This window comes from Gopherus evgoodei, chromosome 8, assembly GCF_007399415.2.
Source record: "Gopherus evgoodei ecotype Sinaloan lineage chromosome 8, rGopEvg1_v1.p, whole genome shotgun sequence".
Lineage (NCBI taxonomy): Eukaryota > Metazoa > Chordata > Testudines > Testudinidae > Gopherus > Gopherus evgoodei.
The window spans coordinates 85,462,273-86,615,705 of NC_044329.1; the positions used below are offsets into that span (position 1 = coordinate 85,462,273).

At 39.8% G+C, this 1,153,433-nt stretch overlaps 1 protein-coding gene and 1 pseudogene across 27 annotated transcripts; both read right to left on the bottom strand.

The window, feature by feature from the left end:
• Nucleotides 1-36,913: 36,913 nt before the first annotated feature.
• ADGRL2 (adhesion G protein-coupled receptor L2) lies at nucleotides 36,914-524,482 on the bottom strand. Of its 27 annotated transcripts, XM_030572961.1 has the most exons (29): nucleotides 524,164-524,481; nucleotides 517,126-517,197; nucleotides 425,764-425,835; nucleotides 247,155-247,196; nucleotides 189,431-189,603; nucleotides 122,509-122,722; nucleotides 97,513-97,622; nucleotides 92,409-92,423; nucleotides 90,741-91,541; nucleotides 80,777-81,073; nucleotides 80,146-80,249; nucleotides 79,116-79,301; nucleotides 78,161-78,199; nucleotides 74,870-75,053; nucleotides 72,091-72,213; nucleotides 71,577-71,782; nucleotides 70,313-70,486; nucleotides 68,832-69,041; nucleotides 67,629-67,849; nucleotides 66,270-66,336; nucleotides 51,900-51,991; nucleotides 50,982-51,026; nucleotides 50,662-50,688; nucleotides 49,838-50,006; nucleotides 45,947-46,075; nucleotides 45,447-45,543; nucleotides 42,270-42,398; nucleotides 41,421-41,438; nucleotides 36,914-39,003 (listed from the first exon to the last, which is right to left on the bottom strand). In XM_030572961.1, exons 5-29 carry the CDS (start codon nucleotides 189,501-189,503, stop codon nucleotides 38,249-38,251), a joined length of 4,485 nt encoding a protein of 1,494 aa, XP_030428821.1. In that variant the 5' UTR covers nucleotides 189,504-189,603; nucleotides 247,155-247,196; nucleotides 425,764-425,835; nucleotides 517,126-517,197; nucleotides 524,164-524,481; the 3' UTR covers nucleotides 36,914-38,248. The 27 variants fall into 27 exon arrangements, with proteins under 27 accessions (XP_030428821.1, XP_030428826.1, XP_030428820.1 ...); XM_030572966.1 differs by lacking the exon at nucleotides 517,126-517,197 and having other exon boundaries at nucleotides 45,480-45,543; XM_030572960.1 differs by lacking the exon at nucleotides 517,126-517,197.
• Nucleotides 524,483-676,672: 152,190 nt separating this feature from the next.
• On the bottom strand, nucleotides 676,673-678,620 carry LOC115655703 (annotated as a pseudogene).
• Between the last annotated feature and the right edge of the window lie 474,813 nt (nucleotides 678,621-1,153,433).

A 1,153,433-nucleotide genomic window follows, 5' to 3' on the forward strand; every position in this document is an offset into this window, starting at 1 on the left:
CAAATTCACAAAAAGCCTGTGCTTACATCATCCAAAAGTCATATTGCTTGTTAATGCAACCCCTCATTGCAATTTAATCTAAATTAATGAAAAAGAATTGCAGACGTGGCAAGACATAAGTGCATCGTGGACTTTGGTCTGAACCTAAAGACTGAAAAAATGTCTGATTATTCAGAATATATGTTCATCGGTTCCAGGTTTAAGATCTTTACTGAGGACCAAACTGAGAACCCTCTGGTTCCTTTAGTTAGCAGTTAGTCATGGAGAAATCCCTGAGATTTTAGTGCTCAACTATGGAGGGGAAAGGGATTCAGAATCTGGATTTTAATCCAGTAACAAGAATTATTCTTAAACACAAACTGTTATAGGGCTTTTTAGAGATTAAATATTTGAAAATTTATTTCCCATTATTAGCAGGCCATTGCTGATTAAAGCATTTGTGTGTAAATTGGTCCAGGATAACAGATTCAGTGCTGTGGAGAGTTTATATAGAAAATATGCTGAGATATTTGCCTTCTCTATGGGATTTAATGGAATAAATTATAAACAGAATGATGTGTAAACATAGAATCATAGACTTTAAGGTCAGAAGGGACCATTATGATCATCTAGTCTGACCTACACAATGCAGGCCACAGAATCTCACCCACCCATTCCTGTATCAAACCTGTGTCTGAGCCACCAAAGTCCTCAAATCATGATTTAAAGACTTCAAGGTGCAGAGAATCTTCCAGCAAGTGACCCATGCCCCACGCTGCAGAGGAAGATGAAAAACCTCCAGGGCCTCTGCCAATCTGCCCTGGAGGAAAATTCCTTCCTGACCCCAAATATGGCGATCAGCTAAACCCTGAGCATGTGGGCAAGACTCACACCTCCTTATCGCTAATCCAATACCATATCATAATTTAGCCAGAAGCAGTGGCTAAAAATTGGTTAAAACGTGTCGTCTTCTGGGAATAGATATTGTCAGTTGCAACATGCACAACAAAGATTGAACCTGTCTACACTTGTGGCAAGTATAAGGTTACTGCGGACCCCTGGCTGCAGGAAGACCTATATACAGTCTTGGAGAAACTAAAACTAATTTGCACAATTGTGATTGGAGAGGTGAGGGAGGGGAAAGAATGTTCAAAATACTGTGTAATTTGTTACATGGTTCATTTCTATTTAATTTATTCATATCCAGGTTTCTGAACAGTCAGTAGAGACTTAGAATTCAGTAAAGGGCTAATTTTAGTTAGGAGAGAAATGAGTTAATCAAACCTAAGACATTTATTTTGGAGTCTATTTTAACTGCATTCAGCAAATATAGATTGGCAACAGAAGTGTCAGCCATGCGTGCACATGGGCTAAATTCAGTGGCTATTAGCTACAATTCATTGCGACAGAGGGGGACAGCTGCGTCCAAAATCTACAGCCAAACTGCTTCTCTGCAATGAAGAGAGTTGTAAATTATAACTTCCTACACCAGTGAGGTCATTTACACCTTCAGGGAAGTATAGTGAAATGTACAAACCCTACAGTGTAGAGCAGTGGTTCTCAACCAGGGTATGTCTACTCCTGGGAGTACGCAGAGGTCTTCCAGGGGGTGTAGCAATTTATCTAGCTCTTTGCCTAGTTTTACAACAGGCTACATATAAAGCACTAGTCAAGTCAGTACAAACTAAAATTTCATGCAGACAATGAACTGTTTATTCTGCACTATAAGGTATACATTGAAATGTAAGTACAATATTTATATTCCAATTGAATTATTTTATAATCATATGGTAAAAATGAGAAAGTAATCAATTTTTCAGTAACAGTGTGCTGTGACATTTTTTTTCTAATTTTATGTCTGATTTTGTAAGCAAGTAGCTTTTAAATTAGGTAAAAGTTGGGGGTACACAAGGCAAATCAGACTCCTGAAAGAGGCACAAGAGTCTGGAAAGGTGGAGAACCTCTGGTGTAGCAGAAAGGGTTAAGGAACTGCTCTGGTCCAGGCAGCTCCACCCTATCGCACCTGTAATGCATACACAGGCTAGAGGAAGAGCAGCTCAGTTACAGGCAGCCAACAGAGGTGCACAGATTGGTTTTTCTGAAGCTCTGTAAAAGGAGCACTGTGGGAAGCCCGGCTGCTGGGCCCCCTACCTATTGATGGTTTACCTGTCCTGCTGAGGGGAAAGGACTATGGACAATTTAAAGGTTGGAGACCCCTTTGATTTATTGTTTATACATCTTTGCTGTTTCCACTGTTGTGGTGGGCCAATAGGAAGTGATCCTGCAGGACACAGCTGTGTATTTTTGGACCCTGGATTGGCACCTGGTTGAGAGAGTGAGCCTGGCTTCCCCTTCCCACCTCAATGGCTCTGGAGGCAAAAAGCATGTCTCTGAGACTAGAAACCCTGGAATAGGAAGACCCTAGATCCCAGGGTCTTGACTGTGGGACTTTGTGAGAAGCCTGAAACCCCTTTATGGACAGTGGAACTAGCATTTATTGGACTCTTTACATGACACAGAAGGGGAGAGACCTCTGCAGGGTTGGAGCAGCTATCGACAAAGTACCTGTCACCCTTGCCTGGGGGGCACTGTGGGGTGCAGCTCCCTTCACAGAGAGTTACTCAAGAGAGACATAGTGCCTTCCTTTGGGTTTTCAGTGAAGTGAGAGTACAGCTTTAATTCCCCTGGGAGCTCCACACGATCTGTTGTGGAAATAAAGTGCTGAATCAGCATGCCCACATTTCTCGGTAATGCTCCTATCAATGGGCTCTGCTGTCCTCCCACACTTACAGGATCTTGTGTATTAGGGATATTGTGGTCACTTTGGGGAGGTCTCTGCCAGAATCTCACCTGTTGCTGACATAATAATAAGCAATTGATTCATGTGTGATTTCTAGCACTGGCTCTCCAGATTGAGGGTGTGTTTCTAACAATTGTGGCCACTGTTTTGTAGCACATGGGCAAAAAGGAGATCTTATCCTTTCTGTTGTTTCTCCCAGCCCCTGCTTCTGGCTGCTGTGCCTCTGTCTTTAACCCACCCCAAATTAAAGTGCTTCAAAAGAACACAAACTTAGCTGTTTGCTCAGAGAACCATTACTCTTGTATAGCCTTAGCTGTGCGCTTCTAGGCATTGGGCAAGCAATTGTCTCTTGTTTTCTTTAGTGTTGTCCCACCTGGGGTTGTCTTGTTAGCAAAAAGGAAGCCATTTTACTTCTGAGCAGAACTACTGCCTTTGAGAATGTCGGTAACACAAGGTGATAATGCCTGTTAAATCCAACTCAGGAAGAGAAAGGAGAAGGCTTAAATATGACCTATTTCAACAAATTTATTTTCCTATCTTTCCCACTTTGTTACAAAAGTAATAGATTTTCTGACACTAGTGACTAGCATAGCTAATCATCAGTCCATTGTTTCCACTGTGGAAATAACTGTTTGTGTTTTACAAGCTCTCACAGTGAATTATCAAAGTTTATCATTAAGGGCTATTTAATTCCTATTAGTAGTTTCAAACATTTGTTAGGCTCAGCAGAAACTCTTTACTGAATAACTGCAAAATATTTCTTATCACTTTTCATTGATTCACTTCTTACCTGTTTTTACTCTTATCTCTTTTCCCCGTGTTGAAGGGCAAAGCTAACAGGAGAGCCAAGGTTGCAGCTTTGCATTGTCTGGCTAGATGATTTCAGAGGCTGTAGAAGTGTAATTTTAAGGGAAATGGCATGAGCTGAGCTTTTGCAAAGACATGGGGAAATGGTGGGTCACAGGCTCCTCTTCTTGGGTAGAATGGGCTATGATGCATGGACTTTTCTAATTGTTTTCTTGGGAGTGGGTTTGGGATGGTGGCAGTTCCTTTGTCCCCTCATGAAACAGGTATATGTGTTAGCCTCCAAACTTGTAGTGGTTTCAAGTGCTGTGTGGATTTCAGGACACCTGTAGAGGGAAGGACCCTCTACGCTGCTTCCTTTTGCTCACCCTCAGGATGTTAGGAAAAACTGAAACATACAGAGCAAACTAAAGTAACACAAAAATCCAAAGCCTTTCCTAATTATACAGAAGTAAAAGGAATAATCAATACCTTAAACCCTTAAAATGCTACAGAGGTAGGCGAGGGGGATGGGTTATCAGTGAAGTCATGGAACATAGCAAAGTAGTGGGAAAGTAGCCAGTGCTGACTGACTGGATTTAGAGAGAACTACACACTAAACTATATGGTTGACCCAGGAGAATGGAATTTCTAGAGCTATTGAACCTGAGTCTCATGGATGTCTGGTATGTCACCACAATTTAAAAGTGACAGCTAACCAGATAATTAAAGGCCACCAACCCATAGAGTTAATATTTTTGGGACCAAAATCTTGCCAATGATCACAAATGGATCCTATGACTAACAGGATTTCCAAGAAGTTTGGAAATCTGTGTGAAGAGAAAATAGGAACTCTGCTAGGTGAGGGAAAGGTGAAAGAATAACACAGATGTATACCATGTAAGAACCTACCTGCGATGAACAAATAGAACCTTAAGTACTAGGAAATAAACAAGAAATATTAAGAGATACCTGTTTACAATATTTACCTCTATAACTTCACATATTCTCTTCACCTTCTTGTAGCTATCCTATTGAGTCACAAATGACAGGGGGCACAGGAGGGAAAAGAAATGCAGATTACACTTGAAAGCAGATTTTTGCAGGAACCATGTCGGCAAATAGTTATATACTTCTGACCACAGTTCGTTGACGTGATTTTATTGGGATTCTTAAACTCACTGATAATTTGCATGATGGGGTTCTGCACAAGTTGTAAACTACCAAACCATCCACAAAGAACTAATGAGTCAGGGCCAGATTTTCAACTGCATTTAGACACATGCATTTCGAAGGGAGTACAGTGCCTAGGCAAATAATGATATTTCGAAAGCATCTGTCTGAGACCGAGGTGTCTGAAAATCTGGCCCTTAGTGGATAAAAAGTGTTTCCTATATTTTGTCTAATCTATTCTGTGTACTTATTGACTAACACAATAGTGTTATAACACCTTGGCTCTGTGACATTAAATGCCACTTAACCTCTCTGTGCCTGTGTTTACCATTCTACTAAATGGCTGATAACTATTGTGCAGAAGTGTGTTGTGAGGGTTAATTCATTAGTGTTTGCAAAGGGCTTCGAGATCCTCTGATGAAAGGTACTAAAGTGCAAAGTGTTTATTATTATTTTTATTATCAAATTCAATAGAACATGAAATATAAACCTTTTTTTAAAATGAACTAATCAAGAATCCCTTATTCATGCTGACAATGACCCAATAGTCAGGTTTGTGGAAGCAAAAAATACTTGGGTTGTTGAAGCAGCAATTAGCAGGCATTGTGGGGAGAAGAGGCGCCAGTCCAGAAATAAGCCATGATGAGCCTAATTGCCTTTAATTACCCAAAACATTTTCTTCTCTTATGGAGGCATAAGAAACCCTGTCACTCCAAAACAAAATAAGTCTTACTTTTGTTTTCCTCGTTCAAAGAAGGACATAATAGCCACTATAGAAACATGTTCTTAATCAACCGCATTAAATTCCTGGCTGCTCTTTCTCTCTTGAAATTGCCTAGCTTTATTATTATTGGGGGACGACAATGGGGTTTGATCGCTGTTTAGTTCCTTTCTCAGTAAATTGAAATATTAATTGCAATACATATTATTTTATCTTTGCTCAAGCTATCCGTATTGGTGAAAGAGCTTGCTTTGTGCTGAAGTAATTTCATTAACAAACCAGGCACACTTTTTTGGTTTGTAAAAATCATGTCAGGACAAGGAATGCTGCTTTTTGAGAGCCATCTTAAAATACATACATATATATAGCAAAAGTTGGTTTTTGTTTTTTTGTTTTTGGTGGTGGTTTGTTTTTTTCTCAAAGATAAGTGTCCAAAAGGGTACTTTATCCATAAGCTGACACGTGATGAAGGCAACATGGCCAAATGCTAAGATCCTAGTGGGCAAGTGAATGCCAGACATTTTCAGAGGGAAGAACGACTGTTTCTTTCTCTGACTCAGGACAAAGCAGTGATCGAGCTGATTATTTTTCTATTCAAATGTTGAATAACTGAAAAAGAGGAGGCTTTGGTATAATTGCCATTTTGACTTAAAATCCACATTTTCTACCAAATCACAATTGATACAACCTCTTAGTGTAAGGAAAAGCACAGAGGAGTAACATGTTTCAAGCTGGATAAATATTGCCGCACATTTTCTGTGACTATGGAGTGTGCTCATGCCCTCTTTTGGTTGCTTTCTATGAATATCCTCCCATTGACATCTACAGGGAGCAATGTTTGCTAAACAAGCAGTTTTAAGCAAATATACCATTGCATCATGTTGTAGGCCAGAATCCTTTTTTAAACATTTTAAATGCAGATTTTTTTTAAAAAGTAAAATATAGGCCCAGATCCTCAACCTATGTAACCTGACTTAGCTCCATTATCAATGGAGCTACCCTGACTTAGATCAGACCCTCAGCTGGTAGTATGTTGAAGTATCTTAGTTACACAGAGGCCAGTATGAACACTGAAACACCATCACACAGCAATGTGTCCAACAGGTGTAGCTCAATGCATTTTATCTGCCTTGGAGGAGGACAAGAGGAAAGTAGAATGGAGTATTCGGTTATCATTGAACTAGGTCCATTTTATCTTGTTTCCTTTTTTTTCACACTAAGGTTAAGACCATGGAAAAACAGGCCAGGTGCTGTCCATCTTGCCTGATTTGTACCTGTTAACCTGTCCATTATAGGTGAAATTTTGCTCTGTTATTCCTGCAAGCCCCTGAGTATAGCTGAGAGCAGAATTTGATCCTGCATGTAGAGTGTTCTATTAGGGACTTAGATATACATCTGTATTAGAAATAGTCCTGGTATACTTTAAGTTTAAGGGATACTTACATCAGATTACCTCAACTCATTTTTGCTGATAGTGGTTCTGGGGGCATAGCACAAAAGGTGCTGAGGGAAGAGCTGAGAGATGGTCCCTGTATTTTCCAGAAAAGATTGTTTTTGCTGTAATTTAATAGCCACCATATTGCTGGAGCTGCTAGATTTGTAATACTTGTTTGCTCTGCAAACCTTACACAGTGTGTCCCAGGGAAGAGGAGGAGTAACGAGAACTATGCTATTGTTTGACACCATAGTTTATCTCTATGTCCGCATTCAGCACTGACACTGCACTCTTCTCTAATAGTTCTTTCACTTAGCAGTTCTCTGTTGACCTTGACTGAACTCAGAACTAACAGCCGGTAGAGCAGGTTGTATATAACTTGGGTGGGTTGGTTGATAAGACAGGGCTGAGTCCAGCAAGGTTCAGCACACTCTCGACCCTGTCCATCTAAGCACACACTTAATTTAAGGGCATGTATAGTTTCAGTCAAGTCAATGGGAGTACTCATGCACATAATGTTAAGCATGTGTTTTTGCTGCTTTGAGGGACTAGGGTTCAGCGCTTGGAAGGACTGAGCCCATAGCAAGGCCAGACAGTAGGACTTGCAGTTCCCTCCTTTTTCTCCCTTACTTCTGGCCACAATCCTTCCCTTCTAGAGGTGTGAGAAACAACTAAATCTGAGATTTTTTTTTAATGAGTCCACTTGTTGTTAAATAATCTGACAGTGTGATTGGCACAGTTCAAGACAGAATACAGATGGTCTCTGTATTCTCCAGAAAGGAATTTGGCCATTTGGTTCTGCCCATGAACAGGTCTCTGTCCATATGCAAAGAGGATCCTGGAGGGCGATAGCAGACCCTAAGCCCTCCCAGGGGAGCCGCTGGTAGTTTTATTCCTCAAGTGATTTTGACCCAAACAGATTCTGTTTTATCCATTCCATCACTTCTAATTTCTTTACTGTCTACTTCATCATTAGCATACAAAACTACTCTACCACCTTTACCTTTGTTTGCCCTTCCTAAATAGCACATACCATTCAATACCTGTACTCCAGGCATGATTACTGTTCCCCCATGCTTCTCTTATTGCTATAATATCTGGTTTCACTTCCTTTACCAGTAGTTCTAGTTCCTGCATTTTGTTACCCAGGTTCCTTGTAGTGATGTACTGACATCTAGTTGTTTCTGCTTGGCTTTGCTGAGATTCCTCACCTGATCAGGTACAGTCATTCTACTACCAGTAGAATATTTCTTTAAATACATTTATTAAAAACACATTCTATATAGGTTTACCATTTATGGCTGGAATCTTCAAAGGCGCACAACTCCCATTTACTTAAAATGGGAGTTGGCACCTAACTAACTTAGGCTGGGACTCCTAAAGGGACATACGTTCAATGCATAGTTAGTGCATGTATGTTTATATGAAAATGTTTATATATAAAAATATGCTTTTAATCTGATGTGATGTTTTAAATGTAGAAAAACTAGCATATTCATTTGAAAATAAATATGCAGTTAATACAATTCTTGGGACCTGTAATTTAAAGGATCACTAGTTGCAAATTTAGAATTAAATACAAACATAAAGGGAACTATCTGATTATCTCTGTCAACTAAGCAGACAAATAACGCCATATTCAGTTTTTGGGCAATACAATTTCATAAGATAGCCAAGTTTGTAATGTAATGACATTATTTCTGCCACAGTGCTTATTAGAATGGTTGCTATAAAATCAAAAATGTTGAAAGATAGGAAAGTCTAAATTAATGTTAAATTTATGAAAAAAAACTCATGGTGCTCTGAAAACTCAGAGTCGTGGTTCTAAAGCAATATTAATGCTATCCCTGTGCCCAGCTATAGCACTGCCTAAGGTTTAATCCAACACACACAAGTCCTTAACTTTAAAAGCTTCTGATAGTCCCATTAAAAAAGTCCATGGGACTGCACACCTACTTAAGATTAAGCACTTGCATAAGTCTTACCAGGATTGAGGCCTTAGTTGGCAGATGTAATAGAAAGTCTATAGCATTCTTACAACAGGAATGTGGCAAAGGAAAGGGGCATATGATTATATATTTGACAGTAGGGTCCTGCAGCCCCAGTCAGGATTGGGGCTCCATTGTGTTTGGAACAGGACTTCTATAACTGAAGAGTTCCTAACAATCCAAAGCAGTGCAGACTGATGAATGTTCATTTTCATCATGTGAGTCAGATGCCACCAGCAGAAGGTTGATTTTCCTTTTTGGTGGTTCAGTTTCTGTAGTTTCCACATCGGAGCATTGCTATTTTTAAGACTTCTGAAAGCATACTCCACACCCTGTCCCTCTCAGATTTTGGAAGGCACTTCAATTCTTAAATCTTGGGTTGAGTGCTGTAGCTATCTTTAGAAATCTCATATTGGTACCTTCTTTGCATTTTGTCAAATCTTCAGTGAAGGTGTTCTAAAATGAATAACATGCTGGGTCATCATCCGAGGCTGCTATAATATGAAAAGTATGACAGAATGCAGGTAAAACACAGAGCCAGAAACATAAACTTCTCCCCCAAGGAGTTCACAAATTTAATTAAAACATTTTTTAAAGCGCCTCATCAGCATGGGAGCATGTCCTCTGGAATGGTAGCCAAAGTAAGAAGGCACATATGAATGTTTAGCATATCTGGCACATAAATACCTGGAAGTACCAGCTACAAAAGTCCCATGCGAACTCCTGTTCTCACTTTCAGGTGATATTGTAAATAAGAAGTGGACAGCATTATCTCCTGTGAAAGTAAACAAACTTATTTGTCTTAGTGATTTGGCTGAACAAGAAATAGGACTGAGTGGACTTGTAGACTCTAAAGTTTTACACTGTTCTGTTTTTGAGTGCAGTTAAGTAACAAAAAAATCTACATTTGGAAATTGCACTTTCACGAAAAAGTGATTGCACTGTGGTACTTGTATGGGGTGATTTGAAAAATACTATTCATTTTATCATCTTTACAGTGCAAATATTTGTAATAAAATAATATAAAGTGAGCACTGTACACTTCGTATTTTGTGCTGTAATTGAAATTGATATATTTGAAAATGTAGAAAAACATCTAAAATATTTAATACATTTCAATTGGTATTTTATTGTTTAACAGTGCGATTAAAATTGCGAGTAATTGCAATTAATTTTTTTTTAATTAATTGCATGAGTTAACTGCAATTAATCGACAGCCCTACTGGGAATTGTATGTTAGATGGCTGGAGAGGGATACTGAGCTCAACCCAGGAACTAAAATCAGGGAGTAGTTACCGCAGACCCTGGGACAGGTAAACAACTCCAGAAATATCACCCCCTGAGAAGAATTTCATATGCTGGTTCAGATCAGCTTCAAGAAATCCAGGAGACAGGCTTTGTGTACAAAGGCTGAGTTTGAACTTGGAGTGGTAGAGGAAGTGAGGGGCTCCTCTCGATCTAACAGACTAATATAAACCTTTAGCCAGCAGAGAGACTCTGCTGAAGATCTTGAAGTACTGGTACCTGTCAGGGTCTCCAGAGGACAGATGGGTGGTAGAAGGGGGGCTTCGCTAAGCATAAGTATTTTATAATGTTTTCTCAGTAATGCTTTAGTCCTACAATAAACATACTATGCTGTGTATAGTCATTGGTACACCACTGTCACTGTCTTGGAAGAAAAATAATGAAACTGCAGGTGGTGAGCTAGGTCAGACCTGCTGTGATGATCACAATGACTTGCAAGAGGGACTGCAGCTGAAATCCTGTGCTCTATATTGAGAGGGACGTGGGGCCCTGCCCACAGACAGATGATGGCTAGAGGCCTGAACAGAGAGGATATACCTTGGACAGACCATAGGGTGGATCAGAGGTACAGTTACCCTGAACCTGTGACAGTAGGTATGAGGCAATATATTGTGCAATTGGCTGTGTGGAGGGAGGGTGAGGGACCACGCATAGCTCCTGTCATTGAGGGTACATGGGTAGCTGCTTCTGCCCTAGCATCTGGCTTTAGTGTTTAGCCAGAAGCCTTTGTGAGCTATCAAAGGGATACCACTATCAAAGGGATACCGCTATCAAAGGGAGTGCTTGATTTTAGAGTCTGATCCAAACAGACCCAGCAGAGAACACAACAATAGCGCTGCCTCTGCCATCCCAGCAACGAGCCCATAAAGAAGAGAGGGAACAGGAGATAGACCGGTGAATCACACCATCACCAGGAAAAGGCAGGTCTAAGTGATTGGGGACTCCTTACTGAGAAGAATAGACAGGCCTGTAACTAGAGCTGATTCGGAGAACAGAAAGTTGTGCTGTCTGCTGGGTGCTAAGATACGGGATGTGGACCTGAATCTGAAAAGGATCCTAACAGGAGCAGGAAAGAATCCGCTGATTGTCTTTCATGTGGGAACAAACGATAGGGCTAGCTTCTCGCTGGAATGTATCAAGGGAGACTATGCCAGGCTGGGGAAGACACTTAAGGAAATCGAGGATCAGGTGATCTTCACTGGGATTCTGCCTGTTCCTAGAAGGTAACAGATTTTTTTAGACAAAGGAAACGCAGTGGATCTAATTTACCTCAATTTCAGTAAGGCATTTGATACAGTTCCACATGAGGAATTATTGTCTACATTGGAAAAGATGGGTATCAATATGAAAATTGAAAGGTGGATAAGGAACTGGTTAAAGGGGAGACTAAAACGGGTCATACTGAAAGGTGAACTGTCAGGCTGGAAGGAGGTTACTAGTGGAGTTCCTCAGGGATTGGTTTTGGGACCAGTCTTATTTAATCTTTTTATTACTGACCATGGCACAAAAAGTGGGAATGTGCTAATAAAGTTTGCAGATGACACGAAGCTGGGAGATATTGCTAATACAGAAAAGGTCTGGGATATCATACAGGAAGATCTGGATGACCTTGTAAACTGGAGTAATAGTAATAGGATAAAAGTTAATAGTGAAAAGTGCAAGGTCATGCATTTGGAGATTAATAACAAGAATTTTGGTTATAAATTGGGGACACATCAGTTGGAAGTAACAGAGGAGGAGAAAGACCTAGAGTATTGGTTGATCACAGGATGACTATTAGCCACCAATGTGATATGGCCATTAAAAAGCTTGATAAGTTTATGGAGGGTATGGTATAATAGGATAGCCTAATTTTGGCAGTTAATTCGTCTTTGACTACTAGCGGTAAATATGCCTAAGGCTTGTGATGGGATGTAAGATGGGGTGGGACCTGAGTTACTACAGAGTATTCTTTCCTGGGTGTCTGGCTGGTGAGTCATGCCCACATGCTCAGAGTTTAGCTGATTGCCATATATGGGGTTGGGAAGGAATTTTCCTCCAGGGCAGATTGGCAGAAGCCCTGGGGGGTTTTCGCCGTCCTCTGCAGCGTGGGGCATGGGTCACTTGCTGGAAGATTCTCTGCACCTTGAAGTCTTTAAACCATGATTTGAGGACTTCAATGGCTCAGACACAGGTTTGATACAGGGGTGGGTGGGTGAGATTCTGTGCCCTGTCTTATGCAGGAGGTCAGACTAGATTATCCTAATGGTCCCTTCTGACCTTAAAGTCTATGATTCTATGAGTGGGGGATCCCAGCAGCGGCATTGCCTGGTACCGGCATGGACATAATGGTCCGGGCCGCTTGCAGGGCCTCTGGCATGGAGGGCATCCAGACATCCAGAAAGCCTGCTCCGAATGGGCCAGGCTACTTCGCTTGACCTAAGTTGGAGGTCTAGAGGCCGATGGGGACCGAGGACTGCCCAACTTGAGTCTAGCCTCTACCCCAGTCTTGCTCAGGTGCTGCGGTGGAGAAGTCCTCTTCTTAGCCTTCTGGGCATGCCCCATGGACGGGGGGTGGCACTGACTGGTAGAAGGCACCAGGGGATCGCCGTGCACTGACACCACGGTACCCAGTGCTGACTTGGAGCGGCGTGCTGGAGTCAGGGTCAACGCTGACTCCATCAGGATGGCCGGGAGCCTAATGTCTCTCTGTCAGTCCGAGGCTTGAATGATTTGCAAATCTTGCAGCAATCACTGAGATGAGTTTCACGCAAACAGCGTAAACAGTCTGTGTGCAGATCACTCACTGGCATAAGTCGCCTACAAGTGTCGCACTACTTAAAACCTGGGGCATGGTGCATGCCCTGACCCAGGCGCACTAACTAAACTAGACTAAAACTAATCAATCTACTAACTACAGGAACTATACACTGAATTAACAAGCTGGAGCAGAGAAGTTCTGAAGAACCTTCACTGGCGGCAAGAAGGAACTGAGGGTGGGGGGGAGCGCGCAGTGCCCCTTATACCGTGCCACGGAGAAGCCACTCCAGGAGTCGCTAGGGCACTCCCCTACTGGTACTGCTACAGGAAAAACTTCTGACACTGGTGCACATGGCGAGCACACACCTATTGTGGAATACACATGAGCAATCACTCGAAGAACAGGGTGATCTTTAACCCAGATGTCTGTCTAATTCCTTCTGAATTGTATCATATGAGTGTAAATTGAATTACATTCTATCCACCATGGGCCAGCGTAGTGGGAGGATCTAATCATGCGTTTAAACTGCAACATCAATTTGGACAAGTCTAAAAAGAGCACAATCATTTCTCCCAGCTCTGTGAAAACAGATAAATGAACAGAGTTCAAATGAAGGTTTAGAAATGAAAGAACGGGGGAATAGAATTTACCTTGGTTGCAGCTTATCTGTTTGGTTTTTACTTAAAACAAAAATATTGCAGCTTGCACAATATTTTTCTTTGCAAAGAAAACACTACAACAATTACAATGGCCTAACTAAAGAGATTTTGCTTTTAAATAAATCATCTGCCCAATTTATGTGTATAGATTTAAATAGTAAAGACCTCTCTACTCAGGGCACCTAGATCCTTAACACACAACCAGTGGCACAACAAAATCCCAGCAGGATTAAAGGAATCATTCAGATAAGAATCCACTAGCCAGCCACCTATAGAAACTCCTTTCCACCCCCATCATCATTATAGGAAACATGCTCTCAGGCCTCTCCAGAAGCCCAGTTAAACAGATGTCTTTTGCAGCTTGCCTGGAAGGTCACTAGAGTCAAGCTATTTTGGACCAACAACTAATTAAGCTTGTGTTTATGACTGATCTTATACTGTAAGGCTTTTTTAAAAAGTTTTCAATGAGATATTTTATCATGTTTAAACAATTAAAGCTGACAGGAATGCAGTTCCTAGCAAACATTGCCCACTCTACCGCAGTATATTATTACATTTATTTGAAGCGCTCATTCTCAAGTATAACTTTAAATTCTTTATAAGCGTCCAGAATTTCATGCAGCTGTTTTGAAAGGTCCATTCATAACAACATGGTTATCACAAATAAGTATTCCTAAGCAATCCCATTTCCAGTTTTGAACTTGAATCAGGATTTATAAAAGCTAATAAGAATTCTTGTTTTCTTAGCTTTGATAGAGAGATCACTTCTATGAAATATGGGACTGGGGTCATTTTCTCAAATAATTTCCCAAAGATTTTCACCTGCTCTTTGTTTCCTTAGCATTGGTAGATGTGGATTTATTTTAATCCTTCCTTCCTCCAGTGGCATTGCACTTAATCTCTCACTGAAATAATATTTGTGCTTGTAGTTTTAGGAAACATTAAAATTCTGACCCTATTTAACCAAAAACAATCTAATGCATTTTTTGTCTGGTACTTCCAGTATATCTATTGTCATCCTACCCTCTCTTTCATTTAATCTTTATTTTCCGGTGGCAGGCTTTTTTTTTGTTGTTTTATTGATTTTTCTGTTTATAGGTTCAGTCTGCTAATTTGTCTTTCCTTACATAAGGTTCCAAGTTCCAGCCACAGAGAATAACCTTAGCCAGAGGGTAGGCTTCAAGATTACTATCCTCTCCTCAGTTTAATTTGAAGCTACTGTACGAAGACAGTCATGTCAGTTTTTTTCCATAGAGCAGATGACCCATTATAAGGGAAAGCACTGAACCATCCTTCTCCCCTATGTTTCAAAATTCAGTCTATGAAAATGAATAAACTGAAACTGTCCTTCATTGTGACTTGTACTATCCTGCTCTTTATTGAATTACATGTTTTAATAAAGGGCTTATGTAGCATCTAAGAAGAAGTTAGGTGCCATTTATCAATTAATTACCCATGAAAACCTGAGACAAGTTACATGGTAGTAGTTATTGTACCCAGGATGTTAGGCATATGCTACATAAAAATGCAGTCACCTTGAAATTATATGGACAAAGCTGCTTGTATCCTGCAGAATACTAAATAATAGCCTTTATGTACAAGAGGCCTTGAAATTTGTCTAAATATTGTCTATAGACAGAATGCATTTTTAATAAACTAGGGATAGATGGCATGATGGATTAATGCATGAATCTTTACACTCTGAAGAATGTGGTCCAATTTTTTTCTTAGGTCACAAGTGATGAAGTTGGTTGATCTCTACTTAGTTTTGAAAGTAGGCAATTATCCCTATTACAACCCCCCACACTCATTGTATTGTTTGATATTCGCTTCTTAGGAAGGTTCCAGACTGAAGTAAAAAAGGGGGTTACCAGACTAGATGGAGCTACACTGGTAGAAAGTGCTACATAACTGTACAACTATTAATCCCTGAGGTGAGTGGAGTGAATCTCATCAAATGATTATATTCCCATGATTATTCTCTTTTACGGCCACACTAACATTCTTACATGGATTAGCTCCTTACATCCGCCATGGCAAACTCATAGCACCTTTTGCAGAAAAGCAATTAACTTTCTAACTAAACTGCCTCAGAACGTATTCTAGTTAACAGTTGAAATTGAATACAAATATATTTTTGTGTTGCACTGGCAACCAGTCAGTGTAACCAGACTCTGAGGCTCCATTGTGCAAGCTGTTGTACAAACACATAGGAAGAAAATCCTTGTCTCAAAGAGCTTACAGTCTAAGACAAGATCTAACAAATAAAGGCAAAAGAGTGGGAGTGGAAGAAGGTGAGAGTGTGTATATATATATATGATGTGTGTATGTGTATGTATGTGTGTGTATATATATATATATGAAAGATCATATTATCACATGATTCAAAAGCCATTTAAATCAATTGAATTACATATTTTAATATAGGGTTTAGTAGCTTCTAAGAAGTTAGCTTTTCATTGGCAATTAATTGACACATAGCACCGAAGACAACTTGCTGCATGATGGTGGTTGTACCCAGGGCATAAGGCATATGCTATATGAACAATCCAGTAACCTTGAAATTATGTGGATCATCTAAGCATATCTCACCTAATCAATTCCCTGCCAGTGTGGAGGCCTGGGCACTCTCATTCTCTGCCTGTGGCGCAGAGTTTAGCTTCCTGAGGACTGAAATGATTGTGGTATAACTAAAATTTTTAATCTTAATAGAGGGGTATCTGGATGAAGTGTAATGCCAGCCTGTCTTATACAGAAGATCATACTGGATGATCTTATAGTCCCCTCTGGCCTTAATTATTTCATAATTCTATATAGAATTAACTTCAATGGGCTTTGAATTGGAATCTATATGTACAATTTGAAAGCTCCATCATCCTTATCAATCCCCATTGATTTTCTACCTATTCTTTCAATAAAGCTTAATTTAAATGAACAAAAAAAAAAAAAAAAAAAAAGAAAGAAACCAAACTCTAGTTTATTGACAGTTTTCTAGGAATGCTTAAGTCTGTATAAGAGTCAGTACCTAATGTGCATCACATAATGTAACAATATGGGAACACCTTGGTGGGACCGGTAGAGGTTCAGAGGGGTGCAAGACTTTTAAGTCAACAAAATTAGTAAGTAGGGCATCAGAAGAAGACTGGGAAATGGCATTTAATGTGGAGGTGTGAGTCATTAAGCATTTTGGCAGGGATTTTCAGAAGTGCTCAGCCTTGGCCCAACTCTGCGCCTGTTGAATGAAGCTCATGTTGAAGTCAATGGGAGGAGAATCACAGCATTTCTGAAAATTCCCAACCTTACTTGCATTACAAAACTAAATATCTAACAGGTTAACTTTACCTTTTTTCTGCGAGGGAAAGGGGTTGCACTAAAAGTTATGCAACTTCAGAATGAGGACCAACCAAAAATTTCACCACAGGAGAACAGCTACTGAAAGGAAATGTGTTTAGGGCCAAATGCTCTTGAAGGTGTAGAAGCATCTTACCCAGTTAGATGGTGCAACTGAGATCCCATATGGTGTAAATGGGGAAGCTCTGAAGCAGCAAAGAGTCCATGTTTATTTTCATTCTTTCATTTGTTTACTTGTTTTGCCTTTTAGTCATCAATTTGTAGATTTTGCACCAAGGAATGGTACAAACCGACACAATGAGATTGGAGTGGGAAATGACAACATGCTGAAGAATCCCTAGTAAATCATTCTCTGGCTCCAATAAAGATGCATAATATTGCAACTAATTTTTTTAACTTCTTAAGTGGAAAAATTAGACTGTCTATTCATCACACAGTATTTGAGTATTAGGAAAAATGTGCATAGAGTTTTCATTATCAGGCCTGCCACTGAAAATATCCTGTTATGACTGGAATAATCTGATGAACAACACTATATTTGTGATTTAAAATGTTTCCATTTCCCCTCCAAAAAAACCTTTAATATTGTATATGGCTTAATGGATGATAAATTTAACATGCCCTCAATTACAATTGTTTTATATTTTTATTTTATTTTGTGATTTTTATATATAGGAATTCATTGAGCTGCAGAGCCATTTATTGGTGATTTTTGCAAGCAGCTATAAATGCATCCGTTGATAACTAAACAATGCACTTATTCTTCTGGTCTTATTGTCATAGCATTTTACACTTCAAGCATATTATACACTTCCTATCATACATTGTGCACCATGCACTCTTCATAATTACCGCAATCTGAATAGCTGCTAGAGCTGAAAAGGGTAACTACCACTAGAAATCTGGAAAAGTGAATTAATTAATTTATGTAAGAGAACTGTCAAAGTTCCCATTTTATGTCAAGTTCAAAGGCAAGCTATAGTGCTGTCTTTTTTTAATTTTTTTATTGTTAATAATCGAGCTATAGTTGCAAAGAGAATCATTCTAGTTTTCATATGTTCCATGTCAAAATCCATGCTACTAATGATGCTATCTTTCCATAAAAGGGGAGCAAAGTAGAGGTTGGTGACATCTGAAAGCAGGTAGGCACATCTGATAAATAAAAGTGCAGAGTAGGGGCAAAGATCATGATTTATGGGATTCAAAGAGGGTTGAGCAAAGCCTATCTGATAGAGCTTCAATTAGCGGAATAGCATAGCAATTCTACCTCTTCTGCTTACATGAGAGAGAAGCTACATAAAAGTCCTGTGGTTTGATCCCCTTACCACTGAAGTCAAAGAGAATCTTCCCACTGACTACAGTGGAAGCAGAACTGGGACTCTAAACCCTTTTACTTAAGCATCTTCTATATCTGGCTATGTATGGCTGTAATCCATGTAAATGATGGGATCGGGCTCGGTGACCAATCGCACATTAATGTGACTAGCTGAGAACAGCTCCCTACTGATCTCAACAGGGAGAGGTACAACGTCAGAACTTCCCTCAGATTGGCCATTACTCCGGCATTAGGTTAGAGCTGGCCATGACCTACCAATCCTAACACTTTCAGGCCCTGGTTCAAGAAAGCATCTGTGTAGTGGAAAGCCGTCAAGTTCAAACCTATTCAGTGACGTATTTTAGCATGTGCTTAACAGCTTTCCTAAATCTTGCTCTCAGTAAGTAAATTTCTTATTCCATTCTCATTGCTAGGATCATTAACAATGCAGTTCATTCACTCAAGGTCTTTCTTTTTCTTGTATATTTCCCATACATTCTGGAGCAAACTCAACTCTAACTGGGCGGGCTTAGTGTTTTCCACTGGTATCTTCTCCTCAGCTAAGAGACTCAAGAGGCAACCTCAGTGGATAGCAGTAGAGGTTCTTTTTCAGTCAGAGCTCCTTATGTACTCCTTCTGTCAAACAGATGTGTAGGTGAGGGAACTGAGAGAGATTGAAAATGGAAGTGTAGCACATGGGTCTGGCCCTAGAGTTTGACCTCTTTAGTCCATTCCAGGTTGTTCCAATAGAAACTAGTAAAGAATGAACTGCAAAGCGTTCTATGTTTTTCAAGTTGGTCTTTGTATCTTTCATCAACCTTCTGCAGTATTTATTCTAGAAAATGACATATGCTCTTAAAGTCCAAAGGTGAGAAATATAGTTGGTTCTCCCAGTGTGATGATAGATCATGTTTAGACTCTTAAGTTTGTAAAGTAGACAGGTCCTATGTCAATGAAAGTACTTCAGCATAAATTGGTACAGCACTTGTGCATGTGCAAATGTGGCTTCTTGTATTGGCATTGCTCATACTCACCAGGAGTATCTCTCTTAATTTCTATTCATTGATCAGTAACTTTTGGATATTTGACAATGTATATAACAATGTTTTTGGCATCCTTTACATTCTGTGTGGTTTTTAAAGTAGCGTGTGGGGTTACAGGACATCTGGATACCATTACAAGGTTGGTCATTGTTTGACTTTGGATAAGTCACTTATACTCTCCTTAGGTTTACTTCTATATAAAACAGGTAGAATAATGTTTGCGTGTTTCACAGAGGCGTTGTGAGGCTTAGTTATACAGTTGTAAAGCACCAAATATTGCTTTCTTTTCTATCCCAACTTCATTAGTTATTTCAGATTATAGACAGCCTATGAATAGAGATCAAATGCATTCATAGAAAGATAGTGCAGTAAATTTTGACACATTCCCATATGGACTGGATTGTCATAAATTTTACCTGTACTTGCACTTTGCATCTATTCCTGTGGACCAAGTTTCTCTCGCCCCATAAGTCTTGCTTGTCCACTTTTTGATCACCACCTTATCTCTTTTGAGCTGCTGTTGAACAAGAATTGAAGACAAAATGCATGTTTGTAGGTAGTGTTTGAAAACTGAGCTGCAATTTTTGTGTTTAGAAGGACGCTCTGATTAGATAAGTAGGAGGAAAATGTGCTGTTTGCGCTATAATAAATAGCAGTGCAAAAAAAAATCCTATTTGAGACAAGTGATAGGAAGTAAAAGAGGAAGAACCTGCAGTAACAAGCAAATAATGTAAGACAGAACAGAAGTACAGGGGTGACAGAGCCCTTCTGGTGAGTAAATACTCTTAGACAGGTATTGATCTAGCAGAAGGGGAAAAAAAACATGTACACTGGCCATCATGCAACAGTGCTTACTGAGGTGTGAGAAATGCAGGAACAAGGTTACAAGTGGTGAAGAGAAACAAAGCATGTGTTTATGATCAAAGTATTGTGGGGAATGGAAATCTTTAGTTATCAGTCTTATTCTTTCATATTTATGCCAAAAACAATGAGTGGAAGCTGCAGTGGAAAGATACTTCTGCCATTGACTTCACTAGGGCCAGGTGTTTTAATCTGGTCAACAGCAGAATGGGTCTGATTACAGGACAAGGAATAAAAACAAAGGATTTTGTGTACCATGCTCCCCCTTTCTTGGATTCTTTCTGATGCCAGTGGTGCTGGATTCACCGCTGTTGTGTCTCATTCTGCACTTCTGGCTAAGGCCATGTCTACACCACACATTTATATTGATGTAAGCTACATCAGCATAAAACTGCCCCAGTTAGTAAATCACTTGTACATGTGCTTACTTGGCTTCTTATGTCAATGGTGTGCATATTCACCAGGAGTGCTTTTATTGATGCACAGTGTGGTGCACCAGGAGAAGTTTTGGCAAAGCATGATGGGGCTGTGATGAGTCATGCCCGGTGACTGGGAGCAGGGGTCAGCTGTCTCCATCCCATAATGTCACATGTACCTCATAATCTTCATGTCTCTTTTCAAAATTCCACAAACCCACACTTCCCTCTTCGCTGTCAACCATCTCTGCACTGTTATCATGAGTGTTAAAGCACTGGGTGCACAATTCTTTAGTATTTGCAAAGCCGCAAGAAGAACCAAATCAGTGGGGAACATGACTATTTCTTAGAGGACAAATAGTTGTGGGACAAAGCAAGAACCAAGTTAATGTTGTTGGTGGCATTCACAGAGCAGCTGCAGTTGGTGGAGCACTGCTTCTCAGCCTGAAAAAAGAGCACTGACAGGTGGGATCACATCATAATGCAGGTGTGGGATGACGAACAGTGGCTTTTGGATCTGCAAGGCCACATTCCTAGACCTGTGTGCAGAGCTCTCCCCAGCCCTACAACACAGGGAAATCAAAATGCGAGCTGCAGTGACAGTGGAGAAAGGCATGACAATCTCACTGTGGAAACTCGCAATTCTAGATTGCTACTAATCACTTGGGAATCAGTTTGGAATTGGGAAATCCATTGTGTGGGGCTGTTGACATACAAGAGTGCAGGGCCGTTAATTGATTCCTGCTAGGCAGGACTGTGACTCTTGGCAATGTGCAGGACATAGTGGATGGATTTGCAGCTATGGGATTCCTAAACTGCAGTGGATGACAGAGGGCATGCATAAAGATTTGTAGGACTGGGAGGAATGTCAATAGGTCATGTAGTCCCAGTCCCCTGCACCCAAAGCAGGGCTAATAACTAGACAATCCCTGACAAGTGTTTCTTACTTGTTCTTAAAAACCTCCAATGACAGAGATTCCACAGCCTCCCTAGGCAATTTGTTCCAGGGCTTAACTACCCTGGCAGTTTTTCCTAATGTCCAACCTGAGCTGCCCTTGCTGCAATTTAAGACCATAGCTTCTTGTCCTATCCTCAGATGTTAAGGAGAACAATTTTTCACCCTCCTCCTTGTAACAACCTTTTATGTAACTGAAAACCGTTATGTCCCCCTTTAGTGTTCTCTTCTCCAGACTAAAACAAACCCAATTTTTTTCAATCTTTCTTCACAGGTCATATTTTCTAGACCTTTAATCATTTTTATTGCTTTCCTCTGGACTTTCTTCAGTTTGTCCTCATCTTTCTTGAAATGTGGTACACAGAACTGGCCAAGTTCTGCTTTGTCACTGCAGATTAGAATGGAAGAATTACTTCTCTTGTCTTGCTTACAACACTTTTGCTGATACATCCCAGTATTTTTTTTACAACAATGTTACATTATTGACTCATATTTAGCTTTTGATTCACTGTAACCCCCCAGATCCCTTTCTGCAGTATTCTTTCCTAGGCAGTCATTTCCCATTTTGCATGGGTGCAACTGATTGCTCTTTCCTAAGTGGAGTACTTTTGCATTTGTCCTTATTGAATTTCACCCTATTTACTTCAAGCTGTTTCTCCAGATCATTCTGATTTTTTTCCTATCCTCCAGAGCGCTTTCAGCCTCTCCCAGCTTGCTGTCACCCACAAACTTTATTGGTGTGTTTTCTATGAACCATACCCAGGACTGATCCCTGCAGGACCCCCGCTTGATATACTCTTCCAGCTTGATTGTGAACCACTGCTAACTACACTGTGGGAACCATTCCCAGTGATGCACTCAGCTTTATAGTAGCTCCATCTAGGCTGTAATTCTCTAGTTTGTTTATGAGATGATCATGCAAGACCATATCAAAAGCCTTACTAAAGTCAAGATATACCACATCTATTGCTTTCCCCCTATCATAAGACATGTTACCCTGTCCGAAAAAAGCCATTAGGTTGGTTTGACATGATTCAACATGGTTTTGTCAAGAATGACTGTTCATTGTCACCTTATTTTCTTCTAGGTTGTTGCAAATTATTTGCTGAATTACCTTCATGGGTGGCATGTATAAGAAGCCAGGGGAGGTTAGGCATCCCCAAAAAAAGTTGGACATGCAGGGGGGAAAATGCCATGGATGCAGCATGGGTCACCCTCTAGAGTGCTGGAAGCAAAGCTCCTTAGAAATGCGTGGGGCCACCGGTGCCCAGACTGTGGCCCCACTCCTGCTTTGCCCCATCCCCACTCCACCTCTTCCTGCCCTGCCCCCACTCAGCTTCATCCCCCAAGGTCTCCCCTGCCCGCTGCTCACTCCTCTCCATCCCCTTCCCTGAGGTCCCCCACCACCACTCACCTAAGACAGGAAAAAAGTGATGGGGCCATAGCCCCATGGTGACCCCCTGTTCTGGGAACAGGGCAGAGAGGAGTGAGCACCAGGGGGGTGTGAGGGAAGAGCTTCTGGTGCTCCCATGTGAGCCTTTCCAAATGGAAGACTCATGTGCCACCTATGATTATCTTTCTGGGTACTGAAGTTAAACTGACTGGTATGTAATTCCCTGGGTTGTTCTTAATCTCCTTTTTATAGATTATCACTGTATTTGCCCTCTTCCAGTTCTCTGGAATCTCTCCCATCGTCCATGAGTTTTTGAAGATAATCACTAATGTCTCAGATAGCTCCTCAGTCAGTCCCCTGAGTATTCTAGGATGTATTTCATCAGGCCTTGCCAACTTGACCTCTAACTTGTCTAAAGTAATTTTTAACTTTTTTCTTTTCCTGTTTTAGCCTCAGATCCTACCTCATTTTCATTTGTGTTAACTATGTTTAGCTGTCCAATCGCTACTAGCATTTTTGGTGAAGACTAAAACAAAAAAAGCATTTAGCACATCTGCCATTTCCACATTTTCTGTTATTGTTTTTTCCTCCTCATCGTCAATAAATCTTCCTCCTGTTTCTATTATCCCTATCATTTGCATCATATCACCTTGCCAGAGAGTTCACCAGCAGAAACAGCTACTATTTTATGGTTATGCTGAAATTGGTGGATCTTTGGTGACACTTCACTAACATCAGTGTTTTTTGGCTAAGAAAGGTTCATGATGCTCACACCCGTAAGAACACGGGCCTGCAAGTAGGGCCTTTCTTCCCCAACTTCTGGATTACCATTGCCCTTCCCCCCCATGCCTAACTTCAGGGGAGTGACCAGAAGATAGCAACTCTGCCTCAGTTGGGTCTATCAGAACCCCACCTAGCATGAGTAATTTAATGAAAAGTCAAAAGATATCCTGCTAGTTTGCAGATATCATTCGTGTCATGAAAAATGTATCTGCATGCTTATCTGACGTTCGTTCTCCTGCATCAGGCTCACCCATGGTTGACTGTTGGAACCAGCTGAACTGAGGTGGAGCTGGATCCCTGGTCACCAGTCCCCCATCCTCCTCCTCTTCACTATTCATGTCAGATTTCTATGGTGCTATGGGGGAAAAGTGGATGATGGGGTTTCTACTGAGTATGGTATGTCACTTGTCGTAAAAGCAGCAGGTCTGAAGCTTGGCACTGAATTGATTTTTGGCCTCGTGGGCCAATCGCCTGAGCAATTTGCTCATAGAAGTTGACGTTTCTATGGCTGCTTCAGAGCTGTGCCTACACAGCCCCTTCTCCCCACAGGCCCAGGAGATCCACTGTTTCCTGTCTACACTAGGCAGGAGTGTCTGGAGCATGTAGCCAGAATGTTCAGCTGGTCAGTTGCACTCAAGGATGGAGAGCGGCTAGATGTGCTGGCCAATCTGTAAAAGGTATTTAAAAAATTTGTGGGGCTACCAGTTTCTGTGACCCATGGGCAGTGGAGTTCACAACACTCACCAGAGTTGTCAGTGTGGGGCATTGTGGGATGGCAGTTGGAGGACAGTTAGGTTCGACATAAGTAACGCAGGGGCCTGGCTGCACCATGTGACTGAGCAATGCAGGTCACCCCTGGGTATGTGAGTGGGATTGTTTTAAGCCCAGAAGAGAGAGGCAGGGGGGATTTCAGGAAAAATTTCTTTGAGGTTCCCATTGAGCGTGTGTTGCAACCTGTTTAGGTTCCATTGTGGGATGGTAGGTGATAACTAGGGGTGTGCAATTGTAGGGGTGTTTATAAGGCCCTCTTCTGACTTCTCAGTCCTAATCCTCAAAGGAAACCTTCACAATACCTTCAAAAAATGAGCCTAGGAACTTAAATTAATAACTTTGCTAGATACTAAAAATCATGGACTGAATAGAGACACTAAATTTATGGCTTATTGCAACAATCTAGAAGCCATCCCTCCCCCACTCCTTTCTCCCTATGACAGGAAAGGCAATAACAGGCACTTAACTTTGACTACACCCTGAGAATGCATGTTAACTACTTATGCTAAAACAATCTATTCTATCTTCTACTTAGCTGTGACACTTCCCACAGCTAAAGAGCTCTGTGTAAGCTCAAAAGCTCTCTCACACAGAAGTTGATCCAATACAAGTTATTACCTCACCCACCTTGGCTCTAATATCATGGGACTAACGCGGCTACAACACTGCATATTCAGACTGCAGACATTTGTTTATGACCTAAGAAGCTTGGAAAGCATTACCCAATCCTATCATCAGGAAAACACTAGTTGTTCTAAATTCATAACTCACTTGTTGGAAGGTTTTTCTCAACCAATGCTTTGGTAGCTTCAAACCGTTTCCATTTTGCTCATGTTCTCTTTTTGCAATTGTAGCATAATATTGATAAATAGCATGCTTTATCAACACACAAAATAGATGGTCTCTTAAAGATTTAATAATAGAGGTTGCAACAAATTTCCAGAATACTAAAATCTCATTTCTTTTGCTTAAATATTCTAGCTTACTACAAACCATTATGAATAGACAGAAGTGAACAAAGTACATTTTGTGATGAATTATCTTTGTTAATTTATTGTTAACTTAAAAGCTAATTCACGATATTCGTCATTTACAATGGTCTTCCAATCATTGGTTCACATTAGCAAGGGTCTGAGATCTTGCCAATTTTAATAGTGTTAGCCTTCCTTTTGTGAAAAATGTTAAGCTTTTGTTCAGTGTGTGATGTGTGCAAAGAGAAAATACATGTACATTAAATAACTATGGAGTTACTCCAGATTTATATCAATAGAAGTGAGAGTAGAACGAGGCCCACTGCATGGTAATGGTTATTTCTTGCCACTTATCACTGTTGCTCTTTCCTCTGTTTCATTAGCTTAGCACAGAGAAAATGCTTTTCTACATCGCTGCACTCCTCCTTGTTGCTCCACTAGTAAATCTACTGCTTAATCACTTGTCTCTCAACAGGTAAGGAATAACAAAACAGTTAGCCAAAAAATATGACCTTTCATTGCATTATTTTCTCTTAAACTCATTGACTCAAACTTTTTTTATGTGCATTGAGCAGAGCAGCAACCTTAGAGTGATGATACTGGGCTTCTCCATTCTTAATCAGCAGATATTAGCAGGTAGGCTTCCACCCAAGTCCAGCACTGAGGCCTGGTCGCCAGATCAAACTTAGGTCAACACAAAGCATCTTATGCCACTTTAGTTGTGCATGTGTCTACACTTAAGTTTGTCCACTACCAATGTAAGTGCCCTGTTACGCCAATATAGTAACAACCTCCCCGAGCAGCATAGAGCCACGGTTGATGTAGTGTGAGTATAGACATCCATGCAGAGCAGCTGAGTCAGTGAGCTGCTTCAAGTACAGAGAGGCAGAGCTGCAGGAGGGGGGCTGTCGCTTCAATTCTGCTAGGAGAGGCAGAGGAACAGTGGGAGCTGCACAGAGGCTGTGGGGGGGAAATGGCGGAGCTGCTCTGTGGTTGTGCCCCCCATTCCCACCTCCCCCCATCAGCAGGCACGGTCATCTATGCGCAAACCCTCTCTAAGCTCATCACCAGAAACAGTCTCTCCACAGTCCAGGACATGCCAACTCAAAGTGGCACCAGACCCTTCCAGAACAACAAATGCAAAACCTGTAGATTTATCTCCACTTCTGTGAGGATCAACACCTTTCAAGATCGATGGGTCCTACACAGGCCAATCACAACATGTTGTGTACCTTATCCAGTGCACTAAAATCTCCAACAGCCAGAAAATGGCTATGCTCTAGAAAGAATGTGCAAAGGAAAATAAGGCAAAAAACACCTTCTCACCTATAGATGAACGCAAAGTCTGTATCTGAACCTGGTCCTTTCTCCTCAGAGGAAACCTGCACAACATATCAGAAAGATGGGCGTGGGAGCTTAAATTCGTAACTTTGCTCATGGGTCCCGGATGACCGGGCTGCCTGGGGAGGGTAACCCTTGGCTCCTCCCCTTGTGCCTGAGGCCTCTCTCCTCCCCTTTTGCCCCCTGTTCTTCCCTGCAGGAGTCCAAAACACCCCCACCACAGACCCCCCAGCCCCAGGACTGGATGGCCTGGGCCGGGGGTGGGGGAGGAGGAACGAGGCCCCAGCCCTGGGGGTCAACAGCTGGGAGGTGCAGTTGCCATGCCCCTAGCCCCAGGGCTCCAGGCTGCACCCCCAGTCCGGGTGCTCAGGTGGCCAGGCAGCGTGGTCGCTGCACCCCCACCTCCACCCCTAGTCCCAGAACTCCAGGCTGCCAGCCCCAGAGTGCTGGGCAGGCAACACGGCTGAGCACCAGCTGCCCCAATGGTGCCAAGTCCCTGCAGGAGGCATGCTGCCCTTGGGGCAGAGCCATGGTAGGCAGTTTGGAGAGGCACAGCCTCCCCTTGCCTACGATATCCACCACCCATGACTTTGCTAGACACTAAAAATCATGGGCTGAATAGAGACACTGGATTTATGGTTTAGGTCAAACACCCCTCCCATCTCAGTTCTTTTTCTTCCTTTCCCCCTATAAGTGGAGAGGTGTTAACGTGCCACTTCACCTTGAATGATCCCTTGAATGTGTGTTAACTGCTTGGGTTAGGGTAAGCAGTTTAACAGGAATCAGCATATTACTGTTCAGGAGCTGAAGCTCAGGATAGCGGTGAAATAAGGCATTAACTGTTCAGTCTTCTGAGCCGTGCAGTAGGGCGGGTTGTTAAAGTCAAAGTGCCAGTCAAAGCTGAATCTGTGCAGCTGTGATGTAGTGACAACCATTACTGTTACCAATGTAAACTGGTAGCAGGTGCTAATTAAAATTACAAGCTAGAGGGAACAGGCATTAAAGAATAATTCTGTGATTAAATCACACTTGAATCACTAAGCTACAAAAAGTCCACAATTTATCTGAAATATCCTTAAATACAATAGCTATCAATGCACCGAACAATACTCAGAAGGTATGTAATTAAATACTGCTTATGGTTATAACAGTATGCGCCCATCTTGAGGCAGGGGAGCCCAAGCAGGCCCTGGGGAACATGCTAATCTCAAGCAGTAATGCCTGAATTTTACTGACAGGTGGGGGTGGGCAGAGATAAGGAGGTAAGGACAAACCAGCACCTACATTCTGATGGTAGATGACAGAAAATTCAGAGTTAAGTTTGTTGTATCCTCTCCTTCCTGTACAGCCCTGAGCACAGGTTCTTTGGACGTGGCCCCCACACCCCATAAGTTGATTTCTCCAAGGTGTTAAGAAAACAAGAATTGAAGATGCCCAGCGCTTTGCAGGCTCAGATTTGTGATTATGAGTCCTAAGATTTTTGTCATGGCTATTTTTTAGTAAAAGTCATGGACAGGTCACAGGCAAAAAAGGAAAATGTCACGGAAGCCGTGACCTGGCCTGGACTTTTACTAAAAATAGCCATGAAAAAAAGGGGATCGATAGGTCCCCACACCCCCTGAAGCGGGGCAGCCATGCAGGGTCTAGGAACTGCCTGCAGCTGCTCAGGGCAATAGGGGACCCCTGCTGCCTGCAGCTCTGGGGGGGCCCCCCGCTCCCCAGGAGCCCAGAGGTTCCTGCACCACTGCCCATGTCAGCAGGGAACTGCGGTGTACCCTGCCACCCACAGTGGCTTGGAGCTCCAGGGGCCGCTACAGACACTGGGTGTACACCACAGCTCCCGGCCACTGGGCTGATGTCACGGAGGTCGCTGGACATCATGAATGCTATGACACCTGCAACGGTCATTGTAGTAAGAGGAGGCCCTGAGATATAAACCTTGGTATCAGGGGCCCGATATGAGGCCTAAGGCCTGAACTAAAGTAATGGTCAAGACTTTGCTAACATAAAGCAAAGTTAAGCTATGAACCAAAGGCAGGCCCTGCTCACAGAAGCTGGCAAGGAAAGGGCGGATGCTGCAAGACGAGACATACCTAAAAGGTACCAGGCACTAGATATCAGCCCATTCACATACTTGTACATTCCACACTTAACAAGGAACAAGCTGACCCATCCCAATGACAGGGCCAAAAGGGTAATAAGATGGATAGAGTTGTTTTGTTTGAACCATGTACAAGGTGAGAGGCGGCACCTTGCTATGTAGAGGGGTTGCACTGCAATACATCAGGATGTGTAACTTGTTTGTACCTGTGTATAAGACTGCAACCCTGAGTGGATCTCTTTGTCCAGCCTAGGGGCCTGCCGCTGAGTCCATTGTCAGGGAGCACGTATGTACTAGCTAGCAGCACTTTAGCAGTACCTTTGACTTCTGTGCCAGGGAGCTGGAGACTGTGTTTCTCTTTGCCAAAAAATCTGGCCCAGGTGCCTTCGTACCTTACTAGCGTTTGTGGTCACTGGGTTTCTTTTGGGGTCTGCTGGGTCAGCTCTGCGTATAACTGGGGCAGCGCGCACGCGCACACACACGGCGTGCATGCGCAGCCGGTTGATATCAACATTGACTAGAACAAAGCACCACACTAGGAGCATCTGACAACTGTCATGACTAAATCGTATCCTTAATTATGATTTAGGCTTATTTTGTGGTGTTATGTCAGACTTGCAGGCTTCTGCCCACAGAAGATGCTCAACCTCTTTTTTTCTGGGCAACAAGCCTGTGTTTGTTTTTTTAACAACACTGTGCGATGGGGCATTTTTTAAAAGCTGATGTAGGGACTTTAGCTACACCACTCCCTATGGGCCGGACTGTGCTACCCTTACATCTAGCTAATGCACAGCTAAGGCCAGCACTAGGGTGATAGCTGACCACATCACAGTCATTCAGTGCATTTAGCCTCACACACACCCCCAACTCACTCATCCCCATTTCACAGAGGGAGCCAGCTGGCACGGAAGCTGTGCTTGACTTGGTCTGTAGCAGGGCAAATAATTGAATCTAAGTAGCCCAAGGCCCAGCCTCGTGCCCTAACCCATACATGGTCTTGCTTCTTATAAGGCCCATTTATTTATTGTTATTCAGTGTGAGGGGGGTGGGGGCATTTAAAATGACTGGGAGCTGTGTGACTAGTCAGCTTTGAAAATCTTAACATGTGTAGCTTGGCAGATAAATTTTCCCTGATGGTTTTACAAGCGGGCATGCGATAATCCATAGGTGCCAATTCCAGGGCTGGAGCATGCTTGGGAAAAATTAGGGGGCTGTTCTGCATTCACCTGCAGCCTCATGTATCAGCTCCTGCCCTTCTGCACAATGGCCGTGCACATCAGCGCCTCTCACTCCCTGCCTCCCACCCACCGCAATCAACTGTTCAGCAGCATTCAGCAGGCACTGGGAGAGGGGGCAGGGGTAGGAAGAGGCAGGGTGGGGACTTGGAGGAGGGGTAGAATGGGGGCTGGGGCAGAGTATGGGGGGGTTCAAGCACCCCCCAGAAACTGGGGATGTCATTGCCACGCTCACATAGGAGCAGGACACTGTGATAGTACTATCAGACAAGCTTCAGCTTAGCAATATGGGTTAATCAGGTGGAAGGAACAGCAATGCCTCGCACACCACCTCAGATTTGCAGTTTGCATGTAGAATTTTACATTGGTGAGGGTTTTCAATGTTTATGTGCAAAGAGGGTGACTTGAGTAGGGAAAGAAGGAGAAAATGCAGTCTCCTCTCCCTTGCCTCATGCTCTGCTCTTACAAACAGAGCAAACTTTTGGGGCCACCGCCCCTACCCCCACCCTTGAAGAAAACCCTCCTTTTAGTGCTGTGTCTTAAGTCACATTCTCTTTCATCAGCCTCACTCGGCACTCATCTTAAGTTAGGCTATGGGGGAAGGTCCACTTCCTCCTGCTGCTGGATGTGAACTTCAGCATGTTTGTATAGGCACACAGTTTGAAATGATGAGCTGCCCTCTCCACCCCCTCTGCCCATGTAGACACATAGGCAGACTGCCATGGATGAGCATAGGGTGACCTGATGTCCCAATTTTATAGGGACAGTCCTGATTTTTGAGTCTTTTTCTTATATGGGCTCCTATTACTCCCACTCCATCCTGATTTTTCATACTTGTAGGCTGATCACAATAGGTGAGCACTGTATGGGAAGGAGAGTAGGCTGCCTACAGTAGCTGTTGTCATCTCCTCCTCAAATACCTTTTACAGACTCACTAGGCAGCATTCACACAGAAAGGTTTTTGCAGGTCCTGCTGGCTTCCTCCTGGTGGAGTGTTGATTCCTTTTCTTCCCCCTTCTGTTGCCCTTTGCCCCTGAGAGGAGACCCCCACTAACAGCCCAGAGTGATTTTCATGAAAAATAAAATTTAACTTGATGTGGAGTAAAAATAAAAATGTGCACCTGTTTTTCTTGTTTTCAGAAATGATTGGGGGTGGGAGGGCTTCAAGGGAATGAGCTTTTAAAATGGGACTTATATGCCTGAGCCTCTTCGGTGAGCTTGAAAATTTTACTCAGGCGTAAGCTTGAAATGACTGCCCAATGCTAGTTTAAAGACACTCGTGCTTCTCTTATACTCAAGTTCTTTAGGTGTGTCGGTTAAGGGACTTTCAAAACACCTTGTTTAAAGTTCCTCATTAAAGCAGTTAAGGAAAATAAGTAGCCATGGGCTGAGCGGTAACATGCATTGGACGCTGCGTAAGAGGCAGAAACCAAAGCAGAAGTAAATATTCAGTTTTTGTTCTAGCAAAAGGTTGACAGGGTGGTGCCCCAATATGCTGCCCTCAGGCCTGTGGTGTTCAACACAGTTACATACTAGAGGCAAAGCAGTGACATAGCAACAGTCGCTGTTAGAGAATTATTTCAATTCAGCAAGAGGAGAGAAGATTATGACTGACAGTTGTAATGCTGCAGGTGAATGGACAGCAAGATGGCAATACTGACAAATCCAAGCTAAGGAAAAGACATGCTATCACAATGGTGAGCCTCGTGCAACCTGCTGTGCAGGTGTAGTCAGAACAGGAAAACAAAGCGTGTATAGAGAAATGGCTAGAAAATAGAGGCCAAGATCACTGTAGCATCCAATGAAGTATTACAGCTTGGTGATGGCTGAGCCCATCTGGTAGGTCTTCAAAGCTACATAAGGTAGATATAAAAAGTTTCTCCATGAACTGCAAATGCCCCATCCCCTAACTTGTGAGGGCCTCACAACGATTCTGTGAAGTGGGGAAATTTACTCCCACTTACAGATTGGGAACTGATTTTTTTTTTTTAAAGATGACTCTTGGGCATGTGAAGATTCAAATATGGTTTTCAAAAGTACCTAAGAACCTATAGCATTTTTAAAAATCTAGCCCAAAGCATGAGATTCTCACCCTCTGCTTTAGTCCACATACAGGGCCTGGGATGCAGTGTGGGGAGGGAGACAACTTTCTTCAGCATGGGAACTAAGGCTGACTGCTGGTCTCTGAAGATCACTTGGCTATCCTTTGCACAGAATCTGTGCCAGTCGTGGGACTGCAGCACAAAGAATTGCAGCGATTCAGGATAGTGCTGGTACCCATAGGTGAGCCAAGGGAGGCTGTCAAAACTCAACCCCTGAAGCAGCTGAAGATTGGCAGGACATGGGGGCAGCTTTAAGCCTTGCTCCCACTGGCTGCTGTGCTGGCAATCACCTGCCAAGTCACACAGGAAGTCTGTCACAGCTCTAGCTTACACCCTTAACCATAAGAACCTTCCAAAGGGTAGAAAATGAACCTGAAATGCTTCCAAAGGTTCTAGATAATCCTTGTAATTTTGTAATGTTTAGATGTTAATGACTGACTCACAAACGCAATAGTATAGACTGGATGAAGTCACCCATTCAAAATTATGGCCAAGCTGCATCAAGCATGTGACAGACACCTGCCATCAAAATGTGCCAAACAAGCAAGCTACCAAAATATTTCCTATCGCCATAGTGCCAACAAGACTTGGTCTGTGGTAAAGCAGTGTGACTGACTGCTGCATTTTACGTGCTAGTGCTTTAAATCTTCTTACTTCCTACTTTCTGGCTGTGTACATTTTTGCAATTACTATTTATAAATACTTAGACTGTATCGTGGAGTGAGGCCTTGGTGATCTCTTTCACATGCCAGTAACTCTGGATGGGGAAAGATTGAGATTAATGAATGGTGACATAATATAATGAGATGTTAATAGTTTTAGGCATGAATTAATGAAACACCACTGGTCATTTATTTTGTGCCTATAAAGGGAATTGGAAGTTGTATTTCTAAAACCTCTAAAACAGTATATGGGGGTGGGGGGGAAGCCCTCAGCAAGAACCTTGAGCAAAATCCTGGCTCTGATAGATCTGCAGTTCCGCCTAGTCCTGGACTCCACAATTGCCAAGGTGCTCATAAATACCAGGGGCATAAAACTCCCACTCCCCCAGGCATGGTGGCATATAGCATCTGCTTCCACCCAGCCGAGCAGGGAACTGGACTCCAACCCTTTAGCCATTAGTTGACCAATTTAAAGAGTGCAATACCAGTTTAAAATCCAGACACAGAGTTTTCAGCCAGGAGAGAAATCTTCTCTTGCACTAGGGTGGGTTTGTGAGAGAGGAACATGGCCTGCCACAACCCATCCCACCTCCCTGTTAAAATCAGGACCCTAGCTTCTAGTGACAGACTTGCAACAATTACTTGAGTAGCCGGAGTCTGCAGCAAGAGGTGGTGGGATAAAACACTGATTTTCCTGACCTCCATGCCCCACATGGTTTTGTGGGGTCAGACCACAGACTGGACTCAAGAATCCCATTACCTCCTTGCACCGTCCATACGGCAGGATCAGTGGGTTGCCATACAACTGGCATACAAGATACAAGTGGCTAGTAACCACCTGAGAGCCTATAACAGGACAATAAATTTGGCCTTTGCTGAGAACCGTAGTTATATCATTTTTAAAATATCTGACCTTACAATAAAACTTCATGCAGAGTTGAGCTTTGGCATAAAAAAGTCTCATTCCAGAAGATAATTTTAATAAAAGCCAAAGGAAAATAAGTAAGTTTTGAATCAAAATAGGACAAAAACACCATGTCTGGTTCTGTTGCCCTGCACCTTCTGAAGTCACACTAAACAAAATGAGTACAAAAATGGGTAGAAGACCATTTGGATTTGCTTCACGCTTACTTTCCATTGGTGTCAATCCTAATGTGTGAGGTAATGGTGATTTGTGCCCATGTACTGTAAGGTCATTTTGAGTGCTTCTTGCTGCTTTTTAAAAAACATTAAAAAAAAAACCCTCAAGATGAAACTATTGCTTTTTGCTAAGCTTTTTTTAAAGTGAGATATCTCTCTGCAGGAAGTAATTTTCCTGACATGCTTAAAGCCCTAAAACAGTATCAGATACATATTTTGAGGATGACTTAATATTTAAAACACGTTTAGTAGCTTGTTTTCAATATAGTCTATTAATAACTTTATTCGTAGAGGGTCTTTTACCCCAAGGAAATGAAAAGCGCATTATTAAATTTCACAAACTATAGATCAAGTTTACCCCATATTTACACTGCAGCTGGGAGGTGTAATTCCCAGTGAGGTAGACAAGACGTGCTAGCTCAGCTTGAGCTAGTGCGCTAAAAGTAGCAGTGTGGGCAGCAGTACAGGGTGTCTGACATGCTCAGACTTGGGCGACTAGCCCAAGCTACTGTCTATAGAGTAAAATCCATACAACTGCATTTAGAATAACAGCTCAAGCTGAGCTAGTGTGATTGTGTCTACCCGTGCCAGGAATTGCACCTGCTATCCTCAGTGCGGGCATAGACAGTGGGATCAGTTGACTTGCACCTGCTTACCTCAGGGTTGAATTTGACCTGATGTGTATAGAGTTAGGATTACTTCACCTACCACTGAAATGTATCAGCTGTTTAACAGTGCACAGCAACATTACACAGCGACATACAGGAGATGAACAATACTGAATATCATTGAAACTGCTGAGGGAATTCATGCAGCCAGACTGAAATTGCCTATGAAGGAATTTGGTCCAGACACTGCGCTTAACACCACAAAGGCCAGGGTCTCTCTAATGATCACAATTGCATCCGACGAAGTGGGTATTCACCCACGAAAGCTCATGCGCCAATATGTCTGTTAGTCTATAAGGTGCCACGGGACTCTTTGCTGCTTTTACAGATCCAGACTAACACGGCTACCCCTCTGATAATGATCACAAGCAGACTTACAGCTCATCTGAAAGATGGCAACTTCAACAACAGTGTGTTCGTGGCATTACTGTGGGAATTGGTTAAGTACCAACTCCAAGAAAAGACTGCTGCTTCTTGAATCTCCAACACCTGTTCCAGCAGAACTTGATTATCTTTGGAATTCTTAGATCCAATCCTTTCACTCAACTCTGCTTCGTTTGTCAGATAAGGGTTCACAATTCAAGATGGTATGGCTGTAGGCCATGAGATGTAAAGCAAGACCTCCTCAAAAAAAGTCAGCTATGTAAATTACATGGGACCATTCTTCATTGATTTCAGTAGAACTACTCCAGAAAAAATAGCTGCTTGATATTCACTAGAAAAATCATATATTAAAAAAAACAGTAAGACTGTGCAAAGATTTTAATAAAACCAATAATTCTCTACAATATCTGGCCATAACAGGGTATACTCTTAAAGCACTTCCTTAATGTGTTTCATTATCCATAGGCATTGACAGGTTTCAATTAAATGTCCTTGGTTTTATACACACACGTCACTTGAATGTTCTTTTAATATATATATTTTTAAGGCCATGATCCTGCAGACCTTGCTCAACTAGGTAGTTCAATTGAAGACAATGAGGGTTCTCATAAGACTAGGGATTAGTCATATGAATAAGTATTACAAGAATCTAAAATTAGTGAATGTATAATGTATACATACAGCATTTTCAAATCCATGATTTTGTAGGTAGAAATCAACAAATACGTTTCCAAGCTTGCAGGATGACCCTGGGGAATCATTTTGATCCCAAAGAATATGGTGTAAATCCTGGCTCAGGCCAAATCCTTATTTCTCAGAGTTCAATTTCTGTGACATACATGGAAAATAGAAGTAAGCCTGTGATGAAAAAGACCACTTACCTCCAGGGAACACACTATAAAAACTACAGCCTTGAGCATTAACAAACCTGTTGGCAGGATTACCAGTTGGATGTTATGTAAATATGGCTTTTATCTTCATTATCAATTGTTTCTATGTCACAGAAAATGCTAGTTAGAATACAGGTAAACTCTGATTATCTGAATCCCAGTTCGCTGGTATTCAGATTAGTCAAAATTCAGAAATGTGCTCCAAAAGTGTAATTTAATTTTTCTGAAATTCTATTTTTCCAAAATCCAGGTAAGTCCTCTGAGCTATTTAGGTAGTTAGGGTTTATCAAAATATTGTTTGGATACACAGAAATCACAATATGCTTTGCATTTTTAGTATCTCATAAAACCACAGGCAACTCAGAAACAGCATGGACTAGAGAAATGAAGAGGTTTGGGAAGCAGAAAATTCAGATTTCTAAATCCCAGCTCTATCACTGATTTACTGTATTGCCCCGTCAAGACATCAGATGTCTGCCTCAATTTCCCCATCTGGTAAAATGTGGATAATATTTATTTATTCATCTCAAAAGAATGTGTTGATTGTTTGATTTCACACTGCTACATAAATGCTGCTTATTAAACACATTTTCCATTGCAAGATATTATCTTCATCTGTAATTATAAACACATAACCAGTTGCTCACAATGTGATTATACTGAAATTAAAAATAACGTAAAATAGACAGAGTCCTATTTAAAAAAAATCTAATGTAAATGTATGAGATTACAGTACAGTTTCCTAATGGAGCTCATGTCTCTGACTTTGATCATATGTGACTGTGACTAGAATGCCAAGTAGCAATGATGACCTCTATTCAGTAGAAACATACCTAGCTCCTATTGTATTCTTTTATATTTAAATAGTGAAATGTAAGGGAGCAGTTCGAAGTAGAATACAGCTGGGTCAAAGGAAAATTCACACCAATTACAATTCATACATAATTCACATTTTACCTATTTTGGAAAAAAAATTCACATTTATTTACTGTCAAACAGGTGTTAAACTTTACATTGGTTATTAGTGATGGGCTCATTAACAGTTTTACACAAAGGGATGAAAAAAAGCAGAATTTTGCTGAAACAATTTACATTTCATTAGATCTTAATCATAAAATAAATTACTAAATATAGGCAGAAGGAATATGGAGGAGTAATATTTGTTCAATTTTATTTTTAAAAGGACAGGCACCTTTTGTTCACCAGAAAGTTTGAGAGAAGTGTCCAGTGTCCCCATTAGCCCTCCCCATCCCGCCCTGGGTAAAGAATGAACAGGGAACTGATTTACAATCTTGGCTAGATTTTACCAAATTTGTGCAACGCATGGCATAACTGGCTTCTAACAGAAATTTCTCCTTGGAATTTTTTTTTTTTGGCAATAAAAAAAAGTCAAACATAAGAATAAAAATTAACTTCTCAAAGCAGAACACTGTTTACAGTGAAAAATAAGTGAAAACAGGTAGAACTTGGATTTTAAACATACGACAGTACTATGAACAAAGTGTAAGAAAAACAGCTTATAACATATGTGCAACCAAGAGCTCTTCACAATATTTTCTTCAAACTTTTTAAAATTATTTTTAATAATTATATTTCAGTTGGACACAAATGTATTTTTTACCCTAGCAATAGAACAAAATATAATTTCTTTAGCCATCTTTCACGAGAATAGTTCATTGTACAGTTGAGGAAATATATGAAATAAGGCCTGTGGCTTGATTGCTAGTGGTTAGACATGTTTTCAATCTTTGCCTTAATGGAAAAGATTTGCAGTGAACTGCAAACTGATGCAGAATCTCTCTCTCCTGCTTTTGAAAGTCTTGTCAGGAATAATAAGGTACAGTAAATTTGTCCCACAGGATTTTAGAGCCTACGTCTTGTATATAATACAATGCAGGCCTGCCCAAAACAAGGGGGGGGAGGGGGTGCAGCCATATTTACAAATATAGTTCTCAAACTGCTGCAGTAAAATGGCTGGAAAGTTTTCATCTGTTTGTTTGTTTCACAATTTTGTTAAACTCAGCAGCAGAAGATATCTTAAAATACCTTGTTGGTATCTCTTCTCTTTGTAACCAATAATTCATTTTCGTATACTCTGTGTATATACAAAGTTTTTGTTTTATAAAAATTCACAGAACTGCAAGGTCCAGTCATCCCCTTTGCACTGGAGAACCACAGGGTGAACAGAATAGTCTCTTTGAGCAGATATGAGGGAGCCTATGTTGGGCCAATAAAGTCTTTTTAATACTTGTATGTGGCCTTTAGCATTTCTTTGCTACACTATTAAAGGCTTGTTACTAGTTGCATTTGTCCTTCCCTAACATCTCCTTCTGGGATACATCCTTCTTTGTTAATGGGAATTATATAGCCATCACTATTGCCCCTGCTGATTTGATAGTACATCTGAAGCTGATGGCCAGCTCCAAGATTTGGCATGCTTTTGTAGTAAATATCTTCATTCTCACTCCTCCTGGAGGGAGAGAGATCTTCTTCAACATCAGGGCTGCTCTCTGGATAAGGAGAGTCTCTAAGATTGGGCATGCTTGTGTAAAGAGAGTCTCTGTTGGGGGATTGTAGGTGGTCTTCAGCCTCAGCTGTCAGCTGTGAGACGTAGCTGTCAGTTCCTTCAGTCTTCACTTTCTTCTGTGGCTGATACAGAAGCGAGTGAGTCCGTTGGGGAATGAGTGGTGCTTCAAGCTCCTTATGGTGAAGCTCAAGTCCTGGGTTGTCACTGTGCATCAAAGATGAAGCATCCGCCACAATTGCATCATCTTCGCTACTGCTCCCGCCAATCACAGCTTTGGCTGAGAGTGTGCGCTCCAGGTTGTGGTTCTTGCTGCTGCCCCGCAGGTTGTTGTGCACTAATTCTGAAATGATCATTTTTTCAAAAGCAGTATCATTCAGGCTTAGTCCACAGTCTACAACTTGCACACTGTCATTATAATCTCCATTGCGCAATGAGTAGCTGTTGTTGAAATTACCATTTAGCGGTAGAGTATCCATGGCACTTGTATCCCTGGCATTGTTCAGTGAATGTCCTGAAACAGAAAGGGGACAGTTTGGGTTACTCGCTGGCACTCTTTTTACTTTTCTTCTTTTTGTATAAAACTCTTTAATGTAGTTCAGGACAAAGTTGTACTTGGAAGTAAGACTTGAGAAAAGTTAGGTTATTGAACATTCCCAACTGTAAACAGTTGCACACCTTATAGGAAAGATGTATTTAAAAAATAATAAATAATTTCCCATGGGGTGGAATTGGATTTTAATTTAGAAATTTAGGGGGAATTCTGGGATTCTGATTTCATAATTTAGTACCAGTTTTATTACTCTTCCACAAGGAACTGTTCACTCCATGCCCTTGCATATGTAATGCAAAGCAATTCATTTGTAAACATTTACATTTTAAAGTACAACACCATGATTAGAAAAATAAAATTAACAGAATTTGTCCTAAACGACACTAAATCAAAAAGGAATTAGGCCACATACAAAACTGAAGGTAAATGTATAACATAAACCCACATAACTGGCAAGCAACTACTTTAACAACAGTTCTAACCGTTCCTTTTTTTTTCTGGAGATGAAGTAAAGAAAAGAATGAAAAAATGGACAAATACAAAGTATTTATGTGAAACAAGGACAGCCAACTTTCACACTAAAGGGACCAGGGCCCACAAGCACCATCCAACAACACGATAGACAGCAGGTGGAATGACTCACTTTGACAACTCACATCATGTCTGTCTGCTCAGGCTATCTGGCCTAAGAGTAGCTGATATATAAAAGAAAGTAAAATGATTTATTGTAACATGATGAAGAATTACTAAGCTTCTCAGCAACTTAGTCAGAGCAAGGGTTCAGCAAATTAGATTACTAGCAATAATAGTTTTTTTCTCACTTAATGTAATTTTTGCACTAATATTCTGTCTGCCAGCAATGGCCTCGGGCTTCTAAAGGTCAAAGTTCGCCTGCAGTCTGCATCAGTCACAGTGACAGCACTGAATGAACCAGTATAGTCAATGAAGACTTAGGCCCACAGACACCATGGGCATGCAGTTCAAATGCAGAAATGTTAGGAATTTCTGTACGCATGGGTCACAGAAATTAAACCAAAGAATAAATATTAACTGTGGAATGGGAGGAGGAAATCAGCCATGGCTGACATCTTTTAACTGTTGGAGGAATGACAGATTGGGTAAGTCTGCTGGAAATATGAAAAGAAGTTTAAGGAAAAAAATTGGAATCTTATGATGGCAATTTTTTTGCATTAAAGAAATGTGTTTTCTATAGACACAAAGACATGTAAACTACAAAATCACAATGCTTCCCAGGCAAAGAAAAACAAGAGTTTTGAAAGAAACTGAAAAGCCTGTACCATTGAAAGTTAGATTGTTTGTTAGTGAATTCCTAGAAAGTCACTTTAACTACAAATATGACTGGAAATAAAGAAAGAATGAAGTGATGTTATTGGAATGAAACTGATCACTGTGAGGCTGCTGCATTATATGCAAGGCTTGGAGGAGTATAGGAAAAAAAACTTTTGTTTGGAAAAGATTAAAGATTTTTGTGTTTTGCCTTTGTTCCACACTTAAAGCTGTAGCGTACTCTAGAAAATGCAAGTTTCTTCTGAATTTTTTTTTAAAATGAAAGTGATATGTTTTTGTCATGAGACTGTTTTGGTAGCAGAAAACTAATTTTGAGCTAAATTCTCCTTTTGAAAAACTTGCAAGTAATTTTGTATTGTGCTATTCCAGCCTGCCATGTGTACCGAATTAGACAAAGTGATGATGGTTGTTTGAAAGGCCTCTTTAAGCTTTGATTAAACAATTTCATAGCTTTGTAACTTCATATATGTTTCAAGATCTTAGCTGCACAGAACATATGGTATTCATAAGAGTGAGGCAACACATGGACCGCATGCTGGCATTCATTTCCCTAATGAAAGTGATTTATTTTTATAATTTTGTTCTCTGTGCTCTGCTAAGCAGATACCAAAACATATTTGATAACCCAAAGTGAGAGTTCTGTGATATACTGCAGAGTTAAGCACTCTAGAATATATTTTGACTGATTTGAGGAGGCAAGTTTTGTTGCCCATGATCAGGTAATTCACTTGAAATCTTTCCATAGCCTGTAGCAAGATTACTGTGGGAATGTAGAAATGTAAGTAAAGGATTAAGCATTTTTGCTTGACATAGCTTTGGTTTTAAACAGCAAATTATTTCAGCATTGCATATCCTCGTTTACCAATAGGGTTTGCTACAGACTTTGTGTTATTTTCCAAAAAGCACTACAGCAGTACTATTTGAATGTGGAAATATTTCAGTTGCAAATTGTGAACCACTTGCCTGCTGAGTCTACTTCATGACCACTAGTTATGTTTTAATTGTGCCCATTAAAAACCATGCTGAAAAAATTTACATTTGATAGGCAAAGTTAAGTTTTACTCCCATACTTGTCTCTCTGTAGGTTGCTAGAGGAAAGCATAAGGAAAGTAAGAAAACAAGAGAATGAAAATAGAAACCGCAGTACAGTCAAAAAAGAAATTTGAAATAAAAAACAGAAACAAGGTTTTATGTTCTCCATATTATCAAAGTTTTAACACTGAGTTTTAATTAGACTAGAGATAATTATTTCACTCATCAAAACTGTAACTACTATATATATATTAATTTATTAATTGCTCTGCAATTAAAAAAAGTATTTGAATAATATCATAACAAAAGTTAGGTTAGTGATGACACCCTTAGTCCCAGAGAACTAAACTGTTCTAATTATAACCGAAAGATTCTCCTAAAGAAATCAACTAACATAAAGCTGCACTATACTATAGTTTGGCTTATATTTGATGCTGGATGCAATTTTCTACACCAGGGTATCCAAAAGTGTGTCAAGATGCCTCGCGCTGTTTTATTATCTAAATCAACTCCATACGCAGGTTTTTCTCAGCAATATTTTGAGTCAACTGAAGCTTATATTGCATAGACATGATACCTCTAAGTGATATATATCTTGAAGATGGGCTCTCGGACCATGTGGTGTCAGTCCTGTAATAGTATATTAAGATTTATGCCACCTGTGTTAAAAACATGGATAATTATTGGTAAATACTATTATGGCAAAGGCATTACTATAATATAGTGCAGTTTTACAAGCCTGGCATTGGCAACACTGTAAGTATTCCTTAAACTGACAGAAATTCAGAATGCAGGACTAGGATATTGCAATTTGAGTTTCTAGCTAGCAAAAAGAAAGGATTCAGACTAAAGAAAAGCGATTTTTTCCCCAGTAAGTATAAGCACACCTGGTGAGTTAAATACGGGAGCTGAAGGGGCATTACATACAACCGTTTCAGCGAGCAATGTGTTATAGGGATTGTTAGTGCCGTGTGGTCGAAGAAGAGGGTTTGTTAGTAGGTAATTGCCAGTCATTCCTAAAGCAAAGAAACAGAAAAAGAGACATCAGTTCTTTAATTTTATTCTGACAGTTTCTATAACATTTTTTTTTTATTCATCGTGAATCATGTAGAACTTGTCAAATGTAATTCAGCTGAAAATTTCTGAATGTATTTGAACTACTAATTTGAAGGAGGAGAGCGAAAACTTAGTTAAATTTCAGTAATTCACAGGTGCTGTCCAAATCCCCAAAGTAAACACCTGCTGAGAATGACATTTACTGATTTCTGTAAAAATAACATTAAAGAAGAATAGCAGTTAAATACATAGGGATCCATATTCTATTTAAAGAGCTACAGCTTAATCAAGAACCTTGAACACTGTGGTCCAGAACTGAAAAATCCAAATTTTATTAATTTAGAGATGTTGGACAATTCCTTATGAAAATATCTGGGTTATTACTAAGCTTCAAAAAGCAGAGGGGAGGGGGGGAAGGAAATAACTTTCTTCAAAGAAATACAAGGAATGACAAACTGCAACAAGCCTATCTTAGTATATGCAAAAGCACACATGCTGAGGAGGAAGCAAAATGTTTTGCTTTAAGAAATTAAACCATTCATATGTTCTTTTGGGACAGATTCATGCTGTGACAATATCTGCCAGGTTTTAAAAATAAATTTTAAAATGTCTAAATTTCTCTAACAATTGGCTTAGCAAGATAAAATAAAACATGACATGATAATATGAACAGATATTTTTCTAATTTTCAACTTTAATGCATCACCATTTACACAAGATTTCAAGTTATGTATTAGACAAAGTTTCAGCATAATTTGTTAAAAACTAAATGTTTAAAAACCAGTTAATTTGTCTATGTGACTTCTAGTTTTTAAATTAGTAGGAAAACTAGTCAGAATAATGAAGAAAAATTATGCTAAAACCTTTGATTGAAAACATAATTTTAAACATTTCATTAAGGTAAAATTCAACTTATGTTGTATTGAGTTGCAAACTGCATCAGGACTAATGTTATCTGAATACATTACATGTCCGAAGAGAACTAAAAAGCCATCCACATTTTCATACTATATTTAAATTTATTAGATTCTTATTCAGGCAATAGCTAAAGATATTATATTTTAAATATTAATGCCGTTATCCTACTAGAGATATTTTATTCTAGGTAGCAGAAATTCCTGGAGTTCAGAGAATTCTTTTATTGACAGATTATGCTAATTTTATTTGACAGTGGTTTAATTTAGTTAACAATTAGATTGCTTTTTACCCTAACTTGTAAAAGTTGCTATTTGGGCACAATGAGAAATATTAATTCCAGTGCCATTTCCATATTACAATATATTACATCTTCTCCCATATGTTTTACTTTTAGCTTGAATCACTAGCTTACAGTTTACCAACAGTAGTTCTTCGAGTAGTGTTAGAAGTGGAGCATCCACAGGGGGTTTATCTTGAAGAACACCAGTTACTGTGTAAGTAAGTAACCTTTCCATATTTTCTGTTAATTTTAGCCTAAAGGTTCATTTAACATCCCCTCCCCTCTTCAAGCCCATGTTAATTAGTAAATTAGCTTGTTTAGATTTGTATCATTCTAATGGTGATATTGTAACTAAAACCCCTTTTTCAAGGTTGGCAGGCTAGCACAAGGAAAAGGGGTTCATTTGGTCATAGTATCTTCCCTTGAAAAGACCTTGTGCCTTTTGCCTAGTGGTATGGCTGTTAGGCCTCAACTCCACATTGCCCCTGGCCTTTAAATTAGCTGAAGGCCGTGGCATAGGCAGAGCAAGTCTGGGGACTGAGGTCCCAGGCGGGCTTCTGCTGGCCTATGCAGGGCATACCTCTTCCCAGCAGCAGCAAACTCCTCTTCTACTGCCCAGCAATTGGTTAATTTTAGTTCATCAGATTCTAGAGTAGATGTAAAGATTCAGGTGGATGGCAGTTCACTGAGTTTAGCCTACTGTTCTATTTGGGGTCAGGAAATAATTTTACCCTAAGCAGCATCCTACTGCATTCGTGGTGGTTTGTTTTTTGCCTTCCTCATTTTCAAGGTTCAGCATTTAGGACTAATGTTTAGTTTGTCGGCTGAAGGTAAAGGGGCTTACTGGTTATGGTTCCTCAGGATTTTCTCTGGAACTGAGCAGCATCTATAGGGATTGCTAAATTTGGTAGAACTAATAGTAGTTTTGCTACTGTCTTTTTAAATTTTGCCAATTTAGCAGGAGTCTGTTGCAGCGAGGTCAGGTTCATATACCTTTTTCTCACAATGTGGGTGCAGAGTTGAGAAAAGTTAAAGCTAGGGCATACATGGGGAAAGGGGCATAGTGACAGGCTGTTGCATTCAGCTTTAATAAAGAACAGCCCTACCTCCATTAGTGGCTCCTTGGCATAAAGTTTGGTGAGGGGAGAAAATAGTGGTGGTGATTGTGGCTAGAACGCTCCTCGTTTTTGGATGGCCATGGCCATGGGCCTTCACAAATGTTACATACAGCTGTATGGACTAGATATGCTGGATAACCTTCAATTCAAGTTAAAACAATTAATACATTTGTGGCCGTCAGAAGCCTGCAATTCTAGATTATGTGGCTGTGTACTTTTGGAGCCATTACACATGGCAGATACTATGTGGTCACAGAAAGGATAAAAACTTTACTGAAAAAAATCTTTTCATGTCTTTTGCATAGAAATGGTGTCAATTTGATTTCACTGGGAACATTTCTGAGTCTAAAAATCATAGTCTCAAATATGCATTAAAAATGTTACTGACTTGTATTTCTGTTTCAGATTTAACCTATAAAGGTTAGTAAAGTTTTAAAATTATGTTCTTGCTTTTAAGCTAAATTATTGATGAAACTTATTAAAAAACATTTCCCATGAATAGAGAAAGTCAACTTCTATAGTGAATGGGCAAGTTGAGTGAACAAGATTTTAAAATGTGCTCATGAAAGACTATAATTTTAGAGAACATGTGTTCAAGAGTTTTTTTTCCAACACAAATTTGTTTCAACTCTTATCTGTCAAATACTATTAAATCTAAGTCATCTAAAATTGAAATGTTCCCAGTGACTGACCTTGATTAAGTGTTGAAGTGCTGTTGATGTCACCTGAGATAAAGGAAGATTCAGATTGTTTTCTCACAGTGTCGTTCCACATCCTTCTTATACGACTCTGTTAACGTAAAGCAGTGAGACATAAACATTGTATTTTAGGGCACAGACTTTCCCCCTTTCATCTGTCATCATGTGAAACATCTACATTGCTTCTTGCTCTAAACTAAATAATTTCTAAACTAAATGGCTCCTTTGTTATGAAAAGTCTAGTCTACTAAATTCCAATTAGATAAAACATGATGGTATCCTTGCCAGTTCCATAAAAAAATAAAAAGAGGATGTTTGCATAAGAACAATCTGAAAGGAAATGTTTAAAAAGAAATCAATTCTACAATACAAAACCATGTATTGCCACCTAGATCATTATAATGAGAAGACAGTTAGTGCATATGAATGGAACATGTCTCAGTAGGCTTTTGTAAATAAAGTTAATTAGATGATGCTGTCAAAGTCTTTGTTACCTGAGTGCCAGAGGAATAGCGAGCGCTAGTTCTTGTTGTCGATGCCTTCACTGAATTGTGGGGGCTCTCAGTTGGTAATCCACCACAGCAATAGGAATGTCGGAAGCACTTGCCGTATTCCTTACGTACCTGTAGATGAACAATGGGGATATTAAAAAAAAAAAAAAAAGATGCACAATAAATATGTCTCTTGAGATAAGCATGTGACCAACCATCATCTATTAATGAATTTTAAACAAATTTCTTTATGGCAGACAAACAAATTCAAAATTTTCCTCATTTTGATGCAGCTGACCAGTTTGTAATTCAAGTTATGTATAGTTATTTAAAAAGGCCTCCTATCATAGATCAATATATGTATACCAGGTTACTGCACATCTGCATTTTTGTAATTTCTTTTTAATGGAATAACCGTTTTGTGCAGGAATAAATAAACATTCTTTGATAAACTGATTAGGGTAGTATTTTTTCCTCTTCAGACTTTCCAGTCTTTAATTCCTAATGCAAAAATATTGAGTCCAGTTTTTTAAAACTGCCCTAATCTGTGCAGAATGCAAACCACATCAGTGAAGACTGCCATAATGTCTCAGTGCCAAGGTTTGTATTGTAGAATCCCGGCCACGAGGTAACTCAATAGAACTACTGTCAAGACACAAGAATTACAACCTTTGTTGCTATGTATGTTTGCTGACTCCAGGAAGTTTGAACTCTGAAACTTCATTGAGGTTTTTGTCTGAATAAAGATTAAGAAAAGCTAAGTAATAATATCAAAATTTGGCCTACGATTAGTTACCTTCTGTTTCTAAATGAACATCTTGATAACTAGATGTATTGATGTTTATTAATATTAAAGTCATCAGAATTATTTTACAGAGTAGTTCTTTCTCTCAAATGTGTTCTAAGTAATTCTTATATTAGCATGCACATATCCTGGCAGCATTGTGTGGATCGGTAAAAGACATGCTTCTGAAAATTTTATCCACCAGGACTTTTCCAAAGTCATCTGGCTACTAAGGCTCTTAATTTTCCAAGTTTCTTTTCAAAATGGAACTTGGGCTCCACAGTCACTAGACACTTCTGAAAAGTTTATCTGTCCTGTGAACGTATATGAAAATGAGAGAGATTGTGTGAGAAAAGGTAACATTTTCATATGTAGTACTGAAAACCCCTTACAAATTAATGAGGTTTTTTTCAAATAACTCAGGCTTTGCTTTCAAAACCCCAAGCCTTTTATTCAAAGAGTACACAGTTTTACCATGATGTTTTTATAAAAGCATGAGCACGATGCAAATTTGACTACTCAACTTAAAAATCAGTTTTTTTTAGTCAAAGCTTGAATTTTATACAGATACCAACATACATATTTTGTAAAGGAAAGGTACACTGTATGTATTTTAGATGAACCCATCTATACCATACAAAAATATAATCACAGATACATAATTAGAGTGGGTAAGTTCATGAAAATGTAAAGTTCTGTATCATTAAATGACGTAATACCTAAGGAAAATGTATTTCTGAACGTTAACGGATATTAAATGCTCTGAAACACTATAACAGGGACAATAGCAATCAAAGCTGTATTTTACCCAAATACCACCCTCCAGGGCCGGTTTTGCCTAATGCCTATATTGCTGTGAATGTACATTATCTGTCAGTACTGCACATTCCATTGTCATTATTTCTAAATTATAGCCTGTTTGAAACTGATGGAGGTAACAGCACTATCATCTTGTCAGGACTGGAAACGTAATAGTTTTCTCTTCCACAATTCTGTATCTCTGTTCAATTTAGTGACCAACTAGTAATAACAGAATAAAAAGACTACATTTGCTATACAGACAGGAACAGGATAATGATATCCAGTGAAAGGCACTGAAACTTTTAAACCTTAAATGGTAGCCTGAGCATTCTTTCAGGTATAAATCTTCTTGATCTAGATTAAGTTTTTTCATACTTGACCGGTACTTTAGCATTGCTTGACTCCACTTAATACAGAAAGAATGCATGATAGTAGAAAATAAAACAGCAATGTGTCTTTGGTTTTCAAATCCTATATAAGTGGTTAAAAAGGCAAAATTTTAAGATATCCTAGTCTAGAAATTATTTGCATCTTTACTATGTTTATAGTTTTCCCTCTTTTCTATATTCAATCCCATCTCTATGGTTTTCCCTTTCTGAATGTGTAAGGAGTGCGGTAGCCAATTTGATAAACATTTCTCTCTTTTTATTCTGGCTTTCTTCCAAAACATGTTATAACAGTTTGCATGGAAGAAGCTGTATACCTCATATTAAGAAACACACAAAGTTAAATGGTGAGCACGCACAATTTAAATCACAAGAATGATACTTTGCACTTAGCATCCTTTTCATCTCAGAGTCTCAAATCACTTTACAAGCATTGAGTTAATTAAGTCCCGTGAGGTACATGTAACAGGAGCTAATGATTACAAGTTCCAAAATGTAAATTGGTTAAAATATCTAGTGGCTAAATGTCTATTGTTAATTTTCTAAAATTATTTCAAAATGGTTACATTTAAGAGAAGATAATGACTATAATTTTTCACTTTACATCTCCCACCCCCCATCTCTGTATTACCATGTCCTTTTTACCCTCATTTGGTATACGACTCCAACACAGTCTGTAAGCTCTTTGGTACGGTTGCCATTTTTTGCTAGAGTAATACATATACAATAACCACAAAAACATGGGGCAGCTCAGGATATTGTTAAAAGGATATTCAGCTTTAAACCTGTAGGCTGAAACATGGACTCTTGCCCCAGGGTCAGTAGTTTACATGAATTTACAAATAAGCCCACTCCACAGTCTTTGGACTAGTCAAGATTTTTTAAAATACAAAAATTGTCAACTTTGGAAAACTCCCTTCCACCTCACATACTACCTACCACTAATGACCACACATTTCTACCATCTGTTTGTGTTCAGCATTAACTCTGGGATCTCAGTTGATTCTGAAATGAAGTTATTCACACTGCAACCCTCACCCATCACCACTGGTACTACTTGGCACCTCTCAAGAGAGAAGGCAAGGACCTTTCACTGATACAGAGAATACACTACTCCCTCAACCCCAGAAGTGATTTCCTGCAGGTTGAGACACATCTAAGCTGAAAACGAGGCTCTGATTGCAGCATGAGTAGGCATACCCAACTAGCTTTAATTCAGTTGCCATGGCTAACATTGATAGGGAGGAAGTAGTGGCACAGCATTCAGCAAGGATTAGCTTCCCCAGTCCAGGCCTGCTGGGAACTCTGGGTACGTACTCAGGTTATTGGCCCACACCAGAGTCTGTGCCACTGTGTCTTCCCTGCCACTGTTACCCACAATAGCTTGATTAAGCTAGTATAGATATGCCTACCTGCACTGCAACCACACTTTCATTTGCAGTGTAGCCAAATCCACTGACATTGTAAGTGACTGGAAGGTTGAACAGCCATTGTTTAATGCTTTAACTCAGTGGTGCGCAACCTGCAGGGTAATCCGCTGGCGGGCTACCAGTTTGTTTACATATGCACACCCGCAGCTCCCAGTGGCCGTGGTTCGCCGTTTCCGGCCAATGGGAGCTGTGGGAAGTTACCTATAGTAACTTTCATGCAAGATTCTCAGACCACTTTAAGAAACATTAACTAAGCCCTGCAACACCTCTGTACTATTAATACCCAGTGCACACTTGCATGAGTCAGTTAAATGACTTGCCTAAGAGCACACAGCAAGGTACTTGCTGCAAACAGCACCAATGGTTTCTGACTCCCAGTTCCCTGCTATTGATCTAACCACTAGAAATTACACTCTATCTCCAATTTTTCTTCATTGCTATTTCTCTTCTAAAAATATCAGGCTACTGGAGAGGTATACATTCAGTAACTTACTTTCTTTTGAAGGGCACAATGAAAGATGAAAATAAACATTCCCTGGAAAGCGTTAAATACTGTGAAGAGATATGTCATCACAACCGTCTCCTCATTGATAAACAGCAGGCCAAATGACCATGTTAGGCCAAGAAGACACAGGAGAGCAAATGCACCCAAGACCCAGGACCTGTAAAAGAAAATTAATTTTAGTAACACTGCTGATAAAAATGCATACCGCCACCTCCAATATTAACATTTCAGTTGCTGCAGTTGACTTTTACTAGGTTCACATTCAAATGCAAAAAATCCTTGGCTTTAACCTTTCATCTATTAAAGAAAGAACAATTCCATTTGGTACTTTCAGTCTCCAGTGGAAACAGCAACAGTAGATATGACCTTTTTCTTATTCAAGAACTGCACAAGATGTCAAAACTATTTTAAAATGCAGAGGTGTAGCACAAGGCCCGGCTACCCCACTTCTTTATCTGTATTTTTATAAAGGAGATTGGTAAGTCTAGCTTAACCACTAACTGAGCCCTGTATTTTGAACAGTGGTGCTTCCATGTCACCAAATAATGTAACAAATACACAAAAGTTAAACAGCAGAGTGAAAACCTAGAACCTAAGGTTTCTGGTAACTAAACTAAGGCTAAGTGATCTAACTTCCACATGAAGGAGCCTTGCTGAAATGTGACAGAAATATGGATACATCCACAAAATAAAGTCTTTGAGAGAGATTCCAACATGACTAGTTTAAGGAAAAAAGAATTGTAGAGAACAGCACAGAATGAAAGGGAAAGGAATTTTAGTCAGTGCATTCCACATCTAACTAATGATCTTACTTGATAAATGGTTTATTATCTTCATAGCTAGAAAGCGTTATAAGCAGAAAAGAGAAACAAAATTATTAGACAGAATTGTAACAGAAATTAATATGAAAGCATTTTTGTATTTTATATAAAAATTAGTCAAAATTAGGAAATTCGAAGTGCAGAGGCAAGCAATTTAAAATCATAAAGGCATATAATAGTTAAAAATACTTTAGCAAATTAGATAATTCCAAACTAGTTAATTAAAATTAAGGGTGATCCACAATACTGACAGAGTTTGTAAAATTAAAAATATCATGCTAGGAATTTGTTAATGTAGGGTTCTATCTTACCCAGGTAAGTCCGTATTATAGTAGCCATCACAAACACGGTAATTACTGGTGTGGATGAGAAGACAGAAAGAGGAAAAGGAAGAAAACAGAGAGATGCTAAAGATTAGCGCTCTCTCTCCTCATGCAACATGCAATGAAGCTGATACTGACCTATCTATAGCATCTAGTTTGCAATGTTAGCCTTAATGTAAACCTGTCTGTCATTTTCAGTATTGCAAACAAATCTGCAGGACCTTTTCACAGCCAACCCTTAATGTTCTAAGTTACACCATCCCTTCAAAGAGTTTATAGCAACAGCCTTCAATTTGGGGGCGGGGGGAGAACACTAAACAGAATACACTAAAAGACTATCAAAAGACTATCACAGCTGTAAGAGTCTTATTAACTACATAACACTTACATTACTCTCCAAAAGGGATGTTGAAATACAGCACCAATATAAAGTAAACATTTGTTCAATTAGCATGAAAACAACAGATAGTCTTCAAGTTAACAATAGTAATGGAGTCATTTCTCTTGGGAGAACTGGATTACAAACGAAAACTACTCAGAATCCCTAAAATAAAAACCCCATTTAACAAAACAAACTTAACATAATCATATCAGACATGCAAACAGGAACATCATTTTAACCACATTTTAAATGCAAATGAAATTACTGCTTTGCTATGGAATTTCCATGAAGATACTGAAATAATTTCTTGGCACGAATTCCAGGGTGAAATGATCTAATTTTGACCAATGCCTGTGACATTATGGTAACAATGTAAGGAAAGCAGGATTGGTACTGTTTCTTTCTAACTGACATTTGTAGTTGCTGGGAGACAAAGTCATGTGTTCCTAATGGAGAGTAGCTTTCAATCAGTTCAGTAATCAGAAAATAATCATAGTTCTCATACTTGAACACAAAGCACTTACTTAATGTTTTCCAACCTGCTAGAGTCTGGTTTCAGTGTGTTTGAGTGCTTCACCATTTTGCACAATGTGATCACCAGGAAGATAAGATTCAGCTGTCAAAACAGATAAGAAAGAAATTGAACTACTTTAAGTAACAGGTTGAGTAATGAGGATATTATTGACTTAAAAAAACAACCCCTCTTGGTTTATTTTCAAGTATATTTAGGTGATTGGTAGTGGTATTTGGAGTATTTCACCCCTAAGATGCTGGTTCAAATATGGACAAGGGGTAATATTTTCAAAGTCCCAATTTTTAAAAATTGTTCCTCTGTAACAAATGAAAAACCTAGAAAACACAACAAGGGCACCTAATTTAAACCATTGTGTAGCACAGTCTTTCTCCATCCATTTTATTGTCTGGATATTGACACCACAAGGAGAATTGCTTCCATGTGACAGCATCAGACTTTCATGGAGAGGGTTTCCAGCTAATGAGATTGATGGATTGGACTTCCTCAGAGCAGGGTCTCTCTAAATCCATCCCCATCCAAAATCTGGGCTGTCAGATGGAGGGATGATTGGGATGGCTGGTCCTGACTCCATTCTGTGACAATAGGTTTGGAGATGGCAGTAGGTAAATGTACTGGCGGGATGCCATCTGCAGTGCCATGGTACACCAGGATTGTCATGGCCATCATGGTATTATTAAAGTCAGTATCACCTTGTCCAACTTGAGGTTTCAGAATATGTGAGGTAGGAGGGGGATGACAGGGAAGGCATATACCAGTATGTCCTACCACTGCACTAGGAAGGCATCCCCTCCAGAGTTGTGCCCCTGTGTGTTTCGAGGCTGGGCACTTCTTGTTTTCCTGGGTGGCAAAGAGATCCCATGATGGGAATACTCACTGACAAACTATCTGCTGTACCATCGATGTGGAGTTCCAACTTGTGATCCTTGTGAAAATACCTGCTGAGGCTGTCTGTTCAAAATTTCATCATTCCTGGTATGTGCACGGCAGTGAGGATGATTTGATGGTGGATGCACTAATTTCAGAGCTGGACAGCCTCCCTCCAGAGTGGTACGGTCCTCATTCCCCTTTACTCATTTATACATAGATGTTATCCACCCTGACCTAGACATGAGTGGATCGGAATTGCTTGCACACCTTGTGGCCTACCTGCAGTTCAAGAAGGTTGATGAGGAATGTGCTGACCAGGCCATGGGTGGTCAAGCCTAGTGGTAAAGGTAAGAGTTTGGTGTATCATTTTGAAGTGGGTGCCAGGGTGGGCAGAATCCAGGAAACAAGCTGAGAGTCAGTACCAGTGAGAGAGAAGCTGAATGCCAGAACTGGAGGGTCACCCAGACTTGTAAACCAGAGGCAGAGCTGGGGGAAGTCTGAAGCCAGTGGGGAGCAACGGCTGGAGGAAAGCAGAAGCAGGGACGGGAAGCAGGCTGGAACAAGGGCATGTACAGCTGTGGATGTGGTATGCGTGGGGGCCAAGCTTATAAGCAGGACTGCTAAACTGGAAGTCAATCAGGGGCTCTGCCCACTCAGAATTCTAAGATTGCCTAGCAGCCCAGTCAGTTAGGGAGCAAGACAGCAATTATGTCTATGTGGGCTGGTACCTGACAGTCCAGAACCTTGAGCTGCGTAGTTGTCCAGGTGCACTCCCCAGCCTTGTAGAGACATGTCTATAATGAGTGCCCTTGTGAGAAGGGAGGGAGCAAAGGGAACCATCACACAAACAATGTCCTTCTCCTCCCAGGTGAGAGGTCTCCAGATGCTACAAGGAACTGAGACTCTCTTGTCCAAGGAATCCTGGCCTGAAAGGTAGACCTTTCTCAGCCAAGGCTGGATACTGCACAAGTGTAGCCTGGATAAAGGGGGTCACATAGGTGCATGCAACCATGTGGTCGTGGTGGACCAAGCAGGACCAGACTGTTGTCTGAAGACTGAGATGAATGCTGAGGTCTCTCATTATGAGGAATCTGTCTAGATAGGGAAATATACTTCAGAGTTGCTGGCACAAGTGCATAGCTCCTATCACCATGACCTTTGTAAAAACCCTTGGGGCCACTCCACAACCAAAGGGGAACATCTTGTACTGGGTTTAGTCTCTATAGCCACCCAAAAATCCAGGAATTGCCTGTGCTGGGGGAATGTCTTTATGAAAATAAACATCTTAAATCGAGAGTTGCAGATCAGTCTCCTTTGTTTAGGGAGGGGATTAGAGCAACTAGGGTAATCATCCTGAATTTTATGTGGTAGATAAAGACATTCAGATGCCTGAGGTCCAAGACGAGTCTGCAGCTCCCTTTCTTTTTAGGGATCAGGAATTATTTGAAGAAAAAGCCCTTTCCCAATTATGTCCTCTCCAGCCCCTAACTGAATTAGGCAGTTGGGTCTGAACAAGGGACGATAGTGGAGTGGTGTGTCGGCCGCACTGTACTCTATGGTGCTTTCTTGGCGGCTCAGAGGGCCTCTGGTAGAATGGCCATGGGGCTGGTTGGAATGTACGCTGCAGCACTTTAGAATATTTTCTGCAATATGGTGGGGTGCATATTCCCAAGGAATGGAGAGTGGCATGAGAGTTTTGGAGTGAGTGAAGTGACTCACAGGTTTTCTTGCTGAAGGCTTATTAACCCCAAGAGGGAGATATTCTACTATCACCTGAACCTTTCTGGGGAACTCCACTGGCTGAAGCTAAGAAATCTGTCTCAATTACTGACATCACAGGAAGCTGTGTCTGCTATGTCCAATGACAGCTGAAGGGATGACCTGGCCATTAGATTTCCAGAATAGCCTGGAATTGGGGCCTAAGGTAATTTATTGGTCAACTCTTGTTGTAGTTCATGACATTGTATTTTGACATAAGCATCCAGTAATTCTTGATATGGAAAAGTAGACTAGCTAAAGAAAAGTTCTTTCTGGCATCCTTATCTGAAGAAAGGACAGTTGACTGGTTAGTCATTCTGCTCTGTGACAGATTAGACAACCAGAGAGTTCTGGTTTGGGTAAGAGAACAAACATTCTGCCTCCTTAGGGGGAACAACGTACTTTGTTTTAATTGTCTTTGGGGTAGGTCCCCATGTGGCTGAGGTGTCTTTAGCTGACTCCAAAACAGTCTCAGTCATAGGAAATGCCACTTTGGAGGGTGCCACTGACAAGAGAATGTCCATGACCATGTGGGGAGAAGGGAGGATCCTCAACCTCTTCCAGTGAGATCTGGGGGAGGGAGGGAGGTTTCAGTATTCCTCCAGAGAAGTTCCTATTACCGCTTGTAATCATCTTAAGGAGTGGGAGACTGCTATCACCACCTTGTCCACAGATGAAAAAGAAGGCCTTGGCAGATCCAGGGGTACTGTCTGCTCGTGTTTTTTGCCTACCCTAGAGAGGGCTCAGGCTCTAGCACTGGAGGTGATTTCTGATTAAATCTGTGCCCTCGGTGTTCAAAGTCTGGGACTCAATAGTAACGGTCTCAAATGCTCCAGTGTGGCCAGTAGGTTGGTTCGCAGGGACGGGGGCAGGCCCCATCGGGACTGCCATTAATCCCTGATTGCTCTATGTGAGTCCTGGGATGAGGCTTTGGCAGCTCTATACAGGTTGACTTCGTGTATGAAGACCATTGGTGGAACTGGCACTACCAACTTCTATACTTCCACAGAGTAAGAGTCATACAACTCGAACGGGGAGCCATCAGTACCAATTGTCTTCTGGCAGTGCATCTAGAGGTATTCCCAGGAAAGCAGGGTCCTGATGATCCTTGAGAAGGGCATACCGAGGTGTGATCAGAGGAGAATTGGAAGAAGTCATTGGTATTTTATCTGTCAGTGCAAGCCAGGGCAGATGGTGAGCACTTTATTACTTCCTTACGCCCCTTTGAGGACAATTTTGGAGCATTGGAAGCTAGCAGCACTGTCAGAGCTGGCTTGTGCACCCAGTGAACTCCAAGAGCACTCCCCTCTGTGGCATGGAGTCTCATGCAGTCCTGAGGGAAAATGCAGCTCCCTTCTTTGAGGACTTATGAGCCAACCTGGCTGCCTTCTTATGAGTGTATTTCTCCTTGTCTTCTTCATGCTTCTTCAGGCAAAAGATCTTGGAGTCATCGTGGATAGTTCTCTGAAGATGTCCACGCAGCGTGCAGAGATAGTCAAAAAAGCAAACAGGATGTTAGGAATCATTAAAAAGGGGAGAGAATAAGACTGAGAATATATTACTGCCCTTATATAAATCCATGGTATGCTCACATCTTGAATACTGTGTACAGATGTGGTCTCCTCACCTCAAAAAAGATATTCTAGCACAGCGCAAGTCAACCTGTGATACTCCTTGCACGAGGAGGTTGTGAAGGCTAGGACTATAACAGTGTTTAAAACAGAACTGGATAAATTCATGGTGGTTAAGTCCATAAATAGCTATTAGTCAGGAAGGGTAAAGAATGCTGTCCCTAGCCTCTGTTCATCAGAGGATGGAGATGGATGGCAGGAGAGAGATCATTTGATTATTGCCTGTTAGGTTCACTCCCTCTGGGGCACCTGGCATTGGCTACTGTTGGTAGACAGATACTGGGCTAGATGGACCTTTGGTCTGACCCGGTACGGCCGTTCTTATGCTTCCACTCTGCAGAGTCCCTGAGCCCGCTAGGCTCCAGTCAATGAGGCAGACAGCAGGAGGTCAATCTGATCAAAGTCTTTCACAGAATGCTTCGTCTGACTCCTGCAGAGTCTGAACTCCTGAGACTACCTAGTTCGAGGGGAAAAGGAGATATCTCACTTTGATGGGATGTGTAATTCCTCAGTGCAGTAGAGGCAGTTCTTATGCAGGTCACTTACTGGTAAAGTCCCATGGGTAGACAAGGTAAGACTTGAAGCGTGCAACCTTAGGCATAAGTGTCCTGAGTGTTTGGAAAATTAGCTAATAGGGGCCAGGGGTTCCCCCCCCCGGTTTCCCCCTCCCCCCGTAACTGTGACTAAGACTACTCACTGACTAAATACTCTTAATAATAAGCTATTTACAGTTTTACTAATTAGAGATTCGAGCACGCTAGCAGGCTACAAACATAGGAGAATTCGGACCCAGGCTGTGAGTAGCTGAGGCAGTAGGTCCGTGTCACCCCTTATCACTTTGTTGAGAGCATGAGGAGGTGAACGGCCAATGAACAGACCAATGGACACTACTATGGAAGAGTTTCCAGTCCTAGGCACATGGAGTGCACGCACTCCCACAGTGAATACCCACCCATAGGGACCAACACTCGAGGAAAACTAGCAGGATTTCACCCTATGATTCTTTGAACAGGAGCAGTCTAAGCGCCAGTTAGGCATCCAAAATTGGAAAAATAAAAGTCTATATTTATAGAGTAAGGATCCCGTCCTGCAATGATATCCAAGCAGTCACATCCCTACCCCTAAGCCCACACAATGTTCTAATAGGGCAAAGGGGTTTCATGCAGGCTTTGCCTGTACGGATATCATTTCAGAATCAGAGGGTAATGTTACCAAACATCTTCTCAATATTTATTAAAATTTAGAAAACAGAACTGAAAAGTAGTCCAGTATTTTACTAAAGATGATATAGTTGTATCATGGTAGATGAAAAAGAACCTTAAAAATAAAAAGCATTAAAGTATTGTACTTAAAGACAAAGTAACTATGACAACAGACCATATGATACTTGTTCTCCACATCTCTGTGAAAAATGATATAATTTGAAACATCAGCAACAAAAGAACACTAGTTCACCATCTGAAAAAGGATTAAAAAACATTGGCTCTGTATATGCTCTCTGTAACTATAAGAATATTATTCTATCCCTGCAAAAACTGTAAGAGGCATAGAGCTAACCTTGGGGAAAGACACATCCCCTTTTATCTCACTCACCTCCTGTCAAGAAAAAAGGGATTCGGTTCTTTTAAATAATTTGCTGTTCTGGGTGTATTCATTTTATTACATAATACATCAAGCAGAAAGGACAGGGCAACATGATGGAAAATAAATACACCTCTCCCTCGATATAACGCTGTCCTTGGGAGCCAAAAAATCTTACTGTGTTATAGGTGAAACCGCTTTATATAGAACTTGCTTTGATCTGCCAGAGTGTGCAGCACCACCCTCCCCAGTGCACTGCTTTACTGCGCTATATACGAATTCATGTTATTTCGGGTTGTGTTATATCGGGGAGAGGTGTACTTTTAGAATAAATGGCTTTAACTCCTTTTCCTATTGAGGGAGGTGTGGGTGCATGCACGAGAGACAATGAACCAGATATTTTGCTGCTTTTCCACTAATCTGTATCAGCTGTTATCCAGATGACTCAAGCATTTGAAGCTGTTGTTTTAAAAAGAGTCAGTCATCCTAAATACTGAATTTCTTAATATAAACAGAAATTAAAAAAAAAATCACATTCCAATGCATAAAATCCACAGAGGCCTATCAAATTACAGGGTGAGTTTTGTGTTTACAATTCTGAAAAAAAATGGGCCTCTCTCTAGCCTATAACAATTCAACCAATAGACATGATGTTTTTTCCTTTCCCAGCTGCAGCATTATATTACACCGAATTTTCCACCTGCCTCAAGAAAATCAAACATTGACCCAAGTCTATCTATTTATTCTTTTATCATTATAAATCGATTTAACCTTCAACTGATCTATATCTATTCTCCTCTTCCTCCATAGAAAATATGGGACACCCAAATTCTTGAGTTAGTAGTTTCATCTTTTAGAGTTTGACATTCTCCAGTAAATACATATCTGCTGTCTAATAGATTATTTTTTTTTTAATTATCCTTTAATGAGCTCCAAGTCCAGTTGGTAGATGTGGTGCTGCAAGCCAAATTAAGGAGAGGCCTTCAACTTGGGTGGATTTCAAAGAACTCAAGTGCACAGGCAATATGTGATGATAGGTTCAAAGAGTCTTGCTGAACAACAGTACAGGCCCTTGGGATCTAGCACAGCTCCACATTAAGTGAAAGTTCATTTGATGTCACCAAAATTTTGCAGCTTCTTGTGATTAGTGGAGCTGCTGAATTCACAAGGCTTCCACCATTTTAGGCAAAGTCTTATGGGATTTTGGATTCCTAAAATCAGCATCCAAACCTTAATATTGATTTGGTCTCAAACATCATTTCTAAATCAAAGTCTACATCTAAATACCACCTCCTCAGTTCATCTCTAGCTCTGTTACCTATACATACATAGGATGATTTTCAAAAACAGTCAGCACTGAGCTAACTCGGGGAGCTGGGGTGGGCCAGCACCTCTGAAAATCAGACCGGTTCTTTTTAAGTGTCTAAATATGAATTTAGGAGTCTAACTAGCCAACAAGGTTTGAAAATTCTGCTTTACATGAATAATGAGAAAGTCCACAGATAAATTTGAGAGAATTATAATGTAAAATCACTACATAGCACAGATAGGTGTTAGGAAGAAATGTTGATAGGTTAATTTGGTATCTGCCCACTACAACATTTCTTTCACTTTCTTCTGAAGCATCTGATACTGGCCACTGTGAGACATGGGATACATAGCCCACTGGTCTGATCTACAATTGAAATTCCTGTGTTCCTACAAACATTTTATGTAGCTGTAAAATAATGTATATGAACTATTTTTTAGAACAAAATTTCTCCACCTGTAAAGACAGGCTATCTTAACATCATAAATCCAAATATAGAATCACAGAACTGGAAGAGACCTCGAGAGGTCATCCAGTCCAGTCCCCTGCACTAGTGGCAGGACTAATTATCGAGAACATTCCTGACAGGTGTCTGTTTAACCTGTTCTTAAAAATCTCCAACGACAGAGATTCCACAACCTCCCCAGGCAATTTATTCCAGTGCTTAACCACCCTGGCAGTTAGGAAGCTTTTCCTAATATCCAGCCTAAACCTCCCTTGCTGCAATTTAAGCCCATTGCTTCTTGTCCTATCCTCAGAGGTTAAGAAAAATATTCTTTTCTTCTTCCTCCTTGTAACAACCTTTTACATACTTGAAAACTGTTATCATGTCCCCTCTCAGTCTTCTCTTTTCCAAACTAAACAAACCCATTTTTTTCCATCTTCCCTCATAGGTCATGTTTTATAGACCTTTAATCTTTTTTTTCTGCTTCTCTGGACTCTCTTCAATTTGCTCACATCTTTCCTGAAATGTGGTTCCCCAGAACTGGACACAATACTCCAGTTAAGGACTGAATAGGGTTTTGGAGAGGGTCCCATATGAGGAAAGATTAAAGAGGCTAGGACTCTTCAGCTTGGAAAAGAGGAGACTAAGGGGGGATATGATAGAGGTATATAAAATCATGAGTAATGTGGAGAAAGTGGATAAGGAAAAGTTATTTACTTATTCCCATAATACAAGAACTAGGGGTCACCAAATGAAATTAATAGGCAGCAGGTTTAAAACAAATAAAAGGAAGTTCTTCTTCACAGAAAGTACAGTGGTTTGTGCATTGGCCTGCTAAACCCAGGGTTGTGAGTTCAATCCTTGAGAGGGCCACTTAGGGATCTGGGGCAAAATCAGTACTTAGTCCTACTAGTGAAGGCAGGGGGCTGGACTTGATGACCTTTCAGGGTCCCTTCCAGCTCTGTGAGATAGGTGTATCTCCATATATAATAAGTAGAGCAGAAGAATTTTCTTGCGTACACTACTCCTGCTAATGCATCGCAGAATGTTAGCTTTTTTGCAATAGTGTTACATAGTTGACTCATACATAGTTTGTGGTCCACTATGACCCTCTCTTTCCTAGGCAGTCATTTCCCATTCTGTATGTGTGCAACTGTTTGTTCCTTCCTAAGTGGAGTGCTTTGCATTTGTTCCTACTGAATTTCATCCTATTTACTTCAGACTATTTCTCCAGTTTGTCCAGATCATTTTGAATTTTAATCCTATCCTCCAGAGCACTTGCAACCCGCCCTCCCCCTTGTATCTAATGTATTTGTAGAATGTTTTCTTATTACCCTTTATGTCTCTAGCTAAACTGATCTTGTTTTGTGCCTCAGCTTTTCTGATTTTGTCCCTACATACTTGTGTTCTTTACTTATATTCATCCTTTGTAATTTAATCTAGTTTCCACTTTTTGTAGGACCCTTTTTTGATTTTTAGATCACTGAAGATCTCCTGGTTAAGCCAGGGTGGTCTCTTGACATACCTCCTATCTTTCCTACGCAGTGGGATAGTTTGCTCTTGTGCCCTTAATAATGTCTCTTTGAAAAACTGACAACTGTCTTCTATTGTTTTTCCCCTTAGACTTGCTTCCCATGGACTTTTACCTACCAAAACGCCCTGAGTTTGCTAATGTCTGCCTTCTTGAAATCCATTGTCTTTATTTTGCTGTTCTCCCTCCTACCAATCCTTAGATTCATGAACTCTGTCACTTCATGATCACTTTCATCCAAGCTGCCTTCCACTTTCAAATGCTCAACCTGTACCTCCCTATTTGTCAAAATCAAATCTAGAACAGCCTCTCCCCTGGTAGCTGTCTCCACCTTCTGAAATAAAAAATTGTCTCCAATACATTCCAAGAATTTATTGGATAATCTGTGCCCTGATGTGTTATTTTCCGAACAGATGTCTGGTTAGTTGAAGTTCCCCATCATCACCAAGTCCTGCGCTTTGGAAGATTCTGTTAGCTGTTTTTAAAAAAAAACAAAAAAACAAAAGAAAACCCCCAAAAAAACCTCATCCACCTCCTTTTTCCTGTTTAGGTGGTCTGTAGTAGACCCCTACCATGACATCACCCTTGTTTTTACCCCTTTTATCCTTACCCAGAGACTTTCAACAAGTCTGTCTCCTATTTCCAACTCAATCTCAGTCCAAGTGTATACATTTTTAATATATTAGGCAACACCTCCTCCCTTTTTTCCCTGCCGGTCCTTCCTGAGCAAGCTGTACCCATCTACACCAACATTCCAATCATGTGTATTATCCCACCAAGTTTCAGTGATGCCAACAATTTCATAGTTGTGTTTATTTACTAGCATTTCAAGTTCTTCCTGCTTATTTCCCATACTTCTTGCATTCATATACCAACATCTAAGATACTGATTTGATTTACAAGATTGAGGAAAAAGAAAATTATCAGAAACATTTAAAAAAAAATCTCTATCTATAAAAAATGTCACCATTCTAAAATCTAATACCTGAAGACTTCACAGAGCAAGCAGCAAGTTCAATATCCTATGGAAAGCTAGGTATTCTCTCTTTATCAGTACACAGAAGTCTTGTTTCTAACCCTGAAAAATCAGAAGACACTGGCCCTTAAAATGATGCTGGACCGAATACTGTCTGTCCCGCACATCAGCCCAGTGTAATTTTGAGGGAAATTTTTGTCTCAAGTTGATTTTAAAAAAAATGGTTTTAAGATGCAGAGAGATCTGAAAGACTAGAAGGAGTCCTAAAAAAGATAGATAAGTGGCAGAATGAAAGTCAGGAACGTGACAAATTCAATTTATCATGTCTTTCACTGCCACATTTATCATGTGTGTACATATTAAAATACACATCCACAATATATATTTATAAACATATAATGTATATTTATATGTGTATATATACATATATATATATATATATATATATATATATATATATATATATACACAGACATACTAGTGAAACATCATATTTCAGTAAGAGTAAAACGATTACACATTTTTCCTGTATTGATTAAATAGAACATCTACAGAACCTTCGATTAAATAACCTTTACCAGGCAAATTTATTAGTTCCATCTGTGAGGATCATACCCCAGTAGTCCTGGCTGAGCAAGAGTCTAACCAACTTCATCCATCTTAATGGCATGAATGAACATGGAGCTATATCGAAGTCAAAATATTCAGGCTTTTCTGACCACAGATTATGGGAGCACACTGTTTATTTTATAGCCATCAACCCACTCAGTTGAATCCCACCTGCCTGAGCTTAGCAGCTTAAAATTCATTCCACACAGCCCGCAGTGCTGACATGGATATGATAAGACAGAAGAACAGACACACCACTTCGAAGTAACCTAACCGAACTGCACATGTTCTGACCCTTTTTGTCCTCCCTGGAGCTTTTGTTACCTGGCAAATGCAGTTCTAAAACTGTTTGTGTATCTCCAGATCTTTGCTCTTAGCCATGCAGAAACCTATTTCTCTCTGGGACTGGCAGCCAAAGAGGTGTTCTCTGAAGAAGGCTTCTAAATGAGTGTGCAAGTTGAACTCTTACTGAACTGAATTAATTATTAAAGATGCAGATGGAACTGTCCAAATGATGAGAACAGCTCCTGATGTGTCATGATCCAAGCTTTCATTAAATCATTTCAGGCATACTAATGATTTCCCACTGCTTATTACTTACATGCTCTTTTCTCATAGATATAATGACCCTGGTGCCCAAAGGCATGACAGTCTATGGAAATACTGAAGTTGAAAGTTATATGTCTTCCTCAGAAGGCAGTTTTCCCTCACAGACCCCTATGTTGTCGTGTATAGATTTTAATGCAATTGGAAGGATGGATTTAACCACAGAGAAAACCTTGTAAATTAAAGCAGCAAACAATATTGTCTAAGAATATGCATATTATTTCGTTAATAAACATCATAACAGAATTTAAACCAGTAACAGATGTTGAAAAGATTACTAATATTAAACTCTTTCATACCATTGATAATGAATACCCTACTCTTCAAACATGGCTCTTCTCTGGTTACGTTGCACATGAGATTATTTTTCAGACATTACTCATCTGCCTCTCTTTTTCTCTCTCTCTCAGTTGGACGATTAGAGGCCAAAGCAATTGCAAGAGAAGAATTACTCCCAGGAACTATGTTGTGATTGCTACCTGCTGTTTCATATTTGTGAAGTTGGGAATACTGTTCGCAAAGGCCTTTAGCCACTCAGTCTAAATGATTTGCTGGAGGATAATAATATCAAAGCCAATAAATAACAGTGGACTCTGACTGTACATGGTCAATATAATTTAAATGTCCTTCACCTCTGTTCTTTCTCTGGCCTGGTTATGAGGAAACATAAATGCCCTCAGCAAAGCCCCCTTCTAGCCCCCTCAAGTGAAATGTTATATCAAATAGAGAGAAGTGACCCAGAAAGTGCTTACACAGTAATAAGTTAAACAAAAACAAACAAAAAACATTTATAACCAGACCCTAAAGCAGTGACAAGCTGAACTGTATGACATCAGACTTAGAACACTTTTCTTTAAATGAACACAGCAATCAGGTATACAACTTCTCTTACTGGAAGAGTACGACCTACTGTATTAAAAATTCCATTTAAATATAGTTGAAGACTTAGTACTGAATCAAATTCCAAAGTGGGAGGGAGTTCCTTTTCTTTGAACTTGTTTAAATAGACTAAACTTTGTACTACATTCTAGTTGCTTGACCACATTCCTCATACCTCAAGGAGACTATTATCTTTCTGTCTCTCTCTTTCTCTCCATACATACATACACTTTAACATTTGAGAAAAGAAAAGAAAATTTTACACAACAGATCCTTACAGCATTGTGACTGTATCTTTAAAATGAAGCATCTATTTGCACATTGTGCACTTGTCCTTTCTAAAGTGTCCACGCTCAATGGGTTGAAAAAACTCCATTGTTCAACCGAGGTGGCCTTCTGATAAACAAAGAGTACATCTGGAGATACATACAGCTGGAAATACTTCAGCATGATATCTTAAGACAGGAAAAATCATCTATAAATAGGCTTGGCAGAATTCAGTTTTTAAAAAATATAATTTTGACACCAATATCGATGTTTATTTTAAGCATTTTTTTCTTTTTTACAGGTGTGGTAAATTATGAAGTGGGTCAGACAATAATTACTTAATGACAGTAAGCATTGAAATTCAAGAAGTTAAAGCTTTATAAATGTTAAAACACAGATTGCCAACATGTGTCAAAATATACAAAGTGAATATCCGTAAATCAAATTCAGTTCTCAAGTAGGTTTTTATTACTTTGACTAGCTATAAATTTTGATAATCATCAATGGAAATATATTTGGGTTGGTCTGTGCGTACAGTGAAATTGACTTTTACCAACCTTTGATAAAAATCAAATCCTTCCAAGCCTACCTATCTTGGATGGTCTTGCACATCTTTTCACTGTAACTTGTAGATTCAAAATGAACCAATTTTCTTTCACATTTTGGGGCAGTATAAATTATAAGATACTAAAAATGTGCTTACATAATTCACTGTATAAATCAATAAAAGGCAGAAATTTAAAAAGTAAGGCTGACAAACTATCCTTGAGGTTGATAAAAACATTACAAGAATACAAAACTCAAATTAGTGAAGGGAGTGTCAGAAACTTTAATTTCTTGGCTTTTGTCAGTTTTTGACACAACCATGGCATTATATAAATGCACAGGATATGGTATTTAATTGCCGTAGGTTTCAAAAAACAACACTAATAAAACCCACTTCACTGTTCCAAAATATCGACATTATGAACTCTCTCTTATGTACCTACAGAATATCAGTGCACACTCAAGCACAGCTAGACCTTTCAGAGCTCTGACACCACAACCATAAAGTTGAGTTGTAAATTCATTTTGAATATCCTTTTCTTCCAAATTCTTACACCTCTATTTCAATCAGTTTGAATTAATTGCATCAGATCTTCCCCTGGCTGAATATATAACCATGTTCTATTTATTGTAAAGACTGGAATGGTTCTAGGAATGGATAATGAATGAGTTAACCACTCAATTTTTAATTTAAAAAAAAATTATATATATAATAAAAATATTTCCACAACTGACTGGAATGACTCACATGGGTTTTCTATTGGGTTCACAATACACTGATTATTATTTATATAAAAAACATGTGTGTTTTATACATAGTACACATAACATAGATACATATACGGGGAAAAAAAACACTTACAAATATATACACACACACAAGCATATGTGTGCAGAATTATTAGATTGAATTATTTACCCAGAGGATTGGAACTTCTGTTGAGTCATTCCAGTCTGTTGGACAAATACTTAGTTACAATTTTTGAACATGTACAAAACCGACTCAATAGATGGTAGTAATAATAATGGTCCTTTTGTAATCTGTATTTAGTACTATATGGATCTGTCACATGACTGCCATATCAATATGACCTTCAGTATTAAAATAATAAGGACAAAAAGAAGAAGTGAAGAAGCACCAAATGAGTTCTGAACATTAATAATTTGGTCAGAACTATATTTTAAACATTCTTTTCAGTCCATTGTTCTCATTATAAATTTGCCTTAATTATTTTCATACAAAACTCTGAGAGTAGGGTTTGTAATGACTGATGTTACTCAACCTTCATAACGCTGTTGCTCTTGTAAAATGAGCAAAAAGGGAAAGGGGGGCGGGGGAGGAAAACACTCTTACCAGAATAATGAAGGTAACAGGCCCAATGAAACTCCAGATAAAATAGTTGTCTACATGGAGCCAGCAACTGCAATGAAAAAGGCAATGAAAGTTAAATGATTACATTGGCTCCTGAGCTGCAAAAATGGAAAGTACAAAACCCATCTTAAATAATTCTTGAACAGGTGTTTCATTGTGAATACACAATGAGCCAACAACAGTGAACAGCATCATCTTAATCATGGCCATTTCCCCCCCTTAGCTAGGCCTGTTTTCTTGGGTTTTCTTTAACAAGATTGTTGATCATCTGCTCTGCTTTTCTCCTTACATACTAAAACTAATTTTAAAAAAATATAAAAAACCCTCTCTCTCGCTCTCTTTTTAGGTTCAGTCAAAGTTTTTGCTATGAACTGATGAAACCCAACATCAGTAAATGCTTTATTTTCATAGGTTTTCTATGTAATCTTCAAAATTTGCCTTTAACTTTATATCATAAGCAAAGTGCTGATCCCTGAAGAAAGCAAGATAAAAAACGTTCAGATGTCATGTTTTGCTGCAAAACAGTATGATATAAATAAAATACCCCATCTGGGAGTTGAATAGTAAGAAAAAACTCATGTGATATTAAAGTAAATGATGCATAAACTTATCGGGTGGCTTCACTTAGTGGTTCATTTTTCTTATAGCCCAGCACCCTGCTGAATCTCTTTTATTTGTCTTTCATCGGTAGCAAAATCAAGCAGCATTCTAGAAGTCAACAATATCTTCCCATACTGTAACGAATTTCATCAAAGGACAAAGTAAAACACCATTGGAAGGCAAATTCATGCCTCCAGCAACTCAAATCCTCAGAAACAGTCTATGTCTACCTTCTGTCACTTTCTATAAATAAAAGGCAATGGGTAATTTTAATCCTGCTTTACCCTTCTGATAAAATATTATCAAAGTGAAATATATAGGTTGGAATATTGTACTGTCATGATTCAGAATGAGACTTAGCTAGAGGGCCAGCTGAACAAAGCGATCTAATGAAGCATTAGCTTAAAACTGGGTGGTTAAGCCTGTCAAACACGAAGTTCGGAAGAATTTTTACTTAATACCATTTGAGGCCAAAAAGTTATTTACTTTTTCAATTTGTTTTAGGTCAATCTTTTGTGTTAAAAGAAAGACTATAATTTAGAATCTGCCTCTCCAGAGTACAAATCCTCTGAACCTAGAAAATTACAAAAGACTTGATTGTAATTTGTGCGCGGCATTGCCATTCTCTTATCAATAAAGCTTTCAAATGCTATTTTAGTCTGTCAGGGACCCTCTGACAGCTAACAGGCTTTAAAAAAATTATTCACTTGAAAAACACTCAGGTCACTTGCAATTACTTACGCTTTCTCTGTTCCATAGCTCTTATAGTCAATAGCTGCTGAGACACCAACTACTGTGGCAGGGAAGAGGTAGCCGGCGACATAGTAGTACTTCTTCCTAGAATATTCACTTTCAAATACTTCTACTAACATGAGATAGAGCTGCACTCCTTCTAGGCACATCCAGGCAAATGCTGCCAGGAAGAAAAAGTGTAAGAGGCCTGCAAATATCGGACATGCAATCTGCAAAGAAAGAGAAACATGAAAAAACAAACTGCCAAAAGCTTCCTAGCTAATTCAATACACTGCAAAATGAAACAGTATACTAATTTTGTTATGAAGGTAGTAACTGAATATATTTCAACCAAAGACTCTTCACAAGTCCAGAGTAGTTTTCACTAGCCAAAAACATATGCTAGATATTCAGAAATGTTAGTAATGTATTATGTCCACAGTAGCTGCAGAAAGTATACTCAGTTGCACTACATACGTTAAGTATGGAAACAACTTATTAATATTCCTAACTGTAGTGAAAGCATTAAAAACAATTCCATAATTTTGAGACCAGGATGTTAACACTGCTGCAAGACTTATATTGTAGAGGATTTGGTACATGAAGATAAATAAAGAACAGTTGGTTCTACATGTATTTATATATTCTGTTTAAAATTATTATGCAGCCATCCAAAATTTCTATCTGCTTTAATATAAAATAACTTTGCTTTTACTACTTTAGGAAGTTCTGCTGGTGTATCAGGAGCCAATTTAGATTCACTCCTGTCTAGCTGAATACTGGATGAAATTCTAAGACACACTCTGAGCTCTGAAGGATGGGATAAATTTCACCTAAGCTTTAAAAAGTTGCATCAGGCACTCAGAGGTCTTTGGTGTAAAAAGTTCATGTTTCTGGTACATAAACATTTAAATTCAGCACCACTTTGACAAGTACCCTTTAAATCACCTATCTTTATTAACATATGCTTCTTAATGGAAAAACACTATTTCCCTTTAAGAGAGAAATAGAAACTATAATGGTATTTTTGATGCCTGCAAATATTATTTGTGAACATGTCCATCTTAATCTTTTATAACGCCTTTTATCCCAGCCTTGCTCTATCAGTTACATACAGAAACTTGAAAGCTTGGCAGTAGTGTCATATTTAAATTCACATTCATTTCAAACAGTCATTTTCAGAGAACAAGATCAATATGCACACAGACTTACTTTGTATTCTGTTTTATCGATGCCTATTAGGAAAATGAACTCTGCAATGAATAGGTTGATACATAGATTCTTGTGAATAGTATTACGATCACTTTGTAGGCCACGGAAGAAACAGAATGTGAAGATGCAGATGGCCAGGCATACAAGGGAGATGACAATTCCCACCCAGGTGATGACAGTAAGGAGTAGCTCATGCACTCCATCTTTGTACTGAAAATAATCAAGAATGGAGAAAATTAATATGGCCACTTATCAGTACAAATAGAAGATCATTTAAACAGGTAGCAGCTAGAAAATTCCTGATGAATTTTATAGATGACAGAAGAAACGTGCTGAGTATTTTATCGATCTGATATCAGGTTTATCTGCTGTTCAAGATTAGTGTGCGTGCAAGAAAGGCAGCTCTGAGTGCACAGAGACAGAAATTTGAAATAGACGAGATAATATTTTTACTTTTTTTATCTGCAAGCTTGAAGAAAATTCTGTGGAAGAGACTTGTACCGTGAATGTATTGCTGTACACACATGAAGATACAAAAAAAATGTCATAATAGTCTATAAGAAAAAACCTTGCTTCTTTCCTACAAACCTACAACTCTATATCCAAAAAGCTTGAGTGGGAGAAATATGTGAACATTTATCATGAAGAAATCAATTAGAACAAAAAAAAGCAGAGTAACTCATCTGACCCTTCAACTTACAACACAAACTCAAACCTCATGTTCAGGTAAAGAATGGTTCAGAAGATTGTCTCACTTTCATTGAGCACAGGGTCAATCCTGTCATTCTCCTTGGTTTTGTTTTTTATATTGGTTGCATGGTTCAGCAACTCTCTGGCAGCTTCTTTGCTGGGCTATGCTGCTGCCATGTTTATATTTGCAGGCACTCTTGGGCTTCCCTATTTAGCCACTCTCCAAAGTGCACAATGTCCAGGCAAAGTCCTAGAGCCATTCACGTCACATGCTCTGGGACTTTAGAGATCTCATAGGCAGCGTGGTAAGCAGCTAGATGGTAAAGCTCTGTAGTGCAGGGAAGTTTGAAGAACCCAATAAAGAGGCTGCTGGACCTCATCATTAGTATAGCAGTTCGTGTTTATGGGAAACTTCCCCACGATTCATATCCAGCTGTATCTGGGAGTTTGTTAAAGGCATGGGGCTAGAAGTTGAATGGAGGGACCAGAAACCTGTCCAGTTGTGGGAAAGCACATCTGGTCAGAAAATTTCAACAAAAACAAGATTGTGACAAAAAACAGAAACAATTTTAAAAAGAATAATGTTCCCCTCACCTTGTGATCAGCTCTATGGAAGAGAGAGAAAGGTCATATGGAGAGGAAGCTGCTCTTGGAAGTGATGTGTGAAAGTTGGAAATGCTCAGAGATATGTTTAAGATTTGGATAAGCATCTGAACTTTTGCTTTCTTCTACATATTAAAGCCAAACCTTCAAAGGTTTGCTCTACACTGACTAGAAGCAACATTACTTACCACAATTTCCCTATGGGCCATAAGGATTGCAAAGTTGGTTAGGTGGCTGCAAGCACAAGATGTATGAGTTTTATTTGTGTCAATCAGCTTGCACCCCTGAGTGGACCAATATCCCATCATAGTCCTCTCTGAGTAGTTCCAGAAGGAGCAATTTGCATTGAAATAATTGTCAGGCTGGGGGATAAAAGGATAAAATAAAATTAGGATTTTATACTATAATATGGCAATAACAGTTCAATATATGTAAAAGGTAATTTAGATTAAACTTTGCATGTTTTGGACTATAAAGTTTTTCATCAGCAAAGTTGTGGACTATGTTGTACAAGGCAGACATCTAGTTTAAAAGGGACTTTATAGTCCGAACACTCTAATGTGTAATCTCAATTACTGTAAACCCAATTTTAAACAATTACAAATATCCATCTTACGATTTTATGCACTAATGGCTCATTGTAGTCTTTTTTTCTTTCTGCAAAATTAAAACTGAACTTATTCTGTAGGATTTCACCTGTAACTGACCATTTAAAAATATTGTCCCTTTTCTATTCTCATTTTTGAGCAAACCAAAGTTGCACATAAGAGGCGCCGAGAAAGGGTTAGCTCCTCAAGGCCTACTTCAAGGAGAACCTGCGGAAGTACATAAAAGAGAGGAAAACCCACATGTTTTTCTGAGCCAGTCCTGATAGTTTACTATACCCACACTCTTGTCATGGGAACAGAAAGAACCCAATTCAAACAGCAGAGTGAAAGAGTGTAGTAAAAAGAAACATATGGATTTAGCAGTCACAAGGAAGATGGACAGCAAACTTTGAGGCACTGGAGACTGTAGAAGCTACACTCTGTTCTCTGTTGAATAAATCTACTTGAACAATTTGCAAAGGTTTCCCAAAGATAGCCCGGAATTAAACTAAGTACTCCAAGTGTCATTTAATTTTGCTACATTAAACAAGCAGAGTCATAGCAGTTGATATTTTTCTATCCTGCTGCTAAGGTAAGAGTTAATTTTCACTTAGAAACAAATTAGAGTCATTTACATTTTCATGTTGATTACTGAATTAGCTTTCATTAAGAATACACTTAAGTTCTAATAATCACTGAACCAGGCTCATTTAATTTTATGTTTATAGACTTAAATAAACTTGTGTCTCTGACCTAGTCCAACATTTAAAATTCAAATGGAAGGAAGGTGTTTTTTTTTTTCCTGCTTTGCTCTTCTCTCTTGCTGATTTTATGTTCTTCCCATTAATTCATTAGCATAACTCACATCAATGTGTTCCAGGGTAAAAAGCACAGGATCAGTCAGGTACACACGGCTGGACTCCTTGTTGATGGAGGCTGCAATGACGTGGGAGTTCACTGCAATGGTACTGTTCCGACCAACGAAGTCACTATCCAGCTTTATGGTCGCGTTTTCGGTACTGAGGAACCGTCCCAAACTTTTGTAAATGATGAAAACCAATTTTGCTAATCCTATTAAAGGAAAACTCCCATTATAATGTCATGGAATTGTAGGTGAAGAGTACAATGTGTGCTGAATAATCTACTGTCTAAATGAAAAATAAAACATCAGCAGAGACTAATGCATTTTGAAGGATTTGGATTCCAACCAAAGAGACTTGCACACACTCCATACAATAAAGAGCCACTGAACAGCTATTTTTACTTCTGAAAGTCAATGTATTAACATATTCAGAAATGCAAGATTTAAATTACTATTGCTTTAAATGTGTATTTTACACAGATTAAAGGAGTCAAATTGTTTATGTGCCCAAACTTACCATTCCTGCTGTTCTGTTTCACAGTGTTTGCAGAGAGTTGGATCAAATTGCCTCCTTCACTGCCCTGAGGAAATTTCAAGTCCTGCACCTGGCCTTCTGTACTGAGCACTGCAACTTCCAGAACTAGTCAGACCAAACACATACCAACAAGGGAAGAGAGGAAAAAAAAAGTAGAAAACATATTTTGTGGTCAGAATACAATGTGGCAGGCGATAACTTTCTGAAAACTCCTTATTCTGTTGTCCTTGTTTGCCTCTAAAAGACAGATGCATGCTGGATGTTTCAACTATGAGGACTTAGTTTCTTTAATCTTTAATAAACTTAGTTCATACTACCAAAGTAACAGCATTTCAGTGGTGAAAACATAACAAACCTTGTTTTATTGTGTGCTTACGAGACATTATTTTAAAAGCATTGTAAAATCTTAGGTTGAAGAAATGCTTAATTTTTGAAGCCCAGAGTGTCTCTACTGCATAAATTGTTAGTGTCTGTCTACAGTATTTAACAGCAATTATGCAATACTAAGGCTATCCTAAAATACTGTAAATAGCTAGGTGCATTAAAATCGTATAGTTACGTGAATCTGTATTTTTGTCTAGGAAAGTCCAAAATATAGGTTTTCTGCATGTATGTCAAAGAGTTGTTGGAAGACATTTTATGTTCCGCCAAACAAGTATTTTAAAAAGATTTAAATGTTACTATCAGATCTTTATATTTAACTCAGGTTTGTATAGTGCACAGCTGAGGTTTTATAGAATGACCTTGCAAGGTTGGATGCTCTTTGATAGGTAAAATTACTCAGTTCAGGAGAGCCCACTTATCAGGAAATATCTTTGCCTCAGTGTTAAAACCTGGCATTTACGCCCACCTGTACATCACATTTGACAATGGTTTAAATTTTTCCCCTTACATATTCTGAAGGACAAATACAAATGCTTCCAATAACCAACAAAACAGTTAATGTACACGAACATGACGGATCTACAGCGGTTTTTGCATGGAGACTACTTATTTGACTAATGAGTTCAGTATAAGAATACATTGTGACATCACGGGTTACTGAAGTCCATGACACTTTTACCACTGAGTTCAATGGGGGTGGGAGGACAGTATTTCACTCAGAATGTCTTTAAAGGGGACAGAGGGAGAACTGTGGGGAATGGAGGGGATGGGCAGTCCACTGCAAGCCTTTCTGAAGTTAAGATTTTAGGTTGCTCTGTTTCTGAATGCTATTTAGTTTTTTGGGAGTTGTGCTTGTACAGCTGGTCTGTTAGGCCTTGGCTGACATCAGTAGCCTTGACATGAGCAATATATTATTTTAATTTGAAGGCAGCTTCTCCTGAGCACTGACATACAAGTAGTCCCATCGAACTCAATAGAACTACTTGTACATCCGTGTTTGAAAGATAAGGGGCCTGGATACACAGTCTACTTTAAAGGAAGCTGTTGCCTTACAAGAGGCATGTAGGCTAATTTACAAAAGATGTTTCCTTACAGTTTTTCAAGGGGAAAAAAGTAAAGGTAAAAATATGAAGGAAAAATGTCTTCAATTAAATCAGACGAGAATACATTTTAAAAAAATTTTAACAGTTAAATCCAATGCAAACTCTCAAAAGCTTTTCATAAAGAGATTCCATCCAAACTCCTATTACGGGAGTGAAACTTTTATAATGACAATTGGTGTAACTATTTATGGTGATAAACATTTCCTGTGAAAGTTCTATAACTAGGCAGGCAGAGCTACCACTATAGAAAGTAAGGGCGATCCAGAATTTAAATTTACAAGTGCACAGTTCACACCAATATTACTTTGCTTACAATGTGATGCTTAGGATGCAGTTTTAAGAGGGAAAATAGAGGTTTAAGATATTATTTGTTTGGAGGCCTTTCACCTGCGAGACCCTAAGTACCCAGCAGTTCCACATTGTTCTCACATCCCCACCCGAAAAATTATTTATTCAATACTCTTCCTATTACCAAATCTCTCAGTCCAATCCCCAAGCCTCTGACTCAGCACCTTGGCATCATATGCTTCCCTTTTCCCTTGTACTTGAGGCGTGACTCATCAGTACACTAAAGACATTTTAATTTTATGTACCAGCAGTGGGTTTAACTAACTCAAGACTATATCTGTATTTGTAGATCCCTAATGCTGAGCCCTTCATCAGAGCCACCATTTAAATTCTAAATTATGTTCCAAGTATCTGCAACTATTTTGCAATCTATGGAGCACGGCTATTCTGTATTATGGGAGATGTAGTTCACTGCATGCATTTTCACTTGAAGGCACTTATGTTTAATACAAACATTTGGTCCATGTTCTACGTGCCTAAAACATTTAACTGGCAAAGCACATTCCAGAAAGTAATTTAAATTCATTAGGAGTAGATTATATATAATGTGAAAACATTTCCACAGCTCCACAGCAAGCATTTCAGTTACTTCAGAAAATCCATTCTCTGGCATTTAAGCACTATTCATATCCATACATTTTGCTAATGATTTTCCAATTGATGATGAACTTTGCAACATAAACTGCTTTACTTTTTTACATAGAATTAATTATGCCACAGAAGAATATATTTTTTTAACTAATTAAGAAAATGCCCCAATTTACGAACACTTTCCCCCTCCCCCCAGATGGGAAACTGCAGCTCACCACCAAGTACTGCAGACCCAGGTTTCTTAGTGTACTGTGATTATTAACCTTGGTTGTTGCTTTCTTGTCATACCAGGATATGCAGTACTTGAAACTACACTTGAAGATAAATTAACTTACCAATGTTTTCAGTGGGCATTGAGACTCTAGTTGGTTCTAAGAGATTGTCAGCCAAGACAAAAGCCCCTTCTTCTAGCGTATCAAGTAACATTGTTGCAGCATGTGCTTGTTCTGAAGAATTCATATCTTTCCAGGATTCTAGAGCTTCAGGCCTGAGTAGGTTGTTCACTGTGTCAACGATTGCCTGTATTCATTAGAAGACTATCATTAGGTGTGATTGCCCTAGGCAGTGGGAGAAAGTTTCCAATGTTATCTGGTGACAATTATAATATTTAACTATCAAGATGATTTACTGTGATTTAATGGCTCCAGAAAACTATTTTCAACCTACAAATATTTCCAACCCTTTGTTGAACTAACACAAATAGAGGTACACTAGCCACCAACAGTGTTATCTGTCACTGGTAAACATGCTGATATGACTTGTTTTGTATCAGATATGAAGACTCCATTATCAATGTGCTGAGAAATGTAAGAACCAATGCAAATGGTCTTGCCTCAAGCTTAATACTGAAGTTAATGTCAACAAAATATAATTCATATTTAGAAAACACCAAAAATACCAAAGCCAGCAGTCCAATATTTAGGCTAAAAAGGCAGTACTACTATCCTGCAAACTTAACACAACACATGCAGCTACAGTACCACAAGCTGTTGTCTAAGACAAACTCTTTCTTTTATTATAAGAGGCATGAAATGAAGTTGCGTCAGTAGTTATAAAATAGTCTGCACCTGTCTCTCTCCCCTTTCTTGTACCTGTTGACAAATACTTGGAAGCTTACTAACTTCCATTCCTGCACAATGGTCATTCAACAAAAGAAAGCAGTAGAGCAAACAAGATGCCCACTGACTGACTCTGTTATCTGTGAAAGCATAATTACAAAACTGAACAAAGTTCCCATTTTTTAAAGTCTGCACTGTGACAACTATATTATTGTGTATTAGGGCTGCATATAAAAGCTGCATATAAAACAACATAAGTAAGGAAAGAAGGGAATTTGAAGAGACATCATTACATTATTACAAAATAATCCAATCAATCACAGTAATCAGTTAATCAATTGAAGGCAGGCTCTTACACATTAATGCATAATGTAGCTGTGCACTGAATATGCCATGCATTGCTGAATCATTGTCCCATTTACCTAGTCATAATGTGTCATTAAGCACATATATAATTTGATCAATTTAAAAGTACTGGGAATGGAAACAGAACACAAAAATATTGGTTTGGAATACTACACTGTGCACATGAATGAATAGAAAAAGTTGGTTGAGGCTATTGTCAGAGCAAGATTAATTAGCCTAATCCATCTTTATATCCTCTTTCTGCCAGCATTGTGAGCCACACAACCTTCCTGGCAGGTTGAAGATACTTTGAAGTGGCATTAAAAGGCTTTTTTTCTCTAATGGGAGATAGAATAGTCAAAATGCTCACACTGATACTGCTACAGCCATTAACTAGAGTGGAACAGAAATTGGTCTGCAGAGGCCAGATTCATTAGTCACCAAGAAATACAGATTGGAGCCTCTAATCTGAGGTACAATTGAATCCTCTGTCACAAAGTGGGAACTTGCTTCATTTGCATAGTGTAAGTCAGTTTTTGATTTGTAATTTCAAGAGGTTTGTTATTCTTATCTGAACAGAGAAGCTCATCTGAGACTCACTGAAAACGATACCGGTCAGAAATTAAGGTCGCGCTACTTTTCTTGTGTATCTATATACCGTGCTGATTATATGCATTCATTAACTTGAAGCATGCCTTATTTACTATGGTACTATGGTATGATTATCAATATAATAATATTTCTGAGGTGCGCTTTCCTCCCTGCTAAAGAGAGGGGAAAAAAATAAAAGGACTATTTTTGTCCCAATGACACACGTGTCCTGGGTAGTACACCAATTACTACATTTCCCATTAACCTATATCTTAAGAGGTGAACTGCAAATGAATTATGAAAATTCAGTCCATTCCAACAATATCTGCTGTGCTCCCCATTAACCAGGCTAAAAGGGACAATTAAAATATTATTTGAAATCTGATTCTACCACTCCTACTTCTTTTTTTCCTTTTGGATCTCACAGTAACTATTCTTGCTGTGACCAACCAGCCCCCATTTCTATGCAAGGCTCCAGCCTGTGAATGCTGGTGACTGGAGCATTCCTATATAAAGGGGGGAATGTCAGATAAGAGGCTTTTCTTTTTATTATGTTGTGCGGTGTTTCAAAGTTTTTATTACTCTTGTATTAGATCCCATAGGGTATAAGCAAAAATTAATAATATTAAAAAAGAAACTTTGAAAAACCGTGCAATATAATTTAAAAAAGCCACTTACGTAATCCATTCTAGGCCAGTTTCTTCCACTAGCAGTACTGAGTGGTGGCAGTGACATAACTGGCACAGCATCACAATGGCCACGTCCAGACTAGGTATTAAAATCGATTTTAGATACGCAACTTCAGCTACGGGAATAACGTAGCTGAAGTCGAATTTCTAAAATCGAGGTACTCACCCATCTGGACGGCACTGCATCGATATCCGCGGCTCTCCGTGTCGATTCCGGAACTCCATTCGGGTTGATGGAGTACCGGAATCGATGTAAGCGCGCTCAGGGATTGATACATCGCGTCCAGACTAGACGCGATATATCGATCCCCGAGCAATCGATTTTAACCTGCCGATGCCGCAGGTTAGTCTGGACGTGGGCAATGTGGGAACTGGGCACTGCAGGGATGGAGGCTGGAGAATCTGTAAGAAACTGAAAGTCAGGTAACAATATACTCCATGCCCCTTGTAGCTTAGCTAATGGGACACTTGGCACATACTGTACTGTAAAGTTACAGGAATGATTTTATTTTTATTTGCAGTCCACCCCCTTAAATTACTGAATCTGATCTTTGAAAAGACTCTTAACAAAAATCTCTGGAATTTAAGATTGCACCTCGGAAAAAGCGAGAAACTAGCAATATGACACCATTACTGTTTTATTGACATTTTTTCTCCACAAACATAACGCAGGGAAACAGAGATGATATCTCCAAATCACAATGCTCATTACTATTCTTGTACTTTTTGATTGGCAGCAGGAGGAAGGAGAAGAGTTGTAAGTGCTGATCATTTGCTTATTCTGAGAGTATTATACCTGTGCAAAGCCAACATTTGTACAGTTGATATGGGGCACAAACACATTTATCAAAGACTGAAATACATAGGATCATGCAGCAAGATGATAAAGCGTGGCAGGTTGCTGAAGCAGGGTGAAAGCAGGGTGACAGCACAGGAGAGATACCTTAAGGTAAGCCCTGCATGTCTTCTCTCGTTTTTGGAGCTTTTTAGTAAGAAAAAAGAAAATCAGAGGTTAGACACATTCTGGAAGCTACAGAAATATCCAAAAATCTTCAGCAGGCAGAGTCCAGATGTCTGTCTAGTTTTAGCCCAATGTACTTCCATGGGGCCATGCAACATTCTTGAGGAACACTACTCCCCAACCATATACCTGGTTATAACCTTCCTTTCCTCCATCAATGGGAGTTCTGTTCAAACTATGGGTAGACTATGGGCATATGCTTGGTCTCTGGAGGAACTCTGCTCAGCAATATAGCTAGGGATTTTAAATAAAACTATCATCAACCACTCTTGCAAGACCTAAAATGCCAAGACTGTAGCTGCCAGAGTAGGAGATGTGAGAGGATGGGATGGTGTTTCCAAAACAGACTGGATGAAAAATCTTTAATTTATATTGTGCTGACTGAATCACAGTGGGCCAGAAGTTTAGCAGCCACAACAGGAAAACTGGAATGATAATGTTATTATGATTCACATTCAAGAACATGAAGAGATATTTTTATCTGTGATAATATTTGCCAGTAGTAATAACATGTTTAATATACCAAATTATCATTAGTGATTAATGCTCGGGTCTTAAATGGACTAAAAAAGGCTCTGAGCCTGCAATGGGTTTCCATGAAGATATGCTACTCCCCAGAGTTCAATAGTGTCCCTTCTTCTCAAAGCAGAGGTGATATATTCAATATTTGAATAAGTATACACACATTTTATATTTGAACCCAGTCATCTACTGAGTTTCATGTCAGCCAAGTAATAAAATTTACACTTTATTGTGGATTTGTTTTTTTCTTAAATCTTTATTTGTGCAGTAGGAGTAAAGCATAGATTTGGCAGTAATGTTTCTGAAAGGGAAAAAAGGATTATCCTAGCAGATGGAGGTGTGGGAAGCTGTGTACCTTGTTATAACTCCGCCCAGCTGAGTCTTTTTCACTAGGCCTCAGTACTTGCAGTTGAGCATCAAGAATGTCCACCAACTGTTCCATTAGCCTCACTGATGAACTCACATCACCAGCAAAAACTGGTCCTTTGGTGTGTTTAGCCAGTTCATTGGCAAGATTAGCTGCATTTTCTCCACTTCTGATCTGAAAAGACAACTTATATTATCTCAGCAGGCTCCCTTGTTCTGCCTGTGGCTTCCAGTTCTGATTCTCTGTATATCTTTGTTGTGGTGAAATAATTATTTGCATGTACGTTGAAATCCACAATTAATTGAACCAATAACTTTATCTCAGAAGATTAAAAGTTTTTAGATCCATAACACACAAAAGAAGCTCTTAACAGCCATCAAAACCAGAAATCAGATTGGTAATTTTGGGCCAGATCTTCTATTTCATCTGCACTTTCACTTTACCATTGTTATCAGACACTAATAAATCTTTTTGTTCATACCAGTGTCTGAGGCATTTGAAAGTCAAGCAGTTGGTAGTGATGGCAAATTATTTAGTTTCATAAACCTCACTAACGCTCACTAGGGAGGGGAAGAACAAAAAGTGATGCTGCACTCTAATCATTTTCTGTTTTTAATGCACTTTTTTAGAATTCTAGTTTCTTCCATCATTTTCAGTTAGCTAAAAATCTGCTTATACCATACATATTTTGGTATGCATTTTATAATTCTTGATTTATTAGGTGAATGTACTTTTTTTCCTACTGAACATCAAAAAGCACATTTGAATTTAATAGGAATGAAATTAAGCAAGCATGGACTCATTAAAAGAGTTTAATTTAGAAAACAGCTTACCAAAGAACACATGTGAACCTAACTTTCAGTAAATGCTTTGCAGACAAAGTATGCATAATTCTTTCTACTTTTAAATTGAACAAAGAGTAATAAAGATGGTTTCAACATACAAAGCTGAATAATTTATGTTCAGAGTTAAAACCCTTAATCACCAGTGTGTATCATATTAAAGGGTTCCAACCAACCTTCTGAGCCAGCTGATTTACCCAGTGTGAGGTACAGTTGCTAAGATCAGGGCCCTTAGGGTTCCATGTTCCAGTGGAAACCATGCAGAGATACGAGGCAGTTCCTACAACAGATGTAGAAACAACAGTGAAATTGAAACCATTTTTCTGCATGCATTCAGGAAATCAGCTACAATGAACTCCAAACTCTATATTAAATTTTGAATAACACTAGTGGAAACAACTGACAATAACTGACAAAATGTAAGAAAATAATGTAAATTACAAACGGCAATATACAAGTCAGGGTAAAGTATCAGACTTTTACAGCAAAGAAACAAAAATCTCTTGATTTTCCCTAGAAATCATCCAGAGAGCAGCTCATAATGGGAAAGGCAGCTGTAAGAAAACTTCTCTACAGTTCTCAAGCAAAGACCTAAAATTTTACCCTGGATTCTTGAAAAGTGTGTGTGAGGTCATTCTGTACCTATTATCAAATGCCTTTTATAGATCAAGGCCTAAACAAACACGACATACTCCGAGTAACAAAAATCATGACACTTTGAGATTACCTAAAACAAAAAATGCCATGAAAGTCGTCCATTCCTTTTGAAACATTTACTTGAGATCAAGATTTTATTTAAGGCAATACCTCGAGTTCCTTTGGGACAAGGGCGTTCAACCATCATTCCTCTTTGCGTCTGAGGCCAGCTAATCCCCCTGGCCTCATCAGGTTCACAGAATCTCTCTGGCAAAGGGAAAAAACTTGTCACAGGAGGAATTTTCGTTGTGGAAACTGCTGGTGGTGGCCTGGGCCCTCTGCTTCCTTCCTTTGTGCCTCCAGCTAACGTTGTGCTTATGGGGCCTTTCTGTGAAGTCGTGCTTATGGTTGACACAGTGGTTTTGTATAGCTCTGCTGAAGAAGTTATTGTCACTGCGGTAGTAGGCACTGTAGGGAGAAAATAAGAGTAATAAAAATAACTGTTCTTCAGAATAGTGAAGAAAGGTAAAAAAAAGGTTATGTGATTTTACATGATTCTCTTGTGTCTTTTTTTCTTTATTTCCGTATCAATCTTTTGCGCTCTGTACAGTCACCGTTAAGCATAATTCTGAATGAGTTTCTACTCTTTTTTTAATTCTCTCAGTCTCAAATTAACATGATGGTTCAGTATATTTTGTTTACACCTTCTCTCTGATACAAATTGATAGTTACATTGCTAAAGGCCGAGGGGCACTGGTAATGAATGATCAGTACATGACAAATAGACATAAAACAATTAAACACGTTCTAATCACCTTAAAAAAGAGCAGTATGATAGAATAATTTAAATCAACGTGCTGTAAACAATCAAGCTCAGTGTAATAACAAAAAATTGTGCACTGTAAATAACTAGGCTTTTTAAAATCTAAAAAACATCAAGTCACCCACTCTACACCTTGCAAGAAATTAATTACTGTAACATCTTCCTACTCAGCATCATTCTTGCTTGATTAGATCTCAACAGAAGAAAAGCCTAGCATGTATGTGTTGTCTTAGTTTTTGATCATCTCAGGTTTTAACTTTTTTTTTTTTTTTTTTTTTAATATAAAGAGGGTATGAAGAAACAAGTAATTCAAGCCCGTGGCAAATACATGGCTTAATCTTCTGTGTCAAGACAACATTGGGTTAGGCCAAATAATTTGTGATTTGAGACCCACAACCGACTGATTCTGCTAACCTATATATGGACTGTACTAACAAATAATCCTTGTACTGATGAAGTACAGAACAGATCTGTTTGGAGTCCTATTAGGCTACAGAAGTATAATATTGGTATCGATGAATATTATGCGCACTACTATAATTTGTTCATCTGATAGCAATAAGGGCCAGTGGAAGAATGCAGCTGCATCATTTGTTATTTCTGCATCTCCACAGGTATGCATGATGCTTTACAGACAAAGCAAAGACAAGCTCCTGCCCTGAAGTATTTAAAATGAAGGACAGGTATTTACTTCAACTTTGTCAGACATACTGGAAACAAACAGATCTGACATTTTTCAGTTTTGGGGGTTGTTGGGTTTGGGTTTTTTTTTCCCCTCTTACTTCTAATAGGCTTACCCTAATCATACAAAGGGAATTTTCACCTCAAGTCCTTGGGCTATGATTTATCAAAAATATACATACTTGAAATTAAATTAAACTGCAAGTATAAACAAGAAAAGTACCCAGGCTGTCTTTCAGATTTTTTTGAATTTTTCAAAATATGTTTTAAGAGTCTCAAATGTTATTTATACATTTCACGTAACACAATTATTTTTTATTAAAACCCTTCTTCACATTATTCACTTATAACAATTCTTCATGGATAAATGTTTTATAGACACTATCAACTGACCATGCTAAAGTATAAATTTACATGGCAATTTTTTATTTGTTTTCAGTTTCAAGTTCTTAAAGAGCAAACTAAATTTCTTATAAAAACAATATATGCAAAGATATTCTCTCTGACATTATTCTCCATCTCAATCAGAAACTTCTTAAGTTTGCATTCTATTTCCAGTCTAATTTATTTACGTTTAAGTACTGCCTGCTGAGTACCGTTTGAGTACTGTGTAATCCTGCTGAACTTCTTGCCTACTCAGCTGCAGTAAAAACCTATTCAAATCTGTCTATTTTTTTTGGTAAGTATTTGCATGACATCTTGTGAAACCTCTGTAATTTTCTTTTGATTACAATGCAGCCAGGCTTTCAGTGCTTTCTCAATTAACATTTGTCAAAAGCATCACAATCACTTGAAGAACTGTCAAGTAACTGCTGCTGAATCAGGTACTGAGGGGTAGAGAGAGGAGAATGGAGCAGGCGAGAACAGATTATAACTATTATCCTATACATCCCATGACACACAGTGCTAATTAATACATATTTAATCAATGAAATCTGTATTAACAATATTGCAGTTAGAACTGTTATTAGACCTTTACTTTTGGTTTTGGGACAAGAATAGTCTAAATATTATAGGAACTAGCTAATATCAGTAAAAGGACTCATGACAAATATTTGAAATTCAATAGTGAGGTGACTATTTTGAGAACACAATTTCATATTGCAACTCTGAGTGTAGCTGATTTGCTACAGACTATTTTCAATGCTACCCATTAAAATAAAATATACAGCACATCTACTTTGCTTTTAAGGGGATGATCTGCAAATACTGGTAATAAAAAAGACATTTTAAAAATTATTTATAATCCCTAATTAGTAATAACATAAAATAACAAAAATAAAAATTATTTTAAAAAATTATCTACAAAATACTTTTCTCAAGACCTGAGTGGAATTGCATATCTGAGAGAGCACACTACAATAATCCAAATGGAGTTGGAAGTGCAGGAAAGGAGAAGCACCTTCAGGAGAAAATGTTAAAAGAACACCACAATTCACTAAATCACTTTTGAAAAACATCTAGCATTTAAAAGGCTGGTCATTTTGTATTTAAGGAACTATGAGAGGATTTAATCTACAATGTAATCTAAGATTTCTATTTAGCTGCAAAACTGGAGTTTATTCTTTTTCATTGCAACTTAATTTGAATCATCATTATTAGGTAATGTTTTTACAGCACTAGGAAGGAGAGAACATGTAAGCCTGATATGCCATCAACCAGAACTTTCACAATGAGGAGGTGATAGCTGTAAAGTAACTGCTTACACCCCAGGACTGCACCTCAGAGTCAGGTAGAAAATCACCTTCTTGTGACCAGGAGTGGGGATAGGACTGTAGGGAGTTAATTTGCCTCCCACATCAAAACTAAAGCAGTTACGAAATCTCATTTTGTTTGGTCTTAACTTTCAGACTGTGCTACAATACTTGTGGCAGTGGGAGGAGGAAAACTTCCTTTTAAAAAAAAATAATTTGTGAGAATGTGTTCAACTGAAACTGGACTGCACAAACAAGTAATACAAACAAAAAGAGGTAAATGTAATTATTGTGTAAATGGTAATTAGCTTACACTTATATCCTATACATATAGACCAAATTTAAATTAATACTCAAACTATTGAAATAGGGTTGCCAACTTTCTAACTGCACAAACCTGAACACTCTTGCCCTGCCCCTGCCCATGAGGCCCCGTCCCTTGTCTGAGGCTCTGCCCCTGCTAACTCCATCTCCCCTCCCTCCGTCACTCACTCTCCCCCACCCTCAGTCACTTTCACCAGACTAGGACAGAGGTTGGGGTGCAGAGGGCTGAGGGTTCAGGGTGTGGGTATGGGATCCAGGGTGGGGCCAGAAATGAGGAATTCATAGTGGGGGGGTGGCTTCAGACTGAGGCAGGGAGTTGGGGTGCGGGAGGGGATGAGGGCTCTGGGGTAAGAGGATTGGGGTGCAGGAGTGAGCTCTGGGTGAGGGCTGAAGGGTTCGGAGTGCAGGAGGAGGCTCTGGTCGGGGGCCAAGAGAGCTCAAGGCTGGGGTATAGGAGGCGGTTGGGGGTGCAGGCTTTGGGAGGGAGTTTAGGTACAGGAGGGGGCTCAGGGATGCAGGCTCCTGCCGGGCAGTGCTTACCTCAGTCAGCTCCTGGAAGCGACTGGCATGTCCCTCCAGCTTCTAGACTCAGGGCCACGATTCCCGGCCAATAGGAGCTGTGGAGTTGGTGCTTGGGGTGGACGCAGCGCATGGAGACACCTCTCCCCTCCGCCCCCCGCCCCGGCCAACCTGTGCCTAGGAGATGGACATCCCGGCCGCTTCTGGGAGCCGTGCGGAGCCAGGGGGCAGGTAGGGAACCTGCTTTAGCCTTGCTGCGCCGCTAACCAGATTTTTAGCAGCCTATTAAAATCTCCCAGATTGCTTTCAATAGTCACTGGGAGATCGAGGCTGATTCTGGTAGAATCCCGGGATCGGACCCCTCTACTCAAATGGATTACTCCTTCCACCACTGAAAATGTAGGAACCACTGGGGTGAAATACAGCATAACAGTGTGCCATGTAACAGAATAGCCTAACAATTTAAGGCAGGGAGTAAATAATAATTTTTCCCTCAATGGAAAGCATAATTTAGACAGTAAAGGCCAGATTACTACAGGTATTTTGGCACCTAAATATGCTCATAACTTCTTTTCAAAATTCCACTAGGCATCTAAGTGCCTAACTCACTGAAATGCCTGACTCTCATTGACTTCAATGGAAGTTGGGGCCCAGGCACATTTAAAAATTCTACAAGGTTCCTATCTGCATCTGTAGGTGCCTAAATACCTTTGAAAATCTGGCTTTAAATCCCAATGACTTTCAATGAGATGTAGCTGCCTTCGTGCCTAAATCAATTCTGAAAATAAGACTTAGGGCTTGTTACAACTTAAAACGCTGCTCCACTGCAGCTGCACCACAGTAACACTTCAGTGAAGCTACTACCTACGCCGACAGAACAGCTTACCCCATTGGCATATCTACTGTACCTCCCCAAGAGGCGATAGCAAGGTCTACAGACGAATTCTCCTGTTGACATAGCGCTGTCTATACCATGGATTAGGCTGGCTTAACTGCATCGCTCAGAGGTCTGGATTTTTCATACCCTTGAGCAACATAGTTATACCGATTTTATTTCCCGAGCTTAGACCAGGCCTGAGGCTTCTGTCACTTAAGCACTTCTGAAAATTTTATCTTAACAAAATAACAACAGACACATTGCCATTTGGCTAGGTCACTGAGTTAACACTTCCTATTCTCACAAACAGTGCCGTGGGATTTGAAATACTCCACAAGTAGCAAGGACATTTGTTTTACGTTTTTTCTGAAAGATGGCCCCCTAGCACAGACCTGGGGTATTGTTTCATTACTGACTGCGGGAAATCACCAACACTTCCTGCACCACCTAGGTATTAAGAAGTTGTGCAGTCAGCTATTAACCCAGCCAATCCTGCTTAGTTGAGAGCATAAAGTTAGCATAACCATGTTCTTAACTGATATCTGCACATGATAATAAAGGTTTCAATAAACTGGCAAAATTGCTACAGTTGAAAACTGGGTTAATTGCCTACCATTATCTCATCTCTTTCATCATGACCACTCCCCAGTCAATCATCAGCATGAGATAATGGCAGAGATCTGATTTTCTTTAGCTGTTTGCTGCATGACTCCTTGGAAGATTCTTGGGGTGATAAAGATTTATTTGCAACAACTTCCCATTATTTTAAGGCCTGGGTAATGGCACTATAAGGGTTTGTGCCCTACACACACCCACAGCTGCTATATTTTCCTGCAGTGATCTGATAAAATGTAATGATAGTTAACATGCTGCAAATAAGGAGAATGAACTCCAGTTTGAACTGTTTTGCACGGTTAGTGCAAATTGGAATGAACATAGATTAAATCTTCCCCTAATTTACTAAGAAAAGAATCTGCCTTCTCTTTGATGCCAAAGAAGCATTACAGTGTAACAACATATCCATTTTTGAAAATACCCCTGCTCCTCCTAATTCTTTCAACTTAGAAAGTATTTTATTCCTGAATTTCTTCTGCCTTGCATTCTTTGGGTGTCTGTGATATGTGTAGTAGAAAAACTGCAGTATTCTCACCCACAGGACTTGCTAGGCAGTAAAGAAGAATCTGCTACGGTTCACACACTTGTTTTGAGTTGCATCTGTTTGTTATTTTAAGTCAAAATATATTTTATTACTAAGTTAGGAATACAACTTTTTAAAAACTTATCTTTTCTCTTAAGCCAAGAAACCATATTCCTGCACAGTTGTTATGTGGAGTCCATCATAAGTAGTATTAAAGTGCTGTGGTACCACAGAGAATACTTTACAGAACTATGTACAGTAATTCCCATAAGTGCAGAGAGGGGGGAAATAGCATACAAAGGATGAAGTCAACGGAAGGGAGTGTGAAGGAGAGAAAAGGCTGATGTGATATGGGTCTGTTTCTTGGTGCAAGAGAGTACTTTGGTCACAACAGTCTGAATTCCCTGAAGAATTGAGGAAAATTGTAAAATAGACATTGCAACAGGTGGGATTGTGATTAAAGCATAGATATGGGTTTCAGCAAAGGAAGGGTCAAAGTAAGGTCAAATACTGGCAATATTCTAGAGATTGCAACAGGCAGAATTATACATAAGGAAGACATCCGAAGAAGGAAAACACAGGTCTGAGGTCAAGAACGAGTCCAAGATTTTTGGCCTTTGGAGTAATGTGAATGTCTGACTTCAGGAGTGTGAGTCAGATATGACAAAGAAGTCTTTCTACCCAGGAGGACTTCAGTCTTTGAAACACTCAGCATTTGGAAGTTATGTTGTAGCCAAGCACTGACAGAGTCAAGACAGCAGATAGACAAGTGACAGAGGGATTAGAGAGAGTCATTACTGCTCCCATTCCAAAGAGAAGTGACACAGATTGCTAAATTTTCCATAATGGCCCCAAATTAACCATTCCAACAGAAGAAGTCAAAGCCAGGACGTCTGCTTTTGCAGCACTAACTCTATGACATCATTAAATGCCGGATACTAGGGTATTTTAGGACAAGGCAGCAAAGCACCAAGGTGCTATGGTTAAAAGATGTAGAAACACCCAACTTTATGAATAGACAGTTAAGAACATAAGAATGGCCATGCTGAGTCAGACAAATAGTCCATCTAGCCCAGTATCCTGTCTTCTGACAGTAGCCAGTGCCAGATCCTTCAGAGGGAATGAACAGAACAGGGCAATTATCACGTGATCCATCCCAACATCCAGTCCCAGCTTCTGGCAGACAGAGGTTTAGGGGCACTCAGAGCGTGGAGCGTGGACTATCTTGGCTAATAACCATTGGTAGACCTATCCTCCCTGAACTTACCTACTTCTTTTTTTTAACCCATTTATATTTGACCATCACAACACCCTCTGGAAATGAGTTCCACATATAAAGTGTGCATTGACAGTTGTTATAAATGATCTTGTGCAACTACAAAAAAACCCAACCAACCCTAGAGTCAACCCAATGATCTCAAAATTTGATCTCCAGTCTCCAGCCTACCAATAAGTGTCTTACACATGCAGACACCAAAATCACATTGTACTGTAATAAGAAAACTGATGGTCAATTTACACAGATTAAATTAATATTATGCCGACACTAAAGTCATCTGAGTATTTTATACAAACAAAATATTGGTTTTAAGGGTTGTCTTCCTAATCCCTCTATCACTTTATTTTTGTGTATTTAAAGAGCATTCATACTAGGCAGCTTCTGTCCCTCTTCAATGTGCTGTTTCTTTAACTATGAGGAGCTGGCTTAGGGTATCTTTACACTGAAACTCAGAGCATGCTTCCCAGCACGGATAGACAGACTCGTGCTAGCTCTTCTGGAGCTAGCTAAAAATACGCATTGTTGTCAGGGTAGTCTGACCAGCAGCTCGGGCGAGCTGAGTACAAAACTGCTCTGACTCCCTGGATACACACTAAGGTGGGTAGACTGAGTTGGTGTGCAGGCTACATTGCTATTTTTAGCATGCTCACTAGCACAAATCCATCTACCTAATTTGGGAAGAATGATCTCAGCTGCAGTGTAGATATACCTTTAGATTGAAGGAGACTTGAGGTAAAATTTATTTTTAGTTCTTATGTGTATATATGTATGTGTTATATATTAGATTATATATATTAGGGCTGTCGATTAATCACAGTTAACTCATGCGATTAACTCAAAAAAATAATCACAGTTTTAATCACACTGTTAAACAACAGAACGCCAATTAAAATTTCTTAAATATTTTTGATGTTTTTCTACATTTTCAAATATATCAATTTCAGTTACAACACAGAATACAAAGTGTACATTGATTACTTTGTATTATTTTTATTACAACTATTTCACTGTAAAAATGATAAACAAAAGAAATAGTATTTTTCAATTCACCTCATACAAGTAGTGTATTACAATCTCTTTATCATGCAAGTGTAACTTACAAATATAGATTTTTTTTGTTACATAACTGCACTAAAACACATAACAATGTGAAATTTTAGAGCCTACAAGTCTTCTCAGTCCTACTTCTTGTTTAGCCAATCGCTAAGAGAAACAAGTACACAGATTTGTGTGTCTGTAGTAAAATAAAATTAAAAATCAATATACACTCACTGTCTTCCATTGAGCTTAGAACTGCAACAGGATAATTACATAGAGACTCTCAAACCACCACCAAAATTTTCTAAAGATACCTTCATGGACGAACAGTGAAAACTCTGTAGCTAACACTGTGTTCTATATAAGGAAGGGAAGAGTAGTATTAGCAAGGAGCTCAAAAAGCTTTTTACTCCCTTTCAAGCTCTTGCTTCACTCACCTTCTGTTTGACTAGGTCTCCTACAGTGAAACGAACACTAGGGCAGTTGCCCCAGTTCCATAAAATACTTAGAACCAGGATCTGTTTTCCAATTGACCCCATCATCGTTAAACATTCTGTAGCATCCAGTTACAACATATTACAACATTCCCAAAACAATCTAAGGTTTAGTCTACAATTCTACATGCAGTTTTTGTACCGATCAGTTAGGGGGTGGGATTTTTTTTTAATTGAAATAGCTATACCCGTACAACCGTTAGTGTGGACGCAGTAATAGCAGTACGAAGGTACCTTATACCAGCATAGCTTGTTCTCCTTCCCGTACTAAGAACAGCTATACTGGTAAAAAGCACCTTTATACCAATATAACTGTGTTTGCACTAGTGGGGATGGTACCACTTTGACTATACTGGTATAACTGAAGTGGTAAAACTTTTGTGCATAGTAGACAAGACCTTACTGTAACACTTTCTGAAGCGGAAAAAAAAGTTACTAAATGTACACATTAATGACATGAGAAGTGAAACATTTGCCTTCAGTGACAAAAAAGCATGTCAAAATTCTTCCCTCTCCCTGTATACCCCTTGCCAAAATGTTCCACACAGAGTAGTTCTTCATGAATTTACTCTACCTCTAGGTATTAACTTGTGGTTCATACTTGTTGGAAGTCATTTCTTATGAGATCTGTGTCCCAAAAGGCCTCTTTTTGGGGAGAGGAGGGGAGGGTGAGTGCTGATGCAGATAGTTGTGTTCATTTCAGATTGACTGCAATTGTTACAGATTTACCTGGAAGACTAATGTGTAATTCTACAATGTCATAATCTGCTAGAAAGGTGTAGAATAATCTTATTTAAACAGATACTGGAGACAGTGCAAGCAGGATGGAAAAACTTTAGAACATTTATACCTGGAATTGCACATCAGTCCCCCCAGGACTTCCTAGCACACATCTCTTTCAACTGCTGGTTCAAGAAGTTAAAAGGTCTGCAGGTATACTGTAATCATTTTAAAAGTTGGGAAGCAAAGCACAAATGCTAACAGGTTTCTTGCTCAAAATGAATGAAATAATCTTATTTCAACAGATCTCTTCTAGTAAAGGTGACACAAATACAAGCATTTATTCCTAATAAAATAACTCTCCTGTGATTTAGAGCTACAAAGTAGGCACTTCAATGTGTGTCATACCAACATAAACTAACACTGCCATGCACCTAAGAAAGCCTTGCCCTTCTGCTTAAAATCAAGATCTATACACAAAAATGTCTGAATATGCATTATAGTAACGATGATACAAGTGGATTGCAGAAGTAAAAGCAAATGCTTACCTTGGGCTGGGTCAGGTGGGCCAAACTCTAGAGAGTATCGGAGAATGAAGTTGTTGTTCCACACATACAGGTGGTTATCTCTTGGGTTGTAATCCACTGCTGCAATGTACTGGTACTGGTTGGGGAAGGGAACTTCTACATATTCTCCTCTGCTTAACCTGGTGTTGTAAATATAATCAATTGCATTCTTGCCACTTTCACTTTCGTTGTCTTGATACACTGATCGGACTACATAGAGGACTCCACATATCATAAAAGCATTGGATGCTGCCCGTTTGTCATATGTGGTTTCCCATGTTGCTTCAAAGCGAAGAGTATATGGATTTAATTGACTAATAACTATCATTCCGTTATTTTGTTCCGTCGCATAAATTACCCATAAACCATTTTCGTCAACTGCTAAATCAATATCAGTCTTTCCTCCCCATCTGTATGGAGAAGTGTCATGGTAGTTAGCATAGTTGATAATTGCCTCTCCACTTTTAATTCTAGTCCTCAAGTCAAACTTTACAATGTTCCTGGTTCTTTCTTTGTTAAAAAATACAGCACCATCGTACACCACAAATCCAGTGCCATCCACTCGATTTGGAAGTTTGTAAGTTGTCTGTTGGCGTCCATTTTGGAAGTCCTCTAAAGAAGCATATTCTATCAAAGTATCAGTGCGATATGGAGTCCATGGCATGAAGTATATTTTATCTGCAGCCTGGAGAGGATCTTTGCACCAAGCACCTGCCTTTTGTTCAGCTTCATATAAAGACGGTGAATCCACAATTGCGTTCAACGTCCCCGGGCAAACAAAAACTAACAGTCACAGAGAGAAGTAAGACAAGAATTATGTCAAATTAAAACATTCATGCAACCAAACAGACTAGATAGGTCATAATGATTGTGTCCAGAAGAAAAGATTAATTTAATTGTATAATAATTGCAATTATCACTCTTTATCATCCACTTTTCTTAAAGTTACCATGTTCTTATTGTACCAGTATGTAAAGTGGATGGGAACTGTTTTCACTAGTACAGACCAAGGCTCAATAGCACACATGTACATCTAAAAATGTAGAGCTACACTTGCATTTTCACCTTAGACTTTAGTGAATACAGCATTTAGGCTCCAGAGCTTTTAACTGGTGTGTAGTAGTGCGGTAGGTCATTTCAGAAAAAAAAAAATCACATCAAATTGTTTAGAACTTTAAGAAGTGGTGAGGCTGAAAAAGGAGGTGCCTCGATTAAAAATAAAGAAACAAAACAAATCATCAGATATATAGAGAAAGCAATTAGGAGCAGAGAAAACAAAACACAACCAGAGCAATGAATGAAACAGACCAGGAAACCCTGTAACCAAGGCATGCTATGGAGAGGGTTCTGGAAGCCAGGCAAGATGACTTTTTATTAACACGAAAGTACCCAAGGATGAGAAAGAGAGGGAAAGAGAGAAAGTAAGGGAATCTCCCCTCCAGCCCCAAGTTTTTCAGACACTATATCCCACCACCTACTTTAAGCAACCAAGTCTCTTTACTGCAAACAGTCGACTTCTTTATGAGGTGTATTTATGAGATCCTGCTGATTATCATAATATCAGAGTGTTGTGGGTAGGGGAAGGGAGGAGGTTAACATCCATAAGGCACATAACAAGGAGCTGGGGTTTGGACTGTATATGTTATTTACCTTTTTGCTCCACTTCTATTTTAAGCATCGGAAGAAAAATAAAAAAGTGCAAGGAAAAGAGAAAGAAGATTAACATAAATTGACTATTAATCTAAGATTAAATTAGTAACAGACGCTAAATATAGGGAGAATAAGAACTGCACTATATTGGATAAAGAGAAACAGACAACAGGAAAACCTAGCAGGAGAAAGATTCTAAAGTTACATAAGTGAACATGGATCAATCATTTTAGTAGATTAAGGAGGCAACACCGATATGTTGGCATGTAGTTTCACTTAGTGAACCTGAATAAATAATGAATGATTTCACTAATGCATGACATACATACCCTTCCCAAATGCAATGTATATTCCTACCAAGTTGTTTTTTTTTAATGAAATATTAATATATATTATACACAAGTAGGGAGTGTGGGTGTGTGTGCGCGCACATGTGTGGGCGCGTGCTTATAATCCCCAGGTCAGTGTTCTGTTTTTCTTTCTGGTAAGTGAAGCGGCTCATTGCCTTTAGTTTTCCTTGGGGTTCCCCCCCCAGAATGTTAATCTTGAGAATACTGTAACTTCTCAATCTAGAACTGCAAAATCAGAGTAAAAGGAACAAGTGAAAATATCTAGAAGGAAGAAGCAAAAGCACAGTAAGCAAGAAGAAAAGAGAAGAAAAAAAATTAACATTTAGCTCATTCAGGCATTCTCCAGCATCATCGACTAAGCCCGAAACAGAAAGCTAGTATGTAAAGACAATCATACCAAGCATTGAAAACAAATACCATCTCCACCACCACACAAACCATTAAAGGAAAGTGCTTCATGAAACAAACCTGATTAGCAGAGTTGTTACATTACTGAAGCAATTCTTTCCCAAAGAAGTTTAAAGGAATAGATTATGTAATTACATGAAGGGTGTTACAACCAAAGTCCAGCCAGTAAATAGCCTCCTAATAATTACTAGCCATAAAAACCAGTTCACACTGTCAGTGGGACTTTTGAAGTATGTTTTTTCAGTTTCAATAAACGACCTGGACAATGCCAGTTTTACCACTCCTTTGTAACAGTATCTGTTGTTACCAAAGAAGCATATGAAAACTACCTGTACAGCTATTACACCTTCAGTATTACAGTATTATCTAGGAAACATATTTTTTCTTCCACAAAAGGTTGTGGATTTTTGGTTTCATTTAACAACATTACTTGTGGTATTATATGAGAACAGCACTGACTGAACCCATTAATATTTCTTCAGGGGACAATTTAGAAACTTTTTTTTTGGTTAATGTTTTTGAAATGAATGGTATTTTTCCTAGCCTTGTTCATTTATACATCTTCAGATAACACACATATTTTCCTGCTATTTGTAGTTATGGACTTATCAAAGTAAATAGAACAGAATTTCTAGGTTGCCACAATTCTGATAGTGACTTTCAGATGATTCCATTTGTGAACCATGATGCATGAGCTTATTCCTCAGCAAAGAGCAATATTGTACCTGCGTAGAATCAGTAATAGTAGGGCAGTTGTGAAAAGACATGGATAACAAAAATCAGTAACGGCATGTCTGCTCTGAGTACATTTGTGTACAACTGTACGCTTTTCAGGGACAGATGGGCTTACTGAAGTAAACAAATGCTTCAAAGTCCAATCAAAAGAGAGAGAGAATAAAACACTTTTTAAATGTTTTTCCATTGAATTCCTGAGTCCAAATAAGGCTTAAAATAAAATGTCATGCATAGATGTAGAAAGTAGTGCCTTCTGATGTGCTTATTAATCCTACAAGGGCTGACTTCTGTTATTCAATCAAAATATCAACATATATTGTGCAGCATAATTGAGAGAAATGTCAAGTAGGGCACTCTCAATTTCTCTGTAATTCAATCAATAACACTCTAATTTTAGGACAAAGCAATGCATATCAAATTTCTTTAGAACTCCATTTTTAATGGAGATTCACCTGGGCATCCCAAAAGATCGTTTTTATTGAAGAGAATCAGAAAAATATCAGCAATAGATATGAATTTTGAGAGGCAAACGAAAGAAGTTTCTCATAAAGGATTTTGTTACAAGGACCATGAACACAGAACCCAGGGAGCTCTAGCAATATGCATGGTCAGCAAGGTAGCTATGTATTTATGAAGGCCAGCAAGACATGAAAAAGCTAGTATGCTATACACTATACAAGGGTGAGACATCAAATTCATGTGTGAGAGAGAGCTATAACTTTTATCACAAAATCTCACACTATCAACCATGGTTACTCTCTCATGGACAGAATGGAAGTAACCATGAGATTTCATAGCTTTTTTAAAAAACAAAAATCTTGTGACAATTAAAGATTTGGAGTGTGAAGGGATAGGGAAAAGAGACCAGTTCAGAACAAGAACAATTAAAAAAAAGAACAGGAACAAGAACTTTTTTTGGTTTTACGTTTGAAATGTAGGGATCAGTAACCTCTTCCCACACCAGGGGTGGCTCCAGGCACCAGTGCAGCAAGCACGTGCCTGGGGCGGCGCGCTTGTGGGAGGTCCGCCTGTCTCGCAGCTTTGGCGGCAATTCGGCGGCAGGGATGCCGATGGCGCAGCACGGGCGGACCTCCTGCAGGGACGCTGCTGAATCCATGTGACCACCGGACGACCCGCTGGCGCGCCGCCAAATCCGTGTGACTAGCGGACCTCCTGCAGGCATGCCGCCTGCCTGCCATGCTTGGGACAGCAAAAAACAGAGCCACCCCTGTCCCTCACCTAAACCTCCAAAAGGCTTAGACGACCTTTCTGAAATCCTTCCTAGGGGCTCTAACATAAGTCGAACTCTTATGTTGGGCCAACTGCAATTTGCAAACCTTGGGATTTCAAGCATTTTACATGCCAGCACTGTGTTTTTAAGTGCCACAAAGGGCCCAGAGCACTAAAGATTCATATAGAGCAGTCACACACAGCCCATTAGGGAAAGAACACTAGAACTGATAAATGCATTTTTGTTGGGCATCAGAGAGAAGTAGTTTTGGAAATATGGGGATAGATGTTGGGAAGTAGTAAGAGGAAAGATAAAAAAATGGGAAGGGATAATGAGACATCACAAGATTAGGATAAGCACTTGAATGGTAAAGCTCATCTGGACTGATTCATCAAACCTTCTGGGGGTTACCAATAGGATAATTCCTGTGACACCGTTGTAACTACTCCTGGTGTTACCACTGTGCAAGCTGAAGTTACAACTTCCTAATATTCACTTTGAAAAAAATATATATATCTACATCCGAGTCCAGAGTTACATTAACACAGAATAATTCACGGGGGGCGTCAATGGAATTAAACAAAGCAAACATTTTAAGGAACAGAAAGGCTACAAGTTAGAGATCAGCGTAGGCTGCATTGTGGCACTATACTTCTGATAACTGAAAAAGAAGAAGTCCCTGTAGATAGGAATATCCAATCAGTAGAATATATCCACACGTGTCTCCCTAAAACAGCATAGAAAATTGTTTTAAAGTTTGATAATATTTGCATAATACTTTTCTCTATAGATTGGCCTACTGGAACTGGCTCCACGGAAAAAATAACCTCTTGGCTTTTGATTGACCTCATGTTTTGGAATAAGGTGCACTGCCCTTTTTCTAGGAATTTGGGAACAGAAATTGTGCTAAAGTAAAAGTGACTTTAATGTAAATAAAATAATATTGGTTAGATCGGGACAAAACATAACTCCTCAAAAGCGGGACAAGAAGAAAGGTTACAACAGGTCACCAATATTACACAAGGGAGAAACAGTGCCAAGGAGTAGTGTACAAAGTAGGCATCCAACCTACAAAGGATATAGAAAAAAATCATAAAGCATCCATTTCACAATGACACAGAAATACACAGCAGGGATGAAAACAAAAGGTGATTTGTGTTTGGCCTTTAATGGATGCTGAATAAAGTTAATGCAGTGAAGCAATATAGAGCACTGTTTTGATTTAAGAAGTTTGCATTTCAAAATAATGTGCAAAAACCAATATGGACAGTTTTGATATGGCTTTACTTGTGCCAGAACTCATTCCCTTGTGTTTTCGATGTGTATCTTCTGTTACTTGAGAGTTTTTTGCATCTGAGACAAGCTTTGTTTCCTGTCCAAATGAAAGTTTGGTTTGAGATCAAGAACATTAACCTTAACAACTGGAACAATTTATGGATCAATCACTGTATTGCTAAACTTCACACTGTAAGCATGGCCATCTCTCTGCTGGATTAAAGGAAGAAGAAGTCACTCCAAAGAGTGACCTTAAGTGGAAATGAAAACAGTTGAAAGTGTTGAATTAGCAGAACTTTTAAAAACTCAAATACTCTTCAGTTTAAAAAAACAATTTTAATTATAATTTTAAATACTATTGAATTCTGGCTTTAGAAAGAACATTGTGCAAAACTGCTGTAGTGCCACTGACTACTGACTTTTCATTCTGAGTATTAAATTTTAAAATATTCTTTTTGAAAGATTATTTCCAGTCATAAAACAAATTGTTTTATTTATGTTAAAGATGAATGTCTATTCCTTTTTCCTATGTGATACTAAGATATATTTTATCAATTTAATGATAAATTATTAATTTTGAATTCATGTGCACTTGTGAAAGTGCTCCTGAACCTGAAAACACAAAGCTTTCTTTCAAAATTTAATAATAACCGGGACACTTGCCTCCGATACCTCTGTAGTGGGTTCTGTCACGCACCCAAAGTAACCACACAGCAGGTAGCCTTTCAAATTGATAATGATTAAAATTGAAGTCAATTCCTTCTTTAGAAAACTGTGAGCCAAACCAATTTGTCAGCAACTGGTACTGGGCAAAAGAACAAATTTCTATCTAGCCTACTGAATAGCTAATTCAAGTTTGTTTCTTGAAAAACAGTAGCCTTAAAAGCCAAACACTTAAGAACACAGACAGACACTTGGCCAGCATCACACTATGGCTTCCTTCCACACTTTGGGAAGCTAATTGAAGGCCCTAGTCTGTAAGTGCTCTGCATGCATAATGATTCTGTAGGCCATATATATATGCTTCTTTTGCATGTAGTAGTGCTCCAGCATTAAGCGTGAAGGCTGGAGGAAGTGAACAAGAACACAAAAAGTTTATACTTACTGTAAGGAACACATTCATACTGAACTTCAAGATATTTGTACGTTCCAGGACAAGGATCAGGAAATACATCTGACCCAGTAACTACTATACACTGTGTTCGGTTGTTGCACCTGTAAGTGAAATAAGAAGTAAGCTAATTAATTTAAAATGAGATTTTAGTTTGCAATTTTATACCAAAATAGTGTAATAGAGAGCAGACTCCTTTCATACTTGGGCAATCAAATCAATAAGGAAACAGAAATAATTAATATTAGATCAGTTAACATCCATAAATAAAGTGTCAAGAGAATATTTCAGTTCAAGCTTCATACCCTTAGATCTGGGAGTCAATGTTACTCCAAATATTTACTCCTCCCCTTTGATTGAGGTAACTATCCCATTGGCTCCATACTGATACTCAATAAAGCATGTAATAAATCAATATAGAGCATTGTTTTGATGTGAGATGTTTGCATATTAAAATAACAGGAAGTAATCAATATGAATAGTTTTCATGTGGCTTTGATTATGCCAGAACCAATTCCCTTGCTCTTTAGACATGTACACGCTGCTGAATGTTTGTTTTCTGTACCAAAAGAGAGCTCTGATTTTGGTTTGAGGGATTACTACAGATCAAGAACATGAACTTTCACACTCACGAAAGTTAAGGAACAATCAGTGTATTACTCAACTTCCCATTGCAAACATGGCTATTTCTCTATTGGATTATAGGAAGTAGGAGAAGTCACTGCAAAGAATGACCTCATGAAGATATTTTAAAATAACAGTTAAAACTGCTGAACTATCAGAGAGTTGTTTAAACTGAAATACCTGCCAAGGAAAATAAAGCAAACTCTTTATTAAAACAGTTAAGGGATCACTTTAGAAACCTACTGAATTGTGCCATTAGATAGAACTTTGCACAAAAGCTTCCGTGGTAGACAGGAACAACTGCTTTTTATTTTCTTTTGTAGAAAAAAATAGTAATGGTTAAAACTGGCAACTGTTTTAGTCTGTTGTTCAATTTTAAAAATATAGAAGAGATATTGGGTTGGCATCTGAAAGGCAATATCATCAGATAGCTTTACAAGAGCTATGCAAAACTTAAGATGTTTTTCTTTATTTTCTTAAGTGTCCTATGAAAAGAAACAGGGAAGTAAAAGGTCAGACAGTTTGGTGACTAAAAAGAAAAGAGCTTGGCTCATCTTCTCATGGGTGAGTTTTGTTTGTCAGCAAACTGAATAAAGAACATAAGAAAGGCCATACTGGCTCAGACCAAAGGTCCATCAAGCCCAGTATCCTGTCTGCTGACAATGGCCAATGCCAGGTGCCCCAGAGGGAGTGAACCTAACAAGTAATGATCAAGTGATCTCTTTCCTGCCATCTATTTCCACCCTCTGACAAACAGAGGCTAGGGACACCATTCCTTACCCATCCTGGCTAATAGCCATTAACAGACTTAACCTCCATGAATTTATTCAGTTCTCTCTTAAACTCTGTTATAGTCCTAGCCTTCACAACCTCCTCAGGCAAGGAGTATCACAGATTGACTGTGCGCTGTGTGAAGAACTTCCTTTTATTTGTTTTAAATCTGCTGTCCACTAATTTCATTTGGTGACCCCTAGTTCTTGTCTTATGGGAACAAGTAAATAACTTCTCCTTATTCACTTTCTCCACACCACTCATAATTTTATATACCTCTATCATATCCCCCCTTAGTCTCCTCTTTTCCTAGCTGAAAAGTCCTAGCCTCTTTAATCTCTCCTCATATGGGACCTGTTCCAAACCCCTAATCATTTTAGTTGCCTTTCTCTGAATATTTTCTAATGTCAGTATATCTTTTTTGAGATGAGGAGATCACATCTGTATGCAGTATTCAAGATGTGGGCATACCATGGATTTATATAAAGACAATAAGATATTTTCCGTCTTATTCTCTATCCCTTTTTTAATGATTCCTAACATCCTGTTCGTTTTGACCGCCGCTGCACACTGCATGGACATCTTCTGAGAACTATCCACGAGGACTCCAAGATCTCTTTCCTGATAAGTTATAGCTACATTAGCCCCCATCATATGTATAGCTGGGGTTATTTTTTCCAATGTGCATTACTTTATATTTATCCACATTAAATTCCATTTGCCATTTTGTTGCCAGAAATCCAGAACTTAAAACAATACTCCAGCCTTTGACTCCAGCTGTGCACCAACTTCTCTATTACTATGAGTTCTCACACTCCTGAATACCAGGTCTCAAGTTAAGGTAATCCATCTTGTGTCAATGCTTTTCCACAGCTATCTACTACAAACAAGTGTGAGATCATTCTGTTCTTTAATTCATAATATCTCTAAATTGGTAAAGCAGGTATAACTTAAGAAATCTTGGGAACTTACTTTTCTTATTTGAGGACTATGCCATCAAACAGTAGTGCAGAATTGTGTGTGTCACAGTGAGCAATATTTTTTCCTTGCCAATTAAACCCACAAGCCAGGACTCTACTGACTTCACTAGTGTGGCTTTTGAAGTAGTAGACAAGTACATTTTCTTCTGAATACCAGGAAGCTGGTGGCTGTGCACAGGATTAGGGGATGGCCAGGATTTCCTGCATGTTCCTTTGAACCATGAGAACACCTCACGGAGCTATGTGGAGACCCCCTGTTGCTTTTGTGCTGCCCTCCCTTTCCTCCCCACCACACCTGCCATGCTATTGAAAGCTGCCTGCCCACCCAGCATGTACCTACAGCTGCTCAAAAGGGCAATGCAATGCACTACCTTTCACAAACTACAACGTAGATTGCGTGGAGAACATGTTACGAAGTGTGGCTTATCCCAACTCATACCCAATCCCTGTTGGTCACTGAGCCACACAGAGCTGAGGCTCTGTATAGAGAGCTACCGAGAAGAAATATACTGTTATGAATCAATGCTGGAGAAAATACAGCGTAGGTGCCTTCGGCCCTCCATGCACTCTCAAATTAGGGCCTTCCTGTTCTCTAATGCATTGTGTGAGGGACTGGGGAAGTAGAAAAAGGAATATCAAAATGTACATAGTCACCACTCTAATTACTACTTCATCATTTTGAGATGCAATGAGAATCAAGTGTGTGATACACAGCCAAATTCTATTACACTATTGGAAGCTGTGCAACAAAGTCTCTCTGTCTTGCTCTCTTCTCCGTCACCTGCCATCCTGTTGAGACAGAGAAACCCTATTCTGAAAGCTGCCAGCTCATGGGGATTTCCAACCTCAAATAAATATGGAAATAAAGGTACTACCAATTGGTAAAAATGTATCAGACACCATTAGAGAACGAGTGTCATTAATAATTAACTTGAAATACATTCGTTGTAAATGATGTCGTCTTTTCTAACCAGCATATTGTTAGCTTGGTCCATCTATCCAAATCTATTTTAAAATTGTTCTAGCTATAGGCAAGTTATTAAATGTGTATAATTTCCTGGAATGTAGGAGTACTTGAGTGTTCTGGGTCCACTTACATTTATAGTTCCCTTACATATTTTTCAGACGCTCATTTGTGAATTCTCTGATTTTTTACATATCCCAAAATCTTAATTTTTAAAAACAGATTAGGACTTTACACTGGAAGGTCCCTTAAAAATTAACAGGCCTAGACTGTCTGAGTCTTGGTCTACACTACCAACTTACATGAATTTTCCAACCCTCTGAGTGACAGTTATACAGACCCAACCTCCAGTGCTATGTTGACAGGAGGGATTCTCCCTTCAACATAGCTACCACCTCTTGAGGAGGTGAAGTACCTACACCGATGGGAGAAGTGCTCCCATTAGCTCAGGTAGCACCATCACTCCGTGCTGCCACTGCAGCACTGTAAGTGTAGCCAAGCCCTCAGTGTAGCATCATCTGAGCACAGAGACTAATTTCTGCTAAACACCACTTTTATACGCAGTTCCTGCTTTTTCATCTTTGTTAAATACACCACAATGAGAACAAAGAGGGGAGATACTATGCATCCTTAAGACTCTTAAGAGTCTGATTCCTAGGCTGCATGACTCACCTGCACCTTCCACTGACTTCCTAGGGATCTGGAGTTCACTATTATTTTATTATTTCATTTTATTAACTTGTACAAGAATAAGTAAGATGTTATATCAGGAATTAAGGATGGCGCTCTTTAATTATTTTTTAGTTTGCTGAGAAAACCATTTAAAAGAAAAACACTTTTAAAAGGCCCTGAATCTCACTCCTTCCTGAAAATTTCAGGTTTTTTCCAGTGAACAGGAATAACACCCTGTAAAACTTTCAACATAAAAATGCACATAAAATATTAATTACTACCAAGGAAAAGTAATTTTAGCCTCCAGAGACTGTCACGCTAAGTAATTAAGGATTAACAGTAACATTTAAGGCACCCATAATATTTACAAAGACTTATAATACAATGAATTTGTCACTTAAAAGCAAATAAACCTGATTTGTGCAAAACTTTGTATCAATGCAGTGATAACTGATTTGTAAAGACTAATATATGAATTAAATAGAATAGCTAGTTAAGCAGAGATTAACTGCAGTGCTGAAGGAATGACTACCTAGCCTGTTATGTTAACAAAGGAAAGAATTTTCCTGGGGAAATGTAAGTAGTACGCTAGCCTGCTGGAATATAATGTTAAGGTGTAATTGTGTACTCTACCACTGCCTTTTCTCTATCATTTTAGTATGAATGAAAAGGTTAAATTTTCATAATGCAGAGATGTCACGTACGGTATCTGAAATCAAACACAGAGTTAAATTAACAGTTACAGAACAATGTTGAGCTCTATTCACCTCAGGAGGATGATTGTACAAATGTAGGAATGGCCCCTTCACACATCAAATGAAAGTGAGAGAAAATGGTAAATGAAACAAATAGTAGTATGGCTGCAGCAAGTATTTGTACCCACCACAAATCTCTTCGTGTACTATAGGTTACCTTCATGTGTTCAGCTTTAAAGACAGTCGTACTTTCCATGCTAATTTGTTTGCATTTAAACTCTAATCTTGACTTGCACAATTCCCAACAAATTGCTTCTGCTCTTCTTTTGATTATCTTATGCTCATTATTATACTTTACCAAGTGCAAAGTATGGAGATGAGATTCCTCGTGTAATGTATTGTGTGAGGTGTTTTAATCAATAGTCTTACTCTGCTGATTAAGCAGGGGCTTCTGTTTTGGCAAGATAACATTAGTTTCTTTTGTCATGCTCCAAAAGCCATTGGGAATCTTCAGCAGATCATTAGATATGCCACAATAAAGCTTTCGTACATTCTCTTTTCTTCCTTAAATTACTTCTTCACTGTCCTATCATTCCCTGTCACTGTTGGCATTGCATTATTATTACAGTTCCCCTGAAACATGCACTGGAGCTATGTCTCCAGGCCATAGAATGGCATTTTCAATTGAGGTTTCTGCTTGAAAATATAAATTAAGAAAATTTCATTATCTCCTGCCAGGGGCCATTATTCACCACTGTTCTAAGGAAGATTAAAAATGCAAAATCTGAGGACTTGAACAAATATTCCAGCATTAAAATGAAAAGCTCAGTATATCATGGCAGAACTGGAAAACTGAAGTAGTACTGAAATTTGGAAAGTCATACACTGGCATGACTTTAATATTAGATGGCTCACATAGCTTGAATAAGGGGGAGGTTGTATTTAAATATAATCTACAAGGTTCCTTTTAGTGGTTTCTTGCATAAATATAGGAAATAATTCCCATTTATCAACTTCTCTTTCCAAAGCTTTGTGTATTGAGCATATAATCTAACAAGTATAATAATGTACCTTTAAAAAATCAGTGTCATGTCAAAGAGGACAAAAGTTCTGGTCAAAACTCTTGAGGTTATCAGAATATTTTTGTCCACGTATTCTTAATTCTAGATATTTTTGTGAACACAATTTTTCATGAAGTAAATATGTAATACTGAGCAATCATTATCAGTATACAGAAGACACAAGCATACAAAACCGTTAATTGACAAATAGATAAAGGAATAAAACTATTTTAAAAATGTTTTTTAAACTGAAAATCAGATTTCTTTGTGCCTCACTCTGATGACAAATTGATTAAATACTTTAAAGGACTTTATCTTTTATGGTAATATGCTCCTGCATACTGCCTACAGCAGCCTGTTTGCGTCCATTTGAGGGATGAAAGCAGGCTGAGTTGTAGCACTAGCTGCTTCACATGTTGCTCCTGCTCATTTCCCCACCCCTTGTGCCTCAGGTAAGGGAGACTGGATAGGGTTGATGGATGTGTTATGGCCAAAACAGAGATATTTCCCACATGTTGCAGTGCAACAACATCCTTTTAATTAGAAAAATTAGTGCAGACTCAGAGCCTACCTTTAGAAGTACTCCTGATGGGCCTGCAATTGAGATACACCTCTACCCTGATAGAACGCGACCTGATATAACACGAATTCGGATATAACGCAGTAAAGTAGCGGGGGGGGCCAGGCCCTTTAACGTGCCACCCGAGCCCCGCTGCCAGAGCTCTGGGGGTGATTTAAAGGCTCCAGGGCTCCCCATAGCAGCTGGAGCACCAGGCCCTTTAAATCACCACCGGGGAAGCTGGTCCAGTCTGGCACATCGTACCAGCTTTTGCCAGTACGCCGTACCGGACCAAATCCGATATAACACAGTCTTACCTATAAGGCGGTGAGATTTTTTGGCTCTCAAGGACTGTGTTATATAGGGGTAGAGCACGCTATATCAGGCACTTGCATTTTCACATGCACAATGGTTGTGCTAACTTTCCCAATATTAATATGTAAATTACATGTATGTACACGTTTTTGAAAAAATTCAAATTCAAAAACAAGCATTAGCATTACTTTACATGGGAAGAGGCACTGACTAATACTTTGAGAATCTGACTCAAGTCAGCAACTCCCAAATTCTAATTCCAGCTCTGACAACTACTGCTTTTGTGTCTTCAACAGGCCACTTATCCACACTGCTTTAGTATCCTCAGCTGTAAAATGGGGATATCAATTTAAATGAGTTGTCAGGGATGTGGGGATAACAGAAATTAAAGCCCCGATCCTGCAAAAACTTATGCACTTGATTAACTTTACACACTAGAAGTAGTCCTATTGCAGTCAAGGCTCTATATGCAGTCACTGGGACGACTCTCAGTGAGTAAAGTTAGGGAGGAAGATAAGTATTTGCAGGACTGCCAAACATCTCTGAAGATGTCAAGCACAATTTAAGTGCTAGGTTTTTTTTCTAATTTAGCCTTAGAAAGTTACATAGACAACACATACATAAAGTAGCAAGAACATTTTATTCCTGGAATCCAGCTCTTTAAAAATACATATACTTTACTACATGCTAGATATGATACCTAAACAGTTAGTACACTGATCTTATCCTAATCCCAAAAGAGTAATTGTCAAGAAAGCAAGCCCTAAAGAACCAATATTAGTTTTAGCCGTTGAGCTCAGGTTTGAAGAGGTGTGCGGCAGTCATTGTTGCAACATCAATGTTGCTATAGAAATAGTAACAATACAACAGTCAACACATGCAGAGAGGGTGAACATTTTCCCCTGCCTGCAAAGCACAACCCTCTGGCAGACTGATATGCGACTGCATACCTGGCTTTTTAAAAGTAAAGTATGCCTCACTGGCAATTTTCTTACTACTGTGTATAGGACTCCTTCGTTTGAAAGATAGTAACCCTAATATTATTCCTTTAAAGGAAAATAGCACCCACTTTACTCACCTCAAAGGAAAACCAGATATCGACCTGCTTTGATGTTGGTTTTAACAAATCAGAAGAAAAATGGGAGATGGATGTGCGTATATGAGAACAGAATTTGGCCCTTAGCAGTTTGCTTAAATGTTAAGAGATCTTTCTGACTCTTAAACCATTATTAAGGTAGTCCAGAAACTGGTTTGCAGACTCACATTGCTGATCTCACAATTTACATCATTCCTTGGCCGGTCTGAGTGAAAAAACATTTGAAAGAATACATTTTTTCAGGGTTGTTTTTTTTTTGAGACAGTTTATTACTATCCACAATTCTGACACTACTGGGTTGTGAAAAATATAATACTGATGATTTGTTGAGTCTTACTAATTACTAAGTCAACATAACATTAGGAAGCTAAATGCTGTGTAATTAATATGGCAAAAGGAGATGTTCCATAGTAACGTTCCCATTTGTCACATAAATATGAAGTCATAATTCATAAGTAATATGTTGCCTATTGCATTGTAATCTTATAGGATTCTCAGGATTAAAACTGTTAAGATTTAACAATTGCTTTGAAGGGTAAACATTCAAATTTGTTAAATTACAAGAAAAAGTGCATCTCCCACATTCTCCTTCACAGGATTATCCCCTCTGATTCAATATCAATAGATGCATACTATTTTTGTATGATAAAATAAGCCTAGTTTTTCTTGATTTCAACCTCACACTTTTAACAATTTTTAATGTGTTGATCTAGCTGCTTTTTAGTATTCATGTTTTCAAAGTTCAAAGCAGCCAAATGTTTGAAAGGGGAAACTTCAAACTATTCTTAATTACTCACAGATAATTTATCAGATAGATTACTCTTACCACAATTCATTCCTATTTCAATGCTTTGTTTATTGACGTGAATGCCAGTACTATGGGAACACCATAAACTTGATATCAAGTCAATTAAAACATGAGTTAAAAGATTTTCAGGTATTTCATCTGTCTCTAGTTTCTCTGCTGATTATGTGGTTTTACAAACACATTTTCCTATTTTTAAAAAATGTTTCTCCCTCCCTTATTGCTGTGGAAAAGACCTATTAAAACAGGGGACACTGATGATCTAATTGGCTATGCTCTATACAGGAGATACAGTGAAACTAATTATACACAAAGTGTAGTCAGGTATAGAAAGAACACAAAATAAAATAATTCCTTTTTCTTTAATATCTTTCACGTATAGGAATTTTAGGTGTTACTTATAAATCTAACATAAAAGAAAATCGTCTCTAGTCTTCAGACGAAGAATTATCTTAAATAGACCACCTCTCTTATTTTACTGAGCTTAATTCTTGCAATGAATTCTAGCTGTGCATGCAAACAAAAAAAGGGAAGTGTGACAGCATGAAGAAGAAATCAGCTCCGTACTAAATAGGATTTCTGCTGCATTTCTGGCTGGGGTAGGGGAGCTGGAATAAAAACACAGACATGTTGATTTTACTTTATTTGTTGCAAGTCAGGGCACAGCATAGGGAGAACGGCAGTGTAAATTTGGTAAAAGGCACTCAAGCAAACCATTTCACCACTGAAAAGGAGGAAATAACACACAGGGGTACTTATCTAGCTATGTAAGCTAAGTATTATCAAAGTATTTGAGTAAGTGACACAGATTATTCTCATTTGTCCTTCCCCACAGGTACTGGATGATTTTTCTCCCAGTCTTTTTTTCCAACTCTTTTCCTCTGGGTAATGGTGCAAGTAAGTTAGTTTTTTAGAGTAATACCTCTACTTGGCATGTATATGCAAATATTCAGGCTAATGCTTACCAGGAGTCTCACAAAAAACAGCACCGTTTTATGTGCAGGCATTGTCTTTTGGAAGCTATGCAGGTTTCAGAAGAGGATTTGGTGCTAATGTAGTCAAATTACATTTTAATATTAATTTCTAACATACAACACTATAGTACAAAATACAAAAAATGTAGGGAAGGGGGAAAAAATAAACTAACACCAATTTCTCCCTCTCATGCATAGTACTGTAATGAACACACAGAGATAAAAAGGCACTGGATGATAGTAAAAATTATTTTATGCTCATTTCTGCAACCCTGTAATTCTTCTTTATCCATAGGCTGGCATTTACCATTTTCATAATGTAGTTAAAAAGGTTTTACAACTTAAGACTGCTCCCTACTCGTTTTAATGTGATTCTCTGAGTAATATATATTGTACCATAAATTATGAAACTTTGCATAAATTTATTCTACAAGTTAATTTATACAGATCTTAAAATTGCCCCCCAAATCCCCCTTAATTACTAATATAAGCAATTTTAAAGTTACAATGGTTATTTGTTAATACAACTTCTGATACTTCAGGCACTTTGATAATTCCTTGCAATTTGACTGGACCTTTGCATCAGTTTAATGCAAATTAGGTTTGACTCACTCAGTGTCTTATTAATCTAGCACAACTCTCATTTGTAGAATTGCACACTCAACATAAATGTAGGTTAGTTTTAGTAAGACAGTAAGCCTTATTTATGTACAGAGCAGGCCACTGAGACCAGGTTGAATTCACTGGGTCACCAGATCTCACTATACAGTGGAGAGAAAAGCCTAATTCCAAAATTGAAAAAAAAACTAATTGGTCTTTAAACATCAATATTGTGTTTGTAATTTCAAAACTTCCTCTTGAATAATTAAAAAAAATATTTGACCTGTATCAATTAGGAGCAATTAGTATAAAAATGTTCACCTACTGCAGTTTGCACATAGACAAATGATCACATTTTTAACAAGGGAAATGGGAAATCACTATGGGATGCCCTAGTTAGATTAAATTAACAAGAAACTTGTTACCAGAACATATAAAAGATACAGCATAATAAGATATGACCTTGGAGCCAATCTGTGATATTCTTCCCCCTACAACCCTTGCTAATTATCTGCAAAGTTAGCGACCCTTTTGTGGCAGGCTATTTTTCTTCAAATAGTGCGAGTATTTTGGCTTTTAAATATTTAATTAGTCTTATGATATAAGAATTGTTGCACATGCCAAGTGCTTCAATTTCCAGACTGTGTTCCTCCTAATTATGCTCAGATTTAGGTTGGTCATCCCAAACCTCTCGCTCTTGTAATTATTTACTCCTTAAAGATCATTCAGTGGAGAAATATTTTTCACCCTTATGGCTCTTCCTTTCCACAAATGGCTTTTCTGGTCCGTTAATTACCCACTCAGAGGATTAGAGTTTGTAATAATGCAAAAGAACCTGCATGTAAGATGAGTTTTACAGGGTGAAAAAGAATAAATTGTTTTTAGTAAACCTGCCCTGGGGAACACCCCTTTTTGGTTATGATTTTCATCAACAAAGGCACTGTGCCATCACTAGGTATCTGCTGATTCCACAGGGTTATGGCAGTTATTCATGTGCTCAGCTGAACAGATTTCCAGAGGCAAAATGCATAGCAAGAGTTGAAATCTCAGGCCCAAAGATAACTAATTTCATCACTTCCTTTTATTTTTTGAAAGGTACTCATTAGACTGCAATCTGACAGCAACATGGCACAGTCCTTCTTTAAACCGTTTCTTCACATTTCAGACTGAGTTTTATGGCTTTATAGATATATATGTTGAACTGATGGCTAAAAACAAAATTAGAGCCTTTTGATTTCATCTGCTGATTTCTTTTCCCAATATGGTTTAAAACTTGAGACAGAAGTGCTGTCTCTTGTAGGGTCTTCGATCAACTCAGTAACAGTAGTGTCATTTTCATTAAAATGTATCTCAAAGTTCTTACTACAAGCACTTTCTTTTATTCAGAGAGGAAAGCTTGTCACACAAGCACAGTTATTCATTATCCACAGTGATGTCTGGATCTAATTATCATTTGGAAAGCTCACAAGCCTTCCAGGTACAGGACTTCCTCAGCAAAGGTATCTTCCCGCTCTTCCAGCTCAAAAAGTACAGTGCTACTTTCCCCCCCTCTTTTTTGACTTGCAGTTTAGATTAAATTACTTGTTTAAACTGTTTTTTCCTGAATCCTAGTGTGCCCAGTCTTAACCCAATGAAGTAGGGTGGATTTTTGTTTGCTTGCTTTTACATTTGCAGAAATGAGTGTCTTGTGCTTCTTACATACAAAAATCAAGCAGGCTTACCTGCGTAAAAAACGTATGAAAAAATTCTCTAGCTCATCTCTATCAACTTGGAGCTAATCTTTAATTGTGACAGAAATATTTATAATCTAATCCTTTTATCAAACTACCGACCACTGCAGGAGCCTCATGTGCTTGCACAATTAAAACCCCCATGTTAGCTATATATAATACTGCATTACATTTAATGCAAATCCTTTTCTATTGAAATTAGCATTGGGCTGACAGCAGGAAGTGGCTGATAAGAAAGCAACAAGGCATTGCTGATGGCATTCATGATAACTGAACACTAACTCATATGTATTCTGTCTACAGCACATTACCCAAAGTGCGCTTTTTTAAATACAACTCCAGGAGGTGTCCTTTTGCTATACCTGTCACAAAGGCACTGAAATTATCTAAGAAAGCTAAATATACAAAGTAAATGATGGTTTTCATGCCCATCTGTGATGCTGGCACTAGAATAATATACTGAAGGCAATATCTGTGCTGCCACATTCTAGATAAGAAAACACCTACAGCTTTGGAAGCATAATAGTACAGCTGAATTCACTGTGTATAAGAAAAGAAGTTAACACCAGAAAAATGATGGATAGAGAACTGGTTATTGTTACTCTTAAATGAGAAAATAATTGAGTCCAAAATGGCTTGTTGTTAAACAGAAACAAGGTCTCATACAAATTCCGGGTTAGGGAGCGCAGTTTGATTTATGCTGAAACAATAGTTTCACAGTGCTGATAAAATGCTTAGATTAAATATATTTTCAAAATCACTGTCCCTTCAGCTAAAAGGGAGAAAGAGAACGTTATACGGGAAGTAATGAATGGTAAGGTTAAAGGATCTTAATTGCAGACTGCCATTAATAATTTAATATGGAAGCTTTTGCACAAGGAAAAAGTACATATCTTGCCAGAGGAGATATTACATGTTTTTAATAAATATTAAGGTCTTTCACTGCAAGATGTTTAAGCTAAAAAAGTTTGGGCAGGGGCACCAGGTTCTTGTTGCATGTAGCAAAGGTCTGAGATTATAATATCCCCTATATTTGTTCAAATAAATGCTTTTTTTTAATCCCCACTTCATCTTTTAAGGTTTTTAGAGACTATGTATGTATTAAGAAATCAAAATTGTAGGTATAACTGCCATACTTTAGTGACAAACTTGAAAAAATGTATGACTCTAGATAGTAAATTTGAAGTGTAGGATTCTGTACCGTAGTTGTGTTATGAAACAGATTTGACACGGAAAATTTATGAGATAAGAATTCCCCCCCATTGATATTTCCCAAGCAAACTACAAATATTATAGGAGTACTGAGTAAAGTATTCAGTCTATGCTACACTCTAAGACTGCATTAAATTCAGAGCAGTAACTTGTTTTATAGGCTCAGTTCATCGTGACCTATAAAATGTTAGGTTGAAGTGCTTTAAATATCTGCTAACACCATGTGCAAGTCTGGGAGTACAAGGCAGTGTGCTGTGATGCGGTAAAGACAGTAGTCTTCTGAGAAACTAGCACACACTCTTATGTCACTGATCTAAACGGCAAGCATATTAAATAATGTATGACACAGGCAGCAAATCTTTATATGAAACTGAAGTTCTAGTTAGGATTTGTAGTTTTGTTTTAGCATTGAGATATTTTTAACCTTTTTTAAGACTACAAACACCCTACAAAGTTAGATTTTATTGTAAATGTAATATATATTTAAATATACACATTTAGTATATTCAACGTTATTACATTTCATAAAAGAACACTTTGTGGCTCCCCTTTAATTTGTGGGTTCAGATTTTTTGGGGGGTGGGGTGGAGTGGGGGGAGGAAGGCGTATTATTGGTCTCTGCTACATAAAAAAAGGATAAAGACTGGAATTAGTATGTCTTTCAGTAATCATGGTCAATTTATTAAGTAATTAGTTGCAACTTTATTATTTTTTTTTAAAGAAATTCTGTAACATCATACTGTTGCTCATATCTTTGGCCCTTAAACTTTTTCACTTCAGTAACCTTGTTAATGTCAAAATGCCATCGGAATGTCTGCCCAATTTAAGAGTATAGCTTGGGCAAATGCAAGATCTATGGGTTCAATAAAAGATGTTTTCTTATTGCCTTCAACTGAAAAGCTTAATTGAGTTACAAAGATCAGTGCACCCTTTAAATTCTAGAAGAAGTAAAATTCCAGAACGTAAATGTGTACATTTCTACATTACACTGTGGCCACTTCTTAACTTCTAAATCCTTGTTTTTCTTTCTTTTCTTCTTCTCCCTAGCTAAATTCTCTTACTGTAATAATTCTTCTAAATTCTATAGCAATAATTAATTCCATTATTAACACTGACAGCTTTTTAGATGATGTCACTGCCAGCACTAATTTCATAACTCTAAAAAGTTCTCATAATTCTACTTAAACATATTTTTCAATTCACACTAATCTCTGTTAATTTAAGAGCTACACTAGCCCTATCAATACTCATCTTCATGTACTTTTTTTTAAACATGTCAATCCTGTTTACTAAGTGATATTCAACAGATTTCCTATATAGCAATGAATCTTAACAGGCCTCCTAATTGCTTCACATAGGAAACCACATTACTATTAATTCCTCAGCAACAGTATAAAATAAAACTATTGCTTTTCAAGCTCTAGAGCAATTAGACCTCTCGGCTATTTGGCTAACTCTGCTTCTTGATACCCAGTGCAGTTAATTATATTTTTTGATGTTAATAGTCTCTGTCAGTTTCGAGCATAACTCCTCTTTGATGAATATTTAAATTATATTTGAATTAAAAAAACCTTGGTTACATTTCATATTCAGCAGTCATCATAGTTTAATAAAGGTCGCCTCAGCAAATGTTGAGATATATGTCTATATAAACACATGTATAAAAGTCCTAAATCAACTTATCAGATAATTTAGCTGTTTTGACTAGTACTATAGTGAATCTAACCAAACTGTTTATGGAAATATAAAAATAAATGGTCTTATACTCTTATAGTGATATTTTATGATCCTAAAATTGTCTTAGCTATTTATAAACATGTTCTTTTTATATATTAAATATATCAGAATATAAATTATCAGTGAGACTATCTCAGGACCAGAAAGTCACCAAGTGAACAGAAAGTATACAAATTATCTAAAATAATGAACAGAAAGCTAAAAATTCAATGCACTGAGGGTAAAATAAATGTTGTCTTAGCCAAGTTCTCACTGTTATTAATCCACCAAATAAAGTGGCTAAATAACTTAATCATAACAATATGTACAGTAAGTGATACAATCTGCATAAGAGATTTTACATACATTAGTGAACTCACTAAAGGAATGCTGGATGGGGCCCTAAATCTGTAATAAAGTGACAGAATCTGAAACATACTTCTCACATAATGTGTGCATACAATACTGCAAATGAATATACTGCACAGAGTGATCAGAAAATATGCCCCAAAACACATATACACCAATCTATCATATAAAAACATACAGTGATACAAGAAAAGAATGTGATCACAATTTTTGTTAAGTGACAAAGGAAATAAAAATAGCTTAAAGATCCCAAATTACAAAATAAAATACACCTCTACCCCGTTATAAGGCCACGCGATATAACATGAATTCGGATATAATGCGGTAAAGCAGCACTCCGGGTGGGCAGGGCTGAGCACTCCCGTGGATCAAATCAAGTTTGATATAACGTGATTTCGCCTATAATGGGGTAAGATTTTTTGGCTCCCGAGGACAGCGTTATATCAAGGTAGAGGTGTATCTACAAGCAATTTAATAATGTATCCCAATTTAATTTTAAGTCAAATTCATTCTTATTGAAGTATTCCAAATAGATAGCCTATTTTAATAAGTTTAGGAAAAGTTGTTTCTTTTGCAGACTGTCCATTTCTTAAGACAATTACAATGCCAGAGATCAATCTACAAATCATATACTGCAGAAAACAACCACAGAATACATCACAAAAAGTGAATAAACTTACACTGATAGTTGTCTCACTTCATCCCACTGTTTTTCAGACTTAATAAACTGAGGCTTTTTGTATTCAGACTGGTAAAAGACACTGTGAGAGAATGGTCTGAACCATTACATCTATATAAATATTGTTCTTTTTTAAATGAATAAACCAAGCTTACCAATTTTTAATTTAAAATTAATGGTAGCAAAAATGAACACTGTCAAGTATTTTTTCATCCCATGGACATGACTGCTTTTGCCTCTAATAATGCAGCATATGCAGTGGACTAAAGATTTTGGTGTGACTTATAAATATTCAGTGCTATACCACTCTGTGACAGGGTTTCTCAAACAGGGGTCGCCGCTTGCGTAGGGAAAGCCCCTGGTGGACTGGGCCAGTGTGTTTACCTGCCCCGTCCTCAAGTCTGGCCGATCGCAGCTCCCACTGGCCGCGGATCACTGCTCCCACTGGCCGCGGATCCTGCTCCCACTGGCCGCGATCGGGCCAGACCTGTGCAGGGGGCAGGCAAACACACCGGCCCGGCCCGCCAGGGGCTTTCCCTACACAAGCAGTGACCCCCGTTTGAGAAACCCTGCTCTATGATGAACAGCTTCATTCGTAAAAAAGAGATTGTGCACGTGGGTCACCGTATGGTTTCTGTTTTTTCCTTATACTTGAGTCTTAATTCAGTATCAAGCCTCATACACAGAAGAAAAGCAAAATCTACAGAGCCACACAGCATTGGCTTTGGTCAGAAACCCAATTTAAGCATGAGGGGCCCTTTAAGATCCACTTGAATAAATATACTCACGTGGGTGACTGTCTGCAGCATCAGGACTTATGACTGTATGTCCTCTTTTATGTGAGGAGTTTTTTAATAGCAGTCTAAAAGGGATTGGATAGCTTTGATAAACATGTATGGTAAAGAAGAAGTTGTGAAGAACATATCTATTGGTACTGGACATCAATGACATGCCAAAGCAAAATAAGGACCTTATATTTTACATTCGGTCATTTACTATGGCAGCGTTGATGCACGTACATTCAGGGCAGTAGTCATCCAAATTGATATGTGATGTCAGTATTACTACTTTTTGGACATAAAAAGGAGAGCAAATATCCAAACTACCCAGGGAACAGAAACAGAAAAATGCAGGTTACATCATAATATGAGACATGTTTCATTACTGAATATCTTTAACAAAGGCAGCCCTCATCCATAAAGGGAATAGCTACTATATTCATATAAAAGCACAAACAGCAGCAGGAGTCTGATGAGCCCTTGTCTATGCCTGACAGACCCCCAAAAGAGAGGTGCTTCATACTCAACAATACACCTTCTAGAGATGAGGAGTTGACTATGAAGTGTTGCCCATTATAATAGTTTTAAACTACATTAAGGAACATAGTTCTGAAGCCAGGCTACACCGGTCACAGAATCAAGTCTGAGACCTGTCAGAGTGAGTTATGTTGAGATGCTCTAAAATGGTTTGTTCTGGCAGAGCATGCAATATGCCAACCCAGTTCTGAAACCAGTTTTGCATTCCACTGGTGCAGACAGGGCTTAAAAAGTTAAAGTGTTTCATTCTGATGAGATTAATCAGCAGGGATTGGCGATTGACACTCCCTCCATCCAAGACTGGAGTTCAGGGAAAGATTTACTTCATTTTGATTAGAAAGAACCTGGCTTGTTTTCACATGAAAGGAGATAATCTGATATGCCACTGTTTCTTTTCTAGGCCTGATAAGCAAGGGACATATTTGCACTTGCAGGATATGTATTCTGAGTGGAAGGGTATTTAATTTTTCCTTTCAATGATATATCACACACATTGATATGTGGAATGTAAAAAATCATTGCATTGCTAGGAAAAGATTGATTATCTCCTCTCTTTCCCCTGCAAATGACTGTCCATTTTCCATCATATTTGCAGGGCTTAGGGGAAAAAGGAAGAGAGACAACTTTCAAATCAAGGATCTAGGAAGTTTTAGTGACCTTTCTCCTATCCCACAAACAGAAAGGTCAAGGTAACAAATCAAGTAAATGGCTCTTTTGTAGAACTTTGGCTGGAGTGCAGCAGAGTCTTATGGAGGGTGAATGATGGACACAAGAAGTTAGAGTATTACAGCATGGAAGGAATGCAAGGTGCCAGGACTGTGAACGGGAACCTCACTCTGTTGTCATGGTGGACATGGTGATTGAAGCTGTGTGCTATCCTGCAGCGGAAGGATAACATGAATGAAGGAAGAATTGTATTAAATAATTTCTCTCTTTAGTTCAGCTTTTGTGTCCCCTATTCTCATACTTTTCTGTAGTAACATTTTATAAAGAAGGATTTTTGAAGGAGGGGAAGGTCCCTAATTTGACCTGTACTTTACGTGCATCTACTCTTATCTGCCTTCTGGAAAACAAACCCATGGGAATCTTTGTGCATTTTTCTAAAACAAATTTCAGTGCTGTTAAACAAACAAAATACAATCACAGCAATCTAGCACTCTTGAGGAGAAAAATTGTGTAAGGGGCACAAAGCTCAGGAAGTTTCAACTCAAAGTTTCCTAAAATTTGTCCTTATTTAAGGATTTCCCCACAGATATCAGTATATCCCTTGAGGACCAGGGCATCTGCATGGAGGCATAGAATCTGCACTACTCCCTGGCTCCTCAGCATCAGTGGCTTTTCATCTGGCTTTCTCTCACTCCATCCAGACCCTCTTCACCACAACAGTACAGCCACTTACCTGTAGGCAGGACTTCCAAAGGTTGTATGACAGGGAGAGAGATGGCTCTTGGGCTCATTCCCCCTTCCTCTTATAAAAACTACATCTTTTAAGTGATATTTCCACAATTTCCCCACCTTCTGTGGAACCTTTCTGAGGATACAATCAATATTTTAAGAGTAAGGAAACTAGCTCTCTCTTGTGACAATTATTTAGTTAAATGCTAGAATCTACTCTTTTTAAAAGAACACTCTCTGGCTATGTCTACGCAGCCTCTAAGTTCAGACTACTGGGGTGTGAATCACAGCATGCACTAACATGCTGCATAGTAACTCTCCTGTGGGGAAGGGCCGGCGCTTCCATTTAGGCGACGCCAGGATTTGGGAGGGCTTGCCGCCCTCGGCGGCAATTCGGCGGCGGGGGGGTCCTTCCGCGCTCTGGGTTGTCGTCGGCAACTCTGCGGCAGGTCCTTCACTCGCTCCAGGACCCGCCGCCGAAGTGCCCCGAAGACCAGGAGCACGGAAGGACCCCCCCCCCCGCCGCAGAATTGCCGCCAAAACCCTGGCGCCGCTCCTGCTGTGGGGTTGCTACTGGCGTGAACTAAAGGGTACCCAGTTCAAATTAACATAGTCGTCTTCGAAAGATGATTTACATAACATGAACTTTACCAGATACCTTTTAGTTTGCACCAGCAGCATCCACGAGGAATGAGTTACTTTGCAGCATGCCAGTCAGCACTTCAACTCACAGCCTTGCTGTGTGAACTGGGGGGCTGTGTAGGCATGCCCTTAATTAATTTTGTGTTAGTTTCCCAAAACACATTTGCAAGCGAGTCACAAATGTATGCATTTATTAGTAGACTCACTAAAACATTATTTTAAGGAAAATAATTTTACCTGAACTTCTTTCATTTACAAAAGTATTCTAAAATGGGCTAATTCTTCTATACGTGTATGTGTTCGCATGTGCTTTTAAGAGTGAAAAGATCACTTTTAGCTAAGAATGATACCTGCCTTTTTTTTTTTTTTTGGATTATAATGATTCTGAAAATTTTGCAAGGATAAGAATCTGTGCCAATTTGGTTTATTAATGCTAATGTTCATTTACACCACTCTGGCAGTATAAAGGAACCATAGGTGGGTTAAAATGGAATTGACTTTAAGGTCCATTTACATTGCCAGAGTGATATATGGGGGTCTTAGTGTAAATGAGCGTCTGGCCAAGCAAATCCATTATTAACAAAGGAAACAGTCACTTTTTTGTTGCAGTTCAAAAATAATCTGGATATCTTTTCTATAAACACTTTTTTTAAAATGGACAGGCTATTATGACTGTGTGATAAATATCCTTTCATTTGATGCATTCACAAGTTGCAAAGTATGTACAGTTTTCTGATCATTTCTAATTTTTCCTTCTTTCAAAGACCTATTTGAAACTGTTCTTCGTGGCAGGATACAGACCAGATCTCTTCTTCAAAGATCCAGGCAGCTGTTTGTAGAATAAAGATGTTATGGCCTTTATTGTTAAGGACACCGCATTTGATTTAGAAAGCTACTTTTGTTGTCCATTAACCATTTTCAGGCACTCAAATTTTGTTGTTTTTCCTTTCTAAACAAACTATCAGTTCTGTATGATCCAGAGTCATATGACAAATTTTCTTTTAAGCCCACTAGTTTCATTTCATATTAGTTCTACCAGGTCACAAAATGGTTAAATGACTTAGATCAAGTCAGATGTCGAGATGGCCGTGGAACCCAGAGATCCTGACTGGCAGCTTTCTTCTAACTACTCACCAATGCAGAAATTTTACCTCCTTGATGAGCCAAAATTTTAAAGAAAGCCATGTGGTTCTTGGAATACGCATGCCAAAATAAAGTGAACCACTTGTATTATACTGGCACCACACAAATCTCTGTTATTAATATTCATCAGGGTTTTGTTTAGTGCTTGTATGTATCATCTTCTAAGAATTCTGTTTTGAAATATAAGTTGGATAATTCACTTTGACTGTCTAATATCATCCAGAAAGAATTACCAAACATAAAAGGCGTATTTTGTTGTATTCTACCCATACTTGGAAAGAAAGTGCCCCCAGCATCCAGAAAAATGTGGCTCTCTTAACAACCACACACATTTGAATGTTATTTGGCTTATTATAGAATGTCTAATTTTAAAACATTATATATATATATCTATATCCATAGATAGATATAGATATATACACACACAAATATTTTTAAATGTTATTATTTAAATTTATAAAAACTGAAGACAAAGCAAGCAGGAGAAGCCCTAAAATCTTCAGTGCCTGCCTCAACAGAAATTGATAGTGATCATCTGCAGTTTCTCAGTGTCTGTAAAGCGAGGCTTTGAAGTTGACACTGCAGGCAGAAAGTCTTCATATGTGAACAGGCAGTTTGAAAATAACTCAGGCAAACCTTCTTAATTCTTCTAAAACTGGCTTCTAAGTGGAATTTTTTTAAAAAGTTAATTTTCAAGCCACCAATTTGTCTACAAAGAACAATATTAGCTTGTCATGTTAACTTCAAAGTCTCACAAGAGTTACTGGCTACAGCTGCACACAGGACACTCTACAAGCGAGGAAGTTCTTCTCCTCAGGCTCCTTATGTGTCTAACCTTTTTATTTCATTTTTTTTTTAAAGTAAAGAAAAAAGTATGGGAAAAATAGTAACTTTATCCCTAGGGGAGGCTAGTGTAGTTAATAAGTATCAACTCATCCAGATTGTTTTTATACATAAAAATCCCACATGGCTTGGAACTACAGCTAGGAAATTATAGTGCTCATTCACTAACACATATTTTAGAAATAATGTTACATTACTACTACTACTACTACTACTAAAAGGAATAACGAACATAAAAGGAACAGCTAAAACATAACTATATGAAATTGACCAAATCTAGAGTTATGGGAAATACAGTTCCTACCACACCTCCACACCCCACCCCACAACCCCATAAGGTTTTGTGGGTATAGGGCTGAGAGCATGGGCGGGGGGATGCTAAGTGCTGCCAGGTTTTCCCTCCCTTTTTCAAGCTAATATTTTGAACTTCTGTTTACATGAACATACTGGACTGACTGGTCAACCACAAACCACATTTGGAACTGTAAGTACGCACTTAGGCAGCAGAGACAACCACCCCCCACCCCCAAAAGGAAAATATTGCGTTAAGCATAAACTATTTAAAAAAAGAGGGTTTTTTTAAAAAATGACAAGTAAGGAGACTGTTTCTGTGCTTGTTTCATCTAAATTAAGATGGCTAAAAGCAGCATTCTTCTTTTGTGAAATAAAGTTTCAAAGCTTTATGAAATCAATGTTCAGTTGTAAACTTTTGAATGAATAAGCATAACATTTTGTTCAGGGTTATGAACATTTCAGAATCATGAACAACCTCCGTTCCCAAGGTTTTTGTAACTCTGATGTTCTACCACAACATATAGGTGAAAGATTTTATACTAGAGTCACTAGGATCTAATTTCAATCAGTGAATAAAAAACACTTGAAGTTAAAAACAAAGTGTTGAAGAACATCAATGTTCTAAGATAGGCCTATTAGGAAAAAAAAAAAGAAAATTAAGAACTATCAAAAAATACAGAGAAGAAAAGAAACAAGTAAGTGGAAAGAGATGACCATGTCCAGGGGGTAGTATCAACTAACAGTGGATGCTGAAGGAGATGGTAGATCTGTCAATGTTAAGAGAGATTTGGTTTGCCAGAATCTACAAGCTTCTAGAAAGTGGGCATGGCTTCTGATATCACAATTCCATACTAAATTGGTTAGCTCATCTTATTTTTCAATCTTAAATTTTCACCAGGTTGTTTCTTAGATTTGTAGTAAATGCTAAAGCTGCTGAGTAATACTGCAAACACATGGCTGGCATTTAGTAATTACCAAACATCATGCTATGAATTTATATGACTTAGCTTGCCAAAAAATTGAAGGCAGCAGTAAGTAACTGAATGGACTGAAGTAATAATGGAAACAGATCATTCTTCTGAAGTAAAAAGAAAACATTGTCAGGAGCTGTTAAGTAGTGAGATGGAAAGGTTTCTTCACGAGCAAATGTACAAATGAATTAAGCTTTTTTCTACCGAGGTAAGACATTACACTGGAGAGTTTGATGATCCTCTATACCATTGTTGTCATTAAAATACAGCTGCGATACAAACAAGTGCCTGTTTCAAGACATACAACACCTCTTCAAAATACATTTTATTCAGGGCCAGCATCAATTCACCCCCCAAAATAAGTAAGATCAATCACTGGATATGCTATTATAAACAAATTAAAGATAAAGATCTGAAATACTTGATAAGAAAGTTGCTCAATTTGTGCTATATAAAAAGAAGGTTGCAATGTTAAGAAAATCTTGGAAGATGGAGGGAAAGTGCATTACTACTAAATGTCACTGATTCTGTGTCTGTAAAAGAAAACCAAAAAACATTAAAGTCAAAAGTTCTAGAAATTTCAGCCAAGAAAGTAAAAAAAAAGTGTGATACGTGATCTTGGCCATTTACTTAGATAACAAAGAGAATTTTTAAAAATTGAAAAAGATTAAAACTTCTCAGATGCAAACAACCTAAACATCTGAGATATACAGCACACAACTGAGATATAAAGTAACACGTAGTTTTGCAGATCATGAAAATTCAAAAATACTTCTGCAACCACCATAAGCTTCATGCGCACTGACGGAAAAACTGATGTCCTAGCTTCCCAATGACACTCTGGTGGAACTCTCAGGAAGACTGCGTGTTTATATTTGCATCCAACTGCCACAATCTTGAAACACGTGATGAGCATAAAGAAGACTTTGATCAAAACACACATGTATTTTACACAACAAGGAATTCTACAGAGAAGCACTACACTTACAAAGCAACTGAAAGTGGTTTCGAAGGGACTTGACAGATGACGCTCAGGCTGATGACACTGCTGCTGCAGTCTCAGTGGAAATCTGTCTTGATCTATTGAACAACAACGAACTAGAACCACAAAAAGACAATTCAAACTGATTCAGAGAAGTTCTGGAACCTTTCCATTAATTTGGCCTGGATTAGCTTCCACTACTGACTACAGATACAAAAGCCATCAATTGAAACATAATCTCAAATTCCGTAATACCTTTCTAGCATTTAAAATCGAAGATCCAGATTTCTACCCTAATTTTATGTCTATGAAGGCTGTTGTTACAGTTAGTAACATCAAAATGGTTGAAAAGCATGGAAATAAAACTGTGGAAAAACTTCCTAATAGGCTAGGTACTGAAATACAAAATAAATTGGTGAATGTGTACTGGTACAGAAGGGAAGATAAAGAGTAATAAGACAAACAGTAGACTGGAGACGATTATTGTTTTTAGGCTTTACTTACAGAAAACATGGCTTTTTATAGTATAAGAAAATATAATTAAAGAAATAAAGCATAAAAGAAATACTATGCACTTGACTTCATAAATCTTTATGGTTCTCTCCACCTTTTTCTAGCTTCCCCCCTCTCACCTCTCGAGAATAATGAGGGGTGGGTTTTTTTGAAGAGGGGAAAATCATATCAGTCTTGACCAATTCCCACTCATTTGTCTGTTAAGATGAGACTATTTGAAGAGACATGATTTTTGGCATTTTATAACAAAAACGGACAAAGCTAATCATATGTCAATATCATCTGAGCACTTACAAAGGAGTTTCTTCAGATGGTCTCTATCCAACCTCTGATGATAGGATGGTAAAAATGCCCATGACCAATCTACATTAGAGCTTCCACAACTGTTAGCACTGGCTGATCTACACAAGTATTAGGCGATGGCAGGAGAATTTCTGTAAATCTTCAGTGCAGACGTAGTCTCTGTGATGCTTTTGTACAGTAAGTCCCTTTTATTGGTGCTACGTCTCATACCCTGAAACTAAAAGGGTGACTTGCTGAATGCTGGAGTGATAATAATAACTGCTGAGCAAGACAGTCAGAAAGCAGTTTTGTCCTCTAAGAGGACAATATCTACCGCCTTTCCAAAGAACTGACCTCACTGTACAGTTTTTTTAGTTTGATATGTTTTGTAGGTGAGCAGAGGTTCAGTTATTGATCATATTGATAGCAATCATTTAACTTAGCATGGGCATTTAGAAACTGCTTAAATGTGCAGAAGCCATTTGAATACTTTTTGAGTGCAGTTTGACCTCCTGAAAGATGAGGATACAATGACACTTCAAAGAAGTGAAATGTATCATTCTCCTTTCAATCACCTGCCTGCTTTCTCACTTTTGTCAAAGAGACTATAAAAGGAACTCAGAAAGATTTGCTGATAGCTAGGTTCAATTTCTTTGTAATATTACTAGATAAAAATGATAAGGATATTTTAATAATTTTTCCCTGAGACAAAATGCAAATCAGTACATATATAATGCATAAATTAATTGTGTGGTACACTTTTGAAAAATAGTAAATGTATTTTTACCTTTGTGTCATAATTTTGTAGGCATCTGGGAGGAAGCATTCTGTGTTTTCCATTTGGAAAGGGTCGGCATCACAAATCTTGTCATCTGTCCGTCCATAATTAGCACTCTCTATCATAATGACATCACTTCCTGGACACCGAAGGTCAATGGAGTAGCCCTCGCAAGACAGTTCCCTCCTAACTAAACCAAATGGTAGTGCTGCTCGGCTGAAACCTTTAAAAAAAAAATTAGGAATCAAATTAAAACAATGAGAAAAAAATGACAAAAGGAAAACATTGTCTGGCATATGCATGGATGTTACATTTTCTATCCCATGCTCAAGGAGAAAAAAGTAACAAGCCTTTACAGATGTTTTTTATCACGTTCACAGAACATAGCTTTTGGAATTGTAATCATATTAGCCTAATTGCAAATTATCTTTAAAAATACCTGAATGTCTTCCAAAGATCTAAATTCACAATGAATTGGACCATGGTCTGCCTTTTACAAGCAGCAACAAATACAGTAATGAGGTATGCCAGACATAAGAGAAAATCACAGAGTGAAGAAACATTTTCAGAACTTCAGAATCACCTGGTGGTTTCTTCTGGATTCTATATATTCTGAGCTTTAATTTAAAAAAATGTTACAACATTAAGTTTTCAGCCCTTTGCACTGAAAAGCTACTGTTTTTTACAGTGTAAATCAATGTGCTGCTGCGTTTTTTATTGCATATTTGCAGAAAACTCAGCTAAACACAGGAGAGAATTCTTCTCACAACTAATTCACATAGCTGCCGAGTTTTCAGAGGCAGGACTTTAACCTCTCCTTTCTCCACCCCAGGAGAACCTCTGTCTTTAAGGATAAGGAGGGGCAGTTGGAGGAGTCAGCTGGAGCACTTGGATAGATGAAGAAGTTGATTCGGTGGGAGTTCTAGTAGCGGGAAGTGCTTGGTGCAGCTGAGTGTGGAGTGGGCAGTGGCGAAGGAAGCTGGTTGGGTGGAAGTGCCAGTGTCAGGGGGTCAACTGCAGCAAGGTCAGTCTCCTACCAATGCACTGGGGCATAGCTGAGGCTAGCAGGGGGGTTGCCTGATTGACTGCACATCCTGATTGGTGAACGGACGGAGCTAAACTACTACTTGACCCAGCAGCAGCCAGCACAATACATCCCACACTGCAACTGTGCTTGATCCTGCTTTCTGCTCCCATGCCTACTCCTGCCCAGCCTGCTCCTGCTTGCTTCCAGCCCATGCCTGCTCCTGCCCTTATCCATCCTGGACACCCTTAGCTCTGACCCCTGGCTCTGGGATTCCCGACCATGCCTCTGGCTCACCCTGGGTTCCAGCATTCGGTTTCTGAGCTCTGACCCAAGATGTGTGTGTGGGGGGGAAGGGGTGCACATGGGGCAGCTGGCTGAGTGGTGGCGGTGGGGGTGCCTCACTGGGGCGGTGGGTGTCCACCTGGTGGTAGGAGGGAGGTGTGGTCTTAGGTGCAGGTTCCCTGGTGATAACAGTGTTTGGGATGGCAAGAGGGCCTTATGATGAGCAACTTGCCAAGCAGCTACTTTGCCCTCTATCTAACTACTCAGATCCCAGCCTGAGAAGCAGTCTGCAAGAGTGGGGAGCAGGCAGAGATGATAAGAGTCACAGCTAAACAATGTGAGGAAAAAGCATTGCCTGTCTCGGTTCTCTCGTCTTTGTGCCTCTCCTTGCTCTTTGAAATGCAGCTTTTCCTTTCCTGGATGTTCTGTGTCCCAAAGGTGGCCTCCATGACAGTTTGCTGCCTGACACAGACACCGTACATAACAGCCTGTAAGAGCTGCTCAGCAGACCTACGTTTTAGCATTCATACCTGTGCCATTCTGCATAAACTAATAGCACATTACTTGAGTAAGGGAACTATGAGTGAATAATTTCTGCAATGGACGGCAGAAGTGTGCTGAAAAGTTCCTACGTCCAATCAGGAAAATTCATTCCCTTTACAATTTTTTTTTTGCCCTGAAATCTTCTTCTGTCTGAGAGAATTCCTTAAAGCAAACCATTCCATTGAGAGTTTTGAAGTAACATGCAATTATCTGGGCACCCAAACCTAGGACTAACTAATTCAAAAGGAAACCTTTTGTCCTTTATCATCAGTTCTTTATGCAGTCAGTGTAGAGTGCTAGCATAAAGTAGCTATATGCTATATTCTGCTATACCAGGGGTTCTCAAACTGGGGGTAAGGACATCTCAACTTATTACATGGGAGCTGCAAGCTGTCAGCCTCCACCCCAAACCCAGTTTTGCCTCCAGCATTTATAATGGTGTTAAATATATTTAAAAGAGTTTTTAATTTATAAGGGAGGGGGGTCGCACTCAGAGTCATGCTATGTAAAAGGGGTCACCAGCATAAAAATTTGAGAACCACTGGGCTATACATACAAGATTTAACATCGATCAGATTGCTCTGTCTCCCTGACCCAAAATTTGAACCCATCATGACATTAAATTGTGGGATAAGTTAGATGATTTGATAGTACTAAATAACTTCTTTAAAAACAGTAGATACTTTTCAACAGCACCATAGGTTGTTTTTTTAAAGCATTCTAGTAAAACTAGTAACACACTCTAGCACTGTTATAGTTAAGATTCCATAAAGGTTTCTGGTTAAGTATTTCAAGAATTACCTATCTTTGGTACTCTATACGTTTAAAAACAAACATTTATCTCCCTCCCATAAGCAAAACATTTGGAATAATATACAACTATTACACGCATACAGTCATTATGTGATCAGAAAGATTTTTGGTTCAGACATTTATTACACACATGCAACACAGAATGTGAATCATTTGATATAGTCTGTTTTAAATATGGTGTATTGCAGGGGTGGCCAAACTTACTGACCCTCCGAGCCACATATGATAATCTTCAGAAGTTCGAGAGCCAGGTGTGCTTGCCAGGACTTCGGGCTTCAGTCTCGTGGCGGGGTGGTGGCTCAGGTCTTCTGCTCTATAGAGAGGGGGTTCTGGGGGCTTCAACCCCACAGGAGGCACCTGCTGAAGCCCCCAGCCCCAGCAGGAGTGCCCCGTGGGGATGAAGCCCTGAGCCTTAACAGGCGCCCCCACAGGGCTGAAGCTGCTAGACTCCCCTCCCCCCTGGGCAAAAGTCCCTTGGCCCTCCACTAGGCAGAAGCCCTCAGCTCCCCCCGCCCCCAAGTCTGGTAGCTGGGAGAATGGGGGGGACAGGTGTAAGAGGCTCTCAGAGCTGCACTTCAACTGTAAAAGAGCAGCAGTTTGGACACCACAGGTATATTGTATTAATACAATTGGCATAATTATTATTTATTTACAGTAGCTCTCACGCTGTACTATGTGTTTTCCAACCAAACACAAAGAATGCCTAGTTTCTGCAGCAAAGTGTTTCTAATAATAAATGCATTGTAATAATAATACATCTCTAAAATTCAAACAAAGACAGATAGACAAAGAGCAGGTGCTGTAGCATGTGCCATTTTGGGGCATTTTGATGGGGGTATGAAAGAGAATATTCTCAAGTCACATACACACTGGTTTCTTATAGTCATGGTATCAGAAGTATGTCTTAAGAAGGAATCAGAAGCGGAGGAGATAGCGGCTTTGTGGATCAGCACTGGAAGAGTGTTCTGCGCAAAATGGAAGAAAGCACAGAAATAACTAGGGGAGAATTTGAGGATAGTGGAGTAACTGGAGAAGCAGAAGAGACAAAAGGTGACAAAAAGGACAAGGCCAAATAAGTACAGAAGGGCAGAATTACATACAGCTTTGAAGAAAAGAACAATAATCTTGAATTTGATGAGGTGGAGAAGGAGAAGCCAGTGGAAAGATTTAAAGAAAGAAATGATATGGTCAAAACGACGGGCGAGAAAGTGATCTTGGCAGTAGTATTTTATATGGACTAGAGAGGCACTCTTCCTATTGTGTTAGTAATCTGTGGATTAAAACTCCCATTGGATTGAGATGATGAGTTGTAAGATCTCCAAAAGACTTGTTTCTTTTAATCATGTCAATCTGTAAGTGAAATCAGTTTACACTCACACATTTTAATATTTATTACAAACAGACGAAAGAACGGTACACTTTAAAACAAAGAAATTTCAGATTAAACTTTCACATCATCCAAAACTCATACCCCTAGGTTTGACAGAACATATGATGCATGGCATCAAATACTAATATTAGATCAGGGTTCGGCAACCTTTCAGAAGTGGTGTGCTGAGTCTTCATTTATTCACTCTAATTTAAGGTTTCGCGTGCCAGTAATACATTTTAACCTTTTTAGAAGGTCTCTTTCTATAGATCTATAGTATATAAATTATTGTTGTATGTAAAGTAAATAAGGTTTTTAAAATGTTTAAGAAGCTTTATTTAAAATTAAATTAAAATGCAGAGCCCCTTGGACCGGTGGCCAGGACCCGGGCAGTGTGAGTGCCACTGAAAATCAGCTCGTGTGCCACCTTTGGCACACGTGCCATAGGTTGCCTACCCCGTATTAGATCTTTGCTAAATCTAGTCACAGTGGGCCAAGACAAAGTCAGAAGGTCATGCTCTCATCTCTGATACATGAGTGTGATTCAATTACAATCAACATATTTTTGATCCAAAGTATATACACTTTAGCTTGTGACTATGGCCTGTATATATTCTTCCTTTGCAACAAATTACTGCAGAGAAGCTACAGAATCTGACCATTACCCCATTCTGTGTTCCACAAGGGTGCAAAATGGGCAGAGGAATGAGATCCTCACAGATGCATATAGCAGCTCCTCCAAACTAAGCACCACGGCCCCAGCCATGCCAGGACTAAAAATAATGCTGCCGATGGTTGCCATTCCTGCATTCTGTGATTCTGAAGAATGAAGTCATCCAGCACAAAGTAGGGAATTAGTTAATTCTGCCTATGCTGCCGAATTTTTCCTGTGGCTTCCTGGCAGTTTGTAGAGGAACGTTAGATGGGTGCAGAGCATCTTGCTTCTAAGGGAGGTTAAAGTAGCTGACACAGTGGGGCTGACTCAGCACAGTAAGTCACTCCGTGTTTGCAGAATCTAGTCAGACACTTCTATCGTTACAGGGATGGTACTGAAAACCATGCTACATTATCTATGATGAATACAAATTGTTACCCTCATTTATATTTGCAACAGGAAATACACTGAATCCTAAGAATACTGCACTGGTGTTAGCTAACTGCAAATCTTATACCTAAGGGAAGTGGAAACTGATTTAAGTATCACCAATTGTACATTGACCTAGATTTCCCCTCCCCCTTCCCTACATGCATTGCTATATATTTGGGCTGACATTTCAAAATATTAGACAAGCTAACGTCAGGTCACTCATTGGGTAACAGAAGACACTCAAATTATATTGTAGGATGCTACTTTGGAGAGAGAAAATGTAATAAAGCAGAGCGTTAGAGAGAAGGCAATAAAGAAGAGTCCTCTATGCAATTTTTACAACACAATTGCCATGAAGAAAGCAGTAAGCAAAAAAAATTAAAAGTCCTGTAACAAAGCTGATGTGATCTTTATTCTAAGCTTCATTTATAATTTTTCTATCAACAAAGAAAAAAATAAGCATTTCAACAAGCAAAGTGTAATTCAATCCATCTTACAATCCTGACAATCGAAGAATGAACTAGTGGGAGGCCTTGTGAGTGAAAAATCAATATTGCAGCTTTGTGCCGTGCAAATGTGAACACTGCCAAATAGCAGTGCTTAGGGTAAAATGAACTGTTTTGCTCCATTTTCTTCTCTCTGAACAAATGATTTTGAAAAGACAGCATTTTTTCCAGTGCTATAAAATGTCAAGCAATAACGCTCTTTGCTTTTGGTGAATGATTGGAATAAATACCTCTTGGCAACAGGTGCAGTGACTTAGGACTGAAATACATTCACATTCAGGAGATAACTCCTGATAAACTGCTACAGGATGGAAATTTGAAAGACCAGGGTTTTGTATCATTTCAAAGCTTTTCACATGTAAGTATGCTACTCTGTCAGTAATTACTATTGTCACTAGCAGCTTTATATCTCAGGTGCACTTCCAGCCATTAATGTTTTGAACATTCTGCTTTACTAATGAATCTCCATTCAGTCTGCTGCCTGGATAAAAAAGCTTTACAGTGTCACGCACAAACTATTTTGTTAGACTGCAAATCAAACCAAAACAAAAATCAACTTTCCTTGTTGTTTTTGCTAATTGCTTCAAGGCTAACCATGTCCTGGATGACACTGCTCATGCTGTCTAAGGTCTAAGTAAGCACAGTGCTAGCTGATTGTCAAGGACCTTTACAGTACTGGGGCTGTGAATGGAAGCACAAGCTAAACAGGTTTCAGAGTAGCAGCCGTGTTAGTCTGTATCCGCAAAAAGAACAAGACTACTTGTGACACCTTAGAGACTAACAAATTTATTTCAGCATGAGCTTTCGTGAACTACAGCTCACTTCTTCGTGAGCTGTAGCTCACGAAAGCTCACGCTGAAATAAATCTGTTAGTCTCTAAGGTGCCACAAGTACTCCTGTTCTTTTTACAAGCGGAACATTAATTCAAATAACGGCCTATTGCCAACTGAAGCATATGCTACCTCAGATTCATTTGCGCTTATATATGTTAATCAGATTTCTTTCCTAAAATGGAAAGGAGAAAAATATTTAATGAGAAAAAGAACAAGGTTGCTGTCATGCTGAACACTCAACTTATAAACAATTTTCACGGCAAACGTATGCCTGTGCACATTTTACTTGCTCAAAGTTCAGTTAAGTGTATTGATTATATCTGAAATAATAAAATTAATCTGCTCTTCTAAGATCATGTTTCAGTTTCAGTTTCAAGTAAATTAATGGGGATTTTTATTGGTAGCATGTGTTTCTTTGCGCCATATCTCAATGTTTATTGAGTCCAAAGAATAAAGTTTGTAAAGAAACTTTCCCCGCTACTTATTCCTATTTAATTGCAAACTGAAGTACATATTGCAGAAAACTAATCTGCATGCTCTGCTTTACTAAGTAGACATAGCGCAATCCACACTATGCTAAAAACTACTTTACAGAAGTTTGCAAAATGTCATGTTCGGCCGCATTTACCATCCTGTTGTCAAGCTACTTAATCCAATTAAGTAAGTATTTTGTCTTTAACAAATTATCTAAATTAATAAGAGCACAAAGAGAAGTTAATAATACAGTTTTGTGCCCACTAGCATACAATCCTTTTGAGTTGCCAATATTAACAGAATGCAACAAGCTTAACATACAATGATTAAAAAAAAGTTTCCTTGGAATTTTTCCCCATGTAAAGAAAAAACAAAAAGAGTAGTATTACTGGCTACTATGAGTACTACTTGCTGTTAGAACCTTGGTTAAACTTAAACCACCCATAAATCATCCTGGAAACACAAAATTATTCCAGTCGAAAGAATGCAGTCGTTGAAGGTACTATAAACATGAAACAAAATTAACCAGGGATATATATATGTCAACAATGAAATGTCAGTTTTTGTGTAATTTGTCTCTTACAGAAAAGTCTTTCCGAAAGAGAACATCTTTTCTAGAAGAATGTTTACAGTTGTCTCTCTCACAATCTTTTATTTTATCAAATCATGAAATACAATTCAAGTTCCAAACAGTGATTGTTGAGCAGAATTTCATGTTGAGCAGAATTTCAATAATAATTGTTAAACAAATGCAGAGTTTGATGAAAAAGGTTCTTTTATTATCCAATCAGAACAGGATAGACTGGATGAGAATATTTTGTAATTCTGCATTCTATAAAAAAGATGATATGTATGAACAACTGTGCATTTAGAATGCTTCTCCCTACTTCTGAGAGAATGCATTATGTGTGTAGGTATGAGAGAGAGAGAGACAGAGAGAGAAGAGGGACAGAGGGGCAGTTTACAAAAATTATGGGAATTCATAGCATTTGCTCAACAAAGCATCTGTAAAGTCACGCATAAAACTCTCAGAATCCAGAAATTCCTTACAGGAGCAATCTAACACCACCACGAAGGGCAGTCTCTCTGTCCCCCTCGCACATACCTTTTTCTGAGGGGAGGGCACACATGGCACTATATATTTTATACAAACAAGCATGTTATTTTGTTAAACAGGTCCTAATTATCCAATACTGGTCAACAGATCATGCTTTGCAGCAGTGAATACCACAAAGATATAGGCAATTAAATGACAAGTGTGCTATCTAATTCTAGCTTCAAAGGAAAAAATCGTTCTGGCAAGCATGTCTATTAAAAGATTACATAGGCACAATAAGAGCTTCTGATACTACTCAGAGGTCTGGAGTTCACAGTACTCAGCTCTCATTTCAGCGAAATCCACTAGATAAAATGTAAACAGTATGAATCAACGCCACAGTAGACAACAGCCAGCTGTTCCAACCAGGATAAAAAAATATGCAGAAAATGACACCTTTTTAAAATTGGTTGCCCTGCCATCATCTTCATACAGAGAGTAACGTTTTCACATCAGCGATGGAACAAAAGAATGTATCTAAAAGAGCATCTAGAGAGAATGGATATTCACCAATGAAAATCCATTTTTAATAGTCCAACTAAATGTAAAACATCCTATTTCAATCTTTAATCTTTTTTATTGATTGTTAAAAATGATCTACTGTGTAATTTTGAGGAAATTACATGACAGCAAAGGCATATTTATTATTTGAACTTTAACGTAAAGGTTAAAAATCCCAATACGCCACCTGATCCTTCAAACCCATACTCATATGAGTTGTCTTTACTCTGTCATTCAAGCAATAGTTCTACTTCAATGAATTACTTTAATAAGTAAGGGATACTGGCATGAGTACAAGAGTGCTGCATCGGACAATTAGTAATGACTGAACAAGTCATCTGACCCCTTATTTTATTTTACAATCCCACTATACCAAATCTGGAAGTCTTGCCCTTTGAAAATACTAATGTGCACTTACTAGCAATTTTTGTATTCAAAGCACTTTACAAACATTAAGTAATTAATGACAGCTTTTTTCAACAAACTCAGATTAAAAATGGAATTATTTTAATATGAAGTCTAAAAGTCATTTAAAATTTGGAAAATATTTGTCAAATTTCAGCATATTTCAAGGTTTGCTGTAAGCAACATAATTACAACAATTGGCAATTTTGCATAATCATATAGCTATTTTGTATATATATAAACATATAGCACGGAAGCCTCTTTGAGGCACAGCCTCCAAGAGAATACTGAATTCTGGCTTCCACTTCACTGAAGTATATTAGAATCTTCCTTTTATAATCTCTTTTCGCCTCTCGTTCTCAAAAACAATCCTATGAAGCTCTACTACACAAACTATGATTTTATAGGACTACCTGATTTCTGCACCAGGAACTGGTTGGGCAGTGGAACCCATTTCTTCACTGTAACTGTGTCAGTTCCTTCTGCATATGGTTAATTAGGGTGGATACCTTATTTAAATTCTCCTAGGCAGCTCTCTCCTTATTTAAGAGGGCCAAAAAGCTGACTTTCCATTGCAGCAGACTTAAATTTTTCATTCTTTAAAACAGCAAGAGAAGAGTGCCAGATTGACAGCTCCACAAACTGAAGTCCTCTAATCATCCAGAACAGTGGTCCCCAAATTTGTTCTGCCACTTGTGCAGGGAAAGCCCCTGGCGGTCCGGGCCAGTTTGTGTACCTGCCACATCCACAGGTTTGGCCAATCACGGCTCCCACTGGCCGCAGTTCGCTGCTCCAGGCCAATGGGAGCTGTTGGAAGTGGCGCGGGCCGAGGAACATACTGGCCGCCGCTTCCAGCAGCTCCCATTGGCCTGGAGCAGCGAACTGTGGCCAGTGGGAGTCGTGATCAGCCGAACCTATGGACACAGCAAGTAAACAAACTGGCCCGGACCACCAGGGGCTTTCCCTGAACAAGCGGCGGAACAAGTTTGGGAACCACTGATCCAGAACAAGTACAGCACAGACAGTGGCAGTGCAAGCTTTCCTACCCTACTCCGGCACGCCTCAACCTTATTCTGAAGGGAATCACTACTATGGGTAAACAGACAGACTGGTCTTTATGCCCATTTAATCCTTCACCTGCCTGCTGCAATTGCCACAAGGGTGCTAATTAACACCATACTGTGGTGGTGTTTTTTGCACTTGAATGCCACTACACTGGAATTTGAATGAAACCACCAATTAATTAAATAAAAGCCACCAAACTAGGCACTTGACACTGGCAATTTCTGATCACTGCCAACTTGTGGTATATAGGAATCATGGGACCTAAAGGTGAAACACTCAGAATCACACCGTAAATAGGCATATGAGGTATTCAGTCCTCACACAGGGCCAAATTTTATGCTCAGATGCATGCACATCCCCCATTTATTTCAATGGGACTTTCAAGCATCTGACAGCAGAACTTTGTCCTCCAGGTTTAGAATTATCCCAGCCTGAAGCTATTCATCTATCCATGACACTCCCTTCCTTTTTCCAGTTTGGTGCCTGTTCCCAAGTGACAAGTGTCTCCTTTCTTTTTCTGTATGTTGTTGGCACTCAATCTTTTGCCTGCTGAAGAGGGCACCCTACTTTTCTACTTTAGCACTTAAACACATAGTATCTTTAAAGCTTCTCAAAGCAAATCAGCCAGAGGGTGTCTGTCAATTAGTCTCTCAGACCTTATCCCCCACGGTTAGCCAACAGTACACTTTACTGAACATGCTACCTGTCAGGAAGGATAAGCTTCTGAATTTGGAACAACCTCAGTGAGGGCTGACACAGAGAGGCAAGACACACAAATGGTTTCTGTGTCATAAATTCTGTGCCAACAGGATTTCCTGCTGAATTGCTTCCTCCCCACAGGATGTTGGTAGCAAAACTCAAATACATTGTAATTTTTGTATTTGCTTTAAAATATCATTTCTTGGTAAACATTTATATTTCAAATTCTCTTACCCAGTCCTACTTGCCTGGGAATTTCTGCTGTCCATATGGTTGGTAAAGAGAAAAAACAAAACATGTCCATAAGCATTGTTCAAAAGCCTCTGCTGAGTTGACAGTTGGACAAAGGCAAAATACTTTTGTTCCCAAGCTTAAAAATACCCCAAACCTTGAATAAATAAGTTACACACAGTGATGCATGAATGTGCAATCACATTCAAAAAAGGGTAAAGATTCCTTATGAATATGCACATAAGTGAACGTCAAACCACCCTACAGAAGATCAAAATATTGCTCAGGATGAAGTTGCCAGTAATGACTCGTTGCCTTTTGTGTGCATTGGCTTGTGAAAGGGTTATACCCTGCCTTGCTCAGCTTAGCAAAGCCTCTACCTTCAGTAACATTTAAGGAACACATTCTGATGCTCCACAGTTATCCCATTAACTCAGTACTACTGAGTACAGGTGACAAAATATCTGTACTTGGTAAATACTGTACTTTTTCATCATGTTCAGTTCTCATTCAGGAATTATATTATAATTAATAGAATGACAAGTATTTTCTGTATTGACTTTTACGAACAAGGAAATGTGCCCCTTAGGCTATATTTTCAAAATGCAGCATGCTACATCCATGTGTGAAAATTGAACTGAAAATACAAGTCCATGCACAGGATACAATATTTGAGTTTACCTCTATAATTTACTATAATATTCACCAAAAATATTGTAATATCAGCACTGTAAACAGTACCATCTTTGTACAATGGTTATTGTATAATAAGAGATTTTGTACAAGAGATTATTGTACAAGGGTGGGTTTTGTCTTGTTTCTTTTAGAAGTGTAGACTTGTGAAACATTTTTAAACTGGCTTAAGTAACAATGGATGTGTGTACATGTCCTCTGTTTTTTTGGTGTGTTCTTCTAAATGTATAGAGACAGTGTGGAGACTACTACCACGTGTAATTTACAATGAAAAATGTGTTTGGCTTCTATGAAAGCACATCACTTCAGACAAAGTTAGAGTGTGTACACATTTATTATTAGCATAGCAATACCTCTGTCCATTCACTCTACCCTCCAAAATATTTCTAGTGGACTAGAGTAGGAGGAGAAGGAAGAATCCTTGAAAATATCAAGAAGCAAGATCCTACTGACCAAATATAACAGATATACATTTTTAGAACAAGCAGAAGAACAATTTGAAAAATGTACTTTATGGCAAATGCAGTCACTTCAGATATTATCAAAAACAGAATGAGTAGTGAGTAATCTTGAAAAATGCCTAGTGTCAGACTGAAAGACCAAGTAATCTTTTCTGACCATCCTTTGTATGAAACAATTACTCTGTATCTCTGAGAAAATACTGGAGTAAGGGGAAATCAGACACCTACAATGTTGCATTAACCAACTATAGGGGAATTGTAGGCATGTGTCCATAGCCTTCCTCACAGATAGTGAACAAGGTTCCTGGGAGAATTTAAGTCATACAGGTGGAATTTAATTTAAGTCATACAGGTGGAAACTGAACCTAAAACCTCAGAATTCAAGTTCTGTGTCTTAGCCACAAAATTACCCTTCTTCTGGGTACTCAAATGCTATGGTAATAAGTGCACTAGAAAGTACAGGAACTGCTCTCAGCTCTTAGCCAGACAGTGTTGGCACAGAGAACGTACATGTGCTCAAGTGAGAGAGGACGGAAATGGAGAGGGCCCAGAAATATCCACTGCAAGACACAATCAAAAATCATTTTTCTTATGAATGCATGGGACAGACGTTCCATAGCTAATATTATTTACATTAGAGAGTAACAACAAGCACACACTTCAAGGGACTAGAGACAGAAAATGTTTACATATGCTAATATGGGCCTTTTAAGAAACATGCATCTAATAGCTGATAAATTGCACTTCCAAAACAGTGCATCTATTTATGAAAGACACTGGAAAGCTGTATGTGAGATATGTAGAAATGTAGGCAGCATGTGAGTCCCACAAATTCACTGCCCCATTATTACAGACTTGGAAAATAAGGCAGTTTCTTCACAGATTAATACACGTTACCTATACTGCCAGACTTGCCTGCAATTTTGTTTTTGAAAATTCTTGCTCTAAATGTCTGAAGCAAGTATTTCAAAAAGGCAGCCATCAAATATAACAGATCTGACTGCTCTACTTTTCTTCCATCCCACCTAAAACTACACTTTCCTACTGAAACGATCAAAAAGCGTGTTCCCAAGATGCACTATTTAGGTGTACAAACAGTAGGATGGGTTTGCAAAAAGGAGGGGATAGCTTGAGATCTAATCATCAGGTATTGAATACCTCAACTTCATGGAAGTACAAATTGCACCTCTAATTGTCCTCAGGCAGATTGATTTGAGCACCATTGTTTACTCTGCCGATCTTTCAGTTGAGATGTTAAAAAGGGGTCTGCTCTGCTTAGACAGGAAAGAAACCATGAAGCTTTTTGTACAAGCAGGGATTGTCTGAGGCATCCACAGTTACAGGAAAATGCTTCTATTTTTTGCAATATGCATGGTTCTATAAATCAATTGTGATGTATTTTTCACTTCTCCTCTATTTTGACTATGAAGGCCAGAGCTTTAGCTGCTGTAACCCAGCACTGCTCCACTGAATCTGGCCCACATTATCTTGTTCTATACAGTATAATAAATTTGCTGGGTGAGATAATATTTACTGGAGGGAAAGGAAATACTACTACTTTCCTCAGTGATGATTTACATTTATCCAACAACACAGAGGAATGCAAGTGCTCTTTGTAAACCATATGCAATATTTAGGAATCACTTTAACTACCAAAGAAATGCATCCACCTCTGAGGTAAGGGACAACATTACACAACTCTTTCGAGCTGCTGCACTCAAAAATAATGGGGAAATTTAGGGCAAAGCAGAATCTGATTACCCCAATTAGGCCCTGATCCTGCACCATTAAAGTCAATGAGAGATTTCCATTGACTTAATAAATGCAGGAGCCAGCTGTTAGTCAGATCACCCAGGCTCAACACCATTGTGCTCAGGAAAAATACAATGGGATCATTAATGAGCCTCATTGTTCTGTTTCATTTAAAAAGTGTCTTTAGCTGCCAGTGCCCCTTATTATCAGCATGGGACATTGGTTTAGTATTGATTTAGGACTTGACACAAGGGCCACTGAAGTCAACAGAAGTCTTTCCACCTATTCAGGATATGTCTACACTTAAAATGCTGCAGTTGTGCTGCTGTAGCATTTCCATGTGGACACTCACTGCTTCTCCTGTCAGTGTAGTTAATCCACCATCCTGAGAAGTGGTAGCAAGGTCAACAGAAGAATTATTCCTTCAATCTAGCACTGTCTACACCAGGGGGTAGGACAGCAAAGCCATGTCTCTCAGGCGTGAGGATTTTTCACGCACGTAGCTATTGCAATACCAGCCCTCAGTGGGCTTTGGATCTGCCCTATGAAGGGGAAAGTGCCACATCCTGTATCACTTTCAACATACCCTGCATTCCTGTCCAAGCTCTGACAAACATAAGACCTTGCTTAATTTATTATATTGAATGCAGCGAAGCTTCATGCCAAATATGTAATAAAAAACCACGCAACCTAGCAAAGTAGTTTTCTTACAAATTTATTTAGGGGGCCCCAATTTCAGCCTCAACATACAGTGATAGAGGCTTTCCAGTGATACAGTAACTCCTCCTTACTTAATGTTGTAGTTATGTTCCTGAAAAATACACATCTTATATAAATGATCATGCCTGAATAGATAATGAAGTTGTTTTTTAAGTTTACAAGAGATAAAATGCACCGTTGATCACAATTTGGTCTAATTTTACAATTCAGGAAATATATATCTGAAAAACTCTTGAAGTAATTAGAAATCCATATTTATCTGTGTTGATAACGTCTGACTGATTATACAAGTAACTGAGTCTTTGCTCCAGAACACACAGCGTTCCTGTTCAGAGGACAAAGTGTCCACCTTAATGAAAAAGTAACGTTAGAAAACAAATATCTATTTATACCTATATTTACATATTCTTAAGGGTGGCTGAAAAATATTACTATACTCAGCAAACAGAAAATAATTTGAAACAGCAAACTGCAAAACAAGGGAAAGAAGCTGGGTTACAGCAGAAACTATTTTGTTTTCCTACATATCTGAAGAAGACTGAGTAGTGTCACTTGTTGCAAGCCGACGCATCTGAAAGAAACTGGGGTGGAGAGGGGGGAGAGTGAGCACAGATGTCTATTATTCTTGTTAGTAAGTGTAGATTAACAAGTCATCACCCAGTATAATATCTTTTGAGTTTCAGTTAACTGTTGTCTAAGCGATCTGCCTAAAATTCCACAAAGCTAAATGCTGAGCCTAATTTGTAGCTGTTTCAGAGCAACATCAATTTGGGATAGTTGCAGTGCAGTCATAACAATAGTGCTGGGGTATTCAAATTTGGAAGGGACGGGACTTATGGAAATCCCTCTCCCTAATTAAATCACAGAATGAGGGTTTGAAGTGGTAAATAATAAATCACAAAGAATCCTCAATCTGGTTGTCAAGGAAACCAGTATGCCTCTGCCATAATTGCTGTGAGCCCCATCCTGCCCTTTTTGACACCAAGCCTTATCATGCATTCTGGTCAGAGACTGAGAAAGTAGCTTTTTTATTCCTCTCAGGCAATCACATAACATGCATTGAGCTTCACTGAACAGGGCCATGCTACCACACAAACGTTGCATTCAGCACCATCCTTTTTTTAATCTGTAGACAGTAATTAACTAGTATAAGCTCTAGTATATTCCTATCAACCCTCATATTAGAAATGGGACTGAACTACTTGACAGTGCTTTGGACAGTCTCAGCAGCTGTATTTACTAGAAAGGCCTCCTTAAGTTATTGTTGGGAAATCTTGAGCCTTGTTATCTTGGTCTGTGACAAGTTCTGGGAATCTCCAGTTTCTCATTGTTTTAACCCCAGGCTGAAAAATGTCCACTAGAAGAGGTGACCGACCAAGCTCTGATTTTAGAGCAGTTATGTTGGATGGTCATGAAAAAGATGACCAGGAAAAATGAAGCATACTCTACAGCAAGTGAAACCACAGTGCTTAAAAACCAGAACCAAATATTAAATCTAATCTGATGCCTTGCTATTTGGGAGGCTTAAAGTATGGCTTCTTTCTATTCTCCCCCCCGCGACAATCACTTTTCGTAAATGTAAGTCTCAGTGTGAGTAAGTAGCTAAACTTTATCTTTTCTTCTTTTTGAGAGGGGGAGGGGGCAGAATCCTGTAGCATCAAGGTTAGCGCCAACTGGGGCTGTAGCAGATAGAGCTACTCCAAAAAACAGTAGCCACAAGAGATGAGAAGAGGGGAGAAAACTCTATTTGTTCCCCCACCCCATCCCCCAGGAAATTCTGCGCCAGTTTTCAGAGGAGACAGACCCAAGTTTCAAAAGAGAGGAGAACTGCAGAGGGGCTAGGTAGGCACACGCATGATACCACTTGCCTCTCAGGAACCTAGAGCAGACAGAAAGGGTGTGGGCAATATTGGGTGGGAGCGGGGAAAAGCCTCTTACTAGGAATCAGAGAAAAGAGACTGGAAAGAGATCTGGAAAGGAACATTTGGTGATTCTTCTCCATTTGCTGGTTATTGGTTTCCCCTTAATCCTGCCCCTCTCCTACAGTTCAGCAATCGTTCAGCTGCCCTGCCTCACTATCCCTATTATTGTGCTTTCTTTCATCTTCCCTCCCTTCATTTAAAAAACTCCTCTCTTGCTCAATCACTCCCTCCTCCCAAGTCCAGCACCAGTCACTGACCACCAAAAAAAACCACACTCCTAAAACTAAATTCTGTAATATAAACAAAACATGTCAAGATAAACAAGATGAACCCTGACCACTTGACCTGTTCACTGTATAAAACTTTCCCTCACTCTTCATCTCTTTCTGTTATTTTAGAATGCTAGCTCTTTGGCGCAGGAGGCAGAGTCTTTCCTTCGTGTTTTCACAGTGCCTAGGACAGCCAGGCCTCAATCTTGGTGAGGGCATTTGGTCACCACCACAATATACTAGTAACAACTTTAAAATTAAACGAAAATATGGAACAGAGTGATTTAATAATAGTTTTTGATTTATTTATCCATTGTTTTGCTCGTTTCCTTTTTTAGATATTGCAACAAGTACACAAAGAACATAATTAAATGTGTTCAATCTTCAGAGAGAAGTAAATATAACCACATATTGACAGCTACTTCCTTCTGTCTATTCATCCACTTGTTTATTTAGCTTTAGTGGCTCTACCAACTGTAATTGTTTTGTCTGTGGATAAGCCAAGCATCTCAAGATAAGACACAGTACAGAGCACAGGTTTTCTACTGCTGTAATGTTCAAGTACCCCAGCAATTCACTCCGCATAATTACTGATATGGGAAACAATAGGTAAAATCTTTGTTCTAAATCTTAGCAATGATGAGTACTTCTGTGATTAAAAGATCTGTCAAAAATGAGATATGCAAGCCATAAGATGCAGTACATTCTGGTTCTATAGTAAGCTTCTCAGAAAGTTTACCCATATTTGTGGTTAAAAGAAAAATCTGCTCCCAGGAAATGAGATGCATATCAGTCATAGGTTCTCCTACTCAGGTACATTAATTCACTCATGCTTGTCAACCATCCTGATTTCCCAGATCTTTGAACTTCATCCCAGAGCAGCTGGAACTGAAAACAATGTTTGCCTACAGTTCTTCACTTCTGCAACTGAACGGTGCCACTGTTGGTGCACTTGCTGCTCTCCCCAGCTGTCTTCACAGGTCATGTGTTTGTTTCCTCAGTTCCTGCTCTAAGGCCTGGTCTACACACAAGTTTTTGTACAGCTTTAGCTATTTCAGTTTAGAAGCTAAAACTATTTCTACACCAGCACTTACGTTGGTAAAACTTCTGTGGTTCAGGAGTGTGAAAAACACCTCCCCCTCTGGATGACAAAAGTTTTAACTAAAAGTGCTGGTGTGGACAGCGTTCCGTCAGCAGGAGTGGTGCAACCGGTGATGAAGCTACCGCCCCTCGCCTCTTTCCGGGTAATAAAGAGCAGCTACACCGCACACCTTACAATGGCATAGCTGCAGCAGCACAGCCACGCCACTGTAAGGAGTAAAGTGTAGACATAACCTAATATGATTAAATCTGCACAACCCCTTAACACGCACTGAGTTATATCAGTAGAAAGGTGCTTGAATATGCATAGCTTAGTTTAATAAATTTATGGAAATACTCTCTCATGGAAAGCTGAGTAGTCATTTCATCCCAAATAATCCATTATCTTCCCTTTTCTTACCCCCTCAAACACACTGTACTCCAACCTGTCTTCAACTATAACCGCTGTTGTTGGTAACGGAAGAGCAATTCCCTATACATATAAAAATTAAAGTTCACACTGTCTGACTAAAACATGTGCACGACTATGCTTAACCAAAGTTTGCATAATAAAAGGCCGGTCCCAAGCATGTATTGTACCATTTGGGTACAAACATGTTCCTTTGGAATACACATTTGTAGCATCTATGGGAGAAAATACAAAGACCTTTGTCTGATTTTTACAGCTAACTTAAAATGGCATAATTTAGCTAGATTATTATTCTTATTAGAACAATTAATGACTTCTTATTTTAAACACCATGACAGCAACACTTCCTTGTGTCTTTTTTGCTTTCTTTTAGAATCCTGAAGGCTACTCAGCTTTCCACACCAATTTATTTTTCCTCCTTCCAAGAGTTCCACATTCCAGAAGTACCATACCAGGTGTCATATGGCTGGCTTTCCCAGAGATACAATTTGCTATATACAAGGAGATCAAAATGATCCATACACCTTCATAATCCACTATGAAAAAAATACCCTGGCCTTTCCTGTTGGCAGGAAGTCTTATCAGCCTGATATTTCTTAATCTGCACTGTTTTCCAGGTGGTCAATTTGATTTGTCAGTGCTTTACAAACTTTAGCATTCCCTGTTAGAACAGCACTGTATCCATCACTGTATCCAGGCCTCCCATGATCCTGAGCTGAAGCTTTCAAAATTCTTACCCACTGTAGCAGCGTAGCTTGAATTGCTAAACATTTATTAATATCCTCTTTGTTTTTAATAAGCCATTGTTATATTGTTTGATTAAAAAAGCCTCTTTGGCATGACACCAAAAGAAGGCAGGCTTGTATCCTAATTGGTGGACATCCAAGAGTGAAGTATACAGGACTCTCTGCCTTTTCCTATCTTATATGCCACACACAAAGTCTCTCTGTCTGTCTCTCTCTCTCTCTCTCTCAAAAGTAATTAAAAAAAACCACTTGCAAATAATAATATATAAGAGAGATCATTCTGGGGGAAATTATATCTGCTAGCTTGATTTGCCTACAGGAGTACTTACTCCCACAGTTCCCACTATAGTTTTTCCTCCTAAGAAATTAAGTTAAGTGTAAAATATACTTTTTTTGTTACGAATTACCAAAACATTTCTAGAAAAAGACTGCTGAAAACAGAACAGAGATAAAAACTGGAAATACTTTGAGAAAGATTGGCTAGGATGCTAATTGACTCATAACTCTTTTACAGGGCCCCTGACTGGAAGAAGATAATCATGTGTTGCAATCAATCCCCCAAACAACATACATGGTATTCTTCTTCATGAAAATTGCATGTACTCTGTATTGAGGGGAAAACTCTGGAGGCAGAAGAATTTTAGATTGACATTTTTCTTTTTTGAACTCCACTACCAGAGCCTCTGGTGACATTAGAAACATTTTCTTAATCCCCCATTCAAAGCAAAAACAAACAAATAAAATTGTTTAGTATCAGACACAGGATTAAAAATGGTAACAGCTGTGCATTACTTGCATAATTGTAAAGGTTACCATTGCTAATGATTTAGAACGACAAAAGGGCTCTCCTTTCTCATGCTAGTTTTATACACATAAACCAAACTGTAGGCACGTCTACATTATTTTTTGTACTTTATTTTTCAGACTCTTACTCTTGGTGAGCACAACATTCCTGCTTGGGACTGTCATCTCCAGCTACATAGATATACACAATCTTAGGTCGAACAGCTACAGAATTTTCTAGTACACATCAAGGGAGGAGTTGGAGCTACCTCACAAGTGGCTACTAGCATCCCCATTTGAAGCTTTTCCAACATCTCATTCTCTGTGTGGGTAATAAAGCAGCCATCCTCTTAGACAAGCTGCATTCACAACCATTGCCAAATCTATGAGTCTTATCCAGCGGGGGTTACCAGAGCTATCATACAGTGCATCTGCTTTTACCCATGCCACCAAAGGACAAATTTATCACTGATATGAAATAATATTGTGCCTGCTGGATCGGAGCTCAGAGACTCAAATGGTACTTAAGTCAGGATCTCTGAACTGCTCCAGAGCAATCAAAGGCAACTATCCAACCACAAGTAGAATAATTCAATGAATTGTGAGGGATAATTTCAGCTTTCTCCAAAACATTTAAAATTCTCACTCTCAAGTGGTTTCTATGAGTTTCAACAAGTGACCTTTGCAAAGTGCAATTTAGAGAACAAAAACAAAAATTACCTTGTAAATTAAACTGCTTCAACTAGAATCTGTTGTGACCACAGTGCATATTAACATGGCAAGCTCTCACAAAAATGTCTTTTCAAGTAAAGAAATATATCACTTGTGTGTTCAAGTATAGAGCTATAAACCATATGAGACCCTATTTATTTCAAATTTCCCATGATGCCATTTACTCCAGCTTTTAACCTTTTATGTGACATTGAGCTATTTTATAATCATAAAGTAGTAGAAAAAACGACCTGTTAATTTGAAATGGACACATTACAACGTCTCTCCCTGGTGTTATAATATTTTAATTTCTTTTTTTAAGACAAACCAGTTGGAAAGTGACCATCTGCTAGGGTGTTAGTACTATTCAAGCAAAGTAATGAACAAAATGTCCTCCTTTCCAAGCAAGAAAAGGAACATTAACTGAAAGGAATTCAGGAAACAAACATATGAGGTTAACAGACTGCTTCATCACAAAGTAAAGTCTCCATTTCTTTAATTATTGTTAAATCTAATGACTACAAAGAGGATGATACAGAAAGTAACATTGCTGGATATTATGCACCACATACAACAGTACAAGAAATTTTGAACCGTTAGAGGAACAAAAGTTAGATGATTGTAACTGAACTTCCCATTTTTTGACTGCTAAGCCATGTGCTAAGCCATGTTGTATACAAATAAGAAAGTTCTATTATATACTTCAAAATGAACAACGCAATTTGAACTCTGGGTACATTTTCAATATTGGGCAGAAACTGTCTCTCCCGAGTTTGTTTTAGTCTTATCGGTTTTCAGTATTTCAAATCAGTTGATAATAGGTGAGGGAAAGGAGAAAGACTTTACTGGCCAAATTTTTAAGGGAACCTTAATAAATCCTTCATATTTATATGTGCAAAACCACCTGCATTAACAGTCAACATAGAGCTCCTAGCACAACTGGACTCCAATGTATGTGATATTATAATACAAATAATTAATAATTCTGTGTACATAAATTTCACCTATTGTACACGCATATGTCAGTGCTCAGAAAGCATGCACAGCTCTTTTCAAGTGTAACTTTGAATATACATAAGTGGATAAAGTTTGACCCCAAAAGGCACACAGAACTATTTCTATGCTATTTCTCAAGGTTACAAAATAAATTGTTCTATTTTAGTTTTCAGTCAAGATGTTATTCATCTCTGCACCTTCTCAGCATATTTACAAAAAATGGCATTGAGGACTTAAAAGAAAACAATTAATCTTGACCACATCTTGATGGTTAAAACATAAGTCAAATATGACGTTTTAAAATGTACTATATGTTGCTTTTTATTTTGCAGTATAGTTTATTTTAAATGTTCTCCCTCTCCCCCAGAAAAGCATCAAGTAACCTAAATCTTATATAGGCGCATACCTCAGCAAAGCAGGACTTGGTAATACCCCACAATAATTTGTCAAATAAATGTAAAGGTCTCATTGCTTCCTTATTTTTAAATTCATAACAATAGGGCACTTTATGCAGAGTATTTCTCAGGGAAATGGTAGAATAGGTGTTATATGAGAAAGTAGAAGTGGCCAGACAAAATGTTCCTGACAGTCAAAATATCTACAATTTGTGACATAGCCAGTAATGGTACTGCACTTCTGGGACTGTTCAACTCACTCTCCTTTCAGTCTTATAACACTAGACAAGATACAATAAACATACAAATACGCTGCCTATTGGGTGCCTTCTTACATAGTTTCATACCATGCATTTTTTCTGCCCTTTCTACTTTAATTTCTTTTCTTCCTAAACCTCCTTGTCAGACATGCTCACAGTGACACCAATGATTAGAATGATTTCAATGAGAAATAAACAAAGGTTGGGCGTTCAATGATACAGGCTGAAGTTATTCAGCTGTTTCATTCACATAGCTAAATTTGCATAATTTTTGCTGAATTAAGTCATTTTTAAGAAGTACCCATTACTGGCTATGTTACAAATGGTAGATATTTTGACTGTCATACTACCAACGCTGAAATTCCCATTCAAATACGTGGTGTGATGCCCCACAAATCATGTTGTCATAGTTCTCCATACACAACTTGCACAGAATTCAGTGGAAGTTTTTTTGTAGAAATTGAAGGGAAGAAGGAAATCATTCAAAATATATCTTTACTACTGGGCAGATATCTACCTAAGAGTCCTCTCTGCCACCATGCAAGACACAGAACTGATTTAAGGGGAAAGTTTCAGCCCAAGACAAAAACCACACGATTACAGAAACTAAGCAGAAGAAAGTGGACTCCTGCAAAGATTCTTAGATACCATGCAGAATTTAAGAATCATAAAAATGGATCCACTTCAGTTTAGACTGTGTGAAACTCAACCAGTCAGAAAGAAAGCGCATGTCAGATTATAATAGAAGCGCGTCGTACTGCAAAGACATATTATAATGATTAGTTCTCTACTTTGTTCATATGATTTTATATATGGAAAATCATCAATATTCTTTTTTGTCATTCTATATATTTAATTGAATTCCATCAATACTTGGTCAACTAAACATTTTAATTTTGAAAGGATTTAAAAAAAAAACATACATCTGACTTGACCCCATGTCCATATCTCCTTAAGGCAAACCAATTTTATAACCAGGATAACACTAGAGGATGAGCATTGTTGGGGAGTTGCTCACTGTGCTTGTCATACCCCGTTAATGCAACTTTGATTTGCCTTTGTTCTGACAGTAGCAAACAGCTGCTTGTAAATGAGCCACAGTCCCTGGGCTGCCTCCCATTATTCCACACTTTTGTCTGACAAGGTCACTTGCTGTGGGGATTTTGGGGAGAAAGAGTGTGCAGCCTGTAGAATTAGAGTTAAACAACATGCAACCCAGCTTGAATGCTCTTTATTTTTTCATTGCACTAGCAAAGCAAGAATAACAAAGAGAAAATCTTTTAGTTCTGTGATCAAACTTTTTTCTATTGTGTTGATTTCATAATCCTCAAACTATTTTATAAAAAGCAAGTCATGTTTCCATAAATTCCTTTTCATTCAAAGCTGTATGGAAGTTATATAAAGAGATAGATTTAATTACAAAACAGGATTAACAAATGCAGATTAATATTATATTGTTCATCCCCAGAAGCAATATGACAAAGTGATTCCAGCTAACTGCAACCATAGCAAAAACTGCAAGGAAAAGACTAAAATACAATCCGAAAGGTTTAGCCAGTTTCTGTGGGAATGTTTATTTTTGCTTTGAGCCAAGTTTGGGGTAGAAAAACTAGACCTCCAGTAAAAGGAGTCTCATAAGCAAAATATTATGTTTGCTGCTCTTCTAATGAATAGCAGACATTAATCTGGCTTGCAAGTTTTATAGTTTTGAATCTTGCTATTAAAATGCAAAATCCGTATCTAGCCAAAGTTACTGATGTTATGAAATCATTCTCATCTTTGATTTTTCAGTCTGACCAGTGATATTAAGGAGAGTGAAATCTGTCATTAGGGTGTTCCCTCCCTTTGTGCCAATTGTTAATTTTGAAGCCATGCAGGAACAGGGAATGCATGGCAGATACTCAAAGCAATGGCTGATATGATGGGAGGAGACAGCCTGTGGCAGTTTTCAACCATGAATGAATCATAGTGGAGTCCTTTAAAAATGTATGGGTACAGAAAGGGGAGGTGCTAGCTTAAAATAAATCTGTCAACTTCTTCAAGAAGGATCATATAAAACAAAGAATGGAAATCAGTGTAAAGGCCCTTCTATAGCTGTCACCTGTCCTATCCAAAGAGACGTTCCTGATGATTTTATTCTTTATCTCATCAATCCAAAGAGTAATTGAGCTCTTCCTGCTCACTGCCATTTCTATACTAAACAAGTTTATGTCAGGCCATTAGAAAAATGCTAGACACTCATATACTTAACAAAAAGGATGCTGCATTTGCATTAAAAGTAGAAAGCCACACAAGTTACCTTTCAACATACTGACATCTCTGTAGTCTCTGACAAATTTTGGTAAAAGAACAGATACATAAAATTTGCAAGCTTCATGGTGAAGTAAAGAAACTGGCAGGGAATTCTTGACAACCTCTCCATAGGTCTGTTCTGAATGCATTCTCAACATTCTGAAAGGGGAAGATTATGTTTGCAACCACTAAAAAAAAAAAATCAGCTTTTTAGGCTCTTTCCTGTTTCGACTAATCCATTCTTGGCCAAATTTCTTCACCAGTAATGTAAGTTCTGATAAAATGGTATTTCCAAGTTTCAGTCAGAACTACTTCCTTACTGACAAAAAGTATTTACACTATACTTATTTAGTGACATAGATTAAATAGCATGTATTCCAACTGAATCACATTCAAATTATCCAGTGCCAACAAGAATTCATGTAACAAAGAAGAATCTAATGGTAATCGATTATGACAGCCCTCACTTCCTAACAAAGCACACTGAATATACTTTAGTAGTTCACTATTAGAGTACAGGACAGGAGATTGTAAGCCTCATTTGTATTTAAAGGAAGGCAAATCACAAACTCATTTACATCTCTCCATCTTCCTTACTGCATGTCAAAAGCAGGTGGTCTATCAATAGTACCTTTGAAATAGGTAGGTGTCTTAAAATGCCTTCATATTTCAGTAATGACCCTGAATTACAAAACAGACCCTGAGCCTTAACTTTTATATTTTCTTTGTGTAAACTACACAAGCTTACTTTGTTCTCATTTTAATCTACCTTGCAAAAACTGGTTTCATGTTGTACATTTAGTCAACTTAATCTGGCATGCTAGAAAAGAAAGCTGTAGATTAAACCCATCACAGGTATGATCATGTGGCACAGCTGGCAGGATATGCCGCTTAAATGACTGATGAATAGGTGCCAATTTCCTCCTTCCTTCTTTGCATGCACACAGGATAAATGTCTCAGCAATCTTGGTTAAGATGATGAGTTACTGAAACAAAAAGATGTCTGCTATTATTCACTGTGGCACTGAAGCATTAACAACAGTCAGGCTAAAAACACAAATGTCTGTTGTCAATCAGGACCAATTTCTGATAAAGTGTGAACAAACATTCCACAAGATAGGAACCAAGGGCATCTTCATGCCCAAAAGCATACATAGCTAACAGTAAGCAATATTAAATGTGTTTATACAAAAACAAGATAGATTAAATAAACTAAACCCTGTGTTCAAATGCTTTTGCTCCCTAATGTTTGCTTACACACTGACAGCTCTCTTAGACTCTCTAAGATATTCAATGTATTCATGAACCATGACTGGGGAAATAATAAATTAATGCTCTGATGTCTGGCTTCAACCTTTTTAAGAGTCTTTTGAAAGTGAGCACAGATGTCAGTAATAACTCCCCACACCATACATCCATCACATGAATGCAGCCTTTTCTCCCTTCCCATTCCCACTCCCAGTTTGCAAGGATAAGGGAGAGATTTGGCTGGACCAGCAGGTGACTGATGCCTCTTGAGAGTCCTTACTTGAGCAGGAAAGAAAGGGAGCTCCTGCCTCCTCCCTTCTTTGATAGCCTCATGCTACTGCAGGGCATTAGTTCCCACCACGACACCTGACTCATGTGGGACCTCATTAGTGTCATAGCTCCCTTGGGTGGGCTGTCATCTGTGCCTGTTTCCTTTCGTAGAAGCCCAGGGAAGAAATGCTGGTAGACGGTGCAGGAGCTGGGTCGCACGCCAGCCCAAGAAATGGCAGCATCAGCTGAGGAATAATGGAGCCATAAGACTTCCTGGCCAGCCCCTACCCCATTAGGCAATGTAAGGCCTCAATGCAGGTTGTGAGGGAGGTGGGGGCTAGGCAGGGCACTCAGCCTTGTAGATCCAGAAAGAGACTATGGCATTGCTGGCTCCAGCCTATAATCCTCCCTCGCTTTGATATTTTCTCCTTCCATGGCGAGGGTTAATAAATTCTGCACTGACCTCTGCCACCTTACTGCAGAACAGAGATGACCGAACTCTGTTCTTTCTTCCTCCACCCGTATTTGGGGTAGGGGTTAATCATAAACTCTGTACATGTTCCCCACCCCACACATTATGGGGGCTTAATAATAAACTGCATTTCCCCACTTCAACAGGGTGGAAGTAAGTACGCTCTGCATTTCTTCCCCCAGTGGGGAGCCAACCTGATGTTCTAGCACTAGTATTTGGTCGAATAGTCTGATAACATGTATAGCTTGACCAATCTGAATAGAGATTCTGAGGACTGTTGATGCTATTTTCATATTCTGTTTATTCTCATTTCTGCAAGATGAAGCAGGGTTTTTTTCTGGTCTAATAATAGATGTTCTGTTGGGGAGAAGGGTTGGGAGGGAGCTACTCGGCTAGTCAAGGTCAATCAGGCTTTTTTAAAAATATGTCCCATATTGGTGGCCAAATTCCTTAGGAAATCAGTGATCAGTCACGGAAGGATATCTCATCCTTCTGCCAGACTTTTCAAGGAAGAAAGGATGCACCTGTTTTTACCAATGATTTGAAGTGTTTTGTGCAATTTAGGGCATATTTATGTCAGTTTTGTCCATTAGCAGGAGGGGGAAGGAGTTCTGTTTAGGTGTTGGCAGTTTTCCTGTGCAGGTTAAACAAGAAAGTGGAAGCCAGAGTAGCTGGCTGCAGGCTCAGGCACTATCCAGGTGGCAAATGGCTGGACCTACGATGCATGACACAGGGAGGGGTACTTATCCCTCCCACAAGGAAAGGGAAAAAGGACATCTTGGTCCTGGACCTCACATGGATTTCACAGCAGAGGAGAGAAGAGGTAGACTCCTCTTATGGATTTAACTGCCTGTACCACCATTCATGAGCTGCACTAGATTTGGCCTATCAGGTTTGTGTGGGAATTGGCAGTTCCTCCGCTAGTTCTGTTACATCACAAGTAATAAAAAAGTTGTGCACTTTGATTTAACTAATTCTGCATGGGGAGTCTTAGTCATCACAACTTCCAGACTAATGCAGCAAATATTTAAAACTACTCCTGTCTTTAGTTTCACCTGTTATTTACTGATTAGAACTGATATTTTGAAAGGAAGTGAAGATTACCAGCAGGCGTTTGTTTAAGCACAAAATACACCCCCACACCCTCCAAGAAACCTCTCACCACTGCACACAGTTTTTCTTTAGATGGTCAGCTTTGTGCCCCTCAATTGTGCTTTTATCCAGGTGTCATATGGCTTCAGAGTAGGAATCTGACTAAACCTGGTGTGAGGCCAGATATCAGTACAAAAGCTTTAAAAAAAAACCTACAAACACATAAGCAGGCTCCCCTCCCTAAAATTATTCTTGTTTTGGCTGAAATACTTCCTGATTTATAACAGACTTTTTTTTTTAAATGGAGCCTTACATCTTACCCTTGCTAACTTTTTTTTCTTAAACCTCATAGCAACAGCAGCTGATTTTTACACCGTGAAGCACAAAAGCAAGGGTGATCTCACCAGTCATGGGAAAAAGAAAGTCTATGTCATGATATCTTCACCCCAACTAGCGCACCTCACCAGCTGGCATGACACAGAGAACAATATGGAATACCCTAAAAGGGAACAGTAAACTAAGTAAAGTATAGGGAAAATGAATTAATGTGGCACTAGGGTTGCCAGGCATCCAGTTTTTGAGTCCCAAACAACAGCTAAAATGATGTATTTTTGCCATATGAGGTGCACCAGTAACAAAAAATCTCTCGACACAACCTACACTGCTCTGCGTTTCCCTGGTGGCTCTGTATTGGCAATTGTTGGGGGGGGGGCGGGAGGAGTGACCACTGGATGGACCCTCTGACCAAGAACTCAGCGTTTCCCCATATCCCCCTACTAGTGGCTCTGGCTTGGCTACAGGCTAACTACAGCAAATTGGCACTGAGGCTTCTGCCCTGCCTGCCTCTGAGTGTATTTTTCAAGCACACAACCCACGTACTATATCTTGGGTTTGGCCCACACTGAGGTAGCTCACAATATGCTCTCTTATTACCAATTAGCCTTAAGTATTGTTTGCAAAAAATAAGTTCTATTTAAATGTGTAGTTGTACAGGTCAAATATTTTCTGTAATACACTAAAAATATTTCCTTATGCCATTTGCTTCTTTAAAGATTTTCCAATATTAATTACAATATTTTCCCACTAAATACATGAGTATACTTCTCATATTTTACATGTGATTGTGTATTTTACAGTTGTTTGTTACATCTTAAGGGTTTATGTATATACATATAAAAGTGTACATGAACTGAACTTAGACTTCTGTATGACATTTGACTTAAAATGAGACATTCCATTTTAAATTTAACATAACAGATGGATTAAAAACTGGTTAACAGATCTAAAAAAAAGTGTAAATGGGGGACACCCACTTGGGATGTTTCCAGTAAGGTTCCACAGGATTCTTACCTCAATACTTTTTGATATCTTTATCAATGATGTGAAAGAAAAAATAGAAAAATTGCTCGTAAAGTTTGCTGATGACACAAATATTGGTGGAGTGCAAATAAAAAAAAGTTTTACAGGGTGATCTGGAACACTTGGGAAGGTGGGGTTACTTGAAAAACACATATTTTAATACCGTCAACTGCAAGGCCATATATCGAAGAACAAACAACACAAGTCACACTTACAGGAACGGGGAATGTATTTTGGAAAGCAGTGACTCAAAGAGATTTGAGCATCCTGGTGGATAAGCAATTGAACATGAGCTTGCGGTGCAAAGTGGTGGCTAACAGAGCAAATGTGATAGTCAGATGCGTAAATAGGGCAGTTGAGAGTAGCACTGGAGAGTGACAAAGGCCATGTCTACATCTAAAATTTTGCAGCGCTGGTTGTTACAGCTGTATTAGTACAGCTGTATAGGGCCAGCGCTGCAGAGTGGCCACACTTACAGCAACCAGCGCTGCAAGTGGTGTTAGATGTGGCCACACTGCAGCGCTGTTGGGCGGCTTCAAGGGGGGTTCCGGGAACGCGAGAGCAAACCGGGAAAGGAGACCAGCTTCGCCGTGGTTTGCTCTCGCGTTCCCGGAGCCACCCAGCAAACCGCAGGGAAGGAGACCTGCTTGCTCGGGGTTCCGGGAACGAGAGAGCAAACCAGGAAAGGAGACCAGCTTCGCCGCGGTTTGCTCTCGCGTTCCCGGAGCCACCCAGCAAACCGCAGGGAAGGAGACCTGCTTGCTCGGGGTTCCGGGAACGAGAGAGCAAACCGGGAAAGGAGACCAGCTTCGCCGCGGTTTGCTCTCGCGTTCCCGGAGCCACCCAGCAAACCGCAGGGAAGGAGACCTGCTTGCTCGGGGTTCCGGCAACGAGAGAGCAAACCGGGAAAGGAGACCAGCTTCGCCGCGGTTTGCTCTCGCGTTCCCGGAGCCACCCAGCAAACCGCAGGGAAGGAGACCTGCTTGCTCGGGGTTCCGGGAACGAGAGAGCAAACCAGGAAAGGAGACCAGCTTCGCCGCGGTTTGCTCTCGCGTTCCCGGAGCCACCCAGCAAACCGCAGGGAAGGAGACCTGCTTGCTCGGGGTTCCGGCAACGAGAGAGCAAACCGGGAAAGGAGACCAGCTTCGCCGCGGTTTGCTCTCGCGTTCTCCGAACCACCCTGCAAACCGCAGGGAAGGAGACCTGCTTGCTCGGGGTTCCGGGAACGAGAGAGCAAACCGGGAAAGGAGACCAGCTTGATTACCAGAGGCTTCTTCCTTCCACGGAGGTCAAGAAAAGCGCTGGTAAGTGTCTACATTGGATTACCAGCGCTGGATCACCAGCGCTGGATCCTCTACACCCGAGACAAAACGGGAGTACGGCCAGCGCTGCAAACAGGGAGTTGCAGCGCTGGTGGTGCCCTGCGGATGTGTACACCTTCAAAGTTGCAGCGCTGTAACTCCCTCACCAGCGCTGCAACTTTCTGATGTAGACAAGCCCAAAGTCAGACAAAGGTATAAAAAGACACAAGTGATGAGATAGACTAAATTACATTAAAAATTTGCCCCTTATTGCTAAACAGTAAAGGAAATTAGCTATTGGAAAAACACACTTGGGGACATGGTAGATTCTAATCACTCGAGGTTTTTAAATCAAGACTAGATATCTTTCTAAGAGAGATGCTTTAGCTCAACCAAAAGTTACAGGCTTAATATAGGAATCATTTGGTTAAATTCCATGAGCTACGTCAAAAAAAAATGATCATAATGGTCCCTTCTGGAATTAAAATCTATGAAACTCTTAATCTATTTGGGCAGAATGCTGTCATGCGTCCATGTACTTTGAATCCTTCAACTTCTGTGCCAAACACAAAGCCCAGTTACCCAGATTATGCAGAATTTGAGCATTTCATTCTCCTTGAGGAATGAGTTTTAAAGGCCTTCAAACCCTCTCAATATAATCAATGGGAGTGAACTCAACTGGAGTTTTTTGTGCACAGAAGTTGTGAATCAGGTCTTCTCTTTGAGATTTGCAACATAAAGATATTTCAACCCTTAAAATTTGAAATAATAAATCCCTCTCTGGAAGTGAAACTGTCAAACTTTTTAGATCCAGTCAGAGGTGAAAGTAAGCTGGTGCGGTCCAATACACACTGGACTAGACCGGCTTCCCCAGCAGTGATTTAAAGGGCATGGGGCTCTGGTCGCTGCGGGGAGCCCTGGGCCCTTTAAAGTGCCACCAGAGCCCCGAGCTCCGGAGGCACTTTAAAGGGCCCTGGGCTCCCCGCAGCGGCCAGTGCTCTGGGCCCTTTAAATCCCCACCTAAGCCCTACCGCTGCTACCCCAGCGGCAGCAGGACTCCGGCAGCGCTTTAAAGGGCCCGGGCCTTCCCACAGTGGCAGGAGCACTGGGCCTTTTAAAACTCCACCTGAGCCCAACTGCCGGAGCCTCAGCAGTGGCAGGGCTCTGGCAGCACTTTAAGGGGTCCGGGGCTCCCCGCAGTGTCAGGAGCACTGGGCCCTTTAAATCCTCACCCAGCTGCCGGAGACCCAACCACAGCAGGGCTCCAGCGGCACTTTAAAGGGCCTGGGGCTCCCATCAGCAGTGGAGTCCTAGGCCCTTTAAATCACCACCGGAGCCCTGCTGCCCTGGAGAGGCAAAGGCAGGGCTTCCGCAGTGATTTAAAGGGCCCAGAGCTCCGTGGCAAAAGGCCCTGGGGCTTCCAGCCACAGCCAGAACCCCAGGGCCTTTTAATATTGAAAGGCCCTGACTCTTCCAGTTGAGGCCACGCCCCCACTCAGAACTCAGGCGTACCGATAAGTCCTTTAAGTTACTTTCACCCCTGGATCCAGTGTTCATGAAGTGTCAGTGCCAAGACACTAGCGAGACAAAGTGGACCAACGTCTGTGGGTCAGAGACACAACAGCTCTATGTGGCCCAAAAACTGATCTGTGTCTCACAGACTGACTTTGGTCCAATAAAAGATATTACTTCACCCACCTTCCTTCTCTCAACTTTGTACACTCAGAAACTAGGCACACTCTCTCTTATAAATGTTTTTAAAAATATTTAATAAGCTCATAGCGAAGTGCCTCTAGATTACAAATCTCTCTTTTGGGAGCAGAAAGTGCAGTGTGGATAAAATCTGATTTTTTTATTTAAATTAAATATAGGGTTTTTTTTTTAAATGAATCTTTTTAAAATTAAATTTGAAATTGACAACCGATGTTAAGGCCTAAACTTATTATAATCTACTAAAACCATTTAAACTAAATACAAAAAATAATACTAAGTAGTACACACTTTCTGCCAAGTTTTAAAGAAAGTCAAAACACTGCATAGGTGGAAGTCACTGGCTAAGCACCTAGAACCACAGCCTGGTGAATTGCAAAACCAGCCTTTCATAGCAGTAGCCGCTTCTGCAGCAATAGAGAGAATATATTCTTCATTTCGCTGTACTCAACTAGTTCAGTTCAACAACTAGCTCATTCAAAATTAAGAAACTTTGGGAATTGCAAAAGCAGGAAACCTTGCCTTCCTCTACAAATTCATGAATAAAATCTCAGTGTGAGAGGATAAGATTTACTATTTCTAAAATCTTGAAAGACATAGTGACCAGAAATAATCAGTTCAATTCACTAACTACAGATAACACTTCATTTGTCCAATAAATCAGTCTTACATGCAAAACATTATGATAAAATTTTTGCTACTTTTCTTATGTTTTAGCACATTTAAGATAGCTTTATTTAATTAAAAATAGATAAAATACTGTTTTCATGCATTAACTGAATTTGAATGTCAATCCAAATAGAGCCTGATGCAAATCACAAGTAAAAAACTAACCGTTATCTACTAAAGAAGAAATCCATCATTCACCATTTGATAAAATAATAAAAAATGTAAACAATAATAATCTGAATAAATGTAAACTAAGCTATACAATTGCTTAAATAAACATGTATGGAATCATCTATTCTCCTGGTTAGGAGAAAGAAGCAACAAGTCTAGTGAAAAGGCTATATTTAGCTGCAAATCAAGATGATTTAATGGTTACCAACTAATGAGAACCAACCTTTCTTTAGGAAAATAACTAAAAAGTACACATGCAAAACACCATTAAAATCAATTACCTTAAACTAAAGTTTTCTGCTTGTTGATTGAAATCATGATTAAAATCAACAAGTAAAATCATATTGATTTTAATTAATCTGGTGGGGGCGGAGATGGTGATAACCACCATTGCTACTGCCAGAGTTAAAGATATGTCAAAGGATATTTCTATTTTGCCCTTGAAAAAATAAAAACCCCAGACACCTTTGTACATATTCTGCAGCTGCAGTTAAGTAATAAACACTATTCCCAGAGAGGTGCCAATAGCAATCAGTGATTCACAAACAAAGACATTTTGGCATGACCAGGCATTAGTTGTTACTATTGTTACACAAAAGCAACCATGTTAATTTCAATTACAATTAAAACACAGAGAGGGGACAAAAACAATGAGATAAATTTTGCCCTCAGTTACACTCATACAACTGATAAATGAATTCAGTAATCAAAGGCGGAAGTTAGAGCAAAGTTTGTCAAATGTAAGACACAGAAAATTGGTGGAAAACTAAAAATATAAAACTTAAATTGAACTTTTAAAGTATATTTCCTCAATTGTTAGAAACACTGTTCTATGTAATCCAGATCTCTAGCATAAATTCTTAAGTAACTTTAAGACATCAATCTATTTTCTTTAACTTTAACTATTTATTTTCTAGCAATTAAAGCATTTACATTCAATTTATAATGATGTATTACCATACCCTGTTTACCATTTATAGACAGGAGATCTAAGTCTACAGTAAACCAGTGGCTCTTTGGAGCATCTATTTAGGCCTCATGATGACATCACACACATTCCAAAACATCACTGCTAGATTATCCTCTTGCATGATGTACCTTACAGTTAATAGACCAATTAATCATGAAGATATGCTTGCAAGAGACGTTGAAATCTTGTTTGGATAATGAAGCAGAGATTACAGAATGTCTAAGCAGAAATAGTGCTGTACAAGCACAAATTGAACATATTCATTATGGTGGTACAATCACCTTTTCATTAGAACTTTTTAAAAAGCCATTATGTGACAAAAACTTAATTATCAGTTTACAAATTGACAACTATGGATAAAAACAAATTGAATTATTTGAAGAAGACTGAATAATCTGATAAAATCTTTAGGGTCACATTGTGTAGTACTGAGGATCCATTCATAAATAAATGGTGTGGGTGGCTGGCAGACAGATGGCAAAAATGGCACCCTTCCTTTTAATCCTAGATTGTGTCTGCTGAGCTGGCAGTTAAAAAAAAATCTAACTGAAAACTGGGCAAATTTAAAATAGAAGCTATTGAAATACATGAGTAGAATCCACAATTCCATTTTACAAATCACTCCTCAGAATTGAATTGTACTTTAAGAACACTTCAGCCCAAACCTGTGAAGTATTGGGACTTCCCTGTAATTGAAGAAAGGAATTTCCTGCAGATGCACGCTGGTTTTTTTTCCTCTGTACTAACTGCCCCCGATGGGTAAGGAACAGATGCCTTTCATAATGACAGAGAAAATATAATATGGCATTATTCTGCAATTTTATATTTACTTCCAGTCTAGTGATGTTTCCTATAAGACACACAGATTTAATTTTATTGTTCACTCTTTTTCTGTAAAATTCCTAACAAACTACTAATTGTGCTTAAACTAAACTGCTCTGGGTATCCAATTTATCTGGGGATGCTCAGAGGAAATGAAGTTGTCCGCTCTCTCAGTGGAAATATTAAGGAATAGGTAAAAGTGAAGGATGTGGACCAGGCTGTATTCTTCCACTTGAGCAGTGCCGCAGGTCAGTGGTGAGAGGACCAAATGACTTAAGAGTGGGGTTTTGTTTTTAGGATTAAACTTTCTCTTAAAAATTCCTACATACACAACCTGTTTTACACCTCTAAATCAGATTTTAAAAATCAGCATTAAACCTAATTAACAATAACTTTCTCAAGTGACCAGACTCAATCCTACCTTGATCCTTTGGAGACAACACTATACCACTGTGGGCTTGTCTACACTGACACTATGGTGGCAAAGGTATGGCACTTCAACTATGCCATTGTAGCACTACAGTGTAGACGGTTCCTACAGTGATAGAAGGAGTTTTCTATCACTGGAGTTAATCCACTTCTCTGAGAGGGTAAGAATTCTTCTATTGACCTATCCATGTCTGCACTGGAGGTTAGATCTACCTAACTACAGTGCTCAGGGATGTACATTTTTTACACCTCTGAACAACATAGAAAGGTCTATCTAATTCTTCAATGCAAACCAGGCCTGAGTAATCAGAAACCCAGTAGCTCAACATTTTCAATGTTGCCTGTTAGCCAGCTTGCAAATAAAGAGCTTTATCAACGGTCACAAAGCATCTTGAGCTCCTCTTGCCATCATGTATATGAATAGTGTTTTAAAATTAGAAATGAAATTAAAAATAAATATATTTTTAATAAAATAAAACAGAACATTTTAGGCTGTACATTGAAAATGATTGTCAACTCAGAGGTATTTTTTTCCTGATCCCTAAATAAACTTTTAGATAGAATCATAAAAACAAAATTTAAAGAGGGGGGCCAGATCCTTGACTGCTGTCATTGGTATAGCTCCACTGAAGTAATCTAGCCTAAAGATATCTCACCACCAGGTTTATTTCACCTGGTTTTTCATTCCAAATGTATTTACTGTATATACTCATACATAAGCCGAAAGAAAAGAAAAGATGCATCAAAGAGCAGGGGTTGGCTGGGAACGGCGAACCGCAACCACAGGGAGCTGAGGGGCTCCGTGCCTGCAGACGCTCCAGGTAAACAAAATGTCCTGTCCCGCCAGTGGCTTACTCTAACAAGCTGGGAGCCAAAATTGCCAACTCCGGAAATACAGGGTTGGCTTATGAAAGGGTCATACAGTTTTTGCTATTTTTATTTAACCATCTTGGGCGGGGGGGTGGGGGGGGTGTCGGCTTATTAATGAACGGGTTAATGAACGAGTATGTATGGTAAGTAACTCAAAATCAGATAGCCAATCTACCTAAAAATGAGGTATAGTTACACATTTACCACCCCACCCCACCAAAAAATCCTGGAAACACTTAACCACGTGCTTAACTTTTTGCATGAGTAGTCTCATAGAAGCCATCTGGGTCTACTCCCATGTGATTCTGTGACGTCAGGATCCAAAGTCCACTGAAAGTGCATTGACTTCACTGACCAGGAAAATTCAGTCATAATACTTTTTCCTTCTAAACTGTAGGATTCCATTCCACCCGCCTACCCCATACACACCCCTGAATTAGAATTATGGCCGTTCTAATTTCCATATATAAGACTCAAGAACAATGTTTTAAGGGAGCAAGGACAATTATCAGTACTTCAACTATTCCTGGCTATTATTCATCCAAAGGAATAATTATCCCTTGGTTCAGCTTTCCAAGAAGTCACCTATTTAATTTTGCTCTTGTGTTTTAACAAAGACTTCTCAATAAAAAATTGCCTTTTCATTTTAGTTGTTCATAAAAGAATCTCTAATAGTAACAGAAAATGACCTTTATCACAGAGGGGAGAAAAAGCTCATCATTCATACTACAGGCCACCAAAGAAAAAAACGATAAAGCTTATGAGCTCTCATTTGAAGTCATGCACAATGTTTCCTGCTAAACCTTAATTATATTTTCAGTACATATACTATAGTGTTCTGAAACAAGTCAAACTACAGTGATCCAGGAATAACCAAATTCAGTATTTACCAAAATATGTCCCTTTATAGGTATAATTAAAACATAAGGGAAAAGGCATTTCTTTACATTTAGATTAAACAACAGAACATCACTGAAATTCTCAGAAAAAGCCATTCAAATTACTTAAGTAAAAAAAAGCAGGTTGGGCAATCATATCATGTCAGTGAGCCAAAAAGTGTGACACCGTTGGTTTGCCTTGCAGCATCAATTACATACACACTTCAGTTTTGAAAACTCAGAATTTTAACTTTGTATCTGCATCAACATAAAAGAAGAATGCTCTGAAAAACTGAAACTACAGCAATTCCTACTATGAAATTACTACTCTGTTGCATGCATAAATACTCACAGCTATTTATAAAGGTATTTTAAAAAAAGAATCCAGGAAAAAGTATCAAAGGCATCAAACCATTTTCTACATTGCTAAGAGAACATAACAGTCAATGTTTTCAAAGACTTATAAATCTGATAGTTACTGTACTTTTCTGTATGTTCCCTATGCATGGTATTTAGCCAATATAATAAATAGATCTAAAGATTTAACACAGAGGAATCTGAATCCAAAGATTTCCTTTTACCTTTAATAAACCATTGTCCAACTCATTCAATAATGGAATATTCTACATGGGTCAATGATGGCAGTTCAGGCAAACAAAAGAAGTCTTTATGCTCCATCTCGACATTGCAAGGTGCTTATTCAATTTCTTCTGCATCAGGAGCAGTGTTCCTTACCTAATATGTATACATCTGCTGAGTATTATTCAGCCTTTGTTGCTTCTGACCCTCACTTGGCATTTAATTCCCAGTCCACTAGGGTATTCATGCTTGATAGCACTGATGCACATACTGAATGCTTTATTTATGTAATGGTACAGGGAATGAAGCTATAAACTGTATTACACAATATCCAGTTTACAGATGCCAATGGCTAGGGTCACAGCATTACTGATCCATATCTACAGCAGTAAATATGTCATTGGAATGTAGAGAATGAAATATAACAATTGCAGATAAACATTAAAATAAAAGAAAAATGAAAGTCTCAGATACATTTTCGATTCCAGGTTTGCATTTTAAAATTTTCAGAAATATTCATAGCACTGAAACTGCCTCACTAATTTTTTTCTACGCTCTACCTTTCAAAAACCAGGCATTTGCTATCACTATTTAAGTTCAAGGATAACTCTGATGGTCCTCCCCCCATCGTCCTCAAAATGGTCACTAACTATTCAAAACAATTGAAATTACAACTGAAGCTAAGGCTTATTCATGTATCCCCAAGTGCAGCTACCAAGAGTTGTTTTAATCAGTGATGTCCAGTGACTAAAACAGTCAAGAGCTGATTTAAAACATGTGACATACAACTTGACAGTTTGCAGAAGAGAAGTACTGACCCGGAGCTTTTGAGACAGCTTCATTATTTATACCACTGTATGTAAATCAGCTAAAGAGGCAAGGTCTTTTTCTTGTTTAAGATAAGTTATTTCATAGCAGTAAGTATCATGATTTTTATTCAAATATTCTCTCAAAAGAATCTTTTTATCTAAAATTAATTAAATAATATTTCACCAAAAGACTATGAAGATTGACCAACATAGTCATGACCTATTGACATTTCCCCATCTACTAAAGTGCATACACTGACTAAAGAGAAATATTACACACATGCTAATAGATGACAACAGTAAGACAGATTTCAGAAGGACTTAAATGATTCTGAAAGCTCGGAACTTAACATTTGTAACAGTCTATATCTTCTTCCCTTTTTTTTTTTTTAAATTATGTCTTTTAAAACGGCCCCCTTCTGTGTTTTTGAAATACTAAATGGCCTCCACAGTTATGTGACATAATTCATTCTAATTCATGATTATTTTCAAACTATTCCCTGTTTCCCAGAAGCTACTTGAAAGGAAAAAAAAATCCTTTCCCCTATTTAAATTGTATATTTTCAGGTATAAATTTTGCAGAACAGTATCTGAGGTACAGTCACAGCACATGCTGTTGCTGCATTTCCATTAAAAAACATAATGAAAAAAAATCAGACACATGCTGGTTTTTAAAACTTGCTCTTCTAGGTACAGACTGGGAGTGTTAAAATTCCATCTCCCCTGTGGAGTGAATTCTATTGAACAACATTTGGCTTCTGTTAAATAATAATAAAAAAAAACCTCCCTTCATGTAGGGCAGGTGGAATTTTAAGACTCCAGAACTATGCCTTAAAAAGCACAGATTTCTGCTGAGTATGGTAGGTACTGCGTTGTACTTACAGTACTTTCAAGGAGCTGACACCTGCATTTACCTACCAACTGTACTTACTAACTTTTATTTCTATCATTGTAACATACTTTTGAAATCCTAAAAAGCTACAGAAAAGATGAGGTCATCTTGTATAATCAAACCAGCCCAGGACTGATCCCAATGTCATATTGTAGCACTGCTTAATGACTTCTCTTTTTCACCCTCTCCCCAGTTCCAAAACAAGATATTAATGAGATTAAAAAAAGATTCTAACTTGAGATCATGTCATCTGCATGCTAGAATTACCCCTTCTTTTACTGAGGGAAGCAGAGCACCAACATGACAGAGAAGGGAAAGGGAATAGTAGCTTGCCCAGGGTCATAGCAAACAAGCATTAAACAAAAGCAGCATATATTCATGAATTTGCAGCTAGTCAAAATGCGCCAAGCACTGTATATCCTGTTCCAAGCGCCGTTTGTGGCACATCTAAGAAAAAGGCAGGCTAACCCAGAAAGAAAGCAGTATCTGATTTTCTGGACAGTGTTTCTGATATGATGTAGCTTGGGTTCTGTTTATCTGGAATAATGCTTGACAGCTGCATCCCCCAAGCACATGCTCCGATACACTGTCCCAAGATGGGTAAAGCATGTAGAACAAAATGAAATTTAAAGCAAGACAAACAAATCAGACTGTTTCACAGAGTATTTTCTTGACTGATAGACATAAGGACAGTCTCTTGGAAACCAGAAGAGAAATCAGTAGCTCTGGTGGGGAGTTCAATGTCATTTTTAGACTCCCCCTCCCTTTTTTTTTTTTAACATTGAGTTTTAATGGCATATTAAAAAGCAAGCTGACAGAATCAATAGAATTTAAGATGCTCTCGTAATCTGGGTTTAACACTGTAGTAACACCTTTAATCAAAGATATAGAACTCTCTGTGGCATTTTGACATCTACATCTATCATTTAGATACTGCTTTTATCAAACTGAATTAACAACTTTAGTCAATTAAAACCTGGCAGGCCAAAATGTCAGGGTAAAACTACTCTGACACTTTATCACTCTTATAAAAGCATCATTTTAATCTACATGTTCTGCCAGCTGTTTTGTGGGGTTATAATAAAAGTAATCAAAATGGGATAAAATGAGACTGGAAACCATAGAACAGTGGAAGAAACTTGGTATCGGTTTTTCTCCATAGGAATTAACTGTACCTATAAAAATTGGTAATCACCCCAAATTTATAAGCAGCGGTCTTACTATAAACTCTAAGCCAACCTAGGTTCTAGCCTATTCTTTTCTTAAACAGAGTCATAAAAATCTTTCATTTTCCAGGGAAAAAAGGGGGAGACAAAATCCTGGACTAAAAATACCTGTTTACCTCTGCGTCAATTTATGACCTTGATAAAGTCACATAATCTCTTTGCCTCAGTTTCCCTATCTGTAAATGCGGATAGAAGTGGCTAGTTTCTTATATCACAAGGTGTTTGGAGGCTCTATTAATAGTGCGTGAAGAGCTTTGATATCCTGAGATGAAAGGTGTTGTACAATATTATAAATTATGATTATTAAAATGCAAATTTCAGGTGAAGCACCAACTATGGATATTTCTCACATAAAAATATCACAGAAAATCACTCATGTTTTTTCACATTACTATTGGGGACGGTGTACTAGACTATCTTCAAGAGGCATGACTTTTTGAAAATGCAGATGTGAGTGTGGGATGGGGAAGTGGTAATCTTATGTGAAAGACTCTGCTTATATGTCTAATTCATACTGCTGAAGTCAGAATAATTTGAGAGCTTGGTTTTCCACAGCCTGTATAAATGGTGTGATTTGTTTCACAGACTGCCTCCTTCACTGAAATGTTGTCATTTGTCAAATAAAAATGGCAATATTAAAAAAAACCTTGATTCTGTGATTTAAAAATATGCTACATTTCAGTAACTGTGTTTTATACTGTTGCTGTGCTTTTGGTTATTTCTGACTTTTATTGATATGAATCTTTGTTACATCCAGTCTCTTTTCTTACTAATTGCTCAAACAGTCTGAATGAGAGAGGTAATTACGCTAGAGGAGAGAAGAACAATTACCCTCATAAACTCTTATGTAGAAAAACTCTTTGATTGTGTTGTATATCTTACAGTCTAAAATATAGGAGAACAGGCACTGCAGAATGTCCTGCCACAGTATAGACCTTACCATAAAATACTGCTAAGGGGCCAAATTCTGTGCTCAGATTTATACAGTTGGTTCCTTATTAATGTAATTTAAGCAGGAGCCCCACACTAGGATTTGAAGGCAGAACTTCTATTACTTGTATTTATTCAGTGCTGACAGTGTTCAGCATTGGACAACATGTAGAGGAAGGAAGACAGAGAGAGTAAGAGTCAGGGGCAGGGATTAAGTATAAACAGTGATGAAATATGCCAAATCCTAAATATTTGCACTCATAACAGAAGGTGGTGCTGACATGTTCTTCAACTCTGCTAAGTGAAAATAGTCATAAGACAATTTTTTTTCATATTGTATCAATATGCTTGCAGAACGCAGGTTAAGTTTCTTGCCCAGAAATTTTATTCATATGATTCAGATCCATAAAATCCAGCTGGCGTGTAGGTTGCTAGATCTGAGACAACACAAAAAGCAAGTTTCTTGGTTAAAAATGCAACCCTCCCATCCTTCACCCACTTCAGATACACTAATGTGAACCTGTGTAGCTAAATTTCATAAAGAAAAAATGAAAGGCTGTTTCAGTGAGAAAGGAATGGCACTATCCAATTGGTCAAAGTAAAGAAGGGCTATGAGAATGTCTGTACTTCTATTAAAGAATGCTTCCTTATCTTGGCTGGCCACTTCAATGCCATTAACTTGAATGCCTTGATACTTGAGGAAGTTTGGAAATTACCCAGAGAAGAAAACACTGCTAAAAAAAAAAAAAGAGAGAGAGATTAACTATGAATAACATCTCCCAATATTTTTAGGGTGGACAAGCCAGAAGTATGAAGCAGCACCTAAAGGGGAAAAAAACTATAAGAGCATGAGAAGACATGTCCACCAAGTCTCTCCCAAGACTGTTGATTCAAGGATCCAACATTTACTGAGAGAGTCACAAGGCTGGATTTAAAGATGTACATGTTATCACTTTTAGCCTTTTACATATTAGCTATTCTGATCAAATGCAATATACAAAGTAGATAAATTATAACCAAATACATCACTAGCATGTGCACAGTGCTAATTAGGCTGTTTCTATCATACATTTAAAAAGTGTTCTGTGTTTACAATTTTAAAAGCAAATAAATGTTTGGCATTTACAAATTAAAACAAACATAAACATCATTCAGGAGAAAACAAAAAGCTACTGCTAAAGCAAACAGCCTTGTTCACAATACAGCCATAAGCCAAAAATCCTTAAGTCTATCTTACAAAAATAAACTGGGATACTTACTATCTGTTTTCTAGTATTTTAATATTGGATTTAAACAGTTATTACCTATAATAACTGCCTCCCTCAGACACAGCTGTTGGGACTGAAGGGGGCAATTTCATTTTTTCTGAGGTCAGGCTTACACTATAAACTTACATCAGTATAACTACATAGCTTGGGTGTGTGAAAAATCCGCTGAGCAATGCAGCTATACTGACCTAATCCTCTGCGTAGACAGTGCTCTGTCGACAGAGGGCTTCTCCCATTGACATAGCTACTGCCTCTCACGGAGGTGGATTAACTATGCCGATAGGAGAACTTCTCCCATTGGCACAGCAGCATCTTTGCTGAAGTGCTACAGTGGTGCAGCTGTACCACTGAAGCCTTTTAAGAGTACATCTGCCCTGAGCTGCAGCAGAAGCACCAAGTAAGTAGGAATGTTTATCAATCTATATGGACCAATAGGATCTGTACAGTGGTTCTTTAGAATAAAAATAGCTGAGATCGTAGACAATTTTTCTCAGAATTTAAAAAGTTTAAAGACATATCTGGCTTTAAGACTAAGCTTGATAAGTTTATGGAAGGGATGGTATGATGGGATTTTCCTCCAGGGCAGATTGGCAGAGGTCCTGGAGGTTTTTCGCCTTCCTCTGCAGCATGGGGCATGGGTCACTTGCTGGTGGATTCTTTGCAGCTTGAGGTCTTCAAACCACAATTTGACGACTTCAATAACTCGGACATAGGTTAGGGGTTTGTTATAGAAGTGGACGAGTAGGGTTCTGTGGCCTGCTTTGTGCAGGAGGTCAGACTAGATGATCACATTGGTCCCTTCTGACCCTAAAGTCTATGAGTCTATAAGGTAAAACTTTGTTAGGCTGATAGTTTGAGGAAGAAATGCAGACTGTAGCTTTGCATATCTCTTTCAAAAATGACTTCCTATGTTTAATATTATTTGTTACAAAAATGCCTAAGGACCCTGGAAGAGATTATATCTCAACAAAAGACAGCCATTAACCAAAAGAGCTTACAATTTAAACAGACAAGGAAGAAAAAGTATAAGAAAGGAAGTATCCCCATTTTACAGATAGGAAACTGACGCAAAGAGACACTGAGTTGCCCAAGGTCAAATGGAAGTCTGTAGCAGAGTCCGAAACTGAACCAACATTTCATGAGTTTGAAAAGTCCCAAACAGGTATCTAAATTAATCACAAGACCACCCTTCTTCTGCCAATCCGGCAAGAGATCACATATTGAGCGGAGCAGCAAATCTTCACAGGGTACAGGACCACTTTTGCTGGGTATATTTCAGAAAACAACTGTTAACTCCTTTAGAAAATTTGGTTCCTGGTTTCCTCCCAGAAGAGGAGTAGTTAATCACAGAAGCTAAGTTTTTAGACATTTTGGGAATGAATTTCCAGTCTTACATGACTTCCATGAGGTACAAGAGATAGCTTTAGTCACTGTTAAGCAAAAGGAAGAAACTAGGCAACACAATCTCCTTGTACTAGGTGAGACCTGGGAAAAAACTGAAATGAGAAAGTAAGGGACAGTCCCTAGAGTCTCTCTTATTGGAGATTTTAAGAACAGGTTAGAACATCTGTCAAGGATGGTCTAGGCATACTTGGCCCTTCTTTAGTACAGGGGGCTGAACCAGATGTCCTCTTGAGGTCCCCTGCCACCCTGCATTTCTATGAATCAGTGATTTAGAGAAAGTAGTCAACATGTGCTAAGTTGCTATTTCCCTCCTGAACTTAGTATTGGAAAAACTACAGTATCTCATGTACAACTGGGGTAACAGTTAGCAAATATTGAAGCCTCTGAGCTCCACTCCTTGTCCTTTAAAATCCTTCTTCCAGTTGCCATTATGTTAGTCTAAATGGCTAGTGTTCTGCAACCCTACTTTCTGACCCCATTTGGCCAGGATTAAGGTGGTTCAACAATCTCTTTGAGAAGCCACCTATCCCGGTGCTTAAATAGTCTTATAGTTAGGAAGTTTTTTCTATTATCTAATCTCAATCTTCCTGGTTGCAGATTAAGCCAATTACTCTTTGGCCTACCTTCCATGGACATAGAGAACAAACGATCAGACCTTTTTGTGTGTGTTTGTTTTGTTCTGTGCTTATACAGAGTCTAGCACAATAGCATCCTGGTCCGTGACTGGAGCGCCTAGGCACTGCTGTAATACAGATAAATAAATAATCTCTTTATTCTATCTGGCTTGGTTTATGTATTTTTGCTAAAATAGTCTGGTGTTCTTCTTACTAAAAATTGTTTTTTCTCCCCTAAGGTTTCAATGTACTGCTAGTAAAACAGGCATAAAAGTTGGCAAAGGAATAGTTAAACTCGCTGTTTTAATCGTCTTCACTCACAGGTTTGTTCCTGCATGATCAATCCCAGTTGAGTTTGTACTGCAGTTGTAACCACCCGTCTCTCAATAAGACTTATGAAATAGCAACTACAAAAAATCAGAATGGACAGAATTGGTTGATCTGACTTCTTTCTCTGGATACTGGGGAATGAAAAGACCAGCTCTCCACTATCTATTTCTGCCTGATCTGGGGCACCTTTGTTGGACTTATTATAGGGAAAGGCAGAGCAAAAAGCTCTCAGGCTTTACCTGGCCTGCAAGCATTTGTACCCTTCTTCTCTGAAAATCCTGTGAAGCCTGGTCTAAGAATTGCCTGAGGAACTGACCTCTGCTACCACGTCAGTGGGTGCGTTAGAGGCCTGTAGAAAATTCATTGATATGATACACTTCTTGGCCTTTAATAATAAATTATACCTACCTCTTATATAGTGTATTTTTATAAGTAGATCTCAAAGAGCTTTACAAAGAAGGGCATCATCATTATCCCCATTCTACAGATGGGGAAACTGAGGCAAAAGCCAAGGAAGTGACTTGCCCAAGGTCACCCATCTAGTTAGCAGCAGAGCCAGGAATAGAAAAAAAGGTCTTCTGAGTCCCAGACCAGTGCTTTATTATCTAGGTCACATTTAACCATTTCCATTGGTTTGATAGACTTCAGGTAGAAAGAGGAACTGAAAAATCCTACTCTGACTGTCTCTCAGGACCAGATTTTTAAAGGTTTTTAGGTGCCTAAAGATGCAGATAGTGTCTACTGGGATTTTCTAAATTGCCTAAATTCCTAACTCTCACCAATGGGAGTTGGCATCTAGGCATGGTTGAAAATTCCACTACGTGCCTATCTGCATTTTTAGACATCTAAATACCCTTTAAAAATCTGGCTCTCAGTGAATAGTAAATACTCAAACAAGAGACAAGGAGAGAAACGAAGTCTTGTAGTACCAAAATCCTTGAAGCAAAATGATTGGTGGCGTTGTCTGCCACTCAACTGATATAAGCCGCAACTGTCAATATTTAGCTAGACTGATGTATCTAAGAGTGCAAATTCAGATTTGAACTTAAGTTATCAATAGCTAATTTAAACTAAAATATTTTCCTTTAAACAGTTAATTGTTCTCAGAACTATATCTTACATTCTCTGAGACTGAAAATCAATATGGCTTAAGATTATAAACTGACTATCGGGAGATAGTTCCAATTATCACAAATATGGCATTTTATTTTAGAGTGGTATAAATTCACAGAAATATGTATTGCAAATAATTTAGACAAACATACACAGACAGAAGAGGGCTAAATAGAAAGCGATCCAAATCTAAATCCTTAGATCAAAACCAGAATGTTAATTCTTTGAAGCCAACCAGCCACTAACAGCACAGGCTGTTACATTACACTTTAAATCGGGGCCAAGCAGGTTAAAACTTCTGTCTCAACATTTCTGCTACTCTTAAGGCTTAGCAGTATTTGGTATACTACTTTTGCCTGCTAAGACTGTTTCTCTAGCCTCTTTTGCATGAGTTTCTAAAGAGAACTATGCCTTAATATATGAAGAGCTGGAAATAATTTTCACAATTAAAAAAGAAGGGCAACATATGACCATACATCCAGTGCCTAAACCCTACACATGCAATAGCTTAACCTTATGAAGACCAATGTGTAGAAACTTGATGAGCAAACTGGCGCCCAGCAAGTTTCGCGCTAAAAAAACATCCAAAAATATCCAGGAAAGCAAGCAAATTAAGTATCTCAAAAGCCTGAAAAACGTATGCAAGACCAACGACTTACTAATACTATAATAAATAGCACTTCCATCTCCAGAACAATTTACAAACATTAATTAACCCTCACGATATCTTGGACAGTTAGGCGAATATTTTCTGCTTTTTTACAGGTGGGAAACACATGGAAAGAATGGTCAAGTTATTTGCCCAAAATTATAGGAGGAGTCCATAGAAGAGCCAGGTTTAAGACTAAGGGGTTCCTTATACCTCAAACCATTACTCTCACTGGAAGGGATCCTGGTATGTTTCATGCTGCAACAAACCTCAAATGCCAAAGGAAACCATCTAAAAAAAGGGAATTGACTTAAGTCATTTCTTCTGACATCTGCTTCATAAAATGTATGTTTGTAAACCAGGTAAGCATAGATTAGGCTAAAAATGCAGCAGCTACCAACAGGATAGCACACAAAAAAATCCTCTCTCTAGTGGAGCTATGGGAAAGCTATCCTGAAGCTACACTCTTTTAGAGGAGACAAGTCTGAACAACACCCAAACCGAAAGCTACCCGATACAAATTAGTCTGCCTGGAAAAATATGAAGACTTCCAGATTCTTTCACACAAAACTCAGAGGCTTTGTCTTGACAAGGAAAAGTGATCAAGCTTAGATCAGGCTTAATTTGCATATGCTAATTAGCCTGACCTAAATACTATCTTTTTCCTGGTGTAGATGCAGAGAAACACCCTGTAGCTCAATTTAGTTAGCTGAGCTCTAACCTAGGCTTCTGCCTATGGTAGAAAACTGATTACCTAGAAGTTTTATCTGTCTCTACATTAGGAAAAAAGACACTGTTTAGGTTAGGCTAAATAGCATGCGTTGGCTAAGTCTCACCTAAATTTTACTATTTTGCTTAAGTCAAGACGAAGTGAGAGACATCAACCAGCTTGCAATGGAGAACTTCTTACCCAAGAGGGTACTGTTATTGTCTCAGGATATGTCTACCCGTCGAATCGGTGGGCAGCGATCAATCCAGCGGGGATCGATTTATTGCATCTAGATTAGATGCAATAAATCGACTCGAGTGCTCTCCCATCAACTCCTGTACTCCAGCGCCACAAGAGGCGCAGGAAGAGTCGACTGGGGAATGACAGCAGTCGAATCACTGCAGATAATGCGCCATGGTAAGTCAATCTAAATACGACAAATTCAGCTACGTTATTCATAACTTAGATCATTCTCCTCCCCTTCCCCTCCGTGTAGACCAGGGCTAAGTGCTAGCCCTGCAAATTTGGATTATACTCTTTATCCTAGACATCTACTATTTTTATGTCAGTAGAGAATATTGTGATATCCAGTTCTTCCTGCAACCTGCTGCCTTGCTATCCTTTGCTATTAATTCTCCCTCCTCTCACTTATGATCTAAAACATATATGAAGCTACAAACAGGAACTAAGCTGTCTGTTTCAGTCTGTAGGGTGTTTTCAAAAAATCACACAGAGAATTAACTCTTGAAATAACCTAATGAGATCCTTTGAAAACATACCTATCTAATTGGAACAGACATTTTTAAGTCACATTTTAATATATATTAGTGGTATATTTATAAACAAATTTATAAAGCATTAATAAATGTTTAATAGATGTTATAAGCATGTTACAGACATGAGTAGTATGTGCTAGTGGCAGTTAAGCTCTGGAATAGGTTTCCAAGGGAGGCTGTGGAATCCCCATCACTGGAGGTTTTTAAGAATAGGTTGGACAAACACCTGCCATGGATGGTCTAGGTTTACTTGGTCTTACCACAGCACAGGAGGCTGGATTTCTCAACTTCTCATGGTCCCTCTCCAGCTCTACATTTCTATGATTCTATAAGCACATGGGAAGAAGGTATTACAGATGATTATTAGCCATAATTATAAACAACCTGCAGATCTACTGAATTCTATAACAATCTATATTATATTAATCATGTATTAACCCTTTATAAACTATTTATAAAAGTGTACCCTTCATATAACATGCAACTCATTTTCTCCACTATGACTCCAAACTCATTTCTTGAACTTATCAATGACTTTATATGTAACTTCATGGTCCAAACGAAAGGAGCAGATATCTTTACTCCTTAGTTAGCTGTGTTCTTATGAAGACTCCTGAATGCTAATGTCATGAAGCCGTAACTGGCAGCGTAGTTGAAAGAAATGTAGCTGGTGGAAGAGTGGTACAATAATTCTCAAGTTCTCATTGTCTGCATACAGACTGACAAGCTCAGAGAGGACTTTATAAATTTTGAACAACCTACTTTGACAGAGCTTCCTTGTGGATCTTGAGAGAGTGATTAAAAGTGTAACCTTTATGAGAAATGTTGAAGAAAGCAAAAACTATGAAAGAACAGATGTTGCAGCTACCCACAATAAAGCCAATATGTATACTGTAAATGTAAGAGAAATCTGGGTGGTGGTTAAACAAGTGGCATGAAAATTCTTCTAGTTTCTTTGACTGCACTGATTAATTAATAGGCCCAGGAGAGGATAACTCAGAGCTCTGCATTAGTGGATTATAAACAAAAAGGCATTTTAATGTTCTGTGCTTAAAGCACACAGTTTTTCAGTCATATTTTGCAAAGATTGTAATATGAATTCTTAAAGAACTGTAAAAGTATTAATTCCATTATATTCTGTTTGTGACTCGCTCTAGCCCACAAAGAGCTTGTGAGCAAACACTTCTGTTTAAATGACAGATCAAAGACGCATTACTAAAATGATGTAATCCCTTTAAACAGGAATCTGGAAAACAGAATGAGGAAAGGAAACCGTGATTCCTCCACTTCCTGAAACTATCAAATTGTATTTATTTTAACATGAAATTCTTTGTAAAGCTCTTATTGATATGTAAGTATTTTCCTTTCTCAAGAAGCACAAGCTGTAATAATCAGGTTGCTAAAAAATATATATTTTCCCTTAAGCATTATTTTGAATAGCAGTTTTCTTTACTTTTTCACATTCACAAGTTACACAGGAAATGAAGAGTGCCGACAGGATTGTCCTTAGAACATTAGGGACTTAAAAACCTTGAATTTAATAAGAATTACACAGATGGATGCAGATACCTTTGGTGTTCTGTTTATTGTCCTTACTGCCACATGAGCACCTGCAGTCTTGCAGTGTCCTATTAGGCATTCCTGAAAACACCTGGACAAGCTGCCCAAGCACTAAATACTGGAGATGATAAAAGATAATTAGCAAGTGAAACTATTCCTGGTACTACTTCGACATTATTGCAGAACTCCAGCAGCAAACTGGCACCTGGTAAAGGGAAATGCTAGATCTGATCATTCCAATTTACACATTCAGCACAACATTCTATCCACCTGTCAATGTGAAACAGTTTTTCATTCAGTGATAACATAGATACCCTAAAAGAATGTCGTGTTGAAACACTGACATGAAACTTTTATGTATATAACAGACCCTTTCTGGACCAGCTGCAATTGTCTTCTTTTCTTGCAGGGCACGTGTTGGCCATGCATTTTTTAATTTAAAACAAAATCTGACTTTCAAAAAATCCCTGAATAGGAGAGTATATTACATACAAGTACCAAGCCTACAATGCACAGTTTGCACAGCAGAGAGAGCTATTTAATACACATGGAAGAGTTTGCTACAATTATGTGTAGTAAAATTTTTAGTAGAATACGTCGGTTACCAAATTATAGAAAAGTATTTGCAGCAGTTAGAAATAGCCATTCATAATAGCTGTTTAAAGTAAAATATTATTGTACTCTCACTCATGTAACAAGAAGACATACCACAATGTTCTGTGCACACCTCAAATGTGTAGATGTTTTTCCAAAACATTTTCCAATGATCTCATAACATGAAATTATTTAGGTATAACAAAAATAGGAAGCCTGTGAAAAAATTGATGGGTCTGCTTGACATCAGGGAGCTAAGGGAGCAGTTAAGGAGAGTGAAGACAATGCAGAGAAAATGAATGATTTCCTCATCACAGATAGTGTTGGGTAGATAAGGATAAGAGGACAGGGCGGAGAAAGATACAAGATTCCACAGAACTCTTTGTCGCATATTTGGATTGGTAGTGTTCCATATATTTCTTCATGATCTGGAAATGGTGGTGACAATGACATGACAGAGTCTACTGATAATATAAACTTATTTAGGTTAGTCAAGACTGCAGAAGACTAAGAAACTTCACAGAGAGAAAAGTTAATGGGTATCATGACGGTAAACAAAATTAAATGTTGTCAAATGCAAGATAATTCACATTAGAAGGAATAATTTTAAACTATTTAGAAGCATTGTTGTGCTCTAAACTAACTTTAATTACTCAGGAAAAGGACTCTACATGATTCAATGAAAACCTCTACTCCAGATACAATGGCAATAAAACAAACAAAATATTAAGATAAAGAATGGGATAGAAAACATTTTGAAAATGTAAATACTATAAATATTATTATATAAACTCCAAGCTTGGAAAACTGTGTTCCATCCTGGTCACCCTATCTAAAAGTTTATAGCAGAAACCTAAGGAGTCCAGAGATGGACAATGAAAAGCATTAGCCTTCATGAAATGCCCATGTGAAATGAGAACGAAAAGATTGGAACTGTTTGGTTTAGAGAGAAGAGAGTAAGAGGACAGAAGAGAGGTACATAACATGATTGTAGAGAGATGGTAAATAGCGTACTCCTACTTCCTTTCTCTTATTACACAAGAACAAGGAGACACTGAATGAAATTGAAAGGCAACATTTAAAATTGATTACAGTAAATACATTTTTACACACTGCACAAACTGTGGAACTCAGTGCCATAATATCGAGCCCAAGAACTTAGCAGGAAATAAAATAGGATTAGCCATTTAGTTGAATAAGATGACCACTCAGTTACAGTCGTACCATATGGAATATCACTGTATATAGTGTTATATTTTAAAGCAGAACTATAAACCCTCATGTTTAATCATGTAAACCAATTACTAACTGATAAGATCAGGAAGGAACTTCCACTATTGGCAGGTCACCTTTTTTACACTTTAGCATCTAACTCTGGCCACTGCTGAAAACAAAATTCTGGATTAGACGGACTACTGATACAATCCAGTACGATAATTTTTCGTTCCTATTGGAATTACATTGTGAAGCCCTGGAAGGTTTGTCTGTAAACTCAGGGCCAAAGACCTGTTTAAAGGACCAGCTTGTTAATTTGGGTAAATTGAGAAGACCTGATTCTCTTCTGATGCTAGTAAATTAGAAGCAACTCCACTGAAATCTATGGAATTGCATTGTTGTGAACCTGAGGTGAGTGAGACGTGAACATGGAGAGTGCTTGTTCCAAACGATTTTTTGAGCAGAGGACTGGAAATGCTACAAGTTTCTTCATTATCGTTTCATAGTGAGGCAGGGCAGGTAGGCAGAGTTCCCCCCACCCACATGGAATGGGCAGAAAGTTTGGAGTGGGTGGGGGGGGGAAAAGGAGGGGTGGCCATACATCTCTCTCCATACAACACTAGAAGCCATTTAGATGGCTATGGCTATCTCCCTCCCTGGCATCCTGTGGCTCTGCTGCTAGGGGCTTCCCCACTGGCCACTTCCCTGGGATTCCTTTCAAGAAGATTTTCGAGCACAAATTAATGGGACCTCAATTCATGACAACAATCATTTGGGTTGCAGTCCTGAAGGGTGACTGGGTAGTGATGCTATGGAGAGGTACTCAGAAGCCTATTCCATTTGTACCAGAAAAATCAAGATTCCTGCGGAACTCCTAGGAGATACTTCTGCAGAGTCAGAAAAATAATATGGATGACATCACAGAGGAAATACTTACCTATTTCCATCTCTCCCTTCCTCTCCCCTCCCCCAGGAATATCCCTAAAGATTGTCCCCTCCTCCCACAAAGGAGGATCAAATTGGCCTCTAAAATATCTTCTTCCCGTTTAGAAATGATGGGATCAATAAAGATATGATAAAATAACTACAATAAAATAGAACTAGGTGTTTAAATAGTCACATTAAACAATATAATTAAACTTAGTTCTCCACACTAAAGTTCTCGTGTATGGATTCCAGAACCCTAGAAGAGGGCCAAATTGGGAGTGGGATGCTACAAATTTTAATAAAGGTACCAGTTTGACAAGATTTGAACTTATTAACAATGCAATACACAGGCAAATACTTTATCCCATAGAATGCATGCACTCTTTGCCTACAACCTTATACAAATGCTGAAGGTGAACTGTAAATGATTTTTTGAAGCTGGGCTTGTTTCCTTGTTTTGTGGGCTTTTTCCCCTCTCTGCTTCTGATGTATGAAAATTTTATTTTTATTCTTCCTATTTACTTTAGAAAGATCAACTCTGTTCTTCTCTAGTGTTGGAAGAGTGTTAGACGACCCCTATTTTACCACCTCTCACACATTGTTGAAAGGATGGAAGTAATGAATCTTTCACAAAGACATCCTTTCTAAAATGTCTGAGAAGTTCTCAGTATTAACAAACGGCATATAAAACCCCAAAGTTTTATGAAGTCGAGTAAAAATCCCTTCTCTCTCAATTACTCTGCTTCTACTCTTGACTCTTATGAGCATAAGAACATAAGTTATGAAGTTATCTTTTCTCTAGTTCACCAACCCATCAGTCTTGCAGTCTAGATAAGCTCTGAATACCTTTGCTGAAGAACCAAACTAATGTTCAGGATTTCTTTATACATCATTAATGAAAACAGGGCAAAAAACTACTTCCTCTTCAACCACTCCTCTTTTGCAGGTCACCTTTAAATTGCTATAGGCAAGATTGGATACGATTCCCTATATGTGTTATAATCTGAGTATTTCATGGAAAATTTACTTAGGTCTGCATCATGGAGTTTTCACTAGCTCTGGATGAGTGATGGCGCTTAGTTTCCCCAAGAGCAGAAAAGGGACTGGATTATAACACAGTCACAAATTTGACCCCTAGTTTTCCTCGTTTGCAAATAAGCTGAGCCAGCCTTTTACTTAGTAAAGATTATTCCTCCTGTATGTGCCAGTGGAGTTAAGGCTCTCTCACATACCCCTCCACTCACTTGCACAAGCGCGGGAGCAGCAGTCCAGCAGAGACTGATCAACCTACCATGATATGTCAGTGATTAGGGTAGCCCATGCCCCCATCTTTCCTGTCCAGGCATAAAGGGGAAAGCCACAGTCTTTAATAGAAGGAATATACCAGCTACATAGTTCCAAAAAGATGTGTTCCCCAACATCCACAGGTATGAGCAAATGTTCATAAAAAATAAACTTTGTAATATTTCATTAAGATTCACTTATTTTAGGGTGGCCCTGTACAAAGACTTCCATTCTCTCTATGGCTTCCCAATGGTAGAAACCATTATTCTATCCTATACAGGTTTTAGAAAATGAAAAAATGGCATGAGGAAGGCATTGCACATCTCTACGAGTTCCAGAGAGCTCTCCTAGTTCGCTAACAGGGGCACCATACACCACCAATGCTATACTATCAGCTGAAAGCTAACAACAGCTGAGAAATATGTCAGACATATGGGCAAAAACAACCATTTTTGTCAGCCACTTCTGGAAACCACTGTGTTTCTCAGTGGCATTTAAACTTATTTATTAATTTCCTCACTTAAAGGTAATTAGGTTTTACCTGGTTTAAGAACTTCATTTAAAAATGTGTTTTGATAGTTTTTTTTTTTATAAAGCACATTGAAAAAGCACATTGATGCACTATGAAATCAGAGCTTCACTCTGACCGAAGCAGAATTAAACTATTTTTGTGCTTAATGCCTAAGACAACATTCACACATAATAACAATGTGGTTTCTATGAAGCCAGTATACATATTGTGACAAAGTTCCTCCTTTACCTTGGTGGGTCCTGCGCTTATTGGAGGATTTGCGCACCTCAGTGATCTTCCCCTCTGGTGGAACCCGCAGTCTGGGTCAACTCCTCCTGTGTCTGATCAGGAGTTGGGAGGTTTGGGGGGAACCTGGGCCCGCCCTCTACTCCAGGTTCCAGCCCAGGGCCCTGTGGATCACAGCTGTGTATATTGCCTCCTGTAAGAGCTGCATGACAGTTACAACTCCCTGGGCTACTTGCCCATGGCCTCCTCCAAACACCTTCCACAGGACATTCTAATGCTTGATTGTCTGATAATTCCTCAATCCTCCAGTAGCACACCCTCTCAGTTTCAGCTCCTTGCGCCTCTTGCTCCCAGCTCCTCACATGCACTTCCTCTCCTCTGGCTCCTCCCCGCCTGACTGGAATGAGCTCCTTTTTAAACCCAGGTGCCCTAATTAGCCTGCCTTGATTGGCTGCAGGTGTTCTAATCAATGTAGCTATCTCTACTGCCTTCTAGAAAGATCTTCATTGGCCCCAGGTGCCTTGTTTAACCTGGAGCAACTGCCATTTGGTTACCATGGTCCTAGGGATTTGTTTAGCCTCGGGCTAACATACGGTTCCTCAGTACTTTACTGTAGCCATCTGGCCTTGCCCCAACACAATATGCTCTAAGTGTGTACTCCAGGGGCCTGGTCAAAGCTGGCAGACCTGAATCAGACCTATATTTTGGTTTGCAGATATACATGTTGTGCTGTTGCTCCTCTCTGCTTTTCTGAGTCAGCAGGGTAAAAACCCTTGTGACTTTCACTACCCTGGCTGTTCAGAATTACTGAGCCGGAAGGCAGAGGAGGGCCGACAACAAGATAGTTATGCCGGGGGGAATAAAACACAGACAGAAAGTTGATGTTGGATTACTCACTTTAGAAGCAAAACTTAAACCATAATGCAGACTTCACTTTGGAGGCATGTGCGACAGAATGTATCCCTGTGCTGTACACCCTATTGCAGGGATCGGCAACCTTTGGCGCACGGCCCGCCAGCTTAAGCACCCTGGCAGGCTGGGCCGGTTTGTTTACCTGCCGTGTCCACAAGTTCGGCTGGCTGCGGTTCAGAGCTCCAGACCAATGGGGGCTGCGGGAAGCGGTGTGGGCTGAGGGATGTGCTGGTCACAACTTCCCACAGCCGCCATTGGCCTGGAGCAGTGAACCGCGGCCAGTGGGAGTCGCAATCGGATGAACCTGCGGACGCGGCAGGTAAACAAAGCAGGTGCTTACCCTGGTGGGCCGCGGGCCAAAGGTTGCCGATCCCTGCCTTATTGTAATAATCTTTGTATTAAGTATGCGTTGTGGAGTATCATTTGAAAATTTGTAATTTGCTGGTCATTACTATCCTGGTAAAATGTGTGTGGCAACACTTCATGTGAAGTTTGAGAGATTTCCCAGTATGATGTTATTAAAACGTGTTCCAAACCATAGCCCTACCCAAGCAGAAGTTGGCAAACAGATTGTCCTAAACAAAAGAATGTGGGCTCGGTTTAATTTGCATTTAAGCAGGAAAGAGTCATCAACAGGGAAAGGAAACAAAGGAAGCTCAAACAGGTGAGGAAAAAGCAGCAGGGAACATCATTCCACATAGACTTTTTGTACTCAGCTGGAAATGTTTTTCAAGAGGGGGACTGAAACTACAGAAAGGAGGGACAAATACCCCAAGGAACCCTCTCTCCTTGCCACCCGCCCCCCACAGACATCTCATTGATGACACCTGAAGTAACAAAGGAAGCATTCATCAGATACTGGGAGAAGGGGTTCTGACCTAAGAAGGAGGAGGGAGAAAACTTGTTCACCTTAGCCTCCAATGATAGAACAAGAAGCAATGGGCTTAAACTGCAGCAAGGGAGATTTAGGTTGGACATTAGGAAAAAGTTCCTAACTGTCAGGGTAGTTAAACACTGGAATAAATTGCCTAGGGAAGTTGTGGAATCTCCATCTCTGGAGATATTTAAGAGTAGGTTAGATAAATGTCTATTAGGGATGGTCTAGACAGTATTTGGTCCTGCCATGAGGGCAGGGGACTGGACTCGATGACCTCTTGAGGTCCCTTCCAGTCCTAGAGTCTATGAGTTTGGTCAGTAAGACTGCTGAAAGCATGTAGTGAGAAAACTTTGCTTTGAATTTAACATAGCTTGTTAAATTAGGCACCAATTACATTTTATCTTTATTTTTCTTGCAACCATTTCTGACTTTTATGCCTCATCACTTGTACTCACTTAAAATCTCTCTATAATTAAAAACCTTGTTCTATTGCTTTATTAATCCAGTGTGTTTAAATTGAAGCATCAGGGGACTGTCTGTCCATTTGAGGTGACAAGTTGTGTGCGTATTATTTCTACTAAAGTAACTGACTTGATATAAACTTGTATTGTCCAGGAGAGGGCTGGGCAGTACGGGACATACGTTTCAGGGGGAGAGAATATAAGACAGAGTGTGTTCGGGGTCACCATGCAGTATAATTAGGGCTGGTAAAAGCCGCGGAATGGCTGGCTGGCTGCAACACACGTCTACCTATGAGTAACTTAATGCTTGAGGCTGTTTGTGAGCACTCCAGGCTGGAGGCTACAGCAGTAAAGCATTGTAATGCGCACTCTAGGTTAGAGGGCAGGGGTGACACAGCTACTCATTAGTCTGGATTGTATCCTGGTATGTCACAGCATGTTAATTTTTTTCAAGTATTTGGAGGACACTTAGCAATACTGACTTTATAAGATGTTTAAGCTTTGAGGCATGCCATCTTTACAGTGTCTCTATTAGAAGTACATCTATTCTAGGTACTTATTACTACAGTATGTACTAAAATTCTTTGTTGAGGAAGTAGTTATTCCACATGTGCAGCAGTGTCAACGTCTTACAATTTAAAAGCTCAGATAAGTAATGTTATAAAATACTCAAAATAAGCTTCTGGGGGGGAAAAATGCCCTTACAAAGACCTAATCTAAGGGTTCATGGAAATATGCCTTAATTATAGTCACACTCTTTTTAGTAAGTGCTATAATCAGTTGGTTGCAATCAGGTTTACTCTGGCACCAAGCCTGCAATCTTTTGAAATAAAAATACTTTATCAGGTTATAAACATATTATACATCTTCTCTACTGATGCAAATCTTGTGATAGGGTGGAGAGGGAATGAACTGTATTAGCACAATTTTTTTATGGTGGAACTGGAAACAATCCATTGGGCCTTATCAGACAAGGTTTCAATTTTCTGTCGTTCCATTTTAACCTGCCTAATCATTTGAACAAAAGTACTTTATGTGAAATGATTCCTTCAGTTGCCTTAGCTACAAATCCCTGCAGTATACTATAATTGAAATCTACTCACGTAAGTTAAGAATAATTAGGACCCCAAATTAAGCTAAACACAAAGTTAATTCAAATAGTCAGCTGCTGTCATTTACATGGTTACAGAGTTTTACTGTTCCTTAACATCTCTGAATGCTCTTAAATGCATTTTGTTGTTTCTTCATCATTTAATATTTTACTCCAAGTGGAAATGGGATTAAGAGCCTAAATTTGGCCAGAACCTGCCACTTCAGTATAACTTGATCAAGTCTCTTCTCACTAAATGTTTTCCCCACTACTGTCACTGTACCTTGCTATTAGCTATCAGCCAATTAACAATAATGCTGAGGAATGGAATGATAGCTCTCAGATACACTTTCATGGTAAATAAGGTTACTATAATTGATTCTGCTATGAATGTCATCAATGCAACAATAGAAAGTTTTTGAAAGCTAATATTCAGAGCACTTCTCTTCAACTAAACTTTAAAAACAAAGGATTAAACAAGTTTCTTGTCTTAAATAAACGGCAATATGAAAATGTTGTTCAAAAACATATCATGCAAAAGCTAGATAATAATGCATGTTACAGATTAAATATGTCCCAGACTGTAAGTGCAACTGTTGCCAGAATGTTACAACTCCATTGATTTAATCAAGCCAAACTCAAAGCTAATTAATATATGAATGTAATTAGTCAACAACTACATTTGGCAACTCAATCTATTTCTTGAATAATCTTCCTCTATGGGCACTCTGCTTTTAGTAAAACATTATTTCTATTAAATCTTTTAAGGCAGTTTATTATATGTAGGTATTCAAGGTTTTCATACCCTATATTTACACTGCACATACTTCAGGTGGTTTGAGTGCTGGAACATTTACAGTCCCGTGTAAAAAGTTTTTTCTTCTTTTTTTAAACAGTACATTGCAAAACAATCTATAAACATATAGAGAAAATTCAAAGTTGATGGTTATTGAGTAGCACTTGAAACAACACTGTATAATATGTTGTATTAATAACATTTTCTTTTAGCTGGTAATCTATAAAATGATATATTGTGATTCCATCCATACTAATGGGTAATAATCCATATCATAAACCACTGGTTTGCCTTCTAATACTTTCCAGGCTTCATTCTTCATGCACACCAACTTCATCTGTTGCAAATTAAACAATATAAAAGTGTAAGCGCCAAACTGTTCTTTTTTGTTTACTAAGAGCAAATTTATCTTGAAACCACTGAAATACCTAATCAATTCTAAATGGCCACAAAACCACATTTTTCCAAACAGAATTGTAATGCTAAAGATACATTTTATAATCTGTACTACATTATTAAAATTCATTTTACAAGCAACACCCTTTCACAACAGAAACTTGTTTGAAGAAGTAGACAAAACTATCAGAAGCAACCTATCACCCTTGAGCTAGAGAAAAGAACTGGGACAGCTCAATGGGGAGAATATGGCAGATAATAATGTGAAACAATAGGGAAGGAAGGTCAGGTTGCATGCCAAGTAGTCAGACAGGATTCAGTGGATAAAAGGTCAATTAGACTGAGATGTTTACAATCAAGAGGTGATATGAAACAGGACAAAAATCTTCCAGCTACAATTTAAAGAGAAAATATTTCTCACTTCTTTTCCCACCTAAAAATACAACGTATTTGCAGAATCTGCCGAGAATGACAGCTTTAAGTGAATTTACTGAATTCAAGTTTAATCGGAAAAAACTCTCAAAACAGTGTCATGGACTACTTATAGTCTCTCTCTGCTAGTACAGATCATCAATTACACTGCTCTAACTCTTCATTTATGTGACTAGGGGGAAAAGTTAGCTCTTGTTAGCCTAGCACTATAAGCAGGAATTGAAGTTATGTGAACTCTCTGGGTTTCTCCCATGTATGAGTTGCTTAGGCAACCACTACAAAAGTTTAGTTTGCTTTCCAACCCCTCTCCCACTCACACATCTCTGGGGAGGAGGAAAGATTTTTATTTTTATTTTGCAAACATTACTAATGCACAGCACTGACATACCAGTGAATTACCTTATTAGTATAAGGTAAGAAAAGAAAAAGGATGAAATATTCCAAACCACCTGAAGTGATTTAGTATCACTGGAAATGAGCACATTTTCCCTCACTCCCCTTAAAAGGACTGTCTTAATGTCACTTGGACATGGATGAATTGTCTCCATTTATTGAAAGAGGCATCCACCAACTGAGCAAACATTTATACAGCTCTATTTCTTTACACTTCAAAAGAAAGCTAGAGGATAGAGATAACGGAAACACAAAAAGCACAATTGGGTTTTGAAAGTTAGTGAACTAGTTAGTTCAAATTTATTTTTGGTACACAGAAAATTTGAGACATCTTGAATCATGGGATTTTGTTTAGTTCCTATATGTCATCAAGGATTGCTCTGTTTCAGTTTGTCATAATATTTCCATGGATTTAAGATGACACAAAATTTACTGGTGTGCTAAATGTGGTGAAATTTTACATTGTTAAGAACAAGGATGGCAATTCAGGAGAAAATCCAATATTTTTAGGTATAACATTCAAAACATCAATCCAGTCATACCTGTAACATTACAATAAATCTGTCAAGCTTGATAAGATTTATCAGTGGATAAACTAATGCTACAGAAGATAGCATATAAAACTGAAAATGGCTCTAGCTTTAATGATGTGAATTTTTATTAATTTTAGAGTGAGTTAGAAACAAAACTTTGCAAGACGATTTTACAAAAATAAATGCATTGCTATATAGTAGAATTTAGAGCAAAATATATTGCTTTTTAAGAATCTTTGCCTTTATATAATTACCCTATAGAAAGAACTGAAGATATCATATTTATGTTAAAAAGAAAATATTGTGTTACTAGATCACACTTTAAAAACACCAAAGTCAACTTTTAAGTGCCTCTGTTGCCTGGGAAACTTGTCATATCGGCATAAGCAATTGTATACCAGAATACAGAAAGGTCATATAGACCATCAAGCACACTTACAAAGAGAACATGCAAAGTCACACATCCTGGAACTAAATCACAAATACAGAAGTGGACATGAAAACTAGTGTTTTATGTGAATCTTACATTAAACTATACATTTGTATCACTACTGTATAAGTATGTTTATTGGTACAAAGTCAGTAAGATAGGTTTTAACCAAACTACTAATATAAATATTCCGTTCACTATATGGATGTGATCCTGCAAAGATTGGTGCATGCAACTTTACTCTCACGAGTACTCCATAGACTTCAACTGAACTATTTGTCGGTGTAAAATTAAATACATGATTGCAGGATTAGGGTTTTGCACGCTAAATTTAGATTTATTATACTTTATGAGGACCTTCATTATTTTCTGATTCTGACGTGGACAAATAAGACAGTAGTAAGAAGAGAACTTTCAGTACATTGTCTTCAGTTATACACTAATTTAGATGTTTTATGCTTCCTCACTCCCAATCCTATGGGTTACGAACCTCTCCATTTTGTACCATGTTCCACAAGTATAATACAAACACAACTAAGGAGGACTGAAGTGTGTATAGATAAAGCTAAATAAAATGCCCTGTTTCTCAGATACAAAAGCATACTTCCATTTTAGTACAAAACAGGAATGCAATCATTAAAATAAATGTATACAGTGATTTGGTTTTAAAACTATTAAAGGCAGTAAAAATTAAAATGATATATTACATTCTTTGTGCTCCATAACACAGCACTGAGAGTTCCAATAAATTTTATATAGGAGAGGCGTGGCCAATCCACATGTACCTTGTAGAAAAGGCACCCTATAGTCTTTAACTAATCTAAAATATATCCAAAGATGGGAGCGGGGCGGAAGACTCAGAGTCAACTGTGTCAGTCAGCTACGCCAAGGTAGCTGAGTCAAATCAATCTCATCCTAATGGTTGGTCATGTAGCTATTCCCACTGAGACTGAACAAGGTTATCACAATGAAAATTGGTAAATTGAAGCAATAGTTTAGAAGACTCTGGAAAGGTAACATCTGCCCATAGCAGGAGTAAATTGTGTTTGCACATTTTTTGACTATTTTTCAAAGTCCTCTCCTTGTGAGGAGAGCTTTTGAAGCCACAATACGGTTTCCCCTTTCACAAGAGGAATTCAATTTTTTAGCAAATGACAGCAGGAACACAGCTCTTTAAAAGAGTAGCTAATACCTAGCATACAGTAATTTAGATTTAAAATTTTTTTGTTAAAATTACAACAAATTTGAGAGAGTGTATGAATTAAAATAAATTTAGTGGCTAAAATTAAGATTTCTTAGTAAGTCCTCTAAACAAGTATTAGTGCAATATTTAAAATGGCAATTCACAAAATGAGACTGTCAAGGCTATCAGACTTCTCTAGTCCCATGTCATTTCTCCTACATTTTTGAAATAGCTATTTTCTTTCACAAAACTTGAGCCTCAAGTCCCACCATTGAGGGGATGAACAAAATGACATGCACTGCCCACATGCTAAATAATCTGATGCCTTTTTTTTTGTTTGGTTGGTTTTTTTTGCCAGCTAGTCTGATAGCCTCCTTAATCTAAAACTGCACTTGAAAAGTTTACCTGGCATTTTTCTTTAAAAAGAAATTTGATTTCACTATTTAGATCAATTTACTTTTTAAAAGCTGTGTTGGCCCTATGTCTGTTTCAGGAAACAAAATAGAGACATCACTAAATAAACACCATGAAAGTATTTCTTCATTTGTTCACAACAAATACTGAAAGCGGAACTCAATACATCTGTTTTGTTTTTTATAGGTACCCTACCATTCCTTTTTACATAAATCTTTGCCTTTAAATAATCTGCATTCATTATTTAACAAAAACATTTTTACTAATGGAATTATAAAATACAATATGTTGGATGACTTATCCTGAAATCTATCCCCATTTTTCCATGAGCTGCTGTTATTTATAATTAATCAGTAGTGCCAAATAGTGCTAACATTCAAACATCTGACTTTTACTTACTAAGACTCCATTAGAATTGAGCACTCAAGGGACTGGCAAAAATTGGTGCTTAACAGAAGTGGTGCAAAATTGTACTGGTTATGTTTGTGGATACTTCGTTAAACCAAGAAGTTGCCTACTAAATGTAGTGTTTCACACAGATTTACTGTGATTAAATTCTCCAAGCTAGAGAAATTCAATTTACATTCCTACTTACTGAAACATGATGCTACAGTAAGCAGTACCCTGGAAGAAATGGACAAAACAAAAATTAAATCAGTTAACAAAAAGTTGATTTCTCTATTAGTGAAGCTTTAACTACTACAGGCCCAATCCCGCTAACCCTTACACATGTACACGTGAATAAATTCACATATGTATAACTGTTTGCAGAATTAGGCTCTGGGGGGTCTCAATTGTACAAGGATGTTGAGCATCTTTTGAAATGTGCTCAGAGCCTTCAACTTCCATTGCCTTCAGAGGAGGCTCAGCAGAATGCTACATGCATTCTCCATGTTTCAGGAACTTGTATTTAAATTATATTATCAATTAAATTAAATTAAATTATATTACTTGTATTTAAATGTATCTTTTAAAATAAATGCAATAATTCTAGGTGCACATTTAGAAGCACTTTCAATTTTTATAAATAAAATTTTGTAAAACAAAATATATTGTCTACTCCACTGGAGTATATAATGTCTAAAGATCTGGGTTTTATGCTTTTCATTTTAATGTAAACAAAAATGTCTATTTACAGACAAAGAGAGGCTGAAACTAATTAATAATAGCTATTACTTTAGGAAACAGAGTAATTTAAAAATAAAATACACAAGGATGAAAAAAACACTTTTAAAATGCTCCTATACATGAGACATCAAACCCACTCACACTTTTTTGGAATTTCTTCCCTAATTACTTTGACATAAAATGAATCCAAAAGTTAAATTAAAGTCTTGATCATAACGTTAAAATAAAATGTAAAGTAAGTATTTAGGCTAATTAACTTGAGCTCTTCTTCCCTCATGTTTCCTTCTTTTGCTTGGTTCTCTTTATTTGGTACCACAATATTATCTACTTACTGCTGTTAACAGGCATGATGCCCTGTCAGACTTCTCTAAAACAAACTGAGATGACACAGATCAATGTACCAGAAGTATGTATTAACTCTCTGCAGTCTTCCTTCTAGCTGCCAATATATGTCCTTTCCAGGCTCTCTCTACCTGTAGGAAGGAACTGCTTCAAAAGCAAACCCCTTGGCCGCTTGCCTCAAAAAGAAAAAGAAAAGAAAAGAAACTTCTCTTAACTGCAGATATGATTCTTGACTTGACAGATACTGCAAATAATACTGCAGTCTCTCGTAACAGTCTCTGTCTGCTAACAACCTATTGGGTTAAGCCATTGTGACAGTAACGAGGGGTTTGTCTTGATTGGAAAATTTTTCATTAAGTGGACTAATGAACCATTGGTCCACACCTGGAATCTTTTTTCACTGTTCAGAAACATTCACTCTTCACAGCATGAAATTTATTAGTTTTTTTCTACCCGCTGCAACAACCTGCTTATGTATATAAGATTTCCAAGTCAGAGAATTAAAGACATTCTTATTTTCAAGAGTTCTCGAACTGGGGGTAGGGACCCCTCAGGGCATCGTAAGGTTATTACTTGGGGGGTCATGAGCTGCCAGCCTCCACCCCAAACCCCCCTTTGCCTCAAGCATTTATAATGTGTTAAATACATTAAAAAAGTGTTTATAATTTATAAGGAGAGGGCAAACTCAGAGACTTGCTATGTGAAAGGGGTCCCCAGTACAAAAGTTTGAGAACCACTGTCTTAGATACTGTTATTTTAGCATTTGTTTGTGGTTATACTTCCAGGGATGAAGTGTCATTATTAGAGCATGTTACGCTTCGCATAGTTTATGACTGAAACAAAAGGCAAAACAGTCTCGTCAGAAAGTTTAGCAATGCTGTATTCACTTTGCTTCTGGTGGCTTAAATCAACTTAATATTAATATTCACTTTCAAAATAACAGTGCCACAATATTTCATTTATTCTTAGAATTTATGATTAATTGCGTGTGATTCTGTTAGCGGCTTCCAATTTCCTTCCATTTATTTTAGCAGAGAAAGTAAGTCTGGTGTAGACTTTAAAGGAACTGAATTCAGCACTGAAGCATCAAAAGATTGCTACTGCCTCCTAGAAGCCAGAATAGGGATAGAACAACATGGATCTGAAATGTAACAGATGAAAATGAAAATTACCTTTCTGCAAATTGTAACAATTTGGCATGCAGAAGCTTTCAGTTTATTTTTCCTACCCAAACACAGTAGATCAGGTACCCGTTGCTGCAAACTGCTTGTTATATATGTCTAAGTTAATTGGAAAAAATTATAACTATGTGTTCTATACCATTTTCCCCTTTCTGCTTCCAGATTTTCTTCAACTGCTACACATTGCTCAACTCCTGTACAGAGATATTTTGATAAATAATTTTAAAATTCTGAGTTGAGAGATTTTTAAATAAACTACACACACAAACTTAAGATTTTATAACTGTAATTGAACACCTTTAATTGGAAAAGCCATGAAGTGAAAACACCATTTCCCAGTACTATCTTTTAAATACAATTTTAGACTAGTTCATTCATTCTTGCAAGATGAATGCATTTTTACATTAAACGCAGTAATTACCAAAGCCAACTAGCTGTAAAATTTAGATATCTAAGTTCCTAGTGGCTTCCCATCTGCAAAAAACTTGTCTTTCATATGACAATAAGGTTTCATCCAAGACTAAAAACACGAAGGACACCAAGAACACACAAATGCATAGTCTCCAACAAATCATAAGTTACCATCCAAAGAATCTTACAATCCAAAAGATGAGTGTGTTGGTCTTCAGCACTATACTCACAACTCAGGGGGGAGAAGATGGGAGAAGAGAGAAATCTTGAAAGCTGTTTAGGCAAAACTAGACCTTTCAAAGGCAATAACCCTTCAGGAAGGTAACCCTTAAAGTGTACTCAATCTACATAGAAGTTATTACTATATTTCAACAAAATAGGTTTATCAGTTCAAGCCCAAGAACTCAGTAAGTTGAGAGAGTCTTAGACTAGAACAAATGTTTAAATAAACATATATTGAATGTGAGAGCTTTTCTAAGATATTTAAGCCTTTACACTTTGCTGGGTTTTGTTTGACAACAGTGCTTGTTTGGTTTCACTGCACTCTATTTTCTGAATTACTCAGAGGGGTTTAACCATGAATCTAAAGAATTCATACACAGTGAGATACATCCCTGCCTTTTTTTTGTAGGTGGTATCAGACGTAACTGAGGAACTGCAAATTAAACCATTACACTCTTAAAAGTTGTCTATTATCTATCAGTCGTGTGGTGATATAACTATGGGGATGAACACGACTAAAGGGAAACGGCCAACTTGAAACCTAGTTAATTTTTAAAGAGTTACAAATATTTTTAGATATTATACTTGGCCCTAAATTCCTCTGCCAATATTTGTGGTTAAAAAAATTAAAATAATATTTTCCTATTCTTTTAAAATGTTTCTCTCTCCACTGCAATTGTCTAAAAGAGCCACAAAAACACCAAGGAGACTGACTATATTATCGAAACATTGAACTGATTTTACACAAAGAAAAAAAAATGTGTTTCCTCGCTAATCTCTTCTATTTTAAGAGCAATCTTAGGTGCTATATGCACAAGGTGAATAATTTACAGAGAGCAGTTAGGTTTTTAAACTGGCAGTGATCTTGTATGCACTTTCAGTTTCATTTGCCCAATTCTCTGACATATAGCACTGATTTTAAAGAAATATTTTCAGTTTTATTTCCAGCAAGCCAATCAATGCAAGTAAAATAGGTGCTCTGACTGCTGCTTTTGGTTCCATCAGAACATATTTTAAACAACTATGCATTGTTTATATAACTCGCAATTTACTTGTGCTCAAGGACAGTGTAGTGAGAGGACTGAATAGAAGGAACCTAAAAATAAACCACCTACTAGTTCTATCATCACTCCAGTTGTCTGAATACTGTTATTTAGTGTCATTGTATCAAACAATGTATGTTTATTTTTAATGTTTGTTTTGTTTTAATATCAATCATTTCGACTAACAGCTAAGCTCTAGAACAGGACAAGCAGTAATTAGTTGTTTTTAGCTAGGCAAATGCATCCTAAAACTCCTGAGCAATCTAAAAGCAAAATAATATTTTAAAATTATACAAGAGCATGTGGTCTCTCATCTGGAGTATAACTAAAAGATATCATATAATCTTACCTTCTGTATTCTGTAGGAAGCTGATTATGAGAAGTAACCAAAAAATGTGCATTCTGCAACCAGAAGACACCATTATTGATCCCTTTAAGTATTTTCTTTGTATTCCTTAATGAACCCAGTTATAAATGTCCAGCATCATTAAAGCCGGTGGTCTATATCATTGATCTTCATATCTGGGGATGGAAAACAAACAAAAAAGATTCTATTGTTAGTCATATACTAACAAATTTTTTAAAAAATTATTCACATATCAGATATCAAATTTTAGCTGACGTGAAGACAGAAAGTCAAAAATATAACATGAGGTACAGCTGTACTGTGGCTGGGGAGCAGGCAGGTGTGCTGGATTTATGATCAAGGTCAGTGATCAACCAGGATGAAGAAGTTTAAAATGTGATTGTAGTTAATGTGCTCCTACTAAGAGATACAGTGAAGATAAGAAAATGGATTTGCAGATGGGTGGGGTTCAACAACAAAAAAACTCAAGAGACACATTATTCTACACAACACTGATACAAAACAGATCCAAGTACAGAAAGAGATACAGCCCAACAATAAAACCTCAAAAGAGAAGCTTAGCAGGACCCCTCCACATTACCCTCCACAGGAGATAGCAAAGCCAGTTTTTCCTATTACACATTGTTCTGCCTCCTCAGACAATAAGCTAAAACAGCAACATTGTCATCAAAATAACCATTTTGTTGAGGAAGCTCATGCTTCTTTGACCAGTGAGTTTCAGAGAACTTCTAACCACAATGAAAAATCTTTCAAACAAGGGGGGGAGGGGGAAAATGTGTTGCAAGCACATTGTTAATATTGCCACTTCAAATCACATGTGCATTAGCCCAGGTCAAAGATGGTATTGCACATGATCACACTGGGTTTAGCAAGTGACTGAACTCCTTAGTTCTACTTGAGAAATCAACCTCACCTGAACTTCTCCTGCATATCATGTAACACGAAAGACTTTAAAAAGGTACGTTTTACATTTGATTTTTTTTTTTATGATAGTAGAAAACAGTTATTGAACTGGAAGGTCTGACCAACCATGTGCACTCTTCAGTCACTGCCTTCATTCTTGCAACAACCATTGGAATAACATGTTACTTTCCTCTTTCATAGGTAGGTCTATGAGCTGGATCAATCTACAGTAAAGATATCAGTGTGAATGCATAGTTGAATTTCCAGTATGAGTGTGGGCTCTATGAGCTAGAGGAGTGTGCAACTCAGAACATGGTAATAACGAACCTCTGAAAAATGCTGCACAGACATAGATCAAAGGAGACAAGTTCTGTACCACATTACCCCAGGCCCTATAGACAGACAGACCAAAAATTTCAAATTTGGATGCCTGAGGTTATACTTAAAATAAGTAACCTGACTTTCCAAAGTTCCACAGATGATGTATCCTATTTTATCTTTCTTGCTTGGGCATAGCAAACTGAGGCTGGAAGCAGTAAAATCACTTAAGCCAATGAAAGGCAATTACCCGCATACCCCAGGACTCTGGATAGCTCTTGGTAGTCCATTTCAACCCATTCACATTTTTTTTTAACGACTCAGAGCTGTGAATGAATGACGTTTTATAAAGTTGTTATAGAACAGCCTTGAGATCCTTTGGGATCAAAGCTGCTATACAAAATGCATCAACGATCATGATAGCGCCCTAATGGAGACACACTGTGGAAGTTTCCGTTCAATGGCCATATGGGAGTCTATAAACTGGTGTACACTTAGGACTTGAAAAATCTATTCACCTAGTCACCAATGACAAGTAGGAAAGCTCTCCTTGGCAAGGATGCCCAAATCATTCATTTCTGGAGAATTTACACTTCCCTTTAAAAAAAGTTTCTAACCCTTCTGGTCACAAACACATTGAGTCTGTAGACAGACAGCTGCAATGCCTTTGATGTTGCTCATTGCTTTGACAAGCAGCAGCAGGGTGAAATTAACAATCACTTCATTTGTTTCAGAGCTGCTATACACAGTCCTGTGGGCAGCAATGAATCCATCAGTGGAATACTGCTGCTGCTTGTCCACAAGACTTGCACACTTACATTGGCTGTGAGTGCAGGAAGACATAATACCAATGCAGTCAGACAAGAGTTTAATAATTTAGAGTAGCCAAGTACGCTGCTTCACAGTGGACGTGACTTTAATGGCAATGCCACTTCACTGTTGGATTTTTTCCCACATACCTCTTACAGAATGCAAAGCTCTTACAGTCTCATATACAGGGAAATGAAAGAGAACTGGCATTCTAAGCTTTCAACAAAAGAGGCTCTTTTCCTGCAATTTGCAAATACAGCCAACAAGTGCTTTTCAAGCAAAGGGGCAGAGTGATGCATACCACACATGTATTTCCACAAAGAGCAGAACAAACACAGAGTATCTCTTCCTGGCCCAAGCCCAAGTGCCTAGAGGTGAAAGATCCATCACCAATTAATTTGAGATAGTCATATTTTATCTCTTAAGTCTTTCAACCTGGGCTGAGAGAGCTTTGCATACTGAAAAATCTAAAAACCGCATATGACACTGCATGCAGCTGAAAGTAAGATTGCTAAGGAGTTCCTGCTCAGGAGAAAAGCAGGTATTGATACTAAGTTATCAAAAACTGGGGATTCTGCCACAGAAAAAGCCTAAGGAGACTTTAGATTAATTCTTCACCCATCACACCCAAAGGGCTAAATCACTGAACTATTTCACAGACACTGCAGACTGCTCAGTATGATTTGAGCAAGCAATGAGAATAATTTGAGTGTGGATGAGGCTACACATGGCTACACGTGAAATTAAGTCAGCCTTTTGATTGCTCCCAGTCCATCCAGAGGATCTTGATTTCCTGAAATTTAGTTTTAAATGGGCTTTTTTATTTCCATAACTTAATGCTGTATGGGCTGCTTAGCTGTATGCATAAATTTTGAAAAGTTTTTTTCCACCTCAAAGTGGATAGTGACAAGGCTGTGCTTTGTCATTCTTCACCTCAGAGCCTTCTTGTTTGTGAGAAGAAAGGAAGTAAATAATCAGAGCACTGTTAGAGACTGATGACCACTTTCTAGGAAATAGCTGCCCAGATAGGAAAACCAATGGCAGAGGGAAGGAGTAAAGGCCTCAAACCTTAGGTGTTCTAACACCCAGCAATAAGTTACAGAATGGTCTTGGGAATTCCTGGGACACTACAAAAACAGCAGCTACCACCCAGGTGAAGGAACAATGTAAACTGAAATGTTTGTGACAAACAGAAATAGTGAGTGTACAACATTTATACTGTTCTAGTCTACTGGGAAATAAAACTTGACTCACTTTGTTGCACTGAAGGCACAATAGGTCTAAAGAAACTAATTAGCCTTCATCAGACTGTATCACTAAGATATGCTTTCAAAAGGCCAGAAAAAAATTCAAATGCAGTTTTCAAACTGACTTCAAGAGATTTTTGTAGTTTATTTTTTTAACCAAATTAACAACAACCCTCCATTAAGCAAATTGTTATGAAACCCTAAATAATAACTAATTCAATTAAAATAAAAGGACATTACAATACTGAATCAACTGTTCAGCAGCACAATAAAGCTAATCCTGGACACAGTTACCCCAAAGACAAGCTGGAGCCAAATGACACTTGTAAGGATAAACGTTGCTGTCAGTCTTGTCTTTCTGATCACTTAAATACCAAAGATGTAGAGACAATGGAATCTCACAACAACAACAAAATCCAAAAAAAACCAAACAGGACGAGGAAAAGCCATATTAAGTTACCTCTTTGCAAACAGAAAAATAGATCATAGCAAGTGGTTATCCTGTGCAAATAACTTGCTTCCTCTCAGATCTTAACAGGCCTAAGCTATCTGTGATCCAGAGAGAATGTTTGAGAGTGGGAAAGAGACATGCCCCCCAGAGCAAAGACTGCTTAAGAGTGCAACAAAAGCTGTCCAAAAAACTTCAGCTGTAATTTAAATCTCTACCTCTGGGCCATATTGTAGTCTCTCACAGGAAAACCTGTGCCGGAACCGAGAGGTTTACTTTGTATATTTCCTGTTGAAGGAGGGAAAAATCAGGAGAAGTCAGCATTCAGACTTGGGCAGTGTTATGGGATGCACAGAGATCAGCTCCCGGCCCAACATATCCTAAAACAGAGGTAGCCAATTATTTTTTGTCAAGGTCCAAATTTCTTGGTCAAGGTTTAGATTGGGGAGAAAATAATAAAAAAAACCCAATGATGATGATAATATATAAATAAAAAGATTTTGCGGTCCATTCAAAAGTGTATGGTGGTCCAGATTTGGCCCATGGTCTGCCTACTGACTGCTTCTGTCCTAAAATCTCTGCCCTGCTCCCCGACTCCTCTGCACTGCTGAAACCTTTAAGCCTAGCTGCACATCTCCTACAGAACATGTTCCACCATTAGCTTTCTTCTCTCCTCTCCCCCTCTATACTGCTCAGGAGCACCCCAGAAACAGAAAACGCTGCTCCAGGTAACAGCTCCTCTTGAAATAGGTACTGTCTGGAGATAAGCAGCTCTCTGAAAGGAGCTTCTCCCTCTTAGACATACCCCCAAATTCTGTGGAACCCAAGTCCCAAGGGTTCTGAGAGGTCCAAAACAACATGCAAAGAGCTGTCTCTCTCCCCCTCTAAGTAACACTTTGTCCTATTCTACCGGGTCCTACCATTAATGAAAATGGAGAGGAGCTCTGAAGTTGTGTTTATGTAAGTTTGGTTGTTTCTTTTGCTAAAGAGCACTCAAGATCCTATAATCCATCAATATTACTATTTTGAATTTATATATAGCCCTGTCATTTTAGGACCTCAAAATGCTTCTGCAAACTTCAAGTAAAGCCTCAACATCCCAAAGGTAGATAAGCATACCCACTTTATCAATGTGTAAGCTGAGGCTCAGAGAAACAAGGTGAATTACACAAGGTCACACACTGAGCCAGTGGCAGAGCAACAAGCAGGAATCTAGAGCAGTGGCTCTCAATCTTTCCAGACTACTGTACTCTTTTCAAGAGTCAGATTTGTCTTGCGTACCCCAAGTTTCACCTCACTTAAAAACTCAGGCTTAGGCTTCAGCCCCACATGGTGGGTCTCGGGCTTCGCCTTCCTGCCCTAGGTCCCAGCAAGTCTAATGCTGGCCCTGGCAACCCCATTAAAATGGGCTCACCCACAGTTTAAGAACCATTGATATAGCATATAGAACAGTAACAAGTCATTGTCTGTATGAAATTTTAGTTTGTACTGACTTCACTAGAGCTTTTTAGTTGTAAAACTAGGCAAGCCTCTAGATGAGCTGTTGTACCCTCAAAAGTACATGTATCCTCGGTTGAGAACCACTGCCCTAGAGGCTCTTGTTATAAGCAGTAGGTGAACTAGCCTGCCCCCCATTTCATCATCACACCTTTCGTAGTCTTAGCTATTAAATTTTAAATAAGTAAATTTTAAAAATCCAAAGATTTCATAGAGTTCAGGGCCAGAAGGGACCAAAAGATTGTCTAGTCTGATTTCTTGTATATCACAAGCTGTTAAATGTCACTATGAAACTCCTACATGGAGTCCAATTAGTTTAGTTAGACCAGGGGTAGGCAACCTATGGCATGGGTGCTGAAAGTGGCATGGGAGCTGATTTTCAGTGGCACTCACAGTGCCTGGGTCCTGGCCACCAGTCCGGGGGGCTCTGCATTTTATTTAATTTTAAATGAAGCTTCTTAAACATTTTAAAAACCTTATTTACTTTACGTACAACAATAGTTTAGTTATATATTATAGACTACAGATTATAGAAAGAGACCTTCTAAGAATGTTAAAATGTATGACTGGCACGCAAAACCTTAAATTAGAGTGAATGAATGAAGACTCGGCACACCGCTTCTGAAAAGTTGCCAACCCGAGTTAGACTAAAGCATTTCAGGCCTCAGGAGACTAAAATACATCTAAGAAAGGAGAGAGCCACAATGACGGGGAAGGGATAGCTCAGTGGCTTGAGCATTGGTCTGCTAAACCCATGGTTGTGAGTTCAGTCCTTGAGGCCATTTAGGGATCTGGGGTAAAAAAATAGTTAGGGATTGGTCCTGCTTTGAGCAGGTAGTTGGACTAGATAACCTCCTGAGGTCCCTCCCAACCCTGATATTCTATGATGTGTAGAGACACATATACAGACTACTTTGTCTCCACAGAAAGCCTGCATCCATGAGGTTTCCCAGTTTTAGAAAAATGAATATTAATAACCCTATACTGCCATGTAAAAAGTCAAATAATGCACCACTACTACTAAAAGCTTCTTCCAAGCTCCACTCGTGAAATACTGGAATGTGCCATAGCATTGTTTATTGTACAACAGCCCCTCTGTTTTATACTTTGCTTGCAACATGAAACAGTTGCAGTCTTTCAGCAAGTAACATATTTACATTTATTAGATGCACTAAATATTCAAGACATGCATAACCCATCAGCCAGGTTATTTAAAGGGGGGAGGGACTCAACTTGCTTTAATAGCTTTACATTAATGCTACACAACTGGGAAGTCATATCACATCTCTTAAATTGCAAGACTTAGTAAAAAAAACTAGAGACTCAAGCAATACACAAAACTCTGTTTAGTTAGCATAATTTTAACTACTATGGTAAGTGGTCAGTCTGCAATCCACTTCCAATTAAACAGGTTGCTTATTGCAGAAGAAATGGAAAGGTTAAACTATCTCTATCTAAAATTGGTCATCAAAGACTGATATTCCATTAAAAATATTGCAACCCTAAAGACCTAACCCTGGAGTCTTATCTTTGATTCTGTACGCAACAATCCCCATTAATTAACACCTTGAACATTGGGTTTCTAACACAAAACGTTTCTGTCTGAGCAGTACAGAAGGAATGCAGTATCAGGGAAGGGAATAGCACAGTAAGAACAAGACGTGACCAAGGTCACCCAGCCTTACAATAAAAAAGTCATTTCTATGCACTCAGCTGCCTTGTACTCTGAAGTGATACATCAATGCTTTAGCAAAGCCTGAAACAGTATGGGATAAATATACATGCACCCTGAATCTAAACTGAAGCCGAGATCACAAAAATCAGTCCCTCTATTAATCAGAGCGGTGGAAGTTTACTCACAAAGGAGGATCTACCTGTATGAGAAACAACACTAAACAAATTATTTAATAATTTGACAAGAATTTATCCCATCAAAATGCAGCAACTCAATGGTCTGCCTCAATAATTCACAAGGAAAATAAATGGGATTCAATGAAAAAGGGCAAAAATGTTCATTTCTCTTTATAACTCCGATCTGGCTCAGTTCCATTCTTGTGTTTTCACCAGGTATTGTGTATATATATTCTACATGGAGTGCCTCTCCTGACAGGCTCGTTCAGCCCCTTCTTGTTAACACAGGATACAGCATGGATGCTCTGGGGAGTTTTCATTCAATAAGCCAGGAAAGTAAATCCTTGCTAGTGCTAATCAGAAAGGCTTTTTTTGGCTCCAGGCACTCTATTTTTGCCAAGCTTTAATCTTTCTCTTTTGCCTCCACTAGATCCTCAGAATCATGAGGGTCGCCCATTACTCATTACATTATTCCTCCATTTCATTTCAATTGACACTGCATCACTGACTGAGACTACTTGAACTCAAACAGTTAAACTGAAGTCGTTTCATATTTTTGGCCTCAGTGCATCACTGATTCTTGCTGGTGCCCTAATGATAAATCTCCAGTACATGAAAACTGGGGGAGGGGAAGAGATTCTGTAAGTCAATTGCAACTGTTATCGACTGTAATATCTTAGTGTCATGCTGAGCATGTTAAATATGCTGATCGCTTTGGACACCAGAGGCACAGTCTGAGGCTGTTTGCCGTTCTCTTCATAAATAGTCCTAGGCTGTTGAAAATGCAAAACAAATAGCTCTCATTTTCTTATAGGATAGATTTTTATGAACATCAAAAATAAACAAGGGAATAATGAATAGCTATAAAAATACTCACAGAGCCATATGACAAACCGAAAGAAACAATCTTACAGCTAAAGAAAATTCAAAGGCTTTTCAAATTTCTCACAGATGAGAAATCCACAAAATAATCCCTTATTTTTAAAAAAGATGTATCTTTCCTTTTAGATGAGACGCCACAGGTCTAATATCATACACGCACTGTAGTATTGTAAGACAGTAAAATGTTCATTGACAGTCTTGACAGGGCTTTGCAAAGACCCATTTTCCTGAAAGATGTTATGTCACTTGACTTAATTCCTTTTTTCAACTAGCATTTTTCACAGCAGAGAATTTGTTTGAAGTGGAGGCAGACAAACAAAATGGAACTGTGATCAGATATGCCTATACCTCTGGAATGGATGTCACATGACGCTTTGTGTAGCTGACTGCAAGGATTTTAACATACTTGATACGCTTTATGACCTTTCCTCACTTGGCGTAAGAGCAGAGAAAAGTTAGTATGTCAAAAGGAAGAGAAGTTCAGACAAGCCTTTTACAGCTGACACATTGAAATAAATAATGTCATCAGTGCAGGACACATCTACCTGGGAAAACACAAGCAAGTCCAGGAACCTAGTTACAACCCAACAGAAGCTTAAAGAATAGACAAGAACTCGTCACCTTTTAAACACATTCCATAACTGGGCTAAATAAAGCCTTGAGGTCCTGACACTACAAATTGCAACTGTGTTGTAATCGGGTAAGGGGACAACCATTCTGCAATCTGATCCTACACCGTAAGCATGAACAGACCTTTACAGATCTAGGTTTGGTAACACTGCTCATGATGGAAACACACTGTTTTTACACACTCTTTTTTAGGTTATTTGCACATGGAAAATAACCTTCTAAATATATGGGAGTATTGAGATAGAATCCATTTCAGCAGCTTTCTGAAGGATACAGTTACATCTTAATTTGGCACTTTTCCATACATTATGCTGAAAATTAATGTCTATACAATGTATATATGATACTGTTCACAGTTCTGAGGACAGGTCTTTGGGGATGAAAAAAAAACACCTTTGATATTTTCTTAAATCAGACCAAATCAGGTACAAAAATAAGTGGAAGAAATTAGTGAGTTAAAAAAAAAAACTAGCAGAAATATATTATAAAAATACACATACTGCACTGGATGTAATTAGTGGCATAGCTTGACGGTTACAAAAAGAATATGGTTCGAACATTAACATCTGTGCGATCATGGTCTAATCACTGTGCAGTGAAATATGAAACAAAATCAATGGTGGCACATAAGATGTAATGCCGATTATGTTTGGCTCACTGCACTGAATCCTGGATTCATAAATCATTGTTACTAGCCATTCCGTGAATCGATATTCAGATTCCCTCTTGGTCTATCCATATGACCACTAAATGAAATAATAATGTCCCAAGATCTGTCATACATTAGGTCACCAATATTACCAACAGGGATTTCTTGGGAACAGTGAGGTAATCTAGGATAAAAATATATCTGATGAGCTTACAAATAAATATGAAAATGCTGTAACTATCTGTAAAGAGAAAGACTTATGTGAGGGAGAGATCCCTATTTTTAAATATCTGATCTTTCACCATAACTTCATGGAACATAGCACTGTAATAATCCTCTTTATTAAAGACTATTTTTATAAACAAACTTCATCATATACTTTTTTCTTATTTCAAATATACTCCCTCCCATTTTGTTTTGTTTTAAAAGAATCATTAATATCACTTTGATCAGAAATCCTGTTTTCCTTACCATGGTTCCGATAGCCAAATGCTTCAAAGGACCACAGAATAGTCCCATTAGAAACCAACAACAACAAAATAAAATAAACTTCTAGAGTGCTTTCCCCAAACACTTTACAAACTATTTAATTACATAACAGTAATGCAACACCCTACTGCAGACAAATATGAAAGCTACTGTGCACTATCCAGCATCCCACATACAATCCAGAGTCATTATGCTATTAAAATCGCTAATGGTAATAATATCTAAGATAGCAAGAGATAAAAAAGTAAACAGTCAGGACAAAATGCTTAGCCCTTTAAAAAAAATTTTTTTAAAATACATAGCATACAACCTTTAAACCACGATCAAAACAAGTATAATATTCCACAGTGGAGACCTGGCTTGTATGAATGGGACTGCACTGAACCTAGATAACTCTTCAGAAGACCTCACTATGAATACTAGCAACAGAAAAAGCAGTTCCTCCTGCCAATCACTGACAGAAAGTGAATCCTCCAGACATACTAATTTACACAGTAGGGGAGCTGCACAGTAGAAGACTTAAAACCTACAAATAATTAAAGTTAAAAAAAAAAAAAACAACTCTTATCTCTCCTTCCTCCTTCACAGTCAATTTCCTCCCTTGCCTTCCTAGTTTACGAAGAGAATCTTCGATACTGACTCAATGCTAATGCTCCAAATCCAAGAAATGACACAGTTAAAACTGGACATGCAGCCTTAACTCTGTCCATTGTATGTATGAATTACTATACAGTCCTTAATTATATAACATATTATTTCTTATGCAATTGTCATGTATATCTCTTGTGATGTATGCAGCAAGTTTTGCAGGACTCTGTGCAATACATAACCTAACTTAGGGCCTGATTCTGCAATGAGATGTATGTAGGTGGACCCCTGAGCCCATTTAGAGACCCAATTCACTTCAGTGGGGCTCCGTGTAGATGCATGGGTTATCCATGCACATCTCATTACAGGATCAGGGCTACAAAATTTCTGTACAATTGAAGTATCTATGCATATCGTGACCTCTCTTAGTTGTGCACTGAAATGAGACTTACTTCAGTGCTGCATGCATCTTGTACTGGCTCTCTGAATGAGGTAACTTTCACCCTTTATGAGCTTAGTGTGATTTTCAATGGGTCAAAACTCTGTCAAATCAATAAGCTACTGTGCCCTCCCCAGCATCCCACATGTTCTATTCTGGGAACACTCAAAAGGCATTTCTCCTCAGTGGGGCTATTTTCATGTCTAATTTAAACCTTCTGCTCCCAGACATTTCAAGGGAGAGCTGAGAACAACTTAAAGAGCTACTTAGAGATGGCAGAACTATTTTATTTTATTAACATTACCTTTGGGAAGAGATCAAGGCTGGAAAATATAATGTACAAATTCTGAAAAGTAATATGCAACCAAACACAGGGTTTTGAATAGAAACCTTAACTAAAGCAGTTAGTTGCAAATGCAAGATGTAGCTTAATTTCAATTTACACTTTCTTTTCTCTTATACCTTACGTGTTATCTTCTCTCTCTCTTTCCTGTGGCAGTGGATACTAATACCAAAGGAAGGGCAGAATGGAAAATAATCTTACAGACTGGAATCACTGAAAGCACTACATGCCTTGACTCATTTTCTAAAATGCTTTTTAAAAAATCTACACTAAAGCAGATTTGAACTCTTACAATATTAATTTCCATCTTTCCACTCCAGACAAAACTCAGGATATACCCCAGCTTCAGTTTAATTTTTTCTCTAAAAATTTGACACATCTCTTAGGAAAGTAACTCTTTATGTTCTCTAGTTTTCTCAACTTATACCTTACTCAAAGCAAGGGTCTGTGTCATTTATATAATTCATATTTAAATTATTTTTATTTCTGACAATCATGCCAGGACATGACTTACTATGACGTGGGAAAAAATTTATTCCTTCTACTCAAGTACAGTTCAGACTTCCCAAGTAGGCAGAGTTTAAACCTCAAGGCCTGGAGTTGCGCGACACGTAACATGTTGCCATTTTAAATTACATGCTGTCTACCTTTTAATATCTTATTTGTGAATACTTAATGGTCACTACTTCATTTGCCACTGACAGAAATTACTTTTTTAAACAATTAATTACACACCTAATTTGTCAGCTGCAGTTCTCATGTGTGCAACACATGAGAACAATGAAGTCTGCATTTGTCTATCCACCTTATTTATTAAGTGAAAAGTGTGGAGGAGGTTACAAAATTTTAATAAGAGCATTCTATTACGGCAGCAATAATCTAGGTGTTTTACTGGAAGTGAAGTGGATTATTGTAAATGAAATTTTAAAATGTACTTTCCATTTTACAGATAACACAAAATGACTCTTTTCATGTCTCCAGCGATAAGGATACACTTGCCACACATTTAAATAGTGCCTTCACCCTATCCACCCCTGCTCATGAATTAATAATTCAGTGACATTAATACAAGAAGATAAATGATAAAGAGGTTACAGCACAAGAGCCAACAGTACATACATACTTCCTTTAGAACAGCTAATACCTCTCTGCCAATTACAGTTAGAACTTTTTAACAGTTTTCAATGGCATTTTTAGAATCTAAGTAGCAGCCTATGCACACACTGTTTCATATAACTGAAGCTTAATAAATCTCCTGCTGGTACCAAACAATCATTCTAGGGGATTAAAGTGCAACATCTGCTAACGTTAATAAGCATTTGATATAGCAAAATATATAAACACAGTCTCTACTGAATTGTCAATCTTCTGAAAAAGCATCTAGATATATAAACTGGTTTGGCATAAATTATACCTTTATTGTTCAATCGGTAACTTTAGTTTATGACAACAATGAGGTGTATTACTACATAGTGGCTACAAAGGAATAAAATTATTTACTGTCTGGAATTATTTTACTGTAGGGAAGTTTTCAAAGCTTCAAAAAGAAACATGCCATATTGTGTGTGTGTGTGTGTGTGTGTGTGTGTGTGTGTGTGTGTGTGTGTGTGTGTGTGTGTGTGTGCGCGCGCGTGCGCAAAAAATATTTCAGATTAGAACCTTGTAAGAGCCAATGCTCTAAGTAGTTTTTCAATAGTGAAGTAAATTACTAATCAATTTCCAAATGCCAGTTTCTCTACCAAAATTTGTTATGGTTCTGGTTGACTTATTTTCTTAATTTTTATAAAATAATTTATTTTCACAGTATTCTCTTCTTTGGGTAGATGTGTATGCATATGTTTAAAACAATTACAATTCTGAAGGTTACATTTTTAATTAAGAATTTTAAAATATATTTTAAGGAAGAATTTGGTAAATTTTAAAGCTTCTGAAGTGAGAGACACCTACCATTGGTTTGAGCCAAAAACACAATAGGCCAACACTACACACACTTCTCTGCACAGTACTGGCAAGGCAACTTAACCCTGAAATTTCAGTTTTGGACAACTAAATAATAAATTGTCAATCATGCCAAACTGTACCACGGTTTTGTGGTGTGGACAAAACGGGATGAGATCAACAAACTTGATTTGTGTCTTTTAACCGAAATCAAATTTGCACCTAGGTCTCCAGACATGAGAGCCCAGTGCCATGGCCCAACATGCCAGTCAGGCACCTATAAAAAGGAAACATTTGACGTACTTTTTTTTTTCTTTAAATTGGCAATGAAATCCCTTCATGGTTTCATGTTATTTTTCATTGATTGATCTGGTTGGCTTAATTTTAGCATTTCTGTCCAAGCTATGCATTGTTTTGAAAACGAGTACGATAGTATTTTCCTTGAGAGGTGGAATTTTACATGGTTCATTTTAAAGAGATGAAAAAACTACAGGTAACAAGGTCAAAAAAGGTTCCAATATGTGACAACTGACGCACAGGTCAGAACCTGTTACTTGCACCAGGCTTTGAAGTACCCATGACTGGGGCTGAAGCCTCTTTTAGCCAATAGAAACTAGCTGTTTGAAAGAATAAGCTTTAAGCCACAATGTAGGTAGATTTAGCATATATTTTTTCAAACTGACGTTTCTTTTGGCTGAAAATGACTCCCACAGCTTCCACATATACTTCAAAGGCAGGAGTCACCATTGTCTGAGATGGGATAGAGAGATTAGGATCCTGACTGTCCTAAGGTCTCCAAAGATAGGTTTTTGAAAATCAGTTTGACTTTTACATGAATAATCATTTTAAATAAAAGTTATGAATAATTAAGTCACTACTCACATACACCCCCAAAATATGTGATAATGTAAAAATGTACATACTCTATTTTTTTTTCCAAGTGGACTAAAACTTGACAAACTACACTGAGAGATATTGGCACACCTCAGATTCTGGAGTCACTTGACTTTTGCCTTATGCCTCAAACTATCAATGTGTTGGTCTCCTTCATAGCATGCATTCCTCCTGTTTTGTGCACGGCTTGCTTATTATTAAAGATTTACTGTAATTGCAGTAACCCCATTGTTATTTTCAAAACCAGACCATAACCTTCCACAGTTGCTCAGATTAGCATTTGCAATTTAAATCAACTCTAATACAGGAATCAAACAATGCTGACAATAAATCTAAGCAGCTCTTTTGCACAAACATCTGAATATTAAATATGAAATGTAACAGGTTTTAATAATTAAGATTTGTAAACGGTGTGATATAAATGTCTTCCCTAATTTGGTAAGATGGAATTCTCACATAACATTCATCAAACTAAGCACAAAAATATGTTATGGCGTTTCACTAAATTAAAATCCCAAATCCCCACAGCAAGAATGTACAATTTTAGGTATTATTAATACTTTAAATCAAACTGTATTATTCAGTTTCATATAGTGCAATTTATGGTAGTCTTCTGCTGTGGTAGCAAAGAACACAATGACAACTTAATCAGATTTTAACATTTGTTGTAAGGTGAAGGCACTTTCAACAGAAAACAATATAGGTCAGGCCAGAAAGTTAAGATTGCTTTACCAAAAGACTCTGTTCTTTGAAATACAGCAAATATTTTTAGCAAATACAGTTTTAAGCATTTACTCACCTCATATTCAGGATGAAAGAGCAGCTGATAGAACAATCTAAAACTAGATTTAGGGAATGTTGTTTCTGCCCCGCTAGAAAATGTAAATGAGGTTGACCAAGAGAATAATTTGTCATTTAGCAATTTTTAAACTTCACATCTAATCTAGACCACTGGATTTTCACAATTTCCCCAAAAGTCTCTCTCTGTATAGAATCCTTTGCCCCATCTCAACTACCACCACATGATCTTCCATGAGTTTGTTTATTCTTTTTATATATAACAATAAAGGTGATCACAGTGTTCTGGGCACCTTTGTGATAGATTAAAAATCTGAAAACACAGTAAGCATCAATAAGTAGACTCTCCCCCAACTCTAATAAGTACTCTCCAGAAATCAATTAGAAGCATATTGTACAGGAGGGGGAAAAAAGCAATTGGAGCATGGAGAGCTGAAACAAGGCATGCTCCATCTGCTCCCTTGAAGTGGTCTGATAGTGGGAAACCCTTGGGTAACCTGTAAAAGGAAAGGAAGCAGATAGAACTGGAAAGACCCCGAGAAGAGAGGCAGCAGAAGGAGCAGGACTCTATCAAGAGGTCTGTGCAAATGGAATGAAGGCAACAGAAGGAGTGAAGAAGCTGCCCAAGAGTCTGTGCAAAATAAAGAAGCAACAGAGGGAGCCGGAGAAGACTGACAACTGAAGAATGAAATACAACAGGGAACAAAGAAAATGCTGAAGAGTACAGGGAAAGGCAGGGTGCAGATGGCAGAAAAGCTTACTGGTCTAAATTACCTCAAATGTAATTTGTTTTGCTTAGAGTGGACAGTCAGCATTTACCAACAGTTGACACACTATTACACTGTGGAACCCAAGGTATAAGCTTTACTTCATATCCTAACCACAGAGAAACGGTATGGTGAGTGTAAATGCTGACTTTTAAAAGGTAATCAAGCTAAATCAGAAGTTGTACATTCATTTGGTTAAGAATGGTCCAAAATAGCAAGAGATGTGTGAGAAAAGAAATAATTCTGGCAACAAATTACGTTTGAGTGACCATTCTAGTGTTAAAACATGCTGTGAGACATGGGTTTTGTGTATGTGTACACTCGTGAAATACATTATTTGGAAGCAATTACTAACAGTTTTATATTCTGCAAGTTATCATGTTCTATACATTCCTGATAATTTTACAATGATAAAAAAAACATATAAAAGTTCACCATAGGGTATCAACATGCCTGCTACAGATTCTGGGCAATTTTTGTTTCAGGATCAAATCCAGAAGTACAAGAGGTCATGACTGCAGTAAATGCCCAGTTTATTTGGTAGTGCATTATTGGGGACAACCAAGGAGGGGAGGTTTTTTTTCCCCAGTGTTTTGTTTTTTAATAGGGTGAAGGAAAGAGCTTTTAAAGTCTATTCTTCCATTAAACAAAAAGACTAATGACTCACTGATAATGAACCTAGCTTTCTTATATGTCAGCTTTTACTACACCACTTTGCATGATATTGCCATGTGTCAACATGCTCTCTCAAAGAGCCTTTGTTCTATTTTAATGATACATTCAGTCAAGAGGTGAATTGATGCATTTTGACCTAAAACATTCAATATTTTCTAAAAATTAAAATATTCTACATAAAATTAATACTGATACATGCAAGTACAGATTACAGCAAACATAGCATAAATTTTCTACAGTCAGTAGACCACAATGACCTCTGTGGTACAGTAAGAGACCAAAAATAACACGGTGAAAGTGCAATCCTGAACAATACATTTCAGCTTTCTCACACTATGATCACTTACTAACTAAAGGAAGCATGTCTATGGGTCTCATCCACTGGGGCTGAGAGCCAGGAAACCTGGGTTTTATCCCTGTTCCTGACTCTAGCATTGAGTTGCTGGGTGATCCTGGACAAGTCCCTTACCCTCTGTATGCCGCAGTTTTGTCACTGTGATAATCTGTGATAATACTATTTACCCATCTTTGCAAATGCTTTCAGATTTTCAAATTAAAAAGTGAATACATATGTTTGTGTATTTATACACACAGAGAGATATAAATATATAAAAGCCAATCATTCAAGAGTAAGAACTCACGTAATATCATTCAAGTTGCCTGTGTTTTCATTTTGTTTGCTTTGCTTTGAAAATATTTATCTCTACTATAATATCAAAGCAAGGAATAAACACACATTCCTAAAAAAGTCAGCTAAACTGATCCTTTCAGCTACATAAATACACTAGTAAACGTTTCATTCAATTCTAAGAATTTGTCTTGCGATGATCATAGTTTTGGCAAAAGAGTATTCCCTTCAACATGTAACTAACATGTACCTTAATTACTTTAATGTTCAGACAACATCAATTTCCTAAGGCCTGGGCTTTGCATAAAGTTTATTTGCCACATTATTTGCATCTTGAGCTCTATTAAGTAAGCCACAATTATGAAAATGTTATCATTTTTTTTCTAGCTGCACTGGGATGTAACTCATTAAAATGGGGTAATACGTATTGCTGTAGGAGAAGAAAAGTAACAGTGTCCTTCTACTAAGGACCAAGGCATCAATAATTCAAAAGTTGATTGGGAAACACTATTCGACAAGATTATTAATTTTTAAGAATGAAGTATAAGTAGCAAAGATTGCAAAACAATTGAAATTTGACAAGAACCTTCAAAGTTTACAAATATGAAGATTTTAAACAACAAAACTGTATTTGGTTGTTAGTTCCCTCACTAAAAATCTAACCTCCAAAAACTACTCCATATTGGCCCAATTCTGTACTAGTATAATCAGGGCTACTAGGCTAGCCTGCGGATCAGCCAGTTGTCCCAGAGCAGGTTACTCACTAGAATAATGACTGTTAATCACACTTCCCTGGGTGGCCTAGAGCTTGCTTACTGATGATTAAGAAAGGTGGTTGAATGAGAGGCTGCTAGGGCTAAATCCCATTTACTCCACCCAAGCAAGTTGCCTTGTGTCCCCAAAATTCTTCTCCCCCTACTCAGAACAAAGGTGCTCTTTTGCTGTGACTTCTGATATGAAGTCAGGGAGTTTTATGTACTTGTAAGTAAGTGTACATGCAGGAACACTGCAGCTGCAGGCCTGGCAGCCTGTCCTACCTGGCCCTATGGTATGGGATTTTGTTTAAATTTTACATGTTTTTGGTTTTATGGTTTTAACTCTTATAATCTGCACGTTTCCTTTTCAGCACTTGGTGATTATTTTAACTAAATGCTAAGGAGTATTTGAAACCTCATCAGTTACAACAATAAACACAACAAAAAAAGGGTAGAAGTTACACAAAATCTTTTCACTAACAGCCCTCTGTCTGGGGTTGGTGATTAGTGTAAATGCACCATTATCAAGGGAAGGTGCACATCTTCCTGTACTTAGAGAGGCCATCTTTCACAGCTTTCCTGAGTCAGCATCTAGCCCATCTGCAGTCCTACACAAGGAGTTTGGTCAAGGATTATTGCAGTCTGGAGATGACAAACCACAATTTTTCAGTAAGTGCAGGATAAAGCCCAATATCTTCATGTTTATATGTCCCAATATGATTTTCATAAAGAATTCAGTTTATATGCAGACACTAGAACATTTCCTACTTAATATGGCATTTCTATCATCGTAATCTACATTGTGCCAAATTATTTTTCCTTGTTTCCACAAACTATATTTTAGGGTAAAAAACTGAAGACCACCAAGTCATTTACAATCTATATCTGAATTTTAACACTTTACTGCCCCTGCGCAAATTGAAATCAACTATAAAGGCTAACATACTCTTTAATTTATACCCTAAGGGTTCTATGCTTAAAAGGAAAGAACATGCAGAGAACTACAGTGTCTTTCTCAACTTGTCTGTTCTTCAAAATGTCTTCATTAAAATGGAGATTTTGACTTTTTGACTGTGAACAACAGAAAAAGGACAAACTTTGGTTCCAAATGTCTTTAGCTGGAAATAGTTCACTCTCAAAGTCTAGTGTTCCTTCTCATAATGATCTTATCTTTCACCAAGTAACTATCCACTTTATTAAACTTTTTGGGAGGACAGGAAGGATGGATTACCTTCATTTCTTGATCATTAACTAAATTAGTACTTATTACACCTTTGTTTTATTATAAAGCAACTGAAGGACTCTAGATGTCAATTTAAATTTGCATAACTCTTAGTCCTCCAGACCTATGAATGTCACATAGTATTTATATACTATTTAATATATTAATTCATATTTAAATAGCAGAAAAAGTGTGTTTTGCTATAAGGGAAACACTTCTATGTGTCAGCACGTAGAATGAAATGTCACAACCTATTTTACAAGTCTCCCTCAACAAAATAACTCAGTTCAAGGGTCTAACAAACTTAACTCAAGGAGCGTATGTTTTTGGGGTAAGCAGGAAAAGACCTCTTTTCACCATTTATGAGTCACAATTAAACTCCAAAGTCACAGGACATATCAACTGAACGATTCCAGTGTTTTTGAAGGCAGCAAATAATATCATCCACATGGACAGCACTTGAAAGGTTTGCTCCAAGTAACCACCCTACAACCACAGTTTCATTGATTACTTTACATTAATATTTCTCAAACATGAAAAAGTTGTGGAAACTAGATTATATGAACTAATTAGGGCTGGAGGTGTGGCATTTAGAAATATGATTTTTTTTTCTGATCAAGTAAAGCATTAGCAAAAAACCAGGAACTGTGATTTTTCAAAACAAAATAAACAAAAAGAAATTTAATTATAAATGGGTAAATACCTACAAATCATTGGAAAGGTTTTAAGAAGGTGTTATAAAAATCAAATTGGTACAACACTGAAGTTAATTCATTAATGCCACTTTCTTTAATTTCTCCAAATCAAATGTTAATTCATTTCTACATGAATTTAATCAAATGTGTACTCAAAACATCTTCTGGTAAATTTCATGTAAAATTTTAATTTATTTCTGACTTGACTTTTCCTGACTTTTATTTACTTTACTAGCATGTTAAACTTTTTCTCCAATCAACAGTTATTTGCAAAATGGAAATTATATCAAACAAAAATACATGCAGTACTTTCAGATGCAGGTACTTTTTTTTATTTTGCATAGCTTGTCCAGTGAGGTGAATGCTATGAGAACAAGAATTATACAGCATCTTGACAACCAAGCAGAAGCAAAATTAATCAAAGCCAGACAGTAAACATTAGGAAACTATATTAAAAAAGAAAGACCCACACACAGAGTTACAGCTGACTATTAATCAAATAACATATAATAAATAGGATATTCTTCCTGTAAGTCACAGCATTATATACAAATTATAAGCCACCATATAATTTAAAAACATCTTATACTACTTTGCTTATATGGTCGTGAATATCAGTATATCAGAAACAGTATAATGTTGGCAAAGATGTTGCTAACAAACTAGTATCTTAATGTGTAGAGGAAATGTTTGAATTCTCTGTAGATAACCATTAATAATGAAGAATTTCATTCACAGGTGTATTTCAAAGATGTATTTCAAAAGCTCACTGCTTTTCTTTATTCTATGGTGTGGATTTTTCACTCATAAGCCAGTAGCTGCTGGTCACATTCTATTTGCTAAATACAAGTTTTATTCATCACAACAGATCTGCTCTTCAAAAGAGTCAGCAAAAAACACCACAATAAACTAAAACTAAATCCCCTTTCTACATATGAATGTTTTCCATAGGCAGTTAACTATTACCTTCTAGAGTAGCTTCATTTTTAATACACAGTGCTAGTAAACTGATAACAGCACAGACTTGTGTTTTGATTTACTATTTTGTGAAACAGGAGAATCCTCATTTTAAACAGACGTTCACTTCAGAATTTGTGCAAAAAAGGCAAACAAAATAAAATAAAAACCCAAATCTGTGCTGGAAAGGTAACCTTTTTTATTCCACATTTCTTTAAAAGCATTTTGAAAATGTATAAGGAAAAATGTAAGGATTCAGCATTTAATTGAATGCTACTGCATATATATATAATTTTTCTTCTTAAGGCATCTAAAAATTTTATTTACTGAAACATATATGTAGACAATGAATAGACTAATACGCTGATAACTTATTGCTTCTTAATCCTTCGATTATAATACGACAAAAATGTATAAACTCAATTTTTAAAGTGAGGTTTTCCATGCTGGCCAACATCGGGGCTTTTAATTCACTCTATGACTTTTAATGATGGATTTTAGGTTTCTTTCCACTATTTTTACTTTTCATTTAATTCTGAGAGTTGGCTTTATTTTTAGTTAATGCATATAGACCGAGTGTAGTCCTCAGGTATGTAAGCATGGCTCATTCAGTTAAATTGATGGGAGCCCTTCACACACCAGGGGTAGAATTGCTTCCTTTGATTTTTTACTTTTTAGACAAAAGTTGCAATCCCGTTCCAGAGTCCAACATGGACAAAATGTCATAACAGTCCACGTACCTACTGATGTTTTTCTAAAACAAAATGTGTTATTCTTTGCTCATAATTCTTGTTCTACCTAAAAGATCCAAAATGACAAAGCTCTTTAATGCTCCACTATAATTATGCATATAGAAGATGAATTGTAGTCAGTAATTCATTTATCGGTGACCAAGAAAGCAACTTAAAAATCAAATTTTGAATAATTTATATTATTTATTTTTAAATCCTAATGAAATGGAAGTTATTCACTAAAACATCAGTATGTTAGCTACACTAGCAATATTGCTTTGTATTACTATATATTTTTTTTTAAACTGTGTCAATATTTGGGTATGTTTTTCTACTAGTTACCAGTAATCACTTAACAGTTATTTAAATTATGTGGCTACAAATATGGCAGTATTCATTTTTTTCTCTATTGATACATTCATGATATTGCATTCACATACACTTTCAACTAATAATATATTTGTGTTCATGCAAAATATATATATACTTGTTGGAAGGCTTTTCAGTAATGAAAACAGTCATGTGTATATTTCCTTAATTTGAAAGACCTAATTAAGACTTCATCTTGTCACAATGTACCCCAGGAAAGCAAGAGAGATTTTTTAATGTTTGTTATTTTTTAAAATTTGTATGTAAGATACACATCTTCCCCTTATTAAATAATTTACATTTGAAACTAGCATAAAATCTACAGTAATTGTATTTATAATTTGTATTATTGTAGTTCGGGTATGGGTAATCCTAATTTATAACAGGACCTTATTTTGATCTATCATTCCATTTAAGTGCCTTCCATTGATAACGTAAATAGTTTGATTAAATGTAACTAACCACTGTACATTGCTTTCCTCAATGTGTCCTTTGGGGGGGAGAGGGAGGGAGTGAAGTGGGGAGATGGAAAATGTTAAGAAGTAGGAAAGCTTTATCCAAAGGGAAACAATACAAATACTACATGACTTTCATTGCTTTTCATTCTCAAAAGGATTCCTACACCAGGTTTCAATAAAATAAATCAATGGGTAATGGTTGCTACATTTCAAAATATAATCCAAACTTGTAACTAGTTAGAAAGTGTGGTAGCGGCTGTTATTTAGTTACTTAATTGTCTTGTCTTCATAAAGATGTACTCTAACAAGTACATCTAGCAGTAAATAAAACCAAAATTTGTTTCACACTAAAAGCTAAAACTGAGCAAGATTATTTCATGCAAGCAAAATCTACACAAATGGACTTTCAACATAGCATTTTAAAAACATTGTTGTCCTACCTTCAAATTTGTGAAGCTGCAAAAGTAGAACTTAATTCTAGCAGTATTATCCCCGCACCAGAATTGAAGTTATACACACTCCCTGATACTTACTGTATTTTGTAGAACAATCTTCTCTGGGCTGAATTTCTGAGCAATCCTTACCTTACAGAGAAAAAACACACTGTGCGGAAACAGATTATGTTCATTGCATCCCCATTATTCCTTAGTAAGATTAATTTAAGAAACCACTCTCTCTTCATCATAAACTAATACATTTTCACACGCAAATCAGGATGCAACTTTTCAACCACCAATACCTATCAAAATTTCTATAAAAGACAACATTTATATATTTTCTATAAATCTTACCACCATAATCCTATTGGAGTGTAATTGCTGTGGCTAATATTCTTACCCTGTTATAAAAATGCTCCACATAAACGTGGCACTGAGTTGTTAAGATAATACATGATCATGCTGTGAGAGGGTAATACCTATACAATAGCCCTTTCCAATACCATAAATCTCTTTATTAGACAACAACCTATTACAGCAGATCTACTTAACTGTTTCCCTACTTAGAGGGCCATTTGGTGTTACAATAACAAGCTGACTTTTCACATTAACAAGGATTAGCCAGTATAAATAATAAATTGGTACTGAGATAGTGCCCTGTTAGACATAGTAAACCTTTTCTAGGTGTTTAAAATGATAATCCAAAATGCAACAAGACGACTGCATTCCGCTACACATATATGTTTTAAGTTTTACAGCTCTGTAATAAACTGATGGAAAATCAACTCTCAAACCAATTTTCTTGGAGGATTTATTACAAGGGAGCAAGTTACTGAGTGCTGTTTCTGTTTTATGGAATGTGCAACTATGCATAATGCTTTATTTCATAACAGTATAATAGCAAATAGCTTGCAAACTTACTGAAATATTTTAAATGAAAAATGACTGCCACCATTTTTCAGAGCTAAATAGTGCAGAATTTATTCAAATGCTTCTTGCTCAGCAAGCAAAACTATCTTTAAAATGAATTGTTTTCTTCACTAAAAAAGGTCTTAACTTTTTTAAAGGATCATCATTTCAATGCCCAGAAATTTACAATGAAAATTATCAAACCTGTACCAACTGATCTTTTCATTCATTGTTTCAAATGAAAGCATTTCTGCTTCTTAAAAGTAGTGTTTTTTATTTACAAATAATCTTATAATTCAGTATTCTTCTGCGTGCATTATTTTTTAAGACAGCAGTTTTCTAAAAAATCTTAATGCTGGATTGATTCTTAACCACTAATTGTCCTGTTTAAATACTAATGCACTAATTTGTCAACTATATAATTATGAAATTGACTAGCATTACAGGTTATTTCATAAAAGCATGAAAATTAAAAGAAACTTGCATCCCTAAATAGGTCAATTGTAATTTATATTTAAATGGAAAAGACCTAATGCTTTCTGCTAAGAGTCTATGCAGGCACTTTCACATGTCCTCAAAGTACTATGTTGTCTATCTGATTTCTGCAGGACATTTGTTAAAAGAGGAGACAGTTTATGCAACCAATGAATTTGCTGTATTTTGCTTCCCAGGGCTTTTTTTTGTAACCATCATAAATGGAATAAAAATACCAATTTGACGTGCAAGAAAATTATTTCCTTCAATTCTTTTTTCATTTCCAGTAACGAAATAAAGGGACTTCTCTTAAGTCTGAAACAATTATACTGTAAATGTTGCCTTCTTGACTTTTTATATCTTTGCCCATTGTCATCTCTGTTAGTGATGGAAAATCCTTTAAACAAGCTTTCTTTCTGCACTGCATGATTATGACAGAGTATTCAATGAAATGAAATTGTATTTACTGGAAACATTTCAGCTCTCAATGCCTTGATTATGTTGATTATCTCATATACAAGCTCCCTCTGCAGGTAATAAGAAGGGGTAGCAAAAATATATGAAAAACATGGGCAGTAGCCAGAAAAGAACCCTGATAATTGGTCACCAATTCCCCCAAGATATCCTTTTCCTATCAGTTATCTGATACAAACAGCTACTGGAGAAGCCACCCTTAAAATATTTTTGCTGGCTCTATAGGACTGTTATTGCCCTTCAGAATTAGTTATGCGTACAGCTTTAGTCCTTAATATTCAAGATACACAGACTTCTTTTTCAAAGTCTTTTTCAAATGTTTTCAGAGGAAGGAAAAACACTGTTCTGTTTACACAAAACTAACCTGAAATGACAGACCACCCAAAACAAGTCAACACATCCGCCCTGTCTGGTGTATCTCCCTTACTTACAAACAAACAAACAGCAGCATTATGGCTGTATTTACTGCTGCAGATAAGACCCTATGCCACTTTCAGATATATATCTCCACAAAGTTTAGAATCAATTAGGTTGAACACAGATATGTTAAGCTCTACTCAACCATTTAAAAATTAAGTCTATAGTAATCTGTATAATATTTATGGAAGCAATCATCTTGTTTTTATAACCAGTTTTCATTCAACTGAAGGAAGATTGCTTTTTATTAGCCTTCCAATCAGCATTTTCCCTGCTTGAAATGTCTTTATTTATTCTTAACATATGTAACATGAACTTTAATAAAAAAAATTTCAACATAAATGGGAAAAAATCCTCAATAACTGGAACTATAAATACTAAGCAGATTAAAATTAAGCAACTGTCCTAACCATACTCAGTCTCAAACAACTAGAAAGATCTGTGTGACGGCAACGTTAATGCCTTTTCTAACATGGAAAGAAAGAACTGAAGAGTGAGTAAGGCTATCTTTCTTTTCAGGACCAAATCCTCTAAGTAGTGACATTTCAGGAGGACTACTCGTCCTGTAAGATGAGGGATTTGGCCCTACATGGACTGTTCTCGTTGAAAAAATGAACATAATACCTAGCTCTTACAAATCACTCCTTAATAGTAGATCTTGAAGCACTTCACAACCTTTAATGCAGTGCTTCTCAAAGTCAGACCGCCGCCTTCTCAGGGAACGCCCCTGGTGGTCCGGGTCAGTTTGTTTACCTGCTGTGTCCGCAGGTTCAGCCGATCACGGCTCCCACTGGCCGTGGTTCTCCACTCCAGACCAATGGGGGCTGCAGGAAACAACGCAGGGTGAGGGATGTGCTGGCCGCCCTTCCCGCAGCCCCCATTGGTGTGGAGCAGCGAACTGCAGCCAATGGGAGCCGCGATCAGCCGAACCTGCAGACGCGGCAGGTAAGCAAACCAGCTCGGACCATCAGGGGCTTTCCCTGAACGAGCGGTGGACCGGCTTTCAGAAGCACTGCTTTAATGTATTTATCCTCACTTCTCGCCTGTGAGATAGGGCAGTGCTATTACCTTCATTTTTACATGTGGGAGACTGGGGCACAGAGGGCGCTAAGTGACTTGCCCATTTGTCCATGGTCACACAGAAAATCTACAGTGGAGCAAGGAAGTAGAACCAGGCCCCTCTGTAAGTCACAGGCTAGTGCACTAACCAGTGGACCATCTTCCACTCTAGAAACTAAACCGGGGAGGCAATGTATGGCCAGCGTGCCAAAGGCGGCATGTGAACTGATTTTCAGTGGCACTCTCAGTGCCCAGGGGTTATGCATTTTAATTTAATTTAAAATGACACTTCTTAAACATTTTTAAAACCTTATTTACTTTACATACAACAATAGTTTAGTTGCATATTATAGACTTATAGAAAGAGACCTTCTAAAAACGTTAAAAGGTGTGACTGGCACGCGAAACCTTAAACTACAGTGAATAAATGAAGACTCGGCACACCATTTTTGAAACCCCTGAACTAAACTAAAACTATAGCTTGCATTGCTTTCAACATCAATTTACATTAAAAACCAGATGAAATAATCTGAGAGAATCTATATTTGATGACATTCTAGTAAGGGTATAATGGTTAACCAGAACAAAAAACAGGGCAAATTTTGGACACACACGTCTGGACAATGGCTGGCACATGCTGAGCTCTCTCCTGCTGCAGGGACGTTTTTAGCGGGTGAATCCATAACCTGTCATTATCAGGTATTAGTATGTAACTCCTAAAATGGAGAAAGTAGAGCAAAAGGAGGGGGGGGGGGCAGCATCTTAGCGAGATGAGGATCTATGGCAAGTATTTTACAAGATTATGGTTTGTAAAGGGGGGAAAGATATTTTGTTTTTCTCTCTCAAAGTTCTCTCTTTCAAACTCCTGTGAGTAGAGGGAAATTTTTTGTCCTGCCCCCCGAATCCCTTCCTGCATCATCTATAATATACTGTTTATTTTATCCCCTCCCTTTTCTCAACTTGGACGCCCTGGCCATTAATACACCAGGACATTAATACTCATCTCACTTACACTAGTTTTACATTAGTATAGCTCCAATGATTTCAGTATAAATGCACTTACCCAAGATATTTGCCAGTATAAATGAGAGGACAATCCGGCCGTGCCAATCCACCTATAAGGAATACTTCAGCTACACTGAAATCAGTCACATCAATATACCTAAACTTCAATCTTCTGATGTCTAAATGTAAAACCTACCAAACAAAATACTGAGAACAGATCTTTTAGGAGCCGTATTATTTCTTCAGACCAAAGAGCTGTGTCATCTCTTGTGTTCTAAACACAAACCTTTCTATTCAATGAGTTCAAACAGAAAAAGTTGCCAAAGTTACAACACAGTACAAATGGATAAAACAATGGCTGAGTCAGTTTAACATGATCATGTTCTGTCATGTAACCTGGAGTCATGAGCTTGCCAAAGAAATTTGACCTATCATCTTCTGAAATTCAAAAATCAACAATTGAAATAGTTACTACATTTTTTAAAATGCATTTTATTCAGAATTGACATTGCCCACTGACCTCTCCTCCGTGGTTAGTTATGCCATACTACAATACATATTTATGGCAGCTGAAGAAAGAAAAAGGACTGTGGGAAAGGTATCATATTGCAATCAGTGCTTGGATGGTAAGACCGTCCGTGCACACCAAATCCCATCAACTACAAAGCAAGTATTAGAGTCTCAAACAAGGTCAATCATCCCCTCCCCCAGCTGCCAGGAACAATTTTTGACAGTAACGGGTGTTAGATTATTCCGATGTCTGGATTCAAAACAATAACCAGTTTGAGGTGTTGACTGATATGAAAATACCAACAGAGGACACAAAGAAAGGAAGAAACCCATCTAAATTAGAGTGAATATTCTATCACATCTAGAAGCAACCAAATAAATATATAAGTAACTTAGTTTAAAAGCACAGCTCACACACAGTGAGTTACTTTACTCTGTACTGCAATACAAGAAAAAGAGTTAAAAATATATCCATAAATAAATATCTAATTTTTATCAAAAATCTGTGCAGCTTTTGAAGATGAATAACATTAAAATAACCTTTTCTTCAAAAACCACCACCAGATAAAAGAACACCTTTCCTTATTTCTCTTCATTATGAAGAATGATGTAATACAATCCCTTACTAAATTCAGTATCAAAATATTAAACATCTTTTACTTTGTACGGCATTAGAAGTTAGCATCTAAAATCTAGTCCTTGTAACAGAAAAATTCCTAAGACAACTACTGTTTTGGCTTGTACTTTGGCTAAGCATTTGTAGCTAATCAGGACAAGTAACAACTAAAATGCAAAATTTAAAAAAAAAAATACAGGAAACAGTGTAAAGTCCTCTCTTCCCTCCCACACCTCCACCCCTGCAACTCTGCCTCCATTCTCTTCCAACAAGACAACTTGGGCACAACAAAGATCTGTTGGCAATTATGCCATACTACATTATATATTTTTGGCAGTTGAAAAAAGAAAAAAAGATGGTAGGAAAGATCTGTTTTAAAACTGCTTTTAATATAAAAGGATATTCTTTTCAGAGGGGTTTAATCCGCCAAGGAACCTAGCAGAGACAGACTTAGACTCTGTCATGTTTATGCAATAAAATGGAAGCAAGCATTCGTATGAAAAACTGCAGCATCGCATTACTTTGAAAGGAACACAAAATATTTTAAACTTCACACCACTAAAGAGGCCCCTGGAAAAGGTCTATTGGTTTTAAATAGAGTTCTTTGAAGGTAACTGCTTTCAGCATTGAAATACGGAGTTGAGTTCCCTTTGTGTGAATTTTAATATTTATAACGTATTCCTCACAGATTAGAAAATCTATGACAAGACCAAGAGATACCCCATTTTCCTCAATACACATTCCCTCGTCACACCGTAATTAATACTGTTCTCTGCAGAGGGAGACATTACATCCTGGTTAAAACAGACCTAAATTTTACCCTAAGGCAGAAAGTCTGATTAAAACATCTTTATTCATAGTGACATTTGTTCTCTCTTTTTAACCACTTTCCTCAGACATTCCAGTAAACTGACTTTATTACGTACAAATGGTCCACTGGTTCTAACTTGTCATGTTGCCCGTCCTTGTGGCAGTCAGTTTTAGTGACTGAATGAAGCAAGAGCAGAGTCCAGCAGGTGCCTGGTTAAATACTAGGACGTCTAGACCGCAACAGATTTGCAGATACAAAAATTCCAATTCATGGTTTACATATAAGGACTAAAGATAAAATGCTAATGTCAATATTAAATACTCCACAAAAAATGGTTTATATAAAGAAGTAACAATGGCTTTTTTATTCTGAAGGTGATGAGCAAAGACTTCTTACATACAGACAAGAATATGGACACTGTTGGGGCCACTTTGAAATTAAAATTTTATCTCTTGCCTTTCAGTCTGAAATGTCTGCTAAGGTATAATAACTAGTTGTGATCACTTATCTAAAATAGTACTATTTTTTTTAGAGGAGAGTATTAGTCCCTCTATTTTGTAAAGTTATTTAGACTTTCAACTTATGTGCAAATGCTATTGTAGGAATAAAAATAGAAATGCTTACACGTTACAAAAAAAAACAAAAACAGCCAAATAACAAATATGATGTGTACATGAAATATGGTAACATTTTATAATATTAAGCAATTTAGACACTGCTGGCAAATTCCTACTAACCAAGTTAATCTCATTTCTGGTGCTTTTCAGTGTAAATTGATTTCCCCACCCCACCCCATCCCCCTTAGCTGCTCTAGTAATTGAACAAATTCATACTACTGTGATGGGATTTTACTTACTAGCAAATAACATGTAAAATCTTCGAAAAAGATGAAGTATATTACTTCATAAAACTGCAATTTTGTTGTAATTAAATAAATTGTATTTAAGCTTCCTTTGTGCCACAAAAGCAATCAATAGCATTTTGCAGTAGGCTGCACTTTACCTGCAGGTGTTAAGCATTGTGTTTGCTTCAGTCAGTCTGCAATGCTCTTGATTATTATGCCTTTCTAAATAATTTTTGGTAAATAACAGGCTTGTGTAAGTTGAATCGTAGCAATAATGACTGATGAAAATCAAACAAGAAAGAAATCATGACACATGCAAATTATATATTTCTTCAAAGTCCCATAAAATACTCAATTTAAGATAATGACCCATAACCTGGACTATGCTATAATTCAGAATCTGATCAAGGGCCCTTTTCTTAAAAACTGGTTTTAAATTATCACTTTGTATCGTAAGAGGGTTGAATTGATTGTACTACTCGTTAAGCAATGCATTTTTACAACTTAAATCACTAGCGAGTAAGCAGCACACAAAACCCCAAAATGTTGGAACCTGTATTTCGCACACTGACAGGTGAAAAAGTTGAGCTTCAAGAAAATATGGTTATTGAGCAGGGCTTTAAGACTGACAACTTTGAATTAATCTTTATACTAGACACAGCTCAGATTGAAATAAGTGTGTTCATTAAGTAAAGATTTAATACACTTCCTCCTATAGATGTATTCAAATAATACCACAAACGTACCTATCCCTACAGAATCACCTACTACTCTTATTTTAAGGACTGCTGAAAAGCAAATGGACATATCTTTGAGATCTATTTAAATATTAAACAGCATTGTTAAAAATACTGAGAATGGCCTTTACATAGCTTTTTGCTTTTCCAGTTATCTTGACATCCACTTGCAATAGAGTGATTGTTTAAATCTTTTAGTTTTTTAAAACTCTAAGATTTGAAAAGCAAAAATAAAACACAGAATTAAGTTTAAAACTGCACCTAAATACTTTAGTAGACTATTTTGCTGTTTCAAGCTGTCTTTTCACATCACAAATGTATCAATCCTATAAAATGCAAAAAAAAATTCTGTTGAACATGACATATCTAGGTAACATGATTGATTATAATTTCACTAAAGTTTGCTATAAAGTATGCTGCTTTATAACTGACTGCCTGTCTACCTGTGCATGAATATGATTTCAATTATCCGCCAGACATAGTTTAACTTCTTCTCTTGCACTTCACCTGGTAAGATCATTAATAGCTACTTCAAGTTCCTGTTTTATCTGTCATCCTCATGTACTTCCCAATGGAAAATATGATGGCTCAGGAAAATGTATTGCAATTATTTAAAATTTAAAAGAATTGTCTAGAGATTAGTGTAGTTCCTGGTAAAGATAATTTTACCAGTAAGTTCAGCAAGAGCTGTTTAGAAGAAATCTACAAAAATTTTCAGCATAAAAGTCAACACACTACATGGAAGTGGTGTGAGCAAAGCTACCAAGTACCGGTGCATCAGATAAACTTTTTAGGCCAAATTTTCAAAAAAAAATTGATCATCTTTATGCTTCAATCTCTGATTTTTCCTTACTATGTAATTTTCCCTATACTGGATGCACACAGTTAATAGCAAGACTTACTTAAATAAAAATGTTTTTCCAACTTGAATTTAGACAAAATTTGCTGCAAATAGGTCCCTGTTTTTCTAAAAGTGAAATTACAACCTGCTAGATTACAATGTATTTACCAAACAGTACAGTACATTAATTTGATTACTCTACTAAAAAGATATAGCCTTATTCAAACAGAGATACACTTTGAACTATCACATTTTTCAGAAACAAAATCCCATGTTTAGTATGTATCATTAAAAAATAAATATAGCACAAACTTTTATACTATTGCCATCTTGATTATTTTAATTTAAATAAAGTATTTTCTTACCCAAGCTAAGAAATATCCTCTGAATAAGCCAATTCCTGATTTAATGCATTAAAAGCTATAAAAAAGATAAATAAAACATGGAGAAAGCTTCTGAAGTGATCAAACAAGGATTGAACTACTAAACAAACTTTGTTTTTTAAAGCTCTCCTCTTGCTCAATGTAAGGAAGGAAACACCCAGAAGCCTGGTGTTAATGTCTCTGCTGATTGTGAAAATTGCTGCAATAAAAACTCCAACTGCTTGTCTTAAATTAAGACTTGCAAGACTACATGTAAGATCTGTATCTTTACATTAGTTTTTATAACATTTGGAAGTTTGGTTGCTCGCTTTGATGTTGGTCTATTAATGAGCAGGGGGAGCCAGAAGCCCCACCAAAAAAATGTTTATTGGCCATTCTCAAGTCAAAATCTGAAGTAATTGGTCTGTTCTACCCCACATGATTCAATATCCTGATTTCCCCAACCACCAGCTCCCAGAACTATATGAATGTCTATGTTCCTTTTCTGTTGCCAACACACAGAAACCCACAGTGATTGAAAATGGCAGCTGAAGTGCTGCTGTTGCACATTAATTTTTCTCTAAGTGGTCCAATTTTGTCATCTGAATGTTGAATATCTTTCTTCCACTGCATTTTATATCTTTAGAGATTTGTCAAATTTGGGATCACCATCACATAAACTGAAGTGCAACATTTTCAAGACAATTTTTAGATTATCCCTAATAGCGCTAAGGATAATGCACTTTCTTTATAGCGCTTTGCATTCAAAACAGACTAGTTAACAGCAACTTAAGTGCAATAATGGCAATCACATTAATATGTTCCTTTTATACCACCAAAAGGTACACTTTAGACAGCTGAAGGCATTAGGCAAATAAACTACTGAAAATTACCTCAAAGTAATGACACAATTTTAGGACCACTAAAACACATCTATCTACAAAATATCGAAGTGTTGTCCATTTAAGGGTAATACAAATCTAAATAAACTATGTAATTAACTACAGTTTTCTTCAAGACTCGTATACCATGCAACTCAGTTTCTTTATTAAATGAAAGTAAAAAGAACTCTTCTGAACATTAGTAAAGATACTTCTTACAATAAAGGCATGTCCTATTCATATTCCTTACACTTCTATGTGTAAAGAACCCATGAAGCTACAAAACATTCAAAACCACTTTTTAAAAAAACCCCAAACATAAAAAACAGATTATATTTTATTCAGTTTAAGAGGTCTAGGAGATGCAAAGTTATTTTTTGCCAAAGACAAGAGAGAGACCAGAATGCAGTCCCCAAGACCCATCGACTCTCTGGAAAAGGGCCCACCTTACTGAAGGATAACTGCATTTTGCTTGGCTCTCGGTTTGCCAGATTATGAATATTGATTTTTTAAGACAATGAAAGAGTAGACTGAGACATTGCTCTTTGCAAACACAGGAAAACAACAGTACCTAATGAATTAAAAATTGTGTAAATTGAGGTATGTAAACCAATTTAAAACATAATGATAAATATTCTATTATGAGACTGACACAGGCCTTGTCACATCTCCTTAAGAGTATTTACTACACCATTAACCGCAAAAAATAATACTTTGCTCTTAGTATTCCATATCTAACCCATTAAATCAGATTACAAAAAGTTATTATTTTTCACATTAGAAATGTACTTATAATAAAAATGAAATTGAAGTATGTGGTAACACTTTCTTTAAACTACATCTGAAAGCTTGTCTATTACCCTAGCCTACATATTAAAAAGAAAAGTATGTTTACTTCAAAGGTTTGGAATTGAGTAGCCTTTTATTTCAAGATTTCATTTTTCTCTGAAGTAATTAGAAGTTCTTTCCTATTCAGACCCCCTAATGCCATAATGTGTAGGCCATACCCAAAGCATGAGTCCAGTAGAAAAGGCTTTTTAAATCCCACTAACAGACAGAAGACACCAGAAGCAATGTCACTGTGGCTGTCATAAAAGGTCACTCTTTTTCTTGAACAAACCATTAACCAATAGAAAATAATTGTCTGACCATTTACAAGGGCTCTGCAGCAGACAGACAATGTTTTTCACTCACATAATTACAAAACAGCAAAAGTTCAGAAACATAACCCAAATCCACCTCCCCATTTTATCCCTTTACAATTCCCACTGCCCTTTGGGCCTCTGCTTGGAAGCAAATGGAAGACAAGCTGAAATTTTCTCAATTGAGCTGGAACTAAGAAACCTTTGATATGCTAATAGCCCCCTTCAAACGGTAAGAATTCACACTTGCATTAATTCAAACAATTTGTGCAGAATGATGTGAAATGGCACCTCTTTTAGTGACAAGCAACAAAAGGAGGGAATCAGAGTGTCTGAAAAAACCAAACAACGGAACATTTGTTCTGCAGAATTCTTCATCGTGTGCGCAAGAACATTTCTATGCAAAGAAAAACATACACCTGAATACGACATCTTTACTTTCTGACAAATCAACTATGTCCAAACCGCACCAGCACTAATTTAGATTTATAACCTGATACTATTTTTGCTAAACCCAGTTACAGTAAAAGGTGCCCGTGACACACGTACTTTGTTTTCTGTCTCCAGATGGCCCCAGCTTTCCACATCTGAAACCAAAAAAAACCTCCGTCTTCCACAACTGGGAAGGATTATCATTGCTAGCTGGAAGCCTCTTTCCCTATGTACTCGCGGCTGGGCGGACTGGCTCTTCATGAAGCTATTTAAAATAAATCTGCAACAGGTAATTATTTACTAAACGGATGCAACTTTCTTCATTGCGCAACTTGAGTTCGCCAGAGAACAGACTCAATGGGGCCTGCTCTATACACACACACAGACAAATGAATGAACCCACGTCAAGATATTACTCCTCTGAACCCAAGGAGGGAGGGGAGAGAAGGAGACTTGCTGGCTCAATATACAGGAAAGAATGTTGGATCAGACCAAAGAGGGGAACAAGGGCTGCCTTGCTCCGGTAACGGGAACCATATGGCTCCTGCTGTTAGTTAGAGCCTCGCAGGCTCCTTTGGAAGAGCCGCTCAGCCTGGTCCCTTTTCAGGGGTGCCTGGCAGGAGACAGCCTTCTCCAGCTCGGACACCAGAGCCTCGCTGGGGGGAAGGTGCTGTGGGAGGAGGTCGAGGATCCCGGGGGGTGACTTGTTTCATTGCAAGGGGGAGCTGCAGCCTCCTCCGGCTCTGCCTTCGCAGAGGCCAAGGCTCTGCTTGGACCCCGGGCTACCAAGTCAGACAGGCCGATGCACCGCCCCCACCTCGCCAGTAAGAGTCGGAGGGCGAGAGGCTGGCAGCTCGCAGTCTGCCCACAGCCCTGCTCTCCCACCGCGGCCCGGAGCCTCCTTTGGGCAGGAGAGCGCAGCCCGCCCCCAGGTCCCGCTCCACCAGTCCCGCTGCCCAGGAGCCTACAGTACCGGGACTCCTCTCCCCAGGGGCCCAGAGGCTGTGGCCGCCCCGGGACCCCATGCCACTGGGGCTCCTCCACACCCCCACCCTGCCAGCCCTGCCCCAGGGCGCCCACCCCCTGCAAGAAGCCGGCCCGCCGCTCCTGGAGCCTGCCTCTAATTGCTGCCATGATCGGCCACCCTAGTTCACATCTGGCTCCATTTTCATGTCACCGGCTCCTTTCCGGGGCTGGCTGGGAAGCCCCTGGCGGGGGATTAACCACCCCCCTGGGGCTCTGCCTGCCCAAGAGGCAGCAAGCCATGCTCCTGCCGCCGGCCCTCGCGCCCTCCCTGCCTCCCCACCCCCTCGGCTCGCCCGGTCTCCTCCCCCCCTCCCCCAGCACTTTGATTTAACCGGCTCGGACTATTAGTAAATGGTGATGGCGTGAAAAAAACCGGGCTGCATGGGTGTGAGGGGCCTATTCCTCTCTTCGCCGCCGCCACCAATTTACTGTGGTTCACTGGGAACGGGGGACACCCCAAGGGAGAAGGGGGGCGGCCTTGGGTTCAGCAAACAAGCCAACCCCCCTCCTCAGTCTTTTTTTTTTTTTTTTTTTTTTGCAAACGGCTCAAGAGGGAAGCGACGCAAGTAGCAAACAGGTCCTGGGAACAGCAGCAGCAAGATTGTTACTCTGAGCTCGTCTTACCTTGCGCCGCGGAACCGGAGCCGGGCCAGGTTCTCTCTCTCCAACTCGCATGCCCCAGAGAAGTGCGCCGGGTGAGCCCCCTCTGAACGCCAGGGGCAGTGGGGTGAGTTCAGGAGCCACCACAGCAACAACAGGCGCAACGGGGACCGGGCAGGAGAAAAGGTGGGCTGGGTAGGGAGAGAGGGAGGCAGCGGGCTCTGCAGCTCGCTGCTGAGCTGGGACAACAGGCGCAAGGCGGCTTCTCCTCCTCCAAACGGCCGGCCGGTCGGTGGGCTGCCTTCGCTAGGGCTAAGTCAACATTTTCCGGCAGTTTCCAACACCCCGTTCGGCAGGAAAGGTCTAAAATAGCCAGACTGCTAAATAAATAAATAAATAACAGCAATAAATCAAAGGGGTGGCCCACGGTGCAAAGCCCAGTGTCTGTGACCAGCCTTGGGAGTCTTTTCTCAGCAGCGATCACGAGAAGGGGAATAAAGGCGATGCCAGCAGCAGGTCAGGAGCAGCGGGGCAACCCATTCAAATTTGGCAGAGCAAAGCCCCCTCCCTTCTCCGTGTCTCTCTCGTTCGCATCGACCTTATTTACATCTCCCTGGATGACATTCTGGCCTCTGGCATGATACGGCTCCAGCTCCTCCTCGGATTTCTCGTCTTCCTCTCGCCGCTGCTGCCCCGTGAACGGCTGGAGCCCAGGAACCAAGCGCGGAGCTAGTAACACACACACACACAGCAAGGGGGGGGGGCAACGCAACACGCGCACACAATGCCAGTGAATTGTATTGCAAGCTCCTTTTCGCTCATGCACCTCTGTATGTGTGACTGGGGACTGCTAAATCCTGACACAGACTCTCCACTGGCTCTGAACTGGAGTCACCTCCAGCCTCCTCCAATCTCCACCCCCCTCTCTTTACTCCCCACCCCTGGGCTCAGCTAATCATATAAACATTATCGCGTATAGTACCGGCAGCAAAGGACAGAATCTCGCCCGCCTGCCTCTCCCCTCCCCCTCCCCAGCTGGGGGCTCAGGCAAAGGAAAGCAGCTTAGAGGCAGCTAAATACAAAACGTGAAGCAGATAATCTATGGCGCTATATGCCACCACTGGCCATTTTCCACTCCATTTGACTGGCTGGCCGCTGCTCCTGCAGCCGCCGCTGCCCTGCTTGGAGGGGGGCTGAAGAAAGAGGGCGCTTGGCTTGAGCTGTTTTGGCAGCAGCCGCAGCAGCGCTAGCCGCTCTCAGCCAATGGAGCTGCCGCAAGGTTTGTCCCGGGCAGGCTGCAAAGGGCCCGCGCCGCCGACAGCGAAGCGAACGATGCTGGATGTCCCTGGCTGGCTCGCTCTGTCTGCCCGGCTCCCCTTCGGCTTCTCCTCCGACGCCCTTCCCTCCCCAGGGACTTCTCTCGAGCCGAGCGTGACGCTGTGGGCAGGCAGGCGTCCCCTCGGCACTTTCTCTCCTCGACTCCAGCATGTAGGGCTGGACGTTTCCCAGGGCACGTTTGCAAAGGGGCAGGAGCCGGCGTCAGGCCCCTGAAACTTTAGCGCGAGTCCTTCCTCATTTGTGTGCGAGCTGCCTGCAGTGGCTCTGGCGCACGCCGAGCGCGGTGGCAAGCCAAGAAGGGCACCTGAAGGGGAGGGCTGCCTTTGAAGGCGTGAGACTTCAGGGGCCACTCAGCACGTTCTTCTCGCACTGAGAAGTTAAAGTGCAAGCCCCTGAGAGTGCACAGTGTACCTGAGTAAAAACGGCCCTGACTGTTCGTGTACATGCCCATAAGTCACCAGACCGTGAGTCTATGGAGCACGCTACCATCTCAGCAAAAATAAGCAAAGGAAGGAAAATGAGTCTAAGGGTCCCAAATGCATTCAGGATTTTCTAGGTCTGTTTCCTTCATTTCCTTGCATTGAAATTACTTTGCTCTTGTCCAGTGAACACATTTCCTTACGCCTCTTATTCATTACCCCTGTCAGCAATCAGAGACAGCAACCCAAAGGAAGGAGCTACATTGAAGAATGCATGTCAGGCCAGGATAAATAATACTTGAACACAATTTGAAGAAATATATTAAGTTGAACCAATCATATGCATACATGTACAAATACAGTCCAGTAATCCTGTTGCTTTCTTTCAATAATATCCTCTCAAGGCTCCAGAAATGTTTTCTTAAGTTGCAACTACTGAAGAAATGTTCTATTGTTGCTAAAATGTGGACATTTAAAATATTCGAAAGCCCCAGTTCAGTAAGAAGCAACTTGGCACTGGAAGTGTTTGTTTATATAAAGGCATGGAAGGACAGTAGACAAAACCCTGGGAAATGATAACACAAATCAAGAACATTGTGCAATGTAACTTAAAGCTCACTTTTGTGCTGTCTCAGAACAGCTAAAGAACTGATCTGAATTAATACCAGGGATCAATTTAGCACAAGTGGATACAGACTAACATGGCTAGCCCTCTGATACTTTGCACAAGTGTGACCCAATCACTTTCCTTTCTACTGGTGGCCTTGCCTGCTTTTTTCTTGAAGCAAAGTGGTGTAAAAGCTCTCTTGGCTCTATGCTACTGCAGGATTTTTACCTTGGTGCTCTAGGGATCCTCCCAGTGCCAATCATGATGACTTTAGATCCAAAATATGCTGGCAGTTCAAGTCAAAACAACATCACACCAGAAAATCTGGGTCATCTCTCTATTCAGAAACACTTTATATATCAACTTGTTAGCATGTTACTTTGTATTCAACTATGTAAGCTTCTGTTGTGATAACAGTCTTTGATATCGCTACATAAAAATGCAATAGCATTTTTTAAAATAATTCTTAATATGAATTAAGAGAAGCAGATGTGCTTAAGGGTCACCTCAATTTAAAAAAACAGAGGCCAGATTCCAGTCCATGTTTTTCCTACAATTTTATTTCAGTTTCAATATGAGCATTTTACAGCCCTTTGTGTATAGTCAGTTTAACTCTTTTCCATATAATAGGGAAAAGTTTCTTTCTTGCTGAAAAAAATTAAACCTTTATAAATAATTTCAGGGAACCAGCAAAGCCCTTAGATATGTTTAACAGAATAAAACATACACAATGGTATATATAATTTAAAAATGCATTTATCTGAAACTGGTTTCTATTTAGAGGTTAAGTGTACCTGCTATGAAGACATCTTTATAACGGAAACCATAACTAAAAAAATGCCCATGTATATTTGTTACTGATATTCTAGTTTTTCTAAACTAAGTTCAGCTGTAGATGAAAAAAATTATGAGAGCGATTCACTAACAGAGGACCTACAATCAGTGAGTGGGAGCAGGGTTGGGCTATAAACAATACAACATATATAGAGATTTATGTTTGTTTTTCTTTTGGGAGAGAGGAATCATGCTGTCCATTCTTAGCCAAACTGTTGACTAGCTTCAGTGAAAGTTTTGCCCGAGTAAAGAAGGAGGAAGACTGCAGAACTTGGCCTTTTGCGGATAGTCACTGAAGACAATGAAGATTCACCTATGTGAATTCCACTGCTCGACTGTGGACTAACTTTTTTTCTTTCCTTAGGAATCTTTGGGAATTAAATTTCTTTGTACATAAAGAGTTACGTACCTTTGCCACAAATTGTAACAACGGATAAAACTGAAGATACATTTCTTCAGAATATATCCACACAGCATATTTTGGACTCAGTTCTGCACTTCTTACTCTCACTGATTTCAATAAGATTTTTCCAAGAGTATGGGCCAGATCCTGCAGTCCTTAAAATAAAGTTTTCAGCCCTGTAATAGTTTGTTCTTTTTCTTTAAATTACTTCTTTTTATTAGCTATGGAACGTGCCAAAAATACACTTAAAATTATGGTTGATTCAGTTATGCAAACAAACTTTTCAGTAAGAAGATAGAATACAATGTGGAAATACACTGTTATATGTATAAGTTACAAGATTAAAAACAACTGAAAGGAAAACTGTCAGGTTAAAAATCATATCTAAAAATCAATTTCCCACTAACAACATTTTAGGTCATTAAAACTGAAACAGTTATGAATAAATAATTTTGTTTCCACCATTTCACTTTTTGCATTTCACACCACTTAAACTCCATAAAGTAAATATAGACTAGTCATGTTCTCTTTTGTTTATAATCGTAATGCACAATACTACAAAATATTTGGATTCCAAACACTGTAGGGAATATTTAAATCCAGACAAAATTGTTTACATCAACATTATTTTAACAAATATTTTCACTAACACAATTCTATTATGTTAGGTTTTGTTAACATTATCTTTTAACCTACATGTTCTCCATGCATAAAACTTCTTTCAAATCAGTGGGACTTACTCATGTCCCAGATCAGGCCCTTGAAGACTAATAGCAAACTGTTATAGATTATTGACATGATTCACAAGGAATTGTAAACGGCTTACTGAATATGAGTGTTCTAATGAAAGGGTGCATGGCAACACTTGGAATAGATTTCACTGTCATCTGTGTTCTTGGGAGGGTATACTTCAAAAAGATGATTGAACATATCCTATAAAACGGGTAAAGTGTGCTTTCATATACAATCATGCATCCGTGTTGACACTGCTGGAGAGTTTTCTACCATAAAATTGTGGTGTATGTCTGGGTACTCATGAAAGAAGAAATAAAAATATTAAAATATCTTGATACATAATTTAGTATTGTCCCAGCTATTTTTTTTCTTCATGAAAGAAAGGGCTGAATATTTACAGAGATTTTCTGCATCCACTTTTCTTTTGTTTGACTGTACAAAAATGATTACATTTTAAATATTAGTAAAAGAGATTTCCCCCATCCATCCACACATTCCTGTGAAAAACACATCAGTGAACATATAATTAGCCCTCATATGAGCAAAGACCGATGGAAGGGCTGTATATCCATAGTGTAATAATCAGACTAAAATTTACATTAACTCTTCTATAGTGTTAAGACATATTTAATTTGACACACAGACGTCAACATTTCAAACACAATAGTGAATGATAAAAAGGGCTAAATCCTGCTTGTTTCATTCATTCAAAGCTTAGGAGAGTTTTGTAAAGTGAGCAGGGTTTAGTCCACAATAGGAAATATATATTATCTTAAGACTTTGGAACTACATCTTGACATTTGCCAGTTCTTTTAAACTAAATAACTGTTCTTAATGTCACTGGAAAAAAAATCAGAATCCATCAATAAAATAAGAAAATTCTGCAGCTGTTCCTAACAAGTAAAGTGCAGTTTGAATACATTTTACTACACTAATCAATTTTAACGACTCACAATCTATATTATTATTTAAGAAATAACAAAATCATTGACTTACTCAGAATACTTGCTAATTGTTTTTAAAAATAAATTCTACACATGACTAAGGAAACACCCATTTCCATTTGTTTTATGTTAAATCAACATCTAACCACTCATGGTGATTTCATTCAAAGAAAACAGAAGGAACACATTAGCTGTGTGGTTAAAGAGATTGATGGGCTTCAAACATTTTAACCATGGATGCTTTTTTTCCCAACTGTAGAAACTCATGTTTCTAATTTAAATAGCTTCATGAAAATGAAGATAATTGTATTCAACAAGGCTGTTGTTTCTTGTTTCTTAGGCAGAAATTATTTTTTTAATTTAGTAATATTAGAAGCAACTTTGTTCAGCAAGAAAAGGATTATTCCTTATGAGAAGACAATACAGTTGTCTCCTCATTCCCTGAGCAGTAAATTTGTGAATACAAATGATGGAAATATATGTTATTGTAGAACCATGCTCTTAAAATATGAACAATAGTTTAAGACCACCTGACCCCATAGGATTGAGGGTCAGAGCTGCAGCCTAAGCCACTACATCCACCATGCTATTTTTAACAAGCTAGCTTGAGTCCAGCTTCCTCTTAGCGTGTGCGCAACGGGCCTCAGGTGGCATGTGACCAAGAGTCATCACTGAATTAGGTCCACTGATTGGATCATTAGCTTGCCCGGCCTGGGCCAGGTACAGACAGGGAGTTCGACATGAGTCTCTCAGCCCGGGCTGGTATAGACGGAGTGTGATGTGAGTCTGTCAACCAGGACTAAGAGGCGTACTCTTAGCTGTAATGTAGACATACCCTATGGGTCAACTGCTCACACATACTCTCTTTTTTTCTCTCTCTCTCACCACCTCTCCTCTGTAGAACTGCTTGTCACCTAATTCAGACATTCCCTCTGTCCATCACCAACCATCAGTGGGAAAGAAAAGCCCTCAAACAGTGGAACAGCTCTGGTTCCACAGTACAGAACATCACAAGGCCCATAAAGAGGATATTAACAAGCCATGGATAGTGCAGTGGGGAAACTAGTAGATCCATGACTATGTGGATCAAGAAGCCTATTCCTTTCCCCATCTCAAGTAACAGAGTATAAGCATTCCAGCTACTCCGAAAGCCCATATAGTACTTGTAGTAGCACCAAGTGCAGCAATACCTAAATACCTTTAAGAAGCTGGGCCAGAGTGACCACTGTGCTCAGATACGACAGTGATGGGCACAATATAAGAACATGACGAGAAAAGAACAGAACCACTACTGAAGCTGAGCGGATTCTTTTTCTCTAATCCTTGTACAACCTTATTTATCCTAGACTTCCCAGCCAGTGGTAGTTCAAGTCTAGACAAAGCATCGGTAGTGTTTTAACCACTCTCTCACCTGGACCTGCTCTGAGTTGGTCCTGTGCCACCCAGTGCATCCTCCCCCCACCAGAGAAATCTACAGTTGGCTCATTATGCCTGCTTTGATTCTGCTTTGTGCCAATTATCTAGTTCCTTATATATATATTTCTTCCTCTTGGTGCTTATTGCCATCGCAGCACTGACAGTTATGTGGTTGGTTCTCTCTGGAGCAGATACCAGAGATGCATCATAGATCACTGGTCAGAGAGCCTGGAAACAGCAGTGAAGTCAATCCCTCCCCCTCACAAACTGTGCACATCACTACTGCTTTGCAATCAATCTCAACCAGCATGGACTGGGCATAAGACCCAGATTTCCTTCCGAATTTAGGTCTTCCAGTTCACATTTTATCATGCTTCTGTCAAACCACCAAGTGTGATTCTAACAGCTGTAAGAAAAGTCATTTTGTTTAAAAAAAAACCTGCTTGTAAAGGCATCTGTTTCAGTAATGATTTGTTTTACATTACAAATACCTGCAGCACAAGGGTATTAATATCACTAAAGTATAGGGATCAATGATACTCCACCTCTTTTTTTTTTTTCAAATGAGCATTTACTTCTGACAAACTTCAATGTTTTTGACAAATACTGCTCCTGTCTGATTGAAGGTATGGTTATGCTTTCTAAAAATACCGCAGTTGAAAGAGTGATATTAACACAGCACTACTGTTGTGAGGAACATCGATTGACTACCTAGTACTACTACTAATTATAAATATTAAAAAACATTAAATAATTAATTAAGATGCTACTCCTCAGCCCGTTCTAAGCACTAGCTGCTGTCTGTTGAAAATCAGCACCAAAATAGACCTTTTTAAATTGCACATAGTGAATCAGAGTACTATGCTATAATATATCAGTAAGACAACACTCTTAAGCAATATTTTATTGTCTGGCTGAAAAGGTCTCCTGAAAACTACATGGGGACTTTGTGTATTAGAAAGTTTTTCATAGGCATAACTACACAGGAGTTGTGGGGTTTTCCTGTCTTGGTATTCATAGAGTCTTACTGAAGTTCACAAGCACAAAGTTTTACTGCTCTAGTTTTTTGTTACTGTCCCCTATGCCTGAACACAAGGATTCAATCCACTCTTTCCTCAGCGTGGGAGTCAGTACTGGCAAAAGGTGCATAGATCAATTCCCCCCCAAACTGTATTACTGTATGTGTATATATATAAAAGAAGTTCATAGAATCTAGCACTGATAAGAGAGATGAGATACATATCCATACAGTTATATATATGAATGTCAGTCAAGTCCCTGCATCCCAAGCCTAATGGAAAGTATTTAGTAGTTTAGACAATTTTACCATAAACGAGCAAGCATTGAAGTTAGATCTGTGACCTCCCAGGGCTTGGATCTTTTCTGATAGATTCTTTAGAGAGCAATTCTTCCATCATGAAATAATTTGTGCCATTATAATTTTCATGAATGGGTGTTTAATTTAATCTTCTACATGCTTGAACTTTGCCACTTACTGCAATTGTGTTCTGGGTTCACAATAGAATTAATCATTCAAAATCTGTCACCTTAATAATGGCTTTATCTTATCACAGTAAACCTTGGCATTTAAGTCTTTTATTACTGCACAAAGCTAGAGCCCAAACTCTACTCTCACTTGCAACCTCAACTGAAATTTTTTTGAAAAGGATAAAGTATATACACAGCTGATCAGTTGTTTGGCTAATCATTTACATATTTATTTGAAAAAAAAATGAGACTTTAATAAACAATAGTTAAAAACAATGGCCCAAATTCTGCAATGAGATCCACACCAACTGGGACCCTTCTGTCCACACAGAGCCATGGCGCACTATCAGGACCTATACTGGCACAATGCCACAAACTGTAGAGTGCATCTGATATTGTACCTATGTTTACACCATTACGTTAAATAAAGACAATAATATGAAAACTTCTGGGATGAAGTAGACATTCTAGAAAATAAAATGTATAAAAACAAATGTACATAAGCAATCAATCTTTTTTGCAATAGAAAATTTTCATCAGTACTGCTCACAAAAGTATCTTTTGAAAGCAGTGGGGAAAATGAATATTAATTTAAGGATGCTGGAATTATTAGACTATTAATTATGTAAAAATAAATGCATATATTTTTACCACATTATACCATTATCTATCTAATTTTAAGGAGAATTTAGGCATCTTCTACCTCTTACTGTGAAACCATTTGGTACTAAAATTATAGATTAAAATGTACCATGTGCAGGTGCAGACTTTAGTTAGCAGTACTGCTCTGTTTGTTTAGGCAACATTTTTCTAGGAGAAAGAAAGAGGCAGCACAAGGTCAGGCAATAGACAATGACACAAATATCTTTGAAAACTATATACTATATAGGCTTGCAGTTTATCTATGTAGTGTGCTTGGTTCAATGCAACAACACCTTGTGACTTATAGCAGTTGCTATTTTTCTCAATTTTCCAGTTAATGAAAGTAGTGTTTAAATACTCTGTAGTTAGATTATTAACTTCTACAAAATAGAAACAGATGTGTGTCTTAGTATGCCATTAAATTTATGATTTACATAGTACCCTTGAATACAGCTGAGCAGAGGCCAATGATTCTAATTTGCTCTAGATTTACAATAACCTGATCTGGTTTTTGTAAGTACTGAAACACTTTAAACAAAATTAGAAAGCCGTTGTGCTTTGTGTGATTAAAGATGCAATTCCCTTTGGGGTAATGAGAAGAGTTAGAACATGTTTCTTCCTTTATGGATGTTTCTGTTATAAACATGAGTGCTATATATTATGTATTTTTGTTACTGTTTCCTTGTTTTTAATTATAAAATAAACTGATTGAGTTGCACTAGAGTCATACTGAAACTATGCCAAAACCTAGCCGAAGAATGCATACTGAGCTTCATAAAAATCCTTAAAATTCTTCCCAGGGTCTTAAGGTCTTGTTAGACAAATACTAGTTCTCATAATTTTCCAAGACCAAAACATCTTTCTGATTTAAAACTACCCTATTTAAAGATTTATTTAAAAAGCTAATGCATTTCTCAGCTTATTAAACTACATTAATATGAAAAGTTTTACAGGACAAAGAGTCAGTGAATTCATAGTCATTTAGATCTGAAGATAGGGATTTGCTGTGTCTCATTGCAGAAAGGACAACTAGAATGAGTATTGCAGTAAACCAGCTTCCACAGTATTTTAGTGAGTGGATCCTGGCAATACTAGTTATAAATATGAAGTGGAGCAAAGCTTATTTCCTCTCTTAAATATAGAAAATAAAATATGTAAAACATTTATGAATATAGAGATCTTCTCCCAAGACCAAATGAGAGTGAACTTTTCAGGAATATGTCAGTGATGTGAAAGCATCACTAGAGAATATGTAAGTGTTTAGGGCCTGATCCAAATCCTGTTGAGGTCAATGGAAGTTTTTCCTATAGGCTTAAGCCAAAGCCCACTGAAGCCCACAGTGATGTCTGGTTTGCATGCAAGACTAGGAGCCAGGCAGTCCTGTGTTCTAATTCTCACACTGATTCCTTTTGTGGCCTAAAGCAAGTAATTTAACAATTCTGAACCTCTTTTCATATCTGTATAATAATAATAATAATAATAATAATAATAATAATAATAATAATAATAAAACTTAACTGCCTCACAAAGACAGTGAGGATTATTGTTTAGGGTTCAATCTGACATTCCTTGCATATCTAGAGCTCTCATGGAAACCGATAGGAGGAGAGCAGTGGGGGCAAAACACCTAACTAGCATCAAGACTGAGATTGATAAATTTATGGAGAAGATGGTGTGATGGGACTACAATGGAATGTGGCCTATCCGTGACTGCCAATGGCTGGAGATGGGACACTAGATGAGGAGGGCTCTGAGTTACTACAGACAATTCTTTACCAGGTATCTGCCTGGTGCATCCTGCTCACACGCTTAGGGCCTAACTGATCATCATATGTGGGGTCGGGAAGGAATTTTCTCCTGGGTCAGATTGGCAGAGACCCTGGAGGTTTTTCACCTTCCTCTGCAGCATGGGGCATGGGTCACTTGCAGCCTTAAACTAGTGTAAATGATGAATTCTCTGTGACTTGAAGTTTTTAAACCATGATTTGAGGACTTCAGCCAGAGGTTAGGGGTCTATTTCAGGAGTGAGTGAGGTCCTGTGGGCTGTAATGTGCAGGATGTTAGACTATATGATCACAATGGTCCCTTCTGCCCTTAAAGTCTATGAGCCTATGGCTGTGCAGGAAGTGCAGAACTGGGTCTTTAAATTTTCAAAATGCCTTGAAGATAAGTGCTAAATTTTATATATGGGTTTATAATCATGTTACTTTAAGTTTATTTCTATGCAGCTTACCTTCTGGTGAAATGTTTAATTTTCTTAGTCTTCCAGTTCTAATGATATATAATTAATAGGGCTGTCAATTAATCACAATTAACTCATGTGATTAAAAAATATTAATCACAATTAAAAAAATTAATCTCGATTAATCACAGTTTTAATGGCATTGTTAAACAAGAGACTACCAATTGAAATTAATTAAATATTTTGGATGTTTTTCTACATTTTCATATATATCTTGTATTTTGTGTTGAAATTGTATATTTTGATTACAAATATTTGCACTATAAAAATGATAAATAGAAGAAACTATATTTTTCAATTCACCTCATACAAGTACTGTAGTACAATCTTTTTGTCCTGAAAGTGCAACTTACAAAAGTAGATTTTTTTTATTAGATAACTGTACTCAAAAACAAAATAATGTAAAACTTGAGAGGCTACAAGTCCACTCATTCCTACTTCTTGTTCAGCCAATTGCTAAGACAAACAAGTTTGTTTACCTTTACAGAAGATAATGCTGCCCTCTTCTTATTTACAATATCGCCAGAAAGTGGGAACAGGCATTTGTTTGGCACGTTTAAGCCAACATTGCAAGGTATTTACGTGTCAGATATGCTAAATATTTGTATGCCCCTTCATGCTTCAGCCACCATTCCAGAGGATGTGCTTCCATGCTGATGATGTTCATTAAAAAAAATAATGCATTAATTAGATTTGTGACTGAACTCCTTGGGGGAGAATTGTACGCCCCCTTGCTCTGTTTTATCCACATTCTGCCATATATTTCATGTTATGGCAGTCTTGGCTGATGACCCAGGACATATTGTTGTTCGTTTTAAGAACACTTTCATTGCAGATTTGACAACGCAAAGAAGGTACCAATGTGAGATTTCTAAAGACAGCTACAGCACTCAACCCAAGATTTAAGAATCTGAAGTGCCTTCCAAAATCTGAGAGGGACAAGGTGTGAAAGATGCTTTCAGAAGTCTTAAAAGAGCAGCATCCTAATGCAGAAACTACAGAACCCAAAAAAAGAAAATCATTCTTCTGCTGATGACATCTGACTCAGATAATGAAAATGAATATGCGTCAGTCCACACTGCTTTGGATGGTTTTCAAGAAGAACCCATCATAAAAATGAACGAATGTCCTCTGGAATGCTGATTGAAGCATGAAGAGACATATAATTCTTTAGCACATCTGGCACTAAATATCTTGCGATGCCAGCTACAACAGTGCCATGAGAACGCTTGTTCTCACTTTCAGGTGACATTGTAAACAAGAAGTGGGCAGCATTATCTCCTGCAAAAGTAAACAAACTTGTCTGTCTGAGCGATTGGCTGAACAAGAAATAGGACTGAGTGGACTTGCAAGCTCTAAAATTTTACATTGTTTTATTTTTGAATGAAGTATTTTTGTACATAATTCTATATTTGTAAGTTCAACTTTCATAATAAGACATTGCACTATAGTACTTGTATTAGATGAATTGAAAAATACTATTTCTTTTGTCCTTTTACAGTGCAAACACTTATAATCAAAAACAAATATAAAGTGAGCACTGTACACTTTGTATTCTGTGTTGCAATTGAAATTAATATATTTGAAAATGTAAAAAACATCCCAAAATATTTAAATAAATAGTATTCTATTATTGTTTAACAGTGCAATTACTTGCAATTATTTTTTTTAATTGCTTGACAGCCCTAATAATTAAATATAATTAAAACTTTAGAATCATAATTTTAATATACATTTACTATACCGCATATACAAGAATTATATTTACCTCTTTGTGCTCTGTCAAAATGTTACAAATGGAAATCTATGTGGATGAAATGTCCTAAACTGCATATAATCTATTTGTTCACCCTCTGTTTCAAAGCACCCGATAGCCCAGGGATCATGCTGGCTCCGGCTTCTTACAGCCCCCATTGACCTGGAGCGACGAACCGTGGCCAGAGGGAGCCGTGATCGGCTGAACCTGTGGATACGGCAGGTAAACAAACCAGCCTGGCCTGCCAGGGTGCTTACCCTGACAGGCTGCATGCCAAAGGTTGCCGATCCCTGAGATAGCCATTTTTGCTTTGACATGAGACTAATCTAAAGATAGAGGGTTTGATTTTTCACTCCTAACTCACTCCTTGACTTAAAATAAGAGTTTGACCTGAATAAGGTGTACAGGCATGAGCCATAAGCATAACACTGAGCGTATGTATTGCACCAATTTATATTCTTAGTTACACCAGTTCATTAGCTTCATAGGCAGAGAGGAATTTGGCCTATTACATTATATTTTTGCAAATGGTAATGGATTTGATGTAGAGTAACATGATTGGGTTCTGGACCCAGTAAAGGGAGTTGTGAGTATGTTTTGCATCTCAGAGAAGAAAGTTAGAGTCAGCTTGTGCCTTCATTTGGAAATATGAAAGAGCAGCAGTTCGGAGGCTCCAAAGAGCAATTGTAGAAAAAAATCTTCATGATTGATTAAAAGCAATTTAGCCTCATTCCGACTATTTTGGGGGCTGCAAAGGAACTTTCAGACAACTGTTTCTATTAAAGACATACTAATTACCCATATAAGGGACTCCAGGCTGACAGTAACAGACTGGTAAAGACAATAACTTATTTGGGTGAGGTTTCAGTTATGCCTAGTGAGTGAATAATACAAAATAATTGTTTTTTTCCTCTTAAATGAAATAATGACTATGGATTTGGAATACACTGTTGCTAAGAATAGAAGGCATCAGGAATTTGGAAACTTTTTTTTTTTTAACTGGTGTTATTCTTTTAATTTGAATTAACACAAGTTTAGGCCCCAGTTTGTAAACACACATGCTTATCTTTAAACATGTTAACGTGTTCCATTAAAATGAATGAAACTACTCTCATTTGTAAAGTTAAATGTGTACATTTTTGCCAAGTTTGGACTTAGCTCTAATTCTGAAATCAATTAAACATGTGAGTAACTTTATGCCCATTAACGGAGATTAACGTGCCTCAATGTTTGCAGTACTGGGGACATTTTAGGTGTTTCGTATTTCTGTATTTTTTGAGAAAATGAGTAAATGTTCCTTTTTGTAAGTACATATTAACTTATTGATTTCTGGAGTCTGTAACTGGGTCTGCTAGAAATTGATGTTCCAGAGCCTATGTGATTAATCTGGAGAGGTAGAAGTAAAAAAGCATAAATAGACATGGAAATTCAAAAAGTCTGATGCAGAGCTGTTGTAGGCGTGAGAGTGGAAATTATAAATGGTCTTGGAGATTTTCAGAAATTATCTTATTCATTAAAAAAATGCAACCGGCACTTAAAAGAAAAACTCGAGCAAATTCTTATGACATCTCAAGAATTCCAGGGCTTATATTACAGGAATATATTCTATTGATAAGAAGAGGCAGTGGGCACAAAGATTTTGTAGCATTTTTTTCTAGTAAGAGATTTTAAATAAAAATATGTTACTGAAAGACTATTTTGCTTCACTATGAAAACTTGTGAAAGATACATTGTGAAAGTTCAGGTTTTAAAAAAATATTAATTGTGACCATGGATGCATTTAACAATTTATTTTCCAGTAAGTCTTATGGGCTCAATCCTACCACTACAGAAGTTAACTATCCATTGGCTTCACTGCGTGTTTGATCTGGCCACATATTAGTCAACCTTTGCCAAAAAGGAAGCTCTGTATAAGATGTTTCTTATTAATTGTCAATTTTCTTCAAATAATGATTGTAAGGAAACTTTTTAATAAAGGAAAAACCAATATGCTCTGTGATTCTTCATATTAAGGGCCATTCTTAAGACACTCTCTGTAATATGATTGTTCAGCAACTCAGAATCTGTGGGAAGAGTAAGACTACTTACACTTGGTCATTAATCTTTTAAAAATTCAGTTTAAAATAATTTCATTAAAATCTAAACTTAAATCCCAAGGCAGGGTGAGCATGTATTTTAAATTTTTACCATGTTTGGAAAAAGCTTAAATAAGGTTAAGGTCAGGATTTGGTAAAACTTCATGCATTAGAAAAATATTTGCTAAAGAAGTGAAGAGGGTCATTTTTTTCTCCTCTGGACTTTCCAAAGATACTGCACATGGAAATTGGTGTGGATGAGATGCTTCAACTAACTTCAGGAACATAATAGAATTAATTTCTGCCCAGTCATGCGAGCCTATTGGCGAGTAATGAAGAAATCAGGTGACATGGGACAGGTAAAAGTCAGGCCAGAATTTGTCTCGATGTTTCTTCAGTACACTGTTGACTGCAGATCCAGGATTCCTCAAAGTATGGGTTTGTGACCATCTCTAATTTGCAATTTTCAGATCAACAACAAACACTCTTATGCAGAATCTAATTAAAAAAATGTAACAGAACTTCCCATCATCTGACAAGCCCTTGTACTTATGCTGAAATGGTCTCTGTTGCAGAGCTGCTGTCTTCATTATTTAATTTCTCTTTGGAGCTTGCAGTCAATGTGAGCCTGTTGAGTTCTTTATTTAATATGTTTCAGAGCATGAACACCTGCCGACTTCTTTAATAACGAGTTGTCCTCAGTCAGTTTATATGTGAAAACTGTGCAGCCGAGGTGAGTTATGAATAACCTTAAACACTGAAACTGGATTTCTTTAAAAAAATAAAACTAAAACTATGGCCAGCCTCCACACCAGAACTCCCCAAAATAATTTGTGAGGCTTTCCACAGTATGGAATCCAGGGAGATTTTTTTAAATTGAATTCCATTCTAAGTAAGTGGGGCTCAACTGAATTTAATTTCCATTTTGGCTCCTAGGAAAGAAATATACACTGCGTATTTTTATTGCTAATGTTTTAAATTTAGCTTTTGAAATATTATTTATATTTGACTGCGCATAAGAGCAATGGACTTTGCTGCTTTCTCTAGAGAAGGGCAATCTTTCAAAATGGATTGACTAAAGGATAGACGTTTAAAAGAGAGTAAATTACTAGACTTTGTACTGAATTAATAAGGCTTAGACTCTGTACTTGGATGTGCAAGCCCACCTCACCATGACTTTGGTGGAACATCTCTATACTCTCTCCTTAACCTCTTTCCTTATCCCAGTCGTTCCTTCCTTACTTCCTGGGCAGCCTCTTTCCACTCCCTTACCTTCCTGCTTATGGGATAAAATGAAATAATTTTGGGTGAACTCTTCTTGACTTTAGGAGGCCAGGATTTCACCCATGGTCTCAATCCTACAGTGGTTAAGTTAAAAAAAAATTAACTTGAAGTCAATGAGTCCTACATCTGCTCAGAATGGATATTGGCTAAGACACACTAATAAGACTTTGTCCAATTAGTTCATCTTAATTGGCTTTACTCTGCACTAAAATGCTCACATCATGTCTTCCATAATTGCTTCACCTCTGCTGAAGCACATTATTTTGCTCTAACACATAAAACTGACTTTTCTGATATATAATAAGTACCTTACAAAACTAAAACTATACTTACTTGGCCATACTCAACTCTTGATTCAGATTAAGTTATTTTATTTAGTCAGAGCTTGGGAAATAGCATTTGAAAAATCCTCTTTGCCCTACAACTACAAGATCATTTAACTGTTTTACACCCTCTTTAAAAAGTTAATTATTTATTTGGGAAAAATAGAGACTATGCCAAAAGTCCGACCTTTCCTTGTTAATTAACCCCATTTTTCTGGGCAGTAAAATAAGCAGTCTTTAGCCATCATCAGTAGTACGTTTGGCATGTTCACTTGACAAAGAACCATATGTTCCCTCCCAACTTTCTTCCTGCTCAAAAATATGGACCTGATCTCTGTGTAACTAAGAAAGGCAAAATCAATCAATCAATCAATAAAGTATGTAATTTAGATCTGCCGAGAGCAGTTGTTATAGTATACCGCTGGTCATATGAGATTTCATTAATTTTTCCTCTTATACTACTTATGTATGATTAAAATGAAACATATATTTTATTTATATTAGAACACATACTTTACATTTGACCATTCTTAACACTATATTGCCTGTTTTTATATTTCTAGCATTTTTCACTAATCTTCTAATTGTGAGGTAGTAGGGTTATTTCAGTTTAAGTGATCATCTCTGCCTTTTATGGCTAATTAGATAATATAACTATGGTCTCTCTGTATTCTTTTATGTCTCTTTCCTTAGCAAATGTCCTGTGCAGTGAGCCATTTTCCATTTCAGTGTTTGTTTTTCATATGGGAACAAATTCACTCCTGCAATAACTGCACGCAACACCCAATGAAATCCATGGAACCTGCTTCTGTTGGGGTTGAATGCGGCCCTTGATCCTTTGTTAATATGTGAAAGTTATTTTCATGGTTGCTGTCTACTTAGATGAACTTTCCCTCAAATGCTTCTTCAGTATCTTATCCGCTATAAACTAATTCTTATAAATTTTCAGTGCTACCCAGAAAAAAGCTAAAACAGTTTAAAAAGACATGATGAGTTATGAAGTAGATACCATACATTTCTGCATTTTCAAAAAGTACCAGATAATATGTATTTAACAAGAAAAATGTCCTTGTCTTCTGAGTCTTGGTATTATATACACTGCCCAAGTCTCATTAGCATCATTTATGTTATGTTATCAAGATTTTCTGAATGAAAAATGTTCCTCGTAAACTCGAATCTATCTATTATATTTCTATGATAAACAGGCAACATCCACAACTCAAATAAAAACATCTGTTTTTTACCACACACATACATAGGATGAGAAGAGAATAATGCTGCTGCAGTTCAGTGTACTAGGAGAAGAAATTATATGATTTAAGTGCAAACAGTAACACTATATATTTAATACCTAAAAATGCATGTTTTAATTATAATTAATTATGATCAATAGAAGAGTGATAAATTGTAGATAAATTGTTTACAGTGATAGTTTTAGAGTCAAATCTCCATTTGGTTAAGCCATGGAAATTGTATTTATTAGTATTAATTTTTACTTGTATCTAAACAGATTCAGATATTCTGTAGATTTCTGTTTTGCTATATTTCTCTGTCAGTTCTTGAAATAAGTTTTCTGGTACTTTTATTTGAAGAATTTGGACAACAGTCAACAAGCTCTACTTGAGGACAAGACTACTAATGTGTCCTATTTTTATTTATCGTAGTGCCTAGAGATCCCAGTCAGTGCTGGTCACTCTGCAAACACATAGTAAGTGGCAGGCCCTACCCCAAAGAGCTACTTTTACTTCCCTTCACAGTTGCACAATGCTTACATTTTCATTTAGAATGCTGTTCAAATGTCATGAGGGATGGATGTGGTATGGCTGACTAGAACAGAATGCACTCAGGGCATAGAAGCTGTAGAGTGCATATGAGAACTGCCACTATTTCGCTGCACTGTTTATAAGTAGATGCTTACATGCAGTAGAGCTGGGATCCACTGTAGGGATGGTAGTGGCTGGGGTTGGGTCAGGGCAATAATTCTGGACTATGTGATTGTGCCTGCTAAATGAATGTAGATCCACATAAACTCCTGGAGAGGGTCTTTGCTGGGACCATGGCTCCTACTGTAGCCTAAAAACTGAAATAGCAGCCACTGAGGGTGCCGTTGTGGTGCTGTCCTGCCTATAGGCTGAGGACAGATTTGGGCCTGGCATTCATGTATAGTTTCCTATAATGGTGGAACTGCACTCCTTAAAGACTGTATATTAGTACAATACAGGGAATCTAAGCGTTTCATAGGCATCTCTCTCTCTCTTACTTCAGCCCAAATCTCTCTTTTTGCTGTACTCCATATGATTATTTTTCTAGCATAGGAGAGAAAAGATGTTTATGTTCTATCTGACTCAGTCTAAATAAAATGTTAAAAGGTGATGATCTCTTCAATCATTACTGATCATTACTGACAAAACTATATTTTAAAACGGAGAAAACAAATGTGTTGACCTTATGAGCTATGTAATACGTTTAAAAAACAAATCTGCTATGTCTTTTTGTTTAATAGTTACGATTTGCATAGTTGAACCTTGAATGCATGGTCATAAATAGTTAGACTCTAAGTTGGCATAATGCCCAGCAATGTTAGGGTTCCAGACAAAAAAAGGGTCACCTACTCATCAAGAAAGCCACCCTGTCCCAACAAGATGATGTCTAACAAAAAAGCTACAAACCTTAGGATAGATAACATATCCAGCTTACTGTTTAAAAAGACAAGAAGTTTTCATTTATCAAGATAATCTAGTGATGATACTCTGATTAAAAAAAAAAGAGAGAAAGGCCCATCAGTTGTTTTTGCTAATTAAGATTAATATTATTCCTGTGAAATGAACCAAAAAGTTGTATGAAACCAGAATCCCAAAAGAGATCTGGAATCTACACAAATAATTGCATGGACTTTTAATTGAGAGAAAAGTGAGAACCAATTTTTTTGTCTTAACCAAGAAATCATAGCAGCAGTAGCCTTCTTTTGTTAGCAGTTCTTTCATATTCTCACTTAATGTAAAAAAAATGCAATTTTTCATAGATTAAAAACATTTATGGAATTTTAAAAACCCTATTTAAAGATAAAATGGTTATATATTTAATGAAATGCTACAATTATATATATATTTAGCATTAATTTAAGGTAACAATTTATTAACAGGAAAAAAAGACTGGTAATCCATACTAGTATGATAATCTACACTATCATTCTGGTAATCCATAACTAGCATAATAATTCTGTACCTGGGAGCCAAAGGCAATATGTCATATTTGGGGATGGGTATATGGTTATAACTACAATATCTATTCCTCCCAAAAGTGTTATATTGGTATTCTGCACCAGTGTCTGATTACCCAGTGCACTGCATGTATCATTTTGTTTGTTTGTATAAGACATATGACCCTTGAGGGCAGAACTCTTGTCCCGTCTTTGTTCTACATAGTGCAAAGCGCACTGCTGGCACACAACCAATAATAATAATTTTACTTAACCTGCAAACTTACAGCTATATTGACCCCAATCACAATGCCAACTGAATAGATTTGTTTGCAGCCTAAATTAAATGCTGTTTCTTTTCCACCACTTTCCTAGCAGTCTCCTTCATTTATTCAGCCTCAAGCTAAAACTGTTTTAAGTGGACAAAATCTGTTGGTAAACACATGGACAAAATCTGTTGGTAAACACTTACCTTTAACAATATTATTGCTTAACACTGTAGAAAAGCATATATGTAGTGCAAAGATCTATGGCTACAGCTTACATATGATCCTTGTGCCAAGTATCTACTGCTAATAGGCAAATATACACAAAAGAGACAGGTTCTTTGATGGTTTAATCCCAAACATACTTAACTGTCACATAGTTAATCTTTTTGATTAAATATGACTCTTCAGTTCTTTTGAGCATTTTTTGTTTGTTTGTGGATTTGGGAAGTTAAATGTGGTTCTCATGTCTGCTTGCAGCTGCTCTTTTTTATTTGCTAGTTCTACATGATTATTTTCCCCCTTTAATCACAGTCCTCCAAACATATCCTTGATACTGATACTGTTGAGACACCCACTATTGTATGCAGGTAAAAATATCAACAAAGCAGAGAACTTCATTGTTATTATCTAGTGGTTTGATATACTGGTTAAAAACAAGTTTGTTCAAAACAGCTTCACCTGCAGGCTTTACTTTCCTTTAGGAGAAAAAAGTTCCAAAGAACAAGTCCTCTATCATCATTTTTTAAAAGTTAATTTTAAACTTGTGTGTTGCTGTGGGTTTTCTTGAATTCTGGAACCCTTCTGCCTTGTTTCAAAGACAACAGAAAACCAGGCTGGCACTCATTTTAATCCTTCATTTTTTCATGCTCTTATGTATTAACTTTTTTGAATAATCTCTTAAAAGTAGATTTTGAGTTCCTTCTGGGATTAGATCTGATGTCTTTCAGCTATAACACTAAGAAGCAGTCACATTTGAAGTTTGAATTTGTGCTCGGAGGGGATATTTTTTCCAGTAATATTTCTTCCCATTTTAACAGTAGTTCTATTTCTTGATGGTTTTATGTTGATTTCAAACTATATTTTTATGGAGTGGAAAGAAATTCCTTTATAAAGGGAGGGTGCAAGAACTGTTGGAAATGCCTCTCCTAGCACCATACTCATAGGATTCAGTATAGTTTGCTCAGAAGTGTTATTTTAGGATGACCTTTACATGTACAATATGATGAATTTTTCTTTTTATTTGATTGTAAAGACATTATGATCAAGGGGTAAAATAAATATTGCCTTTTTCAGTCATAAAAAATGGAGAATGACAACTGAAACCATCTTTTTTGAACAACATGATAGCAGGCAGCTCTCAGAAGAAGTGATGTCTGCTTTTGGAAAACATACAATTTTAAATTCACAGATGCAGCAAAGCCCTAGTGAAACATAAATAAGGATCAACTTTTATACAATTCAGGACAGTGAAATATTGTATAGAACTCACTCTTTCACAGTGTAAAGGAGAGATACACTTGCTCTCTCTCCTGATAGGATGTAAACTATATTTATGTGTGTGGCTATGTATATATTACAATAAATTATGCAGAAAACCTCACTGGTGAACACTCCAGGTTCAGAAGCATTTCCAAAAGATTTGGGGTACATCTACACTACCCGATAGATTGGTGAGTAGTGATCGATCTACCAGGGATCGATTTATTGCATGTAGTTTAGACTCGATAAATCGATCCCCAATCACTTTCTTGTCGACTGCTGAACTCCAGCTCGGCGAGAGGCGGAAGCAAAGTCGACGGGAGAGTGGCAGCCATTGATCCCGTGCCGCAAGGATGCAAAGTAAGTGATTCTAAGTCGATCTAAGATACCTCGACTTCAGCTACACTATTCTCGTAGCTGAAGTTGCGTATCATAGATCGATTCCGCCCCCTCCCCCCAGTGTAGACAAACCATGGTAAATTCTTATGTCTCTTTAGAAATAAATGTAATACTATGTGGGACTTTTCTAGCTAGGGAACAGGATTTGAATATTCAAAGATTTACATTTCAATATACCGTATAATTATCAGATTGTCAGTTTGCTTAAAAATAAATGTACAATCTTTTATTATAACAATTTACTTTCTCTTCTTTGTACTCAGTATTATCAGAGGTAGAAATAGCTTTCTGCTTACCATTCTGGGAAAGAAGAAATTCATCATTGTACCATAAATACTCTGGAAAGCAAAAAAAAAATGTTATTAGTTATTATGCCTTCATCCATAGGGATTCTAACTGCCAAACACAATGCATCAGCAGCAAAACAAAAATGAAACAAATCTATCGTAGAAAGCACAGATCAATATTTTAATGCTGATCTGAACATATATTACATGTACTTGGGCAGTAAGGGCCAGTTTTGAAAAAGGAACGGAAAACCTAACCTATGAGAGAAGACTCAAAGAGCTTGGCTTGTTTAGACTTACCGAAAGAAGGCTGAGGGAGTCATGTGTTCTGTAAATACATCAGAGGGATAAATACCAGGGACGAAGAGGAGTTATTTAAGTTAAGTACCAATATGGACCCAAGAACAAATCAATATAAACTGGTGATTAAGTTTAGGCTCAAAATCAGGCAAAGGTTACTAACCATCAGAGGAGTGAAGTTCTGGAACAGCCTTCCCAGGGGAGCAGTGGGGGCATGGGCGGCCCTAGCCCAGGCTGTGGCCCTGCCCACGCTCTGCTGGGAGGTCCCACTCTCACTTCCCCTCTTCCCTGAAGACGGCAAGGGCTCAGCTCCTGCTGGTGGCCAAGGGCTGGAGTGGCTCAGGCTGGCCCAGGGGACAGGCCAGTGGCCCGGAACGGCATTGGAGATGGCAGCCTGGGGTGTGGGCCGGTGCTGGGGCTGGCCAGCAGCTCCTCCAGTGGCAAGGAGGGGTGGGGGAGTGGGACTTGGGCAGAAGGGCTGGGGCCAGCAGGCTAGCCTCTCCAAAGGCGGGTTTCGGCCGCTGCCCATGAGTAGAGGCAAAAATCTTAACTGGCTTTAAGACTGAGCTTGATAAGTTTATGGAGGAGATGGTATGATAGGACTGCTTATGATGGCATGTAGCCCATTGGTGACTGGCAACAGCTAAAATCCCCAGTGCTGACAGGACACTAGATGGGGAGGGCTCTGAGTAACTACACAGAATTCTTTCACATCTGGATGGTGGGTATTGCCCAGATGCCCAGGGTCTAACTGATCGCCATATTTGGGGTCGGGAAGGAGTTTTCCCCTGGGTCAGTTTGGCAGAGACACGGGGGGGGGGGGGGGGCACGCCTTCCTCTGCAGCATGTCACACAAATCACTGGCAGGCTTAAACTAGTGTAAATGGTGAATTCTCTGTAACTTGAAGTCTTCAAATCATGATGTCAGGACTTCAGTAACTTAGAGATTATGGGTCTATTACAGGAGTGGATGGGTGGGTGAGGTTCTGTGCAGGAGATGAGACTATTTCATAATCCCTTCAGGATTTGGGATTGCACTTCCATTAGCATTTGTCTGTGCACTGTTTGGAAAATTTGGTTCTAGTGTTACATTTTCAATGCGAAGATAGTCATTTAATTTCCCTTTGTGCCTTTGAAAAATCAACCCCTATTTTCAGTGGTGCATTAATGTTGTTTTGCAATGGTGTAAAAGTGAGATCAATGGAATTATATTGTGATAAAACTAGAGTGACACAAATGGCATATGAGACCCAATATTTCCCTTTTCAAAGGACTGAAACATGTTGCACTGGACTGAAAACGTTATGTAAAGATTAAAATAATAATATTCCTTAGATGGCTATTAAAAGATATTAAACATCCTTTATAATCTGCTGAAATAAAAAAAGTGTTGCTTATGAATGATACTCTGTGACAATCCTGAGAACGGAAGAAATTCAATACAGACACCACCCCACACACTCTCACCAACATTCAATCCTGTGAGATGTAGCACAGAATCTCTCCCTCTGTTTAGCCACTGAAAGAAAGGACGACAGGGTTGCCCTCAGCAAAAGGAAAGGAAAGCAAAAGATACTTCAGCATGTCTCAATTCAGCCAAATTTCAAAGAGGAAAAGGAAACCGCTCTCCACAACAGTTCTCTTCACAGCCCCAGTGCTCTTCTTAGAGATCCTTGCTCCTCGAATCTGACTGCTGGACTTTGGCCTTGTTTTCCCTCAGTTTATCCCTCTGGTATGTTGCGGTGAATTCATTGATTCCCCACAGCTGGTCCAGCACTGTTAAATCCCTGCACTCAGACCAGGCAATGGTTATCCTTCCTGTGGCTGAATCCACAGGACTATACTCATTTTTAGAAACCATTCCCTCCAACCCCAAACACACACACACACACACACTTCATTTGATTTCAAAGGGAATTACATACACATATGAGTAGTTTAGCTTGATAACTAATGTGAGAATCCCTTTTAAGCCATGCAACATCTTTAATTTCTAGTCAGTTGGTATTATACAGAATAATTTATTTAAAAAAAATCTCAACTCCGGGATGTCCTTAGTTTTTTGTTTCAACTGACCAAATACATTCTTTAAGTGGATATGAATGTGACAGCCCCAGGCTTTAATTTTGTTCTTCCAGTGCCAGTAAGATAAGACTTTTTTTTTACATCAGTTTTCCATTCATTCTGCAACTAGTCTCTGTCTTTGGGTTGTGTATTACAAAGTTCAAGAAACTCACCAGATGCTCTAGTTCATGTTTGCTCATTACATTTTCTGAATCAATAAACAAAATCAAGTATTTTTAATCGCCAGTTCCTGAAGAGGGCAGCACGTTCTAGATATTATTGAATTGTAAGCTAAAACATGACAGTCCTGGCTTTACCATACTGTAAGCAGAGATGTGGAGGAGGGGAGGGACATTTAGATATTTTTTGTAGCCAGTTCCCATGATACAATAAGCCAGGAAAGTTCTAAGCAGTTACAGACCAAGGTCAAAACTGTATATGATTATTAAAAAGAACATTCAGATTAGGTTACCTGAAGCAATGTGTTTAGAAAGGGAACAACAAAATATCAGCAAGGACTACTTCCATGAGGAATGTATTTTATCTTTAACACTGTAGATAACTTTTCCTGTTGGCAGTGCATTGACTGTCAAAACTACTAAAGGGGTTAGATTTAATTATCTCACTTCTTGCACATTTCATCTCAATTGCTATGGCAACATTCAGTTGCCTCAGTAGCAATGCACACTTTAATCAGATATTTCCTCACTCATTTCTCTGTGCACCACAGCAATGTAGTCAAATTTACAGCCAAATCCTGATGCCTCTGATAACACCTCTTTGGAATTAATGGTTAGGTTTCTCCACATACCCACCCAACCACCCAAATACTTGCAGAGAGTTTAGCACCCTGACAACCAAGGCTGTAAGAGATGAATAGTGTGTATACTTTAACTCCTTTCTACATTGATTTTATGCTGTTTCTCCCGCCACTCCCTCTTTACAAAGCTTCCATTTATTTAATAACCCAACCCAGCAAGCTATGGGCATGTATTCTGGTTTCTGCAAGAACTCTATTTAAGGGTTGAGAACAGGAAACACAATAATTAGCCAGACAGTATGGTTCATTCCATTTCCACCCCTCCCCAAAAAGCTTTTTGTTTGATTACTCATCTCTTGATTAGATACTTCTTGGTGTATGTCAAAGTTCTTTAAACTCTCAGACTGAGAAGTCAGGGACAAAGGCTAAAATAAAAATAATTAGCGGCAATGAACCAATACCAGGAACTACATCTTGGAATACTGACAGTATCAAGAGACAAGAAAAGAAAAATGCGCATAGGGCTTAGTAAATTTTGATTATAGAAATGTTTAGCATTTTATAAGTAGAAAAAACATCTGGGTTGAAAATATGCAAACATCCAGGTAAACTGGGAATAGCACCTAATAATGCCTAGCTTCTATGGTGAAGGGCTAATTGGAAATATATTACATGGATTCAATTAGATTATAGTAGAGACCGACAGATATGAGAGGTATGGTGGGCTCAGGGCACTGAAACATGACATATTTCCACATATTATGCATTAAAATATCCACTTGTTTTGCTCTTCTAAATAAAAGCCAGTGCAGTAAGTACTATAATCTCCACATTGTCCTTGAGCTGTGGTTTTCCTCACAGTTGTAAACCTGCTAAAAGGACAATAGTGTCACAGAATATTTTCAGTGTCTACCAGACATTGTCTAGTACTCCATTAATGAAAGCAATTTAGATTGCTATGTCGCCAGGGTGGTTTTCCAAAACAGAACCCACAAACTAAAGTCCCAGTCCTACAAACCCTTACTTACAGGAATATTCAATGGGATTTTTCATACAAATAAGGACACTATTCATGTTCAAAAGGGCTTGCAGGAATGGGCCCCAAGAGTCTATTTCCCTGTCACATTTATTACAGTACATATACATGAGTTTTCAGTGAGTATCCAAACAGCATTTAAGCTTTAGGGAAAGGAAAGATCATTTAAAGTTCAGGTTTTGCAATCTTGTACTAAAACTGAAGTGCAAAAGTACTTATGCCTAAAAAAATCTAATACCTACGTACTCGATGATAATCACAATGTTTGCAATATAACTTGCTTCACTTATAGAATTCATATGAAAAGTGATTCCTGTGACTTCTGTGGAGTATGCTGATTTCCAGCCGGTGAGGATCTACCCTATAATCTTTATATTATTATTAATTATTATTATTATTTTATAGTACTATAAGTATCCATGGCCCTGTAGAATTAGGGAACTTGTGCCAAACGAATAACTATTCCCTGCTTTCCTTAGTTTATAAACTATAGCAGCAGTTCCCAAACTTCATTGCACAGTGACTGCCTGCTGACCACAAAAATTACTACCTGACTCCAGGAGGGGAGATCAAAGCCTGAACCCACCTGAGCCGCACTGCCCCAGGCAGCTGGGCGAAAGCTGAAGCCCAAGGGCTTCAGCCCTGGAGGGCTGTAACCTGAGCTAAACCCAGGGTTGTGAGTTCAGTCCTTGAGGGGGCCATTTAGGGAACTTTGGCAAAAATCTGTCAGGGGATTGGTCCTGCTTTGAGCAGGGGGTTGGACTAGATGACCTCCTGAGGTCCCTTCCAAGCCTGATATTCTATGATTCTATGAAGCCCTCGGGTTTGGGCTTCAGTCCTGTGCCTCAGCAAGTCTAACGTCAACCCTGGCAACCCATTAAAATGGGATTGTGACCCACTTTGGGGTCCCAACCTACAGTTTGAGAACCGCTGAACTAGAGGCATAAGTAGGTAAAACACATTACAGAGCAAACACATAGTACTGCTTGATCATGAGGGAGTGCTTCATAGAACAGGTGAGAGTTTAGAAGTTGGTTGAAGAAGGAAAGCAGGAACTTGGCTTTCATTCATAGCGGACTCAAAAAAGGCATTAAATGCAAATGGTGAAGGAAACAAAGGAATGATCGGGAACAAAAGTTGGACAGAATGAATGCAGGGAAATCAGAAAGGAGATGTGGAAAGGGACAGAGTTAAGATCTGTTTGTCATCTCAACATGTAATTGGCAACGTTCCTATAGTCTCACTTCATTACTATAATCAGTATTGTTCTCTTTTGGATTATTGAATACTTCTGAAAATGTTTCTCTGAACATCACTGTAAAAAACAACAAAAATTAATATGAAAAAAGTGACTGGGAAATGTCTGACTATAATATGGAAAAAGAGAGTGATTAATGTTATCATTTGCCTTCTATTGTTTTCATCTTCAAGTGCCTCGTATCTGTTTGCTAGCACAATTCCTAAATTCCTGTGTCGTCATCTGTTCTAGATTAGTGATGTTATAATATGGGCAGCTCTGTTGTTTGGGTCTCTTTTTTATTCTTATTTTTATTCTCAATTTAGTTCCCACTATTCTGTTCCCGCCTCTGCCCTGTTCCTGCTATGTATATCCGCGAAAGTTGTCCATTTGTGCCAAATTGTAACCTGATCAGTTTGGTTCTCTGTTCTGTGATCTGACAACTTCTAAGTTATTTTGTGAATTGCACAGTGCAGGAAAATAGTTCCTCAAATGACCAGGTCATTCCTTCCACAAAAGTCAACAAACGTCACCATTTTTGTTCATTTCACTGCGGCCTTGTTTCCATAAACTTATTTCCCTGCCAGTGTTATTGCTCCCCATTTTAGCATGCATGTCTCCAATTACTTTCTGGGACCTTTTCTACTATGCTCTGTAGCTGTTTATAGAAGTTTTCTTTTTCCTCTTGGCTAGTTTAATTTGTTAGACCATAACATTGCATAAGGAACATGGCAAACTCTGACATGTTTAATTCTACTGATGTGAGTAATCTCATTGAACTCAATGCTGAACTAACTGGGACTACTCATGTGAGTAAAGTTAAACACATACATAAGTGTTTCCTTTTTTATTATTGTTAGCATTTTCTCTGTGTGACCATGTGAAAGACCTACACAAACGTTAGGAGAAATTTGCTAATTATACAGGGGAGTCACAGAAATTGATACACACAGGGTGCTGTCAACTGCACAAAATTATTTTCTCTGCACATTCATTTATAATAATCCTAGGTTGTACTTGTAATAATTGTAAGTAATTAATAGTTAGTAAGTAATAGAAGTGTAATTTTAAAGTTCAGAGTGTCCTTTTAATAGAGAATGATAGCCTTTTAATAGAATTTTTAAACCAAAGCATGGAATTCAATAGCAGCATATAATTCTCCATTAAATTCTATATGTTGGTTGGAGTGATTTCTGTAGGCTTCCACAGAATCCCATTAGTTTTACTGAAATTCATTTTTATAGGTTAGCCTTTATGGAAAGATCCAACAGATTTTCTGTTTTCACTGTTTTACACATATGGTGACCACAAACTATTTCTCCCCCAAACCTTAAAAGAGTCAGGGGATAAAGCCTAACCATTTAATGGTGAGGAGGCAGTTGTTAGGAGCGTCTACTTGGTTTTATATTTATAAAATTTATACATGCTTTTATTATAGCACTACCACTCCCTAAAGGGATTATTAAATTGTTAGACAAATTAAAATTAAACAAGAGGTAAAGGTGCACTTGAACTAAAAACTGTTGAAAAATGCCTACAGGCAAGAACAAAAGCAGCAGGAATTTTTCGAACCGCATGTCTCCATGAAGTCCTTGGAGCCCACTGCCTCTGCTCCCACTATGCAGCAGATGTGATCTGAGCAATGTTCACACAGGTGTTGTGAACGCCAAGCAAAATGACATGTGCAACTCTGTCTCCCTTCAAGACAAAAGCTGAAGGGAATCCCTGTTAAACAAGCTAAGCTGGAGATTGAATGAGAGAAAAGAAAAAAAAAAGAGCACAGAAAATGTATGAACAGTGGAGAACTTTCCCATGAACAGAAACCTAGCAAAAGGCAGACTAATCACATAGCAACATCCAGAATATCTGAGAATCAGATGTGAGTCCAAATAGGATATTACTGATCTCAGGTGATAAAGAAAAATCAGATAAGAAGTCTAATACTGATAGAACTATCCTAAAACTAACTGTAAAAGATCCCTTTACATTGAAAGACTTTGGCCTGGGCTACACTACTGGGGGATTGGGGTGGGGGTTTCGAACTAAGATACGCAACTTCAGCTACGCTATTCGTGTTCGACTTACCTGGCTATCCTCATGGCGGCAAGTCAACTGCCGTGACACCCCCATTGACTGCGCTTACTCCAGTACGGGCGTTTATTAGTGGATAGATTTATTGCGTCCAGATGAGGCGCAATAAATCAATCCCTGATATATCGAACACTACTCCCAATCCAGTGGGTAGTATAGACGTAAGCTTTGACAGATTCCAGTAAAGCAGTGGTCCCCAAACTTTTCATATCACATCGCCCTGACCCCTGTCTGTGCCCGCCCTGGGAGCTGGGGCTGGGAGTTGGGCCATGGTGGCAGACGAGTCGAGGCTGGGGCCGCAGCTGGAGGCAGGACTGGAGCCAGGAGTGGATCTGCAGCTGGGGGCTGAGGCTAGGCCTGGAGTGGAGCTATGGCTGGGAGCCAAGACTGTGGGCAGGGCTGGGGTTGCAGCTGGGGGCAGATTGGGGCTGGGTGGAGACCCCTCCCCACCCCACTGGGAGGCTGGCCCGGGCCCTACCGCAGCCCCCACCCCCCATGTGTTTCTCCACACCCCACAGTTTGAGGATGACTGCAGTAAAAGGACCTAACAGGAGTATGCAGTTGCTGATCAAAGGAAATTCAAGAGAATATTACATGCATTGTGCAAAATCAGGGATACTGAGATGAAATATTCAACCAGCAATTCATCCAGTAAAATGGGTGTTCACTAATATGCATTTACATGTGTAAATTTGGGTTTTTGCAAATGAAGTGTTATACTAATGCAAGAGATTGCAGCCACACATTTTGTGGGTGAGCTTGCTGATAATAAGATGATAGATAATTTGGCCTTGAATGTAAAAGTTCTAAATTACTACTTCCCCTGGTCCAAACCTAGTCACCAGAGCTAAGCTGAAAGATTGCTGTGTAAATAAAAATATTTTTGGGGGGGGGGTTTGCGAGAGAGAAAGGTACAGAGGATGGGAAAAGAGGAGGCCTGATAGCTCGGGGCATTTGAAATGGAATACAGGGTCTTTCATCTCTTTTATTTTGACCCCCGCAAAAAAACATTTTAGCTGAAAAATTTTGCCCAGCTCTAGTATTGAGATTTCACTTCAGTGAAAAACATTTGTATTTCCGTCAGCCACAGCTCTGATAGAGTAAGTTGCATTCTCTTCCAGTTTGTGCATCATCCACTATAGCAATGAAGCCATTTATACATCCTTGTTTGTGTTCAAATTCTGCCCTTGGTTACAACTGTTCAACCCCACTGAAAGCACTAGAGTTGTACACGTGTGACTGAGGACAGCATTTGGCCCGCAGACTCTTTATTAATTAAGGGGATATATAAGACAGAAAGAGTCCAGCTTGGCCTTTTAGAACCCAGGTTGAGTTTACAGCACTAGCAGTCTGAAGCAGTAAAGCAGTTTTTTAGTAGTAAACTGAGTAAATTTGATATGGAAATCATTGAGATACAATGCACGTAGAACCCTGCGCCGTCATTCTCACTAGGGGTATGTCTACATCTACAATTTTGCAGCGCTGGTTGTTACAGCTGTATTAGTACAGCTGTATAGGGCCAGTGCTGCAGAGTGGCCACACTTACAGCAACCAGCGCTGCAAGTGGTGTTAGATGTGGCCACACTGCAGCGCTGTTGGGCAGCTTCAAGGGGGGTTCGGGGAACGCGAGAGCAAACCGCAGGGAAGGAGATCTGCTTGCACGGGGGTTCGGGGAACGCGAGAGCAAACCGGGGAAGGAGACCTGCTTCCCCGCGGTTTGCTCTCGCGTTCCCCGAACCCCCCTGCAAACCGCAGGGAAGGAGACCTGCTTGCACGGGGGTTCGGGGAACGCGAGAGCAAACCGGGGAAGGAGACCTGCTTCCCCGCGGTTTGCTCTCGCGTTCCCCGAACTCCCCTGCAAACCGCAGGGAAGGAGACCTGCTTGCACGGGGGTTCGGGGAACGCGAGAGCAAACCGGGGAAGGAGACCTGCTTGCACGGGGGTTCGGGGAACACGAGAGCAAACCGGGGAAGGAGACCTGCTTCCCCGCGGTTTGCTCTCGCGTTCCCCGAACCCCCCTGCAAACCGCAGGGAAGGAGACCCACTTGCACGGGGGTTCGGGGAACGCAAGAGCAAACCGGGGAAGGAGACCTGCTTCCCTTTGGTTTGCTTTCGCGTTCCCTGAACCCCCCTGCAAACCGCAGGGAAGGAGACCCGCTTGCACGGGGGTTCGGGGAACGCGAGAGCAAACCGGGGAAGGAGACCTGCTTCCCCGTGGTTTGCTCTCGCGTTCCCCGAACCCCCCTGCAAACCGCAGGGAAGGAGACCTGCTTGCACGGGGGTTCGGGGAACGCGAGATCAAACCGGGGAAGGAGACCTGCTTGCACGGGGGTTTGGGGAACGCGAGAGCAAACCGGGGAAGGAGACCTGCTTCCCCGCGGTTTGCTCTCGCGTTCCCCGAACCCCCCTGCAAATGGCAGGGAAGGAGACCTGCTTGCATGGGGGTTCGGGGAACGCGAGAGCAAACCGGGGAAGGAGACCTGCTTCCCCGTGGTTTGCTCTCGCGTTCCCCGAACTCCCCTGCAAACCGCAGGGAAGGAGACCTGCTTGCACGGGGGTTCGGGGAACGCGAGAGCAAACCGGGGAAGGAGACCTGCTTGCACGGGGGTTCGGGGAACGCGAGAGCAAACCGGGGAAGGAGACCTGCTTCCCCGCGGTTTGCTCTCGCGTTCCCCGAACCCCCCTGCAAACCGCAGGGAAGGAGACCCGCTTGCACGGGGGTTCGGGGAACGCGAGAGCAAACCGGGGAAGGAGACCTGCTTCCCCGCGGTTTGCTTTCGCGTTCCCTGAACCCCCCTGCAAACCGCAGGGAAGGAGACCCGCTTGCACGGGGGTTCGGGGAACGCGAGAGCAAACCGGGGAAGGAGACCTGCTTGATTACCAGAGAGGCTTCCTCAGGTATGCTGCGGTCAAGAAAAGCGCTGGTAAGTGTCTACACTTGATTACCAGCACTGGATCACCAGCGCTGGATCCTCTACACCCGAGACAAAATGGGAGTATGGCCGGCGCTGCAAACAGGGAGTTGCAGCGCTGGTGATGCCCTGCAGATGTGTACACCTCCTAAGTTGCAGCGCTGTAACCCCCTCACCAGCGCTGCAACTTTGTGATGTAGACAAGCAGAAAGTCACCTTTTCAGAGCAGACCTGCACTAAAAAGATTCATTTTTTGAAACAATTCAATTGTTTGATTATTTTTGTCTTATTGCCTGTGAGTGGAACATAAGAAAAAGCATCAGAGGGGTAGCCGTGTTAGTCTGTATCCACAAAAACTGCGAGGAATTCTGTGGAACCTTAAAGACTAACAGATTTATTTGGGCATAGGCTTTTGTGGGTAAAAAAACCACTTCTTCAGCTGCATAGAGTGAAAATTACAGATACACCTGGTGGCTGAGCTTTGTGACTTTGTCCTTACTCACAAACATTTCAGATTTGGGGCAACTTACACCTTCAAGTCAGTGGCACTGCTATGGGTACCCACATGGCCCCACAGTATACCAACATTGTTATGGCTGACTTAGAACAACAATTCTTCAGCTCTCGTCCCCTAGTGCCCCTCCTCTACTTGCGCTACACTGATGACATCTTCATCATTTGGACCCACGGGAAGGAGGCCCTTGAAGAATTCCACCTCGATTTCAACAATTTCTACTCTATCATCAACCTCAGCCTGGACCAGTCCACACAAGAGATCCACTTCCTGGACACTACAGTGCAAATAAGTGATGGTCACATAAACACCATCCTATACCAGAAATCTACTGACCGCTATACATGCCTCCAGCTTCCATCTAGGACACATCAGATGATCCATTGTCTACAGCCAAGGCCTAATATACAACCGCATTTGCTCCAGTCTCTCGGACAAAGACAAACACCTACAAGATCTTTATCAAACATCCTTAAAACTACTATACCCACCTGGGGAAGTGAGGAAACAGACCGACAGAGCGAAATGGGTACTCAGAAGTCACCTACTACAGGACAGGCCCAACAAGGAAAATAAAAGAACACCACTGGCCATCATCTACAGCCCCTAGTTAAAACCACTCCAGCACACCATCAATGATCTACAACCTATCTTGGAAAATGATCCTTCACTGTCACAGACCTTGGGAGGCAGGCTAGTCCTTGCTTACAGATAGCCCCCTAACCTGAAGCAAATACTCACCAGCAACTATACACCACACCACAGAAACACTAACCCAGGAACCAATCCCTGTAACAAACCCCGTTGCCTACTCTGTCCCCACATCTACTCTAGCAACACCATCAGAGGACCCAACTACATCAGCCACACCATCAGTGGCTCATTCACCTGCACATCTACTAATGTGATATATACCATCACGTGCCAGCAATGCCCTCTGCCATGTACATTGGCCAAACTGGACAGTCTCTACGTAAAAGAATAAACAGACACCAATCAGATATCAGGAATAGTAACATACAAAAGCCAGTAGGAGAATACTTCAGTCTCCCTGGACATTCAATAATAGATTTAAAAGTAGCCATCCTTCAAACAAAAAAACTTTAAAAAACAGACTTCAGAGAGAAACTTCAGAGTTATAATTCATTCCAAACTTAACACCATTAATTCAGGCTTGAATAGGGACTGGGAGTGGCTGGCTCACTACAAAAGCAATTTTCTCTCTCTTGGTATTGACACCTCCTCATCAGTTATTGGGAGTGGACCACATCCACCCTGACTGAATTGGCCCTGACAACATCGGTTCTCCACTTGTAAGGTAACTCCCTTCTTTTCATGTGCCACTATATCGATGCCTGTATCTGTAATTTTCACTCCATGCATCTGAAGAAGTGGGTTTTTTACCCATGAAAGCTTATGCCCAAATAAATCTGTTAGTCTTCAAGGTGCCACCAGAATCCTCATTGTTATATATATATATATTTTGCACATCCACATAATATACTCTAGTTATATTCCATTTCTATTGTTTTCTTTTGCTACATTTGATGTGTGCTGTGGGTGATGTCTTGCTTTTATATGCAACTAAAAATACATACATTAGCTGAAAGGGTGCTGGGATTTTGAAAGGAACCTAAGGAAGTTAGGTGACCAGTTCTCATTGAAATTCCATGGGAGACAAGCATCTAATTTCCTTAGGCTCTTTTGGAATCCCAGCCTACGTATATAACCAAATTTCTCAGCATTTATTTATCCATGAATCTTAATGAAAAATCCGTCTGATCAAGCACCCCATACAAAGTAATGGGCTTTGTATTTTCCTGCATAGTTTTTAGGTGTAGTATTTGTGACTCTTCTCCTTCCTTTCCTGTGTGTGCCCTGTTCTGTATCACCTATCCCCCCCTTCCTTTAAGCTTTCATTACAACCTAATGGACTTAGCAGCAACAGGGGTCATGGTGATCAATGACTTTGGTGGTTGTTGAGCATTCAGTCATTGATCACCCTGAACAGATTCATCTTTGGCATACCATTGTGAGCAGCTGCCTCTACTCAGCCTGCCAGCTTTCTGTCACCTCAAGGATTCAGTGAAGTTCAGAGACAGCGTGAGACGGTTATATAATTCTGTCAAGAGATCACTTCTTTGACTTTTTCCAATTTCAAAGTCCCATACCATTCTTTTGCCTACTGGTAGGGTGGTATCCACACCTGAGAACTTCCAGTATATAACATAACATAACACAGCAGTATAAAGAGTATGTGTATACAAATATAACTCCCTTGCCTTGAACAGAGTGTCAGGAGTATGCTCTCATTTCTTTTATGAAAAGCAGTACATAGTACAGAGGGGACACCACCGCTGGGTTTGTGTGTGTATAAATGTCTGGTATTATTACATGTACTGTCTGTCTTCTCACATCTTTAAATATTATGTGCCCAATTTGTAAGACTAAAAAAGTAACTTTAAAATCTTGGATAAAAATATTCACAATTTACCAACTTTACTCAGAAACTCGAGTACATTACACCAACTCAGTAAAAGGACACTGGGATCTTGAAAATGGTTCTTTCCTCCAAACATTTTTAGATTTCTATAACTGAAAGAGATTAGAGAATTCTTCTTTTCTTTTCCTCTATTTTTGCTTCCTTACTTAGTGCATTCCAGGACTTTGTGAACAGTAAGTCTCACAGGTTTGCATCTCCAACTCATCTCTGCAAGACAGTGTTGACTGGAACCAGTATCAGTAAAGCTGAAACGGAACATAAAGAGGCAGTAGACAGGAGTGTGCACCACAGATGAAAATCACCCCTATTCACAGGGCAAGCACTAAACCAGTGCACTACTTAAGCCCTATTTTGAGTGCTTAAATAGGATTTAAACGGCACACAGATTTCAGGCTGGCTTTTTCAGCAGTGAATTTCATTGAGTGAAAGGGGAAAAGTGTGTCTATGAACGTTGTGTATGGTTTTCAGGTCTTCTACTGTTGATATTTAGAAGATTCTTTTCAGAACAGAAATATCCTAAACCTTCTAAATATTTAGAAAATCAATATAGTATTCAAAGGATTGGGGCTGGGTTGGGGGTGTGAATAAGTCGATTTAAAAAAAAAATCAGATGGACAGCATCCCTTTTAACAACTTCAAAGATCTATGAAATCTTGTCAAATGACATGAGGTTATTTCTTTAATACCTATCCACTGAAGTGTGTGCAACTCCAAAATGGATAGAATTGCTAGGAAATCGAGTCATGCATGCCATCTTCCATTTTACAACAAGGAGCTCCAGTGCTTGGAAGCACCTGCAGAATTCAGCAATAATCAAAGTGCATAAATGAAGTGGGTTTGCAAGATTGCTCACCATCTGAAAGTACAACAACAATGAAACAGAAATAAAGGGCCTGATTCTCCATTACACTGCTTCTTGTGTGATCAGTTACATGAATGCAAAGTGAGTGTAAAATTGTACCTGATCAGAATAGCAGGTTTTACAGCACCTTTTAACACATTTTGCACGTGAACAAAGACAGTGAAGAACCAGCCATATTTTTGTTAATTCCCTACCTGTGTTACTTATAGCCCTGAAATACTTAAAATTGAAAGAATTTTTAAACTTTAACATATGCTGCTTACATATTTTTTTCTTTGAAGTCAGCTTGGACCAGAGAACAGATGAGTCAGTTTTGTTTTCTGGGTGCTTAAATTCATTCATGGTAAAATATGACTCATACAGTCATATGTATTTGCATTCATAAAACTGCAAAGGAAAGTTTAAATTAAGAAAATAATTTTAACTGAAATTAAAATTCACGAAAACATTTCTGGCTGTGTTAGTTTTGATAAAGCCCTTTTACAACACAATCTGTCATTTGCAGTAAAACTAATTTGACATCTCCACTGTAAATCAGAGCTCTATATCTGAGCTCTTGTACTGCTTGTGTGATAGTCTATGACATATTAAACAAACATCCACTAAGGGCATGTCAGCAGAGACTACACCAGCGCATAACTGTGTCACTCTGACTATGGTGGCATAACCCTGGATGTTAGGTTGGCATAGCTACATCAGTCAGTAGTCTGGATTTTTCAGCCACCTGACCTACGTAGCTAGGTCAATCTAACTTTTAAGTGTACACCAGCCATACTCTAAGGGTATGTCTACATCTACAATTTTGCAGCGCTGGTTGTTACAGCTGTATTAGTACAGCTGTATAGGGCCAGCGCTGCAGAGTGGCCACACTTACAGCAACCAGCGCTGCAAGTGGTGTTAGATGTGGCCACACTGCAGCGCTGTTGGGCGGCTTCAAGGGGGGTTCCGGGAACGCGAGAGCAAACCGGGGAAGGAGACCAGCTTCGCCGCGGTTTGCTCTCGCGTTCCCGGAGCCACCCTGCAAACCGCAGGGAAGGAGACCTGCTTGCTCGGGGTTCCGGGAACGCGAGAGCAAACCGGGGAAGGAGACCAGCTTCGCCACGGTTTGCTCTCGCGTTCCCCGAACCCCCCTGCAAACCGCAGGGAAGGAGACCTGCTTGCACGGGGGTTCGGGGAACGCGAGAGCAAACCGGGGAAGGAGACCAGCTTTGCCGCGGTTTGCTCTCGCGTTCCCCAAACCCCCCTGCAAACCGCAGGGAAGGAGACCTGCTTGCACGGGGGTTCGGGGAACGCGAGAGCGAACCGGGGAAGGAGACCAGCTTCGCCGCGGTTTGCTCTCGCGTTCCCCGAACCCCCCTGCAAACCGCAGGGAAGGAGACCTGCTTGCTCGGGGATTCGGGGAACGCGAGAGCAAACCGCAGGGAAGGAGACCTGCTTGGTCGGGAATTCGAGGAACGCGAGAGCAAACCGCAGGGAAGGAGACCTGCTTGCACTGGGGTTCGGGGAACGCGAAAGCAAATCGGGGAAGGAGACCAGCTTCGCCGCGGTTTGCTCTCGCGTTCCCCGAACCCCCCCGCAAACCGCAGGGAAGGAGACGTGCTTGCACGGGGGTTCGGGGAACGCGAGAGCAAACCGGGGAAGGAGACCAGCTTCGCTGCAGTTTGCTCTCGCGTTCCCCAAACCCCCCTGCAAACCGCAGGGAAGGAGACCTGCTTGCACGGGGGTTCGGGGAACGCGAGAGCAAACCGGGGAAGGAGACCTGCTTGATTACCAGAGGCTTCCTTAGGTATGCTGGGATACTTGCTTATTCCACGGAGGTCAAGAAAAGCGCTGGTAAGTGTCTACACTTGATTACCAGCGCTGGATCACCAGCGCTGGATCCTCTACACCCGAGACAAAACGGGAGTACGGCCAGCGCTGCAAACAGGGAGTTGCAGCGCTGGTGATGCCCTGCAGATGTGTACACCTCCTAAATTGCAGCGCTGTAACCCCCTCACCAGCGCTGCAACTTTGTGATGTAGACAAGCCCTCAGACTTGTATTCAAATGAGTTTTGCTGAGTCCAAAATGGCCAAGAAACTTTTACATTATAATTAAAAATAGGAGAATTTGGGTGCACTCAGCATTGTGTTAACCCTTTGTGTTATGTCCATATCTGATTGCCACCAGCATCTTTGTGCTTGTCTAAACTTTATTTGGAGGATTCAACAAAGCAAGGTAATCCAGAATGTTTGCAGATAACGCTGAGCTCCAGCAAATCCCAGAGGTTTGCTTGGCTTTTAGAATTAAAAAAGAAGAAGTTTGTTTATATACTTTTCAATAAAATGTTTTGCTCATAGATATGAAACCACTGGCAACACTGGGAGTGCTGTGACATCTGATTAACCAAGACCCATTGATACTTTAAAAATTGATACTTTGGCTTTTTCTGTTTATTTATGCTTAGCACAGCTGTTGCTAACCTTACACTGCTTTTCTAAAGTACCCTGGTTGTTTTTAGTGAGCGAATAACACTATGAACATTTGCATTAAGTTTTATTGTATTGCATATTTTCAGCATCATTTCAGTCATCATGAATCCACAATGTTATTAGGATAGATCCTTTTTTTGTTTGATAAGTGACACAATATATGTTATGTCCACAGTGGAAACCCTTGGTGTAATTTTTTATCCCTATTTTCCCTTTAATAATCATAGCGCATCATTACATATCAATACATCAGCAATTTTTTAGTTCATGAACTTTCAACATTGCCTGGTCATCTCTCCCAGGAAGACACCAAACTGGTTATCCATACTTTGCCTACAGAGAACTCACAGTGAAACTCTTTTTTTGAATAGCTTTCTAACAAGTAAACGTACGGCTTCCATTGACTAAAAATGCCTGCACCAGGACACAAAGGCAGACTAAACCTTTTCATATTTCATCTGTAATCAGGTCACTGCATTGACTCCTTGTATAACACTGAATAGATTTTAAGATTCTGTTATTAACATATAAGGTACTGCCAGTCCATGATCTTCCTATCTTATGGAATTGATTACATATTCTCTTTGTCTTTTATTCTGCTACTCTTTGTTTGTTATCTGTTCTGAGGGGCTTACCATAAGCAGAGTGCTAGTGCCTTTAGCCAGCAAATAGCACTGTATCTGTGGAATTCTTTTCTTTTGCTCAGTAGAAAAGCTGAAATGACTTACTTTTAAAAACCAAACCAAATTGTTGTATTTTTAAAGTGGATTATGATTAGCCCAGCTGTTATTTTAATTTATTGTTTTATTGCTTTTGCAAAGTGCTCTGGGATTTTTAAGAAGATGCTAGGTTTGCATTGGACTGTATTATTTAATCTGTGCAGTTATCATTATCTTGGTCATTAAACTAAAAACCATCTGTAGTCTTTCTCAAATAATGTTCATCAAAATTTAAAGGTAAATATTATTAATAATTATGGTAACCTGGAAAGCGTAATTTAACCACAAATAAAATAAGGAAAACATAATATGAAATCCCATATCGATTCACTCAAATAAAATCTAGCAAACTGCATTTACAACTAAGATATCTTTGGCCAGATCCTGCATTTTTTCCACACTCCAAACTCCTCAGGAATGCAAGATCCAGACACTAGAGTACCTCTCTAGAGAGTAAAACCAGAGATTTAGGGCAATATGTCAGCTAGTGCTTTTGATATGGATCTCACATTAAGTTGACCTTTACTGGTGAAAAGAAGCATTACCTGTAACCAGCTGCTAAGCCTGCTTTGACCTGTCGCAAGTCCCAAGGCTATGCAGGTGCAATATACTGTTTTCATCCTTGTCTGCGGCAGTTCTCACAATCAATGTAATCTACTTGCATATTTCCAGCAGTGAGGGAGGCCATGTTATTAAGAGGTAAGAGTGAAGACCTGAGAGGCAGGAGCATCCTGGTTCTAATCCTGATTGAGCCACTGAAGGAATGTGTGACCTTGGGTAAGTTACTTGCCCTCCTTATAATGTCAGCCAGCTCAGCTGAGTGCTGGATAAAATGCCCCCTTTGAAAACTAGGGATGCACCATCTGAACTGAGGTTTACTGAGTAACTAGATTAAGGGGGGACAAAAAAATCTTTTTAAAGGGTATTTGAAAAATGATGTTAATGAGGCAAATCAGGGGTCTGGCTGTTAATGTATAAACTTAACACGTTTCAGAGGAAGAGTGGTACAAATATGCTGAAACTGCTAAAAAGGATCATCACAGAGTCAGATGCACTTACTTGGTACTTCAGTGGTATCATACCCCCCATTAATATGGAAAAGTCTTACAAAATGCTTAAAATGTGGCACAGAAATAGGTGCTTTTGTTTATTTTTGAGGTTTATAAAGTCAAGCTATTTTTGGAAACAGCATTGCAAAAAAGTATTAATATTGTTGGATGCAGTGGCACCGTTAATTAACAAATAATAATTGCCATTGGAGTCTGGATGGTGATTGACTGCCAATATTTTCAGATAGGAGTCCCACAAAAAATGTGCCTTTTTAGCTGGGCTCAACCCAGAAGTGCTAAGAATATGGGTGAGGGACTGGAGAATCTATTTATATCTCATTTACAGTGAAATCCACCCCAGTGCAAAGAGCCAGGGAAAAAAATGCCTACAGTCTTACAGTTCCTTTGTATTCCCTAAATCCCATGTAAACTCTGAAAATAGGGTTTACAGACGACTCAAGCAATGCATAGTCCTTGTGCTAGCTCTTTGCACTGTAAAAAAAACGGTCTCACTTCCGTACTACAAAAGGGGAAGGCAACATCACTCAGACAAACAAACCTATTAAGCGCACTTGCTGAAAATATACTTTTCTCTTGAACAATGTGCTGAGCGTACTGGCAGTACAGCACAGGGCTCACCTCTTGTCATTTGAAAGGGGGTTTAAAACTCTTGTAAAGGGTCCCATCATAACATCCCCAGAAAATAATTTTTGAAAGTATCTCACCCTTGAAAAAACTTTGTCCATTTCAAAGGCCAAAAATTTCCCCTTCCTCATTAGTGTTTTATGAGCCATAGAGGTAAGTTATCACTGACAGGGAAGATATAGCAGTATGCAGGGAAAGTGTGCCTCCATCTGAGGCAGGGAAATCATCCCAAACCACATTTAAGTTTGTCTATAAAATTTTAACCAGGGCTTCCTCTGAGATCTGCAAGCCCCTTCTGAGATATCAGAGTTCTAGCCATGCTGGACCAAGACTAGGCACAAAATCCTACAGTGAAATCAACATAGGTATATCAATTTATACCAGATTAGGATTTGGTCCAAGGAGCCATCCATCTAGGTTGTGATATAAATAATTTGTTACATTCGATTAGTAATAACTAGGGGTGGGGGACCTAAGGGTTGTTTTAGTACAGAACAGAAATGAATTTTGAAAGATGTGAAATCACTAGATCTCTTTATCAACATTTGGAGAGGGGCCTTTTCTGACCTATACCCTAGAAAACAGCTTTTAAAACACGTAACACAAAGGTTCTCAAACTTCTTCCCAGTGCGCAGACCACATCTTATTAAACAAGTGCTTTGTTGATCATCTCCTCCTCCCATCCGTGACAACGTGACATCCCTGTGGGAACTAAATCAAATGTTCACATGATGTGATATTTGGCAAGTATATAGGAAATGTAAAAGAGTTAGTACAGTAAGTAGACGTGTGTATAGATGAAGCTGGAACTGAGAACAGCGAGCACAATGTGATGTGCCTTTTCTCCATGGACCAGCAGTGTTCCATGGGAACAAAGATAGGGGTTAGCTGATCTAAAGGTAATAGCAGTTTACTGTGAACAGAGCATCTAACTTCACACAAGTAAGGAAAGAATAAACAGTACTGAAAAATGACCATGTTAAAGAAAATAGTGCTTAATAGCTAAGATGCTAATACTTATCTATTAAACCACAATAGATGGTACAGTGTGTAATTTTTCAGCTTACAATTTTTGAATTACTGTTATATGAACTGTGTTGCACGAAACAGAAAATAACGTATCTTTTTTTTCCAACTGCCCCTCATTCATGAATGAGAAACTGCCCTTCATTCATCAACAGGGTGTCAAGACTTACCAGCTACATTCAGAAGCACATATGTTAAGTTCTGCCATGTATATTCTATAGCACTTAAGTGAGTAATACTAATTGTAAATAGGAGGATCCTACTGTACAGTTATAAATTGTAGGATCCTTCTGCAGTAACTTCTTTGACCCAGCAAAGGACAATTAATGTTTGCTTTCCCTAGAAACGAGTGCTGCAAAAACAAAGAACCAGAGCCTCAGCTGGCCCAAATCAGCACAGCTGCATTGACTTCAGTAGAATTGCATCCATTTACACTATATCAAAGGTACCACATTAACTACTTTTCAGTGTCGGGACCAATCCTACACACTTCTATCACCTTTGAAAGCAGCTTTGCCCAAGTGATCATGGCTGCAGATTTGGATTTGACTTTTCTGGTAGCACTCTCTTGAATGCTTCAAAATATTTGATTCTTCTCATGATTGTGCTTTTCCACAGTTAGCCATTATGTGACTTTGTAGATTTTCTAGTGCTGCAGCAAAAAATATGGCAGCCCTTTTGGTTCCTTCTCAATTTACTAGCACTGTGTCCTCATCAGCAATATTTGGAGGGACCCAGCCACATGCTAACTGCTCCATTAATTCTTTCTTCCAGAAGTTAACTGCTATTCTAGGGCTCTATGAGACAAAAGCCAAGCATGCATTTTACTTTAGCTAGAAGCTGCACTGCAAATTTTTTTTTTTTAAATCTGAGAGAAGGAGTAATGGACCTTCTCACATCTACTTACAACTATATGAAGATCAAAATTTGATCCTATACAGTAAATATATGACAACATTAAAAAACAGCATAAAGAAGATAACATATTTGCCAGCCATTACCACACAGTTACCAGAGATACCTCCCCTTCTTAGTACGAAAGGAAACTGAGGTGATCTCAGAAAGCCCTGCCTGGTAATTGCTAGCAAATGTTTATTTCTTTAATGGTAAAAGAATGCTAGTAACAGCGTACTGTCCATAGTACTGTGGGGGCAATCTGTGCTCTCAGAGACACCACTATAAGTTAATTGAAGCGAACAGTAAAAAAAATGACAATTCAGTGAAAAAGTCTAAGTGCAGAATTTGGCATATTTACTTTGGAAGTATTGACTAAAAGGCCTGATTCTGCAGTCAGACAAAAAACTGCCATTGAAGCTGCTATTGAAAATTCCAGATGAAAAATGTCCAGATGGTTTCTAATAGTACCAGTTGGTGGCTAAAATTCTAGAACACAGCAAAGGGTATATTGATCTACTGGTTCTTAAGGTTACTGGTCCTGCAGCAAAAATCAAAAGAGGCTGGCAGCAGACACCAAGGGACACCAGACGAGGAGCTCTAATGGTGACGGCATGGCTCATGAGCTTGCATAGCTTCTAACTGCATGTTAACCCTTGCTTCTCTGTTTTTATTGTTTGAAAAGAACGTGAATATCCCTGTTTGAAGGATTGTGACTAAAGGCAGGTTTTGAAGAGGATTCAGTGAAGAATGGTGGTACTGAATATAGCGTCAGAGAGAAAGGAACAAAGAGCCTGAACATGAAAATGATGGGAGACCAGTGATAAGATGCAGACAATGAGGGACTGGAGCCTTGAAAACAAAGGATGAAGAGTCCCATAATTATGTGTTCAGAAGAGGAAAGTAGCATAGGCCATCATCCTCTACAGTTAATTTTCAAGGAGTACTTTCCCTAAGGCAGAGTAGCTAGTTGTTTTGTTAATAAAATTGCAGCCAATCTAAGCAAATCTTCCTAAATCAGTATGTAATGTCTGCCTTCTGCACCAACCAGAGAAATTCACTAGTAAATAAAAAGGTTCAGTGACCAACTATGTGAGCCTAAACTGTGAACTGCCTTCAATCTCTCATATATAGGTGGGGATTGTTTTCCAGATTTTATCTAGGGGAGAGGAGAAATAAACAAACAGGATGCACTACTCCAGCCCTAAGACTTTTTTTAGAAGCTGATATTTAACCTGATTCTAAGGGAACATCTGTGTTCTGTCTGCCACCAATTTAAGTAAATGAGATTTTTGCTTAAGTAAAGAGTGAAGGAGCAGACTGAAATTCCCATGTAGTTACCAACCTGCATGACAAATCTAACACAAGATTAAAACTATTTTGAGATAACTACTACAATGAGTCCAATGAAATGACACAGAAGGAAATAAAGGAACCTTGTTTTATTTCCTACTTGTAGTATCCTCAAAGTGCAATGCAAAACTGATTAAAATTATTAAATCTTTTTTTGACTGGGTTAATAATAAAACTCAAATGGTGGTGCAGTGTTTCACAGATACTCAGTAATGAAAATTCAAGTGCTCATTTCTCTAAGCCTTTTGTGCTGTGCCCCTTTCCCTGGCTAAACCCAGATAATTGGTTTTTTGGCTAATTTCTGAGGCTGTTTAATAATACCTCCTGCTAGACATCTCATGTAAACTCAGCAAGAGGAAGCATCCTGAGTAATAGAAAAGACTTCTGCTCATTTTAAAGCTCAAATTCATACTTTTCTGAACAAAAGAGATCCCCGCTGTTTGAGTTTGGCAACTGCCAGGCCAACTGCATTGGGGAAGATTGGATTAGGAGGGGCAGCTTACTGTGCAGTAAAGTCTCCACTCTCCAGCAGGATTTTTATGTAAATTCCATTACAGTTCATGTGTTTGGAGATAATGAAATGGATACAAAACACACCAAGGTTTCCAAGTCAGCAAAATAATGAACAGGCGCAGGCAGAAAGCTGATTTAATAATTTTTGTTAACATTTGGTCCCTTGTATGAATAGGATTGGTATTTGTACAGTGTATCTCCCTCACATGGAGTTTGCTTTAATACCTCTGTCTAAAAGCTCCTGGCTCAAGAGGATGTGAGTGACGTGTGAACATCAGCTATCAAGAGTTTTTCACAGTTTAAACTCCAGTAAGCTGTATCATTTGCCACATGCTATATTGAAGAAATGATATCAAACACTCGCCAAAGATATCACCAGATCTTCATGGAAAAAATAATACATTAATTCAACAGCTTAATGTTAGTGTCTGGTAAATATAGCGCTGTAATTAACCAGCTTCATATGAGAAGGGTATAGATTTGTAAGTTTTAAGGCCAGAAGGTACCATTAAGATCATTCTAGTCCATTGGATTCCTAAACTTGGTTCGCGGCTTGTTCAGGGTAAGCCTGAACAGCGTAAATCTCTTTTGTTCAGAAAAGTATGAATTTGAGCTTTAAAATGAGCAGAAGTCTTTTCTATTACTCAGGATGCTTCCTCTTGCTGAGTTTACATGACATGTCTAGCAGGAGGTATTATTAAACAGCCTCAGAAATTAGCCAAAAAACCCATTATCTGGGTTTAGCCAGGGAAAGGGGCACAGCACAAAAGGCTTAGAGAAATGAGCACTTAAATTTTCATTATTGAGTATCTGTGAAACACTGCACCACCATTTGAGTTTTATTATTAACCCAGTCAATAAAAAGATCTAATAATTTTAATCAGTTTTGCATTGCACTTTGAGGATACTACAAGTAGGAAATAAAACAAAGTTCCTTTATTTCCTTCTGTGTCATTTCATTGGACTCATCGTAGTAGTTATCTCAAAATAGTTTTAATCTTGTGTTAGATTTATCATGCAGGTTGGTAATTGGTGGGCCGCAAGATGCTTTGTTTACCTGAGCGTCTACAGGTATGGCCACTCACAGCTCCCAGTGGCTGCAGTTCACCGTTCCCGGCCAATTGGAGGTGCAGGAAGTGTGGCCTGACAGGGGCTTACCCTGAAAGAGGCAGGAACCAAGTTTGGGAACCCCTGTTCTAGTCTGACCTTCTGTATAACACAGGGCATAGAATCTCACCCACTAATAATTGAATGAGCCCAGTAATTTGTGGCTGAATTTGAGAATGGATGAATCTCCTGATATTTTTACATACTTCTGGGTGTTCCCCATTGATTGCTAAGTTTTTCTGATTTATAAAGGATTATTTTTAAAGAGAAATACTCTCATGATATCTGATCCTACTTCCCTTCCATTTAAGTTGACGGCAGAACTCCACAGGTGAAATCCTGGATCCATGAAAGTCAAAGGCAAATTTCCCCATTTAGTTCAGTAGAGCTAGGATTTCACCCCTTGAGTTCAGTGGAAGCAGGACCAGCCATCAGCCCTAGTCCCTTCTTTCTTAGAGATGACATTCACCCTTTGCGGAGGGTCAGCACAAAGCCTGCATACAGCTTAAGTCCTGATTAAACCTTTGTGTTAGCTGTCTTCTCAGGGGTGAATCTGACCCATAATGAACCATAGCCTTAGTTTCACTTCTAAGCCAATTGAAGTCAATGGGAGTGTTGTATGGCAAAGAAATTCAAGACAATTTGTACTGTTAAAATCCATGGTGCCCTCAGTCTGTAAGTGCAACTTCCAATAATATCAACTATAGTTCACTGTTTAGATAGAGGACACTATCTGGTCTTAAGGGCTAGCAATAGTGTGATATACCAATTATCTAAGCTACAGAAATAGAAAGATTAACAAAAAGTTCAGAAGTGAGATGAATTACAGAACACAAGAATATGTATGTCTAAAATATTCAGAAACTCCAGTGACCCATTATGTTAGGTGAGTTTCACCCCCATCCCCTGCAAACAGGGCTTTATTTATTTCTCTAAGGCTAACCTCTATGGAATATTCACTGTTGAGCTCCCTTTAAATACATAAAATGAAAATATGAAATCAGCTAATATTCTGCCTGGCTGCCAAACATCAAAAGAATCTGAGCAACAAAAGAGTTTGTAACAGGTGCCCATGTGGCTTCTAAGGTTCGTTATGATGGTGTATAAGGTTGCAAGGTGAATTTATGAATGATAGTTTACAAGTTCTGTTGTTTAGTGAGGAAAAACATTAAAAAGCTCAGCTGGTAAAATCTGGGCCACAGCTATATCTATTGTTTAGACCTCAGGCTTGCTTAAAATAGTTTGTTCAAAGCCAGTTCCATTTTCCATCAATTAAAAATAAATGTAATATGCTTCTTTAAAGCAAGCGAACAAAAAAGAAACATTTGTGAACAAATAGGATTTGTATTTTTCTAAATTGTGGGGGACCTGTTAATCAGGCACATTTTTATTCTGCAAAGAATTTGACTAAATTTCTTAATCCAGAAAAAAAAACTAGATATAAGAAGGAACAACAAGGAACAGTACAGAAAAAAAACAAGATAGGATCCAGTTCTGCTGCTCTTATTTACATTAAGTTGTACCTTACTCTGCAAGTACTCCCATTAAAGTTACTTCTTTGGTATGCATACATATATTGAGTAGTATGTTACTCCATGAGTAGTCCCATTGGGCCAGACTGTGACTCTCATACAATGGTGAACTGTTAATCACATGAGTAGTCCCACTGATTCCCATGAGACTACTTGAGAGGTATGGAACTGCTCAGCATGAGTGAGGCTAGAATCAGTATCAGGGCTTGGCTACACTGGAGAGTTGCAGCGCTGGTGGTGGCTTTACAGTGCTGCAACTTACTCACCGTCCACACTTGCAAGGCACATACAGCGCTGTATCTCACTGGCTACAGTGCTGCATGTACTCCACCTCTGCCTGGGGAATAACGATTGCAGCGCTGGTGATGCAGCACTGCTCTGCCAGTGTGGCCACCAAAAGTGCTGTTATTGGCCTCCAAAGGAATTCGGAGGTATCCCAGAATGTCTGCTCAGCCACTCTGCTCATCAGTTCGAACTCTACTGCCCTGGCCTCAGGTGACCTGCCCTTTAAATGCCCTGGGAATTTTAAAAATCCCCTTCCTGTTTGCTCAGCCAGGTGTGGAGTGCAATCAATCAGTGAATCTTTCCAGGTGACCATGCCTCCACACGCCAAACGAGCCCCAGCATGGAGCAATGGCGAGTTGCTGGATCTCATCAGTGTTTGGGGGAGGAAGCTGTGCAGTCCCAGCTGCGCTCCAGCCGTAGGAATTATGATACCTATGGGCAGCTATCAAGGGCCATGCTGGAAAGGGGCCATGACCGGGACGCGGTGCGGTGCAGTGCACGTTTAAAGTGAAGGAGCTGTGGAGTGCCTATTGCAAAGCCTGCGAGGGAAACTGTCGCCCTGGCACTGCCCCGATGACCTGCCGTTTTTACAAGGAGCTGGACGCGATACTCGGGGGTGACCCCACTGCCAATCCGAGGACCATGATGGACACTTCAGAGCGGGGGAGGAGGAGGAGGAGGAAACCGAGAGTGAGGGTACTGGGGTGGGGGGAGACACCCCGGAGTCCCAGGAGGCATGCAGCCAGGAGCTCTTCTCAAGCCAGGGGGAAGGTAGCCAGTCGCAGCAGCCGGTACTTGGTGAAGGACAAGCAGAGGAGTGGGTTCCCAGTAAGCGGCTTTTATTTTCAGGATGGAAATGTTTCAGGAGAGGAAGGAGGGTTAGGGCTGCATGCATGCATGCCTACATGTGGAATGCCCCATTGATGTGGTCTATCACGTCATGGTATTCGGCCTCGGTAAGGTCTTCAAAAGTTTCAGCCAGAGCGTGGGCAATGCGCGTGCGCAAGTTTATAGGGAGAGCCACTGTGGTCCTTGTCCCAGTCAGGCTAACGTGTCCGCGCCACTGTGCTGCGAGAGGTAGGGGGACCATTGCTGCACACAGGCAAGCTGCATAGGGGCCAGGGCGGAATCCTAATTGCTATAGAAGACCCTCCTGCTCTTCCCAGGTGACCTGCAGCAGCAAGATATCTTCCAGGATTAACTCCTGTGGAAAATGTTGGGAGAGTGTTCAGTGTAGGTGCCCCCTGCAGCTGTTTGCTTTCCCCAACGCACAGAAACACCAGCACAGCCCTGAAGCAATCAGTCCCCCTTCCCAGGTGACCCGCAGCAGCGAGATATCTTCCAGGATTAACTCCTGTGGAAAATGTTGGGAGAGTGTTCAGTGTAGGTGCCCCCTGCAGCTGTTTGCTTTCCCCAACACACAGAAACCCCAGCACAGACCTGAAGCAATCAGTCCCCTTTACTCACCATTTTGGGCCTCCTGTGGGTTATGTGCGCTCTCTTTGGTATGGGAAAATTATGCTAAAGTGAAGACTGTAAACTCCTTCACTGTGTGGGAATAACTATCTGAGATATAAACAATGCTGCCTCTGTTAACTGTTGCCTTTTTTGACTTTCCACAAGCTTGACTTCTCAGCTGCCCGTGTTATCAACAGCTCAAAGACTCCAAAACCTGCGGAAGAAGCCAAGAAAAAGCAAAGATGACCTGCTGCAAACAGTTATGGATCACTCCGCCAGAGAGAATAAAAAACTGCAGGACTGGAGGGAAAGGGAAAGCAGGATCCGCCAGAGAAACGCAGCGGCCAGGAAGAAAAGCACAAAGCAGCTGATAAGCATCCTGGAGCACCAAGCGGACTCTATCCAGGTGCTTGTAGCCATGCAGGCAAAGCAGTACCGTGCCACCCCACCCCGTCCCAAAGCTCTTTCCCTTGTGCCCCAATGTCAGCTCAAAACCCCCTTCCCCAGCATCCAGGTTCTTACCACCACCAGCTGCCTCCAACACCTGTACGTTTACCAACCAGCCCTGAGAACTATGACCCTTACCCTCTGCACTCAACCCCCATCACCATGCAGTATAGGCATCCTGAAGTGCAGCAGTCATTGAACAGCAATCCAGACAGGACATATTCAAACCTGTGACTGTACAGTTCCCCCCCACACCCACCTGCCCTTTTAGGTTCCCAAAATGTTATGTGCCTGTCAATAAAGTTATTTTCTTTTCAATAAATGAATTCTTGGCTTTGAAAACAGTCTTTATTATTGCAGAAAGTCAAAGATACCATAGCCCAGGAAAGAAACAGGCACTGCAAATCAGCTTAGGAAAAACAGATTCCTACTAACATTGTAACCACTGCACTTCACTCCCGTGCAAGACACCAAACATGACTGTTGGTTTTCAGCCTCAAATTCCTCCCTCAAGGCATCCCTAATCCTTGAAGCTCTGTGCTCGGCCTCTCTAGTAGCCGTGCTCTCTGGCTGTGCAAATTCAGCCTCCAGATGTTGAACTTCGGAGGCCCATTCCTGACTGAATGTTTCACCCTTCCCTTCACAAATATTATGGAGGGTACAGCACGCGGATATAACCACAGGGATGCTGCTTTCCCCCAAGTCTAGCTTCCCATACAGAGATTGCCAGCGCCCTTTTAAACAGCCAAAAGCACACTCCACAGTCATTCGGCAGTGGCTCAGCCTGGAGTTGAACCGGTCCTTGCTCCTGTTAAGCTTCCTTGTATACGGTTTCATGAGCCAAGGCATTAATGGGTAAGCGGGGTCTCCAAGGATCACAATGGGCATTTCAACATCCCCTACTGCGATCTTCCGGTCTGGGGAAAAAGTCCCGGCCTGAAGCTTCCTGAACAGGCCAGTGTTCCGAAAGATGCGTGCATCATGCACCTTTCCAGGCCAGCCTGTGTTAATGTCAATGAAACGCTCTTGGTGATCCACAAGCGCCTGGAGAATCATAGAGAAATACCCCTTCCGATTAATGTACTCGGATGCTAGGTGAGGTGGTGCCAGAATAGGAATATGTGTCCCGTCTATCGCCCCTCCACAGTTAGGGAAACTCATTTGTGCAAAGCCATCCACAATGTCCTGCAAGTTCCCTAGAGTCACAGTTCTTCTTAGCAGGATGCGATTAATGGCCCTGCAAACTTGCATCAAAACAATCCCAACGGTCGACTTTCGCACTCCAAACTGGTTACCAACCGATCAGTAGCTGTCTGGAGTTACCAGCTTCCAGATTGCAATAGCCACCCACTTCTCCACCGACAGGGCAGTTCTCAATCTCGTGTCCTTGCGCTGCAAGGTGGGGGCGAGCTCAGCACACAGTCCCATGAAAGTGGCTTTTCTCATCCGAAAGTTCTGCAGCCACTGCTCATCATCTAAGACTTCCATGACAATGTGATCCCACCACTTAGTGCTTGTTTCCTGAGCCCAAAAGCGGCGTTCCATGGTGCTGAGCTTTTCTGTGAATGCGACAAGCAATGTCATGTTGTACATGTCAGGCGACTCGCTATCATCGTCGGACTCCTCATCCTCATTCCTTTGGAGCTTAAGGAATAGATCAACTGCCAAACGTGATGTGCTGGTGAGATTCGTTAGCATATTCCTCAGCAGTTCGGGCTCCATTTCCCACAGAAATCGCGCTGCACAGAAACCATTGGGAGAGTCACAGTGGCACCAAACATGGATGGAAAAACAGGGACTACTGGGATGCGAAGCGATGCATCACGGAGTGTTGGGACAGGAAGCAGAATGACCTGCCCCCTTTCGTTCCCTTCCCACAACCCACGGCGCCAAAATGGGATGAGGTGCTCTGTGGGATAGCTGCCCATAATGCACCACTCCCAACAGCGCTGCAAATGCTGCAAATGAGGCCACACTGCAGCGCTGGTAGCTGTCAGTGTGACCACACTCCAGCGCTTTCCCTACACAGCTGTATGAAGACAGCTGAAACTCCCAGCGCTGCACACCTGCAAGTGTAGCCAAGCCCTCAGTCTCAATAGGAGTAAGGGTGGTTGAATCAAGTCCTTAGAAAGTAGCAGGTCACTTAACTTTATACTCAGATGCAATGAACAGCATTCACAAATGAATAAATGTACAATAAGCTAAAAACTGGGATGGGAATAAAAGCATTTATTAACCAAACATGGAAGAGAGTGAGAAAAGTAATGATAAGAGATTATAATTTTATTAGAAAAATAAGATCATTCCCAGGATTTACTGGAATATAAAGGTTAAAATTAAAAAATGCATCTGAATCTGCATTTAGGAAATGATCAGAGTGGGGTAGCTCTTTGTCATAAAGGTATAAAACTATCTAAAGCTGGTCATTGTTTCAGGGTTACTTCAGAACCACACAACCCTCCTGCAATATACTTCTCAAATATTCTGTTGTTTTCCCTCAGTGAGTGATTTATAACATTTCACAACAAGGCAAGTGTCACATCCATTAAATGTTAATACTGGGTTATAGTTTTCAGAATCTTCCTTATCTCCTTTAGTGTTGATGCTGATTTGTATTTGGAATAAGGAAAGCAAATTTTTGCTCTATCATCAATTATTTACTCAGCTCTAATCTCTTTGGAGCTCAGCTGGGACACTCTGCAAAATTCTGTGGAATTTCTCCCATTCCCATTACATTTTGCAAATATTTTGGTGAAACTGGCTGGAAAATAACTGGAGTTCTTTTGTTTGTTTTAAAGCAAGTTCACAGAAAACACATACTAATATGAACAAAGTACAGAAATAATTCCAGTGAAGTCAGTGGAACTATTTAATGCTTTAAAATTAAGCATTAAATTATTTTGCTGGATTGGGCTAGAATTCTCAGTACCTTGCCGAATCAAGTCTACAAACCCCTCTCCATGCTAATCTGTAACCATATGTGGGTGCTTGGCAGGTGGATATATATACAGTCACAGATCCATTGGCAATGTCCCTGTCTGCAAAACACACCAGCATGCTACTGTACCTTGAGCCCATATGAAGCACAGATTTGTAGCATGCAGAAGATGTGGACTTTCTGTGTGCACGGAGTCCTGCGCAATAGAACCTCACTCATCCTGCTGTCTTTAGGGTAATACATGCCTATGCTGTTATGGGCAGGATTAAGGCCTAAATGTTTTCAGGACAGTTATCCCTCAATTCATAAAACTAAGCAATAATTCTGTAGAACATCAGTAACTTGTATCATTAACACACTACAATCTAAGTTGTATACTCAATGCCCCCTGTAAGTAATGCATATACAGTCTACATATAGTCAGCTCTGTAACCTGATATAGCCATTATATTTCAAATATGAAAAGAAGCCTCCTCTAAACAAACAATATGAGAGAGAAGACACAGAAAGCACCGTCCCTACATGTGCGTTAGATAATAAAAAGCATTCCTCTATGTGTACATGAGGAAATTAACAACATTCTCACATATTCATTCAATGCAGTGAACATGCTGTGCTGGATGCACATATGCATTAGGGAAATAAAATTGCTTTAAATAATCAAAATACACAAAGGAACATTTTTCTGTGTGACTGAAAATAACCCTAACAAATGTGAACATTTCGCAAATGAAAAATATACTTTAAAAAACCAAAACCAAACCCAACTAACCAACTCCAAAAGCCCAGCAAATAAACACACATATAGCGGAAGTTCATATATAGGCCTCTCTTATTGTGCATGGATGTATATAAAAATAACTGTTGTGAATAAGTGTATCCAATCTTTTTTTCTGAATTCTGACTATATTTCAAAGAGATCAAGAGAGGAACATCAACATTAGTAAAGGTATTCCATACAAGAAGATGCTAAAAACTCTGGACTATTTAGCCTGGAAAGGAGAAGGATAACGGCAAATGTGTCTGCTATGTATAAATTAATGAAAGATAAAGAGAGGGCCTCTTGGGTTCTCCTTTTACACATTTTATGAGTAAAAGAACTCTCAATGAAATTAAGTAGCAACAACTTTAACGCTTAATACTATTTTATTACCAGCTTATAAATCAGTGAACCCCTCTGCTTCAGGAAACTGTTGAGGCAAATTTCTTAAAAACATGATTAGATACATATGAAGAAGAACAATATCTATGGATACACAAAAGCTAGGATAAAATTACTATGGCTATCTCAGGCCATAATCTGACAACCAGTTGAGGTCAGAAAGAAATAACCCTTGAAGTATAGAATTACACAGCTTATGGTTAGGCAGGGAACAGAGTTATATACATTTTAAAGCATCTAACATAGCCCATCTAGTCTGGTGTGACAATGGACAATGTTTCGTTATGGCAATTCCTATGTTCAGGCACGTCCTTTATTATCAAATTAAATTTGTTTCCAGGCTGTTTTTTCTAATTGAAAAGAGTGACAACATGTGATAACAACTGGCACATAAAAGAGTGAACTCTAAAATACAAGATTAAGTTGCTATTGTCGTAAATAAATATGTAAAGGTAAAGACCTGCTGAAATGCTTTTGACACCCCAACATTCATCATTTTGTTTTAATTGGTTGCTAAGAGGGAGCAACAAGGTATGTCACCAAAGAGTCTGAAAGATTTATATTTTGTGCTTATTATTTTAGAAAGCAGAACCATTTGAGTTCTGTTTGCTAACTATGGTATAATATAAATTAGCTTGCAGGCAGTGTATGTGCTATATTCTGCTTAGTCCCAATGTATTAATGAGTAAATGCAAGTATTTGAACAATCAGCATTTCAGCATTTGCATGCAAACTCTCATGCTGTGTAATTATACACAGAGCTGGCACTCAAATTAATTAAAGCTGATTTCTCTGTGACTGCAAACTGGTCATATCCCCAGACTTGCCATAGTATGAAGTCATCACCCTATATTCAACATGACATTTTATGTCCCTAGCATTCTTAGCAATGCTAATATGCAACAACTGTAAATTAGGCAATATTTTAGAGCGCAGCTGACAATGGTTGGTTGGTTGAGGTCCCCCCTCCCCTCCTGCTTTCCACATAAAAGTAAGAAACCAGTTATTTCCATTGTGCTTGCTTTGTAATTATCTCAACTAACAATGTAAACAAATTACATACATTGTTTCAAGGGATACTCATCCATGTTTGATTAGTGGTTACAGAAAACTTGTAAAACACAAAAAAGCACTACACTACCACCAACAAAAAGTGTTTGATGCTAACATACAATTAGTATTTGCAATTTCAATGTTAATTAAAAAAACCTCTCTCCTTCCCTCCTTTTCTCTTTCTCATTGAAATAGCTTTATTTTATTTTTAAAGGAAGTGCAACTGCAGAATAGGGAATTGGGGAGGCAGAGCAGAAGAGATTGCTGTTGGATCTGATTAAGATTTCAGGAATCCTCATCAAATAGAGTGGAATAGGAGTAGAGGCTGTTCTTTACAGTACAGATCCATAAAGGCTGACATCTGGGGCAGCAGCAAGTCCCCAGCTCTTTCACAATAAATTCATCTGCTCTCGTTTCACAATTCCATTGAAAGAACTCCTTTCGCATACAGTGCTTTTGTAAAGATGTCCTCTGAGAAATTAAGATATTATTATGATCTTTTATCTCACAAATATGTCTCCAATCTGAATTTATAAAACCACTGGAAACAGAAGAATAATATAATCAAGTCCCTTAGTATTCTGTGGTTGAAAAATTTCCCATGGAATTTTTCATCTGCTGTAGAGCTAAAGTATTGCTAGAGAATTTATTATTTTATATCTCCCTGAGTTCCTCCTGTTCATGTCAATGGATTTACTGTTGTTTAAAGCAACAGATTTAGGGCTTGATCCAGTTTCCTCACTGACATCAGTGATAACACTCCCAAACAGGATCAGGACTATAGTCTGGTATCCTGCCCCTGGCAGCAGCCAATATCAAATGCTGCAGAGCAAGGCACAAAAGAATTTCAGCCAACCTAGAGAATTATGCAATGTGGTCTAGTAGCAGGAAATGGCTTCCTGACCCCTGCAGTGATCACTTTATCCCTCAGGGCATCAGATCTCATTGATAATCTGGTGGCAGAAATCTCATTGCTAAGGCAAAGGTAGAGGGAGTATATGGTCTTTAATGCTTGGCTCTAATGCGGGCTTGTCTACATCAGAAAGTTGCAGCGCTGGTGAGGGAGTTACAGCGCTGCAACTTTGAAGGTGTACACATCTGCAGGGCACCACCAGCGCTGCAACTCCCTGTTTGCAGCGCTGGCCGTACTCCCGTTTTGTCTCGGGTGTAGAGGATCCAGCGCTGGTGATCCAGCGCTGGTAATCCAATGTAGACAGTTACCAGCGCTTTTCTTGACCTCCGTGGAAGGAGGAAGCCTCTGGTAATCAAGCTGGTTTCCTTTCCCGGTTTGCTCTCTCGGTCCCGGAGCCACCCAGCAAACCGCAGGGAAGGAGACCTGCTTGCTCGGGGTTCCGGGACCGAGAGAGCAAACCGGGAACGCCGCGGTTTGCTCTCTCGGTCCCGGAGCCAGCCAGCAAACCGCAGGGAAGGAGACCTGCTTGCTCGGGGTTCCGGGACCTAGAGAGCAAACCGGGAACGCCGCGGTTTGCTCTCTCGGTCCCGGAGCCAGCCAGCAAACCGCAGGGAAGGAGACCTGCTTGCTCGGGGTTCCGGGACCTAGAGAGCAAACCGGGAACGCCGCGGTTTGCTCTCTCGGTCCCGGAGCCACCCAGCAAACCGCAGGGAAGGAGACCTGCTTGCTCGGGGTTCCGGGACCGAGAGAGCAAACCGGGAAAGGAAACCAGCTTCGCCGCGGTTTGCTCTCTCGGTCCCGGAACCCCGAGCAAGCAGGTCTCCTTCCCTGCGGTTTGCTGGCTGGCTCCGGGACCGAGAGAGCAAACCGCGGCGTTCCCGGTTTGCTCTCTCGGTCCCGGAACCCCGAGCAAGCAGGTCTCCTTCCCTGCGGTTTGCTGGCTGGCTCCGGGACCGAGAGAGCAAACCGCGGCGTTCCCGGTTTGCTCTCTCGGTCCCGGAACCCCGAGCAAGCAGGTCTCCTTCCCTGCGGTTTGCTGGCTGGCTCCGGGACCGAGAGAGCAAACCGCGGCGTTCCCGGTTTGCTCTCTCGGTCCCGGAACCCCGAGCAAGCAGGTCTCCTTCCCTGCGGTTTGCTGGCTGGCTCCGGGACCGAGAGAGCAAACCGCGGCGAAGCTGGTTTCCTTTCCCGGTTTGCTCTCTCGTCCCGGAACCCCCCTTGAAGCCGCCCAACAGCGCTGCAGTGTGGCCACATCTAACACCACTTGCAGTGCTGGTTGCTGTAAGTGTGGCCACTCTGCAGCGCTGGCCCTATACAGCTGTACTAATACAGCTGTAACAACCAGCGCTGCAAAATTTTAGATGTAGACATGGCCTGAGAAGTAATGTTAAAGAGTCCAGTTATAAAACTCTTATTTTTGTCTTGCATTAGTTCTGGCCTCTACAGCCAATAGATGGGGTGCTTATTTACTTTTATTTGACAAATATATCGTTTAAGATATAGCAGAAATGACTGTAGTTTCTAGTTCCATTGCCTTCTGTGGAGTTACTCCTGATTTACACTGGTGTATATGAAATCAGAATTCAGGCCTTATGTATATTAGTGGCAAGAATAACTATTTTTATCATTGTAGCAGATCTGACTCCAATTTACACAGCAGGTGCTGAAATATTACAGATATCCAATGACAAAACTTTCCCTGACTTCAGTGGGAGCAGGATTTGGACTGTAACACTTATTGCTACTAGCAATCAGTCCTGGGTTCAGTCCTATGAGGTGAAGAGGGCTCTGAACCTCCATTTCAGGATTAGGCCTTATCACAGTTCTGATTCAGGAATGTAAGCTATGAAATGAGTTGGGTAGTTCTGGCACCATTTTTTAAATTTAATTATTTTTTTAAAATCAGAGCCAGAAGTTTCTCTCAGGAGTAAGAAAGAAATGCTATAAAATATCAGAAATGTGGGAGAACCCAGGTAGATTTATTAGGGGTTAACAGAAGTGAAATCACCAGAAATGTTGGAGGATGGAAGCAGGCTTAGGAAACGTTTGCAGAATCAAACTTAATAGAAAATATTTTTTTTATAAAAAAATTTTTAAATGTCTATGTCAATGTATTCTTCGCTTTAAAACATACTAGAGGCCCTCATTCTGCATTTCCTGAGAACCAAGACACCTAGTAACTTCAAGGAATTCAAGATTGGGGATAGGAATAAAATCATCTTTGTTTCATTTTCACATGCTTCTAAAAGTTAGCTTTTCTTTCAGCTGTATCACATATTCACTTAGGCTTTGTCTACATCAGGGATTGGCAACCTTTGGCATGCAGCCCATCAGGGAAATACTCTGGCAGGCTGGGACAGTTTGTTTACCTGCAGTGTCTGCAGGTTTGGCCAATTGCAGCTCCCACTGGCCATGGTTTGCCATTCCAGGCCAATGGGGGTTGCAGAAAGCAGCAGCCAGCACATCCCTCGGCCTCTGCCACTTCCCTCAGCTCCTATTGGCCTGGAACGGTGAACAGTGATCGACCGAACCTGCAGACACTGCAGGTAAATAAACTGTCCTGGTCCGCCAGTGGATTTCCCTGATGGGCTGCGTGTCAAAGGTTGTCGATCCCTGGGCTACACTGTTGTAATTCAGGGGTGTGAAGAAAACATCTCCCCAAATGACAAAAGTTTTGCCAACAAAAAGCAACGGTGTGAATAGCTGCCACAAGCTATCGCCACTTGCCACCACTCATTGGGGCTGGAAGGTAGTGATGGTGTATGTGCTAACATGGACAGAGCTGAGTCATTTATAACATGGCAGTAATGCTACACTAGCAGCTTAGAATTAGTGCAGGCTGTTGATGAAATGTGGGTACTAATATAGCTAATACAGATGCACACTAGTGGCATCAATGGGAGAGAACAGACTTTTTCATACATGTAGCTGCAGTTTGTCCTTGGAGCAAGAGCAAGTGAGGTTTAACAAATGATAGAATAACAGTAATTCATGCGTAACCTGTTGGTTCAGTGTTGCGACATCATTCTTGGTGGTTCTAAAAGCTCAATATTATGGTATTGGCTATGGATAATTTCAGAGCTATCTGTGCTATAGAATTCAGTAGATGATATTAATTTTCTGGCTCCTGAGTCTGTGGCCAGTGCATTTTCACTATGCAAGGTGAGGACAGGGTTTGGGGTGTGCATCCTCACTGAGGTATGGAGTATTGCTCTGCAAATTCTTGTTGCCTCTTTTGGTTGTTTCCTTTATGCCACCAACATCACCTCTTTGTATGAGGCTCAGCCAATTTGCTCTCATCCATGCTCCATTCTCAAACAGACACCAGAAAGGTGCTCAGCTGTGACACTTCAACTGGACGAGAGAGAGAAAAATAATGTTGGGCGTCTTCTGTGTACAGAAGACACTATAACCCACACTTCCTCACTAACCGTTCTCACAGTCCCCTACAACAAGGAAAGGAACAAGGAAAGGACATCAAGGAATCCTGTGACTTCCACAAGACTGCTCTCTTAGGGTATATGAACTGTTGCCCACCACTGCCCTATAGGAGACCTCTGAGAGATAAGAGTTAAGCTACCTGAGAGCAGACCTGTTCATCTCACCTGAGCTCCACAGGCCTCTCAGCATCAAGTGATGGATTCCAATACTTCTTAAACAGAAGCCAGCATTCCACCCCAGACATTACTGTATTTCTGAAGTAGGTGGACAGTTTGTAAAATTCATAAAGCACTTTGGAATCTTTGAATGAAAGGTCCTATGTCATTATAACTGTTATTAAGAGATAATTGATGATAACCTAGTTGATTAAGTAAATTCTTTCCTTCTTCAGCAGACATTTAGACATGCCACATCTGGTTAAAGGAAGGGGATAGAAAGGAGCACAGCATATAGACCTTTAATTAACCACCTAATTCTCAATGCAGGAACAGTTTAGATTTCTTTAGAAATTATTTAAGAATACTTCTTGTTGATGGAGACAAATTGAGACATCTCCTTTAACGGCCCATTAAGAGAGGTGTTTGGAATGCAGTGTCTATATACTTATGGGTAATGAACAAAATTGTAACTATGAACTCCCAGAAGGATTCCAGAAGATGGTAACAAATGAAACAATAGTTCTTTGCAGAGGTCAGAGTCATTCATTCAGTTCATTTTAAAAGCTATGCCTGGCAGAAATAAATAAACTCACTGTCTATGCAGGTAATACAATTTCCACCAGGATGGTACATTATCCATAGGAGTGTAGTTGTTCTTCCAAATGGACACTGGCCCTGATCCTTCAGAGACTTAGGTAGCTGCTTAATTTATGCACTCTGAGTAATTCCACTGAATTAACAGGACTATTCAGTGCAGATAGTTAAGCAGCCACATAAGTATTTGCAGGACTGGGGACACAGATTTGCTAATTCTCAAACTGTGGGCTATGGACAACTTGATTGTCTGAGGAGCACTTGCTGGAGCTGGCTTGCCTTGCATTTTAGCAGCCAAATAGCATTAATAGAGAACTAAAACATCATTAAATACACCTTTTCCACATTAGAAATTGCTGCAGCTGCCACAGTTAGAAAACCGTCCTTTTTAGGGTAATGATACAGAGTTTACCTATTGGCTCCAATGGTACTGGTGCGAGTAAGAGTTTTTACTCTCAGGGCCATACTGGGTACAAATTGAGATGCTTCATAAACAAATTACAAAAAAATTACAAGTTGCTCACCACTTAATGATTAAGGCTTTTTGGTAGGCCTAAAAACTAAACTTATCACTAGTACACCATTAAGATTTATAATCTTCATCTTATTTTGCCAACTGAACTAGTTAGCAATAGTAAGTAGTCTTCACAGGATTCAGCCTTTATCTCCTGGTACAGTTCTGTTTTCAGTGACACAAGCAGTAGTCAACTTCATGAGCTAACTTCATAATCCTAAATGAGAGGCTGCTGAGACTGATTCTGCACTCTTTTGTGGCTGAGCAGATGTATTTCTCAATATTTTTTCCCATCATTCCCTAGCTCCCTCTCCATTATATTTAGGATTCAATGTTCATTTCTGAACATTTTCCATTTCATTGCTTTTGTTCCACATTTGAGTCACAGTAGGTCAAATGTGCTCCAGACTATTTTGTTAGACTCGTTAAAATCAAATCGAAACTGTATGATTAACGATTTGAATCATTTCTTTTTTTTTTAAACAGGAAAGTAAACAAGTACTAGTCTAAAGGCTCCACCTGCTTTGCTGCTGTGCATATCAGAGGGAAAACAATTCCCCCTTCTCAAGGCTGAACTAAAATTAGGCTCCACCTGCAAGATGTTAGTGAAATCTTACACAGCTGCATTCCAGAGACAAGTTCCACAGATTGCTTTTGGAAAGAGCTGTACATTTCTAGCAAAATCAGAATGAAACTTGTTAGCTTTTTCAGCCTAACTTTCCAAAAATGCATTATTAATGATAAATGTAATTATTATCACACTAATCATGCTGATAAGTAATCTCAAAAATAGAACCATTTAAAATGTAATTTTACACCCACATCCCACTGTATTTAACCACTTCTTCCCAAATGCAGGCAGTAATCATAATAATACTTAGCACTTAGATGGCATTTTATTCATTTAAAAGCATTTCTATGGCACTCATCACCAAAGTCACTTTATTTTCTTTATTATATCTACAAAGTGCTGCACTGACATTAACAAATTAATCCTGACAACACTCCAGTGAAAAGGGGCTGAGCCTAATCATGCACTACTTATCAAGGAAAACTCCCAGATTCTACAATCTTGACTCACAAGGAGTAGTAGCCTACCCTCTGAGTTAATTCCATTAAAATGAATACTACTCAAAGTGAGCAGCAAGACTGTTGGAATCTAGACCACAAAGATTACAGAACTGTGCTGTATGGGCCTGATTCTTCAATGGGTTTTCAAGCTCCTCTCATTCTAAAAATGATGGGCATTATGGTCTCCACGTTTAAGACTGAACTGAAATTTGTGATTATTTACTTTTATTTGCATGTGTATACTTCTAATGTTTACAAAAAAGCAATTGTTTATATAATGATTTTTGTAGCTGCTTAAACATAAAATGTAGATTCAGTTGACATAAGTCAGTTAAGTTAGTTGACACAAGATGAAAGTACTGAACATAAAAAGTATTTTGGTTAGGTTTTGAGCAGCTGATTTGCAGTTGAAATTAAATGAATGATAAAATACATCCTCAAAATAAGCCTCTGCGATTTGCAGTATCATTAATTATCAGCCTGGACCAGTTGTAAAGCAATATAATTGGTACAATTTATTTTTTTTAAGTAACTCTAGATTGACCCACAATGGGCCGGTAATTCCATAATTTATTTTCCATTTTAGGATATTATAGCAGGTCAGTAATTGAATCAAAGGAGGCTAACCAACTGGCACTGCCTGAGTAAACATTTTGTTTAGTATGCTGCCCAATTGTTACTGGCAAAGAAATCTAAAGAGAGGTTTAGCTTTCTGTTCCTAGATAGTGAGCACCTCTCTCTTTCCACACTGCAGGCCATTAAAGACTGGACTGCCCTCTGAGACTGAGTAATTCTAAGGCACAATATAACAAAGGATTCAGTACACTAGCAGTGTGGGAGTGGACTGGGGGCACTTAGATAAGTTTCATTCACTGTAGTAGCCCTAGGGAACAGTGCATCAAGCCAGCTGCACTGGCTCAGTTCATAGTGTAACTTTACACTATTTTCCCTCTAAATCGCTACTAATCCCTTGGGTTTACATGTTTTTTTGGGCTGCATCAGAGAAAAGCAGTGTGAAATTGCCTGAAAGCCTCCTTATAAATAAGACTTATGATACAGACCAGTTCTGTTGATGAAAAGACTGAAAGAAAGCCCTTGAGGATCACAAGAACCATTTTACAAGTCTTCCCCTGTGATTTTTTTGTCTCTATTTAATGACTGATAAATAAAAAACCCCAAACAAAACAAACAAACAAAACACACACAAACACACACACACCTCGCCGCAATCTCTCCTAACTAGGTTAAAGTCTCTCTGGCCCACTTTTGTTCAATTGAAAGCAATATGTCCACAACAAAACGGCCTTAGCTGTAATGTAAATCCATCTTTTTACTAACAAAATGCTTCTTGTTTAAAGCTCTCTTTTCTTATTCAAGGATTTTTTAAAATAGTGGGACAAATTCAAAGGGGTTATGAATGGGTGCAGTTCCACTGAAGTCAATATGAGCGGTGCTCACTAATACCTGATCTGGATTTAGCCTGGTATCTTCATATTAAATGAGCCATGCACAGCAATGTAAACCACATGGCACTAGACTTGTGTCGCTAACATTATCTGCATCAGACTGGAACTCAGCAAGGGTGAAAATCAGAGCATTTCTTGTGCACTACTTAAGCCTCAGTTAAGACCTTAACATGGGAGTCTTAAACAGGGCTTAAGCTGTGCATGGGGCCTTGGGCATGTCCTCTCTCAGAAGTCAATTTCACCCAGGGGGAATTCTGAAGACTGAAAAAGAAGAGCATTTCTGATGTGAATATCTGTTTTACCATGCAATCAAAGTTAAGACTAGTAGAAGTTGGAAAAGATAGATACTGGCACTTTCAGAATTTATGTGAGTTATGGGGACAGGCAAACCAGTCTCAAGAAAATAAGAACCATCTATGCCTTTGCTTAGAACTTTACAGAGGAAATGTACAGGACTATGGATTTTCAGGTTCTAGCCTACATCAGAAGTATTTGAAATTACACAAGAAAACCTGATCTTCTGGGTTCCTGGCTGACTGCTTAGCCAATCCCAGCTTCTGAAATGAACTGAGTTCAGTAGTCTAGTATCTTGTCATCTTGTTGAGCATTTTGAACAGCAATGGTGCCAGCATGTTGAGGGTGCCAGTCCTAATGGTACAGACCTAGAATGCCTGATAAGTAAGGCTACAATTTTGCCATGGATATTTTTAGTAAAAGTCATGGACAGGTCCTGGGCAATAAACAAAAATTCATGGAAGCTGTGACCCATTCCAGACTTTTACTAAAAACATCCCTGACAAAATGGAGAGGGAGGAGGGTCCAGTACTTGCAGGAACCCCGTTTCCAAGCGGGTGGGAGTTGTAGGGGGTCCCCTGCTGCCCACAGTGCTGGATGGATAGCAGGATTATCCTCCATGGCAGCTGGGCAGCTGCAGGGTCCCCTTGCTGCCAGCTGGCTGGGCTGCTGCAGGAGTTCCCCAAAGTCACGGAGGTCTGTGGAAGTCATGGATTTCATGACTTCTGTGACCTCCGTGACATAATAAGCATTCCAGCCACTGTTGGCTTACCTTTGTGGTATTATGTCTAGAAGTTTTGTTTTCCAAAAGTTGCACTTTCTGGGAAAGATCATCATCACGGCAGCTCAGAGCAATGTAGTTTTCAAACTAAAGCTACGTTTGGTATCAATATTTCAGTTTCTTCTTACCTCTCTTGCTTGCAAAAGAACCAAGGATAGTGGCCTTCTTTCTGAACTAGCAATTTCTGTTTCCATAAATTAAAAAAAAAAAAAAAGTGCAGTGCAGAGGCAATTGCGATTTATGCCAATCTACTTCAGGCGCAATGTTTTTCTGTTAACGATAATGAAAATCTCCCTGTTAACATTAATTATGGCATTTAAACCAGGTAAAACATTTGTAAATTGGCTGAATATCTGTTATGATAAGTTTAAACCACTCATCCTCGAATGAACCTTTTTTTTTTTTTGATAATGACATTTATCAGCTCCAGTTAAACTTCCTGACAATTCTGTTTGCCACTGAACTATAACAAATGAGCTATTTGACTTAAGATCATTTCACTTGTTTAGCAAGAAGAGATAGACAATACATCAGATACCACAGAGCTTAAGTGGGACTAAAGCGATGTTTCACACCCCTGAGTGAGAAAGTTGCGGTGCTGTAAAGTGCCAGTGTAGACAAGCCCTTAGACCGAAATAGTTTGAGTTCATTGGAGAGTTCTGAGCCACAGTGAGCTGATGAGAAAAATCATGTGCTTTTTTTCCTTTAGCAGTCAAAAACTGTGATGGTGCATTAGTGAATGGTACTGCTGGTGCTGCTCTTGGTTCCAGTCATTAAAATGTGCCTGTTACTGTTTATCTCAATTGTCCCTTTCGTACACTGCCGTTTCTGGGAAAAGAAGCATGAAATAGAATGCCTATGTACCTGTACTGAAAGCGGGAGGAAAACATGACATGGCCTCAAGCACTTTGTTTATCAGAGCATTTTTCCAGCAATGCATGTCTCTATACAGTGGATGTTGGTTTTGACATGCAGATCAAGCCGGATTGTCAATACATAGTCTTCCCTTTCTGAACATTCCATTCATTCCACAGTGGGACTCCTTTGATTTCAGTGTGGCTTACCCTTGGCTTCCTTTTGTAACTCGGTATCTTGCCATTGTCCTTTTGGCATAAATTCCTCCTCAGCAGAGGTACTTCCCGAATTTGATCTCTCAAACACAGTTTCTCCTTCTTTCTTTCCTGTCTCATCAAAAAGATTCAGTGGCTTTACTTCACCCCCTACCCCCCACCACCCGACCCCAGAGAATCAGTTGCTATCAGATTCTCAACTAATCTCTCCAATTTGGTAAGAGATTTTTTTTGGCTAAGAGTAAATAAGAAAAAGATAGTGAGTCTGGTTTGCACTGTCTTAATGTGTGTGGTGTTTCCCCAGCGGAGAAGACTAAGGAAGTAAACTGGGACATTGGTCCTATTCAATAGTTTGATGGTTATTTGATTTCCCAGTTCACAGCTAACACTGAGAGTTATTTAGAGACATTAGCAGAGGAGGTAGCACATCCATTAAACTAATTTATTTGATAAACCAGTCGAACCCTCACAGCATGAAAGAGTGGAATCTCCACAAGGCAGTAGGGACAGCTTTCTCTCACATTTCCCCACCCTCTGTAGAGGCCAGCCACAACCTGAGTACAAGAACTGCCTGTGGACTGGTAACATCTGGAGTGCAAGGACCCTTGACTCTATGGTCTACTCTAGGCTAGCAGCTGATTCACTCCCAAACAAAGGGAGAGCTGGCCTGTAATGGTCCTTAAAATGTGATGCAGAATCCATGTACATTCCCCCCAGCTGTGCCTTGGATTTTTGGGAGCTTTCATTCAGCTGCCGCACTTCTGCACTACCCCCAAAGCATGGATTTCATTCTACAACATTTTGTAGCTTCCAATAACTATTTCCCAAGTTGTGCCCCTATTAATCACTGCGAATGCACGAGCAAAGAGGGTTTTCTAGCATGATAAGGTGTTTGGGACATAGTAGTTGGTAAATAAAATAACTTTATTATTTTAATTCTAACCAAGAGGCAGAAAAAACAAATTAATGCTTTTTAAAGGGAAAAGAATAAAAGCATTTAGGAGTTATAAAATAATTTCAAGGTTTAAGAGGTATTCCTAAAGAGCTAGTCTCCCTTATAAAAAAAATTGACAACACAGAACCTAAGATAAATAATATCTTAAAGGTTTTCCCAAGTATTTAAAGAAATTTGTTATATTTTGTGTTTAGGAATTTTCAGGAAGTTATTTTCCCAGCCAGCGTCACGTACTGGCTCTTATTTGTCTCATAGTAACAGAGAAACTGGAATGGCTGCTGTTAATGCTGGGAAGGGGAAAAAACAAACACACACACACACACACAAAACCACCAACCACAAACCACTCATCACATGACATGAGTGATTTATGCATGCAACAGGAAGGTTTTATAAAGGTTCCCCTAGGCAACTGCTCTGGGATTGGTTTGAACAAGTCTGAACTACCAATCTCACTGGTGGCCTGTACAGTGTTGTGTCTGTAATAAAATATATGACTAACTTTGGAGAGTCAGGTATCGTACATCCAATGATGTCCCCAAATTGTCCAGATCAGATTGGTTTGTCTCTTATTAATAAGCCTGCTTACATTTCAGGCATGACTCCTGTAAGTTCATTAATGTGGGCTAGCAATGCTCCTAAGCCTGAGTAAGGTTCTTAATGGTATTTAAAAGCAGCAGAACAAGAATAAACAAAATTGTGTTGTATGTAGAATATGTGCCATTAAGGGCCACAGTGGACCTGGCTCTGTAGGTGCATGCACAAGGAGGGGAAGATACAAAGGGTTCCCTAATACATCAGCACAAGGGTTCAGACCCAATCTCAGTCCTGAGTTTGGGATATAGTCTTCCTAAATTGCCCTGTTATCTTCCTCTGCATTAGGCAACAGAGCTGGTCCTGACTGGGCATGCAACACTTTGACGATATGTACATTGCACAACACTTACAGCAGCATATAGGGTATGTGTAGCTACACACACATTGGACTTTGTAGTTACACATGGCAGTGAAAGACTCTGTCAGGGGGAGGCATCAGGGAAGGGCTTGGCCATAGGGTGCTGGTGGAGACTTTCCCTGCTGCCTCTCCCCTGCTAATTTTTTTTCCTGATGTGGGGAAAGGCTCTTGCATTGGGGCGGTAGAGGGATGCTACACAGCAGTGTAGATTGAGGAGACACTGCTTAGGTGAGTAGAGAGCCATGCAGGGTACATACGCACACACATAGCCACAGAGTTCAGATATCTCTTTACTCTGCTTGCCTAAGTAGTATCTCACCATCTACACTGCTGTTATCAGGACCAGCGCTAGGGTTCTGAGCCCCCTAGGCAATTTCGCCGCCCCCGGCAGTCCAGGGTGTCTGGAGGGGGCGGCAGGCAGCTCCCGTGGGACGGCAGGCAGCTCCGGCGGAGCTGCCGCAGTGGTGCCTGCAGAGGGTCCGCTGCTCCGTGGCTTCGGTGGAGCTGCCGCAGTGGTGTCTGCGGGAGGTCCACTGGAGCCGCGCGAGCTGCCGACCGTCTGCAGGCACGACTGCGGCAGCTCCATGGGAGCTGCCTGCCATCCCCTCCGGACACCCTGGACTGCCGGCTGCCACAGCGGCGCCCTGACCCAGGGTCAGTGCGCTTCCGCAGCAGCCGGCAGCTCGGGGTTTCCCTGGGCCAGGGGACCCCCGCCCCTGGGCTGCCGGCTGCCGGGGCGGCGCCCTGACCCAGAGGACACCCTGGACTGCTGGCTGCCACGAAGGCGCCCTGAGCCAGGGGACACCCTGGACTGCTGGCTGCCATGAAGGCGCCCTGAGCCAGGGGACACCCTGGACTACCGGCTGCCGCCTGACCCAGGGAACACCCTGGGCTGCCGGCTGCTGCGGCGGCGCTCTGACCTGGGGGACACCCTGGGCTGCCGGCTGCCTCCGGCAGCTCAGACTCCCTCTCTGTCCCAGCAGCAGCGGCTGCTCAACCATTTAAAAAAAAATTGGGGGCGCTTTTTGGCGCCCTCAAATCTTGGCGCCCTAGGCAACCGCCTAGTCCGCCTAAATGGTTGCACCAGCCCTGGCTGTTATACCCATGCTAAGGAGGCATGGAGTATTTGTACTATTTGCTGTCAAAAGGGTGTGCAGTGTGGCTGTATCTTTTGTACAGTCTTGACTGTTCTGACCAACATACCTCAGGAGCCTCTGCAGGAATTATACTTTGCTCAGCCACAATGCCTGTGGGAGCTCTCAAGAAGTAGTATGAGTCTGCATCTGCCACTGTAGACTGTACCTTAAAGGCAGAATTCTGTGCTAAATTAATACCATCTAATTTATATTTCATACATTTTGTACCTGTATTCTTTTCTGTAAGTTTGATTGGATTCTCTTCAATTACCACAGCACTAATCTACTTGATATGTAATGAAAGATGTTCATTAAGCAGTTCTTTTTAAATATGTCAGTTTCCCACAACAATACATAGTTAACATTAATAGTTAGACGTGTAGCACCCTCATCATCCAGGCTGCGTAAAAGCTTGTTCAAAGTCAAAAATGATTTGGTGAAGGAAATTTCAGAGATGACAGCTGTTCAAATCTCATAAAAAAACGCACTACTCTTCCATTCCATTAAATTTTCACTTCTTGATTCTAATATGTATTCTGAAATCCGCTTGCCTCAGAATACCACTGAAGCAGCCTGTGAGAAGCCATACCAAGATAAGACATTGCTACATCACTGATAATATATTCATATGTAGAAGGATCCAGAAGGCAATTGTCAAATAATACGGACCACAAGTGATCAGGATGATTTCTTCCTGGGTGACTAATGATAAGCATGAAGCCATGCTTTTTGTTTTCCTTCATTTGAAGTTAGCATTCTCCCTCCACCAAATATAAAATATAAAGATGATATTTTTCATTCTTACAATAATAATGGTAAGAAAGTTCTCAAACTAGGTGGCAAGTAGGAGGCCACTGAATAACCAGCCATACTCATGGAAGTTTCCTTCAAATCCACTTGCAACTATCATAAACTAATTCCATGAAATGGGATGTTTCATTTTTAATTGACTCCACAGTGTTGCTTAAACTGAACCAAACAAATGTAAGGCTGAATATGGGGAACAGGCATTATTTCTTCTTCCTCTCCCATTTTCTTCTTTCCATTCTGCTGCTGCTTCTTTCCATTCTCCATTTTCTGCAATACTTTATGCCAAAACCTATTCTCTTGACTCATAAAAGTAGTCTTCATTGGTTGAAGGCCCTAAGATTTCTTAGCTCTGAGCCAGAGGCCACTGAGAATAGAGAGAGTCCACATAAGTGTGTGCAGAACTCACAAAGACATCAATAGGGATCCACATGTGGATAAGGGGCCGTGTTATTGCCAGAGTTTGTGGTCAGGAAAGAGTAGTATCTCTTTGAGATCAAACACAGCTCACTAGTAATGAATCAGCATTAGTATGATAACATACATATAAGGGGGTAAATATTCAAAGTTTGAGGCCTTGCTTCACCTTTCTGCCATCACAATTTATACCTACAAATATGAATTACAGGCACAGATCTGAATGCGTATCCCCCCATCATTTGCTCCTCACCAGTCAAGTAGTTAGAGGTATTTAGTAGTCAGAGGTACAGTTTGATGCCTGTCATTGAACTGTGCGTGCAAAATGCAGGCACAAATTTTGCAGGTGCAAATGGTGGGGCTCATTCAGAGACTGACAATGGCAGATTCTTACTGCTATAGTCTGTGCTTTTACAACCAAATCATTGTAAAGCACATAAAAATATCCTGAAGGGGAAAATGGATAAGAACAATGAACAACTTTCTTCCAGCAAAACAAATGTGAGACAGCCAAGCACAGCATTGGGGGAGGCACTATTATTGCCTTTCTCTTGACATATGAGTCAGAGACAAGATTTTGGCTGAAGCTAGGAAACAGAGGGACTTAACTTATGAAGTTGACAAAATAGTGATTTTCCCCGAGTTGAAAGAGACCACACAGGCTTTCCGAAACACAACAAAACAAAACATTGGCAGGTGTCAAGTAACACTTTCTGGATGTGAATGCAGAAGCTTCTATTTGATTCCCCTCCAGACTCTGAGTTATAGTTTAAGAAGGTCTATATTTTCTGGAATTGATTCTCAACAGCTTGCTGGAGAAGACCAAAAAGGAGGAAGGAATATAAACCCATTGGTGAAATCCTAGGAAGTTAAAACTAGATACACCTCAGTGCTATGCAGTTAAAGACTGTCAGGAAAGATCCTCAGTTGGTGTACATTGTAATAGCTCCATTGAAGTCCATTTACATTAGCTGAGGATCTGTCAGATCCCAATCCCATCAAAATCAATGACAAACCTACCATTGATTTCAATGGCAACAGAATTTTACTTCCTGTAGGGACAATCCCATAAGCCCTATTCATTACTGAAGTACATTTCCTATTGATTTCAAAACTCCCAGCGAAGACAATCAGACTTGTACTTGGGTAAAGAATTAATAATGGCTACAGGAATAGGCCCTGTAAGATGTCAGGAAATATAATGTTTGCAGTGTTGTTATAGTCATGTTGGTCCCAGGATATAAGAGAGACAAGGTGAGTGAGGTAATATCTTTTATTGGGCCAACTTCTATTGGTGAAAGAGACAAGATTTTGAGCTCTCTGTGGCCCAATAAAATATATTACCCACCTTGTCTCTTTCAGGAAATATAATGACTAATGGTTGCAACAAAAAGATGAGGCACTATCCCTGATCCAAATGAAAGAGAGAGTAAAACAAAAATTATAGGGGAATCCAGTCATCTACATTTATAGTTATCTTGAGAAAATAAAAATAGGAAGCACCAGAGGGCCATGTTATAAGTGTTGCATATGCTACTGTGTGTTCATAAAAACCAAAATTAAAACAAGAGGACTTACATCTAAGACATCATTTTGATAATTTTAGTATCAGAAATATCCTGTGCATTAAATTAAACCTCAAGAATCTGCAAGAAGATCCAAACTATAGTTTGCTATGCCTTATTCCTTAAATTAGACGTATCTTTGACATTCAATTATAGTGTTAAACAAATTGCTCAAAATAAGTCTGTACTTTGTACTGAGCAGTTTGGCTTTTATGAAGACATTGTTAGCATAGAGAAACAAATGCATCTGATAAAAAGTAACAAGAAAATAGGGTGGCTACAGTGTAGAAAGTGTTGTGCACAGTATGATGTTTGTTCCTGTAAGCAGAACTGTTGATGGATAAGAGACAGTCCCTGGAAGGTTGTCTGGCCTATAGCAGTTATAGTATAAATCATTCTTTATATTAAATGTGTATTTTATTGTTTCTTGTACAGATGATCAAAAATTAAATATATGCAGGACCATAATTACAGGATTAATGGCCAAAGCTTATACATAAAGAGAGAGATTTCAAGAAAACGTGTTGTAAGCATTTTTTGTTTTTTTAATGACTAGGCTTTAAAAACAAACTTGAAATATAAAAACAATAGTTCTCTTGTTATACTGGAAAGGTCACATTCAGCAATTCCCCACTGGTTTTATCCACCCTTAACACCAACTGAACCAGGAACAGGTTTTGCCTCTTGGATTTGCCAAGACCCTGATTACCAACCTTTTGGTTCCAGCCATGAATCAGAGATACTTGGTATCTGTAATCAAGGGGAAAAGTTCACTTGACTAAAGTAGTTCACAAATGTAACACATCTGAGTAAGTCATTTTACTAGTTAAATGACAGTACATTCATCCACATTATTCCAAAGTATGAAAACAGCCTTTTCAATTTGCATTTAATAAAGGGCCAAGAAAATCAACACTTCCCCCCACCCCCATCCCCAAGGAAAACTATATCACTTTAGAGAAAAGCCCTTACTTCTTATGACAGATAGCTGAGTAATTCAAAACACAATCCCCTGCATAAATTCTTTTCTAATAAGCCATTATAAAGTAGTTGTCAACGGGGAAAAACAGTTAACCACACTTCTTATAGGTTAGCCTGAGAAGAGCATAAAGTACTAGGCCTGCGGGATTAAAAATGCCTAGGTTTTTGGGGAGCTTCCAAACGTTCCCTTTGGTAACAGATAGAAAGCTCTTCAATTCAAACTGCATTGTCATATGTTTTATTCATAGGCCATCATAAGGGCCACCAAAGAGATCATCATGTTTACATCAGGCCTCCTCAGAGAAATAAACTCTTTAATAGTTGAACTGGCAGGGTCAGTCAGTACAGAGATGCCTGCCAGGCAACCAAATAATAAATAAATAAATGAATGAAATGAAATGAAATCAAACACTGAGAGTTTAATGATGTCATTCAGCAATCACCAATCAATATGTTTTCTCTCTCACGGAAAACGTCACATTAAGGTTTCATCATTTTAGTGGTAGCATCCTTTTCTTCGTGGCACGAGTAATTGTGGAGGTCCATGAAAAAAGCAGTCTACAAGAAACATAACTTCATTGGCGCTGACAAATGTTTACAAATACTTATTTGTGATGTTGCATCTCTTTTGCGATTTGGGTTTTCAGTGCCAAGTGGCATTTCCCATTGTTTGCCACTGGAAATAAATGTTTTAACAGATACAGTGACATACAGGAGCACTGCATGTGCTAGAGGCTCTCATTTCAGAGCTGACTAAACAATAGAAGAGCCTCATATAAAAATTTTGGCAGAACTAAGGGCTTCTCATCACAGATAAACATGTAATTCAATGTTTTCTGCAAATGTATACATCTGTAGTTTTTCTGTTTATATATATGGGGCGCATTAGATGAAAGCTCATGTAAAAACAGAAGGAGGAATATATGCCCCTTTTAATTCTCTCAGTAATTAGGTTAGGTGAAATTTGTAGAAGGAGGAAATTGATCTGATTTTTCCCTAGAAATCATCCCCTTCTCCATTCCTGTTGAAAAGTGCACTGTTGACCACATCACTGAGGCTTGGGGTCATATTCAGCTCCTCTTTTTTTTCTTTTCCCCCTCATATCCAGGTTGTCAATAGATACTGTTGTTGTTTTTTTTAAAACAGATCTCCAAAATTTATCCATTCTTCTCCATCCACTAATAAAACAGATGTCCATGTCTTGGTCATCTCTTGCCTTGACGAGTAAAACCTCCTTTTCTTGGCATCCTCATTTTACAGTTTGCTCCCCATCAATTCATCCATAGTCCTGCTGCTTGGACCACGTATCTTCTGTGGATCCTTTCTCTGACTTCCCATTGCTTCCACATGAAAGTCAAACTTCTCCATGACTCCTTGCAATTTTGCTTCTGATCTTGGCTCTCTTTTCATACTACTGCTCACTCTGCTGTTTACGATCCGCTTATGCCGTTCCACTGTAGCCATCTCCCACACTCACTTGAGAGTTTAGCATCAGGGGTAGCCATGTTAGTCTATATCCACAAAAACAACAACAGAAGCAGCTTTGCCTCTCCTGGAATTGACACCTCCTCATCTATTATTGGGAGTGGACTGCATCCACCCTGATTGAATTGGCCCTGTCAACACTGGTTCTCCACTTGTGAGGTAACTCCCTTCCCTTCATGTTTCATTATACAATGCCTGCATCTGTAACTTTCACTCCATGCATCTGAAGAAGTGGGTTTTTTACTCATGAAAGCTTATGGCCAAATAATTCTGTTAGTCTTTAAAGTGCCATTGAATTCCTTGTTGTTTTTGAGAGTTTAGTGACTCTGTATCTATGTTTGCTATAGTCATCCTCCCCTGATTATTAGACAGCCACCCTGTCTTCATTCACATCCCTTCTCAAGGTGCAATATTTCCACAAAACCTTTTAAGATGATCAAATAATGAGATAAATGCCTCTTTTAAAAAAAAGGTATCTGAACCACTGCATAACAAAAAGGAAGGCTTGTATAGTGGTTAGAGTGCTAGACTAGGCTTGAGAAGACTTGGCTTCAATTCCTTGCTCTGTTGCAAACTTCCTGTGTGACTTTGGGCAAGTCACGTAATCAATCTGTGCCCCTGTGAAATGGGGATAATAGCACTGCACCACTCTCAAGGCTGTTGTGAGGATAAATACATGAAAGAGTTTGAGGTGCTGAAACACCATGGTGTTGAGCACCGTAAGTACATTGGATAGACAAAAGACTCAGCCTTAAGATTATTGTATATCAAATATATTAGATGTCTGATTTGTACTGTCTGTCCAAAGTAGACTCCAGGTTCTTTGTGGCAGAAATCGTATCTCTGTCTAGGTGCCCAACAAATAAATAGTAATTAATAAAAGCAAGGTCACTTGGGAGAGGGATAGAATTAACAAGGACAAAAATGGCAGCCCATAGAAGAACAGTTGGAGACTAACGCCATAGCTATCAATTGCTGGAATCACTGCCATAGGCTATGTCTACACTTGCCATTTAAAGTGTAAAATGTCTCTTTTTGCACTAAAACCATGGGAGCGTCTACACTTGTTAATGACTTTTTGCATCAGCAGTTTCACCTCGAAAAGAAAACCACCTTCACGAGAGGCACACAGCTCTTACTAGTGTTCTTTTTGCGCTGTTGTGAAAATGAAGACACATTCTATCAGTGTAAACAGCTTTTGGCCTCTGAAGGATATCCCACAGTTCCCAAAGTGACCACTCTGGCCAGCATCTCCACTGCTCTGATGCCAGTTAAATGGACATCCTCTCCTCCCCCTGTAAGCCCTGGGAAGTTTGAAATTCTCTTTCCCTTTGCTTGTAGATGTGGCGAGGAAAGCAGCCAGACAGCAGGGTTTAAAAAAAAAATGCCAGGAAAGAAACAAGGAAGTAATGAGGCTGCTGGGACATGAAGCAGTGCAGCATGGGGCACTGAGTAGGACCCAGAATGTCTTCTGCTCACCCTCTCTTCACACAAGACCTATCGAGAGAGCTGCACTGTGGGATAGCTGCCCTACAGCGCTGCTCTCATCAATGACGGAAGTGCTGCTACTGTAAACACTCTCTGATGCCTGAGGAACTGAGTACACAAACCAGAACTTTTCTTTCACTGGTTCCCTATCACTGGTGAAACTCAAAGCGCAAAAACTCTGCAAGTGCAGACATACCCTAATTAGATAAAGGAGACCTTTGGCACATGTCTTTGGTCACTGGCAGGGAAAGACGCAGACAATGGTTTAAAACCCGGAGGAGGCTGAGAACATGAAGCATTTGCATGCTAATAGCTCTAACAAATGTTTGAACTGAAATTGTGTTTTACTTGGAAGAAATCTGCTTACTAGTTCACAAACAGCAGAAACATTTCACTGCTTGTACAGCTTCTGTTTCCCCATTTCACAGATTCATGGCTCACTACCTAACATCCTGGCAGATAAAGAAAAACATTTGGAAAAAAATATTTTTGATACATTCTGTTGTGTTAAATTCAGTTACATGCCATCCCATTAGGCTGCTGGAAGCCCGGGTTATGAATAGCAGCAAACACGATAAGACATAACATGATATAACAAATTTGGCCAAAAGTGTAAGCAACGATCACCAGAAAGTACACTAAAAAGACAGATCGAGATAAAGATATGCGTCCTTCAACTGAGGAGCACACAGCACAGGCCAGGCAGCAATACAAAGATAGAATAAAGCCTGTTTTTCACTGCTCCAATCATGAGCTCATTCTGTGCTGATAACCTGGAATAGGTTAAATAATCTTTAAGGCTGCTCTAAATCATGCTGGCTGCCAATGGCTGGGCATTGGTGAGGCTCAGAGAGACTCCAGCCACCTCCCCATACTAACTGTAAGGAGAAGAGGTGCTGTAGAATCCATTTCGCTGCCTCTGCAAAACCAACAATCACTTCTTCATTGGGTTGATCCTCTGAGGGACAGTTATGCTGGCATTATGGTCATATTCTGCCAGCACTGCATGCTAAAACATCTGCATGGCACCTGAGGCTCTGGCCTCATACTATATAGATAAAAAGCTATCCTAATGCTTGCTTATATATATATATATAAAAAATGATGTGATAGCTGAAACTCAAACTTGGGGAGAAAACTTAATCAAAGGAATGAAAATTACTGTAATATTTTGGGATGCTGTGCACATGGCCTGATGGGGAGAACATATGGATCCTACACTAACATATTGTTTAAAGAAAGTGGCTCCAGGAGTGGTGGAATGGGCTCAAAGGGTCTAGATGCTCATTTATATTTGCCAATGAGGGGAAAAACAAAACAAAACCCTGTTGACCTCACCCTTTTCTGACTCTGCAAGCAGAGAAGCAAGGGCAAGCATAGGCTATTTTATAGGCAGGAAAAGGCAAGAATGTTGATTTTTTTCCAGAATTTGTGCAAATGTGATCTTCAATATTTTACCTGTCATTTCAGGCACTTTTCATTAACTTCTGCAACTGTCCCTCAAACTATTAAGCAAAATTTTATTATTATTCAGGTATCAGAGGGGTAGCCATTAGTCTGTATCCACAAAAACAACGAGGAGTCTAGTGGCACCTTAAAGACTAACAGATTTATTTGGGCATAAGCTTTCGTGAGTAAAAAAAAAACAAACCACACTTCTTCAGATGCATGAAGTGAAATTTATTTTCTTAAATAAATCTGTTAGTCTTTAAGGTGCCACTGGACTCCTTATTGTTATTCTTCAGGGGAGAGTTGTAAAAGTAAGCTGAGGTCTTGTGGATCTTTGTTTTATCTTTTTGGCCCACCATCTACCTAAGGGAATGCAAAACTGTTTGCTAGAGAAATGGAACACCAAACACTTGGGGCGTTGGGGAAACGGAGTTGGTGGGGGAAGAGAACCTTACACTGTTTGCATCTTTCCTTCCCTCAAGCATTTTCAACGCTTTTTAGTAAATACAGGACATCTGCTTTATTGAGCTACAAAAAACCTATCATATGTAATGACAGCATTTTGGACTCTATTCTGATCTCACTTACACTCCATGCAGCTTGTTTTTTTTTCTGTAATTTTAATGAAAATGTGGCACAGCATATCCCTTTCATTTAAATTATGCGCTGTCTGTATTTTTCCTCTTTGCAATTGAATCACATCTCAGGAAACATGCCAATAAGAGGGGGCTGCAGAAAGCTGAGAGAAAGTGTTGGAGGTAGACCCTTGACCAAATCTACATGCACATTTCTGGAGCCTGTAAATTTCCACTGATTCTACACAGGGCAAAAACTCCCTAAAGGGTAAACTCCACTGAATAACACTGACTTTCTGTTAAAAGAATGGTCCGTCCATGCCCTCATGACAGGTTAAATGTTACGTTATATTGTTACTCTTTCTTGACCCAATTGGCTGGTCAAAGTTTCAGGCCCTGGGGATTTCCAGTTGGGAGCAGAAATTACTGATGGAGTCTGGTATTTTCTTTGATGCAATCTTGTTTGTTTACAAGGAATGTACAAACTAAGTCCTGCTTCTGTAAACACAGAAGAAACCAACAGCAAAAGGAGCAGTTACTTAGCTTACAGGCCCAAGTTTCTTTCAGCCAACACTCTCAAACCAGGTTTCAGAGTAACCTTTCTCGACTCTAGGCTTCTTCCAGGGTCACATGCACACCTGGCTTACAGGCTTCTGCTTCTCTCTCTTTCTCTGCTTAGTCTCTCTTTTTTTTCTTATCTATACCCCCAGCTTTTCTCTCTCTCTCTCTCTCTCTCTCTCATCCCTCCCTCCACATGCCATACCCCTGCACCTGGCCAGAACAGTACCAAGTCAAATCCTTCACCCACATGATGCTAGTTTCTGGGAAGACACCAGTAGGCTTTGTTTTCAGTGTGGCGCCGTGCCTTAGCTGTTTCTTACCACAATCTTAAGTGAAGAGCATGTTTACTCATCAGTTTCAATGAGGTTATAATGCAACCCATAACAAGGTTTAGTGCAGCTCATAATAATATTATTCTGCTTTCAAAAAATCTTCCAAAAATGGAATGTGTGATAAACAGAAGCACTCTTGGAACAGTTTTAGCTAGCATGAATGGCATTCATGCAGCAGTTCTACAATACAAGTCTAGAATAGGCAATTTTTAACTATTCAGCTATATCAGTGTCTGAAATTAACAAGGGTGCCTTTCATTTAATCTGATGTAAACCCAAATTTTGGTTATACATGGGCACAGAAGCCTAGTCTTACACATTTTTTAGTGAGAGTGATCTCTGCTTTCTTACCTCTTCTGGTATCTCCTACCTTCTGCGTTAGTTCAGTCCATCATCCCCTGGCATTCCACTAGGTACCACTAAGCCCTCCTCACATGAGGTCCAGCATTTACCCTATATTCTCTGTGACACAACAACTTGGGCCATTGTGAGAACACAATTATGAGCACACAAGTATGAGCAGTGCAGATGTTCTAGGGGAGACATTAAAGGAGGCCCCCATTTTCCCTGATACCTTCTGTCTGTCAGACACTAGCTCTTACTATGTATTTTGTGCTCAATACACTGGGGCCTCTAGATACTAACACAAGAGTTATATGAAGAAATATTAATATAGTCTAGTATAGTCTATATTAGTATTAGAATGTAATTAGACTATTTTAAAATACATATTTGTATATTTTATTAATTAACTATACAGAGATATACCTATCTCATAGAACTGGAAGGTCATCAGGTCCAACCCCCTGCCTTCACTAGCAGGACCAAGTACTGATTTTGCCCCAGATCTCTAAGCAGCCCCCTCAAGGATTGAACTTACAACTCTGGGTTTAGCAGGCTAATACTCAAACCACTGAGCCACTTTTGCTCAATTCAAGCATGTATTTTAATTAACAAGTATTTGGTAAGCTTTCTGGTTCAGGGACTGTCTTTCTTTTCTGTGTTGGTACATCATCTAGCACAATAGGACCCAGGTTCACAACTAGGGCTCCTAGATAGTATGGTAATACAAATAATAAATAACAATTATAGAATAATAGCTGGAATTCAATATCTGGTATATCAGGTTGTTTATTACCTTATCGGTTTGTATAAGTCAGGCTTTAATTTTGTTACTGTACCTTTGCAAAATATGTTTTTTCATCTTCTTCAATCAGAAGTTAAACTAAGCTTTTGCGCTACGGCTAACCTGTCAAGGTCTCTAAGAAAAAATATGCTTTAAAGGAGTAGGAGTTAACCATCACTTCTGCACCATAAATTCTATTGGCAGATATACTAGTAGCTTGTAGAGGTAAAGATGACTTTCTCCTTGGAAGCTCTAATGAGACCAGAGAATAATATACAATCTGTGATTTAGATACATTGCACTGCAAATTCAAGAGCTTTTAAACAACTGCTAATGCTTAATAATAATGGAATACATCCTATCTGATTCTTTCTTAAACTTGGGGAGATAAACACAAGTTATATTTGTGAAACTCAACTACCTTTGATTTCTGTTGCTGTCAAAATATTTAATGATTATTTTAAACATGTAAAAGTAAATGCTCTCAAGGATTGTCTTTAACTCAACCACAGTGAATAAAAGGGAAAAGCACTGAATTCTTCTGGAAACTTCTTCATTAACATTTGTTTAAACAAAGAGCTTTTAAACATAGGCATTGAAAATCCTTTGCAGTTCATTCATGCTGTTATTTTTAAGCATCACAGGTCTCCCTAGATAATTACAGGAATGGAGTTATCTTGGGTTAGCCTTACCTGGTATGTTTTTAGAGTGTGTAGGTAACAGCACCTAGAGGAATTAAACTTTCATAGAAAGAAAGAAAGAATGAAAATTTTAATTCCCCATTGAACCACACTGGGAATGTCTTTTTTGAAGGAGTGAGACAGCTTAAGACTGGACTTTCTCTAAAGAACAAAATGAGTCTCACTTCTAAAGACTCAGACTTGGCAGGTTTGCAGTTTTCTTCTGTACGGTAAAATGCAACTGATAGAAAACTGACAACTTGGCAGAAATGATAGTCTCCGAAATAACAGGTTTGTGCATGAACCCTAAAACAGGAAAACTCTATTTAGCCAAAAGCCTACTTTTGTGTCCATTACCCAACCTGCTAATTATTCCCTTCACTCTGTGGATCAAGAGTTGCATACACAGATCTAATCTTGGAAAAAGAGGCAATACAATTTTTAGAAAAGTCTCATATCAATCAGGTAACTCCTGAACTTCACAGTATCTTTAGTGAGCAATGCCTGGGACACATATGTACTTACACACCCCTCTTTGTGAATCTCACGCTTCAGTTTTTCTGGTATGTTTGCATTCTATGTGTGGGCTACTCCTTTTTTGAATTTGCTATCAATCACTATGAGATGCAAATGAACTTTCAACTAATAGGTCCTTGTGACAAAAAGAAAATAGAAAAAGAAAAAAAAAGTTATACTTTTATATACCTGTTGTCTTGTTAAGGTACTTCTGCCAATAAACTACCTTGTGATCACAGCTGGTCAAACTGGTCAGAAAACAGATCTGAATTCCCTAGGTAAATTCTGATATTTTGGTCCTGACTGAGGATGAAAAGTCAAAATATTGAAAATTTTCATGGAAAGAAAAGTTCTAACAAAAATTATAAATTTGGAAATGTCAATATAAAAATGTTTGAGATTTAAAATAAAAATAATAACCCCAATCCAAACAGAAATGTTTTGTTCTGAAACAGCAATTCAAATTTTTAACTAATATTTCAAAGTAAAATGACATTCAAATTACATTAAGTTAAAATGCCAATTAGAAACTAATTGGTTCAGTTTGAACCAATGTTTCATTGTGTTTTGAAAGGTCTCTTCAGAAACTCAAAAAAATGTCAACAAAACCATATTTTCTAATGAAAAAACTTTTCAATCAGCTCCACTTATGATATTATCCATACAGATCTCCTAAGCTAATCAAAGATGCTGCTGCCCAATATCAGCAATGCCTGTGTTCAGGGTAGGCATTTTACCAATGCCCCTAGAAAACGTGCTAGCATATATTGCCTTAAAATGCCTGCACTCACTGCAAGTAACCCTGGCAACTACTCTCTAGTAATCACCCTCTCGTTTCTGGACAAACTTCCTGAAAAGGTAGCAATGAGTTAATGCCAGACACACCTGTCATTTGCCAATGTTATACATCCTTTCCAGTCAGAGCATGGAGAAAAGGCTGGTTGCACTGATGGATGAACTCCTCATAGCTATTGACTTTCATGTTAATATTACTTGACATTTCAATGACTTTTGGCACAGTGAACCCTAAAATGCTACTGTAAGACATTGCAGAGATGGATGAAATTGCCTAAAGCTCACTTTGCTTATTCCTCTCTGACGATGTCCACCTGTAGGGATCTCACTTGTTGTATTCCGCAGAACTCAGTTCTGTCATTTCCTTTAGAAATAATTGGCTACGATACCAATAATATAATAATGATACCTACTTCTAAATCCCTTCTGTATTCAGTACAACTATCCCAGGGCTTGAAGGAAATCTGAATGTAGGAGAGGGATAGCTGGTTCAAGTTTAACTCAGGGAAAATGGAGATGATGAGAATAGAAAGTGGAAAAATTCTTTGAGGAAGTGGCAAAAAACTAAGGATGTACCACCTATAAAGGCCATCTGTCCTGAAGTAGCCAATAAGTAAGCAGAATCAAAGTCCTTCTGGACTCAGAGCTAGTCCTGCACCTTAAACACAATAATGAAAAAAGAACAGGAGTACTTGTAGCACCTTAGAGACTAACAAATTTATTTGAGCATGCTCAGGAGTCACATAACTAGTTTGTTAGTCTCTAAGGTGCCACAAGTACGCCTGTTCTTTTTGTGGATACAGAGTAACACGGCGGCTACTCTGAAACAATAATGAAAGAATATCATTGTACCAACTTTAGCTAGCTAGGAGACTGCACCTATTCTTTTCATATCAGGCGTTAGCCACCTTAAGCCATGTTTACCTTCAAGATGAACTACTTAATGCATTCTACCTCAGACAGAAGATGAAGGCCAAACAAAAGTTATTCATCGGACAACAGGTCCCCTCCTAAGTGGGATACATCAAAAGGGAGTCCATTACACAAGATTGCTGTAGACAAGCATGGCAGTTCTGATTGACTTTCAGGGGTGATGCTACTTATTAAATTCCTGAATGGGCTGGCAAAGATCTATCTCAGAGATCACCTCTGAGCCACCACAACATCTGTGATCAGACACATTGAGACTGATAGTCTTAGTGGTGAAACTATCAGAGACTTGGAGCTGAGCATTTTTTGGTCGGGGATAGAGCATCTTTAGACTTTTTTGTGGAGAAGCTGTAGTGTGAGGCACACGTACAATGTGTTAAGATATTTATTCCCTCATAGTGGTCTCACAAACCTATGGATTCATTGTTGCTTTTTTCAGCATCACATAGGTGATTGGTAAAGTCTCTACTTGAAAAAGGAAGTTCATTCTTTGCTGTCCAGTGGTGGCTGGGACTATCAATGGGTACAGCTCATTAATGTTTCTCAGATAAAAGCTTTTGCATTGAAAAATGTCTTCTTTCCAAAAATGGCTTTTTAAAACAATATTGTGAACACTGAAAATTGCAGTGAAGAATGTTGTGCTGTTACATTTTTAAAACATTTTTATATTGAAAACATAAAAACACTATTGAAATGCTTTTCATCTTTTGGTTTTCAGTAAAATGACAATTTTCAATTTCAATTATTTCAGAATTGTGAATTTTTTTGAAAAAGCAAAAACTTTTAAATACTTCATGAAAATCAACTTAGTCAAAAAATTAAAACTGGTCAGTATTGTAATACTTTGCTATATTCACATATTCTTTTTATATTGCTGCTCACTAAGCAACAAAGCAAAACACTGCAAGTATGCAGCAGCCATATCTTTTGCTGGAGTTGAAGGCAAATGTCTGAGGATAACAATCTGGGTCATCCACATAAATACTGGTGAAATTTCTTAACCTTCCATTCCTCAAAACCAAATTGAGGACATCTTTATCTATTTGTGCATGATTCTTATTGAATGGAGTTAACATACAAGATGCAAATACTACTGACCTTTCACACCTGTTTTTTTGAGGGGCTCTAAGTAGGGTTGCCAATTTTTGTTCAACTTATTCCTGGAGAGCTAATAATGACATAATCTTTAATTAAAAATTAATTTTTAATTCCTGTAGACTCTGGGACAATCCTGGAGGGTTGGCAACCTTAACTCTAAGGGAAGCCACTGCTGCTGTATGAGAACTCTGGGGGCTGTATTAAATTTGTTGATGTTTAGGTAATGTGGCCTTGCCTCATTCCTTCAGATACCTCTGAAATTACAGTATATTTTATTTAATTTGCATTGGTCATATGATAGCGGTCAGTAATATTACCATGGCCTTTATGTGGTAATTTGCCTTTTTTATTAGTATTCTTCAGAAACCTTAGGCACATCAAGAAATGTTTATACTTAACAATTCATGTTTCTCAACATGCTCTTTGTTTTGGCTGCAAAACAGCATTTTAAAAATCCATGCGTTATTCAAGTAAAATAATAAGTGTCTGTTTGTGTGGAGGTGTCACCAAAAAATAGAAGCAATGAAATGAATTATTCCACATCTGGAATCTGCCTTTGTCTTAGAGATAGATATAGTGTAGTTATAGTTGTGAAGAAGAGCTCTGTGTCTCTCAAAAGCTTGTCTCTCTCACCAGCAGAAGTTGGTCCAATAAAAGATAGATATTATCTCACTCTCTTTGTCCTAGAGATGTCATTTGAAAATATAAGCAACATTTAAAGTTATATCTTCATGCTAACAAATCTACGTCCTGCCTATTGTCACAATAAACACAGCATGCCAGTAAATACAGTTTATATTTAGTCATTCATTAAATGAAAATGGAACAGTTATGAGTTATCATGACAGGAAGTTACCTTTGTAGGCATAGTAAAGACAAAAATATTCTCTTTGTGAAAATGTAACTGTATCAAATAATCACAGCATACTTTATTCATGCCATGTTTATGTCTGAATACGTCCAAGTTATTTGCTAGGTCACACTTGATGGATTCAGGATGGAATTTCTTGGTACAATGAACAAAAAGAGACATTGTGTTCTTGTGCCCCCACCTCAGACCAAAAAACCCACTATAATAAAAACATGGTCACCTTCCTGTCTTCATAACATCTGTGGAAGGAGTCTCAAAACATGAAAAAAAATTGATGACTTTACCTGGGAAAAATCTTTGCTGTTCCTATTGCAATAGTCAAGCTGGTTTACAAAGTAGCCTAGGAGTAACCTGAGTCTGAAAACAGACTGATGTGGATTGGAACAGCAATAAATGTTTGCTGGAGATTCAGCTAGAACTAGCGAATACTGAACGAATAATCATTGTATGCTAACCATTTACTTCAGACATTTTGCCATTTTAACCCTAGAATCTTAGTATAAAGTTGCTAATAATTAAATATACCTTCTCCATAGACGTATTTACCATAAGCTAGACACTTGATGCAACAAACATTGTTGCTGAACTCTCAAAGTTTTAAAATTAAAGCAGAGTAAAAATGATAACACACCTCATTGAGGTCGTGCCCCCCTATGTTGATCCTACTGTATTTAAAGGGTAAGGTTGGGTCACTAGCTGAAATAAGAGCAGTGCAGATGGGTTTTTTTTGGTTCACTATGGTCCCGATGACCCTAGCAGAGGGCTCACTTATTGCAGTGTGTTTATGTGCAAAGGCATCTCCAGAGAGAATGTGTTAGATTATGCTCTTAGAATTGTGTCTGAAATTGGAAAAGCACTGCTTAAAGAAATATCACGGTGGTATTAGAGCCTGCTGCTAGCCTTGAGTAGTGCTAATGCAGTGATTAAAAAGAAGTTAGAGCTCTTCCCTGAGAAGGACTAAGGGCTTGTCTACATCAGAAAGTTGCAGCGCTGGTGAGGGAGTTACAGCGCTGCAACTTTGAAGGTGTACACATCTGCAGGGCATCACCAGCGCTGCAACTCCCTGTTTGCAGCGCTGGCCGTACTCCCGTTTTGTCTCGGGTGTAGAGGATCCAGCGCTGGTGATCCAGCGCTGGTAATCCAATGTAGACACTTACCAGCGCTTTTCTTGACCTCCGTGGAAGGAGGAAGCCTCTGGTAATCAAGCTGGTCTCCTTCCCCGGCTTGCTCTCGCGTTCCCGGAACCCCGAGCAAGCAGGTCTCCTTCCCTGCGGTTTGCAGGGTGGTTCGGGGAACGCGAGAGCAAACCGCGGCGAAGCTGGTCTCCTTTCCCGGTTTGCTCTCTCGTTCCCCGAACCCCCGAGCAAGCAGGTCTCGTTCCCTGCGGTTTGCAGGGGGGTTCGGGGAACGCGAGAGCAAACCGCGGCGAAGCTGGTCTCCTTTCCCGGTTTGCTCTCTCGTTCCCTGAACCCCCGAGCAAGCAGGTCTCGTTCCCTGCGGTTTGCAGGGGGGTTCGGGGAACGCGAGAGCAAACCGCGGCGAAGCTGGTCTCCTTTCCCGGTTTGCTCTCGCGTTCCCCGAACCCCCCTTGAAGCCGCCCAACAGCGCTGCAGTGTGGCCACATCTAACACCACTTGCAGCGCTGGTTGCTGTAAGTGTGGCCACTCTGCAGCGCTGGCCCTATACAGCTGTACTAATACAGCTGTAACAACCAGCGCTGCAAAATTTTAGATGTAGACATGGCCTAAGATGCTGTCTTTTCTGCTGTGCTTCCCAGTATAACAGAGACAACATTACTCTATACAGTACTCGTGAAAATGTATGATGGCTAAATAGGCAGTGACTTGGTGAGGGGAATAGAAATCTTTTCAAAGTAGATTGTCTGTGTATGCAGTTAACAGACGTAGGTTTCAATATAGCAGGAGACCTCAGGAAGGTAAGTTGAGGTATTATGCCAAGAACATATTGATATATCAAGGTAAGTGGATGTGTCCAGTGGGGTATCATACAGATTGATGTTAGGTCTAATTTTAGCATCGTTATTAATGATCTGGAAGAAAGGGGAAAATGCACCTTAATTACATATTGCTTAATTGGAAGAGTTGCGGACAGCAGTGAGAAAATATAAAGACATCTAGAGAGGTTAGATATACAAGCAGAAAATTAAAAAAATAAAAACAAAATAAGATTTGGTATAGAAAACAACAGAGTAATGTATTTTAAGGGAAATAAACTGAAACATAAATATACAATGGGAGGAAGACAGTGCTTGGAAGGCATTAATGCTGAAAAAGATTTAGGATTAGTGGTGAACTGCAAATTAAATAAAGTCTGCAATATGATATGGAAGTAGAAAAACAAACATATGATTTTGGACTACATATACAGAAAGATCACTTTCAAAGTGAAGTGGTGGAAGTCACATCACATGAGAAATTTAGAGCACTCAAGAACCTGTTGTAGGAAATAATCTGGAATTAAGAAAAAGGATGGACAAAGTGGCATCATAAGTCATAATTCAGACCTGGTGTAAACACGTGCAACTGCATTGACTTTAATGTAGTTGTTTCTGCTTTTTCCAGAACTGTATTTGACTTATTCAAATTCAGAAGGCCTTTCTTACTTCTAATTAGAATGATCCTATGATATCACCACACCTTTACTTTAGAAAACCATTTGGCATTCATCCTAAAGCTTTAAAGGAGACTAAGTCAGACATCTGTGGGTCAATGACCAGTTTTCCACTTTCTATAATTCTTGGCTTATTTCCCAGCTTTGGAGTTGGGTTCTTTAGACACCCTGGGGAAAGTGAAAATGTTTCAGGGCCCTACCTGCTTCATTTAAGCTCATATTAAAGAGTGTGTGAGAGCTGCTCCCCAGACTTGGACAATTTTACAGGCAAACATGGAGAGTTCATGAATCTTGACTGAGTTACAGACTACTGCTGGGGTACATAGTTTGCATTTTTCTCTTGCATGCCATTAAAAAGGTAGACATTCTACCTAAATAGTTGCCTTGATTTTTTTCTGCTTTGTTTTGAGAAGATTACAGTCATATGATATTATTTATTTGGAATTTCAAAAAGCTTCTTATGCCATTTTCACATGACAAACTCCTGCTTAAGCCTGTAGTTACAGAGATTCAAAGAATCACACTGGAATGGTTTAAGAATTCTTTCAGTGTAGCCTGATGGTGAGATGGTACAAAGACAATGCCACACAGTGTTTTGTCTGAGACTATAGGTTTGTCAACCTTTAATCTCTGTGGGTTGAAAGACTGTCGACATTACACTGGTCTACAATTTTTGAGAAGTCGTCTGCTTCAGAGATAAAATGTGATATTTATTATGTATTTTGATGTGCTGAATTCAAATATGACAATTAAAACAACTGATTGGCTACTGTTTCTAAGATATTTAAGTTTTTACATTTTATGTCTATGTATATTGTGTAGATAGTAGAGTTTTAATCATAAATTGAAACCTAGGTCTTTTCATGTGTTTATGGTTGCTTTACATGATAATATTTCACCTGTCCTGTTTATGTAACACTTTAAAAATCAGCAAAAGGGTTATAGAAATAAAATTTATTATGAAACAAAAGGCCAAAAACTATTATGTACATAGTTTAGTCCTATTCAGTGTCTACTCGGCGCTTCTTGGCTTGTCTCTTGTATTCATTAAATGGAGCATCTCTTGTCACTGTCCAGCAATAGTCTGCAAGCATTGATGGGCTCCATTTGCCCTGATAGCCTGCCAGGAGATTCCACTGCTGTAGTCTGGAGCCCAACAGCTCGGCCTTACTCTTGGGTAGTTCCAAATCCCTGACAAGGTCATTCAGTTCACCTTGTGTTATGAGGTGTAGTTCAGAGGAGGAGGATGGGAGAAAATGTGGGTCCTGTGACATTGATGGTTCAGGACCAGAAGTTTCATCCTCTTCCTCTTCCTCATCTGACCCAAGTGAGAATGATTCTGGTGCATCAGGAACCGGCAGTCCTTCTCCATAGGGTACTGGGCGTATAGCTGATGGAATGTTTGGATAATGCACAGTCCACTTTTTCTTCTTTGACACACCTTTCCCAACTGGAGTCACCATGCAGAAGTAACAATTGCTGGTATGATCTGTTGGCTCTCTCCAAATCATTGGCACTGCAAAAGACATAGATTTTCTTTTCCTGTTCAACCACTGGCAAAGATTTGTTGCACAAATGTTGCCGCATATGTGTGGAGCCCACCTCTTGTCCTGATCTCCAATTTTGCAGCCAAAATAAAGGAGATAGGCTTTCTTAACCATAGTGGTTATACTGCGCTGTTGTGATGCAAAAGTCACTTCACCACAAACATAGCAGAAGTTATCTGTACTGTTCACACAAGTCCGAGGCATCTCTGCTCACTTTGGCTAAACAGAAATGTGTCCCTTTGCAAAATCGAACACTGACAAATAAGAGAGCACAACACTGTATGATTTCTAGAGCTGATATAGGGCAATTTGTTCAGCAGAGTGATGTAAGCTTCGTTATGATTGCATCATCCATGACTTCTAGGAATAACATGATGCAATTCATATCATGTATGACGCAATACCAGCTTCAGATTGCATCATTCATTGTTTTGCCTAAAAAGCAAGTACTGTCCAAACCCAGTCATAGATTTATTCATAGATCCAGTCAAAGATGTATTTTAGTCATTTCTGGTTTAAATTGAGATCCTTTCCCTTTATAACTCACTTATCCTCCGCCATTCCCAAGTCAAGGGTCATATATACTGACCCAATAGCACATCTTGAAAACTAGAGCCAATCAACAATTTTAAGTATCATTTTCATTCTCAGTGACCCAGAATTAGTAAAGTTGGACTACATTTACTTCAGAAGCATTTTGGCTGTAGAGCAGTGTTATAGCTTTATTAGATTCTTTGCTGCTTTGCACTGTGTATGGTCATTTACATCTGGGCACAGTAAGCGCAAAGTGAGTTCAAAATGCTACCTCTGGGGTGAGTGGGGAATTATGAGGGGGCAACATTATACATGCACATTGTATATGACTTCACAAGATGCAAGGCATTGTAGAAACAGGCCAAATGTTTGTAATCTAGGGATATTATAACTATGGTCTTGTTTACACTTAAAATGCTGCAGCAGTCTAGCTGCACCACTGAATTGCTTCAGTGTAGACACTATCTACGCCAACAGGACGGCTTCTCCCATCAGCGTAGGTAATCCACCTCCCATCTACCTAGAGAGCAGGTCTACACCGGGGATTAGGTTTGTATAGCTGTGTCTCTCAGGGCTGTGGATTTTTCACACCTCAGACAGATGTAGCTATACTGAAGTAAATTCCTAGTGTAGCTCAAGCCTATATATTGCTGTAGGCATAATGTTTGCTTCAGGACTCCATGATCAGTCTATAGAAAAATAATAACACTGGCTTCAAAGGCCCGAAATCTCACTACTTTGGCTGGAGATTAGGACTGTGTTGACTACTAACAGTAGAATAATGACAGAAGAAAAACAGACACGTTTTTGGCATCTAATTTAGCTGTAAAAAAAAGGGTGAGCAAGCCCATGGTCAAATTCTTAGGTCTCTTATGCAAACAAACAACAAAAACAAACACAGAACAGATGTTTGATTGAGAGAAGCTTTAACTGAAGCCAGTGGGGGTCACTTCTTGGATGGCTGATGCTTTTAATGTGCTATATATGAATCATATCCTTTGTCGGTAACCTATAACAAAATCTATATAATCCAGACTGAGGAATATATATATATATATATTCATATATATTTCAAAGTAGCAAACAAACAGTGTATATACAGGATAATTACAACTGAATTACACCGGGAGTATTTTGAAAGAGATCATAAAATAGTGGGCTCCATTCATGAAATATCAAGAAAATGTGGGGAACCAATTAAAAGGGGGAGAAAAAGCCAACAGAAGGGTTGAGTATATAGTGACAAGAGTAGAATGCATGTTTTACAATGCACTTAGAAGTAAATGTCTTCACTTTTATTCTTAAAAAAACTCAAAGCTAAAACCACCAACAACCTGTTTTAGCATTTGGGAATGCACAAAGAAGGAACAGAAAGATAGAGGAGATGATGACAAGCTATAAATCTCAATGGTTAAATTAAGTGGTGGGGCTAGAAATACAGTACAGTGTACCACTTGTTAGAAATGTGACAAATGGTGTTCCATTTGCTAAAGTCATTTACAACTGGCCATTAATAAAGGGTCTGGGATAGGAGATACCATTTCCTAAAGTTTTAAAATCTAAGTGATAAAAAGTATCTGGAAATCTGAATAAAGTTATATTTACTTATTACTTAAGAGCTCTGGTCAAGAAGGAATTCAATTCAGCTATACATGGCCTTAACCAGAAAACATTTTATTGATGATCTGCATTGCTCTCTTTAGGATTGTAAGATCGAATCACAACAGACAACAGTCCAGATGTGTTAAAGTGAAATTAAAGGAGAAAACCTAATGCAAAGCTGTTACCAAGGAGCTTTATCCCCTTTATTATAGAAGAGAAATTCATTAAATATCCTCCTACATAACTTCCTGAGACGGTCAGTGATCATTCATGAAAAACTGATGACATCTCAGGGGAAATCCAAATACTCTTCTCAATACAAGAGCTTTGATGTGTAGCTTGTTTACCCAGCTTTTCTCCTCATATGCTTTTCCTTTATCATGTGGAAATTGGAACTAAAGGGGAATATTTTCATCTAGATGATTGAGAATATCAGCCACTAGTTTCTTCCTTCCCTTCAATCCAGTGTATCTAGTTTCTTTACCACTTTTAATCTATGTGCTGGTGGTGTTTGGAGGTTCATAGTTATTTCTTATAATAGATAGGCCAGGGATGGCCAAACTGTGGCTTGCAAGTCATGTGCATCTTTTACCATTAAAGTGAGGCTTGCAAGCCCCCTTGGCCCTCCTATTCTCTGGTCTTGGGGCTTCAGCAGAAGTCGGACTGACAGCTCCTGGAAGTTGTGCTCAGGCTCTTGAACTTCTGAATTTTGTTGAATGCGGCTCAGAGGGACAGGAAGTCCCTGATATAGGCCCCTTAAAAGTACTGGCAATTGTGTAAGGGAAATCACAGTAGCACTTTCTGACATTTTGAATCTAACTCTCATTTACACTAAGTATCATAGGGGTAGCTGTGTTAGTCTGGATCTGTAAAAGCAGAGAAGAATCCTGTGGCACCTTATAGACTAACAGACGTTTTGGAGCATGAGCTTTCGTGGGTGAATACCACTAAGGTTACATCTACTCTGGCAGAATAAGGGGACCTGGAGGTGAATATAAAATGCAGGGCTGTCCTTAGCCATAGGCAGAACAGGCAGCCGCCTAGGGCACCACTGGAGGCACCACTCTGCCGGGACCCCGGACAGACGGGAAGCAGTGGAGAATGTAAGAGCAGGGCTGCTAAGTCCTAGAGAGAGCCAAATGCAGCATAGTCTGAGGGAGGGGATTGGCTTCTGGGGTCTCTGGGAAGGGGTGGGAGAAGGAACTCACTGTGACTGTGACTCTTTCCCCCGGCCTGAGGTGAGGCAGGCTTGGTGGCTCTGGCAGTATTCTTTGTTGCCCCCATAACGTCCATTCTTCTCCCTGCTGCCCCAGGGAGCATCCCCCCTTATTCCTTCCCCCCACAGAGCACCCCTTTCTCCCCCTCTCTCCTCAGTCAGAGCTGGGTTGGGTGAAGTGTTGCAGGAGGAGGGGAGACTGGATGCCTGCTGAGGAATGAAAGTGAAAGTAACTCACTTCCTTCATAGGCAACAGGGGCAGTTCTAGGGATTTTGCCACCCCAAGCACGGCAGGCAGGTTGCCTTCGGCGATGTACGTGCGGAGGGTCCGCTGGTCCTGCGGCTTCAGCTGACCTCCCGCAGGCATGCCTGCGGGAGGTCCGATGCCACGGGACCAGTGGTCCCTCCGCAGGCAGACCTGCGGGAGCTCCACCGAAGCTGTGGGACCAGAGGACCCTCCAAAGGCAAGCTGCCAAAGGCAACCTCCCTGCCGCCCTTGTGGCGACTGGCAGAGCGCCCCCTGCGGCTTGCCGCCCCAAGCATGCGCTTGGCGTGCTGGGGCCTGGAGCCGCTCCTGATAGGCAACCAGGATTGGAATGGTCACACAAGTCTGGGCTGGGGATAACTAGATAGCATGTGCGAAAAATTAGGACAGGGGTTTGGGGTAGGGTGAGCAGATGTCCAGCTTTTATAGGGCCAGTCCCAATGTTTGGGTCTTTTTCTTATATAGGCTCCTATTCCCCCCTCACCCCTAGTCCTGATTTTTCACACTTGCTGTCTGGTCACCCTAGGTGGGGGTAATTGGTGCCTATATAAGACAAAGCCCCAAATATCGGGACTGGCCCTATAAAATTAGGACATCTGGATCTGGTCACCCTAGCTGGGGAGCACGTCTCTCCCCTGGATGGAGTTGAACTGGGCAGGATGAGCTGCTGTGGCTCCATGGGTGCCCTGTTCCTGAGATCAGATGCTGTGCTAACTTCACCATGGTCCGCTGGGCTGGTGGTAGTGCCCATTGGCGTGTGATTGGACCTGAGGGTCTGCTGCTGCTGTTGCCACTCTGCACCCCAAGAGGTGGATTTTGGGGCCCTGCAGCTTTCCACCTATCTCCTTCTCTACTGCAGCTGTTGGACCAACAGGCTGGGGGGCGAGCCAAGCATGAAAGCAGTACTGTGTTGCCATTTAGATTGTCATTTAATAAATTTGTTTGCCAAAAATGCTTGCTAACAATCCTGAATTAAATTTCAATATTTTTTTTTAAAAAAATCAATATCTTAGCCAAAAACAGAAAATTAAGTTGTTGACAATTATTTGTGACAAGTTTGGTATGGGGAAGGGAGTGGGCCAGTTTTTATCAGAGAAACAAAAAATGTTGACTGACTTTCTTATAGCCCTGTTACTGCTAAATAGAGCCCTCCAACAACTGTAATATGCTCATCTTCTTACTAGTGTATAGAGCAGGGGTCGGCAACCTACGGCACATGTGCCAAAGGTGGCACACGAGCTAATTTTTGATGGTACACAGCGGCGGGATGAGCGGCTCACCTAGCCGCTACTCTGGGGTTCCAGCTGCTGCCCCATTGCCACCCAGGGTCCCGGCTGCCGGCCCCACTCAGCACCCACTACTGGCTTGTGGATCCCCAAGGAATCCCAGGCTGGCAGTGGGCTGAGCAGGCCGGCAGCTGATACCCTGGCTGAGCCACTCAACCTGCTATCAGCCTGGGGTTCCATTCACTCAGCTGGTAGCGGGCTGAGTGGGACTAAATTCAACGAAATAGGAAAACAAGAGCAACTAATGACAAAGTACAAGAACCTAGAGCAGTGATCCCCAACCCTTTTCATCTGGTGGGTCAGTACGCAGGTGCACTGAAAGGCCCCGGTGGGCGCCATGGCACCCATAGGCACTGCGTTGGGGACCCCTGACCTAGAGAGCCTCCCGAAGCACAGCGATTGTTTTGATTTAAATGGACTTGAACTGTACGAAGAATTGAGTACACTGTCATCAATGTTGCCACATGCAAAATCGATGATGGACATTGTACAGTTTACTCATACCAGCAAACTTGTTGACATACCTCCTAATGTGTACGTTTCCACTCGTATTCTACTGACAATTCCTGTAACAGTAGCATCAGAAGAACGGAGTTTCTCAAAACTAAAGCTCTTTAAAAACTATCTTCGCTCTACAAGGAGTTAGGAACACTTTCCTGTCTTGCTATTCTTGCAATCAAACAAGACATCACTTTGTCTTTGTGGGTCAGTACGCAGGTGCACTGAAAGGCCCCGGTGGGCGCCATGGCACCCATAGGCACCGCGTTGGGGACCCCTGACCTAGAGAGCCTCCCGAAGCACAGCGATTGTTTTGATTTAAATGGACTTGAACTGTACGAAGAATTGAGTACACTGACATCAATGTTGCCACATGCAAAATCGATGATGGACATTGTACAGTTTACTCATACCAGCAAACTTGTTGACATACCTCCTAATGTGTACGTTTCCACTCGTATTCTACTGACAATTCCTGTAACAGTAGCATCAGAAGAACGGAGTTTCTCAAAACTAAAGCTCTTTAAAAACTATCTTCACTCTACAAGGAGTCAGGAACACTTTTCTGTCTTGCTATTCTTGCAATCAAACAAGACATCACTTTGTCTTTGTCATACGATGACATTCTTACTGGTCAAAAAAGTCAGAAAGATTGCTTTTAATTAAAAACTAATCCTTGTTTCAATACCTCTTCATAGAAATTTCCAATACTATGTTGACAAATTAAAAAAATTATATTATTTGCATCATTCTGTCAAATCAGAATTTTTTCTATAGTGCTACTTCTTTAGTGCTAGTCCATCAGCATTACAGTGTGCTTAACTACGTTAAACTGGTTTTAATAACATGCATGTGGCAAGTTTTCCAACAGTGTCACCTTTTGTTTGTGTTGCTAAGAGCAAGACAGGCACAGGGGCACCAGTTTAATAATCCTGCCTAGGGCACCATAAATCCTAAAGACGGCCCTGATAAAATGTAACATATAGCCTCTTTAAGGGATCTTTACACTGCCAGAGTGGTGTCAAGTGGCCTTAATATAAGTGAGTAGCAAGCCTATTGTTTTTGGAGTCCAATCTTGCAGACCATACATAGGCAAAAAACTCTTACTAGTTTCAGTGGGAGTTTTTTCTGTGGAAGGACTGGGCCTCTACAATGCTTTTTTATATGTAAAAGAAATGTAGTATTATTGCCAGTATAAGCAAACTAAAACTCACATTAAAGTTATTATTCTCACATTATAACAGGGCTGTCCATAAATGATTAAAACCAATACAATTTATTATCATGTCTTTAGCTATAAAATAACTATAAAAAGGGGAACAAATAATATCACAAGCCATTCTACTTAATTAATGATTTTTTTCCAAGCTAGGATGTGTTGTGGTTTATAAATTACTGTGCTAAACCTTGCACGGTTTGAAGAAGAAATATTTACTCTCTTTGCCCCCTTCCAGGTTATGATCACCTATGGAGGACATGCATTAGCATTCACATTACTCCAGAATGAATCACTTTTGCAGCCATCCCTCTGTTCCACATTTGTGCTGGTAACCTTTCTATTATTATGGAAATTATTAGCAACCGCCTTTAAACAAATGGTAAAAGCAACATTACCAGACCTTGCCTTAATTTGTTTCCTTTACCTTCATGCACATCTGTATGCTGTTTGGTCAGGATGGCATTTGATTTGATTTTATCAGTCTCAAAGTGAACAGCAAAAGCTAATGCTTTGCCCAAATGCAGACAAAACAGGCATGTAATTACAAGTTGTTTCAATGCATTTATTCTCAACAAGGTAATTTGATACTCCTACTTTTCAAGAATTAAGATGTTACAGATAAATAATGCATTGCTCAGGCTTTCAATTTGCTATTCAAAAAGACATAAATCCTCCCCAAGCTTTTATTTGTATCTCAGATTTAAATATAAGTTTGAACTTTTAAAGAAAAGTTATTGTAGACAAAACTGTTGGATTGAAAAACTGCAGAGAGGACCCAGCCTGAGACTTCAGGCGCGAGAAGCAGCTTTTGAAGTAGCCAAGGCAGGGACTTGCTGTACTTGGAGGGAAGGGGACAAAATGGGGTACAGCTTGGCCCACCCTTCCCCACAGTACCTCTCCTGACCCAGAACCATACAGGAGAGACCCCACCTTTGCACTTTAGGGCATTCAAGGACCTAGGCAGTGTGCCTCTTCTCCCTGGCCATGTGACCTTGGGGGAAAACTGAAGAGAGGAATCAGGCAGTGACTCTTGCCAGTAAAAGCAGCTGCAAAAGCAGCCAAAACAGGGACCTCTGGGTATACAGAGAACTGTCTACAGTTCTGACTGGATTTTCTCTGCCCTGTGCTGATTGGCTATTTGCTCCAACCCTTCCTCCCCCCTCCAGGCTCTTCTCTTGAGTTTCACTCAACACCTTACCCTCTTTTCCCCTGCCTGGTCCCCCTTCCCTTCAATGGCTCCTCTCCCTTTACTTTTCTTTCCATTTAGCAAAGCCCTTTTTAAATCAATACCCCCACCAAAACAACAACAACAAGCTTAACACGAACATTATATTTTCTGCTCTCTCTGCCTGTGTGTTACACCTCACCCTCGGTCCTGTCTAGCTGGACTGTAAACTCTCCAGGGCAGAGGCAGTCAGCTACTCCGTGCTTGTACAGTGCCTAGCACAATGGGGCCCCATTCATGGTGGGCCTTAGGCACAACTGTGATAAACATAATAGAAAATAAAGTTGGAGATGATAGAGCAGGCATATGAACTGGATGTAAACAGCCAAATTAGAGCAGGCACAGTAATCTAGAGGGCTCTTATGAATACACAGTGGATTGCCAGATTATCAGACAAAGCACCAGAGAATATACTGTCTACAGAATGGATAAGGAGATCTATTAGGTCTTTTCCATTCCTTAGATCGGTGGTGGTCAACCTGCAGCACGTAAGTGCAGTCCACTGGTGGTGGCCATGAGAGAGTTTGTTTATGTTGACTGTCTGTAAGCCTGTCTGCCTGCAGCTCCCAGTGGCCGCGGTTCACCATTCCTGGACAATGAGCTCTGCGAGAAGTGGCGCGGGCCACAGGGATGTGCTGGCTGCTGCTTCCCGCAGCTCCCATTGGCCAGGAACAGCGGACCGTGGCCACTGGAGCTGCGGGCAGCCGGGCTTGCAGACAGTCAACATAAACAAACTGTCTTGCAGCATGCTAGCACATTACCCTGACGGACCATGTGCGGCCTGTGGGCCGCAGGTTGCCCACTATTGCCTTAGATTTTAAGTTCCCTAAAATTGGAACTATCTGTTTTTCAGTCTCTAGAAAGTGCTGAGAACATAGTAAATGCTATGGTAAATGAACAATAATTATTATTCCTATGATTCTTTGATTTCCTATATCTCAAGCATCAGTTTAAAACCACTGACTGCAAACTAATTTTCAGTACATATTCTGAATGAATACACTTTTAAAAACTGATAGGGCTTTCCTAAAATTTTTCTTTTAAAAATCATTTTATTCAATTCTACAACAACACGATGCAAAGTAATGGGCAAAATTCATTGCTGGTGTGACGTCATTAGTTTAGCCCACTGTATATATAACTGTATAAAACCACCATAATATATTTTAAAGAGTTATTCATAAGCTACAGAGAAAAGAAAGTTTTCAAGGCAAGCATTAAAGAGAGGCAGAGTGATGAAAGGGCCAGATGAAAGGGTTTCTGGATGAAAGGGCCAGAGTGGCATGAAAGGACCGTAAAAGTCCTATTTCCAGTTGGGGAACAACTCCCTCCCTGGTGCAGACACTGTAGAAAACAGCTGTAAGGCGGCATTCTGAGCACTCTCTTACAAGCCCTGGTGTAACGGTGGATCTCGGGACAAGGAGGCATGGCTGCTGCAGAGTGATGGCAGCACAGATTCAGGGCGGTGCTACATCTCTTAGCTTGGGGAGGCTGCTATAACTTAGTCAGACCCCCATAGTATAGGTGGCTCACAACCACTTTAGGCCCTCTCTCCCTGGACATAAGGTGACCAGATGTCTGGTTTTCGACTGGAAAACCCGATCAAAAAGGGATTCTGGAGGCTCCAATAAGCACAGCTAACCGGGCCATTGACTGTCTGGTTGGTGGTGCTACGCAGCAGGGCTGGCAGGTTCCCTGCGAGGTGTTTGGTTTTGTGTGAGTACAATGTTGGCAACCCTACCTGGGCATCACATTCTAAATCTCACCCAAGGAAGGAGCATAGTTAAGTCAGAGAAACAGAAAAGGGTTTAAACCAAAAGTCCAAAAAAATCTTTCCCTCCCAGACCATTCTCCGTCACTTTTTAAAACGATGACATCCTCTTTGTCACTCAGGCCTATGGAAACTTTTTGACTCTTCCATTCTCTTACTCCACATAGCCAAGATAGGTCTAAATTCTGCTGCTTTCTCCAGAGAAGATGTGTCCTTTCTATACTTAAAACTCTTACTCAAGATCTTTTCCTGATTACTGCAACCTCCTCTTCTGCAGCCTCCCTCTAACCCATGTTAATTTCTCTCATTCATGAAAAAGGCAGCTAATAAATCCATTCTTCTCATGTTTCTTCCCCGTCATTCTGACCATGTGATCTCCCAGATCCATCTCTCTTTGCACCTCTGCATTGTCTTTCCTCTATTGTATCAAGTTCCAACTTCTTGTTCTTGCTTTCAAGGTTCTGCATGACTCTGACTCTCCCTACTTATGTACCCTTTTCAATTCAGTCTCCTCCATTTCTTTCCAGCCTGCTTCTCCAACAAATGTCTTCACACCCTCTTCCAAGCTGTCCCCTAATTAAGCTAATTCAAGGCCACTGGCTTCTTCTCATTCAAATCTCTCTTGAATAGCCACCTCTACTATGATACTTCCATGTACCTATAATGGCACAACAATAATTGTGTTATTAAAAAACTCTCTATGATCAGCCAATGTTATTTGTTTGTTGATCCCTGTTACCTTTTACCTGGCTCTATTTATTTTGTCTTTTGCGGGCAAGGCCCTTTTATGTTGAGAAAACAGAATATGGTGAGCACTGTCAGACACAAATAATAATCATCATCATAACTCATAATAAAAGGAGGGTATACATTAATGCCTAAATTAATCCCTGCTGCTAACTTCCCTCTGTTGGCTTCAATCAACCAGGGATACATTTGGTCTTTAGTGCTGGCGGTATATAGTAAAAGGAGATTATGCTACAACCATGAGCTGAAATATGGATGGGAAATAGATCAGAAAATCAATTGAGGAAGATGTAGAACTGGATGTCACCTGTCTAGATTTAAATTAGCAATAAGGCATCCAAAAAAACCCAGCCAACCAACCCACTTACTCACCCAAGGGCAAATGAAAAAGAGAAAGGGGCCTAGGGCAGAATCTCAGTGCATTTAACTAAAGAAGGGAGGGGAGAATGCTTAGTCTCTACCTAAAGTTATAAAAGAAACTGTTAAAAATGTAGGATTAAAACTAGGGTAAGAATATCCTCAAGTTACACCTTCCTGTTGGAAAGATTCATTTATTAGTTTTATTAAAACACATTAATATTAACTTAGTACCATGTGCATTAAAATGGCATGTGTAGAAGTTTTAAAAAATATTTTAATGTTACATAATGTAAGTAGATACAATTTTATATGGCATTATGACATAAAACCCCAGAATTTAAAATGGAGGATATGATTATTTTCAAGAATCTCAAAGAAGTCTCTATCTTTAATTTTATCTTATTTTAAAGGGCATAGGTTTCCCCTCTTCTATAAATGCATGCTTTATAAAGGAAGAGATAATTCAACATTTCCATTTTGTAGATGTTAGAAATTCTGGTGATTTCTAATAGAAAGAGTATCAGAATTTGTGTATATTTGAGAACTTTAGGATTTTGTATAAGACACTAGTTTGTAGAGTGGAACAGTATTAAAGGCAATCTGGGTAGTGCAAACTTGCTTAAACACGATTTGATCAATCAATCTGATTCACAATTTTATAGTGAATTAAAAAGAAAATTTATATTATCTGCTATTGAAAGACAATGAGATCATGATTCTGTTCAGGACATTTTTCTTGTGTTATAATTACATTCTTTGTACAAGTTTTCCTGGCTGTTAAGTCCCATTTCCAAGTGTGACGAGTACTGAGTTATTGATGAGAGACAAGAGGGCTGAAAGATGATGGTGATAATTTTCATAACACGAAAAGAAGGACATAGAACAACAAGCTTCTAAATAGCATGGTTCTAAATAGAATCATGTTCGGTTAGAACACAGGTATGCTTGTTACATATTAAAATAGAGTGCCTGTAAATATATACAAGGAAATATTTGGTTTCCAGTTTTGTGAAACAATCCATTTATGTTCAGTAGTATTCATGAGCTTATAAAGAAACAAGTGGTAAGGGTGGAAATGAAAACAAAATATTTTAGCTTTTTAAGTGAAATATCTATTTCATCATAAAGATATATCTAGAGATTTTTTTTTTTTAGAAAGGAAAACCAAGTCCAAATCAGTTACTAATAACAGAGATATTAGATCAAATAGGAAGAAAATAAACTAACATTGTTTCAGAAGAGACATCTAAAAAATTCAACTTGCAATAAAGTAGAATAAGCAGAGTAAGGGTCAAGGCTGATATAAAACTATGGTTTAAATCCTCAGGATGGCTGACATTGATGTATAAAATGTTTTAGCCCCATCGGGAGCTGTAAACTTATTGAACACTGATCTAACCTAATATTTGGTCTCTTATAGAAGTCATGAAGGGAGGGTCTTTCTCTGTTCCCCTCCCACAAACATCCTGACATATATCCCTGACCCTTCTTTGCCATCTGCAGCATGTGGAAGTTGAAGCAACCTCAGGGCTCGTCCTTGATTTTTACTTACATTTTCTAAACTACAACCAATTGAGTGATTGGCTGAACATTCTACCCACTCTGTTCAGAAAAGGAGGTAGCCCTCTATAGCTGTCTGTCACCTTGTGGGAACTGCAGAGGACACAAACACTTTGGAAAGTTCATCTTCCTTTTTTGATCTGTTCGGTCTCTACCTACACTGCTCTTCCACAAATATTTCAGATTAAGACAATTTGTCATGTGCATATTTGTGTGACATGGAATTAACATACATTATTATTATACATGGAATTATACATAAATTATTAGCAAACACAAATTTTTAACAATAAGGAGGCAGACCCTCAGCCAATGAAATCTGGGTAGATTATTTACACCCAGCAAGGGTCTGGCCTACTATTTGTTCTTCATTGTTGATATTTTATTTCTGGTTATTTTACTGAATGTTACAGTAGAAAACTGCTTTGGCTGTAAACATGCACAGCAACGCCTGAGAAAAGGCACTCACACACTGCAACAGAAGCAGTGGTGAACTATAGATAGATTTAGTAGATGCAAACCCATGTCTCTATTTTTTGTGGGGAAGGAAGTATTGCATGAAGTGTTATCTACTGAATGGAACTGCACTGATTCATAACCTGCTCTCTGCACTGCTGTGACCTGTCACTGGTTGATCATAGCTTCAGCATATTCCCTCGGGATTCACAGGAGTTTGTACATTAGCTTCTGATCCCAGTGAAGAGTGCACAGAAACTTCTAAAACTCAATTCTCCAATTTTTTCTATGCAATGAAGGATTTGCTTAGTTAACTGAACCAAACTCTTTCAACAGAACAGCTCTGGGTACAGTCTCAGTCAGGAAAAGCCCACAGACATCAACAGGTGCTTTGAAAAAAAGCAATGTACACCCCACTCAGCAGTGTGGCACCACAGAGTATATAGGGCTGTGGTCCTGGCCTTGCTCCCTAACTAGGAGACCAAGCGGAGGCCCCTCTCGGGATGTCCTTGAGTAGTACAGCTTGGAATTCTGCTTTACTGTGTCAGGGTGCCCTGGAATGGAAGAATGTAAAAGGTTCCCTCTTCTGCTATCTTATGGCTTGTCTACATCACAAAGTTGCAGCGCTGGTGAGGGGGTTACAGCGCTGCAACTTAGGAGGTTTACACATCTGCAGGGCATCACCAGCGCTGCAACTCCCTGTTTGCAGCGCTGGCCGTACTCCCGTTTTGTCTCGGGTGTAGAGGATCCAGCGCTGGTGATCCAGCGCTGGTAATCAAGTGTAGACACTTACCAGCGCTTTTCTTGACCTCCGTGGAATAAGCAGGTATCCCAGCATACCTGAGGAAGCCTCTGGTAATCAAGCAGGTCTCCTTCCCCGGTTTGCTCTCGCGTTCCCCGAACCCCTGAGCAAGCAGGTCTCCTTCCCTGCGGTTTGCAGGGGGGTTCGGGGAACGCGAGAGCAAACCGCGGCGAAGCTGGTCTCCTTCCCCGGTTTGCTCTCACGTTCCCCGAACCCCCGTGCAAGCAGGTCTCCTTCCCTGCGGTTTGCAGGGGGGATTGGGGAACGCGAGAGCAAACCGCGGCAAAGCTGGTCTCCTTCCCCGGTTTGCTCTCGCGTTCCCCGAACCCCCGTGCAAGCAGGTCTCCTTCCCTGCGGTTTGCTCTCGCGTTCCCCGAATCCCCGAGCAAGCAGGTCTCCTTCCCTGCGGTTTGCAGGAGGGTTCGGGGAACGTGAGAGCAAACCGCGGCGAAGCTGGTCTCCTTCCCTGGTTTGCTCTCGCGTTCCCCGAACCCCCGTGCAAGCAGGTCTCCTTCCCTGCGGTTTGCTCTCACGTTCCCCGAATCCCCGAGCAAGCAGGTCTCCTTCCCTGCGGTTTGCTCTCGTGTTCCCCGAATCCCCGAGCAAGCAGGTCTCCTTCCCTGCGGTTTGCAGGGGGGTTCGGGGAATGCGAGAGCAAACCGTGGCAAAGCTGGTCTCCTTCCCCGGTTTGCTCTCGCGTTCCCCGAACCCCCCTTGAAGCCGCCCAACAGCGCTGCAGTGTGGCCACATCTAACACCACTTGCAGCGCTGGTTGCTGTAAGTGTGGCCACTCTGCAGCGCTGGCCCTATACAGCTGTACTAATACAGCTGTAACAACCAGCGCTGCAAAATTGTAGATGTAGACATACCCTTAATCTCTCCCCCACAGAAAGGAATTTGGCATTGCCATTACATGTTGTTTTTCTGCTTTGTTTGTAAATTGAACAGTCATTTACAATGTCCTCCACCCTGCCATTTATGTAGTCCTGAGCTTTGTGTGACACTGAAATTACATCAGGGATACTGATGATGCTCATCAGTGCTGTAGTAGGATTATATTCACTCATATGGGCTCTGGTTAATAGAGAGAGCTAAATTATTCAAGTGATTTCTTTTAGTATATTTACTGCACCAAGATTGTTTCCCCTTTCTGACACGATTGGTGCCATAAACAGGATTTTCTAGTCTCCTAGGCTTTTAGCTCAAAAGTTGTTTCTTTAAATATTATACTATAAATGTAGAGAATGGAAAAGTCAGTGACCAAGCATAAAATATAAATTAAGATGACAAAGTACAGTTAGTACCAAGTGTTACACAAAGTAAAACCAAACCAGGATCCTAGCCAAAACACTTGTGTTGTGGCAGCCCAACTAGGTAACAAGGAGCAAACACACACAGGATGTTCCTTGTTTATTTTTACAAGTTCTTCCCCCTTAAGGTTTTATCTGTGGAATCCCCCATAGGGCAGCAAGCCATAATTCCTGCATTCTGTAATGTTTACTTTTGCCCCACCCTTCTAACATTTGTGTATCACATTCATACATCTGTAATTATTTGAACAAAATTATACTTTGTGTTTTGACTTCTGAGCAGTAATTGGAAATAACAGAATTTTAAGTAGTACCCCAGCTGTCTCCTAAGTATTATTAAGCTTCAAGAATTATTGGGGATGCACCAAACTACAAGGGAATTGTAAAGAAATGATTTCATCTGTATATGATTTTAATCAAGCTTGGCTTGCTGTTAAAAGGCTTGTTTAATGAAGGCTGTTTTTCCCTTATGAGAGTCTAGACTACGTAGTTCAATATCAGCCAACCAAGGCTTATTGCTGTAACAATAGCTGGAGGGTTTACCACAAAAATACGCTTTCATTTGAGCCTGTTTCTGATCACATGTTTGGAAAATGACAGCCAAATAACTTGAATAAAATAAAATAAGTGACAATTAGTGTGAAGAAAAGTCTGTTGGCAAAGAATATAAATTAAATGAAGTCAAATAATATTTTTGGATTTGATTTATATGATGTTTTAATCTATAGTTTTTAATTAAAATAATTACTTCATCTAGGATTTCTTTTCCAGTGTTACACCAAAAACAGGAACATTTCCACAGCAGAAATAGCAAACGGCAAAGACAAACCCATTGCTGGTCAGCTGTAAATTGAATAGATGTATGATGGCTTCAGTACTTATCATACAGATACAGGGAAGAATGCAACATTACCAAACACTCTGGAAACAAGAAATGCTGTGCATTTACCAGTCCATTCTCAACTGAATCCGACTTTTGCAACTTCAGTTTCCAGCAAATATTTACACACATGCATAACTTGATTCACAGTCACGACTCACATGAGTAAAGTTACATGCGTGCAAGTATTTGAAGGATTGGTGCCTTAGGGTCAAATTCTGCAAATTCTCTCACACATGTTGTTTCTTTGTAGTTAATGGCACTATTTGTAGGAGTAGGAACTACTCACTTGAGTAAAAGTTTGCAGGTTGGGGCCTTTATCCGTTCTACTGCTGACTGCACTTGACTGAAGTTTATAGGACAGTCCATTTCAACACATTTTGTTTAGTTAAACTGAAGTAGTTCATTTTTAAAGAAAAAATTCTATTGCTAAAAACTATAAACAAGACTAACTTGGACTAATATAAATATTTGAAAACCAGAACTTTTTGTTACATATTATAGAAACAATCCTGATATAGCTGATGGGGAGACGTGCTTTTATGGAATAGATGAATCAAATGAAAGATAGCAGAAGAGCATGAATGTTAAATAAACATGAGAAAGTTTGCCTTATAACAGAGCAGCATGTTTGGATCAATTGTAGATATTCTCTGCTTTTAACAGCTCGAATGGAAATTCTTTACATTTCCACTTCCGCAGCACATTATTTAAACGTTAAGCCTCTCTAATTAAAAGGAATCATTAAATTTATTCCTATTGCCTCCTTTAAGGTTTATTTGCTAATAAGCAATTGGACAAGGGATGTGTGAAATGAATAGTCGAAGAAAAACTGACAGCAAAAGAGAGGTCTGGAGGGTGAAGTTGGTTTATTAGGCACCGTTTGTCATGAATGGGTCTACTGCATGTAAAAAGCAAATCCCACTACCTTAGAAGATTAATTCTGAAGGAGGCACTCTTGGGTCAAAGTATACATAAGCGTGTGCCTAATCTCAGAGAAATCAGGCTATTTTCTCACAGCAATTAAGCAGAGGTCTAGGGTTTCACCCACAGTGTATTTAAACACAGGATACAATTAAACCCAAAAGTATTAATATCTTTACTGTGCAAAATTGCCCAGGAAATAGATTTTGCCCTCCTTCAAATGAAAAGCAAGACAAATTAAGGAGGATGACTTTATCTGAGACAAAATTCTCTTGAAACAAGTGTATATGTAAGTTTCTAACTATTAATTCCTTATGTACGCAGGAGTTTTTCATTTTTTCACCAGTATATCTTACAATGAAAAAGCATAATGTTCAATTTACACAAGTTATTGATAACTTATTTTTTCAGTTAAATTAAATTTGTAAACAGTTCTACAAAATAAATAAATTCAACAAAAGCACTATTAACACATACTCTGTTGTGTAGCCTTGTTATCTATTAGACCAGAGAAATGAATAACTGTAATATTTTATTAAGTAATGAATAGTTCAGAAAGATTTCTTTCCTCCATGTTGTGTAAAGATTTTAGTTACATAAGCAAAAAGAAAGCTTGGTCTTGAAGAACATTAATGCCTATTTGAAACAGCACTCAGAGAGGAGGGGATATAAAAATTAATTTCACAACATGTTGTTTGTTACATATTGACCCCACTGGGCAAGAATCTTAATAATCCAAGTATTTTATTAGATAAATTATTACTTTTTCAAACCTCTAAAAACCCTTTGTGAGCTGCTGCAATTTCAAGTTTATCGCCTCTCTTTTGGCTATGTAGCAGATCTATAATACACTTCGCCATTAACCCACTAAAATAAATCAATTATTTTTTTCATTTAAAGAGAGAGAAAATGCCAATCAGGTCAGCTCTTTGTACACAAAACAATATCCCTAAACAGTAAGAAACCAGGCAAACCTGTATGTTTGTTTTTTAAAAATGCTACAGCTCTACCATCAAGTCAAAATATAGAACAGATATTAAATATCTTTCATGAGAAAGCATGAGTGCTTTAATAAATCACTGAAAAACTCTTGTTAATAGCTTGAGCTTTCAGTCTGATGAAATCCTGCATATGATAGTAGATATTTTGAATTTTGTAAGTAAGGTGCAGAAGCGGTTGTGTTTTGTTTTTTTAAATCACCAGTGATTTACTTCTCACTGATGCTGTTGGCTAGTTAGACTCTGTTTTAATCTTTAAAAATGCAGCATTTCCCAAAACAAGTTACTTATTAAATAAATGCTCTTTTTTGAGTGAAAGTGACCTTTTAAATGATTATTTCTCAGCACTTGCTACAAAGAGAATTTCACCTATCACCTTTAGGTTTTTGATGTGCCACAGTGAGTGAATCCCTAACCTTTTCACAACATGTAATATGCTGCAGAACACAAAATTACTTGCTAACTTTAATTAAATCCCTTCAGAAAAGTCTTGCTGACCTCCCTGGAAAAAAAAATCTTACAAAATGGAGAGAATCTCCCTCACCTCAAAACCAGCATATTGCTCATCTGCATTTGATAGCTGTAAATCAATCTGCAACTGTTTCACAAAATTATGTTCTAATGTACCGGATAACCACTGCTGTTGCTTCTTCACAGTAATGTTTTTATATAAATTCCAACCCCCTCAAAAAAAAAAACCAAATATTTTTAATTAAAAACCACAAATCTCTTTTTTTCTGGCACTCAGTAAGGGCCTGATCCAAAACCCTTTGAAGTCAACTGGACTTTTTGGAATGGGCTTTAAAATAGCAGTCACATGAAGTCTTCTAAGTCAGTGGTTCTCAACCTTTCCAGACTGGTGTATTCCTTTCAGGAGTCTGATTTGTCTTGCGTAACCCCAAGTATCACCTCACTTAATAACTACTTATTTACAAAATCAGACATAAAAATACAAAAAAGTGTCACAGCACATTATTATTGAAAAATTGCTTACTTTCTTATTTTTACTATATAATTATAAAATAAATCAATTGGAATATAAATATTGTATTTACATTTCAGTGTTCATACTGCTCTTTATATTATAAAAGTCATTGTATAAAATTTTAGTTTGTACTGACTTCAGTAGTGCTTTTAAGGTAATTGTAAAACTAGGCAATTATCTAGTTTAGTTCATGTACCTCCTGGAAGACCTCTGAGTACCCCCCAGGGATACATGTACCCCTGCCTGAGAACCACTGATTCTAAGTTTGAGAAAACACAAACTTCTAGACAAAATCTCCCTATTTCTATACCATAGGGAAAAAAAATTGTTCTACAAGGTAAGATAATTTCACAGCACAAGTGAATGGAAAGAAAAGGAAGTCACCTCAGAACCAAACACAAAGACTATCAAGGAACAACAGGACAAAATACCACTGGAGGATGCAGCTCCCTTCTCAGACACTAATGGAGCGGTGACCTCTTTTCCCATTAAGTGGCAATGGTAATTTTAAACTCGATAATTTATGCTACGAATCAAGTCAAACATAACATTTTCATACTTTCCTTAGAGTTCTTTACTAAATTAAAGGCATCCAAGTTTTTGCCAATACTATTTCCCTGATCCTGAGCTATTATAACTTACAACCAACATATATAACCACACACACGAAGCACAGGATACATTATATATACTGGCTTGTTACAGTTCACATGCATGCTAAATCCATCAGCATTACTCAACTTTGATGTCTTCCTCTGAAATATTCAGGCACTTCAGCATACTTCTAACACTAAAATGTTCATCGTGTATTATATTTTTATAACATTAAGTTAAGACAAGACATAAGTCTTAATGTCTAGGTAATGCTTTTAATATCTAGGTAAGGAAAATTGGGTTCTAAATGACTTAGACAACACGATCATTTAAATATTAAAGTTTTTTCCCAGGGCCAATCAGAGGATTCAGGGAGCCTGGGGCAAAGCAGGGGAGCGGACATAAAAAAAGGGTGCCAGCTGCTGCGGTGCTTGTACTCACCAGGCAGCGCTTCAAGTCTGTGGCGGTGGGTCCTCCACTTGCTCCATGTCTTCGGCAGCGCTGAAGGACCCACCGCTGAAGTGCCGCCAAAGTCCCGGACTGCCGACAGGTGAATAAAAATTAAAAAGGCGCCTCTAGCCAGGGAAGGGATTCTTGGCCATGGCTCGTGGGGCCCCTGCGGAGCCTGGGTCTGGGGCAAATTGCCACACTTGCCCCCCCCCCGTGGCCCTTTTTTCCTCCTGACTTGAGTAGTAATACTGTTTTTCAATGTATATTACAGAGAGAATTGGAATGAGGCTTATTTACTTGAAATGAAAGGTAATGTAGCCTGGGAACCATGCCATATAATTAAAAAGAATTTGTTAATGAAAAGAAATTTACAGGCATTGGGATTTTTTTTAGGTTGAGTTAATGAGATGGTGTTGAAATTTTGCAAAAGATGCAATCCTTCAGATGTAAAAACAAAATTGTGTCCTGTTATAAGCTGGAGTCCTAGAATAAGCAAAGCAGCAACAGAAAGATGTAAGGAATATGGACCTTCTTCTGGTTTGTTCAAGATAAAGGAGATCAGTTATCTGATTGGTGTGTAATCACAGAGTTAAATAAACAGCAATAAGGATAAACTGATTTACTGTCAAGTCCACATGCCCCCTTTGTCAGTTCATTATGTGTATTGGTGACAAATAGTACAGAAGAGACAACAGTATTGAATCAAATAACTTGCAACAATTTATACTCATATACAACTATTTACATTTCAGCAAATGAATATTTATGAACAAGTGGTTTTCCCTTCACAAACACTACTTAAGCAGCTCCCATTCATTATTACATATATCTAGAAAGTACAAACACTAATTCTGAGTCAGTCTTGCAACCTGCCTTAAACAAGGCCTGCTAGATAATGTTTTCACCACTCCAAGCCAAAATACTAATGTAAAATCTTAGGCAAAAGCTGCTTTTGCTTCCAAATATCCTATCATTTTATATCCCCAACTCACAGGAGTACAGATTCAATGTTATATCTGTCCTTGAACCTGGCATGCCCCAATGAAACAGTTGGCATAGTTTATTTTGCACTTTATCAATACAGTGTAAACGAGCATTTGCTTTCCACTATGGGGTTACTGAACCCAGCTTGTCTGGGTGCACAGACCGCACTTTGGCTACAGATGTGACTGGTTAACTGTACAAGCAAGGAGGATAAATCCACACAACAATACTTCATTCACCAAGGAAATCTGCAGTGGATTACAGCTTCTCTATGGTTACGTCTGTTCTTAATTTACTGCTTTTATTCAGTTTTCAACCATAAATGAGCCCCTTATGAGGCATTCACTATGCAGAATTGACAACTCTTTATATCTACTCGAAAAATATTTTTGGATAATAATTTATGGTTACGAAATATTTTAAGCAGTTTGAATAGTTACATTATATTCCTTCCGTACTTAATGATGCAGTATCCCCTGTAAAAATGGATTTCTGGGCAATCTGGGGATTTCACATGTTTATAACAAACAGCAGCTTGGCCATACAGAAATGTAAATTTTAAAACTGCTTATTTCATGGGAATGACATTGTGATTTTTTAAAAAAGCTCTTATACTGCATTTCAGGAGAAAATTCTAGGCCAGAATTGTGACTAAGGGCCCTGTGGATACGAGAAAAAGAAAAAAATATTTTGGCAGGCATATTTTGTTTATGGGCTTTTTTGTTTGTTTGTTTGTTTGTTTAAGTTAATGAGAGATGTAGCCGCTAAACACCATTCAACAAGGGAAATCTGAAGATTTCTGAGAGCACATAAAGGCATGGGGGAGGGTTACCACATTATTTATGTTTTATGTATGAAACTGAAATGTAAGCGTGGGTATTTTAATCTTTTTCACCATCAAAGGTTCTCTCTCGATTTGTATGCCGAATTAACGTGCTATCTGCTTCGAAAGAGCCATCTAACAGGACTGATTAGCATTGGACATGAAGTGGCATTCACGGAAGAAGATGCCAGTAAACAGAGCTGCCCTGGAAACCAGTGACGTTCCATAAAGCTTCACATACAAAAATATGTTTTGCCCCATGCCGATATGTCTACTCCCCCCAACCAGCTCAGACATATGTCCTCAGAGGGATGTCATCCATCGATGCTGTAATTGGCAATAGAGAGGGAACCCATGTCAATGATATGGAACGCTCTTATTAATTGAGACAATAGCAACGAGGCTGTAAAAAACCTTCCAAGATGACAAAGTCCCCTTTGCATTATTTTAGATTAATTTAAAGTGTTGGCACACAAAGCTTTACAACTTTATTCTTGGCAGAATATGAGCACTTTCAGATTCATTGATACTCAGGGATTCTTCACTATTACAGAGTAAACTCCCTGTAGATGAACAAAAGAAAACATTTGAATGAGGTACTTGCAGTGTTTTCCTCATTAGCGGCTACAGTGTCTTGATCAGGGAATGAGTGCTTTGGGAAAAGCATTCTTGGCATTAAGAAGAAAGGACATTGCTTTTACAGGCAGGAACACTTTATGATTTTCTGAAACATCCTATCACAGCACCATATGTAATTCAAATAAAAAAATACAACTGAAAACAAAATTAAGTATCAGGGTACTTTAAAAATATGGGCATATGGATTTAAATACAGCAGAAAAATATTGAACTGATTTTAGCTTGGTTACTTTAAACATTCCCTGTTTTATGGATTCCAGTTCTTCCTTTGTTTGCAATTTAATTGTGACTGGTTTTGATTTCTTTATAAATATAGAAATTGCATTGTTGTTATTCTGTGTATCTTCATTCTTGTTTAGTGGATGCAGTTTGCATGCTAGGAACATTTCCTGCATTTGTCTAAGATTCTGTTGGAGTTACTGGATAAAATACTGTAACTAAGTTCTACAATAACAGGGACTATTCCAGTAAGACCCTAAGGCCTTGTGAGTGCATAATTCCCTGCTGTATGCACTGACTTCAGTGGCAGTTGTGTGTGTGCGTAAGGACGTCACACAGGGTGTACTGCCCTAATCTCCCTCGATCTGTATGCATAAGTCCCGCTAACATAAATAGGAGTTATGGCTCAGGACTGAAAGATTAACTTCAAAACAGAAAAGTCACACAAACAACACCACCCCATGACAATAATAATTGAAACTCAGCCCTGCCCCAAAATACTAAGCCTTAATAAACAGGCTTGGCACAGGAAGGTTTTGTGGGTGGCAGAATCCCCACATGTTTATTCCCGGCAGTTTCTGAAGCCTCAGGCCTGCAGAAGCTTTTATTGCCTATCCAACACTGCCCTATACATGGAAAGTCAAGTGAAGTGGTCTATGGATCCAGATAGTCATCGATCAATCTGCCTCACCCCTGCTCAAGCCTGCTGCTCCATAGTGATGTGAAAGGAGCTCCAGTGGAGAGTGGATACCTACTGCAGAGGCTTTAAGAATCTGTATCAGTTCCACTGCACAGTAAGCCCTCCTGAGCCCCAGGGAGCAGTACCATGATGTCTTGGGGCTCTGCAGCCACAGATGTCTAAGTAATTCAGCAGAGAAATAATCAGAGGCAGCCACATTTTCCCAGCACCATGCAGTTAGTCAACAGCTCCCTTTCACCAACATCTGAGTCAGTGATGTTGTCCAGTTGTGCTACATTGCAGTCAGGGGTGGGGAGGGATGATCTCGGGAGAGGAAGTGTCTACTCAACATTCCAGTGGGGCGCTCCTCCTCAGCTGACTGACAGTCTGCAAGAGTGATAGGCCTGGACTGCCAAAGACAGGCTTGTGGCTGATAACTCCAAAATGATGGCCATTAGAGAAGTGGAGTTCAGGCCCCATCTGGCCAAAGACCACCCCTTTGTCAGGGGAGCCAAGGCTCAGTAAAGCTCCCCTCCGCAACTGTCCCCAGGACCAGCAGTATCAGTTCAATGGCTATGCGGAGGTAAAGGACTATGAAGCATTATTAGCTGCATATTAAAGGGCCAGGATTTGGCCCTAGCAGAACAGTCTAATTTCATGAACAATAAACTGTATCAGTTGTCTGTATTTTTGTGCCATAAATAAAATGAGCCACACAGTAATATACTGTTACAGCTCTAAATTAAACTGACAGCAGCAAGGACATTGCAAGCTAAGACTGCAGCTCCACTGTGAATTCACCTTCCTATACTAGTACTTAAGTACTGCCGTTAAGGATGATCAGTATCAAGACACCTGACCCAGCTGGCTAATCAAGTGTAATCTATCTGACCCATCTGGCACCTGAGCCAGCCAGCATTCTTACATAATTAATATCACATGCCAGTGTACTCATACTAGTCTTCCACACTACGCTATACTGTGTACATGAAGAAGTGCAAGTTGGAGGATCATTTAACACTGAATTTTCTCAATACATCACAATTACAGAATCACCCTTGCTGAATAGCTTCTTTTTACTGAGCTGTTGGGAATTTTCACAGTAACTCAGTAGTTAACAAATTATATCATTTCTTTTCTGAGATGGAGAGGTCTAATGGTTACACATGGGGATTATAGGATAAAACATATACAGGCATTAGGTCAAAACCACTTAAAGAGACATCAAATAAATTGATCATTTAATCTACTCAGAGTTGTCTTGTTTAACTCTTACCTCAATATATTTACTTTTTAAGCCCAGAACTTTATGGACCAGATATCGCAAACTTTATTCACATGGGTTATCCCATTAAAGTCCATTGGAGAGGATGCCCATACTGGGACTGCAGTTGTTTAATATCAACTTGCAGGCCCAAATATTGAAAAATGAAGTTGTGTCTATGTACTAGTTTTGCTTGTAGTGACACATGCAACAAGCTGGAGTTTTGTTTTGTTTTCCTAAGCATTATGTAGCACTAACAGCAAAGATAGAATGAAACAACTATTAGACTATAACGTATGCCTTCTTGGGCACTTGGGTACTCTAAGACCAGTCCTTCCCACCACCAGAGCAAAGCTGTAGTTAGGTAAAGTGGCTTTCAAACAAGACCTTTGTAAAGGGAGTTCCTGGATGGGATACAGATGCCATAGCAGCTTCTACACCACTCCCAGCAGCTGGCAAGGGAAGAGGAAAGGGTGACTGCACCTTGGCAATCCCTAGTTACTGTAATAGCTCTTTGGTGCCATAGGCAGTCAGCACAAGTTAGAAATGCCTGAGGAATGTTCTAACCATTCTAATCCAGAATGGTTTCAGGATTGAGGAACCATAAACGTGGTTTAAACCCCCCTTTGGACATCCATCCCTAACTTCTGCTAAGGGGTTCTCAGCTGTAGTTGAAGATCTGGTTCTGTGTGTCTCTGGGAAAAGCTTGTTAACTTTTTGGGATGACAGCATGGTAAGAAGAAATACAAGATATCTGATACCAACAATGGGCCAATTTCATCTTCAATGTAATCTCACTGACCTCCATAGAATTATGCCAGGGCAAACTTATTATACCCATAAATAAGTAAATATAATGCATTTTGTAAACTACTGATAACTGCATCTGAGCCAAGAACATATATGCTAAATTTGAGCAGATGGCAAATTAACAGTAGCTAAACAATAACCCCTCCACAATGAGGTGTGCAATCAATAATGAGCTCCCCTCCAAAAGGTTAGTTAGCTCATTTACAAGAAGCATTCAAAGTCTGGAGCCAAATGTTCACTAATAGGTACTCAATGCTAAAATGCTATTGCAATAGAACAACTCCACCCTGGTGTATCAGCAATGGACTCCCACCAGGAGCAGACCCAAGGGGACAAGCTAGATGGATTGATAGGTGAACCACTCCTGGATGTTACACACACATGCACTGATGGGTAGGTGAAGCTTCAATGACAGAGGACAGCCAACATGACCATCCTGACTGATGTTGCAGAAAAATTCTGCTGTCCTTCTCTGATTCCCTTATAATATTGGAATACTTGCTTAGTCCTGACTGGCACCAACATTCTTCACACATATTCTGTCCACTGATAAATAAAGAGGGCTCTGGAATGCTGCATGCAATTTATTTCAACTTGTGTCTGGGACACGTTCAGATGAGGCACGCAGGGCTGTGCCAGATGGCAGGATCAGGATCTGCAGAGCTGCTCTAGGGGGTATATCACTCTGACTTCTCAGGAAGCGATGCTCCATTTTCTCTGAGCCTCAACACTGGAAGAAAAAAAGGCCGATGTGACCATCAGCAGTTTTTTCTCCACTAGTGTGAATTGCAGCACCTTTCCCAAGGCCTGTGGTTGTGGAATGAACTCTTTTATGGCTTTCTGTACTATCCTATATTGATATCCACAGATATATAATAAAAAAAATTTCTAGGTTACTTATTGTGAATTTTATCTGAATCTGACATCATTTGGATATGAGGAATGGGGCAAGAATTTCGTAAGAATGTGCTACCTTCTCAGATTTTTGGTACAATTTCCTGGAAGGTGCAAACACCTTGAGAAAAGGCTTTGAGTAATGTTCGCAAATGCATCTAAGTCCCGTTTTGAAAAGTGACTTTTGGACTCCTAATGGCCAGATTTTCAAAGGATTTTCAGAATCTAATGATATAAATAGGTAGTTAATGTGATTTACAAAACTACCCAAGTAAAGTAAGTGCCTAACTCCCATTGAAATCAATGTTTTGGCACTTTGAAAATCTGGCCCCAATACACTTTTGAAAATGAGAGTTAGACACCTAAGTGACATAGGTATTTTTGAAAATGTCACTCCTTTATGGCTATATTTCTGTACTTTGCTCATAGAAATCAATGGAACTCAGCAGAGCAAAGAATAAGATGCAGAAAAATGAAAAAAAAAAAAAAGAAAACAGTTTCAGACAAAATTTAGGTTGGAGTTCTGGACTGGAGCCAATTCTCAATTTATCCAAGCCCAAACCATTTCTAATGGAAATGTCTGATTCGTCCCCCAGAACTCTAAAAGCATTATTAGGTGTGGCTATTATAATTAATAGACAGTAATTTATAGAATCCTACTTTCTTTTTAGAAACATGTAAAACTAATCTCACAAAAATAAATGCAAAGTAACTACTGAAAAGTGACCTTTAACCTTTCAATGAATTTAAATAAAATGTGTATTGGATCTATATACATTAATAGAGCCTGTTAAGCTCAGTAGAATATTTTATATTCATCTGTGGTTCATCAGGCGGGTTCGTGACCTTTACAGAATTGCAGCAGCTCCCTCTGTTCTGAAAGTCGCATAGGGGAGGATGGTAAATATTATTCTGTGATTAGAAAATGATACTAGAATTGTTACAGAGAAATACCTAATGCAGAGTTTTCAGTTCAAGAATTAAAACATACACAGCAGGAGAAACTGCAGAGTGGGGCATATTTTATTCCTAGTAATACCCATCTAAAATCAGAGCAGCTTCTAGGACTTTGGTGGTGTCATTTCACAATTACACTAGCTTAAGCACCTGCCTAACTTTACCCATGTGAGTAGACCATTGACTTTAGCACCTTATGGAATCAAAATTTGGTTCCGTGATCTTGTTCCTTTCTACAGCGTAGAGAGAATATATCAAAATGAATACAACTGAACTTTAAAAAAAAAAAGTAAGTGAAAGTAACTAACCCTTGGAACAAATGTACCAAGGATTGTGGTGGATTCTCCATCACTGACAATTTTTAAATCAAGATTGTATGATTTTCTACAATATATGCTCAAGGACTTATTTTGGGGAAGTCCTATGCCCTGTGCTATACAGGAGATCAGGCTAGATGATCACGATGGTCCCTTCTGGCCTTAGAATCTGAAAAATAAATTGTTAAATCTGTGTGTTGGTAGCATTTTATATGAAACACAGGAATAATAACCAATTGCAAGAGAGTAAATTTTTTGAAAACATTACATGAAGTGTCTGATACAGTGTTTACTAAAAGCTCAGTTTATCTACTACATTTTTAGTTCCATATTCTGAGTTCCTTGGTATACATATAGATTTTTTTTAATACGTCTTCAATTATGACTTGCTGGGTTTATAATTTACATAGTACCCTGCCCTTCTCAGAGCCTACAACTCAGCGGGTTGGTCTAAAATACCATAATACAGGTGTAGAATTTTGTTAGTTGTATGCAGAAATCAAACTGGAGGGAATTTGAGGAGGGATTGGAGCAGTGGTACATTCCCAAGATCTTCTTATTGTCCAAGTTCTACCTTCTTCTGATACCAAAGTAAGAAACCAGATTTCACAGATCTTCATATGGATTATCCCTCTCCTTTCATATACTTTTGAGTTAGCAATGTTGACATTTACATTATCATTACAAGGTTTCAAAGCTAATCCCCCTTTGAAATGAATGAGACTTTTTCTAGTTTTCAGCCCTGTTGTTTCAGGCTGTCTCCAGACTCAAGCAAATGGCACAGTGTTTTGATTTACACTTAGCTCACGTACTGGACTAAGGTTTGTTTGTTTTGAAATCAAAGCTTACATTTTGGCTCCCATCTTGTGCTCCAGCAGGAAAAAATAATGGCTTGCCAAGCTGCTGGGAGCCAACCCAGTTGGAGCTGTGGTTATATGTATGACCTACAATAGTCTTAAACATTGTGAAGATTCCTCTTTGGGTTGGTTTGTTTTTTTAATGCCACCTATGAAATAAACATAAATCCGACTAAGTGAACATGATGCTGTACCTTATTCGGCATCATGAGAATGTCCTTTACTTCATTTTCCATATACCCTTTTCACTGTGGTAAATTGCAGAGTGAGATTTAAACACTGTAATGACACCAAAGGTACCACCTTTCACACGGAGCATTACAGCCTAATGTCAATAATTAAGATGACACAGGCAAAAGAAAATTCAGCTTCCCTGAGGGCCAATTCACAACCATTTTTCCAACCAAATTATCCCAATCTAGAAGACTCATGGTGAAATCCTGGTCCCAATTATGTCAAAGAGAGTTTTCCCACAGCCATCAAGGGGGCCAGGATTTCACCCTTTCTTTAGTGTATGGGGGCACTTTCAGCCCATGTTCTTTTTTTCAAGTATCTGGTGATGAAATAATTTTCATTTTAGCTTATTTTTCAACATTTACTTTTTTATCACATAACGATCCTTCTCATTAATGGATTGCCTTCATATTTATTCAGTGTTTTGCAGTATACTCTTTCTTATGTTTCATCATTGGCAGGGGACGATGAAGACAGGAGAGAACTAGGAGTAATGACTCCTGGGATGGTGCTTCAGGAAATGTGTGTGATTTCTTATGCTCAAGTCCCGCCTGCCAAGTCCTGCCTGCCAAGAACTTCCAACTTCTATGAATGTGTGCAAATGCCTTTCTGCAGCCAGATACCACTTTCACATACTTGCCATGGGAGAGTTATCTAACTTGATTCTGTCATAATTTAAGTGGAAATCCTGTTACATACCATGTAAAGGTGGGCAGAACACAGTCCACATAGTTCTCATAAAGACCTTATACTGACATTTTCCATTTAAATAAGGCAAAGATAACTCTAGAAAATAGTTCTGGATAGGATACTAATAGTAATATAACTGCTCTCTATAGTACAAGAACACTGGTCAAATCACAGATTCTAAACAGAACCACCATAAACAAAATAGCCAACATATTTTGCATTCTAGCTTGCTAATAACTAAAATGTGCTGTTGCCAGAATAAGTTTCCCTCAGAGCAAAACTTAAGAATCATATTATTTAGCTGGTTACCAGACTGTCTGAGTTATCTGTCCTTTATTTAATCCAAGAGATTACTCAACAAAACCAATGTTCATTCAACAACATTTACGAAATCTGTTGTGGATTACCACTATCACCAGTTAAACCTGTTTCAAATTTATTGCTTTCATTCAGGTTAAATAATAAAAGGGTCCATTTGTACCACCACATGTATATACACAAATTCAGCTTTCATCATTCTCTACAAGTTTAATCCAGTGATTTATGTTTTTAACACAATTTTGGGGAATCTGTTGAAGAACCTCAGCCAGACTGATAGAAGAGTTAGACTAGATTAATGTGACATGTTTAAAGCCAGCCTATTCTGTTAGGTGAAAGAGAAAAGGCAAATATTTTAGCACTGAAACCCTGCGTGAGGTTCTAATCATTTTAACGACTTTAGCAAAGGAGAACAGAGCAAGGTTGGGAAAGTTCAAAGACACTGATCTTCATTATTAGAAATATGTTAGAACAGCAAAGAAGCAAAGCTGCTTTTTTCTACTTTTTCTCTAGTCACAGCAGGAAATAACACTCCACAGATTAGAGTTTCCTGACATTTAAGCAGTCGGGGCAGTGGTTACATTTTAATTTTTAAAAATGTTATTTTTTTTTAATTCTCTCAGTCTTCCAACATTTAAAATACACACCATACAGAAAATTCTGTGTGAATTGCTTGTCTTATGTTTCTTAACACAGGTAATTTTTTTAATTTAAATTTAATTGAATGGCTGAAGGTTTTGCTATTGGGATATAAAGATTTTTGCCTTAGGTCAGCAGTTCAAATCCAGTTCAAGTTAGAAACAACTGAAAGTGTTTATGGCCATGTGATGGATTGCATGAAATGAATTGGTGCTCACAGTCCAGTTTGCAATGGATAATACCCAACATAAAAACAACCACCACCGCCTCACCTCCCCAGCTGGCATTGTTTGGTAATCTTAGTAAAGAAGTCAGGAATTAATTACTTCTGCCCCTCTACCAGTGATCACTCACTTGAGGTAGTCAGGGCTGAGGTGCAATAGTGATGTGGTGTGGGGAAGCTTACTTTGCTGATGCTCATGTTGTACCTGCAATATGGATCAATAGAGGATTTCTGTCTCTGAAGATATCACATGGCTCTTAAAAATCTTCTCAAAGCACTGAAGGAATCAGAAGATTGGAATGTCCGGAACCCTACATGCACTTCCCATGTTATAAAGCTTTTTCATGTAGCAACTTTTAATCTTCAGCAACAAATTAAGACTTTCTTGAACTATTTGGTAAAACATGGCTCTTCCTACAAGCAGTGGACAAATCAAAGCTTTAGAAAGGAATCTCTGGTTTTGCTTGATATGCAGTTCTGATTATTTCTAATTTATCCTAACTAACTTTTGTTATCATAAAACCATAGGACTAGAAGGGACATTGAGAGGTCATCTAGCCTAGTCCTCTGCACTCATGGCAGGACTGAGTATTATATCTCTTGGAACTCCTTATATTATGAACATTATCAAGATGGAAGAAGCGAAGACATAATGTGCTCTGTTGCTTAGAATAAGGCACTGAGAATCAAGTTCAAACTTGAGGCTGTAAAGTTAAGCATAATCCACATTTGAGGACCAGAATAAGAGCTTCCTGGTTTTCAAAGGGGTCGAGTGCTTTGAGCTTCCACTGAAGTCAATGGGCATTGTGGAATTTCACCATCTTGATAATCAGATAATTTTTAGTTGGGTGCTTAAATATGGATTTAGGTGCTTGATGTTAGGAACCCAAGTTTGAACACTGTTGGTAAAATCAATGGTATTTATGCGACTAAGTGATTTTGATGCTTTTGAAAAAGGGATTGACGTATACTTGGAAAATATTACCCTTTTAACCCTAAGCTATTTCCCCTGCTACACACATTGTGTGACTCAGACAAGTCATTATCCTCTCTGTAGCTCAGTTTACCAGCTGTAATTTAATAAGGCTTAATCAGTGTTTGTAGAGGTTTTTAGAACCTCTGATAAAAAAGACTCATAAGTGCAAAGTATAATTATTAGTAGTATTGTTAGAAATCTCCTACAACAAAATACATGCCTTCTCCAAGTTCTGAAGCACTCATAAATAAGGTACTTCCCTTGACTCCTGCTCTCTCTGGGAGCAAGGAGGAATGACTGACTTCAGCTCAGGTTAAATATTTAGAAGCAATTTAAAATATCTTGACCTGTCTGTTTTGCTTTAGTGATCGCAGTGGTATTTATAAATAAGCCCAGCAAAACTCTTGGAACTATACTGTACACTTGTGTACAAGGGTGAAATTCACTCCTGTGCAGGGAACCAGCACCATAACTATGTGCCTCCTAAATCCCATTTGCACAATGAAAATAGAACTTAAATGAGATGTAAAAGAGGCCGGAGCCTTGTACAGGGTCCCTGTGAATTACACCACATGCAATTATTTTCCTCACATAAAAGATCATTGGTTTTATTTTAGTACTAAGGGGCCAAATCCTGCATAAATTACATAGAGAAAACTCCCAGTGAATTCCCAGAAGCAACATCTGAGTAAGAAAGGACTCAGCAAGGAGTACAAGATTTGGCCTTCAGTTTTTAAAAATATTGTGGCTTCAGCTTACTGACTAGTTCAGAAAGTCCAATTATGGTACTAACTACATACAATCGTATTTTCCCACATTCCTTATTTAGCCACTATTTTTAGTTGCTGTTTTGTTTTTGTGCCACCCCTGCCATCAGTTTGACATCCTTTTCTCTTGATGATCAAGTATAAATTTATTTATTGAAAACATGCTGTCAAAACAAAACCTAACATTTTACTGGAATTCAACAGGAATTTGAGACTATAGAGAACTAGGCTGGGAACTGTGTCAGGACATGTTCCTTAAGTCTCACTAGGATGGTGACACTTGATAACATAGAGATGACATGGTTAAGGTGAAATCGTGACCTTGCACAACCTGAAAAAACTTGGAAGGGTGGAAGAGATTTCTGCAGTTGTAGAAGTGAGGGAAGAATCAGCTTCAGCAAGCTACAGAGCTGCAATGCAGCTGAGAAGACCAATGTGTCCACATTATTATGGATCCATTAACTAGCCCTACAGTACCAAATAGCACTTCCTGATCTCTCTGAAGCACATGTCCCAGCTCTGTGTGGGCTTCACCAGTCCTAACCCTTCTCACCCTGCTCAGTGAAATCATATTGATTCCACTTTACCAAAGGCCTCCTTACACCATCTGTGTGGACAGATTCATCCATTAATCTCCAAAGACTAGATGAGTTTTTAGCTGCAGTCTTGAGCAAGAGGCACTGCGTAACTTTTTCACTGCTCAGAGAGTTACAATTCTTGCCCTCCTCCCCTCTTGCTCCAGGGAGGGTAAGTTACTGTCAGGGCCGTCCTCAACCATACACAAAGTATGCAGCAGGGCACCAAATTTCCTAGTGTCCTTCACAGCTGCGTGCTGCTCCAGCCCTCGCCCCTGCTCTGCCCCAGCCCCGCCTCTTTCTGCCCTTGCCCAGCCCTGTCCCCACTCCCATGAGCTCTGCGGGACCTGCACCGTTGCTGAGTGCTGGGGGGTAGTTCCATCCATCCCCCAAGCCAGCCCCCCTGCATGAAGGCTTGGGACCTGCTCACCCCCCCCAGAGGCCTGGGCCCATGCCTCACCTGCCCCGCCCCCCTCGGAGGCCTGGGGCCAGCCCCCCTCTGTTCCCTCCCGCAGAGGCTCAGCCCCCCACCACACCCCATAGGGGGGCTGCGTAGGGCCCCAGAATAGGTAGGAATGGCCCTGGTTACTGCAGCCCTTGAGTGAGTGCAGCCTACTTCTCTCGTGTCTGGCCACCTACCCTGACCAGCATGGAAGGCAAGAGGAAGAGCAAAAACCAAGTCATGCTCTGCCCTCTCTTTACTGACTTGCTCATGAGGAGGAGCCTCTGGAGACCAAAGGCTACATCCCACACCAGACTGACACAATCCTGAGCAAAAAAAAAAGTGCATAAGGAGCTTTATGCCCCTGCTTGGCTGAGTGAGACCCAGGGCACCAAGGAAAAGGCCAGAGGTAGTCAATTATATTTTGTCAAGGTCCAAATTTCTTGGTCAAGGCATAGTCAAGGTCCAGACTCCAGAGAAACATTTTTCATGCTGCAGTGACAATAAAGATAAGAAGTAAACAAAAAGATTTTGCAGTCTGTTCAAAAATCTGACGGTCCAAATTTGGCCTGCAGTCTGCCTATTGACTACGCCAGTATAGGTGATAACAATCTGAGCATTTTTGGAGCAGGATTGAGGTCTAAATACTATCCAGTCCACCAGATATTATTTTTATACATATAAATAATTATATAATTGTCCAAAAATTGCAACAAGATCAAGAGAAAACATTGCGTCACTAGTGCACTGCACCAACTTGTCGCCTATAACTCTGTGGTTCTGCAGAAGAGGTGCAAATACTTCCTTAGAATTCAACATGCTGCAGGGAAATGACAGCGCTTTTCAATTGTTGGCACTTGTGCAATGTGCTGCGAAGAAAGAATGACAGAACAGACAGACAGACAGACTGAAATGTAATAGACTCTGCTGTTTGTCAGCCTGTTGGGAATTTTACATAGCTGCTTGGCATCCTTCAACACTTCGGTCCACTGAGAAGAAATGTACGTTCTGAAAATCTGAATGTTACTTTGAAACAAACCTGTCAGTAAACCTTGGACAAATCTTTCATTACAGAAATGTGTTAAGTAGGCTACCAGTGTCTGGTAGGAAAGTCCTAATGACAAGGAGAACCATTTATCATCCATACTCTGTGCATACTGTTTACTGGATAAGGTATATGCCAACAGTAAGAGTTAAATAGCATTCTAAACAGCTGTTCACATCAATCTGCCTAGTAACTATGGAAAGGCCTAAAGTGTTTCCGTTTCAAATAATTTAGCATGGAGGTAGTTAGTGGCACCTGTCTTTGACTTCTCATTAGTCCTGAATCCTTACTGGCCCAGTGTATGCGTGGTTTGGTTCACCAGGCCTCTTCAAAGTTAATGACAAAGCCACCTACACAGAAATAATGCAACACAAGCTGTGATAGTGCACAGTAGAATAAAATGGATCACTGAGTATTATTCTCCAGACTGGATGAAGGGATACTTAGTATATTGACCACAAAAGTAGGGTTTGATTCACTTCTGCTTGAGTCAGTGAGACTCAAGGCAGGAGATCTTTGCACTGCAGCTCTCCAAAGCCCACTAGTAAGCAACTTGCATTCTGAGGTTGTGTGAAAAGAGGAAAGTTAAATCTGAGGGGAAAACTACAGCATAGTAGCCCTGCCAGTCATTGCGTCTGCATGCCCAAGGCAATGAATTAGCACATCCACTGGCTAGCCTCAGTAGCCAATGCTGACCCATTTCAGGTCTCCTAGTGTCCTGAAGTTTGCTTATCCTAAAGTCACCATAACCCCCTTTAATGCAGATGTTCCATTGCCTGTGCCCTGGATTATGCCAGCAGAAACTGGCATAACCCCAGGGCTGAATAGGCCTGTGGTTTCCCTTCTTTTTCCCGTAACCAGGTGTTTTAATATAGCCAAACACTATTTAAAATAACACAAACATATCTTGGTTTTGTATGAGAGGAAATAACAGGCCTCTTTATAGCACACATTTTTATCCTGCCATAAAATTGGCACCTGGTGTAACAAAAAATGATATCAGTGTGCACTTTACAGATTTAATGTGAATAATGCAAGAAGTATTAAATGAAAGAAGCACTGAAATTACCACTGCTGATAATTTTTCAAGAGTACAGAATAATTTCTTGAGAAAACAAGAGGCACTATTCACTATGCTGTATCACATGAGCTCCAGTTTCCCCCTGGCATTAGGTTTGAAAAATGCAAGGATTTTTTTTCCCCCTGGCATTAGGTTTGAAAAATGCAAGGATCCCAGCTGCTTAATAATGATGTTGTTGTATTCAAGCAAATCCCTCAGAACTTATGTCAATGTTTAATTTTACAATAAATTTAAAAAGAATCTTGTTGCATCTGTAGTCCCCTGGCTGGCAACAGACTTGTCATCTGAAACATTTCCCACCACAGTCGCCTCACTGGTCTAGAGGTGGTAATAGTATAAGGAAAATGTTAACATTCATGTGGTGTATTGAGAGAAGTTTATAGATATTGACAGTAGTGCTCATGAAATAGATTATATCAAAACACCAAATATATTACCTTTACCCCAGCGGTAAGCTTTTGTAAATTGAAGTCAAATATGTAATCGTTGAACTATGCTAGGATGATAAAAGGAGCAAAGAAAGGACTTCAAGTGCTACAGATTTACAGATGGAACTGTTCCATCATTTCTCCTTAATGAATTTTAAGATATTTTTACTCTATTTATTTACTGTGCAAGTCCACACAATGTCTTATAAATGGAGAGCTAGAGACTGCACTGTTGTGTAAGCAAAGATCCCACTGACATTCGTGGCAATTTTGCCTCTGTGCGAGCTGCAAAATAAGGGGTCCTGAGGATTTAGTCCAATCACAGGATTTAGTCCAAATCCTGCTGAGAAAAGTCTTGTGGAATTTAAGGATGAAAATAGCAGAGTTGTATAGACATTAAATAGGATTCTAAAGAAATAACTCTAAAAACCTATAAAATTTAATACAGAATTATATGATGTGTATGGAATTTGTAAAGTATTTTATAGAATTTAACAGAGAAAATTCCATATACATGTTATTCTGCATTCAGGAGTTTTCCATAAGAGTAAACCCATTTGAAACAAGCTGGATATATTTAGGAAAATGTATGTTTCTTCAAATACTGGCACAGCAGATTGCTACGCCTTTATAATTTGAGATAGTTACAAAATTGCTCCTAATTCTGAACTTTAGAACACTAAGGCCTTGGCTACACTCACACTTTACAGCGCTGCAACTGGGGTGTGAAAAAACAGCCCCCTGAGCGCTGCAAGATACAGCGCTGTAAAGCGTCAGTGTAAGCAGGGCAGCAGTGCTGGGAGCGCGGCTCCCAGTGCTGCACGCTACACCCGTAAGGGATGTGGTTTACATGCAGTGCTGGGAGACCTCTCTCCCAGCGCTGCCGCTCTGACTACACTCACACTTCAAAGCGCTGCCGGGGCAGCGCTTTGAAATTCCAAATGTAGCCCTACCCTAAAGCAACATTAACTGAGCTGTTTTCACAACCCTATGGGGGGAAAAAAATGAAATGACAGAAAAAGGTCACTAATTGCCTTAGCTGTATTTACATGTATTTCCACTTCTTGCAATGGGAGCTGGAATGTAAAACATAGACAAGTCTAAGGCAGAGGGAAGTATATATGTTTTACAAAAGTTTGCCTGCTGTGCCTGGTCAAATGAGCATAGTAGGGGGAAAGCATATTTAAAATTCTAGGCTTGCTGTGCACAGGAACCAAAGCACCAGAGACCCTGGGTGAAATCCGGATTCCACTGTAGTCAATCAGAGCTTTGCCAGCTTCAGCTGGGCCAGGATTTCATCCCCAGGCTATTCAGAAGATCTCCATGGGAGGTTTCCAGAGTTTGGCACCTAGGGCTCCTAGGAATGCAAGTGGCCTGGGGTACAGGTCTTGTGGGCCCATTGACAATGTGAATTCACTATGCCACGAAACTTCCCAGGTGGAGAAGACTGCAGCAGGCCACTTCTCCTGCTCCATCCCATATGCTGTAGTAGCAGCAGCTGTGACCTGGTTGTGTCAGTGCCAGGGAGTAAGGTTTCTATTCCCTGCACTCCCATGCAGTTTTTAAAAGCTAAGCCCTTTCTTTCACTTGATATTTGCTCAGGAGATCAACATTCGAGCCACAAAAATATCTTTCTGCTTCTTTAAGGGTATGGCTACACTTGCAGCTGTACAGCGCTGGGAATTAAAGCTGTCTTCGGACAGCTGTATAGGGAAAGCGCTGCAGTGTGGCCATACTGACAGCTACCAGCGCACTGTCGTGGCCACATTTGCAGCATCTGCAGCAGCATTGGGAGCAGTGCATTATGGGCAGCTATCCGAGCATTCAAGTGGCTGCAACGAGCTTTTCAAAAGAGGGGGGTAGGGTAGAGTGTGACAGGGAGCGCGGAAAGACAGAGAGAGTGGATTTTTGGAGCTGACACTGTGGGTATGTCTACATCTACAATTTTGCAGCGCTGGTTGTTACAGCTGTATTAGTACAGCTGTATAGGGCCAGCGCTGCAGAGTGGCCACACTTACAGCAACCAGCGCTGCAAGTGGTGTTAGATGTGGCCACACTGCAGCGCTGTTGGGCGGCTTCAAGGGGGGTTCGGGGAACGCGAGAGCAAACCGGGGAAGGAGACCAGCTTCGCCGCGGTTTCCTCTCGCGTTCCCCGAACCCCCCTGCAAACCGCAGGGAAGGAGACCTGCTTGCTCGGGGATTCGGGGAACGCGAGAGCAAACCGCAGGGAAGGAGACCTGCTTGCACGGGGGTTCGGGGAACGCGAGAGCAAACCAGGGAAGGAGACCAGCTTCGCCGCAGTTTGCTCTCGCGTTCCCCGAACCCTCCTGCAAACTGCAGGGAAGGAGACCTGCTTGCTCGGGGATTCGGGGAACGCGAGAGCAAACCGCAGGGAAGGAGACCTGCTTGCACGGGGGTTCGGGGAACGCGAGAGCAAACCGGGGAAGGAGACCAGCTTCGCCGCGGTTTGCTCTCGTGTTCCCCGAACCCCCCTGCAAACCGCAGGGAAGGAGACCTGCTTGCACGGGGGTTCGGGGAACGTAAGAGCAAACCGGGGAAGGAGACCAGCTTCGCCGCGGTTTGCTCTCGCGTTCCCCGAACCCCCCTGCAAACCGCAGGGAAGGAGACCTGCTTGCACGGGGGTTCGGGGAACGCGAGAGCAAACCGGGGAAGGAGACCAGCTTGATTACCAGAGGCTTCCTCAGGTATGCTGGGATACCTGCTTATTCCACGGAGGTCAAGAAAAGCGCTGGTAAGTGTCTACACTTGATTACCAGCGCTGGATCACCAGTGCTGGATCCTCTACACCTGAGACAAAATGGGAGTACGGCCAGCGCTGCAAACAGGGAGTTGCAGCGCTGGTGATGCCCTGCAGATGTGTACACCTCCTAAGTTGCAGCGCTGTAACCCCCTCACCAGCGCTGCAACTTTGTGATGTAGACAAGCCCTACGTCTGCTCCCTGCCTTGCAAGTTCCGACCCCTTCCCCCACCCCTCTCTATTCACTAAGTGCAAATAGCCCTGGTTTTTTCCCTCACAGACCAGATAAGCAGCTCCTCCGAAATGGAGCTTCCACCACCCGCCCGCCATGCTGCTTCTCTCCTCAAGCAAACACTAGCTGTGGACATTCCAAAGGGATCCCCCTGCCTGCCTCATTCACAGCAAACAGTAGCTGTGTTTGTTTTTCAGATAAGCAGCTCCGGGAGCCCTGAGTTCACAACAAAACAAACAGAGGCACCACAACAAAACAAAGAGTGTTATCTTTACTTAAAAGCATTATGGGAAGGTTCCAGAGGTCAGTTACAGCATAGTAAGATTATTCCCTGTTTACACTGGCACCTCAGTGCTACAGCACCAGCGCTGTTCTCTTTATTCCTCTCATGGAGGTGGAGTACAACCAGTGCTGTAGCTAGGGAGATCCAGCTCTGTATGTGCCTTGCCAGTGTGGACGGGGAGTAAGTTACAGTGCTGTAAAGCCACCACCAGCGCTGTAACTCTCAAGTGTAGTCAAGGCCTAAGAAAAGGTTTAAAACAATCAACATTTGGCAAGAACAACCAAAGTTGATATAAGCACATTCAGAATCCTCATCCTTACTCTCACCTGCAGACATCCCCATGACTCTACCCTGTCTACATTTCATCTCCTACTTCTTCCTCCCATATGCCTTTCACTCTGTTAACTCAGGGTTTGTCTACACTACCATGTTTGTCAGTAAAAGTTTTGGTGATCTGGAGTGTGGGGAAAAAAACCAAACAAACCAACCAACCAAGAGGCCCTCCTGATAACATAGATATCACTGCTCTGTTGTGGGTGGTTTAATTATGCCGACAGGAGAGCTCTCTCCTGCTAGCAAAGAGCAGCTACACAGGAGACCTTACAGTGGCACAGCTGTACACTCCCTTTTGTTTCCTTCTTTCATGCTGCTTCATATGTCTGGACCAGCCAATCCCCTTCCACATTTCTCCAGTGACTTCATTAGCCTTCTTCAATTTCCTTCCTCATAACTTTCTTCGGACTAAAGTTCCATCTCCAGTTATTGCTTGAGAGCTGCCCATTGCCACTCCTTTGCTAATGTCCCACAAGTCAGGCTTACTAAACACCACAGGCTAACAAAGTCAATCCAAACAAGCTTTGCCGGAGAACATTTCCTGTCCTCCTTTTGTGTTGTCATATCCTCCTTTGTTCTCTCTCTCTCTCTCTCTCTCTCTCTCACACACACACAGATAGTGGTTTTCCTCACTGTGTAATCTGTATCGACTAAGCAGCCTAGGACATGGACTTGTTTTCATGTCTGTAAAATGCCAAGCACATACAAGAATAATAAATACTAATACAATAATAATGACAATGATACTATCTTTGCTAACCAAGTGTCTTTAGATCTGGGCATGTTGCAAGTGAGTTGGAATAGGGCTGTGTGTGAAAGGGTATGTTTATCTTTTCAACTCTATGTGTGGCTGTGTCCCAGAGGAATTGCTTTGCGTTAATGAAAAACTGCGTAGTTTTTCTAACACACTAGGGATCCCCTATGAGCCACACCACATGCATCCCCCACTTTATAAGCCAGCTTTACTCTTCTTTCCTTTCCCTTTTGTTCTCTATGCTCTTGCATAGAGACTGAGTATTTGTATGATGAGAAATCCTCATCAATAAACTTTCTTGTCCATATTATATGTACAGCTATAAAAATATTTAAAGTAAATTATAGAAATACTTGTGTTTTGTGGGACAATAGCAATTTAAGAATGGTGCTTTTCACTCTGTAACACTGATATTGATTCCAGCATCACTACTTTGGTAACCTTTTCACGTGCTCATAGAAAATCAGATATGGATCTAGAATGAAATACCTGATCTTCACAGATACCTTTAAGATACTATCAAAATACTAGCAGGTAATCCAGTAACTCAATCTACTTGGAAAAATATGCACTGGGAACTTAATACCGGCAAGAAACCTAATTGAAATGAATGTGTGATAGTGAAACTTGGCAACCTTTAACTAGCCCCCGCCCCCCCCCTCCAACTTAGCTATTTATACTTCTATTTTCGGATTTTTTTAAGTACTTCTCATGATAAGTAGGAAGCTGATAAATCTACCAAGACAATCAAAGAAGCAGGCTCAATTTTTAAAATATAGAACTTTAGGTGATATTGAGACTTTCTGGATTCCTACCTTTTTTCTATTACAAACTTCTTTTTGAGAGCACTGAAAACTGTGAATTTATTTCCCTAATTACAGTTACAGAAGTGCATTTGCCAAAGAAGCATGCCAATCCATTTATTTTAGACAGCCACAGCATTGTAATATACCCTGGTGTGAATGAACGAGATCAAGATGCAAAAGCACAGTGAGTCGTACATTCGCCATCCCATTCTGGATGTACATGGTGCTCTGCATCCACACACCATGATCCCTGTAAGAGTTGGGGATTGTTGCACCTGTTTCAATTCCCAGCAAAGCTCCCTGGAGCAGGTGCATAATGTCTATAGTTTATAAGGTCTGTTTGCACCTGTGCATCTTAACTAATGACCCTTTTCTGTTTGTTCTTGTTTTGATCTCAGGAGCATGGGAGATGTTGCTGAAGCAGCAGACAGGCAGCTGTGGGAAGCCCCAGTAAAATACATCAGGGGCACGTGTTTGCTAAACTAACCACTGATTTTGTCCTTTATCTTTCACAGGCTACTCCCAGTGGGCTTAAAAAAAAAAGTTCACATATTTTAGAAAATTTTATTAAGGTTTTACATTCTATTTTACCATTGTGACCTTCTGTGTTGCTTTGGGAGTTGAGGTAGCAAAGAGGCCGGCGGAACCAACAGCCTTGTGGCCCTGCCCTGAATAGGAATGTGTGTAGGGAGCACAGGACCAGGACCAATCAAGTATTACCTCAAGTACTCTTGGGCCTGCACGCACCTACTAGTAAGTGGCTTGACAGGTAACAGAACTGGGCACTAATGGAAAAGGGTAAAGGAACATTGTGGGATAGCACTAGGAGGCAACAAAGGTGCTAAAGCATTAATACAACGCTCCCCATTAATAAAAACTAGCAGATGGGGTGGGGGGAAGAGAGAGAGAGAGAGAAATGCAGCAAGGCCAAGTCACAGGATTCCCCCTGCCCACATCTACGTTCAGTTGAAGGTTTGTGGGATATTAGGTCCAGGAGTTGGCCACATTAGCATGCAAGTTGGGTGGTCTATACAGCTTGTTGCATTATCAATTTCAAACAATATGTTTTACAAATTTAGCCTTTTTTTTGTTCATAACTCTTTTGATCCTATTTTCTGTATTCATTATTCGTGTGTATTCATTATTCATAGCTAATCACCTTATAGTGTGAACGAACAATTCTCATCTTATAGGTAGTTCATAAACTGTTCAGTTGGACTTTATGTTATTTGTGCTGTGTGATTGGCCTTGGTATTATTTTTGTTCTTTGATTGGAAGAGTGAAATGTTTGAAACAAACGAATGAACAACAAATGACGAATACTGAATAACAAATACTTTTATTCATGCACAAATACCCTTGTTTGCACGTGAATACAAGTGATTTTGTATAAAGAACAGCCATTCCCCAAATCTGTGTGAAAAAACCTCACATGAATGCTGTCTAATAGCAAATAAGAGAAGTACTCATGTGCCTGAACAGAGGTTACACATTCAAATTACTGTTTGCAGGTACTGTTTTGCAATATTCTATCAGCTCCACTATGACGCATGTATAAGATACCAGGGCAAAATAATTCATATTGGGACTTATCTGAATGGATTCAGGTCACAGTCATTCACCAAAAATGTTGATCTGCATATAATCTTAAAGATTCTGCTGAACTTTACATAATATGCAGCTTTAGCACTACTTATATTTCATAAATTTCACATCATCTGGATAAATAGATGTCTTTAAATGCATCTTTTGTATCCCATATCCTTTCCTGGCTTTAAAAGAGTTCATCCAAGATCAGCTAGATACTGAACTTTAAGGCAGAGTCCATTGTAATAACAGTAAAGTTTAATGATGCATAGCTGTGAGAGACTGACAAATTCCCAGCCAAAGTATTGATTCCTAGAGAATTTATGAAGTACATGCTGTATTCTGTGTCATTATGGTCCATTTTTGGCTGAAAGACTCATGTAAAATAGATTTTTAAATGAGTGGTAATAGCCAGACATAAAGAAGGTATTGATGTGTGTCACAAAGAGTGAAATAGCACGCCAGGTAAAGGCATATAACAAATTGAAAACAATGATGCTGCAATTCCTACAAATGTAAATTTGTTTTTAGCTTTAATCAACCCTTTGTTTCAATAGGTCTGAATTTTGCCACACCAACTGCAAAAAATAAAAAAAAAGGATAGATTTTTAAAATGTAATTATTTACAGTTCGATTTCATGCTTCACTTTGGAATACGTGTCTATAAAATGCATATCTCACTTACAGACATGTTAATCAATATGAATTGTGTACTACATTACAACAAAACTATATCTGAGATTATTAGAAAAAAAGCCAAATGCACATAGATCTGTTTACTTGAGCAATATGTGAAAATTAATAGCTTGAACTTCTACAGAACTGGTGGTTACAAGAAAGGGCACTCTACCTTTTTAAAGTGAGAGCTCTAGTAATGCTGTCTGATATGCCCTGATGAGGTAAAACCAAATTATGGCACAGACAAGATTTGAAAGCAGGCTAAAAAAACATGAGGGTGAAGAGAAGCTCAGACAAAGCTGGAGAAAAGAAGAAGAGAATAATTGATTGGGTTGCTAAGGTTTTACAGAAAAGTAACACTGCATTTTAATTGCATTCCAGCAACCTCTTTTAGAGCAAGAAAAAGAGGTCACCTAGGTCTAACAGTGTTAGGGACCTACATAGTCCAGACATAAATATATCTCCCACGCACTCAGAAGCACCATGAGAATCAGCTAAAACCTCCTCGGAGCAGCTGCTTTTCAACAATTCAAGAGTTTATCAGCCTAATAAAAAGCTTGGCCGGAAAAAAAGGCTGACAAGCTCAATAGGCTCTTCTGTGGCCTAGTGGGGCTGAAGAACTCTTCAAGGTCTTAGGCAGCACTGAACAGAGGGCTCTGAACTGGCACAATCATCTATACCACAAACAAGCCTCAAGACCCAGAGAGAGGTCGTTCTTTACGAAAATGTTTTTCCCAGGCAAAATGCAGGAGAATTCAAAGACAACGGGTTGAATCCAGGGTGCAAGGTTAGAACGGAAATACCTTTAAGCTCAGGGAATCAGGAAAGATATTCCCACCTGTAATGCAATATCATAGCAGAAAGTATTTACTACACTGGCCCAGTTCAAGTCCATCGTGTTTTTGTTTATCCTGGGTTCAGTAGGATTTATCAGAGCAGCCATCAGTTCTCAAAAGTAATGTGTACAAGGTCTAAATTTCCAGCTCAGGTTTTCACAGCAATTTTAAGGAATCAGTTTGACAAAGTGTAAATAAGTCAGTTAGTGATTTTACAGGCTAATTTCTTTCCTATTTGTTGTTTATTTTTAAATTGAAATGGCCTGAGCAAATTTACCTTAATTCAAATCTTCCTGGCTATTACCAATTTAAGACAGACCTTTAACATTACTGTAACATAGCTTTCATGTGTTACTGTGTGTACACATATAGTATAGCCAAGTATACATAATTACTATATCTGACTTCAACAAATCAGCTTTACAAAAACAGAACTGCCTCTTTTATCAACAACATTAACAGCTGAAAAGGGGAAAATAAGTCAACTTAATGGCATATTAGATTTAGTAAATAAGCTATTCCTCCCATTATTAGTTCACTTGATGACAAGCGTTCAGGGACCACCTTTGATCATTGACAAGGCCTCACAAAATTGTATAAACTATCATAAATACCCATAATTAGCAGCATCAAGTTATTTCTGACCTACAGCAAAGGAATGACTTCACATACTTCAGAATTTTCAGGATGTTTACTTACTGATCCGTGCTGCTCATTTGTGCTTTTAGACTATATACTGTTTCTAAACTGCCTGCATGCAGCTGCATGTACAAAAAAGAACGTTTATAATGTGTCGCTGGCTGCAGGAGCAGGGAGTAGGACAGGGGTTGACAACCTCTGGCACGCAGCATGCCAGGGTAAGCCCCCTGGCGGGCCGAGCCGGTTTGTTTACCTGCTGCGTCCGCAGGTTCAGCCGATCGCAGCTCCTATTGGCTGTGGTTTGCTATCCCAGGCCAATGGGGGCTGCAGGAAGTGGCGTGGGCTGAGGGATGTGCTGACCGTGGCTTTCCATCACCCCCATTGGCCTGGAGCAGTGAACTGCGACCAGTGAGAGCTATGATCGGCCAAACCTGCGGACATGGCAGGTAAACAAACTGGCCTGGCCTGCCAGGGTGCTTATCCTGGCAAGCCAGGTGCCTGAAGTTGCCGACCTCTGGACTAGGACATGGGTTGCAGGATGTGTGTGATGGAAGCAAGAAGCCAACAGAAGGAGTGAATGTTTGACCTTAAGAAGTAGTAAAGAGTCAGAGCTTCTTAGGAACAGCTTTCGCTGGAGTGGGTGACTTGGGGATTGCTGAGCAAGGAAATTGCCTGCTGTGGTTTGTTTCTACTGTGGTTAGGGCAACAGGACTTTATGTACATTTGCCTGAATCAACAAGTTTAGACCAAGAATATACCTGACTCATCACCAATTTCTCATCCTGAAAGACCCTGAATTCTGGCTAACCATTGGGGACAAATAGGGAACAACAGTCTAACAAACTAAATCACTGGAAAAACTTTTCTATAATTAATTCACCAGCACGTTACTAGGAATAACTCACAATTAACTGTATTCTCTGTTGCTAAACGGACAGAGAAAAAGATGGCACACAAATGGTTTCCTGTGTAAACTTTTTACACATAATCACTAAATTTCTCCTAGACTATATTTGGCTCTCAGGCTAGTATGCATCCAAAAAAGTATGCCATTGCACAGCAAATGGGAGAGAAAACATAGACCAATAACACACATACAAAGTCAAACCGTACCGTAAATGAGTTCCGAATTAGGCTAGATAAAGTACATAATGGTTCAATGTGGTGTGTATTTATAATACACTTACTGGAATTTGTCTTTGGTTCAGGGAGGAAGGATTCCTTTAAACAAACAAACCAAAAAAATAGTCTAGACCATACTAACTTGTGTTTTTTAATATACTTTTGTTTACTAAGATGATCAGTCCTGTGGCATTTGTGAAAACAAGACAAAGGAAAGAGCTATCTAATAGAGGGTGTTTAAAAATAAAATGTTTTAAACATATGAGGGTTTTTTTTACCTTAGTAGGGATCCTTAACTTTAAGAATGGATCAGTCACTAAGGGCAAGTCTACACTACAGCAATACATCGGTGTAGCTGCACTGATGCAGCGCATCTGGTGAAGATGTGCTATGCTGACAGGAGAGTGCTCTCCCGTTGGCATAATTACACCACTTCGGCAAGAAGAGGAAGTGCTGTCTGGGGGAAAAAATGTCTCTCGCTATCATTGCACCTGTGTGGACAGCGTAACACCTGGGTTGCTCGGGGGAGAGGCCTTTTTCACACCCCTGAACAATGTAAGTTAGATCGACTTAAGTGGTAGTCTAGACCTGCCCCGAAAATAGTCTCATGTTAGACATTATTTAGGCCTGATTCTCCCTTGCCCTGCACCTTGTACACTCATTTATACCTTTGTGAAGTGAGTGCAAAGGGAGTGTAAAATGACTATCCATCAGAATAGCTGCATTTTATGCCAACTTTGCACTCAACCCTTGGATGTGCTGATCTGGTGCAGAGCAACCCTAGCCTGTATAACTGGCTAAGACAGGATTATCCAGTGCCACTGAGCCAGCAGCAACAGCTCTTGCAGCACCCTGCTCCCTGAAGCTGATGTAGGATGTGTGGCCTGAAGGAACCATTTTCCCTACATCCTGGCAACAAAGGACTGCTGTTATAGCCCCTGGAAGCTGGCAACTAGTATAAATTACACCAGTTTTTAGCCAATATTTGTTAAGTTCTGTTGGAGTATTGACCTTGAATATATCTGCCCAGATGACTTAAAGCTTCCATCACACCCTCTCCGTAGAGGAGCACTTCTGGGTTGCAACTAAGGATCAAGGCCATGTACCCTGGTGTAATGACTGCCTAAGCTGCAAGATATGAGACTCAGACCTCTCATCCCCAGATACAACTTGTTTTATTTAGAGAGTTCTCTCCTCTCAGATTCACAGTTGCAGGAAGCTAGTTTCAGCAGATGATACTGTGCAGCAGACAGTTTACAGCCATTTAGTTCATGTTATTGAAATCTGCTTTTGTGGAGATTATGTAAAAGTATGTTTCCCATAGGACAGAGTCTGACCAACCCGAATGGGTATAAGTGAAGTGCTCTAAAAGGAAGAACAGGTCAGAGCTTACCTAATGTGATCCATCATAAGGGCCTAAGGGAATAATTATCCTCTGCATGACTGGTTTTGCTTTGTAAGTTACCATATGCACTGTCCTCACCATGTTGGAATGCAAAATCTGGATGCTGCTCTAATGGTATTTCCCTTGATTATGTCACTCAATAAAAATGATAGCTTAAAAACAGACAGGACAGTTCAATACAACACATCATCTGGTCCATCCTAGCACTGTTAAAAGGTACATCAGCCTAAATAAATGGTTCTGATGCTAGCAGGATAGGTACCTCACCCATAGTGAAAATCCCACCCATAGTGATTTGAACAAGAAGAGCTGCATAGAATTACAGAAATTGGAGATGGCAATAGGGACATCTTGCCCATCCATTTGCAAGTGAAAGACTGAATCACATAGGATGGTGCCAAGCATTGCTATAGTCACTAATCATTTTTATTGAGTTATTGAATGCACAAACATTTAAATGAACCATAAATAGCAAGATCTTATGGAGTAAGTATACGTGAGCTCGATTTTGGTTAGGGTAACACTTGTGTGATTGTGAGTAGTAATGTATCTCATCAAAATACAAAGGTAGCAGAGTACTGGTTTAAAATATTATATGCATTTAAAAAAAGTAATCTGCTGATTACACACACTTCAGTATGTTTATATCACATACATACAGGTATACACATATGTCATTCTGATACACCCATCCCTCATATCTATATATCGCCTATGGATACACATTCAGAAAAAATACAACCTGAACCCTTTATACAAACTTCAGAGAAACGTCATATAAAAAGAGCACGCTCTGATTCTTTTTTTTAAATGATTAAAACAACATCCCATCTTCTCTACAATCATCATTTTATTTTGGAAGGCCCTTGATAGTTCTTCTGCATCTCTTTCTTCAGTCTGATTACAATCAATAACTTATTTTATATTAAAATATACATATGATATGTAGTACCACACAGCATACTCGATACACACTCACATGCATATATATTTTGGAACCTAATGACTGTACTATTAACTTGTACACATCTATACATATATAGAGAGCCTAATTATGGTGTCAGCTAGTAATAAGGGTGCTAGTTTCACCAAATGGCCTTAAAAACAGTACCCTGCTTCTAATATAGAATACACACACACACACACACACACACACACACACACACACACACACACACACACACTATGGTCTATTACTACTTCTTTCCTGGGGGTTTGCCATTTATACTTGATAAGGAATGATCAGACTCATGCTATATAAATGTGGGTGATAGACTAGGTACTACAGTGATATAGATATAAATCAAAATGATTACACACACACACGAAAAAAAAACCTATATTGCATGTAGATCAACATCACAGAACATTAATTCCCAGAGGTCACAATCTACTTCATACTGGTGAGTTTGGAAAAAGTTACATTAATATGAAGACCCCATTCAGATATTGTATAAAATATACTGCATTGTATGAGATGTAATATTTGCTCCACAGATGAAGATAACAGCATATGAGTCTGCCTGCAAATCTAATGCTTTACTTTCTGCTAAAACCCATTAAAAATATCTTTAAACCTTCACCCAAATATAAGTAGTGATAGAGGCTAAGGCATCTCTCCTCAGTACACACTGATAAGCTAATTAGTTACCAACCTTGGGTAGGCGAAATTAAATATAGTGACTCTTCAGAAAAGTGTGGATGGTCCTCCCAAGCCAGAAACATGATTGCTCACTACTAGGCGCAGAGTAATTTGTGTATGGACCCCAAACAAATATTTGATGTGATCCATCACTATCCTCAGTGTCACATCTGTTCACCTTTTTCCTGCTCTACCCTATATTCTGGGCCAAATTGGGATCAGAAGGTCTTGTACGGCTGCACAGGAGGCAGTAAGGAAGCTCTACCCTTCTGGAAAGAGCCCATTACAACCGTACACCTTGTGGGCAGGGACTGATTGCCCGTATCTTATTCAAAGAAGGTGAGGTGAAGTAGGGAGGAAATGAGGGTATGGCCCCTCCCGCCAATACGATTATTCTTAGTAGTACCATTGTGCCTCAGAGCCCTACTCCTGGAGTAGGACCCCACCGTGCTAAGCACTGTGCAAGTACAGAACAAAAAGATGGACCCTACCCCAAGCAGCTTCCCATCTAAGTACAAGACAAGAGACAACAGATGGAGACAGACTAACAGGGAAGTACAAGGAAAGAATGAGATAATATAGGTCAGCATGATAGTCAGTGGTCTCAACCACGAGTGGCCCTAACACTTGTCAAGTTTTTGTAGGCATCGCTGAGAGAGTTTTAAGGAGAGTTTTAAAGAGAGTTTTGGAGGAGGATGAAGCAGCTTTCAGGGAGTTCCTCCCAAGCATGAAGAGCAGCATGAGAGAAAGCATGAAGGCATTTGTTTGAAAATTTAACAAGTGGACGATGGAAACTGGCATCATGGGCCATTCAGAGGCAGGAGTTGACATCTCATGATGTCATTTTCATGAAACACAGATGATAGGATGGGCCATGAAGGTCCTTGAAAGTGAAGACAAGAAGCCTATGTTTGATGCAACAGAGAAGGAGAAATCAGTGGAGGAGAGCTCTGGCCCAAGAAGCATGGCTGATGAACCAGGGACAGTGATCTGTGCCATCCTTGAGGATGTGAATGAATTAGAAAAGAATGTCAAAATAAAACCATTTAACCTTCCAGAGCTATGTCCTGCCATTCAGAAGTTTCAGGGATTTTTCTGTGAAAATAATAATAAATACTGCCAATTAACTCTCATATAGCATTTTTCGTCAGTATTTCATCAGTATCAGATATTAAAGGGCTTTACAAAGGAGGTTAGTATCATTATAAGATGAGATAAGACAGATGTCAGAACGTGGTTCCAGCTGAAAAGGGGTTAAAGCTAGTGCACTAAACAATGGAGAGAGAAAGAGGAAAAATATAAATTGAGTCTTTCACATCATAATTACATGTTAACTCTGTTCAAAACATTCTGAAGATATCAGTAACAGTAGTTCTCAGTTATCCTAAAAAAAGGACAAATTCTGGCACCCTCTGTAATAAGCATGCAAATATAAAAGACAGAAAAAGCAGAGAATAAGAAACTTCCGCTGTATCATTTTCAGAGGTATAAATGCCTAACATTAGTCAGGAACCCTGAAGGACTAGTTTCCTCCAGACACATCTATCATATAATGTCCATTCCAATTAAAGGGAGTCAGACATGCAGCTTAAGTGAAGAAGCAAGACCATACTATTGTGATGACTAGCTGGGCTTGTTACTAAGGGCTTGTCTACATCAGAAAGTTGCAGCGCTGGTGAGGGAGTTACAGCGCTGCAACTTAGGAGGTGTACACATCTGCAGGGCACCACCAGCGCTGCAACTCCCTGTTTGCAGCGCTGGCCGTACTCCCGTTTTGTCTCGGGTGTAGAGGATCCAGCGCTGGTGATCCAGCGCTGGTAATCAAGTATAGACACTTACCAGCGCTTTTCTTGACCTCCGTGGAATAAGCAGGTATCCCAGCATACCTTAGGAAGCCTCTGGTAATCAAGCTGGTCTCCTTCCCCGGCTTGCTCTCGCGTTCCCCGAACCCCGAGCAAGCAGGTCTCCTTCCCTGAGGTTTGCTGGGTGGTTCCGGGAACGCGAGAGCAAACCGCGGCGAAGCTGGTCTCCTTTCCCGGTTTGCTCTCTCGTTCCCCGAACCCCCGAGCAAGCAGGTCTCCTTCCCTGCGGTTTGCAGGGTGGTTCGGGGAACGCGAGAGCAAACCGCAGCGAAGCTGGTCTCCTTTCCCGGTTTGCTCTCTCGTTCCCCGAACCCCCGAGCAAGCAGGTCTCCTTCCCTGCGGTTTGCAGGGTGGTTCGGGGAACGCGAGAGCAAACCGCGGCGAAGCTGGTCTCCTTTCCCGGTTTGCTCTCGCGTTCCCCGAACCCCCCTTGAAGCTGCCCAACAGCGCTGCAGTGTGGCCACATCTAACACCACTTGCAGCGCTGGTTGCTGTAAGTGTGGCCACTCTGCAGCGCTGGCCCTATACAGCTGTACTAATACAGCTGTAACAACCAGCGCTGCAAAATTTTAGATGTAGACATGGCCTTAGTATTCTTATGCGACAAGGATGTATGTGCTGAGGTAATAATACTGGGCCACTAAAAGATGTCTTTTTTGCTTGTGTCACTTCTGCAAGTGTTTTCTGTGTTTTTGGAAGCAAGACTATTGCTTTCACACTTTCTGCTGACAGACGTGGCAAAGGCAGCCATGTCTTAGCAACTGAACCCACATTTTTAACCCTAGTGGTAGCAATAGTATTATTCCAAGATTTGAGGTATGAATATTCCAGGTACTCCCTCTTAAATGAACAACCTGATTTTAATTCCCAGGCTGTGGTTGGCCGATTGGTGGCCTCTGACGTTTCGTGTTCCTTGTGATCCCACCAATATAGACCCCGTCCCCCAATCTAGGACAAGCGATGATGGCCAGTACAGGATGCCCATCAGGAACTAGGATTTTACTGCTGTATGTGCAAACTACTCAAATAGTTCACCAGATTAGATGCCACAAGCCTAAGACCTGTCTGATCTTCACTGTGCAGGACACATTGCTGAACATACTGCAACATTAATCATTTGATAAATTGTTACAAGCAGGGGCTGACATGAGTTACCTATACATACAACTCTTAGTTCTGTGCCTTCTACGTTATTTAAAAGGTGTCTTGAGAATGGCAATCTTCAATTGGTTAGACTGAGAACTTTCAGTTCAACCCTTACCTAGGGAAGGTCCTGATATCCACATGCTGCAAACAGCAAAGGTCTATTACAATGTTCATTCAGATGTCAATATATCATGGAAAGGTGGGTGCATGGGACTCATCAGGGAAATAGTGGCTGGAGATTATTGTTACTGCAAGTTTAATTATGGTTTAATTATTGTCAGGCACTTCGGCATGGGCAGCTTTTAATTGTTGTTTAATCTAAGTAAATTGTACTCGAGTAAAGTAACTCTGACCACATAACAGACAAACATTGCTGGATACTGTCTGAAGAGCTCTCCATTGCTCTCATACATCTTATGGAATAATTCTTTTGTACAAAACATCATCAACACCACTTTTGGTGGATCTATGTCAATAAACACCTGAAATCACTAAAGTATTAGCATTTATTACTCCATTTATAATTCTGATAGACTAGCAACAATAAACTCCCTTACTGGGAACTGTTTGTTCACAAAAATCTTTATTTTAATAAGGAATTGGAGCTTGAATTTCATATTTTCCAGTCCTCACCTACCCTTCCTGTACAATCAGTGTTACCAACTCTTGCAATTTTATCATAAGTCTTGAGATATCTGATGATGTTCTTAAAGCACCAGCCCCTGGCATCAGGCAGGTATGTGAGAATTGCAACTTTTTTTTTTTTAAGTAAGTTTCTAGACCTCATGGTTGCAGAAAAAACCTACAGGATCAAATCCAGAAAGCAAATAAAAAGAACCCTATATTTATTATTTTAAAAATCTCATGATTTTCAAGCAAATATAATAATTGTGGGGGCATGCTGCCTGACTCACAATCTAACAACACTTGGGGCTGGCAATATTGTAAATTGCAGGTGTGAAGGGGTGAGGAGCTTACTGGGCACTCTCAGAAAGCAGAACTGAGCGTGATGAGTGGGCTAGGAGCACCCTCCTTTCCTGACACTTTCCGCCTTCTCACCTGGTCCTTCCTCTAGTTTCTGTAGATGTTCTAGCCAGCTCTCCTCTTAGTGGAAACACTCTAAGGGCTTGTCTACATCAGAAAGTTGCAGCGCTGGTGAGGGAGTTACAGCGCTGCAACTTTGAAGGTGTACACATCTGCAGGGCATCACCAGCGCTGCAACTCCCTGTTTGCAGCGCTGGCCGTACTCCCGTTTTGTCTCGGGTGTAGAGGATCCAGCGCTGGTGATCCAGCGCTGGTAATCCAATGTAGACACTTACCAGCGCTTTTCTTGACCTCCGTGGAAGGAGGAAGCCTCTGGTAATCAAGCTGGTCTCCCTTCCCGGTTTGCTCTCTCGTTCCCGGAACCCCGAGCAAGCAGGTCTCCTTCCCTGCGGTTTGCTGGGTGGCTCCGGGAACGGAGAGCAAACCGCGGCGAAGCTGGTCTCCTTTCCCGGTTTGCTCTCTCGTTCCCGGAACCCCGAGCAAGCAGGTCTCCTTCCCTGCGGTTTGCTGGGTGGCTCCGGGAACGCGAGAGCAAACCGCGGCGAAGCTGGTCTCCTTTCCCGGTTTGCTCTCTCGTTCCCGGAACCCCGAGCAAGCAGGTCTCCTTCCCTGCGGTTTGCTGGGTGGCTCCGGGAACGCGAGAGCAAACCGCGGCGAAGCTGGTCTCCTTTCCCGGTTTGCTCTCTTGTTCCCGGAACCCCGAGCAAGCAGGTCTCCTTCCCTGCGGTTTGCTGGGTGGCTCCGGGAACGCGAGAGCAAACCACGGCGAAGCTGGTCTCCTTTCCCGGTTTGCTCTCTCGTTCCCGGAACCCCGAGCAAGCAGGTCTCCTTCCCTGCGGTTTGCTGGGTGGCTCCGGGAACGCGAGAGCAAACCGCGGCGAAGCTGGTCTCCTTTCCCGGTTTGCTCTCGCGTTCCCGGAACCCCCCTTGAAGCCGCCCAACAGCGCTGCAGTGTGGCCACATCTAACACCACTTGCAGCGCTGGTAGCTGTAAGTGTGGCCACTCTGCAGCGCTGGCCCTATACAGCTGTACTAATACAGCTGTAACAACCAGCGCTGCAAAATTTTAGATGTAGACATGGCCTAAGGAAAAGCACCATGTGCCTTCCCTATACAGCGTAGTTATAGCCACCAGGTACCTTGCAGGCATAGTTGCCAACTTTCACATGGTAAATAAGCACCCCGACTTTCACAATAAATCAAGCTAATTCCATTTCAAAACAAGGCCAAAACAAGCCAATCCCTAAGAACCCCAACACTCTATGTGGCTAAATCCCCCAGCGTGCAGTCTGGGACTGTAGTGGGCCTGTTGTGCAGTCTTGACTCTCTCTCCACCACGTGCCCTTGCCCCCCCCCCAAGCCCATGCTTGCCAGGAGCCAATCAAAAAAACAAACAAACCAAAACCAACAAGCTGCAACAAGCCAAACAAAGAGCAAAGTACAAGCCAAAACCTAGCCAACAAGTAACTCACAAGCCAATTAAGCCAAAAACAAACCCAATTTCTGCATTTTTTTCCCCAGGTTTGGCATGTCTGCCTGTAGGCGTGTTTGGCTCTCTCAAATCTGCCTCACAGCTGTGTCCCTCCCCACACAGAGTTGTGGGTGGCTCCTTCTACCCTCTGCCCAAAGCAGTTAGTTTGTGGTTGGAGGCCTTTATGCTTTCCAGGCTAGATTCCTTTGAGAGACAGAGGGCTTGTCTACATCAGAAAGTTGCAGCGCTGGTGAGGGAGTTACAGCGCTGCAACTTTGAAGGTGTACACATCTGCAGGGCACCACCAGCGCTGCAACTCCCTGTTTGCAGCGCTGGCCGTACTCCCGTTTTGTCTCGGGTGTAGAGGATCCAGCGCTGGTGATCCAGCGCTGGTAATCCAATGTAGACAGTTACCAGCGCTTTTCTTGACCTCCGTGGAAGGAGGAAGCCTCTGGTAATCAAGCTGGTTTCCTTTCCCGGTTTGCTCTCTCGGTCCCGGAGCCACCCAGCAAACCGCAGGGAAGGAGACCTGCTTGCTCGGGGTTCCGGGACCGAGAGAGCAAACCGGGAAAGGAGACCAGCTTCGCCGCGGTTTGCTCTCGCGTTCCCGGAGCCAGCCAGCAAACCGCAGGGAAGGAGACCTGCTTGCTCGGGGTTCCGGGACCGAGAGAGCAAACCGGGAAAGGAAACCAGCTTCGCCGCGGTTTGCTCTCTCGGTCCCGGAACCCTGAGCAAGCAGGTCTCCTTCCCTGCGGTTTGCTGGGTGGCTCCGGGACCGAGAGAGCAAACCGGGAAAGGAAACCAGCTTCGCCGCGGTTTGCTCTCTCGGTCCCGGAACCCCGAGCAAGCAGGTCTCCTTCCCTGCGGTTTGCTGGGTGGCTCCGGGACCGAGAGAGCAAACCGCGGCGTTCCCGGTTTGCTCTCTCGGTCCCGGAACCCCGAGCAAGCAGGTCTCCTTCCCTGCGGTTTGCTGGCTGGCTCCGGGACCGAGAGAGCAAACCGCGGCGTTCCCGGTTTGCTCTCTCGGTCCCGGAACCCCGAGCAAGCAGGTCTCCTTCCCTGCGGTTTGCTGGCTGGCTCCGGGACCGAGAGAGCAAACCGCGGGGAAGCTGGTTTCCTTTCCCGGTTTGCTCTCTCGTCCCGGAACCCCCCTTGAAGCCGCCCAACAGCGCTGCAGTGTGGCCACATCTAACACCACTTGCAGCGCTGGTTGCTGTAAGTGTGGCCACTCTGCAGCGCTGGCCCTATACAGCTGTACTAATACAGCTGTAACAACCAGCGCTGCAAAATTTTAGATGTAGACATGGCCAGAGGGGGGTCATTGCTGGTTCTCTAGGTCTGGATCCATCCTGTCAGCTCATTCTGAGTCCTGATGCTAGAGCACCTAGCTCTAAATTTGTTATCCAAGTAAAAGTTGTGCCATTAAAAGATGTATTAAAAAGCACAGCAACCCTGATGGGGGTGGGGGAGGACTCTCTAATCTGAGTTTTAGAAGTAGATTTTAGGTAGGAACAATATATTCTTTCTACTGGCAGAGTGTAATCTGAAGGTGGAAAGTCAGGAAAGAAATTTGGAAATATCCGAGGGAGGAAGGGATAGAATAACATTATCCAGGGGGAACAATTTCAAAGAAAGAAGATCACAATAAGAACTCTTTGTGTATTTGCAAAATCAGCAAAGCAGCAGTTGGACTGTAACTAACCCAGCCTCCAGGAAAAGGAGGGCCAATCCATTCTCAAGAGGGGAATGCACAGGTCTCTCCAGCATGCAGCTCTGGAACAAAGCAGGTGAACAGGAGCCAAATAGACTAGATGACTCCAATCAATTTTGCTAGTGCTAACTTTCTGTAGCAATTACATATCACCTTTAAATGAGCAAGCTCTTGTTTGTCCCAGTTGTTCTCTGATGCACCCAAAAAGAAAGCCATTGGTGTTTTATCTCATCTGGATGGAACTGGGTTGCTTGAGGAAATACTCATTGTTACTGTTTTCAGTTAGGGCATTCTGTCTTCAGTGAAGGGGGTGCAGAATAAGCGGACCGAGCCCACTGAAATCATCCTGGCAAGATCTTCTGTTAAACTGTGCACCAAAAGGAACACAGGCTCAGAGGGGCAAAAAAAGTGTTTTGTTTTTTTGGTATTTATGAATTATCCAGTATAGCTCTGGCTGCAATACTATTTATCCTTTCCTGTAGCGTAAACACACGGAGAAGCACTATTCAGTACTTCTTGTCCATTATGAAAACTACTAAGCCAAGTTCAATCCCAATTGGCTTCCCTTGACTTACAGCCAAGGATGAATTTGGCCCCAAGGTGTCTTGCTTTACTCAACCCAGTCCACATAATTTATGTTCAATGCATCTTATTACTCACTTAATCCCATCTGGGGACTGAGATACTATTTTGATTTCTATATGCTGAGACAGAGAGATTGTTACGCTGGAAATTAGTTTCTTGGTGCAGAGTGCTATTTACATTGTGTAGTGGAAGCCTTCCATGTCACAATTCATTAAGGCTCCTGTAATGAAGGATCCTCTGGCATTCCCACTATCCACCCCTAGACCCATTACCCAGTCATGAAAAATTAGCTCTCAGCTACAATTTAGTATAAAAGGTCTCAGCCAGAGAGCTAATAGGTTTAACCACTAAGCACAAAACTCAGGGTGGACCACCACAAGTGTTCTGTGATTCTGGAGCCTAGAACTTCATGGGATAACTAGAAAAATAAAATATACACACACACAGACACACACACACCCCAATTGGCTTCAAACAACACACAGTGTTTCATACCATCCAAACAACAAATGTTTAAATCCCATGTCTAATATCAGCATCACATAAGTGTCCCAATCCTACCAGTCTTGTTCCATTGGCACATCACTGTTCAAGTGGACAAAATAAATAAAGCCAGAAGCACAGCTGGAAAAGTAGTATGTTGGGAAGCTGTTCAAATAAAGAAGCCTCTGAAAAAGACATTTGGGGCAGATGTTTCAAGGTATTTAGTTCTCTAGCTCTCATGGATTTCCACAGGTGTTAGGCACCAAACTACCTTTACAAATCTGGCCCTTCCTCTGAAGGCCCTGTGCAGGATGCATTCATCCACTGGCATTCCCCCAGGGCTTGACTGGGTATTCTGGAAAGTGTGCCTCAATTTCCCCTTTGTTCAGCCAATCTTTTAGCCCTATGTCTGGCAGTTCCTCACTGTGACTCCAGTCCACCTACTGGATCATTAATAATCTCTCCTCTCCTGGGGCAGTAAAGAGTTTAGTGAGTCAGAAGGTTGGTAACCCTAGCAAAGGGTCAATAGCCGTTTGGGGTATAGGGGAAACCACCCAATCCTTTGGGTTCCAGTCCAGAGAACCTGTATGAAGTTGTTACAATCAGTTTATCCCAATCCCTTAGTGCTTCCTACCACACCTCTCTTGTAGACTGTTCCCCAGACTCACCCTAATCCTTTTTTTCTGGAGGTCCTGCTGCTTGGATGGCTTCCTGCCAGTGTGTTGCTGAAGGAGTCAAAAATCCTGTTCTCAGCCTCTCTGGCAGCTGCCCCTCCCTTCTGACCTGCAACCTTTTATCAGCCCATCTGGAGCAGGGTCACCAATCAATCCCAGATGAGACTAGCTATACCTAGTCTTCTTGCTTAACCTTTCAGCAGCTGGAACAGCATGGGGCCTGTGCACTCCATGACAATTTCCATACCCTCTAGGGGCCGTTGTGTGTTTTGTTGCTTTCTGACAGTCTGAATGACAATGGGAAAGCACCTGAATGCCTGGATGACATCATTTGTAACACTGACATTCCTGCCACAGGTTGGAGGGAGAATTGGAGTTGATCATTTAACCCCCACTTTGTTTATTTTTCTTTTAAAGTGTAGAATTGATACAACACAATTTAAAACACGTGAGAGAAATCCTAGAGGGGATGTTATTTTATGCACCAGAGATTAAGTGAAAACTCCACAAACATAGAAGATAAATCTTCTCTCCCTTTAAAACTGCACTCTTCTCTTGCAAATGTAGTCTACTTTGCAGGGGATACAGGTTAAAGTTTGAGTGAGGCCATGTTTGTGATTTGCCTCCAGTCTGTCTTTAAAACTCTGATTGTCCCCACCAGACTACATTTGTCAAGCCTAGGCAGTGCAAGTTGATGGAAGTCAGTGTGCCAAATGCCCTGCATCTCACCCACAAATACATTCCTTTTTGCTCGCTCTTACATTACCTCACTCACATAGGCTATGTGCTTATTTTAAGACATCTGTACTGTTTTGATGCAGGTGGAAGTATGCAAAACTGAGGAGAGTTCTGTAAGAAACAGGGTCTTTCCCACTCTCATTGTTTCTATGCTGCTACAAAGAGAGTGCCTTCATTTAAAATAATAGCTCCACTTTACGTAGCTTGTCACAGAATTATTATTTTAAATCCCTCTAATATTTCAATGAATATCTCCCTCCCTGCCGCTCCCTTTAAATGAGCATCTGCATGTATCATCCAGGGGCCTGCCTTTGCTGTACAAACCTTGAAGTGCTGCAGAGTCCTGGAAAGCAGGAGGTTAAATATTAGCAGACAAAATCGTGACACAAATGGCTAGTTTTATTCTCAACAATTTGGAATGCCACGGCGATAATTCAAAACCTAAAGAATGTTGTGAAGCAGGGACTTTTCTTCTTTCATCCCAAAATCCCAGTAAAAGAAAAATCACCTTTTAAAGCCCTTTAGATATCTTACACAGCACTATTACTAAGGATTATAAATCATGGGCTGCCTGAAAAATATATACATTTCTTTTCATAGGGACTGAGCCAACAGGCCATACCCAGGCCAAACTCCCATCAATTTCAACAGCAGTTTTACCTAAGCATAGACTGACTAGAGACTGAAGAATATAGTCCATAATCTTTAAAATGCATTATGCACCTCTGAGGAGGAAAATCGTTCTTTCCTTATATATCCTGTGCCAAGTTGGACCTGGCACTGAAAGGATTTTTGCTATTAGCAGACAATGGGGACTAGGTTAAAAAAAAAAGTAGCCATGAGAAAGCAATGATTCTGATTAAGTAAATTCCATTGAACTCTTTCTAGTAAGCATTATTCAGGTCATGAATGCTAATTTGTCCTGCAGGAGGCTGTGGGTAATTACCCAGAAAAACTATCAACCTTATTGAATTGCTACAAAATAGTATTGCTGAATGGCATGCACTGTAAAGGAAGACGACTTTGATATGAGCTTGTACGAGAAGGCAGGCTTTTTTCTGAAAACATCATAACCCAGACCCACACGATAATACATGACATTTTACTTAGGAAATGATAGACACATTCCAGAGTACTTTTATGTTTAACACTTAAATAAAATTAACATGCAAAATTATGCATTACAGAAGTGCCACTATGACACATGCAGCAAATTTAGCTTTCTGCATATTTAAAGTTGTACAGAATCAGAACCATCTTAAAAAAATGAAGAAAATGTGGCATATTTGGCCGCATTCCAGCAACCACACAGAACTGCTGACATTACTAAAATCTAGATAATTTAGTCCCATTTGGGAATCCATACTACAATTATATTGTCCCTGTTCCGACACAGTCCTGATTTTGCACTTCTTTCAGCCTAGCTTTTTATAATTTTAATTCCCTTCACCAATAAAGCAATTTGCATTCACATCATCTTCTTGGCTAAGTGAGAGAAAGGAAGAAATCTGTTACATGACCTTGGTCTCTTTATAGTTGATTACAAGGAAATAAACTCTTCAACTAAACTGTTCTATCATCTGGTTTTAGTTCATGTAGAACATCGCCCTGCAAACCATTGGAAAGAACTAAATATGTACAGCATACTAGAGGGTATCAATTCTGTTTCACTTAAATAATGTATATAGGAGGCAAATCCTCCCATACATACCTATTTCCAGGTATGCACACAACACTCAAAATTTGCTGTTCATCTCAACTATGAAAATGTAGAGGAAACTCTAAAGAAATGATGAGATTCAAAAAAAAAAAGAAAATACACCAGAATGTTTTCATCTGTTGCAAATCCTCTCCCTTTATAGGGATCAATTGGAAATGTTGCCCCTTTGATTCAATTATTATTATTATGTAACACTGACCACATTGGACTTCACCAGCGGGGATCAAACCATGGACCTCTTGAGCTAAACACATGAGTCTCTGCTGCCTGAGCTAAAAGACACATCTCTCAAGTCCCTTAGTCGGCCCTATAGCAGGCTCATCAATCTCTAACTGGCCTACCCACCAGTTGAAAGGGACAAAATGCCATTCTGTAATAAATTAGTAAATTATTATTAATCATCATCATCATTTACATTGGTGCATAGAAGCTTCAACCTACACTGGGGCTCCATGTGCTAGTCATTGGACAAACATATAGAAAGTCCCTGCCTCAAAAAGCTTACTAATGTAGGCTGGCACTCAGGGGCAGATCCTCAGCTCATACAAATGGATCTACTTTGTCTACCACCGACTTTGACAAATCTGTACCAATTTATACCAGTTCAGGATTTGGCCCTTATTGTAAATATTTATTTATTTATTTCCAGAAAAATATCTTTTTTTTTTTTATTCCAAACAGTATCAAATAGTGACACGAAGCATGTTTTCTTTGTGACTTATTTTACCAGTCTTAGATAACAAGGCAGAATATAAGACACACAGGAAAAGTATAATCAAATTAATCAATTAACTGAAAGAAAAATAGCATTGCTAGCAAGTTTCTTTTTTTTAAATCTCTGCGAAGTGGGGGGAAGTATTCAGCATGCAAACCTGCTATAATTATTACAAAGGATATGTTTGGAGAGCTACAACATACAAGAAAAAACAAGCTGTTATAATTATTTTGTTATTAAATGGCCGGATTCTCTCCTCTCCTCTCTCATATCTGTCTCTGTCTCTCTTTCTTCCTCTCACCTGCTCTGCCACTTCTTTTCTTTTTCTCACCCTGGCTCTGAACATTCTCTTTACTAAATGGAAGATTAACTTTCCCATGGAACCCGCACGGCTGAGATTGGCTACTGGAATTCATTTGAAGGACTGAGTTCATGTTCAAGATTTTGGAACAATAATGACAATAAAATAAAATATTGAATATAACTTGGACATAATACTAATTAATAATCTTTTTTTTCAATGCCTCATTTTCCATAGAAAATATGAGATTTTGGTCAAAGATCAAAGTGTAAGTCCACAATTTTCACAGGAAAGGACTCGTTTTTCTTTTGAGTACTTGAAAGCAGCTTGTTAAAAGTTGGCCTCTCTTAATATAACTTGTATGTGTGTATATATGTGTATTACAGCTTATTTTGGGGACACTGTCTTTTCCAGATGCGATTAAGCAAAAACAACATCCTGTTTTCAACACCACAATGAATTGTTCTAAACATATCCTGAAAAAGTTGGACAGCTATGAACAAAGGCAACACAATTGTGAATCCAAGGTGCTCTAATGTACTCAAACTAAAGTACATGGAAGTAGTTTTATTCCTTCTGCACCTTGACAATGACAAAAAGGAACAAATAGAACTCCTCCCCCAGCTGATGGGAACAATGGCAACTCTCACTTTTCAGTGTCACTATAACCTAGATCTCATTGTAGAACTACAGCTGAATGTTGTTGTTGTTGTTTTTAATTCAATATGATCAGAAATGCACAAATTTCCTAGCTCTATATTTTTCACAATACAAAACTGTCTTCTATTGTGGTTCTTTTAAGGAAAATGAATGCCATATGTGTTACCAGCAAACCCCAACTATGAAGACTGCGAATGAGTATGTTTGTCAGGTTAATTCTTCTGTTTCTAATAACAGTTTAATTTTGCAGCATTTTTATTTTGTTTTGTTTTGTTACATGATTGGAGCAGTTGAGATACACTTTAAGCAGTTGATGGATAGATGCCCAAAAAAATACAATTATTATTGTGTACTCAGCCTTCACATTATCATTAACACACCAAACAAAGAGACCACTGCTAAGGTAAGTCAAATTATGAATTTGAATGTTAGTTCAGTCTAATTTAGTTCATTAGTTGGATAGCATATTTGATTTCCAAAGAGGCAGCTGGATACTTTAATCAGGGCATAGCACATGGGGCTGTCATTCAATGCAAGGAAAGGGTTAACACAAACCTTTCCTTCCAAAAGGCACATTAACATAAAGAAAATAAAAACAAACTTACAACAATCCCAACAAACTTTAAAATTCTGCTTCTCCCTCCAGGCTGTGAAAGAGTCAGAGTTATTTCTCATCATTCCTGAATGTGCTCTGTTGTCGAAAGAGTCTAACAGGGATTAAAAAGGCAGTCCTATGCATGCACTTTACTAAATCCCTGCATGCCATTCTAGGGTGACTCTACTGTCTGAACAAGTTTGCACATAAGGAATAGCTGCTTCAAACAATTCAACTGATCAGCAAGACTGGAACAGAAAGCATGTCAATCAGCTATGCGCCAGTTGGTAATTCACCTCTTTACCTAAATGATGGAAACCGGGGCTTTGTTGCTTACATAGTCCTCCTAGTAATGTGCAAATAGTTTTTCTTCCCTTTTTAAATACTGAGGCCATGTCTACATCTAAAATTTTGCAGCGCTGGTTGTTACAGCTGTATTAGTACAGCAGTATAGGGCCAGCGCTGCAGAGTGGCCACACTTACAGCAACCAGCGCTGCAAGTGGTGTTAGATGTGGCCACACTGCAGCGCTGTTGGGCGGCTTCAAGGGGGGTTCGGGGAACGCGAGAGCAAACCGGGAAAGGAGACCAGCTTCGCCGCGGTTTGCTCTCGCGTTCCCCGAACCATCCTGCAAACCGCAGGGAAGGAGACCTGCTTGCTCGGGGGTTCGGAGAACGAGAGAGCAAACCGGGAAAGGAGACCAGCTTCGCCGCGGTTTGCTCTCGCGTTCCCCGAACCACCCTGCAAACCGCAGGGAAGGAGACCTGCTTGCTCGGGGGTTCGGGGAACGAGAGAGCAAACCGGGAAAGGAGACCAGCTTCGCCGCGGTTTGCTCTCGCCTTCCCCGAACCACCCTGCAAACCGCAGGGAAGGAGACCTGCTTGCTCGGGGGTTCGGGGAACGCGAGAGCAAGCCGGGGAAGGAGACCAGCTTGATTACCAGAGGCTTCCTCAGGTATGCTGGGATACCTGCTTATTCCACGGAGGTCAAGAAAAGCGCTGGTAAGTGTCTATACTTGATTACCAGCGCTGGATCACCAGCGCTGGATCCTCTACACCCGAGACAAAACGGGAGTACGGCCAGCGCTGCAAACAGGGAGTTGCAGCGCTGGTGGTGCCCTGCAGATGTGTACACCTCCTAAGTTGCAGCGCTGTAACTCCCTCACCAGCGCTGCAACTTTCTGATGTAGACAAGCCCTCATATGTCTACATCTGCAATTTTGAAGCGCTGGTTGTTACAGCTGTGTTAGTACAGCTGTATAGGGCCAGCGCTGCAGAGTGGCCACACTTACAGCAACCAGCGCTGCAAGCGATGTTAGATGTGGCCACGCTGCAGCGCTGTTGGGAGTGATGCATTGTGGGCGGCTATCCCACAGAGCACCTCGTCCCATATTGGCGCTGTGGCTTGTGGGAAGGGGAAGGAAGTGTGATTGTCTTTCCGCTTCCTGTTCCTGTTCCAACGCCCAGCGGTGCTTTGTTACACATGCGGAGCAGTGTGGCAGCATTGTGACTGTACAGCGCTTTTTCTGCGAATTTTTTTAAAAATGGATCCTCAGCAACTGATGACCTTATTGATGAATGTTGCCAGCACATCGCGCTTGGCAGTGGAGCTATTCCTTCACCTGCAAAAAGTGAGTGAGAGTGAGAGTGACAGTGAGTCAGACGATGATACTGAATTGCCTCACTGTGAAGACAGTACATTGCTTGTGGCAGTAACAGATGTGCTCAGCTCCCTGGACCGGCGCGTTTGGGCTCAGGAAACCAGCACTCAGTGGTGGGATCAAATCGTCCTGCAATCCTGGGGTGACGAGCAGTGGCTGCAGAACTTTCGGATGAGAAAAGCCACTATCATGGCACTGTGTGCTGAGCTCGCCCCTACCCTGTGGCGCAGGGACACGAGATTTAGAGCTGCCCTGCCTGTGGAGAAATGGGTGGCTATTGCAATCTGGAAGCTGGCAACTCCAGACTGCTTCAGATCGGTGGTGAACCAGTTTGGAGTGGGGAAGTCTACCATTGGAATGGTGCTGATGCAAGTTTGCAGGGCCATTAATCGCACCCTGCTAAGAAGAACCGTGTGTCTTGGGAATGTGCAGGACATTGTAGATGGCTTTGCGGAAATGGGATTCCCTAACTGTGGAGGGGCAATAGATCGGACTCATATTCCTATTCTGTCACCACCCCACCTGGCATCAGAGTATGTTAATCACAAGGGTTATTTCTCCGTGGTTCTGCAAGCGCTTGTGGATCACCGTGGGCGTTTCACTGACATTTACTCAGGATGGCCTGGAAAGGTGCACGATGCACGCATATTTCGGAACAGTGCCCTGTTCAGGAGGCTGAGGGCCGGGACTTTTTTCCCAGACCGCAAGATCACAGTAGGGGACGTGGAAATGCCCACTGTGATCCTTGGAGACCCCGCTTACCCCTTAATGCCATGGCTCATGAAACCATATACAGGGAAGCTTGACAGGAGCAAGGACCGGTTCAAGCACAGGCTGAGCCGGTGCAGAATGACTGTGGAGTGTGGTTTTGGCTGTTTGAAAGCTCACTGGAGGTGTCTTTATGGAAAGTTAGATTTGATGGAAAGCAGCATCACCGCTGTTATATCCGCGTGCTGCACCCTCCATAATATTTGTGAAGGGAAGGGTGAAAGATTCAGTGAGGAATGGACCTCCGAGGTTAGACGCCTGGAGAATGAGTTTGCTCAGCCAGAGAGCAGGGCTAATAGGGAGGCCCAGGAAAGGGCTTCAAGGATTAGGGATGCTTTAAGGGATCAATTTGATGCTGAGAGCCAGCAGTAATGTTTGATGCATTTGATGTGCTTTGCTCTACCTCATTGTGTATTATACACCACTTCCAGCAGCAATAAAATGTAGTGAAAGAAATAGAAAAAAAAAACTTTATTCAACATACAGTACAAAACATGCAAGGGGGTAGGGGTGGTTGACAGTACATTTACAGGTTTTACTATGTCCTATTTTGATCAATATTCACTGTCTGTTGCACTTCAGCATTACTATGCTGCAGAATGATGGGGGTGGAGTTGAACAGGGTAAGAATTATAGTTATCAGGGCTAGTAGGTGATCTTATAGGTGTTGGGGGCAGCTGGGGATAATAAGGAACTGGCTGCTGGAGAAAGTTGTTTTGTGAATATACAGGGTGACAAGGAAGAGGGCTTTGGGAGGGCTGTGGGTTAGCACGGTACATATTTGTCTGCATGGCTACAAGAGACTCGAAAGACTCAGTTTGGCGAGACAGGAGGCTTATCATCTGCTTTGTTGTTTTTTTGGCAGACAATTCCTTTCTCCTGCTTTCTGTTTGCCTCCATTCATGTACAGTCTTTCTCCACTCCTGTACACTGCTTCTCCATTCCTCTGTCTTCCTACTTTCCCTGTTTTAGTGGCTCAGAACAGACTTGATCAATTCCTCTTTTGATTTCCTAGGATTGCGTCTCAAGTTCTGCAACCTACGTGAGGGCGGTGATACAGCTGCAGTAGTCAAGGTCCCTAGAAAACAGAGAGATAGAAACATGTAATACACAGAGGCATCATTGTTTATTATCAAATTTTGAAGGACTTTTGAGACTTTAGGTAGCATCCTTCTCACATACCTCACATAACACAGAGAGGACAAGCAAGCTAAGTCATGGCGAGCAATGGGGTGAGTGTTTTTAGCAAAAATTACCCCTTGGGAGTGGGAATTGACCACTGGGTCGCTGGGGTTTATCAGCAGTGGGTACAGGGGGTAGCTGGTGTCCTGAAGAAGGGACAGTAGTGAACAGGAAGGTGGTGAGCTAGGTGCTTGGGGGGTTGGAGTTTTTTTTGGTCTGCTTTCAACCTGTCCTGATACTGGGGGGGGGGGGTGGAAACGCAGTGCTGGATGCCTGCACACCGTGTGGCTGCCTCCGTGCTGGGAGGGTGGCTGGGGAACACGGCAGCACACCGCGGGGCTGGATGCCTGCTTGGGGGGTGGCTGGGGTACACCAGAGCAAACCGCGGGGAAGGATACCTGCTTGGAGAGGGGGTTCGGGGGACACCAGAGCAAACCGTGGGGAAGGATACCTGCTTGGAGGGGGGGTGGGGAACACCAGAGCACACCGCGTGGCTGCCTCCTTGCTGGGAGGGTGGCTGGTAAACAGGGCAGCAAACCGCGGGGCTGGATGCCTGCTTGGAGGAGGGGTGGGGAAAACCAGAGCAAACCGCGGGGAAGGATACCTGCTTGGAGGGTGGCTGGGGAACATGGCAGCACACCGCGGGGCTGGATGCCTGCTTGGAGGGGGGGTGGGGAACACCAGAGCAAACCGCGGGGAAGGATACCTGCTTGGAGAGGGGGCTCGGGGGACACCAGAGAAAACCGCGGGGAAGGATAGATCAAATCAATGGGCTATTCCACGTTTAGGCATGCATGCAGGCAGCCATAACCAAAATCCTCCTCTCCCAAAACACTGAAATCTACTTACCACGAGCACGATCCTCAGCTTCCTCCTCACCGTCAGCTTCCAGCTGCTGCGACTGGCTAGCCTCCTCCGGGCTGGAGAAGAGATCCTGGCTGCATGGGTCCTGGGACTCCGGGGTGTCTCCCTCCACGCCAGTAGCCTCACTGTCTCCGTCCTCTACACCATCCCCCACTTCTCCCTGCTCTGAACTCTCCATCGTGCTCCTAGGATTCGCGGTGGGGTCACACCCAAGTATGGCATCCAGCTCCTTGTAAAACCTGCAGGTTGTGGGGGCAGCCCCTGAGCTGCGATTTCCCTCACGGGCTTTGCAGTACGCACTCCTCAGCTCCTTAATTTTTACTCTGCACTGCAAGGCGTCCCGTTCATGGCCCCTTCTCATCAAGGACTGCGATATCTGACCATACGTATCATAATTTCTCCTTCTGGAGCGCAGCTGTGTTTGCACAGCCTCTTCTCCCCACACACTAATGAGGTCCTGCAGCTCTGCATTGGTCCATGCTGGGGCTCGTTTGGTGCGTGGAGGCATGGTCGCTGAGTGATTGATAGATTAATTGCACTCCACACCTGGCTGAGCAAACAGGAAGGGGATTTTTAAATTTCCCGGGCATTTAAAGGAGGGGTCAGGTGAGCACAGGGCAGTGGAGTTTGCTTGATTACCAGAAAGGCTTCCTCAGGTATGCTGGGATACCTGCTTATTCCATGGAGGTCAACAAAAACGCTGGTGAGTGTCTACACCTGATGACCAGCGCTGGTGATCCAGCGCTGGATCCTCTACACCCGAGGTTCGACCGGGTGTACGGACAGCGCTCCAAACAGGGAGTTGCAGCGCTGGTAATGCCCTGCAGGTGTGTACACCTCCTAAGTTGCAGCGCTGTAACCCCCTCACTAGCGCTGCAACTTTGTGGTGTAGACAAGGCCTTAGTTCCTATCATCATAATGGTTCCTGTTAGCAATCTACTACTATGATTACTACCACAATTCAGGCAGGCAAGAGGACTACAGTAAATTCACATAAAACTGTCTGTCAAAAAGCTCTATGTTCCATATCAGTTACAAAGCAGTTATCTGACTAGGTCAAAAGGTCAATACAATTGGATGATGGCAGATATGGCAGTGAAAGAGATGTACTGGGAGGCATGCTTGCATCCTCTTACAGCTACAGGCAGCATCCTTTTTTGCCATGTCATTTACATTTTTCTTCTTAGCGATTTCCCATGAAGGTGGGGTGGGGGATTGCCCTGTGCTCAAAGGAGCAAACAAAGGCAACAAGCACCAGGAAAGATGCAGTTCTCTGGTTTTCAAGAATTACTAGGAGTTGTGATAGCTGATGCATTTGTGGGCACCGGTCCTGGATTTATTTATGTGTTTACAGTCCTCTTCTCCTCACACATTTAACTATATTTGAAAGATCAGAGAGGTGGGGTGTTGGAGTGGCACTGCTAAGTGTCATAGCTTGGGATAACAATAATTTGGCTAAGCCAACAAGAGGAAAGGAGGCATTTTATCATTATGCTTGTGTAAACTGTTGATGGATGAAAGAGTCACACTACAGATACACACTGTGTACTCACTGTACACATGTATTAGTTGAACTGAATTGACACAATAACTGGAAGCTTTTTTAAAGAGTAGAAGGTGTGATTCTTCTAATCTCATTTAGACCAGTATAAATCAGGATTGACTTCACTGAACTCAATGGAGCTACAGTGGTGTACACCAGAGGAGAATCAGGTCCATAGTTGTTTATATTGTGCTAATCTCAAGCTGATACTTTTTTTCATATTTTGGGTGAATATTTCACTTTCTAAAGGTTAGATCAGTAGCAAAGTTGAAAAATAAATAAGCAACCTCGTTTACCATTTGCCAGGTGAAAGGGAGACTCTCTGGCTGTGCTTCCCTGCACTGTTCTGCAAATGAACTCATTGCTGGGCGGGAAAGATACTCATCTGTAAAAGTAAAAGATGAACAAGTCTCTAAGCCACTTCAGCTACTAAATCTTTCCTAATTTTTTCCTATTTTTTCTTTTTAAGGGATGTGGCACGTGTGTAGACACACACACACACACACACACACACACACACACACACACACACACACACACACACACACACACACACACACACACCTCTCTCAATTTATTTACAGAAGAAGTACAAAGCTGGCAGCTGGGATGTGAATTCTCCATTACTGTCCTATTGAATAGACTTCTACTCTCTTGCTGCACCCCTCTGTAAGTAGTGACAAATGATGCAGTTTTCATGGTTACTCAGTTCTGACCCTCACCTGAACACATCAATTGTACCAAACACTGTGGCTTTTTACTGTTTTTGTGATCTGGTCAAATTTCAACTTGGCTCAACTGACTTCACTTTAAAGAGTGACGTGAAGATGGCCCAGGGTCCTGAAAGCAAATGACAGATGCTTTATCCTGTAAGCCATCCTGCCCCTTGTAGTGAAGCTGTTTTGATTTGCCCAGTCTATGAATTCTTTCACGTTGTAAGTGAAAGTTTAGTGATTTGACAATTGAGCAGGCTGAGTCTGAGACTAAAAATCCTTTTATGTCGCTTTTACAGGTCACAGAGGTGATTTTGTGTCTTCTATCTACTGAGCACACCCAACTTTCGATTCCAGCTTGTGCAGGGGATGTAATGGATGTGTGAGTATATAGATAATTATTCCAATAATGTGAGGGAGTCATATTGCTTCACCTGCTTCCACAAGCCAGGGGAATGGACTTACTGCTGACCCAGGCCTGGGAGGTACAGAAGCTGAGAATACAGCCTCTAAGTCATCTTTACTTCCCTTTCTTCAAACCTGTGAAACCCCCCCTGTTGATATAGGATCTGTAACTGGGGAAGGAATATGGCAGGCCAGAGCCAAGGGAATCGCTATGAAGAGGCTTGTGGGTCCAGCAGCTGTCGGGGAGTCCTTGTAAGCATGGGATAACAGAGGAGGCAGAAAAAGGCCAGGAGTCAGTATGAAGGCATGGGACCATCACATATCTCAAATCATATGCTGATTTTGGGAGATGAATGCTCTGGTTCTGCCATGGGAATGGGTGGGAAACCCTGCTTCCATGACTTAAAAATTTTTTAGGAAACTGTGTATGGAGGAGTGTCATAGGGCAGCCTGTCTGAAGCAGTAGGCCACATCATGATACGTGCACCTGCTCAGTTTCCCTCCGAGTCCCCAGAGTCTTACCAAGTATAAATATAGCCCTCGTGAGATTCACTTATTACAACAGTCTTGTGCACATAAATCATAACAAAAGTCCCACAGCCATAGCCCAGCTTTCCCCCAGCACAATCCAAATAGAACATGCAACATATAGCTCTGGCATTCCTTAATAGGCCCTTGCTCTCCACTGAGGTCCTCTCCTGTCCTTGTACCAGGACAGCTACCTCAGTCCTTCCCACTAGAGTGAAGCCCTGCTCTTCCCAGCAGGAACCCCCACATCCATTAAAAAAATCGTCTGCAGAGAGCATCCTTGCCAGGGGAGAGTCCCTCACTCCTCCAGCCCTCTCACAGTGCGCCAGGTCCAGCTCCCCTGCCTGGAGATGTCAGCAGGAAAGCTCTTCTGCTACTCCCCTATATTCAGCCTTCTCTGGCCCTGGTTGCCAGCTCTTTTCCTCAGAGACAGCAGACATCTCCCTCTGCTGCTCCTTCTGCCTTCAACCCTCTCTAGCCTGCCAATCTCTGGCTTGGGCATGCCAGCCAGCAAGACTCTTTTTCTGTTCTCCTGCCTTCAGCCTTTTCCCAGGAATCACCTTCTCCTTCCTCCTCTAGTCTCCTGGTCTCTGGCACCTGTCCCCTGTCCCTCCTGACTGAACCAATCTGCTCTGACTCACTGACTTCCTTTCCCTCAATGGGTCTGTTTCTCTCACTAGATCTCTCTTGACAGACCCATGCAGCCCTGACTCTCTGGGTCTCTCCTTAATTCTTTATAGACACCTCTTAATTGGCCACATGGGAGCACCTGTCCTGGCACAGGGGAGCTGGACTACTTTATTTACTGGAGTCAGCCATCCTGTGTGTCAGGGAGCTTATGGAGTTTCTGGTCCTTCATGAAACTAGAATGTGTATGGGATGATATCGGCCAATGTTACTGTCATTCTAGTTCTATTGTTCCTCTTACTCTATTCTATCTTATTCCATCAATATTTTGTCACATTGCTTATATGTATCAGCCAACTAAAGCAGCAAGCCAAGATCAACATAATTGCATGTTGCTTAATTTTTGCAGCATGATTCACATCAAATTCACAAATGCTGAAAGCTGGATAGCTGCATTTCTCTCCTATGGGCATAAAGTCAACACTCAGTTGATGTAGCATCACCTTTGTTAGACTCAAAAGCTAACAATATTTAATAAGACATACAGGTGACGTCTATATTTTGAGATTTTATGAATCTGCCTTTGTGCCTCTCCACCTCTATCCCCTTCTAATTGAAACAGGTGTAGAAATATGAGATCCATCATTCTAGTAAATAATGCTATGTGGCAGATTGTAGAGAATACACAGTATAGACTCCTGCAATCATGCATGTGAATCATCATATTTATGCTGCCTAAGGCACATGTACACTAAGGAACAGTCGAAACCCAGCTGATTAAGTTGTAGCATAAAACAACACCTCAGTAGTCAGGAGTGTGACAGCCAACAATGGTTTATTGGACCAAGAAGTATAACATTGTAATTTACTTCTCTAAAACGTGTCATGTTCTCTCTTATTGTTTCCCCTTATAGAGTGAAATATGTAGGTAAGAGAGTGCTGTACAAGCTTCATGTGTTATGCCCCTCCAAAATTAGAGGGTAACAAACTGTCCTTTTTATCCAGTGCATTTGGTGAACTGCTATAAATCACTGAAACTGCAGGTTAGCATCGAGTGGTTTAAAAAGTCAAGGCAAACTAAAGACTTTGTGTATCTGCCTGAAGCTATTTTTGAACTACGATACAGATAGACAAAATTATTACACTTCCTGGCTCTTCCTATTTTATTGTATGTTCCTAGACATTATTTCTTTGCTTATTCACAGGAAACCCAGGATTTATAGAGTCTGTCTCGATGCAAATATTTAAACGATTCCCCTCACTCCCCCCAAAAATATAACAATCTGAGCCAAATCAAGTTTTGTTTTTCTTTTGAAACTGGAATTTGTGACCTTCCTCCAGATGAATGCTGTGCTGGTCACAGACAATTTATAAAGAATAGCTTGCTTATTTTTGAAGCAAACATATGTAATCTGATGAAATTATTAATGTCACAGTGTTAAATGTATTTATGAGAAGAAAGTTAACAGTGCTGACATTGCAATTACACTCAAATGTTCTGACTCTTTGCTTATTCGCTCAATCTGTCAGTCCTGCATGGGGGAGACAAATTGTGGCGGGCACTTGACAATGCACAAAAGAGATATAAAACTATTCTGATTAAACCTTGATGAAAGATTAAACAGCTCTGAACACTTGCCAGATTCCTAGGACATGACTTTTTAACTACTGTTAATAAGAAATTCTAATCGCCAAAGGTTTAAAAATATACAAGATTATAAAAATGGTACTGGAGCTCACAGCTCATTTGGTTCTCACCTGTGTTTCAGAATCTATACACTAGTAGATTCATTCATAGCTCTTTACCAGCTAACCTGAGCTGTATACATTTTTAGGGGAAATCCTATGGCCTATACATATTCAAGCACAACTCTCATTGTAATCAACCTGCTGTGATATCAATGAGTGTTTTGTCAGAGAAAGGACTTCAGGAATTTGCCCCATTACTACTCAGGACAACTTTTTAAAAATAAATTAATATTTAGAGAGATAAGGTGGGCAGTTCTCAACCAGGGGACCAAGTTTCAGGGGTTTCACCAAAATAAACCGTAGAGCAGGGCCAGACCCACTGGGCTAAACTCACTGGGGCCCAGAGCAGAAAGCTGAATCCCGAGCCCTGCTGCCCAGGGCTGAAGCTGAAGCCTGAGCCCCTCATCCCCAGGCTGAAGCAGAAGCCCAAACAACATAGCTTCATGGGCAGGGGTGGCCCCAGGCACCAGCGCAGCAAGCGCGTGCCTGGGACAGCAAGCCGTGGGGGGCGGCTTGCTGGTTGCTGGGAGGGTGGCAGTCAGGCAGCCTTTGGCGGCATGCCTGCGGGAGGTCCACTGGTCCCACGGATTCGGCGGCAATTCGGCAGCGGGTACGCCGAAGGTGCGGGACTGGCAGATCACCCACAGAAACGCCGTTGAATCCGTGTGACCAGCGGACCGTCCGCAGGCGTGCCGCCAAAGGCTGGCTGACTGACTGCCATGCTTGGGGCGGCAAAAAACACAGAGCCGCCCCTGTTCATGGGGCCTCTTGTAGCGTGGGGCCCTGGGCAATTGCTCTACTTGCTACCCCCTAAAGCCAGCCCTAGCTTTTAATCTACTCTAAAAAAGTTGCTGTGGCACAGGTGGGCTGTGGAATTTTGATAGCATGGGGGGGAAAGGAGGCTCAGAAAGAAAAAGGTTAAGAATCCCTGTTTTATTGGACCAACTTCTGATGGAGAGAGACACAGCTTTGAAGCCTTACAGAGCTCTTTTTTAGGTCTGGGAACAGTACTCCCAGCAGCAAACTGCAAGGTGAAACAGATTGTTTTACACTAGTAGTTAGCACATATTGTAAGGGATCATTCAAGGTTCTCACAAGAAAACCTGCACAGAAGATGAGCCTGAGTGCTTAAATTCATAACTTTGCTAGAGACCAAAAATCATAGACTGATCAGTCACTGGGTTTATGGCTTATAACAACAATTTGTAACCCACTAACTCCCTCCTTTTGTCCTATGACTGCAGAGGTGTTAACGGGCCCCTCTACCTTGAATGGTCCCTTACAATATGTGCTAACTGCTGATGGTAAACAATCTGTTCCACTTTGCATTTGCTGACCCTGGGATTTCCTCTCCCACACCTGAAGAAGAGCTCTGAAGAAGCTTCTCTCTCTCTCACCAACAGATAAAAGATATTACCTCACCCACCTTCTCTCTCTAATATCCTGGACCAACATAGCTGCAACAACACTGCATACAACTAATTCATATTTTAGCACCTGCTCAGAGGGCTCGTGTCTTCCCCAACTTCAGAGAGACTGTCTCAAGCGCAGGGGCAGCTCTAGCTTTTTTGCCGCCCCAAGCACTGCAGTCAGGCAGCCGCCAGTCCCGTGGATTCGGCGTACCCGCTGCCAATTTGCCGCCGCATCCACGGGACCAGCGGACCTCCCGCAGGTGCTCTGTCAAAGGCTGCCTGACTGCTGCCCTTGCAGGGGCCAGCAGGGTGGCCCCCGCAGCTTGCCACCCCAGGCACGCGCTTGGAGCATTGGTGCCTGGAGCTGCCGCTGCTCAAGTGCCTCTAAAAACCAGACCATTTAGATACCTTAGGTCCTGATCTTGATCCCATTGAAAACAATAGCAAAATCCCCATTAACTTCAATTGTGGAGGAACAGTCACTAACTATGGATTTAGATGCTTAACTTTAGGCTTGCCATTTGGAAAATTTAAGCAAAAATCTGTTTATATTATTGTTCATAATTCAACATATGACTATAGATCTGTCTAGAGGTAAATAGAAAGAGTAAGCCCCAAACTACCTCTCTTTCTTTATTCTTTAGCAAAAAGTTGCTGGCTTGAAAAAAGGGATTTTATTAGAATAGAAATTAACCCTATCTATATACACAAAAGATGAGCCTGATTTTCCACTGCATTGCCCCTTGTGTAGGCATTTACACGGTGCAGAGTGCAGACTGGGTGTAACACGCTGCTGTTCTGGTTAGGTAAGTGGCAAGAGGTAAAGCAGTAAGGATTCAGGCCCAGCATTTCTATGACTATATGTTTTTAATATACATGTATACTGAAGTCTGTGGATCTATAGTGATTTTAAATCAGCTAAAAGAACAGGAGTACTTGTGGCACCTTAGAGACTAACAAATTTATTTGAGCATACAGACTAACACGGCTGCTACTCTGAAACCTTTAAATCAGCTGAGAATCTGGCCCACAGTTTCTACTCTAGTAAAATCTTTTCATACCAGTTTTATTGCCAAAGAGTAAATAAAGACCCCAACAGATCACGTAGGCCTTTTGTTCCAAATTGATGAGACACATATTGGAACTGAAACTCTCATATGACACAACTGAGAAGATTTTAACAGACATATGTTTACTTTCTGAGGGTTTGAAACGATACGGTTTGCTTTCTCTTTCACCAGATCTGAAGACTGAAGAAAAGTCTCATCCGCTCACGATGAAAACATATTTTGACTTATGATTTGCCAGATTTCAGTGATGACTTCTGTCAAAAAGAGAGGGATCCCATGTATTGGCCTGATAAAATATTTAGTTAGCATAGAACAAAACCACAGAACTATAAAAATGCAATTCTCGCAGTTCAGAAAGAGAAATAAATTAAACTGAAAAAAAGTTTCTTAACCAAAAAATCCCTTCAATATTCTGCTTTTACATGCAGTGTATGCATCCATTAAACCTGAAAGGAAACAGTGAGCTAAGATGAGGTAAACCTAGACACTAAGACCTTTTTGTTGACTTATTCTGAGCAGATAAATTGAAATAAAAAAAAGCTGCCTAGCTCTTAGAGGCTGTTATTACTTGCAACTTCATATGCATTCTTTTTGAATTTGCAACTTGTAGACTGTTTTTATCATTATGATGTGTGTATATATATCCATAGAGATATACTTTTAGCTGTTAAACACAAGAACATTGTCCTTCATATTTAAGGCCGCAGTCCTGCAGACACATATGTGCATAACTTTTACTTTAATGGGACTCCTTGCACGAGTGATTTGTTTCAGAGTTTGAAGAATCAAGGTCTGAAGAACCTAGTCCTCCAAAAAGATCCCTGGGATTGGGGCCTATACTAGTAAAGCAGCTTGAAAGTGTGTTAAAGTGTTGAGGTAGTTTTCTGAAAGCTTGTGCATTATTTATTTTTCAGCAGAGTAACTGATCTAGCTAGTTGCAAAGTCTTGTGCTGATTTTCTTAAGATGAAGAGATTCATAGTAAATTCATTCCTAACCTAAAAACGTACCTCCAAATTTACTGACCAATCCTGACACCTTCAGAGTCAATGGTAAAATTCCAACTGACTGCTGTGAGAACAGGATCAGGCTCTCTCAGCTCTTAGTATGGGAATTCTAAGGTCTCTCCCCCCTGCCACAATAGCTTGAATTCCTGTATTCGGATTAAGATAGATGGAATATTTGCATCCTATCCATATTCATAACCCTCCTTTTCAGTGTCAACCCAAAATACCACATTTGTTGCCTGGGCAGACACATGCAATATGTTTAGGAGGTTTTATAGAGATGGAAAAGGACACAGCTCTTTTCAAATTCTGCAGAATAGGTGGCCACTAGGTGAATTCATGCTGTTGAAGTGCTGAGAAACCAGAACAATGACCACATCTTTTCTGTGTGACAGAAACTGTAATTAATGATTTCTCCCCTTTTTTGCTAGAGAGAATAGAGAGATGTGCCGTTGACAGGAATTTTATTAATGGTTTCTGCCATCTTAGTATACATAAAGGGCATTATTGGTTGCAATGCTAGTTTGAAGATTCTTTTTGAGGAAATGTTGAAGATGTTTCATGGATGAAAAATGAAGGCAATCTATCCTCAGCCCAAGTTTGGGTTTCAATAACAAAATTAAAACTATTGTGACAGTTCCCATTGTGTCTTTTAACCATCTGTCTCCTTGCCGGCCCAATCAATAATGGCATCTGCAGGGACGTTGTCACCCTTACCTACTCTCTCTCTGTTTAACAACAAAACCTGTCAATATCATGTCTCATGGCAGCTTTACTAGGGAGATTTATCATCCATCTAGGTGGTGGTACATATTTTAGTGACTGTTGGTCTGTTGTTTTATTGGGAACCTAGAGGGGATAAATAGTCAGCCTGGCACACAAGAAATTAGACATGCATCTTCCAGTTACAACAATGGGTGTCGAATTCCTAATCCACTGGCCACAGAACTGAAAATGTATTATTAGGCCTTGTCTACACTAGGGAATTAAAATGAAAGAAAGGGAGTGCCTAATTCAATATTACTTTACAAACTACTTTGCTGATGGCAGCAAATAATTCAGCATGCAGTGCTAAAAATGCATGCACATTTTCCTTTAGAAAAATTCAATTCTTTTGAATTGCCCAGAATTTGCAATGAGGGGCCATTTCTATGTTACTATAAATGAGTATTGCATCACTGAAATCACTAGAGTGGAGTCCATTTACACTGGTTGAGGATTTGGCCCATTACTTAAAGATGGATTAGGAAATCAGACTCTGTTTATTTGATTTAGTACTTTTTTCCACAACACTTTGGAAGTACTATTTTACTTTGTCACTGATGTGTTGTTGATTCAATGATTTCTGTGCATCAATTAAGAATTTTTTTTTTTTACTTCATGGATTCACAATAATGCAATCCAAAAACACGGGGATCTTTGCTGCAGCTTGCAAAATCCTCTGTTTAAAGGAAAATAAGATATTCCATATTTTAGGTTCCACTGGTATTTTACTGCAGACTTCTGGAGATTAAATTTTAAACACAGAACTTTTGTGACTACTTTATGCAGTGTTACAGCTAACAACACTGACAAATTTATCCACTTTACTTCATTAATAAAATACCCCTCCCCCCATTCCTAATAAGCAACCCTATGATTTTCTATTCAGTTTTTCAAACTTCCATTTCTCAAAGTCCTGAAAATCCCTGTTTTGTTTTGTTTTTACCGTTAGTCCCACCTCCTTGAGGCAGCCTAGCACCCTCTTCACCTGGGACACCTGTTCCTCCCAGGTTTAGCTAAAGTTGCACATGTTATCTGTGTACGCCAGGGCCAAGTTCTTCATCCCTGGTTTGGGAGGCAGCTGGAAGTGTGCTGTTTGCTCATTGATCTACCAACAGTCATTCATTTTCTCGGGGAATTTTTAAGTAAGCTCCCTTATTGGGAATATGCTAATGACATCCGCCATGATTACTGATTTTCTTTGAATCGTTATTCCTCTGTGGGCAAAGCAATCAGAAAGGGAGAACAGGAGATTTACTTCTTGCTTGTGTGCCTTCTTCAACCATCTGTTCTATCCTGATTCATTTGAATAAGATCTGCAGTTTTAGAGATTCTTTACTATGACATTCTGAAGTATTTTAAAGCTTAAAAGGAGTTAATAGTTATCTATCACTGTCACAAATATGGCACTGTGATGCATTCTAACAGCAAATTTACCTTTCAATAGTTTACAGGTCTAGATTCATTTGATTAAAGTAAAAAACCCGGCAATGTTCCTTAACAGCTTCATTATTTCAAACATGCCTTTTGTAAGCACATTTATTATCAGGAGCACAGGTGTATAAAAGCTGCAAGAATGGGAACTAATTTCCAAAGCAAAATCATTTTTAAAATCAGCATTGTTAATCTAAAAAAAGAAGGAAGAAGAATAAAGAAGCCCCATATACAAGAAAGGATATTTCTGAACGAGGAATAATGATTTAACATATGAAATATATTATCCCTTAAAGTACATTGTTCTTGCTAAATCCATATTCCTCTGCATTGTGGTACATTTACCTAGATTGGAAAGGTTGTTTTGAGATTTGATTTGAACCAATGTCATTTGGCCATATCAAAATCAAATTCAACTGTTCTCTCAAATTAAAATACCTGTCTCATACAGCAAGAGATAGTTCACCCAGCCTCTATTATTGATAGTGATGGGCATACTGTACTTTTTAAATGGGGTGCACATTTTATGCCGCTTTACGTGTACACAGCACATTCAAAACCCTGCTGACTGACTGAAGCCAGCTGTACGCAAAAGTAACCGAAAATCAGCAAGATTGACATCCTAGAAGAGAGAGCGAACTAAACATGAATGTAGAGGTGGCATTTATAGAGGGACTGCAGGACTTGGGGATAATAGGCCATTAAACATTGTCCAAACATTAAGAAAAGAGAATTAATTTTCAGTGGGGGGAAGGAATGGCAAACCCGCTTTACTTCATTGAGATTAGGAGAAATATTCATGGGAACAAAAATAATGTATCGAGGTGAGTTACTTGACTTTATGGAACTAATCTGGAATTTGTACTATGTGGTGGAAACCTAAAAAAAAAAAAGTAGAGGTAATCTACAGAATGGCAAGTAGTAGATGACATTAATGCAATTCCAATAAATAAGATGAACCTTTATTGATTGGCGTTCTGATTTCCCTTTGACTTATTATAAACTGAATAACAAAGCTGGGACCTAAATGGTAATGACCTCACCACTATGATTTAGTTGACCAGAGCCAAACTCTCTCAAAATAGCTATACTCCCTCCAGAGATCTCCTCAGAAAGAGAGCTTGGACTAAAAATCCTTACTTGTGTTGTGTGATTAATATGACTACCCCAAGGATTGCAGGATTGGGTTCAAAGGAAAGGAACCTACGCACACATTTTTTCTTAGTTTTTAATATGAGGTGGACCTGAACCAAACCATAAGTTATTGGGCTCAGTGTATTAATTATTTGGTAAAACTGTTATTCAGGAGGTCAGTTTCCTTCTGGCCTTCAGAATCTATGAATCTTTGAAACTCCCCTTTCTAAACATACAAAGGTTCTTAGGGTTTGAAAACCAGATTTGGAATTCACGGCTGTCCCTAATGACTAAACTGAATCCGGCCTCCAAAAACTCCAAAACTTGGTCCCAAGAATATTTCTACTTTTAATGTAGTATACAAATAGAACACTTTTGAGAAAGAGAACTAAAAAATAGAAAAGGACAAATCTATCTTAATATTTCATGATCAAAATCGTAAGAACTGCAAATTAAAGCGAGGCAGGTGGCCAATGGAGTACAGAAGAGAAGTATTCATAGAAAAAGTAGGGCTACATCTGATGGAGAGTGAATAACCTATGTCTGGACAGATCCTTGTTTTGCCCAGAGGAGAGCATTGCATTTAAAATATACAGTGCAGCGTTAGTTTTTTTCATTTGGGAAACATTATGTTCTAATGTTTCCATCTACATACTCTTCCATTTTTCTTTCATCCTGGTGAAAATGCACCTTGCTGTTCTAAGGTTATAGCTGTAAGGCTGCTCATTCAGTGGTTAAAGCCATTCACCATATAAAGCTCTGGGATCTTTAAATACACAGGATCAGTGTGCAGAGGGAATATTTTTAATCTCCTTTTCAATATTTCCCCACATTTTGGGCCATTTTAGATAAATAATATGACCACTTAGCCCAAGCAAGACATTTATGATTAAAAGAATTCCAGATTAGTCTCTCATGCAAAGCCAGAATAAAAGGCTTGCAAGGGGGAAACAATATCCCAGAAGGGTGTGAAACATCTGTGTAGCTTAAGGGTATAGTAGTAGTAGTAGTACTGGCTCAGTGAAACCTGGTCCCACACCCATACGAGGTTTGTGGCCAGTAGATTCATGCCTGGCTACTAAGTGTTTGCCCACTAACAAATGCCACATCTGTGTTTCTGCAAAGACAGTTGCCACAGAGCTCAATTCTGGTACATGGGAGTATACAAAGTACTCTGAGGCTGGCCCTGTGGAGCAGAAATGTGACAAACTATCAGCCACTGTTAACTCATGGATGTGTTGTCTATCTAGCTTTGGTATTTATATGGCCTCTATTACCATAATTTCTAACAGGTTTCAGAGTGGTAGCCGTGTTAGTCTGTATCAGCAAAAAGAATGAGGAGTACTTGTGGTACCTCGGAGACTAACAAATTTATTTGGGCATAAAACTCACTTCATCAGATGCATGCAGTGGAAAATACAGTAGGAAGATTTTTATATATATACACTCACCCCCCCCACACACAGAGAACATGAAAAAATGGAGGTTGTCATACAAACTCTAATGAGACTTATCAATTTAGGTGGGCTATTATCAGTAAGAGGAAAAAAAACCTTTTGTAGTGATAATCAGGATGGCCTGTTTCAAACAGTTGACAAGAAGATGTGAGTAACAGTTGGGGAAAAATTAGCATGGGGAAATAGTTTTTTAGTTTGTATAATGACCCATCCACTCCCAGTCTTTATTCAAGCCTAATTTAATGGTGTCCAGATAGCAAATTAATTTCTGTTCTGCAGTTTCTCGTTGAAGTCTGGTTTTGAAGTTTTTTTTGTTGAAGAATTGTGACTTTCAGGTCTGTAATTGAGTGTCCAGGGAGGTTGAAGTGTTCTCCAACTGGTTTTTGAATGTTATAATTCTTGACATCTGATTTGTGTCCATTTATTCTTTTGCATAGAGACTGTCCGGTTTGGCCAATGTACATGGCAGAGGGGCACTGCTGGCACATGACGGCATATATCACATTGGTAGATGTGCAGGTGAATGTGATTACATCCTATGATGGTGTCCCTTGAATAGATATGTGGACAGAAATGGCAATGGGCTTTGTTGCAAGGACAGGTTGCAAGGATAGTTTCTGGGTTAGTGTTTTTGTTGTGTCTGTAAGCGGGGACTGGCCTGTTTCCCAAGATCTGTGCGAGTGAGGGATTGTCCTTCAGGATAGGTTGTAGATCCTTGATGATGCACTGAAGAGGTTTTAGTTGGGGGCTGAAGGTGATGGCTAGAGGCGTTCTGTTATTTTCTTTGTTGGGCCTGTCCTGTAGTAGGTGACTTCTGGGTACTCTTCTGGCTCTGTCAATCTGTTTCTTCACTTCAGCAGGTGGGTACTGTAGTTTTAATAATGCTTGATAGAGATCTTGTAGGTATTTGTCTCTCTCTGAGGGATTGGAGCAAATGCATTTGTATCTTAGAGCTTGGCTGTAGACAATGGATCACGTGATGTGGTCTGGATGAAAGCTGGAGGCATGTAGGTAAGTATAATGGTTTCTAGTATAGGGTGGCGTTTATGTGATCATCGCTTATTAGCACTGTAGTGTCCAGGAAGTGGATCTCTTGTGTGGACTGGTCCAGGCTGAGGTTGATGATGGGATGGAAATTGCTGAAATCATGGTGGAATTCCTCAAGGGCTTCTTTTCCATGGGTCCAGATGATGAAGATATCATCAGTGTAGCGCAAGTAGAGTAGGGGTGTTAGGGGATGAGAGCTGAAGATGCATTGCTCTAAGTCAGCCTTAAAAATGTTGGCATACTGTGGGACCATGAGGGTATACATTGGTATACACTGTCCCCAAATGTGAACAGAAACCTTCCTACCAACACTACAAAAAGAAGGATTCTGCATGGACTCCTCCTGAAGGTCGAAAAAACAGACTGGACTTCTATACAGAGTGCTTCTGCCAATGTGCAGAAGGTCCTGTTTGGAGGGTCACCCTTCCATTTCATTTTATTTCCTTGAAATAGTGGAAAAGCAACCTAACTTGCCCCATAACTTCAGCCATGCAGAACACAACTCCATCCACAGCCTCAGGAAAAACACTGACATCATAATCAAAAAGGCTGACAAAGGAGGTGCTGTCATCATCACGAATAGGTCGGAATACGAACAAGAGGCTGCTATGCAGCTCTCTAACTCCGCATTCTACAGGCCATTACCATCTGATCCCACTGAGGATTAACAAAAGAAACTACATCATCTGCTCAAGAAACTCCCTGAAAAAGCACAGGAACAAATCTGCATAGACACACCCCTAGAACCCAGACCAGGGATATTCTATCTGCTACCCAAGATCTGTACACCTGGTAATCCTGGATGCCCCATCATCTCAGGCATTGGCACTCTGACAGCAGGACTGGTTATGTAGACTCTCTCCCCAGGCCCTATGCTACCAAACTCCTACCTATCCTACACCACTGACTTCTTGAGGAAACTACAAACCATTGGTGATCTTCCAGAAAACAATATCCTGGCCACTATGGATGTAGAAACTCTTTACACCAACATTCCACACAAAGATGGACTACAAGCCATCAGGATAATGTGATGGCAAACCTGGTGGCTGAACTTCGTGACTTTGTCCTCACCCACAACTATTTCACATTTGGGAACAATGTATACCTTCAAGTCAGCAGCACCGTTATGGTTACCCGTACAAGTAATTTGTTTCAGTGTTTGAAAGATCAAGGTCTAAAGCCCCAGTTCAGCTGCACATCTACCAATGTGATATATGCAATCACGTGCCAGCAATGCCCCTTTGCCATGTACATTAGCCAAACCAGACATTCTCTACGCAAAAGAATAAATGGACACAAATCAGACGTGAAGAATTATAACATTCAAAAACCAGCTGGAGAACACTTCAACCTCCCTCGACACTCAATTACAGACCTAAAAGTCACAATTCTTCAACCTCAAAACCAGACTCCAACGAGAAACTGCAGAACTGGAATTAATTTGCAAACAAGACACCATTAAATTAGGCTTGAATAAAGACTAGGAGTGGATGGATAATTACACAAACTAAAAAACTATTTCCCCATGCTAATTTTTCCCCAACTGTTACTCACATCTTCTTGTCAACTGTTTGAAACAGGCCATCCTGATTATCACTACAAAAGGTTTTTTTTCCTCCCACTGATAATAGCTCATCTTAATTGATTAGTCTCATTAGAGTTGGTATGGCAACCCCCATTTTTTCATGTTCTCTGTATGTATATATCTATATTCCTACTGTATTTTCTACTGTACGCATCTCATGAAGTGGGTTTTAGCCCACGAAAGCTTATGCCCAAATAAATTTGGTAGTCTCTAAGGCGCCACAGGTACTCCTCATAATTTCTGAGCACATCAGAATCTTTAATGTACCCTATGAGGTAGGGAAGTCCATGCCATTTCAGATGTTGGAGGGGAAAGAAAATTTGGCCTTAAACACATGAGAACACCTAGAATGCTGGACTTTAAGCAGCAGTACATCAAAGTACATTCTTATGCTTTAGCTATCTATGAGCAAAGAAGAAAAAATAATTTAAAAAATGAGGATAGTCTTAAATGCAGTAATAAATTCCAATGATCATCGTGAAGACAAGGGTATTGAATATTTTATCTTATTTTGCTGAATTTATCTGTTATTTGAAATATTTATATTACATATTTCAAATTTACCTTAAAAATCTGGTTAATAGCTATAAAAAAAATCTGATTTTTAGAGTTGGATTCTAGATCTAAGACCTACCAGTGCCCTTCTGCTCAACCAACATACCTCTTTCAGTAGTAGACTGAGTACTTGGGGATTTTTCGCATTACATTTCTTCTCTCATGTGATCTGTGTTAATATAGTATTGATGGTATTAGGCTGAAGAGTGTTTTTTCCCCCCACATAACCAGAATTTGAGTTTATGAAACAAACAAAAAATACCCTCCAAAACCCCCCAAAACCCAAAAATCCCTACTTGAAACTTCATATTGGAGCCCAAAGAGCCGTTTAGGCTATTCTTGCTTCTTGAATCTCTTTGCCAGGGTATGTGGAAAGAGTAAGATCATACGAGTCCTGTGCTGTGTTTAGAAAATATTTACTTCTTTGGATCTTGCTGTTTGTTTACTATTAACTTGCTCTTTAAAGCAGTATGCTGTTGTTTGAAGTGTATAAAAAAAACAAGGGCACAACAGTACTGTTCTCACACATTGTTTTAACACAATTCCACATTGGTAAATCACTGCCAGATGTGTACAACCTGCCAAATTTTTAAGTGCCAGGACTGCATTTATACTTTTTTAAAGGATACATTGTATTTCTCATTTGAGCTACACTATGTGTAAAGGTTCTACCTTCATTTGCATGAGGTTTGTCTGGAATGGCTAACTAACCAAAACTCTCACTGTAGTCCCACCTGCTTCAGCATGAGTTGATCAGGCTCTAGTTGATGTGCATGTGAGATGACTGTTCGTGCAGCCCATTTGTGAGCACAGAGCAACTCATTTAAAGTGGACAACAAGACTTATCCAATTTTCAAAAGAGACAGGGTTTTAACATCAGCCAATGAATGAAAGGAAAGAAAATTGCAGACAGGAATAACAGTTTTTGGTTTACTTGAAAATGAATAACTCCAGATGATATACTCATCATATGTTTGCAATTACCTTTTGTTGAAAGAGTAGGATATTGAAGGACTAGTCTATTAACTGACAAATAAAAACAAGACTTAGTAAAATCTGGAATCCTTTGCTAGGTACAGTTATATAAACATAAGGATTCAGGGGGCCTGGGGTCTTCGGCGGTGGGCGGCCCCACTTTGGCAGTAATTCAGCAGTGGGGGGTCCTTCTGCTCCGGGACCCACCGTTGAAGTGCCCTGAAGATACCCACCTATTACCACTTTCCAATTTAGTGCCTCTGTAAGGATGCTTCCATAGAATCATTTACAGTCTTTTTAATGATAATGTTTTTCTCATAACATTCTAATAAATATTTCAATTTGTTCAGTTAAACCAAATTGGGGAAAAGGAAACAAAACTTTGACGGTAAGGGAGGTAGACATCAGGGCACCAGTGCAAAGACTTGGAAAAGATGGCATGTAGTACCATACATTGTGAACAATGGTGGCACACAGTGTGGACACAGTGGGCACACGAAGAGGGCTAGCTGAATAAACAATACCAGACAACTGTTAGAAACATATCAGTATATAGCAGTAGTAATGAAAAGCTTGCCAGTCCTCCCCTCAACCCCCTGCCACAAGATAAACAGAATGACTACCTCCATATCTGCAGTATTCCCCGGTGCATCTCTATACATAATACAGGAAATACCTTGTGTATTATAAATACTGAGGTTAGCTAACTGCAAATCTTATTTAATTATCTACGGCAATAAGCAAGTTTCGAGTCCCATCACTGCCACCTATGCTCTAAGAATTATTTTAAACAAAATATATTGGCAGTAATAAGCAAAGGCATAGAAGGCTCCGTACTTACTTCTCAGAACCCAGTTTCCCAGTTCAAGCTGTTATACAATGTTCTATTGGTGAGTAATTTAGTATCTTACATTTTTCAAAGCTTTGAGGGAAATCCTTTACTGCTATAAAGAGCCGTTCATCCTCAGCATTCAGTGTGGTGTTCTATGTACCGTAAATTCAGCTGTCTTTCTTGTAACTGTAAAAAACTAGTTTCTACTTTTTGGGTACTTTACAATAAAGTAGCCCATCTGCTTGCACTGTCTATAGTAACAATGTTATCTTGTAAGAGCAATGCCTAAAGATATGCAAATTCCGCATTGCTTAGCTCTGCATAAACATTTTTAAAAACAGTTGAAGTTTTCTTTTTCAGAAGGATTTGAATGCTTCCCCCAATGCAAATACAGACAAAAACAAAACTGACCCTGCATTTTATTTCAATGAATATTACAATCTTCCTGACCAAGACAAATGTTTAACAAGAGACTCTGCCAAGGAGCCTTGCCATAATTTTATCTTTATTGTTCATTAAAAATGTCCTAACAAACATTGTTTATGGAATAAAAAGTGGCCACTGTACCTTTTATTGTGCAAAACTCAAAGGTGGCTCTTCCTGCTACTGGTTTTACTCAGCAGTAAAAGAGAAAACCTTGCAAGTGTTGTTTACACAGTACTAAACTCTTGTAAAGTCATACTGAAAAAAGTCTGCTATCTGACCTAGCCCTTAGGGCTACTTAAACACCTGTGGATTTATAGAGTTCAGATGTCTACAAGGTCTGTGTTGAAGTTCATTTTCAAACTTGTACCCCATGTGAAATGCTTTTCTGGTACAGTTAAGCTATTTCTACTTCTTTTTGGTCCGCAATGCAGTCACATTATGAAACAACAAAGATAATGAATTAAGAACAAACGTATTGTTATCCATAGGCTTTAAGTGCAAACAGCAGATAAATATTGTATATTTTGGACTCTATTTTGAGAAGCTTAGCTTCACTAAGAACTCAACAATAGATGGGGTTGAAAGCAGGGGAAGGGGACGATTAGTGTCCTCTGTCCAACTAACTGCACAGAGTTACAGAGTTACATATAATCAGTTTTTAAGCTGGGCACCTCATTACTTTTAGTCTTACTCATGGTGAGTGTTATTTGAAAAAAAACACCCACAACCCAATGGCACAATATGATCCAGATGAGAAGAACAGGCCATGACGTATTCTAAACATTCCAAAATAAAAATAGCTGAAGCACATAGTAGGGAAATCCTGGCCCCATTGAAACCAATAGGAGTTTTGCCATTGACTTCAACGAGGTCAGGACTTTACCTACTGCATTCAGATAAAATGTGCCCTAAATATTGTATCTCTCCATAATTCAAGTTTGATGCAAATGCCTGTGGTTTGATTCTTTGAAGATCACCAGATATAAGCTGTCTATATCTAAGGCCATAATTTTAACCATACTTTTCATGACACTCAATCTCACCTACTTCCTTCAGATTTTTCACAACCGAGCAGTTGGCAAGAACTTTAAATTCCAAGTTTTTCTGTAAGATTTTATAACCATCCACAACAAATGTTAAATTTCATGGTTTTGGTTAAATTTTGAGGGTTACAGAGATATATAGTCTCACTTATAATAGACCAAGTTTGACTATAACGTCAAGACAGTTCCAGGTAGTAGAGGCAGCTACACAGGGCCGGTGCAAGGATGTTTCGTGCCCTAGGCGAAACTTGCACCTTGCACCCCCGCCGGGCCCCCACCCTGAGGTGTCCCCCTCACGACATCTCCTCACCCCCCACCCTCCACCCTAAGGCACCCCCCCGCCCCAGCTCACCCCTGCTCTGCACACGAGCATAAGCATCCCGAGCACGCCATCGCTGCTTCACTTCTCCCACCTCCCAGGCTTGCAGCACCAATCAGTTTAAGTGCCGCAAACCTGGGAGGTGGGAGAAGTGAAGCGGCCACGGCGTGCTTGGGGAGGAGGGGGGGCAGGGGTGAGCTGGGGTGGGGAATTCCCCTGCGTGCCACCCCCCACATCCTTACGTGCTGCAGGTGGCCCTTCCCGCACTCCCCTGCCCCAGCTCCCTCTGCCTAAATGCCGGCTGCTGTGGTCGCTGCCAAAGAAAATGGCGCCCCCCAAATCCTAGTGCCGTAGGCAACCGCCTAAGTCGCCTAAATGGTTGCACCGGCCCTGCAGCTACACTGCAGTGGGAAACATAGGAATTTTGTCTGGCTCCGCTACAATGCATCTCAACAAAGCTCATGACCTTATTGCGAGTCCTGCAATATTTGAGGTTTTTCTGAAACCCCCAACTACTGGTTACATGAGAACTCAGAAAGGACTTAAAAATGTGATCTGAGTGCAGAGCTGGCTTTAGCAAGTGCGGGGCCTGATTCGTACCCACACGGCGGCGCTGCGGGTCTTCGGCGGCACTTTGGCAGTGGGTCCTTCACTCGCTCCGGGTCTTCAGTGACACTCACGGACCCACCACTGACATGTGGGTAAAAAATTTAAAAAGCGAGGTGTGGGGCCTTCTTAGGCACTGGCGCGTGGCCCAATTCCAGGGAATCGGCCTAAAGCTGGCCTTGTCTGAGTGCATCCTAAAGGCATGCCAAACAGAAGGCAAATAAAAAGAATCCTTCATTTATTAGTCTTTAAATTTCAGGATTTTTCAGCCCTTTCCATGATTTTCTGGGACCTTACTCATGATTTTTGAACAGTTGGGGTCTGTGATGCTGACTCCTGGAGCTCAGGGAGCTCATGCTGCAAAAAGAGCTGTAAGAAAGCATGCACTCTTATTACTATCCAGCCAAATTTGCTGACTAGTGCAGGAGAGAGGAAAGCTGGCCATTGTCCTGCCCTCATCACCTTTAGGTAGGTTAGTACTGCCAGCACAGAACAGCTGCTGTATTTCCAGTTTCACCGAGGCTTGCCCCTGCACAATGTGAACAAGAGACATCTGCCTGCATCCACTCCATGTTTAATGATGCATCAGAGTGTGCTGCTGCACTCTACATCAGTGCATTTCATTCTAGCCACTCATAACTTTATAAATTGTTGGAAGTCAACACTGCTGTATGAAGAGTTAGATACATGCTAAATACATTTACTCACACACACAACCCAATCCTCTTCTGGCTTGAAAGTGCCAAATCAGATCCCTTTTAAGGAGCAGAATAATAAATAATAATAAAGTCATCATACATTTAACATCTCTTCCTCTTTTAAACTCTACTCACTGTAGCTTTCAACAGGGGTAAGTGGTATATAATAAACTGCCATGCTTGGCCTCTTGCTGATCTATCCTGTTTACACATGGCTAAATCTTTTTTATTGCTTCTGACAACATGTTGTTCATACCTTTATATCTGTACTCATATTGGTTTTATTGTAGGGTTATATTTGCAATGCCGAATTACACAGGAAGATGTATCTGTTTATTAGATGGAGTATGGCTCCCACACATTTTTATGATCATTGTTTTTTTATTTCACTCTCACACATATTTACACACGTCACCCCCAATATGACAATGTTTAATTATCTACCACATTTTTCATTATTTCTTATCAGTGCGACTGATCAATAGGCAAAAAAGCATTGACATTTTTTGGTAATAGGTGACCCAGCCAATAAAATAAAGCCATTCTCTCAGTCACTCCGCACACTGAGGCCACGTCTACATTACAGCAGCACAGCTACAGAGCTGCAGCTGTAGCAATGTAGTATAGACTTTTCCTATGTTAATGGAAAGTATTTTTCCATTGACGTTGATAATCCATCTCTCTGAGAGGTGGTAGCTAGGTTGACAGAAGAATTCTTCCATTGACCTAGGAGGTGCCTCTCATCTGTACTTAATACTAAGGCTCTCACTCACCATCTATCATCAATCTTTGCATAATTCTCTGTCCAGTACTGTGCCTAATTTGTGGAAGTAGCCTTCCTCCACTGGACTAAATACCACATACTGCAAGTTAAAATATCCTCAAAACTCTCCTTTGCCTGATGCCTACAAAAAACTTGACAACATTTAGGCAGTAGTCTTTGCTCACCAACAGCCTGTCATGTTGACCAATGTTGTCTCATTGTTCATTTGTACACTCCCATCTGTCTATATCTGTCCCTTGTCTTATACCAGTGGCTCTCAGACTTTTGTACTGGTGACCCCTTTCACATAGCAAGCCTCTGAATGCGACCCCCCCTTATAAATTAAAAAAACTTTTTTATATATTTAACACCATTGAAAATGCTGGATGGAGTTTGGGATGGAGGTTGACCAGTTGCAATCCCCCCATGTAATAACCCCGCGACCCTCTGAGGGGTCCCAACCCCCAGTCTGAGAACCCCTGTCTTATAATTAGATTGTAAGCTTCTTGGGACAGGGACTGTCTCTTTGTCCTGGGTCTGTACAGCTCCTAGCACAATGGGGTCCTGGTCCCTGGCTAGGGCTCCTACGCACTATGGTAATATAAATAAAAAATAAATAAAATGGAACATGACAGTAGTGAAATATAGCTTCCAGTTCTTCCATTTCCAAAGAGATGTTTGAGGAGATCTCATAGAAATGTGGTCTAGTGCTTATTTCCAAAAGACAGAGACATGAGAAGCCAAGGACATGAGAGCAGAATCAGGGATACTAATATAGCACTCAGATCTTGTAGAATGCATGCCAAGAGTTAGAGGAGTAATGATCATGTAGTTAGCAGGGGAAAAAATGGGACCATAGTAATGAAAGTTCAAGGAAGGACTTGGGGCAGTAATTATCATGGTATATTATTGGATTGTCCTTTTTACTTCATGTCTGTACAGCACCTAGCACAATGGAGCCCTGACTGGAATGACAATATTAGAATTTATAAAAAGTAAACAGTAATAAGGGCTGGTAGTGAGTTGAACAATGATACATTAGGTGGAGCAGGAAAGGAAACTGGCAGATTCCGTTAGGTGCGAGGCCTTACCAGTAGCAACTGGAGAATGAAAGGAAGAAGAGAGTGAAGAGAGAAGAGAAATGAGTTTGAATCAGGGTGGACAGAGCAGTGGATAATTAGGTCACTTGCCAAAGAAGTATTAATCCAGCAAAAATAATCTTTAAGGGAAATCTTGTTCCTATATAAAATCATCCATGGAAGGGATAATTCTGTCAAGAAGAGATCAGTTTTGCAATACCTGCTCCTGGGCTCAGTCCAATTCCCATTGAAGCAAAATGTCTTTTGACCTCAATGGGTGCAGGAATTTAGCCCCTTGGACCAAACATCACCCCACTTTTTACTGGACCAACTGGGAAAAAACATCCTTTTGAATCATGGAATTTCTTCTTTACTTTGCTGGGACAAAGCATTTCTTCTGTTTGAAATATTTCTTAGTTTCATAAATGCTGAGACAACATGATAGAATATGGATTTTTCAAAAGAGCCCAGGAATAGATATTTTTAGGTTTTCAAATATTAACAAAAACGGCATCATTTTCTATGTAATTCTGAATTTTAATGAGCAGTTCTGTTGATAATCACTGAACAGCTATATTTATAGAAAAATGGATCATCATAAATACTGAATTGTGCCATTATCTCCATATGCTGCAGATCTCAATACATCTAGAAATTCAGTGTTTCATTTCTATAGGAATAGAAATATGGTAATTTTCACCAGAACTATTAGTCAGAATGTAAAATTAGATCTAAGCCAACATCCTGGATGCAGTTTTAAAAAGTTGGATCTAGATGAACTTCCTCATAGATAGTTTCATTTTTCCCTCCTCACTGGAGAAAAAGAAACAACAATGCTATTTTGGAATGCTAACTCTGCTAGCTTGATTTTAAAAAGATCTTTAAAATTTGATGTCACTTATTTTGGTACAGCAAAAATTGTGGTCATCATCTTAAATTGTATTAAAAATGCACAGTACTAAACCAGACAGAATATTGTAAACCCAACTGGTAGTGCTGGACTGGTTTGATGTGGTAAGATTTTTTTTTTATGTCAATCTTATCCGCAGTGATTATACTGCCTTTTCCATTGAGACTTCAAGGGTTCAATAATAAAAAGTATTGAAAGAATGGGGAAGGGGACTAATGACTGATTTCTGATGTTTGCCCTATAGCGGAAATAACATTTTTCACTACGGTTTTGAAAAATGCCCAATTTTATCCTTTGTAGATAAGCAACAATTGCTCTCTAGCGCTGGAATCCCCTCTGTTTGGGTTGATTACACTTCTTACAATTGTGAGCCCATTAGATGTGTATTCAACAAGAGAAAGTTTGCTGCATTCAAGTTGGGATTTTGTAAACATAAAATACAGAAAATTAATCTGTAAGTCATATTCCAGAAACCTGCTCCTTGTTGTTTTGGTACATACAATTAAAAAAGGAAAAATGTAACAGTGCATTGGATCCTCAAATCTTAGCAATATAAATACACATCCAACTAGGTAATTAAAAAAAGATTAAAATTTGGCTTTGTAAAACAGCTTGCAAATTCAATATATCTCAAAGCAATTTAGAAGTAATGAGTTGACATACTCAAAACTAAGTGCTTTGAGATCGCTGTATGAAAGAGGCTATGCAAGTATTAATTATTATTAGAAGTAATTTAATAACCGGGTAGTGAAAGAGAATAACATTAAGCATTCAGCTCTATCTCAGATATAGCCTTGAATATTAGAACCTTTATTATTGAGAGAGAATGCAATAGAAATTAATTGAATCTTTTTATCATACATTGTAGCCTTGGTGAAGGGGGAAAAAAAAAATCACACAGAGAAATGCAGACTCATTTTTGCTTTTAATCTATCTTAAACTTAAAGGTTGTTTTAAACTTTCATCCCTAATAGGCATTGGGAAACAAATTCATATCCAGAGTAGGTATTCTTTTGGATGCATATAATATTTCCTTTTGCACGTATAATAAAATAATTAATAAATTAATAATAATAATAATAATAATTGTAGCAGATCAAACCAGATGGAGCCTGGAATATATTTGCTGGGAATTGCCTAAGGCTAAACACCAGGGACATGAAACAAACTGTTCTTATCACCTTTTTCCAAACACAGCTATTTAAATTTACAATGAAAGTGCCAGCACCAGCTGCACTTTAAGAAAGCACCACATGTCTTGAGCTCTAAGAAAATGGAAAAAAGCCCAGTTCAAGCTGGAGGTGTCATCTTCCTCTAGCCAGCTGGGTGACACAAAGCTGAAAGCGATGAGGTGCTAATTAGAGGTTGATGAACAGAATCTCTGAGTGGAAACTTGTCGAAATAGCCTCCACTGAATCAGAGCCTTATAAGTCAGCCCTTATCTCCCAATACAGAGAACTGTCAGAGCCACAGAAAGAATGTGTGAATCCATATATATACACGGTTAGGTTACCTTTTATCACTTATCATATGTCCTCTTTATCTTGGCGTTACTGAAAAATTACCATATTTTATATCATCTGTCTGTATCTTTTCTCCAGTTTGCTCTATTAAAATCTCTAGCTTTTATTGCAGAAGGACCCATCAGACTTTTTTTTAATTAAAAAAATAAGTATTACTAATTCTCCCAAGGAAAAATGATCTTGGAATGCAAAGTGCCAACAAGCAATGAGCAATTAGCCAGATCAGACAGTAGCCCATGTAAAGGAAAAATGATGTAGCTCAATAAAAGAAAGAGAGATTATTTTAGAATGGGGCTGAGTTTAAAGACATTCCCTCATTTCCCAGAGAAGAGAACATTTCGTGGTTTTGATTTTTTTTAAAGGGTCAATACCAAAGTGCTATTAGCAGATTTGTATGCAAGCATCATATTCTAATTAGATCAAAGGCAGAAATGTTTAGTGGCACTGGTGGGCAAGCACACGCAGCTAGCTTCACTTCTGGAGGAAGCAAGAGCCAATGGTCAAACAGCCATAGCAGGTGCACCACAGCAGCAGCTCCCAGGACACCAGAAGGGTAGGGTAATTGGAGAATTTTAACAAAGGGCTTGTCCGCTTGATCCCCTTCCACCTCATTTGTTCATCCTTAACTTCTGCTATCGCTATTCACTGAGGTAATGCAAATGCTCTAGGTGAAATTCACTGCAGGTGTATAGGCCCTGAATCAGCACAGCACTTATGTATTATTGACTTTAATGGCATAAAAACACATGCTTAAAGTTAAACATGTACTTAAGGACTTTGCTGATTCGAGGTCATAAAACCTGGGTGATACAACTTTATGCAGGAAAAGTCTGGAACCAGGACAGGGAGTTGACATCATTCTCCAACCTAGAGCCAGGGCACAGGACTGTACCTACTCTGCAAGCTTGTGTAGTGGGTTGGAGCAAAAATATGAGCTCTGTGGACTTGCACCATGCTAACCACTGCCTCAGCCTTTCTAAGGCTGGGATCTAGATCTCTGACAGCACACTGAGGGCTGCAGAGACCTAGTCTGGCTGCTTCAGCAGAACCTCAAGGGTAGCTCTGACTGTACCAGAGTAAACGTCACCCTTAATGTATGTCACACCACAGGCCAAGTTCCTTGCTCCTGATATATGATGAAAAATGCCAATCACTCCCCAAATCTTCCACTCACAATAATGCATCAGTTACTGAAAATTGCAGTACTCACTGCATAAGGATGAGAGGGAGATCTCACTGGAGGCCTTATTGCACAACAGAGATTAATACCTTCAAAAGAACCAGAAGGATATTAAACCAGGCCCAGTACTGCTACTGTTAGGGAGCAATACTGTTAAACAGTAGATTCATTCAACTTCAGAAATGCGTGCACTTCAGTGGTGAAGAGAGCTTTTTATTATACATAGTATACAATGTTCTTCAGGCATTCAGATACTATGATAATGAGCATAAGGACCTAATAGAATGGAAGTGGGTAGTGTAGGACAAAATACTGATAGTCAAGATAATTATTAATATACTGTGTTAGGCTGACAGTTCTTAAAAGTCTTTTAAAAACACTGCATTGACATTTAGCAGCTAGATGACTTGGTGACAGGTACATATTTCTTGTAAATAAAATACCAAAACCCATTTTCTATTTAAAAGCTGTGTGCATTTAAAGTGATCATCCAATATGCAACATATGGTTCTCTTGATATTATGTAGTAGAGACCAAGTTACACTAATGGATTAGTATTCATGGGTATCTCTGAATATCTAAATAATTCCAATAAAAATGGACAATTTACAGTTAATAACAGTTACCTGCCTATTGCCTTTCTCCTCTCATGCTCTAAGGCTCCGATGAATTTGAGACTGGCCAATCACATGATTTTCTATTCATCTTCGAGACAGTAACCCACTTGGGCTCTGTAACAGTGTGTGTTAGTTATTGTGATGCATTGGTTTTCTGTTACAATTTGAGTATATTAAAGTCCTAAATGTATGACTTACAGACCTTTGTGCATGTCAATGCAAAAGGGGAAAATACTAGGTTGATGAAAACTTGGCACAAAAGAGTCACAACATATTCAGAAATGCAGCCCTAGCTCTGACGAGCACACAAGATATGCATAATGAGCTGATCCCATGATTGTATCATGTAAAGACTTATGATATTGTACTTTAAATATTAACACCTTATAAAATACGAAATATGCTTTCCTGCACATTTGTAATTTTACTCAAAGTAACATGTTTCATTCTGTTTTCCTTTTGCTTCTGAAACACTGTTCAGATTAATTGTTGTCTTGGGGAAAAAAATCATGCTCTTTTGAAGACGTCAGCTCTCATTAAAGCAACCCTCCAAAATAATGTTCATCTGATTTTTCCCTCTTTGATTAGGCTTGTATAGTTCTGTATTATCTTAGTATGTTTGATGCCAAACAAGATTAAATTGTCAGGTATAGTATGCTAAATTCATAATCTGAATTTAAAATAAAGTCACTTATAAGGAACTCTAAGCATCAGGGGACATAGTTGCTATATTAACATAATTTACATCACTGACAATGCATTCTTCCCTAATTATTTATGGCCAGTTATCAATTTCTGGTCAATGCTTGAATCATTCACTGTAATTATTTCCCTAAGGAATCTTGCTTGGATGTAATGGAGACATTTCTATCATGCCTCATGATAGCGTCAAAACATGTGTTTCTTTAGAAAAACGTTACTGTTTTTGCTACTTTACATCTGAGTTATTTACTCAGCCTGAAAAAATAAAACCAAAAATCTACAAACCCTGAAAAACTGATATGAACATTTCAGCTTTATAGTCTATTTGTAATAGATTTTCAGAATTATCATGCAAGGAAGAGAGAGGAGAACTCCCTCAGAAATTTCTGAGATATTAGGAGGAATCCTTCCTCATTGATTATATGCCTTTACTTTTCATTCCCTCTCTCTTCCACTTTATCTTTAAATATCTTCCATCCCTAATTTTTATTTTATTTTATAAAAGTAAATATAATAATGACTGATTTCTGCCCACAAATGTAGATTTCACTTCTATTTAAATCAATCCTAAAGCGTGCAAACACAAACCTGCATTTGAGTCCCTAATAATTCTTCCTATTGTCTCATTGCTGTTAAAACCTGTCAATCACTGATGAAAAGTGCTAATCACTCCCAGAAATCCCAGTCTAACAGACAAAAGTACCAGTCACTGAAAAAATAATACCAATTTGTCATGGATGGGAAGGAAATCTCACGCAGGATCTAACTGCACAATGGAGTTTATTAAGTTCATTTTGCTTCAGTCTAGCTCTGCTTGCATCCAATGGTTTCAGACTTTAATTTCAATGTCAGCTAAAACCCACCAAGGTAACTTATATTCATTAGCAAGGCTCCAGCTGAACTGCTGTGAAATCCCTTGGCGGTGACAAGGACTCTTGGCTTTCAGCAGAAGCAGCAGCATTTATTTTCACTTTAAGAAAAGTAGATTTAGTCAGATGGTACTACTCCTAAATTCTTAATTGGTTCTTGCACTTTTTTTTTTATAGGCACTTAGTTATTTTCAAAGTTGGTTCTTTAAATGTGACTAATTGTATCCGTGAAAGGATATTTCACAGTTAATACTTCATGTCGCAGCAGTACCCTTGCACTACAACAGCTAAGTTTACTACAGAGCAGAAGTGGTGGTGATGAGTACATATCATGCACGATAAAGCACTGTTGCCCCAGGTCACAGAAACTATGTAATATTATAAAGGGAAGGTGGCTAATTCAGTAATCTTCACATCCAAACTACTGTACCCTAAAAACACTTCTTTAGAGCCTTAAAGCAGGTTGGCTGTTTGTACTTAAACTATAAACAGAGTCTCTGTGTTTTCCTATTACATCACCTAAATGTTTAGGAGTGTTTGATCTTAATATACTATAATTAAGGAATTTACAATAATTACCTTTTAGAAATTCCTACAGTGATTATTACCTCTGGAGTTGATGAGAGAAGGTTGAGAATGTGCAATAATTGATTTCTATTGGTTATGTGGATTTTACTTTCTATTTTTCAAAGAGGCAGCAACATTTTAATTGGCTGAAATTTCTGCTTAGTTAACTTAGTTTTATGAGTTCATCTGGATTTGGTTAGATATCATTACAGTTAGAGACTGATTTCTGAGAGAGGCCTACCCCATAAGCAGTGTGGTAGGAGCACCCTTAAAAGAACTGTAACATTTGAACATAGGCAGCCGTTTACATTTTGTCTACAGCTTTGTACCATAGATCCCTGGTTGTCTGCAGTGGTTAGCTTGCAGAAGGGTTTAGAGACCTACTTAAAAGGCAAGACCTTGAGTGCTTCCTGCTTTCATGGCAACTGAGGGCTCCTCACAGGATCAGGCCTGCAATGCTTTTGACAGAGGAGAAAGACTATGGCAAAGCACATTGCAAGGATGGCATGCAAGCTTCAAAAACACAGCTTCACCAGCATGCCTCAGTCCTAACCTACAGACTTGTCACTATTCCAAGCCTCTGAATTGATACAGAGAATAACGCAGCTTGCACCAAACAATATATGTGTTGATTCAGAAAGAGGGAAAACTTCAGCCTGAGATTTGCCTTGCTTATGATACAAGCCCCCAGGCACATTAATCCTCAAGTACATTAATCCACAGTGCCACCTAGCCACCTCTATATATTTATTTTAACTGTGACAAAAGAAAACTTTCCTAAACTGTAAAAACTGCTAAAACAAAGTCCCTTTAGTTGCTGGGTATAGACGGAAGGGGGGAAAAAACAATAACCAAACACTATCCAAATATGGTTATACCAACAGTTACTAACCCAAAGGAAACCTGCAAATCTTTGCTACAGCTCTGTGTTTTGCTGCCATTATTCAGGGCAGTATAAACTGGATATTATCTACATTGAATTACAATGAATCACACTGAATTACAATGAACTATTCTATAAACACCTGCTCTTATATACACAGAACTTGTCTTCCAAAAACATAAGCATTTTTTTCCTGCCCATCTCTCCTTTCCCCCTGACTCCCATTTTTCAACTTTGGTGTTAGAACTGAGTTAATTTTCGTATTATATTTACACTAGTCAAGCCTTCAAATGTTCTCATAAGTATTTAATCTCCTTTGGGCCAGGCTAGCAGAATTAAAGCCAGCCACTAAAAGAAATCCACCAGAATGTATCTAATAGATAGTTCTGAGCCAAGGGTATTCCCACAGAGAATTAACTGGTGCCCTGAGCAGTCAAGTTCTTTGGCATAGCGATCAAAGAATGAACTAGTTCTCAGCTCAGGGTGCTTCTGTGAGACTCACCCTTTAAAACGTCTTTGGCCTTTGATAGCATCAGCACAGTATTCCCTAGGTATCCCTTATACCTGCACATAGAGAAGTAAAAAGAATAATGCAGCTACCAAGGTGACATTTTCCAGTTATCAAAAGCAAAATTGGAGGTATGTGCTAGTTCTGGCTAACAGAAGACAGGGCCATCTACACTCTCTGGATTGCTGAGATCTGCTCCAGACAGCCCCCAGTTTTGTTAAGCCTTCATTTACACTCTCACTAGCATGATGCCATCTTTAGTGACTCACCTGGTTCCAAAATTTGGCCAGACATACAATTCCACTTCTGTGTCCCCAGCTCAAATATTGTGGAGCTCAGACCATACAGAGTTCACATTAATGTGACAGCTGTCATTTATGGCTGGCAGTTATATTTCAAACTCCTCCATGCCTCAAGTTCAGGTAAGATGACTTAGGCCTATACAATTATAATTTTTCAAATGACAGCTTTGTTTAAAAACAGTTAAAGTTGAAAGTATATTTCAATAGAGTCCTGCTAAGAGCCAAAGCACAACACTACACTTCTTTGCAAAAATCCACATCTTCAAGAATATCCTCTAAAAAGTCCAGAAATGAAGAGTAAGGGGCCAGTTCCCATTGCCACGTACTGCACAATCACTCACTGTAGACCAACTAGATCGAGGAGAAGGGACTTTCTCTCTCTCTCTCTATGCCACTCCATGACTCCCACTATCACCTGAATCATCGCTCCACACATTCCCTACTCCCTTGCTTTACCTGGTCCTAATGCCTGCCATCCCCCTTCCACACCTCTGTGTCCCTTATTCCCCTGCCTCACCAGTCTCCTGTCACTTCCAAGTCTGCCTGACTCCTGGCTGTTCCAGAGCCCACCATTATCTTGATTTTAGAATGTTTTGTTACAATCCCACGTGACATTCTTATAAGCAAACTAGGGAAATGTGGTCTAGATTAAATCACTACAAGGTGTGTGAAAAACCATACTCACAGGACAGTTATCAATGGTTTGCTGTCAATCTGGGAGGGTATCTCTAATCGGGTCTCACAGGGGTCAGTCCTAGATCTAATACTATTTAACATTTTAATTAATGAGCTAGATAAACAAGTGGAAAATATGTTTATAAAATATAACAAAGAGTCCTGTGGCACCTTATAGACTAACAGATGTATTGGAGCATAAGTTTTCATGGGTGAATACTCACTTCATCAGATGTAAGCTCATGCTCCAATACATCTATTAGTCTATAAGGTGCCACAGGACTCTTTGTTGCTTTTTACAGATCCAGGCTAACACCGCTACCCCTCTGATACTTATAAAATATGCAGATGATGCCAGGTTAGGAGGGGTGGCAAGCACTTTGGAAGACAGGATTAGAATTCAAAACAACCATGACAAATTGGAGTATCAGTCAGAAATCAACAAGATTAAATTCAATAAAGATAAGTACAAAGTACTACACTTAGGAAGGAAAAATCAAAAGCACAACTACAAAATGGGGTAGTGGTACTGCTGAATAGGATATAGGGTTTTATATTGAATGTTTGTCAACAACATGATGCAGTTGTGAAAAAGGCAAATATATTAACAGGAGTGTCGTATGGAAGACACAGGCGGTAACTGTCCCACTCTATATGGCACTGGTGAGACTTCAGGACTTTAGGAAAGATGTGGGCAAAATTGGAGAAAGTCCAGAAGACAGCAACAAAAATGATGAAAGATTTAGAAAACCTGACCTACAAGGAAAGATTAAAAAACCTTGACATGAGTAGTCTTGAGAAAAAGAGGGCACTGAAAGGGGCTTGATAGCAGTCTTCAAATATGTTAAGGGCTGGTATAAAGAGGAGAGTGATCAATTGCTCTCTGGGTCTACTGAATGTAGGCTCAATCTGCAGCAAGGGAGATTTAGGTTAGGACATTCAGAAAATTGTTCTAACTATAAGGGCAGTTAAGCTCTGGAATAGGCTTCCAAGAGCAGTTGTGGAATCCCCACCACTGGAAGTTTTAAGAACAGGGTGGACAAACACCTGCCGGGGGTGGCCCAGATTTACTGTGTCCTATCTCAATACAAGGGGCTGGGCTTGCTGATCTCTTGAAGTCCCTTTCAGCCCTACACTTCTGATTATGAGACTGAAGAGCATGCCCCTCTCCATCTGCCTTTCACCTAGTCTTCTGCCTTCTTTTTATGTCCCTTATCTCCTCCCATGTTCTCTCTGCCCTCCCGCCTCTAGCTCAGCTCATCGACTGCAGTAACACATCTTGGGACATCAGCAGCAGGTCAGTTTACCTTAATACCATTTTAAAAGTTATCCGGCAGACGCGTGAAGAGATTGAGCTCTGTAAAGTGGTTGGCCTAGGAAAAAGCACAGGGCAACAAACAAACAAGATACCACATCCTGCCACTTCACACACACGCTTCTGCACAGAGCATTTCTTCACCCAGGCACAGTGGGAGTCAGAACCAAAGCTGGCTTTCTTTGTTTTAGCCTGGCACAAAAAGAGCAAAAGGCAAACAAAGGATGAGCTGCTTCAGCTGGAGGATAAAATAAACAGTTCTCAATTCACAAAGTTTCTTGTGAGCAAGATGGCCAGTTTCCCAGTCCTCCCTTAATACCAGCCCTGAGCCTGTGCCTAGAAGACTGCTTATGCAGTTTCCTCCATGGTCTGGGAGGAGAGTGAAAAGTTTGGGCTTCCTCTTTTACTATTTCTCTTCTAAGCCCTGTTGTAATTATCCCCTAGCTAACCTATTCGCTGACTAACTTAACATAGGGAACACACATGCACACCCTATCGCAATCTCTTAGCATGGTACAATGGCAAACACTCCTGCTCCTCAAAGCACTTCACCTTAGGAAGGGCAACAAAGCAAAATAATTCTGGGCTTTATAGGCCGAGACATTCTGAAGACAGAATGAGCCAAAAAAAGTTAGGAAAGTTTTCAATAAAAAGTCAGAGAGGGGGAAATTTCTTAAAGACCATAATTTTCTGGGTCTCCCCCGCCCAACCCCCACTTTCCTGAAAATATTCTATGCTGGGGTAAGAATGGCATGTTCAGAGAAATGTATTTGTTTCTGAGGATACTGAAAATTAGGCTTAAAATAGGAAACTAGCTTCAACCTTTATTGTGGAATAGCCAGCCTCTGCAGAACAACAGTGCTGAGTATTTATCTCAAGGAGTATGTATTAGGTGGCGCAATGATTGACACTTGATGGAAGACAATGGACTGAGCAACCCGTGCTTAGTGGCCTTGTGCTTTGACAAGTTTTTTTCTCCTGGTGGCTATTTGTCATTGTTAGATAGCTACACACTTCCCTTCCTGTGGACCTTTTTGAACTGTGCTGTCTTTGAGCAACATTCAGATTGCAAAAGAAACTATTTACCAGCCAGTAATTACAAGCCACCCCTTGTGTAAAGGTAAACGGTAATGAGGAATGTGCAAAGAATGGCTGGCACTGTCAAAAGAAAAGAGGTTCTTGTAAAATGTAAAGCCATACAAAATGCCTCATAGACATATCCTGCAGTAACTGTATCAATTAACCATGCTAAAAGCTCTAACTCAGATGGGCATTGCACACAGCATGTCTGCCAGTGTTTTATTATCAAGTCCATTATGATGAGTTCTTGTCCTAGACAAAGGGAGAACAGAAAAAAGAATTCAGGCTGACAAATTAGACTTGAAATCAGTTTCATTTACATAACGACTGGAAGTTCATTAATAACAGAGTTTTAATTATTCATGCTCTTGTTTCACTAGATACAGCAGTTTTCCCCCTGCTGTGCTGGATGTCTGGATTAGCTAAAATGAACCATAGCAAACTGATAGACTGCCCAGATTTCTTAGATTCTTTTCCGCTTTCCAACTACCAAGGAGAAAGCAGGAGGGAGGGGAAAAAAGTCATTTCTTTTAGCCAACTTTACAACATGCTTGTTAAAGAGATTTAGTTTTGCATTGGGTGGTATCTTCCATGTGAAGTGGGAACTCAGCTTTAAAATTCAAGTAATTAGAAAATTTCTTAAAGCACAGTGAATGCAAATTTGATGCATATTTGTCAATTTATAATTCCCTGTGCTTAGATCAAATTAGCTCTGTAGCACCAATGCTGGGTATTTGCATTGAGCTACCTCACACGAGCAGAGAGCATCTCTGGAGGGGCAGAACCACCTTATTTTTTACCAAGTACCTTTTTATAAACTACATTAAAACTTTCTCGTTCCATTAGTCCTTTTTTCTCCCCATAAATCCCTTCTCTTGGCTACCTACCTGTTGCTCACTCTTGAGGGTGCCAATCTCAGAATGGGAACAGAGCCAAGTGAAATAAAAGGAGAAAGTCTATAGATATCTATGAGAGAGAAACACACACAGATAACAGAAGGACTTCAAGCCACCCTGGGAATGAATGAATAAATAAATAAACAATAAAAAGGAAAGCAAACAATGATTGGGCAGCTTTACCTTGTGGGGGCTCAATTCTCCCGCCACAGGATATTCAAGTAACCCACTGACTTCAATTTACCCTGCAGGGAAAGAAGAGGGCCCCTGGATTTTACATGACTATTTGCTATTCATTAAAACTCAAGGGTCCTACTCTCTCGCTGCAGGATGCGTGTAATTCCTATTGAAATCAATGGGAATGACTCTTGTATCCTGCGGCACAACTGGGCCCCACTTGAATCGTAGCTACATGTCATGGCACTTAGAACGCTGGCTGGTATACAAGATGGGGAGATATTTTTGAAGGATCATGCTTGCTAATCTGTAAATTATATCGAAAAAATCCTTCCTTTTCCACAGTCATTTAACTAAGATGTAAGATCTTGGTGGTTTATTAAATGATATACGCTGAAACAAAACGATGGTAATTGACTAAAAATCATTTCTGTAGAACAAGTTCTCTCTTTAACTTTTACTATGCAGGGGTGGGTAGAAGTTGTTTGCTTAGCTCTGCAAATAGTGTTTTGTTCTATTTTCATTGTTTCCCCCTTCCCCCTCATTTAAAAAACAACAAAATTACAAAAAGAAAATAATGGAAGATTTTCTGCTGAAGGAAAGTGGGCGATTCAAGAGCTATCTGGATAGTGTTTGTGCTGGCACTTCTTTTCAGTGTCCTTTATTAGGATGCAAATTGGGGCAAGCAGGAGGGGATTTCCTATGCTTATATTAATTTCCAGGTGGAAGTATACATGAATCTAAATCCTGTTCAGATGCTGCCGCCCATCTGTATGCACCTTCCAGGTTTGTTTATGAACTGGGCATATACTGAACACCTGACTCATGCCTTATCTCTATGGCAAAAATTATTACATGCCTCAGTGAGTTCTTTATAAGGAATCTAGTTCTAAACTGAGAAAAAGGATGGGCTCTGGGTAGGCATGAGGCTGGGATTCAGGAGATTTTGACTCCATTCCTGGATCACCCACAGACTTTCTATTTTCCCTTGGGCAAAAAGGAGTCCGGTGGCACCTTAAAGACTAACAGATTTATTTGGGCATAAGCTTTTGTGGGTAAAAAAATCTCACTTCTTCAGATTGTCTGATCAGTACTGAGATGGTGATCAATTACTCTCAGGGACAGTCTGTAGAGCCAGAGATAATTCCTCTGAGTAACTGCTCACAGTGTGAACCAGGAGTTAACAATCTGGCCCTTTACTCCTCTGTGTCTTAGGGTCCACGTGAAAATAAATAGGGGTGGATAATATTTGCCTATCTCCCAGTAGTATTGCGGGAATGAATCTATTAATATGATGAGCACTGCAGAAGATCCTAAATACAAGATTACTTGAAGGTTCCTCTGCCTGAAGAGTTAGGTAATGTGGACAACTTCTTATCATCCTGGAAAAGACAATGTAAACATAATGAAAGAAGAACTCTGCACTGGGTTTTCTATGGGGCTTAGGCAGAGATAGACACTAGCCTTTGCTAGCATGTTGTTGGTTTTTTTTGCTGACATAGCTATGTCAGCTAAAGGGTGTGATTTTTTCCATACTCCTAGCCAACACAGCTATTTCAGCAAAAACATTTTAATGCTAGAGAATAATGCACATTTCCCAAACCCAACTGCAGATTCCCAACCCCAGAGACGGGGATCTGCAAGAATTGGGTGGAGAGAGGCCTGGGGTTGTGAGGAGCTAACCTTTAGCCTTCTCTACAAGGGGAGATCTGTAGGAGGTGATCATCTGTAGCCATAGTACTGGTCAAACAATCTTGCTATGCTTAATGTTCTAGACCATGTGCCTTTTGGAAGGACATTGTTTTCCTCTGGCAGCTTTTAAAAAAATTACAAGGGCAAATTTTCTTGTGAAAGTGGCTTTCCCAGATTTCACGTGGTTCTCTTGCTACATGCTATTTGTCTACCATTGGACTTTCCAAAACACTCATCACTTTAGTATCACAACACAATTTATTTTCCCCTTAAAGTTTCCCAACAAACCTCAAAAAAGTTCATTAGGGCAAAATCCTACACAATGGTCTGGTGGCAAACATCATGTGGATATCCATGAAAAATCAGCAACAAAAACCAGACATACATTTCATCCAGCTCAGTTATTAATAATGCATGTTACTGAAAGACTCTAAGAAGCTTTAGCAGTGCACATGTTAGGCGGAAGCAAAGAATTCACAAATCAACAGTTTGGCCCACATTTTCAGAAGATTCAAATTCAAATACACCTAAGGCCTGGTTGTCAGTAGTACAGATCTTAGGTCAGACCCTCAGAAAATTAGGCCTTAGGTGTCTAAAGGATGGCAACAAAATATGGAGGCAACTCAAAACCTGTGGCCACTTTTTGAAAGCATGGCCTTCTAAACCACATGTTTTTGAACAAATTAAGTAGAAATAATATTTTCATTTTATGTGTATTAAAGTCATGAGGACATTCATCAGCACGCTTTCTAAACACATTTAACCCTCCTTCTGTACAATTGGATGTATGCTTTTCATCTAACAGCTTGCAATAATGGGGTGGGGGAGAGGGGATGAAGAATGTCGACAATTTAGGGGGTTAAGGCTGGTACAAAAAGCCAAAAAAATGTAAAAGGTTGATTTTAATGTTTAAACGTTGTTATCTGATTTTTCTATCATTACAGTTCTGTTCATTGTGGTCTTGTGCGTTCTCACCATGTAATTTCCAATTCCACATTAAAGTTTGTGCTTTACCCTCAATGAGGAAATCTTCAGGTAGGTTTAGTGCAGAAGATTAAGGCTGCATTAAGATTAAGTCTGAAATGTTCTGCTACCAATTAGCCCTCTACTATTTCTGTAAGCTTTGAATTTTTGATGCGATCAATGACACCAAGTGGAGCCATCTTCTGTGGAGTGGTTATTAAAGATATAAAAATCAATACAAAGATGATACTTGGAAATCTATATCACAAGATAATGAATCACCATGAAAGCCGGCTAAGAAGGAATGTCAGCAAACCAAACAGAAGGTTTGTGCATAACAAAGTATTTGATGCCAGTAGAATTTAAGCTAAATTTTGCATGAGACAGAAGTCTTCAGGCAACACTTATGATACATTTGCATGGCAAGGTTTTAATGAGATGAAGACACAAGACCAACCACACACGGGGCTTTTTGTGCATTAAAGTAAGAGAGGCAGAGGGGGAGAGAGAGAGAGAGAGAGAAGAAGAAGATTATTGAGACATACACTATTAAGACAATAATGCCATAATTTGACTTTAATGACAACATGGCATTGAAAATGTTCTCTGTCAGTAATCCTCATTCAATTTCTTTTAAATGAAACATTATTTGCCTGCACCTTAAATGCTGATTGTTATTAGAGTAGCGTATTGGAGCTTCACAGGATACTCCAAATTTAATTTGAACTAGGGATTGATTCAGTTTCCTTCAATGCAAGGTTTTTTTCCTCTTCAAAACAGAGCTTGTGCATGAGTTTGCAAGTTCATATGGGTTTACTGCTTGACACGATTGCATGTGACATTACAGCATTTATGGTATTTTTGCCTTGCACGATGACATACACAAAGAGCCAGAACTAGCAAAACAAATGCTTTGTTGTGTTATTTCTTTGCTTCCCTGGGAAATATAAGAGATACTGATATCAAAGACAGCTGCTCACAGTTCAAATCTAGTAGATAATAAAACCACTTTCACTTTGAACTTCTAGTATACCATCGTCAGGATCTCAAAGCATTTTATTGACATAAATTAAGGCACAAAACAGCCCTGTAAGGTAAGTATTATTACACTCTTTTTGCAGGTGCAGAAACTGAGGCACAGAGGCCATGTGACAGGCAGCATGGTCCAGGAAATACAGCACTAGACAGGGACTCAAGAGACCTAGTCCTATCACTAACTTACAGAGTGACCTTAAAAAAGTCACGCCACCTCTTGGAGCCTCTGTTTCCCCCTGATGGTCTGTGTCTATTTAGATGGCAACATCTTTGGGTCACAGAATGTCAGGGTTGGAAGGGACCTCAGGAGGTCATCTACTCCAACCCCCTACTCAAATCAGGACCAATCCCCAGACAGCTTTTTGCCCTGGATCCCAAAATGGCCTCCTCAAGGATTAAACTCACAATCCTGAGTTTAGCTGGCTAATGCTCAAACCACTGAGCTATCCCACATACTAGCTTGGCCTAGTATCAGAGGGGTAGCTGTGTTAGTCTGGATCTGTATAAAGCAACAAAGAGTCCTGTGACACCTTATAGATTAACAGAAGTATTGGAACTTGAGTTTTCGTGAGTGAATACCCACGCAGCGTCTGATGAGGTGGGTATTCACCCAAGAAAGCTTATGCTCCGATAGGTCTGTTAGTCTATAAGGTGCCACAGGACTCTCTATCTCTTCCTAGGTGCTTATTTAGGACCAGCTCAATGAGAACCTAACCTCCATTATGGCCTCTAGATACTACTGAAATACAAATAATAATAATAATAATAATAATAATAATAAAATATTAAAATAAAAAAATAAACAGAGCAAGAATGAAAAACCAGATCATGCAAATCTCATTCCTGCCCTTCACTCACAAGATCATCCTTCCCCAAAAGTCCCCAAAAGCTCTAATTCTTAAATCTTTTCCTGTGGTACAGATATGCACAAACTGTTTATATTTTCCTTTTCAGGGCTATATTGTTATATTTTCCTTTTCAGGGGTATTCACTCTTATTCAGCAGGATTAGGACACTTGCTTTTTAGAGTTGCATTGTGGTACAACAGTCATCAATTCTATTTCCTTGTTTCTCCTAGACACACATTGCTTTCGTATTTGCAGCTGTTAAGTAGCAACACTCACAGATAATCATGCTCACAATCACAGCTTATTGTGCTTTTAACAGGACGCTAAATGCGAGGCGGGTATTCTTTGCTAATCAGTAACTCACTGCTGATTTACAGATACGCATTTTAGGCCCCCCACCCCACCCCGCGGCGGCCCCATGTTCCCCTCCGAACTACTATGCCAACACATCAAACCAGGAGACTAATGGACCAGATCCTGCCGTAAATGTGTGTCACTCCAATAAGATTTACTCTGATTTACACCAGCCCAGGATCTGGCCTAATTACCTTTTGCCCTAGACCTAAAGGCAAGCACGGAGCGTATTGATAACCCCAATGCTGTGCGTCAGCGCTTGGCTGGAGCAGGAGCGGCTCATTACTGAGTCACCAATGCAAATTCCTCGACAACTGGCTTTTTAAAAAAAACTTACTGCATACCAGTGATGTTATTTAAAAGCAAAAATAGAATAGAGTAACAAAGAACTCTGACACACCTTGTATAGTTTTTTAACTAGTCATTACAGTTTTGGCTTAATTTGCTTCCCTCCGTCTTTACCCCCTGAGGCTGTGAAGGCAAATGAACCATTCAGCAGCATAAAACAAGGCACATTAGAACAGGCTTCGATAAAACACAGACCTCTCGCCCGCAACGTTTTTCACAGGGCAAAAAATGTTCTGCGCTGCAGTTTTAAATCTTGCAGCTTCCTGATTGTTCTGACACCTCTTTAATGCCCCTTTCGAGTGCAAATGACAAGGTATCTGGCTATCAGCGCAGCATTAGTCTTCACAGGCTGCATTCAACGGCTGTTAGAGCTTCCTCTCCTTCGTCTGCATCTGTACAATTTACATCTGTCACAGGCTCCCGAGCAGCGCCTGGGCTGCGCCTCGGAGGTTGCAGAAGGGCAAGGAGATGCCCCTACAGAACGGCAGCTCGTGGAGGCTGATCTGCGCAGCCTTCAGAGAGGCAACCCAGCGGATGCTGTTTCCTCCGGGAAGGGCGAGGAGCGGTAATGTGGACATTTCGAAGAGGCATCACTACAAGGTGTGGAGCGAGTTCTCGGAGTGATCTCACGCCTGTGAGATCCAGGCTGCCTCGGAATTGCTGATGAATATTCAGGGCCCTAGTCTGAATGTCTCCCTCTGGGCATTCCTAGAGTGTGTGTGTGGCTCAGAAAGGGGCCTTGGCCTGCTTTGTGCAGCACTCTGCCTTTTGGGGGGTCAGAAATAGGCCGAATACATTCTTACCTGTGAAAGTGATATCATTCCTTTCATAGCACCTGCGGAAAAGAGTGCATTGACAACAGGACATAGCCTCCCCATTATCCAGCAAGGGGCTCCCTCAAAAATTACCCGCCTTGGCCTATGAGAAATCCCAGGTACCAGGGTGTGTGTTCTCTCTCACACAGGGGTAAGGCACTGGGGAATCTCTATATCTGCTTCCCCAATCACTTTCACCTAGGAAGGAGGCAACACCACTCCATAAACAAGCACATGAAGTGGTTTATGCTGGAAGTGTCTACAATTTGTTCCTGAAAAAATAAATTCTGATTATTCCAACAGCACATTGTTATAAACGGTCTCATTTGTCAGAGGATGTGGTGGGGGGAGAAGACCTAAGGAGATTCTGGGACATTTTCCCTTTCTCCCATGAAAATGATTGGGATATAGCTGCCATTTTGGCACACCGTTGTTCACTGCAAGAACAAAAAAACAAGGTGCTCTTCAGTTAAATTCTAGGGGACTAAGTCTGGCCAGAATAGAGTTGCCATATTTCTGGTTCCCAAAAAGAGGACCCTGCAGGGAGTAGGGGGAGTGGGAGCTGGGGCAGGGGGAACGAGACCTGTGGCAAGGGGTACTCACTGGGGGTTGGAATAAGGGTTGCTCCCTGTCATGGTGGTAGGGCAGCTACCGCAAGCCCAGGATACAAAGCCATCAGTCAGCACATCCCTGAGGAACCCACTCCTCAGTGCTGGGAGCCTGGCCTGGGTGGGTGGAATCTGGCAGCTGTGGCTGCAGGGAAATGGACCAATCAGCTGCCAATGCAGAGGAGGGACCAGTCGGGAAGCAGACCAATCAGGGCTCTTTCTGAGCTGCAGACATCTGGTCTGAAAAAATCCTGGACAGTCTATTATTTGAAAAATCCTCCTGGACAGAGGCTCGAAAAAGAGGCAATGTCCAGGAAAACCTGGATGTATGGTAACCCTTGGCCAGAATATGTAGCTAGGAAGAGTCCATACTCTGAAGAGCTTACTATATGTATCAAAGAATCCTGTGGCACCTTACAGACTAACAGACATTTTGGAGCATGAGCTTTCGTGGATGAATACCCACTTCCTCAGATGCATGTATTCACCCACGAAAGCTCATGCTCCAAAATGTCTCTTAGTCTATAACGTGCCACAGGATTCTTTGCTGATTTTACAGATCCAGACTAACACTGCTACCCCTCTGATACTTGATACTATGTGTATGTACAGCCCCTAGCACCATGGGCTCCTAATCCTGGATGGGGCTTCTGGGTGCTAGCATAATAAAAATAACATGTAACAATAATAATGTCTTAGCAGTGTCCAAAGCAGGGATGATTTGCATTAACTGGAGGCATTCCAAGACTCCTTTCAATCTAGTGGCAGATATGTATTTTATTAAACTGGGTAGATATACCTATTTCTAAAAAAAAATCACCATATGAAGCCTCCAGTATGGAACGAGGTAAGGCACTGGTATAACATGTGGTGTATCCAATTCCTATGCTTTTTCTCAGCAGAGTTTACTGTTGCAATATTCACTCTAAGAACATGGTTAATAGCAGTAGTTTCCATGCTTTGTTGTTGTTTTTTTTTGTTGCGTCTTTCAGGAACCAGGAGATGAGCTGAATGAAAGCCACCAGTGGGGAGCTTGTTGTACTAGGCCACCCTGCTGATCAACTAAAATAATAAGTTATCATATGCTTTATCTCAGTGACAATGCTATCCGATTATATTATTGTTCCTTGTTTTACTACCAAAGCATAATTGCATATGATAGGGACTCTCCGTGGACCACCAGAACAGACAAAGAACATTAAGAGTGACTCAGAAGTTGAGAGGAGAAGCAGTCCTTAGGAAGATCTTTTTTTCTATTTGGCAGAATGAAAAAGTTGGAGAACCACTAGCATTCCCATTCACCATAATGTCATATGTCTGCATATTCTTTATTTAGAAAGGAGTACGTGAACCACCTCATTACAAATTCAGCTGAAGCCTGTATTATCAGTCATTCTGAGCCCAACCTCCACCTTATTAGCTTTCCATATCTTTCTTTTATCTATTTGGGGAGGCACCCCAAGATTTTTGGTTGCCAAAATAACTATTAATCATAATAGTACATATTGCATTAATGGTTATAGTATTAATTCAGGTTGTTAAGAGGACTCTCTCTTTCTAAACATAGAACCTAATTTTCTAGAGTATTTTTCCTCCATCTTTTTGTGCCTGTAGATAAAAAAAGATCAGTCTCCACATACAGTCATTTCTTAAACCTCTAGTGGCTGAGGGAGTTCATTGTGGTGATGTTTTTTCTATTTGTATATTTTAGGTTGGCACCTAGCTGCTATGACCTGGAGATTGCCCACAAGCTTATTTCATTTCACAGCTACATTCCATCAGATGGGTTACCGCTGCACTCATATAAATTTGAACCAGCAACCTACCCGTGGACTAAACCACCCAAGTTATTTGGTCCCTCCCTTAAATAGCATTTTCCAATGCACTGTATAAACTCCCAGCACTCTCCATTCAGCTGTAACATTTACTTGCCTTGCTCTCATGGAGATAAATATTTAGGGTAATATTTTTGTTAAAGGATGCAGATTTCCCAAATGAAGTAAACACACACAAGATAAATGTGTTGCACAAAATCTAGAAATACCCAGAAGTCAAAGATGAAAGACCACAAGTTGACTGAAATTGTTGACAAGCAACAGTGTAATAAGAGCATTACAATAATGGAAGAATTAGATTGAAAAATGCACAGTAAAATGTTTGCAAACACAGATGGATTTAAGCTCATATGCTACTATTTTTCTTGCTAAAAATATAGCCACAGTATTAAAAATAAGGTAATTGAAGAGGACTACTAGTGGAAATTTAGGAGAGATGGTAAAGGGAGACTTTCAAACAAATAAAAAAACTCAAACCTTCATGACAATTGAGGTAGTCCCCTGACCCAGAAATAGGTGCATGCAGAATAACAGACATAAGAAGGAAGCTAACCTATTGGGCAAGCTCTAGCAAATAAAGAATGCTGGTCAGCTCAGTACAATCATCTTCCAAGTAGGATGGGAGCATGGAAAAGGTTTATTAGCAACCCCTGAAAGGCTTTTCAAACTCACCTGGCACTCCTGTCAGCCCCTTGACTCTATGTGCCAAATTACACTTGCCTTGCTCTCAAAAGACAGCATCATTTTTAATTGCTATCCTTAGTGCACTTAAAGCAATGTCAGCAGTCACCCCACTTCATTGCCTTATGCTTCACACCACCTGGGGCTGGCACAAATCCTTCAGTTGGCAAGGCACCGTGACTTTCTTTTCGCTTGCAGCTGTTTTGTGAAGGGTACAATGATTTATATTGTCTCCTTGAAGTGCTCAAGTGGCACCATGTCATGCTGCTGTCTGGGGGTAGGAACTTGGGGTCCTAAACTTGCCTGCAGCCTCAGGAGGTGAAAGGAAGACCGCACTGAAGAATAGGGGTGGGAGTTAGAGAAAGAAGACCTACTCGAGCTCCAGCTAATCCAGAAATAGCATTGAAGTTGAGAGGGAGCCATGACCATCTCTCCTTGGCCAGAAAGGCTTTGAGGATAAAAGGGAACAGGGACGAGGAAGACATTTAAATGAAGGCCCCCATAATATTGCTTAGAAGCTTTTATGGATCACTTACCCAGGCTTAGACTCCATAGCGCTCAGCACCAGATGAGGAGATGTCCCAAGAGTTGAATTCTGCCACCTGAAGCTAAAAACAAAAACAAACAAACAAAAAGCCATTAATTGATTTAAAAATGCAACAGCAAACAAACATTAACAGGATTTAAAATAAACATGGTAAGTTCAATTACATCCCTAGCCACAGTGAATAGTTTGATCTATATGTATCTGACAGAGGGAAGGACATGAGGGATTCTTCTTCCTTGGTTAGTGAAGCTTGAGGAGAGACAGAAGGACCATGCAGACAAGAAAGGAAGGAAAGAAAAGGTGGCTGAATGGTTTCAGGAGCTGAGCAGCATGACAGAGCAGGTGGAGAGCTGCTGCTAGCTCACCTAACTCAGAGAAGGGGTTAATTAAAAAATCAATTTGCAATCTTCGGTAATTAGTTTGAAGAGAACCATCATTGCCACCTGCTTGTATTGATTGTGACAATACAGGTTAGCCACTGGAAAACTGCCACCACCATTTAAAAAGTGCATTTCTTTCTTCAGCTGGAGGGTAGTCTGCTGCTTTTGGAGCTTGAAGGAGGAGGTCCAAACTCTTCCCCTAGCACAGGGGTAGGCAACCTATGGCATGTGTGCCAAAGGTGGCACACAAGCTGATTTTCAGTGGTACTCAGACTACCCGGGTCCTGGCCACTGGTCCAGGGGGCTCTGCATTTTAATTTAATTTTAAAAGAAGCTTCTTAAACATTTTAAAAATCTTATTTACTTTACATACAACAATAGTTTAGTTATATATTATAGACTTATAGAAAGAGACCTTCTAAAAACGTTAAAATGTATTACTGGCATGCGAAACCTTAAATTAGAGTGAATGAATGAAGACTCGGCACATCACTTCTGAGAGGTTGCTGACCCCTGCTCTAGCATCTGCTCCTTCCATAAGCAGAGATCCAGTGGAAAAAGCAAAGGTTTGTTTTGATTTGCAAGCCATTGCTTTCTTTCATGTCTTCTTCTTGAGTTGTCTCATCATCTTGTGTAATTCTGGCCAAATCCTGCTCTGTTACGTTAGCCAAAATCTGAAGACATTCCATTTAAGTCAATAGATAAGAGTGCTAGATTGTCAGCAAATGTAAGCCAACATATTGCAGCCAATGGAGCTACTCCAGTTTACACCAGCTGGGGATCTGGTCCTGGAATCAACATAGCTGTTCCCTGAGTGTAAACAAGAGCAAAACATTGCCCTCCATCTCAATGTGTGTGTCTGTCTGTCCCTGTTCCTCCTGTCTTTCCCCATCCTCATCCCTGGCTTCCTTGGCTTTGATGGGAACACCCAGACCATCCCTCTGCTAAATGAAGCAGGCAAGTATTTCTTACTCATTTTTATTCACTTTTTGCAATGTGTATCTTATTTGTGATCCTGTGTGTCTATTATTTATTATTCTTTAAGCAGTTTGTGTGTGTTTGAGAGGCAGGAACAATCTGATCAAAAACAGTTCCTGAGTAGAAAAAGGCAAGTTGGAAATTTTAAAAAAAATTCAGCCATGAGCAGATGGACTGTAGTTTGGAAAAGTTTGGTTGGCTGACCCAGTGGCTAACCTAACCCATAGCACATGCATATTTGATTCCCATGTCAGTCATTCCCTGGTTAGGAAAAAAGGCCTAATTTCACTTTATATGGATCCCTGCTGATGAGCTAGCCGTAGCTGGGGTCTCGAGAATTCCTATCCAGCCTAACTTCGCCAAGAAAACATTCCACTAAGTGGCGATCTAACATCTGATTTTCTTCTCCTTGGATGATATATAAAGGTAATTTAACCCGCTTTGGTAACAAAAAAAAAATCCGGTTTTACAGTTCACATCCCAAGTATTAACAAGGGGGCAATGTAGGCAATGGACAGGACACATGACAGAAAACTTGATTTTCTTCTCAGTTCTGCCACTGAATCACTGGGTTGCCTTGAGCAAGAGACTTATCTTTCCCAGGCATTGGTTCCTAAAGGGATAAAATGGGGATAGGCACCACCCTCTCTGAAGTGCTTTGGATCCTCAGTGCTAAGTAATATTACTACGTGGCTGGGTCTATACTGTGTTTTCTGAAAGTGAAAACTGTGCTTTAAGCCCAGAAGAAGCATGTTTGCAGCTTAGAACTCAACTGTATTCACAAATGAACCCTGATGACAACATCATTTATTTACTAACCAGTAATCTGCATTAGGCACCAGAAGGGTGATTCATTATCTGATACATTTATCAGTATAGTACAGTGAAACAGGGGTTGAACTGCTGCTCAGATGCATCAGCAATGCAAGTTGCAGTCTAATAATGTGGTAAATGCTGCCATCTGGCTCAGGTTGGCAATGGTCACTTATTTAAAAAAAGGACCATTTAGTATTAAACAATACAGGGGTTGGGAGGGAAGATGGGGGTTCAACAGCTGTCAGAACTCGCCTTAGAATTTAATTAAAAAGGCTAACTGCTCAAAGCATGTAGGGTTAGAAAACAACTTGAGCATGTGTTCAGGGAATAGTCAGATTACATATAGTAATATATATATATATATATTTTCCAAATATCCAGAAAGAAGAGGAAGTACTCATTTTAATATAGCTTTATCTTGAACAGGATGAGTAAAGGATTCACGTCAGCATTAAGTTAAAAAATTTACAGTATTTCCTTTTGACAATTCAAGAAGGCATACAGCATATTTCTGTATATAATTTTACAGTTATAGACAACATATAATATGATAAAGTAAAGTTACAATGTGGCACATAATTCCAAACACTGGAGGATAAAACTAGTCCATAGCATCACTGTACTGAAAGCTTCCAGTGACAATGTTTGCACATCTGTGGTTTACAAACAGCATCTTGCCAGACTGATAAAGATTAAGCTGTAATTATTCTTCTTAGGAAATCACTGTATCTTTTTAAAAATTATTTAGGTGACCAGAAAGAGCATCTCCGTGCAAAGGAATATAATATAATGATTTCTTGTCCTCATGCTCCTGGAAATTTTGGCACTTTTATCCTATAAAATTTGGGCCTTATTTTACATTGTACTGCACCCATGTGTGCTCATGGCACTCATTTTGCACTGGTGTAAAAGTACTACCATTGTGATATGGTAACATTTTATACCCACTTTACACTGGGGTGAAGGACGGTAAAAGGTTGAAGGCAATGGAAAATCCAGTCCTGTGCCTTCAAGTCTTAAAGCCCATCTTCTTAAAATAGAAGCAGGAAGAGAGACTGGATGCTTTGCATCTGAGGAGAATGAACACAATGTATTGAACACAAGGGCAGAGGGAATATTTCAAATGTAGGTAAAAGGGCAGTAGCCTTTTTCTGTAATTCTAGAAAACTTCAATTGACTTTAAGAAGAAAGTTCAGCACAGATTTGAGGATGACTATCTCAGAATCAAGTTGCAAATAGGAAAGAATAATTGATAAAGTTTTTAGTTCACTGATCCTGTGCTCTGACATAAGAGTAATTAAAAAAACAACTAACGGTTGAAAAGAACAAAGAAATGTAACTGAAAATTTCAAAGGAGGAATTTTTAGGGGCTGTGAATTCAATACTCTGGTTCAATGAACTTAATGGGATGTGGTCAGGAGAGCTCAGAAGCTAAATACCCTGTGCAACCTTATAATGTGCTTCCAATAGCACCTAAAGCTGCAATTGGCACTTAGACAATGAACACTAAGAATCCTTCAAAATGTGAAAAGTTGAGGCAAACTGAAAATCTTTTAGCCTAAGCTTCTGTCTCTATGACAAAAGGCAAATGTTACACTAATTCCATAATACTGTAGATAAAAGGAGGTAGAAGAGTGTTTAACGTGTCTTACTGTAAAATACCTCCAATTAATTCTTACTATCCCTCTTTTTTAAAAGAGGAAATCTATTCAAGTTAACACCAGGCATCCCTGGTGGCTGCATTAGGCCTTGAATTGACCAGAATCACAGGAGGTAGATGTAGAAACAGCCTTCGCTGCACAGAGCAGGCCAAAACCTGTCTCCAGCTGAGTCTTCTGCACAGAATTCCCAGGAAGTGTGTGTCTGCGGGCCATTTAGGTGTTACACCTTTAGATGCTAACATGGATTCTGAGGGGGCGAGCATCTGCCTTGAGGTGGCCATGTAATTAGAGCTGACTACAGTATGTCAATTCCGTTCTGTTTCACAGCAACTTTTAGGGGGTTCTAAATGTTTTTGGAATGAAAACAAAATCTTTCAAACATTTTTGCACAAAAGGGATTACATCAAAATGTCCCTTATGGAATTGAAACAGAAGGGGTGTGTGTAGCCTGGCGGTTAGGGTCATGGGAGATCCAGATCTAAGTCCTTGCTCTTCCTGATTCAGAGTGATCATCACTGAAAAACTTGGTTTAAAAGAGGCAGTGTAGAAACTGAAACCTGGGTGTTCCCAATCCTAGATCAGTGCCCTAACCACGAGGCTAAAGAGTACAAGTCTCTGTCAAAATGGATACAGCTACATGAAGTGTTTTGATTTTGACAAAAGAATTTGTTTCAACTTGGTCTACGTGTAATGCTTATGTCACTGCCTTCCTTTCCCAAGGGCACTCATAGGTGTGGCAATGAATGGAGTGGGAGGGAAAAGACACACCTGCACGCTCTCTATGTATATAAGTACAGGAACTGGTTTTGTCTCCCACTCTCATAATTATACAGGTGTTACTGCAGCCCTACGGATGTCCCAGCTGGTGAGAGAGGTCAGAGATATGTACAGTGCTCCCTGACCTCTGCAAGCAGGCACAAACTTTCCTTAATAAAACTGGGCACCTTGACTCCCTTTACACATGATGCTGAGCTTCTTCAGGCTTATAAACCATTGGAAAAACTGGATCTAGGACTAGACTTCTTGTTGTGTTAAGTTGATTATTGCCTTGCCTTCCTTTATATATCGATTTTTTAGAAAGGTTAGAGCAGTTGTAAAAGAGAGTCAGCACTTTTTCCCCCACCCCGGCCTCGGCTCTCCCATTGTTAAACTGAAAATCCATTGCACAGCAGTAAGTGTACAACAAAATTTGTGAACCCTGCAACTGATTCAAAAGGAACAATCAATTAAATAGAAAACTTTCTAGTATGTGTTTCTATTTCCTTTAATAAGAGACTAGCTAGGTCAGCAGCCATTCTAAACATTCCTCAATGTTAATTAATGGGATACACCCATCTTAATCTGCCTACAGGAAATGAAGATAAAAAAAAAGAATCTAAAGAAAGAAGCACTTCTTAATTGTCTACACTACCACTTACGTCACTCAGGGGTATGAATAAACTACCCTCCCTGAGCAACTTAAGTTACATGGACCTAAGCGCTGGTGTGGACAGTGCTAGGTTGGTGAGAGAGGTTCTCCCACTGACATAGCTACTGCCGCTCGTTGGGAGGTAAAATCATTAAGTCGATGGGAGAGCTCTCATCTGTTGACTTAAAGCGGTTACACTAGAGAATTTACAGTGATGCAGCTGCAAGCTCTGATGATTTTGGAGGTTGCATACATCCATCTCACAGCCTATGAATCTTTTCATGGAGGCCCTGACAGCCTCTTTTGCTTACAATGCCAACAAACTGATTAGACATTAGAATTCTCTGATGGCCACTTGTCCTGGTTGATGTAGCCTGGAAAAGAACTGTAATTCAATCTAACAGACATCACGTAGCATTACTGCTGATCTGGGGAAGATAGGATATTGGTGAACAACTTTCAGTAAGGATGTTCACCACCTGAGCACAAAGCTCAGGAATCGCTCTCTCCCCCACCAAATTGTGCTTTCAGCACTTAGGGCTTGTCTACATCACAAAGTTGCAGCGCTGGTGAGGGGGTTACAGCGCTGCAACTTAGGAGGTGTACATATCTGCAGGGCATCACCAGCGCTGCAACTCCCTGTTTGCAGCGCTGGCCGTACTCCTGTTTTGTCTCGAGTGTAGAGGATCCAGCGCTGGTGATCCAGCGCTGGTAATCAAGTGTAGACACTTACCAGCGCTTTTCTTGACCTCCGTGGAATAAGCAGGTATCCCAGCATACCTGAGGAAGCCGCTGGTAATCAAGCAGGTCTCCTTCCCTGGTTTGCTCTCGCATTCCCCGAATCCCCGAGCAAGCAGGTCTCCTTCCCTGCGGTTTGCTCTCGCGTTCCCCGAATCCCCGAGCAAGCAGGTCTCCTTCCCTGCGGTTTGCAGGGGGGTTCGGGGAACACGAGAGCAAACCGCGGCGAAGCTGGTCTCCTTCCCCGGTTTGCTCTTGCGTTCCCCGAACCCCCGTGCAAGCAGGTCTCCTTCCCCGGTTTGCTCTCGCGTTCCCCGAACCCCCGTGCAAGCAGGTCTCCTTCCCTGCGGTTTGCTCTCGCGTTCCCCGAATCCCCGTGCAAGCAGGTCTCCTTCCCTGCGGTTTGCAGGGGGGTTCAGGGAACGCGAGAGCAAACCGCCGCGAAGCTGGTCTCCTTCCCCGGTTTGCTCTCGCGTTCCCCGAACCCCCCTTGAAGCCGCCCAACAGCGCTGCAGTGTGGCCACATCTAACACCACTTGCAGCGCTGGTTGCTGTAAGTGTGGCCACTCTGCAGCGCTGGCCCTATACAGCTGTACTAATACAGCTGTAATAACCAGCGCTGCAAAATTGTAGATGTAGACATACCCTATGTCTTGATTCTTTCTGGGAGGTGAAAAGACGCACATACAATACACAACCCATGCAATCAATTACAAAGTCCTTTCTGCAACTGATAACTCATTTGTTACCCTGGAAAAAGATTTTATAGTTGAATATCAGAAAGTCTACATTGGCTAGCTATTACTTCATGGGCCAGAAGAGGTAAGCAAAACCCATTTCCACTTCGTTTTGTTTTTGTACTTGGACATTTTCCTCTTACATGTATTAGTGACCATGCTGGTGTTAAATGCCTTTTTTCCACTTGTTGGTTAGAAAGTTTTTCTAAGCAATTTTCTAATAGTTTAAAAAATAATATTCCCAAATGTAAATAACAAATAGCAAATTAATTGGGGAGGATTAAAAAACTTGGCCTCTACTAATGGTTTTAACCAAAGAGTGCAATTACTAGTACATTTTGCATGTAAACCTGTTTCTAGCCTCATGAAATCCCCAAATCTGACACACAAAAAGCAGAACTCTTTTATTCCAATGGCTGGGTATCTTACTATCTTAACTGTATCTTACTATCTGAACTGTAGCTGTTAGAGTGTGAACTGGAGACTTTACTTTATAGCTATAGAGGGAACTTTAATTTTTAAATCTGTGTTCCAGGAAAAAAGAACTCCCTAGGTGAAGTCTTCATTAATTCGTTGAGTGACACTGTTCCATAGGAGGGTATTTGCTCTGATTCTTAACAGGAGATAGGAGACACTTCATAGAACACCCAAGTGTTTAATGGTAGACCTTATAGTCTCTTCAGCTAATTTTTATGTTTTAGGTTTTTGTATCAAATTTAAAGAATTCAATCCTCAGGCAAGGTCCAAAGGTTTATTTTGAAATGGGAATAAGATCTTTGAAAAGCTCTCTCACACACCCCATGGAAATTAGAAAAAGGAAATTAAAATGATCAACTGAAGTGAAGAAAAACTGAAGCTAATCGTGTAAATTTAAAATGCAGCTAAGTATGTGCCAGTGTCTGGGCTTGAGAATAAGATAATAGACAGCATGCTAATGAAGACATAGCTATTGGACTCACAAAGCCATAGATGAGAAAGAAGGAGAAATGAAGAGTCAAACACCTTTCTTTACTGCGATGTGATATCCACACTGGCCCTGTAACCACTGGCTGGAATCAAGGACAAACTCCTTTCAGGGAGATATTAAATATTCACTGATAGCTAGCTGGGCTGAGAGAGAGAGAAGGACAGTGGTAATAAATATAGTTTTCAGGCTACATGACATTCATTATAACTATGGTCATCCTTATGCCACACTGGCTTAAGACTGGTTTAATGGGGCTAGATCAGAATCAGATCTACATCTGGAGCCAACCTAGCTATGCTTTTTATAGTGTTTTAGTCTGGCTGTGTCTATATTGTCTTGAACAGCTATATTGTCTTTGTTTGTGATTCTCTGTATTTTTGCCCTGAGCCAAATGGGCTTTGCTTTCACTTAAGACAGTTGGCATTGTTTGACTGAACTACCAGTGGGAACAGTCACTGCTGGCTGCCTTGGAGAGATGTAAACTGCCCTCTGATCTTGAGAGGTAAAAGAATGAGGCAACAGGCATGAGCACCTAGGCAGCAGAAAGGGATTGTAAATATGCTGTGTCTGTGATGAAGGTGACTACAGTCAAGTGCAGCCACAGGGAGTTTGACCCAAAGCCTACTGGAGTCATACAGTTTACTTCAATAGACTCTGGATTAGACTAAGGGTACATCCACACTGGCAGAGTTACAATGCCAGCAGTTACAGCGCCGCTCAGAGAGTGCTGAAGAGAAACCGCTGTTGTGTGTTCACGTTGTCAGCTGCCTGCACAATAGCATGTTCACACATGCGGCACTTGCAGTGGTATTCAGAATGGTGTACTCTGGGCAGCTATCCCATAGAGCATCTCTTCCTCTTCTGCCGCTAAGAGTTGTGGGAATGTGAAGGGGGTCGTGGGGCATACTAGGTCCTGTCCCAGTGCCCCGTGATGCACTGCTTCACATCTCGGCTATCCCTTTGCTTCTATCCGCATTTGGCACCATCTTTCTTTGTTTACTGCATGCTCTGTCTCTTCGGTCTGCAGGAATGGATCCCGAACTGTTGACCAGTATGCTGCTTGCTCTGATTAACACGTCACGAGTGGCAGTGGAGTTATTCCTTAAACTACAAAGGCAAGAAAAGTGGGACATTGATTGCTTGTGGCATTCAAGGAGGCACCGACCACAGTGCAATGCCACTTCTGGGCTCGGGAAAAAAGCACTGCATGATGGGATCACATCGTCATGCATGTCTGGTATGACGAGCAGTGGCTGCACAACTTTCGGGTGAGGAAAGCCACATTCACAGGACTGTGATGAGCTTGCCCCAGCCATGCAGCGCAAGGACCGAGAATGAGAGCTGCCTCGACACTGGAGAAACACGTGGCGATTGCACTGTGGAAGCTGGCTACTCTGGACTGCTACTGATTGGTTGCTAACCAGTTCGGAGTGGGAAAGTCGACTGTTAGATTTGTGTTGACAGAAGTGTGTGTAGGGCCACTAATCGCATCCTGCTCTGAAAGACCGTAACTCTGGGCAACATGCATGACATTGTGAATGGCTTCACACAAATGGACTTCCCTAACTGCGGAGGGGCGAAAAATGGCATGCATGTTCCAATTCTGGCACCAGTCCACCCAGTCACAGAGTACATTAATTGGAAGGGGTATTTCTCTTTGGTTCTCCAAGCACTTGTGGATCACCATGGGTGTTTCATGGGCGTTAACCCAGGCTGGTCTGGAAAGATGCATGACATATGCATCTTTCAGAACATTGGCCTGTTCAGGAAGCTGCATGCAGGGACTTTCTTCCTGGACTAGAAGATTACTGTAGGGGAAGTCAAAATGCCCATTGTGATCCTGGGAGACCCTGCCTACCCTTTAATGCCATGGCTTATAAATCCATGCATGGGGCACCATGACAGCAGCAAGAAGCAGTTCAACAACAGGCTGAGCAAGTGCAGAATGACAGTTGAGTGTGTTTTGGCCATTGAAAGGCCCGCTGGTGCTGCCTATATGGGAGACTGGACCTGGTCGACGACAATATTCCTATTCTTATAGCAGCATGCTGTACATTCCATAATATTTGTTAAGGGAAGAGTGAAAGCTTCACTCAGGGCTGGACCGCAGAGGCTTAGCAACTGGAGGCTGAGTTTGAACACCCAGAAACTAGGGCTATTAGAGAGGCTCAGCATGGGGCCATAAGGATCAGAGATGCCTTGACGCAGCAATTTGAAGCTGAAAGCCACTATTATTTGTTGCTATGCTCGGGAGTGCAGTGCTTGTAATGGAGAAGATGATTGTGATTGGTGCAGATGATGCAATATGAAGGTTTAAGAAAATTCCCTGTTGCTTTGCAGGGCTCTGTTTGCTTTCAGTTAATAGAATAAAGATTGTTTTCAAACCAACACAATTCTTTTATTAAAAAACAACAACCGGAGGAGAGAGACAAACCAAAAAACCCATCACCACTGAGGGGGATGGAGAAGGGAAGATCCCAGGAGGAGGTGGGGTCCCAGGATGGTTAAAGATTTGTGTATGTCCAGGGATCATATCCAGCCTTCTCCTTTGGAGAACAGTGCAGCGGGTACTGTACTTCAGCAAGGTGAAATTGCAGAGGGACAGGTGTTGAGTGCAGTGGGGACTGGGAGTCCGCAGTGCTGGACTATGACGGGGAAGAGTGGAATGCCTGACTGGAGCCAGGAGGTTGATAAGAGTGTGTTGGCAGTGTCTGGGGGGCACATGGGAAAGAATTGTGCGACAGTGGCTGCAGGGGAGGGCAGGCATGGAGCTGCTCAGTTTTCAGTGTTAGTATAACCTGGAGCATGTCCGCTTGGTGCACCATAAAATTTAAGAGCTGCTCTGTGGCTTCATTCTGGTGTGCCGCATTCTCCTTTCAATCCCTCTTATTGTTGTCCCGCCACTCCTTCAATTCCTGTTTCTCGGTGGCGGAGTGCATCATGACATCACGCAGAAAGTCCTCCTTAGTTCTTCATGGCTGCTTTTTAATTTTGCGCAGCCATTCAGCCGGCGATAACAAAGAGGGAGAATGGGCTCCCAAAGTCATTTCTGTGAAGCCAAAATGCAACATTTTACAGAAGCAGTATTGTTTGCAACACACAGACCACTGATTCAGTGATCTAAAACACCGCCACTGTTCACATATCTGTCACTAACTGGCTGACCCCAGGCAAACACACATGAGCTACAAGATCCTCATCATGGTGAGTAGCTGCCAGGGCAGGAGAAATCAGTGTTCCAGGACACATGGTTCTTGGGGAGAGCCAGCATTGCAGGGGAGGGCCTGATAATAATTCCTGTCCCCACATTTTCCACAGGCTGTGATCATTATGGAAGAAGTCTCACTGCTGAAGGTGAGCAGGGAATCAAGAGAGGGTCTTCTCCAAGTCTTCCACCCTGGCCCTTATGCGGCTCACCCTGTGTGCAGCAATGGTTCCCCTCCCACCCCCTGCAGTGACAGCACAGTGGCGCAGGAAAGTTACCCTTAATAGGGCAAGAAACAATGCAGTTCTGCCAAAGAACCTGCAGCAATGGATTGCCCAGTATCTCCATATGAGTTTCCTGAAGATCTCTGAGGCAGATTCCTGTGAAGTGAGGGAGTCAATCAACACCCTGTTTCACCACTCAGACTAGGCATGTGGTGGTATGTGCATCACACAGACACAAGCCTGCTTTCTGCAACCCTCTTGCCCCCAACATCTCGCTTCAGCGATTCTCAAAATCAAATCCACTTACGAGGGGTCTCCTATCCTGTTTTGCCAAGATTCAACAGCTGTGATGGGCTAGCCTCCTCCGGGGTAGAAAAGAGCTACTGGCTGCATGCATTTTTGACCTCCGCCTCTGCATCCCCCTCTCCCTCCACATCCTCATCCAAGATTTCCTCCTCCTGGCTTGGTCCACTCAACCAGCATGTGAGCTACTGAAGTATCCACAGTGGTCTTCGTGGTGGAGGTGGGGTCAGCACCAAGTATCGCATCCAGCTCTTTGTAGAACCGGCAGTTCGTGGGTGCAGCACCAGAGCGGCAGTTTGCCTCCCGCGTCTTCTGGTAGGTATTCCGCAGCTCCTTCACTTGGCCCATGCACTGCAGTGTGTCCCGGTCATGGCCTCTTTCTATCATGCATCGTGAAATCTGCCCTTAGGTATCATAATTCCTACGGCTGGAGTGCAGCTGGGACTAGACAGCCTCCTCTCCCCAAATGCTGATGAGGTCCAGCAGCTCAGCATTGCTCCAAGTGAGGGATTGCCTGGTGTGTAGAGCAGGCATGGCCACCTGGAAAGATGCACTGAGACCACTGCATGCATCACCAAGCAGACAGGAAGGGGACTTTCAAAATTCCAAAGGAATTTAAGGGGTCAGGATGAAGGTTGGTCACCTGAGGGAAGGGCAGTAGAGTTCAAACCTATGACCAGAGAGGCAAGAACAGGCATTGTGGGACACCTCCAGGAGGCCAACTGCAGTACTGTAATCAACCAAGGTGTCTACACTAGCACCACGGCACTGTACCCCCGATACAGAAAGCTGTACGCCTCTCAAGCTGCTTTGCTGTGCAGAAACTTGCCAGGGTAGACAAGGTCAGAGAGCTAAGAGATATGAGGCTGAAAGGGTTGGCTACGTGCATCTATCCTGTAAAACCCCTTTGAGGATTTTCCTTACCATGCCCAAAACCTTTTTATTGCAGGTCACTAACTACGGGCTTGATCCTGAATGACCTCAAATCCCACTGACTTCAAGAAGCATAATTTCTGCAGCCATCTTAAAACTGATACAGCCATGCACATACAAAAGTTCGGATTGCCTGGTTTGTCAGTGCAGGACCAGAGAGGAAAAAGAGAATAAAAGTGGTTTAAGACAGTTAAGCTTCACCATGCTTGGGACAGAATGTGGACTGGTTCTATCACTGTAAATCAGAGCAGCCAGAAGTCTGGTCTATATTATGTCCAGCTGCCAATGACTCCAGGGACCATTTCAGCTCCTAGGATCATCCAGATGCATTGGGGTTCCTAGCTATGTTTCTTTTCCCTACTTATGCCCCTATGCCTGAGGCCTGGTGGATGAGTGACACAGAAGTCACTCCATTGGCCCTATACCTGCGAGAATGAATTCTCGGGTAGCTAGTTAAGCCAGTTTTTTGCTGCCTTGCACCCCTGGCTGATAACTTTATAGTCCAAAATAGATTGTTTCAGTTTCATAATCATCTTATGAGAAGCTCTTGAATTCTTTCAGTTACTAAGCTTAACAGGAACATTCTCAGATAGAAAATTGTTAGAAAAAGAAGCTAGCACTCTGCCTGCCTTAGGGACTGATCATAATGTAGCTGTATGCTTGGGAAAGTCTTATCAGTGGATTACCTGGAAGTTCCTCCCAATGACCAAGTTTTTCCCCTCCTGGTTTTTTTTTTTTGGGGGGGGGGGGGAGAAAAAATATATATCCCTGAGAAACTGCTCACAGCATGAACAGAGAATAAATCAACAACAACAGAAAACCAAGAACTCTACTGCTTCTCTCTACTTCTGCAAAAAAACATAAAGGCTCAATTGTCCTCTTAGGACTCCTTGGGAAGTCTTAACAAAAGTCTCTAACAAGAAACTAAATGAAAGACTAGGGATTTAGCAGCAAGGCAGATCTATCATAGACAAATCACATAAAACATTTATTCCTTATGATTGTGTCTATAATAGGGCCAGACTCTGATCCCCTTTCTCATGTTGAATAGTATTTCAGTACCTGAATGGCTCCACCAAAGCTTGTGGAGTAAGATCTGATTGACAGTTATCAGAAGATACCAGAATCTGACCCATTGGGATTAAAAATTTGGAAAGTTAATTACAAATATAACTTTAATTTTAAAATTAAAGGTGACTTGCAAAGGAAAAAGGAGGATTGTGTGTGATTTCTTTCTCAGTGATATCCAGGGAGCCTGAAAACGTTTGGTTATTTAAATTTTGTTCCTACTTGGATTTTTACACTAGAAATTCATGTTTCATCTATGCTGGAAGTCTCAACAGAGGATTGAGGACGTACTAGGTTTTATGATATCACAATTAACTGGGGCCAGGTCTACACTACCAGCTTTTGCCCGGGATGTTAAGAGATATGATCCCTGCTTGAGATAGCTGGGCAGCAAAAGTCCCTAGTGTAGATGCAGTTATACTAGCAAAACTCTGCTTTTGGTGGTGTAGTTTACTTGACTGGGGGTAGTGGTGGTGGTGTTTGAAATAAGCAATTCTATCAAAAGCACAGTTTTGCTGGTATAAACTGTGTGTACCCTATGCATGGCATAGCTATCCTGGAAAATGTTCCTGGCCTAAGAGGGGAAATTTTTTTTTTTCATACTCTTTACGAATGATTTCCACCGTAGAATTAACTCAGGGTCTTATTTGGATGCTGTCCTTAAACCACCTCCTTTCCACACACAAAAACCCCTCACCTGAGTTTGGTGGCACTTTAAATCCACAGCAGCTGGGGTGTAGGCTAGAGCCCAGACATCTCTTTCACTCAGACTGGTAACCTACCCACTTTGCAGAGGAGACACAGGCTAAATCATTCAAGCACTGATAGTCCTCCAGTGTTTTCCCCATAATTCCCCATGTGCTCAGAAAGACAGACAAGTTCTCCCACAATTTACTAGGAAGAAACATATAACAGCTAAATTTACTGCAGCACAAAGCTGCTGATGACTTGAGTTAAGAGTAACTCTGCAGTGAAGACTGAGCACCTTGGTTAGCCTACCCCAGGTATGAACAGCCACATTGCATAACCATACCTGAGTTAATGCATCCTCACTGGTGCTGTATTCACCTACACGTGTTGCTCGGACTTCTTGGGGTCTTTGGGCTTGCAGTGAGTTGAGACACTCTACGATTTTCCTACAGAATTGTGGGAGAACTTGTTTGTCCTTCTGGACACATGGAAGAATTGTGGGACGACATTACAGAACTATCAGTACTCATGTGATTTAGCCTGCATCCTCACTGCAAAACTAGTGGATAAGCAACCAGAGTGAAAGCACTATTTTCAGGTTCTAAGCCTACACCCAGCCAGGCCCCCTAATTTAAAGCACCATCACCTGTGTGATGTAGACAGAAGGTAGCATGAGGCAACACCTGTGTAAGAGCCCAAATTAACTCTGCAGGGAAGATATACCCACAGATTCTATTACCAAGGATCAGCAACCTTTGGCATGAAGGAAGCGGCGCAGGCCAAGGAATGTGCTGGCCACTGCTTCCGCAGACCCCATTGGCCTAGAACGGTGAACCACAGCCAGTGACTGGCTGTGATTGGCTGAACCTGTGGATGCTGCAGGTAAACAAACTGGCCCAGCCTGCCAGTGAATGTCTCTAATGGGCTGCGTACCAAAGATTGCCAATCCCTGTATTACACAGTCAAGATGAGAATCTTGGAGAAGGCTCCAGAGAACTCCAGTCCCAACAAACTCAACCAGTTAAACAAAAAAGGTAGAAACTTTGCATCATGAGAATAACTTGCTCATAGCCAATTGCTTAGGGACAGGATACTGTTACCTAGTTACTAATAATGATGCTGAGTAATCATTTTGAAAGTGTCTCATCCACCACACTTACAGGAGTGACACTGGGAAGGTAGGGCTCAACTAAGGCTTTTAGATTCAGAGCTGCTTTAGGACCAGGGAATATGTGCCCCACCAAGAGGTGATGACTGTCAGTACTGGCAGGAGCAGGGCTAATGCCTGACGGCATTTGGGAGGGGCTCACACCATTTTTAAAAGCAGCGGTTATGGGATTTCATTATAAGCCCCTGCTTTTTAAGGTGTCTATGGCCCAACATTTCATAAGATTCTCATCACAATCCGCTTGACTGGGGAAGACTACAGTAGTTCTCAGGCTACCATGCTTGACCAATTGTGAATTAAACCTTCCTCAGCTGTTTTCCCATTATGCAACTGCAGTTTGTTTGGCAGGGACTGTCACCTTATTGCCAACGCTTCCCTTCATGCTTGAAAGCCAAAGTACTTCAGCATCTGTTGTGCATATGCAAAGCTTTGTAGGGTAGTTCACTGTTGAAACCCAGAGGAAGTCAATCCCAAGCATGAGTCAGGCCCTGCAAAATCATGAGATTGGTTTTAAAATCATAATATTAAAGAATACTCAAGATTTTGAGCTCCTGATTTTTAAGCCTTCAGGGTCATGTTTTCAATGTTTTGTCTGCAGACATGAGGGCTAGAAACTTACTTTTATTAAAAATGAAAATGGATTCACATGTAATCACATGACTCCAGAAGCAGAAGCTTTAAGAAAAAAACAAATATTGTAAGACTGACATTAACATTACAAGAGTCGCCACAGAGACACAAACAGGTGCTTATAATGGGGAACTAGCTGAGTCTCAGGGTCTAACTTGTGGATCAAGAGGAAGGGAAAAGAAAAGTTGACAGAGTACAGGAGGGGTAGGAAAAGGGAGTGACAATGTTAGCAGGAACTAAAAAGGGAGAGACAAAATCAAAATCAGATTCAATATATGTTGCTCTCATCTCAATTCTCTACCTCTAACCCAAAAAACCTGGTTCCTAGATGGCCTTGGTAGACTGTCACAGAAATCTACTTTGGGCTGCAGAGTAACCAGTTTTTATTATGTTCTTTTCCCAGTGGGTAGATAGCTGGTTGTTTTTTAAATGGTAAGAATGAAGTAAAAATAGAACTTCATGGCTGCTTCTTCTTAAAAGTCCCTAAACGTTCAGAGACGCTCACAATTCTGTCACTCCTGTAAGGTCATTTCCCTCCTGTGTTTATTTAAATACTCTGTCATTAAAATAAGAATTAAATAAAATGCAAAACAAAAGGATATTAAGGGATAGATTGTGAACCCCTTGCTCTCCTTGGTAAGCAGTTACCAGAAGTAGGGAGATTCAAAGCTAAAGCTAACCCTTCCTCTTTTCTTCAACATAGTGTGTTTCCATATTGCTGGGATCATAGGTCAAGGTAGGCTGTTAGGTACCATATGGACTACAGAACCAATGAACAGCAGGGGAAATTACAAACAATTGGCCATATTCTGCTTTCATTACATTCATGCAACCCCACTGACATTAGTGGGATTGTCTCGTGTAATTCCTTCTGAGGGCAGAATGTGGTTCAGTGGGCTTAGATCAGTTTGAATTTCCTTGCTTTTGTCACATCTCAGTTTTTGGGGATTTGTTTTTCAGTTTTCCTATAAACAGCATAAGCAATCTGTGTTTGTGCCATAATTCACAGAAACTGCTGCCTTCCGTCTGCAAAGTAAACCCAAGAATGCCTATTGTGTTAGTCAATGTTTCTTCCTCAGCCAAATTTTTCATTTTCTGGGCAAAAATGGTCTGGAGCAAATTAAACATTGATATGGATACTACAGTAGTCTGGCCCAACCCTGAAGTGCTTTGAGATCTACTGATTAAAAGTGCTGTATCAGAACTAGGTATTATGATGATTATTACTACTTATGTGAGTAGTCCTACTACTGATTTCAGTGGAACGAGTGGGACACAGTTTTTTGAAAGCAGAGGGCATTCACATATTAACCTGTCCGCTTCTTGTTCAGAGCAATAGTGGAAACAGTGTTCTTTAATTGATACAGACAATCTGGCTGAAAACAGAATGGTGTGCTTTTTTCTTCCTCCGTATACACAGATTTATTTTTAAAGGAATTAAGAGTAAAATACTGGAACTAGTGACCCTTTTTAAAGAAGAGCTAAGACTGTGTAGATCCTCTTAGGAAAACAGGAAATGAAATTGGGTGAAGATAACTTCAAGACCTCCTTTACTTTCAGAGGGCACAAAGGGTGTGTCAGACTAATTTATGGATACAAATATAAATAAGTTGATTTTTTTTTAACTTTATAACAACATTTCAGTTAGTAGCAACATGCCCTGATCATTTGCTATTTTTTTTAGAGTGCGGTGATCCATTCTGGAGTAGTCGGGAGTTCAAGTGTTGTATAATTACACAAAGCATGGACTAAGCAAGAATATCCTGTTTTGCTTCCTGTACACTCACTAGGGTGGCTTATCTGAATCCTTGACAACATCTAGCTCCACGAAGAAAACATTAAGACTCCTTGCTGATAGCTGCTTTTCACCTAGTGCTCCTCAGCAGTTGGGCTGTTTAGTCACCAAGTGTAAGCAGACAATCACCCTATTGTTTACTTTCTAGTCAGAAGGAGTGTTCCTGCTTTTCTTCACTCTGTATGGCCTCCATAATCCTAACAGTCATGTTCACTCAGCAGTAAATCTAAATATATGCTTCCCAAAGGAGTTTCAAATCCATGACATAGATTAGCATCAGCGTGGCTTGACGCGATCTGTGACAGATTCCACAGTAATTAACATTTTAAATCACAGTCAGTACTGCCATTATTCGATGAGGAACATTCTGCTCCCCAAATAGTGAGAAATTAACAATAAATTTAAAGTGCAAAGCATTATTATTATTATTATTATTATTATTAAAGTTGAATAGGCTGTGGTGAACAATGTATCATTCAGAAGCTCTGTCAGCACTGCTTCATCTCATTACCTATCACCATGTCGAAAAGAAAAGAAAAGAAAAGAAAAGAAAAGAAAAGAAAAGAGGGAGACTCAATTGTGTGATGGTGAATCAGGAAACTTCACAAACATTCAAGGAACACACATGCCACTACAAATTAACCATTAGCATTGCATGGTATTCATTCTTTCTGTCAGACACTGTGGGAAGCATGCCTTATTAGCATGGAAGCATGGAGCAATAGTATCTCAGTCTACTTAACATTCACTTACCTTGGGAAAAAAAAAAAGCACACAAACAGAGTCTTAAAACAAAAACAGAAACCTAACCCCCAAAACATTCCAGTTCTGTTCCCTTCCACATTTAATCCCAGGATTTAAAATTACAAAATGAAATCTTATGGTCTTTTCTTTCTCTTCTTCCCTTTCACTGTAATGCTTATAATCAAATGTGGGTTTTGCATTTTTAATCAGCCCTAATAATAAATAAGACAGTGATAACAATTGCTTCTCCCCCTTTAGCTTTGAATTTCAGTAATACCCAGGACACTGGGCAGGGCTGGCTTTAGGAAGTGCGAGGCCCAATTTGAACATTTTCGGTGGGGCCCTGGCTGGGATGACAAAAAAAAAAAAGTGGGAAAAAAAAGCCTTTCATTTCTTTCATGTATTATTTACTTTCTGTAACTATATAAATAATAAAATTATATATTATGTACATTGCATCATATATGCTGTTGATTGGTTATTAATGACTGCCGTTTCACATGTGTGGGTCCCAGCTGCTCCCTGCCCCCCTCATTGAAGCCGGTGTGCCGGGTTACTGCCCTGGGAACTGCAGGGCACAAGTGGACATGGGGCTGGCTGGAGGCAGGGGCTGGCTGCAGGCAGGGCAAGGGGTGCGGGGCTGGTTGGAGATAGGGGGTGTGTGGGGCGGGCTGGCTTCAGGCAGGGCCGCGGGGGGATGCAGCAGGGGTTGGCAGGGCTGGAGACAGAGGAGTGTGAGACTGGCTGGTGCGGGCAGCAGTGTGTGTGGGGCTGGCTGGCTTTGGGCAGGGCCACGGATGTGTGGCAGGGGCTGACTGGAGACATGGCAGGGGGGTTGACAGGGACTGGCTGTGGGCATGGGGTGCAGAGCTGGCTGCAGACAGGGGGAGCAGGGCTGGTGTGGGCAGGGCAGAGAGTGCAGTAGAGGCAGCTGGAGCCCCAGCCCTTTAAATAGCCCCCAAGCTCCCTGCTATCCCAGGGCTTTGGGGGCTATTTAAACGACCCGGGGCTCCCCAGCTTCTATCCTGCCCTGGACCTTTTAAATAGCCGCAGGAGCCCTGGGGAATGCATGGGGGTGGCAGGGCTCTGGCGGCTATTTAAAGGACCGGGGTGGCAGAGGCAGCTGGAGCCATGACCCTTTAAATAGCCCCTGGAACCCCTCACTACCCCAGGACTCTGGAGGCTATTTAAAGGCCCGGAGCTCCAGTCGGGAGAGCGGGGCCTCGGGGCTTGCCGCGCTCCGGCCAGAGCTTCAGCCGGGAGAGCAGGACTTGCTGCGCTCCGGCCGGGGCTCCAGCCAGGAGAGCAGGGCCTCGGGGCTTGCCGCGCTCCTGCTGGGGCTCCAGCTGGGAGAGCGGGACTTGCTGCGCTCCGGCCGGGACTCCAGCCGGAGCCGCGGGGCTTGCCATGCTCCGGCCGGGACTCCACCCAGGAGAGCGGGGCCTCGGGGCTTGCCACACTCCGGCCAGGGCTCCAGCCGGGGCCGCGGGGCTTGCCGCGCTCCCGCCTGCGCTTCGCTCAAGGGAGCGGGACCACAGAAGACCCCTGAGCCGATCGCAGCCACGGACCCGGGATAAGTTTTAAAAAAAAAAAGTGTCTAAGGTGCGGGGCCCAATTCCTGGGAATCGGGCGAATCGGCCTAAAGCCGGCCTTGACACTGGGGAACCTTCCTGGATCCCAGATGTCAAGTTATATGGTCCGCCCTATTATTTTTATAGCCGCAGTCCAGTTCCTTGTTAAATTTCACAGGGATTTGAATGGCCATCCTGGAATCACCACTTCTCACTCAGACAAGTTGTGACAAAGCCTCATCCTATTGCCCTGATTCCCCAAATCCAATTCCCTTTGACCTAATTGTTTCTTTGTAAAATGCACTTGGGTTATTTTTTTTAAATCTCCTGTTAAAATGCCCTACATAAATCCTTACGAAATCTATATTCAGTATCAGTGTTCCTGCTGGAGTCCTGTGAGGTCTATAAAATGTCTAGAGAGGGGCCCACTTCCCATACCTGCCCTACTTGCATGCTGTTTTATTTAAGAATCAAGAGTACATTTTACAACCACTTTGCCATGTTAAAAAAACCCAACAACCCCCAAAAAACATAAAAGTGACTTCTGGGGGACAGGACCACTTATGTTTTGTTTCACTAACTTCTTTCAAAATACACTTGTAAAATAAAAAGTTATAAATCCTAAACAATTTAGTAAAAGCTAATGTGGCAGTAAACCAAAACCTTCCACTGACCTAAGGCAGAGCTGGCATTTTAAACCCCTGCTGTTTTAACCTATGTATTAAAAAAAAAAGAAAAAAGAAAAGAAAATCTACATGACTCAGTGTAACCCAACCCCATGAATCGCAATGCAACTAGATAACGTGGAAATGTATTTTGTTTTTGACTCCAACACAATTATTTCAGAAAGCGACAGCCAGAGTTTTGCTGGTAACTAGCAGATAAAGTTAAACATTGCATAAGAGATTCAGGCCAGCTCAATGGCCTAGATATGCAGCATGAAGCATCACTAAGAGGAGCCAGATTTAAGGCAAATCACAACTCTCAGCTATCCCCTGCTCCTGCATATTATTATTAAATGTATCTATTGTGGCAGCATTCAAAAGCTCTAAATCAGAATCAGAGCCACCTTGTGGTAGACAGTGTACAAACACAGATAACAGACAATCCCCTACCCTGAAGGACTTAAAGATTTACCCCTTTGCCAGGGCTCTGTTCTGCATTGGTTGGTAATGGAGGGGCCATTCACATAAGAGCGCACCTGATGGATTTATGGAGTCTCACCACCATTCCTCTTTGTTAAAATTGGATCCTTCACTTTCTCCTGAGCACCGTTGCCTGTGTTCACGCAGGCTGGGATCAATCTCAGAGGAGGTGTAGAAGACCCTGCGGAGCTATGATGGGGAGTGGCAGCAAAGGCCTCCTCCCCCACACACATACACAGAGTCCTCAGTTCCCTGACTCCCCATAGCAGTAGGTTTCAGAATTAACCCATTAATATCAGTGAGACAGTTCACTCATCTCAGAGCTCTAGTTTCAAGCTGTCAGCAGTGTCAGGCAGATATCATGTGACTTTAGGAGCTGGGACCCTACCATAGGTGTAAAGTGCTCCACCTCTAAGCAAGAGTCCTGGATTCCAGGTTTAGTTCTGTCTCCTGTTTCCTGAGCTGTGTGGGCAGTTACCATCATGGAGGCAAGGGACTCAACTCCCCTTATTAACTCTGGATCCCAGTACAGCAACACCTGCTGGTTAACGCAGAGGTGCAGTAACAGATACTCTAGTCTGTTGAAGTGACAGAGTGATATGAGACATGCATGGGGGAGGCAGAAGTTAGATAAGGGTGCAGAAAAAGGCTTTCTCATCAAAGTGCAGATTTGACTTTGAACTTTCCCCTCTTCTGATGTCTAGGTCATTGATTTCATGACCTGACCAGGTTGCTTTCTCATCTGGGAAACCCCCAACCCCCACACACTCATGAGAGGTTGTATCACAAGGGGTAGAGCCAGATGGCAGTTTTGTAGACATGGGGAAGTTAGATCCAGTCACTGGAGGAGGCAATAGAAAGTTGGGCTATTTTAGTCCATACTGCAATCCTCTGACATAGCTAGCATTCAGATAAAGCATATTGTGTTCTGAAAGCATGTCAAACCTGGCAGCCAAAAATTGCCTTTTCTGTAAGAGGAAGAGTTCGTTTTAAAAAGTCCCAATTCACATAAGTTAGTCAATTGAAAGTGTTTACTGTAAGAGACTTGTTGACATTGGTATGAGCACTTCTGTTTTTTTTTAAATAAAAGCATATTTAGGGCAATGTAGCTGGAACAAGCACCATTAAAGCACAAAAACCTTCCTGCAGAAAAAATTCTCAATTGCTTTTCAGCTGCATGGTGGTTTATTGTTTGCTTTAAATCAACCCAGATTCTATACTACACACCACTGTGTCTGTTAAAAATCATTATGGTGCAATTAAAAGCAATGTCAAAGGTGGGATTTTCTTCTGTGTGTGGGTCTAACTGTTATGTACTTCCTATGTGCCTCTCATGATTATCTGCCCTAGCTCTGGTCAAGAGACACAGCTGTCATGAAACACTCAACAGATGGCAGTGGCTGAATGATGCTTCAACCATTTTTGGATACTCTAGTGACATTTGAGCTTATGCCTTCCATAAATGCTGTCATGCCACCAACTTCTTTCAACCAACACAAGTCTACAGTGCACAGGGACAATATTAATCTTTCCAAAGGAACAGAGAGAAATTAAACTGCCCTTATGTAAAGTAATATAAAATACTTAAATTTATTGTCCTTTAAAACTTTTAACCATTATGGATAGATATGGCTAGAAAATAGATAGACTGATAAATTGTAGATGGGTCTCTCTTTCTTAAGGGTGAAACAGCAGTAAAGTATTTTATTTTTATAAGACTCTTCAGAGATCGATTTAATTTACAAAGAGTAGCAATTTCTCTCCAGTTGTAGGAAACTGCTAGGAACTGGAGTGCTTTGAAAGCAATTGTACTAATCGATTTATTTAAAAAAGAAAGGAAAACAGCCAAAACATACACAGCTTCTTGGGGCCTTTTAGGTAACAAAGGCTGCTTAGTGCTCTATTTTAAATTAGTTTTTATAGCTAATTCATATTGAATTTTTGATAGTTAAATTTGATTTGGAGGAGGTGGTTTGTATGGGGGAATTGACTGGCATTGCCTCAAAATAACCCTGTGCCTCTACCCTGTAATATAGCATCAAGATACTATGGTGATCATTATATAAAAACCTTACAAAGAAAGACTAATGGCTGCATTTAATGTTTCTGACACTTCCTCTCCAGCCACCTTAGTTCTGATCTACAAATACAATGAAAAAAACAATAGGCAGAAAAGGGCTGGACAATTTAGATATGTAATCATAGTGATTAGGAAAGGCTTTTGCCAGAAAAGCAGCTTCAGATATTTGGTTTCTGACCTGGTATGGTGGCTACATTTTTCTCATACCATTTCCAGAAGAACTGGACCTAAAAGCAGTATTTCCAGAGATGCTGTTGCAATGTTGGAAACATGATTAGTCAACATGAAACTGTCAGATGTTTATTTCTCAGTGCTTTATGGTGCCCATCACCATGGCGTCTAGGTGTCTCACCTAATTAAAATGAAATAATTGCTGAATAAATTCTTTCTCTTGCGATGATCAAATAATCTGCTTCCTTGAGGGCTGTGTGCATTTGCCAACAGTTTCTGCTTACTGTCATGGGAATATTTAACCTAATGCCTGGCTAAACAAACACACCTTCCATTGTGCTCTGAAGACAATCAATCTTTCACTTCTTAGAAACCAATTCCAAAGACCTTCTAATGCCCAGATACCAGATTTAAAGAATTTTTTCCTAGGAATCAAAGGTAGAAACATTCCATTTTATCTCACACACCATGATAGGGAACAGATAGAGATGCACTTTCCCAGGTAGCTCAGTCCCAGACTATTCAGGGCTTTAAGTTCCTATTGAGCCCCTTGAGCTGCACCCAGAATTGAATTGGTAGGTAACCACTGCAGATCACAAGTGTTCTCTGCTAACGGTGTCCAGCTCCACATACTGCTGAATTGTCTCCAAGGGCAAAATGAAATAGCACATTGCAGTAGTCTGGCATGTGCTGGATGACTTATGTGAAATCTGCATGTTGCTAACCATGGATATAGAATTGGAGTCCAATAACACTCACCACTGCCACGTTAGAATCCAGGAGCAGGGGTGGATTGACAGCCCAACTCTCCAAACCAAAGGTTGACATCTTCAACAAAGACTTGTCCCACTCTTCATGTCACAGCACCACCTTCTGGAGGAAGTCTGTCTTAAAATTACATCTAACTTCAGCTTTTTTAGTTTGCCACCCCGGACCCTGGGGAGGAGAGCTACCTCACCCCCTGTAAACCTTGTGCCAGTACCTTTAGACACAGGAGACTGAGGAAATCTCAAGATTGTCTAGTTACCTTTTGCTTTATTCTCTGCTGTTATAGCAGTTTCCACACACTCAACAGGGAACTAGGAGGAGGGAAAAAAGGGCAGTTTACTTGCATGCTATTTCCCTTTCCACTATTCCCCCAACTGTTTAGACTATGAGCTCTTCCAGGCAGGGACTGGTCTTGCTCTGTTTGTGACATGCCCACTACCTCTGCATACTTGATAAATAATATAGTAATGATAATATCCACTTTCAGTCAAGCATACAAAAATTGCACAGTTAGGTAGTACTAGAGCTGGTCTCATTGAATATCCCAGCTTTTCCATATATATAGTTTATGCCCCAAATACCAGCACCTAAGTAGTAGCATATGTTCTTCTGGTTTTGTTCCTGGTCGGCATGATCACACAACATCCTGACTGCAGACACTGGACAGTTGGAGGCGTATGACTAATGTGCACTAACCGGTAAATAATCCTACGAACCCGAGTGAATGATGGGAAAGATATATCACCCACAATGAATGTAATTGTGCCTGCAACCTTGTGGATCAGCATTTGAAATGAAAAATATGCAAATATTGACTCCATGCACCAGAGGGTTAAGCTTCTGTCTCACCACTTAAAAGGTCTGTGCATCCCATTTTCAAAACATATCTATGTCAAGAGTACACTGAGCAATTCCCCTGAATTTCTGCCTCTTCTAAATATGGTGTTCTTTGTCCAACATTCTGTGCATACTGCAGAATATAAGCATTTAGTGCATGATCCAAAGCTCCTTGAGTCTTACGAGTCATTTCAATGGTTTTAGCTGAAGTCCTTAAAGAGCCATGTTCCACATTAAACAATCACTTTCCATTCATTATTTCTAACCATTTTGTTTCCTTGGCCTCTCAGTGCAATGGCTGCAAACAAGTAAAATGAAATAAAATGAGAAAAAATATATAGTTCATCAGAGGACAGATGTTTGTATTCAGAGAATCAGATGGTAAAATAGGGAGTTTCAAGCTAGTGCACAAAGTAAGAGTCGTTATTTCTCTGTATAAAGAAAAAATAAATTAAAGAATTTCAAACTATCGTAGTTCAAATTTACAAGCTATGAAAAAAACAAAATGGAAGTGTGTTTGTGTTTCTGTTGTGAGGGAAACAAGCAGTGTTTAGAAAATTAAATTTTTAGCCACACCTGATTCGATGGAAAGAATTTTAAAAATCCAACAAAAATTCTCAAGCACCAAGTACAAGAATAACAAGCCACAGAATAAAACAGAAGGGGTTTTCATAGGTTCTGGCTGTTGTTTCCTTGTAAATGGAGTAAGAAGTAATCCTTTTCTGTTATGTGCACACAACTTATTTAATTTTATTTTTTTAAATAAAGTTGAAATGCAACAGGCAATGACCACATCATATTTATCTGGCTTGTAGTATGGAAAGGATAGAGAAGCTTGATTTAAGAGAGCTCCATGGTTACCACTGCTATTATGTCATTACTGAGCATATGACAGTGCAAAACGACAAAGAGGCAACAGTGTAAACATTGAGACAGTGGCCACCCCTTACAAAACAGCAAATCTTTGCAAAATCTGCATGCAGCATCAGATATGGGGAAAAAAGGATTTTCATGCCATAGCTGATCTCAGTTTGAGCATTGTGAGGCTAAGCACAATGGGGAGCTTTCCAGTACTAATCTGCATCTGATATTTTATACAGTTTAAATTCACGCAGATGAATAAGGTCCAATTTTTGTAACCATTCAACTCAGGCCATCAGCATCCTCTCATGATTGGCTCTGAATTTTGGAACAGTATTTGCTTTTATCTCTGCTTATGATCTTCACATCCCTCTATGCAAAAGCGGGATCAGTAACAAAAGGAAACTAGAAAAATGTAGGCTTTTTACAATAAACCTAAGGTTTCAGGTGGACATAATTTAAACAGATTTTAAAATACACGTGATAGGGAAGGAATTGGACACAAAAGGGATTATCTATCTCTAAATACTTTATAGTGAGAGTTAAATGAAATGTTGTTTCTCCAGCTGAATATTTGTTGATCATCGGTTATCATCACTGGTTGAAAACCCAAAAAATAGTACACAAGGTTTTTTTGTGTGGCTTTAGCATTGGCCCTTCTGTCAGTGTTTCACTGCATGATGTAAAGAGCAACTCTTTACATGTGAGAAGACAGATGCTGGTGATTTAAGCAGGGCAATGCTCCACAGTGCTTTTACTCAGCTGATATTTAATGATTTACCATTTAATGCAGTTCATCTTTCATAACCCTGAGTTCAAACAGAAGCAGCTGCTATTAGGGATGCAATAATATTGAACTTCCAACCAAAGGCATAGAAGAGCTTCTTTTATAGCTTTAGCTACTGGACCCATCTGGCCCTTCACTTAAGCACTGTAAATGAAGAAGAGAAATGTTTTACTTCCCGTCAGTGGGGTCCTGAACAGAATGCATAATTATGCAGGAAAAGACTTTCTAGTCAAAACTAGTTGCGTTAACATCACTCTCAAACTTTGGTGGATGAAAACAATTCGCTTTTTCTCATTATCAGAAGAGCTCTCAAAAGAGGCCAGTAGCATATGGGAAAATCATGCTGAGCTGAAATCAATTATGATGCCAAGGCATCCTCAAATCACTCAAACAGTAGACTGGGTCATTCTTTCAGGAACTCTTTCCTTTCCTAGACAAAGGATTCATTTGGGGCATGGAGCACAGGCCTACCTCAGTCCTCAGTTCAGAGGGTGAAGGTCAGCAGCTGAAATTTTTTGTTGCCCCCTCTGCCCCCTAGTAACAGCTGGGACTAGCCTTCAGAAGCTGCTTTTAAGTTTCTGTTACATCACATCTGAGTAGACATCAACAACTGGATGGGGAAAGTGACAGAAACTTTATCAAGCAAGTTGCTTAAACAAACCCTTTACTCAAAAAAAAAGGGTTTACTAATGCAATAATCTTCTGTTTTCAATTTTGTGCTAGTGGAGTTCTGCTGGAAAGTAGATTATTGAAGGGCTATCTCTGTTCCTACCAACATCTGTAAATTAGGATTTGCAAGAACAGAAGCAGATTATGAACTCTCATTACAATTACAGGGCTACAGAACAACAACTGTTGCCTAGTTATGATTATAGCTAATCCCTTGACTGCCCATGGTAGACAAAAGATGTTTTCATTTTCTAGTATCTTATTTGTAAAAGAATAGGAGACTTTTATTGTCAGCTGCTTTTCCAGATGAGCTGACCAAGCATGATATGTCTGGTCTTTTATATTTAGATACAACATTTCAGTTTTCTTCTAGATCTTTTAGGCCTTTTTTTCACTCTACTTTCCATCTGAGAATCTGAAGGCACTTTTCAAACACTAATGGACTGAGTCTCAAAATCAGTTCACGTTGGGATACTCCCATTTTATAGATGAACAAACTCAGTTACAGAGCAGTTAAAGCCCAAATTTTCAAATGTGGCCTTCAGTTTTTGGTCCCCAATGTCAGATACCTAATTCAGGTAATTGGGAACCACAAGTGCCGAAATTAGAGGTTATTTAAAAAAAAAAAATTTGGCCCTAAGATCACTCAGGAAGTTAGTGGCAGAGTTAGAAGTAGAACTCTGGTTTCCTGACTTCCTGTGCTTTGCCTAATCGTAAGACCACCCTTACTACAGAAACATTAGAACTAGGAAATTGTTCTTTGATCACATATCAGCTAAGTGAATTGTAAGTATTGTTGGCAAAACACTATCTTCAGTATTTAGAATTAGCCAGAACATTTCAGTAGATGTGATCATACAAAAACACAGATAACACTTATTTATAGATTATGGGACCTTGTTTTAGAAAGTCAGACTGGAAAACATGGGTGCAGGAAAGACAAGCCTGGACTTGTTCTAAAATCTAAAAACATAATTTGGCAGCAAAACCCAAATCAAGTGGATCCAGTCTACTTCCTCATGTCCATTACTTACTAGATGTAAAAGGCTCTGGGATTCAATTTTTACCACAAGATTAAATGTAATAGCTGGGAATATAATTCAGATACAGCCTACTGAGATATGAATCGGAAAAGGTTTGGATATTCAGTTTGGTTTACCCAATATTTATGCAAAGCTAACTGAATCTTGTTAATCTGCATTGGACTTCTGGACATTTCAGAGGATAGCACTTTACTTACATGAATTCGTGTCCCTTAAAAATAAACAAAAATGAAACACACATACCCCCATGCTACCTCCTTTATCAATTCATTGTATTACCAAACATGGCCAATGTCCACCTTGATCACTTTATCTGCACATTGTAATCTTCCCTCTGCCTTGTTTGTTTTTTAGCCCTCATCCTGCAAACACTTATGCACATGAATAACTGTACTCACATGAGTAGTGCCATTGGTACTACTCCCACGTGTACACGGTTGCAGGATTGGAACGGTAGACTATAAACTGTACATGCCAGGGACTTCAAAGCACATGTAAACAAATAAAATAGTAATTGGTATTCCACATTTTCCAGGACTTGGCCAGGGGAAGTATTTTGCTAGTTTTGTTTCCTAAACATATATGTACAAAAATAAAATACAAAAAGTTAACCAAATTTTTTAGACTCTAAAAAAAGATTGAGAGTGTTATTTGGTTAGGGCAGGTTCTGGGCCCATTACTACTACACTCCCTGAAAGAAAAACAGTCTAAAGTTCATTCTTATGCCCATCTTGAATTTTATATTGAGCTGTCAGTGTCATAATTCAAGGAAATTAAAATGCCTGATATGGTAGGACAGAGGTGTAGAATTGCTCTGTCTACTCTATCATAGAAATATAGAAGCCAAAGGTAGATACACCTTGTTTTGTCATCTCACTGCCAGTGCAGAGTGTGCCCTAGTGTAGTGGAACATTCACCTCCATTAAGTAACCCCCCTACCCCCTCTTTCCCACCACTCTGTGGGTTGGTCTCTACATTGGGGGGTGGGGAGGAGAGAGGAGAATAGCATGTTGCCAAGCATGCTGGGGAGTAAACAGAGCAGGGTGTCAACCTGTGACCAGATGTCTGTTATGGGCAAATAGGTACTTGGGGTGCAAGCACATATGGTCAGCCAGCCTGTCATCAGTTTCATCAGCCTAGCTGGCATATGGTTTCTTCAGGTGGCCAGTCAGTGGAGAGTGGGGATTAGGAGTTAAAAAACAACAACAAGAAGCCATTTTAGAAACAAACCAGCAAGCAATCTGCCAGGGATGGGTCCTGAAAAGAGGAATGTTCCTGGGATACAAGGGCATCCTTCCTACCTGTTTCTTTTACCTGTTTTGTAGCAGCAGCTCCAAATGGGTAGCTGCAGAGCAGAAATGCTTACTGAGCCTGTTCAGTGTGGGAGGCCTCAATCAGATGGTCTGCAGAAGGTAGGAGACATTTTATCCCTCCCTGCCCTTCTCTTTGGAATTTGGCCCTGGGTCTTAAATAGCCACCTATTCCAAGCAGATTTATTTTATTGGGGAGATTTTGTCCACAATCTCTCAGCAAAGCACATTGGGGGTATGAATCCACTCCCGCCCCCCTAGTCCAACTGGTGTTTCTAAATGTCCCAAGTGGGACTTGGAGACTGTTCCACAATGTAATATTTCTTAATGTCAAGAGGTTTTTATCTACATTTTAAACATTTTAAGTATTCACTTTCATCATTTCTCTCCTTGACTCCTATTTAAACTCCTATCTGCTAGTTTCACTAATCCATTTCCCTTCTTCATACTGACCCTCTTTGAATGTGAAGATTTATTATGCCCTTCTTTTTAGTTATCCCATAGACAAGTCATCTGCTGCTTCCCTGTAATTTGTGTTCTCTTCTGAGAACTCCCTCCAGTTTGCCAACATATTTCTGATAAGGAAGTGTCTAACAGTTCACAATAATATTTGGGGTGTGGTTACATCAGAAACATAAAGAGAGGGACAATAACCATGCTGATCTGTGGTGCTTCTGGGTTTAGCAGGTCAATGCTCAAACCACTGAGCTATCCCTGCCCACACAACCCATTTTTCAGAATTGCCAGTGAACTTGAAAATAAATTATTTGCCTAGCTCTACATTTAAGCTGATCTGAATTAACAAAAAGAGAAAATTTCCCCATTGTATTAAGTGTTTTTCTAAAATCCAAATATCTATCAATTTTAACATGCTTGCGTTGGAATTTTGTAATTCTATCAAAAGTCTAAAATCAGTCAGCATTATCTGACAAGAGCTGTTCATTATAAAACCACGCTACATACCGTTCATGGTTCCAATATCTTTAGGAGTGTAGAAAGCTATTTTTTCCTCATATTATTTGTTCCACTATGATTAGAAATTAAACTTATGCTGTCATAATTGATAGAATCACTGGCATGGTACTACATTTGCTTTTCTCTAATCTTTCAAAATATTTCCATTCCTTTTCTAAATATTAGTCAGTGGTATTATAAATTAATTTGTTAATTCATTTAGCACCCTAGGAAGTATATTATCTTGGCCAACTGATTTATATGTTTCAAGTTTCCAAGCACACTCTTACCTGCTCTATATCATTCTTAACTAGTTTTCTTCACTTTGTTTCTTGCTGAACAGAGATTTATAAAATGGAGTTATATAACTAAGCCATTTATTGAGTCATCTTTAATTTCCTTTGTTTGTCAACAGAGACTTACTTTGGCTAATATTATATCTTTTAAACTTTTTGGTTCATCTGTCTTCTGGGCAAGCAGTAACTGACTTTATAAGAAAGACCTTGGGGTGTAATGGATCCACTGCTCTCTTGGGCAATATTCATTTTAGATCATACTAATATGTCATCTTTCAAATAATATTGTTAGGACTATGGTCAAAATTCCCATCTTAGATCTGTACAGCAGATCTCAGTTCTGATATTATACCATTTATATACATTTGAACAGCCCCGTTATCTCAATGGAAGATCTACACGTATTGGATGAGCAGAGTATAATAATTGAGACTTACTGTGGTAACATGAGAAAATAATTTTGCCCTTAATAATACTTACGCAAGTGTTTACAGGCCGTATGTGTCCACTGAAGTCATACATGCTTGATTCTTATCAAACCATTCTTAGGAAGAGGCCAGTATTATTCAAGAAGTGCTTATTTTGTAATGAGGTCAGTGTATTCAGTCAAACCATTTCATTTCTTTTTCCTGACTAATAGTTAGGACCACACCTTCAACTGGAAAGACCAAAACCATTATTGCACAATATTAATGAGCAGCTTCTCCAAAATATACAAGCGAGGATTCCTTACCAACAGATATGACAGGTAGGTCAAACACATTTGGCAATGATCACTGAAAGTAAATAGGTCTTTAAATAATGATACTATGATACTCCTAGTTTTTGTACAGTATCATTTCAGTTACAGGGTATAACCAAAAATTGTTGCGTTCACCACTTTCCCCACCATTCACTCATCCTTTGGAATGCAGCAGAGAATAACTAGGGTCACCTCCATACATCTACATTCAGAATGCTATGAAAAAGGTTAGGATTGTTATTCTGTCCTTGTTTCATGCATGTAACTCTCATTACCATTGGCTCATGGGGGAGCAGTGCAAGGAGAATAGATTTCTTAGCATGTAGATTCAGAATTGAGGGATATTATCTGTGTGGAGGAAATTCAGTTAAACCGTTTTTTATCCCTGCCTGGTATGGGATTGCCTTGGAGATATTGCAATGAAATATATGCATCATTGGTCAATGGTAACTAGAGTATATAGAAGACTGTCAGCCTGGCTCTCAAACTCTGTAGTATGGAGGGAAAAAAAAGACCTCTTTTCTCCTCACATACATAAAATTCCATACTGAGTCAAACCAGTTGTCCATCTAGTCCAGTATCCTGTCTTCCGACAGTGGCCAGTGCCAGATGCTTCAGAGAGAATGAACAGAACAGGGCAATTATCAAGTAATCCATCCCTTGTCATTCAGTCCCAACTTCTGGCAATTAGAGGTTAAGGGACATCCAGAACATGGGTTGCTGTCTCTGGCCATCCTGGCTAATAGCCATTGATGGACCTCTCCTCCACGAACTTCTCTAATTCTTTTGAATCCCTTTTCTGAATACATCAGGTGTCAATCTCAGACAACCTTCTCTACATTGGAATTGAATAACAATGATAATTCCTCACATGTAGAGAGCCTTTTTATCTTTCAGGGTCCAAAGTGCTTCATAGACTCTATGGAAAGATCACCCATCACTGGAATGCAGCTAGTTAAGAGTTCCAGTAACACTATACAACAATTTCTAAGAGGGGAAGTGAAGAAGAATTCATCCAATTAAAACTGGAGGTGGAATTTAAGAATATAATTTTGCAAAACAATTTGGCCAGAATACTGGGCTACAGTCATGCAAAAAGTTCTGTGTGGTCTCACAGTTCTGTGTGTCATCAAAAGGACAGCAACCCTAGCAGCACAGGGAAATATGGTCACCCTAGACACTGGATGTTGGACTGCACAATCCTACCCTATACCCTAGGATTCAAACATCTCAGGTAGGATTATGCAGTCCAACACTAATTCCTTGTCGAATGAATCACATGTAACAGTTGCTAGTCATGTTGCTTAATATATCGGTGCTTAGATGCCATGTTGATGGTGTGATCTAAATAACTGAGTAGAATAATATAAATTTGAGATTTGCCTTAGTGAGCTATCACAGAAATCATGTTTTGTGGTGATTCAAGAGTTAAAAAAATTTCACTTCCAGTGTTTATGAAACTAGAAAAAGGAGGCTAGAGTATCTCTTTAATGCTGCAGGATTAGATGTAGCATGATGTAGCACACAATCCGATCTGCACATGGTAGGATCTAGAGAAGTAGGAGCTTAGTAACCCGTAAGCACATGTTGAGCATTTATAAAACAAATTATTTTAACTTCAGTTTAAAGCTGATAGGCCAGATTTACTAGAGCTGGTGTAGTGAAATGTACATCACTGTTCCCAATACCAACCTGTGCTCCAATGGGATTTACCCCAAGAGGGGCAAGAAGTGTTACCACTCCTTGCCTTACTTGATTTCCCTGCCAGTGTGGGTAGAGTAGCTTTATTTTATGACTGGCTGATGGAAATACTTCCCTCACTTAACCTGGTCCCAAACCTTCCTGGCCAGCAGCACCCATGATTTTGGGTTATGTTGGGCTTCTACAGCTTCCAAGAGGGGAGGCTACAACCATTTTCTTCTGCTGTGAGCATCTCCACTCTTCCTACCATGCTGGATTCTTTGCATCATATTCTGAGCTTAGTTAGGATGGGACATTCAGAAGCAGTGCACTGGAAGCTGACAGGGTTGCTCTAGACTTACTCCAGACCCTACTCTCATAAAGGCCAACATTTTGCCCCGTAGTGGGAGCCAGCTTAATTCCATGCAGTATCTAGTCCATTATAATAGCTGTAATTATGAGTTAGCCTATTTTGTTTTAAATTCTGCTCTATCAGCCTGGCAAGATCTTGTTAATAAAGTAGTATACTTACTCTTCTGCCCCAGGAAATGCTGCTGTATGTCACACTGTTGCTTCTTAAGGAGACAATCTCTATTTTACATGCCCTGTTTCATCAGTAAATTCCACAATGAATACAGAGTTATGGCAAAAAGAGTCACATATGACAGAGTGAACTGTATAAACAAGCTGACAACTGATTAAGCAAAAATAAAACAAGAATCAAATAACCAAAAAAAGGTGGCAAGACTCCAGCCACCATTCATTTCCTATGGCAGTGAGAACAATTTAGTTTTACATGCTCTTTTACTGACTGGAGTTTCAAAGTCCTCCACAGTACAAAGGAATGGCAAAGATTCTTTCAGTCATTCTGTGAATCTTGAAATCTTCCCCCTGTTGTTGCAAAAAGGCTGCTTGTGTGCAGGTTTTAATCGAGCTGTTCCTGAGCTAATTCACATGAGTGCAAGTAGGCAACTGGCCATAACAACAGGCAACAGATAGACCACGTATTAAAGAACTCAGGCAGGAAACAAACTGCAGTGCACCAACTGCGGTCAGCACTTCATCTACAAAATTACCTCAGCTCAAGGAAGAAGGCATCCTAAGGTGTAATAAAGCAAATACTCATGGTGCTTGGTAGACAAAATTCAGTGAACTGTTAACCTTGTGCAAAAGGTTACTGAGATGATCTAATACTATATTATGGTCATGCAGAAACTTAGCTAAACTTTGCTAGTTCTGCTCCTTAAAAAACAAACAAACTGGAGGGTATCATTTTACCTTAGCTAGATGGCATATTCTGCTCTGCAGTATTTAGAATCTCCTGCACTCTTTAGTCAAATCTAACTTTGCCAAGCTGTGATTTCAATAAGAAACTTATGGAATTAGGATAGGACGCTTATAAAACAGACACATCAATAGAAACATCTAGCTATATTACAGTTTTTACATTATAATTTCCAAATGATCTGATATGGAAATTAATGTTCCTTTAAATTAACATATTTCAGTGCATTAATTTAGTGATTCATCAACATCCCTCCACCCAAACAACAAACCGACATCAAGGAAGAAGATATTGTGGTATTAGTATTATTAAACAGAAGGCATGTTGTGAAACCTGGTTTATTACATACTTATTATGAAACCTGTTTCGTTATTAGATCATGTCAGCATTGGGTTTAGATTCAAGCTCGTTTGAAAATGGAGTAGGAAATCAGTTTACACATGGTATAGCTGCTTGTTCAAAACACAGTTTTGAAACTGTTTTTTATAGCATTTTGTTCCTGTCAATGCTGTTTTAAACTGGCTTAAACAGGAGCAGGGAAAACTGAAGGGAAGCATGGTTCAAAGCCCGTGGATTGTCATAATAATGGCCTTGTGTACTCTCAGGTGTTTGTGAAATACTCCCATCATTGCACTAGCATTATGCAGTTCCACCAGTTAGAAGCACTAGTGTAGACAGGTTGCTGGCATCTAACCCTGTTAGTGAAATGGCAGGAGAATTATGGGGGGGGAGGGAAAGAGTTTTGACAAGGCCTGTGAAAATATCCTGCCCTTTCCACCTAGAGTCCTGTGGAAAATGTACAGTTCTGCTGTACAATGAAGGAGGATTTGCACATACCAGCGTTTCCTGATTAGGGATGGGCCAGAGAAAGGGGCTATACTGGAGGATCCATTGCTGTGCAGATTTTCTACTCTTTCTCTCTGTGGAAGAGAGAGGGAAACTAGATTGCAGAGCCTGCTCCAGCCATTACCCTGGAGTAGCCATTCTCCTTCCTGCAGACATCACCAGAGCCCCAATTAAATACTTGTCTTCAGGAAGGGATTTTTCCCCAACTCTTGCAACGAAGTCAGATTCAGAGGCAGTTAAATGCAGCCTGGGATAATCTACTGGCTATAAGTGGGGGATCCAAATCTGGCCAGAGATTTAGGATTTCCTGCTGTGTTCATTGATGAGGCTTCTAGGGATAATGGATGCTAAATTCTCTCACGGTCCTGCCAGGTAGCCATGGCTCACGACTAGGAAGGAGCTGAAGAAGCTACTATATATGCCATGGGGTTTACTTCACCTCTTTTGCTCAAAATTAGCTCAGATGACCTCCATCTCAAACATGTGAACATAAGAACAGGCATAGTGAGTCAGATCAAAGGTCCATTTAGCCCAATATCCCGTCTTCCGACAGTGGCCAATGTCTAGGGTGACCATATTTCCCTGTGCTGAATATGGGACATCCAGTAAAATTACTCGTATTCAAGCAAATTCAATGGCAATCAATCATAACTATGCAGTGCAAATGTTCAAGTTAACATCAAGTTGTCTGAGTCCCCGTTAAAAAGAAATACTGAGTAGTTGGATTCTTTTTATTAACTTCTTATCTTTAAGGCTTTAGGGTTCACACAGAGGTGACACATATACTCCCTCATACACCTCTCACACGGGGGAGTGACCTACCGACCCAACCCTCCCTGCCAGGTGCTCTCTGCCCTCTGTGCCTGGCTAGGCCCCTGGAACAAACCCACCTTTCCTGATACCTGGAATCACATGTTCCCAAGGCAACACCTGTGTGTGTGGAGGGGAGAAGCACGTAGGGTCACATGCCTCCATCTTCCCAGATTTCTGCCAGGGTTCACATCAGAATATAGCCAGCAGCAACCTTTTGGCACTGTGCAGGAGGGAAGGGATGGGAGCTGCTTCCAGCCATGGGGCGGTTAGGGGGGGTTGACCTGGCCCCGTGTTTTTGCAGTGCTCATTTTCCCCCTCCTCCGCCTCCCCACCCTGGTGGCTGGAAGCAGCTTTTCCCTTCCTACCTGCACAGCATCAAAAGACAACTAACACCTCCAGGTTGCTGCTGACCACCAACACAACCTAGATGCCTCCTGTCCCTCCCTGCTCCCAGCAGAAAGGGGTTAAACTATACGGCTGCATTGTGCACCAGGGCCCAGGGAACCAGGGAACTGCAGGGGCTTCAGTGAACCAGGCCAGAGAAGTGGCTCAGCAGGGGAGAGTGCCTAGAGGATGGAGTAGCCCTGCGCTCCCTAGGGGCAGGACTCAGGGCGGTGTTTGTGTGTGTGACGAGTGTGCTAAGCCCCTGCCCCTGGGGCTTAATACACTCCCCCCCTTCAGGGTGTGAACAGGCTGGAAATCGCTTCCCCCCACACTCCAGATTTGAGCTAAGAGATGGAGAGGCTTCCGTGTGCCAGCGCTGTGGTTTGGCACATGCGGGGCTCAGCTCCTTCTGGCCAGTGCCCAGGGCCAGAGGGTCTTGGGCTTTCCTGGGGCACTGGCCCAGCCAGAGGCAGTCGGGAAAGGAAGGAGCATGCCAGCCAGGCTGTTGGTGAGCTGAGCACTCCAACCAGGGGCTGGCTCCATAGGGGACAACTTTTCCTGGTGCTGGTGGGTGCTCGAACCCTCCCCCAAACCCTGCCCTGACTCCACCCCTGCCCTGCCTCTTCCTGTCCCATTCCAACCTCTTCCCCAAAGTCCCCGCCCCAACTAACCCCCTCCTTTCCCCTGTTAGACCTCTTCCCCAAATCTCTGCCTCAGCCCCGCCTCTTCCCTGCTTCCTCCCTGAGTGCACTGTTTTCCCGCTCCTCCCTGCTGCCTCCCAGCACTTGCCATGCAAAACAGCTGTTTCATGACAGCAAGTGCTGGGGTGGGGGGGAGAAGCGGGACACAGCGCGCTCAGGGGAGGAAGTGGAGGTGAACTAGGGCAGGCAGCTGCCAGTGAGTGCAGGGCACCCACCAATTTTTCCCTCTGGGTGCTCCAGCCAGAGACCCATGGAGTTGGTGCCTATGGCTGGTTCTCTGCACCGAGCTGGGAGTGGGAAGTGCCCTACCAGGGAGGATATGGAGGAGTAACTGGGCTGGGGGTGAGGGGGCAAAGGGTCAAAGCAGGGAGAGGACAGCAAAAGGGGAGCACGTAAAGGGCTGATGGGTGGGCATCAGAGGTGACACATACTAGCCATTGCCTGGCACCTGCCCGCACTCACCAATCACTGCAGCTCACAGCCAGTACTAGCCAGAAAGGGGATGGAGGCAGGGCCCTGCTGGCCAAGATCCGGCACACAGCATGGGCTATGCCGATGGACCAGCAGGCCTGCACAGAGTGCTGCATCTTCGCCCCCCCCACAAGCCTTTTACACCCACCCCCATTGTCGGCCACTCCACCCCTCTGCCCCACTCACTGCTGGCGAGCAGGGATCCGGCCAGCAGCAGAACCCACCAGTACTGATGGAGGGAGACAGAAAATACAGGACAATTTGCCTGTTTTTAGGCAGAAGTCAGGAGACCTGCAAGAGGGCTTAACTACGGCACTGTCCCTTGAAAAATGGGACATCTGGTCAACCTACCAATGCCAGGTGCCCCAGAGGGAATGAACAGAAGGGGTAATCATCAAGTGATCCATCCCCTGTCACCCATTTCCAGCTTTTGACAAACAGAGGTTAGGGACACCATCCCTGTCCATCCTAGCTAATAGCCATTGATGGACTTATCCTCCATGAATTTCTTTTTTGAACCCTAAATGTGAGAGAAAGAACAGAATATGTTTCAAAACAACAAAAACTGTAATTTAAAAAAAGAAAGGGTCGAAGACTCCACTGAGTGCTTTTTATCAGCTACCTACCAATTTCTGAATGATGACCACTAAAAAAAGATAACGATGAAATAAAGGTTTGAGATGAAAGATAAGGCAAAAGAACGTTGCATTAAAATGTATATACATACACTCAGATTCTTAAAATAAGTCTTGCCTGTTTAACATGTAGCCATAAACACCTAATGAATCCTGATTCCTAGATTTTGTGGCTACATGAACATACTCAGGTGTGATTACCTACTCTGACACTTTAGTTTATATATTTAATTAGCATCGAGTCTTTGCAGCCTTAGTTCTTTTTTTTCCTTCCTTATCTCCATTATCCAAATGTGGAAAGGAAGCTAATAGCAGATCTGTAACAGCCAAATGAGTATGACCAATATAAATGATTAGAAGATTTTTCTTTTCTGTCTACAGGGGAAATGCTAGAGGAAAATGAATGCATTTTATAAAGAAAAAAAAACTATAGCCAGGGAAATACATTGTATCTGCATATATAAATATGCTTATTGAAAAGGAAAGTGGATGTCTAATTTGGACTGGAAATACCAAATTTACTACACTCTTTATTTATGAAGAAATTTATCCAATGTATCGAATTATACTATAGCAAATCTGAGAATGTCCTAGAAAACTAGACATACTGCTTCGATTGCATCGTCCAGCAACATCTGATCATTATTGAATATTACTTTGGCTGAAGGGGATATATGATTTATACCATAATTTGTTGTGGGTTGACATATCACATAGATGAATACTCTGATCTATATTAGCTAACCCTGGAACACATTACTGAAAGTTACTGCTGACTCTGATATGCTGCCTTTATATCATCGCCAAAGCTAGCACTGGCTTTCAGCTACCCATAGAACGCTCTTGGATAATGTGACAGATTGTTCATGAATTCAGCATCTAATCATCTTAGCAGCAGTAATGACAAAAGAAGATTCTTCAGATCCTGGACTAATAATGGCAATTATTTTTTTGTACTCGTATATAATGTTCATTTTTTTTGTTTCTAAAACAACCATAGAACAAATCACAGAGCTGTATCCAAATACATAACAACATGAAACCACAGACCAGGACAAAAAGCTGTATATGAAGATTCCTTGGTCTCATTAGCTAAAATCTTGATACGGAAATAAAGAAATTATGCAATATTTTTTTTAAAAAAGGACCCAAACACTGTAAGATACTGATACCAGCCCAATATTTGATCTAATTAGATATGAAATGTACAGAGCCAGGTTTTCCACTGCCTTGTACCTTTCATAGTCATTTACAAATCTCAAAAGTGAATGTAAAATGCTGTGGTTGCATTGTAAAATACTGTGCCTCTCAGGAGGTGCAGTCGAGGGAGAAGAAAGGCAAAGGTAACTTTCATAGAAATCTTTGCAGCACTTGAATTCTGTTCCGTCCTGTCAGCCTGTTCAGTTCCCAGACCAAATAATAGAACAATGTCTGAGACTGTTAAGCTGGCTTCCCACAGCTACCTATCTGGGGTACTCCACAATGCCAGAATAGCCTCAGCGCTGTTGTGTGCTCACCCACCAGGCCTCCACACTATGCCCAGAGCTAGGGACTGTGAGGGAGGAGACAGTAGGACTGCTGCCCTGGCCTGACTCCACTGGGGGAGCCTCTTTACATAGTGAGTATTCCTGGGGGATGTTTTGCCCCTTGTTTGGCTCCTTTATACCACAGGAGAAAGAATAAAGCAGCCACAGTAAGGGAGAGATATGGAGCCTACCATTTGTATGTGGTAAATTTTATATTCACTTTGCATAGCTGTAAATATCCATACAAAGTGCAAGGCAGAAGAGAATCTGCCCCATAATGTACAAGATGCACCATCATTTTAATACATGTATTAGAATATTCATAGAATGGGCTGAATATAATATGCACGATTAAACTTGAATCACGTGGGTTCATGGATGAAACCTCAATAAGGTACAAAAGAGAGGCCAATCCTTTATTCTTTGTGCATCTGCAAGGAAAGCAGGGTTGGTCCTGAAACACAATCCTGAGAGACCATGTTTTTCACCCACATACACATTCACAGCAGATTTAACAGCATCAGTGAAAGACAACAGAATCCTCCATTTTCCTTCCAGATGTCAGAAACATAACAGGGCACATGAGAGATATTTCTGTTGTCTTGCACAAACAGTTTCCTTTCCCTTCTCCCAAGTGTTTTGTTTCCAAGAAAGGAAGAAATCATTGTAGAGGAAAGCCAAAAAGCCAAATCTTGCTCACCAGACATACACGGCTAATAAGTGAATAGGACACTGGACTGAGTGTCAGGAGAACTGGGTCTGTTCCTGGCTCAGCCACTGGTCTTGGGGAAAACATTTTACCTCTCTGAGCCTCAGTTTCCCCACCTATAAAATGGGGGGTAGCTTTGAGATCTAGGAGTGAAAACTGCTATTCAAAGCTAAGTATTAAATCATTATTATCAGCAGGACTTCTGTTGTAAGCAGAGAGCACAGGCTTTGGTCCAGAGAGTCAGAATGTGAAGCTCAAAAATAAGAAAACTATGTTTATTGGAAAATGGCCAATGAATGCCTTAAAATCAGACTAAAAATAGAGATGTTTAGCCTTATTTTGATACATGTGTGGTATTATAATCCCTTGTTACCAATAGCATTTTCTAATGTTAAGAGCCTGTTGGCTAACTTAAGTTTCCTCTGGGTTGTTCCCGTATTCTCCTCTGTGAGAAATAGGTCCTTGTTGCTACTCAGATATGCATTCCACATCTTGTAATCATTAATGCACTCAGGGGAGAAAGGAGGGGGCAAGAGGACATGATTTCAAAGCCTGTTTCTGCCCAATTCATTTTGGTTTAATTTGTAGACCAAAGCAGAACTCTGTTGAAGCACGTCTTTTCTCACCATTTGTCATGTGCTTCCTCCATCACTGAGCTGAGATATTAAGTCGTAATAATATGTCTTTGGATAGTTTAGCAGAGAGAACTTGCTGATTGTTCTCATAGTAGCTTTGTTTGGGTTTTGCAACGATCCTAATTGCCATTCAGGGCCCACAAATTCTGCTCTTGTTCCCCACAGTGAAAATCTGGAAAAATACCTCAGACTTCACGAGTGTTGTTCTGGATCTAGAATAGTGGAAGAGAGAGCAGAGTTGCTAAGATGTCCCTTTCTGTGATAAGTAAATGTTGAGAATGGGAGAATGTGCCTCTGTTGTTTTCAATTAAAGAGGGCTATGATTGTGATTGGTCTATAAGGTTTCCAAAGCAGAGGCTCAGTCATGCCTTGTGACAACCTCACAGTAGCAGAGGGCCAATCAGAGACAGTAGACTGGACTACTTGGATCTTGGAGCCAATCCAAGTATGGCAGTTCCTAGGTGGACAGCAGCTTTGGACTCAATATAATATGCTGTCTTTTTTCCTTTGGTGTCATGTGTGTCCTTGGAGGTAGTTGCATCTTGTGCATTAGACAAATATAGATTTTTTAGCAGCAGATCTGTGGAACTGATATTTTAAAGAATTTTATGCTCAAAAAACGATGCACTGCAAAGGTGTGGTATTAAACTTTGTTTTGAACTGGGCCTTGGTGCTGTTGTTCACTGATAAGACCTGCTTGTTATTCTATTGTATGATATGTTTACTCCAGCAACATGAAATTTAATCAATAAATAAACCAAAGGGAAAATTTACAGCCTTTTAAATTAAAATGGAGGGATTTTGCTGATTGCTGATACATCATGAATATCATAATAAGAAAAAGACAGCTGCTCCAACATGGATTTATTATGAGTATGCTGTTTCTAAAACTAATTTTATTTTCCTTTGCATTTTATTACCTGGGTGGATTTGTGAATGAGTGCCAATCAATTTCTAAGTTTTACTCTGCCAGGCCTTTAGAAATTGTACCAGTTGCTTCTTCAGAATTCTCACGAGCAATGTTGGAAATTTTTCTGACAAGGAAGACATAATGACTCAGATGAAGCTCACAGCAATTACAGGCACAACAGGTTTACATTTCTCTAAATGTGATCTGAACTCCTGATAATTTGAAGAATCGGCCTCTTCCTTTATGTTTGTGTGTATGTTTTGTGCCAATACCACTGTGTACAGAAACTAGCTGGGAATGGAATGTTCTGATACCATAATAAAGCAAAGAGTGAAAAAGAAACCAGTTTATTTCTAGGTTTTATTTCTCTGTGTTCAGCCCCTCCCTGTCTAACAACTCCTTGGCAGCCTTACCTTATACTACCTAACATCTGCTGAAAGATGAATGGCTGCCCAACCTCGCCCCCCCCCCACCTCCTGTCTTTTTTCTTCCTGCTGTTACACTATACCTTTTATCTGCATATCATCAAGTCCTTTTGGATGCATAATAAGATTTGTGCCAGACTATGTTTCTTGGCTTTAATGGTTAGTTAGCTTTCCAAAATACACACTCTGGTTTAGACATACTTATATTACTGACATCATGAGAATGCATCCCTACTGATGTTTAAAATTGGGTGTTCACCTTTACATGAAAGCAATGAGATCAGGTTGAGCAAGAATCTGAGAGACAGAATAAAAACAGCTGTTATCTGCTTGAATTATTTTTTTTTCTTTCACATTATGAATGATAATGATCTGGAACAGTGAGCAGCCTCCAGCCACGAGCGTTTTCCACAAATCTGCATTTCCATGTGTTTGAATAATGTCTCCTTCCTCTGCCCTTAGCATGATCATTTTGCGTTTACTCGTGGCTGTTGGCATTTTAGGGAGGTGATAAATGCAGAGGAGAAAAAAACACCTTTGCTCAGTATCAGGTGGACATGCTGATAGTAAGTCTCTTGGAAGTCACTCAGAAATATTAGGACTAATTGATGTAGGTTTGTGTTGAGAGTTTTCTCACTGGGAGCAAACAACAGATATTTCCAACTGTCAAGCAAATGAGGGACAGGGTGGTCCATATTAATCTAAGCACTTTTTAAACTATTACAGTTGCTCCCTATTAACTTCTCCCTCCATGAAGATTTCTCAGAATGGTAGGAAATAAGCAATATCTCATAGAAATCCATATTCCTTTGAGTGAGTCCAGACTAATACTCATGAGTTCAAACAGAAGAGCCTGATGTTCTCAATGAGCCATACAGGAAGGTTTATTTAGTTTATTTTCATTCAACACTCCTTCATCACAGGCTGCTTCTGAAGATCCCACTGCATTTGCCTAGACAGACAAGCCTAAATTGGATTTAACCTCCAGAGTCAGCCTTTCATATTGCAGATGTTGCAGATTGGGGAGAAAAATTTATTCATTCTCCAAAGCCAGTGATTTATGGGCTCAAGCTGGATCAACCAGTGGAGGGCATAACTCCTACCTCCTTGCAAGAGAAGGCTGTCATTTCATCCTCTTAATTAATTGCAATTGTTAGTGGATATCTTTTTCAGGCTCCCCTTTGGAATGCTACCCCAGAAGTGCAAGTAATCAAATTGCTTATGGGTGAATATCAAAGGTTCGCTTCCAAGCATCTTGAAGGTTAACTTCTTATGCTGGCTTTATCTGAACTAACCAGACCCCTTGGGTCTGTAAAACTGGGCTGGAAATCTTATGATGACAGTTTCTTCCCTGGATTTCTCAGTACTTTCTAATTCTGTCTGGGCTGGAAAAACCATGAGAACAGTCTTTTTGATGACACTTTTACAATCCTTTTTCTGGTCACTCATGGCAACAATAGGTGCAAGGGCACCTGGAAATAAAAGAAAATGTTTAAGAGAAGAAACCCATGCTTTTCAAACATTGAAAACGGGTTTGAATTCTGGGCTGGGGCTTGCACTGATTCCAATTTAAATGAATTGGTTTGCCTATTTTGATGTTCATTTTATGTGAACTGGCTTGCTCGTGTGATACTTGACTCCCCAAATTCTGCAAAAGGTTTTATGCAGCACATCTGCTTGTTTCCATGAGAGTGAGAAACTGAAAAGCTCTAGGGCAATGTTCAGTGGAAAATATTAACGCAGTGATAGAAATAGCTTGATCTTTGAGGATTGACGGTATTATACATAATATTTATGCACATAGATATATACATAATCCATGCCTGCATGCACTCACACACATCACACTACATTAGTGACCACTTCTAGATATTGATCACATAGAACACCAGTGAATTCACATTATGTATCTCTTCAGCAAATATGATTTAAATCTCAACATGGATGCTTTTCAGTATATAGTCAAATTCTAAAGACTTCCTTGTTCGGTAAACAGCTTCTACTTACCAACATAACTTATCTATACAAGACTTCCTAATGCAAATTAGCAAGGCACAGTGCTCACAAAATTCCTCTTGCCAGTTTTCTTATGGCTTTTTAAAAAAAAATTAAATTGACAATAAGAGTTTTGCTGTATAGAGATTTTTCAGTGAAATGAACATATCAGGGAAGTAGTGAAATCTTATTTCCCTATTTTCCTTTCTTGGAATATAGGAGGAAAATAAACAACTGGAATCAATAATAGTTTGGAAACTAACAAAATTGAAATTTACTCTGCCATTTGCAGATATTGTCAGGCAACCAAACAATATGTATGTAAACAGAGAGAATGTAATCTGATAGTTGTCACTATCAGATTTAGTCAATATATGATTGCAAGTAAAAAGACATGATAGTTATTTGTCATACATGTTAAGAGGAAACTGTCAGAAGTCATGATGGGGATGATCATGCCTAGTGGTCAGAGGCATGGCAGCTGGGCTTGGACAGAGCCGGGAGCCAGAGCTACAATTAGAAGTCCCGAACCAAGGCTGCCTCAGGAGCAAGGCTAGGAACAAAGTTGGACAAGAGAATGGTTAGAGCAGGTGGCTGTTACCACTATCAGGCAGAGAATAGTTCCAAACCATGAAATAACATTGAACAGACTAAGCTGCTGTTTCTCCTGTGAAGCTTATATACGTCCCTGTAAGTCACCAGACCAGCTCCTGGCTTGTGGATTGGCTGCAGCCTAGCATAGGAATGACTCATCAACACAAGTGGCTTAATCACGTTCTAGTTTAGGGATGATGCATCACCTTACAGAAACACGACAGATATCCCAGTAAAGAACTCAAACTTACAGGAAGCTTTATCTGAGATGGATAATGCTGAGTAACTCTTTATAATCTATACTTCTTGGTACTCAGCCCCACATGATTTAGCTTCTCCACAAAAGCAAAAAACAAACTTCCTATATATCTAAAACCCCAGACCCTCTAGTTTTCTTAAGAACTCTTTGTAGTTCTGCCCTTTCTTGTATTATGGCTTGGAAGGAAGAACTAGTAAAAGGAAGTCAAACAAGGTGATGTTATCTATTCCTCACTGGACTTGAAGAAGTAGGCTCTACCACAAATTAAAATAATACTACTGGACATGGCCTCCCAAATAACAGGTTTCCTGAAGGGAGGATGGAAAAAATATCTTTGGTTGCAAATTTACATTCTGCTTATTTAATGGAGATTGCTAAACACAAATATGGCATTTTTTTGGAAAGTGGGATTAGTTCCAAAATACCACTCTAATACAGATAATTCTGTCTGCCTCTCTAGGGATTTATCTGCCAATCTACATACTTTGTTAGCATTAAGTTGGTCTTCCAGCACTTGTGAGTGGAACTTGGTGAAAACAGATGAGACTTGGTTGCAGAAGAACCGTAAGGTACACCAAGTATTACTGGATAGCTAGTGAAAAACTCAGTTATCTGCCCCTCTTGTCTAGAATTATCTTTGTTTAAAAGAAAAACCTCCCTCAAACTTTCAGGCATCTTCCTAGTCCCTTTGTTTATACTACCAGTCCTCAAAAATCAGTGACTACAAATCCATGCCTCATCCAGCAGAAAGCAAGAAAAAATTACATTGTTAGGCTGATTTAGAACTATTGGCCAAGGCTTAGATTTTAATTCCACCATCTATACATCCAGGTAAAAATTCAAACTTTTTTACAATTGTATTCCTATCCTAACAGGGGGTTACAAAGCCAGCTCCTAAGTGACCAGAGGAGCTAGCGAACAGGAACAGCAAACAGGGGAGCTTTGCAAGGGAGTTCTCCAGTGAAAGAGGAGAGACTACATGACCCGTGGGGTGAGTTTGTCTGTTGAGTGCTTGCTTGCCATGTGCCAGCTTCATTTAAGAATATAGTGCAGTCTATTGTGGGCAGGGCTGGCCTTACCGTGAGGCGAACTGAGGCGGCCATCTCAGGTACCAGAGTGTGGGGGGACACCACTAGGACCCAGAGTGTAGAAAATTGTGTCGGCTGCTGGTGCATATGTATTCTCTCTGCTCTAGATGCACAGAGATGGTGGAATGCTGTGCTGGAGGAAAGAGGGCACAAGAGACATAACAGGCAGGCAGGAGAAAAGTTGAGAGGGAATAACAGAAAGCAGCAGGAGCTGCAGGGAGAGAGAGGAGGAGGAGCCTCTTATGTACCTCTCCAGCACCCCCAGGAGCCTGGACTGATTAACACCAGCTTCTTAGGGAGCTTCCAGTTTCCTGCTGCTTCCCTGAACCCACTTGAGGAGAACAGGCAGTCAGCTGAAGTAGTAGGAGCCAGTTAGGCCCTTAAGATGCTGATATCGTCCCTCACTTAGGCTCTGCTACCAGCCTGCTTATTTGTGCCCTTCAACTGAGTGTTGAGAGCCACTATAGCTGGCACAGAACAGCAGTCATGAATGAAAGAAGAAAATGGCCTTCTGGGGCAGCATTCAGAAAACAAAGTAAGCAAAGGAAGCATTTCTATCTAAGCAGGAAGGAGCTTTTCTGAGATACATAGACACAAATGTTCACAGTGAGCTTTCCGGCCACAGTGAGGATGTGAGTGGTGAGGAGATATCTGATCTGCCAGTTGCTGCTGCTGAGTTTAGTTCCTGATCTTCCAGGAGATGCCTGATCTGCCAGTTGCTGCTGCTGAGTTTAGTTCCTTAAGTCTAGATGATCCAGGACTGTGGACCCACTTGAGCAGTAGCCTGAGGGACTTCCTTGTACTGCATGGGCCATAGCAAGTGCAAAACTTCATGTTCCCCAAAGACAATGAAAATAGAAGTTTCCATCCAACACATTACCGACATGAAATCCCCAATGGTGACAAAGTGGAGAGGCTATTGCTTATGCACTCAAAAATCCAGAATGCTGCATTCTGTTTTTGTTGCAAACTCTTCCAGTCTAATGTTCCAGCCACATTGAGTTCTACAGGAACAAAGGACTGGAAAAATCTGGCTAGAAATCTGGCATGCCATGAGAAGGCAGCAAATCACCAGAGAGCATTCCATAGGTGGAAAGACCTTCAGATGAGACTAAGGCTAAAGTCCACCACAGATGATCAGAATCAAGAGAAGATTGCATCAGAGTCTCTTTACTGGTAAAATGTTCTGAAAAGGCTCATTGCCATTGTGCAAATGCTTGCTACCCAAAACCTAGCACTGCGTGGCACTTCAGATCAGCTGTATGTACCAAACAATGGAAACTTCCTTAAAATTGTAGAGCTGATGGCTGAGTTTGATGCTGTACTCCAGGAGCACCACCTAAGAAATATACACACACCACTACCTTGGAAAAACCATTCAAAATGAGATCATACAGTTACTGGCAACAAAAGTCAAACAGAAGATTGTGGCAGATCTGAAGTCAGCAAGATATTACTCTATTATTCTGGACTGCACACCTGATATCAGCCATATGGAACAAATTACTTTAATGGTGCGGTTTGTAACAACAACAGAACGTAGTGAAAATGTCCCTGCAATGGTGACTGTTAGAGAGCATTTTCTAGAATGTATTGCCATTGATGATACTACAGGAACTGGTATCACAAATGTGCTTCTTAAAAAGCTGGAAGATATGGGAACTGTGATAGTTGACATGAGAGGTCAGGGCTACGATAATGGTGCCAACGTGAGAGGAAAGAACAGAGAAGTGCAGACATGGATCTAAGTGTTAAACCCTCAAGTTTTTTTTTGTCCCATGCAGTTCTCATTCATTGAAGCTTCTAGTGAGGCTGCTGAATTTTTTAATGTAATTCAAAGGATCTATGTATTTTTCTCTGCATCAACTCATCGATGGCAAATTTTGAAGCAACATCTGGGAACATCCTCTCTGACACTGAAACCACTGAGTGTTACAGGATGGGAAAGTCGAGTGGAGGCAATAAAGCCTATCATACACCAAATTGGGGAGACAGATGGTGCCATAGTTGCCAATGTGGAGGATAATGCAATGAGAAGAACTGTTCATGGGAGAACAGTGGCAGAGGGAAATGGAATCACAAGAAACATAAATAATTTCAAATTTCTGTGTGGCTTAGTGTTGTGGCATGACACACTATTTGAAATAAATGTTATAAGAAAGAGACTCCAAGGTGTTGACCTTGATATAGCAGGAACAATGGAACAACTGGACAAAGCAAAGTCATACTTACTGTCTTAATGGTCAGATGAGGGATTTCAAATCATTCTGAAGAGTGCACAGAAGTTGGCAGAAGAACTTCACACTGAAGCTATTTTCCCACCCATTCAAGAACACAAGAGTCACCAAAGAAGAAGACATTTTGATTACAAGGCATGGGATAATCCCATAAGAGACCCCAAACAACAATTCAAAGTTGAATTCTTTAACCAGGTGCTTGATTGTGCAATATAGTCAGTTGAAGAACGTTGCATGCAGCTCAAGGAAACAGAAGTATATTTGGGATGTTGTATGATATTCTAAAACTCCTCACTATACCTGAAGAAGACCTAGCAATGCAGGGCACTAGAGACAATGTTGACAGATGATGACATGCGCGGTATTGATGTGAGTGATTTAGGTGATGTACTGAAAGCCCTTTCAAGATACATTTCAGCAGGATCAACTCTAAAGGCTGTTCTGGAATATATGTGCACAAATAAGATGACCACCCTCTTTCCAAATGCTTTTGTTGCTCTGTGCATACTTCTAACACTACCTGTAACAGCTGCCAGTAGAGAACGCAGCTTCTCCAAGCTGAAGTTAATAAAAAACATCTACTCTCCACAATGACACAGGAGAGGCTGGTCGGCTTTGCAACCATCTCAATGAAGTATGAGCTGGCCCAGACTGTGGACCTTCAGCAGGAAGCAGTTCAAATCTTGTCAACCAATCAGGCACGGAAAGCACCACGTTGATTATTCAAACCGAAAAAAATGCCAGTGTTTACTATGCAGACAAGAAAAGTTACATTTGCTGTTCATGCATTTGAAAGTTAAGCATTACTTAAAATTTTTGAACAAGGCATTTTAAGTTGTTAGTTCTCCTTTACTGGGATAGGTAGCAGAGCAGTACCATGAGAGGAGTAGAACAGGAAGAAGGCAGAATTGAGACCTTTCAAAATTTTGGCCCAAATGAGGGGCATGGGGGCGTCATTTGAGCTCCCCGCCTCAAGTTCCAAAATCTTGTGGGCTGGCCCGGATTGCGGGGGCTCTGTGCTGCGTCAAGCGGCCTGCTAGGCTAGGCTGAGAGCTTCCTAACAAGGCTCTAGCCTGCTGTCCTTTGAGCCCTTGACAAAAAGGTGGGGCTAACTTAGGGAGAACAGGGATTTTAAAAAGCCAGTTTCTAAGTGATCAGAATTACTAGTGAACTGGAGAGTTTTGCGAGGGAGTGTAGAGAAGGAATGCAATAGTCAGATACATCTAACAAACAAACTCTAAACGTAGGCCAATTACCCGCTCCACCCCGCTAAAAATATTTATAAAAAACCCAAAGAAAAAAATACAGCCAGAGTAAAAAATAATTCAGGCATAAGTCCAGCAGCAGAGTAGGAGTTATCCAGTTTACTGCATTGAATGCAGCGTGTATGATTATTTACCTGGTGGGCAGGTAGAATTGTGTGCATATGGTGCAAGCGGCTCATGGCCCTCAGAGACAGAGTACAGGCTGTTGAGAACAGAGGGGTCAACTGGAGGAGTGAAAGGAGACAGAGAGGTACATAGATATGACTTTCAGGGACACAGTAGAGGGGCCTCACTCCCAGTCTGACAGCGTCTGTGCTGTTAAGGAGGATGAAAGTCTTGGGGTAAAAGCAAGCTGGAATAGAAGGAAACAATTCCATAGTTGTCAAGATATCCTCCCATGCTGAGGATACCCCTTCTGGGGAAGGAAACCTAGTTGCTAGGAAGAGTCAGGTAATAGAAACATCAAGAGTCAGTAATGGAAATATCAATAGCTGGGGTTGTGATGACCAGGAGAACTACATGGCAAGTTGCTTGCTGGGTGAAAAAACTGCATATCTCACGAGACATCTAGACAGACTAATGTGCAGTCATGGGGAGGAGCCAGTGATTGTGGTACCAATGACATAGGGAAAGGTAGGAGAGAGGTCCTGGAGGCCAGATTTAGTCTGCTAGGTAAGAGATTAAAGTCCAGGACCTTCATTCTCTGAAATGCTTCCAGTTCCACATGCAGAGTCTGGAAGACAGGCAGAACTATAGGTCTGAATAATTGACTGAAATAATGATGCAGGGAGGAGGGCTTTAAGTTTATTAGGAATCCGTTTGTGAATGGAAGACCCTATGCAGGAAGGATGGGCTCCACGTAAATCAAAATGGAACTAGATTGCTGGCATGTAAAATTAACCTTCTAAGAGGTGTGGAAGAGCACATGGTTTGAGCAGAACATCCCATAGGGATGAATTTATTAAAGGGAGAACGCTATATCTACATATAGGAAAGAAGTTGGTAAAGTACATGTAGGAGTTAGTGAGGAATAGTCAAATGTAAATGAGTTCCATTTAAATATAACCCATTAAGAGAAGCAATAATATTGGCAAAATGCATAAATGCTTATATACAAAAGCTAGAAGTCAAAATATTAAGATGGGTGAAGTAGCGTGCCTAGTATTGATGAGGATATTGATATAATAGGCATTCCAAAACTTGGATGAACAAGGATAATCAATGGGATAGGAATGACAGAGTAAGTCGTGCTGATTGGGGAGCAGCATTATATGTGAAAAAGCATAGATTCAAATAAAAATCTTAAATGAATCAAACTTTACTATTAAATTTCTATAGATAGAAATTCCAAGTTTGAAAAATAAGAGTATAGCTGTAGGAATATACTACCAACCACCAGTATGTTGACAGTGATTGTGAAATGCTCAGGAATACTGGAGAAGCTGCTAAGGAAGAAGATGCATTAATAATGGGGTGATTTTAACTGTCCTCATAATGACTGGGTACATATCACCTCAGGAAGAGATACAGATATAGACTCTCTAGATACCATTAATGACTGCTTCTTGGAGCAGCTTGTCCTGGTACCCTCAAGGGAAGAGAGAATTCTTGATTTAGTCCAAGTAGAAGCAGAATTTGCTACAAGAGGTAAATATAGCTGAACCGATCAGTAATAGTGACCATAGTGTAACTAAATTTAACATCCTTGGCGGGGGGGGGGGGGGCGTGCCAAAGAAACTCACCACAGTAGCATTTAACTTCAGAAAGGGAAACTATACAAAAATGAGAGCGTTAGATAAATGGAAGTAAAAAGGAACAGTCACAAGGGTGAAATGCCTGCAAACTGCTTGGATGCTATTTAAAAACACTATAATAGAGGCTCAAACTAATGTATACCACAAATAATAATAATAACCAAAAAAACTGTAAGAGGACCAAAAAAACCCCACAACCTCTAAACAAACCCCACCATGGCTAAACAGCAGAATAAAACAGAAATACTTTATATTGGAAGCAAAAAGGCATCCTTTAAAAATTGAAAGTCAAATTCTAGTGAGGAAAATAGAAAGGAGCATAAACTCAGGCAAGTCAAGTGTAGAAGTAAAATAAGGCAGACCAAGAAAGAATTTGAAGAGCAGCTAGCTAAAGACACAAAAATTAACAGCCACTTTTTTTAAATTACATCAGAAGCAGGAAACCTGCCAAACAATTAGTGGGGCCACTGGATAATCAAAATGCTAAAGGAGCACTCATGGAAGACAGAGCCACCAAAGAGAAGATAAATGAATTCTTTGCATCTGCCTTTACTGTAGAGGATATTTGGAAGATCCCCGCACCCATTATTTTTAGGTGAAAAATCTGAGGACTGTCCCAGACTGAGGTGTCAATAGAAGAGGTTTTGGAACAAATTGATATATTAAACGCTAATAAGTCATCAGATCCAGATAGTATTCACCCAAGAGTTCTGAAGGAGCCCAAATATGAAACTGTAGAACTACAAAATGCGGTATGTAACCTATCACATAAATCAGCCTCTGTACCAGATGACTGGAGGGGTAGCTAATGAAATGTCTATTTTAAAAAAAAAGGCTCCAGGGAAAATCATAACAATTACAGTCCGGCTAATTTCAGCACCAGGCAAATTGGTTGAAACTATAGTAAAGAACAAAATTATCAAACAATAGATAAACACTATATGTTAGAGAAGAGTCAACACAACTTTTTTAATGAAAATCATGTCTGATCAAGCTATTAGAATTCTTTGAGGGTGTCAACAAGCATGTGGATGAAAGTGATCCAGTTGATATTGCGTACTTGGGCTTTCAGAAAGCCTTTGACAAGGTCCCTCACCAAAGATTCTTAAATAAACTAAGCAGTCTTGGGATAAAAGGGAAAGTACTCTAATGCAGTGTTTACCAAATTTGGGATGCCGCTTGTGTAGGGAAAGCCCCTGGCGAGCCAGGCTGATTTGTTTACCTGCCGTGTCTGCAGGTTCGGCTGATCGCAGCTCCCATTGACCGCGCTCCAGGCCAATGGGAGCTGCTGGAAGTGGCGGCCAGTACATCCCTCGGCCCACGTCTCTTCCAGCAGCTCCCATTGGCCTGGAGCAGCAAACTGCAGCCACTGGGAGCCGTGATTGGCCAAACCTGCAGACATGGCAAGTAAACAAACCAGCCCAGCCTGCCAGGGGCTTTCCCTGCATAAGTGGTGGAACAAGTTTGGGAACCACTGGACTAAGGTTATGTCTACACTTGAAACTTCAAAGCGCTGCCATGGGAATGCTCCCGCAGCAACGCTTTGAGGTGTGAGTGTGGTCATGTGTGAGCACTGGGAGAGTTTTCCCAGTGTTCCTGGTAATCCACAGGACCGGCTCTAGGGGTGGGGAAGGGGCGGAGTTGGGGCAGGGCTGGGGAGGCACAGGAAAATTTTTTTGCTTGGGGAGGCAAAAAACTTGGAGCTGGCCCTGGTAATCCATCTTCACGAGGGGATTAGCTCTGAGTGCTGTGAGCACCGCTCCCAGCTCTCAGAGCCTAACTGCACTAGCGCTTTAAAGCGCTCAGACTTGCTGTGATCAGGGGGGTGAATTTTCACACCCCGAGCCAGCATGTTAGAGCTCTATAAAATGTAAGTGTAAACAAGCCCTAAGTGGGTGATATGATAGAAAGTGAACATGGAATTGTTACTTACCCCTTCACATGACATCTGATGAAATTAATAGTTAGCAGATTTAAAACAAACAAAAAGAAGTTTTGTTCACACAATGCATTCAATTTGTGAAAATCTGTATAACTGGGTTCAAAAAAGAATTAGATAAGTTAGTGGCTATTAGCCAGGATGGTCAGAGATGCAACCCCCATGCTGCAGGTGTCCCTAAACCACCAACTGCCAGAAGCTGGGACTGGATGACAGGATATGGATGCCTTAATAATTGCCTTGTTGTGTTCACTCCCTGTGAAGTGTCTGACACTGGCTATTGTCAGAGACAGGTTATTGAGCTAGATATTTCATTGTTCTGACCCAGTATGGCTATTCTTATGTTTCACCAAATAAGGATAATGTCCTAAATTCATTCAGATATTAGGAGACGTTAACTTCTCATTTGTATACAGAAATGTTAATAATTATGATGACACTGGTTTACCTTTGACTTTTCAGTATGGTATTAAGAGTCAAGATTTTTCCATTAAAAGGACCAAGGGATATTACAGTAATTAACTGATTATCTCTGTGACACTATGGTGACATTCAAAGGTGTTGTGTGTTTTTTTCCTGTAATTAGGCATATGTTCTTAATAGAGATTAGACGATTACGGAAACATAATGATAAACACATTAATTAGTTTTGGAAACTCTTCCATTTTCACTAGCAGTAATTGTTGAATTTATTTCCTGTTTTATAAAGAAAACTTTCTGCACAGTTAGCAGGAGACTGTTCTTTAACCTCATCTTTTAAATTAGCCCTTAGATGTGAAGAATTTAAAGTTAAAAAACCTTGGGACAGTTTATCTGTATTCATACTGCATAGAAAACTTTTTTCAAACAAGTTAGTGAAAAAGTCCAGACCTTCCTTTCTAAGGAAACAGCTCATAGTTAGGCATGCCTGTAATTTATGGATGCATATTTAATATGATAAATATTTGCTAGCAATTTAAGAAATTATTGGTAAGGTAATTTTCTCAACTGTGTCAGCTCATTCTATCTATAAACTTTTATAACCACATTTTGAAAAGCATCCATTAGTTTCTGGTATTCAACTTGAGACGGAGCCCAATTGGAAATTTCTACATGGCTATTTTTAGCTTCATGGCATGAGTCGGTAGACCTGGATTTTGAGACTGACTGCCATGGGTGGGTTTTTATTTTTTTTTATTTTATTTTTTAAAAAATGTAGCTATTCCCTTCATGTCTCAAGATACACAGCCAAAAGTGTGTGCACTTAAAATTAATGGATAGTTTTGAGATCTTTTGCCTTAATCTTTTATGGGCTGATCCTGCTCCCATTGAAATCAATGAAGGTTTTGCCATTGACTTCCATGGAAACAATGTTGGCCTTTATACAATCTTTTGACACTGATCAGTGAGCTGAACTCTTAAAAATGCTCTCTAATCTTACTGATTTATGGACACATATCTGCACTTTTCGTGTTAATCTTTTATGAACTGCACATAACAGATACTAGGATGACTGGTACCCCATAAATGCCATAGGTTGGATAAGGAGAGACAGACATAATGTATCAGTGAAATTCTGCTCTTTAGAAATACATAACATTCAAAATCATAGAATATTAGGGTTAGAAGGGACCTCAGGAGGTCATCTAGTCCAACCCCCTGCTCCAAGCAGGACCATCCCCAGATTTTTACCCCAGTTCCCTTAATGGCCCCCTCAGGGATTGAACTCACAACCCTGGGTTTAATAGGCCAATGCTCAAACCCCTGAGCTATCCCTCCCCCCTATGAATTAACTTTCAGGAATTTGGCTGATACATAAAAGACAGGACATTTCAAATATGGCCTAAAAATAAGGCTAAAAATCTTCCAGGAGAAGTTTCTTGTGAGAATTCTGAAACTTGCATGATCTGACCAGATTATGTTATCACATTAGATCAATTTACTAGTATTTTGGCAGCACTCTGAACCTATAAAGAACAATGCAAATACAAAGTATCATTATAATAATCAGATGAGCAATATTAGAAGAATAAACTCTAGTAGTATTTTGATACTTCCACTTCTGGTACTCAATGAATGAAGAAATGGAAAGGGAACAATTTTGTATTTTTTTTTTTTAAAGAAAAAGTGTAATTGAACTTTTCAAGCTTTATGAAAGTCCATCGCTAATCTAAGGCAAGACTTTTCAAATTGTTTTAGCTATCCCTGACTCAGAGTAATATGCCCCTATAAAAGAATGTAGTACAGTGAAATCTTGTGGACACAGCGTGTCTACCAGGAAGTGCAGAAGCATCAAGAAGTAGGTTAGAGAGATATGAAGACACAGCATTTAGAGAGTGTCTGATGTAACACAGAATCTGCTTTAATCCATTATGTTATTGATATAGTAGTTAAATAAAAGCATTTCAGTAAAATCCAGGACTCCCTCCTTCCTCAAGAATACTACTAAGAATAAATTTTTTATGTTTTCTCCCATTCTAGTTTAACAAATGCCATATTCAGCAATTTAAACTGAACAAGCTCTTAAGGTCTTAGATTATCTAACTCAAAATCCTACAAAGCCTTATTCACATGCTTAACTTTATGCACCACGACTCACATGTCTAAAGGTTCAGGGCCCTATTTTCTAACATGTGTAGACAATACCACAAAATTAGGATTTTAGGACTTGTCTACATGGTGATTTATTCTGGAAGTTAGTTGCTAGAACTGGAAAGTATAATTTCCAGCTTCAGGAGACATTCCTATACTAACTTTGGTCAAACTAGCATGTTAAAAACAGAAGTGTAGCCATGCGAGGGGCTAGCTGCCCCAAGTATGATACTACCTGACTGGGCACATGCTTTCATGGCTACACTTCTACTTCTAGCATGCTAAATTTATCAGAGCTGGCTCAAGTATGTCTCCTTGAGCCAGAATTTGTACCTTCCGTCTCTAGCTTAGACATATCCATAGGGTACATCTATACTACCCACTGGATCAGCAAGTAGCGATCTATCAGGGATCGATTTATCGCGTGTAGTGTAGATGCAATAAATCAATCCCCAATTGCTCTCCCATCGACTGCTGAACTCCAGTTTGGCAAGAGGCGGAAGCAAAGTCGACGGGGGAGCCATGGCCGTCGATCCAGCACCGCGAGGATGTGAAGTAAGTAATTTTAAGTCGATCTAAGATACGTTGACTTCAGCTACGCTATTCTCGTAGCTGAAGTTGCGTATCTTAGATCAATTTTTCAACCCTCCCTCCCCCCAGCGTAGACTAGGCGTTAGTATAGATAACATACTTGTAGGACAACCTCTTGTGGTACTCCTTACACAGCAGTGGTGGATTTGGAAATGTAGGCCATGTATGAGAAATTAACTTAATTCCTTTTGTTTTGCTTAAAATATTTTCCCCTGCATTCCTACTTTATTGTTTCCCACCCAACTGCAAGAATTAGCTCTGTAGACTGGGTACTGGAACACTGTAACAGTCAATTTAGTTTTAAAGGAAAATGACTTTACATTTTAAAGCACAAAGAAAATACAATTTGAAGGTAGACCACAGACAGCAAAAACATAGCTAATAAAACACAACAGAAGACCTATAGAGGTTTCTGTAAAATGGCTGGTGTCATTTAAAAATCTTTCAAAAGCTTCTGTCTAGCAACAGTACTGACAAGACCAATTTTAAGCAACTAGAGCTGCAAACTACAGAAGATCTTTTTCCAAGAAAACGTCTTTTTAAAACTTATGTTATCTAACTTTCTAGGCTTGAACAAACAGTAATTTTTAAAAAAAATCTATTTTCAGTCATCAAAAGAAAGTTGCGAATGCAGTAATGTTTTTATGTGAAAATGACAGCACTAACTTTAGCTTCTCCAGTATCCAATAGGGTTTTACTGAATGGTTTTACTATTAGGATCTCTGTCACAGATAAAATAGACAAAGGTGTTACCTCAGATGAAATTAAGTTCATTTTTCTTTAATAGTGATCATTCGGTTATTTGCAGAAGGGCACAAAAATAACTGGAAAATATTGATTTAATAGCTCCAGCTTTCATAAAGTTTCATATCTTTTCTTTTTAAATTCTAGTAATATGCCAAAGAACAATCTCCAGTACACCAGTTGTGTTCCATAAAAAAAGGTAAAAATCAATTAAAGTCATATATTCTAGAGGAGCACCTAACTATATGGAAACGTTATTAAGTTAAAGCCTTTTTTGTTGTTTCTGGCAATCCTCCTCCAAACTGTGTCTAAACCACTTTGTTTCACTGCAGAATAAAGGAAGCTATGTGTTTTCTTTTCTTGGCAGGTGACGGTATAATTAATACAGAGAGGAACTTCTTGGTAGTGTATGGGGTGCAGCGGAAGCTGGCTAACCAATGACATCACCCCGTCACACAGAAACTATCAAGGCCATTCCACACACTCTGGAGATTAGAACAAGCTGCTGTCCAGTCACCAATACCATGATACCAAAAGGCTAAATGATAATGGGGGGCAAGGGAAGGGTCAAAAATATGTAATTCCAGTATGACACTTGGTCTAAGTCTTCCTGTAAGATTAGATATTCTGAATGTGAATTAATACACATCTCAGTAATACTTTGTTTTACTTAAAGTGTTTTTCTTCAATGTGTTTTCTGAGGCAGTGTTCTCTCCCCCTATATGTTCATAGGAAATAAAAATTGGCTTTGGCTTTCCCTAGAAAAAGAAATAGAAACTTTCAGAGCATATGGCCTTTTAGATGAACTAGTCACTTTAAAATAAGCTCATCCATTCAACTTGAGGACGACTGCTTTCAGTGATAGAACAATAGTCCCAGAATAGCAATGCATGCATTCTGCTAGATTGAGGATATATTTGAGTGCTTTGTCAAAAAATTGGATTTCTTGTTTAATGCCAAATGGATACAAGATTTAGGTAATAGAATAATCTGTCAGCCTCAAAAACTACTATGTTTGACAAGAGAAGAGGTGCAACATTTTGATTCCCTAGTATAGATGACCTTTATACAAATGCGTGACATAAATGCAATAAAAATAGATTTACTTGAATACATTAATGCTTTCTTTCAAAGTCTGCCATAACCTTTTATTTACTGAGTAAAGTGTTTTGTTTTGTTTTGTTTTGTTTTGTTTTGTTTTAAATCCAATGGCAATCAATCTATCAGTGAGTAAGTTATAATCTGGAAATTGATAGTGAAATAAATACTATTTTTCCTTAAAAACATCTGGCATTTTATCCGATATGCTTTTTCCTTTCATGACTCCTAAATGAAGCATTCCATTCTGAAAGGAAACTACAATGCAAACTGCAAACTTTTAAATAATTATTTCATAGCCATGGCTTTCTGCATTTCCAGAAATGTGCACTGCAATTATTCTTGCTTTCAGAATATGCAGCCAAAGCAAAAGACTAAATTTAATTTACTCTCTTCCTGTTTTTTTCTGTGATCTCTCTCTGTATGCAGTATATATATATTCAAGTGACTATATATTAATTCTGTCAGAGAGAAAAAGAGACTCCTACATTAGTTCCTGCTAGTCAGAAGTCAGGACCTGAATCTATATCACTGGAGCTCTTCACATATAACAGCCTTGACATTGTCAACTGTTATTCCAGTGACTAGTGCACTTACTTGCAATAAAGCCATTTCTCCAGATTATTCTATTCTGCCCTCGGGGCACTTATGCTGAAGAATGACCCTTTTCTCTTACACACCAGGAAACCTCTACAACAATTACAAATCCTGCCCAGCAATGGCAGTGTTGGGAGTTGAAATGCCTCCTTCAAAGCAACAGGCTCCACACACCAGCATCCTAGTTTGTCAAATTACTATCCTTGCATGATTTTTTAAAAAATTTCCCTTGTTATTTGTGAAGTTTTAATTCCTGTTCAAGTGACATACTAAAATACCTCCAGAAATGTTAAGGCCAAGAAGGAGAAAAATTCCCTATACAGTTCATCATAGTTTGGCTTGTGAGGTGGCAACCCATGACAATACAGATTATGGTCATAAATCAGTCGTAAAGCAGGGCACATATTTCAACAGATCATTGGGACAATCTGCACACTGCATGAGAAGTAACATCCCGATTCAGTGGGGCACTTAAACATATGCATAACTTTGAGCACGTGAATACTACTTGCATTCTTCACATTATACACCTGCTTAAGTATCTTGATGAAGTGGGACAACATTTGTCCATCCCAATTCTGATTCCCCCACAAACCCAGGGAAGAGAATGTGTATTCTTTGTATATTGCAAAGTGTGTGTCATCCCCTCTAGTGGCTACTCCACGTAGAGGAAAACAGCCCGCTAGTGCTCCCAGCTAGTGGAGTATTCCTATAGCTCAAGTGGTTCCAGTTTGTAAAATTGGGGGCTGAAGATCGCAGGGTCAAATTCTGCTGAAGAGCACTGATGAGACCTGTTACAAAGTCTATCTCAGACATTCTAGAAGAAAGAGTCTTACCTCATTTTAGACATATAAAATGTGCTGTATAGATTATTCAGTCTCCTGACAGGAATAATCTGTTCTGGTGGAACAGTTGTGGAGGTCTTCGCATGAGGTTTTTGCAGGCCAAAACACAGGCACACATTAGCACAGGTAGAGATCCAACATTTGGCCTAGATTTGCTGTAATTGGTCACTATTAATCAGTGACAATCAGACCAGCATTTTATATTGCAAAAGTTCTGGACACTTTTAAAAACATGTACTGTGTAGTTTTATAAGAAATATTACTTCGCTTACAGACTGAGTGACTTTTTTATTGACATTTTTGTGTTATTTATTCATTTTTCCTTGATGAGGCAAGGCATAATTCTATAATTTGGTATTTTATGGTCAACATACAGTATGACTTTTCCTGACAGAGAGCTGTTAACTCATTTGTGCTAGTGGTTGGGAATTCTTTGTGCTAAATGCTGTTGAATTTAGCTTCTCTGAGATCCTAACTCATTGCCAAGGAAACACATTTGTTAGCATTGCCAAAAAAGTTCAATGTTAAGATCATTGAAGTCATTGTACCTTAGCAACATCCTAATACTGTGTCACCACTGGGTAAACATGAATACTGGACACAGCATTTTGGAGTGTCTATCTAAAATAGAATGATATTACACAATTTAAGAAGAAATTAAACAAATATCATCCTTTAAAGTACCATTTAAACAAAAATAACAGATACGATCGGGATGAAAAATAGTCAGCAGCTCTTTATGTTCAATTAGGTAATAGCAAACACTACTGAGATCCCAGATGTGGGGCATGGAATCAATTAAATAAAAATCAATTAAAATCACTAAGAGTCTATGTGACAAGACATCTGAAAGATCCTAAGCTCTAACTGAGCTAATGGGCCTGGAAAGGAAGTGCTGTAGTGAGACCTTTAACTACCATATTGAACCCCCCAAAAGACACTTTAGTGCTCCCATTTGCTGCCCATTATTCATTTAAAGGTGCAAAATTGAACCTGAAAAAAAGGGTGGGGGCTATACTGAGGTCCCTTTAAAAATATGGCTCAATAACTTAGATAGGAAAAGCCTCAGCTTTTTAGTAACACACCAATATTAGTGAAGTCACAAAGCTTTCAGCTGGCTAAATCAACATTTCCCCCCATCCAACTGTTATCATACCATATATATTACACTTAACCGGCATATAAATGATATTTGTGTTAAAGAGAGAATTACACTAGTATCCAATAAGATTATATAATATAAAAGCAAATTTACCACCACTTATCTGATTTAAAGTACAGATCCCCTAGGGCCTTTAACTGTATTTTGTCTAACAAATGTTGAGCCTACTCTTGCTCTTAGAAAATGTACAGTTTATCCTTTTATTTCACTCTGAGCTTTGCAGGGTATAACCTATCAGTTTCTACTTATGGGAACGCTCTGTGAGGGCCAGATTCTAGGCAGACCCCAGAGGGGTGCACAAGGCATGCATATGTGTGTGTGTGCCAGGCGTGCCCTTCCGAATCATTGGTCCTTCTGTATAGGACCTATTCAGAACTCTGACAGGTGGTATAGTCCATGTTCCTGACTAATACTCCTCGAAGCGTCTGCTATAGGAAAGGTGGAAAAGGATAAGTGGGACTGTCAAGGCTGATACCCCACTCTGGCACTTCAAGTGCAAAAGGTGGGGGCCTGCAAGGATTCTACAAACTAATACTGGCCACTCCAGGCTGGTATTAAACTCCCAGCTTCTCTCTGACCTTGGATGGGTAGATGCTGCCACCCAAATGCAAAATCCTTTGGAACCCAGGAAGGTGCAGTTGGGAATTCCTTCCTGTGGGGTACCCTCAAACCCTTTCACACACTCCCCCTCCAGGGAAGAACTAAGAAAAAAAAACAAAGAAATCAGCTATTGCCACCAGCTAACTAAAAAATGTGTGCACAAACTTCTTAAGACACAAAAATCCAAATCTCATTCTTAAAAAAGGTAAATTAAATTAAAAATAAGAAGACTAGTGCTAGATTTTTAAAAGAGCAATTCCAAAAATTAAGCACCCAAGATAGTTTTCTGGGGGTTCAGCTTAAAGTTTACATGCAACAAAAGCGTCTGCGGTTAGCATAGAGGAATCCACAAGCCATCAAAAATAAACCTAATTGTGTCTTCCTACACATTTTCTGATCTACTTACATATTTGAGTTCCAAATAAGCAATTCTAGGTATGATTCTGATGATTTTCATACCTGGCCTTCAGCTTCTCACAACATAACTGCTGCCCTATTTCCCTCTTTCCCAGAGAACCACAACATACAGACAAAGGGAATATTTTCCCCCCAACTAAAAAAGTTCTAACCCTCTCATTGGCTCTTTTGGTCAGGTGCCCACTCATTTCCCTTTACCTATGCATGCAGTCAGACTTTTTAACCCTTTACGGTAAAGCAGGTAGAGAACAGCTACCAAGAGGGATTCTATAGCTAATTGGCTGGGTGTCCACAAAAGGGACCTATCCCCCCTCTCATTTATCACAAGGACCATAGCACAGGCCCACATCCCCAGTAGCCAGCAAATCTGGCTGGACATGGAATGAGGCGCAAGCTCCTTCTCCATGGTGGTAAAGGTAAGTGGTCAGGTGTGCTGGCAGCAAGATTCCCCAGGAGAAATGCTGACTGATGAAGCCTTCTGGTGCTCCTGACATAACACAGTTGCTGTATATACCCTGCAGTGTGCCTAAGGGTACCTCCAACAGATGCTTGCCATAAATAAAAAAATAATACTCTGCACCTCTGTTTAAGTACCCCAGAGTGCTTTACCAATATTGGCACATTCAGCCTCACAGACTTCCTGAGAGGAGGTATTATTTTCCCTATTGAAGTCAATGTAAAACAGGTACTCAGACAGATTCTAAGTGCACCTCAAAATGGAGGGCACCAAAATTTGGTGGACATATTTTGAAAATTTTGGCCTAAGTGTCTTGCCCAAGATCACACAATGAGGCTATGGCTGATCCAGGTCTAGAATTCTGAGCTCCTTTCTCTAAGTTCCTTGATTTAATCGCCAGGAGTGAAATGCTGGCCCCACTGAAGTCAATGGCAAAACTCCCTTTGACTTCGGTGGGACAAACATTCTGCCCAAGGCAATCACCCTCTTTTCTGTTCATTTCCCTGGTACCAGAGCTTGTTGATACTGCAGGTTACAGGCTCAGGACTTTACATGCCTTCTACGTTGTCTTTTTCCTCCCCATTTTAAAATTCACTCTTCGTTGCACAGGCCTCACAGTTTAACAATTATTGTGCTTTCATCTTTATCCTTCTTGTGCTGGATTTTTTTTTCTTGAGATATAGTGTACATGGTCCACCCTCACCAGGACATCTTCAAACCTCAAGATATCTGGGAAATAGTCTTTCAGAAAAGCCACTCAAATGTTTACAGTTCAAAATCCACACACCACAACCTATTTGAACAGCTGAAAATTCTTTCATTTGGTTTTCAAGATAGTCTCATTTGTATGTAAGTTTTCCAGGTAAGTCAATGGTTTTCTTGGAGTTAATGATGTGATGATTCCATCTATTTCAATAGGGCTATGCATATTAAAATTAATGCATAGAGAAGCCACAAAAGAAAGCTCCAATCACACAAAAGGCTCTGGTAAACATTTTATTCTTATGATTTCTGTGGAGTATTAGCACTTATTATTCTCACTTTGCTAGGTTCATCTGAAATTAGCAGTACAAGAATCCCACTTATTCCAAAGGGAATTTGCGCAATGAAAATGACATACCCATAATACCACATGAAAAGAAAATGTATCATAATAATAATATATTTAATTATGCTGCTGGGAGCTTTTTCCTCCTTTATAATTCCAAAAGGCCTTACGTCCCTTTAAGGACAATTGTAACTCAACATTTTGATCTTGAGCAAATATATATCTGAAGCTCTGAGTAATTTACTTTCTCTGCCACTCCATAAATCAAAACAAGTGTTATGGATTCAAATAAGTCCTTTTCTGGAAATATTTGAAACCATGCTGCCAAATTGCATGCCGGGTTTCAGCTTGATATGATTTGAAATAGCTGAGAGAGGAATGCCATGAAAATTGGGATTTATTAATGAATAGGAAAGAAACCCTACTGTCTGCTGTAATACTGAGTGGAGCTAAACATTATGAAAAGATGTGCGGCACATGTTTAGTGGCCCTGTTTCCCCAGGGAGGAGTTTCTCAGCCTTCTTAAAATCATGTTATTTTAAAAATATCAAATGGCATCAGTTCTGCCTTACATTCTGTGAGATGCTGAGCTCTCTCATCTCCTAATGACTACAATGGGAATTTCACAGATACATAGATTTTAAGGTCAGAAGGGATCATTATATCATCTAGACTGACTTCCTGTACAGCACTGGCCATACCATTTCACCCATTTGCTGCTGTAGTGAGCCCAATAATTTTAGCTAAAGCGCATCTTCTAGAAAGGCATCCACTCAGGATCTGAAGACATCAAGCCATTGGAGGTGACGGCAACCAGCAATTCACAGGATTAAGCTCCAAGACTCTGATCTAGCAAAGCTCTTAAGCACATGCTTAAGTGCTCTGCTGAATGAGTGCTTATATGCCTATACCAGGAGCAGGCAACCTATGGCACAGGTGCCAAAGGCGGCACGTGAGCTGATTTTCAGTGTTACTCACACTGCTCGGGTCCTGGCCACTGATCCGGGGGGCTCTGCATTTTAGTTTAATTTTAAATTAAGCTTTTAAAACATTTTAAAAACCTTATTTACTTTACATACAACAATAGTTTAGATATATATTATAGACCTATAGAAAGAGACCTTCTAAAAATATTAAAATGTATTACTGGCAGGCAAAACCTTAAATTAGAGTGAATAAATGAAGACTTAGCACACCACTTCTGAAAGGTTGCTGACCCCTGGCCTATACACTTCTGTTTAGCTGGGCTGCTTCTTCTGCAAGAAGTGGGCAGTTAGGGTTAGACCAAACCCTAATCATATCCAGCTTCTATGGCAAGACACTTGCTTAGATAAGAATACATCTCCCTCAGATTAATCCTCAACAAGGCTAACAGCAGGGAAATGCAGGTAGCAAGGAGAAAAGAAGAAATGTGAGAATGAAAGAAGGGGATAAGAAGAAAGAAAGATAAAGTAAAGAAAGAAATACCCAAAATTATCCACAGGAAAAGGTGGCAGACTATGTGATTAATGCCTTTTGTGGGCATGCTTGGTGCTTCTTAATTGTTGCATGGCATTTGGGTACCATGGGGACAGATGCCTTACTAGTACCATATGGCAAGTGTTAGATAGATTAGATTAGATTCCAGGGCAGACTGCAATAGCTCATAAAATATTGTTTGTTTGAAATTTTTGTGCAAATTCTATATAAATCCAGTGGAAACTTCAGAGTGCAGCACTCAGTCAAACCCCATTTATCGAAACCTCAAAAATGGGAGGTTAAATATTGGTTTTGTCTCCTGTCTTGAATTATAAGCCCCATCATAAATCATCAACCCCCACTAACCTTCTCCCACTGTTTATCTACAGTCTTGTGATTGGGACTGCATGTCCACACAAGAGAGTAAACCCCACTGTATGAACTATCCTGACACTGGGTCCATGCACATAGGGTAAGCAGGTGATGTGGGTCTGTTTACTTTCTATTGCCCCATCTGGAGCAGGTAAGAGGAGAATGGATGGGATAAAGCAGGATATAGGTAGATGCTTAGCTCCGCTCCACTCCACTACTCACTGGCCTGCACAGCTGAGCCAACAAAGTGAATATCATAATTTGCTGCTGGTATAGGCCAGGATCAAATTACTACCTTTCTATTCTCAATCCCTTCCTCCAGGAGAAAGCAGGGAGAGAACTGTGCCTTAAAGAAATGCCTCTATGTTACAATGCTTTCTGGGGTGTACCTCGGCTGATGCAGTTTATGCACCACTCCTTGCCTAAACTCACAACCTAGCCCTCAATTGATTTTGCTCTCCCTGATAAATTTCAACTAAACTGGATCAGGACATATTTTCATACAGCTGAGATTGGTTGCACAGCTTTGTATCCTCCCTAGAAACAAATTACCCTTCTTATCCTTCATGTTTGTCTTTCTTAATGTAGCCATATATTGGATGGATGATATCAATGTTTCTTCTACAGTAAACCCCAACATCTCTTTCCTTTATCAGTATGCTGCATGACTGTTCTACTTAATAGGTATTCTCTATTTTGGTTCATTGCTCCCAGATTTAATATTTTACATTGTCTACACTAAACTTCATTTTCATTTACTGGCCCAGGAATCTAAGATATCCAGCTCTCTCTGAGTAAGGTTGCATTGTTCCTCATTACATGAGGCTAACTGCCTGTAAAATGTCATATTTTAAAATTAAGCTGTTTTTAGCTGTGGCTTGAACAAAGAAACTCCTTTTTTATTTGGAAACAATGGCTTTCTAACCTCTCTGGTCCACATTATCTAGCAGGTGAGTGGCTAATTCCATGCTCTTGATTTAGGCACACAAACCTCCCACTTCTGGAGCAGGTAGGCAGAGAATACCTGGGTTGGGACAGGAAATAAGCAGAGGCTTAATTTCACCTAAATCTTGTGGTGAAGGCATACACAGGGTTGCATATATGTGCTTCCCAAATGCATTGACCCAAGCTAACTTGTGCAAACACATTAGAGGATTTGTTCACTTACTCGGGGACTCATTGACATTAAGGTCAGAAGGGACCATCACAATCTGAGCTCCTGCACATTGCAGGCCACAGAAGCACACTCATCCACTCCTGCAGTAGGCCCATAAACTCTGGCTGAGTTACTGAAGTCTTCCAAAATTGATTTAAAGACTTCAAGTTACAGAGCCACTTGAACCAGGCTTGCACAAAAGTATATGCATATTTCAAAATTAAGGTCTAAATTTTAATAAATAGGCAAACAAGCAAGCAAAACCCTCTAATCAACCATTACCCTCTCTCCCCCCATAACCCTATCAATCTGACAGCTTGAGTACATTTCAGACTCAATTTAAAAAGCTACATTTTTATTCAAAACCTTGAATCCAAATGGCTGTGATTTTTGGAGTGTTTTAAATCTGTGCTTAAGTCTGAATCAGAAGTCTCCAAGTTATCTTTCTGGATCTGAACCGAGTCTGTAAGGCTGTTGGTCAGTGGTCTCTACTAAAACTGCCAACCATTGTGTTAAGTAACGCCAATAATGATGGTAGCTTTTCTGATGGTGCCTTATTCAGTAAGGTCATCTGATCTTTCAAGGACTTATCCATGTGCTTAATTTTATGTACCATGAATTAGTTAGCCCTATTGACTTCAGTGAGACTACATACAGTGCATAAAGTTAAGCACATACCTAGGTCTTTGTAAGATCAAGGGATAAGAAATCAGTTGAGATGATCCAGAGGAAAGCAACAAGGTGATGACAACTTTAAGCCACTACTGCCAGAGTTCACATCCAAACAGGAATGATTCCATATCTCTTTCAATTTCTTTACCTATTCCTTGCACTTTAATTACTGTGGTGCTGTTGGACATTGCTTTAATGGACTTATTTAATAGAAATTATATTAATTATGAAATGAGGTTAAATGGTTTGAGACCATTATAGGGTCATACATCCAGTGCCTCCATTAAATTGCTAGCCATAATTTGGAACTGTTGTTGGCAGTGAGTCTAATAATAATAGGAGATATACCTATCTTCTAGAAGTGGAAGGGACCCTGAAAGATCATTGAGTCCAGCCCCCTGCCTTTACTAGCAGGACTAAGTACTGATTTTTGCCCCAGATCCCTAAGTGGTCCCCTCCAGGCTTGAACTTACAATCCTGGGTTTAGCAGGCCAATGCGCAAACCACTGAGCTATTCCTCCCCAACTGACAAAAACTGAGTCAGTGGGACAAATTCATGTCAGATATAAGTGGACACCACTCCACTGAAGTCCATAGCATCCATTTGGCCCACTGAGTCACTTTCAGATTTAAATGCATGAGCCAATGGAGCTACGAAATGCCATAAGACAAGCTTCAGAAGCCACATTTGTGTCCTGCTGTCATTCTGAAAGCCACTTTTCGATTTTGGTGAACAATGTATGGCGAAGTTTGGGGAAAAACTGATGACTAAGATCCAAAAAAGAACTCCCATTTGGAACACTGATCTTGAAAGTATTTTTCATTTTTGTATATTTAGGTACATATATTTTTCCTTCTGTTAAGCATCAGATCAATTAGTCAATGAGTCTTATTAGCCACTGTTCAAGGCAGGGCACTGGACTAGAGAAACAGCTATGATCTTGTATGGTGAATCCAACATGCTAATATAAAATATATAAATCTGAGCTACTAAAAGTGTGAAAAAAGTGATTTAACAATAAATATGAAAACATGGAAGCCCTACTGGATGGACGCCCCCTTTTTTTTCAGTTCTTGAGAGGTTGGAGAGATATGTCAAAGGAAGGGAAAGAAAGCAAAGACACACAAAGGTTTTCATGATAATCAAAGACTATAGCTTAAGTAGCAACGATGTCATACCAATCTCATTTTAGCAGTGATTTCTCTACACCCCCCGTGAATTTCCCCAATTCCCCCCCAGTTTTGTGAACTAGTTACATGCCAATTTAGTGAGTGTTTGGAAATTTGAACTGAAATTGAAACATTAATACACACTTTAAAAGCATATACAGCGTATGATAAAATACATGTATCTGAAAAAGTACAATAGATTTGAAAAGTATGAACACAGACTAGCTTCCTTATACAGCTGTTGTTTTTTATGACAATGTCAGTGCATTCATTTCGGTGACGTTGGCCAACCTAATAATTTCAAATGATGATTTGTAAGCAAAGTCTAAATGAGCTCTCCCTGACAGCTAATGATGAGCTGGGGCTGGAGGGAAAGGCTTCAGGACCAGATTGTATTTACATTCACACCTAGGGTATGGCTACATTTGGAATTTCAAAGCGCTGCCCCGGCAGCGCTGCGGGAGCTCTGCCGCGGCAGTGCTTTGAAGTGTGAGTGTAGTCAGAGCAGCAGCGCTGGGAGAGAGCTCTCCCAGCGCTGCATGTAAACCACATCCCTTACGGGTGTCTGCTGCCCTGATTACACTGATGCTTTACAGAGCTGTATCTTGCAGCGCTCAGGGGGATGTTTTTTCACACCCCAGTTGCAGCGCTGTAAAGTGCGAGTGTAGCCAAGGCCCTAATCTACCTAGGTATCCAGCAAACAAAGCTGTGTTGCCCAAGTGATAGATTTTGGCTGGGATTGGGTTACAAATCACTTGAATGGGGAGGGGAGAGAATGAAATGTTGTTGTTCTTATTGTACGAGTAAAGGGCTGTAGAATTGTACTTAGCCTCCAGTGATTGAAGGCATCAAGAGAGAGGGTGAGGATCTGTCCGTCTCCACTGTTTAAAGACAGAGCTGATTAGGACTGGCTTCCGCAGCGGTGATTTAAAGGGCCCAGGGCTCCAGCTGCTGCAGGGAGCTCCAGGCCCTTAAAAGCACTGCAGGAGCTCTGGCAGCCGAGTTTGGGAGGGGATTTAAAGGGTCCGGTGCTCCAGCCACTGTGAGGAGCCCCGAGCCCTTTAAAGCACCGCCAGTGCTCTGGCAGCCGGGCTTCTGTGGGGATTTAAAGGGCCTGGAGCTCTGCGGCAGACAGAGCCTGGGGCCCTTTAATTCTCCCTGGGGCTCCTAGCCGCCTCTGCAGCTGGTAGCTCCAGGGTGATTTAAAGGTCCTGGGGCTCCCAGCCACAGCCCCAGGGTCTTTAAATCTTGAAAGGCCCCACTTCTTCTAGTTGAGGCCACACCTCTGCTCAGGACTCCATTGTACTGGTTAGTTTTTTAAGTTATTTTCACCCTTGGGCTCCATAGAGAGTCTTTTGTTCTGTTAAGTGATCACTGCAGCTGAAATCACTGATAATCAGGTCCAAGTGCTTAGTCCTGCTGTGTTTTTGTGGAAGAGATGACCCAGGCTGCACTAGCAGAGGTTCCCCCACTGAGAGCTCAGCTGAAATCACTGAGAGCTGGGTGGAACCTCAAGAGACCAACTCACAGAGGTCACAGTGGCAGATGGCAGCAGAAGGTGACTGTGCAGGGTCATTGACAACAGAGTGGTGGAATGAACGGTGGCACATCAAACAGCAGTGGCCAGAGTGAACAGTGAGCAGCTGGAGGAACCAGCAAGGTGCCTTTTTGCCTCCCACCTGGGAGATGTACTCATGTGAAAGCACCTCTGAACTCTGAGTCTCCCCTTACCAAGGACAACACTGGTGAGTGGGATGCGGTGCAGGGAAAAGTGAGGGGCACGTTAAATAAACATTTGCTTGTTGGACTATGTTTTAGTGACTTTGCTCCAGAATGCTAGATTTGTGACTGGGAATGGAAATTTTTATATAAATATGTTTCCTAGTAAGCCAAGATTTTTAAAATGCATTCTTTACCAAGGTTGTTATCTCACATCGTTGCTATCTTGAGAGGTCATTATGTTGGGGAGTTTCTGTACTAAATATTTTTATTATTATAATTAATTTTTACATAAGAATGGTCATACTGGGTCAGACCAATGGTCCATATAGCCCGGTATCCTGTCTTCTGACAGTGGTCAAGGCCAGATGCTTCAGAGGGAATGAACAGAACAGGTAATCATCAAGTGATCCATCCCCTGTTGCCCATTCCCAGCTTCTGGCAAACAGGTTAGGGACACTCAGAGCATCCCTCCCCATTCTGGCTAATAGCAACTGATGGACCTATTCTTCAGGAATTTATCTAATTCTTTTTTTAATCCTGTTATAGTTTTGGTCTTCACAGCATCCCCTGGCAAAGAGTTCCATGAGTTCACTTTATGTTGTGTGAAGAAGTACTTCCTTTTGTTTTTTTAAAACCTGCTGCCTATTAATTTCATTGGGTGACTGCTAGTTCTTGTGTTATGTGAAGGATTAAATATCATTTCCTTACTCACTTTCTTCACACCAGATTTTATAGACCTCTATCATATCCCCCCTTAGTTGTCTCTTTTCTAAGCTGAAAATTCCGAGTCATTTTAATCTCTCCTCTTGTTTCATACCCCTAATCATTTTTGTTACCTTTTCCAATTCCAATATATCTTTTTTGGGATGGGGTGACCAGATCTGCAAACAGTATTCAAAGTGTGCACGTACCATGGATTTATATAGAGGCAATATGATATTTTCTATCTTATTATTTATCCCTTTCTTAATGATTCCCAACATTCTGTTTTCTTTTTTGACTGCAGCAGATTGAGTGGATGTTTTCAGAGAACTGTCCACAACGACTTCAAGATCTCTTTCTTAACAGCTAATTCAGACTCCATCATTTTGTATGTATAGTTGAGATTGTTTTCCAATGTCCATTACCTTGCATTTATCAACATTGAATTTCATCTGCCATTTTGTTGCCCAGTCACCAGGGCTGGCACTACCATTTAGGCAGCCTAGGCAATCGCCTAGGGCGCCAGAATAATTGGTGGGCACCGTTTTGCCAGAGGGGGCGGCAGACGGCTCCGGTGGAGCTGCTGCAGTAGTGCCTGCGGAGTGTCCACTGGTCCGCGGCTCTGAGGGAGCTGCCACAGGCGTGCCTGTGGACAGTCGGCTGCTCGCGCGGTTCTGGTGGACCTCCCGCAGGCACGGCTGCGGCAGCTCCACTGGAGCCGCGGGACCAGTGTGTGGGGCGGTGAAATTGCCGTCCGCCTAGGGTGCTCAAACCCCTAGCACCGGTCATGCCAGTCACCCAGTTTTGTGAGATCCCTTTGTAACTCTTCGCAGTCTGCCTGGGACTTAACTATCTTTAATAGTTTTGCATCATTTGCAAATTTTGCCACCTCCTTGTTTACCCATTTTTCCAGATCATTTATGAATATGTTGACCAATAATGGTCCCATTACCGACCCCTCAGAGATACCATTATTTATCTCTCTTCATTCTGAAAACAGATAATTTATTCCTGCTCTTTGTTTCCCATCTTTTAACAAGTTACTGATCCATGAGAGGACTTCCCTCTGATCCCATGATGGCTTACTTTTCAAAAGTCAATTTAAATTAAATACATTTTTAAAATATATATATATTTTTAGAAATCTAGACCTATAAGTGTTTTGGTTTAACTTGCATTATGCTTATGTTAAATTTGCATTATCCTAACAAAATATTTACTTTATTCATATCTCTTTTTTATATATCTCATGAGCCCTGACATCCCCCCTGTAAATTTGAACAACCCCTCCCCCCTTAATTTCAATTCCGGGGAAACCACTGCATTTCAGTCTGAACTCTGTCACTTATGCACTGAAATTTACTCTGAGTTATTTACCAGAAAAAAACAAACAAGGAAGTGTACACAATAGAAATGAGAGGACTGGAATGATGGGGCAGTGAAAGAAAAATGAAAAAAGCAAGGATACCCCCTGAACCACACCATTTGTGCTTGAATAAATAATTATAAAAGACATCTCTTTAACTACTTTCATGATGCATCTTGCTATGTCTAGTTGTTAATGGATTTGACACTATTTACTTTTAGCACCAGATGTGGATTTAGGCAGAATCTGTGAATATACATGGGATGTGGAGGTACTTCTAAAAATTGTGGTGGGGAAACTATAAAGGACCAGGGCTTAGGCGGTCTAGCTCAGCTAGGCTGAGATCAGCTCACCAAGGATGTTAGTCACCAGGCAGGAGTTATAGGAATCACAAGAGCCAGGTTACATAAGCAAGAGTCACGCTGGGGTAGGAGACCAGAGATCAGAAGATCTTCCTGGGCAACCCCTGAGGTTAAATAGAGCAGTTGGCCAATCAGAGGGCTGCAGAGTACCATCACTCTGAGTCTTTTGGGTGGCACTTCCTGAGGCACATTCTCTCCATAGTGTTGCCTAGATGTGCCTCTCTATGGTCTCCTGGTAGCACTGTGGGACTATCAACTCTCCCAGACTCTGCACTTGTGGGTTCTAGTTCCTTACACAGACTTCTTGGGCTAGCCACAAAAACTATGACTCCACTACAGTGTAAGCTTGGGCTTAGACACACAAATCTCTTAGGATCCTGTGTGGGTAGCTAGGTCAAACTGGGACCCTAAATACAAGCCCTATTGTTTTGCAATATAGATACACCCCACCCTTCAACTCAGGTCTTGGGAGTCCACCAAAAGTGTCCCCTAGGCCAGCTTCCTTTGTCCTTTCTATCTCAGGAATCACCAAACAACTCCAGGGAAATGGAAACAACCCTCATGTTGTATTGCAGCAACTGGGTGAATCAGTATTTAACCTTTCAATAGTTTTCTGATGGCCTCAAACATATCTTTGGAGAACCTTCTGCATTTGCAATGGAGACCAACCAGAAGAAATCCTTTACAAAGCATGCTGCTCCATGGTTGAGGGAACACAGCCAAATTTTGATTAATCTCTGGTGGGATACCAACAAACGAGTGGATTTTAGTAAGAGTACCAGAACGATCATGCATAGCAGCAAATAGCGAAGAAGCTGGCAGCACTGAACATTTTTTGGATCAGTGACCAGCATATGGAGCATATGAAATGGCTCAAGACTGAGTGAGTACCAGAAAACCAGGGACCAGAACCACACCTGAGACAACTCACTGACATTATGCCCATTTTATGATGTGTTTGATCTGATGCTGGATACTGCATCAAGCATGGAGCTAATGGTGGTACAATATGACCTGGTCAACTGGGATGGCAACCTCCTGGCCCAGAGTCCATTTTGGGGACTGATGTGAGCTAGCAGCAGATTCCAAGTAAGTGACTGTGGTTGCTGAAACTGGTTCCAGAGAAGGCTCTGTTGCAAGAGCAGCAGCAGCACATCCTGGGGCCATATGCAGAGGAGCTTTCTTATGTTCCCCACTGAGGAACAGCTCAGCATGGAACCAGCAGCAGATATAGAAGGGACAGAAGCCAGCCTGAAGCCTGGTAAATTTCTGGATCCATTTTAATATTTATTAATGTAGGAATGGGAGGGATTTCCATTCTATGAGCAAATGCAAAAGTTATTACAAGCCCTGGGTAGCAGTGTGTATCCAACAGCAGCTGACTGCATGCCAGAGCCTTGGCCTCCAGGTCATGTGGAATTCAAAATGGTGACCAGTAAATGGTGATTCACTGGTGACTAGTCACTGGTGTAATGACCTGCCTGGAAACAGTGAATTGTGGGGAGGAAGGCGGAAATGTGTTCCATTCACTGATCTAGTCCATTTCAGTGAAAAGTAGTCCATGCAATTCTCAAAATTATTTGTCCCAAATATGACTGGGGTTTGAAATTTTGTCCAGAAACATGTGCTAGAGGGTGAAGCAGAGTGTAAGAGGGGAGGGTGTGGATTTCTGCATGTTTGCATGCAGTCAGACCAGGCTAAGCCATGTGGAAGCTAACGCAGCTGAAGTTGCATATCTTAGTTTGAACCCTCCACTACAGTAGCCCAGGCTATGTGTATGAACAACACCTAGCACAGTGAGGCTGTAGTGTTGGTTGGGGCCTCTAGACACTACCAGGAGATAGACAGATAGATAAGATTAGATTGTGAGTGTGGGATTCTTGTTTGGTGGGAGCCCTTCAACTGGATTGTATCTGGGATCCATTAAGCCCTAATCCAGCATGGATTTCCCTGGCTGTTTGTTGTTTCAGAGAGAACCCATGCATGCTTTCAATGCAATATTTGCTGTGTTAACTCTGATACTCTCTTACCTGAGCAATCACCACTATTTTTTCCTGAATAGTAGTACAGAACACAAGAACAACTTGTTTCATGAAAAAAATTAATGGGTTTCTTTGGTCACTTGGGAATATTACTTCTGTTGTGTGGGGAAAGGCCATACAACTATATACCAACTCCTAAAATCAGTGGATACATAATGGCTTCTGCTATTCTGAGCAAGAATCATTAAACAAATTCATAAATCAATGAAACATACTGATGCATTACTTTAATTATCATTTCTGCTCAGATGGTTGGTTTACATAATGTAATTGTTTACTGTGTATGAGTATTACACAAGAAAGGCTTGGCTGGACCTTCATTTTAAAATCTATTCTAATTTTTTAACATTTTTATGACAGTAGGAAGCAATAATTTCTGCACTAAAGAGATTCATTTTAAAGGATCACCAATTGCTTTCTTTTGGCATTCAGAATGGTGTAATATTAAACGTTAGTTTTGGTAAATTATTCTATTTGTTATGACCAAATAGTACCCTCAGATTTCCCTATGGCAAACACCTAATAGGAATTACACAGCTGAGGGCAGAATTTTGGTGTCTGGCATTGACTTTAAGGACAGAATGATTAGGCTCTTAGATTTGACCAACAGCAACAGCATGAAATGCATATTTTTCCCCCTAAATGATAGGCATAATGGAATAAGGCAAATGTGTTAGTCTTTTCCTGGGATGGATGACAGTCCAGAAATACATAGCATTCCCATTCCCAAGGATTTAGAACTCATGAGTCAAGGCCCCCAAAATCATGAGAATGGCTTAAAAATTATGTGACTTAAAACAGGCTCTTTTGATTTGCTTCTGGGTTTTGAGCTTCTGGGGTTCATATTTTCAAGACCTGTTTTGCAATCATGAGGGCTAGAGACATATCTCTTTTAAAAAAAAAAGAAAGCTGATAGTTTCACATAATCACATGACTCCAGGCACTGGGGCTTTAAGAAAAATAGAAAATATTGGACAGTCCCACTCAGCCAAAAAGCATTGTTTCTGTGACTCATGTAGGCCAGGTCTCTGCAGCAACCTTCAGGGCTGAGATATATAGCATTAGAACATAGAGGAAAGCATTTGTACCCAAGACTGAAGCTCAGATGAAATTCACCCTATGCACCAGGCCTGACTCTGCACATCACTTAAGTCCTCAAAACAGTGTCAAAGTGGGACTTGAGTGGTGTATAAACTTTACCGTACTCTGCTTGAAGGTGAAATTGGCAGCTACATAACCTCCCTCATATCATGGCATCATGCTGTGGAAAATCTCTGCAGTTGGTAATACAATTGGACCTGAGGATTCTATACTTCTGCCTTGTGCCTTTTGAGCATGGAGTAAAGCCCTTTCACACAGCCTTTCCTCCCTGCTGAGTACTTCTTTCGCAATGAGATTCAAGATCTTAAAGCAAGATATGTTATCTTAGTTTCCCATTAATGTTAATGACAGTTACATATATAAGTTAGATCAGGTCACTTAGAGTGCATACCTCCCAGTGTGCTACATAATCCAACTTATGATCTGAAATAGTAAACAGGTAGTAGTACCATCATGCAAGCTTTACTTATTTACAACTGTTATTAAAATAATTCAGAGTCTGGATTGAGGATAAGAAAAATACATTAAAACTCATTGCTTCATAAATGAAAAAGATCTGATTAAATTGCAGTGCAAGATGACCAGAATGATACTAAATTTACCCCTGCTTTGACTCCACTGAAGTCAATGAAGCTACACCATAGATGAATTTTGGCTCTTGATGTTAAAATTCTAAAGATACTGGTGTGTCAAGAATAAACAGTAAAATGTTTAAACAGTAAAATGCTAAAAGCATAAAAGGGGTTTTAGAAGTAGGTCCATGGAAAATGATTAGCTATTTTAGAGAAAAAATTGCTGTTGCTCATGTCATTAGCACACTGATACTGTCCCTATAATAACCTTTTGTTTAGGGGCTCCTTTTCTTGCAAGGAAGTGACAATGCACATTTCATCCAATTTGTCTCTGCGCATTTCACAGACATTCCAGGAGCTCATTAAGAAAAGAAACGATAGTCATTAATCTATTTTTACTAATATACTTACCTCGGGATCTTAAAAAAAATTCTCCTTGGCCCTCATAAGTAACATACTTTTCTCCTAACAACAGAAGTTGATCTTCCTATAATATATTGAGTTATATTGTTGTATAGGATTGAAATCTTGGAGTAATTTGTCTTCAGGTACGGCCCCGAGCAGGAGGTGGTGCCTCTCCAGTATTAGCTGCCAAAAGCTTTGTGATTCCCAGACATACTGCAAATCATAATTCCTCCCCTCTGCATCCTGGCTCAGAGGGTAGCAATTTGTTGCTGTCCTTTATCAGCAACAAACTGCAACACCCTCAGTGCCCAAACAGTTGCACTGGTAAGTACATTTTCTGCCCTTCTCCATCCTCTTTCTCTATGGGTAGAAAGCAAGTGGTCAACATCATCTGATTCCTACAAGCCCTGACCTAAGGTCCAGGGAGCTCACGCAGAGGAATAATTTTTATTCCCCTTACACCTTTACGTGGGCATTTAGTTCAAGTCAGTCTAGTGCTAAGGTAGTCTCATTTCAAAAATAATGTAACATCCTTTTTTCCACCTCTATATTTTAAAATGGCATTTGCAAAGGAGCCTACTTGCCAGACCTCAGATCAGCTGACCAGCTCAGAACTAGGACTGACATAAAAGAACATATTACTAGAGCATGTGTTTATTGGCACTGCTGGAAAAGAAAGAGCTTTTTGGAGGGATTCAAAATTATCTTTGCTCTTCAACAACTTTGTTTAAAGGCTCATCTACACTTAAAACATTACAGCAACACAGCTGGAAAGGATTCTGTAATCCACCTCACCAAGTTTAAAAGAAGAATTCTTCTATCAACCTAGTGCTGTCTACATGGGGACTTAGGTTGGCTTAACTGAGGTGCTCTGGGGTGTGGATTTTTCACATCCTGGACTGATGTATTTAAACCAACCTAATTTTCTAAAGTAGATCGGGCCTCAGAGATGTACCCAGATGCACCTGCTGTCCTGTATTTATGTGGCACTAAACCAGTTCACTTTTGTTCCTTCCAATGAGAAGTTGTTCTATATATCTCTCAGCAAAGGCACAAATCTCTATTCTGTTTCTTGTGAGGATAATATAAATGAGGGAGGTTTAGAAAGGAAATACAAGTAAGATTTTCAAATTCCTCAGTGAAACACAAAGCAAAATCTTTTCTCATGAGAGGGAAATGTAGTAAATGAGTAGTATATGAGTGTCACTCCAGAGATAAAACATTGGCAGTTCTGCCATTTTCAAGTGATTTTTGTGATAATAAATCATTTACTATCAAAAGTCAACAGAATTCATATGGCACATTCACCTTAACAAATAAGAGAACATGCAGGAATTGAAAGGGTTCTGAATGGGAAGTTTACTGTGTCTAAAACTAACAGTGACACCCATATTTTTAAAAAGTGCTTGAGGGTTTTTATTATATATATATAAAGCAAAAATGACTCTCTTAAATTTCCCAAGATTTTTAATAGCTGTTCTTATATTATTGTAACTTTTATTATTATTGTTTGCTGAGCAACATGATTGTTCCTGATGCTGTACAATATATAGAAGAATACATGGTGTCTACCCCCAGGGAATTCCATTCTTAGACAGTACAAGTCAGGCACAGAACACACTGGTTCACCATATCAAGAACAGTCTCCCTCTTCTGCTTGGCCTAAACAAGACACAAGGCTGAGGCTCTCTCTCACCTGGAAGATGTCCTCAGCTTCTTCCCCAATGACCATTAAAGGGCTACCTACCCTTAACTTACCAAAGTCACCTGGTAAGCCACCTGGCACAACTTCCCTCTTAAATTCACCTGGCAGGTTCTTATCAGCAACGTGGCTCTTTGGAGGTCCAGTTGTCTTCTCTCCAGAATCTTGAGCTTTCCTGCACAGCTTCACCTACCGTTAAGAACATTGGGAGCTCAAGTTCCCACACTTAAGTGTAGTGCATTCCTCTGCTTCGAATTCTCTGGTATGCCCTGAGGCTTGATGTGTTCCAGAGTATGTAGCACCAATCGAGATGCATGCACTTTAGAGCAAAGGCATCCAGGGCTCAGGAGAAAAGCAGCTGGAGTGTACAACAAAGTAAGAGGGAGCCACAGGTTTGGAGAAGGGAGAGGGAGCTGGCGGCAGGTAGATAAATAACAAGAACGTGTATGGTACTCTTTACATAAATAATTATAATAATCATCCTAGGAGAGGATAAACAGAGTATGGCTGACCCTTGTGTAGGTTCTGTACAGTGTGAAGACAAAAGGAGTCTTCATCCCTTGCATACACTGAAACGGGTGGAGAGGAGGAGGGGAAACAGTTACAATTGCAGTTCCTGCACTACACCTACAGGGTGCATACCTGTGTAAGAAACAATGAACTACACTTAGGTTGGCATTTCTCCCCACTGGCTTCAGCACAGGCCTTAATGGCACAACATGACCCCTCCTACTGGACACAGTTAGATAATGGGGTTGCAAGAGGGCAGCAATCAGTCAAGTGCCCTACTGGAGGATAATCTCCTTCACCAAAGCCATCCTGGATTTAAAAAAAAGGGGAGGGAGTGGTTGATTCATCTCAGTTTACAGAAATAGCTGAGGTTCCTGCCCTTGCTCGATTTGAGCATAGTTTAATAGAGGATTAGTTTCCTCAGACACATATAAGGAAACTGCTTACAGGGCAAAATAAACTTTTGACATTTACATCTCCCTATCTCCTGTGTGAAGCACGAGCCATGTTTTGCAAATCTAAAAGTGGCAGAAAGAATCCTTCTTTTAAAAATAATCTTCCTGGCTTATTAAGCACCAGCCCTGAAGGCTTGTTACAGAGAAAACGGTGCTCCCTATCGGTAACAACTCTATGCGTGGTTGTTTCACAGATCAGCTCTGGTGACACTTGAGAAAAAAGCCACCTGCTGCTTCCCTCAGCCAGAGGAGCTGCAATTGACATTTGAAAAAAAAATATGAAATAAAATAAAGGAAGAGAAATTGAGGAAGACGAGAGATTGGGGACAGAAAACACATAGTGGATAGAAATTTGCACTAACTATCTGAAGCCAAGACTAACAGGTAACAAGACTGCAGAGATTGTTTCATTAATTCATATTCTAAACTGATACCCAGCAATCTCTGGAAGCTGGCAAATAACCTAAGATAGATAACATTATTAGAAAAGTGGTAGAACACCCAAAAGTATCATCATTACCTTGTTGGGAAGATAACATTTCTGATCCACTCCTGAATAATAAGATTATTTCTCCAAATGCTATTTCATATCTCTGGTTCCACTCTTAGAAGTTGTATCCATAATTAAGATACAGTAACTGGGGGCAGTTTTACATAGGGGGAAATAAGCACAAAAGGAACTTTTCTCCTCCATCACACTTGTCCGTATTCAATAACTTTCCACTTCCCATTTTCTCATCATTTTGCAAATGATGGATGAGTAAGTTTGGAATTAAATTAATAAAAAAATAAAAATAAAAAATGTGATCCTGACTAAATGTGAGCAGCACTATAAATACATAAATACAAAAGGCCAATGCATAATTTCCAAAGTGGACAGCCAAATCCCTCATTTGGATGTTGAAATTGTTACTCAAATGGCTGTTTTATTTGCCTGAGTGCTGACTTAATAGACTGAATACAGGATGTGGCAGTACTGTTAAGGCACCCATGTTTGAAAATTGAGTGCTGACTTTGAATTATTTGTGACTATCTACCCATCATGGCAACTCTCATAACAAATCCAGTGGTTCTGTATATGATCAGCCTCTGAGAAACAACACATGCTCACCATTACTATGTCTATGCTCTTTTACTTTGTTTTACAGGAAAAAAAACACACTATAGACTATTATTCTTAATTTTAATGTTAACTAGAGAGAGAAAGTGGGTGAGGTAATATCTTTTAATAGATCAATTTCAGAACTTCAGATGGTGGAAGAGACAAGCTTTCGAGCTGCACAGAGCTCTTCTTCAGGTTGCTAACTAGTTAATGGTAATTGGTTCATTGTAAATAAAATGCATATCTCTGAGAAAGGATTTGCGAGAGTAAATTTGAGAGGGAAAAGTCACAGGTCAGAGAGACTCCATGAGGTTAGAAGCACTGGCTTTAGGACTTTAAAGGGGACTGGAAGAGATGGAAACAGGCTTGTGGTCCACCCTTTCTATATGTCAGCATAGGTGGGATGCAGAGGAGGAATAAGATATACTAGCTTTGTCTGGCAAGCTCTGGTGTAATTCCAACAATAGTCTTGTTTAGGTGGCTAAAAAAAGTGTGCTTTTTACCTCAGTTCTCCTGAGGAAAATACAAGTCACTTTAATTTTACCACAAAATAAATTAAGCGAGGTCAACCCTGGGAAGGGTATAATGTCTTCACTGTTTTACCTCAGGATAGCTCATGTGTATCAGCTACATTGAATAAAAAATATTTCACCTTTTTTGGCTATGAAGACAAGGCCAATAATCTTGACCTGTGCCATATCTGATATTCCCATCAAGGAGAGACAGTCATTCTGAACTGTATGATGAATTTGTGACGTGGATAATAAATATTTAGGAGAGGCTATTATGTCTACAATAATGAAAGACTATCTCAACTGTATCAATTTCTTTTTTAAAATCTCATTGCATATTTACTTACTATATGCAGAAAATTGATGTCTTCTGATTCTTCAGGTGCACGTTTGTGAGAGTAATTGTGCCTACAAAAGTGAGCACATACTTGTTTACATGGACAACACTGGCATATGGGTGCACAAATTAACATTTGGATGTCTAATTTGTGTGTACAAAATCAGAGCCTTTAGTTAAAAATATACTATTCTTATGAGGTGTTATTAGTTTTAAAATTGATAGTACTCATTAAATGCAAACTGTTTTAACTTTTTATAGTTAGCAAATGTCAATAAATCTATGGATTGTAAAAGGGCACTGCTCACATGGCAGCTATTTGAATTCTATACTTTATCAAATATATGTATCTCTTAATTCAATATTCCTTAAAGGCAATGCTCATTGTGGTTTACAGGATGACACCTGACCTTTTGTTAATGTCAAGCATCATTTTATTTTAGCAAAGAAATGATTATATTTCTATGAATCTAATCATTATTGTTGGGAAATATATATATTAGAAAAAAATAAGAAACACTGATCAACTAATCAGTTGCTTTTCTTGTCAGTGATTTCATATGTTACTGTTGACATTTATTTCTGTGGCTAATAGGTCTGAAATGGATGGGGAAAAGAAGACAACATAAAAGTCAAAGTTCTACTTTGAGTGTTGATCTCTTATCTGAGAATGGCTAAGAAATCTGTTGTGTTGATTGGAAAGAAGAATGTAGCACTAAGTTGTTTTTTCCACCCAAGCAGGATAAAATCATCAATTATACAATATGTGATTTAGAACTTTACTTAAATGTACCAAGGTTGAGTACAATTTACTAGGCAACTATTTGGTTGTGGTCTCCAGTTCTCCCTACCAGAGTTACAGAATTTAGTTCGTAGACATGATAATTTTTTCCTCTAGTGAACTGAAACTTTTGCTGTGGGATGACACAGATCCTTTGGACTTATATATGTTAATAGATAGCATATATTACCACATTGATCATGTATACTAATCTATTAACAGATGCAGGTCTTATTTTGTTGAAATGTTATTTTTCATGATTCATATGGATAGGTGAGACTCTTATATTGTTAGACAGGTTCTGTGTCTTCAGCAAAGGCTGTGAGGTGATACTTTTTTATTTTTTCTACTTTTCTCCTTACATGTACATTTAGGGAGGGATATGTTTTCTGTTGAGCAGCTGGATTGTGTTTAACTGTCTTGCATTGCACAATGTGTTGTCTTTTCTGTGAGAGACACCGTGGCAGAATTTTATAGCATGCCTAAGATTAAGTGAAAAGAAAGATACACATCTGCTTTTTGATTCTGACATGCCTATTAGACTGGTTCATGTACCACAAATTTAGTATTTCTATTTATTATTTAGATAGCATGATAAGGATAGTACTACAGAGACAATTTGAAAAGAGACTCTTTCACTGGGATTTTAACATGTAAGACCCTATGACAGGGCTTGCTTCCACAGTGTATTCTTGTAGCCACATGACCTACTACTCACCCTGTCATAAGATCTTTGACAGTCTTTCACCAGTTATGCTGGGGTCCAATGCAGTTATGCTTTAGCCCTCTGACTAAGACATGCTTGAGTCTCACCCCATGCAAGGTATTAAAGTCCAAAAATAAGAGAAAACCAAAAACTCAAAATAGGATCATCCACTGAGTTTTCAGCAGGACCCTTCCTTTCCACTCAAGGCCTCTCTTCAACTAACCGTTCCTTTGGTTGGTCTCCCCCACCAGGAAGTTCATCTATCTAACAGCTGAGTTAGGCCTTCTCCCTTTAATTGCCTGCTCTACACCTGATATCTGATGCAGATGATGAGGCAAGGTTGGGCTAATTGGATCCCCATGCCCTCATGCTCCTTTCTAGTGAGGGACCTGTGCACCAAATCACAGATTGATATAACAAAATACTTAAGTATGAATTTGACTTTGAGCATGTGAGTAGTTCCTTTGAATTCATGGTTAAAGTTAAGCATGTGCTTTAGTGCTTTGCTGGATTGGGGTCTAAAATCCCAATTGTGAAAACTCTCAGGACCAAGTATAATAATTATTGCCATGAGTAGTCCATTCCACTGCACTTGGTAGTATTTGCAGCATCAGACAGAAAACTACACAGATCAGAGCAAGGAACCACAAACAGCTGGGAAGATCATGTAAGGGTATGACTAGAGCTGGGTGAAATTTTTCAACTGAACCTTTTTTCAGCTAAAAATGCAGATTCAGTGACACCAAAATATTTAGTGAATTAATATTGATTTTGCTGAATTATTTTGGTAAAAAACAAAACCAAACCTAAAAAAAAATCCTAAAAAAGTAAAATGAACATTTTCAAAATGAAATGCCTTGATTTTTAGATTTAAAATGATTTTTTGTTTTGAAATTTCTGCAATTTAAAAAAAAATTAAAATAAATATCAAATATTAATAAATGCTCAAAACTGAGACAAAACATTTTGTTTTGGGTCAAACAAAACTTTTAATTTAACTTGAAATGAATAATTTGTAACTTTTTCATCTGGCCAAAAAATGTTCAAAATTAATTTCTGGATCGAGCTCAAATGATTGTCTTCTGGTTTTTCAGAATTTTTCAGAAAAATCTGTTATTCGTGCAACTCCAGCTGTGACAGTAAGCTACAGAGATGTGCTTTGTTATGTATACATTTTGTCTGTTTTTCTTTTCAATTGTAAGTGAACGTCTTATAATTTGAGAGAAAAAAGTATGGAAAGAGATCAGAAGAAAATAGTGCTGGAAGAGTAACTAAATTGACTAACTGAAAGCGGTGCTGTTCCTACTGCTTTGTTTCAGGAATATAACCTGTTGGTGACAGGAATCATGGCTTGACAGAGGATCAATCACAAGAGTTACAAGTGCTTTGCCCTTTTTGCAATATGTGACAGTTTTCAGAAACATTATCCAAGATAATCCTTTGTGGAACAACCTTTTGGATGATCTCTACTGACCTTAGTTTTCCTACACAAACACAAATGTGCTTCAAATATTATTAGCCCTAGTTAGTATAATAATCTTGGTAACAACGAGATGCAGCCCAGCTAAAGAGGTTTTCTGTGCTTAGCAGCCAGAAGAGACACCTTGAACTAACTAAACAAAACAAAACATGTTTAAAGCTACCTGTAGCCTCAAACCTGCTATTGCCAGCACATAGTGCCTGATTCACTAATGTATTACTTCAGTTTATACCAACGTAATTCTAATGGGATCCAATTTACTGACTATGAAGGACATGATTCACTGGAACATTTCTCCAGCTGCATGCCAGTACAAGTCCAATGGAGTAACCAATGGAGTTCAGTTTTATACCAGTGTAACACCATTATTTACTCCCTTGTAGTTATATTGGTGTAACACTGGATATCACAGTACTGATCCAAACTCCATTGTTTTGCCAATGTACCTCCCACAGCTTCCCTAATGCCTCTTCTGCTATCTGCTTTACAGAATTTTGCATTGATCTGGCATTTGCACCTGGGTAACTTACAAAGGACAGAATTTAGCCCTTAAGTTACTTCATCCTGGTTATGTTTTATGGTTTTATTTAGTATCCACTTCTAACTCCATAACAGTTTTAAATGTGGTTAAGTGACATACCACACTGAAGTAACTGAACAATGATAGCTTAGTATACAGACCGCATGACATTTGATTATAGCTAAGCTCCTGCAAATGCCAAGACTTTAAAAATGGTCCACGTGACTAAAACTTAATACATCTTATTAAAATTTATGTTAAGAATATTGATTTTAAAGTAGAAATCACCTACAAAGAGAGACCCCAAATAAAGGCCAATGTGTTAATTGCTTTAAAACTGTAGTTACTGTAATTATATGGAGCATTTTATAAGCAACTAGGGACTGCTTTGGATAGGTGACTGAAATTTAATCAGTATCTGGCAGATTGCCTTTCTGTTGCACCTCACATTTCCAAAGTACTATTCTAGGGCAAACCTGCTAGCATTGTGAACCTTTATTATCACATTTGATCTCTCTTTGAACATATCCCAGAAGAATGGCTTTCACAGTTCTCATGGAAGATTTGGGAGCTGGGTCATTTTTCTCAATAGCATGTGTCTCCCTTTTCAGTTTTGGGTAAACGTCATTCATCTATGTGGTCTGGGTTTTATAATCATATGGAGCATTATGTATGAAATGCAGAAAAGATTAGTTTGTTAATGCTGCCACCTGACACTACAAGATAAAGGAAGCTTGCACATTGCTTTGTACTCCAAGGACCTATGCATTTGTGTTAAATCTCTTAGAAAAGACTTCTTCCTTCTTCATTTGTGTTAAATGGCAAAAAAAATGATAGTTTGGGCAAGGGAGCCTGAATGCTTTCTCCCTTTTAAAGTAAGGTGATAACAGAAAATAATTATAAACGGTAAAAGTGAAAATTAACCTATCTTGAGAGTTTGTGGTTTACAAATAAGAAATCAGTGAAGCAGATTTAAAACATGTTTGATTATTTTTGATGGTTCAAAATGTAAAGGTCTTAAAGTCTAAATAGAATTCTTAGAGCTTACCTTCATTAAAGCGGTAAGTACTGGAAGATATACAGTAGCTGTTTAGATTGATTATTATATTATCTGCTTTGCAGAAAAATAATATCCTTGTCTCAGTGCTTGTTGTGAAATCCTCATTATTTTGCTTAATATACTCTGTCCCCTGAGTAAATTAAAACATTTATTTCTTTTGTACTGTAGTTTGCTTAAACTTGGATTCTTGGAACATATCTGGATTGTGCTGCAACATCTGAATCCTAGAGATCAATTTATAGCTGTTAAAGATCATGAAGAATTGTCCATTAAAACAGTTAGTATTTGACAAATAACAACATCTGTGTTTAGTATAGAAATTGATCAAACAGACAGAGCACTTATTCCTGATGCCCAAATGAAAGTCTGCTTGAACAAACTTATTAGTCAGTGTCCTGGTCTTAACAGGCTGCCTTATTAAATAACTCTAGATGTATTAAAATCCCACTCTAATGTGATAGCACCATGAAATAAATACCTGTGTCTAAATGACAGTTGTTAGGCCAACAATTACTAAAAACTGAAATATACAGAAAACATACTTTGATTTTCAATAGGAAGTTTCTATATCACAGATGAATCTAAGAATCAGACTTGAATGAGTGTGTACACATATGTTGCATTTAGACATATGAAACAGGCAGATTATCAGTATTGTTTATTCTGTGCTACAGCCACTGTGCTGCATCATTGAAGTCACTGTGTGGAGGATGGAAATTTTAAGGTTTTGTTCCAATTTGGAACAAAGGATTTCAAGATTATGAAGTTTGGCTTCATACTGAAAATTCTCTGTGAAAGAAAATTCCAAAAATATTTGTTTCAGAGCGATTAGAATATTTTGTTTAGACAAAAATAGAAATGTTTTGTTTTGATGTTGACTTTTAATTTTTTATATTATATTATAATATCTAATAAAAATACAAACATTTCAAAACTAAAAGTCATTTCAAACCAAAAAATCAAAACGTTCTGTTCCAAAAATGTCAAAATAGGACAGTTTAATGTTTTTGGAACATTTCCCCCCCTGGGGTTTTGCTTCAAAATGAAATGTTCGTGCAATCGACACGTTTTTTCGAAGTGTTTCAATTACAATGGAACTGCATTCTCTGATGGACAGTGGTCCTATCAGAAGGTTTTTTTGGTTTTTTTTTAAAATATAAGATCTAGCTATTGATTCTATCGGGAGTAGGACCAGAGTTTTACAGACAAATAAAAGATAGGCCCCTGCTACGGGAGCCCACTGTAAGTCAGCAGTGGATCATGATTAACCAAGGAGAGGGATATGGGAAGAACAAACGGTGAGAAAAGTAAAATATTATAACAAATGTTTTTTATTAGAGCCACATCTTACTAGTTCGTTTCTCTCTTTTTGTATGTGAGTATGCATTTGTGAGTTGTTTAAAAAGTTGTAGCTATTGTTGCTCTGGATTACTGTTTAAATTACTACAGGCTTTGTGTATGTATTTTATTTGCAAATTATGCATGTGGCCCTTATCTTATATGCATTTTGCAGACAATACTAATGCTTGGACTTAAGGGCATATCCCAAATTAATGGAATTTATTTAAAAAATTAATAAATAATATATTTTACCTTCTACTATAAATAATGATACTTAACATTTATACAGCATTTATTTTTCAAACCATTATACAAATATTAAACAATGACTCCTCACAATATCCCTTTGAGGTAGGTAAGTATTCTGGGTTTTACATATAAAAAAAATGAGAAAAAGAAATAAAGGTAAAGCACCTAGTGCAATGGGGTCCTGGTTCACAACTAAGGCTCTTTGGTGCTATGCTGATACAAATAATAACTAAAAAAACAGGAAACATTTTAAAATTTGGCTACCTAACTTAGGCACATAAACAAATCAGTGACTTGATTTTCATAGGTTTGGTCTTCTGAGCACTCACAGCTCCCTTTGAGGTCAGTTGAACTTGTGGGTACTCAGCAGCACATATTAAAATCAGGTGTTTAAACATGGACTTAGGTGCACATCTTTAAATTTGAAAATTTTGGTTTAAGTGACTTTATGGAAGGAACATAAGTCAGCAGCCCAGCCTGGAGTAGAACTTGGAGGTTCATGACTCGCATCACCTTCTCTTCTCAAGGATTCCAAAACAAATACCAAATCCACTATCTTGTACCCAGCCCCGGTAAACTCAAGTGGGCACTACAGTGATAGATGACCACCAAAAGGTTGTATGGTGTGTTTCAGGGAGAAGAGGAAGAATCCATCCTCCAGACCATAGAATGGCTGCTGAATGAAGTCTACTCTAGTCAAACGGCTGAAGTAGTCGGTACAGTTCTTTACATACCGCCTTGGCTATAGGGGAGGAGAAAAGAATCTGCAGAGAGGCAGATCCTCCAGTTCATCTCTCCTCTGGGCCGCCATGCCGTGCCCTCTGCTGCACAGGAAGTGCTTAAAAAGTTGGTTCAATAAAGAGGATGCACATCCTCTTCAAGACCTCCTAAAGTTCTAGTCTGTTCTATTCAGGATCTTATACCACATTCATCACCACAGTATCTGAATGCAGCATAAAAACCTAAATAGAATAGAATAGTTCAGCCCTTCCTTTCCCCTGCACAGCAAAAATGCAATGGTTCTCCTCCAGTGGGATCTCCACAGCTGCAGTGGAGAATGTGGGATTTTCTCCTATAAGAATACAGAGCCACATGAGGCTTTTTGGATATGTTGTTAGAAGAGAGAGTGCAGATAGTCTCACCGCCAGCTCACCGATACAGGAGATACCTGAAATTCAGAGCTGGTGCTCCTTGGAATATCACCCAGCAACCTGACCAGTAGATCTGATGGAGCTCTGTGACTCTAAAAGAGTTAGCCAAAGCTCCCCTTCATGAGGCATGGGGCGAAGGGGAGGGGTGTTGAGGTATGATGCATCCTGCAACTTTCCATACTGCAATGAGGGCCATCTCTGGCCATGCTCCCACAGTGCCCACTAAGCCATTCTGCTGGTGTCTGCTCTGCACAGAAAAAGTATCTCAGGCTACTTCCACTCAGGTCTTATAGCTTATTACTTCCAGCTCCAGTGCACTTCAGGGGCTTGCCCACAGGAATTACTTTACTTCACTTGCAACTGAGATCCTGCCACTTATGGGGTGCTAAGGCACCTACTGGTGCACAATACACTTCACAACAAAGGGGAAGGGAAAAATCTGGTAAGTGACAATGAGCCAGACTCTATTATTACAAGAAATGCCACAATATTTTAATGTCTAGGTGTAAACTCATTACATAAGGTCACATCCAAAAATCTGAGTACATTTTACAGCCAAAATGAACTGAATAGAACACAACTGACCTTGGAAAAATGGAAGTCTGAATCAACCCTCAAGCTGACTAAAATATCAGAAACTCCAAAGATATCCTATGAAACTTTCACAGTGGGTCAATGCAAATTCCTGACTTCCCATTAAAACCAGGCAGAGAATAAGATGTGTGAACAACAGACAATGATCAGCATAAGCTGTGATGCTTCCAGCTTTAATCATAAGCAACCCCCAGTATATTTACAGAGGAAAACTACCTATATGGTATTCGAAAAACAGAGGGTGTAAGTCTAGACTGCTAACAGGCAAGTCTAATTTTCCTTCATACTTAGGGTTTCATAGTCAACCATACCCACGAAAAAATAGTACAAGTAGTAACCTGATATATATTCTCCACAGACATGAAGAAAGCTTAAAGAATTACACAATGTCTGAAACGTTTGACATATATAACTGTTTTAATTGTAATGTTTTTCAAATTGATTTTTTGCTGTTATAACTTGAAACAGCGGCAAAAAGTTCACAGTAAAGAAGCAAAGCTTACGCTAGGGTGAGGTAAGAGGGCACTAAGTCTGTCCAATCTAATTAATTGACACATATTTCTAAAATAGGGAATGTGGTCTTACGATATTACACAGAAGTATCTGTCCTTCCTAGGTTTAGTGTATGGTAAAGTGTAGCTGTTTCCCAACACCAGTATGATCTATTTGCCAGTCTTCATCATTATGGCGTCTCAGCACCTCAGAAACATGAAACATCAACTCCCCTGTGAGAAAGGGAGTATTATTATTTTTCCTTATTTTGCAGATCAAGATTCAGTCAGAGAGAGATTAAGAGGCTTGCCCAAGGTAACACTCGGCCAAGCAAATTTGCGACAGAACTAAAATTTGAACCAAGGTTGCCTAAACCACAAGTCCATTTTCCTCCTAGTCCATCCTCACTTGCTAGTCTAAACATCCCCCTGATGTCTGTACTTAACTAAATTACTCACTGAATTTTTCCCAGTGTGCTCAAGCTAAAACCTATGTATAGAGAAAGGAAAGCTAATTTAGAGTTATGACCTATTTTTGTAGCAAATCATATTCATGTCATTGATATCCATATTAATTCAAAATATATTTGGAGCCACTATACTTTATTTCTGTTTTTAACATAAGAATTGTCATTCATGTCACATATTAAACCAAATTAAATTATAAAAATACTCCATGCTGTAAGAACCAATAACACAAGTATTTCCTTTTATTACATGGAGACAAACAAGTAGTTTATTGGAAAAAATATGTGAATCTCATTTCTGATCCTAATGAAGCAAGTAGCCCATTATACTGAGGTTAATTTGTTGACTCATGATTTCTACTTATCCAATGATATACCAAATCATATGAACAAACCTCTACATCTAATCAGTTTTTGTTATTGAATCCTGACCTTTAATACACCTTCTTCTTGATTATGAATGACAGTGACCTTTATCTAATTTAAAACAGATATATTGATGCAAAAATATGCAAAGTACACATGTAAATTCTGAATTAAGATGAAGATGTGCATAATCTTCTGGGGAGAAAGATAGAGATGTTTACATCTGGGCCAATTGCACGTATGTGTGTGTGTGTGTGGGTGGGGGGGAGAATAAACAAAAAAACAAAACCCCAGAAGAAGAATGGGTTTGGAGGAACAGCTGCAGAGAGTCTGAAGTCTGTTTAGATTTCCAGAGCTTCTATTTAGAATTCCGAAATGTCAATATAAATATCAATTTTTATTATGCTTTTCAGCATTTTATGACATTCATGAAATGATCAAAATGCAGTAAAGTCAGACAAAAATACCTCTTGCAAGCTTTGGCAAACTATGCTTCCATATTCATTGTTTTTTCACTTCAAATACATAAAATTCATTCCCTGCAACAGAAAAGCGGAGTCAAATTCACAACATCTAAGTGCTGTATATGTTCAGTTCATGCTGCCCTTTGTCTCAAAATGGAATGCCATGTGTATTCTTTTTACTCCATAACATATTTAGAAACTGCTGTCACTACTGAAAAAAGAGTGATTTCTGAAAAAAAATACTTACCTAGCTTTCCCCCCACCTTTTCTTGCACTTTCTCCCCCCTACCCCTAGGTTAATACAAATAGGCTACATTGACAGTATTAGAGATGAACCCAGCCATGGGCACATGCTGAACTGCAGCATAAGCCTATAATCCACTCTCTCTTTTCACAAGTCATTCTTTCCTATGACGAGCTCTGAAGTGAAATTGTACATCAGCTGCTCTGTTCAATCATCAGAATCCATTTTTTTAAAGAATATACAGAAAATTTGCAAAACTAGGAGTAAAGACTGTCAAAGCACAAGTCTAGTGAACACATTTCTCTGACAGAATCCTACCTAACAGTACCTGGCATTAGCATGTACTTTCACGATTAACAAGAGGGGGTTGTCAGACTACTATTTCTGAAATAAACAGATTTATTCTGACAGATAATCAGCAGTTTGCACTGCCTAATACATGTTATCATCCACGACTGACATCATTACATTAAGAGCACACTTACTGTAATCTTTCATTGGAAATTAAACAGATTTTGTGTAAGACATAAGATGCATCTTTTGGGGAGTGAATGGGGGCTGAGAAGGAAGAGAGGAATGTTGGGGAGAACATATACACTAAACAACAAAAAGTAAATCCCAAGGAAATCAATGCCAGGTTTAGTCCCTCAGAATCTATTAGCATAATTTCAAAAGCTATTAAAACCAAATGCGCAGAACTGTTAAATGTGTCCTATACATGCAACCAGTATTGGGGTAATGCCTTTCACTTTCCCATGATATTATCTCAATAGCATCCTCTATGTGTCTGTCTGTGTCTAGTCCCCTGCCTTACTCACAATAGGAACTAGGTACTTAACTGTGACATCACAAGTTTGTGATATATTTCTGATTTAGACATTTATAGTCAAATTTTTAAAGCTGACCATGGATCTTGGGAACCCAACTTGAGTGAAGTACCATGGGGCTGATTTTCTGCGTTTTGAGTACTCAGCAGCTCTGTTAATCTGTTCTCAAAATGAGCTCCCAAATGAAAGGAGGCATCTCTGATCAGTGACCATGTTTGTACACTTTGGTCTTAATGCCTAAGGGCCAATTCCTGAAATGTTCTTTTAGTCAAAAAAAGTAAGGATTGTAGGATTTGTCCTGAAGTACAAAGAATGTGTGTTCCTGATTGGTCCTATAATTCCTTGAGGCCTGCTTAGGCGATGAAACCAATGTGGTTATGCTATGCATGGGTGGGGGCAAGATATTAGAATCTTGTGCAGAGATATCAAACCATCTGTGTGCTACAGTGTACAGAGTTTTGAGACAGGATATAGAAAGGCAGGGAAAGGCCAGAAAGATGTAGGTAGATCTGGGACTAACACAGCCAGGCTGTGCAAACCCCTTGGAGGAGAGTGCAGAAGCTACTGAAGTCCAGTAGTTGAAAAACTGGCTGCAGAGCAGTCCTGTAGCATGAGGGAAATGAGCAATGATTCCACTCACACATCTGACATCTGTGGAATCTTCCTCACAAACAGCTTGTTTACTCAACTAGCTTTTTCAGCAGGAACCAAGAATGGGCTCTGTGAGGACAAGAAAGTTTTAATAAAAATGATCTCATATGCTACCCTTCTTCTAGGAATGCTCAAAATCCTTTGAGGATGTTACCTTGCCTCAAAAGAAGACTATTGAGCATAAAATAATTCCAGGAACATCAGGTCTAATTCTTTCTTTCGTTCTTTCTTTTTCTTTTCTTCTTATATTTTTTATTGTAGGTCACAGTGTCATAGTTAACATTATATTGTTATTATTGACTCCACTGACTCACAGAACACAGCATAGTGCAAAGGTCAGGGAACAGAAATTGCATAAGTTACTTAGTTGTATTCCCTTTAGCAAGCATTTACTCCTTTGGTTGTAGTCCCCCTAGCTAAAGCATACAGCTTCTGAGCTGTAGAAAGGTGAGTCAAATGTCCAAGTTTTGGGTCTACTAGTTTATTTAGGGTAGAAGAGAGACAAGAGGTGAGGTAATATCTTTTACTGGTCCAACTTCTGTTGGTGAGAGAGACAAGCTTGCAAGACAGAGAGAGAATGAGAGAAAGCTTGTCTGTCTCACCAGCAAAAGTTGGTCCAATAAAAGATATTACCTCACCTACCTTGTCTGTCTAATATCGTGGAACTGGCATGGCTATAACACCACATACAATATTGAGAGTACTGAATTTCTCCACAAACAGAACCTAAAAACTGGGTGCATTCTGGTTTTTCTATCCTTGTACAGTTTTTTCAACTTCTTCTCTTTGCTGCCGAGGTAATAAGAGCTGGTTACTGAAGGGTCAAGATTTGAGAATTGATTCACACCAACGCCTGTTTCTGAAACGAAGAGATTTTTTATGTTGCAACATTAAGAGAGTGATGGAAATTAAATGGATATGTGACAAATGCAATCTTGTTGCAAAATCCTTGGCAGTGTCATACAGAATTTAAACAAATTTATAATTATGTGCTAACTGTACACTTGTTTAACACTCACATTTCTCAAGAATGAAAAAAAAACCCTATTCTTTTAAAATACAGTCTCTTAGCTGATTTAGACCCATTTCAATCCCACTGGTGTAAATCAGTGAAGCATTTGGCTGTGTGGCTTTAGCCTCATGTACTGGGTACTGTATGCCAGGCAAATCTACAGAGTCTGATACTTCAACGAGGATCAGGGAAAGAAAAAGCTGATCTAACAAAGTGGTCTCATTTGTTCTTTTTACCCTACTCTAAAAATGTTGAATTGCTATTCACGCATGTTCTGCATACTTCTTGCACTTGATTATGTGTTAAGGCTGTTTGATTGTTGTTTACATTATATATTTTGTGTCCAAAGGTCAAATGAGCATAGCTTTTGAATCAGATTCTGACTGGCTGCTTTTGTAATACTTGATCTCTGCACACTGGGAGGAAAAGAAAGTGGGAGACAGTTCAAACTAACTCAAATAAACAGACAGAAGTAAAGCAACAATTCCTTTTCTGTATGGACCTGTTCTTGCTCGTTTCTTCTTTAGAGATAACACTCTTTGACACAACGTCAGATAACCAGGTTCAAAGTTTCACAGCCTAACCATTTAAAGATGCATTTCCACTCCATTTATTTTCCTTTATCTGAACCCTCTATTGGTTCATTTCAACTGAGGACATTTTCATTTAGACTCCCCAAAACAGAGACATGTAGGGGAAAAAAAGAGCCCACCTTGACACACCTCTGGAGATTACAAAGAAAGGCATATGATATTAGATTGCTGTGTTCTGATGAGAACAATTGTTCGCATAAAAAAATTAACTATTACTAAAACTTCAATGAGTTTCAAGGAAAGAAAGACAGATAAAGCCTCAGGTTAATTTCAGTCATTACCAAGCACTTTACATCTGCTGAAAAATTCCAAAATGCAAAGGGATGTCAATCTTGTTCTTTAGGAAATTTTTTTTTTAAATAGAGAAGACCTGCAAAGTAGACAAGACAGTCGATTACAGACCTGATTCAGCTCTTAACTCCTTGAAGTATAAGTATGCTTTTTCTGCAATAGCAATCATTTTCAGCATTCATTCAGATAAAAGGCCTAAATTTTCCAGCATGATATTTCAACAATGTATTCTGGAGTACAAGGCAATGACAGGTATTGCAAAATGAAAGCATGATATAATCAAATACATAAATTGATGAGATACCCTGGGGAACACATATTCTTTTTCTGCTGCTGTAGCAAGTCACCAGTGACATCTCACTGCTTGATAAACTTGTCGCCACGTAGGTTTTCTTTCCTACTAACCTATATTGCTGTACATTTTCTGACATGATCTAGCATATGTTCCCTCATTGCTAAAAGACTCTCTACCCCATACATCCATCTATATCTATATCTATATATTGATCTCTATATATGTAAGGCACAGTACAGCAACTAGACGTGGTTAAAACTAAAAGCAACTTGGGCCTCACTGAACAAGTTAGATGGGACTTATTAACCAACTCTATAGCATTCTTTTAAGATGATAATTTATCTTTTTAACTGTCTTCTGTAAAACCTGCAGAAAAGAGCCTGATGGGAGCAAGTACACTGCATTATATACAGCTACCAGGTTTACCACATCCTACAGATTCTCTTTCAAGGCATGCTGAAGTGAAGTAAAAGGTAACTTATCTTGAAGAGTTATTTCAGTGAGTTACCATAAGAAGGACAAGTTCACAGATGAAGAGGAAGAAACCATTGTCAGTGGAAAACAGAAACCAGGTGTAAAGGACCCTAATAATTTTATTTAGAAGACTGTGAACTAACTTGAAGCTTACCATATGGGTTAGATCTCTGGAGAGTTTCCTGAGAGGCTAGCAAATAAATTCAGAGGCTTGTATAAAATGCAGGGCCTGATTTTCCTTTCATTTATTTCAGTGTATCAGTGAATTCAAGGTGTAAACCTAGTGTACGGAAGAGGAGAATCATACCAATCATTTTGAAATTTCTCAGTGAAATGATGGTGGTGACTCACTAAGGAACACTTCCATACATGTAAAACATTGGCCATTTAGTTGATGGGGGAAAGGAAGCCAAAAATAGCTGTTTGCTACAGCATTTTTTTATTCAAAAAGCTTCCACAAAGCTTTTCCTCCTAAAGGTCCTTTAGCCCCCTTTTCATATTTCCAGTAGTGACTTATCTAATCTCATCTCACTGATTACAAATTCCATAGTGATCTCCTTTATCTCCCAACTTTACACTGGCTGAAATTTCCATTAAAAAAGATCCCTAAGGTCTTTCCTGAAGTTCACTTTTCCTATCTAAAATTCCCTACCCCCATTTTATTTTTTTGTAATACCCAAAAAATGTTCTATAAATGCTCTTGCTCTTGGAGTAGGCAAGAAGAATGAATTTGCACTGGACTCTTTCCTCCTTCTCTAAATCAAAACTGCTTTGTGTGCAGCAAGCAGAATGGAGAAATTTGTCACTCTCTTCCTATATGGAGATTATTCTAAAATTTGTAATTTGTGAAGGCATTGTTCAAAAATACATACTGGTTCTTCCTAGGTAACTTTAATTTACTTAAAAAAACCCCTTTCACTTAAAATAGTTAACAACAATTATAATTACTGGGTATGAAAGAAAGGTCAGATTTCTGTTACATCATTATGAAAGGCTTTTATTACACACTGCTATAAAACATATTTCTTTTGTCAGTTGCCATCCTAGCAGACTAGCCTGCATACCAATAGGAACACTAAAATGCCAAGAAGCAGAAGATAGTTATCTGCTAAATTCTATGTAGAGTAACCTAACAAATGCCAGAGGAAGAAAGACTGCCCTCTGCACAGTAATACTTGTGTAGATGTCTTCTTTATGCTAACAATGACAAGGCTCCTTTCGTTTGTACTGTACTCCAAAATCAGAATGCATTTTTTTCAAAAGCAGACCGTATATCAAAGAGAAAAAGATAGACACTCTAGGAACTGGGATACTTAATGTGGATAGCAAATACATTTTCCGGAACACTGCTAACTAAAAGATTCTAGTCCACAATGTTAAAACTGAAGATTTATACCATCAGTATCATTCAAGGTACTAGGGAAGGTTTTTAACTTTTTTCTTTTCCCTTTTTCTGTCCATTCTGCTTTACAAAATTTCCCTCTTACCTCTATTCTGTTTCAAAGTTTTAAAATTACAGTTGTTATTATCAACTCTTAAGATAGTTATGTAATGGTTTTATATGAATAATATATACAAAACTAATTATTATAATTTACAAATTGCAGCTGTTCTAGGTGACAAACAGGAACTTTTATTGCAGGACAAGTTTAAGGAAGAAGAATTCTAACGCTGTAACTTCTGCACTGTGCTGCTCTTCAAAACTATTATATTATTGTATTTGAATATATCTAAAATTGTCCTGTCAAAGGCACATTTCAGCTGTAACTCTAAACTCTGCCAGCAAATCCAAAGAAATGTTCATGAAGTGATGCCAGACTTACTGTCTGCCTTCATACAATCAGTGTGCTTTCAAACGTGCTAGTTTCATATTTCTTGTTATACACACTTCAAGTCAGAACTTCACAGAGTAAATAAAGCTTGAATCCCCCCTTCCCCCCGCAGTCTATAAGAATTATGCCCCAAACTGGTTTTGATCCAGTTAACTTTCTTTAAAAAAAAGAACAACAAAAAAACCCCAAGCATTTTATTTTCAACATTTCAAAAATAGATATTAACACACATAACTATAATGGTTACATTTAATTACTTCTACTACTACTGGCAATTCTATTAACAATATGTTTATCTTGTGGTCTACATTTATTTGACAGGCCCATTTGCAACAAGGCCTGCCGTTTTCTTGTATACAATAGTGCAAAGTAAAAGGTGACCTTTTTATTTGTGTTTAAAACATATCAACAGTTAGTTCTGCTCCAAAGATAACACCCTAACAAGGTTCAAGGCCAGAAACCCCTGACAATATTGACTTTTCACTTGATGACTACTGCACTGCATTAACTTAAGCAGACACCAGAAAACATTTTTTAAAAGGAAAAAGAAAAAAACTTAATTGAAGGTTGCATTTGTAGACTAGAGAGCCTCTCTGTTAAAATCCTACTTGTCATTGTAAAAAGGATAAATAGCTGGCTCAATAAACATTAGAATAACAGTCACTTAAACAACTGCACCTCTACAGATAAGCAACAAAAGCATCAGGCACCTGGCATCATATTAGGACCTACTTATGACAGCAACATGAATCATTATAGTGACACCTAATAATGAGCAAACGGTGACAGTATTACGTGTCTTTAGAAGAATCAGGCTCCTACCTTTACAAGACAGATGGATGGTAAGTCCCCCTTTAAAGAAAGTTGTCAGTAAAACCGGGCTGCAGTTGCAGTAAATTGAGTCCTTTCAGTCACTGTATACATGCAGCAGTTCTGCAATGAGGGAAAAAATATTATGGGAGGAGCAGCTGTGAACGAGTGACCTCCTGAAGCTGAGTTCTCTTTGTGAATCAAGCACTGGAAGCCAGTGCCTCTGATTTGCATGGATTATCTGCACTTGAACAGATACATTTAAATTTATCTGGCACAGTGGCAAAAAAATGGGAGAGTAAGTGAATGAGAGCGAGAACGAGAGAGAGAAGGGGAGAGAGAGAAAAAGAAGACAAGAAATCGGGAAGCTTGGCTGGATATACTGGTTCTGGCAGAACTGTGTCTCAGAAGAGCTACAGCTCCCTCTTCATGTCACAATTGTAAGATAAGAAATGCTGTCATTAAGCACTAGTTAATAACAGAATTACCCCTTCCCCTCCCCCCTCAACTTCTGATGTTCCATTTGATCAGATTTTTATAAACACTTAATTATTTTGTCATCATAAAGTCAGGCTTTTATACTGGGAGCTTCAAATGATTTTTATTCAGGCAGGTAAAAGAATGAGGCAGGTAAAACTCCCCACTTAATTTTAAACACAGAAACATTTCAAACAGTACTTTGTACAAATTAAGACAGATTTCTACATGTGCCTTAAAAATACAGTTATTGAGTATGCAGATAACTTTAAAGGCATGGATAGAAGATGTCATTCAAAATGCTGATATATAGTTGTCTTTGACAAAAATATCATTGCTCTGTGTTTGTAAGCCAATATTTTTGAGATTACTGAAATGTATCAAGACAAAGAGACCTGTGAAAACCCTCTAACAATCTGCATCCAGCCACTTCTCCCTTATTACCATGAATAACACAAGTATTACCTGTCAAATTTTCCCAATTTGATTTAAATGAAGTACTTATGCTGATTAGGGAAGTGTGAGGAACCCTCTTGAGCCTTCATCAAAACTAAGATGAACCTGAACTAAACTTTTTTTCTGGTTCAAAGACATTTAGATTTTTTTTTCTCATCTTACAATTTCCCAGTTTACAATTTTTTGAACCTCTAAATATAGCTGTTGGGTACCAGTTGGACTAAAAGTCATTAAATGAAGAGCTAATAGCTATTCAGAAATGGGAGGTAACAGAAAGCTTTGAGAGAGTTTATTTTTATGAGATTTCAAGCCCAAAGCTGCAATCTCAGGAGATTCAGATAATTCAAATGAACTTCAAATAAAAATCTGAACTTTTGGTGCTTGTACAAACCAAAGCCAAAATGCAAAACAGTTGAGGGTCACCCATCAGTTACATGAAATTTTAAATCCCTCTGTCTCATGTCTCCCCTTTTTAGCCCTGATTCTGCAAAGAGACCCAAGCTAAACAGATCCTGTTGCCATGCACACTTTCAATGTAGTCAACCAGAGTCCATGCAGGCTCAGGAGTCTACCACCTGCTTGGAGCCTAGTTGAAATCAGTGGGTTCGCTTTGCAGGATTGAGATATTTGCTTGAAAACTAGATGATGCATCTAGCTAAACAATAAATATTGTAAGTACTAAGCTTACCCCTTCCATGAAAAATTGCTTCTTGGAAGTAATCACATTTACAGTAAAACTCACTGCAGATAAATGATCACACAGATGCTGGACAAAGTAGTGGAGAATATACTGCTACATAAAAGCTATGTGACACAGTTATTAGTAACTGCCTATGCCCATACACAACCGCTAGCTCTTAAAAATGCACTTGGCTCTCTCCAAAAAAATTGGAGATTCAGATGACTTCATTTTGGAGGCTAGATCCTTGAGCTGCACCCATTTACACCAGCTGAGGATTTAGCTCTGAATGTTTATTAGAAATGTAGCCAAACTGCCTGAGGTTTCATACATCCTTCCCATTTTTCTCTCCCATCTTTCCTTCCATGTTTATCTCAAACCCATAATGGGTTGCCATGTGTCCAGTTTTCAACTGGACACCTGGTTGAAAATTGACCCTCCCCAGCCCGGTGAAAATGAGTGAGTGAGTGAGCAATGGAGGGAGAGGGGGATGGAGTGAGTGGGGTAGGCCATATCTGACCTGCTCCTTTGCCTCCAAAATTCACTTGCTCCTTCCACTTACCCATTCTCTGACCTCCCAATAAGTGAATGAGTACCCTTATCTCTTCACAACCTTCCATGACAAATCCATATTTTACACACTATTGCCTGTGAAGGGTTATGAATAGTGTGTCTCCTACTGCTAGAGGACTTTGAAAAGCACCATGAGCCAAAATCTGCTTCCAGAAGTGGTGTAAATTCGGTGTAACTCCACTTTACACCAGTATCTTGAAGAGAATAATTTGGCCCAAGCTACTCATATTAAACTCCCTTAACCTCAGTGACCACTTCTTAAGTCTTTTTTGGCTTCTTTTACTCTCCATGGTCTCCAATCAATCCTTCTCAATATTTAAAGAATGTCATCAGATTCAAGAGGTCTAACAGTGCCTTAGATTGTGCTGCTTTCAGATACATTTTGCATTCTCCATGGTCCTAGCCTGCAGTGCATTCTGGACCAGGGAATCCTACAGTGTGACAGATATGGATGTAGCAGCAGCTTTGTCACCCTACACATGGACCCTCTGAAGACTATCAAAGATAAGGGAACTTCAGAAAGGAGGAAAGGACTTCAGAAAGGAGCCTGGGAGAAATCAGAGCACATGAAGGATTAGGAGAAATTGTAGGAAGACCAGGAAAATTATCTCATTTGGTAGTGTGGGGGTGGGAGGTTGAAGAGATTGGGACTGAGATTCCCTTTTGGCAAACTACAAAACCTGCTATCAATCACTGTGTGGGAGAACAAAGTGAAGGCTGTGGGGAGAGCTGGTGGAACCAGCTAAACAATTACTAGAATATCTGTTAACCTTATAAGAGGTCTGAATTTCATTCACTTAGAGGAGAGGGCCAAAGATGAAAATGATATTTTAATCAAATCCATTTGCACATCCTTGCTCTGCTATTGAGCAAACACATTACCAATTCTCTGTTGACTAGGGAGAAACAAACAAAAAAAAGAACAAATCAGGTTAGAGTGAAGAAAAAGGCAAATGTACCACAACAACTGACCACAAAATCAACACAAAGTTGTCAAACTTATGAGATAAAGTGAGTTTAGAGGGATGGTGCCACACACTCCTATCAAATAGCCACAAAGGCAAACTGGGTGGTATTTTCTCACTGCTGTGCAAAAGACAGTTCTGCATATATTTGTTAATAGTTTAATCCCTGCCCCCACAACATGCACATCAATCATTCAAATAAAATAAAAGCCCCTGAATCTTTCAGAAATTTTCATATGTATCAAGTTTCCACATGAAATTGAAACAAAAATATCCAAAATGGCATCCAAAAGAGTAGTCTTGAGTTTTGCCCAATTTGAGGTTTGCCCATGACCAATATAACTTCTAGTTATTGGTAATTCAGCCCTTCAAACCCAGCATAAAGAAGCAGCAGAAGATATTTCTGGAGCATACTTAGTCAGGGGAGAAAACCCACATGAATAAAACAGAACATATCAAAGGACACCGAGACAGGATCTTTGGTACCAGATTTTTATCATTTTGCTGCACAGTAACCAAATCACACAGTATTTGTCCAGTAACAAAAAGGCAGGTAACTCTTCATAAAATAAGAGGGAAACTTAAATCAGAAACACAAGACAGTCTAGTATAATGAAAGACCTGCGACAGGTAGACAGGCTGTACACGTGGAGAGAACTTAATTCAATCAAGGAACATGTATTTCATTAACAAAAAGAGGTAGCAGAATTGAAACCTGCAATACAGGCATAATATGACCAGTCATCAGGGATGGCTAAAAAGCTGCCACTGTATGGCCAATACTGCAGAACAACGGAGAGTGGTGTAAGAGTAAATACATATGAAATGAATTTTTAAAAAGCTGACAAAATTGTAGTGAATTGAATGCTAATTCATGACAACTTCTGAAAGAAACAGGACAACAGATTATCTGCATATAAGTGGACTTAAAATCTCTCTCAATGCCAGCCTGTTACCCAGTTCAAAAGGAAACAAACCACATCTTTACAGATTGAGACTTTAAATGATCAAGCCAGAGCTTCAATCAGTCTAATTCATTAAAGAGCAGGAATAATGCATTTAAGGAAAATTCAGAATTATAGTCTAATAAAAGTGACACTGTAGTTTTAAAAAAAGAGCATGGAAGAAGAAAGGGTACAGAAGAAATACTAATAAAAGGCACAATAAAAACTCTAAGATTGACTGCACAAAGGCTACACATGCACACTGTATTACATAACTTTAGTAGCTAACCCACTTTACTTAGGTAGGAATTTCTTGTAAGTTTCTGGTGACAACATAAATCTCGAGACCTACAGTAAGAATTCAGTGAGCACCTTGGGAGTCTCAGAGTATCTGCAACATGGATTCCACGGGGCGCCACTACTTGACAAACACAAACTTGTTTATTAGCAACAGGGCCTGGCAGAGAGGAAGCCATTTTCTGTTACCAAAGGGGAGAAAGTAAAGAGAGGCCTGAGAGTAGGAAAGAGAACTTAACTAAATCAGGTTCAGGCCTCAGAATAAAGATTTATTCCAGTTTTCAAGATAGAAGGTTCAGTTCTCATTTTTCCCTCACATGTTCACCTGTGCACAGTGAAAAACACATTCTACTCTCCATCACCGAAAGCTGGTATCAAATGCCATTTCTGTTCCATCTAGATAGGTAGGCTGCATGTGATGGTTGGTAGCATTTCATCGCTAGTATTCTACCTCCTAAACACATACAGGTAAACAAGTAAGAGTTCATGAGAGTGAAATCCCCTCAGAGATCTGTCACCTTTCTGATTGCTAATTCATGTCTTTCTTTTCTATATCTAAATTCATTTATTTTGCAGCCAAAGAAATACAGCAAAGTACCAGGAGAAAATCCAAGGATTTGATTCTTATTTCACATTATTGTAAATGGGCAGTAATTTCACTGCAGCCAATGGGCCTTACTCTCCACTCTCCTCCTCTTTGTGTATTTACACCTATGCAAAGTGACTGTATGATGCTACCAAATCAGAACAGTAGCATTTTCACATTCCTTTTGAACAGTATAAGTAACTGCACCCAATCAAGGGGGTGGAGAATTGGGCCCCACAGAGCTGCACTTGTACAAAGTTACTGAGGCAGTAAGATCAGAATCAGGTCCTCAGTTTGCTGGTATTATTTGAGACTCCATAACAGCATAAACATGAGCAATTATTACTCTGAGCATTAGATATACAGTATCTTAGTCTTCTACACCAGTTTCCCAGCTATCTAAAGGATCAGCTAGAGCTCTGGGTGAAAAGTATGGTGATAACTTTGTTCCTCGTGCATAATGGAACTCTTTTTAACAAGGATAAAACACAACTTATCTTGGGGGAAGTTTAGAACTGGAATGAACTCTAATAGGAACTAAGGGAACTAATTACAAACCTTACCACCTTCTGCTCTAAGTGTGTCATAAACAGATAGCTAAGGATTAATGTCTCTTACACCTGGAAAGAAGTACCTGAAACACCTGACCAGAGGACCAATCAGGAAACCAGACTTTTTCAGATTTGGGTGGAGGGAAGTTTGTGTGTGAGTCCTTTGTTCTTTGGTCTTCTGCCTATCTCCCTCTCGGCTATGGGAAGGATTTCTCTATTTCCTGCTTTCTAATCTTCTGTTTCCAAGTTGTGAGTACAAAGATAGGTTTGTTTTTTTGTATTTACATGTCTATAGTTGCTGGAGTGTTTTGAATTGTATTCTTTTTGAATACGGCTGTTTATTCATATTTCTTTTAAGCAATTGACCCTGTATTTGTCACCTTGATACAGAGAGACCATTTTTATGTATTTTTCTTTCTCTTTATATAAAGCTTTCTTTTAAGACCTGTTGGAGTTTTTCTTTAGTGGGGAACTCCAGGGAATTGAGTCTGCAGCTCACCAGGGAATTGGTGGGAGGAAGAAGTCAGGGGGAAATCTGTGTGTGTTAGATTTACTAGCCTGACTTTGCATTCCCTCTGGGCAAAGAGGAGAGTGCTTGTGTTTCCAGGACTGGGAACGGGGAGGGTGGAGTCCCTCTGTTTAGATTCACGGCGCTTGCTTCTGTGTGTCTCTCCAGGAACACCTGGAGGGGGGGAAGGGAAAAGGTTTATTTCCCTTTGTTGTGAGACTCAAGGGATTTGGGTCTTGGGGTCCCCAGGGAAGGTGTGGGGGGACCAGAGTGCCCCAAAACACTCTAATTTTTTGGGTGGTGGCAGCTTTACCAGGTCCAAGCTGGTAACTAAGCTTGGAGGTTTCCATGCTAACCCCCATATTTTGGATGCTAAGGTCCAAATCTGGGACTAGGTTATGATAAAGTGCAAGGCACATTTCTTTGACTTTGCCCTCTCTAACGGAAACATAAAGCATGTCTATATATACTATAGAAGAAAAAAATCAAAAACAAAACATTCCTTTGCACACACCTCTCCCCCTCAGGAGAGGATGAGGCAAAAAAATACCTGACGGATGCTAGTCACGTTGCTTAATGCACTCCTGGAAGGTGCTCAGATAGTAGAGTGACAAGTGCAGTAAAAACCTATAAGGATACAGGAGACTAAACATATTTTTTCATGAGCTTGTGTTAAACTATTTGTTAGAAAATTAAATCATTGTGGTTCTCTGCTCCTTGTCTGGTCACCCCAGTTAGTAGTACTGCAATTTAAAATGTGAGTTCCTTCAGAACTTTTGGGGGAATACCATCTGGTCCTGGTGACTTATTACTGTTTAATTTTTCAGTTTGTTTCAAAGCTGCTTCTACTGACACTTCCATCAAGGACAGTTCATCAGATATGTCACCTAAAAAGAATGGCTCAAATATGGGAATCTCCTTTATATCCTGTGCTGTGAAGACAGATGCAAAGAATTCATTTAGTGTCTCTGCATCAGCATCGACTTCCTTGAGTGCTCCTATAGTACCTCCATTATTTTTTTGGTCTTTTGCTAGTTGCTCTTTAAATTCTTTTTTGGTCTTCCAAATTATTCTTTTACATTTGACTTGCCAGAGATTATGCTCCTCTCTATTTTCCTCAGTAGAATTTGACTTCCAATTTTTAAAGGATGCCTATTAGCTTTTAACTACCTCTTTTACTCTGCTGTTTAGCCAAGGAGTCATTTTTTTTGGTCCTCTTACTTATTTTTTTTTCATTTGGGGTACATTTACTTGGAGTCTCTGTGATGGTGTTTTTAATTAATTTCCATGCAGCTTGAAGGCATTGCACTCTTTTAACTGTTCCTTTTAATTTTCATTTAACTAGCTTCCTCATTTTTGTGCAGTCCCCCTTTTTGAAGTTTGGTATGTTTCTTTGGTATTTTCCCCCTACAGGACATTACGTTTAATTACATTATGATCCCTATTACTGAGCAGTTCAGCTATGCTATATTCACCTCTTGGACCAGATCTTGTGCTCCACTTAGGACTAAATCAAGAATTGCCTCTCCTGCTGTGGGATCCAGGAGTAACTGCTCCAAGAAGTCATTAATCGTGTCTAGAAATCTTATCTCTGCATCCTATCTTGAGGTGACATAGTTGAAAGCCCTTGTTATTACTGGGTGTTCTGTTTTTGTAGTCTCTCAAATCTCTTTGAGCATTTCACAGTCACCGTAACCATCCTCATTATGTGGTCTGTAATATATTTCTGTAATATATTTCTACTTCTATACTCTTATTATTCAGTCATGGAATTTCTATCCATAGAGATCCTTTGGTACAGTTTGATTCATTTAAGACCTCACATTTGCACATGCAAAGCAGATATTGCTGAAAGGTTTATTTTTTCACAAAAAGGTTTTTTGAAAATTTATGTAAGATGATTACTGAAAACTACTAAACTGATCGAGTTGCTCACTAAAAGAGGATTTCAATTATGTTGCATAGAATTTTTTTTAAAACTGGAAAAAAATTGCAAAATCTTTTGAAAAAAACAAAAAATGAATCCATTTTTGAGTCCTCTGAAATGAAAACAACTTTAAACTTTGAAATTTTTCATAAAGCTAGTTTTTTTTAACAATATCTAAGTACTAATAGTATATCAAGACTAGAATAACTTTACATTTATATAATGCCTGATGTTTTGCTACTTTCCAGGGACAGATGCAAACACATATGTACCTAAATGAGTTCAATAATAAAAGAGTTAAAAGGCACTGTGTACAAAGATAATGTAGAGATTTGTCTAACATGACATTCTATTTTACAAAGAATAGCAAATATTTCAGAAATCCTCATTTTTGGATACTTGATCTACTAACAATCCAGATCACATATAAAAATTCATAGTGATTTCTTTAAAATGGTAGCCATCAAATTAAATTGTTTAATTATACCATGTTACATGTTGTATGACTTTATCAGATCGCTTTTTGGACAGACGATTGAAAGAGATCAAATCTGCCAGATTCCATGAGGGATAGGGATTTGTTAACATTCTACTATACATTATACTCTACTTTCAAAGTTACCAGTGGTTTCCCCACTTGTGAATTGTAATATGTCACACAAAAAGACAAAAGCATCATTCTATTCTTATAATAAATCAAGTCCCTTTGCTCTCTCTGCATACCATGTTGTTTAACTAACTGTTGTGATGGGTCAAGAAAACCTGAGATCTCCCTCTCCTCCCCACCACGATCCCCCAATCTCTCTCATAGGCTCTCTTTCCAAGTGACAGTCCTCTCTGTCTGAAGTCTAGAGTGGAACTCACCCCATTTGAGACTGGATCAACATCCTCTATTTTAGGCACAGCCCCATGTTAGGGGCAGCCAGGGGGAGCTCCAACTGGGGTTGTACTGAATTTAAAGGAGCTATGATGGACCAGTGCTTGCATTTTTCTGGATGTAGTGGCAAAGGAAAGTGCTTAGACTCTGAGATTCTCAGAGTTGCCTAAAGGATATGGAAGCCAATTTACCATGACAATTAATGGGAATTTGGTGTCCAAACCTCCTGTGTGGCTTTGCAAATCTCCATCCAATAGTTCAGAAAGAGCAATTTAGTTACTTTTATATGAGTCTCTTCCATTTCCTAACTTATTTCTTCTTTCTTTACAATAAATAAATAAATTAAAAGGGACCACCCAAGCTAAGTCGACAGACTGAAGCACTGCAGCATGAATGTCTAATTCTCTCACTTGTTTGTCTGTTTCAAATCCACTTCCCTGTTTTGGAAATGATTCAGAATAATCTAGACAGACACTAATTTTAGCACTTGGAAAAATCAAACCTTTCAGTTCTCAAGGTGTCTTCAGGATAATCATTTTAATTTAAACTGATTTACATACTACCAGAACTGTGTCCAGTGTCTGTTTTAAAGCAGAGAGCTGATGGGCAGAAATCAACGAAATTGCAAAAGAAGAGCTAATAAAGTCAAACAAAGCAGTAAAACATTTTTCAAAGGATCTTTCTGGGTTAGAATTTCCTGTTTGTTCAGGAATTCACACAATCCCCATGTCTTGATGCAAGACTTACTTTTAATTCACTACATTTATTTTTGAAGAGACACGATATCTAAGGTTGAATTTTAGAAGCAAGTTTAGTCTTTTCTACTGTGTTATGTAATGCAGAGAAATTACTTCTTGATCAGGACATACAGGCAAATGAACACCAGACACATGGGATGGATTTTAAGCGGCAGGCTGCAACTTTCATTTATTTATCAGTGGGAGGAGTGTTATGTGCTCCCCTTCCCAGGACTCTCACATATCAGGCATTTAACTGGGTCCAATGCAGTGTTCAGAACTCCCGCCAAATAATCAATAATTTGGGGTAGACCTGGGCCTACTCCTAGGATTTAGCTTCCCCCAGGACTCAGTTCGCATCTGAATCCTTTCCACCTTCCTCACTTGTGGAGGGAGAAGCAGAGATTCCCAATGGAGGAACTCAGTCTGTGAAAACTTCAGGTCTCCCCTGAACTTCAGGATCTTATAGGCAAGAGGATGACCACCGCCAAAATCTCAGGTTTCTTTTACGTCTGGGAAGTGGTCCCTTTTACCCTTATCCCAAGGTTGAATTTTAGCAGCAAGTTTAGCTTTTCCAACTGTTATGTAATGCAGAGACATTACTTCATGAAGGGTGTAAAGCATACCTAGCTATTGGTTACTTTGTCATGCTGAGGTGACAATATCTTTGCACTACGCTTTGTCTTGTTATCAGGATTTATTTTTTTACTATGGTATCTACACTTTACTCAGCAGAACAAGACAAAGCTGAGTCAGATCTGATTTGTACAGACATCTCAGTGCAGTGCTGGGAAGAGGTAAGCAGTGTTATATTCATTCACTGTGTCTCCCAGCACTAGACACTACCAGCAGTGCTGTGATAAGCTATTTTGGATATTATGGGCCAGTTTCCCCACAGAATTTGGCCCTCCAGTGACATTCAGTTGACTCTGAGTTCTGTTGCAGAGAACAGCTTGCAGGTGCAAGTGTGCCACGGAAGACTTCTGTGTAAGCGTTGTGGGCACATTGGGGACGGAGGATGTAGGAAGGCATGTGACAGAACAGAGCTCTGTTATGCAATTTTTTCCATAACTTAAAGCAGCCCAACTCCCTTACACCTCCTTCTCTGAGCAGCGTTCTGGAGCTGGAGAGAGTCTAGAGTAGACCATGCACATGTGAGGTCCTTGGAATAGATGTTTTAGAGATAGGTTCATATTATTTATATTTAGCAATAATTTTGAATAGTTGTTTATTGTTGTTTTCATCTTTTTTGTTTTGGATTGTTAATAGTAATATAAATTATATACCAAGATAAATGGGAGCTGCCCCTTTAAAAATAGGCTTGGGACAGAAAAAGTTGCACATGGGTAGATGGACAAAAAAAACCAACCCAAACCAATATAACTGTTTCATAGATCCATCCAAAACTGCTAAGGCTGACTCTGGCAGTCAGCTAACCTCAATATTTGTACTATTCAAAGTATTTCCTGGAATAAGTATGGGGAAATGCAAGAAAATTCTGCAGACAGAGCCAGAGCCTATGAGGTGATGAGCATTCCCTTTGAAGTCAGTTTGAGCTTAGGGCACTCAGCACCTCATTGGATCTGGACCACTGGCTGCGAATCTATTTATCTTGAGTAAAACTGACATGACTATATATGACAGTAGGAGAGACTGTGGGAAAAAATCATGTCATAAGGAGACACAACTTCACTGACTTCAATGGAATTTTATGTAGTTATACTAGGGCTGAATTCATCCTTGTAGCTATAAAGACAGACGGGACTTATAGGAAACATATTACCAAAGATTCAAAAGAAATAAAAGTAATAAAATGATTCTACTATCAACAGTAGACAGTAATTCTATAATGTTTTGCTTGTTCTGTCTTTCTCAAGTACTGAGGGAAATGGTATAAAATAGTTTTTCTGTTGTTTATAGTGAAAAAAGCTTTTTACTCAGCATGTAATGAAAGTGGAGGCTGCAACAGCATAGAATTTTATTTATAGCAGATTTTCAACCCTTTGTTTTTTAACCATATAATTTTGGACTGCTCAGTTGTATCCATCCTTGTTTGGCACCTGCCTGAAATGATATTAAGCTGGGCAAATTATTTCACTTGTTTCACCACAATAGTTTTATTTTTATATATTACAAATATATATACTTACCGTGTGAACAAACATTGTCTAGTTTCTCTAATGTTCTTCAAATTTTAGTTACTCTCTCAAAAATACCCTACATTTTAACATTTTTGCAAAGTGAGTTCTTTTCTGACAAGAAACCCACACACAGTTTTTCTAGTGAAAGTGGGTTTTTTATTTTTATTAAGGTCATCTTAAATTTGTTGTAATTAGCATGAGGGCTTGATCCAAAGCTCACTGAAGTCAATGGGTTTCTTTCTATTGACTTCAGCGAGTTTTGGATCAGGTCCTTGATGTCTCTATAAAATTTTATGTACAATACTAAACAGTGATCTATTCCTGTATTCCTTGTACATCTCAAACTTCCAGGGTCTAGCTCTGATATTAAAATAATTTAATAAGAGCACAAAAATATATTTTGGATCCGCTCCTGTAATTTCTTCGTGTGCACAACTGCAAGTGAATTCAGTGAGAATTCTGCCTACAGCGGCTTTGCAGGATTAGGCACTTTACATCTAAATTACACTTTTAAACCATACTTAGCCTGATGGTGTAGTTCTCTGGCCGAAGTGCCCATGAAGTTAATAGAAAAAGTTTTTCATAGAAAAAAGTTTCATCACTGTGTCAGAGACATAAGTGTTCGTTTGCTAAAGAAATGTTTTGCTGCTGCCACTAATGAAATACTTTATTTTAGAAATATTCAGTTTTATAGATATTTGGCTGTACTAATGGACAGGATTTCAGGGTTGCTAACTTGTAGCTCCTAATGAAGTCAATCTTCTCCAAGCTGAAATAAATGGGAATTCTTTCATTGTCTTTAATGGGTTTTGGATCAGATCTAAGAGGAACTGCATGTGCTCAGCACCTCTGAAAAATCAAGTCATTATCTACATATTCCTGCAATGTCTGGCCACACACATTACCAAAATATTTATTTGACTGTTGTCCCTTTTATATACCTATGCAATATCTTCTAAGAACATAAGGTAGCTATAGCCAACTCAGGCAGGCAGCAAATGGGAGGAAATGCTGAGAGGGAAAACGGGTAAACATGCAAAAAGAAATCACTGCCAACAGGAAAAAATCCACTGTAAAAAGGATTTTGTATGGAAATGGATCACTGCAAGCACCTGTAATTCATCTAGCTAACATACTGTTTCTCCTTCAAGATTCAGAGTGTAGCTTTAACCAAACTGACTTTCAGAGACAAAAATAATATATGTGCTTTTGCAGAACTGAGAAACAATCATTACAGGATGCAAACAGCTAAATGGCTCACATTTTATAAAAATACAAAGTATTGAAATGAACTGTTCCTGAAGTAGCAAAGTGTCATATGACCCTCTATTTACTTTTCCAGTTAACTAGCAATAGCAATTGTCTTGGCTTCAAGCCAGCGCTCAATAGATTACTGAGCTAATTATCACTGTATATAAAGTCATTGAAAAAGAGTGTGGAATTTGTATTGCAAATCAGATTTTATTGACTCATGACAAATCTGAAGCATTTAAATAGGCTGATTTCTAATGACACAACAGAACAAAGCTAAAATGAGTTAAAATGGGAAAATGATATAAATATTTCTTACTGGTTTTTATTTTTGTTGACTTAAAAATACCTTCAGCATACATTATAGTATTATTTATATTCCAGTAGCACCTAGGAGTCCTATTCACGGACAAAAAATACTCAAGTACTTGAGCTAGGTGTTGTACAGCTCCTCCATCTCCCAAAAGAGGTCCCTGACCTCAGAGCTTAACTTAATAAATAATTACCAAGTGCTTCATTTTTCCCTCTATTAGTGAACTTCCATCAGTGACAATGTAAGTTATGTGAACACACCAAGAGAGAAGAGCTTTCCATAGACACAAATTGCTACAGCAAAAACACTCAAAGCCTCGATCCTTCCATCAGATTCAAAAGAACAGACTTTTGCAATAGGTTCCATTCCAGATGACTTCACTGATCCAATTTAAATGGATGCTGCTTTGCTCTGCATCTTTCAGGAGATTCTTTGTGCTCCCCAAGATCAAATTCTAGAAGATTTCAGTTTAATCTGGATATTTCATAGGATTTGCTGTAATGGATCAGTTCTGGAATCTTACCAATACCTGATACTTTGAAGATGGTGAAAAACCCCAGAGTGCATCTGGTCACTTGTACAATGCTGTTTGCTGGTGAGGAAATTCTTTTCAGATCCCTGCTGGTGATCAGTTTACATCCTGAAGCATGAGATGTGATTGTACGTATGTTAGCATGTATACCAAACATTAGTCCTCAAATTGCCAAGCCTTTTTAAAATCTAGTCCCAACATTTGATTACATGACCTGAAACAGTGAAATCCATCTATATTTTCTGTAGCCATACTTTAAAAAGGAAAACTTTAACATTTATATAAATAACACATGAACATCATTCTGATTTAAAGAAGTCCCAGGTCCTGATTCTGACCTCATTGACACTGGGGTCAATCTGGAGCAACCTCACAGATGCCTACCACTTTCTGGAAGTGGGGAAAAACAGGTGAACATTCTAAGGGCAGGCTCATTATAAAACAAAAATCTGGCAGCATCATGTGTCAATCAAAAGTGTCTCATACATCATACAGCTAGAATGTTAAACTTCTGTCGATAATTAGGGCTAGAGTCAGGGCCGGCCCACAACATTTTGGCACCTGAGGCGGGGATGCCCCCATCCCCCCTCACTTGGGCCAAAACTTTGAATGGTCTCAATTCTGCCTTCTTCCTGTTCTACTCCTCTCATGGTACTGCTCTGCTACCTATCCCAAAAAAGGGGAACTAACAACTTAAAATGCCTTGTTCAAAAATTTTAAGTAACACTTAACTTTCAAACACATGAACAGCAAATGTAACTTTTCTTATCTGCATAGTAAACACTGGCATTTTTTTTGGTTTGAATAATCAAAGTGGTGCTTTCCGTGCCTGATTGGTTGCCAAGATTTGAACTGCTTCCTGCTGAAGGTCCACAGTCTGGGCCAGCTCATGCTCTATTGAGAGATGGATGCAAGGCCGACCAGCCTCTCGTGTCATTGTGGAGCGTAGATGTGTTTTTATTAACTTCAGCTTGGAGAAGCTGCATTCTCCACTGGTAGCTGTTACAGGAAGTGTTAGAAGTATGCACAGAGCAGCAAAAGTATTTGGAAAGAGAGTGATCATCTTATTTTTGCACATGTATTCCAGAACAGTCTTTGGAGTTGATTCTGCTGAAATGAATCTTGAAAGGGATTTCAGTTCATCACCTAAATCACTCACATCAATATCAGGTATGTCATCATGTGTCAACACTGTCTCTAGTGCCCTGCATTGCTGGTGTCGGTCTTCTTCAGGTATAGTGAGGAGTTCTGGAATATCATACAACATCCCAATATACTGCTGTGTTTCTTAAGCTGCATGAAATATTCTTCAGCTGACTGTATTGCACAATCTAGCACCTGGTTAAAGAATTCAGCTTTGAATTGTTGTTTGGGGTGTCTTATGGGATCATCCAATGCCTCGTAATTAAAATGTCTTCTTCTTCAGTGACTCTTGTATTCTTGAATGAGTGGGAAAATAGCTTCAGTGTGAAGTTCCTCTGCCAACTTCTGTGCACACTTCAGAATGTTTTGAACTCCCTCATCTAACTGGTAAGACTGTAGGTATGACTTTGGTTTGTCCGGTTGTTCCATTGCTCCAGATATATCAAGGTCAACACCTTGGAGTTTCTTGCTTACAATATTAAATTTCAAACAGTATGTCATGCCACAACACTGATCCACATAGAAATTTGAAGTTATTTATGTTTCTGGTGATTCCATTTCCCTCTGCCACTGTTCTCCCATGAATAGTCCCTGTCTTAGCTTTATCCTTCATAATGGCAACTATGGCATCATCTATCTTCCCAATTTGATATCTGATAGGCTTTATCGCCTCCACTCGACTTTCCCATCGTATGGCACTCAGTGGTTTCAGTGTCAAAGAGGATGTTCCCAAATGTTGCTTCAAAATTTGCCATCGATGAGTTCATGCAGAGAAAAATACATAGATGCTTTGAATTACATTAAAAAAATCAGCAGCCTCACTAGAAGCTGATGCTGCATCACTGACCACCAAGTTCAATGAATGAGAACTGCATGGGACAAAAAAAGCTTGAGGGTTTAACTCTCGGATCCATGTCTGCGCTCCTCTGTTTTTTCCTCTCATGATAGCACCATTATCGTAGCCCTGACCTCTCATGTCAGCTCTCGCAATGCCTGTGTCTTCCAGCTTTTTAAGAAGAACATTTGTCATACTAGCTCCTGTAGTATCACCAATGTCAATACATTCTAGAAACTACTCTCTGATAGTCACCATTGCAGGGACATTTTCACTACGTTCTGTTGTTGATACAAAATCCATCATTAAAATAATTTGTTCCATATGGCTGATGTCAGGTGTGCAGTCCAGAATAACAGAGTAATATCTTGCTGACTTCAGATCTTCCACAATCTTCTATTTGACTTTTGTTGCCAGTAACTGTATGATCTCATTTTGAATTGTTTTTCCAAGGTAGTTGTGTGTGTACATTTTTTGGGTGGTGACTCTTGTTAGATGTTCCTGAAGTACAGCATCAAACTCAGCCATTGGCTCCACAATTTTAAGGAAGTTTCCATTGTTTGGCACATACAGCTGATCTGAAGTGCCATGCAGTGCTAGGTTTTGGGTAGCAAGCTTTCTCACAATGGCAATGAGCCTTTTCAGAACGTCTTGCCAGTAAAGAGACTCTAATACAATCTTCTCTTGATGCTGATCATCTGTTGTGGCCTTTAACCTTAGTCTCATCTCAATCACTTTCTATGCTCTCTGGTGATTTGCTGCCTTCTCACAGCATGCCAGATTTCTAGCCAGATTTTTCCAGTCCTTTGTTCCTGTAGAACCCAATGTGGCTGGAACATTAGATTGGAAGAGTTTGCAACAAAAACAGTATGCAGCTTTCTGGGTTTTTGAGTACATAAGACCTGGCTTCTCCACTTTGTCACCATTGGGGATTTCATGCCAGTAATGTGCTGGATGGAAACTTCTATTTTCATTCTCTTTGAGGAACATGAAGTTTTTCACTTGCTGCGGCCCATGCAGTACGAGGAAGTCCCTCAGGCTACTTCTCAAGTGGGTCCACAATCCTGGATCATCTAGACTTAAGGAATTAAATGCAGCAGCAGCTGTTTCTTGTGCCTTCACCACACTGAACTACACTTTTCTTCAGGAATGTGCATGGTTACATCCATCTGAGATGGAGATATGGATGCTGCGGTAGCTGTAACTGGAAGATCAGGTATCTTCTCACCACTTGCATCCTCACTGGGGCCCGAAGGCTCACCGTGAACATTTGTGTCGATGTATCTGAGAAAAGCTCCTTTCTGCTTAGATAGAAAAGTTTCCTTGGCTTTCTTTTTTGAATGCTGCCCCAGAAGGGCATTTTTTTCTTTCACTCATGACTGTTGTTCTGTGCCAGCTATAGTAGCTCTGTAGGGGGCAAATAAGCAGGCTGGCAGCAGAGCCTAAGGGAGGGACGATATCAGCATCTTAAGGGCCTAACTGGCTCCTACTACTTCAGTTGACTGCGTTCTCCTCAAGTGGGTTCAGGGAAGCAGCAGGAAACAGGAAGCTCCCTGAGAAGCTGGTGTTAATCAGTCCAGGCTCCTGGGAGTGCTAGAGATGAACCTAAGAGGCTCCTCCTCCTCCTCTCTCTCTCTGCAACTCCTACTGCTTTCTGTTATTCCCTCTCAACTTTTCTTCTGCCTGCCTGTTATGTCTCTTGTACCCTTCTTCCTCCAGCACAGCACTTCACCACCTCTGTGCATCTAGAGCACAGAGAATACATATGTGCTAGCAGCCAACACAATTTTCTATACTCTGGGTCCTAGTGGCGACCCTCCACAGTCTGGCACCTGTTGGATGACCAGATAGCAAGTGTAAAAAATCAGGATAGGTGGGTAATAGGTGCCTATATAAGAAAAAAAACAAACAAAATCAGGACTTTCCCTATAAAATTGGGACATCTGATCACCTTAGGCCCTTGAGGTGGCTGCCTCAGTTCACCTCATGATGAGACCAGCCCTGGCTAGAGTGTGATGGCACACCCAGACAGGGTACTAAGAAGGAGTAAGGACACTGTTTAGGGTTTATCTACATGGGAGAATTATATCAGTATAGTTACCCTGATATGAATATACACCAATGTACACAGTGCCTCTTACTTAGTGGTATTCAGGAGTAGATCTCAAAACATTTTACAAAGGTCAATATTATTATGCGCCATTTTACAGATGGGGAAACTAAGACACAGCAAGGGGAAATGACTCGCCCACCATCACCCAGCAGGCCAGTGTCAGAGCCAGGAATAGAACTCAGGTCCCCTGAGTCCAAGTGCTCTATCCATTAGGCGATGTTATCTGAGTCCATGTAAGAAAATATACTGATATAACTGTATTGGTTTAAATTCACACCTTTGTTTCTACTGCTATAACTTTCCCATGTAGACAGCCTGTATCCTCTGATGTGAGCTACTTGGATTTTGGATCTAGGTGTGCAGGAATAAAAGGGTGCTGTGAGTCCACATACTCTGTCCCCAGAACAGTTGGGCGGCAGGTACGGCATCGTTCCCAATGTATGGAATCCTATTGTGAATCTTGTGCTATATGTTTTACTTGGTGCTCGAGTTTCTAGGCACAAGTGATTATGTGAGAACCTCAGCTTTCATTTAAAAAAAAATAAGTTTCTAGAACTCACAGTTGAGGAGAAAAGGTTGAAAATGTGATTTGAGTGCACCAAAAAGGCTTAAAATCCAAAAGGCAAATAAAAAGAACCCAAATGTATTTTTTAAAATAATCTCATTATTTTGGGGTCTGAACTCATGATTTCGGAACATTTGGGATTGGCAATATTGATGTGGGAACTAGGCAAAGCCTTGGTTCAACCCCCAAAGCACCAGCCAGTACAGCTGAACTGACAAGGGGGTGTCATAATTTACTGTTGGCATAAGGAAGGGGTAAATTATTACCTCCCCAGAGCAAGGATGAAAGAGAGGCATTGTGACTCAGAGGTGACTCCTGGGTTGACTCCTGGAGTGACATAGTTTACATAGCTGTGGAAAAAGACAACTTCATTCTTGGGACAATAGGTATATTTTTCTAGATGGCTATGGAGCCTGTTCTCAAGACAGGCAGATATTAGTGGAAGCTAAGAATATACGGGGAGAGGAAAACAGACCATATATTTAGTATGCTACTTAGTCTCTATCCAAACTTCCACTGGCTATTTTTAGATTGCTAGCTCTAAACAAACTGATTTCTTGTCTTGTGTCTGTTTTGTCACTAAGGTTGGAAATGAACTGAATTCTTATCACTGTTTTGTGCCCTCTTCTTAAATTCTGTTTAAGAAAAACTTACTGAAGTACCAAAGAAATAAAAATGGAATGGGTGGTAACATTATCTAACTGTGATGGCTTAAGAAGCACATCCCTTTGTTACTATGTCCAAAACATTTTGAAGGTACAAGGAGAGGAAAGCATCTCTATCATCTGAACTTAATACAGAATCATGTTCTTCTGCTGTCACACAAAGAATTTGTTATAGAGTTTATCTGCAATAAAAACTATGTCAGTAGTGCCATATAATGCATTTGTAAAGGTTAGTGATATTTTAACCTTTATCTGTGACCAGAATTTTAATGGAAAGCATCCTCTCTGAAGCAGTTGTAGATAGGGAAACTCTTCAGTAGACATTAATGCAAATCAGTGTAGAACAATGCCTACCCAATGTTGCAATGAGGTCATTTGCAATCATGTCCTTGAAATTACAAATTTGTGACATAAGTAAAAATATATTATTACAAATTCTGTCAGTCTCCTGTCCTTGTCACAGATTTCTGTTATTGCAGTCCAGCGAGATTAAGACATTTTATTGCTTAAACTGTCACAAAGACCTGCAAAAACAGAACAGCATCATTACTTTAATGACTTTCTTTTTGAAATGTGCATCGTTACAAACCATGCATAATGAACAGTGAATCCACAGAAGTATTAGTTTTATCCATTTGTATTCCAGTTTCCAAAGTTCATACAATGCTCTGTCTTGCACTTCACTAATTAGGGGAACAATTAGAGAAGTAAATGTCTCATCAAAAGGAGTTTTTTTTCCCACAAGGAGTTTGCAAACTCAGACCCTGTATTTGAAACTGGATGGGTTGCAAATGGAAAATTAAGGTTTTTGATGTTTAGTGGAGAAGAATGGATGTTTCTTTTTCCTTCTTTCTAAAGCAGTTATATTCACCCCTGAAACTTTTGTAGCAGAATACATTTTCCATTTTAATTGCTGTTTATTTCTTTTCCAAATTTGAGATATTGAAACATTTCTGTGTGATACAGCTCAGCAATTACAGAGCAGCTAACAAGATCACTGTACTTTTAACCTGATGAGAGATTTATCATACTGTTTCAACTGGGAAAACAGAATTGATGGTTTGATTTTGTTTTACTGAATTTGATATAATATGAGACTCAAATAACAATGTTTTCCTAATTACAAAAAACCATCCAAAATAAAATCTTAGGATATAGGTCTATGACCACAACTAAATATACTACTAAATTCTTGCTCTGCTCATTTTGGCATTTGCTCATTTTACTCGGAACTGCAAGACTTGTTTGGGATAAATGATGATTTAATTAGTGCATTCCATACACAGTTTCAACTTTTACCTTTTCCCCTTAAAACAACAAGTCTCCAAAAAGCATGTGCAGAAGTCCTGTTTTGATTACTCCTTTATCTTTTAGCCTTAGATCTGTATCAGGGCATTCCTTTCCCCTCACCCCTTTTCTTCATAATTCATTATAGAAAACACTGTGAATGGCTGGTACATGACTGAAACTCCACATTACATTTCCAATTATCCATAAGATTTGTGTAGCATAAAGTAGAAGTGTTTGTTTTAAGGGACATCTGCTATAAATAAAATAAACCCATATATTTTCAAGACAGCTATCACCTATCCTGTTGTTAGAACGATGAAAAGTCTCAGCTTCCCAGAGCAGGTTTCAGTATTCGCCTTTTGCCAGTGTGGGCAATAGCATTTACTTTTGTGCGCTAAGCACTCTCCCCCACTTTAATGAAATTAGCATGTAATGCTTTCGACGCCTGCATGTATCAGCTTTCACTCTTTGGGAAACATGTGAACATCATTAAAATATAGTTTCACCCTCTCTCCTCAAAAATATTTCTTCAACAAACGTTGTGAAATTCAAACCAGGGAGTTCATTCTGATGCTATCTTTATTAAAGGGACATCTGCTAATGCTGCTAAATGTAAGCATCTGTCATCATTTCTGGTATAAACCCATATTTTCAGGGGCCAGAAGACATCAAACCAGCTTTAAAATTTGGTATAAAGGACCCAATAGAGGGATCAAACCTTTGCTTTGTTTTACTTCTTACAAAATGTCACCCAAATCTGTTCTTCTGTTCTGAAGACAGGATCAGAGACGAAAAGAGAAGATTCCATTCTAATGCACTGTTTAGGATACTGTCATTTGCCACTGTTTGTTAACATTGAAGTCTATATCGTGTCTTCAAATCACAGTATCATGATGGAGGAAGTGCAAAAGTCCCTTGCCCCAGTGGGAGCTCTAGGGAGCACATTGGGAATATGGCTAGTTCCACTCTTTGCAAGTGCACGGTGTATTCTCCTCTCTGCACGTAGCCAGTTACTCAAGCCAGTGTGTAACGGGTGAGGAAGTGTGGTTGCGGTAAAGCCATGGCCCCATCCACTTTGGAAAGGCCATCCTTATGTTGTCTTGTGCTCATGAGAGGGCAAGGAGGGCCATTATTCCTGGTACCCTCAGGTGTGTCCTTTCATTTCATAAAGCCCCTCAAAAGTCTGAATGGGTGAGTAGTGTCATTGCAATCAACAGAGCAACTCACAATAGTAAAGTTAAGCACATGTGTGTTTACAGGAGTGGGAATTAAGTGTATATTTTAAATACACTTATCTAATATTTAAAATAAATATTGTGGAGAAAAATCAGACACTCCATCCAATTGCTTTAAAAAGTATTTAAAACACTTTGGCTTCCCTGTTTGTCAAAAAGCAGAAATGCCTTTCAAGTGAGACAGGTAATAAAGGCTCTTTCTTTATTAGCAAGATAACCCCAGATAGTTTTGCACCTGGCTAAGGATCGATTTAGTGATTTCTGATTGACGGGAGAAATACATGTGTTTTGGGACAAGTTATGATGTTTAGTCATATTGGCTTGGAACAGCTCAGAGAGAAAAGGCAGCTGTGGGAAGGTTCTTAAAACACAGCTGTTTCTATTGGAGTTCTGCAAGGGGAACTAGCTACACCTGTGAACTTTGCTGCTGGTTTTGCTATCAAGATCCCTGTTCATAATTGTTGAAACTTGTCAGCAATGTAGATCAGTAGCTTTCCTGCAACCCCAAGCATTCAAAAATAATGAGTCAGGTCCCTCCAAAATGAGATTGTACTATTTTTTAAATCTAATTATTTTTAAGTCAATCTGGGGTTCTTTTTATAAGCCTTCTGTTTTTTGAGCCTTTAGGGTTCATAGTTTCAAGCTTTTCTCGACAATCATGAGGGCTAGAAACTTACTTTTTTTAAATGAGAGCTGGAATGCTCATGTAATTGCAGAAATGCGGTGATATAAAAATCACATATTAGATTGCAGAATGAAATCAGTTTTGAAACACAGGCAACAACATCTTTGCAGATTTTCTTAACTGTGTAACTTTAGGGCTCAACCCTGCACAAAATCCCACATGAATGCTCATGTATGTTTTAATTACTCAAGAACATATGCTTTTTGTAGGGTGAGACCTTATTGTGCAAAGTTTCTAACGAGGGTTTCTAGGAAAATCTCTAAACAAACTTTATTAAATCATAAAGTCCAAAATAAAAGATTTGAATGGATTGTATTTAGTAAACTGTTTAGATCTTAACAATGTCATCCAATACAGCAAACATTTGTGGACAGATTATTAGAAAAAGAAGCCACACTGATTAAATTTAAGGAAAACTGGTAAGTCAATTTTAAACAGATGCCACAATTAATTCTCCCTGTTTCAAAAAGGCTCCAATCCTACAAACACTTATGCATGTGCTTAACTTTACTACCACAAGTAGTCTCATTGCAATCAATGGGGCAACTCACAATAGTAAAGTTAAGCACATGCATGTTTGCAGGAGACGGAATTAAGTGTATATTTTTCATACACTTATCTAATATTTAAAATAAATATTGTGGGAAAAAATCAAAGTTATCATGCAGACAGCAGTCTTCCAACCAAGGAATCATCTATATCTACAATGGGCATATTATGTCAGTATTGTTTCTTGAAAAATACTTTTCCTCCCTCTTTTAAAGGGCTTAAGTTTTTGCAGTCTTTTTGGAGTACTTTCTGATTTCTTGTGTCCCATCCTACAATATATATAACATTTTATCAAAACTTTTCAGTACTACCTTAAATTACCATGTATGAAATATCATCGCTAATCTATCAAAGGAGCTTTTGCTTTTGAAGATCCCCCCCCCCTTTTATGTATGTGAATTGCTCCCTTTTTTAAAGCTGACCCTGGTCCTCATAAGATTTGGCTTATGATGAGGTGATACAGTAGAAAACTGTTCACCGAATGACATTGGTGCGCCAAGAAACCGCCGGTTTATGTCTCTCACAGATACTTGTGTTTAAGAAAGCTCTGCATTACTGTTTTGTGAATTATATCTTGATTTGCTGCAAAGAAAATATATTCTCTCATCTAGTCAATTTTCTGTTACATTTCAACTTTTGTCACACTGGAAATGTACTGGTGTTTTCAAAACAACCTAAAGAAGTTAAGCATCTAAGTCCTACTGAATTTCAATGAGAGTTGGGCAAACAACTCCCAGAGACCCTCTGAAAATACCAGCCTTAATGGGTATTTATTTTCACAGTGCCTCATTGTATTTCTATGTATGATTTATTTTGCTCCCTGAAAAAGTTTGGTTTTTTACTGGTCTATGTGTAAAATTCTTAGAAGTGCCTTAGTAACTTTGTCTTAAGTCCAATTGAAAGCCGGTGGGAAAGCCCTTATGAAAATGTGATGCTGTTTCTTTTGAAATGGGATGCACCAGATGGTACATGAGAAGCCCTCGTAATTTTTAACAATCAAAAGTTTTGACAACCAGAACACTACTTTCAGCTTCCTCAAAGCAAGTCCAGGTTAACTGGATTAGATATTCCCTATTAAATGCTGAGCTGATAATATCCTTTCATGAACTATGGAAACAGGGTTGGGTAGGGATTTTGTATATCAAGTATGTTTTAATCCTGACTGTAGGTAAAAAAAGGATGAGGGTTGGAATGAAAATTCTCAATTCCATTTTAAGGTGGGAGAAAGGATTAGGGTAACATTCTCTAAAGCTCCAGATCTTAAGAAATACCTCTCCTTCACCTGCAATTAAGGATGGGCCTGTTGTGAATAAGGACCCTAAACTCTTAAATCTCGTATTCCATGTCAAGAGGACTTTAAAAGTAGTAATGTATTGTCTGTTCAATTAGTAGCATAACTAATAAGATGTGTTTGAAGAAGGCAAAAGATGAAACGTTGTGGACATTCATAGTTTTGTGGCTATAGCTGTTTAACTGGTTACACACACTACATTATTTGAGCTCAGCCACAAGCTGAGTTATATTGCTCAGCCAAAATGAATGCAAATAAAACCTTATGACACTCCCCAACTTCATGAGTGTTTATACCATATATTTGAAAAATATGCTAGAGAGGTTTTTAAAAATTGTATTGGTACTTCCTTTTTTGGTCTTCCTCCAGCTGTAAAGTTAAATTTTCACAGTCCTAAATATACTGATGAAAGGAGAGGAAATTATAAACTAGTATCTAATATCAAGGAATATAAACTAGGGTGTTTTTTTTAAACTAAATTGGTGCCATAAACTTAAGCCAAAAATAGAAAGAAGTGGTATATCCCATTGAAAAAAGGGGGATTTTCAACTCTGTAGCAATATAAAAATACCCATATCTGGCCCTTACAATATAAGACCTGTAACTGGTCAGAGTCTGAACATTAATTTAGAGAGAGAGAAATTTCTCTTACCAGTTTAATTTGTGTTTTCAGAAAGGTTGTGTCTACCAGTCACTAATTATGAGTGCTCTTTGGCATTGCAGAAATAAAATACAGAATATATTAATTGTAACAAACACTCATGGGATAAATATTCATATCAACTACTAACAAAGTGTTTGGAAATCACACTTGTAACAGGGTGGCAACGTCCTTTGTTAATGCTAACAGCAGTATTGTAATTCTGCATGCACAAGCTACTTGATTTCTGTTGAAACACAATAGCAGTTTTGGTTTACTTGGTTTATTAACTAACTCTGTGCCTCAATTCTCTATCTGTAAATTGAAAATAATAGTACTTCCCTACTCAGGGAGTGAAATTCAGGCTCCATGAAGTCAATGGCAAAACTTTTATTGACTTAAACTGAGCCAGGATTTCACTCAATGTCAGGATAGGCCTGACTGCTGCTCCATGGAAACAGTTCCAATCCTTCACTATTGTGCACATCCTACAAAATATAACTTTGCATGCACTCCTGTAACTAGTCCCTCTGAGTGAGTTACTTTCCCTTCTCCCCATTTAATGTGCCTATAAATTCCTTCATGATTGTTATCCCTTGTTTTAATATTGCAACCATATTTGCTGGCTTCCAGCCTAGTTCCTTGGACTCATCCGACAGCGTGTGCATTCATTTGTTATTCAGCTATTGTACCATCCTCTGTGATTTTGTTTCACATCCCTTCCTGTATTCTTTAAAACTTCCCCCGTGACTTCTCTCTGCCTTTGACAGAACTTAAAAACCAAACTTCTTGGATTAATGTAGTTTGCATTTCCAGCTATAGTGTGTCTCATTTAAAAGTTTTTTTCTTTGCATTGGTAATATCTTTATCTGGTCTAAATCATAATGCAGTTTCAATATATATACCGCCTTTAACATCAAGCAGTCCAGAGTCCTTTATAAAATGGAAGAGGAGGAAGCTAAACCTGAATAGTCCTTGCAAATAGAAAAATTTTCAGACTAGATTTAAATTGAGATAATATAGGGGAATTCTACATATTAACATATTCCTTTCTTTACGCTCAATGATTTTAACTTATTTGTTTCCCTGTAGAGGTGGTTTACTAAATGATCTCTTTCATTTTTGGGTTGCTTGTTTGCTAATTCTTTTACGCATTTGGGAAATGGATTAGTATTTTTCATTATAGTTTTTCATGTATAAATTTGTTTGAGATTATTTGCCATGGTTTCAAAGTTAGAGATGGATCAGAACCAAACTTCAGTATCTGAACAACAGTCAAGTAAAATTTAGATCCACATCTAAATCTTATGGGACACTCCAGTCGCTATAACGTCCTAAACCAAATTCTGGGACCAAACACTATTCAACTTTAGGAATATTAATTTATCACAATAATTCTCTCATTTATTTAAAATAATTTGTCTATAGTGTAGTGCCTGTCAAGATAAAGAAGCAGTGTTGAATATAAATAGGATTTTTTATTGAGGCTACTGGACACAGGCACCTGTACTTCCCTCTGGCCTTCCATTGTCCTATGACTACAGAGGCGTTAATTCATTTTAAGTGATCTTCTACAACATATGAAAACCTATTACGATTAATAATCTGTCCCATCTTGTATTTAGTTTGGATACTCTAGTTTCCTTCTCCATACCTGAGGAAGAACCTTGAAAGCTTGTCCCTTCCACCAACAGAAGTTGGTTCAATAAAAGATATTACCTCATCTTCTCTGTCTCATATCCAGGGACCAACACAGCTATAATAACACAGCCTGACTTGTCTAGTGTCACTACCCAAGCACTTCTTAAATGCTGGCCTGAACAATAGATTCTGGAAGGGGCTGTGATTGCTCACAGTAACAAGAACACTTTCAGGTATATGGTGTACAGTTATAAGGCTTCCTGTTCCAGTAATACTGCGTGCTGCAACACTATTGTACCGTGGCTCCCAGACACATTACATTTATTTCTCCAGATTATGGCCTCACTTTATTATCAGAAACACTGTGGTTCCCAGATAGGGAGTTACGCAGATGGTAGAATACACTTACTATTGATTATTAGTTGATCAATCGTTGCTACAATAATAGGTTAAGAAGTATGGTTAGATATAATAGGAGGAGGAAAAAGGAGGAAAACATCTCTCATGACCAAAGCCAGATCCACAAGGCAAACAAGAAAAGGGTTGTGTGGCACCTTATAGATTAACAGACGTTTTGGAGCATGAGCTTTCGTGGGTGAATACCCACTTCGTCAGATGCATGTAGTTGCCACTACATGCATCTGACGAAGTGGGTATTCACCCACGAAAGCTCATGCTCCAAAACGTTTGTTAGTCTATAAGGTGCCACAGGACTCTTTGCTGCTTTTACAGATCCAGACTAACACGGCTACCCCTCTGATAGTTGACAAGAAAAGGGTTATTTGTTTGCAACATCATTAATTTTCCCTTGAAAAATTAAACACCATATTCCCAGCATTTGGTCTGCAGGAATAAGACACGATGGTGGAATTTAGGCCTATAGAAATGGAGGTGATACAGAGAGGCTCTGTAGGAAGGTAATAGGGTTATTTAAATAGGAAGTAACTTGACAACTATGTCTGGCCTGTCTCATACTACCACTGGTATTATTATAACCTGAAGAAGGTCATTGTGGTAACAGCAAGTTGAAGATGAGAAATCATTTTAAGGGACGTAAACCTTAGAGCAGTCTCTATTTGGCTGGGTTTTATTAAGTCTTATTTTTCTTTCACAAGAAGTAGGGAGGTCCAAACATCTATTCCTCATTACTCAGCAGCACATACAGAGATACATTTTAGTCACAGATTTGAAACCTATTGTTTAAAAGGAGGCGTTCACTTCCTTCCACTCTAACCTTAGCATTTTTGAGGTATAAAGAAGGAAACGTGCCTCCTTTAGCACTGAAAAAATGTGAACTGAAAAATCAGATTAAACCTGTGCTGGTTAACTCCTGATATCGACTACTGAACATTTACTCCAGTCATATATCTAACCCTGCAGTTTGCATTGTACTGTGTAAAGAATGGAAAGCCTTGGAGCTCTTTTTTGGCTCTTTTTTTCTCAACCTGCACTCCTGAAAGTTCTGCAATTACATGTCTCCTTTTTTCAATACATCGTTTAGAGAACAGAGTGGAGAAAAGAAGTGCTGGTTAAAAATAAATGCATTCTGAGAGACTTTGTGACTCACAGGTCTTGCTAGGAGTAGTATACATCAACACTAATACCCAAGGCATCTAAAAGGCCACAGCTTTGCAGATATCACTCTGTCCAGTATGCTGAATGCCAAACTATTTTAAGTCAAGTACTTTGTTTTTAACTCCTGTTTCCAACCTAAGCCCTTTTTTTTGGCTTGTTATTTCCATTTCCTTCCCATAATGTTACATTGATTTCAGGCTTTTTAAGTGCTACTGCTCTCTACTCTGATGAGTTTGGCCTGATTCTCTCCTTTCTCTTTTGATGAGGTTGGCTCATTCATTTCTTCTTCAAAGAAACCATCCTTCTCCACTTTTTTTTTCCTAACAGGTTGGCTCACTCCACTGTTCTCTCTGCCAACAGGATTGGCTTACTTTGCTCAGCACTGACGGAGCCATTCTGCTTTGCTCTGTCAGAGTTGGCCTACTCCACTTGGCTCAGATTAAGCAGAGATGGTAAAAATTCAGATCTTCCATTTAAGGGAATTTTTCAATATTTGAAAAAAACAAAAAGCAAAGAGAATTGGCATTTTCTATGAAACAGGATTTCTTCAAAATTTCAGATTTGCAAAGTCTTCATTTTGGAATTTTGAATGTTTGCTATTTTATGGGTGTTTTCTTTTTTATTTTATTTGTACATTATTTCATGATGTCAGTAGTAGTAGTCAGTAGCCCTACTGTTACTGACACATCATAATGACAACATCACTGAGTCCAACATTTCATTGAAACAGCTTATTTTCTTTTCAAGATCTGTCTCCTGTTTGTGTTGTAATCAGTACTAGCTAGCAGCTGTCCTTAATGATTTTAAAGATAAAATACAATAGAATACTTTATAATGAAATAATGTAAAAACAATATAAATATGAAAAAAAATAATGGCCATGCTGGGTCAGATCAAAGGTCCATCTAGTCCAATATCCTGTCTTCTGACAGTGGCCAATGCCAGGTGCCCTAGAAGGAACGAACAGAACAGGTAATCATCAAGTGATCCATCCCTTGTCACCCATTCCCAGCTTCTGGCAAACAGAGGCTAGGAACACCATCCCTGCCCATGCTGGCTACTAGCCATTGATGGACTTATGCTCTATGAACTTATCTAGTTCTTTTTTTAACCCTGTTATAGTCTTGGCCTTCAAACATCCTCTGACAAGGCGTTCCATAGATTGACTGTGCATTGTGTGAAAAAATACTTCCTTTTGTTTGTGTTAAACCTGCTGCCTATTAATTTCATTTGTTGAACCCTAGTTCTTGTGTTATGAGAAGGAGTAAATAATACTTCCTTATTTACTTTCTCCACTCCAGTCATGATTTTATAAATCTCTATCATATCCCCCTTAGTCATCTCTTTTCCAAGCTGAAAAGTTACAGTCTTATTAATCACTCCTCATATGGCAGCCATTCCATATCCCTAAATCATTTTGTTGCCCTTTTCTGAACCTTTTCTAAATCCAATATATCTTTTTTGAGATGGGGTGACCACAACTGCACACAGTATTCAAGATGTGGGCATACCAGCGATTCATATAGAGGAAATATGATATTTTTTGTCTTATTATGAAAAACCCTCACAAGAATGGCTGTACTGGGTCAGACCAAAGGTCCATGTAGCCAGTATCCTGTCTTCTGACAGTAGCCAATGTCAGATGCCGCAGAGGGAATGAACAGAACAGGTAATCATCAAGTGATCCATTCCCTGTCACCCATTCCCAGCTTCTGGCAAACAGAGGCTAGGGACACTGTCTCTGCCTATCCTGGCTAATAGTCATTGATGGATTTATCCTCCATGAACATATCTAGTTCTTGAAAATGACATATTTTTAAAACATTTTGATGAAAACAGCATTTTTGTTGAAAAAAAACAACTTGTTTTGACTAAAAATTTCCAAATAGTTCTAAGATTAAGCCCCTCTAAGCCTGCTCCTCTTTATTGTGATGGGGCCACTCTACTGTAATCTTCTATATTTTAATGTAGTTAGCCTACTCCTCACTTGTCCAAGGCTGTCTTGAAAGTCATCATCTCTTTGCATGGAAACTGATCAGACCATTTTCCACTGACCACTCAGTCTGCATTAGTTTATCTTACCTAGCATCTTTTGCCAGATGGGTTATGGTTTTGACAACTCATGTGGATTGGTCAGTTGTGTTTATATACTTTACTGGAAAACAGTCATCTCAAACTCAATAGTACATTTTTGTGCATATTCCTTGCAGGATAGAAAAATTGGATCCATGTAAAATCTATCTAGGTGTCAATTATCCCATTACTATACAAGGATATATGTATAGACATCTCATTGGTATTGGAAATAGCTATCTAAATCTTTCACACATCATATCAGTAGCAGTACATCAGCCTTTGGTGACTTGGGAATCAGGGATAAGATTTTGATAAGTTGGAGCCTAAAGTTAGGCCCAGAGCAGGTCTAATCAAACCAGTGTTAAAAACATTGGCATCAACCAGTGGCCCATCTATGATAGGGCTCCTAGAGTTGCTAATACCAGTGGAGCTGTAGTGAGTTTAGCTACAGTGGGAAATTTTCAAGAAATGTGCCTAGTGTAGCCAGGGCTGTCATAATTATATGTATGCTTTTATTAATTAATCTGCCAGTGTCCTTTCTCTGCATGTTGAATTATTTGACCAATGTTATATCAAAATTAAATGCTAATGTATTTTAAAAAGAATTATTTCAAAATTGCAATCCACATATGGGTTACTGGTAGGCTTGGAAAGATTAGTTTATTTTTAATAAGTAAATTTCAATTCATAATAAGATAGGCAAAGAACAAAAAATTCTGCTTGCGAACTTATTAGAGTTTTATTTAGGGATATTTACATTTGTATTTTAATGGTTATAAATATTTAACTTTTTGAATCTCCCATCTAATATTATTAGACAATTATTGTCTGTCCCCCCATTGTCTGCCCCCTACCCCCGATAATTTATTGCAACTGTGGACATTTAAAATCAATAAAAATACATCTTAAAAAAAATGCTCAAAACCCATAATTTTGCGCAACTGTGAATATTGAAATAGATACAAGTTGAAAAAATGCTTAAAAATAAACATTGATATTTCCCATTTAAAATCAGGGAGTCAAACCATTAAAAATTTGCTTCAGCTCTGGTTCGGGTTCATCAATATTTCCTAACTCTCTGGTTCAGACACTAACGTAAATGATGGTTCAGTAACCAGTTCAACCACTTTGAACCTGTCTGAGCCAGTTCAGATACATTTCCTGCTTGCGTTGTAATGCCTAGAAAATATTATTTCACTCTAGAAAAAATTATTTTTAAATTGTTATTTGCATGCATCAGTACAACGTCCTCCAGAACTCTGTCAGTCATATTTGACCTGTAAAGTAACAAAATGAATTTCAGCCCAGGAAATGCTATTTCTACCTTGACTTGCACTACAGGAACATGCACTCAGCAGGAAGTGGAAGGAGGGAGGAGATAGAGAAGGGAAGGGTATGTTCTGGTGTTCCTTTCCAAAGCAGTTCTCTCCCTAGGGAAAACAGACAGGAGAACTACCAACCTCAGAACCCTTTCTTCCCCTTCTACTTCCTCTCTTCTCATCTCCTCCAATGGCTTCCTGATAAGTTTCGTCTCTGCCCTTCCCTCTAGGGTTCCTCAGCACCTCAAGAAGACGCTCTCTCAGCACCTGATTATTGAACCTGTTAGTCTGAACTGGTTACTGGTTTGGGGTTCAGTTCCAGTTCTGATTCAATGTGACAGAGAGTTTTTCAGTTCTGGTTCACTCAAAAAAAATAATAATCTGTGAACCAGTTTTCAGGTCCAGGTTTGGGTTTGGTTCAACTCCCTGGCGGAAATGATAAATAAATAAATACTATTCTGCTTTGCCTAGTTACTGAAATTATTTTATACCATTACTATAACATTTTCAGTGCTGACATACTATTAGTTTTCAACTTTTTCTCCTTTGATGTCAGGAGTGCTAAGAATGTAGTACTTTTATTCACTCTGATTTAAGGTTTCACGTGCCAGTAATACATTTTAAGGTTTTTAGAAGGTCTTTTTCTCCAAGTCTATAATATATAACCAAACTATTGTTGTATATGAAGTAAATAAGGTTTTTAAAATGTTTAAGAAGCTTCATTTAAAATTAAATTAAAACGCAGAGCCCTCGAATTGGTGGCCACGACCCGGGCAGTGTGAGCGCCACTGAAAATCAGCTCGCGTGCCGCCTTCGGCACCTGTGCCATAGGTTGCCTACCCCTGGTTTAACCCAGCTATGCACCATTATTAAAAAAAACATAAATTCTAACAATTCTGGTTTTGTGCAGTCCTGTGATTGAAGTAAACAAATTTTAACCAAAGTATTTCTATGCATCATTGCAAGGTAAAAATATCTGACTTCATAAATCTTTTAGTTGTACATGACTGAAGAAGCAAAGTCTATAAAGCTATGAATACCTATTCTAGTAAATGATACAAAAAGTTCTAGATATAATTGATAATCTTGAAATCAGTGACAGAAAAATATAAATCTGTCTCCTTTATGAAGTCTCTTGTGTGAAATATGGAACGGTTTAGGCTATGAAATATGTGTTTATAGCAGGAGACTCAATCAACAGCTTTAAACATGATATTTCAGGATAAAGCTAAGAGTCAATGTTATAGACATGCAATTTTGAAATTTTATTTATTTATATTTTTGCTCTCTTGCTGGCTTTCAGTTAAAATAAACCATTACAACATTAAGTCCTTCCACCACAGTTAATTACTTCTGTTAGGTAGTGAAGCATTTAGTTTCAGCACCTTCTCTCAAAGGGCTTGGAAGACACAATTTAATATTTGTATGTATGGTGTTGTTGTACATCTTAAAACCATAAAGACCACATCACGGGCTCCAAGGGAATAATACATTATTAATCTGATGGCAAAAAATTAAGTGGCTTAAAGAAAGAAGCTGTTGTCTATCCCATGAGTGGCTTTTAAGACATTGATGTCTAGCTTTGAATGTGTCTATTCTTAGCCAAAGAAACCACACGTAATCAGACCTAAGTAACTATCCAACTTCAATCAAGCAGCTCACTGATGGAAAACCACCAATTTCTTCTCTGTCAGAGCTTCAGTATGAAAAGGGCTATTTTCCTATCCCAGTCTTCTGATTTTGACAACATTGTAAAAAGATATGCTATATTCCTGCTAACACTGAAGAAAAAGCATCATCTTCTTAAAGAAATGACACTGTTCCCATATAATAAAAATGCACAAGTGTGTATTAAATATGCTACATCATAATTAGTTGAGAAATCAGAAATGCCTGTCAGAATACCAGCAAGAAAATAAACAAACTGTATGTATCTTCTTTAAGAAAAATATTGGGCTAGATCTTCAGCTGATATAAATCAGTGAAGTTCCATGGAAGTCAAAGGAGCTAAACCAATTTACACCAGTTGAGGATCTGGCCCATAATTAAAAGTCAGCAATATTGGGCCATCCATTTTAAGAAAGCACTCCTCATTGTATTTAGTGGTGTATGCTCTTTAAAAAGGACAGCATGATACTGCCATAGTATTATCTTCACTGGGTCAGTGAAATAGGGCAATTCTGTAATATAAGCTGGTCTGCAATCTGAATATTGATTAATATGTATATTTATTGTCAGCAGTGATTAGTTTAACAAGTCATCATCATAATCATATTTAAAAATCAGTCATTTCTTTTATTTTAAATTAAAGGCTTAAACTAGAAACCCTTGCCAGACCCGTTTTAGTAACACTTACTGGGAATAGGCTGACTTTTAAATTTACAGTGAATTAAAACCAGTCAAGGAAACTAGTAGGGCTGTTGATTAATCACAGTTAACTCATGCAATTAACTCAAAAAATTAACTTTGATTTCAAAAATCGCTATTAATCACCCTTTTAAACAATAGAATACCAACTGAAATTTATTAAATATTTTGGATGTTCTTCTACATTTTCAAATATATCTCTTTCAATTACAACGCAGAAAACAAAGTGCACAGTGCTCACTTTATATTATTTTTATTACAAATAATTACACTGTAAAATGATAAACAAAAGAAATTATATTTTTCAATTCACCTCATACAAGTACTGTAGAGCAATCTCTTTATCATGAAAGTGCAACTTCTGAATGTAGGGTTTTTTGTTATATAACTGCACTCAAAAACAAAACAATGGAAAATGTTAGAGCCTACAAGTCCACTCAATCCTACTTCTCTCCCAATCACTAAGAGAAATAAGTTTGCATTTACAGGAGACCATGCTGCCCACTTCTTAATTACAATGTCATCTGAAAGTGAGAGCAGGCATGCGCATGGCACTGTTGTAGCTGGCGTCGCAAGATATTTATGTGCCAGATGCGCTAAAAGTCATATTCCTCTTTATGCTTCGTTCCAGAGGACATGCTTTCATGCTGATGACGCTTGTTAAAAAAATTGTGTGTTAATTAAATTTGTGACTGAACTCCTTGGGGGAGAATTGTATGTCTCCTGCTCTGTTTTACCCACATTCTGCCATATATTTCATGTTATAGCAGTCTCAGATGATGACCTAGCACATGTTGTTTGTTTTAAGAACACTTTCACTGCAGATTTGACAAAATGCAAAGATACAAATGGAAATTTCTAAAGACAGCTACAGCACTTGACCCAAGATTCAAAAATCTGACGTGCCTTTTAAAATCTGAGAGTGATAAGATGTGGAGCATGATTTCAGAAGTCTTAAAAGAGGTGGAAGCTACAGAACCCAAACCACCAAAAAAGAAAATCAACCTTCTGCTTGTGGCTTCTGACTCATGATAATGAAAATGAACATGTGTCGGTCTGCACTGCTTTGGATGGTTATCAAGCAGAATCTGTCATCAGCATGGACATATTTCCCCTGGAATGCTGGTTGAAGCATGAAAGGACATATGACTCTTTAGTGCATCTGGCATATAAATATCTTGTGACACTAGCTACAACAGTGCCAGGCAAATGCCTGTTTTCACTTTCAGATGACATTGTAAACAAGAAGCAGGCAGCATTATCTTCTGCAAATGTAAACAAACTTGTTTGTCTGAGAGATTAGCTGAACAAGAAGTAGGAAGTGGACTTGTAGGCTCTAAAGTTTTACAATGTTTTATTTTTGAATGCAGGTTTTTTGTACATAATTCTATATTTGTAAGTTCAACTTTCATGATAAAGAGATTGCACTACAGTACTTGTATTGGGTGAATTGAAAAATATCTTTTTTTGTTTTTTACAGTGCAAATATTTGTAATCAAAAATAAAGTGAGCACTGTACATTTTGTATTGGGTTGCAATTGAAATTAGTATTTGAAAATGTAGAAAATGTCCAAAATATTTAAATAAATGGTATTCTCTTACTTTTTAACAGTGCGATTTATCACGATAATTTTTTTAATCGCTTGACAGCCCTGGAAACTGAACATTTGTAAACTCTGAGAAGATGATTTTAGAAGGCATAAAGGACAGTTAGCCACACAAAGCCAATTGAAAGTCAATGGGAGTTGGATGCTGAGTTCCGAATTGTACTTTTGAAATTGCTTGAAAAGAAACTTTTAAAAGTGGGTAAAATGGTTTGCATACAGTATTGAAGCAAGAACTAGCCTGTGGCTTTGGGTCAGCAGCACATTGTCATGAATATAGGCAAAGATGAGGCAGAAGCAGGAGAAGGTGGGAGAATGGAGTGCCAGAGCAGGAGAGGGTGGTGACACAGCAGTTAAAAAAAAACATCCTTTCACCATCCTATATATCATAAAAACAAGGTATTAAGTTGTGCACACAAGGTTATAAATCCACTGGGAAGTTCTGGTGACATTAAATGTTATTCTCACCAGAACCACAGGGAGGAAATAGAATCTATGATCCCTAAAAAAGGATCTGGCTTTCACATTGCGCAAGTCCATGGAACCCAGTTATTCAAAGACTGCACAGCTCAGCAGCTGACGTATATTTTTGCTGATTCATGCCCTTGGTATGTACATCTTTGGCTGAATTTATAATTCTCACAATCAGTATTATTATTACAATTATTATTAGAAAAATTGTTGGCCTCTGAATGCAGATGTACGATATACATTTGGTTAAGTAGACGTCAACTGTTTCAATAGTAGGGAAAGAAACAGAGCTGATTGTTATGTTTGGCTTTATTTTTTAGCAGCTTTGCTTTGTAGCTGTGTATCTGGTATGCACCTTGTCACATACTGGGTCTTGTTTGGTTTAAAAAAAATATATGGGTTATTTATTTATTCATTTTCCCCGAGAAGAGATGACAAGTTCTATTTTAATCTTTCCAAAGAGTTTTCATTTTAAGCGTTCTTGTTGGACGTCAGGTTGGGGAGGGTGGGCTCAACTTTTGAATTACTACATCTGGAATTTTGTCCATCCTCCAGTGGAAATGACTGCCAACAGCAGAAGTGGGAGAACAGTCTGGAATCAGATCTGAATTAAGGGTATACAGCATCAACAGTGTGAGACTTGAGGGAGGTATTCACCAGTTGATATCTGCTATGCAAACCACTGAACACCTCCAGCTGACAGTTTTTCAAAATAGTTACACTTGGCACTATGTCTATGGGCACAATATGTCCTGGATAATTTATTTAGCTTAATATATTCAGCTATGTTCTAATTAACTCTTTGTCTCCTGGCATTTGATTTCCTGCTTTAACACACTAATACATTTCAGAAGAGACAAAATGGTATCATTTTGCAATCAGTGGAATAAATTCCTCTTTAATTCCTCCTCCCTCCACAGTTTAAGTCAAGTGTAACTCAAATGGTGTTAGTGAAGCTATTCTTCATTTACAGAAAAGAATTTGGCCTTCCCAAAGCAATTTTACCTTCCATTTTCACCAACAAATGCTCAATTAAAAAAAGGGAAGGTTGCAGGTCCTGACGGTATTCCACCAGAATTCCTCCACCATCTCAGCCCCAGAAGACTCCAGTGGCTAGCAACATTGTACTCTGCTACCTTAGAGATAGTACGAAGCCCTGAAATATGGTTTGAGGCAATGTTAAGTGTCATTTCAAAGCCTCGAAAGCCCCTTGATGAAGCTATAGGCCAATTTCTCTACTATGTACAACCTATAAACTTCTTGAATGTGTCATCCTCAAAAGAATATGCCCTTTTACTGAGCCAATTATCCGTGTTGAACAAGCAGGCTTCCAGCTAAAACATAGATGTTGTGACCAAGTTCTGGCACTCATAAATGACATTGAGGCTGGCTATCAAAAAACCCTAAAGACTGGTGCAGTATTTGTTGACCTGTCATCTGCGTATGATACTGTACGGATTAAAGGCCTGATGCTGAAACTTGCTAAAATTATACCTTGCTACCAAGCACTTCGCCTGCTGTGGACTATGCTGAGTAACAGATGTCTGTGGGCATACCTGGGTAATAAGACTAGCTCACCCAGTATCATAAACAATGGGCTACCACAAGGCTCTTTTTAATATTTAGGTAAGTGACATGCCTCCAACTAAATCATGAAAATTTGGAGATGCAGATGATCTTGACACGACAATCCAAGCATCAAACCTCCATGACTTTGAGAAAACATTAACTAAGGACCTCCAAAATACTGAACAATATTTCTGGAAATGGAGGCTAAAACCAAACTCTGCAAAAACAATAATAGGCACATTTCATCTTGATTATAGGAGAGCCAAAAAACATAGTGAAAGTAGCCTTCTGTGATAAAAATGTGCAACACGATTACACTCCAACATATCTCAGTGTGAAACTCAACCAAACCCTCTCCTTCCATGATCATCTTGAAAAGGCAGCTGCAAAGATAAAAACAAGAGCAAGCATAACCCAGAAACTAGCAGGTACAACCTGGGGTGCACCAGCATCAGTGCTGTGAACATCTGCAATAGCACTTTTATATTCAGTAGCTGAATATTGTACACTGGTATGGAGCAGATGCAGCCACACATGATTTGTGGATACACCAGATGAACACAGTCATGTGGTGCATCACAGGAACCCTTAAGTTGACTCCAACTTCATGGCTATCTTTCCTGTCTAACATTCTTCCCTTCTGATAAGCCAATAATGCTGCAACACTCTGTGAAGCTCACTGAATCCAGGAAAGCAGATGCCTTCCTATTCAACAAGTCCTTGACAACACCCCACCCCACAATATCTTAAGTCCTGCAAGCCTTTCTGGGAACATTCGTTTAGCCTCATGCAATCAGGCTGACCAGGAGGAGGCTTGGAAAGCAGATTGGGCTAAACAAGACTTAAAAAATAAGCACCTTGTGCTAGATCCCACTCAGAAGGTTCCTGAGTTTGACCTTACATGGTCATCTTGGTCAGCACTGAGCCAAATTTGAACCAACCATGGTAGATGTGGATATCTAATGCACAAATGGAAAAACAAACACTCCCCGGTATGCGGGTGTGGTTCCCCACGACAGACCATCCAACATATTACCAACCAGGGCCGGCTCCAGGCACCAGTGGATGAAGCATGTGCCTGGGGCGGCACATGCTAAGGGGTGGCACAGTCCAGGGTTGTTGTTTTTTTGCTTCGGCAGTTCGGGTGGCAGTCTGAGTGGGTTTTTTTGTTTTTTTTTTGCTTGGGGCGACAAAAATTGCAGAGCCAGCCCCGTCACTACCTACTGCCCAATTTAGAAATATGAAGGAGACATTACTGCAATACATTCTGCTACTCTGGATATACTCATTTGGCTCGATGAACTTCGGATGAATTTGCAGTTGCTGCTGCACACCAGCCATACGGAAGAAGAAGAATCAACAAATGGCATTTGCTTTTTACACTTCATAAGACACTTAGCGCATGACATGGCAGAGCTCTTTAAGGAGCCCAATCGAAAGCCTGCTGATGTCAATGGAAAGACTCCCTCTTACCTCGATAGGCTTTGGATCCATGCTCCTCCTGCCCCTCTTCCCCACAAAAAATGTTCACAAAGAGAATCTAGTAAACTTCAGGATCTTGACTCAAAGTTCTAGGGTTTACTGAGTGCAGTTTGCTCTGAAAGAAGGGTCAAACTGTAGGAAATTAGAGCTAAGACTTACATTGTTTTCCTAGGTCATGCATCTTGAATTAATTGCTAGAATTTGCAGGACATTGCACCTGTGCAGGTGGCATTGTAAAAGTGTGGAATCAGTGTTGCTACTGAACACTAGTGTTCAAGAACAACTCTGAAAAAGCAGCAGACACATGAGAGATAAGCAAGCTGAGCAAGGCAGGCCAGCAGTTGCCTATATGTTAAAAAGACAGGAACTGATATCTATTAAACTCTCTCTGCTTATATTTTTATCTGTCCCCTATATTTTATTGTCTTTCACACTGATAACACTGGTCTACAATTTTTGAGAAGTCGTCTGCTTCAGAGATAAAATGTGATATTTATTATGTATTTTGATGTGCTGAATTCAAATATGACAATTAAAACAACTGATTGGCTACTGTTTCTAAGATATTTAAGTTTTTACATTTTATGTCTATGTATATTGTGTAGATAGTAGAGTTTTAATCATAAATTGTAAACCTAGGTCTTTTCATGTGTTTATGGTTGCTTTACATGATAATATTTCACCTGTCCTGTTTAGGTAACACTTTAAAAATCAGCAAAAGGGTTATAGAAATAAAATGTGTTATGAAACAAAAGGCCAAAAACTATTATGTACATAGTTTAGTCCTATTCAGTGTCTACTCGGCGCTTCTTGGCTTGTCTCTTGTATTCACTACATGGAGCATCTCTTGTCACTGTCCAGCAATAGTCTGCAAGCACTGATGGGCTCCATTTGCCCTGATAGCCTGCCAGGAGATTCCACTGCTGTAGTCTGGAGCCCAACAGCTCGGCCTTACTCTTGGGTAGTTCCAAATCCCTGACAAGGTCATTCAGTTCACCTTGTGTTATGAGGTGTGGTTCAGAGGAGGAGGATGGGAGAAAATGTGGGTCCTGTGATATTGATGGTTCAGGACCAGAAGTTTCATCCTCTTCCTCTTCCTTGTCTGACTCAAGTGAGAATGATTCTGGTGCATCAGGAACCGGCAGTCCTTCTCCGTGGGCTACTGGGCGTATAGCTGATGGAATGTTTGGATAATGCACAGTCCACTTTTTCTTCTTTGACACACCTTTCCCAACTGGAGGCACCATGCAGAAGTAACAATTGCTGGTATGATCTGTTGGCTGTCTCCAAATCATTGGCACTGCAAAAGGCATAGATTTCCTTTTCCTGTTCAACCACTGGCGAAGATTTATTGCACAAGTGTTGCCGCATATGTGTGGGGCCCACCTCTTGTCCTGATCTCCAATATTGCAGCCAAAAGAAAGGGGATAGGCTTTCTTAACCATAGTGGTTATACTGCGCTTTTGTGATGCAAAAGTCCCTTCACCACAAACATAGCAGAAGTTATCTGCACTGTTCACACAAGTACGAGGCATCTCTGCTCACTTTGGCTAAACAGAAATGTGTCCCTTTGCAAAATCAAACACTGACAAATAAGAGAGCACGACACTGTATGATTTCTAGAGCTGATATAGGGCAATTTGTTCAGCAGAGTGATGTAAGCTTCGTTATGATTGCATCAGCCATGACTTCTAGGAATACCATGATGCAATTCATATCATGTATGACGCAATACCAGCTTCAGATTGCATCATTTATTGTTTTGCCTCAAAAGCAAGTACTGTCCAAACCCAGTCATAGATTTATTCATAGATCCAGTCAAAGATGTATTTTAGTCATTTCTGGTTTAAATTGAGATCCTTTCCCTTTATAACTCACTTATCCTCCGCCATTCCCAAGTCAAGGGTCATATATACTGACCCAATAGCATATCTTGAAAACTAGAGCCAATCAACAATTTTAAGCATCATTTTCATTCTCAGTGACCCAGAATTAGTAAAGCTGGACTACATTTATTTCAGAAGCATTTTGGCTGTAGAGTAGTGTAATGATTAATCTGTTTTTGTGCTGTTTTCTATATAAAGATCTAGCTGCCACAAAGTCTAACTCAGAAATGAGATGCAGTCTTGTAGAGTGAGAGTGTGAATGCTTGTGTGAGTGTGTATGTATATATCTTCTTTTTCGTCACAAGAAATTATATTTAATAAATATGTAAATCAACCTGTCTCACTGTTTCATTTCAAGAAAAGGTGAATAGATGGACTGAAATATTACTCCTAATCATTTTTCATTGCAGAAGTATTTTAGGAAGGTTAATAATTAGAGCTACATGGAGAACAGAAATTCCATTTTTCAAATGATTTCAAGATTTCAAAATTTGGTTTTGTTCTGAATTTAGTTTCAAAATTCTCCACAAAGAAAAATTCTGGAAAATAATCATTTTGACTCAATCAAAATATTTTGTTTTGACAAAACTGAAACATTTTAATCTCAATGTTATATAATTTGCATTATATTGCAGTACACACACACAAAAAATCAAAATGAGACATTTTACTACTTACGTTTTAACATGGTTGGAATTTATTTCTTTGTTTTTTGTTTTCTAAGACAAAATTCTGGCAAAATTGACTTGAATTTGTGAAGCATTTCAATTTCAATGGAACTACGTATTCCAACAGGATATGGTTCTGTCAAAGTTTCTTCAACCAGCTTTGGTAATAATTAACAAATAAAAGTTCTTGTAAAATTTTTTACTCAGAATTTAGAAGCCAGAAAAACAAGTCACAATATGTAACTTAGCATTCACAATGTAGAAGAAGAGATTTGATACTATTCATTGGTTAACAAATAGAATTCTCAGACTCTAAGAAAGCCAAAACTTTGTGTTAAGTGCCATGTGATGTGCCTAACTGTGGAGTGATGAACCTTGACTGACACAACACAAGTTGGTATGCAGCAATGATACATGGCAGATGAAAAAACATTCATTAGAAATGTAGCTTTTCACTCTAAATATATAAGGAAGATTTTTGCTACTCTCAATTCTCTCAGCTGTAGTACAGCAATAAAGATCTGGTGGGAGCAAGATCTTAAATAGAAATTAGAGGAAATTTGGTTTTATAGTCACTATTGATTGGCTTCAGTCCTTCAATGGACAGCTCCATTGGAATCATTGGGGCTCTGCATGGGTGTAGCAATGTACATCAGAGGATCAGGGCACTCTAGAGAGCTTCCACCAGTAATAGCTGTGGTGGCAAAGGTCTTAGTGTTTCAGTCTATCCTGTTTAATGCTTACTTTGTCATGACTTCCTCTGTCTTTAGTGCCCTATACCAAACAGCCTTTGCTTTTATTTAAGACACCGGAATTATTTGCATAGGATGATGGTGAGGGAAATCCCTGACAGGTTCCCAGAGAGAAATAAATGGCCCTCTGACCACACTGGAATCATGCCAAAATGCTGTTCTGGCACATTCTGTGAGAGCTGGAACAACATTCCTGTACTTTTGGATGATTGTATTAGAATTTTCATGTGTCCTTTTTCAAAAAATCACGTATCAGGTCCTTGCTAATTCAAACTTTTCTTGTCAAAATCGTGCATTCCAGCACCTCTTGTTTTAGGATTCGAGCACTGCCTTTGACCCTAAGGTGGGATGGAAGCAGAGGAGAGGTCCTCCTGGTGAGAGGAAAGAGAGAACAATCCCCTCCCTAAATGGAGCGGAAAGGGGCAAGGCAGTTTCAAATGGGGACCCATGAAGAGCCATAAGATTATAGAGCTGATAGGTGTGTTTCCAGTGGTACAGCACAGAGAGTAGCACAAATGCACTCTCATTATACAAACACCATTTATCTATTTTTTTTAATTTTCTGAAATGTGCCTTGTTCCTCTAAATTCAAATTCCATAGAGAAGCCACATTCTGAAACTCCAGTCATCAAAAATTTCCAAATGCTTTCTGGGACATTTGCCCAATCAGTTTTCCTAAACATGATAGGTGCCTAGATAACTCTTAAACTACTTCCTTCAAAAAACAATCAGAAACCTAAGCCACAGCCATGTATATATATATAAAAAAACCCTAAACAGATTAGACTACTCTGAAAGGGAACTAGACAACAAACAAACAGATAATAGGATAAAGGGGGATCAATATGCAACAACGAAAGGGGAAATTTTGGGATCTAAACTTTAAGCTGCTATTGCAAGTTCATTGTTCTTTCAAGAGAAAAATGGTTCAGCATCTCAAGTATACTCAAAAAAAGTACTTTGCAATTTCGCTGGCTCATATCACTATTGCATTAAAATGTATGATTGCATACTAATGAAAACGAGCATGAGACACTGCACTGCTTTGCTAACTCCTTTTCAAAGATAGTTTAGAATGTGGGGATTGCACATATCACAAGTCTCATACCACAGTGGAAGACACTAACAATAAACTTGGTATTCTCTTCAGATAGCCCTAATCATCAACTCTGGGCTTTAAGGAGAAAATTCAGAAGTGGAGCTTTCCAAAGGATAATAGAAGTGTGTGTGTGTGTGTGTGTGTGTGTGTGTGTGCGCGCGCGCGCGCACGCAAGAGAGAATCAAATATACCAACGTGTTTAAATAACAGGTGTAGCCTGGTGCATCTCCTGTGTGCCTTCACAAAATTTATCAAGTCCTGCATAGCAGCTGTTTTCCTCAACTGTCTCGGTGGTATTAACTTCTAAAACTTTAATTTTCCAGCCAGATACCAAGCATACTTGAGATTCTTTATTATGGACTTGATTATCCATGCCTGATTGACACTGTAACCATGGTATCTTCACTGCAATGAGGCGTTCATCTTTGAAGAAAGTCATTCTGATTTACAACTATACAGATTCACACAATGTGATAATAAAGAGGGTACATGCTGAAACCTGACAGGATGTTAAGCTTATTGCACAAGTGTGGACAGCTGAAAAGGCAAGAAATAATACAGTTGTCACTGGATTGTTTCACCTCAACACCATATAAACAAAAGCAGTGTTGTGAATCAGTCCAACTCTTCAGCTGCATAATCCTAAAGCAGTTAATGAATAATATGAAAAACATAAGACCCCAGCTCTGTGAGACACATAAAACATATGAATATGCATTGGAGGGCTGTTTTGGTCAAGAAAGTATTTAACTGTTTGAAATCAGGATACATATATGCTTTAGGTTTAGGGTTATTTTGTTCTGTAATATAGTTTCTCTTATTTGTATATTATGTCTTAATTTCTGAGAGTGAAAATGGCAATGAATTTTAGCCTTACATTGAGGACACTGTATACACATCAAAACTATAGGACCAATGGCTTAGCAATAAGTGCTATACTTGAGTTTTTTCCAAATGCATTCTATTTTGAAGAGAATATTAAATCTCTCTAAAAGAAACTAAATACTTCTCAGAGTATATGATCTTAAAGAGTAACTTATCTTAGGAGAACTGTATTTTCATTTTGGCAGTGCTTCCTTCAATCTCGTCATGTATAAGAATAAATTTATTTTCCAGTAATAGCTCACCATGTGCTTCTCTGATACACGCAGCATAAGAATGATGCTGAGACAGTCTCTAACATGATGTCAATGTACTAGTCACAGCTACTTATCCTTAATATAAATCAGCTTACGGCTTTATTAAATATACACCCCCCCACACCTGAAGATATTTTTGTTTCAAACACATACTTTTTCATCATAGTAAAACATCAACATTTGTGTTTAAATGCATGTCTTCAATAAAAATGTATGTAATAATTAGCTGTGATATACCTGCGATGATAAAGCACATTTTTGTACCAGTGCCTTTAAAATTCTCACTTTAACTGAATGATCAGATAATGAAAATTTATGCCAGTATCTTCTCTACAGGTTAGTCCAATCTACAGGCCTTATTCCTATCTCATTTACGTCCCTCGCTTCTCATATTTTTGCACAATTTAAATGAAAAATTGGGGTAACATAAGGTCTTTTTTGGATATTATTCAATCTCAGCATTATGCCTTCAATAGATTGGTATCTTGGAAAACTTACACCTACAGTATGCTGTGGGAGAAATGGAGGGGAAGCAATCAATGTCCAAATTGCGGGAGTGGGCTTAAATAATAATAATAATAAAAAGATATGAGTCACACATTCCAGATGAGCTTATTTATGCCTCACATATTGGAGAAATTGTGGGAGAAGAGTTTATTCGTATGAATGTACGATTCCTGTAGGATTGACAAGGTCAGTGATCCTGATGGTGATCTGCTGAGTAAGTGCTTGTCGTGCAATTTAAAGTTGCCTAGAGGCTACTTTAACCTATGCACCCAATTTTTTCTAGGACTATACAACATTCTGGAAATTAAAATGTGTGTAATATGCTCCTATTGGCCAAGTGCTTCTTTTCATCCTAATTTCCCCTTTTGTCCCCCTCCCTCCCTTCTATGGCATATTTCCTTTATGCACCCAAATTCTTGGAGGAAGACCCCTAAATAACTGCTGTTTGAATGAAAGGGCCAGGTAGCCTCTTTTCATTCATATAGCATGAAACTCCAAGATCCACAGGGCGTAAACGAGAGCAGAATAGAGTGCTTAGCCTTTAATGGATGGTTAAGAAGAAGTAATGAAAGGAGAATCAGCTTATCTCCGGGTGCCCTGTGGGCTACATTGTTTTCAAATAGCTTTAGCTGGGTCTTCTTTACTTGCTACAATGCTATATTTTGTTTGAGCGATTACCTCAAGAAATATGACTATTTCAAATATCCCCCATAGATATTACAACTATAACCACAGCTCTAAGTTGTGCTAAAAAATAGTTTGTATTGTATTCAGTAGTGCCAAAACACACTACTGAGGTCAGTTTCTGGCAAAAAGCGTTATATTCCTTCTTTCTGCAAGGAAAGTGGTTCAAATCTGATCCACTAATGCACTGCATGTGTTCAGCTTCCAGATAAACAGGCTAAGATTACTGCAGACGTGGGGATTTACAGTGTACCCTGGGATTTACAGCTACTTTTAAGAGGTTATCGGTAATTGCTGCTTTAAGGACACCAACACTGCAAGACTTTTGAGATTTCTGGACTTGATGCAAAACTGTTAGTCTTCCCATCTTTCATATCATTTGTACTGTATTTAAACAACAGCAGAGCAACAAACTATTTACTGGATGAAAAGATTAGTGACAATTTGACCTTATCCAGTGCTTAAACTTGACTTTAACTTTAACTAAACAACAATTTCCCACTGTAAACTATGCTGGCCTAAAAGGTAATCTCCCAATGACACTGGGCCAGGTTATTTCCATACAAAGTGAAACCTACCTAGGCAACTGGAAACTTTGGGCTGAAGCCCACTCAAGTCACTGGAAAGACTCTGCAGTTTCCAACCAGCAGGTTCATCCCCACACTTCCCACCAATCTTTACCACCACAGAATAAGTAGTAGACCTTGGAATCCACTGAGTTAGGGTCTTCCAGCTGAAGGCCTTGCACCTCGAAACTGCATCCTGGCTGGTGTGGGGCTTCTCTGTTCACCTGTTAGGAGCTGCCCCCAGAAGTCTTCTTAAGTGGGATTCCACAGATATGCTTAGCACAAAAGTGATTACTGTCTGGCCTGTGTTGATTTGTGATCAGATTTCTGATTGTTTTCCAGGCAGTATGGTGAGAGAAAATGCCCACAATGCACCTGATCTTTCCCACCCCATTTATAGATGGTTCCCCTCTGTAGTGTGTAGGAAAACAGAGAGTATGATCCAGCAAAGGCAATGTGTCTGTGTTCTCAGTGAAGCAATGGGGTCTTTGTTACAGCATATAAAATAAACACTTTCTGTGGGTTTTCTTTCTCCTGTGAGTATGGAAGCCCCAAAGTTGGGGGAGGGGGGAACTGATTTGGATAAAATAAGAACTGTCCAAGCTATTGCTCAAAACACAAAACTTCAATCCCTTAAAAATGTTTTTTTCTAATTTTTTGTTTGTTTGAGTATTTCCCAGTTACATCTTGAACAGCAAGCGTATCCTTGCTATATTTTCCACCCAGCAAAAAGTGGCAAGTTAGATTCCTGCCCAGAGAATTTAAGGAAGAGGTGTGGTTGAAATGTCTGAGCACAGAACCAGGAACTCCTGGAGTGTAACTGCAGATCTGACAATGACTTTCGTCTGTAAATGAAAGGTGATATCATTTACCTGCTTAACATGGGATGTTATTAATCTACCTTAATTAGTGAATTATGGGCCTGCTCCAAAGACCACTGAAGTAAAACTCAAGGGGAGCTTTCCATTAATGGGGTTGGGATTAGCCCTAAACTTGCTAGATATTCATAGAATCATAGAACTGGAAGGGACCTCGAGAGGTCATATAGTCCAGTCCCCTGCACTCGTGGCAGGATTAATTATCTAAACCATCCCTGACAGGTGTTTGTCTAACCTGATCTTAAAAATCTCTAATAATGGAGATTCCACAACCTCCCTAGGCAATTAATTCCAGTGTTTAATAACCCTGACAGTTAGGAAGTTTTTCCTAATGTCCAACCTAAACCTCCCTTGCTGCAAGTTAAGCCCATTGCTTCTTGTCCTGTCATCAGAGGTAAGGAAAAAAACATTTGTTCTTCCTCCTCCTTGTAACAACCTTTTACATACCTGAAAAATGTTATCATGTCCCCTCTCAGTCTTCTCTTCTCCAGACTAAACCCAATTTTTGCCATCTTCCCTCAGAGGTCATATTTTCTAGACCTTTAATCATTTTTTGTTGCTCTTTAGTTATTTTTTATATTATTCTTTAGTTAAGCACCTGAGCTGAATAGAACCAACTAATTTTGAGGTTTCCCTAACACTATCCTCAAATTAACTGGCATTTTGTATGAAGAATGGTGGAGAATCAAGGGATAACCTGTTTCTGGCAATCAGTCTTTCCTTGTCACAGATTTAATAACATCTTTGCAACATATTTGAATTGGTATTAACACAACTGTTGCTTTAGTCCACTCAAAACTTTATCCTGGGTGATTGACTTTGCTGAATGGATTAATTGAGTTAATCAAGACAAGGGTTGCCAAAGTATTAGCATTGCTTTACATGTCAATTTTGACTTGATCCTTAGATGTCAGTGTTTAATTTCAGAGAATTAAATTCAGAGAATCAAAACGATTCACAATTAGCATGCTGTAATTGTCTCCCACTGTAGCACAGACAATGGAAATATGCAGTGATAAACATGTTTAACATTTAGCGAGAGATGCTAGCAGTTCATTTATGCCTCTACAGTCCAGTATTTGAACCTCTGATATATCTGAGAATTGGAGACAGTAGTGTTCTGAGTCCTGAAAAATGTTATAGCTACGATATTTTGTTAAGGTAATTTTTGGTTTACACCCTCCCCTTTAGAAATAAGTTTTTAGAGGGAAGTTGAAAATTCTTTTAAAATATCATTTCATTAAAATGTGTTCCCTTGGAAAGCAGTTAGGAATAAAGCCATGCTTCTGCTTGGCAGTAAAAATGATACAATAGGCACTGTGCTCAAGGTAAAGAGCATTCAAATCTGCTTTACTATGGTTGTGAGTAATGTAGGAGTTAGGGGCAAAGAGAGCACGGTGCAGGGGGGATTGCAGGAGTTAGGGGCAAAGGGGGCACTGTGTAGGGGTTAGATGAAGGAGGGGAGAGCAGGGGCTAGCAGTGAAGGGGGCAAGATGCTTTGTCCAGGGGTTATGGCAAAGGGTGGGTAGGGAGCCCACGGGGGCCGGGGGCAATGAGGAGGCACCACTCCCTCAGAGGTCAGGGGCACCAAAATACAAGTTCATCAAGGGCACCATTTCCCCTAAGGCTGGCCCTGTTTCTGACTCACAGCATGGAGAAACCTCTGAGACTCCAAGTGAACACATGGCAGACAAATCAGACTGAAATGCCAGACGTGAAGAAAATCAAATGGCTACCAAAGCAGACATTCTGGAGATGTTCTCTGAGCTTCAGACCATGACAGATGATGTGATGACCAAGCTTCTTGCAGTAAAGAAGGAAGTTGCTGACTTGGAAGAGTGAGCGACAGTACTAGAGACTGGCCTAAGGGAAGCAAGTGAGAAAGAAACAAAATTGCAGAGTTGTGCGGCACTGATGGAGAGAGATGCAGCTTTAACTGGACAATATAGAACACTGATCAAGAAGGAACAATATCAGACATAAGGGACTGCCTGAAAACCCTGACAGAGAAAACCCAATTTGGTATTGAATTGGGAGTTACATCTGAGCTCTCTGGAAGAGAGAAAAAGTGAAGAGCGCACACAGAGTGCTGCTCCTCCAACCTGGGCATCATCATAATAATAAACCCAGAGACCTAACTGTGAAGTTTCATGAGTTCATACTCAAAGTCCACAAGCTGCAGATTTTCCATGACCTCTCTGCCCTAACTTTAAAAGAGAAGAGAGCTGGGGAAAATTACAGCAGCACTCAGCAAGGCAGATCTTCCTTCCAGATGGGGATTCCCATTTAAACTGTCATTCAGTTTCCAAAATCAGTATTACACAGTAAGAGATTTTAAACAAGGAAAAATACAACCCAGTTGCTTGGGACAGAAATCCAAATCTCAGACATACAAGATGACACTCCAGAGGCAGGAACTACACATAAGCTGCTGAAAAATTATTGGCAAATGGTGAAACCCAGGAAAAAGATGACAGGAAAAGAAAAGGCAAAAAAACTCTAGAGACCATACTGGCAATAACCCGAGGAATAATCTAAAAGTAGCACATAGGATGTAACAGAACAGACCTCTTGGAAGTCGCTAAATACTATGAACAGTAAAATGCTATGAAGTTTTAATTGGGGGTGATCAGTAATAGCTGTGTTCTGTAATTTAAAATATAGAGGAAATAAAGAACAAGAGTGGACTGGAGATGGAGTCCAAGGGTCACTGTCAAAGTCCCAAAGGTGGAGAATGTACTTCCTTTGGATTGCAAGAAAAGCAGTCCAAGTGCTTATGGGGAGAGTACAGGAGGTTTAGGGTTCAGCGAGGCACAGTCGTTAGGGAACTGTTTTACATATTATGTTGGTATTTCTTTTGTGGATTTGGAACAAGAAGAATGCACAAGAGGGGAGAGAATGGGGGAAGTGGGGGAGATTAATAGAAGAAGTAGATATGGAAGGTTAAAAAAAACAGAAACCAAACCATATTCAAGCATGCAAATCATGAACAGCACATACTTAGAAATGAGAGACACTGGCAACACAAGCATTCAGGCCATCAAACAGCTAAAGAATCACAATAATTTCAATTTTTTTCAATAAGCTAAATAGTTACTCTCAGTGTCTCTTCCTTTTAAAGCAACGTTTTTGAATGTCAAAGGGCTAAATAATGTCATTAAAAGGAAAACAAGCCCTGGTAGAACTTAACCCCGCCCCTAGTCTCACATTATTTTACTTCAACAAAGTCTTTTTCAGGAGGGGCAAAGTATGGGCATGAAAGATAATTGATGTCAACAGACACTTTTTTTGTTTCAGCTAAAGAAAAGAGGAATGGGCATAATATTTGCTAAACATAGACCTTTTCAGATTAAAGACCAATGTAAGGATAAGTAGGGATGCTTTATATTGAAGAGCACAATTGCTGGGTTATTAGTAACAGTGGGCTCAGTGTATGTTCCCAACCAAAAACAAAACCCTTTTTAAGGACTGCTTTAAAACACTTTAACACTTGGGGAAAGGGCAATAATACTTGCAGGAAACTTCAGTGGCACACAGATTCCTTACTGGGACAGATATGATAAGAAAGACAAGGGGAACAGGGAAGCAGGTGCAGCACTGACTCCTCTGTGCCAACAATTCAATCTCTCAGATTGCTGGAGAAAATTGCACCCTGGGGAAAGAGATTACACATTTTATTCACACCCTCATCAGTTTTATACTGGAATAGACTTAATGGTAATCTCTAAATCCTTAATGGAGCAGATAAGATCTACAGAAACTGGCAACATTATATGGTCAGATCATGCCCCAGAGGAAGGCACATTTGATATCTGGGATGGGTCCCAAAGATCACTTTATTAAAAAATGAACTGCTTGCTTCTCCAAGACAGAGACTGGGTAGCAGCAGTTAAAGAGGACATTGTTCAATACTTTCAAAGAAATGATATGGACAATATAAAAAGAGGTCTTCTTTTGGCGGATGGTAAAGCAGTATTTAGGGGCAGCTGATAAGCACAGCCTCTCAACTGAAAAAAGGAAGAGTGCAAGAAAAAACGGAACTGCAACAGTAAATAAAAAGGTTACAAGACATTCACAAAACCAGTTTAAAAATATCAATAATATTGGGGGGAAATTGAATATGTTGATAACAGATGCCACTGAAAAAGCTTTTAGCAGATGTTTTATGAAGAAAGAAAGAAAACTGATTGGCTGTTGGCTCAAAAACTTCAAGACCTATATATTAGTCCACCAACTAAGAACAATCAACAAAATACAGTTAGTTACACAACCTAATGAAATATGTGCTATTTTTGCTGGTTATAAAAATCTATATACCTACATCTGCCAAGTTCCGAAGTTGTTCAAAAATTTCTGAAAGTAGCAGGCTTGCCAAAGATAAGCAAATTTGATAAAGAAACATAAGATAAAGAAATAACAGAAGAAATCCTAGAGGCAATAGCAAGTATGAAAAGTGGTAATACTCCAGGACCTGATGGCTTTCCAGATGCATTTTACAAGTATTTAAGGGGGTATTAATGGGTCCTTTGAGATGTACTTTCAACACTATCCTGTTAGGGGAGGAACTTCCACAACCTATGGAAGAAGCTACTGTGATTTTACCTTTTGTAGTTCCTGTTGGCCCATATGTCTGTTGAATCATATCACAGGTTTTAGCAAAAATACTAGCTAGCCAGTTGCAGTCTATTTTCTCAATTTAAATAAATTGAAATCAAGCTGGATTAATTATGGATAGGCAAATGTCAGACACTATCCAGAGAGAACTTGGATTCATACACAATGCTAGATCAAAACAAGGTCCAGTTATCTTGTTATCACTAGACTCAGAGAAATCCTTTGCTGGAATAGAATGGAACTTTCTTTCAAGTCCTGTCCCATGGTGACATTAGTCCCCAGTCCCTTAAATGGATAACTGCTTTTTACACCAGCCCCAAAACAGCGGTGCAGGTTAATGGGGTTAAATCTCCTCTTTTCTGAATTACACAGAGGGATCAGGTAGGGATGTCTATTGTCTCCTTTACTTTTTGTGCTGACCATCGAGTCTTTTGCACAGAAGATAAGGAACATCACAAGAATAAAATTTGCAGGAACACATCAGAAAATAGCATTAGATGCAGATAATATCATATTATCTCCATCTAAACCAAGTACTTCCTTAAAATATGTTTCTAAATAAATCTAGGATTTTGGAAAAGCATCTGGATTTAATATAAATCATACAAAATTTGAAATGCTATCTATACATTTGCCAGTCTCTGCAAAAGTCACTTTTCCAGAAAACATTTGGGTACAAATGGGCAACAAATTCTATAAGATACCTGGGAATTCAAATCTCAATAACCTAGAAGAATTCTATGATTTGAAAGTCAAAACACTACTTCAGCAAATGAGAAAAAAAGCTGGAGCGCTGCAGGAAGTATGCAATTTTTTGCTTGGCAAGATTAGCCACAATCAAAATGAATATTCTGTCAAGGATATCTTTCTTGTTTCAAAATCTTTCTGTGATTATGCTTGATAAAACCCTAGCAGTAATAAAGAAAGTATTAGAATTTATTTGAATAAGAAAAGGCCAAGAATGAGAGCAGATACTTTGTATAAACCCATCAAACAGGATGGACTAGCTGTTCCAAATATTCTATGGTATTATCAAGCTAGCCAATAAAAAGCAGTCATGGATTGGTGGCACTTTAACCCAGTCAAAAACTCAGTCTTTACAAAACAAGAAAACTTCTGTAGTGTAAACTTTACTAGGCTACCATGGATTAATAAAAAATCACATCCTTCCGAAATTTACACACATCCTTTAGCAAAGAATTAGAGATAAAGTCTTTTCCCCTTGCCAATGACACCCATTGCACATAATCCAGATTTTAACCCAAACACTGAACAAGGGAGCTTTGAAGATTGGGAGACATGGCATACACATGGTTGGCCAGCTATTCAGCAAAGAAACTTTTCTAACTTATTTAGAGATCAAAACTAATTAACTGTCCCACTTTCCCCTGGTGCCAGTACTTTTAAGTCAGGCATTATGTTTTTCAACTTTCTAGACAACCTGTTTTATACAGAAAGCTAACTTTAATAGAAGCAATGGTGTCTGGTCAATTAGGAAAAATATAACTAAGTTATATCAGTCTTTGCGGACAGCTTTTCTAACAACAACAACAACAAAAGTGACATGTGACATGCTGGGAAAAGGATGGTTGGATTATTCCAGAGGAATGGGGTTTGATCTGGAAAAGTGGATCAGCAACCTCATTCTGTAGCACAATAAAAGAAAATTTCTTTAAGATACTGTTTCAGTGGTACTTCACATTAGTCTGGTTAATAGCGATCAGGGCAGGTCAAACTGCAGCTTGTAAGCCACATGCGGCTCTTTTACAATTAAAGTGCAGCTCATGGAGCCCTCCACAACCCACCCCATTCTCCACCAACCTGGACTCAGGTGTGGAAAGCTCCGGGATTCTACCCTATGGTAGGGTGGTGGGGCTAGGTGCTTCTGCCCTGTGGAGAGGGGGGTCTTAGGCCTTCAGCCCTGCAGGAGGCATCTGCCAGGGCTCAGGGCTTCAGCAGGAGCCATGCTGAATCCCTGAGCTCTGGCTGGTGCGCCCAGGTCTCAAACTTCTGAAGATTATCATATGTGACTTGGAGGGTCATAAGTTTGGCCAACCCAGACAGAGAGATACGTAGATAGATAGATCGGTAGATAGATTAGGGAGAAATTGTGTAGGAGGAGACTTTATGCATATATGGTGGACATGTCCAGTCATTAAAGTATTGAGATGCCATCAGTAAACAAATATCACAAATTGTTAGATATTTATACCAAATGATCGCTTGGTAATCCTTCTGCGCTTCCTAGTGGAAATGGTCATACAGAAGGAAAAAAATCTCTCATTTGCTAGTAGCTGCTCAGCTGTTGGTAGCCTCTCAATGGAAAAAGAAAAAATAACTCAATCATAAAGGAATGGTTCTAAAGAAACTGGGAGGTTGTGGTTATGGAAAAATTAACACATTAAAAGTACCCAGAAAAACAGAGAGAGGGAAGACAGATATTTAGATATGGTTACTTTTTATCCAATACCCAAAGTACATTCACTTGCCCCCCCCAAAAATAAAAGTACACCTGTCCAATTTTATTGAATACCAACATTTGATAGACATGTTTGGTCTGTTAAATATGTGCATACAGAAATTTCATTCAATTTAATAAAATCACCAGAAATGGCATAAATGGCATAGGTGTTGTAATAATGCTCACTCTGCAATTTGGTAACACCCTGTTTAGAGAAATTTGATGACTATATGCCTGTATAAACTCTCTTTAAAAAAAAGCTAACTGTTGTAATGATTGCTTAGTTTATGATATTTACATGGCAAGAATTTGGAAACTTATTAAAACTTCCTAAATAAATAGATTAAAATCTTTCTAAATAAATAGAATAAAATAAAGAGGGTTCATGTGACTTGTCTTGGTTAGCACTAAGAATAGCAAAACTGGCCTTCAGCATGTGTTCCAGGTCAGTAAAGATAGGTCACAACCTTGCCCATGAAAACACTTGATCAGTTTTGCTATACAAATAAGCTTTGCCAGGACTCTAGTTTATATTATATATTCTCGATGATTAAAGCTTACTGAGAGCAATCACAAGAAGGTTTTAAAGGTATATTTTGGGCAGCATAGCAACAATATTTTCAGACGAGTCTTCTTAATTCAGAAATACATCATTTTAAGAAAATTAACATAAATATGAAAATTCTGCTGCACTAATTTATTCCCAAACTTTACTTCTCATATTTTTAAATATTAAAATGCAAGAAATATTTTGAAAGATTCTGTGTGCAATGATGACAGCGATTCTCGGAATAAATTTGAACTAACCTGGCAATTTAAAGCAGAGTTTGAAAAAAGCTAGTTAAACATCTTCTGGGAATGGGACTGCAGTAGTGTTTTTCAAGGTTACTTACTCTTCATTAAAAACTTTGTAAAATAATAATGAAGAGGAAACTGCCTCTCATTAAGGAAAGAATAAGATCACTAGTCAATTTTACTGCTCTTCTCATCTGACTCCACACTGGTAAGAGTGTAGCACTGTCTTCCACTCCTTAAGAATTCTTTGCTTCACATTCACTGTAAACAGAGAGGAGCCATAATTATACCACATTTGATCCATATCAAAGCGACTGATCCATGTATCGATTTACATAAAGTAAAGCACATAAAACATTTTTGCTTTTCACCCTTACGCCACCACCTTCTAACTAAAGTTTCTCTTTGCAGCCTTCATTTGAATATAAAAATCTCCAGTTGAAAGTTGCGATGTTAAACAAACCATACCAGTCATTCAACTTTTTAATTAAGGATTCAGTGTTCCATCCCTTTTCAGACATTAAAATTCAGGTGCAGTCATTAATCTTTCTAAACGAATTCACCTGTGGCTAATACTGATGTATTTTCTATGAGGCTTGTCATGGACTGCATACTGCATGCATAACCACTCCACAGTTAATTACACAAGGGATTATCGTTAGTGTCATAAAGATAAAGCCTTGCTAGAAGCATTACAGAGATTTTTTGAGCAATGCCTTATTTCATTTTTGTTAACAGCTACCTAAGTATTTAAGAACAATAGACATTTGTTTACAGCATGGGAAAGCTAATGGGGGAGATCAGAGAGCCTCCAAGATGGAAAAAAATATCCAGGACATCCGACCATCTATTCTTTAGCTTCTTTAAAAACAGATCTTAAATCTATTTCTAAAAGGAACATGAGAAAATAATGCAAATAAAATACTCTTCCTAAAGTTCAAAGATTAGATGTATGTCAAGTATTCTTTTCTGAAAGGGATGGATAGCACAGTTTGTGGGAACTGTAATTTGTAGTACAACATAGCAGACTCTGGGGAAGAAAAAAATTCAAAGGTTGTTAAGGAAGAAAGCAACCTAAGAATAGTGAGTACAATTTACAGGAAAGGTCACGAAGACATTCATGACGTAGTGTTCCAGGACAAACAAAACTCCAGAGAGAATAAAGATGAAGATTGTGCACATGCAGGAAGGAGTTATATAATATAATCTCAGAATTTTCTTGTTATCAATTTACATATCAATTTAACAATGTAATCATATCTAACAATTTTTAATGTCTTGTGCCAGACAACATACAGGCTGGGTAAATGGTGCTTGCTCTTCTGGGCTTGATGTATTGGTATGCAACACTGGCAAATGCTATTGGTTGATGGGCATTGTACCTGTCACAGCTAGAATGGATATGCTTCAGTCATGAAAAGAGATCTAATCAAAATAATGCAGACACCGAAACGGACTAACGTATAAAAAAAAGTTTGTGAAAATGACAAGATAGCACAGTAGAGACACAGGCCTGATCCTGACATCACTTACATCTGTTTTAAATTTACTTCAGTGGAATTTCTCCTGATTTACACTACTGGGAGAGAGAGAGTGCGCACAAGTGAGATGAGAAGAGATAAGAATCAGGCCCAACTTGCTTCATATTATATCAGAATTTTACATTATGTTCCTCAATGAACAACCATAGCTCAGAGTGAGGAAGTGCCAGCTTGCAGATTTATACCATGAAAGACTCACACCAGACAAAAGAAGTTCTAAAATAACAACTATCAAAACAATGGAAATTCAAGTGACTTCATTTTATTTGTTAATTTTTTTTTGAGGCTCTATGTTTTTTCTGGTTTGGGTATCAAATTAGTTCCAGTCAAGTGCAAGTCGTTTTTAGTCCACTGAGTGTCTATTAGCAGGAAACAACCAAAAAGACCCAATTGGGAATTGAAATTACAATGACGTTACAGTAGCTTTCTGGATATGCAACAAGCATCATACAGTGCTGTCCCTTTGTTTTAAAATCTCCTGTATGTTTGAACACCTGAAAGCTGAGGGGCTGTGGAATAGAACCACCCACTTCAAAGCTTTGCTTCACACACTTGCTTTCCTGTCTGTTAAATCCCCGAAGACTTGCTTCTATAAACAATAGCAGATCATTGGATTTATGCATGTAATTCGATTTACATTGATTCTAACAGTTATCCAGTGATGCTGTGAAAGACACGGAGCCACTCAGACAACAAAACTTGCACTGGCCTTACTGGTTACTTCATAAATATTATACAACTGAAAAGAGCCTCACTGCCCCGCATATAATTTCTGTGAATACTATTTTTTGTCCTCCCACAGAAAAGTTACTGATCACAGTAAAAATGTGGTTCCTTATAAGATTAAGCGACCATTTTGTAAATGTCTTTTTCCTATGATTGCCTCATGTTTAGGTGTCCTACCTATCTGTATGAGGGTTTTATACCACTGCTCATCATTGTAGTATCTAAGCTTCTTCCATGTAAACTCGATAACAATAGCTAAGGCCCTTTCAGATTATATGGAGTCTCTGGCTCTTCTCCCTTTTTGGGTTAAAGTTCTACTTGGGGTATGTATTTTGGGTGAGGTCTGGGAGGTATTTGCATAGGTAGAGTGTCCATCTTGTGTCATTTTTGCTATAGACTTCTATTTAAAGTTATGTTTGTAAATATTTGTGGGTGGAAACAGGTTGTTTTCAGCCTGTCATTTTAGTTCAAGATAATAAACCACTGAATACTTAGTTGTTTCATTGTAACAAGAGCTATATTCTTCTGTCCATAAAAAAATACAGACCTACAAAAACAGTTTGCCTAAAAACACTCTCCCTATGAAATATTCATCTAAGAATGAATGGGCCATTCCTAAACTACAGATGCATTAATAAAACATAACAAAGAAGTGGTTTTCTTAAAAAACTAGTTGATTTTTGCCATTACATGTTACTATTTTGTCCCTTTTCCTTTTCCTTTTTCCAAGCAGTTTCATTTTAATGGCAAGGATTCTGCTCATGGTCCTGCAACTTTTTATAGAAAAATCTATTACATGTTCTTGAAATTTGAATCCACAAGTCAGCTGAGGGAAATCAGTCTCATATTCAAAGATAAGTGCATTTGGTTAGGCAGCGATTCTAACTTTGTGGGATGTAGTGTTCTTTTGCCCCTTTAGATTTAATACCGATAGTGGCCACTGCCAAAAAATAATAAAAACATGATTTCTCTTTCTGCTTCCATCCCACTTTCCTGATTTGAAAATATGCAAACTATGTTTTAGTGAAATACAAGAAGCAATTGGGAATTTTAATGCTTTTTTCTTTCAGGGACAGTCTGGAAACATCTTCCTTGCAGGCATCTGTATCACTATATATTCACACAAAAACTATTTTAAGCTTTTGCTTAAAAAGTTACTGTATTGAGAAAGAATAATAAAGCATTTCTTTCTGTCTTAATTACCCCAGACAGACATTACCCTATACCACAGTTAATAAGAAGTACTGTCATGCTCTTCTTTTATTTAGTTAGTTTGGGGATAAATTTAGTGCTAATGAGGTTGAGGGACTGATAGCAAAGTCTAGAGTCAGGCACAGTGTGGGCAGGTACTTTGAAAGCTTCTTCAAACAGCTGCCAGTGAGTGCACTTTTATCCTCATTTGCAACATTCCTGCTTGCTATCAAGGTGCCTGTTCCTGCCAGTTCCCACTGAAGCCAATGGAAGTCAGAACTTCATATGATGAACTCAGCTCCTGCCAGCATCAGGATCAGAGTCTTGAAGCTTCCTGGAGCAGAGTGGAAAATTGTGCTTAAAACACATGGAGGTTTGATCAGATAAATAAATTTGTGCTAAAGAGAAAGTTGATAACACTAAACCCTTTTCATTTGTGGCCTAATGAAGGCTGGAATTTAGATTGCCAGAGGTGAATGGACTGTATTAATCCATTGGGCTACCTATCCCTTTCCATTTGCTATTAAAAAGGGATTTTCTTAAAGGATTAGGAAAAGAAAAACAATAACTGGAAATATAATCAAAGAAATCAAGTGTACTAGATGATATACATGATAATTGACCTGGTACACAGAATCAAATCATGGAATATCAGGGTTAGAAGGGACCTCAGGAAGTCATCTAGTCCAATCCCCTGCTCAAAGCAGAGCTAATCCCCAGGCAGATTTTTGCCCCAGATCCCTAAATGGCCCCCTCAAGAATTGAACTCATAAGCCTGGGTTTAAGCAGGCCAATGTGCAAACCACTGAGCAATCCCTTCCCCCCCCAAATATCTTGTTTGAAAGTCCAAAGAGAATTCTCTGGCAATACTCTGACTGATTCTGCACATATTTATGTATGTAAGGGAATAGTCACATTGGCCAAAAATGAGATGACTCAGTCACTAGTATAAAGTTATTCATGCCCAGGTTTGGGGCCTGTGTGTGTCATTCAGAATCTTTTCTGAAGCAGTGAATCAAATCCTGAAAGTTACACAGTTGCAAAGTTTCTTACAACTTCTGTTGGCCAGAACGTCTGTTGGCCAGGTATCTATTTTCTTTTTTAAAATATTCTTTCATTTTCCTTCTATTCACCTGCTAGTATATCACTGTGGCTGCACCTATAGCACACCAAGGGAGGTGCCCTGCTTCCTTATCTCCTATTGACTTCAATTTCTGATTTCAGGAAACTTGGCACTAGTCAGGATCAGTTTCTGAGTCTCCACCCTGAAAACTGAAATGAATTCTTGTTGAGTGGAACAGTACTGTGTATGTGTAGTCTCAGCTACTTTAGTTTTTGAAAAGGCATTTAATTATTTAACAATTAGGGATAGCTCAGTGGCTTGCGCATTGGCCTGCTAAACCCAGGCTTATGAGTTCAATCCTTGAGAAGGCCATTTAGGGATCTGGGGCAAAATGTTGGGGATGGGTTCTGCTTTGAGCAGGGGGTTAGATTAGATGACTTTCTGAAGTCCTTCTAATTCTGACATTCTATGAATAAAGTATATACAATAGCCTCTGGAACTGCAGTGATTTCAGTTTAATGGAACAAAATGCCTTTGAATTGTGGGAGTAAAGAACAGCACCTAAAGTATCACAGACTGGTGTTTCTATATACCTCAAATGTTCCATCAGACCAGTCATTTTACATACTAAATTGCAGTCAGGAACAGATTAATTTGAACCAAATTATAAAACCTTTATAAAACATAACCACAGCAACTATGAAACCACAAACTTATCTAGAATGGTTTGAATGGTGATACAGTAAATATAGACACCGATTGCAAAGGAGAACTCAGAGTAACCCACAAAGGAGTAGGTCACTCCTCACGCATGATGATACATTCTATTATTTTTATTTCTTTATTTATTTTGTGTATTACCATAGTGCATAAAAGCTAGTCATGGATCAGACACATTATATTCATGTAATATTTCATCTTTTCTCTCTGTGTACACACATACACAAACACACATGCTTTCATACTGACTACATGCAGTAAACAGCAGCCTTAATGGTGCCTTAACAAGGGTTCATTTCTATTGCAAGCCTACTGAGAAGAGACAGTCTAACTACATCAGGATCTGCTGAATTAGATGATGCACTAGCAAGGTTAATGTAGCATCTGTGATGCAGATATGTGACTTCTCTAATAGCTGGACTATTACATCAGTGCTATTTCTAAGCTCTCCTCTTCAGTTCCATTAAGCTGGTTCCCATTCCTCATTAGTATCAAGTATCATTTACATAGAGAATCCATCAATATATGCAGAAGGATTCTAGGAATGTGCTTACACAAGTTGTACTAGTGAATCACAGTAACACGAACAACATTATGCTTAAACTAGACTGACAGCACTTTGTGAAACCCTACTTCCAGTTTCTGGATATACATGCAATTTCAGCTCATAAGCAAGGTGGTAACTGGCCTGATATATCAGCTATGAAATGGTTCATTTTTCTCATTTAATGGTTTAGCAACACGCCTTATGGAGTGTATTTGTAAGATGTCATATTCTAACAAGCATATAAATAGGCTAAGGAGTCAGAAGCAAACTCACAAAAGACAGTTTCTTTTTATCTATGGGCTCTAATGTTAAAAGCCCAGTGGGAGCCATCCAGTTTACAAAAGCTTTTCCTTTCTTGCACACAGTGTGTGCTTAGATATACCATCCCACATCATGCTCCCTTACCAAATGTCTTTTTCTGGCTGCTCAGTTCATATTTGTCACTAGTATACAAAATGGAACATCTAAAGAAAGCCTGATCAGCTAGTGTATCACTAATCTCATTACTCTAATGGCTATGAGAATATCCAACAAAAAAGTAGCCTGTTAGCCTGTATGCACATACATGTCATGCTCAGCATGTGCCCTACATATACATGCACAGTGACTGACTCCCAGGAACAATGACGAAAGCCGACTTTTAATTTGACTCCTCAATTCCTACTGCAAATGACAAATATCTTGTGAGACTCAAATGAAAGGACTGCTGAAGGGCTGCTGGCTGTTCCATCTACCTTGAAGAGAGATTAAACACATTGACTGGGGAGAAAAAGATGTTCACCAGCCTTTCAAATGCAAGTAAACATTTTTAAGCTTTTGAATCATTGAAAAGAAAAGAAAAGGCATTTTTTCCTGTTTTTGGTTTATTAGTTGTCATGTATCCTTTCTTTGGAATTAATGCCCCCTAGAATTTAAACCTAAATCCTTTGAGGTCAAGATTACATCATTACTGTTATGGTATGTTATACACTAATCATAACCATTACCACTTACAAGTCCACAGCTTCATTCAATTAACTGCCTGACATGGGTTTTGCAGTTAATTCATAGTTAAGGTCACCAGTGGTCAGAATGGCAGGTGCATTTTGATACCTCTTTGAATGCCAATTACTAGTGTTAAGCAAGTAAGGCAGAGGTGGGAGAGGGGAGGTGATTCTGAGTCTGAACAAGAGGGATCAGAACTTAAAACACATCTTTTATAGGTGTGCCTAACATTCTATAAAATAATGTATCATAATTGGAAAATTCAAATGACAGTCATACCACTTAGAACTGTAATTTACATTGAAAGGTAGAAAAAAAAAGATTATTCTGTATTATCTTTATGATGGGAAGGCAAAAGATGAAATTAGAAAACCATACTATAAGCCATATAGTATCATACTTAACAGAGATGGACCTATTGCAAGTGATCACGTTCCAGTTAAATACCCTGAGTCAGAAGTACTATGCAAACAGTAGGTTACATGCAGCTTTGTGTTACTACTAGTTTAGGCCAATTTGTTGTACTGCTGAAACATGCAGACAGATATATCACAGCAGAAATGTATTGGCATAAAAAGATAATCAAAATGTAGAACAAGCTGCAGAACAAATTCTTAGAATAATTGTACTGGAATATATGCAAGTAGATAATCATGAAAATAAAGGATGACTTGTGAAGAAAGATATAATAAAGACACAGGAGTTTTAACATAATTCAGATTGCAGTTGTGAAGAAGTTTGGGCAGAAATTTGAATCAGCCACATAAAATGGACCCAACCATTCAGCTAGCCTAGAGCAGTGGTGTAATACAAAGCATCCAGGCAAGTACTGGGAACTCATTCCTGGGGTATCTCCGGGAAGAAGGGAATGGCTGTTTTCTCAAGACCAGTCCAAAAGATCCTGGGCTCAGGAAAGGATCATCAGTAGCTTTTGTGCATTGAAGCATAAGCAACAGTAGTGCTCATGTACCAGGATGATTGGCAAATTTCTCCATGTTTAGTCTCCACTCCTTTTATACCTTAAGATAAGCTGTAGACAAATTTCCTGTATGACTCTAAATTATTCTACATTTCTAAGTTTTGTACCAAGCACTTCTGTTTCTTTTGTCTTTATTGCATATTATAATCTAATTAACACTTAACACATTATATGCAAACATATATTCTGTGTGTCTCTGTTTTTTTATATAAATAATATAATCACACAGAGAGAGCATTTTCCATCCAAAGGTCTCAAATCACTTTACTATTAGTAGCAAAGTTAGTCTCATATCACTCCCATAAAATAGGTAAGTATTATTATTCCCATTTTATGGGCAGGAAACTGAAACACAATATTATTTATTATTAATATTCAGGTTTCACCCAAAGGCCCCAGTTAGGATCGAAACCCTATTATTGGAATCTGTAGAAATACATTGGCAGACATAAGATGTAGACAAATTGGAGAGAGTCCAGAGGAGAGCAACAAAAATGACAAAAGGTTTAGAAAACCTGATCTATCATGAACAGTTAAAAAAAAAATACAAAACTAACAAAACACACACATTAGGCATGTTTAGTCTTCAGAAAAGAAGGCAGAGGTGACCTGATAACAATCTTCAAATATATTAAGGGCTGTTATAAAGAGGATGGCAATCAATTGTTCTCCATGTCCACTAAAGGTAGGCCAAGAAGTCATCGCCTTAATCTTCAGAAAGGGAGATTTAGGTTAGATATTAGGGAAAGCTTTCTAACTACAACGTTCTAACTACAGGGACAGTTAAACACGGGAATGGACTTCCAGTGGAGGTTGTGGAATCATCATCTTTGAAGGTTTTTTAAGAACAGGTTAGACAAACATTTATCAGGGATGGTCTAGGTCAGTGGCTCTCAATGTATTCCTTTCAGGAGGCTGATTTGTCTTACACCATGTTTCACCTTGCTTGAAAACTATTTGCTTACAAAATAAGATCTAAAAATACAAAAGTGTCACAGTATACCATTCCTGGAAAATTGCTTACTTTCTTTTACCCTACAATTATAAAATAAATTGACTGGAATATAAAAAATGTACTTATATTTCAGTGTATAGTACAAAGAGAAGTATAAAAAAGTCATTGTCTGTATGAAATTTTAGTTTGTACTGAGTTCGCTAGTGCTTTTTGTTTAGCTTGTTGTAAAACTAGGCAAATGTATCCCCTGGAAGACCTCTGTATACGGGTACCCCTGGTTGAGAACCAATGGTCTAGGTACACTTGGTCCTGCCTCACTGCAAGGAAATGGACTAGATGACTTATTGAGACCTACATTTCTATGATTCTATAATCCATCCTCTAAAGACCTTACATCTAATTTTCTGGTAAGCCAAGAGCCAGGATGAGCTTTAAGTGGTAAATATATTGTTTGCTGGACATCATAGAAGATGTGACTTATAAGAAGGGATCTGAACATAGGGATGGAGTTGGCTTGGCAAAGCAAGATTGGAAAGTGGAGGGGAAAAGAGAACCAGAATATGAGTGGGAGAAGAGAACGGTTGGGGCTTTGAGACCAGTATCTTTGGCAGAGTGGAGGGAGAGGGGAAAACAAGATATTTAGGGGATACGTAACTGATTCCGGTGAAGGAATTTAGCCAGCTAAAGAAAACATAAAACAGTGTGATTCTATAGACCTAGCAATATTTCCTACTGCGGTTACTGAGCTGCAAGCTTACCTAGTACTACTGTATAAAATTAATTTCATGCTTGTCTAATCTTGTAAAATCACTGACAGAATTCTTTAAAAAATTGAATTCAAAATTGGGACATCACAAAAGCTAAACGTTAGTTTAAACAAACCAACATTTGGTTTATATGACTGCTCAATTAGTCTTAATAATTAGTCAAAATAAGCATCAGATGCTGCTAAGCAAAGCAATACTATTTACACAGGTCCCAGTGTACTTTGACTCCCTTGGCTTACACTTCACGCGTGATCTCACACAGACTGCTAGAGGGACAAAAATGGAAAGAAACCATGGACAGATTGTGAAAGTAGGCCTTAAATGTAGTATTTGAAGGAATGGAATTCCAGAAATATTTATAAAAGGTAGAAAATTTACCAGAAACCTTTACTGACAAATCATAGGTGCTAAGTCTGGGATACCTCCTCTAGCAGATGCAGGACTGCAATGATCTTTATACTGTCAGCATAGTGTTGTGGATGGTCTGTTAGAAAAATCCAAGCAGCTGTGTGTTATCCGATACACTAACATCCCCTAAAATAAGCTGGGTCCTGTCCATCCCCAGCCTTAGCACCAATTACAGAGAGGAGTACTGCCTGCATCACCATTCAAAGGTGTGAGGTAACAGGCATACTTTCCTGTGTGCCGGAAAGTTCAAGGAGATATGACTCCTCCTCAATTTTCCCTTGGGAAAAGTATGGCTCTCCACAGAGCTAACATGTGCCTTTGCCTTTATGACAAAGATCTTTAAACAGGAAGGTTGTTAGCTGGAGAACGTAATAATGCAAGAACTGCCATAGTGGGTCAGACCTATGGTCCGTCTAACCCAGTATCCTGTCTCAAACCGTGGTCTGAATCAGAGCTTCAGGGACAGTGTACCAAATAGGTCAGTCGGAGTCATCCACTTCTGCCTTCCCCTCCTGGCTTTTGGTAGTCAGATATTTAGGGCTGCCCCAAGTATGGGTTTTCACCCTGACCCTCTTGGCTAATAGTCATTGATAGACCTGTCTTCCATGAACTTATCTAGTTCTCTTTTGAACCCAGTTATACGTTTGACCATCACAACATCCCATGACAATGACAACAACAGGTTAATTGAGCATGGTGTGAAAAAGTACTTCCTCTTGTTTGTATTAAACCTGTTACCTATTAATTTCATTGAGTGGCCCCAGATTTTTTTATTGTGGGAAGAAGTACATAACACTTCTATTCACTTTTTCCATGCTATTAATGATTTTGATAGACCTCTATCCTATCCCCCTCTTAGTGATCTCTAAACTTAACAGCCCTAATCTTTTTAGTCTCTCCTTATATGGAAACAGTTCTATACCTTTGATCATCTTTGTCACCTTTCTCTGAACCTTTTCCAGTTCCGCTATATCTTTTTTAAGATAGGAAACCAGAACTGGACACAGTATTCTAGGTATGGCCACACCATGAATTTATATAGCAGCATTAAGACATATTCTGTCTTATTTTGTATCTCTTTCCTAACATTGTTAGAGTTTTTGAGCGCTGCGATGCATTGAGCTGAAGTTTGCAGAGAACTATATATGGTGACACCAAGCTCTCTTCCTTAGTGGTAACAACTAATTTAGAACCCATTATTTTATATGGAAAAATAATCCCAATTACACAATGTGTATTACTTTGTACTTATCAGTGTTTAATTTAGTGACAGCATCCGAGTAAATCAGGCTTAGGACCCATTCTATGATCCAGAGTCACATTCTGAAGAATCACTTTGGTAAAGCAATTCTGTGCAAAGTTTATCTTTTTGCCTTTATCCACAGTAGAATCAATAGAGGATGGTATACAGCTTATTTTTGTGGAAGAGAGATATTTCTTTTTATAATGCTGCTTAACAAGCCTGATAATAAGGTCTGATTTTTAGAAAGTCTGTTTTTCCTCAAATTGTAGCTGCCCTATTGCACAATGTCACTTAAACTGTTTCATAATGTAACACAAGCAAGTGCTCTTTTCGCACAGTGTAACAATACAGAGGCGATTTGATGCAATGTGATAGGTATCATACAGAGGAGAAACTACTTTTTTCCCTGAGATCAGTTACTTGCTATTAACTCAGACAGTAGGTATCTGATATCCAGTTTATGACAATAATTTAAACAGTGCTGACATAAGTGTGATGTAGTCTGCTATATTTTTTGCAACGTGTTTTCTATTTATAATATTTGGGAATAATTTGGCACCTTTCCTTATTTACACTTTATTTTGACAGGAATAAATGGCTCTTCATATGCAGGACACTCAGCCATTTTTACTCAGTTGAAATTATGAAGAACATTTTTAGTGGGAATCAGGCTATTTGTCTTGATAAATTGAGGGGGAGCGGGCAGCTTATTTACATCATGGGACACCTCCATAAATAAACTCTGTTATGTAATTATCTTATCTTGCAACAAAGGGGCATTTTTTCCGTAAAGACCTTTAATTGGTATTATTTCTCAGAAGAGAACACTGTGGCATATGTCTAGCCTAGGTGAGTTGTTAAAGAATTAGCCCATATAGGATTGATTGTAAGAGAAAAACAAAGTGTAGCAGAGTCTCTGTTCTGCAGGGCAATAAAGGAAGATTTATCCATTGATAAGTTATCTCCCTAGGTCCCACACTTAGCGAACATGTATCTCAGCACTATGGGTCTGATCCAAAGCTCACTGCAGTTAGCAGAAAGTCTCTCATTGACATAATTGGGATTGGATCAAGCCCCCTGAACTCAAAATCTAAAACTCTGAAGCATGGGCATAATGTTAGGCACATAAATAGTTCTATTGGCTGCTTAAAGTTACATGTGTGTTCAACTGCTTCAGGACACTAAGGCATGAACCAACACAGGACCAGCATGCACTGAAGTCAATGGGAGTCTTTTCATTGTCTTCAGTGGATAAAGGGCCAGTTCCAGTAAGAGTAGTGACTACTGTGTCCATGCATATGCCTTCTGATAGGACTGAATGATCAATATAGGGATATATATAAGAAATCATAGGCCAATCCCCCTCATTTCCTTTTCTACCATGGCAGACAGAGAGGTTCTTCCCTGCAGCATCCTGTCACATTTCTCTTAAACAGTAGATAATTGTTACTTGTAAATAATTCTTTCTATTAGTATTAATGTCAAAACAAAATCCACAGCTAATTTATTGAAAATAGTTACCTTTATCCTCAATGCCATTCAAACTCTATTCTACTTGAATCCAAAGAATATTTTAAAAGAGCAATATGCATCTCTTAGAAAGCATTCATCTTTGATAAGCAGAAGTATAAGGCCTTTTGCTGTTGCAGGGTTATCTCCCTCCCTTGACGGATTACCTCTTTCTAAGGACACACCACAGAACTTATTGCAAACTTTGAGTTATTCTTTGAATGCAAAAAGCCAAGTACATTAGGCTGTGCATTCCCTAGATGTAGAATTCTTGTTTCTGGAAAGGAAAAAAAAAAGGTTGCAGCAAGAACTTTCTCTAACTTTTCTGCCACATGTCCCAATTCTCTATAAAAGACAGTTATACAATTAGGATCTGAGCCAAACCATGCCCAAACAAGTAAAGTCAGAGGTAGAACCGTTTGGACTTGGTTACCTGGGTCCATCCCCTATTTTGAAGAATTTGTTTAAATTTGATAAGCATCTAGCAAATAGCTAAGTTAATGGAAGTGGGGGGAAAGGAGAAGGAAAGAATTTCCTCTCTATAATTTTGAAGCTAAAAAAGACAGAGAACAATCCTGGGGCTCAGGAGACCATAGTTCAACTGACTGTTCTGTCACAGACTTCCCGTATTACCTTGGTCAAGTCACTTAGTCTCTCTGTGCCTCAGTTTCAGTGGGTACTTTTCTACTTCCAAGGGTGTTATGAGGATAAATAGATTACGTTACAGCTTGGGAGGCGCTCAGATGCTATGCTGATGGCAAGGGTATCTTAGAGAGATGCATTTGACCCAATATTTATGGTACACGGAGATAAGGAATAGATTAACCCAGCTCCCATCATAGCTGGTCAGTAGTTTGTGTAAAGGCAGCTCATGCTTGACAGATCAGAACCCTTCCAAGGCACATAGAGGAATCTACTACAGGGCTCCAAAACCCAACCTGCACTAAGGACTGATTGATATTTTTAAGAGGGACCAGGGGCCAGAATTATATTGTTAGGTAGCATAGTTTAGGAATTCTGTGCAGAGTAGGCTTCTTTAGGGTCTGATCAGGCTCCCATGGACAGATCATGAGAATTTTCACCATTATCTGGATCAACTCCTCAGTCAATAAAAGCTAACTGGTGGATTGTCTCACTCAGTCCTTCCTTCTCTCCCTTCCTCCCTGGAGATTTTTCAAGATCTCTCTTCTCCCCTCTGTCACTTTCTTTCCCATCCCTCAAAGGCCATGCATTGTGAGAACCCTGCCTCTTGCTGGAGAGTGCTGGATTGTGGCTCTTTTCACAGCCTGGTGCTATTTCTAAAGCTCCAGTGGCCATTCATGTATAGAAAACATTGGGGCATAGACTGCCAAAGTATGCAAAAGTGCACACATGTGTCACTAAACAAATTGCACACATTGTGTGCGTGTTCACAATTTGTATGTCTCAGGGCATATATCTCCGTCGTGGCAATTTTGAGTGGGATTTGGGACACTGGATTCACTGCCCTAGCCCCAGGCTGTGGGGAATGTGTAGTGCTCTCACTGCCCCTTGTAGATGCTGGTAGCCTGCTTTCTAGGTATCTTTTAGAATAGGCCAGCAGGGCAGACTTCTGTACAGTCACTGCAGCCTGAGTGGGTGAATTAAGCACCCCAAACTGAGCTGCAGCTGGCGTTGATGACTTGGGCTAGCAGCAGCAGCATGAGCAGTGGCTACAGAAGCCTGCAGGAGAACTCTGAGGAGTTGTTGTTTATTGCCCACTCCTTCTTCTTTAGGAGGTCCACGTGGAAAGCCAGGGCTGACCTGCAAGTACGGACAAAGTCCCTGGGGTGGGGAAGCTCTATCCTACTTTGGGAGTCTGGGTTCCTTTCCATCCCAGGGTTTCTGCAGCATGTGGTGCTGTCCCTGCTACTGGCGAAGTACAGACCAGTCCCAGATACTCAGGATGTATCTTGACTTGATATGCTTCAGGGGGCTCATGAGGGGAGGGGAGGGACAGAAAGCAGGGGAGAGGTCCTGCCTGTCAGTGTCTCTCCAGTAGGAGAGAGGGAAAGTTGTGGCAGTGTGAAATGGGGAACGCCTTACACATGATCCTTTAGCCCCAAAGTTCACCAATCTCCACTGCACAGCTTCCGTCATGTTAGGCTTGTCCTTCCCAAAGCCCGAGTACATAGATTTATAGCAGTAAACATCCTGATGCTCTGTTTATGTGGATGTCCCTCACCAATGCACACCAAAACCAGGCTATGTTCAGAGTAAGATAAATGCTGCTTAATTATAATAAATAAGTGGTAGTCTCTGATTTTGCAATCTTCACGCACCTTATATTCCATTTTAATGCAATGGGAGTTGGAAATATGCCAGGAATGCAGGATCAGGTCCACAAAATTTAGCTTACAACAGCTAAGACATTACAGTATCATTTTTGTTTATGCATTCAAATAGGATTTGTCTCCCTGTGCCTGCTCTACATCATCAAACTAGACTTCTTGCTGTGAAGGATCAGTCAAATGGCAGCTCATACTGAAAGACCGTTCAGTCACACCATTTACGGCTATGGAGTCTGTAAAACAGCTATAGAGGTTGTCAAGGTTCCTTCCCCACTCTGAACTTTAGGGTACAGATGTGGGGGACCTGCATGAGAAGCTCTAAGCTTAATTACCAGCTTAGATCTGGTATTGCTGCCAACATTCACAAGCACTCCCTTACTTGGGTAGCCTTGGGAAACTCCACCAATTTCCTGGTGAACACAGATCCAAACCCCTTGGATCTTAAAATAAGGAGAAATTAACCATCCCAGCTCCTTTCTCCCACCAACTCCTGGTGGATCCAGATCCAACCCCCTTGGATCTAAAAACAAGGAAAAATCAATGAGGTATTAAGAAAAAAGCTTTTAATTAAAGAAAAGAAAGGTAAAAGAAAACCCTCTGAGAGAAATTAGCATACCAGCTACTCTCACAGACAACAGATTCCAAACACAGAGGATGTTTCCCTGGGCAAAAATCTACTACATACAAGAATACCCAATTTGATAATTCCCTTAATTTGCACCAAGACAAGTACAAAAGAAAATAAACATAAACCTAGTTATTCCTGTCTAAAACTTACTACTCTGATAAGAGGCTCGTTCCTTGATCTTTTTCACTCTGGCTGAAACTGAAAACTAAACAAAGGAAAAAACCCTCCTTCCTTTTGAAACATCTTGTTCCCCCATTGATTCCTCTGGTCAGGTGTCAACTAGGCTAGGTGAACTTCTTAACCCTTTACAGGTAAAAGAGGCATTAACCCTTAACTATCTGTTTATGACAGAGGTTGAAAAGAATAATTGTAAAAGAGATACTGATTGTTCTGAAAGTTCATTTTTAATATATCCAGTCTTATTTAGTAAGCATTTAACTAGAGCACCTAAGGTATTTTAACTAATTACTGCAGTTTTCTTCTAGAGGACAGGTTGATCTCATGGAAACGCACATTTTTGAAGGGATCTCTCTTTCTTCTCCCCTTGTTCCCCTAAAATGAGACAAAGCTGTCCCTGGTTTTTAAGGCCTAAATATTGTAAGTTAGCTGTTTTTTTTTCCTGCTCTCACTACAGCAAATTTCACAAGAACATTTTGCAGCTTTTTTTATTTTGAAGTCAAGTAACACAGACTATATTGCATTTTTAATGCCTTCACTGTCTACATAATTAGATCAGTTGTTTACTTCCAAAGTTATTTCAAGCTCCAAACCAGACTAAACTGAGAAAAATACATTTGTCTGCTGCACTTGTTTGTCTGAAAAGGACCTGAGCTCATGGAAGAGAGAGTAAACGAAAAATGTGTTAACCAACAAGATATCAGACAGCTACAAAAACAATGTTTTATAACATGCCATTTAAAATGCACACGTATTTCCATTTTACTGAGGAAACTTTATAGATTCATTTTTTTAAAAAAAGAGCTAAGAATTGTTAAGAAATTCCTTAAAATGAGTGAAAATCATATATCACTGTTTAAGCTGCCAGTAGCCAAATAGCATTTTGCTAATGACTTCTACTTTCAGACTACAAATCAGGCTTGTTTGAGTAGCTAAATTGCTCCTGCTCTTATCCATCATGAGCAGATAGTGAAGCAACCTGGAAGATATTGCTTCTGGGTGGGAAGGAGTAGGGGAGAGAGAGAGAATTTTTTCATTGGGTAAAAAAAAGCTTGAAAATGAAATTATTTAGAGACCGAGGAAGGTTTGACTGGTCCCAGAATGTTTTACATATTAACACGAGTGGAGTTGTCTTAACATGTTTGATGGATACTGAATTCTGATTTCTCTGTCCAGGCCTCCAGTCTAGAGGCCATATTTCAATGGTGCTGAATGTATATAACTTGGGAATATAAAATATTATTATTGCAGTAGTTTGGTACTTCCACTGCTGGCTGACTGCAGGCATTTTGGAGTTTAAAAAATATGATTTAGTTTATATCTGGTTCAAGTTTGTAGTGAAAGTTCACATTCGGTTTTATCAGCGGAAATCCTGGCCCTGCTGAAGCTGTTGAGTTTTTGCACCAGTAACATCAATAGAACCAGGATCTAAATCTGGCTAGTTTTGAAAATTTTTCAATATGCATTTAATCATTGAGTTGTTTTCCTGACTCTTTCTTTTAAGGTTCATCCCCACTGGACATGATATCTATTATATTCCTTTTTGAAAAGTGGTCTCTTCCTGGGAACAGTAAGAACAGATTAAGCTTTGTTTTCTCAGAGGATTAGAAAAAAGTATCATGATGTTCTCTGTGAGGTTTAAGACAACAAGCCTACTTGAAGAAGTGTTTTAGGCCTGCTTGAGCTGAAATAACCTTTTCATTTATTTTGTACGTACTGTCATACTGAAATAATATATACATTTGTCCAGACTTGAGCTGAGTTTGCTATCAAGTAATTAACAGTTTTAGAGATTTTCAAAAGTAGCTATTTAATTTATAAGATGGCTTTTTAAGAGTTATTCTTTCCTCATTAGGAAATTGAGGGATCTGACATTTTATTCAAGAGATACATTTCAGTAGCAATTAGCCAACAATCTAAAGTTTGAAACTTCATATAAGCCAGTTCTGTGAAAAAGTTTCACATAACCACATGAAACCATATGAATTTCACCAGCTTTGGTAGTCTTGTTGCAAACCTGACTCCTCTTGCTGAGGCCCTGATCCTGCAAGCATTTATCCTTGTGCTTAATTTTAAATATGTGATTAGTCCCATTTGACTTTGTCAAGCTAAGTATACGCATTATTGTTTGTAGGATCAGGACCTGGTGTAAAACATATCTAGCCCAATCAGTGTCAATGGAATTACACTGGTATAAGTGAGATCAGAATCAGCCTCACTGGCTGCTAATTTATACCAAGAAGTGAAAGGAAATCATCAGGTCCTAAGTCTTTTGAAAGTTTCATTTAGGTTTTTGAACCAATGATCTGAAATCATGCAAAATGAGCAGTTTCTCCTGATTTTGATATCAAGCCTGTAAAACACTTTAATTTTAATTAAGCTTCACTTTCAGATTTTGAGTTTGTTTGAACTCAAAACCTCAAGGTATAATTTGGGGGTGGAAATGTGGGTGAGCCCACACAGACTGAAACCCAGGAAAGTGTTTGCATAAAACTATGCAAAGCATGTTTTGCACAGTTCTCATGTAAACTAAATGTGTGTGTGTGCACATGTATTATGCTTATCCAGATGACAGCTACAAATAGAAGGCCCTTTTCACTTCATGTATGGTTTTATGTACAGTCCCTGGCTTCAATCAGTGTAACACGTGTTCATGTATAGGTTAATCTCGGGGGGGGAGGGGTCTTTTCTCATCCCTGCATTCTAAGTGTTAACAAGTTGACCAAGGTCATTGCACATTCTGAACGATACACCTTGAAGACTTAGCAAGTCAGGAAGTTCCCAAAGGTTGTACTATGTAAAAGTCAAGTAATTAAACATTGATTACCTACTGTAAAAAAAAAAAAAAAGACGGGGGAGGGGAGGCGCTGAGGAAAGGTTGGATTCAGAAGGTCTAATTTCACACAGACAATTTCAGTGGAAATCAAGCCTTTAACTATATTCTGCTTCACTTGATCTGAAAGAAAGAGATAAGAAAAAAAATTAGAACTATTCAGTACTTTCTTTTTGCAGTGGGGCTTTGGAGAGATGACAAACAACTACTGGTTATTCATTCAGTAATCTTTGCCCCTAAACAACATTTAGAATCCTCTACAAAATTTGCCTGCAGCTCTTTGGTTTCATTATTCTTAGAAAATACAAAGCCACCTTCCTTCTGCACTCTTGGCTACACCTAAAGGGTTTCAGTTCCCAGGAACATCTAATTTTTTTTTTTTAAAGTTTGCAAACACAGCAAAGTCAATTTCACCTAATCCTGTTACTTTCTCACATATTAAAGAAGGACTTCCTGCTTTTGACCCACTCAGTAGCCTCTTCCGTCAGCATAATCAAAAGCTAGATCATATTTTTGTGGTTTGTCTGTCTGCAGTGTCCCAAGGGGAAGAAAAGGCCACAAACTCCACAGGCTACTAAAACTATTTTCTTTGCTACAAGCCATCCACAGTTCACTCCCCCTCCCTCCCACCTCCTGCACAATGGATCTTTTCAGGACATGGACAAAATTAAGAATTATCTAATGAAAGCCATCATGTTTCCTCACAAATTTAGGGAGCTTGTCTTGGAAATATTCAGGACAGTGTGTTTCACAGATCCACACAGAGAAGAATGAAAGTTTTCTCTGAAGTAAATTATCTATTACAAACTTATCATATACTTGCATTAATATTGTTTTACTGGAGACAACAGAATGAAGGCCTCACTCAGTACACAGCAAGTGGATTACTTACATCAATTATTGCTGTCCCTGCCTGCAGATATATGGGATCTTTGGGAGCAATTACCACACAGGTGGGGTGCCAATTAATTTCTTTATTAAAGGGAAAAGGAAGTGGTGGGAATTTAACAATGAAATGCGATGGGATGGGGTGTATAAGGTGTTTACAATAGACAATGAGGGGGGGGTTCTTCTTATTGAACAGTGTAGGGAATTTTAACAGTGGGGTACAGTAAGTGGGGTTCAGCACAATGGGATACAGTACAGTCAATAAGTGACTTAACCTTATATAGGAACAACTCTAGATACAGTGTGGAATGCAAAATGTACCCAAAAGAAAATGCAAAATAAAATGGTAGCTTCTATATAAAAATGGTATACAAAGTATATTAGAAAAATGGAGGCAACTAATGGGGTGTTATAACCACAAGTAAAATGTGAGTTATAGTGCAATAATACAATATGGGTGATAAGTGAAATTATGCAATGTAGAAAATTACTGACTTAATTTGTGAGGCTGTGATAGCAAGAGTGTACCTAAAAGCTGGGTCAAGAAGTGGGAGGGGAGTGAGTGATTAGTGGTATCTGACGAGAGGAGAGTGCAGCTGCAAGCAGCCAGAGACTCTGAAGCCCAGAGCAGCAGTCTTCAGGAGCCTGCGGGCTGGAGGTACGGGAGACAAGAGCAGCTGGAGCGCACTTAAGGGGAATCTGGGAGCAGCAAGAGGGGAGGGCGCTGAACGTGTAAGCGATGGGAAGGCACGTGGAGAATGGGGGAGATGGCTGAGGGAAGAAGCAGGTTGCAGCAGCGGAGAGCACTTCAGGGAAGTTGCAGAGCAGCGGGGTGAAGACAAACGGAGCAGTGTGATGGTGATCTTCGGTAGGGGAGGGGTAGCGGAGGCATGAACACGGGATACAGGGAGAGGCAGCAGAGAGGTGTAAAGAAGGGCTAGAGGGACACCCCCCCAAAAAAAGGGAAAGAAGTGGCAAAGGGTTTGGGAAGTTACACGGGGGGGGAGGGGAAGGAAGCAGCAAGGGGTTACAACAGGGAGACACGGAGAAGTACACAGAGGGGGAGATTGGAGCGGGGGGAAAACAGACACGGGAAAGTTCAGGGAGAGATTGGGACAGCGGGAAGACGAATTCAAGCAGTAAAAACCTTATCTATCCTCTAACTTAATCAAACTTATATAAATTACAAGCAGCTTATACAAAGTAATAAAACAGGTACAGAATACAACCAGGCAATGGTTTTTTTAAATCCATCTTAATCAACGACTAGGCAAAACAGCAAATATCACAATTCTAAGCAAACTATAACAAGCAACTATACAGAGCAACAAAGCAGCAAACTATAACAAGGCAGGTGAAACTTACAAGCTCTACAATCTTAGCAAACTATGACTTATTAAACTAAAAAGCAAAACCTATGGTGCACCTTATGCTATGGGGAAGTCACAGAGGGCAGAGTGGTATGTGCCCAGAATACAGCTCCCAAGGCAGCCCCCAAGGAAGCCAAGGGATGGTGGCTGCAGCAGTGGATACAGCTGAAAGCAGGGAGCAGAGCTTAGCAGCGGCACAAGCTTATTTTTAGCAAAGCGCCACGGAGTTTAAGGGAGGTTTTAAGACACAGACCAAGGTTTAGCTTGAGTCTGTGTGCTAGGGAAACAGAGCCAGCAGCTAAAGTAATAAAATAAAAGTATGGAAAGTTTTACAGAGGGATTCTTACCAGTCCCCAAGGCAGCAGCAAAGGCAGAAGCAGCAGTAACATCAGAAGAAGCAAGGAGGGCTCGGTAGGGTCTTGATAATCAGGAGATCTCTCAGGTAGCAATTCGTTCTTTGTGGGGTTTTTTTTTTAAAAACTGGGGGTAAGCTCAAAAATAAAACAAGAGTGGAGAAAGGACCCCCCCCAAACCCCTGGCTAATCAGACCAGGCAGCAATGCAGGAACCTTTCTGATGTTTGTTTCAAAAATGTCTGTTTTTAAAGACAAACTTAGTCAGTTTCCCGCCAGTGATCCTGATAGGCTCCCTTTGTCACAGGGGAGGAGCCACAGGGAAAAACTGCAGGTGAGCTCAGAGACATGCCTGGGCAGAGTCCTGTGCAATAGGTGACTCAAAAGCACATGAGGCCTATGACTCATGCCCAGGATCTTAAAAACACAATAGGTCTTGAAGCTCTGGACATTGCCTGCCCTACACCAAGCCCAGGTTCAACAAGGTGATAACAGGACTAACCCTTTGAACAGGGCAGTGGTCCCACTTAGCACGCAGCACAACTGGCCATCTCTTTGAGAAGGGCAATGGCTCTTGGTAAACAACTTAAGGGGCCCTCTCTTTGAGAAGGGCAGTGGCCTTGGTAAACAACTTAACAGCCAGGGATGGGCGGTCACAGGAGGAGAACAAAAACAAAATGGAGTATGGGGACAGCTGTAAGAAACAAAATGGAATAGGGGGATAGCTGTAACAGACAATTGCTATTAGAAAAAGTGCCATATTGTCTTGGAATGGAGAATTAGTTGAGTTAATTCACACCTACTGAAATATAAATATACTTATGCTCACATTAGGAACTTTGGAGAAAAAATTCTGCAGCCCGTACTCTAGAGTGCTGCAGGAATTTTAAATACAGCTACAATACTATACTCTAAATGAATAAGCTTCCCTAAGTGTTTTTCAGTCAATGTTCAGTTGTACATAATAATCTCGGAAGGTTAAAATCCTGAGAGAAAGTGCAATATTTAACAATTTACACAAAGTGATCCTCATTTTTTCCTTCTTTTGATCATTAGATTGTGCTTTTCCCAGGGTTCACTGTTGATATAATTATACGGTACTCAAGAAGATGAATGTTAGCTTGAGAATGAGAGGAATTATTTTTTTAGAATTCTGTGCTATGTTTTGACAATTGAAGTTAAACTTTTTTATTTCAAATCCTAAGAAACCCTGACTCTGGCATTCTCTGCACCACTGCTGGAAGCAAGCGAGCCTCCCAGCCTGAGTAGGCAGACTCATGATAGCTCCACTTGAGCTAGCATATTGAAAATAGCAGAGCAGACATTGTGGCTTGGGTTGCAGCTCGGGCTCTCAAGCAGACCTAAACACCTGGATCTGAGCTTGGGTGGCTAGCCTGAGTCTCCGCTGGAGCTGCAACATCCACATTGCTATTTTTAGCATGCTAGCATGAGCCTTGCCAGCCTGGTCTGTCTATCCAGCCTGGGAGATTTGCAGTGTAGACATACCATCAATGTACAAAGAGCTACAGAAAGGACATCTGTGTCAAAGAGAGGAAGAAGCAGGTTTAAACTAGTGTAAATGGTAGATTCTTTGTAACTTGAAGTCTTTAAATCATTATTTGTGGACTTCAGTAACTCAGCCAGAGGTTAGGGGTCTATTACAGATGTGGGTGGGTGAGATTCTGTGGCCTGCAAAGTACAGGAGATCAGACTGATGATCATGATGGTCCCATTTATGAGACTTTGAGATGGATGTGGTCAGTGTTAGGAAGAGTGTTGTTCCACAAGCTAATTGTGTGAATAAGTACTCCCTCTTGTTTGTATTAAACCTCCTGCCTATAAATTTCATCTGGTGACACCAGCTTTTTGTAGTGTGTGCAAGGGTAAATAACACTTTCTCCACACCATTTGTATTATAGACCTCTATCATATCCTCCTCCAGGCATCTCTTTTCTATGCTGAACAGTCCTAATAAGTTCAGTTTCTCCTCGTATGGAAGTTGTTCCATAACTTGATCATCATTGTTGCCCATCTCTAAGTCTTTTCTAGCTCCACTGTTCTATATCAAAAAAGGTATGACTAGAAGTGAACAAAGTATGCAAGATGTGGGCATACCAGGGATTCCTTTAGTGTCATTATAGAAAAATAGAAGTGTAGGACTGGAAGGGACCTCCATTTGTCATCTAGTCCCATCCCCTACACTCAAGGCAGGATTAAGTAATAACTAGACCATTCCTAACAGATGTTCATCTAACTTGTTTTTAAAAACCTCAAATGATGGAGATTCCATCACCTTCCTAGGAAATTTGTTCCAGTGCTTTTTTTCCCTCATGTCCAACCTAAACTTCCCTTGCTACAGTTTAAGGTCATTGCTTCTTGTCCTATCCTCAAAGGATAAGAAACATTTTTCACCTTCCTCCTCATAACAATCTTTTATGTACTTGAAAACTTTATCATGTCCACTCTCACTCTTCTCTAGACTAAACAAACCAATTTTTTTCAATCTTTTCTTGTAAATTATGTTGTCTAGACCTTTAATCTTTTTTGTTGCTCTCCTCTGGACTTTCTTCAATTTGTCCACATCTTTCTTGAAATATGGTGCCCAGAACTGGACACAATATTTCAGCTGAGGCCTTATTGACGTGGAGTAGAGTGGAAGAATTCTTGTGTCTTGCTTACAACACTCCTGCTGATACACCGCAGAATACTGTTTGCTATTTTTTGCAGCAGCAGTGTTACACAGTTAACTCATATTATATTTTCTGTCTTATTTTTTCTCTTTCCTAATATTTCTTAATATACTGTTAACCTTTTTGTCTGCAGCTGCTCAGTGAGCACAGAGGTGTAGTTAGGATAGTTCTTCCCAATGTGTATTACTTTGCACTTGTCATAGTTGAATTTCAGTTGCCATTTTGTTGCCTAGTCACATTATTATTGCTACTCTATTATTTGTATTACAAATTATCTGCCATTTTTACTCTCATAATAACTCATTATAATCCGCTCCCATGTAAAATCTGAACTACATCCAGAGCTGGTGGCTTCAGACACTTTCAGGAAGTCACCATGCTAAGGGGCAGGAGGGCATGCAGAGGGAAACTTTGTTAAGCTTTTGTCACCACACTGAAGGGAAGATAGTGTGATCCTCCTCCCTCCCTCGTGCATTCAGTACATCTTAGGATAGGACTAATGCATCAGAGCCAAAGATGAAGGAGCCTTGGTCTACTTCTGAAGGGTACTTTGCAGTTATCATTATTGCATTTTGGTATGGATCTGATTGTACCAAATAAAGGTATTTTAAAAACATGGCCTTAGGGCAGAATATATCCAGAATCCTCTACAAGGTGATAATCCCCAGATCACTTTGAATTACCCAGATTACCAGTATGTTATACTATCAATACACCCAGTGGACCTATTTCCCATTTATACTAAAGCCTCTATACACCAATCTGGTAGTATATATGGGTCTTAAAGTGGGTGTCAGTGTCATGTAGTATAAATGAGGATCAGAACAGCTACACTTCCAGAGACAAAATCAACTGTTTCCAGGAAGGAAACTCAATATAAATTGTTTGCTTAGTGATATTGCCTCCATCCTTGTTTATGTGGTTTTGAGATAAACAGATTCCCAGGCCCTTGCCCCTCCTCTGTGCAAACAAATTCACCCCTAGGAAACAGATTTTATCACAGGCTAATGGTGACATTTTTGTGGGAGTCCCTTGTTAAAACATTGGCAGCACATTACTAAGCCACTGGATGAGTTGGCAAGGAGTGTATGTTAGTTCAACTGTACAAAAATAAATGTGTTTGTTATGGAAGGACACAAAGCCTTTTCAATATAGTCAATATCTAGTAAGGGAAAAATACCATGCAAATCATTATTATAATAATCAGGCAAACTCACTGCAGGATAAAGGTGGAGGCAGAGTGACATGTTGAAATATGCATACAAAACAATTATCAAAAGCAGCAAATAAAATTTTAAAAGGCAAAATGAAAAATAAAATCTATTTAAAACATTTCTCCAATGTCAAAGAATCAAAAAATATTGCTAAAAATACAATATTAACCAATGTATTAGTTTTATCAGATTTAAAACAATTCCTTATTTAAAAATTGCAACTAAAACTTTTATACTGAATGGTGGTGTGGGTGGGGGTGGGGAGGTGTGGTCTAGTGAAGTGGTTCTCAAAGCCGGTCCGCCGCTTGTTCAGGAAAAGCCCCTGGCAGACTGGGCTGGTTTGTTTACCTGCCACGTCTGCAGGTTTGGCCGATCGCAGCTCCCACTGGCCGCGGTTTGCTGCTTCAGGCCAATGGGGGCTGCAGGGAGCAGCGCGGGCAGAGGAATGTGCTGGCCACACTTCCCGCAGCCCCTATTGGCCTGGAGCGGCGAACAGTGGCCAGTGGGAGCCGTGATTGGCTGAACCTTCAGACGTGGCAGGTAAACAAACTGGCCTGGCCCACCAGGGGCTTTCCCTGAACAAGCAGCAGACCAGCTTTGAGAACCACTGGTCTAGTGCCAAGGTTTTTCCACAGGTGGATAGATTTGGGGACACTTCTGGTCCCATTTGCAGTTGAGAAGATCACTTCTCCTCCTACTCCCAAGGCCCCCACTTCAGGAAACTGCTTGACCCCTTGAGTTTTATTAAACTAAACCCATCCTTATTCACTAAAGTATGTAAGCAGTGCTCTACTTTAAGCAGATGCTTAATTCAATTGATTTCAGCAACTGCTTACATGGACAAGTAATACCAGGAAATCATATGGGTATTTTTAGCTGCCATTTAATGCAATTTATCAGCTGGAAACAAGAAGGAAAAGCTACTACCCTACCTGCTCTTCACAGACCACCAGTGGACCATAGTTTGAAAGCCTCCATTTTAATAGTTCTAAGCACAAGATCAGGCCACATGCACTCATGAGTTTTAATCCAGGCTCTGACAATGACTCCCATTCCCTTAGGCCAGTCACTTAAATGAAGATGAAGACATAAGCTAACAATAATATTTATCAAGGCTGCTGTGAGAATTAAAGTCTATAAAACACCTTGATGATGAAGTATACTATATGAGGAGTGTTACTATAGATCTACTTCATGTACCATGGTAGTAGCTGTCTCTATATCCAAAGTAACTGTTTAAGGTTAATTTAAAACAGTATTTAATTTGTGCCATGGCTGAGTCCTGGCACTTCTAGGCTTGGCAGTTCATAACCCCGGCACCTTTGGGCTTACTGCATCAGTTATGAATGTAAAAAAAGTTGTCTGAACCCTGGCACCTCTTTCAATACAAATTATGCACTGATTAAAAATATACAGATAGTCTTGCATATAGATGATCAGACTGCAAATCATAATTGCTCCTCCTTACTGAAATACTTTCTAAACATGTTCAGATCTAGAGAAGAAAACCTTTTAGTTTTTCTTTCGCAAAGCAGGGAGCACTTTTTTTTCCCCAGATGACTTCTCCTTTTGTTGAAGGCAAAGTCTCCCTTTGGGGGCATAAGCGATAGTGAGTCAGCTGTTCTGTAGTTAGAGAGAAAAGCAGTTTAGCGTGAAAGTGAAATTCATGATATGCACTCACTCATTTTTAATACATTCGTCCTTCCTGAGAGCAAATTGCAGTTTATCAACAGGTTCCATTGTTCCCTTAGGTTGACATAAGTTTTTCTTGCCTGTTAAGCAGGCAAGCAGAAAGGAGAGCGAAAACATGAATTGGTATATGTAATTTATAACCCAGGTTTTTTTTATATTACATATATTTTGCTGGGATTAGTGGCAAAAATGTCTTGATCCTCTTTAATCACTGAGCTGTGAAGTTGTTTAATTTTTAAACTAGTAAATTAATGTTTTCATTTTATCAAGAAATGTGCGTTGAGAACTGAGTAGGTTATGGGAGTTAGCACCTAAATGATTTCTTACCTACTATACTCTTGGGAAAGAGGATTATCAGTTTATGACTAAAGAAAGCTGCTTTCTCCAAGCAGATAAAACCATGTCTTATAAACAGTCTAAGAGAGGACAAAAATGGCCACAGGAAATCTCCACATTCACCTCTCTGGGTACCTGCAGTTACCCTCGTATGTTAAAATCACTGTGGGACACATTGTGGATTCCTTACACTGGCAGTGGCAGGACTTAACTTTTGCAAGATGTCCAAAGGGAGTGAGTAACCAGTAGGACTAGTTGATTAAATAGTCACTCATGTGAATAAGGGCTTCACAATCTGGTCTTGTGGAGCAGCACATGTTGATTTTTAAATGATAAATGAAGCAGCCAAAAGTAGCCTCAGTTTTTGAGTGCCCATTTTGACATACCTTGAGAGCAGTGGCCGCTTTTAAAAGATTTTGTGCAAGAATGATTGTATAAAATAGAAAGTCAGTGGGTATATGAAGAAAAGAGAAATACTTTAAAATAAGTGTGGGGAGTATATTTTGGCCCTGTCATCACGTCACTTATGTTAGCAATACAGAAAATATTCAAAAATTATTACACAAACATTTTCATCAAAATGTTGATGATTCTATAAGATGTTTGGGGGAAAAAGTAATAATTCTTCATGATTTTTTTTTAAATATTCAAAATATTTTCACTGATATTTTGAAAATTTGGACATACTCTAGTTAGAAACATTGGGAGACCTACTGCAGATGATATGCCTGGCTACTGTGGTGTTTAAATTAGCTCCAAGCACTGTTACATGGCACAGTATTCAAACCCACCAGTAACCAGTCTTCTTTGGTCTTGAAACAATGTGGTGCTAAAATGGTGATAGCAATAGTAGAAAATATGCTTCTTATGTGGACAAGACCTTTCTGTTTCTGTTGCAACAATAAGGGAAATAAGTTTAGTGGTTAATTTTATTTTCATGGAATATTTTATCTAGTATAAGTGCCTTTGATCATTCAATGGTTTTTTAGACTCATTATGCAAAATAAGGGGATACAATCAACCTGAAAAAAAAAATAAACTTCTGTCTGTGTATATATATTTGTTTATTTACTTATGTATGGTATAAATAACTCCTGTAATTGATGGAAGTTAGCAAAAATATATTTATCAGTATTTTTCCAGTTTGTTTACTTTGGTGCAGTTGCCAACAATTTGTATCTCATCATTGTCACTGTTTTCTTGATGGTCAATTACATTTCCTGCCTCTTGGACTAGCATGATGCTATAGCACTATATGCACTGTCCTGGGGAAGAGAAAGTCACCCAGTAAGCCCTATTCAGTTTAATTTTTAGGGCATACTATCTGATAGGGGGACTTTCAGTAGTAGCAGGTTCAGTCAGCATGGTTCAAAAACTTACAACACACCATGCATTCATTTGGATTTAAAGGAAAATTCAGGTGTTTCTAGTTTAGGCTGTCCTCTGGTCTACGGCTAGGAGTCAGATTTCTCTTCCGTACCTTATCTTGTTCCAGTGTGCTTTACATATCAGGAGTGTTTCTCCAGGACACAAAATCATTGTTGAGCAGTTAGAGTTATGTCCTTCCAGCTAGTTGCCAATTTTCTTGGGTTCAATGGACTTGTGTTTTGAATTGCATTGTAGCCTTTTTATTTCAAATTGTTCCCCTCTCCTATTGTCTGCTTTTGGTATGCAAATATTAACAGGTGTAACCAACTTTAAAGAGGCAAGTGGTGACAATACTTCAGCACTGACATCAATAAGGACCTACTGCAGAAGAGATGGCACTTGCTTTGTTTTGCAGGCAGCCATTACCTGGCAGTCAAGTCATAATACAAGAAGGTCTAGCCAACTTCTGAGTGGGCAGAAAGCCATTTCAACAGATTGCTATGAGAGTAGGCAGTCAAAAGACAAAGTATGTGCATGAAATGTGGCTACTGAAACATACTTCTCAGACAGACAGACATTTAAAAACTCAGCTGTCTTGATCCTATGCCCCCTAGTTAATGTAGTTAATGCATCTGAAAGGATTAACATATATGCATAAAATTCTGATTCCATGGTCACACAAAGAAAGGTTTTGTCCATCTGAAAATAGTGCTAGAAAGAAATAGACGGAGTCCTTATAATGAAAACTTCATTTACCCTAAACAGCATATTTAAGTCAATGTGCAACGATTAGTCATTAGGAAGACTGCCTCTTTGTCACAACCATAACATTTGTCGCAAAAAATATTAATAAATGAAATAAAAAATTTAAAAAAAACACCAAGAGTCTCAGGCTCTCTCAAAGTAAATCATAATCTTTCCAACATTGGTTGGTCCCATTCTCCATCACAAATGCCTGTTATAGAGGCTGGAGAGTAATGTGGCAGTTATATAAACCATTGGTATGCCAACCCTAGAATACTCAGGTGAGTGCTGGTCCCCTCCATCTGATAAAGCAGAAACAGCAAATACTGAGGGTGGTCAGAAACAGATAATGTGCATCATCAAAGGCATAGAAAAACTCAGTGAAGAGAGATTGAAAAGATGGGATAGTTTTCCTTAGAGAAAAGACAAATACAAAGTGGCATGATAAATGTATAAAAATACTGTTTAGTATGGAGAATGTAGATCAGAATCTTCTATTCACCCTCTCTCATAATACAAGAGCAAGGACACATTCCATGAAATTGAGAGATAAGATTCAAAACTGATGTAAGGAAATATGTTTTTCCCCACACAAAACAGAATTAGACTATGGAACTCATTGTCAAAAGACAATAAGAATTTTAGCAGTATAAAAAATAAACAAACCCCCTCATTCAAATGGATAATAAGAATATCCAGAGTGATAAAAGCAAGGATTAAAACATCACCCTGAGTTTGAGAAGGGATGTAAACTCTCATACCAACCTCTAACCAATGGGGCACAGAACAAAGCTTTCCTTGGGGGACTGATATTCCACAACTACCTTCTCAAGGACTTCTTGTTCTGAACCAGCTGGCACTGCTACCCTCATACTCACATTACTGGAGTAGATGGACCACTAGCCTGATATAATATGGTACTTTGTTTTGTTTTTAATTCTTAAATAAAGAAGAAGTATATTTTTAAAAACAAATCACAGTGTTGGCTTATCTTCATCGCAGCTGTGGCAGAGTCCCCCTCGAGAGCCACATGGCAACAGTAGCCATGGACAGTATGGTGCTGCAGCCTCAGAGTGGGACTTGGGCAGCACTTTATGAAATGGGCTGCTTGCCAGAAAAATAGAAGTAGTGGTAATGGTGGTGAGGAGAAGGGTGGCGGCTGGGCGGGAACTTCGCAGCTGAAAGCTATCCCCACATTTGTGGTAATTAATGGGATAAGTCAAAGACCCACTCCATCAAACTCCCATGGAGATGTAGCATAAGTATAACTGCTTAGATAGCAAGGGAAAAAAGGGATACAGATGAAATGGGTTTTTAGCAGATTTAAACAATAGGTAAAAAGCTTGTTTATAAAAAAAGCATTTTTTAAAGCAGCAGGAACATATCTTAAAGATACATTTGTATCTTTTTTAAAGAAAAAACATTTATTTTAATTGTAAATAACTATTTTAAACATACCACCACTCTCCGAGGCATTGTCTGTTCATATATTGGCACACTCCCTAATGTGAATTATTGATTAGCTAGCTCAGGTCTTTGTATTGGCACCCATCAGCATGGTATATGAACACCTGGCTTTGTATTACGTTGTGCTCCAGAGATAAATATGAATGTCAGCCTCATACCCAGTCCTAGGCCCAGATCCTGTACGGAGACCTTTTAAAGTGGAACGCTGACCCTGGCAATGGGTTATGGCAAGGAAACAAGAGTCCTTGCAAGTAGTTTCCACTGCTGAATTGTTTGCAGGCCTTCAGAGACCTGGCTTCTTTCACAGACTTTCAAGCTTTGTGTGAACAGAGTACGTAACCTGTTGGCCATGTTCTCATGCACAGGATTGGCTTCAGGATTCTGGGGACACTGTTATATCTTCAAGAAAGAGGGTTCTGCTCTCCTGAAGATTCTGTTTTTATTAAGTCAAAGTGCTGACCAGTTTTGAACTGCCCAGCTTGATCTCTGTGCTAAATTCAGCTCAGATATAGGGATGTAGGAGTGATTTGCCCCGCCCCCCATATTTTTGCACATTTTTACCCATGTCTTTATTGTTTTTGCTCCTATCTCTGTTCCATTTCATCTCCCTTCCTCCATCTACTTCACAACACCCTCATGGGAGTAGACACTGTGTTATCACTATTTGGTGATTTGATGAAATTAGCGTCAATATTGCTGTCAATTCATGTTGCCACTCACACTACAGAGCTACCATTCATTGTGGCCAGAGGCTGCTTAGCAGAAAAGCCAGCTCAAATGCAGGCAGCTGGCTGGTATCTGTAACACTGCTGGCAACAGTCTAGATAGTAGCCCCTACTAGCCATAGGGATCTGAGGTTGCCACTAACTCTACTCTAATGCATATGCAAAGTGAAGGATGTACAGTCATGGGTTTCATGTGTCTCCAGTGCTTGGTGTGGGTAACTGTTGGGGAGATCATGCATAACTTGCATTCCACCCCCGTCCCCAGATTTGTTTTATAGAATTCTGTCTTCCTATGCGTTTGCAAGCCAATTTGAGTGCTACTGCAGTATAAATAAATGTTCAAGTTATTTTTGCTATGTAAAAGGCTAGCTTCACTGTAATGAAAGCTGAGATTGTCCTTGACATTTACTGAGTTCCAGAATTCAGGGGACCATGACCATGGGATCCAAAGGCTGGCTTTGTTTGCTTGTTTCTTTCTGTGCATGCTTAGTGGGCAGGCTTGCCAAAATGATTCTGATGGATGCTTTTCTCCCAGGTGGGGAAGCAGTTCAAAGAATATGCTCTCTTCTGAGCTCAGGTCAAGGAACATGCTGGCCACCATAGCTGAAAGCAAAACACCTGTGCCCAACAATGACATGATGAACAACGGTTCTCAACTGCAGCTGACTCACAGGACTATCTTCCTTGTGTTCAGATCCAGACATTTAACATAGGTACAGATTTTGTGCCTGATATGTTTATTGCAGTGGAAGGGAAGGCTGAAATGTTAGGCAAGAAGGGTAGGTATGCCAGTCAGGTGTCTGGATAGTAAACATCCAATCCAAACTAGTTCAAAGAAATTACTGGAAAATAAATGCTAGGGTTTGGACAAGATTATCTCTTAACTGGTATCTCCCATAGTATAAAAAGAAAAAGACCTCACAAAAATTAGGAGAAAAGATTAAAAAAACTGGAAGAAAAGTAGTTGGGTTGTAAATGAGTCCAAATGAAGACAATAACATAACCAGTTGCTCATTGTTTAAGAAAAAATCCTTCCAGGGATGTGTAACTGTCATCTGTAAGTGGGATTACATAGTCAGCACCACATTTCTTTGATCTTTTACTACTTTTCAGACAAGTCAGTCACAGTGCTACGACTCACTTAGAGTGTCTATATTGATTTGAAAATATTTACTGATTCAAGTGTGTATATATCCACTTCCACTTCAAATCAGGAGAAATATTTTAAATGACAACACAGTGTATTGTTTATGACACAAGAGGCAAGTTGAAGAAAGAACAATAAGCCTAGAACAGATGAAAGTACTTTTAAAGAGTGCAGCGATGGATGGTTTGTATTAAAGTAATGACTCAAAAACTTTCTTCCAAGCCAGATAACTCTGCATTGGAAGCCTGCATTAAGTGACATATTAGAAGTCACAGACGTGTATGAGTTCACAGAATTACTTTCTAAGTCATAAAACTGTAACATAATTCTGGGTGGAAAACACAAAACTTACTCCTAGGCATCTGCATATATTCATGATTTTGGAAAGTATGGAAAATTAACCGAACTGATCTGACCCATCATCTATTATTAGCAACAACTTTCAAGATTCTCAAGCCTGCCAGTATGGTGTTCCTAATTTATTATTTGTCTTCATTTATGTCTTGCTAGTGAATATGTTCTCCGCTTTAAATAAGTGCTTCCTAAAAGACAAACTCACAGTATTGTATTTATGCACAAGGCTTGAAATAAGACATCTCCTGACCTTTAATTATGAGTCACTGCCTAGGTTTCTGAAAAGCAGCTGAAATCCTATGATATGTTTTAAGAAGGTAAAACCCTGAGGTTGCTTTAAGACCGTTCTGTTACTTTAAATGTCACATACTGAAAGCCCTTGTTAATAAAGATTGGCACAGGTCACACTGTCAAGGATAAAGAATCATTCCTAAATCCTTTGTTTCAGGCTACAGTGAAACCTAATCCCCATGGTATTCTTGCCTGGCCATGCATGCATGTAGATATGCACCACTTTTATAGCACTAGTGCTTTCTTTCAAGCACGTTGCTCCTGACTGCAAGGCATTTGATTTCTGGTAATTAATCAGCTCATCATACATGCTGTGTTTCTTCCTCAGGCCCAGCTCAAGTAAGTGATCCAAATCTGGCCCTAGGAAAGAAAAAGCCATTTATGTTCTTAGTGCACAGAATGAAACCCTGATAAACAGTGCTTTGCTAAACATTGAATTCATATTGCATTATTTTTCTTTGCAGCTATAAGTCTGTTTTTTCTTCCCATGCTATAAGTCTATATTTTATGGATGCCCTTTAAAATGGGAAATTCTTTTGTGTCCATAAGGAGCCATCAAGATTTACTATATTATTTTAAAGTTTACACTGCAGCCTCTAAACTCATTGCCTGAAAACATTAGTGTTCATTTTTTAAACACCATTTTGTTGAATGTTTACCTGTCTTTCTTTATCTCTGTGTTCCTTCATGTTTGGCTTGTCTGTGTAATAACCTGGTTACTGCTAATTTTATCAGTTGCAGCAAACAACCTGAGCTTGTGTTAGTAATTCTTCATGCCCAGAGATGTGGCAACGCTCATTCTTTTCAATTACTTACTAGTCTGCCTTAACAGCCATTTAAGAAGTCGTGCTTTATTATTAAAGGACCCGTGAGAGCACTGGCAAACATGCTTAGCAGACATGCTCTCACCGTCTCTTAATATTAAAAATACTCTGTACAATACCAAGCTTAGCTTGGAAAAGCTACCTGTTCCCTGATCTCCATCAGTTCAAGAATGTGCGGCACTCCTCATTGTTCTGCTAATGCATTAGGATTTTGAGTAGTGGCTTCCCGCAGTGCTGAGACTTCGATCCTGCCAGCATTATTTCTAGGCTGCATTTTTTTGGCATGAAATAAGCTTTTTATGCTGGTCCTTTTCCCCATGGCAAAGGCAACGCACCAAAAAGAATTATTTCACCTAATAGCTTCCTGCTTCACACTGCTGTTTTGAGACGTAATTAATTAATGTTTGTAAAGTGCTTTGAGAGCCTGGGATTAAAAGGTGCTATAAAAGCACTGGTATAAATACTATTATTATTAGTTCCCAGTTCACTACAAGCTATCAAAAAGGCAAACTCCAGTCTTCAGTGCAAAACTAGAAGAGGCTTGTCCACCCCAGTAAGGAGCACCTCACTGCTCGTTGTTTGTCATACATCAAAAGGACTGGTGTATAAAAATGTCTTGAAGCAACTGGTCAACTGATGCAGACTCCTAGCAGAATAGAGAGGAGGAGGGGAAAAAATATTTTGAGCATATTATTTCTAGTACTCCTGCGCTGTTTTTAATTTCTCCTTTTTCTTGTTCTAAGCATACCATCCAGATAAGTAAAATAAACCACATTGGGCTACAGATTAAGTCAGATATCAAAATCATTGCATGCCGACCACAAAAACTCACTCATGCTGAACATTTGTGGGTTATCAGGATCAAAGAGCACCTTCAATACTTATCAAAAAACATAGCCCACCATGGTTTAGTCTTTATTAACTTGGTATGTATTTGAAGAACTCAGAGCTAACGCAGTCCAAGCCTGAGCATACTTTTTTTTGACTTAGAAAAACATTTATCCTTTCAAAGAGATATGTATCAGTTTGTAAATGTTGTGAAAGGGCAAAACAACATAAGGCTCACATATGCTATTGGACTGTATAAATGCAAAAAGCTTTATGGGGCTGAATTATGCTTTGCACATGAAGAGAGTCAAGAACAAACTTGTCATTTCTGTAATATCAGTAAAGCTTATTTCATATATAAGAGGACATCATGCTGTGTGTCGATAATACAGTTTTTCTGGTTGGGATTTAAAATGTTAAAATTAGAGGAAAAAAAGAGGTTAAATTGTGTTGTGAAATCCTGGGTACCCACAAACAGAGGGGTACACAACTAAGTGTAGGTAGTGCTGGGAATACATTGCATTACTTCCAGTGCTGCTTTTAGCTGATTAGGTCTTGTTCAGACATGAAGCCCAGAGGAGGTGAGCTCATATAAATGGCATGTTCTTTTTGCAGAAATTAATGTGGTTGTTAATGGGTGTTAGTTGTTATGAAGGCCTGGCATTACTATCAGCCATTTCAGTCTGTTCTGACTGTGCAACTAACATTTGTGTCCATGATGGTCAGCTGGAAAAATCTCATTTGATTAAATTAAGTCTTATTTAAAAGTTGATTGAATACTTCAAAAATGCAGTCAAAAATCTGTATACACAGATAATTATGCATGTTTGCTTGCACACACCTATATGGGAGAAGGAGAATAGCAGAATGTTATGGCATAGGACGCGGAATCTTAACTGACTGTTACCCTGAAAAACAGCCCTAGAATAGCCCACCTGTTGCGCCTTAAATCTGTGTTTCCTAAGGTATGGGTCTCCAGGGTAGCTAAGGAAAAACTTGGAGGACACAGATACAGCCTTTCAATAAATGATACATTGACACAGGCAGTATTATTTACAAAACAAAATATCTTTTTATTGATGCAAATAATAATAATCTAATACACAAATCCCTTATAGATGTTATAAAATACAAATTCTTTACAAGCTAAGGAGCAACCCAACCGCAGCAATAATATATAGCTGAGAGGATTCTAAGCAGTTGCACCCTGTCACAGATGGCCTATCTGTCACAGGCTGTTGAAAGCAATTTCTAAATGCTTTAAATATTATACATTTCTTTAACATACATCTTTGATAACCCAAGCGCGCACATAAACACACACTAAATATTATACTATAGTTAACTATAACTAACAGGCTTACTCTGCCTGACTTTGCTTCAGTGACAGGGCTCTTTCTGTGCTGCTGCCACCTGCTGTTGCTGCTGCTGCTGCTGCTGCATACTTGCTTGCTTCTCCACTCCTCAGTTTCTACTCCTTCAATTGCTCTGTTCTGAACCTCTCAACTGCCCACTGACTGTTTGCTTTTTATACTGCCCTGTCAGCTACCAGATTTTTACTGCACATCCTCAGTACCAAATATAACCTCACATGCTGGGATACACCCCAAGATTACCTCATTCTGCACATGCTCACTGCTGCTGTTTCCCTCAGAGTTATGATCACCTCATCTGATCTTTCCCCTACTTTTGAAGCTCAGCTGACCTTTTCCCTACTTTTGTACTGCATGTAATCAGAAATATCACCTGCAGTTTACAATCATTGTTTACCTCCACGATTTGAAAATTATTGTTGTTTACCACTTTGTGACTTTGCACATAGCAGCTTTGTGACCTTTAGCTTACTTTCAGTGGTGGAGAACCACGTGACCTGCAATTTCCAATGGTGCAGTGACTCCTGCTTATTCAAACTGGAGGTCAGGAATACAAAATGGAGTCCAGGGAATTTCTCCGGTATCATGACTGCTTTACTTAGCTCTTCTACAAGCTTCCTATGTGAGCTTGAGCAAGTAATTTAAAATATCCCCAACCTTCAGTTTCCTTATGCAGAATGGCGATAATACTTATCTACTTCACAACATTGTGTGTTTATTATCTAGATCAGTGTTTCCCAATCTTGGGACACCGCTTGTGTAGGGAAAGCCCCTGGTGGGCCGGGCCATTTTGTTTACCTGCCGTGTCTGCAGGTCCGGCTGATCGCAGCTCCCACTGGCTGCAGTTCGCTGATCCAGGCCAATGGGAGCTACTGGAAGTGGTGTGGGCTGGGGGACGTACTGGCTGCTGCTTCCAGAAGCTCCCATTGGCCTTGAGCGGCGAACCGCGCCCAGTAGAAGCCACGATCGGCCGAACCTGTGGACGCGGCAGGTATACAAACGGGCCTGGCCCGCCAGCGGCTTTCCCTACACAAGCGGCATCCCAAGTTAGAGAAACACTGATCTAGATTATAATAGTACCCATGTGCTTTCCAATCATATAAGAGGAAACAAACATGGCCTCAGAGAGCTTACAAACTATGGGGGGAGGAAGGGTAAAAATAAACCACCAGATAGCAGGTAGAGGAAATAGTTAAAGCATTGCTTTGTACATTTTTAAGGCCAGAAAAGACCATTTTCAACTTATCTCCTGCATAGCATAGGCCCTAGCCTCTCACCCAGTCCTTCTTACATCAAATCATATAAAGCAGGGTGATCAGAATGATGAGAGGCATTTTTTTTGTGCTTTGTTTTAGGGAAGGAGTCTACAAAGGGAATGATGGGAAGGGATGGATGAGGGAATAGAGGCACAAGGAGAAGCATTGATGAAAAAAGCAGGAGGTGGAGCAATAGAAATTTAAAAAGGGGGAGTTGCTAAAAAGGAAGGTGAAGAGGAACATGATGGGCAAGAAAAGGGAAAAAGAGAGGGAGTATGATACTTACAGAGAACTGAGAGTGAAGAGCCAACTAATAGATGGATAAAAGTGACTGGAGCTCAAGGGGAAGGATTTTCAAACCAAGGGGACTTAGGCACACAATTCCTATTGATGTGCAATTCCTTTTTGCACTTTTGACACTGTCCCCTTAAGTTTGATATTAGAAAGGTGGTGGGGATATGAAGAACCTTTAAAGGAGCCTTTGGAGTTCAAACTCCTGATCCTGAGCCTCAGTAGGATCCAGCATCTATGGCTGACTCCTACACTGAAGGGCTGGCAAGCTTACACTTAGCCCATGCTGGTGTTGCTGTTTGCACTTGGAGGAGCTCTGAGGGCTTTTCAAAATGAATGACTGTATATAAAAAAGTGCACCGTGATCCATGGATGGAAGGCAGAACATTCCAATTTACATATACTTTATAACTGATGTGCTTTAATGCTAGTTTTTGCATTTCATTTACTTGTTATTCCTTGTTATTTTGAGCAAAGAGGAATAGCAGGAAATAATGAATATCAGCTACAGTCAAAACCCTCATGGGAAATTCTGGTTAACCAAAAACTATCAGTTATCTGGAGAAGGCTGGACAGGTCTCCACATTTTGACCGAAGCCCAGGTTCTATGGGAGCTGCCATGGGCTCTGGTTCTGCAAAAGTTTGTCATATCCACAGTCTGTGCTAATCATCTGGCATCACTTAAAAACAGCACCACTCTGCTGCACATCATTGGAGTCAGCTACTCAGGTAACAATACTTACTATCTACTCTTACCCAGACACTTCCCACTGTAACTTTTTTTTTTTTTGGAGGAGCGGGGAGAGGTGATTGATTTGATTGGAAGACCTAAAAAGTTCCATAACTGTCTTTATGGTGAAACGCAAAACCAAGTCAGCAATCTATTCAGAAAATAGGTGGTGGTTCACTTGCAAGTCTGTTAGGCAAAGAAGAGTATCTGGGCATGCCTATATTTATGTACAAATTAGACAGGAAACACCATCTGCCTTGGGAACAAACTAGTGGCCTCTAGAGGGTTTACAGGTTTAGTTTGGATTCTTACTGATTGTTTACCTCAGAGCAGCTGAACACCCACAGCTTCTACTGACTTCTGTGAGAGTTGTAGTTGCTTAGCTCTGAAAATTAGGCCACAGGTCTGAAAAATGGGATTGCAAGTCTTCTTTGCACAGACCCAGAAAATTTAGAAGTGTGTAAATGAAATGATGGTGAGGGGGTGTGAGAGAGCGCACAAGTGAGTTATTGGAATTTTTTAGACCTTCAGTTTGTTCAAGTTTTGCAATAAGGTTCTTTGCCTTTACAAACATAGTTTGTTCATCCCTAGAAAAGATTAAAAGACTCAGGAATCCAAGAAGCTTCCTGTAACAATAAGGAGGAGGAGCAAGCATAACTGGAGTGTTATCTGAGTTTTCTCTCTGGCATCTTCCACCACACCTTCCTCTTACTCCATAGACTTCCAGTGACTTAAAGGCTCATCTGCAGCATAACTGTAAGTGGATTGCCTAAGACAATGGACACTACATGAATTGGAAAACATGAAAAGCAAGCATAGAGCAAAACAGCCATCTGCTCAGCTTTGGAACAGGAACATTGCAGAGCTCATCTGTGCATTAGTTTTGCCATTTAGTGCAGTTTCGAACAAAAAAAGTTAATAAAATTCATGGCTGTAGCTGACTCACATTATAATGTCATTCCAAAAAAAGACTGTTCCACTGCTCCATGAAGCTGTGCATAGAATGGTAATGCAGAATGTACAGCAAGCTGAAGTGTCTTGGGTTATATCACTGCAGATAGGTGGACTTCTAGCTTACAGGTCAGCTGGAATACATTATACAGCATTCCCGTACTGCCAGGATCCAACCACCTGTCTTTATGAAACATGCCATAACAGAAAGAGTCTCCAAGCCATAGAGTTATGGGTTCATTCACCAGCTGTGCCAAAATAGAATGTGCCATAAAGGGGATGCAAAGCCATTATTTACAGCACAACATTGCGCATCAATGTCTTGCTGTGTGATAACATTAATATTTTTCCAGTAATGAAAAGGTGGCATATCAGATCAGTAGACAGAACACTTCAATGTCCTGCATTGATATTCCTGGTAATTTTCCATGCAGTGGTCACCAATGAAGTCTTTCCACTTTTACATAAATATGATTGATTGCTGGTGTTTGCAGTGAGTTAGTTCAGAGAACACTGAACACCACAGTATGGTTAATAACTCCTACACAAACGTGGTGAGGATGTTAATGGTAATCAGTACTATCAATAGCCCAATTTAACAATCTACCTTAAAAATTATGGATGGTAACAGTCATTCTAAACCTGTATTTCTGTAGAGAAATGTTCTTTCTATAGGCTGATTATAACTCCAATGCCTTTTAGATGAAATACGTGCTAGGAGATAGTCACTTCACTTTCATTTACAGTATTAGATTAGGATTCTTAAACACATATTACTAACTGATTCCTGATTAGATCCTAAACATGGATCTGTGATTTTTCTGAAAAAAAAAAAGGGAGAAGAGAGTTTTAAGCTAATGCAGGAATGCTGAGAAGGATATCCATGTCCTCAGTTAATGACAATTGGTATTTTTCCATAGTTATATTGATTTACACCAGCTGAAAATTTTGGCTTAATAAATTAAGCACTACATGACAGACAAATGTTATATTTTAGAAATCTAACGTTCAATAGCACATGTGTTTTCATTCAGAGACATTTAAGAGAAAGGATATTTAACCACAAAACCAAAACTACAGAAGTGTTCAAAATGCATGAAGAATGACAAAGGATTTGGCAAAATGCTGGGATCTCCATCTTATTGCAGAAGATGAGCCAAAATGGAAGAAGGAGGAGATTAATCTTTTACTATACTGAAAATTAACAAACTAAAGATATGGTGTATTTGTTTTTAAAGGCCCTAAGTGACTTAAGAGCCAATGCAACTTCAAGATTCAATGCAACTTTGGCTCCTCAGTGCTTTAGTCATTTTTGAAAATCAACCTTAGGCCTTTTTGAAAACTTGACCCCTAAAACTTTCTCCCCATTAGTATTCCTCACACAAGTGAGTAGACCCACTGAAGTCAACATAACTGCTCACATAAGTAAGGTTACTCACAGGCATTTCAGGATTGGCCATATGACTAATTAAATAAATAATTAAAAAGGGCAGAAATTCTGATCCTACTGACTCCCATTGATTTCAGTAGGATCAGGATTTCATCCCAGAGGAGGAGATGGTTAGGAAAAAATGCAGTTGGGGAAAAATTGTGGCTAAGTGGTGCAAATAGCTGCCTGCCAGGAAATCCACACACAGGGCAGTGCAAGCCCACTCCCAAAAAACACCTTATATAAGGCTGTTCAACAGGCTCCCCTAAACAGGAAACATAGGAGATATGTGGCACAGCTGATGTTGTCATAAGGATGTGGGGTGTGGTTACAGAAGTGAAAAGCGTTCACACTCCATATTGGGAGATAAGACTTTGCACTGCAGAGCAGAATCACCATCCTCAGGCTGCAGCTAACAGTAGGCTCTGTCATGTCAGAGATGTGATGTATGAACAGAAGAATATAATTGTTAAATGTAAACATTTGCTTTAATGAGGGAAAACCACACAAGAGTGTCCTAAGGCAGGATCTAGGTCCTCATATATTTTCCCATGTGGCTCCTTACACTGAAATGGGCCTTATACTCCTGGCAGGAAAAATCAGCGTTGGGGTGGGAACAGAGAAGGGCTGAATGTAGCCACAATGAATCCTGTCTTTGCAAGTTCATTTTGTGCCCATGCTGGGGCATTTACATATTGAGTCAGAATTTGGCTACAAGAAAAGGATTTGTGTGTTGTTTTCTTGACATGTATATTTACGATTTTTATTTCTATTTTCATCCATATTGTACAAGACAGTCTCCCCCATCCCCCATGTCTTTTACAGTGTTACAATTAGCAGAAACTACTTATTTTAAATGTTCCTCAACTAGGAAATAGAAGTTCAACAGGGGTGAAATAATTGCAGTCTCTAAAGCTAGAGGGAGAGAGATGGAGGATTTTAGAGGCACCCTTTTAAATACTTTCCTCACTATTTTCATCTCTCCCAAAACAGAGCTCCTGTAGGACTCTGCTACTCTCCTATGTCACCTGCTTTTCTTTGGGTCTTCCATGTGAAAACAAGAATATTTGGTAACTGAAAATAATCACCTGGAATAACCTAGCATTCCTGCTTATTTTAGTCTTATCTAATACTGTTTTCCCCAAACATCTCCTCTGTGCCTTCCTTCTCCAAAAGAGGAGATCGACGATTAGTGACATTTGGGTCAGATAGTTAGCAATTCAGTCCAACAGTAGCTCATTTAGCAACTTAACTTCCCCCCAACTCATACCAACTCCAAACACCAGAACCTAGCCCAGCTATCTATCCCCTTATACAGTCTCCAAGCTGTGTAAAAGGCATCTCTCCTCAGGAAAACCCCAGTAAAACAGATGGGTTTTAAAAGAATATAAAGGACCTTTATCTATAAGAGTTACATCCCTTGACAGATTGAACACTATTGGCTTAGTAAACATAAGAAAATAATACATTGCTGGGATTTCTTTGGTAATTTGAATTTGTGGATTCAAGAGCCGACAGTCACATAATGATTGTTCCAAGGTACATTTCAGATGCAATTTAACTGAAGAAATTGTTGTAAATCAATACAATACATAATCTATTAAAATGGTTTTGACAGATATGACTACTAATTAAAGAATTAAACAATAAAGAAAGACCTGAAGATGATTTGCCCTTGTAAATGCTCTCAAACATAACAGGTAAATACAGAATGTTTAATCCTTTCTCCCTGTACTGTATAGTGATGCTGTCTGATCTGCCCTTTCAACCTATCCATTCTCAGCTTGGTTCTCCCTCTTCTGCATATTAAAAGTTTTTGTCACTATATCTCCTTGCTTAAAAGCCTAGCAAAACTTTAAACAATGTTTGCATGGAATGTATAAATGTGCCCAGCTAATCACTGAGGTCAGGGCCAGCTTTAGGAAGTGCGGGACCCAATTCAAACAGTTTCGACGGGGCCCCGGCAGGGATGACTTTAAAAAAAACAAAACAACAACAACAACAAAAAAACACATGGGGCTTGTACACACCAGGTGGTGTTCCGAGTCTTCAGTGGCAGGTCCTTCACTTACTCCAGGTCTTCGGTGGCACTGAAGGACCCACCTCTGAAGTGCTGCTGAAGACCCGGAGTGAGCCAAGTACCCCACCGTTGAAGTGCTGCCAAAGACCCAGAGCGCTGCCGGGTGAGTAAAAATTAAAAAGGCACCTCTAGCCAGGGAAGGGATTCTCACTGGGTGCAGGGCCCCCTTAGGTGCGGGGCCCGATTCGGGGGAATTGGTGGAATAGGCCTAAAGCCGGCCCTGACTGAGGTCCTTGTCAGACACCAGAAGGACTAAAAGAGACTGTCATGACACTGGTTGAAACAGATATTTCATTTGACAAAAAACTGAGGCTTTGAAAAGTCCCAATTACCCCATTTATAATCAGGAAGTTGATTAACAAAGTTCAATTTTGTATTACAGAGTAACACAGTGATAAGATGAAACTTCAGTTTCCAGGTTGAAATAACATTTAATTCTAACAGTGTCTTTTCACCTGGACCATTTTATTCTTAAAAAAAATAATGGTTATATTATAAGTAATTAGGATGCTGCTGTAGTCTTTGAAGGCCATACAATGTATCCAGTATGCAGTGTCACTTCTGTAAATTAACTGCTAGCTGTTGTAGGAATTCTCAAAGAGCCAAGCATAGTTCTGTAAAGCAACATAGATGAAAAGTGAGAGGATTGTTTTTATATTGTTCGAAAAGAAAAATGGCTTCTTGCACAATCTCATATTTCCAGCCTTTGCTCTTTGCAGTGTAAACTGAGCTGTATCCTTGGCCCTGCTGGAGCCATGAGAGCAATTTTTGTAGAATACAAACTGGGTTATGCAAAATAGTTTTATTCACTGCCACAGAAACTGGAATTCTTTCTAATAGTCTTGTGCCTTTAAAAAAGGTATTATATATGAGACTGGCAAATCCTCTTGTAATCGTCAACCTTTTTAAAAGATGGAATTCCAATTTAGGACTAAACAACTGACATGAAAGATCCACTTTTTGAAGATTAAAGTGATTTCACATGATTGTATATATTTTGTTAAGAAAGTGCTTAATCCAATAATTGTGTCAAATCCCATTTTTCTTTTTCAAAAAGAATCTAAGATCACATTATGCTATTAGCAATAGCACGCATCACAAAATTTACATTTAGTCTTTTAAATTCACAGATGAGACTTTTAATGCATTAATATTGCTGGCACCGCCCCAGTAACTGATGTGGCTGATATCTTTATTTTCAGCTGTGTCTGATTGCAGTCTTTCCTTTTGGATGTGGACCTTGCCACTCTGATCCAGGAATTACCTCCAGGGGAGATCACAGAACAAACTATAACTGGGACTATACCTAAAGACCATGCAGGTGCTTTTGTTAAAGCTATTTACTTAGTTCCAAATCCTGCAAACATGCATGCACTTAACTTTAGTCATGAGAGTTATATTGTTCATGTATTTAAATCTTTGCAGTAATGGGGCTTTCATGGTGTTTTTCAAAGGGGAGCATATAACAACTGTAATCTATGGTCTCTGTTGGTTTCCAGTTAGAACTCAGTGTTGAGTGGGACGGGACCTGTTAGACACTTTATGAATTAGGTCTTGGCTACCACATTTCTCTACGTGTTCTGAATGTTGTTGATATCGGCTGAGGGATTTGAATCAACAGATCACAGATTTAAATGACCTGGGTATATGGCAGGGGCCTCCTCAATAAAGGTTCCTTGATTCTGGAATTCACTCCCACCACTGCTCTGACAAAGCAAAAGCTTATAGTCTTCAGGTCATGCTGCATGTACCATCTCTGCCTAGGATTTAGCCTCAGAGCTTGGGCTGGAACAGCCTTTAGGGATTTAATTGGTGGCCTTTTAATATTTGGATTGTATCCTTCAGATAGCATTGGATCATTGTTACTGTGTTATTAATTGAATATTTTATTCTTGTACATTTACTTCAAGAGATTTCCTAAGCTCATTTTATAATTTGAATTAAAAAAAAATGGTAAAAAGAAGAATCCATCCTAGATGAGGAACTCATTCTTTTCCCAGTTGGGAGCTTAGGAAATGCAGCCTTATTCTAGGCTTGGCCTATGGGGAGTACTCAGTGTAAGGGAACATAACCCCCCCACCTCGTTGGATAGAGCTTTGCAACTGTTTATATGGGATCTTGTCTTGCAACCAAAGCCTTTTGGAGGTTGCTGTCACTGGTCGGATGTTGTACCAGGGCCTTGATTGAAATAGTAAACTGTCAGTCCCTGCTGCAGAGCCCTGCCATTGATATAAGCATCTGTGATTTTAACATATAATATTGTAACAATTATATGCTTTTAGCTTTATTTGTTTACAGGCCATGCAAGCTAAATAAATGCAAAATAAAGGCCATGGTTTTAGTTCTCAAAGAAACTTGTATTACTGTGGCACTGGGTGTGAAGAAACTAGATATGAGGAAAGCGGGGTATGGAACACTGACAAAAGAGGAACTGCAAGGAGGACAAGGGATCACTCAAGTGCCAGTTCAGTTTAAAGCAAAATATAGCATGATAAATATTGCCTGCTTACGGTAACTGCAAGGTGGAGTTACAGAATGACCAGCTCACCCACTGCCAAAATGCATGATAAGTGTGGAAATAGCTTGCTCAATTATAGAATGACCAGCTCAATCACTGCCAAAATGCATGATATATGTTAAAATAGCTTGCTGATTTGCAATATTAATTTACCAGAAAAGGGGAAATAACTTGTGTAATCAATATGACGTTTTGCGGTTTTAACCTTCATAAGCTTGGTGAAAATTTTAAGGGGCAGAGCAGCCCACCTCTTGCATGAGGTTATGCTGTCTCTCCCTGTATGCACACTTATAATCTTGTAGTCTTGTTTTATCAATAAAGGTGCCTCCAGCTGTCTGATCCAAAAATCAACTGGGTGGTGGTCTTTTCCACAACATCAGTAATACAGAAGAACTCATATTCTCCTTTCCTAGAGACTAGTTACAACATGTCTTATCACCTCTGCCACATAGCACTGGGGCCCTAATCCCCAAGTCTCTCCTGAGCTGAGCATTATGCCATCAGTTACCCCATCTGATGTTTCGTCTCAGACTATCTGAGGAAGAGCACGCCGAAGAGTATCTGGAATAATATCTTACAGCATATTAATTCATAATATCTTAGTTTTACAGAGCACCTCTCATTCAAGTGAATCCTAAAGCACTTTGCAACCTTTTCCTAACTGGATGTACAAATCTGTACAGAATTTATATTATATACATATTTGTGTTAAACTTACTTTCCTCAGCACTGATGTACAACCAACTCTGAGTGGAAGTGCCAATTTTTTTATACTGCACAACACCTGACAGTTTAAGACAGGAAGTAAAGAAAAATACGGTATCACACTGAAGGAATTGCAGAATCAGTTACATGAGTTGGAATCTGAACCAGTGGTCAAAAGCTACCCTCCCTCCTAATACAAAAATGTGGCATAAGATATGACCACAGAAGTTCAGTTTGTAATTTAAATAAACTGCCAGATTCATAAAAGATTTGCTCAGTATACCAATATGTCAGCAACACACTCATGTGTTCCTCCACAGACAGATCAGCTTCAGATGGCTGTTGCCACTGCAGAATTTTTAAGGCACAGAAGGCTGTTAAAGTGGATTAGTTATTCAATATAAGGCCACACAGAATACCAATACACCTTTCGAGGGTGAGGCACCCTGGTGGGCTAGCCTGTACTCTACCCTCGTCCCGAGGCCTACTGGGGATATCAGTTGGCGGTTCCTTCATGGGGCTGTGAGCACAGGCGTGTATTTGGTCTGGTTTACCCCTGTCCGAGATACCTACCCCTTTTGTGGCGTGAGGGAGACCCTGGTGCACGTTTACTTGGAGTGTGCTAGGTGCAGCCCCTGTTCTGGCTCTTCACAAATATTTTGTTATGTTTCTGGCTGCACTTTTCCCCTCACCTCCTTATCTATGCACTCCCCATCTGTGGCCCCACAAAGCCACGGGATCTCCTGGTAAACCTCCTCCTGTCCCTGGCTAAAATGGCCATCTATAAAACCAGGGAGAGGAGGTTGGCCGATGGAGACTCCTCTGACTGTGGGGCCTATTTCCGATCCTCTGTCCATTCACTCATCCAGGCAGAGTTCCTCTGGGTGGCGTCCGCTGGCTCCTTTGACATCTTTGAGGAGCAGTGGGTATGTCCCCGTTAGGTTCCCTTTGTTTGACCCTTTGACTGCACTCCTGTCCCTGTTAGTCCATTAGTTGTCCCTCGGAATCACTTGGTTTCCAGGTCCTGTGGATCCTCCCCTTAGGCTAGGGGGAGGCCCTTTAGCAATGGGCTCTTCCCACCCACTCCTGCATCCCAATGGGACCAATATATAATAAGAGATCAGGAGTCTGATCTTGGTTATATGTCTCATCCTGAAGACAGCTTCTCCTGCAGCAAAGTATCTAACACTATACTGGAATCTTGTTTCAGTACAGGCATAGAAGGAGAATAATCACCTACCTCATCAAAAATAGTACTTTCTACACTAGCACCAAGATGTTCCTTAAAAGGCTCCTATCCAAATACTGACCCAACCCAACCCATCCCATGTAGCATATGTTTTGGTACTTATATCATATACAATACAATATATTTAGGATGTGGAAAGGGTGCGGTGCAATTAACTGTCAAGAAGCAGAGAAGATCTGCAAAAAAAATCTGATATCACTCACAGTATTCACTAGTTTTCTTAAGTGTCTGTAAACTACACAAATAACACTATGAAATACTCAGTGCAAACTGAAGAAGCATTTTTGCATCTAGCAATATAGATAACCATACCATAACAAGTGATTAACAAGAACCAAAACAAAGTCAATATTATTACCTACCATATTTTCCCCCATCACTATCTAACAGTCTTAATTCTTAAATCCATTAATATTTGAAAGTTATTGCCTGCCTGCATATAAAACTTTCCAGGCTCATCAATGAGAGCTTAAAACTATGATCACCCTGTTCTTTCTCTAAATTTTCATACAGATGCAATTTTCATTTTTGGACATTGCTCTTCTAGGGATACTTTCTTTTTCACGTCAAGGTTTCTAGTTATGGTGCATTCCGTAGAGCTATTGCCTCAAAGATGCAGGGTGTAATTATTTCCCCAAGATTGAATGGTTTGTCATGTTTCTGGAGCAACACATCACTATTTCAACAGGAAGGCAATAAAACATTTTTGAAGACTAGAAACAGCAGTGGCTCCCTTATAATAGATCCCTATTTATATTTAACAGAATCAATAGTTGTTTGCAAGTAATTGCACACTGCAATCTGTAAGTAAGGTAAGATTGAAGGCATGCAGCTGCCTTATGACTCAGGTGCACTAATTTGCTGAAGTCTGCTGCTAGTTTCCCTGAGATCTACTGCATTCTGGAGGTCCATAAAAGTGACCCCTTTCCAACTGGCACTATATATTTTGTATGAATTCCCTCAATACAGCAAACTTCCTTTGCCTAACCTCCATATTGATTGAAGTTAAGTACTACATTTGCTAGTAGAACTCAGTGAAGCTAATCATACAAGTGATGTTGAACATTTCTCATTTGGCAGTCTCAAAAATACTTGACTATCATAACTGGTCTGCAGTTGAGTATATTTCTCTCTATAGATCAGAGGACTATAAAGTAGCCTTCTCTACTCATCATACACAAGTGAAAGGTGTACCATGCAGTTTTTTATTGTTGTGAAGAGATGGCTCATAAAATGGGCCTTTGGATCTCAGCCTCTCTTTCCAATTCCCCACAATACACAATTCTTTTTGTATGACCATCAGTGAATCCCATGCAAAACCTTAATTATTTGCACAGAATCATTACATCTGAAAGTGGAGCCTAATCTCTAGTTGCTGATTTACTTTAATCACGACTAGAACCCAAATGATAGAATGGCACAATATTGTCAGCAACAGCTTACAGGATTTCTTTCTTCAGGAATCAGAAAGCCGTCACATTATTCATTCCTGTTCTTGTAAGACCATCCCTTAAGAAAGGGTCACATATATTCCAACCCAATTAAAACGCTGTTACTAAAAGGAACCACCTGAAGACATGCAGATCTCAACTGTGGCATGATTCAGATTTATTTTCTTGTTATACTTAAAAATAAATAAACATCCCTATCCTGGTCTCTAGGCTCTTTTTTTGTATGTGCAATATATAACAACAGCAGACCCAAAGTACAATCAATATACATGGTGTATAGAATAGACTTTCAAAAAGAAGGTATAATGTTTGTCCAGTGAAATATCCAAACTAATTGACTTGTAGACTTGGGGCAAGGTTGTGCCCTGTTGCTGTATGGGTCAAAGTGTTTGTGGGTACACTTGCATAGTAGGTCACCAGTAGAGTTCCCTGGAGAACTCACCCATGTCCTTTTATGTGGGGCATGCAAAGGAGATATATACTGCACATTCTGAGGAGGTGTAACAGCATATAACACCCCTTGCATCTCAAGGAGCTCCAGGAAAAATATTGTAGGGCTATGTCTTAAAGGCACAATTGAGACAAGCTGAGATAAAAGAAATACTTGGGCTAAAAGCTGGCTTTATTGAAATTAATGGCAAAACTCCCATTGACCTCAATAGAGTCAGGATTTCATCCTAGATCATCTAGACCATTTCCTGTTAATGCAAACTTACTTAGTATATGATTATTAGCCCACTTCAGTATATGTTTTATTATCCTGTCTAGCTTTTTGTTTTTAAACAGTCTCAAGCAATGGAGAAAATTCGAGTACTGTACAAAGAAAAAAAATCTTCCATTTCAAGCATAATCCCATAAAGAGCTTTTCCCACTCAACTGGTCTATTTTAATACACTCCAAATGAAATGCAAAAAGTTTTATTTTTGAACTTTGCAGATTTCAGAGTAAGTTTTCATAGATGCACATATTTTTATGGAAGATAGCAGTAAGTGAAATGTAGTTGAAATGTGCTTAACTATCTAATTCAGGTAGTGGCGTACCCACTGACTCTTGGGTGAAGTCCAGATGTTTTGCTGTCAACAGCAGCTGTTACATGCTTCTGGATAGAAGGAGTTTCTTTAAGTGAGAGAACACAACATGTGCTTCAGGTTACAGTACATCACATGAGAACACAGGGGCTAACATTAATAGTCACATTCACTCAAAGTGCAGCTTATAATACCTGTTTGCAGGCCTGTAAAACAGATGTGGTGTGGCCACATATTAGAGGCATCTTCATCATGAACCTTACTGATCTTAAAGCCAGATCTATGGAACATGCTCCCTTGAAAATACAGAAGAACAAAACTCCAACACGCACATTACAACAAATTAGTGGACATAATTGACTTAATAGTGGTCGCTATGCTGAACACAGAACTTCACAGAAATAGAGGGGATAGAATATAGGTACTTTTGTTCCAAAAAACAAAGGCCATTTGAACAAAAGGAGACACTCCATCAGATGTTAAAAGTACAGCAGTAAATTGCAGAATTTTGAGTCAATTCTACAGAGTACAATAGCACACAGAAATACTAACTTGTTCATTACTGTTTCACTAGCAACAAGTGATGCGGCAGGCTAGCAGAGTTGTAGGAAAGAGATCGTTATTGGGCATGCCGAGGGCAGTGTTACATGCTGGGAGGCCTCTGCTTGCCTGGTCTTAGTCGCAGTCTGGCTCTAGCTTGCATTCATGATTCCTTGGGGTCACATCAAAGCAGGTCTCTCCTGAAATCTAACCCTGTTTGTCCTGTTCTATTCAGTATACTACAGTTATATTAGTATGTATCTGAAGATCATGCCTGTAGAGCACAATAAGAATGTAAAGAAATATATGGAATTGATGACAAGACAAATGCTGCTCAGCACCTTCTGCCTCTACCCAGGTTATATGAACTGACCAAAACATATTGCATGCCATCTGTTAATGTGAACGATACAGCCACTTTAATATTGGGATTGATTCACCATTCTATTATTCCAGATTTACACCAATGGAGACCCATCAAAATCAATGTCTTTACACTAGGGTTGACAACCCTTCAGGATTGTCTTGGAGTCTTCAGGAATTAAAGATTAATATTTAATTAAAGATTGTCATGTGATGAAGCTTCTAGGAATACATCAACAAAAATTGGCCACCCTAATTTACACCAGTGTAAAATTGGACTAACCTGCAGAAGTGATACCACACAGAAAGTGATGTGGCAAGTTGACTTTTATTTAGTGTAACCCACTGGTCAGTGTGTGTTACAAATCCCCCTCTGTGTCCAATCTGCAGAGCATACAAGTTTGTTACAAGCAACATCCAGGGAGGCTTTGCTCTTTAGCTTTGGCTGCACCAATTTGTGGTTTTATGTGTAGATGTCCCCAGTTCAGTCCATGGTATGTTGGCCAAGATGGTGGCTGTCTCATAACAAAGATGATGAGATGAAAAGTGCCAGCTGGTTACTTTCACACATGTATGCCACTGTGGAGTACTTTGACAGTCACAACTATAAAGTGATGACAAAGAGGTGGAGTGTCACCACAGCTAAATTAATCCTCCATTTAAAAAGTGCTAATTCTTTTGTAACATTTCCCACTTAACATTTTCCAAAAATAAAAAACAAGCAAGCAAAACCCAAGCAAACGCATAAAATAATATTTGCCCAGAATGAGAATTCATGATATTTTGTTGCGGTTACCATATTAATACATATGATTTTATCAGTGGTATGATAATCATATACAGTAATGGATAATAAATTGAAAGTTTAAAGTGCTATTAGCATTTACATATGTATTATATAATTGGAAAAAAAGCAGCAAGTATGAGAAATGCATCAGGATGATCTAAACCACAACTATAAATTGACTCCACTATAGAAACTGGGCAAAAGATCCAGTTCTTCTTAACGGAATAAAGTATTGTTTTATGACAGTGAGCCACTCAGCACTTGTATTTTGGCATAGCTCCATTAACTTCAATAGAACTATGCCAGCGGAGGATCTGATGCTGTAATTTTAGCAGGTGCGTAGAGGCCAAATGTTACCCTCAGTAATACTGGGTAAATCCTAAGTAACTATGGGTATGTCTACACTGCAAAAAAAAAAAACCTCCACAGCAACTATTGCCAGAATTCAGGTCAACTGACTTGGTCTCTCAAGGCTCATACTATGGAGCTAAAAATAGGAGCATAGATATTCGCACTCAGGCAGATGCCTGGGCTCTGACATCCAACCCCTTTGCTGGGTTTCCAGCCCAAGCAGGAATAGCCGCATCGCTTTTTTTAGCACCATAACATGAACCCTGTGTGCCTAAGTCAGCTGACCTGGGCTCTGTGAGGCAGGAAAGTCATGAAAGGATGAAGAGGAGGGAGAAGAACTTTGGAGAAGACAGAGCTGGAGGAGAAAGATTTGCTGGTACTAAGAAAGTGTTCTTTACTAGCATGTGCCTAAAAGTTAGGAATACAAAATCCATTTGCTTCAGAGTTCTGGTGACAAACATACCTCTGAAATGGACTCCAGTGATTGACCATGTCACTAGTAATCCTGACGAAATCAAAGAGTACTATTGGCCTTATGGAAGTCTGTAAACATAGGCCATGGAATCAGAAAGGAAGAAGCTTTCATGCTCCTCCCCGCTGGACTTGCATGCTGGGCTGAAGCCAAATTTGTTTCCGATGCTTTTTGCTTGAATCTCTTGGGAACTTGCTTTCCAAAAAGTGGAATGTTAGGTACAGGCTGAGACCAACACCATGATTCTATCCCCACCTCAGCCAGCCAGCAGAGCTTCTAAGATGTCAAATGAGTGCTCTCACTTTCTAGTGGCAAAAAGGAAAGAGGAGAGAAAAATATGAAAAGAAGGATAGAAAAGGAAACTGAAAGAAAACAATTTTTTAAGTTGGTTAAAAAATTTAAAATTTGAGAGAAGCAAAAATCTTAATTGAAAAAGACCATTTCTTCAAAAAAAATTTTTTTGACTACCTCTAGGTGTTACTTCTATTACCCCTGTAATTTCTTATGAGTTTCCTGATAACGTTCTGTCTTCTAGGCAACAACATTTAGATTACAAGAACGAAGGGGGACAGGGATGGTGATGAACAGCACCAAACACATTGTCATTGCTAAACAAACAGCACAGAAAAATGTAGCCCATCTTCATTAAAGACATGGTTTGAGATCTGTTCAGGCCTGACTTTATAGTTCAGGAGGATTTTTTATTATATACAAAACAGTTAATCCATCCATTATTTAGCCAGGGCAAAGTTATTCATCTTCACTGTAACAAAGATTTACATAATAGGCATCAGTTTAAAAAGCCATTATGTCTGTAAGTTTAGTTTTTAACAGCTCTGGGGATCTTACATACCCTTTAAAACCCTATATTCTAAGGAAATTTATAAAGATGAGACCTGGAACTAATCCTGTTATGTCTCTTCTCTGAGAAATATTTAGACGTTGCCCACAATCATACTGTCTTGGGATACAACTTCACTCAAAATAGTCTCTCGCTGACTCATTTCCCATCTCATTTGGTACTGTTAACATCAACACTGGGGAAGATGGGGCCTCAGAGAGCAAACTCCACACACACCGCAATTGTTCCCTTAATTACAATAGCAACTATGAAAGTCATATTCTGCAGTTATTCCATTGCAAGCTGGGAACAAAAACCATTCCAGTTTTCCACCCAGGGGCAGAACACAGCATCCATTCAAGATAGGCACGTAGTATAATTACACATTGATTTGAGTAAAGGATAATGTTGTTAAACTATTGCCCAGCAACATGTTAATAGGGCAACATTTTCAGATGTAGGTACCTAAAGTTAGACATCAAAATCCAATTCAGAAGCTTAAACAAGTAGCTAGAGGTGTTGAGCACCCTCAATTCACACTGAATCCAATGGCAGATGAGGCTGCTCATTACTTTTGTAAACATATGCCTATGCATGACTTTAGACACATGGCATTATGCACCCAAGTTTGAAAATACTGTGCTTAGTGACTTGCCACTGATCACACAGTAAGTCAATGGCAGACTCAGGAATAGAACTCAAATCTCTTGCCTCCCAAACATAGGCCTAATTATTGCTGGACCAAAGCTCTTAATACTACAGACTGCAAGTATCGGGAAGGTCTGATGACCAGCTTGCCTAGTGGTCAGCTCATGACCTTACAGTTTCTGCCAGTCTAGTCATTGCAGAGGGGACCCCAGCTGCAGGCTTACTCACCCCCTCATGCTCCAATTGCTCCTTCAGAGGAGTGGCAAGGCAGTGGCACTCAAGTCAACTCTCTCTACCAGTTCCTAAGCCAGAGTCCTAGGGGTTTATCAGCGCCCAGCCCAGTTACTGAGTTCTCCCAAATTATGTTTCCTCTGGATCACTTCCTACCTGTCTGAAGCTTTTCAGTTCACAGTATGGTCACAGGCTTAGCAGACTCTCCTCAGTCTTGGTGTCCTGTTCACTCAGTTAATCTCCTAGGGCTTTCAACTCCCAAAGAAGGGGAGAATCCAAGTTCTTACTACTAAAGCAGCTTCCACAAAGCTTTTGCCACCACTAGCACAGCATCAGCCTTGCTTGCTGATGCCACATGCAGCTCATTCCCGCTTCTCATGGGCTATCAATTTCCTTTTCAACTTTTTCTCCAGTGGGAACAAGCCTTGCACCAGTTGAGTGGTGGGGCCTCCCTAATCCAGTATTGCTCTACTCCCTGCCCTGATTCAGTGTGGGGTCTGTAGACCCATCGCACTGCAAATTAAAATTCTCTGTGCGAACAAATCGGGGGATAGCTAACCTTTTGAAACAGTTCTGCTGAAATTGTTATATATATTGCTCACATCCTTTCCATGCTGAGGTTGAGGCTGGCATTTCTAAAGACAAAATGACATTTAGCAAGGTATACCCTGCACTCTGACACTTTTAATTAGTGTGTCACACTCCCACTTGTTCTTGTTCTTCTTCCAAAGTAGAACTCTATATTTGGGTGTCAGAATTCATGAAACATCCCTGATGCAATGTGAACTAGAACCAACAGTGAATGAATTAATTATTAGCATTGGGCATAGATCCAATATTTGACATTACTCTCATTAGAAAGGCGATTCTAATTAATGTAATTGAGATCTAATGGATGTGCTGTTGATGAATATGCTTGTCACCGCAATTTTTTTTTATGTTCCACCAGAGTCATGGGTGAGAAAATTATGTTCGCTGAAATTATCTACTAAGGACTCAATTCTGAAGAGAGAGCTGCAAATACGGACCCTTACTCTAATGTTAAGTCTTAATGAAGTCAATGGGAGGTAGGGTGCATGTATGTGGACCTGTTTGCATGATAGTATTTTTTTGCATTGTTTATATGAATTACATATGACAATCCTGTGTTGCACTTATGTACAGTACCACCTTTCATCTGAGGATTTCAAATGTTTGACATACATTAAAGGCCCAATTCTGCCACCCATTCTCATGCTGAGTAATGTGTTATTCTGCAATTGGTCATTTGGACTACTCATGGAGTAAGGTGCTACTCAACACAAGAAAGTGTATCAGAATCAATCTCAAATTAATTAAGCCTCACAGCATCTTAGTGATGCAGATTATTTTATATATATATATATATATATATTATTAAATATATTATATTTATTTTTCTGAATAGTAAACAGAGATACAAAGAAATTCATTGACTTGCCCACAGCCATACAACAAATAGAGAGCAGAGCCAGGATTAGTCTCAGGATTTCAGGTTCCAAGCCCTCTGCTCTGTCCTCTAGAAATACTGACTTGCTTGAAATATTCTATTCATATTCCAACTTCATGACACTGTAGTCCTAACTCCTGTACATCTATATGGTTTTACAATAACTTTTTCTTTGCAAGTTGAAGGCACATATCTCTGCTAACTGTTCATCTTGACTATATACATATACATGTTCAACTACATCAAGCCTTTCATAATGAAAGGGAATACAATTTTGTTGCTAGACAAGTATTCTACGATAGGCCCTGAAAATAGCTCTGATATTAAAACCAAATGAGAAGTTTAATTTCTATTATACAGGTTCCATTCTGAGGTTTAGAACACCAGACCTGAATGTGTATTGTTTTAATAAGAAAATATACTGAAAAACAGCAATTTAAGCACTGTAACCAGTAAGAGGCGATGCTGGAATGAAGGACCAAGTACATTTATATGGCAGAAAGCGAGATATAGACATAGCTAAGTCATTTTTATTATATAATACCTATGGTCATATTCAGAATGTAACATGAATCCCCAGAGGCATGTAAAGAATACATATGAGAAGGAAAATATCCTTGATAACTTATGAATAATGGGCTTCAATAGAACCTCAAGAGAGTAATCATAGCCAGTGGAATATTTTGCTTATCCAGGATATGTAATAGAGTTACATTGTGGTTAGGAATAGTCTGCTGAACAATTAAAAAAATATGTAAAAAAATTCTATTTCAATTGTCTACTTTTTCCTACAGCATTCTAAAAAAATAAGTCTGTAGAATGCACTGTTTTCTCAGAAAATTTTTCAGGAGATATTATTTATTATTACTTATTCTCACTGGAGAGCACACAGTCATTATTCAGATGGGACATATGGAGAATTATCATTTTTCCAAAACACATTGAGCATAGTCAAGATTATACTAAATTATTCAGAATCTGGGTTAAATATTCAGGTTGTGGGAGTGAGTTGTCTCCTGGCTTCTTTTCTTTACATAAAATTTGATGTTTTGCTAGTTTGGACAAAAAGCTATGTATAGTTTAGCTGGTCAAAACAGATCTTTAAAAAGTTCAAAACTTAGCTATCATTAGTAGGAATGTCCCTGCTTGAAGACTGGCAAATGTTCCATCACTATAATAGAGAACCAGCTTTGCGAATGGGAACAACCAGAAAACCCCTGCTCACCCACAGTGATCTACAGACCTTTGTTTGGGAGTCACTGATATAAAATATTTCATCTGTGAACATTAAAAAAAATCTTACAATTAAAGCAATAACCATGAAATAAAGTCGGTCTACATGAAATACCCTCACTCTCAATGAGAGAACTGTTCTGGCCAAAATAAAAAATAACTAAAATTTATAACTATTTGCATTTATAGAAATCTTTTCATTTTGAAGAATCCCTAAAATGTTTTCCATTTAAATTCATATAAAAATATATACTACAGGGACCTTTTCATTCACTACTGAAATGCTCTACTGTGGATTGTTGCAAGTGCTTAACAGTGAGACATGAACACATGGCAGTTTGCAGAACAAAGTGTTGGAGAATTAAAATTTTCCATCAATTTTTTTTCTTGAAAATTGGCTTTTCTAAGAAACTAAATCTAGACTTTTAACTGAAAAGTGGGAAACAGATCACTTTTTTCCCCAGCAGAAAGTGTTGAGGTTTTGGTAGAATTTTTTTTTTTTTATTTTGGTTTTGGGGTTTCTGATATTTTTCTTGGAAAATTCCCCTCATTTTCCAACCAGCTCTACATTCAGCTAAATGTCCAGACAGTAGTAAGGAACATAACATTCAGCAGCAACACTAGCTACTGTCGTGTGAAAAGTACTATCTTCAATGGTTTCAAGTGGATGGTTTAATATCTCAAACAAAAGATAGGATCTTCTTTCATTCAAACTTTTCCAAATCTATTCGACCAAACCCATGCTTATGAAGTTTGTGAAAAGTTTACTTAAGGAGACACCTCATCCTTCATGCCCTTGTCGCGCCTTCTAATTATCGCTCCCCAATACATCACTGGCTCCTTTGGGACCTATTTCCTAAGAAAATACTGTAACCAGTTCTGAAATTAAGGTAAATTTAGGGCTTATTGTACAAAATGGCTTTCAAGAAACAAAATACAAAGAAACAGTATTAAACATAAAAAAAAGTAAGTCTTTTAAAAAGCCTTTTTTTCTCAAGCCTTTATAAGAACAGGAAAAAAATCACAGAACACGAACACAAGTTGATTTTAAAACAACCAGGAGGAGAGGGGGAGAAAAGCTCCAATCAAAACAATCCCCCAGCGGTAGTCTTATCATTTTGGAAGTTTTCGTTCCTGCTTCTTCTGAACTTACATGTGTTCTGCAATCTGTTTGTACTTGGAATATATTTCTAAGGAACATAAGATTGCTTTTCTTTTTTAATTCCTTGTCATGTACAGCCTGTTATTGTGCTATTGCTAGTGAACTTCAAAAGGTTCATAGGTCTGGATCCAATAAACATCCAAGACTGTTGTGGTTTCTCTTCTGATGACACTTGATGAACTCATAATCTTCTGACAAGTTTCTGAAAGGCTGTCCTTACCACCTCTTTCCTAACAAGACCTTTAATCATCCAGGTGGTACCTCTCTTTGTGGCTAGATAGACCGCTTCCCTGAAACCTGTCTATACTAGCAGCAGCATCTCCTTCAAGTAGGTTACCTGCCCCCCCCCCGCCCCATGAGGCAGCATCTTTTCTTGGCCTGGAGATGAGGTAATTTTCTTTCTCCACAATTGTCTGTGAAGATAGTTCCTTGATCTCAATATCAGAGCCCAGCTGTACTAAAGGCGCCTCGATTATAATTTTTCAAATATCAAGGTTTGTTTGATGTGCTCTGAAATCTTCACATGTTCCCCTGTCACCACTTAATATCTGCAATATGTTCATGAGTATACTAAATTTGGAGCAACAAAAATTTAAAATGGGAGGATCAGGAAGAGGGAGAGAACTGAGGCCTGTCAGAAGTACATGGGAAGCAGAGTATCAAAGGTGTGCATACTTAAATAGTGGACTTTTGAACATTTTATGATTTGCCCATTAATGCCTGTAACTATTAAGCTGGTGTCCATGGAGAGATGGCTGACTCTGCATCTTTTAAGGAAAGGAGCAGTTGTAGTCTCTAGGGGCCAGATTTTTAAAGGTATAGGTGCCTATACATACAGATAAGCACCTTGTGAGATTTTAAAAAGTGCCTAGGTGCCTCATTCGGCTTGAAATAACAACATCTGGCCCTGAACTCTTTAGCTGGAAATTGGCCAGTGTTTCAGCACAGGCCCTTATGCTACTCACTCCTACTTACATTAATAGAAAGAAAAAAAAAACAAACTATATAGTTTAGAGATGCCCTCTTATGGTTTTGCAATAAGATGATGTAACGCTTGCCTAGAGAACATGGGCACTAGTCATTGTTTAAATCGTTGATGTCTTGCTTTGAGATTGTGCTTTAAAACATTTTCTCCTAATATTAGATTTCTAATAACATTTGTCATAATATGATGCTAAAATTGTGTCTGGTGATTTCTGTCTATGATTCCTCAACCACCACACATTTTATCTGATGCTGGCCCCCAATTTTCACCCTCATGTAACTGTCAGTGAGCTATATCAAGGTAATACTGGTGTAAGCAGAGTCAGGATGAGCTCTACTCTGACATCTGGTGGTGAATTATGGGGAGTGCGGAAAGGAATTTCAGGTATTTGCATTGGCACACCCACCCCACCTAGCATAAACCCACGGCAGCCTGGGATGGTTATTTTGACAGCTGGGATCCCCAATTTCTTTGTTATTGGGGCAGGAGGAAAAAAAGTGCTGTCACCCTAATTATGTGAATGAGGAACTATGAGACTGCTTTATGACAGAAATGACTCAACCTAAATTAAGTAGTACTTGCTAGACAAGGGACATGGGCTCCAAACCCTAGTGAACTGAGAGAGGTTGGGGACTGGTGTGTGTACCTGATGGTATGGGCCCCTTTTGAGGGCCTGGAACACCAATTGCACATCCTGCTCTCTCCACTGTTAAAGAGTAGAGCTAATTTTGATTCCATTAGGAGTCCATCTAGAGACTGCTGAGCTGAATTCATATTGGGCCAATGGTGCACCAGCACCAGGGCTCCCTTACTAAGAGCTGAAATCACTAAAAAAAGCTGAGCTGAGATCACTGAGTGCTGTGTTAACTAGTGGGGGAGCCTGAAGACCTATTGCTAAGTGGCTGGCAGAGCAGAGCAGTTTGCAGCATGTTGGAGCAGCCCATGGAACAGTGAGCAGAGTGGAGCAGTTTGCAGGGACGTCTGGAGTGGCTCACGGGTCAGCTGGAGGAGCAGCACAGCTGGTGTAGTGGAGCTGGTCGTGGTGAAGGCTGCAGCAGAACTCCACGGAGTCACAGAGCAGTTGGACCTGGCCCACGTAAGGTGCCCCTTAACACCCTGTGTGTGCCCCCCATTTCCACCCAGGCTGGGGGGCGGGGTAAAACTCTGCAGATAAACTTTTGAACTCTGGGGTGGCACTGACCAAAGACTTTTGGGTTGTTGGACTTTGGGGTGATTGGACTTAAGACCGTAAGGGGGAAAGGACATTGCCAGATGTACTTGGAGGTGGGTTTTTTTTTTGCTTATGGTTTGTATTATAATCCTGTTTGTGGTATTTCTCCAATGTGATGCCACATTGTTTCCCTCCTTTATTAAAAGGATTTTGCTACACTCAGACTCCGTGCTTGCAAGTGGGGAAGTATTGCCTCCTAGAGGCACCTGGGGGGGTGGTATGTAAGTGTCCCAGGTCACTGGGTGGGGGCTCGAGTCGGTTTTGCATTGTGTTATTGAAACGGAACCCCTGGATACTGAACCCAGCCCTTGTTGCTGCCAACTCAGAGGGGCAGAAGGGTTACACTGGTGTAAATGAGGTAGAATTTGTTTTGACTTTTAGTCCCTACATAAGTAACAGTAAATGTGTGAAACTCAGGCTATGTCTACATTAGCACTTATGTCAGCACAATGTTTGTTGCTCAGGAGTGTGAAAAAACACCCTCTGAAGGACATACATTTGTTGGCATAAGACCTCGTGTGCACAGCACTAAGTCAGCAGGAGACACTCTCCCATTGACATAGCTAGTACCGCTTGTTGAGCTGGTTTTATCATGTCAATGGGAGAGATATCTTCCATTGGCATAACGTGACTACAAAAGCACTCTTATGGCGGCACACTGTATCAGTACAGCTGTGCCCTTGTAAGCCTGTAAGTGTAGACATGGCCTTAGTGGTTTTTTACAGATAAAAAACAAACAAAAAAACAAAACCACCGTCCCTTCCCTCTTCCCACAGAATCATAGAAATTAGGGGTGTCCTGCAGGGAGAGTAAAATACCATAGTGGCTATGTGGATCAGAATGAAGAATTTAGCATTGGTATGGCTGATTTAAATAACTTGTGTTGTATCATTGAAAAACACTGTTCCACTGTCTCAGCAACTTATTATGTTCTCATTAACCCTGGCTTTGCACCACAGTAATTCTAGGCCCCTAAAGTCTACTGCTTTCAGACTCTGCCTCCATTTTAAGCCTGTCTCATAACCACACACTATGCTTCTGTCACAAAAATAGGACCTTGATTTTTTCCAGGTATCATAAATTTCATTGCTGTTGTCTTTGCCAGACTTTTTTTAAAAGAACATGGCTAGTAACCATTTAAAAAAATCAATCATTGTTTAATATGTTTTAATTTAATATATATATAAAATTCCTATTTATTTTTATAATATCTATAATATATTTATAATGTGGTATACATTTTATACAGTTGAACATAGCTTAATATACTTTTACTATGTGAATTAAAAGAAGAATTACACAGTAGCAATTCTTTTAAATTAAAGTCTTTGCTGTTGTCTTGGAGGGCTATACATTTTCAACAAGACTAGGAAACAGATGAGAACAAAAGGAATGATTCATCTTTCACTTACACTGGTGCAAATCAGGAGTAGGTCTGCTGAAGTCTAAGGGAGAGCCAAGGAAGAATCAGGTACAGGGTTATTAAGGTGAGAGAATCCTTTCAAAAGAACAACATAATGCTAACAATGAAGATATCAATAAAGAATGTGCAGTGTTAGCATATTCCTGAAGAGATTGATTTGATTTTAAACTGGCCTTCTTGGGCCAGGTTCTCAGCTAGTGTAAATTGGTGGAGCATCTCAAGCTCACTAATGGGGACCTAGCTATATTTGAATTCTCATTCCTTGAGGGTAGAGTTGACTTGTATCTTTACTCATACACCACACCTATTGGAGATTCTAGCTGTGGTAGTGCTGAAGGCCCCTAGCATGTGAAACCTGCTTGTTTTCCCTGGACGTCCACCTCAGCTCAATCCTCTTCACTTTTAAATATATGAATATGTTGGGCCTCTTTTACTCACATAGACTGGACCCCAGATCTGCAAAGGTATCCACAAGTACAGATCCTTTTGCCTGTGTGGAGTCTCACTCATGTCACTATAGGACTAAATCCCAAAATGAGTATTAGCAGGTTTTCTTCCAAAGAATTCTACTATGCCATTTCTGCTAGGTCCAAACAGCTGAATAAATCTCTCAGCTTTTTCCCCCCAAAAAAGAGAAAAAAAATCACAGTTTATCACAGGCTTTCTGTGCTTTTTGCAGATTTCTTTTGCCAGTGTAATTGAATAAAATTATATACAGTGTATATTATATCTATTGTAATGCAAGTTGTGGTGATGAGCTGGGTCCAACTACTATTCTCAGCTTGAGTGGAATACCAGGGTCTGGTTGAGAGTGCATTTCTCTTTTATGTCATTCTCTGCCCATTAGATTTTGAACTTTGGCTTCAGATTAATTTATTCTAAATTATTTTCCTTAAAACAGCACTTACTTTCAACTTTCTGTACTGCAAGTTTTGCTTATACAATAACAGTTGCTTGATTTTAAATATATAAAGAAGCATCTTGGGAAGGTTTGTTTATTATATCACAGTGAGAAATATATCAGTACAGACATAATGTACAGTGTGCCATAGATATATGGCCTGATAGAGATATTTATCCACTAAAATGTTGTGTCTTATAGCATGCTTTATAAATTGCAGAGTTTTCAAAATAACTTCCAAAATGATATATTGCCAATGAAAACATGGCACTGTAGCCTGAAATTTTGTATTATTCTGTTATTTCAATTTTTTGCTTTTCTTAATAATGAGAAAAACAATATTGATCTTGGATGTAATCATAAAAGAATGATGATTAAGAATTACAGAAATATTTTGTCCCTGCAAGGTCCTTATAACTCTCATGAAATTTTGAACTTGTGTATTTTATTACCTCACAAATCATTAATATAGGTCAGCAGTAAATTGTGGGGTTGGCACAGTGCCCAGCATAGCACCGAGATCAAGACTCTGTTTTTTAGTAAATTAGAACCCAAGTCCTTATATCACAGGTACACAAATTTATGGAGGGATTAGGTATGAAATAATTTTTCAGTTGCCCTTAGCTTTTCTACATGGGCACCTTGAAACTAGATCATGTAAAGGAAGTTATTTGTGGCATCAGAAAAAACTGCACTAAATAGACCTGTAAAGTATAGTCAACAGCCATGAAGATGTGGTATGATGCATCTAAAACAAAGTCTGAAATGTCCCTTAAATACTACTGAGTCACGGGAGTTTAGCACATGTACATGACTGCATGTAGGACTGTGAGATGATTAAAAAAAAATCACACCCTTTTAATTGTTAAAAACAAGAAAATAATTACTTATCATATACTAGTGATTACTAACAATTTCCTGATGTTTGTTCTTGTAATTACTTGTGATTTGTTTGTGTTTACTAAGAATTTCTTCAAATCAACAAATATTTCTTGCAAATTATTAAATTACTTAACAAAAGTAATATAAATATGTATGCATAAAGGAGAATTATTTAGGACCAGATTGTCTTTTCTACCAATGTGCGTGGAGGAATTTCAGAGCAGGCTAATTACCCACTGAAGCTCCTCAAGAAGGAAGATTAATGGTTCCACAGAAATGTTCTTTTCCCTGGGACTCTGTAGAAGCAACTTTCTTAAGTCTTAATGGGGTTTTGGGACAAACACTTCTCTGCCTTATTATCACCTACTGACCATGTAGATATCTACATAGCTACCACAGCTAATACTGTTGCAAGTGGCACTAGCTCATGTGGAGTTCCTTCACTGGGACAGGGAAATGGGGGGATCCACGAATGACAACATGGCTCCTGATGCAGCTGTGCTACCACTGGGGAAAAGCTTGGAAGGGCAGCATGGATAGTCAGAACTCTATGGGACTTTCGCCTGGGTCCAACCATCTGTGGTTATCCTTCACCTGAGCTTTCCAGGATCTACAAAACTGCCCTGCCCATTCAATGATTGCCTAAAGCCCTCCCAACCTGCAGGGACAATTTTCTCATGGAGTTTCCTGGCTCTTCTATCCATGGAAAAGGAATACTATAGCCCTTAATTGTCCCTTGTTTTGGGGGCGTTTTTTAGACCCAGTTACATTAAATTACATGGCACAAATTTTGCCTGATGGTTACACAAAACAGAAAAGTCCTAAGCCACAAGAGAACAAAGGTGGAAGTTTCCCACACTGATTTTGACTTGCACTCAAACTTGTTGACACTCCATTTCATAGTCCTTGTTGTCATGAAGATCCTAGAATCCTGGCTTTGGCATCCTAGAGGAGCATTCTGAAGAAGGGCCACATTTTATAGTCTGTGTTTTTCCATGATGTAAATCTCCAAGTTTAAAATGTGCACACAAAACAGGTTAGTCCTGTTCCTGACAGGATAATCTACAGAGAAGCAATTATGGGTTGGAAGAGGCTGTGTATTCTGACTGTATGGTGTCTCAGGCCAGCAACCAACAATGCTACTTTTTCCACAGTTGACATAGGCACCTATTTTTGCAGCTTTATGCCTGGCTTTTATGCCTGTATTTGGCCCAATTAAATTAAATGTTAATATATAATGTTATGAGCCAAATTCACACCTGATTAAGTGTGTATATGTGAAGACAATGAAATTACACCTAATATCACATCTAACTTTGGCAGAATATAATTACTTCAAAGAACATGACTTTCATGTGTCTACACAAAGATTATAGAGGCAGATATCTGTTTTTTGGGTGGCTGATGTCTATGAAGGGGCCTTTTTAAAGTGCTGCAGTAATTTCATATACAAATATTTTCTATGGTTTCCTGCCTCAGACAGAATAATATTTTCTGCATCCAAAGTCAACATATGAACTCACCAATAGGTGGCAAAATGGGGAAAAAAATTGCAAATCTCATTGAGAAAGGAATGCTAGGATTTTTGCCTTGTGCATAGATTGAGACTGTTTTAAAAACAATTTATTGCTTATACGTCACCATAGTGAAATTTGTAATGTGCTGTTGTTCTAGGAAGACATTTTTTTCAGCCTCATAACCATAATTTGACAGATATCATACGAGGGAATTCATCTACAGGTAGTATAACTAATTTTAGGGCTCTATTGGCTATTATATAGATGAAGTTGTAGTTTATGCTGTAAACTATATTTCAAGATTAAGCTTTACTGTTCTATGGATGATTTCTAACTATAACGGTAGTTAAGCTCTGGAACAGGCTTCCAAGAGAGGTCATGGAGTACCCATCTTTAGAAACTTTTAAAAACAAGTTGGATAAACACCTGTCAGGGATGGTCTAGGTTTACATGGTCCTGCCACAGCACAAAGGGCTGGACTAGATGACTTCGTGAGATCCCTTCCAGCCCTATATTTCTATTATTTAATGTAAATGATAATGCAGGTAAACAAAAGATTCTTAAAAGAAATGAGAGGCAATAATGATGAGTGGAATTACAGTAGAAGAAACTGACAAGTGAATATGTATTGTACAGGTGAAGGTAAACATAAAACCCTTGAGTGAGAAAATGGGAGGCTAAAAAACAAAGTAGTCACTGGGCTACTGTGAGCACTTAGAAGATTTATAAAATTGATCAGATAAAAATGACATAAGATTATTTGTTATGAGGCTGGAATATGTGATCCTGCCTGTCAAGGTTTTTCCCTCGCTTTGAACTTTAGGGTACAAAAAGTGGGGACCTGCATGAACACTTTTAACCTTAATTACTAGCTTAAATCTGGTATGCTGCCACCAGCTAGAATTTAGCGTCTGGCACACTTTCTGTTCCCCCAAAACCTTCCCTGGGGAACCCAGACCCAAACCCCTTGAGTCTTAAAACAAGGAGAAATTAACCATCACCTTCCTTTCCCCCCCAGACTTTCCCCTCCATGGGTTGCCTTGAGAGGCTTCACACTGATCCAAACTCCTTGGATCTTAAAACAAGGAGGAATTAACCATCCCCCCTCCTTTCCCTCCACCAATCCCTGGTGAGTTCAGACTCAATCCCTTGGATTTTAAAACAAGGAAAAATCAATCAGGTTCTTAAAAAGAAAGCTTTTAATTAAAGAAAGAAAAAAAGTAAAAGTTATCTCTGTAAAATCAGGATGGAAAATGCTTTACAGGGTACTCAGATTCATATAGATTAGAGGGACTCCCCCCCCAGCCTTAGATTCAAAGTTACAGCAAACAGAGGTAAAAATCCTTCCAGCAAAAAGACACATTTACAAGTTAAGAAAACAAACATAAGACTAATCTGCCTTGCCTGGCTATTACTTACAATTTTGAAACACGAAAGACTGATTCAGAAAGATTGGGAAAGCCTGGATGTACATCTGGTCCCCCTTAGCCCCAAGAATGAACAACGAACAACACAAACAGCACAAACAAAGACTTCCCTCCACCAAGATTTGAAAGTATCTTGTCCCTCTATTGGTCCTCTGGTCAGGTGTCAGCCAGGTTTACTGAGCTTCTTAACCCTTTAAAGGTAAAAGAGACATTAACCCTTAACCATCTGTTTATGACACTGCCTGATTTAGTTTTCCTGGAGAGTATGATTAAAGATGTACTGCAGATTATAGTAGCAGATAACCTTAGGAGTGCTCAAAGTGCATGCGGAATACCAAGTTAAAAACCAGAACTGGGCAGTGATTCTAGACAGATTACTCAACATTACCATGGAGTCACAGTTGTGTCTCCACAATTGTATGGCCTATTTTTTCTAAGACCTATATTTAATTATGTTGTGGGTTTTTTTAAATGTCCCGAATATAAGAATTTGGAGAATGAGTAGATGTGTACTCAAGGATGGACTAAAAGATATTTTGCAGAAACAAAGGGTAAATCATTTTTTAAATAATATGAACTTGATTGAGAGAGAGGAGATGTTATGGGGGAATTCAAAGTGTTTATGAGGAGATTTTGTTGGCAGTTGAGCATGGAATTGATCAAGCTAATACAATATTAGATTCTAAGACTGAAAAACAGTTTAGTGAAATAGAACATAAAAATTCCTGAAAAGGTATATCATGTATGTTACTGTGTTCAGCATTGTTGGTGTATGTGAAGATTTGGAAAAGTCCATGGAATCTCCATATGAATCCATGGAATCTCTAGATGGATATCCTAAAATATAACGTCTTAGTGTTCCCTTTCTGATGATTGTGGGGAGGATATATCATAATATGGCTGGATCAGACACATAATGTGGCAAGGTCTTTGGCAGCCTAGTCTTAAGGGATTCTTGAAACACAAAGAAACAGGAACCGAGACTTATGGGGAAGATGGAAGAAGTTCCCGTCGAGTCAGTCTGGTTTGATGTAGTGAGAGAAAGAAGAAAACTACAGCTGTGGATTTTAACCATTACAAGCACTTAACCTTTGCAATCCAGCCGTGTCTGGCAAGGATCTGTACAATCTCTGTTTAGATAAGAGTAGAGTTTATGCTCTTTTTTCTTAGTTTTATCAGTTTCTTCTCTCTCCTATACAAACAGTGTCTGGTTTAAATGCAACTGTCATTGGGATCTGACTGGTGAATTTGACTTAATGGGCTCAAGTTTCATCTCTGTTTCAGAGGTATCACTAGAGACAGCCATGCAGCCACACACAGACTCTCCTCAGTTAACCCAAGAGGAACCAGGAAACTCATTGCTTCCTCTGATGTTAATTCTCACTACACAGTTGTAATATAGGTGAAGTCTGTACCTGTGTTCTTGAAATGGTGAGAGAAGTGAGGCAGCCACATTGATGGATGCTCCTCCTCAGGGGATGTGGATACTTTTGCAGCTGTGGAGCTCATGCACATGGAATTGTAGGGTGGTCCCTGCTTGGTACTTATTTTTTACCTAGGATTGTTTCAGCAGGGAAAATTAGGGCCTTATTTGACAAATTGGAAAATGAAATATATTGCAAAGTGCTGCAGTCAACTTTATTTATTTTATCCTAATATGGATTTTGTTAACTATGCCTCTAACATGCCATGGTATTTATTATACACAATTTTCCAAATATTGGTAAAAATAACTTCATGGAGAGTGGAAAGAGTTACCATATTAGTATAAACTCTGATCATGCAGAGAACATAATCTATAGCGTTTATTTAATATAATGTAGGCGTCTATAATTATGAACACATTATTACCTTTTCTTCACCATTAGGTGCAATTAAATACCAGCCTAGTGGCTACCATCTATATCAGTATGGACATTTCTACACCATATGAATTATATTGGACAACTGAATGAGATTGTCTCTTTTCTCTCTTATTGTGATGGTCACAAAAACTCTTGCAGCAATGATTAGACCAGAACATATTGCTTAACAATGGTATAACAACCGGGGATATTCCCAATACAATATTACTATGTGCTGATGATATTTTGAAATATATTTTCAAGATCAGACAGATTTTGGATAAAACATTGGATACAATTAAGGGACCTGATTATTTACCTTGACTATTTATTAGCTGCTCCAAATGGAAAGTATTTTCTTTGACTAATGTTACAGTGGAGAATGTCACCTTTATCTTCTATAGGAGTCACAGGATACCAATTAAATATTTAGGGATTAAGATGAACTGTAATGAACACGATCGATAAGAACAGAATTTATTTGGTTAGCAAAGAAAATAAGAATTTTGGATCAAATCCAGTTTCACTAATCAGTAGGTCTAATTTAATAAAAAAATTAAGAATTCTGTCTAAAATTTTATACCTCTTTATATCTTATATGAAAGTGTAGTACCTCTTTTGCTTGAACAAAAAAGATTGAATACTATACGAAGCATGTTATGTTTCCATGCACGCAGAGAGAAAAACATGTACTTGCAGTTATTAAATTATTATTATTATTTATGTTTTGGATTTCAATAGCACTGAAGAGCCCATTATGTTAGACATCTAAAGTGACTTATCTGAGATTAAAATAGATAACAATAAAAAAGAACAAAAGTAAAGTCTCGAGTACAGAGCACAGTGTCTCTGTCTTCTGTTGCAGGCTGTCTTGAGAAGAAAGCTCTCTCTCCAAAAGGGAGAGGGATCGTCTCCATTTAGACATGCAGTGTTTCTTTTCATTGCTACATATTTTACAAAGCGGACTCAATTTATGTTGTAAGGATATCATCAGATTAAGTTTGCTCTGTAGCAAAGAAGGTGAAGTTTAGAACATATTTTGGCTAGCCAAATGAACCACGCTATATAACAATGTGACATAATGTCACATGCTGTCTAGAGTGATCCATGACTGTGAGTACCAACCTTAAGGCAGATTGTTAGGGAGCAGGGCAGATACCCCAAACTGGTTGTATGTTCTATGATTAGATTTCACCAATCCCATAACAAATGTGAACTCCTGAAGCATTATAACAGTCTTACCATGGAGTCACAACAGTCCCCTTGGGCATTCCAGTCTATCTTGCCACCTGGACTTAGTGATAGCTGGTTGCTGTATATACTAATGATCACAAAATATTCAGATTGCTTCAGTACCAAGAGACCAGTCATTTACCCCAAGTCAATTTGTATCTTAGATCTCTCACCAAAGACATTTTTAGCAATCCTCTAATAAATTAACTAAAGATTTATTAACCAGGAAAAAGAAATTTGAGTTTCATTACAAAGTTAAAGCAGGCAAATGTATATACACAACTGAGTTACAGTCTGTGGTTTTAAAGGGTGACAGAATTGTAGTAATCTGTCAGCTCTGAATATCTTTTAGGACTAATACGGGTTCTGCTTCTGTTTCATAAATCCAGCCCTGAGAGAGTCCAAACAGCAAAAGAGATGAAAAATGTCAGCTATTTTTATTTCCTTCTTCCAGGATTCAAGTTAATGGGGCAAGCACTTTTGCATGTAGTCTTTTCATGGGCGTGAAAGGGCAATTAAAGTCTTTGTATTATGATGTCCCACAATGGCCCATTTAATTTTGATATATCTTCTTGATGGTTAGGAGATGATCCCTCCTGACTGGGTTCACAATTTCATAGCAAACATTTTTTACAGTCATAAAGCAAAAACTTAAATATTATCTTGTAGCATGTGATAAGATATAAGTGAGATTAATGCATGCTGCAACTTACAAGCATTTCATAAACACTAAACATATTGTTATAAGCTCAATACCCATCTTAAACATACTAACACAGAGATGAAATAGATTGGTTTACAGCATTGGTAAATGCTCAGCCGAGGCACTTGGCAAGAGCTGGCACCTGGTCTGCCAGCATTAGAGTCACTAGAGATAGGCAAACAGGTTCAGTTGAAATAGGAACTGATTTGAGTCTTTTTCCATCCCTCAGAACAAACTCAATCAAACCCTTCTTGACATTCCAGTTATATTACTTCCTGCTTCATCCTACTCAGGAATGTGCTAGTCAAAAAGGGAAGAAATTGTTCATTGTCACCTCCTGCTGTACTGTGGACTTGTCACATGAAGAGGCAGAAGTGTGGGCAGAGGGAAGGGCAGTCTTCCTCAAGAGGAGGAGTGCTGGTAGAGGCAGGGCATGGTCTTTTCCCAAGATACATGGTAATCTAGAGGTAGGGTGCAATTTAGAAGCATCCCCCAATTTGGAGCAGGGAGAAGGTTGAGAAGCCTTCAGACTAGAAAAGTGGAGCTGGAGGATGTGGGGGCAGGCCTCTCCCACAAATACAGTATTGATGATGCCCAGCTATTCTTGAAGAATTCTGCTGCTGCTACCACAGGGAAAGAGGAAGCCATGCACACAAATAAAGGTGAGGTCAGCTCCACCAAAGGCTCACTTAGTTTGGATAAGCTTCAGATAATCAAAAAACTGTAAAGCTTTGTAAGTTCCCTCCCCACTAATAAAAATCTTAGTACATTTAATATATAAATATTAAACCTGGTTTGAAAAAAACAACAAAATATTTCACATTAAAAAGTCCTTTTTTTCAAAATATTGACAACTTATTTTGAAAATTGCAATATTTCCATTTGCTTTAATACAAATAAAGTAAGAACTGACATCCTGCAGTAATGCATCTTTTTATCCCTATGAGAAAGTGTTTGATTGGAAGGGTACCAGTTTCTCTATGATTATAAGTGTATTTATCATTTATTGAAGATTATTGAATGACTAAAGATGAATCATCTGTGTGTATCACTGATGCTGATATAGGTTAATCCTCATCTCCCAATGGGTTTGAGAAGGCAGAAATTGAGATTTAACCAGATGAACTCTCATGATCCAAGAGTAGTATATTAATAACATATTGTGTTCTCTCTCTAACATCATATTAGAAATATTGTATTAAAAAATTAAAAAAGCCTTGCCACAAAAACTGTATTAATATAAATCTTTCAGAGTATGACTGGTGGGAAATGTGTAGTTTTTGCCCAGAATAGAGAAATAACTAATTAGATTTATAAGTGAGGGGATATTCTCTAATAATTGGGCAATGCAATAAGCCTTACAAGAGAAGAGTAATTCCCCTTAAGTCATTAGACCTCCTCATGAGAGAAAGGACAGTACTTTATTTGTATGCTGAAGAGCTACAGATTGGATTAGAAGGGTTAGATCCTGATCTGCATGTCAACAGAGCTACAGCAGTTTATACGTGCTATGGATCTGGCCCTTACATTTATATGGAAACTAAAAGTGGGCCTAAATTAGAACACCCCAGCTAAATAACCTCTGGGTAAATTCAAAGTTAGAGTAGATTCCATATCCAAACATCACAAATCAGGTCTTGAGGACAGACTGGCGGTTAAAGAGTAGCGTTGGAAGTCAGCAGATGTGGGTTCTGTACTCAGTTCTGCCTCAAACTTTTTGTGTGAACCTCAAGTGAGCCATTTAATAATCTGTGCTTCTGTTTCCCAACCTACAAAATGAGGATAGTAATACATGTTACTTACCTTGCGGAATGCAATAAGAGTTAATTAATTGATACTTGTAACATGTTTTGAGATCTTCAGATGTCAGGTACTATAGAAGTGCAAAACGTTAATAGAAAAATGATTTTAAAAGTTGTAAAACTAACAGCTTGATCCTATTCTGATTAAAACTGTGGGGAAAATTCTCAAAGACTTCACTAGATGCAGAATCTGGCCCAATATGAGGCTGGATCACAGGCCTAATTGCAAAAAATAAGTCCCAGATCCCTATATATACGAACGTACAAAAAAGCATTGTAATACAGTAGGTACAGAGTATACACTAAAAATGCAAATAAACAGACTTCTAAATGACTCCTTTATTTAAAATGGTGCCCCTAGATGTCATATAAATGTTGTTACTTTTCTGCATACTGTTAGGAATACCCTTATACACAAAGTTTTTGGAATGGTGTGGTTAATAATTTTGGTTTATCACCAAAATGAGTATTGATTTATCGCTTTGAAATTTGGTTTATTACAAATTAGTGCTAACATAAAAAAAATGTTGAATGTTCTATTTTCCTTCTTTTCTGTGGTAAGCTTGTACTTTGTGAAATTAACAAATGCATTTAAAATGTTAAAAGTCACACCATTCATACTGCAGGTGTGAATAGCTACAGCTTTAAATGTTTTCCTTGATCATTACTGACATTAATTTATCTTATAAAAAGATAATGGACTCCAGCATTTTTTTTGGTCATCATATTTCAGTTATAATTTAACATAGTGCCTTAATGATTGGCATGAAGGAGGATGCAGAGTCCCCCCAAGCAGAAACTTATTTCTCAGTAAGTATGCTTATATATGAAGAATTTTAGGCAAATTAGTTTTCTATGTAGAACTGCAATCCAAAAGGTCCACTTAGAGGAAAATGAGGATCAATAATTCCAAGCAGAAGCAAATTGGTTTATGGCACCACTTCAATTTTATAATGGTTCTAATGTAATAGCTGAATAACAAAGTTGTTTCATATTGTGTATTGCTGTATGTTCTCATTACAGTGCACTGTTCATGTTTTTGAACCATTTATTGGTGACATCAATTCCAGGGGACATGTTACACACACACAAAAAAAGAAAAGAGCATGTGATAACTTCTTCTCATACATTTTATCAACATTTCAGGAGGCATGAAGATCCATTATGCTAACTGAGCCCTGAATTTAAACTGATGCAAACTGATAGTAACAACAACACCTATTACAATGCACCTCATTGGTGTTATTGCCATTCTATTAATACTGTACTGCAGCATTGTGCAGTGACATGAATATATCGCAGTTATCTTGAGCTCTTTCAGAAGACTTCTCTCTCTCTATATAAGCAGAGAATAATTTTTCAAATAATTCTCTTAATATTTTATTATGTTTAAATTATTAAGAATTCTCTTAATAATTTAAAATTTAAAAATACATTTCCTTTTGTTATTATCAAACTATCCAGTAAAAGTTTTTAATTTTGTTCTTAATAATTTTCATGGTTTAGGAATTTAATTTAATCAAATGTTCATTAAAACAATAATTACAGCAAGGTTCATCAGCCAATACATAGGTGCTGCCAAATCATGAGCGTGATGTTCCTTAAAAATAGTTATGCTTCAAATTATGATGCAGACATTTCTCCAGAACATCCCATATTTTCTATAAATCTGCATTTACTGGTCTGTTAGTCACAGGTGCAATAGAAAATTATTTAAACATCTCTATCATTTTGACTATATTTTAAAATTTAGCTCTTTTAAAAATGGGTTAGATGTTTCAACAGATTGATCTTTTGGTTATTAATTCATACACAAACAGTCATTCCTCACAGACTTAACTGAAAGGACATTCTTGTTATCTGTGGGACATCCCTTGAAACACCTATTGCCAGGAGAAGAAAGATGGTCCTATGGTTAAGGCATTGGGCTAAGATACAAGGAAATTAGTTCAAAACTCTGCCACAGACTTTCTGTGTAACCATGGGCAAGTCATTTTATCTCTTGGTGCCTCAGGTCTCCATTTGTAAAATGGGAGTAATAGTACTTGCCTTCTCACACAGATTGTCTGTCTTGTCTATTTATATTGTAAATTCTTTTGGGCAGGGACCGTTTGTACTGTGGCAGCATAATGTGACCCCAATCTTGTTTGCGACCTCTAAGTTGCTACCATAACAGTAAGAATGCAAAATAAATAACTAGTACTCTTACAAGAGAGACTGTAATTTGCTTTGGATAACTGAAAAACTACAGACTGGATATTCAGTGCTCAGATCAGAGGGGTGAAGAAAGACAATAAAGTTCCAATTCATTCTTGCTGAAACTCCAAGGATAAAACTGGTCCCATAATTGCCAGCTCATTTTATATCCCTACTTCCCAAATGCTCAAGATTTATGGGAACATGTCTTACCCATGTTATTGTATCTTAAAGCATAGCCCAGGGTACTCTGGGACTCAGACTCTAGGACTGGAAGGGACCTCGAGAGGTCATCGAGTCCAGTCCCCTGCCCTCATGGCAGGACCAAATACTATCTAGACCATCCCTAATAGACATTTACCTAACCTACTCTTAAATATCTCCAGAGATGTACATCTCTCAGCTCCAGCATTAGGGGAGTCGTGGTATTAGAGTACATTGGGAGCAGGATTCTTTCATTTCCTGCAGCTGCAGAAAGTGAGTACAAACAGGCTTTTCATAACCTGGAAGATACCAGAGCTGGCGTTAACATACTTGCCTGGACATTCCAGAGAAGAAAGAGACCCCCCTGATGCTTCTGAAGAACCCAGGAGGGCATATTTAGCGACACTTGGGTCTCCCCCTGGGAAGACAGCTCAAGTCAAGTGGGGAAGAGAGATGGGGTATCTGGGCACTGGGTACATTAATCTTTCAAATTCAAATTTCAAAGTGAAGCTGGGGATTGTGAAACCCAGTATAGCAAATTTGCCTGTATTAATCACTAATACTCATCCAAAGAAAACACAGTGTGTTTGGTGTAAACCTCCATTGCACCTCCAGAGTACTGCACTGGCAGGTCTATCAGTATTTAAATTACCATCTCCTTTCAGGGTTTTCTAACAGCACTATTTTAAATAGTAAAGTTGGAACTTCGCACATTAGTTTTCTTTAGCTCATCCCTTGTCATGATACCTTGACCAGATACACAGCAAACCATGCATTGAAGCACCACAATGTAAGAGAAACTTGCACTACCCAGAGACCACAAAGAGACACTCTTTGGCTCTGTGTTTTTTGTTTTTGTTGCTATGAGCCAGAACCACTAATAAACAGCAGTTTTTACTATTTGAGATGTTTTACAGTGCTGCAATGCTGTTTTTCATCTTGGACTTAGTATAGTACAGTGCCAGCCAAGAATAACAATTTGCTACTTAACATGTCCAGTTCTTATTTGAACTGGAATGTTATATCCGTTTTTCAAACAATGGTGACAACACCTCTATTAAAAATTGGGGCCAAAATCAGTAAAACGGGTCACAAGCATCAGCAGTAAGTCAACTCACTAAGTCTTTCCCTTTTAGTACACTCCTCAGACCATTCTGCTACCTATATTGAACAAAGGGTCAGAGTTCAGGTGCACCCCTGGGAAGTGTCCCCATTTACACTCACAACAACTTTGGTATGTAAGGAGGAATCTCTCTTTCTCTCTTTCTCTTTGAAAAGCCACATGAAAATTCATGACCATGGCATTACAAAGATATTATTCATTGTTTTACAAACAAACACAGAAGAATAAGCTGCCATTTCAGAGTTTTGAAAGGTTGGATAATGGCCACAAATATTAGGTATCATTAATTAGGTTATCAGAGGGGTATCTATTCTTTCAGTACTGCAGAAGAATTAAACTTAGCTGTTCTTCGCTCTTTGTGTACAGGACTAGCACATGCAACTCCCATTAGCATTAACAGGAATTATCCAAGTCATGGTTTAACCATCAGCTTTCACTGGACTTTTCTTTATGTATATGCATTGGGTAGCAAATGTATGGATCAGATGTACAAAATATCATTCGACTTTTAGTAGGGTGTGCAGGAGGAGAGATGGGGGCAGGAGAGGGGCCAGGTAGAAAAGAGAAGTTTAGATTTTCATTTTTCTAAATTGCAATACCATGGATAGAGAATAGCACAGAGCAGAGCCTTTGGCCTTCATATTTCTGTAACCCTGCAATGTGTCAGATGAGTCAGTCCCCACTAAATGAGATACAACCAAAGGAAGTTGAGCCTGATTAATTTAGCGTCCAAAACACACACACAAAAGACTAAAGGCAGAATGGTTGCTCAGTAACTTCTTTTATATGGTTCAGGAGCACCTGGTGGCCAGTCACTGATTAAAGATAATTAGTGGGTACTTTTTCACCTGTTCCTCTTGCATGTCCTGAAAATTTCAGCTTGTCCAATTACCACATTCTTACTTATCCCCTACAGGATGAGCATAATGCAACACCCCCTTCCATTGGAGAATTAACCTTTGAGTCACTAATTTTTTCAGGCTATGTCTTGGAAAGCACTAGATTACTAATAAAATGATATTTCCTTCCATTTTTGTTCAGATTACAATAACGTCTCATGTGTTCAACATGGCTCCCTTTCCTAGTGGAAAGAAGACATGTAGGGGAGAGAGGGCAAGCAGGACTATGGAAAAGGGGAAGCCCACAGAAAAAAACCTAATAAATAATTTTCACCTCCAAGAGGCAAAATTCCAGGTGTCTTCTGAAAACAACCTTCCAAGAATGAACTCAGCTATTTTGCAGTATATTGTTTTGAAAGAAAGGGCAATTTCTGGGTAATAGGTACATGCAGGGGATTTGGGGAAAGGCACTGGAAATAGTGTGTTTGTGTGGGCCACAGAGAGAGAGTGAGTGTATAGCCCAGTGGTTAGGACCTCATGTAGGCTGGGGAGAGTCAGATTTAAATCCCTGCTCTAATAAGCATTTAATTATTTAGACCAAGTGGAACAGCTTCAACAGGAGAAACTGAGACACATTCTCTACCCAGTGGTTAGCGCAGTCCCCAGGGGCACAAAAGATCTGGGTTCAAGTACTTGCTTCAAATCAAGCAGAATGGGGTTTTGAACCTAGGAGGAACAAAGGGGAGTGTAGAAGGGGACAAGCTTGAAATGAAGTAGGAGTGAATTTTTTCTAGGGTCTTGAACAGGAAAGGGCCTTGAATTTGATGTGGTAAAAACACCCCAGGAGGCTAATAAAGGGATTCATGGAGAGTCTTGATGTCTCTGGAGAGACAGTGCAGAAGATGACTGCAGTGGTGTCCTGTATAGAAAGGAAGTTGGGAGAAGAGTGCAGGTAATTATAGCAATCAAGAGGTGGTGAGAGCATGGGCAAAGGGTTTAGCAGCTGCAATACAGAGATGAAGATGGATGTAGCTGACATCATACAGGGTGAAACAGCAGAAAATAGATCAAATCTTCCAAAGATCCTGTGTGAAAGGAAAACAATGAGGCAAAGCAAAATACAGCAGCATTAGCCTCTTCTTTAGTCACTACTCACTGTTTCATTCTGAGAAGAGAGTTCATTTACTACGTTCACCAGTATCTGCTCAAGGGATGAAAGTGATATTTCTTTAAGAAGGCTTTATGGGCATGTAGGTAGCATCAGTGCAGCGCTCCCCTTGAAAAGGAAGGATTTAGTGAATAGCACAGAGGCAAATCCTGTGTAGGCTTAATCTTCCAGTTTTTTGCTTTCCTCCCTCCCCCTCTTCCAGGGAACAGGAAAGAAAAGAAATACTTGCTTGAGGCAGGAATGGCACTTCTTGAGCTAATTCCTTTCTTATTGTCCTCAATATTCATCCAAGCTGTTTATGGTGGTGAAGAAGCTGGATAAAATGGTCAAGGGATTTAGACAAGAGAAAACCTGCTTTACACATAATTTTGTACTGCATAATGTTTTTCCATAATCATTGTACTACAGGGGAAAAAAAAGGTTGAGATGGCATCTATGAATCATAACCACTGTACGCGAAAACCTACATGTTCACAGGGCTTGGGGTTTTGAAATTGTTGACTTCAGCTCTACTCCCCCTCACCCCACTTTCTTTGTCAAAAAGAGATATATCTGGATCTGGTACTCATGAAAGGGGCCAGACTGACAGGGAGGAGAGCAAAATCCTTCATTTATCTACAGGACAGGAACAACACAGGCAGCAGCAATAAAAGCTTCCCTCACTGTCTTGCCAATATGCTCCAAGCTCCAAGTGAAGGAATAACCTGTCGTGGTCATAGGATAGTTCTCTGTGATGGTCTGTGGCCTCTGTGCTGAGACTGTAAAGGTGATAATAAGTGCCAGTTGCTGCAGTAGCATCTTGTAAAGAGAACAGTTGTGCACTGGGAAAGAGATTGCTATTTAAGCTGCAAAACGTAACCTCTTTATAGCACTTGCTATACGAGTCTCCAAGCATCTTTATTTTTATGAAATATGCAACAATTATTTTATGGAAAGGAAATGTGTGAGGGAAGAAAATGGCAGAGACATGCTAGAAACAAAAACATTTGTGTTACCAATATTTTTTGCAGTAGTTTTTTTTTTAAATGCCAAACACGGTGACATTATGTTCACATCAAGCCTGTGCTGTAAAATTGTACTTGTTCGAGTATTTCATTTGGCAGGAGTGCAGAGGAGGTGATACTGAGCCAAGAAATATTTTTCTCCTTTATAAAATAGAGAGCTCACGAATAAATGCTGTGGCAGTCTGTTCATTCTGCTGTAGCCACTATGTGAGAGACTGCCAGTGATTCTGAATAAACGCCTATTTTTCAGATGGTTTTATCTTAACTATAGGCATTTTATTAGGGTTGATTAGGCATTTTTTTAAAAAATGGTCATTTTCTAGTTGTATGAATCCAAGACCGAAACCCCTGAGGATACAGCAGTGCTTCCAGTAGTGCACTGCTACCCACAGGCTTTATGGACTAGACTAGTGTCTCTGTGTGTAGTTAAACCTAATCACAAAACTGGAGGTGAATCTTGATCCACACTACTTAGATTGTAATTTCTCTGGTGCAGGAGCCATTTTTTTTGTTCTGCATTTGTATAGCACCTAGCACAATGGGGCTCACTAAGGTTCTTAAGCAGTATAGTAATACAAATACATAAATAATAGCTTTGAGAACATGTGACAAATAACTTGTGAAACCCCAGGATAGATCAATATATCACGTCTTTGACTGCCTTATCTGCTCTCTGTATATTAATCCATTTCATATACCTGAGCACCTTCATGGTTGCCTTTCTTTCCAGAATGGGAAAGATTCAGTATTGGATACAGTGATAGCTTTTGAGTATAAAGCAGTGACACTTACTTTGAAGTCTGATATCCTGCAGTGCTGCAGGGCTAGTAATCTTTATATAGTCTGACACTCCTGCATTCTAAAGGGACACACAACACAAATGGTAGCTGCTTAACAGGGGGACTTCCTGCAAGCACCAGGGAGTCTCTGCTCCTGCTTTGCTTCCTACCCAGATCCTACCAGCGTAATCTAGCTGTCTAGTAAGGGCCCTGCTGCAAGCTTTACCTTCACAGCATTTTTCTCGCACTGGGGTTTTGTTTTGTAACCTAGCCCATCTGCCATTCACCCCTGGCTAGCCTTCTCTCCATCTCCACAGACACCTCTGCACTTCTTGTGCCACTATTCCTAACCTTACGCTATCCTTCTTCCCCCACATCTCCCTTCCCTTGCTATCTCTGAAACACCCATTCCATCTCTAATAAGATCAGACATGCATGACCCCTCATATCTCACTCTCTACAGCTCGTAGCCCTCACAGAAGTCTGGATCCCTTTATCTGACACTGCCTCTGCAGCTGCCCTCTCTTACAACAAGCTCTCCTCTCATATCCCCCACCTTGGATCAGACCATGGTGAGGTCATCGGGCTTCTCTTCTCCTGTTCCTGGCTCTTCCAACCCCTCCTTCTTGCCCTCTTTGTAACACCATTGCACCTGACTCAACTCTTTTCTCCTGTCCTTTTCCCCTCCATGCTGCTGTCTACTATCAACCCAACTTCTCCCCATCAGGTTTCTTTTCTGATTTCGACTCCTGTTTCTCTCTTCCTCTCTTCTCAATCTCCCACACTCATCCTTGGTGATTTCAGCTTCCATGTTGATGACCCACCTCACCTGCACATTTCCTCTCCCTTTCTCCAATAGGGCTGTTCGCTTGACTTGGTCTTAGCCAAGCACTGCTCTTCCTAATCTGTGTTGCTGAATTCCCCCTCTCTGCCCATCACCTGGTCTCTGCCAGCATCACCCATCAGCTTCCTTTCTCATGCCCTGTCACTCAGCCTTCTTGTAACTTTCAATCCCTCAGCCTCCATCTACTTTCAGCTCTCCCTTCCCTTTCTTTCACTGATATAGTTGTTGATCCTTTCTATGCTTTACTCTCCCCCACCCTTGACTCCTTTTCTCCTCTCTCTCTCTCTCTCGGAAGATCCTCTCTGATGACTCCCAGCCCTGGCTCATGCCCAACATTTGTTTTACTTCTGCTCACATGCTGCAGAGCATCTCTGGTGAAAATCCCACGACCAGGTTGACTCCCTCCACTACAGATTTGTTCTCTGCCCTTTCACTTCTGAAAACTCCCTTGCTAAATAATTCTACTTCTCCAGCTTAATTGAATCCCATGTCTTCAGTCCTCTGCACAGGACCCTACCAATTTCTTCCAAGAGAAAAATTGACAGAATACTTTATCTTCCCCCTCCCTTGGCTCTTCCTACAACTCTGTCCTTCTTCTCTCCTGTCACAGACACAGAATTTTGCCTTCTTTCTTCCTCTAAACCCTCCCATCCCTTCCCATCCTCACATTTACTTTGCATCCACTACTATCCCTCTGCTTTACTATTCTCAACTCTCACACTGCTCTGACTTTCCACCCCCATGCCCCAGAATACAAACATGATTTAGTCTCTTCCATCTTAAAGAAACCCATTCTTGACCCCAGTTGCTTCTTCAACTACTGCCCCATCTCCATTCTTCTTTTCATCTCTAAGATCACTGCTCTGTTCAGAATCACTGCCTGGAATTCCTCTCCTCCAATACCATTCTAGACTCTCCCCAATCCAGCTTCTGCCCCTTGCATTCCACTGAAACCGCTCGTACAAAGTCTCTAATGACTTCTTCCTAGCCCAAGTTCAGAACTAGTTCTCCTTCCTCATCCTCACTGAAATGTCACAATGCCTTCGACACAATGACCTTTTTCTTTTTCTTGAAACCTGCTACTCCCTTGGCTTCCATATCTGTATCTTCTCTTGATTCTCCTGCTATCTCTGTAATTGCTCCTTCAGCATGTCCTTTGGAAGACCCCTTCTCTTCTCCCTCTATACCTCATCACTACATAATCTCATCCAGAAACACAAATCTAACTACCACTGCTATCCTGATGACTCTCAGATCTTCCTCTCTACTCCTGACCTGTCTAAACTAACATCTCAGCCTATCTCTCTGACATCTTCTTGTGGATGTTTAGCCCTCAGCTAATGCTCAACACGGCTAAAACAGAGCTCTTAATTTCCCCCCAAGCTCTCCCTGCTACCTCCTTTCTTGATCACTGTGCACAACACCAGCATCGTGACTGTCATTCAGGTATATTCCAGGCATCATCTTCAACATGGACCTCTCTCTAGGTTCATACATCCAGGCTATATTTAAATCTTTCCAATTCTTTCTGTATTACATCTCCAAGATACAGCCTTTCCTATCCATCTTCACAGCGAAAACTCCCATCACCTTGACTTGCACAACATCCTTCTCTCTAGCCTTGACAGTGCAATCTTGCCTCATTCATATCCATTCATAATATCATGGTAAACATCATTTTCTTACCTGCTGTGAAAATTGGGTTGGATGGAAGCCAGCTCACTGGTCACTTAGAACACCCAAAGCACCGGGTGTGGTGAAGACAGAAGGGACAATTTATACCTGCTAATGGCATAATGAGTTAATAATTAGCTCACCATCTGGAGACCCAGGAGGGAAAGCAGACTGCATAAAAAGCTCTCCCAGGGAGCAGCAAGGCGCTGCTTGTGCCTGTTGTATATGGTTGTATTGTATCTGGAGCTTAAGGAGGCGACGAAAAATAAACACATGTGGTGAAGGTAACTTGGTGTATTTGTGTGCTGCTTAATTCATCAAGAGGACTTACCAGCCAGGGGTTTCCTGGAGAGGAAAGGAGAGGTGTTCACACTGTCCTTTTGAACTTGCCACCATTCTCCTTGTATCCCTCCACTGGCTCCCCACTTCCTATCACATCAAACAAATGTGCTTGTCTTCACTTTTAAGGCCCTTTATTAATATTTCCATTATGCTCACAAAAAAACTTCATAATGGTTAGGCCATTTGTCTGGTGAGAATACTAACTAGTGTGTAGATCAATATTGTCTTATTGTTTCCTTGTACTCCCCGGTATGTCTGCATCCATTTGTTGTCTTTTGTTTTATACTTGGATAGTTAGCTGTTAGGGCAGGGACTGACTTTTTGTTCTTTATCTGTACAGTGCCTGGCACAATGGGATCCTGAACCATGACTAGGCTCCTAGGCACCATGGTAATACAACAATACATAATAATAATTCTACACTTGGAAGTTCCCAAGATGGTGACATTTTTGTATGTAGAAAACCTCTTTAGATCATTTTTAGAGGTTTTGCTAGCTCCATCTGAGCCTGGTTCCATTGGATTAAGGGTAACTAAGGCTTTTGCTTTTATAGTCAAAGGGATATGAACAATAGACTAAAAATTTTAAAAGTCTCTGACATTTCTAAAATGACACGTGGCCAATCCAGCACACATGATGATGGAGTGTGGTAGAAAGGTTAAACTGGCACTCACTTGGGATGAGCTATGTAACATGCTTGTGGCTTAATCATTCATGAGTAACGCACCCACCCCTCATGCTCATAAAAGAGTGAAATTCTGACTCTTTTGACGTTAATGGTGGTTTTTGGTCGTTCTACTACCCTATACTATCATGTACTACCTCTGGGAAAATAACCAAATTACTTTACATAGAAATTCTGCCACTTTCCACTGTCAACAGTTATTTCGCAAAAATGCCAGAAGTATTCCATTACCCACGCTTCGATATGGCGTGTACAATAGCACTGACTACAACACAGGGGTTTGATCTTGTGCTTCGTACTGAAAAAAAAGGGAAAATCCTGCCCCTGGAGATAATTTTCACCCTTACTCCATGCCCTAGATGTAATAAACACCTCTATACTGACATGAATAATCTGGCTGTCAGAGAGGCATGAAGTAAGACAATGGGTACATCTCCCTGCTCATTCATGTGGTTTGTCTTGCACCATTCACTGACCTCAATCTTCTAGTTTACTGCTTAGGAGGTAAACTGCTGAGCAGGCTGCCTGCATTGTGAATATGTCTTATTCAGCGCACATTAGTTACAAATCCAATTGAGTCACACATACTCCACAAAGGAGCCCAGGATTATTTATGATTGCTATTGTATTCATTATACTGATTTATAACTATCATCATAGTAACTGGGCATAGTTGACATGGGTTTAAAGTTAGGCCAGTAAACATTTCCAAAGAAGTGAGGGCAAGGTAGGTATGTGTGGGTATGAGTACATGTACACATGAGGGGGTCCACTGGGTTAGTCAGACTACTCTACACTGTCAAGTCTGTTATCTACAGTACCAGGATCTAAGTGATTGTTCTGTGGAGAAGGTGCATTTCTCCACTCTAATTTTAAATAAGGTATGGCTCTTGTTTACATGCTCAGGAGCTGTTGTGAGTTCATTGTGTTCAAGGCATATTCAAGCAAGCCTGATTTTCAGAGATGCTGAGCACTTATAACTCCCACTGAAGTCACTGGGAACTGCAAGGGCTCAGCACTTCTGAAAAATGTGCCCACTTCTATAGGAGTTAGGTATATGGGGAAAGACTGTAGGATCAGGTCCTTATTTACTAGAGCTGGGCAGAAAACAGTAATTCTGTTTCATGGAAGATTTTTAGATTTTGAAATTTGGTTTCAGTTCAGAATGAAAAACTTTCCAAATTCTTTGTGAAATGTAATTACTATTCTCCATCCTTTGCTACTGGCAGCCCCAGCAGGCTTCCCCAGAGCCAAGGACTTCACAAGGATCTGAGAACTCAGGTTGATGAGGAGCCATGAATCAGGTAACCAGGGGCTCTGAAGCTCTCAGCTCCCTGTCATCCTGCCAGGCAGGCTATGCAGGAGTCAAGAGGACAAGCTGGCAGAAAATCAGGCATGTTTCCAAAACTACTTGGCAGGCAGGGTTCCATCAGAAACCTGCCTGGTTTCATTGGAATTTCATTGAAATTGACATGGTCCTGTGGAGCATTTTGATTTTGACGAATCAGAACATTACGACAAAAATGTGTCCTAGAAATTTCATGGGACAGCTCTAATATTTATATTTTTGGAGGCATTGGGCCTGATACTTCAAGACTCATTGGTTTGCACTGCAAACTTAATAATATTTACCTTTAGCTCCTTCTGCATGAGATTTAAACACCTTTGCAGTTTTCCAGATATTCTGTACAGAAGATTACAGCACCTGAGCGATAAAATCACAGTAATAGTTTCTCCCTGGCCTAGAAGAAACACATTACTGTTAAAAAACAAAAGTAACAGTTAATCTGCTTCTAGCCTATCTAGCAGCACAGGCTCATTATAAATAAAGACAAACAAGTGCAACATAAAATAGCTCCCAAGCATTTATTCTTTAAAAATGGATTTTAAGTCTGTTTCTAAAATTGTTGATAAATCTAATAAAATTAAATGAAAAGAAATGTCAAGAAGGAAACCAATTTAAAAGTTAACAAAGCCCAACATAAATTTGCAATTGCATGTCCATTAAAGGTCTTAAATAGGGTTAATTTTAGCATGGAAAGAATTAACACTATTGGAGCTTTAGAAAGAGAAATTATCATCATTGCAAATTACTTAAACTATTAAACTGAGAATAATTCAGAAATATCATTAGCAGTCAAATTACTTAAAAAATCCTTGTTTTCCTTCTCCTTTGTTTAATTTAAACTTAATGTCTGCTTATTCTCACACAAGCAGAAAATGCTGATAAATAATTCCAGAGCATGCCTAAACATCTCCCTTCACAGCAAGCTTCTAATTTGATCTCGGGAGACCCTTTCTTGGTAGCTGAATAAAATATTTTCATTTATTCTAGGAGAGGGTACATCACCATACGTTTCTAATCTCATGTTGCTTGGTAATGCCGCTAGATGAGGTCCTCAGCAAATCATTAAACTTGTTCAATAACAATGTTACAAAACACAAGAGATTTGCCGTTAGTAAAACAAAGAAAATATTCAAATGGGGGATAGATGGAAGGAGCCTTTAATAAGCTAACTTGAGTTTCTAGGGCAGTTTCAGAGATTATTTAACATTTTAAAAACTTTCTAGCATGCACAGCACTGGAACAAAGACTTCGATGCATATGTCAGAATAGTTTGAAAGGGCCATACTTTCACATTATGGAAGAATACATTGCTTTGCTGCTAGAATCAAGTGCCAGCTGACTGTGCCATTACATGTTCCCTGCATTTGAACAAAATGCAGCCTTTTGAAATATTCAAAAATTTAATTTAGCAATATTAATTTTTTAATAAATATCTACATTACATAATGATTAGATAAAGTAAAATGCCTTTGCCATGAGATTCATGAATCATTGAGACTTGATTTGATGAGATGAAATTAAACAGTTGATACAATTAATCTTTCTTATTAGGCGAGAAATTCACGATTTGCACTCCTAATAAATATGATGTTAGATTGCACATGAATTAATCACATGAGATTAGTACCTTTTATATAGCAAATAATATTGGACTTAATTGACCCGGACTCTGGCTTTTCTACTCTAGCAGGGGCTAAGAGGAAGTGGTACATTGTCCTAGGGGATGAAAGACTCACAGTGCTCGACACTCATCATTCTTGTTTTGTTGTTGGTTGATCACATTTATTCTATATGTATCGAACAGTTTGCTTTCTGAAAAAAGTTTGGTGGGTCAGACGTTTAGGATCAAATCCAAGACCCTCATGCAATAGTAGGCAAGACTGAAAAGAGGCCAAAACTGGAATTAGGTGCTTGCATTAATTCCAGTCTGTTAAGCATTTTAATGCCTTTGAGTTCAGGAGAATGTTTAATTTAACCTTGTAGTTTTTGCATTTCATAACACACTGGGAAAGGAGAACTTCATTTGAGGTTTTCAGTATTTCATATACTAAATTTCTTGTTATCAAATAATGTTTTTCACATTTGTACTCAAGCAAAGAATGCAGCTGATTAGAAATTTTCTTGCTGCTGCAAATCCGTCTTCTGCACTGATAGTCTTCATCTTGAGCCATTCTTCCTAGAGAGTCTTTGCGCTGAGCACTTCTTGTCTCTCCTCCACTCAGCATGCAATTCCTGAAGGATCTTAAACTGCATTAAAGAAAATGGTCAGCACAGATGTAGCTCATATGAAGGAGATCTTCTACTACGGTGAGTGGGTGTTATTAGCTCATATTCTGCAATCATCTCAGGAATTACCATATAAAGCTGGAGAGTTGCTGACATGCCATGTATATACTTGGAGTTTTCTGCCAAGCAGGCAATGCAGCTTTTGTGGCTATTTTTACACTTAATATTGAAACCAAATTTATTAGGTGATTATATATAAATAATGAAACACACACTTGGCTGATTACTGTATAAAATATTACTTGATTAATTTTGCCATTGTTTGCTGAATAACATATTCAATGGATAGTATAATGGGGTATACAAACTCCACATGGGGCAGAGCGGTGTTAATGAGTTATTGTGGGCTCAGCCAGCCTCATCTTACCTGTGAGAAATGTCAGACCTGAGCGAGAAGCTTAAAAAAGGGAAAACATCTCATAGTTGGAGCCCAACCAAAGAGGAGAGCACCCCACTAGTCTTCAGCTCCTGGAGAGATGGATGGCTGAAGGCAAGAGATCCTTGGATGACTTTTGCCTGACAGCACCTCCCTGAAGGAAGGGAGGGTCCTCACCTTTATTGGACTTATTTTTTTTATATTAGCCTGTGAGCCCAGTTGGGGCCACAATTTAACAGAAGTCCTCTGAAGAAAAAGATCCTTAGCTCATATGAAGGACAATTAATTTGTGTTCATTTCTTTTTTATATTTGTTGGTAAACAGGGATGAGTGGAGTGTTCAGGGTTCAGCCAGAGGGCTGAGCCTTTTGCAACTGGACAGACATGGTGGAACACCCAGATATTGTACAACAGAGGCTTGGGTGAGTGCAGGATCTAGGGGATAACTTGTGGAAGAAATGTGGTGACATGGATTCAACTAGCTTGTGTGTGTCTCTGTGCATGCATGCATGTGTTCATTTGAGCAATGCTTTCATTTTGCTTGCAAATATCACCCCAGGCTGTTGTCTCATCAGATTTTACAAGCCAAGCATGGTTGAATCTGGTCAGTAGTGGGTGACTTCTAAGGAAAACTTAATATGCTGCAGCAGGTGGCATTGGCAATTCATTAGTGTTGCTTCTTCCTCAGACTCAGAAATCAACTAACGTAGCAGGATAGTGCTAAGGGACACATGGTCATTGAAAGTACTGATGTGAGGATGAAACATAAAATGAAAGCCCTGATAAGTTGTAGTAATTAAAGACTGTATTGCACATTTTACCATCCCAGCCTGGGTAATTACAGTCTTACCTACTGAAATAAAATCCCTCTGTTTCATCAATTGGATAAGGTTTCTTCTTCACTTTCTGTCCTTACTCTCTTGTGTACAGTTGCTGGTGCAATTATCTGAGTGCCACAACCCACTCCACATCCATTTCAGTGCTTGTGAAGAAATGTTATTCTCCTATTTAATCATTGCAATTCTGTAAATGATTTGAAGCTTGTGAAAGGTGCAATATACACCATTACATTATAATCATTGCATTTCAAAATTTTCAAGTGAAGCAGGTGTCAAAGCTATTTTTGGCAAGTAGACAGGTAATGGAATGTTAGGATTGCCATTGGGCAGTTATATAGGACAGTGCTTGTTTCACACAGGTCATCCCACATCCTGCCATGAGGCATGCTACAAGTTCAGCTCACTTCAGCATTTATAAATCACAGAAATGATGAATTGTCGGAGCAGATTTGATTATCAGATATATTTTTTAACTGAATGGGTAACTGAACTGATTCACTGCAATGTGTCCCTTGAACAGAAGACATATGGAACTACCTTAGCTTTGATCAAGAGAGCCTACAGATAGATTGTATAGCCACAATGATTTGTGATTAAAATGTACCAGAGAGAGAGAGAGAGAGAGAGAGAGAGAGAGAGAGAGATCTGCTCAAGATAGTGATCATTGAAATCATATTTCCCTTTGAAATGTATGTGCAAGTCTTTGAAGCTCCTATACTACTAACTGCACACTGATTGTTACTGTCATCTGCCAGAAGTGTCTCTTCCTGTTTTACTCAAACAATTCACTAGGTTTCAGTCTTAGGACCTTGGATTATCACCTGTCCCCCCACCCCTTCTGAAAAAATGGAGGGAGCAAATGTGTAAGGAAAAATAGTATTCTGTATACTCCCCTGGCTAGTCAACTGGGAGAAGCACAAATTACTTTTATTATTGTGGTGGCACCAAGGAGTCATGAACAGAACTCAGTTGTGCTGGGCACTTTACAAAACAGATAACAAAAAGATTGTTCCTGCCCCAGGAAGCTTACAGTATAAGTATAAGACAGGAGACAACAGGTAGATACAGACTGAAGTGGGAACACAAGGAAACGATGAGACTAGAGTGGCCATCATGATAGACAGCTGGTATCCATGGAGCTATCATAACCTTATTCCCAGATCTGGACCTTAGTGTCCAAAATATGGGGGTTAGCATGAAAACCTCCAAGCTTAGCTACCAACTTGGACCTGGTACTTGCTGCCACCACCCAAAAAATTAGAGTGTTTTGGGGCACTCTGGTCCCCCTGAAAACCCTTCCCTGGGGACCCCAAGACCCAAATCCCTTGAGTCTCACAACAAAGGGAAATAATCCTTTTTCCCTTCTCCCCCCTCCAGGTGCTCCTGGAGAGATACACAGACACAAGCTCTGTGAATCCAAACAGAGTGACTCCCCCTCTCCGTTCCCGGTCCTGGAAACAAAAAGGACTTTCCTATTCCCCCAGAGGGAATGCAAAATCAGGCTAGCCAATTCAACACACACCGATCTCCCCTGATTTCTTCCTCCCACCAATTCCCTGGTGAGTACAGACTCAATTTCCCTGAAGTAAAGAAAAACTCCAACAGGTCTTAAAAGAAAGCTTTATATAAAAAAGAAAGAAAAAATACAAATGGTCTCTCTGTATTAAGATGATACAATACAGGGTCAATTGCTTAAAAGAAATATAAATAAACAGCCTTATTCAAAAAGAATACAAATCAAAGCACTCCAGCACTTATATTCATGCAAATACCAAAGAAAAGAAACCATATAACTTACTATCTGATCTCTTGGTCCTTACACTTAGAAACAGAAGATTAGAAAACAGAACTACTTCTCCAAAGCTCAGAGAAAGCAGGCAGCCAGAAAACAAAGACCTCAGACACACAATTCCCTCCACCCAAAGTTGAAAAAATCCGGTTTCCTGATTGGTCCTCTGGTCAGGTGCTCCAGGTGAAAGAGACGTTAACCCTTAGCTATCTGTTTATGACAGGAGCATTGCCTAACTGTTGTCAAGTTTTTTTTGTAGGCATCACAACAAATGAAATTTTGAAGGAAGAACTTGAACATGGTTTTGCAGCTGTTGGGACATCCTGCCACGGGATCTCCAGTACAGTTCTGGGCCTGGCTGGACTTTGGAGAAGTCTCTACACATGGCAGAAATGAAAATTCTAGAGCAATTTGCTTTTACAACACAGCATTTCTCCACCATAGGATTTTCAGGTTTGGTGCTTGGTTTTCCTGCAAATTACTGACCTACTACCAATTCATCTTTCAGGAGGCCACTAATAATACATCTCCAAGGAGAACAACTGATGCAGGTACATCATTTTTTTGTATAAAATTTTGTGGGAGGTTTTTTTTTTCCAGGGGAAAGGAAGATCTGTGCCCTAGTGTTTAGGACCTTTGATCTTAGTCTGAATCTGAGGGCATAATTTGTCCATTAATGGAAACACATTGTGCCCTGTAACTTTTGAAGATAACTGACACCAAGAGCTCAACCAGTGGTACACTGAATGGGATTGCACACTGGTCATTGTGTTCCTTGTACTTTGTTTGATACAGCTATAAGAGTACGTGGAGATGGTATTTATTGAGCTGCTAATACCCTTTTCTTTGTGAACTGATTAGCTATGTCCTTTTGGTTTCTTTTATATGTAAAGAGTAATCTGAAACAGTTCTGCTGTTTATAGAGCTGTTACTATCTACTATTTAAAATAAACCTGGCTAGTTAAGCTTTAGTTCAGGCTCATGTATCTTTTACACTCTCTTTTAAATTAACGCAAATCCTGAGAAGTAAAAGTGATGAGGGCATATAGATGGAGATTCCCTGTAGTCAACCTGGCAGTTCTGCTGAGCTTTAGCTACAAGGCATATTACAACATTTTGGGTGAGTTCTTTTTTGAGACACTGCCTATAACACTGCCTGCCAAACAGAAGTTTCAGACAGGGGGGTGGGCACCTAGCAACTTTCATCTTGGAGGTGCCAATGCAGAGGCTGCTAATTAGTGAATACTTTGTATCAACTGCATGTAGAATTCCATATCTTGCAGTTTGAAAAGTGTACATTTCCTTTCTGCCAAATTGGACTCCATATGAGCATTGGGTAGATCCAATTAATGTCACATAACCTTGCATACTGTTTTTGTATATACTATAGCACGGTATGCTTAAATTAGGCCTCTCTTTCAGGAGATGTGCTCAAGTTTAAATGGGGGGTGAGATAACCCACATGCCTTTCATCTGAACCAGATTGAAGCCTTATTTTATTCTAAACTAGATTATTCAATATGGATATCACATGACCTCAGCTGGCTTCTTACCTCCTTTATGATTCACACATTCCCCTCTAATCTCAGTCACCCCTGACTCCCTCCCTACCTAGCTGTGACAACTTTCTGGCTACCTGCTACCTTAAAATGTCTTGTGAGGTTCACTTGCTTCATTGCAATGAAATGGCCTCGGATATGCCATTTCACCTGAAGGTGAAGTAGATGAGTTGCTCCTAAAAAGGTCAGATAAGCACTCAACTTCTTGATTTTTAGCTGAAGTAAACTACACACTCAAATACTGTGAGGTTCTCCTCACTAGTCAGAAGTGAAGGGAATTGTTTTTTTTATCAGAAGACAGGCATCACCAGGCGGAGATTAAGACATTTGGTTCATCAGTCAGAAAACACCAAACAAGGGTGCAGATGCTTAGTTTCTAAAGGAGCAAGGGTACAGTAAGGGTGTAGATGCTTAGTTTCTAAAGGAGACATGATAGAATAACTTCAGCAAACTTGGGATGAAAGCTGGTAGCAAAGTGGATAGATGTGAACAGGTTAATCACATGCAGAGATTTTGGTTCAGATTTGGAGAGTTACTAATTGTTTAAGGAATGTGATGTAGATACAGAGATTTATAGACACTTGTGCATGGTATCTACCCATAAGTGCCGATACTCTTATTCAAACAGATAAATATGATACATAGGAAAACTGTTCAGACAGAATATAGCAAGGGAATGTAATATTAGAAAGCTTCATAAAATAATAGAATTTCAGCAAGGAGAGAGGGGACACTTGGAAATGAAGAGGAAAATTGTTGCAAACATTGCGTGTGGTATGAAATAAGACACAAAGATCAGTGTGGAAAGGAGAATGAGGGAGTATTAGAGAGGACTTGGAGGATTACAGGAAGTGCACAAGAGGAAGTCGTAGGAAGCTAAGAGAGGTATGGCTGGGGGGGAATTCTAAAGAGCTATGAAGTAGTAAAAGATAGGAAACCAATGGAATTCAAGGAGGAGGAGCAGGTGATGTGGCTGTTGAGGAAATATGTGATTAGAATAATAGCCCAGGAAGATATACCTGCCTATTTCATAGAACTAGAAAGGACCTTGAAAGGTCAGCAAGTCCAGTCCCCTGCCTTCACTAGCAGGACCAAGTACCGAGTTTGCCCCAGATCCCTAAATGACCCTCTCAAGGATTGAGCTCACAACCCTTAGTTTAGCCAATGCTCAAACCACTGAGCTATCCCACCCCCATGATTATAGCATTAACAGTTTGGAGGGATTGGAGAGAGATGTGATATGCAGGAAGGTCAGAAAGGAGGAGGTTATGGTAGCCACGGTGAAAGAGGACCAATGGAACAAAAGATCAGGACTGCAGGTCCTGCAGGTCCGGACTGAAGAGCACAGCAGGGAATTCCAACAGTACATGTTCACCTTCATCTTTGGGTATGGAAAATGGAAAATTAATTATCCTGTGCTACCTGCTTCTGCTGCCTTACTCTGACCTCTTGCTAACCTGCCTGCCTCCTGACTCCTGACTCTGTGTGCCCTCTGGCCGGCCTCAGATTCTGCTCTCCATATATCAGACTGGGCCTGCCTCCTCACTCCCAACTCCTGCTATGACCACTTGGTCAGACTGCCCACATCCACATCATGACAGCCAAAAAGCTGCTTCACATGATGTGGCAGCTGTAGGTCTAAGCATTCAGAGGCAATACATTTATGGAGGTGGTGGGGGATTAGCCCACATGAATGTACCCATCAATGAACCATTACTAGCAATCTGATCGAGTTCTCACTGAAGTCAATGGAAAGCACTCAGTGGTACCAATGGGAGCTGGATTAAGTCCAAAGTCTCCTAAATCTGTGTGACTGGAGAGTGGTTGATTAGATATTAACCCATCTGGAAAGCTGCACTTAGTTCTCACTTCTGGCTTTCCAGTTTATATAGAGGTTACCAGCTGGTACAGGAGTCACCTCTGGCTAATACACTTCATAAGCAGGCAGGAGGGAATGTTATATGTACAATGAGCTGGGGAAAGGACTTGGTGAAAGATGGGAAGCTGGTGAAGTGAGCAGGAGAAAGAACAAGCTTCTAAATATCCTTCTTTGTGTAATACCTGTAACCAGTTTGGCCCTTGTTTACCATGCCGAATACAACAAGAGGGTGTTTAATGAATGTTCCCTGGGCCATATTCATGCTATTAGTCTAGATATCCATACTACAGTTTATGAACAAAGAACACTCATGGGGTTAAAGTAGCCAATGCTTGAGCTGAACGTATTTCAAATAACTCAATAATTAAAAAGGAAAGACTATGAATTTGGTAATTTCATAGTCCTTGTGATTTATCTAACAGTTCAGGTATTTTAATATTTATGCATATATCTCAAGTTGTTAAAAAGAAACCCCTCTATTCATATCCTTAGAAAAAAAATCAAGCCAGATAGGTCAGGTCTGTTTCTGTTTATCATGATTTATCTATCTTTCAGTGAGCCCTTAGGTAGTTCTGACAATAATCCATTATCTCTACACCTTTCTGAACATCTGAAGTCATGAAGTGACTGAAATTTGAAAAACAAACACAGAGCATGCGACTTCCATCTGCATGAACCTTAAATCACTATATATGCCATATAGAGTAATGGTACTTACCTTAAATGCTGTGTTCAGTGCTGGTCATCGCATCTCAGACGGATATAGCAGTAGAAGAAATGGTCCAGAGAAGGACCACTAAAAGGAAGTCTTTTCCTTATGAGAAGAGATTAAAAGGATTATGATTCCTTAGTTTAAAAGAGGAGGTTAATAAGAAGAGACGTGATAGAGATATATAATTTAATAATGAAGAATAATACAAAGGGTGCTAATATTACCAATTTACATCTTAGTCTTTATTCTACAATTCATCTTAACAAGCTGCCATGTGTATGATAGGAATACAAAATGCTAGCCAATTTTCTTCTCCTAAAGTGACTATGTTTGCAACTGGTGAAACGATCCCTGTATATACAGCAAATCTGATTTTAAAAGTTTCTACCGACTTTTACTCCTTCTACCTGTAGTCCCTATTTTACATGTATGGGATATTTCTCGCATTGATGGAATCAGTATAAATGGAAGGAACTTAAAAGGCATGACACTATATAATTCTATAAAGGATTTCTGGATCTTTTGGTGATAAGTTATTACATAAATTGCTGCTGGCTTTATTTTATTATTATGGGCCAAATTCCTCAGCAAACTAAATCCACTGACTTCAGTGAGATGTGTGTCTGGTTGGGAACTATGGCCCTAGTTCAGCAAGATACAGTAGTAAGATATGAATATACTTAACTACCAGGATCTGCCAGATGTAGCATTTGTGGGGTGAAATCTTGGCAATGTTGAAGTTAACAGCAAAACTCCCTCTGACTTCAGTGGAGTCAAAATTTCATTCCAGATGCTTTTAAAACCCATCTGTAACAAGTATTCCTTAAATGGCATTACTGATAACTTGTTCAATCTGTCTTTTCCTATGGCTAATCTTAGTTTGATTATTAATCAGAGCTATTCTGGGAAAGAGCAATCATCTTCACTGTTTGTGGCAGCAAGAGTATATTCAGGCAGATGATGAAAGCTGTGTCTATATTTCATAAAGTGAATTGAAATTCTGCAGAGGTTAAAGATTTTGTTCTTTGTCCTTTACAGTTACAAAACTGAACATGTTCCATACATTTGTGCTATAACACTCTTGGGTATGAGTCCTGATTTTTCACGGCTTTATATCTTGTGTATTCCATAACACGTATAAATAATACAGTGTGAGTATAAAATGCTACCATTCTAATTTGCAACCACTGCATATGTGTATAGGTGCAAAGACAGTGGAGAATCAGGCCCTTGTCTTGTTAATTTACTACAGTAGTTTGGTATACTAACTGAATGATTAATATAGATCGGCATTTTAGTGTAGAGAAGCATTTCAGCTTAACTTCAGGTCTTTTAAGCTTCTTGGCAGTGCTGTGATTCATCTATTAAAGGACTTATTTCAAGAATGACAACACTGAATATTTTGTTATAAAGTCATATCAGATTATAGAGAGGGCTACTGGGACATCAAGTTTTTTAGGATAATCAAATTGCTTGTCTCTGAAATCCTCATTAATACTTTTTTTTTTTGGTAAATATGAGTGATGTGTTTCTCTCCTGGACTTGACCCACGTTTCAAAAAAAGAAAAATAAACAAACTTGGAACCAACAAGACACGCATGCTAAATTTTACAGCTCAGTCTGTTATCTTTTTGTTTCAGATCATCTTATCATTCTCTATACTTCAGCTATTCAGGATGTAAAACTCTTCAGGACAAGGATTTTTCTCCTTACTTCTGTAAATCACTGGTGTGTGTGTGTGTGTTCTTTTCTGGTGAAAAAGTTGATCAAAATTAGGGTTTCCTCTTTTTTTCTTCATTTTGGGGGTTTTCCTGTTAAAAGAATTGTTGTTTCCAATTGAAAAGAATGGTTCTGTTTTGAGATGAAAACTTGAATATTTTTCTGACAAAAATGGTAGTCTCTCACAGATTTCCCATTTTGTCAAAAGTGCAAGGTTTGTTGTTTTGGTTTGTTTGGTTTGGCAAACAAATTTGGATAGAACATTTTCAACTAGATATGGCCTGTGTTTTATTTGTACAAATTCAAAAGAAACAGATGGCTTTGTGATTGAACTCAGCACCACAAGTTCTGGTCAAGCTAGAACAAAATACTGCATGCAATAATATTATAGTGTAGTTGTTTGTTTGGAAAGCACCCAGAGATGTTGCTAGTATTAATCAAGTACTAATATTGTATCCATGTCATGCAAAAGAAAAATTTGAAGAGGATTTTCCAGGATGGTCTCAATTGGCAAAGATTTAACAATCTTTCTTTCTTTTTTTAGTTTGACATTTGATAGTGACATAGTGGGCAATAACATTAATTACTCAAATACAAGATGTGTCAGATGTGGAATCAGCACTGACAAATATTTCATCTTTTTAAGATCATGAACAATCACTGACAAAACTTGGAACCCCATTAAGATTATATACTTTTTCCTCCACAAACGTTCAGTGATAAGTATGATTAGCTGCTCAGCTAAGTGTTCAGCTAAAAAGTGATCAAACTAACTAGCATGTGCTATAATTCTAAGAAATTCATCATTGGGTGGTGACCCAGTTTTTTCCTCATTATCAGCACCTAATGCCAGGCCTCACTGAGAAATAAACAGAACTTTAACCACCCACTTAGACAATTTTCTGTAATGTGTACAGTGCTTCACTTAATTGTATTGCTTTCTATTAATCCAAATAATTCAGATTAACACTGAATTTCCAAAACTGAGTGTTCACTAATTAAAGTAAGATGTGTAAGAAGTCTGATTACGAGGACATTGCAGATTACTCAAAAAATGCAAAGAAAAATATGAAATAGACCAGAAACTATGTTGTAGGTTTGTGAGCCTGATTCTTTTCATTTTACACTGGATTCTCTGCCAGCTTTATTATTTTACATTAGGGCAAGTTCATTGTCTTGAATTATTTATTCCTGATTTACACCAATGTTATTTAGAGGTGAATGAGGTCTGTAGACTCACTGTTCTAAAGATTTCAAATGACTACAGAAGGCAGCATGTTATTCTGGTAAACTGAAGGCTTCTTTTAAATGCAGTGCAGGGTCACCAGTTCATACTGGGAAGCCATGTTTGTACTGAAAGACTTGACAACATTATGCATAAATCTGAGATATTGTTGCTTTTAAATATAGCCAGACCATTGGCCTAAGCTATAATAGTAGAAGCTCCTTAGGCTGTTTTGGGATTTATCACCATTTGGATGTTACTTCTGATTTGATTGCCTTTCTGTGTTGTTACGAATCTATCTATTTATAACAAATTATTTTATGTATCAAAAACTGATGAAAAGATGGACCAGATCCTTATAGCTGGCTCCAGATACTCACTGTGATGCAGCTGGAAGACTGCCCTAAAGCAACAGCCAAAGAATACCCCTGCCCAAAAGGAATCCTTGAAAGGTTTGTAGATCCAGCATAGGTGCCTCTGCCCTATAAACTCCTGTACAATCTGCAGAGAGAAAATGTTGAAGGGGCTGTTTTTAGGGCATGCCAGAGACACATGGTAGCAGGAATGGTGCACATGGCGCTCCCCCTGATCACTGGCTGTTGCAGCTGTCCCCATGAGACTACCTCTGCCCCCATAACTTAGAGCAGTGTTTCGCAAACTTTTTTGGCCACGGAACACTTTTTAGCCTATTATGGAACACTTATAATATTATTTTGTAGTCATTTGGTTTTCAAATAAAAATGTGTTATTTATGCTCAAATCTATTTTATTTTATAAAAAAAGCAAAAATACAAATTTAAAATAACTTGAACTAACAATTTCTAACTGGAAAGCTCATATAAAGTAGAAAAATCAAGTGCGAGAGTCAAAATTAAAAACAGTATTCTACTTAAACTATTTTTATATATATACAAACAACAAACAAATCAGATTTTTACTAGGAAAATCTATTTTTATGAACAGAAATACAAATTTGGATTTAATGGGATTGGTATTTCTGCTTTTTTCTATCACAAATTCGCTTAATATTAGGAATAATGCTGGAAAGTTGAATCCTCATGTCAGGCGCAGCATCAAGTCTATTCCTATATTTGGTTTTTGTTGCAGTATAATACGAAAATCCCGTCTCACACAAATAAGTTGTAGCAAAAGAAAGGAGCACTTGAACTGCACGTTTAGTCACATTAGGACATTCTTCTATTAGGCTGCTCCAAAAATTATTCAGTGGAAGATCCTTAAACTTTTGTTTCAAATCAGAGTCAGAAATTAAGTCAATTAGGCTTTCATAATCGTGCGCAGTAATGCTGACTGGTTTGGCTGTAATTACAAATGGATTTAGAACCCAAGCATTATCATCAGTAGTTGTAGGAAAATATTCTATTAAAGAGGTCTGCAAGTCATGTAAGTGCTGTAAAATGGTGTTGGAAACTTCTTCATGAACCACAGAACGTCTGTTAGTCTATAAGGTGCCACAGGATTCTTTGCTGCTTTTACAGATCCAGACTAACACGGCTACCCCTCTGATACTTGACACAGAATTTATATCAGTCAGAAATTCATGTACTGTAGGGAAGCAGTTATTCTGTTCTACAGAACATGCCCAGAATTCTAGCTTCTTTTTTAACAATGAAATTTTATCCATTGTAGTAAAAATGGTCACTTTCTTTCCTTGCAGCGACAGATTAATTTTATTTAATTTTGCAAAAATATCTGCAAGATACGCAAGTCTCATTAGCCACGAGGAATTGTCAGATGGTCATTAAATTTTCATCCTGAATTATCTGAAGTGAAGAATACTAGTAGTTCACTACAAAGCTCAAAAAGCCTCACAAGCACTTTCCCTCTGGATAGCCACCTCACTTATTTTAAATAACCTGGATTGAAGTGGTCGAGATTTGACAAAATTGATAATTTGTACTGCTTCATTGAGCACAATTTGCAGATATGCTGGTATTTTTTTTAACTGCAAATGCTTGTTCTTAGTGCTTTCTGGTGCCACACTTATGATTGGCGTTACAGCTCCCTTCATGTTCCCAATCATTGTCTGAGCACTGTCAGTACATACATCAATACATTTTCCCCAACTCATTTCATGCTTTCTGATAAAATTGTTGATGCAGTTGAATATTTCTTCTCTAGTTGTGTTGCTTTGCAGAGATTCACAGAAGAACAGGTCCTCTTCAATAATATTATTAAATCTATATCAGACAAATACTAGTAGCACAGCAAGTCCTGAAAAGTCAGTGGACTCATCTACCTGCAATGAATACTTATGGCAAATTTTCTGTCGGCAAACTAGCTATTTTTCTATTGGCAAGATCTTTAATAGGGCGTGCAACAGTATTATTTGACAATGGTACAGCATCAATTTTTTTACCAGACTGCTCGCTCAACATGCACATTACAATATCTTTCGCGTAAGGCTTGATAAGCGTTTCTCCAATAGTGTGAGCTTCTCCGGCAAGTGCTATATGGTAACTTACTTGATAAGATGCCTCTGTTGCACTTTTGTTGTCTGTTTTAGCAATTTTAATCACCGAATGTTTACAATTTCCAATTGAGTCATTCTTCCTCTTGAAAAAACTTCTATCTTTGTCTTTGTATTCAGCATGCTTGGTTTCCAAATGCTTATGAAGTTTAGCAGGAGCCAATGAACTGTTTGCTAGTATTCTGTTGCACACGATTCACTGCTCATCAGAAACATCTTTATTTCCAATACATGTAAAACCAAAAGACAAATAATTTTCATCATACTTTTGTTTCGGTGTTTTAACACCTGCTTCTTCTTGTTTTTTGATATACTTCGGTGGAAATTCTTTCACCTTGGATAACTTACTAGTACTAACAGATTTTTCAGCAACAAAAGACTGTGATTGTTCATCCTCACTTTGAAGTGTCACAATATTTTGCTCGTGTATTTCTGCCATAGTTGGAGTACCAGAATAAATTGCTTTTTGTTTCAAAGTTCCTTCTTTTAGCCACAAATTCATGGTGATTAGGTTTAGTAACAATATTTAGAAATACTGATTTTTGTCAAATTTTGTTTGTCACAAATATTTATATTGTTTTGAGTGAAGTTTAGTTGTGCTTATGACACACACGGTAAAGATCCACAGGTTTGAATATGTTATATTCAACATGGCGTAAAGAGAATGGTGTTTGCATACCACTGCAGTTCACGCAGCCTCGAGCAGAAGGGGTATGGCGTCATGAACTGAAATGTGCTCGAAAGGGGTGGACATCAACATGCTTGCATGCCGCGTTCTCTTTATGCCGTGTTATTCAATCTGAGATCTATCAATAACCGGGGAAAGAGTTTTATGTTAAATTATAGTCATTCAAAAAGAGTTGTAACTATGCTTCAAATATGCCAAATTTAAAATTAAAAAAAATTTAAAGACTCTTTCTTTTAAAATTATGATTCTTTCACAGAACACCTATTCACATTGTGCGGAACACCAGTGTTCCGCGGAACACAGTTTGGGAAACACTGACTTAGAGCATTCCATAGGCTGTTCTACATTACACTAACAGCCATTTCAACCACTGTCTGGCACAGCATGAGGGGAACATCAAAGTGACTAATGTACTGGGACAAGGATAATCTGTAAAGGACAAGCAATCTGTAAAGGGTTAACAGGTTCCTGTCTGTCCTGCTAGGGAAGGTTTTAAAAGGAAGGGGAAGCTGTGGCAAAAAGGAATAAAGAGGGAGGAGTATCCTGTTCCCTCCTGATGGTTAAAGCAGAAAAGACCACTGGCCATTATTGCCCTGTTTTCTTCAGTTGATTAAATTTTTATTTTGTGATGTACTTTGTGGACAATAAAACTAGCTATGTGGAAAGGGCCTTAACAGACCAATGCCTGAAGCTGTATTTCCCTTCTCTGGCTGGTGAAACTGCCCACCAACTTAGAGGTATCCTTCCCCTACCTCTCATTAGTTGCACTGAGTGTAAACTTGACACAGATGAAGATCAGACTCTGGCAAGGCTACTCTTAGTGTAGAGTTCAACTTGGGTTTGGTCTACTATGTTATATCTAAAAACATAGTAGACCAAACCCAAGCTGAACTCTACACTAAGAGTAGCCTTGCCAGAAGCAGTATAAACTAAAGACCTGCTGAGTACTAGTTCAGGTTCTGATTTGGCACTGGAAAGGTCAGAGGAGCGGTCACTAAAACTGAATGGTAGCCTGAGGGTGTTTTTTGTTTTTTAAAAATAACAACTGCTCTGTTTTTTCTCTTACTACAGTTTTATATTTGTTGCATTATTGTACTTTCATCTTGATGACATGGCTATTATTTTATAGCAGTTTCAAGCAGTTAATGAATGAACTGCACACAAGTGACATGACACCACCTTGCCCAATTATCGCTGGCATCTAGTTTTATGATACAAAGTACTGCTGCTTTGTGAATTGTCTCAGATTGCAAATTGACTCTGGAAGCAGTTATTTTAATAGCCAAAACAATACATCAATAGTGCTTTAGTGGTGACATGCACCAACAGGAAATTACCATGCCTGATCTCATGGAATTCACCAAAGAACTTTGAGACATCTGATAAAACCCCTTCATTCTGTGGTTAAGCATCTCTCTTTTGTGTGCCACAAAATCTCTTGAATTGCCATACTAATGGAATCCCATATTAACTGGCAATCACTATCTGTAATGTCTGTATGTTAGAGCATTAGGGAGCAGAGAATGAGGGAGGCCTAGGATATGAAAAGACAGAGGGTCAGATTCACCTAATAATTGTGCTGACTACGTTACAGGAAAATATTGTTAATTACTAGAAACCAAACATGGTAAAAGAATACCTTGTTTTTAAGGTCAGATTGTGGCTGGCACTGGATTTTCAAGGAAGGGAGAGGGTACAAGGGGCCCCTTACAATCCATGCCTGGACTCAGAAAGTACAAAGACTGCAGGACAAGTGCTATTGCCAGTGACAGCTACCCTAAAAGGTTGGAGAAGGTGGAAAAGTGGGTAGATCCCTGGCTCTGCCCTTTCTGACTCCACCAAGCAGAAGCTCTAGCTGACTATGGATGACATGTGGCATCTGCTTGGAAGCTCTGGGATCCACTGTGTTCTGCACTGACCCTCTATGCATGACTGTGATTTAATGCCACAATATGAACAGGTATCCATCTCAATCTGCTGTGCAGACTATGTGAAGTCCCCATGCTACGTGAAGTCCAAACTCACCCCCTTCCTGGGGTTTGGCTTCATTTAAAAAAAAAACAACCAATATGCTAGCATGCTAGTGAAATTCACCTCAAACCTTCTCCCCCAGGTTGTCAGCTACTAAAGTTCTTCCATCAGGACTACTCATTACACACCCTAGGTCCTCTCTCCCCAGAAAAGCTATTGTAACTTTCACCAGTGACTCAGAAGAGCACACTTACCAGTTTCCAAGCAAGATGAACATCTGTGAATAGTGTAGGGGTATTTCAGGCAAATGCTCCCAACTTGTTAAATTCACTTTAGACTCCAATGCTCACTCAATTCAACTCTTAGCTATGTTTGTATTTATAATGCTATAAATGCAGCACATTATCCCCACCTTGTTATTTTTATGTGCTACATTACAAATACAACGTCAGCTATTTACTTCCAGTTTTCATGGGAAAGTTCCATCAACTAAACTGGATAGAAATATTGCTAATTTTCTTCCTGACACTTTATTCTACATGTTTAATGAAACATATGTGTTTTCTTTAATTAATTTCAAACAAGTGCACAAATTACCAATTATAAATGAGCACAGAATATGCTATAATTGAAGAACAAATTTGTCTCTCAAACTGTAGTACATACACACACAGTATCTCTCTCTCTCTCTCTTTCTCTCTCACACACACACAGACACACACACCTTTTCCTATATGAAAAATACAGAGATGAAAACAATGAAAACAATCAAGGTTTCTGTTTTGAAATGAAGTACTCGCATAAGCATATCCTTATTGTAATGTGACTCTGCATGTCAGCATTGTCTGTATGTGAAGAAAAAGTCAGACGAATTGATTTCACTGAGTTTAGCAAAACAACACGCTAATTAGTGATGGGCTATGAGAAACCTCCAGAAGTTCAGGGTTCACCCTTGATAAACATCCAAAAGTTCACATGCTTTTCTGAACCTTTAACAAATTTCTGACCAACCTGAAGAGCTCCTGTTCACAGCCATGGAACCTCTTACCCGTCAACATTCTCATCCAGGCCCACAACAATCTTATTCCTCCACTATCACCCCCAACCTAACAAAACTTGTCTTCCTGGTGACACTTGTTTATATCTTTGGATTTGTTTGTACATACATTTAGCTTGTGGCAAGATGAGGTGTGAAACCACTCCACTGTAGCTGACTGCAGACCAACTTTCCATATGGACCTGGGCTGCCATGCATTAATAGTTCATTAATGTGCTTTGATTTAGTCGTCTTTGAAATGGGAAATGTTAATGCACATCAGCAGAGTCCACAAGGACAGTTAGTCTGTGGCAAGCTAGCATGTGGAAGATTCTCCCCCATTCAAGCTAATTGTTCGTGTAGACAATCCCTTAGATACAAATGACTCCCATTACTTTAGGATCTGAGCACCTGGTGATATCTGCAACAACCTTGTAGTGTAAGGAAGACAATGTGTGGGAGAAAGGAAGTATGATCCCCATTTTATAGATGAGGTTGAGGCCCAAAGAGACTTAGGCCTAGTCTACACTGGGGTCGGATTGAGCTAAATTACACAACTTCAGCTACGTGAATAACATAGCTGAAGTTGACATACTTAGATCTACTTACCGCGGTGTCTTCACTGAGGTAAGTCAATGGCTCATACTCTCCTGTCGACTCCGCCTGTGCCTCTCACCCCAGTGGAGTACCGGAGTCAGTGAGAGAGAGCACTCAGCGGTCAGTTTATTGCATCTAGACTAGACATGATAAATTGACCACCGCTGGATCGATCACAGCTCATCGATCCAGCGGGTAATGTAGACATGCCCTTAGTAACTTCCCAAAGTCATACAGGAAGTTTGTGGCAGACCAGGGAATTGAAACCAGGTCTCTCAAGTCTCAGGCTGCTTCTCTAACCATTAGACAATTCTTTCTTGTCCCATATAGCTTTCAGGTTCCACATTTACATGCCACTTTTTAAAGCTTAGCTGAAGTCAGGTTGAATCTCTTGTGAAACTCAGTCACTTTGTTTCAAGTTGTGCACGTCTTCGTGTGAAGTATGGTTTGGGGCATATCGGAGGCAGAGTGAACAATGACACAAGGATAGTAAATAAGGAGGCACTGGTGGGTCATCAGAGATACAGCAGCACCTACAATTAATCTTTAGAGAGAAAGAGAATCTCAAAGGCCTGGAAGACAATGAAAAAGACTATTAGAACTGGAAGAGGGAAGCTGGAGGCCAGGAAGAGAGGCCAGATAGCTCTGTATGGAAATGGATCTTGGAGTAGGTGAGGGAGGTGACATGGGGGAAGAGAGATGGAGGCAGGAATTGCTCCTGGTCTATTTAATCTTAAAAAAAAAAGATTTGAGTTTTTTTATGGCTACAGAAGACCAAGACCAGAGAGTCCCATATGGAATGGTGCAGCATGCTTCCCTCTGTGCTTTTTCACTGTCTCTCTTTCCCCAATGTACTTGCACCGTGGCTTGGCAAAATATTGCTCTTAAAAGAGACTGGTCACTTACCCAGTTTAAAACAGACACCCCATTAGGATTAGACCTCATACTTCACAGGATCTGAATATGTTAAACAGCTCCTCTTTTTACAGGGCTGCTCTGTGATTTTAGTAATGTTTGGTTTTAATATTAAATTATGCTTATTTGGTGGCAGAGAGAAAGAGGTCAAATCTTGCAAGTGCTTGGGGAATTATGATCAAATAAAAGGGATAATACAAGCTCTAAATCTGAATACACCAAAATAATTCTTAATTCCCAATTGATGGCATATGGACAGAGCAGGCAACTCCATAATCAGTTATCCTGTGGAAGTGGAATTCGTACAGGGACCCTTTTTGAAGAAGAAATAAACACATGCATGACTGCAAGTGTTTTAAGAAAAAATAATGATCAGAATCTGTTCATAGTTGTGCTTCTAATGCAATTGTTTTAAAATAGCAGAAATACAGGAAGTATATATGCAACACATCTGCTCAAAAATCCCTGCTTTTCAATATGCTAATTCAATTCAGATGCTCTAAATTACTGCTATGTTTGAAGTCACAGTTATGCAGACCTCTACTATCTAAAACTAGAAAGTCTATTTCAGCCTCAGAGATTTTTTTTCTTTAGCTCCTTATTTAATTTATCCTAGCTGCAAAAGGCCTCGATTATTATATAGTTGTCCAGCTATGCCAGAAGGACAGGGGACACTGGATGTGGTTTAATTAGGCTGCACTTTATTCCTAAATGTCTGGGAGTACCTGGCAGATAAAAGTGTACAGTACAGGTAATAATTATCATAATCGTTTACATATACCTGGGGTTTGGGGCTGCTGTCAACCCTCCCCCTTTACTCATCCTGGTCCCCAGCCAACATGCTGCTGGGATCTTGCCACCTGCTCCCCCCAAATGAGTCTAAAGAAGGGTGGGTTGAATCCATGCTGTACCAGTCATAGAAGCTCCAAATAACCCCATTCCCCCAGTTTCCACTCCTTTAAAGACTATGTCCTTTAAATCCTTTTCCAATCCATTTTATCTGTTCTTTGTATCCCTTCCCTATGGAATACATGCACTGGACATCCACCATAAGGAGGTGCTAGCAATTAGCTTGGCTGCTTTTCCCCATACCTAGCCTGGTTCCCAGACAGCTGCTAATACCCTCTTTAATAACTTTTAATAACCCTTTAATATTCACCTGGGACTTTCTTAGGAACAAAGCCTAGGGGAGAAACCTACAAGTTCTGTATAGGCAGATGATTGCATGGCCCTGCTAACCTATTCTTTAATTCTTGTATAATCTTTTCTTTACAATATGATCCATTTCCATGAAGGACTTCACATGACTTCTTTCCTCTCTAAAGGGGATCCAAGACCTCACAGTAAACTCATCCCACAAATATGCACCATCTATTTAGTTAGGGTAATTCCAAAGGATCACCCTTAATACCCCCAGCTACATTGGAGATAGTGTTCTTGTCCAGCCCCCTCATTTGCAGCTTGCCTCCCACACCCTTCCCTAGCTCCTGAACGCTGCCCCCAGGGGTCTGCAAGAGGCAGCCAACTTACCTCCATTCTGTTTCCCCTGTGTGGCCTTCCCCGACTGCTGTGGCAATTGAGGGCTGCATCGGCCCCAAAACACATTTCACAAGCATGCTTAATTTTGCAGATGCTACAAAAAGAACCACTTTCATTAAATGTCAAGCAAATGTCATTATGGGCCTCAAGAGGGTTTGCTGCAAATGAATAGGCCACTGTCTATGTAACAACCTCCCTCAGGTGCCACTCACACTTCCTCCAGCCATGTCAATCTCCTGTTCTACAATCTGTTAGTTCCAGTGTCCTGGCTCTGAGCAACCCACTGCGCCTTGTGAGCATTTTAGTGCTGAGGAAACAATTTTGGAAGCAATTACCCGGATGACTTGAACTGATTCTCTGTTGACTTCCCCACCCTGAGTGCAGCTAGGTCACCACTGGGAACCTTTGCTATGCCAAGATTCATGTTACTTCTCAGCAGAGGAGAATGTATTTAGTAGATAGACAGACCACCCTGTGATCCATCCATTCTGGTCTTGGGTTCAAAACCTTGAACATGCAGTGAGGACAGGGCAGTAGTATCAGGAGAACAACCTTTCCTTCGATATTTTACCATTTCTACTCCCAGTCTTCCCATTTGGGAGCCTAGAAGTGTACAGGTGTGCAAAACATTTTGTATAAAAAGGTTAACTGAAGATATCTGAACCTGAAAAAATTAGCTTGGGTTGAATGAAAGGTAGAGGTTTGGGTTGGGTTTTATTTTATCTGAATGAGTGTACTACTAGTGCTTAGTTGAATATAAGAATTTGGTAAGGGATGGTGGCAGAAAATGAGGAGAGTGAGAAGTGGATTAAGCCCCATGATGGCATGTATATTGCCAAAAAAGAAATGTCCTACTTTGAGCAAAAAAGCAGAAAATAAGCATAGAAAAAACAATTTTTCAAGTCTATGGAAAATGTAAAAAGTCACAGATTCAAGATTATTCAAGTTCATACACAGAGCAGCTTAGATAAGATCAACCGAATAAAAACTTGTGATATTTGTCATTTTAATTCTGGTAGTTAAGTGCTGTTCTAATTCTATTTGAGAAGGCCTCAGTGGGATTATATTAATGACATAATGATGGAAACAAAAACAAAGAAAGGATCAGAACTGCTACAAAAAGACAGGAGATTGAAAAAGTCATTAGACACATGCAGTGGTTATCTTTAAAAGGTTAAGTTTTGCCAACTGTTACTCTAACATAGAATAGTGTTCAAGGTGTCACAATTACCCTATGTATTTCAAGAAAGGAAATGGCCATAGTATCTCAGTTACCACTTTGTGGTAGCCATTGGAAACTCTTTATAATAATTGTGACAATTTTCTTAAATGGAATCAAACTGTCATACTAGAGTGAGGACTCCTGCAGTGACAGAAAGCCATATCCTTTCTAGAAAACCATATCACTTCCCGCCATTAAGTTCTGTAGTACTTTATTATATATCGCTGTGCCTCATTTTCATATCACTTCTCATTCTTCCACCACAGCCTTGTTGTATTGCCATTTTTGCATTAAACCCTCCCTGTCCCATAAAGGGCTGATACACATTTGCGGAAGAACCCAGAGCTTATTAAAAAGACAAACGTATTAGAGCACACTGCGATTCTCAGAGCATTCACAAAATATGAAGCAAATATTGTACTTATAATTGCATTTTAATTGAGCCATAGCTGGCATAAAAGATAGTTGCATATGGACTGTCAGCTTGAATAATATTTCAAGGTACATCTTTTAATTTTACTGCTTTTATTGTTACTATTACAGTTTGAGAAAATTTCCCCACAGCTGTTTTTATTTTGTGAAAATCATTCATCCCATGAGCATGACTGTAGCTGTAAGCATTATATAATAAATTCCTATGATCATTAAACACATGTAGTTAAGGACTGTTTTGCATCCATACATGTTTCATTTCCTTGTTTTTTGTTTTAAATTTTCATTGGCTCTCCTTATTAATTCAATCTATCAACTAGGGCACAAAAGGGAGATCCAAGAATTGGCCCAGTCTGCTGCTCCCCATGTCACTTTTTGTTCTTTCACAGCCTCTTGGCTCCATCTCTGCACACACTGATCTTTCTTCTTCTCCTCCCCTTTGCATATAGCCCCTAGTGACTTTCCAGTCATGCCCTGCTTACACTGCCTGTGCACCACTCTTCCACACAGGTTCCCTGACAGCTTCCTGACTACCTCACACCAACTGCCTTTTTCTCCCTCTGCATAGATTCCAGTCATTTCGTCTTTTCCTCCCCTTCACAGAGTCCCTAGTGGTTTTGTCTCTCACACCCCCTGCTTCCTTACACTATACAACATTCCTACTGGCTTTTCCTTGCTCTGTCTGCTCCAAGTCTGATTTCAATTCCTCAGATAAAAACTGGGGGCTTCCCTCCTGCCATCTCTTCTCACACTACTTCTTTCCTTGGCCCTAATCTCCTATTTCTCTTTCCAGTCTCTCGATTGCTCTTCTTCTCTTCCCAAAGTCTCTAACTGCCATTTTGCCAAGCTTCAGAATGAGATTGATATTTAGATGGAAATAATCGACCATCTCTAAATAAAAGAGAAAGCTGCCAAGCTTCACCTGGTTTCCACATCAAATCTGTGCAAAACAGTATTTTTCCTGATTTCAGTGTAAACCATATGTTGCCCCAAACTGTGCCTAAGTTCTCCTGTAAACCATGGAACCAAACAAATTGTTCTATGAATTTGGTCTGAGTATAAACTAAATATGAAATTCAGGAAAAAATTGTGTAGTTTCAGATTCTGTTGCAAATATTTTGCACTCATTTACTCCATTTTTTATGAGCACTGAAAAACGCACCAGCATTTTGTTTAGATTTCTCTAATTTAGCAAGTAACATTTAGCAGCCCGAATGTCTCCTCTCAACCCAAGGACACTAGGGCTATATTTTGATCCATAAGCTCATTGCAATCTCAGAGTTCCTATAACCAAGCTTCTCAATTCTTATCATTTCTGCTGATGCAGGAGCAAGTCAAAACTATACTGCAAGTGGAAAACCTCCCTCCCCTAAAACCTGCACAATGCTTTCCGTTCAGACATCATTTATTGTGCTGTAATTTGTTCCAAGACAATGAGGGAGATGCAAATTCTACAGAGGCGTATTAATCTGTAGGTCAAACAATAACAAAATATTGAAAACCTGTCTTAATGTTTTTTTACAGTGCAGTGGAAAAGCACATAATTCCACAGAGGGGGGCTGGTGATCCCATAAAGCTGAGTGGTTTATTAATGCCACCAAGGCACTGAAACGGAATTTGTTTTATGTCATGTACAACTGTATCAGTGTTGATTATGTGTAACACATTCTTTATGTTTTTTAAAAGGTCTCCATTTTAAGCCTTCTTCTGATGCTCCCTGCTTTTTCTCCATTGGCTTTTAAATGGCAATTGTATTCCAGATGCGATTTTATATGGCACTTGCAGGCAGCTATGTTAGCTGTTGCCTTTCATTTTTTATTATAAATTTTTGTCAATAATATTAGCCACAGTTTTCATTGAAAAGTGAAAGTAATAAATCACTGACTTCTATGGGAGGCAAAGATGCTCTGTGCTTGCCAGGTGGTGCTCAGAACCTCTTAGGATCAGGCCCTGAATGCTGGTGAAGTGTGGCTAGTTGACAGCAAGTACAGCACCGGCAATGACAGTACAAGCTTTCTCATGCAGCCCCAGCAGTGAGCCTCAACCTCGGCTTGGGGCAACCATCTCTCTGGCAAGGGGCTAATAATAAATGCTATCCCAGCACCAGCCATCACTGATGTTCTTTGGGTGTGGAATAAAAAAAGTAAGCTATTATCATAATAGATAGAAGACTGAGAGGGGACCTGATAGCAGTTTTCAGGTATCTAAAAGGGTGTCATCAGGAGGAGGGAGAAAACTTGTTCACCTTGGCCTCCAATGGTAGAACAAGAAGCAATGGGCTTAAGCTGCAGCAAGGGAGATTTAGGTTGGACATTAGGAAAAAGTTCCTAACTGTCAGGGTAGTTAAACACTGGAATAGATTGCCTAGGGAAGTTGTGGAATCTCCATCGCTGGAGATATTTAAGAGTAGGTTAGATAAATGTCTATCAGGGATGGTCTAGACAGTATTTGGTCCTGCCATGAGGGCAGGGGACTGGACTCGATGACCTCTCGAGGTCCCTTCCAGTCCTAGAGTCTATGAGTCTATGAGTCTATAAGGGGCCAGATTGTGCAATGCCTTGGTGCACAGTGGTGCAAAAGAGGTCTCCCTTGGTTTGCATGGCTTAGGGCTTGTCTACACTGGCAATTTACGGTGCTGCAACTTTCTCACTCAGGGATGTGAAAAAACACCTCCCTGAGTGCAGCAGGTTTCAGTGCTGTAAAGCGCCAGTGTAAACTGTGCACCAGTGCTCGTAGCTACGCCTCTCATGGAGGTGGTTTTTTAGAGCCAGTGCTCTGCCGTGACTACACAAGCCATGTTAAAACACTGCAGTGGAAGCACTTTAGCGTTGTCAGTGTAGACTAGCCCTTACACTTACAGGAGCAGCCTTACAGGGTAAGCCCTAGGATAAATTGCCTAGGGAGTTTGTGGAATCTCCATTATTGGAGATTTTTAAGAGCAGGTTAGACAAACCCCTGTCAGGGATGGTCTAGATAATACTTAGTCCTGCCTTGAGTACAGGGGACTGGACTAAATGACCTCTCGAGGTCCCTTCGAGTCCTGTGATTCTATGTTCTAAGGCAAACAGAAATTGCTTGCTGTTGCTTTCCTCCCTGGGAATTTGATGCTGAAAAAGGGGCCTGAAAGAGAAAGAGGTGAAGCTACAGCCCCATCCCTCCTTCTCAATGGCCTGCAGAGCAGGGCTGGTAGAGCATGTGGATGGATGGAACTCATTGTTTACTCCCCATACGTACAGAGCAGCACTGGGAAAGGTTGTGTTACCCAAAGGCATCTCCGCTCCAGTGTTCCCCCAGGGCCAATGAAGTCTCACACAGTTTCTTATACAGGGCAACTTCATAACTGTCCCCTCCCCCCCCAAAAAATAAATGGAGCATAAACCTCGACAAAAAGCATCATCAAATTCACAGTAGATGTGACTTTAGCCCTTTCTTTAAAAATGAAGAGTGGTTGACTAATCTCTAAATGCTTTTGGTCCTTTTCTGCTGAGACTGACAAGAAGGATGACAATTAGTTTCGGTTGTGGTAGTGGTTTCTGTGAGTAATGTGAGCACCTGTCCAGAAGGAGGTGAACTGAGAGAGACTTCCAGCTCACTTCACAAAGACCCCTGAACCAGGGGCAGCTCCAGGCCCCAGCATGCCAAGAGTGTGCTTGGGGCGGCATGCCGCGGGGGGTGCTCTGCCAGTCGCCGGGAGGGCGGCAGGCAGGCAGCCTTCGGCGGCATGCCTGTGGAGGGTCGGCTGGTCCCGTGGCTTCGGTGGACCTCCTGCAGGTGTGCAACCCGTACGCCTGTGGGAGGTCCATCGGAGCCGTGGGACTGGCGAGCGGCAGAGCGCCCCCTGCGGCATGATGCCATGCTTGGGGTGGTGAAATGTCTAGAGCCGCCCCTGCCCTGAACAGCTGTCATCTGGTAGCTTTCAGACCAGCGAGGTCCAGATTCAAAGTGATGGCTAAGAAGTGAAGGGCTCCATCTAGATCCCATTAATAAATTTCCTGAAGCTACCAAAACCCCCTGAGATGAGAAGCTCAGTATTAACCTTTTAAAAATGTACTGTTATAGGCTTATTAAAAAGTGTTGACATTTTAAAAATTATTTACAGTGGTGACATGTTTTCTTATAATTGTTCAGTACCGGTGCTGAGCGACAATAATTTTATGAAATACAGTGACTTACAGCAGAATTAAGCTACTGACTTGTGCTGTGTATCTAAAATATTACAGAGTGTACCCAGTAAGTTTCATGAATAAGAATTACTTAATCGGTAGCTGCCCCCTTCCCCCACCTCTCTCTGTTATTTAACCAGACTCAACTACAAGTTGGAGCTGAAGGTTTGGGAGAGGGGGAAGGGATAATGCAGTTAAAGCTAATTGTAATCAAGTTATTCCATAGCTGTAGTAATTATAAGGAAAGCTATTGTGTAGCAATAAAGGGAACAGGGGTTTCTGAAATTGTCTCCAACCTCAGACTGATCCGAGGTTTATATATCCAGAATGCCCAGGGAAAAGATCAGGGTAAGGTGGTTTGTACTGGCAAGAGGTCAAATAAGTTTTGCTCAGTATTCCTTCCCCCCGCCATGTTGTCCTTCATAAAAGAAGCCTGAACTTTATTTCTAGAATGCATGGTGTCTTTTTGTACAATATACATCTTTATGTAAATGTTTTATGTAGAATGAATGCACCAGATTAATTCCCCAACTGCCTAGCTCAAATATTTTCCAAGAGGGAAGGATCAATTCCCAGCTGCAGCAGAACTGTCCCTCAAAGGCTCTGCAGTCCTAGTGCTCTCTGATTTTCAGAGTGAGGAGAGAAAGATCTGCACAGTGGAGGATTCTCTGGCCTCTCACTTATCCTGCTTTAAACGCCCCCTGTGCAATGCCACACAGTGTGCCTTCAATGAACTGTGCTTACACCTTGCAGGCAGGGTACACCCTCCTTTACACATCCCTTTTAATCCTTATCTTCCTCACCCACAACTAAACTGCATTAGTTCTGCTGCCAGCAGGCCCTTTGCACCTACAGAGTTGAGGGCAAGATTTGTCCATCTATGAGGATAAATTTCATTCGGTGCTTATGCTTGAATTTTTAAATGGTAGTTGCTTGCCATTTCACTTAACACTTTTGTGTGCTTAGCAGCAGCAATACCCTCCCCCCCCCCCAGGTATGTGACCTATTAAAATGAGAGATTGCCCATTCATGTAATTACAACTAACAGGAAGCCTGTTGGTGCCTTGTTTGTTAAATTCCATTGACCTCTTTTTAAAAAAAAAATGCACAAAAAGTCATACTTATTAGTACATCTAGAGCTAAGGGTCCTGCTCTCTGCACATATGTTAGTCATTTACTAAGGTTTTTTCCCCTTCTTGCTAGAGCTGCAGTGAATTGATAGCCAAATATTCTAACTCAGCTTAAATCCACTTTGGGCTGGCTTGAAAGAGTTTACTAATAACTACTGCCATTCTCCTCTTAGGCTCAGGTTCTGGGCCACCATGAGATTGGGCCTATTTCCATTCTTTTGGTCATCACCTGCATTGATAAGTGCTACCTTAATGGCAGTGGACAATACTATCTGTGACTCACAGACGATGGGCGCTGAGTAGAATTCAAGTACCTCATCAACCCTCAGAAAGTGCCAATTGGCTTTGGAAGGATGAGCACATGGGGAAGATAGTGGGGCCATCTAAGGCATAAGAGTAAAGTCATAGGTTAAATTATGAATTTAACCAACAGCTGCCATAAACCAGAGGGAAGACAATGGGAAGCCAGCCTCATTTCTGATGAGAGAAAGTATGACAGAACAAAGGCAAAGCATTGATCCATGTGTGGGGGTGCCATGAGATCTCCAAATCAGAAGGTGCAACTTCTTGCCATTAAGGAGTACAGATGGTAGTTATGATGCTGCTATATCAAATCCTTCAGGAAGTACAGTGCCTGTTTGCACCAAGGAAAAGAATGACATGAAACATCATAAACAAATCAGAGTAGGAACATGGATGGTGAGGAGTATGCATAAAGGGAATCTCAGCATTATGACCAAAGAATTGGAAAGATGTAAGATAGATTTATAGATGTCAGATAGATGTGATGGACTAGTAGAGGTCATTTCATGATGATGGGTGGATATACAATGTACTGCTCAGAATCCAAGAAAAAGAGAGATATATTGGGTTGCTTTTATCTTATCTAAGGAGTTAACAAAATGAGTGCTTGGACATAACCAAATCAGCAATAGAATCATCACAATTCATCTTTGAACAAAGTTAGTCAATATATTGATCTTACAGGTTAACTCATTTGACATCAGCTGATGATGATGCAACTGATGAGTTCTATGACCAGCTTGAAGAGACACGTATTAAAATACCAAGCAATACCCCTTGTAATTGCAGTATGCAAAAGTTGAAAGTAACTCTCACAGAAGTAATGGGAAACAATTATTTAGATTTTCAAAATGAGAGAGGAAGAAGTTTAGCTGAATTCTTCTGCTCTAATCAGCCGGGCATTACAAACACAGTTTTCATCCAACATCCTAGACAAAGAACCAAATCAACTATGCAATGATACAGCAACATTGGAGATTGAGTATCCAATGGACAAAGACTTGTTTCTGAATGCAGACTATGGGTCAGACCCTCAACTACCAGCCTCAAACAAAAACAATTAAAAGACAAGATATTTGGAAGGCCCACTGTCGTTAGATTTGTCCAGAATGGGGTTGAGGCATTGTTACAGGTGAAAAAGGAGAATGACCCAAATGAACTTTGGAAGCCACCAAAGTATGCGTTGCAAAAAGTGAGCATACAAGGAACTGAGAAGATAGATCCAAAGGTAGATGAGATTACAGTGAATACATGAAAGCAAAATGCGCAAAACTTGAGAATTATGAAGAGAGTAATAATAATATGTTTACATTGGTCAGACTTCTTATCAAAATGTTTTTCTTGTGATCAAACAGAATAAAAGATCATAATGGTAAAGTTTTCAGTGATGATGATCATATCATACGCTGGTGGAGAGATTGCTGTGTCAATACGTATGCTTCATTAGAGCCACCTTACAATGCTGGATGTCAGAGAAGAGTACAGATCCACAGCCATCAATCTTATGAGAGGAAGTGGTGCATTTTATTGCAAAAATGAAGCCTGAGAAAGCACTGGGGTACATAAGAGTACAGCAGAATTATTAAAAGTGATTGGCAACCATGGTATTGATGTTATGTGGAAAATTTGCAAGGATGTATAGATGACTTTATGGAAGACAGGATGTCATAGCATTCCCTCTCAGATCTGAACTTTAGAGTTCAGAAAATGAGATACTAGCACCTGAATCCTCTAAGTTTAATTACCAGCTTAGATCTGATAGCACTGCCACCACCCAAAAATATAGTGTTTTGGGGCACTCTGACCTCCCCAACCTTCCCTGGGGACCCCAAGAACCCAGATCCCTTGGGTTCTTAAAACAAGGAGAAATAAACCATTCCCCCACCTTTCCCCCTCCCAGAATTTCCCTCCCTGGGCTATCCTGAGAGATACTGATCCAACCTCTTAAATCACCATACTGAGAAGCATCTCCCTTCCCTTCCACAAAGAGGCAAACAGATTCAAGGAAAACAGAGAGAGATTCTATCTCTTCCCCCTCCCGTCTCCCGCACCCGTCCTGGTGAGTTATCCCAATCCCCTGGAAAAAAACAAGGGAAACAAGAAAAAAAATCAGTCAGGTTCTCTAAAAAGAAATCTTTTAATAAAAGAAAGAAAAAAGTAAATAATTATCTCTGTAACTTCAAGATGTAAATATTACAGGGCCCTATAGCTTACAGACACCAGAAAGAGACTTCCCCCCCAGTACCACTACAAATCAAAATATTCCCAGCAACTACACATATAAAAGTTAACCAGCCAGATCCACAATTGCAAATAGAGTAAAACAATCAAAAAGCCTAAACCGCCTGTTTTTACTTACTATTTGAAAAGAAACTTAGAGAGCCTGTAGTAATGTCTGGTCTCTCTCAGACCCTCCGAGAGAAGAACACACAACGGACAAAGAACACGCACAAAAGCTTCCCTCCACCCAAATTTAAAAGTATCTTGTCTTCTGATTGGTCTTCTGGTCAGGTGTCCAGTTCCCTGCTTGTAACCCTTTACAAGTAGAAGAGACATTAACCCTTAACAATCTGTTTATGACACAGGAGACAGGACATATCTTCCTGATATCGCACATGAACACAGTTCTGATCTCTACAATCCAGGATCACATGAAGAGATGACAGAAGCAGAACTACCACCACCTCAAGCTGGTGTCAGAGTGGGACAAGGTACACTTGATCAAATCATGAAGATCTGTCACATCACTGAAGAATGCAAGGAGGATAATCACCCATTGATCTGACAACTCAACAGTGTTTGATACCATCCAACATGACTATTTTGGAGGATATTGGCCAACATGAAGATTCCAAAGCATCTCCTCAAACTCATCGTTAATCTTTATTGTCAACACTAAACCATAGCTTGAGCAGCACGCATAGCAAGTGGTTTTCCACTGGGTACAGTGTGAGACAAGGGTGTATTCTGTCCCTAAGCTTTTTCAGCATATACACAGAATTTATTATGAGACTAGCCTTGGAAGGTTTTCACAAAGTGGGTGGAGCTAGGATTTCCATTGGTGGACAGCTCTTAAATGACCTCAGATATGCTGATGACAAGATGCTCTTTCTACAACCACTGATGCAATGCAATAAATGTTAGAGTCTGTTCAAACACTTAATGAAGAATATGGACTATCCTTGAATGAGGCAAAAATGAAATGCATGCATAGACACAACAAAAACCTGAGGCAAGTAGACATCATTATTAACAATCAAGTTGTAGATGAATTCACTTATCTGGGATCATAGCTATCAGATCACAGAGGTTATTCCAAAGAAATCAGAACACTAGGAGTTGCTTAACCATAGACACATCATTGCTGTGACTGCAAAGATAAACTGAAAAGAGACAGGCTAATGGAAGTCAGTGAAGCTACTCCACACAAATGATGTAAATGAGAGTATTCAAAGGGATATTTTTCCCCAAGTGAGCTACATCCAATTCAATGACCTCCTAACCCATGAATGTAATTCTTGGATGCATATGTACAGGCAATGACCTTTCCAAGAATGACCTTACACATGTATTGAAATACTTGATTTACTGTGCTGCTCTTGTTAGTCGTAATGGTTTCATGCTAGGAAGCCCCAGCTGCATGAAGTTTCCTTTCCAGGAGTAATAGTTAATACTAAATTAATTGGCAACGCTTGCCCCATTGGCTTGAAACACCATTGTGAACTTGGAATTTGGGAGGTTAGTCAGGCTGAAATGGAGGCACAATTATTCCATCTCTCTCTAGGAAATTGGCATTCATATCACATACAATGTTGTCTTTAAGTCAACTACAGCATTCTCCTGGATGTTTGTTGCTAATGGATTCAGAAATACCATTGTAGTCTGGATTTAATACTTTCATATCCATCAAGTGCACTATTTTCTCAGCAGAAGTAGATATTTAAGATTTCTGGTGACGTTTGACATACCATCATTCATAATGGAGGGGTCTTACTTCTAGGGAATGTGCGCATATTCTTGTGCAAAATTTGGCAGTGTCTAGTTCACAAATGGATAAACAGCTGCTATTTAAAAGTTTAACCTTCAAAAAGCAAAAACCCAATGGCATCATGTGAGAGAAACTGTCTCAACAAAACTGCTGTTGTTTCTCTATATGCTGATGGCTTCTTACGGCCTTATAGCATACCAGTCTGGTCCCTCTTTCCCCTTATATTGGAGTTAGGGTGTTTGCTTCAAGGCAAAACATTATGATGAAAATTTTCAGACATGGGAACCTAAATTAAAAACCTCATTAATTGGCCTGATTTTAAGAGGTGTTGAGCACCTCCAAAAACTGTTAAATTCACTTGCAACTGTGGGTGTTTTGCTCCTTTGTTAATCAGGCCAGTTATTTCAGCGTGCAGTTATGGATTTAATTGCACCTACATTTGTGATAAAGTGGTCTCTCTTTAGAGCAATGACTGAGAAACAGGAGCAAGAGAAAGACAAGGTAGGCACTTCACCTACTTCCTCTCATATCATGGACCAAGATGGCTACAATACTTCTAACAAACAGAAAAATGTACATGTGGGTTCCCACATTCACTGAGGTGTATGTGCGTGTTTGTGATAAAAACAGCATCCCTGCACTGCAATTACGACCAGTGAGAAACAGAAGGAAATGTTATTGCAGTCTTTTGAAATCTATACAGGGCCAAATTGTCATCATGAGCCACTCATTTTGTGTGGCAAACTGATTTCCAGCACGAAATATAAGCATTCTGCATTTTACGTGATCAGATCAGACCGTGGGCACCCAACTGCACAATCTGAACACACAGATTTGAATGTCTTTTGGGAACACAACTTGTGCATAGACACTTTGGCCAGTACAATTAGTTGCATGTATGGAAATGAGGATACAAACTGGAAACTGCCTTAAGGCTGGCTGAAAATATGACCCACAGCACAGGTGAACAATACTGTTTTCAGAAATACAGAACCCTATGACAGAAACATTATAGAGCTTTTGGAGATTTGAGAGATAAACAATGCATCAATGTTTATAACGAATAAGCAGGGCCAGATACTTACATGATGTAAGTTGGTCTAGCTCCACTGGCTCAACAGAGCTAACATTAATTTAGAACAATATTTGAGCTAGAATTCATTTACACCAGCTGAAGATCTGGCCCTTATATTTTAAAAGCTCCAAGAATGTTTTCAGAACCTCCAGGGCCAGACTGAGCAACCCTTATTTATCTTGGTGAACACTTACACGAATAGTCCCACGGACTGAAATAGTCTGTCTTGTGTGGGTGTTCAGCAGTTTGAATAAGAGCTGCACAATCTACCCTCTAGAATTTGTAGAAAAGTATGTTTCAGTTTTGAAAAGGCTTCTGAATATCTGGAAATGCTGGGATTGTGCTACCTCTGCTCAAATCATGTAAGACCGGAGGTGACTGGGTTCTCACCCCCAAGCAGTCCTTGTAAACGTTATTGTGCCCGAACAAATTCTGACCATTTCTTTTTTCCTTTTGTTTTTTACACTTATCCTCTGGGGAAATTCCTCCTATTTTTGTCTCTGAACTTCTGCCCATCAAATGAAAAGATAAAAGAAATTCCTTGGGTTGGTGCATACAAGGGCCAATTTTTGGATCTATTCTGGTCAGGTAAACATGCTGCTGCTGCTACCCTTTCCATTCTTAACCGTTCTGTGACTTTCACTCCCTCTCAATCCATCCCTGAGTAATTATTCTATTTGCAGCTTTTCCTTTGGCTCCCTTGTCCCTTGGAAGACAGCTATGCAGCTTTTCCAGCACTGACACCCGTTCCACTGCAGAGATAAGCTGCCAGTAGGCTGCTGGAGCAGCACCACCCTCCAGAAACTGGGCACCTGACAGAGCTTTGAATGCTTTCTTACATCTGAAGAGTTATCCTGTGCCTCTGTGATATAGGCAGTGCCACTGAAGACTTCCTCTACACTGGGTCGGTTCTTATTTGTAAATCACTTTGCTTTGTTTGTCCTAGCAGGAGGTAGTAATTTTGTATTACCTCCAGACAAGGCTGAAGGGACAGAATAACTGAGGTAACAGTGAGACAAGGTGAGTCAGGTAATAACTTTTAATGGACAAACTTCTGTTGGAGAAAAAGACATGCTTTGGAGCTTACACAGAGATCTTCAGTATCAGTTAAAAACAAACGCTGAATATTTCCAGGATTGTAATGATCTAGTATAAAAGAATGACTGAACCTTTATATCTCACCTCTTCAAGCACTTATTATACCCAAATGATCCTACTTGAAAATTTAAATCACATTCAGTCCTTTAAAAATAGAAGGGGCCTCAACTAAATTCTCAGATCCAAACACTCAAGCTTTAGGACCGTTCAGAATCCAAACCTGGATCCTATTCTGAATTTTGAGCTCCACCTCATCTCTAATTAAAACAAACAAACAAACAACCTCCCATCACAATTCACTGGCTGTCAAACATTTTACGGATTGTTCCTCTAAATGTCTTAATTCTTCAATATTTTTTGATTTGTAAATGATACAAAACCTGCCATAGCAGTTCCCCTCATTTGCACATTTAAAAAGCTGTATTTCCCTTCCTCACAGGGGACTTAAACCTTACTCAGATAGGAAACTTAACTCAAAGACAACTAGAAAAACACCATAGATATACAAATAGAACTAATTGGTGTTTGGCTTATACCTACATGCTGACAATGATTAAGCTAATTACAAGGCATACAGTGCTAAATTACTAGGTTTTTTATAAGTTTAGTGTAAGTGAGAAAGGCAGAGAGGCTCTGGTTCAAAGTCTGTGCTAAAGAAGAATCCTGTTGAGATCTCTAGCAGAGTTGCCAACATACATAGAGAAATTGAATTAAAAAAAATTTGAGACTGAAACACTGATGTTGCTGTGCTCTGTTAAACAGTTGCTTTATTTCACCCCAGAGGTTGCTTCAGTGCTAAGCAAAGTGATCCATATATCTTTGCTCAGCATGTGCTCTCTACAGTTCAAAACCCAAACTCATGGGAAAAACTAGGAAGCATTTGCCCAGTAAGAAACAATACCTCCCACATCACCCTGGTATGTACGAATATGACCATTGTTACACCTCTTAAAGTGGTGCAGCGTATGCTGTCCTGGGTGGCCAGCCAACTCTTGTGGCCAGTGAAGTCAGGGGATGCTGCTCTGCCCCTTGCCATAGCTCTTTTGCTGTGGTTTGAATCTGGAAGTGCTAGCAGGAGCAGTCTCTGTGCACAGGACACACCCAGGACCATGATACGCTAGTGAGAGAGACTTCTTCCACTTCCACTTCCTCTTCTCTTATGCACTCCACAAGAGTCTGGAACAATATTACATAAGTGGAAGCCGAGCAAAAAAAACTTTAGGCACTTAGTGACAGCATACAGCTGATTAGAAAATAAGGGTAAAAACTGCACCAAAATGTCTGTCTTCCACCTTTTTTGCTGATGCAGGTGTAACCCATGTGCCTAACAGGGAGATACTTTAATAGATCTATTGGAGCATGGAGATAGAAATGAATTAGGCAGATACACAATTAGCACTCTACACTCAGAAGTTTCTGGAATTGGGTGTGGTGGTTTTAGTTGGATATGCTCAGTAGGTACCCTGTAGCTGGGCAGCTGCTTTACAAAAAGTCATGTGACTGTGTGGGTTGGAAGAAACAGAGCCACAGGAGCAGAAAACAGGCTGTTTTCCTTAACTCAAACATTTTGCAGCAGTTTTTTGGTTTTTTTTTTTTAAATCTATATACTTAAACTGAGTGGCTGATTAGTTAACTAGTGATTTCAGCAGAGTAGGAGGAAGAGTCTGCATGGATTCCAGTTGGCGGTTTCTAGAAGCAAGAGGAAAGAAGATCTTGCAGTGCTTTTGACTGAGCAAACTGTATAGATGTTGTTGATCAAAGACTGTAACTGAGAGGTAGGTGAACTCAACTTTAGCATTTGGGAACTCTGAGTTACTTCTCACTGTGTTTCTGTGGGGACTGACCTCTTAAGATTTTAGAAAGTTATAAAATATTTAGTTCTGCTTCACTTGAAGAAACTGGTTGGATCTTGTTATACCTAAATCAATTGGCATGTCCATAGGTCAGCCCACCAATCTCACTCAACTCCCACACTTTCACCCTTGTCCCCTGCAGCAACCAGCAGTGCCTGACAATAGTACAGCCAGGCCTGCCAAGTGCTTGTATACAATGTCAGATTAATCCTAGTCACAGATCATACCTGAGTATGCCAGCCTTCACCACTACACTGAATTGCTGTTCTTCCTCTCACTGAATGCAGTGTGTTCTGCCTGATTTCTGTTTGTTAGACAAGAGCAATGTATGGGTATGAAAATTATCCCTTTTCAGCCTAATTCCAGACTTGTGCATTCATGGGGAGTGTCCAGCAGTGTGGGAGGCCAGCCTCAACAAATGATCAAGTGTTCACAAACTGGGTCAGATCTTCCACATTTTTTATTTCCGCTGATCAGCTTGAAAAATGTAGAATGCTATTTGGCATCGCTGTCTCTTGGCTCATTTAACAAAATGTTAAACACAACAATATATATTAAGTGTGAAATCCTCAAAAGAAAGGACTAACTCTGTGATTAAATGACAAATTGAATACTCCCTCCTCACCTCACCTTGCAAAGAGCCTGTGAGAATATAAACAATTTGCACCATACTTTGTAGATGGATGAATTTTGGTCCTTTGGGCCAATAGAATGTGTGCATTTTAGAATTATGGGATTTCCACTGGAGATCACCTGGCAACACCAGCCAGAGGTTTGTGGACCAAGTTCATCCTAGCTATTGAAATCAATGGAGTCACATCAAGGATTAAATTTGGCACTGAATCTAGAGGCTTTTAGCTCAAGTGTTTCAGCTGATCTCAGCTGCTATGACTGAACACAAGGAGAGAGGTGCCCCCCCCGCAGACTGCTGGGATGCAAATTATATCTGGTTAATCAATAACATCATATTGAATTGCTCCTGGAAGTGAACAGGAAGCCAGCAAATCCTTTGGAGCACTTCCTTACCGTGAAGTATGTAGGCCACCACATTCTACATGGGTTTCATGCAGAGAACATTGTAATAATTCAGTCTGCAGAGGCATGATCAAGATCTTAACTGGCTGCAATTGTTGTGCCATGCACAGATATAAAAACCCCCCACTTGTGGTGATTGATGCCCCATTGGAATTGAGGAGCAATTGGAGAAGTTATCCTAGACTGCAAGCTTCTTTGTCAGAGAATGGGCACAGCCACTTAACAATTGGGTAGATATGAAACCTCCCATGTCCTTGGATTGCTTCCTCTGGTCTAACAATATCACCGCCATCTTATCTGGACTGAGATCCAACCAGCATGCCCTGATCTAAGCCCATCTCCAAACACTGGCCAGGTCAGATTGACATATTGCTGTGAAGTCTGCATTTAAATACTATTCTGATGAAAACCCTAAGATGGTCTGAACACTACAGCCCAAACTGTCTCACCTGAAGATCTCACATACACAATGAAAATGAATACGACTGGTAAGTGAAATCTAACTCAAATATTCTACCATTGTTTATTATCGCTGATTCACAAATTGTGTTTTATTGGTATTTTCTTAACAACAAAGAGATTGCTTTTAGAATACTAGATTCTTAACATCTGTGTCTTAAAATCTGACCATTAGGGAGCTACAGCATCTCTGTAGTTGCTGAGAAAACGACAACTCAAGCCAAAAATCAATTAAACTAAGGAGACTGTTCCATATCCTTGTTTTCTGGGAAGAGAACAGGTGTTTAATAATTTGCATAAATTATTCAAAATCTAAAGCATTTACAGTAACTAAACATTTAGCAACAGACAAAGTAATCTGGCTGATGATGTTCTGTAAGACAATGGTGGCTGCTAGCACGTGTTCTATAGTTATGGGCCTATCAGGCTTTCCATTATATGACTTATTTTTCAGAGATTCATAATTCAATGCTAAAAACCCCCTCTGTCTTCCATCTTGGCAGACAAGGATCCTAGTCTATGACTAGATTTTCTTTTTTATTAGGTTGTGGAAAAAAGGCAGTTTTTTTAATTATGTAAGTATAAAAATGGAATTATTCATTTCAGATGCTAGTTTATGGTGCTACAACTCAAGAACTGCTTTGCTTTTTTTAAGGAGAAATTTTAGAAGCCATTAGTCTGAAATGTGGATTAGTGCATTTCAGAAAGCTGGAAAAAAAACATTTAAAATCCCTGAATTGTTACCTTTGTATAAGTATGTTTTCTCCATGTGTGCACTCATATTTTCAGCCAAAGTTTCCTTGGGATTCAGGGCCTGAATCTGCTCCGCTCTGCTGCCAGTTATGTAAGATGTAGTTCACACTTTTGTGCATTTTACATGATAGGTGAATGACTTGGGTTTGTTATGCAATTTACATGAAAACTGTAGACTACCTTTCCACAAACCTTATACATTCTTAAAGAGCTTGGCAACTGAGTTGAGTGCTGGGGTGAATGGGTAACATTCCTAGGAAAGGATCACCAGTGAGGTATTAAAAGCTAACCTGACCTTCCAAAGGAAACTACCAGTGTGTGTACAGAAAATACTTTTAACTCACTAAGCTTCCTTTGTACTATCTTATCAGGTGGCAGGATTCATCCCTGAGAAATTGACAAGAGTTTCCTTCCCTTTGCTTGCAAATCTCTCAAGATCCATACAGGCTGGGCCTGTCCCCACAGATGGCACTCAATGCTTCTACACTGTTTCCTGAACTCTATAGTGATGTGCCTCTCTGCATGTCACTGTCCCAAAGCTCTCACCAGGGTAGGCAGAATTCACTGTATGTCTAAGTTAAATATGATAATACTAATCCATTTAGCATTACCTTATGTGGGGATTTCCCAGGGGTGGGATGGTGTGGAAAGTTGTTGTTTACTCCAACCCTAGGACAGTCCCTTCCAAGTGAGGGATCCTAGGCCTCTGTTTAAAAAAACAGACACACAAACACAAAGCAGCTTCTGTAGAATCAGCTGAAAGGGGATATTAATGGCACAGATCCAACACCATGCACTAGACTAGTTTCACTGGAGCGAGTCACTCCACTTGTGGAACTGTAGGGATGATTGATATTTCAGTGTATTTAGATGTCTAATTGGCCATTTGCACAAGTACACACAGCTACTCACACACAGGATCAGTACCACAGTAACTATATCCACAAATTAGACATAAAATTACATTAATGCTTTTGTATGAGTCTCAAGGTCCCTGCCCTTGTGGAATTGCAGTCCTTCCAGATGAGCAATCCAAGATCAAGCTGCGATCGTGCAATTGTAACTTTACTTATCCAGTAAGCTACTGGAGGAACTCCTTTATTTACAGAGCAACACATGCCTTAAGATTTTACTGCCTGACAAATCTCAAAACTCGTTCTCCAAAATGAAACAAAGTTCAAATTACAACAATAAGCAGACAAATTTTCAAGTTCAAAGCTGATGCAGAACATGTTAGAGTCTAAGAGAATATCTTTACTTTTTCACCTTAACTATGAAGTATAAACCTTCACACAGCAATGAATTGGAGCTTAAAGAACAAAGCTCTTTATAATACAAACATTTGATTACAGTATGTGCCGGCATACCTCCAAGTATCTGAAGGACAGAGCACACAACCACGCAGGCACGTAAGGTGAAAGTTGACATTCAATGTTCACTGGCAATTTTGGTGGGGAGGAGAGAGGGAAATAAAATGAGCATTTTATCAAATTGTTGCTTCAGCAGTTCTGCTTGAATTGTATTCTACCTACACTTGCCAAAGGCTGAACAAGCCAATAGAGAAGGTTGCCATACCCATCAAGCCTGCCTTGTTAGGGCCACTTAAGGCAGAGTAAATGAAGAGCATTTACACTGACCTAAACAATCTTATTAGGGGCTGCAATAATATTCATGAAGGAGAAATGTTTCTGCAAATATATGGAAATTTCCCCAGATACAATAGAATGTCTGTAGAGTGATGGGAGCTGAGAAATTCAGAGCATTTCTGCAGGTCCTAATGGCAATGGAATAGAGATTTCCTTGATTCCCCGCAGCATACAGCTGACTTGGCAAATCCCTAATTGCAGACCCTGCAGGCAAACTGTACTTTTCAGCTTCCTGTACTGGATATATATGTGCATAAAAAATTCAGTGATTCCCCCAGGGTTTAGAAAAGGGTAAGAGTAAATGTCATCTGAATACCAAAGGCAGTAAAGAAATATCTAGTTGGGTCCAATAGCATTCAACTCTCCAGAAGCTCCCAACCCCCAATGATATTGGTATAATATAAATGTAATTCTCACTGTATCTTGAAATACACTTTTGTACAAACATTGTGTTATTGCATGGTATTCTCATGTACTACTAGAAATTGGTTCAGTAGTTCATCTGTAAACTTTGGTGACTCAGACCTTTCTCGATGAAAAAGAGATCATTAGCAGGAGGCGCAACTGTATTATCTTAGCATTATGCATTTTGGGTATGTCTACACTGCAGTTAGATACCAGCGGCTGGCCCATGCCAGCTGACTTGGGCTTTCAGGGCTCAGGCTATGGGGCTGTTAAATTGCCATGTAGATGTTCAGGCTTAGGCTGCAAACTTCCAAGTATCTGAAGGACAGAGTGCACAGCCAGCCAAGCTCCTAAAGTGAACACTAACATTGAATGTTCAGTGGCAGTTCATTCCCACCTCTCAGAGTCCTAAAGCTAGGCTCCAGCCTTCGTCTGATCATCTACAACACAATTAAACAGACCCTTAGCCCAAGGCCTGTGAGCCCAAGTCAGCTGGCACACGCCAGCCGTAGGGTTTTTAATTGCATTGTAGACATACTGTCATGGTATAATTCCCCACTCTGAACCTTAGTGTCCAAAAGATGGGGTACCAGCATGAATTCCTCTAAGCTCAGTTACCAGCTTAGTACTTGTAGCACGGCCACCAACCAGGAATTCCAGTGCCTGGTACACTCTGGTCCCCCCAAAACCTTACCTGGGGACCCCCAAGACCCAGTCCCTCTGGATCTTAACACAAGGAAAGTAAACCCTTTCCCTCACCATTGCCTCTCCCAGGCTTCCCCTCCCTGGGTTACCCTAGAAGATCGCTGTGATTCAAACTCCTTGAATCTTAAAACAGAGAGGAAAATTCACCTTCCCCCTCCTTCTCTCTCTCCCTCCCAGACTCTCCCTGAGAGAGAGTAATCCTAACACAGAGAGAAAATTAACCTTTCTCTCCCTCTTCCTTCCTTTCTCCCCACCAATTCCCTGGTGGATCCAGACCCAGTCCCCTGGGGTCTCACCAGAATAAAAAAAACAATCAGGTTCTTAAACAAGAAAAGCTTGTAATTAAAGAAAGAAAAAAACAGTAAAAATTATCTTTGTAAATTTAAGATGGAATATGTTACAGGGTCTTTCAGCTATAGACACTGGGAATACCCTCCCAGCCTAAGTATACAAGTACAAATTAAAATCCTTTAAGCAAAATACAAATTTGAACTCCTTCCAGCCAAATACACATTTGCAAATAAAGAAAACAAACATAAGCCTAACTCGCCTTATCTACCTAGTACTTACTATTCTGAGCACATAAGAGACTGTATCAGAGAGATTGGAGAGAAACCTGGTTGCACATCTGGTCACTCTCAGAATCCAGAGAGGACAACCAAAAACTAACAGCACACACAAACTTCCCTCCCTCAAGATTTGAAAGTATCCTGTCCCCTGATTGGTCCTCTGGTCAGGTGACAGCCCGGCTCACTGAACTTGTTAACCCTTTATAGGCAAAAGAGACATGAAGTACTCCTGTTCTATTAACCCTTAACTATCTGTTTATAACACATACCCTTTGTGTTTCTCTTTCCTTGGCCTTAATTTTCTAAGTACCAGTATATTTCTCATAGTTTCATTCTCTTTTTCATTTTTGCTTCTCTTCACTCTCTCTTACTTGTCCATCTCAATCTCTTTCTCTCTACTCACATGCTCTGTCTCTGCTGAGTGCAAATGGCCATAGCTCCATTGATTCTTAGGGAATTTTGCCTTGAAGTAGGGAGGAAGTGCTTTGATATCTAGCAATTAAAAGGTTTATGAATATGCCAACTAGTATATATGTGGACTATATGATGGTGTGTTGTGTTGTAAAGATTTTATCAACTTTAGTCACCAGGGTGATAAAGGTGCAGTGCAGGCTGTCCCAAATGAGTATGTAAATCCTCTGTACTTCAACATATGTGTTCTGGCCAGAAGAGCCCATTGTGATCATCTAATATGACCTCCTGTTTACACAGGCCATAGAAGTTCCCCAAAATAATTCCTAGAGCGTATCTTTAGAAAAAAATCCAATCTTGATTTGAAAATTGTCAGTGAGGGAAAATCCACCACAACACTTGGCAAGCTATTCCAGTATTTAATTACCCTCTGTTTAAAAAAAAATATGCTTTATTTCCAGTAGGAATTTGACTAGCTTCAACTTCCAGCCACTCTGTTACATCTTTCTTTGCAAGACTGAAGAGCCTATTATTAAATGTGTTCCCTGTGTAGGTACTTGTAGACTGTAATCAAGTTACCTTTTAACCTTCTCTTTGTTAAACTAAATTGATTGAGCTTTTTGAGTCTGACATGTTTTCTAATCGTTCAACTGTTCTCAGAACCTTCTCCAATATTTCAACATCTTTCTTGAATTGTGGGCATCAGAACTGCATGCAGTATTCAAGTAGTGGTTGTACCATAGTGCCAAATATGGCGGCTACATAACCTCTCTACATCTATTTGAGTCCCATATTTATGCATCCAAGGACAGTAGTGCTGGAACAATTTTCCTAGTTGGAGTGCCGAGAGCCACTGAACAAACTGTAAACCCCGTATATACAGGAAAACACTTCAAGCCAGGTGGTGCAGCAGCATCCCCAGCACCTCTAGTTCCAGCACATGTGTCCAAGGATCACATTAGCTTTTGCCCACAGTGTCATGTTGGGAGCTCATATTTAGCTGATTATCCACCATGATCCCCAAATCTTTTTCAGAGTCACTGCTGCCCAGGATACAGTCCTCTGTCTTGTAAGGATGGCCTACATTCTTTGTTCCTAGATGTACATTAACCTTTAGCCATATTAAAATGTATATTGTTTGTTTGTGATCAGCTCACTGTGATGTTGCACTCCATATGTTTTATGAAAATGTGCTTATGAATGTGAATATGATGTAACTGGAATATGCTTTATGCAAAAGGTCTCTTGTAAGATATCATTAAAAAGCTTATAATTTACTGAGTGTGTTCATCCTATTTGTACACATGTATCATTCTTGTATCTGAAGCTAGAAATATGAAGTTTAAATCTGAGGTCCTATTGTAATTATGCAAAGTGTGGGCTATTGTTGGGGGCTTAGAATCTTGATGGTTCCCATTGACTAGGACACTTGGTTGTGAATGGGTTTATTTACCTGCAAGCCTTCCTGCATAGGTGTGGGCCAGCCCGTGGTTAATGAGGAATGAGGTCTCACAGGACATGTGACCATGTCACATCATACTGGAATCCATCTTAAATCTGGTATTTTTCCATTTAGAAGAAGGGGTGGGGACCCAGAGAGACAAAAGATTCCTGTCTTGTGCCAAAGCTATAAACAGGGGTGGAACAGAACAAAGGGGGCTGCCAGTCATGAGAAAACCCTGAGTTTCCACCTAAGATGTCTGCTGGAACTAACAAGGACTGTACCAGGGGAAAGGATTGGGCTCAGACTAGGAAGGAATCTAGTCTGTGAAAGAAGCTTATTGGAACATCTCTGAGGGTGAGATTTTACTTGTAATGAGTTTCTTAATGAATTAGGCTTAGACTTGCATGTTTTTGCTTTATTTTGCTTGGTGACTTATTTTGATCTGTCTGTTATTACTTGAAACTAGTTAAATCCTACTTTTTATACTTTTGTTTATTAATGAACCCATAGTAAGTGATTAATTCCTGGGGGAGCAAACAGCTGTGCATATCTCTCTATCAGTGTTATAGAGGGTGGACAATTTGAGTTTACCCTGTATAAGCTTTATACAGAGGAAATTGGATTTATCTGGGGTTTAGATCCCACTGGGAGATGGGTGTCTGGGTGCTGGAGATAGGAAACTTGTTGAGCAGTTTTTAGTTAAAGTCCACAGATTTGGGGGCAAGGACCAGATCTGGGTCTGTGTTGCAGCAGGCTGGCGTGTCTGGCTCAACAAGGCAGGGTTATGCAGTCCCAAGCTGGCAGGGAAAACTAGCTCAGAGGTAATCTCAGCGCATCAGGTGACAGTCCCTAGGGGATCTCTGTGATCGAACCCATCACACTCACCAAACAATCCAAGTGACCTGTTCTCTTCATTATTTACCACTCCCCAATTTTTGTGCCATCTGCAAACTTTATCAGTGATTTTGTTTCCTTCCAGGTCAGAAATAAAAATGTGAAATAACATAGGGTCAAGAATGTGGTTGATTCTGCAGAACTACTAGAAATATTCATCCCATGATGATGATTTTCCATTTATAATTATATTTGAGTCCTATCAGTCAGCCAGCTTTTCATACATTTAATGTGTGCTATGTTAATTTTATATCATTTTAGTTTTTAGATCAAAATGTCATGTGGTACTAAGTCAAATGCCTTACAGAAGTCTAGATATATTACACCAACACTATTACCTTTGTCAACCAAACTTGTAATCTCAAAAAAAAAATCAATTTAGTTTGACAAGATCTGTTTTCCACAAACCCAAATTGATTGCCATTAGCTATATTTCCCTCCTTTAATTCTTTATTAATTTAGCTGCTTCATTATCTTGCCTGGAATCATTGTCAGACTGAGAGGCCTATAATTATCCAGGTTATCCCATTTACCCTTGTTAAAATTCTTGCATTATAGAAAATATATTTAAGGATGATTGTAGGTTTTTTTTAAACCATGAACCATTTTTCATTTCCCTTTGCTTGGGAGGCCAGCTACCTTAATTACAATGAGCCCACCTGCACAGGGTTCAGGGAGCCATAAAAGTATGGCATTAATCCATGCTTTTCTAGGCATGAACAAGTCATAATATTAAAGCCTGTTATTTTGGAACATTCCAGGGCTAGAAGTGAGGGCTGGAAATTTCCCCTTTTCAGTGGTATAAAGTTCCTACAATGAACTCTGAGGTCATAAGCTGTGACTTTTTCTATGTCTAGAAAACCTTTTCCTGGTCTAGGACTGAGGGAGAGATTTTCAAAAGTGTAAATGACATTTAGGCACCTAACTTTCATTGATTTTCTTATTGTAAGTCAATGGGAATTGAGCACCTAACTGTCATTTATGCTTCTGAAAATCTCCTTTTGAATCTTGTCCATTCCGAGCATTGGGCAGGTGCAAAATGGGGGTGAAGGAGGAAACAAATTCTCTAGCAGATTGTTTGTTTATTTTTAAAAAAAATTGGCAGCTGATTGAGACTGGTTTTGGGGTTGGGATGTGAGAATAAGGCAAGTAGAGAGTAATTAGTTGACAATGTATTCTGCTTGCACTGACAGTGCTTTTTAGTACCAATGGGTGAAAGTGATTAAATTAAATAAGAAATGGTTAAAGTGAAAGTTAGTATGGTCCAGTGGACGGGACTCCTACTGTGTGACCTTGGACAAGTCACAGCTCCTCTCTCAGCTCTTTTACTCTTTGTCTGTCTTGATTATTTACCTGTTCCTAGCGAGGACTCTCAGGGTGTTGTATAGTGACTAGGAGAATGGGGCTTAAATCTTGGTTACATAACACATATTCAAATAAACAAAATTGTACAAACATTACTTGGGAACCACATTATTAATGCTTTGAAAAAATTTCATGCCATTTTTGTTGTGTTTTGTTCGTTTACTAATAAGCTTCACTTTAAAGATCTCAGCTTGGCCAGTCACATCTTCTGGCCTCAATATGGTGGATCGTACACTTTAAAATTGCTTTGAAAACATATGAATAACTTTCTGTTCTCCCACACTGACTGTGCACCATACTGATGTATTCAGAAGAAAAGTTGGCTGATGTACTAAACTACTGGTTTTGGCCCACTGATGGCTATTATAGTTTGAGGAATAAAGGGAATGGCAGGATACTTTAAGATTTCTTTTTACTTTTTGGCAAGCCACTGCACTCCATTCATTAAGGCCAACCACTCTTTTCAGCCAAAACTTAATTAACAATAATATATTCCCTTAAATATATATGTGCCTCTGAGGCCCCCTGCTCAAGGCCTTGTGACCATGCCACACCCCAGCCCAGGAGAGGGCAGTGGAGAGGGCCTCCAAGCTGCCTCGAGTAGCTGTGTGGGACACAACCAATCAGAAAAAGAGGCTCAAGAGAGCAGGCAATCAGGTCTCAGCAGGTTTGTATAAAGGAAACTGCAGGGCCAGAGTGAGTTCAGTCTGCTGGCAGGGATTGGAGGAGCAAGAGGTGCTGAAAGGCTGGACAGGGCAGATCCTGGCGAGGACCGGGGAGCAAGGAAGGAGCTCCTGACTGGCTGCTGGGAGTAGACAAGATAAGGGCCATTGGGAAGAGGCCCAGGGAAATGCAGTAGTTAAAGGGACGTGGTTGCTACTTATAGGACCACTGGGCAGTTGCCTGGATCCCCTCCTTTCAACAGCCATTGGGGCAGTGGCTATGCTCTGAGAAAAGGGAGCTTAGATAGGCCCAGGGAAGGGACTATATTTGGAACTGTGTTATCCCAGAAGGGGGCTGAAGTGAGACTGACCTGCTGTGGTCAGAGGACTAAGTGTCAAGTGAAGAGTCTCCAGGGAGGAAGCCCAATGGGCTCTGCTCAACCCTAGAACAGGAACCTTTGCATGTAAGCTGGCTAGCCAGGATACTGAGATAACTCTCAGTCTGACCAACAGAGCTTGAGTCTGGAGAGGGCTACAGTGACATTGTGCCAATGGAGGGGTACCATGATTGGCTGTGTTTGATTGTTGAAGGACTGAACCTGGGGAGGACTGCAGGACATTACTGAGGGCTTTGAGATAGGCCCAGTTGGACAGTATACCCTGGAAGGGGTTTGTTTTGTTTGTTTTGCACACGGACTGTGTGTGACTTGGCCAGAGGATTGAGTTACCAAAGACCTACTTGATGAGTGCTGAGGCTGACAGGGCTCTGAGTGGAGGAAGTTGAGAAATAACGGCAGTCATGCACACACTCACAAGAGGTGAGTGTATCCCATACCATTTTGAAATACACAGTGGGGATTACTAGGTCTCCTGTCATCTACAAATATTTATTGCTGATGTACAACCTCATATCTATGCACGCTTAGGAAATACAATGGATTACTTTTGCTCACACTGTAAGCATGTTTTTAGCTAGATGCCAGGCAACCACATTCAACCATTGAAAAATAGCTCCCTGGAACCATCCAGTTTTAAATATATATTCTTGTTAACACAGGTACCTAATATACACTCAGTTTCAAATGCACGTGTTGTGTCTCTTTTAGTGAATATATAAAGCAATAACACATCATAAATAAGTCAAGAATTTTACTATCATATGGACTACCATAGTGCAACTTTAGCTAGTCTACACTTTTTTATTGTAGATAATTTAATATTTAGATAATTTAAATACCCTTTAACAAAAAGAGTAAAACCATAAAAATTAAGTGTTTTCTCAGAAGGAAATTATAATTTTAAAAGAAAAGCTGAAGTTATGACAACATCAGGTCTTTTAAGAGCTCATGACCATACTGCCTATTGGATACTATATTGTGCAGTCATTTGTCTTTTATCGTTTCAGCTTGTGAAACATGGTTTGCATAATTAGGGGAACATCTATGAATTGCCAGTTTGCATGAAACCCAAGACTCATCTCATCCAGTGTCTTGTCTGACAATGGCTACTGCCTAATGCTTTAGAGAAAGGTGTCAGAATCTCACAGTAGGTAAATGTGGGACAAGTCTGGTCTCCACATACATTTCAACCTGATCCTTAATAGTCTGTTATTGGCTTAAGCCCAAAAGCACAAGATTCAATATCTCTTCCAATTTTTTTTTGTTAATTATGATAACTCTGATGTTTTTGGTACCAATATAAATATCTTATCACATTATTTAAGACATTTTTCACAGTGAACTATAGAAACGTTAACGTTGCATGCTAGACACTAGGGATGTGAATACTGTTTAAAAAATTAACTGTTTAAATGATTAAAAATGTTGTCTAAACGGTTAACAGTTTAAGCGGCTGGGGCCCAGCTGGCCGGCGTGGCTGGGGCTGCTCCAGCCAGGTGCCACAGCTGGGCCCGCTCTGGCTGGGTGGCGCTGCTCTGGCTATGCGTCATGACTGGGCCTGCTCTGGCCACTGGGGTTAATGGTTAAGGTGGTGTCTGATAAGACTATGCTTACAGGTTAACTGGTTAACCTTTTACATCCCTACTAGACACTTACTTAAGATTTATACTTATGACATTTCAAGCTGGGCTACTGTTGGATTCTTGCTCTTCTTTCCACTCTTTTCAGTACTGCTGCCTGTTTGAAGTCATGCAGGAACAGCAGGGATGGAAGCCTTCCTGCCCTCACCTCCAAAACCACAATCAGTTTTGTAAGCCCTGTACATTATCAGTTATTTTGTGGAACAGATGCTTTCAACAGAGCTGGGAAGACTTATTCAAACCAAAACCCAACGCTTTCTCCTTGTAAACCACGATTCTGTCATTCCAAATGCTTTATCTTCAAAATGCTATAGAAGACGGCCCAGAGGATTCAGGAGGCCCGCACCACCGAATTGCTGCTGAAGACCCAGCACTTCGGCGGCCAGTCCCAGAGCAGAAGGACCCCCAGCTGCGGGTCTTCTGGGCACTTCAGCAGAGGGTCCCGGAGCGGAAGGACCTCCCGCCGCTGAATTGCTGCCGAAGACCTGGAGTGGAAGAAGCTCAGGGGGCCCGGACCCCGCGAGAGTTTTCTGGGAACCCCGGAGCAAGTGAAGGACCCTGCTCCAGGGCCCTGAAATACTCTTGTGGGGGCCCGGGACAAATTTCCCCACTTGCCCCCGCCTCCGGCGGCCCTGGTAGAAGACTCCTTTTCCAACATTGTTCGAAGCACACATCTAGAATGTAGTAATGCACATTCAGTACCATACATCCATTTTCCCTGAGAAGTATGTACTGCTACTTTAAGGCAACAAGGCCTGAACCCATGAATTCTTGCAATGTTGCTAATAGGTAGTAGATGGCGGTCATGCATTAGAATAAATAAGATTAGACGTTGACCCACTCCTCTTCACTGAGTGGTAGTAAGTCTGATTCTCTTTTCTCTGATGTCCAAATGCACATAGTAAAAAAGGGATGAGAATTGGCATGTTTAAAGAAACATGGGTGGAAGTATGATCATCACGTTACTGAGATGCTTTATTCAGCAGTTCTGCTTTTAGACTTGCCTCCTGTTGCTAGGCAGTAGTTTGTGAGCTCAGGAGCAGTGCTCATTAATATCCTCCCTTATCCTGTCCCCTCTTATACTGCTTATCCCTTTTAACCTTCTTCACATACATGCAATGCTCCACACCTGCACCATACAAGCTCACTCCTTGCTGTATAACAGGGGTTCTCAAACTGGGGGTGGGGACTCCTGAGGGGGTCACAAGGTTATTACATAGAGGGTCATGAGCTGTCAACCTCTACCCCAAACCCCGCTTTGCCTCCTGCATTTATAATGGTGTTAAATATATTAAAATGTATTTTTTTAATTTATAAGGGGGGGCTGTCGCACTCAGAGGCCTGCTGTGTGAAAGGGGTCACCAGTAAAAAAGTTTAAGAGCTACTGCTGTATAAAATATGCTTCTTGGTCACTACAAAAGATTTCTCTTTACATGCACAGTCATACCATAGATGGAGTTACATGAATGTATGTATTTTTATTCTTTAATACTTCACAGCAATTGAGAGCAAAGGCCACATGAACTTTATGCATCAGCACACACTGCTAGCTCTAATTTTCTCCCTGCAGAACTATTTTCTATCAAATTTCACTTAAGCTAGAGAGATGATGTGAGCAGATGGTTGTAACTGCCCACTGCAATAGGGATATAGCATACAGACATAAGTGTATGCACCAATCAGTACACCACGATATTCCTGTAAATAACGTCAGATGCAATAAGATGTCAAGATTATTTTACAATATAGTTTTTGTAGCCTATCCAAGATTTCAGGTTATTATTTCAGTAGTGCCTAAAGGCATCTGAAGGTCAGGACCCCACTGAGCTGGTTTCTGTACAAACACAGTAAATAACAGTCTCCATGTCCAGTAGCTTCCAGTCTAATTGAATTACAGAATATGCCAAGATTTTCAAGAGTGATTGGTGATTTGGGGTATCTCAAATTTTGGATGCCCAATTTAAGACACATTGACAGGGGTGGGTGATAAGTTAAATCTGAAAATTAAGGTTTAACTTTTAAGGTGTTTCGAATTGGGCACTGTAGTGAGGCAGCCTGGTTCCCCACCGCCCCCCAGAGGTCAAGGTACAGGACAAGAAGTACAAAAACCCAACCCCAGAGCTCACTAGAGCCTGGCTGCTGGAGAAGCCAGATGCCTGTGGCCTAGCTCCCGGTTGGGAGACTCCTGCAGTTGGCAGCTGACCTGAGGACTGGTCCAATGCCGACCAGACCCTGGAGAAGCTGGTAAACCTGCTGCTGGCAAGTTATCCAGAGGAGCTGCCAAGCCTGCCACCCACCGGGTACCCAGAGGAGCCCATAGTGCTTGACTTTGTGGAAGACTCTGTCCAGATGCAGGTACCTCTAGAGGGGGAGGTAGGAAGTAACCCAGGGGCACCTGAAGCTAATCTGGCTGCAGCACATCCAGAGCCAATGTCAGTGTGTTGCAGTCAGGATCCCCACTGACGCAGCAGCGGGTCTTCTGCTGCTTCTAGGGTCTGAGGCTGGGACGCAGTGGAGCGGGTGGCCCTGCATTCCCCCTGCCACCCAATGTGTGGGTGGCAGTCTCCCCTTCTCCCTGGTCCTTCAGAGCTAGGACCTGGGCCTCCTAAACTTATTTGTCTGCTCAGCCCCTGCCTGAGGGCCTGAACTCCTGACTGTTTGTTGCCCTGCCCTGACCCAGGGCCTGGGCCTGTTATTCAACTGTTTGCTCCGCCCTGCCTGAGGGGCTGAGCCACTGACTGTTTCTTGCCCCATTCTGATCCAGGGTCTGGGCTTGCTAATATTAAACTGTTTGCTCAGCCCCTGCCTGAGGGCCTGAGGTGCTGCCTGTTTGCCGCCCAGACAGGCTAATTCCCTGACTCACTGGACCTATGTAGTGAGGCGGCCTGGTTCCCAGCCTCCCTAGAGGGGGACAAGCCCCAGCCGAACTCCTACAGGCACACAGAATCACTATTAATTTTTTTAAATCTTGGCCATGAACTCCTATTTAGTTCATTCCTTTCTTTTGGGACTTTACATTGCAGAAACGTTAAATAAATCCAGAGTAGTCTGACAGACCACAAAGAAAACATAGTGTAAAGTTTTTGCACCAAGTAAGTAAAACCCCCAGTTGTCTGGTCATCTTGTGTGCCTCTTTGTGGCAGGGCATGGTGCTGCAGCCATACTGCCTCTGTTTCCCTAGTAGAGTTTTCAGATCACTCTGGTGCCTTATGGCTCAGCCCCCTGGCCAAGTCACTACAAAAATTCCATCAACCCTAACCCATTATGGAGAAGCAGAAGCTAAAGTCACAGTTCCAAAACACATACAAAATAAAGAAGTATTTATCCCAGTTTAGTTTAGTTCTGAGCCCCTCTGAAGTTAATTGTCCTCCCAACCTTTGGAAGCCCATGAGAAACTCAGGTAGTCCAATTTCACGGCTGCCTTTCCTTTATGCCTTGGACTGAATGATGTCTCCATTTCTCAGCACCTTCCAACAGGTTTGAAACTCACTGTATGTATAGCAGTCAGAACTGATTGAACTGTGAACTGAGCACATTAACCCTTTCCAACATGAATGGGGTTTGAATATGCCATCACAGCCTCTCCAAGTTAATTTAAATTCTCAATGTATGCCTGCTACTAAACTTTTTAAAGACTCATTAAAGCTGTGTGTGTTTCTTGGAGACTATATTTTTGTGCTTACTTTGGGAATTAGATAGCGAACATGCCCAGTGTATACATCAACAAAAAGGAAGAAGTTATTCCAGTCCTTATCGGCAATGGTCAGAAAAGCAATGAGAGAAAAGCAGAATGATAAAGTTTAATATACATCTTATTATTTCCACTTGTTTTGGTCATCTGTTTTGCTGACGCTCCTTTGAAGGGAGCATTGCGGTTTAAAGGCATCATAGAAGAAGTGTGTTTTAAATGAGCAATTCAAAGGAAGAGTTGAAGGAGACCTATTGGACCACATCAGAGAAGGAATTCCAAGTGTAGGTGCTAAGTGGAAAGGAATGAAGATAAGAATGGGAGAAGGAAATAAAGGATGTGTTTCATAGTGTGACTATAGATAACTAAACTGTCAATTTCAGGTCTGCAACCTAACTTTCCTAAGATTTGTTTCTGAACCACCTCAACTGTTATTTCAAAAGATACAGACATATAAATTCTGGCAGCAGAAGCAACCACAGTAATTATGGTTGAAATATAATTTCTGTTACAGCCTCTCTTATTCAGATGTCCTCAGCTTTCTCAATAATTCTTTTTGGACCTCCACATTTTATTCATGGTTTTGCCAACATTTTTTGGCCATTTTCAATAAAATCTATTTAGCCATTCTTGAGTTCTGAAAGTGTTTTAAAAAAATGCATTCATGCCATTAAGTCCCCCACAACCAGAAATTTTGTGCATGCATAACTAATTTTCTTCAAACTTGGTTTGTTTTTCACCTCTTAATAAGAATTAATCAAGCCAGGTTTGACGCATGTATGCACTATGCTGTAACCTACTGGGCCAATATTATAGATAATAAGAATGGCCATACTGGGTCAGACCAATGGTCCATCTAGTTCAGGATCCTGACGTCCAACAGTGATCAATGCCAGGTACTTCAAAGGGAATGAACAGAACAGAGCAATCATCAGGTGATCTATCCTCTCACATCCAGTCCCAGCATGTGGCATTCAGACACCTTCTTGGCTAATAGCCACTGATGGACCTATCCTCCATTATCTTATATATATATATATTATATATATTTAATCTAGTTACAGCTTTCGCCTTCACAACATCCCCTGACAATGAGTTGCACAGGATGACTGTGCGTTGTGATAGTACTTCCTTTTGTTTGTTTTAAACTGGCTGCCTATTAATTTCATTGGGTGACCCCTGGTTCTTTTAATATCTGAAGGGGTAAAAAATACTTCCTTATTCCCTTTCTCCATACCATTCATGATTTTATAGCTTCTATCACATCACCCCTTAATTGTCTCTTTTCCATTCTGAATAGTCTCAATCTGTTTAATCTCTCCTCATATGAAAGTTCTATACCCTTAATCATTTTTGTTGCCTTTTGCTGTACATCTTCCATTTCTAATATCTTTTTAAGATAAGGTGACCAGAACTGCACGCAGTATTTGAGGTGAGGGAACACCATAGACTTATATAGTGACATTATGGTGTTTTCTGTCTTATCTGTCCCTTTCCTAATGGTTCCTAACATTCCGTTAGATTTTTTGACTGCTGTTGCACATTGAGTGGATGTTTTCAGAGAACTATTCACAATGACTCCAAGATCTCTTTCTTGAGTGGTAACAGTTAAGTTAGACCCCATCATTTTGTATATATAGTTGGGATTATGTTTTACAAAATGCTTTACTTTATATTTATCAACACTGAATTTCATGTGCCATTTTGTTGCACAGGCACCCAGTATCATGAGATCTTTGTAACTTTTCAGAGTCTGCCTTGGACTTAACTACCTTGAGCAATTTTGTGTTGTCTGCAAACTTTGCCACCTCACTGTTTACCCCCTTTTCCCAAATCATATTGTCTGTTATAGCTATCCCCCTACTCCATTTTGTTTCTTACAGCTGTCCCCATACTCCATTTTGTTTTTGTTCTCCTGTGGCCGCCCCTCCCTGGCTGTTAAGTTGTTTACCAGGGCCACTGCCCTTCTCAAAGGGAGGGCCCCTTAAGTTGTTTACCAAGAGCCATTGCCCTTCTCAAAGGATGGCCACTTGTGCTGCGTGCTAAGTGGGACCACTGCCCTGTTCAAAGGGTTGGTCCTGTTATCACCTTGTTAAACCTGGGCTTTGTGTAGGGTAGGCAATGTCCAGAGCTACACGACCTAATGTGTTTTTAAGATCCTGGGCATGAGTCATAGGTCTCATGTGCTTTTGAGTCCTGAGGTGTGAACTCACACCTATTGTTCAGGACTCTGCCCAGGTATGTCTCTGTGCTCACCTGCAGTTTTTCCCTGTGTCTCCTCCCCTGTGACAAAGGGAGCCTATCAAGATTACTGGCGGGAAACTGCCTGAGTCTGTCTTTAAAAACAGGCATTTTAAAAACAAACATCGGAAAGGTTCCTGCATTGCTGCCTGGTCTGATCAGCCAAGGGTTCTGGGGGGTCCTTTCTCCGCTCTCGTTTTATTTTTGAGCATACCCCCATTTTTTAGCCCCCTCCACGAAGAACGAATTGCTGCCTGAGAGATCTCCCGGTAATCGAGACCGTACTGAGCCCTCCTTGCTTCTTCTGATGTTGTTGCTGCTTCTGTCTTTGCTGCTACCTTGGGGACTGGTAAGAATCCCTCTGTGAAACTTTCTATACTTTTATTTTGTTATTTTAGCTGCTGGCTCTGTTTCCCCAGCACACAGACTCAAGCTAAACCTTGGTCTGTGTCTTAAAACCTCTCTTAAATCCACGGCGCTTTGCCACTAAAAATAAGTTTGTGCCGCCGCTAAGCTCTGCTCCTGTGGGCTTTGCTTCAGGGCTCACTGCTTTCAGCCATATCCACTGCTGCAGCCACCATCCGTTGGCTTCCTTGGGCGGCTGCCTTGTGAGCTGTATCCTGGGCACATACTACTCTGCCTTCTATGACCTCCCCATAGCATAAGGTGCACCATAAGTTTTGATTTTTAGTTTAATAAGTCATAGTTTGCTAAGATTGTAGCGCTTGTAAGTTTCACCTGCCTTGCTATAGTTTCTGTTTTGTTGCTTCGTATAGTTGCTTGTTATAGTTTGCTTAGAATTGTGAGATTTGTTGTTTTGCCTAGTCATTGGTTAAGATAGATTTTAAAAAGCCATTGCCTGGTCGTATTCTGTACCTGTTTTGTTACTTTGTATAAGCTGCTTGTCATTTTATATAAATTTGATTGTTAGATGATAGATAAGGTTTTTGCTGTTTGAATTAGTCTTCCCGCTGTCCCAATCTCTCTCTGAACTTTCCCGTGTCTGTTTTTCCTCCGCTCCAATCTCCCCATCTGTGTACTTCCCCGTGTCTCCCTATTGTAACTCCTTGCTGCTTTTCCCCCCGTGTAACCTCCCAAACCCTTTGCCGCTTCTCTCCCTTTTTTGGGGGGTGTCCCTCTAGCCTTTCTTTACACCTCTCTGCTGCCTCTCCCTTTATCCCCTGTGTTCGTGCTCCCGCTTCTCCGCTGCGCCTCCCCTACCGAAGATCACCATCACACTGCTCTGTTTGTCTTCACCCCGCTGCTCCGCAACTTCCCTGAAGTGCTCTCTGCTGCTGCAACCTGTTTCTTCCCTCAGCCGTCTCCCCCATTCTCCACGTGCCTTCCCATCGCTTGCACGTTCAGCGCCCTCCCCTCTTGCTGCTCCCAGATCCTCTTAAGTGCGCTCCAGCTGCTCTTGTCTCCCGTACGTCCAGCCCGCAGGCTCCTGAAGACTGCTGCTCTGGGCTTCACCCACAGGGCCTCAGAGTCTCTCGCTGCTTGCAGCTGCACTCTCCTCTCATCAGTTGCCACTGATCATTCACTCCCCTCCCCACTCCTGTTTCTTGACTCAGCCTTTAGGTACACTCTTGCAGATTATCTGCTATTACAACCTCACAAATGAAGTCATTAATTTTCTTCTATGCTGTTACATTGCATAATTTCACTTATCACCCATATTGTATCATTGCACGGTGATTCACATCTTACTTGTGGTTATAACACCCCATTGGTCGCCTCCACTTTACTGATATACTTTGTATTTGCATTGATGCCACTGTGTTACATTATATATATATATATATATATAGCTATTAACCACTTAATGCTTTCTATCTGAGATTGTTGACCATTTCATATAGAAGCTACCATTTTACTATGCATTTCTTTTTGGTACATTTTGCATTCCACACTGTATCTAGAGTTGTTTCTGTATAAAGTTGAGTTGCTTATTGACTGTACTGTATCCCATTGTGCTGAGCCCCACTTACTGCACCCCACTGTTAGAACTCCCTACACTGTTCAATAAGAAGAACCCCCCCATCATTGTCTATTGTAAACACCCTATACACCCCATCCCATCGTATTTCATTGTTAAATTCCCACCACTTCCCTTTTCCTTTAATAAAGAAATTAATTGGCACCCCACCTGTGTGGTGATTGCTCCCCAAGATCCCATATACCTGCGGGCACGGACATGGCATCACGAACAGAATCTTGTGGTAACAATCACTGCTCTCCCTGTCCCAGGAAAGAGGCCAAGACCTCTGGGACAGAGGAAGATCAGACCAACCACCTACAATACCACTTGCTGCAAAGTAAACAGCAGTCTGAGGCCCTAGAATGGGTCTGTATTATTGGCAAAGGCCAGGGCTCCAGGGTGTATACCACCCACCTGGGGCTCACTGATGTGGGGTGCCTCTTAACCTGCCACCCCACATTCAGGGCCAGCCCTGCTGATTCCAGCCTCCGGCCAGTCTGCACTAAGGCAGGAGAGCCAGCCGCAGATTCAGATTCCACCCGCCTCTGAGGAGAGGTGGGAAGGGTTGTGAAAGCTTGCGGGGGGGCCCCATCTAAGCTCGCCCCTCGAATTTTGCAGGGGTCCCCCATCCACCAGATATTAACAGAACTGGTGCAGAAGCTGGATGAAATTCAAAAGCCCAAGAAACTGTGGCATGACATATATAAGCTCCAAAAGGTAGCCACAGTTACCTATGAGATCCTGGCCCAGGCCCTTGATAAACTAACTGTTTTCCATGGGGTCCTAATGACCTCGGCCAAGGAGGCCACTAGCCAGCCTAGCCAGGAGGGACCACCACTGACCCCTAGCCTGCCCAGTCCCAATAAATCCCCTGAAAAACCACCCCCATATACCCACCCAGAGGCCATATCTCCCCTCAAGAAAACCCCACTATACCCAGCCCTACCTTCAGCCCCTCTAGAAGCCCAACCCCATGAACCTGCACCCACTGTCACCTCTGGTGAAGCCCTGCCGGCATCCATCAGTCGTATAAAGATTGATGACCAGGGCAACACCACACAGGTGACAGAACTCCGACCCCGCTCCAAAGCAGAGATAAAGGAGTTCATCTCAGACACTGCTAGGGGGGCCAATGAGCCACCGCTACTGTGGCTAGGCCGCCTGGCTCTGGAAAATGGACAGGAGTTAGTGGATAGGGAAGAGGGCATAGTATTAGCCAGGACCAGTAGCTGGTCCAGGGGTCTCTCAGGGAGCCTGGTAATATCTAACACTGCATGGCCCCTGACTGCCCCAGCCCTGGCCTTCCTCCATTTACAGCACTCCCTTCAAAGGGTACAAGTCCCCAGAGGAAGCATCAAGGACATCTCTTCCCTGAGATGTGCCATCGCAGGGGTGTCCATCATGCTGTGGTCCCCTACCCAACACCCTCTTGGATTTATTCAGGCCCAGATTAACCAGGTCAATGCCTTCAGGCATGTCATTGACCCTACCGAGATACCCATAGACAAAGCTGCCATTGACTTAGCCATGGATAACAGTACCACCCCTGATACTGGGGCACTTCTGTGGCTAAGGGGGTATGCTGGGCTCCCCATTGGGTGACTCTATGAAGCCCTCGAGAAAATAAATGGCCCTCAGCCCAAGCTCTACCCATCAGTCCACCCCCACCACATACCAGTTCACAACCCAGGTCCCAGTACTCACAGCATTCATTTACAGAACACAAAATTTTGGGGTTCTTATTGTACAAGGGCCTCACTAAGGAAGTTGTACTTAAGCTCAATAGTGAGCAGCAAAGAGCCTTGGCTCTGGGATGGGAAGAGCGCCCAGAACCTTCCCAGCCAAAAAACGGGTAATGACCGGGTGCTTGGCTGCGGCCAGCACCCGGCAAGGGGATCCCCGCTCCTATTATCTGCTAGTTTTTGACAAGGGTCTCGTCATCCCCTTTTTGCTGGACACGGGGGCACAAGTGTCCATTGTTCCTCCTCACGTCCCTCACACTCCCACAGGACACACCATTTAGGTGCAAGGCCTCAACAGCACAGAACACCACCCAGAAGTTAAGGTACATGCATTCATAGGCCACACACCAGTAACATTTCGGGCCCTAGTGGGTCCCATGCCACTCCTTAGGGTTCAGGAGCTACGGCGTTTTAAACTGGCCGAAACCGTGCTCGATGCACTACCAGTCCCCTATTGGGTGCCAGTGCCCCCCACGAACCTGAACTGCTCAACCCCATACCCTAGAAATACAGACCCATACCCACAGCCCCAGAAGGTCAACCACACATTGCCCAGCTCATTGAGACACTGTTTAATGATAATAAGATTCGGCGTGTGTCAGGGAGCAAATACTTGTCCAGTGCATGGGGAATCCCAAAACCACACAAGACCAATGAATATAGGATGGTTATAGATTATCGCGCAGCTAACAAACACATACAGTCAGTGGCGTTTGCCGCCAAATGGGATATCCCTACTATAGAACGCATCCTACTGGATGACACTAACCAATGGGCCTGTACAATGGACCTAAAAGATATATTTTATCAGATCCCCCTCTATGACCCCAAGGGACTGTTAAACTTCGCTTACCAGGGAGCCCAGTACCAATGGCAAGCGTGTCCCCAATGGTACAAAAACTCACCTGCCTGTGCAAGTGAGGCCCTAAACCGCACATTAGAAAAGGTACCATCCCTCCCCAACATTCATGTTGTCTATTATGTGGACGACATTCTTATAACTGGCACCACACCAACTGAAGTACAAAAGGTCACTGAACAGGTTCAGGCCGCTTTATCCACCGATGGGTGGAACCTCAGTTTGCCTAAAAGTGTCCTCACTGCTACTTCTACCTTTCAGTTTTTAGGTTTTACTGTAGAGAAGGGACAGCTACGCCACTTAATTGGTGAGTGGGTGGTAAGTTCTTTCCCCTTGGGGGTAGCTCCCCCCAGACGTGAAGTGCAGCATGTGTTAGGTGTAATTACTATCACAGACAGTTTCTCCCTGCTGCTTTGTTGCCACAACTATCTGTTTTGCAGCAATATGCCAGGAACATTAAAACCCCTTGGACGCCAGAGGCCGAGCAGGCGGTGTCTTCCCTGGCTGCCTGGTTGGGCTCTGGGCCCACCTTGGCTTGATGGAATCCCACCAACCCTATTGAGATTACCCTCACTGTGTCCTCAGACCATGTGGCCGTAACTGTGTCCCAAGAGGACCTCCCTGTCCACAGTCAGGCCCAGAAGCTGTCAGGACCCGAATATCGTTATGGGCCTGTGGGCATTGCCATGCTTGCTGTCCAGTGTGCTCTCCCATGGGGTAAATCTGCCACAGGCACCCTAAAGGGGCCTCATGTGGAGCTTCTCCCATATCTCACCTTCACCCCGGCCCCCCAGTTCCAGGGAGCCCCTGGTACCTGGGAGCGACTTGTTTACCAGGCCCAAGAGGTATTTGGACATTGGGCCCTCAAGTCCTCCTCCACCACAGCTCCCACTGAGCCGGGGGCTATTGCCCAACTGAGTGCCTATGCTCCTTGGATTGTATCTGATGGGGGCACATCGCCTTCTCCCTGAGTAGGAATGCTGTGTGCTACCTGTAACACCCTCAGAGTTAAACCCTTAGATTTTTCCAGCTCAGCTCAGAAGGCCGAAGCAGAAGGCGTCCTGTTGGCAGCCTCTCACATTGTGGCAGCCCACCCGAAAACACGCGTAGTCCTGGGAGTGGACTCAAGCTACTGCGTGTCCATACTGGTGGGAGATGGACGGCCCACCGCTCATGAAGAAATATGGGCACAGATTACTCAACTGGCAGCACAGTCCAAGCTGCCATGGTTTGTTACTCATTGTCCTTCACACAGGTCTGACAGTAACCCTCTTCATTCTAGCCTGGATCTACAACTCCGAGAACATAAGTGTAACACATCCCAGGTTAACATTATCTCTTGCAGCGATCCCTTCATCACCTGGCTCCATAAAGAGTGGGGGTACCTGCCTGCCCGTGCCCTACATCAGCTGTTGACTGACCGAGGGAGACGAACATTGAGTGTGTCTAGGCAGCAGTGCACCCAAACTGTCCAAGGGTGTCTGAGCTGCCAACAGGCATGAGTCACTAACAGGCCTGTCTATGCTCATGGTGCTTATAGCCCTGAGCACTTTAGCCCAGGTAAAACCTGGCAGATGGACCTCATTGGCCCCCTCCCGGGGGCCAAACAGTATCCAAAGGGGCTTGTAATAGTTGACCTAGAGTCTCGTAAGTTAATGTGTTCTCCCCTCAGATGATCTACTGCACCAGCTGTTTCTGTAGCCCTTCTCCAGGTAATTGCTGCCTGGGGGGCACCCGAAGAGATCCAGACCGATGGAGGGCCACCATTCACCAGTAAAGCTATAGACCAGATGGTGTCCCAGTGGGGGGTGCATCTTCACACCCACCTGCCATATAACCCCCAAAGCAATGGAGTCGTGGAGAGATGGATCGGAATGCTGAAGACCCAGATTCGGGCCATACTTGGCACCCCTGATTACAAGGGATGGGACTGGGTCCTGCCTCAAGCCCTCATTTCCCTTAATGCAGCATACAGCCGATGGCCAGAGAGCGCTTCTAAACCACGGGAACCTTGGAAACCTGCCTGTAGTATTTCTCAGCCAGTGTGGGTCTGTATTCCCAATGCCCAGGGAACCTGCACTCCACTAGCAGCCACCATCATCACACCTAGCCGGTTCCCTAACACCTATCATATTCATGTAACCCTTCTGCCCCTCTGAGTTGGCAGCAACAAGGGCCGGGTTCAGTATCCAGGGGTTCCGTTTCAGTAACACAATGCATAACCGGCTCGAGCCCCCACCCAGTGACCTGGGACACTCACATACCACACCCTCCTGGGCGCCTCTAGGAGGCAATGCTTCCCCTCTCGCAAGCACGGACTCTGAGTGTAGCAAAATCTTTTTAATAAAGGAAGGAATCAATGCGGCATCCCATTGGAGAAACACCACAAACAGGGTTATAACACAAACCATAAACAAAAACCCACCTCCAAGTACGTTTGGCACTGTCCTTTTTCCCCTTAGGGTTTTAAGTCCAATCACCCCAAAGTCCAACAACCCAAAAGTCTCTGGTCAATGCCACCCCAGAGTTCAAGGGTTATCTGTAGAGGTCCCTCCCCCCAGCCTGGGTAGAAAGGGGCACCTTACGTGGTCCGGGGCCAACTGCCCTGCCTCTCCATGGGTTCTGCTTCCACCTTCTCCACGAACTGCTCCGCTTTACCAGCTGCTCCACTCTGCTCCTCCAGCCGTCCTCAGGAACTGCTCCGCTCCACCAGCTGCTCTGCTCCATGAGCAGCTCTGCAAAACTGCTCAGCTCCGCTCGCTCTGTGGGCCGCTCCACTCGTCCCACAGCTACTCCGCTCTGCCAGCCGCTCTGCTGCCACCAGCTGTCCCGTGATCCGCGCCAGCCGTCCCCACAACTGCTCCACTCCGCCAGCTGCTCTGTTCCACAGTATATCTTCAGGCTCCCCCACTAGTTAGCACAGTACTCAGTGCTCTCAGCTCAGTAATTTCAGCTTTTTAGTGTTTTCAACTCGTAGTGATCTCAGCTCTTAGTAGGGGAGCCCAGTGCTAGTGCACCATTAGCCCAAAGTGAGTTCAGCTCAGTAACCTGTATCTAGATTCTTAAGGGAATAAAAAAAAATCAACTCTGACATTCCACAGTGGAGAGAGGAGGGGGTGCAACTGGTGCTTCTGGCTCCACAAGGAGCCTGCACCACCAGGCACAGATACCTGCCCCCAGCCTCTCTCAGTTCACTGGGTTTTGGAACCCATGTCCCTTGTCTAGCAAGTACCACCCAACTGAGGGTGAGTCATTTGTCACCAAGCAGTCCCACCGCTCAGCAGTCTGGGATAGGGTAGGCGTGCCTATGCAAATACACTCTCTGACGTTCTTTCCACCAGATGTCAGGGTAGAGCTTATCCTGACTCTGCTTACATCCAAATAGATGGACGGGGCAAGCCTGACCTGGTCGACCACAACTGGCTTAGTGTTCGGTCATAACAGGCCCTAGATGGTCCACTTTTCTTTTATGTCTTCATAGAAACCAGTCGCCATGATTGCCGCCCCGGAAAACCCCCTGGTTGCCTGGTTGAGAGCCTTCACCCTACAGGAGGTCCTCATCGGGAACCTGTCAGATGTCCCCCCATCACACGATTGCGTTGCCTGTACAAGACCAGAGACTTCAGAGGGAGGGTCCCCCTTCCTCTGGGAGTTCCTCCCCCTCACGAACCTGACTCCACAGCATCCAGCTTCAGCCTGCAACAACACAGACTGGGTTCATCAGCTTCTGTTCACGTGCAATACCACCAGCGACAACCGAAGACCCAACTCATTCGCCCCTGTTGCGGTGACAGGGCCACTCCCAGCGGCCCCCTGCATCGTGTTCTTCGGCTTCTCCAATCCCACACCGTTGGGGCAGTATCCCAGTTGCACCCAGTGGTTCATAGGACCTCGGCCTAACTCAAACCCCAAAAAAGGAAGCTCAAGATACCGCACTGAGTTCACCAGGTTTGTTATTCATCGTCCGACAAGTACAATGTTTAACCCCACTCAATACCTATCCACAGCTCAGACCCATGTAGAACTGAGACAGGTCAGAGCCACCCACCTACTATGGATGGAGGTCGATACACCACCCGGCCAGAATCCCCCCAGTGAAGCTCCATCCATGACCAGTTTCTACCCTCTTCCCCAGGACAAGTGTGGCTCTGTGGGAACAACATTGCCCGGACTGCTCTACCTGCATTCCCAAAGGGAGTATGTGCCATCAGGCAACTCGTCATAAAGGGGGGGGGGCTCTTTCACCACCATCGCCCCTTATTCTCCTCACCACGCAAACGACGAACAGCCACCACATGGGAGCGACTCAAGTCAGCCACCGAGATAGTCATAGGAGGGTACATACAGTTTAACCCCCTCTCCTACAGTTTAACTTTGCAGCAAACCCGTAGTCTGTTGCTTGGTCTGGAGGCCCTCACCAACATCACAGCCGAAGGACTTCATCGAACCAGCGACGCCCTCACTATCCTAGCTAACTACGCCAAGCAGAACTACCTTCTGATCCAGACCATCCTACAGAAAGACTTTTGTGTCACCTTGGAGGACCTCGATCCTCGCTTTAAGGGACAATGCTGCCCGCGCCTTCAGCCTGGGTGGAACAACGTCTCAGCCGTGGCTGACCAACTATCCTCCTTTGCTGTCCAGATTCGTGAAGAGCGTAAGCAGTGGGATTGGTGGCAAGCTCAGTGGTCCGGCTGGGGTCCTGGGCTCAGTCCATCAAGCAGTGGCTTATTATTGTTGCTATTGTTCTTGTAACCTCTTTGTTGGGGATAGCAGTGGTCAAGGAGCTAATTCGTAAGGTTGTGTCAGCCCTGCCTTTGCAGGTGAGGTATTCCTTCATCCCCTTGGAGCAGCAATGCAGCACCTCCATACTACGAAGACGACTACTTGTAAACCCCTTTTTTTCCCCTTCTTTTTTTTGTTTAGTCTTTGCATGGGACATCCCCCTCACAGCCCGTTCAAGTCGGCTAGGGGGGCATGTCTGTTACAGCTATCCCCCTACTCCATTTTGTTTCTTACAGCTGTCCCCATACTCCATTTTGTTTTTGTTCTCCTGTGGCCGCCCCTCCCTGGCTGTTAAGTTGTTTACCAGGGCCACTGCCCTTCTCAAAGGGAGGGCCCCTTAAGTTGTTTACCAAGAGCCATTGCCCTTCTCAAAGGGATGGCCACTTGTGCTGCGTGCTAAGTGGGACCACTGCCCTGTTCAAAGGGTTGGTCCTGTTATCACCTTGTTAAACCTGGGCTTTATGTAGGGTAGGCAATGTCCAGAGCTACACGACCTAATGTGTTTTTAAGATCCTGGGCATGAGTCATAGGCCTCATGTGCTTTTGAGTCCTGAGGTGTGAACTCAGACCTATTGTTCAGGACTCTGCCCAGGTACGTCTCTGTGCTCACCTGCAGTTTTTCCCTGTGTCTCCTCCCCTGTGACAGAGGGAGCCTATCGGGATTACTGACGGGAAACTGCCTGAGTTTGTCTTTAAAAACAGACATTTTTAAAACAAACATCGGAAAGCTTCCTGCATTGCTGCCTGGTCTGATCAGCCAGGGGTTCTGGGGGGTCCTTTCTCCGCTCTTGTTTTATTTTTGAGCGTACCCCCGTTTTTATCCCCCCCCACAAAGAACGAATTGCTGCCTGAGAGATCTCCCAATTATCGAGACCATACCAAGCCCTCCTTGCTTCTTCTGATGTTGCTGCTTCTGCCTTTGCTGCTACCTTGGGGACTGGTATATTTGCCACCACTGGTCCCAGTACAGAACCCGCGGGGACAAGAACCCTTTACCCAGGGGTGAAGGTAGAAATAGGGACTTACTGGTACGGGGCTGAGTTGGGGCCAGCTATGGCCCCCAGAAGAGGCGGGACCTTGGGCAGTAGGGGCGGCGATGGAGGGGGTCAGAACCAGCCACGGCCCACCATGTACTGAGATAGTTCCTCAGATTTGTCACCTAAAAAGAATGGCTCAAGTGATGGTATCTGTCTTAATTGTCTGCAGTGAAAACTGATGCAAAGAATTCATTTAGCTTCCCGCAATGGCTTTGTCTTCCTTGAGTGCTCTTTTAGTATCTCACTCATCCAGTGGCCTCATTGATTGGTTTGCAGGCTTCCTGCTTCCACTTTTTTTGGTTAGTTTTTGTGCCTATTGCTAGTTTCTCTTCAAATTCTTTTGTGGTCTGCCTACATTATACTTTTAGACTTGATTTGCCAAAGTTTATGCTCCTTTCTATTTTCCTCAGAGGCAAAAATACATCCTTTAAAAATAAGAAGTGAAATCCTACTGACTACGTTTTAGTCTGCTGTTTAGCCATGGTGGCTTTTTTTTGGTCTTCTTGCTATTCCTTTTAATTTAGGGGTATATGTTTAATTTGAGCCTCTAATGGTGTTTTTATTTATATTAGTTCATATTTTAAGATTAAGCACAATGGTTCAAACTTAAAGCCCATTGGGCATAAACATCCATGTTTGTATTTGTCAGAGTTTAGATTGTATGAGTTGATGGAAGAATGTTGCTGTTATGTTTAATGCTCCAAGATGGCAGTGCTGGCTGATGTGTACTATATTCTGGTTAAAAAAGAATATGTGCATTATAGACTATAAATATATATTTTATGCAAAAAACCCCAACTTTAATACAATGCTAAGTTTAGGAAATCAAGAACTCCAAAAATCATGAAATGCGAAGTTCATTTTTAAAATGGCTCTAAGTGTTTGCTTAAAGATACTGACACTTGGAAATCCTGGCAACCAATCAAGCTGAATGGAGAAACAGTCATAAAAGGAATTCAAGGCTATCAGACCTGAGAAGCATAGATGGAGAAGACTCATCTTGTTATTAGTCCAGGCAATTTAGGATCCTCTTCTTTTTCCCATTATCTTTGCACAATATTTTTTTCGTTAGCTGGTGTTTCAACAACAAATTTTAGATTTGTTTTTTGATAGTTACATTTTCAAAAAATATCTTAGGCTCAGGATGGAGTAAATTGGCATAACTTCACTGGCATAACTTCATTGATTTATAACAGGCAAGATTCTGGACCTTTGTCTTTAATATCTCTTTTGAAAGACCTCTTAAGAAGCAAACAATAGTTGTTATACCATTGTAGTACCATTGTTATATTTATGGTTGAGAAAGGACTTCCCTTATTTTTCAGCTGCCTCTAACTTTCTGGAGCAATTTTTTTTTTAGCTGAAATTTCTTCATGCTTGTTCTTAATCTCAGAGGTAAATGTTTTGGAAAGTTTTATAAAATTACTTTTCGCTGTTTTTTATGAAATATCTAAGCATGAAAAATTGGCAAGTTTCACCAGTTATTATATATTGTTATTTATGTCATAAGCTTTTCTGGACAGGGATTTGGTTTTATGTTACATGTATTTTACTGCTGCAAAATGCAGCCTACAGTTTGACACTTTTTAAATAAAATTTAATTTTTGAAAAGCTTTTTAATGATTAAAAACTCAGTGGCTATTGTTTTAAACTTCATATTTGTCTTGGCCTAGCGGCTTTCATAAATACTAAGACAATTTACAAAATCCACCGTTTGAGAATAGTGGCCCAATAATATTCTCAGTTGCACACGAAGAGCACACAATGACACTTAGGAAAGTGGGGTGAAGATGGCCTTTGAGCTCCAATCCTGGCCCAGCCATTTGCCATTCCAGTCCCTGGCATTAAATCTGTTCTAATTCCTACTAGCTACCACCAGTGGCAGTCAGGGATTGATGGGGTGTGGGGCACCCTAGGAACCCATCACCTTCCCAGCCTCTCTGTGTCAGGTTGGGTTGAAGCAGGAGATAAGATGGTGCTACATCCCCAGAAGCAGTTGCTCCACTGCAGTGATTCTATATTGACATGAGGACTGGATTAAAGGCTCTCCAGATGGTGTAAAATGGCATACAAATCAATGGGGCTATGTTGCGCCATCTGGAATCTGGCCTTGTACATTTCCATTTAAATATTAATTTATTTCCATTCTATTCAGTATGCTGAAGCTGCACTATTTCATGGTGTTTTTTCCTACCGCAGTCATGCCGAGAGAGGCAGCAGTGGTAGAGTGAGACTCCTCTCTGATTCCTGCAGTTTCCAATCCCTCTCTGCTACTTCTCCCATTTCTCCCTTCATATAGTTATCTCCCCAGCTCCTTTGCCATTACACACTCCTGGTTTCCCCTGTTCTATTCTTCACAGTCACTGGGCTTTATGATTTCAGCTTCCATGTTGATGTCCCCTCTAACTTCTCTTCTCCTCACCTTTACCTCTTCATTTGACTTTCAACACGGGATCAACAATCAGTCACCAGATCAGCCACTCACTAGACACTTATGAATTCATTGTCTTCAACCATCACTTCTCCTTTGGCATTGCTCGTTTCCCCCACAGCTCTCCATCCTCATTGTCCTCCAGTAACCCTGACTTTTCCATCACTGAGTCCCTTCCACTCTGCTTTCTCCTTACTCAATTTCACTGACAAAGAAATCAAGACCCTGCACTCCACTTTGTGCCCTCATCTCTTTTTATGTCATTCCCTGCCTTCTGTGCTTTGCTAACAACGCCCATCTTGCTGCCCCATTCATATAATTCTTCTTCTTCACTCCCCAGGCATGGTCTACCATTCTCATGATTATACACCAGACCACTATCCTCGCCTCATTCAAAATGTTCCACAAGACTTACTTCTGTTGTGATACCTATGAGAAGTTAGCCAGTTAATAATTGCTAGGTAGGAGAGAGACAGTGATAGTTTCTGCACATAGTTCCTTCCTCCCACTTTCTTTCTAACAGTATGCATGCCACTCATCGCCCTGTTTGCTCATTTTGTATTCCTTTCCCTCACCCTTCCGCAGTTGTTTGTCTTTCACCCTGTAAATTCTTCAGCTCAAGGACAGTGTCTTCTAATATGTTTGAAAAACACACTTCATATCACAATAACACCACAATATGCTAAGTAAAGTCCTTGTATGTATCCCCTTAGAGCTCATCCTATGAGATGCTGACCTGCACCTTCAACTCTCATTGGGATGTCTGAAAAGAATGAGTGTTGAAGCACTCAGGGATTCACAAGATTGGGCCATTAAGCAGTGCTTTATTTGGATGCTTTGCATCAACAACAGTAAAAAGAACTCCATGCGTATGTCTCTATATTAATATATCTTGTACAAGGGTTTGCTGGGGCTCGACCTTCTCCGGGGCAGTGGGGAGCCATACTGGCTTACTATACACCATTGGTCCCGGGGAATTAGTCCGGCTGTGGGGTCTCCCTCAGTAGCCCTTGCTGTAGCCGGCAGAAAGGCGGTTAGCCCAGCCCTGGCTCAGGATGGGGCAACACCGCTAAGTCAGGAGCTCAGGCCCCAGGAGGGCTGAGCGGTAACAATAGTATTAAGCCCAAGCCCTAGGCAGAGCTGAGCAGTAAATACCACAGTGTGCAGCCGAGGCCCTAGGTCAGGGCGGGGCAGCAAACGCTGAGTCAGGGGCTCAGGCCCTCAGGCAGGGCTGAGCAGTAACCATAGGCTCAAGGCTCCTCAGGCCAGGGAGAAGGGGAGTCTGCCACCCAGGAGTTGGGTGGCAGGGGGGACGCAGGCCCTCCCACTCCACTGTGTCCCAGCCTGGGGCCCTAGCAGCAGCCGAAGATTCGCTGCTTAGTCAGTGGGGATCCTGGCCGCAACTCACCGACATAGGCTCTGGTAGTGCTGCAGTCAGACTGGGGTTGGCTGCCCCCAGGCTACTTCCACATTCCCCCTCGGGCCCTACCTGGGTCCTGGTGTTGGCCTCTGGGGGATCCAGAAGCATGGGTTCTTCGGGGCAGGGGTTGATAGGCAGGTCCGGCAACTCCTCTGGATAGCAGGCGCAGGGCAGGTCCAGCAACTCCTCTGGATAGCAGGCACAGGGCAGGTCCGGCAGCTCCTCCAGATAGTGGGCGCAGGGCAGGCCCGACCAGTCTGGGCGGCTGCCTTGGGCCACGGGGGTTTCCCAGTTGCGGGCTCCACTAGGGACATCTGTTCTCTCCGGCTGCTGGGCTCCTACTGAGCTCTGAGGGCCAGTCTTTATAGTTCCAGGTTGTCACCTGACTCTCTGAGGGGCGGGCTCAGAGCTGTCTAGCTCCGTCCACTCCAGCCTCCGGATGAGCTCTTTCCCTCTGGGAGCCACACCGCCTCACTACAATCCTCATTATTAGCTTCCATTTCAGAGTATTCTCCACAATATGTGATTGCTTGGGATCCAATTACTTTAACTATTATGTTCACTTTTGTTACTCCCCCATCTGCTAACAACACACACAAAATTTAGTCTCAAGGACACGTGTCACACTCAGGATGGAGGATACATATTTTTATGAGGTGTGGACTTCTACAAGAGTTACATCCAGCTTTATTAACTGTGAAGGCTAATCCAGCAGTAAGATTTTCACAGCATTATGAGTCATCCATTGGAACCTGCAACTAAGATTTTCCAGTGCTAAATATTTAGTGACTACAAGGTACTGAACTTCCCCCTATGAATATATGTTCAAGGAAAAATATGTCAAAGACTTTGTTCATAAATACATCCTTTACCAACATTCTGACTTCTGCAGACTGGAATACTGGTGACTACCTCTTGTCACTAAGATTCTATATCACAGAGGCACCAATCAGGACTCCTTAGTTAAGCAGCTGATTATAATTGCATGACTAATTTTTAATAAATCCTTATGAAGTTTTTTTTTGTGATGATTTTAAGTTAAGAAGATTTTGGCAGTGTTTCAAAAGTGCAGAGTATATAGGTCTGAAATGACATGTCTCCAAATACCCCTTTTCAAATGTAAACAATAACTCAGTTTTTATAACGATTACAGGGATATCTTAGATGAGCCAATAAAAAATAAAATAAAAACAAAGTCACGGCAATCTCACTGCACTTTTTAGGATGCTCTTTGACTTGTGAAGGTTGGGTGGTTATCTAGGCACCAATATTTCCATGATCGGATTTTTGAAATAAGTTTACATCTGGAGTCTGGAAACTGGGCCCTTGTTCCCACTTTATGTATTCTCCCATTATTCCTGCTCTTATGTTGCTGACCTTCCACTACTCATTTGCTATGTCCAGCATTTTAATAGCAAGAGAACTATAACTGCTCTGTTTTCTGATTACCTGCAACTGAGATCATTGCTGGTACCTAATAAATCCTCTTTCTCATTGCCAGTATTTCATGGCTGTGTGATGACTTAGTAAATGTTAGTCAAAACATATAAAGGGTAAAAATGTACAGACCTTTCACCAAGGTTCACTACAAGGAAGGCCTTTGGCTGCTCACATGATGTTATGCAGTTAAGTGTTATTCTGTTTGTGCTGTTATTGAGAAGCAAAGGTACACAGAAAAGTGAAACTGAATATGCATGAAGAAACTGAGAGCGAAGAAGTCTCAATAACCCCTGATATGGGGAATTACCTGGCTAGGCATTGAAGGAAGCATTAGGGGAAGAAAATTTGGAGAAAGAAAAGGACATCAGGGTGAGATGGAATGCAAGAGATGGAACCAAATAAGTCATCTAGCTAAACACAGATGCACTTTGAGGCTTATCCAAAAAGAACCTCCAAGTCTCATGGGGGTCTCTCATTATCTGGTAAAAATGCAACATGCTGTCTGGATGGCCTTTTTTGATGAAGCATAAACAGATTGTTTAGCAAACACATGATAATGAAAATGCAATTGTAAGTAAGTGCAATATAATACAATTTAATCCAACATAATGGAATGCATTTCATCCACTTTTGAAACCATTAACCATAAGTGCAGAGGTATGCACACACAAAAAATTTAATGAACACTTCTGCAGCAGACTTTATTCCCCCTAAAAACAGAAAGATGTACAGATCACGAGTCAGACATGCAAGTCAAAGACAGGATCAGAGGAAATGGGAACATCATTGCTGCAAGAACAGTCACAGTTAAGGTCCTTTTAGTGGTCCCTAAGTGTGTACATCACACTGGCCTCTCCTACAGCTGGCAGAAAAAGTAGGTGAAGAAGCCTACAAAACACCAAAGTTTCACTATTTACCTGTTCTTGCTTAGTTCCTGCTGTCTGGTATCACTACCCCCTGAATGCATAATAAATAAATAAATAAATAAATAAAAGCCTACTTTTAAAAACAGTTGAGGCAAGTAGGTTATCACACTTTCCTTGCTTGTTTTTGCTCTGGCATTTCTGACAAGTATAGCATGTGGTACAGCAACTGTCAGTCTGACCATGCCTCTTTTTGGAGGGTGTGTGAGTATGTATCTGTATGTGCATGTATCAGAAGTCCTGTGGATCTTCTGCTTTTCACATGTAACAATGTAGAGTTCTCTATGTTGCTTTTAGATGAGAGTGATGCACACTATATATTTTTGTGCTGCATGAATTCATGGGATGGGTTGGCAGGGACCAGAGAGTTTTATACCTCAGTCCACTTTATTACATGCAGAGTACTTTATAGCACTAGCTCTTTAGATCTCTGTCTATCCCTAACTCAGTGTCTTTATTGGGGGGAGAGGGGAAATCCCACATCCAAGGAACATTAAATTCTCTTGTACTTCATTTTTCAAGAACTAAAACCACCTTCAGACTGTCTATATACATGATCCCTTATTGTTTAAATTTAGGCAACTAGATAGATCTGCATTTATATGCATATATGTATTTATCAGATGTCACAGTCACGAGAGTGGTATTAGAGCCTAAGCAGAAGAGAGTGGATTAATAATATTTTTATTAACATTTCAACAGGCATTTAGAGAACTTAACTGTGCATGATCAGTAGTATGTAAGAGTATCTTTTTGTTATGACTAATTTTTGAAGTTTACACTCCAAAGATCATAGTATATGTCACACCTTACAATAAGACTATGGAATTATCAATGCCATTTGTATATGCATGGATGAGGAGAGCCACCTTGCTTATGTGAACATAATTTAAATGAGCAAAGTACAGTGAATCCCTAAAATCAATGAAAGTGTCAGTTTGGATGCAAAACTACATCTCAGACTATAAATAATTGAGTTATTTTACTGGTCCATCCTCACTGGTGGTCAGAAACATATCTTACATGATACATTTTTGATAATAAGCTTCCCACTAGTAACGCAATAGTTTAGTTAATCCAGAACCACACCATGTAGTATTTTTATCAGCAGAAATGGAGGTAAGTAAGAGAACTACAATTTCAGGGGTGGAAAAGTGTGTCATTAATTTTATATGTTTTCTAGCTACAATATGTGCCAGTGAGATTATCTTTCCTGTGTCTTTACTAAACTGAACAAGCTAGAACTGATCTCATGATATATGCGACAAAGGAGAGTGATCAAGTCTCCGCCCAGTAACCCTGTCCAAAAATCCTGACTCTGCAGCCAAAACTTGGCAATAAGTGGATGGGACCACATACAGTGGAAAAACCACCCACAAGCATTGTGACATTTATTATACATAGGAGAATATGCAACCCGTATCTGAACCCAATTGAAGGGGAACAAATACTCTGTGCAATAATATGAATAAAGTTTCCCAAACAGCAAGGTATAGACAGATACAATTGAAGCCAGCAAAACATGCGTTGCATAAAGTGCTTATAATATTGCAGTTCAAGTCTGTTCCCATTTCTGAGATGATTTCACAGCAAGAAAGTTAGAAGTCAGTAGCTTGTTGGACTCAGAAATAAGTGTTCTAAATATATTAGATGTTTCTTGAATACAGTATATAAACAGAACTTGTTCATTAAATGTACACATAGCTTTTATATCCCTAATGACAATGTGGTGTCTAGCCCCTGAAATAGGAAATTAAGATATGATCAGGAATATTATGTTCAAGTCGCAAGTTAGGGGGATAGTGTATTGTGAAACTAACTAGAAAGATCTTTAATGTCAGTGAAGAATAGATACAAGGTATTTTTTTTTAACAGCCCAAGGCTTTTTACTTAGTGTAGGCATTTGATAGTGTCTAATTCAAAATTTCCCCTACCACCACTGTTATTCAGTGTTGAGTGCCTGTTGGTTGTGACTCTCCACCCCAGAAGTAGCTTCATTTCATCGGTGGTGCGCCTATTTATGATCCAATTATTATATAAGGGACCATTGTGATCATCTAGTCTGACTTCCTGTGTAGTACGCCATAGAACTTCCCCAAAATAATTCCTAGTTCTGATCTTTTAGGGAAAATATCCAATTTTAATTAAAAAATTGCCAGTGATGGAGAGTCCACTGCAACCCTTGCTAAATTGTTCCAGTGGCTAATTACTGTCACCATTAGAAATGTGCACCTTTTTTCCAGTGTGAATTTTTTTTGCTTCAACTTCCAGCCATTGGATTGTATTACACTTTCTCTACTAGATTAAAGAACCCATTATTAAATATTTGTTCCTCATGTAGGTACTTCTAGGCTGTAACCAAATCATCCCTTAATCTTCCTTGTTAAGATAACTAGAGTGAGCTCTTTGATTAAAGGATTAAAAAACATGCCTCATAGTGATACTCATTCTCATGACTCTTTTCTAATTCTCTCCAATTTATCAATATCCTTCTTGAACTGTGGGCACCAGCAAAGGTTGCACTGGTGCCAAATATAGAGATAAGATAACTTTGTTACTTTAGCTTTGTTTATGCATCCCAGTATCACATTAGCTCTTTTGGCCACAGTTTCACGTTGAAAGCTAAAGTGCAGCTGATTATCCACCACCGCCCTGAAATCTTTTTCAGAGTCACTGCTTCCCAGATTGGAATCCCCCATCCTTTAATTGTGGCCTACATTCTTTGTTCCAAGATGTATACTTTTTCATGTAGCCATATTAGAACACACATTGTTTGCTTGTGCCCAGGTTACCAAGCCATCTGTGACTCAGTGACCTGTCCTCTTCATTATTTACTACTCCCCCAAATTTTGGGTCATCTGCAGACTTATATCAGTGATGATTATATGTTTTCTTCTAGGTCATTGATGTTAAATAAGTTTTCCCATCTCTCCGGTGTGTGCCCTAAACCTCTTGACTCTGAGTCTCTCTCTCTCTTGCTGAAGCTGTTCTGTTGTATATAAGCCATTAAATATGCATGGGGCAAGACAGTGAGAATGACTCTAGTCCAGTGGTTAGGGTAGTCACCTGAGAGGTAGAAAACCCTCACTCAGCTGGGCTTTTGTGGATCCCATTTTTATGTGCCTCTCTCTTCCCGTGCATTGTATAAAGAACCTAGGTACTTAACTCAAGGCTGTGGCTTCCACTGGGTTGCAAGGCCCCTAAAAGTGCAACGGTGTTGAGCATAGCAACACTTAAGTGGGGGTTGGCTCAGTATTGGTCCTAGTGCCTGAGATCCCCATTATTAAAAGACTCTTTATCATACCACCACCATATCCCTATCTGAAAGTCGACCTCAGAATCGCAGGGTATGTCTATACTATGGGATTATTCCGATTTTACATAAACTGATTTTGTAAAACAGATTGTATAAAGTTGAGTGCAAGTGGCCACACTAAGCACATTAATTTGGCTGTGTGCATCCATGTACCGAGGCTAGCGTCGATTTCCGGAGCATTGCACTGTGGGTAGCTATCCCGTAGCTATCCCATAGTTCCCGCAGTCTCCCCCGCCTATTGGAATTCTGGGTTGAGATCCCAATGCAAAAACAGTGTCGCGGGTGATTCTGGGTAAATGTCGTCACTCAAGCCTTCCTCCGTGAAAGCAATGGCAGACAATCATTCCGCACCCTTTTTCCCTGGATTGCCCTGGCAGACGCCATAGCATGGCAACCATGGAGCCCATTTTGCCTTGTCACTGTCACCGAATGTGTACTGGATGCTGCTGACAGAGGCAGTACTGCGGTGCTACACAGCAGCATTCATTTGCCTTTGCAAGGTAGCAGAGATGGTTACCATCCCTATTGCACCATCTGCCATTGTAAATTGGCGATGAGATGACAGTTATCAGTCATTCTGTACTGTCTGCTGCTGTCATGGGTGCCCCTGGTTGGCTTCCCTGAGGTCGGCCGGGGGCGCATGGACAAAAATGGGAATGACTCCCCGGGTCATTCCCTTCTTTATGTTTTGTCTAAAAATAGAGTCAGTCCTGCCTAGAATATGGGGCAAGTGTACTAGAGAACCAGAGAGCATAGCCGCTCTGTGTCAGAGCCCCAGAGATCCCACAGAAATGATGAGCTGCATGCCATTTTAGGGGGTGCCCCTGCAACAACCCCACCCATTGCTTCCCTCCTCCCCCAACCCTCCTGGGTTACCGTGGCAGTGTCCCCCCATTTGTGTGATGAAGTAATAAAGAATGCAGGAATAAGAAACACTGACTTTTTAGTGAGATAAAATGAGGAGGAGGCAGCCTCCAGCTGCTATGATAGTCCAGGCAGTACAGAATCTTTTCTTTAGACATGAAAGGGGGGGCCTGATAGAGCTCAGCCTCCAGTTGCTATGATGAAGATGGTTACCAGCCGTTATGTACCATCTGCTGGGGATGACCGGGAGTCATTCTCATTTTTACCCAGGTGCCCCCGCCAACCTCACCAAGGCCAGCCAGGGGCACTCATGAGCTGATGATGAAGACAGATAGCAGTCATATTGTACCGTCTGCCACCAGGAAGGAGATGCTGGTGTTCAGCGCTGCAGCACCCCGTCTACCAGCAGCATGCAGTAGACGTAGGGTGACATTGAAAAAAGGCAAGAAACGTTTTTTTCCCTTTTCTTTCATGGGGGGGATGGGGGAGGGTGTAAATTGATGACATATACCCTGAAACACCTGGGAAAATGTTTTTGACCCTTCAGGCACTGGGAGCTCAGCCAAGAATGCAAATACTTTTCAGAGACTGCAGGGACTGTGGGATAGCTGAAGTCCTCAGTACCCCCTCCCTCCCTCCATGAGTGTCCATTTCATTCTTTGGCTTTCCGTTATGCTTGTCACATAGCACTGTGCTGTGGACTTTGTATCATAGCCTGGAGATTTTTTCAAATGCTTTGTCATTTTGTCTTCTGTAACGGAGCTCTGATAGAACAGATTTGTCTCCCCATACAGTGATCAGATCCAGTATCTCCCGTACAGTCCATGCTGGAGCTCTTTTTGGATTTGGGACTGCATTGCCACCTGTGCTGATGAGAGCTCCATGCTGGGAAAACAGGAAATGAAATTCAAAAGTTTGCGGGGCTTTTCTTGTCTATTTGGCCAGTGCATCCAAGTTCAGATTGCTTTCCAGAGCGGTCACAATGGTGCACTGTGGGATACCGCCTGGAGGCCAATACCATCGATTTGCGGCCACACTAACCCTAATCCGACATGGCAATACCAATTTCAGCGCTACTCCTCTTGTCGGGGAGGAGTACAGAAACCGGTTTAAAGAGCCCTTTATATCTATATAAAGGGCCTCGTTGTGTGGATGGGTGCAGAGTTAAATCGGTTTAACGCTGCTAAATTCGGTTTTAACACGTAGTGTAGACCAGGCCTCAGTCTCTATTACTGTCAGTTCTTCAAAGCACATTTGTTTAATGTACAGAGGGGAAAAAATCACCTGCAAAGTTACAGTTTTTTTGATTAATTCCAGTTGTTGGTTTTTCATTTTTCTTTTGGTCTGTCCAACTTTGCTGTTGTTACTTATAAAAAACAGTCAGTTTCTTCCCTATTATTTCAACAACAAGAAAATCATTAACAAGTCTTCATAACAAGATCTTATTTTCCATTCCTGTCATTATTTGCTGGTGATGTATGAAGCATTTCCAATGAACCTAAAATGCCAAGAGCAGCAAACATCTCAGCTGCAATTTTTTCTAACTAGACTCCTGTAATTCTCTCTCAACTGGCTTGTTTACCCTATGGGCAAATGCAACACCTTCCAGTTATACAAAATTTTGCTGGTTGTTTTTTCACAAAGACACATTAGAATCTCTCACTTGTGCTGCAGAATTTACATTGGTGCTACTTTATTTTTCCAGTGTCATGATTTTCCATCAATTCTTACCAGGCCATCTCTGAGTGATGTTTGTTCCTGTAGATACCTGACTCTTCACTGGAAATGCTCCAGTCAGACCTCAGGTTTGCTCTACTCATTTATGTTATGACATTTTTCTTATCCTCCCTGCTTTTGGTGTGAACACTCCTCAAGTTTTCGGTGTGTTTGAACACAGATATAAAATAGATGGCAACCTTTTGGGGGCTAGGATTATCTTTTTATGTATTGTATTAGTGCCCAACATTCTCTGGCCATAGGAATAATATATAACAGCAATAATCTTGATTCATGTTTTGTAATTGTTCCTCAGTTTGGGGGCAGATTTTTGCCCATTTGTTAGAGTTGCATGGTGTAAGAAGCCCTCAAATCTTGTGGCCATGTGCAACTTCTTGGTAGTCCCTGCTACACCCCATGAACTCCAGGACAGTCCAAAAGGAGCGGAGAAGGATACAGTCCCATTGCCCTGTGCTACATCCCCCATGGCCTGACAGAGCCTTTTGTAATGGACTAAACAAAATCCAAAGATCCAAACTGACACCCTGAATTCAGCAAAGCATTTAAGTACACATGGTTAAAGTTAAGCATGTGCTTAAGTCCTGTTGAAGAGACACACTTGAGTATATTGCTGAGTAGGATGGACTTAAGATGCTTTTAGGATGACCAAACAGCAGTGTGAAAAAATCGGGATGGGGGTGGAGGGGTAATAGAAGCCTATATAAGAAAAAGACTAAAAAATTGGGACCATCCCTATAAAATCGGGACTTCTGATCACCCTAGATGCTTTGCTGAATCAAATCATGACAGGAGGTAGGAAGGTATTGTTAAGGCACTGGATTGGGATTCAAGAAACATGGGTCTAATACATGGCTCAACAATAGAGTTACTGTGTGACCTTAAGTCACAAACTCTCCTTACTGCATTTTCCTCATCTTCTGCTTTGTCTTGTTTAGTAATGGCTTGTCTATATGGGGAAGTAGACCAGAATAGCTGTAGTAGAATAATTATACTGCTATAACGACATTGCTCTAATTCTCCATGTGAACAGATGAGCTCTCAAGCTAGTCAAGTGTTTTCATGTGCATTATTTGGTCCATTGGTTCAAGACATCATATGAAAAGCTCTATATGAATGTACAGTTCTGAGTGGATTGTATACACTAAAGTCACTTTTATTCTGGAATAGCATGTTCATATGGGGAGTTGCACCAACACATCAGTATATTACTCTGCTATAGCTATGCTGGTCCTTTTCTCTATCTAGACAAGTCCTAAGAATCTAAGTTATTCAGGGCAAGGACTGTCTCTTATGTGCCCAACTGAAGGGGTCCAAATGTTGGCAGTGGCCTCTAGGTGCTACTATAATACTAATAAATAACAAACACCACCACATTTTGATGATGTTCAAGATTGGAAATGGATCCTAATCTTCCCCATCTCTCTGTATATATGATACACATACAGAATGTGTGTGTCTGTGTGTGAGAGAGAGAGAGATCTAGAAGTCCTTGGTGATCTAGACAGTTTGTATGGAACTTTTATGAGAACATACATAAGGCAGAGTATGGGGGGTGAGGCTTTTTTTCCCCTGGGGTGTGGGATTTCAGGACCAGACTAAAAGCTCTCAATGCTAGTTAAATGTTTTGATGTGCATTATTCTGTCCATTGCTCCAAGATATCATATGAAAGGCTCTATATAAATGTGTGGTTTTGGGTGGGTTGTATACTTTTTCTTCCTTTACTACACAGGCATATTGTAAACTTGATTACATTACCCCCTAAGGCTAAAAGTCCCTGAAAAGTTGCAAGTCTAAAGTAAATTACAAGCACACGATTTCCCTATTCATAACAAAAGTGTTCTCTGGTAACTTAGTATTTAATGTATGTCTTTCATAAACCAGACCTGTAGCACTCCATTTGTAAATATTTTGCTTGAGAATGTAAATCTTGAAGATAACAAAAAAGCACAAAGCAATTGTACAGACTCACTTTCTCCCAGCTGAACTGTAAAAAAACCTTCTAGAAGTCTCTGGCTTTGGAACAAATTTCCATTGTTTACTTAGAGCTGCTTCTGTAGTATCCCTCAGCATTCCACTAGTTTATTTAAAATCTACTGGCCAGATCCTCAACTCATGTAAAGTGGTGTAGCTCCACTGAAATTCATAAGGTGGTAGCAGCTGAGGATGTACCCTTTGAAACACAGAAGCACTTGAAAAATATATTGAAAGCAAAATTACTATGCAAGCTGCCTTCTGTTTACTCTTGGCATTGTATGCTAGTTTAATCATTTATGACACTTAGAAATAAGACTTTTTTTATTCTTAAAAATTCCAACCCCAAACCCAGCTCCTGTTGACGTAACTGGTTAAAACCTAGTGCTGAAAACTGGGAAATGGTTTTGATTTTCATTATGTTTAGGGTCACTCCCAGGTCATATTTGACACAGATTCAACATTCATATAAATTTAATAAAATCTGTAAAGGAAATTCAAATAACAGCTGTGAAAAGAATGTGATCAATAGGTGCCTAAATAAGTGTCACTTTGCAAGTTACCAACCATTGATGGATAGTTAAATGGATGAAACTATAATGTCTCCACCAACTTTTAAATGCAGAAAGCTCTAGTAATTTAGTCACTTAAGTGACAGAAATTATGCATGCTCCCAAAGTGTAATTATTGTATCTGTTCTTTTTATACTAGTTTTCTTATTTAGGATCTAATTCAAAGTGTGAATTATTATTCAGCATACTCATGATGGGTTGGTAAGAGAATGGTTGAGTTAAAATAGCCCTTTTACTACATTTATTGAATCTCCAAATATCCTTGAAAAAAACCCACACTTTATCCGTAGGTACTCTTCCTAGGTGTTCACAGTCTTTATACCATTCTTCTTCAACACATTCCCAAAATACAGTTATTCTTGAAAGTATCATTTTAAGAGGTGGTATTGTATTTCAATATGGCAGTATTCACAAGTGCTAGTGCAAGCGATATATTGTAGTGGCCAGTCAGGGCTTGTCTCAGTAGAAAGTTGTACTGCTTTGGGTATACTGGTGTAGTGAAAGTGGTAGAAACCGATCTAGTGCGGGCAGTTATTTCAGTGTCAAGGTGCTTTATACCAGCACAGTTTATTCTCATTATGGGAATAAGTATAGTGGTATAAGTCACCTTTATACTAGGGCTGTCAAGCGATTAAAAAAATTAATCGTGATTAATCATACGATTAATTGCACTGTTAAATAATAATAGAATACAATTTATTTAAATAGTTTTGGATGTTTTCTACATTTTCAAATATATAGATTTCAATTACAACACAGAACACAAAGTGTTCAGTGCTGACTTTTTATTTTTTATTACAAATATTTGCACTGTAAAAAACAAAAGAAATAGTATTTATCAATTCTCCTAATACAAGTACTGTAGTGCAATCTCCTTATCATGAAAGTTGAACTTACAAATGTAGAATTATGTACAGAAAATAACTGCAAAATAACAATGTCAACCTTTAGAGCCTGCAAGTCCACTCAGTCCTATTTCTTGTTCAGCCAATTGCTCAGACAAAGAAGTTTGTTTACATTTACGGCAGATAATTCTGCCCACTTCTTGTTCACAAGGTCACCTGAAAGTGAGAACAGGCATTCGCATGGCACTGCTGTAGCTGGCACTGCAAAATATTTACATACAAGATATGCTAAAGATTCATATGTCCCATGATGCTTCAACCACGATTCCAGAGGACATGCTTCCATACTGCTGATAGATTCTGTTTGCTAACAATCTAAAGTGGTGCAGACCAACACATGTTCATTTTCATCATCTGAGTCAGATGCCACCGGCAAAAGGTTGATTTTCTTTTTTGGTGGTTCGGGTTCTGTAGTTTCTGCACTGGAGTGTTGTTCTTTTAAGACTTCTGAAAGCATTCTCCACACCTCGTCCCTCTGAGATTTTGGAAGGCACTTCAGATTCTTAAACCTTGGGTTGAGTGCTATAGCTATCTTTAGAAATCTCACATTGGTACCTTCTTTGCATTTTGTCAAATCTGCAGTGAAAGTTTTTAGAAAACGTGCTGGGTCAGCATCCGAGATGCCTATAACATGAAATGTATGGCAGAATGTGGGTAAAACAGAGCTGCAGACATACAATTCTCCTTCAAGGAGTTCAGTCACAAATTTAATTAATGCATTATTTTTTAATGAGCCGTATCAGCATGGAAGCATGTCCTCTGGAATGGTGGTCACAGCATGAATGGACATACAAATGTTTAGCATATCTGACACATAAATAGCTTGCAATGGCAGCTGAAAAAGTCCCATACAAAATCTTGTTGTCACTTTCTGGTGACAGTATAAATAAGAAGTGGGCAGCATTATCTCCTGCAACTGTAAACAAACTTGTTTGTCTTAGTGATTGGCTGAATAAGTAGGACTGAGTGGACTTGTAGGCTTTAAAGTTTTACATTGTTTTGTTTTGGAGTGCAGTTATGTAAAAGAAAATCTTCATTTGTAAGTTGCACTTTCACGATAAAGAAATTGCACTGAAGTACTTATATGAGATTAATTGAAAAATACTATTTCTTTTGTTTATCATTTTTACAGTTTTATTTGTAATAAAATAATATAAAGTGAGCAGTGTAAACTTTGTATTCTGTGTTGTAATTGAAACCAATATATTTGAAAATGTAGAAAAACAAAAAAAATTAATACATATTTATTGGTATTCTATTGTTTAATAATGCAATTAATCATGATTAATTTTTTTGAGTTGTGTGATTTAACTGCGATTAATTGACAGCCCTACTTTTATACTAGTATAACTGTGTCCACACTAGGCTTTTGCTGATATATTATCAGTTGAAAAAACAAAAACAAAGAAACCCTCACACATCTATCCACAATAGTTATAATGATAAAACCTTTAAATGTAGACTAGGCCTCATCATCAGTTCAAAAGCATCCCAGTTGCAATGTACAGGTAGTAAACTATTATGGGCTTGATCCAAAGCCCACTGAAGGTAACAGGAGTCTTTTCATTGGCTGCACTGGGTAAAACTTCAGTGCCATGGTCTGTGCAGAAAGCCTCTGCAGATGTATTGTTTAAAGAGGTGTTAAATGGTTAGCAGGTGGATTAGAAGCACAGAGTGAGTGTAGGTGATGTAAGTTTTGTTGCTTTAGTGAAAATGGTGTGTTCTGTAATAAAAACAGTGTGAACTTAATTTCCCTCTGCTGCATTCTTTATTATTCATGCTCCCCCACCCCACCTGTCACAAGCTCATGCTAGATACTAGTTGAAAATGCCTGGCACTTGTCAAAGTCTAAGCGACTTAGGCCTGGTCTACACTACACGTTTAAACCGATTTTAGCAGCGTTAAACCGATTTAACGCTGTACCCGTCCACACTACGAGGCCCTTTATATCGATATAAAGGGCTCTTTAAATCGGTTTCTGTACTCCTCCCCGACGAGAGGAGTAGCGCTAAAATCGGTATTACCATATCAGATTAGGGTTAGTGTGGCCGCAAATCGATGGTATTGGCCTCCGGGCGGTATCCCACAGTGCACCACTGTGACCGGTCTGGACAGCAATCTGAATTTGGATGCACTGGCCAGGTATACAGGAAAAGCCCCACAAACTTTTGAATTTCATGTCCTGTTTGGCCAGCATGGAGCTCAGATCAGCACAGGTGACCACACAGAGCTCATCAGCACAGGTAGCAAAGCAGTCTCCTGAGAACAGAAAAAGGGCTCCAGCATGGACCGCACGGGAGGTACTGGATCTGATCGCTGTATAGGGAGAGGATGCAGTGCTAACAGAACTCCGTTCCAAAAGACGAAATGAAAAAATATTTGAAAAAATTTCCAAGGCTATGATAGAAAAAGGCCACACCAGGGACTCAGTGCAGTGCAGAGTGAAAGTTAAGGAGCTCAGACAAGCCTACCAGAAAACCAAAGCAGCAAATGGAAAGTCTGGGTCAGGTCCGAAAACATGCCGCTTCTACGCTGAGCTGCATGCAATTTTAGGGGGCTGTGCCACCACTACCTTACCCCCGTCCATGGATTCCGAGGTGGGGGTTGTAATTTCAACCATGGCTGAGGATTCTGTGGAGGGGAAAGATGAGGAGGAGGAGGAGGAAGAGGAGGACGACCTTGCAGAGAGCACACAGCACTCCGTTAGCCCCAACAGCCAGGAGCTTTTTGTGACCCCGACGGAATTACCCTCCCAACCCTCCCAAGCCACTAGTCCAGACAGTGAAGCCATGGAAGCGACCTCTGGTGAGTGTACCTTTGTAAATATAAAACATGGTTTAAAAGCAAGCGTTTTTTAATGATTGAATTGCCATGAGGGCTTGGGATGCATTCGCGGCCAGTAAAGTTACTGGAAAAGTTTGTTAACATGTCTGGGGATGGAGTGGAAATCCTCCAGAGACATCTCCATGAAGCGCTCCTGGAGGTACTCCAATAGCCTTTGCAGAAGGTTTATGGGCAAGGCAGCCTTGTTCCGTCCACCATGGTAGGACACTTTACCACGCCATGCATGTAGCAAGTAATCGGGTATCATTGCATGACAAAGCCTAGTTGCGTATGGTCCCGGTTTTTGCTGGCATTCAAGAAACATCCGTTCTTTATCTCACTCTGTTATCCTCAGCAGAGTGATATCGTTCATGGTAACCTGGTTGAAATTCAGGAATTTAATTAAGGGGACAGAGCTGACCATTTTCCTCCTGGGCTGTTGCTTAAAAGAAATCCTTCCTTGCACGTAGCCAAGCAGGGGGAGGGGAGGAAGGATAGCGCTGAGCTTTTTTGCGTTTGGCTAGCAGGAATCTTCCCAGCTACTGGCCACGCAGTGGGGGGGGGGGAAGAGGGGTGATTAGCAGTGATCTTCCATGATACCAGCCATGCGGTGGGGGGGAGGGGTAAAGCAATCATCCTAGAGAATTGAATGGGGTGGGGGTTGGCTTCTGCTGCTGCATGTTAACAGGAAAGAAGCATCAGAGGGCACTGTGTATATGAAGGCTGGAGAAGCCGAAAGACAATGGCTTATCTTGGCTGCACGCAAGCTGAATTCTGATGCCCGGACCTGCGTCTGTGAGATCTGTAACACCAGAGCCGCAGGCACTCAATATTAAGATGCAAAATGCGACCTTGTAGTGAAATCACATGTGCTATGTAAGGTGAATAGTGTTGTTCACTGTGAAAGAGTATAACCATTGTTCTGTAAAATGTATCTTTTTAAATACTTCTCTCCCTTTTTTCCCTCCCTCATGCAGCTGCACATTTTTCAAGCCTCCCTACTCCCTCCCGAAGGCTCTCTCAGATAGGGCGGAGGAAAAAGAAGACGTGAGACGAAATGTTCTTGGAAATCATGGAAGTAACCCACAATGAAAGAGCTCATCTGAATAAGTGGAAGAATGTGGTATCAAATTACAGGAAAGATGCCGGTGAACGTGAGGACAGGAGGGACGCTTGAGATGAAAGGTGGCGGCAGGAAGATCAGAGGTGTAGGCAGGAAGATCAGCGGTGGCAGGATGCAACGCTGGAGCTGCTGCGTGATCAAATTGATAGCCTCCGACGTCTGGTGGATCTTCAGGAAGAGCAGCAGGGTCACAGAGTGCCGCTGCAGCCCCTGTGTAACCACCCTCGCCACTCACCATGTTCCATATCTTCCTCACCCAGATGTGTAAGAATGCGTCGGGGAAGGCTTCATGCACCTGCCCACTCCACCCCCGTGGACAGTCCAACCAAAAGGCTGTCATTACACTGAAATGTGTTTAATGGCCTTTTCCTTCCCTCCTATCCTCCTCCCAAACCACACCCGGATACCTTGTCAGTTCTCTGCCTCTTTTTATAATTATTTTTTAATAATGAATACATGATTTTTAAACGATAGTGACTTTATTTCCTTAAGCAAGCTGTAATCGAATGGGGAGAGTGGGTTGCTTACAGGGAAGGAGTCAATGGGGGGGGGGGGTTCATGAAGGGGAAACAAACACAGTAGTCACACCGTATCCTGGCCCATGATGAAACTCGTTTTCAAAGCTTCTCTGATGTGCACCGCTTCATGGTGTGCTCTTCTAATCGCCCTGGTGTCTGGCAGCATGTAATCAGCAGCCAGGTGATTTGCCTCAGCCTCCCACCCCCCATAAAGGTCTCCCCCTTACTCTCACAGAGATTGTGGAGCACATAGCAAGCAGCAATAACAAAGGGGACATTGGTTTGGCTGAGGTCTGAGTGAGTCAGTAATGTGCGCCAGCGCGCCTTTAAATGGCCAAATGCACATTCTACCACCATCCTGCACTTGCTCAGCCTGTAGTTGAACAGCTCCTGACCACTGTCCAGCCTGCCTGTGTATGGCTTCATGAGCCATGGCATCAAGGGGTAGGCTGGGTCACCCAGGATAACTATAGGCATTTCAACATCCCCAACTGTTATTTTCTGGTCTGGGAAGTAATTCCCTTGCTGCAGCAGTTTAAACAGAGCAGTGCTTCTGAAGACGCGAGCATCATGAACCCTTCCTGGCCATCCCACGTGGATGTTTGTGAAATGTCCCTTGTGATCCACCAGTGCTTGCAGCACCATTGAAACCTTGCGGTTTACGTACTGGGTGCCCTGGTGCTCCGGTGCCAAGATAGGGGATATGGGTTCCATCTATCGCCCCCCCCCCACAGTTAGGGAATCCCATTGCAGCAAAGCCATCCACTATGACTTGCACGTTTCCCAGAGTCACCACCTTTCATAGCAGCAGCTTAATGATTGCTTTGGCTACTTGCATCACAGCAGCCCCCACAGTAGATTTGCCCACTCCAAATTGATTCCCGACTGACCGGTAGCTGTCTGGCTTTGCAAGCTTCCAGAGGGCTATTGCCGCTTGCTTCTCAACTGTGAGGGTTGCTCTCATCTTGGTATTATGGCGTTTCAGGGCATGGGAAAGCAAGTCACAAAGTTCCATGAAAGTGCCCTTATGCATGCGAAAGTTTCGCAACCACTGCGAATTGTCCCACACCTGCAAAACTATGCGGTCCCACCAGTCTGTGCTTGTTTCCCGGGCCCAAAATTGGCGTTCAATGGCTAGAACCTGCCCCATTACCAGCAGGATCTCCGAAGCGCAGGGGCCCACGGTTTGAGATAATTCTGTGTCCATGTCCTCATCACTCTCGTTGCCGCGCTGCCGTAGTCACCACCTCCTCCTCGCCTGGCTTTGCAGGTCCCGGTTCAGCATAGACTGCACGAGAATGTGCGAGGTGTTTACAACATCCATGATTGCGGTATTGATCTGAGCAGGGTCCATGCTTGCTGTGCTATGGCGTTTGCAGAGTTCACCCAGGAAAAAAGGCGCGAAATGGTTGTCTGCTGCTTTCATGGAGGGAGGGGTGAGGCTGTACCCAGAACCACCCGCGACACTATTTTTGCCCCATCAGGCACTGGGCTGTCAACCTAGAATTCCAAGGGGCGGGGAAGACTGCGGGAACTATAGGATAGCTACGGGATAGCTACTCACAGTGCAACGCTCCAGAAATCGACGCTAGCCTCGGACCATGGACGCACACCATCAAATTAATGTGCTTAGTGTGGCCGCATGCACGCGACTTTATACAATCTGTTTTACAAAACCGGTTTATGTAAAATCGGAATAATCCCGTAGTGTAGACGTACGTATAGTTGTCACCCGCTGAACTCCCTTTAAATTTCAATAGTCTTTGATACATTCAAACTGTGAAGGCAGTGGGACTGACTCACCCCAGAGCACCTTCTTGGGGCCAGGCATGTCATAGCAGCTGTCTTCTCAGCTGATGCTCCCTTTGACAGGTTCTCTGGTCTTCTGGTGGCCTGCTCCTTCCTGTGACTCAGGCCTCTGGCCAGGTAATGACTGAATCCACATTTTCCAGAGTAACAACATTCAAACTCAAAGGAGTGCGGGGGAACCCTCTTCTATCCTTCTCAGAAGAAATCCTCTGCACATTTCCCAACCTTCTCCCAGGCCCTGCAGGGTTCATCCTCACTCTGTCAAAAAGGGCTTCCTCCCAGGGCTTTCTCCTTGGAGGCGTGGTTCCTCTGAAGCTGCTGATCTTCAGTGCTTCTTTGCTGGAGTCTCTCTTCTCCCATGCCTGTTTTAGAAGTTTCCTTCTGCCTAGCTGCCCTTTCCCTCCAGGGACAGTCTCAGGGTACAAGCGCCTTCCTCTAAGCCATTTTATCATTCCTTTCCCTTTTATAGTGGGTTTTTTCCCCAAAGTCCAGATTTCCTAGCCTTTCCCATTTTCAAGGCATAACTTCTTTCTCATAGAACCCCAGTGCTAGCCTTCCCTCACAGCCTGCTCTGTAAGGATAGTTCCTTTTCCCAGCCGCCCAGCTTTTCTTCCAACCTTTCTCTTAGACTTTGACTTCTCTGAGGACCATTGTCCAGGGATGTTCCCTAACTCAACTTTCCTGACCCTTTTCCAGAGCTTCCTCTCAGAAACAGATTCAAAAGCCTAATTTTTGACTGAAGTCCTATGCTACCTATTATATAGTAGCCATACAGTCATCTCCAGCTGGGTCTCATCCAAATTGGTCCTAGCCCGTCCTTCTGGTATAACTGGATGCAATTACTGAGCTGCCCAGCTCCCCATAACTGCTAGAGTAAGAGCTACTCTACTGACCCAACCTGCTATTCTGAAAGATTCCTGTGAGTGTTGGAAGCTAACACCTATTGAATCCTGGGGGCAGGCAAGTGCAAGCCTGTCAGTATCTGAAGACCCCTTTCCCAGCCTAAGGGGACAAACTTCTGAACCCAGAGTTCAAATGAATAAAAAGAAACAGGCATGATGGCATAGGGCCATAATCAAGGAACCTGAGGGGAACACTGAGCAGAGAACCCCAGACAGTGCCCACTGCTCCTGAAAGGTATCAAGGGAGCCAGCAGATGTGGGCCAGAAGAACTCTGCCTAGATGCGTGGGTGGAGAGAGGAGAGTTAATAGGCCTCACAGTTGCAGAGCTCCTCCTCATCCAGTATCCTCCTCTCGCTTTTATAGATGTCCACCTTGGCCAGCACCAGGAGGATGTTGATGAGGAGGTCTCATGACTTAGTGGGTCCACAGATAGCATGTGCATAAATCAGAAGGTGCAGAGAAAAGTGAAGCCAGAACTGAAGAAAAAGTTTCTGGAGGAGCTGGAAGTGAGAAGCTATCAGGTGAGCCAGCACTCTGATCACTTAGGCTCCCCTCCTCCCCCGCTCCGAAGGCTGTCTGGGGATTTGCAAGCTAATTGGCTGATGAGACTGGGAGGCTGAATGAACCAATAAGTGTATCAGCTGAAAGATATAAGGAGGACAGAAAGGAAATACCCAGGGCCAGTTGAGCCCAGTGATCTCAGGGAAGGGAGACCTTTCTGGCTGTGAGGGAAAGGGATAATAGTAGAGAAGCACTGTAAATGTTTTGCTGCACAAGACTGTATTGAGGTTGGTGACAAGAATGTAAATAATATGCTCAACCCTGCCACGTAAAGAACAGAGTGAGAGGTTTCTGGGGTATTAGAGGATGGAGATGGAGCGAGCCCCATTACAATCCCATAATATAAACAGAAGCATCCCTAGGAGCCCAACATGTGGATTATAAAGTACCCACACACAGAGCTAAAACTGGCATCAGAATTACTATAGCATAGTGGGGCAGATCCTCTGCTAGTGTAAATCAGCTCCACTGACATCAGTGGAGTGAAGCTGATTTACTCCAGAGGAGGACTTGGCCTAGTATACATATGCCACCCCTTTCTTCTTAAGAACCGGTTGTGTCATTGTCATCTTTGGGCTTATTTTAGCTTCTTTTCTTTCCTTTCCTGGTCTGAATTGTCTCACATCCATGAGTCTCTTTCTCCTCCTCCTCCTAAGCAGGAAGGTAAGTTACACCCTAAACATTTACTTTCTTATTGTTCACTTCCCCTTCTTATTGCTCCCGTAACAGACATTCTTTCTTGCTTCACCATATAGCAAAAGTGATATGTTAATTATATTAAAACTGAAGCCCAGTCACAGAGAGGTCTTGATCCAACTATTACTGGAGCCAGTGGAAAGACTCCTAGTTGGCTCCTGACTGGCATCCTGAATTGAGGTTGCAATCAGTCTTTTTCTGTGCATAGAGTGGATTGGTGGAAGATCCCTTTTCAACAAGTTCCTGGCTTTCTGCAATTTCTTCTAGTCACTTCATGCTGTTACTGGTCTTTTTTTCCTACATCATATAAAAATGTGTTAACTGTAATGTACTTCAGAAAGGATTTTGAATGGATGACATTATTCAAAGAAAGTGCACTCAGCCTGGCAGAGAGAGTATTTAATAATTGGACATAATATATAGACATGTCATTACAGTCCTCTCTAATTTGTATGTCAGGTCCTTGTAAGAAGTGTCTGAGGATTAATTCAAAAAAAGCCTTCCATTTCATTGAAGAAGTCAGCATGTACCTTCTGCTCTTGAGGAATTACTACTGCCTTTTGGAGGGCAGGCTACATAGTAGACTGTGTGTTGTTTAGATTTTGAGAGACCCTTTAACCATATTGTTGTGCTTTTACATTTTCAACCATTTATTTTCAAATGCTGGGTCATTACCCGTTCATTTGAACCAACAAACAAACAAACAAACCTCTAAGTGCTTGTCAACCACTTGTTTAAAAATTCTCTGACTGGAAAGATAATGCTATCAGTATCTTCTGTGGTCTGTACTCTTCAGGAGTCATGCTATGGCACAATTTCTGCAAGAGTAAGTTTACAACCGAGGAGTTAAAAGTGTCTGCACACATTGCTATAATAATACTTAGCACCTAGATAAAATGTGCATTGTGATTTTTACCTGTCTGTAGAGATGCACTCAAATATGCTAGGAAAAACTTCAAGACAGAAATGTACTGAGTTAATTTTTAGGTATGCAATTGGTTCCTCTTTTCTCTAATTCATGTTTCCATTGAATTAGGTGCCAAACTCCCATTAATATCGTTGGGATCTGGATTTAGTTCAATCTGCATCTCAGTCTAATTGCTCCATTCCTCACGCTCATCACATTGGAATTTTCATACTTATGCACAGTAGCTCATAACATCACAGAAGATTAAATGACTATTGATTTTGGTTACATTCATTTTGGTTATATTCATTATTCCTAAAGTTTCATTACAAATTCTAGGTTCAAATTTTATTCATAACATTATAAAAGGATTATCATTGACGAGGTTATGCATGTGGCTGCACCTTCCAAGATCATTTACATAGTAATCTGAGATGTTATGGACAAGTTTTAAGATATGACCTGATGAATTGGTATAGCTCTTTCTATAGCAAAGCCACTGAAATCAATGACTGATATATGGTAAGTTGCAAGAAGTTTTCAAAATGAATGGAATCCGTAAGTTTAAACCTCTTCTCCAGAGCTGATATTGTAGTCAGCATGTTTTATAATATTAGCTTTTGCTAAGAATAAATGTATTAGGTACTATCTAGTTAGATTTATTACCCATCCCATGGTTTGCTGCACAGACTGCTGAGGAGCTATTCTATTAGCGGTACTGCATAGTGAGTTCTCTCCCAAAGGCTCCTTTTATGAGACTTTAAAAATCACTCTCTCATTTAACAATGATATTAAACGAGTGCTTTTATTCTGTCCAATTATGTGGAAGCACACTAATTTTTGGTTTTGTTTAAGGGGTTAATCTTCAGGGATGAAACAGATTACCAGCTTTTGAACCAATTTAAGTAGAATCTCCAGAAACAAAGCCAGGACAAATAATTATTGGCAGTTCACAGAAGGCGTTCTGTGCTCATAGCTCTGCAGGATATCGTTAAAGCCAGCTCACTCGTCTTAATGGAAAACACCTGTGGTCCGGAACACAAGAAGAAACTATGCTTTCAGACATTCAAAATAAATTATGGAAATAAAACCACCCCTTCACCCGCTAGCACCAATGTCCCTGCTTCCCCCAAAAACAAATATGAAACCTTAGTCTTCGAAACTGTGTTCACTCTCAGCTATTCAAGAACGTCAAGCAATTTCAGTTGCAATATTAATCAGAAGAAACCTTACCACAAACAGAAACACACTGAACAAAGGCTCAGCTGGAGACCCTTTTTTAAATAGCTATTAAAAATGAATGTAAACCCATTAGAAACCTTTAACACTAATAATATCGCAAACTTTAAAAATCAATTATTCTCTGAATTTCTAAGAGCCTTTGCTTTTGTGCCACTTACTTACAGAAAACATTTGTGTTAATGTAAAAAAAAAAAAGCCATATTGCACACATGATTAAAAGTATATTAAAGCAAGCAGCCTGCGATAGATGTGTGTGTAGATATAATATCGAAACCACTTTTCATTTAGTTTGGAAAATTTAACTACTGGATTTAAATGTAATTGACATCCTCAAGTGTGAGGTGGCCTCACCGTTAGGCATAATAACTCAGAGGAAGTTACAGTAACATTTAGTTTGAATTAGAAAAGCCAACAGAAATTCAGTATTTTAATCAAGTTAATCCCTTGAGGGGGCGAGAGGGGAGAGAGTGAAAGACAGAGTGAGTGTGTGTGTGTGTGTGCGTGTGTGTGCATGAACACTGTTTTGTTCTGTGGCCTCTCTCCAGTGCATTTCAACAGAAAGACTGGGAACAAGTAATGAGAAAGACGATTTATTTTTTGAATATATACAATTACAGAGGAACGGCCATGACATGCCAAGATACTGAAAGATAGTAATTCCTGAACTCTAAGACAATTACGGAGCTCTAAACATACAGCAGAACTCCTATCTACATTTGCAATGTTTTACAAGTTTAAAAATGTCACAGTGTGTAAAAATAGTCCTTTTCACCTCTACAGACTGGCGGTTGTCAGGTTATCTTTGGAGCTGAGCTGTGGCAGTAGCCTGAATAGTTTGAATATGCATTCACAGCATGTAAATAAAATGAAAAATAGCTTTCATCTGACTTTTCATATATCCAGAAAACAAATGTATTCTTTTTATAGAAAAGGAAATATCTCTGATTTCAGAAATGCTTTTAATCAATCTTTCCATGTTCAAGGTGATTGTGTCAGTGTGTGTTATGCTTATTTTAAGAAAAACAGATGTATAGTCTGGAAAGCATCCAGATATAGCAGTGGCATGACCAGGAGAAATAATTCCTAAATATATAAAGATACCTCAGTTCCTGAAGAATATACTGATCCCCGATGATAGGCTGAATGTTTCGTAGTTTAAATAGCTTAGTTTTCCTGCAATAAGCACAGTACCTCATTGTTGGAAAGGCCTTCACTTTGATCATATACATAAAGTGGGGGGGTCTATTCCAGATTTCCCCTCGTTTTATTTCCATATCCTTTTCTCTCCAAATCAGTTCAATATCTATTATGTCCTCTATCTGGAGAAAACATACTTCACTTGACCTCAGGGGATGGACTAGAGATTATCTAATCCTGTAGGTATTGTCTTACTCTAAGTTCTCTCATTTGAAAGGCATTCAGAATTCATGGCCAGTTACAGACTTCGGAGAGGGGTCTTGGCCTCAGACGGATTTGATGAATGCACACACGTTTCAAATATAGACATGTCAAAGGATTCCTTGTGTTTTGACCTTATAAGGGAACGGTAGAGAGCAGTGCTCAGTGTACCCCTTACCAAGAAGTAGGCTCAATAAGTAAATCCACTAACATTCCTTGGATTTCTAGAAAGTGGGTGAAAGTATTTCCTTAACATAGTCTACCTGGACCAATGTCTCTCAGCGTGATTGATACTTCATCTATTTTAGTCCTTACTCCTTTAAAAGAAGAGACTATGTTCATATTAAGGTCCTGATTTTCAGATGACCCTCAATTCAGCCTTCTGCAGTCATGATTCTGAGCCCACAAATCACTGAGGGAACAACATGAAAGCACAGTTATTTATGGGTGACAAATTGCACCTGAAAAAACAAAGGTCACTTCTGAAAATTGGACTCTTACTATTTAATTGAGTAACTCTGACATCCCAAAAGCTGATGTCATTATATCCTCTACTGCAGGGGTTCCCAACATTTTTTTTCTGAGCCCCCCACAACATGCTATAAAAACTCCACAGCCCAGCTGTATCACAGCTGTTTTTCTGCATATAAAAACCAGAACTGGTGTTAGGGGATAGCAAGGAAGGTAATTGTTTGAGGCCCCACACCACAGAGGACAGCGTGAAGCTAAGATGTTCAGACTTCGGTGGGGCTTGTGGCCCTGGGCTGTAGTCCCCGTGGCGGGGCTTCAGCTTTCTGCCCTAGGCCCTAGTGAGTTCAATGCCAGACACACCTGGCAGATCCTGTGAAACCTGCTCATGGCCCCCCAGGGGGTCCCAGACCCCTGGTTGAGAATCACTACTATACTGTCTTTGCCTCTCCCCGTTCTTGGGAGATGACTTAATAACAGAAAATAATCCGAGATGGAACATCCGTTCTAAATCACCTCCCACACACTCGGATTTGGATCCAAATTTGGTTTCAAACTTGGCAACTGAGACCCATCTGGGAAAGTTTAGCTCTAGATGTGGTTTTCAATTTGAATTTTAGGATTCCAGCTTCCGTCTAGTTGCTAAGTGACAGACTCTGGATTTCTCATGCTGGGTTGAGGGTGATCCATTTTTCTTGTCCTTTAGAAGTATCTGAGTCTCTTGAAGCAGTCTCAATGTAACATTCTCTTTATATTTATTACAGACAAGTCTTGACTTCTCTTTGCCGTGAGGGACACTATAATACTATATAAAATATAAACAACACTGGGTGTTTCCAGCAGATGCTCCCTAACAACTCTAATCAAGTGTTTCTTGAAAAAGCATCACCCACATATCAGCACTAGTGCAACCAAATGTAACAATGGAAGAACCGGTATCCTGTATAGATACTTATATTTTAAACTTTAAAGAGTGTCTACAACATGTATTGTAAGTAGCCCTCTTGACAACATTTATTTTCCTTAGGATGGAATTAGTGGGGAGAGATGGTTGTGTATGATATTTCAAGTCAGGATACCATGCGGGAGGAAAGTAGGGGTAAAGAGGTGATATTTAGCTCTGGCGCAACTCAGAAATAGCATAACTAAACTCAGTAGAGTTACAAAAATTTAAAAGCAGCGCAAATGAAATCAGAATCACATCTGGTATTAGCTGAATAAAAAATGTAGTAAAACATAGAATTTTGTTCAATATCATGTCTATTTCGTGTAAGACAATGGAGAAAATACTTAGGAATAGCTAATCCACATAAAATCTGATCTCTCTAATATTTCAAGAGCTATGGACAGTAGGTGGCACGCTGAGTAAGTGGTGATCATACTTGTTAAAGGTACATAAAGATAATGTAGGCTTATCCTGCTGATAAAAAATTTGGATACCTTTCTATTCTTTAAATCATTTATAAACAGATGATTGACTCCATCATTGTATCTCATTGACTCATAGACTTTAAGGTCAGAAGGGACCATTATGATCATCTAGTCTGACCTCCTGCACAATTCAGGCCACAGAATCTCACCCATCCACTTCAATAACAAACCCCTAACCTATGTCTGAGTTATTGAAGTCCTCAAATTGTGGTTTGAAGACCTCAAGCTGCAGAGAATCCTCCATACTGCAGAGGAAGGCGAAAATCCTCCAGGGCCTCTGCCAATCTCCTCTCACATGCTTTATTTCATGTTCAGAAAGTTGTATATAGGGCAACATAGGCATCTGATAATTTGAATGAATGAATTGCCACATTTATCACCTCTTCACTTCAATCAGTTAAAATTCTCAAAGAGCTGGTATATAGGTGTGGACAAAAGACAGTCCTTAATGATTAAAGGTAGAAGAGCATGACTATTATAATGAGGAAAGTAGAGATACTCCTCATAATAATATACTGATGATTTCCTACCCTATCTCTTAACTTTAAACTTGTACAGAAGCTAAAGCTGGCAGGAACTCATTTTTCTTTTTACAGGGAATTCTATGATTTTGAATTTTTTCCTTTCTGAAATGGAACGAAACTCCCAACATTTGGAAATTTCCCATGAAACAAAATTGACTTTTTAAAAATTTCAAGTCAATTGAAGTGTTGATTTTTGGTGTTTTGTTTTATAGAATGTTGTATAGTATAAATGTTTAAGAATTAAATGAAAAGTCATTGAAAATTGAAATGTTTGTTTTTTAAACAAAACATTTTAACCTTATCAGAATGCTCTGTTCCATTTTTTAAAAACAAATTTTCATTGAAATCTACACATTTCCTTGCAAAAACATTCAGTGGAAAAACTTCCAATCAGCTCTACAGAAACCCATATTGAAGTACCAGGAAAACTATTATCAGCAGTTAAAGGAAACAAAAGAAAAAAAATCTTGTAAATATTAGTAAAACCAGAATTATTCAAGTTTAATTTGATGTACAAAATAGTTTTCTCTTTGATTTTCTCTGTTGACATTCCTGCCAGTATGGTATACTGTGATATTAAACATCTGGGTTAAACTCTAGAGCTTACTGGATTTGATCAAAGCTTTTTCTGTCATTTTAATCTTTTAAAAACACTGCCAAACAGATCTGGTAAAAGATTATGGAGCCTCGTTTATCTGTGATAGTCTATCCTCTTTTGTTAAGATATCTTTATGCTTCAAAAGTTGAGCAGATACATCTCAGAAGTTAAAAAAGATTAGTCTTATGGTATTTGTAATTGTGATTTGTGATGTCTAACATACAAAATTATAAATCATAGAATTATACTCAGTCTATCTGATCCAATCACAAGGCGCACTTTAATTTTCAATGGAGATGTTAAACTCTTGCTCCTCTTGAAGTAGCATGTGCCAGCTGCAGGCAGAGATTTGAAAACTGGCACTGATCCAGGAACTAAGAAGAGTTGCTGCCGAAATACACACACAGCTTCTTCACCTAGTTGTCAGCAGTACTTGTTCCTGTGTCAAGTTTTATTTTTCTCAAATGAATTACAAGATGTGTATATGTAAGGCATTTAACTATTTCCAGGAAGTCATCAGTGGAAAGAAAACATTTAAACCTAGTCCTAATATTACTACTGGTAAACCACAACTTCTTACACTGATACTATAATTTAAATTAAATAGAAGCCTAGCTTATAAACTCACTCTAGACACATATTGTACTTTATGGTCCAATTATATCTCTTGGATTCTGATCACAATGAAACTTTATCAATTTAAAGCAATGTAATACAAATATTCTTGGCTCAGGCTATAAAATAGGATGTGTACAGTCAACCTTTTAGGAGTATTTTGGATGAATATTGTATGCCCAGTTGAAAAAGGATGGGGAACATAGACATTACAACATAATTGTGGGTTTCAGCTGAATTTGTATTTGTACATTACTATTAACCCTAGTAATTGAGAGAACCTCTCTCTTTACACATCTCGTTCATTTCCAGAGAAAGCATGTGCACAGACTTAAGACAAGTTGTTGGCTAGCTATGAGATTCCTCACACTAGCTTCTTTTTGAGGGCAGTGGGTATGACAGATGACCAGTTCCACCTACTGTATTGGGATAACTCTATTAAGTACTAACAATAACATATGGAGACAGGGCCGGCTTTAGCAATTTCGCCGCCCCAAGCACGGCGGCATGCCGTGGGGGGCGCTCTGCCACTTGCCGGTCCCGTGGCTCCGGTGGACCTCCTGCAGGCGTCCCTGCGGGGGGTCCAGTGGTCCCGCAGCTCCGGTGGACCTCCCGCAGGAGTGTCTGCGGATGCTCCACCGGAGCCGAGGGACCAACGGACCCTCCGCAGGCACACCTGTGGGAAGTGCACCGGAGCCGCCTGCCGCCCTCCCGGCAACCGGCAGAGCGCCCCCTGCGGCAGGCCCTGGAACAGGCCCTGTATGGAGATTTACATTGGAAACTGAGTTCAGCAGACAGCAGGGTTTCCACTTCCTAAGCATTTTGCAGCAAAGCTAAAAAAAAAAAGCCAGCGTCCCAGATTTTCACAAGTGGCAGTATTGCAAACGTTTACAAAACATGAAAGAAATAGTAAAATCTGTGTTCGAAAAGTATGTGTGCATGTTGAGATTTTGAGAGAAGGACAGGAAAACATGTAGCTCAGAGAAGATAGGTTTCTTTTATTCTACATGGTACAGCAAATACCTGACATTTGAAAAAGTTATGATAAAGCAATAGCATTGACAGAAACACCCTCACAAAATAAGGTGAAGCATAATACCCAAAGAAGGAAATTTTCAAAAATGCATCCACAACCCTTGATTTACACATGCACTGGTGTTTGTGCAGGCACCTTCTGAAAACTCGTATCCCTCAGGCTCCACCTTCTCAATTTTTCTGGGACCACTTATCACATTCTTAAATACAAATAAGTGAAGGTCCTTCTATGGGGGCAAAAATAGTATTGAATAGGCTAAATGTAACAGATAAGGGTCTTGTGGATGGGCTCGTTCCTGCTCAAGTGCTAAGGCTTTTGAAATCAAAATATATCAAATAATAAGGAATGAAACAAAACAAAAATGTTGCCATCCTATGCATAAATGGAAAAGGAATTGGCACCTCGGGCTCTGGCTTGTCACAAAAAGTTTCCACTTCAAAATATTAGTCACAACAAATGCAGTGAACAAAATAAGTAAATGAAGCTGATGAACAGAGATGGATTAATAATGGATTTTTGGTTCACCAGCAATTCTGAAAAATCTGAAAAAAAAATCCCCTTTGGGTCAAACCAAAAACTGTTTTTTTTTCAAAATTGTTAGCAAATCAAAATGTGGAAAAGGATTTTGTTTTGGGTTCAATGAAACTTTGTTTGACCCAAACTAATTGTTTTATTTTTGATTTTCAGCATTTTTAAAGGTTTTTAAAATAAAAATTGAAGCAAAAAGTCATTTTGAATAAAAAATCAAAACATTTCTTTTTGGAAATGTTGAGAAGAAACTGTTTTTTTCTTATTTTTTTTTTAACCAAAACATTTTGGCAAAGTGTTGGAGTTGCAGAATCTGCATTTTTTGACTATAAAAGTTTTGGTAAAAAAAAAAAGGCACTCCATTCTACTGACAAAGCAAACTAACATTAGTGAAGGGCCAGGACTAGGGTATATAAAGCTGCTCATTGCAGACACCCAAATTTTTACTTCCATTTTGAATTCTGCTTCCTCAATGCAGGACAAACCAACCATTCTATTTACTCTCTACAGAAGCTCTGAAACTCTTTGTTGGTTTTCTGTTGCAATTTAACTTGTTCAGTATGTGGCCGTAGCACCACTCATGAATGTGCAGTTTATAAAACACCAAGGTGGATGATGATGTTAAGGAAGCACAGTCTCTTTCTCTATCAGAGATCACACTCTGAACCATTCCTTTAGATTTAAAGGCTTAAATATGTACGTATATGGATAATGAGAATGCTCACAGCTGCCTTTGCTGGGATTAAAAAAAAGTGGTGGTGGGGAAATAAATCTTCTTGCTTCAGGTAATAAACCAACAATTACATTTGTTGGGGAAAGAAACTTCCATTACAGGCAGTCATCTCCATACAGGTTTGTTGTTGTTGTTTTTGCACCTTCTGGAACACTGGCCCCTGTCAGAGTACTTGAGTAGATGTATTGCCAGGTGATCTGGTACGTCAGTTCCCATGTTTCTGTGCTCCCAATCATATGACCGAGATCTACTCATATGAGTAAATGTTTGTCGGGTCGGGTCTTTATCTAGGCTCTGAAGAGTGGATTTTAAAGAAGGTAGATGAAATGCAACTCCCACTGACTTACTGAGGTCAGGATTTTACCTTGTTCCAACATAGGGATGCCTTTTGCTTGGTAGATCCCTGCGAGTTGAGGGCACTCAGCACTTGGCAGGACAGGACACTTATTGCACAATTACTTCCTTTTGACCTACCATAAGATTATTATTATTTTTAATCCTAAAAGCCAAAAAAGTGCTAGTGCTATATATTATCAACAAAATGAAATTTGCCTGTAGGGGAACTTTCAAGTTTGTAGCTCAGCAGGATATAAAATCCCATTCACCAGAGTAAGCATGAATGAAACTTGCTTCCTGCAGTTATAACTATGCAAAATATATTGAATAATGTTTGAAGAGAGTTAATTACAAACTATGTTTAGATTTAAACTTAATACGTTGAGCCTGAGAGAAATGGATAACTATAAAATTGCCTTATCTGTCAGACAGACAAAATCCACGAGAGGGCATTTAATACCATAGCAGGAAGGATTTTGTGACAATTTAATAAAAGTGATGGGAATTAAAAATAGTCCTAGAAATTTAAATAGAGCTAAATTTGATGTATAAAACATTGTGACTAGATTTGTTCATTTTCTGGTTTGTAAATCACGTAATATGTAGGATTGAGCAAAACTGTAACAAGTTCTTCCGAAAATGTGTGCGATTTTGTTGTTGACAAATTCATATTTGTAAAATGCAATTGGATTTTTTCATTCAGTACATTTGACTATTTTCTCCATTTAGTTGCAAATCCACAGAGGCTCAAAGATAGCCACTTAATTTCACTTGAAATATTTTTTTTTCCTTTTAAAGGTAAACATGACTGACATCTGCCTCAGATACTTGACGACTGTGTTTATTCAATACTCTCTATTCAGTCAGAATCTTAAAAGGACACCCAAGGTCTCAGAAACACAGTAGATGATGAGGTTGAGACAAGAGTTTGCAAGATGCAGGGGTCTGTGGTTCAAATACTCTCCTGTTTTCTCAGCTAATGAGGTCAGAACACCTTTGCCAGTAATGAAATGATTCACGTGTAACATGCTTCTAAAACAATGCAACATGCATGATACAGTCAAAGAGAATTATAACATTTAACAACACCAAAGCATTCAGCATATGAAATATGAAATTAAAATGAATACACAGAAACATTATTAACACTAGTGAGATTTAGGTCATGATGTTGGAAAGGCAGGTTCTAGGGAAAGATTAATGTGCAGGGTGGTCCTGATCCTTGGATGTGTAAAGATCAGTACTGAGCTTTTATCTGTCTCAATCTCCAAGTGTATGCAGTCCTTAAATAATTAGTCAGCCGTTTTTTGCAATGACACAAATTTAATGGGTTAACCTCAGCTGGGGTTGAGCAGTGAGCATCCCCTGGCACATTGGAAAGTGATGCCTGTAGCTCCAGCCCTGGAGTTGGTGCCTATACAAAGAGCTGCATATTAACTTCTGAAGAGCTGCATGTGGCTCTGGAGCCACAGGTTGGTCACATATGCTCTAGCTGGTCTAGATGCCACTAGAGTGGGACAGAGTGCCATACCAAGCAGGCATGGGTTACACTATGAGGATATTATCACTGTATTGACTCAGTCCCTACAACAGAGCAGCTAAGTGTTGTGTAACAACACTGGGCTACTGATAGTGCTGCTGAGCATGGTATTTTGTGTCTCACAATCTAATAGGGTGAAAAAAGTGAAGGAAAGTAGGTATAGTTGGTTGGCAAGAACACTGGGCCCAGCATAAGGCATTATGCACCTGGTAGTGAGATACACTCTCTTTTCTTAGAACCCTCAGCAGCATTTTATTAGCGGCCTGGCCTTTATGCGGTCCATACTTACTGTTCCTTCTATGTTTGTCTATTAAACACACTCACTCACTTTTCCTGGCTGAAACATGGTTGCTGCATACCTCCTTTTTTATTTGCTGGATTTTACTTTTAGTACCTATGCTATGGCCACAGTCTGCCCTCATCTATGAATGATTTGCCTTCTATTCACCTGTGCAAAATTCAGAGCAGGTTTAGAAGTTTGCATGATGGACGCTATGCAATTTTCTCTACACGATGCAGAAGCCTCTATGACCAAGTGCTGAGCAAACAGTGACTGGTGAGCATTAGTTCTTTGGCTTTCCTTGCTTCCTTCCGAAGCCTATAGGACCCAGACTTTAAGGATTAAAGATTCCTGGATTATAACAAAGTCTATTCATCATTTTTTGGCACTGCTATTTGTGAAGCATTGGTAAATGATATAACAGCATTTCTAACCAAATTTCATAAGGGATAAACATACTAAATAAAGAAGTCATTTTAAAATCAGTCTTGATAGCATACATCAGTCTCAGGGGAAAAAAGTGAACACTTTTTCAGTTCAAATCCTTCTTAAAACGTACTTCTTCTGTCAAGTCAATCAATGTTAATCCACTTTAGTCATAAATACATTCACCACAGACTCAATAATTAAAATACACATTGCAATACTCTGATAAAATCCCTTTGGTCATCCAGGGCAGGTCATATTGTCTCATGTCTCCATTTAGCTTCCAAGGTTCAGTGGGTCAAGTCATATCTTCCCCCAAGTTACAGCACAGAGCCCAAGGTCAGTATTTAAACAATGGTGCATAATAGTCATCATGACCTTTGCAATCTTTATTTTTCTAAAGCTGGATATTAATTCAAACAAACTGAAAATATTATGAAAGTGCGAGATACCTTTTGTAAGATGGAGAGAATGCTAGCAGGTGGGAAAACATTTGTAAGATTTGGCAGACTGTTCCCCTTTTAAGGATATCTGTCCATTGATTGTCAGGGAAATGAGCAGCCTGAGAGTTGCCAATCAACTTTGTGCTGTGCCAGGACCCCTAAGTTACAAGAGTGGTCAGAAAACCCAATTTGAAAAGAAGACCACACCTGCTCTTCATGAATGAAGACCATGCTACTCTGGACAGTACATTTGCCAGTTCAAGTTCCATCTTTGTTGTGTTTTGAAATTAAATATTTGATTAATAAAAATTTCAGGCTGTGAACAACAAAAGCCCTTACTACTTGAGCAGGAGTAGCAGTATTAGGGCTAATAAGAAAAGCACTTTAGGGCTTATAAGCCAATGTTTGGATTCCATCTAATGTCGACTAGTGGAACCCATACTGTCCTTTACAAAGAAGTACACTACAAACTTATGCATAGATATGTGAATTTGTGTGATGGACTCTTTCCATTATGAAAATATCTGGACATCTCTCTACCTACAGTCTGTCTCTGTCTTTTCTGCTGTCTCCTAAATTGGATGCCACTTCTCTTCTTGATTGTGTTTTAGATATTTATTAAAAAAAACAAATTCCAAAGGACTTGTAGCATAATAGCAATGAGAAAAGTACTGAACTATTTTACAAGCCAGCAATCTAGTTGCCTTATTGCAATACTCTAACCAGCCATCAGCCTTATAGTTTTTCCACCCGGGAACCAAATTATTGCCTCATAAAACAAATCACTGCTTCTATTATGGCTTAAATATAATTGTATTTAAAGACCTTGTTTGGTTCCATTTAGCAAAATTAGCTTTTATCTTATTTCATCGTAGCATCAGCTTTTAATAAACTCAGTGATTTTGTGTGGATCAGTATAATAGTTAGAACTTTGTGCAAAAATATACACCAAGAACAGCAAAAATAGTAACATATGTTCTCCTTTTCGTGAAAAGTTGCTTTTCACCAAATCTAATTTTAGTAATGTGGTAAAACATTCAAAATGGACTGTTTGTCTCTAAAAATTACTTTTTGTTGACTTGAAAAACTAAATAGATCTTGGTTCACATGTTGGCATTAGGGAATAACTTTACTCAGTTTCAAATATTTTGTAATAAATCTGGTCAGAACTACAAAATTTCATTAATATTTTAAAATTTCAAACTAATTCAGCAATTTCACTAAAGTCTTTTTACTCAAAATTTTCAGCTAAATGAAATCAAATATGTATATCCAGTGTAGGAAAATGCCATACCATAGTATACAATGCCATGCTTTACAACCTGACCTCTAAAATGGTAGCTCTGGTAGCCACATGTACAAAAGTATTCAGGCAAGTAAAGATACAGAAAGGTACCTTATGAGATTTAGAAAACCACATTAATGTGTTAGCCTAACTCCTACTGATGTGAATGGGAGGTAGGAGCCTAACCTGCTTAGGTGATTATAAAAAATTGGGCACATTACATTTTCCATCTCAGAGCTTCTAGGTCTAGTTGAAGCAACAAAGAGTCCTGTGGCATCTTATAGACTAACAGGTCTAGTTGATCAACTTGGATGATGTAGGCAGTCCTTTTGTACCGTACAGAAACAATCTGCTGCTGCAGGAAACTGTGACATCATAGATAAATATGTGCAAGCTACTGGCCTTTCTTTTCCACATAGTTTTGCAAGCCCAGGTTGCATAGTTCACTGCTGCTAGCAAGCTATTTCTCAGGAAACAAAGAAAGTGAATTCCATTTAATTTATAAATGAATAAAGCAGCATTGACAGAACAAGAGACAACATTCAGGAGGTCTTGGGCATCCAGTAACAAACTTGATATTATTAGCTATCTCCAATAGGCTAACATTAGGCCACCATGCCATCCAGTAGTTGCATTTTTGCTTTTTATTGACTATATATTTTTTAAGACTATATGAATCAGCTTAACAATATCCTCAAAGAAAATCTGCACACCTGTAAAAGATAAGCCTGAGAGCTTAAATTGATAACTTTGCTAGACACTAAAAATCATGGACTGAACAGAGACACTAGATTTATTACAACAATCTGTAGCCCACTATCCACCACATCACCTTTTCCCCCCATGACCGGAAAGGTGTTAACTGCCTTGAATGGTCCCTTGGAACATGTGTTTACTTACGCCAAACTATCTGTTCCACCTTGTATTTAGCTGTGAAACTCTGAAACCTACACTATAGAGTTAGGTCAACATAAGGTTGCTTACATTGATCTAACTCTGTAAGCATCTACACTAAAATGTAGCTCCCATAGATGTAACTCACCCATCACACTGACTTAATAACTCCACCTCCATGAGAGGCGTAGAACTTAAATCGATGTAGTTAGGTCAATGCAGTGTCAGTGTGGACACTGTGCTACCTACGTTGATCATTGCTCCCTTTCAGAAACCATCCCGCAGTGCCCCACACTGGCAGTTAAATCGGCGCAAGTGCTCCTGGTGAGGACATGCACTGCTGACACAAGGAGCATAGTGTGGACATGTAAAACCAATTTTATGGTGGCTGTATGTCAATGTAACTTAGGTCTACTTAATCTTATAGTGTAGACTTGCAGAGTCCATTCCCCAGACCCTTAGATGAGCTCTGTGTAAGATTGAAAGCTTGCGTCTCTCACCAACAGAAATGATCCAATAAAACATATTACCTCACCCATGTTGTCTCAGCTTAACAATAGGACAACTGTACACTAGCAGCTGAGATATTTATATAAGTGAAATATAAGAAAGGGCACACTAAAATTAGAAAGTGTGGTGAACAAAGCTATAAAATTGTGATGCCTTTATTTTCTGTGTCTGAAAGTAGCAACCATTTTGTTTTCAGAATTGGTTAAGCTTGTTACAAAGCACATACTGTTCTGATAGTGACATACTTTTTTGTTCTTGTTTTCCTTAATCTAAAATTAATTGTAGAAAATGTGTGGTTGCTGTTTGTATATGGAAAAGCATAAGAGGAGACTTTAGACAAGAAATATTAAAAGCTTGTCATCATGAACAGAACTAGACAGCAGGCCGATTCCTGGGATTGGTATAGTAAGGGGAAAGAGACTTTCACCTCCCAGCCATAGATCTGCATTGTTGACAACCCTTGCAATTTTGTCATGAGTCTTGCAATATTTTGTTTTGTTCTTGCAGCGCAAACTCCTGGAGTCACATGAGTGATAATCTCAGCTTTCATTCAAAGTATGTTTCTCACTCCCATGGTTGTGGAGAAAAAGCTTGAAAATGCCCTTAATGCATTACAGGCTCAAAACCCAGAAGGCAAATACCAATCACATGATTTTTTGAGGGCCTGACTCACTATTTTTGAATGCCTGGTTTCAATTTGGTTGGATTTGAACCTAGCTTAGGTAGAAGTTCTATTCCTCTTCAGTTGTTTAGTGATCTACCTAAGATGAATTAGAGATTTTAATATTACTTCTAATGGACAGCAACTCGATGTTAATAAACACTATCACAACTAGCTTAACCATCAGATCTAAGGATGGAATAGCAAGAGAAATGAATTGCTCCATCTTAATGACAAGGAAAATGATTAGGACTCAGGTTGACTCATTCAAAACATAGGTACCCAAGGAGATGGCACTTGAGTAACATCCTACCTGCACCGGTTTAATAATGCCTCTGAAGAAAATGTGCTGCCTACTGAATCACCAGCACAACTTGATCTTGGGGCAGCATCTTTGGCAGTTCCCCATCAAATATTGACCCTGTATGGTCTTGGTTTTCTCATAAGCTTAGACAAGTTCACATCCTAAAGTAATACTGTTGTCTGGAACCTGGCTAGCTGGAGCTATTTGACTGATGAATACAATTGCTACCTCAACTTTGCAGGCTGACAATTTATTTCTTGCCATGAAAACCCTTGTGATTTTATTTCTTCTGAAGTTATAGCAATCTCAGTATATATGTCTTAGTTTCAAAGAGTTCATGAGTAATTTTTTGCTGTTCTCTTTTTGTCTTTTCTTGCGCATAGTGTGGAGTTTTGTGAACTTGCTTTGACTGTAACTCATTGAAAAGACCAAGAATACTAGACTGTTCCCTGACATACACTTGTTTTCATCACTGACCTTATCATTCAAGAAAAAGGGAGGAGGGGAGGAAGACAATGAGGTTTTCTTTGATGTCAAGTTAGTTTAAAAGAATCCTCTGATCAATGACTGTGATGTCGCTAAAGGATACATTTTCTGTTTATTTTCTTTTAAGAGAATAAAATGCTGACATTGGTAGCTTGCAGTCTTTGGAAATGGGAGACATAATCCTAAAAATACTAAAGGATATTGGTCTCACCTACCCATAAAGATTTCATTTGTACAGAATAAAAGAACATCTTGGGTTAAACTTATTGGGAAAGGAAAAAAAAGCCAAAGTGGAAGCCATATGTCATTCAATTTCATTAGGAAATGAATTATATTTGGTTAATACGATCTTCCAGTTAAAGGGCATCAAACTTTAATGAAAGGAAAACTTTTTTTTTTGAAATAGCATTGGCTCGAGTGCCTGTTAAGTCAGCTTTATAAACCATGAATATTTGTTTCTAATTTGTATTTGGCATCTCTGCTGATAAACACTATATGGGAATATACTGTTTTCCAATGGGATTTGATCAGGATGGCAGAACAATTCATATATTTGATTTTTGGCACATGGGTGGTGTGTAGTGTGGCATTAATACTGTATTTCTCTGATCCACTCTGCTACATAGTCCAAGCTTCTTGGAGGGAAAAGGACTTTTAAATATGTTGGCAAATAGGTACTGTCTTGTGGCTATAAACTACATGGCAGTAGGAATATCATGTACCGCCTTTGCTTCTATAATCTTTATTTGTTACTTTCTTATATGTCAGATACTAGTTAAAATAATTGAAAAAATCTTATAAAATGAAAGCAAATGTCATATCTAAATGCACTGTTAGTACTTTAAAGTCTCATTTTAGAAAGCTCCTTAATCACATTCCAATTTTAAGAGCATGTGTCTATAGTCCCTGATCTTGAATTAATATTGAAAATATTCCACACATCTTGTGGGAAATAAGCTTTTCTATATAGTGGAATATAATTTGAAATACTTATGAATAATGCCATGAACTGAGAAAAGTTGGGTAGAACTAAAACAATAAAAAAAAACTCAGAACATATTTCCCTATGTTTTTAATCTGAGCTATGTGATGATAATTGTAGATAACCCTGTACTTAGAAATAGGAAATTATAAAATTCCATTCAGCCTAAGGATTAGAATTGGTGGGAGAAGCTTAGATGGAACCACATGTGTCAGAATATGGAGTTCTGTTGAAACTGAAATACTTCACATAATTTTATTGATTTTGCCAGAAATTTGTTTTGGAAAAAAAAAAAACCCAAGAAAGTTCCCATTGCAATTTTTTTTATTTTGTATTTTATTATATATCATAATACAGTTTAAAATACAAAAAATCAAAATGAAACATTTAGATCGTCATGAAATGAATTTTTCTCCAGAATTTTCCTTTTTGGAGAATTTCAAAATGTTCAGTTTTGCTTCAGTTTGGAATAAAAACAAAATTTAAAATCTCTATATCTTTGCAAAAAGGAACTTCTGGTTCTCTGCACTGCTCTACTAGGAATGCAATTGTCTCTAAAATCTATAAGGTGTTAAGTTGGACTTTATATTTGGTGAAAACTTGTGGGAGATAATTCATAGACTATTTAGGATACAGCCCTACAAAACACTAATATATGTGTGTCAGTGTTTGCAGGATTAGCACTCTAAAGGACCCTAACTATTAAAATTGCTTATCTTTAACAATTTTATGACTAAAAATCAAATTTATGTAAGTGGTGACCTCAGATGGTATCAGTGGCTCTCCATTGCAGGTGTCAAGCAACACAACTATTCATAGAGAAAAGTAATATAACTTTTGTAAACTGTAAGTCTATGGCAGAAATGTGAAATGCTAAACTTAATTATCTCCAGGGTCTACATTCCTTAAGGAACTTGTGCACCAAAATATTAAGATTTCAGCTAAATTGGAACATGGAAATTAATTGTTAGTCAGTCACTCTCTTATAAGCATCTATATTATATTATTTTATTAGAAATAGTATATTACTATTTATCTATCTTAGTAGTATTTGTAAAGTAGTCTTCATTCCTATGAGTCCTACTGTTAACAGAAACAAAACTCTTAGGGGGTTTATTATCTAATTTTGTGTGTGTGGAGGAGAGAGTTGGAAGTCAGGGGAGAATGATCATCTACAGTCTGATCCGAAGCCCATTAAAGTCAATGGGAGTCTTTCCATTGACTCCTCTTTGGAGTCAGGTCCCTAGACTGCAACAACTTCAGATGAGAACAAAATAGCCACAAATACTGCTTTTTTTAGAACGTTAGGACTCAGTTTTATATTCAACTTTTGTGAGAGAAGTGAGAAGAATAAGTAGCATCTGCATGGTGTGCAAGTTGGCGAGAACTCCAGTCTGCCACTTTCCAAATGGATTTAGAAATGTTTGTCAGGCTTGATCACAAATTACAGATGATTATAAGTGCAAGCAGTATGTGCAATCAGATGGAGAAGATGAACTGGGAAAAAGTTTCTTCCTAAACAATTTGATTACTACTAAGTATTTTCAGGACAGAAGTTAAATATTAAAACTGGGGCTTATAATAAAGAACTATGGGATGTTCAATTAATTTATAAAATTCAATCATATAATTTGAAGGTTCTGACACTAAGAAATAGATACTATAGCAGTGAAGATTCATGGAAATGCTCTAACATTTTTCATTTTTCTGTGCACATAGGAAATCACAAGGATACAAATGAGAACTTCATCAAATGGGTGTTTCTCTTAGTAGAAGTCAGTAGTGACATTACAAATGTTGATCCAGAGAACTAGTTTATAGCTACACTTTCTTGCCGTTTTAGGTGAAATCCACCGAATAACACCAAGTTCTTGGTGAGCATATGTTTCTTTTCTGGAAGTCAATAGAGAAAAGCCACTTTACACCAAGTGAACATCTGGACCATTGTTCTTTTATTCTAGCAAATAAACTTTCCGCCTGGAGGCATGCAAGAAAATTCTGGGTCTTGAACAGTAATGAAGGTAACTCAAATGATGTTCCTCCAAGTCAGTGCTGAGCCAGTGTGCCAGAGTGATTTAGGTGGCAATGTGTTATTGGAAGTGTAAAATGTGTTATCAACCCTGTAGTGATTCTGGGCAGCATTTTCAGCAGCTGGAGACTGAAGTCTGCTTGAAAAAAAATATGCATACACTTGGATTTGCATGTGCTTACAGCACATTTTTGCACACCAGTCTACAGTGACTGAAAATATAGCCCTAAAGTAGTGGTCCCCAACCTTTTTGTCTGGCGGGCATGAGACAAAGGACTGTGGCGGCAGTGGAGCACCCGCTGAAATGCCGCCGAATTTCTGTGGTGTTTCGGTGGAGACGCCTCTCGATGACGTTGCTTGTCGGCGGCAAGTGGTGTCATCGAGAGGCGTTGCCGCCAAATTTCTGCAGCGTTTCAGCGGCGATGCCTCTCGATGACATTGCCTGCCATCAACAAGTGACGTCATCAAGAGGCATCGCTGCTGAAACGCTGCGGAAATTCAGCAGCATTTCAGCGGGTGCTCCACCGCCAGCCAGGACATGGGCGCATTTAGATGCCCCCGTGGGCACCATGGTGCCCGCAGGCACCACGTTGGGGACCCCTGCCCTAAAGACTCGACATCACTTTTCACAATTATTTATCCTAGGTATTTATAAAATACCTTTCCCCATGGTACCTGAGTACAACATGTTTGGCACTCTCAAAAGCCTTGCCTAGGATTTCAGCCTGGAACTTCTCAAAAGAGAGAGTTGTACCGCTTAGATCAGTAAGACACTCAGGACTATGGCATTTGGTCCCAGTGCCATATAGGTTAAATTCCAAGTTGACAAAACTGTACACCTCGCCTACCTAAATTCATCTGGTTCCTTCAGTTATGGTTGCCTATATCATTTATGTTTCTTTCTCAAAACTATTACCTAGTTGCTAAGATAAAGGTGCTGTATATTTCATTAAGGACCACACATGGGTGAACAAAAAGAAAAAAAGAGCAACCCTTCACAGGGGCCCAGTCCCAGTCATGATAAAGAATGAAGATATAGCTTGAGGCTAGCCCAGCCAATGGCCTCTCATTTCCCCCAGAATATCCAGATGAGAGAATCTTCATTCCTCTCTGTCAGCAAGCAGAGTTAGGTTGATGCAACTTTTCAAAGTCATGGAACTGACATTCAAGCAGGTGCTCCCCCAAAGGAGCCAGAATTTCCTGCTGCAATTCTAATACACAGCCACTGGCTTAGAGCCACATTGTGTTCCTCTGAGATGCCTGCATTTCAGCGGTTGGTAAAGTGACTTCTGTGTACACCTAATCTGAAAACAGTTATGCTAATTTTTAGCATGAAGCACCTGACTATTTATTTAATAAACTATAAACCATTACTATTCAATTTATTGTTTATTGTTATTAAAATTGAGACTTGGACTTGTAGGATTCCGTGAAATACTATTCGATTGCAGCAGAATATTCAACTTGAACTCAAAGGGATGATAACATAATAGTCAATTGTATGAATGATCTAAAAATATGGCTTATTTTACTATCATTGCTTTGTTTTTTGTTTGTCTTTATTTTAACAAGGGGTTAGTTTACAGATGAGGAATATTTGCAGTTACTATATGAGGGCTTAAAGCAGTTTAATAATTTCTATATAGTTGTGAAATATACTAAGTTTCTGCACAAATATTGAGAAAAATATTAGAATAATTGCTAATCTTTTTAAACATAATCAGGGAAACATTTTTTATATATAGAATACAAACTTTTACAACAGAACAGATAGTATCTTGCATATATTAATTGTTATTTTGTTTGGTAATGAATGTGACTTTAAATATTTTTGTTAGCTAAATTTCTATTTTTAAATAGTACCAGTGATACTGTAGCTATATCACAAAAGAAAAGTGTTTCTCTGCTTTGTTTTCAATTTTCTCTGGAAAATTTTGAAATCAATCTATAGTGCTTATACAGGTAGTATTTATAAGGAATTGAACACAATGCATATTCAATTAACCTTTCTTTTCTCTGAATAGAAGCTTTACTTGATCTTTGAGATTGTCAAAAAGCCATTATGTTTATTATTTTTAAACTTTCATTGATTGCAATAAGCTGATAGGATGATGAATGGGTATTGAAATACCCACTTGTTATCCAGCACACCTTGTTCTTGCAAAGAAGAACCTGGCTAACCATTAGAAGTGGTTCACTGGGACTAGAATATAAAATATATTGGTTGATTCAGGAAAGAACATTTTTGTTTGGCCACTGATACTTTTGTACAACAGAAAATATTAATGGAAGAAATTATGACTTACAGATTTTGGTCTCAGTCTTTCAAAGACTCGGGTCTGAGAATAACTTTTTATACACATAAGTACTCATTGGAGTACTTACATCCATTAATTCTTTGTAAGATCAGAGCTGTAGAATCTAAGACTCTACAGGGCAGGAACTGTATTTTATATTTGTGCAGCAACTAGTACAGTGCAACTCAGGTTATTATAGTAAAATGTATATAATAAATGATTGTATCCACTGAATGATCAATGATGTTTGGTAGTGTTCACAGAGAAAGCTTGTTGGTGCTCAGTAAAACCCAGTTTTATGAAAGTCTGCAAGGATATAGGAAACAACTGCAAAATGTGGAGTTTTGATAATCACTAACTTCAGTAGGCAGAGATCATAAACTCCTCAGATTAGGAGGTAAAATCTTGTGGAGCTCAGTGGATCTTAGGAAATTCAAGGGGATGACCCATTAGTCAGTTCAACCCTAGGAAACATAACCTGCCAATACTCAGCCAATTGACTTCAATGAGGCCTGGGTTTCACCCAATACTCAATTAGTCTGGAGTTTCAGTTAACCAGAGTTTGAAAAAGTGGAGCTGAGCTGTATAGACATTTTGAGTTTATCAAGTGGCCATAATGAAGAATTAATTTACCCAATTATTTTGGATTTGTGCTCAGTTTCTGATCAATAAATCATAGAACCATAGACTTTAAGGTCAGAAGGGACCATTATGATCAGCTAGTCTGACCTCCTGCACAACGCAGGATACAGAATCTCACCTACCCACTCCTGTATCAAACCTGTGTCTGAGCCATTGAAGTCCTCAAATCATGGTTTAAAGACTTCAAGATGCAGAAAATCTTCCAGCAAATGACCCATGCCCCATGCTGCAGAGGAACGTGAAAAACCCTCAGGGCTTCTGCCAATTTGCCCTGGAGGAAAATTCCTTCCCAACCCCAAATATGGCGATCAGATAAACCCTGAGCATGTGGGCAAGACTCACCAGCCAGACACCCAGGACAGAATTATCTGTAGTAACTCAGATCCCACCCTATCTAACATCCCATCACAAGCCACTGGGCATATTTACCGCTAATAATCAAAGATGAAATAATTGCCAAAATTAAGTTATCCCATTATACCATCCCCTCCATAAATTTATCAATCTTAGTACCACACTGGATATGATTAATATAAATTAGGATTCTCTACCATGTGTAAACTCCAGCATATGGATTAAGGTTAGTGATACTCTTATCCCTGGTGAACATGTTGTACCTTTTATGGTATTTTGTTATACTATATACTTTTCCTCAAAAATCAGTGAACAGATTACAAAAAGTTTGTGACACAAAATAATATAGAGGGCAATTTACTTCAATGGCTATTTAACCATATAGTAATCAAGTCTTTTCCACCAATTCTATTTCTGACTCTTTGTACCCATATTATATATATTTCTTGCATGAGGTTGTTTGTTTTATAAGCTATTGATCTACAATCCATAGTCTCACAATACATTAACATGGTAAAATAGACATAAAATAGCATATAAGAAAAGAGAAATATTTGAAAAACATATTATTATGTGACACTCAGTCAGAGCTGGGTGGGTAATGGTTTTCCTGTCCCATGAATGTTTTTGTGATATCAGGAATTTTTCCCCTCCTTAATTGGGATGAAGTCAAAAACTCAAAAATTCTCATATGTCAAAATTTTCTTCTCCACCAAAAAAACCCCAAATGCTTTGGTTCAATGCAACCATTTTGGTTTAATAATTTTGAATTTTTTCTTTTTTTAACTTTTTTTTAGTCTAAGTTTACTAACATTTTGAACCAAAAAGCTGTTTTGATTCAAAACCCCAAATGTTCTGGTCTGAAAATGTAAAAATTGGCCCTTTCCAAAACATTTTCAAGTTGCGTGATTTGTCAGAACTGACCTATTTCACAGAGTTGTCAAAATAATTTTTTGGGGAAAAAACAAATAAAAAAAAACATGACCAGCTATACACACAGTTTGTATTTTGCAGGCATAAGTTCATTATTCAGAAAAAAATATGCTGATTAGATATGCACAGTGTACACATACATGTATTTATTTATGCATGTGTGTATGCATACATATATACATGTATAATTATGTCTATCTATATGGTTACACCCCAAATGGGTTTTAATAATTACTAAGCAAACCAAAAGAATACTAACAACGTAACACATAGTAATATATTTATCAAGTAACTCAGTTAATAGCATTGCTACATGCCTGTTTGTCTATGTTATCTTATGATAAGACCATCCTTAATTAACACTCATAAAACAAACCAGCCTCTTACAATGAACGAATTTCTTGTGCACCAAAGCTGTGTGTTTGAGTTCTCCATTCTATGTAAATTAGAGCTGAAGTATGAGGTAGATTTGCTAAATACTACAGATCTCACCTGGTGGAAATAAAGATGCAAATCACAAAACAATAAATTCAAAGCTTTGTTACAAACACCCTGAAGAAACCTTTAACAAATCATAATTGTCAGAGGGATGGATGATGAAAGTTTTTGTCATGCAAAAGGATACAAATCACTGTTACAAAGCCGTTGCAGGCATTGCTCTTTTATTTTCTTGGTTGCAGGCACATCATCAACCTTAATGATAAAAGCCTTCCACAAAAATAATTCTTAAGCCTCAGGAACAAACACCTCTTTGGCACCCTGAGAGAAAAGTCCACAAACATCATCAATCTCCTTCTGAGCATGATTTACAACCCTTCTCTTTGGCGGACTCAAGCCATTCATGTGCATGCCCCCAACAGTGACACATTGGGATTCTCCTCCACTTTTCCTTCTAAACACACACTAGCAGCTTGACATGCTCATTTCCAGTTTGGAAGCACAAGTTCAAAAATTAGGAGAAGAAGTTTGAGCCACAGCACTATCTAGGTTGGCACATTAGAAATACAGTATCAATAAAGTGACAGTGAAAGAGAACTCACACTAATGGGCCAGATTCTCTGCTGTGCCCAGTATCTTCTGGGTGCTCCTGAGAGGGGAGAATGCCAAGGACTTAATTGTTGCTTCCTGATTCTCTGCTCTAATTTATTTCAATTAGCTATGTCTACCAAGCAGCTGTCCACCCACCAGGGGTTGCCTGAGCACAGTGGCACTGTGGTCATAACCCGGCCCACCTGTGAAGTGCACTTTATGTCAGATTTTGCAGAAGAGGTGGTTTAAAAGTTAGACAAAGCTATCTGTACAACAGCTGGGACTCCCCAATGAGGAAGAAATCCCCAGCTAGGGAGATCTGGCTGCTATCCAGCTGCTTTATGTTGCCAGAGCAGTACAAGAGACTCAGATTGCAGCAGAGATTCTGGACCTATATCTTCTGCAACCAACTAGCTGGAGTCACCTCTGGTTTACACCAGACTTGCATTGACTTAAACAAAGTAGTTTGTAGAAGTGCAAGTAACTCATTATGTGTGTTGATGGAGGAAAGTAGAAGAACTATTTCTATAGGGAAGTTGGATAAAAAGCAAAACCTAAACCAGTGAAATTTAACAAATGGGAGTAGAGTCCCCTTGGCATAACTTCAGTATCTGAAGCCTAGTAGTGGTCTCACAAAGTCTGATAAATGAACTCCTTTTGGTTGCATTCCCTGAAACTCCGGAAAAGAATCCGTGAACAGCAGCTGAAGTCATTTAGTGTACTCCAGAATTTTTTTATTTTGTGCACTCACTAAAACACATGTACATACATTATTAATTGTTGCCTAACTTGCAGTCATGATCAAGGACAGAAAAACTATACCCCCATTAGGAAAGCATACAAACATTATGATTAGATGAAAACACAGACAGATCTTTAAGATGTCTATATTGAGTGAAATAGTAGATACTTATGTGTCTGGCAATATATTTATGAAGGCAGCTGTGCAAAGGCGAATGAGCTACATGACCTACCAAAAGAAATCTATAAACACATTCAGGAAAAATTTAGATCACTTTTATAATGGAATCAAATGTTTAGAGCTACTGCATCGAATTTTCAGAAGTGCTTAAGTGACTGAGGGGGTAGGCATTCCTTACTCATACTGGTGAACATTTATTCATGGGAGACTCCTAGTGATATCAAAGCAATTATTTGTGTGAGTGATTTAAGGGCTACCCAGTCTAGCCTTAAATGCATAGTTCTGTCATGGGGGTTGTACAGAATGGCACTACCCCAGGGCCAGCAGAGAGAGGTATTATATCTCAGGAATGAACAATCCTTCCTAAATTTCTATGGTGTGTAAGACTGACTATACCATGTAGCCTGAAATCATGGCCAATCATGCCTTATTGCCATAGAAACAAACACATATCAATACCTATTCAATTGTTGGCTAGTCAAACATCGGTTTTAGTGAATCATTCTATCTGACTACTTTATTTTTAAAACCAAAGAGAACAATATTTTACATCTGTTCCAAGTATGAAAATCTCAATGCTCCAACACTTTTTCCAGTATTTAGTACTGCAATTTTTGCTGTTCACTTTGTATTTCCATTGGATTGACAGAACTAGAGTCTAAAGCCACCTCTTCCTCCACAGAACAGGCACAGCAGAGGTAGTGGCAATCCAAGAAAATCCCCGTGCATCACAGAGGGTGGTAAGGGAAAAGAGGGATAGCAAGTCTTTTTTCATACCCTGTTTTTGAAAACACTATCAGTAAGGGAAGAGGCATAGTCTAATGGACAGTTAAAGGGGCTAGGACCAGAAAATCATGAATTATAATCTTGGCTATAACTTTTAATCTCTCTCTATCTCAGTTTCTACATTTGCATAATGGGGATAACACTTCCCTCTATCACAGGAGTATTGAAAGGACATAGTTGTTTTCCCCCCCAAGACTTTATGAAGATTAAGCACTTTGTAAATGCCAAATGTGATTATTACTACTCTGCACAAGTGAAACCCCCAAACTCCAGTAGGAGAATTATCTTGGATAAGTTAGTTGTGGAGCATGCTAGTGCTGGGATGCTTTTAATAGGGTTACCTTACATCAAAACTGGTTTTAGATCTGAACTTGGGTTTACAATGAACTAAATTTTTTTGCAGGTCAATGCCTACTACAGACAATTTCAATATTTCATCAACCTTCCCCCCTTCCATCCCTCAATTTAAAACTTTTTGTTAAAACTTTTCAGGTTATGGGTTTCTTGATGAAAAATAGAAATTTCCCATAGGGAAAAGCCCAAATATTTTCCGACCAGCTGTAGTTTTTATTTATCATAGGTAATGACTACACAAAATTAATTCAAATCCATATACAACCATTAAAAACATGTGTTTCTGAAACAACAGCTCACACCTCTTGAAAATTGAACTGCTTGATATTTGCATATTGAAATTATTATTATTGCTATTGTAAGAAATTCATTTTGACACTATACCTGGTAGTCAAATGCATATTTATTCATCACAGCATTGTATAATTTTGGAAGAAAGATGGAATTTTAGAACACTTTCATATGTAGTAATCAGCATATTAATACAGATATTACAGTCCTGATCATGGAAGGTTAAGAGCACCCTGAGATACCATTGCACCTCCTCCTGTTCCTACTGAAGTCAGTGGGGGAAAATTACCATTGATTTAAGTGCAAACAGAACTGAATTTATTGAAAATAAAAGGAGTTGTGATTGCCTCGCAGCTGTGAGGAGATTCCTAACACCTCACAGTATCAGTTTCTAAACCACCACACCTTAAGATTCCTAGTGTAATGCTATATAGAGTAAATTATTTCTGTAAGATTGCTTAATTTGATTGTGTTTTTTTTTAAAGCATCAAAATAAACCTCTGAAGGCTTTCATATGTGGAGCATGCTAAATATTTGATACACGTTTATTAATTTTATGAGGAATAATGATCTCTAATGGCACAGGAAACCTAAAATTTGCAATATGACCATGGAGCCAAATAAATTTCCACTTGTGACAGCAGTCTTAAAGAGCCATTTTGGCAATAATTGAGTTTCGATGCTTTTCTTTTAATTTCACTACCTGATGATATCTGAGAGCAGTAGACTTTATTTCAGAATTCCATTAGGTACCATTATGAGATCCTATTTCCTACATTTTTTAAATCTAATTGTCAGTCAATGTGTTACAGTAAGCCTAGCTTTCTTTTGACTCTCACGGCTATACACTGTGGGAAAAAAACAAAAGAGGTATGCTTCATCATCCTGTCAAGGAGGTTTCTTAACAAATTACCTTTACCCTCGAAAGAAAACACAGAGAGACTTTTTTGTAGCTTTGACAATTCTCATAGTTCATATCTTCTTTTCTCAGCTATTCAAGGGAACAAAAATACAATCCCATAGAGCACACAGATAGTGAAATCAATATCTTTAAAGATTTATGGAGAAATCTAGGTGTTTAATAAAAGCAAGTATATATTTCTTACAGTTCCTTATTTAAACTCTGTTTAAATGTTTATCTTTTACATCTGTGCATTGAAAACATGTCACTTCAATTCAGATCATTTCTTTGCAGGAAAATGCATGGTAAGTGTATCTTCCTTTTATTGTATGAAGGACTCTGTGTCCAGATTCTAAGGCCATGTCTACATTACCACTTTTCTCCATATAACTTATGTCACTCAGGGGTGAGCATCTCCTGCTGGCATAGAGCGGCTACACGAATGACAGTAGCACAGCTGCATCGCTACAGCTGTGCCACTGTAAGCTCACTAGTGTAGATATAACCTAAATCTTGGACTATTCCAAGTAGGGGTGACTATTAAAAAAGATAGAAATGACCCTGCTGCAGAAGACTAGAATAAAGCCTATGTCCTACTTAAACCCCCTTTTGAGGCTTGAATGGGACATAAGACTTATGCTGGCTTTCTACCCTAGGGTGAATTTCAGCCTAGGATCCTGATCTAACTCCCACTGAAGTCAATGGGAGTCTTTGCACTGAATTCAGGGAGAGTTGGCCAAACTTTTGTCTGAGTGCTGCATGTAGAGGGGATGCACTGGAGTCCTGGGAATAGGAATCTTTCTTCATGAGCTATGGAATGTCTGTACTTGCAGCCCCTCTTCCTTCATATTAGGAGAATGAATAGGTCAAGAGATCCCAATATCAGATGCACTGGTGTCTCGGGAGCCCCCTTGAAGCTGTTCTCTGTAGTGTACAGGGGGAGCAAGCTCCACCACACTCTCTGCATCTCTCTCTCCCTCCCTATACTAGTTCTGCTGCATTCAGGACCCTCTAGCTTCATGTGGGGAACTATCAAAGCCTGCCAGATGTGAGGCACCTTGGTCCACACACATCCCTTGCTGGTCCAGTAACAGGTAATTGATATTCAGCTAGAAAATGTCCACCTGGGCTTTTAAACTCCACAACAAAAATAAACAGTTCACCCCAAGATATAATTGAAAGTGGAGGCCCTTACCTGATCCTAGGTGTTTTGGATTAAGACCAGGGATTTCCTTTCCTGTCTTAGCTTCACCCAGCACAGCACTACCCCTTGGAAGAAGCAGGAAAGTCTTCTTATCTCACCTGTTGAGGCCTGATAGATTATTGATTCCTCCTGGACCTTCTAGTCACTGGAGGACCAAGTCTTATTGATTTTGCTGTTATTAGAGCCTGAGTGGCTTTTCTAGGCACTGTTGAGAGGTCTCAACTAATTGCCCATTTCTCAGGTGACACTTCTCTTTCAGGAGGATGTGTCAGGGTGGCAATGCAGCCATCGAAGGGGCAGAGCAGGCCTGGTACACTGGTACATCACAGAAACAAAGGGTTTGCCTTTGGTAGAATTAAGCTTGTGATAAAATACATGAGATACAAAAAGGAGCAAATCAGTTAAAATTACTATAAGGTTTCTATAAATCACTGAGACAACAACCATGTGATTTGTCCATACCTAAGAATTAATTAAATTAAAAAGAGAAAGTTGCCTGGGATTTTTCCTGGTAACAGACATGGATGTACTTAAAATAGAACTAAATAACTTCAAAATAGCGATTGTTTTTAATAACACTTTGTCTGTATCTAAAGCACAGCAGAAGTGGGAGATTTAATATTGCTTCTTTTCTTCATGTAGGAATAATTTAAGAATTATTAACTATATGGATTTCATAAATCAAAACACTATCCATTCATTTAAAAAAAGAAAGTGTTACTTCTTCTAGCATAACACCACATATTACTAACTGTTAGGTAACACATTGTTATGTATGTATTGTATTTCCTCCAAAACTTTGTAACTTAGATAAGTTAAATATTAGGCACACACCACACAATCTTTCAGTGAAGTGGAATGTGGAAGTGTCCATTTCCTTATTCCTGCACAGCTCTGTTTAAGCACCTCAAAGCTAATTTACAGTCAGATACTCATCAAAACATGTCTCTTTCCTTCTGCTACAACCTTAGCTAGCTGCCAATGACTTCTTAGGTGTCTAGGAACCCGGGTCAGGTGATCATGAGCTCAGTTCACCTCACCCAATCATTCACAACATATTCACCACATTAGCAGGAATGATTGACAACTTAAGGAATAACAACTCACAAGTTTGTTGCCTCCTCCAAATCTCAGAGATACACTCAGCATACAGTATATAGTTCCTCCTGAAACAACATACAGAGCTTTGGTTTTAGGAAATGTCTTTGCCGATCTTTTCTTTGATTTTCAGAATCATATCTGCTATCCAATGCATGTATACAACTAGTTCCTGTTCAGTTTTTAATTGTCATTCTCTTGTAATAATTCAGCCAAATATTCAAATACATCCTCTAACAATTTGCAAGCATTTTTGCAAGTACGAATGTTTACAGCTGCAATTTTTCATGCCCAGTCATTTGAGCATGCAAAACCTTGGATTTTTGTGTGAATTTGTGCAGGCAACTCAGGTTAACCTATGCATCATGTAGTCCCAGTTGGAAAAAAATGATTGCACATTTTTAGAGACCTGCTTAAGATCCCACTGATAATGTGCCCTATAATGAGCCAGATACAAAGCCCATTGAATTTAAAGGGAACTATCGGGAACCTTGAAAGCTCCTCTGGAGACACACACCATTGTGAAGGCCAGCTTTGCTGAAGAGCTATTTTTACAAGCACAGAATACTGTTGTGAACTGAGCAAAAGTCCGCTAGAGTCAATGGAAACTCTCCCAGGCTAACAAAGACTTGTGCTTGTTCTTAAAATTGACTGTTGTAAAATTAAAAAGAAAACAAAAACCTTGTTCTGCTTAGCTCCTCTTTTTTTCAACTGCGAATTATGGATTCCTTTAAAATATTTGTTTTTGCCATCCGGTGTTCCCACGTTTGAAAAATGTGGCCAATAGAATTTACCTAAATAAGTTCCTTTCGCATCTGGGTGAGAGTGGCAGAGTCTCATCTCGTCTCTGTTAGCTAGGTTTTAATAAATATAGAGTGAAGATCTTGTTCACTTCCCTTTCTCAACAAGCTAAAGAATCCTATCCTAATGCCTATTTTGAGCCATAGGATCATAGGACTGGAAGAGATCTGGAGAGTAGGGCCACTGTGCCTTTGGTGTATATGATAACTTATCTGCTCTCCTTTCAGGCTGCTCAGCAAATCTCTGCACGGTTCTGTAATCCACATGTAACCTTCTGGCAGGTGGTTAATGGAAGCAAAAAGGGTTTGATATATCTAGGCTCCCTCTTGACACGTAACTAAATTGGCTCAAATGCCTTCCCAGAAAGCTAGGGAAACTAAACACACCCTCTCTGAATACCTTTAATGGGCAGAATTTCCCCACACTGAGACTGTGTCCAAAGAGAGAGATTCTTATCAGGGGAAAGGGAATGCAGTCACAAACTTTGGAAACCAGTGCCGGTGTCCTAAAAAAGAGAAGTGCCTGAAGGTAGGGTGTGGGAGGCCCAGGGAAGGACCAGGAAGAGCTGGGAGGAAAATAGGGGCAGTGTGGGAGCTATGGGTGGCCCAGGGTACCAGGGGGGACTCCCAGCCTGCCTCTCTCTTACCTATGCCCAGCTCCTACTCCCCACGTGAGGCTCTTCAGTTTGGGTAGCCCTGCTACCCAGCTCATTACATTTCTTGGCTCCAGCTCCATCCCACCATCCCAGTGTCTTTCCTGCCCAGCTGGGTCCCAGCTGCAGTGTCTCCAACTCCAACTCCCTTCTGAGCACCTGCCTGACTAGGCCCAGAAGTGGCACTTAGTGGCTCTAAGGACACTGTGCAGGCAGGAGGGAAAGGAGTTGCCTGGCTTAAGACAAATAGAAGTACCAGAATGCTATTCTGGCTCCTAAAAAAAGTGCCAGAGCAATATTTCAGAGTATTTCAGCATGACTTGAGTACTATGGGAAACCCAGCAACAGTACAGATATGGAAATACAGAATAAAATACCCATCTCTTCCAGTACCTTTGACACTAGCCCATCTAACTCCCTTCCCACCACAGGTGAGAATATCCAACATATAGTGGAATTGGAAAAGGTTCAGAAAAGGGCAACAAAAATTATTAGGGGTATGGAATGGCTTCCGTAGAGGCGAGATTAATAAGACTGGTACTTTTCAGCTTGGAAAAGAGAAGGCTAAGGAGAGATATGATTGAGGTCTATAAAATCATGCCTGGTGTAGAGAAAGTAGATAAGAAAGTGCTGTTTACTACTTCTTATAACACAAGAACTAGGGGTCACCTAATGAAATTAATAGGCAGCAGGTTTAAAACAAATAAAAGGAAGTATTTCTTCACACAACACACTATCAAACTGTGGAACTCCTTGCCAGAGGATGTTGTGAAGGCCAAGACCATAATGGGGTTAAAAAAGAACTAGATAAATTCATGGAGGATTGGTCCATTAATGGTTATTAGCCAGGATGGGCAGGAATGATGTCCCTAACCTCTGTTTGCCAGAAGCTAGGAATGAGTGACATAAGATAGATCACTTGATTACCTGTTCTGTTCATTTCCTCTGGGGCACCTGGCATTGGCCACTGTCAGTAGACAGGATACTGGGCTAGATGGACCTTTGGTCTCATGCAACAGGGCCATTCTTATGTTCTTCTTATGTAACAGTCTCTTGACCCTATCCCCTCATCCATCCACCAAACTCCACTCACGGTTGAGTTGCTATAGTCCAAGTGTCTCTTTGCAGATCTGTTTCCAGTTTAACTGGTTATATGGTCCTGCCTGAAGGCTCCACCAACTAACCAACTAAGTGTTTCAGCTTTATTAAAATGTGTGTAGATGGAGCTCACCAGACGTGTCTCTGAAAACAGTGGCTCCTGCAGAGGAGTACTTAGGACTATTGAGCAGAATCTTAGTTACTTTAAAGAAAGACATATACATTCTTTCTCCTCCTTTTCCCCCAAGCCCCACCCTCAACCTCCAAATTTATGTATGGTTATGGTGACTTCTCAAGTGTCACTATACGAGTTGTGGGTAACAGACTATGCAAATGAAATTTTCTGTGGAAATAATTTCCCCTTTTTACCAATAGAGATAGAATGATTTTTCTTCTCTGGAGCTTCTGGCCATAGGGCTTACATACGTGTACATTTCTTTACTGATCAAGTACTAAATTCATGTCTTGATCGTATAGGCTGAGTTTTTGAATCTTGACCTTACACATTATTTCTCATCAGGGCAGAGTAAATCCTTGCAAAGGGTATAAAGGGGGAAGCATCTGCTGAACTTATCAGTGGCTTGCTGTATGAATTTTGCAGCAGTGAAAGCTGTATTTGATCAGCTTCACTGTCATCGGCGGAAGTCATTGTAGCCATTACTAACTAATGAATTGTTTAAGGGGACATAATGGCTAGTTTGTCTAGTCAAAATAGTATAAACACAACCTTTGAAAACAGTGTTCTATTAACTCACAAGAAAATTGACTCCATTGTTCTTTAATTTTTTTAATGGGATGTAATCCAAATCAATTAAGGAGCTAAGACAAATTTCCCAGTGTATTTGTGGTATCTAACCGTTCTTTTGAGTTGCTGATGAAAAAAGATAGCTGCAGTGTAACAGTCAATGGACCAATGAATCAGGTAAAGGAACCAGAAAGGAGATTTATGTAATCTTAATATGAATAAATTGGCTCCCAAAGGGCCATTAAATAAGACATGTTTGCCTTCTTCCTAAGACTCCCAGTGGTTTTTAATAATGAACACTTATATTTAAAGGCTTCTGATGTTTCTATATTCCTTTGAGTGGCCAGAAAATATTCACGCCTCTTTATTGTTAGTGTGTTTTCATTAAGGACACTTCCTATTGCCTATTTTGGTGTTCAGAAAAGATCAGATAATAGATATGAATATAAGAGATCTCCTCCTTATGCATAATAAAACTAAGTGCATTTCTCTTTTGATATATTGAATTAGTCCAGCCTTCCTGCCTGGATCAATTGACTTGTATTCTGATTTATCCACATATATTGTGGCCCAATAAATCAAACACAGAGGTTTATAGTTTTAATATCAGACTTTAATGTACTTCTTCCAGAGTGCAGAGGCCCTACCTAAATACCAGCAAGCCTGCAGTTAACTCTCTGCTTAGATCTCCTGGTAGCATAAAGGATGTGGTAATGGAGCAGGGATATTTGGCAGATGGATTAGGAGGTAGGGCAGAGAAAGCTATAAAAACATGGGGTGGGATCCCTGAAAGTACTTAGGCCCTTGACCCCCTCAGTACCTAAGGATTCAGGGTACAAGTTCCCTAGCTGCCTACGTTTCCACCTATGGGCATGCACACAGCTGCCTCCCTCTAGGCATCCAGCTGCCTATCCGATGCCTAAGTCCCAGAGTGATTCATGAGTCAGGGAAAGACAGAGGTTTGGCCACCTAAGTCACATGTGGGGCCTAATCTGGTGGGCCTGCTCAGAAGCTACCTCCTGGCTTGGGATCCCTTCAAAATCCAGGTACAGGAGCAGATGGTGGTGCTGCCCACCTTATAACTTTTAGCCCAGGTTCAATTTCCCCCTCTCTGTCAGAAAGGGAGAACAGGGGGTCTCCCACCTCTCAGGAAAGTGCTCTAATCACTGAGCTATGGGATATTAACATGGGGTGCCCTCAGTCTCTTCTGTTGAAGCTGTTGCACTCTGGATAAATAATGAAAAAGTGGTTGGATCAGGGGGACCGGACTCTGGGATCTCCCAAATCCCAGGTGGGCGCCTTAACCACTGGATTACACAGCCTCACTGTCTGGTCCAATAACTATTTAAATATTTATCTACATTTGAACAGTCTGATGCGTGCTTGATTATGCATCTAACCATTAGGCTAAATGTTATAAAGTGGGCACCTCCTCCTCCTCCTCCTCCTGCCATTTTTGTGTGGAACAGAGCACCTAATTCAGACCCTCAAGAGATTCCTTGGGCACCTAAGCCATCTGACTCTAGGCAGCAGGTTCCTGTTTGTGGATTGTGGTTTCCTGCAGCTTGGACTTAGGTCCTTATCTTCAAGAGTGGGGCAGGGCTTGGACACAGCCCTCTGATGACATTACCAACTGGCTAGCTGAGGCAACGCTCCACCTCATCTGCTGGCTACTGTGGATCACATTATTAGGTGCCTACCTCTCCCTATTCATTGTGTAGGGAGGTTAAGCACCTCACTTGGCTTTGTAGATCACTGTCGTTCCTTTGGTTTTCTAGGTGCCTAACTTTTGCTTAGTATTGCAATGCCTAAGGGTATGTCTTCACAGCTGACGTTAAAGTGCTGCCACGGAGAGCTGTCCCAGCACTATAACACCACCTCTGCAAGGGCAATAGCTACCAGCACTGTAGCACTGCCACGTTACAGCACTGAAACTTGCATTGCTCAGGGGGTGATTTTTCACGCCCCTGACCGAAGAAAGCTTCAGCACTGTAAGTGGTAGTGTAGACAAGGCCAAATCCCTTCATAGATCCCATCTTTGTTCCCTGCTGAGTCCAAGGGAAGAACAACTTTTGGAGTGGCAGACCTCCACCCCTGCTCCTGGACTGTAGTGGAAGATGGACCTGTTTAATTTGCTTTTCTGTTTATGGAAACTTCTGCTCTCTCTTGTGGTGGTACTGTTTCTGAGTGCTGAATCTCGCAAACACAATCTTGTTGAGAAAATTTTTTCTGGGTGAGAGACCCTCTGTGCTTCTGTTACATTAGGTAGCCAATACGGGAAAACTGCATCATATACATCAGGCACTAATCATTATATTGCCACTGAACTGGTGGCTGGTGTTTTTAGCCTGAACATCTGCAGTGGGATCCCCTTTTCTAAATACTCTATCAACATTAGAAGATAGCCATAAAAAGACATTCAACTATTTTGCTTCCCAGAGTTCTGAAATGGATGAAATGTGGCCAATTAGTTTATTAAAAATGCATTCATTGAAACTTTTCTCAAGTAGTGAACCTGACACAAGGAGTTCTCACTCTTCTAGCTAAATCAGTCAGGCTGCAGACATAAGGGGCTGGAACTTGGGGTGCTGACACACACCCTGGCTTGACATGGATCCCATTATACACAAGGTTTACAGTTTGGTTCAATGGCTCTCAGCACCCCCACTATATAAATTGTTCCAGCACCACTGGCTGCAGAGGGAGGTCCAAGAAGCGACAAGGAGAGGAAAAATAATCAGGCAAGGAGCAAGAACAAAGACCTAGGCTCTGAGGCCACGTCACCAGCAGGTGTTAAACAGCCTTCTGCCCATGGAGCTATGCCTCTTTACTGCAGCTGAGAATATGTCTCTCAGAGCATGTGTGTAGATCAGGAAAAGGAGTCTACTGCCAAAAAGGGGACGTGGAGGACATAGAGAGGGCTGTAAAAGTAGGGATGTTAAAAGAGAAAAAATGAGGCTGCACTGAAGAAAATGGAAGACCGAATCTATATGTCTGTTTTCTAAAAGGATGCATGCACCTGAACCCACATGCATTGTGCTGCACATCTACCCCTGTCTGTTTAAGGCTAATAATTTACTTACAAACCATGGAAGAGCAGAATTTTATACGCAGTTCAACACAGGGTTTACTGCAATAAGCAGAAGAAAAGCTAAATATAGCACAGTATGAAAATTGTCTAAATAGTCATAATGGAAAATGCTGAATGAATGAATGAGTCAAATTATTTGAAAAGCTAGATCTTCTTAATGAGAGTTTTCAGTGCATCCTTTTTTCATTGTGTTAGACATTCTAGGTAAATGAATAACCTTTTTGTACATGAAAATGTATTATTATACAAGATACTTATGTTGCAAAGCAACGATGGCCCAAGCTTTGGTTGTGTCACATGTGGTAAGCATTCCGAGTCTGACTGATCTTGCATTGATGGTGTTTTAATAATAAAAAATGAAAAAAAAATACTTCATGCTGAACCTTCTGTTTTTTATTTTAGCAATGAAAATCAGAAATGAAATAGCATGTAGTCCCCACATGTTGTAGAACATGAGCTGTGCCTAATGGGGCACATAGCAGAATGGAATTTTTTTCCCATTACTGTAGAGCAGCCCCTACATTTTTTAAAGAGCGGGGGAGTGTGATGGTGATGTACTTTGGGTCTTTTAATACAGATAGGAAAAATGTTCCCCAACCGAGGAAATTGTATTAAATGAAGAACCTCTCTGGAGTTAGAAAGACCCTTCTGGCCTGGTTTGGAAAGTTATGATAAATTACATGCCATTGTAGTTCTTGAGCTGTTTTTTGTTTAAATACTTCAGTATTTAGCAATATTGTTTATAAGCTAAATACACATTTTATTTAGGGGACAACTTTTTATTTAGGATGTGAGATTTAAAAGAAATAAGAAAGGTTTAAAAGAGGTTTGCCAAGACAATCTAGTCTCTTATAGCGGTCTGGGTTCTGCTTGGTCCTTGGGCTTGTGCACATTAGGGAGGAGGGAAGAAGTGTGCTAGTATCTTTCCTTCCTTCCACTTGTGCTTCCTGCACTCAAGGGAGCATGGGACCTGCTCCAGCACTCCTCCATACAGTTTTATAGAGCTTAGAAGGAAGTAGGCCCTTAGCTTGGTCCTCCTCAATGCTAGCCCCATGAAGTGGAACCAGAGCAACATGGGAAGTAGGTCGCCTCCCATACGGCCATGTGTGCCCTGTTTCTGAATAATGGAGATCTCCAGGAGGCATTCTGCCTCCTTGAGTTCCATTCTACCCCTTCTTAGAGGCTGAGATTAAATTGATAGGGTAATTTTTTCAAAAGTATCCAGGTCCCATATACAAAAGAGACTTAGGAGTCACAGTCTCATTGACTTTTCAATGACAGCAAATGAGACTGGGGCTTCTAAGTTTCCAAGTCACTTTTGAAAATACAACTTAAGCTCCCAAGTCACTTGGGTGCTTTTGAAAATGTTGCTTTGTCTTATTGATAGTCAGTGGCACTTAGGCTACAAAAGTCACATCTGAAAATGGGATTTAGGTGTCTAAATCTCTTAGACACATTTATATTCTTACTGTTGATGAAGCACACCAGATCTTCTACCAGAACTTTACATTTAACTATTAAATGCTATGTTTTAAGCAAAATATAAAGAAAAACATTCATTAAGAACTTAGAATATATTAATTCTTACACCATACTACTATTATATTCTGCAGCAACATAACATGCATTAAGATTTTCATCTTGATCTCCATAGATCTATTTCAAAACAATATGCTAATGCTAATTTGATGAGAACACATCATGATAATGATCATCCTGTCAGCTGTCTTAACTTCCCACAAGTGGACATTATTCACTTCAATCCACTGTGGCCTTAGTCAGTATTCAAAACAGGGATAACAGTAGATAGATATATTGCCACTTTGAACTAGCTACCTTGGTGGGCCAATAACCATTACCCTCTAATCTGTCTTCTCATGGAGTTGGTGGTAGCCCAGGAACAAAAGAATTGCTGTGGAGACAATGCAACAGTGTGTAGCATACAGTAACAGAGTGGACACATGATGTTGTAAAGTGTAAATCTCTAGGTGTACTGAGTTTAGCTTGCAGTTAATTTTCACTGCAGAGGACATCTTTAGACCTGCCCTCCATCTCCCATTATATAGCACCAGACATTCATTTCCCTGCAGCCATGTAAACTAACACAATTGTGCATTTATGTAGGTAACTGTGCACACTTCAATATGGTCTTGCTCAATCCACAGATTTCAAGAAAGATCAAATTATTAACATTCTCAGTTGCCTTTTCATTTTTTCCTGCACAGCAAGCAGTTATGGAGCAGCATCGACTTTATAACTCTATCATTGAAAAAAGATCTTTAAGTAAAAACAATATTACTTATTAAATACAATATTAAAGAAACCAACAGGACTCCACTGGCCATCACATACAGCCCCCAGCTAAAACCCCTCCAACGCATCATCAAGGATCTACAACCCATCCTGGACAATGATCCCACACTTTCACAGGCCTTGGGTGGCAGGCCAGTCCTTGCCCATAGACAACCTGCCAACCTGAAACATATTCTCACCAGTAACTGCACACTGCACCATAATAACTCTAGCTCAGGAACCAATCCATGCAACAAACCTCGATGCCAACTCTGCCCACATATCTACACCAGCGACACCATCACAGGACCTAACCAGATCAGCCACACCATCACTGGTTGATTCACCTGCACATCCACCAATGTAATATACGCCATCATATGCCAGCAATGCCCCTCTGCTATGTACATCGGCCAAACTGGACAGTCTCTACGGAAAAGGATAAATGGACACAAATCAGACATTAGGAATGGCAATATACAAAAACCTGTAGGAGAGCACTTCAACCTCCCTGGCCACACTATTGCAGACCTTAAGGAGGCCATCCTGCAGCAAAAAAACTTCAGGACCAGACTTCAAAGAGAAACTGCTGAGCTTCAGTTCATCTGCAAATTTGACACCATCAGCTCAGGATTGAACAAAGACTGTGAATGGCTTGCCAACTACAGAACCAGTTTCCCCTCTCTTGGTTTTCACACCTCAACTGCTAGAACAGGGCCTCATCCTCCCTGATTGAACTGACCTCGTTATCTCTAGCTCGCTTGCTAGCATATATATACCTGCCCCTGGAAATTTCCACCACATGCATCTGAAGAAGTGGGTATTCACCCACGAAAGCTCATGCTCCAAAACGTCTGTTAGTCTATAAGGTGCCACAGGATTCTTTGCTGCTTTTACAATATTACTGTTACTCATGACATCCTCAGAGCAAAATAAGTTTTAATATTCAGAGTTATTCTCATAGTCTACCTCTTTGATCTTAATAGAAATCTGTTCTCATTTGTTTTTCTCAATAACACTACCTATGCCTACATAAATGTAATCATGCCCATACACACATTATTACAGCACTCAAAATATTCTAGACTCTTTACTCTAAGCACCTTACATTGGCAATAATAAGTCCCCCAACGTTAATTTTATTTTTTTACATGACACAAGAGGATGACAAACAATGGGGAGTGAAGATGGACAAGAATTACAATTATGTTACTTAGCTTTGGCTTACGTGCTTCTTAGTGGTTCTTTTAAATGAATTATCAATATTAAAAATTGGTGAATTAACTCACTTTTCAACAATTCATGTATTTGGTCTGCCTGTGGATAGATCTGGAAAAAACAATGGACAATTATTTTCATAGGACTGGAAGGGACCTTGTGATGGGGTGTGCATATCCCACACTAGCCAAGACAGGGTTAAACCCACATTATGCATAGTGGAAGTCCCACCCCTAGGCCGGACTGGGCATGCTTGGGATGCTGTAGCAGTGTAAAGGGAGGAAGCCCAGATCATTCGGGGCTGGATGCTGGAGGGGAAGGACCTGAGGTGGAAGCTTGCAGTGAGGAATGGCTATAGCACCTGCCTGTGGCGATCGGAGGCCCCAAGGATCACCTTCAACTCCTGCAACCAATGGAGCCCCAGGAAGTGATTGGTGCTGCAGAGCCTGGAGATCCTGAAGCCTCATGGACTGCCACACCAGAGACAATGGTAGGAAGTGACCCAGGGAAGGTGACGGAGTGGTATACCCTACCCAGGTAAGATCATCATCTTCCAGTGGGATTCCCTGCTGAACTGGTGATGGACTGCTCCGCTACTGCCAAGGCCCTGGGTCGGGACCTGGTGGAGTTGGGTGGGCCCGGGCCACCAGGCACCCTTGCTGATGGCCCCTCAGTGATGGCTACTAAGCCTTGCTGCATTGCAGCAATGGGCTGCGCTATTGACTCTGGCTTTTAGGCCCTGCTGCCCTGCACGACAGGGCTGTGTTATTGACTCTGGGTACTAGGCCACAGTATCCTGTATTGAAGGATAGCGCTATTGACTCTAGCCACTGGGCCACGCTGCCCTGGGCATCAAGGCTATTTACTTTTCACTAGTCCTTAGACCCCAGAGTAGTGAGGTCAGAAACAGACAAGTGGGCTTAATGGCAGTGTCCACGTACTCCCTGACACCCGCCTTTCTGGCCAGGGTGTGCATACACTGCCAGATGTGGTGGAGAAAGTGGGTAATGAGCGGGACTTGTTGAGAAGCCCAGAAGAAGGGAACTAGACAGTGAGAGTCCTACACTAGTCAGAAATGGATACCGAGAAACTCCTGAAGTGGATGCTGGAAAGTCCGCAGCAGCAGGTGGCCCAGCAGCAGTAACAGCAGGCCCAGCTGATGCAGCAGATGGCACCAGCTCCAGATGACCCAGCCTCAGGAGCAACAAGATCTGCTGCTTCATGAGTTTGCTGCCCAGCACCAGATGCAACAGGAGCACCTGGTCCAGCAGGTGGCTACGCTATTACACCCTGTTGGACCATCAGGGCCCATCCCCACAGGGGTAGGACTGTGAGATGCCCTGATGGGACTGCCTGTAGTCTCACCAAGATGACAAGGGCCAGGTGACAATCCCTAGGTGTTTCTAGTCACCTTTGAATGGCTGTTTGTTGGCCCCCAGAGCACTGGACCACATTATTGGCCCCCTGTTTAACTAGCCAGGCACAGACCATCTATCACAACCTCGTGAAGCTTTGAAGTATCCCTGAGTGAAATCTGCCATATTGGATCACACTGGCATTAGTCTGGAGACCTACCACCAGCAGGCCCACAAAGAATGATACCCCCCAGAGCTTGACCACAGGCTGTGGCCTAGCGCGTGCGGGACGAGTGTTGGAGATGGTTGAACCCACAGAACTTAACTGGGCCCCAGGTGGTGGAAGCAGTGGCCCTAGAATAATTCATGCAGATACTGCTGGCAGGTGGGAAGGAATGAGTAAAATGCCAGTGACACTGGCAGAAGCCATGAGCTTAATGGAAGACAACCTGGTGGCTGATGGGATCGAGGCCTGACCCCAGAGGTCTGGGAGCCCAAGAAGGAGAGAGAGGCCAGCAGGGGGGGAACCCACAGAGAATGGAGCCATGAGAATCCCAACACCCATCCTGACCACCACTTACCAAACCCCCCAGTCCCAAACTCCAACATCATGCAACCAAACCTGGGCTAAGAGTGAAGGGCACCCACATGAAGGATGAGGCCCACCACAGGAAGACACTGGGCCCACACAGACCCGAGATCGCTGCTGGGAGTGCGCCCAAGAAGGGCACTTTCGGTGGGAGTGCCCATATATGGATTATAACTGCAGCCAAGTTTGGGTCACTGGCCAAAGAGCACAGAAACAGGGCTTGGAGACCGCACTAGTTGACTCTGGATGTAGCCAGACTCTCATCTGGGAGGGATTAGTTCCCAGCCCTAAACTCTCTGTGATGCAGATGCATGTGCAATGTATCCGTGATGACATCCTTATCCCACCCCCAGGGTGAGGATCAAGATCTGCCACTTGGAGGAAGTCTTCCATGTAAGTGTGGCCCCTCAGGCTAGCCTACCCTATAGTGCTGGGCTGGGACTGGCCTGAATTTAGAGAGATCCTCCAGAAATACAAACAGCCAGTCCTGTGAGCTGTACACCATATAATGTTAGAAAGATAAGACAAGGCTTTTGCAGACCGTCATAATTAGTTTGCAGAGACATGAAACAAATCTTGTTTGCAATGAAAATATGTCTCCCACCTTCCCAAGAACATCATCCTCTATTCTAAATATTGCTAAGGGTTCGCAAACATTCATTGTCAATACATTCTAATCAAGGGTATCAGCATGAGAATATCTGCATCACCTCATGACATGACAATGTTTTAGGACCATACTCTGTGTGCCTTATTCTTGATATTGCTGCTAAAATCAGTAGTGGAGGCCATCATGTTTTTGTCCTTAATCTTGTTTTCCAAAGAGGTTTTTAAGAAGGAGCTTTAATTACATTGTGTTGGATTATTTGTAGTTCTGAGAAAAATCAATACAATTATTCTGCTGTTTAAGATCCTCATTCATGTAAATGTCTATCAGGTTTTTGCTCTGTGCAATCCTATTCGAGCCCCCAAATATCACTTTAGTGAGAGGAGATCAGGCTCTGGTATTAACTACAAAGTCTGGTGAACCGCAACATATTGCAATAACATTTATGCACAACATTATCATGTTATGACTTGAACGCTGCAAATAATGGATTTTTCAGGTTGCTAGCAATTCTGAAAAAAGTAGTTTGTGCTCCAACCAAAATCCTTAATTTTTAGAAAGAAAAACAAAGCAAATAACATTCCAGATTAAATGAAATATTGATTTCAATATATTTTAAATTTTAAAATAAACTTATTAAAAATTGAATAAAACTTCAAATGAAAAGAGGTTGCAAACTGAAGAATTGAAACATTTTGAATATGCTGAAGTGAATTTTGACTTTTTTGGAATTTTCTAGGATTTTGTGCCTGACACAAACAATTTGGCACAACCAACATGAATTCATAAAATGTTGCATTTTGTAAACATATGCATTTTTCCACACACAAAAAAAGAAGCTTGAAAAATGTTGCCCAGCTCTAATCATGCCTATGTCAGCTGAAATTCTGATAACTTAATTTGACAGGCTTGAGAGTGGCTGTTTTATGTGGGTTTGGATTTCCACATGATCTGTTGCCTATAGTCACATGATGGAAAGAAGAGGTTTGATAGAGAAGCTTGATGGAATTTGAATCTACTATGTAATATCTGAATAAAGAATGAGGAGTACTTGTGGCACCTTAGACTAACAAATTTATCTGAGCATAAGATTTCATAGGCTGAAACCCACTTCATTGGATGCATGCAGTGGAAAATACAGTGTATATACTGTGACAAAGTTCCTCCTCTACCTTGGTGGGTCCTGCGCTTATTGGCGGATTTGCTCACCTCAGTGATCCTCCCCTCTTATGGAACCCACAGTCTGGGTCAACTCCTTCTGTGTCTGATCAGGAGTTGAGAGGTTTGGGGGGAATCTGGGCCCTCCCTCTACTCCGGTTCCAACCCAGGGCCCTGTGGATTGCAGCTGTCTATAGTGCCTCCTGTAAGAGCTGCATGACAGCTATAACTCCCTGGGCTACTTCCCCATGGCCTCCTCCAAACATCTTCTTTATCCTCACCACAGGACCTTCCTCCTGGTGTCTGATAATGCTTGTACTCCTCAATCCTCCAGCAGTACACTCTCTCTCTCTCTCTCTCTCTCACTCTCAGCTCCTTGCACCTCTTGCTCCCAGCTCCTCACACACAAATCTCACTGACTAACTGGGAGGCTTTTAACTAGTTCCAGCCAGCCCTTGATTGGCTTCAGGTGGCTCAATCAATGTAGCTATCTCTACTGCCTTCTAGAAAGATCTTAATTGGCCCCAGGTGCCTTGATTAACCTGGAGCAACTGCCATTTGGTTACCATGGTACTAGGGATTTGTTTAGCCTGGGGCTAACATACCTGTTCCTTACTACTTTACTGTAGCCATCTGGCCTTGCCCCATCACAATATACACAGAGAACATGAAAAAAATGGGTGTTGCCATACTAACTATAATGAGAGTAATCAATTAAAGTGGGCTATTATTAGCAGGAGGGGAAAAAAAACTTTTGTAGTGATAATCAGGTGCCACAAGTATTCCTCGTTCTTTTTGTGAGGCAGACTAACAGGACTACCACTCTGAAACCTATGTAATATCTGAGAATCAGTTGTCATAACTCCAAACTGTAATTTGCTTTTTCTTCTCATCGTATTATATAATTGACACAAGGGCCAGTCACAATTTTAGTACTGAAGAGAAGGGTAGAGAAGAGGAGGAGTCATGCTTCTGCTGCCCTACTTCGACTCTGCTTGCAGAATAGGCTGGATCACAGGCACTGACATTTTTTTTTTGCTGGTGGGTGCTCCATCCCTGCTTTGCCTCAAGGCCCTACCCCCACTCTGCCGCCTCCCCTGAGGCCTCCCCACCTGCCACTCTCTTCTTTTCACGCACGCACGCACGCCTCCCTCTTGCTCCTTTCTGCCCCCTCCACCTTAAGGGCAAATGACGGGAAGAGGGGGCAGAGAGAAGTGAGAGGCAAAAGTTTTGGGGAAGAGATCGAGCTTGATGTGATTATCAAGGGCCTTGGGGCAGAGCATGGGTGAGGACATGGTCTGTGGGTACTGAGCACCCCATATTTTTTTCTTTGTATTCTTGAGCCCTGGGGCCTATGGGCTGGGCACACCAAAGGAAGCAGACTGCACAGACCTAAAGGCACAATCCCTCCCCAGTTTCCCATGGGCAAGGCAACTGTGCACTAATCCTTGCTTGAGCCAGTGGGTAAATGCTACTCTGTTTTGCCATACTGTCGCAATCTGCAAAAGTAAGTGAGAAGAGGATTTAAGGTAGCTAGCAATACATTATAACAGATCAATTAACATTTGTAGAAAAAAAATCACAGTAAATTAGATCTGATCCAGGCCCTTTATTTACAAATTTCATGTTGTATCTCTTTATAATTGTTGTTGTACTTGATTGTGCTTATTTATGCGTGGCTGTATTTTACTTGATATTTGCATGGACTTCCTTTAGACAGCTTGACTTGTACACTTTAGTAAATAAAACAAGCATAACAGGCCTGGAATGATAGTTAATCAACTATATATCACAACGTTTCTTTAGCATGCCTAGAGTTAGAACAGAGTTGGTCTAACTAGTAAGTCCTGATTTGGGAGGCTTAAATATCTCAGGTCTTTCTCTCTAGGCATAGTCAGCACATATTTCATTTTACTACATCTCCAACAAGCTAGTTCTTCAACCAAGGCACTGTTGCTCAACAACAGCAAACTATCAACATACCCTTGTCATTTCAATTTTTCACACATTTACTCAGCCCATGTGTTCTATATCTTAGTGAATTCTTATCTCCCCGGTCCACTGCCAAAGGCATGTATGTAACAAAGCTTCATCTCTGAAATGTCAAAAATAATGGGGGAAAAAAGAAAAACCTCACATAAGAGAAATTGGCCACAGCCACTCCTGTGGATCCAAAACTCTTAGACTTCAGTTCATTAGCAGACCCTAAGTTGGATGGCTGTGCTATCACCTGCATTACTGCTGTGCTGTCTGTTTGCCAACGGGCAGCAACAAATACCTCTTGAAGAATTGCTTAGTGTCACAATTGGCTGCCAACTAGAATGGGAAACAAAATCCCATTGCACTACAAGTGATCTTCCTTCCTTTCCTTCTTCCACTGCCAGATGGACTTTTCAAATGCCCAGACACACGTTACAGAGAGAAAAACTAAAGACACATACTGGCTGCAAAATAGATGTTACAAATAACACTGAAACTAAGGATATTTAATTCAATTTAAAGATTTTCTGAAACATTCTGTGTTGTTGAATTCTCCGAATGTGACACTGATTAATGCACTTTGCATCGTTTGGCTGAAATCACAACATTTTTTGCAAATACTTTGCTTGCAAGGCATACAACTCTACTCTGGGACATACTGAAGAGCAGCATGGCAGCTGATAGTAGACAGGATATCTTCAGTACCTCTTGAAATAAATCCAAATCAGTGTTAGTAGAATAAACCTGTAGCAGAGAAACTGATGGCTTCTGTCTGTGGATCTTAAAAATTAAACCAGGCTGATACGTAAGACCAAGAGAGAAGGATAGTGACAGGTAGGGGCCAAAACATAGCACAACCTGTCCACTGGTGAAAATGAATGATGATTACCATTGAATATCAACATTTATCCAGACCTTGGGGATAGAGATACCACAGCTATTGTAACCACAAGACAGAACTACAGATACAAACGTGGGTAAGTGCTGACATTATAAGAGACATTGCTGCATTGTTGCACCACCATTGATGCAACAGTTTTACAATTCAGTTCTACGTGTTCAAAAATTAGTAACATTCAGTGTAGGATCTGACATTTACTTGAGCAACAAGAATATCCAGAATTAAAATAGTAAATATTGAAAAACAAATGAGTATAAAAAGGGATAGAAACACATGTTTCAGGACATAAGCTGACCACTATCTATGGGAGCAGGTTATCTCATAATTACCTATTGCTGGGTTTCTTGAACCTTACTCTAGAGCAGCTGGTACTGGTCGCTGTTGGACACAGATTACTGGATGAGATAAACCACTGGTCTGATATGAAATGCCAATTGCTAAATTCCTGTGTAACTAGGAACAAGTTAATTATGGCTAACTGAGATCGGATTATTAAGGTTCCTCTTCTGAGTAAGTTCTGTCAGAGGCCATTTGCAAAATTATGAAATTTACTAGAACAATATACATGGTTAGAGAACAGGGAGTCTCTACTCTATCATCTAAGAATTTACTTCTAAGTGGTTGCAGCCAGGTCTGGCAATTTAATGCGCATCCAGAAAGTGTTTTTTTTATGAACTGAATTTCTATGTTATTCATGTTATTTCCAAAGGAGGCTAGCAAGAAACATTTCAGTCATTGCCATAAGAGTAATGGGTGAACTAATTCAAACACAGTGGGTCACTGTAACATTATCACAGCTTTGTGGACCAGTACTCAAATGTTATAGCATGTCAGTTACAAAGACTTGGCAATATTTCACCCCGGCTGCTTGTGCCTTTCCCATTTCCACCTCACATATCATCAGCATTCATTAATGGTTTTGAAACAGATCTCTCTCACACACACGTGCACACATGCGTGCACACACAGATTGGGCAACATGAGACTTGAGCTACTGCACCATGTGGTATGTGGCTTACCCCCAAGTCTTGGAACCAAGGATTTGCTACATCAGACAACATTCTTTAGGACAGTATGAAAAGTCAGGTTTTCAGTCCACAGTATTTTATACTAGAACTGAGCAATGCAATGGATTTTTTTAAATCTTCTTTTTCAGTGCCACAGGAAAGCAATGAAACTGAAGAACATAGCCATTGACACCACCTCTAAAAACAATAACTTCTTTGAACCATAGTACTCAGAATCTGGGCACAGAGGGGATCAACCTTCTGATAAATCCAAGAGACACATGACAAAAAGGGAAAAGTCACTATTTGAAAAGTAAATTGTATAACCACCAAGTGAATGACACTGAATCAGACTGCCATCTGGCACTGAAACTGGTTTAAACTCTGCAAGTTTGCTGCATGACATTTCATGAAAGAATAGATGGGAAAATCTCTGTGCTTTAGTCAAACACAAAGTGTCCATTTGCTTGGGTTTACCTTGCTTTTTTTTTTTATGTCCTACAGTAGGTGTTCCATAGTATTCCTCCGTCAGTGGTCTGCCCTTGAGGGACAATTTTTTTTTTTTTAAACAAAAAATTTAACACTGGTGTCTTATGATAGGGCCTCTAAGAAGCAGTAGTTTTGCTCACTGCTCTTATGCTATGTACTGGGACTTCCCTTCATGCAATGGCAGCACCACTGAGTACAATTCTTAAGGTGAAAATACACCTGAACTGACCTTCTTTATGGAGGTGAATGTTCACTTTGTACTTGAAAAACCACGTCTGGTGTTATCTGTACATATGTAGGTAGCAGGTTGGGCATTACAATCTTGGATCATACCTACTGTGCTAAGAAATACTTGTTAGATGTTTGGTATACAATCCCATCTGCACTTCTTTTTACGGTCTCTGTTTTGCTCTCATGTCCAAGCATTTGATTAAAAAAACCAAACACATACAACCAAAGACACCAAATTCCAATTAAAACAAATTCTGGACATGACTCCTGAGCTTGGAACAATCAGTTAGCAGTATTTGTTACTCATTTTCATTGGAAACCTAAGGGACAAACTACATGGGAGAATGCCAGCATGGATTGCTTTTCTCGCCAAATTTGGAATCTCTGGCTAACAACCCATTGCTTTTCTAATTAACTCACTATAGCCCCCATTTGCATAAATAAATTACCTAATTGAAGCTTTCTTCTTGGCATAACTTTGCACAAATACTGGGAGGCCAACATCCTGTAAGTGAATTTCAACATTCACATAAACATGTTCTTCCATTCATGGATTCCATACTGAAACTATTCACCAGAGCTGTATTGCCATTATGTGAGATGGATTGCTTTTGATTGTATTAACTGATCTTGCTTATGAATTTTATAAATGGGATAAAGGAGTCACAACTTTCCAGATCAGATTTTGTAATTAACAGGTCACTATTCTAGGGGTTCAGCCAAGAAATCAGCACAATTATGGCCATCATAGCTCATTAGTGAATATCTTACTAATTTATAGGAACCTTTAAAAACATAATGGACTATAAATAGTAGCATCTGAATTTTTGCATTTTGCATGAGAAAAAAGACATAGTAGTTGTCAAGGCTACAGAAACAACATTAGAATTTATTTTTTTTTGGTTGATACAATAAAATTTGAGTAGAACATAACTGGGAAAGGAAAATCTCAGTTGTGAAAAATTATATTGGAAGCAGCTTGTTAAAACCACTAGTAAAAGAACATGCAGCATGATAAGAGAATAAAGATATTAAGACTGGAGTTTGCTTTTGGAAATATACTGGACATGGCCTGCCTCTTTAATGTTTCTCAGAGAATTGTTTGTTGTTGTAGGGTATTTAGGTAGCATTCCCTGGAATAATTAGAATTAACAGGAAAGAAGCAGTTAGTGGGAAGAGTTCTCTGGTCAGAGTAGGAAACAAGATGAATAAATAAAAAAAATATTCCCACATCTGAAATTGGAGACTATAAATGCTGGAGCAATGTGGAGCTAAAGCTGGCCTTCCATGCTAACCTGTTCATAGGCAGGTTAGCTGCATAAAAACTGAACCTGCAAGATCAGACCAGAATCTTTTTTTTCCCAGTAATCAGATAACTCAGATCATATCATCTTACTGCTTCATTAAGGTAGAAATGTACCATGGACTGCAATGCTTGTAGCTGGATTTGAACTGAAGTAAGCTGTGCCAGATTTCTGCAAAGCTAAATGTCTGCAAACTTTTGTGTGGCAGAACTGCTGAGACTGCAACTGCTGGGTAATCTTGAGTGGCATGAAATAGTACAACTTTATGAAGTTTCTTCCACTGGGGCCATATCCTATTGAGCAGAACCCTCTGCCATGCCACTTGATCTTGCCACAAAAATCTTTCCAAGCAAGTTCCTCACGAGGAAGTGGAGAATCTATGAATTGTGGATTTAAAGCAAGTAATGAATTGACTTCTGCATCCCATGTAAACCTTCATCAACTAACCTCCATTTTAGTGACTGCTCTCCTATCTTTAATGTGATATTCCGTCACATACTAATCATAATGTGCTTTAAGAACTATTTCATGTGCAGGAAGCCTTTAAAAAAAGTAAGATTTAAATCAAGAAGACTGACTCAGCACACTTGCCAATATCTCTTGAGGCAGTTTAAAATGGGGCAAAGATCATGCACAACTGCTATGACAAACTCCACACAGAGCAGCAGTCAGTTACAGTCTATGTATCAGTATTCTGGAGAGACGAGCCCTAGGCAGAACCCCAGCATGCTGTTCTTAAGAGTAATAATCTGCATGGGAACTGTGCATATAGGCTATTATCAGGTCTGAAAATAAACACACACAAATAAAAGGACTGTACACTTGAAAATACAATTTTAATATTTACAGTTAATCGCTGCTTCCTAGTAAACTAAAAAAGGTTGTTTCTTTCATGAAAAGGGCTTAAAATATTTGAGCATTTCACATACATTAAATATTACAAACTGTAACTATAGAAGTGATATGCCACAAGGTGTGAAAAGAATCTTGTTATAAGCAACAAACACAGAGAGCTCCGTAACACTGAAGACTTATCTGCCCAAAAGTTTAGTTAAACTAGTGTCAAACCTAGTGTCCAAGGACATTCATGAATCAGTTCTGAAAAGGTGTATGCTGATTTAGCTTAAATTGATACTCTGCTGACTTAAACTAAATCAACATAACCCTTTTCTAAACTGATTTAAGAGCATCCAAACAGTGGTTTGCACTGGCTAGCTGAACTGAAGTGGTGCAAGTTAGTATGCTGATAAGGCCCAGCATTTGAACAAGGAGGCTGCGGTTGGTGTTGGTTTTTAGTTTGTTCAGTTTTCACAAAGCAAAGAAAGCTTAAAGGACAGATGCTTCATAAGTGGGTTAGATTGGACAAATAACCACAGAAGAGAAAAGAAACGTAGGCCCTGATCTCCATGTCTAGTTTAATATACTTGGTAGATAGCCAATGAGGAGACAAAAGGTGGTTGTATTCCAACTTACTGCTCCTTTGAGCCCAAGGGCTGCCAGGGCCAGATCATTTTTTAGCATGAGTTAGAGTAGCCTTGCAGCTGCTCTAATATGCACCAGCAGTAATGGGTCCTGTTACATTTTGCATTCTGTGGCAGCATCCCTCTGAAGATCTCAAAGCTTTTTACATACATTAAGCAATTTAGCCTTGCAACACTTTTGTGAAGTCCTTCTGTGAATTCTGTACAATTTCAACAGAATTTCCATTTTATATAGCCATCAACACAAGGGCTTAAAATTTGCAACTTTATATTATAATCTATGGGGTAAATAATGTATTTTTAAAGTTTACACATAATATATGTATGAATTTTTAAAATGTGTTTTTGCCACTGAGACTAGATGCTTTCCCCCCACATCAAAAATTATGTAAAAGAAGTATTTAATACAATATTTTTGCATTTCTAAAATAATGGTTTTTAGTTATGCTAATAGTCTAAAGCAAAATAGAAACAGCTTTAAGGCTAAAGCTGCATAGGGAAAATGGCTGGTTAGAAATATAAAAAATGGAAATATTTTGAGGAATTGTTGTATCTGGAATTGAAGTGTGAAGAGTGCACAAAGTATCTGAAAAACAATTCAGGAGTTGTGGCTGTAGAGAAGCCTCTTCATAGACCATATCTGTCTAAATGGGTTTTTATTCTTAATGAAACATTATACAGAAAACAATCAGCGATGTCTCTAGATAGTGTGCTTTCCTAGCTGGCAAATGAGGAAATGTGCATACCTCCTATTTCACAGTCACCAAATAAGATCGCTAAATATTGCATTGCTCCTGGGAACACCTGTTCTGAAGTGTGATAGCACTGATTCTGGCAATAGCTGCTGACTCTACCAGAAAAGGCCATATTTCTTACCAAGCATTAGCAACACAGCACTAATTAATAGAAATGACTGAAAGTCCATTAGTTTGCACTGTGGAAGCAGAGAAGAGCCTTTTCAGACATCTATTATGAAATGTTTATTTAAAATGGGAGCAGGAAGTCAGGTAGGAGGCAGTTGGGGCAGGTATTATGCAGGAGTGCTCTATAGGGTTTGGTATGTATTAAGAAATACTCTCTCAGCCACTATGATAACTGTTACATAAATAATCTTTCTTGTTTAAAGATCATCTATCCAGAACAAGAGGAAGGGAGATGTAAATAACTGTCTTTTATTTCTTTAACTAAGCAGCAAAAAGCCAGGCAAAAGGGGCTGTGACTGTTTTAAGTAGAAATGACAAAGAAGAGAAAGACAGACGCTTTAGGCATAATACTGTTTTCCTTATTCTAATACAATTCATTCCTTAGTGTTAGAAAAAACAACTTTCTTTCTAGAATTTACAAGCTCAAAAGTTCACAAATCATGACTCTTATACCCCAAAATCATGAGAGATTGGCTTAAATATCATGAGATTTAAAAAGAATGATAAATACTGGGTTCTTTTCATTTGCCTTCTGATTTCTGAATTTTTAGAATGCGTTGGGGTAAAATTTGAAAACTTCTCTCCACAGTCATGAAACAAAATTTTTCATTTATTTCAGTAAATGGAAACTGAGTAATATAATTGCAAGACTCCAGGAGCTGGGGCTTTAAGGAAAAAAACACCAATTTTACAAGACTCGTGATAAAATCATGAAAGTTGGCGACACTGCTTCCTGCAATGCTTCATCATCATTATGTGATGTATTCCAAGGGGGAATTGTCTTGGAGTGATTAGATGATGAGATGCAGAACAGGGATCCTGATTTCTATTCCCAGGTCTATGCCTTAGCTAACTCATCTATAAAATAGGTATAATATCACCTGCTTACTTCAGAGCCTTAATCCATAAGACCAAACCCACTGAAATCAATGGAAAGATTCCCATTGATCCAAAGCCCATTTAAGGCAGGTCTTAAAATGAATACATTAATTACATTTGTTAAATCTATTTGTTGAAGTTCAGATAAAGTTACCAGAGCTGCAAAATTCACTCAAGTTAATGTGAATAGCTGTCCCAGGAATAATTGCCCCCAGCTACTCTGATCTCATCTCACCACCTCACCCACCTATAGACAGTTGATGACTCTCTAAACTCTCTTCTGTTTTTTATAATGGGTTTAATAAAGGAAGTGCTGACACCATCTTAGCTAGAGCAAAATTAATGATCCCCTGCAATAAGAGGCAAAGTACAAACATAAAAATGGCTCTTTGTTCAACATGGAACAAATCAGATGGTTTCACAGACTATATTACCGAAAAACTTTCACTGTTTCCAGTGTGTACAGTATAATAAAAGTGCTCAGGGGCCTCTAACTTCTTATAGGGTATTTTATTGTCCTTATTCACCAGTTTGGATATTTGCCATGACAATAATTGAATCATGAAAAGCACAAATTTCTTTAAAGTATGTTAAAATGTACTTTAAGGAAACACCAGTAAAGGCTAATGGGAACTATTTTCATTACTTTATGTGTAGGGGCAATTAGTGCATTTGAATGAAAATATTTGATAAATTCATAATGCACGTGCATAGTGTTTAGCCCAATCACTTTGCACATGAATATCACATTTAACAAGCAAGGTCTAAGATAAGGGTACATTACATCTATCTGCTGTCAGAATTTACTTCTTTGTACTATAATAAATGTACATGAGTGTCCAAAAATAAACAGTAGCAGCTGGAAAAACAATTGTTTACACTTGTAGTACATATGAATGTACACCAACTCAGAATGTTTTGAGAACCCCAATACCAGCAAGATGCGATAAATCAGAGGATATTGAGAGGAATTCAATAACTAAAGGGCAAGAAAACCATATTTATGAGGAAAGTTTAAAGGAACATGGGGTAAGTCTGCAAACGCTTACTCCTGCGGGTAGTCCCACTGAAATTGCTCAAGAAAGGATATTCATTTGCAAACGTTTGCTGAATTGGGCCCCAAATATGGATTTTGTCTCCAAACTGGGGAGGACGTGATAACTTCCTACCAACATCTGAATGGAAGGGAGAGGAAATTTTTTAAGTGGCCCTAAGTGTGCATATATAGGTAGAGTGTATGAGTAATAGTAGGCTATTGAGAAAAAAGAAAATTTTGAATGCCTATGAGGAAAAATCTCTCAACACCAAAGTCTATTATATTGCAGAATAGTCTCCTACAGAAAGTGATGAAAACCTCATCTCTTGGGTCTGTTAACACTAGACTAGTCAAAGCATAAGAATACTTTCGGGATTAGGAACAGTCTTGCACTGGCTGAGGGGTTTACAAAATAACCTACTAAAGTGGTGTGAGTTGTTTTATTTTTATTGTTGCATTTCTAATTTCTATAAAATGGGAAAGTACAAAAAAGAAATCAAGTATCAGAGGGGTAGCCGTGTTAGTCTGGATTTGTAAAAGCAGCAAAGAGTCCCGTGGCACCTTATAGACTAACAGACGTTTTGGAGCATGAGCTTTCGTGGGTGAATACCCACTTTGTCAGATGCATGTAGTGGAAATTTCCAGGAGCAGGTATATATATGCAGGCAAGCTAGAGATAATGAGGGAGGATGAGGCCCTGTTCTAGCAGTTGAGGTGTGAAAACCAAGGGAGGAGAAACTGGTTTTGTAACTGGCAAGCCATTCACAGTCTTTGTTTAATCCTGAGCTGATGGTGTCAAATTTGCAGATGCCACAGGATTCTTTGCTGCTTTTACAAAAAAGAAATGTTATATAATTTAGCAACTGGATTAAATATTTCTTCACTTGTCTTGTGGCCATCTTGTCCCTGGTGACCCTGCTTCAAGAAGGTCAGATACTGAAATCCAGGTAAAGACAGGGATTGTAGTATGTACTAATGTGCCTCAAGAAGTTCTGTCCAGACAATGTCAGATCTTAGTTTCTTCAGGGGAAACAAAGAGAAATTCAGCTTTAAAGCCAACATAGCAAGATAGTCCACTATGGAATTGTGTTTGAAGATCTAAACAGGAAAGTGAACATATATTTCATATTGGACAGGATATTTCAAGCATGCAATGTCTTTATGACATTTATGTTAGAGCTTGAGTACATAAAAATCTGGTTTGCCCCCTCCTCCACAACGTTTCCCCTAACTCACAGCTTTTCATCCATTGTGCTCATGTCCACTATGGAGCCAGACATGTTACCAAGTGGCACCCTCGGGGATAGGAGTCTTGGCTCATAGAATTTGTAAATTTATTAATTGCTTATTTCCCCAGCTTTATTCTGTTATTCCCCATCCCCCCACTTCTTAATGAAGTTCTTTATTGTGCCACTTGGACTCAGTGTTTGTAAGTGGGGATATATTGTCCATCGGGAATGCCCCCAGGTGGTAGGTAGTTTCCCAGGCTTCGGGGGAGGGGGGCGGTAGGCGAGTCAAGCTGGTGATAGCTAAAACTTTAAGGAAACTGCTAGAAAATTGACCTGGCCCTTTTTGCTGCTCTTCACACCTGGCAGAAGGGATACATAACACTTAGTTAATCAGTTGGGATTCTGCAGCTGAATGGAAAAGGAAGAGGAAAGGGGGACAACTTGAGGCTCTTGGAAATAGGCTGCAGTGTAAAAAAGGTACAGAAACTCACAGAAAGTAAGTCTTGAACTAGCTCATTGACTCACACAGGTGTTACAAGTCTTAGCAGTGCATACAACTATGTTTCAAATTCTTATAAAAAAAGCCCTTCAGAATTCACTAAAATAGCTTTTCCATAGGTGTTTTAACCATGTTATAGATTTATAGGAATATTGTAACAATGTTGGCGTTCTTAAAGTCTGGTGGAATTTCTTTGCAGGTCCAGATTTTGTCGAGACATTGGCAAAGTTTTTACTGGAGCACTGTTCCACCAACTTTAAATATCTCAGCTGGGATGCCATCTGGGCCTGGTGTCTTGTGATTTTTTTGCCAAGAAAGGGGACAAATCTTTGTGCAGGAACTACAGAAGTATTGCCCTCCTCTCCACCGCAGGGAAGATCCTTGCCTGTTTCCTATTAAACTACCTTCAACCCCTTATCGAGGAACTCTCCCCGAATCAGTGTGGCTTCAGGCCATCCCAAGGCACAGCTGACATGATCTTCATGGTACAACAGACTCAGGAGAAGTGCAGAAAGCAACTTATATTTTATTCCAGCTGTAGCCATAGCTGGAACAGTACCAAGGGTTTCTAATCTCCCTCCAGATTTCCTCCTTTCCCTGTCTGATACCCAGAAAGTAGCTGCAGGCTCCCTCAGTGCAACCTTTTTCTGCTCCCAACTTCCCAGCTTTATACAAACTGAGCCTGCCCCTGTCCAGCTGGGCTTCATCTTCACCTTAGGGCTTGTGAGTCAAGCCTAAGTCCCCCCCCCCCCCTGCAGCTTTTCAAGTTAATTTAGTGACTTTTGAGCCACCTTAACCCCTTCAGGGCTGGTGCAGAGTGCACACCCCATCACATGGTCCTAATTTAATTCAAGGCAATGAAAGGAAGAGTGGAATCAGTGTTGCCAGACACTGCTTGGCATTGTAGGAGGGAAATAGGGTTTATGATATAACCTCTCTGAGCACAGGAGTCAATCAGCCTTGCACAGCCCTTTGAGTCAACCAGTTGGCTACCATGCTATGTATGCACTATCACCACTGAGCTGCCCCTCCTCTTTATCCCTCCCTGAAGAGCCCATGGTCATGCTGGGCATGGCATGCTGTGAAGGGAAAGGAGCAACGGCAAAGGGCTGAAGAGATATCTTTGTCCTGCTGGACCAACTAAAGCATCCTCATTTCTGAGGTAGGCGAGGAGGGTATAAAGTGCTTTGGGAATCTACAGGGGAAAGGAATTAATTTAACATAGCATTGATATTACATAAGCAAAGGGATGCATTTTCATCTCCTCAGATGCAGTGAACGGCAGTGGCACGACAAGCTAGAATTCATATCATTCAGAAATTAGAGAAAATTTGGGAAAATAAAAATTGCTCCTATTTCAGTTTAACCAACAACTTTGTTGCGCGCTATTAAAAATAAGCTTTCACTTGCTACTACCATTCATCTTTGTAGCAAAAGGTCATAGTTTGTTTGAATGAAGAGGAAAATGTAGTTATTTATATAGCACAAATGAGAGCACAGATAGCAGGGAGCATGAGTGATAATAAGCAAGTAGGCATTGACCAGAGAGGACTTGCAAAAACTGTGTTAAAAGTCTGATACTGGATGGCAGACACAATCAAGACCACCCAGTTAAGTAGGTGATCACATCAACAATTGTTTTGGTTTTGTTTGCATAATATGACCCAATAGGATTTGTTTTCTGTATGAGAGAGTATGGGTGTCTTTATGCTTAGCTGCATTTTTAAAATATACTTTTTAGCTCAACAGGTTTCTTAAAACTGCATGAACAACTGGTATACATCGTTTCGATAAATGAGTGTAGTTTCACTTATCTTGAGTTTAAAGACTATCTGTGGAAACTGGTTTGCACTGAAATGAGCTGAATGAAACCACCGTCTGCAATTGCATATGCTTCTTGACTTGAAAGGAAGCACTGTACAACGAGGGCCAGATCCTCTGAGATGCTGGACTTCAGTAGGATTTCAAGGCACTCAGCACTGTGTAGGATTAGACACTAAAGGCCAGATTTACAAAGGTATTTAAGTACCTAAAAATGCAGATAGGCACTTACTGACATTAATAAAAGTGCCTGAGTGGTTAGATGCTTAGTTCCTATTGAAGTCAATGGGACGTTGTGAATCCTAGTTGGTGCCCATCTGTATCTCACGGCACCTGAATACCTTTGTAAATTTGGCCCCAAACCTCTATTATTTCTCACTCTCCTCATATGTCAACTGGTATTAAAAATTAAATTGCATCTTCTTTGCATACAAATGTTTAGCATTATGGCCAGTATATTTCATATAAGGAAGTCTTACATTCTAAAAATGCCATTTTTCCAAAGAGGTGTTTTAGACCACAACACACACACTACTGAAATAGAAAATGGAAAAAATCACCATAATAAATATTCAAGATAGTAAATTTAACCATTTAAGTAGAAAACAGCACTTGTCTTAAATATCAAAATTTTAGCATCAATATCAGAATACAAGATACTTCAGTAACCACATATCTTTATTTTATAACAAACATTTCTGAGTCAAAGCATTCACCTAGAAAGCTTGAAACTCCATGGAATTATATGAAGTAGGATACTAGTCATCCTATTAATCCATCTCTCCCTGGGCTGCACTATAGTAAGTCAACTGAACTGTATTAAATCAGGTGGATAGAACTGGATATCTTTTTTTTTTAAAAGTACAGAGTGTGGGAAAAAGCACTTTCAAATTTAGTATGAAGGAATAATGATGCTCTAATTCAGTCAGAGTGATTGTCAAATTATAAGTACCAAAGTCAGAAATTGTTGATCTCTTAAAAATATATGAATTTGTTTGATGAATTAATTTCAAAATAAATACAGAGATCTGAAGGAATGAGTCATTTCACTTTTGTAATTAATATTTTAAATACATGTGATCCACTTGCTGTGGGGATTTATATAGAAGATAGCCTGGTTCTGTAGCGCACTCTTTCTAAATGCTACATTAGTATGTGTAACCCTTCTGCCCCTCTGAGTTGGCAGCAACAAGGGCCGGGTTCAGTATCCAGGGGTTCCGTTTCAGTAACACAATGCATAACCGGCTCGAGCCCCCACCCAGTGACCTGGGACACTCACATACCACACACCCCTGGGCGCCTCTAGGAGGCAATACTTCCCCTCTCGCAAGCACGGACTCTGAGTGTAGCAAAATCTTTTTAATAAAGGAAGGAATTAATGCGGCATCCCATTGGAGAAACACCACAAACAGGGTTATAACACAAACCATAAACAAAAACCCACCTCCAAGTACGTTTGGCGCTGTCCTTTTTCCCCCTAGGGTTTTAAGTCCAATCACCCCAAAGTCCAACAACCCAAAAGTCTCTGGTCAATGCCACCCCAGAGTTCGAGAGTTTATCTGTAGAGGTCCCTCCCCCCAGCCTGGGTATAAAGGGGCACCTTACGTGGTCTGGGGCCAACTGCCCTGCCTCTCCGTGGGTTCTGCTTCCGCCTTCTCCACGAACTGCTCCGCTTTACCAGCCGCTCCATGCTGCTCCTCCAGCCGTCCTCAGAAAGTGCTCTGCTCCACCAGCTGCTCTGCTCCATGAGCTGCTCCACTTCTCTCTGCAAACTGCTCGGCTCCGCTCGCTCTGTGGGCCGCTCCACCCGTCCCACAACTGCTCCACTCTGCCAGCCGCTCTGTTCCACAGCATATCTTCAGGCTCCCCCACTAGTTAGCACAGTACTCAGTGCTCTCAGCTCAGTTATTTCAGCTCTTTCATGATTTCAACTCTTAGTAGGGGAGCCCCAGTGCTAGTGCACCATTAGCCCAAAGTGAGTTGAGTTCAGCTCAGTAACCTGTATTTAGATTCTTGAGGGAATAAAAAAAATCAACTCTGACATTCCACAGTGGAGAGAGGAGGGGGTGGAACTGGTGCTTCTGGCTCTACAAGGAGACTGCACCACCAGGCACAGATACCTGTCCCCAGCCTCTCTCAATTCTCTGGGTTTTGGAACCTATGTCCCTTGTCTAGCAAGTACCACCCAACTGAGGGTGAGTCATTTGTCACCAAGCAGTCCCACCGCTCAGCAGTCTGGGATAGGGTAGGCGTGCCTATGCAAATACACTCTCTGAAATTCTTTCCACCAGATGTCAGTGTAGAGCTTATCCTGACACTGCTTACATATGAAAATCTCTTTTATGTATAATCTGAATGCCATTACCTCAAAAAATGCAGACTTGGCATTTGCTACCTGAATGATAATTGTTACTCTAGCTAAAACAACAAACAAAAAGTAAAGTCTAGTATATAACATGATAATACTTGGATTAGAACTGAGTGTATCTAAAACCTCATCTAGACAGCAGGTTTTCATTCTCTAACCCTTTAAAACCTTGAAATATTTTCAGCTACGTTTTAGGCGTATGATCAAATACTTAGATTTACTCACTTTTCCCTCTACCGATGCTGATGTCCCTTTCTCTCTGTTGGCCCTCCTAAAGAACACAATGCATTCATAAGACAAAAATTGTCCAGATGTATGATTATGAAATATTTAGAATGTGATATGGACACATTGGAGCTGGACTAACCCATCACCAACTCATGTCATGTACGGCCCCTCTATTCATTAACTACTGAGCTCACCAAATGTCCTGAAGTTGAATGTGTCCTATTATGGGCCATATAGGTCCTCAAGTTGAAAGGGTCCACACTTGGTTAGCAATCCTCTCAATTTCCCTACAATTGGTTTTTCATTCTTCACTGCTGCTCTCACCACTCTCACCATTCCTTCAATCACTACCATTTTCCAGAATAATTTCAAACCTCATAGTTTCTAACAGCCCTGTGACGGGCTGGATCACAGAAACCTCCTTGGGAGCTGCCAACTGATATGCCAAGACTTCTTCTGCCCCTGCTTTCCTGCCCTGCCAGCTCAGGACTCCAGCAGCCTGTCTTGTTGAGCCAGACATGCCACTCTGCTCCAACACAGACCCAGGGTCTGAACCACGTATCCTAAAGTTTATACGTGGTAAACTCATAAATTTTTCGCTCTCTATAACACTGATAGAGAGATATGCACAGCTGTTTGCCCCCCCTCACCCAGGTATTAATGAATATTCTGGGTTAATAAGTAAAAAGTGATTTTATTAAATACAGAAAGAAAGATTTAAGTGGTTCTAAGCAGTAACATACAGAACAAAGTGAATTATCAAGTGAAATAAAATAAAACATGCAAATCTGAGCCTAACACAGTAGTACAAATGAGTACAGATAAAATCTCATCCTGAGAGATGTTTCAATAAATTTATTTCACAGACTGGATGCCCTTCTAGTCTGGGCACAGTCCTTTCTCCTGGTGCAGCTCTTGTTCCAGCTCAGGTGGTAGCTAGAGGATTCCTCATGATGGCTGCTCCCTTTGTTCTGTTTCACCTATTTATATATCTTTTGCATAAGGCAGGAATCCTTTGTCCCTCTCTGGGTTCCTACCCCTTTCTTCTCAATGGAAAAGCACCAGATTAAAGATGGATTCCAGTTCAGGTGACATGATCACATGTCACTGTAAGACTTCATTAGCCACTTGCCAGCACACACATATACAGGGAGACTTACAAGTAAAACACAGTAGTCTGCAGACAATTCAGGGCTTTGGAGTGGAGCCCAGAGCTGGAGAGTGGAGCAGCTCTGGAGCAGTAGAGCTGCAGATTTTTGCCTGGATCTGGAGCGGAGCTGGAGCTGGAGCGGAGCCAGAGCACAGCTCCAAGCCCTGAGACAATTGTCCTGGTTAATGGGAGTCATCAAGATTCCAAACCACCACTAATGGCCCACACTTTGCACAATTACAGTAGGCCCTCATAGTTATATTTCATATTTCTAGTTTCAGATACCAGAGTGGTACATTTATACAAATAGGATACCACACTCAGTAGACTATAAACTTTGTAATGATACCTTACAAGAGGCCTTTTGCATGAAGCATATTCCAGTTACATTATATTTAAACTCATTAGCATATTTTCATAAAGTCATATAGAGTGCAACATCACAAGCCTCAAACTCACAGTTCTCCAGCCTCTATGTTTAGGCCTAAGATCTCACCAATGAGAATCAATATCATATTTGAATTTTTGTTTTTTTTAATTTTATCTGGAAGTCTAAGTCAAACATTGCTCTCAGAGTTTGGCATTTTCAAGAGAAAATGGCAAGGCCCCTTCCTTAGGGTTCTTTGTGGTCTATGCATAGAGAAATGAATTGGTAATAGTGACTCAGTGAGTGACCTTAGAAAAGTCACTTCAGTCAGTCCACTTTCATATTTCAGTCAGTCCTGCCACAAATTAGATTTTTGATAAATAGATACTGCCTCCAAACTTAACTTCCCCTTCCCAATATTAAAAAAAATAAATTCATAAAAGAGAATGTGTGTCTTTGGCCAGCATCTTGCTATGCTATAGTCCAGTTTAACCCAGATAAATCTGAGGTAGGGAGCACAGTCTTTGAAATAAACAAATGCTTGTTTTCTCATGTTTGCAAATGACTAACATTATGTTTAACAAATACAATTTACTTTTGCTGGTATAAGCAGACATTAGAATATTCCATTTCCTCAGTGACCTGAAAGCCCTATTATTGTAAGAAACAATTTGTTCATCTCTGCTTCATTCTCAGATGGCATTTTCAATTTCTAAAATTTGTAAGTTGTTAATAACCTCATGGCAGGATTTTAGGAAATACTTAGAGAAAAGTTTTAATACAGATATTAAAATCTGCAAACTCATCAAAATGTGTATCACACAACATTCTCAGAGTGCCGATGTAAACTTTACCATATTTTATGGTCCAGCAAGTTTGGAGATCTGGAATAAAATACCACTATAATAAGCCTGTAGCATCTGATGAGCTCTAGGCTGCAGATGTAGGTTCATACTACACAATACCAACAGCAATATGAACAGGTGATAAAGAGGAATGCACGGGAGGGGGGAAAAGTATTGATGTACTATATAGCTAGTTTCTAGTTCTACACTGGTTTCTTTGCAACCAAACATTAGTTTGAGGGTTCAAGTCCCATACCAGGACTTGGGCTCATATATAATACAGATACAACAGTGATAACAGATGGGTGCTACATGGTTATTGGTGCCAAACTTCTTTTGAAATGTCTTTTCTATCTCTGTCTTAGGGAGTTATATGGTTCCCACAATCATAACCTTTATTGTATTTAGCCTCACAACACCATTCTGAGATAGGGAAGTAATTTATGCTCATTTAACAGATGGGGAATAAAGTCATAGAGACTCCTCTAAGTGACTTGCAAACAGGAAGTCAGTGGCAGAGGAATTGAACTTGGGTTTCCCAAGGCTCAGGCAAACATTCTAACCACTGGATCATCTTTAGTCTCATGCTCCCAACTAAAGCTGGGCAAATATGGCAGAAATGGTGTGCAGAAATTCCAAATAGTTCTTTAGTTCAGCTATGTTTGTACTGATCATGCTTATCATCCATTTTTGATAAACATTCACTATAACAGATTTTTGTTCACACAGATACTCAAGGAATTACTGTTCTTTGTACAAACATCCGTATTCAAATGTGAAATAAATTCCTTGCCCACTGACACTATCCATTTTTCATTATTTATCCTTGGTTATTTCCTTTTTTTATTATTTAAAAAGTTTCTGTTTACAAATATCCCAGTTTCTTAAAGCCAGTGGTTTGATTAATACTTGCAAGTGTCAGGAACTATGGGCTTGAGTTCCCTGGGCTAGCCAGCTCAGCCCAGTTAATGATTCCAGCAGAGCTGTGGCAAAATCACCTTATGCTGGCAGCTGTGATCTCTCTTGTACCTGCCTTGTTCCCACCCTTGTTCCCTTGCCTGGCTTCTGACTCCGACTCTGACTTTTGGCTTGTCTCCTGGTTCCTGTTCCTGGCTCTAACCATTAGACAAGATTTCCCATATCCAGTTCCCTCACACTAAGGAACAAAGATGTTCACAGAAATGCAGACTGTCTTGTGAGAAGTTAAGCAGAAAGAAAAGGGTTAACTTCACTGAATAATGCATTCACAGTGAATAGTTCGATCAACTCTGCAACACTTTTCAAAAAGCGATGGGGAATAACCTAATAGTAGTAACCAATAGCCTTTAATAAAGTAGCTTTCAATATCTAATCTAATGTTCCACATGAGCTATCACTAAGCAGACAATGATAGTTGATTTTCCCACATAATCTTTGCATTACCAGTTTCCTGCTCACTATTATAAAGCACTTTTGGGGATGTTAAGTATGAGAAAAGAAATATAAACTATAAAGCCAAATTTTAATTCAATCTATATTCCCTTAAATACACATTCTAGACTATTCCCTGGAACACACTTACAGAAAATGCTTTGAAGGTTAATTTCAAACTTGGCAGATATCAGAAGCAAATTGAATTGCTGAACCACGTTTGCCATTCATGCTGCCAGAACATGCATGTGTTCTGAAAACAGTCTTCAATAGTATATCCATTGCTATAAATGGAATGTCAGGACATCCTCCGTGTACTCAATAGCATTCCAATTGCAATTTTGCAACCATGTGTTACATTATTCCTTCTACAAATGGTTAAACAAAATTAAGCAAATCAGTCAGTAAGTAAGGGATATTAGGAAGACAAAATGCTAAGGACTAATATGAAATGCATTTATTTTGATAAATGAATATATTTAACTGACTGTGAGGATTCCATAAATTCTCAAGTATTATTTCCGATGCAGCAAAGCACTTAAATATGTGCTTAACTTTAAACATGTTAAGTGTAAATAGTCCCATTGACATAATCTTAAAGTTAAACATATGATTAAGTGCTTGACTGGATTGAAGCCTAAATAGAATAGAATTTGTTAACCAGAGACTTGAAAAGAGTGTTCCAGTGGTGGAAAAACTCTAGGGCATAGAGGCCACTGAGTACTTTGGACACTGCAAGTTTTCCGGTGGACCATCTTGCTGAAAAAATAAATAGGCAAACACCATTCCCTATTCTTTGCTGGGATTTCCCCTCAATTTGAAGGGCCCCTGGTATTTGTTGGGATTTTCCTGGCAGCTTTTTCCTTTTTTACTTCTCAGGATATGAGCTATCTTTTGCAGCAAAACTAAACTCAGTAGGCACTAAATCAGTATTAAATAAAGGACTTTTAATGTTTCCTCAAAACCTTAATCCAAACCAGGTAATTCATAGTTTACAAAACCTTAGTTTAAATATAATTTATATTAGTGCACAAAAGAGGTTTTATGGATTTTATGTTTCAGATATCTTAACAAAGAAATCAAAATACCTAGTTTGTGGGGGGGAAAGCACAATGATGATGCTTTAAAAATAGCTTCCTTTAGCTTTCCTATTAATTTTCCTTTTCTTTATATATACTGTAGGCATATAGTCAAATCTAGGCTTTTGAACCCATTACTTATTTATAAATATATATTGTACAGGTAACCTTTCTGCAAAATACAACTAAAACAATCTACAAAATAATGTATACTGTGACTAAATTTACTAAGGGATGGAACAGGTATGGCTGATTCAGCTAAATAAAGCCTAAAGCATAGCAAGCATTTAAAATTACACGAATTGTGCTCCTTTTTCTTGATAGATGTCAGATTTTTGTTTTGGTAAGTGATTTGGTTTGTCAGCTAATCTAGGCTGGACAAAGGAACTGTGCACAGTGCAAAAGAACGTGTACGCATCAGTTAGTAGTTTTTATATTTTAAAATCCTTTATTTATAGAATTTTTCAGTAGGCACAAAGTTGCTGGAACAACTGAGTTAAAGCAAACAGTACCCTTGATTTTTAATGGATTGCACAGAGACCAAGGACCACTAGTATTTCGCAGAATGAGCTAATACTAAATTTCTCTCATACAAACAGTTCAGGGACATAAACTAAGAACCAGAGCTTTAAAATGTTGTCAAATACTGCAAAACACAGAAGGATTTTACATCAGAGCTACCATTTGAACCCATTTCATTGCTCAATCATATTGCAAAATCATATGTTTAGGAAATTCTATATAACTGTTTTGTTCAATGTCCTACCCCATTAATCCCTTCCAACCAAAAAAAAAAAAAAGTCCATGGAATCATGAGCAAAAGACCTGGGAAAGTATTTGCACCCAGTATTAGGAAACATCAGCTAGAGGGTCCACTGAAAACCATAATTTGCCTCCTTTGGTACCTCTGAAATTAGACAAAATTACTGCATGAAGAGCTTACAAAAATAGCGCTTCAACATTCTAATATGTTATCCTATAATATTCACAGCCTTTTAAATAAAACAAGTTTAGATAAGTTTGAATAAGCACCATATAAATGTAAAATAATTAGACATGGAGCAAGGAACCAATAATTTGGCATAATGAACAGGAAGGGGAAATCATCCAAACCATCAGCCCAGTGCACACCAGCAATATAAAAGTCACATAGGGCATAGGACTGCTAACTGAGGGATGGAATACAAAACAACAGATTTTTACTCTCTATGGGTGTTTGGAATACAGCATATATTGACTTTGCCTAAGACTGGAGGCATCATACAGCAGCATAGGTGTTACCAGGTGTGAGGAATATAGATTATATTATGAGGGAAGGCCAAAAGAAATTGTGCTATTTGGAGCAGGGGCCACCTTTTTGTTCTGTGTTTGTACAGCACCTAGCACAATGAGGTCCTGGACCATGACTGGGGCTTCTATGCTTTGCTACAATACAAATAATAAAATTATAGAATTCAGTGGCAAAAAGGATATTGGGAGATGACAAAAAAGGAAGTTTTTAAAACTATGTAAGCTCCATACTTTTGTTTGGAAAATATTTATTTATTTTGCATAAATAACATAACACTGAAAAGCTAGGGGTAATCTACAAGTTAGGATGAAATCCTGGCTCCATTGAAGTCAATGGGAGTTTTGCCTTTGAATTCAGTGGATTTAGGATTTCACCTTATGAAACGGGCACTGCTCTAATAGGACTAAAAGGTCACCACCAAAAACCCCTCTAAATACCCCAATGAGATAATCCAAAGAATGATGGGATGTTTCATTTATTTCCCATCTTCAAGGCAATTAGGAGAAAAAGGACCAATGATTTTCTATAGCAACAAGAAGAGTGATTGAAAAAAAGATACAAGAATAGGATTTTACCACACATGGGAGAGAGTATAAGGCACTTGACTGGATAGCAGGCATAATAAGGAGGAAGGTGAGTTGCTGAGGTTTCATGAGTTGGAGAATATATTTTAATCAGCCACTGACATTACTGTTGTTTAGGTTGTAATGTATCCCCTGGACATGTTTTCAACAGATGTGGTGTATGTAGCTTTTTCCATTGCTAGTATGAGCCCACATGTACATTTTACACAAGTAGGGGCCTTTTACTATTTATATCTAGTTTTGTTAACATACAATAGAAAATGTTGAGTTTGGGTCCTACACCACCAAATTTTAAAGGTCTTGGAGGTGCAATCCTTACATTCGTAAGCACTTATCTTGTGTGAGGGGTTAAAGTTAGGGGACCTTTCACTTATGTGCTCACTTGTATGAGTAAGGGTTGCAAAATTGGGCTCACACTATATAACTTACTGGTATGGTTTTATTTTACCTCTGACGTTTCATTTTGCTCCACTCAATTTTAAATCCTCCATTGACTGTTACCATTTTTAACATACTATAGTGACAATGGACCTCAGCATTACTTTGGGCCTTTCAGTCCCTGCTTTAGTGAGTCATGAAGGAATAGGTGTTATATTAACTTGCTTTTCATGTGTTATTTTAGGCTTCATGCCAATTTATTAACCTAGGGTATCTTTGCCAGTCTATCTTCTGGAGACCATCTCTCTTTCCAGCAGTCAATTATCCTTTTCTTGATTGCCAATCCAAATAGGCCCTTGGTAACAATGTAGCAAGTAATGACTGAATAATGATTTAAAGACCTAAATTCTAATATAACTGATTAGTTTGCATTTACCCACAACTCTTCATAAATAAAAACAGCATCAGCAGCTGAGTCTCATGTGCTGTTGTGAATTTTAACATTGCAGCTCAGTATTGTTCAAGTAAAACTGAAGTGCAGTACCTGTATCCGAATGACAGAAGATAATGGCTATGGAATCAGTGCAAACACGTGGGTATTTTACAGTTTTTGGTTACTGTAGCTCTCCATAAGTTGAATTTGATATATCATGCCAATGAAAACTGAGGTTCCAAGAATTCTGCAGGAAACTTGGTTTGAAACTGAGCTGCTAACAGTAGGACATATTGCTTTATTTTCCCCGCCTCTGAAATACAGAACTCTCAGATATTTAATATGAACTGTGCAGTTATCTAAATTAAATACAAAACATTTCAAAAAATCCTAACACGACTCTGTTTGACTCCCTGATTGTCTTGTCTAATACTAAATGTGGAGCCAATTAGCACAGGCATTCATTTACTCACTTAGAGCCATGGGGAAATGTGGGTTCTCATCACTTTTCAGATTTGGGCTATAAGCAGTCAGAGTTTCAACCAAGGAGTTTGATTAAAAGAAATTAAACTGTCTGTCTCTTCTTATGGGGAGTGGAAGGTGATTTGACATTTTATGTAATGTTACAAATCAGTATCTTACCCAAATTAGAAGCTCTTATCACTGGAAGTAATGGGTGTGGAAGAAAAATATCTCATTAGTACTAGCCAAGACTTTTGGAATCTTTGTTGATCTGTACTTGAACAGGTTGGACCATCTATGTTAGTTTTCAAGAAACACTAAAACAAGATCACTTTCTTAACTAAGAGGTGCTTATGGACTCCTTCTCTTGGGAAATTCTTTAGCCATTTAGTATTTATACAGTGCAATGTATGGTTTTCAATGTTTTTGAATAATTTCTGGGTGTAAGCTCAGACAAATACTGTAAAATCATCGAATATATAGTTTAATACTAATTTTGTTGATCTTAGACACAAAAGGAGAACAGTCCTAAGTTCAAATGAGAGGGTGAATTGGAAAATTCTCCAAAACCTGTCTCATACATTACCATAGGAAAACATTTAAGACTCTGTGGGGGAATTAATAGCTTATGTTAGATATACTCTGTTCTGATGTAATATCAAAGGAAAAAAATACCTCCAAAATGTTTGTCAAGCCTCTCAAAAACAACAACAGTGACAACAAAAATCAAATTTCAGTGATCTAAGTTAAGAAAAAAAATCATATCATAGGGGAAAGAACATTTGACCAAAAATGTACTTTTAATGAGTGGTTTTTTAAAAAAAGATTTTCTGTCAGGTAAATTCAAATAGATACAGCCTAGAATATCATTTGAGGATTTTAAGAACTGAGATGTACATTGAAGGATGAATAATGTTTCTGACCTAGAAATGAAAAGTCATTCACAGTTCACTATAGATAAGAAACATCACAAAAATGGTTATTTGAATACATTAAACAGGCCAGCAAATTGATATAACTGCATTATGAATTATTGTTATTTTACATCAGTCAAAAGTATGCTAGGTGCTTCGCAGAAGACAGTTCCATATTTAATACATCTATGGCCAGATTGTTCCTAGCTCTTATACTGTTTCACAGTGCTGGTGGAAGGTAAGGTTATAAGGAACCTTTCTCCATTTGTCTGGCCTTGTAAGGGCCAGGCAAAACTTTAGTTTCTGAGCACAGGATCCGCTCTATATCTACAACCCTCAGGTCTCCTACTATCCTAAAGAGGGTGAGAAGGGTCAAGAAGAACACTGGGCCACATCTTTATGTACTGGGCAGTGAATCTGATCCCATGAAGGAATTTAGCAGCAGTCAATCTCTTTTCTGTCCCTTGTTATCAAGGGTCAGCTATTTCATTTCTCTGTTCCACCCTAAGTTCATTCATGGTGGTTACTTCTGAGTCCATATTTCTTCTACTCTGTTTTTTTGTGGAATGTTGTGGTGCAGGGCATGACCTGTGAAAGTGGTGAGGGTATGGCCCCCTTTGACGATGATTGGAGCTAGTTCTGGCCATTTGACAGAACTGGCGGAACAGAGCTGGTGTTTCAATTGAGTCAACAGAGCTTGGTTCAAATCCATTACTCTGGAAGGAAGACTGGGTGTCCACATGACCAAGAAAGGGACAAGTATTTTTTGGACACCAACTCACCAAACTAGTGAAGAGGGCTTCAAAGTAGGTTTAAAGGAGTGGGTGACAAAAGCCCACAAGCAGATATAGAAGATTACAATAGGGTCATAGGAGCAACAAGACAGAAAACAGGAGAAGGGAGAATTTGCTCAGCAACTTAGATCTCTAAACACAAACGTAAGGAGTATGGGGAATAAAAAGGAAGAACTGAAAGTATTAGTACCTAAGCTAAATTTAGACCCAATTGGCATCTGTTGGAAAAGTAATATAGCAAAACAAAAAATGTCCAATTAGTTCTTGGAACGTACTGGGGACAACTTCTTGTTTCACAAGGAGGAGGAAGCAACCACGGGCACAGCCATTTTAGACTTGGTTTTGACTAACAAGGAGGACTTTGTTGTAAATTTGAAGGTGGAAAGACAATCTGGGTGAAAGTGATTATGAGCTAATATAGTTCATCATTCTAAGGAGAGGAAGGAGTGATACCAGCAGAACAAGAACAAACAGATTTTGACAAATTCAGAGAACTGGTAGGTAAGGACCTATGGGAAGAGAATCTAAGGGAAAAGATGTTCAGGACAGGTAGCATTTCTCAAAGAGATATTACATGCACAACAGCAATCTATCCCAAAGAAAAGATGTGAAAAATAGTAAAAGGCTAATATGGCTGTATTAAGAGCTCTTTAATAATCTGAGAAATCAAAAAATGAACCCTGCAAAAAGGGGAAATATGGACAAATTTCTAAAGATGAGCACAAAACAAGGATGAGCACATGCATATAGGTTCTATAAATACACTGGGGGCAAGAGAAAGACAAAAGAAAGTGCAGGGGGTAGGAAAGCTAACAGTGGTTGACATCAAGAAAGCTGAGGTGTTTAATACCTATTTTGCTTCAGTCTTCACTAAAAAGGTTATTTACCAGCTGCTTAACACAATTAATATTAACAGCAGTGCGAAAGGAACACAAACCAGAATAGGAAAAGAACAGGTTAAAGAATATTTAGAGAAGTTAGAAATATTCAAGTCGGCAGAGCCCGATGAAATTAATCCTAGGATTAAGGAACTAGCTAAAGCAATCTCAGAACCATTAGTGAGAACTCACAGAGTATGGGTCAGATCCTAAAGAACTGGACAATGGCAAACATAGTACCCATCTTTAAAAATTAGAAGGGGACCCAGGGAATTATAGACCAGACAGCCTAACTTTGATTTCTTGAAAGATACTGTAAAAATATTAAACGGCAATTAGTAAGCACCTAGAAGATAAGATGATAAAGACTAGCCAGAATGGAATCATCAAGAACAAATCATGCCAAACCAACTTTATTCTCCTCTTTATAGCATCACTGCCATAGTGGACGGGGGAAGCTGTAGATGTGATAGATTCTGATTTTAGTAAGTTTTTCAGCACAGTCATTATCATAAGCAAACTAGGGAAATGTGGTCTAGATTAAATTACTGTAAGGTGGGTGCATAAATGGTTGAAATACCATCCTCAAAGAGTAGTTATCAGTGGTTTGCTAAGAGGACATATGCAGAGAGGTCCCACAGAATGTGGTACTAGTCAATATTTTCATTAATGATCTGAATAAAGGAGTGGTGTATATGTTTATACAATTTGCAGATGATAAAAAGATCACAGGGGTTTCTGGCACTTTGGAGAACAGATTAGAATTCATAACAAACTTGAGAGTTGGTCTGAATTCAGTAAGATGCTAGTCAATAAAGACAAGTGCAAAGTACTTGTGACAGGGCTCCACTCATCATGCTGGCAGGTCCTGCTGGTCATCTTGGAGATTAGCTCTAGAGGTGGGTACACCCATTCCCAGTGGTGCCTTTCCTACCGTCACTTCTCCTCCCGTACCCATGTCACTCCAAGGAAGACAGCATGTCCTTCATGACACTGCTTTGCAGCCCTGTCATGATCTGTGCTTCTCTTTCTGGGGGCAAGTGCTGCAGTCCAAGTGTCCCACCACTTCCCCAGTGGCAACTACAATCAATTGTCCGCCCATTTCCCCAGTGCCCCCAAGCACCGTCTTTGTTCTTGTCGCAGGGTCTCAGCCTGCAGATCACAGCAGCCAGCCAGGACCTCTTCTCTAGCTTCCCTGGTCCCTACTAGCAGCACTGATCTGTCCAGGGTGCTAGCTTCCTTCTGCCTGCCAGGCACCTCATTCACACTCTTTGAGCTCCAGGGAGTAACTGACCCTGTTCTGCTCTGCAGATCTTCTTATATAGGCCTGCTGAATAATTACTGGCTGTTCCTTGCAGACATTCTCCTATTGGCTGCTTCCTGCACAACCTCCTTAGTGCTCTATTAACCCCTTGCATGCCAGTGTGGGGCGAACACCTCATCACAGTACTATGTTTAGGATGGAAAAATCAAATGCATAAGTACAAAATGGTGAATAACTGGAAAGGTGGTAGTATTGATGAAAAGGATCTGAGCATGATAGTGGGTGAATAAGAGTCACCAATGATGTAGTTGCAAAAAAAGGCCAGTGGTGCGAGTAGGATGGTCCAGTCAGGTCTGCTGTATGAGTGAATTATTTATAGCCAGTACAGCATACTGAAAAGACACAGGAGGAGCAGAACATGGGCTGCCCATCAGCCCTACGCAGGCAGCTCCTCCAGTGCACAGCTATTCTGCCCCCAGCCCTTCCATGCAGCTGTGTACCTGCATCTCCTCTCCTGGGTCTGTGCAGCAACCCCACCAGAGGACAGATCTGGGGCTGGTACAGCCCCGCCAGAGAAGCTGTTGGTATGGGGCCTGCCAGTGGTCCCACATTCTGCTCCTTTTGCCAGTATGGTTCCCGGGAGAGCCCTGAATCCTCCCAGGAACCACAGCGACAAAAGGAGCAGAACCCCATGCCAGCAGCTCCTCCGGCGCAGCTGTACCGACCCCAGTCTCATTCCCCCTGCCCTGTTCTCTGGTAGGGCTGCTGTACAGACTCCAGACAGGACTCAGGAGATGCAGCTGCATGGAAGGGCTGGGGGATGTACAGCCATGCCAGAGGAGCTGCTAGTATGGGGCTCAATTGCCAGAGTGTTTGGAAAAAAAATATTCTCTGTTGTCAGAGGGAGCTGGTTTGAAGCTCTTCTGTTGGCAATTCCCAAAGCAGGTGCAACTCTGTGAGCAAGCCCTCCTCTTCTCCTAGCAGCCCACACAGCAGCTGTGCCATGTCCACCCATTGGGAGTGCTCCCCCCAGGTAATGTGAGATTGATAATGGGGAGGGAAGGAGGAGAATGCAGGGCCCTGATCTGGGGGTGTGATCACGTGAGGAGTCACATGGGGAGGTCAGGTGTTCCCCCATCCCCTTTTTGCTGGTGCAGCATACCGGTAAGAAATGAACTCTACTTGCACCACTGAAAAAGGCTAATATCATTCTGGGGTGTATTAACAGAAGTGCTATATGCAGGACAGTGGAGGTAATTGTCCCACTCTACTTGGCATTGTTGAGGCCTTAGCTGGAATACTTTGTCCAGTTCTGGGCACCACACTTTAGGAAAAATGTGGACAAATTAGAAAGCAACAACAATAATAAAAGATTTAGGAAACTAGATTAAAAAAACCCTGGCAAGTTAGTCTTGAGAAAAAATGACTTGGGGGGTCCTAATAACCATCTTTAAATACATTAAGAGCTTTAAATACACTAAATACATTTAAATACATAAAAAGGGTGGTGATCAATTGTTCTCCATGTCCAGTGAAGATAGGGCAAGAAGTAATCAACATAACTGCGGCAAGAGAGATTTAGGTTTGACATAAGGAACATTTTCTAACTATCGGGCTTGCTATGCTCTGGAATAGGCTTCCAAGGGAAGTTGTGGAATCCCTATAACTGAAGATTTTTAATAACAGGTTAGGCAAGCATCTGTTAGGATGGTCTACGTATACTTGATCCTGCCTCAGCCTAGAGGGTTGAATTAAATGATCTTTGAGGCCCCTTCTAGCTGTACATTTCTATGATTCTAGAATAACCTTCAGCAGCATTTTTCCAATTGAATCCCTACTCTACTCAAACCTACCTATTCACAGTGAGGACACACTGGTATATTGAGTAAATTAGAAACTTCCATTGCGTACATTAATTCTAATGAATACTCAATACATTTTGAAGGCAAACAAATGTCATTACAAAATTTTCTGCTTTTTAATATAAATTAATAATTTGTAACATTCTTGACTATAAAAATAACATGACAAGAGAATTTAAAGTAAATATCCTGAAATATATTCAATTTTATCTGATTAAATTAGTAAAATCCTTAGATGCATATTACTCTGTAAATAGAGGACAGAAGCAGTTATGGCAAAGATCAGAACACATTTTATCTCAGCAATCAGTGAAACTCACAGCACTCAGAACTGTAAAATGCTTACTTTCCATGAAATGTGTTTGACAATAAGGTTTAAAAAAGATCTGAGTGTTTGACTTTTTTAAATAAGTAGACTATATCAAATGAGCACATCTGGTTTATGTTCCTAAACTCTGGTCTTTAAAAAGCTCTGTTCCCAATTCACACAAAATACCATTCAGGATTGCGTGACACAGTGACCCTTCCCTGTAGGTGGTAGGCTGAATAAACCGATTAAATAGATTCCGGAATTTAGCATACATACAGCGAGTTAACACTTGCATCCTGAAGCCATTAGTAAACATTTTTGTTTCTCTACATTTTATAATATATGGATGACCTATAACTCAGCCATTTAAAAACAAAAGACCCTGGGTATCTACCGTCTGATGGTACAAAAATACAGAAACAGTTTATTAATCTTTTTTGTCAGAGGTTTCACCATATTGTCAGATATTTAGATGCAAAAGGTGATAAATCAGAAAAAAAACTAGCATATTGAGTTCATATTTAAGTTCAAGTAATTACAACAAGAGGTATTGTCATGGTTTCCAGCAACTTATTATTCTGTCACTAGTTAAAAAGCGTTGAAGAGGTGGGCAGGTTAGGTACATAAATTCAAAAGACCAGTAAATATTTAACAAACTCTTTTGTACTCAATTTAGTTAAAAATTAAATAGTGCTTTGGCTGGGAAGATTTCATTTTTACCATAACCATTAATAGAACATTCACTGTTATTTGTGTAGAGTGTAATTCTTTTTGACTTTGCCTTCCATTTGCCTTGAGGACAAGCCAGTTTAAAACTGTTCAGCACACTACACCATGCATAACAGGTAATCTGTCTAATTAAGGCCTGTAAGGATGTTCGAAGTAAAATATTGAAGAGCTTCCATAACCTCACTTTCACCCTCCCTATGTACCACAGCTTCTGAGACTCAGAGATACCCTAGCCATTAACTCAAGTGTTTATTCTCTAAGCTCAAATTCTACTTTGCCAGAATGGTTCATTTCACATTTTACAAGTCTGTTTTCTCATTTACAGGCAGAAAGTAATTTATCAAATTTTTATATTACATTTCTCAGCTTGTTCTGATATTGGATGATATAATATATGCCTGGAAATTCAACATGCAAAAGCACACTGACTTTACCCAGGGACCCAATAAGATTTATATCCACATTCTTTTTGTGTGTGTTTATTTGGTGCATTTCAATGAATTATTAATTATGACCAACAATAAAATATTATTTTGCTCTGATGCACAGCAAGAGAGAAGATGCCCAAGAGAAATCCATCTGACAGCTCAAAGCAGAGATGGCCAAAGTACACTCATAAGTTTCTCATCAAGTATTGCATGACATACATCTGCCCATCAAATGAACCAAACTGACTGAATTCTTCTGAAGATACAGATGTAATCTCTGGGGAGGAAAAGTCAAATTTATTACACATTGGGAAGCATTGATTTGATTTATTTACAAACAGCAAAAGCTATGACAGTGTAACATCAAAAGAACTCATTCTATTTTTCAACCTTATTTTTAAAAGGTTGACATATGGAGTGGAAATGTATGGCGGAATGCAGGTTTTGAACTTGTAAGTAGTCAGAAACAAAGTGATATATAATAGCATTTTGCTCAACTGATTTAAACCATAGTTAAACTCACCATTATATAACTACCATGAATAGGTTAACTGTTTGGAAATAAATTTGTTTTCTTTTTACCTTTACTGTAGTTTCCTCATTTATTTTGCCTCTAACACAATCTTTGAGAATACTGTGAACACACATTAATGCATCCTTCTGTCATTTACATTACAACAGTATAGTTTTTCAACATCACCTAGAAAGTATCATTATTCATGTTTTATGTGCATAGAATTAGAATTCTTGAGGCATAACTTACTAATGAATTTCTGTCAAAAACATACTTACTTTCCTTTCAAAGCCTGTTGTAAGAAGTGTTCTTGAAACTACAATCTACAAATATTAAAAACAAATTTAAGCTTATTTTTCTTTCCAGCTATCCAGAGACACAGACTGCACAGTGCAAAGTATTAAGGGAAAATGTCAAGCTAAAGCACTCTGCGTCTACACAGAGGCAAAATGGGACTAATATATTTCTGTTTCTCTTTTAAATATTAACTTCCACCTTACTAAAACAGATAATTTTGATTTATTTTGGTCTTTGTCATTATATAAACAAACAATTGATAAAACCATATGCCAAGTATTTGATAGCGCCATGTGCCAAATATAAACACTATTATCTCTAAGGTCTTCAGTTAAACTTGAAAGCTATCACAAATAGATGGAGAGTGTTAAATAGTCTTAATTGAAGCGAATATACCATAGATTTTACAAATTGATGAAAAATCACTTTTTGTCATAAGTAATGCAACATTTTTCATACTTATAAAGGACTACTAGGCATAATAGGAAATCTGCTTCAAAAAAATCATACCAAAGCTAGCTTAATGTTGATTTGAAGGAAAAGTGAGTGCTAATGGATTTTGACAGACAGATCATGCCTATAATAGCATCATGCATGCCAAATTCTTTTTCACACCATACAGTCCCCAAGGGAATCATCAACCTATAAATTAAAAGGCCAACCTTTGACCTCCATACAGTCAACTATCTGTCGATTGATGACTGGCCAGGCCAATGGATATGAATTCCCTAATCTGTTTTCTATATTCACACCAATTCTCATTTTCAAGGAGGTCTATTTCAGGATATTGATTCTCAAAGGGTTGAAGCTACCTTTATAGTCTTATCAACTGCTAAGGTTCATTAGAATTCTTGCTGATCTGAAATACAATCTACTGTCTCAGATGGCATATCTTCCCACTGTCTTCATTACAGATTAGACTCCTTAACAAATCCATGTCACACCATCCTGTTTCTTCCTAGACCTTTGATCAATGCATAGAGAAGTAGCTGGTTTTCTGTGAAATATACCAGTCATTCCAATTTTCCAAACTATAATTTTTATTTTAAAAGAATGTTGTCACAATGATATATTGAAGTGGTGGTTTGAGTTGATTTAGTGTCATCACTAAGCTTCTTTTTCTCTGCACAATCTGAATTCCAAAGTTAATAAACACTTGTAAACGTCTTCTTATTTTTCCTTTATATCGCTTTTCCTGGTGAGAATCACTGTGGAAGCATGGCAAATAGGAAGGACTAGACCTCTCTTTTCTTCGCAACAGGTTCCAGGTCTTCCTGGGGGATTCCCCAGTGTTCCCAGGCCAGCTGGGAGATATAATCCTTACAAGGTGTCCTGGGTCAGCCTTAGGCCTCCTCCCATTGGGACATGCCCATAGAATTCCAAAGGATGCCTCCTAGGAGGCATCCTTATCAGGTGTCTGAATCACCTCCTCCTCCTCAGTCCAGAGGAGTGGCAGCTACTTACAAATACATGGATTTGAAATATTATGATTTTATGAGCATTTGTAATGGATTTCATTATTTTAAATGTATAACTTTTTTTGACGGGAGGTGGTAACAAAAACATTGCAGTTTAATCTAGACATCTCAGCAATTAGCACCTTACAAATACCTAGATAGATAGAGCTCAGTGCTGTTGGGTATGGTACTGAACCACAATTGCTCCAAGGGAAGCGCCAAAAGGCACATGCAATGTGTTCCCTGTCTCTCTCCCCCAAGACTAGCCAACACTAGAGCATTGAGGGAAACAGAGCCATGACTCCACTATACCCAATACAATGATAGTGGGGAACTAGCAGGCCCTGTGGTCCAGTTTGTAGGTACTACAACCCTGCCTGGTCCTCAGGCAGGCTACACAAGGCTGTAGGAGGGCATCGGAAGGTCCTTACGCCCAGGGCCACTGAAAGCGGGTTCGGGCCCCGAAAAAAATTTTTTGGTACACCCAGCAAGGGCAGACCAGCTGAACAGGTCGACAAAGCTGGGTTCTGGGCCCCCTTCCGGACCACTGGGCCCAGGTAATTTGTACCGGCTTCCCCCCCACGCCCGCCTGTTGGCCCTGCTTATGCCAACATAAAGCCCATGAAAGGAACAATCTATCTGTTAGCTAGCTAGATTAGATATATTTTAGTTGACTATTTATTGAGATTTAAAAAACAAAAACTAATTATGAATATATTAAGCATAAATATCAGTCCCAAACCATGGTAAGGTAATAAGCTTTAATAAAAATGTTAAGCATTCTCCATATTGGATATTCAGAAGCCAAGGTCCACTCTTCTATCCACTGACTATCAAAGGCACAATAGTTTCCACTTTCCTGTGTTTCTTTCCTCTCTCTAGGGAAGAAAGATGCAGATGAAATGACCTTCCATTATGGTAAATTGAGAACTAGTGACTATTGGCTAATTGTTATTGCAATTCTCCACTTAATCTGTAGTGCTGGAAATCAAATCTCAGTCTCTTGAGTGTAACCAGATCTTACAGGCAGCCCCAGAGTTTATACAGGCAGTGTATTAACAATTGAGCAACTTCAGAATTGTAAACTTAATTAACAGTATCTGAGCTAATAAATTTGGTTGATAAAATCAGATGAACACACTTTCACTTTCATTTGCATTGACAGAACTGAAAATTAGACACTTTTCTTCTATTAGTATGTTCTGAGTGAAGAAAAATATTAGGAAAATAGAAGAAACCTCCCCCTTGCTGTATTTTTTTTCAACAACTTCAAGCTGTTAACAGTTACATTGTCCCTAGGTATGGGGTGGTGCATGTTATGATTAAATGATTAGTTTAGAGCCTCTTGACATACAGACTTTTTCTGTTCACCAGTATCAGCTGTGAAAATGTATTTCCAAGCAATTAAACCTCAACTCCTGCTGGTTTGGGAGCCATGAACCTTCAAATTCCAATTCAAATTTTTCAACACTTACCTCTGGTGGAAAAAATACAGCTTTGTTAGTGAAAAATCACAAAGAAAGCTATTGATACCTGTTCAAGTGTCTTTTATGTGGGGCCAGAGGGGCTGGAGGGAGCAAAATGGGGGGTGAGAGGGAAAGTGTTCATATTGTAAATAAGGCTCATAACAAAAAAGGTCCTATTTTATTTTTGGTGTTTTCAGAGCCTGCAGCACAGACTGTATTTGCTCCCAGATTAACCAACATGCATGTTTTAAGAGTGAGTATTACAAAACAATAAGAAAGGAAGAGTAAAAACCTCCCCTGCCAAAAAAAGGAACTGCTTCTATTTCTAGTATGACTTTGGGCCTGATCTTATATGTTTCAAAGTAGGAAAGAGCCAGTAGGGAATTCAATCTATGCTGCAATCTATGAATCTATAATGCTCTGTCTGAGGTAAGCACATGTGGTACAGTGCTCTGAAAGTGTTCTGTATGGCTACATAGATCACCTATACAACACTTTGCTTTTTACACAAAGAACGACAGCCCTCTCTGAAGGCTTCCATAACCTCCTTCTGAAGGTTCCAGCTGCCAGCAGAGAGAAGGGAGAGCACAGAACCTTCTTCCCAAAGACTGCCAGCTATTAAGCCGACAACTTGACTACATCCTCTACGCAGTTTCTAGTTATTATATTTTGAAGTTAATCTCTTAATTACATTCCATTAAGGTTGCTGGCCCATTGTTGGGAGCCATGGTGTAGGAATGTCAGAGGATAGGATTATGCCAGTAATGTGCATTTATATAATTTTCCCTGTTTCTTAATGGATATTTTCAAATGTGTGCTTTGCTGTGGGTGTTTTTATTCTACCATGCGTTTCAGTGTTTATTATATTGGATAAATGGGAAAGAAGAAGTATGATTATGATGGTTTTATGTACTTGAGAAGCAATGAGCAGAAGCTCTGAGTTGGATACTGTTATAGCGAGCATAAAGTGTTTGGTTTGGGCAGAGGCAGCCATTGCCTGCAGTATTCCCTTTATTGTTGTTGGCAACATGTCACCATGGTCTTAACCCTGCATGAAGTGTATTCCAAATGACACTGACCAAAATTCAGCTTTAGCATGATATAATTGAGGACAGTTTGATGTGAAGCAAGTTAATAATTTATGTGCTAAAGTACAGTCTACTTGAATGAGGCACATAAAAATCAGCAATGCAGTTTCACTGCAAAGGCTGATGCATACTGTATTTACCAAGAGATGGATTGTGTCCAGCCCATAGACTGGTGTGCTCTGTGTGTGATAGAAGGTAAAAGGGGTCTCCCACATTCCTCCATTGAATGGCCTACGTAAAGGTCCAAGTAAAATTTCAGACTGTTCCCTTGGGGGTACTACATGCCTTAAAGGAGATAAGGAGGAGGTAAGACCATGACTCTACTCCCATAGCTCTAACCAAGTGGAGACTATTCCTCATGAGACAAAAATATTAACTATTTGTAATCTTCAATCTACTCAGGTGTGTGAGGCCATCAGATACAGACTGTGAGTCATACAGTACCCCTCTAACACTGGCTAACAGAGGAAGCAAGCTATGCCTGAGGAAGGGGTGTATTTCTGGGAGTTTAGCATCAGTATGCCCAGGTGCTCGGGGAACTATTCTATTTCATGAAGGCAGAATGACTCTCTTGGGGGAGAGGCAGTCCCACCACTGTCCTTGCCTCTTCATAGGGGCTGACTCTAAATAGCAAAAATGAACCCCAAGAGATCTCAGTTATGGAGACGCAAGGTGAGCAATCTATCTTAACACAACCAACAAGTTACCATAAACTATCAGACAGATGAAGGTTATTTTGTCCCACTCTGGCATAAAGGTGCCTTAAAGTGAGCAGAAAAGGACCCCTGAGAATATCCTTGCGTAGAGGACCTCTCCAGCTAGCGTAGAACTGGAATAAGAACTCTACACTGTTCCCAGGGGTGGATCCAGGCCTTGCAAGAAGGGTAAACTACTGCTATACACAGGACTCAGAGGAGGCCTTTGGAAATAAACATGAATTAGGGCAGCCTAAGAGGTATTCTAACTTATGCTGTAGTTAGACATGCACATGCGCAACCCAAGAATGCAGAGAACACAAGGTGACTTAAAGCTACCTTTAGCACTATGCCACTCACACCATGCCCTCTGTCCCTGCCTAGGGATGAAGTATCAAACTCAACTTAGCTTTTCAATGGTTTTAATAGATCTAGATCCCCATCTTTTACATTGTAAGTTTTCTATTAAGTACTCTTACCTGTATAAATGAATGACTTTTAAAGAGTGATGGGACAGGATGAATTCAGAAAAAATAAATATATTCACTCTGTTCTTTATAGGTTCTCATGTTGTGCTCATCATCATATCTGAACTTTTTATAGTAGTGCATTAAGCAACGTGACTAACAATTATTTTATTTGATTGAAAGCATTTCCCATACTTTTTCTCCATGAAAAAAATGTTGGATCTGTCCTTTTCAAAACCAATCCATTACACACCTGGCTATTAGTAATATTTGAGTTATCAATGGGTCCTTTCCCCAAGTCAATAACCTCCTTTGAAATGTAACCTTAAGATAAATCCTAGGTCTGCGCATAACCTAACTTTAGTTATCTTGAAAATTCTATTTGTTCATTTCCTCCAGAATACTACAGTCTTATGGCATTCCCACCATATATACAAAAAGTTCTCTATTTCTCCACATCCTCTCCAGCATTTATCAGAGGGGTAGCCGTGTTAGTTTGGATCTGTAAAAGCAGCAAAGAGTCCTGTGGCACCTTGTAGACTAACAGACATATTGGAGCATGAGCTTTCGTGGGTGAATACCCACTTCGTCAGATGCATGTCATCCGAAGTGGGTATTCACCCACGAAAGCTCATGCTCCAATATGTCTGTTAGTCTATAAGGTGCCACAGGACACTCTGTTGCTTTTACAGAATTTATGACAAATAAAATGAGGACCAAGTTTGATGCAGCAATAGCCATCAAATAATAAAAGTTACTGAAATCAGGACCTTTTTAAGCACACACAGCAAATAAGATTTTGTAGGAGGACCACAGTTGTCATGCAAGGCTAAGCTGTTAAGTAATGTTTACTTAAAGTAACATTTTGTTGCTAAAATGTTGCAGAATTCCCTATTTTTAACAGTTGTTTTTAAGAGGTTTTTGGGGACCTGAAAGATGGGGCCTTACAATTATGGGCCAAGGTTTTACAGGTTATGGGGGCCCAAGAACTACCCTTTAGGGCTTGAGGGAGTAGAACCAGGGTGCATAGAGGAAAGTGTGGAATTAACAATATAAGCAAATGTAACTAACAATACAAATGTATCAATAACAAAAATTAACAGCAAAATGACTATTAGCAATCACCACTTGTGTCCAAAACAAAAAAATTGGTCCCCCAGTGCATCAGGTTTATTTTTTGTTAGGTTATCTAAGTTAGATGGACTTGGGGGAAGTAGAGAGAGGAAAAGACATTTGTCCTGTCTAGTGTAGTATTTCTTTTTCTTTTCTGGACCCAATGCTAGCACAGGACACCACTAGAGACAGACACAGAACATGCAACACAGAACACTGAACACACACCACTAGAGACAGACACAGAACTTGCAACACAGAACACTGAACACAGACTTTGTCACGACACTATAACCATGGTATTTTATAACTCTTCAGCTGGTACCAGCTCTCCTGATGTTCTGGTTCAGAGCCTGAAAAATAGAAGCTTAGAAACAAATTAGCACAGTGCTCCCACATGGCAGACCCTGCTCAGTCTTTGCCACAGTGTGTTTGGTACTTGGGGCTGCACAAATGCTAATTAGGTGGTTCATTTCTTTGTGACTTTAGATATTTTTTTTTCATTTTAAAATTCCCAACCATTTTGCCATGGCCTGGAGGTCTGAGGCAGAAGCAGGCACTGTTGTTACTGTTGCAATGGCATTTTGGCCCTGGGAGGAGGAATCTACCCAAATATTCACCTTTCCACTTTCCAGAGGGGTCCCAAAAGTCTGCCCCTTCTGGGATCTCATATGTTCCTGTAGGCAAGTGTAGTGAATGGTGAACAGAAGTTACATAAATAAAGTGAACAATTAAAAACAATTTCATTTATCAGTTCTACAAACTTTCCATGCGTATTACTTGTATTTTTAAAGGAATTCACTTCACCTGTGTTCATATCACTTTTGTTTTTTCTTTTCACAAACATTCTAGTTAATGAGTTTATGGGCAAAAATATTCAAGAAACCATTGGAGAATGCAGAAAGTAAACTTTCAGTTTGAAAGTGAATTTACCCTAAGAAATCTGATTCTAAGCATTATATTCATACAGATCAGGAACATGTTATGAAACCTAAAGAACAATAATAACTCATCAACATCAATTGAATTTTGAATAATTACAGTGAACTGCCAGCATACAATCCACAGGCCAAGAATTCTTCTCTGAAACATCGGCTAAATAATTGTAAATAATATATATGTGAGAAAATTGTAATCTGTTGATAATTCAAAAACTGAAAGGGAAATATTGTTCAGATGCACTAAAAAGATAGTGTACCTAGCTTTGGGTAACAAAGGTCAGAGTTTGCATCTTTGTTTAAGCTGTCACCATCAACTGCTCAGCCACTCTGGTCTGATATTAGTAAAGGGACAATTCTTTGAAACTAGTGGAAAGATGAATGCAGAAAAGACAGGGACGTAGAGAAGATTTTAGAGAGCAAGTATGAAAAATTTATGTTTTTAATTCACATGAATATTTTTTGGTAGACACTGGGATGTGGCACATTGATCTAGATGGTGAAGAGGCTTTGTAGTCTCAACATTTGTGCTTATTGGAAGATAATCAAATGGATTAAAAGCTTCTTCAGCAATTAGGTCATTGCTTTCATTCAAGCTATATTGTAAGAGAAAATTCATATCTCATTTGTCTGATCCAAACTGGCGTTTAATGCCTACATGCTTGAATATGCATCATTCAGTGTGAAGTGACCCATACACCAGAAGGCTGAACTAAAGTAGATGTTCCGATGTATGTTGTCAGCATGAATCTGAATAGCTACTGTACTTAGGATTTGCCTATATACCTTTATGTGGGTCACCCCAACACTGAATAAGGACCAGCACATTGTGATATTCTGGCTACCATGCATGTGTAACACTGCCTTTTCTAAAAGGAATGTCAGCTCCATTCAAGCCCTATCATTGCTGCAGCTAAGGAAAATTTAGCTGAAGAGGTAATACTCTTTCTTCTTGAAGCAAAAGTACCTCATCCCATCCACTAATATAAACCTCATTCTCAATACAATAGAATGGCATCTTTCACAGAGATGCATGACCACCATCCAGAGTTATGGAGATAGCAGAGAGGTATTTCTACAAACTATTTTGATGTAACTATAGTTTTACTATAATTAAATATAGCTACCCAGGGGCTCAGCTGTTGTGCCCTGACTCACACTGAGTACTACATTACTCTGTGAGGTTTCACTGCAATCAGCAGGTTAATTTCTGCTGACATTGCACATGCTCAGCAGTGACTTACTCCGAGTTGAAATAAGGGTAAAGTGCTACTCAATATGAATGAGGGTAGCAGAATCAGCCTCTCAGGTATTATTGGTGCCTGTGAACTAGGGGGTTAGCAATTCCCTGGAGCTCCTTTAAGGCTCAGCCCCTTTCTCTTTTTTCCCCCATCTAACATTTTACAATAATGGCTTAATCATTCTTAACTCCTTTGATATTTGATATTTATTGCAAGAACATTAATTCTGATGGACTTGCTCAGTATTAATGTGGATGTGATAAGTACTTCAGTAGGATTTCAGCTGGAATTCAATATTAATTAGCTGGGCCATTATATTGAAGCATTATTCATTTAGAGCTGCTCTCTCTTTACCTTCTCTTCCCTTGGGGCCTGATCCTTCAGCCCTTGCCTGTCTCAAACTCCCCCTGACTTCAGTGTAGTCAATGGGCCAGATTCTGCCACTGTTGCTCATGCTGAGCACATAGCTGCAGTTAGGTACAAGAATGGTAAAAACTGGCCCACTGAGAGTTTGGGGCCCATGAGGGCCGCAGGATTAACCTTCTGGCAAATAATGCTCTTTTGTGTGAGGATTGATACCAGATATGGATTCATTTGTTACTAAGCTCAAGAAGTGGGATAAAATATGGTCAAGAGGAGTAATTCATCTCACAGAGAGAGACATTTTTAATTGAGATGCTGTAGTTCTCTTTTCCACACAAAGGAAACTTGATTGCATTTTAAATTCCACTGCAGCAAAAAGATGCACTGTTATTTAATAAACAGTTAAAATAAGTTCTTCAAGTCTCCATGGGAAGAAAAAAAATTTACAAATCATTGCATGTGATCTACTTATTCAGGGACTATCTGCTGACCTTCTTAACAGACTAGAAATGCAGATATTGATTACTGCAGGGTTTTTTTAAATATTATCTTAGAAATCCTTTTAAGTTTTGGAGTCTTTATTGTCCTGGTGTGAATGAAAATATTATGAATAGATAGTGTTCCATGCAGGAATATGACTTTTCATTGTATTATACTGACATAGCCTTTAGCTTCTTAACAGTTATTTTAATCTGCATATACAGTGCCAAGGTCAGTCCATTATTCAGTAAAATAGTCAGGAATTATAAGTGACTTAGTCATATTACCAGGGTCTGTACTACATCATAGATCTTTATAAAGAGGTTTGACCCAATAAAATGTTCAATTATTTTTGGGTTCACATCTAACGGAGGGTGAACTTTTATTCACTTTTTCCTCCAACAACCTCTTAGCATTCAGTAACTCACCCTCTAGAGATGTACACTGGAGCAAACAAAAGACTTTTTTATTTCAAATAAAGCTTTACATTAAGTCCCCTATTTTACTTCCCACTAACATGGACATTTTAGATGTCATTCTAAGACTTGGCCTGAAGAAAAAAAATGCTGAGGTTTTCTGAATGTAATCTAGAATGCACAGATTTAGAATTTCCCCATCCCCTGATAACAGTAAAACTATTATAATGATTTCTAACATGCACATTTCTGCCTTCAAGTACAGATAAGTTTTCAGTGCCAGTGCAGCTGCTCCAGCCAAACAGATCATTGCTCCTAGGAAATCAATAGAACTCTGCAGAGATAGGAATCTGCCAGCATAATTGGGGCCTATAAATCCAATCAAGGACTGCCCACATCTCATGGGAGATGTAGTCCAGCTGGTCAGCTTGGTCAATAAAGGAGAGATATGAGGTAACCAAATTATAGCCCCACAGAAACATTGCCAAATCAAAATATTTCATTGTTTGACTGAAATGTTTCCAGTTTTACAAAAGCTTCTGAGATTTTTTTGCAGAAAGCCAGGCACTTTTCACAAAAAGGGAGAAAACCTAATTTTCTGTCAAAAAATAGTCTTGATGGAAAATTTTCAACCAGCCCTGGCAGAAATACCTTTATATTATGAAGAAATAAAATGCTGTCAACTATATCCCATATTCTTCCTCCATGAGTATGCTCAATGGGCAATTTACACTGTAAGATCTGAAGGGTAGAAGTATCTTGCCTCTCTTCCATAAAACACTGCCACACGTTACCTGGCCAGGTATATTTATTGTTATAAAATAATACTTTGTTATGGAAAATGTTTTCCAGTGAAGAGCAGAAATTCTGGGCCCCATCCTGCACTTTCTTACTTAAGTATCAATCAGGAGCAACCCGCCAAAGTTAATGAAGTTATACTAGTGTAAAATAAGTATGAGACCAGAATCTGGGTATTTGGCTTTGTGGTTTCGTGTTGCCAAGACTGTATCTGAAACCACTGTGTAAATTAATAATGTAAATTGATTCTACATAGATTAATCTAGTTTCTCATGTCAGATTTTCATGTAAACTATTTATTAGCAAGAGATCTATTATGGCACTAAGTGCATCACATGGGAATGCTGAATTTCTAAAATATGGAGCTTCCTCTTTAAAGAAATATTCCACCCGTATATGTACATCCTACTTAAGTTACTCAACTCAAGTGAATAGTCCCACTGAAGGAAATAGAACTGTACCTTGTGTAAATGTAAAAAGAGCAAGATTTGGCTCACAGGTGATGGTATGCTCACAGGTAAGTAGGTTATGTAGAAGATGCTTGCTTGTAGTGGAGTGCGTAGTAAATGTCAGCATAAGGATGCAGCATATAGTCCAGCAGGTGGCACATGGGACTTGAACTAAGGGAATTTATTTTATTCCAAGCTGTGCTGATGCTTCACTAAGCCATTTGAGCAACTCACTTATTCACAAGTCAGTTTCCCTATCTGTAAAATAGGTATAATAATACTGAACAGTTTTATTAAGTACTTTGAAACCTATGAATGAAAAGCACTTTTTGAGTGCTGGGTATTATTAAGTGTTAAGTCAGTCCCAGCCTGGCTGCATTTTTTAATGTAAGTTTATAAGTTTGCAAAATCTTAAGTGTTGTGGAAATGAATATTGTTTGTTTTACCAGAAGAAAAACGTCATGTTATGTTAATAAATCAAGTAGTATGTTTAGTTTTACTAAAAGCACTGGTTAATTGAGGACAGAATTTGTGTGTTCTGCAGATGTATATGATCATAATATTTACTGGAGATATAAGCTTGGCTCTGATTCTCTGCATTAATTTTATCAATGTAAGATAATAAAATGATTAAATGTACCTAACTCAAAACATTGCTGGGGAGTCAACATTTTAGTATGTCTTTTGAGTGACCTCATAAACAAATCAGCATTTCTCCCTGGCTAGAGCATCAGCACATTTCCCTTCATTCTGAGGCTGTTGATCACCACCAAAATATTATACTTTCATTGTTTACACAATCAATGAATTAAGATGCAACTGATTCCCAGATGAACAGTACATGCTATAGAAGTTTGAGGGACAACATTCCTTTAAAAATGTTCCTAATGGGTGCCAGATCACGCTGAGGGGCACATATATCCCCACTCATTAACTCAGAAGTTAATAAGATTAGAATCATAGACCCATTGGGTTAGAAGGGACCCCAAGGGTCATCTAGCCTAACCCCCCTTTAGGACTCCATTACTTTCTGAGAGGAACTGTGAAATTCCTACCCCTGCCCTTTTAACAGGGAGTTCCAGGGGCAAGTGTGGCAGGAGATACTGTGTCAGCCCAGCTGCCATTGGAGCATTGATGGAGTAGCAAGGAGGCGTGGAGGTAGTATGGAGGCTCTATGCTTTCAGTGGGGTTGTCAGATAAATGGGGCTTGGAGGATGAACTCACTTTGGAGAATGTAGATAGCAACACCCTCTTCTCCCATGTCCCTGCCTGTGGGGATGATCTGGGAAAAACTCTCCAAAAATGGAGAACCTCCTGGGATTTTCCTCTTTCTGATGCCACCTCTGGACCTAACTCCATCCCAGAGGTTCTCTCTGCATCAGAGCAGGGAGATCTGCTGTATAGATTATATTTACTGAACAGCATATCCATTCTTACACACAAAAAAAAGAAAAGTACAAAGTGTAAATATCACTGACGTTGCACAGATTTTAAATATACCTCACCCTTTCAACAATCAATCAGGGTAAATTTAAACAAGAAGTAACATATAAAGGAGTTAAACAAAGAAGCAGCATTCCCAAGATTTTTACTTCTATTCACATGTAATTAAAATCAAACAATAGTTCAAGAATAATTTTACAATATCATACAGTGTTAGTCTGGAAAATCCCCGGGGAAAGTTATAAATATTTTCAGCAAACAAAATAAAGAGAAACATTAGTCAGTTTGAAGCCTCATTTACTCAATTATTGGAGGTAACAATGCCATAAATCACTAGTTACCTTATGTCATATGATCTTTTGTGCTATGGGCCTTTCAATAAACTTTACATTTACCATCATGGGGATATTTGATGAATAAATATTTAGCAGCCCAAACACACTTTTTGTATGATAGACCATTATTGCAAACAGCCTTGAAAAAATGACCTGAGCACATAAGAGACAGTCAGTGAAATAACATTTGTTATGGAAATATTTATCCAATAATTTTTACATATACTTGATGTATGAGATGACATGTCTATCTTATAAGTGTACAAGGTATTTACTACAATGACTTAAAGCTCATGTCAATATTTTGAAAATGAAGTGCACCTTAAGGAATGTTGGCTAATGCAACTGATTAAGACCATACACCCAGTTTACTCTTTACAAATAACATTCTTCTTACCCTGTTACAAAGACCACGTGCTGTGGATGGAGAACTCTAGAGAGACTGGAGCATGGAATTTATCCTGTCCAGCTTGTGGGCAAATAGCTGGGTTCAGGCAAAAGTCTGTCTGTGGCCACTCTACCACCCTAAACAATTCATGAAGAGAAACAGGAAATCTTTTCTTAATATCCCCAAATATTTGCACAGCAGGACGTGTCATTTTAATTCTCAGGTAATTTCGGTGCACAGCACAGTTCAGGGGATCTGATTATAAACTCTTTACTCAGGCAAAACTGCCACTAAAGTGCTATCAGGTTTTGCCTTAGTAAGGAGTAGTTCATGCTCTCAGTAATAATTACCAGCATTTTAAAATATTTCTCTTATGCCAGATATTGCAAGTTGTGCTGTATATCCATGGGCTAGTGCAAAAAGCAGTGGGACATTCCTTAGATGGAAAAACTGTTCATCCTATGAAAAATAGCTGTCATAATCATGTGAAAAGCTAAAACAGATAGACAAGAACAACAAAATATTTGACTTTCTGTGAAGCTGGCCTTTAAAATCGGATTATGAGTTTTGCTGGTCATAGGAATTTTTCACCATTTAACTCTGCAGTACGGTAACTACAATTGCTGTTGCCAGTTAGATTCTGAGAAACCAGAACAAGAAGGTTTCTATTCTTTTGGGCAGTGAAGAATGTAAAGATCGAGACACCATATACATATGCCTGGCATAACAGGCCAAATGCTGCTCTCTTCCCAGCAGGTGTACAGGGCGCTCTGGCGGCAGGAGCAGTGTTTGTGCACCGCATATGGGGACAGGATTTGTGTGGCTCCCGGCCTAGCAGTATTCAGAGACAGATGGTAGCCTCTTAGTATGGGTTCTGCAGATCCTCTTGTCCTTCCGCACACAATTAGGCCCACAGCTGAGTGTGTAACATAATTGGTTAGCATAGTTGGTTGTTATCCAAAAGACCTGTGGTCATGGGCGGCAGGTATCAAAGGCAGTGGAAGGCTAAGCCTACCCAAACTGTCTGCATGGTCTCACCCATACTCCACCCCCAGGTCTCCTCTTGCTTCCTACTGTGCTTTGCTGTGGCTCTTCCTTCCCATGTGGTCAGGAGCCTGGACCAGTGGCACCAGATCAGGGTGGGGGCATTAGCCCTCTCACTTTCTGAAAGTGGATGGGCCAGGTCCATTCACTTTTTTTCCCCAGAGAGGACCCCATCCCTTTCCCCTCCTTTTCCCCCAAGGCACCACCTCCGGCTAAGCCAGCATGGAGTCTGGGCAGGGAGCCCAGGCAGCTGTGGGTAGCCACGGTGGACCCTCCACCTGTCCAGGGTGCGGGATAGACTTAAAGCAGCCCTGGCCTGAGTTCTTCCCTGACTGCTCGAGGAGGTGGAGGGTCCACAATTCCATGCCAGCTTCTTGCAGCTGCCCAGACTGGGGCTACTGGGGGCCGGCCTGCAGCAAGGGACTTCAGGCAGATGGAGCTGATACTCACGCTGCCTGCCCACCCAGCACTTCGGGTCATGCTGCCTGCCCTCCATACTGGGGGCTACCTGCCAACCTGGTGCTCTGGGACCTCTGAATTCCAGCAGGGGAATGGGGTGAAGCCAAATGCAGAAGGGGCGGGTCAGACAGGGGCTAGTGTCCACAAGCCCGAGTTCACCTGCTGCCCATGCTTGTGGTTGAAGATCACCCAAGGACATGCCAGTTTATAGATACTGTAGTGAGATGGATGTTTAAATGCTTTAATAGGTAGGGGGTCAGCTGCAGCCATGTCCTCCAAGCAAATCTGTTAGCTGGATAGGAGGTTTCTTTACCCCAGGCCCTGTGTGGAGATGTCTAATGCACAGCCCAAAGTTTGATTGTTGATGGCTGGAAAGATTTGGGTCTCAGTGTTTAATTTGGTTTAGTTGGATGACAGGACATTTCCTAGATTCCACATTTCAGACATTCAGTGTATATTTGGTTTTGACTTCGAAATGTCATCCTATGTGAGAGAAGTTATGACATCTTGTAACTCTATAGGGTTTACAGGTGCATTACAAATGATATCAGCAACAGTATAGAAACTGGGTTTCAGGAACTGTAAACCAGTTTCTATTTTTCTGTGATACTGCTTTGCAATCAGGACAGAAAAACTGATATTTAACAAAGAAATAGTCTATTTATACATATGTGCTTGTAAACTCCAGGTGAAACTTATGGACTGCAAAGCAGTAAGGAGTGAAACCAAATCAGTCATTTGCCAAACCACCTGTGAATTGAAATACCTCAATGTTTCCCTACTCTAGTTATCAACAAAAGGTCAGCGTATGAGATTTCTGTAGTTGAAGAATATCTGAAGATGGTACTAGGACTAAAGGACAACAGAAACCTAGCCCTGTGAAACTGAGGATGAGCATTTGTCATGGTATAATTCCCCACTCTGAACCTTAGCGTCCAAAAGATGAGGTACCAGCATGAATTCTTCTAAGCTCAATTACCAGCTTAGAATCTGTAGTGCTGCCACCAACCAGGAATTCCAGTGTCTGGTACACTCTGGTCCCCCCAAAACCTTGCCCGGGGACCCCCAAGACCCAGTCCCTCTGGATCTTAACACAAGGAAAGTAAAGCCTTTCCCTCACCGTTGCCTCTCCCAGGCTTCCCCTCCCTGGGTCACCCTGGAAGATTCCTGCAATTCAAACTCCTTGAATCCTAATACAGAGAGAAAATAACCTCTCTCTCCCCCTTCCTTCCTTTCTCCCCACCAATTCCCGGGTGGATCCAGACCCCGTCCCCTGGGGTCTCACACCAGAATAAAAAAAAATCAGGTTCTTAAACAAGAAACTTTTAATTAAAGAAAGAAAAAACAGTAAAAATTATCTTTGTAAATTTAAAAAAATGGAATAGGTACAGGGTCTTTCAGCTATAGACACTGGGAATACCCTCCCAGCCTAAGTATACAAGTACAAATTAAACTCTTTTCAGCAAAATACCAATTTGAACTCCTTTCAGCCAAATACACATTTGAACTCCTTCCAACCAAATACACATTTGCAAATAAAGAAAACAACCATAAGTCTAACTCGCTTTATCTACCTAGTACTCACTAGTCTGAACTTATAAGAGACTGTATAGGAGAGATTGGAGAGAAACCTGGTTGCACGTCTGGTCCCTCTGAGCCCCCAGAGTGAACAACAACCAAACACTAACAGCACACACACAAACTTCCCTCCCTCAAGATTTGAAAGTATCCTGTCCTCTGATTGGTCCTCTCGTCAGGCGACAGCCAGGCTCACTATTTTTGTTAACTCTTTCCAGGCAAAAGAGATATAAAGTACTTTTGTTCTATTAACTCCTACTATTTGTTTATGACAGCATTAATGGACACAAAAAAGCACACCTGCTAGTTAACAATCTGACAGGGACTGGATACAATCTGAGATTAAAACAGACACAAAGATGAAATACCAGATTGCCCATGGCATATTCATGGAACAGACTTGTTCATATAGAATGGGAATATAGCTTTATGACATGACAGGCCATCTTTTACTGGCCCATTAATACATGCCTTGGGTGCATTCCGAGGCATGAGACTACAGGCTATTACTGGAAATATTTGAAATAAAACAGCTCTGGAACACCAAAAGCAATTCTGTGATCAGTTATTCCCTGCCCCTGCCTCTGCCCCCCATCCCACAAAAAAAATCCATCCTAGAATGTGAGAGAGGATCTCAATTTTAAATGAGGAATACCAAAGTTTTGTACAAAGTGGGAATTCATCACACACGAATGCATCACCTAGAAATTAATACACTGAAAGTTGACCATGAAGATACTGTAGATAACGAGATATGGAAGGTGAATGACACATCCTTCTCCCCCACTTTTATGGAATTATGTTCTCTTTGATTTCAAATCCCCTTCCTCCCCTCCAACCCCCCCCCCCAAGGCCTCCCCATTCCAACTAAATTCTTCAGGGAGATACTCAGTAAAGCCATTATCTCCCACAACTCTCAAAGGTTCTCCTATAGAGAAGAGGCTTTCTTAAGGCTAAGGCAATTATGAGAGTCTGGTTGTTGCTTGTACTGTAGATGACCAAGATATGATAGACCTCCACAAACCTTAACACAGAGTAGTTGGTTAACCCTCATGGTGGTCTCTTGAAACTGGATGCTAAAGCAATGATTTAGCAAAGCACTGAAGCACATACTTGATGGAGCTACTGATATTTAAAATTTAGAGGGAATATTCATGTACTTAAATACTTGGTTGAATCAAGGTCAACAGTCAGTACCAAAATCTGGCTGCATTTTGCACCCACTTTGCCTTGGTGTACATAACCACACAAAGTGTATGCTAACAGAGAATGAAGGCCTCAAGGAATGTCCCATAATTCTCCAGAGCTGATATACTAGTAAGTGACCCTTTCCTCCCTATTGCAAAGTATAGCTTCTGTGTGTTTTGTGTGAATGACTGAACTTCCCAACTCACATTGATAAAGTCATTTATAGTAAATACTAGTTCCCTTTACAAACATTGCATCCAAAATATTCTTTCCACCTTCTGTTTGTTAGTTGTACAGAAGGGACAAATATAAGAAAAGCAGTCACTTCTGGACAAAAGCATTGTGTGACTAACTAAAGGACCTGTTAGCCATAATTCACCCCCTCCAATAGTCTTTTTGCTTGGCATAGAGAAGATGAAACCATAGACTAGTTCTCAGTTCTAGATCATGCAGTCTAATTTATGTGTGGGACTTGTGGGAAATTTCTGCAGATTTTAAACAAATTCACTCAAAACTGATTAAAAAAATGAAAATACACTATGCTCACAGACACTTACACACATACTTACCTGGGACTACTTTCATGATTTAAACATGCGCTCCATAAAGTAGGATAAGTTGGAGTAGCTTGTATAGAGGTGGGGTGAAGAGTGGCATAGGAGCTGCTATACCAGCTCTGTCCATGCAGGGATAACCTTAACACAAGCAGAATTGTCCTGGGGCCAAATCCTGCAGCTATGCAGCTGTTTGTGCAGCTGAAACATGCTAAAAACCATAGGGAAGTGGTATCCTACAGTGTTTTATTAAAATCTCCAGTTTCTGGAAACAAGCAATTATGTAAGAACCTCCTCAGCTTTCATTAAAGGGGGGGAAGGGTGGAAATAAGTTTCCATCCCCCATAGTTGCAGAGCAAAGATTGAGGACTAGTAGATTTAAGCATACATCATAGGAAAGACAGTCTTGCCTGTAATGGTTTCATGTTTATCAGACTGCTGCTGTAATCTTCCAAGTTCCCCCGTAGATCTCTGGATTCTTCAAAGGCTCCCTGGTGTCCTACTTCTCAGAAGACCCTCATGAGTGATATGCTGGGTACATAAGGGTGGCCTAAATCTCTCTGCTGCATGTTTTCTGTCTATAAAACAATGAACATAGGCTACACCAAAAATTTTTTCTCTCCAAAAAATAACCAGCAGATACCCTCTGTCAGTTCAGTAATACAAGGCTAAAACCTTTGCCAAAGCTTTGCTTTTACAGGAATTTAATGTGTAGGATTGGGTGCAGGGGCCTCACACAGCAGTTAGAAAGAAGTTAAAATCCCCCTCCTACCTGAGGAAAGGACCACAGCTGCATACCCTACAGGCAAGGATTGTCCATGAGGAAAGTCTGGCTTTGCACAGGTGTTGTGAATTAAGTAATTCTTCCAGCATACTCTTAGAAGGTTGTAAAAAGCAACCTTCTAAGATCGAGATCCAGACTAACAGGGCTACCCCTCTGATATTAGAAGGTTGTGTATTTGCAGAGTAAAGGCTAGTCAGTCATAGATACTGAAACTTCCTTCTGAGATAAAGGAAATACTATCTGAAAAGGCTCATTTATGGGATTTATAAAGTTACCCTTATAATTAGGACAGATTAGGAAAACAGGCTGTAAAGAACCCTTTAGGACTCTCCATTCAGACTCTGATTTAGTTTTGACCAGGCAATAAAAGGCCCATTTATGCAAGTTGCTGAACTTCATAATGTGGTGTAGGTCACAGAACAGCAGAGCCTGGTTAAACTGAGCTGTCCCAACTTTTTCACCTAGTTTTGCTGAGAGTCACTGAAAGCAAACAATCTCTATTATAGCATACAACAAATAGTTTGATTTATAACAAAGCTCTACATCAGGTGATGTTTTTTTCCAAAATTCTGCCTCTGACAAGAAAAAAAACAAAGGCATTTCACTCATGCTCATGAACTCAAGTTTTATCCTGAAAGCAGAAAAAAATCATCATCTGTATGTGGCTAGATATGGAACTAAAACCCTCATTTGAGATTTATATCATATCATTAGGCTCAGTTCATCAACAAAGAAAATCAGACCAGGATTAACAAATCTCAGCACATTCCTTCATGGATATGTTACAAATCTTAAAGACACTATCAGCTCTTGACCCAATCTGTGCTTTTAGACCTAACAGACAGGACCAGAGAGTCACTCTTTTGACTTTCTTCATTTCTGTTTTAGTAACTACGGCTAATTTGAGTAATGCTGTCCCCATAACTTATGCAAGCAGTTAAGCATGATATAATTTGAACAACAAGGAGACAAAGTAAAGCCCCATGTGTTTCTTACTTTTCCAATTAAACATTCAAGCAACAGTCAAAGATCAAGCCTCTGTGCACAAGTCCTACCTCACAAAGTCAGGGCTGGGTCAACATATCATTTACCACAGGGATTTTTCTGCTGCTGATACTGACTCAGGTCTGAGTCAGTGTGTGTAAGACCTGGTCTACACTACGCGTTTAAACCGATTTTAGCAGCATTAAACCGATTTAACACTGCACCCGTCCACACAAGGAGGCCCTTTATATCAATATAAAGGGCTCTTTAAACTGGTTTCTGTACTCATCCCTGACGAGAGGAGTAGCGCTGAAATCGGTATTACCATATCGGATTGGGTTAGTGTGGCCGCAAACACTGCTCTACAGCCAAAATGCTTCTGAAATAAATGTAGTCCAACTTTACTAATTCTAGGTCACTGAGAATGAAAATGATGCTTAAAATTGTTGACTGGCTCTAGTTTTCAAGATATGCTATTGGGTCAGTATATAAGACCCTTGACTTGGGAATGGCGGAGGATAAGTGAGTTATAAAGGGAAGGGATCTCAATTTAAACCAGAAATGACTAAAATACATCTTTGACTGGATCTATGAATAAATCTATGACTGGGTTTGGACAGTACTTGCTTTTTAGGCAAAACAATGAATGATGCAATCTGAAGCTGGTATTGCATCATACATGATATGAATTGCATCATGTTATTCCTAGAAGTCATGGATGATGCAATCATAATGAAGCTTACATCACTCTGCTGAACAAATTGCCCTATATCAGCTCTAGAAATCATACAGTGTCGTGCTCTCTTATTTGTCAGTGTTTGATTTTGCAAAGGGACACATTTCTGTTTTAGCCAAAGTGAGCAGAGATGCCTCATACTTGTATTAATAGTGCAGATAACTTCTGCTATGTTTGTGATGAAGTGACTTTTGTATCACAAAAGCGCAGTATAACCACTATGGCTAAGAAACTTATCATCTTTATTTTGGCTGCAAAACTGGAGATCAGGACAAGAGGTGGACCCCACATATATGCTGCAACACTTGTGCAACAAATCTTTGCCAGTGGTTGAACAGGAAAAGGAAATCTATGCCTTTTGCAGTGCCAATGATTTGGAGACAGCCAACAGATCATACCAGCAATTGTTACTTCTGCATGGTGCCTCCAGTTGGGAAAGGCGTGTCAAAGAAGAAAAAGTGGACTGTGCATTATCCAAACATTCCATCAGCTATACGCCCAGTACCCCACGGAGAAGGACTGCCGGTTCCTGATGCACCAGAATCACTCTCACTTGAGTCAGATGAGGAAGAGGAAGAGGATGAAACTTCTGGTCCTGAACCATCAATGTCACAGGACCCACATTTTCTCCCATCTTCCTCCTCTGAACCACACCTCATAACACAAGGTGAACTGAATGACCTTGCCAGGGATTTGGAACTACCCAAGAGTAAGGCCGAGCTGTTGGGCTCCAGACTACAGCAGTGGAATCTCCTGGCAGGCTATCAGGGCAAATGGAGCCCATCATTGCTTGCAGACTATTGCTGGAGAGTGACAAGAGATGCTCCATTTAATGAATACAAGAGACAAGCCAAGAAGCACCGAGTAGACACTGAATAGGACTAAACTATGTACAGAATAGTTTTTTGCCTTTTGTTTCATAATAAATTTTATTTCTATAACCCCTTTGCTGATTTTTAAAGTGTTACCTAAACAGGACAGGTGAAATATTATCATGTAAAGCAACCATAAACACATGAAAAGACCTAGGTTTACAATTTATGATTAAAACTCTACTATCTACACAATATACATAGACATAAAATGTAAAAACTTAAATTTCTTAGAAACAGTAGCCAATCAGTTGTTTTAATTGTCATATTTGAATTCAGCACATCAAAATACATAATAAATATCACATTTTATCTCTGAAGCAGACGACTTCTCAAAAATTGTAGACCAGTGAAATCGATGGTATTGGCCTCCGGGTGATATCCCACAGTGCACCATTGTGACCGCTCTGGAAAACAATCTGAACTCAGATGCACTGGCCAGGTAGACAGGAAAAGCCCCGCGAACTTTTGAATTTCATTTCCTGTTTGCCGAGCGTGGAGCTCTGTTCAGCATGGGTGGCAATGCAGTCCCAAATCCAAAAAGAGCTCCAGCATGGACTGTACGGGAGATACTGGATCTGATCACTGTATGGGGAGACAAATCTGTTCTATCAGAGCTCTGTTACAGAAGACGAAATGCCAAGCATTTGAAAAAAATTTCCAGGCTATGATACAGAGTCCACAGCACAGTGCTGTGTGACAAGCATAACGAAAAGCCAAAGAATCAAATGGATGGCTCAAGGAGGGAGTGAGGGGGTACCGAGGACTCCAGCTATCCCACAGTCCCCACAGTCTCCGAAAATCATTTGCATTCTTGGCTGAGCTCCCAATGCCTGTAGGGTCAAACACATTGTCCGAGGTGGTTCAGGGTATATCTCGTCAATTTACCCACCTCCCCGCCCGTGAAAGATAAGGGAAAAAATCGTTTCTTGACTTTTTTCAATGTCACCCTATGTCTACTGCATGCTGCTGGTAGACACGGTGCAGCGGCAGTGAACAGCAGCATCCTCTCCCCTCCGTTTCCCGGTGGCAGACGGTACCGTACAAAAGGACTGATAGCCGTCCTTGTCATCATCCCGTGAGTGCTCCTGGCTAACAGCAGCATCCTCTCCCCTGCCTTTCCCGGTGGCAGACGGTACCGTACAAAAGGACTGATAGCCGTCCTTGTCATCATCCCGTGAGTGTTCCTGGCTGGCCTCAGGTGAGGTCGGCTGGAGGCGCCTGGGTAAAAATAGGAATGACTGTCGGTCATTCCTGGTAGATGGTACAGAACGGTTGGTAACTGTCTTCATCATAGCAACTGGGGGCTGAGCTCCATCAGCACCCCCCTTTTCATGTCTAAAGAAAAGATTCTGTACTGCCTGGACTATCATAGCAGTGGGATGCTGGGCTCCTCTCCCCTGCCCGTTAAATGTCCTACCTGGACTATCATAGCAGCTGGAGGCTGCCTCCCCCTCATTTTATCTCACTAAAAGTCAATGTTTCTTATTCCTGCATTCTTTATTACTTCATCACACAAATGGGGGGGACACTGCAATGGTAGCCCAGGAGGGTTGGGGGAGCAGGGAAGCAGCGGGGGGATTGTTGCAGGGGCCCCCCCCTAGAATGGCATGTAGCTCTTCATTTCTGCGGGATCTAACACAGAGTGGCTGTGCTCTCTGGTACACTAGTTCTCTAGCACACTTGCCCCATATTCTAGGCAGGACTGACTCTATTTTTAGAGACAACATAAAGGAGGGAATGATCCGGGGAGTCATTCCCATTTTTGTCTTTGAGCCCCGGGCCGACCTCAGCCAAGGGCACCCATGACAGCAGCAGACGGTACAGAACAACTGATAACTGTCATCTCATCGCCAATTTACAATGGCACAGCAGACGGTACAGAACTATTGGTAACCATCTCTACTATCTTGCAAAGACAAATGAATGCTGCTGTGTAGCGCTGCAGTACCGCCTCTGTTAGCAGCATACAGTACACATACGGTGATAGTGAGAAAAGGCAAAACGGACTCCATTGTTGCCATGCTATGCCATCTGCCAGGGCAAGGAAAAAGGGCGTGAAATGATTGTCTGCCGTTGCTTTCATGGAGGAAGGAATGAGTGACGACATTTACCCAGAATCACCCCGTGAAGGGATTGGGCAGGAGGGGGAAGTGTAATTGGCATAGGTGAACTAAACTAGGGAACAAAGTTAGAGAGATAGGTAGTGGGCAGGGATTGATTTTAACAAAAGGCTAGGAACAGTGGACGGGAGAAGCTTGGATGAATGAAGTGTATGAATAGACAAAAGTGAAAGGAAAATAGGATGGAATCGGCAGGAAGATAAAATAACGAAAACTCAACACCATGGCCTCTAGGAACAGACAGTTCCCTGGAGGAGACCCCTAACCCTGTGTCCAGGCAGTTCACCTTTGGACATTTCAAAGTCCAAGTCCTGAGGAGGTGGGGCTGAGAAGAGTAGGAACAAAAGAAACACTTGAAAAAAGAAAGCTATGGAAACCATGACTATTATCTTTACCCAGACAAAATCTCTGACACTTATTTTGTATTGTGCTTCCCTCCCATGAACACTCACACTCACATCAGTTGACATTTATCAACCTCTCTCAAATCTTTTTCAGCTCTACTGCTTTGTAGGTTTCCCCACTCTATTTACTAATCGTAGTTTAAACTACTTTCTCCCTGATGTATTGTATTTTATATTTTCCTCTAGTTAAATCTCATTTTGTTGATTTCTGTCCATTTGTCAAACATTTCCTCTATATCCTTGTGTATTACTTCTCTTCCCTTATTCATGTTTGCAACACCATGCAATTTAGCATCATGTACAAATCTCATTAATATGCTATGTATCCTTCTTTCAGACAATTAAATGTGATATTAATAAAGATTCAGACTAGCACCCATTCCCAACTAGACACTTCTTTCCAGCTCAACATCTTAGTCTTTAGTATAACCCTTTACTTAGTTCTCCCGCCAGTTTTCAGTTCAGGTGAACCTTGCTATCCGAGTCAATTTGAATTAATTTTGAGTGTAACGTTTTGTGACAGTGTATTAAATGGTATATTGTACTTCTGCAATCTTTCCTTCACCCACTAATTTGAGAATTTTATCTACAAAAGCAAGATCTGATCTTTATGAACTCATGCACCTTATTACTTACAGCTAGAATGGACTCATTTTGCCTTCTTGCTGTCCTTATTTTTCCTTACAAGCCTCAGCTGACTTTGTATTCTTAACTGGCACCTTCCCTCTGGTTAGATTATACACTTTCTGGCACACGATTTTTAAGATGAAACCTAGGAATTTCTTTGATAAAGCATGTTTAGATGCATGTTACCCAATGCCTATATGTCTTGTTACATTTCCCCATTGGTACAGTATTCTGCAGTATGTTTTCAACAAACAGAGTTGATACAGAATTCTTTGGGCCCTCTTCTCCTTTGGCCCTGTACTAGCTATACTGCTTTGCTGTTTCCTTCAGTTTTCAATTCTTGTATCCCAAACCAAAATAATTTGCCACCTTACTTTTCATTGCTGAATTGCATCTCTCTGGTATTGTAAAAATGCTTTTGATCTACAATACCACTCAATTATAAGTAGAACTGTTTAAACCTTTAGGACTGGGAAATTTTCATATACAAGAACAGGTTTTGTTGAAAACTAAAATTTGTTCAAGGAAAATTTCAATTTTACAAAAAATACAATTTTTACAGGAAATTTCAAAACAAAATGAACTGAAACATTTCATTTAGTTATGGATTGTATTTTTCATTTTGGTTCATTTTTCAAAAACCAAAACAATATTTTTGATATGATTTGAAAGTTTTATTCTAAGTTTGTTATGAAGATATTTTAAAACAATCACCAGTTATAGACAACTAGGCTCATATTCACAACCATTTAGTAGTGTGATTCCTATGTTCCTTTTCATTGTATAGACACTTCAGAACCTTAATTCTCCTCTTATTCTTCATATTCTGATTTAGAATATTTCCAATGATTGTTTTATTTTATATGTTAGAAACGTATGACAGGTTATTTAAATTACATAATCTGAGTATATGAGATATAAAGTACTAATTTAAATTAAGAACTCTTGTTTCTAGTGCAGTTGCCAGTGTTCTCTATATACAGTGACATGAGATGTATGTTTTCCTGCTTAAAACCTTATGAAACAGCACTGAGCAAAGTGAGAGTAAAGCAGTTTTTGCATCCAAATATCTCATATTCACTTTCTTAGTGAAGACTTATGTTGACTGGGTGACATGAATCACTTTGATGACTTGTATTTTTCTCTGCAATTTGGAACTATTTGTCCACAATGAAATCCACTTTTAGCACATTCATTATTTTCCATTGCAGCCTTCAAAATGTTATTTCCATGGAAAAAGTTCATTTCCTTGAACGTTAACTTTGTTAGATATTTTCCTTATAATTCTCAAATAATAAAAACAGGGATTAAAGAGGATTTGGGTGTGCTTATTTTAGAAAATACATAAAAAGTAATTAATCAACAAAAGGAGTTATTTCTGAAATAATGACAACATAAAATTATTATTAGACATTTACTTGCCTTGTTTCCATAGTTCATTGTGGTCCTGAAACAAAAAGTCTTTCCATTGACTTCACTGGGCCTTAGATTGAGATTTATATGATGAAAGATGGTAATATGCTCTCTCTGTCAGCAAGAGGGACTATGTATCCTTTGTAATATGTCAAAGACATAAATACAATATACTTATGGTTCTCACTAGACAATAGATTTTATACATCTTAAAGTGGAATTGCTCTAGATATTCTCTGAATTAGTGAGCTGCATTGCAATGGCATGAAATGAGCATAAAACAAGGCAAATTTATGGATTTTTTAGGGAGCAGAGAAATTTACTAGCTGACCATTTGAGCATAAATTATATTGATGTGGTGGACAGATAACTCAAGTGTTGGTGCTATTGTCTGGTTTTGCACTGGCTCCTGTCACCATAGTATCTTAATTTTAGGCTTGTTTATTACTATTTTAACATATATTGGAATGGATCCATTAGAAAAGTTATCAGCACCGATGTACTTTTTAAATATAAGAACCACAGTAAATTTGTTAAATTGTTCTTAACGGCTTGATCTGGACAAACTGACCTTTCACGGCAGCTGGGCTGCAGATGCTCCACACATTTCCTGCACTTCATACCTGAAGGCTGCTTCCCATTCCAGTTGGGAAGCCCCAGCTTCCTAGCAAGTGGATGAATGCTGCAACAGATATTGTCCCTTCCCAGTTAAGTATAAGGACACATACTGGAGCAAACTACACTCTCCAGAAAATCTAATTAAGGACAACTTGGCAACAGTTCACCACCAGGAAGGCGTTAGAAACCAGGTTATATTAAGAAATATCAGTACTGTAAGAGTCCCTGAAGATTAGGGATTCCAGATTTATTATAATAATGTATGGAAAATTTGATTCCATCCTTTTTCTCTCTATGTTGTGTGGATGTTAGGGATCCCTAGGGCTTATTCTCCTTTGCTCTGCAATTTGTATAGTTATTTACACCAAGGCAAACTGAGCATAAAATGCTATCAAATTAGAATCAAGTCATTTTGAACTGAAGTAATGACTATACAAGGTGCAGCACAGTAGAGAATCTTTTTCTGTTGTATTATGAAACTAAAGAATGGCTCACTCTATCAAAGCTAAAGACCTTTATAAATAAAAGCTAGGTTTTTCTGACTTTCAGCCTTGCTACCCACGAAAAACATGGAGATGGCTTTGATTAAAAGTACTTTTGTTGGCTGTTGGACTCATAGAAAATACTTTATAACACACCCTGCAGCCTACTAACCTTCCATTGTCCTATGACTGAAAAGGTGATAATTGCCCAGTTCATTTTAAATGGTCTCTTGCAACATGTCTGAACCCCGTATGCTTAACAATGTGTCCCATCTTGTATTTAGCTTGGACAGTCTAGTTTCTTTCTTCAGACATGAAGAAGAGCTCTATGAAGCTTGAAAGCTTGCCTCTTCCACAAACAGAAGTTGGTACAATAAAATATAGTACCTCATCCATCTTGTCTCCCATCGTCAAGACTACACCACTTCTGCAGCTCAGGAACAAAACTTTTTCTCTGTTAAGTTGTTTCTCTACAAAGACAGGTGTGACATAGCTATTATTATCCCATAATCACAGACTCATAGAATGGTAGGACTAAAAGGAACTTGAGAGGAAGTCCAGCCCCCTGTGCTGCAGCAAGACTAAATTAACCTAAACCATCCACGACAGATGTTTGTTCAACATGTTCTTAAAACCCTCCACTTATGGGGATTCCACAATCTCTCTTGGAAGCCTATTAGAGAGCTCAACTACCCTTATAATTAGAAAGTTTTCCCTAATATCTAACCTAAATCTCCCTGGCTTCAGATTAAGTCCGTTACTTCTTGTCCTATCCTTAGTGGATGTGGAGAACAATTGATCATTGTCCCCTTTGTAACAACCTTTAACGTGTTTAAAGACTGTTATCAGGTGTCCCCCCATTCCTGGGTCTTCTTTTCTCAAGACTAAACATGTCCAGTTTTAGGTCAGATTTTGTAAACCTTTTATCATTTTTGTTGCTTGACTCTGGAGTCTCCAGTTGATCCACATGTTTCCTAAAGTGTGGTGCTTAGACTCAATACTCCAACAGAGACTTCCCCAGTGCCAAGTAGAGAGGGACAATTACCTCCCATATCTTACATATTGCACGCCTGTTAATATACCCCAGAATGATATTAGCCATTTTTGCAACTGCTTCACATTGTTGACTCATATTCAATTTATTATCCAATATCATCCCAGATCCTTTACACCAGTACTACCACCTTGCCAGTTATTCTGTTTTGTAGTTTGCATTTGATTTTTCCTTCCAAAGTAAAGTATTTTGCACTTTTTTTAATTGAATTTCATCTTGTTGATTTCAGACCAATTCTCTAAATTGACAAGGTCATTTTGAATTCTCAGCCTGTCCTCCTCAGTGCTTGTAAGCCCTCCCATCTTGTTGTCATACCCACATTTTATAAGCATACTCTCCATTCCATTATCCAAGTCATTAATGAAATTTCTGACTAGTACCAGCTCCAAGATTGAGCCCACTACATATGCCTTCCTGGTTTGACAGCAAATCCTTGATAACTGCTCTTTAAGTATGGTCTTTCAACCAGTTGTGCACCCATCTTACAGTAATTTCATGTTGACCACATGTCCCTAATTTCCTTATGAAAATTTCACATGGAACTGTATTGAAAGCCTTACTAAAATCAAGCTATACCACATCTATGGCTTCTCCCCATTCTCCAGGCTAGTAACCTAGTTAAAGAAATAAATAAAATTGGTTAGGCATGTTTTTTTCTTGACAAATCCACGCTGGCTATTCCTTAGAGTCCGATCATCCTTTAGGTGCTTACAAATTGTTATTTAATGATTTGTTCCAATATCTTTCCAGGTATCAGAGTTAGGCTGTTTTGTTCTATAATTCCTTGAGTCATCTTTTAAAAGGGGAACAAAGAGAGGTACTATGTTTGTCTTTCTACAGCCCTCTGGCTGCTCACCCATTCTCAATGAGTCCTCAAAGATAATAGCTAATGGTTCTGAGATTGCTTCAGTTAGTTCCTTAAATAGCCTAGGATGAATTTAATCAAGCCATGCTGACTTGAATGTATCCAACTTCTCTAAATATTCTTTAATCTGTTCTTTCTCCATTTTGACTTGTGTTCCTTCCCCCTTGTTGTTAATATTAATTGTGTTTTGTATGTGCTCACCATTAACCTTTTCAGTGAAGACTGAATCAAAATTCTTAGGTAGTTATATAATAGACTGCTCATTCTATGCAAAGCCAAACAGGATTCCAATATATAACATATTCCTCCCTTGACATGACTATTATTAACTAGGAAACTAGACGAGATTACCTAGATTTCTGGTTAAACTCTAAACATTGCCACTAAGTCCAGTTTATACGGATGTCTTCTGTTTCTAGTCAAATGTAATTAAATTGTATGGATTGCTGGAAAACAAGGGGAAAGGTGTCTTAGAAGTATCTCAGACAGATATCCAGAACTTCCATCCTATCACAGTATGCAAAACAGATATAATGGAATCAGCTGCTTGATGGAAGCAAAAGCTGATACATGATCTGTTGACAGCAATAAAGGAGGTGATTCAGGAATGGAACTGTTTTGACAAAAAAGTGCTTCATCCATATATTCTTAGTCTGAAACACTTGAAATGATTAATCCAATGGAGGTGTCATACCTGCTGCTAAAAGCTGAGTAACGTGTCTCTGCCATGTGAAACCACTTACCACACCAGAAACCCATATCGCTCTTACAGCAGAGTTAAGCTAATACCACTTGCCTGGATGTAAAATTTCTTTTGTTGACTCATATCCCTTATCACTTTATCAGTGACTATAAATTCTATTTTATGTATCAATATATTTTAATTTCTAAAACAAATATTGAAGCTCCCATCTCCAGCTCTAGGCACCCTTTACAATACTTACAACTCACTATAATAAAAAATTAAATTATGCTGCCTTAAATTCATTGCTAGTTGCCTATACAGCCATAATCCAATCCAAGCCTACAATTTAATTATACCTAATTCAGAAATTTCCTTCCAATTCTGATACTGTTCAAGGTACCACAAGTATCATCATTGAGGTTTTCAGTAATTCCAAACAGTTATTCATGTATCTTCTGACCATCAGAGTGCACGAAATAGAAGCACAAGCTGTCTTTCAAGTCATTTAGTATATGTATATGATCTTCTGGGTAAAGAACGTCAGGCATGTTTCATTGCTTGACAAAAATCTTTCTGCCAAATCACTGATGAGCAACATGGTACAATGATGATTTAATATGACATAAAGCATTAAACTTCTAATGAGTGAGGTCCATTCTCACGTACCACCACTTCTGTCAGATTTTGATGGATTAAAATTTTGTGCAATTGCTGGAACGTATGTTGAAGTAGATCTGGAGGTCAACACACAGATCTCCAGCCACTTAGAGGAAACATAAATTACCTCCAAGGGTACATACATGTCCTTCAGAGGTATCAAAAAATCCATATGGATGCCTTGCCAAGGATTGTGAAGCAATGATCATGGAAGCACAGATGTCAGTACAGATATATTCCTTATACTCAGCCACAAGGACAGTGTATATAACTTAAAATATATCTGATAAGTTAAATCAGTTCAATACTAAACAATTATTTAACTTTGGGGGAAAAAAACCCTGTAAGTACCATATACCAGAATTATAGGCAATAATATATCTCAAACTTTTTGTGTTTATCTACACATATATTTGTACTATTTTATGTACTGTATATTGGTTTGAAATAGGTATAGTTAAAGCAGAACAGCTCCACAGTGTAAATGAAGTTATATTGGATAAAGGTGCTTGTACTATTATAGTTTATTGCCGTAAGCGTAGGGGAATAAGCAGGGCTAGCTCCAGGCCCCAGCGCGCCAAGCATGTGCTTGGGGCAGCATGCCGAGGGGGGCACTCTGCCAGTTGCCGGGAGGGCGGCAGGCGGCTCCGGTGGACCTCCCGCAGGTGGAGCATCTGCGGGCAAGCCTGCGGGAGGTCCACTGGAGCCGCAGGACAGGCGAGCAGCAGAGCGCTCCCCGCGGCGTGCCACCGTGCTTGGGGCGGTGAAATGGCTAGAGCCAGCCCTGGGAATAAGCTATGCTAATATAAGGCACCTACACTAGGAGTTGCACTGATTCAACTCTTTCAGTAAAAAATCACTCCTCAAACTGATCTAGTTAAACAGTTACAAAAAGCATGTGTAGATCAGGCCTTTTATTTTGGTTGTCAGCTGAAGTATCTAGCCAAATACACGACTAAAGTGTATGGTTGATTACAAGTGTGCCAGCTCTTTGTTTTCCTGTCATTAACCTTCCTCCCCAAAACCATCTATTTATGAATAAAGAAAACCATAAGTATTGCTTAACAGAATTTTGAAAGCATATAAACCTAAGAAGAATTTCTTACAAGAAGATAATTTAGAAGTTTTTGGTTCCTTCTTATATTGTTAGCACTAAAGCAATCTAATTGTTTTAAACGGCTCAATTTGCTGTTTTTAACTCTTCTAGTGGTAATGTGTCAGAGTAATTACAATGAACACAATTACAGTAATTTAAGCAATAGATTGTGGCATTAGCAGAGTATCAATAATTTCAGCCACAACTATCATAGGCAAGAAAAAAAATCAGGTGTTTCTCCAGATATCTGATTATTTCAAACAAACTATGCTTATGCAGTGCTATTAAGTTTACTAATGAACGCCTTGGAATGGAGCTCAATTAATGTTTGAATACAAACAAAGCCATTCCAAAAGTATTATATAACCACATTAAATAATTCATCCAGGCTGGATGGGCAAAATTAATTTAAACTAAGGAATATAAAGCACTTCTACATATCTAAACGAGAGAATTGATCAGCAGACCCAAACATATCTCACATTTATCAATAACATATTGCTTTCTGAGGGTGAATGTGCTGGAAAAGGAAGAGTCATTTTATTAGAATCTAGTTCCTCTTCACTGCCATTGATTGTCCTTTACATAGAAACAGCATTATGTAGTTTAGAAAGAAATGAGTCATGCTAATGTCTCAACTTTATAAATAATCAATTAATCTGACTTCTGTTTCACTGAGACCACCTACTTAATCTTTTTTCTTATGTTGTTTTTAGCATCATGCCTTGTTCTCAGATAGTGCATGATCAGATTTCAGTATATATTTACAAACAAAGCTTTCTTTAATCATTATTAATCATTTTTTTCATTACCTGAGTCCTCAGAAGATATATACAATAATAAATAACATACTACCAGTAAGATTAGCCTTGTACAGTATATAATAAACTGGGTTTACTGTACACATGAAAGGATTTTCATCATGGCTATCTTCTCTCATTCATCAAACTCTTGACAACAAAAGAAGAAGAAAAAACAGCATAATATTTTTTTGACGCACCTTCTCTCTCACACATTTCTGCCAGTCAAGGTAATCCTGAAGATAAGTGTAACAGTAAGAAGGGACCCAATTTCTTTATTCACTACTAATTCATCACAATTTAACAGCAGGATCTCAAGAGAGATGACACTGTGTTGACCTTTAAATCTTGGCTGGACTACATTTGATACTAGCTCTCACAGGTAAATCCAATCCTTCTCCTTGCCTTTTTCCCATAATTTGACTTTTATTTATCTTTTAAGTATCAGCAGTCAACATTAGCACGCTGAGCTGTGGGTGTGAAAATCAAATATGGAACATTATCAGTCCTGTAATCATTTATGTCTATCCAATACAGCTCTATTAACGTGGAGGCAAAATGCAAACTGATTTCATTGATTTAACAGCAGAATAAATTTGCACAGTTAGTTATCTCTTGTTGTTACAACTATCTGTACCTGGGGATTTCTGTACTCTCATGATATTAAACACATGTGCCCCTGTGTGCATGCACCCAAATAGTTCAGTGTAACAGATGGCACTGTTTTAAAAATGCCTGTATTCCATTTACACTAGTGCTCTCACCATGGCTACTGTTGATGGAGCTACTTTAGATAAAGTCTTAGGATGGGTCTACACTATGAGCAGGGGCTAATCTAGACATTTCACTGCCCCAAGCATGGCGTCATGCCATGGAGGGTGCTCTGCCACTCGCCGGTCCCATGGCTCCTGTGGGCCTCCCGCAGGCGTGCCTGCGGAGGGTCCTCTGGTGCTGTAGTTCTGGTGGACCTCCTACAGGCTGGTCCTGCGGCTTCAGAGGACCCTCCGCAGGCATGCTGCCGAAGGCACCCTGCCTGCTGCCCTCCTGGCAACCAGCAGAGCGCCCCCCGCGGCATGCCACCTCAAGCACATGCTTGGCGTGCTGGGGCCTGGAGCTGCCCCTTACTGTGAGGTTAGTTCGAATTTAGCCACATTAGGTCGATTTTATAAAGAATGCATCTACACAACCACCCCCATTCCACCAACCTAATATACTTAATGGGGACATGCATGATGGACTGTATAAAATTGGTTCCTAAAGATCGACTTCTATAAAATCGACCTAATTTCCTAGAGTAGACATGCCTTTAGTGAACAAGTTATGGACAGAGGAAACAGCTGCTCTCTACCATTACACATACTACGGGAGAGACTTTTCTATACCAGTGTGAATACTCCTGAAACCCCAGTGTAAATGGTGTATTTTATGTTTTCATTAGCCCTTTAATTAAGGGCTCCAAATATGTTAAAATATGGATCTTCAAAAGAGCTCAATGATTTTTAATACGCTAAAACCATTATAAAAATGGTCAGTTTTAAATGCTTTACTTTAAAGGTATTATTCTTGGTAATGTAAACAATTCAGTTTTCACTTAACCCAAGCTAACTGAATATGTGCTGTTTTTAATATTGCAATGATAATGATGCTTTGTGCTTAGAGAATATAACACCTCCCATCTAAGGATGTCAAAGTGCATTTCTGACAATGATGAATCTTGCCCTGCAGCACACCTCTGAGGCAGGAAAGAATTATCCTCACCATTTTACAGATGGGAAAACTGAGAAATAAAGAGATAATGATGAGCCCATCCCTGCATGTCCTAACTCATATCAGGGTCCTTGCCTTTTGCTGAGATCACTAGGATTACTCCCATGCTTAAATTAAGCACTGCATGAATCTTTGCAAAATCAGGGCACAAGTTTGTAGCAGAATCTATGAAGAGGTAGACCAAACTATTGTTTCTTTCTCCTCTATGTCATGTTTTTTAGTGGAGTCCATGTAACTCTGATCATCCAGCAATCTGATCGCATTTTGGTGCCCCTTTGTGAAATTAAATGGTCTCAGTCCATTTCATCATTGGCAAATATCCACAAACCAAAATTTACGATCACTTTTGACACTAGTTGTCATTCTTGTTACCAGTCTCAGCAGAGATGCCAAGGAATTAATGGCAGCAGAGATTGACTTGTCCTACAGTTACTCCTTCCATGTCAGAAAGAGAACAATGGAGAGGTGATATAGGGAAGTTTACACTACCACTGTCTATGCTGCACCTGTTTTATGGCAAAACAGAGGAACTCTTTCCCTGACCTTATCAATCCGGCATCATTCAGGAGTACTACATTTATTTCTAAAATAGTATGTTAAAAGTAAGCTACATATCAGATGAGGAATCAAACGTTTTAATTACAATGATTTATACTTACAATGCACATTTTAGCCAGTAGGATTCCAAAGCACCCTAAAAATGTTTTAAAAAAAATTAGTTACACACTAATGTAGTATGGGGAGATTGATTGTTAATTCCATAGTTCAAGTTATGTCTATTGGACTTGTGCTTAAAGCAGGAATTTAGTCTCTTTATTAATTATATGTGTATCTTCCCCAAAATTACTACATTTTTATTCTTAGAATATAGAATGGATTTTCTGTGAATTTTCAGCTAAATCTGTTAATTAGTTAATGTATATTTGAAATGGGTCCTTTGGGAAATTTTTTTGTGAAGCTCACCTTTTTTTTTCATACCTCTAGCTCACAGAGCTCTTTGACAAAACTAGATACCCAGTTTACTTTGGAAGAAATTAGTAGTAATTAAGCAAAGTTATTAAATTTCAGGGCAAGATCAATAGTTGAAGTCAATCTTAAGTAAGGTCATTGTGACATTAGAAGTCATACCTTCCCCTTCAGTAAATATGCATTTTGAAAGTCTTTTGATTGGCAGGAGTCAATGGATGAAAGGGGATTCTTTGATAATTTATTAATCAGGAGTTCTCATTAGTAGATTACTTGGTCATCTAGACATATACCAAGAAGATTGGCTCCTTGCTTCTGTTTGTTTTGGTAAGGCATTTGTGTATGTGTATGATGTACATGGGCTGAACGTACCATGAAAAATCTACTACCTATACACTGTTATTCACTTGTTTCTGAGGAGTGTGTTTGGCTTAATTTAACTGTCGCTTTCCTAATTTTCAAAACTTTGGGCGGGTGTCATTTGTACTTGAATAATCTTAACTGTTACACATATGTAAGTCTTTATTTGTATTCCTATATAAGAATTACTAACCTTTCACCCATCCAGGAAAAACAAGACAACTTCTTCAAAAAAGCAAATCAATACTACACAGCAATTTAGGACAGGAAGTGAAGAATACTTAATCCAACTCAATGTTTGTGGGAGCTTTTAGTATGGAGAGTGTTAAACTTAAAGTAACATTGATGAGTTATTGTAGTTCTGTTCTTTCTCTATAACTGTCGTGTTTATTTGTGCTTCATGGAATACTCCCTTCATACTCAACCCATGCACCTGCAACATGTATTATTGTTTCATGGGAGAATATAGACAAATGGGGCAATAAAGTAATCTCTGAATTACAGAGGGAGACCTGCTGTGTGTTTGAAAATTCTGTAGGAAAGGTAAGAGCCTTCTTAATCAGTAGATTCATGCCATTAGTCATGCAAAATACAGAAAAAAAGAGAAAGTAACAAACATTTTACTGTGTGCCAAAATGAGTCAATTACCTGTAAACACATACCACCCCTTGCTATGAAGAAACATTGGCTTTGAGAATACAACTCCAGTAAGGATTAGCATTGATTACTGGGAAAATAATTACCTGTCATCCACAAAGGCAAATTTTTAGCTCAGTTAATATTATTTGAACTTGAACCAATGATCCAATGATTTTGTTTGTTTTTCAGCACAGACATTCCCTTTGACTGTCTTTTGTGTTGTATAATTCATAGTATATGACATTTCAATTAGTAAACAATAAATTCAGTGCAGAACAGAAAAGTAAATTACATTTTCTGTACCATTCCCTTCTCTTTACAAACAGGCAATAAGTCATCACACAAGACATTATTTTGGAAAAGATGGTACAGGATGATGGATCACATAGTTAATTTGAATAAGCAAAATCCAGGCTTCTTCTTTTTCTTGCGGAATCAATTTTTTTAAAAATAATTTTTGAATTAACAACTGTCAAAATAAAATACAAATAGTTCAATAAAGAGCTTTTCTAAATTCCATGCAAATACTAATGATACTATTGTTTATCATACTCCAGTAGAAACTGTAAACAGCTTGAAAACATGTAAAAATTATAGCTGGCAAGTTAGCTCAATAATTAGGCCAAAACCCCAAAGATGTCTAATGTTTTAAATTACATTAGAACCTTTCCAACCTGTTCTGGACATTTTGCAGAACATTTTCTAGCTCTGGCAGTGGATCCCCAAATTTTTACAATCATGCACCACTTTTTATCAAAGGAAATGAACTCAGGCTCCACTTTCATATGTATTAGTGATCAGTAAATGGGATAAAGTTTTCACAAATATTGTTGTGGAGAATCTCATCTGGATTTTTCATCAGAATTGTGAATTATGCAAATTTGCAATGATTCCATTAATGAAATTAGAATAGCAGACACATCTGATACATAACAGTGATACAGAGGAGCTTGTTATTGAGCACATAGTGGAAAAAATTGACCCACCTGGAAACTGATGTGTTACCTGAACATCACCCTGGGGGGATACAGACTGAAGGGACAGAACAGGACAGGAAAAGGACAGAGATCCAAAGGGAACTCTGTCTCTGATAGAACTAACTGCTGCTTTCCCTTTGCTCTCTCGTCTTGAGTAGCTCCACAGTGTCTGAGCTCAGGACAAGGGACAATCCCCCTCGGTTTGAGCATGCCTGCCCCAGAGCGTTAGCCATAAGCCCTAATAGGAGAGATGATGCTGAACTAGTTGAACCATTGTTCTCTGTGAATAAGGAAGACAGTCATAAAATAATATTTTCCTTGGTTCAGTGAGAGAAATTATCCACCAGAAATTTGGAGGGTCATTGGGGTGTGTGTGTGTGTGTGTGTGTGTGTGTGTGTGTGTGTGTGTGTGTGTGTGTGTGTAGAGAGATTTATATATATATATTTACAATTCTTCCTTCTTTTTATCTGTGTCTTTCCTTATTCCTGGACCTTTGTGAGCAGATTTATCATTGTATTTAACTTTTGGCCTCAGACCATAAACATAGTGAGCAATTGTATCTAACCAAATAAATTAAAAATTAAAGTGTGACCAAAACAAAACTAACCTAAAATAATAATAATAAAAAAAAAGGTAAAGAAGGGTCTTGTGGTTAAGGCCCTGAGCTAAACCCTAGTAGATGCAGGTCCAGTTCCAGGTTGTCTCTAGACTTGGGTTCTACCTGTGTCACCTTGGATGTTACTTTATCTCTCTGTCTGAGTTCCCCATCAGTACACTGGTGATAACAGTAAGTCCTTTCTCCTTTTGTCTTGTCTATTTAAATAGTAAGCTTTTCCATTGCAAAGATTCTCTTACTATGTGTTTGTAGAGCATTTAGCACCCTGATCTCAGCTAGTGCCTTAGGTGCTTCCACAATATAATTTTAATATAATATAAAATAAAATAAAATAATAATAATAATAATAATAATATATTTGAGGTCCATAGTCTTTAACAGAATTCAGCTGTACGCTTATACTGGAGAAGTATATATATTTTAAAAATGAACTACAAAGCTTTTTAACTTATCCTACCCAAGTAGAGTCACTCAGGGTAGTGAATTTCTATTTCCATAATTTTTGATATCACCAACACTCAAACTCAGAGCAACAACAAAAACGGGTGATTTAAAAAATCAAGATGATAATAAAACAGGATGGAGAAGTGCATTTCTTACACTAGTTTAGATATCATCATCTTTTAGCAGAGTATGAATTTAAACTCAATGCTGACAGGTAAGTGACGCAGAAGTATATTTTTGGTCTTTTAAATTTCCTTGTGAGATGCTGCACACATAGTTCCCACTGAAGACAATGAGAGCTGATGGTGCCAACTACACTCAAAGATCCAGGTCCTTGGTCCATAGTTTGTGACCTATCTTAATAATAATAATCTCTGCTGCAAACTCCAGTCCACTAATTCTTTTCTTTCTTTGTTACAATTCTCTCTGCTTCACCATTCCCTTTCTGTTTATATTTCCCTCTCCATCTAGCATTCCTTTCTCCTCTCAGCTTTTCTTCCCTTATACACCATATTATATTGCTCCATTCTCTTTGTTCCTATTGCTCCACTGTGTTATTTCTAGGAAAGGGGATTCAAAGGAGGCCTTTTCACTTCCCCAATCCTCAGCCATCTGTGTGCCAGACTAATTCCCCTGAATAAAGTAGACCTATTTTAAATCATACCAGCTGCCAATGGCCGCTATAGACGGATGCATCATAGACACATGAGGAGCCTCTTGGTATATGCCACTTTCCACAACCACAATAGCAGTTTGCTGGGGTAGATGGTGTGTAGGAGCTGCTGTGCTCCTCCTGCACTGGGAAGTTCCTTCCATGGCCAGCTTATCAGCCTCAGGTCTGCTTTGCATTGGCACTGCAGTACAGAGCATCACTGCAGCACAACATCTTGGCCATTTGGGGAGAAGATCAAAGGACCGTCAAATTGAAACATATCTGACTCAACATTTAAATGGGTTCTCACCTAACATTTTCTCAAATATCTTTTTTTTTTTCAGATGACATTCTCACCAATAGTGCATGCATATTTAGCTGATTTCCATTCCTGGCCTAGATACCTTTAGTGCATATATAGCTCTCTTTGTTATGTGTCACAGTTTTGGTAATATCCTTGCTTGATAGACTGCACTTCTTGTTTTCATATATTCCAAATTCTATAGACTATGCTGCATTCCTCACAAACCACAGAAAAGCAAAACCAAAGTTGAAAAGACAGGAATTAAGTAGGTTTCAGATAAATGTAAGCTATGTGCATGCCTTCATGACCATGGATGTGATCGTTTTAGTACCTTCCTTCATAACACAGAAAAATTATTTAATGTCAGTGTTTCACCTCTTCCCACCCCAATGTTTTTCCATTGTATTTAATTCTAGCTGAATATTCTGCAAGCTTTATGAACCTAGGACCATAAAAAACCACAGCATCTTTTTGGAAACTGGCAACTCAAATGTACACTGTATTGAGTCAGAGATAATGGGCAGATGGTACTACTCAATGTGGCTGAAGGAAATGAAATTTTTACCATTGATGCCAAGTTTTCTCTGTCCAGCTTGGCACCAATCAAGAAAATGACATCTTACTGTAATGCCATCTTTTATTAAATGACTCACTTCTGCAGAGCCCCAGCTGAAGTGTCAAGTTACCTAAAATCAATTGCTGCAAGTTCTAAGCTTCTATCGCCCACAATAGATTTCCATTCCACTAACAATAAAGAAAGAAAACATTTAGAATGTTGAAACTGGAATTAAAGGGAATTATTATCTGATATAATGCAACTAAGGCATAAACTCTTTACATTCCCATATCCTCTCCCATTGTTATTTCTTAATAAACTGTCTGTAACTGTGCTAGTGTATATTAGTAAAATATAATACAGGGAATAAGTGCAAATTGATGGTCTCTTTATTTAAACTTTATATGAAGTAATTGTATTTAAGAAGTGACAAAGAGTCCTGTGGCATTTTATAGACTAACAGAAGTACTGGAGCATAAGCTTACCTGAGTGACTACGTCTGATGAAGTGGGTATTCACCCCCAAAAGCTCATGCTCCAATATGTCTGTTAGTCTATAAGGTGCCACAGGACTCTTTGTAGCTTTTTAGAGATCCAGACTAACACGGCTTCCCCTCTGATATTTCTATTTAAGAGTTTCCTTTTTGTGTGTTTTCTCATTTCATTTATTTGGGCATTTTAGAAAAAAAATTCATGCATTTTACAGGAAAAAATGCTTCCTACATTTACATTAAATCACCTGGCCCTGGTGCTATTCAGTCATGACTTTTTCCTGTTAAAATGTGCTCTGAAACAGTAAACTATTGCTTAATCATCCTACACTGTCTTTTTATTGGACAATCAAAACTTCAGCACTGCTGACATTAATTTACTAGTAAACACAGAGCCTTCTGTGCCTATTATGGACTGAACAAAAGCTAAATCATGAGGGCAGTAGTTACAGGATACTGTAATCGTATTGCATTACTCAGAGCCGTGAACAATTTAAAACATTTTTTAATTGTACAATGTTCAATCTTATTTGCTTATTTTCCTAATCTTGAAAAAGAGTCCTTTTTACCTTTGGCAGATATTTGTTTTTAGAGACTTTTAACCCAGTTCAGAGGTTGTACTCTCTGTATTGTAAAAGTTACTTGCATCTTCTTTCTGTATTTTTCCATTTAAAACACATTGTAGGCCCTGGTTCTGCAAAAGCCTATGCTTGCAAGTAACTTTGAGCCCAACCCAAAGCCTATTGAGACTACTCACATGCATGAAGTTATTCAAATGAGTAAATATTTTTAAAATCAAACCTAAAAGCATAACTCCAATCCTTTAGACCTTTAACCATTATTGTTTATTGATTAGAAGGCTCAGGCCTATAACTGCAATCTTCTTTTATAAAAACATGACTTTTTATTTATATCATAACTATAATCATTTCTGGAAACTATAAAGTGAACCTTTAAATTGTGTCTCTATTTCAGTAAATATGTCCTCTTTCAGTCTTTAATTAGCAGCTACTAATAAATTAATATCACAATGAGCTGGGATGGGTTGGGGAAAAATTACCATTGACTTACTTGAAAGAATTATTTTTCTGTCAGTTGAAAAAAAACTCCTGCAGTTTCCAACTCAGAGGAGTTTTGGTTCAAGTTCAACTTTCCAAAATTGTCCCCTTAAAGGACTGAAGATTAAATTCCATGAGATGATGTATTCTGTCTTTGGGTAACAAAGAGATTTATTAGCAACGTGTCACCAAGACTGTCACTGTATTAATCATTATGTGAACTACTGCTTTACAATAATCCTATAACACACAAAAAGCTGTACATTCATATTAATGTTGATGTTTCATTGTTGTATTCTATCATCCATATCCCATAGATCATTCTATTTCAATAACAGCATAGTCATATAGTAATAAAAATATGAATTTTACTGTGAATTAATGTAGCAATAAAATGCCTGTTATACAGGGGATTGGAGCATAATGCTTTCCCTCCTGTCCCAAATTAAGTTTTATAATAACTTGTTAATCTACTAAATCTGTGGCAGTCTAATCGGGTTGATGCATGATGACCACTAGCATTAATGATACACTTCACTCTAGTTAAATTTAGGGATCAGAAGTGGACACATACTGTGTAGTCATGTTGTATAGTCTTTATGAATTAATCCTTTGCAAACTTTTTTAAATGAAGCTCTGCACAAACTGCCAGTGCAGCCTTGGCAATAGAGTAATTCTGAAGTGATAGATTTTTTGTCATTGAGGTTCTTTTGCCATTTGCACCAAATTAATTAGTAATAAATGAAGAAGCAGTATTCTGACCTAATTATAAATCTCTACTGGGGATATGTGTATTTATAGAATGTTTCATTGGCTAGATCATGAAACAGTGTGCAATAAACTAACTTAAAATGATTTAGCAGTTGTGAGTTTTGTCAGGTTTCACATACACCTCCAATGAGCAGAATAAAATTATAATATTATCACCAAAACGCTAAAAAGTACCAACCCTGAACATATCCTGGCTTTAAATTTTACACACCTTATTGACATTTTGATCCTGCAGCTCAATATCCTAGTGAATGAACTTTTACTTGGGATGAGAGTGTTATTGATCCAAGCAACATCTAAAGCTATTCTGATCTTTAAAAAGTCTTTTTTATTTACTTTCCCCTCCTTAATATATATTCAATCCTTTAGTATTCTCCGATGCACTGAACACAGCTAACTGTAATACCAGTCTTAGGGTGGATAATGCTTTACTGCTATACTAAACTGTCTACATTTACAAGCACAGCTGGTGTCCCTCACGATTGCTTTATGGTGCTTTCTTGTGGATTTCTCTGAGATAATATCTCAGCCTTACATATCAGAGGGAAATCTGAACATTAATCACAAGAATATAGAGAACTGTGCTTCTGTGTTAAAGCCCTAGGAGTTTTTAAGGTAAATCTTTTTTGGTTGAATTGTACATGTGCATATATATCTATACAGTATTCTCCTGTGAACACCTGTGAACAGTTGAGTTTAATTAAACTGCAGCTGGTGCTGATTATAAGTAGAGATTTACTGAATAATTTGCTGTCTTTACATTTTGTTTCACTGTAGTGTTTTGGTTTTTTTTCCATTCCCTTTTAGCATTTGTTGTTGTTGTCTTAAATGGTTAAGGTAGTCTGTATAGTAACTATAAAATTAAAGACTTAAAAATAAGTGTGGTATCCGGTGCTATCTGTGCACAGTGCAAATTATGACGCTTCTCAGATGAAGACCTCAGAGTACTGCGTATGCAAATTATGTCAGCTTATTGAGCACCTTGAGAGCAAAATTGTTGATCATGAGACAACTGGGACTTTCTTCTGTAAATTAATGAAAATTAAATTACATTACTCTTGTCTGAATTAAGCATTTACTGGATGAGAAAAGGGGAAACAAAAACTTCACTAAAAAAAAAAGAAGTACAGAATGAAATTGAAAACTCTGCTGCCATAATGTTTGCTTTGTATTCTATATAAGGGTCAGAGACAAAACTAATGTTACAAACAAAATATTGCAGGAATTATTTCATAATATTGTAATTTCAGTGCAGGGTCATATGCTGTGCAAATTATAAACCAATATCAGGCAATCCAGCATTAGCTGTCAAGAAGAGTGAATCTGAAGGTGCTTCTGTCCTTAGGTGGTCCATAGTCTCTTGTATGTAACTCTTTGGAAAGCCTTCTTGCTCCTGTAAATTAAGCAAAAAGTTAATTTTCTCTCAGATGTTTCTTTCAAGTGGAAATAATCAAACTCAGTCTTAGAACGTGCTTCCTTGAATCATCTCACTCTGGAATCACAATGGTGTTTCTGTTAAATGAAAAATAATATTTTAATTATTTGAACCCTGTTTTTTACATTGATTTTTTACAGTTTTGTCTTTTAGCACCTAGAGCAGTAACATAGTGGGTTACATCAAGTCCAAATACTGCCTGCCATTATAAGTTAACATACTTGCCACACAGGTGCGTTTGTGATGCTGCAATATTTTCTTATATTTATCATTTGTTGTTAATAACAATAATAAAAAGGTTAAAGTGTTTCATTTTTATTTTAATTAAATATTTCATTTCCATTTGTGAGGTTGCTCACTTGCTTTTGTTCATATCCCATGTATTCAGAACATGCCATATTGCTCAAAATTTCTCATTTTACTTCAGATACTGTAATATACTCTGTGAGATTTAAGCATAAAGGCATACAATTGGCCATATATCTATTAATGTAGGCTCCAATTTAGCAAAGCATTTATGCACACAGGTAACTTTAAGCATATGCTTAAGTTCATCCCTTAGCAAACCACTTGTGGCACATGCTTAGGTCCTTCTGAAGTCAATGGATGTTAAGCACATGCTTAAGTGCTTTGCTGAATTAGGCACTCATAAAACAATTTTTGCCCCAAAATTTATAGCAGTGCCCAAAGCAGCATGTACTGTGCTTGCAGGGCTGAGAAATTTGTATCTCTACAAGTATTCATCCTTTGAAATTTTCTTTTGTGCTTGCCATTGATTTAGTTTTGTATAGCATGCAGCAGTGTTAGGATATTTAGCTGTTCTTACTAGAGGCCCCTTTCCTCACCTTATCTCAGAGACTAACTCTCAAAGGGAAATGTGTTTTACCACATCGACCAATCAGGATTCTCCACTCTGTTTAACCTTGATTTGACCAGCAAAGAAAGAACTGAATCATTTTCCTAGATTCAGGGAAAATCTACATAATGAGACTGTTCTCTAGCATATTGAACCATGACAATGAGCACTTTTTTAATATATTAACCCAGCACACTTTTTAGATTAAGTAATCTTTTATTTGCAAATTGTATTAACTAAAAGTTTGAATAAAGTTACACCATTAAATGACAGTAGAAAATAAATTGGCTGGTCACTCTCAGCTTTTGACACCTGGTTTTGCCCTTTTGTCTTTTGATCTATTATAATTTATCTAATGAGCCAAGCTCACATACCATTTTTTATGAAATACTAGACATTTCAAATTTTACATATTTTACATCTAGCTTTTGCTAGCTAGAGAGCTCATTAGCAGTTACTTCTTGTGGTGAATAAAGTGCCACCTGAGAGTATGAGAACTCCCTAATTCACAAGTTCACATTCTTCTAAGAGGTCACTTAACCTTTAAGTCAACTGTAGCATATTAACATGAAGCTGTTTTCAGCAGATAGCGGGTTATACAGTTGTATTGGAATTCCCAGGTTATATAATTGCATTGGAATGTAACTATTTAAAACACTACCAGACATGAAGTTTGTATAATTAAAGTCTGTGCAACCCTTTGAAAATGTAGGGTTAAATACGTTTTGAATGAGATGCAATCTTTGAGAGGAAATGTGTCACAGTTATTTTGACTACTGTAACACAAATTATCAGCCTAATATCTGGAACCAGTAATAGTATACCAGACTGCAAATGAAACGAACATTTTAAAGGAATCACTTTTGTTTTTAATATTGAAAAAGGAGTTTGTGCAAGGTTGCAAATGGACAACTTTGGGAACTGAAGCCGTCTCTTTAATAGCACAACAGCTGAGTGGAATTTCATATTTCCTCAAACCACTCACTAGAGCTCAGTGAACTGTTTTATTGGCAAAAATACCAAGGTCTGAAGTGAGCCTCAGAGCCAACAGTGATTGGGGAGAATGTTGTGAGTGTTTGTGAACTATCCACAGAAGCATTTTGCTCTACCAGGTTACTACTCATAAATGGGCTTGTCGGGCACATGGGACAAGACACCCTATGGGTAGTTGTATTGAATTTCTTCTGCTTCCATGATTGCCCCCTCAAAATACAAGTTCAAGAGAAGATGTTTGCACTTTATTTCTAGATAGTAGGTTATGATAATGAGTTCTCTGATCTTGCTAAAAAAAAGGAGAAATATTATCTTTTCCTAGTCTGCATGTCCAGCTCTGGCAAATAACCCAGGTCTCTGTTCCAGTTGGTAATCACTTCAATACCTGGGAACTGTCGCCCTATTTTAGATGTTGGCTCACTTAACAATTGCTTGTTTTAGAAGGAGAAATTTGATTACTTGAAACCAGGGACATATTGTTGGCTCACAGCTAGGGCTTAGTTCCAGTCCTGTGCTAGATGAATCAGTGATTCTGGCATGATCTCAGGTAAACGGGCATGAACCATTAAACCCAGACTTTGCCAATGGGCTCACAATCAGTTGACCCTGAGAAAACTTGATTTATTACAACCTGAGACTTGTTCTCTTCTAGGTCAATGAAGCTTGGTGTTACTGCTCTCGCTGAGGTCCTCCTTGTGAACGCTTACGGAGCTGCTGTTATGGACCCAGCTGTTGAATCCTATGGGCTTTAAGTGCAATGAGGCTCAGCAGCATTCAGTCCCTGTTTCTGTATCTGGCCTTTCAGGCAAACTTCTAGCATATCAGCTCCAAATCTGGTACACCTTCTCAGGATATGGGACCCTACAGTCCAGCTGCCCTAATCCCCAAGATCAGTGCTGACCCTCCCAAGCCTCACCAGTAGCTTACACATGCCCTTCACAGAGCTGCATCCTCTTGGTTACTCAGGCTTATAGTTTAACTCTGTATTGTCTTTGACAATTGAAACAAGTAACACCCAGACTCTGCATAGGAATCTGAAACCACACACGCTTTCGTCAAAGCACAAGAGATGTACATATCTATAGAAAAATAACAAACACCTGTATGCAAGACATTGACTCCATTTTCTCCCCTCTCCTGAGAGCCTTCTGTGTGTTAGTGTCTTCCAGGGAGTCTGTTCTTCTACATGCCATCACCTCCTGCCCAGTCTTGTCTTCTGGTTCTTGACTGCCTCCCTTGCTGGAAGGAATCTCCATTTTATAAAGTCCAAGTCCCCACATCAAGTGACCACCTGAGTGGCTTCAAGTCCCTCATTAGCTGATTTGTTGCTTAGTTCTAGCCCACCTGAAGTGCTGACTGAGAAAACTGATAGTTCTAGAGTTGAATGGAAGACCATCCTGGTTGCTCTTTATTGTAAACTCTCTGCAAGGGTTTCTCCTGACACTTCCTTTTTTTTTTTTTTTTTGGTTTGCTTGTTTTTTTTTTCTGCTCAGGATGGAGACTGCAGTGCCAAAATGGAAGCACAGCATGGTTTTACAGTCAAAATGGTGCTCACAAAACAGAATGGGGCTCGTAGATTGATATAGACATATATTATGTCACACGAGGCATACTGGGTTTTACACAAAGCTTCGTGTATAATGAATCCAAAAGAGTTTGCTGTCAAACTAGACTGTCAAACCAATGTGTTTTAAAACTGTTTTATAGGGACCACTTCAGAAAGAATATTGAGTCTGTATGCTAATTTTATATTTTGTCCCATGGCCCAAGTCTGTGCCAACTGTGATGGTCATTTGTGATATAGAAATCTGTCTCCTAGATATTGATCTCTGTAGATATCCCCAAATTTGCAGGCATAGCAGGCTGAAACATATCTTTCATATGGGGAAAATATCTCTTCCTACTGAGAACATTTGGAAGAAATTCCATGAAATGAAACACATGGAGTGTCTATCCTCAACACGTTCTCTCCCCCAAAATGGTCTGGAACATCTAATCATATATTTTAAAATATTTTCTCTTTTTTTCTCTCCACATGGTTTTTTTGCACCAGACAGGTGAACATTTTGCTCCATTGAGCCACCTGACCATATGTACAATTATTTTGTCTGGCCTTTTTTCTTAAATGGGAATACTCCTGTATGAGTTGTGGTGAACCATTCTGCTCACTTACAGACTGCATTAAATTAACCACATTTCATAGTACTGGAAAGGCAACAGGAGGTGACCATACTGAGAATTTTTCAATCATGTATACTCAAGTTTCTCATATCTATTTTAGAAATAAATCCTTAGCTAGTGACCATAACCCTAAAATGTTCTTTTCGTGTTTAATTTCAGAATCAATTTCTACTTGCTTGCGCTTCAGTAATACTTAAATTTAGTGTGTCAAATATCACACAAGCAAAATGATCCTGATTCTGATCTCACTGGTTTTACACTGGTATAATGTTATTGTTCCTGACTTGTACTAGTTCGAGATCAGAATCAGGCTCTTGATATCAAAATACATTGTTTTGATATTATTGAACCAATCTTCCAAAAATATATACAGTATTAGCAATTTTTAGCTGGAGCTTTTATTATAAGAAGTCATTGGCTTCCTTTCCCCCAGACTCTAAATCATTCATAAGACTGTAAGAACTGTCATATTGGCTCAGATCAATGGCCCACTGATTAGAACCCTGGATGGGATAGTTTTTTAATCCCACTTCCATCTTGCCTCACAATACCTTCTCCCACCCGCTTCCATATTGTTTCTTGCATTTTTATCCTGCTCCCACCTGCAAAAACATTAGATCATACAACTCCTGCAACAGAGACAAAGTCAAAACAAAACAAAACAAAACAAAAACCACTTGGGTAATATATTATAAATAGAATTCAGGCACAATTTTACCTCTAAAAGAATAAAACAAATCTTGCTTAAACCATGTAAAAATATTTTGATAATAGATATCAAATCTCTTTCTATCCCTCACATAATTTTTTATTTAAAAAAAAAGATGTAATGTATCCCTCACATAATTTGAAGTATTAAAATCTTTATTTAAAAAAAAAAAGATGTAATGTTTTCCCACAAATTACTGCAGTCTGTATTTTTTGCCCTCTTGATTCCGCCCACAACAGGGAAGCAGGTACATTTTACCTGCTCCCTCTATTATGACAGTAGGTCTTGTGGGACCAGTGGGATCCCAATCCCACTGTAGGGCTCTATCATCTAGCCCAGTATCCTGTCTCCACAGTTGCCACTTCCAGAGCTACAGCAAGAGTGTACAGAACAAGGCAATTTTTGAATGCTCCACCCCTATCTTCCACTCACAGCTTCTGGCAGTCAGAGGTTTAGGGTCATTCTGAGCATAGGGTTGCATCTCATAGACTCATAGACTCTAGGACTGGAAGGGACCTCGAGAGGTCATCGAGTCCAGTCCCCTGCCCTCATGGAAGGACCAAATACTGTCTAGTATCTCTGACCATTTTGGCTAATAGCCATTGATGGACCTATCCTCCCGAACTTATCCAGTTATACTGAACTCAATTATACTTTTGGTCATCAGAACATCCCTTGACAATGAGTTTCACAGAGTTAATTGTGCAGTGTGTGAAAAGTACTCCTTCCTGTGTGCATAAAAGCTGCTGCCTATGAAATTCATTGTGTGACCCTTGGTTTTTTCTTTGTGGGAAAGGGTAAATAACACTTGATTATTCACTTTTTCCATATCGTTCATGATTTTGCAGACCTTGACTTGTCTGGTAAATGGTCTGTATTTTGGTCTGCCTAGGCAACATTTTTAACTATTGCATTTCACATTTGGTATGGGTAATTAGGAATTGAGACTGTACACAGGGCTGGGGGGTACGGCAAATCTGCCATACCAAATATGAATCCCAGGGCCTAGATGTCTAAAATGCTGGGCACCAAATCCCAAGGGACCCAAAATTAGAGGCCACTTTTGTAGAATGTGGGTATAAGTGACTTATCTGAGGAAACAGAATAGATCAATGTCAGAGAAGGGATTAGAGCTCACGTGTTTCTGGTTTTCACTTCACTGCTAGGTCCACAAATATATGCTGTTTTCCCAAATGTTAACTACCCTAACTCTTCCAGGTTTTCCAGTCCAGCCTGATTACAAAAATATTACTGGAAAACTCTCACCATGTAGTCAGGAATGCAGGCATATTTTATAGAAATTATTCTGAAACAAATGTCATTGTGAACTAGTAAGGAGATAGAATTACATGCCAACACAATTATAATTTTAAATATATCTGAATCTTTGAAAATTGTGTGTTTACAATTATTCAAAATGTCAAATAATTTTGTTTTTAAAATGTGGCTTTGTGTTGAGTCTATTAAATTGAAGATACAGATTTGCCTTAATGTGACTCACTACTGTGCCAACTTTTAGAGCAAGAAGGTGGAGTACAGCCACAGCTCACGATAAAGGCCATGTGGAGCAGCTCCATCCCAGAGGAGTGTGCTAAAGGAGGCATGATGGTCTCCAGTGACATGAAGGGGAGGAAAAATCTGTGACATCCCTTTAAGGAGTGAGTGTGCATACTGTCTCTGAAGAGCCAGCCAACACATGGAGGAAGTGGAGCCATGGGTCTGCTGCTCTCTACTTTCCCTGAGTGTAGGGACTGAATTCTCACCAGCCTTTATGCAGGCCATATAAGGCTGTAAGACTAAGAAGGACCTAGAGTTCATCAATGCAAGCTGATAGCCAGGCTGCTACCTACCATAGGCCTCCCAGCTTGTAACACTAGTCTCCATGTGTGCCTAAAGATCTCTTTCCTACAACTCTGCCTGCTTGCGGGAGGTTGGGGCTCCCTTGAATCCCCACCAGACAGGGCCGACGCTACCATTAGGCAACCCTAGGTGGTCGCCTAGGGTGCCAGGATTTGGAGGGTGGCATTTTGTACGCTCCCAATGGGCACATGGGAGCTTCCGGTTCTGCTCCCGTCGCACCGCCGAAGAAGGACCTTCTGCCGATGTGCTGCAGAAAACAGCGGCCGGCAATTGAGCAGCTCAATGACTGCCACTGTTGCCTACTGCATTTCGGCGGAGGGTCCTTCTTCGGCGGCGCGATGAGAGTGGAACCGGAAGCTCCCGCGTGCTCCATGGGGAGAGCACAAAATGCCTCCCCCCGAATTCTGCCTAGGGCGCCAGAAAGTCTGGCACCACTCCTGCCACCAGAATCACTTCAAGTTGTTTAGAATACTCTCCCCTAGTCTGTAGTATATAAGGGGTTCTCCAAGCAAAACAAACAAAAGAAGGTCCTTTTCTCTCTCACTCACTTACGAGAGCGGGGATTCAGAGAGAGAAAGGAAAGGCAAAGGTGATCAGTCTCTTAGGCAGTGTTTCTGGAGTCAGCCCCTTTGAGCTTGGCTTTTCAGCTTGTCTATTGACTTTAATTCAGGTCTACCTCCAGCCACTCTTCTTGTGGCATCCTGCTTTACAGTTGGTCCATATAATTTCAGGGCAGTGAGACCTGAAACTGTCTCCCTCTTGAGTGATGTGCCTTTGAGGTGTAGCTGTAGCAGTCCCAGTCCCAGTCCCAATCCTCCACCTCAACCTGTGTCAGGTTTTCCCTTTTTAAGCTCCCCCTCCAGGCAGAACAGGGCTTACAAGTGTGCCTCCTTACTGCTGACCCAGCCCAGAAAAGCTTGTTAATCGCCTCTCCACCAGAATGAGGCCATGCTTCTTCACAGTGACATCAATCATTGCTAGCTAAAAAGATGAGCAGGCTCTTCTCTCTCACACACTGTGCAGACATTTAAGGGCTTGTCCTCTGCACTCCTTTTATTATCATTTATTTATATTATGTAAAGTGCAACCCAAGATTGAGGCTCCCCTGTGCTAGGCACTGTGCATATGGATAGTGAAAAACACTCCTTGTCCCTAAAAACTTACAATCTAAATAGACAAAACAGGAAAGGGTGGGAGGGGAACCAGGCACAGAGTGGTGAAGTGTGTTACCCAGGACTCCCCAGCAGGTCAGTGGCAGAGGCAGGAATTGTACGCCGGTCTCATGCATTTCATCCTATGTTCTATCTTCAGAGCCAAGCTTTTTGTATCACTATACATTCAACTAATTACATTTTATTATTTTAACCAGGGAATCAATCTTGTACCAAAGGCACCCTTATTTTGAATCCAAATTTGTAGAGGTACAAAGAAAAGCAGATACAATATCAAAATCATGCAGTTTCTCAAACACTGAGAGATTATACCTCTAACACACACAAATAAGTGGCAAGAGCCAGTAATCAAGTAGCATATCAGCATGGCAGTCCACAGGCCAAAGCATACAGCAGTCTAAAGACAAGAAACTTTTAATAAAAGTTGGAACATGGTTAAAGTGTAGATTTAAAAAACAAACAAACAAACAAACAAACAAACAACAAGACAGATAGTGAAAAAGAAATATTAAAAGATAAGATTTATGTCCAATCAATGTCCAAGTCTAATTGATCTTCACTGTGTTTGGATTCTGCATTGATCTTGTACAGCAAATACATTGCTGATTTTAAGTCCTCCAAATCTGAGCCATTGGAGATACATTGGATATACAACCATGTGTCTGAGAGCAGAAGTTAGCCCTAAGTCTTCTTTGTATGTCAGAGATTTAATTGAACAAGGCATAACAGTGTGGAAAGGGTACATTTCAGCGACAGTCAGATGTGTCTGTTTGCTTGGGTTTTTAAAAGGGGAAGAAATCAATTTGATTATTATTTGACATGACCTTTGCTCCCTTTCCTCAGCCTTTATCTCAGAAGATCACCATCTAGAATCTGCTGTGCCAAGTATGCCAAGTTCTCCTACTCCCTTTTAGAAGGTTTCATCCTTTAACGTCATGGATATAATTTGATTTCCCAACATTTTGATGGAGTTACAAAGTATTTTGTTATCTTTGACAGCAATGGTTGCAAGTGATAACATACATTCTAATTTGCTTTCTCAGTTGCTTGGCAGCATATCCGTATTTTTGAAATGTCTTACTACCTGCACATCTTTTTGCTCCAAAGGCTGTCACTGACTACATTTTTCATCCAAGGAGATAATAGCTGCCTGGACCCTGTCAGATTTAGCATTCAGTTCAAGAACAAGCAGTGAGAAGTTTACCATTTTGCTTTTGAGGGCCTGAGGAAGTTGACGGCTCTTCTATGTTGGCAGGTAATCCTGTGTATGGTAGTCTGTGGGTCTCTGAGGTCAGCAGTTTCTTAATCAGACAAAGGTCTAGCAGAAGCACTTTATTTTTGTTTTTGGGCATCTCAATTACCTTCAGTTACCTGAAAAATGAGCTATCCTATGCCAAGTCAGAAAACAAAAAGATTGAATAGTAAGAAAAACAAAGATAAGGAAACCTGTGTGTGTAGTTGTATTCTCAAAAATATCTACACAAAAAAGTGCACTAGTGTTAATAAATGACCTTTCCTGAAGCAGGTAACATTCTCAATGACACAAGCTAGTCCTTAAAGATGTTGTGTGTGTTGTAACAAGCTGTAAAATATCTGGGCACCATATAGAATTAAATGTGCTCATTCTCTTCTTGTTTTAATAACTTAACCTGGATATAAATCCCAACATCAACTTTTACAGTTATAGGGCAGATGTTAAATGTATTTGTGCACCCACAATCTTTACGTACAGTAATGTTAGATACTAAAAGTGCTATTTTAATGGAAACATATATATATATATATATATATAAATAAAAGTTTCCATTAAAATATAGATAATTTCTAACCATCATTACTAGGATTCCTATCTAGCCTGGTTATTTATGCCACAAGTACCTCCCATTTCCATGTAACTTTGAGTGAGAGAGCTTCATTACATTGTTTCTGTATCTAATACATAGAGAGGGCAAACCCCAACACCTCTCCATGAATGGATGGAGAGATTAGTAGTAGGTCAGGTCAATTATCCCAGTGTGCAGTAAAGTTCCATGTGGATATCTTTGGCACTGCTGCAGAGGCTTGTTATGTGAGGAGGAAAAAAAGGAGGGTAATGGTGGTGAACAATAGCAGATGTGAGGGCATATCATCTGTTTAGAAGAGGCCATATTAGTAGCTACTGTAGCCCCAAGGCTTCAGGCATGGCCACAGAGTGGCTTCACTATTGCTCCATGGCTTGAGTATTCCTTCCTTCCTGGCCTCTACAGAGCTCTGCTGAAACAAACCAAGCCCTGCTGAACAGCCTTGGGACTGGGACTGTGATTTGGGCCAGAGAACACACAAATAAACTATGTCTTCACTGCAAAAAAGGCGGGGTAACTAAGACACATTAGTTTTTCTGCTGTACAATCCTAACAGAGACAAGGCCGCTCTAGCTTTTGCCGGAAGGTAGCTAGGTATTGCCAACACTAGAGCTGAGCAGTGGAATATTCATTCATATTTTTTTGGAAATGAAAACTTTTCTGCAGAATGGATATTTTTGAAAAGTTCTAGCTTCCTGGCCAGCTCCCTGACTCCCCAACTACCAGGGAGGCTGGTGGGAAGGCAGGAGCCTGAGGAACCAGACAAACTACCTATCTTCCTGATGGCTTTTGGGTTGTAGTCTGGCTAGAAACCAGACAGGCAGGCTTGCTGGTCCTGGCCAGCCTACCTGGTTCCCGTCAAAAGTTTCAATGGAATCAAAATGTTCCCATTAGAAAATTGTTGACTAGCTCTAATCAACCCTCCACCCCTCTGTCCCCCTTGTGGTTAATCTTGCCTAGTTTATCTGATGGTAGTGCCTTATATCTAGTAGGATTTTACAGTGGCACAGCTAACTCGTTAGTTATCCTGCAGAAAACACACGCCTTTTTTGGAACTGAAGAAAAAAATCACATAACTACTAACATTAGGGAACTTTTGATTACAAAAGCTAAGTTGGGAAAGTTATTTGCACACTTCGGCTTGTGAAGCTAATGAAACATTTTTCATTAAATATTGCACAAAACTCCTTACTGTTTGTTTCATTTGGGGCAATTTAACCTCCTTTATTTGTTTTACAAAATTCAATGAAATGTCTATTTTCTAACTATAAATTGACCTTGAATAACTTATTCGGTCACTTATTTTTTGTATTTGACCAACTCTATAGCAGATGAAATACCATTAACTGAATAATGATATTTGTCACCCAGTATCTAATTTGGTACATTGTTTGCAAACAGGTTTTTACATTATTTTGCTAACTTAAACATTAACCCTGCACAGCACCACATTGTTATTTTTGTTTTACTATAAATATAAAAAATAATTAAACTAGTTAACCCTCTAAAACTATGACCAAATAGATTTTTCACTTTTCTCCCAGATAAACGTTTCAGTATTCTCAGTACATAGACTTAAGTTTAAGGCCAGAAGTGACTATTTATTAGACCATCTAATCTGATCTCCTGTATATCACAAACCAACTTATTTTACCCCATTACCCCTGTATTGAACCCAATAACCTGAGTTTGATTAAAACATAACTTATGATTTGGCTAAATCATTTGTTTCAGCGAGGCATCCCATCTTGATTTGAAGACATTAAGCAATGGATTGTCCACCACTTCCTGTGGTAGTTTGTTCCAGTGGATCATCACCCTCACTGTTAAAAATGTGTGCCTAATTTCTAATTTGAAATTTTCTGGCTTCAGCTTCCAGACATTATTATGCTTTTCTCTTCTAGATTAAGGAGTCCTTTAACAGCCTTGTGAAAGTACTTGTACATTGTAATCAAAGCACCTCTAAATCTTATTTTTTATAAACTAAACGCATTGAGCTTCACTTCTTTCACTGTGAGACTTTTTACTCCAGCTCTCAAATCATTTCTGTGGCTCTTTCTTGCCCCCTCTCCAATTTTCCAACATCCTTTTCGAGAGTTAATCAAAAGGAGAAGCTGGGCTGCAGAGAAGGGAGCTAAACATTATATTTGACTTTGGCCTAGTGCAGAGGACCCGTACAACTCTCTGTGCACTACATAAGGCCTTAAATTCTGCTACTTGGGGCTTCTGCAGAGTATATGTGGTGCATAGGGGCTTATGTTATACAAATGTAGTTAATAGCACAATTCACTATTTACTCAACTTGCCTTTCATATATTGTCTATCTAGATAGTAAGTCATTAGGGATTATTTATTTGCTTGGAGGTTTAGCATATAGATGCTGAATGCTCTACAGAAATGTTGTGCAAAGCCCTATGCACCACTTAAGATGTACTTGAGTCAGCCCCAAATCCTGCTCCTTGTATCTACAGCGAATATTTGGCTTGGGTGCTGCTGGAAATCTCTGGAAGCAAGGGGGATAAATCCAGCCCCACCTAGGGCAAAAAAACAGCAACAGGTCCACTCTGTAGTAACTCAGTAGCATCCATGCCACTTGCCCTCCCTCTGCACGGTAAATGGCCAATGACAGTTCAGTCCTACACGTCTACCTTCCAAATAGCTACTGTACACCATGGTATAGGTAGCCCTCTCTATGGGCCTGATCCAAAGGCCTTCCAAGTCAATGGGAACACTCCAGGTGACTTAACTGGACTTTGGATCAAGCCTTTATCTGGTGCACAAAAGGTACATAGTAGCCTGCACAACCTCCCAGACCTGTACACTCCTACTCCCACCAAACACACGGTAGAACCATACTGCTTATCTGAACATTGTGTATGAACTTATATGAGCTCATACTGCAGTTGGGCCCTTTTCTATAGTATAGAGTGGGTGGGTTTTTTGTTCGCTGACTGTTGACCTAATTGCTAAAGCAGAAAAATGGGACTCAAGAGAATATTATTCTGTTCCAAGTCAGCTGCTGATTTTCTATATGATCTTAGTAAGTCTTTTAACATCTCTGAGCTTCAGTTTACTTATTTCTCTACCTTACTGTGCCATTGATGTTTATAAAGCATTCCAAGATGCTCAGATAGAAGAGTGTGTAGAAATACAAAGTAGCATGTAATGTATTAATCAGGGGAATTGTCAGCCAGGTAGTTACTCCAAAAGTTGGCTGTTGGTTTCTTCCCTCTTAAGACATTCTTCTAAGAGCTTTTAATATACATGTATTTTATATTCAAAGTGAATTTTTCTCTGGCAGTGGCAGAAATTGTTCCTTAGCTCAGTGTTAAGTTTTAAACGGCCATTTAAGTGTAGAAACAGCAACAAGTTACAATCCTACCTCCTCCCAAGGAAGCCACTTGTTAGGAAATTTGCATACCCAACTAACCCAATGACCAGTTAGAAGCACTCGTTAACATTTCTCTTTGGCCAATAATAGCTTGCCATTTTCAAAGACAAAAATGTCTAATTAAAATAATTTAAATGTATAATAATATAGTTTAACACCCAGTAAACGTTCATTGTTTAAGGAATTAGGCAGGATGGGTAAGGAATGGTGTCCCTAGCCTTTGTTTTTCAGAGGATGGAGATGGATGGCAGGAGAGAGATCACTTGATCATTACCTGTTAGGTTCACTACCTCTGGGGCACTTGGTGTTGGCCACTGTCGGTAGACAGGATACTGGGCCAGATAGACCTTTGGTCTGAACCAGTACAGCTTTTCTTATGTTCTTATGTAGTCTGTAAAAATCAGCAGAATAACTGTTTAAACTCTTGAAACTTGGACTAAAGGTTTTCATTTGACCCATTTTACCTAATGTGCTTTGCATTTCACACAGTGGGCTAAACTCTTCTTGCTGGGGAAAGAAGATACAAATTGTGCGTTTCTTAGGGCCCTGGATCTTCAAGAAGGTCCTGAACGGCTTTCACATCCAAGGAAAGTCAGGTAATGTTTCCACTGCTCCCACTCTTGGAGGTTCTTCTGTGGAGGACAGCTTTCATTATCACTGGGCTCTCCATAGAAAGCTTGCTGGCATAAGTTGCACTGGGAATGACTCTACCAGCTGCCCTGAAAACAGCCTCTCTCAGGCAGCTCCACCCTCCTTTTCAGGATTTATTGGTGCCATATAGGACCTTTGGCAAAATGGAAGCTGCAACCACCTTGAATTTGCAGCCACCTTCCTCCAGAGAAACCTCTTCATAAACTAGAAGTGAATCTGACCAATTGCTCTTTGAGGCATGTAGTAAGTGCCATATTTGAAATCCTAGCATCTAGCGGTCAAAGTCTGGCATCTGAGACTAGAATATAAGTTTATCATCTTAAAATATCATGAAAGTGGATTTATATTGTAGTATTTGTGTTGTTGTAATAATCTTGGCCATAGTAAGGAACACAGAATGTGCACTTTACTGTTATCCTTATGACCTTGGGCTCAAAAATGAAGCACCACAGTTAATGTTGGGAAATGCTATCAGTGTTAGTGTTAGTCTGGGGAATATTGTGCATTTTTAACCTACAGGGTAGGCTTAGAATCTCGCTTCCACATATTCTGTATTTTTTTTTTTACCTTACTGTCCATTTCTTGTCTTGCGGGTTACTGAGATTATATAAACATGCAAGATTGTGAATGGAGTCACAGAGAGGGAATGAATCAGCCTGAATAGCTCTTGGGAGGTCAGAGGAGTTGCTGCCTGTCTGTCTCAAGGACACCCATCCCCTGCAGCATCTCAGCACTAGTATAGTTTACAATTATCTTTCTCAGAATATCTAATGCAACAAAATTCTCATGTCATGTATTTCTAAAAAAGATGATTACTAAGAGAAATGGCCTTAAATAATTGCACTGTTATGATGAGGAGGGTAGAAATGCTGGAAAACCTACAAACTCAGTCCTTTATCATTGTTAAAAGTGGAATATTGTAGTGGTCACTTTGAAAACAAACACACTGACATTTGCGGTAGTCCAGGAAAAGATGGAGTTGGAGCCAGTGGAGGATAGTTGGAATTAAAACTATTATTTCTCAGAGAAGAAAATAAAATGGAGGCTGGATATACTGTAGCTTCCTGAGAAATAAGACTTAGAGCCAGAGATACCTGAGTAATGGTGGAAAACGTGTGGATTGATTTTGTTTTCATTTTCGGAAAATTGTCAAAATTTTGAAAATTCAAACAATTTCAACCAGCTCTGCTCAGAGCCTATTCTTAAGGTCAGTCAGGTGTTGGAAGGCTGCTAGGCTCTGGCTGGGAACCTCCATTACGGGTCATTGTCCTGTACAGCAGGAAGGAGAGACCCTATAAGCAAAGCCATAGAAGAAAGAGCTATATAATATGACTAAGTCTGCAGTGTATAAACCAGTAACCGATATAGTTTAATAAAAACTCCTTTGGATCCTAATGTACTAAGATTGGATTCCCATTCCTCAGGGGATGCCTCAAATTAAGCTTGAATTCTAGGGCAGAAGGTGATGGCAGTGATGATGTGTATTTCATGGGCTATTATACCATTCAGGATGGCTGTTTTGTGGGACACTTTAATAGAGCTGCTGTCAGCTGTTCAGGAGAAGTTGTTTTTTAGCTGTGGAAAACAAACCACTCCAACCTTGCAAACACCTTCTTGTCTGCCCCTTAGGCACATCTGGCAGAGAGACTGCTGCTGCTGACATGAACGCTCAAGTCTGATCCCACTGCTCCCAGGATGAAACAGTTAGGTGAAACTGATGTGAAAGAGCAGAAGACAGCTTGAAGCACAAGGAGAAATTGTCTTTTTCTATGAAATATTTCTGTGAACTGAGGGAAAAGGGGGGATTAGATAAGTTTTTTTTTACAGTAGGGACCGGTGAGCTGACTTTTCCCCCCTTTCATCCTTTATTTTTCTCTTTGACAAGGTCTGTAAATATGTCAAATAATATCAGTAAGTCATCCACACAAGACTCATCCAAAAAGGTCATGGCAAAAAAGGTCCATTCAACATTTTCATATTAATATCATCATTATTCTTATGCTTCATTTTCTCTATCATTCCTCATTTTATAAATCTTTACTTGCCTGAAAAATTCTCTCTTCTGGTTCTTTCCCCAAGCAAAAGGATACTTCAGACATAGTTTTTTTAAACATGGAAACATGGAATTGCATCATTTATGCAATTAAAAAAAGGTTGTGGGTTGGATGAAAAAGAGAGATGTCCTACCTCAGATTATATAATCACCTCATTCACATTTGAGGGAGAGGAAACATCTTTTAATAAGTTGTATCGGGAGTATTACTCCATGTGGTCTCAATATGAAAGAAAACTGACATATTCAACCTAAAATGAACATATATCATATTTTATACAAATCTTTTTGATAGATATTGGACAAAAAACATCCCTGTCAAAGTTGACTGATTTCAGGGGAATTACAACAGCTATCAGTTTAACGATTTATTTTGAAGCCCCCTCCCCACCAAAATTAAAAAAAAAAATCACCACACCCAGAGTTTGTGCAATGCATGAGAAGTGGTGGAAGGGGTGAATAAGTGAGATTCTTTCATCAACACTGAGCAGAGATAGAAAATAATTCATTTCATGTCATTATTTTCCTCCATTTCCCTCCTCAGACATCACTTCAATCTCTTGCCTTTCAGCACTGTATAGACACACACGCAGGCAAGCTATCTCTCTCCTGCCCCTTCAGGGCAATACACAATTCCTTTACCTGTTCTGACAAGAAATTCACATTGCAGTCACATGCCAGAGGCCATGGTTACACAAAAGTCACAGGTCAATAAGAATCACTTAAACTTCCTATGAGCCTTTTTATCCTCTCTTCCTCCTGTGGGACGCAGGGCCTCAGAAAGGAAAGAAATAAATGTCATGGTTCTCTTTGCTAAATGCTTAAAAAGTCCCCCAAACCCACAACTGGATGCTCCCTAACCTTCTGTTACCTTGCCTTAAGGAAAGTGGCCTTTTTCTCTTGGCCTCCTTCACCCCCAAGGAGTTCTTCATCCCTTCAAGAAGTTGGTCACTGACTTCTCTCATGATTTACAAGAAAGTAGAAGAGATTAGTCAGTACTCTTTTTAAATTGTCTCTTACAAGTAAGCCAATAAAACGATCTACATTGTATAACAGTTCAACATATCTGACATCTGTTCTGTAATAAAATTCACTTCATACATATGCTTCTTCAAGCTCATACATATGCTCCCCACAAGCATTCCCAGGCTGCTCTTCTGAGTCGTTTTGGTAACATATCCATACTATTATGATACTGGTATTTAAATAGGCATCCTTTCCTGGCACCTCTGGCCTACTGACTTTAGTGAGCAACTATGCTTGGTGAAGATATTACCATAAACTTCATTAGTAGAGCTGGGTGAATGCCACAAGCATTTGCTCATATTTAAAAATGAGTTTGCTGGGATCATGCTTGAACCCTTTTTTGGATGTGCTTTCCACCAACCTTGGAGCAATCTTATTTAGCTCTCACAATTGCCTCTGGCAAGTAAATGATTGCTTGATGCAGGAGGGGCAGGATTTCCCAAACATCTCCCCAGAGACCAAGCACAGTACAAATGAAATGACAAGAATCTGACTGCACCCTTCACCACTAGTACCTGTTATGTCCTGATACTAGTGATGACATTAAACTGCAGACTTGAAATTGCAGTAAAACACTTGGTGTAATTTATATAGGATGGATGCTGACTAACACAGTGGGGCATCTCATATTCTTCCTGGCAAACAGTCAGCCTTAAAGCCACCTTTGTATGGAAACAGAGGCTATTCAGGTAATCAGGTGCTGGCAGTCTAATGCATACCGAAGGTAAGACCATAGTTGGAAAATCAACATTAATTGGTTGTGTTCTCATTTCAGATATGGGACAGCTGGCTACACATATGAGAGTGTGGATATGTGGGCACAATATTGTGTTTTGGGTGCATAGGCACACATCCAGGTTGTCCAAGAGCTCCCAGCTGGCATTCAGTGGCACAAAAGAATGCATAAATAGCTTGGAAAAGGAATTAAGGAGAAGTGCTTGGTAATTGAAGGAGCTGGGGGCAGTTGGCGACTCCTCTGATTGGTACAGCAGGGAGCAAACCCCCCATCATTATAGTCCACCTTAACCCTTCCTACAAGCAGTAAGGTCAGTAAGGTCCCGGCAAGGGAATTGCTGGAGGGAACTAGATGAAAAGGGGTGGAAGCCCCTCCTGGAATTGGCTGGAATTGGTAAGGTCTCTGCAAGGGAATTGCTGGAGGCACCTGGATAAAAAGGAGGGGAGCTAGTGAAAGTCCTCCCTCCTGGAATTGGCTGCAATGGGAGGTTCCCAGCAATGAATCTGCTGGAGGGACATGAACGGAAAGGAGTGTGCGTGTGTGAAAAAAGTACTCCTCCCCCATGAATTGTGGGGGTTTTCACCTGCACTGCACATTTTTCCCCCGGGTTAGTCCCAGACATCTAACAATAAAGTTGCTGCCTGATTAAACCCATATCTAATGTCTCCTGTCATTCTTTTGGCATAGCCAGACAAATCCCCACACATGAGTTGCACAAAAGGACCAGTCCTAAGAGGCTGGTCCTACATTTGGTGAGTCAATTATTTACTGTGAATTACATCCTTAGTTCTACTCATTACGTTGGATCTGTGATAATGATGGTGATTACAGTAATGTTTGCAGCAACCATCCCATTTCCTCTTACACTAACTATGCATCATGAGGATAAGTAAGTACCTCTTAGGGATGGAGAGTTCCTGGATTGCGGCTTCATATTCCTGCACTGCTGCTTCATTCCCTTTACTTTACAAAGAACATTAATTTCATAGAATTGATGCCAATCTTCTCTTCTATTATTCTGTTAATTAAATTCAGCGCTCCTGGTTAGAGGTAAAACAAATGCTGTTTACACACACACACACACACACACACACACACACACACACACACACACACACACACACACACACACACACACACACACACACACACACACTTACTTTTAGACAGGCATTAACATCCCAGGCCACCTGTCACCAAAAGTAGCAGCAGGTAATTAATCACATTAATGGGGCATTTGGCAACTGAAAATACCCTATCACCAGTAGGTGCACTTAATTCTGTCTCATATCAACATTCAGATTGTGAATATGAATTCTGAAAGGCTGACCGAATGACTTGCATACATCACAAAGATGACACAGGACACTTACTGAGGTTGCTATCAAAATGTCAACATCTGCCAACATTTACAACACATACAGTGGTATGTTGGAATAGAAATATGTAGGATCTCTTAGCAAACACTGCCTTCTATTGATCATCATTGCAGTTTTGGAAGCATCCACAACACTTTCATTCTTCCAGTGACAGAATAAAAGCATATTTCATAGGGGACATACATGGGTTTGGACATGGAAGGAACCTCCTGATGGGTATCTGAACAGGGAAAAGACTTAATTCTGTGTTCCTTTCCAATGGGTCTTGACAGGTCCAGTAGAACTAGGGGACTATAACAGGCTAAGGAGGCACCCTTGTGAAGCCTGCTGAAGTATATATCCAGAAACATATTGATAGAACCTTTTCTTCCCAGAAAAGTCTCCTTCCTTTATTCTGAGCATGTTTATTTTGCTGCCAGTCCAGCCTATGATCTCATACTGCAATGAAATCTATGGTAATGTGCCAGATTTTCACAGAAATTTGTTCAGAAATGAAACAGGACATGAGACCAGACAGAAGCCCTGGATAGCATGTAAACTGTCAATAAATGAATAAACAAACTAAGGCAAGCAGAACATTTGGCTACAACAGATTGGAGATCAGGTTCCTAGGGATTAGAAAAAAAATAGGAATGAGTCAGGATTAATTTACTGGACTAGCCAGGATGCCTGTAGATGGGACCCCTCAAGCCCTGGATGAATAAGCATGTCCTATATTGGGAGATAGTGACTTTGATTTTAGTCCAGGATGTACAGTATAACTTTGATTATCCAAATCCCAATTATCTAAAACTCATTGTTGTCCAAAACAGTTCATGGCTCTCCGTGTCTACTAATTACACTGTTAAAGTCCTTCAATTATCTGAAGATTCAATTAGGCATAAGAAATGATACTGTATAATTCTTGAATGTAAATTACTAATGCTGGAAGATTTGTGCAAAAAGATGATGCATTGTGTTCTGGAAATAGAACAAGTCTTAGGTTTAGTCTTCACAAGCAACTTACTTCAGTATAACTATGTCACCCCGAGCGACACAGCCATACTGACCTAACTCCCAGTGTAGACATCATCATGTCAGTGGGAAGGCTTCTCCTGTTGACATAGCTACCAAGCCCTCCTGTTGGTATAGGTAGCATCTTCACTGAAGTGCTACAGTGGTGCTGCTGCAGCCTCTCAAGTGTTTATTTTGATGTCTTGAGGAATCTCCACTAAGAAGGCAGTGCCTCCTGCCACTAGGACTTTATCCTGGACTCTGACCATTGAAACGTTCCAACAGAGCACCGCTCTGGCAGAGGGTCACTAGGACAGCTCAGGACCTACCCCCTTAAGAGTTTTAGGGTTAAGACAAAGACCTTGAAACATATCCCCAAATAAGTGAAGTAATTATGTGATGTGCCCTCAGTGGCCTTTTTGCTTAAAGACTCTTTTATGCTCACAAACTCATTTTGAGCTATTATTTTCCCTATGTTCTGGATGGGAAAACAGACAACAAAGGTATGATTTCTCCAAGACTTCAGGAGTCAAGGCTTCAGAGTTACAGAAGGACTTAAACTCTCAAGTACTGTGCCCAGGCAACTACACCTGCCTCTTCTACATGTCTTCTCAGTTACAATGTCATCAATCCAGAGCAACTCCATTGTAAACTGATGTAACAGGGATTAGAATCCAGCCCATAAGTTTCTGAGCAGCTCCTTACTTGATATGGAATGAAATAACTTTTATAAACCATTGTGACCCATCCCTAGATCAGTATCAGAGGGGTAGCCGTGTTAGTCTGGATCTGTAAAAGCAGCAAAGAGTCCTGTGGCAACTTATAGACTAACAGACGTTTTGGAGCATGAGCTTTCATGGGTGAATACCCACTTCATCAGATGCAACTGACAAAGTGGGTATTCACCCACGAAAGCTTATGCTCCAAAATGTCTGTTAGTCTATAAGGTGCCACAGAACTCTTTGCTGCTTTTACATCCCTAGATCAGTTGACCAAAGCCATTTAATCATATTTTCACTGTTCTTGATCAGGCAAGAGCAAAAGTTGAGAATGAGGAAACACAGCTTGGACTACATTATTCTTCAACTACTTTAGCACCCTGAAAGGTGTTTGCTTCAACAGAATATCTTGTAAGGATGATCAGCAGTAATGTACAAACAATACACACTGTGGAACCAGTCTTCACACACACATATTCATAGTTTGATTGATTGTGCCATAACTGGCAATCCTTGCTCCTAGCAGGATTTTTATGGGAAAAATAGCAATTTATTTCCAAGGCCTCCAACCACTGACCTAGAAGTCACAGTACTACTGGAAGTTTATGGTTATGTTTCAAGGCGTGTGGAAAATAGGATAGGAGGGTGATGAGGGTAAATGCACATTTTGAACATCTTATTTTCACGACTTTAGAGCTGCCACTGACATATCAAAGTCTTCAACTTCATCTTTAAAATTATAAACTTTAAGACATCAGCATTACTTGCTAATTCATATAACGAACTTTAATGGAAACAGTTAAACCCAACATATATTTTGTTAAGGGATCGAGATACAGAACTGGATTACTTATCTAAAATTGATATTCTAATTGCTCCCTAAGAGGTTTACCAGTAAAGTTGCCCCTTCTCACTACTCTTATTATTGGCTTCCGGGGTTTTGAATTAATGGTGATCAGAATAGACAAACTCTGGTTAAGAACCCAAAGGGTTGTGCATTGTTTTAAATCAGAAATGTGTCAAACACTACTAATCCCCTCACCCTATTATTTTATACTTGATAAGGGATCCCTCTTGAGAAAGGTTTATATGTCCCAACACATTTGGAAACATTCCTTGACAGAATAATTTCTTTGAGGAAATACATCAAAACTCTGTTTATCTCTACAGCTGCTCCCCTAAAACCTGTCAGTGCTAATAGCATCAGATCTTGGATTAAATAAGTTCTATGGAGAGACAGTGCGGCCATTTTTATATTCAAAACACACACATACTATCAGACAAACCTCTACTACAAGAATGGGGAACAGACAAGGAGAGATTATAACAATGTTCTTTCAGCATACAAGAGAATCTGACTCAGGAACTTTCCCAGAGTACTACTCAGCTCTTGTTGCATAGTCTGTATACACTCAGACATGTTTCTTCCAAAATCATAATTATAAAAAATCAAAGTCTTTCATGAATACAACTGGGCTGTTATTTCGTGTATGGATGGACGTACATTTCTATTTACTGCAAAAATTGTGATTTGTGGTATAACAAAGCAGAAAACATTACCTTTAAAATGATGACTAGAACTCTGATTCTGTAGGTGATAGCAATGAGTACAAAATTTACCTTCCTCCTGCCTTCTGGTTTTGCACTTCCCAGATAAAGATATACTAAATTGTAGTTGTTTTTTATACTTTATTTTTGGAAGAAACATGTTGAAGTCTGTATAGACAACACTGAAAACTGAGACTAAATTCATCATCTGTAGTTTCATTTTAGAGCTGATTGCTACATTACTTTCAGCATGAATTGATTTTTCACCTATTTCTCAATACCGTTGGCATTTATATTAACACTATTATTGATAACAAAAGCTTTCATTATTTTCTACCTAGGATTTTATTGATCATATTGAACCCTGTATATAATGCAGACAAAGATTTTTGGACAGATTCTGCTCTGATTTATACTAATGTGAATATATGGCAGCAAGGTATTGCCAAGAAGCTATAGACATGCCCCTTATGCTGGCACCTCTATACCACTGAAAGGTTCATCCTACCATGGGTAATCATCCCACGGCCAGCTACTTCAGTTTTAGGGAGGCTTTGTGCCAGTAGTCTGGGGCAAAGTACTGTAGTGAAGCCTAGGATTTGGGCCATGATTTATTTTATGCCATAAATATTTTTGTAGTGGGGAAAAGCTTTCATCACTGATATTTAAAGAACCATGAAAACATTTCTATTTCTCTTAAGTTTAATAAGCTGCTACTTTCCCCCCAATACATACTTTGCCTCAAACTAGTGATGCATCCTTTTAAATATGAGGATTAAAATTTCAGCAAACTCATACCAGAGGCCCCAATAACGAATATTTTGAAATACATATACCCTTAGCATATAATTATGCATTCCTTATTCTGCTAAAACTCAGACCAAGGCAGATCCTGATACTCTTAGTAACAGCGAACAGCACTTCATTCCAGAAGTATTAATATTGGCTTCAATGGGACTACTCAAGGAGTGAGGGTAAGGATATCAGAAACAGGGCCACTCACAGTACTAAGGGAGTATCTACATTTTAACTTGGTGTGCATTTTATGTATCCTCATTAAACGATCTGCAAAAAAAGTGTCACACTGTCATTTCATACACACTGAATTATTGTTCTGTGATCAAGTTAACATTGCCTTGCATCGTTGCAGCCATGCAGCACCAAGCTGTTCCTTTATGCTTTCTGGGGTTGTTCATGCTCCACATTCTGAGACTTCTGCCAGAAGGCAATGGAATTCTGAGGTTTGGCGTCAAACAGAATAATTCCCATGCTTCCTGTTCGTTCAACCCATCATCCTTCTTGTTTCTGTGATCCAGCACAATTTTCAAAGGGCTGTGAGGTAGCATGGAAAAAATATTGATGATAACTTCGATCTTAGGGAAGCTCAACACCCTTGATTGCTATTAGTCAGTTGCTGACTGGTTTGGTGTTGGTAGATCAACCATTGAGGCTGCTATGGAGACATGAATTGCTATCAAAGAGGTTCTAGGCTCCCAAGTCATAAGAATAGGCAATGTGTAAGCAGCTATTAATGGCTTTTCATTGTTGGGGTTCCCCAATTGTACAGGAGCCACTGATGGGACCCATGTTCATATCTTTTGTCTCCTCCCGACCAAGCCTTGGAGTTCATCAACAAAAAGGGTATTTCTCTGTGGTGCTGCAAGGCCTAGCTGATGGTTGACTAGTATTTATGTGGGAAGCTGAGAACAGGTTCATAATGCCAGGATCTTTAGAAGGTCTGGATTTTTTAATGCAGTGACCAATGGAACTTTTGCACCCATTGTCTATATGGTCATTAATGATGTTGCCATTTCTCCAGTCACTCTTGAAGATCCAGCTTACTTTTTCCTCCCTTGGCTTATAAAACCTTGTACTGGATAGTTGGACAGGAAAAAGGAACTGTTTGGTTATATCCGGAGTAGTTCCAGAATGGCATGAAATGTGCATTTGGAAGACTGAAATGTAGATGGATGAGCCTGATGTTGAAGCTGGATGCTGATGAAGAACATCTTCCTATGATGATGGCTGCTTGATGTGTTATGCACAACTTTTGTGAGAGCAAGGGACAGAGCCTTGTATGTGGATGGGAGCAGGAGACAGACACCCCTAGTGAATGTTCTGAACAGGCGAAGACTTCTACAAAATGATGCTACTACTGAGGAGCATATAGTGAGGGCTGCATTATGCTCCTATATAGAATGTAGAGTATAGAACGTGTGAAATGTGTGAGAAATGTATATAGATTTTTGTGTTTATTAAGATAAAGTACATTAACAACAGAGACATAAAATGTACAGTTGTGTGGTTTGTAATGCAATGCTTTTAATATGTTTAATATACTTGTTTTAATGGTGTTATTGTGCCTAAGTGGATGTTATGACAGCAATGATCCCCAATTAAAAGGAGAGTCCAAACCCAGAAACATGAATGCAAAGACATTACCAACTACTTTTTAAAACAATAAGACGTCAATATGAACTCTGTTAGCATTAAAACAGGTACTGAGCAATCCTATTGCTGTGCAAAGGCCATGTGTTCCAGGAACGTTGTCTGCCTTTCCATAGATCAATGTTCTTTTATCTCTGTTTCTCTCTTCTCTTCCATATGCTGCTGATATGGTGAAAAATAAAGAATAAGAAAAAAAGTAAATTTACAGTAAAAGTGCCTTTACTTAAAATAGTCTCCTTCCTGGTTTAGTCATGTGATGCTGCGGTTTTTGTATGGGGTACAGGAGTCAGCTGGGTGAAGGGGGAAAAGATGAATAAACACCATGGCAGGAGGGTGACAGTTGGCACACAGCAAGTTTACACATTTCTGTGTCTTCAAATAATTTTAAAATTGAACAGAGAGCTTCTCCAGTCTATAGCATGGCCTTTGCATTTAGCAATGGGGGGAGAATGGGGGCTAACAGCACACAAGATAGAGAAAAGTTAAACCAACATGGAATTGTATACTTCTCCACCCATATTTAAGCTGTATTTTGATATATTATTTAATATTTCAAGAACTGGTACCATCCACTGTATTGGTCTCCATTGTGGTTCAGGTTCGCCCTCCAGCTTTGAACATAGGTGGTTCAGGATCTCAATGACTTGTCTAAACTAGGGTTCACCAGGCTCACTGACTTGCCCAATTCTAGGGTGCATAGATCAGTCAGGGTGTCCACAACAATCTCTGGTGCAGTGGTGTCACATCTAGCAAAGACATAGTCAAGTTTGTCAGAAAAGAAGCAGATAGTGGTGCCTCTCTGTACAGTCAAATTATACTTTGCATTTCCATAGCCCCTTTGGCTTACCATAACACTGGAGAGTATTCTGGTTGTGCCTCTTATAGAGCATTTGTCATGATACCATCTTGTATATCTGTGCTAAGATACTGCTGGACAGATGGGAAAATAAAGTTCCTCTCCCCGGGGGTCTATATCCAGAATCTCAATATGGGACTATGATATAGCAACAAGAGGCATGACTGGAGAGTTATCATGTGTATTACACAGGGGCGGCTCCAGGCCCAGCACGCCAAGAGGGCGGCAGGCCGGGCTCCGGTGGACCCTCCGCATGCCGCCATGTCGGGACTGCGAAATGTCTAGAGCCGCCCCTGGTATTACACACAGGTACGTGAAGACTCCAAGAGCTGGAATCACAAAGGATGGCATCTGACTGTGTGCGACTATTTAAACAACAAGGTGACATCCCGATCAGTAGATCAGGCGCACGTATACATAGGTAGGCAATCCAGATAGTTAGCAAAGCAGGATACAGGAGAGAGGACTTGGCAGATGTGAGACACTCCCTACAGGATGTGGATGGATCCAATGCCTACTTTGCTGCAAGTGAACTCATCCCACAACTAAGTAAATAAACTCCCGAAGTGGGTTTGACAATTTATTTTAAAACACGTGATGATTTGTGGATCCAAGGCTTTTTAAGACAAAAGATCTCAAGTTGACCCACAACAACTTTGAAGTCTAGACAAGCCCTGGGTCTGATTCTACCACCCTTACTTCCATGGTCTACTCATGGATGGAAGTACTTTTACATAAGGGTGATAAACTCTGGCATCATCATAGTTTTCCATGAGTTGGGAGAGCAGAGCTGATTCCTTAAGAAATAAACAAACACTGAACAAGCAATACAAAAAAGTCCTTGATCTGTGTACTATTTACAGCACAGGCAACTCCGCCCTGAATTTTGGGATTGATTTTTTAAATAATAAGACTATTAAAAATAAAACATTATTTTCACCTTTATTTGTTTAGTCTTTATCAGAATATAAATATATAAATCAGACGGATGAAACAAGTTATCTGTAGCTATGATGTATGTATAAATCAGTAGGTTGATAAGAGTAATTTTTAATGCATGGACAATCTATATCCTACCTGATGCCTTCAGGGTTACAAACCAAATGTTCATTTGTTACCCAGATAGACATTCATTATTCTGACTGAAACAAACAGGATTACCTGTTTATCAATTCAACATAATCTATTTTTTATTGACCAATATATTACATTGCTGAGCAGAAAGTTATCCTTTCTTTGTTTATGTGCCTGCCTATTTTAAATGCTTATTATTGTAGAAGAATCATTTTGCTTTAATTATGAAGATAAGAACCACATCATTTTATTAATTTCAGGATTTATGCCACGTTGGAAACAGAATATAAAACATGGAATCAGTTGGTAGTTGACAGCAGCTTTGTTAGCACTTCTATGATATTTTATTGGGAAATAAACTGGATGCAGAAATGGATATATTATTTTGATCCAAAATAGCTCATGCAGTTCTTACTCCTTTTATTAAAAAAATCTGAACACATTTTTGTATGGTATATATCTTAAGCCTAAGATGCAGACATTTGTGCTTGATTTTTGGCAGTCAACCACAAAAAATATTTCAGTAAGTTAATTAGTTGGGATCATGCTTTAGCCTGCATTCACAGGAGAGGAATGACAGGAATCCTGAAGATTACAACTAGGATCATGCAATGGATGAGTTCAATGTTGAATTTAGGATCTGGAAGGGACAGGACAGCTGTATCGGCCTGTAGCGAGGCGGTGTGGCTTCCCTCCTCCCCAGGGAGGGTTGAGCCCCGTCAATCACCCCCCAGGGTGGAACCGCTGGGAGGAAATCCCGCCCCTCAATGGGTCAGGCGGCGACCCGGAAGGATAAAAACCGGGCCTCAGCCCCCAGTCAGGGCCCGGCCGCCGGCAGGAGCAGATGTGCCCGCTGACGCTCTTCACTGGGAAGCCGCTGAGGACCAAGGCCGGTGGTAGCTGCCCCGCAGTCGCTACAACGAGGAGCTGCCGGAGCTGCCCCATCCCCACTACGGCCCCGAGGAGCCGCCAGACCAGACCTGGTCCGCCGTCCCGGGGGTATTCCCAGACCTACCGCCCTGCCCGGACTGGCAGGAGCCCATGGTACTGGACACCCCAATGGACCTGGTAGGAACCAGGGGGGAGGCTGGAAGTAGCCCGGGGGCAGCTGATTATAATCAGGCTGCAGAAGGCCCTGCGCCTATGTCAGTGTGTTTCGGTCAGGACCTCCCCACTGACTTCCACTAGTGGCGTCAGCTGCTATTAGGGCCCCGGGCTGGAATGCAGAGGAGTGGGTGGGCCTGTGTTCCCCCTGCCGCCCGTAACTGGGTGGCAGACTCCCCCCCCACCCCATTGCCACTGCTCTGCCCTGCTCCAAAGGCCAGAGCTAGCTGAACTGTGTTTGGTGCTCCGCCCGAACCAAGGGCTGGGCCCCTTTTGACTTTGCCACTGCTCTGCCCTGCTCCAAAGGGCCAGAGCTAACTGTAACTGTGCTTGTTGGTGCCCTGCCCGAACCAAGGGCTGGGCCCCCTTTGACTTCGCCACTGCTCTGCCCTGCTCCAAAGGCCAGAGCTAGCTGAACTGTGTTTGTTGGTGCTCCGCCCGACCCAAGGGCTGGGCCCCTTTAGACTGTGCCACTGCTCTGCCCTGCCTTAAAGGGCCAGAGCTGATAACTGTTACTGTGTTTGTTGGTGCCCGCCTGAACCAAGGGCTGGGCCCCTAGTATTTAACTGTGTAGCTGTTCGGTCCCGCTCACAGGGTCCGAACCTCCGGAGTGGACTGCGATCCCGAGGGCAGGGGTCCTCGGATGATGAGATGAGGCCGGTGTGGCTCCCCTCCTCCTCAGGGAGGGTTGAGCCCTGGCACCCCCTTGTCCCCACGGCCACACTGAACTTTCATGAGTAAATGATGCTGACTACACTACTTAACACTATGGTCTGTCTCTTTCCTGAGCTACCTGTATCTTGTCATAAACCTAGGGCCTGGGGCTGCAATTCACTGTTCAGGCAGCCTGCTGTGTCTGTGTGGAAACCCACTGATTTCAGTATATTTCTGTGCAGGTACAGAGATTTGCTTGTGCAACTGATTTTAGAATCAGTACCCTAGAATGTAAACTGTGCAGTCTTTTTAATTCATATTTGTACAGCTCCTAGCACAATGGGGCCCTGATCTTTGATTATTGTTCTGAGATGCTATCATGATACAAACAAACAACAACATCAATAAGGGGAAATCAAGTTATTAGCACAGCTAAAACCTCCCCATAATATTCTTTCAAGTATGAAAATAATGATCATGAAGCATTATAACTTTGAACATGACATGTTCTCTTCATTTTCTCTCTTGACCTCATTGTGCACTTCACAAAGGCTGCCATCAGTTTCACTGAGAGTTTGGGGTGGGGTGAAGATTCAAGAGCTGGGCCCTCTCCAGGTGTGACAGGCCATTAAACCCAAGCAGCACCATCTCTACTAAATCGCTCTGAAATAGATGTGACTGGGACTGACGCTGCTCTTCAAATGGAAAGGCATTTCAAAAATAAACATTTTGGTTTTCTATTCAGAGCCAAGTTCAGAAGAGAAGAGAGGAAAAACCTTAGGAGAAAGACGAAGAAGAAAAAAAGCTGGTTTCTTTTTGATTACAAGCTTCAGCCCAAACCATGTCAATTTCAAAGATTCCCTTAGCAGTGCAGGAGCACCTCAGGTTTAAAGGGCCAGTTTGCCACTAGTTGCTGCAGGCTTTCCTTTTTAAGCTTTATAGGCTCAAGACCACTAATGTTGTTTTAATATTCCTTTTAAATTAAGAACAAAGACAGCAAATTTTTTCTGTATAAAAAGGAACTATTTTAAGTAGTTAATCTGTTGTGCAAAAACATAGTAAATGACATCTGGTGTTTGGCTGCTGAAATCACCAGGCCTTCTAGCTCCTGTCCCAGGAAGAACCCAAGCTCGTGCTTTTAACTCAGTTCAGCCACTTTAATGCACAAAATGAAAAAAAAATACAAGTTAAAAGGATACAGTCAAGCTATTGTTTCATACAAAATAGTTGTTCACCCTCTTGCAATTTAGAAATAAACCATTGAAAATTAAAACTGAAATCTGTTGTTTTCTCCATCCATTGCTCATTGATTTGTTGTTATAGGATTGCCTCTGACTGCTGACTGCTGTCATTGATCTCTCTCTCTCTCTCTATCTCAGGGATCAGTAACCTTTGGCACGCAGCCCATCAGAGAAATCTGCTGGGGAGCCAGGATGGTTTGTTCTCCTGCAGCATCCTCAGGTAGAGCCAATCGAAGCTCCAACTGGCTGCGGTTTGCTGTTTCAGGCCAATGGGCACTGCAGGAAGCAGCATGGGCTGAGGGATGTGCTGGCCGCCACTTCTTGCAGCGCCCACTGGCCTGGAACGGCGAACCACGGCCAGTGGGAGGTGCGATCGGCTGAACCTGTGGACTCTGCAAGTAAACAAACCATCCCAGTCCACAAGCAGAGTTCCCTGACGGGCCGTGTCCCAAAGCTTGCTGATCTCAGATATAGATAAAGTTTAAGTATTTGTTTTGAAAACAGTATACACCATATTATGTGAACTTTTCAAATAGCCATGGGATCAAGAAATTAATCTAAATTCAGGGCCTCCTAAATTTGATGGTATTATCTAAGATTGCCTTAGTATCCTTGATTCAGTCCTTGATACTGACATGTCTGAGGACAGTATGTTTAGTAATAATCATGCAGATGCAGACCCAGGGTAATATCGAGAGAGCTGAGCAAATAATTCACAGTGAATAATTTACTGAAGCCTTGTTTTCTGCATGTGGAGTGTCAATGAGCAGATTGTGATTTCCTGGAATTTTATTTGTTGTGTTCAAATTAACACAACATTTTATTTTATAAGTCATTTTATTTTCACTGTATGGATTAATAGGAAATAGTTCACTAAAGTGTATCTTACTCTTGATATTCAATATTAGAGCACTGTTCCGTAGCTTCCATTGGGCACATAAGTCACATGGTATTGTATCTGATTCTTGGCTAAATCAGTGTAATATCTGTAACTGAGAGGTGGACCTTTGAATCGTTCAGAGAGAGATAGCTAATGTGCAGGATTAGGGAATTTTAGAAGAATATACCCCTTTTTCTCTTCAGGCAACCCATACATACCATTCTTTGAAAAAAGAGACAATAGAAGGATTTGCTACATTGGTACAGAGTTTAAATTTAGTGTTCTCTGTCACTTTCATACTTTATAATTATCTATTCCTAGCCTTGTTTGGCCCATTAAATGTCTCTGTGCCGGAGTCCTGCCAAGGAATAGTAACAGTATTCCCCTAATGTGTCAAGCAGTTGGCATCCCAGCCATATAAAAAATATCAGGTGCATTATTGCATTCACTGGCCAGCAATTTGATTCATATCAGTCTCTGAAACAATGTAATAATTGGTTTGTAGTTGTGCAGGGTGTAATCATCAGATCCTTGTTTTTCTTGTGTAATTACTTCTGTTGCAGGGCTTGGGTTGTGAGAACTTTGACCAACTACTGTTTCCAGAAGTGTCCCTTCCATATAATAACAGGCAAGCTTCAAATTTGCTTTGTTTTGGCTAGATTTATCATTTGAAATTTTCTATCATTTAGACAATTGAGAGTCATGGCTTCACCTCCCCAATGAATATGAAAGAGAGTCCCATAGAATTTAAAGAAGGCTCTAAAAAGAATTACTCTAAAAATCTATAGGATTTAAGATTATTTCCCTGAAGTAGAATTCTAAGGGTAGGGTTTAAAAATAATCCATAGAAAGGGAATCTATAGGCCAGGTTGTTAGACTATGACAATGGGCATGATGATATGAAAAAACATCCAAAGAAAAAAAATCAAGCAATGCCCAAGTTATTGAGATGTAGAACTCAAATGTGCCTGGACTTAAAAGAATGTTAAAACAAAGAGATTCTCTTTTTTTCCATTCCACTTATTAAATTATAGATTAATGATTTTGCTGTCAGTGCAGCATCAATGGAAGATATTGGCAAATCAGTGAGACAGTGCCAGCATATGCAGCCCTTGACATGACAGAGCTTTGAAATAAAACATACAAAGAATATTTTCACATAAGTATACTGTTAGCTCTGTGTAAAGAAATTAAAATGGATGGTAGTGTCCAGCTGTCTGAAATACCAAGTTCTACATAGTCCAGAAACATAAGAAAATCACAATATAAAGTTCATTTTTCTCCTGTTAAGTTTTTGGAATCATAGCAGCATGTTCTAAATGATGTATGAAGTATAAAATACTGACCCACCCAAGCAGAAAATATAGAGAGGGCTTTACAATTACTTTGGTGCAATATTGGCTGTGCTATTTACCTCAGAATCGACACAAACACTCCAAACAAAATAAGAACCAGCAATTTATCAGTCAAAAAGATGAAAATAAAATCCATATATAATATTCCTTAAATTGGGGTGTGTAGAGATATGTTTGTGGAAGATTAGAGATGCTCCCTCATAAGGGACAGTGATATGAATATAGGACTTTAGAAATGTGCCCTAGAAGCTGGCGTTGAGAATATAGCGTAGCTGTGTTCAGCAATTTACCACAGAAGTTCTCTAGTTTGTTTTATTAAAAGTTTTATTCCTTTCTCATTGATTGATTATTTGTTCAATGAACTCCAAGAGCATTACAAGGTGGTTGTGATGTGTTTCTTTTTATTCCCTTTCCCTTCATTTTTCCTGCCATATTTTACTCTTTCCCTCCCCCAACCCCTCACCCCACTGAATATGACAGAGAAATAGAGAGAGAGAGAGAGAGATTAAAAAACCCTAATTTACAACAGGAAAAAAAAGGAGGTAAATTTCCAAAAGTGAGCTTTAAAATTACATCCTCAACTTTGGAGGCCATGATTCTCCACAGCAACAATAGTATCATTAAATGTTTAGAAATCATACTGGGGTTTCAACATGATCTCTCTGAGAGGAGGGATAGCCATGGGGTTAAAGCACAGGAATGAGTGTTACATGATGGGGGATCTATTTCCAGCTCCGTCACAGATTTTCTGTGTGAACTGGAGCAAGTCACTTATTCACTCAGGGCTCAATTCCATGAGATAGGGAGTGTCTCTTAAGAGGCTCTTTAGGAGAAGTCCTGTGAGCACATCACTGTTCAGGGCTCTCAGTTTGCTTACTAACACTCACTGGTTAATGTGTTGTGAGGTTATAGATTGTTTTAAGGATCATGGATAGTAAATGCAGTAGAAATGCTTTTTAATTTTAATTTTTAATTTTTAAAAAAATATATAATTCATGAAGAACTATTCATTTTTCTTTTGGTTTTTAACTTCACATTTTAGAAAAAGAAGTTGCCTGTTCAAAAGAATGAAAGAAAGAACGAACGAAAGAAGAGGCAGGAAGTCTTAGAAAAATCCATATGACATGGATCAGGTAGCTGAGTTTGAGTTAATTAGAAATCTTTACAGTCTTCTTTCTCTTAGTCCTTCCATACCTATTTAGGCAGATGGTCTGATTTCCCAAATGTCTTGAAAAATGATACCCAACCACCTAGTGTCCTGTAAGTAGAGGGTAGGAATGTAGAGTAAGAGAGTAAGTAGAGTAGAGAGTTAAATGTTGCAGGTTCCTAACACATTTTTATGCACCTTATTACCTTTAGAAAAACAAACAAACAAAAATACCCTGAGGGAAGTTGACGATGATCAGTGCATTGCTGGATTGGGTTTAAAGAAGAGATGGCAGGAAAATGTACTTCTCCTTTCATCCCCCCTGGAAAATTTAGCTAAAAGACAAAAACAAAATAAAAACCACCTTTTTATTAATTTTTTCTATGGAATATTTACTCTTTTCAGTGACAATAATATAAAAAAATTCTGAAAACGAACATAGATGGATTCAGAAATCCTGCTGTGGTGCTTCACGGAAGTTGCAGTTTGGGTGCCTCTTCCATTCTCCATTGGAGGCTAGAGCCTGTTGGATTGTGTCTCCTGTGATGCACAATCTTGGTGAAGAGACACAGGGCATCTTAAGAGATGAAGTCTGGCCATATTCAAATTAATGAATGATGAAAAATAGAAGTTTTCCAAAGGAAGGAGACACTTTTTGTGAAAAAATCATGTTATCAAAATCTCCACTGAAAAACAGTTTTGTCGGAAAATTGTCAGCCAGCCCTAGTTCTAACATGAATGTTGTGACAGTGAAAAAGACTTTAATGACAACCCTAGAGACTGAGGTTCAGTATTCACACAACAGATACCACACGGACTATAGAAATGCAAGCTGTATTCACTACTCCACCAATATACCTCTCCTTTGACAGTCTTGGGGAACTACTGCTAGATGTATAAAGCAGAGCCACCTTCACCTCAATTCAGCCTTTGGCCTCTCTGCTGAGATTGCCAATAAGGGTGCCAGCTAGCAGTAATTGTGAATCTGACTTATGGACATCTGTTTACAGAACAATAGGATCTGGAAAATGGAAGATCTATTAGTTTGTTTCAGCCCATCTCTCTTCCACTGGAAAATGTGTTGTACTTTTCCTAGTGATTTACCAATCTAGCTGTAATTGTGTCAAGAAATGGAACTTCCATTTCTCTTCTCGGGAGAGTATTCACTACTCTACTACATTTCACTGTTAGGAAGTTTTTCCTGATATTCAGCCTAAATCTACCTTGTCTTGGTTTTCCCCTAATTATTCTTACTTATGCGGCCTTTTATAACAAATGCTTCTGTTCTTCTCTTTTATAAGCACCAGCTAGATTATCTGAATTAGACAATGACTATCTTTGTTCTCCTTTGATACCTAGCGTAAAGACCCACACAGACAACACCAAGTGGTTGTCATATGATGATAAATTTCACTAACTAACAAATTAGGCTGGATCTGAACTAGTGCTTAACAGGTGACTTCTGTGGGACTTAAGAACGTTGTTAACATTAAGTACATGGTTAAAGTGTTTTCTTGAATTGAGGCCTATGGCTGTGGCAAGTTTTAAGTCAACCCTTTAATTCTTGCTTCATTATTTTCTTGTGCTGACTTTTTTTTTAAAAATTGTGTTTGTGTGTGAGTGAACCTTTCCATTGGCATAACATTGGGTTGGAAAGAAAGGCAATATCTTTTAAGAGCTGAAGAGAGACCCTTAACAATATTTTAATATTTTTTGTATTGAATAAAACTGACAGCTCCCCAGGCAAGGCTGAATTCTACAATGCAATACAGTAGCTCCACAGCATGGGTTCCTAGAGTTTATAGTATATTCATGCATTCAAGGGAAAGTGGATAAAATAAAATATTGCTTCCAGCTCCAAAACAAACAAAAGGGATTTTTGAAATTTTGCTAGAGAAACATGCTCCATGGCAGTGTATTTAAAAAGCTTGAGTTATTATGCCAAGGTTGTCCTTGTAGGGCCTGAATAATTGAGGCATTTGCCGCAGCTATTATATTGTGTATAAATAAGACTTGAGAACCACAGAATCATGAAAATATTAATTTCCTTTTAGTTCTCCGTTAACCAGGGCTGGATTTAGGGGTGGGCGACCCAGGCAATGGCTTAGGGTGCCAGGTTTTGGGGTGTATGTGTGCCAGTTTCGGGGTGGTGTTTTTGCTGTTAGTAACAAAAGGGAAAATAGAATGTTTGAAGAAAAATGTGTCTAGTGTTCTCTCTGTGGATTCATTTTTCACTAACCCTTTAGAATGTTCTGGACCTTTGAAGAATCTCGTGGAACCTTCCAGACTTTCTGAGAACTATATTTTTCCTCAAACCTACTAGAATGTTGTCATCCATGCCCTTGTAGGCATATAAGGAGCGGAGTGTCACCAATCAGTGAGTTATAAGAATGAACTGAAATGAAGTGACAGCTCAGCTGCGATATTGTGAACCTTGTTTTATAGTCTGTGAAAGTGTATTTATGTTTTAAGACTTGAAGAGTAACTATTTAATGAGATGCCAGAGTTATCTACTGAGCCCCTGTCTATGCAACAATATAAAAGTAATGTTTGATGACTATCTAAGACTGGGGAACATAGACTTTTGCTTTCCCTAGTACTTTGTGTTTTCAATACAAATGCAATAAAAATAAGGTATTCAGAAGTTTAACAAATGGGGAGAGGTGCTGAAGATGCTTCTCGCTTGGGGAGCAATTTGGTCTAGGGCTGGTCCTGCCCTTAACATTCAGCGGTGCTGACTCTCCATTCTGTTACACTGCTGCTATGTCAGTGTAACTCCTATGAAGTAGATTGAACTGTGTTCACATAGAAATGATGCAATGGAGTAGAGAGTCAGATCCAGTGTTCTCAAGACTTTTAGGGCTTGATCCTGCACCACGGAAGTCAATGAAAGCTTCGTCATTAACTTCAATGGGCGCAAGCTCAAGCAGTTAGGCTTCAAATATGGTAACCTATTTTCCATTTCTAGGTTAGACAACCACCTCAGGGAGTAGGGAGCCCCCTGGAGACTTGATACTGATAAATGTGGAGGGAGAATGAAGCAGAGACATGAAGAGTCCCTGCAGTTTGGTGTTACACAGGAGGGTAACATGGGCTTTGAGAGACTGCTCAAGCTACCAGAACCAATTAAAAATCTCAGGGATTTCAGATGTGCTGTGGCTGTAGGTGCCATAACCATGAAATTAGGGATGAGTCCTTTACAAACAGACCACGAAGATAACAGTTCTTTAGCCCAACTTTTGCAGGGATTCACTTAAAATAGAGCATATGTCTCACAAGTGAGCCTTGGGCAATCAGGGCCAGTGTCAAAGTCAGAGAGCCTAGGATGGGATTCAAACGCCAGAGTCAGGGGTCAAGGCCAGAGTTTGAGTTCAGCTACCAAAGCTGAAGAAGACCTGGTGTCAAAGTGGGAGGCAGAGTTCAACTACCAAAGCCAGGGATTGGCATTGGAGTTGGGAATCACAGGCAGAAACTAAGAGTCCAAGTCAGGGTGTGAGCTGAGAGGCAGATCCATCAATACAGCTGGCTGGTAAGTCCGCTTAATTGCACAGCCACTTTCTGGAACTTCTCTTTGACTTAAACAGGGTGCCTGGGCTAATCAGAGGCCATGAGGGAAGCTGTCAGTCTGGCCTACAGAGGTGGTATTTCTTCTGATGCTTTATCTCTGCAGGATCTGTGTGATAATGCATATAGCCTTTCATAGCTGCCAGGTAGTGGTGTGGCAACATCCTGCAGACCTGGAGTCTATTCCCTGCAGAACCTTGCAATCTCTTGCTTTTTGAAGATATATATTTTAATGACTTTTTTTTTGGTTTCAGGTACCAGAGAGAAACCCAGTTGAAAGATGGGAAGGATGTGAGCTGAAAACGTATCTCAGGCTTTTCAATATTTCATTGTAGGCTGTTATGAAGGTGGTGGGAGTCGTGCAGAGGAATGGGGGCTCCCTGGAGAGTTAGTGATGTTCAGAGCAAATGGGGGAGGAGGGAGGAGAGAATAGAAGCAGATGGGAGGGGGAAGAAAGACCAGAAAGGGAACAGATGGAGGGGGGGAAGGAGGCGAGAGAAACAGTAGGATTAATTTTTGTTGAAGACAAATATGAATTTAATTTGTAATTATCCATTTAGAAATTAGACATTGCAGGATACTCAGCTTTCATCTAGTGTAATAAACCACCAATAGCACCTTTAGGAAAAGGCGTGACAAAATATTACTGTTGTCATCGGGATCGAGAGTTTGGGAGCAGGAGGCCAGTCTAGGAGAGCATCTCTGCCATAAGATTTTGTCCCTACTATATTAAAAAAAAAAGTATGAGAGCCCCCTACCAAGTAGTATTCAACTAGATATGGTTAGTAACATATCACTAGTAGACATGAAGATATCAGAGTATTCAGAGCTGGCGGTAATGGAAAGAAAGAGAGAGAAGCTCCGTAAGTGGACAATGAAAATGGTTTTGCATTTTGTCAGTTAGTGAGGAGTGCTACATAAAATTTGAGACAAAGCAATGCGATAGCTGTACCGGGCCATCCTTAACGAGAGAAATAAAAAGCACAATGAATGTCCATATGTGGGGCATTTTTGTTTATACCAAATCATTCCATATTTTCTAGCTAATTCATTATTTTAAAGTTACATTTCACTGCCATGCTTCCTGGCAGCAGGGTGTATAGGTTGCAAGAGGAGTCTGACTGAGAATTCTACAGCTGAAAATTAATTAGTGAGTTGGCAAGCTGTCAGCTACACTTTTGTCCGTTTGCTTTTTTGTATAGAAATGAATAAGAGTATATTCCAGAGGTGTCTGAGTACAATTAAGTATCTTGCGCTCTAAAATAAATATTTTATATTAGTGCACACTTTTAGGAATAGATCAGAATTTATTTGCTGATGTTATTTTCCACTGATGTCCTGTAAATGCAAATTTGTAGAAAGGAAGGAGAAAGATGTGTAGTATAAATACATTTGGTTCATGAAATTTAATGGGCCAGATTCTGATCTCCAATCACACCTGTGTAAAACTAGGATAATTCTGAATCAATAGAGCTGCTCAAGATTTATAAAGGTGTAACTGAGATCAGATTCTGGCCCAATGTAATTAGTTCTAATTTGGTACCTGGTTATGCAGTGGTAGAGTCTGTATGACAAGTAAAAGGGGATGTTATGCTCCAAGCATTCAGCTGTTTTTGTACACAAAGCTGAAGATGAGGCATTCCACATATATCCAGGAGGTACTATGGCACCCACTCTGGAATAGTAATTGCTCATGGCCATGTTGGCAGAAAATGGTGAGGGATACATGCAGCGAACAGGCATTTCCTGGATCTTGACCTCTACGACACCAATAATTAATTACTGTATTACTCTTATTTTGGTGCCATCTTGCACTGCAAACACATCACATTTATCTTTCTTGCCACTTTTCCACTGATGTATCAATTTCCATTTCTCCTAGAAGAATCTGCGTTCTATTCTGCCATTTTTCTGCTCATAGGAAGAAGTTGGTTTCTTTAAAATGACAAATTAAGATCTTAAAAATGGTTCATCTTACTATCGTTATTCTTTTTAGTATGATAAATATATGATTTAATCACTGTGGCAAAACTGGAAATATTCCTTTTTAGCATTCATTGAAGTTACTAAAATGCATAGGACACCACGTGTGCATGTCTGGACATGCAGGCTGCACCATTCTTTAGGATAGTGCAGCCTACTCATACTGTTATGCCCAGTCTGAATTGTGGGCCAGTATACAAAGCTAGGGTGATCAGACGTTCCATATTTAAAGGCACAGTGCCATATTTAAGCTCTCCTGCAGGTGTTCACTCTTTTTCTTAAAATGGAGAAATTGTCACACATGTCTCCCCCTCGTCAGTACTGGTGGGTCCTACTGCTGGCTGGATTCCTGCTCGCCAGTCACCCGCCCACCAGCGGTGAGTGGGCAGGTCAGCTGGCCGATAATGCAGGTGCATGTGCAAGGCTGGCGGGAGGGCGAAGATGCAGCGTGCCAGGCAGGTGCTGCCCTGCTGGTCCATTAGCACAGTCCCTGCTGCGTGCTGGCTCTTGGCCAGTAGGGCCTCTCCCCGCATCCCATTTCTGCCTAGCACTGGCTGTGAGCTATGGTGATTGGTGAGTATGGGCAGGCACCAGGTGGCAGCCAGTTACGTGTCACGTCTGCTGCCCACTCATCAGCCCTCTACGTGCTTCTCATCTTACTGTTCTCTCCCTGATTTGACCCTTTGCCCCACACCCCTAACCCCACTGCTCCTCCATATTCCCTCCAGCAGAGTGCGTCCTACTCCCAGAGCTGTGCAGAGAACCAGCACCTGGTTGGGGCACTCACCAATATCCTGGCCAGCAAGCTCCTTCCTTCCTCCACTGCCTCTGGCTGGGCCGGCACCCCAGGAAAGCTCAAGACCCTCCGGCCCGGGGCACTGGCCAGGAGAAGCTGAGCTCTGCATGTGCCAAAGTCCCTCATGGTGCTGGGGAAGCCTCTCCACCCCTCTGCTAAGCTCTGGAGTGGCGGGGCAAGAGAAGCAATTTCCAGCCTGTCCAACGTGCAGACTCCACAGCAGCCCCTGGGCCAGGGGCATAGCACCTTCTTCACCTGCATCCCCAAAGCACCCTCATCTGCTGAGCCACCTCTATGTCCCGGTTAGCGGAAGCCCCTGCAGTGAGGTTCTCTAGGCCCTGGTGCACAATACAGCCTTCAAGCTTAACCTTTTCCTCTGCCTGCACAGTAGGCAGAGGACAGGAGGGGCTGGGTTATGTTGGTGGCCAGCAGCTGCCTGGAGGTGTTAGCTGCCTTTCGACTCTGCATAGTCAGGAAGGAACAAACTGCTTCCAGTCATTGGGGTAGGGGGCTGTTTCTCTTCCCCCGCCCCCACGGCTGGAAGCAGCTCCTGTCCCTTTCCTCCTGCACAGTGCCAAAAAGCTGCTGCTGGCCACATTCAGGTGTGAACCCTGGCAGAAATCTGAGGAGAGGGAGCATGTGACCCCACGTGTGACCCTGCCCCCAACTTGTTGTCTTGGGAAGAAGCAGTGTCAGGTACCAGGAGAGGCAGGTCTATCCCGAGGGCAGAGAACACCAGAAAGGGAAGGTTCGGTCAGTAGGTTACACCCCCTGTTTGAGAGAGGTGTACAGGAGTGTGTGTGTGTGTGAACTTGCTTGAATATGAGTAATTTTACCAGGTGTCCTGTATTCAGCACAGGGAAATATGGTCACCCTAACAAAAGCTGAAGTCTTGGCACTGCTTCCATCTATCACTCCCCCTCCCACTCCCTCTTATATGTCAAGTGCATCTCAGAGGTGCCCAGAGGGACCAGTCACTATACTCCGCTGTGTGCATGGATTATGATTGTCCCTGGTCTTTGCAAAAGGGAAAACTCTTTTGTGCTGTTCTTACTGTACATTTGTGCTAGTGCCAAGGACAATTTGCCCCTTTACTTGCCAATAGGTTTTATTTGAAAGATGTAAATTAGTTGGGATATGAATGATTCCCAGAAATTCTTAAATAATCTATGAAGGAATTGGGCCAAATTAATACCTGGCCCACTAATTCTGCAGCATTGTTCAGTGAAAGCCCACTATTCTCCAGACTACTGAATCTCTAAACCATGAAGTTCTGTCATGTCAGTGTAGGCCAGCTGGTACTTACTTGTCCCTCTTCTATATATGTGTGTATTCCAGCTCATGCACTGGTACAAAATCTCTTTATGGCAAATTGGTTTAAGGACTGTCCAACTCAAACCCTCATAATCCATCAGCATAAACCAAAGCATTTATATCTAGTCTATCACAGAACAGTACGGTGGCAATCATAACTTCCAAGCTTTCGAATACATCAACACATAAATTAGTTAGGTTTTGTAAGCATGCTTTATGAGCGTGTAATTCATAACAGTAAATTTCTAACAGCTTTGTATTAAATATGAAGATATAAGTCATTGGAGCGCCACATCAACCCTCAAAATTCTGTCAATCTTTTTCCATCTGAGAGTAGGAAGTGGAAGCATTTTATATAAATGTGAATTGTTTTATTTTGTTTATAGACATTTTCTTTTTTTAACAAATGTTGCCCATTGAGATAACTGTTGGTTAAAAACAACAGGCAGAGAGCTGCCTAGGCTAGTCTCAAAATACAAGCATCTAAGGACATGATCCAAAGCTCACTGGAATAAAGAGACAGACTACGGCTAACTTCATTGATTTTTTGATCAGGCCCTGAATGGGGCCCATACACACTGTATAAAATGGAGAAATCTATATCAGTTTTAAGTCTTATTTCTTTTAAAGGGCACCCTTGTTACGGGGGCAAAGAAGGGACTTTCCAGCAAGTTCCTAGATCCAGCCCCTGTCAAGATAGAAGCTGTGACAAATTTTCATCTGGGAGTGATCTGTTATTAGGGACATTTCACTGGAGGCCTTACACCCACTAATCTCATGATGAAAAGGCCATATAAAAAGACATGAAAACTGTCACTCAGAAGGCATGAAATGCAGAGCCTAGCTGAGCTATTGAAACGAAAAGCATCACATTCTCATTCTGAATTACACTTAGCCTGCTCAGTTGTTTGTGCTGGTGTCTGTTACCCAACTGCTGTCCCATTTCATCCTCCTTGATCAGTAAGTCAGCAGAAGCCACCAGGTCTTTCTCTCACTTGCAGAGATACTGTGCCACTCCACCACAGTATCTCCATGTTTGATGCCACAGCATTGTCTAGTGCTAGATCATTATTCCTTGAATTGATGCCCAGTGGAAGTCTCTTCTAGGGCTGATGCCATGCAATTTATAACTCCATGCTGATCCAGCAGATAGGTAGATGGTATGAATTGCATGAAGGGGGTTATTTACAAACATTGTAACTGTCTGTCTATGCTAGCCAAGGAAATCTGTGTGAAAGTGATCAACATAGTTTGTTACATTTCATCTCCAAGGTTTCCCCTATTTCATTTTAGAGGTTTTTCCTTCCCCGGACATCTGGCATTTCCATGAAATATCATGGAAATGGTTATTTTTTCTCTTCCAAATATGAAAGAACATGGAAATAAAAAAACCTTTTACTAAAAATTCAATGCTCACAGCAATTCAAGTGGAATCAGGTGTTGTATAGAGACTGTTGAATTTTCATTTTTCTGTCCAGAATGAAGACAGGCAAGAGAGTCGGAAAGAGAAAAAAAAAGAAACATGTAAATGTTACTGAGTTCTGACGTTACTGGTCCCCTTCTCCCCGTTCATTTTTTTTCTCCACACTGCCCCAGAGGGTGCTCCCATACACATAGCCAGTTGTCTGATCATTGCTTCTTGTGCATTGAGGCACATTATCTGTATCACTCAGTATCTCCAAGTCAACAAATGGAAGTGAGCATAATGCCAGCATTTTTGCCATCTTTGCATTAAGAGGAGACAAAGGAATATGTATATGAGGTAGCTTTGGTCAGGCAGTCAGAAGGATACAGAGATCAGCATCACTCAGCACAGTACATCAGCAGCAAAACTCCTGGAAGAGCTGCATGCACAAAGCAGCCTATGTATAAACCATTTTGTTCCCCAACAGGATCCCACAGAGTTCTCAAAGCCTCTCTGATTCTTTTGGTTGCACACTGGCCACAGCTAATTACAGGAGAGATGATGATGGTGCATAGAAAGTATAGTAAAATATTTAATTAATAAAGGGGCTTAAACTGAATCAGATAGAACTTCTAAGCTGGTCACCAACCACAATCTCTTCACTGATGTAAATATGTAACCAAATCATTAGTGAGCACTGACTCCAAGAATGTGTGGTGTGGGAAGTTTATTGTTCACATTTTGTACAACAATTTGCCACAGTTTTCCCCTGCTCACTTGTGAATCACAAACTAATAATCACCCTCACTGTGTCCTTACTGCACATCAGCAAGCAAGCACCACTATGGATCAGGGCTCTGCAGAATGCCAGAAGTGGAGCCCCTGTGCAGGCTCTTCCAGCTGCTCCCAGGAAAGGAAAGGGGTTTGCACTCAGTAACTGTTAGAGATTGATGTGAGATGAGCTAACTGGAAGAAGAGGCAGGCAGCACAGATTGATCCTAAATCACTGAAAACAACATTGAATCTTGATAACTGAGTTTTGATAGTTTGAACTAAACAGCCTGAATTGAGCCATAAAATATTTCTTTCAAGTGATGTTTTTGATCCTCTTTCCAAAAAGCATCAGAAGAGTAGGGACTATAGCTTCAGTCTTATTCTTAGCATCTGGGCAACGTGTCTCAAGTGGCATGTGACCAGGGTTCATCACCGAATTTGGCCCACTGGTTTGATCAGTAGCTTCCCCAGCTTGGGCTGGGTACTGACGGGGAGTGCTGATACATGTGACAAAAGTTTTTACCAAACAATCCCAGCAGTTCATAATTTAATTTTCAGAATTTGACTTAAAATTTTCAAGTTTTAAGCTATTAGTGGTTTTCCCATTGACTTTAACTAACTTCATCATGATGATTTTTTTTTTAAAAAAAGCACATTTATGTTAATGGAAGTCAGCTCTCTCTGTTAATTGATTACTGATGAAACTCCAGTTGGAGATGGGGATCCAAGTAATCAAAGAGAGAATTTTTGTAAAGGTAAATAATATTCCTTGCCAGAAAGTATTCTCACCTAGAAACATCTATCTTTCAGCAAATCTATTTAGACAGGTTTACAGCAGGACATCTAAAGACACTGTCATTCAGCCGATGAATGCACACTGTTTGCAGGGATTTATTTTCTTGTCAGAAACAATAAATGGCTCCCAAAAGAAAGAAGCTGCAATGAGGGAATAAAGAAAAGTGGCAATTAGTAGCCAAGAATACCTTTTCAATAGGCCTATACTATGAGAGACCGATGAGAAGTTTTAGATGTACTCTGCTGTTACACAAATGGAGAACATGTATGTGAGGTAGTGCTCATTACTGTGAATTACCCCCCTATGCACAGGGTAACATATCTCACTGATGCTTGTGCTGTAGATTCTATCAAATGACTTAGAGTATGAAATTAGTCTCTCTTTCCTTCTGTACACATTTATGTATGCGGGTTATATGGTTTTCCTCAGAAAAACATCTTGAAAGTAGAATATTTGAGCTGAAAAGTATATTCATATCATAAATTAAACACAAGTTCTTTTTGATCACTTATATGAGAGAAGTACATTTACATTTCCAAATGTAATCATTTATTAAAGTAGTTAGTATAAAGAAATTACCACAGCACCTTGCTTGCCTGCTGGAACTCAACTTTTGTCTTAGAGTGACTACAGAACACTCATGAATGAATTTAAGGCTATGTCTACACTACAGTTTATGGCGCCAGAACTTATGTCTCTCAGGGGTATGAATAAACCACATAAGTTACACCAACATAAGCACTGGTGTGGACAGCACTATGTTGGCAGGAGGTAGTTTTATTATGCTGATGGGAGCCCTCTCTTCCGTCGGCATAGTGCAGATACGCTGCAGCGCTGTACGTGTAGACATGCCCTTAGTTTATTTTTATTATTTCTCACTATTGTGAACCTTAATTCCTTGAAAAGCTATAATTACTGGAAACATTTTTGATGACTATACTCAAGGCTTACAGTAAGTGAAAATCAGTATTTAGAAAATATAGATGAATGCAGTTATCCAACTGAGATATGATGGAGAAATAGTATTTCTGCTGTTTGTCCTTTGCTATCAGTTTGTTTATAGTGACAACTCTTTTATCCCTGTGTTTATTTTATACTCTATGTAATAAGTAATTTTTACTTAATGTAATCAGAGAAATCAATACATTGATGGTTGTTCTTTCTTTGATGTGGGTCCATAACTGCCATTACCATGTAGATATGGAGGAGAGAATACAGACTATAATTAAACAAATTAACTTTGTTGTTGTTGTTGGATTTGCCTCTATTTCCAGTTTCTGAATTGTCTGTAAGATCACCATGATTATTTATGAATTTGTTCAGTAATATTTCAGTGAATAGTTTTTATGAGCACATTGTCTGTGTGTTTTCATTAAATGTTTGAGGTGAGTGCTTCCTTGAGTGTTCATTATTCAGAAGTTGATCTTTGGTCTCTGTGATTGGACATTTAAGTTACCTGACAATTTTTCTGATCCTTAGTTAGATGATTTATTTTGCTATTTATTTATTTAATTAGAAAATATTACCTTGTTTATAAATCCTTTCCCTGTAAATATCAAGCAAAAATAAGTGATCATCTCTCTCTATTTAACTAGATGTTAGAGTATTATACAAAATGAACATTATTAGAACAGTTATGACATGCTTTTCTAGTGATTTTATTAAATTGAGTGAAATCTCTGATTACATATTTATCAAACTAGGCATATTTATGTTAACATTCAAAAAACTGGACAGGGGAGTGTACTTTGAGTACTTCAAAAAAAGGTAAACAAATATCTAAGTATCTGTTTTTTTTTCCCCTCTGTTTGCTGGTTATATAATTGGTGTGCTAATTTTTTCATAACAACAAGATCGAGACTAACACAGCTACCCCTCTGATATTTTTTTTGAACAATTCCTATACATTTGGACTATTGTTCTTTTTCCAGAGAAATGCTATCAGTAGATAAACTGCTGCTAAGCAGGTGAGAGATTAATTCTTCATTACCTTTTATGTGACCATTTCAATTAGGAAGTCCGAGGACCAATACCAAAGGATCATTTGGTTATAAATGTCTGGCAATTTGTGATATTTGATTATGGATTTTAACCCAATACTTTCTCCTGACTGAGCATGCCCAACATTGTCATCAACAGATAGCTAAGGGTTAATGTCTCTTTCACCTGAAGCACCTGACCAGAGGACCAATCAGGAAACCGGATTTTTTCAGCTCTGGGTGGAGGGAAGTTTGTGTCTGAGTCTTTGTTGTCTGTCTGCCTGCTTTCTCTGAGCTTTGGAGAAGTAGTTCTGTTTTCTAATCTTCTGTTTCTAAGTGTAAGGACAAAGAGATCAGACAGTAAGTTATATGGTTTCTTTCTTTGGTATTTGCATGAATATAAGTGCTGGAGTGTTTTGATTTGTATTCTTTTTGAATAAGGCTGTTTATTCAATATTCTTTTAAGCAATTAACCCTGTATTGTGTCACCTTAATACAGAGAGACCATTTGTATGTATTTTTCTTTCTTTTTTTGTATGTATTTTTCTTTCTTTTTATATAAAGCTTTCTTTTAAGACCTGTTGAAGTTTTCTTTACTGGGAAATTTCAGGAAAATTGAGTCTGTACTCACCAGGGAATTGGTGGGAGGAAGAAATCAGGGGGGAGATCTCTGTATGTGTTGAATTTGCTAGCCTGATTTTGCATTCCCTCCGGGGGAATAGGAAAGTCCTTTTTGTTTCCAGGACTGGGAACGGAGAGGTGGAGTCACTCTGTTTGGATTCACAGAGCTTGTGTCTGTGTATCTCTCCAGGAGCACCTGGAGGGGGGAAGGGAAAAAGGATTATTTCCCTTTGTTGTGAGACTCAAGGGATTTGGGTCTTGGGGTCCCCAGGGAAGGTTTTTCAGGGGGACCAGAGTGCCCCAAAACACTCTAATTTTTTGGGTGGTGGCAGCAAGTACCAGGTCCAAGCTGGTAACTAAGCTTGGAGGTTTTCATGCTAACCCCCATATTTTGGACGCTAAGGTCCAAATCTGGGACTAAGGTTATGACATGGGTCTCTGGTAACACAGACGGGGCGTCCTGACAAACATATATACATAAAAATTGCTCTTTCATTACACTTTCTCCAAAACTTATCCCCATTTAAATGCTCTCTGTATATTAAACTGACTGGTGAGGTACCACTGAAGCAGTATCTTAAAGAAATGTTCTTATATTGTGCTAAAGTCTGAAGTTGCTGGTCCTCTTATTCAGATGAAACCCCATTGCTCTGGGGTAATTTGTCTATCCACATTCTTTTGCCGACATGTCATATGTGTAACTTCTTCTTTAGAAAAGTTGTTTGCAAACACTGATATAAATGATAGTTTTTGTTTCCTTATTGATCAGAGGCCTTCACTTCCATTAAAGTTAGCTTCTTGTATAAAACAGATTTTCTAGAAAGCTGAGGAACGTAACTTGAAAGCTGAGAGAGTGGGAGAGTTAAATTTAGTTTTGATCTTTAAATAAATTAGAAATGTTTCTTTACTGAATAATTGGCCAACCACATGTATTCCATGACTCTTCCAGTCTTGAAAGATCTCTGGTTTGCGACTTGGGTTAAGAACTGGATTACTGGCAAAGAAAATAAATGTCTCTCTTAGTTCTATCCTAATCCCATAGAGTAGCATTTGCTAAAGAATGTTTATAAATATCCAGTGGGTATAATTTTTTTATTAGTCTGTGGTAGTTTAACATGGTTACACTACCACAAGTTTCTTGTTCAAGAAAGACCCAGTTCTTTGGCTGGCTTAAAATGCCCTCGATACCTACTCCTTTGAGCTGTCTGGCTTGATAATACCATAGAATATTTGGAAGAGCTAGTCCTCTCTGTTTCATGGGTCTCTACAAAGTATCTGCACTCACTCTTGGTCTTTTCTCATTCCATATAAATTCTAACATGCTTTATATTCCTGCTAGGGTTTTATCTGTGATGATCACAGAAAGATTTTGGAAGCAAGAAAGTTATCCTTGGCAAAATGTTCATTTTGACTGTGGCTATTCTTCCTAACCAAGAAATTGCATACTTCCCTCAGCACTCCAGTTCTTTTTTCATTTGCTAAAGGAATGGTTTGACATTTAAAGCACAGAGCTTCTCTAGATTGTTTTGATTTGAATTCCCAATTATCTTACAGAATTTGTTGCCCATTTGTACCTACATGTTTCCTTAAGTTATAACTTTTCAGAGTCTGGCAGATTTATAGCTAGCATTTTAGATTTGGCATAATTTACTCTAAATCCAGAAGCTTTTCTAAAGTCATGGATTTCTTTAGAAAACTCATTTTAAGGACATGTTTAGTTTGTTTAAAAATATTACATCATCTGCATGTAAAGCTATTCTCTGATCAGTTCCTGCAATGTTCCTATCTGATGTGTAAGAGGCTCTATGGCCAGTGCAAAAAGAAAAGGAGACAATGGATATCCTTGCCTACAAGTACAGTGCCTTGAGAAATCACTGAAAATTTGATGTATCGAAAAGAGCGCACTTTAGAAAATGTGGGGTCTAGGAAATCTTAGGATCCTTAATCTTCTCCTGGTTTCCTTTGCACAAGAAAGACCATTATTCTTGGCATATGTGAATGCCACGTTTAAAGCTAGATAGCCACTTAATTAAGCGAGAGAGAAAGCTGAAAGTACAGATTCATTAGCTATCAGCCTTTACATTAAATGTTCTTACTGCGGATCCACGGTTCATCCCTTAAAGGGCCCGTGGAGCTAGGGAACAGCAAACTTTGCCCTAAGAAAAGGCCCAGCAGACAGATATTGGGAATCAGTAGATCCAGCTAAGCATTCCCTAATGATTAGCTCTGATTCACGTATGAAAGATATAAGTGGGGAGCAGCTGTGTAAGAAAAGGAGGGCCGGGAGAGACAAATACTTCCCTAGCAGCAGAAAGCTGCAAAAGGACAGGGAGTTCCTGTAGTTCCCCCAAGGTTCAAGGAGGGCTATGAACTTTGAGCTACCAAGGCATAGAGGACCCTTAAATTTTGGGGGCAGAAGGGGTTGTGTGGTCCGAGAATAAAATAGCTTGCATAGAAGGCTAAAACAGAGCTGGGCATGACTGTTTGGTTCCCAAGCTGGTGGGCAGACCAACCACGTGGAAGAGAATATGGTCAATGCTGATTGCTGCCCAGGAAAAGCATGGATCCTGGAACCCTATTGAAATGGATGGGAGAACCACAGGAGCTACAATGTCAGCAGCTGCAGCAAATTGTGACCTAGTGGCATCTCCAGCAGCAGCAGTTAATCCAGCAACTTCAGCTACTACATCAATAGTTCCAGCAAAAAGAGCAGGAGCAACATCAGCAGTTTATGCTTCACCTGTTAACCTCAGAGAATTGGAGCCCACAGACACAGCCATGATTACCTGTGGGGGAAGGAGGAATCCTCACCAAAATGTGGCCTGAAGATGACCTTTAAGTCTTCCTAGAGACTTTTGAGTGGATATCCAGGATGCAGCAGTGGCTCCAGGAGGAATGGACCCTATCTGTTAGGGTAGATCACACCCTATCTAACAGAAGAGGCCCAGGCAGCATATTTTGCCTTGGGAGTAGAGTTGACAAAGGACTATGGGAGACTTATAGCTGTCATACTAGACTGCCTAGGACTTAGTGAGGCTATTTATCATCGTTGATTCTGACCTAAACCATTTGCTCTAGATTCTTGGCCAAAGGCTGTAGCCTAAAGAATCTGGGATTTTTGTTCTTGTTGGCTGAAACCAGACATTCATTCTCCAGCAGAAACTATGGAATTGAGGATGTTGGAATATTTTTGCCAAATTCTCCTGTTGGGACTCAAGGGGTGGGTCTGCTGCCACCAGGTGACTGACCTAGAGGAGGTTGAGAGAGATTGGGTTTGAAAGGTCTCCTTGCCAGGGAGAACAGGCGATGGGCGCAGCACTCTCTGGAACAATAATATACTGGAAATGCCTACCTCTGGGCTTACCAACTGCTGCCGTCAGAAGAATGGCTGCTGGCAAGTGGCAAGGGCATTTTGAGATTCTCAGATGTGTAGGGGAAAGTAGCCTAAGAGGTTTAACTGGTGAGCAAGAGACAGGGATCCCAGATATATTATGTCAACCTATTGAAGCCCTGCAGGTTCCAGGACGTGTGTCTAGCCTCCGCCCAAAGCCAAAGGCTGAATGTGATCCCTAGGGATGGGGATGTCAGACCCCAGGGTCATGCACAGATACATTCTTTTTTTAGGAGATGTGAGGATCTAGGTCTGTTATAGGAGCAGCATCAACAAAGAAACAGTTCCCTGAGAAGCAACAGAAGACTGCAACAGGTTGGAAAGGTCTCCTGGTCGCACTGAAGCTCAAAGAGAGCTGTGAACCTTGAGCTATAGGGAGGGGGAGGGGAATAGAGGACCCTGCACTATGAGTCCAGATGAGGACTGTGACTTGTTCCGTGTGTGTGTGTGTGTGTGTGTGTGTGTGTGTGTGTGTGTGTGAGAAAAATAAAAAAGCCTGCATAAAAAGCAAATACAAAGTTGGTCATGATGCCTGTTTTGTCTCACCAGACTACACTTACCAAATAACTGAAGATGGTGTCCAGGAAAACACTGTGTCAATATGCCTGCCAATGACCAAATTCACTTTTTTTTTCAGGAAAAAGGCTTGTCTGCACACAAATGCCAGTTTTCTCATAATTAAAAGCTCTATCCCAACCATTCAAAAAGCAAAAACTGACTATATACAAATTTGCGGAAAAGTAAAAAATAAATTTAAAATTATATAAATTTGGTTGGATTGGATCGCAAGATTGAATTTAGAGAATATGTTTGCAAAGACTGTCAAGGGTACTGGAGAGTAGTAAACAATCCAGATAAATACATCTTCCCCATTATTCAGCCGGCTCTAGTTCAGACAGGATGCAAAATGTAGTTCTCCATAGATAATCAATAGAACTACTCACATTGGGTGTAAGTTCATCCCTCCCTGCATGAAGCCACAGTAATCAGGTTTTCAGCAGGGACCCTAGTGGGAGATGAAGGAGGAGGGATTTCACTCTTCTTCCTAGTCCAGGTGTAACTTTTCTGTGGTTACTATCTTCTTCAGCCAATGGGAAGGAAGAGTGATGGTTGCCCCTCTGAATCTTTTAGAGACGATTTTTGGTCTACTGGATCTGTAGAATTATGGGTCCAGGAAAATTTCCTCTGGCCCTTTCTCCATAGCCCTTACTTGTCTGCAGACAGGTCATATGAAGTTGTGGCACGTGGTTAGAGAGGCTGCAATGCATCACTGCTTCATCTGAGCTTGCCTCTTTTCTCACGCCACTCATGGATGGCTTCAATAGAAAATAAGAACTGAGGTAGGACTTAAATGGTGCATATGTCTCTGAACAGTGGTGAATTATACCATACAGGTTCTGGAGTATTAAACTTCCACTTGTTTTGAAGGAAGGAGGTCATTATGGGAATTCATTATAATTCAGGTGGAATTCACCTCTGAAGGTATATTTTGCAGAAGAGGTAGAATGTTAAGGTTCCAAGGATATAAATACATACACACACACACAAAATATAATCAGAACAACTTTATATTCTATTTGTATAAATGAATGAACAGATGACACTGTGCCATGGCTTACCCAGGAGATTTTACAAGCTGAAAGCTTTAGCTTTGTAATTTATGTTTAATAATTTAACATATTAATAATAAGTTAGATTTGGATTGTTGAACATAAGCATGGAGATTATTTAAATGAATATTTAATTTTTATTCACCTTGCCAGAAGACAGAACATGTTTTTAATTGCCTGATATAAAAATTAGAAAAATGATCAGCAAGAAAGTAATTAAGAAAATGGTAAAAGGAGAATTCATGGATCTTATCTTTTTTCCTCAATCAGAATGATTACCTTAATACACAAAGTTTCTATGTGACTTGGCATTATTTCTAACTGTGAGACAACTTTGTCATAGTAGTTTTGTGCTAAAAGTTTGTTTCCTCAGAAGCAGAATTACAGGATTGAAAGGAATTGTATCTGAAGATCTGATGTTTCTTTAATTAACACAGTCTTTTGGTAGTCTATATGTGTTAACACAGTAGTAGGGGCGAAAGTAACATAAAAGACTTACTGGTACGGGGGTACAGCTCCAGGCTCCCGAAAGGGACGGAGTCTCAGGCGGAAGGGGCAGGGGATCAACCTCCCCCAGCCAGGCCTTGCGCTGCCCAGCCCACACCAACTGAGGCTCCAGTGGCGATTTAAAGGCCCGGGGCTCTGGCCACTGCCGTGAGCCCCTCATCCTTTTAAGTCACTGGGCCTTGGGGCAGCTGTCCCTTTTACTCCCCCACATCGGCTGTGTATGGGCCTGTACCAGTGGCCACTTCTTACCGGTATGCCATACCAGTCCACTTTCACCTCTGCACAATAGACTACAGCAGTGGTTGGCAACCTACGACATGCCCACAGCTCCCAGTGGCCATGATTTGCCATTCCCAGCCAATGGAAGCTGTGGGATGCGGCGTGGGCCACAGGAATGTGCTGGCCACCGCTTCCCGCAGCTCCCATTGGCCATGTGTGGCCCTTGGGTCTCAGGTTGCCCGCCACTTGACTACAGGATGTATACTTAGAATAATGATTTTATAGCTTACATTTCTATAGTGTCTATGCTTGAGAGATCCCTAAATCTTTCCAAACTAGGGCTCCAGTCCTGCAAATGTATCATCACTATCTAGAGGACCGGATGGATCAGCTTCTGGCTGTTTATCACCTAGTTAATATTTCACCTCCACTGTCTCACCTCCATTCGGGGATGATAATTTTGGAAGTCTCCATTATTCTTCTGGGTATGAGGAATTTCTCTACCATCTTTGTTCTTCTATTATTATAGAATGCATTTATGGAGATTCCCTGATTTTTTTAAAATTTTTTTGGGAAAGGAATCCAGTTAATCTTTAGATAAAGGTTTCTTATTTATCTTTAATTCTGCTTCTGTGAAGACATCCTTTGACTGGACTCCCACTCACTCAGCTGCTTCTCAGAGATGGGAAGGAAGGAATGGGGTAACACTTTCAATGACTATTTTCCCCCATAATTTCATCCTTCCACACACATTTTTTGGGTGTCCATTACACTTAGAATTTGGGGAGAACTTTGCTTCCTATTCAAAGAGCTGAAACAGAATGTTCTGGAGGGCACCTCAGAATGAGTCTCACCTGTAACTGTACTGTGCCTTCATTCACGCTTAGGTGCTGCTAACTAACAAGTGTTTGGTCTCATGATCTGCAAGGTGTGCACATCCTTTACTACTATCCAGTACGTACCATATCTGTGCAGTCTCCATTCAACACTCCTTATGCTTGGCCAAGATATTAGCTCATTGTTGCTTGCCTGCCAGTTTGGATTGAATAGCATTTTATGTTTTCCCACTAGTGATATTTCTACAGGTCATTATTCATGGGGCCATATAGACTTCCTCCTCACCTTACCTATCACAGACTTGCCAGTGCTTCTACCTTTTAGGTGAGTGGGGCGTGCAAATTGCACATTATTTAGCCTGGTTGTGGAGAGGCTTCATCCTGCACTCCCCACAATACTATAGATGTTTGTGACAGCTCTATTTAAAAAAAATGCTGCTGGGTTTGTTATGAACAAAAAATTCACTTATAGAAATTATAAGTGAGGGAAACTGATACAAATTGATTTGAATTCAAAACAGACAAAGAATGTTAACAAAGTTAATAAAACTAATAAGAAAAACACAGAAGGTAGCACTTGAAACCATTAATTATATAAGGGGTTTCAATGCTCATTAGATTGAGCACTTTCTCTTGTGGTATTGGTCCTTTAGAAGTGCAGTTGATCCAAGACTTTCTATTATGACTCCTCTTAGAGATTATGAGAGTTCAAGTATTTTCTCTTGTGATATTCAATCCTTGACTGTGTAGGGCCAAAGTGAATTCTTTCTATACAAAGAAACAGTCAAATTCCAGAGAATCCAGTGTAGTATATACTGCACATATATAACAATTGCAGTGTTAAAGATACTTTGTGCTCAGCTGATCTGTCATAATTGCAACAATGTAAAACTTTAACTCATGTCTAGAGCATCCATTTAAAGGAGCTTCCACATTGAGTGTTAAATCCTGAAGCTCTTACTCAGCATTACGTATTATTATTTATATTATAGTAGTACCTAGAGGTCTCAGCCAAGATCAGAACCCGATTGTGCTAGGCCTGGTACATACAATCCATTTCTTAAAGAGCTTACAAAGAATCTAAATAGAAAAGACAGATAAAGGTTGAGAGGGAAACAGGCAAGGAGAAAGGAATTGTCTTACTCAAGGTCACACAGCAGATCAGTGTCAGAGCATGGAAGAGATTCAGGTCTTCCAACTCCCATCCTTATTCACTAAAGGACACTCTTTCACATGTGTGCATATATACGTCCCTGTCAGAGCAAATCAGACATCTCTCTAGCATTGTCATCATTAGAGACCAAAGCCCTGGAGGTTTTGTTTTCCATTTAGGTCAGCCGGCTTCACTCTCCCTTTTCTCTCCCCTTCCTTCCAAAAAACACATTTATTTGGAATTATGATGTGCAAAAAGCTGCTTGTGCAACTGTATGAACATATTGCTGTTATCTTTACTCTCCACTTAGAGAAAAGTAAATGTTAATAAGGAGCCATGGTGTCTTGTAACAAAGCTGCTGTATACTGCATGTTGAACAACCGGTTTGAATGAAATGTGTCATAAGTTAGTAATCAGAAAACATTATTTTTATGCAAGACCTTTTTTATACAGGGCCTTTCTTCTTGAAAGACCTTCTCATTGCAGAACTGCTAACACAGCTGGGTGGAATACAGTAACTGGTAAACAGCATAACAATACTAACAGTGCAGTTTAGAACAGGAAAAGAAGAATATTGTATCAAACTGCAATGGTGGGAGAATTTTTGGCTTGCAGCTCATTATTAGCCAATGAGTAATTTGTCCAGGACATCACAGTTAATACCTTTATTCATATAAACAATGCCATGGAATCCTTAATGAGCAGAAGTAATCAGAACCTCAGTTTTAAGATGAATGGCTATGTTAATATATAGTGATTTTCTGAGAGTATTAACTCTATTTTTATGCCTAGAGAATAGATAACTTGTAATAACATTTAAGTTCTCAATTTCCTCCCTTGTAATAAGTGAAATTGAATATTTGAATATAATTGAGGATATTCTGGGCCTAATTCAACCTGATGTTTTTTCTGCTAGGCATATGGCCACCAAAGAGAAATTGAGGTATCACAAGTGGCTTTTCCTTCCACCAGAGCACATATCTGTGGCCAGTGCTGATCAAAATGTGATTGCCAAAGTGCCATGGCCAGGAGGCACTGAACCTGTTTTTCCTCTCATTTGCTAACGGGGCTCCTATTGGTCTCACATTGGGAATTTAAGTGAAAAACCCAGAGGAAAGCTCCTATGTAAATTCCCACTTTATGGAGCAATGGAATCTGTTTGCGTACGGTCGTGTTGTCATACGGCTTCTCTCTCTAAAGCACCCTTCTGCAGCAAGCTTGGTATACCTGACTCAGTTTCCCCTTCAGTGGTTCCAAACTGTCTGAGTGTACATGTAGCCTTTGCAAAGTTAATGTATTACAAACAAAAGCCTTGTGTACGTAAGCCATTACAAAACAGGGCCCACAGTCCATCAATAAACACCTTAAGTGTCTCTCAACACATCTCACCCCAGCCTTCAGCCCTCTGAGGCCTTCCAGATCAGAGAGCTAGCAGGCACCTCCTTCTGCTGTTCTCAGCCTTCAGCCCTCTCCAATCTTCTTTGGCTGTGATTGTCTAGCACAGGTGCCTGCTGACCTTCCTTCCTTCTTCCTCTTTCTCTTCCAGGCTAAGCCAGACAATTGGTCATAGCGATCATTCACCATTTGGTCCTTTCCTGCGCAACCACAGAGGCTTGGCAGCCTGAGAGTCCAACATCAGAACAAACATGATGAACCCATGTAATAAGGGGTCTGCCTCTGGGCCGCCTCCACCCCATAGTTGTGTAATTTTATCTTGGATGTTACAAGCCACCCAGAGAATGGTGTTCACTGGAATGTCTTGTGGCATCCTTGCGACATGCCCGAAAAGTGTAAGGTGCCACCTGTGGACAATGGTCTCATTAGTCTGTAGACCCGAGCGACCATAAACATCTGCATTACAGATGAAGTCATTCCGCTTTATGCTCAATATATGATGTTAACATTTGGTGTGGAAAACCTCCAGATTTGTCCAGTCTGAGTGGCATACTGTTCATGTTTCGCAGCTGTACAACAGTATGGGAAGAATACAGCTCAAATAAATCCTGAATTTGGTAGTCACACTAAGACGATGATTCCATATCCATTGTAAATGGCCCATGGCAGAAGCTGCAATGCCAATCTGACGGAGAACCTCCGTGTGAGAATTGGAGGAGCTGGTAAGTATAGATCAACATACACAACGTGCAGGGGCTTCCTGAATTCACGATGTATCTCCAACAACAAGTGAAGCGCTAAAATGGCATCTAATGTGGACCTGCTTCTTGTAAAGCCTGACTGTTGGGGACAATCCTTCCGATGTAGCAAAGGCTTCAACTGTGCCAGCAAAACGTGCACAAACACCTTCCCTGGAACGGAGTGCAAGGTAATCGGCCTGTAGCTCTTACATTCATTGTGGGTCCCTTGCACTTGTAGAGGGAGATCACAATACCATCCTTCCAGGCAGTTGGCAGGATTCTAATTCTCCACACCAGACGAAAGATGGCCAGAAGTGATTCTGCTACAGGATTAATAGCACATTTTAGCAGCTCTGAGGAGATACCATCAGCACCAGTTGCACATCCATTTTTTCAGTTTAGAGATGGCACGCTTCACTTTATCCAATGCTGGTGCATCAGTACAAATGTCTGAATCTGGAACTTCAGTGACTGACAAATCATCCAGCTCTGAACAAGCAGCAGCTGGAGCATGGTTAAGGACACTGATAACATTCCACCCAGCGTGAGAGAATGTCATCATCTGATTTACATGAATGGCCTTGGCTGTCATTCAGGATGATGTTTGTAGTGACTACCTCTTGACTGCTGAGGTTGCAAATGGTCCGGAATGCTGGCTTCAGGTCACCCCCGGCTAAGCCAAATTGGACATTATCTGCCACTTGGTTATAATATGCCTCATGATCACAGAGTGCTAGGGTATTAAATTTTTGCTTCAGCTGATTACGAGTGCACTTATCACCAAGCTGGCGGGCTGAGGCCTTCAATTGAATTATCTGAAAGGCCTCCTCTGATAGCCATGGTTGACATGCTGGATGCCAATAGCCAATCATCTGATCAGCAGATTGGTTGAGGGTAGAAGTGAACAGGGACCAGGCAACCTCCACGTCATCTGGCAGATTAGGTAGAGCCGAGAATCTGTTGCTGACATCAGTACAAAACCTGTTGGCTAAACCTGGCACATGGAGTGCGTCGATGCCACTTCTTCATCATCGCAGAGGGCTTACCTGTGTTGGTGCTATGCCATCAGCAATGAAGGCTTTTCCGAAATATCACCTTGGGCATTATGGGAGGTGAACAGATCCAGTGTGAACCCTGAAAGTGATGGCTAACACAGGCGGTGAAGATGCAGGGCAGCAGCTGCACTACCTACCCGAGGCAAAGGAAGTCACTGAGAAAGACTCAGTGGCTCGGGTAGCACTGCATGAAGCCAGTACTGGTAGACTAGGAAAAGGGGTGTGTTACTGTGCCTCCATCTCATCCCAGTGGAACAATCTGTTTCCCGGGATAAACTCTATCTCCCTCTGCTGGCATCCTAGCAAATCCTCCATCTTTCCAGGGAGGGCCTACAGAGCTTTCTGCTCTCTGCATGTTTTTCTCCTGTCAACTCTCTACTGCTCCTTCTGTGTTCCTTCTGGGCACCTGCCAAAACTGACTCCCTGGCAGATCTCACCTGCACCTCTCCTGACTGACTGTAAGGCAGCTCCAACTCACAAGGTCTGTCTGATTCACCCAGTCCCCTTCGCTCTAGGGCCTAAGTGCCTTCTCTCTAAAGCCTAATTGGGGCTCACTGACCTATCAGTGGCACATTGGCTCTTTCCTCTTAAAGGCCAGTGTCACCCCATGTCAGGTATAATTTGGTACCTTTGTGTACCAGCTCAGTGCACATTGTTCCACTGACTTAATTTCATTTTGTTGTAGGTTTGTTTTGGTCCCAGTCTCACTCACTTCAGAAATTTTTAAAATATAAATAAGATTGTATATAGAAAGTAATTTAAAAGGTTTATTGATATTTAATTTATCAATGTAATGTACTGTACGTCATATTTTAGATTAAAAATTCACAAAGCTCAACATCACTTTTATCTCAATTAGCCAATGTGTTTGTCAGAATGACTTGTTATTTATTTATAATGGAGCCACCTCTTCAACTATAAGGAGGGCTAGCAAGCGCCACGATGCTAATGGTAGAGAAAGGTGCTGGGGTTACATTCCATTCATTGTGGTGGGCGCTACCATTTCATTTTCAGTGACAGTCACAGAGCTGTTACGCCCACAGACAGGATTCAGCTGCCAAAGCTATTGTTCTGCTTTTTTTTATTTAGCTTGATCTTTAGTTATAAGAGATACAAGGGGGTCTCTTCCTGAAGGGCAACATTCTTATGTCTAACTATGAAAGGCACTGCAGTTTCTTGTGGATATATCATGGAGAGGGATTGTTTGTTTGTGAATCTGGGCCATTATTATGCAGTTCACAAACAAGGCCTATGACATTTTCCTCCAAAATATACATGTTGGCTAATTTATAGTTTAACTTCCATAACCATATGCAGGTTTATTTAATCTACAAAACCATCTGGCTTGCTCTCACAGCCATTACATTCAGTCAATTTGTGTGTGAATTTCTCTGTTGATTTGGAAGTACAACCCAGTTGACAAATCTGAGTTTTGTCTTTATAGCCAGCCTAAGCTATGTGCATAAAATCTCTGAAGCACTTTGAGATCACTGGATGGGAAGCATTACATAGATGCTGTTTTTATTATTTCACAGTTTAGAAATCAGATTTTCATTCAGTCTCTTATGTCTTCTTAGAAGTACATAGAGTGTCATTGCATGGCTGAGATACATACAGTATTAGACTCACCCGATAAGCCTTACTGCTATGTATGTTGCAGGTCTAGAGCACAGAAGTTATATGAATCTTGATCCAGCTATTTAAACATGCAGTACATATATTTCAGAAGTGTTTTATTGATGGTATCTGATTAATACTCCAAAAAGTTCCCTCCACATACAGTCAAGTTCTCTCTCATACAGTAGAGATTCCATGTTCAAGGGGCTAGGAGACTCAGAACCAAATTTCTCAATATTTTACACCATAATGTCCTCTTTTGTTCCTTATATACAAATGCTGGGTCTGTTGCACAGCATGGGATGCCTATTGTTAACAGGAATTCTAAATTTTAAAAAATGACCATTTGTCAATGGTTACCATCCAGTGGTGTATGAAATACCTCAGTACTAGAGAGCTGTTAGAGAGGTAGTACGGTCTTGTAGTTAAACCTCTGGTTGAGATATAGGTTCAATTTCCAGATCAGCCACAAAATTCCTGTACAGCATTCAGCAAGTCATTTGATCTATGTCTCAGTTCCCCATCTGCAAATCAGAGATAACAATAATGCCTTTCTCCCATTCTTTATGTGTCTTGTCACTTTATGTTGTAAGCTTTTTGGAGCAGAGACTGTATATATTGCTATATGTTTGCACAGTGGGCCCTATTCATTGTGGGGTCTGCAGGTGCTACAGTAATACAAATAAATAAATAAATAAATAATTTTTAATGGTGACCATTATGGTTTCCTGTTTAATGCAGTATCATAAAATGTTTATATAAATGCTCACTAATATGCTAAAGAGAAACGAATGGTATTATTCATGAAATGTCATGAAAATGTGTACACCTATCAAGTCTGATTTAAAATTCTGTGCTGCTTCTTCCTATACTTCAGAGGAATCACTGAAAACATTTGATATTTATACCATTGATTCTCATGTGTCATGTTAGGTGCAAACAAAGGTACCTAGGAAAAACGTAGTTTTATTGATTGGAGCAAATTCACTCAAGCTTATATGCATGCTTGTATGAGAACAGTTGAGAATTTTAAGGTTATACATAAACAGCAACTGGTTTGCTCCCAAGCTTTGCATTTTTGATTGAAATTAACTCCAATAGTGGATTTACAGGAATTATGCATAGCATCTTAATATTAAATTACCAGGATATCTTCCCAGAAACATCTATTATACGTAAGTTATATTTGATAATGTTTTGTGTTACTAAACTTCCTCTATGTGCTGTAGTTTGATGACATTCAGTTTATCACATTTGTTAAGTTTACAATGGTTACAATACCTAAATCTCCCTTTTGTGATGTCAACTGAAAGGCAGATTTAGAAAAAAAATTGAGTTCCAGAGACCCTAGATATATAGGATGAAATTGTTGCCCAGGTGAAGGGAGTAGGAAAGATTCAATCCTGCATAGTACAAAGTTACTGGGAAAGTGGTTGCATCAGCTGGTGATAAAATTAGGTTCCTGCATTCTTGCTGCAAGGAAATAAGATGCTTGGGGAAGAAGAGGAAAAGAAGAATAGTACAAAGAAAAAATACAGTAGTAAAACAGGATAGCTTCCTTGGTCTCACTAGTAATGTATTACATGCAATGAATTAGTGAACTAAACAGCATAATACTGCAAAAATAATGCACTGAAATGTAGAAACTATTAGAAAATCAACATTTTCCAGCCATGTACCACACAGTTACCTCAGGTTGAGTCATGGTTTACACCAAAAGGATTATGCGATTATTTGTAAGCCACCCAATAGAGGTAAGTTTGTAGGAAGGATTTGAATAAGAAGGTGGTGGTGGTGATTTGGCAAGCAAATCTTGGGTAGGTGTTTATCTACTATTACTAGGTGGGGAATGTTGGCAAGCGCTAATTTTGCAAGTCCCTGATTGAACTAACCTCATTATCTCTAGCCTGCTTCTTGCTTGCATATATATACCTGCCTCTGGAAATTTCCACTACATGCATCTGACGAAGCGAGTATTCACCCACGAAAGCTCATGCTCCAAAACGTCTGTTAGTCTATAAGGGGCCACAGGATTCTTTGCTGCTTTTACAGATCCAGACTAACATGGCTACCCCTCTGATACTTAACTTTTTCATGGTGATTCTATACTTTGCAAAGAGCAAGTCAAGTTAAATAGCCAGATATACTGCCTGTATCTAAGCAAGGATGTCCCACTGATATTAATGGAAGCCCTTTGCAGGGAATATGTGTAGATAGGACCCTAATATGAAGAGTGAAATTATTATTATAAAATACATTTATCTTTTATAATATTGTGGTTATAAAGTAAGATTATTATTCACCTTTGGATACCAACTGGAATGTCAGAATAAAGAGTTAAATTAGAGACGGAAGGTGCGTGAGGATTTAACTCACTTATTCCCACTTATAGCCTGTACATAATGAATTCCAACTAGCCTGTTTGTTTGTCTTAGGGAAATAAAAGTGGTTGAGTTATTTTAGTTCATCAACATTATGCATTCGTCCAGTTAAGATGAGAAAGACAGATGGGGGGGGGGGGAGAAAGGAGAGAAGAAATAGAGGGATGCAAGGTTTACAAGTCACCAATCCCTTCGAAGGGCTTAGGGTTTTACTAAAATACTCATTTAACAGTCTTTCATACATCTGAAACATGCAAGAGTATTTACATTAATTACATTAGCACATTTTCCCCCAAAGAAACTCTGACAGTCTTCTACTTTGTTGATTTTATTTTTCTAAAAATATGCAGATTTCTACTTCAGATTCATAAATTTTATGAAAAAGGAATAGCCTACATGATTTTAATGAGAATGTCAAGTGGTTGGTGTGTTTCACAGTACTTAAAAAAATGACACCTGCATTTGGAAAATGCAAAATACCAAAAAATGAACAAAGTGTAGACTAAACAAATATGTGACTACAGAGCCAAAGAAATTAAAAGGTACCTATACGGATTTTATGATGGCATGCTACAAAGACCCACACTCCAGCTAATTCTACAATCTGTTATGTTCATTAGTCAAACAACACCTATACTTTCATTGTTACTGTTCCAGAATCACACTTCCAAAGGGTAATTATACCAGATCTGTTGCTGATGGAGTAGCTTAGCACATAGGGGGTTAGCAAGCACACTCTCCTCAGTGCTCCCTTAAGATAGCAGTTAGCTTCCCACTGCTGCTAAGGACAGGAATCAGGATTCTACACATTTTCAGACCTGTCTGAAGAAAAGGAGTCAATCTACAGATCCCTTTGAGGGCAGCAATGGCCTCAGCCTTCCTTCTTATTTTGGGCTCTTCATCCTTTGAACATTTCTGCTGAGAGTGAAATACATTTGTGTTGTTCTGTAACATATCTGACTTTTGCTTTTTAATAAAGTGATAGTATCATCTGTGCTAGCATGTTCTAAGGTCAAATTTAAAGCAGCTGTGAATTGCTGTGAAGGTTTTGCAGCTAAGATCCAGCTTTTAAAAGCTGATTGCCAATTTATGCTTAGCCCTACAGCAAATCTTCCACCTAAAGTCCACCAAACAATTCTGACCATAAAGGACCATGACCTAAAAGCAAAATTTCACCATCCTTGGCCCCTCTATGGAGATAGGAAACTCTGGGCACAATAAAAGCTGAGTTCATCTGCTGCCCAGAGAAGAGATTCTGGAAACCTGATCACAAGTAGAGTTATAACTCCTGTGCACTGGGGAGCAAAACTCTGTATGGTGGTTTCTCTCCAATAGCATACAGAAGGATAGGGTTTGAAGTGAGAAGTGTGAGGGAGTGATGGATGTATTACTATGATTATCCAGTAGGCATTTCTCTATGTTCCAGGGCAGGGGAAGAGAGGGCTCTGCTGCCTAATTCCTTCTCTCAGGCCTTGCAGAGCTACCAGAGAACAACCCTGTTATTCTGATTTAGTTCCAGAAACAGAATTAACTCTTTATGATCTAATTTAACATAGTTATGGGACCTATTCTAAATAATCACTAGCAATTTTCCTAAACCTGCATCATCCTGATGTTCAAGTGCATTTTACAAGTTATATACTCAGCACTTACATACTACTGTTCACCTACAAAGCAAATTGCAAACATTAGCTTAATTTCAAAATTATATACTGTAAAAGAAAATGAATCCTAACTCTTAATGTGTGCTTAGCTTTTAACCAAGCAGGAAGAAATCCCTGGTGTTTGGTGAAGTTTACAGGACAGAATATTCTGAGATATTTTTTAAAGACCCTGGAAAAACACAGGAACCCTTCTGCAGGAATAGCTACCTTATCAGAAGTCAGGCCTTATCCAGTTACAAGGTAAATAAAAACATAATTGATAGTAAATGTTACTCCAAACTTTGGTCTTTTGCTTCATTTTCTAAATGGGAAAAACTAGATGTAAAAAAAGCCTTAACCACCATACTATATAGTTGTATTTACCAATTGCTATGTAATGATTATTTCCACACAAAGAGTTATGTTGAAGTCAACATTACAGATGTGTGAATCAGCAATTTAAGTACACAAGCTATTCTGTAAGGGAATTGCTTTGTTATTTTAAATAGCTCCAACATGGAATAGTAAATAAAGAATTCTGAAGAGAAAAGAAATATAGAATATTCCTTCCTCCCCTCTAGAGAGCCTTCTTAAAACTAAAAAAGCAAATAAGCCCCAAACCACATATGAATCAAACAAACCAAAAGAACACCTAGGGCCACTTTTATATGGGATCTTGCTGGGCCAAACTGGGGTGGAGTAATAGGAGGACCTAGTTCACCTGTGACATGCTTTGTGAGTATAAAAGCCTTACTTGGGCACTCAGGGAAAGATGATCATCAGCTAGATGTTTCATCTAGAGAAGTTGTTTTTAGTAATAGTTTTTTCTAAACTTTTTTTGAATAATTAATAGGGGGCTTGCTTAGAGTTATCTTCTAAAGGGTTGTTTGTTTTCTTTTGCTTCTTCCTTTCTGGCTCTATTAGCAGAGGGTTATATTTATAATGAATGGTTTTGCTGAGTCTTAAGGGTATAGTCTATTTTTGCATTGTGACACTTTTTTTTTTTTTTACATGATATAAACACTTCAACACAAAATAGCTGTAACTTTGCCATCTGTCATAAGCTCCTCTAAGAGGCAGCTGTTCATGGTGTGCAGTCTCCTTCTTTTTCTCCCCTCCCTTCTTCACCCGCCCATCAAGAGTCTTAGGATGCTTTTTGGATTTTTCTGTTTCCCTGTATAAACCTTTTTGAATGAAAATCCTCATCTCTAGTTTGTCAGATTTTGATTGGAAGCCTATTTCTGTAAGGAAAAGAACTTAAAAATAAAGTTTGTATATCAGTTTTGATATCTTCTAAATACAAAATTAAAAAAACAAAACCTTTTAACTCTTGAAACTTAACTTCAGTCACTTGTTTTCATGTATGCTATTGCTTGGGCTCTGCTCTATTAAATCTTTAAAATAAATAAATTTAAAAATAGGCAATACAAACTGCTTTAAAGATTATTTGCCTTTTTTTCTTTGACTTAAGTTCTTGTTCTTTTGAAGAAATTCTGCTTACTAGGAACTACCAGCACCTATTTGGGTTTTTTCTCTCCAAAATAACAAATGATATTAGCTGAAAATGATCTATCCATTAATTCTAAGGCTCCAATCTTGTAAGCACTGTTAATGGGAATACTCATAGTTGCAAGTATTACACCCAATAGCAAGCATTTCAGGTTTGGGCTATAAAGTATGAAAGCAAAGGGAAAAGAATCTATTTTGTGCTGAACAACACTGCAACTTTCCCTATCCCCTGAAGTCTTAGTCTTGACTGAATTATCAGTATCCTATATATCCTGCTAGGGATTTCACACCATGAAATTGCACTGGAACAATAATTGTCCTGATTATGTTGGACAAAATTGCAAAGTAACCAGACATAAGTAGAGTATTTGGAATTAACAGTAGATGTTTAATCTGAGTTGATGGCATTGGTCTCAGTAATTTGGACAATGAGTAGAAGAAGAGGACTAGGATTTGTGTATAATGTGTGAGCATTTCTCAACCCAGAGAGCAGTTTTTTTCACATTCTAAAGCCATGTGAGCTTCCTCCTACTTGATTGTTCAGTATATTGTGTTTGTACCAATGTAATCTGAAAAACTAAGCAAATGGAATATAATTGAAGTTTGATATTTTAAGCCGGTTATTTGCTGAGCATTTGCTGATGTGGTTTTGTTTCAAAGAATTGCATGTTCAGGTATATTATAGTGAGGACACTCAAACTGCATTCAGGTTATGTCAGCATATCTACTATAAAAGTTTAGGGGGGAAATTATTTGTTTCTCACTATGGGTATATAGTGTCCTCTTGATGCACAGGCATTAATTTAGGATCTTGAACTTGGGCTTTTTGCTCTGAGGCCTGCAGGCGAAAGCACACTCTGACTACTCTCCAATGACTCTGGTCTCACTAATGCTCAGAGTGACATTGACCAGCTCTGCAGGAAGAAATGTCTAGTTCTCTTCAACTGGGAGGGTTGAACAAGGGACTTTGAAAATGATGAGCAAAAACCAGAGGGGGAATAGAGGGATCCAACTGAAAGAACAGATATTTAACTCTGAATTTCCTGTCCTTTGTAAGCTTCAGATAAGAAATTAATCCTACTTTAATATATCTCATTTAATTAGACATTAGACATATTATCAATGAATACAGTGAATGTATATAGATCAGATTACTTACACTTAAATGAAGTGTTGAGGGGATGATGAATACCTTTTATCTAATCCAATTTGGGCCAAATCCTGTTTGCTTTACTCAGATGAGTAAGCTATTGAAGATGAGTGTACTTGCATTAGTAAGGCAAGCAGAACTGGGACATGTGTGTCTGATACTTGTATCCCCAGGGCAGTAACTATCTCTAGTTTTCCTTTGTTATATTTTGAACTTTATACCTGATTTAACTAATTAGTTAATAGCTTTTACTCAGAAATGCTCCTAGCCTTCAGGTTTAGTGTGTTGATTGCTGTCAGAGCATATTATTGTCTTTTCTGACTGAACAAAACATTGCAATGTAGCTATTGCATTTTTCTTTATTAGAAAACCTCTTGGATTCTTATAAAAAATACCAAATGATCATCCCACATTATCTGGTTAACCAGCACACATTATAGGGAATTTTGACAAATGCCCGGCTTTTTCATACAGGAATTTGGGAAAACATTAATACTTACAGGGTAAAGGATTGTCAATAAGAATTGGGGGGAAATGACTGTGCTATGTTGTCTAGCACCTGTTTGTGATCTCACATCAGTTTATATCCATTTAATTCAGTTGACTTCACTGGAGATACTTGCAATTTACCCTGTGAGATCAGAATTAGGTTGCCTACATATTGCAATATTCAAAACAAAATCTGTGGCGTTTTAAAACAGAAATTTGCCACAAAGGGATAGACTGTCTTGTAGGCACTGGCCCAAGTTTGACCTTCTGGGCAGTGCTTCTCATGACCATTCTCAATACAGATCTTTATCTAGCCACCATCACTAATTCCCTGTAAAGGAAGGGCAGGGCCAAGGCTTTATCTTCTCTGTGTCTTTGGGTCATTTTACCCTAATAGATGGTAGGAGGGAGCTGAGTGCAGGGACTGTAGTAGGGCGGCTCTAGCTCTTTTGCTGCCCCAAGCACTGCAGTCAGGCAGCCTGTGAGAGGTCCCCAGTCCCACGGATTTAGCGGCTTGCCTGAAGGAGGTCCCCTGGTCCTGTGGCATACCCGCTGCCAAATTGCCGCTGAATCTGCGGGACCTGTGGACCTCCTGCAGGCAAGCCGCTGAAAGCTGCCTGACTGCTGCCCTTGCAGGGACTGGCAGGGTGCTCCCCACGGCTTTCTGCTCCAGGAATGCTTTTGGAGCGTTGGTGCTTGGAGCCGCCGCTGGCAGTAGGATGAATCATGTTTCTTCCTTTCCTCCTTATACATCTGTATCTTGCCTCTAAATGGAAGGGAGGCTTGGAAGGGATATGTAGACAAAACCACCTGCTTGAGAAGCTGCCAAATCACTTTATTACAACAAAATGGAAACCGTCACACCTAGTAACTTTCTCTTGGTGGCTCTCTAACTTCCTCAGGCATGGCTCTCTTTCCTCTTTCTGCAGAGCTCTTCCAAAAACTCATTTGTCATCACTCACAGACATATTAAAGGGTCAATCATCTCCCCAAGACATTACTAGAGTCTGTGTTCACTTTCTTTGTTTGATACTAGAGTTAACTTTCCTGCCACCACCAACCAAATGTCTATGGGTCTGCCAGTCTCCAGATAGGGTCCACAATGAACGGCTCTGCCTAGTGTGGAATATCCTTCCCATTTTAACTTTCCCCTGTAAATAAAACATTGAATTTAACATTGTTTTAAACATCCTTCCAGGACAATAAATATTACTATCCTCTACATGAATATCACTATTGAAATATGGCTTCATTCTTCCATAGTTCAAATCTCTCCTTTTACAGAAATGTCTTCCTAGATAATTAAAATTACAGCAAACTAATATGCCTACATATCAAATTTGTCTTTACATAGATGAAACTACATTATTGTTGTTAGATTTTGCCTGTTGGTCAGAATATTAATATATCGTCCAACACAAATGATTTTAGGACTAAAATTTGTTATGTTGATGGAGTGGAGTACAGGGGTCCCATAGTTACTCACCAGATTTTGAGGACACCATGGTTGATATTATGGCTTTCCCAAGTAACCATAAGAGACAATTGATTATTTATTTTTATTAGTATTAGGGAAAAACTTATATGCTCCAGCCAAGATCTCAGGGCCAGTTGGTCTAAGCACTGTACAGACACACAGTAAGAGACAATCCCTTACAAGCTAAATAGAGACAAAGGGCAGGAGAAAGGAAGTATGAGTATCCTCATAGTAAAGATAAAGAATTAAGGCAGGGAAATTAAGCAACTTGTCCAAGATCATACAGGAAGTCTGTGGCAGAGCTAGGAATATAACTCAGACCCCTGAGCCCAAGTCTAGTGCCTTAACTACACAACTATAACTCCTCTCTGGCCATCTCCTTTGGTTATCTCACTTACTTAGATTATTGAAACCAGATGGTACAGTGTTTGACTCTGATTAACTATTCCTTCTGGTATCACTGTTTCTGATACCTTATTGCTGATGATAACTAGCTCGGGCTCCTGTAAGTGAAATTCAGCTTCCAGGGCAGTGTATCCATGTGGATTGGAACAGTAACTTACATCCTGCTCCCTGGTGGTAACTATATTCAATTTTTCAGGGTGATCCTTGAAAAATGGGTTAAATCCAGGAGCAGCTTTCTTCGAGTGATGTCTCACTGCATTACTCAGTCCTAGTATCTTTTTTTTCTTGCCTCATCGCTCAATTTGTACACTTTCAGTGTAGCATTCCTTCTGGTGAAGTTTTTTTAACCCATTTGTCTCTTGTCAACTTTTCTATAGGAGCCCCTACTCTTTCCTTTTCTACAATATAGATTGCATATCCTACATCTGAGTTTCCCTGGCCCACACCATTCAGACAGGTTTCTTATCAGGTCCCTGTTTCCTGGGAATTAACACTGATTAGAGGTTGTAATAAGTTTTCCCTCTTGGTGTTCCCTCTTTGCAGTTTCTTCAGTCATTGTTTCCATCAATTTGTGTAGTTAGCATGACTGTTACCCTCCTGGTTGTGTACATAGTCCAAAAAGTTACATATGGATAATCTTGTAAAGCAGAAATGAAGTAGGATTCCTTTTTTTCGTGCTTGTTGCAGTTATAAGTGCTAGTTGATTTCTACAGTCCTTCTAATTTGATATTTATTCCTCAGTCAATATTTTTAATACTAAATATTGCTCTGTTGAATTTTTCCTTGCAGTTATAGGATGTAGCACAGGACCCTCCATCCAACTGTATTCACAAAAATCCTTGAGTATTTGACTCTCAAATTCCCTCTCTTGGTCAGAGCAGGTCATTTTAGGATATGCAAAATAAAGAGAATATCATTGAATTTTTTTTTAGCAGCTGCTCTGCCTGATTTACTGGTGGTTGGCTAGGACTCTGCAAATTCAGTTACATGGTCTATTACCATTAAAATATATTCATATTCCCCATTTTTAATGCCTAGAAGCAGGTAATCAAGGCAGATGAGCTGGTTTGGAGTGGTGGCGGTAGTACTCTCAGGAAGGCTTTTATCTATATATTAGTTTTTCCTGTTTCCTCACTGACAAACATTGCTAGTATCATGATCTAATAGAATCTCTCTTGTACCAAATGAAACGTGTTCAGTGCCGAGGAAAATAGTATTGACATGCAAATACTGGTCATCAATGGGTTATAAGTTTCAGATAACATAAACAGGGTTTTGGATCCGACCTCTGCATACGCAAGTCCTTCCTTACCAGTCTTAGATCTCACCCATTATTGTATCTGGAGCCCTACACATGGAGTCTCTTGTCATCTATGTGTCCAACTGAGCAATTAATTTCTATCCTGAAGCTCAGTTACTCCCCTAAGGGTGCAGTTCTCACTATATATTCCTTTAAGTGAGGATAGTGTGGATTCAGGGAAACCTGTCCTCCTTCTTACATTAGCAGTTGGACATATGCTGGAAAAGAAAGGTAGCACATTTCCCCTCTTGATGGGCTTGTATATCTGTCACCAGAGTCATCAAAGTATCCTTTGAACACTTCTTTTTATACCACAGCAACTTGTATTCTTCCATATCCGGGGTGCCTGAGAAAGGAAATCCTTGTCAATGCTGGCTTTCTTAGGCCTATATTTAGATGACAACATTGACATCTGAGCTTTAATTTTTAAAAATGTCTGTGTATTTAATGTCTCTAGCAATTATGGATATGAGGAAAACTTAAGTGTCAACACTGAGTGTATGCCAATGCAATGTTGTTTTCCTGACTCCACAGAGAGCTTAAAATATGGCTGATGTGTGAACTCCCCCATTCATCCCAAAGGAGTGTTAAATCAGAAACCTAAGGATGACACATAACATGATGACAATGTTAACTATTTCACTGATTGTTTTATCATAAATGTTCCAGCTAATGTACTTGTCCCACAATTCCTTACTGCTGCCCATACATCGTCAGATAACAAACCTGTCAGCCTGAGCTTTAAGCATTTTCCTTTCCTGTTGGTGTATGTCCTTGCTATACACCTCGATGTAATTTAGCAGTGAGCTAAACTTATCAACAGAGATCCCATCAAAACTCATGTATAAGTCCCACTGCTGGTGCTTGCTTGTACACATGGTGGGGAAGGATTATGCCAATGTTCCCGCTAATTTTTTCCATCCATGTGCAGAATGAATTTTTTTATGGGCAGTTTGTGCACCAATATCAAGGTGATGTGAGCCACCAGTAGAATTAAATTTAAGCATAAGAGAGAAATAAAATTATGAAATGCATAGACCAGTCAAAAAACTAAAATAACAGCACTTTGAAAGAATAAAATTAGAGAATATATGCCTTGCATGGTTTCAAGTATCATCTGTAACTTTCACTCCATTCATCTGAAATGTGAGATTTTTTACCCACAAAAGCTTATGCCCAAATAAATCTGTTTAGTCTTTTCACCAGACTCCTCATTGTTTTTTAGAGACTATATGTGCATTGCAGGAAGTACCAAGAAGTAACAACAACAATAACACAAGTAAATATTTGGGAGGTGAGAGAGAGAGAGAGAGAGAGAGTGTGTGTGCGCGCATGCGCTGGCTGCTGGGGAAGTCTATGCGAGACTGTGCACTGTCTCTTTAAGCACAGCTGCACTCACCAGAAGGCTTGTTCAGACCACAGTAGTTGCTGGCAGCTCCAGACTGCTCCTGAGCCAGGTCTTCCTCCCCTCCCTGCAGCTCTGCAGAGATGAGGGTACATGGGCAGGGAGAGGGGGACACGCTGAAATCAGCGCCCACGCCTACACTCTGTACAGCAAGCAGGAGGGTCCCAGGAGCTGCTTGCCAGGGTCTCCAAGGCAGAGGGCAGGAGCAACGCGGCCACAGAGTAGCGGCGGGGAGGGGCACCTGAACACATGTCGCCAGATGTATGAGGCTCTGCTAATCAAGAGTGCAGCACTTGATTGACTCTTGGGTGGCTGGGCAGCTTAGAGACTATGACTATAATCAACCACCACCCAGATTACCACTGCTGATAGCTGTAGAGAGGTTAACTGCCTACCATTATTGCACTGCCGAGCACGGTCAACCAGGCTATGGCTATCTCCTATAGCAGTGGTGGGAGGAAAGGACTCCTTTCATTCTCTCTCTTTCTAGCACACTCCTGCCCACAGCCAGCCAATAGTTTGGTCCTCAGCATGTAGTGAAATCAAAGGAATAATGAATGGCAAATGGAGATAATTAATTTATGTTTCACATCTCTCACTGAAAAATGCTTTGGAAATGAGAGCCAATTTTATTTTTATGAAGTAGCCTAATAATTAGGGTTTTGAAATATATGGTTATAGATATGGTAGTTATAATATAGACATATTAGATTTGATTAGATTTGGCACAAGGGAAATTTTCTTTTGTATGAGCAGGGCATTTAATTTCAACTTCACCGAAAGCAGACTCTGCAATGGAAATCTGTTGACTGTTCACAGCTCTCTAGTGCAGTCAGCAGCAGCTCAGTGGAGCAGGGTTGGTTGCTCAAGATTTCTGAGCTCTAAAGTTGTCATTTCAATTTTTCTGCATTTCATTTTAAATTCGTTTTTAATGGCATGGTTACACTGTCCAGAGCATAAATCTCAAAACAGGATTTGCATTTAGAATGCTGTAAAATACAACATTCCTTCGGGTATACTTATGAGGGGACCATATACCCATTCATATAAATCAAGATAAGAATACTAAAGCAAAGCAATTTGATTAGGTACTAAATTCAAAATGTTACAAGACTGTGGTCTAACAGCCACCAGGAACTTAAGTCGGGCTGCTTATACGGCACTGACTAGAGTGGAAAATTAAAATGACAGGTTTAAGAGATAAAGACAATTCTGTTCTTATTCAGCGTTAGGGTTCCTGCCAGTTTATCTAGGTTATGAGGTGTAATGTAATATTACATACACATCCAATATAAACATCGAGACTTTTATAGATATGTCAAAATGTTACCATTTGATGTGAAATAAAATAAATTACAACCTTGTAAATTCTATAATTTACTCTTATGCCCCCCCCACGCCCGAGAGGCATAGAGCAAAAAGTCTGTAAATTTTGCATTGTGTATAATCAAAACAATAATATAGTTTCAATTATGGGAGATAAAAAAGCTGCCCTTAGCTAAACTAATAAACAATGTAATTAAAACTGTATGCAATTTTAATTAATGAATGTCTGAAGTTTTTAAGGCTTTTCATTTCAGGTTAACAGTTCTCTCAGATGCACCCAGTTCTTCTGTTTCTCCATTACTCTGTCTATTTTTTTTTGCAATATGATTTTTCCCCTCTTTAATTCTCACAAAAAGTTATTCTTTTTCCCTTAGCACATCTCTGATTCCACGATCCCTTTACATCTTTATAATTATCAAGAAATCCCACTTGAGGCTACAATAGCTGTTTGCAAATTTCTTAGATCTGTATCCCTTTAAAACAATGCAGCCTCCTCCCACCTCCTTCTTATAATGATATAAGGAAAGTCTTTTATGGATTGGAGATATTTGGCAAGTAACTGCATTCCTTTCCTATCAAGTTTTACAGCTTTTATATAGCCAGTACAGCCCATTTAAACTCATATTCATTCTATACATACTTGCTTTTGGTGATATTTCTTTTCTGCATACCCTCTTATAATTAGGAAGTAGGCCCCTAAGGGACCAATTAGCCAACATGTGAATGTAATTATAACTCTTGACTTTGTTTCATGTGTGTCTGTGATATGAGTTTGACCATGCACAGTGTGACCTACTCAGAAGCTAAATTCAGCCCCATATCATTTGTGCAATCAGCTTTATTCAGATTTATAGTAAATGTATAGTTATGCAACAAATGCCATATATAAAAGTAACTTTTCTTGTTATTCCAATGCCACATTAAAGACAGTCTCATAGTACATTTAGACATACATTGTCCAGTGTTCTTCCGTATTGTAGTGATGCAGCGATGCTCCCACCGCGGTGCTTTCTGCTGGTCAACCTGGGAATTAGCTCACCAGCTCCGGAGAGCCCTCTGCTGGCTGAAGTCTCACTTGCCTCTGGCCCCTGTGTCCCTCCTGGACCCCAGTGCCCCTAACGTCAGGGGTCTGCCCTCTGCAGTACCCCTGCAGTCTCTGGGGTCTCCCCTCCCTGGGGAACCCCCAAACCTCTATCTCTGCCTTGCCTCAATGGCTACTGCCAGTCATCATCTAGCCCCCGCTCACTGGGGCAGACTGCAGTCTATAAACCACTCATCATCGGCAAGGGAGGGTTGAACCTGGTGCCTTTGCCTAGCTTGGGCTGCACCTCTGCAACCCCAGTACCTTCAGCCTTTAGCAAGGCCTGCAGTCTGGGGGTTTTCCAGGCTAGAGCTCCCCAGCTCCTGTGGCCTTCCCCTAGCCCTGCTCCACTCTAGGTACCCTGCTCAGCTCCCAGGCAGCCAGGCCTGTCTTCTTCCACAGCTAGAGAGAGACTCTGCCTGAGTGCCTGGCTAGCAGCCCTTTTATTGGGCCTGCAGTGACCTGATTAGGACATGGCCCTAGCTGCGGCTGCCTTCCCAACCAGCCCAGCCTTCTGGCTCCCGGGGGCAGCCCTTTCCCAGGGCTGTTTTAACCCCTTCAGGGACGGAGCAGAGTGATCAGCCCGCTACAGTATCTATATATTTCCATTCAATCTACATTTTCTGTGGCCTTATTAATGTGCCAATAATATCTGGGTTTATTCTGCTTGTTGTTTTAATATTCAAAGTACAACTTTCATGCTATTTCAATGTATTTGGCTGAGGTAAATAATCAGACAATGGCAAGCTCTAGGCCCCGTAAACTCTAGATTTTGAGAAAAGTAAGGTTGTTTCAATCCACTCCAAATAATTTCGGGGCGGGGGGTTCATTTCCCTTTCATATTTCTATTATCCTTTTCACTGTGTTGGAAATAATTCTTCTTTCAAGTATCTGAGATTTTTCCATTTTAATGTTTTTTTCTTTTCATGATCGACTAAAATCTATAGTGAAAAGTTCATTTTATCATCTAAGGAGCATTGTAAATTGCACCTATTAACTGCAATGGACTTTCAACCTGTGATTCACAATTTCATATTTTCTAGTCTAATTTCCAGTCACCTATTTTGCACTGATTTCCTTGCTGTATCTATAAGAACAGTATATATTTCAAAGTGCTTCACTTACTATGTATATATACTTCCTCCAGTGAGGTTGAAGGCTGGTCCGGCTTAAGGATGATTAACATATACAGAGGAAAGACTCCACCAGATGAAAATTATGACACTTTTCACTATGAATCAACACTAAGTATTCTGTAACTTGTATGGCAGTGGGGGAGAGGGTACATTTGTTAGCCAACAAGCCAGTAGTTTAGTTCAGAAGGAGAGGAAAATAATTAGAATTGTTTTTTTACAAGAAGTTTGCCTCTAATGATATGTTGTACCACACAGGCATGGAGAATATATCATACCAAACACTTGATGATATACTCTAGCCCACAATCCTGCATTGACAGTTGTTAAAAAGGTCTGTTATTGGGTCTGTCTTATCAGTGGTTTCTGTGATTTCATCTCTAAGGACACTTGTTCATAAGCTTATGAGCAAGTCTAGAAATAGACACTGTTTAAATTGTCTCCTCTGAGATGTAACAAACTGGCATTACGAAAATGCTTGGCATATCAGAGTTAGTTATGGTTGGTATCTTCCATTTTCATTAAAAATGAAACACTGTGGCAGATGGACTTCAGAGATATTTTCAAGATTTAAGTGCTGGCCCATAGGAGGGCTTCAGTGTAAACAGCTCCTTTATAGAATTTCAGTGCATGGGGGGAGGGGACTGGGCTAGCCTGATAATATCACACTTTGTTCTTTTCATTCATTTGGTGTTGCAAAATTTCATTTGGACTATATAGAGCAGGTCATTTTACTGGGTGAAGTTTGCCTCCTTTCTGAGTTCTCCTCTGACATTGAAAGTGAAGTAAATAATGTTAATCAGAGCAAGTTTTAGTCATATTGTGCCCAGAGAGCAAATGATATCCTTTGGGTCAAAATTAGTTTCTCAATTAATGCTCAATCCTGCAACTTTTGAACTCAATGGTACTACTGCTATTGTCTTCAACCGATGCAGGATTACACCCAGTCCGCCCCCCAAATTCTCCCACCCGTCCTATCAACAGAATTCATTATTATTTTCAAGACAGCCTAACACATATGCAATGGTAGCTGAGTACAAAAAGGAAAACATATAAACAATATTGCAGAAAAGACTAATATCAAACAACATGTCTGAGTTGTGAAAAAGGTGAATATCATTCTGGGTTATTAACATGAGTATCATATGTAAAACATGGGAGTTCATTGTCTGGTTCTAGTCCACCCTGCTGAGGCCTCAGCTGGAATGTTGTCAGGTTTTGGATGCTACACTTTAAGAAAGATGTGTACAAATTGGAGATGATCCAGAGGAGACCACTAAAAAGGATTAGAGAGTTTAGAAAACCTGGCCTAGAGGTTAAACAAAATGAATAGCAAACGCATGCAACAAGCCCAGTTCACAAACCAAAGATAGGCTTCAATTTGTTGTTATAAAGTGTTTATTTCTATATATTTGTTAAAATCAAAGTATTATTGCTAATTATTATTTGTGTTGCAGCCCTAGTCATAGACCAGCATCCCATTGTGCTAGGCACTGTACAAATAGAACAGAAAGATAGTATCTGCCCCAACAAGCTTACAATCTAAGTACATTTGGGAATCATTTGTCAATAGCAAATATGGAAAAAATCATGTAATAATAGTATAAGCATTTGTACTACCAAACGTGACTAGATTTGACTTAGAAATGAAAGGCTCCCTCTTTACATTTTTCCTTAACTGTACGGTGATGTTGATTTGAACATAGCTAATTCCTTAATTTGCTAAACTGTTAAAGCAAGTGATAAAGAGCCAGGTCTAGCCTAAACACATCTTTTCTGTACAGAATTTCCTCTCAGTGGTCTTGGTCATAATATGTGGGGATCACCAGAAATTTCGCTCCTTGTTTGTAAAATTTCAAATTTCTTTATTTGGCTGTAAAAGAGTTTGTTTGTATCTCTGTAGATCCTCCTGATATGATAGAGTTGGCTCAGCAGCAATAGCTGCAGCAACAAAGTCTATCAAGAACACAGGAATCAGCAGAAAAATCAAATGCAAAAGCCAGATATTTATCATCATCATCATTAGCAGAAGCATATGATCCAAAATGAACTCCTACAGGATTTTTTTTCCCGATAACCAGGATTCTGGATGGAGGGTGTTTTGGATATTGCAAATCTTTGGTGTATTTACAGAAAGCAAAATAAATTCCCACATTGGTTGCATACCCAACGATGAGCCTTTATCTCAGTTAGAAAATAAACAAACCGAACTCTTGAAACTGAAATACTATCTGTTTTTTTTCCATGGCCCTCAATATTTTTCTCTTCTCCCTCCCTCTCAGAGAAAAAGCTCCCCTATATTTGTCTTTTTTGTTCCAGGAAAGGTTGGATTTTGTTGGTTTGATTTGGGGTGATGTTATCAAGGGCAGGATGGGTGGCAGAAGTGGATTTTGCATTCTGCTCGGGTGCCAAAGTTCATGGTTATTATGATAACTTAAGCAGTTCATACTGATGTCAACCAAAACCAAAACCAACCAACCAAAGGTTCGCTGAGTTTCTTCTAAACTGAAACTGAAGTTTCATGCAGCTGCAGTCAAGTCAGAAGAGCATATCTAGAATAATACACACAAGAAATGGGCTAACTGAATAAATAAATAAGAACTTCCCAGCACATAAATCAAACTGAAATCAAACAGCTCTAACGGTTTGATTGTTTTTCAGATTTATGTGCCTTTATATTTCTCGTTTAATTCAGGGAGCAAAATTAAAATGAGAATATGCTAAAGAGAGGTTGTGCTAAGGACATTTCTAAAATAGCCTAAAGGGAAGAAGGAAATAACAAAAATCTCAAAAGAAAGACCATTCACAGGAATTATGCAGTCTGATTACCTTGGCTGTTTTGACCTATATTCATTGCATTAGGGAAAAGTGAAAAACCATTCATAGTTGATCAACCAATCTTATCTGAGATGATTATAATACCTATCCAACTCCACCAGCTAACTCTTAGCTAATAATTAAATTAACTAAGTAATCTGAAGCATGAGGTTCTCTTTTCCCTGTTATCAGTGCAGACTAATCTATTTTACTATAGCTATCCTATGCTATGTATATTCATGCAGTCATCAGCCACTTTTAAATTCTATAAAACTAGCTGAATCAATAAATGTGAATTCTACAGCGTAATTACACCTAATCTAAAGAAGTATCAGTTCTAAATTTGTTACCAAGCAATTTCAATGAGTATCCCCTAGCTCTAGCTTTTATTTGACTACATGAGGAAGCATGATTGATCAGTGTTCACTGTACCTTTCATTATTTCTAAACACACATTTATCACATTTCCTATTCTCCACATCTCTAAACTAAATAGCAAAACTATCTCTAAGATATTCTCATATTGTAGGTTATAAAGGCACTATAATTGCTGATTGTTTCAAATATTTAATTTCATTGTATATAGCATATAACAGAGTAGACTAAAACCTTTTCAGATGCAGTTCTTTGGAAAGTACATAATGGGAGCATGAGAGCTACTTAGATGGTAATTCACACAGTTACAAGGCTGATAAATTATTCCATTGCATATTTTAGGTTTCAACAGCAGCAAATCTTAAGAAAATGATATAATTTATTGGAGTGGATTCTTTCCCTGTGAAACAATTAAAAAATACATCCATATAACCTTCTCTTTGAGGCCCTTTGTCATTTGTTTCTGATGCACTTCTCTATCAAAGTGACACATTATGACCCTATGCTCATATAACAAGCTTCATGTAAAATGTTGCCATTATTTTAAAAAAAAAGGAGGAACATGAAGATGTTCACCTATGAGGTACTTGTTCGCCAAGCCCTTTAGTCATGTCAGTAGGTCCCAATGAGGTATCAGAACACTGAAAAATGTGAACATCATTTAATAAATATTCATAAATTATAAATATTCATCATTAATTAAAATGTTAACACTAATGGTACAACCAATTCAAATAATGATATTGCAGATATGTACTTGCATCGTGGGATTAATGCATTTTTGGAGCCATGTTAAGTTTGCAGTTGATTGGGCAGTGGCTAGATTCTTGATCACTGAGAATCAAATTGGTCTCAAATTAAATCAGCCTTTCTAATCTTGTATAATTTTATATGTCAAACAGGTTGCTTAGTGGATAGGTAGGTGACCACCCAAGCCTATTCTAGGCTTGTGTCGGGAATAAGGCCCCACAGCTGTGCCTGCTCAGTCTTTTGACATGCTAATAAAAACAGCTGGGCCCCATCAGCTAGACGTCCAAGTTGGTTGGACGAGTCAGCATACCAGCTGTTAAGCTCACCAGCGGCAGCAGTTCAGTGGCTGCTCAAAGCCTTTGCCCATCAGTATGATAGCTTCTGCCTTGTCCCCAGTCTTGCCTGCCTCTAGGTTACCCAGTTCTGACCTTGGGCTCCAATTTCTGACTTTGGCTTTGACACTTGTCTCTGGCTTCTGAGTTCTGACTCTGGTTCTGACTCTAGCTCTTCGCTTGGCTCCAGCCATTAGACCACACTGGTCACACTCTGGTCTCCAGCTTGCTGTATTTCCTTGTTAGCAATGATTATTCATTCAATGATTGAAAAATTTGTATTCTGCCTTGACTTAAACTACGTCCAACCCTATTGCATTCTATAGGACTGCATTGATTGGTTGCCTAGAGATAGCAGTAAGCAGTGTCATGCAGGGAACTAGATTTGAATCCTATTCTTTTTAGCTCATGTCCCAGGTTATTAATGAATGCAACAAAATATCACTAGCATGAAGCTACACCACCATGGGGTATGGTCATAATTTCCGCAGCTAAGTAAAGTTAGATGTGTTCAGTCAACATGCGAATGTTAGGTAAACCCCAAAGTAAAATGGAGTCTTGGCACTCACATCTGTTAAAAAGCTATTCCATCTCCTACACACTGTCTTGTCATCCCCATATGAAGACATACTCTTCCTTATCTAAGATAGTGAGTCCCCACTCATGAAAAGTAGCCTCCTCTTTTCAGTCACCAAACCTCAGACAAAGAGCCGCTCTCTTCATCTGAGACAAAAGAGGCTCTTTTCTCCACAAGCAGCTCTTCCTTAAGATGTCTACCCATGTATGTTCCATGTTCCTTACTCTATAGTTCATCTAGAGAGGTTCTGCTTCTCTCTAAAATTTGCAGGAGGAATCCTTTCTCTGATTCACATGGAACACCCTACATATAGCTCATGTGCTAGAGCAACTCATACCTGCTTGGTGTGGTGCTCCGTCCCCCGCTAGAAATTGATGAATCAGCTACAGTCTCACCTAAGAGCCATGGGGCTATTAGCACATGCAGTAGAGGCTCATACACAAAGCTTCAGAGATCCCAAATTCAATCCTGCCCATCAATGACTGGGGTCTGTCAGTATTGCACTTACCCCACTATACAATGTATGCAAACAATGCAAGAAGAGACTATTAGGTAAAGAATATGTGCTAAGTCTGAAACTAAAGTTTCAGTGATTACCTTATCCCTGAGTATTATGTCTCTTGTATAAGTGAAAACCTCACTATTAGTGTTCTATTAATGTAGTGGTTTTTTGTATATAACATCTTAATATCTAACCTATTACTTTTACTGTTTGGTACTTTTCTCACTTCTCTCTTAAATGGCAAACTTAGAAAATGCAACCCTTATATACTACTTCAGACTTACATTTCTAGTAATGCATCAGTTGTGGACATTGACAAACATATTATCAAGCAGTAGGAGTTACATGGAAACACATCACAATAGCTCCTCTTCCATTCATTTTCCCTTCATCGTAGTAATTCACATATTTACCTCACCGTAAATCAAATGCTACTATTTTTAGTACACATACCAAGCCGGTGTAGGACATGCCCATTAATGTATCCAGCACTCACTACAGTCAATGGAAAATTTCCTATAGACTTCAATAGCCTTACAGTTATACATCTGGGTTACAATTTATCAGGCAGAGTGAAGTTAATCATCATTATTGATCATGTTAATTTCTGTAGTGTCTAGGGATCAACCAAGAATGGGATCGTCATTGTGCTAGGCAATGTACAAATACAGCTTCTGCCCCAAAGAGCTAACAGCCAGAATGGTCAAGACAGACATGGTGTGTAACACAAAAACAAAGTAAACAATGTGATGGTGCCATATGTCATGTTAATGGCATTACTTTCTAATCTAGATGTCATAAGGAAACAATTTCATTAAATGGTCTGTGTATGGAATACCAAGCACAATTTGTCTGCTTCTCTGGAATAATGCAGATACATCAATGGGTAGTGATCAGCGGCTCCATGTCTAGTTGGCAGCCGGTTTCAAGCGAAGTGCCCCAAGGGTTGGTCCTGGGACAGGTTTTGTTCAATATCTTCATTAATGATCTGGAGGATGGTGTGGACTGCACTCTCAGCAAGTTTGCAGAAGACACTAAACTGGAAGAAGTAGTAGATATGCTGGAGGATGAGAATAGGATACAGAGGGACCTGGACAAATTAGAGGATTGGGCCAAAAGAAACCTGATGAGGTTCAACAAGGGCAAGTGCAGAGTCCTGCACTTAGGATGGAAGAATCCCATTCCCTGTTACAGACTAGGGACCAAATGGCTAGGAAGCAGTTCTGCAGAAAAGGACGTAGGGGTTACAGTGGATGAGAAGCTGGATATGAGTCAACAGTGTGCCTTTGTTGCCAAGAAGGCTAACGGCATTTTGCCAGCAGATCGAGGGATGTGATCATTCCCCTCTATTTGACATTGATGAGGCCTCATCTGGAGTACTGTGTCCAGTTCTGGGCCCCACACTACAAGAAGGATGTGGAAAAATTGGAAAGAGTCCAGCAGAGGGCAACAAAAATGATTAGGGGGCTGGAGTACATGACTTATTAGTAGCGGCTGAGGGAACTGGGATTGTTTAGTCTGCAGAAAAGAAGAATGAGGTGGGATTTGATAGCTGCTTTCAACTACCTGAAAGAGGATTCCAAAGAGGATGGATCTAGACTGTTCTCAGTGGTACCTGATGACAACAAGGAGTAATGGTCTCAAGTTGCAGTGGGGGAGGTTTAGGTTGGATATTAGGAAAAACTTTTTCTCTTGGAAGGTGGTGAAGCACAGGAACGGGTTACCTAGGGAGGTGGTGGAATCTCCTTCCTTAGAGGTTTTTAAGGTCAGGCTTGACAAAGCCCTGGCTGGGATGATTTAGTTGGGAATTGGTCCTGCTTTGAGCAGGGGGTTAGACAAGATGACTACCTGAGGTCCCTTCCAAACCTGATATTCTATGATTCTATCTCATCAGTGAATGTTAAATGGTTGTAAAATATATGACTCAAATTTTGGAAATTTTGCAGCTAAAATCCAATAACATTCTACTCTCAGAATCTGAAAAAGAAGCATAAATAAGAATAAATATAGTGATCCATTCATAGGCATTTGACTGGGAAGTAGATTAAAATCTTAAAATACGGCTGAAGTTATCAGGGCAAAAAAAGAGTCAAATATAAGGGCTGAAACCAATCAAAGCTTCCAGTGTCAGGCAGCAGTATTTTCTCCTGAGCTAATCTATGTATGTTGTATTTATCTAAACAATCCCAGTCTTACAACCAACAATATTATATCACCAAAAGAAAGGGGAGAAAAAAACTTCAAGATGATAGTTTATCTTGCACTTGAAGGAGAAAATGAGAGAAGCCATTTGCATTTAGCTCACATTTTAAAAGAAAGGGAAAACAACAAGGGGAAGAGTATCCAAATTTGACATCAACCTCTTTCTTTCCCCCCTCTTATTTTTTTTCTCTGCAGCATTGTTTTAATTTAAGAAAGAAATTCCAAATTGACATTTAAATGGTGGCAGGGCAATTCTCATTCTCTCCCTCTGAATATGTACAATTATGCTGTCATCTTTAGCGCTCCACATTGGTCAGAGTTTAATTATTAATGTGTTTCCCTCAGAGAATGACTCGATCATGTCACAACTCTAGACAAATACAGCTAATGCAAAATCATAAAATATTCACTTGAATATTGCTGAACTGACAGGAAATTAATTCTATGAACACTTTTGATATTACCAGAAAATTAGTTTCAAATGCATAAGACTGAAATAAATGTGTTCATAATTTGCTCAAGGGTAACGCTCATCTTGCAATCAGTTTGGTGTCTTTTTATAAATGTTACAAGTATTCAACATGGCTTTATGATAAAGAGAACAACTAATGTAATGTATTATTTGTAGACATTATTTTACTTGTAAACAGCAGGGAGTGAAGATTTGCTCTCAGAAATATTTAAACTCTAGCAATATTTTACAATACATCATTTTGCAATTCTGAAGAAGGACCTATTTTTAAATAGTCCTAGGAGAACTGAAGGGCTCCGGGATTTGGTAATAAAACATGGAAGCCTTCCTTAGCTAAATCACTGGCTTGAGCTTCATTATCCAGATTGGTAGTGTATGAAAGTTGTAATCACCTTAAGTGGTCAATGTAAAAGGAGAGAGAAAATGGATTGAGATTCTTCATCGCAAACAACACTAACATAGTGGACTCTACAGTGGCTGGATAATAGAACAAATGGTTTGAGACAATCTTCATGAATAAAAATGGCAAGTTCTTTTTGCTGTTACTTGTGGAGTCATATTGCCAGAACTTCACTGACCTCTTGTTCCCCATGAAATATGAAATTGTAAAGTATTTAGCAGAAATAATTATTGGTCTGAGAATTCAAACTGGAAATGCATTCTGTATTATTCATCATTCATTATTCTTCTGTTTAACATGTTTCACGTATGTGATCCTGGAGCAGAAACAATACCATGTGAGAAATCACAAGCTACAAATAATAAACAGTGAACAGCAGTCAGCGTGAGCTATTTGGCAATGATCCATAGGCTGAAATTTGTTCTCATGGGCTATCCAGCAGGTAATTCCAAATAACGAGTACATTAATAAAAATAGAGACTGGTTCAAGAACTATTCCAAATCAGGAAAAAGGTATTTGCAAAAATTACTATTGACAGTGAATAATTTAGCTACTTTCTGTGGGCATCTTTTTTGGAAGGTTCAGCAGACAGGCCGAGGTTTAAATCTGTACAGGGACTAAACTGAATGAGGACCCATTCCTCGTGTAACACAACCCACCAGGTGAAGCCAATGTGCAAATCTTGCAGGATGAATATTACTGAGTTGCATTAGTTGGGAAAGTCAGCACTGCAACTGCCTCTTTTGTAACTGTCCAGTGGGGGTACAACTCACTTGTGGAATGGAATGCCAGTTCAGGCATCTCTGCTCCACTGAAGCCCTGCTGCACAGTAGGTCTGCTGGCAGAGCAGCCTCAAATTCTTTATTCACTGCAGGAAGGGTAACGTACCAGATTTAGCAGAAGGCCACAGTGGAAATGAAAAGGAAGAGCAGATCCATGGTTGCACAGATCCAGTGGCCTCAACATTGTGCAATGGACACAGAGGGTCTGCAGGCACTATTCTAATCAGAGTGTGAAATAGCAGTTTCAGGTGGAGCAGCACAGAAACCACATATCCAGACTTTAAATTGGGGGTGAGTGGGAGGCTTCACTTCCCAACTGCTTCACACTCCACCCACATGGAGTCCAAGTATCTGGACTCCATGTGAGTAGAATGGATTTCACCATGAATGAATGCTGGTCTTCGGTCTCCATTGTGGTTAGTCTGGAAATCTCACAAACAATACATTTTACTTTCTGAAAAGGAAAACCTCTTTTCTACATTTTGGCTGCAGCTTCTGAAACTGGAGACTGGAGATATTCTCCAAACATCTTTCCTGTTCTCTACATGGCCGCATAATAAATACACCATTAAAATATGCAGTGTCATTAATGAACACCAGCAGATTGCACAGTTTAACTGTTTAAACTTTTTATTAAAAATTGCAGGAAATGAGTATTCATTATGCTGTAATGCTGTTTCCCGTCATGACAGATTGAACTAGTCCTCAGAATTAAGATGTCTGCATAATAGAGAAAGTACAGCACTGAGGATATTTGCAGTATGTGGGAAGTAAAAACCAGCAGATTACATGGTAATAAAGAAAGCATATGAGAGACAATAACTATCTACAGCTGTAATTTGTTTTACTAGATGTCTCAGATGTTGCTGTCACAAGGTGATATTTAAAACCCAGGCACCACAGGAAAATGTGAAGTTTACATGATAAAAATAGCTTGCAAACAACTGTTAACTTCTCTTGGGTTTGTTTTTTTTCTTTTAACTGGTAAGGTATTTTTGTGTCTAATGCAGCATATGTGTGCTACATTCTGGCACTTACAGCTAACAAGTCTCAGATAAGATACAAATGAAAAGGAACTGGGATGCTAGTCTACAGGTATTACACAGACGTAGTGAATTATTAAACATAGTCAGTCTGGGGTTGTCAGTGAGGCAGACTGGCTACATAATATCACTGAAGGTAATTGCATAGAGGATTGTTTCTCCAAAATGTCTACATTTAAAAAAAAAAGTTTCTTCCTTTTAAAAGAGAATAAGTTTCCTAAATGACTGTTTATTACATGGCTGAAACAAAGTCCACTTGAATAAAAAGAGAAAAAGAGATGGCTGTTGAAGGTGATTATGTTGATAAAAAAGGTATTAAAGGTATGGCCAGTACCCAATCATTTCAGCAGAAAGTCTCTCATTGATTTTAGTAGACACTGGATCAGACCCTAAACCTTTTGTTTTGAGTAGAATTTAGTGCAAATGAACAAATGGCTGGAGCAGACATTCCACTCTCCTTGTTTTCAGACTGCTTGGTTGATTGTGCCCATCACTCTTTCCTTTTGTCTCCCAAATTCTCTCCTTATCATTTGAGACTGATAAAGTTTTGGGTGTTTTTTTTTCTCCAGACAGTATCTAATTTTGAAGAAGCAAACTCATTGTTCTAAAACGTATGAGAGTTCAAGAGCTTAAATTTGAAAATTATACATTATGGTCATCATACACTTTCAATTACAGGAACATTTAAAGTAGTTTTAAACTATTCATAGACTCATAGACTCATAGACTCTAGGACTGGAAGGGACCTCGAGAGGTCATCGAGTCCAGTCCCCTGCCCTCATGGCAGGACCAAATACTGTCTAGACCATCCCTGATAGACATTTATCTAACCTACTCTTAAATATCTCCAGCGATGGAGATTCCACAACTTCCCTAGGCAATCTATTCCAGTGTTTAACTACCCTGACAGTTAGGAACTTTTTCCTAATGTCCAACCTAAATCTCCCTTGCTGCAGTTTAAGCCCATTGCTTCTTGTTCTATCATTGGAGGCTAAGGTGAACAAGTTTTCTCCCTCCTCCTGATGACACCCTTTTAGATACCTAAAAACTGCTATCAGGTCCCCTCTCAGTCTTCTCTTTTCCAAACTAAACAAACCCAATTCCTTCAGCCTTCCTTCATAGGTCATGTTCTCAAGACCTTTAATCATTCTTGTTGCTCTTCTCTGGACCCTCTCCAATTTCTCCACATCTTTCTTGAACATTCCTTTGTTCCCATGACAAAGTTTATGAAATTAAATACATCTTACAGTTCTTCTGCTAAAAAGTGTAGTCATTCTGAAAATTTCTTTCAGATTTGCAACTAAAACACATTGAAATCAAAGAGTTTAAACTGATTACATATGCTACAAGTAAAAAACAGTCACTGGTAATATTTGTACTGAGTTGTCTTTTGGGATCTTGACTCACTTGTAAAGTAGGGGCCAGAACCTCCAGTGGTGAAAATTGGCATGACTCCATTTGCTTCAATCTAATTCCTAGGATGAAAGCTTGCATGCAGGCTCTTGGTCTGAGTCCTGTCCACTGGCACACAGTGGGAATTGCTGCTTCTCTTAGAAGTGCAGTCAGGAGTATATGTATGATCTTCTTCCCTTGCCATGGAGGCTCTCTTATCTGTTAAACCTTCTACTGAGAATGTCCACCAAGGGCTAAACCCACACAAACCAGCATACATTCTGGGCAAACCCTGCTCAAAGAATGTAAATGGACATACCACACTCATATTAGAATCAAAGCAATCTCTCTGACCAGTGTCAGAATGAAGGTTATTTTAAAATGAGTACTTTTGTACTGTATCTTTCAAGTAATTGTCAGCTAGCATAAAATACCCATATTTATTTAAATAAAATGATGAGCAACTAGTAAAAAAGGGTTCCTACTGCATATGACAATATCAAATAGCATATCATGAAACTTTGTAAAAACAAAACAAAACACTGTAATTAAGCCTCTCTGAATTAGGAAGCTCCAAACAACAAAAATCTGCTTCAAATCTCCTGGATAAATAAGCAGAGGTGAGTCTAGGTTCCAAAGCACATACTCATTTAACATATTCTCCCAACCCTCGTTTACTACTATCATTTCTCACTGATAACACATGCACAAGCATCCCATCAAATCATGTTCTTAATTATTTTTGTTTATGCTGAGTCTGTGTACTACAAAAAGCAAAGCTGGGTAGCATGTTAGTTACTCTCATTGCATTGAAGCTGATGCTTTTCTGAATATGGACTTATGGATGTGTACTTAACCTGCTGGGATATGGCCTCATGGGTCACTAAATCCAGCTTTGCTTAGCAAGTTTTTCCAGAAAATAAGGGTATAAAAGGAAAGGGCTTTGCTGACTTTGAATGCATCAGCCATGTTCTGTGTTCATTCACTTCTCTGCAGTAAACCCCACAGCCTGTGGAAAATCTCCTCATGTCACTTTTGTGTGGTTCTGTGATCTATGCATGAATCTCACTGCATAGTTCAAATATCCAGGAAATGGAGCTAAATCTTTCCAAGCAGAGTACAGTTAAGATTTCAGTTTCTGCTGGAGCCCGCTGGCACCAATCAGATGGGACCTCAGAATAAGGATCTCTGATGACACTGTGGTAAGGAGTTGAATATGTGCATATGGTGTGGTGCTTCTTGATGAGTTTGCAGCTATATAGGAGACATATGCCGAAGGCTGCTAATGATACCTGAATACCAGCTGTCAATCCATTGTATGATTTTTGGACATCTGAAATTTACACACAGTACAGAATAGAGATTATAATTTTTCTATAGGGTGACACAAGCATTCCCCAGAAAGAGCCTTTATGAAAGGAACAGAAGTTGATCCTGTTTCCAGGGTCACACCTCAGTAACTCAATTGGCTTCAGAGATTTATACTATTGTAAGTGAGAGGAGGAATTGGGCCACAGTTTTTCCAGGTGCAAAAAGCAACTGTACTTTCAGTTAGAATGGCATAAGAACATAAACATGGCATTGTGGGTCAGACAAAAGGTCCGTCTTGCTCATCTGTCTTCTGACAGTGGCCAATGCCAGATGCTTTAAAGGGAATGAAAAGAACAGGACCATTATCAAGAGATCCATCCCCTGTCGTCCAGTCCCAGTATCTGGCAGTCAAAGGCTTAGGGATACCCAGAACATGGGGTTGCATACCTGACCATCTCAGTTAATAGCCAATGATGGACCTGTCCTCCAGGAACTTGGGATTAGGGATACCCAGGCTTAGGGATACCCAGAACATGGGGTTGCATACCTGACCATCTCAGTTAATAGCCAATAATGGACCTGTCCTCCAGGAACTTGTCTAATTCTTTTTTAAACCTGTTATAATTTTGGCCTTCACAACATCCCCTGTGAACGAGTTCCAAAGGTTGACCTTGTGCTGTGTGAGGAAGTACATCAGTTTGTTTGCTGGTTGGTTTTAAACCTGCTATCTATTAATTTCATTAGGTGATACCTGGTTCTTGCATTATATGAAGGGTAAAACACTTCCTTGTTCACTTTCTTCACACAATTAATGAATTTATAGGTCTCTACTATATCCCACCTTAGTCATCTCCTTTTCCAGGCGGAACAGTCCCAGTCTCAATCTCTCCTCATGTGGAAGTTCTTCCATAACCTTAATCATTTGTGTTGTCCTTCTCAATACCTTTTCCATTTCTAATATATCTTTTTCAAGGTGGGCCGACCAGAACTGCATGCAGTATTCAAAGTGTGGGTGTACCTTAAATGTATAGAGTGGCATTATGATATATACTGTCTTATTATCTATCCCTTTTCTAATGGTTCCCAACATGGTTAGGTTTTTTGATTGTCGTTACACATTTAGCTAATGTTTTCAGAGAACTTTCTACAATGACTCCAAAATCTTTCTTGAGTGGTAACAGCTAATGTAGACCTTTATTTTGTCTATATAGCGATTGTTTTCACTTATCAACAATGACTTTCATCTGCCAGTCACCCAGTTTTGTGAGGTCCCTTTGTAAATTTTCACAGTCTGCTTTGGATTTCAATAATTTTGTATCATCTGCAAACATTGCCACCTCACTGTTTACCACTTTTTATGAATATGTTGAACATCACTGTCCCAGTACAGTTCCCTGGGGAAACACCACTATTTATTTCTCTTCATTCTGAAAATGAGTCATTTATTCCTACCAATTGTTTCCTATCTTTTAATCAGTTACTGATCCAGGAAAAGACCTCTCCTCTTATCCCAGGACTGCTTATTTTTCTTAAGAGCCTTTGGTAAAGAACCTTGTCAAAGGCTTTCTGAAAGTCCAGATATCCACTGGATCACCCTTGTGAACATGTCTGTTGCCCCCTGTCCAAGAATTCTAGTAGATTGGTGAGACGTGATTTCTCTTTACAGAAGCCATGTTGACTCTTCCCCAACAAATCATGTTCATCTATGTGTTTGATAAATCTGTTCTTTACAGAAGAAGCCTGAAGTTAAGCTTACCAGCCTGTAATTGCCAGGATCCCTGCTGGAGCCTTATTTAAAAATTGGTGTCACATTAGCTATCCTCCCATCATCTGGTACAGAAGCTGATTTAAGTGATAGATTAAGTGATAGATGATTTAAGTGATGATCTCCTGGGGTCCCTTCCAACCATGATATTCTATAGCACAGTTAGTAGTTCTGCAATTTCATATCTGAGTTCCCTCAGGACTCTTGGGTGAATGCCATCTGGTCCTGGTGACTTATTACTGTTTAATTTATCAATTTGTTTTAAAACCTCTTCTACTGACTCCTCAATCTGGGACATTTCCTCACATTTGCCACCTAAAAAGAATGTCTCAGCCGTGGGAATCTCCCTCACATCCTCTGCAGTGAGGACAGATGCAAAGAATTCATTTAGCTTCTCCAGAATGCCCATGTCTTCCTTGACTTCTCCTAAGGGCCTCAGTTGTCCAGTGGCTGCACTAATTGTTTGCTTCTGATGTACTTAACTTAACAGAAGTCCTGCTTCTGATGTACTTAACTTTTTTGCACCTAATTTTTGGGCTTTGCTAGTTGCTCTTCAAATCTTTTTTGGCTTGCCTAATTATACTTTTGCCCTTGACTTTGCCTTTATCGTGTCTTAGGAGAACAGCTGCAGAAGAAAAGATTAAATGTAATGTCTAAATGGAAGAGCACAGTGTGTGTGTTTTGTGTCTATTCTATGGCAGGCTGCATTTGAACATAAAGTACCAAATCCTTATCCAGTGGAAATCAATATAGCTTGATGGTAGACCTGGTTTTGAATTTTCCAATTAAACATTTTTTTTCATTGTAAAATGCAGATTTGGTGGAAGTGAAATGTTTCACAGAAACATGTGAAATTCAATAATAGAATAGAAAAAAGCATTTTGATAAGGTCAAAAAAATCCATTTTGACATGTTTGGAATGGAATGTTTCAATAGTTTGTTCTATAGCCGATGTTATACAGGAGGTCAGACTAACTTTGAAATCAGAACAAAACATTTCAATTGTATTGAAACAAAATGTTTCAATCAATCTAAAATGAATATTCTTTTTGCGAGAGAGGACTTTTTTGTGGGAAATTTTGAACATTTTTTATTCCAGACCAGACAGTTTTTTGGAACTCTCAGAATTTCCTGTGAAATGTAAAATCCAGTTCCTGCGCAGCTTTAATTGATTGAATTCATTGGTGTGATATCAACTTTAACAGCTGAGGATCTGGCCCAATACATAGCTCACTGTACATCAAGAAGTAAGGATTCCCTTCACTGATAAGGTGCAGTACACAGAGAGGGAGCTTACATACACTACAAAGATATTTAATTCAAATTCTATAGATGGAGCACCATGGACCGGTGGATTTAAGAATGGAAATAATTTGCCTCTGAAGTCTTTGATGCCATGAAAATTTGAGAAGGGTGGTTAATGCAGGCCCCCTTCTAGGATACAATTTAAACCTCCTATTGGAACAATTATTTCATTTTATTGATGACATGAAGTTTATTTTATAGGATTTTTTATATGAAAGACTCCATTTAATGGTTTATTAATATTGTCAGTGCTGTCTCATTTAGAGACTGAACTGGTGAGTATGTTGTATAACTCTGTCATAGAAGATTGTAGCATCAAGAGAAGTTATTTGCAACAGTGATATACAGGACTGTGTTGTACTCATTTTAAATATTTCTCTCCCTCTTTTTCCTGTCCAAGCTGCCTTTGCAATGAATGTATTGAGAGGGAAATGGACTGAATATCTCAACCAATGTAAGGTGGAACTGATAAAAGCAGAAAGCATGATTTGTATTAAAGAATGAAGCACTATAGATTCCATTCATGTGTGTTATGTGAAACAGCAATTTTGCAGCCAGTAAAAATCAGACTCCAAGTATTAAAATATGTCTCTGATATGATGCTCCCTTGGACTAATCTATCCCTTCCTCCCTCCCTGCACTATTTCTCCTTCTCTTCACAGGATATTGTCATTTTCTCTCTTTAATTTTAGAATGAGGAACTTTGTATCTCTGCTACAATGATTCCCAGGATACTTTTTCTGTCCCTATCTCCATCTTCTTTTACTTCAGGCCTCCCTTTCACTTTTTCGCCTTAAACGGCTGCTTCCTTCTTGGTTGTAGGCCTGTCCTTTCACTGTTACTTCTCACAGATCTTTTTTTTCTCCTCCATATCATCCCTCCTGTACCTGCCAGATACTTTCCCAGTACTCTACTAATGTAAACACACCTGATTTTGACATGCTTTCTCTCTCTCCTACCTTTCACATAACTTCTTATATATAAGTCAAATTTTCTTAGTGCACAATAAAGCTTCAGTTATATAAAGCACATTTATCTGAAACTCTTTATATTTTCAGAGAGTAGGCTGTGTTCCTAGGGAACTCTTCTGAAAAATCAGCTTGCTGAGTGAATGGGGGGTTGAGTTTCAGTCCTGCTCCAACCTTTCCTCTGTTGACCTTCCCAGCTGAACAGAAAATCTACTTCTCCAAAGCTCCTGAACCCCACAGCAGCAGTTGGAACTTTTGTGGTGCTGCTGTTGTGTACTTTACAGCAACTCAGCTTTGAGGAATGGCAGTTCTCCCAAGGAGATCCTAAACTGAGATAGGAAGAAGATGGCAACTTTACTTGGCACGCCTGTCAATTATAAGCAAGTCTATGATAGTCTGTAGAACAGACATGCTTGATGGCAGCCATTAACACCTTCAAGAATTACAAAAACAATATATTTATCACTTTCTATCCAGGTCTACTCCTGTTGTATTACCAAAATTATTATTGAGGGCTTGTCTACACTACTGGTTATGTTGGTATAACTTATGTCATTCAGCGGTGTGAACAAACTACCCTCCTGAACAACGTAAGTTATACAACCCTAAGCGTCTGTATAGACAGTGCTATATCAGCAGGAAAGCTTCTCCCACTGATACAGCTACTGTCTCTCATGGAGGTGGTTTAATTATGCCACCGGTCTCCTATTGGTATAGAGCATGTTCACCAGACACAGTATAGTGGCACAGCTGCATCAGTGCAACTGCACCACTATAGCACTTTTGTCTACACTGGCAAGTTTCTGCACAGTAAAACAGCTTTCAGAGTTGTAACTTGCTAGGTGTACACACTGCCAAGCCACTTAGTGCGCAGAAACTGTCCCACAATGCCTGTTCTCATCTCTCTGGTCATCGGTTTGAACTCTACTGTCCTGTCCTCAGGTGACCAATTGTAAGCCCCACCCCTTAAATTCCTTGGGAATTTTGAAAGTCCCCTTCCTATTTGCTTGATGATGTATGCAGTGTTCTCAATGCACCAGGCGATCCCCCTCTTGGAGCAATGCCGAGTTGCTGGACCCCATCAGCATTTGGGGAGAGGAGGCTGTCCAGTCCCAGCTGCACTCCAGTTATAGGAATTATGACACCTACGGACAGATTTCATGATGTGTGACAGAAAGGGGCCACGACCAAGGCACACCGCAGTGCAGGGTCAAAGTTAAGGAGATGCGGAATGCCTACTACAAGGTGTGAGAGGCAAACTGCCACTCCTATGCTGCTCTTATGCTGCGCCCATGAGCTGCCAGACAAAGAGCTGGACGCAATACTCGGAGGGGACCTAGAGGCAGAGGACGACTCTGAGGTCAGAGATCCATGCAGTCAGGAGCTCTTCTCTACCCCGGAAGAGGCTGGCCAGTCACAGCTGTTGGATCTTGGCAAAGTGCAAACAGGAGAGAAGGCCCCTGGTAAGTGGCTTTGATTTTGGGAATTGCTAAAGTGAGTTGTTGGGGGCAGCAGGGTTGCAGAAAGCTGGCTTGTGTTTGTATGATGTACATACCACCACATGCCTAGCCTGAAGGGCAGAACAGGGTGTTGATTGACTCCCTCACTTCATGGGAAACTGCCTCTGAGATCTCCACAAAACTCTAATGGAGATACTGGGCAGTCCAGTGCTGCAGGTTCTTTGGTAGAGCTGCTTAATTTCTTTCCCCATTAAGGGTAACTTTCCTGTGCCACTTTGCCATCACTGCAGGGGGACCATTGCTGCACACAGGCAAGCTGCATAGGGGCCAGGGCGGAAGCTGCAGTCTTGGAGAAGACCCTCCCTTGATTCCCTGCTCACCCTCAGCAGCGAGATATCTTCTATAATGAACACAGCCTGTGGAAAACGTGGGGACAGTAATGATTATAAGGCCCTCGCTACAGTTCTGGCTCTCCCCAAAAGCCACATGCCCAGTGTACAGTACAGTCCTGGAACACTGATTTCCCCTGCCCCTGAAGTTACTCACTATTTTGGGGTCTTGTGGTTCATATTTGCTTCCCTGGGGTCAGCCAGTTAGTGACAGGTATGTGAACAGTAGCTGTGTTTTAAATCACTGAATCAGTGGTCTCTGTGTTGCAAACAATACTGCTTCTGTAAAATGTTGCATTTTGGCTTCACAGATATGACCTTAGGATCCCAGCCTCCCTCTTCGTTATCGCCAGCTGAATGGTTGTGCAGAATTAGAAAGTGGCCACGAAGAACTAAAGAGGACTTTCTGCATGATGTCACGATGCACTCTGCAGCAGAAAAATAAGAATTGAAGGAGTGGTCGGACAGCAAGAAGAGGGACCAAACAGAGAACTCCATGGGCCAGAAAGAAGCCACGGAGCAGCTCTTAAATGTTATGGAGCACCAAGCAGACATGCTCCAGGCGCCACTAGCACTGCAAACTGAGCAGCTCCGCGCCCGCCCTCCCCTGCAGCCACTTTCACAAAATTCTTTCCCATGTGCCCCCAAGACACCGCCAACACACTCTTATCAACCTTCTGGCTCCAGTCTGTACCAACAGCATTCCATTCCTGTCCAGTCACAGTCCAGCCCTGTGGACTCCCAGTACCCACTGCACTCAGCATCCATCCTTCGGCAGTTTAGCTCTGCTGAAGTACAGTACCCGCTCCACTGTACTCTGAAGGACAAGGTTGAATATGATACCTGGACATATACAAATATTTAAACCTCCCACCTCTTCCTGGGACCCTCCCTTCCCCCATCCTCCACAGTGCTGATGTGTTTTTTGTTTCTCTCTCTTCTCTGGTTGTTGTTTTTTTAATAAAATAATTGTTTTAGTTTGAAAGCAATCTTTATTCCATGAATTGAAACCAAACAGAGCCCTGCAAGTTGCCCAGGAAATTTTCTTAAACTTTCATAGTGCATCAGCTGCACCAGTCGCAATCACCTCCTAGCATTACAAGCACTGCACTCCTGAGCATAGCAACAATATTAGTGGCTTTCAGGTTCAAATTGCTGCCTCAAGGCATCCCTGATCCTTATGGCCCTGTGCTGTGCCCCTCTAATAACCCTGGTCTCTGGCTGTTCAAATTCAGCCTCCAGGTGCTGAGCCTCAGTGGTCCAATCCTGAGTGAAGCTTTCACTCTTCTCTTCACAGATATTATGGAGTGTACAGCATGCAGCTATAAGCATAGGAATATTGTCATCAGCCAGGTCCAGCCTCCCATATAGGCAGCACCAGCGGGCCTTTAAACAGCCAAAAGCACACTCAGCACTTGTTCAGTCTGTTGTTGAACCACTTCTTGCTGCTGTCAAGGTTCCCTGTGTATGGCTTCATAAGCCATGGCATTAAGGGGTAGGCAGAGTCTCTTAGGATTATAATTTTGACTTCTCCTATGGTGATCTTCTGGTCTGGGAAGAAAGTACCTGCTTGCAGCTTCCTGAACAGACCAATGTTCCGAAAGATGCATGCGTCATGCACCTTTCCAGACCAGCCTGCATTAATGTCGGTCATCACACAATCCCATGAATATGGCTTTCCTCATGTGAAAGTTCTGCAGCCACTGCTCGTCATCCTAGGTATGCATCACAATGTGATCTCACCACCTAGCATTTGTTTCCAGAGCCCCAGAGCGGTGCTCTACTGTGGTCAACACCTCTGTCAATGCCACAAGCAATCTCGTGAAGGAGTTACTACCTGTGATGCAATCAGTGTTGAACTCCTCTTGCCTTTGTAGTTTAAGGAATAATTCCACTGCCACTTGTGATGTATTAGTGAGAGCAAGCAGCATATTGGTCAAAAGTGCAGGATCCATTCCTGCAGATCGAAGAGGCAGAGCACACAGTACACAAACCATTGAAAGATGGCTCCAAATGCAGATGGAAGCACAGGGATTGCTGGGATGTGAAGCATGCATCACGGAGCATTAAGACAGGAACCAGGATGCCCTTTGACCCCCTCCGCTTTCCCACAATTCTTAGCTGCAGAAGAGGTGCTCTGTGGGATAGCTGACCAGAGTCCACCACTCTGAATACTGCTGCAAGTGCCACAAGTGTGAACACGTTATTGCGCAGGCAGCTGACAGTGTGAACACACAACAGAGGTTTCCCTTCAGTACTCTGACTGGCGCTGTAACTGCAGGCGATGTAACTCAGGCAGCGTAGGCATACCCCTAGTGTAGACTGGCCTTCAGACTACAGCAAACAGTCATTTAACAAAAGTTTCAGAAAAACGAGACACTGTTGAAAATTTTGTAGAAACAAATTTATAGACTCTTTCCAAAGATTCAGATACATTCAGTAATGCGAGTAAATTTCAAGTCCGCAAAGTTCATTTGTGTTTGAAATATAGGCAAATTGCATCTGCCTCAGGAGAGAAATATAGCGTTAAGTATGTAGCTTTGCTGTGCAACAGTTTAGAACCTGAAATAATAATTGCTGTCCCCAGTTGGAATCACAGGTGTAATTGTTAAGCACAAAGTAATAATTATCCACTGTGGAATTTGGCCTAGACACTCCTACTCTTGCACAAAATTGTTTCATCTTTAACACAAAAGGTCATGCTCTTGATTTTGAATCTCATCTGGAAGACTGAAAGAAACCAGCAAAGTATCCACTAACATAGTGTTTGGTTATTTGCATTTGTCCAGTACTGTCTCAGAGGAAAGAGTGTCACCTACTGAATTATCTACACCACTTCCCACTACATTTAACTCTTTTTTGGACATCTTACATTCATCTAATGAGCAGTGGGCTCAAGACTTTTTTTTTAACTTCTGATCTCCTGACAGGTTCTCAAGCTCTGAGAAGGTTGTATAGCTGGAAGACTCTATTAGATATGCCCCAATCTTTTTTTGAGATATTTTAAGATTCAGTACCATTCTTCTTAAAAGATAATTACTAGAGCACTATAGCAAACAATAGACTATGGAAAGATACATAATTTCAATTGGGATCACAGCATTCTATGGTTATTTGGAGGATCTTGTTTAGGATTCTAGTGACTGCCTCAAGAAGTAAACTAAATTAATGTAGCCAGCCACATCACTGCAAAACATTTTATTTGAGAATGTATTAGAGAATCAATTATTCTGCTAGCTATTGTAGCTACTGTAATATATGTCAGCTCTCTGTTAGAAATACCTACTGTCTGTGCATATATATACGAGTCAATGTAATATAAAACTGTAATCAGTTGGGACTTGCTCCATACTTTAGATTACTGAACTATCAGTTGCACTACATTAAAATAGAACTTAATCTGGTTTTTAATCTCAAAGGAAAAGCAACCATCGTAAATTTTTTACAGATAACTGCTAAGGAAAATAGTTCACCCTTATGCAGTTGAAACAGCCAGCTCAGTTTTTGGAACATGAAGAATATTTCTACACTCTAGTCTGGCCTTACACTTGGGTCTGATCATGACCTCAGCATCATTATGGAGTTAGTCATTCAGAACTCTTTGGTACTAGATTCACTGCCTATAAATAGCTAACTACTTCTTCCCAGAGGAGGCAAGCTCTAAAGAAGTAGTAATTTGAAAACCCAACCATTTTCTAGCACAAGCATAATTATATAAGTAAAAGAGGCTGAGAGAAATGAAATTGATTAATACACGAGCTCATATAGTAAAACCATAACTACTAGATAAGGAATAACCTGGTCTTCATTGTTCTGTTTTATCCCCTAATTTATGATTACTCCAGACACTATTATATCAGAGGAAATAACAAATTAAATAAAGAAACAACAGTGTCTAGGAGGAAAGCAAAGAACTGAGAGTCAAGACACCTGGGATCTCTTCCTAGCTCTGTCAACAGCTCCCTCTGTGACCTTGGGTGTGTTGTTTAACCTCTCTGAGCCCAAATTTCCCCATGGGGTTGATAGTGCTTACCCAATTTTGCAAAGCACTTTGAGCTCCTAAGATGAAAATCACTATATAAATGCAAAGATGTATTTTATTAATAACTGTACAATTTCCTGTGCATTAAATTCCACTGGCATTAATGAAAGCGTTATGTGCACCTGGAGATGTGAACAAACTTTTAATGATAATGTTAATGAGCTAAACGTGTTCATCCATTCATAGGAGAACTAGATGAAGTAATAGCTGAAACCTGAGCTACATAACTCCACAGAAATGGCTTACTTATTAGCCAAAGCTAGGTTATGACTGAGTTAACAGGAAACTCCATTAGGTTATTAATTCACTGAAATAACTGATTTGATAGTTTCCAGAAATAATCTTGTTAAATTAGGGGTTTTTTTTCATAAATGGAAGAAAATCTGAAACAGTACATATGAAACAAGTAGTCAAGACATCTATATTTTCTGTGGTTATAAAAAGGAGGGTGATTTCTGACAACCATTCGTGAATCTGAGTACAGGGCTTTAGGTACTGGCTCAGGATCTGGAACCTAACATATAGTTAGGAGTCAGTAACTGTGACATTTTCCTTCATATCCATTGAACCATAGCTTACTGCACTACATGTACGTGGTACACATTTCTTTAAGTATATATTGTGAGGCATTATAGGGACCAAGAAAGTAGAGCTCCTACCATTAGAATAGGAATTCAGACAATAAGGTTTCTTGTGGATTAAAGGGTAAAGCATTTATATAATCTTACTCTTCTGAAGTGGCCTATATTTTTGCACTCATGAATTGTCGATCTCTCTTACATATGAGCAGGGATCCTAGTTTTCCATGATAAAAAAACCCCAAAATTCTCTGATTGAAAAAACAACATATAAATCTGCATTTTCCCATGATTAAAATGAAAGGCTGAACTTTAGTTTCCCTAGCCACAACATATATATGTATCAGCTGAACACAATGTTTTACTGATACACAGTAGAACCACTTTTATCTCAGCCTCCATTGTCCTGCTCACTATAGTAACCAAACTGCCAGTTGCCTGGTGCTGACAGTGGCTGGGGCTCAACAGGTTCCCCCCTGGGGTAGCGATAGCTCAGTGGTTTGAGCACTGGCTTGCTAAACCCAGGGTGGTGAGCTCCATCCTTGAAGGAGTCATGTTGGAAACTGGGGTAAAAAAAAAAAAACTGTCTGTGGATTTGTCACCCTTGGAGCAAGGGGTTGGACTGGATGATCTCCTGAGGTCCCTTCCAACCCTGATATTCTATAGGCAGCTGGGGCTCAGGCAATCTACCCCAATGATCCCCAGCTGCCTGGGGCAGACCTGCCCAGCCACTGTGGTTGGTGTTCAGTTAATATGGAGGCTGGGATAAATGGAGTTCTACTGTATACACTTCATTTTTTTTCATAAAATATAAAAACTGAAGATTATCTGTAAAAACACAACATCCACCTTTTTTCCTTGGCAAAGGGATTTCTAGGGTCCCTGCATATGAGGGATCCCTGGATGGTTGCAGAGGTGGCACAGAGTTGCATACTTCTGCAGATTAGCATAGGGGACATTCCTCAGGGAAATAGGGGATGGAGATAGCCAGGGTACATTGGATGCTCCAGATATCCCTGATTGTCAAAACAGCACGTATTTGCCACAGACTGCCCAGCACAACTTAAGCTGGGTGTGCTGCTTCAATTTTCTCTGGGGATCAGGCACTGCACAGACGCAGAACCTGAAGATCATAAAGGTAGCTGAAGCCTCCTTTGCACTCCCCCATTCCCAAATACTGTGCCAGGCACAGCTGAGCTGGACTAGAGAATCTGGGTAGAACTTCTCTGCAATGTCCTTTTTCTCTCCTTAACTGGTCCCTTCACTCCTTTGTAGCAGACCCACCAATTGTCTCTCGGGATTTTTGGTTGCGACATACAGTATTTAATGGATTTCTTGTTTGTTTTTATGTCTAGCTAACTGCCATTCGTATCCCTTCTTAGGCATTCTAATTTCCATATTACCTGCCACAGTTTATGTTCCTTTCTATTGACTTCAGAGGGGCAAAGGCAAAATTTCCATATTTCCCTTTTCTGAAGGATAGCTGGCTCAAACATCTTGCATCATGTAAGCACGTCAGGGCTGAGGGTTTTGTTTTGTTTTGTTTTGTTTTGTTTTACTATCTTGTTTCCCTCTGCTCCTGTGCTTCTTCCTCTTCTCACTCTTTGAAATCTTGGAGAGCAGCTAAAAAATTTCACCTCCTGTTACTGTGAAAGATCATAAAGCCAACAACCCTAAAGTCCACTTGACTCAAGTCCATATGCAAGAGTAATACATTCTCAGCTGCTGTATTACTTCTCTTGTCAACAGCAAAAGGAACTTAAAATCTTTAGGATGAATCAACTTGTGAGCTAGAATATTATTAGATTATTAGTGGATGACAAACACATTTTCTTTCACCATCAGTTAGTGGGCAATCAGGCTGGACTTTCTTTCTGATTTCATTGATGGCCTAAGTAAGGGAAAAACTTTATCACTGTCCTTCATTCAGTCTTTTTTCTAATTCTCTGTCTCATTTTTCATACAAGCCTGAGTTTGAACTTTTAAACAAATGCAAGGTAGACAACTGATCATATATGAAGTCAGATAAGGACATATGTTTTCCAAACTTATGCTTTATCTTCATTTATTTGTATTTTTTGCCTACATCACATAAATATCTAGTTCTTCTTGTTGCAAGCATTGTCAAAGGAAATGTATTATACATTAGGGTGAATTTAAACAGAGCATGTTCAAGTTACTGCATAAACTTTTACAACTTATGCATTTCCATTTATAACTAAAATTGATTTCCTTCAGGAAGGATGTACTGAACCTCTTGACATATTTTACAAGGAATATCAACTTCAGCATCAAGTATATGACCTATGACTGAGCAGTAGATAAATATACAGAAAACAAGAGAGTCCTATACATTCAGTTAATGATCTTAAACAGAGCATTAAAAGGATACATTGAACAAGGAGGAAAATTCAGAGCATGTCTGGAGAAAAGGAATGTTCCCACTGATAAATGATACCTATTTTCTGATGAGTATTCTGTATTTTCTAGCCAAAAATGTCATTCCCCAAATAATAATGTCAAAGCAATTCCTGTCCAAAGATTCTAAGTAAATTTAAATCTACATGACTATCAGTGGATCATAAAATTTCTGTACAGCTTTCTACTTCAGTTTTAATGGTAGAATTGAGATCTCTTGTATCCATTACCTATGTTGTAATTCCTATAGAGTCTATTTACACAATGTCTCTAAGACTGACCAAAAATGGCTGCTGATTGAAATCAGGTAGCATGTCCATAATAAACTACATGTAGCCCCTTCTGTGGTTTCATTTTACTGTGTAACGGTACTTAATTCCACATAAAGATGGAGTCTAAGTTACTTAGAGCAGAGTACTGGAAAATACACTATAGTTGTGTCATCTACAGGAAACCATTTTTACGTAAACAACAGTATATCACTGCATATCCCAATGAAGTGCTCTAAACCCCTTTGTTAAGTATGGAACTTAAAAATTTCTCCCCTACAGCCCCAGAGGGCTTTGTGGTTGGTTCAGTGCATTAATACTACTACTACTAGGTCATCTCAGCCAGCAACCAGCTGGGGAAAAAGTGATATGCAGGACAGTTTGGGTAGATGTTTCCCTGAGATCCTTCTAGTGAAGTGCTCTGGACACAACCTGTGGTGGGTAAAATAAAATAAAAATGGAGTTAACTACATTAGGCCCTGATACTGGAAAATTTACATGTGGACTTAACTTTATGCCTTGTGAGTGATTTCAGTGGGAGCACTCACACTATATAGAGTCATTGATCTCTTGTATAACACAGGCCGTAGGACTGCCCTAAATTAATTCCTATAGCATTAAGCTTGTGTGTAAGTATTTGCAGGATTTTATAAAGTGGTTTGAGCATTGGCCTGCTAAACCCAGGGTTGTGAGTTTAATCCTTGAGGGGGCCATTTAGGGATCTGGGGCAAAAATCTGTCTGGGGATTGGTCCTGCTTTGAGCAGGGGGTTGGACTAGATGACCTCCTGAGGGCCCTTCCAGGCCTGATATTCTATGAATATGGGTAATTGAGTTGTTTTTAACCTCCAGCCTTAACATATTCTTCAGAAAGAATGTACTGATATTGTACTTACAGCACTACCTTTATAAAGCTCCAATTTGACATTAATGGTTGGATTTTGAAAAACCGAGTCTTTTTGGATCACCACATTATATTATATCTCATTTATTGGTTAAACTATGTAACACTTTACCACTGCAATGGGAACACCTGCTAGCAAAGCTGTTTAACTGCAAGTTTCCCTATTGCTCAATTCAACTAACAAGCTGTTTTAAACGGCCTCCTAACGTCTGTGTAACACAAGTGATTTTTTTTCTGTCCACTCTTGGGGCACATTGTGGAGAGCTATTAATCAGTTATTAGGGTTTTGTTTTCTCCCCTACAGAGAAACCGGCTATGAATGCTAGAGGAACTTAAAGCAACACATCTAACTTTTACTCTAATGCAAGTAACAGAAATATACATCCATAGAAAATAGCTGAGGATCTGAGAGATCACAAATCTCAATTTTCATACATATATATGTCAATTTTCAATGTTAATAGCTTTTAATAATAGCTCCTAGCTTTTAGCATCTTGTACAGTAATTCTGGATACTGCAGTAAACTAGTTTTATTAATAAAATAAATTATAACAAGTAAAATAAATGCATAGCTCCTGCTAGTCATTTTCAAAACTAACAGTTACAAGTCATTTAACTTTTTAATACTACTCTCTATCTTTTTGCAGCAGCATATATAACACATGCACGATAAATCCTATCTGCAAAGCATTTGTTTACCAAGAAATTCTGGAATGTAAACTACATTTCTGAGCATTAATGTCTCTTAAATGACACCACTTAGACATGTATAAGTGTGATTCATGTTTGAAGACAATTCACCTCACACAGAGTGATGTACTGTCACTCTTCCATTCATTCGAAATGCAGTATCCATAAGGATTTAGAGAATAGACATCACCATAAATCCATGTTATTGGACTATATTTTCAAACAAAACATTTTACAGACACAGGCATCCCACATTCCATACTGATCATGAAACACTTGCATGAAGGTCAGACAAAGTCAGCAACAACTTATGGACTATTTTTCTGCAAGAAATAAAAGAAACCTGCATTTTTGTGAGTACATTAATAGCAGCTTAAATCTATGCAAGTTTCTAATGTGGAATTCCTAATGGTCTTAAGAGCTTTGTAAAGCAAACAACATTATGGGGATATGTAAGTACTTGAAGTTGGCTTTTCTGATGAAGCTCAGAAGAGACACAGGGACTATGCTGGCTTACATCATTGCTTTGTAAAGCATATAATAATATTAAGTGTCAAAATGTTCTAAGTGTAAACTGTGATTCATTTGTAGGCACTTGCTATATTTGTATTCATCTAAGAAATATAGAAGAAAATCCAATGTACTGAAACAAGCTGACTCTGATATGCCTTAGAGACCTGGTTGTTTGGTAGATACAGTTAGCTATAGCTCATATCCCCTCTTTCTCAGTTTTGTTTAGCAGAAATACTGCACTATGGCATGTCAAAGAGGCTTGGGTCTACCAGTTCTTGATACAGAGCTGGACTGTGCAATATAGGCTCTACCCTGAGTGGCAGTGCTGCAGGTAGGGAGTGACTGTGTTTCCCTGGGCAACCTGGTGGGTTGGAAGGAGCACACAATCTACACCATCCTTTAGGGCTGTGTACCCTGCTCATCCCAGTACACCTGGCACATGTTACCCCGCCTTGATGAACATAATTTGTTCGGGAAGAGTCAACATGGTTTTTGTAAAGGGAAATCATGTCTCACCAATTTACTAAATTCTTTGAGGGAACAAACAGGTATGTGGACAAGGGGGATCCAGTGGATATAGTGTACTTAGATTTTCCGAAGGCTTTTTACCAGGTCCATCACCAAAGGCACTTAAGCAAAGTAAACTGTCATGGGGTAATGGGGAAAGTGCTCTCATGGATTGGTAACTGTTTAAAGGATAGGAAACAAAGGATAGGAATAAATTGTCAGTTTTCTGAATGGATAGAGGTAAATAGTGGTGTCCCCTAGGGCTCTGTACTGAGTCCAGTCCTATTCAACACATTCATAAATCATCTGGAAAAAGGGGTAAACAGTGAGGTGGCAAAATTTGCAGATGATACAAAACTACTCTAGATAGTTAAATCCAGAGCTAACTATGAAGAGCTACAAAGGGATCTCACAAAACGGGGTGACTGGGCAACAAAATGGTAGATGAAATGCAGTGGTGATAAATGCAAAGTAATGCACATTGGAAACATAATTCCAACTATAAATATAAAATTGTGGGGTCTTTATTAGCTGTTACCACTCAAGAAAAAGATCTTGGAGTCATTGTGGATAATTCTCCGAAAACATCCACTCAATGTGCAGCGGCAGTCAAAAAAAAAAAGGCAAACAGAATATTGGGATTCATTTAAGAAAGAAAATATATTGACTATATATAAATCCATGGTATGCCCACATCTTGAATACTGCATACAAATGTGGTTGCCCCATCTTAAAAAAGATATATTGGAATTGGAAAAGGTTCAGAAAAGGGCAAAAAAAATTATTAGGGGGTATAGAATAGCTTCTGTGTGAGGAGAGATTAATAAGATTGGGACTTTTCAGCTCGGAAAAAAGACGATTAAGGGGAGATATGATAGAGGTCTATAAAATCATGACTCGTGTGGAGAAAGTAAATAAGGAAGTGTTATTTATTTCTTCTCATAAAACAAGAACTAGGGGGCACCCAATGAAGTTAATAGATAGCTGGTTTAAAACAAACAAAAGGAAGTATTTCTTCACACAGTGAACAACCTGTGGAACTCTTTGTCAGAGGATGTTGTGAAGACCAAGACTTTAAGAGGGTTCAAAAAAGAACTAGATAAATTCATGGAGGATAGGTCCATCAATGGGTATCAGCCAAAGTTCTGATTATTCTTGGGTCTTTCCTGAGGCATGCAAGAAGGAAAGGCTTTTTGTGCCCCCATCTCATGTGGCTGTGAAAGGGACTGTCATAACTTTATTCCCAGATCTGGACCTTAGCGTCAAAAATATGGGGGTTAGCATGAAAACCTCCAAGCTTAGCTACCAGCTTGGACCTGGTACTTGCTGCCACCACCCAAAAAATTAGAGTGTTTTGGGGCACTCTGGTCCCACTGAAAAACCTTCCCTGGGGACCCCAAGACCCAAATCCCTTGAGTCTCACAACAAAGGGAAATAATCCTTTTTCCCTTCCCCCCTCCAGGTGCTCCTGGAGAGATACACAGACACAAGCTCTGTGAATCCAAACAGAGTGACTCCCCCTCTCTGTTCCCAGTCCTGGAACAAAAAGTACTTTCCTCTTCACCCAGAGGGAATGCAAAATCAGGCTAGCCACTTCAACACACACAGATCTCCCCTGATTTCTTCCTCCCACCAATTCCCTGGTGAGTACAGACTCAATTTCCCTGAAGTAAAGAAAAACTCCAACAGGTCTTAAAAGAAAGCTTTATATAAAAAGAAAGAAAAAATACAAATGGTCTCTCTGTATTAAGATGACGAATACAGGGTCAATTGCTTAAAAGAATATTGAATAAACAGCCTTATTCAAAAAGAATACAAATCAAAGCACTCCAGCTCTTATATTCATGCAAATACCAAAGAAAAGAAACCATATAACTTACTATCTGATCTCTTTGTCCTTACACTTAGAAACAGAAGATTAGAAAGTAGAACTACTTCTCCAAAGCTCAGAGAAAGCAGGCAGCCAGAAAACAAAGATCTCAGACACACCCAAAGTTGAAAAAATCCGGTTTCCTGATTGGTCCTCTGGTCAGGTGCTCCGGGTGAAAGAGACATTAACCCTTAGCTATCTGTTTATGACAGGGACAGGAACCCATCTGGCTCATAATAAGCAATGTGATGTATATGAAGCCACTGCCATGTTGCATCAGGGCAAAACATGCTGAATGTGGAAAATACAGTTCAACATGTGGTATTATCAAAGGACAACTGCAAAATCAACTTTCCTTACAGGCAATTACAAATAATAATATAAGACGGTATCCAAATAAATTGCTGGATCTTGGAAGACAAAGATGAGTTAATTTCATTTTTTGTTTAGCAATGCTTAACTGAATGTTTAAGTCCTCACATAAAGGCCTGTAAGGGTAGAGGAATACAAAGAGCTCACTGTGCTTTCGTTTAAAAAGAACTTTAGTTCCTCTTTAAAGATTTTGGATCAGATATTCAGCCGCATCAGAGTTGCGAGGGCTGCTCTTAAGTTTTGTGTTTTATCACAGCCTTCTAGAAGCCACTGAATGGAAGGAATCCTCATCTATCCTGTTAATGTGGCTTTCCAGGCCATTAATGTTGCTAGAACAGAGACCAGGATCTAACTGTTACAATTTGATCAAACAGCATTTCGATCTGCATACAATAATCAAGGGTAAGATGCCTACAAAAGTTTTCAGGTCAGATAGTCACTCTGAACCATGAGAAGGGAAGAAGCCTTGAGTATTATAGCACCTTCATTACCTTTGTATGTTTTGCCAAACTGTTCGGCAGACATCTTGGGATATGAAAAAATAAATAATTTACTATACAATAATAATAAAAAGAATCAATTACTCTAAAATGAAAATGTTCCGTTGCATAATGAAATGCATATACTACAATTTAATAAATGTTCCAATTGGTGTAGTACATAATTTTTTAAAGGAAAAATGCATTACACTGCAAGTACAGAAATTAATCGTATCCTGAAATTCACATGTTATATGCTGATGAAATCCATCTCTTACATGCTCACTTATGCCACATAATATAGAGAAAGTGGCCATCATCAGTCATGTCTTACTCTAGCCCCATCTCCAAATTCTACGTCTTTGGATCATTTGGAAATAGCAGTAATAATGATCAGCCCTGTAATTACAGAACGAAGTATGTATACTGAGTTCCAGTGGGCATAATGATGTATACCTTTCATCCCAATATAAATTTGGTGTAAAATGAAGTGCTAGTTATAGAATATCTACTGTGTACAATATTGTTGTATCCATGTATTGTAAGAATCCAAAAGGCATACACACAGCACTATAAATTTTAAAATACCACTCTTTGGGGAAGTTAATGCTAAACATCATAGGAAATTATGATGCTACTTGGAGATAGTGAGCCTGATTTGCCTTCCTCTGACACATGCTAATCTAGAGTAACTACACTGAAGTAAACACTCCACTGACGTAAACAGTGTAAGCTGAAGGAGAATCCTGGACAGGACTGTATCTGGGTATGTTTAACAACTTGTACTCTAACTCCATTGACTTCAATTTTAGAGCATCCCATTGAGAAGTGTCTGGTCAATCTCCATCAACAGATTGTTTTGCATTATGTCTCAGTTTGTGCTATAAAATCCACTAGTTCTGTTCAGCTATGCTCTGTGTAAAGCAGCAGTAGTGAACTTATTCCTGAATTAGCATGCATTGACAATTGTATTGGCCTTAGCCTCAGGCAGTGTTCTGGATCTTAGGCCCAGCAGCTGGACATCACAATCATCGTAAAGAATGGAACCTTACAACCAACTATATACAAGAAACTCACAGATCTTCACATTTACTTTCACAGTAAACATCCCAAATACATGAATAAATCTCTTGTCTACAGCCAGGCACTCAGATATCACAGACTATATTCCAAAGAGAAAGTCTGGGATACATACCATAACACACCTAAAACATACTGCCTTCATGAAACGAGGCCACTCCATTAGGGAAGTAGATCAGATCATGGAATAGTCCACTCAAATACCTTGAGAGAACCTGCTTCAGTACAGAAAGAAAAATCCTTTGACCACACACCCCGAGTTGTTACCTACCACTCTATGCTGAAACTTGTAAAGGATATAATTAAATAATTAAAATCCATATTCAACGGGCCACAACTGTGAGCTGATTGGGCAATAAGTGATCTGAAAGATTTCTTTCTTGAACATCCTCATGTGGCCTTCAAACAAACCCCACAACCTCATCAAGCTCATCATAGACTAGGAAACACCAACATAAAGTAGCACCAGATACTGCCATAACAAGTGAGAAGCCTGCAGACATATCTCAACTGCCACAATGATCAATACACCTTTCAAGATTCATGGATCTTACACATGCCTATCATAACATGTGGGGGTATCTCATCCAGTGCACAAAATGCCCCAATAACAACTATGTGGGTGAAAGGAGACAACCACTATGCATCCAAATGAACTCACACCGAAAAATATTACCTGTGGATGAACTCTTTTCACAAAGTGATCACTGCATATCTGACCTCAGTCCTTGTCCTCAAAGGAAACCTTTTCACAATACCTTCAGAAGCAAGCCTGGGAGCTTAAATTCATAACTCTTCTAGACACTAACAACCATGGATTTAGGCATACTGTCCTGCCAACATAGCACTGTGCACACTACCATTTATACTGGCTAAACTTATGTTGCTTAGGGTGTGTTTTTTCACACTCCTGAGCAACATAAGTTTTGCAGACATAAGTGGTAGTATAGACATGGCCTTATTAAAGACACTGGATTCATGGTTCATTATAACAATCTGTAACTCACTAACACTCCTTTGTCCTTTGACTGTAGAGGTATTAACTGCCCCCTTGACACTGCATGGTCTCTTGCAACATGTGAATTCCTTATGTTTAGCAATCTGTTCCATCTTGTATCTAGCTGTGACACTTTGGGTATGTCGCAGTAGTTCTCAACCCACTTATGGCCTGATCAGCACACAGCTGTGGCCCATGTGACATTCTCAGGGCCATGCAGGTATTATATTTATATATATTGTGTAGCTGTGACCCACATAACACACAGAGAACTGCATATGTGGCCCACAATGGTAAATTGGTTGAGAACCAGTGGAACTCTACAGCAAAGAATACCTGTGGCTGACCAGTGCCAGCCGACTCAGGCTCACGGGGATCAGGCTGTGGGGCTGTATTGTTTTATGTAAACTTTTGAGTTTGGGCTGGAGCCCAAGCGCTTGGACCCTGCCACCCCACAGAATCCCAGAGCCTGGTTTCAAGCCTGAGCCCAGAAGTCTACATAGCAATGAAACAGCCCTGAAGCCAGAACCCCATAGGCCCATGTTGTCTGGCATGGGCCAGCTGTGAGTTTCTCTTTGCTGTCTAGATATATCCTGTGAATACCTTTCCCAGACCTGAAGAAGAGCTCTGGGTAAGCTCGAAAGCGTGACTCTTTTCCAACAGATTGTTGGTAAATATCCAGTAAAAGATATTATCTCTCTGTATCACAAATTGGCAGTTGTTCCTTCAAGCTTGCAAATTCCTTGAAAATATTACAGTAATATAGAGAAAACAATGGTTATATCATAAACAAATTTCCAAAGGTTTTTGGAACTTGGATTTGGCTCAGATTAGCACACAGACATTTTTATACTTCTTTGAACATATTGGATCTGATTCTGATCTCACCCCAGTTTTACAGCAACTTGAGATCAGATCAGTGTGAAGCAGCATACTTAAATGGAGTTACTTCTGATCTTCCCATCTTAAGTAAGATTAGAATGAAATTTTGTGGACCAGAAGTCATAAGAACAGCACTTCTGCTTCTAGCCAAGCTAGCTATACTGTGAACAGCCTTTACACTGTTTCCTTTCTTTCAGCTCTAGCCCTGGCCCAGAACCTAAAAGTGTAGAGGCATGCACATGTTTAAAATAAATAAATAAGCACTAGAACATTTCACAACCTTGAGAGAGTTCAGCACAAGTTCATTTCTAAAAATAAGTGAACATTTAGTGTTTTTTTTTTTGTTTTCTGAACTGTTTTCTTCATCGTAAAGAATTTATGGTCCTGGTTCTGCTTTTATTAGCATTGGTTGTATGATTATGTAGCTCCATGCACTTGAATGGAATGACTGTGCTTTACCCTGGTGTAAGACAGACCAGAATCAGACCCTATGTTTCTCAGCATTATGCGGATTGTAGCCAATATGCTCAAACTTTGCAGTCCATCTTCAGTTAGAACTCTCCATTCATTTCAGTGGCAGCTTTGCTTGAGAAAGAATTGCATGTTCTAACGGTATCCATATTGTCTATACCCATAATTTTGAAAACTGTAATCCCACCTTTATTTCAGTCTGCTACTTCCTGTAACAAATCTCATACCAATACACCTTACAAAGTCTCAATTTTTCTCATAGAAATTCTCTCTACTGCTCGTGGGAATGTCTGTTTTCATTCAGTTGCTTTAACAGAAAAAGCAGTAGGTAGAAACTAAAAACACAACCACCTTGCTTAGATCTCTAGGTTTTAAAGATATGTGAAATGCCCCATCTTACATAATTTTTATGTATGTAAAATTTCATTGCAAAGATAATGCTATAAAATAATTAATTTGCTTTTATCCTAATGGGACACTTGCCTTGCATAGGTTTAAACCTGGAAATCTATTTCAGGCTTTACCTAATTTGAAGCATGTATAGTCCAATTTCCATTCTGTTGTCTAAGATGCTGCAGTAAAAAATCAGATGTAAACAGAAACTATGTAAAGCATATTGAACCTGAACATTCATTACAGCAATACATTATGCTCAACAAAGGACTTCAAAACTGCCCTGGTTTTGTCAATATGTTCCAGGTAGTTAACTTCTATGTTCAAATAGGATGCACAGATGTGCTGATATAATACCCAGTGTTTCAAGCTCTTGACAGATATTGCTGTCTTACAATTTGTGTGTACGTAATGTTTGCCCCAAGAAAACGTTATAGGCCACATGCTTCTTTCACTTGCACTTGTATAAATAAAAGGTTACTCCAGTGAAGTCAGTAAAGTTACATCAACATAAAGCTGGTGTGAGAAAGCAGTATGGCTTCATAGCTCAGAATTTGCAACCTTGATATACACTTCAGAGCCTTGCAAAGCCAAATTCAGTTTAAAACAGGTTTGTGGGATTTATTTAATTTATTTTGCACTATTACTGATTTGCAAGGCTTCTAGGTATATGTAATCCTGACTCAGCATGTGGGGGGGGGGGGGGCGGAGGCGGTGGGGTGGACTAGATGACTTCTTGAGGTCCCTTCCAGCCCTGCATTTGTATAATTTGATGATAAATCATTTTTTTAAAATTTAAATTACCCATTTTCCCTTAGTCTAATCACATTGCAAACTCAAACATGATTTAGGTTTGATGAGTTTATAGGATCAGATCAGCCTGACAGACCTGAAAAAATGGGGTATCCACTTTGATAGTTTGCTTGGCATTATACAAAATAGAAATAAAAGACGGATTGAAATATGACTCCATTGAAGTCAAAAGTAAAACTCTCATTGACCTCAATTTGATCAGGATTTCACCCATGGTCTTTTGTCTCAGGTTTTTACACTGTTAAAGATAATAAATGCACAGAATGCAGCAGGAGATACAGAGGATATCCTCTTTGTCTTCTCGGATCCTCAGGTGCATAGGATATATACCATATCCCACCATTTATTTTGGTCTTGTGCTGGTGTGTTGGACCTTTGAGTGTCATGTTGATGGATCTGGCTTCTTTCTCTACTGTTCTGCATAATGTTTCTCTAGATCACCCTTTTTTTCTCTTTCCAGCTATGTCCATATTATGACTTGCCATGGAAGTTGTGTTGGTGGCATCCTTAAAGTATGTCTTAAATATGTTCATTGTTGTCTTTTCACTGTATTTGATGTTTTAGTTTGGCTTTCTCTACTTAGAATTTCTGATGTTGCAAGAAACTCTATGCAATGGACTCTAAAGATCTTCCACAGGCATTTATTTTGGAATTAGTTGATCTTCTTACTGAAATATGCTACAGAAATTGATGAGTTTGTTCCATGAAGAAGGACAGGCACGTTGCTAGTGTTAAAAATTCATATTTTTGTGTTAGTGCAAGTCATGCTACTTTTCCAAATCTTTTCAAATTTATGAGAGTTGTTTGCTGCTTTTGATAGTTTTTGCTTAATATCTAGCATGATGTTACCATCATTGCACATTTCACTCCCGAGACAGGGGCAATGACTTACCCCATATAAAATTTCACTCATGTAAAGTTGACTTAATAACAGTAACAGAGATAGCTTAGAATTTGTGCATCTCAAAGAAGAAGAGGGTTTTCAGATTCGAGATAACTGAATATAGAGTATCACCCAGTGCACTGAATGTTTATCTGAATGGTCAGCAGGTGAAACATAAAGGAGAACTAGTCTATCGAGGTGTGACCTTAGACTGCACACTGCGTTACCATGCCCAGCTGAAGAAGACAACAGCAAAAGTTAAGATGCGCAACAATCTTCTTAGCAAACTGGCAGGTTCGTCTTGGGGTGCTCATTCTCCAACTCTGCAGACATCAGCTCTTACCAGCTTGTATTCAGTGGCGGAGTACTGCATACCAGTATGGAGCCAATCGTCACATACCAAACTGATGACGTGCAGTTACATGCTGCCATGCGTATCATCTCTGGCACCCTGCATCCGAATCTACTCCCATGGCTCTCAGTTCTGAGCAATATTGCTTCTCCTCATATCAGATGAGAGGTTGCCACTGGCAAGTTACTGGAGAAAGTATGCACCAACCCAAGCCTGCCAGTGCCAATGACCTCTTTAAACCACCAGCTACACGTTTGCTGTCACATCACCCATTATGGTCTCATCCGCTATGCCAGGATATTAGGGCGGAAACACTCTGGCGAGAGGAATGGATATCTGTTATAATCCCCAACCAGTCCCTCGTCACTGACCCCACAATTTGCCTGCCTGGTTTTGACCTGCCCTATCGCCAGTTGTCCTCGTTGAACAGGTTCTGGACCAGGCAAGGTCTCTGTTTAGCCAACCAGTATTGCTGGGGCCTTCGTGACAGCCCTTTGTGCGGCTGCGGTGCAACACACATGATGACACACATTGTCGATGAATGCCTGCTGACTAGGTTCAGCAGTGGCCTAGAAGAACTGCATCACACCACTGGATATGCCATCGTTTGGCTAGACGACTATGCACATGTTAAATAAATAAGTGCACTGGAAGGAGAAAGCATCTTGTGTACAAGGCAGGAGAAATTGGCAGATTAATTACAAGACATGTTGCTTTTTGCACTGAAGTAGCTGGGACTGTATTTTAATTTTAGGGCATGGGGGAAGGGTTAGTAGCTTGCGTTATATAATTTTGTGTTATGGAGCATTCCCTTCTGACACATTATTCTGTTGGCTTTCCTGATATTAAATAATCTAGTGCAGCGTGAGGTAAAGTTCTCCTATAGCTTTTTTTTTCCTGTTCAGCAACTTCCAAATACATTCCACTTCTGTCTTGAGTCCATTCCTGAACTGGAGCCAGCTCACAGCTGGTCATGCAGCCTAGTGCTGTCATATCATCAGCATAGTCAAGATGTTTCAGAGCTTTTATTAATCTTCTGAAGCTGGCTTTTTCCTCACAAAATTGCATGGAATATTCCCCCCCCCCCATGCCCATTTACTCATGAGTGAGCAGATTGCAGATATTATAAAGTAAGCAGAGTGCAAGTCAAGAATTAGTTGCAAGAGCCAGAAATTGCTGCTTTCTCTCACCCTGTGCCTGATTCATTATTTGTATTTTAATTTAATTTAATACAGCTTCCTGATGAATGATGATAGGCATCAGTATAATGCAGTGGGAAGTACAGAGGGACAAGTTTAAATGTAAGATCAACTGTTCATCTCCTGTTAATGATGCCTTGATTCTAACCGGCTTTCATATACAACATAGAGGCCCTTACTCAGTTTTCATTCAATCATTACTTTGAATGAGTAAGGGCTTCAGGAGTTGATTCTAGGATAACAGGCTTAGTAAAAGTATCAGAGGGGTAGCCGTATTAGTCTGGATCTGTAAAATGCAACAAGGAGTTTTGTGGCACCTTATAGACTAACAAATGTATTGGAGCATAAGCATAAGCACAAAAGCATAAGCTTTCGTGGGTGAATACCCACTTCGTCAGATGCCGACGTGAGTCTGATAAAGTGGGATTCATCCTTGAAAGCTTATGCTCCAATACATTTGATAGTCTATAAGGTGCCAGAAGACTCTTTGTTGCTTTTTATAGGCTTAGTAAAGTTATTATCCGACTTTCTTCTCCCAGGGAGAGTCTCAGAAAAGAATAGTACAGCTTTTGCTCTATCATCTTTTCCACTGAGACTCCTCAAATGTCTTGGAAGCAGCTGTGGCTTGAGTGGACCAGCCATTAGATGAGGGACATTTAAAACACAGAACCTATGAGTTAAATAAGGACTGAATAAGGGGCAGCACTCTTTGACTCATACAGAGCAAGAGCCTTTTCTAAGACAGCAGTTCTCAATAGGGATGGTATACTTCTAGACACCCAAGTTTGCCAACTGCTCATGGAGATTTTAAAAATTGGAACATATGGTCCTAACAGAAGCACAGGACTTTTTTTTTTTTTGGTTCATTTTTAACTTTGTCAGCTCTCATCACCTTATGGAAAGTTACATTGCAGAATATGATGTGCTGCAAATGTTAAAAGCTATACCTCTTCTTGCCATTTCAAACAGGAGAGAATTCCAGGGAACAAATTAGGTAGCTCCCCACTGAACTAACTGGTCAGCAGACCTATGTAATAACTATTCTCAAGTTCTGCCTTAGTAGGTTTGTCACATTACTGCCTCCCATTAAATTAGGCAGAAAATAAAGCTCTGTCAAAAATTATGTACCTCCTAAGAAATTACCCCTTTGGGGACATTTTTTGTTTGTTTTGGCACTCGTTGTGGGGGGTGGGGGGGGAAACTCCTTTTACCTAGGATGGTTTTGCCACTTTGACCGTAAGTGAAAAGCAGTTTTTGTCAGCAAAGTGCTTTTTGCTTCCTGATGTGTAATGTAACATGTGAGTCACTGAGGAAGTGGAGCTGAAGGTCAAGGCTGAACTGCTACTTGCTGTGTCACTCGGACTCCTGATCTGAACATTATGCAAGTCATTACCAGAGCTCCCTGTCAAAGGAGAGAGACCATATTGGGGCAGGGAGTTTGCATGAGTATTCAAGGATAAATCAAAAGCAAATGACTCAAACACAATGTGCTCGAAATAGGGGAAGGGGGAATCAATTCTTTCAGTTTCTCATGTGCACTGTGTGTTCACATACTCCCTTTTACGTTGCTAGTCAGCTTTTCCATTTGTGAACAATTTGGAGAGTGCAAGCACATTTTTTAAAAGATATCAGTCGAAATCTTGGCCCCACTGAAGTCAATAGGAGTTTTGCCACTGACTTCAATGGGGCCAGGATTTCACCCAAAGATTTTAATTTGTTTTCTTTGACTGGATTCATGTGCGTAATGTTTTGTGGCCTTTTGATTTTTTTTATACTGTCTGCCTCCTTTGGCAATATCTCGCTGCTTTCCTAACCATTATCTAGGTGAGTGTAGGTTGAGGTATAAATCTATCAGTTAACAAACCAATTTTCTATCTGCTCCTTTTCTTTTAGTGCTTTTTTCCTTCTTTTAAAATCTAGAAGACAGGATCTGATAAGCACCCAGGAAACCCCTTGGTCTAATCCAGGCTCTGCTACTGATTTACTGTACAGCCTTGAGCAAGTCAGTTAGGTGCCTGTGAGTATCTGGGCCTATCTACCTCTGTAGGTGACTACATTCACTATTTAGGTGCCACTGACATTTTCAAAACTGCTGCTCAGCTGGTGCCTAAGTCCCCTGCCTGCGTAAATTTCCACCAGTCAGCGTGTGCAAAGCTGCCTGAGCACTTTTGCTCCCTGACAGCTAATAAGCAGCTTTGCACCCTAGCTCAAGCCAAGCTCAGTGGGATACTCTTAAACTGGGTGTGGGGATGTTTACCATGCCAGCAGGGCCTGATCCTAGAGGTGTGCTCTGAGCATGACTAAACCCTGGTACATGTCAGACCTTGCAGCAAGAGGGTTGGATACAGGCTAGCAATAAGTTGGAGGGCAGCACAGAACCCACACAAAGGCAGCAGGGGAACAGGAAAAGGTAGAGTGTTTGTGAAGGAGGTATCAAGCATGAGAAGGAGACAGATGGTTTGGGCTGCTATGTCATGGGCAACCTAAGCAGCTGACTGTGGCTTAGGTCTCTAAATCCAGGTTCATGGCTGAGGTGCCTCCCATCTACTTAAGATCCTATCTCAGACCCATCAGCCATACATTCCAGGTCGGCTGCTTAAACACCTAAACCCCACTCCCCTTTCCTTGCCTTTTTCCTTGGCATTTCACTCCTAGCTAGCTTAGGCAGCTCCCCTCTCAGGTTGCTGGCTTCTGAAAATCCCTTCCTTAGGCACCATAAAATGCATTATAGGGGAAGCCTGGGCCCCTGTCTTGAAGCTGAGGATTCCACAGGGCAGCAGGCCACCTGGGGACTGGACATCATAACACTGAGCAGAGCGACGCCTCAGTACTTTGAAAGATCTGGGTGCTACACAAGTATAACAAAGCAGAAGCTGATCTTCTGAGACTTGGATTCTGTCTGTAAGTGGGGTTTATAATAATACTAACAGCAAGTTACTTTCCAACTTAAAAGAGCTGTTATGAGGATAAATGAATTAATCATATGTGAAGAGTCTTGAAGATGTAAAGAGATAGAGCTAGAAATGTATGAGAGAGAGAGAGAAGCTCATCAAAATTTCCTGAGTTTTGATTTTTCAACTGAAGTTTTCATTGAAATTTGATTTTCAATTAAAAATTCCCTCTCCTCCTGAAAAATATTGTTGAAAATGCCCAACTTGTTCATAAGCAACATTAACAACTGAAAAATGAAACTTGCATATGCACACTGACTTCCTTGTTCGCAGCAGGATTTACTATGCAGTTTCTGCTTTTTTATGGTTATAAAGTAGAATGAAAGGTTTCTTTAATGAACCATCAGCTTATTTACTCTGAGCAACAGGACATTAGTAACTTTGCTCAACGCCTTTCACTGACTGCTTGTAGGTTTTGTGGATTGGGTTCAAAGTATTGTTTTTGACATTTAAAGTCTCTAATTGACTAGGTCCCAATCAAATGCCTTACTGAGCTTCTGGCATTCTGCATACCGCTTCCTCCTCTGGGTCAAAAGGTGTAGAGCACTGGCATTTATGGGTCTGCAGAAGTAGAAAAGGCACTGTTCATATATTTTTGCATCTGCAGCTACTGATTATGGAACTGCTTCCCATCTGATTTTTTAAGGATCATGGATTTGGCCTGTCTTAAAAAGGAATTGAAATCTTTTATTTCAGAAGACTCTCTCAGCTTGACTGTCTGACCTAATTTCCATTTTATCTTTTTTGGATTTGATAGTTTGATCAATTTAAAATTTGTTATAGTGTTTGAATATGTGAGGAACCTGGAACATTGATCAAGAGATCAAATTTAACTCTGTTTCACACAAACCTGATGCAATTCTACTTCATTGGCCTCAGAAACTCTAAAACATATTTATTCTGAAGAAATGAATCCTGCATCTTGCTTCATCCCTTTGTGATCCTCATATAGGCCCTGAGTTTGCAAAAGTTTCAGCATGTGAGTAACTCAATGGGACTACTTGTATGTAAACTTACTCAGAGATTAAGTGTTTCCAGGATCAACCACTTGGGGTTTGTCACACATTTTACAGGCCAGTGATGTAAACCTGGGTCTCAGCCAGTTGAGAGATTTATTTTCAAGTGCATTATTTAGGGGAGAATTAAAGAGAGAAATGTTTAAATCAATATTTTTAATATTACTCATTCACATTCTGCCCCTGTCTTGAGGTTCCAGTTCATTCTCTTATTAATAGTTCAAGGTATTGTGTTGCAAAGAAGAGTCAAATTGGGATTACTGAAGGATCATTTTAAGTTACAATATTATTAACCAGTCTTGCTGCTGAGCACAAGGCCATAAATCAGAGGATTTCTCCCCCTCTTCATAGTTTATTGTATTTCTCATAAATTCAGTGGTTTCAGTGAGAAAGCATAATTTGAGAACTGTAGCAAAATAAAGAAGTGAGGTTATGGGCAACTTGTGGACATGTTTTATAAACTGAATTTAAAATGGTCTGCATTTCTATTTATTGTTTAAGGGTCTTTAGTAGACAGTCTCTAGAGAGGCATAATTTTAATCAGAGCTTTTAGTTGTTATATTTCTGTGTACTGTATCCTGGTGTCATTTTATTTCAATGTTACTGAGTGAAGGAGAAGTAATCATGACTGAAGTCTTTCAAAATCCCTCTAGATAGTACAATTAAACCAATTATCAATCCAGGGGTTTCAGACATACACTGGAAAAAAAATATGCCACATTCTGTACAACTTTGCCATGGGGAGCATATCTGATGTCCATACTTATAATGAAAAAAATAATGCCACATAATTCATACAGAAACTGGCTCTTATCCCCATTCATAAACTGAAGCACACGTAATATCTACAATATAGAGCTTGTATAAATATAAACCTCATGTTTTCATTTTAGATATAAGCAGCATGAGCACCTAAAATTACACAACATATCACTACATCTGTGTAACAATGATAATATGAAAGGAAACCAAAATGATCAGATTGTACAGATTCTACAGGGAAAAGGGAAACAGTTTTCGTTGGGTATCAGCAAGAGTAACCTTAGCCTCTAAGTGTCTGTCAAAATAGTGGAAAAGGAGGATGGTAAATATTTTTTTTCCTGATTTTACAGGCTGGAAAACTAAGTCATAGAAAAATGAATCTATCTCTTTGGGTACTTACATGGATCCCCTCCCTGTAGCATCTGAGTACCTCTCCAGAGAGGAGCATGTAGATGCTGATCCAGTCTGGTTCAGTTCAGTCACTCAGAAACTCCAGGTAGGGAACCCTGAACCAAACAGATGTCTTGTGCAGAGTCCCTGCTCCTTGGGATAGAGCTTCTGGTCTCTATGACAGAGCTCTCTGCCCTCTCCTATCTTCTCTTTAACTTGAATCCTGTTCCAAACCAGAGTCCTGAAAACTCATTATGACCCACTTATTCCAGGGCATATCTTTCTCAATTCCTTTCCCCATTCATGAATACAATTACAGGAACAATCTGTTCCCATTCATATAATCAGAACATAGACAAATTTAGCTGGTTGGTTGGTAAGAGATAAGACCCTTATGTGCTTAGGGTACGTCTATACTACCTGCCAGATTGGCGGGTAGTGTTCGATGTATCAGGGATCGATTTATTTATCTTGTCTGGACATGATAAATCGATCCATGAATCGATGCCCATATTCCACCTAGGCAGGAGAAGTAAGCGGAGTCGACGGGGGAATCACAGCAGTCCACTCGCCACCTTGAGAACGGCCAGGTAAGTCGAACTAAGATACTTCGACTTCAGCTATGCAAATAACATAGCTGAAGTTGTGTATCTTAGTTTGAACCCCCCCGCTAGTGTAGCTCATCAGTCTTAAGTGATCACCCTATGTGGGGCTGGGAAGGAATTTTCTCCCAAGTCAGATTGCAAGTGGCATTGGATTTTATTTTGCGTTCCTCTGCAGCATGGAGTAGTATGGGTCATTTGCTGGGGTTACCTGGGTATATCTCTCTTAGTCACTTCCCTGCCATGAAGGGGTCACAAGCACTGGTGCACCTTCTTTGGCTTAATTTTGATTGTTGGGTTTAGTGTGTGAATGCTGGTTGGTGTTGGTGGCCTGTGATATTCAGGAGGTCTGACTAGATGATCTGGCCTTAAATACTTAAAACTTTAAGAACACAGTATGTGGAACTATGGGTAAGCATCATTATAATTCATATAAATGGAGCTAGCCAGATATATCATCTCCCTCCCCACTTTTCCTCTGTAGAAGAGGCCTATTAAGATGTCAGGCTTATATAAATCCAGGAAGAGTACAACAGGTGCTCACCACTGCTCACACCCCAAACCCTATGTACAGTATAACTATGCCATTTCCACAGCCAGGGGCCCCTCTGCATATGTGGAGGTAGGGGCAGGAGTTATCCCACTGCACAACTCTGCATTCTGTACCTCTTATTCATGTATTGGTATACCTTTTTAGGAATCAGATCACCATGTTTTGTATCCTATTTTCATTTTCTTACATTTAAAAGCTTTACTGTCATAGTTAATATAATGATACCCCAACTGAAACCAAAATAAGGGATATGGATTATATATATAAAAGCAGTAGTGAGAGCCATTTGCACTCTTCATGGATTCCTTGTTCAGCAGCATACAGGGCTTGGGGAGAGGGTAAGGGAAGAGGCTTTGTTGTTATGCAGGTTCTCCGAACCTTGTCATCTCATTGGGGAGAGGAAGGGGTTTAGGCTATGATACCACTACAGAAATTTGAAAGAAGTGGCATCAGCAAAGTGGCCTAAGATGGAAGAATCTTCCCCCTCTTTCATAACTGTTAAGAGTTACCAGCACCTAGGATACTGGTGGATTTACCCCAATAAGGAAGGTAAGGTATGACATGGGAAATGTTTAGGTTAATAAGAACTTTGGGATTTGGGTTTTGGGACCAATCTTATTTAACCTTTTTATTACTGACCTTGGCACAAAGAGCGGAAATGTGCTAATAAAGTTTGCGGATGACACAAAGCTGGGGGGTATTGCTAACACGGAGAAGGACAGGGATACTATTCAGGAAGATCTGGACCACCTTGTAAACTGGAGTAATAGTAATAGGATGAAATACAATAGTGAAAAGTGCAAGGTCATGCACTTAGGGATTAATAATAAGAATTTTAGATATACGTTGGGGGCGCATCAGTTGGAAGCGACAGAGGAGGAGAAGGACCTTGGGGTATTGGTTGATAACAGGATGACTATGAGCTGCCAATGTGATACGGCTGTTAAAAAAGCAAATGCGATTTTAGGATGCATCAGGCAAGGTATTTCCAGCAAGGATAAGGAGGTGTTAGTACCGTTATATAAGGCGCTGGTGAGACCCCATCTGGAATATTGTGTGCAGTTCTAGTGTCCCATGTTCAAGAAGGATGAATTCAAACTTGAAGAGGTCCAGAGATGGGCTACTAGGATGATCCGAGGAATGGAAAACCTGCCTTATGAAAGGAGACTCAAAGAGCTTGGCTTGTTTAGCCTGGCCAAAAGAAGGCTGCGGGGGGATATGCTTGCTCTATATAAATATATCAGGAGGGTCAACGTTAGGGAGGGAGAGGAATTATTTAAGTTTAGTACTAATGTAGGCACGAGGACGAATGGGTACAAACTGGATATAAGGAAGTTCAGACTTGAAATTAGACGAAGGTTTCTAACCATTAGGGGAGTGAAGTTCTGGAACAGCCTTCCGAGGGAAGTAGTGCGGGCAAAAGACTTTTCTGGCTTTAAGACTAAGCTTGATAAATATATGGAGGGGATGTTAGGATAGGATAGTTTAATTTGGACAATTGATCTTGGATTATCACCAGATGGATCTGCTCAGTGGTCTGCGGGGAGATGTTGGATGGGATGGGAACTGAGTTACTGCAGAGAATTCCTTCTTGGGTGCTGGCTAGTGAGCCTTGCCCACATGCTCAGGGTTTAGCTGATCGCCATATTTGGGGTCGGGAAGGAATTTTCCTCCAGGGCGGATTGGCAGGGGCCCTGGAGGTTTTTCGCCTTCTCCTGCAGCATGGGGCATGGATCGCTTGCTGGTGGGTTCTCTGCAGCTTGAGGTCTTCAGACCAGTTTTGAGGATTTCAATAACTCAGTCCTGGGTTAGAGGCTGTTATAAAAGTGGATGGGTAGGGTTCTGTGGCCTGCCTTGTGCAGGAGGTCAGACTAGATGATCATATTGGTCCCTTCTGACCTATGAGTCTATGAGTAACTTCATCTATTCCCCTTGAAGTTTTTCACACATTATCACTTACCACATCACAATTGCTTTAAAAACCTTTTTATCTGACGGAAGGTGAGAACAGATACAGAAGTAGGAGCAGAATTTTATTCTTTTACCAGTAATGTGTTTTCTTATGTGACTCACATGCAAAGCTCACTCCATAGTTATATCTTCTTTTCCTAACATATTGAAGCTTATAGGAAGGAACTAAATAGATACTATGATGGCACTGGCACACATCTACTTATATTCATAGAATTCTTGGCTTTAGGTTCATAGAGATCAGGGTAAAGTGAAATAACTCTAAATACAGAGGCTCAAGGAATCTGGGAACCAGACCATATACTTTTTCAAAGCAAAAGGTATATCAACTTTCATGTAAATTCTAATGTAATCTAACAACAAAACATAGTCCACACTAAGAAAATGATCTTCCTGGATGGCACCTTCTCCACCACTTTTGAAAATTAATTACATTATTCTCCCTGTAACTTTGTAGTAGACATTTCTGTCTCTCCTCCCATATTTCTTCTATAGTTTTGCCAATGCATTTCTATATGCCAGGGCACTTCGTGACACAGCAGGGGAATGGGGTTTCTAAACACCCTTACCAGAACACTGGCTAGAGGCACAGAAGAGCCAGGTAAGGATCTGAATGCAGACCTATGATTAAGCTTACACATTGTACCTATATCTGTTGGTGATGACTGATAGCTACAAGACAGTAAATACAATATACATGGCATATTGCTAAAATAATATGCTGATCACAGAACCTGGAAGTTTGAGGGAAGTCTGTTGGTGGGAGAATTCTTCATCTTCCCTAGGAATAGAAGACTCTCCTCCATGTCATGATCAAGATTCCTGGACTCAGAGCATATGTTGCCTGAGTCAAATGACAGCATTCCAGTATCTTAGTGAGAAGTAGTCCAGTTTCAAGGTAAACCCTTTCTCAGGAAGGAAACTGTACACAATAGGTAACAAAACTTTACACCATTCTCTAGTTGCCGTTAGTTGCAGGCTGTGAATAAGTTGTCCTAAGTTCCTTTGTTGTTTTTATTACCCAACATATCCAGTGCCTTCCGGAAAACAAGTGGCTTCATCTAGCGTGTACAGGAACTGTTGTATATTTACACCTCCTGGAGGACATATTCCATAACAAAGGCATGACACTCCTTTTGGAACAGAAGTAAGGAGCACTCATAAATATATTATTCTTTGGCTTCCCTGAATTGTTCTGCCCTCCACTCAGCCCCTACTACTCTGCCACTCTCCATTTCCCAATAGTAAGCCTAGAATTCAGCCTAGAATTAATTTAATATTATTTAATAATAATAATTAATATTGCAAAAGACCCTTACAATCCATAGAGTATTGTTTTACAAAAAGGAGCTGTGTACCTCACAGAGAATATTATTGAGCCATGTGACATGTAAGTTTCCAAGGGTGACTCGTGCTTTATTGAGCAGAAGCATAGATATTTATTGGAGTCTTGGAGTAACTCTTCAGTGTAGTATCAGACCTACTGTAAGATAGATACCTCCTACTTATATCAAAAATATATATGCACTTGATTTGCTTATATAGTATGCCTATATTTGCTCTTTTAAATGGGAATATCTCCAGTCACTTAATTCTGAATCTTTATTGCCCTGTCCAAAGCTTCGGTCAAGCGTCAGTCACTGGGCCAGAATCCTCAGCTGGTGTAAACTGGCATAGCTCCGTTGCGGATCTGTCCCACTGCTCTTTCAGCAAATCATTAAGATTCTACTAGAAGCCCCTATAAATGGTGACGACTTTGTTACAGAACCTTTAATAATAACAATAAACATCCACAATATTTCCAATCTAATGTGGCATCAGCTTTGGCAGATGACAATGAATTAATTCTCACAATAGATTTCCAATAACGTTTTATTATGCTGATTGAAGGAATTCACTTGAGATGACAATTAACATGGTACTATAACCAAAAACTCTTTAGAATAACTATATGTCTATTCATTGCAGCTGCCATTCTTGAATGAACTAAAAGAGACAAAGGAGTGGGGTTAGGATGAATGATGAATCACTGACGATGATCTATTTCACTATATCTTGCAATATGCCAAAATATTTTTTAAAAAGATACATTATTTCAGAAGACAAAACATTTATGTCATCTGTTGGTTTAGATAGAAAATATCACAATATCATATTTCAGATAAATGCACCATTTTAATTTATTTTTCCAATAAATTATGTATAACTTATTTCATTATCCCTGTGCTGTTTCCTATATAATATAATGTGTTTTGTGAATTTTTAATTTTTAACATAGCAAGCAGATCTAGTCTATGTATAAAGGTGTGTGTGTATGTGTATATTACATACAAAAAATGTCATGAAAATAACTTTAAGGTTGCAAAGTCAATTACTGAAAAGCTAGAAAATGCCAGAATTAAGGTTGTCCATGCAATCTTAATTTGACCCCCTCGTGCATAAGCATTATAAGTCTTTAATTACATGATCATTTAGTCCTTTTTTTTCCCTACAGTATCCCTGGCTTTTCAGTGAATAGGATGGGAGGTGCTTACTTAATGAACAGCTATTCAATATTTTGATCTGTCTTGGTTCAATTTATAGCCCCATGTCTTAATTACTGCACACTATTTAAACCCTACTCTGAATACAGAATTATGAATTTATTCATGGACTTTTCTATGGAGTTCATCACTACTGCATCAGATTGGTTCACAAATATTAATTACTTTATCTTCACACACACCCTCTAGATGAAGGGTGTTGTTATCCTTTTTAAGCACATAGAAATTAACATAAAAGTGCCCACTCATTTTCGGTGCCCAAATTGAGATGCCCAGGGCCTGATTTTTCAGAGTACTAACCACCTATCCAAGTCTCAGTCCTTTCTCTTTCTCCTATATCCCTGGCTCCGCATCCCTGTTTCTTCTCCCCCCAGCTCCTCATCCCAGTGTCAGTTTCCTTTCTCAACCAGATCCAATCTTCCCCCAATGGCTCTTGTCTGGGTCCCAGTCCTAGTTTTCCATCCCAATCCACTACCCGTGATTCTTCATCCCGATTCACATTGCCCTGACAGACTTCCAGCTCCTTATCTGACCTCAGGCTCTCTCCTCACACACACTCAGCTCTGTTTTCCTACCCATTAGCTCCAAGTCTCCTTGCCAAGCCATTTCCAGTCTCCTTCCACTCTGGTTCCTTCTCCAATTTTATTCTACCCGGCATGCACACATGCACACTGATTCCCAGTCCCCTCCTGCACTGGTTTCCCTTCTGGCTTCTGCTCTCCCCTGCCACCCAGCTCCCAGTCCCAGTCTCCCACACTCTAGGCTCCTTGTCACAGTCTATTATCTCCCCTACCCATTCAGGTCAGTCTCTTGTGTCCTGTGCATTCAAGTCACAGAACTTCCTCCTTCATCCTGCCTTGGAGCTAACAGGCAGATCATTGAGAGCATAAGACAGTTTCCCTGATCATGCCTCCTGTGCCAACAATTTTATACTGGTAAAACTGTACTGACTTCAGGCACCAGTGGAGTTATTACTCATTTTCACCATTGTGATTGGAGAATTGGGATCTGTTAATAAAAATACTCAGATTGCATGCAGCTAGGATTTACATTGGCTTCAAAGGTTTGGGCATCTAAATTCACAGTTCAGGCTGATTGAATAACTAATATTTTTGTTTTGGTAGCTGAAAAAAAAATGTCTAGCCCAAGCCACAATCCTACAAAACCCTGTGCACATAACTGTAAGCTATGGAAAGCTAATATGAGTAATGCCATCAGGTTGCTTGTGTGCTTTGCTAGATGGAGCCTGAATGCTTAACTCTTTGCAAGATCAAGCAGCTTCAAAGGTCCTGTGTAGTATGTTTTTCTGGTCTAAAAGAGAAATATTTTGCCTATATCAAGCATTCTGTGACATGCATTTTTACTTATTAGTATAAAATAGTCAATGTTATATATTCTACAATTCTATATATAGGCCTGATTTGTGTAATCAATGGTCCTTCAGAAAAGAAGCATGTAAACTCTTAGCCTAATATATAAACTTGATTTACTAAATATGTGCCAATTGCAGGATGAAAATATATGTATACTGTGATTTTGCCATATTAAAATTGCAACCAATTTTCTTGTACTTAATTTAAAGAAAATCCAGAAAATAAAAATGAACGATAGGCCTATTTCATAGTGTTTTATAGCTGTAAACTCGTGATGCACAGGTAAATTTGAGATGTCATTAATTCAATATTTATGAAGTGGAAAGGCAAACAGCCCTTAGTGTGAAGGGCCATAGTTTTGTTTGCACTGAATTACATTGGTTGTACTTCTTCTTGTACAAAAAGTGCAAAATAAGACATTCTTAATTCTGAATGTTTAGCACTGGAAAAAAATAATTGGATACAATTTGGTTTGGAAATATTACTCTGATGGCAGTGTTAGAAAATGCTGCTGAAAAAGACCTTGGTGTAGGATTAAATGTGAATATTGGGGGCACTATTTTCTTGTTCTGAATTTGATTGAACTCATACTTCTGCCCTCTCAGCATGTAAAAAGAATATTAATAAAGAAGATGCAGCAACACATCAGTCTTTGCAGTAGATAAGCATCAGCTACCACTACAAAACATCCAAGAAGTGATGAAACCTATACATAGGAAATAAAATAGATGGTTTTCATTGCCTCATCTCTGTCTCTTATCTGTCTCTTTATCTGTTTATATGAGTCAGTAAGCTTGTGATTTGTTGTGAGTTCATTTTTTATCTACCATGTATTGTTTACATTTCTAAGTGTACCAATATAGATTCCTATTATAGAATTTGATGATACTACTCTTATTCATAAGTATTGGCAGGATTGTGATCTGTCACCTTTGTTTATTCAGGACTCTATCTTAAAAGTCTGTTTTTGTAGGGTTGTTTTGTTTTCTGTTTGACTGAATGGCTGTTAAGTGGAAAAGTGGTCTGACGGAAATATTCCCACTTCTCAAAAAACAGCAGGAAGCGAACCATTTATCATATCAAGTGGATGACATCTGTAACCTGGTAGTTAGATACCCACAGAAATCCAGAGACTATATTTGTTGTTTTAAAAAAAGTTCTTCAGTTGACAAAAGGGGATCTTGGAAAGGAATTCTTAGCAAGAAAGCAGGAAAAGTATTAACTTGAAAGTGGCAGCTTTTATGTTTCAGAACCAGTCATCACTCAAGTGTATATTTATTAGAAATACAACAGGGTGAAAAAAGGGGAGGAGAGAAGAAAAGGGACAAAATGACCCACACCGAAACTTGGATACAAAGGTTTAAAAGGAAAGTGAAATGAAGGCACCAGACAATACATAGAGCCAAATTCTTTGGGGAAGAAGTGAGAAAATTGGAAAGCACTGAATGACAGAGCAGAACTTAGGAAAAGAAAACATTGGTTGTGGGAGGGTTTAGAAAATATTCTCAGAAAGAACACAGTGAGTAGGATATGCTGATGTGATGACCAGATTTTCTGTTCTGCTCATATTTTATTTGTTCAGTAAAAAAGTTAACAGGATTTATCTTAATTACTTTTTGTTTTGGAGATGAATTTGTGTTATAATGGAGACAGAGACCAGATAGCAAATGGTATAAGGTAGTCACCATTAAAAAGTCAACATTTACCAATTATTCCCACACATCAGTATCTGAAATTCCATAGTTTTCTATTCTAAGCATTGGGAAACCTGGCATATCTCAGCTGTTGCTGTGTGATACTTGTCATGGTATAAATCTCCACTCTGAACCTTAGCGTCCAAAAGATGGGGTACCAGCATGAATTCCTCTAAGCTCAATCCCAGCTTAGAACCTGTAGCGCTGCCACCAACCAGGAATTCCAGTGCCTGGTACACTCTAGTCCCCCAAAAACCTTGCCCGGGGACCCCCAAGATACAGACCCTCTGGATCTCAACACAAGGAAAGTAAACCCTTTCCCCCACCGTTGCCTCTCCCAGGCTTCCCCTCCCTGGGTTACCCAGGAAGATCACTGTGTGATTCAAACTCCTTGAATCACAAAACAGAGAGGAAAATTTACCTTCCCCCCTCCTTCTCTTTCCCCCTCCCAGACTCTTCCTGAGAGAAAGTAATCCTGGCACAGAGAGAAATCAGCCTCTCTCCCTCTTCCCTCCTTTCTCCCCACCAATTCCCTGGTGGATCCAGACCCAGCACCCTGGGGTCTCACCAGAATAAAAAAACAATTAGGTTCTTAAACAAGAAAAGCTTTTAATTAAAGAAAGAAAAAACAGTAAAAATTATCTTTGTAAATATTAAAAAAATGGAATAGGTACAGGGTCTTTCAGCTATAGACATTGGGAACACCCTCTCAGCCTAAGTATACAAGTATACATTAAAATCCTTTCAGCAAAAATACAAATTTGAACTCCTTTCAGCCAAATACACAATTAAACTCCTTTCAGCCAAATGCACATTTGAACTTCTTCCAACCAAATACACATTTGCAAATAAAGAAAACAACCATAAGCCTAACTCGCTTTATCTACCTAGTACTCACTAGTCTGAACTTATAAGAGCCTGGATTGGAGAGAAACCTGGTTGCACATCTGGTCACTCTGAGCCCCCAGAGTGAACAACAACCAAACACTAACAGGACACACAAAAACTTCCCTCCCTCAAGATTTGAAAGTATCCTGTTCTCTGATTGGTCCTCTGGTCAGGTGACAGCCAGGCTTACTGAACTTGTTAACTCTTTACAGTTAGAGAGATATAAAGTACTTTTCTGCTATTAACTTTTCTTATCTGTTTATGACAGATACCCATTGGCAAATGCTCAGTTTTAGTGGTGTCCTCCATATAATGATGTAATTCATTTGAAGGATTCTTCCTCTCTCTCCCTTCCCCACCCCTCTGCAGTCAGAAGCCTTGAAAATGCCACAAGGTGTTTTTAAAGTTGCAGCTGCTTTAATTTAAATGAGACTCCTAAAGAAAGCTTAGGTGTCCAACATGTTTTGAGTGCTCAGTGTTGTCCTAAACCTGCTCTTAGCGAAGTAAATGACAAAACTCTGCTGATTTCAAAGGGAGTAGAATTATGCCAGCAAGTACACTTTTGAAAATCCCACTCTTTTTGTTAATAAGAAAATAAAATATGTTCACTGTCTAAATCAATCATAAATGTCTGCACACTTTATTTATGACTGGTAAGTAGTGGCTGTGCATGGACTATGATAAATCTTGTGGTCCCCCCGCAAAAAAAGGATACAGCTGTGTCAACAGCCATGAAAATGGCCTTTAAATATCATAGCAATGAAGGACACTTGTTCAACTCTAATAACATCTTGAGCTTTACCACTTAGTTGACATTTCTCCTTGCACTCTGGCTTACTACTAAATACCTCCTGCAACTCTTAAGGCCTGCCATGCTGCTGAGTTTAGGATTTAAATTTCCTGATTTTTTATTTTAAGTTTTTTTTTAACCAGCTTCCCTTACGTTGTTTTTTTTTTAAACCCCTCTAAAATGTAATGTCACAGGCTTTGGTACAGTCCCTCCCCCAAGGATCTGAAGGTAATTACATTTTGGACACTGTTATTTAGTGTTTCAGTTACACTTACCTCTTCAAATAACCCTCTGCGTGCTATGTAGGGCTGTAACTTCTCCCTTTCTGTGCTCTAAAGGACTAGATGCTACAAGAAACAAGTGCTTCTGAAGTAAAGAAATTGCTTCCCTAAACTTTGTCCCAACATGACATATGACCAGTATATATGCTGACATTTGACGCCACCCATTATTACTGCTTTATTAGATTTAGTTGCGTCTCTGGTCTCTTTTGTTATTGCACACATAGGATCACTTTTCTGATCTGAAAGCCAATAGTGTTCTCTACAAGTATATGGGTTTCCTTATATAAGTTGAAACTGACATATGTGCAGAGGATCAGCACAAAACCATGTACCATACTTGATTCCATGTATGCCCTATTTAAAGGGATTTAGTGGGACATAAATGATGCGTAAGTTTTGAGTGGGGTCTCTGCATATGTCACTTTCAGCTTGCATGAATACAAATCCCAAATTATAAAACACCTGGAGAAGTCAATATAATAATTCCGGGTGAATTTAACCACTAATTCTGCTTGTAGCTTTTTGGTTGTTCTGTATTGTCATTCTCCTGATGCTAGTCTATGCTGTCTTGTCTTGCCAAACTACAGACATGGGCTGCACCTGATGTTCCAGTTGTATACAGGGCTGGTGCAACCATTTAGGAAACCTAGGAGGTCGCCTAGGGCACTGGGATTTGGGGAGATCTTCGGCTGCCCCAGTCGCTGCTGGCATTTAGGCGGAGGGAGCTGGGGCAGGGGAGTGTGGGGAGGGCTGCCTGCAGCAAGTAAGGAGGGGGAGACATGCAGGGGAACTCCCCGCCCCAGCTCACCTCTGTCCCGCCTCCTCCCTGAGCACGCCGGGAGCAAAGGTGAGCTGCTTCACTTCTCCCGCCTCCCAGGCTTGCAGTGCCAATCAGCTTAGGGGTGCTCGAGGTGCTTGTGTGCAGAGCAGGGGTGAGCTGGGGCCGGGGGGGTGCCTCAGGGCAGAGCTGCCGCAAGGGGGATGCCTCAGGGCGGAGGGGGGGCATCGCGGGGGGGGCGCCGGGGGGTGCAAGGTGGAAGTTTTGTCTAGGGCACGAAACATCCTTGCACCGGCCCTGGTTGTATAGATGCCAAAATGAGTCATTTCCCAATCCGATACATTTCTGCTCCTTCAACTGTCTGGTTGTATAGCTTGGATAAAGAAGAATATAGATATTGCCCCCATTATAGTTATTAATATTAGTGTTTTGCAACACTATGGGTTAGTTTCCCACTCAACAAGTTCACAGTAACTGTTTAGGTCACTGCTAGAATTGTTGTCAGATTCACTGAAATATTTCCGTGGTACTTATTAGTAGAATCACTCTCTATGGAATACATAGCAAGCCTTCAGTTTCATATTTTCCATTCTTTATTTGGGCATCTCATTCATACCAATAGCATTTTGACTGAGCAACAAAAAATCAAAGATGAATGCCTAACATTAGGTACCGGAACCCATTTTTAAGTATCTAAAGAATTGGACTTTAGGCACCCAAGTTCAAAAACAGTGGTCCAAATGGTTTGCGAAGCATCACACAGTGAATCAATGACAGAGTTGGGATGGGAATCCAACAGTGTAATCCTGGACTTATAGAAATCAAGGGCTATTGAATGTCTTCAGTAGAGCCAGGATTTCACCCAGGTCTCCTAACTCCCAGTCCAAATTTAGTTCCTTGGGCCATGCTCTCTGTATTATAGTGTCTTAGCAAATTCCAATATTGAACTTCATCAGGTTACACAGAACTGATAAATTTATTAGTTTTTCATTTTCATAATCTTCTATTTTTAATGTAGTCTTCTATCGTTAGATCCTAAGGCACCTTCCCACCAGCACAGATGCCACAGTGTTTTCCCTCAGCACATTTCCCTGTTCTGTTGCTCCCACATCTGTAGTTGCATACCTGAGACCAATTTTGTAATTTTATCCTGTAGTTAAACCAGCTGTTTAGTAATAACATTGATTTCTCTGAACACATAGTACAGACAGTGTCTTTTACATTATCATAACATGTGTTAGACAAGAGCCCTAAAGCATCTGTGAAACTCCATAATACAGGAGCTTTCAAAACAAGACTATCTCAACACTAACTTTTTTTCTTAGTGCAAAAGTTAGGAACAAAGCAAACTATGTTCACTTCTCTATTACTATGGCAAAGGCTAGGATAACTGTAATTGTTGATCTTTAAAACTGTTTAAATCTCAGCACAATGTCAGAAAGTGTGTTTGAAACGAGGGAGAAGATGGGGACTAACAAAATCAAGTTTCTACTATTTTGAAGTCAAAACCACAAGTAATTCTGCACATTTCAAAAGGCTAGTCATTTCCTTCTTTTTTAATAAAATCCAGGAAATCCATATTTTTCAGGTACAAATCAAAAGTGTTGCATTAATAAGTACAGAAATTATCCCAGGCAGCTAACTTCAAACTTTTCACTACCTTATAATTCATCAAAAGGAAATGACTAGCCTTTGGAAATGTGAAAAATTACCTGTGGTTTTCTTTTACACTAATTTTCTATATTTTGTGCTTGTATACGTTCTTTTTTTTTGTATATTTATGATATCCTGTTTATGGGCAGTAGTGTTCTCTATGGCTAGCTCTCATGCTATACAATGATTTAAGTTGTATTTTGCCCACAGTCCTTACGTTTGATTCACCTGCCATCTATCTGGGTTTCTCTTAAGGCAATTTCAACACATAAGCCAATATAGTCTATTTGTTCTTCCTCTCTGGCTTAGAAAAACGTGCTTTAATAGAGTTTATGAGATAGTACAGTGAATCTTTTTTATCATGACTGATGAATTACCATAAAAATGTAGTTCATCCCTGAGCATATGTAACAGACGTTAAATACTGTAAACAAGTCCTATAACTCACTGCATTAGCAAGAGCTTTTGAAACAAAGTTAGGGTGCAACCACATGTGTGGACCAAATTTTGCATTCAGTAACAGCCCAGCAACCCAGTGATTTGAGAATAAAAGAGGTAAAGAGAACCTCTATATTAAAACTTTCAAATTGCAAAGAACTGTTTACTAAAGTGAATGTATGTACTATTGATTCTTGGAACCTCATTACCAACATGCTGCACTTAGTCTATGCAATTTGTTCTTATTTTATAGTCTAGGTCAAATTACAATTTTTCTGGCAATTTTTCTAGATGGGGAAGGCACTGGCAGCTATTTTATACCCAGCACACCAAGGTACCAATGTGTGACTTTCTGTGCTCTTTGGGGCTGGGTGGAAGCTGACTAAAAATGTATCCTGAGATGTCCTGTTTGATGATGATAAAAGAATGGAACACCTGGACTGATGCATTTCAAATGCTTCCTTGTTAACATTGGGCCATTATTTATCTACAGCTTAGATTTATGGGTCCCAGCATCCCAACTTTACTTAGCCTTGTGCTGGAGGAAATAAGGGATTCTAAAGGGTAATAGACAGGGGAGAAAGGCTCAAGGTATATCTACCCTTTCAAGCCAATTTTCTCAAGACATGCACTCTGTGCACCACAAAGGGATTGGTCATATCACATTTATTAAAGGCACTCCAGGGCAGAAAAAGAACATATTGTAATCTGATCTGGTCAGTTTGTCCTTGCTCTTAGGAAATCCACTACTTCTGGAGATTGATTTTGTTCCAAAGACAGCTTTGGTCTTAGCTTCAATAAACTGCAAGTACTTGTGCTCTTTCTCATACTTCTTCTCTTTCACTTGTTGGTCACTTTTCAATAACTGTTCAACATCTCCAGGGGCTGAGAATAAACTTTGCTTTCAAGTAATGTGTTTGAAATGGGGGCTGCTTGAACTTTGTAGACTCTGCTCACAAGGGATGGCAGTGACCCAATCCCTGTAGCTCTGCTTGGAAGTTCTTCAGGTCTATGTGAACCCCAAACATCAAGAAAATCTGTCAAATACAGCTGCATGTTTAATTTGCTAGATATGTTTAAAATGGGATCCTTTAAAATGGTTTTAGTGGGACTCAGCTAAAGTGATCTTGATGCAAGGCACCTGAGAAGAGGGAGGAGTGCTTTGGAGCAATTTTGACCCAGAATTGTAAATTCTGTGCCATTGTTTGCAAACAGAGTAGAACCCTAATCCCACTCAAATATCAGATGAGAAATGAGTCCTACACATACTGGCGACATAGCTCTACTCCCAAGATTATAATAAAAGTTAAGACTCTAGAATTTGAGATTGATTTCAGGACAGATGTTGAAGTTCAGGTTTCAATTTCCAGGGCCAGATCCTCACTTGATGTAAATTGACATGATTCACTTGACTTCAGTGGAGCTACCCTAATTTACACCAGCTGAGGAAGGGATAACAGGATTTCATGAAGTATTTGGGGTTCAGTTAAACCCAGATTTATGTCTCAATGCACCTTTATCTAATTCACCAAATTATAAAGCCATGGACTCTTTAATACAACAGCATGAAGGCAAGGAACACCTGTCCTTTTCTCACAGATGCAGTTCATTGGGGAGGATTAACATATGCCTGGCAACCTCTGATCTCAACAGAATGTTCTTTTCAGGAACAAGTATGTGATTCCTGTCAGGCAGATGTGTGGGAGAATCAGAACCACTGACCCTGCCATTCTATATTCTTTGGGTAGAAATAAGGAAGAAATTAAATGATTGAACCTATGTTGTTGGTATAGCTGCTTTGAGTTACCGTATTCCTGTCAAACATACTCTTGGGTAAAAGTCAGCACAGCACTATTTACTACAGAGAGGCGGTCTGGAAACCAGGAAAAATAGTTGTTCCATTTGACTTGTGTTGGCCCTTCCTCTTTTGCTATCCTTACTTAAAAACAAATGGGGTTCACTGTGCGGTTGCTCTGTCATCTAAGAGTCTGAGTTTTAGGTTCAGAATGAAAGTGAGGAGTGCTATAGAAGAGAATGTGTGTATGTGTACATACATATGAATATGTGTATACATACATAAGAATGTGTGTATATTTGGTGTATATTTATTCAAACACACATTCCGATATCAGTTCTTCTACTACACAGCCACAAATGATATGAAAAGAATGTTAGGTTTCAAAATTACACATTTGAAAGTTAAGGAATGACAGTTTTTTGGTTGCTTATGTAACATTAACTCTGCTTCTTCTTTGCATAGGCATGGAGATGCAGCCTAATGACAGGTTTCACTGTGCTACTTTGGCATCAGAGCAGGCCCAGCCTTTCTGAATGTTTGTGTTCACAATGTGACAAATGGAAAATGGTATTTTGAAAAGTTCCTATCTCCTTCAAACGTGCATGGAATTTCAGGGAGCAAAGAAAAGGCAGTTTTCTTGGCTCAGGACTTTCTCGTTGCTGAATTTCAAAGACCCGCTGTATGCAATGGAGGTGCAAGAGTTCAAGAAAAGGTTTCAAGAATCTTTTCTAAGTAATGGAAAGTGTTAGACAAACTAAATATCTATTTAAGGGTTAGTGGACTCCTACTGTGTGTGAGAGAGTCTTATTTTTCTGAAGTTTCCCATATTAAATAAAACAGGATGAAGAAACTGAAGCTGGGAAAATAGCACCAAAAATTCTAGAAATGTTTGCTAAAATAATAATAATGATCAATTTATGTATTTGTTTATTTGAGAAGTGCTGACAATATGGTCAATGAGACTCATTGTCACTTTTTCCATCTTCATAATACCCAATATATATGGTTCATTCTGCTAGTTCAGTAGCTCTGAATCTTTTCCTACACTGACCCCCATGTTACTAGCTTGGAATGAACACAACATTTTTTTTTTTGGTCTAAAAAGAATGGTAAACGTGATGCACGTTCAGGTTTAATCCATTAGAAACTGCGTAGCTTCAGAATGGTTATCTACAAAACTAAAGTTGCTGGAAGTTATTGTTTCCTGCTTCTTTGTAATTAGTTATGGCATTTATTAAAATGTTTTTAAAACTAAAACAACATGCCCACCAATATATGCAAGGACATTCATCAGAGAACAGATGGTCCCCTAAATGCAAAACAAAACAGTTCTAGAAACATGACAATCCATTTATCTTAATGTGTACATCCTCTAGCAGATATCAGAAGCAGCAACAGCAACAGATTTATACCTCGTGAAATACTTTATGTGCAAGTTTGCAAGAGACGTTTCCACGAGAGGACATTATATTTTGTATCAGCAAAGATCTTGGATTTTCAAATTGTTTGTCATTTAGAACAAGCATAATGAACTGGACCATCTGCTTCAGCTGGACTTTGTAGAGTACACCTTTATTCCACTCTCCCCGCCACCCCCGACACACGTGCAAATGCCAGGATCAACAGGGGCTCATTCAACCCCCAACACAATCAAAAGCAAACTTCAAGATGCAGCTAGTGTGAATACCCGCCAGGAGCCATTTCAGCATCTGGAAATCACTAGAAAGCAATAGTGGACGTAGCCCCCAGACTTGCCCCCTATCTCAAGGTTGCTCTTTAAGCTGGTTTTACAGAGCCTTTGCACCACCGGAGAAGTACAACAGTGCCACAGTGGTAGCCAAGATCTGACCCATTCTTTAAACAAATATTACTAATTTCCTGAAGCCTAATTAGGTAATGTACAAAATTCACATCTAAAATTCATATGGTCAATATTAAGAAAGTGACTAGTTCACTCTGTGTATGTTAAAAGTAGTAACACATAACAAGTTTATCAAAGCAACAACAAATTCCTTTGTTGGAAAACTCTGAAAAACCAAAGGAGTAATACATAAAGTGCTGGTTTTCAAAATGTTCTTTTCAGGAAATTATTACAGCAACACAGGCAGTAATGCTGTGAATCCTCTGCAGTTGGACATTCATGGCATTTAAAATGCCAGTGATGATGTTGTGTGGAATGCGATAACTTCAGTTACCACTGCACTCCACTGAGCATACTACAGGGCTGATAAATGTCTTTATTGCAGAGAAAGGATCCAAAGCAGATGCATTTCAACTTTTAAGTCTTTTCACTCTAAGAAGACTTTGATGAAAGGCTTACTTCCTATGAGCAGACAGGAAAAATATATTCCCAGAGATAATGAAGCAATACTGAATTGCCTAGCACACCTGGTCTGATCCAGGGCTGTGTTCCAGGCATCTCATCTACCATAGAGACACTAAAGTTTATGGGATGAGCTTGCATCTCATTTAAACAAATCTATCAGGAAATACCTGGCCAGATTCTCTTCTTGTTTTTTTGTTTTGTTTTTAAGGCTACCTCATGAGTACAGTGGTGTGTACATAAAACTGCACCCAGAGATGTGAATCTCATCTAACACTTTTAACATGTAATAATTCTGGGGCTGGTACAAAAAACGGAGTCATCAGATACATTGATGTTCGCTCTGTCTTTAGATTACTGATATTGCAAAGTTCATCTTTTCCCTGGGCATTTGAAAATGGGGATACTTCAGTTATAAGGTCAGAGAATTGTTCAGGGATAGAGGTTGGCCTTGGGTACAGGAATTTGAACTGTATTATTATAACTTGCTTCACTTTATTTATTTAGATTTAAACAATAAAATGGCACTTGTCTATGACTCTAGGCCCCCTAAGACATGACTAATACTACTAAAATCCCAGAAGCATTAAAATCGTCATTTACTCAGGAACCCAGCCAACTATAAAAAAGCCCCTCATTTTCACTCTATCATTACTGTGGAATGGATAATCTCAGCACTTTCTATACCTGTAAGGTCACCAAATAGTGATTTATTTTGGACTATGATAGGGAGCAAGTTCCAGAGTTTCAGAGCCCTCTGGGAGAACACTGTGCCAGCAAACCCTCTCTTTTTATAACGAGGGAGGTCTATCTCAAGTGCCTCCGCTGACCACTGCTGTGACAGTATGGCACAGGGAGAGAGGCGATCCCTCAGGTAGGCCAGTCCCAGGTCATGTAGGGCTTCATAGATCAAAATCAGCATCTTAAACTCCTGGAGACCAATGAAAAGCCAGTAGTGATCCATTTGGGACGCATTTTTAAGTTAAAAGGTGCATGGAGCATATTGATAGGTGCCTTTTTAGCATATTGAAGGCAGGAATTCAGTCAGAGTAACACCATGTATAGTGGCAGGGCTCACTGTTGTTAACACTTTTCCTTGGCTCCCAGCTATTGATGAAGACACATCTTCCAGACACTGTCTCACACATATACCCAATTTCAGACCATGTAAATACAATATTTCTGAGCTGACACTTTTTGTAGTTGTGGACTACTATTAGGCCGGGAAGCGGCGGCCAGCACATCCCTCAGCCTGCGCCGCTTCCCACAGCCCCCCTGGCCTGGGACGGCGGACCACAGCCAATGGGAGCCACGATCGGCTGAACCTGCGGACGCGGCAGGTAAACAAACTGGCCTGGCCCACCAGGGTGCTTACCCTGGAGAGCCACGCACCAAAGATTGCCAATCCCTGATCTAAATCAATGAACCTTCTAATACTTATAATACATTTTGATAATTTACCTTAAACTAAGGGCCTAGTAGTCCACAACTACAAAAAGTGTCAACTACAAAAAGTGTCAGCTCAGAAATATTGTATTTACATGGTCTGAAATTGTGTATATGTGTGAGACAGTGTCTGGAAGATGTGTCTTCATCACTAGCTGGCAGCCAAGAAAAAGTGTTAAAAACAATGAGCACTGCCACTATACATGGTGTTACTCTGACTGAATTCCTGCTAATATCATCAGTATTTATGTGCACAGCTGAGTTAAAACAGAATGTAAGGACTTGTCTACACTTAAAATGCTACAGCAGCCCAGCTGCAGTGCCTCAGCGTAGACACTATCTACCCCAAAGAGCAGGGTTTTCCCACCAGCATATGTAATCCACCACTTCAAGAGGTATTAGTATGCTGACAGAAGAATTCTTCCATTGACCTAGTGCCACCATGCCTCCCCACACCAGCAGCAGAAGGAGTTTGGGTGTGGGAGGGGGCTCAGGGCTAGGGGTTAGAGTGCAGGAGGGGGTGAGGGCTCAGGGCAGCACTTACCTTGGGGCGGAGGGAGTGATCCCCAGAAGTGATGACATGTCTCTCCCTTGGCTCCTTGGCAGAGGTGTGGCCAGGCAGGTGGTTCTGCATGCTGCCTCTGCCTGAAGGCACCACCCTCACAACTCCCATTGGACATGGTTCCCATCCAGAGGTTAAAGTTAGCCAGTCCGGTCCGGTCCGGGGTACCGGCAAGAGCCAGTATGCTGTGATGGACTTGACTGGCTTCTCCGGTGGTGATTTAAAGGGCTCAGGGCTCCAGACACTTCAGGGAGCCTTGTGCCCTTTAAATCACCACTGGTGCCCTGCCGCTGCTACCCCACTGATTTAAGGAGACCTGGGCTCTGGCCACTTGGGGGAGCCATAGGCCCTTTAAAGTGACACCCTGCTACTGGAGCTCTGGCATCACTTTAAAGGATCTGGGGCTCTCTGCAGGAGCACCAGGCCCTTTAAATCCCTGCTCAAGCTCTGCCAACCCGAGGTAGCGGCAGCAGGGCTCCCACAGTGATTTAAAGGGCCCAGAGCTCTGCGGTGGCCGGAACCCTGGGCCCTTTAATTCGCCCCTGAGCCCCAGGGCTCCCAGCTGCCTCTGCAGCTGGGAGATCCAGGGTGATTTAAAGGCCCTGGGGCTCCCAGCCACAGCCAGAACCCCAGGGCCTTTACATCATGAAAGGCCCTGCCTCTGCTGGTTGAGGCCACGCCCCCTGCTCTGGTGTACCGGTAAGTCCTTTAAGTTACTTTCACCCCTGTTCCCAGCCAATGGGAGCTTCAGAGCAGATGCTCAGGGTGGGGGCATTTCATGGAGCCCCCCAGGTTTTGCCTCTGCCTAGAGGCCACAGGGACATGCTGGCTGCTTCTAGGAGGCATGCAGACAGCCTGCCAGCCCCCCAAGCCCCTTCACCCCTCCAGCACCAGTGGAGTTCCTGGGCCACCCCCTTCATCCCCCCAGAGTACCCGTGGCACCCCTGGACCAGAGCATGCAAGTTTTAGTTGGGATATATAGCACAAATCATGGACAGATCACAGGCGGTGAATTTTTGTTTACTGCCCAGGACCTGTCTATGACTTTTACTAAAAATACATGAGACTAAAAAGTAGCCTTAACTATAAATAGACCAACTGCTAAATGGATTAAGAGCTGGTTAGATGACAGATCTCAGCAAACAGTAGTAAATGGGGAATCATCATTGAACAGAGGTGTTCTGGTACAGTTCCATAGGTACTGGTACTAGACAAGATGATATTCAGCATTTTCATCAGTGATTTGGGAATAAATATAAAATCACTGCTAATAAAATGTTCAGACTGGCAGAGTGGTAAATAATGAGGAGGACAAGGCAGTTATACAGAGTGATCTTGATTGCTTGGTAAGCTGGATTTTAAAACAGCCAAATGCAAAGCTATGCATCTAGGAACAAAGAATGCAAGCCAGACCTCCAGAATTGGGTGCTGAATCCTGGAAAGCAGTGACACTGAAAAGGATCTAAGGGTCAGAGTGGACAAGCAGCAAAACATCAAGTCCTGGTACAATGTTCAGTCAAAAAGAGCTCATGCTATCCTTTGAAATATAAATAGGGAAGTAGTGAGTAAGTGTAAGGAGATGATTTCACCTATGTCTATGGCATTGATGAGACAAATACTGAATACTATGCCCAGTTTTGCTGTCTACATTTTTTAAAAGTATGTTGAAAAATTGGAAAAGGTGCAGAAAAAAATAAAAATGATTCAAGAGCTGGAGAAAATGCCTTAATAGTGAGAGACTTAAAGAGTTCAATCTGTTTAGCTTATCAAAAAGAAGACCGAGAGGTGACTTTATTACAGTGTATAAGTACCTTTACAGGGAGAAAATACCAGGTACTAAAGGGCTTTTTAATCTCGTGGTGAGAGACATAACAAGAACCAATAGCTGGGAGCTGAAGCCAGACAAATTCAAACTGGGAATTAGGCACATACTTTTAACAATAGGATAATTAACCACTGGAACAAATTGCGAAGGGAAGTGGTGGATTGTCCATCTCTTGATTCCTTCAGACCAAGACTGGATGTACTTCTGGAATATACACTTTTGCCAAACACAAGTTATTGTGCTCAGTACAACAATAACTGGGTGAAATGTAATGGCCTGTGATATACAGGAGGCAAGACTCTTTCTGGCCCTAAACTTTATAAATCTGTGAATCAAGTCTTCTGAGTTCCAGTCCAGTGCTCTGTTCAGTAGGTCACACTACCTCCTGTTACCACCAGCTGAGAATCTTGGGTCAGTCAGTAATTCAAAAGCAAAATTATGACTCATTGACCAAATGTTGGGTGAACCCACTCAGTATTGGAAGCAGCCATCTCCATTATCAGACTCTCTGGTAGCATCCTCCAGACTACTAGCAAATACCTCTGTCTAACCCAGACCAAGCATCAGGAAAGTCACTGTCATCCAAATCCTTGGGTCGGAGAAATAGATATATTGCACTATCCAAGTTCAGTGAAAAGAATGACATAAAGCTGTGTCGTCCACAGATTTGAAGGCATTGAAGCCTGAATTGCCTCATTATCTCCTGCAAAGGCCTACACAGGAATTCAGACATTAAACAGGAGGGCTGATAAAACAGAATTCTGAAGAAGAACCCTACAAGGAGAACATTACCCAAAACACCCTCCATAGAGAATGAGACTGTTCCAGCTCAATCTGTATACACTCTAGTCAGAGACCATCAAACTGCTAGGCTAGTGCAGCCTGTATTATATCCAGTCCATAGAAAGATTAAAGGTATTGGTGCAATTTGCAGACTCCAGGTTACATCTATATTATTTCACTCCAATGTTCTCAATAATGTTACCCATAAAAATGACTAGACATAGGGAAATTATTAATAATACTGCTGACACAAGAGATGACTACTTGAATATGAGGTTAATGACTCCTTTGAGGGATGCTGGCACCTTGCCCTCCTAAAGGAAATATCAATGATTTCAAACAACAGTATGACTTGCTTTGTTTTACAAGTCATCCAGGGCAGGGATGCATCATTCAGATGGTCAGTGGAAACCTTCTTAGTTCATCCAGAACCAACATTAAAAAAATAAAGAAGTGCTGACTTTCAACCAGAAAAAGCTCTCATATTAGCCTTTTTTTAACATGGATCAGGTACCAGGAAGTCAGCCAATCTGGTCTGAATCCAATTGATCTTGTTTGTGAAATAGATAGAGCAAAAACCATTTGACATTGCTTCCAATCAAAGGCAGCCCAGATCCACATTTTCTGAGCCTGGTGCTGGAGGTCACCTTCTCACTGAAAAATGTGATGTCAGCTGTGAAGCTGGCAGCATGAGAGCCCTGTGGAGCAGACTATAAACCAGCATACAGCCTGCTTTGATGATTGTTTAGTAGCTCAAATAAAACCTTTGATTTAATATTAGAAATTAAACATTTTGTGTAAATATTGTGGTTCTTTCATTACACTGGAATCATTATTAAAGTAAGGTGGAAACATTTTTATGGTCTCTTTGCACTGAATCTGTGTTTATATAACTACACAGATACAGCAATCAGGACAAAATTCAGGACTTTTGAAGGCAAAACCACAGACCTTTAGTACTTGTGTTTCAGTCATTGTTAGTAGCATTTTCCCAGCTTCCAAGCAATCAAAAAGGGTTTGAACTTCTGGAGTGAGTTATTTCCTTGTTGGAAAAGATGTGTGTGTATATTGACATAGGATACTGTATTTTGAGTTTGATTTATTGCCAAGTATGTAGTTTCTTGAACAAGAATATTAGATGATGAGAGCAAAAATGTATCTTCAAATACGAAGTCGTAGGCACACTTTCAGAACTAAGAGAAGATGGGAGGTCTGTTCAAGTCTTGGATCTTTTCTACAATTAAAATGCTACAGCGACACAGCTGACCCACTGCAGTGTAGACACTACCCACACTGACGGGAGAGGCTCTCCTGTCCAGAGACACTGACTTCCTAAAGTGCTGGGGATGACTTTCTAATGTGCTGGAGATGCTTGACCCCCACTGTGCCCAAAGCCCCGCCTCCCACTCCACTCCTTCATTCAAGGTCCCACCCCACCCGCCTCTTTTCACCTCATTCCGCCCCCTGGAGCATGCCCTGCCCTCACTCCTTCCCCCAGCACTTCTTGCACACTGCTGAACAGCTGATCACCAGTGTGCGGAAGCCCTGAGGGGAAGAGGGAGGCACTGAACAGCAGGGCTGGCAGGCAGGAAGTGCTGGGGGGTGGGAAAGGAGCCGATTGAGGGGTTGCCAGTGTCATTGTTTTTCTATGAGTGCTCCAGCCCCAGATCAAGCATGCAGTCGGCGCCTATGCTCTTTTTGTTATAGTTAATCCACCTTCCTGACAGCCAGGAGCTAGTTGATGAAAGAATTCTGTCAACCAAGAGTTATCTACTCAGGGACTTAGGCTGACTTAATAACACTGCTCAGGGGTGTGGATTTTTCACGCCCCTTAGCAACATAGTTAAACTGACCTAATTTTTTACTGTAGAACAGGCCTGAGAAAGTTGTTACTCGCCAGATCTTACCAGTCCTGCTTATTTTTAAATTAAACAGACAAATAGCAATGAGAAAATGAGAGTCTTAGGATGCAAAATCAAAGCGAGGAAACTTTTCCCATTAGACTGCTGACCTGTAAAGGTGCAGAAGAGCAGAACTTTGTTTTCCGGTGTTTAAAAAATTCATTTTGGAAAAAAATTAAGACCCTTTGAAATCACAATGACTAACAAAAGTAAATATGCTGGCTTGGACTTTCAAAAGTGCTCAGTGCTGGCCTACTTCTGCTCCCATTCAAAGATGTGAACATTTTGAAAATCCCATTCTCAGATTCTTTGAGTTGTTTGAAGAAATCACATGCTTGACTACTCTTTTTATTAAAACTCACAATTATGTTTAATCAGATAAACTGATATTTATATTTTACCTTATGTTTACCTTATGATGTTTGCATATCTGCATATATGTCAGATTGTTTATGTCTATTGAAATGTGTGCATTAGAGCACAACATTTTTGAATGAAAATATTTACATTTTAAGTGATATTTTTTCAAATATTTTAATAAAAATGTTATAAAATATTTATTGAAAATGAGTAAACAGAAGTTCTTCATTTATCAAAAATTGGATTTTTGGTAAAAAATACTTAAAGCCTATTTCAATTTTACTTTTAGAAATATTTGAATAAATTGTGGAAAAATGAAAAACAACCAAACAAAATGAATCTGTTTCTACCCTTCACAGATGAAAACAACTGAAATTTTGCATGAGGTTTCTTCTTCATTTTTGACACGCTCTAGTGTACAGTATGTTTTAAAAATATCATACCCAATAATTATTAGTTGAATAGATGTTCATTGCATAGAGCACAGTTCTGCCACCCTTGCTCACAATGACTAGTAATTCCTCATGGGGAATTCCCATTGAGCAAGGAAATCTTTAACTGCATGTTAAGTTGATCATATGCGTGTTTATGTGTTCTATTTTTATAGCAATCTTGGTATGAATGTTCTCCTGATTTGAGCTGAATTGTACTAGACAGAGCAGTGATGGCCTCCGAGGAATTGTCTAGACACCTGAGGCATTAACTGGAATCCAAAGACACATGAGCTCTTATATATTAAAAGTGACTGTTAAAAGACTTTTCAGAATAACAATTTTAAAAACCTTGAGACAAATTATTCTTAGGGTAGATGAAGGGATTGATTCTGATCTTAGTAACAACTAATGGAATTCTGATAAAGTAAAAGGTGTTACACTGGAGGAAAAAATATTATATCAGAATCAGGTGTGAATCATATAAGAACTGAAAAGGGGACTATTTTTCCTAAAATGTGAATCTAGAAATAAAACTTAGAGGGAAGAATACATGAATAATTTGAGAAGCTCCTTCAACCTTTGAGAGTTTTTAATCCTATTAATATTCTTGCACAAATAATTAGCTTGTGGTTAAGTAAAATATTCTAAGGCATTGGAATGTGGTCTACCCTTTCCTGTAGCACAGCCATCTGACAGAATGAAAAATTGGTCTCAGGTCAGAGAAATTACTTGTGGGTCAAGCCTTTTTGTCCTTGTGGTAAATCGGCCTTGAAGTAGAGATCTTGCTTTGGTAATCAAACCTAAGCATAAAAATTATTTGGCACCTGAAAGGGTTAAAGTCCCAGAGAATGTCACAATATTAATCACAAAGGGGAAGGATTTTCAAAGGGGCATTTTCAATGACCAACTCCCACTGAACTTCAATGGGAGTCAAGCACCTAACTCCCCTTTGGGTCTTTGAAAATCTCCCCAGAACATTGTAAGATGCCTGATTCTACCAAGAAGGAGATAATAGTGTGCTAACACTCTAGCTAGTACTTCAAATCTTCCAATGAACTTTTGGACACCTTCATTGCTGATGTCATAAATGAAACAATATCAACTTTCACTAAAAAAGTCACCTCTAGTGCAAGGCTTAGAGATGGCAAATGTCATTAATATCTTTTAAAAATACATTTCATACTTTCTTCATGGTGAGAAGTGTTTTCCTGTGGCCTTTCATATTGCTAGGCTGTGCAAAATGAATGCAGATTTCTTTTAACCTGGGTAAAATCAATAGCCAGGATGAGCAAATAACATAAAGAGGGGGGGTGAAATATTTTATTTATTAGCACAATTACTCTAAGGTTAGAAATCCATCAAAAGGCCATCACATCTTTATATAAAAATAGCAATAACTTCTTGGAGCCAATTCAGCAAAATTCAAATGGAACAGAACTAAGTGGGCCAGAAGTTACTACTTGCTTTACACCAGCGTGAGTGAGAGGAGAACCAGCCCAAGACTGACCACTGTCTATAAGATGGAGGGGGATAGGTTTGACTATAAATAAGCACATGCAAAACAAAGAGTTGTTTAAGGCTTCATGATTTTGGGGACTCTGTGACAGTCCTCGCTCGAGGGATTGGTTGGTAGGGTAGCAACACCTAGTGGTCAGTGCTTAGGCTCATGACTTGTGGGAGGATTGTTGGTAGGGGAGTGCAGTCCATTCTGTTCCACTGAACTCTGACCCATTGCCCTTTGAGAGCTATTAGTGATCAGACAGCCAGGAGCTATCTAAGGCTGCCCTCCTTGGGTCACTTCCTATCATCTCTCTCCAATTATTCCAAGGTTGCCATCTAGTTTTAGGTGGCATGAAGGGTGTCTGCTCACCACAAGTCACTTTCTGGCAGTGGCTATAGCAGGGTACAGTCTTCCTTTCCTGGGCAGCAACTGACACCTTCTGTGGTACAGCCCACCTTCCTGCACAAGGACCAATCATTATCTGGCTCTCAGTGTTAACTCAGCCCATATTCAGGCCCATGCCTAGTAAAGTCAGCAGGATTAAGGGCTGAGTAAAGACTGAAGTCTAAATTGTCCAACCCCCTCTGCTGTTGTAATTACTCACACAAGTAGAAGCCACTGAAGTTCCAGTTGAAATGAATGGAATAACCTGTCTGAGTAAGTGCTCACCAACCTAAATAAGCATCACATGATCTAGTGCTGAGTAAACAACTCAGGATTTGTCTCTTTGATTCTGTACTTCCAGGTCTCACCAGGTATTATGTCTGGCCAAATGTAAATAGGCAATTTCCCTGACATACATTACTTCATATGTTCTCCAACATATCCCTTTGGTCTGTTCTCTGTTGTACCTGATCTGTTCAGCATAAAAGCAAGATGAAGCATTATCTTCATGTTCATCTTTAGGGAAGTCCTTACAATCCCAACCTGCCAGAAGGTGGGAGGAGAATGACAGAAGACTCAAGTCTCATGCAATCGTAAGAGGAAAGAGATGCTGCACAATTTATTTTAGATATACAGATCCCACACTGTGCAACCAGGGTTTAAGGAACTGCTCAACACTCAACCAGCCCCACCCCACCACAACTGTAGGAAATACTCCAACTGGAGGAGGAGTTAAACGGTCAGGGATAGGGAGCAGCTCACTTGGCAGCAGACTAGGAAGAGAGCAGACCTGCAGCTCCAGCAGAGGATAGCTGAAGGAAAAGCAGAATCTCTCCCCATGACAACTGCCCAAGGATCCCTCCCCTGAGTGAAGAGGGACCTCAGAGGGAAACATCCCCCTCTTTCTCTTACATGGACTTTGAGTGTTGTTAATTACCCTTTACTTTGTCTGGACTACTCTACTGGGGCAAAGCCCTAGGACTGATCGAGCTTTTTAATCTAGTCTGGTCCATCTCCCTGACAGTTCAATATATTGTCTATTGTTTTGTTAATTCTAGATTTAACTAACTCAAACAATGAGACTTCTATATTTATCTTATTTATTGGCTTTCCTAGGGCACTTATCAATGTGATATCAAAGAGCCTCACTTTTCCTCACAACACTTTTATGAGACAGGGAAATATTAATAACCTAATTTTATAGAAGATAAACTGAGGGCAAAGGAGCTTACAGCTACATCTACACTTATGGCAGGATGTAGAGTACAGATACTGCACACCCTGCTAGCAAGGGTATAAATAGCAGTGTAGACAGTGAGGTGTTGCTTAGGTGAGTAGAATACACTACACACCTGAAACCCAGGGTATATACCTTATGTAATGCTCTACAGGATGAAGCAAAACCTTCCATGTGTGCCCTGCTGCCTCTCCACTGCAGGAGTTTTTTCTTGCCACAGTGAAAGGCTCCAACAGTGGGGAAAAGGCTCCATGCTGCTGGAGCCTTTTTCCAATGCTACAGCCTTTCACTGCCGCATGTAGCTACACACCACAGTGACAAGTGTGGACACAGACTTCTTTTCACTGCAGCATGTAGCTACACATAGCCTATGTGACTTGCCAAAGGTTACAGACAGAAAGTCTGTGGCAGAGCCAAGAACTGAGCTTAGATCTCCAGAAGTCCACTTCATTGTCTCAACCAGAAGGCCATCCTTTCTTTCACGTTGGTGGCTATTCCACATTTTATTAAACTTATCATAGGCTTTTTCTGGTTTTTGGGTTTGTTTGGTATTTTTACTAATAGCCTGTTTTTCTTTTCTTTCCTCAAAGCTTTGCATTTATTTAAGCAGGTATTTCAGTGAGACCTTTCTGCCAAGGCACAGGTAAAATGGGTTAAGAAGTGTCTCTGATTGCCCCACTTAATGGAACTAGTGTTTTAATGTTCCCAACTAGAGTTAGACGTTAACATCTCATTAAGGTGAATGGGGGATACAGTTTGCACCTTTGCTATTGCTTCTATATTGTGTGGCTTTGAGACAGCTTCTACTGTTTCTGGAGAGAAGGCTCTTTGCAAAAGAGATGAGTAGTGATTGTATTTTTAAAATTAAAATGAGTCTGTAGGAAACCTCTTGTCTCATAGAAAGAACCTGAACATCAAGGGATTCAGGATCTTTGTTCATCCACTCTTCTCCATTGCTTGGTGTCATGGCATAAGGGAAATATTATCACTCAGAATGCCTATTTCAGACAGGTGGAGAAGCCCTCATGTAAAAATCTCAGTGGGACCTATACCCTGACCATATAAGGGAAAAAGCAGATGTTCCCCCCATGGTCACATCTGTATTCAGTATTAAAGTAGGATCTAAAGCCCACCTAGAGGCAGAATCACAGTCATGCATTTTACTGCTAGAAACCACACAGGTATTAGGCAAAATAAGTACAGACAACCCACAGATGAGCCATGACAACTCCAACACAGGGACATACATAAAACTTAAATCCCTATATAGACATCTCTTTTGTACATGAATGTGCGTGCGCACACATATAAGTTATGTTAAACCACTGTGATGTGGTTTTGTGATTCTAATTTTGAGTGATAACATTATTGCATGACATTGAGTAGTGGAAAATAGTGGATGAAAAGCAATCTGAATCTCTTGATTAGGGGTCTTTCTACAATTTGAGCTGTGTGCTAGACCAGTGATTCTCAAACTAGGACCGCTGCTTGTTCTGGGAAAGCTCCTGGTGGGCCGGGCTGGTTTGTTTACCTGCCGCATCCATATGTTCGGCTGATTGTGGCTCCCACTGGCCGCGGTTCACTGCTCCAAGCCAATGGGGGCTGCAGGAAGCAGCGCAGGCTGAGGGACGTGCTGGCTGCCCTTCCTGCATCTCCCATTGGCCTGGAGTGGTGAACCTCGGCCAGTGGGAGCTGCGATCAGCCAAACCTGTGGATGCGGCAGGTAAACAATCTGGCCCAGCCCGCTAGGGGCTTTCCCTGAACAAGCAGCGACCCTAGTTTGAGAACCACTGTTCTAGAGAACTTGATCTTTTATTTTAAAGGAAAAGCAGTCACCTGTGCTTTCCTTTGCAGAAAACCTTCCTTTTATAAATTAACAAAACCCTGATATACTATTAAGCCTGACCTCCAGAAACAACAGAAGCAGCCCTGAAGCAATATTAGGCCACGTCCAGACTACCCGCCGTATTGGCGGGTTAAAATCGATTGCTCGGGGATCGATATATCGCGTCTAATCTAGACGTGATATATCGATCCCCGAGCGTGCTTATATCGATTTCAGAACTCCATCAACCCCAACGGAGTTCCGGAATCGACAGGGAGAACTGCGAACATCGATCCTGCGCGGTGTGGACGGGTGAGTAATCCGATCTTAGATATTCGACTTCAGCTACGTTATTCATGTAGCTGAAGTTGCGTATCTAAGATCGATTTCCCCCCCCCGTAGTGTGGACGTGGCCTGCTATAGTTTTGTATTTAGTCCTCATTCAGCCCTGTCTCAGAAGGCAGAAGTCACCTAGATTATAGTTAAGGTTAAAATTTTGGCACAGGGATTTTTATTAAAATTCATGTGAAGGATGTTGGCAATAAACAATAGTACATATTCTGCCTGAGTAAGAACTTACTAAAGGCTGCAGAATTTGGTCCTTAGCAATTAAGACTTAAGGCCAAGATTTTCAAAAGTGACTTAAGAGTTTGAATGATTCTGTTTGTGTGTGCTCATTTTGAGACAGCTGAAAGGGATGTGATTTTCAGAAGGGGAATGCTCAGCTCAGCACTTTTGATGATAATATTCCTATAAACCAGACCCCTTTAAGGTGTCTCCACTTGGATATCCAAAAACCGAGGCATCCAAAATCACTAATCACTTCTGAAAACATGCTTTTCATTTGAAGTTTTCTTGAGTCCAGTTATCTTGGTTTCCACTGATTTTTGAAGCTGTTACTTCTTGAGTCACAAAATTTTGTAAAGATAAAATCAAAAGGCAATATTTTAATCCATTAAGAAATGATGTCTAAATGGAAGAAACAAGTTTTCAAAGCAAAAGTCTTGAAGCCTGCAGTACAATGAGGTCAAAGTTCAGTTCATAATGTGGATCATATTATTAATTTTCTAAACTAGCTGTAGGCCTGAGATCAGTTTCTAAATTATTTATTTGTACATTTCATGCTTATGCGATGGTGCTGAAATGTTTTGATTTTTTTTCTCTTATTACCAGGAATGAGTTAACAGGATGCTTACTAGTGTGTTTGATTTTTTAAAAATAAAATAGAGGATGTGCTTAAAAAAAAGTTCAGTAATATTTTTATTCCATGCTATTAAGAATTTTTAAACAGCTAATGACCGCTGGTATGCAAATTTAGTGAAACCTAATTAAATAAATATCAGATATATGGATAAACCTGTTAGCAAAGCCTTGCACTTTATATCAGTCTGTACACATCCTGTGCTTGTAGTGAAACCCGTTTAAACAAATAAGTGATAAAAGACTAAATGAGTCAATGAAAAAAATCCCCTAAGTACCAAGTGGTGAAGTGTAACAGCTATTAGATCTTCCAATGGGTAAATGTGCTCTGCTGCATTGCTCTAGAGGACAAACTCTCTCTTAACCAAATACTCTCTTTTAAAAGAATAAACGTGTTACAGGGATAGATTTTCAGCATATCAAGGCAATATGTTTCATCGTCTTTTGCTGTGTTTCACTACAAAGCCAAAATATAGTCAATTTTCATAATAATGTTATTTTCTTTGCATAAAAAGGAAACAATTTTCCATCGAGCAAAAATATTGTATGAATGAAACAGGGAAAACTGAACTGATTATGTCCAAGCATAATATCTGCTACTAAAGATATTTTAACTAGCTATATTCGACTGATGGACAGCAAAGCTTTGTCAACTAAGGCTTTTTTCTTAAATTGATTCTCCATCTTGTCTTTTCATTCTTTCGACAGCACACAGCAGGAAGCTCTGTCTACATACAGAAAACAGGATCTTGCTGTAGGCGTGGGTATAAAACAAAAAGACACTGATTAAGGAAAAAAAACAGACCGCTGTTAGTATTTGATCTTAAAATTATTGATCTTGTTGATCAGTTAAAGATACAGAATGCCCATTTAAATATGTAATAACTATTAATGTTACCACCAACATGCTGACTATTTTAAAAGGCAAAGAAATCCATAAAATAATGTAATATGAAATTTATTTTGCTTTGTCAGTATATGTACTATATGACAGTAAAGAATGTATTCCACTTTATAAAGATCATATCTATATAATCTCTTTTAGAATAAAAAGATTTATGTGAAAATGTACATTTCAAAGGCTTTGTTGATTAAGAACTTTTTTAATTGCCTAAAATAATTCAATTTCATCATGTAGCTATAAACAGCAAAATATATTTTGCCTAGAGCTGGACAAAAATTGAATCACTTTGCACATGGGTACTGTTAAATTGTCCACTGGGCCTAGCTGGCATCAAGTTGTCTTTGTTCTCCTATGCAAAATGTTTCTTCCATTTGGTGCCTGGGATCTGTGTTTTCTATTATAGCAGCATCAATAGCACCTTTAAACCTATTTAAGAGTAAATGCAAAAATCAAAGAAAATGACATTGATGTAACTGGAAACACTGGTGTTCCTTACTTGTGGACAATATTAAAAAAAAACAGAAACGTCCTATTGGAGTTCTAGAACCAGTGCTATTCCATAGTTCACTCTGCAACATAAATGTACGGCCAGTAGACCTCATCACTTTAATATATGGGCATTTAAAAGGGAAATTAGTATTGCACAAAGTTCCTCAGTGAATCATCTTAAGAATTTTTAGCACAGGAGTTCCTATATTTTATAGCATTCTCTTTCAAAACCCCATGGCCAGAGAAAGAAAAAAAAATTCACTGGGTTTATTTTGGGCTGGACATGGGAAAAGTTACACAGACGGTTGCATCTGATATGTAACTAGTGAACATACACAGGCACATACATGTAATGTACATCAGTAGGAATATGTTGAAAGATCTACACTGCCATGTTCCAACATGTTTTACAGAAAAGCTTTTCCCATTTCTCATCTGTGTGTAAATTATTTTTTGTGAAATGTATTTGAAATGCCCTTCACTGATCTTCTCAATTCATCATAAGCCTCCATTTCATATTTTGGGGCCAGCCTAGTGGGTCACATGATTCTGAGACCAACAGAGGCTCATACTGCAGGGTGTTTCTTTGTTTGTATTACTTTATTGGTTGAGTGGAAGGATTAAAGACAGACTAAAAAGTCATTATGATGATGTAATAAAACACACATTGGTTGTTCCTTCATTTTAAAAACTGCTTCTTAAGCACATTCTTCTGTTAGAAGCCAGAATGAAATGTCATTAAGCATCTGGACATAAGATAACTGTGGGGATTTTTATTTGTTTGTTTTCTTCTACATTGTTTTTGAATCCATACAACATCGAAGGAAGAAATAATTAAATATTACGTAGATGTTAGAATACATAAAATCAGAGATTAGCATACGTAAATTGCTCCTTTACCCTCCTACTACAGAGGAGCTATAACTTTTATAAAGATATTTTTAAATGATTACAGCATACTTGTTGCATGGAGGAAGGAGCAATGAGTACATAGTTCTATTTTTTCCTCTAAAGCAGGACTTGTTTCCCATAAAAAACCCACCGTAGCACATTTTGTCATAGCTTTGCAGTGTGTGTTAAGGCTGATAATAATAAAGAACTAAATGAAATATTAGAAATCTTTTGAACATGCATCACGTAATGTTATGGAACCCTGAAATACTGATTTTCCTCCAGAGAGAACAATTGACTTAAAGACTTCTCCCTGCAAAGAAAGACATGTTGCAGTTGATACCCTTAGGTTAGTACATTTTTTAGCAGAAGAGAATGTTTTAATTATTGTTGGATTGAGAATGAGCGGGAGTTCAGTTCCTTAATACTAGAGGAGGTGAACATAGAGTAATTCATTTAGCATACTTGTCACTGCACTCAGTTATCAACGATTAAACACACCTTATGCTTTTCTGTCTGGAGTGTTGGACTTCACACTTCACTCACATAGATGTTCCCAGGCCTTGCACTACCTTATTTCTTAATTTAATAGTGACTGACATTACTCTTGTTCTGTTCTCCTGCATGACTGTCGAGTGTTAGGGAGGAGAATCTGAGCTTGGTACAGAGGAGTTCAGCTAGGGCTAGTGAGGGGAAAGAAACCTTCCCTTCAGAAAATGAGTGACAGGAACTTCGCCGTGGCTATCGCTGTAGTCCTGAACCATTAGTAGCTCCCGACAATCCTGTGTCTTTCTGACACAAAGTAAGTGGGAGGCAAACTCCTGGGGGACAGCATAACTGAAGATTCATGTGGTCTGTCCCTCTCATATGCAAGCCTTTCATAACCGGACACACACAAGAGGGAGAGCTCCTTTGGACAGACTGTAGACAATGCTCTCTGCAGAGGTTCCTCTGATCCTGCCACTGCACAGATTTACTGCTCCCTGCAGCCAGAGTGGAAGGAGCGGGAGATTCACTCCACTCACTCCTTCTGCAGCAGCACTGGAATCAGAATTTTGAAATCAGAAGAACTGATTGAAAACTCCACTTGGGAATCAAGTCTCCCATACCAGGGCAGTACAGATTACTCCACCTTGCTACCTGTCATGGGTTTTTAAGATTTGAAAGGTCTAATAATAGCTACAAGGACCTGGGCAATATTGAGCAACCCTGGAACAGTTTTTTTAAAGACCTGGGGACTTGCAAAGAGGGCAGGGCAAGGCTTCCCTCTCTCCCAACTAAATTGGGGATGATCTGGGAAAAAGGGATGGCTGTAAGTGCTGCCTTCTCCTTCATAGTAGGGCAGATACTGTAGGGAGCAGACAGCAGCAGCTGCCTGATGAACACTCCCAGTCTGAGGGTGGAAGGACTGATTGGGAAAAGGGCCAGCTGGAGGAGAAGCTGACACTGGCTTTACAGCTGGCCTGAAGTACAACTCCAGCTCCAAGGAGCTGAGCGTAGGAGACTCCTGTCTTAAGGAAAGGGAAAGATGGATTGTCCAAAATACAACCCAGCTCTGGGAGAAGGTCTGGGACCTCCTGTACAGGGAAGGAAAGTGACCAGAACACTTCTGTGGACCCAGAATGGGTGAGTACTTAAATACATGATTAACCGTCAGCAGAATGAGTGACTAACCAAGACCCTGCAAATGGATTAAACTAATCTGGTCTTGATAATTATTCAAAAAGATTCAAGTGATGCTGAGTGTAATGTGCCTATGGGGCCATGACTGGCCATAAGAGTCATGCCCCTGCAACATTCTTTTAAAGTTTAGGCCTTGACTACACAAAGAAATTTATTGGCATAGCAATAGTAGAATAATGGCTATAGATATGCTGATATAACTCCCCATGTAGACAATCTATTCCAGTAAATGTTAAGTTACTTAGAACATCAGAGGTGGATTAATATCAGTTAGCACTGAGTCATTGGATGACCTACATCAAGGATTGAAAATATACAAAGTAAGCAGAGTGCAAAATCCATCTTCTCATACCAGAGATATGACATGTATTTAATCACTTGCTGATTAATACCACTGGCAAGAATACAAACACAAATTCTATGTCTACCTCTCTGAGTGTTACCTTCCGCCAGTTCCTAGTCCAGAAACTTCTAGCATTAACTTCCAATATAATGTACTCTGTTGGGAGGTTTGTCTGAATATAAAAGCATGGGATCAGGCTCTTTGTGAGTGTGTGGTTTTGTTTGTTTGTTTGTTTTTGTTTTAATGCTATGCTAATTTTCTCTTTTCACTTCAGTCTGCTTTACTGATTTTTAATGGGCTTGTCCTAAGCTCACAAACACTGAAAATGTGAAGCTTTGTTTATTACTGGATGTAAAATGTGATGTTCCGAAATTTATTTTAAAGCAGATTTCCAAGATAGGCAAGCTCCATTCTGATCTGATCTAGGCTTAATTTTTGACCTCTGATGTACAGGCACGCATCAACATCTATCTTGTCAAGTCACCTACTGTGCATCCACAAGCAGCAATATGTACCCATGTATGTGGGATGGAGCATGAGCAGTCATCTGGCACATTAAATAGCAGTAAAATCATTTTATACCTTGCAACATGGTTGTAAAATACAAAATTGCCAGTGGTGCAAGACAAAAGAATTGCAAGTATATGTTTCCACAAAAGTATTATTTTTCATTCTCATTTATATGTTCACATCATGTAAATGATAAACTTGGGATTGTTTTGTCACAAATGCAGTGCAGGGTTTTGCAATGTGAAAAGAAGTAAAAATACAAGTGGAATATCTGGTAGTTCTGAATATTTTATATGGATCAGAAGCTAAAAGGTCGAGCACAGTCAGAATAAAGCTTTGGGTGAGAGAAGAGGCTGATTATTTCGGTGAATAACCTGTTAGGACCATCTGACAATTGTCCTGCCAATGAGAAAGACATGGCACAGCAGAATACAGCAGAGCACCAGCTTTGTTTGTGGGTACATAGGAATTGCTACATCAAATGAGTGGTCTTTCTTGTCCAGTAGCTTGATTCCAGCAGTGGCCAGTGCCAGATACTAAAGAGGAAGGGAGCAAGAAAGATCTGCTTGGTGACACTGAGAATTCATTGTTTTGCTTTGTCCATTGTGCTGGATGCATGATAAGATGCATGATTTTCCAGATGGATGTGACAATACTGTGGTTATCTTGAGTGGTTGTTTAAGTATCTTCTCTCAGCAGCTTTGAGAACGAGCTCAATGGAAAAATCGGGAAGAGGAGTGAGTACATTGACTGAAATTGCAGAGCCGGTGGCCCCTCCTTCCTCAGTTTGGACCGTCAGTGTCACTGGTCAATCTGCACTGACAGGTTTTAATATTCTGCTTCTAATGCCACAAGCAGCCATGCTGCTGATTCCTAGATAAAAACTTAAAATGTTGGTTATTACTTGTGTTGAAAATTAGCACAGCTGAGACAAAGCCCATTGATCCAGAATCACACCCCTGCATCTACAATCAGACCTTGATTTCCATGCAGATCTCCCTTGACTCTCTAGCAGCTGATGGCTGCCCTCTAGTGACAAAGATATTTCTCCTGGCACATTGCAGTAGAGAGAAGCCCACTAATAACTTTCATTTTGTCGTGTAGATTGATAAATCATACGGGTTTTTCTATATAAGAAGGATACAGAATCATCATAGAAGCACTTGTTTGATGCTTTAGAGAAGGAAAAGCCACAAGCTAAATAGGAAGACATGCAAATCTCAATCGCAGCAACTCTTCGAAAGCGAATTTCTGTTTACCTGTAAGTTCCCAGATTTTGCAAATTTCTGACATGTCTGGTATCATCTAAACAGCCTGTGAAACATTATAAGAACAGAACAAGAATTATGCTCAGCTCTGTAGAAAGTAGAGAGACTCAGGCATTGCCCAAACTGGAAATTACCTTCCTCCTCCACTCACTCACACCCTAAAGCACAAGGAATGCACACTGGACAATGTCTTTGTGTGTGTGCCAGTAAGAGACATGACAGTGTAATGTTTTGTGTAATTTTTCAGCTGTCCCAAGTTGCACTGAATGGATCATATATGCCCTGCCACACTGGGGTGCATTTTTGGCACAACTGTGTGACTCCCATAAATGTCAGAGGAAACTGTAAACAATAAATCATCAAAGCATGCACTGAATATTTGCCACCTTATGTCATTTCATGTTAACTGTTAAGTGGCACTCTATGGATAATGCTGTGATTCGCATCAAATTTATTTTAGGAGATACAATGAACCTTCATTTCCTGCTAATTGGGCTGAGAGGGGATACAAATCTCACATCCAGGGAAACCAGCAGGGGAAAATTCATATTTTTACATGATACTGTATCATAGAATCATAGATACTGGAGATGAAAAAGGCCTTTTAATAGTCATCTACCCCTCTTCAGTGCCTGTGATGGAGAAATCCTCACAGTACATTTGTAAGTACTTTAAATCTATTTTAAATATCCCAAGTGCTGTGTCTTCCACCACTTTTATGGTAATCCAATCATTTTTCCAGATCTTTGGCTGAAATTTTATATTGCTTAGTTCATTACCCCTAGTTATACCACACTAGACAATCTGTCTGTCCCTTTGGTGTCTACTACTATAATAGATGAATTCCTTTACCTCCCTTTCTGATGCTTAGAAAGCTCGAGTACTTTAAGAAGGTTAGCCTGTCGCTCACTTTTGCCTCACTCATCCAAGCTAGTGTATTTAGCTTTTTTCTAATTCTATCACTCAGTCTCTCTAAGGCCATAATTATTTGTTGTGATGATTCTACTCTGAAAAAGGGGGTATCATGGGGTTCCATTTTCACAGCCTGTCAAATTGAACAACTCAAATTTGTACTATTTATAAGTAAAATATGCTTCCCTCCTAATTACCAGCTCTGCAAACTAAACCTGGGATCTGCAAGTCAAGTTGGCTTCTTGCCTTCTCACATATCTTCTTCATAAGTAACAAAGTCGTTCCTGTCAACTGAGCAAATCTGAGCTGGAAATCAAAATGCCCTAATTCAGAAAAGAATCCCTATATTGAAAAGCACTTAATCACTCACTTAATTTTATGGGTATACTTAAGTAACATTTCAATGTTATATTCCATCCGCAGAACACATCTTTTCAAAGTAAAACCTGCCATCTTCCCTTCCTATACAAATTTAAATGATATATCACGATGATTTTGCCCAGTACAGAAATTTACAATTCGTCTTCAGGAAAACACTCCACAATTTGACAAAAGCACTTTATTACATGTGGAAGAGTCCCACTGATTTCAGTCTTCTATACTGGGAGCTAGGGGCATGATTTCTCTCTGCCCCTTCTTGCCTACACATACTCACAGTCACACTCAATGAGCTAGCATGAATTTAAATAGTAGTGTAGCCATGGTAGCATGTGCAGTGACAGAGGAAGGCGTGTCTTAGCCATATCAAGTACAAATACGCCTCAAAACTGCTAGGTACTGTGATGGGGCAAGGCCAGATGGCTACAGTAAAGTACTGAGAAACAGGTATGTTAGCCCCAGGCTAAACAAATCCCTAGTACACTGGTAACCAAATGGCAGTTGCTCCAGTTTAATCAAGGCACCTGGGGCCAATCAAGGCAGGCTAAACCGAGCACCTGGGTTTAAAAAGGAGCTCATTCCAGTCAGGCAGGGAGGAGCCAGAGGAGAAGGAGTGTGTGTGAGGAGCTGGGAGCAAGAGGCGCAAGGAGCTGAGAATGAGAGTGAGAGGGTGTGCTGCTGGAGGATTGAGGAGGAAAAGCATTATCAGACACCAGGAGGAAGGTCCTGTGGTGAGGATAAAGAAGGTGTTTGGAGGAGGTCATGGGGAAGTAGCCCAGGGAGTTGTGGCTGTCCTGCAGCTGTTACAAGAGGCACTATAGACAGCTGCAATCCACAGGGCCCTGGGCTGGAACCTGGAGTAGAGGAAGGGCCCGGGTTCCCCCCTAAACCTCCCAAATCCTGATCAGACACAGGAGGAGCTGACCCAGATTGTGGGTTCCACGAGAGGGGAAGATCACTGAGGTGAGCAAATCCGCCAATAAGCGCAGGACCCACCAAGGTAGAGGAGGAACTTTGTCACAGTACATACTTGGAATGGCTAAGGCCTGCCTCTACCATTGCTACTAATCCTACCATTGCTACACTCCTGTTCATGCTCATGTTAGCTCAGGGGTCAGCAACCTTTGGCACCTTTGGCCGGGCCAGTTTGTTTACCTTCCACATCCTCAGGTTTGGCCGATTGTGGCTCCCACTGGCCGAGGTTCACCGCTCCAGGCCAATGGGGGTTGTGGGAAGTGACATGGGCCCAGGGATATGCTGGCTGAGGCTTCCCGCAGTCCCCATTGGCCTGGAGCAGTGAACTCCGGCCAGTGGGAGCTGCGATCGGCTGAACCTGCGGACGGGGCAGATAAACAAACCGGCCCGGCTAGCCAGGGTGCTTACTCTGAGGGGCCGCATGCCAAAGGTTGCCGATCCGTCCATTTGCTCCAAGCAAGTGCAATTACGCATATGCAAGCAGAGGAATCACACCCCTAGCTTATAGTATAGACATAGCCTTAGATATATCTTCAAGTTCTTTCCTGAACTGGAGCCTGGAAAATAATAAATATGATACACACACAGATGCCATTTATACATTGTTATCTTACAGAGCTGCAATTTAAGTAAAACTTCAGCTGCTTACATTTGAAGCATGGTGAAATATTTCAGTTTAAAAATCAAATGTCTATATTGGGCAAAATCATAATACTGAAATGTTTAAATTTTAGACAGGAAGAGAAGATTGCCAGTTTTACTATACAAAGCTGTCTTCACTGGTGGGAATATTTCAGCCTAGATCAAATTCATGAAATATAGTATTGCACATGTGCACAATTATCAGTCTCCCATTTGTTCATCTTTAGCTAATAATGAAATATATGGATAATAAACAAAAGGGGTGTTGAGAGACTTCACTAGCTGTCTGTGGGGTCTTGAGAGCTGTTACTGAACAGTAAGTCTGTCTGTATATTATTATAGCTGAACTATTGGAAGCATTGGAAAGCCCATGAAGTGGACAAGTTCTTAGGGACAGTGAAATATGCTGCCAGTTCTCACTGCTTAGGGCCTGATCCAAAGCCCACTGACGTTAAAGGCAAGACTCAGAGTGATTTCAGTGGGCTTTGGATCAGGCTCTTGAAGAGCATTGTTCCATTGGCAATGGCATTGCTATCTCCTTCATGAAACATATTAACATTTAACTGGCTGCAATATCCATTTCAGCTCATTGTGCCAAAGGAAACAAGTGCTTCCAGTTCTTAGACAATGATAGTACACCACTTTCCAGGACTTCTCTCTGCTTTTCCAGGCAAGAGTTTTCCTGCAGATTGTCATCTATCTGCCTGTGCAGTTATTTATTGGAGTGAAATGTGCTGTAGAGGTACTATTCCTCACTAGGTCCATTTTCTGTTTGGAATGACCATAGAAAAGACAGCAAACCAATACACATTCCTGTGGTCCCCAGTTAATGGTGACATGCTCTACCTTTGCTATTCTAGATCTCATCTCCCTGAAGCAGATGTTGCCAGCCCGGCTATTATTGACAAAATGGTGCAGTTGTTTCTTGCTGTGAAGTGGACCAGTGTACCTAAAGTGGGAATGCCAAATTCTCATGAATTACAGAATCCCAGATCTTTAGAGGTGAATGGCTAATGCATTTAGCCACTGTACTAGCAATCCCCCTTTGGGGAGTTTATATCATAACATTTTTACCTTGTCTTTTCCTTTCTATGATAATACAATCTTTCAGCCTGTAGAAGAAATAATCTACTGACTTTTAAAAAAATTGACTTGAGTGTGATCACAATGTGTGCCTTATTGACAAATGCATAAGATGTTTCTGAAGAATCATGACTGTCTTAACTCCTTGGGTTCAAGGTGTTTTCACATACAAACACATGCCACAACTCTCAGGACAATGTGTCATTCCTCATGGACTTTCCTCCCACATTCCTGATAAGTAGTTTGTATTTATTAGCAAACCGAATTCATACTTGTATGAAGAGGTCCAGTCTTCACTCTCTTCAGCTTTGTCAGCAGGTCAACACCAACCCAGGAAATACCTCTTTTTTTTGCATAGTCTCACCAACATTTTAAAAAATCATAGAGATCTCATTTCCATGTTTCAAATGATCTTATTTCAAGCCCCTACAATTTCAAAGGATGATCTTTAGGTCCCAGATAATTAATTTTTTTTAGTTTGTCATATGAATCAGTTAAGCAGCACATTTTACAGATTTAAATGTTTAGGGTTCTTGAGTATAAAGCTAGCCAACATAGTTTTGATCCTTCACATTCACTGCATGCTCCTTAGTAGTATGTCTGCACTTTTTAGCACTTTATAGCATCTTCATTCCATTTGTATTTTATTTTAAACACTATGACCAGGGATTGTCATTAACTTTATATTTGTACAGTACTTAGAATAATGGGTCCTTGACCTTTAGATGCTACAGCAATATAAATATTTCATCATCATTTAAATGATAATTCTATTGAAATATTGTGCGTTCTGTGAAAGGATATATCCTATCTTTATAACAGCTGAATTTCCTTCTTTGTCTTGAAACTTCATTTCCCAGTCTTCTTCCTGTCACAGTGACTCATAGGTAATTTCTTCCTCATTATTACTATTAGTCAGTTTCATGCTATTTGCAGCGTGTGACATAACCTGTTTCAATCATGGCAGCCACTCTTACACAACAAAGCTGCCTGGAGCTGTTCTCTTGAGATTTCATTTCTGACCAGCAAAGTCCTTCCAAAAACAGCCCACTGTTGGTTTGTATCTAAATCTCTTTTGCATTGACCCTGTTTATCTTATTGCTTCAGCCAGCAGAGAGACTGCTGCTAACATCATAAGCGCTTACGTCTGGTCCCATTCTGAAAAGCTGGCTAAAAGAAATTGACACAGAGGAACAGCAGATACAGCTTTGAAGAGAGCACCCAGAGACATATGTTTGTGGGGGGGTTAATATGAAATATTTTTGAGAACTGGAGGAAAACATTAGGGATAGGAAGTGAAAATGTACAGCCTGGGGAAAGGCAAAGAAGATCAATGTGTTTATTTTAAATAAATCAATTTCTTAATCCAGGTGGGATTCTGCAGCTGTGGGTGTGGAGGGCAAAAGGAGGTGATGGGTTTTTTTGTTTGTTTTTTTTCCCCTCAAAACCAGAAAGAAATCATTAACTTAATCAACGGTCAGATGGGAGGCAATGGCTGGAATGGAGAGTGTGTGGAAAAGGCTGTTTCAAATCTGTTTCTTTAAAATCTGTACTGGCTATGTGCTCTGCATCATTGGTGATGGAGGGACATATCCTCAGCTGCTGTAAATCAATCTACATCTATTGAAGTAAATGCAGCTACACCAATTCACACCACCTGTGGATCTGGCCTAGCATCTGCTAGGGCAGCATTAGAACTAGAGTGTTTGATTGTGCTCTACACTGGTGTAAGGGCAGAGTTACTCTGATTTCCAGCAGTGCAAGTGAAATCAGGATCAGAATGAGCATATTTTGGAAGAACTAGCAGCTGCGATGAAGCTCTTCTTAGCCTGGAGATGTGTGATTTTGTTTTTTGTTTGGCTTGTTTTTGTTTTTCTTACAGAAGAGCACTTCCCACCAGGAAGATTTAACCAAGCCAGGAGTGGCCAACCTGTGGCTCCGGAGACACATGCAACTCTTCCGAGGTTAATATGTGGCTCCTTGCATAGGCGCCAACTCCGGGGCTGGAGCTACAGATGCCAACTTTCCAATGCGCTACAGCCGTGTTTCTCAAACTTTGGACGCCACTTGTGCAGGAAAAGCCCCTGACGGGCTGGGCCAGTTTGTTTACCTGCCACATCCGCAGGTCTGGCCGATTGCAGCTCCCACTGGCCACGGTTCACTGCTCCAGGTCAATGGGGGCTGCAGGAAGCGGCATGGGCCGAGGGATATACTGGCTGCTGCTGGCTAGTAGGAGCCGCGATTGGCCAGACCTGCAGACGCGGCAGGTAAACAAACTGGACTGGCCTGCCAGGGGCTTTCCCTAAACAAGCGGCGTCCCAAGTTTGGGAAACACTGTGCTACAGGGGCTCACTGCTCAACCCCTGACTCTGCCACAGGCTCCAGCCCCACTCCACTCCTTTTCCCAAGGTCACCGCCCCTTCCCCTGAGTCAGCCATTGCCTTGCTCCTCCTCCCCTCCTCCAAGCCTCCTGCACACCACAAAACAGCTGATCGCAGTGGGTGGGAGGCGCAGGGGATGGAGGATTAAGTGCTTATTGGCAGTGCTGCTGGTGGGTGGGATACACTGGGGGAGGGAGAGAGCTGACGGGGGGCTGCTGATTTGTTACTGTGGCTCTTTGGCAATGCACGTTGGTAAATTCTGGCTCCTTCTCAGGTTCAGGTTGGCAACCCCTGAACTAAGCTCTCACAACTCAAGCCATCACATTAATATGAACGAACAAAAGCCCACTTTAGCATCCTCTGCTGGATTTTTTTTTTTTGGTCAAAAATATACAGCCTAGCCAACAATGCAATTGTGTTATTTAAATTGAACAGCCTTTTCAGGCAAAAGAGTTTGCAACACAGGTCTTACATTTTGCAGAGAACATTTTGGAACAGCATGTTTTAATGTGAAACACTACAGCATTTTTTATAATCTAAAAAGAATAATAAACATTAAAATAACTTCTGTTTTATAACATCTTTCATTTTTTCATCCAGAAGGTTCTTCAGTACATGCATATAGGGGAACGTTGCCATTTCAAGAGGTGGGGAAAGAGAGAGAGAGAGAGAGAAAGTGTGTGTGAGAGAGATGTACCTCAGTCCATATAAGAGAAGTGATGCTTGTCTGCTGAGGACTGAAAAGAGCATAGATCGTTCCTGTCCCATTGATTTTCCCTCAATTTTATAACACTCATAATCAAGGAATTCTATTGGCTCTTCTGCTTCTTCTGTGTATCTATATAGTAGAACTTGCTAAGACTAGACCTTGCTGCTGTTATCCACGCCTATGCAACTTCTGGTTTTGATTGCTGTAATGTGCTCTGACTGGGTTTATCCATGAAGACCACTCAAAAATTTCAGTCAGTGCAGAACACTGCTGCTCGTTACTTGGTGGTGATTCATACATGGAGCAAATGAAACCTATTATCCAAACTGGTTTGCGTAGCCCTTACTCAGATTAATATTAGTACAGCACAAAATCACTGTGCAGTACCTGACAAACAATACTTTTTTACAGAATCTATCTACCTTCATCACTGTAGTGTCCAAGGGTCTACATTCATTGGTATAGTATATCCATGTTCACTTATCCAAGGGTACAACAGAATTAAACTGGTTTACTTTGCAAGAACAAAAAACTATCAATAAACCCACTAGTTAGAACTTACATCAATATAACATATCTACAAAGATCTATTAGCCATTTTATTTGACTCAAATCTATTAAAGCTGTTTAAAGGAAATATTTTCTCTTGGATAATTGCTGGGTTTTTTTTTTACATGTTCTGAAATAAGCTATTGGGAGACCATATGGCAATGAACAGGACTGAAACATGTATCTTCCATTTATTAAAGGATAATCTGAAATATGATTAATTAAAGTTTAAATAGAAAAGGAAACAAAATGTTTTTCATTCCCTCAGTGTCTGTCTGCATAAATAATTGGAAAAGTTAATAGGTGAGATTATACACAATATATACTTATCACTCACTTGTGCAGTATAAACTAAAAACTAAATCCAGTTTTTCCCATATGTAGATTCTATTGATTTATGTAAGTATGTTTTTTGAATTTGCATGTTGAGGATCTTGCCTTCTGGTCTGTACGCTATAGCTGATGTTGGCACCTTCTGGTTTCCCTTGAAGAGCAGTTTGGATTCAGCTGCCCATTACTGGGTTTTATTTTAAAATAATGTTTTAAATAAGCATGAACATAATTATACTAACTTAGATTCCAAAGGGAAATTATTGGTCATGAAAGATGTGAATCGGTCAGCACTGGAAACTGAATACCTTCTCAGAACAAATATTGCATGGGCAGTATTGTAAGCTTTGCTGCAGTGCTGCATCAATATGCCTTATCCAGGGATCGGCAACCTCTGGCATGCAGCCCACCAGGATAAGCATCCTGGTGGGCTGGGCTGGTTTGTTTACTTGACCCATGCACAGGTTCGGCCGATCGCGGCTCCCACTGGCTGCGGTTTGCTGCTCCAGGCCAAGGGGAGCTGCGAGAAGCCTCAGCCAGCACATCCCTGGGTCGGTACCGCTTCCCACAGCCCCCACTGGCCTGGAGGAGCTAACCGCGGCCAGTGGGAGCCGCAATTGGCCGCACCTGCGGCCGTGGCCAGTAAAGAAACCGGCCCAGCTTGCCAAGGTGCTTATCCTGCCGGGCCTCATGCCAAAAGTTGTCGATCCTTGGCCTTATCTGTCACACAGAGAATCAAAAGGCGGTGCAGCCTCCAAGTTCACTTAACTCTGCCATAAATATGAGTGCTGACGGAGATGAGGGGTTTAGTGGTTTGATACCAAACACCTGTCTAAACATTTTGCATTAGCACCATCACCATACTGACTGACCACTTTCCATATAAATTAATTGGCATGAAGCAAAGTCCTTAGCGGATTTCATGGAGTCTTCAGTTCTTCTGCCTTCTTGGGTGCAATATGCTGGGTGTGGGTTTTGTCAGGGTTGTCTTGTTAGTTTTTTGTATGTTGGGGGACGGCAGAGAAGGCAGTTGCTGTAAATTGTGACTCTGATGGAAAAGTTTTGATTACTACCTTCATGGGCCAGATTTCAAGAGTGGAGGGGACAGGGACTATATTGCAAGACAAATCTCCAATTCAGAAAGTTACTTTTGACTTAAACTTCTGATCTTGCTAAAGCACCTTGGGCCAAGACCTCAGCTAGTGTAAACTGTCATTAAAGTCACCGGAGCTATGAAGTTCACTCCAATTGAGGATCTGCTCCCAAAAAATCATTGTAAAGTAAGTTACAATACATGAAATTATATAATGAGTCTAAATTATCCGCTGAATTACTTGAAATTAGTTAATATGGGCTGATAAAGACAGGCCTCCCCCATGTGTGCAGTCAGAATGCAGAACACTGAAGGAAATTGCTGATGACATGTATAGAAGAGCTGTATTGCTGCTAACAGGGAACCTGAAGTCTTGATTAGTTTGTTGTAAATTCTACAGTCATGTTTGCATGCTTCCATTCATTTTGTGAGCAGTGTATTAGATAGATGGTATTCACACTGATAGCTGCAATTTAATTACAATAAACCTGTTCCCTATACAATTTCAGCTGTGTCATCCCATTACATTGGTTGTGAAGCATTACAGGGTTCAATACAGCATACATCGGGATGTTAGGGAGAGAATAATACACAATGGCTCAATTTTGATTTTAGGGATTTTTGCCCAGATTGGAATCAATTTGGTTATTAAATACAGAATTTCTAGTGAACTGAAACAAAGTGATGGTTTGAGAAAGCATATTATTTCAAAGAAGTGCTGGAATGAATGAAGGTAAGCCCAGCAACTTCAGTAGCCAAATCAGATATTGCACAGGCTCAGGAGATAGTCCATGGGTGCTAATTTCTAAGAGCTCATCAACTCAGAGCATATTGATACAGCCACTCCAGTAACTTAATTTTCAACAGTTGCAAAATAAATGAATGGAACAATATGCTGCGGCTATTAAATGCATATAGCTTCCTTCTCATCTCCTAAAAAGAGGCCTTTCAAAATACCTTTACATTTCTCTGTCCTGTCTCAGTGCAAAAGCGTAAGTGTGTGTGTTTGAGCAACAAAACTCACCTTGAATTGAACAAAATGCAAACATTCAAAGGTTTGGATGTTGGGATGGCTAAATACCAAATATTTTATGCTGCATGAACCTGTGTCCCCACAGCTCATGTCTCAGAACAGACTCAGGTGTTATAACAAGCCAGCAGAATTTTGGGAGCTAGGAGGGAGAGAGAAAAAGATCAAGACAGCCTGCTGCTGTGCTCTAGCACAAGTTCTTTGGGGAGTAACCAGGCCTGCTCACTGTCTTCCCATTCTCCAGGGGATCCAGGAGTGCAGCTGACTGACCCGCTTCTCTCTAACCCACACATAGAATTTTCTGAGCCTGCTCCTCTGCCCTGCAACACCCAGAAACTCCAACAGGACCGCTGGTTGGACCCAACTATGGAGTGTTTAGATCATACAGCCAGCCACTCCCAGAAGAACCCAACTGAATATTAGGAAGGCACAGACTTGAAGGGGAGGTTCCTGAGTTGGAAAGAGAGATGTCATGATGTCAGACCTCCCCTCAAGTGGCTAGACGTAAGGAATAAGCCTCTAGGCACAGCTTGTTTTCCACTTACACACACCAGCTCTTATCACATACCAGCAGATTTGCAGGGAGGGATGAAGGGGAGAGGAAAAGATCAAGAAGGTTAGCAACCTGTGGCTATGCTCTAGTACAGCTTCTTTGGGGAATGCCAACTGGCTGGATGTAAGGGAAGTGCCTCAGGGAAGACAGTAGGATGGTATGAAGGCCTTTGGGAGGCGTGGGGAGATGAGGGCAGGCCTTATCATCCATATTAGTATTTACACCCCTACTTGAGGGGAAACAAACTCCTGTCTGGAACCTGTTTGAGTTTCAGGGTGCAGAAGGCCTGTTAGGCAGCACTTCTGGGCTCGTATGTGTTCAGAGTACAAGGCAGTAGAAATAAATATTGGTGAGGGAGGTTATGTGGGATGTCAGAAGTCTGTGAGGTGGGATGGGGTTGAGGTCTTTGACTGAAAATATAGGCAGGGGTGCGTAGGCAAATATGTGACGACAGAAGGCAAAGTAAAATAAAAAGATTTGGATCAGATTTCAGTGAGTACCATAATCTTACTGTGCTTAACTTTGAACCTTCATATCTTTGGAGGGTCTGTAATGTTATTTATATATCTAAATGCAGGTATAAAACACAGTTTTCTTCAGCAGTAGATTAGAACACTGATTTACTACAAATGATCCTTAATCCACCTTTCAGTTTGATGGATAGTCTTCCATTCCTACAACCTTACAGCAGGAAAGGGGAAAAAAATAAAGCAAGCAAGGCTTAAAAAACACATTTTTATAAATGTCCCCTCTAGGTTGCTAGAGTACTCACCACTCTCTATTCACTTCTCCACAGGGGCATGTAATTAAATGGTGCTTCCAAGTTCTGACTGACAATATCATATTGAATTCAGGAAGGAAACTACTAAGTAAAATGAAGATTGTTCACACTGTGAATTTTAGGGATCTTGATTTCAATGAACTGCTTTACAAATTGTCTATATTAGATGGGCAGGATGAAACTACTGAAGATTCCTGTTAGTTCATATTATTTGGAACTGTTTTTGTTTGTTTGTTTTGTTTTAAATCCTAAGAGAAGGGAAAATGGTAAACCTAATAAAGTTAAAGAGAAGAGGGCTATCAAAGATTCCCTTCTAGGCAGTCTGCCAGGCAGCTTGAGCCAGATTTTCACGGTACTACCTTCAGGTTTTATTAAATTAAAATAAAACCTGTCATCTCAGCTTTTACTGGCACAATCAAATGCACAGCTTCTGACTCAGTTGCAACACCAGTTTTGCAATTCCAGCCAGCGTTTACAATGCAATATACACAGGCATGTTTTACATATCTGGCAAGAAGTCACTGTAAAATCTCATTATTTTGTTAAAAGTAAACAAAAGTGTTCCTAACTATTTGATCATGCCAACATTTTTTCACTGTGTTCTCCCTCAAAGGTCTGAAAACTTTTGGAAATGTAAATCATAGAATCAAAGAAATGAGAAATGGAAAAGACTTATTATGTTATCTAATTTAGTCCCATGATAGTGCAGGATTGTTCCCTATAATACACTTCTGATAACCAGTCCAGTTTCAAATAATTTAAAACAGAGGTGCCAATTCTTGGGTCTGTCCAGGGTGTACTCAGGTGGGACCCATGGATACATGTGAGCAAAGGTTACATCTGGGCTGCTCTAACTTTTCCTGGTAGCCATGGTTCTCTGGGAGTAGCCAGAGTGAGAAGAGCTATGGCCATGCACAACTTTACCCCAATATAGGACCTATGCTGGGAGGCAACTTAACACAAACCAAGGAATCCTTCCATGCTGGAAAAATCCTTGTCCTTGATTAGGACAGCTTTATAGACCATTTGTGATGCTACACCCAAAGATCGAGGACCAAGAACCTGGCCCATAGGAGTTCCATCTCATTACTTGGGATACTATTCCATAGTCTAATAGATCTCACCATTATAAAACACTTAGTGAGCCCCTCAGCTTCCGGCTACCTGCAGAGACAAGAAAGTCCAGTTGGTACTCAGACAGTCTCAGCTCTGCCCAGTACTTTTCCCCTTGCCCCAATCAAAGCAGTCCCAAGAACACTTGAGTCTATGTTCAGCTGCTCTCAGATTTGCCATTTTCTCCCAACGTCCCAACCCCCATATAACTGTCCAGGGTTATTCTTTAAAAGCTATATTATATTCTTAACTTTCAAAGTACAATTTTTCTTAAGTCTAAATATCAATTGTGACAGCTCAGGGGTGAGCTGCACCTGTGATCTCTCCTACAGTCTTTCCCATGGGCACACTACCTGCACTCTTCCTAGAGTAGAACTCCATGGTTCATCCCAGTTTAGATCAATGGACCAGGATACAACATGCCCAGTTCCTACCATTCTGCCGGGGCACAAAGTGTCTTATAGCCCCTTGTAGTTCTTCACAAGGCCCCCCCAGATGACGGGTTCTGCTTCCTTCATCTCTCTCTGGGTGGAATCCTGCAGTTTTGCCACGCTTAAACTGGATCCCCACATGCTACACGGCCCCCAGTTTCCAACCATGTTAACGCGAGAGGCCCAACTGCAAATTGATGTCTGCAAAACGTTTCTCTTCTAGTGCCTATGAGCAGTGGCTGACTAAAGTGACTCAGAACAGTTCCTTTCAAACAGACATATTGTCCATTCACTCAAAAGTATATAACAAGAAGAGGGAAGGGTTAAAATGACCCAAAGTCTTGCCTACAGCTCATCTCCTCTCTCAAAGTTTAGGCAAACCCATCTAGCGCATACACTTCCCACAAAGCCCTGGCCTTAGTTCCTGCTGCAAGCTCTGCCTGTATCTCCGCAGGGAGTGACACTCCCCTCCTGAAGTTTCCTTCTTTCTTTCTCCAAGCAGCTGCTGCCTGCTCTTCCTGCTTTTTGTTTCTAGGCTAGGATTTTTAATGTCTTAATATTCTTCTGATCTTACTTTCTAGGCTTGGAAAAAGAGGGCTGTTTGTCTGGCAACAGATAGGTAGAGATTTCTGATAACTAGATTATTTCTCTTAAGGATTATTTCTCTTAAGGATTCTTGTTATTCTCCCTGGAGATTAACTTCTCTTTCTCACTTGTTTTCTGCTTGTTGCCCCCCAGCAACCTCCTTAGACTTAACTCAGTGCAATGACCGGAATAATATCAAGCAGGTAAAGAGAAGGACATATAATTGTAATTCAAAATAATACAGCTATCTCCCTCATTCTCCACACCAATATGTATAGGCATTCTGTGGGTAAGAACAAGTAGTGTACTACTGATCAGAAGTCAGTGTACTGCACAGGAAATGTATGCATTCTTTTCTATGTGCCTGAGCAGTCTGTGTTACCAAATAAAAGCTTACTTATATGTGCAGTTGAAAATACATGTGTTTTCATTTTGTGGTAGAAACCCTATTTATTTCATTTCAGATTTACCATCAATACTTGATATGCAAGAGAACAACTTAACAATTTAGGGGAGATTTTAAGGTCCTAAAGCTGCGGAGATTTATGCAAACTATTTATGGAAATGAAGAAACAGCCTTCTTCCCATCACTAAATGCATATTTTCCTGTGAAACATGTACTGGATTTTGTTTACTTACAGACATACGGTATGACTTTCCCCATACAAGGCTTCAAATTTTGCGAACCATATCCCACAAACAAATTTACAATGAAAGATCTTTGCATTATTTTTAATAGCCCAAAATGTTTCAGGATTTACAGACAATGGCTTATGGTTTTGGCTAAAGCTCATTTTAATGTTCTTATGGGGAAAATGGAATTTGCTAATATGAACTCTTCCCTGTACAAAAAACTCACCTGAGGAATGCCTAACAAGGCTTTTTGCATTTTCTAGACCTATTTCTTATCTCACTAGGACCATTTGTACACTGCTGAAATTCAATTTATTTCATTAGTTACTTCTGATTTTATACCAGTGTAAAATATATTAGAAGCAGGACCTTGAACTGTAAACATGTAAAATATAGTCCTCTCAATAGAAATGTAAAATAAATGAGCTAGTCACATGAAAATGCAAAAGGGCTTTCAAAATACTAAGATTAATGGTGAATGCAGAGGTGCCAAAACATCTTGATAACAAGGAAAATCAGGTAGCAATTTTTGAAGCTAGTATTGAAAAGTAGAGCTAGTGCCAACCTGATTTTATTGAAATATGCACTTCACTTTAACTGCATATCGTCCTGGTGGTTCCATGACTATGCAAATTAACAGAGTGCACTGCATATAACAAGCAGCTTCTTTTGATTTGGCTACGTATTTAGATTCTTTCTTCACAAACACCTCAATGTCCATAGTGAACAAATACTAACCTCTCTAAGGTAATGTACAAGTCAGAGAGGGAAGAATTCAACTGAGAAAGGAACAGGACCTGCTATAAATGAACCTATTCAAAAGTAATACATCTGAACACAGATAGTAGACAGTTATTTTGAAAACCGCCACCACATTAATGTAATTTTTCAAACCCTGTGTTGTTTTTGTTTTTGTTTGTTTTTGTTTTCTTTTAAACAAAAGAACGTTGTCAAATTGTTTGAAAGAAAGGAAAGAAACAGCTATGTTTGGTAAGAGGACATGCTATTTAAGGTTACATTGATTGCTTTAATAAAAGAAAAGAGCAGCTATGTAAATATTACAAACCCTATTCTTATCTCTCTTGCACCCTCCAAGAGATTGCACTCAGCCCAAAATGAACCCCCATCAATCATCCTATATCTAGACCAGCACTTTTCAAGCAATACTTCGTTTGCTTGCCTTTCTGCATCATGTACATGCCATATGTTCCTCTGTGAACAACAAAACACAGTTAGCTGCTGCACCTTAACAAAGAACACACAGTAAATCATTCAAATACATAAAGGCAGCTCCAGACAAAACTCATTTCACAGATGAGGTCAGCTATATTTTTGAGTGCAGGTGCAGGGAAGGAGACATCTCTGATTCTACCAAGAAAACATGAGCCTGTCTTTTTATCCCACAGTTCCACAGGGCAACTACATCAGCCTTGGGTCAAGTACATGTCAAACATTGTTTTTGTTTTGTTTTGTTTTGTTTTGAGTCTTGGGGATTTTATTATTATTATTATTATTATTATTATTATTATTATTATTATTATTATTATTATTATTATTATTTTTCTGGAAGTATGACTTGAATTTTTGGTCTGTGTTTCTTTGGGGGCAACAGATGTTTGATTACCCAAACTGGTAGATCTCAGAGGAACGTTGAAGGTGACACCCAGATTTTTAGATGTAGGGCTTCAATAGACAGTTTCCAGGATTCCTACAGGGTGAATGAATTGTACAGCAAAATTTGGTCTCATAGAGGGTTGCTTATCTAGATGAATACAGATGTAATAGTCTATCATGGAAAGGACAGTTAGGTTATATTTGTATAGAAAGGGTGTCCCCAGAATGACAGAATTGAGGAGCTCTTAGAGGTTGTGATGGATAATCAGCTGAACATGAGGTCCTAGTGAAAAGCTGTGGCCAAAAGCACTAATACAATCCTGGGATGTAAAAGCAGGGGAATCTCAAGTAGGAACAAAGAGGTTATTTTACCTCTGTATTTGGCACTGTCATGACTGCTGCTGGAATGCTGTGTCCATTTCTGGTGCCCACAATTCAAGAAGGATGCTGATAAATAGAAGGTTCAGAGAAGAGCCAGGTGAATGATAAAATGGTTAGAAGTATGCCTTATAGTGATAGACTCAAAGAGATAAATCTATTTAGCTCAACAAAGAAAACGTTAAAGGATTACTTAATTACACACAATAAGTATCTACATAGAGAATAAATATTTAATAATGGGCTCTTCAATCTAACAGAGAAAGGTATAACACAGTACAATGCCACAAAGTTGAAGCTAGACTGTTCAGCCTGGAAATAAGGTGTACATTTTTGACAGTAAGGGTAATTAATCATTGGAACAATTTACCAAGGGTCATGATGGATTCTCCATCACTGAGAATTTTTAAAACAAGATTGGATGTTTTTGCTAAAAGATCTGCTCTACGAATTATTTTGTAGACGTTCTATAGCCTGTGTTATAGAGGAGGTCAGACCAGATAACCATAATGGTCCTTTCTGGTCTTGGAACTGAAATCAGGCAAAGCAAAAGAGAAGTCAAATACATATGCAGGTTGAAATATTTATTTTCTGCTAATCAAAGAACCTTCCTGGTCTAAAATCTCCTCTGTCTAGATTACATCTATTCATTAATATATATATATTCTCAGTGAAGCCTCACAGAACATTAATATGACCCTATTTATGCAGTAGAAAAAGGTAGAAAAAAGGTCTACACAAAAGATTTCTGTTTTATTTCCTCAGTAATAACTTCATAGTGAGAGGGTAAAAATAGAATCAGGCAAATATCCAAAATTATTTGGATTTTGAAAAATATTTCATTATACCTCCTAATCTACCATGTTCAGTAGAAGGGAGATGGTCTCTCTCCATAAGATTAATACTGCAAATGTGGTGAAACAAGCTCCCGAAAGTGAGAAGGCCAGTGAGGTCATGCTTTTGTCTAGTGGCAATAGCATTCTCTGAAATACAGTCTTTGATCCTTTACATTTTAAATTCATATAGAAACCAACACACTATAGGTCACATAAGTCAGAACACAAGTTACAAGTGCTTGCCCATTCTTATTGTTGGATTTGTGTGGCTAAACCTTCTGTCTCCAAGGATCCCTTCATGAGAGATGTAAGGGTCCATCCACACAGTTTTTATGTAGGACTAGGATTTTATTAGTATATATTTTGGTTCTGGTTATCATTAGAATGCAGAGGCTTTATCCTGGACCAGCCATTCAAGTCAATGGGGTTTTTGGCTGACTTGAAACCCTTAAAACAGAAGTGTTGAATCACAATGCTACCATTGCTGTGGTACTGTCTACTGCCAGTGTTTGGAATGTCCTAAATTCATGATCATTTAAACCATTTTTCAAATGAGTGACTTTTCTATAGGTCAATAGAAAATGTGAAATAATTCTAATTTTGATTCTCACTTATTAGTCATTTCATCCATGTGTGAATTGTCATTTAGTACAAAATATTTAAGACAAAGCAAATCTGTTTTTCTTTTTCATGCTCCTTTCACACTCATTAGTTTTTATTCATTGTATAATCCCAGTTAAATTATTGTGCTCAAATCACCATATTCCCATTTGCCTTCCCTCTCTCCCTCTTCTTTCTCTTCCTGTTTTGCATGGGTTTCTTCAATTGTTGCCAGATATTGCTCTGTTCCAAACCTCTGCATTTCCTGTCCTGAAAGAGTACACAACTGCTCCCCAAAGACAGCAGCCTGAAAATGTTGCAAAGTTCTTCTGCACTTCCAAAATGTTAATCAAACTCTGATCATGTCATCTTGAAAGAACTAGAGTTACTGGAAATGATATATATTTTGTCCCTTTCTAGAGGAGTTAGATTTATATTCTGGCAGATTGTATACATTAATATATAGACAGTACCTTAATCATATGGACAAAGGTTAACACTTTATGTAAATATATATTCTGCAAGGTATGATCCAAAGTACATTGAAGTCAGTGGGAACTTTTCTAGTGATTTTACTGGGCTTTGGATCAGGATCCATACGTACAAGGTTTATTGACTAGATATCTTCATCTGAAGAGTTACTGATAGTATCTACAGAAATTATCCTACAGATACAGTGAGCATAGAGCGCTTTTCTTTAATGGGGAGTTGTTCAGTTGCTATGAACTGAACCCATAAGCTGTAAACACAGTTTGCAAATATATAAAACAAGGACTTCAGCAATTCAGACAGAGATGTTTTTGAATGTGATGGTAAAATAGAAAATGTGCTGGGTAAGGTTCAACTTTGAGAGCCTGATCCATACAGAATATCCAAACCTCTACCCATCACCAGTGTAAGGCCCTCTGGTATTACCACCATCCCAGTTTGACAATAGTTTGCAGTCTCAGAGGAGAGACCAAACACTGAATGAACATAGAGGATAACTAATTACCTGTTCTCTTAGAGGAGTTCATTCTATTCAGGTCAGAGCACATTGGCAGGGTAGGGTAGGTAGGAGACAATGGCACCACTGCTTAACTTGTTCTGTGGATAATAAGAGGACTTCATTTTTCAGGGCTGTCAATCCAGGCACATTCACTATCATTATAAGTTCACAGTTTAAGATATTTCTCCTTTATATATTCATAAAAAATTTACAGAACCTTTCTTCAAAGCCAGGGGACTTTTTTAATTCAAAATATTGAAGCTATTTAAAGCTTCTTAAGTCATCAATCTGGATATAAATGTTACTAAAATCACTCAAACATGTCATTACAATAAACCTTTAACCTGTTCTCACCTTTCAGAGAGCTATTATAAAATTAAACTGAATATTAGCATTTAACATTTGCAAACCCCTTAAAGAGCATTACAAAACCTTAATGTTTTGGGTTTTTTCCATAGAACATTTTTACTGAAGGATTAAAGCACCTTATAAAATAATCTTCAAACCATTCAAATACTAATCCATTAAGTTCTTTACCTTTTAAGAAGTGTGGCTGGAAAAAAAAATCATGACGACCGCTTGAAAGCAATTGAAGTTTGCTCTTTCTCTCTCTAGGTCTGCTCAATGGTCTGCGGGGAGATGTTGGATGGGATGGGAACTGAGTTACTGCAGAGAATTCCTTCTTGGGTGCTGGCTGGTGAGTCTTGCCCACATGCTCAGGGTTTAGCTGATCGCCATATTTGGGGTCGGGAAGGAATTTTCCTCCAGGGCGGATTGGCAGGGGCCCTGGAGGTTTTTCGCCTTCCCCTGCAGCGTGGGGCACGGGTCGCTTGCTGGTGGATTCTCTGCAGCTTGAGGTCTTCAAACCAATTTTGAGGATTTCAATAACTCGGTCCTGGGTTAGGGGTTGTTATAAAATTGGATGGGTGGGGTTCTGTGGCCTGCCTTGTGCAGGAGGTCAGACTAGATGATCATATTGGTCCCTTCTGACCTATGAGTCTATGAGTCTATGAGTCTAAGCAGAACATTTCAGGTAAATATATTTGCTTCTGTCTTGAATTTATACCAAAAGAACAGAAAGTTTCATTGTGCTTCTTGTAGAGTGGAAGGTGTAGCTTTTGCAACCTTAGAAAGCTATTTAAACCTCAGAAACTTTTGACACAAAGAAATTATGCTGTAAGTGATGATGTCCCTGTGTTATCCAATGAGTAGAATTAAATGTCTTTTAAAATACTGTTTCTCATTTCATACAAATTTCAGTATTTCATGTTCCTTACATAACCAGGGTAATAACTTTTGAGCTTTTTTTCTTGTATGAATTCTGATCATCATGTTAAAAAGGTACTTCTGTTTTAATTAGGCTAGAAATACTCCTTAGAAAACTTTGGTCACTGGTCACAGCCAGATTAGACAACATCACCACAATTGCCATGACTTTTAGGTTTATTTTTCTTTTTATAAAAATATGATATAAATATATCTAACGAGAAATAAGTCCCTATAAAGTCAAATTTCTTTTTGATTTTCTGAGGATGACAGCTCATGTCTACATTAATATAACTCTAAAGTGCTTTGAGATCCTAGGATGGAAGTCACTGTAGAAGTTCAGTGTATTATTATCATATCAATCACACAATATAATATAAAATATTTCTTTTTTATTGGCTGAAAATAAATACTCGTGCTATTTAGAGAACAGAGAAAAAAGCAAAGCACTATCTTCTCTTTGAGTGAAAGGTAAGGTATTTGAGATTTATCCTAGGAACTATCATTAAAAGATAGTGGAGGACATTTGGTTCCCATTGAAAAAGAATCTAACAAGGCAGAGGCTATTTTTATTTCTTTTTTAAGAATGTTAATTGAAATCTAAACTAACATTTTGTCTGCTAGAATCTAACAAGCTGAGACAAATGTAAGATTTAGTGTCAAGAAGAGTTAGACCTATCTTAATGTGCAAAGAGGAAAAGTGACAGTGTATAATATTATTCCAAAAAGAACAATTGTTAAATCTGTATTTCTGTAATGAACATTAACAGCAGTGAACAAGAAGCATTCTCAGTGTCATTCTAGTCAAAATACAGACCTGTTTACAATGCTATCTCCCTAATATGGGCATGTAGTCTAGTAGCTAGAGCAGGAGACGGGACCACAACTCCAGAGTTCTAGTCCTGGCTCTGTCACTGTTTTGTTTGTGTAATCTCAGTTGAGTAACTAGGGATACCATTTTCTAAAGTGGCCTCTAATTTTGAGAGCTTCACTTTTTGGGTGCTCAACCTGAGATCGTGAGGGCTGGAATTTCAGAGGGGCTGCATGAGCTCAGCACTTCTGAAAGTTAGGCCACAACACTGAAGCCCACAAAATGAAAGGCTACTTTTGAAAAGTTGGCCTTAAGCACACTAAGACAACGTATTTATACCCATTTATAAATTGTAAGGGAAGGTCCATAAATTATGTAATGCAGTAGGGGAGGGGCAGGTCTGTAATTTTGCATGTTTGTTTTGTGTTACAAAGTTTTACAAGATGTGAGTGGGTTTTGAAGATCACCAAAAAATGTGTTATGTAATTATAGACAGCCCCTAACTTATGTTTTTACAGGAATTTGTGTCTATTATATAAAATAAATTCCATACAAGCACAAAGTACTTGTTATTTTGTGTTTGGCCTATTTAATTGACATCACTGGTATTTCCCCTTCAGTAGAAGTGGTACCCATGAATCTGCATATAGGATTGGATTGGGACCTCTCTTCTGAGGTGCTGAGCACCTCTTGCAAAGTGTTAAATGCCCAGAGTCCCAGTGGAATTTGGAGGCATTCAGCAACTCATATGAAGGGGCTGAACAGCTTGCAGAATTGGTCCCTTAATCCCCCACAATAATGGAGCTTGGAGAGATGTCACCAAATTTTGTGGCAGGTAATTCAGTGAATCATATAAAAAATTCATTTGACTAATATAGTTTCACTGCTTTCTTGTATTTCCCCATCTGTCTATCTCCATCTGTTGTCTCTTGTCTTATACTTAAATTGTAAGATCCTAGGGGGAGGACCATCTCTTTGTTCTGCATTTGTATAGCACCTAGCACAATGGGGTCCTGGTCTATGGCTAGGGCTCCTAGGCACTACAGTAATACAAATAACAACAACAACATTATGGGCCTGACCCGAATTCTGTTAAGTCAATAAGAATCTTTCAGTTGATTTCAATAGGGTTTGGATCAGGCCATATATGGGTAATATTAAAACAAAAACCATCAGCCTTACTGTAAATATAATTATCTCAGAAACAGTTGATGAGTTTATGATGTTATACTGTTGGGCTTTCCCAAATGAGTCTAAGGTTCTAGTCAAGTGAAGTCTGAAGTGAAACTGATTTTCTTGTCAGATTGCTCCACAGAGACCAATGAGTCAACAAAGCCATCATATATAGTTCCAGTTGCTTAGCCACATAGGCACTTTCTATTTAGAGGAGATTTAGTAGTGCTAATATTCAACTGAATTATCAAAGTGTAATATTTATGAAGCCTGTATATGACTATTTTTAATATGTTCCCTTCGTAATTTCTATGATAGTATTTGTATAAGGGGTTACACGGTGTTGACCAAGAATCTTATGGCAACAAGACAGCTATACCGAATTGTGGTTTTATTGGTAAAATATATCCACAAAATAAATGTAAAGAGTGAGGATAACGCCTAACTCAACAGATTATATCAGATTATTATTATTTTACGGGCGGCTTTGCTACATGGGAATTTACAAGGTAAGGAGTTAAACAATGTACAAGATCTATTCTATTTCACCATGCAGTCTTCTGTTTCTGCAACATAAGCTCCTGTTTATTCTAAATATTTTAAACTGATTTGCCTCTTCCTGCTCCTTTAAGGAGACAAGAAATAACACACTGTGACTCCATGCTAGTCTGCGTTATTCCTCTTCTCTTCACTCATGAAGATGAATGTCATAACAAAGATCACACACACCATGCTCTCTGTCTGTGTGCATACACACCCACACACTTGCACAGATGCAGATACATAAAAGTATGTAAATGCATGAAAACATAGACATCTCAGAAATGGACACTAACATAAAATATAACTATCTATATATTTCTTATAACATCTCAGAAAAGATATTTTCTTTCATACAGCAATGAATTACATATTGCAGTCATAGTGGAATCTTGTGCATATTTTAACTGGAACTATGTGGCAACTGTCGCAAGAATTGGAATCAGTGACATGTTTGTTTCCAGTGCTTTGTAACAATTATTATTAGTTGAGAGGCCTCAATCGAGTTCATTATGCTAGTTGCTGTTTATACACATAATAAGAGACTGTCTCTGCCCTAAAGAGCTTACAGTCTAAATGGAGAGGTCAAAAGGAAACAGAGGCATGGAGTGGTGAAATGACTTATTCAAGGTGACTGACACAAAAGGATGGGGAAAATAGATGGTCCAGGCATGAAGTTCCATGACAGCCCTCGCATATGTAATCTTTCTGCCAGGATCCATTCCATAATCTGATATAATCAGTGAGAACTCGTCTTTCACTGTGTGCATGTGTCTGTGAATGTGCATGTGTGAGTTCATGCACACCAGGGCAGACACCATTCATGAGAGTCTATTAGTCTAAGTCCATTAGAGAGAAGATGACACAGAATCAGTGGGGAAGCACAGGGTCCATGTGCAGGTAGCCCTGTCCCTTTTCTGATCGCCCCAGAGCCTCCCCTCAGCTAGAATTATCAGTGACAAACCAATGCAAAATTTCTTCCCCTTTATCCTCCTCCAGTGGGGTTTCTCATGAGAGGGGCTAATGCTGTCTCTTATTATGTGTATGGACAGCACATACAACAATGAGGCCTGAAATGGGCTGAGACTTTTTGATGCTACTGTACCATAATACAAAGAAGAAGAAGAATTGTTACAAAGCACTGCAAACAAACATATCACCGATTCCAGTTACTGTGGCAGTTGTCACAAAGTTCCAAATAAAATAAGCACAATATATCAAGATTTTATTTCCACTGTTGGTCTCCTAATCCTTATGCTGCAGTGCACCTCCCCTGCGTGTGATATAAGAGATGGCTCTAACATTAAGGCTCTGAAGAAAATCAAAAGAATAATGCTTATGATAGCAGAGGTGCAGAAATACAAATAGATTCTCAAGGCTCTGGCAGGGACAGAGAAGATCCCAACTTAAAAAAAAGGTGAAAAGTTCAAATATTCCATTAGAATGATGCACAAAATGTGCTTCAGATGAAAGGGAAGTTTTTCATCCAACTGCACTAAGACAGGATAACAGTGCTGTGTGCTGTAGTGCTCAAATCTCTCACTCCTAACCATGGAAGACACAAGAACTATTTTGTGAGTCAGCTCCAGCCAATGGTGAATTTTGCTTGCCTGCTTCTCCAATAGTTCCACTAACACTGCTTCAGAGCACCATTAGTATCAACCTCATGACCGCAGAAATAGCCTTTGATTGTGGATATCTGGCAATCTTTGAGATGGGATCTCTAGACTAGATGGGAAGTATCCTACGGAATAATAAGTATTTTTTAACTCCCCGAGCCAATTGTTAAATGGCTCCTCGCATCTACTTTCAATTATCCAAATCCTGACCATTTACCTAGAATTTTACTTGTGTGTTAGACAAATTACTTAATAACAACATTAAAATGATTATTTGTGTAATTTACAGAGCAAGCAAGGATCAGTAAAATGTCTGCAGTATAAATTAGATTAATAACTGAATATTTATTTCAGTGTTAGTTAGATATTTCTCTCTAGCCATGCATAACACACTGTTCCATTTTATTTTAACATTCCTGATAATAGCAGTAGAGAAAAGCAGTTAAAAATTTTAATTCTGCTTGTTTCCAATTAGGGAAAAAGTCTTTAACTTATACAGGCAATTGTTTTGTTTCCCCTCAGGAATTTTTTTTTTATAACCTTGTGCCTTTGCCTTGTGAGTTTATATCCAGAAAGAGAATAAAAGTGGATTAAATATTGTATATCCCCCCCAAAAAAAACTATAGGCTTGAGTGGCATTTAAAGCCAAAAATCAGCTTTCACAGTCACACAAAGCTCTTACTTTCTTTAAAAACCTCAAAACCACAAACCTCCAAATGTTCTGAGCCTGTTGTTTGGTTTGGATGAGCACCCAGTTGGTTGGATACTTATCTGACCCTATCTGAATTATCTGAACCCCTAGAGTCTGCAAATGGAAATAGCGGATGACAAGAACAGCTTTTCTAGGAGGATTTCAGCACATCTGCTTCCATGAGAACCAAGAAAGTACAAGTGGACAGAAAAGAAAAAATAACCGGGAAAAATTAGACAAACCTTCTTTGAAGTTCAAAAAAAGGTTCAGTTCTTATCAGTACTTTTAACTGAACCAGTTCACCCATCCTTATGAGACATTTTGCTTCTATTTCACTAAAATGTTTCAAAATCAGTGTAAAAAAGCTAAAATAATAAAAAAGAGGCAAAAAAAGATTAATAACCCTCTAAAGCTAAACTGAAATAAACTCTTCTGAAATTGTTTAATGGTTCGTATGGCTATCTGTTTGCCTGCTGACTAGTGCACATACATTTTTCCTTTGCATCTGTGCCTATTGCTGAATTATCTGATCATAGTGGATATGTGGATATCCAAGTGAATAGTTAAAGAGATGTAACACAACATGCCATAAATGAAGCACATTATAGGAGGATTGCTGTTAAAGGATATAAAGATTATTATTTCCCCCCAGTTGCATATCTGCTATCGTTTCAGTAGTGAGTAACTATCTGATCTGAAATGTTAACTGTTGCTTTAGAAATCAGATGTTTTTGAAAGATGGCTGATTCTGAAGTACCTAAGAAAGCTTTGTGTGTATGGAGGTATCACTGCTTAGGCAGATCATTATTTATTCTTTCGCTTCAATAGTTTTTCTGCTACGAATGGGTTCTGAGACTTCTTAAGGCCTGATTCTACAAAGACTACTACGTGTATACCTTGGTCTTTGCAGGATTGGGACCAGCTGACTCTTCAGTTCTTATAATGATAATGATTTTTAAATGTCACCATATTGAATTTACTGATACAATCAGAAACACAAACCAATTCCTTAATGTTACCTTACGGAGCTGGTGGGAAAATAAATGCAGAATCACACACAGTGATTTTTGTGGTTCCCAGAAGATTTTTAGCATATCTTTCCTTCAGAGCAGCCAATATGATTAACATGAATCTTAAGAACTGGAAGAGCAGCCAAAACTTCTGGAAACTGACAGGTGTTTTTTAACACTGGCCTTAAATATCTTTCACTCTTCATCAGTCAGTACATAGGAAATTTTGTCATCAGTGTGGCTAGGTAAGTTTAGATAGGCAGATATAGTACCTCGTGTGCATACACACATACACCAATTTGTTTTATTTTTTATGCTCAACTGCTGGAAATGTTTAGAATGTGGGGATCCATTAAGCAATGACATTTACAAAATCACCAAAGCAATGTTTGAAATTTCTCCAAACACCCTCTCATCTTCCCCTGAGCCTCTCAGCAAAAAACACAGAAATGGAGACAAGAAGCTCTGAGCAACATTCACTGCACTAGTTTTCCAGCCTTCAGTACCTGCAGCAAATATACATTCTTGTGTTCTGGGTAAAGTTAAGCCTTAAAAACTTTTAATGAACACAGAAAAATTTAGCAAAGCTTAGATATTAGTTAAAACAACTGTGTCAATTTACTTTAGGGCCAAATCCTGCTCATCTTACACAAACAGTGAAGAGCATGAATCTATCACCCTCACTCACATTGGGTAATTCTTTACCTTGAACATAATTCAGTTTACTTCAGCAGATGAGAGAGTGGAGTCCTAAGATGATACCCATTATTTATGTTTCAATACTTCAAATAAAAGAGAAGATTGTGCTTGGCCCCTAGAAAGGTACAGAAGGTACTGAGAAGAAAAGACACTTCACATAACATGCCTATGGTAATTACATTCCCTGAAAACTACAAAGAGGAAAGACTGATCCCTGACAGTGACCTCTGAGGCACAAGAGAGAACAAATGGCTTCCACTACAACAGCTAAGTTCCTTCCAGACACATAACGAGTGTGTGAAAAGATGTGTGTAAAGTGATTATTTTGATTCCCTAGTCCATATTTCCAACAAAAAGTGAAAGAACATTTAAACTGATGAGCATACTTAGAAATCTACATGATGAAATAAATTTTCCTCTCTGTTACATCAGGGCAGCACCAATGACTGTAACCAGCTGTTGTTATGAGTTCTCTTGGGTCACAACTAAAAGGTAGGGTTTTTTTTCTGGAATGGAAACTGTCCCACAATGGCAAAAGTGTGAGGACCAGACATGCATGATGCAAGAATGTCCATAAACAGGCCTGGTCCTTTCAGGAGGTCTTTAAAATGACCCTTGCATATATATCATTATGGCACTTCTGTCACAATTCTGAGGGGGCAGGTTCAGATTGGGATTAAAATTTCAGCCACACAGAAATTCAAAGGGTTTAGATATGAGTTTCTAGTTTGGGCTTTCTCTGTACTACTCTGCAAGTAGAGTGAGCATTTTCCTATTAGCAATCTCTATTAAGATGTTAATTGTTAGTACAACCAATCACCTTCATCGATGTTTGGGTCTTCCATCTCATTGTCTCAGTGGACAGCTGAATGCAAAACTGAAAGAAACCCTTTTCTGATACATCTAAAAGGGTGTCATCAGGAGGAGGGATAAAACTTGTTCACCTTAGCCTCTAATGATAGAACAAGAAGCAATGGGCTTAAACTGCAGCAAGGGAGATTTAGGTTGGACATTAGGAAAAAGTTCCTAACTGTCAGGGTAGTTAAACACTGGAATAAATTGCCTAGGGAGGTTGTGGAATCTCCATCTCTGGAGATATTTAAGAGTAGGTTAGATAAATGTCTATCAGGGATGGTCTAGACAGTATTTGGTCTTGCCATGAGGGCAGGGGACTGGACTCGATGACCTCTCGAGGTCCCTTCCAGTCCTAGAGTCTATGAATCTATCAATCTTCAGAAAAAACAATTTCTTAAATGTTTCTTGTTTGAGACTCCATTTATTGTGAGTGGGCAACAAAGCCACCTGCACTAATCAGTATGCACAGGGAGGGAACATATAACAATAGGCAGGCCTAGCCCTGAGCTTCTAGTTCTGCTAATGTCAGCTTACAGTAGTCTTCTCCTTTCCTAAAGAACCTTCCTTTCCACCAGGAGCTGTCTAATTATGTAAGGGAAAAGTGATTAACTGATTATGATGAATAAATTAATCTCTCAGGATTTGTATGAATTCAGACATTTCTAATTAGTGTGATTTTCATGGGGCAACTCAAAACAGTCCTCTGTTCCTATTAGCAATGATTAATAGAACAATAAGTAATTTTTGGCAGCTCCTTGCAAAATTATTAGACTGAACCTGGAAGACCTAGATTAAGGATTCATGAGAAATTTGTCTCTGACTGATGATGTGGGACTGACATGTTCCACAGCCCTCCCCCAGGAAGGCACCCATATCTAATGATCTCAGTAAGCAGCAATGGATCTGATAAAGTATAATACTTTCCTGTCAGCTATATCAGCAGTCTTTAAGTGTCATGGCTACTTTTTCTTCTAGGTCCAGTCTGTGCACTTTATCCTAATCAGGATGGCACGTTACTGCATGCCAGGGTAGCACACTGCTGACTGTGTAGATATTTTCTGGTTTCTTATATGCAAAGCTGATTGTTTATATTCAGCTTCAGTTGCAGTGTTAGTAGTGTCTTGCAAATGAAACAAATGTTTTTGTAGTCTATTATTTGCATATTGTTCCCCTTCTACATAGGATTCTTGGCTTCCCAAATTTGTTCTGGAAAAAAAAATTATCTGCATTGAAGACTGAATATTAAAGTCTTATCTTGCAACCTTTAAGAAAAAACAGTTTTATATTATTGTGGAATGCTCTGAGGTATCTGCATGAAGGCACTATATGTCCACAGCTGAATGATTCATTCTTAAAGTAAAGCATCTTGTAAGTTACTAATTTATAATCAGAGTCCTATTCCTCCTTAGGGAAAGCATATGTTAAAGCTGGAAATAACATAATAGCATAGTCAGAAAGCCTGATGACAGGAGATTTCCAGCCCAGCAATGTTATCCTAAGAGATTTAGAACTTTTAGGTGCTTATCTGAACCAAAGCAAATTCCTAAACTCAAGCAAACTGGTCAAATATAAATCAGTGTCCATGAACAGTCATTTGAATTCTGAATAATTGTCTAGTTTGAGCATGTTCATGGCCCATTTTATTCACTATGGGTGTGTCAGGAACTCAGCTGGCTCAGGGCATGGTTGCCTAGCAACCAAATGAGCTTAACTGAACCCAATAAACCATCTCTAAGTGACTGTGCTCCCTAATTAAACAGAAGGCCAACAGATCACCATTTAAGCCTTGTAACAACAGCAGAATAGTGGCCCCTTAATGAGTTTCATGCCTACAATTGTCTCAGTCCTTCTTCCTGTATATGGCTCTTGCTCCAACTCCTGTTCCAGCCCTAATCCCTATCGTCCTCAGAATTTTTGGCTCTGATCATTGGCTTGTGTGTTGACCATGACTCTGGTTCTCTCATTTGATTCTGTTCTGGCTCCTGGCTTATGGCTTTGACTATTGGCTCGTCCCCAACCATGCCTCTGCTTCTGCTCTGACCAGTAGGCCAGATTCCTGTTCTGTCCACAAGGGCACACTATCTACACCTCAGTGTGTGACAGAGCGGAATTTACCCCATGTAGAGGACAAGCACAAAGTCTGTGTGTCACTTGAACCCTCAAATACGGCTTACAGGGGAATTCATGGACATATAGGCCTTGTGTTGGCTGTTGTCAAGAAATCTTTAAAATGTCAGGTGAATTTCCCCTTATTTGTTTATATTTACATGAATGAACATTTGTGAATACAGCTGGCTGTTCTTTGTACTTATACCTGTATTTTTATGTGAACGAGGATATTTGTGCACAAGCAAGAGTCTTCATTGTTTGTCACCCATTATCTTCTTTAAAAAATAATCACCCAGAAAAAATACTTTGTGACTTAACATGATCAATCACACCCCATCAATTAATGTAAATAGCGGGTAACCAACCCATTGCATGAAATTCGTTTGAATAATTGGTCCTAGAATTTTTGAATAGTGAAAAATGTGTAAAAGATTGTCTGATGGAGTTGTGAACAGAAAAAAAGGTGGGGGCGAGGAGGGTGGGCTGGGAAGTAAATTCATCAGTTAACTTGTCTGCCCTGAAAATATTGACTAGCCTTTATTTTTAGAGGATCTCACATCGCTAATACTCACATGACTCATCCAAACTTAAGGGAAAATGTATCATCTGTGTTTAACTCTTCATTTTATCATATAATAATTTTAATTTGGATGAGAAATTAACACATTTTTTCTATTTATTTTGAAGTGAGACAGACAATTAGGTAGGGGTTAAGAACATTTAGGCACCCCTGACACTAAAATATAAAAGCTTCCTTTCTATCTACTTGTAAAAAAAAAGAAAAGAAAGTCCTTTATATATAGAGGAGGCTGAATAAAATGCAGGGGGTGATGATGCAATCCTGTCAAAAGTAGTAACAAAGGCAGAAATGTTAGCAAGTGAAACAGCATCTGTAGTAGGTGTTGCATCTTCTTTCCTCCCACCTGCCAAAGCCAGCAGGGCTGCAGCTAATCCTCCTGTTTTCTCAATAAGTCATTTTCACTGTAACCAATCATGATGTCACAAAGAGGTGATTATGACTTCAAGTGGTGAATAAGAAGTGAAAGTAGATGAATTCTTAAAACAAAGACCTTGTTCTCATGCAAATATCTTGACTAAAAAAGAAAAATATTATATTCAAAGAGATTTGTTTCCAAAGTTACTATTTTTCAATTTTCCATGAAGGGAGGGATTCTATTCAAAATGTACACAGAACATCAGAATATTACAGCAGTGCACTCTTTTAGTGTTCATTCCTACAAACCTTTACACAAGTAAGATGAAGGTCTGATTCATGCCAGTAATCATAGTGAGTGAGTGTTTCCAGGATTGGACTCTTACAGGTTGAGGAGGAAGCACTTTCATTCCAAGCCCCTCCTTTTTAGTATTTATTTTTTTTCAAAATAAATTATCTTTGAGATTGAAATTGCTCATATAAATACTCAGCCTGAAGAGAGAGAGAGAGAGAGTGTGTAAAAATGCTGGGAAAATTTTATTTTGCATTTTTCAATGTACCAAAGCATGATGAAGTATTTCTCATTCTCTGTCATTTTTCACATACTTTATTAGCACTGAGATGCCTCCCCCAAATGTCTTCACTTTAAATCTATGTCTGGCACAAATTTAGCTTTCAAAATGTGTTGAGAAACAACAAATTTATGAATACTTTAACATAACATAGCACATGTAACGTGGAACTTAATTTCTTCTTCGTGTAGGCACACCCCAGCTACAGATTTATAAACATGTAAGGGTCTTTTCCCCAGACTTTGTCTACACAAGAATATGGTACCTATTTAACTAGTTTAGCAACATTTAATAAAACCTACACAATTATATCCTGTAGCTAAGTCCCCTTTACACCATCCATCTTGGCTGGGTGGGGTAAATAGGCCTTAGAATAATTGAAATCAGGCCTATATATATCTTTATACTCAGGAACCTGGCGAGGATACCTTCCTCCTGAACAACATTTGGGTTCTCTTCAAATCTGTGTTCATTATATCTCACGTCCAGTTCAAACATTGTGTGTTGGAGAGCTCTGCCACCCCGAATTTACTGCCCTCTTTAATGCCATCCAAAGTCCACTGACCCCAATGGACTTTGGATCAGCCACTGAGGCTATGTCTAAACTTGGAGGTAGGGGTGTGAGTCACATCTGGAGCAGACATCTCACGATAGCTAGAAAAATAGTACTGCAGCTCTGGTAGCATGGGTAGCAGCACCATGGGTTAGCTGTCCCAAGTAGATACGCATGGGTTTCCAGACAGATTTGTACTCAGGGCAACTGCCAGCGCTACCATGTAGTGTAGCATGACTGTTTATAATGCCCTAGCTCAGTAAGAGCTAGCCTGAGCGTATCTGCTCCAGGTGGGAATTGCATCCTCTAGCTCCAAGTGTAGACATACCCAAAACACGTAGCAAAATTTGAAATAGACAGCTTGGGTAGTGGGATATTGCTAGTTATGAATGCAAGGTTGCCAGGTGCTCTGCTCCTCTTATGGTGTTTTTTAAAGATGTATGGGTATGCAGTTTGGCAGATGAGAGTAATTCTTAAAACTCTTTGTTTTTAAAGACTTTGAGGATATTTTTAAAGGCTTTGAAGAGACCATGAAATGGATTGTCCTTTCTAACAATCCCTGAGCTAATTATCTCAGTCATCACTCATGCACCACTGCTAGTGACTTCAGTGGGAGTTTTGCTTGAATAAGGAAAGCAAGATTTGACTAATGACTTCTAAGTTGCAAATCTATTTTTAAATTTGAAATTATAAGCAAAAAAGCAATTTCAATTTGCTGGCTCTGACTGAATTCCAAACAGATTGCATAGACAAAGAAAGCATAGTGCCAGATCCTCAGCTGGTACAAACTGGCACATCTCCACTGTCAGATGGACTCATGCTGATTTAAACCAGCTGAGGACTTCCCTGCAATATTTGCATGGGATTTTACAGCATTTTGTTTTATAATCATAGGAAGACTTAGCAAGCACTGAGAAATAAATTGTTAATCTTTTCTCTTTTGCGAAGGGACAACAGATACATCATTTGAAATGAGAATAAATATAGCATTTCATCAAAAAGCAATACTCTTAGGAATAGAGGAGTCACTTCTAAAAAGACATTAATGCCTGTGAATTGATGCCGTGGAGGTCATGTTACCTACAGAGAATAATTTCAAGCTTCACTATATAAGTGCTAGTGAGCATAACTAGGTGCAGCATGGTCAATGTCAACAAGGTGTTGCTTTTGTCAATAGTATTCTGGACAAGAGCAAAATGGAATGGCTGCATTCCACATTCAGTTAGCTTTCTTGTAAAGAGACATTTTAATGGGTACCGCACTCTGCAGACCTTGAAACTTTATCTTTCTTTAGCTTTTAAACATCACCCAATAATTCAGCACTATTAGCCTCCAGTCTTTCATCTTATCATTTACAAGTGAGTACTTTGGTTGAAAACATGTTTTTTAGATGTTTTATGCATGTTAAAACTGTCAAAAACACAAAAGAAGAGAGAAATGTATGACAGTTATGCAACTGAAGGGGCATTTGTAAAAGTAATTTATACTACTACTATATAACAAAGGTGTTCTACCTAAAGGGCAAAGCCTGCAGTCCTTAGGAAAAAAAAAAAGTATTAGAATTTATTAGAAGTTTTGTCTGAGCAACTCCTGAAGCCCCGATTCAGCAAGAAACTTAAGCTTGCATCTAACTTTAAGCATAACAATAGACTGCAATAGACTCATTGACTTCACTGGAACTATTCATGTGCTTAAAATTAAGCACACACTGTGTGATACAGTGGCCTATTAGTGGTTTGCAGCTGTGTGCCAACAACTCTTGTCAGGTCTGACATGCTTACCACACTTACCATGCTATCATCGGGAGATATACCTTCTAACGGTGGCCAGAAATATATCACTGAGTGTGTACAAAGAGTTACGGTTATGTGTTAGAATTATGTCTCCCATGAAATTAGGCAAGGTGTGGCCAAAACCAATGGAAACTCCATTTACAGGACAATCAGGACGGGGATGGAAAGTCCATAGGAAGGAAAGAACAGCATGAGGTCATCCAAAGCATGCAGACAAAACACTTAGTTTGGGAAGCTCTGAGGTGAGAGAAGCAGCCACTTTGGCATCCATTACTTTACAGACACAAGAGGCCAGAACTCTTGCAAGCTGAGAAAGACGGGTCCTTCGGCCAAGGGGGTTGAAGTCTCTGGAAACTGAATATAGGTAGAGATATTTCACCTAGCAAGACAAGGAGTACCTTGTACTTCTGTGGAAGGTCCTGACTGAAAGAAACTCAGCTATGGCTGGAAAGAAAATGATTGGTGAGAAAACTATCTTGAGCAGAGTCTGTAACTTGTTAAGTCTTAGCCACTAGAAAGAGTATTTTTAGTTTTGTATGTTTGTAACCTGTTCCACCTTCAATTCCTTCTACTTGGTAGGACTTAATCAATGTCTTTTTGTTAATAAACTTGATTTACTTTTAATCTAAACCAACCCAGTGTTGTGTTTGAATTAAAGTAATTGCCAGAGCCAGCTAAAGTAATCAACTGTACTTTGTCTCTTTAAAGGAACAACAAACATTATTATTTCTCTGAGTGTTCCATGAAAGGGCTGGACACTTCAGGGCAGATGGTTTGGAGATATTGGGAATGGGGTGTGTGCTGGGGGTCACCCTGCAAATAGTAACCAAGGCTGGTGGAGACCAGGGTGGACTGTTGTGTTGTACACAGGCTGCTGGGGTCAGAGTGCTGAATCAGGGTTGTACAGCACACAGACACTCAGGAAACTTCATGGTTGTCTGCTGGCTGTTAATGTCCAGGATTATAGGGTAGACAGTGACAGAACCACTTACTGGTCTGGGTTGCACCCCAAAATATGTCGTATGCTTAAATACCTTATTGAATCAGGACCTAAATGTAGATGTTTTCCCAGTTTTTGCTATGATTTTGAAACACATTCATTTTTAAACAGAGAGCAGTTTACATAGCCTCATCAAAAGCATCAAAACTCCTTTGTAACTTACAACAAATGCTATAATCCCTCATGAGCTAAAATAATGTCTTCTTATCATAGCCAATATATTTGGAATGGGGAGATTACCATTATAGAAAGTATAAATTATTACAACGAAGTGAGAATATTTAATGTTAAGAACGAAAGTAATGATTTTTAACGGTCACATGGAATTTAGCTCAGATGTTATAGCACAACTGTGAACCACTGGAAAGATTGCAATTAGGCATTTCAATTGGGCCTTGATTGTCATGTAATTCCATGCCATGTATAACTTGAAATTTAAGGAAAAACAGGTTTTACATCTCAGTTCTGATTTATCATTATTGTTATTACTTAATGGTTAACAATATTCTAAGCTGTTCACAAGCCAACAAGCAACATAGGTGCTCTGCCCCAAAAGCTTAGAATCATAATATAAAACAAGAGAAAGCAACAATGAGATGTAATAGAGGGAAGAAAACAGGGGGACTTAATGTGGGATTATTTGGTTTAACTCTAATTTAGCTCTCATTTAAATCACAGGGATTTGGATTGGGCTCTTACGTAAGTACATCATCTGCACAGTTTAAAGATACTTATATATATATATATGCAACAACAAACTATTAATATTAGTTTTGTATCATGGTATTAGCTTTAAAATGCATCAGTATAATTATATTTTGCTAATGGTTTGAAAAGAACATTTAACAGATAATAAAGGTTCCCAACAGGTAGCTTTTTACTGAAGTGTTCATGACTTGATGTTCAACTAGTGAAGGTACAGTACAATGGTTTATTGATGAACACAAGTGAGAAACACAGGAGTATGAGGAGAACTCATTGTTATCAGCACAGCATAATATAATGCTGAATGAATTAACGACAGTGATTGCTTAAAATGTACCTTTTTGTGTAATAGCCCTAATTATCAGCAACCGTTTACGAGTGGATAATTGTTTTTAATTCCTTCAGCATTCATTGTAGTAACATTAATCATGATGAGCTCATTTGGTTTTAATGTGAATATATGTGATACCACAGGAATTCCATTGTAATTTAGCAGTAAATAATGCCCACTTACTGTAAAACGTTATCATGAATTCCTTTGATAGACAATGAATGCTGGCTGGTATACAGCCTAGGGTATTGCTTAGTTGTTCAACTGCCTTCAGGAATAAAAACCATTCAGTGAAGTACAATCCACTGGTAACTAGGGGGGCTGGAGCTTAAGATCAAATTGGGAATTCCAGAGCTCCCTTCCATAGAGGCTGAATGGGGCCATTGACATACTGGTGTTGATTTGAAGTGAAATAGCTCTAGATAAGGTTAATCAATGGAACTCAATACAAGGAAGTCTGAGGAGTAACAATTATACACTTTTGTAGTCTGTATATCTATTTATCTGCTGTATCTATCTGACTGGGAATTTTCTGACTAAATGGTTTTGCTGGAAAAAGCCGATATGTCAAAACCAAAATTGTTCATAGGAGAGGATTGGTTTTGAAAAATTTTTCAGCTCAAAAACATTTTGGAAAAATAAAATTATAAAATTGTCAAAATGTTTCATTGATATTTTCAAAAAGAAAATTTCTGGTTTTCTGGTTCGAAATGACTGTTTAGTAATTTTAGCTAATGATAGTGTATTTTTTTTTAAGTAATCAGTAATGTGTCAGACAAATTCAACCTCCTTTTCTGTTCCCATCATAGAAATGTAGGACTGGAAGGGACCTTGATAGCCCACCTAGTCCAGTTCCCTGCACCGAGGCAGGACTAAGTGTTACTAGACCACCTCGGACAGACGTTTGTCTAACCTGTTCTTAAAAACCTACAATGACAGAGATTCATTTCCATGAGGAGATTGCAATTTCCTCATATATATGCACCACATGGAATTATTTAGTACATTTTTTGAGACGTCCTTAATTTATGGATTTACTCATGGATTGTTGTGGCTAATTGTGTCTTCTGTGAGTATTTGCTATTTGACTTGTGTGGATTAATTGTGATTGGTCAGATAAACTGCATAGTTTTGGGGGGCTAAATTGTGCCTCTACCTACAGTACTAAACAAGAGGAGATGCTTTACATTGTAGTATCCCATGAGTGTCCCACAGGAGGCAATGTACCTTAGGGGCACTTCTCTGAGGCATTATTTCCTTCTTGCTCTGAGGGCTGGGAAGGAGGTGATAATTTGCTGCAGACCATTTGCACTGGCTAGTGCAGGGGTTGGCAACCTTTCAGAAGTGGTGTGCCGAGTCTTCATTTATTCACTTTAATTTAAGGTTTCGCATGCCAGTAATACATTTTAACCTTTTTAGAAAGTCTCTTTCTATAAGTCTATAATATATAACTAAATTATTGTTGTATGTAAAGTAAATAAGGTTTTTAAAATGTTTAAGAAGCTTCATTTAAAACTAAATTAAAATGCAGAGCCCCCCGGACCAGTGGCCAGGACCTGGGCAGTGTGAGTGCCACTGAAAATCAGCACGCGTACAGCCTTCGACACCCATGCCATAGGTTGCCTACCCCTGAGCTAGTGCATTGGTAAGCAGATCCAAGTCTCTGTCATTAACTGCTTACGTCTTTTAAGTGTCTCCAGTTCCAAAATGTGTGTAGCTCAGGCATGTCTGTAACAGAGTCTTACTCCCCTTTAGGTCCTTGTGCAGATGAGTATATATAGTTCAAGTCACCAACTAGCCCTGGTTGACCATGCAAGCACTTAGGATGCAAATAGGCATTCATGTGATGTTAAAATGTGTTGGATGATTATTTGTATGTGCCAGTTTCAAAGGGGCTGTGCATGGACATTTGTGAACATAAACTCAAATATATGAACGTTCACAAAGCACAAACACAAACAGGGCTCAAGCATGGCTAAAATAAATGTTTTAAAATTCAAGTGAACACTTAGAAGTTTCTCAGTAGTATCCTCCCTGATCTAGTTAGCAGGAACCATACTTAAACCATGTTTTAAAACAGCCTGCTAATTAGCATTCTTTATTCTTCACAATAGTTGGAACCTTACAAACACTGTTTGATTAAAGGCAAATTGTAAAGCAAAAATTAAACTGGAGATAGTCCCTTTCTCATTCAATGTAGCTGATTATGCAAAGGTACCTCCCCAGAACACCTAATGAGGTAGCTAGAGAACCCTCAGCACTCATACTTCCAAATGAACATTAAAAGGGATGGTTTATAGCCCACCCTTTGAGAACTGAACTCCAGGTTCAATTCTCAAATATCATTGTAAATTGAACTCTGCAACTTTCACAGAGCAACAGTTCCGAGTCCCAGTTTTCTATTCTAACCATTCAAATTTACTTCTTTATCATTTTTTAATGTTGTTGTTGTTAGTGAGCCAGATCCTCTGCTGATGTAACCACTCAATGCTATGCTGATTTACACTCACTGAAGATGTGGTCCAACAGTATGTTTAAATACTTTTACAAAGATCTGCATACTGATAATACGTACCCATTTCCAGAGTGTTACCCCATTACCAGCAAAGATTTTATAGGTTTCTGCCATTGTGTTTCCAAAGTCAACCATTTCTTCTGCAATATCCACTTAACAAAAAGCCTATATATGCTTCATTTTGATTATTCTATCTCCATCTGTGTATCTGTAGCCATATAAAAACTCAAATTTAATCCTTTTTCTGGGCTTCCCTGTGTTCTTCCTCTCATCTTTTAAATTATAAGAATTTAGGATCAGAAAGTGTCTTCATATTGTGCCTTGCAGAGCACTTTGCCAATGCTTAATAAATAATAATGAAACTACTTAGGCAAAATTGGGTATTTAAAACCTGTCTTGCCTTGGCCTGCTGCTACTCATGAGAGTTAATGGAAGTTCATGTCCTCTAACTGACTGGTATAAAGGATCATATTATGTCAAGCTATACACAGCAGTGACATATTGAAAACTGATAAGAAAACTAGAGTTTTACATGTTCAAAGACAAAATGTACAGTTGTAAACTGACAAACCTCCTGTTTGCTGACTACTCAGATTTCAGTAGGCTTTTTGTATGCAGTGTTGTTGCAGCCATGTCAGTCTCAGGATATTAGAGAGACAAGGTGGGTGATGTAATATCTTTTATTGGACCAGCTTCTGTTGGTGAGAGAGGCAAGCTTTCGAGCTACATAGATCTCTTGTTCAGCTCTGGAAAAGATACTCAGGATATCACAGTAAATACAAGACGGAACAGATAGTTTAGCATAAGTAGTACACCTCTACCCCGATATAATGCGACCCAATATAACACAAATTCAGATATATCGTGGTAAAGCAGCACTCCGGGGACGAGGGGGAGAGGGGCTGCATATTCCGGCAAATCAAAGCAAGTTTGATATAACACAGTTTCACCTATAACGCAGTAAGATTTTTTAGCTCCTGAGGACAGCGTTATATTGAGGTAGAGGTTTATATATATTCTAACAGATAATTCAAGGTGAAGTGCCCTAACACCCTTACACTCACAGGACAAAAAGGGGGATTGGGGTTGTTGTAATAAGCCCAAGACACTGGATTTATGGCTTATTCACCAGCAGAAACTGGTCCAATAAAAGATACTACCTCACCCGCCGTTTCTCTCTAATAGGCGTTTTGCAGATCTCCTTCCTTAACCCTTTTCAGTCCAGTGGTTTTTTTCCTAACAGCATTACTATATACAAGCATATCATTAATACATTACATTTGATATTTATTTAATTTATTTTTTATTTTATTTTTTTTAGCTTTGGAAAAGAATTTTACGACAGCCCAATATGCACTCATCCCTGTGAATGAAATAGATCTATCTCTTGGATTTGTTTGGGTACTTCCATAGGTGCTGGCAGTAGGGTGTTTGGGGTGCTGCCACACCCCCTGGCTTGAAATGGTTTCCATTATATGCAAGATTTACAGTTTGGTTCAATGGTTCTCAGCTCCCCCACTGTACAAATTGTTCCTGCACCCGTGGGTACTTCTGTCAATGGATGCTATAGAAAAGGGGTGGCCAAACTGTGGCTTGTGAGCTGCATGAAGCTCTTTTACTGTTAAAGTTCCCCACACTATCCCATTCTCCACCTACCAGATTAGGGAGAGGAGCTCAGGACCTCTGGCTTGCAGTTGGGTGGTGAGATAGGGTATTCTGCCCTGCAGGGAGGGAGGTTTTGGGGATTCAGCCTTGTGGGAGGTACCTGCCAGGACTCAAGGCTTCAGGAGAAGTGGGTCTGAAGCCCCGCGCCCCATCAGGTGCCTCCAGGGCTGAAGACCCGAGCCCTGGCCCCCTACAGGTGATCCCCGGCTCTCAAACTTCTGAAGATTATTGTATGCAGCTCAGAGGAGCAGTAAGTTTGGCCACACCTGCTGCAGAAAGAATTCCTATGTATCCTGTAATTATTCTTTTTTTAGTACTACTTCTTCCAGAAAATGCATTGAAATTTAAGTAAAATCTATTCCCTTCCCCCCCTAACCAAGTTGTCCAGAAACTTCATAGTTCTCCTTTTTGCAGAATGGCAGCATGGTCTATTCCACCACTTCATTCCCTGATAGTTTCTCACAGTTATTCTGGAAACAAAGCGGGTACTGTGTCATTTTATAAGATGCAAAATAAAAAGCGGGTTAATGAAAATGCAGTCTAGGAATACAAAATAAGATTGGAGGTAACATATTGTTACTAGCCATGAGGCCTTCTACAGGCTGTAACAAGGAAAAAAAAACTAGACTGCTTTAGACATTGTTTCAGGCCTCCATTTGTTGTGTAATTCAGAAATAATTGTCACCTTAGGGCAGCATACAGCAGTATGAATTAGATGTGGGTGGTTATGAACACTGCTTTTTTGGGCAACTTGCAGCTTGTGCAGCTTGTTACCCAAAAGGAAGCTCACGGTCAAACTCACATTAGACATTCTGGCTTTTCAGCTCAATAAAACCCATCCTTAAAAGATTTTAAGAGATCTGGTGACATTATAACCCCTGATAAAGGAACCATATTACTATTTAGTTATCAGAATTTGAACCCCTGCTTCCCCTGTGCACATTAAAATCTTACCTTTTTTTATTTGTCACCAACTGTAATCAAATCAGGCCTTGTAGCTTACAAATATGCCTGTTCAAGATATAGAGCCCTTGAAGTCTTTTGTGAAGACTTATTGCTGAGTGCAAAATGTGAGATAAGTTGCAAATGTTTAGACATGATGACAACTCACAGGCCTGATTGATTACTAGGGGAGGACAAATAGAAGGTGTTTTTAAAGGTTTTTTGGATAGAAGCCCAGAGACCATTTAAGAATGTTTTTAAAACAATTTTCTAGTGAGAAAGCCTGCTGACCTCATGCGTTTCTTTTATCACTTGAAGGAGGGCTGGAAAGTCTATTTTAAACAATTCAGTTAATATTTTATGGTTTTGCTACTCATGATTTATACTTTAAATGGCCAAATTTTGATTTGGTGCAACTGTGAGAGCAGAATATTACCCACAAAGTTCTACACCTCCAATTAGAAGAGTTACACTAAGGCTAAGAGAGACAAAAATGGAATTTTACCCTTTGACCAGATGTGATTTCAAAAGAATTCATTATTCATCCTCTTTATTTGCGAGACAGTTTATCTGCATTTTAAAAGAGGACTCAACGTATAGGCATATAAAGCAAGCTACACTAGGGATCTCATTGAAATTACCATAATATTCTGATTTACATCTTAACGTCTAGGAACAAGACTTGAGCCCCTCAGGTTCTAATCTTGAAGCTACTGAAATCAATGGTAACATTTTCACCGACTTATAAAAAGGACAGGATCATGCCCTGAGTTTGTTCAATGCCACAAGAAAAAGCCTGCAATAGCCTAGATATCCTAAAGAATAACTCTATACAAATCAGAGAATGGGTAACAAAAAGACTAGTAGGGCAGTAACACTACAGGAATACATACAAGGCGAGAGTAGAAAAGCATGCACATTTGGGTACCTGTATGTATGGAGGAATCAAGTGACCAGAGTTACTTTGGGCTATGTCTGGTTTCTAGACATAAAATTACAACAGAATGGGTATAAAAGAATTAAGCAGGTTTGTAGGACTTTTTTGGCTGGATTAAAGAACCTGATAACATAATCCTAACCCAATTCCAGTAGAAATACAAAAAAGCAAACTCTTGAAAGGGTAGAGTTACGCCCACAAACTCTGACTGGCTTTAACATTTACATACTGTAAAAATCTGAAAAACTAACTCAGTCCCCAGATCAGAGGGAAAGGATTATACTTTTACCTAGCTGACAGAGAAAAGGAATTCGCATGCAAATCTGAATCCAGGTTACCTTTAAACTAGGGTTTGGATTTCTTGGTGACATCATTTAACAAGCTATTCTTGCAAGACTGAAAGAATACAAAGTGTAAATCTAGCAAAATCATCTGCCTCATCCAAAGCATATCAGGAGAATGATCCATCTGTTGCTGAAGCTGGCATAGAACCAAAATTCCTGTTTGTGTTGGTCAGACATCAAAATGACCAATTCCTTGAAAACACCAACTAATTTTAGCGTGAGAAATTCAGCTTGCAAAATATGGATTTATACTATAATAGTTTTCTCTGGCAAATGACCTATTTGCTCCACTCCAGCAGCACAAAGTAGCTAGAAATCTACATTAACAGAAAAGCTGACGATCCCCCACCTAGGGTAATCCATGCCTGGCATAGATCTGGCCAATATAGAGAATGCGTAAATGCTATAATGGCGTGAGAGGGGAAATCTTAAATGGAAATCAGCATAGATGTGATCCAGGCTTCTGAAGTTGCCAGAGTTTAAAAGAGAGAGATTTCTAGAAGTTATTACTGAGATTTTAAATGTCTCATTGCAACATATTGTGAAACCACTAGGCTAGATTCTTTAATAACTGCCTAAAATTAATCTAAAATGATTATCCCTCCAGATAAGTAAAATTTAATGAATCTACATGGTTTTTTGTTAAATGGCTTTTCAGTTTTCCTACAGATGTCCTATAGAAAACGCCAAGCCCATTCCCCAGAATTACAAAGACAGCTCCATAACTGGAACTGAATTAGAGCAATTGCAATTAACAAATGCCATTTCTCTTCAACTACCCTAACATCTAAGCTTTGTTACAACATTTACAACTCACACTTCTCTTTAAAATTGCAGAAAATACCTGCCATCAACAGCAAGTATTATGAGAGAGGACACTGAATATAAACTGTATCTTTTTTTTCTCATCACCTACTTTATTAGAGTTGCCTATCATATTTAATTTCATGCATAAGCTGAAACATGCTTAGAACAGCTACTAAGATATTGTCACTTTCATTTTGGTGTGGGAGAATCATTTCTGTGATTTCTTTGGGGAATGCTTTCTTTCTTTTTTTTTAAGTAAGATGTACATTGAGTCACAATGAATGTCAAATGCTTTCAAAAAGTAAAAGAGAGTGTTCAGTGAGAAACTTTTATAATTTCAGCCTGCAGGTTCAGCAATCAAAGGGAGACAATCCATTTTCTTTTACACTCTATCATTACCCCCTCATCCCCTATGACATTTTGACATGTTATCATTTCCATGATCTCAAGCATGAATACATTGATTTTTCAATCATTCTCTATTAAACCCAACAATAGAAAATTAATGATCCAATTGAATCAATCCAGGGAAAATAACCTCTAGTTTCAACACTATTAAAAGATCCATGCCATCCTCTGTTTGCTTATTTTGTTCTTATCTCAGCTGTTCAAAATGTTAAATGGATGCTTGGCATTAAAGGTGGCATGTTGGCTTTTAAGCCATAGACCACATCTATGTGAAGAGCTGTTGAGGAGCTTCCCAACCGTGGGATTACCTGTAATCATGATGACTGAGGCAGAATTCCTCCAATGGCCTGGCAGGAGTGCATGATGCAGACATCACCCATTAAAAGGATGGCATAAGATGCATCCTGTGTCTTCTCAGCTCCATTGGAGTCTAATACAACTCCCACTGATTTCAATGGAAGTCGGATGAGTCCCTATATTAGTGGGAAGTAGGGCCAACACTAGGAAGGGCTAGGTTCTCAGTGGACACAAGAACTACGATACTGGTTGACCCCTACATTGTGGAATATAGAACAGAGAAGGCTCCTTGTGCCTTCTTGCCTGTCCTTCTCTTGTGCACCATGCAGGGCCAGCTAGTAGCTAACTTGGGTATTTGTTGAGCCCCCATCAGTATATAAGTGCTGCTAGAATCTACACCTAAGTATATTGAAAAGTTAAATGTTGTACTGCTCCCAAGACATATAGACTGATGCAAAGTTTAAAGGATCAATACTTTACAAAAAGGAAGCAAAGAAAGTTATTTCTTCCACTGCAAGCAAAGGAGTCAGCAGTGCATGCTGGGATGCCTGGTGGGAAGATTCTGTAATTCTGATTTCCTATAAAACATTTCCTCCCCTTTCAACTGACATATTTCTGGTTCTGCCATGTGTCATGTAGAGGAAGTCTCAAGCATAGAAGATGGTTCACTTCTCCCCTGATGTTTGAAATAAGACAGAATAGAAAAAAATATCATCATGCAGATTTTGTTAGCCTTTCAGGAACTCCATTTTGAGTACGTTTGCAGGGTTTTGCATTGCTTCCCAACCTAGTATGATATTATTTCATTAGTATAATTCTTGAAGCAGATGTGATTTTCTATTCTCAATATCGGGTCCCATGTCTGCATGTTTCACACAATCAGGTCTAAAATAATCATCGACCTGCAGTGAAATGATTGCAATTAGAGCTTGCAAATCTTGGTCATTTCAGCTCATGGAGCTTTCACAGGGTCTTTATTTTTTTTACTGGTTCACGTGAGTTTCAATCCTCTGTGACAGTGTAAAACTGGAGTAACTCTAGGGACTACCAATGAAGTAACTGTAGAGTAACCATGCATGGATTCAGTGGAGATTAGTATCCTTTTCAGTTTCATTTTGGGGCCCTGTTTACTTGAAAATCAGTCAGCGTGTCCTGAAATAGCTTTGAATTACAATCACTCGGAGTTTCACAGGTGTATAAAAGACTGAAACCAGTATCAGAAACATCTGATTCCAGGGTCTATTTCCCTACTCCCTACTGTGAAAGTTTCAGAGCATTCCAATTACAATGTTTTACATGTCAAGCTTGGGGTTTTTTTAGTTCAGAAACGTTAGTTTGCTTTGATCAGACTTTTAACATATTCTGAAGATTGGTAAAGCTAATTCAAAAATAGATATTCATATTATTTCACTGCAACTTCATGCTTAACAAGTCTGTAACCATTCAACACAATACTCTAAATTCCTAATTTACATCTATTACAAATACTTAGATTACATAAAGCATCATTTTCCAAGCTTATCCAAGACTCAATCCATTTGTGTTTCTGTAGTTTTAAGAAGTATCTTAGCTAAACATAAAGTTGCCTGTGAGATGTTCATATTATAGCTGATGAATGCCAAGATCTGTACATCATAATGTGTTTGTCATGGTGAAAAAGAAAGCTGTAACATACAGAGATTAAGTAGCTCCACAGCTGGACTAGCCAGACCTGTCTGAAAGTAGAACAATAGTTTACTCCAATCTAGCATGACATTAAGATGACAGTCTTTATCTGCCATTGTTAGTTAAAACATGGGAAAAGAGTTTTTTTGAAAATTTCAAAAGGTACCGGATGTGCTGCAATTCCCAGCCTTTCATTTGTTTGCAAAGCAAAACTGAAGCAAGCTATAGTTCTGAACTGCTTAGTTATACACCAGTGACCAGAGAATTGCAGACCTGTCCACTAACCCACTGTGTTTTCTGGAGCATATCCTCTTGACTATTATCTAGCATTTGTACAATGAATCTTTCCCACCCCTAAAATAAAGAGAAACTCTGAATAGACAATGTTTCAATCTAATATGGGTCCTCTCTCCAATGTGTAAAGAATAATATTTTAAATAGTATAACTACAATGGGTCATTCAGAATGTTCAGAATGACAGCCTGGCAAGACTTTCCAGTTTCCAAGCAAATATACATATCTTGTTTGCTAGGGTAAAAATAAAACCATTACATCTCAATATTTAGAATCTGTAGGAAAACAATTTTCAGTCCCAATAGTAATAAAAGTCTAATGTGGCAATCTGTATAGTTGCATTATTTTAAAGGAGTAATATTTGTTGAAATTCTGCAGTCCTGAGTAGTACGATTACATTTTAATAAGAGATAACAGAGTAAAAAGAGCTTTAAAAGAACTCCAGTTTTAACAAAACAAGAGTAATCTCTCAAATCATCCAGGTTTTAAACAGGAATTCTAAGCATTGTTGATGTGACCATTATATAAATCAGGGAAGAATTTGGCTCTATTTGTACAATACAGAACACCCATATTGCAAACTGAGAAGTTTTTCACTCTACTTTAGTAGACTTTAAATAAATACATACATTAAATAAAAAAAGAGTTCTTGAGGACTCTTTGCAGTAATAAAATATATTCTAAGAAAGCATAAGTATGTGCATCTAAGAAAAATTCACATTATTTTCCTCCCTACTTCATTAATAATTTGTTTTTTAAAAGACATAAAGTGAAGATAGATGATTTTATGTAGCATGGTGATAGGAGATCATAGCATTATGAGTGAACTATGCAGCTCAAAGAGGAGTTTGGCAGTTTCAGAATATAATGGAAAAGACGTGGTGCTGTTATATGCTTGGTTCAGATACAGAAGGGCTGAGGAGGGGGACTTTATACTCTCCTGAATGCTGAAAAGCAAAACTCTGCTATGGCCCTTTCTCTGGGACTACATGAAAGGATTGTGAATATGCTGGAGAATGTCATAGGGAATGACAAACCATGAAGAGCCACTGGGTAAAATCCCCCTGGGCCAGGGTTTAGTCTGTAATGATGAACCAGCTGTAGCAATGTTCTCATGTGCCCTGCTCCTGGATTCTGGAAAATAATTCCATTTACCACAAGTCCTCTTTGGTTTACTCAGGCTGTGTGCGAGACTAGATTTTCTCCTTAGTAGGCATTTTCCTCTTCTCCCTAGCTTCCCTACATACACACAAATATTCTAGTGTACAAACCAAGCTGGTAAATTCTGCTCTAAGCACACACTTAACTTTAAGGAAATGAGTGATCCTATCCTCATTCAGCACAGCATACAAATCCCAGTGATTTAGTTTTTAAATTCATGCTTTAACTTCATCTCATTTATTTAATACATTTATAAAGCACATACTTATTGCTTTGCTGAATAGAGATGGGATTATACATGGTATGTGCTTAAATTTAAGCATGGACTTAAGTGTTTTGCTAATTTAGGGCCAATATCATGCCCAAAACACGTCTGGGACTTATTAACGTACTGCAAGATTGAGAATGTGCTGTTGCTGTTAATTGTAGTTTTACATTGACATCAGTGGAGTTTTTCCTGATTTACACCATTGTAAGTAAGAGCAATATTGGGCATCAAGACTTTGAAGATGATGGGCAGAGCCAGTCGGGTTGCCTTACCTGCCATTAACAATAATATAATTAGTTGGGATATGTTGCAAAGCTGTTCTGGTCACTAAGTGATTTATGGCTATTGCAGTTGCCTTTAGCTGTCTCTTACATCAGAGCACCAGAAAAGAGCTATAGGCAGGTATTATAATTCCTGAAATTGCTAGTAGGAATGAAATGCTTGCATGGTAATGTCCAAAGGTACAGAATTTTGGGATGTGGAGGCTCTCATGTGTAACCATAAGTAACAGCTTTTACCAGGTATTTTGATACTAACATATATGGAAAGCTATGATTTCAAATGACTTGGATTTTTGTTGTTTTTTCTTATCACTCTAAAATTAACATATGATGTTTTGATTCTTATTTACAATTCATATTAATAATGTATCTTAACGTAGCTAAATTAGTCATGGTAGGTTTAAATTCACGATGCCTCCTTCTCCTTCCTGCCAACCTCTTCCCCCTTTCCATTCTCATTTTCTTGTTTACTTTGCTTTATTTAGTTATTTTTTTAATGATCCGTTTATGCATTCTTTGTTCCATTAATGAAGTAGTTGGGGAGGAGGTTTCCTTTGCTAAAGCCAGGAACTATTCAGACATATTTGATTGTCTGTCTTATCTTTCCATAATGACCCTTTAAAATAACATGTATTCCTTTAATACAAATTCAGTTGTCCATGAAAAATGTCCATGAAAAAAAGAGAGGAAGGTTCTATCCCCATTTTCTTTGGTCACTATTTCCTCTTCCTGGCCCCAAAATATTATCCACAATTTTCACGTTTGCCAAATTCACTCTCTGCTTTTGTTCTAACTGTTTAGTTTACAAAGGAGAGTGATTGAAAGATAGTGTAGACAAGAATGTGTTTAGTGCAGCTTAATTTGGTAGGCCCTTGTCCAGCTTGTCCACAAGGAGTAACAGAGGAGGAGTGTGTGTGGAGGGGAGGGAGCTGGAATTAAAGGGTCACAGGATGCTACAGGATAAGCAGGGCCAGAAAAGGAGAATGAACTACCCATAGGACCCAGGAGGGAGAGCACAACATTGTCAAGAGACGCAATCACTGCTGGCAAGTGTGAGTTGGAACAACACCCAGGGGCAGGTTGAGGTGCAAGACAGTTTCAGGGGAGAGAAGCACAATGAGTATGGCTGGAGAGAGCATGGTGTTGCAGCCAAGGGTGAGGGACAGAATGGTGGGTTTGGGAATGGTGATGTTAGGATCATAGGGGCAAATGGTGATATTAGGATCATAAGGGCAAAACTGGCATGGCCCGGGGGAATGGCTGACTGCTCCTTACTGTGGAAGCAAGCATGATGGAGTGAAGTAGCCACTTAACCCCTTCCTACCAGAGCAGAAACTAATGAAATATTTGAGTAGTGGATTTAGCCATGGGACTCAGGGAGATCTGCTGTTTTTGGGGAAAAGGCCATGTTACTGGGGAAAACACACCTACCACAGAGGTCAGCAGCTTTACACAACTGTTGCAGGTCAAATTTCAGTTGTTGCAGAAACTGAGGTCTTTCCTCCATGGCAAGTTTGTCAGAGATAATCCTGGTCAACCAGAATGGGCTCAGTTTTGGGAAACAGGAGATAAGCAGATGTTGCAGTCCCCTTGCAGTGGGGTAGGAATCGTTGATATGGAGGAGATGGGAGAAAAAAAATCAGCCTGCCTCTGATAAGGAATGTTAATTCATGGGATAGAATCAGCGTACAGTTGGTATCCAGGGAGCCTCAGGATTCTGAGGGATCCTTGTAGGTTAGTGGGTAGTATGGTTATGCATGTCAAACTCAATTGGAGTTCATCTTCCCTTACACTACTAAAGATAAGATATGAAGAAGTAAATATATAGACATATTATCACTGCTCTAGAGAGAAGCCCTGACAGATGGTATGAACAGGTCAGGACAAGCAGTGCAATAGAAATCCAAATGACCAATAGTGGCTAGAATCTGGGAAATTTGGAAATCTTCTTTTTTAATCTAGGCTGATGTTATTTCAGAGCAATACCTGAAAAGATGCTTTTCAATTACTGTCAGGACATACTTCCAGTTTTAACCTTTTGGGTTTCAGTTCTGAGGGTCAATTTTATGTCAATAAGTTCCCAACCTTTTCTTTCTGAGTTCCCCTTCCAACATACTATTAATATTCCACAGCCCACCTGTGCCACAATAACTGTTTTTCTGCATAGAAGAGCCAGGACCAGCATTAAGGGTAGAAAGCAGGGCACTTGCCCAGTGCCCCACCCCAGAGGGGGCCCTGCAAAGGTAAGTTGCACAGGCTTTGGCTTCAGCCCCAGTAGACATGGCTTGGGGCCCTGGGCTTCAGCCCCATGTGGTGGGGCTTCGCCTTTCTGCCCTGGGCCCCAGCAAGTCTAATGCTGGCTCTGCTTGGCAGAACCCTTGAAACCTGCTCGAGGCCCTGGGGATTATGTGGAAATGATTAAGTAAATTATGATGACCTACACTGTACAATTTATTGCCAGGTACTCCCTGATATTTTAAGCAAATAAATTAAAACCTCATTCATTGCCGCCTATCTTTGTTCCAGCGTGGCTGGTCAAAGTTCTGTACTGCTTTCACTAACTCCAGCCTGTCTGTTGTTGCAGCAGACCTTTATCTATTGCTTTCCCAAGAGGGAGTAAAAGATTTTGTATGATAACATAAGTTTGACCAAAATGTTAGAAAATCAAAATATATGCTTTTCTTGTTGTGAACTCCTGCCAGTTTCAGTCAAATACATTAGGATTCTGTTCACTCTACAGTCTATGTGAACAGAGAAGGAGTGAGACATGCACAAACTGTGTGAGAGAAAGAGACATCCCTCAACTCAGCTGCTGAGCATCACAACAACACCTAAAAAGAAAATTATCTGAGTTTTATGTCTCTGCTAATTTTTTGGGTGTGTGGAGGAGGGTGTTGCTTGTCACAGAGTTGCACTTCAGACTTCATTGTCTATAGTCACTGAGGTGCCTTAGGAAAAGGAGAAAAAGAAATCAGGTTCCCTTGAACTGCAACGCTTCAACTAAAACATGAATCATCAGCTTTGTGTTTATGCCAGAATTCTTGCCAATCTCAGACTGACGTTGAGAAAGGTCTGCTCCATTATCGTTAGCAAAGCACCATACTACGGTGATTGAGACATTGAAACAGATCACTGAATGACAACATCCCTTCGATGACACTGATTGAAAACAGAAACAAACTATTTAGACTACATATTTTTCAGAAAGCAGAAAGGAGACAAAAATACATCCCCTCTAGACTCCACATTTTCACCACAGCCTTCTTTGTGCTGAGTGTGAAATTAATCCAACAGATATTTGTATATGTCCTTTACTGGCCAGGGATACTCTGCTCAGATGTAGCATCTGGTTATCAATGAGTTTTTGCTTTTTATGCAATTTTCCAGCTGGGCTGACTGAGGCACAAACAGGTCAAAGTGACTTGTCCAAGGTCATTCTGTGTCTATTCAACTCATGCTGGTACTTAAGACTCACCTAGTCCCCAGTCCTTTCTACAAGCCTGCACATCACGTATTCACTCCTAGGTGGATAAACCTTTGAAACGATGTATTATTTTTGATGATTTATTCTTTTAAGGAATCCATTTTTTATGAACTCAAGTGATATTTACAGCAAAAGCAATGAACTTGGTGACTTTATTTGATATGCAGGTGGGTGTTCATATTTCCATAGGAATTTCATTGTAATTCAGAATCACTTAAATACTAATTAAGTTGTCTCTTCAAGGTTATTTTATTATAATATTCATACAGTTCATACTTTTTGCACCAAAGTAAAATGTTAGCTAATCTATCAAACTCAAATAAGGTTCTAAATTCTACCCTCTAAGGGGAATATTAGTAAATAATGCAAGCAAGTTCAGCCACATCAGGTATGTAAAAGGTGAATGTATGTGGTGAAGAAGTCTTCAGTTAAGGACATAATCTACTGTAGAACAAGGCATGTGAAAAACTGCACAAAAAAGTTCTATAACTCACAACTGCATGTGCCAACAAGAAGGGACTTTAGACACCCAGCAGGGGGAGGCCCTACAGTAACATAGAATGTCAGGGTTGGAAGGGACCTCAGGAGGTTATCTAGTCCAACCCTCTGCTCAAAGGGGGACCAATCCCCAGACAGATTTTTGCCCCAGATCACTCAAAGATTGAATTCACAACTCTGGGTTTAGCAGGCCAATGCTCAAACCACTGAGTTATCCTTCCCCCCTTGATGTCTGAAGCACACATTTTATATCTTAAATCAACCTGCCAGGTTAGAGGTATGGAGACATCATACTTCACAGTCTGCCAGAAGGTATGTGAGGTGGAAGATTTGAGCCTGAAGAGAGGGATGATGTTCAGAACACAAGAGGCTATAGAGTTCCTCTTGGCTATCTTGCATTAGTGCTAGATGCTACATAAGTACATGTTTCACATAGCTCCCCTGGTTCTGGGCAAGGTCCAGCCACAGTCTCTGGTCTCTTGGGCACAAACTCTGTCAGGTATCATTTCTAGAGATGGGATTCCATGGTCTAGCTGCCCTAGGCCCCAAGATGAGTGATAAACCCCCCAAATCTCCCCAGTAATTTAAGCTGGTGGATACTGTAGTTCATAGTTTAATCCTTCAAGGACACATGATAGTTGAAGAAAATAACACTCAAACTTTGCAAAAGAATTTCTAAACCAATCATATTTTAGTCATAGACCAAGCACAAGAGATATACAGGTCTATGAAAACTTAATAAAACATGCAAGTCCTGCCCTTCAGTGTCCTCACCATTCCAAGTTCTTGGTTTTGATCAGTCCTTTCAGGGGTCCCAGGTCCTTTCTGCACCCCTCTCCTCTTGCTCAGCCTTCAAGTTCTGGTCAGGGTCTGTCTATCTCTCTTCAACAATCTGCTCTTAGCTTGTTCAGGTCTGGCAGGTTGCCCTGCTTGGCAAGCATGCCCCTTTAACAGCAGCTTCTAACATCCTTTGTCTTTGTTCCTTCTTTTCTGTTGGGGATTTTCCATTATTCCATCCTCACCACCTGCAGAAAACTTAGGGAACTGGTTTCCCTTAGGCTGCAGCTATGTCATTGTATTAGAGTGCTTCCATATGAATGGAAAGCTCTTCAAGTAAGAACCCTTAATTGTGTCTGTTGCTCCTCCCTAGTTCTGGTCTGTGAGGTTTTGTTTGCAAATGGCTGGTTCAATATATACTAAAGCATTCAGCGAGTCAGCATTTAATAAAATCAACCACAATGCATAAGTTTTACATAAACAAATTTGCCAAACTGTCAGAAGTGTCCTTTAGAGCTTTATATAGGAGACTGTTGAATGGCAACAGTATAGAGACATCAAGGAGAGTGTCATGAAGCAGAATTATACTAAGAACTAATCAGTTTTGTGACAATAGTAAAGAATCCTAAAGGGAGTCATTTTCTTTTAATACTAGCAAAGAACTCTATTAGAACGAGGGACTGAGTAGTATCCCTAATGCTCCTCTGTCATTCCCTACTCCATTTCAAAACTTCTGCCTACGATTTTCCCCAGCCCCTCCTATCTGGTTTCCTACACAGATTTATAAAAACTTATAAAAAATGTATCACATACACACACTCCTATAATACTTTAAATAACTTAGGGCATAAGCTATTATCAATAAACTAAAATACAGTCTCTGACACATTATTAAAGTATTGTTTCCTCTTTCTGTATGTATGAATAGACACGACTAGATATTTTGCATACATACATCTCAGTAATCTGGATATCTTTCTGTTCATTAGGGCACAATTTTTGTTTAATTTTTTCACTCTAGCAAAACCTTTACAGATAAAGATCCATTCTCTGTCTGAAGTATTTTAACATTCCACTTTTCTAAAGGTTAGTGCCTGGATTTATTTAGCTTGTAAAAGTTTGGGGGCAAGGGATCATGTTGTCACTACATGTGTGTGTAATGCCTACCATAATATGGCCCTGACACTTACTACTGTATTATAAGCAAATAAATAAATAGCATCTCTTGCCCAAACAATTGCCTCCTGGCTTCTGAGCTTTTTGTGCTGTGTCTTATTTAGCTGTGTTTCATATAAGAGCAATTCCTACATAACTGATGTGTAAACTAAGATAAAATTATATTAGGATTTCTTTGCTTTAGAGAGCTGATGAGCCTTTTGTGTTTTAGGAAATATGAGTCACAGCAGAATATGTCATACATATCATCAGACCTTGTGCAGTGTTATGAGACTTCTATATAATATAAGATCAATCTAAGAATGTGCTGTTTGTAGATTATTAGTATAATGAGAGTTACCTACCTATGTGACCTTGAGCACTTAATCTCCCTGTGCCTCAGTTCCCCTTTGGTAAAATGGGAATAATCCCTTTCTCCCACCCTTTGTCTGACTTTCCCTTTTAGACTGTAATCCCTCTGAGGCAAGGGCAGTCTCTTATCGGTTTGTATAATGCCTATCCCAATAGAATACCAATCTTTGTTGGGGCCTCTAGGATCTGCTGTACTCCAATCACAATGTCAATAAGTGTTGATAACTAACGTGCAATGGATTTAGATTAAATAGGAAGTGAATACAAAGTATTTTATAAAGAAGCAGAAGTAATTTTTTTCTCTCTATAGAAAATGACAGATATTTTAGTTTAGTTTAGTTTAAATGTCAACACCATATTCTCATTTATTATATTTATTATTACTGTATCCACCATATCCCCACTGAGGACTATGATTATATCAAGTTTGAATTTTTAAATGGAAAAAAGATATCAAACATTTTTTATGAGCGTGCAAGCCATTGTACTCTATCATTCCCCTGCATGAATGTATTGAGAATATGGCTGAAAAGACTTCATTGCACCATATCCAGTTATCCCACAAATACTTCAGATGCTCTTTACTGCTTAGCTGAAGGAAAGCTCAAGGTTTTGTGTGACTGAAGAATTTTAAATAGACTCAAGAGATTAGAAGCAAACAATTTCAAAATTAGAAACAGCAATTGACACTTAATATCTGGACCCACAACTAATTAATTTTCATTTACTTTTGGTTCAAACACATATCTATATTATATTAGTTGCGGTTTCTTTTCTTTTAAAAAGAGACCCTGCCAAATAATTGTTCTAAATGGTCAACAGATATTCTACTCATGGGTCTTCAAATTACCTATCTGATTTGCTATTCATTTTCACCCACACAGACTAAAGCAGCTAACATTATGCAAAAACAGTAGGTAACATAATATGTCTCTGCCAAACTTGGTCAATAATTGCATGCTACTTCCAACTATAATTAAAATAATTCACAATCTATGTCTTGGAAATGTTCAAGAACCCAGAAGTGCAAATTCTGGCATAATTCAAGTATTTTGATTATCTAACCTATTGAGTTATAAAACTGGTGACTCACGTTCTAGTGAATGAAGCCAGGAGTTGTAATAGTGCCAGTGTGCTAGGTAGTACATACCCTAAAAGGGTGACTTCTGATCTTTGTTTCCCTCACTCCTTCCTTCAATTTCCCTGGCCAACAGAGGGTACGTCTACACTACAGGATTATTCCGATTTTACATAAACCAGTTTTGTAAAACACATTGTATAAAGTCGAGTGCACGCGGCCATACAAAACACAATAATTTGGTGGTGTGCGTCCATATACCGAGGCTAGCGTCGATTTCTGGAGTGTTGCACTGTGGGTAGCTATCCCGTAGCTATCCCATAGTTCCTGCAGTCTCCCCTGCCCATTGGAATTCTGGGTTGAGAATCCCAGTGCATGATGGTGCAAAAACAATGTCGCAGGTAATTCTGGGTAAATGTCGTCACTCATTCCTTCCTCCGTGAAAGCAACAGCAGACAATCTTTTCTCGCTCTTTTCCCCTGGATTGCCCTGGCAGATACCATAGCACGGCAACCATGAAGTCCGTTCAGCTTTTTTTCACTGTCACCGTATGCGTACTGGATGCAGCTGACAGAAGTGGTACTGCAGCGCTACACAGCAGCATTCATTTGCCTTTGCAAGGTAGCAGAGACAGCTACCAGTCGTTCTGTACCGTCTGCTGCTGTCATGGGTGCTTCTGGCTGACTTTCGCTGAGGTCGGCCGGGGGCACAAAGACAAAAATGGGAATGACCCCGCGAGTCATTCCCTTCTTTATGTTGTATCTAAAAATAGAGTCAGTCCTGCCTAGAATATGGGGCAAGTGTACCATTGAACCAGAGAGCACAGCCGCTCCGTGTCAGATCCCACAGAAATGATGAGCTGCATGCCATTCTAGAGGGTGCCCCTGCAACAACCCCACCTGTTGCTTCCCTCCTCCCCCAACTCTTCTGGGCTACCATTGCAGGGTCCCCCCATTTGTGTGATGAAGTAATAAAGAATGTGGGAATAAGAAACACTGACTTTTTAGTGAGATAAAATGAGGGGGAGGCAGCCTCCAGCTGCTATGATAGTCCAGGCAGGACATTAAATGGGGGGGGGGGGGAGAGGAGCCCAGCATCCCGCTGCTCTGATAGTCCAGGCAGTACAGAATCTTTTCTTTAGACATGAAAAGGGGGGGCTGATGGATTTCAGCCCCCAGTTGCTATGATGAGGATGGTTACCAGCCTTTCTGTACCATCTACTAGGAATGACCGGGAGTCATTCCTTTACCCAGGGAACTTAGAGCAGAGAAAAGCTTGAGAAAAGTGTGTACTCAATCAGCAGAGCACCGATCTCTGAAAATCAGAGACTTTAGGGCATATCAAATTGGGAACTCCAAAACTGAGACACTCCAAATTACCAGTCTCTACTAAAAACCCTGGCTGTTGGTTTAATATCTATATGAAATGTGGCCATTACTATGGTTTTGGAAACCATAACATTGAATTTCCTGGTATTGTGCACATAAAATTTCAGCCATAACATTGCATGAAGAAAGAGTATTCAAGTTACGTGTGTGTCTGTGTTTATGCACATACGTAACCACACACAGACACATACACTTTATATAAATATTTTTCTACGTAAATCTTAAAATCATTGACTTTTAAAAAACATAAATAGCTCCACAGTATTCAGAAACTAATAATGGAGTACCAGTACAAAACTATACATGCTTTATTAGACCCTTCCTTTGTTCTGTATTATTTTAGTAAATAATGTTGTAACTGTAGTGCTGTTGTACGGAAACCTAAGAAATCTTGGGTATGGCTAAGGGTAGATTGCTTTTTCTCCCTCACTTTTCTTTTTAATTTTTATTTATCGATTCTCGATTATTGTAAGAATTACCCTCATCCAATAAAAGGTAATAAATTCAATAAAACCTTATTAGCGTGAGAGACCACACAAGTGTTGTCAAGGTGTAAAAAAGAGACAGGCTTCAGGTATCTATCAGAGGTGAATATGCCCCATCCACAAATGGTGAATACTTCCAAAGAAATGTTGGCATTCAATCTGCAGACTAAGAATTATTCACTGGAAATATTCAGAATCTTAACTTCAGATAAATTCAAGACAACGTTAAAATGTCACACATTCAATTTGAATATATAAAAAGAAGCAAAATTATTGGAATTTATTATTTGTTGTAAATTAATCTCATATTTCTCGTTATAATAAGTTTTCCTCAGATCCATTATCTTATCCAAAATATATATCCCAGCACCACAAAATAATGTGTAAAGCAATAGTGACTACATTATTTATCTTTCATAATTTTCATAATTCCCCTCCCCTGCCTCCCATAATAAAGGAGCTGAACTCTCTTTATCACATATGGTATTTTATTTACTCTGAACCCATTTACACTAGGAAAGAGTAATTAGCAAGAAAGATTTTAGTTCATTTATGTCATTTATCATTCTTCATTCCCAATTCATGTGCATTGCCTAGTGGGAAAAGCTCTCACATCAAAAATATTAAACACTCTACAATTTGATTCAGTCTAATGATAAGTAACTTGTTGGAAAGACTCCTGTTAAAGAACTATTAACTGCTGATTTCATCTGTTACCTATTATTCTTAAGCATAAAGAAATGCATTCAGATTTATGGTATTTATTTGGTATAAATACAGTGATAAGAAGAAAACAAAGGCATTATCAATACAGGAAGTAGAACACTCTTTTAGCCGTGGTCCTCGGTGGGGTCTTGTCAACAGGTGAAGAATTTTCTGTCAAAATAGACATATTCACACTCCCTCCCCTATGCAGGCCAAAATAAAATGAGCAAGAAAGACAAAGAGGGGGGAAGTGAATGAAAGAAGGAAAAGACTGACAATGAAGATAATATTGTTTTCTTCTGTCCTGCCGGTTTAACAGCACCTGAGGATTTCTGAAAAGACAGCTGATGTTTGAGGAGTTGTCAGATGGAATGTTGTAGACTGAAGATTCTATGGCACTTAGAATGGCCACTGGGCAATTCAGAGGCCAGACAAATGGTGCCTGAAAACTAACAGGGCAAAAGCAAAATCTCTTGTGCTAAGTGTTGGCAATTGGAGTGCTATATTTCCTGTATCCTGTTGCTGTGGGTCTCAGAGCACCCAGATGCTCAGAAAGGGAAACATTCCCACAAAGTGAGAGGATGGCAGAAAGACCAGACAGTACACCTCAGTATACCTCAGAAGGTTGCCCTGGGTGATAAATACAGTTTGTGCTCTGAAAAAGTCAGTATTTCCAGTTTTTCCCTCTGCCCAATGCAGATGGATTCACTACCCCAGGGCAGATGAGATTCTCTTCTACTTCACTAAAATTGCTTTCATGCTTCAGGACACAAGCCAATCATGAACAGAAAGCAGGTTGTTCCATAACTGTATATTACAAATATTCTTGCACCTTCCTCTGAAGCTGTGGCAGCTGGTAACAAGGGGGATAGTGGGATCAAGATGCATTAATTATATTCCCTCCTAAACCCTCTGCTAAAACGCATGAGTGAGAATGGGGTCTTGGGGCTGAGATCAGGGAATCCAGAAGTCTACAGAGCAACTGGCCATGCACCACCACACAAGGAGAACATAGTCAGAGCAGAAGCTGTTGAAGCCGTAAGGCTACAGTAGCTGCTGAGTGGCCACTCGACACCAAGCTTGGATAGTTAGGTTTGGTCTTGGAGGAGGGAGTAGGATGGATTTCTTCCTAAATTCATTATGATAATGACTTAATCTCTATAAAAAACATGAGATATAGTTCACTATGTTTTTGCTGTGGGGAAAGGCAAGCGTGTGATGTGATTGACCTGTCAGTTGATTGCCTTAATTACAGATTGGTTGGCTGACTATTTCTTAGTGGGTGGCATTACATGTCTTATATTTTTAATACCAAGATGTAAACGTGTAGGTTAAAAGAAAAGTAATAATGTGGGAAATTTTATATTAATCACATAGGGCTCAGTCCTGCAATACTACTTCAGTTATTATCCAGGCTTTGGTCCTGTACAGCATAAAAGGCCTGATCCAAAGACCACTGAATTCAACAGATATTTTTCCACTAACTTCTTTGGCCTATGGATAAGGTTCTGGTAGCATTTTCTGCAGCCAACATTCAACCTTTATGATATGATATCACACCACATTTGCATGAGTTTGAGGTAAATATTATATGGTTCCAAAAGTGGCCTTTGTAATTAGGGACACTGGAGAGGTATGTGCATATAACAGAAAACAAGTTCATGCCAGGTCAGCCTGTCTAAAATAAGAGTTAGAGATGTGTCTGAAGATGTATATGTTGTGACAGACCCAGACCAGTGGGGTACAGGAGTCTGGTAGAGGGCAAATATACTGGTCACTGGATGAGTAGTTTTCTGTTCCCTGTGTGACCAGAGCAGGGGCTGCACTAGAGTAATCAAGAACCTGCTTGAACCAATTAAGGCAGACAGGCTGATTAGAACACCTGCAGACAATCAAGGCAGGCTAATCAGGCCACCTTGGTTTAAAAAGGAGCTCACTTCAGTTTGTGGTGGGCATGTGAGGAGCTGGAAAAAAAGATGCAAGGAGCTGAGAGTGAGAAGGCGTGCTACTGGAGGACTAAGGAATACAAGCGTTATCAGACACCAGGAGGAAGGTCCTGTTGTGAGGATAAAGAAAGTGTTTGGAGGAGACCATGGGGAAGTAGCCCAGGGAGTTGTAGCTGTCATGCAGCTGTTACAGGAGGCACTATAGACAGCTGCAATCCACAGGGCCCTGGCCTGGAACCCAGAGTAGAGGGTGGGTCCGGGTTCCCCCCAAACCTCCTAACTCCTGATCAGATACAGGAGTTAACCCAGACTGTGGGTTCCACCATAGGGGAAGATCATTAAGGTGTACAAATCTGCCAATAAGCGCAGGACCCACCAAGGTAGAGGAGGAACTTTGTCACAATGTGCATATAATATACAGAATATACAGTTTTGAAACATGTGCTTCAGAGTAATTTGGGTGTTTTACTGAAATCACCCAGGCTACAAAAACTGAAATGCATGCGGAAAGAGGTTAATACCAGTTAAAACTCACAGCTCATTATATACTGCCCAAACTAATACAGATACAATGTGATTTAAGATTGGAAACTGTGGCTAAAGGAATTAGTCTTCTCTGCATGAAACTAGATTTATTTAATCAATGTTGCTCCCACTAGAAAAATGGATTCGTTTTTCTTTAAGACAGAGTTAAAAGTTGTGCAGCTAATTTATTTTAATAAGCATTCAGTCACTGACTGCTGCAGAAAAAGGCTAACCTGTAATGAACCACCAGGAAAGAAAGCATGCTTTAATTATTTTTCAGGGGTGGATAATGAATAAATTAGCCACACTGCAGCCTTACTGTTTGTATAGAATTTATTACTTTTGCTTTAAGAACCATATCATGACCAAGTCAGTTTTTCTCCTGAATGCAAGCTGATTGATGCTATAATATCTGGTTGTGAAAGACTTCTCCTTCATCATCGTGTTGCCAATGTTGGTATCACAGTGAGTTTGAAGTTTTCCTGAGTTCATGTTCTCCTACATAATTACAGAAGACAGTTATATTTATTCTTTTTTTTAACAAGTCTTCTAATTATGTACACTATAGAACGAGTTACTTAGATGTTTTGGAAATGTCAATAGATGTGGCCAAATCTAATTTCTTGGTACTTAATTTGTTGACATAAATGTAGGGTAGGAATAAATGGTACATTCTCAGAATGCAGAGGGGTAACTAGTGATGTACCCCAAGGGTCAGTCCTAGGACCAATCCTATTCAGTTTATTCATAAATAATCTGGAGAAAGAGGTAAACAGTGGGGCAACAAAGTTTGCTGATGATACTAAATTGCTCAAGATAGTTAAGACCAAAGCAGACTGTGAAGAACTTCAAAAAGATCTCACAAAACTAAGTGATTGGGCAACAAAATGGCAAATGAAATTTAATGTGGATAAATGTAAAGTAATGCACATTGGAAAAAATAACCCCAACTATACATACAATATGATGGGGGGCTAATTTAGCTACAACTAATCAGGACCTTTCTGGGTCCCTTCCAGTTCTATGAGATTGGTGTATCTCCATATTATTGTGGATAGCTCTCTGAAGACATCCATGCAGTGGCAGTCAAAGAAGCAAACAGCATGTTAGGAATCATTTAAAAAGGGCTAGAGAATAAGATGGAAAATATCTTATTATCCTTATATAAATCCATGATATGCCCACATCTTGAATACTGCGTACAGATGAGGTGGTCTCATCTCATAAAAGATACACTGGCATTAGAAAAGGTTCAGAGGACGGCAACTAAAATTATTAGGGGTTTGGAACGGGTCCCATATAAGGAGAGATTAAAGAGGCTAGGACTTTTCAGCTTGGAAAAGAGGAGACTAAGGAGGGATATGATAGATGTATATGAAATCATGAGTGGTGTGGAGAAAGTGAATAAGGAAAAGTTATTTACTTGTCCCATAATATAAGAACTAGGGGCCACCAAATGAAATTAATGGTCAGCAGGTTTAAAACAAATAAAAAGAAGTTCTTCTTCACACAGCACGCAGTCAACCTGTGGCACTCCTTGCCTGAGGAGGTTGTGAAGGCTAGGACTATAACTGTGTTTAAAAAAGAGCTAGATAAATTAATGGAGTTTAAGTCCATAAATGGCTATTAGCCAGGTTGGGTAAGGAATGGTATCCCTAGCCTCTGTTTGTCAGAGGTTGGAGATGGATGGCAGGAGAGAGATCACTTGATCATTACCTGTTAGGTTCACTTCCCCTGGGACACCTGGCATGGATTACTATTGGTAGACAGGATACTGGGCTGGATGGACCTTTGGTCTGACCCATTATGGCTGTTCTTATGTCTTCTGTGTTTATAATGAAAACTGATACTTTTACATAAACGTGTATGTTTGACCAAAGGATGACTAAGGACGGGCCCTATAAAGGTGAGGAGGACAAAAATTCCAGTGAGAGAGATTAATTATTTATTAAGGAATAGTGGATATGCATCTGATCCAGCATCCATTGAAGTCAATGGGAGACTTTCCAATAACTTCAGTATGAGCTGGATTGGGCCTATGACTGTAAGCAACATAATGAAATTAAAACAAGGGAAACAGAGTAAATAGAAAAGATAACTTCTGAGTTGAGCAATTAATTTCAGTATGCAAGAATCTTTCCACGGAAGTGCAAAAGCACACTCAGTTAAGATACTGAAAAGTAGACTAAATAGAGCATTAGAAAATGTTATAGATCTTTTTCTTCTTTGGCTTGTTTGGTCTGTTCATGAAAATATACATACAAGAGGCACTAGCAAAGTTACTATTGTATAGACAACATGTCACACTCTGCATCTCATGGAGCCCTCTCACTAACAATCCATACAGCCTCTTCCTCACCAATATTTCTTTGTTACCTTTCTTTGGTAAGCAACTCTTCCCTGGACAGTTTCAGATGGGCCTCTGGAAGTGCACTCAGTTTTAAATGAAGAATTGAAAGAAATCTGATTTTTAACTACAGGATGTTTTTCTTAAATAGATTTAAATAATAATGCCCATCCGCAAATGCTTTTGAGATTTTTTGGGAAAAACAGTTACCTTGAACTCACACGGCGGAAAAAGAAAATAACCAGATTGGCAGATTTGGTTTTGCAAGATACATTACCAAGCTACTCTCTGTTTTGCAGTCAAAGGTCCTTAGTGGTTAAGGGTCAGTAAAAAAAGGACAAAGAAAGAGGCTGAAATAGATAATTTTGTCTCTTTTTACAGTCCCTCGGGTAACATATAGTTTTGGGGATTGCTCATCAGCTGCAGAGGACACTAAGTGCTTAGCTCTACAGAAAGTGATCATCCTTGAGTCATTTCTGAACACAAAGCTAAAATCATTATGACTTATTCCATCACATTTTATGCTGTTAATGGAAAAAGCTCTGGGAAAGGTCAGTTATTTCACTCTATAGCTATATTTGCTTAAGCAGTATTTATAACTCATGATATTTTCTAAATAAAAGATTGATAAACACTGCTAGAGGTTTATGTAATTATTTTACTTGTGCAGATAGCTTACTTAATTATTATGTCTGTAAACATTATTTTGAATAAATTTTGTTGTTGAAAGTAAGAAATTGTATAGAGCCAATAGGGGAAACACATAATAGATACTGAATGGAAATTACAGATCCATTGTTTGTTTCTTCTTTAAAAACTGCCAAGGTTCCATTTCAAGCTTTCAATTCCTTTCATTGTGTTTTCTTACTGGTCTTCCTTTGTCTCTTACCATGGAAGGGTCCTAAAGAATGTGCATTAGTGTCTTTATACACTACAAAATAGCTCATTTATTGTTCGATGTGTGATTTAATATTTCTGGATGAAAATGAAATCTAATCACTATTCAAATCATAAGGATAAACATCAACCTTTATAAGAGCAATATGAAGGTCCTTAAAAATACTATACATATATTTGAATTTTAAAAAAGGAAGAATACTGAATGCTTTGAGAGCTTCAGGGGAAATGGTACCAACTGCTGCCTTTCTGTAGCAATGGACTTGCTCAATCCCTTTGTCAGAATTTTGTCACAGAAACAATGAAATCCAGACAATTTGCAACCTTCACAACTACAGCTATACACAGATGCATGTGCGCGCACACATGATTAGTTGATCTGATTGTGAAAAGGAAAATTGAATGTGAAGTATATTAGAAAGACAATAAATATTGCTAATGTCTTTTCCTCTCTTTCAGTACAGCAGATATTGTTAAACTCAATACCTACATAGATAGCCAAACATAATGCTGTTTTCTGGTGCAAATAAGGTCATGAAACATTTTAAATGCACTAAGATTCTTTAGATCTCTGCTTTCTTTCTCTAAACAAAGTGCCTTCCCTACTCAACCTCTCCCCAAGAGATTCAAAAGCCACAATGATATCTTTGGATACCTCTCCTGTTTATACATCTTAGGTCATTTGAGCAGAGACCTGAATGAATACCATGTGACACAGGTGACCAATCAAAGAACAAGTAGTGAATCATAAATACCAAACACTCTCAAATTATTTGAGAGCAGTACTCAGGCTGGAAATATTCCTGCCCTCCCTCCCAAACAAATCAAACTCTAAACAATAAACATATTTGTAAAAGATTTTAACCTCTTTGCAGATCAGTTACAAACAGAAAAGGGGTCTCAATAAGCCTAATAAATTATTTCATTAAAATATTTGTCCTGCTCTGTACCGGAGTGTCATTTTCACTGGTGCCTTGCGAGAGCTTACAGTGAGTAGCGATAAAGAAGGTAAATGGACAGTGACAGCCATGTAATTCAGTGTCTGATTGCTTTTCCACATGTCATTGGTGAAATGCATATCTTTCCCCTCAGTCTCTATGAGGGTCTACACTACTCAGAATTGTAAGGTCTAATAGATTCAACAGCAGAGAAATGATGCCTTGGAGGAATACTATACTTCGAAGGAATGTTTTGACACCATTATTTTCCATCACTAAAAATGTGTATTTAGAGCTAGAGGTAGAGTTTTAAGATGGCTGAAAACTTTTTTCTCAATATTTTAATTTTTTGAAAATGTTCAACTTCTACTTATGCTAGTAGAAAAACAGCAATACATTCATGAATATTTTTTGAAAAGTATTAGAAAAACATTTGCATTGAACTTTTGTAAATTCAAAAATGTTTGAGCATCTCTAATACAATTATATTTATAGATAGCTAATAGAGCTATCAGCTCAGATATTTTTAAAGAGAAAGCAATACCAAAGCTATCACCTGAGTTTTTTTCCCCTCTTAAATATTTGTTGAAGTGTTAAATCTTTGTATTTAACGTTCGTTGAAAATTTAAGTGAAATATTTATTCTTTTTGTGTGTGAACCATGATGTCAACGACAGAGTAGCAGAGAAGAGGTTTGTGGGTGTGAAAAAAAAGAGTGATGATCAAAAGTACTGTGGCTTTCAGAAAAGTAATCATCTTTGTCTATAATATTACTAGTGCTTTTCTCATGGTCAGTAGTAGGCAGTTGTAAATAGGTGTATGGTTTTCCAAAGATGTGGTGGGGATGATGGTCCTGATTCTTCACTGCAGTTATACTAGCTTTATGCAAATATAATTCAACAGGCAGTTATACCAGCATAAAATTGAAGTAATATAGCAAAACCCAATATGTTTAGTGGGTAATGTCTCTATCTGTTATCACTCTTGTGAAATATGTTGCATGTGGCATTGCAAGAGACAACTCTATTGATTGAAAAAGTACAGAAACTTTTCAGGACTCTTTCATTTGACAAAAATTCTCCTTCCTTCTCCGCCTTTTAACAGATCTGTGATTTTTACTGTTCTCCCTTTAGACCCTCCCCTTGTTGTTTACAATAACGTTTGGGCTCTTTATTAAAATCTAGACTATTTAAAACACATGCATGTTTAAATATTCCATAAAAATAGTTACTTGTGAGAAAGTGAATCTAGGTAAAGAAGCAAGTTCAGTCTTTCTAAAATCACTGAGGAACTAAGGATCATGGTCTGTATTTACTGTTTAACTTCTCTGCCTCTTTTTAAAAAAATACTCTGCACCTGGCCTGTGACATAGGCACCAGAGCTCAATGCAGTAGCTGCCGTATCTACTGTTAATATCTATATCCCATTCTTGTTGATGCTCAAAGATTGGTGGTATGTGGACTCTCATGACTACTTCTTCCAGGGACACAGCCCTTTTCATCAGAAGAGCAATTCTAGCCTAAGGGTGATCCACTGTCAAGAAATAGGTTACTAGACCAGCCTGTCTCCCATTTTATCTCTGGAACACACTCTACTGTCCTATACTCTGCTGTCAGCATTTCAGTTTATCTATTTGCTAGGCACTCCTGCATCAGATATGATTAATTCAGAGCACTTGTCTCTCACAGTGAATAAGACCCTTCAACTGTACTTAAGAGCCATCCTTTTGCAGAGAGGAGGATTTCCCTCTTTTGCAGCTAACTTTCGCCTCCTCTTCCTCCCTTCTGCTGCAGGACGCACTGCTGCACATATTAAAAGTTTGTTAGAGGCCTTTGCTATACAGGATTCTGTAAGGCTATTAGTTAAAATGGATTCACTGTTAGTTTATATTAGGCACTCTGTGTAGACACAAAAGATCATTGGGCCAACTCCTAGTCACAGTTCCATGAAACAACATTCTGAGTGCTGGTGTTAATCAATTTATAAATGTAAAAGGAAAAAAAAAAGAGGAGGCATCATTTCAACTCAAATTCCAAGCAAATCACAAAAAAAAACACCCTATTATTGTAGTTTCCTATGCATTAATACATGCATCCTATTTAAGTTATTAGTCCAAGGAAACTAAACTTTTGGATCTATATTTGCTATTTTTTTAACTTTTCCTGATGACATAATTCTACAGTCTCTGATTACATTTCAAGATCCGTCTCTTATTACAGTGGCACACACTTCTATTATAAACCATATTTTGTTGGGGGTTACAACTGTGCCATAAAATATTATCTTAGCTGCAAGGGTTTTTTAAAAAAGGTCTCAGCCTGGGAACAACATTTTATTTAACTATAGTTGTTAAAAATTCTATTTTTTTCTTATAACAGCTATATATAATTCTGCAAAAAAAACCAAGTTTCTGTAGTGTGCTTTTCAAAACGAGCCTTCTTTTTCTAACCATTACACACTATGGGCTTAGTTCTCAAATAAAGGGTCCTTAATGCAACATCCAGATCTCGTATGTGAATACTTTATTCATCTATAAACTGGTTTGATCATGCCAATGTAGGATTTGAATATTTTATTTGTGTCTATTTTTGAAAATTGGGGGTCCATTGGTTCAAAACATTACTGTACTTTGTAGTATTCTGTATTTCTACCACAATATGAAGCCCTAATCCTGCAAACACTTGTCACCTAACTAACTTTACACATGAGCAGGCCCATTGAGCTCCATGGGGTTTCTCACATATATAAGTATTTGTAGGATCATGGCCATGTAAAGTTGTGGCACAAACCACTACAATATATTACTATATCTTTCTATTAACTTCAGGTTTTGGATGACCACTCTAGAAAACTGCAGTAGATTTTTTTATTATTATTAGGAGAATACTAATTTTACACTGATTTACATCATTTTTTGCTACACCACTGACACAATTTATAAAATATATGGAATTTTGTGAAGACTTTAATTTGTAAAAGTTGATATAATTCTAATCAAATTGGTAGAATTCTATGAGTATCTTTCACACAAATTATTAACTGATAGTAATACAATATACAAGACTTGTCTACAATAGATTGTGAGATGTAGGAAAATGGAAGCAGAATGATTATAACTCATTTTTCCCTAGGCCTGCAAATCACATAAGCATATTGCCTAGGGAGATTGTGGAATCTCCATCACTGGAGATTTTTAAGAGCAAGTTAGATAAACACCTGTCAGGGATGGTCTAGAATAGATAATACTTAGTGCTGCCATGAGGGCAGGGGACTGGACAAAACAACCTCTCAAGGTCCCTTCCAGTCCTATGATTCTATAGGCACAAGTTTAAGTGCATGAGTATGCCCAATGACTTCAGTGGAAACTACTCACAAATCAAAATTTCACACATTCTTAAGCATTTTGATGGATTGAAGCCTATGGGTCAAACTCTATAATTCAAGACACATCAGCTAATGCTGAAATAAATGAAATTTGCACTTATTAATCTGAAGGCAAAAATGTATTAATGTTGATATACTGATTGCAATTGTATTTAAAAATTTAGCTATAATGAGGCTAGTTTGTGTACTTTTCTATGTAGCTTAGCAATGTAAACCTGTTTTACTAGATGATATTATATACATATAGAATTAATATTTGCTATATTAATTCTGGCATTTGGATGTACATTTTATACCCCTTAGAGTCAAGGACCTAATCTGAAGCTAATCGAAGTCTTTCTATTGACAATCAGACTTCCCCAAAAGCATGTACTACATAAGAATGGGAAATACAAAGAACCATTGAGAGAAAAATAACTTTATAATGTTTATTAGAGAGCAAAGAGCGGAAGGGGTGGAATCAAATGGTCTTTTTGTTTTCTAATATGCTGAGCACAAAACAAATAAAATGATGATGATTTGTGTGTACATATTCTAAGATCTCAATACAATTTACAAACCTTAACAAAGCTTCTCTGCTCACTTGGGAGGGAATTAAATATATTATAATTCCCATTTTTCAGATGAGCAAACTTTATCACAGAGAAGTTAGGCCATTTGCTTAACATTGCACAGGAAATATGTGGCACAGCTAGAAATAGAACCTTCCCACTCCTGTGACATATACATAAGGCCACTCTTCCTCCTAGCCGCTGTCTATTAATACAGTCTGGTAGCAAGGAGACTGACAAACTATTGTTTTTTTCCAGGCAAAGGATGACTTTGACCCAGATTTCCAAAGGTATTTACGTGCCTAACTCCCACTGGAAGTATCTAAATACCTTTGAGATGTGAGCTTTTGACTTTGTAAAGTTTTAGATATATATGTAGTTAGATTTTTATTCCGTGAACGTTGATAAAATAGTGGATCATGTAATTGTAGACCAACCATACATTGAATTAGAATATATTAGCCATTTGTGTGTATAAAGACGTGTGTGTTTGTTAGATTTTTATCCCTTTCCTGTCTGAATCAGTCTGGATCACTGAATATGATTGTTTTTCATTCATCGTGAATGGGGACCATTTGAAATATGGTTGTGATTTGCTCTATGCAAAAACATATCCCTACAATCCATTATTTAATTTTCTAAGGACAAGTTAATGGACACCCTTCATATCACTGCACAGTTGGAGAGGGACTAAGAATCCTTTCCATGTTGTGTGACCTGCATAAAGATGCGCAGAACTGCAGTTGCTTTGCTCAAGGGAGTTCAGAATGATGCTGCTGATGAGTTGTTCCCTCCTACATGAGGAGCTCTCTGAGTGCATGGAGCAGTGGAGAGTAGTTGGAACCATGGCTCTGCCCTCTGAGTGACCATCAGATCTTCTTCCAAGTGTTGGGGGGTTGCACCTCCTGCACAAATTACACCACCCTCTCCTTTCATGCAATTAAGATGCTCCACAAGACATTCTGCTTATCTGAACTCAATACCCCCGTTGAGGTGGTGTAGCCCCTAATGTGGGATGTGAGTTAAAACATACAGTCTAGAATCAAGTAAACAGCGATAAATATCAGATAGGAAATTCACTTTAAGGAGGAAAACCATAAGAACTCTTACTTCCTGTAGGAACAACCCTGTTAGTTTAAGCCTCTTTTAAAGACATCTGAGTCATTATTCCTTACAATATGTTCAATTTAATGGGCATTCTGGTGCCTTTTGTGTTGACTGCATAAGGCGTACACATTGTGTAAATGATATAGGGCCTATGACCCATTATTGGTTTTATGATACACAATTATGCATAGGCCTGATATGCATTATACTTAGAGACTATTGTTAACAGTGTGTTTAATGGTTGTTATGTTTAAATCTTTTATTAAAGATTGTATTATGATGAGGAGACATTATATTCTAAATGTAAATTTCCTCGTATAATCTTCTTTCTATGTTTTTGATTTTTCTATGCCATTATGTTTCCACAGGAAAACTATGGAGATAGTCACTAAGTACTCTGCATATCAACTCTATTTCTCTCTTTCCCAGCCTACCCACCCTATTTTCCAGTCCCTCTCATTTAGACGCGTTTTTGACCATTAGATACCCTTGAATAAGCTATGAGTATAGTAGTTAAATCATTTTAACTCCCCCATTGCAACAAGCCTTTCAAGCCATAATTTCTCGGTATGATCCATGCAGCTTTCTTCACTTCATATAATTATTAAGCTTTCTCAGCCTCATTGTGTGCAATGTGGAATACATCATCCTAGCTCAATATACATTCAGTTCAGACTCTCGGTACAAGGCAAACAGAATGGAAGGGAGTATGTTTGCAAATAACCTCTGTTCAGTGTGAAAATAATCTAATAGCATCCATGAAATTTCAATCATTACTGCCAAATGAGGACACCTTTAAGCAGTAAAATTCAACCTTTTTCCATTGATCAAGCACGATGGAAGTTAATTGTTGATTTAAAATAAGCAGAAGCTCCCAATGGCTTTTCTCTTTTACCTCATTAAATCCTGAACAGACTGCAGAGTTGTTAAGCAAAACTGGGGAAAGATATTTTGGGGGTTGTTATCTGATATGGCAATCCTCAGGTATAAGTAATTCATGTTTAGATGAACTCTATCATTGCAGCTGTGCTGATGGAGTGAACAGTCAGGAAGGCAAAAAGGAGACTGCAGGAGGGAAGCATGTCTGTTTCTCAGCAGTCCTGATTCAAGAAAACATCGTTGTTCACTTAAGCACATCTTTAAATTCTAATGTAGGGTGACCAGATGTCTCGATTTTATAGGGACAGTACTGATTTGGGGGGCTTTTTCTTATGTAGGTACCTATTACCCTCTGCCCCATGTCCTGATGTTTTACACTTGCTATCTGGTCATCCTATTCTAACGTGACTTAAGCACATGCTGAAGTGATGTGTTGAAGAGGGATCAATGTAAGCATGTGCTTAAATGCTTTCCTGAATTGGGCACAAAAACTTGATGGTGAATAGGTTGAATCTTTTCCTTCTGCTGCGACTTTGCCTGCTTCTTTAGTTACAGCTGCCTTTCCAAGTCAATAATTAAAGTAGCTCCTTTGTATATGTAGCACCTAAGTGAAAATATTTATTAAGTCTCCTTCTGTGGCATGGTGCTTGAGATGCATTTCCCTCCCAGTTAAATAGAATGCTACCAGTTCCAATTGCTTTGCTCTGAAGCACTGAAGAAGAGAGCTTGACCAAAACCCATCCAAATCATTACAGAGAAACTGGTCCCAAGGGAAGGAGAACATTTAAACCGTTAAAGAAATAACAGTCAATTTGTATTTCATAGCCACAATAGTTTATCTACTTATCCAAATGGATATAACTTTTAGCACAATATGTTGGGTGAAAATGTTCATGCTGCATGCAGGTTTGAAGAAATAAAATTATTGAGATAGCAATTTGATATTTTTTTAAATGATGCTTTTATATATAAGCTGTGTATTGTATCTGTTCCCCATGTCTAGCTCTGTCACTGGTGATCTGTAGTAGTCTCTTGTTCCAGCACATGTTCATCTCCATGTATAAATTGTTATTTATGCCATATGTGGTAAATTAGTTGATTTGTGTATGATGCGGACAAGATGTTAAAGTAACTTCATTTGCAACATTCCTCAGCCAGACTATTTCTCCAACGATTCACTGTTGTCATGAAACTTCCATGGTGAATTGAGGCTGGGAGGCTGCAGTTTATCATGGGAGATGTAGTCCAGACAGGAAACCTGGAACACAGAAAACACTGGGTGCATGAAGCATCCATACATTTCCCATGAGGCACTGCAGCAGCTCAGGTGAACACAGATTAATGTTGAACTAAGCCAAAATTAAATATTTTGATCCAGTTCAATAGACTGATATGGTTTGATTGGGGTTCACTTGACCCTAAACAAAATATTGTATTTTTATTTTTCCCGATGGAAATTTTTGGCACAATTGAAAAGTTCCATGGGAAAATTCTGTTTTTTGCAGAAACTGCATTTTCCCAGCCAGCTGTACTGAATACATACTGCTAGTATTGTGTTTTGCGTTAAACAAATCTAAGACCTTTTCCTATTGAGTAATAACTGTCAGTTTGGTATGTGGAAATGTGTCCATATTTAGTTTGTTTCTTATGCAAAAGTTAAGAAGTTGGAAGGGCCATTTTTATTGGTTTCCACAGGTGACATAGGATGTATTAATGGCTCCAACTGGCCTGGTTTGAATCCCCAGATGCCCTGGTGATGGACACAGTGTAGTAATCTAAACATTAGGACAGACCAGAATAGTGCAAGGGCAAGTGGCTGTGTGGGTCAGTAGCAAACGTTCACAGATAGAATGAGCTCTCCTGCTTTTCCCACTTCCTGCCTGGGATTGATTGGCTCCCGGTTACAGGCATGAGGCTGGGAAAGTGAGTCAGTGAGGCATAAGACCTGGACCAGAACAAGGAGGCTCAAGGATTTTTTAAGTGCATACTAAAAGGGGAAGATTGATCCCCTACCAGACAAATTTGGAGTCAGTTTTCCCTTTTGCAGTACTTCGTATGAAGAAGATTGGAAGATAGAAATTCTGTTTTATGAAGGAACAGCAGTAATTACAAGCATGTTAATTCTTAAAGTGTGCTCATTTAAAGAATAGAGTGAGCGTTGTGTGGAATACTATTAGAAACAGTAACTAAGCTCTGTTTTCCCTTTTAAATCAGTGCAACCTACTCTCTGATGCAGCCCTCTTAAAGTCTTCTCAGACTACACTTGTAATAGATGGGTGACATTAAAAATGAATATTTTCTATGCCATGTATTTTCCCTTTACTGTAGCATTTGTGGTATTTCAAATTCTTGGATAGGGAAAAACATCAGATCAAAACATCAGTAGCTACTGCAAGTGATTAATATTCAGTTTTTAATACCTCCAATTGAATATCTGATCTGTAATGTTTCATCACCCAAATCTCTACCAGAATTAAAACATACAATACAAAAGTCCACAATGTATCAGTGTGTTAGGTCACTGTACTTTAACTGTCAAGTTAGAAAATGGAAAGGATTAAACAAGTATTTACTTCAAGGATTCTGTAATGTTTTCTGTCAAAATTGGCAAAATTACCCATTCCTCTAAAGATCAAGTGCTATACTTATTTGATCAAAATAATTATAGGAAAATATGACATTTAAAGTTGACTCTTTTCCAATCACTACTTTCAAAAAGTATTATATTAAAGACAAATCAATACCATTTCTGCTATCTTCAGGCAATAGCTTCAAAACCTGAGATAATAGAGTATTTGAAGAACCACAAATCACTTATTGATCTGAGGAATTTAGATAAGGCAGTGAGGAGAATGTGTTCACATCATAAACTACCATGTATTGATATTGCAGTTGCCTATTTTTGTGTACTTCAGCAGTTTTAAGGAAGATCTAATAATACTGTGAAATTCTGAAAATTTATAAAGCACTTTTTCATATATTGTGGCTGAAGTACAAACACAGGGATAATGAGGCCTAGTTGATGTGTTATCCATTGAATTACAGCACAGAATGGGACATACTGGTACAGCTGTCAGAGTAGCAGCCGTATTAGTCTGTATCCACAAAAAGAACAGGATTACTTTGGCACCTTAGAGACTAACAAATTTATTTCAGCATGAGCTTTCGTGAGCTACAGCTCACTTCTTCGGATGCATAGAATGGAACACACAGACAGGAGATATTTATATATACAGAGAACATGAAAAGGTGGAAGTATGCATACCAACAGGAAAAGTCTAATCAATTGAGCTGAGCTATCATCAGCAGGTAAGAGAAAAAAAAAACTTGAAGTGATAATTAAGATGTCCCATAGAAGGTTTGAGGAGAACTTAACATAGGGAAATAGATTCAATTAGTGTAATGACCCAAACATTCCCCATCTCTGTTTAAGCCTGAGTTAATTGTATCTAATTTGCATATTAATTTGAGTTCAGAAGCCTCTCAATGCCCATCTGCAACGTACATTGGCCTAACCGGACAGTCTGTACGCAAAAGAATAAATGGACACAAATCTGACATCAGGAATCATAACATTCAAAAACCAGTGGGAGAACACTTCAACCTCTCTAACCACTCAGTGACAGACTTGAAGGTGACAATTTTGCAACAAAAAAAATTCAAAAACAGATTCCAAAGAAAGACTGCTGAACTTGAATTAATATGCTAATTAGATACAATTAACTCAGGCTTAAACAGAGACTGGGAATGGTTGGGTCATTACACTAATTGAATTTATTTCCCTATGTTAAGTTCTCCTCACACCTTCTATGTTTCATCTTAATTATCACTTCAAAAGTTTTTTTTTTCTCCTGCTGATGATAGCTCATGTCAATGGATTAGACTCTTCCTGTTGGTATGCATACTTCCACCTTTTCATGTACTCTGTATGTATAAATATCTCCTGTCTGTGTGTTCCATTCTATGCATCCGAAGAAGTGAGCTGTAGCTCACGAAAGCTCATGCTGAAATAAATTTGTTAGTCTCTACGGTGCCACAAGTACTCCTGTTCTTTTTTCTTGGTACAGCTGTGTGGCCGATTCCCCGATCTCTCTCTGAAGGTGATGGCAGGAAAACAACAAACAGAATTATATTATAGTGAAAAGCTTTTTTCCAGATGTTCTATTGCACAGCACTTTCTCTTTTTAAGAATGTGTCAAGCATTGTATGCAACTCGAACCAAAATCATGTCCTCTTTATGTCTTTTGTCAACTTTACAATTGTTTATATTTTCCACTGCACATTAGCTAAGATATTAAATATAACACATGTTTAGGTAAGACAATTATTGAGTGGTCAAATGTTTGGATAAGAGATAAATAACTTACAATATATGATAAATTTGACAACATTTCATCATTTTAAAACTACAGTGTATATTCTGTATCAAACAATGACATGAAGACACCATTAGGAAGCACTGCTGTGCACTCAAAAGACAGGCAAGCTTTGAAGTAATGTCAGGCAAATCTGGAAAATATTGTGGGGAACCTATGTAGTAAGTACATAATTTTCCTCATAAGCCTGGCTCTCCCAGCTGCCTGAGCCCCCAAATGCCTCTTCTTGCCCTGCTTCTGAGGCTCTCTTTCACAACCTTCCCTGGAGACACCATAGCTGTGAAGAGTGTAAGGAGCTCAGGAGGGGAACTTCATACTCCTTAGCAAATCCACAATTGAGGTAGATGTCTTCCAGCAGAGATGAGAACTCTGCTAAATAAACACTTTCTTCTGCAAGTCTGCCCTTTTGTATAGATGCATCTCTACATGTACACTGGCTCAAAACTGGGGTAGCAGATCTCCTGCTACACCAAAACTGGAAGTTCTGTTCCCAGACACAACTCAACAAACAATCCCACTGATTGGTCTGTGTGTAGGTGAGGAGACCTAATTTAGCAATTAGAGAATAAACTATGTCTCCCATCAAATAAACTTTGTGCTAAGTAGGCAGTAGCTTTTACAGCAAGGTCCAATTTTTGCAGACAGCAAAGAGATTAAAGAAATGCTTATTAAGGAAAAACTCTTTTCTAGACCAAGTTCACACAATTCTTTTGGTCCAGAGAAAAAAGGAAAGATCACGCTTTTTTGATGAGGGATAATAAAGATCGCAGAATGAAAAGTGCATGTGACAATCAAAATGTGAATGTAAAAGTTTAGTTTAAGAAAGCATTCACATAAAAATACTAGCTATGACATTAATTTCATAAATGTAATCTCAGTAGACAGCATGCTGATGCTAGATAAGGCAGAGATATCTCAAAAACATACCAATATTAGTAGCTTTTTTTCTGTCTGCAATCTTCCTCTGGCACCAGCAAGTTGTAGACACTGGGGATCAAATCTAAAATACAATATATGTGGTTTTTATTATTGGTAGTCTGTTGTGTTAAGTTGCTTATATTGCTGCAACATTCCATCAGGTCTTACCATTTTATATTGCATCATTTCATAGACAGCTTTGGATATGTAACAAGCAGCATATGATTCTGCTATTGATTATAAAGGTAATCCATTACTACCGAATGTGAAATCTATACATTGGTAACCACTTCAAGTACCACTTGTGACAGGAATAGAACAGCTAAAAGAATCTAATTTTAAAAAATCATGCTGAAATGCATATTGAAATCCAATCAAACTCTTTTCAGCAAATACTTGGTAAAGAAATATACTTGTTAAAGGAGTATTTATAGCACAGTAGATGGTGAAATGTACACAGTATTAGAAAACTGATTTACTAAAAGAAATATGCTTCTAAAATAAATGGATTTTCTGTGCCAACCTGCTCACAAAATCATAACAAAAAAATTGAGTTGTCTTAAAGGAATTCTGTTACAGGAACAAAATTTTTGAAGATGCAAAAGTTCCCCCCCACCCCGTATCTCATTTTAGTAAATGTTCAGTCTACTGAAAAAGGCAATTTTATTCAGTTACTAGAGAATATTTTATTTACATGGCTAATTGGCCAATTCAAGCACAAAGGACTCATATTTACAGTCAGCAGTTACAAACAACTGTCCCACAGTGTATTCAAGCCTCAGATGTGTTGTCCACTCTCATCATGCTTATCTTATTGAACAAAGACTGACTAACTCAAAAAGATCACATGTAGCCCATAGAGATATCATTAGTTGATAAGATAAAAACCTTGAAGGTTATCACTTGGAAATATTTAGCTCATTAATTTTAGAAACAAAGTCTTATAGTATCATAAACTTATAGCAAAAAGCAAATACATCCTGATTTAGCTACCATGGCACTTTTGTAGTACAGTGCCTGAGATAATTAAACATGCCCGTTAAATTAGTTTCATTTCTCTCTGTGCTGCAAAGCTGCAAATAAAACACAGTACATTGTGGGAGTTCTACAAATCTGAGATAGATTAAGTGAAGGTTATCATATTTCATCTCCTGACTCTGAACGCCTTCAGGAACTCCTACGTCCAATGCAGCAACTAAAGAGTGTAGTTTTCCTGCTTTAGACTTTATTTTTTATAGTACACCTTTACGTCGATATATCGCTGTCCTTGGGAGCCAAAAAATCTTACCATGTTATAGGTGAAACCGCATTATATCGAACTTTCTTTGATCCGCCAGAGTGTGCAGCCCCGCCCCACCAGAGCACTCCTTTACTGTGTTATAGCAGAATTTGTGTTATATTGAGTCACGTTATATTGGGGTAGAGGTGTATATGCACAACCTGGATAGATTTTATGGGTTATCATTATAAAATCTTTGTGGCAGAACTACAAGTTTTGCCAAAATGAGTCAAATAAAAATTGAATGCTTGACAAACATGCCTTTTGATAGAACTTCATTGTTTTCAAATTTGCTAGGATAGCAGGAAGCAAATTTTAATAAAATATGTTTAAAAAAGAAAGAAAGCAACTCAGGTATTTTGTAAATAAAATGGGAGGCTCATGGTTAAAATAAGGTTTTATCTTAGAGCGATCAATAATGGTTCAGCAGTGAAAGAATACAGAGGTGTCTCTCTTTCCACTAAAATAAATGAAACATTTTGAGGGGGAAGAGAGGATGAGCCTTAGTCAGTAGAGGAAGGTAAGCCATGTATCCACTTAGGAGCACAGCACTGAATCAATGTGAAAACTCCGATTGACTTCAGTGAGATTCAGTTAGAGCCACAGGAAATGCTACACCAAATCAAAGCAAGCATCCATCTATATGGGTGTCAGCTTGCAATAGTAGGCAATACCAAAGACTTCAAAAGAAGCATAGTGGACAGTTTATAGGAATAACTGCCCATAGGGGAAGATTTTTTCCTGACACTAGGCAGTTGATGATTGGCATGATATTATTACAGAGCAACTACTTTAGCCTACAGAGTGCATTTCCAAATGTTAGGGATATTCTGCCTAGCAGTAACACAAGAAACCTACAGGCTTCAATCTGTAAAGCATTAGCATAAGCAGTTAGCATAAGGCAGTTGGGTATTTGAGCCTTAGCATAAGTAAGTTGACCAGCAGTAATCCTAAGTGACAGGAGGGCATTAAATGTTATTTTGCTTATTTTGCAATATGTAGTTTTGCTGAGATCTTGCATTAAATGCTGATAGGTAACCACAAGAGGTCAGTTGATAACAGTTTGGAGTATTTTGAGATGGGAACATTAGCATATGTACAACCATAAGGTTGTCATGCTAATCAATTGACGAAGATGCTGTAAGTTTGCGATAATTAATGTACTAAGCATCCGATGAAGTGGGAATTCACCCACGAAAGCAGATGCTCCAATACGTCTGTTAGTCTATAAGGTGCCACAGGACTCTTTGCTGCTATAGAATAATGACACCCCAATATTATTAGGATGAGGAAATTAGTTATGGCAAAGGAGGTAGAATGCGCCTATGAATATTCATGTCAGTCACCAGAACACATAATAGGCCCAACCATGATGTAGGAGGGAGACCTTGACCATTGGACTTGGTTGGCATGCCAGAGAGACAGAATAGGACCCCTGTGAGCTACCACCTGCTATCCCGTCCTCAGGTCTCTCTGAGAATTGTGTGAGTATGTGTATGGGATGACACAGGACATCACAGTGATATTGCACTATAGCTACGTTCTCTTTTGGATTGGAACATTTGTGTTTCTACTAACAGTGTTAATAAACATATTACAAAATCAGTTTTGCCTCAGTGTGTGTCACTGCTGTGTGCTCTGGGGTTCCCAACTATGATTCTGTTGTGCCTGATTCAGGGGCTAGAACCTATCAAACCTCAGAGGTCTAGTTACGTTGCTAACTGAGGTTTTAAATAATCAGTATAGACAGAATAGACAAAACAAAACAATACATTAGGCAACACTTCTAATGAAGGAAGCAGGGAATAATAAGATGAAGGAGGAGCAAATACAGCATCTGTGGGGTAAGTGACTGTCTGTAATGTGTGTTTGTTTGTGTTTGGGGGTTACTTGCTGTGTGCTGAGCTTGTGTTTGTCAGTCTGTTTGGTTGGTTGGTTGTTTGAAGGACCGTGTGCTGTGGCTGGCAGTTGGAGGTTGTGAGCTTCAAAGGAAGGTTTGAAAGCTAGAAGCCTCTGGTAATTGACTAAGCCTTAATCAGTGGGCGGGGGATTCACTCAGGCCAGGGCTTTATAAAGCTGCACACAAGCGACCAGGGAGCTTGTGACCAGGGGCTGCTAACAGGGAGTTTCACAAGGGAGTTTGGAAAGGTAGGGAAGGGAGCGGGGGTCCCTTGTTGGTTCTATCTGTGCCCCTTTAGTCCCCTTAAAACTTATAAGCCAAACTACATTCAAAACCTCTTTCTTTAAACCACCCTTTCATTAACTAGGAGAAAATGCAGGCAGAAGCCCAGCAGCAGAGTGGGGGCTATCCAGTTTATTGCACTGAGTGTAGCATGTATGATTACCTGCCCTGTGGGCGGGTGGCATATGTGTGCAGTCGGTGCAAGGAGCTCCTGGCCCTCAGAGACCATGTACGGACTTTGGAGGCCAGGGTGGCGGAACTGGAGGAGCACAGAGAGGCAGAGAGGTATGTTGATGAGGCTTTCCGGGATACTGTAGAATTGCCCCACCTCTGGTCAGACAGCCCCTGCGCTGTTGAGGAGGAAGAAAGGCCCAGGGAAGCAGAGCAGTCAATGGGAGCAAAGGGAAACCTTCCCATAGTTGGGACCCTCCTTCCAGATGGTGCTGGGGTTGCCTCTTGCACTGAGGTTACCTTTCCGGGGGAGGGAACTCCAGTTTCTAGGAAATGGCAGGTGTTAGAAATGGGAGATTCGATCATTAGAAACATAGATAGCTGGGTTTGTGATGACTGGGAGAACCGTACGGTGACTGGCCCACCTGGTGCGAAGGTTGCAGATTTCTCGAGACATCTAGACAGACTTATGTGTAGTGCTGGGGAGGAGCCGGTGGTCGTGGTACATGTAGGTACAAATGACATAGGGAAGGGTAGGAGAGATGTCCTGGAAGAGAAATTTAGGCTGCTAGGGAAGAAACTGAAATCCAGGACCTCTATGGTGGCATTCTCAGAAATGCTCCCAGTTCCACGTGCAGGGCCAAGTAGGCAGGCAGAGCTTCAGAGTCTCAAGGCGTGGATGAGACGATGGTGTAGAGAGGAGTCGTGTACATTCATTAGGAACTGGGGAAACTTTTGGGATGGGGGGAGCCTATATAGGAAAATGGGCTCCACCTAAACCAAAGTGGAACCAAACTGCTGACACTAAACATTAAAAAGGTTGTAGAGCAGTTTTTAAACTAGGAGATGGGGGAAAGCTGACTGCTGCAGAGGAGCATGTGGATCAGACACAGACTTCTCTTAGGGGAGAGTCTAATGATAGAGAATCTCCAGGTTACAGTCAGGAGCAGAGGATGGAAGAGAATAATGTAAGGGCCAGATCAGATGATAAACAATCACATATAAAAGAATCTGGCACATCAGAAAAGGGCAGGCAAATAAACAGGGACAAGTTTTTAAAGTGCTTGTACACAAATGCTAGAAGTCTAAATAATAAGATGGGTGAACTGGAGTGCCTTGTGATAAAGGAGGATGTTGATATAATAGGCATCACAGAAACCTGGTGGACTGAGAGCAATCAATGGGACACAATCATTCCGGGGTACAAAATATATTGGAAGGACAGAACAGGTCGTGCAGGAGGAGGAGTGGCACTATATGTGAAAGAAAATGTAGATTTAAGTGAAGTAAAAATCTTAAGCAAATCCACATGTTCCATAGAATCTCTGTGGATAGAAATGTCATGCTCTAATAAAAATATTACATTAGGATCTATTATCGACCACCTGACCAGGACAGTAATAGTGATGATGAAATGCTAAGGGAAATGAGAGAGGCCATCAAAATTAAGAACCCAACAATAATGGGGGATTTCAATTATCCCCATATTGACTGGGAACATTTCTCTTCAGGACAAAATGCAGAGATAAAATTTCTCGATACTTTAAATGACTGCTTAATGGAGCAGCTGGTACGGGAACCCAAAAGGGAGAGGCAACTCTAGATTTAATCCTGAGTGGAGCGCAGGAGCTGGTCCAAGAGGTAATTATAGCAGGACCTCTTGGAAATAGTGACTATAATACAATAGCATTCAACATCCCTGTGGTGGGAAGAACATCTCAACAGTCCAACACTGTGGCATTTAATTTCAAAAGGGAGAACTATACAAAAATGAGGGGGTTAGTTAAACAAAAGTTAAAAGGTACAATGACTAAAGCGAAATCCCTGCAAGCTGCATGGGCGCTTTTTAAAGACACCATAATAGAAGCCCAACTTCAATGTATACCCCAAATTAAGAAACACAGTAAAAGAACCAAAAAAGAGCCACCATAACTTAACAACCATGTAAAAGAAGTAGAGAGAGATAAAAAGATTTCCTTTATAAAATGGAAGTCAAATCCTAGTGAGGCAAATAGAAACGAGCATAAACACTGCCCACTTAAGTGCAAGAGTGTAATAAGAAAAGCCAAAGAGGAATCTGAAGAACGGCTAGCCAAAAACCCCAAAGGTAATAACAAAATGTTTTTTAAGTACATCAGAAGCAGAAAGCCTGATGAACAACCAGTGGGGCCCCTTAACAATAGAAATACAAAAGGAGCACTTAAAGACAATAAAGTTACTGCGGAGAAACTAAATGGATTCTTTGCTTCAGACTGCACCGCTGAGGATGTTAGGGAGATTCCCAAACCTGAGCTGGCTTTTGTAGGTGACAAATCTGAGGAACTGTCACAGATTGAAGTGTCACTAGAGGAGGTTTTGGAATTAATTGATAAACTCAACATTAACAAGTCACCAGGACCAGATGGCATTCACCCAAGAGTTCTGAAAGAACTCAAATGTGAAGTTGCGGAACTATTAACTAAGGTTTGTAACCTGTCCTTTAAAGCGGCTTCAGTACCCAATGACTGGAAGTTAGCTAATGTAACGCCAATATTTAAAAAGGGCTCTAGGGGTGATCCAGGCAATTACAGACCGGTAAGTCTAACGTTAGTACCGGTCAAATTAGTCGAAACAGTAGTTAAGAAAAAAATTGTCAGATACACAGAAAAACATAAACTGTTGAGCAGTAGTGAACATGGTTTCTGTAAAGGGAAATCGTGTCTTACTAATCTATTAGAGTTCTTTGAAGGATCAACAAACATGTGGACAAGGGGGATCCAGTGGACTTAGTGATTTCCAGAAAGCCTTTGACAAGGTCCCTCATCAAAGGGTCTTATGTAAATTAAGCTGTCATGGGATAAAACGAAATGTCCTTTCATGGACTAAGAACTGGTTAAAAGACAGGGAACAAAGGGTAGGAATTAACGGTACATTCTCAGAATGAAGAGGGGTAACTAGTGATGTTCCCAAGGGTCAGTCCTAGGACCAATCCTATTCAGTTTATTCATAAATGATCTGGAGAAAGGGTAAACAGTGAGGTGGCAAAGTTTGCAGATGATACTAAACTACCCAAGATAGTTAAGACCAAAGCAGATTGTGAAGAACTTCAAAAATATCTCACAAAACTAAGTGATTGGGCAACAAAATAGCAAATGAAATTTAATGTGGATAAATGTAAAGTAATGCACATTGGAAAAAATAACGCCAACTATACATACAAAAAGATGGGGGCTAATTTAGCTACAACGAGTCAGGAAAAAGATCTTGGAGTCATCGTGGATAGTTCTCTGAAGATGTCCACACAGTGTGCAGAGATGGTCAAAAAAGCAAACAGGATGTTAGGAATCATCAAAAAGAGGATAGAAAATAAGACCGAGACTATATTATTGCCCTTATATAAATCCATGATACGCCCACATCTTGAATACTGTGTACAGATGTGGTATCCTCACCTCAAAAAACATATTCTAGCACTAGAAAAGGTTCAGAAAAGGGCAACTAAAATGATTAGGGGCAGGGCCGTCCTTAGGATTTATGGTGCCCTAGGCGAGATTATTAAACTGGTGTCCCCGTGCCTGTCTTGCTCTTAGCAACACAAACATAAGCTTACAGTACTGGAAAACTTGCCACATGCATGTTATTAAAACCAGTTTAACTAAATTAAGCACACTGTAATGCTGATGGACTAGCACTAAAGTAGTAACACTATAGAAAAAATTCTGATTTGACAGAATGATGCAAATAATTTTTTTTAATTTGTCAACATTTTATTGGAAATTTCTATGAAGAGGTATTGAAACAAGGATTAGTTTTTAATTAAAAGCAATCTTTCTGGCTTTTTTGGCTGCAAAATCAGTAATAATGTCATCGTATGACAAAGACAAAGTGATTTCTTGTTCGATTGCAAGAATAGCAAGACCAGTCAAGTGTTCCTGACTCATTGTAGAGCGGAGATAGTTTTTAATGAGCTTTAGTTTTGAAAAACTCTGTTCTCCTGATGCTACTGTTACAGGAATTGTTAGTAGAATATGAGTGGCAATGTACACATTAGGATATATGTCAACAAGTTTGCTGGTATGAATAAACTGTACAATGTCCATCATCGATTTTGCATGTGGCAACAACTCAATTTTTCCTACAGTTCAAGTCCATTTAAACCAAAAAGATCACCGTGCTTCAGGAGGCTCTTTAGGTCAGGGGTCCCCAATGCGGTGCCTGCAGGGGCCTCTCAGTGCACCCACGTACTGGCCGGAGGACGAGCGTCTGCCGAAATGCTGCCAAAATTAGGCATCATTTCGGCAGATGCTTGTCCACCACTACGGTCCTTCATCTGGCGCCCACCAGACGAAAAAGGTTGGGGACCACTGCTCTAGGGTCTTGCACTTTGTCATTAGTTGCTCTTGTTTTCCTATTTCGTTGAATTTAGTCCTGTCAGCCCGCTACCAGCTGAGTGAATGGAACCCCAGCCCGACAGTGGGTTGAGTGGCTCAGCCGGGGTCTCAGCCGCTGGCCTGCTCAGCCGCTGCCAGCCTGGGGTTCCTTGGAGGTCCCCAGGCCAGCAGTGGGTGCCGAGTGGGGCCGGCGGCCGGGACCCTGGGTGCCAATGGGGCAGCAGCCGGAACCCCAGAGCAGTGGTGGGCTGAGCCGCTCAGCTCGTCGCTGCGTACCATCAAAAATCAGCTCGCGTGCTACCTTTGGCATGTGTGCCATAGGTTGCCGATCCCTGCTCTATACATTAGTAAGGAGATGAGCATATTACAGTTGTTGGAGGGCTCTATTTGGCAGTAACAGGTCTATAGGAAAGTCAGTCAACATTTCTTGTTTCTCTGATGAAAACTGGCCCACTCCCTTTCCCATACCAAACTTGTCACAAATAATTGTCAACAACTTAATTTTCTGTTTTTGACTAAGATATTGATTTTTTAAAAAAAAATATTGAAATTGAATTCAGGATTGTTAGCAAACAAAGTTGGCAAACAAAGTTGTTAAATGACACTTTAAATGGCAACACGGTACTGCTTTCATGCTTGGCTCACCCCCCATCCTGCTGGTCCAACAGCTGCAGTAGAGGAGGAGATAGGTGGAAAACTGCAGGACCCCAAAATCCACCTCTTGGGGTGCAGAGTGGCAACAGCAGCAGCAAACCCTCAGGTCCGATCACACGCCAGTGGGCACCACCGCCAGCCCAAAGGACCATGGTGAAGTTAGCACAGCATCTGATCTCAGGGACGGGGCACCCATGGAGCCACAGCAGCTCATTCTGCCCTGTGCAGCTCCCCCTGGATGAGATGGATCGCTGCCAGCCCAGGGGAGAGATGCGCTCCCCAGCTAGGGTGACCAGATCCAGATGTCCTGATTTTATAGGGCCAGTCCTGATATTTGGGGCTTTGTCTTATATAGGCCCCAATTACCCCTGTCTAGGGTGATCAGACAGCAAGTGTGAAAAATCAGGATGGGGGTGGGAGGAGAATAGGAGCCTATATAAGAAAAAGACCCAAAAACTGGGACTGGCCCTATAAAAGTGGGACATCTGCTCACCCTACCCCAACCTCCTGTCCTGATTTTTCACACATGCTATCTGGCTATCCCTAGCCCAGCTCTGTGCAACCATTTCAATCCTGGCTGCCTGCCAAGGAAGTGAGTTACTTTCACTTTCATTCTTCAGCAGGCAGCCAGCCAGCGTCCCCTCCCCCCCGCACCTCACCAACCCAGCCCTGATGGAGGGGTGTGGGAAGAGAGGGGTGCTCTGTGGGGCAGAGGGGAGAAGAATGGACGTTATGGGGGACAACAAAGAATACTGCCAGAGCCACAGATCCTGCCTCGCCTCACACCAGGGGAAAGAGTCGCACTTACAGGTGATTTCCTTCCCTCACTGCTTCCCAGAGACCCCAGCAGCCAATCCCCTCCCTCAGACTGTGCTGCATTCGGCTCTCTCTAGGACCCACCAGCCCTGCTCTTACATGCTCCACTGCTTCCTGTCTGTTCAGGCTCTCGCAGAGCGGTGCCCCCAGACCTAGTGGTGCCCTAGTCGGCTGCCTATTCTGCCTGTGGCTAAGGATGGCCCTGATTAGGGGTTTGGAGAGGGTCCCATATGAGGAAAGATTAAAGAGGCTAGGACTCTTCAGCTTGGAAAAGAGGAGACTAAGGGGAGATATGATAGAGGTATATAAAATCATGAGTGATGTTAAGAAGTGGATAAGGAAAAGTTATTTACTTATTCCCATAATACAAGAACTAGGGGTCACCAAATGAAATTAATAGGCAGCAGGTTTAAAACAAATAAAAGGAAGTTCTTCTTCACGCAGCGCACAGTCAACTTGTGGAACTCCTTACCTGAGGAGGTTGTGAAGGCTAAGGCTACGTCTACACTACAGCATAAAATCGATATAACTAAAACCGGTTTTATAAAACCGATATTATAAAATCAATTTTATGCATCCACACTAGGGTACATTAATTCGGTGGTGTGCGCCCATGGTCTGAGGCTAGCGTCGATTTCTGGAGCGGTGCACTGTGGGTAGCTACTGTAAAATGATGAGGCCAATAACTTCGATTTCCGTCCACACTAACCCTAAATCGATATAGTAATATCGATTTTAGTGTTACTCTTCTCGTTGGGGAGGAGTACAGAAATCGATTTTAAGAGCCCTTAAAATCGATTTAAAGTGTGTTGTAGTGTGGACGGGTACAGCGTTAAATCCATTTAACGCTGTTTAAATCGATTTAACTGCGTAGTGTGGACCAGGCCTAAGACTCTAACAGTGTTTAAAAGAGAACTGGATAAATTCATGGTGGCTAAGTCCATAAATGGCTATTAGCCAGGATGGGTAAAGAATGGTGTCCCTAGCCTCTGTTCATCAGAGGATGGAGATGGATGGCAGCAGGGCCGGTGCAAGGATATTTTGCGCCCTAGGCAAAATCACATACATTATACACAATACACGGTCACAGAGTAACATGTTATAATTTAGAATTTATGTTTCCACGCTTTAAGTTTAGCAAATTTAGAAACAAGTTCCTCCAAGTCAATGCTGTGAGCAATGTCATGTTCTATTGACAAGGTAGATAGCCCAACAAGTCTTTGTTGCAACATTAATGTTCGCATATATGTTTTTATCAACTTGAGCTTCGAGAAGCTTCGCTCACCACTGGCCACAGAAACTGGGAGAGTCAAGAGGATGCGAAGAGCAATAACTGTGTTAGGGACACTATCTGTCAGCTTATTTTCCCATATGAAGTTCAATACATCTTGCGGTGATGAACTCCTTTGGACTCGTCTTGCAATAGCTTGCAATTCCCTGCACAAGTCAAAGGCATCAATATCTTTGGGTTCACCCTGTTGCAAAGCTTTCTCCAAAATCAAGCAATGTTCCATAATTTGCTCTGGTGTTTTATTTTGCAAACTGTAAAGATCATATATGAAGCCAAATACTGAACTAATTTGCTGCATCAATGTGAATCTTTCTTCAACCGAATGTATTGCTGTGTCAATGACTGCAAAGTAAAAGTTCACTTTGAATTTTTCTTTCGGATCATAAATAGGTTCGTCATCTGCTTCATATGTGAACTGCTTCCTCTTCTTTCTAATACGGATTGGATCTGGTTCAAAAAGTGCCGGTACATCCAACTCCTCCGCAAGTTCACCTGCATCTACCAATGTTTTCTCAAAAGCTGTGTCACTTCTGCTGCCCACAAGAAACTTCTTGGTTTCTCCAAGTTGATTAATGGCATCACATATATCAAATTCTTTTGCCTGAAGTTGTTTGCTAGTTATGTTGATCTCAAACAATATGTCATACCACAAAACAAGAGAAACAAGAAACTTGAAACTAGAAATGGCTTTTGTAAGAGCCTTTGCATCAACTCGTGATGTATTGCCAGATGATCCTGTCAGAGTATTGTCTTCATAGAAGTTTACCAGAGCATCACAGATGTCACCAATGAAAGCAGGATGGAAAAACTCCCCCAAGAAGACCTAAGACATGATGGCTGGATACATAAACAGACACCTGTCCCTCACAGGCACTACCTCATAACACGCCAATTTTGCTCAGGACAGAACATCAAAGAGGAATACTATGCATTCAGTGGTCTCTACACTGGCCAAGCAACAGCATGACAACTAACCTAACCAGTCCATCCAACTTTTTTGACTGCTTCTTGGGCACTGGTGAGGGGTAGCAGTGCCAGACTGAGCCTGGTGATGGGTGCACTACAAATCTACAAACTGAGGCAAGTGCTGGGCCTAGAGTCCTGCTGAGACTGCTGTCCTGCACCAAGTGGAGCACAGCCTCCATGAGGAGAGAACTCAAACAAATATCACGCTCCTTCCGCATGATTCCCCCAAGCACTTCTTCAGGCAGCTGCTATGGGGGTCACTCACAGGCTTAGGCCTGCCTGCTGCAGGCAAAACACAGCAGCAGGGCTTAAAACTCAGACAGGGCCGCCCAGAGGACTCAGGGGGCCTTGGGCAAAGCAAAATCTGGGGCCCCTTCCATAAAACATTTGCAATACTATAGTAACATGTATTAGGAAATGTAAAAAATAACTAGTGAAATACATTCAAAAATTAATTTGTAATAATTTGAAAATAAACTAAATACATTATTTAAAAACATTAAAAGCTGTAATGGTCTGTATACATTTGCAATTACATAATTGGCAGTTGCTGGGTGATTGTGATAGTTGGTACCAATGGGCTGTCGTTGCCTGGGGGTGGTGCTGTTGTTGCCCACGGCTGGGTGGGGAGCTGGGCTCTGGGTTCAGGGGTGCCCCTCTCACAGGGGCTGGGCTCAGGGATGTGGGCAGATAGGGTCAGGGGGGTGTCCAGCTCAGAGGGGCTGGGCTCAGAGCTGGGGGTCAGGGCTGTTGGGGGGATGGGGTTCCAGCTCAGAGGGAATGGGCTCGGAGCTGGGGGTAAGGGCTGTGGGGGGATGAGGTCGAGGGGGTTTCCAGCTCAGAAGGACTGGGCTTGGAGCTGGGGGTCAAGGCTGTGGGGGGATGGGGTCAGGGGGGGCACTGGGGCAGCTCAGCTCTGCAGGCTGCTGTTCTCTCCAGCCGTCCAGGCACAAGGAGAGCAGGAGCGGGGAGCAGGAGCAGGGACCCGCCAAGGACCAAGGGGGCAGGAGCACAGGCACCTGAGGCCGACCTGTGAGGAGGCCCTTGCTTACCTTGCCCAATGCATGAGCGTTGGGGTCCTCTTTCTTCCTCCACTCCACCAGACCACTGCTGAGGCTCTTTTCTTCTCTGTGCCCCTCGCTGGGGCTGACGTGGAGGCTGAGCCAGGGGGCAGCTGCCGCTTTCCTCCAGAAGCGAAGCCCTGGTGTTGCGTCACTGTCACAGGGACCCTGCCACGTGCCCTAAGCAGATGAAACTATGAAACAGCCGCCAGCGCCCCCGCCAGCAATGAGAAAAATTGCAGAGGGGCTGGAGCCTCTAATCCGGGAGGGAGAGGGATTCTGAGCCTCTGCCTGCAGCTCAGGGATTCCCCTGGGTCAGCGCAGCAGCTGTCAGCCCGAACCTCTGGGCTGCCGTGCCAGCGCCCTGACCCCAGGGGCGCCCTGGGCTGCCGGGCTGCCGCGGTGGCGCGCTGACCCCGGGGGTGCCCCGGGCTGCCGCGGCGGCTCCCTGACCCCGGGGGCGCCCCGGGCTGCCGGGCTGCCGTGGCGCCTCCCTGACCCCGGGGGCGCCCTGGGCTGCCGGGCTGCCGCGGCTGCTCCTTGACCCAGGGGGCGCCCTGGGCTGCCGCGCCCGCGCCCGCGTCCTACCCCGGGGGCGCCCTGGGCTGCCGGCTGTAGGCAGCTCAGACTACCTGTCCAGCAGGAGCAGCTGCAACCATTTAAAAAAATTGGGGGGGGTACCGCTTTTTGGCACCCTCAAATCTTGGCACCCTAGGCAACTGTCTAGTTCGCCTAAATGGTTGCACCGGCCCTGGATGGCAGGACAGAGATCACTTGATCATTGCCTGTTAGGTTCACTTCCTCTGGGGCACCTGGCATTGGCCACTGTCGGTGGACAGATACTGGGCTAGATGGACCTTTGGTCTGACCCTGTACTGCCGTTCTTATGTTCTTAAGATTCTGTACTCTTGGCACTCCTTCATGACAACAGGTTTCAAAATGATCTGAAATAATGAAGACAAGCACTAATTCATTTCACTTTCATAAACCAAACAGTCAGGAACTACTGGTTTAGATGTATTAAACTCAAAGAAAACAGTAAAAAATAAATAAAAAGTTAACTAACAGATACTAGATCTGAACCTAAGAACATAAGAATGGCCATATAATCACATCATTTTTTTTCTGGTGGCATAGAGTTGTTGCTGGGGATTTTACACCACTCTGTTATATATAACAAAAAAGGGTGTGCTCAGGAGGAAAGGGGGCATAGTCAGGATGCTCAAAATCAGCTGTATTCCTCCCACCTCAATCTCAACCCCAACCTGATAGCTTTTGTAGCCCAAGGTGAGTTAGATCACTTTTGGATGTAACAGAAGAATCTGCCCTATGATTTTGTTCTAAATTTGGTTACATTTTTACTATTTCTATTTTTCTTCTTGCATCTCTGCATGAAGATTTCCCTTTCAGAGTACTTATCATCATGAATGTGAACACACAGGTATTGACTGATCCCCCACCCCCCCAAAAAGTGTTTTAGTAAGTGATGTTTACTCTTTAGCCAAGTTTTTGCCTAATGTTTCTGATTAAAAGCTGTGAAATTGTGCTGTCTGAAAAGGGATATCTTGTGCCTTTTTGCAATACCAGATTCCACTGTTCTCCTTGATATGAAAAGCTTTTCACAGTTCCCTAATGCTTCAAAAATAGTGTTTTGTTATTGGCAAGAGATTAAACAAACAACTTCTAACAAAGTATCAGTATGACAGTCAATGTGGCAATGGACTAGCCCTGCACATATTGGTAGAATAGTTGGATTTTATATTCCCTCATACATAAAGTGCATCCGTATACTTTCAGTCTAAAAATACTTTTATTTTAGGATAAGTAAGACAACAGTAAGAAAGAAATGAGACTATATAACAGGCTGTACTGCCTAATGGAGTTTTCAGTAGGAGCCATCAAGTAGTAACTCTTGAGTACAAAATGGCTGCTGTCTGTGCAAATAGTTCAGATAAATCTAATAGTGAAATACACTTAAAATAAGTGATCACAGTTTTCTAGCTACATAAAACTGATACCTAGGAGGCAAGTGTCAGATGACAAAATGGATATTATTATTAGTAGTAAGGAGATAATCTTTGGAACTCCAAGTGAATCTTACATTCCAGTAAACAGGAAGACAGTATTGTCAGAGCCGCCCAGGTGATTCAGGGGGTCTGGGGTCTTCGGCGGTGGGAGGCCCCTGCTTCAGCAGTAATACAGCAGCGGGGAGTCCTTCCGCTCTGGGACCCACCACCGAAGTGCCCTGAAGACTCATGGCGGGGCCTCCCCGCCGCCGAATTCCCGAAGACCTGGTACTTCGGCGGGGGGTCCCACTTCTACAGTAATTCGGCAGTGGTGGGTCCTTCCACCCCCGACCCCCTGCCGCTGAAGACCCGGAGTGGAAGAAGCTCTGGGGGCCCGGGCCCAGCGTGAGTTTTCCGGGGCTCCTGGAGCGAGTGAAGAACCCCCCTCCAGGGCCCCTGAAAAACTCTCGTGGGGACCCCTGTGGGACCCGGGGCAAATTGCCCCACTTTCCCCCCCCCCCCCCCCCGGGCAGCCCTGAGTATTGTTGAAATACAAGAACATTGCAGTGCCAAAGCAAGAAAGAATTTTTGGAAAGCAGTAGAGTCCCAGAAAGGGAAGTATATGATTAGTAGAGACAATGGGTGGGAATTAAACTATGACTGGGCAAGTCCATTTGGAATTAGTAATGGATGGACCCAAAATGGTTCTGAGATTCTTTTCCAGATATTTATCTTGTCTGATTTGATCTAGTGTTTTACTGTTTTATCTGCTGACATTGAATTCACTAATAGTGTTCCTACAGTGAATACAGTGTCAGATTCTCAGCTGGTGTATGTTGATGCAGTTCTACTGATGTCCTAATGGTTGGCCAAGTATGTTTAATCTTTGAAAGACAGTATCAAAAATAGAGAATAAAAAGTAAAATTACAAAACCCAACAAAATCCCAAGTACGGTGTCATTTTAATTAAACCTGGCTTTAGTTTCTGAACTTGGAAAGTTAAACGTTAGCTTATGAGGCAGGTTTTCCAAGTTCTCACAGCTCTAATTCAGATTTGTTGCAATATTTTAATTTGTGGTTTACCACTATCATTACTGCCAACTCCCTAAAAATATGTTCCTGTGTCTTGGTTTCTAATAAACACATTATGGGTATTCTGTAATTGCTAGAAAAACGTGAAGAAAAACAAAATCTCAAGATTGATGGGCACAGTTACCTAAACAGCTACATAGCTCAGCAACAAAACCAGTAGAAAAGCAACAAAATAATTCAAATGACATATATGAAACTGTAAATCCAAGTCAATAACAAGACGTAAAAGAAAACATGACTGATCTGAAATATGTTCCTTATGATCACTACCATAGGCATTTCTTTTACTGTAAATCAGCATTTTGAAGCAACGATCTCTTGAATAAACATTTATTTAGTAGATGCTTCAGACCTGATTCATAAATGCCACATGGCCCTTGGCACTGGTACCTCAGTGAGTACAGGAGGCCTCTACCATAGAAGAGGAGAAGTGGCTATGCGAGCTCTGCATCAGAGTTCCAGAGGCTCGTGCTGTGAAAAGCTTTCCGGGATAGTGGATGATTGGAGTGTCCAGTGTGGGAGGGGCTATGGCAGAGGGGAACTCTCTGTATAGGGCACCAAACCAGACCATGTAAACTCAGAATCAGGGAGATGAATTTGCACCAACATCATTAGTGGGTAACAACTGTGACAGGGTCAGGCCAGATGGCTACAGGAGAGCGATAGAAGGCAGCTATATTAGCCTCAGGTTAAGTAGATCCCCTTTTGCTGGGTAAGGTAACAGGGAAGGTTCCAGAACAATCAGGAAATTTCTGGAAACAATTAAGGCAGACAGGCTGATTAGAACACCTGCAGACTATCAAGGAAGGCTAATCAGGGCACCTGGGTTTAAAAAGGAGCTCACTTCAGTTTGTGGTGTGTGTATGAGGAGCTGGGAGCAAAAGGTGCAATTAGCTGAGAGTGAGAGGATGTGCTGCTGGAGGACTGAGGAGTACAAGCGTTATCAGACACCAGGAGGAAGGTCCTGTGGTGAGGATAAAGAAGGTGTTTGGAGGAGGCCATGGGGAAGTAGCCCAGGGAGTTGTAGCTGTCACAGGAGGCACTATAGACAGCTGCAATCCACAGGGCCCTAGGCTGGAACCCAGAGTATAGGGCGGGCTTGGGTTCCCCCCAAATCTCCCAGCTCCTGATCCGAGACAGGAGGAGTTAACCCAGACTGTGGGTTCCACCAGAGGGGAAGATCTCTGAGGCAAGCAAATCCGCCAATAAACACAGGACCCGCCAAGGTAGAGGAGGAACTTTGTCACACAACATTAATTTGTTATAAATTCCTGACACTTTTAGACCTAGGTTTTCCTTGCTGACTCACATAGTGGTTGTTTTCTTCAAAGGTATTCTCCTTTCTCTGCATAAGCGGCAGAGCCAGACATCAATGGCAGATCTATGCATGTAAAAAGAAAAGTCAATTTAAAGGGCCAGTTCTGCCCTTCACAAATGTGTCCCACTCCCCTGAAACCACTGAATGTGGCTTTACACTGGTATTGAGCATGGAGGGAGTCGGAAAACAGACTTGCTTTGAAAAGATCTCTGTCATTCAAAGAAGAAAATTTATTCCTAAAACTGCCAGGTATTCTGAACAAATCAGTGTTCACATGTCAGCGTCAGCAATCTGTTATGCAGCTATGTGAAACATTACCTCGAACAGATGTAGTATCTACTGAAGACAAATGTTTTACACAGGAGACCTTTGTTTCAAAATGCAATTTATGGAAAAAGTAGAGCTGCTGCTGATTGTGAAAACATGTTGCATACTATTTGGAACATGGGTTAATTTCCTTCATTCTGATACAAAACAACTGAGCTTTCCATTCATCAAAATCATAATTTTTCAGCAAAGCTTGCAAAAATACTTGTCACTTTTTATATAGATATCCCTGGCAACCAAAGCCTGATACTTCCACATAGCACTGAAAGGCACTACTAAACACAAGCTATATTGTAAAACATAGGAAACAAGGACTAGATCCAACACCCTTTGAATCAATGGGAATCTTTGGCTTCTGAGAGCATTAGTTCAGGCCTTGAATGCTAAGACAATATATGTTTTCAAGATCAATAATTTTCCTTCACAAAATTACTTTCACATCAAAAAAGGAAATGGTCAAGTTGACTCAGAAAATATTGTTGGAAGTTAAATTGAAAAGAATTGAGAGTTTTGTCATCTGGGCTTTTGAACAGTAGAAAAGAAACTGATTTGTGGTATATTTGTACTCTAATCTTTTGTAAAAGCATGTGAGTTCTTCCTAAAGCACAATATCTGGCCGAGGAAATGCACTATTTTACTATCAGATTATCAGACGATTGTGCTTCGTGGTTAGATTGTGACTTTCAGCACAGCTCTGAGTGTGGGGAGATGATTATGCTGCATCATAGCAGAGAGAACCCTGAAGGCATTGCGGATCAGAGTCATGCCTCTGAGTCACCTCTGCTTTCTCTTTGCTTCTGGGATATAGTAACTTACTGCCAGACTACAACAGCAGGAAGTTACTACTCAGCTCCCTGTGCTGGCTTGGATGCTTTGGCCAGCAAAAAGCAGGAATGGACTAATGTTCTGTCCACTCTCTCCTCATTCCTCATGCTACTCCGTCTACCTGCTCTGGGGAGGAAGTAAGCAGACTTTGGCTCCTCTTATTCATGTGGACCTGGACCCAAAATCCAGGTAGCCTATGTAGGAAGATATAGGGGGGTACTTCCTCTTACCCCCTTCCTTTGGTGCATAGTCAGTCATAATCTAGACTTTAGCAAGCCCCTTTGTAAGGTCATCAGCTCCAGTGATGGCAGGGAGGGGAGAGAAACTCTGTTTCACACATGCTAATCTCCAGCTCCTTTCTTGTGCCAAAAATGGCATAGTTTTGAAACGGTGTGCAGTAGCATGCCTCAGTGCAGCTGTGAAAATAGGCTGATTGCTGGTCATGATTACATTAAGAACCAAATTTGCGATCAACTCTCAAAAGTGAAATTTCAGTGCATTTTTCCATCTACCACTTAACCTCTGAAATTTAATACATTTACAGAAAAAAAATCTAATAATTTAGAGTATACTGACTATATTCCTTGGTGTACTTTCCTACATCCCTGGTGATCAATGTAAGTATTTTATCAGATTCAGTGCTGTAATATACTTTAACAGCCTAACTACAGTGGGTTCATCTTATCTTATCCTACTCTCATTTCCACTCAGCAGGGTAAGTTAAACTGTGCCTAATGTGGTGACTAAAGTAATGAAACTACCACCATCAAAATATTTACACTCACATTTTTATATCATTACATGGGCACTTTCATCTAGTTCTGAAACTAAGTCAATTTGGCAGGAGCCCTTGCATCAGGATTATGAATTGAATGAGAAAATGAACCAAACCCACACAGATTCATTGTGTTTTGTTGAAAGGTACAATACACACCTGGGCTTTGTGGCCTGACCTGAGCTCCAGAAATGATTGTTTTCCATAATCTCTGGGATGCCCAGCGAGCACATTTTCAGCAAAACTACCCCCAGTCCCTTCAATATATATTTATTTCCGTAGTGTCTGGGTAAGGCGAGCAGAATCAGAAAAACAGGGACCTCTACCCCAGCAGGATGCTCAGAGACTGAATGAGAACAGTGCTCAAATGATATGAAGACTATATATTTTAATAGCTGCAAAACTAAGTATAATGTAAAGAATCATGGAAATCCAGCTGACTAAAAAAATCACTGATCTTTAATAAAGCAATCAAACTGACAACCAAAACAGCATTAAAAGAAAGCCAGCAGAGTGTCATAGATAGGGTCCAAATTTGGTGTCCACACCTACAGTGACTACTGCTCATCTTACACGTGTAAGAAGGTCCCATTGATTTCAATGAGAATATTCCTTTGAGTATGCTGAGTAGTATTTAGCCCTTGAGCTCACTTAGCCAGTAAGCTATGAAAGCCTTCTTGAGGCAATGGGCCTGATTCTCCTCCCACTGACTCTAGCTTTACTCCAGTGTAACTACTTTGTTTTAAGCTAGCCTTCCTAAAGGTTGGGGGAGGGGGAGGGAAGTGGTGCAGAGCTGGCTGTATGGGGAGATTTTGGCAAACCAGTAAAGTGCCTGAAACCACTATTGCTTATTGCTAAAAACAGCCAAGTCAGCAGACCGTAAATTTGCCATGCAGCATCCTTAGCTTAATCAAGGCAGGAGGGAAGGAGGTTTGGGGCACCACAGAAAGGGCAGCTTGACCCCATATCCTTTCTGAAAAGAATTGGGTGTTGAAATTGCTGATACATGCATTTTAGGGGCCTCAAGGCATGCAAACTGAAAAAAACACACCTGGTTAATCACTGACCAAAGGGAAACCTCTTACTTGACCTTTGAAACGACTTACTTAAAAAGTTTTCTTTAAGTGACATGTCATTGTATTACTAATGTATAAATTAGCAGGAAAAGTGTGAATTAGTTGGACTCTTCAGGAGGGTTCTTCGGGGACTCTCCCTCTGGCCGCATCTTGTGGTCCCCACCGGCAGATGGAAGATTTGGCCACCAAAAGGCTGCCACTGTGCCATTCAAGAGCCACACTCAGCTGAAACTCAGCGTTGGTAATTATCAAGGGTTGGGGGTGTTTTACTAACCTGTTGTGAACATGTGTAAGTGCTTGAGACTAAAGTTTAGCTTTAAGTGAAAGCACTCTTGTTGTCCTGTTTGTGCCAGCCATCTATCGATTGGACGGCCGTGTCGCCCTTGATTTATTTCCCAATGCCACCTCGCACAGAGTAAGAGTTACCAAGAGCTTTGGGTTGAAAGAACCCTGGATAACATAGCCAGGCTTGTGAGTGATAGAATCAATTTTCCTGCTGCAAAACTCACCATGTGTGGCTATCATCTTACCCTATGTACTGCAAGGATGCACCTTAAGCCAAACACAATATAGATTGCTATATTTGATTGCCCATGTACCCATATTCCCAACCCTCTCTTCATTTATTCCTGTGCACGTAGATGGTTTGTCTGGTAGATCAAATCAGGCACCTACAGTGATGTTGTTATTGTAGGATGCAGGCCAAATGCAGAGCTATTGTAAGTGAGTAAAACTCTGTTGATGTTAATGAAGTTGCACTTGCCTTTACCAGGACCAAATGTAGCTCTATGTTACTTCTAAAAGGTAATTCTAGTTTCTTATTATTGAAAAAGTGATCCCACAAGAAAACAAATAAAAAAAGAAACAGTAAAAAAGAAAAAAAAATTAGTAGTTAAAAAGATGAAGAGAACAGGACAGAGAAGGACAGAGATACTTAAATAAAAAACTCAATAGCCTTTAAGGAGATTTGATGAAAGAAACAAAAAGCGAGAGAGACAGATACAAGAAAACTCAGGAGGATTGTAATGGTTAAGAAAAAAACCCAAGGTGTTCTGTCTTCATTTTGAAAAGGCTTCATACAGCATCAAAGCTCCAGGAAATGGAATATTTTTAGGGTCATATTTTTCCAACTGGGCCACTAGTAACAGCAGTGTCTAAAATGTTAAAAAAATTTTACCAGGGTGATGTGTATACATTATTCTTACAAAATGATTTTTCTTTAAATATTCTGCTTTGGCAAGAATTGTTGATAAATGCATAAGTGGATAGAACCAACCCCCAGAATAGTAGCAGCATTTAATGTGTATTTATTTATTTTTATTACAAGTAACATAACTTTACTCTTAAAGACAAATAATAAGAGGGGGAAAGAGGATGACTACTTTTTGTTTTCTTCCAACATCTACACAATTTCTAAACCGGCAATTTATAGATTTGCTTTATATTCACCAGACTTTCAAACTGCAGTCAAACACTGGTACCATTTAAAAATCAATAGGAGTCTTGCCATTAACTTCAAAGGCACTAGGATGTAGCCCAAGGTGTGTCTGAGTTCCAGGAGATCTTAAGAAACACACACTCTTCCAACCTTTTTCAGTCTGGTTTCCATGAAATATTTTGTTTTTATTTTTTAAATCTAACACTGGTCCAGTTGCAACAATTTTTGTCACTCATAGCAGGGTCAAGATCATTTCTCAAAAGCACCTAAGTACATTAGGAGCCTAAATCCAATTTTCAGAGTTGACTTAGAGCTTCTTTACATGCCCTGCAGCTTGGACTACAGGGGTGTGAACTGCAGTGGGCACCAAAGTGCTGTGCTGTATCTGCCCCAGGTGGAGGCTGCTAGCACAAACTAAAAGGTACCTCATTCAGGTTAATATAGTCCTCTTCCAACTGGACTATGTTAATGCAAACTCAGTATCTGTTAGTGTGCACAAGCAGTGTTCACATGGGGGCAGTTACAGTACAACACTTTGATGTGCTGCAATTCATACCTCCTGTAGAATGAACTTTAACATAGTGTAAGCATAGTCTCAGGCATGAGGAGTTGAAATCCTAGTATTTAATCTGTGTAGGTGCTTTTGAAAGTCCCCCTAGACATGGAACATGCAATTTTAGGTACCATCCAGAGTGGTTATCACGTACCAAGGTTACACATGAAGGACTTGTCTATACAAATATTAGGTTCATGACAAGCTGTGATGTAAAGGTAATCCACATTTGCCAGCTGAATTCTAAGTATCGAGAGGACCCTGCTGATATGCACTAACTGTTCCTTACTGCTCTTTGGTTTTGTTCCATCTGTGGCAGAGCTGAGAGTGCAGTCTCCCAAGTGCTCCTTTCACAGCTTTAACCACAAGACCTTCTTGCCTTCTAGGAACAATGTACTGTGTGGTATGACCAGGCCCCACCCCTTCCAGTGCACCAGAGCTACTTTGGCTATTTCCCACAGCCCTCTATAGCTGGGATGATATGGAGTTTGGCCATGGTTGAGCTCAGAAAAGGAGATCCCATACCTCACTGACTGCATCTGCCACCACAAAATGGGAAATATAAGCTTATACAAATTTTGAATCAAAATTTTACATTTTAGAAATCAACTTTCTTAACACACCATCCTTTCAAAATATGTACTGTCATCATTGGCTGTATGACACGCAATAGACATGAAGTTAAAACACTACTAAATATTATTCTGAGTGCTTTCCTATTACATAGAAAATACTTGGCTAAATGACTATCCCTAAAACAATTTCTTTGTATAAATGTCATAATTACATTTAGTGATTCTCTCTATCATAGCAAAGACTTAAATAATAAAAGAAACCTAATAGGCTGTAATTATTGTAATCTGTAAATATTATTAAAACATTTTTGAAGGGGGAGCATGTTTCAGTTACTGCTTCGATAAAGTAACTACTGAGCTGCTTTCATATTTCCCTCCCTAATCATGAATTTATGAAGTTCAAAAGATTCTTCTTAGTATCAGCAGTGAGGAATTTCTGATCAGAACTATGCACACACAAAGGAAGACCTGATGAAGAGCTCTGGGTAAGTTTGAAAGCTTGTCTCTTACTCACCATCAGAAGTTGGTCCAATAAAAAATATATTAGCACACCCACCTTGTCTCACAAAGTAAAGTAGAAGACTCTTCTCTTGCTACAATCCCCATGCCTGATGTTAGGCTCTATTTAGCTATGTTTGAGATTTTAAGGGACAGAGCTAAAGAAGAACAGATTTAGAATACACCAACAAGCAAATCCTTGCTTGACTAGTGAAATTGTACATAACTCCTTTTACAGTTTATCACAGCAGGTATTCCTGTCCTGACCTGACTCCAGGCATTGAGAATGAAGAGCAGCAGGCTCATTACCTTTGCATAGTAGCCTATTGAGGTGATTAGATAGCTTTTTTGAACTACTGTGCCTTATCCAAAGAAAATAAGTAGCAGCAAATCCTTTAATATTTTAAATGCTGAAGCTTTTTCTCTGTTAAGTCTGTCCATCCCTGAACTCAAGGATTAGAAATAAAGTCAAGTCAACACAACCAGAAATAAAATATGAGGATACAGATCCTGTTGTAAATTGTTTATTAATCTAACGAGAACGTGTTGTTTGCAGCATGTTTCAAATGAATGTTGGGCTGATATCAGATATATGCTCAGCCTTCAATATGTCTTAAACTTCCAGATTTGCTGGTGGGACATTCTCTGTGATAAATAAAAATGAGAACCCTTATTGGTTGATAATTTGAAGTGTGTTAAGGATTAAGATATCCTCACTTTTACCTGTGGGCAGCATTAGGAAAATTAGCTGTCAATGTACATAATGGTAGTAATGAGAGGTGCCAAGTTTTTTATGCATTGGAATATGCTGTCAGAAGGTTTCTCTGATTTTAATTCTCTGGCACATAGACCGGAGTGGAGGGAGAAGTAATTCTATTTCCATATTGACCAGCTAGCTTTTCTTTAGGCATTTTATTACTATAACTACATTAATGTGACATTACCCAGGGTACAATCTGGACTATTGAACAGTGATGTCCCCTTCATTTTCTAATCTGTGAGGCCTTTTACATTGCTTTGCTGTCAGAACAGCCGCTTCTGGCCTCCTTACTCAGCTTTCAGCTTGTAAATTCACTCTCAGCTAAATAAATAAGTATTCTGACCAGTCACACATCGTGACTCCTGAAAACTCTCTAGTCCCAGCCTTGTTCCCCAGAAATATGTCTTGTGCTGTTCAATACCTTTCTGAACAGTACAAGCTCATAGAAAGTTTGTCATTTCTGAACCTTAGAGTTCAGAACATGAGAAGCTAGCATGAAACCTCCAAACTTAATTACCAGCTTGGATCTGATATCACTGCCACCAGCCAGAATTCCAGTGTCTGGCTCACTCTGGTCTCCCCAAAACCTTCCCTGGGGAACCCCCAAGACTCAGATGCCCTGAGTCTCACCACAAAGGGAAATAACCCACTTCCCTTCTCCCTCTTTACCTCCTCCCAGATTTCCCTGCCTTGGGTACTCTGGGAGATTCCCTGCTTCAAGTCCTTGAAACACAAGTACCGAGAGATCACTCTCTCTGTCCCCTCACCCAGAGGGTATGCAAAGTCAGGCTTAGTAAATCTAAAACAAGGAGATTTTCCCCCTCCCTTCGTTTCTTAGCCTTAACCAGTGAAAAACACTCAAACAGGTCTTAAAAAGAAAGCTTTACATAAAATGAAAGAAAAAGGACATAAAATGGTCTCTATATCAAGGTGAAAATATACAGAGTCAATTGCTTAAAAGAAAAAATGAATAAACAGCCTTATCCAAAAAGAATACAATTTAAAACATTCCAGCAACTACACACATGTAAATACAAAAAAACAATATAAACCTATTGTCTTACTATCCTTGTACTTACAACTTGGAAACAGAAGATTAGAAAGCCTGGAGATAGAAAGATCACTCTCAGAGCCGAGAGGGCCACCGAACCAAGACAAAGAACAAAGAACTCACACCCAAAACTTCCCTCCACCCAGATTTGAAAAAGTCTTGTTTCCTGATTGGTCCTCTGATCAGGTGTTTGGTTCCCTGTGTTAACCCTTTACAGGTAAAAGAATATTAACCCTTAGCTATCTGTTTATGACATGTGTCTTGTGCTGTTCAATACCTTTCTGAACAGTACAAGCTCATAGAAAGTTTGTCATTTCATTGAAGGAAAATGATATTGTCAGTCTTGTTATCCCAAATGAAGTCTCCTACACACTTTAATCCAAACACACTGATTAAGATAAAATAAGACGACAAGTTTATTAATACTGAAAGAGATATTTTAAGTGAATACAAGTTAGGATTGGTTACAAAAGAAAAAAAAAGAGTAATACACAAGCTAATACCTAATTTAACAAGTTGAGTGAACTTAAAAGCAAAAGCTTTCCTCACCATACACTGCAGTAAATTCCAGAGTCTGGGTCTTTTTTCAACCTGGGACCTCTCCCCCTTTGTGAGTCATTGAGGTCATGAGCAGAGAGATGGAGGAGGAGAGGTTAAGTAGAGGCCGTTGTCTCACATTTTTATAACCCTCTCCCTTCTTCCAGGATTACTCCCAGCTGGGGTGTAGGAGACAAGCAGTTTCTTGTGGATGTTAGGTTTGAAACGTTCCTGTGATACAATTTCTTATTCACATCTTCTCCTGAGGGAGAATGCTGCTTAAGCATCTGACAGTTTTTTAATACCTGGCTGGGGTCAATGTGTCTTTGTCTCTGAAAAACTGGTTTGTGGGTGTTACCCAGAATTACAACATATTTCAGTAACAACCATACAGTAGAATGTCATAACTTCACATAAACTGTTACACATATTTCAATAGAATAATAATGTTCAGCAGATGATGACTTTTCAAATGATGCCTCACAAGGTATACTTTTTGTACAAAAGGTATTGTAGTCTTGTAAAAGTGGTGACCATAATAATATAGACCGTCACAGGTAACAACTAAGGCTCCAATTCAGGAAAGCATATCTATTCAAGAAACCCCTCAAGCATATATTTATAGCTGAACATGTGCTTTAAGTATCCTCCTGATTCAGGGCCTGTGACTGGATATTTTACGTTTTATTGATCTCTTGATATAAAATGGAAGATATAAATACAAACATGTAAATAGAATATGATATTAATTCTGAGAATGGTAAACATTGCAAACCTTAACTACATTACGCCATTTAGAATCAGAAAGTTTCAATGCACAAAGTACTAATGAGTTTTACAGCACTCTATTTAGGTGCATAGCTCTACCCAAGAAGAACCATCTGCAGAGTACCACCAATCATCCCTAAATCTTGCTCCTATTGTGTGCCAAGTGAACTTCAACTCATAATCCTTTAACTTAGTTCACATTACAATAGCAATATTAACCAAAACAAAGGATAAAACTAAAAGAGAAATCTAAGAACCAGAACAAGAAAGATACTGCAAACATTAGTCTAATATTAATTTGAATTTCAAAACAAATTCATGGTGGTCATGTTTCTGTTCCATTCTATTCAATTCTAAATAGGTTTTTATATTGTTCTCATAGTATTAGCGCCTTCTATTAGGGAATTCAATGATATGACTAATATCTGTCATGTGTAGTTTGTTCTCTCTGTCTCATTCCCTCCTGTAAACGGGTTGGGACTCACCACCCATGGTGCCTCCTGCTGGTGACTCCAGGAATTAGTTTGATTCCAGTGGAGCGCCCCCTCCTGGTGATGTCCCGTCCATTGTTCTGCCCTCTGCTCCCCACTGCTGTCGCTGGACCCACGTTGCTCCCTGCTCGACGGCATCCTCTTTGAGGCCACTGCCCTCCGGCCCCTGCCCTTAGTCCATCTGGACCCCCTTCCGGGGATCGATGATCAGCAGTCCAACATTCCAGCTACCATATGCAACCACACACCCCAAAGTCTAATCCCTCTTGTCAGGGATCGGGCATAGTCTATAATGGCTGCTCCCTATGATTAATGGCTGGGTGTACTGCAAGGAGGAAGGGGGGGACCCAGCCTCACAATCCTCTTTCTTTCCCCTCCTCTGTTTGTTCCTCTGGGCCACTTCCCCTACGGCCCCTTGCACCCACTAGGCCCTTCCCTTCAGGGCCTGCAGCCTGGTGGCTATCGGCTAGAGCCTTCTAGCCTCCCTGAGCCTGCCCAGCACTGTGCTGTGCTGTGCTGTGCTGTGCTGTGCTGTGCTGTGCTGTGCTGTGCTGTGCTGTGCTGTGCTGTGCTGTGCTGTGCTGTGCTGTGCTGTGCTGTGCTGTGCTGTGCTGTGCTGTGCTGTGCTCCCCCTTGGAAATTGACCTTCCCCTGTCAAAGGCCTGCTCTGGGCAGCCTTTATATATAGGTGAGCCTGGCCCTGATTGGTTCCCTCCATTCTGGGCCCTGATTGGCTCCCCATAAGCCCTTTTCTGATTGGCTCCCAGGCTGCGCAGGCTCCCTGGCCTGCCACAGCCCATCCTCCCAGGGAGTGGGACAGTCTGCCCCACTACACCTCCCCTATAGAGAATTGTGTTGAGTCTTCGTTTTGAAAGGATTTATTTTTAGCATGTACATGCTGCTATGCTTGCACCCCTTTTGTATTCACTTACCTCCGTCATTCACGTGATCTAGTGTTACCAGCATGAAGCCCATGGAAAGTATATTTTAAGCTTTTAATTCTCAAACATTCATGAGCAGTGAATTTTAAATTCACTATCTAAGCATTTACTCTAGAAACCTGATTATCAGAATTATTTTCATCCAATCAGGAAATAAAAACACTACTATGTGACTTATGTGACCACTCACAATTGAGCAACACAGACCAAGGAATAATTTGTACATTAAATAAATTTAAGAAAATACTTTAATATGTTAATTGGATAAATAATACTTTACAAATCATTTGTCGGCTGTACTTAGAACTAACATGACACATACGAAGCACAAGTGCTCAGCCACTTCTTTTGTTGCATTTCTTTTGCCTTCCTTTGTTTTTATTTTGAGGGTGTAGATCATAAGTTTTGAGGCAGAGAACTATCTTCTGCCATATCCATAAGGTGTTGCATATATAAAAATGAATATTAATAGAGGCTAAATAACAATATCCGTTGGGTCAGTCTTGAATCCAAATATAAGGAGAGCCACTTGCTCAGAAATGTAATTGGAAAAGATGCTTAAGCCTTTTGCCTATTTCTGGGAGGTAAGGTTCACTTCTCATAAAAACTAGTGTCATTCTTACAGATGGGTTATTTCTTTGACAAAGGAGTTTTGGTAACAGGATAAACTTTTACTTTCACTTCTCTGAGGTTCATATGAGAGATGGGTCAAGACCAAATGGGCACCCACGAAGACACTCTGAGCACAAAGAATCTTTGTCCTTTGAATGGGCAAGACTAAACGCCCCTCTCTGTGCTAGAAGTCAATGGTCCGGTCAGGTTAGGGTTGAGGAGTGGGAATGTGTGAGTTGTTTTTAAAAAATATAGAATCTGATGTCTGAATTCCCACAACTTCATTATTTTGTGGTGTGATTACATACAATAAAAAGTAATTAAAAATGGAGAATGTCTGAACCCTATCAATATTTCAGTACACGAATCTCCTCTGCAGCTCAGGAAGCCCTTTTAGAATTAGAAATAACCTGCAATAGGAGTAACAAGGGTCCATCTTGACTAGTCCTTGAATTAGCCTCTAAAACCCATATATCTGTTTCATTTGTCTGGTGACTCCTTCCTTTTAGTGTTAAAGAAAAAGATGCAAACTATTCTGAACTTTAATATTTAAGCTGTCTCCTTTAAAAGCCATTTTGTCCTTCCAGCTACTGTATATACTCATATAGCCATATTTTAGCATGAAGCAGCATTGACATCCAGGAAATAGTTTAGGGAACCTCACTTGGAGCATTTGCTACTGATGCCCAGGGGGAAGAGAGAAAGATTCTGTACAAGGTTTTCCTATTTTATGGAAGTCTTATGAATTTACTATAGGAGTTGCTGGCTGCCCAGAGTACTATTTACTCTTAAAGTCAATTATTTTGAGACCTGATTATCTGCAGGGAAAAGTCAGAATTGCTGTTTAAAAATTTCCATCAGCCATATACTCAAAAATAATACTCACTGCACTGCAGTGCCACTCTTGTATGTTTCAGAAATTCAACAGTATTGGCCAGTACAACAGTGGTTTGTGGTTTATATTGTCATTCCCTGGAAAGGAGAGATACTATATCTTGGAATGTGAGGGTAGAAGGGATAGTACCGGTGATGACCCAAATGAAAACTGCATTAAATGCAAACTTAATTTGTGACCAGATCTTGTTGAATTCCAGTCACTGTACATGAAACACAACTCTTATGTTTAGCTATTCTTTTGTAAAGAATAATTTATTTTATAAGTAATAAAGTGCTGAAAAGTAACACAATATAAGCTTCAGCACTAACAATTCACGTGAATAACAGAGCCTGGCATATATTTTACTAGGTAAAAAAGAAAAGCGTGAAAAATCAATTATTTACAATAAGTAGTGCAAAAATAGGAGTTCTTCTTCTCGCCTTATCTTCAGTTTCCTGTTAATAACTACTGCAAATCGTTCCAAACCCTAAACACCAGAGAGCAAGTAAGAGCTGTTTCTTTAGAAACCTTGATTTTGCAACCTCCTTTACAATGTTGTGCACCGAAACAAAAATTGTCCTTCTTCTAATTCAGTCCATTTTAGGCTGCTTTTCCAATTAGTGGCTGCCAGATAGAAGGCCACTTGGGGCCGGAAAAGGAGGAAAAGAGACAAATCAGTAAAGGCTTTTGAAATGTCTGCTGCAGTGTAAATGTTACATACTTTAAAAAAAATAAATCCTGCCCTTTAACCATAATGCTGAAATGAAGATTTGATTATAGCTGACTCAGGTAACGTTCTGAATAACCAGTAGGAAAGTTTTAATTCAAATTCTCTCTAGCCCTATCATCTTCAAATGCAATCCTCCCTTTTAAATTAATGACTGCAGCATCTGACATCTTTCAACAGGCAATGGCAGTCTTTAAACTAAGGGTTCTAACAGCCCCAAATTTGTGTTATGGGATTACTCTATAGGCATAAACTACTTAAATCTGGGACGTGCTGGCCACCGCTTCCCTCAGCTCCCATTGGCTGGGAACAGAGAACCGTGGCCACTGGGAACTGCGGGTGGCCATGTGAACAATCAATGTAAACAAACTCTCCTGCACCTACCAGCAGATTACCCTGATGACTGCATGCAGCCCATGGGCTGCAAATTGCTCACCACTCACTTAAATGATATAAGCTTCCTTCAAAAACCTTTCCTTCCTATCTCCTTCTCACCATTCAGTTCCTCCTTAGTGTAAATCCTTCATCTGATACACTGAGATTCAGGAACATGCTGTTCCTCCAGAAATTACTGACCTCGCTGCTGTTCAGTCTCAGAGGAGAAGGCAGCTGAGAAGAAATCTCTTCAGATGGCTGTCACAGGATTAAAATAAACTCTTGTGCTCGGATTTCCACTCCCATTGTAGATTTCCACTAGTCCTAAATGAAGCATTAACACCAAGAATTAACATGGATCCTTTCTGAGAATAATTTAGCTCTCTGAAAAATACTGTGTACAGCGGGCTGAGTCTTGGGGCATCAGCTGCCCTGAGCATTCGCATCCATATCCTACATTGGCAGCCCTGAAGTAGAGCTAGCACTGACATTATAAGAGACAGCTGTTTGTTTCTTTCTAGAGAAAAGCTGTGGGCTTCAATAGAGAAAATATGCTAGGAATCATAGAAAGAAATATTGTCTAGTTTTGCTTCACTAATATTTCATTTCCCGTCTTGAACAGAATGCTTATTCTCACTTGCACATTAGATTTATCATTATCTTCTTCTAATCAATGGCTTGGATCATGCTCCATAGATTAGGTGAGGGGTGTGGAGGGGTGAGCAGTGGGAGTTTAGCTGCCTTTGCAACACTATCAGCTTTTTTCTCCAACCAAACTATCCAGAGATCTCTCTGCATCATCCAGGGTCTATTCTGCAAGAGGGGATGGAGACTAAATTGAGATTGTGTGGGGGATGCACATAATCCCCTGGAAATTAGTCAGAAAATATTGCATAATCTCAGGCTGCATTATCTGTTCCTTGTAACACCTCATTCACCTGGGATATCAGGTACAACTGAAACCAAGGGACCACGGGCTGCCAAGAATGGCAGGAAGGCACAATGTATAGTGCATGGGACAGTGCATTCATGGCCTCCAACAGATCTTCAAATACCTATGCAGCTGCTTAGGGATCTGCTAAATCTGGCGGCAGGGCTTTTCTGTGGGAGATAGGGGAGAAATTCCAGATCTACTTCTCCTGTGGAATAATGCCAGGTCTCTCCATGAGGAAATACAAGTACTGCATATGTACAGAATAAGCTAAAATACATAGGACCAGTTCCCTAGCCTATATAAGTCAGCCTAGCCCTAGATCCATTGCAGTCAATATACCTCCTCAAATCTATCTCATAGTAAATCGCTTGGATGAAGATCTGAACTTGGCTACATCCATGCAGCACCATATTGAGTCAAAGACATTGCATGGATGTAGTTAAGGGCAGAATATGACTCATACCATGAAAGTAAAAATAAAAAAACTAACCCAAAACATTAGAGACATTTTAAATATTTTTGATACAAAGAAAGAGAAATAGTCCAAGAATCAGGTCATATATCCTTGTGACTTCTGCAGTCAGGGATTTGGATGGGATGGGGATTGCTAGCTTCAGTTATTTAATTGTTGTTAACAAATACTAGGGGCTGGAGAGGATAGAAATGAAAGCAATGCTTTTTTGACATTGCTTTGTAGAGAAAGCTCATTGCTGGTAATTGCAATCAAGAACAGCAAAGCTGCTGTTTTTGTAACAAATACTTTACCGCTGGCTTGAAATATACCTTTGATTTTTTTGTTAACAATTAGTGAATTTGCACTCCACAACATTTTCAAGTAGGGAGAACTAAAGGAAGGACAGAGAGAGAGAAAAAAATGAGAAAGAGCAAGCGAGAGAGAAGAAAAAGGATCAGTTAATATCTTTCTCTGTGTGCCCCTGCTGTCTAGTCTCATCAGTGTCTGTGTTTTAGATTGTTAACATTTTGAGGCAGAAACTGTTCTTAATTCATGTCTGTCACAGTATGACACGCATTGTTGACAGTTAACGAATAAATAATAAGCTTTAATCATAAATATGCAGTACACATTCCTTCATTTCTCCCTAAAACTAATGAATATGATTGTTTTGTCAAACATTTTGGACTGACAAGTTTAAGTATGGCTGCCATACACAGCTGAACTGTAAGAAACTATCAATGAAATGGAAAGTTCTTTTGTGGTTTTAATTAGTCCATCATCTCCCCATTTGTGCTTATGAAATAAGGTACGACCGGCTTGCCACAATTAATCAAAAAATGTGTAAGACAAACAAACCACCACACTGGCATTCTCCATTTTGAACTATATATGGAAATGGCATTATTTCCTTAGGAAATGTAATATGTTCCACAAAGACATTTTAATTCTGTTTTCATTCAATCTTATGGTTCAAGGATTTAGAGCTATTTGCTCTGCAAATAATGCACTCACTGGCTGTCGTGGTGCAAATGGAAGAGAGTACTTTAATTCCAACACAATGGCAGTCAAGATTTAGGTTATGTTCCATGATTCAACATGTTCTGCAAAAAACAACAACACTACATACAATAATGTTCCAGAAGAATGGAACGTTATTTGTCATATGGAGAAAAGATCAATGTTTTCTAGATTAATACACAGTTGATTACTTGCTTTACATTTAACATTTTACTATAAGACACTGTCTTAAACATAAGTTGACCTCTTTATACAAAATTATTCAGATGTCTATGTATGTTTAAGACATAAGACAATTAAAGCAAGATATAGGGAATGCATAATGCTACATTTATCTTTGCTTGTGTAATGTTAGCATATTTGCAAGAAGAAATAATTAGCATTTCAATAAATAAAACTGAATTAAAGTTGAAATGTATATTACATTCACAGATAGATATGAATGCTAGAAGTATATAATATGATCCATAGCTAAGAATCTGGCCCCTACATGTATTAACATATAAAAAGACATGTTGTCACAGTTCTTTAATATTAGGAATCTTGGGAATTATATTTTTTACTACATAATCTGCATTCTGGTTCTACTGTCAGCTCTTCTGCCATATTATTTTGCTATTTCAGTTTCTAAGGACTAATACCATCATATTTTACATTTCCATCACAAATATACAAGTATCCTTTTTATCTGATACCCCATCAGTTTTCTACTTGATATTAATATCTTTAATAATATGCCTTGAAATGCTGACTAACACACTGTCGGAGGAAGCAAGTTTAAAGAATAATTGGAAAGCTGACTTCTAATTTTACAGAATACAGAAGTAATTTGAAAGCAAACAACAATGGCCAAAATCATCCTGCTCTGTTTCACTGGGCAGAGGGGATGAAAGCACCAAAAGTTTCCCACACATTGAGTTTGGACTGCTGCTGCAACAGCATCATTATCACATTGGTGTATTTTTTTTAACCAGAGCAGTTTTCTGGAGTCTCTTGTTTTCAGCAATACACCTAACTTCAGTAAAGTTGATTATGGCTGAGATAACCAAAATTTTAAATCTTGGTGTCTAAGCCACTATTGCAGTGTAACTCTATTGGCTTCACTGGTGATCGTGGTATATTTCAGCATAGCTCCATTAAAGTTAATAGCTTTATACAGTGTGATGGGAAGCTCCCTGCAAAAACAGGTGCAGGGCAGAGATTGGAGAGGTACTGAGAATGAGAGGTACTGAGACTCTGTTGGGGGTGGATCAGCTGGCTCCAGGCTGGGAAGGAGAGACCTACCTGCCATTCTAGCCCCACTGTGTCACATTCACCTTTGCCTAGCCTAATCCTGGGTTCTGCCAGAGCTGCTCAAGCCCCTAAGGGTCTCGCTCCCCAGCCTACTCCCCGGCTTCATGGTGGCCAGTCCAGCCCCTCTGAATCTTGCTCTTGCTTCTGTGCATGGTCCCCCATACCAGGCCCATGCACAAGAGTAGCTGGGGTTGGAGCCCCCCAGTATTTCCATTGTGGGGACACTATCCCCCTGTCCATCACCCCTGGAATTGTGTATTTATTGCACCTGAGGTTCTGATCCATTGATTTCAAGGGAGTTACACTGGTGAAAAACTGGAGTAATGATGAATCAAGTCTCTAAATTTTAATTGTTTTACATAATTAGAAATAATTCTACCAAGTGTAAGTGAAAAAACAATCCTGCATACTGAACTGATGCTAGTTGGGTGAAATGACAATGACAAATCAGTTTATGTAAACATGCCATTCAATGTATTTGCATATAATATTATACATATAATTCTTTCAAACAGAAAAAAAATTCCATCAAACTCACATTAAAGGGATAAAATCACACATCAAGTTAAATACCACATATTTGAAAACATATTTCCTTACAGTGATCGCCACTAAAAAGACAATATTCACCAACAGTTACTGGTTTACCGCATTACTGGAGTACAAGTTGAGTAATAGGTTTGCTGCACTGGGAAATGAGGAGGAGCAACAGGCAGTAGATGGAGTAACGTGGAAGAAAAGAAAAGAAGCCTGTACCTTCAGAAGAGGGGAAGAGATTATGCAGATTGCCAGAGACCAAAGCCTAAGGAAAAAAGAGGCTGCTGTACAAGGGCCTGCAAGAGAGAACATAAGACAGATTCATACCAACACCAGAAAGAGACAGGTCTGTGGGACTGAGTATGCTATACTTAGAAGAATTGAAAAGCCTGTCATCGGACCAGCTCCAGAGAACAGAGGAACATACCTGGAAGGAATTGGAAAGTCAGCTAGAGGAAGATATAGTAAGGGATAATGGAACATCACAAGCTAGAAAACTGGGTAAGGTCCAAGGGAAATAACTGCAATGTTTGTACACAAATGCAAGTAGTCTGGGAAATAAAATGGAGGAACTAGAACTACAGGTGCAGAAGATTAAACCATATATTTGGGGGTTTACAGAAACATGGTAAAATAACACTCATGACTAGAAAGCAGGTACTGAAAGGTGCGTGCTGTTTGAAAGAGATGGGAATAAAGAGAAAAATAAAAGTAAAGGTGGTGGGTTAGCATCGTACAGCAGCAATGTGGCAAACTGTATAGAAATACAAAGTGATAATATGGGCAAAGCAGAATCTGTTCAGGTCAACATCCTTTTGGGGAAAGATTGTAAAAGAGGTTCTGTTGGGATGATGTTAGGGGTCTACTATAGACCTCTAGGGTCACAATCTGTTATGGATAGTAATCTCTTCAATATTATTATAGAAGTAAATACTTTTGAGAACTGTGTCATAATGAGAGACTTTAACTTCACAGATATAGATTGGAGAATACATTCTAGTAATAGTGGTAGGGCCCAGTTATTCCTGGATGTGATAGATTACACATTTCTTCTTCAGATCACTGAACCCATGAGAGGTGATGCAATTTTAGACGTGGCTTTAGTAAGTAGTGAGGACATCCTACGAGAGCTGTTTCTAGGAAATAGCCTTGGATTGAGTGATCAAGAATTGATTCAGTTTAAAATAAATGGAAGGATAATCAAAACCAGGTTGTCAACTATAATTTTTTTATTTCAAAAGGGCAGATTTTGGGAAACTCAGGGAATTAGCTTAAAAAAAAAGGTCAGCAGGACTAAATAGCTCAAGGACGTAAATACAGTAGAGGCTTGAATTTCTTCAAATCAGCTATACAAAAACTATCTGAAACCTATCTGAAATTTTCATCCCGAGCAGGGGCGGCTCTAGGTATTTTGCCACCCCAAGCACGGCAGGCAGGCTGCCTTTGGCGAATTGCCTGCGGGAGGTCCCTGGTCCCGCAGATTTGGCGGCACCAGCAAACCCTCCTGAGGGGCGTGCTGGTGCCTGGAGCCGTCCCGATCCCGAGTAAGGGGAAGAAACTTCTAGGGAAAGACTCCAGCCCCAGCTGGATGAATAACCACCACAAAAAGGTTAAGAGTAAGCAGAGAGCCTATAGAGAATGGAAAAGGGGGCTGATCAGCAAATAAGGCTACACTGTGGAGGTTAGAAAATGAAAGAATAAAGTGAGAATTGGTAAAAGTCAAGCTTATTAGTTCTTGACAAGAAAATTAAAATGAAGACGAGGTTTTTAGTTATATAAATAAGAGAAATAAAGAAAATCAGTTTGGGCCAATATGTGGTGTGGGTGGAAAGGAGATGAAAGATAATCTAGGTGTGGCTCAAAAGCTAAACGAATGCTTTGCTTCAGTTTTCAGGTCTGATGACAATACAGAGCATGTGCATAAAGGCAATATGGTTGATGGAAATAAGTGTCTAGAAATGGAAACAACGTCATCTGAAGTGGAAGAAAAAATGAAAGAGCTTAATGCATTCAACTACAGGGGGCCAAATATCTTCCACCTCAGAATATTGAAAGAACTGGCACATAAGTTTGCTAGTCCAGTAGCAAGGATTTGTAATAAACCTGCCTATTTGGGGGTAGTACCATAAGACTGGAGAATAGCTAATGTCAGACCTATATTTCAGTGTGTGTGGGGCGGGGGTAGAGGATGATCTGGGAAATTACAGTCCTCTTAGTCTGACCATAGTAGTATGCAAAGTTTTAGAAAAAAAATTGTGAGGGAAAGAATAATTAGATTCATAGAGGTAAATGATCAAGGGATGCAGTGCAGCACAGGTTTCATGACAAACAAACTTCATTTCCTTCTTTGAGAAAATAACTGATTTTTTTTGGATAAGAGAAATGCAGTAGATCTAATATATCTGGACTTTGGTAAAGCATTTGACACTGTGGCACATGGGAAATTATTACTTAAATTAGGGAAAGTGGGGATTAGTATAAGCATTGTAATGTAGATAAGGAATTAGCTAAAGGGGAGAAGGTAGCAGGTTGTGCTGAAAGGTGAATCATTGGACTAGATCAAAGGTCTTTAAACCATGATTTGAGGACTTCAATAACTCAGACATAGGTTAGGGTTTCTTACGGGAGTGGGTGGGTGAGATTCTGTGGCCTGCATTGTCCAGTACGTCAGACTAGATGATCATAATTGTCCCTTCTGACCTTAAAGCCTATGAGTCTATGAGATTCCAAAGTGTGGGGTGCTCTCCCCTAGGGGGTATGGAGGAACATCCAGTGGGGTGCAGTGGGGCCCAGGCCAGCCCCCATGGGGGCAGGGAAGGAGTGCTACCCAGCCCCTCCCCACCCCCAGTTCTGCTCCAATCCCGCTCCTCAGCTGCCTCCCCAGCTCCCAGCCTGCATGCACTTGGCCCCGTCCCCACTCCCCCAGCCTCAGTGTAGCTTCACTCCTGGCCCCACGCCAGCTCCCAGCCTCAACCATTGGCAGCAGCTCCATTCCTGGCCCAGGGCCAAGGCTGGAGGAAGGGCAGGAGTTGAGCCACACTTGGCTGCAAGGCTGGCTGCTGGTCCCCACTGCTGAGCAGCTGTGGCTCCACTACCATCTCCAGCCTTGGGTCCTGGCTGCAGCCCTGCTCCTAGCCCCAGCCCCACCCCTAGCTGTGGCTCCAGCCTTGGCCCCCTTACCTCTGTCCGCATCCACCCCACCTCTTCCGCAGCTGCAGCTTTGCTCCTGGCCCTGGCTCAGGGACAGGGCGTATATAAGTAAAGGGAGGCATGACTCTAAAAAGTTTGGGGACTGCTGGACTAGATGGAGGTTACTAGTGGGGTTCTCAAGAATCAGTCTTGTGACCAGTCTTATTCAACATTTTTATTGCCGGTATGTAGAAAATGACCATGTAAAGAAAATGAACAATTCTGAAAGAAATTATTAAGTTTTGCTATGCTTAGGCTATTATCAAAGTATACAAGCCATATACATTAAAAGTACAAAACTTTTTAAAAAAATAACAAGATAGTCTCATATAACTCTAATAAGGCTACTACTTATTGGCTGACATTACTCTGACCTCTCTTTATAAAGCAGTAGAAATAGATTTTTCTATACCTAAAGTAATTTAAACTCAGCTAACAGAAAAGTGAGTGAAGAATAACTCTGGCAGCTGGCATATGCAGCTGCTTGGCGAGAATACAAGCTCATTATTGAGTAAGAAAAACAACTTTTATAACTGGAAATCTGAAGAACATTCAACTTTAAAAGTTGAAATTATGCCATATTTGGTACAGCTTAGCTAAATTAAAAATAAACATATCCAGGCATTTGGGGTTAAAAATGGCAGGTTCAAAAATATTTAGGTTTGAATTATTAAAAAAATTATCATACCATGAGGTGAATAATCATAAAATTAATGGCACTTAGGACAATACTCTAACTGACTTTGAAATACCATTAGGGAGTGAGCTCTTCATCTCTCATTACAATGTATAAATCTCAAAGAGGAATCTATTGTGTATAGCACTATAAAGCCCTGATCTTGCAATTTGTGTGTGGACAGACCTCTGTGTTTGTGCAGGGTCCCCTTGAAGTCAGTGGGGCTCTGTTCCTTCTGAGTCTACTATAGGATAGGGGCCTAAGCTGATACAAAACTAGAATTTATGAGTATGATGATTGCTATAGACAGCTTTACTATTTCAGACTGACCATTTATGTTTAAAACAAAACTATGCAGTAGCACAGGGATTTACATTGAAGATGAAACTCATAAACTAGAGCAGTAAGAGAAAAAATTATGTGAAAAGGAGATCCAAGATTGAAGTCTAGAGGCAGTAAAATGCATTATCTGCAGATGCAATGTCAATGGATATCTTTAAAAATTACCTGTTTTTCATAAATAGTTTAATTTTGTTAATTATGCAGCAGCTACTGTCATGCCACAGTGGTGAACATTAAGGCTGGGTGAAAATTTTCAAAAAAAAAATGACTGTCATAAAATGAAGTTTTGTCAAATTCCAAATCTTCCATGGCATAAGATATATTCTGACAGAATTTTCCACTGGCAAAATTAAAACAAATTTTTCATTTCAACCCAAATCTGAATGTTTTATGTCATGATATCTGTCCAGCTGAGCAGAGGAAGACTAGGAGGATTCAGAGGTTGGCTGCATCCTAAGGTTTAAGTTGAAGAGGACCAATGGTGAATATTGTTATTTGATAGGGAGGTCATTTAACACCACACTAGACTCAAACACATGCCTGGTATTTTGTGCAGGGGAGCAGGGCAGTATTTGCATTTCCCCCACCCCAACCATTCAAGTTAAAAGTTAATACAGGCCTTACTTGTGGCCTTACTCTTTAAAATCCCTCTCTATGTTGTGTTTCATTTTTCTGTGTGTCCTGATCAATGTACAGTGTGAGGCTTTTCTGGAGGTCAGGTGAGGAGGTGGTCCTGGGGGAAACTTACATTGTGAGGCTGTCTGGAAAATGAAAGAGCTGGAGAAATATTCAATTAACTGAGGCTTTGTCTACATGGTGCAATAATATGCATCAGTGGGATGCGAATTCTAATGTGCACCAATGTGTTGCTCACTAATTGGTCTGCATAGCCTCAGTGGTGTGCACTGACAGTTCCCTAGTGTGGATTAATAGTACAATGCTAATATGCACTAAGGAACATTTATGCATCTCAGCAAGATCTGTGTTGGCCAGTTAGTGCACAACTTGTTGGTGCACATCAGAATTCCCATTTCACTGGTGCACATCGCTGCATGGTGTACACAAGACTTAAGTAACCCTTAACCACCTCTATGGGGAAGGCAAGTATTATCATTGCCACTTTTCAGCTGTAGTAATTGAAACAGAAAGAGGGTAAATGGTTTCAGGAAGGTTGCACAGTGAGTAAGTAGAAAAACCAAGACCAGAACTCAGCAGTTGTTTCCACTACTCTTCCCCAAGTACTCTCACTAAGTCTTTTGGAGTTCTAATGACTTTATTGTCTATTGTATGAGGAACAGCACAGAAGGCCAGAAAGATTCTTCTGTCACCACAGCAAGATGACAATTTTGTTTCTCTGATCAAGAATAGGCTCTGCGGGGGGGAAACATTTTGTGGTAAACAGAGCCCTAAACTATTATGTAATTGGCACCATTTACTCTGTATTTATGGCATTATGAGTTTACTGTATTTGGGTTTGTTCAAATAATTTCCCATATCTAGTAGAAATTGTATTTTATGTGATGATTTAATCTAACCACAGCTGCAGCAATATAAATTACACTTAAGACTATGCTGATTGATTATAATCAGTTGTAATCATGTCTTGTAATTACATTGCATTCTGAAGGCAAAGGATGTTTAAGCCTACTCAGCACCCTACTACATAAAGAAGATTAGCTCTTACTGCTGACAATCTCAGTGAACATTGAAATACGCATATAAACGCCAAGTTTTATTAAATTTATTGTCCAAGTATCAAAGGAATTTCTTTTTGTAACCATAAAAGGTAAAATAGAAATCAAAACAAGCCTAAAGGTTATTGAATACCACACTTATCTAAAATATCCTCATTAAAATATTTATAGTCCATTTGGCTTGGATATTTTAATCCATTCCCTTGATATCCATCTGATCTTTGTTTATCAAGACGCCAGTTGTTTGTTCATGCTTCAGTAAAATTGTGCAGGAAGCATAGGCAGTGTGCTATGTAACAGTGACAACCATAGCATCAAAAAGAAAAACATTCCAGTTCAATTTCTAAAAAAGTACATATGTAATCTTACAGTTGATTCTAGTTACTCTAATATACTGTGTTTTCAATGGTATCGGTCATTGTATTTTACATAAGCACAAAGCACCTCTGTATTTTCACTTACTTGGTAAATGTTTTTAAAAAATAGGATGCAGGTAACCACTTGGCTATCAAAGATTCAGTTGCTGGCAAAACAATGTCCCTAGGTCCACATGGAAAAATTCAAGTCTCTGATGTTGGTTCAAAAAGCTCTTGATGGAAATTTGGTGTAGAAGGTGAACCACCACCAACAGTGCTGCCTAGTCATCAGGCATAGGTGTGGCCAATCATCTCCCCATTGCAAATACCATTCTGTCCTTCAGCAGCCCCTCAAGAGTTTCCAGTCCTTTCCTTTAGCTTTGGGGTTCTGGGCCCTTAAATGGTCAGGGTCTTCCCCAGTTGGGTTTTCCACCAAGGTGAACACTCCTGTAGTTCTCATATCTTGGAGTGGGTAGGGAAGCCCGGGTCCTCTCCATTAGGCTTCAGTCCAGAGCACAATGGTAGACAGCTACACTGTGTTCTTTGGGGTGCTAAGCAGCCACCATCATGAACCACTTCCTACCCAAGTCTTCTTTTCCACGCACAGTGAAAAAAGAGTCTCAAATAAAGTCTTTAACCTGCACAATCAGTCTTCTGCCTAGTCTTTGTAGGTTTGCTCAGGTTTGTGTTGTCACGTATCAGGCAATCAGCTCCTGGGTAGCACTTTCCCCCGGAGGTCAGAGCAGCTGACTGCTCCCTTCCACTGCCGGCTTTCCCTTTTAACTTCACATTTTACTTGTGGATGCTTTGCAGGCATGATTGGGCAGGGACACCTTGCCCCCAAGCTGTTCCTTAACCCCTTGCTTTTCAGTTTGGTGTTTGTATACCCCATCACAGTTGACCTGAAAGCTCTCATTGTTTATAAACTCAAAGGGCCAATCTCATGTGTTGTGTTGTCCCATAATTCTAGGGATCCTGCCACATGTACACTTTGGTAGGTAGAGATCTATACTGATAATGGGTTTTGTTTGGTTTCCTTTGTCATGCGATAGCCCTGACTTCCCAACAATTCTGGCAGCTATTTCATTTTGTAACCGTGGGATGGCAAACATCAAGCCAAGTGTGAAAACACAAGTACTGAAGTAGGATACTATATTAAACTTCCTGAAATGCATTCACTAGACACTTAGCTACAATACAATGAGCAAACTCCCTTTTTCTGGGAACCAGCATTGCTCACAATGTTACACCTTTATTTTTATTTTTTTACACCTGAAGTTAGTTACAGTGTAGACAAATAGTTCATGGATCAGAGTTTGTGAACCATTGATCTATGAACTCTTGGATCCAGAAAGGGGTTATATTTCCTAAAAAAAAACCTGTCATTTTGTAAAAATTAAATTATTTCCTCATTACAGTCCATCTTTCAGTATACACTCTGACCTTTTCTTTGAACAAATTTGAGAGACCAAATAGTTACTCAAGTTTAAAAATAGCAATAATAATCCATGATTAAAATAGCCTAAACAAACCATTGTGCCCATTGGAAAAGCAATGTTTTTATACAAATGTGTGCAGTTTATTATCATATCTGCATTAAAAGTCTTTCCTATATGTCTTTTGGGTCTACTACACAGCAAATGAAGTTAAAAACCCCTAAACTATAGAGTTACTCTGAAGCATGCTTTGCTAAGAATTAGCCTAGTTCTTAATAAGATCAAATGCAAAATGTCATGCTTACTCCAAATGTTTGCAAAAAGATTACCATTTCTTATTAAAAATTGTAAATATTAACATAAACATTTGCAAACTATGATCAGACAAACAAAGCATTTCTGCAAACAAAGATACTCTTTCATAATTGTGTTGGTTACGCATACCTTCACTCCAACAGAGCTCTCCAACAGAGAGGTCGCTGCTTCTGCTATGTATGTGAATTAATAAGACTATACAGTTATTAGGAGAACTAACAGAAAATGAGATCTGCACCTGCACAAATTAAAGTGTTTCATCAAATCAAAGATAGAGATAATCAAAGAGAAAAGAAACCAGTTTTTGGAAGATTATACACTGTATATTCTTATGCATAAAGTTTAGTTCATCTTAAACATTATAACTTTGTTGAGAGATGTGTTTTCCAATATCTCACTAAGTGGAAAAAAGGCCTATGAATTTAATAGATAATTACACTTGATTGCTATAGATTTCTATAAGATTGTTCAAATCATAAAAAATGGTATTATCTGTTCTACAGGTTTTTGGAGTAACTTCAATAGAACCTTACTACTTTTCTATGTGTATTCATCCACATTAAATTGTATAGGAATTTTCCAGATGTCCATAGCTATCAGCAACAACAAAAATTTCCAGGTGTTGTTAGCACTAAATAGCTGGGAGTCGGATTTTCAAAAGTACTAAAATGATTTAGGAGCAAAAATCCTATTTAAAAGAATCATGAGCGATAACCCATCTGGATTTAAAAACAAACAAACAAAAATCTTACTAGGCACATATGATTACTGTTTCAAATAGAATCTTGTCATTCCTGGCTCCTCAGGTTAGGGACCATCTTTAGCATTATATGGCTGGTGTAACACTGAGCTGATTGTTAGCATTTAACAAAGACTCAATGATAAGTTGATGAAGGGAACTCAGTAGACATCACATATTTGGATTGGTTAGTAAATCATTGCATAATATATCTCATGAAATCTCACTTGAAAACATTAATTCAAGTTGCCTTGTAGAGAAACATTGTCATTCGGATTGAAAATGGACTGAAAACCATAAATACAGGGTAATAAAAATCCTTTAATATGGGTAGGATCTTTGTGGGATGGGAGACCCCTGCTAGGTTCATTTTATGGCTTGTGGAATTTCCTCCAAATTCTTCTATTGTCCACTCCTCCCACCCTCCTATTGTTCTCGTTTACCCAAATATCATGTCTTCTCCCTATTTATGTTATAAATTCTTTGGAGCAAGGACATTTATCTGTGTTTATACAGTGCCCAGCACAATAGTGCATTGATCTTCATCAGGGCCTTGGATATATTACTGTAATAAGAGATATTTGTTTTCCTTGATCTGAAGAGCTTAGAGTTAAAGTGAGACAAGTCAAAGAAAAGTAAGACAGATCAATGTATTGTTTTAGTGTGCTTTAACTATGTTTATACCTATATGGTATTTATGAGTTGGTTTTCATAGGTTCTGCTTGTAGTTCAACTCAGAACTACAATATAATCAATGCTAATTCATTGGAAGCATAACTCACAAGTTAAAATTTAACAGCATTTGTTTTGATTCTGTGCAAATGTCTCCACGGAGGGCCAATGCACATCAGTCCTCCAGACTTGCAATATCTCTGCAATTTTAGTAGATATTTCTTAATCTTTGTTTTTCGACAAAGAAATTCATTTGAATATATTTCATGTCCACTTGAATATTGTGGTTTTGCAATTTAATTATGCAAATTACTGGTTTGAAAGATTCTGTTCTTTGATCTGACTCCTTTAAAATGTGTGGCATGAGGGTTAACTATTTCGTCTGTGCTGCCAAAATGCTGCTCCACATGTGAGAGCCCTAGTAATTACTTTCCCTGATGCTTTGTGTTCTCAGCACACTATTGTGGAAAATGCAGTCCTATCAGAACTGATAGAGACTGGTAGTGGTGATGGGGACATGGATTAGAAAATGGAATTTGGAGGAGACAGCCTAGAAGAGAGAGAGGCCTGGAGGCAGAAAGAAAATGCGTGTGAAAAGGAGATAATTGGGAATAGAATGAGAGACCTAGCAGCAACCAGGTCTTCAGAGCCAAGAAAGGGAATTAAGCACAGATGGCCATTTTTTTTGCATTCAGTTACACTAGTAGTCAGGAGTTATACTAGTATAACCAAGACTAGCATTTTGCCTACAGTGAAGGGTCTGTGAACTGGAAAAGAGTTAAGGAAAGTTGCAATAGAGGAAGGCAGACTTAGGAATAATTTTTAAAATTTGAATTAAGCAACAATAAAAGAAGAGGTAAATTTGTATAGAACACTCTCATCCAAACTTTGTGCAACTGCTTAAACTTCCCCAGCACATGAAAAATACTCAAAAAAATCCATACTGATGAAAAGATGCATCACATATATGAATGAATATGTATGTGTTTGCATAGGTGCTGACTCCGTGGGTGCTCCTGTGCTCACTGGTAGCCAAGCTCCCTCTCCAGGGGCAGCTCCAGGCACGTCTGCAGGAGGTCCACCGGAGCTGCGCGACCGGCAGAGTGCCCCACGCGGCGTGCAGCCATGCTTAGGGTGGCGAAATGGCTAGAGCCGCCCCTGTCCATCTCCTCCCCTCTTCTCTCCTGCTGGCAGCCATGGGATGCTGGGAGAGAGGGAGAGGAGCGGGGATGGAGCTGGAAGGGCGGGGTGGGGCAGGGTTGAGGCCTGGAAGAAAGGGATGGAGTGGGTCTAGCACCCCCTGAGTAGAGATGAAGTCGGCGCTCCTGTGTGTGTGTATACATACACATACAGTCATATTGTTTTTAAACATGAATGATAATATTCTTAGACACTACTTATATTTAACAAGCAAAATGAACATACACCCTATACAATAGGGATGGTAATCCTAAATGCCAGACCATGAACTATAATAATCTTGCTCAGCAACATAATATCCTCATGGGCCCAAATCCAACGGGATGAACCCCAAATAAAATAAACTGACCAAATATTAAACAAAGAGCTCCACAGGGGATGACAGGAGATTGTACTCAGCAACTCAACAACCTAAAAAAGTCAGTCTGCTTGGATGAGATTTTGGTTCTAGTTGGAGAAATCCATTAACTGAGGAACTGTTTGTGGTTTTTTAAAGCACTTGAACACACATCCTCTCCTATGCAAAAAAGCACTGCAACTAACTGTATTTTGTGAATATCAGTACTTTGTGAGCACATACTAACTGGTTAGAATTTAAAATAATCCATTCACATAAAATCCATTTCCTTAATGCCCTCAACATACAAGAAAGGCATTAGAGAGGGTCTGATACCAGAGGTCCATTGGAAAACCTAGCCCCAACTCTGCAAATTTCAGGAACATCACAGCAGTGTTCCTGTTAACTCTCATGCTGTCCTATGTATTCCCCCACGCTCTGACAACATGGCCAGCTAGTAACCATGTTTCTGTTAGGAACTAGTTCACAGACTCATTTTATGTGTCCTTTGCAGTCCTACTTTCTCCAAGGGCTTAGAATCCAGTCAGGAGTTAACAGTGCAGACAGTTAATGATGTGGGAAACTTACACTTGAACTGTGGTGGTTTAGATGGGGAGCATTCAGATGCAGACTTGTCTAGATTTGATGTTCTACGGCCCATAAATGTCCAAAGAGGCCATGCTTCACAGGGCTTTCTCCAGTTTGGGGAATGGGGCAGCATGCCACATCATCTCTCTTCTTTTATGCATATTTCTCAGCTAAATGTCACACAGTTAACATACATTTTCTGCCCTCATTCAATGAAACAGAGGAGAGCATTTGGACCATAACCCTTGCACAAAGGAGGGCCTAAGACTCTTATATTTCAAGAAACTCCACAAAGGACAGAAATGGTGCTTTAGGTACTAACCAATTTATCAAAATTCATTGGGAAAGACAGATTGGTCTACATTTCATAAAATACTGATAAGAATTGCTTTTGATGAGGATGATTATCATAGCACCTAATGATAGACCAGGATGTCATTGTGCTGGACGCTTCACAGAGAGCAAAAAGATGGAGGATGTCCCAAAGAGCTTACAATCTAAAGATAAGAGACAATGGATGGATACAGAGAGAAAGATGGGGGAGTGTAAGCCGGTTGTGTCGGGGCTCGTCCCCCTCAGGTGCGGCGGGGAGCCTGGGCGCCTCCTTACGCGCTGCAGTCCGGGTAGGCTTAGCCCTCGGCAGGTGTTGAGCAGGGTATAAGTTCTGTAAACAGGGTAGAGCCCCGGCCCTCTAGCCGGGGTCGGGGCTCTCAAAGTCAATAAGCCCCGGCCCTTGGACAGGGCGGGCAGCAATAGTTCAGGCTCAGGCCCCTAGCAGGGGCTGAGCAAACACAGTATCAGCCCGGGCCCTTGGCTCGGGCGGGGCACCAAACACAAGTCTCGTTCGCTCTGGCCCTCTGGGTCAGGGCAAAGCAGTGGCAAAGTCAACGGGGCCCAGCCCTTGGTTCGGGCGGGCACCAAACACAAATCTAATTAGCTCTGGCCCTTTGGGTCAGGGCAGAGCAGTGGCAAAGTCAATGGGGCCCAGCCCTTGGTTCGGGCGGGGCACCAAACACAAGTCTAATTCGCTCTGGCCCTTTGGGTCAGGGCAGAGCAGTGGCAATAGGCGGGAAGAGGGAGAGTCTGCCACTCGGTTACGGGTGGCAGGGGGAACGCAGGCCCTCCCACTCCACTGCATTCCAGCCCAGGGCCCTAGCAGCGGTCAAGACCCGCTGCGGTCAGTGGGGATCCTGGCCGCAACACACTGACATGGGTTTGGGCTCTTCAGGAGCCGAACCAGGGTCGGTTATCCTCGGGCCACTTCCAACCTCCCCCTCTCTGGGTACCTGGTCCTTGCCGGCGTCGTCTGGGGGGTCCCAGACCATGGGCTCCTCCGAGTACCGGTCGTGGGGAAGCTCAGGCCACTCCTCGGGGTATCGGGCACACGGCAGGTCAGGCCGACGTTCCTCCGGGTACCGGGTCTACGGCAAGTCCAGCCAGCGCTCCTCCGGGTAGTGGGCGCGGGGCAGGCCCGGCCAGCACTCCTCCGGGTAGTGGGCGCGGGGCAGGTCTGGCCAGCGCTCCTCTGGGTAGTGGGCGCGGGGCAGGTCCGGCCAGCGCTCCTCCGGGTAGTGGGCGCGGGGCAGGTCCGGCCAGCGCTCCTCTGGGTAGTGGGCGCGGGGCAGGTCCGGCCAGCGCTCCTCCGGGTAGTGGGCGCGAGGCAGGTCCGGCCAGCGTTCCTCTGGGTAGTGAGCGCGGGGCAGGTCTGGCCCGGCAGGAGCCCGGGCACCAGCGTCTGTCCTCTCTGGCAGCCTGCACCCAACTGAGTGCTGGGGCCGGGCTTTTATACTTCCTGTCCCGCCCCTTGACTTGCGGGGGGCAGGGACAGGCCGTGCTGACTCCGCCCACTGGGGCGCCTGCTCTGGCTCGTCCCCCTCTGGCGTGGCGGGGAGCCAGGGCGCCTCCTTACAGGAAGTAATGGAAATAAAGAGACTATGTAGCAGCATTCTGATATAAGTAGATAAAAGTTGCATTTGTCAAGGCTGGAGAGAAGGATGTTACAGTAACTGAGACATGACATGACTCCACGAGCATTCGAGTTGTATGGATGGTGAGCAAAGGCTGCATCTTAGAGATGTTAAGCAGAAAGAAACTGCAAGATTTAGACACAACCCCTGTGGGAGGATCTAAAGAAAGGTCTGAGTCAAAGAAGATGCCCAGGTTATGGGCCTGAATGACAGGCAGGATGGTAGTATCACCCACAGTGATCTAGAAAATACATAGCCAGGAGAACTTATGTGGGGAGAGATTAAGAGTCCTGTTTTAGCATGTTAAGCTTGAGAGGCTGTCTAGACATCCACAAGGAGATGTCAGAGAGAAGTTGGATATTTTAGTTTGACTGAAGGAGACAGGGCATGAGTAGAGAGATAGATCTGTCCACATAGAGATGGTAGTTGAGTTTGTATTTGCAGATAAGTTTACCAAGCGGTAAGGTGTAAAGAGAGAAAAGAAGGAGCTCAAGGACAGCCCTGTGGAACCATGGTCCACAGATATTAAGAAGGGGAAAAATCAAATTTACTACTTTTATATATTTCCCTCCTATCATGATAAAGCCTTATACTCAGAGGAATATAGGGCAATTCTTATTGTATTATTGAAATTTCTTCCTTGAACTATAAAGTGTTTCCATGATTTAAAAAAACAGAAAACAAAAGAAAAAGAAATTCTTGTTGAATTCCTTTTCTTCTTCAAATTCTGAAATTAAAACAATTATACCTACACTAAAAACTTGCTATGCTACAGTCATCAGTCAAGCTGAATGGAAATCTCAATGCAATCCATAGAAGTTTTGTCTACATGAGGACTGCAAAATCATGCTTTTGGGGCAGACATTAAGGAGAACTTCTGATGTATCCTCAAAAGCTTTTACTTTAACTTCTAGGTCAGGCTGCATGCCAGATCCAGCTCACATGATGGATTTATGTGACTGGCATGACATAGTCATGTTTTCCAGAATCTAAAATTTCATTTAAAAAAAATTTTTAGCCCTTGTCATTGCAGGAGCAACTTTCCAAATGTGAAGTGAGTCTAAGTGATGCAGTGATGTTTTCAGATAACTTGAAACAGTGACCTCCTTTAATAATCTCACTGGAATATAAATTTTAAAGTCCAGTGATTATACGTGACCAATAGTGTCAATAGTAACTATTTAATCACAATCCATTTCAGTGGATGGAATGGGGTTATGAGGTAGGAGTGAAAAACAGTGGGTTCAGAACTGTATTCAGGAAATGAACACAAAGGAAAGAAAAGAGAAGGCTCCCCAAAATGAGGAAGGGGCAGAGAAATAGGGAAAGGAGTAAGGGAAGAGAAGAGAAACAAAGAACACTAATAGGAGTCGCTTAAAGGAGAGAGAGGGTTTTCTCACTGAACGATGACTATGACAATAAGGTATGGAAGAAATTATAAATAACTAAATGTTTTGTTACTATGTAAAAGAAATATTTTCTCCTTGATCTCCTTGCAATCCTCCTGCCAACATCAGTAGGCACTCAACTGTGTATTGTGGCAAGTGTATGTTCCTAAATTTGTTTCCCAATTCATACATCCTAATTAAAGATAGAATTCTGAATGAGATTGACATAATGCTGTAATGAAATCATAAACTTTTACTAAGTTCCACTCTAGATCCATCCCTTCATGTGCATATAAGAACACAAGAACATAACAACGGCCATACAGAGTTAGAACAATGGCTCATCTAGCCCAGTATCATGACTTCCAACAGTGGCCAGTGCTAGGTGCCCCAGAGGGAATGAACAGAGCAAGTAATCATCAAGTGATCCACCCCCTGTCACCCATTCCCAGCTTCTGGAAAACGGAGGCTAGGGACACTTCAGACCATGGTTTTGCATCCCTGCCCATCCTGGCTAATAGCAATCGATGGACCTATATTCCATGAATTTATCTAGTTCCTTTTGAACCTTGTTATAGTCTTGGCCTTCACAACATCCTCTGGCACAGAGTTCCACAGGTTGACTGTGCATTATGTGAAGAAATACTTCCTTTTATTTGTTTTAAATCTGCTGCCTATGAGAAGGAGTAAATAACACTTCCTTATTTACTTTCTCCACACCAGACATGATTTTATAGACCTCAATCATATCCCCCCTTCGTCATCTCTTTTCCAAGCTGAACAGTCCCAGATTTAATAATCTGTCCTCATATGGCAGCCATTCCATATCCCTAATAATTTTTTGCCCTTTTCTGTAACTTTTCCTATTCCAATAAGTCTTTTTTGATATCAGGTGTCCACATCTACATGCAGTATTCAAGATGTGAACATACCATATATTTATATAGACACAATATGATATTTTCTGTCTTATTATCAATCCATTTCTTAATGATTCCCATCATTCTGTTCACCTTTTTGACTGCCACTGCACATTGAGTGGATGTTTTTAGAGAACTTTCCACAGTGATTCCAAGATCTCTTTTTTGAGTGGTAAAAGCTAATTCAAACCCCATCTTTTTATATGTATAGTTGGAAATATGTTTTCCAATGTGCATTACTTTGCATTTATCAATATTGAATTTCATCTTCCATTTTGTTGCCCAGTCACCCAGTTTTGTGAGATCCCTTTGTAACTCTTCGCAGTCTTCCTTGGACTTACCTATCTTGAATAGTTTTATATCATCTGTAAATGTTATCACGTCACTGTTCACTCCTTTTTCCAGATCATTTATGAACATGCTGAATAGGACTGGTCTCAGTACAGAGCCCTGGGGGACACCACTATTTACCTCTCTCCAGTCTGAAAATTTATTTCTACCCTTTGTTTCCTATGTTATAAATTATAATGTTCCCAAATATATCTAGCCATGAAAGAACAATTTAAAAAGTCACATTAGGAGGTGAGTTCTGTCCATGGCTTTCTTGTTTCTAATTTAAGTAATCCAATGTGGAGTTTGTCTCCAAAGCACATCCTGATATGTGTAGAGTCTGAAATACCAGACAAAGAAAAATCATATTCAAGATTCATGTGTCTGAATCATTTTCAAAGGGAAATTGGGAATCCATGCCAAACTTAAGGGTGTTGTAGGATCCTAATGGGATTCAGAACCTTACAAACAAAAAGTCTTGGCCAAATAGCATGTCAAAGAAATACAACTATAAGATCACAGGTACATTAAAAATGCTGCAGTCCGTCTATCCCATCCTCATAGTGGTAAATACTAATTGCTTCAGAGGAAGGTGATTTAA

Excerpts from the sequence above, each read along its gene's own strand:
- ADGRL2 (XM_030572960.1), bottom strand. The coding sequence starts at position 189,503 with ATGGTGTCTTCTGGTTGCAGAATGCACATTTTTTGGTTACTTCTCATA. Across the intron at positions 80,250-80,776 it reads TTGTCCCAAAGGAACTCGAG|GAACTGCCTCGTATCTCTGC; the intron begins GTATTGCCTTAA and ends CATCTGTTGTAG. Across the intron at positions 67,850-68,831 it reads TCGATAAAACAGAATACAAA|ATTGCATGTCCGATATTTGC; the intron begins GTAAGTCTGTGT and ends CTTTCTTTGCAG.